This window comes from Vicugna pacos, chromosome 6, assembly GCF_048564905.1.
Source record: "Vicugna pacos chromosome 6, VicPac4, whole genome shotgun sequence".
In the NCBI taxonomy this organism is placed as follows: Eukaryota; Metazoa; Chordata; class Mammalia; order Artiodactyla; family Camelidae; genus Vicugna; species Vicugna pacos.
The window spans coordinates 20457002-21610434 of record NC_132992.1 but is presented as its reverse complement, the minus strand read 5'-3'; the positions used below and the strand labels follow the sequence as shown (position 1 = coordinate 21610434).

The 1153433-nt window shown below is 39.6% G+C and overlaps 28 protein-coding genes, 4 long non-coding RNA genes, 5 other non-coding genes and 4 pseudogenes across 113 annotated transcripts in view; 17 read left to right on the top strand and 24 right to left on the bottom strand.

Moving 5' to 3' along the window:
• The window catches only part of UBR1 (ubiquitin protein ligase E3 component n-recognin 1), a 113453-nt gene extending 74939 nt beyond the window's left edge, over positions 1–38514 (bottom strand). Inside the window, exons 1-12 of the mRNA XM_031672882.2 lie at positions 38313–38514; positions 22758–23014; positions 20781–20859; positions 16552–16662; positions 7644–7774; positions 5677–5815; positions 4664–4726; positions 4298–4421; positions 3888–3995; positions 3085–3173; positions 1420–1518; positions 336–493 (exon numbers count right to left, since the gene is read on the bottom strand). Coding sequence (XP_031528742.1) covers positions 336–493; positions 1420–1518; positions 3085–3173; positions 3888–3995; positions 4298–4421; positions 4664–4726; positions 5677–5815; positions 7644–7774; positions 16552–16662; positions 20781–20859; positions 22758–23014; positions 38313–38393 — 1439 coding nt within the window. The 5' untranslated portion in view covers positions 38394–38514. The remainder of the gene's footprint in view (positions 1–335; positions 494–1419; positions 1519–3084; positions 3174–3887; positions 3996–4297; positions 4422–4663; positions 4727–5676; positions 5816–7643; positions 7775–16551; positions 16663–20780; positions 20860–22757; positions 23015–38312) is intronic.
• On the bottom strand, positions 17866–18184 carry LOC140696725 (ubiquitin-fold modifier 1 pseudogene; annotated as a pseudogene).
• A 163-nt stretch (positions 38515–38677) lies between the features above and the next one.
• TMEM62 (transmembrane protein 62) lies at positions 38678–86271 on the top strand. Of its 6 annotated transcripts, none has more exons than XM_072962589.1 (14): positions 38678–38695; positions 60119–60230; positions 61387–61524; positions 63621–63666; positions 67085–67226; positions 69636–69760; positions 69904–70026; positions 73010–73165; positions 75028–75187; positions 77096–77209; positions 79099–79183; positions 81696–81800; positions 83624–83742; positions 85426–86271. In XM_072962589.1, the coding sequence occupies exons 3-14, from the start codon at positions 61485–61487 to the stop codon at positions 85750–85752; spliced, it is 1542 nt and encodes a 513-aa protein (XP_072818690.1). In that variant the 5' UTR covers positions 38678–38695; positions 60119–60230; positions 61387–61484; the 3' UTR covers positions 85753–86271. The 6 variants fall into 6 exon arrangements, with proteins under 6 accessions (XP_072818690.1, XP_015092666.2, XP_072818688.1 ...); XM_015237180.3 differs by lacking the exon at positions 38678–38695 and adding an exon at positions 59413–59572; XM_072962587.1 differs by lacking the exon at positions 38678–38695 and adding an exon at positions 59589–59869.
• Positions 64593–64665, bottom strand: TRNAG-ACC (transfer RNA glycine (anticodon ACC)). The gene has a single exon. It is a non-coding gene; the product is annotated as a tRNA-Gly (tRNA).
• On the bottom strand, positions 82414–85549 carry LOC140696812 (uncharacterized). The gene is made up of 2 exons (XR_012073352.1): positions 85459–85549; positions 82414–82738 (listed from the first exon to the last, which is right to left on the bottom strand). It is a non-coding gene; the product is annotated as an uncharacterized lncRNA (long non-coding RNA).
• A 33-nt stretch (positions 86272–86304) lies between the features above and the next one.
• On the top strand, positions 86305–94701 carry CCNDBP1 (cyclin D1 binding protein 1). The gene is made up of 11 exons (XM_006201708.4): positions 86305–86550; positions 86726–86785; positions 87085–87164; positions 89483–89564; positions 90341–90437; positions 90619–90686; positions 91261–91337; positions 91640–91920; positions 92986–93046; positions 93925–93971; positions 94225–94701. The coding sequence occupies exons 1-11, from the start codon at positions 86442–86444 to the stop codon at positions 94337–94339; spliced, it is 1077 nt and encodes a 358-aa protein (XP_006201770.1). The 5' UTR covers positions 86305–86441; the 3' UTR covers positions 94340–94701.
• A 428-nt stretch (positions 94702–95129) lies between these two features.
• Positions 95130–113258, bottom strand: EPB42 (erythrocyte membrane protein band 4.2). The gene is given in 14 exon segments (XM_031672881.2): positions 95130–97339; positions 99189–99322; positions 100451–100608; positions 101633–101929; positions 103015–103257; positions 103971–104074; positions 104353–104491; positions 105102–105279; positions 106185–106289; positions 107138–107256; positions 110184–110414; positions 110997–111174; positions 113155–113210; positions 113213–113258. Coding segments are annotated over 14 exon segments (2151 nt in total). The 3' UTR covers positions 95130–97176.
• On the top strand, positions 104220–150112 carry LOC140696813 (uncharacterized). The gene is made up of 4 exons (XR_012073353.1): positions 104220–104445; positions 111624–111746; positions 148183–148330; positions 149218–150112. It is a non-coding gene; the product is annotated as an uncharacterized lncRNA (long non-coding RNA).
• TGM5 (transglutaminase 5) lies at positions 117951–143942 on the bottom strand. The gene is made up of 13 exons (XM_006201709.4): positions 143757–143942; positions 137870–138049; positions 137481–137726; positions 134835–134953; positions 132125–132253; positions 131347–131524; positions 122632–122770; positions 121905–122008; positions 121562–121801; positions 120506–120868; positions 119896–120056; positions 118568–118701; positions 117951–118441 (listed from the first exon to the last, which is right to left on the bottom strand). The coding sequence occupies exons 1-13, from the start codon at positions 143764–143766 to the stop codon at positions 118288–118290; spliced, it is 2157 nt and encodes a 718-aa protein (XP_006201771.1). The 5' UTR covers positions 143767–143942; the 3' UTR covers positions 117951–118287.
• Positions 148746–174411, bottom strand: TGM7 (transglutaminase 7). Of its 3 annotated transcripts, none has more exons than XM_072962585.1 (13): positions 174288–174411; positions 161260–161442; positions 160632–160877; positions 159922–160040; positions 157706–157834; positions 157434–157611; positions 155330–155468; positions 153915–154018; positions 153236–153478; positions 152460–152786; positions 151805–151965; positions 149364–149497; positions 148746–149113 (listed from the first exon to the last, which is right to left on the bottom strand). In XM_072962585.1, coding segments are annotated over exons 1-13 (2124 nt in total). In that variant the 5' UTR covers positions 174289–174411; the 3' UTR covers positions 148746–148953. The 3 variants fall into 3 exon arrangements, with proteins under 3 accessions (XP_072818686.1, XP_072818685.1, XP_072818684.1); XM_072962584.1 differs by lacking the exon at positions 174288–174411 and adding an exon at positions 170270–170392; XM_072962583.1 differs by lacking the exon at positions 174288–174411 and adding an exon at positions 170009–170138.
• On the top strand, positions 157494–214906 carry MAPDA (N6-Methyl-AMP deaminase). 11 transcript variants are annotated; one of them, XM_031672875.2, is made up of 13 exons: positions 194794–194928; positions 195019–195275; positions 195595–195654; positions 197642–197870; positions 198111–198241; positions 198745–198805; positions 202119–202206; positions 204138–204219; positions 206060–206186; positions 207220–207300; positions 209208–209346; positions 210961–211061; positions 211594–214906. In XM_031672875.2, exons 4-13 carry the CDS (start codon positions 197808–197810, stop codon positions 211786–211788), a joined length of 1068 nt encoding a protein of 355 aa, XP_031528735.1. In that variant the 5' UTR covers positions 194794–194928; positions 195019–195275; positions 195595–195654; positions 197642–197807; the 3' UTR covers positions 211789–214906. The 11 variants fall into 11 exon arrangements, with proteins under 11 accessions (XP_072818699.1, XP_072818700.1, XP_072818695.1 ...); XM_072962595.1 differs by lacking the exon at positions 195595–195654 and having other exon boundaries at positions 197767–197870; XM_072962591.1 differs by lacking the exon at positions 195595–195654.
• Positions 192767–195008, bottom strand: LCMT2 (leucine carboxyl methyltransferase 2). Its single transcript, XM_006201781.4, has one exon. It carries the CDS (start codon positions 194890–194892, stop codon positions 192829–192831), a length of 2064 nt encoding a protein of 687 aa, XP_006201843.1. The 5' UTR covers positions 194893–195008; the 3' UTR covers positions 192767–192828.
• On the bottom strand, positions 213674–225457 carry ZSCAN29 (zinc finger and SCAN domain containing 29). Of its 6 annotated transcripts, none has more exons than XM_015237185.3 (6): positions 225385–225457; positions 224025–224460; positions 223336–223540; positions 220634–221326; positions 218920–219387; positions 213674–216893 (listed from the first exon to the last, which is right to left on the bottom strand). In XM_015237185.3, exons 2-6 carry the CDS (start codon positions 224340–224342, stop codon positions 216025–216027), a joined length of 2553 nt encoding a protein of 850 aa, XP_015092671.2. In that variant the 5' UTR covers positions 224343–224460; positions 225385–225457; the 3' UTR covers positions 213674–216024. The 6 variants fall into 6 exon arrangements, with proteins under 6 accessions (XP_015092671.2, XP_006201773.2, XP_072818683.1 ...); XM_006201711.4 differs by having other exon boundaries at positions 225356–225445; XM_072962582.1 differs by lacking the exon at positions 225385–225457 and adding an exon at positions 224616–225178.
• A 178-nt stretch (positions 225458–225635) lies between these two features.
• On the top strand, positions 225636–264607 carry TUBGCP4 (tubulin gamma complex component 4). 3 transcript variants are annotated; one of them, XR_012073348.1, is made up of 19 exons: positions 225636–225840; positions 230406–230534; positions 233151–233273; positions 233658–233711; positions 234125–234181; positions 237224–237303; positions 239832–240033; positions 242353–242518; positions 242756–242880; positions 251099–251149; positions 251565–251670; positions 253192–253299; positions 253750–253888; positions 256965–257142; positions 257689–257823; positions 259216–259332; positions 259960–260099; positions 260730–261082; positions 262088–264607. XR_012073348.1 is itself a non-coding variant. In XM_031672871.2 (18 exons), exons 1-18 carry the CDS (start codon positions 225763–225765, stop codon positions 260740–260742), a joined length of 2001 nt encoding a protein of 666 aa, XP_031528731.1. In that variant the 5' UTR covers positions 225636–225762; the 3' UTR covers positions 260743–262031. The 3 variants fall into 3 exon arrangements, 1 of the variants encoding a protein (XP_031528731.1); XR_012073347.1 differs by having other exon boundaries at positions 260730–261348; XM_031672871.2 differs by lacking the exon at positions 262088–264607 and having other exon boundaries at positions 260730–262031.
• Positions 262484–324935, bottom strand: TP53BP1 (tumor protein p53 binding protein 1). 5 transcript variants are annotated; one of them, XM_072962580.1, is made up of 28 exons: positions 324784–324935; positions 324015–324199; positions 323721–323814; positions 323412–323496; positions 316174–316298; positions 315445–315609; positions 314968–315097; positions 313453–313619; positions 311884–312013; positions 310992–311086; positions 308148–308353; positions 296662–297988; positions 292855–292974; positions 291888–292091; positions 288676–288733; positions 286426–286518; positions 282177–282657; positions 278576–278728; positions 274750–275021; positions 273935–274084; positions 273212–273642; positions 270519–270710; positions 269893–270108; positions 268068–268283; positions 264489–264583; positions 263891–264090; positions 263226–263371; positions 262484–262837 (listed from the first exon to the last, which is right to left on the bottom strand). In XM_072962580.1, the coding sequence occupies exons 1-28, from the start codon at positions 324788–324790 to the stop codon at positions 262650–262652; spliced, it is 5931 nt and encodes a 1976-aa protein (XP_072818681.1). In that variant the 5' UTR covers positions 324791–324935; the 3' UTR covers positions 262484–262649. The 5 variants fall into 5 exon arrangements, 4 of the variants coding, with proteins under 4 accessions (XP_072818681.1, XP_072818682.1, XP_031528712.2 ...); XM_072962581.1 differs by having other exon boundaries at positions 310992–311020; XM_031672852.2 differs by having other exon boundaries at positions 311884–312010.
• Positions 303707–304485, bottom strand: LOC102536798 (dnaJ homolog subfamily C member 9 pseudogene; annotated as a pseudogene).
• LOC102536566 (small ribosomal subunit protein bS16m pseudogene) lies at positions 305067–305457 on the bottom strand (annotated as a pseudogene).
• Positions 324936–338173: 13238 nt separating the features above from the next.
• Positions 338174–338263, bottom strand: LOC116278068 (small nucleolar RNA SNORD88). Its single transcript, XR_004187490.1, has one exon. It is a non-coding gene; the product is annotated as a small nucleolar RNA SNORD88 (small nucleolar RNA).
• A 4917-nt stretch (positions 338264–343180) lies between these two features.
• On the top strand, positions 343181–363300 carry MAP1A (microtubule associated protein 1A). Of its 2 annotated transcripts, XM_072962578.1 has the most exons (7): positions 343181–343418; positions 344359–344460; positions 352268–352350; positions 352632–352772; positions 352950–361191; positions 361346–361566; positions 361752–363300. In XM_072962578.1, exons 1-7 carry the CDS (start codon positions 343181–343183, stop codon positions 361905–361907), a joined length of 9183 nt encoding a protein of 3060 aa, XP_072818679.1. In that variant the 3' UTR covers positions 361908–363300. The 2 variants fall into 2 exon arrangements, with proteins under 2 accessions (XP_072818679.1, XP_072818680.1); XM_072962579.1 differs by lacking the exons at positions 343181–343418; positions 344359–344460 and adding an exon at positions 349211–349292.
• A 905-nt stretch (positions 363301–364205) lies between these two features.
• On the bottom strand, positions 364206–400046 carry PPIP5K1 (diphosphoinositol pentakisphosphate kinase 1). 12 transcript variants are annotated; one of them, XM_031672860.2, is made up of 33 exons: positions 400001–400045; positions 396568–396663; positions 396118–396292; positions 395482–395677; positions 394953–395043; positions 394634–394719; positions 394181–394335; positions 393947–394048; positions 393315–393476; positions 393053–393174; positions 391825–391926; positions 391514–391600; positions 391321–391396; positions 391079–391188; positions 390913–390995; positions 390614–390745; positions 390321–390442; positions 389861–390043; positions 387828–387969; positions 387412–387635; positions 386955–387082; positions 386630–386744; positions 386353–386460; positions 385625–385741; positions 385305–385469; positions 383624–383773; positions 382895–382985; positions 379861–379986; positions 379086–379148; positions 373772–373909; positions 368539–368652; positions 365887–366176; positions 364206–365823 (listed from the first exon to the last, which is right to left on the bottom strand). In XM_031672860.2, exons 3-33 carry the CDS (start codon positions 396262–396264, stop codon positions 365281–365283), a joined length of 4470 nt encoding a protein of 1489 aa, XP_031528720.1. In that variant the 5' UTR covers positions 396265–396292; positions 396568–396663; positions 400001–400045; the 3' UTR covers positions 364206–365280. The 12 variants fall into 12 exon arrangements, with proteins under 12 accessions (XP_031528720.1, XP_072818678.1, XP_006201844.1 ...); XM_072962577.1 differs by lacking the exon at positions 383624–383773 and adding an exon at positions 375392–375574 and having other exon boundaries at positions 364206–366176; positions 400001–400046; XM_006201782.4 differs by having other exon boundaries at positions 364206–366176.
• A 2798-nt stretch (positions 400047–402844) lies between these two features.
• LOC102537791 (creatine kinase U-type, mitochondrial) lies at positions 402845–408842 on the top strand. The gene is made up of 10 exons (XM_015237206.3): positions 402845–402989; positions 403827–404132; positions 404761–404959; positions 405163–405258; positions 405640–405861; positions 405991–406076; positions 406196–406319; positions 407955–408089; positions 408269–408394; positions 408597–408842. The coding sequence occupies exons 2-10, from the start codon at positions 403984–403986 to the stop codon at positions 408711–408713; spliced, it is 1254 nt and encodes a 417-aa protein (XP_015092692.1). The 5' UTR covers positions 402845–402989; positions 403827–403983; the 3' UTR covers positions 408714–408842.
• Positions 408843–409019: 177 nt separating this feature from the next.
• Positions 409020–427165, bottom strand: STRC (stereocilin). Of its 2 annotated transcripts, XM_031672850.2 has the most exons (32): positions 427049–427165; positions 425899–426021; positions 425404–425611; positions 424790–424985; positions 423699–424484; positions 423585–423609; positions 421589–422843; positions 420575–420637; positions 420360–420470; positions 420026–420192; positions 419659–419845; positions 419408–419523; positions 419013–419145; positions 418477–418659; positions 418168–418206; positions 417819–417986; positions 417581–417646; positions 417000–417128; positions 416629–416687; positions 415713–415836; positions 415487–415599; positions 413690–413825; positions 413018–413214; positions 412727–412817; positions 412358–412514; positions 411577–411746; positions 410832–410987; positions 410287–410429; positions 409944–410092; positions 409624–409721; positions 409380–409527; positions 409020–409191 (listed from the first exon to the last, which is right to left on the bottom strand). In XM_031672850.2, exons 4-32 carry the CDS (start codon positions 424839–424841, stop codon positions 409103–409105), a joined length of 5310 nt encoding a protein of 1769 aa, XP_031528710.2. In that variant the 5' UTR covers positions 424842–424985; positions 425404–425611; positions 425899–426021; positions 427049–427165; the 3' UTR covers positions 409020–409102. The 2 variants fall into 2 exon arrangements, with proteins under 2 accessions (XP_031528710.2, XP_072818674.1); XM_072962573.1 differs by lacking the exons at positions 424790–424985; positions 425404–425611; positions 425899–426021; positions 427049–427165 and having other exon boundaries at positions 421589–421722; positions 423699–423719.
• A 2779-nt stretch (positions 427166–429944) lies between these two features.
• CATSPER2 (cation channel sperm associated 2) lies at positions 429945–443984 on the bottom strand. 3 transcript variants are annotated; one of them, XM_006201719.4, is made up of 13 exons: positions 443744–443984; positions 443117–443263; positions 442446–442619; positions 442186–442254; positions 439083–439255; positions 438395–438550; positions 437991–438115; positions 436570–436748; positions 436258–436357; positions 435882–435938; positions 433591–433790; positions 432702–432869; positions 431421–431561 (listed from the first exon to the last, which is right to left on the bottom strand). In XM_006201719.4, the coding sequence occupies exons 2-13, from the start codon at positions 443259–443261 to the stop codon at positions 431530–431532; spliced, it is 1578 nt and encodes a 525-aa protein (XP_006201781.1). In that variant the 5' UTR covers positions 443262–443263; positions 443744–443984; the 3' UTR covers positions 431421–431529. The 3 variants fall into 3 exon arrangements, with proteins under 3 accessions (XP_072818673.1, XP_006201781.1, XP_072818672.1); XM_072962571.1 differs by lacking the exon at positions 443744–443984 and adding an exon at positions 443453–443552; XM_072962572.1 differs by lacking the exons at positions 431421–431561; positions 432702–432869 and adding an exon at positions 429945–430244.
• Positions 443985–444073: 89 nt separating this feature from the next.
• PDIA3 (protein disulfide isomerase family A member 3) lies at positions 444074–462325 on the top strand. The gene is made up of 13 exons (XM_015237086.3): positions 444074–444396; positions 449581–449659; positions 450943–451060; positions 453295–453402; positions 454657–454786; positions 457677–457793; positions 458119–458244; positions 458858–459040; positions 459854–459962; positions 460497–460625; positions 461178–461257; positions 461617–461674; positions 461881–462325. Exons 1-13 carry the CDS (start codon positions 444230–444232, stop codon positions 461995–461997), a joined length of 1521 nt encoding a protein of 506 aa, XP_015092572.3. The 5' UTR covers positions 444074–444229; the 3' UTR covers positions 461998–462325.
• A 1045-nt stretch (positions 462326–463370) lies between these two features.
• On the bottom strand, positions 463371–467241 carry ELL3 (elongation factor for RNA polymerase II 3). Its single transcript, XM_006201720.4, has 11 exons — positions 466531–467241; positions 466246–466281; positions 465801–465913; positions 465486–465687; positions 465317–465396; positions 465097–465172; positions 464753–464915; positions 464631–464673; positions 464334–464505; positions 464066–464110; positions 463371–463983 (listed from the first exon to the last, which is right to left on the bottom strand). The coding sequence occupies exons 1-11, from the start codon at positions 466660–466662 to the stop codon at positions 463873–463875; spliced, it is 1173 nt and encodes a 390-aa protein (XP_006201782.1). The 5' UTR covers positions 466663–467241; the 3' UTR covers positions 463371–463872.
• An 11827-nt stretch (positions 467242–479068) lies between these two features.
• On the top strand, positions 479069–480881 carry SERF2 (small EDRK-rich factor 2). Its single transcript, XM_072962570.1, has 3 exons — positions 479069–479216; positions 479829–479937; positions 480549–480881. Exons 1-3 carry the CDS (start codon positions 479210–479212, stop codon positions 480610–480612), a joined length of 180 nt encoding a protein of 59 aa, XP_072818671.1. The 5' UTR covers positions 479069–479209; the 3' UTR covers positions 480613–480881.
• Positions 480882–481854: 973 nt separating this feature from the next.
• Positions 481855–486815, bottom strand: SERINC4 (serine incorporator 4). Its single transcript, XM_015237211.3, is given in 13 exon segments — positions 481855–481884; positions 481886–482069; positions 482259–482412; positions 482555–482600; positions 483036–483108; positions 483502–483628; positions 483732–483827; positions 484005–484216; positions 484471–484564; positions 484691–484770; positions 485237–485415; positions 485589–485768; positions 486243–486815. Coding segments are annotated over 13 exon segments (1557 nt in total). The 5' UTR covers positions 486345–486815.
• A 67-nt stretch (positions 486816–486882) lies between these two features.
• Positions 486883–488233, top strand: HYPK (huntingtin interacting protein K). 2 transcript variants are annotated; one of them, XM_031672846.2, is made up of 4 exons: positions 486888–487119; positions 487457–487512; positions 487874–487925; positions 488071–488233. In XM_031672846.2, the coding sequence occupies exons 1-4, from the start codon at positions 486958–486960 to the stop codon at positions 488164–488166; spliced, it is 366 nt and encodes a 121-aa protein (XP_031528706.1). In that variant the 5' UTR covers positions 486888–486957; the 3' UTR covers positions 488167–488233. The 2 variants fall into 2 exon arrangements, with proteins under 2 accessions (XP_031528707.1, XP_031528706.1); XM_031672847.2 differs by lacking the exons at positions 487457–487512; positions 488071–488233 and having other exon boundaries at positions 486883–487119; positions 487874–487933.
• A 1283-nt stretch (positions 488234–489516) lies between these two features.
• Positions 489517–501969, bottom strand: MFAP1 (microfibril associated protein 1). The gene is made up of 9 exons (XM_006201722.4): positions 501718–501969; positions 497001–497220; positions 495735–495864; positions 495124–495311; positions 494486–494594; positions 494230–494390; positions 492751–492910; positions 490336–490425; positions 489517–490243 (listed from the first exon to the last, which is right to left on the bottom strand). The coding sequence occupies exons 1-9, from the start codon at positions 501794–501796 to the stop codon at positions 490061–490063; spliced, it is 1320 nt and encodes a 439-aa protein (XP_006201784.1). The 5' UTR covers positions 501797–501969; the 3' UTR covers positions 489517–490060.
• On the top strand, positions 501961–551206 carry WDR76 (WD repeat domain 76). 5 transcript variants are annotated; one of them, XM_072962569.1, is made up of 14 exons: positions 501961–502131; positions 503634–503734; positions 504880–505069; positions 512067–512159; positions 513363–513418; positions 523858–523984; positions 525924–526028; positions 526122–526165; positions 527045–527198; positions 537845–538003; positions 542749–542966; positions 543545–543697; positions 545321–545374; positions 550607–551206. In XM_072962569.1, the coding sequence occupies exons 3-14, from the start codon at positions 504899–504901 to the stop codon at positions 550857–550859; spliced, it is 1587 nt and encodes a 528-aa protein (XP_072818670.1). In that variant the 5' UTR covers positions 501961–502131; positions 503634–503734; positions 504880–504898; the 3' UTR covers positions 550860–551206. The 5 variants fall into 5 exon arrangements, with proteins under 5 accessions (XP_072818670.1, XP_031528702.1, XP_031528703.1 ...); XM_031672842.2 differs by having other exon boundaries at positions 504662–505069; XM_031672843.2 differs by having other exon boundaries at positions 502031–502122; positions 504662–505069.
• Positions 551207–554701: 3495 nt separating this feature from the next.
• Positions 554702–927296, bottom strand: FRMD5 (FERM domain containing 5). Of its 20 annotated transcripts, XM_072962546.1 has the most exons (19): positions 891734–891787; positions 879457–879563; positions 868850–869011; positions 838068–838221; positions 722100–722200; positions 712711–712852; positions 604483–604587; positions 599769–599811; positions 599458–599536; positions 591553–591650; positions 589306–589429; positions 586383–586470; positions 578076–578164; positions 575089–575152; positions 574447–574538; positions 571832–571906; positions 571195–571263; positions 570197–570303; positions 557479–558404 (listed from the first exon to the last, which is right to left on the bottom strand). In XM_072962546.1, exons 6-19 carry the CDS (start codon positions 712729–712731, stop codon positions 557827–557829), a joined length of 1632 nt encoding a protein of 543 aa, XP_072818647.1. In that variant the 5' UTR covers positions 712732–712852; positions 722100–722200; positions 838068–838221; positions 868850–869011; positions 879457–879563; positions 891734–891787; the 3' UTR covers positions 557479–557826. The 20 variants fall into 20 exon arrangements, with proteins under 20 accessions (XP_072818655.1, XP_072818666.1, XP_072818647.1 ...); XM_072962550.1 differs by lacking the exons at positions 879457–879563; positions 891734–891787 and adding an exon at positions 927246–927296; XM_072962548.1 differs by lacking the exon at positions 879457–879563 and having other exon boundaries at positions 891734–891817.
• LOC102540373 (large ribosomal subunit protein eL33 pseudogene) lies at positions 854116–854542 on the top strand (annotated as a pseudogene). The gene has a single exon (XR_012073905.1). The product of XR_012073905.1 is annotated as a large ribosomal subunit protein eL33 pseudogene (transcript).
• Positions 864544–864616, top strand: TRNAP-AGG (transfer RNA proline (anticodon AGG)). Its single transcript has one exon. It is a non-coding gene; the product is annotated as a tRNA-Pro (tRNA).
• LOC116278052 (U6 spliceosomal RNA) lies at positions 872221–872327 on the top strand. Its single transcript, XR_004187474.1, has one exon. It is a non-coding gene; the product is annotated as a U6 spliceosomal RNA (small nuclear RNA).
• GOLM2 (golgi membrane protein 2) lies at positions 891931–977744 on the top strand. 2 transcript variants are annotated; one of them, XM_072962566.1, is made up of 10 exons: positions 891931–892567; positions 922548–922602; positions 927259–927361; positions 929186–929276; positions 932739–932883; positions 933207–933287; positions 945406–945504; positions 946583–946753; positions 969204–969371; positions 975636–977744. In XM_072962566.1, the coding sequence occupies exons 1-10, from the start codon at positions 892241–892243 to the stop codon at positions 975704–975706; spliced, it is 1311 nt and encodes a 436-aa protein (XP_072818667.1). In that variant the 5' UTR covers positions 891931–892240; the 3' UTR covers positions 975707–977744. The 2 variants fall into 2 exon arrangements, with proteins under 2 accessions (XP_072818667.1, XP_072818668.1); XM_072962567.1 differs by lacking the exon at positions 969204–969371.
• A 6965-nt stretch (positions 977745–984709) lies between these two features.
• CTDSPL2 (CTD small phosphatase like 2) lies at positions 984710–1049979 on the top strand. Of its 6 annotated transcripts, XM_072962538.1 has the most exons (14): positions 985248–985339; positions 987222–987341; positions 1001797–1002008; positions 1018635–1018773; positions 1020154–1020303; positions 1025652–1025867; positions 1029710–1029788; positions 1030097–1030208; positions 1032497–1032583; positions 1042414–1042476; positions 1042581–1042660; positions 1045693–1045819; positions 1047160–1047255; positions 1047896–1049979. In XM_072962538.1, the coding sequence occupies exons 3-14, from the start codon at positions 1001823–1001825 to the stop codon at positions 1047959–1047961; spliced, it is 1401 nt and encodes a 466-aa protein (XP_072818639.1). In that variant the 5' UTR covers positions 985248–985339; positions 987222–987341; positions 1001797–1001822; the 3' UTR covers positions 1047962–1049979. The 6 variants fall into 6 exon arrangements, with proteins under 6 accessions (XP_031528700.1, XP_072818641.1, XP_015092701.1 ...); XM_031672840.2 differs by lacking the exons at positions 985248–985339; positions 987222–987341 and adding an exon at positions 984710–985213; XM_072962540.1 differs by lacking the exons at positions 985248–985339; positions 987222–987341 and adding an exon at positions 984712–985218 and having other exon boundaries at positions 1025676–1025867.
• On the bottom strand, positions 994108–1059873 carry LOC140696810 (uncharacterized). Its single transcript, XR_012073344.1, has 2 exons — positions 1059727–1059873; positions 994108–994248 (listed from the first exon to the last, which is right to left on the bottom strand). It is a non-coding gene; the product is annotated as an uncharacterized lncRNA (long non-coding RNA).
• On the bottom strand, positions 1051237–1054443 carry LOC140696809 (uncharacterized). The gene is made up of 2 exons (XR_012073343.1): positions 1054160–1054443; positions 1051237–1051752 (listed from the first exon to the last, which is right to left on the bottom strand). It is a non-coding gene; the product is annotated as an uncharacterized lncRNA (long non-coding RNA).
• TRNAV-AAC (transfer RNA valine (anticodon AAC)) lies at positions 1053177–1053250 on the bottom strand. The gene has a single exon. It is a non-coding gene; the product is annotated as a tRNA-Val (tRNA).
• On the top strand, positions 1055229–1081832 carry EIF3J (eukaryotic translation initiation factor 3 subunit J). 3 transcript variants are annotated; one of them, XM_072962543.1, is made up of 8 exons: positions 1055229–1055316; positions 1061000–1061103; positions 1070824–1070878; positions 1071381–1071472; positions 1075983–1076097; positions 1077975–1078136; positions 1079561–1079634; positions 1080001–1080242. In XM_072962543.1, exons 1-8 carry the CDS (start codon positions 1055301–1055303, stop codon positions 1080130–1080132), a joined length of 750 nt encoding a protein of 249 aa, XP_072818644.1. In that variant the 5' UTR covers positions 1055229–1055300; the 3' UTR covers positions 1080133–1080242. The 3 variants fall into 3 exon arrangements, with proteins under 3 accessions (XP_072818644.1, XP_072818642.1, XP_072818643.1); XM_072962541.1 differs by lacking the exon at positions 1055229–1055316 and adding an exon at positions 1056442–1056597; XM_072962542.1 differs by lacking the exon at positions 1055229–1055316 and adding an exon at positions 1060737–1060914 and having other exon boundaries at positions 1080001–1081832.
• Positions 1081731–1152955, bottom strand: SPG11 (SPG11 vesicle trafficking associated, spatacsin). Its single transcript, XM_072962536.1, has 40 exons — positions 1152711–1152955; positions 1150027–1150211; positions 1148954–1149178; positions 1147143–1147344; positions 1139570–1139707; positions 1138919–1139367; positions 1137695–1137840; positions 1129434–1129566; positions 1127439–1127594; positions 1126906–1127081; positions 1125508–1125684; positions 1124578–1124649; positions 1124163–1124290; positions 1123688–1123863; positions 1122738–1122951; positions 1119518–1119721; positions 1118195–1118301; positions 1116186–1116331; positions 1114850–1115011; positions 1112839–1112905; positions 1109867–1110032; positions 1108644–1108849; positions 1108095–1108203; positions 1107061–1107220; positions 1106409–1106681; positions 1105574–1105774; positions 1104718–1104825; positions 1096121–1096283; positions 1093757–1093971; positions 1092552–1093302; positions 1090466–1090605; positions 1089364–1089562; positions 1088815–1088952; positions 1087136–1087269; positions 1086275–1086382; positions 1084620–1084788; positions 1084043–1084131; positions 1083738–1083893; positions 1082880–1083031; positions 1081731–1082359 (listed from the first exon to the last, which is right to left on the bottom strand). Exons 1-40 carry the CDS (start codon positions 1152902–1152904, stop codon positions 1082179–1082181), a joined length of 7275 nt encoding a protein of 2424 aa, XP_072818637.1. The 5' UTR covers positions 1152905–1152955; the 3' UTR covers positions 1081731–1082178.
• Positions 1152956–1153433: the final 478 nt, after the last annotated feature.

The window sequence follows — 1153433 nt, the reverse complement described above, 5'->3', positions numbered from 1 at the left end:
ATTAAGCAAAAGAGTCTATACAAGAAGGGAAGAACCACAACGCATGAATGGGAGTGAGTGGAAGGCATGGTAATTACGATGGAGATTCATTTAGTGACCCCAAGAGACCCTAAATTCCTGTGAGAGGCCCTTCCTTAGTACCTTCTTTATTAACTTAGTTTTAACTCTATAAGAAGTCATCTCTTAAAACATTTATTGACATGACAATAACAGTTAGTTCTTTGCACTTGCCGTTATTATAAAGATTCCTAGAAAATCAAAAGATTTATTTATAAGACAGAGTAAGCACAACTGTATTTAACAGATACCTTCACTTTTTGACTCAAACAACTTACTTCAGATCACATATTACTGCATATACTCTTCCCAATTTGTCCTGGCTGTAACCCTGAAAGTTGAATTTATTGTTCCTGTCCAAGTACTCAGGCAAAACTTCCAGCAGAGTTTCAGTAATGACAGAGATAACATTCTGCTCCTCAATAAGATGTCGAGCCTGCAGAATATGTCAATAATATTGTCTTTAGTATTAACTCATTGTAGTATGGACTTAATTCATGTACTAATTTTGTTGGTAAGTCATTTATAGTAAATGTTTGTTGAGCATCAAACATAGCCCTCAGTCTCACAGAACTGCAATCTGAGAAATTATTTTCTAAAAGTAAAAGTTCATTACTTCTCCACAACTGGAAAACATCTGTCTGAATACTTAAAGCCCATTACACGGATTATCTACATGAATGTTTATCATTCAGTAACCACACAGTGACCAAAGTAGAACAAACAAATACTTCAAGACTTCTACGGTATATATTATCTACTCTGACATCTTCCCCTTACTCGCAATCTAACTTCTCTTTCCCATCCTTTTCTCTGGCCTTTGAAAAGAGAAAGTAGGACTAGGTGACAAAACTGCCTGGAAGAAACAGGAAAAGTAGCAGTATGAAAAGGAAGCAGAATCCTCCACACTCCTCCCAGGCCTATGCAGCACCATCTCATGCCAACGCCTGACAATTATATTCTCCTGCTTTATCGTACATACTTACTTACTTACCCCTAACTCCCATAACAACACAAAAAACCTAAAGAACAGTAAAAAAAATTTTTTTGATATTAAAAAGGCACTGCTCCTAAGTTACTCTAAAAACTGAGAAAACAGCTCTGGACTTCACCTGCAAGGATCAGGACTTTTGGACCAAGGTAATGCCATCACTCCCACTCCACAAGTTATCTAGTCCTTGGATATTGTTAAAGTATTATTCACATGCAGATATCACTGAAGTATTATTCCACTCTTCAAGTGGAATTAGACCAACACAGTGATTCTGAAATTATTTTAATTTCATTCAACACTAAATAAAATTCTTAAAATGACAAAACAAGTATTACTTAGAAAGTTTGCAAAGACCAATCAATACATACCAAAGTAGGAACAGTAAACATCTGAACTGAGAGTGCAGTTACAGAAATACTTCTGTCATGATCATCATTGATGTATTCTTTCTGCAGCTGCTTATAATACTGAAAGATACAATAATAAGTTGAGAAGCAATTATAAATAACTACTAAAAATTTTTAAAATCCCAATTTTAACAGCTATTGTGTTTGTTTCTATGTATAAGATGACAAGTATCACAATTCCTATTAATCAAGAGGAGGTATACTATGGTCAACAAAAATATACTAGGAAGAGAATAACAAAAGAGCAAATACGAATTCAACTGCCCCATCTGACATAGTTGGAAGTGAGAACTATTTTAAAAAACAAAACACACACATATACATACACACACAAAGGTAAAAATCATAGAGGACTACAAAGGTGTAGTATATCCTTTTTCCAAACAGAATCTGAGGCAATCTTTAGCAGATTTTACCCCAATGGAACATGACAGGATTATATTTAAAGTATTTAAAAAGTGATATGACCCAGAAAATGAACCATTAGATTCAATTTGGTCTTAAACAGAATGGATGTTGGCTGTACATAACTTGTTATCCCTACTGGTACATACCAGCTGAAAATCAACCCTGACATACTGGGAGAACAAAATTAATAATACATCTAGTCATGTATCCATGTATCAAGCAGCTATCTATTATGTGTAAGCACAGTGTTAGATCCTTGACCTGTATATTTAATTGTATCCATTAGAATTCATACAAAGTTTAAGAGGTAACCATGGTGTACCAAAAGAAAATCATCTAAGTAGGGAGAATTGCTGCTGTAAAGGGAAAAATTCATTTCAGATCACACATATGGTCCAATATTCTCTCTCTCTACAGGGTTTTAGAAGAATAGTTGGTAATTTGAGTTGCCGTCACCGTTCAAGAAACCAAATGTCTTAATTACTTTTAACAATCTAATTATAAAATCCAGGAAGTGCGGGTATCTTATCCCACAGTATCATTTGCCTATGACAATCATTATTTCATTCTCTGCTTCCAGTTTCATCTTGGGTCTTACTTCTGTTCTGTCTTAAGTTTTACAGCACTGCCTACAACTCAAAATCAGAGTAAACTAACAAGTATTTATTGGATACCTCTGTATAAGGCAAAGTAGAAGATCAAAGAAGTACATGTTCTAACTAATCTAACTTGAAAGAAAGATACAAAAAATATAACAATGTACAGGATATACCATAGATCAATAAAATAATATCAAAAAGCTGTAAGATTTATCTTTATATTCTAGCCCCAAATAGTTAAGTGTTATAACTCTTGCCCATCAACCTGCCTTGTTTTTAGCTTGTGTATCTGTTCCTTTTCCCTACTATACCTTTCAACTAGTCACTTCTCTTATAATTTTACTGACAATCAATTTTACTGATTAGGAAGGATAAATGCATACTTGAATGTGATAACTTCCCATCGATTTGTCTAGGCAAGTAATAGATCATTTTCCACCAATCTCCTCTCCCAGACTACTGTTTCCATACTACTAAATGTGAAAATAAATGAACTTATTAACAAAGAAATGAACTATAAAATTAAATTCTTGCTTTCTAATTTTCCCCACTATTATTTCACTTACAAAAGTGGTTTTCTATTTCTATATGTTGATATCTATTTATAAAGAACAATTACCTTCACAAATTCCATAGCAAAGAATTTTTTGTATTCCATCTCCATAAAAAAACTGCTGAAGATCAATTCATGAAGGATCTTACGGGCACCTATAGATCATTTTGGGAGGAAGTGGGGGAGTATCACCAAGGCAAAAAAAACATTCCAGCTATTAGTAGTGGCAGAATGTTATAAAAATATTTCACATGATAATAGACCTCAAGGACTCAAATAGTAATAGCATTTGTTACATTAATATTTAATAGCTAGAATTTAAAATACATACATGTAATGCTTTTTCCCTCTTTTTCTGTATCCCTCTCACCACTGCATCTTAATTCTACTTCTCCCAACCTTCCTCCATTCCTTCTCATTCTGTTTCACTAAAAACTGCTCTTAGTCTGTAGTTTCTCTTCTGCATTCCCTTTAGCCTTTCTCTCACCTTTTACTTTTGGTTCTTCACCTAGATTTTATTTATTAAAAATAAAAATAACATTTAAAAATACGTTAAAATATTTTAACATAGCTTTTATAATGGTAGTACTACATATATATATGTGCATATATATATAATGTATATATATGTACACACACACACACTCCTTTTTACTGGACTTGACTAAATGAAAAAGTACTATAATTAAAAGGCAATTATCCCTGGATTTTAACAGAGAAGAATACATATTGATTGGCTAACCTCACCTTGAAAGTATAATATCTTATCAAGTTAACTGATTTAATAAACAAAAGAGATTACAACTCCACTTTAAGGTCATAATCTTCCTTTGCTTCATGGCAAATAGCATAAGTAATGATCTATTTACCTTTATAAAGCTTTGCATCCCAAAGCATTAACCTGCTTATGAGACAGGGATTCTCAGAGCCAGGTTCTTCTCTGAGGCATGCTTGGCAAAAGATCTGTCTAAAGTCACCTACAAACAAAAGAAGTCACATAATTTTTATTCTTGTAGTATTTCTCCCAAAAATACATTGCCTATAATAATATATGAAAAAAATAACATCAATCCTCCCACATTTGATGTCAAGAGCAATTCTATCAACATCAAAGAATCAAGAGCCAATAAAATACTATTTACAGCTCTTGAAAAGCAACCCTGAAAATAAAATGTAAAAACAAAGAGATTTTATTTTATACTCAGTGACATTTTTAAATTTGTGGCTATTTTTTAAAATAATATTTTATGAAAAATAAGAAAAATAGGCATACACTTACTTGAATAGCTCATAATTTTATTCATCCAGGACCCGAGACGCAAAGCAAATTTCTGATGAGCCATAACCTCAGAGTGTAATACTTCTACATGAAGTGGATGCTGAGAGACATTTTCTGAATGACTCTACAAATTAAAGGAATATTAAAAACAAATTAGTTTTTAAATTTTTGTTTTAACTAAGTAATCTATTCGTCAAAAAAAGAAGTCATATAATTATTGCAGTTCCAAATCTCTGGTTCTAAATGCTCCAATCCTATCTTTACTTAGGATGTCAAACCGCTTCAACAATATAACCATTTTATTTCAGCTCTTGTAAAGTGTAATTCATCTTAAATCCTCTTTTTGACCCTAATTCAGAAAATTACCTTTATATCTTCCTTTGCTTCCTGGCAAACAGCAAAAGCACCTGCTTTAACAGCCCGACGGCCCTAATTAGAGACAGACATGAGAATTAGGCAGTACACTGTCAATTCCAAACAGTAAGTTACATGTAACCCAAAGACCCAATAAGCTCGTGATCATCAATCATTTGTTGACTGGCTAAAACTCTTAAGATTGACAATTACTGGAATGATAAATATAAATGTTTAGCAACTTTACACAACTTCAGAACTTTCAATACCACTAGTAGGGAATTTCTACACTTAAGGATCCCAGATTTCCTGCTTGGCAAGAATGTCAATTCTTTATTTACTGAAGTGTATTCTAATTCTATCAGATAATAGTAAGTTAGGTTTACTAAACTTCTGCTATATGTTTTAAATACTTTTCATGAATGAACTTAAAATTCCTCAACGTGTGCTCCAAAACATACTTGTGATCCACTAGTGGGTTAGAGATGTGGCCAGGATTTTGATTTCTCAAGCCCTATAATCACTATACTAATTACTAATACCAGGATGCTTCTTCCACTATATTATACATCTCTTGAGGATACGGATTAGGTTACTATTCCTTCCATATACCTGAGGAACGCATTTTGCTTTGGTTGGGTGTTAAAGAAAAGCTGAGCAATGCTCTAAATATTCCAAAAATAGTTTTAATAAATGTTAAAACCTCAGAAATGACCAATTTTCATAATTCATGAATTGATTCATTCATTCAATAAATAATTATAGAAACAGACTGAGGTTGAGTTACTTTTTTGCCAAATATATTCAGTAACTAATTATTTAGAATAAAAGAGGAAAATTACGAATCTAAAACTATGATATATACACAAAGAAAAATCAAGTTTAACCAATTTACTTAAGCTATAAGGAATAAACAAAGAGACTGGTTGTACCTAACACGAAGGCACTTGGCAAGGGAGAGTCAACACCCATCTTGCAGGAAGCTGATGGAAGACAGTATAATAATTCAAATAAAGCTCACAAACCTCTTTGTCTATGGCAGTGGTGTGTAACTGGGCCTCTGGGAGCTCACAGTCAAGAGCTCTTTGTAGACTGTATATGACATGGTCATATGAATGGTGTTCATCATTGAAAAGGACACAGTAGTATCTATCATTTTTCTCTCTGTTTTTTTAAAAAAAAGATACATATTCAGACACTGCAACAAATAAACAAAGGGAAACATGAAATAGCCTAAAATAATATATGCCATCTGTCAAAGCAGCACCATGTAATTTCCTACATATAGAAAAATGCCACTAAACACTAATATACAATATGATTTTAAGTGGTATGGTACCATGGAATTTAAAAACCCTGATTAAATGTTTTCCCCCCAACTTTTCTTATTACTTTCAGAGGTAAAATACTACTCTCAGTTAGTGGCAGTATGTCTTTAAAACCACTCTTAACTCCTGCCAATCTCTTATTTTGACAGGCTTCGGGCTCACAACCTTCAAGCAGGCAATAGATAGTTAGATTTTTTTAACATTTAGTTTTCATTGAATTTATTTTTGATTTTACCTTCTATTTAAGTGACACTGGTTTTATAGTACATTAAAGTTTTTTTTAAGTGTATATATTTAAAGTGATAGCACTACCATTTGACTGTGAGACATTAGACAAATCACTTAAGCTTTTAGTCTTGCTGAAATTAAAGCACCTTTTCCATCCCTAAGAAGAGTATAATATCTACATTTGAGAGTGGTGTGAAGATCTTATAAAATATGTGAAAAAGGCTGTCACGGGCTACACAAATGTCAGATGTTATTATCAATTTTTAACTGTTACAATAAGCTTTTACAAAATACTCAATTGATCCTTATAACTCTAAGAGCAGATTTTCTTGGGCCTCTTATAGCTTAGGAAATGGGTGCTCAAAAAGATTTCTCCATGGTCCCAATGCCAATCAATAAGCAGTGAGGAACAGAACTCAGATCTGTGAATCTGAAGTCCAGAGCTATCTACATACACAACTACACTCAAGCAACACACCCTTTTTAGACAAGCAGATTGCTAGTATTACGTTTACCAATACAAAGTTTATTAAAGTGCTTGACTTATGTTATCAAACTATTTGAAATTAAAACCATTGTGGACACTATCTCTAATGGCCTTCATTTCTCCAAGCAGTTTATGGCCCAGTAAGAGACAAAACAATACATTTAATGTCTTTAAGAATTAAAATTCTTAATTTTCTCTCCTAAAAGAATACAAACAAATCCAGGAAACTCAAAAAACTGTATTTAGATTTGTTTTGCAACTTGGTAAAATTCCTAATATTAAACAGGTAGAAAAATCCCCACAAGGCCCAAACTGTATTTCATATTGGGTCTGGAATTCTCTTTTGCATTTGTAAGTTAAGAGCAAATGTTACTGTCACTGAAAGACTTATGACTGTTAGAAGTTGCTGGGTTTTAGCTAAATAAACTGTTAAATCCCCTACAACTGAAATAATCCTAGATACCAGAGCACAGGACAAAGGGCTATCTCCTTATTCTTACCATCGGACTTTTTAATCAAGAAAAGAGCTAAAGACCTGGACTGAAGAAGGACACACTGTTCCGAAGTCTCTATCATCGCCCACAAACCTCTCAGGGAACCTGGAGGTTGGTTCAGGCCAGGATCAAACGGGGCAATTCACTTCTCTACTGGGATGAGTGGCTGCAAGGTCCTTATAAGCCATTTAAAACAAGAATCCCAAAATGTTCTTTCTTAAAAATCAGAAGTTCCTGATTAGGTTCTTCCTTTAGCTTAACTGCTGTATAGTGCCTTAGCAGAGCATCTCACATAAATGGACATTTTGGAAGTATTTCCAAGAGGCAATTTAATAAAAAATTTTCAAAATGACAGTTAAGCAGTAAATAACAACAACAAAGACATTTTTTCCAACACTTGCTTGCAATATAAATAACCATCACCAAAACTTCTCCCTTTTAAAAAATTTCCCCACCTTATCCGGAGTTCGGGAGGCAATTCTTTTTCCTCTTCCCATATAGTCATTTCTACAATGTATTTTATTACTGAAGAAAATATTTTCCTGGCTTGGGCAATTACGTCTTCATTCAATGGACAACGGAAGTTCTGACAGAAAATATAGAAAAACATACTATCAACATAGTATACAAGTAAGTGGATGAGTAAGATAATGTTAATTTATACTAATAATTTCAATGGGTTCATCACACCATCCTCCAGAAACGAATTTAAGTTCAGCTCAAGAGTTTGTTATTTACATCAGTTAGCTTAATACCTTGTGGCCAACTTGGTGCTACAGATGACAGAAAGGAAAGGAGGCAGAACCATGGAGCCTCCCCCCCCACTTAACGATGCTCTCTTATGAATGTTTTTATCTGCCTGAGTAACCTAATTATAATATCAAAGAACAATCAGTTATAGGGATTGGTTATCTCCCTACAGCTTACAAAAACTTTTCTCATTTATTTATTTCAACTAGTCCTCACAGCCACTCTATAAAGAAAGGCAGAGAATTAATGGCAATTAAAGGATAAAGATCCCATTCAAAGAGCCTATAAACATACAAAAAGCAAGACTATAATCTAAGTCTTTTGACTCTCACAAAAACCAATGTTCATTTCATTACAGAATACCATCTCCTTGATAGAAGGCCTGTTCAAACCAATCAGCTAAAAAAATGCATTCAAATGCTCTATATCATAAACCATTAGGGAAACATGAATCAAAATCACAGTGGGATATCTCTTCACACCTGCTAGACTGACTACAATCAAAAAGGCAGGTAACAGTAAGTATTGGCCAGGATGTGGAGAAATTTGAACTCGTATACATTGGTGGAAATGCAAAACAATGCAATTTGGAAAACAGTCTGACAGATGCTCAAAATGTTAAGTATAGTTATATATGACCCAGCAATTTCACTCCTAGGTATCTATCCAAGAAAAATGAAAACATATGTGCAAACAAAAATGTGTATAAAAATGTTCACAGCAGCATTATTCATAATAGCCAAAAAGTAGAAACAACCCAAATTTCCATAAACTGATGAATGGATAAATAAAATGGTGTATGTCTATATAATGAAATATTATTTAGCCATAAAAAAGAATGAAGTACATGCTAATAAAGTGTATACTTTAAATGGGTGAATTTTTAAATATGGCATATAATTTATATCTCAACAAGCTCTTTAAATAAAGGAGTAAGCAGGAAAAGAAATACAGTAGCTCTTTAAGACATACCCACTTGAAACCCAGTAGAAATTCAGTAGAAGGCATTTAATATTAATTTTAACCCACCTGTTGTAGACTATACTTATGAACTGTATTTTATTCTGTGGCGACCAAAACATTAACCTATGCATTTAATCTTTTACATCTAATCTTTCTCACTCCCCAGTGCTTTACAATTTTAATTTCTACCATTTCTTCAATATGTCACCTTTTCTCTGGAGATTTTGCTCAGAAGCTTTTGCTAGAGATTTTAAAAAGTGTCAAAGGTACTAAGAACAATATTAATACACTGCATTCCTATTTCTTATCTTTTTTAGCTCAATACTTCCTTTCAATTCTTCAAAAAAGTAGTCTGAAGCAAAGAGTTAAAAGAATCTACTCACTACTTCCGTATTGTATCGATTAGAGGCTAAGTTTTTCAGAAGAGGTCTGGTAAGTACATCAGAAACTTTCAAATAAATCATTTATAGCTTAGAAAATAAGAAGGTCCATGAAAGGGAACAAAAGGGCTATAATCAAAACAGATTTTTAAAAACCTTAGTAATTAACCCAGAAATGTACTGCAGGACTAGAGAGAAACTGCTTTTAAATATACTTCAAAAGATACTACCAAATGCTAGATGACTGGTTGATTAGTATCAGCCAGCTCTAATTACAGTTAGTAAATCCCTATCATGGCTGGCACAATGCCACACACTTCACCTGGCAGAGTATGGATTTCATGTTCACCAAAGCAAAGACGAAACAAAAGCAAAGTACACCGGACTGTTTGGGTAGCAGTTGATTAGTTATATGCTAGCATAAGTGTCCATTCAGATCATGAATCAGTTCCAGAACATCCAGATTTACCTTCAGGATAAGCCTGAATGACCAATTACCTTTTGAATCTAATCATAAACCCAAAGAAATCCAAGAAAATCAGGTTAGTTCAGGACTAAATTCAGGGTTCTGAGGCCATATGACTCAGGAAAACCCCAAAGAGACTGGAACCCCATTAGGTAGGAGGAGGGAGGTTAGTTTTGTACACTCAGTGGGCAACTTAACTCCTGAGGATTCTTCAGCTACTTAAACACAAAACAGTACAAAAACAGTTTTCTAGAATGATTAGTTATGGGATGAAGAGAATATAAAAATCAAGCCACAAAGCCTTCTGACTATATGCTAAAATATTTTAACACATTTTAAAAAACATTCAAGGTGGAAATGGCAATAGTCAGAAGTACAACATTTCTTTAAATAAAACAAAAACAAGAGAATGAATTGAAAGGGTTAAAACTGGATAGAATGTTCCAGGCACTGGACATTTGGTGATATTTGATCAAGCAAATTTTGTATTGTCAAATGAAGGAATAATCATTTTGGTTCAGGAGAAGTAAATGAGTAACAGAGAGGAGGCAATCTGAAAACAGAGTAGAGAGAGATGCCAAGATGGAAGAGTAGAAGGATGCACAGCTGTACCCTCTTCCACGAATGCACCAAAAACTACATCTACAAATGAAACAATTATCACAGAATACCTACTAAACTGTGGCAGACTATCTCCTACAGTTAGAAATACAAGGGAAATCCTCACAAAAACTGGATAAACAAGTTTGTACTGCATAGCACCAGAAACTATATTTACTATCTTGCAGTAATCTATAATGAAAAAGAATATGAAGAGGAATCTATGTATGCAGACATATGACTGAAACATTATGCTGTACACCAGAAATTGACACATTGTAAACTGACTACACTTCAATTAAAAAAAAAACTTAAAAAAATAGAGTGAATGACAAGTTTATGGGAAAAAACGTTAATGATAGGTAGATGGGTAAGAGTATATGAATATTCTTCATAATATTTTGCAACTTTTTATAAATTTGAAATTATTCTCAAATTCAAGGTTAAAAAAATGTGCTGGAGGAGTAGCGGATACAGCTCAGTGGCAGAGTGCGTGCTTAGCATGTAAGAGGTCCTGGGTTCAATCCCCAGTACCTCTATAAAATAATAATAATAATAATGATAAATAAATAAATAAACTTAATTACCTCCCACATGACAAAAAAATAAAGTGCTGGAGTTAGGTCTAAAGATCTGAATTTCAGTCCCAACTTCACACTGTCTAGGTTACTATGGCTCTTCAACACATTTGAAGTCGGCTGGACTTATTCACACTCATAACTCTTCTTTTCATCTTTTCCTGGCAATTCTCATAATTTTTTCCAGAAGAACTTCTGATTCCTTTGTCAAGTTCAAAAAGAGAACTTGGCTATTATTCTGATTGGCACATAAAAGACCACATACTGCATGATTATAGTTACATGGAATGTCTGGAATAGACACATCTACAGGGACAAAAAGTAGATTAGTTATTTTTCAGGTCTAGAAGAGTAGAGGCCTTGTTGGGGGATCATTAAAGGCTTTTTTTTTTTTGAGTTGATGAAAATGTTCTAAAACTGACTATGGTTGCATATATTTATGAATATATTAAAAACCACTGAATGGTACATTTTTAGTGAATTATATGGTATGTGAACTTATCTCAAGCTGCTAAAAGATTGAAGTACACAGCCTCGCTTATGAAATATTCTTGCTAAAAATGTCCAACACGAACTTAATAAAACCTTGAGATCTAACTTCTAGTTTATAGGAAATATAGGGGAGAGACGAACAAGATAAAGAATACCACAAGGGAGACAAATACAGTATGTAGGACATTTCAAGATAAATCTAGAATGCAATGGACTTTTTACAGGAAAATTGGCCTGACCTCTGTCACGAAGAAAAAAAGGTAGGGATGGGAGATTTATTTAGATGTAAATGACTTAAGAGACATAACCAAATGTGATAGACATTTTGGAAATAATTAGGGAAATTGAATACAGTCAAGATATTAGATAACATTTAAAAGTTATTGTTACTGCTATTTGATTATAAAAATGGTATTATGAGTAGACAGGAAAATGTCCTATTAATTATTAAATATATATTAAAGTATTTTGGAGTAAAATATCATGATGACTATTGTTTAACTTAATATACTTGAACAACAAAAAAAGAAACACATGGAAAAATAATGAGTTATTAAATTTAGGTAAAAGTTGTTTTATTCTACTGATATCTCTGTTTTTATTTTAAAAATTTTACTAATAAAAAATATGGAAAATTACTCAATTACTCAAACACTAAACAAATGACAAAAACACACAAATTATTCCTAAGCATGGGGGGGGGGGAATGGGAAATTTTCAAAATTTGTTGTATAAAGTCAACATTAAACTGACTTCATATCTGACAATGAATTTTGTGACTTTGTCCAGTTATAAAGATTTACACAGAAACCATATAACAAATAATTGGGCATATAAACTGTTTCACTTTAACAAGACATAATCTTTGGCAAACCTAAATATTTTCACAAGAATGTATTTTCTTCCTTGGATTAAAAAAGTTTAGTACTTACTTTGTATTTATGGTCACTGGATGAAGATCCAACCCTAAAATGTGTCTTTTAAAATTTATCCAAATTCAATTACAAGAATCCATTTGAATTTGTTGCTTTACATAATCAACATTGAATCTATTTCTTTTTACATATAATTTTTCTTCCAGTTTTATTGAGATATAATTGACATACAGCACTGTATATGTTTAAAGTGTAAGGCATAATGATCTGACTTAAATATATCACGAAATGATTACCACAATAAATCCAGTCAACATTCATCATCTCATACAGATACAAAATAAAAAAGAAAAAAACATTTTTTCCTTGTGATGAGAACTCAGAATTCACTCTTAACAACTTTCATATATAACACATAGCAGTGTTAATTTTAATCATTTTGTACATTACATCCCCAGTATTTATATATCTTAATAGAAATTTGTACTTTTTAACCACCTTCATCCAACTCCCCCTCCTCCCACTATCCACCTCTGATCTATTTTTCTAAGAATTTGTTTGTTTTTGAGGTATAATTGACCTACAATACTATGTTAATTCCTGGTACACAACTCAGTGATCCAACGTGTATTTGATAATAAATGTATATTCTATACAGTTCAAAATGGTCACTGTAAGTCTGGTTACCATCTGTCACCATACAAAGATACTATATAATTACTGACTTTATTCCCCACACTGCACATTTCATACCCATACTTACTTATTTTGTAACTAAAAGTTTACACCTCAATGTCTCTCACCTATTTCTTCTCCCAATCCCCCACCCAGCAACCACCTGTTTGTTTACTGTATCTATGACTCTGTTTCTGTTTAGTTATGTTTGTTCATTTGTTTTGTTTTTTAGAGTCCATATATAACTCAAATTATACAGTATTTGTCTTTCTCTGTCTGATTTATTTTACTTAGCATAATATCCTCTAGATCCATCCATGTTGTCTCAAATGGCAAGATTTCATTCTTTTCATGGCTGAGTAATACTCCATTCTGTGTCTATGTCTGTGTGTATGTATGTATATATGCACACCACAGCTTCTTTATCTATTCATCTACTGATGGGCACTTAGGCTGGTTCCATATCTTGGCTATTGTAAACAATGATGCAATGAACACAGGGGTGCACATCTTTTTGAATTAGATTTTGTACTTGATTTTTCCTAATTTCATCTTTGGATTGTTCATTACCAATGCATAGAATACAAGTAATTTTTGTATAATTATCTCTTATCCTGCAATCATGCTGAACTTGTTTATTAGGTCTAACAATTTTTTAGTGGGCTCCTTAGAATTTTTTTTTAATTGACATACAGTTGATTTCCAATGTTGTGTTAGTTTCTGGTGTACAGGACAGTGATTCAGTTATACACATATATATATATATTATTTTTCATATTCTTTTTCATTATAGGTTATTACAAGATACTGAATATAGTTTCCTGTGCTATACAGTAGGATCTTGTTTATCTATTTTATTTATAGTAGTTAGTAACTGCAAATCCCAAACTCCTAATTTATCCCTCCCTCACCTTTCCCCTTTGGTACCATAAGTTTGTTTTCTATGTCTATGAATCTGTTTCTGTTTTGTAAATAAGTTCATTTATGTCATTTTTAAAGATTTCACATATAAGTGACATACTTGTCTTTCTCTGACTTAGTTCACTTAGTATGGTAATATCTAGGTCCATCCATGTTGCTGTAAATTATGGCATTGTTTTATTCTTCTTTATGGCTGAGTAGTATTCCTGTGTGTGTGTGTGTGTGTGTGTGTACGCGTGTGTGTGTGTGTTTGTATCACATCTTCTTTATCCAATCAACTGTTAATGGACATTTAGGTTGTTTCCATGTCTTAGCTATTGTAAATAGTGCTGCTATGAGCACTGGGGTCCATGTGTCTTCTCAAATTAGAGTCTTCTCTGGATATATGCCCAGAAATGGAATTGCCTGGATCATATGATAAGTCTATTTTTAGTTTTTTAAGGAATCTCCATACTGTTTTCCATAGTAGCTGCACCAAACTACATTCCCACCAACAATGTAGGAGGGTTCCCTTGTCTCCATACACTCTTCAGCATTTATCATTTGTGGACTTTATAGTGATGGCCATTCTGACTGGTGTGAGGTGATAGCTCACTGTAGTTTTGATTTGCATTTCTCTGATAATTAGCAATATTGAGCATCTTTTCATGTGCCTACTGGTCATATATATGTCTTCATCAGAGAAATGTCTGTTCAGGTCTTCTGTCCATTTTTTAATTGGGTTGTTTATTTTTACAAAATCATATCATCTGCAAACAGAGCTAGTTTTACTTCTTTCTTTCCAATCTGGATGTCATTTTCTTCTTTTGCTTACCTAATTGCCCTGGCCAGAACCTCCAGTACAATATTGAATGGGTATCTCTGTGGCAAGAGTAGAATCTTTGCCTCATTCCTGATCTTAGAAACTATCCAATACAGTTGTGAGTTTTTCATATGTGCCTTCTATCAGGTTAAGGAAGTTCTCTTCTATTACAAGTTTGTTAAGTCTTTTTATCATGAAAGTGTTGGATTTAGTCAAATGTTCTTCCTGCATGTATTGAAGTGATTGTGTGGTTTTGTTTTTTATTCTATTTATATAGCATATTAAATTAACTAATTTTCAGATGTTAAACTATGTACTTTATTTTACATCATAAGAGGATGCTCATTATGTCATATCACCCTACTATTCATAATCACACTAATATTGATGAGTGGTTCCAGGTGATCACAGTATGATACCTCCCCACGTTTTGTAAAGTTTCATCTTTCCCTTGTGACTAACAAGTAATCTGTGAGATGGTAATTTAGAATCATGTGAATATTGTTCCTCATCAACTCAAGTTTTAAGAGTTTTAGTGTCTAGTAATGATCCTTGTCTAAAATATTTCCTTAGAGTTTGCAAAATTTTAATTTTTCTAATTCTATTATGCCTCTGTTAGATAGAATTCCTCTAGAAAGAAGTTTTACCTAATGAACTGAGATACTTGTTAACAATGAAATATAATTCCTATTGAAAAGGCACAATAGATGCTTAATTCATTCTCTTTAATCACCAATTTTTAAAATAAGGAATTGATGTAACAACCACTGCCATGACAACAAACAAGTTTTATTCTATCTAGCTCTCGTGTAAGTTTCACTAGTAGGGAACCCATAGATCTTTATCTCGAATATTATTCGATCAACTAGTGGTTATTTACTATTTTTTTTTTAATGCTCCAATTGTCCAATTAGGTCAATGGGAGCCTTTTAAAGCTGGGTCTTAAGTTTTTTTGACATAAACCCACCCTTACAAGCTTACCTTATACATTCCCTAACTCAGATCTGGAATCAGGTATTTTCACAAATCTTGATTTCTTTTAGTGGGGAATGGTACATAAGAGATCAAAATCTGGACCCTAGGTGTGTTCACGGCTATACAGTTATCAGGAACAGTTTAAAGAGTACAAAAACTATTTACTTCTTGAAGTTTCAAAAAAGATTACTCTGTGAAACTATTTGAACATGGCATTATTTAGTAAGTACTTTCCTGTGACTATTTTCTAAATTTCTTCAATAGTTATTGACAATTCAAGGTTTCTCTGTTTTTGAATAAATTATGGCACTTTATACTGTCTGATAAAAGAATCCATTTTTAAATGTATTAACACAGAGTCACAGAAAGAGCCTTTTATAATCCTTCTGTATCTGTGGTTCTACGGTTATTTCCCCATCTCATTTTTCAAACGTCTATATCTGGGCTTGCTCACAGTTTTTGTTTTTGTTTTTTTTCTTGGTAAGGATGTACAGGATGATCAGTTTGCTGGCTTTTTCTTTAAGATAAGCAATTATTGAATTTAAGTGTCAATTCTACTGTTTTTTAATTCATTATATTCTCCTATTAATAATTACTTCTATTTCCTCTCTCAGGCGTATATTGTTTACTCTTACTTATCAAACTGACTGCTTAACAAGAAAGTATTCTGAGTTCCATTTCACTGTAAATTCATTCCTTCTTTAGAGAAATATGGAATGTAATTATCAAACCCTTAAATTCTCTAGAGTCAAATAAAACTCCTATTTAAATATTAGAACATAAAAATCAGGATTCTCAAGAGAATTCGGCTTATCTGATACTTATTTCTATTTAATTTCATCAAGCTTAAAACAGTAAGCAATTTAAAAAATAATTATATTCTTACCTCTTTTGTAGTACCTATTTGTCCAGGTTCATGACTTATACAAAAAGGGCCAGTTTTCCATGCTTCTGTGTCTCCACAGTCACAAAATCCTCCTCCAGAAGAAGTATGCATCTGATAAATGAAAAATGAGTTTGTCTTGATTTCAAAACACATTACAAAGCAAAGAGGAATGATAAAGATGACTCAAATAATAAACGCTCCTCACTATTTCAACCTTAATTGCTTTCAATGTTATAGATAAATGTCAAAAAACATTTAGTTAGCCAAAAAAAAAAAAATCCTGAATACTTAATCACAACAAAAATGAACCTTCAAAAATGATACTTTTTTAAAACATACTCAACGTTTTTATTTTATTTTAATTTTGGGCAGAGGGGAGTCACTGGTTTTTATTGTGAATATTTTGCAAATGCAAAAAAAAAAAAGAAAAGGTTAACATAAACTGTAATCCATGTAAACAAGACTATTAAGAAGGAAAAGGAGGAGATATAAGTATCATGGGTATATATATAAATTTTTTTTTTGTCTTTTCTCATCCTTACGATTTTCTTTTTTTCCCCCAAATTTTTAAATAATACCTTGTAAAACTTTGTACTAATGGAGAAGAAAAGATTGTGAAATGTGCAAAAATAATCACATTACACATAGCAGAACAAACAGCTCAAATTTGTATCTTTGTTATTTTCCTGTTTTCAAAAGTTTTTTTTTTTGATGCTTCTACTTTATTTTCAATTCTTTCCATTACAACTATTGGATTCTGCAAGATCATAACTAAAACTTTTTGGTATGGGATATTTTACACATAAGGGCTAGATCAAAATTCACTTTTTGGCTCTTTGATAAAAATTAAAATATATGAACATGTGAAGTTTGACACTTAAAAACAACCTAAAGGAAAAAAATTTAAGATCACTAAGTATTCATTTATATGATCCTTTATCATAAATGACATATGAGGAATTCAACTATTTTTTGTCTGCAAGTCAGATGCTACTCAAGTAAACTGCCATGTACAATTCATAATCCTCTTAAAATTTTAACTCAAGGACAAATAAGAAGATTCCTACTTGTAAATATTAATTTTCCAGATGTTTTCAGATGTAAGCAGCATTCTCCAGTTATAAAACACAGCTGGATGATCCATTTACCCCAAATGAACTACCTGTGTGTTTTGTGAGGTAAAAACAAAGGCTATGATCTTCTGTGGTACTGACACCCTCAACGCAGAAACATTCCCTCTTCACAGGAAGAGTGAAAATAACAAGAAAAGTCACCTTTCGTTATTTCATCAACTTTTCATGTTTTCATGGTATTTTAAGTGCCTGATACAATTTTACAACAAAAAGACTGATATTTATTGTGAAAGGTAATTGTATGCTCCAAGTAGCAGATATGAATTCTAACACGATCTCTAGGAATCATTCACAGTTCTGAATCATGCTTTAGAAAAACATTTTCAGTGGTGCAGGATTTATTTCTATTCCATCACTGGTAATAACTGCACATGTCACTGCAAGAACTTAAAATTCTTCTGCTGAAAACTTTAAGACTGCTGTGAAAGATGTACTTTTGGGAACACTGAGTACACAGCTGGTCTTGACATCAGTGTAATCTCAAAGGAAACCTTCAACATGGTGGAGGCGGATCCTCATTTCCTCTGTGATGCAAAAGTTGTGTTGCATCATCCTATGACTAAAGGTTTTTCTTGGTTCTTTTTTCACATAGTATTTAATCTTGGGTCTGCTCCCCTATCATTGCCCTTTTCTTCCCCTTCTCGGCAGCAATGCATATCCCCTCTTCTTATCTCTTCCAATTCTTTTTTTTTTTAACAATGACTTCATTTTTTTCTTTCATTAAGTTCTTAATTATACAAAAGAATATACACAATGTATAGGTGAGTTACAAAGTATAACTGATCCAGCATCCAACACAAGAGCATATTAGTACTGTTAGAGCTCCCTGTGAGATCATCCAGAGTCCCATCCTTTTACCTGTCCTGGAGGTTACTATTACCTGATTTGTGTTTGTTATTCCTTTCCTCGCTTTTCTTTTAAAATTTCACCACACATAACAGGTATTCCATAAAGATTCTATCAACTTATTCTCCCATTAAAAGTGTTCTGTTCTCTTCACACTCACTTTTGATGGGTAATATTTTTTTAAGGCTTATAAACATAATTTTTTATTCGTTACACAACTGTCCATCCTTTTGATGACTCAAAGGTTCCTGAGTAAGCTATGGAAGCACCTTCTATAAGAAGAGCTCTGCAAAAACCTAAAGATGATAAATCTAAGGATGCTCCAGCAAAGTGCTTTGTGGCGGGATGCAGACTGATAAGCTTTAAATACTCCAAGAGAGCTTAGTGAAGAGGGTCCTGAAATTTAACAGACAAGTTTTACCAGTCCACAGAAAAATCTTCACAGAGCTATATATATGCAATTTAAAGAACTATTCTGAGATTATCCTACTTTCTTGAAATTAAAATTTGTCTTCATAAAATGATAGGAAATGGTAGGTATTTTGTGGTTGTTGTTCATGTGCCCTTTTTAAAATCAAAACAGAACTTACTTAGCCAAATAAAAACTTGAAAACCTTATGTCTTACGCAAAGTCTTCTGAAAAGGCACTGGCAAACAAAATCCCAAAGTTTGGCAAGCACAGACTACGGAACTAGAAAATTCTGGTCTTGAGCCCTCAACATCTCTCCTCCTTAATCCCCAGAGTTAAAATGAGAAGAAATTAAAAACTTCCTCCTTGTCTCTACTTCTGGCACTCTTTCCTGAGTTCTCTAAGAAAAACCTTAACAAATGGAGATGACTGGGAAATATGGACTACAGCCAATGATCAACTCTGTAAATGCCAGGAGGTATTAGCTTTGCAATCCTGGGAAAACATTTCAACCACACTATATGATAGGCTCCTCAATTTGCTTTTTCTTGTGCACAATAATAAAAATACCTAGAACATATATCTACAGTCCATCATTTCCTAAGAAGCAGAAATGTTGAAGACATTTTTAAAACATGAAATGCACTTTCAGCTCTATGGGAGACATAGTCTATATAACTTCAAGATGTTATTTACATTTACACAGGACCTTAAGCATATTATATATACAAAGAGATACATCCATTATTATGTATGTCTAAGCCGAGAGCACAGAACCAATATTATTATTTGAGAAGTACATTTCAGCTCAAAATTACAAGGCTGTCTAAAAATGTTTAACAGGAAAGGCAAAAGCCCTCAACTTCATTAGTAATTAAGAAAATTAAATTAAGACCACAATGTGATACTACTGTATACCTAACAGATTGGCTAAAATTTAAGACTAGCAACACCAAATCTTTCAAGAATGTGGAGCCATGGGGACCCTTGTATAATGCTAGAGAACCTATAAACTGGTATAGCCACTTTGAAAAACAGTCTGACATTCTCTACTATGACTCAGTAATTCTTCTCTCTCTCTCTCTCTATATATATATAGAGACACTATATACATATATTATATATATATATATATATATATATTATATATATATATACACACACACACACACACTCTGGAGAAACTCCTTACATGTGTACCAGAATAAACAAATAAGAATGTTCATAGCAGAACTGTTCATAAAAGCCCCAAACTGGAAACAATGTACATATTTATATGTAGTACAATGAATAAAGACAACATGGATTATTAAACACTATAAGGTAAACGGACAAAATACAACTATATACATAATGCTGAGTAAAAGCTAGTCAACAAGAAAAAGATGCAGAATGACTCCATCTATAGAGAGTTCAAAAACAGATAAAAGTACTCGATATGATTTGGGTGATAACATAAAAGGGAAATCGAGGAAACTATTATCACAAAACACAGGAGAGAGGTTACTGCAAGGAGGGAGAGAAGGATGGTGATCTCGAAGGGACAAATGCAGGGTCTCTGAGAACTGGCAATGTCTCACTTCTTGATCTAAGTAGTGGTTACACAGGTGTTCACTTTATAGTTATTCTTTAAACTGTTCATGTGCTTTATATAATCTTTTGTATAAAAATGATGTATCTCAACAAAAATTATAAGCGGCTGCCTCACATATGTTTAACCAGAGCTAAAGGTTCACATATCAGAGCTGTTAAAGCAGGTATTTAAGTGCTAGTCAGGAATTTGGACTAGGTGGACATCAGATTCCTGCTAATCTAGAGATTTTATGGATCTATTTTCATACCTTGTAACGATGATTTTTATGAACACTATTCTGGAAGCAGTCCATACAGAGTACACATGTTGGATCAATTGCACAGTCCCTGAAAAAGATTAAAAATTAGATTCCAAAAATGAGATGACTCCCACTGATGCTCAAGGTATGACTATACTATAATGTGAATGAGTTCCCTATATGATGCACAAACGGATGCTTTAAAAATTTAATTCCAAATAATGTTAGCCCCATTTTAGCCATATTTGAATATATAAGTCTGGATGTTTGGTTTTGTTTTTCCTAAATTATCTTCATTACTTTTGAAGCTTTCACCTGGTTTCAAATTAAGTTACAATTCAAAATTAGTTTTGTGAAAACTGATCAGCATTTTTTTTTATTCTCTGCATCACCTTTTCCTATTACACTTACAAATATATTTTACAGACATCAATTGTTCACTGGTAAATGAGGCTTGGTTAAAGACAAAATTCATTAGAATATTAGCAACATAAGGGCAGGAATTTTTATTTGTTTTGTGTAATATGTCCCAAGCACGTAGAGCAGTGCCTGGCACATGACAGGTATTAAATGAATATTCATGGAACAAATTAAATTCAATCTCTCATAATCTCTTTCCTAATAAAAACTGTTAAAATGTATAATTTTATTTAATATTTTTAGGGAAACATTAACAACAATATAAATTAGTTCAGAGTACAAAACTAATTTTTAAAATATTCTATTTAGAAAAGTTGAGTAGATGGTTAGGAAGTTTTAAAAATAAACTTTTAAAGGCTAATAAGAAACAAAGATTCCATAATAATATTCTCTCAAATATATATGACCTATTACCCTATTGAGGGCAGGATTTCTCAACTTCAGCAGTACTGACATTTTAAACTGGATAATTATTTGCTGGGGATACAAGAGACTGTTCTGTGTACTATAGGATGTTTAAGCAGCAACCCTGACCTCTTTCCACTAGATGCCAATACCATTCCCCAAGTTGTGACAATTTAAAAATGCCTTCATGACCCTTTTGGAGAAATGAGGTCTACAAATATCTACTATGCTTTAGTTGAAACTGACTGGGCTTCAGCTAAAAAGATAACAAGATAAATGAACTTTACTATGCTATATAGCAAAATACACAAAATACGAAAGCTGATTTTTCTCTGAGAAAAGAATAAAGAAAGGTAGTATGTTCTAAATGACTATTAACTCTACATAAACCAGTCAAACCTAGAATTATAGTGAAACAAAAACAATTCTCTGTATCTATAAAATCTAGATATTCATACTCCTAACCTAAACTGCCCCTAATAAAGGAGAAAAAAAACTAAAAGTGCTGCTAAGATCTAAAAGTTAAAAGTTTCAGGCAGGAGTAGAGAATAAAAACATTGTGTTATCTTGCTATTTAAGACAACTGCTCTCACAAAAGGCAAAAAAGGTAAAGCTGTTTTCAGGGTCCCCACCACTGTCTTCTTCTATCCAACTAAAATACAAATGCTCCTACAGGTCCATAGTCCTTTGCCACCAAATCTTATGTGGTGGCAAAAAATGACTTGAAATTACAAGAGACTATAGACTTTATTTATACCACTTGCTGTGAACAGTTATAGATTTCTTACAGAAATGCTGTATTTGATTGCTGGAACCTACCCTGATTCTGCTGCGGAAGTATTCAGGATTCTGAAATACATGTGGCTCCAAGAGTTTCAGAGAAGAGTATATGGACTAAATTATAAACAAGGCAAAAATCTATCCCTTTCATACTTTTGGAAAACAGGAAGAAAAAGTGAAAGAACTGTTTAAGTATAAGCCATATATTCAAAAACAAGCTGTACTAGCAAAAACAGATTTATAAGTGCATAATAAAAGGAAGTTAATTATGTAGAATTAAATACATCATAAATAGTAATAAACCAAGAAAGGTACATCATAAAATAGATGCAAAATACAAAGTTATAATTATAACCAATCCTGTACATTTCTAAATCTTACCTACAAGAATATGTTGTTTCTCCACTTTTAAAAACCTTCCCGCACAGCTGAAATGCTCCACTGTGCTTCAATTTCTCTAAGCAAATGTCTGGATCTTCTCCAAATAAGTACCATTCCAGCGGGGTGAATATTGACATTTGTATACTCTCCTCTTGCTTTTCCAAGTCCGGATCCATTTCAGCAAAATAAATTTCTGGCACCAATTGTGCCAAGTGGTTCAAGAAAGCAGTATAAAAATCAATCTGCTGATCCCACCACTGAAAAGCAAAACAAAAATTAAACACTGTTACAAGCTCCTTCTAAAGATCTAGGGGCACAAGTAATGGCATAATTCTCTGGTTTCAGAGAAAGTGCCTTACAATATATTCTTATTATATTCTTCACCAATACAAAAGGAAAACAAACGATTTTTTTTTTAAGGCCTTGGAAATAAGTGGTTTCCCACATACCAGAGATATCTGGAAAAAAGAAGAGCAGCTATAATAGATGAGAATTACTTTGCCCTCTGAAGTGGCCAACTCCTGGTGTGTGAAGGTGATTCTATTATCAGTCAGAGGCTGAACAGCAAAACATTCCCCACACTAGTAGTTTATTTTATTTTCTTCCAGTTTTATTGAGGTGTAATTGACAAACAGCACTGTATAAGTTTAAAGTGTACAGCATAATGATCTGACTTACATATATCATGAGATGATTACCACAACAGGTATAGTCAACATCCGTCATCTCACACAGATATAAAATTTAAAGAAATAAAAAATTTTTTTTTCTTTGTGATGAGAATTCTTAGGATTTACTCTCTAGTAGCTATTTTAAGGAACAACAGCATTTAAGGAAAGATCAAAATGAATGAGTGCCAAGTTTTTGGAACACAAAAAGCACTAACTATAAAAAAAGATAAATCAGGTATCATCAAAAGTAAAACCTTCTGCTCTTCAAAAGAAACTGTTGCACATGACTTCTTTGCCATGATTATTTGCATATGAAAACATGCTCAACATCATTAGTCATTAGGGAAATCCAAATTAAAGTGACAATGAGATACCCCTAATACAACCTAAAAGAGTATAGGTAAAAAATAAAATAAAAATTTGGCAATGCTAAGTATCACTGGATGCAGAAAACTGGAAAAAGCAAGCTCTGGTAGAAACTCAAAATGGTACAGCCACTTTACAAGTGAGTTTAGCAGTTTCTTACAAAGTTAAATATACACTTACCATATGACCCAACAACCAAACTCCTAGGTATCTACCCAAGAAATAAAAACCTATGTTCACAAAAAACTTGTACATGGTTTCACATTATATATAATACATAGCAATTTTATTCATAATCACTCAAAACTAGAAATGATCCAGTTGTCCTTCAATTGGTGAATTATACACAAATGTGGCACATTCAAACCATGGAGGACTGCTCAGCAATAAAAGGACTGAATTATCAACACATGCAACATAAAAAGAAGTCAAACTCAAAAGGCTACGGACTACTACTGCACCTTAGCAATTGGGACCAACTTCATGTTGACAGCAACTGTCTGAACTGAGCAATTTCCATCTCTATGCCAAATTCCTGATTCCTGTGATAAGTGGGTTTAACAGACACCATATGCAGATTTCAATAACGCCACCTTTACCTTCAATCAAACGAGAGCTTTCTAAGTATCGAGAAATGCTCTATTAAAAAAGATATTCATGGATTACTCATTGGCAATTTGGCCTTAAAATGTGAGGTCTGATTACCTCAAACCACTCAACCAGCCCAACATTTTTAATGCCACTCAGTGTCAGTAGGCTTCAATGAACAGAGGAAGGAGAAACAAAACTCTCCATTATCAATCCAACATCGGCAATTTGGTTGCAGTTAATTTCTTTCCGATTAAATTAATATTGTTCATTTGAAATGGGTGGGCTCTCTGGTTTTATTAATATTTCATGTTTGTTTTATTGATACATAAGAAACTGTAAGTATAAACATTTATACTAGTTTTCTATTTGTACACATTTAAGTTATATTCTAAATTTTTTTTTAGTTTTTGAAAGGGCTATGTACTTGCTATACACCAGAAACTAACACACAGTCACTGACTATACTTCAATTTAAAAAAAAAAGGCTATGTACTATATAATTCCATTTATATGACATTCCAAAAAAGGCAAAACTACTAGACATGGATGATAGCAGAGTGGCTGCCAGGGGCTGACTACAAAGTGGCTGTGACAGAATTTTTGAGGGCAATGGAATTGTTCTGTAGTATGTGTATTATGGTGAAGGTGACACATCTATTGACAACTGTCCAAATTCACAGAAAAGTACAATGAAAACTTATTTATGTAAATTTTCACAGTGAATAAAAAAGAATACAGTTTGAAAGATGAAAAGGAGACAGACAGATTGAGAGAAAATATTAACAATAATACACTAAATACTTTCCCCTAAAGATCAGGGATGAGAGAAGGATATCTGCTCTCTCCTATTCAATAGCCAGTGATCATAGCTAGTGAAACAAGACAAGACAAATATATGAAAGGCATGATGATTGGAAAGGAAGAAAGAAAGCAGTCTCTATTCACAAATGATATGATTATCTTCATAGAAAACCCTAAGCAATCAATTAAAAAACACACATATAAGAATTTTTAGCAAAATGAGCAAGCTTATTAGATATAAGATCAATATATAAAAATAAACTATATTTCTATATATTAGCAACAAACATTTTTTAAAATTTCATTTTCTAATTAACATTTACAATAGCATCAAAAAACATAAAATATTTGGGAATGAATTTAATGAAGAATGTGAAAGAGCTCTACAGTGAAAACTACAAAACATTATTGAGAGAAATTTCTTAAATATCTAAATAAAGGAAGAGCTACATCATGATCATTGATTATAAGAGTCAGTATTATTAAGATACCTATAATTCCTAAACTGATTTATAGATTCTACACAATCCCACCAAGCTTTCTTGTAGAAACTGATGAACTGACCCTAAAATGAATATGGAACTGTAAGGGACTTAGAAGATACCTAACACTACCTGCTTTCAGGACTTACTATAAAGATATACTAATTGAGACAATGTGGAATTAGCACTGAGATAGATATATTTATCAATGGAACATAAGAGAGAGTTTAAAAATGAATACACACATAGTCAACTGCTTTTTTAAAAAAGGAACCAACACAATTCAGAAAAGACTGTATTTTTAAAAACTGGTATAGGAGTAATTAGATAATCATTTGAAAAAAATGAACTTCAATCCATACTTCAATCCATATACAAAAAATAATTTGAAATGGATCATAGAACTAAATATAAAAGCTAAAACTGTGAAACTTCTTGACAAAGACGTTAAGAGAAAACTTTTGACATTTTTAGGGCAAAGATTTCTTGGACAGGGTAGAAAAAGTACTAACAATAAATAAATAAATAAATAAATAAATAAATAAATAAATAAATAAATAAATAAATTGAACTTAATCAAAATCAAAGCCTTATTTTCTTCAAAATAAACACGAGTAACTGATACCAAATTCTGCTACTCACTATGCATCTTTCAAATTTTTCATACAACCAAACAGTAAAGATGAATTTTAGAACAAATATATATTAAAATGAACATACCATAACTTACTGAATCTAGCTCCCCCTTCTATGAAATTACATAGAAATAGGAGGCAACTAAGAAGTATATTTATCATACACCAAGACAACTTAACAATAGGGCACAGGATATCCATTCACAAGCTATCTACATACTTAAGGCCTTGGCCCTTTTGACACAAGAACATCCTTGTCCCAAGATGTGAGACAACTATTCAGGCCACTGAGTAGTGGTATCTTGGCAAAAAAATTATCAAGAGAATGAAGGCATCCTAGAAAAAGTAATAGGGATGAAAAATTAGGTCTCTTCAGTCTGTAAAAACAAAGGCTAACTAATGTTTATAAAATCATAAAGAATTTTGACAAGGTGAACACATACTTGTTCATAATATCTTAGAGTAAATTAGTAGGTACCCCAAAGACAATCTTCAGGGCAAACAGAAGGAATGAGAATTCTATTCAGCTACGATAAACTTATAAAACTTGCCCAATTAAGTTTCGTAAGCTGAAATATAATTACAATTAAGAATTCACATAAATTCCCTAAGAGGTAACTAAGGGAAGTTACAGATTTTTAATTATATTTAAGGCTTTCTGAGTTTGCTCTCCTGAAGCTCGATATGCCTCCATAAAGAAGTTCAACTCAATAAAATTTTATGTAAAACATTATGTTACTATTGGGTATTACTGTAGGAATTAAATTAGCCCATTCTCTCAGAAGGGTAATTCTGAGATAGTTTTTAAATTTTTTAATTTATATAAATTTTGACCCAGAAATTTCCACTTCTAGGAATTTATTTCTCAGATAAACTCAAATGTAAAAAAGAAATATACACAAGTATTTTACTAGTAGCATTATCTACAACAATAACAGACTAGAAACAACCTAAATGTTCCACAACAAGAGTTGAATAAGTCATGGTACATAAATTCAATGTAGCCATTATAAAGAAGGGGAGGGCACAGATCTATACGAACTTACATGGAATATTCTTCAAGTTATATATTGTTAAATAAAAAACAAAAGGTACGTAACAGTGAGTACTGTATGCTACCATTTGAAGGAGAAAGAATGAAGAGAAAGAGATATATCTCTATATTCTTGCATTTGAATAGAAAATCTCTGAAAGGATTCAAAATAAACTATTAACAGTGGGAAGAGCCCTATATTTATTTTTCACTATATACCTCTTTCCACTTTTTCAATTTTTTACTACATACATTATCTATTAAAAATTATTTTAAAGCTTTTCAATCTACACATTTCATGTAGATTGTTATTCATAACAGAAAAAAAAAAACATTAAGAGCCTGCAAGTTCATCAACAGGGGAACAGATTAAGAAATAGTGGAATCTATCATTTAGCCATACTTGCCCAACTGTGCAAAGATATATATTCCAATGTGTTTACTGTGTCACCTGCAACCATGAAAAAATGAAGTCCACCTAAATGTCTATCAATAAAGGTACATTCGTACCATTCTATACAGTCAGAATGCCATAAAATACTGAAGACTGAAAAAGCAAGTTTTAAATAATATAATTCCATTTTCATAAAAAAAGTCTAAATTTTATTTGCTTTAAACATGTCTACACATTTGAGTTTTCTAATTCAATATACATACATGTAAATCTATACATATACTTTCTTAAATATAGAATAAGGGTCTAGAAACATCAAGCTGTTAATTAAGAAACATCAAACTGTTAACAGTGGTTACACAGAGAAGAGGAATTTTAACATTTTATTTTAAATAATGTTACATTGTTTGACTGTCAGATAACTCTCAATACTTTTGCAAACAAGAAAAAAAAAAAAGCTCTAAAAAAACTGTAAGATATACACCCATTTAAAATGATGCAAAATAGTCTCAAAGGATCTCCTGGAAGATACTTAGTAACGTCAAAGGAAAACACCAGCCACAGTAAAGAAGAGAAACCTTGCAGATACCAACTTAAGCAAGTGACTAAGAGAAGTATCACCAGTAATAAGAAAGAGCGATATCAAGAATCCCTTAATATGATGCACTGAGAAGGATATGGTATCATTTTTGTGTTATTCTTGCCAAAAATATATAATCTTATTCCAAACATAAGAAAACATCAAACCCAAACTGAGGAACACTGTATAAAATAACTGCTCAATATCCTTCAAAAGTGTCAAACAAGGAAAACCAAGACACTCAGAAATTGCAAGAGACAACGGAAAAACAGAGACACTGTTATATACTGAAAGAGACAACAGAGAAACAACTAAATGTAACCCGGAATCCTGGATGGGATCCTAGAACAGAATAAGGAGGTTAGTAGGAAAACTGGTAAAATTCGAACAAGGTCTGTAGTTTAGTTAGTATCAATATTGAGTTCCTGTCCCTAATAACTGTACTACGGTCATGTGAGATATTAACATTTGGGGATGCAGATGTGAGGGATATAAAAGAACTGTTTGTGCTATTTTTAAGTTTCCTGAAAGCCTAAAATAAGTTCAAAACAAAAGAAAAAAGAACTGATACTGAAGATGTCTATTTTCATTGATCAGAAAGGCATTAATGATATACAGTTCATTAAAGCAGGTTACAAAGCATTGTATAAAATCTCATTTTGGTTAAATGTTATATATATTCACACTGGAAAAAAATCAGGAGGAATGTATACCAAAATGTTAACACTACTGGATAGTGGGATTTTAGCATATTTTCTTTGAATCTGTATGTCTGCTTACCTAATATGAATAATATCCTTATCGTGATTCCGTATTTTGGGAGTAATTTTTTAACTGTCAAATTAAAAATAATGTACTAAGACCTTAAAGAAAAACTATACCTTTCAGCATTCTAACACCAACTTTTCTAGGGTACGTACAGACCAGCAACTTGTGTTCCACACATACGGGGCAACAACTATAACTAGCAGATAGATAATACTTCATGTTCTACAGTACACCCAAGATTCTTTTCTTCAAACCATACTAGAAAGAAAGAAAGGAAGAAAGGGAAAAAGGAAGAAAGGAAGAAAGAATGAACAGAGGAAGGAAGGAAGGGAGGGAAGGAGGGAGGAAGCAAGCAAGCAAGCAAGCAAGAGAAAAAAAGAGAAAAAGAAAGAAAAATCCTGAATATTCAGAGCTATACACCAAACAAAAAACTTTTCTGTCGTACTTAATTATGGAAGACAGAAAACTAGTTTCGTTCAAGTTTTTCAAGAACGTGAGAAACTTTAGAATCACCAAGAACCTAATGGATCTCTTCCAGTTCAAGTCCTTCATCTAAAACTGAATCACAAGGAAAAAGTACACTGGCTTGTCCAAGATTGAATATTATCAGAGTCAAGAACAGAACTCAGGTATCCTAACTCCCAGAGTTTAGTGCTCATTCTGCTTAACCAAATATAAATACACAATTCTTTAAAATTCATCCCTAAGACTTGCTTAACTTAACTTTAATAATAAAACAAACAAAAAACAAAGCTTTGCCTTCTTTTTAATTTTTCCCTCCAAATGAAATCTCTTTAGCTAACAACTGCCTGACATTCCTGGATACCACCAAATATTCTTAAATTATATCTCTGTCATTACATGTCTTAGTGTGAAGAACTAATATTTTTAAATGTTACCTTTGTACTGTTGGCTGATTTGGGCAGAATGTCTGAGTACTGATGTCTTAAATGCCCTCTCCACTGATCTAATCACTAGCTCTCTATCCTTCCACCACCATTCCACCTTAGCTATTCTTTGAGGTCCATTTAGGTCAAAGCCCATCTCCATGAATAATACAGTGACCAACCTAAGAAAATTTCTCTCCTCTGTGACTCCAATACAACATTTACTAAAGGTACTCATTCAGTAACTATACCTCTATCAGATAACATTAGTTACCTTTAAATGTGTACACATCTAGCCTCTTCAACCAGACTGTCAGCTCCCTGAGAGAAGGAACTTTGCCTTCCAAATCCTTGTATCCCTAAATGCCTACCACAAGTACTTAACAAATTCTCAGTCATTGCTGAATGTTATGGACTTCTTGCTAGAAAGAACAAAGTAAATGATGACATTAAGCCATCTAAACTTTATAGAATTCTTTTAGGAGATAAAATACAGTTAAAATTATACTGTTTCACAAAAATTTTTTCCTAGACAACTGCCATAACTATGAAAATTTTTTTGCAACTAAGATTTCTGTCTTTTTTTTTCCAGATAAGAAAAACTACATATACAGGATTTGTTTTATTGGGTGACATGTTTAGGAATTACTGGTAACTGGAGTGGGTTTGATTTTCTTTTTTGTTTGTTTGGTTAGGTTTTAGTATCTTCCCCAATTTGAGACAAGAATAAAATTAAGAATTTTTATTTAAATGTTCAGTAAAAAAAAAACAAATTTTTTTTCAACATTTGGAGTTAAGTGAAGGCTTTCTGAATTGAAAACAAGTTCTCTCAGCATTTAAATTCCCAAACATTCCAAACATTTTCCTCATCCCCATGGAGATTAAAAATATGTTCTCAACTGTGACCCAGGGACGCCTGTTTGGGAACATCAGTCTGAAAAAGGAACTAACTTTAAGTAGAGTAGATTCCTTTTGTTTAAATCACAACTTATCCTTCCTTAGACAACTGCTGGACATCTACAAAGCCTTCAGAGGTCCTGTAATTCCAATTCTTCTGTTTTAAAGGCAGAACAAAATTTGGAGCTCTAGAATTGTTTACAGCAAGTACAGGATTAGTAATTGGAGCATCTCTAGGCACAAAGAAATCTTTTGATTATACAAAGTTTTCTTGTAATGAAAAAGAAACAGATTCATGAAGTTTTTTTTTTAAAGCAAACAACAAAAACCTTAGTGCTTATCCTGTACTTGCTCATTCCATAGGGAAATTCCATCTACAATATATCTGATAATCAGCTCCCTAAGCCTGTCTGAACACTTTCTCTCAGCCAACTTCCATTCTTACAGCTCATAATTAAACCAAAATCTACCTTCCTGTAACTTTTATCTTATGTTGCCTGAAATAATCCAATACAATTTACTCTGCTCTTTCACCCAACAACCTTTAAAATAAATGAAGATAAATATGACTCTCATTTGTCTCTTTATTCCAGGGTAAAACTAGAATGTAAAATCTAAAGAAATCTGTTCATCCCCAGAAATTTAGCTATCCGTAATGACATGGTAACCAGACCATTCTCCATGTTGATTACTCTTTCATGGAACATGCACAATATGCTTCTGTACAGAGAAGGGGGACTGTTCATTATCTTTCTTATCTGGGACATTAAACTGCTTTAAAAGTTCACTTTCTTTTTCTTTTCTTTTTTTTTGGCAGGGGGCAACCACAGGATATCACGAGTTAGTGAGTTTGCAGACAATTAAAACCCTTTAAATCAGTCACTTAAAAGAGACCTAGCCTTATACACAAATACCCAGTCCTAGGCATAAGACTTTACTTTCAACACGATTAAATTTTACTTTGTCAGTTTTGATGCAATATTTACCCTAAGGAGATTTTGTGTGTATGTCCTATAATGCATCTATCCCGTAACATATTTGTTAAATCTTGTGTTATTTGTAAATACGGTAAGTCTGTTGTGTCTTCATGGCATTCATAAAATAGGCCAGAATCAAATACAGAGTCCTGTGACAAACAAGGCTCCCCTCTTTTCCTTCCTGTTGCGATAATATACAGATAAGCATGCCATCAGAAATTAGTTTTTGAAAGCATCTCATCCCTCCTAAGCTAGTCTCTTCCTTTTTTTCCTCTATCGTAGATTCATGCTCCAATTTTCTAAGCTCTCCTTGAAGTCTCTGGATGAATGATATCTGGTTTCCTATACTATGGGGTACATATCTCATATTCTCTTTCTACTGTTCTGAATATATATTTGCAAACCAACTAAAATTCTTCCTTAGATTGCAAGGCAGAGTATGTATATACAGAAAAATAAATGGATAAATTAACAGATTTTTCCTCCTGTGGCTAAAGTAATTTCTAGCTTACCTCTAAATACCGAAAGTTCAAGGAACTTCTAAAAAGTAGTCCATAAAGACACACTGAGTAGTTATAGCCCCACTCTTACAAACAAGTCAAATAGACTTTGTTCTGAAGAACCGCACTGAGTAAACCATTAGAAGGAGAACTATATTCAAGTAACAATAGACTCCATTCCGGATAAGGCCTATGTCACTCCTGGATAGCAAGGAGGCACTCAGGGAAGCACAATAACTCTTTCGGAGTCTTTCAGTAGCACTTATTTAGTACAGTGTACGTCCATAAGCACTTAGCTTATTACAGGGTATAACTTAGCATTTAAAAAAAATGTACCAAATGCTTTAAAAAAAAAAACAAACTCATCAAATAACTATTGTTTCTTCAATAGGAGGCATGTTAACTCAGAATATCTTACACAAAGGAGTTCCTAGTAAATCACCTGGGACTAAAGAGGTCTTAATACTTCTAAGCCATTTGAGTTAAAAGCTTAAAGAAAACTGTTTCACAGAACACAACGTTTGACTAACATCTTTAAAGAAATCTCAGGGAATCCTCAAAGCCAGCACACATGAAGAAAGGTTGGGCAGGATACTGCACTGATTCATTTTGCATCATTGATTTGTACATGTATCTACCCAGACAGACTCTCTGTGCACTACTGAAGACAGAAACCTCTCTATCTGCAGGACAATGTCTATTATCAAACATAACCAGTCCATCTCGAGCACCAGCTTATCTACACTAAGTCACTATTCTTCCCCCAGTATCTTAAGGTACTAGGGCTGAAGCTGTTACTCTAACTTGCAGTTTTAGAACTTCCTATCTGTCTCTACAGAGTTTGGTACTGACACCCAGAATTCTCTCTAGCTGCCCACAACAGAAATTAGGAGACGCTGATGAAAAAGCAACAGGCTCTGGGCTCTGCTGTGATCTGGCAAAAGAACACTTAAGTCAAGACTCAAGAGACCTTGGTTTTCATCCTCGTTTTCCCACTCGAAGGGTGTTCTTACTACAGAAAGCTGTGCTTTGGCCTAAAATGATAGATTCAAATTTCTAAGAAAAATCACCTCCGCTGAAAGCAGCATATACTTCTCACTTCTTCCTCCATGTCTCAATATTTTAAAGTTACCTATCAAAAGATTATGTTATCTTTTAAAGATCCCCTGCACACACAAAACTGCAGATAATTTTCTCCTTGATTTTTCTAATTATTGCACCGACATAACAATATTAAAATAAAAAAAACCTAAAATCCCCCCCATTTGGGCACAAGATAACTTTGGGAGTAATGAAAATGATATTTTATATCCTAGTTTGGTAGTAGTTACACAGGTATATAGATTTGTCAAAATTCATCAACCAAACACTTAAAATGGATGCATTTTATTCCACATAAATTATACCTTAATAATGCTGATCTTTAAAAAAAAATCCTCCTTATTCAATTTTAAACTTTTTAGCCTCATTATCTCTTAACTTTCTCAACTACTCTTACCTCCACCTCCATTCATATCTCCTCATTCATTTATTCATTGATTCATGCATTCAATAAAAATTCTGAATCAATGTGCTAGGGACTGGAGGTACACACATGAACAAGAAATATCTTATGCTCCCAAGGAGTTTACTATCTAGAAGGAAAGACAGACAATAAACAGGCAATGTTGAGTATAGACTGAGGCATGCTACCTACAGCAGGAGTATGGAAAGGGTGCTACACGAATGCACCACTGTGCATTCTAACCTGGCATTTAACCTGGCTCTACCATCACAGAAACATGTTGTGCCTCCAAGTTCTCAAACTCCAAAATTCCGCCTTCTAACCATAACCTTTAGTCCTTCCACTTATGTCAATATTATAACTTTGAATACCTCAAATCCCAGCAATTCCCCCAGAATTCCTGTTTTGGCTTTTCTTACCTCCCTGGTTATCCTAGACACCAAGGTTAGCCACCACCCTAATATGCCCCTTAATTTTCTCCTCCCAGCTTTCATCCACAACCTCCCCCAATCACTATCAATCTTGCCAAAATAAAGCACTGATGTTGATTCTCAGTTATTTACTAGGAGTATGTAAATGTCTGGTATCAAGCACATATCAGGACATATCAGTGAACAAGTAAGACGATCTTTGCCTTCATGGAGATTACATTCCAGTCGGAGAAATATACATTTAAATAAGTAAGTAAAAAGGGGGAGGGTATACCTCAAGAGGTAGAGTGCCTGGTTCAATCCCAGGTACCTCCTCTAAAAATAAATAGACCTAATTACCTCCCACCCCCTACAAGAAAGAAAGGAAGGAAGGAAGAAAAGAAAAGACAGACAGACAATACAGTCATTACAGACTGTAATAAGTGCAGTGGAGGAAATAAACAGGGTGCTTTGACAGAGCATAAGAGGAATTCATCTTTTAGACAAGGTAAGTAATAAGAATGAGCAGAGGAAAAACACTCTGGGAAAAAAGAATAGCAAGCAATGGCACAGGCCCTGAAGCAAGGTAGAGTTTGGGCTTATTTTAGAAACTAGGATGCCTTAAAGTAAATGAAGAGAAAGTAACAGGAAATGAGAGGAGACGTAGGGACTGGATCAGGCAGGATCCTGAAGAACTTGTAATGAGTTTAGATTTTATTCGAAGTAGATGGGAAGCCATCAAAGGATTTAGTCAGGAGATTGACATGATCTGATTTAGCCTCAGAAAGATTACTCTGCTTGCTCTGTGGAGAACGGATGGGAAGAGGGCAAAAAACAGAAGCTAAGAGACCAGTTAAGAGGCCACTGCAGTTGCCTCGGCAACAGATGGTGGTGGCTAGGACCACAGACATGGAGTGGAGACAAAGAAAATTGTTTATATTCAAGAGCTACTATGGAAGGGTCATTTCTGAGACAGGGAAAACAAAACTTGATCTGCCTTCCTTCTTTCCCCTCCCACGACCTGGTCTTTCCTCTCAGTATATGACACAACCATAGTCATGAATGCTTAAGCCAAAAACAGGGTCCAGATGTTATCTTTCTTCCCTTTTCCCTCATGCCTAATCCATAAGCAAAACTTTCTACTTCTACCATACATCCAAAATCTCTTTCAAATCCATCCACTTCTCTTCCCAGTGAATATCACTCTAGTACAAGCCACCATCAACTATGGCTTGGTTACTGTAGTAGCTTCCTAATTGCTCCCCCATTTGAAACACTTTTCAGACACTCAAGTGGATATGTCAGGTAGGCAGTTGGATCTGTGATTCTGGAGCTCAGAAGCAAGATGACCTAGAGATATAAATTTGGGAAATGAGCAAATACAGATGGTATTTAAAGCCACAGAGCTCTATGAAATCATGTGAGCAGACAGTGTAGACAGGGAAAAGCTTGGTACCATACCAGGAGACATCTTTTGAGATAGACTTAATAAAGAAAACCCAGTAAATGAAGAAGAGGCAGAAGTTCTTTCAGACCACTCCACATACTACGAATTTCCAGTTTTTCCCAGTCTTCACCTTCCTGGATCCAATAAAGCACCCTCTCCTAAAAACTACACCCTGTGACACTGCACTACTCTCACCTCTTACCTGCTTGGCTGCTCTCTTTCTAGGTCCCTCCCTGGTTCCTCCTCCATTGTCTACCCTTGAAATTCAATCATTCCTGTCTCCCCTCCCCCTTCCTCCCTCCCTCTCTGTGTCTGTCTGTCTGTCTGTCTCTCTCTCTGTACACACACATAGACTTTCCTTCTCAAAGGTCTTACCCATCCCTACAACTATTAACTCTATACTGAGAATTTTCAAATGTCTCTAGCTAAATCTTACACAAAGTGTGGCCCACTGTTCAGGACTTCATTCCAGGGCATGCATGTGAAAATGAAAAATCTCAGACCCCACTCCAGACCTACAGAATCAATTCCCCTAATGATTATTAAGCAATGATAATAAACATATTATAATAAATGTACAATAATTCATACCTATTTTTTCACTCTATTTGCATGTTATGTGGTATGAGGAATTTGAGGCTTCATGCTTGTTGATAGCAATATCACAGAAAAAATGATCTGGGGTCTAAGAAGGAAGTTTGATTTAAGGATAACAAACTATAACCAGGGACAAGACTCTAATGGAATTGGTGAGATTTCTTAAACCTCTATAACTGTCCCATGTTTACTATTTCTGTTTTCCCTGCTTCTCAATGGTGATATAAAATTTAAATCCTTCAAATGTTAAAGAATTGCCAAGCTTGTTTTGCTTAATCACAAATAAGAAGTAAACTGGAAAGCCAGTATCTTACTCCACTGTCAGGATAAAATTGAAGATAGTATTTTTTCAAAAGAATAGGAAAGTAGAAAGATGTCTGGGGTCCTACAGAAAAGAGAGATCCAAGACAAAAAAGTGATCCTGAGGTCATGGGTCTTCATTCACTTACATCACCTTATCTTGTATTAAAATTTGAGCACTTGTCTTATAGTGTCATTAGAGTGTGAGTTACCTGAGGCTATTACAATTCTTTTGTCATTTATCTACTATCTTGCAAAACCCAAAGCTTTGCCCAAAGAAATCTAATACTTCTTGAAGTAAAGAACTTTACAACATAATTCTAGCTCAATTCCTATACCATTATCTCTGATTCCAAATAAGTGGAGTCTAGACTGATGCGGTTTTACTGTACCACCTGGAAGGTATTAATATATCAAAGCTTTGAATAAATCACTACTCATTTTTAGCAACACAAAATTACAGTAACACTTCTGACCACAACACAGTTTCTCCATTCCTTCAAAGATGTAAAAACCTCAGCTACCATTAAGACCAGATGTTTCAGATGCTTTTAAAGTTTCCCTATCTTCTCAATTCTTATCATTTCAAACAGATGATTCCTCCTTTAATACACTGAAGTGAGGCTGAACTGCTATTCGGGGTTGAGGACGTTTGCAAGCACTGCCCTAGTTGGTGGCCAGACCCTTATTTCAACTCCCTACCCTGATTTCCATCTCCCAGTCAGTCTCTCCAGTCCCTAGAGTGGATTCTTATTTCTGGAGCTCACTCTATTCTCTCATAAAGTAATGCTCAAGTGTCTGCAGGGTTAAAATACTTCAAAAATGCTTTTATTGAAACTACAAACCAAAGAGACTTTAGAAAGAGGTGTATATTCCACACTTCTCAATATGCAGCAATAAAGACAAATTGATAAAACTCCCAACATCTCACAGGGATCAATAGTTTAATATTTCCTATATATCTCCCTACTAGATGCCTGGGGACATCCAGAGCATTCCCTAATGTTGCCCCCATCTCTTAGCCTCCTCTTTCAGCTTTTTCCCTATAGCCAGACTATTGACTCAAATTTTCTATCTCAGCCCTCCCATTTTTCTCCAAATACAAGGGCAAAGTATAGATTCCGATATTAATTAATGGTATCCCTCTGACTTGAAATGTCTGAAAGTCTCTCCTTCACCTTTAAAAAGCAATGACAGATGATAGGTTTCTCCACTGAGTATTAGGCTTGGTTCTCAAGATACTACAATGAAGGACCATAAATTCTACACCCCATATCTCGACATGAGTTAACAGTGGCAGCACTCCCTGCCACTATCAGGCCCCACAGAGCCAGCTATGCAATACTAGGTGCTGCGTCCTGAATTCCTATCACCAAGAGGGGTTAGCATTGCGTTTACCGGAAAATGGCTCTTCTTCCAAACCCCTACACCAGACTGCCTAATAACAAACATCACCAGTTCTTTCTACTTCAGGAGAGAGACATGCTTGAACCCGTCACGACTAATAAATGACAGTGTCATTATATCCTGTAGACTTGGCAGACAGGAATGGGGGTGATGACTAACTTTTTATTCTGTGGCTTCCTTCCAGATCAATCCCTACGACTCCCCCTCCCCATAGCCGCCATAAGGAATGAAGCCCCACATCCTCCCGAGCGCGGCAGGGAGGGACTGGGGGCCGGGGGGACAAAAGGAACCAGCCTACAAGGACTTACAGACGCCAGTCGTTGAGGGGTCTGGGGCATCTCCGTGCTGATTTCCATCCTCTCTGCGCCCCCAGCTTCCTCGTCCGCCATCTTGAGGGAAACTGACGCCCGCAGTAAAGACCCCCGGCCGGCGGCGAGCGGAAACCTGTGGCCGGTCCCGGAGATGAGGGGCGACACTTTTACGACAGCCCCTGAAGTCGAGCTTGACGCAGAATCGAAGAGCGGCTTCCGGCCCGGTTCCCGGAAACTGGAGTCACGGCTAGTAGGCTAGCTTTTTTTTTTTTTTTTTTTTCTCTCTCTCTCTCTCTCTCTACTAAATTCTTAGGCGCAGAGCTTGGTGGCTGAGTGGTTGTATATCTGGTTTCGGTTCGGGGAACTGTTGCATCTACGAGGTAAAAAACAAATTCAGCGTCCGTTATAAAAGGAAGAAAACTGTCGGGACAAAGTGAGAACCTGATGTGGGACTCTTTCTAGCGTGGCTGTTATTCTGGGTGTGTTTTGCTTCCCGACGTGTCTGCAGTGGTCCCCCAGAGCCTACAAATTGAAAAAATACTCAAAGATAATCTATTTTTAGGCGTGTAGCCTGTGGGCATTTACACATGCGCAGAAAAAACCTGGGCCCCAGCGGCTCTTCGAAGAGGTGGTGAAGAAATAACGAAAAATTAGAAACCTAGTAATTCGTTGGCAGACGGAAGACAAAATAAACAGGGTACATCTGCATTATGGAAGGTCATGCAGCTCTTAAAAAGAACAAAATAGATCTATGTGAAAACATAAAGATAAATTAAGTGGGAGGAAAAAGCAATCAAGTTGCCACAAACGATATTTTGGCACTTAAGTACATTTTAAATGGGAAAGAAACGGTTGAAAGGGAAGGGAACAGACCTATAATAGCTCTAGGAACAGAGAGGAAGGTGGTCAATAGCTATTTTAGCTTTGTCTGTATTGTTTTAAATTGTTTACGAAAAGAATAATTTCAAAATATATTTTTTAACAAAAGAGGAAAAATGATAAAGCTTCTAATGCTCTGGAAAGAATAGTACTTAACTACTTGGGGAAACAAGTCTGGTCTTTACCTCAAATAGTATAGAAAAAATAATTTCTAATGAATTGAGGCGTTAATTGCTTTTTTTTTAAAGTAAAGAACTAAGTAATATTTGTATAATATTGGGATGGAGAAGGCTTTTTAAAGCATGACAGAAAAGGCAGAAAATATGAAATATAGAAAATATCAAAAACAGACAATATAAAAAACTTGGATAATTTCATCGAAATTAAAGACATATAAAAAAATACACAAAGTTTAAAAAGTAAACAAAACTGGGAAGAAATTTCTGCAACATTCATGACAGACCAAAGGATAAGATCTCAAAGAAGACTATTCCGATAGTAACGTAGGCAAAATACAGACTCACCAATTTTTAGAAATATATTTTTAAAAACCTAACTAGTAAGCAAATAAATGCAAATTAAACAAAAGTAGATTCCATTTATAAGTTTTTTTTCTTAAAGATACCCAATATTGTTGGTAAACTGGAAAAATATATATTGTTATGTAAAATGCAAGTGAAAATTGTTAAACCTACAGGAAATCAGTGTAGCAATATTCAGGAACCTTTTTTTTTTTAACCCATACTCTTTGGCCTAGCAATCCCATTTTAAAAACTGTATCTTAGGGAAATAATTCAGGATGCAAGTGAAGTTTTTACATCATTACTGGTGATACAGAAAAATTAGATACAACTCAAATGCCCTCAGTAAAGGGCACTGGCTAAATAAACTGTGGTCACACATATAATGTAATACTCTGTAGCCATTAAAAATTTGTGGAACATTAGTTCTCAAAGTGTGGTCCACAGACCCATCTGAGAGTTCCCAAGACTCAGAAAGTTTGTGAGGTAAAAACTTTTTATAGTAATGGCAAAGAAGTTACATGCCTTTTTTTTTTAAGACCATGTTCGTATTTGCAATTACTGTTTTGCAACAGTAATTTTCCCAAAACAGCAACAGAAATGAAACTGCTGGCCTCAACACAAAATAAAATAAAGGCAGTGGCACCAAAATCAATTAGCCACCAAACTAACTAGTATTTTCTTCACCGCCATGCTGTTGCAGTTAAAAAAAAAAAAAGTGGAAGGAGCCTGTTTCTCTTAACAATGTTCTTGATGAAACAGTAAAATTATCAATTTTATTAAATCTCAACCTCTGAGTCTTTTGAGTATTCTGTATGATAAAGTGGGAAGGATACAGAAAGCTTTTCTGCTGTATACAAAAGTATGATAGTTGACTTGAAGAGAAGTACTTCTGGGATTGAGCCAGCTACTTTTTTTTTGAGCCAGCCACTTTTTTCATGGAACACCGTATATACTTAAAACAACTGACGGATACTCTAGGGCTATTCGGACTTAGGTTTTTGGCAAGCATTTTTCTCAAATATGAACAAGTAAGCCTTTCCCTTCAAGGAAAACACTTTTTGTCTACGATAAAATTCAAACTGTCAAGTTAGCGTTTTACAGAGCGCTTGTATCTGCCACTGTGAGTTTGACAAGAGTTCCAGTGAATTTGGTGGTGTATTTAAATATGTGCTTTGTCAAAGAGCACAAGATCTTTCCATTTCTTTGTATCATCTTCAGTTTCCTTCATCAATGTTTTAGTTTTCAGAGTATAGATAACTTCCTTGGTTAAGTTTATTTCTAGGTATTTAGTTGTTTTTAATGCAATGGAAATGTTTATGCCAGTTATAAAATTCTGGTTTTTGAAATTAAAAAAAAAAGTGAATGAAGGCCCACAAATGGGAAAATATCCTTTTTTATGAGTGAGTTGTATTTCATGTGTATATATGTTACATCTTCTTTACCCATTCATCTATTGATGTGCACTTAGGATGCATATCTTGGCAGCTATAAGTAACATTGCTGTTAATAGCAGGGTGTATGTATCTTTCTGAGTTAATGTTTTTGTTTTTCTCCAATATATGCCCAGGAGTGGAATTGCTGGGCCATACGGTGGTTCTACTTTGGGGTTTTTGAGAAACCTCCATATTGTTTTCCATAGTGGCTGCGCCAATTTACATTCCCACCAACAGTGTACAAGGGTTCCCTTTTCTCTACATCCTTGCCAACATTTGTTATTTGTGTTCTTTTTGATTATAGCCATTCTGACAGGTGTGAGATGATATCTCATTGCAATTTTGATTTGCATTTCCCCGATATTGGTGATGTTGAGCAGCTTTTCATGTGCCTGTTGGCCATCTGCATTTCCTCTTTCGGAAAAATGTTCAGTTCTTCTGCCCATATTTTAAATGGGTTGTTTGCTTGCTTTTTAATTGAAGTACAGTTGATTTAAAATTGTATTAGTTTCTGGTGTACAGCATGGATGGACTTGGAGGGCATTATGCTAAGTGAAACAACTCAGACAGAGCAAAACAAATACTGTAAAATATCACTTACATGTTGAATCTAAAAAAATACAACAAACTTGTGTATATAACAGGAAAGAAACAGACTCACAGTTTTAGAGAAGAAGCTAGTGGTTACCAGTAAGGAGAGGGAAGGGGGAGGGGGAAGATGGAGGTGGAGCATCAAAAGGTACAAACTATCAGGTATAAAATAAGTTACAAGGATGCATTGTACAACATGGGGAATATAAACAATATTTTATAATAATTGTAAATGGAGTATAACCTTTAAAAATTGTGAGTTACTATATTGTATACCTATAATGTATAATATTGTACATCAACTATACTTCAATTTTAAAAACATGACACTGTAAAATAAATGCATAAATAAAATTTTAAAAAGTATGCTTTGGATATTGTATAATGAAAAGCATTGACACTTGGAAGGTCTGTATAACTCTTGTGAACCAACATTTTCCAAATCACAAATGCAGGATGTTACAAAATCCAGAATGGGTAAAAGATCTGTTCATGTTGCTAAATAAATCATTAGAATTTAATATTGTGGAGTACAAAAGTTTCAGATTCCACATTGAACTGATCTTTAAGATTTTACTATTGGCCCAGTTCTGGTGTAGTTTCAAAGAAGAATATCCATAGTTATGTGAAAACAATATTAAAATACTCCTCCCTCTTCCAACTATGTATCTATGTGAGGCCAGATTTTCTTCATATACTTGAACCAAAACAACATACCACAATAGTTTAAATGCAGAAGCAGATATGAGAACCCAGCTGTCTTCTGTTAAAGAGATTTGCAAAAATGTAAAACATTGCCACACTTTTCAATAATTTTTTTTTGTTTTGGAGAACTTATTTTTCATTTATAAATGTTATTTATGTCAACATGTACTAGGTTGTAATTGTTATTTTATTTTTTTTAACATTTTTATTGATTTATAATCATTTTACAATGTTGTGTCAAATTCCAGTGTTCAGCACAATTTTTCAGTCATTCATGGACATATACACACTCATTGTCACATTTTTTTCTCTGTGAGTTATCATAACATTCTGTGTATATTTCCTTGTGCTATACAGTGTAATCTTGTTTATCTATTCTACAATTTTGAAATCCCAGTCTATCCCTTCCCACCCTCTACCCCCCTGGTAACCACAAGTCTGTATTCTCTGTCCATGAGTCTATTTCTGTCCTGTATTTATGCTTTGTTTTTGTTTGTTTGTTTGTTTTTGTTTTTGTTTTTTAGATTCCACATATGAGCGATCTCATATGGTATTTTTCTTTCTCTTTCTGGCTTACTTCACTTAGAATGACATTCTCCAGGGGCATCCATGTTGCTGCAAATGGCATTATGTTCTCAGTTTTTATGGCTGAGTAGTATTCCATTGTATAACTATACCACATCTTCTTTATCCAGTTACCTGTTGATGGACATTTAGGCTGTTTCCATGTTTTGGCTATTGTACATAGTGCTGCTGCGTAATTGTTATTTTATACAAACTGGTATTTTAAATTCTTCCTCAGTTTTAGTTTCTAATGCAGGAAATATCAATAGATACAGCTTACAGAAAAGATCATTCAGGCCCCCAATTTTTAAGAGTATAGAAGGATCTTGAGACTACAATTTGAGAGCTACTGTTGTTGAGGCATTCTTACTGACTTGGGAAGATACTGATTATACATATGTCATTGGGTAGAAAAAGCAAGTTACTAAAACAGTATGATTCTATTTTTGAAAGAAAGATGCACTTAAGTATTTAATGAAGAATACTAGTCACTAAAATATTACTCTTATCTCTGGGTTGCAGAATTGTGGAAATTTTATTTTCTCCTTTCAGTATTTTCTAGTTTTTCTTACAGTAACGATTTATTAATTGTTTAAATTGTTTTTTTAATATACCTCTTTTTAAAGATAAATAGGATACCAAATACCCAAATAGATAGATACATAGATAAATACCCAATCTGTCCAGCTCAAAAACCTATTTGATAATGTCTTTTCTCTGATCTAGCCAGTTGTGTACTATGTTAAAAGATTGTAGATGCATTTTAAAGTATAACTCTCAAAACAATCCTGTGATGTAATTTTTATTATCACTATTTGTACAGTCAAAGAAATTATAGTTTGAACAAGCGAGGTTGCTTGTTCAAACCTGCAATTAATAAGTAACTAAACCTGGATTCAAAACCTAGGTCTGACTGGCTTCAAAATTTTTTAACCACTTCACTTTCCTACCTCCTATTTAAAAAAAAAAAATTAAGTCTCTTTTACCATTTTCTATGTTATAATATAAATGTCTATTATTAAAGAAACAAAGATATTCATGGGTTATCTGGCACACATTTAACATCCTTGTACATTCATATTAGACATTTTACAGGGCAATGAACCAGATAAAATAGATAAAAAGTTATGAATTATCATTGTTCTTTTCTGACCTAAACCAAAGTGTGGCTTGGCCTAGTTTATAATGGAATTATGAATTTCTTTGATTCTTATGCAAAGACATACTTCTTTTCTTAATTAGCATCAGTTCACAGTAACTTTTATGAGTAAATAAGCTGCAGAGTCATTTTTTTCAGGTGCTGTTTTACCTTTTGAAATATTGTCAACAACTAACACTTTCTGGATGCCTCAGGATGACGCAGTCAGTTGGGACAGCCATGCTCAGAACTACGTTTTCCTTAGACTCTTCATTTATGGGTTGTGCTGAAGGTTTTCAACCCTGGTTTCACTTTAGAATCACCTGAGAACTTTTTAAAAATTCCAGTGCCAGACCTCAGACTAGTGATTCTGATTTAAATAGAAAGGGATGGGACCCGAGTGTTCATTTTTTTAAACCTCTCCCCAGTGATCCTAATGAGCCATCAGAGCCGGGAGCCCCTGGGTAATTACATCTTACCTCATTCTCGGATAATTTCTATATGGGATGACAGTAGTGCCTCCGTGATTCCTCCCACCTGGTACAAATCCTTGATATTCCTTATCAAGATTAGGGAAGAGTAACCTTCCTAGTTGGTCTCCTTATTTCCACTCTCTTGCTAATATCATCCTCTATTCTCCTGCCAGAAGTATTCTCACATATAAATCTGGTCATGTGACTCTCTTACCTAAATATATTAGATGATAGTGCTAGAGGATAAAATTTAACCTTAAGTATGACATTCAAAGCCCTTCTCAACCTGGCTAGTCTTACCTCCTTGCCACCCTCATCTTAAACTATCCATACTGTATTTCCCACACACTACACACTCTTACACTTCTGTGCTTTTGCATAGGTAGTCCCTTGGCCTAGAGTGCCCACCTCCTTCACCACAACTCCTTCTAAGAAGAGATTTCTGCTTATTCTTTAGGGATCAGCTTATATATGACTTCCTCTGAGAAGTTTTCTGTTTCTCTCATTCTCCAGCAGGTAGAAATGCTCCCCCTGTGCTTTCATCGCATGTTAAATAGCTCTGGCCCATCACTTATCATGTGACTAGGAGTTATTAGATAACCGCTGACCTTGCTAGACTGTGAACTTCTTGAGAGCAGGAGTTGCTTGGTAATCAGAGCACACAGTGGCTGCCTGCCGTATCATGGATGCTCAGTATTTCTGAAAAAACTGAGAAAAGACTAAAATACTACACTGATACAAATTATTGTAATTGAAATTTATAAGTGGTTCTTAAAATACAGTCTAAAAAATCAACACAAAATATGCATTGGTCCCACAATAATTTCCATACCTAGGTTAGAAGCATTTATATTTATTTCATCGTTAGAGGCTTCGTCATAGGTATCTTAGACTTCAGCCTGAGACCCTATTAAAATGCAAGTTATATTTGAAGAAGATAACTTCTTATCAGATTACCTGTTAGTAGAGTAAGCCTTTTAGTTTGTATCAGATGCCTGAAATCCAAGTTCTTTGGAATTGTACATATTGTTAGAGGTTGGGTTTCAAAAGGAACTGACTGTGAAGCAGAGATTAGCATACAGGTTTATTAGAGAGAATTCTTGGGATCAAAACCTGTAGGATGGGGAAAGAAAGAGAAAGAAATATGATTGGGCTGAGGGAGAAGCTGAGCTGCAGTGCAACCTCAGTGATGGCCTCAACCCACTCCCTGGGGATTTCTGAAGCTGGACTAACTCTTCCAGGGTGGGTAGGCCTTTGTACCCTCACAGTGATGGGTCATTAGATGTGGGCAGCCCTGACGAGAGGGGTCACCTTGAGCAAGGCACCTCTTCAGCAGAGGCAATTTCCCACTGAGGCAATATAGGCAGCAACACTCAGAGAAGCTAGGGAAGAAAGTCCTTTGTCCCTGAAGGGGGAGCTGGTTGGCACATCATGGTTGCCAACACAGATAGGAATGGTGAGGGGAAAAAGGGCTGAAAAAAGGCAGCTAAAAAAACCCGAAAGCAAATCTTACCTTCTTCAGTTTAGCCTGCATTCTTGGAAGACTGTGTGACATGGGAAAGACTGTAAAACCCAAAATATCTGGCATTTGAATCCTGATTTCACCACTTCCTACCTGCAAGGTAGTAGGCAAGTCTCAGAGTCTCTGAGCCTCAATTTTCTTAATCTCTTAACTGTGATGAAAAAATTTCCCTGATTTGGTAGTTGCAAGAAATAAACATGAAAATGTAAGTGAAACTACTTTGTCTTTTATCAAGTGCTGTACAAATATATTGTGTTGTTACAGATACTTGATTTATTGATTAAGTTCAAAAACCAAGTATCTGTTTAAGTTATCTGTTGGCAAAAACCAGCAGGTAACAGAGAGGTAGTAGTGGTGTAAATAGTAAAATTACTATCTGGTTGGCTGAAGCCCCAAGCTGGGCTTTCTTCTTCCTTATTTCACAGTGATGGTAAGGGAAGATGAAACACAGTTCTCCAGACTAATTCTGACTGCAAAGCATCATCAAATACAACTCTTTTTTTCTTTCATCATTTCCTCTTTAACCCTTGCTTGGTATGCTCCATTGATCCAAGAGGCTGCCAAGGTGCCTACCTTAACGTTTATTTTACTTTTTTTCCCACTTTTTTACTATATTTCAATACAGTAAACTCCTTGCCAAAAGATGCATGTGGATTTGGTAGTATTATCTTGGGCCAGAGGAACTATAGTTGAATTATACATGGGCTATTCCATATTAACATGTTCCAAGGACATAAATAATTTATTGTCTTTATACATGAAGCTTTAAAGGTGAGAACTGGTGATCTCAGAACAGAAGGACGTTTAGGAACTCAGGAAGAGAATGGCAAAGACAGATACAGAAGAGCTTAAGCTTTTGAGAGATATGGGGAATGACAAACCCAAGCTGATGATGACTGAAAGGGCTTTATGCAATGAGCCCATAAAAAATACATTAACCCCCAACATATTATCTCATTTACCCCTTAAAACAGTCTTGTGAAGCAGAGACTACTATAGTCCCCATTTTAGAGGTAACAGTGGGTCAAAAAAGTCACAAGATTTTCCTAGTCACACAACCAGTAAGTGGCACAGCTAGTTTCGACACAGATCTGTCTGAGGTTCTTAGCCACAACCTGAAGAGCATGGTTTCAGCCTGAAACCAAGGGTGCTCCTGGAGAAGAGATAGTGACAAAGGGAGGGTGGTAGTAGTGGGAAAATGACTCTATAAACAAAGTAATAAAATAACCTAAAAGAGCTGGCTAAATGAGGTTAATCGTGTGGATAAAAAACCAGGGAGACCTAGAAAAGGCTGCATGGGGCTTAAATAGGTGTGTTATCTTTACCTAAAATTTCCAACATTGGGGGGATGGGTATAGTTCAGTGGTAGAGCACATGCTTAGCATGCACAATTTCCTGGGTTCAGTCCCCAATTGAAAATAAAATTTCCAAAACTGCCCTACTATTTCATTAAGGCCACAACTGGAGCACAAGAATGAAAAAGATAAGAACACAATAAATGTTACTTCAGGGGGTAAAAAAAAGAAAGGAAGAACTGAGTGAAGGAAATGGAGATGAGGCATAAAGAAAGCAAGGACTTGTGACTTCTGTGGAAGGGCAGGTGGAGTTGGATGACAGAGAGTCTAATGACCTTCCAGGCATTAGACAAAATAAGGAGAAGGGGAAATGAGCAGACAAGAGTGAAAGAATGGGATAAAGGAAAGTTAATGGAAATAGAGAAGTAAGCTCTTAACATCATGAGGAAGAAAAAAGAGGAAATGAGTGTGAAATTAGTTTATTTTTTTCAGACTGTTATAAAAAAGATGTGACACAATTGGGTAAATTTACCCAAAAGTTCTGTTCTTGTCATAAAAACACACATATATACACTTTTTGTCACACTAATTAAAAGGCCACAGAAGTAAAATTCAGTGGCATAACAATCCTAGGAGCTACTTTACAGCAGAACCTATAGTAATCATAAAGGCAAGGATATTATAATAATTTATTTTATGCCATGTCACTTAACTTACACAACCTTTTCCTAGCCATCCAATTTCCCAAGAAGCCAACATATATGAAAATCTTTAAGGGTACAAAGATGCTTTAAAATTAATTAGTCTTGACTTACAATAACCTCATTCTCAATAACATATATCAGAGTTGTTTTGGGGGGCGTTATGTGTATTTATATTTGCATTAGTTGGCTATGTCAAAATTTTCAATCACTATTAAGAGTAAACTGTTAATTTTGTTTTGTTCTCATTGTAGGTTTTTCCTGAAAGAGTCTAATAGTGTTTGAATAATTAGGGGAAATGCTGCATTTCAGATGGGCTTTATGTTTTAAAGTTCAAAATAAGTTATCTTTGAATCTAATCACCCCCATGTAATGAAAGATATCTTTTTGTTCATAGAGGTTCACAGTGATTTGATGAGATAAAGGGATTTAAGGAAATAATCTGCTAATAGCTGTACTAGTAGTCAGCAAACTATCGTCCCAGTGCTTATGTTTATACCACTCTGACCTAAGAATGTTTTTTACATTTTTAAATGGTCATAAAAATCAAAGAGTAATAATATTTTCTGAAATCTGAAAGTTATTTGAAATTTATATTTCAGTGTCCATAAATAAAGTTTTGTGGGAACGTTGCCACTTGTCTCAGGCTGCTTTCATGCTGCCACAGCAGAGCTGAGTACTTGCTACAGAGACCAGACGGCCCACAAAGCCTGAAATAAATACTACCTGGTCCTTTACAGAAAGTCCTAGAAGATTATACAGCTCTGCTCTGAACAGAAATTATATAGTCACACTAAGGTCAACTCTGAGTATTGACCTAACCAAAATTGTGATATAGTTGTTTTGGGAGGATGGGTTCTAGGAGTATGAATGAAGGTAGACTTTGAGGGCATTTCTTGTAGTGGTTGTGAAAGAGGGCTTGTTCCTCAATGGGAGTCAGTAGGAGAACACTTAATCCTGAAAGCCCAAAAGCATCACCACTGGCATGTCAGGAGAGATACAGAGGTTGATAACAAAAGAGTGAGCTCCAGAAGTGAAAGTCTCCTCTGGAAAGTGGAGCACATGTGACCCAACATTTCCTTAGTAGTCAAACACCCCATTTTCTTAGTTGCAGATATATTGAAATATTGCTTCTTTAAAGTAATTGCATGTATAGTGTTCAGTAAAATAAAAATTATGTTAGAAATAGTGCCATGAAGGGAATCAGGGTATACTAACTTACAGTATGATTTTAGCATAAAGATTATTTTGAACTAAAGGCAATTAATAGTCAACAGATACAGGAAGAGTTCTCTGCCCTTATCTACCCAAAAGCAGGACATAAATTTCCCTTTATGAAGGTGGCATAAATTTCCTCCCTTCCTCTCCTGGACGAGGATGAAGAGACCCTTATCACCAGAGGCAGAACCAGACCAAGATGAGCCTGCATAGACAAATCTTACTAAAACAACAACAACAAACAACAACAAAAACCCTTATCTTCTGTTAGTTCCCCCATATATTTCCCTAGTTACTTCCCCGCAATTGATCTCCCTTGAAGCCCAAGCCCTTTCTTTAGTAAGAAAGATATATACACACTCCCAAGTCTAACTGCTTCTGTACTTCTTTTTTTGTGAATTCCTATGCATATAAAAAATTTAATACATTTGTATTTTTCTTCTGTCAGTCTTTTTTCTATTTTATTCACAGGCCCCCAAAACCTGAACCTAAGAGGGTAGATGAAGTTTTTCCTCCCAGTCCCCGCACATCAGATGCCTTAATCCCATTATTACAGTATTCCTGACAGGAAAGCTCAGGTCTCTCTTCACATAGCTCCAAAGCCTCGGTGGAGCAGGGAGGGCTATTATTTATTCAGAGTTCGTAAGGTATCTGAATAGAGAAGACAGAAAGTTTGGCTTCTACCGAGTCCCGCCCAGGCGTCTGATCTTCCCGTAGTCCTGGCTATGTCCTCTTTGCCCCAGTCACCTCCCAACTCCCTCCCTAAGCATCAGTGTTTAACCCCAACGGCACTTGGCGCCCGGGTGTTTGGCTTGAGGTCCTTTAATTTGGAACTTCACCTCTGTGTGCTGGCCGCCCAGAACCACTCCCATCCCGGGCACCAGTTTCGGAGCCCACTGCTCGAGTTCCAGTTACCAGCACTGGCTCCTCACACTCTGGCATCCATTTCTTTAGGGTTATCATCATACCATGGGTGTGACGGGAGTGACAGAGGAGAAAACTTGGCGCTATTTACCGTCCCCATGGAAACCGCAGCCTCCCATCACCGACGGGGTGGGGCTTTGAAAGGGCGTGGTCAGCGGCAGCCTGGCGGGTTCCACTCTCAACGCCCCTTGCTGCCTGCATACCGTCACTGAAACTCAGGAGCGTTTGCTAGTAAGCGCACCCCTAGGAGGCAGAACAAATTGGTTAACAATGCTTGGTGTCCCTTTTTTTGGCTCAAACTCCTGATCACGTGGGCGGGTCATGCTCTCCAGGTCCTGATTTTTCCGCTATTTAATGAAAGATTATCTCCTGACTCCAGTCAGGACTTGTCACTAAAAAAGAATCATAGCCAGTTCCCAAATTCTTGGATAGTACATGAATTTGTCCTAGATTATGGGAAAAATAACTATATTTTGTGTTTTTCTAAAAAATGACTACTTTAGAAAGTTTGGAAAACAAAAATACCATGTGCAGGCAGAATTTGTATAAATATGAAAGTAAAACTAAAATATATATATGTACAAATTAAGCATCTAGGTTGAATTGAAGGTTTCCATCTGTAAATCTTGTAGAATTGTTTTTACAGTTCTAGTAAGATTGTGTCCCAGCTTCCTGTTATTCCTTAATTTACATGAGTGGTTATTCTTAGCTATTTGTATTGTTCATTGTCTAGAGTTCCTGGATTGTCTCAGCTGGGACTGGCATGTTCCTTGTCAATAATATTTTATAGCTTTTTAACATTAGAGACTGTTTCTCATATTGCTTATTCTTTGGTCTGTTGGAAATGTAGATATTGGAAAATCCTTGGGCATGATTTTAAAATGCCAGCAAGTTGAATGTTGCAGAGTTGGAACACAGGTGTAAAAATGAAACATGTTTGGAAACAAATCCAGTGTCCCCTTTGCAAATTTGAAAAGGCATTTACAGTATGGGGAATGCTTGTTGGTTTTATTAATGATTGTTTGCTTTGGGGTATTTGGTGGAAAAATTAGCCCACCTTCAGAGAGGGGGCCACATCTTATCTCATGATTGGTTTAGAAAATAAAACAATACAAACCTAAGGTGAGTTTTGTGCTTACTAAAGGAAATACAAATTTTAAAGAAGCCAACAAGAAATAAAATTATAGAATGGTACCACTGTCCTCATTTTCTGATTCTAAGCAGCAGGAGTAGAAGCTGAGAAGATACTGAATCATGTCCAGAGAGATCTGGTTTCTGAGCTGAGGAAAAGGGCTGGGCTATCTGTCCTCTCAGGGAGTCTGTGGACCAAAGCACACTCATTTGGGGGCAAATTCTACTTGAAGAAAGAGATTCCAATATTAAGCTGAGAAACGGGTCATTGAGGTCAGTAGAGTCAAAACCAGGATGTGGAGACAGTGGTCCCCTTTGGTCTTATAAGGTCATTCCCACAGCTGTGGGAGGATAAGCCCTCTTTTAGAACCACAAAGTCCTGAGAATGTGTTGAAGTGATAAGGGTTGGAGGCTTCAACGCCAGTTTTGGAAGAATAAGTCTTCTGAGCAGAGATTTCATTTCTGGGTTTGGCTTGACTTGTGGAGGTTAGCTTCATTTTGAAGATGAAGTTTTCCCCACTTGGGGAGTCATTTCTGGCTGGAGTGAAACTCAGATTGCTGGCTCAGATTGAGTCAGATGTCATTTACGGGGCATAAATAGACCTGGATCTTGGGTTCACTTTCAGCCCTGGATCTAAGTTTTCATTTAAGGGTACTGCTTGTCAGAGGATCCTGTCTGTGCAGGTGATGAAACACAACAGCATTGCAGCCAAAGTGGAGAGGGAAAGGGTGTGGAAAAAGAGGATCAAACAGATAAAGAATATGTCAAAGCTAACACAACTAGGAAAAGGAAGTCAGGATGTGAATCAAGATCCTTAAGACTCCAGGGAGCGTGCTCTTCACAGAGGAGCCAAGCACAGAGATGCGGAAATGATTGGGACGAATGAGAGGAATGCTCAGTGGAAAGAACTTTGTGTAGACATGCAAGAAACAGCTCAACCTACCGGGAAAATAAAATATAGTTTGGAGAGAGACAAAATAGATGCTTCTACCAAGTCTGTGAAAGCCCTAGTTTGCAGTAGATTAATCCTGGGCTTCAAGTGGTCTGGTGAACAGATTAAATAGACATGAACAGATTTATTTGTCCAGGATATGAGTAAATTCTAGGAAGAGGACCCAAGCTGGACCCCATGATGAACCTATCATGGTTTGAGCACCCGTCAGTGCAGCTTGCCAGCCATCTATGTAGTCTCTTAAAAATTTTTTTTTTGTTAACATTGTTTGCTATGCACTGTGTTAGACACTTTGGAGAAAAAGTTCAACAAAACTTGAATAAAAGTGGTGGTGAGTTGAGTATGAGCAATCCATGGAATACTGTATTACTAAGAGAAATAAAAAGCAAAAGGAATTGCTAGGAACAGAGTGAAAGTAGGTACTCAGACTTTAACTGTGCACCAGACATGGTGAACAAACAGCCAGGTTAGAAGTCATGAAACTCTAGGAGAGGCTGCTTCTGAAAAATAAAAATGACACAATACTTGAAGGGTTTAAAAGTGCCAAGTAGAAGTACAGACAACTGGTGAAGGGTTATTAGTGATAAGAACTTGGAAAACCAAACATACAGAAAAATCAAGATAATTCATCATTGTGGGAAAATAAGAATAGTTGTCCTAGAGCAAGGGTTAACAAAATACGGCCCCCAATCACTGTTTTTGTACAACCTTCATTCAAGCTAAGAATAGTTTCTATGTTTTCAGATGGTTGAAAAATAAATCAAAAGAAGAATATTTCATAATACATGAAAAACATTTAAACTTCAAGTTTCAGTGTACAAATGTGAAGTTGTATTGGAACGCTGCTGCCTCGTTCATTTATGTACTGACTGGCTGCTTTTGTGCAAAGATAGAGTCGAATAGTTGCAACAGACACAGTCTGGCCCACTGAGCCTGCAACATTTACTATCAGGTCCTTTATAGAAAAAAATTGCTAATCCAAAACAAAAATTTTTTTTCTCTTTACAATGTCACTGTTAAAAACTCAGAAAAGATGGATGAGCAAAAAGAAGAAAATGTAAATAACCTATAATCTCATATGATCTCACTATCCCAAGATAAACATTGTTGGTAGTTTGGTGTATATGCTTCCAGTCTCTTTTCTCTCTCTCTCTCTCTGTGTGTGTGTGTGTGTGTGTGTGTGTGTGTGTGTGTGTGTGTGTGTGTGTGTGTGTGTGTGTGTGTTACATGACATTATGTTAGCATGCTTGAGATCCTGAGTTCAATCCCCAGTACCTCCATTAAGTAAATAAATAAACCTAATTACCTACCCCCTGCAAAAGAAATGATATTATATTGTAGAGCCTTATAAAATACTCTTTATCATGTTAACATATTTTTATAACATTAATTTTTTCTTCAAAATTATTTTAAGGTTACTATATGGAATTCCCTTGTATGGCTGTGTCATTTTATTTTTAAGACTCTTATTGTGGAACATTTACTTTATTTATTTTTTATTTTTTAAAACTTTTTTTATTGAGTTATAGTCATTTTACAATGTTGTGTCAAATTCCAGTATAGAGCACAATTTTTTAGTTATACATGAACATACATATATTCATTGTCACATTTTTTTCGCTGTGAGCTACCACAAGATCTTGTATATATTTCCCTGTGCTATACCGTATAATCTTGTTTATCTATTTTACACATGCCTGTCAATATCTACAAATTTTGAACTCCCAGTCTATCCCTTCCTACCCACCCTCCTTCGTAACCACAAGTTTGTATTCTATATCTATGAGTCCATTTCTGTTTTGTATTTATGTGGAACATTTACTTTAGTTTGTTACCAATTTTCTATTATAAATTTTGCTGTAATAAACATACTTGGTAAATTTCAGTAAACATCCATATTTTTCCTTAGGATAAGTTGTAAGTAGAAAATATCAGGTCAAGTGCGTATTTTAATATGTTTAAAATTTTGATGCATAAAGTATGCATTTGTTATATTTTTAATTAAATATATCTCATAAAAATTTTGTGGTAAATATTTTATAATACTAAAGATTACATGTAATATATGTACAAGTTAAAGAATAACAATAGAATGAATACCAGCATATCTACCACTGGCGTAAGGAATAAAGGCTAACTTTTATTTTTTAATTTAATTTAATTTTTATTGAAGTATAGTCAATTTACTATGTTCAGGTGTACAGCAAAGTGATTTAGTTTACATATATATTCTTTTTCAGATTATTTTCCATTATTACAAAATATTACAAAAAATTACAAACTATTGCATAGTTCCCTACGCAAGGTTAACTTTTAAATTTAAAAAAAAGTAGTAAATATTTTTCTGGTAGTTTTTAGTTTTATTGTTACCAGGAAACAGGAAATAAGAATCAAGAACACTAGCCAACTGGAAACACCAAAATTAATGTTACCTGGAAAAGGAAAATAAGAATCACCTCGGTTCTTTGTCACTCAAAAAAAAAGATTTTTGACAAGAGTCAGGAAAAAGCGTGATAAGCAAAATTTTTATTAGTGAAATAAAAAAACAGTTAAAGAGAGTACACTCCCTAGAATTGGGAGCAGGCCAATCCAAGAGAGGAAAAATGGCGCCACTCTCTCCTTCCTCCTGTTTCTTTATCATGGTTTTGTAACTGGTTAATTAATTGATTGATTGATTCCCTGCGCTCTGGTTAATTGACAGCTCAGGTTCCTTGTGTTCTGGATTGTTCCTTTCCCCTTCCTCTCCGCCTGCCCAGTGCTCATTTCTATCTAAACTACCTAACATTATGACTGAGTTTGGTGCTTTTTCTGATTTTTGCTGAGGGCACTAGTCCTTAGCTTTTTTTTTTTTTTTTTTTTTTAGTTTAAGATTTGTGGGCTCACGCTTCATTGCAGGAATGGCAAAGTGACATTTGTATCACAGGAATGTGAAAGCTGACAATCTTATGATTGTTTTTATACCTGTTTCATACATTTAAATAGATGTAAAGAATGGATTTGATGTTAACCAAACTTGCATTAGTTGATTCATTCCAAAGTGGCTCTCTGGTCATTGTCTCTTATTAGTCGTTACTAGCAGCTCAGGAGCAGGAAAGGAAAAATGGGGAATTCACATTGAATGGGTACAGCATTTCAGTTTGGAATTGGAGATGGATAGTGTTGATGGTTGCACAGCAGAGTGAGTGTACTTAATGCCACTGAATTGTACACTTAAAGGTGTGTAGAACAAAGAATTTTGCCCACCATTCCAGTTTTACAAGAATTAAGTTGCAGCCCACTGCAGTTGCCCACTGACAATGTTGCCCTGAGAGGAATTCAGGATGGAGAAAAACAGGAAGAATTCTGTGCCTGGGATATGAGGGCCCCTAAATAGTTAAGATGCATATCTAAGGAAATATTTCAGTAACCTCAGATTCTTGCATCTTCCTAGACATAGAAAAGCACTAAAATCATTAACTTGAGATGTCTATTCTTTGTCATTAGCAGTAATGTTTTTATGCTTGACTACCTGTTTTTTCCCAACAAAAAAATTCATATATATCCTGGCTCCTCCCCTGCCTCTTCACAGCAGTTCCTCAGAGCTCTCTGAGAGGCTGTCTCCTGAGCTATATTTCTCAGTAAGGGCCGAGAATAAAACTATACCTTACCACTCTTGCATTGTGCGGGGTTTTTTCAGTCATCAGGTGGTAAATTTTACATTGCATGTATTTTATCACAATTTTGAAAAATAATTTTAAAAAATCTTTATACACACAAAAAACTTTTTTGATTATATTACTTTAGCTATGGAAACTGAAACCATGCCCCATAGAGTTAACAGAAGCTGATGACTAACAAAAATTCTTGAGCTTGTCTTACAGAACAATAGATGTGGGAACAGCTTGTTAAAACCCCTTTGCTTGTAAACTTCCTTCATTAATTGAGCTTGCTTTAGTTATTGTATTTTTCTTTCTTTGTTTCTTTCTTTTTCCTACCACTTTAATTGCACACCTTTTCAACTTCATACAGCCCAGTTGTTTTACAGGTACTTGGAGTCAGCTCTTGGCCAGAGCGAACTGGATGGGGCTTGTTGGGGTTACTGACCTCTAAAACTGAGCCTGGGCAGATGTCTGAAGAAAAGCCTTTTGGTGTCAGAGGGCAGGAAAACTCCACCTTCAGATAGTGCTAAGCACTTCCATTTTGAATATGCAGAAACATGTAACCCAGCGCACCTGCGCAGAGCACCGATGACTTCACCTTTCCCCCTAACTCCAATCACCTTTCCCCACGCCTAAGACCACCCTGCTTATCCCATAAATATCCCAACTCCCTCACCTTCGGGGAGGCAAGATTTACTCTCTCATCTCCTCATCTAGCTGCCTTGTGAAAAAACTCTAAGCCATAAACCTGGGAGTCTCAACATTTGACTTGCTGCATGTTGAGCGAATGGACCTGGTTGGGTAACAAAATGACTTCACAGAACAATGACTTAATAATTCAATGTTGGATTTTTAATCAAGGTTAGTATAAGAAATAGTGATATGAAGATCATTTTTACATCTCATGTTTATGCAACATGCAGTTCAATTTATGACTATAGATGACAATGTACATTGTATTGTGAAATGTCCAAGTGATAAATTCTCCCTTGACTTTAGTTCTAGGAAAGTTTGCTTTCATGGTGAATTGCTGCTTGCTATCTTTATGAGATTATAAGAAATCTACCATTCTCCTCTGACTATGAGGAACTGAGAACCACCTTTTATGCTAATTTGTAGTGATTAGCTGGTCAAACCAGTATTTCCCTGGAGAATCATTAACCATCCTTAAATAAATAATTTCCTCTTTCTACTCACCTTGAGCACCTTGAGTGAAGCAGCTTGGTTATAATTCAGTGTCTGAAGTTCAGACTGCTGGCCTTTGTGACTAAAACTATGTTTCTCTGTCCAAGATGTCTTCACAGCATGTCTATCCCTGTCATCTGTCACACAGCCTCTTGTATTCCATTTCTGGAAAATAATTCTCATATCTTTAAGGCAGGTTCCCCCAAAGCCTTTCCAAATGCATTTTTGTATGCCACATTGCCTGTGTTTTAAACCAGATCATCTCAACCATATCTTCCAAATTTGGTTTAAAGAGATCCATCTAGATGTTTTCTAGTGGTGCAGTGTTAGACAAAACCAAAAACTTTATTCAGATGGACAGTGCTCTCTACATATACACTATAGCCCTAGTTTTTTCCTTACCTGGGCTCCAAACTTTAGGTCTAACTTTTAACTATCTCATTTTCTTCCCTCAAATATCCAATCAGCCATCAAATTCAGTAGTTTCTGTCTTTACAATCCTTTCTTTCTAATCTCAGTGTCACACTCTCCCATCTTCTTACTTCAGGCCTTTGTAATTACCCACTATCTGGGTATCTTAATCCATTCTGACTGCTGTAACAAGATAGCACAGACTGGGTGGTTTGTAAATGACAGACACTTATTTCACTGTTCTGTAGGCTGGAAGTTTAAGATCAGGGTGCCAGTGTGGACAGGTTCTGGTGAAGGCTCTTCCAGGTTGCAGACTGCTGACTTCTTGCTGTGTCCTCACATAGTGGAAGGGGCCAGGGATCTCTCTAGTGCCTCTTTTAGAAAGACAGTAGTCCCACTCATGAGGTTGGAGCCCAAAGCCCCCACCTCCAAATATGATCAACATATGAATTTTGTGGGGACACATTAAGACTGTAGCACAGGATTAGTGCAATATTCTTTTTAACTGGACTCTGTGCCACACCTCTGTTCAATTGGTTCCCTATGCTGGTGCCAGATCTAGCTTCATTCTTGGCATTTACAGAGGCCTTCTGCCATGTGGCTCAAAGGGCCTGCTCTAATTCCCCAAGGCATAACCCAGTCACAGGCAAACTGAAGTACAGTTTCCCATGGCAACCGCGTGGTATTATATCCAGGAGTCCATCTCCACCTCCTTCTCCTCCCTCCTCCACTACCGAAATCTGTGGATGCTCAGGTCCCAAAGTTGGCCCTCTGTATCTGCAGATTCCACATCCTCATGTTTGGTTGAATCCATAGATGCCAAACCCTGGAATAAGGAGGACTCTCACTGTCTCCTCAACATGACTTGAATTTTCTCACCTTAAAAAGTTTTGGTTCATGTTGTTAAATCCTGGTGGAAAGTGCTTTGCCTCACCCCACTCCCAGTCTCTGCCACTCAGAAATCCTATTTATCCTTTACATGCCACTTCCCTAATTAAACTTTTCCAGACTCTCTCCAAAGATGTGATCGCTTCCTCTAGCCTTTTATATCTGAAATTCGTCTCTTGTGGCAAATGGCATATTCTTCTTAAATTCATTTGTGTATTTCTCTCTGCTACATAAGCTTCTAAAATAATGAACCGTGGCTCTTTAGCTACTTACCATTATGGTAACATTCTGTGTTTTCTGCTGAGATCAATGTCTTTACTCCAAAGGTACTCAAAAAATATTTAACAAATTGAAATTGGCATAACTCCAATACTGGCAACATGCCCCACTAAAATAATTCAAAAAGGTTCAAAAAAGGGCCCTATTTGTATAAAAATGTTTATTCAGAGCAGAAATGTTTATTCAGAATGTTTATTCAAAACACGTTTATGCAAAAATGTTTGTTCAGAACATAATAATCCAAAAGTTCAACAATAAGGGAATGGATAGGAACCAAATTTAATTTTCTTGTACTTAGCCCATAGGAAGTATTTTAAAACTGATTAACTGAATGATACACCACTGTATTGGAATATTATGTAATCAAGCGCATGTGAAATCAGGTTTAGGAAAAAACAACTTTCACAAAACATACGGATTATATATACAGAAAACCTATGAAGGGACATTGTTAATAATCAGAAGGAGCCAGAAGAAGCTACTTGCCACATTTGTACAGCAATTTTAAAGGCGTCCTAATATATACTTTGATTCTCACGACGACTCTGTGACGTACGTACGGGAGGTATTAACTCCGGTTCACAGGTGAGGAAACTGACCCACCGAGGTCAGGATTGATTGTCTAAGGCGGAGCCAGGACTCTAGCCTCCGCCCTCAGTTCAGGGCTCCTTCCCTGCCACACCTCAGCAACCGCGAGTGGCGTTGGGGGTCTCGGTTTCCTTTTCTTCACTCGCGTCACATTAGCAAACCGAGCCCAGAGACGCGGGCGGCGGGCCAGGAGGAGCAGGTGCACCGCGAGACGCAGGTGCGGGCGGCGCCCTAGGCCCCGCGACCATAGAGTCCGGAAGTCCGGCCAGAGCAGCTCCAGGGGCGCCGCGCGGTCCGGGCCGCGGACGGCAAGGGCCGCGCCCCTGCGGGCCGAATGGCCGCAGCGCTGGCTGTCAGGGTGGTCGCCGGGCTGGCGGCGGCGGCCATGGCGGCCGTGCTCTTGGAGCACTACGGCCTGGCCGGCCCGCCCTCGCCCCTGCCCCAGCCCCGCGCCCCACGAAGCCCACACCCCGCGCCGGGCCCCGCGGCCACCAACATCTTCTGGGGTCTGCAGGTGACGCAGCGGGAGCTCAGGCGCGGGGTGGGTGCAGAGCTGGCCAGAGGCGGCTAGGCGCCGGCAGTTTTTGCCGGGGCGTGACCCGTGCCTGCTTGGGCCCAAGCTCTGGGCGGAGGGAGGGGGGCTCGGTCCCTACCTGGGGGTTCGTTGATGCGCTGCATCTTTGCCTTTTCTTTCCGTTGGAGAGAGCCACTGAGTCGCCTCTCTCCGTGCCGCCTCTTCCTGACTCAAATATCTGTTCCGCAGATATCCGACATTCACCTGAGCAGGTTTCGTGATCCAGGCAGAGCTGTAGACTTAGAGAAGTTCTGTTCTGAAACTATTGACATCATTCAACCAGCTCTCGTCCTAGCAACAGGTAGGGAGGTTGCGGTGCTGTCATGTTGTTCTGTGATCTGGATGGTAGAATGCTAGCCAAGGCTGCAGCTTTTTACTTTGGGGTCGTTAGCAAACCTGTAGCTAGAGCCTCAGGTGAGTCCTTCTTCTGGAGAGGAGATGGGACATTATAATTTCCTTTGTTTATGGATAACTGAGTCAAGAATCCGGGCTAAATGACTTGCCATGGCAAAGTTTTGCTCAAGCGGAAGAAGCAGGGCTCATGACTCTCTTATTAGTGTCCCGTCTTGTGTATCTGTATCTGTCTTTTTGGTTGCACTTGTGGATTTGAGAGAGAATTAAGGAAAGCTCTTTAACCACAACTCAAGAGTTTTCTTCCTCTTCCTCCTTTCTGTCTCTCTCTCTCTCTCTCTTTTTTTTTTTTTTTTTTTTGGTTCTGAGTTTTCCATTTTCTTTACGGTATTAATCAATCTTATATTGACAGTTGTTTGAGGCTTCAAGTAACTCAGGACACTTTTTTTCATCCTTTGGTACTTCTGTGACTTGGGTCCCTAGAGTTTTCAAACCCCTAATCATTTGCTCCCAGCTGGGTTGGAGAATAAGCTAAAGGAGTATCTATCCTCGCTATTGGGGAATTCATCTCCCATCCGCCTTACTGAAACACCTTTGCTGACAGGATAAAGTCCTCATTTTATGGAAACCTCAATTTTAAGTGTCTATCTAGTTTCCTAGAAATTTGGATATTTCGTTGTCCAAACTACACATACCCGACTGTTTCTTGCTGTAAAAATAATTCTTGGTCAGATCACATATCCTGATTGTGAGTTTGGAAAATAAGGTCACCCTGCAGAGTGCTGGAATTTCTTATTAAGGAGTTTTCATTTTATCACAGTCTCATGATGCATTTTGTACTGCTCTCTTTAAAGGTATATTATTCATAACCCATTTCTAATATCACAGGAGGTTTAATAGGCACTCGCTAACATCTAAGAAAGAAAGAAAGCCCTTGCTGAGAGTTTTATTTTAGATGGCTTGCTGTGGACCGAGATGGACTCATAAGTGGTTATGCTTTACATGTTGAGTACTTTAAATATCTTTGTTCTTTGATATGCATTAACAAAAAAATTGAACCCCAGGTTCATTTTACAGTGTGATTCAGTTCATCTGTAAATCTACAGGAGACCTGACAGATGCCAAAACAAAGGAACAGTTGGGATCCAGGCAGCAAGAGGTAGAATGGCAAACTTACCAGGGTATTCTGAAGAAGACAAGGGTCATGGAAAAAACCAAGTGGCTCGATGTCAAAGGAAATCATGGTGAGAGTCAAGTCCCAGTTATAATTAAGACTAGATTTTTTTCTCCTTCAGGAGCCTAGTTTCTGCAATTTAAAATGGGAGATTGTAACTTAGGTTTAGGTATACTGGAGGCCACAACTATGAAATCCAGCTATGTATAATATGTGATTTTAAAACTTCAGATGTAACTTTTAGGCCTTGAGGGGAAAGTCGGTACGGTCCTTTCTTCTTTACATGGAAGGAAAGCTTCTAGCAAACTCCTTGCAGATGGATGCTTAAAAATATATAATTTCGCTAAGTGAAAGAAGTCAAACCTGTAAGTTTACATACTGTGTGATTCCATTTATATGACATTCAAGAAGAGGCAAACTGTAGACAGAGGATCGATTACCGTTGTCCAGGGTTGAAGACAGGGTTGGGTAGGAGGAGAAGTTGACTACAAAGAGACATCATGAGATAATTTTGGGGGTGATGGATCTGTTTTGTGTCATGATTGTAGTGGTAGATATATGACTATGCATTTGTCAAAATCCATAGAACTATACTTCACAAAGATTGAGTTTTACTTTATATACATTGAAAAATTAAAATAGCAAATATATCCCCATATGCAAGGGGAAAGAAATGGATAATCCCTTCCCATTTTTTACATTATAATTGTTGTGTTAGTAAGGAAATGAATTATTTTCCCAGAGTCCTGATGGTAGATTTGTTTGTTTTATAAAAGTTGACTTTCTTATTGGTTACTTAAGTACTCCATTTGTCTGCTTCATTTGATTATTCATTGCTGTGAGTACGTTATTAATGTATTTTTTTAAAAGCTATATTTTAAACAAATAATTCTACCTGGTGAAATATAGTCATTGGTTTGATCAGAAAATGCCCTCTTTATAGATACAGTTGACCTTTCAAAAATGTGGGGGTTAGGGGCGCTGACCCCCAGGCAGTGGAAAATTCATGTGTAACTTTACAGTTGGCCCTCTGCATCTGTGGATCAGCCAACTGAGGCTTGTGTAGTACTGTAGTATGTATTTATTGAAAAAAAAATCTGTATAAGTGGACCCACACAGTTCAAACCTGTGTTGTTCAAGGATCAACTATAGTTCTTACAAAGCAGCTAGGAATTATAAATTAAAAGTAGGATATCTGGCTTACAACTTTCTCTGGTATGTTTACATTTCCCTTTTCTCCTGCTCTTAATTAGTGATACAGGTCAGATTCTTTTGCAATAAAAAGCAAATCTGTGTATATTTTTTTAAGTTTTCTAAGCCAAACTACTGTCATTTTAAGTAATAAATATAAAATGGACTCTTGTGATTAAATAATTTGGATAGTCCTTTGAAGTTCATAATATTTTAACTTGACTTGTAATGGCATAAATGCTCATGATATATATGTGTGTGTGTATACAAATATATATGTATATAAATCTTTATTAAGATTTAACTACAACAGAGTTGTTCTCCTAGCAAGAGGATTATGTACACAATAATATTTCTTTGTAATTGAACTTACAGCTTAGTCTCTAAGATTATTAGAAATGTAGTAGATTCTTGGAAGTCAAAGCTGATAAACAATTTTAGCTATTGCAACCAGGCAAGCAAGCTCTATGAAATCATTGTATTTCCAGATAAGAATTCTAAGATACCCTCAGCCTTACCCTTTATCATTATATAACTCCTTTATTACTGAATCTTTTTTAAGATTTAAGAAGAGAGGGCGTTGGCCCTGTTATCAAAGTCAACTGCTGCGTAGAAGCACTTGGCATGTGTCCGGACATCAGACATGAATCCAGTTCTTCCTGGCTTCCAGAATCACATGATTAAAACAGCAGCGACCATCCAGTCTTATAACTTCAAACTGATTTATTCTGAATAGTACATAATTCAAAGTATTTATTCTTTTTCAGTATACCAGGTGCCTTAAATAAGTTTCTAGATAATTTGAATTCAACTAAGTTATCAGATTCTAAAGATTAAAATTAAATGCCAATCTAATTAATTGGCATTCTGTCATCTAAGGTGTTATTGAAAGAATTGTCATTTTTGTTTAGTCATTAATATGTTTACATTTTTCTTTTTCATGTAGATGATGTTTGCTCTTTTTTTTTTAATTAGATGCATTCAACATTCCAAGTCTGGAGAGTGTTGAGAATTATTACAGGTACTGTAATGACAGAAAACAGACCACAATGTAGAGTCTGTTACAAGGAGGGTGCAATTAATGAACTAAATGAATGAAAATGTTTTATAACAGAGAAAATTTCTGTATAAAGAACCTCTGGTAATTTAGAAAAGGAGCCTTTAAATTTTATTTATTTATTTATTTAGGTGATTAACTTTTGTTTGTTTCCTCAAACCTCTTCTTTCCTTCAATTCTTTTTATTTCATCTACTTTAATGCTTTTTGTTGGCTAATGGTACTTTTAACATTCCACAAAGACTTTTTTTTTTTTTTTTGCCATTGATGGACAGCAAAAGTCATTTAGATCAGAGCTTGTGAGCCAGAGTATGTGGATTTTAGGAATGCTGAGATACACCGCCTCTGTGGTGGCTGAAGAACCCAACTGGTCACCCTTGGCTGCTTTGTCCTTTCAGTCCAGTTTGTCATACAAATATTAACAAGATTTTTATGTGCCATGAATATGAAAAAGGCCGTGAATATGGAAAGATCTTTGACTTAGAAAACCAATTCTCTAGAATTCTTTTGGCTATAATCTCACTTTCTGGTCCAGGGTATTCAGTGGCTTTGTTCTACATTGCCAGTCAGTCAAGTAGCAAGTATTTATTGAGAGCCATCATTAGTTGGCTAGTGTGAGAGGTACAAGAGCTAATATTGAAAAATATGACCTCTACCTTCAAGTAAGTCTATCTAAGGAAGATAAAAATTGTTTAAGAAACAATTAGAAAAGAGCATGAAGGAGTGACTGAAATGCCGGCTTATTTGTTACACATAATTATGACTATGAGAAATCCAAAAAGGCAGAGGTCAGCATAGACATAGAGGGACTTTTAATAAATTTTTATTTAAAAATTTTGATGGGTCTTTTTTTAGGAGGGGTTAGGTAATTAGGTTTACTTATTTATTTAGTGGAGATGCTGGGGATTGAACCCAGGACCTCATGCCTGGTAAGCATGCACTCTACCACTGAGCTATGCCCTCCCCATTGGAGACTTTATTTTTTATTTATTTATTTTTTTATTGATATATAATTAACATATAATATTGTGGGTGTTTAAGGTATACAACATATTCATATGGTATATTTATATATTGCAATATGATTATCACCATAGGGTTAACTAATATCTCTATCATGTGACATAATTATCATTTCTTTTTTTGTTGTGAGAACAATTAAGGTCTAGTCTCCTAGCAGCTTTGAAGTTTATAATATAGTATTGATGGCTATAATTACTGTGCTGTGCGTTAGCTTTCCAGAAGTTATTTCTCTGCTAGTTGTAGGTTAGAGAAACTTCACAAAAGAAGTAAAAATTGTGTCCAGTCTTAAAAGATAGGTAGCATTTGGAAAAGTGAGAAATTCTAAAGAGTGTATTTTAGGCAAAAGGATCAGCATAAACAGAGCTTTAAAAGCTAGAATGAGCTTTGGAGGGCAGTAAGAAAACTGCTATCACCAGAATAAAGGTTCATTCTGAGAACTGGTATGATACAGGGTAGATAGTGTAGAGCCAATTTATGGAGGTCTTAGGTGACAAGCATAGAAATTTAGATATGATAGGTAGTCGTTCATAATCCAATGAAGGTTCGTAAGGAGATGAGTAACATAATGAAAATAATATTTTATAAAGTGCAATCGCACAACAAAATAGGAAAAAGATAGGGATAAAAAGGAAAAGGGAGAGACTGGAGTTGTGTAGACCAAATGGAAGAATCCTGCTGTAGTCTAGCCATGATATGGAAAGAGCTCGAAATGAATAGAGATGTATCTGTCTGAACAAAGTTCATGGGTATGGGGATGGTGACATCAGTTTGAGAGTGAGAGGGCAAAAAGCACTGGTTAACATTTAATTAAGAGTCACTGCATAATTTGGAAGATGAGGTGGTTCTCTTTTGTTAATGTGAGAAAGGAAAAGGACACAGATGAAAAACTTTCACTTCTTATTAACTATATCTTTGATGGTGACTGTGGGAATGGACTTAAGAGACATTTTCTAAGAAGAATTACTAGGACTTAGGATCTTATTAGTTATTGGGAAAGTAAAATTATTAGTCACTTTAAAGTTTCTTACCTTTATATTTTTGTTTCTAACCACCTAAACTTTATCTGGATTTAATAGATGACATTTTGCTAGAATTATAGGCAAAAATATCACCCTGAAGGAAACGAAAAAAAAAAAAACCTTAAGGTTTAATCTTGATCTCTAGAATGGCCAAGAGAATGCCAACATTCAGAATTCAAAAATGTGAACTATTATGTTTTAACCTCTGCTTTCAGATAGTTGGATTTATTTTTGGATAGTTGAATTTTAATATATGTCAGAAATGTAGGAAAGGGAACAACATATGTGAGATTACAAGATCCTGAAGAATAACTCTTAAAACAACTAAGCAGGAAAAGTGTAAATAATATTTTGAAGGAGGAAAAAAACCCAAAATAGAAATTTTAAAAATACGAAGAAGAGAGGTAATAGAACTAATGACTATTAATTGCAATATCTATAATAATATATTTATTTATGATGTATTTGATGGCTCTTGTTGCTTAAGTACAGCTCCCTGGTAGCACATTACATTTCAGAAGTTTTTTGTTTTTTTAATATGTGCTCTTAGGTAAAACATCATATAAGACACTTAGATATTTTCATATAATATTCTAACATTTGAATAATAAAGGTGTGCTCCCAATATAATCTGTACTTTCTTTCACATTTATTCAACAAATACTTAATGAGTGCTGACTCTGTATGCTCTGTTATACATCCCTTCTCCCTGCTCTCACATTCCAACTTTCTGGAGACCTGAACACTGTTGATACTTAAGGTAGTGGTGAGGATTTTCACTACTGGATATGGTGACCCTGCATATGTTATCAGTATATTTTTAGGAACTGAAAAAAGATTTACTTGTCCAGACCTAACTAGCATTTTTCTCCTGGCTCAGTGACTGCATCTTTGCAAAGCTTTACTGTGAGTTAAGCCTCTGCAGTCCTGTTTCAAGAAGGAAAGACTCTTGTATCTCACTACACCAAGAATTCTGCTGGCTACTTAGTAGGCCCTCACTTAACTTTTTAAATGATTAATAAGCACCATTTCACTGGATTCTGAGTCATCTCTTTTTAAATGGTTAGAGGACTGCATAAATTAGCTTCTCTGCTTTGCTTGTTGACCTTGTGCTTGGTTACTGATGAATATATTTGCCTGAGTCTTTGGAGACAATGGGAGAAAATCTTTAAAATTTCTTTTAATCAGTTTATTCATTGTGGATCTTGTTTAGCATATTTCTCTGTCAGATTATGGAAATTTCCTTTTCAAAGGAAGTAAAATATAGTATAACATTAGGGAAGGAATTTGAACTCATTCTGTCTTTTTATGATTGCACTAAACTTTCCTGTCTTGTTTTAGGAAATACTCTGCCGTACGTAGGGATGGCTCCTTCCATTATGTGCACAGTACTCCCTTTGGCAACTATTCTTTCATCTCTTTGGATGCCACCCTGAATCCAGGGCCTAAGAGACCTTTTAATTTCTTTGGAATTTTGGATCAGGTACAGTAAAAATCTCACTTCCCTTTGTAGCTAACCTTTTTTACTTTTTCCTCAGATACCTGTGACTCACTTAAAATTATCCTGGATAAAAAAGTTCTTACCTAGAAATGCTTTAGAACAATTTTATTGTAGTTACAGTTATGGCTAGAAGAAATTATTGACCACTTCAACCCTGTTATTGCTATCCCCATTCTTGTCCCCAAATCTGGGCAAGAAGTGCCTTATATTTTACGTTTATTCCATAAACATTTATTAAATATGTACTAAGAGCAGCATGCACTTTGCAAGGTACAGAGCACACAGCTTTGTATACTGTATTGTGTATTTCTAAATCCCCACAGTTGCCACTTCTTTTTTTATATCACAAATTTTAAATATTTTTATTGTCATAAAAATATATAATCTGCCGTTTTAAAACGTACAGTTCAGTGGCATTGATTATATTTACACTGCTGTACAGCTTTCACCAGGTTTTTTGTTTTTTGGTTTTTTTGATTGAAGTATAGTCAGTTTACAGTATTGTGTTAATTTCTAGTGTACAGCACAATACTTCAGTTGTACATATACATACATATATTCATTTTCATATTCTTTTTCGTTATAGATTATTAGCCATTTCTGATCATCTGGTATTTTTTTGGTAAAAGAAGGCCAGCCATTGAAGTAAATAAGTTTCTTTTAAAGTATTTTTGGTAAGCTCGGTGGGGAAAACTTGCTGGATTATAACTGTCTGGAAAGTCACAACTGAGAGCCTCTCCTTATTTCGTGGTGCAGCAAATGTCAGCTCATTAATGGGCACGTGTCCATATGCAAGACATATGTGCACATATGTAAGAGTACAAGGTTGATAAGATGAAATCCCTCATTTCTTAGAATATTTAATCTGCTGGTGGGGTTTAAGACCAGTACAGAAACAACTATAACACAGGGCAGAATTTGCTGAGTGCTGAGAAATTCAAAGTGATGTGAGGTTTCAGAGGAGCTTGAATGGAATATTGTCAAATGCATTGTGTTATGTTAGGCATTTTATTTATGAAGGTATATTTTGTTTCCTATCTACCAAGTGACTTTAGACAGTGTTGATTAACTTATTTTAGAATAGTGCTTTAAAAATATATATATTTTTTATTTTTAATAGACTTTATTCGTTTAGAGCAGTTTCAGGTTCACAGAAGAATTGAACAGGAAATACAGAGAGTTCGCACATAGCCCTCCCCACCCACATATATATATTCCCCTACCCCCAACATCCCTCATCGGTATGACATATTTGGTACAATAGATGAACCAACATGGGCACATTATTATCAACCAAAGTCCATAGTTTACATTAGGGTTCACTGTTGACCTAGAATAGTGTTTTTTAAGATGTGATTCAAGGATCATCTGCATGAAAATCAGCTGGAGCCTTGTAAACTGCAGATTTCCAGGCTTTGCCTAAGACTTACCAAATTAGAAACCCTAATAGATGGGCCCAGAAATTTATTGCTATAAGCACCTTACAGATTATATTAATGTATATTTATGTATGTACAAGTTATTTTTGAACTCATCTTTATGAGGGATGATTTACATACAATAAAATGCACTCATTTTAAGTCTTTGAAGAGTTTTGACAAATGTATGTACTAGTGTAGCTGTCACTGCAGTCAAGATGGAGCATTTCCGTTATCCCAGAAAGTTCTCTTATGTAGTCTTCACCTCCACTCCCAGGGAACCACTGACTGGTTTTCTATCAGTATAAACTAGTGTGTTTGTTACAGAATTTTATATAAATGAAATCATACAGTATGTACTCTTGTGCCTGGCTTCTTTTACTTAGTATGTTTTTGAAATTCATCCATATTACTGTCTATATCAGTAGTTCTTCCCTTTTTATTGCTGGGTAGTGTTCCATTGTATGGATGTGGATATACTGCAATTTATTGATTGTTTCTAGTTTTTGTTTATTATGCGTAGAGCTGTTGTGAACATTCAGGTGTCAGGTGTTCTGTGGACATATGGATGGACATCTTGTTTTAGAAGTTTAGGTTCAATATTCTCTTTATTGCAATGTGATATACAGAGCTAAAAAGATTAGTCGTTCTTCATTTCCATAAGTAAATTTATAAATAAATAAAGACATTTATGTAATTTAAACATTATTCTTTATTTTTGTTTCCTTATCTATCAAGTGGGACTAATGCCTGTCCTACTTAGCTCAGGGTTATTTTTAGGATCAAATGAATTATAAAGTATATGAAAACATTTTGAAGCTTACAGAGGTCCATACCAGTCATTCATTAATAGGGTTTAAGCCCTAGACATAATATACTTATTATTATAAAACTTCAAAGGAATTTAATCTGTTGACATTAGATTTCAGCCTGAGACGTAACTAATGCTCCTTCTGTTTTTCTCTCTTTTCAGAAACAGATGGAGGAGCTTTTATTACTGGCCAAGGAAAGTAGTCGGAGCAACCACAGTATTTGGTTTGGACACTTTACAACGTCCACTATGCTTTCTCCATCACCAGGGATTCGGTCAATTATGAGGTGAGGCAGGCTTTCAAAATCAAAATCATTACTAACTCTTCTATGTTACTCTACCTATCGTGCTTTCCTGGAGAGATATTTTTATTAGTTTGGCCTCACAAGTTACCTTTGTTCATTTATTTCATTTATTTTTCATTGGGTAGGTCGGCCACAGCTTATTTGTGTGGGCACCTCCATACTCTCGGTGGACTGATGCCTGTTTTACACACTCGTCACTTCCAGGGCACTTTGGAACTTGAGGTGGGAGACTGGAAGGATAACAGAAGGTAAGGGAACTACCCCACAAAATAAAACTTAGACATGTAAGTTTTGATAAAGCAGCAATAATTTTCTCATTGCTCTCATGAGTGACCCCAGTTAAGCAAAAACGTATGCTAGATCTGTGTTTTTAAAGTAATATATGTACGTGGCAGTCTCTGTCATTACGCAGAAACCTTGTAGAGAGAGGATATAGCTCAAGCGCTAGAGCACATGCTTAGCATGGACAAGGTCCTGGGTTCAATCCCCAGTACCTCCTCTGAAAAACTAAGTAAATAAACCTAATTACCTACACCCCAAAAAAAATTAAGGAAAGAAAGGAAACCTTATTACAGCAGTTATGTCCAGTTGCTCAATGGAGCACTAGGGCTAGAAATATGTCATCTTTTCCCCTGAATTTTATATCTGTCTTTCTAGTTATTGCTAGATAAGGTGTTAGTGATACAAGTTCTTCAAATAGATGATAGTTGCTTTTATTAAGGTTAAAATTTTTTAAATAATTTTTAAAATTATTATTTAAAAAAATTTTATTGAAGTAGAGTTGATATACAGTATTATATAAGTTACAGGTGTACAGTATAGTGATTCACAATTTTTAAGGGTTATACACCATTTATAGTTACTGTAAAATATTGGCTATATTCCTTGTGTTATACATTGTGTCCTTGTAGCTTATTTTATACATCATAGTTTGTATCTCTAAACCCCTACCCTTATATTGTCCCTCCTCCCTTCCCTCTCCCCAGTGATAATCACTAGTTCTCTATACCTGTGAGTCTGTTTCTTTTTGTTATATTCCCTAGTTTTGTTGTATTTCTTAGAATCCACATATAAGAGACATTATATTGTATTTGTCTTTCTCTGTCTGACTTATTTCACTTGGTATAATACCCTCCAAGTCAATCCATCTTGTTACAAATGGCAAAATTTCATTCTTTTTTATGGCTGAGTAGAGTTCCATTGTGTGTGTATGTATACACCACATCTTCTTTATCCATTCATCTGCTGATGGAAACTTAGGTTGCTTCCATATCTTGGCAATTGTAAATAATGCTGCTATGAACATTGGGATGCATGTATATTTTGAATTGGTGTTTTTCTTTGTTTTGGATATATATCCGGGAATGGAATTGCTGGGTCATATAGTAGTTCTAGGGTTAAAGTCTTTTGAATAGAAAACCTAAATTATTTATCAAAGGCATATAGTATAGTTATATATATAGAGAGAGAGAGAAGAACAAAAAACATATTTTGAGAATAACTAAGTATAATAGTTAAATAAATAGATAAGTATCATCTCATTATTTATTATCGATTGCTGTTTAACTTATTTAAACCCAGTGCTGTGAAGATATTAGGTACTAAGTGAATATTTGTTGAGCTGAATATGTTATCTTTCTATTTTTAACTACAGTTGACCTTTGAACAACCTGGTTTGAACTGCATGGGTCCACATATACTCAGATTTTTTTCACAAAATATATACTACAGTACCACAGAATCTGTGGCTATTTAAATCTGTGGGTCCAGAACTGTGGATCCAGAGGGCTGACTGGGAAGTTATAATCAGATTTTAGGTCAGTGCCCCTAACCCCTGCATTGTTCAAAGTTCAACTGTACTTCCATTAATTAAAAAGTAACTTCATATCTTGGAAGGTACTTACTTATTTCACTAGGCTTTTCTAAAAACTGTGCAAGAGCTATGCTTGAAGCCTGCAATTAGTTGGCAACTGTAATTATTTTGAACTAAGACCTGTCTATTCATGACTGTGAGGCTATGGCTAGGCTGGGATTGCCTTTTACCAGATAACCTTCCTAACCTTTGATCAACTTCTGTATTTCTTAGAAATGCTACAGTTACAGGTTAAGTGGTGTTAATCATGGGGCCATTTCCTATCTTTCTCTTCCCACCTGCTCTCCTGTGTTCCAACCCTGGGGTTTTATCTGGAGTTTGTTTTACTGAAAGGACCTAACCTCTACCTGCTCTTATAAACATTTAAATTGTATTAGTACAATAGAAGAGTTTTTTAAACAGTTAACATATTAATAATATTAGGCTAGGCTTTGTTGTGGATGCAACAGATTTATTTAGCTAGAAATATCAGTGGCTTAACACAACAGTTGTTTATTTTTTTCATTTATGTAAATTAGTATGAGTTGGGGCATCTCTCTTCCATGGGATGACTCAGGGATTCAGACTTCCTCCACCTTATAATGCCACTATTTTAATACCTCAATTCAATGGAGAACTCACTCCCACTCTTAAGTATTTTGGACCAGAAGTGTGATACATGTCACTTCTGTTCACAGCCCATTGGCCAGAACTAGTCACATGGTCCCAACCTAATACCAGGGAGACTGGGAAATGCAGGGGAGCACGTGGAGTATTTGGTGAGCACTATTGTTTCTGACATAGTTCATTTCTCTCCTCAGTTCTGAAAGTTAGAAAATACAAACTTTTGATTGCCCTTTAATGAGTAGTTATACCTTTCATTTTGCATTTAGAAAATTAAAACCACTTAGCTTTTGTTATTTTCTTTGAAACTATAGAAATAAAGGTTTAAAAGCAGAATGGCAGGTTTCTAATTGTGTTTAATATTTTATGTAGCATTGTTGGTGGGATGAAGAATGTCAGATATTATGAGGCTTATAATGTATGTTATAGGTTCAAAATAGTCTTAAAGTATAGAAATCAAATGAATTAGTTCAACAAGCATTTATCTAAAAATTAAAGAGTACATCTATGTATCAGACATTGTTCTAGGACACAGTGAAAATTCATTGCTTCAGTTAGATCCCAGTTATGACAAATGTGAAGTATAAAGTGATGGGGGCAAGTGAAGAAAGAGAAACAATATTATGTATGCTGTATTCAAATTCATGGTCTCAGAAAGTATAGTTTTATACTTTTACATTTGTTCTGTCTATATCCTTCAGCCTGTCTTATAATATGAAGTGAACTAAATAACCTTATTGTCCTCTGGTCTCCAGGTACCGGATCTTTGCTTTTGATCATGACCTCTTTAGCTTTGCAGATTTGATCTTTGGAGAGTGGCCTGTGGTTCTTATCACCAATCCTAAGTCACTCCTCTATAGTTCTGCTAAACATGAACCAGTGGAAAGACTCCTTTACTCAACACACATCAGGTATGTAGCAGTTTTTCAGAGTTTGCTTTCAGTTTGATATTGATGGAGATTAAGCGATTGTGTTTGCATTCTCATGTGAAAGCTATCAGATGCCCCACTTTCATTTTCTCAGCAATCTAACCATTACATAAAGATAAATTGCCTACTGTATCATTCCCAGTTAAAAAATGTACAGTTTTTAAGCTGCTGAAATTTTACAAAAATCCAGAAACCCATAATCCTATCATTATTATCTTTGTGTCTTTTATTCCAGCCTTTCTATATGCATGTTTTTACATTGCTATAATCATAACATGTGAATTCTTTTGTATCCTACTTTAAGAAATTACATCATATATCAGAAATGTGTGTGTATATATATATATATATATATATATATATATATATATATATTTGTTTTGTTACATAGCCTTTCAAAAAAGCAAAAGCTATATTAGCCTTATGGAATTGAAAATTCATTTGGTATATGAATTTGACAGTGTAGATAAATAGAATGAAGCATGTATCAGAATTTCCTTTCTTTTTAAGGCTGAATATTATTTCGTTGCATGTATACACTGCATTTTGTTTATCCATTCATCTGTTAATAGACACTCTTGATTCCACCTTTTTGCTACTGTGAATGATACTGCCATGAACATGGGTGTACTAATAATCTGTTCAAATCCCTGCTTTCTGTTCTTTTGGGTATATATTCGGAAATGGAATTGCTGGGTCATGTGGTAATTCTATGTTTAATTTTTTGAGAAACTGCCATACTATTTCCCATAGTGGCTGCCCTATTTCACATTCCCACCAGCACTGCACAAGGTACCCAATTACTTTTTGAAACAGATACCAATTTATAATGTTACTAAGTGATATGAGTGCCAATTTCACAACAATCATTATTATTGAATATTGTACTTTAAGAAAAGATTTATTTATTAATTAATCTGGAAAAAAAAAGGGTACGAAGCTGTTTTATTTCTTTTGATCACTAGGTAAGTGGAACATAATCTCTCTGTCAGGTTTCTTGACAGGAGCTAGATATCAGATTTAGGTGTTATATTCTCTGAAATGGCCTGGTAGCCTTAGCTGTGTCTGTGACATTGCTTCTTCTGGGCACACACATCAGGAACCAAATGAGTAGATGGAAGGCTTGACATTAGATTAACGAAGTGAGATGTCTAACCTGTGTTTTTTCCTATGAGAAAAACCAGGACTTCAGGAGTTTCTTCAGAAGGAACTTTGGATGTACTCCAGCTTAATTTGTCAAAAGAAAATTGATTTTCCTTTCTGAAAAGTAAAAGAATAGTTTCTAATTTCTCCAATTAGTAATAAACCAATCAGGCTTGCTGAATTATACAACTCCAAAGCCACCATTTAAAAAGAAACCAGATCATATGAATAGTCATATGAAAAGGTATACAGTGTAATGATATGCCTTAATAGTTGTCCCTTGATACCTTGGGGGGATTGGTTCCAGGACCCCCTGCGAATAACAAAATGGAGCACAGATGCTCAAGTTCCATATATAAAATGGTGAATTATTTGCTTATGACCTATGCACATCCTCCTGTACACATTTAATCATTTCTAGATATCAGTGTAAATACTATGTAAATAGTTTTGGCGCAAGGCAAATTCAAGTTTTGTTTTTTGAAACTTTTGGGAATTTTTTTTCCCTGCATATTTCGACCCACATTTGGTTGAATCCACAGGTTCCACATGCTTGGAACCTGCAGATCAACCAACAGAGGGCCGATTGTACTTACATCCTTTCAGGTTACAGTATGGTCATTCTTCTTTACAAAACAATGACAAATCCCTAAAAACAATGACAAATACCTAAAACCATGCATTTATACTCTTCATTTTAGAGTCTTGGCCTTTTCCTTATCCTCCATTACTTCTGTCGCAGTTAAGATTGATGGAGTTCATTTAGGGCAAGCTAGTCATTTGTCTGGTCCTATTTTCATACTGAAGTGGAACCCAAGAAACTACAGTAATAAGACACATAACATAGAAGTAATTGTCCAGGTAAGTTAGTCATTTTCAACTTGCTGTATAAATGATTAGGCTGCAACCATATTGAACTCTGATTTGGTTTTTTTTTTTTTTTGAAGTCAGTTGATAAGATGAAACTAAGTTACTACAAAAATTGAAATATGCTGGATTTAGTATATTCTGAAAATGGGCAGTCAGGAGTTATTCTACTGTTAGACTAAAAACTGGGCAGAGATGAGTGGGCAACTGCTGGTCATAGTCCCCTCTTTTTTATCCCCAGGGAATCATTCTTTTGTTTCTTCCAACTTTGGCCAGACTCTTTTAATAATCGGAGCCCATTCTCCAATATATCTAAAGATAATAGAATAAGTAAGAAAATATGTATTTAGGTATCCATACCTTTGATTACTGTCTCCAAGTATTGGAAAATCAGGTCACTATTTTGAAAGCTCTAGGATAGAGGAGCTCAAGGCATCAAAGAACTTTTTGTTTGAAGAGTATGCATTGATAGCATTTCTAGAGTAATTGTCTGCCTGTCCCTTTTCTGATTCAGCTTGGGGAACATTTAATTCTCTAGACCTGCCAGAGTAGAAAGTGATCATCATTACCAAAATAGAGCAGTTTCATCAACATTCTGAAACTCTTTTGTGCTCAAAGATTAGTTTCTAGAAAAAAAAAAATCTGTCAGTTTCTACAACTTTATGATTTGATGACAGTTATTAACTACTTAATTTTTTAATGTTAAGTCTTAGTTTTAAGATTACCAAGTAATGCTTTAGAAAACACATGTAATTATTTTCATTATCTCTTTTGTATGTGTCTCAGAGAAGGATTTTGAGCAGGGAGGAGTTATATACTGAGCTCCTTCAAAGAAGATACCAGACATTTAGAATTTTTTACTAAATCCATGTAATAATCCTATGTGGTGGATAGTTTTACTCCCAATTCATAGATGAGAAAACAAGAGAAGGCACTTTGCAGTGCCACCCTGTGGGCCAGTCAAGCCAGCTCCAGCACACTGCCGGCTTATCCTCCATTCATTATGAATTACCCAATCAGCTTTTCACTGAAGAATTTCTAGCAGCTATTGATGATCTTGGCCTAGATCCATTATAAAAGGGTGATCTTCAAATTGCCACTCCTGATTATAGGAGTATTAATTAGAATAGTCCTATAAAGAAAAAATTGGCCTCATCTATTTGGTACCCAGTTAAGAGGTCACACAGGATAAAGTCTTCATTCTTCCCCCACCCTCCCTTTTCTGAACAGGTTTTCAGAATGAGTTGCTTCTCTAGCATCTGCCAAAGGTAACCGACTGAGTCTTTTCTTTCAGTATTATTCTGAATTCTGAGTTAAAAAAAAACATATTTGGTATGCTTCAGTCCATTGCATTTATTCTTTTTGAGGCTTAATTCTTCCATCTTTGGCCAGTGGGAGCCTCTTCCAGTTGGCCACTAAGTCCTTTGATACAATCACTGTAGTCTTTATTAGTTTTCTTGCTTTCTAGTATGGAGATCGTCCAAGCTCTTCTTGTGCATCTCTTACTCAAGAACTAGAATCAGCTGTTTCAGTAAAGAGCACTGGTACCTTGTAGTGAGAAGTTTCTTCTGAGAATACCATCTGGATGCTAGCCCAGCTAGCTCATTGTTACTGGATTTGTTACTATTTTTAGGCCTTTTCACTAACCAAAGGGAAACACAGATTTTTTTTTTTTAAAGAGGAAGTGCATTGTGAGTTTGTGTTGATATTTCCAGTTCAAATCTAGAATTACAGGGTTTAAAAGAAGTTTTATTTAAAGTGCTTATAGGAAGAATCAAAAGTGAAAGAGAAAAGTGTAGCTATTCTGAGATAACTGACAAAAGTTACTGGAAACTTAATCTTGGAACATTATACATCTTTAAATATGCAGTAGAGTTGCATCTCTGCTGTGCTTATAAGTAGGATTCTTCTGGAAGAAGTAAGAGTGTTCACCACATATTTTCTGCTCAAGAGGATATTCATCTCAGATTTGATCCCCTGGCCTCATTTATTCTCCTTACTGACCATTACATCGTGGTGAGTAAATTCAACTAAGTGTTGTGTGTGTTTTTACTAGATTTGGTAGGTCCAAAGTCATAAACAACATAATCATGTGATAAGAGAGCTGAACCTTATAAAATTAAAAGTTTAGCTATTTGTCTAGAAGAGTACAATGACTTTAAGTTGATTTGAATTAAAAGAAGCAACAGCATGAACAAGTAATATCTGTTTTGGGATCTGAGTCTAACCAATGCCGTAAAACCAGGATAACAAAGGGAATTATAGGAACGGTCCTAAATTGGATTAGGATCTTCTAAAAGTAATATTTCATCCTACATAAATAATACATGCTTAATATAGCAAGCTTGGAAATTTTAGAAATAAAGTACAGTCAGCCACATATCATTCTTTTATCACACTAGCCTTTATAACCATGGTATTTGTCATTATGATACTCTATATTTTTCTTATTTAAATTTTTATTTGACTTTTTAATATAAAACAATGTACTTTGCATTCTCTTTTGCCACGTAATTTTTTCCACTAAGGAATTTGACTGTTTTCTCACATCAATTTATATTATTTTAATTAATGATGCTTATTGTCTGCATTATATTGTCATAGATATACCTTAATTTATTTAACCACTTCCCTTTTCGACATTTGTTTCCATTTTTCCCTCAACTATAAAAATACCGCTTGTAACTAAGTTTTTGCGTACATTAGTTTTGTGGGAAATTTCTGGAAATGAATTATTGGATCAAAGAGCGGACATATTATTCTATATATTTTATTTATTATATAATTATACAATTTTAAAATTATTTATTAATTCATCATTTTTGATCTAGCACCCCTCATTAAAGTATAAGCGCCATGAGGACTGGAATTTTTGTCTTTTTGATATGCCTAACAGAGTAAGCCCTCAAATAAATATTTCTTGAATTATAAATGGGTATTTTGTGGGGTTTTTTAGATTTTAATATATACTGTCAAGTTGTCTTTCAGAGAAACTTTGGCAATTTATACTCTATTTTCCTCAGATATCACTTATCCTGGGTATTGATACACATTACAATGGTGGGAAGAAAATTTAAATCCCCTTTAATTTCACCTTCCAGAGAGAGATTTAGTATCTATCCCCACATACTTTAAATGTGAATTCATTATTATTTTAATTTTATTTTATTACTCGTGTGATTGTGCTTGTTAAAAATGACTAATGGGCATTTGCATCTCAGTTTTACGAATCTTTTTGTGTCATTTATTTATTTTTCTTTTTGGAATTTTTATTAGCCACCTCGATCAGGCTTTGGAAACTTTGATGTACTTGTGAATTACCTGGGAATGTTAGTAAGAGTCACATTCTAGTTCAGTAGGGCTGAGACGGGGCCTGAGATTCTGCATTCCTGACAGACTCAAGGTGATTCCAGTGATGATCTGGGGCCCATATTTTGAGAAACAAGAACCTAGGTTACATGTCTCTTTACTGTGAATTAATCGCCAAGAGAATGACTTCTTGATGGAGAAAGCAAAAGGAAAAGCAATCTCTGTTCACTCAGCCTGCAGTGTACTGTGTACTGTTTTTTTCGCTTTTAGATGACTTTGCATAAAACAAATTATACTTACCTTAGTACAATGAAAATGGACTGTTTTAATTTGATTACTTTATATAACTGTATAAAATTACTTAGTTTCAACAATGGTCCAAGTATCCAAATCCTAAAAGAATAAGGCTGAGATACGTTATAATGATCTTTTTTTTGGTGGATCAGATGTTTAAGTCTCTATGACCATCTCTGTATTTTTCTTATATAGTCATTTCTGCTAATGATGTCATTTCCGTTTTTGTTGATGAGGCCATTTAAAAAAAACTGAAACTGAACTGGTATATCTATTTCACATTAACATCTGCTTCCCTGCAGGCCCGGGTCCTTTTTGTGATGATTGTGCTGATCCAGCTCATCATTCTCATCACTTTTAGGTATCAAGCATATCCAGAGCATAAAGGTTAGTCACGACGATTCCTTTTGTTCTCTGAAGACTTGACTTTAGTGTATCCTATGATGTCCTCACTATGGCCAAGTGATAAATATTCGTATAAGTTGTCTTTGCCTGAGCTCTGTGAGGTGCATCCTTCAAGGTATCATGCTCACCTCCAACCCACTCTTCCATACCGTTTTCTCCACCAGTTCCAGGTCCTAATGAGCTCTTGCTTCTCTGAATCCCAGTAGTCCTTCCTGAGAATTCATTCTGTACTTAAATGGCCAGCAACCTTGTTTTACACAACCACTTCAAACAGAGATACATTTTCTTCTCAGCCAGACTGTAAGTTCCTCAGTATAGGAGCTCTCGTTTTCTGCTTCTTTTCTGTTTTCCACAGCACCCAGCACTAAGTTTGTGCATAAAAGACAATAAATATTTGTTGAAATAAATCTTCCTTATCCCTTGCTGGCTTGGATGAAATCCCTGGGGTCAGGAACTGATTGTGGGGGAGGGGAGCACTGCAATGATGATTAAATATTAAAATGGTTAACTGAATAGGTAGTATACATATCCTACTGAATGTTTTCCTGCTTGTATATATTTTTAAAATTCTAAGGAAAATGTTCAAGAAGCATTATTGCATATGTCTATTTTCCTGCACATAATGTAAATAAATACATATTTGAGGGAGGGCCCCAGCCTCCTTAGGTGGGAATACCGGTATGTTTCTATAGTTATTTAAAATTTACAACATATCTTTGCTTACATTATCTCACTTAATCCCTACAACAGTCCTATGAGGTAGGTATTATTATCCCCATTTTAAAAATTAGACAACTTAAGGATGGCAGAGGTTATGTAGGTTGTCCAGTGTCTCATAGCTAATAAAAGGCTGCCCTCAGGTCCATTCTTTTCTTTAAATAGCATTTCTTAACTTTGACTACACATTAGAATCTCCTGGGGAGCTTTTAAAATCTTAGTGTCTGCACAGCACACTCAGCGTCTACACAGAATCTCCAGGGTTAGGACCTAAGCATCAGTATTTTTTAAAGCTCCCCAGACAATTCCAATACACAGTTAAGGCTGAGAAGCCTTTTTCTGAAGCAGTGTTTCTCAATCCTGGCTGCTTAGAATCACCCGGGTTGCTGCCTCAGCTCCCCTCCTCCTCAGGCCAATTAAACCAGGCTCTCTGGAGGGTAAGACCTGGGCATGAATGTTTTTTTAAAGTGCCCCCCAGTTACTGTGCAGCTAAAGAAGAGAACCATTGCTTAAAGCTTAAAGCATAACTGCCTCTAAGGCTATGGAATGATTTGTTTATAATAAATAAGAATTATTCTAGGTGGATATATAGATGAATCCTTGTGAGAAGTACCAGACTAGAATGAGAAGGAAGCTGAGGGAGGAATGAGTAGCAAGGATGCACCACACAAAATGAGAACAGCCATGCGTTATCAGGCCTTGTCTGAAATTAACAGTCAATAGGCTAACAGTGTTAAGAGTGTAAAATGAATATGCTGGCCTGTTAGGAAGGACGTGCTGTTTAACGTTAATCAGGCTGTCTTTCACTGGGGCCTGTCCTTTAAATAGCATTACCACTAGAATGGCTCAGTGTGCACTGAGCTTCCCATCCTAGTCTTCTGCTGGCCCGTGTACGATCAGCCACAGACAGGAATGAAATGGCTAGCTGCAGTTGAGGATCTGTGGTGCTTTAGACTGTGGCTGCAAAAAGGAGCTTCTCTGTGTGGAGCCTGGGCTTTCTGGCACTGCATTTTAAGAGGTGTCAGTTTGGAGAGCTTTGGGGATCCCTTTCAGTTGGAGTTAAGAGGATAGCTGTGAGTTAAGAGCTATATCACAGATGGGAAAGGAATATTTGGACAGCTACTCATACTTTAGGTGAGAGGGTATAGCTCAGTGGTAGAGCGCATGCTTAGCATGCATGAGATCTTGGGTTCAATCCCCAGTACCTCCCGTTAAAAAATAAATAAGTAAACAAAAATAAATCAACCTAGTTATCTCTCTCTCCCCACCCCTCAATGTTAGATATCATACTTAAGATTAAATTTTGATATTTCTTTGATATGCCTTTGATATATTCTGATACAACTTTTGGAAGTTTGTATATTTGGGTACTAAATCCCATAGAAAACAGACTTGACCACTCTTTGAGCTCAGTATATTTCAAACTTACACTAAGATAAAATGGTACTATGGTCCTCTGGCATGTGTGTCTCTATTTTCATTCATTTAAAAAAATATATATATATACATATATGTGTGTGTGTGTGAGTGTGTGTATGTTGTGTGTGTCTCACAACTGCACCATGGCTTTGAACTTCCTGCCCTCTGCCATTCTAACTGAATTGCCTTACCAGGATTCCTGCAACTTCTGAATTTAAAGTGGTGTCATCTGTATAATTACCATGTAACAAACGATTTGCTGAAGATATAGTAGATAGCCCATGGAATTCTAGAAAATGTTATAAAGAACATGAACTTGGCCTGTGTTCACTGGATTTTTCCAATTTATTCCTTTTAGGATCTCCAGGATTTATAAATTTGACCTCATTTTCTCTCTGTGTCTTGAGCAAAATAAACATCTTCTACTATTCTGTGTTGTTGCTGACCCTATATACAATGCTGGGTAAGTCAACTAGGAAATGTGAGATTGTGGAGAATTCTGCCAGAGAACATATTGAGGATTTTGACAGTAGAGTCATTTAGGTTCTTGAGAGCATAACAACTGGCACATGGCTCCTTCATTTCCTGGGATGTGGTGTTAGGAAATAAAGTTTTTCCCTAACTTAAAGGACATTTAGTTGACACCAAGTTAACTTAAGGGTGCTAAGAAGACCATGACAGAATTAGTATTTGTATAGAAACTTAATAGAGGTTCAGTTTAAATCCCATCTCCTCACAGTAGCCTTCTTTGACCACCTTGAAACTTTATCCTTTTTATTTTCTTCATTACTTCATCAGAATTTATGATTATCTTCTATCATCTCTCCCCTCATTAGAATATCCATGGATGTCTTGTCTGTCTTGTTCACCTCTATGCCTAATGCTAAGCACAATGCCTAGTATGTAGTTGGGTGACTATTTACTAACATGTGATTTCGAAAATCTCAGCTCAAAAAAGAGAGAAACTGAGATGAGCAGTGAGTTCAGGCATATCTGAGCTCTCCTGTCATGTTAATGACCATACCCACTACTGACAAAGTCACTTAGTTACTTATGGAAGCAGAAAGCCCTGTGAGTCTCTTTTTAAAGCCTTTTATTAATGCTCCTTAGTGACTAAACGTGGCACAGGAGCAGATTGTCTTTTACAATCTCCTATTTGTTGCTTAGTCTATGTTTTCTACTTTTATTCCACCTTTGGACTTTTCTGTTTTTCATTAGTAACTCCCATCAGAGAACAGAAAGTAGTTCAAGAAAAAGTATGACCCTTTACAATTCTGTGTAACAAGCTTCTCCTTGGAGGAGATTCTCCTTGGAGATCAGATTCCTTGTTAGAAGACAGGTTGAAGCTCTTGTAGACGCTTGTCTTCTACCAGGAGGTAAAGCAAGTGATTTGGTTCCTGGCTGTAAAAGAAAACATTAGAAGGGGAGAAGTTGCTCCATTTTTAAAGGTTGAGACTTGAAGGGAAAACACTATTTTAAACTAATATGTATCTAATGGAGTACATGTTATGTAAATATGAGAAAATTACCTATGACTTTTTAAAGCTGAACTCTGCCCTTACCAGCAAATGATGGTATTGCATTTTGATAAAAGAAGTCTAACTGTTCGTTAATCACTCTTGACAATATACTAGTTGCAGAAGCCTGCACACTGAGAAGAGGGCAGTCAATAATAGTAAGGAGTAGAGAAAAGTCATTCTGGCGTTGCAGATGAAAAATGAAAGAAGCAAGTCAAACATCTGTACATGTCAACTCTGAGTGCGAGTATGTAGTTGATGTATGAAATGATGACCATGGGTCAGCAAGAAATGGTTAAAATTCATTAATAGTAATAAGAAAGAGAAGAAGTGCATTTTAGAATGATTAAAGTGGTTGAAATCTTATTGCTTAAAAGAGTAAACCTCAGTTATCTGGAAAAATTAACTGTCGTATCTATGAAATACCTCTTTGCTTCTTAAAGGAAATGTTAATGCATTATATTGAGGTTACTATTGCAACAGATTCTTCTAAATTTTGTGACTGTACTCCAGTCTGTTTCTGGAATCTTTTGTAGGTATAGCACGTATTCAGGCAGTTTTATAATCTAGAGAAATATGGAGTAAAGGAGCAAATAATTGATTAGCTAGGATATTGAGGGCAACAGAGATAAGAAGAAAAGCTATGCAAAAATACTTATAGATGACTAATCTCATATTTCCTCATTGTTCTTATATAAATGCATCTCATGATGTATGTAATCAGAGTCATAGTTATTTAATCTCCTTTCCTGTTCATTGCCTCTTTCAGGACCATGGTTTGTTGGTGAAATCACTAAAGGCAAATTGGGTTGCTGCTTTTCCTTTGGGATCTTTGTTGATGGACATTTCCTACAAGGCAGCTTAACATTTATAGTTGGAATTCTCCAGGTAAGAAGTCAGAAATGCAGTTTAAGAACACCTTGACCTTGTTGGACTAATTGCATAACAGTTATGAATTAAATCCAGAATCTCAAATTAAACACTATAGATCATGTTTCCTAATTTATTGGCAGGGCAATCTTTAATATCTGATGTTTTGTTTGCTTTTAGAATGCTTCCTAAGCTCCTTCTTCCACTACTGTCTTGTAAACATCTAAAATACATTTTTGGCAGGCAGATTTATAAAAGGTGAAAGAGAGTTTTGCTTTTGTTTGTTACCAAAAGGTGGGCTTATATTTGTATTTTAATAAATAGTACACTTACCATGGATTTTATGTATCATGTAGGCCCATGGCTCCTAAATCTGCTCTATCTCTGACCTAGACCTCTTCTCCGCACCTCAGGTGCCTATATATCCAACTGCCATTTCACATCTTCCTTAGATATCTAACAGGAATCTCAACTTGATGTTATATCTCTAACAGGACCTTTAATTTCTATCCCCAAACCTGTTCCTCCCCCAGTTCTTTCCAGTTTCAGTCAGTCATCGAGGATGTATCTTCTCCAGGCTGTATCTTTAATTCTTCACCTTCTCTCACACTTCAGTTCATCAGCAAGTACTGCCTTGTTTGATCTGTCTCCATTACATGTCTTGAGTCCACCACTTCCACTATTACTGTTACCACCACCCTTGTCTAGGTCATAATTACTTCTTGCCTGGGCTACTGCAGTAACCGCCTAACTGCTTTCCCACTGCTGCTCTTGCCTCCCTATTGTCAGTATGCTACTCTGGTCCTTTAAAAATCTTAATTAGCTCACTCACTTCTCAGCTTAAAACCCTTTAAGCAGATCAGTGACATGGTCTGGGTCCTGCTGACTGCCCCAGTTTCCACCTGACTTATCATGTTCTAGGCCCATTGGCCTTAAATAGGCCAAGTCCTCTCCTACCTCTGGGCTGTTCATTTGTTTCTGATGCACTTCCTTCCACTGGCTCATTTCTGTCCTCCAGGCCTCAGAGAGCCCACCTCCCAGTTACCCTCCTGTGACCCAGTTATTTTCTCCATTGAATGTATCACAATATGTGATTATCTTCCCCCTTTTTTTCCCCTTGTTTCTCTTCTCCCTGTTGGAATGTAAGCTCTATGATGCTTCTTTTCTGACTTGTTCACCTGTGTGTCCCTTGCCTAGAGCCTTGCACAGTGCCTGCCACATAATAGGTGCTCAATAATTATTTGGTGAATGAATGACTCATTTGGTAGCTAAACTTGGATTATAACTTAAATCTTCTAGTTTGTATTCCAGTATTCATCATGCTACTTTAAATAAAAGTGCAGAGAGAGGAAAAATTATTGACACCCAAGTCCTCCCTCACTCTGCCAAAAAAAAGTACTGTGTGTGTATATATACACATATATGTTCAATTCATTTCTACCTTAAACATTATTTGAGGGCTTCGACATAAATGAAATGGTACTTGCCTTTAAGATGAACAAAAGGATACAGGCAAACCAATAACTGACTACAAGTCAACAATTGTGTTACAAGCAAGGGTAATTGAAGCATAAAGAAACAGATTGTTAACCCCTGAGAGAGAAAGCAACATATTTTTAGGAGCCACCAGTAATGTGTTAGTGAGATCTGACTCCTCCAGGGCTTGCTGATAAGCTAATGGTTCTGTTCTGCTTTTTCTAGCTGGTGTTTTTTAACATCCCCTTGATGATTTACCTGTGTTGGAGCTTGCTGCAGAGGTGCTTCGGTCACAACTTCAGGTCTCATCTCAGTCACGGAAAATACTTGAAAATTATCCCTGTTCACCTACTTATGTTACTGCTATACATCTGGCAGATTTATTCCTGCTACTTTCTTCATATGACATACGGCACTCTCGCTTTATTATTCTCCCCTTTGCGGACCTGGTTGACACTGGTGACACCTGTTCTTGTTCGTTGTGTGTGGACACTGAACTCCACGGAGCTTGGAGCCTTCATAGTGCAGTTAAAAAGCCACCTGAGCTCCTGAAGGGCCACATCTCATCATGGACCTCTGTAGCCGAGGTTTCAGCCCCAACAGCAGGCGGAAGGCCAGTACGGGTGGACAAGCTGTAGAGAGCTGCTGTACCTTGGACGCCTGCGAGTTGGGGGGATTACCCACTACTGATCCTGCAGAATGGACTGCAGAAAAGTCTCTGAATTATGCATGATTCCTTCCTTCTACAAGAAGGAAAGGGTTGATTTACTTTTGTGAAGAGAAGGCCCTAATCTAGAGAATCCAGAAGGCAGGGGCAGGTGTGAATGGGAGTATCTGAAGCCCAGTGCGTTTTTTACGTTACCTCATGTAAAGTACCTAACACAGTGTCTCGAGCCCAGCAGCCATCAAGGGCTCCACTTCAAGGGCAGGGAACCAATGCAAACTTGGGCCGGACCCTGACTACCCTTGATTAGTTCCCGGTCCTCTTTTCCCACAGGTTTATGGGCTCTCTGCTTCCTCGGTCGGGGTTGTCTTCAACTGATCAAATAAAAGAACGGTGAATAAGAAGTAGTACCTCGCTCTGGGCGTTGCTTATGTGGCCAGGGAGGGGGCGGGGCCTCGGAGGCGGGGCCTGGTTCGTTGTTGCCGGAAGCGGGCCTGCGTCCATGACGGCCGGAAGTGGAGCTGCTCTGGCAGGTCCTGTGGCGATCTAGTCTGCGGGGCCCTGGCGATCTACTGAGATGGCGAGCCCAGCTGCCCCTGCAGCCGCAGTCCCCACCTCGGCTCCGCCTTTGGAGCAGCTCCGGCACCTAGCGGTGGAGCTGCGGTTGCTCATTCCGGGAGTGCGGGGTGAGCTGACGCGGTGCGGCGGCAGACGGCAGGGGTGGGCCTGGGTAGGAAGGGGCCTGGCCGTGGCGGCGGCGGGGGAGGTGGGGACCCGGGAGGAGGAGGTGGGGGGCCGGGGGTAGCTTCGCTGACTGCTCTTTCTTCTGCCGTCGCCCGGCCCACACGCCGCACCGACTAGTCGGCGAAGCCCGAGAAACCACCAAGGAGTTTAATCTGGAGACCTTTTGGAGACGATTCAGTGAGTGCCTCTCCTGTTGGAGACTGCCATCTCTCATCTCTTGCAGCGTCCCTTCCTCTTTCCTTCCTTGCTCTCCCCTCCCCCCGCCTCGTCCTCTCTGTGGGGGTACCTCACCTTACCCATTCTTGGCACCTTCGAGGTTGAAATGTAAAACACTGATTTTTGGAGGTGTTTTTGAGACGTCTCAGACGGCGAGGGTGGAGAGAGAAAGCATTATCTTCAAAGTCTGTGCAGCAGCTGCAGCCTTATCCTTTTGGCACTAACATATTGGCTCCGGCCTCCTACTCTGTCACCCCCAGATAAGGCAGCTGTAACGGTGTCAAGGGAAGCCACGTCTCTGACCGTCGTCTTCTCTCGACTTCCACTGCCGTCTCCACAGGTGGGCTTCACTTTCCTGGAATTCTTGTGCTGCCTCGCTGTTCCTTAGGAATCCTCTCATTTTCTCCCTACGTTTTACACTCAAAGCAGGGGATTTAGTTTCTTTATCTGTCAGGTGAAGTCGCAGTTCTCACATCACAGGATTGTTCTGAAGACCAAATTGCCAAATGCAGTACTTGGCATGGGGTAGGCAGCGCTTCTAAATATTGATTCATTCTGAAGTTCATCCTGGTTACTTACTTTCTGATAAAAAAATTTTTAAGCACTTGCTATTTGCTGGGTGTTTTCACGTACACGATCCCCATCTGGCAGATAAGCAAGCAGGCTCAGAGGCTCAGGTTAAGGTAGATAAGTAATGGAGCTAGGATTTAAACTAGGTTCCATGTGATGTCTAAGCTACACCTTTTTTGTTATAGTACATAATACCCTTTTTATGTTGAATTACTTTTTATATTTATTTAGTAATAATGTATACAGTATAAAACTCAAAAGACATCAACATTAAAAGGCTTATATCTCCCCTCCCTAGTTTCTTTGGTATTATTCCATATATATGCAATGCATATACACACTTACGTGTATACTCCTTCTTTTTACACAAATTATAGGACACCATAAACACCTTTCTGGACCTTCCTTTTTTTAAAAAATTTACAACATAGCTTGCAAATTGATTTTTAGGAGCACATATAAGGTTGCTCAGTTCTTTGTAATGGCTACATAATATTCAATAGAGTGGATATAATTGTAATTTATTTAACCAATACTGTGTGGACATTTAAGCTGTTTCCAACTTGTAACTGTTATAAACAGTGCTGTGGTAAATTGCCTAATGGAATCTTTGGGTATATGTGTATATTGGTAAAAATTCCCAGAAGTGGAATTTTTGGAACAAAGAATTTATGCTTTGTTATAAAACCTCTGAAAGTAAATATGTTGGCTGTAACAGGTATGCTCTGTGCCCAGTTTTTCTTGAGCTAGGTATACTTAATTTGGGGATAAGGTTATTTAAATGGCATATTCATTGCCTTATTTTCATAGGCAGTACTTTCATTCTCTTAATCTATATATCCAGATATTTTGAAATGAAAAAATATTCTTTTGCTGCATATTCAGTGATAAACTCTCTCCCCTTACATACCTCAGAGATCTGTGATGGAGAAATAAGAGAATTGTATGAGTGCTTCAAAAGCTTTGTGGAAGAAATTCAATCTATTTAAAAGGGAATAGTAATATTACCTTATTTTTCTTATCTGTTGACTTCTTTCTTTACATACACTTAGGACTTGCTACTGAAATTCACAGCTATTAAGGTACTATGAGGCAGCAGAATAGAATTATTTTCTGTACATGCTCAGGACAGTGGGATTTTCACTCACAGAAGAAAAAATTAGAATTTGATTTTGTTTGGATTATGTATATTGGAATCACAATTGCTTTCTTAGGCTCTTAGCACGTTATTCCTACTGAAGGATGGTTTTGTTTTGTTCTTTTAATTCCAGTCCATATGGACTGGCATTTTTATGAAGTTATGTGTTTAGATGTTGAAGCAATGTCAAATTGCCATAAAAGTTTCTAGGTACACTCAGTCATTGTACTTAATCATTCCAGACTCTTAACAAATCATTTATGGACTGGCACGAATCTGTGGACCAATCACTGGCTTAAAATTTAGCAGGAAAATAAGGACAAGGAGGACAAGAGAAAGCCAGTGACTGCTTAGAAGGAAAATAGTCAAATGTTGAGCATTGTAGAGTCCATGCTAATTACTTTTAAGTATATTGTGATTCTGTTAAGGAGACAGACACCTGGTTAATAGTCTAAGATAGGGTTGGCAAACTTTTTCTGTAAAGAGCCAGATAGTAAACATTTTAGGCTTTGCAGGCCAACTACTCAACTCTGCCCTTGTGGTGAGAACACTGCTGTAGATAATATGTAAATGAAAGAGTGTGGCTGTGTCCCAGTAACACTTTATTTGTAAAAACTGACAGAGGACCTGATTTAGGCCCATGGGCCATCATTTGCCAACTCCTGGTCTGAAATGGTGAACACCTCAAAAACAAAGCAGGTCACAAATATCTTGGAATATCGAGTATCAGGAGGAAGTTTTTCCTGCTGTTTCTTTATGTCTTATTGAGTTGTCAGCTCAGTGTCTGGTGTGCAGCTAACTCCTCTCTGGTATGTGATGAGAATAGCACAAGGCCTAACTTAAAGCAGGACTTCAGAAAATGTTTGGTGATGCCCTACAGTACATGGGTTGACCGCATTGATCTAGTCCATTTCTTTTTCTCATTCTGAAATTGGTTTATCCCCTCATAGGAAACCCAGAGATTCTGTGAACAAGTCCATGATTCCATCAAGGCAATGATTGCTGTGTACTATTCACTTCCCAAGGATCAGGGTAAGCCACTCTGTAGACATTAAGCATTTAGTTTATAGGATAGATGTTTGCTAATATGACAGCTTATGTCCTGAGAGTTGTATCTTTTCCTCAATTTGAGCATATAATGTAACTTTCTCCCAGAAAATGCAGTTAAAGATAGTTTTATAATCATAAGCGACCTCCATAAGTAAGCCTTTGTGCTAAGGTACGGGTGCTCTGTTCCCCTCTCCCTGCCCTTGCCTGACTCTAAGGTTTTAAGGTTTTTAATTCTCACTGGCTCCTCCCTCTTTAACCCATTATAACTGCAGTGATGCCTGCTGGATATTAGCCTCGTCCTCAGGCTCCTCCACCCTTACTACACCACACACTGTTCCTGAACTCCCTTATAGGTTAAGTGGCCTCCAGCCCTGCCTGTAGATTCCTGCCTTGATTATTATCACGCCATGGTTATAAATGAGCACATGTCTCATGGGTCTGTAGGGCTACTCAGATGTTTTAAACTTGAAGTGTTTTATCCACAGTTGTCAAGGGACTGCTGTTTTTAATGAAGGAATACATGCTGTCATGGAAGGATTTTGTTCCTTATCTCTTTTGGAGAAAACCACTAAGGAATGGTGGGAGGACTGAGAAAATGGTGTGGGGATATAAATAAGACCCGAGTTTTGTGTTGGCTCTCCAGTTGAAGCATGTGGGTGCACATTATGTTGAATTCTGTAGGGCGTAGATGCTCAGGAAAGCAGATGGTGACTTCTGGAAAGGAGACCAGGCTGCTTAGTCTTTGGGCTTGGCTACAGGAACCACCCTGAGAAAGCTGGTACGGGGTGCCACTCTGGACATCGTGGATGGCATGGCTCAGCTTGTGGAAGTGCTTTACGTCACTCCAGCTCAAAGGTAGTGACACCACATTTGGGGTTATCAGTTGATGGGGTCCTTGCCTCAGGGAGGGAAAAAAAAAAACCCTCATTTTTATAGCAAAGTTACTGATCACTAAGAATAATGACCAACAGGAAGGATATTTTTAGGAGACAGGAATCTGAATTATTGATACATCCTTACTGATTCCTTTCCCCAGCTCTGAGAACCTTATTTCCTACAACAGTGTCTGGGACTCATGCCAGCAGGTGCCTCGGATCCCAAGAGGTGGGTGAGAGTGGGAAGTGGGCATTGACTCTGCTGGCCAAAGCAGACAGACCTCTCATATCTAGCTTCCAGTTTTGTAGTTTATATCTGTCTTAACTTACATAAAGAGCTTAGTGGAATAGATAGAGATTATCACCAACATCAAAAGATAGGCATTAATACTTTTTACCAGTCGTTTTAGTTCTCATACTCCTAAATGCAAACACCCTCTGGCTGTGGCTCTGTGTCTTGTTGAACCAATGTGGTTTGCTCTTCTGGTCCTGCCCCAGGAGCAGCAGCATCTGGGGGACACTGAAGCAGTTATGAGGTAGAGCCAGCCAGGCCAAAAACAATGGTCATCCAAGAGGACCATGATGAAAAACATCATGTGACCACTGTATCTCTTCTTGTAGTGAATAACGGAAAGCTTTTTAGCCCCAGAGCATGTATGTGAGAAGAATTTTACTTTAAACCACTGCCCTTGTTGACGGTCCTTGGCACTCCCTTCAAATGGGAGCACTGTTGATTTTTGCAGGCTTAGAAGAATGGTTTGGTTTCTTCTCTAATTGTTGTGCTTCTGATTCTTCACTCATAGATAACAAAGCTGCAGCCCTTTCAGTGCTGACGAGGAGTGTGAATTTTGTAAAGGATGCACATGAGGAAATGGAGCAGGTGAGGGGGCCTCTGTCTTTGCTGGTCATTGGACTAGTAGATGAGAACTGATTATAAAGAGAAGAAATGTCCTGAGCATTGAGCAAATAGCTCCCATCCTCCATTTCTCATCTCCCACCCCATGCTGGTATGTGATTTGGTACCACTCCCCTCTGTTCTATTGCTGGACTAGGAGAATCAGAACAGGATTTATGAAGTGATTCATTAGTGAAGTAATGGCTGCGGTTTGGGGACAGTTCAGACCTGATTCTGAAACTACAACTTTTTTTTTTGTCATTCACATATATCATGGTGTGTCTTAGGCTGTGGAAGAATGTGACCCTTACTGTGGCCTCTTGAATGACATTGAGGAGGACAACTCTGACCACCATGATGGTGTGGAGGATATATTGGGATGTCCAAACAATCGGGACTTATATTGGTCAGAGGAGGATCAAGAGCTCATAATCCCTTGCCTTGCACTGGTGAGAGCATCGAAAGCCTGCCTGAAGAGAATCCGGGTCTCAGTGGCAGAGAATGGGAAGAAGGATCAGGTGGCCCAGCTGGATGACATTGTGGACATCTCTGATGAGATCAGCCCTAGGTGAGCGCACTCCCCACCTGAAACATCCAAGAAGCAGCATTCTCATCTCAACTTGGGTCATCACCCCAAGGTTTCTCCCACTTTTTTATTTGGAAAATTTTCAAATCTATAGGAAAGTTTTTCAGTGAATGACTATACATCCTTTTCTAGAATCATCTGTCATTCACATTTTTGTCTCTATTGGTTAATTTCTGTATAATTAGATGTGACATTTTTATCCCTGAACCATTTGAAAGTAAGTTGCAGACATCAATGACATTTCACCCCCAAATATTTCAGCACATATTTACTAAGAATAGACATTCTTACTCTTATTCTTGATATTACACTTGAGAATTTAACACTGAATGTAATAACATTACCTAATAGTCATATTTCCCCAGTTGTCTCTAAAATCTCTTTTAAAAAGTTTTTAAAAGTTCACGGGTCCATCAAGGTGTGACACTGCATTTGGTTGCCCTCTCTTTAGTCTCTTGCAGGGACTTCTGAGTCCCTGTCCTTTTTAGCCTATTTGACATTGATGTTTTTAAGGAATCCACATCTGCTGCCTTGTAGAATATCCAGCAAACTGGATTCATGAGATTGTTTACTTATGATTATAGATTCTATTCAGGTTAAACATTTTTTGGCAAGAATGTCACATAGTTGAGTGTTTTGTGCTTCTCATTGCATCATATTGGGGAGGCACATGGTATTATTTTGTCTCGTTATTGGTGGTATTAAATTGAACACTTGGTTAAAGTGGTGCCCATTTTATTAGCATTAGGGATGAACCCTGCCTGTCTCACATATTAAAATGATGGTTCCCAGTCCTCACTGCATTAGTCATGTCCCATCCTACCAGCCAAGGGAGGTTTTCCCCCAGCTTCCTAGAGAAACAGGTTATGTATATATTCAGTAAATATCAGTTGAATTGGCTAGTTATTGGTTTCCCAATTTGAGGAACCAGTAGGGTTTCTGGGAGTCATTTTCTCACTAGTTGCATCCTTAGTTGTATAGTGGAAACCACCTAGCTGAGCTTTGTTCCTTTTTCTGTTAAGGGTTATTTTTGCTTTCTGCCCTTAGTGTGGATGATTTGGCTCTGAGCATATACCCACCAGTGTGCCACCTGACTGTGCGAATCAATGTAAGTACCAGCTTTGAGGGACTAGCTACAGGCCTAATTGATGGAATTTCAGTAATCATTAGCATTTCCTTTAAGCTATAGGGAATATGTTTATTTGTTACACTCGGATGGAAGTACAGCAGTAATGTCACAATTCTTACATGTGTTTGCGCTTAATAATTATTTGCTGAATTTGAATTATAATAGCCACAAGCTCTGGTAGTACTCTCTTGCATAACCACTTGGGTAGTCATTTAGAAAAATCCAAAGACCTTAAAATCTGCTGCTTTGAAAAGAAAGTCTTAATTACCACAGTGCTTTAGGATTCTTTCAACCTGAATTCACAAGTTTCTAATTTCTAGTATAGGCCAAAATATGTGTTTCAGAAACATAGTCTGTTCTAATATCAACACTTTGTGTGATTTAACCACGAAAGGTCAAACTTTTTATAAAAATCTGATTTTAATGTGTTCTTTCAAGTCCTGGGTCCTGTGCTAGAGTTCTATTCTCTTACTTTTATAAACTTTAAGTTCCTTTCTCTGATTTTATTGGAAGAAGAAATAAAACTGCCAGTGGCTTATATTTTACCATCAACTGTATCAATCCTAATAGTATTTGATAAATTAGATAGGAAGTTAACCAAATGTATCTTCACAATGTGCAAATACCTTGGAGTAGAATAGTATCCTTTGGGGCTTATTTAATAAGATTTTGCTAAAAAAGAAAAGAATCCATGATCCCCCCCACCCTAATCTAATCATCATTTTTTGTTTTTGATTATTTCCTCCACGGCTTTTTTGTTTTGTTTTGACTTTTTGTTACTTGAGTATTAAAATATTTTAGCTCTCATTCTTTTTTATGATAGGTCTCAGGCTGAGTAACTTTTGCTTTTTTTCTAGTCTGCAAAACTTGTATCCGTTTTAAAGAAGGCACTTGAAATTACAAGGTGAGTATGAAGACTTCTTCCCAAATAGCTTATTTAGAATAAACCTATCCAGCCATTCTCAACTCCCAAACCCCTATTTCGAGGAGTAGAAGGTGGGTGTAGTATTTTCTTTCAATTTCACTTGTGGAGCAGCTGAGTTACTGCAAAGAAACTTGTCTTTTCTTACTATAGTTACCTGTGCTCCCTGTTGAGAATAGGTTTTCCCTTGACAGTATATTAAATGTAACTTCTCTTTTTCCCATTGCATTCTCAGAGCAAGTCATGTGACCCCACAGCCAGAAGATAGTTGGATCCCTTTACTTATTAATGCTGTTGATCATTGCATGAACAGAATCAAAGAGCTCACTCAGAATGAAGTTGAATCATGAGTTTTCAGGCTCATTTGTACTCTCCTCTCTCCCTTTCCTACTATTGCAGCCAAGCTCTGGTGTCTGCTTATAAAATGAAGCTAGGATGTTTTCTGGATTGAAAGGGAATTCTTGTCAATACCTATCAAAATTCACTATTGCGAAAGATTGTTGAGTAGCCAAACTGGCAGTTATTTATAAACCATATGAGTATGATACATTTTTCTGTGCTAGATACAAAAGATAACTGCATGAGTTTTTGCTCCTGAGTTGCCTCTCAGAAATTCCTGAGGAAGCTGCCTTTTTCCCTATTTGCAATTGTGTGTTGTTTCATTGTTAAAGATGTTAATAGTCTCAATAAAATGCTAACCTGCCAGTAGTTACATGAGTACCTTTCCAAAGTGTTTTTCTACCAGAAATACATGGGTTGAGACTAGAACATTGCTTTCACTTGGGTTTATCGGTCTAAAGATATGATTCCGATCAGAAATAAATTTAAAACAAAAACACTTGACTTTATTTAGAGCAGATGACTCGAAAGCCATTGTTAGTACTTCAGCATGTTATATTCTTACCAGCAGTTTCTTCTGAAAATTATTCCAGGTTATTCCATGCCTCGAATTATTTTTTAACATTATTTTATTGAGTTATAGTCATTTTACAATGTTGTATCAAATTCCAGTGTACAGCACAATTTTTCATTTATACATGAACATACATATATTCATTATCACATTTTTTTCCACTGTGAGCTACCACAAGATCTTGTATATATTTCCCTGTGCTAAACAGGTATAATCTTCTTTATCTATTCTACATTTTGAAATCCCAGTCTGTCCCTTCCCACCCCCTGCCCCCTTGGCAACCACAAGTTTGTATTCTATGTCTATGAGTGTTTCTGTTTTGTATTTTTTTTTTTAGATTCCACATATGTGTGATCTCATATGGGGTATTTTTCTTTCTCTTTCTGGCTTACTTCACTTAGAATGACATTCTCCAGGAACATCTAATTATTTTTTGGTATTAAGCTTATGAAAATTAATAAAAGGAAACCTAATTTTAAATGGAGTCAAGAGGCCAGAAGGGGGAGCTCCCACTCAGTCCCCCTCTAGGTTAGTATCAGGAAGGACTGTCAGTTAGAGACAGGAATGATGTACATTGCATCTCCTATGGGAAAGAGGCTAGCCCAGCTACTAACCCAATGAGAACCCCTCATTACCTTGAAATCTCACTTTCCTCCATGGCTTTTGTTCAAAACAACTGTTCCCAACTTCCTCCTTTGTTTATGGAACTTGCCTGTGGCTTTTTACTGTAGCCTGCTTGCCCTGAATTGCAAGTTTTTTTCCGCTGTTCCTGAATAAACCCATTTTGCTGGTAATGTAACTGGCTGTTTTATTTTTTAGGTTAACAAGCTCAGTTGTTAGGTTTGTCCACCTTATTGAATGGACTTGTTTTCCTTATACATACTTGTATTGTTGTTCTTTTGTATTACGTGCCCCGAATGTAAGTACAAAATTTTTTAATGTATAAGAGAGTTTATATAATTTTAAGGGCCTCTTCTCTTAATCCTTTTGCAAAACCATCACCAGCTAATTATATTTTTGCATCAGTCTGGAAGATCACATCTTGGGAAGCAAGATATACAGTGATGTATATTCAGGTGACCTGACTTGGGCCTTATGCCTGTACTACAGGGCTCTACATCTCTAACGCCAGTCTTTTGTCTTGTATTGATGTGCTTCCTCACATCTGCCCTTCTGACATCCCCATGGTCCTCTTTGGGTATAATCAGCAACAACAGATTTTTTTTTTTCCTCCCCCAACCCTTCTTCTTTTTTGTTGTGTTCACTAGTTTGTTACATTTTTTAGATTCCACATATAAGTGATACCATACAGTATTTATCTTTCTCTGACTTACTTCACTTGGCATAATGCCCTCCAAGCCCAGCAGCCATTCTTTTGAGAAACTAGTGTGTTCTTGGGGTTGAAATTCCTTAGGTCAGAAGTTTTAATTTACTTTTATAAAGTGCCATTCTGTATTTTTAACAAGTATTCCAAAGAAAAGGAACAAAAATCAAACCAAGAGTACCAAAACAACAAAATGTAAACAAAAAAATTTGTAACTTGGTGCAAAAGGAGTCCAGTTCTTTTCTCTTTTCTGTATAGGGCCTCTTTTCTATATACTTAATAATTGTGTATTTCTCAACTGGACCAAGTTTATGTTATTAACATCAGACTTAATTGTAGGATATTTAATATTTAATGATACTTAACTTCAATAAGGACCTATCTGTAGCTGAATCTAGATCATTCTGTGCTCATGTTTTATGTTGTGTATTTTATAACCTTGTTCAGCAATCCTTGGTTCTTTAAGGATAATGGTCAGGGATGGCACCAATCAGTGTAATTTTAGGATTACCTAAAAATCCCATTTTTAGCTAATATTGTCCCATTTCATCAGAAATAGAAGAATGACTTAAATGTTAGGTTCTTTTCCTTACCTATAAACTAATGAATATGTTAATGAGCCATGAAATGGTTATGAAACACCCTGAACTCGAAAAATCTAAATTTACTTATCTGATTATCTTTACAAAGGTTTCTTGTTGTTTCTCAAGCCCAGTAATTTCTATTCTGGAAAACTAAATGCAACTAGTTTTCATGGGTGCCTTGTGACAGAAGTGAGTGTCTTTTCTATTAATTTCTGGGAAACTAGTTTTGTCCTTGGTCACTCTTCTGCTCAACTTGAACAGAGATTCATTTGTCTGATAAAAGCAAAGTTTCTCTTCCCAACATGTTTGGTTTTAGGTTGTAGATTCAAAGGGTTGGTTGGGGAGAGTGATGCTAGAGTTGGCAGTTTAAGCTGGAGGTTCAGAGGGTACCACAGTGACCCTTCTGAAGTTGGTTAGGTTCTGGAACAAGTTGCAGTCCATTTCCACAGTGAGCCTCTGGAGTCCGACATGCATCGGTGTGAACTCAAATTGGGTGTGCAAGGTATCTCCAGGCTGCACCGAACTTAATCTGAAATAAAGGAGAAGGCAGGTGCTAGTTCTGTCCCAGGTTCACTGCTTTGCTGGTCCCAGTGACTCTGAACCTTCCCTACTTGAAGAGGTGGGATGAATAAATAAACATCCAAGTAACTTGCATTTAAAACAGAGGAGGTTTGAAGGGGATGGAAGACAGGCGCCTCCTATGGTAAGCAGTTGTATGGTTGAGAAGAGAAATATCCTATTCTAAGGGCTTCCGAGTTGCACCTGTTGTTTCTTTTATCATCTGTGACTTCAGTCTGGCCCCATTCCTGGTAATAGTACTGGGGTATGTTTGGGAAAGCTGTGGATTTGGAACCCTCACATTGCTAACTGCAGTGGGTGCAGTGGGCATATTGAGAAGCTAGCAGTGTGTTAACAGGTGGTATTTGCAGCCCTATTAGCAACCTCCTGGCCTGTCTGTGGACCGTCTTATGGTGACTGAGGGAATGGTGCAGATTTCTTCTGAGGAGCTGTGCTCCACAGTTGATCTGGGAGCCCACAGAAGTTGGTTAAATGTTAGCAGTCCTGCTCTCAACTTATTGGCAAGAGTGACTCATTGAGTTTCTTGAGGCTGAGGCAGTGGCTCAGCAATCACACAACCTGTCAGGGACCTCGGGGGTGGTAGGAGATGCATCATGAAACTAAACTGTGTGTATTCAACGGAGGAAGCAGTGGACGTAATGAGAGAAGGAACAGTAATGAATGAATATACTTGCAACGTCTGAAACCAACAGTGGACTAATAACCTGGACTTTACAGGGAACGCCTACAAATCGACAAGGAAAAAAGCCAGGAACACCAAGAGAAAAGTGGGCATAGTTAAGAACAAACTATACAGAGGAAGAAATGGAAAAGGCTAATAAAAATATGAAGAGCTGCTAGTTAAAAGAATAATGAGGTGTTACCTTATTCCTATTAGACTGGATAAAAAGAGAAAGCTGGGTATTGCCAAGAGAGGAGGAATGGTAGGAATAGAGAAACTGTCGAGTACTGCTGGAGGGAGTTGTAGTGATTCTGCAAAGAAATCTTACAGTACCTGTTCAAACTGGGTTATATCCTGTGACTCAGCAATTCCATCCCTGGGCATATATCTGCCCCCATAGACACAAAGTTTCAAGCAAGTGTATAAGGGGACAGGTGTGAGGATGTTCACTGCAACAGTATTTGTGGTGTGGGAGTTGGAGGCACTGTGGGGTGGCTGTGGAGTGGCATGGGGTGGGAGGAGATGAGGGATGGCACCATGGAGTAATATGTAGTGGAAGCAACGGACTTGACATGTGTGGATGAATCTGAAAAACAGTTATGTGCGAAAAGTAAGAAAAAGAATTAGGCATAACATCATTTATGTAAGTTAAAAATAGAGGCTTATGAAGCAAGAGTAAACATTTCACATGTACTAACAAAAAGAGATGAAGAGTGGTTTTGGGAATGGGACTAGGGAATAGGGACAAAAGGGAATATGTAAATAAAATTCTCTACCATGGCATCACTGGTAGAATGCAGCTCTCTGGCCGCACTGAGAGGCAGCCTACCCTCCCTGTGATGTTCCCTGGCGCCCAGCCCTAACCCCCTCACCTGCATTCACCAACAATACCCACGCTCTTCCTGCATGACCAGGGCAGCAGCCAGCGTCAGGTGCCCAGGGGCACACAGCCTCCCTCACTCCTGAACCCCTGTAGACATTGATGGCCCCAGGATGAGGGAGGCCCTAATCCTTTAGTTCAGCTTTGGCTGGTGTTTGCTCTGTCTTCATGGACACAGCAAAAAGATAGTCATTAATCATGGGTCCCTGCCTCTCTGACCAGTTGAGATGTTTCTGTAAGAAGCTTGCAGTCTCTTACCTGTAGTTCTTCTCTCTGTAAATGAGCCCCCTTCCGCGAATGGAGATCACACAGTCCTTCATGGGAGCTTTTAGAGAGTTATGGATGCTGACCGAGACCGTAAGAGGTTGATGTTGCTCTGCTGTCTCTGGCATCTGTGGGAGATACCGAGAACACTGAGCTGCAGTCACTCCTTCCCCTCCTGACCAGCCTCTCTGTAACCCCCTCCGTTACTCTCCTATCGCTGCCATCTCACCCAGACTCACAGCTGACCTCTTTACTCCTCTACCTTGTCTTGCATTTACTCTCACCCTTGATCCATCACTGACCATCACTGATGGTGCCTTTCCTTCACTTCAAAACCTTGGAGAGTTTCCCATTGTGTTTAGAATTCAGCTTTGGTTGGCATTCAGAGCCATTCACAGCCTGACTCCAGTCTACCTCCCTAGGCTTATCTGTTCTTCCCCTGACTAAAAGACATCCCAACCTCTTTGGGCATTTTCCAACCCCAGCACACCCCTCAGGCTCCCTTCCTTTGGGCCTCTTTTGTTCAGTCGTTTGTCTGCAGTGGCCTTCCCCCACCTCTGCACTGAAAGCTTACTCATTTTTCAAGGCCCAGCACAAATGCCACCTCCACGAAGTCTTCCCCAAGCCCACCAGCTGAAATTAATCCCCTTTACTTCACTTGTCCCAGAGCGATGTTGTACGTCTATTAAAGCGCTGACATAGAAGACCACACGTTGTAGTTCCCTTACCCAACACTAACCTCCTCCAGGGCAGTGACCAGGTCACATTCATTTTGGTCATAATAAACATTGGAAAGAGGACTGGACCAAGATCCCTAAGCCTCTAGAACATCCCATTTTTATGATTGTGGGCATGATGCTCTCTGGGACTGTTTCCTCGTCTGAATAATGGGGACAGTTCTACCTCCCAGGGCTTTTGCATTAAAAGACATGAGAGAGGTGAAAATACATTGGCACGCATATAAAGTGCTAAATAACCATAGGCTGTTACTATTCCTATAAGTATGGAGGCATCACCCAAGAAGGCCCTGATTTTAGAAACCCCTACTTAATCAACTAAAGTTGGAAGATTTAAACCTTAATAGCATATATAAGAAACTATCTATCTCTTTCAAGAGAAGATGCTCTCAACCCAGCATTTCCTGGTAGTTCTTTAGCACAGTCACCTGTCCTGAAGTTTGAGGGGCTCAGTTTCTTCTGAAATGGGGACCTCAGTAGCAGCAAACTCCTGCAATTTGGGGGAGGACTGGTGCCTACCTCGATGACAAGGTGTGGTCTGCAAAGGGCGATATCTTCCTGAGCAAAGCTGGTAAGCCCGGACTCGGAGTGCGTTGCCATGGCGGTGAGTCTCAGGAAGATGTTCTCTGGCAGGGTTTGTTCCAAATTGGAGGACAGGGTGGTGGAGATCGTCTCAACTGAAGCACATAACAGGTGGAGTCAGTGCCAAGGGGTGTACCCCAGAAACCAGTAGTAGTTTCCCACACAACGCAAAGAAGTCAGAACCTCACTGAAGCCAGAAAGATGCCTCACTCGCCATAGCAAGTTCAGGTTTGAACTCACTCAAGAACCCACCTGTCACCACCATCACCACCACCAGTTACTGTTGTGGTGAACCACCTCACTCCATAGCAGGATGTACATGCTTTCATGACCTGGCCCCTTCCGGCTCTCATGCCACTCCGCTACTCCTCCCACCCTTGGTAAGGGAAGAGGTAGGGGGACTGGTCAGGAGGCTGTTGCAGTCACGTAGGCAAACTCTGTTCTACTGATCCTCTTGCCTGCACATTGGAATCACCTAAGGATTTTAAAAAGTTTTTGAAGTTTGGGTCAAACCATGGAGTTTCTGACTTAATTGCTCTGGGGTGCAGGCTGAGCATCAGACTTCCCCCAGGTGGTTCTGATGTGCGGCAAAGTTTGAGAACTGCTCTTGTCCAGGGACTTTCAACCCTAGAATAATGTAAGGAACTTTGAAAAAATACCAGTGCCTGGATCCCATCCCAGACCAATTAAATAAGAATCTCAAGGAGGACGAAGAACGTGGGCACGTGTCCCTTCTGCTTGAAATACCCATGACTCACTTTTCTGTTCGACACTGTCCTAGTCACCCTTTAAGACCCAGGGCAGTCCGATTTCCCTGGGGGCAGGCTGCTCCAGCCCGGATGAGATGCTCCCCCTCCACTGTACTCTGATTACCTTATCAAACACTTCTTACACAGCTCCATGGTCTGTTTACTTGTATGACTGCAATCAGAATTGTGGGGTTTTTTCCTGTGTGCAGCTCAGTAACCATGTGTTAGATGAGTGAGAGAAGGGGAGAGGGCACACCAGTGGCTAGCAGCCATCTCTTCAGATCTGCCGGAGCTGCTGTGTGGCTGCTGCCTACCCAGGGTGGGAGCTGGTGTGTGGAGGGAGCCTGGGGAGGGAGCCACAGAGAGTTACCCGAGTTGGCCCTGAGTGTGAGGAGAAGCTTCTCCCTCCAGAACTTGGCAGCAAGGACGCCGTTGTAGTACACTGCCTGCAGCGCAATGGCCAGCTGCACTTCCTTCTCGTGGTCAGTGGGGTTGAACAATTTCACAGACAGCTTGACATCCCCTCCCAGGGGTAGGGAGCTAGGCACTTCCAAGAAGAGGTATAGCGGATCATCAGTCTCGAGACTGGGAGGCTGGATGCCACTGTCTTTCCTATCCTTCAGTCTCTCCTGGACTCTCTTCAGCACCTCTTTTTCTTGAGGAGATCCTGAAGAATGGAATAAACAAAGCAGGCCTCTTACTTAGTACGTATAGACCCTTCTAATAAAAGCCCAGGATGAAGGTTCATTTACCCACTGCTGCTCAAATGCCAAAGTCACAAGAGATTTGAAAACATCTAGGGCTATATTTAGCTAAGAAAAAGTCTGGGGAAAAAGTCTCAGGTAGATCTACCACAGACATAGCATGTCTCTTCCAAGTCACTCAATGACCAAGTTCTTCAAGTGCTCTGAATTTGCCCCTTGAGCAGTGGGAAAGCTAGCTTTTGTACAAGTCACACTGTCTCTGACGAAAGTTTTGCAGGGACTTGAATCTTCCTAAGTGAAGAAGTTTGGACTTACTCGGAAGACAATGGAGGCTTTGGAATATTCTGAGCAGGAATATTCGGTAAAATAATTACATTTGTGTCTTAGGAAGCTCATTCTGGAAACTGTAAGAGGGAAAAGGAATAATGGCGGAGAGACTGGAGGCGGGGGTCCAGTTAGGAGGCTGCTGCAATACTGTAGACCAGAGATGATGGGGCCCTGGATTAGGTGCAGGCAGTGGGGAAGGAGATTAGGAGACGGGTATGAGTAGTGTGGGGCAGTGAAGGGGAGGCTCAAGGACAGTGTAAGCCCTCTTGTTTGGACAAACGGGTGGACGGCGGTGGGTTCCATCAACTAATATGGAGGGAAGTACAAGGAACGGGGCGTGGGAGGAGAGCGTGAGAGAGACATCTCCTGGCAGCCGGGCATTGTATTAAGTGTGTTGTTTTATAGCAGTGGTTCTCACTCAATTTTGCCCCCAGGGGACATTTGGAAATGTCAGGAGGTGTTCCTGGTTGTCACAACTGGTGGTGGTGATTGAGGGGGAGTCGGCATCTCATGGATAGAACATCCTATAGATGCACAGCCTTCCCACGACAAAGTTATCTGGTCCCACATGTGAATAATGTCAAACAAGGTTGAGAAATCCTGTTGTATACGATGGGGAAGGGGCTGCATCTCTCCCTGGCCTGCGTGTGTCTGGCTCACCCATTTCCCTCTGTGGCTGTTGCGGGTACTGAGGAGCCTGGGGCCTTCCTCCGCCCAGTACCTTCAGGATACTTGTAGTTCTGAGTGATGTCCTCACAGCGGTCAGTGTACACACCCTTGGTGCTGATGTTGTTGCCAAGATACTTAGTGTTGGAGTTGGTCAGCTGCTGTGTCCCATCCTCATGGCGCTTCCAGACCACACACGAGGCATTTATTGAGGCAAAAAGGTCTGATACCGCTGGGGTCAGCCCCAGTGTGCCCTCCTTGACCGCTCTGACCGGGACCAGATCACAGGCCCCTAAGGCTGAGGGAGAGAGAGTTCGGTGAGTGAGAGGAACCATGCCCAGGCCTCAGCTTGGCTTAGAGCTGCATCACCCTAATCCCCATCCTGTGCCCTGTTGTCCCTCCCGTAAGATCAGGGTCAGAGGTGGGCACTAGGCAGGTTTCAGGGAGGGCACTACTGAGGGAAAACTCACTATTTAGTGGCAGTACTTTTGGTCATGACCTATGGCAGGAGCCCTCTCAGAAACTGGACAGGTAAGAACCTCAGAGGTCCAGAGGACACGGGAGTTCCTTAGCCTCAGCTTGAACACAGATACAATAGGAATAGGTCGCCTTTACTGAGCACTTAGGACGTGCCAGGCTCTGTGACAGTTCTGTTCCTGGGAAAGGAAGAGCCATCCTCTTGTGGCCCTGAAGTTCCCTTCTTTGCGTGTGAGCCTATCCTGCTACCCTCTTCATCCACATCCAGAACCTCAGAAGCCCCACTCCACAAGACCCTGACCTTAAAGCCTTAAGACCCTTCACTGAGTCTCTGCTCCCTTGCCTGTTGCTCTGAGTGGGGCTGGTCTCCCCATGAGCTGCGGGCATCAGGTCAGCATTCTGCTGGCCAGTATCATTCCTGCCGCTTCTCCTCTTTTAGGGGATGCTGACCCCCTTTGGACCACCTGCTGCTCCTGTTTCCTCTCTGAGCTCTGTGCAGCCCAGGGTGGTCCTAGACCCACCCCCAGGCATTACCTCTACCTCCCTGAGGAGCACTTGGGTACAGAATCTGCCATCCGTCATAACCCTGGGGCAAAGCAGGCCGGGCCATCCAGCACTCCGTGGAAGTCTGGAAGACCCTGAGGGTAGCAAAGGGAACAATTCAAGTGGGAGAAAAAGAATGCGAAGAGGCCCTAGAAATGACAGTTATGCTGTGGGGTGGGGGGTGGGGGCACTGCGTAGCAGTGGTGGCAACACTCCCAGGGAGGGGTGTATACGCCACAACTGACCCTGACCCCAAGAGTCTTGAAGGCCTACTCTCAGCGGGGCCACAGGGGTTGGGGGGGTTCCCATGGTGACACCATGCAGGTTTGGAGCCCTCCCAGGCCTGGGACCACATTCCCTTTGGGCTTCTCACCAGATTCTGCCTCTCTCGCCTTCATCAACCTGCAGCCCTTCCTCGTTGTAGTACTCGTCTACCAGCAGGCTCCCGCCAGTTCCCTGGGCTGAGGTGAACGTGGTAACGACGCGGGCAGGGATTCCCAGGCCTCGCAGCACTGCAGGGAAGAGGGCAGAGGGTCAGGGCACCAGAGAGGCCTGGGACATGGGGTGGGGGAGGATATGACTAGCGTTTTCCTTGTCTCCTCTGGACCCTGGACACTTTCACTATCTTAAATGCCAGGTGACACTGTGGAAAGAGAAAGGGCACAGGTACCAGGAAGTTAGAACTGACACCGGGCAGGTCCAGGCCATATAAAGGCCGAGAAATGAGGCACAAACAAGTTACAGAGCAGGCAGAGTACACAACAGGGGGAGGCCTATGGAATACACAACAGAGGCCTGGGGCTGGATTTCCTGGGGCAGAGGCAGGGAAACTTCAGGGAGAAGTGAGTTTGGGAGCAGAGCTCACCAGAAGGGCCCCACTTTGCTGAAGAGGGAGGAGGAGCAGAAGCTGGTTGGGAGAGACTGGCTTGGCCAGATGGGGCATCTGAAGCAGGTACGGGAGATGAAGGCAGGGAATTGCTGCGGAGAGGAGGCTGGGCCTGCTTTTGGAGATGTACCCCTCCTGCCACATGGGAGGCCAAGGGGCCACCCAAGAGGCAGGGCAGACACTCCGTGTAGTAGCCAAGGTGATGTGTGGGTGCGGCAGGCAAGCCTGCCCTGTACCTGTGCAAGCAACAGTGGCCAACACCCAGGCCTGACCATCATACACGGGCCTCCCCACGCCTCTGAGCCACTGGCGCAGGATCGGGGCGCTGCCCCGGCGCTTGTTCAGCAAGGCCTTTTCCTGGGTGTCCTGGATCTGTGGCGTGGGCCGGACATGCTTCTCCTTGAGAGCGTGGAGCTGTTTGGGGAAATGTGTGGACGTTATGCAAGTCCCGGGACAGGACAGCCTGCAGGCGCTGGGTAAGGAGGGCTGTCACCATCACCGTTCTCCCAGCGCGGTGAGCAGACCACCTGCCTGGGAATCAGCAGGAACTTGTTAACCCTGCATGTTTCTGGCCCACCAGGTTGTACTCTCCAGGGGTGGGGCCCCAGAATCCTCTTTTTTAACAAGACCTCCAGAAGCCGGGGTTCAGGGGCCACAATGGTAAACGAAGCTCAGACAAACGAGCAGCAGGAGGGCTGACGCTCACTGGGGTTATTTCTCCGCTCCTTCACCTGCCTGGTCCTGACTCCCGCGAGCACAAGCATGAGCTAGCGTTTGCACCTGGGGCCTCAGGCCGCGCATGCTCCGTGCAGGCAGGCCCTGTCCCTCCCCCACTCTTCAGAGGGGAATGTGGAAATGGGGAACGCGTTCCTCCTGTGAGCGGACTTCTAAAGGCCGCGAGAAGGCACCAAGATACCTTCATGAGAATAATTTAGAAGTGAAAACAAGTCCCTTTGACCACCTTAGCAGCAAACACTGGGTAAGATGGACCTGACCCCCTTCCTTTCGGGGACCTAAGTTCCCAGGTTGGGCTGGGGAGAGGGGGCAGGGAGCGAGGAGCCCTCTGAGGAAATCCAAGCCAGTTGTCGTCCTCACTGGCTTGTGTCCTGAGGGACGACACCTCCCTCTGCCTTTCTCTCCCCCGTGGATGCTATCGTCCTCCCCTCCTGACTCAGATCTTTCTCCAGGGACCATCCCCTTCACGCTGGGAGGAGGGCACCGTTTGTGATTTGAAGATTTCCAGGGCCACAGAGGTGGGGCAGCTTTGTCAGAGGGCCGCCCTCTCATCGCCTCCCCGTCTCCACCCCATCCTTACTCACCAAGGCACCCAAGACGCAGGCCACATGCACAGGGTCGCCCCACTTCTCCACCTGCTTGTCCCTGCACAGTAAGTCCAGGCTGAGGTCAAGGACATCCTTTTCAAACTGTAAGGACCACACGGGGCCATGATGTAGGGTCCCCAGGTCAGGCACTCCTCCCACCAGTCAGCCCCGTCCCCTCGTCCTTCTCCCAGAGGATGGCTCCACTCCTCCCTGCCTTGTCCTGCAGGAGTTTTGGCGTTTCCCTCCCTCCCCCAGGGCCTCCTGGGCTCCTGATGGTGTGAACTCTTGAGCACCAGGGCTGTGTCTCTTCCCTTCATTTCTGTCGTTTTCCATGTAATTTGCTCCCAGTGCTTCTGACAAGGCTGCCCTGCGTGGGGAGGAGACCACAGCAGCTCCTGCTCTTGAGAAGCTCATGGTTAGGAGTGAGGGGAACACGTAACCACAGAGACTACAGATCTCAGCAACATGGCCAGGGCTCTAGGAGAGATCCAACCCTGGAAGCACAGTGGAGACGGGCTTTCAGAGGGCTTTAAAAGATGGGTAGGAGTTTTCCAGGGGATAAAGGAGGGAAAGTTTTCCTGGCAAAGGGGTCATTCAGCCTGCATATTCAGGAGATGGCCAGGGGCTGGAGCATGGGGTGGCTCTTGGGGACAGGAAAGCAGTTGCCTGGCTGTGAAGGGTCTTGTGTGTCAAGCCAGGGGATTTAGTTTTTATCCTGTAGACAGTGGGGATTGAACAGAGGTTCAATTTGCGTGGTCTCTAGGAAGAAATCTCTGGAAGTTGTGAGGATGGTCTGAGATGGCCCTGAGGGAAGAGAGGCACCACATGGCTGGAGCTGCATGAAGAAATGGCCTCGTGTCAGGAGTCTTTGGACCTGCCCACTCTGGCCTGACCAGTGAAGGTTATGGGGCAATCACTGTCCCTCCGTCTGCCCCTGAGTTCCCCTATACCTGACCGAAGTCCCAGGACTCAGCCTGGATGCAGTCAGCCGTGCCCAGGTAGATGAGGCCATTCTGGTTCAGCACGTACTCCCTGCGTTGAGTCTCATTCTCTATGAACACAGCATCGTCTGGAGAGAAGCAGGCAGGGCTGAGGGGCTGTGGGGTCCTACGCCTGCCCCCCGTCCAGGCCTCTGCTCTCCCTGCTCAGGCCAGATTCGGCTGCAGGCCTTCCCCTCAGCTCCAGGCCTGATGGGGACTGAGGAGGAACGCCCTCTTTTCACCCCACACTGGGACCTGGCCTCCTCTCTGGTGAGAGTGAGGAGCGGGGTCAGGGTCCCTGGGTCAGCCGCAGCAGCCTTCATGGTCAGCCAGTAGACAGGAACAAGCCAGCCTTAAAAAGCCTACTGGTTCCCAAAACCACTTGGCAGCCAGTATGCTGTTGGCCCAAGAGAATTTGGCAACGCCCAGGGGGTGTCCCAGAGGGTCTGTTATGTCTCTCCTACAGATTCAACTGAAAAAAGTGTTTCAGAAAAACTGATCAAACATAGGTTGGCAGGGGTGAGTAGAAGGGAAGACAAGCTCTTGATGAGACAGGTCAGGGGGAGTGCGGGGCTGTGTGGAGCAGAAGCCAGGGTATTGTTTTTTACCCTGGGTGCCCAAGTGGGTCTTGGATGCCCACAGTCCCTCCCCAGTGCCTCTCCTGCTGCTTTTATCCAAGGGTTGGGCAGGAATGGTGAGGAGGGTGGGGCTAATTTAAGGAGGCCATCACCCACTCCAGGAAGCTGGGAGCAGCAGGGGGACCTGCCCTCCTTGCCAAGTGTCTCTCTCTGCCTGGTGCTAGGAGTAGAGTAGAGGGTGGTTAGATTAGTTCCTGGGGACTAGAAAGAGAAAAGATTTCCAAACCATCTGCCCAGGTATGCAACTGGGGTGAGGGTACTCAAAGGAACAGGAGGATGGGGTATTAGAAATCAGGAAGCCCGAAAAACCTGGGGCCTAAAATCGCAGAACCAAGTGCCCCAAGAGCCCTGGGCTCCTACCCCTCACCCTGAGTACTGTCTGTGAAGTCAGCTGGATGTCACTACTTTGCAGATTGCTTCAAATTGAGGTGTTTGTCCCCAGTCTCTGTGGGCTTTGGGAAGTATGTTATCAGAGCACAGGTAGCTCCCCCTTTGCTTCTCTGCTTGGGTGCAGCCCCCCCCCTTTTATAGAGTTCCCTCCTTGCAACTAGGACTGTTTCATTATAAGATGTAAATTTTCATTTTGAATCCAGGACAGCCCCATCTCTGGGTATGCTGAGACCAAGTCCCTGATAATCTCTGAAAATCTCTTACCTCCCAGATAAGGAGTGCCAACAACTCACCCTAGCCAGACAGACACCCCCCTGCCCCAACACACACACACACACACACACACACACACACACACACACACACACACTCACACTCACATAGAGAGGGCTTCCCTACGCAGGTCCCTCCAAGCCGAGCATGGAGGCGGGAATCCTGGCACAAAGTCAAGACTGTGACTTCCCACTGAACCAAGCACTGTCCCAGAACTGCCTTCGCTGTATCTTTGCTTGTCTGTCAGGGCCCAGCTTTGGATGTGGGCTCAGAGTCAGTGAGGCAGGTACATTACAGCCTCAGCTTTGGAAGGAAATGGCTTGAGGGTCTTCCTGTCAGTGCGTGGAGAGCCATGGGGCCTCCCCCGGCTAAAGGGGCCCCAAATCCACGCTCACCCACGTGGGGCAGGGCAATGGAATAGACACTGGTTCCCATCATTCCACCTGCCAAACCCCTTGGAGCAGGAATAAAGGGCCTGAACTGAGGAAAGCTGAGGCCATCTGGAGGAGGGGGCATTGGAGAACCCCAGCCTGGGAGAAAGAAGTGGAGATGGGGAGCCCACTGGGATTCAGAAGCCACACAGAAAGGGCGTCAGGAAGAGGGGTCCAGGGGTATGGTCTGCGGGAACCTGGGAAGATTTCTTCTCATTCCCCTGTTCCCAGCCCTGCCTTGTGGTGAGGCCGCCTTCGGGCTGGGAGTAAAGTCTTGAAAGGAAAAGACTTGTCTAAGGTAGCAAGGACAGGCAAGCTGGAAGAAATTGTCTTTTAACCCCCCAAACAACCCCTTAGGGAGCCCTTAGGATTAGGGTCAGGAGTGGCAGATTCAAAAAGGAAAGACTCGATCTTCAGGATGGGAAGGAAGAGATGTTCTCTTGGCTCCCATTTGGGGCACATCAACCACGTCTGCTGACCTTTTCTAGAGGAAGTCACCCTGACAGCCAGGGCTGAGCTTTGCCAGAGGTGGCCACTGGCTGGTCTGTGGGAGGTCACCTGACCCCAGGAAAGCCCACTCTGGGGCTGCTGAGCCAGGAGAGGCTGGCTGTTTAATTTGCCGCTCTAGGTAGATATATGGACTGGGCAGTGTGGAGAGGACCCAGCAGTCTGTAGTGAGGACAGAACTAACAAGTGGAGAAGCAGAGTTAGCGAAACAGCAGAGTGACCGTGAAGCTGCAGCTTTGGGCCCCTTACCAGCACAGACCCCATCAGGCCCAGGGATGGGCCTAAGCGATTCAAAATTCTGTGCCCTTTTTCTTAAAGAATGTCCCCCAAATTCTATAAAACTCAGGTCCCTCAAAACCTGGATTCACTCTGGAGACAGACAAGGAGGGAACGGTGAAGCCCGTCCCTCAGGTCGCCTCTATTCCTGGAGCAGGTACCAGCTCAGCCCCTATCCTGTTACAGTGGAGGGTCATTCTCTGAGGATTGTCTCGGTGAATCTCAGCTTCTGTGACCAAGTAGCCTGAGTGGAGTGGCACCAGACAAGCCTTTCACTGGGAAGCCCCAGGCTGCTCCAGCCAAGGTCACACCAAGACAGGACCCTGGATCTGAGAGGCCATTCGTTCATCCAGGGAGCAGGCACCACAGTAGCTGAGTGCTGGTGCTGCCCTGCAGGGAACTGTCCCCTGGGGCCTGGAAGAGTCACACTCTGCCAGAGCTGCGCCCAGCTCCTGGGCCTTGAATCCTGTGCAGCCCAGGCTGGCCCAGGTCCAAACTCACCTCGACCCCAGGGGTTAAAGAGCAGTGTGAACTGGCCCAGGTGTTGCTTCCTGCCCGAAACCTGCAGCAGGAGTGAATAGTGGCCAATGACAGCGTCTGCGGGCGTGGTCACAGAGATGATCCAGGACCAGGTGTTTCTGTCCTCCACCTTCGCACTCCACCACTTCTGGTCGCCCAGACTGGAAATTGAGAACGTGGTTTGGGTCCTGTTTGCCTCAGAAGGCTGCTCCCCTGCAGTCACACAGAACTGAATTGGTCATTTGGACTTCTTGACCACAACCCAGAGTAACAAAGTGAACTATCACAAAGTTGGAGCAGATGAAAATTGGTTTTAGAGAAGGAGAATAAAAGCAGCCCATCCAGTAACGGGAGGTAGGAAAGGGTGATGGGAGAGGTCTAGGTTGTCAGCACCCTAGAAAGGATTCATAGCGTATAAGAAGTGGGTAGTAATAATGTCTCCTTCACAGGGCCAATGTGAGGTCTTAATGAGACATTGCAGGTAAAGCCCGTGGACCAACAGCTGACGTGTAGTACAGATTCAACAAATAAATGTTCGCCTAGATTAAATCCCATTCACGCTGTTCTACAAAATCGATGCTATATTTGCAACCAAAAGGAGCCCCTCAGTGCTAATGCAGCTGAGCATTCTGATTCTTCTGAATCATAATAAATGCTATTTATTATGTGTATGATCTCATACTTCTTGAGGTCCAGGCACAGCCTGAGCCATTTGCCCCTTGGTTCCCTGAGGGGTTGCTGAAGAAAGAACCCCCCAGTCCTGCTGCCAAAGAGGTCAAGGCCCACCCTACTCACCAGTTTGCGCAACAAGGGTGACTTTCTTCAGGGTGGACAGAAATGTGTGGACTGGAGCCTGGAAGTGCAGGCTGATGGTGAAGGGCTGCCCTCTCCTCACAATGAGGTCCTGGGTGCTGATGTCATCGGTGTGGTGCTCTGCATTGTTTTTTGCTTCCTGAAAGTTGCAGCTCTTTATCTGCAGGCCTGTTGTAGAAAGAAAGAAATCATGGAGGTTAGGTGAATGTGACAATGTAATAAAAGTCACAGAGACCAGGGTTCAAACCCTTGGCTCAACTTACTTACTTACTGTGCCACCTCAGGCAAGTAAATTAACCGCTCTGAGCCTCAGTTTCCTCTTCCTTAGACAAATCATCCCTCCTTGCAGGATTGTGGAATTCAAATGAGATAATGCACATAATACACTCAGCACAGTGTCAGACACGCAGTAAGTCCCACTAAGTAGGGCTGCCACTCTTATTATTAATGAGAGGAATGTTTGTTCTCGTCGTTGACCTCCTTTTCTGGTCCCAATCCAAAAACAATGAATAAAATTGCCCACCACTACTCATTTTTTTCTTAGAACACAATCAGATAATTTTTAGAGCTGGTTTTGAAATTACTGAGTCTAATTCTTTTGTTTTATAGTTGAGAAGAATAAGGTCCGGAGAGCAGGACCAACTCACTCGAGATCATATGTGGCTCTTTTACCTAAAGGCTCATGAAAAAGTTACCTGGCAGCCCAGAAAAACCCTACAAGGAGGAAGCCCTGTGAGTATTATAACCTTCTATCCAGCAATTCTCATTTTACAATGAGAACTTGTAAATGTGCTAACAGAGGCCCCTGAGGTTTCTGCATCCTCTGGTTCTGCCTATTTTCTTGCCTAATGTCCGCCTCTGCCCCTTTTAGTTGGATTCCCTGATTCCTCCATCCCTTCTCTCCCATCTTGCCTTGAGGCTATTACACTCGTGCTTTCCTGGGGTCGTCTCCCAGATGTACCACAACCCAGGGAGGAGAGTCTTGAGGTATCACCTCACACTGGTCAGAATGACCACCATTAAAAAGTACACAAACAATAAATGCTGGAGAGACTGTGGAGAAAAGGAGGCCCTCCTATACTGTTGGTGGGAATGTAGTTTGGCGCAGCCATTATGGGAAACAGTATGGAGATTCCTCAAAAAACTAAAAATAGACTTACTATATGATCCAGCAATCCCACTCCTGGGCATATATCCAAGAGAACTCTAATTCAAAAAGATACATGCACCCCAGTGTTCACTATCTCCAATAGCCAAGACATGGAAACAACCTAAATGCTCATCAATAGATGATTAGATAAAGAAATTGTGATACACACACACACACACACACACACACACACACACACACAGGAATACTACTCAACCATAAAAAAGAATAAAACAATGCTATCTGCAGCAACATGGATGGACCTGGAGAATGTAATTCTAAGTGAAGTAAGCCAGAAAGAGAAAGAAAAATATCATATGATATCGCTTATATGTGAAATATAAAAAAAAGACAAATGAACTTATCTACAAAACAGAAACAGACTCACAGACATAGAAAACAAACTTATGGTTACCAGTGGGAGAAAGGGTGGGAAGGGATAAATTGGGAGTTTAAGATTTGCAGATAATAACTACTATATATAAAATAGATTAAAAAAACAAGTTTCTACTGTAAAGCACAGGGAACTATATTCGATATTTTATAGTAACCTATAATGAAAAAGAATATGAAAATGAATATATATGTATATGTATGACTGAACTATTACGCTGTATGCCAGAAATTGACACAACTTTGTAAACTGACTATACTTTAATCAAAAAAAAAATCCACTTAACCACCATCACCATCTTAACCACCATCATCACAACTATGACTAGTTTACCACCAACAGGCTACTCTGTTGCCACTCCATAGCCACACCACCAGTACCTCCACCACAGCACCACTCCCCAGCATAGCACCACTCCCCAGCAGAACCTCACCACCATCATCTCTACTACTACCAGCATCTGCTACTACCCTTCCCACCAGTCACACAACCATTACCTCCACGGCCACCAGCACCCACTACCACTCCCCCCACCTAAGCCTCTCCATCAGCAGCACTCATGAGCTGTCCGCCTGCCATAGCCCTACCACCGTCACCCCCACCACCATCCTGCTTCTTCTAATGAAAACATGTAATGATGGAGGAGCTACAACAGTCCAGTAAGCCCCGTGGAGAGCTGGCTTGGCTCACCCTGTTGCATGGCTGTGGGCTGCTCTTGTCCACTTGACCACAGGAAATGCCTGTCTTGAACTGTTGCTCTGAGCACCCTCTCAGAATCTGTCTTCCAGGCAGAAAATGATGAAGGCACTTTTGTTGACTTACGAATCTATAAACAGTGGCGTTTCCTTCTGTTCCTCCTGTGAGTTTCCCCACGTGTTTATCTCTCCTATTCCTTCCCCGCTGGTATCTCTTGGACCAGTTGCTGGGAGTTACTCTTTCTCATCTTATCTCTTGCGTCAGGAGGCCCAGACAGGGGTATGTCTGGCTGCCTGGAGTTGGGGGTGGAGTGGGGTACGACCTGCCAGTGGGAGAAACCCAGGTAAACTTTTAAGCCTCTTGCTTCAGTGGCCTCAAGAGACCCTCAGAGATGTTACCTGGATAACACTGGAAGACTCTGGAGGGAGGCCCCTATCCAACTCAAATTCAGGCCCTAAACATACCATGAGCTGCAAATAGTTAGATGTTTATGGGCTGTTTTGATAATATAAAGAGAGAACATGTGTGTCTGGGATTCATCTGTGAAAGAGATTAGGAGGTAGAATTTGTGGGTGAAAAATAAAGGCCCTAAAAACAGAAGCTAGAGCCCTGGCTCTCCAAACCTGCCGGGTCTGGGACGCTGCCAGAGAAGGGCTGGAACTATGCCAGGACTTAGGGCCTCTGTCTTTCCTATTTCTACTTGTGCAGTCAACGAGGAGACGGCACAGGGGAGGAGCTCCTATTTGGGCCTCTTTGGCCTTCTAAAGCCCAGGTTTTATCTGCGCTTCTGAGACTGTGTCACCAGAAAGTCTCTCAGGGGCAGCTGGACTGGCCTGCGTATATACAGCATGTCTAGAGAGGGATGTGAAAGAGACTACATAGAACATTGGTTGCCTGTGGGGAGGGGAGCTGGGGAGTTGGGTAGGCAGGTGATTTCCTGCTGTTTACTGGTTTATACTTTAAAACTTTGAACTATTACCCTTTTGAAGGATTTTATTATGCAAAAAAGTGAAGCTGCTACTTTTCACTCCCCCCAAAACGATCTTTATGAGAAATGAAGAGGTAAGTTTGTTCATTATTTGAAGATGATATGATATGATTTTTACCCAGGAAGTATGAATCTACTAAAAAATGATTATAAGAGATAAGATGATTTAGTAAGCTGCATCCCCAAGAAAAATGTTGACAATTTTTGTCTCTGAAACTGAAAAAGCTGATTGTAAGATTCAAAAGGGAATTTCTAAAAGGCCTAAAATATATCTAAAAAGATGTAAAAAAATATATAAATATGGGTGCATCTAGAGATCAGCATACTAAGTGAAGTAAATCAGACAGAGAAAGACAAATACCATGTATCACTTACATGTGGAATATAAAAAAGTGATACAAATGAACTTATTTACAAAACAGAAACAGACTCACAGACATAGAAAACAGATTTATGGTTACCAAAGGGGAAGAGGTAGGGGAGGGATAAATTAGGAGTTTGAGATTAACAGATACACACCACTATATATAAAACAGATAAACAACAAGGGCCTATATTCTCAGGGAACTATATTCAATATTTTGTAATAACCTATAATGGGAAAGAATCTGAAAAAGAATAGATTTGTGTGTATATAAATAACTACCCTGGGATATAATTTTCTTCACCTATCAGATTGGCAAAGATAAAATAATTTGACAACTTTCTGAGTTAGTATGGTTTGGAGAAATAGTTAGGTACGAGAGTAAATTGGTACAGCTTTATGGAGGGAAATTAAGTAATATCTACCAAAATTTTAAATGTTTATAGTTTTGAATCAGCCATTCCACTTCTAGACGTTTTATCATGCAAATAACCAAACATGCATAAAATGAAATTTACACAAGTGTTTCCATTCCACTGGTAGTTAACATAGCAAAATTTTGGAAACTACCTAAATGTCCATAAATAAGGCACGGATAGATAAATTATGGAACATGCATTTAATAGACTACTATACAGTTGTGAAAGAGAATGAAGTAGTTCTATATAAACTAATATGAAACAGTCTCCCAGCTCTATTGGTAAATGAAATAAACAAGGTAGAGGACTACGTGAACAGTGAGTATGCTGCCTCTGCGTAAAGGTGTGTGTAGGGGAGAATATATATGAATTTGCTTGTGTTTCATGAAAAATTTCTGAAAAGTTATTCCTGCTCCTGGCCTGAGAGTAAGGCTTTTTCCCCCCTTTATATCCTTTAGTATCTTTGTACCATAGGAATATATTCTGTGTTAATATTAAAAAAAAAATTTGCAAGGATAAGCAAAGGCTGACCAGAAGACTGATTTCACCACTGCCAGGCCCCTACCTGGGAGGGCAATGGGGGAGTCATGGGCTGGCTCCCCTTTTGAATTTTGTTTCACTTCCAGTGCTAGCAAAGAGAATCTTTTCTTTCTTGATACAATTTCCGTAGAGTTACACATATCCACTCTCTGGCTGTCCTTCAGCTGGGTCACTTTTGAAGGAGCCTAGGATGGGACAGATACTGCCGTGGTTTGGCTGAGCTGGGGAAAGGCGAATGGGAAACGTGAGAAATTGAAGGTTTGTGGCAACCCTGCATTGTCAAATGGCTAGCAATTTTTAGCAAAAAAGTATTAATTAAGGTGTGTATGTTGCTGCTTTAGACATAATGCTGTTGTACACTTAATAGACTACTATACAGTGTAAACATAACTACTATATGTACTGGGAAACCTAAATATTTGTGACTTGTTTTATTGCAATATTCGCTTTATGGCAGTGGTCTGGAACTGAACCCGCAGTATCTCTGAGGTCTGCCTGTGCTGAATTCCGTTAGGGTTGGGGGTTGGGAGTTGGAAACGGATTGGGGGAGGACCTTGTTTGCCTTGTTTACTGTTCTATCCCTGGGCCTAGAATATTCTACACAAAGGGACTCAATAAATGTTAAATGAATGGATAAAAGACAACCTTCACATCCAAGGAAGGCCCTAACTCTAAGGAGTGACCCTAATGGGAATTGCAAGGTCTTCTGACAGACCAAGGTGAAGAACTATTTGTCCTTTAAGTTCTTCTCAAATTATGCGAAGTCTGCTCAGCTCTGCAAAATAGAATCAGCTTTGAGCATTGACATCATGGGCAATGACTGTGATCCAAGGCTTAGAGGAAACAGATGCCTGAGGATGATCGTGGGCCAAATTCCTTAGACTGTCACTTGAAGCTCTTTCCCCCTCCCTCCAGGCTCTTGCCACATTTTTTTCCCCTGCAGCTTGCTCCCTCCTGCTCTGATCTCTAGCTGTCTGAATGGCTTGCAGTTCCTGACTGCTTTACTCCACCCCCGCCCCTTCAACCTGGAGTCTATTTGGCTAACTCCTGGCTTTTTAGCATTTAGCTTAAATGCCACTTTCTCCAGGAAGTCTTCCTTGATCCACAGTCCCAAGTCTGGACTAGTTGCTCCTCCTCATGCTCCACAACATCCTGTGTTCACCCAATAGTGGTTCTCACCCTCTGTATTATAACTTCCTGTTTCTCATTCTCTGCGTGCTTAGACTTGAGCTCCATGAGGGCAGGCCTTGATCCCTCTTATGTCCTCAGTGCCTATCAGAGTCTGGCACCTAGTAGAAATTCAGCGAATATTTATTGAGGGAAAAAGTAAAAGAACACGGTGTTAAAATCAGGATTCGTGAGAGAGTCTGAGAGTGCAGTACCTGAAATATTCCAAGTACTTCAGAGGTCATTGACTCTGTAAGATGTTCCACTCCACAGTGTTTTCCTTGAACAATCTTTCATGATTGTCAGGCAATAATTATAGAGTGAAATAATTATAGGCTATTTCCAGCTCCGTGCTGCCAGGATTTTCCTGGTTCTCAGCCATCTTTTAACAGGACTGTCAACCTCCCATGTAATTTCCACCACACCTTCTCTTCTCCCTCTGATTAACTACACTTACCCTTTTGTTTATGTATAATAGAAGTCTTTAACTTTTTAATTTAATGTGTGTATTTATTATATGCCCTAAACAACTCTCTCAGTCATGTAGCCATTGCCAAGAGGGCTGGTGCCTCATGCCTTCCTCCGCGTGGTGTTGTGAGAAGCGGGTATATTGCAGAGGGAACAGTGCTTGGAGTTGCTTTGTGTTCAGCAGGACCATAAGCACAAGGTACAACCAATAGAAAAGTCTGAGAGTACTTCATTCCCTACCAAAAATCTACCTCACCACGTCATTCGCTGACTTTCTCTACAGAGCCCCGGACATCCCAGGGCTATGCAGGACCACAACGCATGGGTGGACTGTCAGTCAAGGGGTTGGAACTCTTTGGACTGAGGGACCTCTTAGATGTGATTTAGGAGGGGACTCAAAGGAAGGCAAAGTGAGACATCTCCCAGGTTGTTTTTTTTTTCCTAAGACACAAAGACAGAGTATGTAGAAATATCTACAAGGTTTTTTGTTTTCCTAAGTCAATCACCGTCTGTCAGTACCTTCCTTATTTGTTGACATGCTTGTTTTCTGTCTCCCCCGCCCCACCCCCAGGATGTAAGCTCCACAGACGGGCAGGGGCTTTGCTTTGTTTACTGCTTGACACATACCAGGAACTCCTATTTCCTGAATGAGTTAATGGGGTCAGGCAGTGAAACAGTAGAACACTCCCAGCATTCAGGGCACAGGAGGGAACTGCTGAGGGGAAAGTGATGACTGTAGGGGCACAAAGATGAGAACAAGGATGGAAGTTTATTGGTTCTAGTGAGTTAGCCATTGCAGGACAAAGTGACAGTGAGCTGCTCAGCCAGTCTTCTTTCTTGACATCTGGGGGTCAGTAAGTCATGGCCACGTCCACAATTCTGGACTTCATGGCCAATGTCACAATTCTGGATGGGACACCATGGAATCCCTGGGCCCTGAACAGAGAGTCCTGGGGAGCCATGCAAACAGCCCACGGGACTATCCATCGCTGGCATCTCCTCTGGGTGGGGAATGGCACAGCTTGCATTTGAACTTGCTCCTTTCCCAAAGTGTAAAATCTATGTGTCCAGCTCATTGTCCCAGAATTTATAACCCAAAGTCTACATAGACATTCCTGTAACCCTTGATGTCTTTAAACTTGTTGCTCCTCAGATTCGCTTGGATCTGCCTTTGGCCACTCTTGAAGGGGACAGTCTCCAGAGTGAGGCTGGCTCTGTGTTGGGGTTTGAGGACTCCAATGCTGTGGTAGAGAAAGGGGACTGTCAGAAAACTAACCCCACCGCCCTTTTCCACTCGGCAGCCAGGCCTCCCCTTTCCCTGGGCTCACTACCCCAGGATCAGATAGGCGGGAAGGCTGAGCACTCACAGGACTCTCTGCTGCTTCCTGAAGAGCCCGCTTCCTTCCACAGTCAGCACACAGTCTGCCACCTGTTCTGAGAGCGGGTTTGAAAAGATCACCTGTATGGAGAGCGGCTGGTTCACAATGGCTGCTCCTAAAACCTGAACAGGGAAGCCCAGAGGAGAGGAAGGAGCAGAGCATTAGTCTCATTCCCCAGTTCCCCAAACATCCATGGAGGGCACTGTCCCCGAGATCTGTTTCTTGAAGAGCTGGACTTCCATGGCCTGTGTTTTTCCAGCTATGGACAACTTAATGGGTTGTCATGAACATTCTTAAAAAAAGGAAATAGAATATCATTGTACATCATACAAAATATTATTATGTGAAACCTTCACTTCACTTACACATGTATGGATATTTGTGTAAAATATTTTTACTCAACCCAGCTTATGGAAAGGTCTGATGAATCGGGAGTCTCCAGTAACGTTTCCTCTGCTCCAGGGATTTCATCTGAGGGTGAAATAATCAGGCACTCCCAAAGGATTCTCATGCATAATTTGAGTGGAGAATCTTCTTTGGCAGTTTTTGTTTGTTTCTTCTTTTCGAAATCTGACTCCATCCCTTCCCTTCCTCTTATCGTAACTGGTTCAATTTCTTTTCACCCCAGTGTGTGAGTCCAGAGCAATGGATCATTCAGGGCTTAGAAGGAAGGAGCCCAGGAAACCTGGAGGCACTTTGGAAACCCTCCCTAAGACCGACTCCAGGGGCTGGACTTGTTGGACACACCCCACCAGGGGGCACCCCAGGTCCAGGAGGCTGCTCCGCCTTGGGGAGACAGCACTGGAAGGGAGGGCCCTGTGAAGGCCCCCCCCCCCCAGTGTCAGAGCAGGAGAGGTCCTGGGAGGCCACCTAGTCTAATCTGCTCAGTGACAGCTCAAGACGCAGAGGCCCAGTGGCTGCTGGAAGGATGCTCAGCCAAGGAACGGCAAATCAAACCTGAGTTGACATTTGTTCGGGCAGTGCTCTTCCCTGCACTCAGGACCCTCCCATCTGAGCTCATGTTCCCTCACGCTGACCCTGGGGAAAGCCAACAGCAAGAGGAGGCACAACAGAGGGGTGTCTCCCTGACCTCCCTGTGACAGTTGCTCGCTGTCCACCCATAAGGCCTCCCATGGTGCAAGAGCATGGAAACCTCGCCCAGTGTTTTCAGATAAACCTCCTGCTCCTGCTGAGGGGGTATCTGGAGGCACCAGAAGAGGCGCCTCTCCTGGAGGAGGAGGGGCTGCTCTCAGGGGGCTCCACCCCTCCCAGGCCGTCCTGCGGAGCCCCAGGCCCCGTGCAGGGCTCTTGCCTACATTAATCATGATGCCAGGATAGGCTAATGTGATGATCTTGTTCACCAGGATCTTCTCAGGACTGCTCTTCTCTTCGCCCAGGGCACTGATGCGGATCAGCTTGTCTGTGGACAGGTACTGGCTGTACTGGGAATAGGGGATTTTGCAGGGGTGGCTCTTTGCTAGGGAGAGAACACAGGATGAGTTGAGACTCACTGGAGAAATCAGCAGGGCCTGGATGGATCTGGGGACCCTTCTATGGAGAGGTGGGGGCCAACAAGTGCCGTGAAGCAGGTGCTGGGTTTCCAGATGGAGAGACTGAGAGGGGAAGTGGCTTGCCCAAGGTCATTCTGCTTGGAAATGGTGCGCTGAGGCTCTAACCAAGGTCAGGATGACTTCAAAGACAAGCTTTCCCCACTAACCCAGGCTATATTACTTGAGGTGTTAAGGAAGTGCTGGAGGAGGAAAGGGAAGGAAGGACAGGAAGGACTCTGTTGGAAGGAATGCTGGGAAGACCAATGTCACAGGGGTCTGCCCCCAAACCCTTGTTGGCTGCCTCGACCCCAGTGGCATTTTCATAAGGCACTCTGTGTACACAGATTGTCCACATGCCCGTACCCAGATCCCGTACCTTCTTCAGGAGAGAGTGTGATGAAGGCTGTGTCCTGCCAGAATGGGGGCAGGGGGCTGCCATCATGCAGCAGAGACTGGGCACTCAGATTCACTTTGAGGTCCTTGAACTGAGCTGAAATGTTGAGGGCCAGCAGGACAAACCTTATGTCCTGGCCCATGTCGGGTGGGTCGAGCATCTGGAACTTCAGGGAGACCCGGACAACATCACTGGGCCGAAGGGAAGGAGTATCCAGGCTCCGAGGACTGGCCCTGGGTGGCATGGACCGGGAAGGTGGCAAGCCTGCTCCGAGGAAGCCTTGAGACCTTCCAGCTTTCAGCTTCTGAAGAGCCTTCAGAAACATCTCCCTCTCCTGGGGGGAACCTGGGAGGGCAGAACACAGCAACAGCTGTGGGCCAGGCTGCCCTGGGGGGTAAGACTTGGCTGAACACCCTCAGCAAGGGCTCCACTGGTACCGCAAACGTGTGAAAACCTTCATTTCCAATAACAAATGCTCCCTGCCACTCAACAAGTGCTGTCCCAGTGTCAGGCTCTGCTGAGTTCTTATACCTTTCATCCTCGTATCAACCATGAGAGAGAGAGATCATTATTATTATTCCTCATACAGATGAGGAAAATGGGGCTTAGAGAGGTCACCTCACTTGCCCCAGTCACACAGCTTGCATGGGGCCAAGTCCAGGTGGAAACCAAATTCGTCTGACTTGAAAATCTGTGCTCGTGACCACTAGACGCTGTTCTGCCTTCCCCAAGGGAAAGGTGAAGGTCCACAAATGCAGAGAAATAAGCCTCTTAAAGGCAACAGGTTGGGAGAGGGCAGAGCTCAGTGGTAGACTGCGTGCTTAGCATGCACGAGGTCCTATGTTCAATCCCCAGCACCTCCATATAAATGAATAAATAAAACCCTAATCTGCCCCCCAAAAGACCTGAAGGGCTAAGGAGACAGTGGGTCTGGGTCCTGCTCCCCTAGGGGGCTGCCCCAGCTGTCAGGGAGGTTCCCTGGGGTAGGGAGGAGGCACCCACAGGACTTGGACTCTGTGGGGCCTGGTCTGGCCGTACCTTCTGCGTACTTATAGTTCTCTGTGATGTCGTCCCGCTCATCGCTCTGGATGCTCTTGGTGCTGATAAAATTACCAACAGAATTGGTGTCCCGGTGAAGTTTCTCCTCCTTCCCTCCAAAGACCAGCCAGGACATGCAGTCAGCATTCACCATGGAAAAGGTGAAGGCTGTGTCATAGTTCAGATCCACCTCTCCCTCTTTGATGGCCCTGACGGAGGCAGGGCCGCAGCAGTAGAGGCCTGCAGGGGAACAGAGGGGCCTTGGTGGGCTGTGGCTGCAGGGCTGGCGGGGCGGGGGCTGTTGCTGTGATGAGGGCCCTGCCTGTCCTCTGGGGAGCCTCACCATTGCTGGTCTCCTGTGGCGTGGCGTCCAGCACCTGCCAGCCTCCGTATCCAGGAGGGAGGTCCTTCCGGGCCATCCAGCACTCATTCCAGACGTGGAAATTCCTGAGGGAGAAGCCAGAGGAGTTGGCATCAGATGAAGCCTGGGGAGAGTTTGTCGTACTTGTGTTCTTTCTAAAGCAGGGCAGGATAAGTGGATGGACGGCTAGATAGAAAGACAGACAGCACTCTGCAGGCCTTCACGCCCCCTGTGGGTGACAGAGGATGGCTCTCCAACTATGAGCCTCAACCTGCCCAGAAAAGAGCTCTCCTCTGAGAATAGAGAGAGAAGGTTTCCAGAGCCAATAAAAGTTAGAAATCTTTCACTCTCTCGCATGAAGTTCCTTGTGGCCCTTTTCTGTGTGTGCTGCGGACTCACAGAGGCCATCGCGGGCTTGTGTCCAGAGGAGCGACTTCAGGCCCTCCTTGGCCAGAGCCACAGGCTGAGTTTTAAATGAAGGAGGTGGCAAAGGAGCCAGGAAAGCGAGCTCTTGTGATGTGACGATTCTCAACTCAGAAAATCCTTGTTTTCGTGCTCCGCTGCCTCCCCGCCTTCGGGTTGGGGATACCAAGCCCCGGGTCTGGTGAAGATGGGGGTGAGGGGGTGGGAAGGCAGAAGACTGGAGGGCACCATCCTGCTCTGCTGCCTGCTCGTAGGGTTTGCCATAGAGAGAGAAGTTGTCTCTCACCAGACGGTGTCCTTCTTCTTATTCTCCAAAATCCTGCCTGTGCTGTCGTAATACTCATCTATGATCAGATTTCCGTCTGTGTCGTGGCCAGAGTCAAAGTTGGTGATCACGCGGGTAGGGATCCCCAGGCACCTCATCACTGTAGAAAGAGAAGAAAAATCTCCTGTGGGCTGTGGATTCCTGGACTTAGGGCCCTCAGCTCAGGGAAGTCATGCATTTGGCACCTGCAGGACCAGACAGGAGCTGTCTGGGGCACTGTCTTGGTGACACTTCCAACCTCCCTCCCCACCTTCCCCAGCTCCTCTCCCAGGGGCTTTGTGCCCAGGTTAGGCTCCTGGTTGCTCAGACAACAGTGGGTCTAGCCAGTTTTGGGTTCCCTGGCCCCAGCCAGCAGGATGGGAGAGGCATGCCTCACTTCTCTCCTGGCCTGTACATCTCCATCTTCAAACCAAATGACTAGAATTTTTTCTTCTTGGCTGAGAACATCAGATTTTTAGGCAAAGAGTTCTGAATCTTGGATTCCCTTTTCTCTGTGGGTATATTGTCTTGGAAGCTTATCAAGGAAAGCATCACAGATCCAGCTAGGAAGGGAAGGGACCTGTAACAAAAGCCTGGAAAAGTAAAAGTCTGTACCTAATGGAGAAGTTCTTGAAAGTAGAATGTTGTCTTTATTCCTGAAGGGGCATCCCTTCCTTTGCCATCTATCTTCTTTGTTCTCTGCCATATTTCTCCCAATTCTGCACTCTTTCAAGAATGGCAGTATCCCCCAGCCCATCCCACCACCAGTGCCCTGGGGAATCCCTGCCCCCTCAAGTCCACTGGTGACAGCCCACCTAATTCAATAATAATGATAAAAATAACAATAGTATCTGCCAGCCATGCCTGGTGCTGAGTGTTTCACGTACCTTATGCTCAGGACAACCCTGCATAGAAGTTGCTGTTATCATCCCCATTTTATAGGTGAAGAATCAGAGGCTGAGAAACGTTTGCTGCCTCGACTAAAGCCACACAGCTAGGCAGCAGCAGAGCCATCCCTCAAATCCTGGTTTCACTGCTAAGCTCTTACCCGTTTTTCAGCCCACCTCCCACAGGTGCACACTGCAGCATTCCAGTGTTTTCACTTTATTATACATCCCACACATTTTTCCACATTATCAAATATTTGCCCAAAACAAGATTTCTAGTGGAGGTTATGTTTTTGACATGTGGTTGGTTTCTCCTTTTTCCCGTTGTAAATAATGCCATGAGGGACATCTCTGTAGAGCAACTTTAATTTTTTCCCCCTTGGGACAGATTCCAAGAGGTAAAATGACTAAGTCAAAAAATAGATATTTCTAAGGGTTCTTTGCAAATACTACTGTCATTTGAAAAATGTTCATAATTTTTAGTTTAGATACTTATTTATACTAGACATTTAATTGCTTATAGATGATAGTTTAGGCTCCTTCTTATACTTTGGCACAAAGTCTCTCCAGGCTAGGGTGGGGACACACCCCTGGATGCAGCCCAGGAAGGGGAGGAGAGAAGCCCAAAGGGGAAGCGCATGCTTCCCTGGAGCGGCCAGGCTGCTCTGGGCCAAGGAATGAGGGCCGGGAGCCAGCAGAGCTGACAGTGAATTGTAGGTGGAAGTGACACAGGACCACCTGGGATAGGAGAGTGAAGGTGGGAAAAGCTGCCACTGAAGGAACACGAGACAAGAGTGAGGCAAGAGCATGCGAGTGACTCAGGAGCACTGCGTGGGCGCATTTATACTAAGAAGACAGTTGGGAGGGTGGATGACACTTATGATAATCAGAGCACATGCCAAGGAGGGGTGGGCAGGGAGAGCAGTGAGCAAGCCTTCATTCTTCACTGACTGACCAATTCATGAACAGCCACTTGAAGTGTTAGTGGTGGCGTCAACTCCTGGACATGGTGGGATGGGCGCTTTCCCCCCAGCACAGATCACTGGTCTCATGGCAGTCTGAGCTCTCTACTAGACATGGCGCGTGGCCTGTCATGATTTGTCAGCCTGTCCCCCTGGGGGCCGGGATCATGTGATACCTATTTTTATTGTTATATAGCCATTAATAATACAGGGCCGGGCCTATTTTGCAGATACGTGGTGCATATTTGCTGGATGGGTGAATGAATGTCTTGTGAATCTTTGGTCCATTCCGGTAATTTCCGACTTCCGCACAGCACTGTCATAATGGCTGTGCTGTGGGTACCAAGCTTGACTGTCAGGAAAGCATAAGCTCTGAGTGGTGATGGATTTACACTCATCCAGTCTCACTCTTTCCTCATCATGGCTTGTGAGAGGACTGGGATGAGGGACAACAGTTGTCACAGCGAGGCAACCAAGGGACAGGAGTGGTTCCTTACATGGTGGGGAGGTGAAGGTTTTAGCTTCAGCATCACACGAAGGGAGCTAACAGCATTCAGATCTGCAAAGTTGTGCACACATATGTTTCCTGGGGTCTTGCCCCATCTGCCCTGCTTGCTCTGTCCTCCAACAAAGAGCTAATCCTATCTGTGGCTTCATCTCTCACCTTGTGCCCACAACTCCTGAATTTGAATCTTGAGCCTACATGGAGACCTGGCTGTCACTCACCACATCCTCAGCCGAGCTTGTCTCTCAGTCTCCCCAAGCTCCCTTGCCAGTTGATGACATCTCATTATCGTGGGTGCCAGGCACAGTGCCAAACACTGCACAGGCATTACTCGCTTAATCCTCTCCACAACCCTGTGATTATCCCAACTCTAAAGAGGAAAAACCTGAAGTTTAGAGAGGTTGAGGTCACATGTCAGAAAGAGGAGAGCCAGGGCAGGAGTTAAACTCACCTTTCTCTGAACTCAAAGCCTCCCAGGCTTTAACTACAAGCCACACCACGGCAACTTCCTCAATCTCGGTGTGCCTTCCTCTGTGAAGTTCTCAGTGACAACTCCATGCCACACCAATCTCCCTTCTCATGCTCTCAACTCCCATCACCAATGCCACACGTTTTTATCACTGAATGAAGCTGTCTATGATCTCATAGATTTGTCTTTCTTGTCAGCCAGATTACAGATCCCCGTAGAGTAGGGCTTCTATCAAATATTTTTCTTGCACTTCTTCATTCCTAGCACAGTGCTGGCCAGAGTAGAGGCTCATTAAATTTGTGCTGAAGATAGTTTTCTTTAACCTCACTTCTGCAGACTATCATTCCTGGTGACCCAGTTTGATGTGAGGCTCAGGTGACTCACTGATAATTTGGTGGGAGCTGAGTCCCTCATTAAGGAGAAACCCCTGTGGGGTACACATGTGTGTGCACACACTCATGCGCATCACACAGTGATGCTTGGACAAAGCGGGACAAGATCTCAGAGTCAGGAAAGGACTGCAGAGTTCCTAAGGTCTATTACACCACACTCCTGGCTTTAATTACTGTGTCTCTTCACTCAGCCAGTCAGTACTCACTCCATGACAAGTGTCAAGCCCCTGTGGTGAACCAGGCAGTGGCTTGGATGCATACACAAACATGAAAGACAACCCTGATAAACAGCAGTTCATGCTGTATAGCACAGGGGGACTATATTCAGTATCTTGTAGTAACTAATGGTGAAAAAGAATGAAAACGAATATATGTATGTTCATGGATGACTGAAGCATTATGCTGTACACCAGAAACTGACACAACATTTTAAACTGACTGTATGTCAATAAAAACATATATAAAAGTTAAAAAAAAACAGACAATCCTGCCTTCGAGGAGCACAGCTTCACTTCTGATCAGTGGTGGACACTGTCCTGAAGGTGCATTAAAACATGGAGTCAGGACCGGTGGTGAAGGCTTCTCACCAGTTCTTCCCTCCTCTGTACCCCCATGTGGAAATATAGCTCCAATTTTATAAGAGAAATCAGTGCAAAGTTCAAGTTCAATTTATCAATATTCATTTGATCAGCATTGCTGCCACACTTCCATGGCTCACACTGAAGAATATAGTCATTGTCCCAGTTAATAGAGTCAAAGTAATTGTATTTAAATATGACTTTGAGCATCTTTTAATTTCTCCCTGGATGCATTAAGCTTCCAAATGGTAAAAGTATCACTTCCTCCTCCTCCTCCCATGCCTCTAATTGTCACTTATAGCCAAGATGGTTATATCACCTTGATTTTTCAGATATGCCATCACAAAGTCCTATTTGAATAGTTCTCTTTTGTGTCCAATAAAAATTAAACCTAAAAGTTCTTTAAAAAAATAAAGTCTATTTTTAAAAATTACCAGGCATATAAAAGAAGCAGGAAAATATGACACATAATGAAAAAAAAAATGCCTACAGAACCGGATCCACAAATGACAGATATGATGGAATTAGCTAACGAGGACCTTAAAACAGCTATTTTAAACATTACCAATATACTCAAGAGATGGTAGAGGAAAACATGAATATAATAAGAAAAATATAAGATAGAAAAAAGACCCAAATGGAACTTCTAGAGATTAAAAAATGTCATATACAATACAAAAAACATACTGGAAAAAAATACCGTGCAAAAATAAAACTATACTCTTTTTCTGAAAACACATTCAAACACCATGCTCCATATTAAGTGCATCAAAATGTCTGCCTATCGTTGAGGGGAGAATAGGAATGGGTTATGAGATAAAAGGAGGGAAAATCAATTAATTAAATAATTAACTGTTTTAAAAGAGGGACTAAACAGACTAATTATGATAAATGCCACGAAGTAAGGAATATAATTTAACCCCAAACACTCCAAGGAAAAAAGAAGGGAAATAGAGTAAAAAATGTTGTAGAGAGGACGAGGAGCTGAAGTTTGGGGGATGGTTAGAAACACTTTTTGAACAAGACCCAGCCCGACCTCTGGAGCCCAAGAGCCAGAAATTAAAACAGTATCAGACTGATTATAATAGCTAACACTCATGCAAATCTAAGCAGGTGCCAGGCATTTTTCCAAGTGCTTGCCACATATTAACCCACCACCCTGGGATATCGAATATCCCATACGATAATTGATGTCTCATAAATCAATGAAGAATAGCAGTAGATTTGTGTTTAAGCCAAAGACTGAGGCAAAATAATGCTCTGGGGCCTTGGCTGAGGCTCCGTCTTTAAGAAGGGAGGGCTCAGTGAAAACGGTAAGGATGAGAGCCACTGTGTTGAAGGTAATGAGACACACTTTATAGAAGCCACTACACGACTAAGTAAGAGGAAATCTTAGATGACGTCTAGCCCAGGGTGTTCAAAACAGTTTTATGCAGAGGACTCTACATGTGAGCCAATTCCTAAGTGGGGATCCACTCTATAAAAGCCGTGCATGTGGGGTAGTTTAGTGGAGAGAGGAGACCCCAGGCCTGAGCACACAGCTCATCTCCCAGGCTGTTTCACGCCACCCCTGCCCTGGGGCTCAGGGCCCAGGGCCCTGCTTTCCAGAGGAAGGGGTGAGGCCACGGGCCTGCTCAGAGTCTCCTGCCTCCCAGCCCAAGTCGCAGCTGCCCCAACCCTACCCCATGCAGTCGTGGGCAGGGACAGACCAGGCACATTCCTAGGATGCCCGGCTTTTCTTTTTCAAACGACTTTATTGAGTTGTAATTCACATACCACAGAATTCACCCTTTTGAAGTGTACTATTCAGGGGTGTGTAGTATATTCCCAGGTTGTGTAACAGTCCACACTGTCTGATCCCAGAACATCTCATCACCTCAGAAAGACACTCCCTGCCCACTGACAGTCATCTCCCATTCTCCCCTCCCCTAAGCCGCAGGCAACCACTAATCCACCTTCTGTCTCTATAAATTTGCCTATTCTGGGCATTTCACATATATGGAATCATACAATAGGCAGCTTTTAGACTCCTGGCTTTGGGGAAAATTTTCAGGTGGCAGGTCACCACTGTCCCTTCTGCTCCCTTGTTACAGAGCAAAGCATCCAGGCTACTCCACAGACCTCAGCCAAGGGCTGAGGGCCTGACCTTGTCTCAAGGAATGGGTAGCCAGAACGGGAAAAGCCTGATGACCAAGAGAGCTATGGGGCCACCAGCCCTGAGCACTGGAAACGTAGGTCAGGGATTTCTCTGAAATTCCCAAAGTACTAGCCAACTAACTTAATGTCAAGGAAAGAGCTGTCCAAAAAATTTTAATCGTATCTTTGATGCATGCAAAGTCTCCTTGTTGTGATTTTTCTTTAGGAAGTTGAACTCAATATGCTGACATTATTTTTAAAAAGCAATACTGGGAGGCAGAGCTGCAGAGGGGAGAATGAACGGCTGATTCAGACAGGAGTCACATGGTCACCTTAAGCCTCAGTTTTCTTATCTGTAAAATAACAGTAATGATACCTACTTCACAGGTGGTTAAGAGGACTGGGAAATGCACAGCACGTGCCTGAGGCACAGGGGAAACTGGATAAATGGTAGCTGCTAGCAACATTCATGCAGCAGTGTGGTCCAGTGGTCAGAGCATGCCACAGCTGGACGTGAGACTGGCTCTGCCACTCAATGTCCTCATCTGCAAAATGGAAATGATGATAGACCCTACCTCATAAGGCCATTTGAGGGCATCAAACAAGGTGACCCTAGTTAGAACTTACTGAGCGCTCACTGTAGCCAGGCATTATTCTAAGAGCTCTCTGTGTGCATTCAATAAACCTGAGACATAGTACTATTAATTTCCCCATCATACGTCTAAGGAAACTGAGGCACGAGTTAAATGACTCGCCTAAGGCTACTCAGCCAGTTAGCGCTGGTATTCGAACCCAATCAGTCTACCTCCAGAGTCCACATGCTTCACCATGATTCTAGGCTGTCACAGTTTTAGCACAGTGCCTGGCATCAAGGAAGTCCCCAGTAAACGTCAGCTATTGTGGTTGTTAAATGATAACAATTTTTTTTAAATGTGCTTTTGCAACTGTACTGGGTTAAAGAATTTGATTAAATCCTTGGCTTTTAGTGGAGGAGTGAGTCTGGGTCTTACCTATCTTTGTATCCAAGATTATTAGAAGCATTATACCTAGCATAGGATAAGGACTCAATAAGTATTGGATGAATGAATGAGTTTTTCAAACTGATAGACATATTTATTAACATACAGCATGGTGGCCCTGATGGGGAAGGCTTGTGTTGATTGAGCTACAGGTGGGCCAGGCCACGTTTGACCCACTTTGCCCAACCCTTTGCTTCCTAGGTCACTAAAGGCCATGATTCTCATAAAGATTTTAATTGATCTGCTCTCATAGCATAATCTCCATTCACTGGCTCCATCTCCTTCATCACCCAGTGCCAGACAACCACACCCGAACCCCTGGCCCTCTCCCTCTGTGCACACACACCTGGCCCATTAGACCCTAGGCTTTTCCATGCCCAGGAAGGCTCCCTCTCAGGCATATGCAAGATCGATCCACTCTCTGCCTTCAGTTTTGTGCCTGCTCCCTGGATGACATTCACCCAAATGTCTGCGACTCTGGGTATCAAAGCTGGCAAATTCCTGGTTTCTTACCCCGGGGCAATCGAAGCATCCAACTCCAGATGAGGCTTTGCAGCCTCAGAGGAGGAGCAGCTCAGGACTTCCCCTCGTCAGCCCACATGAAGTCATCCTCTGTGGGTGTTGACAGAAACCTCCTGGTGTCCTGGCACAGAGGGCTGGCACCTGCTGCTTGACAGCCTGGGGCTCTGGAGGCTTCCTCCAAGAGCCCGGAGACGGGTGCAGCACAGCATACACACAGACCGCACCAGCCTTTGTCATACAGGGAGTTTCTTCACCGAGGGCCTGAGCCTGCCATCAGCACCAAGCTGTGGGCAGGTCTGCCTTCCCTGGGTTGGACTACGGAGCCCTGTGAGCGAAAGCTACGCTTGGTCTCTCCCCAGCCAACAAGAGCAATACCTTCCTGATTGTGACCCAAGTCAGGTACACAGATATGTGTGCCAGGAGGCTGAGAGCTGGTCTAGGCCCAGGCAGGGGGTGAGGGCCAGGGGCAAGTTTGGCCCTGGGTGAGGCAGATAGCCTCCTCTTGCTGCCTCCAGTGTGTAACTCATTTCCGGGTGTTCCCTCCCTCAAGACTCACCTCCCTTCCTTCTGCTGGCTCCTCCTGCCACCTGCAAACCAACTTCCGTTTGCCTCCTTTCCCAATGCATGTTTCGAGGCTTTTCTTCTACTCATGCAGCATGCACTTCCTCTCTGAAAAGCTGATCTCTCATGTTCCCCCATACCCTGGCTCCCTGGGCTGGGTCAGGACTCCAGGCCCCGCTGGATGTGTGACAACTCCAGATTCAAGGTCACTGTACTTGGGTCACCATCTTGCTCTGGCCCCACGGCCTGTACCCGTGCTCCGACCCGCATCTCCTTCCCCCATATACGTCTTCATCAAGCCCATTCTCTGTGCTCAGAAAGGGCACTAGTCAGTTTGTTAAGTTTTCTAATTACTTGGCCTCTCACCTCATTCCTGTCTCGGACCTGGACAATTCCCAGCCAGGCTGTTAGCAGTTTTCAGTTAGGTTGTCCAAGGTCAAAAGGAGGGAAGGGCTCCGGGTTCTGAGAAGTGTGTGATTTCCACCTCAGAACCATCTGCTGAGGTAAGCCCAGATACGTGGAGTCTGAGGTCAGTGAAGAGACATTTTGCCTCCCTGCAAATGTCCCTTGGTGGAAACTGTGATACTGGGACAACAGTGGTTCAGAGGGCTGAGACATGAGCCGTGGCACTTTCTGTCTTTCCACGGGGCCCTTTCCGCTCCCTACCTGTGCACATGACCGCGGCAAAGACCCAGCACTGCCCGTAGCGCACTGGCTGGCAGCCTGTGGCGTGCCACTGCTTCAGGATGGCCACGCTGCCCGTCCACTCCGTGGGGTTGATGCCGTCCGAGTATTTCTCACCCCAGTTCCCGTTGAGCACGCCGTTGTCATCGTTGCTGTTGATCTGCACAGGAGCCATGTATATAGAAGCATTAAAGCAGCCTCATCCTCAACAAGATGTGATGTGGGGGCTGCCTTGCAAGGCCCATGGGCCTGGGACACAGGAAGCTTTGATCTCATTCTACCTGGGAGCTTCCAGGCCTGCTGGGGAAGGAGTGAGGGTGGGAAGCCAGCTATTCTGATCTGTGCACCACTGTTGATTAATTTATTACTCTGTTTCTACCCCCTCCCTTAACCCCTCCATCTCCCATCCCTGCAAAGTCAGAGCTTAGCTCCAAGAGCTTTTGAAAGTACTCCAGAGCAAAGGAAATTTAGAAACAAAACCATTTCCTGAACCAGAACTACACTCAGTTTTCCCCCAAACATCCAGTTTAGAATTAATAGAGGTGATGGCCCACACCCAACTATTTCAGAGCTCAGTTGAGAAAAACCTGTTACTCACACCTTTCATCAGTCTCATCCAAAACGGCTTTGCCAAGGGCCCCTGCCTCTCAACTCTTCATTCCCCTGGGGCAGGGGCAACTGTGAGTGGGTAGGGCTCCTGGGCACAGCTGCCTCCCTCCCCGGATGCCCCCTGGGTGGGCAGAGCCCGGCCCAACCTCACCATGGCACACACCACTCTGCTGACGTAGACCGGGCTGCCCCGCAGAGCACAGTCTGTGGCTGGGTCGATCTGGAAGTTCAAGCTCTTGTCCAGCAGCTCCAGGCAGATGTCTATGATGTTCTCCTCAAACTGCGAGGAGAGATACAGGGAGACAAGGCGCCCAGGCTTGGCATACGTGGATATGAACAGAGATACTTGACCCACCCCACCCAGCTCTCCAACGGAGTGTGTCTGGAGAATCAAGTCCATTTGGAAGGAGGCTGTGTCCAGCAGCACAGCTGTGGACTGCCCTGCCTCTGGGGCAGAGACAGGCTCGCAAAGCTCTGGGGTCACAACTCGCCTAGTTTGTGTGTCCTGCCCATCAAATTCCTGGAGTTTCTTCTAATGAGTCTGACTGGCTGAAAAAACTTTTTCTCCTTCTCCTCCCCTTTATCCCCCAATCCTGGAGCCCCTGGAATGTTCTTGCTAAAGCCACGTTGCCTCGTCTTCCACCCCTATCTGCTGACCCGGCTCGTTGTTGGTGACTAGCAGCGAGGTGATGGCATCAGCTTGTCCTCGCGCCTGTGATTCAGTGAGGCTCTGGGTTGACTAATAGCATGTGAGTTATGGAAAATTTTCACCCAGGGCAGGGTGGCTCCTTGTTCTTCAGGCTTGGCATGAATGCCACTTCTTCTGAGGCCTTCCCTGAGCCAGAGCCTGGTTAGCTCCATAGGCCTGGCTACATCTCTTACTTGTCAGACTCAGTTACAATGATGTAGCCGAGGTCCATCTTCCCAGCTTGAGTGTCCGATCTGTCTTTCTCCAGCTCTTCTAACTCTACACCCAGACCTGCCACGGAGTAGAAACTCTGCATCTTTGTTGAATTAGAGTAAATGAAGGCATTTATTCCCACAGAACACTGGGCAATAAACAGGATTAGGAGTCTTCTCTGATCCATCTTCCCCAGGGCACAGTTTGATCAGTTCACTTTTCTGCTTTAAAATATTCAATGGCTGCTGAGGCCTATAGAATCAAAGCTCTAACCTCCTCTACAAGGCACATAAGACGCTCCTTAATCTGGTCTTCTTCTACCTCTCTAGCCTCATGTCTCAGTATCCCCTGACTCACCATGTTTGCTCCAGCAACACCAGATTCCTTAACCCCTGCAGCAGGCCCAGTCATTTCTGACCTTTGTGTCTTTGTTCCTGCTTTCCTCTGCCCGGGATTGTTTCCCCACCTTCCCTCACCTGGCTAACTCAGTTCAAGTTCCTCTCCCAGGAGGCTTCCCCTACACCTCCATGTCCAACCAAGTGCTCTTCCTCCAGGCTCCCAGAACACCCTGTGCCTGGTTCTCAATCTTTACCTCTCCTGCTGCGTGATAAGTGACCTGCTTATGTGAGCGAGTTCTTGCTACGCTGTGGGCTCAGAGACAGTGTTTTATTCATTTTTATGCCTCTAGCACCCAGCACGCTGCCTAGCACTGAGCAGGCATTCGATACATGTTCACCAAAGGAGAAAGAGAGAGAGAGAGAGAGAGAGAGAGAGAACCCAGGGCTCAGAAAGCAGCAACCCCTCACTTCTGTTTCTCACAGATGACAGCCACTCCCTGTCCAGGGGCTCTCCAGGATCGCCATCTCCCCCTGCTGAGTGAGGAGTTGGGGTGTCAGTTGGGGCCAGTTGAGGCTGCCATGTCTCATCTTGACTATAGCCACCCTGGGGGCCTAGGGTGGGCCCGAGGTCACATGTGTGTTGGAGTTCTATCTGGGCAGGTCCAGGAGAGGGACCCGTATCAAACTGATAAAAGCTCCACAAGCACTCTGAGGGTTTTCCAGCCAGAACTCCTTACCCCTTCCCAGCAGGCAGCCAGAGCCGGCCCCTCCCCTGCACAGTGCTCTGGTGCTGGGGCTCAGCCTTGAGAACCCTGTTACCTGGCCCGGCCCTGGGCTCCCTGGAGCACCTGCTGTTGGCTGAGCTTAAGTGGGAGGCAGGCTGTCAGTAAGGCCGAAATTGCAGAGCATTGCAATTAATACAAGGCTGTTTTTACAAATAAAATCACAGGTTTTAGTATGTGTGTAGAAAACAAAATGTAGAGGAACAGAGACCCTGCTGGTGACAGTGTTTGGAACGACCTTCCTGTTCTAGACACTGATTTTTCTAATGTTTCTCTCTAATTTTTTAAAAGCAGTTATATATTACTGTAATAATGAGAAGGATACATAATCAAAACAAACAACTGGAGAGGCAGCAGTAATGAGGAGGGAGACACACTGCTGCTCATCAGCCCTGCTTCTGACTGAGATGTTCAGGGGACAAGTTTTCCTCAGTGGGACAGAACTGGTCCTAGGGTCTGTCACCTGGGGTTGTGAGGTTGAAGTGAGTGTGGCAACTGGGGGCCCACTGGAAACAAAGTTAACAAAGACCAGGTATCATGGCCATTGTCACTGTTGTCCCTTCAACGTCACCCTCATACTCAGTGGGATTCTGGGTGGGTGCTTTCAGCCGTCTTCCCCCTCAATCCTGTTGTCTGAGTCAGACATGATCCGCAAAGAGCACCTTCCAGCTTTCTACGGCTGCTCCCCCAGCTCCCTGGAGTCACGTCTCACATCTTCCTGGTGCCGTTTGCTCCACTTTGTCATGAACCTTGCATGAAGGGCACCCTCCCAGCCATTCCTGCTTCCCTCTCCCCACAAGCCCGGGGCCTGCATGGGCCAGGAGCAGGGCTGAGACTCACCTGTCCGTAGTTCCAGGGGCAGGGGCGGATCCAGTTCTTGTTCCCTTGGTAGATGAAGCCGTAATCATTCACGACATACTCCTGCCTCTGAGGCTCACTGTCCAAGTAGACAGCATCCCCTGGGAATCAAAGTGGGAGGACACAAAGCAGAAAAGTCATCTTGCCCGACCTGCTTTAGTCCCAACCCAAGAAGGTCCAATCTCATGGAAACTGAGCTCTGGGGAGAGAATTGGGTGATACCAAGGCCTACCCACCACCACCCATCAACACCAGCAACAGACTCAATATAAACAAGAGATGGAAAAGGAAAAATTTACCTTTGGTGGAATTTCTTGGTTTGCAAAGCACATTTACATCCTAGCCCCATTTCAAGGTTAAAGAAACAGGCTCAGAGTGATCAGTAACTTGCCCATACCACACATAAGTAGAGTGAAATTTGAACACAGCCCTCATGTGACTCCCTGTTCTGTGCTCTTTCTGCTACACTCAACCAGTCCTGGTTGGAAATGAGCAAATCGGAACCCAGGGGTTGGCATTGACCTCACCATTCCTTCTGTAGGAATTTATTCTGAGCAAAGTGTTTAGAAAGTGCACGAAGATTTAGATACTTAAGCTGCTCATCTGAGTGCTATTTATAACACTGAAAAGCTGGAAACAACCAAAATGCCCTGTTCTTAGGGACTAAATTGTCATCTCTACCACTGAATTCTGTACGCTGTTAATGTCAGGGTGCATAACTGTATGAATACACAGAAATCTATGTTTGCTCTCTTGAGTGTAAATAGGTTACATAATGTGGATAGCATGAATTGACTTTTGTTAAAAACGTATATGTATATGGACAGAGGATTTTGAACTCTATTCTAAAAGCTATTCATAGTATTTTTTTTCTTTTTGCCTATTGGTATTCTCTAGATTTTCTGGAATGAAAGTGCATCTCTTTTATGATATAATTTTTTTCTTTTTAAAGTTAAGAATGAACAAACGAAAGGACATGGGGACAGATGTCCTTTTTGTGGGGTTCTGGAACTGTCTGGAACCTGTCTGACCCTGAGGTGATGGTGGCTTCCCCCTTTCCTCAGAGGCAGCCTCAGACATAGCCTGAGGGCTCCCTGATGGAAGACGAGTCCTTGCTGAGATGCATTTTATCGAGGTTTTGGACCAGAGAACTGCAGGTTCATGGTTGAGCCCACGTACATCCCTCTTCATAGTGGGGACCAGCAATGGCCTAAGATAGGGTGGGGCTCCCCAGCCAGCGTCCTGGACGTGGTGATGGGGCAGCTGCTGATCCTGACCTCAGCCCCAGCTGACTCCTAGCCCCACGTTGGGTCTCCCGGGGAGCTGGGTAGGGCGCAAGCCTCAAAAGAGAAGGCCCCACAGATACCACTTTCCTCTCCACAGTTCAGGAGAGCCCTCAGTACGTTTGAAACTCCCAGCCTTGGAAGCCAGGAGAGGTGTGTGTGTGTGTGTAAGAGGGAGATAGGACAGGGAGAGGCAGACAGACAGATGAATGTCCACCTTGGTCCAGTGCCAGCACTTCTTCTCCTGGGCTGATAGGTAAGCGTTCTGAGCTGCTCTGTGGCAGGGCAGTGGGAGGTGACAAGAGATGCAAGGGTCTGGGTTCTGGCAGGACCCAGCAGACCCCCTGGGGACAAGGTTAGGGGAGAAGGGAGAAAGGAGAGGGAGGAAGGGAGGGGATGTCCTCTAAGTCAGAAGTGAGACTTTGTAAAGTCTGGCTTCTGCCTGAAAGCCCAGCAGAGGCATTCGCTACCCTCAATCCTCCCTGCCCGTCTTCGCGCTCTCCTATCCTGGCTTGTCTGTCCCTCCTTCTGCCCACATTGTGTCTGCATATCTATAGAACACCCCTGTCCCCAGGAAGATTTAGACGACTGGGACTGTGGGACAGGTGGTGCCAGGATACTCTCTTGTAGCTTTGTTTGTCTGAGACAAAAACTGGAAACAGCCAACATGCCTGTAAATAGGGAACTAGTGCATCTGGAGTAATTGTAGCTGTTAAGAAGAATGTATGGATAGGAAAATATGTCCAAAGTTGAATTGTTAGATGAGAAATTCAAGTTAGAGCATGCTATGTATTAAATAATTCCCTTTGTCTTATGTATTGTATAATCACACGTGCATGCACGTATGCATAAATTCATATTTGATTAAGCATAAAACATCTTTGCAAGGCCGCACAAGAACATGTTAACAGGATTTCCTCCGGAGGATGGAACTTGGAGATTGGAATAAGGTTTTACTTTTCACCTTATACTTTTCTTTCTTTTTTTTGGCTTTACCCTTCAGTCCACAAATATTCAATGCGATGCACTTATTACTCTTATAATGAAAAAACTCAAGTTAACTTAAAAAGGATGCTAACGGTGGATGTTCTAACAGTGACCACACTTAATTGTAATAGTTTTCTTTTTAAGTAAAGATGACTTGGTTCATCATTTTAAAATTCTAAATAAGTACATACATAGTGAGGTTTCTCTGCCCTGCTTGTTGGGAAGTGCTGAGTGCATGGAATTGGGAAGATTTGTGGGTGGCCAGGGAGCAGGGGTCTGGAGATCCTGGAGCCTGGCTCTTCACAGCACTGACAAAGGGGCAGAGCTGGGGTCCCCTGACACGGGCATCCCACCTCACCTGGGCACCAGGGGTTGAAGAGTAGGATGAACTCTCCGAGCTGATAGGCTGTGACAGGCCCCTGTAGGGATTTGATGTGAACCTTCAAGAGGTACCGACCCACGGCCGCTGTGGGAGGGGCGCACAGGCTCACTTCCAGGGAGGTGGCCCCGAGGGTCTCCAGTGAGGCGATCCAGGGGCTGGGGCCGCTGTGACCTGCCAGGCTGAACACGGCCCGAGTCCCCTTGGCCAGGTCTGGCAGTGGTCCTGAAATGAAAGCAGAGCTGAGGCCCTCTGTGGTAACCTCCCAGCCCCCGAGAATCCTCCCACCACACACACACACACACACAGACACACACACACACACACACACACACACACGGCCCCTGCGAGCCAGCCAGGCTCCTCACCAGTCTCAGCCACAAAGATGATGTCATCCAGGCCCGGCTGGAAGGCCCGGTTCCTGAAGTACAGGGTGATGTTGAAGCTCTGGCCCCGGCGGAGGAGCAGGCGGTTGGAGCTGATCTCCTCCGTGTGGTGCCGCACGTTGTTCCAGGAGCTCTGCAGGTCTATGAGGGCCACCTCCAGCCCTGGGAAGACAGAAGGGCAGGGTTGTGGGGTCTGGTCCAATCCTGTCTACTACTTACTAGTTGTACAAACGTGGGAATGAAACTTAGCCTCTCTGAGCCTCAGTCTCCAAGCCGGTGAAATAGAATCCGTGATCTCAGCCTTACAGGGCTGGTATGAGGACTGAATGAGGCTCCACGCATGCAAGGGCCTCTCTCTTATTTCCTTCCTCCCTTCCTTCTTGGCTTCTCTGACCCTTTATCCCCTTCTGGAGGTGCATGGTTTTCTGCCTCTGTTTGACTCCTTTTGTAGGCCTGGCCAAGTTCAATTACTCCTTTCAGCCTAGCATGTCTCCAGCTTCACCCCAGCATCCTCTTTCTTGGGCTTAACTGTTCCACTGGTCCCTGTACCAGCCTCCAGATCTAGGAGCAATTCCCCGGGTGAGCTACTATGCTTTAAGGAATTTGCTGGCTCTCTGACTGCCACTAATGCTATGTGTCCAGTCCTCTGGGAGCTGGGATGCCGAGGACAGTCACAGAAAGGCCCACTCCCAGCCCCCTGCAGCTTTCACTAAAACATAGACCGATCTCTTTGTTCTCCAAGTGTGCCTCCCCCAGAAGGGCTCCATTTCTGACTTCTCCGTGTTTGACCATGGTTCTACCCTGGTCCCCATGCACCTAGACTTACAACCTTTAAATCACAATTGGCACACCCATCTTTTTCTCAATCTATATCCATTCATGTGTCATAAGTCCCTGCACTCCTTCCCTTAAAATATCTGTGTTGTCCATCTGTCCGTGTCCACACTAGTACATTTCTGACCTCCTCACCTCCCTCCTAGTGACTGTAACAGCCTTCATCAGATCTCCTGCTTCCTGTCTCTCCACATTACCCACCCCTTAGCACATCACCAGATTATCTTCCCTCAAGACAGTGTGATCATACCATCCTTTTGCTTTCAAAGTCCTGAGATACCCCATAGCCCACCATACAAAAGGCACACTCCTTAACCTGACACTTATGACGCTCCACATCTGGCCGGAACTTACACTTACATTCTCACCTCTCACCACTCCCAGCATAGGCGTTCTCCTCCAGCCAATCTGTCCCCAAGCAAATGGTAGCCCTACCTGTCCAGGTATTTTGATCCCACTAGAGCCGCAACTCAGAACACTCCCTCACTATCTAACCAAAGTCCACCTGTCCTCCACGACCTAGTCACGACCTTCCTCCTTCTCACCTCCCACTGATCTCCAGCACTTAACCACACCACTCATGGGGAAACTTAACTGCTCAATTGACAAGTTAATATCAAGAACATTTGCTCATTTACATCAACAAACTAACTGAGAGCCTACTAGTTTCAGGGTCAGCATGAGATGTTCAGATCTTCTGGTAGTTATTTTTTTATTTGTCTGTCTTCCCCCACTAGCTGTAAGCCAATGAGGAAAGAGACCTAGCTATTTTGTTTCAGCTGTATCTAGATTTTAAGAAATGTGAACTAAAGCATTTGACAAAATCTAACACCCTTTCGTAATAAAAATACTCAACAAAGAAATTAGTTCTATGAATTAAAAGAAACTTCCTCAACCTGGTAAAAAGTTTCTATGAAAAACCCACAGCTAGGACCATATTTAATAGTGAAAGACTAGATGCTTTCCCCCTAAGATCAGGAACAATACACCCACTCTCTCCCCATATGCTCAACATTGTACTGGAGGTTCTAGCAGTAAACATTAGAAAGATGAAGTAAAATTGTCTCTATTTACATATGGCATGATCTTGAGTATAGCAAAACCTAATGAATTCACACACAAACTTAGAACTAATAAACAAATTTAGCAAGAGTGTAGAATTCAATATAAAGATTCAAAAATTAATTATATAATTAACTTGCAATGAATAATCTGAAAATAAAATTAAGAAAACAATTCCATTTACAATAACATCAAAAAGAATAAAATATTTGACAAAATATTTATATTTAACAAAAGAAGTACAAAACTTGCTCCACAAAAAACAAACAAGCCACACGCAAAGCATCACTGGAAGAAATTAAAGAAGATCTAAATAAATGGAAAGACTTTCCATGTTCATGAATTAGAAGACCTAATATCATTTCAAGGACAAACCGATCCACAGATTCGATACAATTCATATCAAAATTTCAGCTGCATTTTGCATAAATCAACAATTGGATCCTAATATCCATATGAAAATAGAATGGATCCAAAATAGCCAAATAATTTATAAAAAGAAAAACAAATTAGAGGCCCCACACTTTCCAATTTCAAAATTTACTACAAAGTGACAGTAATCAAGGCAATGTGGTACTGGCACAGGGACAGACATATAGGTGAATGGAATAGAACTGAGAGTCTAGAAATAAATGCTCACATTTATAGTCAGTTATCTGTGACAGGAATGCCAAGAAAATTCAATAGGGGAGAAATACTCTTCAACAAATGATACTGGGATAGCTGAATAGCCATATGCAAAATAATGAAGTTGGACTCTCTCCTTCACACTATGCACGATAACCAACTCAAAATCCATCAAAGATCAAAACATAAGAGCTAAAACTATAAAATTTTTAGAAGAAAACATAGAAGTAAATCTTCTTGATCTTGGACCAGGCAATGGTTTCTTAGATATGCCAACAGAAGCACAGCAATGGAAGAAAAAAAGAAACAGCTAAGTTGGACTTCAAAATTAACAACTTTTGCTTCAAAAATGCAATAAATAAAGTGAAAAGACAATCCACAGAAGGGGAGAAAATATTTGTAAATCATATACGTAAGGTACTTATATCAGGAATACACAAAGAATTTGCATAACTCAACAATAAAAAAACAAGTAAATCCAATGAAAAAATGGGGCAACTGATCTGAATAAGTATTGCTCCAAAGAAGATACACTGAAAGTCAATAAGCACATGAAAGATGCCCCACATACTTGATTATTAGGGAAATTCAAGTGTAATACCACTTCACATCCACTGGCATGGCTATTATAAGAAAGACAGACCATAACAAATGTTGATGGGGATGTGGAGAAATTGGACCACGTATCCGTTGCTTGTGGGATTATAAAATGGTGCTGCCTCTTTGGAAAACAGTCCTCAAGGTGTTGAACATAGTGTTACTATATGACCCAGTAATTCCTAGGCGTATACCCCCGAAATTAAAAATGTATGTTCACACAAAATCTGTATGTGAATGTTGATAATAGCCAAAAAGTGGAAACAATCCAAATATCCATCAACTGCTTAATGGATGAATAGAATATGGTATAGTCACAGAAAGCAACGTTATTCAGCCATAAAAAAAGGAATGCTGAAAATACCATAACATGGATGAAATTTGAGAATGTTATGCTGAGTGAAAGAAGCCAGACACAACAGGCCACATATTGTATGATTCAGTTTATGTGACATATGCGGAATAGACTATTCCACAGAAACAGAAGTAGATTAGCATTTGCTAGGGGCTGGGGGTAGGGGAGAATAGGGCATGACTGATAACGGGTATGGGGTTTCTTTTTGAAGTGATGAAAGTGTTTTGGAACTAGTTAGTGATAGTGCCTGCAAAATGTGAATTTACTATTGAAAAAAACCTCACTGAATTGTACACTTTAAAAAGGTGAGCTTTATAGTATATGAATTATACCTCAATAAAGCTATTATAAACAAATATGAACCAAATCAACTATACCAAAAATGCCTTAATAAATATTAAACTTTTTAAAAACTTCTTTAAGTTCTTTTGATTATTGTTAACACATACTTTTCTCATAAAGTAGTTATTGTTTTGTTACTGTTATTATAAAAGAAATATTAGCATAATGATCACCACATTGTAGGTCCTCCAAATGTTTGCTAAGTTGGCTAGAGTTCTCTGTTTTTTCTATAATCACCCTGTACTGATTTCAGATTTCAGACTCAACCAATACCTTATTGAGGGCCTGTCTACTGTGTGCTGGGCACTGTCCTGGGAACTGTAGAACGGTTACGTCAACGATTACTCACCACAACAATGGGGGGATGAAACATCATGTCATCCACACTTGGAGAGAAGAAAACCAAGGTGCAGGTGGATTAAATGTCTTGGTTGAGGTTGAACATAGGGTAACTGGCCCAAGCCCTGTGCTCTTTCCATCACCTGACTGCTGCCGCCCACTGCTGGCCTCCGCTCGTATTCAGGAAGGACATCTGACCCACTGCCAGCTGGGAAAGCACCTGACTTTTTCCTCCCAGGAAAAAGAAGCTCACTCCTGGAGAGTGACTAACTAGACAGAGATTGCTTACCAGCCCTGATTCAGGTTGGACACATGACCCAACCTACTCAACAGGTATGGCAGCATCTGCCTGATGGCAAAAGCACTGGGGCCAAATCTCTTCCTCTGGGTACATTGTGGGTCAAGTTAAACTCAGCCTATAATGCAGGGATTATTCTTCAGCCCCTAAAACATCAGATATTCAAATAGGAGGTACATTCAATATTGGGCATATTTGTTTTCCTTGATGTGAGAGAAGAATGGAGTGCAATGATCAGAGAGGTAGAAAGGAAATTGTAAGAAGAACTTTTAAAGTAATTGATCTCAGGCTCTATCCTGGAGAGACACTCCCACAGGAGCACGAAGAGGCAGAGATAAGAATGTGCACTGCAACATTGCCTGTGTAACTGAAAAATGGGAACAACTTTAATACCCATCAATAAATTCCCTACACCCATACTGCAGAGTACTATGCAAAGTGGGAAATATTGACGTAAGTCTATAGGTACTTGGGGGCATGGATAGAGCTACAAGACACACTGCTGAGTGGGTAAAAAAAATCAAGATGCAGAAAAATAAGTACAATGTGATGATACAATAGATATGCAAAAAAAGAGAGAAAAAGAAGCCACACAAGCTAATCATATACATTGCACTCAACATATATATGAATATAAATGTGTAGACAAAAGACTGGTAACAGTGGTTTCTCCGAGCTGAGGCTGGGGTTGGGGTGGCAGTCAGGGGACTATAAGTTTTTCTGTAATTATTGCTTTCTTTTACTCCAACCATATATTCATTGTATTTCTTGTGTAAAAAAATTCATAAAAATTTCAAAATAAAAATTTTAACATAAACAGTAAATGAAGATGAAGCTGTTACATTTGTAGAGCTTTTAGCTCATTCTTATAAATGGTTTTGACTAACCATGTAAACTTCACAGCAGGTCTCTCTAGAGAGAGGGAGTTGATAGAGAGAGAAGGGTAGTGGTGGGAAGGTGGGCTAAGATGAGGAACAGACCTTCTGAAGTTGGGGAAGAAAAAAGGAGAGTCAGAGAATTCCAGAACTGGAGGACAACTTCAAGATGTTCTGGTCCAAGCCTCCTCATTGGTCATGCATGGGGGCTGGGAACGAGACAAGTGACTTGTTCAGTGTCAAAGGGTCAGCTGTGGCAGAGAGGACAGGAACCCTGACCCCCCAGTTCCTGACCCTGCCTGGTCCCTCGGGCCTGTGGTTTGGCACTTGGCTCTTTAGCCAGGTTAACCTGCCAGCCTCCACCTCATCTCCTGGCTCTCAAGATACCAACGAATCCTTCTGTTTCTGGGATTTTGACTCTTTCTGCCTCTGTTCTTTATTTCCTCCTTCCTTCCTCTGAATTCACCCGCCCTTTGGTTTCCTACAGTCTCTCTGCCTTCCTTGGCCCCAAGCTCCAGCAGCCCTGTCGGCCTTGCCTACCTTGTGCCATGGTGGTGACCTCTGGTTCCCGGGCTGCTCCGCACAGAACAGCTGGACGGCCTGCAGCTTCAGGAAACTGGTGCTGGAGTGTCTGCTTCCCCTTCCATCCCCAGGACTTCAGGAGACACCGAAGGCAGGGTGGCGGCTGTGCTGCCGCCTGCCTACTGGGCAGATCACAACTGGTTTTCTCACTTGCCCTCCGGTTTTTCTTGGCAATGTTGCTGGGCTAAGAGGATGTGTGGAGGCCGAGGAACTGCCAGGGCCTTGTGCCATGTGGTCCTGTTGGGCAATGGAGCATTCCCTGGCTGGTGCTGTGCTGTGGTGGGGGAGACAGTGGGGAGAGGTGAGCTGAGGGGGCTTCTAGGGGCACAGAGGGGGCCTGTGTCCCTGCAGGAAGGAGTATCAGGATCCCAAAAAGAGAGCTCACAGTTGAGAGAGCTGTCACGCTGAGACCTCTGCTTGGCGCGCTCTCTTTTATCCTGAAGAGTCACATTCTGGACATCAAATGTAGGCAGAACCTGCTCTGGATCACCTTGGGGTGATTTGCTGGTATTTGTTTTTTTGGTGAAAATATTGTCTTAAGTAAGATTTGCCAGGTCCACAGTGAATCTCAGGTAAAAGCAATAGGGAAAGAATACTTGGGAAGATTCCTGGAGGAGTTTTGGAAATAGATGAGAGGGTGTTGCGGGGAGCCACTCGTGACGGAGGGCTGCCGCGCACAGAACTTGGGCATAAAACCCCAAAGTGCAGGGCGCCAGGCTCTGAGATTGAGGCTGCCGAGCACAAAGGTTGGGCCTAAACTCCCACAGTGCGGGGCGCCCGGCTCAAAGGTCAATTGAGTTAGAACAATCTCTGTCCCGCCACCCCTTTTACTAAAGAATACACCAGGTGCGCTAATGCCTGAGGCCATTAAGTCACAAAGGACCTTCAGAGGGAGAGATATGATCGGCACACAAATCAGTGATCTTTTTAGAGAACAATCACCTGAGTTAAATATATACGAGTCACGATGTTAGTTTATAGTTTAGAGAAACAATACCTAAGTTTATGACTTTGGTCTTATGATCCTGTTTTGGGGAATAGTTGATCCGGGTTTTTTGGGAACAGTAAACAATAATGATGTCTTTTAAGTTAATGATTTTAGTACATGTTGTTAATATACCCTAAAACAATACCGCTGCCTACGTGCAGGAATGTATGAGCTAATGGGTTAAAATCATATAAATGAACTGCTGAAAATAAACTCGAGGTCCACTCTTGACCTAGCGTCTTGCGGGCTAGAGTGAGACCCTCTCAACCCCAACTTGTCTTGTCTTGTCGTCTCTTTGTTACGTCTTTCCTTTTCTCAGTCCTGCAGCACAGGTTTCTGGACCTGATCGATTGTCGGCTGGCACCGACAGGGTGTGAATGCAGTGATGACCTTGATTCTAGCAAGACAAGTACAAGTCTTTGGAGAAAGGAAAACACAGATGAGAGAAGAATGATGGAATGAGGGGGAGAGGGCTCTTCATAGAGAGTGGGTGGGACACTCTCAGCCCCCTGTACCTGCACTGATCGTCCCTTTCCCTCCTTTGGACACTTCCCTCTACTTTCTGGGTCCCTAAACTTCTGTCCTCAGGAACCTCATTCATGAGCATCCATCCTCCCTCCTGTCTTTCCAGATCAGCTCTTGCAGTGTGTGTACAAGCACATACACAATTCACCATCTGACACTCCCGCACCACCTTCAATCCAGAATGTCGCTCTTCCCCTCTCCCCTTCCTCCTGCATCTCTGGTCTTGGTGAGTGAGGACAGTGCCTCCACATTTGTCTCTGTCTTTCTGCCCTCCCTTTGCCCATAGTCGCTGAGCTATGTCCAGTCAAACTCCTGATCATCTCCTAAAACTGGCCCCTCCTCTCCGTGCCCTTGGCCCTACCTTCACTGAAGCCCCCTTGCCTGGACAGCAACTCCTAGCCAGTCTCCCACCCATTCTTTTTCCAATTGAGTCACCAAAGGATGTTTTCTGAAGTGCCGATTCAAGGGCTGCTCCCTGCTTAAGATCCAACAGTGGATCAAGTCCAAACTTCTCAACATCACCCTCAAAGCCCTTCAGGATCTTTCCCTCCCTGCCTGGAGTCCAGGGAGGCCAAACCCCTTCATTTCGCAGATGGAGACCTGCATCCGCACTTCTATGCTCCCACGTGCATTGGTTGCTCTGAAATCTTCTCCCCTCACTTGTCTGCTTTCTGCATCCAGGAAAGCCTTCCTGACAGTCTCTCTGCCACATCAGGCTTGAGGGGCACCTTCTTTTGCATCCCCAATTAGTCTACTCACGCTCAACGTTATAAATACTTACCTATCTTTCTGCCCCCTTGAGGGCATGGCCTGTGTCTTATTAACATATTCCCAGGGCCTAACGATGATAGTGACCAATAGGAAAACTACTAGTAGAACTAGTAATGGCTTTTAAAGAACTGTTTTAGTTCTCTGATGTGCATTATCCCACTTAATCTTCACACCATTATTTAGTGTCTTTATTATTGTGCTTCACCGTTTACCAAGCTCCTTTGAATACCCCTTCTCCTCTGCTGCTCTCGGCAGCACTACGAGGGAAGGAGGGGCTGAATTGCTATTGTTGTTGTTGTCGTTTTGCATTCGAGCGAGCCTGGGTCACACATGAAGAGGCCAGGACTTCATCCCGGGGCTCTTTTGCTTTATATCAGCAGGGACCCCAAAACCGCCAGCCAAAAAGACAGGAGGATGACGGACTCTGTGAGCACCACGGGGATGGGAAGACCAGCCATCGGGAGACGTGGGTGCTGGCTTGTGCCTCCTTGTTCCACAGCCTGAACATTGCTTTTGCCAGCTTGTCTCTGGGTGCCACTGCCTGGCCTGACTGGCCCCACTGGCTCGTTAGGGTGAGGACCAAGAAGCAGGGTCGCTCAGGACCTAATTTCAGGGGGCTTTGCAGCAGTGGGCATGAATCCCAGCACCGTTGCCCTGGGGGGATGTTGGAACTGGAAGGAAGCTTTGAGATTTTCAAGCTCATCCAAATGTGGGAAAATGGAACCAGACAGGCTTGCCCACATGAACAAAGAAATAAAGAAAACACTACAGACTAAGTTTTTTAAAAGCCAATTTTTAGGTGGGGAGAGAGGAATTTATTTGAAAGGTCTACTGGGAAGGCAGAGACGGCTAATATCCCCACCCCCTCCAGTGACACAAATGGCACAGCCAGGGAGCTTTGTGCTGCCAGACTTTGTGCCAGTGACTAAACAAAGGAGGACTGGCACTCAGCTGATGGAGCAAGGTTGCAGATTTCTGCAGGAGCCAGCCCAGGTTCCAGGTCTCCTGCAGGAGGGCGGGCGTGGAGCCACCTGGAACACAGCAGTGGCAAGCAGTGACGAGCCCCACAGAAATGCCCAATGGCAGGCACTTAATGAGGATGGGAGCAGCTGGTACACAGGGTGGAGTGTGGTTGTGCAGGCTCCTGTCCTCCTTGCCCAAAACAGTCTACGAAAGCAAAATAAATAAAAAAAGCAGACAGGAGAGGGACAGGGATGGGAAGAGGGTGGGGAGTGGACTCCAGGGAACCACTGACAGGGAGGGGCAGCAGGACGAAGGGCCCGCCCTGAAAACCCATAGGACAATAATGTATTTTCTGCATTTCTGGTTTTTCTAAGTTTTGCATGATGGAAATGTGTCCATTTGTAACAAAAACTTTTAATTTTCTTATTGATATATAATTGACATAATACTGCATAAGTTTAAAGTACACGATGTGTTGATCTGATACATTTATATGACATCTCTATCATTCTACTCTCTGTTTCTATGAGTTCAGCTTTTTCAGATTCCACATGTAAGTGATATCATACAGTATTGATATTTCTTTATCTGATATATTTCTCACTTAGGAACTTCCTTCAAGTTCCATCCACGCTGTAGCATATGGTGGGATTTCCTTGTTTCTCACGGTTGAACAATACTCCACTGTATACACCACATCTTCTTTATCCACTCATCTGCTGACAGACCCTTAGGTTGTTTCCATACCTTGCTATTGTCAATAATGCTGCATTGCACATAGGGGTACAGATATCTCTTTGAGATAGTAATTTTATTTCCTTTAGATATATGCCCGAAAGTGAAATTGCTGGATCATATGGAAGTTCTATGTGTAATTTTTTAGGAAACTCCATACTGTTTTCCATAGTAGCTGCACCAATTTACATTCCCACCAGCAGTGCCTTTCCTCCACCTCACCAACACCTGCTATCTCTTTTTGATGACAGCCATGTAATGTTAACTGTAAAAAACACAATGAAAGGGGAGAGACTAGAAAGATGTGTGACAAATGTTAGCGAATTTTTCTTGGATGGGAAAACCACTAGTGATTTTTCCCTTTGTTTCTTTTCACTTTTCTGTTCTTTCCAAATTATTTAGAACGAGCACAGATGGTCTAGAGACTCGCAGGAAGAAAATACGAAAGAGTGGCTCCCTGTCCTTAAAGTAACAAAAACAAACAATAAGAAGGAAGAGAGGCTGAGGGAGTCAGCGTGACTCGGAAGAGGAAGAAAGATGAGGGAGAGTGGTGGGTAAGGGAGAGAGAAGGGGAGGCAGGGTCGGGGAAGGTAAGGGCCTGTTTTGGGGGGAGCGGCGCTCTGTGAAGTGCTTCCCAGTCATCCTGGGCACACTGAGTGGGCCCTGCGCAGCTGCCCCCAGGCTTAGAGGCTCTCAGCAGCCTCTGGACCGGTCTCTGTAGCATCACGGTCACTGCCCTCCCTGCACATCCAGCTAAGACCATTTAATTGAGAGCCCTGGCACCCGGAATTCCAGAGAGGCTGATCTGGAGAGGACTGTGCTGTGCTTACTTTGTGGCTGGGGCCTTATAGGAGGAGAGAGGAGACAGGAAGGGCGAGGAGGGCCCAGCCACACAGGTGGCAGCCAGGCCAAGAGGACAAGCCAGTAGCAATAGGTAGCTTGTTAGACAAGATGGAACACTGGCGCTAGATCAAGCATGTTTATTGCCTTCTCCCAAGACAAACAGTGGTTCTAACAGAGTCTCATTCACCCCTAGGCAGGCTGGGAAGAGGACGGAGAAGGAGCAAGGTGGGCCCGGGGGCGGTGGGGTGGGGGTAGGGGTCTGTAAGGGCATCAGGATAGGGGCAGGGGAGGAGCTGGGCGATTTGACGGCCTAAGGGGTGGGAGCGAGGCTCAAGAAGCCCCGGCTGCCACAACAAAGATGTCCTTGTAGCCCTTGATCTCCTTGAGCTCTTTGCTGCTGATGAGGACTTGCAACTGGCGGCGTCCAACTTTGAGGGGGTAGAGGTCCAGCTGAATTTGGACGGTGTGTCCGGCCACCAGAGTCCCAAGGCTGAAAGTCAAAAAGAGCCTGTTAGAGCCTTGAGGACCAACTGCTGGGTGGGGGGATCTGGTTTCCCGTCTTGGTCGGTAAGCACCTCCGCCACCCCCTTCCAGCATCACTGAGCTCAGTCTTCCCCGAGAAGCGTGAGAAGATGGGAGCCAGGAGGCACCATCCAGGAGACTGAGGACCGTCCTATGACCCCACAAAGCCCCCCTTATCAAAGACCAGTATGAGACAGGTGGATGGCCTTGGTTCTTACTCATTTGATATCTGCCCATCGATGAGACCACTGCCCTCCAGCACCATCGTGCAGTGACTCAGGGCCACCGAGAGGGTATTGGTGAGCGAGATGTGGACTCTCAGTGCCTTGCCCACCTCAGCCCTCTCAGACACCTGTGTGGAGAGAAGACGGGGATATCATGGGCCACTGGCCTCATTTCTGCACTCAATTCAGCAACCTCACTTCCTCATCTTTCTGCTGGCACCTGGCCTGGCTGCCACCAGGGACTGCTTACTTAGAGCTAAGATGCTGCAGGGAAAGAGAAGAACCTGACCTAAGAGTATTCAAGGTGAACACATATCCTGGCCTGTCTTAGAAGCTCAGCCCACAGGACTTCAGGAAGCCACCACCAACCAAATTGGCACCAAGCTGAAACCTATTTCCCTTCCCACCATCTAGCTCAGGATGGCACTTGGATTTCCACTTAAGTGCCAGCTCCCATCCGTGAATTGTAGCTGATAAAAATGCTGTGGTACAAAAGGGTCATGGGGACCATCCAGAGTCAGTGAGAGAGCTGTGATTGATTAGTAGTGTCTGACAAAGGCATGGGAGAAGGAAGAAGTGTCATGTGTGCCATCCATGTGCCACCAGTGATGTTCTTTTTTTTTTCTCAAATGCTATTTTATTTTTCTTAATTGAAGTATTGTTGATTTATAATGTGTTAGTTTCTGGTGTACAGCATAGTGATTCAGTCATACACACACATACTCTTTTTCAGAATAGATTATTATAAGATATTGAATATAGTTTCTTGTGCTATCCTGTAGAACCTTGTTGTTTCGGTGATGTCATTCTGAGGCCAAGGTCACAGGATATGTTAATGGCAGAGCCAGGACCTGAGCCAAGATGTGCCAGGTGTGCCAGGCCCCAGCAAGAAGCCAGGACCTTTCCCCCAGGCTGCTCTGTCTTTATATACACTAGCAAACCCACTCTGAGTTTTTCCAGGTGCATCCAGATGTCACATGTGAGGTCTGTGTCATATAGGGCAGCATGGCCTTGGCCTGGGAGTGGGAGGCAGGGATTCCATCCTACCCACTTCAAGAGCCCCAAGAGCCCCAGTGCCTAACACAGAGCCAGCCAAATGATGGAGATTCTGTAAATGAGTGTTGAACTGAAAGGACTCTGATAACCCAGATCGCACTGGGGACTCTGACTCAACCAGAGAATCAAGTAGAGGGAAGAACACATCCTGACTTCTCTGGAATTCAAAGAAAGGAAACAAGTCCCTTGGACTGTAGTGAGGGTGCCAAAGTGGAATAAGGTCAAAATAACTTTGGAATCTAGTCTAGTCACGCAGACCATCCCTGGGTCCCTTAGGGGACCAGTTAATAGCCTACCTGGCATCTGACGTGTTTGCATTGGATCCTGTTGTCATCAGGGCTCTGGGTAACAGGCAGGACCCTCACTTCAGCCCCAGGCTTGTGTCTACACTCCTGATTCTGCTCACTGTTTGCTCCCCCACCCCCTCCGTGGAGGCTGCCCTGTATGACTTGGCCTGAAAACCTGACAGCATGCCCAGCTGAAAACTGTCACGTGGCCAGATGGTTGATGACGAGGAGCTGCTCAACTCTCCTTCTGGTGGGGACGGAGGGTGCTGTTGACAATCAGTCAAAGCCAGGTGGAGGCTAGGCAGAGGGTAAGTCTTTCATGTGGGAGGGGAAAGTGGGCAAAGGGGACTTCACAGGAAGGAAAACCCTGGTAATAGGAGATGGGGATCCTCCCTGCCCTCCTCCATTTACCCTTCCTTCACCTGTATTCCTTCCTCATGCCATGGCCTTGCCAGGCACTCAAGCTCTTGAACTTGAAATGTGAGGCTCAGCCTTTTTTCCTTTTTAAGTATAGTTGGTTTACACTGCTGGGTTAATTTCTGGTGTACAGCACAGTGATTCAGTTATACTTATATATATAATATATATATTCCTTTTCATATTCTTTTTCACTAGAGGCTATTACAAGGTATTGAATATTATTCCCTGTGCTGTACAGAAGGACCGTGTTGTTTATCTGTATACAGTAGTTAGGCTCACCTTTTCTTTGTTTCCCTCTTCTTTGTCACTTCTGTCTTATCAACAGTCACCTTTGGGATTTGGCTTATGGTCTCCCTCAAACCTGTCCTCTCCGCTCCATCTTCCAGTTACTGCCTTTCTTGTCTCTTTCCCTCTGCAAGGCTATTTCCTTACTTAAAATGCCTTCATCTCCATCTTGTTTCTCCATAGTATCTTCCTGTGCATCCTCTGTAAAATTTCACCTCCTCTGGGAAGCATTCACTTTGCACAGAGCACAAGAGACCACACCATACTGCACTTCAATCATCCCTTTGGTGTCCAGGGCAGGGGCCGTCTCACTGGCTGCAGTCCCCCCAGCCCCGGGGCTGAGTGAGAAGAGGGTCCCTGGGCGCCATCTCTGTCCAGATGCCTTACCTCAATCGCTAAGTGGGGAGGCTCCAGAGATATATCCTTTAGGACCAGCATGGACCTCCCTGTCTCTGCTACCTTGGCGATGCCAGACACACGGATCAGCTTTTCATCCGTTAGCTTGTTTTTATAATTGTTGTAGGGCAGCGAGAGGGATCGCTGTATCTCTAAGCACAGACAAAAGACGTCTTTTGAGTTTGAGAACGGGTCTCAGAAAGAGAGAGAGAGAGAAATGTGTATGTGTGAGAGAGGAAAAATCAGTTTGTGTTAGATAATATGTGTGTGTGGGAGGGGAGGGTTTAGCTCAGTGGTAGAGCATGTGCTTAGCATGCACGAGGTCCTGGGTTCAATCCCCAGTGCCTCCATTAAAAAAAAGACAAAAACAAAAAAACAACTACATGTGTGTGAAAGTGTGTGTGTTGTGAAAGAGACAGATTGCGCTTACCCTGCACTCAAGTTCCTCAGGGTCACTGCTGTGTTCCACCTGGCGGGACAGCATTGGAGGCACAGCACCTGGCGTTCAACCTCCTGCCAACAGCAGCTTCACTGCCCAACGTGTGTGTGTGTGTGTGTGTGTGTGTGTGTGTGTTGGGGGTGTTTTGTTCATGGCCCCAAAGCTCCCCTCCTTATATATGTTTTTCTGGGCCTGCCTCCTACTCACCCTCCCCAAAGTCCAGGGTCAAGTGCACCTTTTGCCTCCAGAGGGGCCGCCGGGTGCCGCCGCTGTGCAGCAAGGTCTGTGCGCAGAAGCGCACCACCAGTCTGATGGGCCCCTGGGGGTGGGCTCTGTCTGCCACCCTCCGGGCATGCAGCTCTAGCAGCAGGTCCTGGCCCCACTCGGGCGTCTGGGCCAGGTGAAGCTGCAGCTGCACCGGCTGATCCTTAGAACCGCTGGACCGCAGCAGGTCCAGGAAGGGTGACGAGGCCCTTCTTGAGCCCAGCATCTTCCGGGAGGCCTTCATAAACACAGAGCGCTCCTCCGGGGATCCTGACAGAGAGGAGAGCCGGTAAAGACATCAGTGGGGAGGGGCCCAGAGGACCAATGACCTTGGGGAAACGAGGCACCCAACAGCTCCCAGATCTCTTCCCAAGGATAGCTGCCCAAGGAGCCAACACAGCATTGCGGCTGAGAACAAGGAGGTTGGTGTTGCTTGGGGCTGGGTTCAAATCCTTGCTCTGTCATAGTCCCTTAACCTCATAGTGCTCAGTTCTGTCATCTATAGCCCAGGGATATCTCCCTGCCTCATACAGTTGCCAAAAATTTGGGTTAGATGAGTTCCTGAATATAAATACTGAACGCTGTTCTGCGTCATCTTTTGAAGAGGAGATGATTAAGTGGTGATGGTTTTAATGTGAGAGCCATCCCCATCCCCACTGGGAGGCCACAAAAGGAGGTAACAGCCGCCCCAGTCCTTGAATCCCTGGGGCCCCAGGCACCTTCTGGGTACTTGTAGGAGCTGGTGATGTTCTGGCGCTGGTCTGACCCGACCATCTTGGTGCTGATTTCCTTCCCGATGGAACTGATGTTATGGGCCAGGATTTCCAGGGCCTGGCCACCCCCAAACAGCCAAATGACTTCATCGGCGTTCACCTCAGCATACACAAAAGGGGTGTCGTAGGGCAGGTGGACCTCCCCTTCCCTGATGGCCTTCACGGAGGCAGGGCCACAGCGGAACAGCCCTGTGCAGGGAACAGGAGTTGTGGACCGCTAACACGGCTGCTGACATGTGGGCCAGGGCCAGAGGGTCAAGGCTGTGGGAGGTAGTGAGGTGGGATGGGGAGGGGCAGGGGCATTGACGATCCTCATCCAAGGGGTGCTCTCCAGTTCCCATTAATTCATCTGATCCTCACAGCCACCCTGGGAAGCAACAGTCATCACCTTCCTCTTCCCTGCTTCACAGGTGAGCAAACAACTGCGAGGTCCAGAGACTCCACGGGTCACCCAGCTGTCAGTGGCAAAGCTGGACCCCTGACCCCAAGTTGTCTCTGCTCTGACTTTGGAAAGGGGACAAAGTGGAAAAGGCATCGCTGCTTTCTGGCCTCTTACTCACGGGGTCAATCACCCTGGTCAGCCTCCCTGCAGAGCCCAGGCCCTTCCACTGTGGTCCTTACTCACCACTGCTGGTTTCTTGGGGAGTGGGATCCAAAACCTGCCACCCATTGTATCCTGGAGGGAGATCTTTCCGGATCATCCAGCACTCGTTCCAGACATGAAAATTCCTGCAGAAAGCAGTAAGGAGAAAAGGACTCACATTTTCAGAGCCTTTGCGAGATATCAGACCCTATACTGAGTGCTTTATATCATTGTTTCTTCTGGGTTTTTTTACATTTTATTTGGAAGTAATTTCAAGCTTACAATAAAGTTGCAAGAATAGTACAAAGAACCCCCATCTACCCAGGTCATCTATTGTTAACAAATTGCCCCATTTGCTTTATCACTGGCTTTCTTTCAGCGCAGATAATGAGATTCCTAGAATAGCGATCTTCCCTTAAATATCCTTGTATAGTTATCAACCTCGTACATTGAATATCAATACGATTTTATTGACTTTATTGTCTGTATTTCAGTGTTGTCAGTTGACCTAATAGTGTCCTTTATGGGATTCTTTTCCACCCAGTCCAGAATCACACATTGCATTCAGTTGTCCAATATTCTTTGTGTCCCTCAATCTGGAAGAGTTCCTCAGCCTTCGTTTTAGCACATTGACCTCCTGAATACAGTCTTTATTGAATTATTTTTACCAGAGCGGCTCTCATTTGGGGCTCGCCTGAAGTTTCCTCACAATTAGATTCAGGTTACGCATTCACAGACAGAATTCTACATAAGTGATATGTTCTGCTCAGATACATTACTACTCACTGAACCAGAGAAGTTTCAGCCCTCAAAGAGCCAGAGAAGGAAGGGAGGTCCAAGGACAGCAGCTAGTTCTCATGCAACTTGAAAGTCTTACCTGGAAACTGGCTGGAAAAGCAAAAACCAGAAATCATATTTGGGGGAGAGCAGAGGAGAAAAGAACCAAGGGAAGTGACTAGAGATCCAAAAATAAGGGGACACACAGAGATAGACGATAGACAACACACAAACACACACACACAAAGATGTGCACACACATGCCTGCAGAGAGGGAGTGAGGCTGGGAGCGGAGAGGTCAAGAGAGGATGCAGGAAGTATGCAGAGGCAGCTACTCCTGGCTTTGCCCCAACCAAGAAACAGAGATACATGCAAACAGAAAAGCTCAAAGGAAGAGTAAGAAGAATGAAGATTTTTGAGGTCAGCACTCAGGGGATGCCTGATCTATTCATTTGGTTGCCAGCTTCAGAATATGTTATCCCATAGTCTTCCTGTCTCTGAAATGAGCTTGATGTGATGATCTAATTAGCCAGAACAGCTTCCTGGCTGGGGGACTTATTCTCTGAGCATCAGCAACAATGGACAGGGCAGTATTTCCTCAAGGCCAGAGAGAATCAGGTCAGAACTCTCCTACCCTAACTGAGCTAGAGCAGACATTTGTAGGAGACAGTCCCCCTTACCATATTTTGTCTCGTTTCTGAGTTGGCAGCATCACTGCATTTTGGTCATAGTAGGTATCAATGGTCAAGTTCGCATCTGCGTTGTGTGCAGAACGGAAATTGGAAACGACACGGGTTGGAACACCTAAGCATCTCATTACTAAAGAGAAGACAAGCATGGGGAATCACTGAGTTCATTTCAAGCAGAATCAATGGTTTCATGTGCATACTTTCTAATTTTCAAGCTGGAAGAGAGAAAAAGGCCAAGATTCTTGCAGAACCGTAACTGTAAATCCTTTATCCCCAGAGCACAGCACCCAGGCCCAGAACCCTGCTGCCTACCCACCCTATCCATGTTTCCATTCCACCAGGAGAAAGAAATTTGATGGTCACTTAAAGCAGCAATTCACAAGTCAGGTTTACCATTTAGGGCTTTTTACATTCAGCATCTTTCCAAGTTAAAAACAGAGAACCGAAACATTTGATAATTTGAAAGAAAATGAAAAAGTTTAGGCCTATGCTGTGGCCAGAAGAGAAGCTGTGTGACCTTGAGTAAGTGGCTTAACTTCTCTGGGCCTTAGTCTTCTTGTATGTAACAAAATGAAGCGTTGGACCAGATGATTTCCAGTTCTGAAAGTCTGGATCTGTAATTCTATTCAAATAAAAGGGTTTGGAGGAGGTAAGAAAGAAATCAGAGCAAGGATAGAAGATTAAGATAGACTTACACAGATACGTGGAAGACGTCAGTGACAGAGAATCTGCATGTACTAGGGAATGACCATCTTTGATGAGGCAACAGCACCCTCTTGTGGCTTCTCAGGAATCACACAAAGCAGACACTACACCCCTCTCCCCATCACAACACCTGCCGGGGGCCAGATATCAAGCCAAGAGCCAGGTGTGACTTTTGGTACACAGGTCCCAACCTCTACCAGCAAGGCAAGGATTTTAGAGAGAGGTTTATCCTACCCCTCTCCTGGTAGGAGGAGCAGATGGTGCCTACTGAGGCTGCTGGGAGGATTACAGTGATTCTAAAAGTAAAAAGACAATTGAGACTGAACAATCTTTTTCATTTCAATTCATTCAAGAGCCCCAGAGGGCGCTACCTGTCCACAAGCACCTGTCCACTCCCCGCATAGCTCCTGGACTTTTCATAAACCCTTGGCAGGGGTGAAAGTTAGACCAGGGCTGTGAGTGGCCAGAGGCAGCCAGGCAGGAGCTGCTCTCCCGACGCTCATTGGCCCCAGAACGCTAGGGCCTGGGAGAAAACAAGTGAGCAGTGAGGTCGCTTGAGTTGAACCCTCATACTTAAACCTCTCCACTGTGTGCTACCAAGCTGTGCTGCCCCTCTCAGAAATGTCTAGAACTTTGTCTTTGGGCCCTGTCTCTGTCCTCCAGCTCTGTGTTCTTTCATTCTCCAACTCAGAGTCAACCCATTTGTTAAGCAAACTGATTGAGCACCACAGTGTAACAGGCAGCTCTGCATAAAGTACTCCTGCCTGGAAGGGGGAACGCAGGCAGGCAGGCACCTCAGTCCTTTCCCTCAACTTCACAGATTATCTGATAAACGACTTGGCACTAAATTGTAAATAATTGATAATGCGTAAAACATTGATGCTCGTTAAGGGTAGTTAGCAAAGTAGTACATCTCTAATTGTAACTCCCCAGGAATCTCTCCAAGAAGCGTTTGAGAGCAGCCAGCGGTACCTGCAGGTGAGACATGCTGTCCCAGGCCATCTGCTGGCACCTCAAGCCTCCCCCAACCTGTCCCCGACTCCAGGCTCACCTGGAGTTGAGAAGCCCGGGTAGGTGGCAGAAAAAAAGCCAATTTTGCCTCTACTTTGGGACCACAAGCTCTCCTACGTAGGCAACCACTTTAACGGACTAACTGCTGCATCAAGGAGACCGCGGAGTGATTGCAGCGGGTCGTCCTGCCTCGCTGGTTATCGCGGGATTCCTGGAGAACACAGCGCGCGCGGGGCAAGCGCGGGAGCCCGCCACTCCTCAGCTGTGGGGCTGCCGACAAGCCACAGGTAACTCGGGCGAAGTGGGCATAATCCCCGCCCGACCTCGAAGCGTTATGCCGAAGACTCAGGGATTCTGCGTTCGCGTCCGCCTCACTCACCGGTGCACATGACAGCTGCGAAGACCCAGCACTGCCCGTACCTGACGGGCTGCCCGCCGCCGGCCGACCACTGCCGCAGGATGGCCACGCTGCCGCTCCACTCGAGCGGGCTCAGCCCCCTGGAGTAGTCCTCTCCCCAGTTCCCCTGCAGCACGCCGCTGTCGTCGTTGCTGTTGATCTGCGGAGGACAGGCAGGTGGGTGGCGCGGGCCCGGGGCGGGGCGCGGGGCTCGGACCGTCCTCAGGCAGGGCCGGGGCGGCGTCTGGCCTTACCATGGCGCTCACCACCCTGCAGACGTACACCACGTCGTTCCGCTGGGAGCAGGCTTTGGACGGGTTCTCTAAGAAGGACAGGCTCTTGTTCAGGATCTCAAAGCAGATATCTATGATGCCCTCTTCAAACTTCCAGGGGATTTCAGGGAAGAACAAAGAAGAGTAAAAAACGTCTAGAATTCTGGCGGGGAGGGTACAGCCCAGCGGCATAGTGCGGGCCGCTATAGCGTGCACAAGGTCCTGAGTTCAATCCCTAGCACCTCCATTAAAAATTAACCTAATTACCTCCCCTCAACAAAAATAAATACATAAAAAGATAAAATAAAAAATTTAAAAAGCCTAATGGTCACAGCCACACCCCTCAATAAATAGAATTCACTTCAAATCTGTAACACAGACTTTTAAGGATGATGTGTATCTGGTGAGGTAAGGGGTGGGGTTAAATATCAGACAAGGTCCTGACTTCAAAGAGCTTGTAGGTCAATTTGGGAATGTATGAGATTCAGAATTCTGAAGAACTAACCTGTGTGGCTCTGATGGAAAATGCAAACATTTGGAGAGATGAGCGTCAGCTAAAGAGGTCAGAGAAGTCTATTGGAGGTAGACAGGAAGAGAGCAGGGTGGGGGCGTTCACCTTAGCTCTTTGGGTTCTGTGGGGTTTTCCTTCTGGACGGCTTGTGGGAGTAGGACAAGATCAGATGGATAAATACAAGGCCAGGCATGTGAGAAGAGGGAGAAGAGGTGGAGGGAGCACCTGGAAATCAGGTAGAGGGTTCCGCGCTGATGTATGAGCACAGGAGAAGCCTATGTAGACTCATGACATAGGTTTACAAGATGTATTCGCTTTTTGTCTCGTAACCCTTCTGGCTGCCTAATGCACTGGTATTTTTCTGAGTTTCAAAAACTGACATAAGTTATGGCTGGAGAACAGGGAAGCTGATCTTCCTCAGGAAGTGTCCGTGCAATCCCCCGCCTCTTCCCTCTGGGCATGTGTGGACCAGGCTGAGAGGCAGTGGGAGGCAGAGAGAAACTACCCCAGCCGTGGTTGGAGGCTGAGAGCAGAAAAGTTGCCCAAACCCAAAGGTCCCCCTCTGTATACAGTGACTGGATGTTTGCTGTTATTAAAGAATTGCTGTTCATTATTTTTGGTTATAATATTGTATTATGGTTCAGTTTTTCAGAAAGAGTCATCATCTTTTAGAACTGTATTTGGAAGTATTGCTGTATTAAATGATATGATGTCTGTAATTTGCTTCTAAAAAACCAGTGATGAGGTGGGAGGAATGGGGGAGCATACACCAGGGATCACAAAGTTTTTCTGTAAAGGACTAGATAATAAATATTTCGGGTTTTGTAGGCCATAGGGCCTCTGCCTCAACTGCTCAAAGCTGCCATTGTAGCATGAAACCAGCCACAGATGATACCTAACCAATGAGCATGGCTCTATTCATGGCTTCATATAATTTGCACATCACAAAATACAGCTGGCCATCTATGTCCATGGGTTCCGTATCCATGGATTCAACCAATAGGATCGAAAATATTCAGAAAAAGAAATTCCAGATAGTCCCAAAAAGCAAAACTTGAATTTGCTGCATAGTGCCTGCAACTATTTACATTGTATTTACAACAATTGACATAATGTTTCTGTTGTGTTAGGTAGTATAGTATCTAGAGATGATGTAAAAGCAGATGGGAAGATGTGCATAGGTTAACATGCAAATACTATGCTATTTTATATAAGGGATTCGAGCATGCTCAGATCTTAGTATCTGTGGAGGAGTCCTGGAATCAATCCCCTGTGAATATGAGGGACGACTGTATTATCTTTTAAAAATTCTTTTTCAACAGTTTAAAAAGTATGAAAACTATTCTGAACTCATGGGCCATGCAAAAATGAGCAGTGGGCCACATCTGGCCCATAGACTATAGTTTGCAAACCCCTGGTACAGACAAAACAATGTTCACCATAAATTAACCACTATTAAAGGTAGGAAGTTCATAGAGTTTGATTATAGGAGTCTGTCTACTTGCATTATGTTTTAAGTTTTTCATGTAAAATATTAAAAAACTAAGAAGGAAGAGTGTCTCCCCTTCCTTCTCTGCACCTCTCACTGGGTGGGAAGTTGGTCCAGCACCACACACCCTGACTTTTGTCAGTGATGCTTCCTGAGCTAACAGAGTTGTCTAAGGTCCACTTCCGGTGACGTTGTTACCTGCCCGTAGTTCCAGGGCCAGGGGGTGATGAATCTTTCATGACCCTTGTAAACAAAGCCATAGTCCATCATGATATACTCCTGCAGCAGTATTTCACTTGGCAGGTAGACGTCATCCTCTGAGCAGTTGAGAGTAGAGGAGGAGGCAAAACCCCAAACCAAAAAACAAACAGTAAGAAAATTAAAAAACAGTAATGACAGTATCTTGCTGGATAATCAGAGAAACAATGGGTTGGTGGCAATAGAAATTCAAGACTGGACTCCTTAAAAGTCCGTGTGCTTTTCTAGAGACCAGCAATATAATCTATACTTTAAAAAAAAATTCTTCCCCTGGTTGTAAAAGCAGCAAGCTTGTTATAGAGATTTGGAAAATACAGATGATGGAAAGAAGACAGTGAAGATCACCCCTTTTCACTACTCAGAGACACCCACCTACGTTTTGGTGTATTCTGGCCCCTCTCTTTCTCTGCACGTACATGTGATAAAGTTAGGATCACGTGTGTTCCATTTCCTAATCGATTTCACTTAACATCACACCATGAACATTTTAGTCATCCCATTAAAAATTCTCTGTAAAGATGGTTTTTAGTGAGCACATGGTAACACCTTGCATAGATGTGCAGCATTCTCTTTTCTGGACTTTCTAAGTAGACCCTCACAGAGCGTTCCCAATAGATCAGTTAGCATCACAACCTATGAGCGAGTCATACCTGCACTCCAAGGGTTAAAAAGCAGGATAAAAGTCCCCAGCAGGTGGGTCAGGCTGTGACCCTGGCCCTGAGAGATCTTGATCTTCAAAGTGTAGGGACCAATGACTGCACTGGCCGGTGTGAAAAGGGAGACAGAGAGTGAGTTGGCATCGATGGTGAAGTCAGAAGCACTCCAGACATTTCCTTGTCGGGCCGAGGTGAGCAAGAAGGTGGCTCGGGTTCCCAGCAGCTCTGTGGGCTCTGGTCCTGTGTAGGAGAGCATGATCCCAAAATGAGGCTCAGAATCTATGTGACACAATTCCAGGGGGACTGAAAGTACCCTCACCGCCTCCCACCACTTGTTAATCCTTTTAGTGCCACTGGGTGTCCTTGGGCAAGCACTTAAGATCTGTGGGTCTTCGTTTTTCTAATCTGTAAAATGGGATCATAGTAGTACTACCTGATAGTCTTAACAGGGGTTAAATGAGATAATTTGTGTGAATTTAAAAGTTGGCTGTTATTATCACAACCTTGGTTGCTGAATTGGCCAAATCTTTTTTTAATGACACTAATAGGGTCCTCAGGGTCCCAGGAGAAGAGAGGGGAGGGCGACTCCAGGTGAATTTTGCCTTGGGAGGGGTGGACTCACCTGTCTCAGCGATGAAGGTGATGTGGTCGGTCCCAGAATGGAAGGGTCGGCTGAAATGCAGCTGGATTGTGAAGGACTGGCTGCGGCGCACGATGAGCCGCTGCAGGCCCATCTCCTGTGTATGATGCTCCTGGTTGTTTCTGGAGCTCTGCAGGTCAGCCGACCTGAGCTCCAACGCTGCCACTGGGGGAGGGGGGTGACAGGTCACTACCCAGATGTGGCTCCCTAGGCTCAGCATCCCGTGACACGTCTCAACATTTCTGTGGCACCTGGCCCTGACTTCAGTAAGATTGTTGTCCAGATCTTAGCCCCTCTGCCACCTGCCCCCTAGTTTCACTACTCAGCCTCAGAAAGCAGTTTGGCTCCATGATCCCCTGACCTCTGGACCTGGACCTGGAGCCACAGTGCTGAAGAACTGGGGTCCCAGAAAGCACAACCTTTCCAGATAACTGAAATGTAACCCTTAAAGTGCCACCAGGTACTCTTAAATCACTTTTATTGACAAGCTTTCTAAAGGTTACTCTATTATCCTGAGGTTAGAAGAAGGAGCATATTTGAATTTTGTATGAATTAAGTCAATGAGCTGACTGAAAGCTGGGACCTCAGCTACGGACAAGTCCCTGCTTTAGGACATGGGGGTGGGTGGACACCTCAGGGTTACTTGCTGCTTATTTCTTGCTTCTTGGACATGTTCCAGGTGAATGAGGGCCCTGGTTGCTTCCTGGGATGCTATTTGTGTACACTTAGTGTATAATTTTAAAACTCTCATAGCCCAATGGGTAAAGTGCGGGCTCTCACCACCTTGGCTGTGAGATCTTGAGCAAGTCACAATGTCCCTAGACATCAATGTCCTTTGCTGAAAAATGGACACAAGGGCATTCCTATCTCCTGGGTTCACGTGGGCATTAAGTGAGAATCACATGTAAAGTCCTTAGCCTACTGGCAGTGAGGTGGGACGCCCCATAAAAAGACCGGTAGGACCCCCAGGCAGGGCCACTACTCTCCTGCTAGCACCATCCTGTTCCCTGGCCCAGAGGCTCTATCTCACTTTTTGCCTCTGAAACAGCTTAGTTACCCCTAAAATTCTATTGGTTCCCTGAGCTCACTTCTGATTGGTTATTTCCTTCACTCCTGATTGGTTATTTCTCTCACTCCTGATTGGTCCATTTGTAGTACTTCATTAGCATGGAGCTCACTCCTGATTGGTTATTTCTCTTCCTCCTGATTGGTCCATTTCTACAAAGCTTGTTCCTAATTAGTCAACCTTTGTTATACCTTATTTGCATATGATGTTGCAAAGTGTAAACTGGCAGCCTATAAAAGTCTGTGTAAACATGCAGATGGGGTCCAGAGCTTGGAGTGCTAACTCCTCTGGGCCTGCTGGTGTAATTAACCTGAGTTCTTCAGCCCTCTGAGTGCTGCTTGGTCTCTCGCCTGGATCCAGGTTGCTGTCACAACTGAGCCATAACACTGAGCTATAACACTGAGCTGTAACACATTTTTTCTGTAACAGCAGGTGCAGAGTAAGTACTCATTCATCATTAGTTGCTCTTAGTACTGGTAATAATGCAGCCTCAGAATGCATTTGCTTTGCTATTTTGGTGGTGATCTTTATTGCATTTACTGTCAACAAAAATTCAGTAGGTAGTACATCAGTTTATTTCAGTGGTTTTCCACTGGGGAAATTTTGCCCCCTGGAGGACATTTGGCAGAGTCTGGAGACATTTTTGGTTGTCACAACTGGGGGAGAGGCACAGCATCCTAGAGGAAGAACCTACGTTTGGTCCAGCCAGTTTTTGTGCCATTTGCATTTTGAATTTCCGCATGGGTTCTTTATGTTTTTGTTAAAAATGCATTCACTTTGATAGTTTCAGTTCATCTTTGCTACTTGGCTAGATTTTTTTGTGTCCTAATTCTTTCACCCAAATGCTATCTTGCCATCTGGGAATTGGCTAAACTATCTTCCAGGTCTTTGGCTAGGTCATTGGTTATATGATGGTTTTAAGCATTAGGGCTTAAGTCAGAGGCCAATGGCGTTTTATTGTTGGAGCTTTCTTCCAGGTTAACACTGAGCCATTAGGAAATACTCTTTAAGTATAGTTGTTCAACTAGCTGTGACTACATCTAATTCTTTACATGAAGAAATTGGATTAGGTGTTTTTGAGTTTCCTTCACAGTCTAAAATCAAATGCAGCTTTCATTTTGCATCTTTCCCACAAATCTGTCAAACATCTGGCCAAAAACAGAATACACACAATGGTCCCTTGACTCTCCTTCCTAGTAACAGTCTTTCCTTGAGGCAGATACAAAGAGGAATTACAGGATCAAATAATACAAAGTTTGCCAACCTCTGAGTGTAACTTTATGCTTTGTAATTTAATTTAATGTATTTTAATGTATTTTAAATTGTTGTATTATTGGAACCAGAAAATTCAGGGCAAGATCCAAGACAGATGCCTGTGAGTTATTCAACAGCATTTTGTAAACAGGTAGTAGTTGGTGAAATCAATTTAGAGAAATGTGACCAATATTAAAAAAAAAATAGACTAGAGTAGAAAATCTCACAATGCATCCCACAGAGGAAGAACAAGCATAATTTTACATGTAACTGGATCATGATATAAACTGTGGGTCATAATAAAAAAGTTTGAAAACAACTAGCCTAGATCCTGGTGGAAAGTGCATCTCATTTGTTCCTGAGGGGCCTGCATTTTCATAGCAGGACCTGCTGATCCTTCACAGAAGCCTCTCCATCCCATACATAATGTCTAATGGACATTCGACCCTGAAAGGTTAGATACCCTAAAGGGCAAGGAGGAGCACCCAGGAGTGTGCATCACTTCCACATGAGGCACAGGACTGGGGCAGCATTTTCCTGGCCACTGTCCACACCTGAAAGCATGGTTCCTAAAGGCAGCCAACTCAGCTTCCCCTTTACCCAGGCTGACTATTGGTTTAGAAAGGAAAGGGGAGGAGGATGGAGATGTCTTTCCTTCCATGCCCAAGGTTACAGTGCACGGAGAAAACTCATTCCCTATGGGAGACTCGGGTTTTCTTTTTTATTTCACTTAATATAATCATGCATTTGACTCACTGAAGTGCTTTTCGTGTCAGGGAGACAATGACTTCAGAGAACAAAAGGGAGGGCCTTCAAGGGAGCAGGTAAAGAAAGCCAAGAGGTTCAGGAAGAGATTCAACAAAGCAGGAGATCAAGTAGAATCAATTAGTAAAAGAACACGTCGGCGCCCACAAGGCCTCCTGGCCTTGGCTACCGGCCCACGGGGGTTAATGACGAGTAAGAGGAGCGTTAAGCCCTGGCCACATGACTCCTGGCTTTTGACTAATATAAAGACAAAGATATTAAAGGATCAAAATATATCCCCATGTATTATCAGCCTTAAAAAAACAGAGACTTTAAAACAGCTGTTTGCCTGCAAAGAGTTCTGAGATGCAAAGCTCCTGCCCTCTGAGAGATCAAAACCTGAGGCAGCCCTGCTCTCAAGGATGCCCCGTCTCCCCCTGGGGTCTTGGCTCAGAAGTAACCACCTCACAGGGGCGTTCCGTGACCACTGAACATGATGCCCCTCCTCCCACCCTGTGATCATTCACCATCATGACACCCCCTTTATTTCTGCAGAGCACTTCATAGCATCCAGAACTAGCTCCACGGGAGCAGAGACCTTGTCCATCTTCTCACACCAGACCCCCCATGCCTAGAATGGAGCATGGCTCCTCACTGCTGACAATCGTAGCTGATATTCACTGAACACTTACCGCACGCCAGGCACGTCAGAAGCGTTCTATGTGCCCACAGACACTGACGTTCTCCCACCACTGTGTGACGGAGGTTATATGTTCCTGACGTGCAGGAAGGGCAGAGCTGGGATCCACTCAGGGAGGCTGACTTCAGGGCCTGCTCCCTGAACCTCCGCAGTCTCCTGCCCGCCGTGGTGGGTTCCCAGTGGTACATGTTTTTGTGTGGGAAGTGTGAGGAGAGTAACTTGATAGTGGGGCTGTGGGGTTGGGAGGTGGGAAAGGGAGGAAAGCCTGTGAGGGTAGCAGGACCAGGGTGAGAGGCGGCCTGACTCCAGGCTGAGATGCTGTTGTTTGCTCGGTAGTAACACCTGGGAGGATAAAATGTTATACCTTTCTGAGGGCGATTTATCAATATTTATTACAAAATAAAAGAAAGCCTTAAAACATAAATTCTTTTGACCCACAAATCCCTCCTCTGGGATTTTTTTCCTAAGAAAAATCATACTTTGGTATAAAAATGTAAATATAAGGATGTTCAGTGCAGCCCAAATATCCTACAGTAAGAGCTGGATAGTAAACTTTATTCCTCTCATCTTGATGTAACCAACGGAAGGACAAAGAATGTGGGGAAATAAAACATAAAAATTTTAAAAATATGTCACAGATTAACCATAGGTGGGGAAATTATGGGAAATTTTTCTTTGAGTTTTTTGGTGTTGGCCAAACTTTTGCTTTGAATGTGTATTCCTTTTGTATTTGAGGGAAACTGTTGCTTTGATTAAAGGCAGGTTTTTGAGCAGGAGTGGCACGATCAAAGCTGTACTTCAGGATTAATCCAGACCAGAGGGAAACAAGACTAGTGTAGGAAGGGCAGTGAGAACTCTGTTGCAATAATGTGGGTGAAAAGCTAATGAGGACCTGGGCAAAGGCGTTGGTAAGAAGAAAGGAAGGACCACCTCAGTGTGTGAGGGACTGGGGTCCTTGAGCACGTGGCAGGCTGGTAAACCCCTGGGGAAATACCTTGACTTCCAGGGCTTCCTAAGTCTTGGATGAAGACTAGGGCAGGCTGAAAGAATCCATTACCCACAACATCCCCAGTAAGCAGGCTACAGGTAAAGGACTAGAAAGCTCCAGGCAGGGTTGGTGAAGGGTAAAATATCTCTGGCACAGCCAGCAGACAGAGAGGGCTCCTGCCACCAATGTCAGGTGGGCTCAGCTCCTTCCCTTCTCCTGCCTTTGTCCCTGCATTTAGTTCAGTTCTCCATCATTTTCCACTTCTCATTATTGTTGTCAGTATGGGGCTCTGATAAATACTTCATTCTTTATCATTTCTTCCCTTTTCAGAAATATGAAAGGGGGCTCTTTGTGAGAGTGTATGAAGATTCCTATGTGATGAGATTACTGTAGAGCATTTCTGTGTAAGGATGAAAATGTCTTATTACCTAAAGGTTCAAGTCCAACTTCCTTAGCCAAGCATTCGCAGCCTTCCACAATGGGGTCCCAACATGGGTATCCAATCTTACCTCCCAATAGCCCATAAATAAACTCTGCTTCCCTTGTTTTGTGACCTCCAAATAGATGGTGCCCAGCTTTACCTCTGTATGGCCCCACCCCTTCCCCAATCTCAAAGTCTCATTGTACCTTTTCTTTAAGCAAAACTCAGCATCCGCCTCCTCCATGGAATCCTCCCCACGCATTTCAGAACATGGAGCTCTCTTAGCATCTCTAACAATAGTTTCATATTTAGCTAATATTTACTGAGTGTTATTAATCTCCAGGCTTTATATGCATTATCTCCTATCCCTACAACTACCCGACAGGATATTACTAATTCCGTATGACAGATGAGCAGACAGAGGGTTAGGGAGGTTACATAACTTGCCCAGGGTCACTTACCTAGTAAGTGGCAAAACTGTCATTTAAACCTAGAGAGTTTGACTCCAGAATCTAGCTCTTAACCTCTGGCCAGTGGTGCTGGTCTAGAGGTTTTCAGTTTGTTTTTTTAAGGGATGTAAGACTATTGTGCTTTTTTCAAATAAAAACATCATAAACAGACCTAAGAGGAGCCAGTCTGGTGGAAGAACTGGGAAGGGGGTTCCCTTGGCTACTCTGCAGGGTCCTGGGGGTCTGAAGAACACAATGAAAACCACAGTCCATCTCAACTTCTTCATCCTAAAATAATCCATCATGGGAGAACCAGCTCCAGGACCCATCTGGTCTCTTTCCCTTCTCTGCAGTTTCTTAGACTTTGAACCACTTATTTGTCAGTTAATCGTGTACTACTATGGTGTTTCTTTGAAACATCATTTAATGGTGTCTACATGATTAACTATATCATTTGATTGTTTATACCCAGTGCTCAGCAATTCAAATAGCTGTTGGCAGGATAAAAGTGTTAGTAGGCTGGCTCTACAAGTGAAGTTATTGGGTCTTTTGCAGCAAATATAACAAAGGATGAGTATCCATTGTATATAAAAGTTTCTGGAAGTCTTGCTATAATCACAGAAATGCAAACTAAAACAATAATGAGATTCCATCTTTGATCCATTCAAAAATATTGAGGAGAATAACAACCTATGTTTTGAGGGTACATGGAAGTAGACTGTCTCATATATTTCATATATGGTATGAGTGTAAATTCATACAGGCTTTTTAGAGAAAATTGGTTGATATTGAAGGATAGCAGAATATGCCATTCCCTACCTAATATGGCACTTTGGCGTAAAGATTATTTTGAGCCGCAGGCAGCTGAGAAGAAGCAGGTACAGGAAAAGCTCTCTGCCCTCCCCCATTTGTCCAAAAGCAGGACATAACTTGTAAAGATGTCCCCTCTTTCCTCTCTACTAGGAAGGACAGAAGTTAATCACCAGAGACAGCTTTAGACCCTCATCAGCCCCGAGATGCACCAGATGAATCTACATAACAAAGTCTATAGCTTAACTAGCTCTTATCTCCCATTAGCTCCCCACTATATTTACCTTCCTACAATTTGCTGCTCTAGAAACTTAAAGTCCTTTTCTTTTGTCTTGTCACTTCTCTAAAAATTTGTTGTTCTCTTGTTAAGATACTGTGTAAGCCTAAGTTCTACCCACCCTTTGAGCTATCACAGAGTACTCCCACTGTATATGTGCAATGCACATGTTAAGAAACTTCTATTTGTTTTTTCTTGTTAATCTGTCTTTAGTCTAATTTATAGGCCCCCAGCCAATAAACCTGATCCATGGAGGGGAAAATGTTAAGTTTTCCTTCCCCTACAGGATCCATCAAAACTTAAAGTAGATATTTCTTTGATCCTGTAGTTCTTCTTTTAGCAATCTTTCACGTAAAAAATATTTGCACATGTTGGCAAAGTTATATCAACAGCAACCTTCATTGCAGCATTGTTTTCAAGAGCAAAATATCAGAAGCAGTCTAAATGTTCATGAATAAGGCACAGTAACAAATTAAACAAATTAATCAATTTATTAAATAAATAAATTGTGCTTCTATGCCTAGAATGGAAAACTAGAGTTCTTTATAAATTTTTGACAAACCAATATGCGCTGGCATGCAAAGATTTTCAAGATTATGATTAAGCTTTTTAAAAAGCAAGTCATCAGATAATACATATTACATAATCTTGTTTTATAAAACAACTTTATATAATCTACCATTATTTAAAAGCAAGTAGTCAAATTTTTAACACTTCTTTCCTATGAGGAAGGAGCAGAATTGGGAATACATTGTACGTCAAAGGGGGCTTGGGCTCTTTTTTTAATCCCAGTACATGAAGTTTTTACTTTTTATAACAAGCATATATTTTTGTGTATTACTTGTTTAATTAAAGAATACTATTTTGAAAGATAATATAACATTTTAGGCTTACTCTGGTGGAGATAACCGAGGGGGAAAATACCCTAGAATTTAGCACAAAAACACTCAGAAATCTAGCATATGAACAAGCCTCTTGAGAATTCCCTATTAAACTCTGGCTTATGTAAAATACAATGTGCATCTCTAATTTCTAATGGTTTCTAAGATATATCATTGAGAACACAGTTTTAGGAAATGTGTAACTCCATCTTAGTGCCCTCTCCTGGCGGGCCATGTGTGTCTGTCTGCCAGGCTGGCCCAGCCTGCTGGGCTCTGTTCTTCTCACTCCCAGCAGAGGTGTGAGCTCAGAAGGCAGGAGCAGCAGCTCCCTAAGGAGAAGCCAGACCAGGAGGAGAGGTCTAGGATCCCACAGGTGGTCCTCCTGAAGCTCCAGGATCAGCCACAGAAACAGCTTCCCGAGTACCAAGGGCACTTGGGAGTTAAGGCCAAGGTCCCTGTGGGCATCCTCAGACTCCCCAAGGCCGTTCCAGTCCCAAGATGTTAAAGAAAAGATTGTCCACAGCTTCAGGGTGAAGCTGAACCCATTCATAAAGAAAGGAATGATTGTATTGTTAGAGCAGGCAGATAGCTAGAGATGAGCAGAGAAAGGGGGACACAGACCAAATGGCAGGAATTGGGCAGAAAGAAGGGGCACAGGCCAAATGCAGGAAGCCACACATGTAAGCAGCAGGGATCCTTGGGCAGAGAAAGAAAAGCAGGAACCTTGGGGCTGCTAAGGGATCATGCCTTTTGGGATGACAAGTGGCCTGGAGAGGAACAAAGAAAGATGAGAAAAGGCAGGAATTTCTAGTGTCCGAATGTAACCTTTTGCTTATTATGCCCTCATTTCAATAAAATTAGCCTTGCAAATCAGAAGTACCCATCATGCACCAACGCCATGACACTTCCGATCCAGACTAAATAAGGACAAAAATCCCTCCTCCCTTTCGGAAGGTGGAGTTGGGATGATAATCAGGGAATACGACCCCAAACCCTTCCCTCCCCAGTGAATATTCTGCCCATTCATTTTCACACCCTATGTAACTAACTTGACAAAGAAACTCAGGGCAGCTGCTCACCTGAACCTGCCTGCTCTCCCCTGAGAGTGTACTATCCATCTTTTAATAAATCCTCACTTTACCTTTTTTTTTAACCTGTAAGTCTTGTCTTTGAATTCTTTCTGGGACGGGACAAGAACCTGGAACACCGGTTGCATCTATCGGCAACTGTATGATTGTGCCAGGGTCTGAAAGCATGTGAGAAAGTGGGAGGAGGGAGCCCGATTACATGATGAAATACCAACATCAGTTTAGGCTCTCCTGTCTCTTCTGTTCACCTTCTACCCTCTCCAAACATCTCACCTCCCTTGACACCGCAGAAAAGTTATATTCCCAGTACTCACCCTCAGCCATCTCCCTCCTTCTTCTGTCAGCCAGGGCCCTTCAACTAATCAGCATTAAGATTCTAGACCAAACTGCCTCTCTGAGCATTTACAGTCATCCTACCAGAACCTTTCCTTCCATCCTGAGTCGGGTGGGGCTGCCATTTCCTCCTCCTCCTAGTGCTCCTCCTCTTCTTAAGTTTCCCGTTGTTCCGGGTGCATCTTAGCTCAAGGAAAAGAGCTTTTGTCTACAGCCTTTTTTTAAATTGCTGAGGGATTTGTTTCTGTGGCCTCCTTTTTAAGCCGGGGAGACTCAAGTGATATGGGAGGCAAAGGATGGTTTGGATCTGTCCCTTTGAGCCTCTGTCTCTACAAGGCTTGGGACCTGATTCACCAGAGTGAATCTAAGCTAAGAGGGCTTGGGGGATGGGGTGGCTGGAAGGGAGATGAGTAAGGAACGGAGCTGCCCTTGGAAGGTCATACACAAATAGTCATGAAATTGAGTCTGACCAGCTCATTAGGACCAGGAGAACTTTGTATCTTGAAGAAAAAGGAATACATAAAAATGGTGAATTATTATGCTGTTGATTAAAAATGAAGTTGATAAAATTTCCAATGACAAGGGAGAATGCCTATAATATAATGTTAACGGAGGGGGGGGAATGAGATACAAAAACAGTGCAGCTTACCTCAATGCTGTAAAAAATGCTATTTGTGCAGGTAGACCCCTTTTTAAAAGATGGAAACAAATATGACAAACTGTGATTGTTTGAAAGCAGTGAGATTGGAATGATTGTGATTTCTTGATTTACACTTTGCTTAATTAAAAAAAAATCCACAGTGGGAGGGTAAGTTGTTTTAATAAGGGAGGAAAAAAATACTTATAAGAAAAAGTGAGAAAAGGTTAGGAGGACCAGGGTTACAGATCTGAACATGAGTATTTTACCAGATTCACAGTTGAAAAAGAGAAGCAGAAGCATCCAGTCAGCACTCCTGGAGGAAGCATTTGGTTTTGTAAAAGAAGAGTGCTACAGAGAAAACAGAAAGATATTTACATGTGTACTGATCATTATCAAAGGTATGCATGAGGCGCCTAATTCCCTGGGTTAATCTGTGTGATTCATCGCAAATTCTCACACCTGTTGTAACCAAAGCTTTCTGTCTCAACCTCAGCCTTTTTACAATGTGATGTATTTAGGAAATGGTCCTCGGTTGGAGCCATTAAACTTGCTCATACCCACTGTTTACTGAGCATCCTGGGAACTTTGTTTTTATCAAAATTACTGCGTTTTGGCTCAGAAAAATGATACTTTGGTTACTGGTGCAAGAATCCCTTCTGGTAGAAATACATGCTCTTTTGAGGAAGGCAGAATTTTTAAAAAATGACTCTTTGTAATAAAAGTCCTAATTCATATTAAAGATACTTTAAATGTAGATTTGTTTAAATGGGGGAAGGAAGTATATATTTGGTAAATTTCCTTCCTGTAATTTTGTCTATGCTGAGGTGGGATTTTTCCCACCATAGTTGTGGTCATACTGTATCTTGAAGACAGAACTTGTTTAAAGTAAGAATTTCCGTATAAGACAATTTGCCATTCTATTTGAAAATAAAGCTTTAATAATGTAAACTTTACTTTTGCCTTGTAAAAATAAGCTTTTACACTTGATGTCTGTATGCATGTACATATGTTTTTATTTCAACCTTTCCATTTTTATTTTGGAGCCTAGATGATAAAAGAGGGTTCCCCCCAAATAACCACAATATTATTATCCAAATTGACCAAAGAAATTCCACTTTGTCAGTCCCACTGGCCCTATTAAGACTGTGTCCCAATTTCTACTGCTACTCTCATTCTTTCCTTCCTTCCTTCACTTTTATAAGCATTGATGACTATAATGTTGATGGCACCATATTAGAAGTTTTGAGGTACATAAAGGTAGTAAAAGCTGATCTTTAGCCTGTTGTTTAATCTGTTGGTGGGGATAAAACACACACAAATATTCTCTACAAAGGAAACCTCCCTGAATAGCAGGCTTAGAAGGATGGAGGTCCCTTAGGGAGAAGCTCAGGAAAGGCGCTGTGGTGTGTGATGTGTGGCCAGCCACTGGTCTTGAAGGGTGAAGAGGTTTTGAGAGAGAGAGAGAGAGAGATGATGCGAGAAAGGCCTTCCAGGCCAAAGGCACAGCTTGAGCAAAGGAGGAAAAGTAGGGAAAGCCAGGGCTTTTGAAATTGGCACAGAATCTGCCTGCAGCCACCAAAACTCACTTTATTAGGCAATTATTTTTAACAGAGAAAAAAAAGGTTAGATAGAGGCTTGTTAATTTCAAAATTCTAAAAAAAAAAGAAAACAAACAAAACCAAAGTTGTTTTTCCTACATTGCTTTAGAAATTAGAGTTTTATAGCTGCTAGTGGTCAGTTTTAAGACCTAAACATCACCCATCAAATTAAGGTTTTGATGACCCCTAGCTTTTTTCATAACACCACCTATGTCAACTTCTTCTACATGATTGTCACCCTCACCTGGAATCTAGCTAAGCAACGATATTGGACAACTAATTTTTAATTAAATTATAATCTGTTGATTAAATTATGATCAATATTCATCATAGTATTTCAAATCATGTTCTTTGACTGATCATATTATATTCTGTTTACTCTATAGATTTTTTTCAGACAAATGCCCAATTTTTAAATTTAGTTTCCAAGACAAAAAAAGCCCTTTAACCATAGGATCATTTCTATGTTGATAAAAGACCAACCTCTGTTATGGTTAACTCACTGGATTTGTCCCACAATGAGACAGCAAGCTCTGAGGCTCTTTAACTGTAAAATAAATACAGACACATTATAATCCTCTCCCGGCTCCACACCCTCACATGCGTCTGCTGAGTTCTCTCCTTGAAGATCCTGCTGTCACTTCAGATTCAGCATGTTCAAAATTGAACTCATTAGCCCCACCCATCCCCCAAATTCATATAATTTCTTACTCATCCTTGTACATATTACCAAACTTCATTAGTTGTTTGGAGCCTGCTATTTGAAGGTCATGTGACCAAATGGATGGAGCAGAGGTGTCTGAGTTAGAGAACCTGGTTGAAGGTGCTACTCCTGCCCTTCTGAGCTTTTTGACCTTATGTGACCTTGAGCAAGGAAGCCTCGAGGAAAGCCCTGCTCCTGTGTAAAATGGGGCTAATGGCAGTGCCCACCTCACAGAGTTGCTTTGAGAATCAAGTAGAGAGTGTTTGTGGAAGCCGGAAAGTGCTGTACAAACATTAGTCAGTCCCACTGGTAATTATGATAATAGTTATGATCCTTCAAAAGGTGAGATTCACACTAAGTGAAAGAATGTGTGTCAAGACCTGCTGATGAGATGCCCAGGGAAACATTCATGACCATCGAGAAGCTGTCATAGCCAAGTCCAGCCTCAGTCTCAGTCTTGTCAGGACTTGGTGATTCCCAGGGGGACCAAAGACATCACATGGTCAGACCCCTGCTTCAGACTTACCAGTGGCTTGCATTGCTCCAGTGGTTCACGTGTTCTGCCACTGTATTTGATCCTGACCACATTTCCATCTCTATTGCCCACTGTTCTACCTTTCACTTACTTTCTGATCTTTTGGTGGTTTGCCCAGTTGCCCAGTTCCCATATCAAAGTCTTTCCCTAAGCCAGGTCCTTTCCTGGTCAGACTTTCTACCCTCTGTCTAGACCTCAGCAGAAATGTCATTCCTCACAGAAGGTCTTTGTAACTGGCTGAGGCCCTATGTTTACTCTATTGCAACACTTGGATTCTCCTTCAAAGAACTGATCATACTCTAAATAGTCATTTGTATAGTTTATCCCCCCTCCAGATTTCCTGTCTTTCTATGTGTCATTTGGGTGATCCCAACTGAATAGGCTGAGCCACCTAAAAAATAAAGCCATTTTCTATGACACCTGAGTTACAATGCCCCTCCCTTTTGTATGAAATTAGCTGGAAGTCAAGAAATTCCTGGGATGTCCTCCCCATAGGTTCTAGAGAACCCCCAGGTTTGCTTACTTTTATCCAGAAATCCTCCTGCTCTCTTGATAGCTGGTACTTGCTTGAAGACTGGGAACTCAGCCTCACTCTTTCAAGGATGGGTTGGCTTGCTCTGCCAGACTAGAGGTTCTTTACCAACTGCACAAGCCTGGGAGGATTGCAGAGGCCTTCAGTTATAAAGCAGGGAGGGTGGGGCAGGAGGGCTTAATGAAATTAGTCACATCTGCCGAGATCAGCTCCTGAGCCCCTGCTCTTGAGTCTTGGGTTCTTCTCCAGACAGCCCCTTCCTGGACCGGTGGTGAGCTGCACTTGTCTTGTGTTCCCTTGCCTGTCTGATCTCAGTCTGGACCACCCCGGCCATCAAACCTGTTTTAATACCCAAACATCCAAGGGCGGTTAGTCATAGTTGGTCCCCCAAAACCTTTTTCCCAGGGTGTTCCTCTGCTTCTTGAAAATGATGGAGGAGGAGTAAAGGAGGAATTTTGCCTAAACATCTAAAACCTGGGTTAGAGGTATGCCTAATTCTGCTGCCAACAATCTCATGAGCTTGTCCAGCCAAAAATACTTGTATTCTTTTCTTTAAGATATCTTAATCCCATCAATTATGCTACAATCAAATTTTGTTACTTTTTCAGGCTGTACATAATCTAATTTCTTCCACATCTTTCCATTCCCACCCCACATCCCACCAGGCAGGGTCAATAGCTCCTCTCCTGGACCATTGCTCCTCCTAACTGGCCTCTCATTGTGTCATTTCGAACCCACACAGTCCTACACAACAGTCAGAGTGCTCTTTTAGAGAAGCAAAAATTGTCAGATCAGTCCCTTGCTTAAACTCTTCTGTATCTTTTTATTCCCCTTAGAGTAAGATCCAAAAGATATATTTGGTCCCCAAAGCCCTGCATGTTCCAACTTCCACTTTCCTTTTCCTCACTGTCTCTCTGCCACAGCTATTCATTCATGTGATAAGTTTTTGCTAAACATCTAAGTGCCAGGTGCCAGGGATACAATGGTGAATAAGACTGATGAGGTCCCTGCCCTCAGGGAACTTTACATTATAGTGGGCAAGACAGTCAATGAACAATGAAGTAGATGGATAAATAGACAAAATATGCTCAGGTGGAGATTACTGTTGTGAATTAAAAAATAAACAAGGGGATGAGATAATGCTTGGGGGCAAGATGCTACTTAGATTGGGTGGTCAGGACAGATCCCCATGGGGTGGGGGTATTGATCTGAAGCTAAGTGACAAAACAAACCCAGTCATTGAAAATAGGGACAAGGAAAGTTCAGAGGCCCTGAGGCAGGAAGCAGGGATATGGAAAGTGTGGGGATGGGGGAGGGGCATGATACGTTGGAGGAAAAGGGCAGCCAGTGTGAGTGAGGTGAGACTGGTGTGGGGAATGATTGGACGAAGGGTCAGACAAGAAGGGAGGGGCCAGACCTCACAGGCCATGTAAACTAAAGGTTGGAGGTTGGGATTTCTTCTGCGCTCTCCCTGCTCCTTGGGTACATTTGCCCAAAGCCTTCTCACATGCATCTTCCTGGCCTGTTCTCCTAGCTAACTACTCCTCTTTCTTCAGGACTCTAGGTTAAACACCCCTTTCTTCCGGTTGACTTCCTTGATAAGTGTTCCTGTAGTTTGCATGCATTTTATTTTTTCATTCCACAAATATTTATTGAGTGCCTGTCGTGTACCAGGCACTGTTCTAGGCTCTGCAGATGCAATTGAACAGATTTTCATGAAATTAGACAGGCATATTTAGGATGATATGACTGGAAATGTGGTTTCAGTCATACACCCAGAATTCTGTGTTGGAGAATTCCCTTGAAGAATACCTTAAAGAGATAGACCGCTGTCTTTCAGAGCAGTGCAGGTACAGTGAGTGGCTCTGGGGCTTTGGGCTGAAAGAGACGCATTTCATGAAGACGTGGTGGGCCTGAGAAAGCAGCAATTTCAAATGAATTGTGGGCTCTGATTTGGGATGTAGCTGCTTCTCAGATGGGCCGCACTGTGTATTCCAAAGTTTATTTAGCGACAGTGGTGATTTCCCTAAATGACCCCAGAGGGGACATACGGCTATTAGTGGAGAAATAAATGGTTATTAATCCCCAGAGAGGACATATGTTTACAGTGAAGAGTGGCTGTACCCAAGCTCAGTGGAGACTCAGGCAACAAGTCTCTAGAGGCTGCCGCTGTTTCCCAGAAGGTACTTCTGCAACCCCAGGGGGTGTCCGGAGTGACTGCTTTCAGAATGAGCCTTGAAGAGTTTAGACAAAGAAGGTCTTTTATGTATTCATTCAACAAACATTTTAGTTGAGTGCTCCCATGAGCACAGGACTGAACCAAATTCTGAAGGCACAGCAGTAAATAACAGACAGGATTCCCATATTCATGGAGTTTACATTCTACCCAGGGAGACAGACATCTCAGAATTAATGACTTAGCTTCAACTGAGCAAGTACAGATTGTCCTGAAAGCACGTTTCAAGAGGACCTGGTCAGTCTGGGGGAGGGGGAGGGTGGGGACAGGAAGGCTTCTGTGGGAAATGATCTTTGACTTTGTTTGGTAAGATGACTGGAAATTCTAAGTATGAGAAGAAGCTGCTGAAGGGTGAGGAGTGTTCCTTGCAAAGGGAGCCGTTGTACAAAAGCCCCAAGGTAGAAGAAGCAGGTGTGATTCCCCTAACATTTCTGAGAGAAAGTCAGTGTGACTGGCTCAGGGTGTTGAGCAAAGGGGAGCAGAGTATGACATGAAGGCGTGCCAGAGATTTTGTTTGGGGTTATGTTTCAAAGAGCAATGGGAAGCCAGTAAGTGTTTCAAGTTGGCTAATAAAATACTGGGTTTGTGTTTTCAAAAAAATCATTCTTTTAGTGTGGAGGATGGGTGGGGAGAGGGGCAAAGGTGGATGGGAGGAGACTCACTGGAAGTGTCCTGCAGGAAAACAGGGGAGAAATGATGGACACCTGGACCAGGGTAGTGGCATTGGAGATGTTCTCAGTGGAGAATTCCAGAGGCCTTAGAAGGTAAAATCGACAGCCTGTGGAGACTGATTGACTGTGTAGAGTGAGGGAGAAGGAGGGATCATGAGTCCTAAGGTTTCTGGCTTCATGCTTTTGGGTGGATAGTGATACTCTTTATGAAATAGGAAACACTGGATGAAGACCAAGTTTAGGCAGGGTGGTCAGAACATGGGTTGGGTTTCAGGATTTGTGGTTCAGTTTGAGATGCCCTTTAGGCATAGGCTGATTAGGCTGTTGAAAAGACAGGTTTTAGAGCCTAGAAGAAAGGTCTGGGTTAGAGATGTAAAAAGATAGTCATTGGAGCCAAAGGTTTTGATGAATGCGTAGGGGAAAAGGTGGTAGAGTAAGAAGAGACAGGTCTTTGAGGATCCCTAGCATTTAAAGGTTAGGGAGAGGAAGAGGATGGCCATAGAGGCTGAACAGGTAGCAGGAAAACCAAGAGGTGGTTGTCCCAAGAAGCCCAAGAAGGAGTGTTTCAAGGAGCAAGAAGTGCTTATTGGTAGGAAGTGCTGCCAAGCCATCAAGTTCGTAAAGCCATCCATCAGCTCTTGGTTTTAAGACTATTATACCTTAGTGAGAGACTGAGATTGACTTCCTTTCCTTTTGCCAGGCTTCCTTTCTGGGTTTTTGAAAATCATCAATGAAGGGGTAATTTCAGGACATCAGGAGGCAGAAGCCAGTTGAAGGAGTATTTCCACTGCCCTTTTATTTTCTACTCAAAACCGTATTTAACTGTATATAAATATGACCCACCTTTGTTTCAACCCTCTGTGAATGAGATTTCAGGGTTTTTTCCCCCTCTTTGCTTTCCCAAGTGTCCAAGTGGATCCCTCGCTTTATGGGAGAAGAAGTGCACGGGGTTTCTTATACTGGATGATTCCTTCAAAGAGACAGTGGAGAGAAGTTATTTGTAGCTTTAACATTGGATCTAATTCCATTCCCTCACTTGAGACCATGAGTGGGCAGGTCTTGCATTATTTGTGATTTTAACATGAAAGAGCAGGTTGGCATGATTTGGATAGAAATTTATTACCAAAATTCTGAAGCAAAGTTACATGTTCCATTTATGGCCACATGAGAAATTTATCGTCTGGGAAAGATGCAACAAATCTTAGTTTAACTTGCTTTTGTTTTTTGTTTTTTCCCAAAGAAATAGAGAAAATCTCTCACCTCTATAATGAGTATCTGGAGAATGTCAGACCTCTAACCGGCAGTTTGACCAAAGGTTTCCCCAAACAACAGTCAGGAAGTTTGGTTGTGAGGGAAGGGTAGCATCTGGAGAGGTCCAAGGAGGGATTTTCCCTAATACTGGAGAATTGAGCGTGGTTAGGTGTTGATGAGAAAGAGAGTGTAGCAAGGGATTAGCTCAAAGACAGAGGAAAGAGAAGGAATAATCCAGGGACCTCAAACTCATATGTCCAAGGGGCCAAGTAGGTAACCTAAATGAGTGAAGCAGTGGGATGTAAGAAATAGTGGCAGGAAATGCAAGAAACTAGAGAGCACAGGCTCATTGTAAATACTGGTCTGAGGCCTGGGGGAGTCCTGGGGGGGATCGAACTCTTCTTGATGGTGATGGCAGTGTACACACAAATGTATGCCTTGGTCAAAACTTATGGAATTATCTACTAAAAAGGAGGATTTTTACCTTCCATTTTTCCTTATTTTAACTAAAATAAAAGGAAGAAAACCTATGCGGATCAAACATAGTGTGTGGGTCACAAACATAGTCTTATGGACTATGGAATACTTGAGAGAATAAAGCTTCTGAAAACATGTGAGGAATGGGACCCAGACCCCAGGTGGAGAGATTTGCCTCAGATGGAAGAGGGATACAGTCTCTATGGAAACAGGAGGAAAGGTAGTAAGGGAGTGATAGCAAGCAGGCAAGTTTGTGGCAGCAATTTGTGGGATTTCTGATCTGATGACTTCTATTTTGCCAGTGAAGCATGCATAGTCACCTGCTGACTATAAGGTGGGAAGTGGAAAGTCAGATATTGGAGGAGAGTGGTGATGGTTTCATATAGACACAGAGGAGAATTCGACAATGAATGGACCAGAAAAAAATTATTAGGTTGTATTTCAAACCCTTCTGAGGTTTGTGGTTATATTAATTAGGATTGAGTTCAGCTGCATATAACAAAAGAATAATGGCTTAAAAATGAAGTTTATTTCTCTTTCACATAAAGGAATTATGGAGGTAAGATTAGGGCTGGTATATAATTTCATCAGGGGTCAAAACTTCTACTTTGCTTCCGCATCTTGGTCATGGCTTCTATCCCCAAGGTCACCTTATGGTTCAAGATGGCCTTAGAGGCTGCACCAGAAGGCAAAGAAGGGGGTCTTTTCCACTGAATCAACTCTCCGTAAGCTTCCCTGAAGCAACTACCCAACATTCTCCCTCATTTGCTGGAGCACACTTGGTCATACCTGCATGCAAGGGCAGCTGGGAAATGCAGTCTTTTATCCCTGGGAGCAGGGTGTCCAACTAGACATCAGGGTTCTATTATTAAAGAATATATAGTAGAGTTTGGAGTTGGTGATCTCTACCACAGTGATCTGCCATGTCTTGTGCTTTTTGTTCTCTGGTGGAGATCATCTCAGGAGGTGGCCATGAAGAAGTCTGGGAGTTTGTTTCACCAGGGGTTGAGTATTTATCAGATAAATGGTTAAAAAAAGTGCTGAAGAGCAAGAGTCTAGGACTGTCTTGAGAGAGCGACTACTTGAACCATGGATTCTAAACTAGATTTGGGAGGCAAGTGAGGGCAAGTGGAAGCTGATGGATGGAGAGAAAGTAGAAACCTCAATTACCTGAACATCCTGATGCAGTGGAAGAAACTGAGCAGGCAGGCTTGAATAACAGGATTGTGGTGGAGAGGCAGAAGTTAGGCTGTAGACAGACAGCTGCCAATCATCGTTTTAAAGAGAGGAGATGGGATTGTGGCACTCTGAATCTCAAGTGAAGATCAGGGAGTGACAAGAATCCACCAAACCTCTTTCCTGTTTCTCTTGCCTCCCACCTACTTCCTGCTTTTGTAAGTCTCCCTTCATACTTCATAGGATTTCAAACTAAGGGTGCATCTCATGCCCTGCCTCACATGCACTTGGCCCACTTTTAACTCCAGCTATTTCTGCAACAGCTAGGTGCGACCTGACAGCATACTTTCCCACAGGTGCAGCCTGACAGCATGGTGCCTCAGCTTCCCTCGGGAATCTCTCAAGCTCTGCCCCAGTGCTTGTCTGTCATGTGGGCACTCACACACATGCAAAGCTGAAAGTGGGGAGAGACTCAATACCTCATGGGGCAGTTTTTGACCACCGAGGACCAGGATCTGATAAGTTAATGCTCCCTCTCATCTCCTTCAGGGTGCGCAATTCTGGGGTACATTCTTCTTCTTTCCAGAGGGTCCTAGCAGGACGGAGCCCCAGGTGCCCATAATAGTGACCAGCTTGATAACCCTTTTTAAATTGTGCTAACACAGAACATAAAATTTGTCATTTTAACAATTTTACAGTGTATAATTAAGTGGTATCTAATATATTCAGTTATGTAACTGTCACCACTATCTAGTTCCAGATCATTTTTATCACCCCCCCCAAAAAAATCCCCATACCTATTAAGCCATCATACTCCATCCCTCCCCATTCCAATCTGTTTTCTGTCTCTATGAGTTTCCCTATTCTAGATATTTCATATAAATGGAATGATGAGGTATATCCTTTTGTGGCTGGATTCTTTCACTTAACATATGTTTTTGAGATTTATCCATGTTGTAGCATGTATCAGTATTTCACTATTTTTTATGGCTGAATAGTATGCCATTGTATGGATATCCCACATTTTTTTGATAGGGCTTTTCTATTTTTATTTATTTATTTATTTTTATTGAAGTGTAGTTGATTTACAATGTTAGTTTCAGGTGTACAGCAAAACGATTCAGTTATACGTAGACATACATTATACTTTTTTTCAGATAGGTTTCCATTGTATGTTATTACAAGAAATTAAATATCATTCCCTGTGCTGTACAGTAGGTCCTTTTGTTTATCTATTTTATATATAATAATGTGTATCTGTTAATCACAAACTTGTAATTTATCCCTCCCCTACCCTTTCCTCTTTGGTAACCAGTTTGTTTTCTATGCCCATGGTTTGTAAATAAAATTTGTGTCTTTTTTTTTTGGATTCTTCATATAAATGATATCATATGATATTTGTCTTTCTCTGTCTGACTTCACTTAATATGATAATCTCTAGGTCCATCCATGTTGCTGCAAATGGCATTATTTCATTCTTTTTTATGGTTGAGTAGTATTCCTTTGTGTATGTATGTATGTATGTGTGTGTGTTTGTGTATGTGTGTATATATATATATACACACACACCATATACCACATTATGTTTATCCATTCATCTATCGATGAACATTTAGGTTGCTTCTATGTCTTGGCTATTGTAAATAGTGCTGCTATGAACATTGGGGTGCATGTGTCTTTTCAAATTATAGCTTTCTCCAGATATATGCCCAAGACTGGGATTGCTGGATCATATGGTAAGTCTATGGATATCCCACATTTTATTTATTAATTCACCAGTTGATGAACACTTAGGTTGTTTCCACCTTTTGCTATTGTGAACAGTGCTGCTACAAATGATAACACATTTTATATTGTGTTTTCCTCCTTCTCTGACATGGGAGATAGAACAGTGTGGGGAGAATCTGGAAGTAGTGAGGCCACTGCAACAGTCTAGGTGGAAAGGGGACACTTGGAGATCTGGACAAAGGCATCAGGGATAGAAAGAAGGGGCTAGATTTGAGGAACATAAGAATTAGAACCAACTGGACTTGGTATCAGTGTGAGAGAAACAAGAACCTGATGGTTGGGGGAGGGGAATGAGGATGATACTGAAAATTTAACTTAAAAACCATGTTTTAAATTGTTGCCATTTTTAAAACCCAAACATTTGATAATTTTGACAGCTAGTATATTTATAATTACTATGCTAATAAATCCCACATATATCCAACCACCTGTAGGGACAAGTATTTCCATGTCATAGAAGTAGGGGCCACCTTTAGAGTTTGCAGGGCCCCTGAGCAAATATTTTTTTTTGTAGGGTCCCTGTCTAAATAAAAATTTGTCATCCAAACTCAGCATGTCAACACCATTCTGGCAGCTCAATCTTTTTTTTTTTTTAATGTATTTTTTTTTATTTTTAATTCTTTTTTTGGTGGGGGAAGGTAATTAGTTTTATTTATTTATTTTTAGAGGAGGTACTGGGGATTGAACCCACGACCTCATGCATGCTAAGCATGTGCTCTACTGCTTGAGATATACCCTCCCCACTCCCCACTTGGTAGCTCAGTCTTGTAAGATCCCTCAAAGAAATATCACATTGGTCAGGTCATAGGGAGTGACCTGCTCACCAGGCCACCCTCCTGGAAGCTGGTCCTGGCCACAGTGCCCAAGGACAACCACAGAGATGTGAGTCCTGGAGCTCTGCAGGGCATCTGGTCAACCCTATGTGTGTAGGGAGTAAGGAGGAGTTTTAGGGGGTGAGGAGAGGGTATGGAGAGTCAGAGGGCCACAAAGAGGTAAAACGGGGATTATTGGAGCCCATGTGGGACCAGGTCCAGGCCGGACAGCACTATCAGCCCCGACTAGAGGGATTTTGAAAACTTTGAGGAAGACACTCCAAAGTGTCGTCTGAGAACCTTCTGAGAGCCCTCGCCCAGGTCTAAGGGTGGTAGAACCCAGAATGATCTGGGATTACTGTGAACTTCAGGAAGCAGAAATATAAGATGGAAACCAGCATTTGTTTTGAGCATTTTGTTTGAGTGTGGCATTCTCCTTGCCACACACCATGCAAGACACTTGCTTCACTTGATCCTTGTAAGCACTTTGTGAGGTAGGTGCTATTATCAAGCCCATTTTACAGATGAGAAAACTGTGTCACAGAGAGATGATGTGACTTCCCTCAGGTCACCCAGTGGTGAATCCAGGTTCTAAAGTGTATGTCCTCTTTGTACACCCCGTGTTACTGCCCATGACAGGTTTTGCCTTTTCCACTTCTACTGAAAGGGTGTGTGCTGTTTCTTCTACAGAGGGCCCTCTGATCTTTTCTCTGGTTGCTGGACCTTCTCCAGCTGACTGAGTACACTCCACACCCAATTTCTGTGACCAGGTTTTGGCCAGGGCCCAAACCCCACTCTGATCTCTTGACAAACAAAGGGATACAAAGGGATGCCTGGTTTGCTTCCATGGTTTCGTGCCTTCTAAACTCCTGACCCAGGTCAGGACTCCACCTGTGCCTGATGGTCCCCTGCCTGTTGTTCTGATAAGGTTCAGCTCCCAGACAACTTTTAAACCAGAGGAAAAGCCACTGGGCTTGGTGATGCAAGGTTTATTTAGAATCTGACAGGAAATCGGGTTAAGGTCATTCTGTGTAAGTCTGTGGTGATGTTAATGGTTATTCTGGTTTGGATCTTCATTGGTTAGGACAGACTTTGAGCAAAAACCATTAGGGTGAGGCGTGGCTGTTCTCTAAGCTTGGCTGATGAAACCCTACACCTAGGCAAGGGGCCAGACCAGAATTTAAGGACAGCTATGTGGCTAAGCCATTGTTTCAACACTTTCACCAGAGGCCCTAAATGAGAGATGGCTTCATCTCCTGAGAGGTGTTGGCTTGGGGTTAGGTAAGAGCTTTGCTACTTTTACAGACATCTTGGTCTTAATCTCTTGATCCTCCATCTTTTCCCCTGACCACTATTTATGACCCCATAAATAACTACAAATGCATCAATAATCAATAAAATGGAGCTCTTGTGAAGGCAGAAACTCAGGATTTTCATTAGAGAGAGGGAGAATGGAAAGCCTCATTTCCTTGTAAATGTAGCATCCTGAAAGACAGGATCTGGATAGTGCTTAAGAATGAAATAAGGTGTCCTAGGGTGTCTTGTGATTTCAGGAACACCTCAGGGCTGAGGTAGGTGAGGTGCTGAGTGTAACCACGAATCGAAATTCCAGGATTCAAAACAGCAGCTGTGTCCACTCAGCCCAAGGCCAGAGACTTAGTCACAGAACAGACCCCTGAAAATGACTTACCTGTGATCTTGAGAAGGAGTAAGGAAGATGCCTCAAAGAGGGGTCCAATATCAGGACAGACATCATTTTTTCTATGTGGGCAGTTATCCCAAGATCTGGAAGTTAGTGCCCACTCTTAACTTTTGACCTTTGGTAAATCAGGTTATAGATATGAAACGAGGAACTAAAAGAAATATGGTTTCTAAGGCACTTGGTGGAATAGTAGCAACATTTCTGGATGAGAGAGAATGGCTTCCAGGTTAACTTACTCCCCAGCACTCGTCCCCCAACTTGGCCATCCCAGTTACTTTTCAAGTTATGATACATGAACTGGGCACTCGGGTGGCTGCCTGTGCTACATCAGCTTCAGGAAATACCACACATCTCCATCATAGTGTCATGTTTGGCTGGTTAGTCTAGACAGGACAGTGGTTCCCCTTGATGGCTTGTGTTCAGTTGCTGCAACAGAAACCAATGCCATGGTTGTTTGACTTCAGTGTGGCATGAAATCACGGGCCTGTAAAAGGAGTAGACAGCGAAGGGTTATGTAAGATTTAGTTCTCAAAGTCAACAGAAATGGGTTTCAGTTTCCTGGGCTGACAATGTGGAGAAGGGAGTTTTGGCATTTCAGGGGCAGGGTCGATGCTGCCTGTATGGCCAGTCTAACCAGCAGCACATTCTCAGAGGCACCTCGGTCAAGTGCAGGTTCGATGATTCCAGTTTGGCTCCATAAAGCATCAAAGGCATTTTGTCGTGGTGGTTTTCTTACCAGGCAGATGAGTACAGTGTGATGGGATTCAATCCAAACCTTCGAGCTACCAGGAGTCTGGATTACTACAGGATTCTCAAACTGGGTTTGAATCCTGTCTCTACGATTAGCCTGTGTCTTTGAACAAATTACATCCTTTCTCTAAGTCTCAGTTTCCTCATCTTCAAAAGGAGGTGAAATAATAGTACCTCATTACCGGGTTGTGAGGATTATAGGAGATAATGCTGGAAAGCATGTGCCCACATCCGGGCACAGAGTCAGCTCTCAATAAACAGAAGCAATTACAACTGTTTAAAAAGCAGCTCTCTGTTCAAGCAGCACCTTTTTCTTTTCTTAACCTTCCTTATTTTTGCTGAAGGAGTTACTAGCCAGGACTACAGAGGTCAACCAGTTGGTAATGTATTTCGTTACCCGTCATCCCATCCCATTTCTGGTAGTTCAGCCACTGTCCTAATTTGGTTACTTGTGCTGATTTCCTAAGCAAATGACTCAGGGTATTTTGATAATGTAGAAGGAAGGACTATGGTTTGTTGACACCTTTGATATAATAAGGGATGGCAAAGGTGTGTAAGTAACCACAAGGCTGGATCCAGCATCCAGAAACAGATGAGCCTCGCACAGGACTTGAGATACCACAAAAGTTTTCTCCTGAATGCAGAACGGTGATGATAACTTACACTCTGTAGATTTCCAAATTCATCTGTCACTTGACCAAGTAAATATTCCTGAGGACAGGAAGAGAAAACATGTACCTTAAAAAAATAATTCATCCTAGTGCAAATGCAACAGAGAAGATTCAAGTTAACAAAAATAATGTCTTCATATTGGAAGATTGGCTTCACTATCTCATCCCCACTAAGTAAAAGCTTAAATTTACAGATTGGGCCTAAAAAAAACCCATCTGTGTCCCATTAAATCCCATCCTGGTCCTGAGGAAGCTGCTCTGTGGATGCCATATTGACATACTCAACACATCCCAAACTAAATTCATTTCCCTTCTAAAACTGCTTCTCCTTCACAACTACCCTTTTCTGTCAATGATGTTAACATTTTCTAATCTCCAAATCCAGCGACCCTGGTGAGGTCTCTGATTCTTCTACCACCTTTCTCCTATTCAAGAGCTACCTGGTTATGTGACTGCATCATGGTCAAGCAGACTGGTTAAGATTCTGGACTCTTTTATTAGACACTCCTGGTTTGATGCCTGACTTTATCACTTACAGTTGTGTGGCATTAGGTCTGTAACTTAACCTCTCTGTGCCTCAATTTCCTCATCTTTCAAATAGGAAAAATAAAAGGTAATTCCTCATAGAGTGGCTGGAATAATTAAATGAGATAATGTTCAGCATAGTGCCAGCACATTGTAAGTACTTGATTCAGTTCTGCTACTAATTTTATTATTACAAAGAGTCTGAGATGTGTTCCTTCTTCCCTATTTTTATTGCTAATGCTCTGTTTGAAACTCTTAATGACTTTTTTGCTGAGGTTACAGATACTGCTGTCTAATTTTGCCCTGCTTCCAGATTTCCTTTTCTTTACCCAGTCTTGCAGGGCTTTGCCAGACTGGTCTCCCTTAAACACGGTGAAAATCTCCAGCTCAGGATCCACGATGGCTCCCTAATACCTATGGCTTCCAGTACACGCTTCTCTGAGCAGCTTCCCAGGCTCTCAAGAACTCACCCGGCTCAGTGTCTGTCAGGTGTAGTGTCGTGATTGAGGGCTCGGGGGCGCCACCATTTTCTAATTGTGTAAACTTGGGTAAATGTACGCCTTTAGTCATTTCAAAATGTAAACTCCCTTCGCTCTCAAGACATCTCTCCCTTCCTGCCTTCTCCCCAGGATGGCTTCTGAGTGTAGGGGGAGCCCTCCTATCCTAGGAGCAGGGGCGCAGACCTCTGGCTTCTCTCTGGTCTGGAATATCCTGGTCTGGCCCTGCTGTGTCCTCTGTTGGTCCACAGAGGTTCAGATGGTCCCACCCTGTTCTCTGAATCTCAGCTGGGCTGCTTCTTTCCTTTGCTAAAGCTTGTGGTCCCTCCCCTGCAGCTTCACTTAGTCTGACCCCAGGCCTCTGTTGGTCTCCTGGCTTAGGAGCTTTGCTTTGGCTATTCCCTCTGCCTGAAATACTCTTTCCCCAATAATCTATTTAGCTAACCCTACATTTCCTCAAGTCTTTGGTAAAATTTCACAGCTCAGTGAGAGTGACCTTACCCACCCTATTTAGTATTGTAACCTGCTCCCCCCCATCCTCATGCACTCCTGATCCCTCTTTACCCTGCTCTTTTTCTTTTTTACCACAGTCCTTATCACTTCTAATATATAATGTATTTATTATCTTTATTGTTTAATTTCTTGTCTCCCCTTGTTAGGCTGCAATATCCACACAGGACTATTTGGTTCACTGATAGAGCCTGCCTAGAACACTTAAATGTGGAATGGATGAATTAATGTATGAGTGGACATTGTTAATTGAAACTCCACTTTACATTATTCAAATTTCCCATTCTTAATCTATCCCAGAAGCTGGTACTGAGAAACACAGGAATAAGTCACATGCATCTTAATTCTAGGAACTAAATGAAAAAGAAAAACAAGTCTCCTTATGGCATGACCCTGGTGAGAAGAAAGCTATCATTAATCTTAACATTTGAATGTATTTTCTCATTGTCCTGGAGTTTTAAATGAATAATCAGATTTCCCCCTGATACTTATTTGTGTGTATATGTTCTCTAAGACCTTTCCTGGCACTAAGATTATAAACATATTGTTTTATACTTATTCTAATGCTCTTATAACTTAGTTTTGCTTTGTTTTTTAAGTGTAGGTCTGGTCTTTCTGGAATTTATGTTTGTGATTTGTGAGAAGTAGGAGCCAGGTGGTCCTGAATCATATACTAAATAGTCTAGCCTTTCCTCAGTGACTTGAAATGTTACCTTATCATACAGTCTATTTTTTAATTCTTTGTTCCTTCAATCTGTTTGTCTGTTCTGGCACCAATATCAAGCTATTTTTAATTACTATGATTTTACAGTATAGTTTGATTTTCTGGTGGTAATCTTTATCTTAACACTATAATTCACTATTTATCTACACTTTAGCCTAGATCAAACATAGATCCATTCATGTTACTTTTTTTGAGCACTTACTATGTGTCATGCACTGGAAATGAAAATATGCTGGCTGGACCCATTTGTCCAAATATAATTCAGTGGATTGAGGTCTAGACTCTGCTTTTTTAATTGAGGTTTTTTTGAAAGAAGGAAGGGAAATGGCAAAGGTTTTTTTTCCTCCTAAGAATTAGTTAAATTGCTGATGTATCCATGAATAAGAAAGATCAGCTTTACTAACTTTTCCTGAAATAGTAAGTCTAAATATGAACCAGGGATAGCCAATGAAAAGCCTAAAAATGTGGACAAAAGCTTGGGAATGAGAAAAGCAGAATGTGGTGTAATATCCTAAAAATCACTCTTACTACAATTTTTTTTCCTAGTCTTAGTCTGCCAATTAGGTGGCAAGACTTTTCACATAAATATTAGGGCAAGGTCTTTCCTCTTCCTCCATTTAACTTACTTTGAGAGTTACACAGCAAGTTATGCCCAGTGAAGCATCACCACATCCTAGGAAGATCCTGTGTTTATGTGCTTACAAGTAAATTTAATTGCGTGTTCCTACTCCCTCAGATTAGCCTTTCAGCAAAGTTAGCTCATTTCATTTCCAGTGGATACAGGGTAACCATGGTCCGTTGTTAAGCAAAAGGGGATGAAGATCAGCTGGAAATTGCAATCAAGGAGCAGGTTTAGGTGTATTTTGTAAAGCTAGGAGTACCATCAGGAAGCCTACCCTTTACTCAGATCAAGGCACTTGAACTTTAAAAACTTTTAATAGGGGATCTTTAAAAGTTTAATGCCCCCCCAATACACACACACAGTAATTAAAGGAATTTTGACATTTGTTTGTACATGGTAGGCACAATAATATTATTCAAATTTATTTGAATATTATTTTATTTGAGTGTCAGATTGGCTCTCCAGCCAACAAGTATTTATTGAGCATCTACTATGTTGGGGATAGAGAAGTGAAATAGACAGACATAATTCCTTCCCTTAGTCAAGGAACTCCCCCTTCCAAAGCAAGTGCTTTCGGTCATTGTCCAAGAAGGATAAGTGATCAGTCTTAAAACTAAACTGTGGAATGACAGAATTCTTTTGTTTACACAACTATTGACATCCAAGGAAATCTTGGCCTACTCTAAAGCTGATTATACATTTCATAATATCTACTCTGTATATTCTCCTTCTCTCTTTAAACATCAAGTCCAAATGTGATTAGTAAGGATTCATCTCGTACTTTGCCAGCCTAATGCTATTGTATACCTCCCTCTTCATTACTGCAGTCAAAAAGCTTAGTTTAGTTTTAATGTCACACAAGACATCATTAGATGGTCCCTGTGATTGAGAGTTCACCTTAGTAACTAGCTCTCTTATTCACCAGACCCTCCACAGAGCACAGGCTTCTCTTGCACAGGGAGACAGTGGTTGATTACTTTTGGGGCTGACATGTGTGAGTGTTTTCTAGATGTCATGTGGGATCGGTCCTAGAGTAGGTATGGGTTGTTTAAGATGGATTTGGGATCACAGAATGCATATGGAATAAACCAGGACTTCAAAATCTGAGGTCTCTAAAAGAGGAGACCAAGGCAATGCCTGAACACTGGAATGCATCTGTTACATGTTAACCTCCTAATATCACTAAGGAGGATTAAATCTACATAAAGATGAAAAATAGACATTCAGTGGCAAAATCTAGACAGCACAAGAGGAAGTGACAGAACTGGCCTTTGAGGAATATATCCTAGAAGAGTCATACTTAACCTTGTGTACATATCCTCACTGGCATGATCACTGTTTTTGAGACCCTGACAGAGTAGAGATGCAAAATAAGAAGTTCCCTTCCTTCCTTAACTAGTTTTTCTGGTCTAAAAGGAAGTACAATCATTGAATGACATAAAGGCCTTTCATTAACTCTCATAACTACCTCAGAGCTCCATACCAGAATTTTACAACAAAAATATTCAGAGGTGAAATGGAGAAGCAAAAAGTACATAGTCCAGCTTCAGTCCTCAGTCTGGCGCACATCTCTAACCACTGCAGATTGCTGTTAGGAAACTGGGGTCCAGCACCACTGAGTTCCGCCCCAAAGTCACAGAGTAAATGTTGCTGACAAAACTCTTAAGTGCTCTCATGAGTAGAGCTTGAGAAATGAGTAAGTCCTTAACTGAGTATGATGCATGTACAGGGTCAGAGGTGGAGGACATGCTTAATCTGGTAATCACATAGAAAATATGGGTAATTTCCCTGGGGAGAACAAGCCCAATTACTCATAATGCACCAGCCTGGGCAGCACTCGAGAGTAGGCACCATGGCACTACTAATTTAGGCCTGGCCCACATCCACATTCTCCTGGCATTCCCCCCCGCAAACCCCCACCCCACCACCACACCTCTGTATTGTCCAAAAGTAATGAAATAATAATGGTTGATGGTACTAGCTAAGAGATAGCATGATGGAAGGTGCACCCTGAGCTTTGGAGTCACTTCTGGATTAGAATTCTGGTACTAACTACTGCGTAGCTGAGAACACTCATTTCATCGATGTTCTACTTTGATCTGCCCCTGAAAGTTGGAGGCAGGCTTGTGGTGAAACTTCAAAACAGGAAATACAGAGCAACCTTTTCCCTTTCTGGTCCTGTGCCTGCCAGTTACCTAGCACCTGGCCCAGTGAAAGTCTTATCGGAGGCCTAGCTGTGGTAAGCCCTTTGTTTCCCAGGACTCATTCATAACCATAACTAATAACTTGCCCAGAAAGGGCCCTGCAGTCTCAGGGAAGCTGAAGTTAGATGACAGCACTTTATTCAGCTTGTCTTTCCCTGGGAGCCTTCATCTAATAGAGCCAACGTGGCCCTTTCCATTCACTAGGCTTGTGTTTGCTACTTAGGTTTCCTACTGATCATTTTTTACATTCATTCATATGCAAAGCTGTTAATAAAGGTATTTAGGGAAAAAGGATTCTCTGTATACTAAGTCGATCAAGATGTTAACATTAATAATACTTGTAGAATTTAGGTACTTGTAGAATCTCAAGTTGTTATTAAGGTTTCAAGGTTTGAAGACTAAAAAGAAATACTGAAGTGGTACACTTAAGTATCACCAAAACCACTACCTTACCTCAAAATTTCACAAGGCTTACACAATTTAGATGACAAAGTAAGGTTCAAGTTTTAAGGATGAATACCTAAGATGTTTCATGGATCTCACAAGGCTCACTAGGAAAGATGATCCATTTAAAGGGGATAATTGAGGGGAGTTTAATGAAGATATTAATTAAAAGGGGGTGAGTGGGGTTCAGGAAAAGCAAGTCAAGGTGAATTACCTCAGTGGAGTCCTGATCTTTCTGCAATGATGGAAATGTTATAAATCGATATTGTCTAACACTTTAGCCATGAGTCACATGTGGCTATTGAGCGTTTTAAGATGTGGTTAATGCAACTAAGACACTGAATTCTTAATTTTAACTCAATTAAATTTTAAATAGCTACATGAGACTAATGGCTACTATATTAGACAGTGCAGCTCAAGTCTAGCAAAAAGCCATTACAGCTTCTAGGCCTGAAGTGGTTAAGAAACCAACTACTGGAACTGGGAGTGATGCAGTTAGAGCTCTATCTTATGGAAGAAGACTACCTGATAGGAGCTGTGGCTTTTGACAGAAGAATGTGGTTGCTGCTAACTTGCCAACTGGCAGGGGAAATGCAGAGGATGCCCTGACTCACTCTTCCTGTCCAGCCAGCCCCCTCTGGTACTTCTGACTGAAGGAACTCACCAGAAACCAGAGAAGAAGAAAATTCATTAATGCAGTTCATGAAGGTCAGCCTCCTGGGGCACAGAACATAGTGAAGGGTAGAGAGTAGATCTGGAGCAAAATATTACCATACTATTACAAAGTGAGTTGAGACAGCAAACATTTGGTCTGTTAGCATTTATACATCTAAGTAAATGCGGAACTAGTGACAAAATAGAACAAAAGCACATTTCTTGATAAAGTCATACAAATGTGTCTTATGAAAGCTATTCCAGAGGGCTCTGCCACTAAGGGCCACAGTGCTTTAATCAAACTGCAACTGGGTTCATTTCAGGTTTCATACAGGAAGAATCAGGTCAATATCATGTCCCTTCAACTATTTCAACCTTGTATTCTTACCAAGGATCTGTGTGAAACTTTTCCCAAGGAACCATCTCAAATCACAAAACCTGGGAGTGGAAAATTTTTCACTTGACTTAGGCTAAAAGTCACTGTAACTCAATAAACAGATAAAATCTTTAGAAAATGGGAGGAAGACCAGTAAACTAGATACAGGGATCCAAAGGGCCCCCAACTGCTACTCTAGGACTATATGACCACTCTCTTCAGGTAGGCCTATTATTTGTTTTACTTTTGTACAATCTTTTTGAATTTTGGTATGTGTTTTAACAACTTCTTTCATTTCTGTACTGAATAGCAGTGCTAATGAAGAAGAAAAAGGGGCAGGGGGGCAGGGGAGTGGTAATATCTACAGCCAGAGTCAAATCCTATTTTTGGAGACCTTTATTGTTTACTTTAGTTGGTCCTGAATATACTAAAAGTCCAGTCCTTACTGTCTAGCACTTAAGGAAGAAAGGTCTAATGTCACTGTATGGGGGTTGAAGTAGGTGCCGAAGGAAAAGCAATTCCCACCACCTCCAAGGAGCAGGAGCTGGTGCTCTTCAGGAAGGAGGATGCTGGTATGGTTGTGCAACATTAATGGCCATGGCACACACGTTGTGTCAATCTGATACTCAAAGCTCAATCCTGCAGACAAATCGATAACAGTCACTCCAGGAACTGAGGAGGAATGAATCCAGACCCCTCCGACCAACAGAAGCTTCCCATTGACCACATGAGCTGTGTGGGAGTACCTTGGGGTAATGGGAGGCTGGATAACTATTGATTCCCAGAGGAATCCACAAGAGACTGGTTTCAGAAAGAGCACAGAGCTCAGCGGCTCCTCAGAAGCACCCAGACCTCCAGCAATGAGGGCCCCCCCTTGCCAGCTGCAGGCACTGTGGGAATGCCGACCTTCAGGTACTTCTCCCTCCACTGGGATCCTGACCCACGCCATTGTCCCCACATGGAGGAAATGCCAGTCACCCAGGACAGGTTCTGCCACACTGCGACCCCCATACACAAACAAATACTTCTGATTCTCATAAGACACTTCTGTTGTGGAATGGCGCCAACAAGACAAAGTGGAATCTTCTTCTGGACCCGCCTTTGTTATTGCTACATTTAGGTCCTCAGTGTTATTATTCTCGTTACTCTTAGAAAAACGAAGTTGGAGAATCCCCAAGGCTGGAGTTACTGGGGACAGTCTCCCTCCCAGAACCAGAACCTGAGTATCTGAAAGTCTTGTCATGGTGTGATGAAGGCGTCCATCCCACTGAGCTCCAGTCCCCCAGCTGCGTATCTGGCTACCTTTCCATTCAAAGTCACAGTATCTTGAGAACACGTGAAACTTGCTCACTCGGCAATGCCGTCCCTCCTGCTCTCCAAACCCTCCTGCACTGAGAATAATACCTGGGCTCAAAAGGACAGAAGCATGGCCATATCGTTTCAGGTCTGGCCCCTGTCTGTCACTGGTCACTACACTGGCTGGGAAGACTCCTAAAGGGGAAGCAGGATCTATCCGAGGAAAGGCCTCTGATGGTGGAAACACCAGAGTTTGGGAGACAGCGTCTCCTCGAGAAGCGGCCAGAATGAAATAGTGGGCGCACTTCAGGTGCCACTCCTCAAATTCGTCAAAAGGTTCAAGGTTTTCCATGCGCCGGCGTTCTTCTGCGGGGAGAAAGCAGCGATAGAATTCATTCATGTCCATGGCACTGCAGGCAGTCCAGCCGGCCTGAAGGAATCGCTGCTGCTGGGCCTCCACGTCAGGAAAGTGGTCCAGGCCATGCAGGGGAGAATTCAGCTGCCGAAAATGTTGCTGCATGAACTGGCCAAAGGCGTCATGCGGCCTCATCTGCTCATAGATGACGAAAATGGCACTGGAGAAACGCTGGGCAGCCCAGGCGATAAGGGCCGCGGCATTAGCCGGCTCCAGATAGGTCAGTACGGCCTCAGCCAGGAGCAGAGTCGGTGCGGCCGCGTCAAGGCCCGCGGCGGACAGGGCCTGGTCCAACCGCTGGAGCTGCCGCAGGTCCAGGCCTAGGATCCGGTAGTCCGAGCTCTCAAAGCACAGCGTGGACGTGGGGTCCCAGCTCTGGAAAGGCCCGGTTAACGCCAACAGTTCTGGCGTATCTCGAATCCTCTCCGCTTTGCGCCGCGCCACGTCCGGAAAATCTACCTCCCAGACGGCAGCAACGGCCAGGTGGCCAGCAGTTTTGAGGCGAAAATACAGTGAGTCGGAGCCGGCGCCCAGAGACAGGATCTGGGCACGAGGCGCTCCGGGGAACGCGCACGCCCCCTCCAGGAAGGCGCGCACGCAGTGCCGCACGGCGCGTGCGCGGACGTAGTAGCCGCGGTGGATGAGAGGCGTGCGGCGCGCGGCCCCCGGAACTAGCAAGGCGGCAAAGGCGTCTTGCACGTACCCGCGCGCGGCCAGGGAGCTCTTGCTGAGGGCGCTGCTGTCGTTGGTGCTCTGCACTGCCGCCGCCCGACGCTCGCGGCTCCGCGGGCCCATGGCCAGGAGAGTCAGGAGCGGCAGTCTGGCACCGTGGTGAGCCGCTCTTTCGTTCTTGAGTATCCACCTCGCAGACTTCAGTACTGAAAAATCACCCCCTCCTCGTGACTCTTCCCCCTCTGACAGATGTGCGTCACTTCCGGAAAGAGTGCACCTCCCCAATCAGAACTGAGGAGGGTGTGGCTTGTGCTGACATTCGGCTGTGATTGACATTTCTCTGAGACTGCGTTTTCTCAGGAAGACGGCCAGCTGCGGCTTATTGTGGACACGTGGGCTGTGTCAGGGAAGCGCGGGTTGTCGCTTTTCTACAAGCCTTCCTGTCTGAAGTGAAAATTTATCTAAGTTCTCATAGTTGACTCAACTGTTGATAAATTCCTTAAGAGGTGAGTCTGTGGGAACTGACAACCAGACCTTGGAAGGCAGAATCCGTATTGAGTGCCTGGGAGGGGCAAAGCAGGTTAGAACCACTGACTTTGGAGGGCAAGGAAAAGAGGTCGTTCTACGAGCATTTAATAAGAGATCCATTTAAGTGTGGAAACAAGTCAGTGAGGCCAGGTGCAAAATGAAGAAACCTTTACCAAAGTTGTGATTCACCCGATAAATTATACTTTTGATTATCGTATTCCCAGCTCTGTGCTAAGCTGACAGTAAGTAAACCACTCAGCCTCTTAGCTATAAAATGATATTCCTCTCCACTTTCAGAGTTCTGTCTTCTAGGATGGTGTTGAATATGTCTGCGGAAGAGGGGATCACGGAGAAGAGGTGATTTTTCCCTCCGATATGGTTTGAGTATTGCTGGGGGGTTAAAATAACCACTGAATTTCTAATTTGGGTGTTTGGGTGTCATCACCAGTAGGAAATCGCTTGAAAAGATATTTAGGAAATTTATAACTTATTAATTGGGATTTGGTGACTGACTGTGGGGGCTGAGATGGAGAAGAAAATCAGGATGACTGTAAGTATGGCTACACTGGGGTAGTAACTCATAATGGCTAAGAGCGATTTTTGGACTCCAGCCAGTTTGGATTTGGATGCTGGAACTGCGTCATTTAGGTCTGGTGTTCTGTGCAGCATTAAGGGCAGAATCCATGTTTCAGTGAATGGGAGATGAGTAAATGGAGGCCGTCCTCGGAATTTAGCCCAGAAGAGGCAGGGCAGTAAAGAGGAATATTGGATAAAAGAATGTTTGTCTTTTGTTTTGTTTTGTTTTGTTTTTTAAAGGTGGAAGCAAATATTGTACTTACATGTTGGTCCCCTGAGGGAAATTAGCTAGTGAAGAGAGAGGCCGAGGAACAGAAAAGTGAGAAGATTAGCTAGTGGAGTAATGACTTGGAATAGATAGGAAGGAATGGGATCCTGGGCACAAATAAGCCTTGGGGACAAGAAAGTGAATCCTGTTTTTCTGACTGATGAGAGGATAAGGGGTGTAGATAAAGATAAGTTTAAATGTGAAGGAGGGTAGAGAGAAATAGAGGAAATCCATGCCTGATGGCTTCCTTTATCTTGATAAAGCTGGTGGCTGTTGTCAGTTCAGTGTGAGGCAGATGGGTCTCATGGAACGCCTGATGAGTTGGGCATTGCCTCTGAAGGGACTGGGAGAAGGACTCCCCTGACCTTGCTGGGCTTTGAGATGCTCATGTCTAAAATGAGGAAGTTAAGTGCTGCTTTGTGAGGTGTCTCAGAACTGATTCAGGGTCAAATAAAAAAAAAAAGAGTCGTAGGACTTTGAAAAATATATATAGCCCTATAGAATGAATTTTTAAATGACAAGTTAGTAAAAATGTACATAACATGTTAGAAATACTGCATTTTTGGTAAAGAGCAGATCAAGAAACGATTCAAGAAGAAAAAGAATGAAGCAAAATTTGTGATTTGGGTACCTTATTGTTTTCTGGGTTTTTTTTTAAAAGTCTGTTTATTCTTATGTAAAATGGGACAACAGTACTTCATGGGTTGTTATGAGAATTAAGTAAAATTACCATCTAAGACATTTAGCAGAATGTCTGGCTCATACTAAGTGCTTAATAAATAGCAGTAAGTGTTTTTATTATTCTGAGTTCCCTTTTGTGGAGGAGAGGGGGAGGAAAAAACTCTGGGAGAACAGGAGACCTGGTTCTGGCCCTGCTCTAACTTGGTGAAATATTCGTACAATTGTAGAAAGATCTTATCTCAAGGAAACGTCTTGGGCAGTTTGTGTAGTCTGGTGAGGGAGAAAAACTAGTAAATCGGTGATACAGTGTGATAAAGTGCTGAGTTAAAGGTAGTCACTGGATTATATGGATGTATAGAAGAAGGGGATTTAAATTACTTTATTAATCTACACAGCTACTCTGCATTTTTATCGCAGCTTTATCCCATGTTTACAAATCAGGAAAGTGAAGCCAGAAGGCTAAGTGACTAAGGCCACACAGCTGCTCAAGGGCAGAACTGGTAGAAAGGATTAAGCTAGGTCCATCTGATTCCAGTGCCTCTGCCCTTCCTTTATATATTTTAAACAGTTCAAAATAGGCCTTATCAATTTCTAATTTTAGAAGTAGTTTTCTAGAAAGTGCTCATAGGTAAAGGAATATACCTTACTAAATGTCAGATTTTAATCCACCCCTTACCAGCCTTTCTTATTTCCAGTTCAGATTGTTAGCTCACTTAAGTTAGTTTTGGAGGAGCTTTTGTCTTTAAGGGAATAAATTAATAAAACCTGTTTCTTTGCTTTTGCGTCAATATCTGATAATGGTGACATTTGTTTAAGTAGGTGGAGCTGAGCCCAGAGTTACTCCACAATTTATTTTATCAAAACGGGTGGAAGCAAAGCAGTCTGAAGGAAATTCAAGATCACAGAGCTTACTGACTGAAGTGCGTTTTATTGTTCATACCAAGAATTAAGTGCTTGAAGAAAGACCTTGTTATTCTGCTAAATCATGATGGAGGCAGAAGAACAACCACCATGGAAGACAGCCTTTTACTCAGAATTACCTAAAGTGGTGAGAATTCAACCACAGAATTATGTAGTGGTTGCTAATTCTAATGACTTCTGTGTTGTTTCTTTTCACAAAAGAAAAGTCAACTTTGTAGATAGAATTTGTTAAACTTTGTAGATTTTTAAAGTTATATAGTTGCACCCGCCTTGCCTAGTGCAGATTACAAACATCAAGTACCTGTGTGATGTGAGGAGTCGAGTGGATACTTGAGAAGTTGTTACTGATTGTCTTCTCTTGTTTTAGGAACTTCATGCCCACTTGAATGGATCTATTAGTTCTAACACTATAAAGAAATTAATAGCCAAGAAGCCAGGTCTTAAAATCCACCATCAGATGACTATGATTGACAAGGGAAAGAAAAGAACTTTAGAAGAGTGAGTTTGGGAGGTTGTGGACGTACTTCTTTCTTTCTCTATCACTATTTTGAGATGGTGAATAGTATGTAAGGATTCAGATTTTCGTAGTTACAGGGACAGGGTAGCCACCTGGTACAGAGAGTATAACTTGACATACAGCATTTTTTCCAATTGTCAAACTGTTGACGGTATTTTTAGTGATTTATATTATTTGTGAAGTTCTATGCTATTGGAATATTTTTTAGACTTGAAAATACAGCCTTGTTTATTTTTTTCCCTGTTTGTTGTTAATGGCTTGGGATACAGGTGAGGGGGTAGAAAAGGGGAACCATTATTTCCCACTTTTAAAGGTAAAACCTTTGATTTTCAGTCATTGGTTTAGCCTACCAATGTAAAGACAATGTAATTTTTTGAAAACCTCTGCTGTAGTTCTTTATAAATATGTAATTACTATTAGCCTAAAGTCTCTTATTTAGTGAAATTTTTGATGACTGAATATGTTAAAACTTTTCGTGTTGCAGGTGTTTCCAGATGTTTGAAATTATTCATCAGCTTACTACTAGCCCTGAAGATATTCTAATGGTGAGAAATGAAGCAATTTTTAGAGTGGTTTAAAACTTATTAAGTAATTAATGCCCTTCTATTGATGCACATGACCTTTTGCTGTTAGCAAGAGTCTGATGAAAAATGTTCTCTGCTTTTTTTTATGGCAACTCTTTTAAAAAGCAATGTAGAGCTAATATCAGAAGACTAGTTCATTGTAAGAGACATGAGGAAAGAACCAAGATCAAAATCTTCTATTAGATAGTGGACAATGTGGAGGAGAAAATCTCATCCTATTTTCCATATATAACATGTCATATGAAATATCTGACCACAGGCTTTACCTGCATTGCTTGGGATACTTTGAAATTCCCCAGGTGGACATTATAGAGAATGAAAAAGTTCCAGAGGTACTTGGAGAGTAAATGATTAATCCCTGGGGAAACTGTGCCTTCCCTCTGTGGATGAAGGACCAGAGGACGCCACTGTGTTCCTTACCTGAAGCTCTATAATACTAGAGTCTGACATGAAAGACTGGTTTCTGTGTCACTGATCTGACCAGGATAACATTTTTAAATCTTTGTAATTGGAGAAAAGCAGAGTCCTATCAGTGTTCTTAAACTATTAGAAAAAATGCAAAGTGAAAAGTATGATCTGTGTTTCTAGAGAGCTAATTTTTGACTGGTCAAGAATGTTCCTCCTTGGCTGAGACTGATCCTCATGATAAGTATTAGGTAAATGAATCACCTTTGCAGGGAAGGTTAACTCTAAAAGTTAAGTGCGACGAAGTTGGCTAAGTGCCCACAGTGTTCCGGTCACTGTGCTAAAGACTGGGAGATATAAAGACAGATCGACATGGTCCCTGCCCCTGAGGAATCTATAGTCAGGTTGGAGAGACAGACACATAACAGATAAATCCAGCATCATGAGGTCAGCTCTGTGTTAGACACATGCACAGGGATTTATAGGAACCCAAGGGAGTGTTGTCTGATCAGCCCCTCAACAGATACCTTTGAACCCTGCTAGGAACGACCACCACAGGGGCTCTGCCTCACTTTCTGTTGTTGAGTGTAACAGAGCAGAACTGATAAAATTTTAGATTCTGAGAGCTCCATGGATATAATGATGCCATGCTCATTATTTGATTCCATTCAAAGTTGGTAAAAAGCTTTATTAAATGAGGTGAAGAATTAAGATTCTGTAGCATTTGACTTAGTGCTGTTGAGATGAGCACCTGCAGGTGGTTCAGAGGATGACTGGGAGATGCCCCAGAGAATGAAATTAATAATATTTACATATAATAAGTGAACCCTGTGTGGGAGTAAGCCAAGAGATTGTTTGTAGATGTGGAACTGAGTGCATGGGGATCACTTAACAGTCTAGTCAAGGTGACTGGGTGTCATCTCAGAGAGACAGGGTTGAATTGTGACTATACTCAAAACTACTTTCTGAGGTGGGAATTTTTAGCTTTCCCTTTTTGCAGGTGGAAAAAAAAACTGAGGCTTAAAGAGGTTAAGTTTAACTTTTTCAAGATCACACACCTAGAGTAAGTGGCAGAATTGACTATTTTGTCTGATTCCAGAGCCCATGTTCTTTCTCATTCAAGATGTGCAGTCTTACAATCCTTGGATAAGCGTGAGCGTAACTGCTTGTGATGTACTCTCTTTGAAGAAGGAACTTGAGTAGACGTTCTCAGTCCAGAGCACAGGAGAGAAAAGCCCATAGAGCCAAGAGTTGCCCTCAGTTCCTGTTGCTGCATAGAGTAGAAAGGGCTGAATCTGGCAGACATGGATGTGGATGTGGACCATAGGGAAGTGTTCTTGGCCGTGGGGTAGAGATGATTCCACGGACCTTGCTGTGGCCTAGATAAACCTTCCTCCCATTGCTCTTAGCCTGTGCTTGCCAGCAGCCTCCTGTTGTTCTGTTTGGTTTCACAGGTCCCTCCCCTCCAGAAAAGGGGGTGCCCTGGATAGTAGGTAAGACCACTTCAGTCACCAAGAAAGACTGTCACTTCTCACCCTCACTTCCACCCTCATTGTTGATGCACATACATTACAAACAGGCTTCTACATTAGTCTCCTGTGAGCTGGGGTAGGGTGAGTTGGCCTCTCAGGTCTGCTCAGTTCTGGAGCAATGATAAGATGCCAGTTCTTCACCCTGCAAAGACAAGGTCCCCACTCTGGTGGTGGCAGTGGCAGCAATGGAAAGTTCCTGGAACAGCAGTCCCCTGGGGTGTAGTGCCTGTGGTGATGGTGCAGAGGCCACAGGGCTGTGCTCAGTAGTAGAAGAGGCAGTGGTGTCTCACTTGGTCCAGGGGTACCAGATGATTTCAAATGCTTTTGTATTGTCCTGAGCTGTGTCACCTCTGAGGCTGATTCTGCAGACCTCCTGATGAATCTGAGCCACCTGTTACATTCATGTTATAATAAATTCCTTTTTTGGGTTTAGTGTAAAGAAAAAAGATGAGGCCCAGACCTTGGACTGCAATGAATCCACCAAGGCGGTATCACCCAGTTAGGCACTGTCTGCACAACCAGCCAACCTTTGTTCCTTTGCCAGGATGCCCACGTGCATGTGGTCAAAGCAGGTTAAGGTTAGGATACCAAGGTCTGGAAGGACTAGCTAGGTCTGGTTGTCACAGCACCTCCATCCTGGTTCTTTTTTCTTCTAGATTTGATATATTTTAGGATTGATGGCAGTGAGGGGAAATGTGCCTTCAACCTTTAGATATTATTCATCTTGGTCATTTAGTAATTTCTGGATTGTTGAGTTTTGTAGTAAATTGAATACTGCTTTACTTAAATTTGTCACCCATTTTCTTTGCCCAAGAGGAATTTTCCTAAACACTTCTGGGGGAAATTGAGCCCTGCCTTAAGAAATTCTTGAAAAATTCAACTTATACCTAAATAACCTGAGTAAGAACCTTACGCCATGACTATAAATGGTGCATCGGTAGCACTGAATCGTTTTAGCTGCTTATTTCCTTATGTAACTACACACTCATAGATGGTTTTACTGGTTTTAGTTTTGCCTCATTTCTCTGTTTTATCAATCTGCTGTTCACTGGGAAATAGAGAAATGGTTAAAGGAGAGAAGAGAAATCAAAGGTGAGGTTGATGTGCATAGTTGGATTTAACGTGAGAATGAGGGGGGTGAGGGAAGCTGTTGGAAATGTGGTTTTGTCACAGCCTGCACTGAGTTTGTGACAAAGCAGTTCATCTTAACCCTTGGGACACTTCCAGCGCTCCTTGCAAATCAAATTTAGTGTGTGAAATAAAGCTTTAGCACTTGGCATTTTCACTGGGACCCGTATGCTAACATTCAATATTGCATACATTGTCTTCATTATCAGGTCACAAAAGATGTCATTAAAGAATTTGCAGATGATGGTGTCAAGTACCTGGAAATAAGGAGCACCCCCAGAGGAGAAAATGCTACAGGTGGAATCTAATTGCTTCTTGGGAGATTTCTATCTTTTTTCTCTTATGCTTTGATCATCCATGTGTTTGCAAGTTGAGACTATGAAGTATGTACTTTTACATTGTTGTGTAAGTAGGCTCAAGGGTCCAGATCTTCTGACATACATTAATGATGTATGTTATTGAGTGAGTTATTTTTAACTTAAAAAATCAGGTCAGGTATTGTCTGTTGAAGGAAAATAAAAAGACCTGCAAAATTTTTATTTATTCTTACTTGTTTTTCTCACTCTGGGAAAAGAACACCTGTTCCTTATAGTTACATTGTCGTAAATAGACACTTGATTCTCGTTCCCATGTCAAGGTACTTGTGAGACAGTGCTACTGAGTGGATGCAGGATCACGTTTCATGACAGTCACTGAAATGAAGGTTATTCAGTCTCTTCTCAGGGACCCATGGTATCTATCATAGGCTAGGAGGAACTTGTGCTGTGATGAAACCTCTCTGGTTGGAGATGGGCAGACCTAGATGTGGTCTGCAGAAATTTCCTGGGACCCCCTTTCCTTAAGAGCAGCATCAGGAGATGTTGTATGGTGTCATTGGGTCCCTCTTAGCACTTTGTGTTCAGATCATTTTGCATCCTGACACGTGTAGCCCAGCATCATTCAGTGGGTAAAATTTTTGAAACTACATATAGTAAAGTAAGTGTTGACATGGGACAAACAGAAGATTCTTTTTTCACATTTTTAAACCGCAGGGTCAGTTCCAGGTTACGCTGGTGAGGGTAGTAAAAGGGAAGGAGAGAAGGAAACTGCCAATCCTTAGAGCCAGTTCAAATGGAGATTCAAAGGAAGATGTTAACCTAAGTCAGCAGCAATAGGGGAATAGTCAAATAAAGATTAATGGAACATTTGGCAACCATTAAAAATATTTGCAAAAGCAGGGAGGGTATTTAGCTCAGTGGTAGAGTGCATGCCTGGCACGTATGAGGTCCTGATTGAGTCACCAATAACTCCATTATAAATCAATCACGCAATCAAATTACTCCCCCGAAAGAATTTTTTAAAAAACTTTAAAAAATGTTGCAAAGACACTTTAATGACATAAAAGACATGCTCAGAACACAATGTTAAATGAGTAAACAGGATATGTATATACCTAGTAGCATCTCATCTATTCAAAACTATATATACATATACATACGTATGTAAACACACATACACACAACACACACACACACACAACACACACACTCACTCACTCTTAGAAAAACAGACATTGGTTATTATGGTGAGATTACAGATTATTTTTATTTTCTATAATTTTCCATTTTTTTTCCTAGAGATTTTTCACTTAAAAGTAAGCATTTTATAATTGGGATATGAGAGTATTTTAGAGGAGATTGTTCTGGGGAGCTTTCTCAGGGCCCCACAGAAGGGGAGGACTTGAACACCTGAACTTGAAAGAACAACTCTATTGCCCTGGGCAAGAAATACTGAGCCTGAGCAGGGCTGAAGGAAAAGGAACCCAAGAAGATTTTTTTCCTAGGCCAACAGGAAAACATTCTGCTAATAGAGAAAAAAAAAATTTGGTATCTTTTTAAGGACAGGCCTTAGAAAAGGAATTTTGTAATTCTTGTTTTGTTAGAACAAGCATTTAAAATTTTCATACCAAGTTGTGAGAGTAGTTTTATGTCTGTTGAATTTGAGAATAATTTTAAACAGGCTCGTATTTTTAGTTTATGTCTTTTTTTATTTCATTTTCCTAGTATTTCATTTTTTTCAATTTTATTAAAGTACAGTTAGCATTTACAAAAATGTATCCATAACTCATCTTTAACCACACCCTTGTCACACATGAAGTGAAAATGTAATTGTTCACATAGGGATGTTACTGCTGAAGGATGAAATAGTTGATGATCTCTTTACAAATATTTTCTTTGTTTCCTTTCCAGGAATGACTAAAAAGACTTATGTGGAATCTATACTTGAAGGTATAAAACAGTCCAAAGAAGAAAACATAGACATTGATGTTAGGTGAGAAGTCTTGTACCTTAGTGGTCACCATTTAAAAAACTAGAATGTGAAAAATGTACTCTTTCGATCATGGGTATATTGGACTTTTATAAATCAACCAGTAACTGATTTTTATCTTATAACAGAAAAAAACAGTCAAGAACTCTGTCATTTAAAGTTAAGAATGCAATTCTGAATTTATTCGTGTGGCAGTAAAGCTCTGAGTCCTGTTGCCCTGGTGAAGGATGGCTTCCCATGACTCTTGAGCTAAAATCCAGACTTCTTATTGTGGCCTCCAGGGTCCCATGTGGCTGCCTTTCTTACTTCAACAGCTTCATCTGGACCACTTGTCACTTACCACGCACTGACCTGGCCTCTGTTCCTCAACTAGGCCAAGACTATCCCACCTCAGCACCTTTGTACTTTCTGTTACTTTTGCTGAGAACACACTTCCACCATATCCTTGCATGGCTGGCTTCTCATTATCCAGGTCTCAGTGTGGCTGTTGCTTCCTCAGAGGGGCCTTCCTTACCCCCTTATCTAAAATGCCTCCCCAAATCCTCTATTCACCCCCTTGATTTCCTTTCCAGCACTCTTCTTAACAGGACCAGAAATTTTCTTGTTTTGTTTGTGTGTGCATACTCACCCACAAGACTGTAAATTCAGTGAGGTCAGGGACCTTGTCTTTTGATTCACCCCTGCACCTCTAGTACTTAGCACAGAGCTGGCAGATAATCAGGGCTTAGTAAGTCCTTGAAGAAAGAAAGCTAACCGTATAGTTTCTGCCTATAATATCTCTCAAAATTAAGCTTAACCAGGCTAATACCCCAATAAAAAAAAACAAACAAAAGACAAGAAGAGAACTCAGAAAAGAAGACATACAAATGGCCAGTAAATGTATAGAAAACTGTTTAACTTCACAAATCAGATAATTTAAAAAAGAAATATTACAACGCTATATCAATAGCCCCCCTCCCCCCATAAAAGGGTTATAACCAGTGTTTTTGAGCTGATGGTGAGCATGTGTAATTAATAAAAACATCTCTAAAGAGCACTGTGTATTAAGATCTATAAAATAATTTTCCTCTGTGACCCAGTAATTCTTTCCTAGAAATGTATCCTAAAGAAATAGATTGATTAATGTTAAGATTCTCCATTATGTTATTTATAACAAAAAGTAGAAAACATCCTAAAATGTCCAGCAGTCAGAGGATAATTACATTATGTTATGTGCATACGATTTATATTGTTTTCTAACATTATTTAATGGCAGGGGAAATTGTTAACTGAAAAAGAAAAGACACTACATTTTATATATAGTTGATCTAAATTTTGAAAATAAATAAATGCTGGAGGGATTTCTTTATTTTGTAAATAAATAGATAAACTAATAAATGTTGGAGGAAAATTAACAAGGGTTCTCCAGGTATTAGATTCCTTGTAGAATTCCAGCGAATGTGTGAAGAATGAATTTGTATCAGCTACTGGATACATTTAGAATTAGAATAGTACCAATCTTGTAACCTTTAATGAAATATGTATCTAAGCCCCCTAATGAAAGAGCCACCACCACCTATGAAATCCTTTTGCCCCAAAATTCAATCTGATCTGATTGATTAAGCCTCTAGATTAGATCCAGTTTCCAATTTATTTTGAACACCAACTAGGTATTTGGTGCTGTTTAGGAATTTATGTCTCACTCACTCTGGTGGAAAAAGATGTCACGTCAGTCAGGCCGGACTTTTCCCAGTAAGATGAATTCCGTGTAGCCTGCGTCTCTCTCCGCTCTCCTGCCATACTCAGGGTTGTCGTTTTCATCCGCGCAGTACTCGTTTTCAGCTATGTTTTTCTTATATTAAAGGTATTTGATGTCAATAGACAGAAGAGGTGGCCCTTCAGTAGCCAAGGAGACTGTTAAACTTGCTGAAGAGTTCTTCCTTTCTTCTGAGGATACAGTTCTTGGCCTCGACCTCAGTGGTGACCCTAACGTAAGTTATTTTTCCAAAATACATTTTCCTTCTAAAAGGTGGAATCAAAGTGTGGGGTAAAGATTGGCTTGGAGCATCCTTCCTTCTCCAGAGGTCCAGCAGACTCTCTGTGTGGGTGAAGCGCTCTTCTGCCCTGGATGACCAGAATGTCTGCACAGCTGCTCTCAATCAGGGTTCTTGTGAAAGAATTAAGCCTAAAAAAGAAAAAAAAATTGCATGACTTTGATTATTTTCTTCATTTTTCTGAAGGTGGTACACATTCTACATACATAAGAGAAAAGTTAACTCATTATATACAATCCATGTCTAATGCTTAATTATGGCAAAGGCTTAATTATCTCACAGAACCCCCAGTTGAAAAAGGCTGGCCTAGAGCTTCTTGAAGGTCAGATTCAAACAGAGTGTCACACTGTTGTCACAGTGTCAACTGTGGCACTACTGACATTTTGGGCCAAATAATTCTGTATATTATAAGGTTTAGCAGTAGCCCTGGCCTCTGTCCAATAGATACCAGCACCCTCCTAGTTGTGACAACTGAAAATGTTTGTAGACATTACCAGATGTCCCTTGGGGGAGCAGAATTGCCCCTGGTTGAAAACCATTGAATTAGAGAGTCCCAGGAAACTGGTTCTTAGGGCTTTGTCTAAACCTGGGCTGTTCTGGCCTTGTTTCATCTGCCCATTTGATAGAAGCTTTCTTTACTAATCATGCTGATTCCTGAATCAGATGAGTTCTGCTCCTTAGCAGTACTTGAATACATATCCTTCCAGAACTAAAGTTTGGTGACTGTTATGTCTAGCTTAGCTGATTGATCTCGAGTTCACTGAAACTTGATTTAAGATTCTTGAGTGCAAAAGACTGTTCTTTGCCAGCTTTGAATTCCCTAATGTAGCACATTAGACAAAATGTGCAAATGAGTCAATCTGCCATTTTTTCCCTGCTATTATTTTATTCTTTTGTTTATTGAGACAGAATACCCAGCTCTTCAGTTTGCCCAGACTCAAACAGCCTCATTTCAACTTTTATCTTCAAGGCAGGACAAGCAAAAGACTTCTTGGAACCTCTTTTAGAAGCTAAGAAATCAGGGTTGAAGTTGGCATTGCATCTTTCAGAGGTAAATAAATATTGTCAAATGAGGCTGGAGAGGGTAGATTACAATGGAAAATAATTAATGGAAGATAGTATTCATTAGTCATTTATAAAATGACTAAAAGTAAACCTGGAAAAACATTTTTAGATGGAGAAAGTAGAAATATTTCTGTGTACATTATAATGATAAAGGCATGACTTGCTTTAGTCCCTCGTGTCACTGTTTTTTATAGTTCCTGGGGTGGCTGTTGACTTGCACTACAGTTGTGTCCTTAAAATAGCTTAACGACATCTGTCTAGAGAAGATGCATTGACTTTCCATCAGCAGCCTTCTTATTGGCAAGCTGACACTGAGAAAAGCATGAGTTTGTCTCATTTGTCCTCACAGGGGAAGGGACCTAAATGTATCACATACGCTGCTGGCAAGAAAGGAAGGAGCTCATCATCGTTTTATAAGGCTCAGCAGATCAGGTGCCCTCTACTGATCTCTGCAGCATGAGCCCAGAGACAGATAGTGCACAGGTCGTGGCTAGAGAACAGGCTGAATAAGCGCATCCCTGTGAGGCAGACAAGGAACTCTCCTGCACGTTTCCCCATTTTACAGATAGATTTACTTTCTACCTCAGGACTTCTACCTATTTAATTACTTCTTTTCTTTTTTTTGACATGCAAAAAATGCTGTACAAAATTAATGTCTACAACTTGATGAACTTGGATTTGTTTCTTGAAAGCAGGAAAGGATACTTAGTCATACTTAGTCTGCTTACCTCGCATGGTTATTTTGAGTATTAGATGGGATCATGATTTAAAGACTGGGGAAAAATTGGAGCTTCTTGTCAATACTGGGTGTTTTTCACATCTACAAGCAGAGAGTCAGTAATCTAGTGGCAGAACTTAAAAATCTAGGATCCATGTTTCCACGCTCTGATCAAAAAGATCTTTCACGCAGAGGACACCCTCTAGTTGACCTGATGCCAGATTGAAGCCATTGGTTAGTATACTGGAACAGCCAGCATGCGGCCAGTTCCTTCTGGTCTTTGTGTACAGCATCAGAACCTGCTCTTTACCTTGGCCTCTCTTGCTGTTCTTGTTTGATCCACTGGTTATAAAACATTTCATTTCAACATCTTATGGTCATTTGCCACTTAGGGTCTCTAGGAGGTGAAGGGCACAGCTAGACGTTTTCATGGTGGTTGTGGTTGGTACGTAGCGAGCCTTGTCAGGATAGAGCACAGGCGCACTATAGGTGGATGGAGTCTGAGCCTGGAGTCAGGCGGAGCCAGGCGGAGCCCTCATGTCTCTCATTCACCAGCTCTATGAGCTTAGACAACTTTTCTTTTTAATGCTTCATATTTTTAACTATAAAAGTTATATCTATCCAAAGAAAATCCAAGTGTAGAGAAGTAGTGTGAAGTAGTGTAAAGTAGAAGTAAAAAAATAAAAAATGGAAGGTCCCCTTCCCACTTTAGTTCTGGTTACCAGTTGCTCCTGTTAGTAGTTTTGTGTTTATATATTTTTTTCCAGGCCTTTTTCTAATACATATGAATACATACACACAACACAGAACACAAGCGTACAAAGTTGTAAGGTTTTGGTTTTGAAAATTACTTACTTTTTTTGAGTTTTGATTTCTTCATATTAATACTTTAATTCTTGTGAGGTTTAAAGGAGAATGTACGTGAAAGGGCACAAAATAGGTCCTTAGATATCATTATTGACTCTATCGTTATTATCACTGAAATGGATCTAGAGGAACATTAGGAAATGAGTGGAAAGATAAAAGGCAAAGGAGAGAACTGTAAGGTGTGAGTTGCTTAGCTTCCCAGAATGTCCACATTACCTTCCAGAGGAACAGTCTCTGGGTATAGAAAAAAGTACTTTTAAGAACCATCAAAAGAGGATTTTTGATTCCCTCTTTCTCTTTTCTTTGAGATTCCAAACCAAAAAAAAGAAACCCAAGTACTCTTGGATCTGCTTCCGGATCGGATCGGGCATGGGACGTTTCTCAGCTCCTCTGAGGGAGGGTCCCTGGATCTGGTGGACTTCGTGAGGCAGCACCAGATACCACTCGGTAAGGCTCAAGGCTTCAAGTCCTCCAGACAACCCTCTGCCTCTTCCTCCCCCAGTTCCCAGGTTGCAGGCCGTATGGAGAAAAGCACTGTTCTAAATATACAAATGTCACTTAGAAATTAACTGATGCTTTCTCAGCCTCACTTAAGTAACAGGAAGTCTTAGCTCCCGTTAGAATATAAGCTCCATGAGAGCAGGGCCCTTGTCGGTCTGGTTCACTGCCACCTTCCTCAGTTCCTGGAACTCTGTATTGTATTGAAGGAATAAGGGTCATCTGGTGTTTTGAAATGCCTTTAACCAAACTAACATATGTTATGAAAGTGTGCGACATTTATTTAAAAATTAATACTTCTGCAAAATTCCCGTCATATTATTATGTGTCTGTTGACCATCACACCCTTGTTTGTCTACATGTGTATACCTGGAGCTATTTGTACTTCACAGCAAATACTCATGGAGTGCCTCCTCTGCTCCAGTCACTGTTCAGATTGCTGGGAATAGAGCAGTAAACAAAACAGACAAGGTTTCTTTCTCAAGGAACTTAAGTTCTAGCACAGATAAGACAGCAAGCAAATACACGAGAAAACGGTCAGTATTAAATTCTTTGAGGAAAATTAAACAGGCCGATAGAATGATAAGAGAACCACTTTCAGTTGGATGGTTGGAGAAGGGAACAGGGAAAGATGCAGTTGGCTGCTTTTTACTAAATGATGAATTGGCTGAACTTACGTATTTAACAGTTTGCAGTTAACACTTGTGTAGGTGTGTTGTCTAACCACTTATAGAGTTTTTCAGCAGTTCATAATGGGTGAGGTTTTTTTTCTTTTTCTTAGGGAAATTTTTAAACATCCACAAAACTAGAGAATCTTAGAAACCACTTGGTGTGGTGGGGTTGGGTTAGCCATTGCTCAGGCTGAGTGGCCCGGTGTTGTGCCCTTCTTCATGTGAGCAGACACCGTCCATCAAGTCAGTGAAGTGTTTTAGTCTTGCTGGGGGAGCCCAGTATGGGGAGCGTTTCAAGGCAGGAGTTTGATCATCGTAGAAGTCATCCTTAAGAAGCACATACTTGCAGCAGGCAATGAATGGATGGTTATCTGAGTAAAGGAGTTTAGAGGTTTTCTTTGAAGCCACGGAAGAAGTCTGTTTCTGCCCTTGGCTTTTTGTGTTACTGTAAACCCTCAGGCAGTGCTACTGTTTTCTTACCTTTATTTTAGCCTCCACTGTCAGACCAGGAAGAAGTGCAGCAGCCCTGCAAAGATTCCTTCTGCTCCCCTGACACGCTGCTTCCCTACCTTCTTCATGGAGACTGGCTTATCACACTCCTCTTTCCTCTCCATTGTGGGAAAAGAAAGGAGGAAGCACGTGGCTGTGAAGGGGATGTTAATTCCCTGCCTGGTACGGTTGCTACACATAAACTACGCATGTATTTCCCACACAACTACACTAATTGGACTGCAAATTTTCACACGTAAGGAAAGGTCAATTTTGTAAAGTAATGAACTACTGAAAATTAGCATAGTTTGGAAAGATTTCTCGTGTCTACTTGGTGAACATCGAGTGAGTCTCCTAACCTGCTTTTTATAAGAGGCTTCTTCCTTTTCCCTCCTTCATCTAGAACTCTGTTTGACCTCAAACGTCAAAAGTCAGACAGTTCCGAGCTATGGCCGGCATCATTTTGGATTCTGGTACAGCGTTGCCCATCCTGCCGTGATCTGTGTAAGGTGTTCTCTGTGGGATATTTTGCTCCTTTGTAGTCCCTCAGTTGCCTTGGGTAGACATTCACTACCTAGCTGACCTCCTTGCATGCCTGGGGGTGATGCCCTAGTAGAGGAGTGAGAGGGGATTAGGGCATGAGAAGCTGCAAAAGGCCAGCATGTCTCTGGTTTGGCTCTGTGGGGGCAGGTCCTGGACGGTACCTGGGGGAACAACAGCAACAAAAACACTGGTGCCCAGCACCCATCCCTTGAGATCTGCTTTATTTGATCTGGGGTGAGTCCTGGGCACAGATGTTCCCTAGGTGATTTTAATATGCAGCCATGGTTGAGAGCCACTGCTCTGTTGTTTGCTTTTGTTTTTAAAAAGAATAACAAACCTGTTTTGTTATAGATATGCATGGATACATTTATAGGCCCCCGTTTAGACTCTTAAAAGAAGCATGGTAAATAGGAAAATAAGACTCTATACAGAAGCTGTTTTTTAAAAAATCATTTCCTCATTCATTTTGAAATTTTCTTGCTTATGTTGACAGACTGATGATAAGGGTGTTTTTGCAACACACCTTTCTCAGGAGTACCAGCTGGCAGCTGAAACATTTAATTTGACCCAGTCTCAAGTGTGGGATCTGTCTTCTGAATCCATCAGCTACATCTTTGCTTCTGACAGCACCAAGTCTGAACTGAGGAAGAAGTGGAATCATCTGAAGCCCAGAGTGTTACATTTTTAAGCTGTAATAAGGTGAAGTACTTTCCAGTATGTACTGCAACCAGGATCTCTCCCTGCTGTTACCCACTTAGTAAACCACCCACCGCTCCCTCCCTTGGAAGCACAGCAGCCAAGGGCCGTGGGCCCCACCGCTCCCTCCCTTGGAAGCACAGCAGCCAAGGGCCGTGGGCCCCGACACCAGCACCTTACTCATGGTGGGCGCCCGGTCAGTCAGTCTTAAGCTGACTAGCAGGCTCTGAGGTCTACCACGGCTCACCTCCGTGCTGCCCGCTGGAAGGGACTTGAGTGTTGCTGCTCACTGAAGTCCTCATTCCAGCAGTGATTTTGACTTAACAATCCCTCTCCATTAGCGGTCATAAAACTTCAAGAAAAACAAAGTAGTTTCTGATCAGAAAAGTTTTGAAATTTCTAAATAACGTGAGGAGAGAGGGGAGAACACAACCTTTAAGCTGATGACTGCTCCGTATTTGGTTATGCTTAATCAGCTCCCTTCACTTAAGTATTCCCCACAACTGCTGACTCGAGGCCACACTGCATACCATGGATTTTTGTGAATCCCAGTAGCCAGGGTTAATCTCCTTTGGGTGACCTAGTGACAGAAAGCTGAGATCTGGCTTTGCCCTTCTCATGTTTAATCCCCTCGGAGTCGAGATTTTTTTTTAAATGTCCCTATCTTACCTTTTCTTATTTTCACCATAATGAAACTATGCTGGCCAGACATTTCTTGGGCTCTAGGGTACTTTAGAATTCTATTTCCAGCCTTTAATTTGACTTCTAATTGTTCCAGATTTTTATTTCTGAAGGAGCCCATAGTGGATGTAGAAGGAATTTAAGCTCCTAAGTAAAGTATCTCCATATAACATCTGTTACTTTAAGTAATGTGGCAGAGGATACTCAGTAACATTTCATATGTCAAAACTTTTGAGACATGCATCTCACTGGATAATTATGAGTGTATAGAAGTAAAGTTTCATTTTAGATTTTGAATCGAATAATGGAGAGAAAATTGACCCATCATCAGGCTCATAGCTCATCTTCCCTCCACCATAAAAACAGTTCTCTATAGAGTTGATGTGACAGCCTCTATACTCAGATTACAGGGAAAGAGAAATGGCAGGTCTGTATGTACATGCATGTATGTGTATATATATATATGTGTGTATAATACTAAGTTCTATGGCATTGGCCATAGAGAATAAGTAATAAAGGGAAGAATGATAATATGGGGGAAATAAAGAAAAAGAAATAACAGTACTAGGGAAACAACTGATGAGAACAGATATGACTGTCCAGCTCCTGCTAATATATTCTTGCTGCTCCTGCTGCACTTGCCACCCAGTCTGTCCCCACAAAGATCTTTTGGGTATTAAAGGGAGAGGCACATAGATCCTCTTGCTCCCCCAACGTTGGGCCTGGTTTCTCTTTCTTGGAATGTTGGAAGACCATGTAGTATTTCTTGCTTCTTCCATCCTCAGGAGTCGCAGATAATGGTTCATGAACTAGTTTGAGATGAATCGGGTTCTCCCTGGCAAGAGTTTTGCCTTTGCCCTATTCAGTCCACACATTCTCTTCGTCTGGACATTGGCAGACTGGTCCTGGGTCTTTTAAAGTAAGACTCCTTCTCCATACCCAGTTATGATAGGTGATAAAGGTTTGTCCTAATGGATGTGGATATAGATACTATGGGAGGAATTTCATTCTAATTTCTCTTTTACCACATTCTAATTTGCTTCTCAGCCTAGGACATAAAGATTCAGACAGGCATACCTGGAGCAACCCCACAGAGAGCCAAAAAAGGCAGGTAAAGATTTATCTTTTCCTACCAGCAACACCTTAATCATCATTTTGCATATATATACATTTTAAAAACCTGAGGAAACACTGGGCAGTTTACAGATACAATTTTTATTAACATGGTATCCCTGAGAGGCAGATGAAGGTGTAAACATTATTCTGCTTTATAGAAAGGGAAATGGAGGCAGGCTGACTTACACACAAGACATCTGGAACCAGAATTCACATCTGCTGATACCACAACCAGTGCTTTTTCGACAAGACTGTACATAGATACACAGAAGACAGGAATCTCTTATTTTTAAAAAAACATAGCACATTTCCTAAACTGCCTCAGATCCTGAGGTGTTGCTTCACACTGGTGTTTCCTGCATCTTCCTGTCTGCTTAGGCAACATAATTGAGATACCATCTCCCTTAATTCCTAAGAATTAGGAATTAGGAGATTCCCTCAACGCCAGAGTGCTACGTAGTCTCTCATCTATCACAGTAAGCTGTGAATTTGAGAATCTGTCTCCCCACCTCTCAGTCCAGGCACAGGACTCCAACTACGTGTGAATATGAAACAGCTGCTTAGCCCAGCCCTTGGCCATCTGCTCACAGTCCTCTTTCCTCTGACCTGCCCATCAAAGTATCTTTGCAAGATACTAGTTTCTGACTTTGGTCTCCCATAGCAGTCCCCTAAAGCTGCTCATTCTTCTTCCTGGGTGCCACCCAGTTGTCTCCTGGCATAGCACGGGCCCCAGTTTACTCTGGAGGATGGGAGCACCTCCTCGTGTGTCTCTGGCACTCGGTGCTTCAGCTGACCAGATCTCTCTGCCTCCTACGAAGCCCGTATTGTACCACCCCTTACATTCTGCACTGCTCCAACTTTTGTCTCACCTTCCTTACAGTCTGTCCTTTGCCTTCTGCTCCATTGCGCCCCAGTTTCCCCATTTCTCACCCACTCAGCACTCAGTTTTGCAGTTAGTTTTGGAAAGTTCTTCCTGCTCTCATTTACCCAGTAACCTTCCCTCTGAACACTTCTATTTCATGAAGCCTTCCTGATGAAAGAAAATACCTCTCAAATTTTCACAAACTCTAATGCACTAGACCTTCACATTTATGCATAGTGTTACTACCTAGCTTTCTAGATTTCCCTAAAACTGTGGCAGCTATATATGTGCACTTAGTGTTTGTCCGTGTCAGTGTCATGGACACTATCTTAGACTGTACGGATAAGGATGGAGTGTGTTTAACTTGTGCTGTACAGACAGGCTCATCATAGTACTATGAACATACAGGCAGTTATTTCAATACGTTTTGATTATAAAGGTCAGAATTACATTTGTGTTTGAAGAGCTGCTTTTAAAAATAGATGTACACAGTTGAATATGTGTGCGCATGTGTGCAAGTATTGTCAACTCCACTGACCAGACAAAGACAATCTGTCCTTGTTACCATTAGGGTATAAAGAGTTGTTGGCACAAAGCGGTCTGTTTTCCCAATCCATGGGAATGTGGCAGGTGGATTCTGCTTATTGCAGGTTAGTACTAAGTGTCCACAGGGTGTGTAACACAAGGCCAGGTGTTTAGGGTGTGTGGAATATGGACAGTTCCCTCTTGGCAGCTTTAGCTGCTTTTCCTGTCACCACATTCAGCTGGCTTGCTCTTTGGGCTTCTGGACCACAAGAGACAGATGAAATTCAGATGAGATGGAGCAGGAAAAAAATTTAAAAATCAAACTAGGTGCTATAAGTGCAGTATTATTCTATTCCAAAGCTTCTAGGGCTTGGAAGAAACTTAAGAAATCCAGGGTTCACACCTCAATACTTAGACAAGGTTTACATGGTTTCCCCATATAGCACACCTAGGTTCTTGACAAGATGATTCACAGGTCAGAACCAAGCTGGACATTAAACTCTCCTCCTTTAAGGTAAATGAAGAGTGTGCGTGACAGATCTGTCATTCTGAGTACAGGCTTAAGTGAGCAGGAAAAGTCATTCTTTTTTGCATTTCCATTACTGCACAAAGAGCTAGACCCATTCAATGAGAAGTCTCACAACTTCTCCCTGAAGTGCTGCTGTGATGGATTTTTCCAGTGGAGATGCAGCTGAATAACAGGATGAATAAAGAAGGCTGACATCAAACTCATAGGACCTACTACTGGGTCCTCTCTATTAGGGGAACAACACGGGCACTGAGAGGGAAAGGTGTTACCTGTCAATTCAAGCAAGGAGAGGGACTGAAATCTTTCATTCTTAAGATGCTTTGGGAATTTGACTCCAGATCCAGGAGAAATAGGAACAAACAGTGGGGTAAATTTCAGGGTATTTCCTAAACTAGTAGGGCACAGTTGAGGAGATGGATCTCACAGTTGAGGAGATGGATCTCACTGTTGGAAGACTTTTCCAAATGATTTTAGTACATGTATTGAGGCTGTTTCCTTCATAGACCCTCAGGGGCTTATTTAAGTGCTGACTGTGACAGAGGTTTTTCTCGTGTATGGATTTCTCGGTGCTTATTAAGAGCAGAGCTTTTACTGAAGCACTTGCCACAGTCATGACAGCCATAGGGTTTCTCTCCTGTGTGGGTTCTGTGATGTGCACGTAAGTCAGAACTCTTACTGAAGCTCTTTCCACAGTCAGGACACACGTGGGGTCTCTCTCCTGTGTGTATCCTCCGGTGTGCACTGAAATGAGAACTGTTATTGAAGCTTTTTCCACACTCTTCACACTGATAGGGCTTTTCTCCTGTGTGGGTTCTCTGGTGAATGATAAGGCTTGAGCTCTGATTGAAGCGCTTTCCGCACTCACCACATTGATACGGCTTCTCTCCCGTATGGATTCTCCTATGGGTGATGAAATTGGAACTGTCACGGAAACTTTTCCCACAGTCAAGACACTTATAAGGTTTCTCTCCAGTATGGATTCTCCGGTGTCTAATGAGGCGTGCACTCCGACTGAAGCTTTTCCCGCAATCAGCACATTTATACGGATTTTCCGCTTGTTGGGATAGCGGATGCATGAGGTGGGTGTTTGGACCAAAGCTTTTGCCATATCTGAGATATTTATAGGGTCTCTCTCCCAAGTACGGTCTCTGATGACTTAAAACTTTACCTAAACTCTTCTCTGGGGATGTCGCTTTTCCTTTTCTTTCCCCTGGGGTCTTTTCCCACTGTCTTCCTGATCTACATTCACTCTCACTGCCTTTACCCTGATTAAGATGCCGGGAGATTTTCCTTTCCGACCTTGCAAGTAATGTCCTATGTAGTTGTACTTCCTCAGAAATATCCCGTTTTAGATTCTCTTCATTTTCAAATCCAGCCTCAAAACCTGACATAAGAATAGAATTTTAAAAGTTATCCATGTCCTCAAATACTATGTGCCAGGGTTAAGCGAGTATCACATTAAATAATCAAAGATAAAAATTAGGGCGCTCTAGATCCTAAATAATTACCATCTATTAAAATTCCAATGTTTACTTCTCTACTTGTAACCTGTTACATGCTTCTCATTTATGTAGGGGCTGGTTAATATGTTAACTCTCCCAGGATACCTGGGATCTTCAGAAAATCCTCTCAGTAAAATAAGAAAAACCTACCAGATCTGAGATGATTATCACCATGTTTATGCAAGAAAAACACCTTCTGATGCTGTACTTTTGCTTCATCTCAGGCCTATCATGGTATCTCGTTCATGTTCATGGTATCTAGTTCATGGTATCAGTAACTAAATGGAATAGAAGGGAATGCCCAGGAAAACTCTAGGAAACTTCTATATCAAAAAAGAGCTACATGAGTCCCGTTCCCCTCATATTCCAAAGTATATTGAGAGTGAAAACAGAATAAAAAAATACTTGGTGTCTTTCAAAGAACAAAAGGCCCTCTCAGAGAGAAACTCTGCTAGGAAGTGTCTCTCTAAAACATTCTCTTTATCTGTGAAAAAATAATCACTAGATATTCCAAAAGTACTACTTTAATGCCCTGGCTAAGCTTTTAATATTCTTCTAGGCTTCTGGGCCTAGGCTATGAGAATTTGCAGTTACTTGCATATTTTCAGTTTGCAAATTTAGTTTGATTTTGCAGAATTTTCAGATGAACTCTGGATCCCAAATTCCCTGGACTAAATCTGAGAACAAAAGAATGCTGTGACAACCTGTACATGTACTCCTTAAAGCAACAGGGTTCTACCCAGAAGCCCAGTCTTAGGAGATGCCCCATGAAACAGAGGTTCATTAGATTAAATGAGACTTCAGAACCTTAAATATGCAAATATAAATTATGTGCCTCCAAGAGGGATATTTAGCATTTCCTAAACCTAGAAGCCATTTTTTAGTGGAACATATTAGTAGCTCCGTGGAATCGATGCTCCATGGAGCACACTTGAAGAATGTTGATCTAAAGAACTGTTGGAAAAGAAAACTTATTTAGTTACTGCCCAAGCACTGTGCTGAGTGCTTCACCACGATACCTCATTTATATCAATATTATGAGATCAGTCTTAATATATAAACAAACTTATGGGGTTAAGTAACTTGCTCTAAGGTACTCAGCCAGTAAACAACCTAGTCCAGATTCACATACATATATATATATGACTCCAAAATCAGAATAATTCTTCCCACGAGGTGGGAAGCCATAATGAAGTCTTTTTTTTTTCCCTTACACAGTAAGATTTTAAGGGTCAGTTCCCTCAGAAATCTCAGAATTTTGCATAAGTATGTCTGAAAACAGAGGTTATCAGGTTTTCATATATGTGAATAAAGCAGGCATAAAGCTAGTATATAAGCTGAAACTAGAAGGAAAAACATAAATGAGGAGAAACTTTAAAAATCAGCCTCATGGAGGGGAGGGTATAGCTCAGTGGTAGAGCGCACACATAGCATGTACATCCTGGGTTCAACCTCCAGTACCTCCATTAAAAATAAGTAAACAATAAGTTAACCTAATTACCTCACCCCCTGCCAAGGAAAAAAAAAAAAAACAACCAAACAAAAAATCAACTTCATTCTACTCTGCCTCCATGACATGCTACTTGGGAGATGTCAGCTTTCAGATTCCCTGCTGGGTAAACTGCCGAATAACCTAGCAGCTCACATGCAGGTGACAGCAAATTTACAAAGTCTGCAACCATCTCAGACTGATGCTGTCGTGTGAGGAGGCAAGTCAGTGAGCAGGTGGTATAAACCAGTTGCTTTAACAGACAGGAAACATGGAGAAGAGAGAAGGTGGTCACAAGAAGAATCCATGATTGCTGTGTGCATAGGCCAGTCCTCCTGGTCTTCAATCTGATGATTTTTCTCCTAAATCCCACTGCCTTCCCTTTGCTATTCATGCCTTAAGAAGTAAAAGGATCTTACCACTGGGGCTCTGAAATAAGACTGGAGCACGGGTCATAGCCTCTGGGGGTACCTCAGTATCCTCTTCATCATCTTCAGAATCTTCTTCTGTGGCCTCCTCATCTGCCTCCTCAGTTTGCTTCTCAGCTTCGGCCTCACTGGTCTCCTGGATGGGGTGTGAGGCCATCTCTTCCTGGCCATCACTGGACGGGGCAGCAGCCCGGGCACTCACCAAAGCATCCATCTCTTCAAAGAAGGGGCAGGTCTCTGGTGCTTGGCCATTCTTGACTTTTCGATAGCTGGTCTGGAGGCTTTTAAACTTGGTCCGACACTGCTCTGGTGTCCTCAGGAAGCCATATTCCCATAACCGCTCAGCCACTGCTCCATACAGCTGGCTGTTGCGGTGACAGTTTCGGAGGGCTTCGTAAAACTGAGTCTCACTAAGAATTGCAAGGTAAGTCTTTGTCTCTTCGTAGCCCCAGTGTACACCTGCCACCAGAAGAGAAATATCAGCACCACCTCAGCCAGGGCTTTACAGACTCAACTCCTTAGTCCTAACATCTGCATCTTGAAAGATCACCTAAGCCTGGGCTCCCAGATGGAAAAGTAAAAATACCTCATGTTTCCAAAATCTACACAAACTCTTAGAATGCTTTGCTCTCTTACAATGAGAGCCAGCTGGAGGTTACATTGCTCCCACTACCCCCCACTCGCTGCAAGTAAAGAAGTGGAAAGAATCAAGACAGAAAAAGCAGTGGAAAAAGACAAAAAGAACGAAGATCATGAAAATAACAGCAGCTAGCATATGTGCCACGTTTGTGATTTACCTAAACTTATTCCAGTTGACAAAAAGAGAAAAAGAATAGAGAAAAGTGAAAGTAAAAAGTGCAAGACAGGAAGACCAGATGACCAGGACAGAACAAAAGTAACAGCACACATGTAATAAAAAAAAAAAAATGGAAGAAACAGATCACTGTTTGCAGAGGACCTGCAACTTTGAGTAGTTTTGCTGCCCTGCCCCATTTTATAGTGGATACAAACTGAAATGGTCAGACAGCTGATTAGTGGTCAGGACTAGGAACAAAGCCTCCTGATTCATACTTCTTCCCATCAAAACAAATAACAAATAACATCAACAATAATATTTAAAAGTTATTCCATAGGCAAATCATATTTCAGCGTAGAGTGTTATACAGGATTTCTTGCTGTAAGACTTCTTAGTACCGTTAAAATGCCAGTGTGTGTTGTGAGTCTCAGAGGAAACTTACAGAATGCTTACTCAACTTTGGGTGGTCCCTCACTATGCTATTCTAAGTAAAAATGAATTCATAATAAACTTACTTTGAGTTCGGAGGAGAAAAGATAAAACACCAGTTCACATAAGGTGCTCCATAAATATTCTCCTTAAAGATAATACAGTGCCAAGTTTTTCTTAGCCTTCAGTGAGTTTATAATCACTAAAAAATATTATAGAGAAATAAATAGAAGGAGTGATAATCGTTTTCAGGACTCTCTTGAATTTCCTGAGTGTATTTCTCTAAAATATCTAAAATTATTCCCCACTTACTAGCTCACTGATTTTCACACACGAGAGTGAAATACACATAGAACTGAGAAGTGCTTCTCTTCTCTATTTAAGCGACAAAGCTGGCGGGTGACATGCTTCCTGACTCCACATCCAGTCTCATTAATTCCTCAGTCTAATCCTAAAATCCCAAGAAGAAAAGCTTCTTACCACTTGGGCTTCGGAAGAGGACAGGTGTGGTGGAGTTATTGGGGTCCTGAGGGGTGGCCTCCTGGCCCACTTCGTCACTGTCAGACTCTTCAGCCAGGGCCTCTTCCCCTTCCTCATGCTGCCAGCCCTCCTGCTCCAGCTCCTCAGGCTCAGCTTCGCTGCCCACCAGGCCAGAGTGAGGGGCTGTCTCCTCCACGTCGTTACTGGGCAGGGAAATGACTTGGGCACTCATCAGAGCTTCCATCTCTTCAAAGAAGGGGCAGGTCTCAGGTGGGTGGCCACTCTTGACTTTCCGATAGCTCTTCTGGAGACCTTTGAACTTGGTCCGACACTGCTCCAGGGTCCGGAGGAAGCCATACTCCCGGAGCCGCTCAGCTACAGCCCCGTACACTTGGCTGTTTCGATGACAGTTTCGGAGAGCCTCATAAAACTCAGTCTGACTGAGAATTGCGAGGAGAGTCCTGGTCTCTTCATAGCCCCAGTGCACACCTGCCACCTTCTCGTCCTCAAGGCCCCAGTGATCCTGTTCCACCCAGCTTCTCTGTCTCCTGGATGGTAACAGATCAGCGTGCATTCGTCTGCCTCCTGTGTGACTGCCTCCTGGGAGTTCCTTCTCCTTTGAGCCCAGATCTGGGATCCGTGCCTCCCCTTGCTCCAATTTGGAGACCACACGGGCTTTAGGAAGCGGAAATCCTGCTTGCAGGGAAGCAAACAAAAAATATCATACTTTTGACTCATCATAAAAAACACCTCTGAGTTCAGACCTGCCTTTTTTAGCCAAGAGGCATAAAGAAAATGTCTAAGAATATGTTTTCAGAAAATTCAATGGGTAGAAGAAAGTGGGAAAATACATGAAACCTCAAAAAATGAGAACTATTTTATTTTCCAGAGCAGGCTGACAAGAGAGGAAAGTTCTGTCATGTGTTCGGAGCAGATAATTCTGTTGCAAGTTGCTCCCTAGCCCTCCTGACCACTTGTAGGCAGGTCCTAGCACGGCTGGAAACAGTCACCTCCTGTCTCCTACAGCGCTGACCCTTGAATAACATGGGGGTTAATCTGAGTATAACTTACGATAGGTCCTCCACCTACCACAGCCACAGTTCCTCCATATCTGCAGATTTAACCAGCCACAGTACTGTCGTAATTTCTAATGAAGGGTATCTGTGTATATCGGACCCAGGACATTCAAACTCACGTTGTTCAAGAGTCAACTGTAGTTCTCCACGTGGGGCTAGAGAATTAAATTCAGAGTGATTTCAAGGGGGAGACTATCTGCAGCTCATCCATTTCCTTCACACTCAGTCACCAAATTCTAAAGGTTTTCCCTTCGTGTATCTATCCCTTCTGCCACCATCCGAGTCTAGCCCTCTTCTCAGACCTGGAGAACTGCAGCAGTCACGGTCCTCCCAACCTCCAGGCTCCTGCTTCCTGAGCTCACATGCTGTATGTACTGCTGAACCTTAACCTGAGCGCCCACCACACACGGCCCACTCATAGAGACCCATCTCCAGAACACAGCACACGTTTATTCACCCCTCTGTGCCTTGCCTTTAACTCCCTCCCTTCTATCCAAATTTAACCATCCTTCAAGAAGCTGCATTTGCTCATGTCCCTGTAAAGCCTTCCCTACAGCCCTCCGTCGTCTCCCACTCTGCCAAACCCCTGCTGTACTCAAACTCAGTGACAAGTCATTATCTGTCATTGTTTCGATACACTTTAGTTCAGCATATATTTATGTTCTCAATCATACTGTAGGCTCTTCTGAGAACCTTTTATTATTACTGAGCACTCCTGCAGAGTGTCAAGCACATGGTAGGTGTTCAAAAACTGATTAATTGTGCAAGTCTGTCTGTGGGGTTGAGGGATGGCATCAGGATGACTAAACGGAGACCACTACCAGACTGCTGGAGAAGGCTGGCATGTTGGAAGATAAGATCAGAATTCAAAACAACCTCAATGAGTTAAAGAAGTGATCAAAGGAAAAAAAAAAAAACCACACAAAATGGAGTTCAGCAGAGTACAAAGAAGAAAAACAAGTTCTACAGAATCAAGTAGAATAGGAAGCACTAGGCACAAAGACAATGGGGAAAGCACTAAGAGTCCTGGGAGTAATGAGTGAACAACAATCATCAAATAATTAGTTGAGCTATACTGAAAGAAAGTGTAGTGAAATTCTGAAGTAAAATTCTTACTCTGCCTCTTCCTACCAGACCTTCACTGGAATGATATATGTAATTTAATTCCCCACAATTAACATGCTATTCAGAAAACTTCTAAGGTTCCAAGGGACAGTAACAAAACCTAGTATGTCTGAAGAATGGAGCTTCTGGGGAAAAGCCTAAAGAAACAAATACAGTTTAATATGGAGAAGGAAAATGACTAAAAGGAAGATGTGTCTTCAAGTATAGAGAAGTTTTCATCTAGAAAATTCTGACCCAGTGTCATCATTACGAGGAGGAAAGAAAATAATTCCAAGTTCTGGTAGAAACTAGGGGGCCATCCTCTGGCCGACTTATCAAGAGAGGAAATGTAAGAATTCTTATTGCAGCAAAGAGCTAAACTCCATGCCTTCAAGAGGTCCCCCAAAACTGCATACTCTACAATTCCACTCATTCCTGAAATCCCTTTCCCACTCACTACTCCCAACCCTACTTCCCAACTTAGAATGGCATCCTGTCTTCCCATATGAATCTACTCCTCACCGCTCCTTTGATAAGGTCTGAGCTTCTCCTTTGGGTTCATCTGCTCCTGCGGTCCCAGGTCTGGGCTTCTTGCCCTCTCTTTCTTGGGTACACCCCTGGGCTGGGGTTCCACTGACTCCTGCCGAACACTTAATAACTCTCGTGATGATTTCAGGGGTGTCATCTTCTCCAAGCGCACTTCCTGCCCCTTCACAGAGACTGTGACCTAGAAACAACCCCCACGAATTGTCACTGCAAGGTCATAATTAGGGGTATTCCCAGAGGAGATTATTTAATACCCCAAAGGAGATCATCCTTTTGGGACATGGCTAGGGCTGGGGTGGAGGGTGGGGGTAGTTAATACCAAACAATGGTCTTTCTTATTCCATTAGCTTAGAGCAGCTGGAACGCCAGAAGAAAAAGATTAAAACAGTAAACCCGACTACAGGCTATAAAATAGTTTCCCTTTCTTCCCTATTAAGTGAAAAACTATGAAACTAGGAATAACTCAATTATGACATGGTGGCAAAGGTACACCCAGGCAGCGTCTCCCAATAAGGTCTATCTGAAAAAGTTAGCTGTTAAAGGACTAGAAGTATAAGCATCACCAAGGGAGACTGCCCCTCTTTAAACCTGACTGTCCCTTAATTTGGCCTTTTATCTTGCCCCTTCCCAGTCACAACGCTTCTGAATTCCCCCTCCCTGCTCACCGAACGTCCAGGTCTTCCAGGCTTTCTTTCTAAATCTTCCACCAGAGCCACTGCCTCCTCTCCACTTTCTGGACATTGTTTTTGCACCCAATTCTGGATCTCCCCAGGTAAGACGATCAGGAACTGCTCTAACACCAACAATTCTACAATCTGCTCCTTGGTGCGCACCTCCGGCCTTAGCCACCGACAGCAAAGTTCCCAGAGTTGGCTGAAAGCCTCCCGAGGCCCAGCTACCTCCTGGTAATGAAATCTCCTGAAGCGCTGTCGGAAGGTCTCAGAGTTAGTGCCATTCCCTCTCAGGGTGGGTTTGGCCATCATTCCCAGCAGAAAGCAGCTTCCCTCCACTTATGGGTCTAGGTTCCAGGGCTTACACCTATCTTCCCATGTCCTTGGAGAATCACCTGCAGATGAGTCTCTCTCTGTAAGAAGTGTCCTCCTAGGGCAGAGAGAGATGGCACTATCAGAAGGAATACACTCATATGTCTAAAGTCTTGCTAGAGCTGGCCTCGCTTCCCATATGCTCCGCGAGGCCATCTGAGGTGGCACCAACTTCAGGACAGCAAGTCAAAACGGAGCATAAAGGTGACAGACCTGCATTTCTGGGCGACTTCCAGGGCAGCCCGGTGAAGTAGCTGAGGATAGTAAAGTACTGTCTGCAACTTGCCGCCTCCCCCAAATCTGACCCATTTAGGTCCCCTGACCAGTGTTGCACAGTGAGTTCGAACCATATGGGAGACCTGGAGCTCGACAGTTCTAAAGGAATGTCACCATCCTGCTGAAGGCAATAAAAAGCCTCTGTCCAGGGGTCGCAGCTGATCTCCGTCAGTACCTCCGCGTCCGCCCCGCCCCCTCAGACTCCACCACTACCATTCCCACCCCAAACAAATATCAAGTACTGAATATTGGGTCTTTGTTTTCCCTCACAGCAGAAGTAACCGCTCAGCAAATATCCGGGAACTACTGATGGGAAACCTGGCGCACTGAAGAAGTTGGTTTTGGCTCCTGAATCGAGGGCCAGGTGGGCTCGGGGAGAGTTACACTAGGTTGGTGGCGAGGGGGAGTCCGAGGGGGTAGCAGTCATGGGTCTCCTGAAGAGGAACTCGGGTGCTGGCCAGGCGCTCCCAGCGCTGCAGGGTTCGCGGGCCCGGTGCTCAGCTCAAGGAACGGCGGGTGCGGGGTTCCGGCCTCTTTGTCTTCGCTCCCTCCGGCCAGGTCACTCTCGGAGCCGTTGTGAGTCCCTCCAAAGGCCTCCCACCGGGCTAAGGCGCCCTGATAGCACCCTTCAGCCCACCCCTGGGAGCTTCTCCCTCTCGGGCTGTCCCTCAACCCACTCGCATCTCTGTCTCCGGGCCAGCCTCACCCACTCGGGGTCTGGCTCCAGCCGGGTCTCTTCAGCCTCCTAGTCCAGCTCCCAAACCGGAAATCCGAGCGGGCGACTCGGGCGCTGAAGGCGCATGCGCAGGGGAAGCCACTAAGACTCCTTCCCCCGCGGCCACTGGCGGGAGCTAGCGGGTGGGCCCAGCCGAGCGCGGCGCACTTCCGGGACACGGCTCGCCGACCCCTTCCCGGCTTCCAGTCTGCTCTCCGCGGCAACTGTCTGTGCGGATAAAGTCAAGAAGAACTGCCAGTCTCAGGAGCCTGTGTGCGTGTGGAGAAGGGAGCGTTCGCCTCCGTGGTCACCTGGTGAGGCTCTGGAGGAGGGTGCGACAGATACAGGGACTTGACGTCCGCCGTGGGAATGATCCACGAACTGCTCTTGGCCCTGAGCGGGTACCCAGGGTCCATTTTCACCTGGAACAAGCGGAGTGGCCTCCAGGTACTGTCCGGCTCGGAGCGCGGGAACTAGCAAAGGCAGAATGGGTGGACCTGAGCCAGTGCCTGGGGGAGGAGTCTGAGGGACCGAAGGGGCGGGGTTTGCAGGGGCTGAGGTGTTGGGGCAGCATGTTCCTGGGCGGGTAACTGGGGCACTGTGCAGCCTAAGGGTGGTGTAGACACCTTGGGAGGGCCTAGGCCGGGAAACAGGGCAGACCCCTTATGTCCCCGCCTTCGAGGAGGAGAGGATCCAGGACCCGGCCTAAGGTTGAAATTGCTGGGAGACTGGATGTAAAATGAGGGAGGCACCTTATCCCATCTTAACCGTGCACTCTGTTTTAAACTGAGTTTTGAAAGCTAGTCCAAATACATACTGCCTAACATACTATAAAGGTTCAGTCAATTTTGTTGATTGAAAAAATGAGTCAGAGTATTTCCCTCATTACTCCTTGCCCAGAAAATATCTGCACTAGAATTTGGGGCGGGGGGGCTTCGTGTAACAGGAATGTATGAGGAGAAAGGGCTACATACTGTATGCATTTAATCTTCACAACCACCGATCTCCATATAAGAGATTAACTCCGGTGTCAGGTATCACATAGCCATTAGTGAACTTGGTCTTGAACCCAGATCTGTCTGGCTCCTGTATCTGAACCACTCTTTTCTACTTCTAGTAATATTATCTAATCATCTCAGTAACTTAATAACTTGAGTATTGTTAGCCCCAGTTTACAAATGAGCAAACTGAAGCCCAGAGAACTTCAGGTGGCCAGTCTTGGCAAGGCAAGATTTGAAACTAGCTCTGTCTGACCACAAAGTCATGCCTGTTCCTATGAGAATTGGTAGTATAGGCTGTTAAGGAGCAGAAAAATTGGTAGTACAGGCTGTTGAGGAGCAGAAAAATTGCATTCTTGATTTACAAAACCTATGAGCCAGATTCCTTTTGTTATTGTTTATTTTCCCTTGTAAAACTAGCACAATGCCAGGCATATAGGAGAAAAATGTTCAGGAAGTATTTGTGCATGCTTGGCTGTCTGAAGTAGAAAGATAACAGAATATGGGAAAGATAGCCGCCTTCCTATTTTTCTTATTAAAAAAGTTTCAATTAAATATTTTCCTCCTGACGTTCTCAGCTGTATTGTTACTTTCTCAGAAAAACTTTCTCTGACCACCTTTTTAAGTATATTCCTTTTGCCATTATTTTCTATCACAACAGCTGGTTTATTTCCCTTATTGGACATCACAGTTCATACTATTTATCGTTATTACCTGTGAATAGGTTTTCTCTCACATAGATTGCCCATGGGGGCAAAGACCACAATGGTCTTCTTCATAGATGTACCAGGAGCACCTAGCACAGTTTCTGCCACACAGTAGGTATTAAGATAGTTGTGGGAAAAAAAGACCATCAAAACCAGCAAACATTGAGTGCTTTCTGCAGAACAGTGTTCTTCACATTTGAATAAAAGGAAAAATTGTCATGAATGCCCAATGTTGATAAAAATCATTTCATTGAAATATTGAATGTGTATATACTTTAAGCCAACTATAAACTCAAGCATATTACTCTTCAACAACTATAAACCAATTATTTTTACAAAATAAATAAAACTACCAAATAGATACATTCAGATTGACATTAATCTAATACAGTTTCTCAGCCTTGGCACTGCTGACATTTTGGCTGGATAATTCTTTGTGGAGGGGGCTGCCCTGGGCACTGTAGGATGTTTAGCAGTATCCATGGCCTCTCCTCGCTAGATGCCAGTAGTACCCCTGAGTTGAGGCAGGCAAAAATACCTCCAGACATTACCAGGTGTCCCTGGGAGGCAGAACTTCCACTGATCTAACAACATAAACTGTTGTTTTGCTAAAACTAAATTGTCGATATTGAGTTTAACAGTAGAAGGACTTTGTGACAGATCTGGCTCTGTATTTTCTGTTTTGACTTCAGTAATTCTAATGTAGAGAATGCCTATTCATATAAGTAGGTTGTACCAAATGGTACCAGTAGCTTTAAGGTATTGATTGCTGTTTCAGAATAACCGGACCTTGAACTTTTCTAGAACTCTGCCAACAAGCACTGCTCAAAATGCCGATTTTAATGGGAGCATCACTTAATTACTGTGTAGAGCTGTCCTAATAATACAAAAATTACTGTCATGTATTGAGCATTTGCTATGTGCTTGGCACATGTGATTTACATGTATTTATTTAATCCTCACACTTTGTCTCCACTTTATAGATATGAAAACTGAGGCACAGAAGGGTATTGCTTGCCTAAAATATCAAGCAAGTAAGAGGCAACTCAGTGATTCAAACCCAGGCATTATGGCTCCAAAGACCAGGTTCTCAAGCACTATGTCATGCTACCACTTAAGTTATTAATTTGAAGATATGGTTAACATCCTGTCATTAAAATCTACATTAAGTGGATTCCTAATCAAATTATTGTGCAATCACTAACTGAAAATTTGTTCTTTGCCTGTTTGTTACCACATTTACTGTCATATAAAGATGGCATCCACCAAATACAATACAACATGAATATGAAATATGGTAAGTTCCTTGGGAGTAGTAAATATATCTGATTTTGTTCATTATTTAATCTTAGAATGTTAGCACAGTGCCTGGGATAAGTAAGTGTTCATTAAAAGTTGGTTGTTTCTCCAAAGAAGATACATAGTGGCCAATAAACAAATGAAAAGATGATCAATGTTACTAATCATTAGGGAAATGCAAATCGAAAGCACAATGTGATATCATTTCATACCCTTTAGGATGGTTATTACCAAAAAAGAAAACAACAAGTGTTGGTGAGGTTATGGAGAAATTAGAACCCTTGTGCATAGCCAGTGGGAATGTAAAATGGTGCGGTGATGCTCCCAAAAATTAAACATAGAATTTTAATTTAATCATCTGGTAAGATGATCCAGCAATTTCAGTCCTGGGTATATCCCAAAAGAAGTGAAAGCAGGAACTCAAATAGATATTTGCACACCCATGTTCACAGCAGCATTATTCACAATAACCGAAAGGTAGAAGCAACTCATGTGTTCACGGACAAATTAGTTAAATAAACAAAATGTGACATATTCATACAGTGGAATATTATTCATCTTTCAAAGGAAAGAAATTCTAACATGATGCTAAAACATAGATGAATCTTGAAGACACTATGCCAGGTGAAATAAGCCAGTTGCAAAAGGATAAATATTGTATGCTTCCACTTACATGAGGTATTTAGAGTAGTCAAATCCACAGAGACAGAAGGTAGAAGGATGGTTGCCAAGGGCTAGGGGAAGGGTCAATGGAGAGTCACTGTATAATGGGTACAGAGTTTTAGTTTGGGAAGATGAAAAAGTTCTGGAGATGGATGGTGGTGATGGTTGCACAACGATATGAATGCACTCAATGTCACTAACATGTACACTAATAATGGCTAAAATGCTAATTTTGATGTATATTTTGCAGTGATTTTTTTAAGTTGATGGAATGAATACATTTGCCCACTACTGTTTTTCTACTTGAACTGCTGTGAAATTTTTATACACCATACTAGGCTATCATTTGGCCATGATTTAAATTAAAAATACAAATGGAAATATGGATGCTAACTTTATATGTCCAGTTATAAGGTGCTTTTACAGATTATAGTATGCTATATTAATTTTACATTTTTATTGAAATGAAAACAAAATTTAAAGTTTCATAGAGAATTTGTAAATCCTAAGAATATGTCTGAGAACTCCCTGGAGTCTGCAGACCCAAGTTTGAGCAGTATTGCTAAAGAGACTTTATTGTAACCAGGTTAAAAAAAAATCCATATATCCTTATAGACTATCCCTGGAGGGTTCCACTAGAAATAGGTAATATACTTACCTATATCAAAGAATGAAGTCTTGCCATTTATGAAAACATGGATGGACCTGGAGGATGTTATGCTTAGTGAAATAAGTCAGACAGAGAAAGACAAATACTATATGATTTCAATTATATGTGAAATCTAGAAAACGAAACAAACATATCAAGACAGAAACAGATTCATAGATACAACAAATGGTGGTCCCCAGAAGGGAGAAGGGTAGGGGAAGGGATGAAATAGGTGAAGGGGATTAAGAGGTACAAACTAACCAGTGAAAAAATAAGTTAAGTCACAGGCATGTAATGTACACTACAGGACTATAACCAATGTTTTATAATAACTTTGTATGGTGTGTAATCTATAAAAATACTGAATCATTATGTTACACTTTAAACTGACAATATAAGTCAACTGTACTTTAATTAAAAAAAAGACATAGGTAATAGTAGCTGCCTCTGCAGAGACCGACTTATTTTTAATGAACACCGTGTATTGTTTGAATTCTTTACTGTCCACCACTGCCTATTTCAATAAATAACTAATTAGGTTGGGGATGGGGAACAATGTCTTTGCACTGGTTTGGAAATACTTTCGTTTTCTAGAACCTACCAATCTTAGATGGGCATCTTGCGGAGGGAAACGATAGTGCTAGCAAGCAGTGAATAGCAGGCATCAGTGTTTTTAGCGTTTTTCCTCTCCTGCAGGTGTCACAGGACTTCCCATTTCTCCATCCCAGTGAAACCAGCGTCCTGAATCGACTCTGCCGGCTGGGCACAGACTACATTCGCTTCACCGAGTTCATTGAACAATACACGGGCCATGTGCAGCAGCAGGTAGGTTCCTGTTCTCAGGGAACGTACACCTCCCAAGGGCAGGAGCTACATCAAGCTTTCACTGAATCCATTGGTAATTCATGTGACCTAAGTGCCAAGGACTTGTGAATTTCTCATCACTGGAATTACTCAAGTGAACACCAGGTGACTGGACCTCAAACAAGGGGAAAACATACACAGGGACCAATTTAGGCAGATTGGCTTTGCCTGAGTTTTAGGAGAACTGAATTAAATCAGTTCGAGCTGGACCAGAGTTCCAATTCCAGAGGTGAAAACACAAAGCATTATTTCAAATTCTTTTGCCACTCTGCTTCTGACTACCTTGTCACATTGAGGCAGGTAACTAAAATCTTCAGGCTTCATTTTTCTTATTTGTAAATAAGAGTAAAGCCAGAGAAGGTGCTTGACATGTGATAAGCACTTCATAAATATTATCCATTAATATGAATTAATTGGAAGTCAGTGCTTTATATTGTAGAGGTCAAGGATTTGTGTCCCTTCCATCATTTACTGGCCATAGACTGCTCTGCAGTAACCTGATGCTCATTCAATAACTGAGGCTCAGTTTCGTTACATATGAAATGGGAATAATAGATAGTACCTGTGTGAGGTATTAAACAAGGTAATTCATGTGAAGTGCCCGGTATGCAGTAAAGGTTCAAATTTTTTTAAGAGAAATTTTGAAGTTTGCTTTTAACAGTCTGCAATTCTGTCAGTGGTAAGTAAAAAGATTGTTGAATTGTGTGACTCTGATTCAGTGACGACTGTTTTCGAGTGGAAAGAATGATTCTGGTTGAAGAGAAAGGTAGAGACTTCTAGAAAAGAAAGGAAGGATGCTTTTCTGAAACAATGCAGTCAGTACCACCTGTTGCACGAGTTTGTTGTCAGACCCTTGATGGTAATCTGTGGGGCAAAGGAGCTGAAGAATAATGCCTTATATTTTCCTCTTGGACAGGGACTCTGGCTCTCTCCAGCTGATTTTGTTGCAGAGAAAATACTCAGGCTAAACATGAATTTAAATTTAATCAATGCCAGTTGGCTATGCAATCATATTAATGACACAGTTTTCAAAGCTTGCTATGAAATCATATTAATGACATAATTTTCAAAGTTGGAGCCTGTATATACACATATTAATTTTGATGAAAAGGCCTCTAATTTTAAGGTGTTTTTTTTTTTTATATAACACTTGGGAAAAAACCTGTTCTATATTCGTGTGACCATGTGGATCTTATATAATATGTGAATTCCTACTTTCTCAAATTCTAAAGATATCTATAGTATCTCTTTTTTTAGAAAAGTAAAAAGCATACTCATTTTCTCTTTCATTTTGTGATAAATGAAGACATCAGTTGTCTGGAATGACACAAAGTGAAAACAAAATTGCCTGATTGTAAGCCAGTCTGGTCTGTTTCACCCTGTGCCCATGCTGTTCTTTTTATAGCTGTGAACATGTGTCTCCAGGGACTACTTGTACCCTTTGCAGCATCCTCTGGCTACAATGTGCCTTATAACCCCTGAGCCCAAGCTTCCTACCACATTTGTTGCTGAATTCTACTATGGTATCTACCACCACCACTGATCACTCAAATCAGTACATGGCCAGAAAGGCTAGTCATCATGGCCTCTAGTCAACTGTTAACTGCAACTCCCCCACGTAGAAGAAGGATGCACTTACAAAAATTGCAGTGTTCTTGAAAGACAAGCCATATTGGTAAATAGCCTCTTGGTGAGTGTCTTGTAACTCCCCGTGTTAGCTATCAGATTCATGTTTCTGATGAATTGCCATGCCAGGCAGGAGAAGCATTGTTGGAAGGAGGATTGAGTCCATTTTGTTTATTCGGTAAATATTTACCCTCTCTTTAAAGAACTGTGCTAGGAACTGAAATGCAAAGATGAATAAAGTGTGGGCCCTCGCTTCCTGAAGCTTCTGGTCTAGTGAGAGGACAGATAAACAAAAGTGCAATTCCAACACAAAATAGAGATGCTATGCAAGCAACAAAGTTGGGAGATTTTAATTCCCTAGGGGGAGTTAGGCAGGGCTTTGCAGAAAAGAGATGCTTGAGTTGGGTCCTGCAGGAAGAGCAGGTATGTGTCACAAAGATGAGTGCAGTTATAAGCAGAACACACGCAGATTCACGGGGGTGAGAAATGGAGCAAGGCATATTCAGTGAACTCTGAGTAGTTTGGAAATGAGTATGTGAAATTGGAAGCAGTGAAAGATAATTTTGGAAAAAGGGAAAGGGACAGAATGCAGAAGTCATCGTATGCCTTGTAAGAGAGTTTAGATATTATTCTGGGGCAAGGGGAAGCCACCAAAGTGACTTAAGTTGGAAGTTACAAGATTAGAATTGAGTCATAGAAAAATCTCCACTGACAGTATGGAGTAATGTCTGATTGTTTGGAACATCTGAGCCACTTGGAAAATTAAAATATTATCACATTTTAAAAGGTCAGGACTCAAAATCTGTGTCTTCAGTCAGGTTTTCCTCTTGGGGAAGCACTGGTTTGATAGGGAATTATTTAAGAAAAAACAGTGCCACTAATAAAGGATAACGTCTTCCTTGGGTTTCAGGGTCTGAGCTGAGAAGCTGACTTCTCTTTGTTTGATTTCAGGATCACCATCCATCTCAGCAGGGCCAAGGTGGGTTACATGGAATCTACCTAAGGGCCTTCTGCACGGGACTAGATTCAGTTTTGCAGCCTTATCGCCAAGCATTGCTCGATTTGGAACAAGAGGTGAGAGGGGATGTGGGAAACAACACCTCTAGGACAGCAGATCAGGGCCTGTTCTTGAATTTGAAATGCGCTTTGATACTGTCAGGTAAAGAATGAGCTATATTCTGCGTGGCTGGAGGGTACAGTGCGCTCTCTGTGACCGCCCAAGCCATGATCAAAGTGGCGTGCAGATCATGGCAAAGGGTCCTGAGTGACTATAGATGAGCCCTAGCTTTGGTTTTGTCATCACTTGAAAATTAAAATTAATAATCTACTGTAAATTATGAATTCTCAATAGCCTAAAACGAACCCTAAGCCTACTCTCAGATTCCCTTCCAGTTTTCATAGATCAAATAGATTAAAGATAATTTGCGTGGAGCCCTAATCACAGTGTTTTTGTTGCAGTTCCTGGCTGACCCCCATCTCTCCATCTCACATGTCAATTACTCCTTAGATCAGGTATGCTGCCCGGGTAACAAAGTGCTTTGGAATCTGTTGATACCATTAGAATAATCAAATTTATGATATTGTTTTTGAGAACTTTTTTCCTTCTGGATTCAGAGCCTAGCATTTTATATTTTGTATGCTTTCCTAGATCAGAACTTTGAAAACCTCCAAATTTAGTGAAAGTCTACTGTCTGCTGTTAGGGCTCTAGATTGGCCTCAGGCATAGAAACTGCTTCTGTCTGCCCTTTCTGTCTGCAGCCAGCCCCCTTATCAAATTGCCTTAGGATACTGGGTCTTGGCTGTTCTGTGATATTGCCATGTTTATGTTAAGTGCGGCTATTTAGAAATGAAGGCATTTCCTGAGTGACTTTTTCCCCTTGTATTTGAACCAATTTTGTACCAACCTAATATTCTCTGCTTTGCAGTTCCAGCTCCTTTTCCCCTCTGTAATGGTTGTAGTAGAACAAATTAAAAGTCAAAAGGTGAGAATTTTTCTTTTTCCTTTCACTCTGGTAAACACAAAGGAAATACTTGTAATTAATTTTCCTTTACATCCTTTTCTGAAGACCCTAGTTTTCAGTAGTACATACATATATATGTGTTTACTTATGTTTAACACCTTTATTGTGGTATGATTCCGTACAGTAAAGTACACATATTTCAGATGAACAATTTGATGAATTTTGATAGATGTATACACCAATGAAACCACCACCACACTCAAGATAGCTAACATTTCCATCACTCCCCAAGAGGTGCAAATTTCGAATTCCCAATTTATCCCTTTCCACCCCCTAAGTTTTTATTTATGTATTTATTCATTCAGCAACATCTGCTTGGGTATCACGCTAAGTATCAGGAATGCAAAAATAAGTTATGACCCTGCCCTTAAGCACCTCCTGGTCCGGAAGATGTGGGAAATGATGATAGATGTACCTCAAGAAGCTGCTGGGTGAGAGAGTAATGTATGGATGGTGAGAGCTTTTGGCACTAAGGATCTAGAACTGTTGAACATGGATCTTGCAGAGATGCAGAAAGTTAATCCTTAGAAAGAAAGGCGGTAATAGGTTTATACTTAGGGTTTTGGTAGTTTTCTAAGAGTTGGGTGAAACCTAGATGTTTGTTAGTTAAATGTGCCTTTTTTTTTTTTAAATACGGGTGCTAGGGATTAAACCCAGGACCTCATGCATGTTAAGCACTCACTCTACCACTGAGCTATACCCTCCCCCTCAATATGCCTATTCTTATCACAAGTTTTTATCATATGCATTGAAAAGTTAGGGCCTCCAATGTCCAGAGCATGTCTTTTCTGGACAGAATGAGTAACTGTGGTGCTTTGAGATTTTACATTGGACGAATCTGCTGATTCATAATTGAATCAAAAGGACAAATGGGGAAATTGTTTAGTTTATTCATGTTATTAAGCTGTTAAATTTTTGCCTTAGCCTATTAGGAGTGTTCACTTGAATATAACTAGTTAACCAGTTAATTTGCCAGGTTGCTACTTGATTTTGTTGTTGTTGCTGTTGTTGTATAAGTCTAGAAACTTATACTCTGCTGCGTTCATCCTGTTCCAGAAATGCCAGTAGGGGAGGTGCTCTTTGGCTCTGCAGAGCTGATTGCCCTCATCAGATAACATCGAGCTTTTACTGTGCACTTGCTGTATACCTGCTAAATACTGCTACGTGCTTCACATACATTATCACAGTTAGTCCTCTAAGGAGTCAAACAGGTTAAGGAATGAGCTTAGAGTCACACAGATGGTAGTAAATGGTAGGCTGGGATATAAACCCAGGTATGTCTGACTCCAAAGACTGTGCTCTTAACCGCTCTACTAACCATGTCCCAAGATTGGAGGGGACCTTCTAGATTAGTGGAGTTAGTATAGGGGTCCACGCGTAGCTGCATCTCTCAGTTGACTCTGAGCTTTATTGGCCACAGGAAGGAGAATGGAAAATGAGTAGAAGGATTGCAGATGGGCAAACCTTCCCTCTTGCCAGGGTGGTGGTAGGAAGCTGTGTGCTAAGGCTCAAAAAAATGAGGTTGTCAAGAACATAGGCTGTGGGTGAGAACAGGGATGATGCAGACAGGCACAAGGGATTCTTTGAGGGTGATGGAAATGTTTTAAAACTGAATTGTGGTGGTGAATTTTATGGTATGTGACTTATACCTCAAAAAGAAGTTTTGTTTTTTTTTAAAGGAGAGCCAAAAGGACATAGAAAAAGGAAGCAGATTTTTAGAAAAGTGTATACCTCATAAGTGGTCTGAATTAGGCCTTAATCTGAAGAAAGAGCTCTCTACCTCTTTGCTTAGAATTTCAACTCTAGAAAATTCTGGTTTCCCTAGTGCAGCAGTTCCCAAACCTCACTGTGCATTAGAATCACCTGGAGCAGACTGTTTAAACCAGATCACTGGGTCTTACCCCAGAGATTCTGATTCACTAGTTCTGGATTTGCATTTGTTACTGGCTTCCAGGTGATGCTGATGCTGCTGGGCGGTGGGGTGGGGTGGGGCGGGGAGATGGTGGAGGGTCCGAACCCTGAGAACAACTATTGTGATATTGTGATTTATAGTAAGAAATATATATATTTGGTCTTCATCCCATTTCTGTCACAGAGTTCCTAAAACTTGTAATCTCCTAAGTAATTAGAGCAAAAAAAGTGGACGAATTCATAACAAACCCCCATCGAGCACACCTGAGTTTATGTTAATGCAGTGACTTTTGGAGGATGGGGGCAGGTTGCCAGGGGAAGCAACTGTGTGATTGGAGGGTTGGAACTTTCAGTCCCACCTCTCCTCCTGATCTCTGGGGAAGGGATTGGGGCTGGGGTCTGGAAGCTGAGTTCGATCACCGATGGTCAGTGATTTAGGTGATTTAATCAGCTGTGCCTGTAACAAAGGCTCCATAAAGACTCAAAAGGAGGATTCAGAGAGCTTCCAGGTTGGTGAACCAGGCCACCCCTACATCCCACTGTGCTGGGCCCAAGCCCCTCGGGGACAGAAGCTCCTTTTTTCAGGACCTCGCCCTACGTAAGCTTTCATCTATTGATTTGTATCCTTTTGTGTCCTTTGTGATAAATTGGTAATCTAGTGAATAAAAGGATTTCCTGAGTTCTGTGAGCTGCTCTAGCAAACTGGTGAAGGAGGGGGTTGTAGGAACCTCTGATAGCCAGCCTGTGAGGAGCACAGGTAACAACCTGGGCTTGTTATTGGCGTCAGAAGTGGAGGGCAGGCTTGTGGGACCGAGCCCTTTACCTGTGGAATCTGGCGCTATCTCTGTGTAGTGTTAGAATTAAGTTGGATGGTAGGACACCCCAGCTGGTGTCAGAGAATTGCTTGGGGGTGTGGGAAAACCCCATACACGTTGAAATTGGAATCAGAATCGGAACTATGCAGAGCTCTTATGAGAAAGCTTACTTCCATTCTCTGTGGATTGTGCCCTCTGCATTGAATGTGGAATGTGAGATTGTGCTGCATGAACTATTAGAACAGAATCCAGTTTGACAAGGCTGTATTTTCCCCAGATTCATGGCTGTCAGATCCTGGAAACAGTATACAAACACAGCTGTGGAGGGTTGCCTCCTGTTCGCAGTGCACTAGAAAAGTAAGTCGTGGCTTCATTGGGGTAGGGGGGTGGGTGGTTGGTCAAAGTGACTTGACTTTGCACTTGTTTTATGTTCCGGTCATCTCGGGTTTCCCTCCGGGAAAAGTTATGACCAGGAGAGAAAAGCCCTATGAGCAGAGGAGCCCATGCAATCCTTCCAATGGCTCAGAAAGTGCAGAAAGAGGGTTGTAAAGTGTGTCAAAGCTAGGATCTAGGTGCCTAGATGGCCTTGAGGAAATCCTTTTTCATTTTGGATCTCATTTTCCTTGGAGAATTTCCATTACATGTGCCGGATTATGCTTGGCTGTGTCTAAATATGTGTATTTTGAGCGGCTTTATAATCTCCTAATGCCATTCTTAAGAATTTTATCCTAACAAAATTAGTCAAAAGAAAATAACCATATGCACAGTCATCATTTATTGCAATGTTGTCTACTATATCAAGAAATTCAAAAAATTACCAGCTGCAGAAGAAAGCTAAATATATATTATTCACTTGATAGACTATAAGCAATTAAAATTATAAATATTATAACAACAAATAAGAATATTTTTACAATACTGGAAAAAGGATACAAAACTATATGTCTTATGATTACAACTGCATTAAACACATGTGGAGTATGATCAAAGACTGCTTGTTCGACCTTCCTATTTCCCTCATCCTCCCTATTTTTTAAAAAGAGGGTATGGCATTAATTGCAAAATTGGAATTGATGATCTTACAACTCTTAAACAATCTCTACTTTAACTGCCGCACAAATAAATTCTCAGAAGAGCAGGAAACTTTCCAAAACATGTTTTAGGGACTTAATTCTCTATTGTTGTGTGGGTTTTGTTTTCTGATAAAACTGCATTTTGACCGTAGAAAATATAGACATGCAAAGAGAAGGAAAAAATCACCGCTAATCTCAGTCCCTTGAGATAACCTAATTTAACTTTTGGTGTATATCCTCTACAGTTTCTCTCTGTGTGGATATATGTAGTTTTATGCATAGGATATAAAATCTCATATAATAACATGTTATATACATGTTGTACATTTGCAGGGACCAAATTTTACAGACCACATACTCAGATGTGCAAAATGTAAATGGCTTCCCATTTGATTGTGTTTTTTAAAGAGAGATTCCATTCATTTAGCATACTACAAATAGCAGTTTCTTTTTCTCCCTAATTTGTTTTGAAAATTTTTTCAAATCTACAAAAAGTTTAAAGAACAGTACAGTGAACACCTGTATATCCTTTGGTTTTCACAAGTTGTTTTGCCACATTTGATTTTTCTTTTCTTTCTTCCTCTCTGTGAACTGTGAAATGTATAAGTAAACACACTGGTGCATGCACAACACTATTTTTTTGCTGAATTATTTGAAAGTAGTCACAAATATCATAAAACTTAACCCCTAAATACTTTGAGCTTATATCTGTTTTTAGAAAAGGGCATTCTCTTATGTAACCTCAACCCCATATTACACCCAAGAACGTTAACATTAATTCAATAATATCCAAAATATATCTGAATTTCCCCAGTTGTCCCTCAAAAGTCCTAGCTTTTCTTTTTTACAGTCAAGGTCCAATCAGTGCTACACCAGAAATTAACACAACATTGTAAATTGACTACCTCAGTAGAAAAAATAAAATCCTATCAGTCTTCATATTTGTATTTGGTTGCCAGGTCTTTTCAGTCTTTAATTTGGAAAGTCCACTTCCTTGCATTTTTTATTTTTTTTAATCTTTGATAACACTGACATTTTAAGAGTCCTGACCAGTTGTCTTGTAGAATGTTCCGCAATCTGGATTTTTCTGATTATTTCATCATGATTAGGCTCAGGTTGAACGTTTTTGGCAAGGATGCTGCGTATATCATATTCTTTCCTGTTGGATCATATCAGAAAGCACAAAAAGTATGTTTGTCCCATTACTGGTGTAAAGTTTGATCACTTGATTTAGATGTTTTCCACCAGATCTCTGTTTTAGAGGGACATTTTCCCCTTTGTCATTAAGATGGTATCTGAGGGGTGATCCCTTGAGACCATGTGAATATCCCAACCTCCAAAGACATTTCTGCGTTTTGTTTTAGTCTCTGCATTTTGTCGGGTAATACTTTTCCAGGTAATACCTGCCTCTCACATACTGAATCTACTCTCATTATGTGATTCCAACAAAAATAAAACTAATTTAATACTGTGTTAGCTGAAAAGAGACTCCTAAATAAACCCATTTAATTTTAACAGGGATCATCCCTTTTGAAACTCACTTCACTCAAAACGAGGAAAGAAGACGTGAAGTCTAAACATTTCCGACTTCGGTTTGTAGGCTACAAGTTTGGAAATTTAATCACTTAGTTCACAGACATTTAAGTTAAAATCACACAATTATTTTTAGCTTAATTGGTCATTTCCCTTCCGACTGACGAAACTCCCAGGCCTCTGTTCATCCTGTGGCAGTTCACAGCCTGCCCTCTGTGCCCGCGTGGGGCTTAGTGTTCTCTAAGTGGACTCCTAAGGCTCTTGCTTTCCTCCGCTCAGAATCCTGGCCGTGTGTCACGGGGTCATGTATAAGCAGCTCTCAGCCTGGATGCTACATGGACTCCTCTTGGACCAGCACGAAGAGTTCTTTATCAAACAGGGTCCGTCTTCTGGTAATGTCAGTGCCCAGCCAGAAGAGGATGAGGAGGATCTGGGCATTGGGGGACTGACCGGAAAACAACTGAGAGAACTGCAGGACTTGGTGAGAGCACAGCAAGAAGCCTGGCACCCTCATGCTGGAGGGTGGGGGGCTAATTCACAGTGAAATGACCTCTGGCCATCCACCCCCTCGCCCCAGCTCTGCATAGCGTGGGCACCTTCCATAAAGTCGTTAGATGTAAACACTTGGCTTATCTTAGCTTAACACTTACTACCTCACAGTGTGAGATTACAGAATAGAAAATACATTTGTGAGATTCATAGTCACTCTTGTCTCTTAAGGTAGAGTTGTAGCTACCCAGAGATTTCACATGCAGTCTGGAGTTTTGATTAGACTCCCCAAAGTCCTGTATTGTTATTCATCCATGCATTTTTCCTGTTACAACATTTTATTGAATGCCTGTTGCGTGCCAGGCACTGTTCCAGGTGCCACAGCTGCACAGACAAGTAAAATGTAGTAGTCCCTGCCCTTAAAAGAGCCTATGGTTAGTGGAAGATACGGAAAAGTAAATAGTAATAGTTCAGCGTACTCAGTGCTCCGGAAAGAGTAAGTGTGAGTATTCTTGGAACAAGTTCTTCGAGTAACTAGAGGAGGCTTTCCAGTGGAACGTATGACTAAATTGCAGAGTCTGGGTGGAGAGGTCAAGACATGTTCCAGGCAGAGGGAAGAACTGTGTAAAGTGCAGAGGCTATGCCAGACGCGGCTCATTTGGGGAACCATTAGTAATTCAGTTGAAATGGTCAAGTAAATAAAGGCTGAAATACGAAGTGTAAGGGACAGTGGAGGGGATGTGGGACATGGCCGTCAATGAAGCTGTTGAGTTAGAGGTAAGATTGTGAAAGGCCTTGTAAACAGTCGGTAGAAGTTTGGACTTGAACCTTAAAAGAGCTGGGAGCCATAAAGAGTTTTAGATAAGAGGTTAACACACCTCTATACGTTAGATCAGACTTTATGACAGGTCACTCTAGAAACTGGGAAATTTTTTTTTTTTTTTTAAAGTAAGACTAGCAGCAGGTAGGTCAGTTAGGAGATTGTTGGGGACATTAGCTGAAAAATAATGGTGGCCAAAACTAAGGGTGGGAACAGTAAACATGGCGAAGAATAAAGAAGCATGGGAGATAGTTAGGAGGTGGGATAGGTAGGTCATGGGGATTGACTGGATATGGGTCCAGAGGGAAGAGTAAGGATGATACCAAGTTTCTGCCTTCAGTAGAAGGTGTGATGATAAGGAATGTGGGTTGCTGGTGTTGGGGGAAGGAAGATGGATCTAACTTTGGACATGTTGAGTTTGAGGTACTTGTAGGAAATACCCAGTGGGGTGAGCCTGGAGCTCATAAGAGTAATCTAGCTTAAAGACAGAGACTTTTAGGAGTCATCAGTGTATAGAAGGGTTTAATCTGGGGTCCATGGGTGGCTTCAGAGATTCTGTGAAATGTATGTCTATGTATTTGTCTGAAAGGCCCATAGCATTTATAATTGCACAGAGTTCTGTGATGCAAAAGGATTAAAAATGTCTATTATGATGATCAGTTCAGCCACAGAAGATGTGAGTGTTTAGGAAGAGTGTGGAGAGCGAGAGGAAAAGAGGGTCTGGGGTAGTGCCCTGAGGAACACCAGCACCGGAGACCAAAACTAAAAGGGCCAAGAAATCAGTCAGGACTATGGAGCCCAGGGGTTGGGGTTGGGGCTGGATAAGGGTCAGATCAAAAGCAAGTCAGGGAATTGGAGGGGCCTGAGTGACTGGGTGGTGAGTATCCTGGGCTTCATGGGCTAGGTCGTGGTTCTCAAACTGTCGTGTGCCTCGGGATCACCGGGAAAGCTTGTTAAAACACGGGCTGCTAGGCCTCACCTCCCAGATTTTCTGTAGATCTGGGGAGGGGCTTGAAAATGTGCATTTCTAACAAGCTCCTAAGTGAGGTCAGTGGTGCTGTCCAGGAGCCATGCTTTGAGAACCACTTGGCTAAGGGACTTAGGTTAGCATAAAGAGCTGAGCAGAGCAGACATGCACAAGATAATAAAGTCATAGACAGGTAGACCTGGAAGAAAACAAAGACTTACTCCATGGCACAAGGAAGGAGACTGGATTCCAGATCTACTGCACAAGTTTTTACACAGTAGTCAGGGCAGAGTGAGGACTTAAATCCTAATGTTAATCAAACCACTGCTGTTTCCACCGTGCTGTCATGCTGCCTGGAAATGGAATACATCTTAGAGACTGGTAACTTAACAATTACGCAACTTCAGATTTAAAGTCCCTACTTCTAGAAAATGTAAATCATGTGTTGGGAGAGCTGGATGTCTTCTTGTTTCTCCTTTCTCACTGCATACATCGTGTCTGATATGGATGATTTCCTTGAGCAGCGCCTGATAGAGGAGGAGAACATGCTGGCACCATCTCTGAAGCAGTTTTCCCTGCGGGTGGAGATTCTGCCATCCTACATTCCAGTGCGGGTTGCTGAAAAAATCCTGTTTGTTGGAGAATCTGTCCAGATGTTCGAGAATCAAAATGTGAACCTGACTAGGAAAGGTAGGAATCTCCTTGCCTGCTGTACCCCATCCTCAGAGGCCCTCCTTACTTGATAATGTGTGGCCTCAGAGTTTGCCTGGGTGGAGCGAGTGGCCAGTGACCTTTCTGTTCTGAGATTTCAGCACAGCCGCGGCATGCTTGCCCGAGAAGCAGGTGGAGGAGCCGCTCCAGCAGGAAGGGCACACCTCGCCTGTGCAGGTCCCTGTCTTGCTTTGACAGTGCCTTCCCATTCTGCAGGATCCATCTTGAAGAACCAGGAGGACACTTTTGCTGCAGAGCTGCATCGTCTCAAGCAACAACCACTCTTCAGCCTGGTGGACTTCGAGCAGGTGGTGGACCGTATACGTAGCACTGTGGCTGAGGTTTGTCTTTCTTAGGATATTTTCTTAAGAGAATATACACTAGTTCCCCAGAAATTGAGTACTTGACTTTTGTTTCTTCTTGATGTGATTAGAACTTAGCTTGGAGGGGACTGTCTCAGAGGGTTGAAGGGCAAGAAGTAGAAAATAAAGCATTCTCTGTTTTTTAAGAGGCAGAACTGCCTTAGCGTTTTCACACGTGACAGGAGTTTGCTAGTTAGCTATTTGTTAACTAGTTAGTTGAATAAAGGTTTCATTTCAGACAGTCAACATTTTGAGTCTGTCCCTATAGTTGGCAGTGACTCCAGGAAATCAACTGATTCTGACTAAATTTAGTGCTTTACATATATTTTAGAATGGATTTATTACATATTCTTTGATTTATGGATATGATAATCTTATGGGGAAAGCAGAACAAGTAATATTTTTCCATTCTTATAAATGAAAAAAATACTCAGAAAGCTAACTTGTCTGGCGGTGCTTAGTAAGTAAGTTGTGACTAATAATTTTTTAAATGGGCATATGTTCTGTGGCTTATCATAAAACTTGATTCACAGGTGTGTGATGATGTGAAATGAAATCTTGCGTTAGTTGTGTTGCGTTGTTAACTGTGTTGGTGGTTTTCAACTCATACTGTGCATAAAGTGACGTTGGGAAGTCTTAAAACACGCACTTGTCCCGAGTCCTTACCTCCAGAGCTTCTGACTCTGGTCAGGAGGAAGTCGGTACCAGCAGGTTCTTGTGTTTATACCATCCAACCAGCCACCCACCAAACACACTCTGCAGGTGATTCTGAAGCGTAGCAGGTACACTAGGGGCAGTCTCTAGAATGGCTGAGAATGGCTGAATGCGATTTCCTTTTCCGTTTACTGTCTCAAAAATTCCGAGGCAGTGGAGACAGAGCTGTGATGTAGACATAGAATATTAGAGCTTAAGGTGACCTTGAATATCACTTGATTTGATTCCTTCCGGGCAAGTAAATACCTAAACTATGCAAAATATATATTTCTGTCCATTCAAAATTTCAAGACTGACTCTCCACCTAGAGCCCAGACCGCTGTTGTCTGAGGGGCTGATGCCTTCACTTCTTTCATCTAACTTTATTGACTCTATTTCCGTTATTTTATCATTTTTCTGATTACTCTTTGGGAAATATAATTAATGGAGGAGAGTAAAATTTTATTGAATGAATAACATAATATTTCCAAATCATTCTCTTGTGAAATTTTAAAATACATGTATTGCTCAAAATTATATTTCCAGTGTAAAAATGGTGGACAAAGAACTGACGCTCAGACTCTTTGAAGCTAATAGACTTTTGGAAAGGTATAGTTGTAACAATAATTAAAGCTTAAAGTAATTAAAGAAATACCATATACCCAGAAGGAAAAGCGGGGAGTGTCTTGCAAATACATACCATACTCACCCACCCTTTTGGATCGCTTTCCTTTTTTTTTTTTTTTAAAAGGGCATGTATACTGTGTGAATCAATATAAAGTTCAAGAACAGGCAGAACTAGTTTGGTGTGAGATGTCAGGACAGTCGGTGGAAGGGACGTGAGGAGGCCTTTCAGGGCGCTGGTTACACAGGTGTGTTCAATCTGTGGAAATTCTTCGAGCTGTAAACTTAGGCTTGGTGCACGATCCTTTGTGTATGTTAGTCCTTCAACAAAAAGATTTTAAAAATGAATTCCGAGATACGTAGTAGTTTTTTGTTAATTTTATCTTTAGTTGGTTACTACTTATATAGAGAAATGGTGGTATTAATTTTTGTAGGTTTATCTTTTACCTGGCAACTTACTGAAGTCTTTTAGTTCTAATACTTTGTTCATTCTATTGAGTTTTCTCAGTAATGATGGGGTGTCATTTGCAATTAAAGTTTTACAACTTTCCTTCCAGTTTTTCACTGTTTGCTTTTTTTTCCTTAAATTCTTGGCTAGCATCCCTAGAATGGCATTCAACAGCTGGGGCAATAGTTTATATGTAAACTGCGTTGAACAGTGTAGGTGATAATGGGCATCTTTGATTTGGCTCTTAAAGATAATGCATCTAAAGTTTCTCTGTTACTTTAGTGTTTGCTATAGATAGGCTTTGGCACCTGAGTTTATCAAATTTAAAAATACTACTTTCTCTTCCTCATTTGCCGAGTTTTTATCATAAATGGATGTTGAAATTTATCACTACTTATTCTCTATCAATTAAGGTGCAATTTCTTGTTCTGAGTTCTTTTTCTCCTTTAGTTCACTCATATGGTATATTCCTTGTTAGATTTTTGGATTTTGAATCTTCCTGAGATAAACTGCACTTGAATGTGATGTTTTATTTATTTTTTTAATATACTGTTGGATTTGGTTAGCCACTATGGTATTTGGAATTTTTGCATCTACATTTACTAGTGAGATAGACTACACTTTTCTCTTCATGTATTATTCTTAATGTGGTTGTGGAATAAAGATTATAAAAGCCTCATAAAATGAGCTAGGTGTCTACCACTCTTTTTCTATTTTTTGTTGCTTTTTTAAGAAGACTATTTTTAAAAATTTTCTTGTGTTTTTAATTGAGGTACTGGGGATTGAACCAGGGCCTTGCACGTGCTAAGCATGCACTCCACCACTGAGCTCTACCCATCACCCCTTTTTCTAATTTTTAGAACAATTAATTTAAGGTAAGAATTTTTACTAAAAGTTTGAACTTACCTGAAAAATTATCTAAGCTAGGTTTCTTAGGAGGAGAAATCTTTACTGATTCAGTATATTTAAAACGTATTATTGCCTATTTAAGACATTTATTTCTTCTTGTACGACTTTTGGTATTTTCTGCTTTTCAAGGAACTTACCCATTTCATCTAGATTTAATTTTTAAAAAAATACTTGCTTGCCTATAGCTATTTATATTTTATTTATTTCAATCTTTTTATTGTTTAATCTTAATTTTTTCAAAGAACAAAGCTTTTGTTTTTAATTGTTTTTTTCTCTATTTGATTGGTATCTGTCTTTATTATTTTTCTTTCTCCTTGTTTGAGTTTTCTGTTACCCTTTTTCCATTTTCATAGGTTGAAAGCTTGACTTTTTTTTTTTTTTGTAATGGAGGTACTAGGGATTGAATCTAGGACCTCGTGCATGCCAAGCACGCGCTCTACCACTGAGCTGTCCCCTCCTACCTTGACTTTTCAGTTTTAACCTTTGTTTTGTAAGAAATATATATAAAACTTTACACATTGCTTTGACTGTATCCAACAAGTTTTTGGCATGTAGTATTTTTATTATTCTGTTCTAAATAAATCTTAATTTCCTTATGATTCCTTTTAACACAAAGAATTTATTAATTTTTAATTTTATTACAATATAGTTGGAGAACATAGTCTGTATATTGGTCCTTTGGATTTTATCGAGGCTTCCTTTATGGACTAATATAGGGTCCATTTTTTTGTTTTTAATTGATTTGCATGTACCCAGATAATGTAAATTCTGTGAGTCTAGAGTCCTATACATGTTCTCATTCTTGATTTTCAGGTTATATGGTAAACATGTGCATATTTGTAATAAATATACATACTTAATTGTTCTTCTTTGTATGTATACATCATTATCACTATCACATATGATATATATTTATATATGTATATATATTTTTTGACTTAAATTCTATTTTATTAAGTTATTATGGTCACTATCCAGCTTTCTTTAAGGTCATATTTATCTGATGTATCTTCTTCCATCCTTTATTTCCAACCTTTCATGTGCTTTTATCCCACCCTTCTTAACTTCCTTGTCTCCAAGTGCTTTCTGTCACTATAGATTAATTTGCATTTTCTAGATTTAATAAATGGAATCGAACAGTATGTACTCTTTCTTTTGAGGGGTGGGAACCAGGCTTCTTTGACCTAGCATAATTATTTTGAGATCAGTCAATGTTGCATGTATCAATAGTTTATTACTTTTTCTAGCTTGCACAGAACACTCATAACCATCATTAATGCATGTTATTTTAAACATTTCTGTAAATGCATTACAGAATGGCAAACACATCCCTTCACTTAAAAAAAAAAACCCTTATCTTTTTAGCAAGCAGGTAGCACTTCTATAAACATCATTATTATAATTGTTTATAAACATTTCTCTAAATATATTACAGAAGAGCTATCACATCCATTCCCTGAAATCACACTCTTTGAAACTACCCTGGACATATAATTCTTTTAAAAGTCTTTATTACATGTGTTTTTGTTTTATTTTCATTATTAATACATGAAAACATTTATCAAAATATATTTGACATATAACATTATGTAAATATAAGATGTACATGTTGATTTGATACATTTACATATTGCAATATGATTGCCAATTGTAGCAATAGTTAGCATCCATCTCTAGCATGTTACATAATTTCTTTTTTGTGATGAGAATAATTAAGATCTAGTTTCTGCTATGCTGTACACCAGAAATTGATATAACATTGTAAACTGTACTTCAATTAAAAATTTTTAAATATATATATGTAAAAGTAACTTGTGAGAATAATTTTTTTAAAAATCTAGTTTCTTAGCAAGTTTGATGATTATAATAATCACTATACTGTGCATTAGATCTCCAGGACTTATTTCTACTAGTTGCAAGTTTGTACCCTTAAACATTTCCCCTGTTCTCCCACCCCTAGCCCTTTGTAACCACTAGTTCACTGTTACGAGTCTGGCTTTTTTAGATTCCGCCTACAAGTGATACCATACAGCATTTATTTCTCTGTCTGACTTGCCTCACTTAGCATAATGTCCTCAAGGTCCATGTATGTTGTCATAAAAGGCAGAATTTCCTTTTTCTCATGGCTGAATTGTATATACATATCATATCTTCTTTATGCATTCATCCATTGATAGGCACTTAGGTTGTTTCCATATCTTGACTATTGTGAATAATGCTGCAGTAAACATGGGAGTGCATATATCTGTTTGATATCCTGCTTTCATTTCTTTTGGGTATATATTCAGGAGTGGAATTGCTGGATCATATTCTAGTTCTATTTTTAATTTTTTGAGGAACCTCCATGCCGTTTTTCCATAGTGGCTGATCCAACTTACATTCCCACCAACAGTGCACACAGGTTCGCTCTTCTCCACATCCTTATCAACACTTACGTCTTGTCCTCTTTAAGACAGTCATTCTAACAGGTGTGAGGCAATATCTCATTGTGGTTTTGATCTGCATTTCTGAGATAGTTGATGATGTTGGGCACCTTCTGTTGTCCGTGTTGACCATTTGGATATCTTTGGAAAACTGTTTAGTTCCTCTGCCTGTTTTTCAATTGCATTGTTTGGATTTTTGGTTGTTGTTATTGAGATATATGAGTTCTTTATATATTTTGGATATAGCCCCTTATCTAATAGATAATCTGCATATATTTTCTTCTGTTCTATAGGGGGGTTTGTGGGGTTTTTTGTTTTTGTTGTTTGTGCTTTTGTTGTCACATCCAAAAAATCATTACCAAGACCAATGTCAAAAGAGTTTCTTCCCTACATTTTCCTCTAGGAGTTTTTATGGTATCAGGTCTTATGTTCAAGTCTTGATTTATTTCAAGTTAATTTTTGTGTATGATGTAAGATAGGAATCCAGTTTCACTTTTCTGCACACGTTTATTCAGTTTTCCGAGCATCACTTGTTGAAGAGACTGTCCTTTCTCTATTGGGTGTTCCATGACTGCCCGTATATGAGGGAAGTTGATTCTGAGTTTTGTGTTCTGTTCTATTGGTCTCTGTGTCTATGCCAGTACCATACTGTTTAACAGATTACTTTAGCTCTGTCGTATAGCTGAAATCAGTTCTAATCAAATCACTGAAAGTATGATACTACCAGCTTTGTTCTTCTTTCTCAGAATTGCTTTGGCTATTTGGGGTCTTTTGTGGTTCCATATGAATTTTAGGATTGTTTTTTCTATTTCTGTGAAGAACGCCTTTGGAATTTCGATAAGAATTTTTGTAGGGATTGCACTGAATCTGTAGATAGCTTTGGATGGACTTTTTAACAATACAGTTCTTCTGATCCAGGAGCAGAGAATGTCTTTCCATTTGTGTCATCTTTGGTTTCTTTCAACAAAATTGTCTAGTTTTTGTTGTATAGATCTTTTCATTGCTTAAATTTATTCCTAGGTGTTCTTCAACTCAGCATAATTGAGATTAATCCATGTTGCATATATCAATAGTTTAGTCTTTTATTGCAAAGTAGTATCTCATTGTTCATACCAGGGTGTTTTCCTGTCATCTGCTGATAGACATTTGGGTTGGTCCCTTATTGTAGTTTTAATTTGCATTCCCGTAATGACTAGTGATGTTGAGATTTTTTTCATAAGCTTATTTTGTCATCCATATATCTTCTTTGTTGAAATGTCCAAATCTTTTGTCCATTTTTATTGCTTTTGTTTTGTTTAATTTTCTTACTGTTGAGTTTTGAGAGTTGTTTATGTGTTCTGGGTGGTAAGTCCTTTATCAGATACGTGACAACTATTTTCTCCCAGTCTATGTCTTGTCTTTCCAGTCTCCTAACAATGTCTTTCAAAGAGCAGAAGATGTTCATTTTGATTAAGTCGAGTTTATCAATTTCTGTTTTTTTATGAATCACGCTTTTGGTATTGTGTCTAAGAAGCTTTTGCTTAAGCCAAGGTCAAAGATTTTCTCTTCTGTTTTCTTTTAGAAAACTTACTGTTTTTAGTTTTACATTTAGGTTTATGATCATTTTGAGTTACTTTTTGTATGTAGTGCAAGGTATAGATCAAGTTTTAATTTTTTGCATGTAGATTATTCAATTGCTCCAGCATCTTGGTTCTTTTTTATGATTTATTTTTGTGTATTTGTATTGTTGTTATCCTTACCTCTTTAAGCATATTTATAAAGAATATTTAAAATTTTTGGTCTATGTCATAGGTCACATTTCCCCAGGAAACAGATTCTGTGACTGAGATCTGGCAAGAAGTGAGGGAAGCAGGACTGAGTAGAGAGAGGAAATAAACTGCGATGCGGTTGCCGCAGAAGCCTTGACCACTCTCTGCAGAGTTCTGAAGCTAGAATGGCTCTTCAGAGATCCCTCACATTGAGATTAGAGAGCAAGGCCATTGTACCTCTGCGTCTGTCAGAAATTAGTTCCATGGGTAAGGGCGCTGCCTTTAGCCGAAAACACCAGTAACAGGCAGCACCCCCAGCAGCCGCAGGGGCGATCCGGGCAGCTCACTGTGCTGTCCGCTCAGTTCTGAAACTTCTGCTTCAGCTGGTATGTGTTACCTAGTCTGTTGTGTTCCTTTTGCTTTCCCCGTGTCTGATTATTTTGACCTGTGTGTTTACATTCCCCTGGGGATGTCAGCTGTTTCATCTAGTAATGTGTACTGCAGAAGGGCCAAAGGCCAGTTCCTAATCTGTCTCAGTTCCAGTAGGAGAGGTAGGGGGGTGAGCACCAGGATGGAGATTCTGGGCACCCTGATTTGATGTTATCGCTTCACTGGGCAAATCCTAGTCAGAGATTTTGATGCTGGTAATGGTATGTAGTTGATTTTTTTGTATATCAATCATCAGGCTCGCTGAATTCTCTTACTAGTTCTAATAATCTGTATGTCACTTCTCTTGCACTTCCTATGCAGATAGTGATATTAACTATCAATAATGACAGTTTTGCTTCTTTTCAGTTTTTTTTTTTCCTGCACTGGCAAATCTTCAGTACAATGTTGGATGACTTCAAAGGACTTTCTTCTAATGTTTCGCCGTTAAATAGGTTGTCTGTGGTGGGGTTTGGTATATATACGCTTTATCAGCCTTCTATTCCTTGTTTGCTTTCTTTCTGAAATCACAAATGGATTGAGTTTTTAGCAAATGCTTTTTCTGCATCTATTGAGGTGATCATGTTTTTTTTTTAATCTTTAATGTAGTAAATTACATTCATATTAAAATTTTTTATTGAGATGAAATTCATATAACAAAATTAAACATTTGAGCCATTTAAAAATAGGTACAATTCAGTGGATTTTGGTATGTTCACAATGTTGTGCAACCATCACCACTAGCTAATTCCAGAATGCTTCCATCTCATACATTGACTGTTAAACCTTTATTCTTGGGATTAACTCAATACAGTCATGGTATATATTCTGTTTTCAACGTGTTGCTGGATTTGTACAACACCATTCTTTGTAAGAATTTTCATTGTAATGAAACTTTGATCCTGTTTTGCTGGTTCTTTTCGCAGCATCTCTGGAAGCTCATGGTGGAAGAGTCCGATTTGCTGGGTCAGCTGAAGGTAATAGCTTAGCTGTTTGTTCTTTTAACTCTTAAAATGATGCTGGAAGACAATGACTTGTCTCTGCAGCCTCTCTTGAGAGCACTGGTTGCCTGTCCCTAGACATCTAGAGTGGCTTTGTATGTCCTCATCCAAGTAGGCAAACTACCTATTGCTATGGATTTACTGTAGTACAAAGCTTTGGGTGTTTACTTCCTTCTGGCATAAGTGTGTTTTCATTGAATAAATGATGTTAAAGACACACCAGTCATCTTGCCATTACTAAGTATGCCCCTTTGAAATGCCAAAAGCCTATGTCCTTTTGCAGGTTGGGCACAAAGTGATGAAACTGGAAATTATGTGCATAATTCTTTCAGGATAGTGAGCTCCTGGCCCTGCTAGATTTCTGAATCGTAAACTGAAATTCTTTCTGCAGATCATTAAAGACTTTTACCTTCTGGGACGTGGAGAATTGTTTCAGGCCTTCATTGATACAGCTCAACACATGTTAAAAACACCACCCACTGCAGTAACTGAACATGGTAATTGCTCTGGGCCCCAGCTTATTGAAGTTGTAGTGTGTTTCTTGGCTGATGCTGAACCATTTAGGCCTGTTCCACGTAAGAGCAGCCTGGTGAGTTACAGAGAGTGTTTCCAAAGATGGAAGACTTCTCAGGTAGACTCACACTGCAGTCACTGGGAGCAGCCTTAGCTAGTGACCCTTCCTGGAAGAGATGGTACAAGCCTTCAAACTAGTATTTTATCCTCATCAATTTATAGCCATATGTTTCTCAAGGGACATATTGGGACTTACTGTCACTTGTTGTATTAGAACTCTTTAGATCATAAAGGATGGAAAACTAACCTAGGTAGAAAGGTGAATTTATTTGCTCTTGTATCTGTAGCTCCAGTGCAACAGGGACATTGCTGGGCCAGAGAACTGAAACCAGGGACTGCTGGGATTCTCTCTCTTACCGTATCTTGCTGGTGGCACTTGTGTGCTCTTTGATGGCCCTCCAGTCCCATCTGGCAACATGGCCACCAGCAGCTCCAAGAAACATACCTCACAGTGTCTACTGGTTGAGTCAGACCTGGTCTCTCTGGTAGCAAGTTAAAGGATTCCAGGAGAGGGGTTTTGACTAGCCTAGCCGGATTTTATTTTTATATATATATATATATGCATATATATGTGTGTGTGTGTGTGTGTGTATATATATCATATCTGTATCAAAGAGGTCAGACATTAAGCTATGCCTACTTCAGTCAAGTCACCCTTGACCATTGGGGATGAACACTGTTCCCATTCGAGCTACATAAGGAGAGTTAGGTAAAGATCAGAGTCAAAAAGAGAGGCAGAGGGGAAGACAGGGTTACCATTTTTCTAGCTCTATGAAACAAGAGATGTCCACTGTACTTAACAGAGGACTTTTTCGGCTGCAGATGTCAGAAAACCCAATTCAATCTCACTTAAGCAGAGGGGGAAACAAAAGCATTTATTGATTGTCCTAACTGAAGAGGTCAGGGGTATGGTGGCTCCAGGCAGTTTGCTCCAGTGGCTCACATGACGCCTTCAGGACTTGGTGTCATCATCTTCACCTCTGCCTTTTTTCTCAGACAGGCCTGCTCCATGAGTAGCGAGATGGCCTCCAACCAAGTCCATATCCTGCTAAGTCTGTGTTTATCTCTAGGGGGGAAAAAAACTATACTCTTTCCAAATCTTAATAGAGTCTCTGGATTGGCCTGGCTTGGGTCCTGTTCACATCCCTGAACAAAATAGTTTACCAAGGTAGATCGTTCCTGGGTCACCTGCCTACCCTGAGGTTCAGGTGTTGTCCACCCCACTGGAACTGCATGGATTGTTCTGGGGAGGGGTGATTCTCCAAGGAAAATCAAGTGCTGTTACCAGCAAGAGGAGGAGGAACACACGCTAGTCAAGCAAAAACAACCGATGTTTACCATGCCCTGCTGTTAGCGTTAGGCTGGCTGGAGGAGGAGTGGACAGAGAGGTCTGGGTTTGTTGCACAGCCATGCCGCCTCGCCAGCCCACGTGTCCTTTCTTGCAGATGTGAATGTGGCCTTCCAACAGTCAGCACACAAGGTGCTGCTGGACGATGACAACCTTCTCCCTCTGCTGCACTTGACAATCGAGTATCATGGGAAGGAGCATAAAGGTTGGCCCCTCTTTCTTACATCTTTCCGCTCCTCTCAGTCCCCATCTGTTCTCCTGTCTGCTTCCATCCACCTCCACAGAAACTGCATCATTTTGGACCTTAGAAACCACCTAGTCTTTTGTGTAACATTGTGCCCTAATTTTACATGAAAGAAAAGGGAAGTCCAGAGAAGCTAAGTGACATGGCCAGGCTATAGTTTTGGTTTTGGTTGTCATGCTGCTGGAATGGTCTGTTTATTTATAGCCACCAGACTTTAAGGCTGAGAAAACAATGTCTTAAGAGACCTCCTAAGAGAACCCCTCCTTGGAGTTTCCTTGCCCTCTACAGTCCCTTGTGTCCCCTTCATGCTCTGAACATTGCAGGCTTGAGTGAGCACTCATCTCATGAATGCTACTCACCTTGTTGCAGCTCTGGTTCTAGATGAGCAAAGTCATCTTCTCTCCTTAACAGATGCTACTCAGGTGAGAGAAGGGCCTTCTCGGGAGACTTCTCCCCGGGAAGCCCCTGCATCCGGCTGGGCAGCCCTAGGTCTTTCCTACAAAGTGCAGTGGCCACTGCACATTCTCTTCACCCCTGCTGTCCTGGAGAAGTGAGTATTTTGAGTTTCTCACAGGTAATTATTACCCACGTTACTTCCAAGGGAAGAAATTATCAGGAATAGAATTGGTGGGAGCAAGATAGCCACCCAACTGGTTTTTAACAGCCTGTAAATCAGAGGTTGCCAACTCAGATGCCTTCGGGGGCTGGATAGATAACAATAAATGAAACTGAAGATGTGAGACAGTAGGGAGCAGTGGATGCTGGAATGATCGGGAGGGTCAAAGCCTTAAAACCGTCAATCTTTTAAGAAGCAATTTACAAGCTGCCAGTTTGTGGCCGCTCTTCATCCTCCCTGTTTGTGCTCACAACCCTCTACTCTGGGGAGCTAGAGAAGCTAAGATGTGGGAGATGACACATAAGCTGGTTCAAGGAGAAGATTCAGGGCCCACAGCCCACCTAAGTAAGCTGCATGGACTTTGTCAGTGCTTTAATTGGGCATTCTGATTACTACATGTGAGCTTGTTGTTATTTTTGGAATCAAATAGCCCAGATCATATCCTCTGTTGAATCAAGAAGGTTGTTAGGTGAAAAGTTAGTTTGTGTGATTCCAGAGGTGGTATGTGTGGTCATGGCCCAGCACTGATGCAATTTACCAGTTGCATTGTATTGCCTTCCTGTTTTATTAAATTATTTTAAAATAGAGGGGCTAAAATATACAAACAGCTCACACAACTTAATAAGAAAAGAATAAACAACCCAATCCAAAAATGGGCAAAAGACCTAAACAAGCAATTCTCCAAGAAAGAAATACAAATGGCCAATAGGCACATGAAAAAATGCTCAATATCACTAATTATCAGAGAAATGCAAATCAAAACTACAATGAGGTTATCACCTCACATTAGTCAGAATGGCCATCATTAAAAAGTACACAAAAAATTAATGCTGGAGAGGGTGTAGAGAAAAGGGAATCCTCCTACACTGTTGGTAGAAATGTAGTTTGGTGAAAACAGTATGGAGGTTCCTTAAAAAAATAAAAATAGACTTACCATCTGATCCATCAATCCCACTCCTGGACATATATCCAGAGGAAATTAATTCGAGAAGATACATGCACCCCAGTGTTCATAGCAGCAGTATTTACAGTAGCTAAGACATGGAAGCAACCTAAATGCCTGTGGACAGATGACTGGATAGAGAAGTAGTGGTATATTTATATGATGGAATACTACTCAGCCATAAGAAAGAATAAAATAATGCCATTTACAGCAACATGAATGGACTTGGAGATTGTCATACTAAGTGAAGTAAGCCAAAAAGAAAAAAAAATACCGTATGTTATCACTTATATGTGGAGTTTTTTTAAATGACACAAATTAATTTATTTACAAAACAGAAACAGACTCACAGACATAGAGAACAGACTTAGGGTTACCAGAGGGGAAAGGGGGTGAGGAGAACAAATTGGGAGTTCAGAATTTGCAGATACTAACTACTATATATAAAATAGGTAAGCAATAAGGTCCCACTGTACAGCACAGGGAACTATATTCAGTAGCTTGTTCCTAATAGCCTATAATGAAAAAGAATATGAAAAGGAATATACATATACACATATATATGTGTTGTACATCAGAAACTAACACAACAGTTAAAAATAGGCATTTTTTAGAATTGAAGTACAGTCACTTACAATGTATCAGTCTCTGGTGTACAGCACAACGTCCCAGCCATGCATATACATACATATATTCGTTTTCATATTTTTTTCATTAAAGGTTATTACAAGATATTGAACATAGTTCCCTGTGCTATACAGAAGATACATTTTTTTTTTTTGCTTGCATTGTTTCCTTTATGAGAGGGAGGTAATTAGGTTTCTTCATTGATTTCTGCTTGCAGGAGGTACTGTGGATCGAACCCCTGACCTTTTGGGTGTTGAGCATGCGCTGTCACTTGAGCTATACCCTTCCCCCAGAAACTACTTTTTTAGTCTGTTTTTATATATAGTGGCTAACATTTACAAATCTCAAACTCCCACATTTATCTCTTCCCACACCCTTTCCCTGGTATCCATAAGATTGTTTATTATGTCTGTTTCTGTTTTGTAGATGAGTTCATAGTGTCCTTTTAAAAAAAAAAAAAGGCATGTTTTTAACATAACTACAATGCCATCATCACACCCAGTAAAATGAATAATCCTTCTTATCTGATATCCAGTCCACACTGAAATTTCCCCATTTATCTAAAAAATGTCTTTTTATGGTGGTTTGTTCAAATCAGAATCCAAACAAGTGTACTATTTTCAGTATACTGTTCCATTAGAAATAGATAATTTTTAAGACCAGATGGAGTCAGGTTGTCTTCCACAAGCCTGCCTTAATAGGGTAAATAAGCCCAGTTCCATCAGGAATCAGCCGCTCTTCCTACAGGTCTTCTCAGTACAAGGCTCGACATCAGGGAGTTAGCTAAGCTCAGTGAGAGGAATCCTTGATTTTATCTCCTCTGGGCCTTAGAGACAGAGAATCACATTAACCAAAATCCTTGGTTTCCAGCACATTCTTACTGGTCCATGCAAGACCCTCGTTCCTTCCTTGTCACACCCCCCCACCAAACACATACATACATTCCATAAAACCCCTTCCCAGAACAAAATCTAGAATGCTGACGATAATGTCCATCTACCTATGTGGGCCTTCCCAGCCCTGCCCCCACCTCCCCCAGGCCAAAGTGACCACTATCCTAAATTCCATGTTTTCTATCCTTTTTATATAGTTTTATAGCATCTATATATGTTCCCAAAGTGTACTTTTTTCTGTTTAGTTGTTTTAAGCATTATAAAAAATGGTATCAGGCTATATGTCATCTTTTCAGATTTCCATTTTTTATTCAAAATCATATTGCTTAGAGTCACATTATGTTGTACAGCTGAGGTTCATTCATCTTGATGGCTGTGTAATATTCCATCATATAAATAAACCAGTTTATCTGTTCATATCTCTAGCCATTCTTATCTTTCCTGCCTTTGTGGGGAAGAGGTCAGTGACGCAGAGCCCTAAGGTCTGTCACATGGATGGTGGTGGGGTGAAGTTTTTATCTTGAGTAGCCTGATGTTTCTATCCCAGATACAACGTTGTTTTCAAGTACTTACTGAGTGTGCGCCGGGTACAAGCTGAGCTGCAGCACTGCTGGGCCCTACAAATGCAGCGCAAGCACCTCAAGTCCAACCAGACCGACGCGATCAAGTGGCGCCTGAGGAATCACATGGCGTTCCTGGTGGATAATCTTCAGTACTACCTCCAGGTCTCTGTCTATGGATCAGTAGAAGGAAGGGGTATGAAAAGGAGTCCAAGAGGTTAGCAGGAGTTACCAGAGAGGAATCCTGCATTTGGTGAAACATGGGGGTTTGAGAAAATCCATGGGTTATGCTACCAGGCATGTTTCTTGGGGGTATTTTAGAGGAAAGTGGAAATAAACGGATGATGGAGAATGAGGACGTAGGGTCCTTATCAACAATGCAGTAGTATTTAATTATTGTTGACTTGACCCTGATTTTTATAGTTTGCTCTAACTTCTGGAATCCCATGGTACTTAACCAAGTCAGGCAGTGGAGAGGATAATGCACAAGGGGGGATCTGCCAAGACATTGGAGGTTGTTAGGAAATAGGCACGTAACTTTCTGTAAGATTTGGCAATGTAAGGTTGTCTTTGCTCAGCCTTAAAGTGGCTCAGATAGGAGGAAGACGACTGGTGGCAAAGAACTTCTATTTCATCCTCTTGGGCATCTTAATGTTCTTGAGTGCTTAGACTATGCAAGGTACTAACATTACTTGTGTAACTGTCTCCCAGGTAGACGTGCTGGAGTCTCAGTTCTCACAGCTGCTTCATCAGATCAATTCTACCCGAGACTTTGAAAGCATCCGACTGGCTCACGACCACTTCCTGAGTAATTTGCTGGCTCAGTCCTTTATCTTGTTGAAACCTGTAAGTAGGGCTGGTTGATTTCCTCAGATTGCTTCTAGCCTGACTGTTCCCTTAAGCACTGAGTTGCCAGGATATGGAACTATATCATTAAGCAGCTGTTCAGTCTCCATTTTTAACATCTTATAGAGCAAACTAAAAGGGAATCTTAAAAAGGAGAACTTCAATGTCTTTGTGGTGAGCACCTACAGAAGAAAGAGTATGTGCTTAACCCTCAGAAGGAAGGATTTAAAGAAATTTTAAAAGACCTTTCTGACACGATAGAAAGACTAATGAAAAGCATATAGAATTTACTTCCTTAGACGTCTTTTGGCTCAAGATCAATCAGCTGTTTGGAAGCTGTCTTCACAGACAACTGGAGTAGTGTCTCTGGCTGTGTGTGTGTAGGGATGTGTGTATGTACATGTTATCTCCTTCAGAGAAGTTATTCTCAAACTTGGCTCCACAAAGGAATCATCTGGGAGCTTTTAAAAAAAATCTAGGACCCAGAGCACTTAAATTAGAATCCCTGGAGTAGAATCCAGGCACCAGTCTTTTAAAGCTCACAAGCTGGTTCCAATTCTAGGAAAAGCAGGAAGATTAAAATGACCCCTTCTAGTTTCTAATAGAACAGTTATGCTTTAGCTCTGACGTGAGCTGTTATTCCTCAGTTGTGCCACACGCTTTTGTTCTGGTATTTGGGCTGTTATTTTTAAGGGAGAGTGAGGTCCTTAGATGCCACTCCAAAGGGTTCTGTGACCTGAAAACAACCAAGAACCACTGTGACAGGTAGCCTGTCCTTGTACTGTATGAGTGCATCCTTGGGGGAAAGCAGAGTATCAGAGCAGGTGATCATCATTAAATATTTATTGAGTGCTTACTGTATGCAAGGCACTGGGGATACAAAGAGGTATAAGTCATGGCTCTGCCCTTAAGGAGCTCACAATCTAGTTGGAGAAACAGGACATACACATACATCACAGATCAGTAACAACACAGGCGGCCTGAACAATCGCCACGTGAACAGTACAGATGATCTAGAGGACAGGGAAGCAAGGGGTCGCTAACAGCTACGGTGGGGAGGGAGTGCGCCAGGGAGAAGGGGGACTCGCTGGAGCAGGTAAGAGGAGAGTATGCCAGGCACGGGGAACAACACCGCAAGCAAAGCTCCAGGCAGGAGCTCGCGCTGTGGGCCCAAGAGACAATGACCGATGTCGCTTTAGTGGAGGTTTCGTGCAGCGTGACTAAGAGAACGAGTGTCTTTGCCTGGAAGGGAAGAGTCTGCTTTACACGTGTTGCATTTGGGAGGCTGGCAGGACTTGCACGTGGCATTGTCTCTCCTGAGGTCACATGTGGAGAATGGGAACGGATTAGCTCTTAGGACATTTGCTAATGTCAACTCTCTTTCCCGGGTAGGTGTTTCACTGCCTGAATGAAATCTTAGATCTCTGCCACAGCTTTTGCTCGCTGGTCAGTCAGAACCTGGGCCCACTGGACGAACGTGGGGCCGCCCAGCTGAGCATCCTGGTGAAGGTGAGTCAGCCTGGCCACTGCAAGTACGCGGTGCTGTCTGAGGGACAGAGGTTGGTCTGCGGGTGGGGAATCTTTACCTTTTGCTTTGAGTCAGTTAAAGCATCTCCCCAATACAAACACAGAAATAACAAGATACAAAGATAAAAAATGTTGTAGCAGACTGATTTTGAAGCCATAATTATGTGCTGCCTCAACACTGAAAAGTAGTTCAGACCTGAATAGTTTATTCAACCCACCAAATAATGCACTGACTTTGTTCTTACTTTCCAACATCCAGCCTCCTTACTCCCTTGAACTAACCCCCTGTTTTGCTGAGATACAATTACCTGTCTGTACCAAAAACACAGGCTCTCTCCAACCCCAGAACACAGCAGAATATATTAATTTGTAACTGGATGCTAAATTCCTACTGACAATTAGAGTACTTTCATAGGAAATCATGCATTCTACGGACTCAGTACAAAGAAGTCATTTTTGGAGCCAGTAGAAGTGAGACTGTGGGAAGGCCAGTTAATGCTACAGAATTTTCAGCAAGACTTTTCCAAGCAGTACCCCCCTGCCCCCGCACTCCACATGGATAGCTGGTGAGTCTAACAGGAATGACAGCTTGAGTCCTTCTCTCTGCAGGGTTTTAGCCGCCAGTCTTCACTGCTATTCAAGATTCTCTCCAGTGTTCGGAATCATCAGATCAACTCTGATTTGGCTCAACTACTATTACGACTAGATTATAACAAATATTACACCCAGGCTGGTGGCACTCTGGGCAGGTAGGAGCAAGCACCATTGGGGTACTCATTGGACACTGGGGGGTGGGGTGGGGGGGTGCTTTTTAATAAGTTGTATAATTCCAGAGCTGGAAGGAGACTTTAGCCATTTATCTAGTCCAAATTCCCTCCTTTTATAAACATAGAAAGTAAGGCTGAGAGAGAGAAAAGACTGATCATCAACGACGATTATTTTCCATTAAAAGTCATCATCACAGTAAAATACTAAGACTCCTGACGCTGAGATGGGTTTCCAGTCCTCAGTCAGCGTGTGTATTGCTGTGCGGGGGTCCCGGTTCTGACACGAGCAGCTGCGCAGCCTTAGCCCCACTCCCATCCCTGCCCGCCCCCAGCTTTTGCGTCTGAAAGGAGGGGGCTGCCCCTTCTAACTCTGAAGTTTTTTTAATCTAACAGTGAGATTCAGTGGAAGGTGGCCTCGCTCAGAGGTCTGCCTCATTCAAAAAAGCACTTTATTCTCCTTTCTCTGAAATGTCAGATTCCTCCTAAGTAATTTTAGCTAAAAAGAGTTTTAAGATGACATTATCTAGACCCACAGGTTGCCCTGATACATATTTCTTTGAAGAAAATCTTGGAAAAGCATGGTATTTTGATGCAGCTCTTTTTCTTTTGCAGTTTTGGGATGTGAGAATTTCTGGTCCACAGACTTAAATAAGTCAGTCCCACTGCGTTGTAACAGAAGATAGAAAACAAAGCACCCCATTCTCTAGCCAGCCACCAGATGTCTGCAGCCTACCGGAAAAGCTCTACTTTTTCTCCTAGAAGCAGTTTTTCAACATGAATGAGTATAAATCCTGCCCCTCCTTCCCCTGTGAAAAGGACACCCGTCCCACCTTAGGGGAATTCTTAACTCATCCACCAAGGAGGACTTGTGGCACTGGCTCTCCCTCTGCTGACCACGCAGGAGCTGCTACACTGAGAACAGTTGTGGGATATGCTCATTTACTGAGCACCTGCTGTGTGCCCAGGTACTGTCCAAGCTGCAAGAGACAAAGCAGTTAAGTTATACCGCTCAGAAAGTTAAATAGTAATGTGCAAAAGGAATGATATTTATAAATAGGTCAACTGCTGGATGTTACCACTAGGCGGAACAGCACCAGGTCGGATAGGCTTCCCTTTACTCCACAGGCCTTCTGTCCTCCTCCAGAAGTTGAAACTGACAGCCCATCCTTAAGGATCTTCAAAAATGTGCATCTGAAGGATTTTACCAGTAACTTCCAATTATTTCAGACTGGTAAGAGGGTTAATTCTAACTACTGACAATGTGTTTAAAGTTTTTTGTTTTTTTAACAAAAAAAAAGGTCCTTAAGAAAAAAAATTAAGTCAAATTGTTAGATTTTGAATACTGGAAGATTCAGGTCTAACTATCCCACCTCAGAAAAACCAAAGGAGTTGAGGGTCTCCTAATCTGGCCCAACCATCACTGAAAATTAACAATCTTCATATCAATGTGAACCAAAATAAATACTCACTGAACACCTCTCTCCAAACTGAAGCAAAATGCAGCATATTCTGGCCTCAGTTGTAGCCCATCTATCTGGTGGTCATCTCTACATCTGCCACATACTGTCACCCTTATTCCTGTAACTCAGAGGAAGATGACCCCTTCCACTGCTGTGTGGAGCAGAGGATGGCACACTATGGCCAGCCGCCTGTTTTGTAAGTAGAGTTTTATTGGGACCCAGCTACACTCAGTTGCTGACCTATTGTCTGTGGCTGCTTTCATGCTGTCATGGCAAAGGTGAGGAGTTGTCGCACACCAAATGGCTCACAAAGCCTAAGATACTATTTGGCAGAAAAAGATTTGTAAACCTTGCTTTAGAGAGTGAGAGGACAGCAACAGGATAAGGCTGGGGCACAAAAGGAATGGCTTCCAGCAGCTGTTACAATCACAGGAATAAAAATTTGGACCTCTGACTAGAGCTTCTGACATTTCCAAGTGTTTTCACTGTTTCTCGTGTTTATCCTTGCAGAAAGTCATCCCATCAAGTCTACAGGCACCACCCGCAAACAGCGACTGGTCCGTTTCCCTTTCAGCTCTGAGCGTACAGTACCCACAGGTCAGCTGTTGGTGAGCTCAACTCTAAAAATTGATTTTTTAAAAATTGCCAGGAAACTAATAGCTGTGCCCAATTCCATTCAACTTTTGTCACAACTATTTACCTGAACCTGTTTTAAAATCTGGAAGCAGCACTGAATTTGACAGCCCAGGTTAATCTGCTAACAAAAACTTTAAATTCAACTCCGTTATTTTCCTTCACTAGCTATCCTTCCAAAGAACAAGCCCACTGAACCTACAGAGACGGTATTATGTTTTATCTTGCTATTTGTTCTGATTAAGCTTAAAGAAATGGATGAAGAAATCCCAGTTACTACAACCAAAGAGATTCAACATTTATTTTATCATAAAAGTCCAGCAAATAAAACTATATACAAGATCCATGCAAGGAATCCAGTTACACACGACATATTAAAACCTGGTTAAAACACAATCTTCACAACAGCAGGGGATAAAACCAGGAAGACCGAGTATCCTCAGTGAGAAACGTAATCATGTTTATATTTTGGATGCTGCTTGAATCCAATTCTCTCCCCAACAATGAGGCACTGGATCACCCACTCTTGCGACACCACAGGCAGCTGCAATGCTTCAGCACACTTCAGCACCGAAGCTGGGCACGAGGGGTCCGTCACCACCACGTCAAACACCCCTAAAGCAATATCTGCAGGAAGCAGAGGAAGGCGAACGAGGAAAGGAGACTCAATTTAGCCTTCCATGAAAGACAGACGAGCCTTCTAACCAGTATACCCCACTCTGCCCAAACTGAAGCCCTTCCTATCATACCCAGGGCCTCTGATCACAACCAGGAGTGAGAAGTAAGAATCACTATGGGCTGACCCTGCGTTTAGCAGACAGACCACTGGACACCAGGAGAAGCATAAACAGCCCAGTGCTTCACTCATGTTGGCGCACCTTTTGAAGGTGGTACTTTTCTTCTCTTAGAAATATGGATACGGTTAGCCTATCAGGACTGAGACTTGGACCACAAGGCCTAACACCTAAGGGTTACAGACATCCTTGGAGCAACAACACACACACTTTCCTGGTACCTTTGTTATGGGCACTTGAATGGTGCTGCTTCACAGAGGCTGCCCCTCCTGTCATGAGGATCTCAGACCAGAGCTCCAGGAAGTTCTGCTGTTGGTCTGATACCAAGAGTACCTTCAGGTTCTGGAAAGGGTTTTCACGGGGTTGCCTATGAAGGAGTCAGAGACACAGCATGACAGATACTATCCAACCACAGCCTTTCTGCAAAGGGACTCAGGTACATGTGAATGCTCTCAAAGGCTCTGCACTGGGGGGCATCACCCCCTCTTCCCTCTTTCTCTGATGTGTACTCTCTGGGATCCTGACCCTCTAATCCACTCCTTCTGATTTCCAGGTTTGGCCTGAGGACAAGAAGCCAAATCATGCTCCTGAGCCTGCATTTTTAAATGTCTTGGTTAAAACTTAGTCTCCTAACCTGACAGGTTGAGAATACTGAACCCATGTGAAAAATCTCACACATTTTCAAAAGGTCCCTAAGCAGTACACTCCAGGAAAAGAAAAGAAACCAGATGAACTCCTCACATAATCTCAAACCCACTCAAATTGTGTAATTTATCCTCTGATCATTGCAGTTTCTAGGAATATTTACTCTCTCACCTAGATCCTCCCCCTCGGGAAGCTTGCTGTCCTCCGCTCTTCCCTTCTAGATGGGCTCCCAAATACTCACCAATCCAGAATTCTTTGCTCCTCAAGGCTGTACCCAGCTGGCAGCAGATAATTGCGGTAATTCTGGAGCTGGTTGGCATGGCAACTGTCATGGACCCAGACATGAGACACACAAGGAATCCCACTGGCAAGGCACAGGAAGTACTTCCGGGTTCGACAATGCTGATCCGCAATGAGGAGACACTGGTAGGCTGTGTTACACTGGAAGAAAAGGAACAGAACCAGTGGGTCTGGTGACTTCTAAGCTCCTGAACGGCAGCCTGAGTGAGTCACAGAGAACAAATCTGAACACTTCCGAATACTATCCAAAATGTGACTGAGCCTGTCCTGGCCCACGCCTCTTCCCTCACTGACAGGCCCAAGCAGCTTCCCTAGGTAACTGCCCTGCTTCACCTGCAGCTTTCTGGGGGCCTGAACCCTCAAGGGACAACCAAGCCCCGTGTTATTTATCAGCCTTTCAGGCTAAGGATCAGCACACTATAATAAGGCTTTCTATTAAACACAAGTTTTAACCTGCTTTTGTCCCAGCAACAGAACCATAGCAAGTGGGCTCTTCTCTTCACTAGCCCTCTGGGAAGCTACCCAAAGGAACTCCTCACCTGGGCTTCATTGAAGTCTTCAAGAATATAGCCAGCTCCTGCACGAAGCTGGGATTCTGTGTACTGCTTGTTGAAAGGAGGAATTTCTAAAAATTCTATTAAAAAAAGATGATTATCATTAGTTGGTTTCCTATTTGCTACTTTAAGCCTGCTTCTTACTGCCCCCTTTCCTACCCCCAGCTATCTCTACAGTACTGTATTCCAAAGACAGGTAAGGGCCTCCCCATGGGTCAGAGAGCTGTTTTGAGGCCTATAAAATGCTGCCAAAAAAAGGGACAAGAGCAGGAGGAGTGGGGAAGATGAGAAATGGAGACAGGTCCTAGTTCTGAAAACATCAAAGCTTTCTGCACTAAGAATGAGTCATGGGACTGTGCATAGGGATGGACACGCACCCTCTTCCCACAATAATGTACTCTGATTTGAGTAACCCTTACCATCAGGAAGTTCTTCCTTATGTCTACCCTAAATCTGTCCTGCAATCTAAGCCTATTTTCTCTAATTCTGCCTTCTGTGGAGATGAAGAATGGCTGATTAGTACTTTTTATAATAAAGTTTCAGATTCACCTTTTATCAGCATTTTTATCCCCTATACACTAAAACCCTGGTAAACCAAAATGCTTAAAGAAAATGAGGTTTCTAACATTTAACTGATTAAATGAAGGTTAGCCAGAAAATCCTGACTCAACCTTTTTATTGAAAACTATCTACCTTTGATGATCTTGAAGTACCTCAGGACACTGAACATCAATGACTGCTCTAGTCTTGAGGGTGAAGCAGAAGTTATGAGATGAGGCTGAAGCTGTAATGACCCTAGGCAATTAGAAACTGCTTCTTTTGACCAATATCTAATTTGAGCTTGTTTTCTCGTCATCTGCTCCTCTCATATATAAATAACACATTAAAAAAAAAGAAAAAAAGACATTAGAGATTTTAGTTAATTAGGAGTTCTGAGAAGTTCTAATGAACTTATCACAAATAAAAACCCAACCGAACGCATAGAAGTTTAGTGCCAGGAACACTCCCTTCGTCCCTCATACCCAGTGGTAAAACCTGGCAGAGCAGGCCCCCACCACGGCCCCTCCTTCCCCTCAGCCCTTTGGTGCCCCCCCTGCTGCTGGGGCTGCTCAGGCAGTGTTGATACCCCAAACTCAGGCTCTGTTTAGGTCTGACTGGCTAGCCTATTCACTTTCACTGCTCTTTTCTTGATTCAGCATTCACATTCTTCTCAAACTGGAAACTAAATGGTTATAAGAAACTCAGAATACAGCAGGACTGATCCTCAGTTGTTGTGCCATCCTTTTGACCCACCTCAATACAATGCGTCACAGTTTTCAGTACCAACACTACAGCTTAGTCACTGCCAAGTCCCCTCATGGTCCTTTATTTTTCTCAAGACTTCTATTTTATGTCTACTTCGTCGAGGACCATTTCTAGCCTCAACCTATCTAGATTTTAATTCTCGTCTACATTACCTTGCATTTGTGTCATCAAATGTTCCTCTGTCTGGGCAGTCCATTTCTCTAATTTTTCTAAGTTACCTTACATTTAATTTTCTTCACTTTTGACTTCATAAGTGGCCCTACCCAACCAGAGGCTAAAATGAACAGGTTTTTAATTCCATCATCTAAATCAAGGATGAAGGTAATACACCCTACTCTGGAGTCAGTCCCTGTGGCTGATGGGTCCCTGATGATGTGCCACTGCCTACCAAGACCGGGTACCATATTCTCAACTCATTACTAAATATGTCTCACAAGATGGACTCAAATATTTTACTGAGCTCCTGGTATAAATGAAAGAGATCCCCATTTATCTACAAGACATATCACAGTTTCTTGAAAACCTAATTCTATAGAGGATTGTTTCAATACAAATGTCTCAGGCTTCTTGAGATTGAGGGAACTCTCAACATCCTCACATAACAAAAGTATCGAGGATCTTGGTACTGTTGGGGCAATGTTCAAGGATGAAGGAGCAACATAAAGCAGACATGCTCACCATAACCACACTTTCCATAAGAAACCTGGAGATCCTGCTAAATACCTGTCCAAACTCCTCATTTAGACAAAGCCTGCCTCTCCTCACTCATGGTACAAGAATGGGATTAAAAACATCTGGTATGTCCGCAAGGGGGGATACAGGAAATGGAGGGAACTTTCAGGTTTATTAGCTCTCTCACAGGCTCACAGATTTTTAAGGACTTCAACAGTCTGCATCTCATACCGAAGTCAACTTTCTTAGCCATGCTGTACCAGTCAACAACTAAAACAGCTACAGGGCTGCTGTGGGAAGTCCTGGTCTAGGAAAGGGCTAGGAGTGGGCTGGAGAGTAAAGACAAGTCCAGCAATACTGTGAAAGCAAAAGAAAACAAGACCACAAACCTTTTGATACCATGACACATGTCTTGGCAGAATCCTCAAAGGACTCCCAACCACTTATGATCAGAGTAAAACCACATTCCTGATTGGGAAACTCCTCACACATCTTATATCCCACTGCACCTATCTGAATGCTGACAGCCTGGGTGTGGCCTACACTTAACATTGAACCCCTATGTGCTACACCTGCTCCCACACCAGAGCCCCTCTACTGAGGACTGTTTATGCACCTTCCAGATAGCATCCACCTTACCTCCAACTCCCTGACTACCCTTCCCATGTCCCCGTACAGATCACTATGTGGCTGGATTTGGTGAGAGATAAATTAGGAAAATCATCCACACCTGAAATGCCAACCATCACAGATCTGCAGTTGTGCTATTTTCTGATAACCATGTTCCCTAATTTGATTCCCTCTTGCAAGCCTAAACAGTCAGAACTGTAACTTGTAGAACATCAATCCACCTGAATGTTAGCCTTCGCAGACACATCTGGATACTGCAGTGCTGGGTGAGGCCCTTACTTTACAGTGTGTATCTGTATCTGACAGTTTTCTCTCCTAGATCACAGACTCTTTAAACACTTGAAATAATTTTTAACTCTCCCCACTGCAGCCTTCACTCAAACCCTAAGTAACAGACAACACAGAAATGCAATGTGTAGATTTAGTTTAAGGTTGAAGAAAGTACAAGAGCTGGAAAGGCCTAGAGGCTGTTTCTCTGAAATCACCCTGGGGACCTTGGGCACACCACATTCCCAGTCTTATACACAGACCTCAACAGAGTGGACTTTACCACCGATGTGTGTTTTCTCTAGCAGTTGCCCCCAGAACACAGTGGGAAGGATGGCAGGGCATTCAGAAACCTGACTGATGTGGGTGATTAATTGTGGCAGGTGAAATGAACACCAATTCCAAGCCTACCATTATCGTGGATAAAAAGCAATTATTTAACCTCTCCAAGCCTGGGTCCTTGTCTGTAAAATGGATGATAAGACCTTTCTCCCATCTGTCTCACAGGATTGTTTTGCAGAACTACTCACTTAAGAGCAATTTTGTGACAATAGTCTATAAACCACAAAGCAGGGTTAAATTAATTTTTCAGGCCGATTCCAATTGCCACTTGCCCTGCCTCCTCTACAGATGGTTCATAAGGCAAATGGAAAGGAAGTACACATGTACCAGAGCCCCAGGGCTTCTTACCCTCCTCTTCCTCGCTGCTTCCCGTAGGACCGTCCGGCAGTTTGGAGCGGCTGGCCAACTTGTCACTTGTGGTGGCCATGGTGAGGAGAAAGGCATAGCCCAGAAACAAGGTCTTGTTGAGAGGCAGAGGCCCTCTCTGCTCTTCCAGGACAGAGGGTTCACCCATGTTGTCTCCACTCTCACAGGGACTCACGAACTCTCCTGCCCCCACGGCACCTGGGAAGGACAGAGGCACAGGGTACAGACCATTGCCTGGACCCAACAGGATGGACAGGCGATATCCTGACGACCATTTTTGAGATATGAACCAAAGGCCACCCCTATGGCCAACCACCTAGGATGAAACTTACAGTGCAGAAAAACTCAGTGTATTTTAATTTTATAGTCATGACAATGTATGTACTATTTTCATAAGTGAAAATCAACTAGTATTGTTTTTATACAGCCAAACCAAATACTTCTTAGGTCATCTGAAGAAAAGGCGATTCTAATACAAAGAAAGACAGAGTGGAAAATGTCTAGAAATCTTCAGCCCACTTTCTCTGCCCAGTGCTCTGATTTCCCGGGGATATGTGATATTTTGAAGCAGCCTTTAAAGTAGTAAGTTCAATTTTTATTATCAAGAAATGTCCCCAGCAGATACTCCCACCCTATCCCTGACTCTCACCAGAACGGTGCATAGAAAACTTAGTTAAGAGAGTGTTTTTACATGTTGATGGAGCCATATCAACTGTCCCGGTTTCCAACACCTGGGGGTAGGTAAGTGAACCAGCCAGTCCAGGATCCCCAGAACACCATGCTAGGCGTGCCCCAATAAATCCTCGAGAAGAAAACAAAATACCTGACTTGGAGAAGCTGAATCGTAGGTTCATTAGGAGGCTAAGATGACAGACAGGTCATGCCTCCCTAAAATAAAACCAGCAGCAAGAGAACAGTCTGATGTAGCACATGTAAGCCTGGACTTCAAAGTCAGACTGCCTGAGTCTGAATTCTGGACTCCAGTGTCACCTTGGGAAAGTGAGCCAACTTTTCTATGGCTCAGATTCTTCAACTAGAAGATGAATTCTAGACCTACAGCTCCTAGGGACGGTACAAGGCAGCACGTATGCAGCACTTAGTTTCACGCGTCACTTACGCGGAAAGACAGCAGAGGCGTTAGACAGACGTGGAGATGGCACAACTCACACAGGGAACAAAAGGAGCTCTGGAGCCAGGGTGACCTAACAACCAACGACCTCCTCAGTCTGCCACACAAAGAACGTGCCCTCGGGCAGACACTGCAGACTACCTCTGTCTCCAGAATTCACAGTGGCTGGGGCTGGGTCACGGTACAGACTCAGTGAACAACAGATGGACTGTTTATAGGAAGCTTGAGGGACTGGAACGGGGTTGTCTGGCGGTTAGCAGGAAGAGGGGACATGCAGACTGAGGCACCAGCTTTCAGTGGGACTTTTAAGAAAGCCAGAGGGCCCTGAGCACAAGGGAGAGGGGAAAAGAGCTTCAGAGGAAGGTGGCAGTGTCAGGCAAAGGAAGAGGTCTAAGAAAATTTTTACCTATTTTGAATATGCCTAAAATTCATTCCTTTTCCTCTCCCTCCTAGAAGCTACACAGGAGTCAATGAGTATTTCCAATCAGGACCTGGCTTCCTACCTACCCCACTGGCCTCTGCTGGCACAGAGGAAAGGGCATCCCTACGCTGTCTGCGTACCCTGTGGGCTTGTGCGGGACCCCAACTTTGTAGCCTGGACAGAAGGGCCATCTCTCCAGCAGCTGGCCTGCATTCTGCCGTGGCATGAGGGAGAACGAGGCCAAAGGGAGCACTCACCAGGTTTCACAGTGGCAGATTTCCGGCCTCGCTTGGCAGGGGACCGTTCCTCCTCAGAAGTGATAAGTTTTCTTTTGCCTGAAGGCACTCCCGTGGAGGCACGAGGGCTTTCTGTGACCTTTCGGGTGGGGGTTGTACTGCTGCTGCTGGAGGCAGTTGGGGTGGCTGGGGAGCTGATGTTACTTCGCCGTTTCCGTTTCCCTTCCACCAAATTGTCTACAATAGGGTAAGCCAAAGGCAGGTCAAATCCTAGGTTCTGAGGCCCTGAACTCCAAAATGCTGGGCACAGCCCTGTCAGAATCCATGAACCCTTTCCTCCACCTCCCATGGGGGAAGGAAGCCTCTTTTAAGGCCACCATATTTTCTGTCTCAGCCTCTGCTGTGACTAAAATGTGTCTGGTCCCTTATAGAACTGGGGGAGCCAGAAAAATCTGAGGACTTATACTATTTGTTCCTGGGAAGAAAACAGAGATACTCAGTGGCTCCAAAAAATGAGAGCTCATTACCATCTCATAAACCACACAGGAACGGTAAGATTTAAGGAAGCATCACTGATTGCTCTAGAAACCACTCCTCCCCTGACAAGCAGGCCAAGGCCCCCGAGGCAACTGGTCAGGAGGTCTTACCTAAGCTGATATCCGCTGCCTTGGTGAGGGGCGTCACTGCCTCATATGGGCCAAGGCCATACTGCTCTCTCAGTCTGTTTCCTTGCTCCAAGGACAAGATGACAGCCATTCGTTTATACCACTTCCTTTGGCCTTCCTTTTCAATGCTGTAGTACAGCTCTCCAGACTCCTTCCGGTGCCCTTTCACCACTCCTGGTGGAAAAAAACAGAAAAGCAGCTTGCTGCTGTCTGGCTGCTCAGCACCCACTCACAAAGGCTCTGCAGAGCAAGGCCAAGTCAAGGCACCCGAGGAGGTCCGGAATCCTAGCCTCAATCCCAGACTCCACCGGCACTCAGGGTGTATGCCGGCACTGCTCGGACTGGAACATGCGGTTTCTCGGCAGAAGGAACCTTTAGTCATAAAATAAAAGCTTCCTAAAGCAGCCTTTACGGGTTGTTAGCAGTTCAAATTGTTTTCGAAGTGAAGTGACATGTGGTTTCTTAATGGTCCCGTTATAACTTAACTACACCTTTGCTTCTTGGTTTTGTTGGTGGCTGGGAGGTAATTCCTGAGTTAAGCTGTGGATGAAAGATGACATCATTCTAAGAGAGACAGCATGTGTCAGTTTAGCAAAACCAAAATAGACACAAAGCAAAGAAAGGAAAAAAATAAATCCTGCCTCTCCTGCCTAATCTTCCCTCCCTATTACCTACTTTCCTGCTCTTGTCCTGATTCAGAATCCTGAGACAAGGCCTTTAGGTTAGAAGGAACACAATGTGGGGCATAAAAGGAAACTGGGCTAGAACTGAGGAGACCTGAGCCTCAGCCTAATTCTGCTACCACCAAGCTGATTTTGGGCAAAACCCATTTCCAATCCTGTGAAAAGCAGATATGTATGTATGTATGTATATATGTATATATATTTATATTTATATATATAAATATAACACATATATAATACAAAAACTGGGCATCAATATGAATACGTTTTCATTCCCATGAACAGAAGGGTCCTTTTGTTCTCTCCCATTGGCCTGTGCTTGAGTGAAGGAACCCAGAGCACACACCAAGGAAATAAAAGAGGAGAAAGCAGGCCTTGGTTCTCTCCTTATCTATGCCACAGAATCACTCTCTTTGCCCTTGCTTATTCATCTCCTGGCTTAAACCTCCATCACCACACTAAAGCAAAAAGACCCCCTCAAGAGCACAAAGAAGCCCAAGCCAACAGTACACTCCACAGCAGTGAGGAACTACCAGAATAGCAGCATTCTGGGGCTGACATTAGCAGAAGCCTCGCTACATGGGATGCAGAATCCCCTTCCCTTACTTATGCTGTACTTCCCTCCTCATAGAGAACTGTCTCTCTGTCTTAAGAGAGCCTAATAATGGACCTCCAAGAGAGGCTTCACACTGGGAAAGGAAGAATACATTTGATACAAACCACGTAAGTCACAGGTCATAAAAGATCTCAATCTACATGGAGTCTGGTGCCGCACAGGCTAAGTGTTGTTCCAAAAAATCCCGCAGATAAAGGATGTTTTTAAATGACAAACTCAATGCAGACATGTATCTCCAAATTAATTCACAGAAAAGAGGCAATATATTCAAAGAACTGGCACAAGAAACCGTCATAATAAACCCAAATCCCTCACCGTCACCAATGCAGGGAGCTGGCTAATTTAAAAAAAAAGGCACCATTTTCCAAACCAGAGAGTAAATGCTGGGTATGCAGACATACAAACACAGCACTAACAATTTCTTTCTAAGCAAAAATATCTCAGTATATCTGCCATACTCATCTAGTTAAGGTTCCCATCAAGAGAGGGAGGTAGTTTACAAGTTAGTGGTGAGAGAACAGAGAATAGAAAAGGGAAAAACACTAACTTCAAAATGGAGAGACTTGGCAATCACCACCTTCACCAAGTGATAAAGGTTAACATAAGTGATGCCTTCCGGGTGTCGCACATTCCCCTCCCCCATATAATGTGATGAGAAGGGCATGTCACTTCTGCAGCATTCTTTTCAAAAACCCCTAATGCCAACCTGATCAGGAGAAAACATGAGACAAACCCAAACTGAGGAACATTCTACAAAACACCTGACCAGTACTCCTCAAAACTGTCAAGATCATGAAAAGAAAGAAAAGATTCAGAAACTGTCACAGATCAGAGATCAAAGGACAAATGAGGATTAAATGCAATAATGTAATCCTGGCTTGGACCCTAGGACAGAAAAAGGAAATGGGAAAAGCTGGTGAAATCCAAAAAAGTCAGGAATTAAGTTAACAGTAATGAGCCAAGGCAGTTTTTTTTAGTTTTGACAAATGTACCATGCTAAAATGTTAACAACAGGGAAAGCTGGAAAGCTGGGTGATGGGCATAAAGGAACTCTCTGTGCTATTAGTACTTTGCAAATTTTCTGTATGTGTACAATTATTCCAAAATAAGAATTTTATCCAAAAATAAATTAGCAACAAAGAACAACAACAAAAAAAGCTAGGGGTGAGGGGAACCAGTGTTTAGGGATGAAATTTCAGACTTTAGAGACCCCAGGAAGGTAACCAGGCTGGAGTGAAGGCTGCTGGTATTTTTGACTGGCAAGTGTTTAAGATGGCTGCCCCGGGGCACAGCAAGTCTCAGGTGTACAACACAGTGATTCGGTATTTTTACAGAGTCCATACAGAGTAACAAAACAGACGTGCTTCTTTTATTACCTGCACTGAAATACTCGTCCTCCGAGAGGGCAGTCACTTCCGTATCCAGCGGGATGGGGTCACACAGCAGAATGTCTTTGCCCAGCACATCACATTCATACCCATCATCAAAGAGCAATTTATACTTCCCAGCTCCGACATCTCGTGTGATTTTTCCAGAGTAAAAATAGCCGTTGGATGACCACTTGGCTACAACACGGAGCCCGACAAAGCTGTTTCCTGGCGAGGAAGCATCTAAGCCATCAGAAGGGCCGGTAGCAGCCTGGAAAGGAATCTCTGGAGAGTCGCTTCGACGCAAAGCACCAGCACCCACGTCTGCTCGTCTGGTAGAGTCTGGCACTCGGGGCACAATACGGGTGAAGGCTTTATCGTCTGGCGACATGCTGGGTGAAATGTCCTCTATGCCCAAAGGGCCAGGCACAGCTGTTTCCCTAATGAGAGAGAAGAGACAGGAGAAGGCAGCGAGAATAAGCAGAGAGGGCTGATCTACCGGCTTCCCCACTCCTCATCCGTGGGTCTCCAGCCCATTCTTCGCTAACCCCATCACAGGCATAAGCCTCGTGTCTTAGCAGCCTCACTCTGATCCCTGCCCACTCCCCAGTCAGTGAGGGCCCCTCTTCTCCCTCCTGACACCCCACACACTCTCTACTCCCCTCTCTTCTCTCTACTCCCTTTTTTTTCTGAAAAGTCACAGACTAAGTGTATCTCACACTACCCGGGTACCTGGTTCCAGTGGTCCGAGAAGGCGGGCGGCCCCTTCGCCCGCGCCCACGAGGTGTGACTGGAGCCTTCCCTCCCTGTCTGATGCCAAGGCCTGCATCACCATCCTCCTCACACACTGGCGTCCCTGTCTGACTGACCCCTTTTCTAGGACTAGAGAATGAAGACAGGTTAGTCTGACAGCACCTGCTACTGGACCCTCTCTTCACAGTCTCCCCTTGGTCCTCAGACTACATGCCAGGCCAACACGTGCTGAGCCTCCAGGGCAGCAGGAAGCTGGTCCACACACCCACCACCAAAGTACTAGCTGAGGAGCGGGAGTGCAGGATAACAAGTAAAGGACATCCTCCTATATGCAAGTCTATCCCCTCCTGACAAGCCTCCTACTGCTGCCCTCAAAAATAGCACATCCATTTCTGCCCTGCCTTCTCTTGTACTTCAGGCTCTGGATACCTGTAGAGGAAAACAAAAAGCTAGGGAATGTGTCAAGTTGGGGCCACTACCCCAAACCATCTGTACTCCCAACCAAAACACTCGTAGGCTGCAGCAAATGGTGGGTAGGGGAGGCAGGAGCGTGTGCCAGCATTCCCGAAGTCCCCTCACCTGTTTTCTACATTTTCTCAGAGTCTGCCTCCCACAGGGCTCCACCCTCCCTCCCATGCAAACCCAGAATAGGAGAGGAACAAACGGGGAGGAAGAGGAGCTGATTTCCTAGATGGAGGACAGGGAACTTCCCGTTACTCCCCTTTTCCTGTGATATTAAAATGTCAGCAACCCTGCCCCTGCTGTGGCTCTCTCTCCGGAGACCCTGTCTGCACCTCAGTTTTCCTGGGCCTCCTCGGGAGCTGGGCAAGGCAAAATCTGCGGGTTCTGTCCCACTGGTTTTCCCTTTGAGTGGTCCGGCTCCTCTCCCCGAGCTGCCACTGCTGTGCATGGCTGAGAGGCTCGTCCCACTCGACGTGCGGTGTAAGCTGGATGCCTTGGAGGAGAAGGAGCTGATATCCCCCAGGTCACCTGAAGAGCCCCCAGTCTGTGAAGGGGAAACCTCAGTTTCACACTCCTGACACTCGACAATCGGCTCTTCAGTCTCCTGCAAGGAAGAAATGGATGTGAGAGCTTTAAACAGCCACAGTAACGTAACGTGACGCTGGAAAGTCCTAGAGATGGCAAAAAATTTCACTTCCAAAAGGTGGGAATTAGAAGGGAACTTTCTGGAATAAGGGAAATGTTCAATATTTTGTTTTGAGTAGTAGTTACATTAACCGTCAAAAGCCACTGAACCCTTAAGACCTGTGCATTCTACTGGGAATACATATCTCAACAAAAAATGAAATAAAGGTAGTACCAGACTGGGAGTTAAATTATCTTTTTACTGGACAAGTTCATAACCTTTGGCTGCAGAAAACCCAGCAAAGATGCCAACCCAGAGAACAGAGGTCATTCCCTATCTAAGAGAAGACTGGTAAGGAAGTAGGTAGCTTAGAGGAGGAAAATGAGTGGTTAGAAGCCCTTCTGGGTACAGGATTATGCAGTGGGTAGCCTTACATGCTTTCTGAAATTACATACTTTATATTACTTTTCAATATGTGCTCAAGGAAATAGAAAATTATCAGCAAAAAGAGCTATATAATGCTCTTACTGTTTAGAAAAATGAAGACCAAAAAGGTAATAATCAAAATACACAAATTTCCTGCATCTACAGAGGACAGGAATGTCCAACTGCCTTTATCTCACTCACATGCCTACTCTGATGGATTGGTAATGGTTGCCTGGAGCCAGTTTTAAGCAGCCTCTGAGGCTATTTCCTAGGTTTAGTGAGGAAAGGTTCCAGGACCAATCAGCAGTGTCCTCTATGGGCACAGGATTGAGAAACTACAGTGCTGCACATCTGCCCTCCTCCCCTAGACTGTTCACAATTATCGTGCTAATTGTCAGAGAAAATACGGTGAAGCATACGATAGACTCTTCCTTCGGAGAGTTTACAGTCTCTCTGTGAGACAGCATGCAATGCACACAGACATTTAAATAATGCTGTAAGATGATTAAATGATTATTTCTGACCACGTCCTTCTTGAAAATTTCTCCTCCTCTAGAATTTATAAAGTTACTTTCTTTTCCTTTCATTCTACCTCTTTAGCTACTTCTATTTGCACTTTTTTCTGGTTCCTGCCTATTCCTTTTAAGTTACTATTTCCCGGGCTCTGTTCTCATTCCTTTCCTCTCTTCCATGCTTTTCCTGGCCAGACCTACCGGACTTATCCCTGCCAGTCTACACAATACAATGCTGACTCAGCTCCCAACTTCCGGACACAAATGCCTACTAAACTCTTCCCCCTGGATGTACCAGGGACACCTGTAATTTAACCCATCCAAAACTCAATCTGTCATCTCTCCATTTCCTTGCCTTCGCTGAATGAATCCTGGACATCCCCAGTGCTTCTCACATCCCTGCAGCTCTCTGTAGCAGTGTCTGGTTTTTCTCAAGCAAACCTCAATTCATGAGTTTGGAGATGAGACGCTTCCTTGCTCCCCACAGCCACTAACAGACCATTTCTATCTCCCCACCTCTTGCTCCTACCAAACCACTACTTCCATTCTGTTAAACTCCCTCCTCCCCTCACTGTCACTCACCAACACCCTCCCAATCACTCATGCTCACGCATGAACACATTATACTCCTGGTTCACAGCCTCCTTCCCCTCCCCGATCCCTACTTCTATCACCATTTTCTGAGGCTAACATCCATTAGATGACCCATCCAGCAATCCTCTTTCCTGATCTAATTACCACCATTAACCTTTTCCTCTACCTCAGCCATCTACTATCAGGGTCATTACCAGAAACTGTACCACCTCCAAAAATCTCGATCACAAACACACCATTCTCCAGTCACCATCTCCTATCACCCAACGTGCCTGTGCTAGCTGGATCCGAGTCAGCATAATCTGCCAAGGTCACTTGACTAGAGCAGGTTTTGTGAGCCCAGAACTTAAGTCAGTCCCTTCTGGACATGGCAAACATACAGAGGCAAGACCTGCCTAGAGGGCTGGGATTCCAGGCTGTCTCAGTCGGAGAGAAGGCCCAAAGAGCAGTACCCACGTACACCTGCCTTTGCCACTGTTCAGAAGTAGAGGCCTTGTTCTTATAATGACCTAGACCCAGGCTCCAAGTGGGCCTGCTATAATCTTTCTAATGTGTTTGCTTATTTTTCCCCTGTGTGTCCCTCCTACTAGACAAAAAGAGGCCACATTAAGACAGAGATAGTAACCATCTTCTTTCCTGGCTATATTCCCGTAATAGCACAGTGCCTGCCACAAAAGAGGCCCTCAGTAAATATTTACTGAATGAAGGATCTTCTCTCTCAAACCAGTGTCCTATTTGTATTCTCTGTCTCAGTAACCAGTGCCACCATCTATCCAGCTGCCGAGGCAAAAAGCCCAGGCATCACATTAGCTACCTCCCTCTCCCACAATCCCTACTCTAAGGCATTCACCACAGCCTATCAATTTCACCTTCTATGTATTTCTTACATCTACTTCTCTCCTCTCAGTCCTTACTGCCACGGTCCTAACTTGACACTCATTACCTCTTGTCTGAGCCATGCCTTCAATCTCTCCCACTCCAATCAGTTGCTACACTGCTGCTAACCGGACCTTTCCAACATGCAAATCTGAGTGTGTCATCCCTTTCCCCAAAATTCTTTAAAGGCTCTCTCTCTATCACACAAAAGATAAAAATCTAAACTCTCTTCTGTGATATACCAAGCCCTTATGTTCTGGGCCCTTACTAACCTAAACAGCATCCTCTCACTATTTGATACCCCACTGTTCTCACCATATGCTAAATATTCAGTAAGCAAGCCATGCTGCCTACGTATTTACATACCTTTTCATTCGACCTGCAGTGTCTTTCTCCCCACCCCCCTCAACGTTACCTGCCACATCCTTGAGTACTAGATCCTCCAAGTAGGCTAGCAGGCTCTGTTCCCTCTTTCTAACACACCTTTCCACACACCACTATAGCAGCCACAAGTTCCGGGTTTGCTGCACATCAAGTGAACCATAAAATGGCTCCCAGATACTAACATATGTACAGAGCAAGAACTGCCAGATCTTTAATTCTAGAAAATCTCTCTAACTTCAGCCAGTATTAGATCTAAACAAAGTCAGCATATAACATCATCCACTGTAACAGTCAATGAGCACCAGTAACATGCTGACACTGGGAATGAGTTCACAATGAAGCCTACTAAGAAATAAATGTACATCTCCTACCAACAGGTCCATAACCACACACAGGAGGAGACCAAGAAAGAATACAGTGAGTAAAAAATGGTAGCATGTGAGGAAACAGTGGGAAACAGTAAGAAAATGCAGCTCTTATACATGAGAGAGATTTCTCTGTTCTTTATAGAAACAGAAAGCATGATGGGACTGGCTAAATCAGCAATTAAAGGTCTCTGCCCTGGTTGGCAGAGACAAAGAATTCAGGGCCCTAACCCAGTTCTTATATCTTTCTAATAAAAGAATGAAGGAAAACAAAGTGTTAGTAGCTAGTTGCATAGGGAAGGGGGGTGGAAGTACAGAGCCAGGGTCATTTTTCTATTCAAAGAAATCTGCCACAGAGACCGAAAGTATATATTACCTCAGTTACTTTTCTTTCTACTTCTGTTCCATCCACATAATACACGTCTGTGATGACACGAGTGACAAGTGTGCGCACCTCACGAATTGTTCTCATGTGGCGATGCAAGACGTGGCCATGTGGGGGCTGAGGAATATCAAATTCTTCCTCTCCCTATGATGGAAAATACAGAACACAAGTATGGGTCTCACTGCAAACTGGCAGAATCACAAATCAACCTCTTCATGATGAGCACTGTTCAGAGGTTCCATGAAGCTAATGTGATGGAATTTTCCAGCCGCTTTGTTTGTAGGCACCTAGAAGTAACACTAGGGATGCACCAGCTGTATAGCCAGAGGCTAGAAAGAGTTTGTATCAGCATCACCTAAAACAATCTATTTCTGTCTAAATCAAAATCATAACATACAGCACTTGTATCAAGTACATTTAAGAGAAACTTTGCCCCCTTAAAAGCACATTTTTAGATTGCAGTCCTTCTGATTCGTTCCTGACTTTTCAATCAGCATACAAGGAAGGCATTCTTTAGAACTTTATATAAACCACAATGACATCTGTTAATCTCACTGCAGTCTGTTTTTTCCTGTATCAGTAAGTGAAAACTACAGTTTATTTATACCTGGAACAAGATATACTGATTTCTCCTAGAATTAAATATGAAGTATTTAATCTACTCCAAATAAAGATGATAACTAAAGAGTTGAGATAATGTCCAGAAAGAGAAAACATCAGCAAATTGGGATTTTGTATCTAGTTGTACAATAAAGAATAATCAGTCATGGAGTTTAAAGAAGACCCAAACATTTTTATGACAAGTCTTATATACATGTTTTCTCATAACACCTGTATCACATTTATCGACACCCACGCCTCCACCTTCTACCCCACTGGCTCTGTAATTCTGACAGAAAATGCATATTTTTTTCTCCCACTTTATTTCCCCTATAGTAGACCTGGTTTTACTTTAAGTCAGTGTCAATATATCCAAGTGTTTCAAAAGAGTTCTATGTACTACTGCAATAATGATGAGGCAGGTTTTTTCCTTAACAATGTGGTAGTAATTTGCCTAAAGTTTTTAATAATTTATCTGAGTAATTCCCACTTCAAGTTAAGGGTGAAACATCTACCAAAATGAAGATATGTAAATTATGTGCATAACTATAAATAAAATCAAATGCATGGAAACTTATTCAACTAATTCCTTGAAATACTTCTAACAGAGTGCATTAGGCCCTAGATCATAGGGGTCAAAAAGATTTCAGTGCTTTATACGTCCCTGAAATGCAGCCAAAAGCCTCCCTCCATTCTTCCATTACAACAGCCAGGCAAATGATCCCTTCAGGAGGAATACTTAAATACACATGTCTGATAGAACGAGAAAGGAGAGAAGGGAAAGGGGACAAACCAAAAGAAAGTTTACGTTCACTCTCTCCAGTCTTCTGAAAAGAGATTTCTGTAAAGATAAGTAACTTGAGGATCTTGTCATAATTAAGGGAAAATAGAAAGAAAATAAAACCACACTTTCACTTCATAGAAAACCTGGCTCCAGGCCCACTGGACACATAAATGAAAATGTAAGGAATGGCAAAAGGTAGGCTGCCTGAGCTGTTCTCTGCGCTGTGGCCTTGAGTCCTACCCAGGCTGCAGGGGTTAAAAGAGCACTGACACACGGAAAACCTCCATACAGCCTTCCTCATTTTCCAACCACCCTTCAAAAGATGGCACACAAATCCCAATCTGTTACTGTACCTGCCGTCTGTATTTTTTTTATTGTGGTAAAATACACTTAACATAAAATTTACTATTTTAACCATTTTTAAGTATCTTGTTTGTGGCATTATGTACATTCACACTGTTGTACAAACATCACTGTATCCACCTCCTGGACTTTTTCATCCTTCCCAACGGAAACTCTGTACCTATTCACCATCTTTATTTTTCTAGCACTTCCCATTTCTTAACAGGAGCACCTCGCTCTTAAATGTGTTGCTTCACTCTGCCGGCCCCAGCAGGAGCACAGCACAGCAGTGGCTGTGCTGGTGGCAGCAGCAGCATTTAAAACAATAACAATCGATAGGTGACAGCAGCAGCCACCGCATACAGAGCAATTTACCAGTGCCAGGCCCAGGGCTGAGGGCTCCGCATGCCTTCTCTCATTTAATTGTCACGATATCCAGATGAGGTCTGACTCCAAGGCCTGGGCCTTAACCACTTTGGCTCACTGGCTCCTATCATCATGATGAGACAGGAGCAGGGGTCATTTCCCTATTTTACAGAGGGGGAATACGTGAAAGTAAAGGAAAATATAATCTAGTGGCACTCATATGACTGCTATCTTTACAATCAAGTTTAACTCTTTTTATAAAGGCAGAAAATCCAAATTATTATGTGGCTGAATGCAAACACTTAAAAGATCGCAGAGACTGTGTAACTATAATGGGCTGACATAAACAGAATTTTTGGAGTTCCTAGAGAGGCATGGAAACAGAACAAGACTACATAAGCTATTTAAAAAATAGAAAAGCAACGTAGCATAATGAAAAGAATACCGATTCTGAAGTCAGATATGCTGAGTTCAAATTTCAGTTCTGCCACCTACTGATGGCAAAATCTTGGGTAAGTTACTTAACCTCTCTTCAGCTTGCTTTCTTTACCTGTGAAATGGGAATAACAACACCAACCTCATGGGTTGTCTTGAGCACAATGCTGATATACTGTAGGTGGTCAATAAATAGAAACTATATTATTTTATTTTTATAAAACAAACAACTTAGACCATTCAAATGAGAGGCACATCACTAGTGAAGCTTTCCTAGGCAGATCCCAAGTGAAGATGACCCACCAGAGCAACTGAGAAGGCAATTTACCACCATAATTATTAATTTCCAAATTTTCCCTGCCATGGAACCCACTGCCATCTGATAAAATTTTATGAACCTCCTCTTACTAACATGTACATTACTACCACCACTTCTCACCTAAGCAATTTCTCCTAGTGTCTACGCTGCCTTACTCTATTCCCAAGAACCTGTTTTCTTCTAGTCTCACTCCATCGGCCCCAATCTTTTTCCTTTCCCTCCCACATAACATCTAGTCTTAGCCTCCTTCTGCAGCCCCTGGGCACCGGGGGACTCTCCCTGTTACTGTTCCCTGTTTCAGTTCTGTGATGCACTAGCCTTCGTGCTTCTTTACTCCTTCCTCCTTCATTTTCTACTCTCTTCATTCCTGGGAACCAGGGTGAAATAGACTTGGGGGAGAAGCAGTTAGCTCTGATGGTTATAAAGGAGGATGAAAAATGACGGCAGAAGGAAAAGATTAAATGTAGAAAAGTATTATAGGACCCAGACTGTATTTCTGGCTTTCTCTTCCATAAAAGACCTACCTGACAAATTCTGGCACTACTCCAACTTCCCTCAAAGACTATAGCTACTCATAATTTTCACTACCCTATCTCTATCATGGATCACTTGTCTTTCTCTTTCAACCACTACTCTGTATAAAACTGTTAGGACTTATCATTAAGTAGAAGTACCACAACTGAAATTCTCTGAGACTCCAGAGAGTTGAAAACAGGACCCCCGAGGTACCCTATATGTCCTCTCACCTGGCTCTGGAGCGACTCTGTATCATCCCCAGGAGCACTGCCTGGTTTCTCACCACTGCCCCTCTCAGTCTGAACTGTGGCATCTTGTCTTCCAGAGTTCTGGTCCACTGTATTGGTCCCCTGTTCACACACATTCTTTACGGTCTGAGTTGCTGCTGAGACAGTTTCTGGAACCCACAGGGAATGATCCATGGTCTGGATTCCTATGTTATTTTGGCTGGGCCTTTCAATCAAGGCCTTTCTGGGCTTTTCCTGATTGGTATTCTGTCCTTTCTGGCCTTCTGGCGTATCTGTCTCCATTGCTTCCCCTTGAGGACTGGCTGGCTCCTGTGTGGCCATCTGCTGGGAGGCAGGAGAAGCAGGGACTTTGACAGGACTACTGGGCTTCATAGGCTGTTGACTCTGCCTGGTCCTTTGGTCATCTTCCAATTTTCCCTTCTCTTCTTCATCTTGAGTACTTGGAAAATGGAGCACGTTCCCCCTGAAAATCAACCACATAAAGAAACCACATCAAGTAAGCAAGTGTGTGTGTGTGAGTGTGTGAGTGTGTGTGTGTGTGTGCGTGCCTGTGTGTGTGCTGGCAAGGAGGAACCATAATTTGACAAGTTGAGAAACGTGGGGAAGGGAGAAAATAAGGTGACCAAGCATATTACCTTATAAGGTTTCTCATCATAATTTCACTCCCATGAAAAAATGCTACATAGGACTATTCTATCATGATGATAAACAGGCATAAAATTTTTTCTCATCATTAGCTAAGAACTCTGAAACTTGACACAGGAAAATAAAGTAAACAAAAGATATAAAACCATTACTGAAGTCATAGACAATGAAGGCAACTTAGGGACCTACTTCAAAATCAATTAGATCAAGATGTCTCATTTGACTTTATGAATGGTTCTAACATTCCTTAAATGACTCCAGCATTCCAGATAATGTTCATGTATACCCCTTGACTAGTAAGTTTAGGAAAAGAAACCTGATCTATAAAGAAAAGAGTGGTGAGATTCTAGCTTTGCTAGCTATCCTGGCATTATCTACAACTAACTTTCAAAATGACCTGGTTCCTCAAATACAGTTCAAAATATTTCTTTTTATTAGTCTTCCCTTTGGTTATCAGTGAGTTACTCATATATCCCACAAGCATTTGATGAATGTCTCCTACAAACCAGATATCATGAAGCCCTGAAGTGCCTAGGAGCTTTCTGACATGTCCTTAACACTACACCAGAATAAACATGCCCAGATTAACTCCAAGTGGGCAAGTTACACAGAAACTTAACATTCATGTCTTATTTCTCTCTATACTTTAAAACACCTGACACAGGGCTTAATATAAAATAAGTGCTTAATAAATTTACTCTGAACAAAAGAATACTCCTCAATCAATTAACTGCAAAAATCTACTCTCAGATTAAATAAACTAATTGTTTAATTGTGTTCATGTAGAAAATGCCCGTAACTTCTAACTTTTTAGCAAATTGTAACTTCAGTGAGTCACTGTACTGTAAACAACAAACTAATGCATTTTTAGGTTGCATTAAACATATAATAGCCAGAATAAAGATAAAAAGAATCCATTCTGAACTGACGATGGAAGACATCTGGAATGTTTCAGATTGACATTTTCTTACAAGGCATAAACTGAGATACATTCAGAAGATAAGATTCAGGTTGATAAAGGGTCTGTAAATGTCTGGCCAGAGAAAAGACGGAGCTAGTCATCTAGACAGAGAAACCAGTCTCCAACTTGGAAGGAGCTCTTACCCTTAGAAGTTGGACTAATCTGGAAAGATAGAAAAAAGGAAGAATGAAGAGCTCTTTAGGGCTTGCTCTGCTCTGGATCTTGGGGAAGAAAGAGAAAAGGAGAAGTTTCTGAAGTTACTACCTTATGCAGCTCAGCTTACCAAAACAGGAGAGCAAAGCAGGATTTAGAAGAGAGTTCTAATATGAAAATTAACATATGTATATTCATGTATGACTGAAGAATTGTGCTGTACACCTGAAACTGACACATTGTAAACTGACTATACTTCAATAAAAAAAAAATAGAAGAGAGTTCTAGCCAAAAAGAGCCTAGTACACATTTGGTTATTATAGCTTGCATCCTGTCTGTCAGGAACCTCAACTGAATGAGGAAGAATAGGTGAGAATAAGACAGGTAAGTAACACCTACCCCTGATGGAGTTTCCAAGTGATCATAAGTATAAATTACTTAGCACAGTTGCTAGGTACACAACAGACACTCCATCAGTATCAGTTGCATAAGGCAAAGTAATTAAGGAAATTCAACTCATTTTCTCTATGAACTGAATACTCATGTTTGAACCTTTAAGACATCTAACATATCAACATCTGGGCAACAATGAAAGTGCACCAAATGCTAGAAGGAACAGGACTTGATTAATCATTTCAAGAATTCATTGACCATTATTCCACACCCTTAAACAAGCCTACACATTTTACCTCAGAAGCTTTGTTTAGGAAAGAACTTCTGAATAGAATTTCACTTCCAAAACAAAGCTTTGTTTTATTTTTGACTTTTAATTCTTAGCCAACAAATACTAGGTTGCTTTTCCCCCACAACTGCTAATCAGAACAACTTCTCTCTCTCTCTCCCTCTCTAAGGATGAAAGGTATCTCACTGCAACATTAGCAATATTCAGCAGTTTCCTATCAAATATCAGAATTTTGGTATTTATCTTTCTCATGTTAGCATCAGTCAAATGAATGATGTTCAAATCACAGTCACTTCCTTATAAGAAATATCTTATAAGAAGTAAAGATGTGGTATATTAATGTCCCAAAAAACCATAAAGGAATCTTTAGTACCCGAAAAGGACTTTAGAAGACAAAAGAAATCCACTAACTATAAGAAGGACCACATTCCTCTTTCTTCATTAGTTCTAGCTACCCAATTCTACTCTGGATGCTATAGTTCAGATTTAGAAACTGATGCAAAGAAAACAAATTTTAGCACAGAAAGCCTGGGTAAAATTAATTCAAAGTGAAATATGAAAGAAGAAACCTACATATTTAACAAACTTCCAATCATTCTGTTCTGAGTGTAGGTCTGTCTACAGAGGAACTAGAATCAAATCCAGCTGGATTCTCAGGCCCTTGTTCTACCAAGGTTAAACAAAATTCCCCAGCATCTTGGCTCCTCTGTTTTAAAATAGTTGAATGAAACAGGAGGGCAATACAATGCAACTGATAAATCTCATCATTGCTGGGCCATGACCATACATACCACCTCTGGCATCACACAAAGCGGCATTTCACCTAATAACCCTCTTGATTCAACAGAGGATATGATGTGGGCTATATGATTCCCAAGAATTACAATAAGCTCACATTTAATAATTTGAATGCCCAGTAAAAGCACTGACATGTTCCTTGTAAATATTTCTATCAATAAGGAACATAGAAATTATGTTGCAAATAACAGCAGGAATATACCTGCTGACAAAACATTATTAACATTCTCTAATTACAAAATCCCCAAATTCTAGATATAAAAGATTCTACTTCATAGTGAAAATATAAGCTTATTCCACTGCCATTACTTATTTCTCTATACTAAATATAAGAATCATATATTCCAGGTGGGAGGATTATAGCTCAGTGGTAGAGTGCACGCTCAGCATGCAGCAGGTCTGGGTTCAATTCCCACTATCTCTATTTTAAAAAGAAAAAAAAAAAGTAAAAAAACAAGAAGAAAGAATCATATATTCAAACAAGATACTCTTTAAATAGAGAAGAAATACTTTGTAACTCAAAAATGTTTTTACTGCTTCAGAGATGTTCTAAGAGATGATGGAGTAAAGAGATTATGGGAAAATTTTAATTCCATCAAGTCTGACAAACTTCAGATTTGGGATGTTGAGCATCTCAGTTTTGCCATATGGGAAACTAAAGGGAAATAAAAAGTCTGTTAAAAGTAAACATTTCCAAAACTAAAAAATGGAATAATCTCAGAAACACAGAATGATATATTTTCATAAATTTATGAAGACTCAATCATTTCAAATTGGTCAAACTGGCAAATAAAGATAAAAATTTGTATCTATACAATATTTAATAAAATTTCTCATGATATCTCATTTATAAATTCATCTAGAATATGTCACAGTTCCTGAGACAAAAAAGTAAGCTAAGTTCACCAAACAGGAGCAGTATATTCTAGATTTTGCTACCAACCATTCTGTGATCAATATAGCCCAAAAAGTGCCATGAAAATAATGCTCGCCTAATGGGTGCAGGAGCAGGGTCTGGACTTCGAGCCTCATCCTCTTGGTGGGCATCACCGACACAGCTGAACACAGACATGGTCTTCTGGGAACTAAGAAATAAATTAAAGCAATATACTGTGTTAGTTTTGAAAGGAAAAGTATCTCTGGAAACTATTCTTTTAGGCAGAGAGAAAATAAAATCCTTTCTCTCAAATCCAAACTCTAAGCCTCCTTAACCACAATGCAAATTCTTCATACTTATTTCAAATAGCATAATAAAAAAACTCTCAAGGAAGATTCATGGGAAATAAAGTGGATAGAGGACTATATTAAATACCATAAAGATGCAATCAGCAAAGTCCAGAATATAGGAAACTCTGTAGGACAAACCACTTGGTTTCTTCAAGAAATAAATTGTTAGAAGAATAAAAGAGGGAAGAAGCCCCTACAGATTTAAGCAGATTTAACCTAAGAGACATATCAATCAAATGCAATGTGTAGACCTTGTTTGGATCTTGATTCAAACTGTAAACACAAAAAATTTATGCAACAATCAGAAAAATCAGAATACTGAGTATCTGATGACATTAAGGAATCAATGCCAATTTTAAAAGCAAGATAATAGTACTGTGGTTGAGTCCAAAATATAGATTTCTTATCTTTTAGAGAAGCACTGAAATACTTAAAATGATATAATGCTAGAAATTAGCTTAAAAATAATCTAGTGGGGAGGAGAGTGCTGGAAGTATTTATAAATGAATCAAGAGTGGCCATTAGTTGGAAATTTCTGACACTGGTAGTGAATACATGGTGGTTTATTATACTACTCTTTTTACTTTTGTATATGCTTGAAACCTTCAATAATGAAATGCGTGAGAGAAATAAGATGGCAGCAAGTAATCGGAACAGCACCAAGTTACAGACGACACTTAAAAACAGAGTACTGCTGCTTCATTTAAATGCAGAGGGAACAATGACTATTTAAACTATTCTGACAGCTTACTTTGATTTCTTAAAAATCTGGATTCTCATATATAAAACTTGCTCCATAACAATAGCAATGAATCTCATTCTGTGATCCACCAATCCAACCCTCTGCCTTAAGTTTTTTCTCTATTTTTAATTTTTTTAATATTCCACCCAAAGGTCTGAGAAGCTTCAGCAGTATATTGTTTCCTCTTAACAGTCACGTGTACAGACTAATACACTGTGTCTGGTATACAATTCTGTTAAAACCAGAGATCGAGCATAAACTCCATTTTCTTAACTTGTAAGACTACATATCACTAAAGAGTCTTCACTGAATAAGGATTCCAAGATGTTTATCTTTCAGATTAAATATAATCTCTAGACGCAGCTTCACACAAATCAAAGGATTTAGAAAGGTCAGAAATTTCTAACTGGGGATCAGATTTAGTCCATAGACAGATTTGACCCACAAAGCAAAAATTTTATTTTTAAAAATCTAGATTTCACTTTAAAATTTAAAGATTTGGCAATGCTAAGTTTGCATTCTTGCATGGTAACGATCACCTGAGTTGAACAGGGGCTACCCCCTCTCAAATGGGGCACACGTTCGGTTGGGTTAGCCATCATCGTCAACACTTCATGCTCTGTCACCTAGCCTTTACTTACGTTTGTAATATCTGTCTAGCCTGATTTAAGAATCCTCACCTGTACTTCAACAATCGCTGCTAGTATCTTGATGTTGGGTGACTTATGCCAGAAACGAATGAAACAATTCTATTCTCATGGCCACCAGATGGCAAAGCTTACCACCAGAGCCTCAGAATGGGGTCATATTCATCCTCAAAGCATTACAGCATTCATGACAAAGCAAAAATAACAGATCAACACTGCAGTTAATTTGGCAGGCAGAAGAGAAAAATGGCCTGAGGCTGTGGCTGGGGTGGGGGTGGGGGCAGACCTCAGAAGGAAAAAGGTCTTTGGCTATCCCTTAGTAACCCTCTGTTTCCTCACCAACAGCAACAACAATCTAGTCTCACCCACAGAAAAAGGAAAAAAGAGCACTCCCACATGAACAAAAGGAAGACAGGGTAACACCACTAAATATCTTAGCTCTAAGTATAGCAAAAACTTCATTTAAGTATTAATAAGAAGTCTACAGTTAGATTCAACATTTTGCTAAATCTTTTATGCTGAAGTTATATTTTAAGTTTTTTCCCCTCTCTTGATAAATCATCTTCCCCTCATTCTCAGTGGCTTTGTATATTAAACTCCTCTAAATAGCAACTAGCTATGGTTACCTGGCAACAGCCTCAGCAACAGCAGTAGATTCATTTTTTCTTTCACCAGTTGCAGGCTCTGAATAATAACAAAAGAAAGGAAAAAGAAACAGAACTCAGTTAGGATCACACCTAAAATTCTTCTCTAAAAACTTGCGCAACCCCAGTGATGCTCTAAAATAACGCTTGGATTTCAGAAGTTAATGAAGGCCTCCTTTCACTATGACATTAAAAAAAAATAATTAAATTAAAAAATCAAAACCAGCTTTATTAGTATTTGTAACAATAAAGAGGAAATGGGTATGAATAATAATTGAACATAAAAAAGATTTATCATTTGGGGGGAGGATATAGTTCAAGTGGTAGAGTGCACACTCAGCATGCACAAGGTCCTGGGTTCAATTCCCAGTACCTCCTCAGAAAATAAATAAATAAATCTAATCACCTCCCTCTACAAAAAAATTAAAAAGAAAAAAGATTTATCATTTAATGATGTTTTTCTCATTTCTATTAATTTTCTTTCAAATTTCCTACAGAAGACTAATCAGTTCAGAAATACAATATGCTGAATTACTAAGCAGTAACATTTAAAAATGAAAATGAAACTTGTGAATATCAATTCATCTCCTCTCATACAACTAAAATACTCATGTAGTAAAAAGTTTTAAAAATTTTTTTAAATTTTAATATTTCAAAACAAATTAAAGGTTAAAAAATAAACAACTTCAATAAAATTAATTATGTAGGAAAATGTCTTAGGTTGATGCACAAATTTAAATAGTATACAGTTTTAGGAGAACCCATACATAGAAGGTACTCAAGTTCTTCCCAAAGTGTTTTTGGGATAGATATTTGAAAAATAAAATACATTTTCAAAAAAGAATCTGTAGCAAAAAATTAAAGGTCATACTGAAAAGAATCCCATATTCTCAAAGTAATGTCAATAATGTCAGGGGATTAAAATTTGTTCATTTACAATTAATTCCAGCCTTAGAGAAAATAACAAATTTTTAACACATTTCTAAAATATTCATAACTCATCATAATCTAAATAGTCCATCAAGGAGGCAGCAGAAGTTTGGTGGTTAGAGCCCTGGCTCTGAAACAGAAACCTGGCTCAGGCCCCAGCTCCAGCACTTAGTAGTCCAACCTGGGAGTAAACTTCTTTTGAGTCAGGTTCCTCATCCACAAAATAGAGATTAAAAAGGACCAACCTCATAGGTTTGTTGAGAGGATGAAATGAGGAAAACTGTGAGTATGGTGCCCAACCACTACGCTCCTAGTATCAGGAAAGGCAGTAGAATTTACTAATATGGTCATCTTTAACATTTAGTTCCATTTGAGGTCTTCCCAATTGTAATTTCAAATCTGAAGACTCAAGGCTACCGTATACTCTCTTGATAAGCCCTACTTGATTTCAGAGAAGATGATAATAAGGATGGAAACATGTTACATTTTAATTTCTACTGAGGTTCTAAGATTCAAATCAATAAGCACTGAAAAGCAGAACAGCACTGTAGTTTGGAGCCAGACCTCTGCTTCTTGGCACTACTTTGAATTCAGGTTATGCCACTGACTAGCTGTGTGATGCTAGAGAGCATGCCCAATCTTCCTGTGCCTCAGTTTCCTTACCTGTAAAATGTGGATAACAACAGGATCCTCTTTACAGGTTATGAGATTTTATGAGCTGTACATGTATGACATACATACTGGCATAGAGTAAGAACTCAAAATATATTAGCTGGAATGTCTTTTCTTTGGTCTCAGAGAACGAGAAGTCCTACTTATTCAAGTCCACCCACTCTTGTGATCTTTAAAAGCTCCCCCCCTCCCCATTTCTCTCAGGGGCCTTATTTTTAACCCATCTCTTTTTTGGGAGACTTCCTTTCAATCAATAACCTTCTTAGGTCTCCCTCAGTCTAAAAATGGAAGAAAAAAAAATCTCCCTCAATCCTGTATTTCCCTCTACCTTGCTGTATTTTTTCTTCCTTTATCACATAAACTTCTCAAAAGTAGAATCTGCTGCCTCTTCTCCCCCCTTCACTTCTCAATTACCTTCAGCATAGCTCCCACCCAAACCACTACACTGAAATAGTTCTTATTAGAGTCACCAAATGAATCCTAACTGCCAACTCCAATGTACATCTTCAGACATATCTTACTAGACCTCACTTCTGCATATGACACTGTCATCTTCTTACAACTCTCCTCCCACAGGCTTCCATGGCTTTATACTCTCCTAGTCCTCTTCTTGGAATATTCCTTTACAATCTCCTTTACAAGACGTCTTCCTCTTCTAACTCCATTAAACAGCATTTAGAAACTACCTAGTGGAAAAATTATAAGCTCTGAAGTCAGATGAATCTGATTCAAACTCCAGCTCCACCTCTTACCAATTATTGCAATCTTAGGTATATAACTTTAAAACCTCTCTCAGTCTCTGTTTTCTCATCAGTAAAATGGAAATAAGGATATTTACTTTGGAGCACTATCATGACAACAAAATTCAGATGTAAGTCATTCAGTGTTTTTTTCCTCCCTTTTACTTCATATTCAACTGGTCCCAAGGTTCTCTCTATTCTACTACTTATCTCTCAAATTCATCCCCTCGTCTCCATCCCCACTACTCATGACCCCACTTCCTGGTGAAGACTGTGTTTGCCAGGCAGCAGAATAGGAAATGGGCAAGGAAATGAAAAGAATATGCACAAAGGCACCAATTTTTCAAATATTCAGCTGATGTTTTTAAAAAAAAGCAAATCTGATCATATTATTTATTCCCTTGCCATAAAATTCTTCCGCTTGTCAGCATGCTGTAAAAGGCCTTTCAGAACTTGGTCTCGACTTTGCAGCCATTTTCTCACACCTTCTCTGTACTCCAGCCATACCAACAACTTGCAATTAATGTGGGAAATAGCCAACATAAACCTACAATGTGAACCCACAATCCTAAATTTTCTATCCTCTTCTGAACTCGAATTATAGAAACCAATTACTTTGTGTAGACACAAGTCTAATACAGAGATACAAGCAGCACCACAGAGATTATAAAATGGGGCACCTTCAGCAACATGATAGCGACTAGCTGAAAATGAAGAATTCAGTTTGTAAGAGTAAGACTTTACACACTTATAATTATGAAAGTATCAACCATTAAAACTAGAAGATCTTCTGGACCTCCCAGAAGATCCAGACCTACTTGTTACCCAAGACTAACATAAAATAAAACTTACTTTCCAGACTAAACTGCAAAGACTCGTCACTCGGCTCAGTCTCAGGACTGACCAGTTTCATTCTCAGACACAATTTATCATCCATTTCTGGGGCGGCCCCAGAATCTCCTTTTTCATTCTCAAGTATGGGATCGTTGGTCTCCACCATGCTTTCAGACATGACATCACTGGTTGCTATGTTGCTTGCTGGATAATTGCTAATCCCTGAAAGAAGGGAGGCAAGGGGAAGAAAGAACAACACTAAAATACAAACATGAAAAGTAACAATTCAGTTATCAATTTGCCTGTTTGGCTCCACAGCTCTGCAGGATTGAAGGGGGTTCCTAGGATAGATCCTGTCACAAGTATTAACAACTACGCACTAGTGTTGACACCTGGTCTTAAGAAGAGCAACAGGATTCAGTTCCACTTCTGCATCTGGACAAAGGATGTTGCATGAGCCCTCAGCCAACCCACATCTGCCAGCATCAGGCATAGGTAGCAGGAGACTCCAGACGGCATGACTGTTACCTCCCAGCACTGACTAGAGAAAACAAATAGGTTAATGTAGACTACTGGCTGCCTCAGGGAAGGAGGATATAAATTTTCTGGCCCTGTCAAGCAGCAGACTGACTGGCCAGGGTCCTGAATAAATAGTACCTCAACCATACCTGCTGTCCCTTTTTTACAAAATAGCTCTGTATCACTGCTTAGTACTCAGATTCTATTGTTTTGCAAATAATAGAATTAAACTTTTATAAACATTCTCTTTCTTCCTTCTTTCCATCCTGTCTTTCCTCCCTCTCATCACTGTTCAACATCTCCTGGGAGTAAACTCATGGACACAGACACCACAGCCTTATTCTTCCTAAGACAAAATTCAACCTTATCAGGCACGCCCAACGCCTCGGCTACAAAAGAATTACTTGCATAAAGAATGGCATCTCAGAAATTGTGCTTTAAATATCATTACATTTTAGTCACTCACCAATAGGAGTACTGTGTCTCTTGGGCTCCAATTTTAGGTGCCCAATAAGAGGTGGAGTTGCACCAGTCAATGGTGGAATAATATCACCTTCTTTAGGCAAAGTAAAATGAAATGGAGTTTCTGGAGAAAACAAAACAAAACAAAAACAGAACAAAACCAATGATAAACAAAAAGGAAACCAAAATAGTAGTATAAAAAAAGCAAAAGGGAGGAGAACCACAAGAATTATTTCAATTATTCTTTTCCTTTGCTCCCAAATTCGGCCTCGTTGCTAACCCCTCATCACCAGGTCTCTGAACCAACTTCCTACTATTCTCTCTGCTCTCCGTTACAATCATCAACAGGACCGACACAAAGTAGACAACCAGAGGACAGGCAAATCGAGGAAGCCCAAAGTTTGGAGGCCCTGAGGAACAAGAGACCAAAAGGAACATAGAAATATCTGAGCGCCAAGACAGTTAAGTACAACTGGGGATACTCGATGAGTGATACAAATTTGGACAGTTTCAAGTCTGGACATTTTAATTTTGTGCAATGCTAACCCAAGTTCATTTATAAGCTTTAGGAATCTGTAGGATTCTCTATGTTAAAGTGTGATGTTAATACTTATAATTTACAATCTATTCAAAGAGATGACAAAGATTTCAGGGGCTAAAGGACCTCAAAATACTCACTGGTTCAAAGAGAAATCTGCAGGTTTCATATTTCAGCAGTACTGACCAGCATTTGCTCTAGGCCACAGAAGTAATGTTCATATCTAAATCTCTGTGCAGTGGTAAATCTCACATATATGAGCATCCCCAGGTTACACATTTTGGTTAGTAGTTACTAAATTAAGCATCTGTCAAGAGACAAAACTGTTTTTTAACTAGGCCTCAGTTCCAAATTTTTGCTAATCAGGATTAGTAAACTGCCAAAAATCACATTTTCCGATTTCCTAATTATTTATCTCATTTAATAAAATGATTAAGTTTGGGAGAAAAAAAGAACTGTGCCAGATTGCTGCTCTTAAACCCGACATGATAACTTGTACTTACTTTTCTGGAATGGTTCAAAACAACTATAACCTAGCACAACCCACCACTATTCCTTGTGAAAACAGTTATTCTAACGTGCCTTCCAACATCACCAAACAATCCTCCAATTCCCAGCAGATACTTTGTGGATGCTCTACAAAGTTAAACTCAGTTCTGACACTGTCTACCCAGAGATACCATCAGACCCCAAGTTAAAGGGTCAGTCTGTCAAGCCTGTCTCTGCTTCAGACACCAATCGGAAGTCTGGGCTGTTTACCTGTGCTTCTAACCAACTGGCTCTACCTTGCAGGTTCCCACGACACCCTCCTCACATAGGATTAATTTGTTGGAGTTGCTCATAGTACTCAGAAAAACATTTACTTACATTTAACAGTTTATATAAAGGGCACAGATGAACAACTAGATGAAGAGGTAGACACTGGGTGAGGTCCAGATCTGATAGCAGGAACTTCTGTCCCCTGTGGAATTGGGACTAGCCACCCTCCATTTATCAACCAGGGAACCAAATCTTGTTGTTCAAGAGTTTTTATAGAGCTTTAATCTCCAGCTCCTCCCGATCCAGGAGGTAGGAGGGTGGGGCTGGAAGTCCCAACCCTCTAATCACTTTGTCTTTCTCGAGAACAGCCCCATCCCTGAGGCCATGTAGGGAGGATCCCACCCTAAATCACCTCAAGAGCATAATTCAGGTGTGATAGAAAGGGCTTGTTATGAATAACAAAAGCTATTTCTATCACTCAGAATTTTAGCTCAGTGCCAGGAACCAGATGGAAGTCAAATACATTTCTTACTATACCACATTTTCCTTCTTTCATCTTTTCCCATTCCACTTCTACCCTTTATTATCTTTAATATTAAGCACCTTGATTTTTTTTCCTTCAAAACCACAAAACAAAAAACATCTTTTATATCTACATATAAGAGAAAATGAATTAGCAAACTGAAGGGATGAAAAGAGAAATGAATGGACTTTAGAAATAAAAGATGAAAAGAATACAAGCACCACGAAAGGAACTGTGAAGAGAAGTGGAGAAACTCAACATCACACCTAAATGGCAAATTCCACCAGCGGTACAGCAAAAAGAAATGGCTTGACAGGTAAGCATTCATTCTTAGGCAGCTCCTTAAAAAGCAAGTCCTTTAGGTTAATAAAGAATTTAAGAGAGATACAGAAACTAAAAAATGAAACAAACAAACAAAAAACACCTCATAAAGCATCATACATTCCAAAGATGTGTTTTAAAGAATTTTCATTACTGGAACAATCACCTGTTCTACAATCCCTACAGGAACCCTCCTTCACATTACGATTGACCATTCAGACTTTCAAAAATCTGTATGAAATCTTTAAGCATATCCTTCTATGTGACAAACCATAATATGCAAGTATAATATGTAAGCATTAATTACTGAAAATTATTTATGGAAAGTTACTTTAGCACCATTGACCCAATTGCATCACTACAACCTAATGGAAAATTGGCTCTTGTACAGGCAGCACTGCCACCACCCTTATCTGGTCTTCAGTGCCTCATCCCTGGATTATTACTACAGCCAATCAATTACTTTGTCTGAAGTCTCCTCCTTTCCCCAACCCCCAGTTTTTTCTGTACAGCAACCAAAGCAACCTTCCTATAAAACATGACTTAGGTCAATAATTATATTTAGATGTGATGAAATTACAAAAAGATTCCATTATACAGACTATTAGGTCATTCAGATAGTTCTTGACCATAATCATCGGAATCAGAGAAACTGTATCACACAGTTTTATAAGGAGGAAAAACCAGAGAATCAGGAGACGGAGGTTCTAGTCCCACTTCAGTTATTACCTACCCACATCACTTTAGGAAAAAGAGACTGAACCCAATACCTGCTAACCTCCTTTTCAGCTCTAACATTTCTTGTTCTGCAGTGGTAAAAAAGTTCAGGAATATAAAATCTAATGAACAGGGGCAATTTTGAGATTTAAAAAAGTACTACTACTAATCCCTCCTAGACAGCAGGTGTAAACTGGGACTGCGCCAGGAGTACCAAAAGGTATGGTCAGCGGTATTATTTAACAGCTATGATGTTACCTAAATACTGTTTCTCATTTCCATATCCTTAGAAGCTTGTTTGCTTAAGTTTGTATTTTGGTTTTTTGTTTTGTTTTGTCTTTCAATTATACTAACTTAGGGAATTTGGAAAGTCTGAATTGTTTTCAGCTAATGTCACACATAATATCCCACAAATATTTCAGAAGATAATCTATGTTCTCATTCTGGACTTTAGAAAACAGATAAAGAACACAAACTAGTATCTTTTTCAGTTTAAGGTTTAAAATAGACAAATGCTGACCCCAATTTAGAAACTTTACTTAATGCCCACAAAGAAGAAACAACTCATAGAGTTTTGAATATGATTTAACTGCATAAGTTAATCAAGAAAGCTCCCTGTACTTTAAGGCAACTGTCAAAATATGAAAATATGGAGCAAGATTGGGAACAAGTAGAAAATATCAGATTGGTACAATTTCTAAATATTTATAAAATTCATGTTGATTACTCCTGAGTTATAAAACTCAATTAAAAACCTCGAATGATCTGATTCTACAATTACAGGTAAAAAAGAAAAATACAACTCAAATTTTTACATATCCCAACTATCATTGGCCACTCATAAACATAAATTCAAGTTAATTTTCGCCCTAACACAAGCATGCGGTTCTCTCCTACCTTCTATGCCAAACTATAATTTAGTTGGAGACAGGACAATTCTTAATCACACTTACCACTAGAGCTCTCACAGAAGCTTTGCGAGGCATGGGCAGAGGCTTTCTCCAGCTGCTGGGCCTCTACACCGGAGCTCAGCTGCTTTGCATTAGCCATTTTTGAGTCTTCCGCTAACGAGCTATCTGTTTTCTCTTGCGGTTGGGTCTGCTGCATCTCCTGGTCAGGTCTTTGAGCATCATCTGCTCTCACCAAAGTCAATGGAGGCTGTAACGAGTCTGCCTCTACAGGTTCTTTTTCTGCAGTCACTGATTTCAGATCTCCTGCATTTTCTGCACTCTTTTCTTCTTGAGTATCTGCTCTATTCTCAGCACATGGTTCTATTTCTGGAGCATCATCCTCCCACGACTGGGAATCTGAGCATTTCTCCACTCCCTCTAAAGGTTCAGAAGAAACATCAACTCTGGGAGATGGTTCCTTCACATCTACAATGACAACACTCGAGTCCTCTGAAGTAGCTTCTTCCCATGCTTCCTGATCCTTATGTTCCAATTCTTGGTCAAGTACTGGAAGCTTCTGGGGGGAATCAATACTAATCACACTGGTTTCAACTTCCATAGCTTCCTGGCATTCTTGTTTGGGGACTTCCTTTGAAAGACACAAGCCTTGGGACTGAGTTTCAGTCAGAGAAAGGTGCAATGGGACACCTTCCATATTTTCTTCTTTGGGCTCCTCTCCTTGACTTTCACAAGGAGTCTCAGGGATTTCTTCCACCTCAGACCCTGAAGACCCCTCCTCTGGATGATGTTCTTTAATTTCTATAGCTTCCTCCTGATCTAACACACTAGAGAGTGCCTCAGATCGAGTAGCTGGAGAGGGAACTGCCTGACTACCTGAATCACAAGTGAGATCAATACAAACATCTTCTGCTACAGTTTCTTCTCTACCTTTGCAACTGGCAGCTAAAATACTAATGTCATCTCTGGTTTCTGTGTTATCTTCCTTTGTTTTCTCATCATTCTGATTCAATTCTACTTGACCATCTTGTGCTGGATTAATCAAGATATTATCATTCTCAGCAGGAACAAGTTTAGAATTGAGAACTGGAGACATGGGTTCAGTATCTTCAATCTGCGTGTTTTCTCCATCTTCATCTATCCTGTGAGAACTCAAGCTCTCTATCTTTGGGGACTGACTATACTCACTTGCAGAAAGCATCAACTTACAAGAATCCCCTGTCAAAGAAAGCCCAAGATCCTCAGTGGAATTCTTTGGTTCAGTTTCTGAAGTTTTAGAACACTCAACAGTCAAAGATGAACTTTGCAAATCTCTATCCTTCTTCTCATCATTTGATCGTTCTTCCAAACTTGGAGATGGAATGAAAATATCCTAAGGAAGAACAAAAAGAGACAAATAATCATTTCTTCATAGTCATATTTTTTTCATTTCTAATCTTTCAATTTATATAAAATTTCTAAATCAATTAATCAAGAATTTTAAAACTCCAGGGTCATAATTTCAAATATATAAAGTTCATAATCACCACTCTTTTCATCAACATGTCACTCTGCTTAAATGCTTTTCTTGTGAATTACTGATCTAGAATAAGCACAATCCAAACAAAAACTTAAAAGTATTAAATTTAAGTGTATTCCTACTTAAGTTAGCTGTATATCATTGCTAAAATCATGTTATATACTGTATGATAGGCCCTCAATTACACAGTAATCATTTGAACATATGCTTACACCGTCCACTTCAGTTCTCACAAAGTGGGAATACACAGGCATAAAACTTGGAGATACTGCAGGTTCAGGTCCACACTATCGCAATAAAGCAAATCACAGAAATTTTTTGGTTTCCCAGTGTATATAAAAGTTATGTTTTTATACTATGTAGTCTATTGAGTGTGTAATAGCATTACATGTTTTCATTTATAATCATAATTTAAAATTTATTGTTAAAAAGTGCTAACCATCATCTGACAATGCTGGGTTGCCACGAACCTTCTATTTGCAAGAAACACATTTTCTGAGAAGCACAATAAAGTGAACCACAAGAAAATGAGGTACACCTGTACTTATTTTATGTCCTACTATTTCAAAATATGCTAGCACTCATAAAGCAGATGTTAAAACCCAAAGTTTTACAATAGCATTAGTCAACAGACACCGCTTCAGCCAAGAAGGATGGCTGAAGTTAATAAGACTACATCCTGTTGGTGAGGATGTGGAACAACCGCAACTGTCACATGTTGCTGGTGGGAATGCAGAAGCACAGTCACTTTGGAAAACAGTTTGGCACTATCTTGTAAAGCTAAATATCCATTAATACTACCATATGACCCAGAAATTGTACTTGAAGGTATTAACCCAAGAGAAATAAAATCGTATGTCCACACAAAGATGTGTATGCAGATGTTCAAAACAGTTATTCATTAATAGCCAAAAACTGGAAATACCTCAAATGTTTATCAACTGGTGAACAGAAAAACAAACTGCAGATATCCATATTATGCCATACTGCTCAACAATAAAAAGGACTGAAGTATTAACACATGCCAGAATAGGAACGAATCTCAAAAATACGCTAGGCTAAAGAACTCAACCACAAGAGATCATACACAGTTACGATTCCAATTTTTTGAAATTCTTGAAAAAATAAAACTATGGTGACAGAAGGTAGATGAATGGTTGCCTAGGGTAGAGAGGGGATGGGGGTGGGGGGAGGAGAAATCAGCTGCAAAGGATTATGAAGAAACTTTAGGGTAAGGAAACCGTCCTGTACTTTAATGGTGGTGGTGGTTATACAATCGTATACAACTACCAAAATTCTTCAAATTATACACTTAAAATAGCATTTTTATTTTATGTAAATAATAAAATAACTCAAAGCTTAAATATGTTTTTATATAAGAATTTACATTTAGTGTGTTATTTTGCCTATAATAAATGCTATAAAACTCTAGACATAGCTGGTAAGGCATTCATTTCCTATGATTTTTAAGGAAATGAGGAATCAAAATAGGTTGCCAAACATTCTGTATATTACATAACTTCTGGTATTTCAAAGTCTGGTGTTACCGTTCACCCTTTCAGATTATAAAAAGTTATAAATTTCAACCTCATCATATACTCTCTCAGGCATGACCGAATATAGACTGGTTCAACATTTTAATGGCAATCTGGCAATATATAACAGCCTTGAAACTTTGTATACCCCTTAGTCCAATAATTCCATTTTCAGGAAATTACTTGGTAGAAGTACATTGAAATTTAGCTACAATACTGTTCAGTGCTAAAATTATTATTTAGAAAAGGAAACAAAAAGAGTATCTATTGATAGATTAAATATCTACTGACAGATTCATTTAAAAATTATGACACACCTACATGATGGAATATTTTAAAACTACATAAAATTGTAGATGAATATTAAACAATACAGAAAAATAGGCTATGTATTAAACAGAAAAAGGTTTTTAGTTTAAAAAGTATGTGAATATATATGTTGTGGTCTTTTTATATATTTCTATATAATTTTCATTTTTTTTAAGTTAATAAGTACATATATACCATAAAAAAGTTACAGGTAGTTATTTCTGCGACAGGATAACAAATAATCTCATTTTCATTTACCTGTATATTATACATACTCTACAAGAAATATATATTTTTCTTGTAAAAAAATAAGTCATTTTACAAAGGCTTATATATAAAACTTTGCTAATAAAACTATAACTTTTTTTTAAGTCAAACTCATATAACAAAGTAGCCACTTTTAAGCGAACATTTACAATGTGCAACCACCACCTCTATCTAGTTTGAAAACATTTTCGTCATTCTAAAAGGAAACTTCATATCCGTTAAGCAGTTGCCTCTATTCTGAACACATTATTGAGTAAATAATTATGTGATTTTATTACGGAATTTTTTTCAATATCTGTATAATTTCAGTCAGCAAAGTAAAATTTCAGAGGCTAACTTCTTATCAATAGGCTATATTTCTTAAGAGTGCCTGGATCTAGCCAATGTCTGGCCCCTAATGATCCACAGCACTGAGAGTCCCTGGACGCCTAATCAGAAAAACAAAGCTCAGTGAACAAAACTGAGGAACTGTCAAGACTTCACTCAATATGAGTCAACCACCCAAAAACTTGTGCACAATGTACACAGCAGCATTATTTATAATAACCAAAAAGGAGAAACAACCCAAATGTCCAACAACTGATAAATGGATGAATAAAATATGGTATGTCCATACACAGTATTATTCAGAATAAAAAAGAATGAGAAAAATAATAAAGATTTACTGTATAACAGAGACAACTATACTCAATATATTGTAATAACCTATAATGGAAAAGAATCTGAAAAATATATATATTTATAACTGAATCACTCAGCTGTACACTTGAAACTAACACAATATTGTAAATTAACTATTGTTTCGTTAAAAAAAAAAGGGAACGAAGTTCTGATACATGCCACAACATGGATGAATCATGGAAACACTACACTAAATTAAAGAAACCAATCACAAAGGACTACATATTGTATAATTCCACTTACATGAAATGTCAAGAACAAGCGAACCCACAGAGACATAAAGTAGATTAGTGACTGACTAGGGCTGGGGGTGGGGGAAATGGGAGTGACTATTAATAAGCACGGGGTCTTTTGTTAGGGGAGAGGGATGAAAATGTTCTAAAATTAGATTTTGGTGAATAACTGCCCAACTTTGTGAATATACTAAAAGCCACTGGACTAGAGACTTTAAAATGGGTGAACAATATGGTGCATGAATTATATCTCAATAAAGTGCAGTTTTTTAAGTTTAAAAAAAGATTAGGAAATTACACATAAAGTTAAACAAAAAGAGAGAGAAAGTCATAGATAAAATTAGAAAATTACAAGACTATTACTGAGTTTGAGCACCCAAACAATAGGTATTCCATTAAAAAAGACAAAAAAAAAGAACAGAGAGGAAGAAATTAATTAAACGTCCCTGAACCGAAGGACCTGAGTTTCTGGACTGAGAGGATTGGCCAATACAATGAATAAAAACAGACCAATGCCAAGAGTCTGGAAATTTCAGAACACTGGGCATAAAGAGAAAATCCTATAAGATTCCAATAAAGGAAAAAAAAACAGCTCACACATTAAAGATAAGAATCAAACTGGCCACACACTTCTCAACAGCAACACTGAAGTTTGAGGACAGTAGAGCAATGCCTTCAAAAAGCTTAAAGGAAAATTATTTCCAATCTAAAATTCTATACTCCTACAAACTACAAATCAAGTATGAGAGTACAAAATATGTTCAAGGATATCCTCCACCAAAATGAGGGAGTAAACCAAGGAAGAAGACATGGAGCCCAAGAGGAATCTAACACAAAGACAGTAAAGACAATCTCCAAGAACTATAATGAAAGGGAAGTGACAGTTGTGCACCAGGCACAGAAGATAAGAGCACAGATTAAAAATCAGGAGGTTCCAAAAGAGGTCTCTTCAAAAAGAAGTTTGAAGCCACTGAACATCTTTTTATTGCCCTTAATATATACATTTTGCCTTTTTAATTTTTTAATATTCTTTTTAAAGGATACTTTCCATTTACAGTTATCACAAAATACTGGCTATATTCCCAATGTTGTACAATACATCTTTGGGCCCATCTTACATCCAAATATTTTGTGCCTCCCACTCCCCGACTCCTATGTTGCCCTGTCCCCACCCAGGAGTAGCCACTAGTTTGTTCTCTGTGAGTCTGCTTCTTGTTCTTTTCTCACTAGTTGGTAATATTTTATAGATTCTACATGTAAGTAATATACAGTACTTATCTTTCTCTGTCTCACTTATTCCACTTAGAATAATACCCTCCAAGCCCATCCATGTTGCTGCAAATGGCAAAATTTCACTCTTGCCATTTATGGCTGAGTAGTATTCCACTGAATATATATACCACATCTTCTTTATCCATTCATCTGCTGACAGACACTTAAGGTTGCTGCCATATCTTGGCAACTGTAAATAATGTATGAACAATGGGGTGCACCTATCTTTTTGAATTAGTGCTTTTGTTTTGTTTTTTTTCTTTGAATATACACCCAGAAGTGGAATTACTAGGTCATATGTTAGATCTATTTTGGTTTGTTTTGTTTTCAAAATGGCTTCCCTTTCAAGGTAAGCATTAATAGAAGGAGCCTCTAACAAGTCATTTAACCCACCTCCCTTACCTTTTTACAGATAAGGAAACAAGTTCAGACAAACTCAGTGACCTGACAAGGGACATTCAGCAGTTACGGGCAGGACTACAACATCTCTTTATGCTACTTAAACCAGGGCATCTACTACAATGCTCACTAGGACTACTTTTCTTCTACTTTCTCTATCCTAAGCACCATTCATATTTTCTCTAGATCATCTTAAGTGAACACACTGGAATCATTTAAAAAGCCCCCAGAACTTAACAGTCATATTTTACTTATTTAATCATGTATAAGTCTTATAAAGATGCACACAAGTAATCTGAACCCGTTTGTCCAACATACATCAAGCAAAGAGTACAAAACCCAGTTGAGTAAAACAAAAAGGAGAGTCTATGCAAGAATATTAAGACTGAAAGCAAACTGGCAAGTATTTGGAAGACAGATGTCCAGCAACTGTGCTGAAGGCCTTCTAGCTAGGTAGAGTACCTGTTTTAATAAATACACACATCACTGGATACTCTGCAACTCACTCCTGTGTGGCAAAATGACAACTGCTAAAGGAGGTGTGGACAGACCTGCATTCTAGATAGAGCTCCTTGTACAAAAGACCCACAGAAGCAATTCCGTCAAGAAGCGTACCACCCTCCCCCGTTCCCTCAATGATCACCACCAAATTCCATCGTACGAGGAAGAATGTCAGGGTACTTCTAGAATATTTCTAAGATATATTAAGATCAGGTTGAGAGATTCTGCTTGGTTTACATAGTTGATCTGAATAATTTAGGCTTGAAAGACAACTTTTCTCAAGGGCTGGGGTGACTTCTGTCTTCAAATCTTGACTATACCTTGCCTACAACGGCACCAATTAACACCTGAGGACTTTTGAAGAGAAAATTCCATTATTTCTTCTCTTTCTTGAGAGTCGTTTTTTTCCCTCCTCGTTTGGAAAATTTGCAGTACTTTGCTTCCACCTGAGCCAGAAAACTGTCCGTTTCCTTTTGCCGATCCTTTTGTCTGCTCTGAATGACTTCTTTTAAGTCATCCACTCCTTCATCAAGTCCCAACTCCTTCCTGCTCAATTCTGCTTCTTTAGCCTCCTCCTGAGCCCTCCTTTTCCTTGTATTCATCTTTTGCTTCAATTCTTTGACAAAGGCGTTATAGGATGGGACTTCTCTGGCATCAATGGCTTGTTGAGTAATATTCCTTATCCTGGGTTCCTCTGTGTACTGCACACACAGCACAGACTCCATGATCTGATCCATGTCACCCTTGAAGTCCAAATAGGGCTGTTTAATATAGCCAGCTCTTCTTCAAAATCTTTGTATGTCTCTTTTAAAGCTTGAATGTCTTCTAGAGATAACTTGTTAAAGAGTAATCTCCAGTAGGTCTCCCAGTCCAGGTCCTGGCTGAGCACATCAGAATCCTAGTCCACTGTTCCCTGCTCATCGTACACTGCTCTCTGATCTTTGTCACTCAGAACGGAATAGACCTTCCCGAGGATCTTTAAGTGGCGGGTGGCGTCCTTGTCGCCCTCGCCCACTTGGTCTGGGTGCACCTGCAAGGACACTTCGTGGTAGCCGCGCCAGACTTCGCCGTCTGAGACCTCGCGCCGCACGCCCAACACTCGGTAAAGGTCGGCAGTGCCGAACACTTCCTCGCACAGCTCCAGAAGCCCCATGGCCCAGAGCGGCACGGAGCGGGCAGCTGCCTCAGCGAAAACAGCAGATCCCAAAAAACGCCGAGGAGAACTCCGGACTGCTTCCTTTTCCCGCGCAAAAAGCCCAAGGCGCCTGCGTCGCAAGAGGCGCAGGAAGAGGCGCGGGGGGGGGGGGGGGGGGCGTGACCAAACTGGCAGCAGCCCGGATTGAAGCCAAGAGTGGAGCCGGAGTCCCGGTTTCTTAGCGCAGGAACCTCCTTCCACCACGGTGTCTGATCCACCACCCTCCTCCCCTTACTGTGGAAACCTCGCATCTGTTTTCTCCCCAGTGTCCCAGCTCAGAAGCGTATGCAGCAATACAATGAATGTTGATATCAAGTTGAACCTATGCACTGTTTTGTTTTTGCTTTTTTCCATTAAAAAACAGCAAAACATCAGCATTTGGCCATTTCACATGGTTTAACATAGATTAAATGGATTTGTTCTTTTCCAAAGATGATCTGACAAGAGTACATAGAGCTCAAGGCCCAAATAATTTTGCAACCTACAAGATGGAACTGCTGGCTAGGAACTTTTCCCTTGAGCCCTTGTTCCCACTTCTATGCTCATTGAAGTCAGCTTGCATTTGTTTCTGTAGCCTCTGAATCTGTTTTCTGGGCGGCTAAAAGGACTTCATGTGCCCGTTTCCGTCGCAGCCTCTCCGCATTCGTGATCACCATGGGATGCAGAGGGAAAAAGCCAGAAAGACCTATAAGCTTTTCCACAGGCTTAGAGAGGTGGGCCCCACAGCCAATCCAATGCTGGATCCGATCCAGGTTGAGAACAAGTTTCTCCCCATGACCGCTGGGCAGTGCATCATAGGAGCCCAGCTGCTCCACGAAATGGAGCAGCCGCGATGCGGTAGAAAGGCCGGTTGGTACAGCCACCCAGGGCAAGGCGAATGGTTAAGCGGCCTCCACGGTAGGCCTCGCAGAGAATAATGAGCCGGGCCATGGCGCAGCCAGCGGGAGCCAAGGCCTGTGCGCCAGTTGCAAAGCCTCGGAGCTTCCCACCGCCCACGTGGATCTGCTCAATCACCTGGGGCGGTGCCAACAAACCATGGGAAAGTCCACCTAGCAGAGCCGCTGAGATCACCCCTCAACAACCCCGACCCCAGATTTGTTTTGCTTTTTGAGAAACCTCCATACTGTTTTCTACAGTGGCTGTGCCAATTTACATTCCTACCAACAGTGTACAAGGGTTCCTTCTCTCCACATCCTCACCAACATTTGTTGTGTTCTTTTTGATGACAGCCATTCTGGCCTGTGTGAGGTGATTACCTCATTGTAGCTTTGATTAGCATTTCCCAGATGATTAGCAATACTGAGCATCTTTTCATGTGCCTGTTGGCCATCTGTTTGTCTTTTTTGGAGAAATGTCTCTTTAGATCTTCTCTTTTTTTTTCACTAGGTTGTTTACTTTTTATTATATTAAGCTGTATGAGCTGTTCTTATATGTTGGAAAATCTCTTGTTAGTAAAACTGTTTGCAAATGTTTTCTCCTATTCTGTAGATTGTCTTTTCATTTTGTTTATGGTTTCCTTTACTGTGCAAAAGCTTTTAAGTTTAATTAGGTCCCATTTGTTTATTTTTGTTTCCATTACACTGAAAGATTAAAAAAAAAAAAACTACTGAAATTTACGTCAAAGAGTGTTCTGTTTTCCTCTAGGAGTTTTAGAGTATCCAGTCTTACATTCAGGTCCTTAATACATTTTGAGTTTATTTTTGTACACGGTGTTAGACACCCTTAATTTCACTTTTCTACATGTAGCTGTCCAGTTTTCCCTGCACCACTTATTGAGGAGACTGTCTTTTCTTCATTGTATATTCTTGCCTCCTTTACTGTAGATTAAGTAACCATAAGTGCATCAGTTTATTTCTGGGCTCTCTATCCTGTTCCATTGATCTATGTGTTGGTTTTTGTGCCAGTATCATACTGTTTGGATTTCTGTAACTTTGTAGTATAGTCTGAAGTAAGGGAACATGACTTCCAGCTCCGTTCTTCTTTCTTAAGATTGTTTTCACTTTTCGGGGTCTTTTGCTGTGGCTAGGTATTCCAATATGATGTTGAATAAAACTGGCAAGAGCAGACATAAATGAAAATAAAAACACAGCAATCAAAAAGCTATGGGATGCAGCAAAGTAGTTGTAAGAGGGAAGCTTACAGTGATACAAGTTTACTTCAGGAAACAAGAAAAATATCAAATAAACAACCTAACCTTCATCTAAAGCAACAAGAGAAAAACAAAACCCAAAGTCAGCAGAAGGAAAGAAATCATCAAGATCAGAGCAGAAATAAATGAAACAGAGATTTAAAAAAAAAAAATCAATGAAACTAAAGCTGTTTCTTTGAAAAGATAAACAAAATTGATAAACCTCTAGCTGGACTCATCAAGGAAAAAAGGGAAAGGGACCAAATCAAAAAAATCAGAAATTAAAAAGAAGTTTCAATCACCACCACAGACATACAAAGGATCATAAGAAACTACTATAAACTTAAACTATATGCCAATAAATGGACAACCTAGGAGAAATGGACAATTCTTGGAAAGGTAGAATCTCCCAAGACTGACAGGAAGAAATACAAAATATGAAAAGACCAATTACCAGAACTGAAATTGAATCAGTAATTTAAAAACTCCCAGTAAACAAAAGTCCAGGACCAGATGACTTCACAGGTGACTTTTACCGAACATTTGGAGAAGACTTAACACCTATCCTTCCAACTATTCCACAAAATTGCAGAGGAAGAAACACTTCTGAACTCATTCTATGAGGCCAGCATCACCCTGATACTAAAATCAGAGAAACACTATCACAAGAAAAGAAAATCACAGGCCAATATTACTGATGAACATAGATGCAAAAATCCTCAACAAAATACTAACAAACAGAATCCAACAATACATTAAAAAGATCACACACCATGATTAAGTTGGATTTACTGCGGGGATGCAAGGATTTTTCAATATCCACCATCAATCTATGTGATACACAACATTAATAAATTGAATAAAAACCATATGATCATTTCAATTGATGCAGAAAAAGCCTTTGATAAAATTCAACACCCATTTATGTTTAAAAAAAAAAAACTCCCCACCAAAAAAATTTTTAATTAAAAAACAAAAACCTCTCCAGAAAGCAGGTATAGAAGGAACATACCTCAACATAACAAAGGCCATATATAACAACCCATAGCTAACATCATATCAAGAATGAAAAGCTGAAAGCAGGGCCTCTAAGATCAGGAACAAGACAAGGAGGCCCCTGAGTATCTTGAAATAACAATTAGTGGAGAACCTGCGGTTGCTTTAGTAAGAAGTTCGTGACGTTAAGATAGAATAATGATTAATGTCCCCTTTTCAATTTTTCAGTAACATTTTCAAAAAATTTAAAGGCATAGTACAAAATTTAAACATAAAAAGTGCAAAAAAAAACATAAAAAGTGCATCAAGATTCAGGTGACTCTGGATATGTTCTGAAACTAGATTATGATGACAGTCGCACAATTCTGTAAGTTTACTAAAATATCACTTAACTATACACTGAAAATGAGTGAGTTTTATAGTTTGTAAATTATACCTCAATAAAGTTATTTTTTTAAAAAAAGATGTTAGGTGGAAAAAACTCTACAATACTCACATGAGAAAACTCAGGCTGGGATGGGATAGGAAGTGAGCCAGGAGTGAAGACTGGTGTGCTCTGAGATACTGGTGTTGAGGCTTGTGGTGATATAGTGGGCTCAGGTGGGAGAGGGGCATTTTCTATCTCTATTGGTTCCTCATCTTGGACTTTCTTCTGAAAAGACTCTTTTCGTTCAGAAACTGCTGACATATCCATTGGCTCATCTAGTTTAAAACAGGAAAACCAAATTAAGAAATAAGCACTCATCAATACCACTCATGTTCCAATACCACTAATACAATTATATTCAGAAATTTCCATTCCTTAAAAAACCAGTGACCTAATTTTCAGAAAAACTGATAGATTAATAGAAGACTGAGTCCTAGAAATCTAGCAATACTGTATTCCCCCGAGGGGAGGAAAGTCCACACTCCCAAAATACTCAGGTAAAGATTAAAATAGGGTTCACCTAGGGATACCCACCCATCCATATGAAATATTAAGTTAACTTGGTTCCTCTGAGCCCCTTTCCTGATTATAGCTTAGTTTTTCACATTTTGCACAGGAACGTCCAGATTAACAGCACTTAATTTAACCACAGGCCTTGAAATGCAATGAACTTGTTCACAACTCTAAGTAAGTATCTACATATTTATGAACTCATTTTATTTGCATTAACAACTGCTAAATGCAGAGAGGTGGACGCCAGGACAAACAGAGAAGAAGGAAAAAAAACTTTTCAATGACAATCAACAATGATTTATCAAAGAACTAAGTACAAGACACTAATCCTGAGACAAATATTTCAGGGGGGAAACACACACAACAAAACACAAAACACTGTTTTCCTATAGTATGCTACGCACCTGCAGGCTAGCAGGATCTTCCTCAGAGCCAGCCCAGCTTGCTAGGTATTTGATTCATCACCCTTTCCCCCTATCTTACAACTTGACCCCAAACAGGCCTCCTTTAGATCACTCTCATAAACTACCCATGCCATTTAATTTTTCCCTATAATCCACTCATGCTACCAGCTACCCTCCACCTCAATACCTCGCTGCCCAGCTTGGCCTCAAACGCACATTCCAGTCTAATGTCAGGATCGGGATCTGGTGCTACAGGCCTTTAATACTAAACTACCACAGCTGTGTATTTTCATTAAGTATTTTCATTACACCTTTTGATCTTTGGCACCATGACAAACCACTTACTAAGGACTGTTCTAAACACTACATATGAAAAGGCTTTAGGTTAATAATCTTAGCAAAAAAACAAAAAAAAATACAAAAAGCATACATAGTACCAAAAACAGTTATGCACATATTAAGCAAATGCATTAAACCTAAAATATAATTGACAAGGGAAAATATAATGTTACATGAAAAAAAAAGAACACGAAATCATATACATAACATGATCCTGGTTGTGTAAACATACATCTTTGTATTCATGCATAGTAAACACTCTGAAAGGAAAAACATATATCCAAATACTAACTGCACATGGATTGTGGTATTTTTATTTTCTTCTCATAAGTTTCTCATATGCTTTCCAAATGTTCTACAATAAGTACTAATTATTTTTACAATCAGGGTGAAAGCATTTTTAATATAATTATTTTATATATCTTCAGGTTTCACACTACAGACAGAAAAAACGGTTCTAACGTAAGTCAAAGTTAAATTGCATTAACAGCATTTTTTGTAGAACGGATTCACTTTTAGTTTCTACTCAAGATATCACTAATCACGTTATGCTTAGAATGGTATTAGTCCATTTGGATACCCACAAAGATTTCAAGAGAAAACGAACACAAACTTTGTGACACAAGAAAGTCTAAAATTAAATTGTCATGGGCAAATTATACTTGAAAAACAGTTCAATATATTCCTATGTTTACATCACTCAAAAGCAGAGAAGCAGAATATCATAGGAGGCATATACACAACAGGTAAGAGCACAGGCTCTCAAGGCAGCTGCCCAAGTTCAAATACTGCCTCTACGACTTAAGTTGTGAAATCTCTGTGCCTCCATTTCCTCATCTGCAAAATGGGGATAAAAATTACACCTACTTCTTAGGATTATTATGAGAATTCAATGAAAAAAATCAAAGAGAAGCACTTAGAATCAAAGAGCCTGGCACACACTAAGTGCTCAATAAATATTAGCTGTCGTACTATTACTGGTCATGTGAAAGAAGGAAAAGGGAAAAATCATGGAACTTATTGGAAAAAACTGTGCAGAAGTAGTAGGAATTTAGAAATATCTTGAATGGCTGGATAGGAGACTGGGACAGAGCACAAGAGGATTAGATAATGAGATAAATTAAGCAAAAAGGAAAACTTTTTTGTGTATAAAGTAATATAAAATCACTAGGTCCTCAAAGGAGGAAAGGAATGAAGTCAAAATTTCTATCACCTGCTCCTAGCCACTCTTAGGCTAAAATTGCTTTGATAATAGCAAAAATAACCTATAAAAAGCAAAAGAAACATTTTTTGGTTTCTTCTGACCAGTAACGTGTTACCATGCTGCTGGAAACTATTGGGCCATCAGTAATAAGCCCTGTTCTTCACTATACTAACTCATTTGAATTTAACCTTAAAATATAAAAATTTTCTCTTAAGAGTCTTTTTAAAAATTAAGTCATCAATACAGAATTCTCAGAAGAATCTGTGCCAGAGGAGCAAAGAACTGAGGAAAGCACATTACACTAGGCCACATCCCTGAAGGTTAGACATGAGTCCTACTGAACAGTTTAGGTCACAGTGTTCTAATATGTAAAGAAACAGTACACTCTGCAAGGCAAAAAAAGTGCTGCTCCTCTTCTAATCTGAGATCAACAGACAGATCAAGAGAGCTCACCTTTTCTCCCTTCTTGCTCTGTGGGACTGCTAGGAACAATAAAGGGGGTAGATCGGAAAGCATCAGGGGAAGGAGCAACAAGATCTGAGGAATTCCTTTATATAAAGAGAGAATCACAGGTTATTTTACCACAGCCATAGTTCTGCATTTGTTTTCTACTTTTTAATAGCAAAAATATCTAAGACATTCAGACAAATATTTATTACCATTTCTCTCAAACAGCTACCCGAGGTTGGCGGAAGAACCATGAATAATACTTCAATAACTATTTCTCACACCAGACATATCCAAAATCAGAATTAAAAAAAAAAAAGAGAATGGGAAAAGTCATATGATTACAAGAGGAAGTGAATGATCAGGCACATGGAAATCATGATTGAAAAGCAGGATCAGAAAGTGATCAAAAAATTAATTCACCTGCAAATTTGCAATATAAAAACATTCCATTTTTGGCCTGTTATTAGAAAGAGCATGCATATTCTTATTTAAAAAAAAAAAAAAAGAAACCTCTTTGCCCTAACACAGATAAAAAAATCCAACTACTGTCAACTCTAGCATAACCTCTTCTCCACCCCTCTGCTGTTCAGTGGGAAGAACTGCTAGTCAAAGGGAGCAGCAGCCAGCTTACTTTGGATGTGTAACAGTCTCTACATAACTGGGCAGTTTCTTTCCTAGTGAAAGCTTGGGGCTACTATTTTAAAATCTCCCAGTGGGAAAGCAGATCTACCTGCCTTCAATAGTTCCATTAAGTTCTTATTCCCTCAAATTCTAAAGCCTAGAGTTTACCTTTTTATTTCAAAAAGACTTCTGAACTAGCAATTTCAGCTCTTTCAACTTTAGCCTAAGACCATCAGGCACGTCCCCCTGACAGGGCTATTTCAGGTTTACTTACGTGGAAAGACTCTCCCGAACAAGGGACCTCTGGCCAGAGAACTGAAGGACGTGCAACGTGGTGGCAGGTGTGGAAGCCAGAGAACACCCACCTTCTTCCCTTGAAGGAGTAGGGCAACCATCAGAAGCTACTGGGGAAAAAAAAATTCTAGTTGCATTTACTTTTCAGATTGATATTACTGAGTCATCAAAAAAAAAAAACCACTCAGTACTACAAAGAGTAGAATCCATATATCCAACCATGTTTCAAAAGGGCAGAAACTGTTTTCTAACTGGAGTACAATTAATAGAATACCACGCTAACACAAATTTTTTTTTTAAAGCAGGGGAGGCAATTAGGTTTATTTTCAGCATAGGTACTAGGGATTGAACCCAGGACCCTGTGCATATTAAACATGTGCTCTACCACTTGAGCTATACCCTCCCCACAACGCTAACACAAATCTTGAATGACCATTAAACACACCATTCCTAATAAATTATTGGTTTCCTTAATAAAGAATTGACAAAAAGAATTTCTTAGTCCTTTCTGTCATGACTGAAGCTTGGAGAGAAAAAGTCAGAATCCCTATACCTCTGCTCAGCTGCTCTTCTTTCCTGTGAAGTCTCTATTATAAGATAGCAAGCGAGTATTTTATTCCAAGGTCTACCTAAGGTGAAGTAAAGCTCATGCCATGACACAGGTGGGAGAACTCAAAACAATATGCATGATACCTGATGATATGAATGCAGCAATTTCCATGATTAGAACCTGGGCCTCCTCAAAGGAGACAAAAAATCCTAATGCATAAGTAAAAGGATATACGAGCAGTCATTACTGATTTGTACTATGAAGAGTCTCCTATTGGTCCCTTCTTAGCAACAAATGGAGTATCAGCTATATTAACTGCAAGAATAAAGAAATTTCTTAAATACAAACTTCAAGCTTTAGTGAGAGACCAAAAAATGCTTCTTGGTGACCCTCTGAATATCTTGCACACATTCACAGCATAGTAAAGGAATATAACCTTCTCTTCTTCCCTACTTACAACAAATACATCATATTTTGCTGGTTATTACTAAAGCTTTCCAGCTCTGTGAGGTTGCAGAATGGGACATTGGTGAGAGTTAACAAAATGTGAAAACAAGTATCACTCTTCTAAAAATTTTATGTTCTTTCTGCTAGATCGTAACTTCCTATTTGTGACAGATGAACTAATAAACAGTTGAGTAAGCAGACTTGTTAACCAGGTGAGTATGAAAAACTTCACTTAATAATCATGACATTTAAGATTTGAAGATTTATGATAACAGAAATAGCTATCCATCCACAATACTGAATTTGCTATGTTAGTTGCTATTCCTCAGTATCTCCACTTCCAAAAAAGAGAGAAAGTTATACTAAAATGTTACATAGCAATAATTTCCAAAAAGCCCCTCATTAATTGGCTAGAAATATAATTTCCTTCTGTATCACCAGTAAGTCTACATACCGATACAGTGCCTTCTAACTTAGAAACAATAGCCTCAGAACAGAAATAAGTTTAGATCTTTGGAAAGAGGTACAACAGTACTAATTATTCTTTGTCACCTGTTTTATTGGTCTGATCAAATAAGTCGTCCTGAGTTGACAAAACCTCAGGCTCTGGTGACCTCTGAATCTGCATTCCACCTTCCAGAAGTTCTCGAGCAGGTATTTGTTCTTTTGTTTCCATAGCAGCAAGAGATACTTTGGGACTAGAAGACATGTCCTCTGACCTAGGAAATTCATATCACCAAGAGAAAAAGTTACTATGTTCAAACACCTTCATCTTTGAACTATGAAGCTTTTCCTATTTTCTGTTTTCCTTTAATACTTCCAAAACCTATTTATTAAAAATGAAAGAAGCTACTCTTTATAATGATACAAAGCCCTCAGCCCACTTCAAAACCTGCCTCGGTCTCTCATACAGCAATACCTCTTTTCAACTCTGTTCACTGCTGTGCTGCATGCTGTCCAAGATTTCTGATAAATTACTTAGGGATTTTTGCTACATATGCTGTTATCTAGATGTGCATCAAAGAGTCTGATCCAGACCACACAATGCCAGTCCTAACAATGGCCTTCCACGGAAAGGGCTTGGAGGTAAATTACCCTCTGCGCTAATCACACACATTATCTTCTGCTGACCTTTTTGATTTGATCTACTCAACCTAAGCCCCCAACCAAGACTCTTCCACACAAATACTACTCACACATGTAAGACACTCATTATTGGCCCCTTTCCAGAGGCTTATGAGGTTTACTTACTCTACCAATCCCCAGAATAAATACGATAGCAAAATGAGCTAGAGGGCAATTTCCTAAAGAAAAGTAGAAAAAGTCAGCCCCTGTTAAGTCAAGTGCTTTGCATTAGAAAGACAAGTTCTCCTGATACTCAACTTTGTTCAGGATCCCATTCCCCACTGCTTCTATTGAAAGAAGAAACAAAAGAACACTAAATATTCATTTCCTCCTCCAAACTGGAAGCCTCTCACTTTTCCCCTGCCATATTCAAACCTGAGCTGTTGACCAGAAGCAATACAGCTTTGGATACGACAGTCACCACAGGCAGAGGTATACTGCCCAATTCCTACCAAGTTAAGAGCCTAAAGGACATGGGAATAGAACACTTTCCCATCTATTTATATCATAACTACCAGATGAATGATACCTGAGGACCCAAAGCAATCTGGGTGCTCAAGTATAAAAACAGCAGACTTTCAAATATAACTCTTGTGACTCCCGTAACACTAGAGAGGCTAGGAAGACGTTACACAGAGAGATGGTGTCTCTGTAGACAGAGAACAGACAGGAGGAGCAGCAACCAAAGATTAAGGAATCATCATTACAATTACATGAGCTATAAGATGAGAAATAAAAAAAAAACTTTTTAAAAAAGATTAAGATGAGGACACAATGAGAATTCATAAATAATGTTTCTATTGGACCATAAATATGCCCAGTGCATGAGGGAAAAAAAAACCCACTAGAATTTGTAAAAAAAAGTTTCCACCTGGCCAAGTGAAATGAGCATAACCCAACAACAAAAACCCAAAAATACTTTCTGGAAAGAACTTGGTCTACCTTGAAGGAGGTGAATTTTGCTCCTCTACTGCATGTTCCTCCTTACTGGGCTGTGCTGCCACAGGGTCACCCTTGCTGGGCTGTTCTGCCACCAGGATATCTTCATTAGACTGTTCTTCACGCTTAATTGCTTAAAGTTGCAGAAGAAGATACAAAGGAGATATTTAATTTTTCAAAGTTCTAGAAGCAGTACCAAATGTTTTAAAGCAAAGATTTTAATAGAAAGAAATCCAAATTGAAAATATATACAGGCATCATTCCAAAAGAGAAAATAATCAATTACCCGCTTACAAAAACTCTTGGCCTGCAAGCCATCAACTGACAAGTATTTGCCAGACAACTCTGCAACCTTACTATATTAGCTTAGATTATATTAACTTAGACAGCTATAAAACATATCAAGGAAAAACCAGTTAGCTCTAGCATGGGGGAAAATACTTATAAACAACACAAAATGCCAGAAAACACGTTACATACCAATATTAGCATTAGCATCCACATCAGATAGCCCAGTATAACCAGAGTTGGTGGTTACTGACTGTAGAGGCTCTCTGTCTACTTCACATGGCACAGTATGTTCTTCAACATCCTGGCTCTGGGAGAGTTCCAGAAGCCCAAAGCCAAACTGTGATGAGGCAGGATCTAGGAACAAAACCCCAAGAAATTAGGTATCATCTCACAATATTATGCACTATGCAAGGTGCCACCCTTTAGCAAAAGAGAGTCATATTAGTCCTTCACATCAAAGCCCTACCCCTCAAATTTTTTCAAATTAAAATTAAGAATAAAAGCAAATGGGTAAAATGTGTAATGAAGCAAAAAATTGTATACTATAAAACTTCACATGCACCTAATGTAGGTAGATTATGTCTACTTTCTGAATATCCAAACCACCCCCACACACACACACAGACTAATGTACTGCAGGTCATACTTCCACCCCACAAAGCATACATCCCCCAAATATTTGAAAAACAAATGAAGACAAAAGGAACAGGAGTCAACATGCAGAAAGGGTTAGTTACAAATTCCTGAACACCAAATTAGGTGGAGTATCTCAGACTACTGGCAAATTTCCTAATCACTATTCTCAATTTAATAATGAGAAATCTATAACCTGATAAAAAAGGAGAAATTTAGATATCCATGTGCTCATATGGAAGGGACTTCCACCAATCTACTATCCAGAAAAAGGCATAAAACTACCTTCAGCACCAAGGGAGTGTGTGGTATCATCTGGAGTATCTTCCTTTTCCTCTTTCTCCTCTTCCACCTCTTCCTCTTTTTCTTCATCCACAGGAGGAGCAGATTCCACTGACATTCCCAAAACACTACATAGCAAAAAGACACAATCATGTGTTCCCAGATGAGCTGGGACATTTTGCTCAAAGAATTCTCTGAATTTTATCATGACTGCTCCCATACCAACCACCTTTTAAGAAAATTTGATAAAGTAAAAAGTCTCACCCCATTATTGCTTCTTTCTACAGAAAGCACCTAGAAAGTCAGCAACTCAAAACACTGTACAGAATTAAGTGATACAAATATGAAACAGAAGGAAGAAACAAACTTGATTTTATCTTTCTGTGGAAAAATATGAGCAGGGATAGAAAAATCTTGCACTCAAGAGAATTACTGACAAGTGACAAAAGAAGATGTGCATTAGATGTGCAGAAAAGGGGTTCAAAAATACATCTATGAAACCAAACACACTTCACAAAAGTACTTTAGTAAAAATTCTTAGAATACATATACAGAACAGAGTGTTTGAATAAAATTCAGGTAAGAGGCCTGTGTATTAAAAAGAACTTAACATCATAGGTCAAGAAACATGATAAACCAAAGTAAAAGATACGTAACAATTAGGGGGAAAAAATCTGCAACTATATAACAAAATAGGCTCCATAAAAATATAAGGAATTTGTAAGAAGTTGTCGAAGATATAAATGGACAAACAACTAACAGACAACTCATAAAAAAAAAGAAATACAAGTAGTTTCAAACATGTAAGAAATCAGAGAAATCATCTGTTGCTAATCAAATAGAAAAAAACAAACTGTAAATACATATACTATTCAGTGCTGCCCAAACCTGAAGTGAGATAAGCATTATCACATACTCTTTACAACAGTATAAATTATTTGTAAGAGTATAAATTATTAATAAATTTTATATAAATTTATGATCATACAATAGAACTTTTCTGAAGAACAACTTGGAATATGTATCAATAGCTCTAAAAATGTTCATACCCAATAACTGCCACTGTAAGAAACAATTTGAAATGTGAAAAGATCATTGTACAAACTTATTTCTCAAAGTTTACTGTGACTAAGAAACAATCAGCATTAGATAAATAATTAACTAGTATTTCATAAAATGGAATATTATGCAGCCATTAAAAACATTTGAAACAACCAAATACAATGTCTAAACATTGACTGGCTCCTGGATAAAATAAATATACATATTTTTTATATCTTTTATACTATATATACAAAGAAAGCCATTTTTGAGACAATTGGGATAATGTGAACTATATTATGAGGTACTACAAAATCAGTATTTTCTTAGCTGTGAAAACAGTATTATGATCAATAGGATAATGTATTTTTCTTAGCAGATGAATGCTGAAGTATCTTAGGGGAACTATGATGTCTACAACTTAATTTCAAATGATCAAGCCCTCTAAACAGTATACTTATACACACATAGAAAAAAATGCATAGTATCTTTTCGTCTCTTCTGTGGCTTAAAACTTTTAAAATAAAAAACATGGTGAAAATATTAAGAGTTTTAATTGTCAGGGGAAAATGCTCATGTTGTTAAGCAAAAAGATCAATAGACACATGAACTTTTACTTTCCACATGTCAACTATGTAAATCAAGTATGTGCACACGCACACGAGAAAGAGGAAAAATACGTCAATGTTTACAGCAATTAGCCTCTGGGTGGCAGAATTATACCTTTTTTTGCTTCCATGTAACATTTACACATTTAGTATTTCATACAAAGACCATTAAGCATAATAAGCATAAAAGGGATAAAAGCACAAATTTGCAAAGTTAGGGACCATGATCTAAGGAAGAGAAAAAGGACTGAGTAAAGATTTTTCACAACAATAAAACAGAGCATTACCTATGCAACTGGGAGGACCCAGACGCACAACCTTGGGAAACACAGGAAAAGAAAGTCAAGAGCATATATGACAAAAACTAGAAAAGCAATGAAAGACAGTACAAACCACACACCTTGGATGTTCCTCAGTCTCTTTTGGTTATTTTCTTCATGTCCCTGAGCTCTAAATGCTGGTAGGCAGGGTGAGTCCTTGGACCTCTTCTTTACTTACACTCACCTCCTTAGTGATCTTACCCAGACTCCTGGCTTTGAACAGCATCCATATACTTATGACTCTGCAATTTAAATCTCCAGTTGAGATCTTCCACACTTGCGCATCGTCAACTGCCTCCAACAGGCTACTGAAAAGGCAGCTCAGCTTTAACATTGTCTAAAACTGACCACCTCCTACAGTATTCTCCATCTCAATTAACAGCAACTCCATTCTAATTCCCAAACCAAAAACGTGGAATCACTGTTACCTCCTTCCTTTCTCTCATACTTCACCTCCAATCTGTCTTTGAGAATCCTATTTTCAAAACCCAGAATCTCACCACTCCTTAACCACTTCTACTCTGATCCTGCCACTGTCACATCTTGCCTGAATTATTTCCACAGTCACCTAGTTGGTCTTTTCGCCTCTGCCTCTGCTCTCCCTTTAGAGTATTCCCTTTTCAATTTAATTTGAATAGCTTCTTTTTTCATTTTAATTTGTATTTTCTCCTAGCGTTATTGAGGTATAATGGACAAATAAAAACTGTACAACCTTCAGTCTATTCTTGATCCAGCAGCCAGAATGATCCTGTTAAAATCTAAGTCAGATCATGCCATTCCTCTGCTCAAAACCCTTAGATATCTTTCTATCTAACTAAGAGTAACAGTCAAATTCCTCTCAATGGTCCACAGGCCTTACATATTCTGGTCCCCTCTTTAACTTTTCTGACCTCTTCTCCCACTCCTCTCAAGTACTCCACACCAGCCACACTAACCTCTTTGTCATTTCTCAAATATTGCAGGCACACTCTGGCCTCAGGGCCTTTGCATTCACTCTTCTCTATGCATGGATTACATTTATCCCAAACAACAGCAGAGATCACTTATTCACTTAAGATTTTTAGTCAAATGCCACATCAGTGAGGCATCCCCTAAGTCACCCTCTCTAAACTTGCAACTCCTCTGATGTTTCTCATCCCTTTCTCGGCTTTATTCTTCTCTTCAGCTCTTATCACAGTCTAACATACTATACATATATACATATACATATATATTTATATATATATGTATATATGTGTGTGTGTGTATATATATATATATATATATATATAAAATCTTTATCTATCATGTATTGCTATGTCCCATACAAGAATGTAAACCAAATTAAGGTTTAGAATTTTTTATCTCTTCTGATCACTTTGTATCCCCCAAACTCAACAGTCCTTAGCATATATGAAATAATAAATACCTGTAGAACGATTAGGTGAATGAAAAGAAGCTTGAAATAAATCAGATTTTAAACAAAAAATAGTACTGATATTAAACTTTTCTCCACTAAAACTGACAGAATAAGAAAACAAAGGTTTAAATATATTATTTAAAGTACAAAATTAGCCAGCAAAAGAACTAAATTATCATCAAAAGTTCGGAGAATGTTACTGTATACTAAATAGAGAAACAAGGACCTCCTGAAGAACTATATTCAATATCTTGTAATAATTAAAGGAAAAGAACCTGATAAAGAATATATATACAAAAAACCAAATCACTTTGCTGTACACTTGAAACTAACACAACATTATAAATCAACTATACTTCAGTAAAAAATTAGGAGAGTGTTGTTTTGAGTTAAATCCTCATCTTTCAGTATGGAACTCAATTGTCAATCTGATAAAACAAGGAGCAGCAGTACAATAGTGTTACTTAGTTTTACAATAGTATTAAAAGCTAGGAAGATAACCTCCCAAAAAAGTAAAAACACAGACACTTAAAGAGGGTTATCTCTGTGAAAGGGGACCATTGGTGGGAATAGACTCCTGGCTTTTCATTATAAGCTCTTTTTAAAATAAATTATGTATTTATATTACCCTGCTAAAAATATTTGACAGATCTCATCAAGATTAAAACTCTGCTCTATGAAAAATCCTTTTAAGAGGACGAAAGACAAGCCACAGAGTGGGAGAAAATATCTGCAAGCCACATATCCTACAAAGGACTAGTATCTAGAATATATAAAGAATTCTCAAACCACTATTTAAAAAATCCAATTACAAAACAGGCAAAAAACATGAACAGAGATTTCCTTGAAGAGAATGTACAGATGGCAAGAAAAGACATGAAAAGATGTCCAACATCATTAGCCATTAGGGAAGTGCAAATTAAAACCACAATGAGATATCACCACATACTTATCAGAAAGGCTAAAATAAAAATTAGTGACAACAACAAATGCTGATGAGAATGGAGAGAAATTGGATCTCTCAAGCGTTGCTAGTGGGACTGTAAAATGATACAGCCACTCTAGAAAACAGTTTGGTATTTTCTTAAAAACTAAACCTGCACCTACCATATGACCCAGCAACTGCCCACCTGGCTGTTTATCCTAGAGATAGGAAGACATATGTTCACACAAAAATCTGTACGCAGACGTTCACAGCAGCTCTAATTGTATTAGTCAAAAACTAGAATCAACCCAGATTTCCTTCTATAGGTAAATGGTTGAACAAATTGTGGTACATCCATACCATGGAACACTACTCAGCAATAAAAAGGAACAGGCTACTGAAAAACGCAACAACTTGGATGGATCTCCTGGGAGTTATGCTAATAGAAAAAAGCCAATCCCAAAAGATAATATACTGTATGATCCTATTTATACAACATCATAAATTATAAAACTTTACCAATGGAAGATGGTGCTAATTAGTGGCTGCCAGGGTTTCAGGTGCAAGAGTAGGGGGTGAGGATGATTATAAAACAGCAACACTAGAGATCCTTGTGGTGGTAGAATTATTTAGCATCTTGACCACAGTGGTGAATACACCTATACAAGTGATGAAACTGCATAAAAATTCACACTCATTCTCACACGCATACACACACGAGTACAAGTAAAGCTAGGGAAGTCTGAATAAATTCATTAGATTTTATCACTGTTGATATTCTGGTTGTGAAATTATACCAGAATTCTGCAAAACGATACCACTGGGGGAAACTAGGCAAAGCATACAAAGGATCTCTCTGTATTATTATAACTTCATTTGAATCTACATTTTTTTAAATGTTTAAAAGGGAAATAAAAATGTCTATATTTCTTCAGCATCATAATTTAGGACACTCCATGTTTAGGACCATAGGCTTACATCAACAGGACATTAGATAAGAGGGGAAGATCTTTTGGAATTTCATACCTTTTTCAAGATATCTGCACTAATGAATGAAGACAACATAAAGAGGTCAGTACACATGTGTTTTGAAGAGCTTTCATTCGTTTGGAATCAGCTCCACATTTTTTCCAGTTTCATGGCCTTTGTACATGGAGCTCCCTCTGTCTGGAAAGCTCCTCCTCTCACACGCCACACTTCTCCCCAGGCTTCAACTATGCCTAACAAATTCATATTTATAGCTTAGATCACCTTTCTCAAAGAGGCTTTCCCTTATCCCCCAGATTAGATTATATATTCTATTTTCTCCCCTCTTTACAATGATCACAATTCTGAGTACCTATTCATGTGATTATTTAACATCTGTCTCCCCTATTAAATTATAAGCTCCATGATGGCAAAGACCCTTTAAAACACCTGCCAGAGTGCCTGCACATTTACTGAATGTAAGCATTCAAGTATTTTTTAGACAAAAAGCAACACATTGATGCAAAGAGAGAAAAAAAGTAGTGTGGGACTTCTCAAACACTACCACTTCATTTATAACAAAGGGTATGCACACTTCCTGTCACCCAGTGGTTCAAACCCAAGTGCTGAGCCACAAAAACACAGATAAGCCTGGCACATGTTTCTAAAGCAGTATCATAACAACTTAAATGCCTACAAAAAAGCAAAGAAAGCTAACACAAATGAAGTAGCTGGGTGTAAGAACAAACGTACAAGCTCTGTGAGATACCACAAAAGAGTACCTGGCCTCAGTGTCCAAGCAGGACAGTGAGGTACAAGCATGAAGACAGACCACAGTACTCAGCCCTATCTACAGAGGTTGGCTACTGCTCACAGCTCCAGCCAACCACTGCCAATAATTAGACAGTTGCATTACTTCTGGACTAGTAATCCCAGAAGCCAGAAATCTAAGTTTTATATAAATTGTCCCTATTTTTTAAATTCTATCAATTAGTTCAAATATATTTTACAAACGGGTGTGAGCCAAATAGAAACCACTTGCATGCAGGCCAAAATAATTCTACCAATTTGAGGACTGTTCTAAAGAATCCAATTGATAATCTGCTAGAAAAAAAATCTACGTGCAAACACAAAGTATTAAATAGAACACAAACACACACACACACACACACACACACATACGCTTTTATTTCTGAGAAAAAACCATAGTCTTTCACCTCAAACTTACATTCTCCTCTCTACTTCCCTTTTCTACTCTGCCACCCTGACCACTGAAGTTTTCTGCATTCTCCTTTGATCTTAGGAGAATTTGGTCATTGGATGGTAAAAGAGAGAGGTGCTTGAGTCAGAAGGACTCAAAGCCCAGCGCTGTCATTTACAAGCAATGTATTCTAGAGCAAGTTTTTTTAACTTCTTTGCCCATCAGTTTTCCCCTCTACGTAATGGAGGTAATATGATGTGTTCACTGTACAGCTGCTTTAAGGACGAAATTAAATGACAGTATACATCAAACATCCAACCTAATTTTTAACATAAAATAAATAAATGGACAACAAATATATACAGAAGACAAAATGAAAACTCAATATTGTTCAGGGTACAAATTAAAAATTCTGGGTTTAAAACTGGCGAGGTTTGCTAGGTAGAAACCATGCCTAACTTTCCATATCTAAATTTTTTTGATTATTTTTTCTATTAATATGTCAAGTCTATGCTAAGAATGAGGAATGCTTATTTTGTTTCAGATGCATAACATAGATCACAATTTGAATAATACAGGTGTAAAGGAATGTTACTACCTTCACAAAACAGGTTCCAGCTATCAGTACCAACAGAATGCTACCTAATACAATCCTCAAATTCTACTCCATAATTCACAAAAATAGGATTAATCCCTTTATCCTTGGGATGAGACAACAAGTACAGATAACAGAACTGACCCACTAATAAATTTAAATAAGTTTCTTCAAACACTAGTATACCTGCTTGTCCTATTTGGCTGAGGTAACTGCTCAATGACCTGACTGAGGGAACCACATGTGTCCAAATGAGAAGAATCCACAGAATCTGAAAAAAATAACTGGATATTAGCACAAAAGGCATTTACCACCAAACTTTAATAAAAATTCAGGAATGCAGACAATGTCAATCTAACCAGCTACATTAGAAAACCAACCTTTTGAGTGCCTACTATGCACCACATACTGTGCTACACTTTCTTACATTCACCACAACCACATGTTTAAATCCACTCAGCTCTAACAAGAGCACCCTTGCAAAAGTGACCTCACCTGCAGCTTTATTTTCTTTCAGATGTTCATTGAAGCCACTATTACTGTCTCCTTGTTCTTCTCCAGCTGTTTGTTCAGGATTGGACACAACATCCTAAAAAAATATATATATACATAATATACCCACTGTATAGGAAATAATCCAAAATGAGACATATTTTTGTGCACGTTAATTTCATTTTTTCCAACCAACTTTCCAAAAGATAGTCATCTCCTAAGCACTTATGTTTGCAAATCGGTCTAAATTAGGGGGAAAAAAATTACTCAATCATTTTCAAGCAACATATCACTCACCAACACGGGGTTCTCTTTGTGTGTCTGTAGATTAGGAAGGTGTCGAGATAGCATACTGAAGTGAGAACCTGACTCATCTTCTAGAACCTGGCTTTCAGGCTGAGAATCTTCAATTATCAGGCAAGGAGTGTCTTGCTGAGAGAAATCTGAATCCAACTGACTTCCAGTAGGGTCCATCTGCTCCCCTGGAATGGAATAACAAAAGATCAGCTCTGTGTAACCTACTAGCTTTCCTCACGCAGTTTGAGCTTAAATAATGAGGCGGAAGTACAAGAGCTGGAAAAGGGGACCAGTCTAGGACTCTTCCAATTAGAACATTATATTTATAATCGCTGAAAGCACTCTCTTACCATACCTCCTAAGGCCCAATTTCCTCGTTATTTACATTCAGCGTGTCTATCCTTCTCTCCCTCTTCTTTTCCATCACCTTCCCGTAGACACCCTTTCCCCTCCTTCCTAACCTCTCCTCTCCCCGCCCCTTTTTCCATCCCCCACAACTCTCCCTACGTCCTTCTGGCGCCTCTACCGCCTCCCCAAAAGGTTGCTTTGTAACCTCTGCTCGTCCGAACCCCCACAGCCCTCCAGGCTTCCTCACGACCACCCAGCCTTCCTAGCTAGTGCTTCCCCACCCCCTCCTCAGGGCCCTCCAACCCTTTCCCCGTCACCGCCGCCATGCTTGCCACCCCGCCCCCTCCGGCCTGCCATCCCTTCAGACCCGAAACCCAAGCCTTCAGAGCCGACTGCGCCCCCACTTTTCTCCAAACAGTACCGGGCATTCCGGCGGGAGGTCCCTCGCGTTCGTGCTAGAGATCTCCGCACGCTCCCCAGGTCCCTCCAGCTCGATCCCCAGGTCGCCGCTGTCGCCACCGCCGCCACCGGCCGCGAACTCCCCCTTTCCCGTCACGTCACGCAGTACCGTCTCGCCCATTCGTTGCTGTTGCCCGCCACTCAAGAAAGCCTGTGAATGATTGGTGGCTGAGGTGGAGTGCCCCGCCCCACGTAAGAAAAAGGAACCCGGCGGCTTGTTTCCATGGCAGCCTGGACTTTGCAGGCCCTCCCTCTAGTACAGCCGGAGAATGACAGTATCCTTGAACCGAAGGGACCTTGAGAGGCCGTGAAATACATTCCCCTGCCCCCAAGACAATTGTTTGTACCGCTACTCAGACATAAGAGAAAAGACCTATTTTCTATCGTTCATGCACCATAAGGCCCCTTCTCTCAACCTCTTTCGTGGAAAAGGAGAGGGTTCCCCGGCTTTCTAATAAAGGGCAAAGAAGGTTCAGGATGGCTAGAATTTCAGAGCTGGTAAAAAAATTGGAGAGAGAGAGAGGACTCTTTAGGGTTTACCTGTGTCAATCAGGATCCCTTTTGTAGGCCTCTACCTGGATTCAAGGGCCTCACATTACGTCTCTGCCAGTTCTTTTTCTTTTTTTTTTTTTTTCCTTTACATTGTTTGAGGGCCTCGGTAAACCATATTTTTTCCCATTTCCCTTTCCCGTCCGGAACGTCGTTCACGCCTCACATTTGCTTATCGTTGACCTACCTTTTATGAAATTGCCGTCTACAGAGACTGTAGCCCCAGACCTTTTTTGCACCTCCGGTTGAGACAATTGAGCACAGTGACTGTGGTGAAGACAACAGCTGCTGCCCCTTTAACTAAGATGACCTGAAGCATCCCTCCAAGCCCTGAGAGTCTATTATCCTAATTATGGTGCCTGGGTCTTATAGAGGGTGTGGCAGCTGTGACTTGCATTAACGAAGGAGGCCCCATGAGGAATATATGTGTGTTTTTTAAATTTAAGTCGTGGTTGAATCTGGGATGGAATTCTAGCCAGAGCATCTGTCAACAGGGAAAGCACCCAGCACAATGCCAAGCGTGTGCATAGTAGGCATTTAATAGGAGATAGTTTTTTCTCTCTACCCCAAGCTCAGAATGACTTAGGTACAGCCCAACCATGATTCTCCAGTTCCGTAAATACCCAATTCAACACCTGATACAGGCTAAGCTGAAGGGGAGCTTCCTACCAACCAATCTTTTCCCTGCTGTTATAAATGATATTAATCATACTTTCCAAACCAAAAACCAAAGCATGTCATCTGAGCATATGTTTCTTAAGAGAACAAAAGGACAGACTCTTTAAAATGAAACTGTCTTGAAAAATCTAGAATCTATTGTTGCTATAGCTAGTATATAATTAGGGTCCCCAGAATGTTCTATTAGTGGAGCAAGAAATGGAACGGAGCACACAGAGACACATCCCACTTCTTAATCTTGAAATAATTTATAACTGACTCCCCACTTGCTCTGCTCCTAATGCTGCTGAAGACCAGTGTCCAAATAAATTGAATCCTAAAAGGACTAGGTCAGGTCATATTAACTACGCTAGGTAGACAAAGTGAATTCATCTGCTTAATCTGAGAGGGCACAAACAACCAAGCCCTGTTGTGAGCAAATCTTGAACTTGATTCCCATAAAAATTCCCCCAAAGTCACTATATTTTTGTCCTTCCCTGTCCTGCTATTGCATTTCCATCACCAAGCAAGACATAAATAAGTAGACTTTGGTCAAAACTTATAAAACTCTATGCTAAAAAGGGTAAATTAAACCTCAATAAGCATGACTAAAAATAAATAAATAAATGAGCCTGAGCCATTCCCATTACTAAATAAAACAAGAGCCTTAAAAAAAAAAACAAAACTCTGAATTCCTTGTTAGACAGTATAATTACATTAATCATTAAATTACCCTCAAAGATCAGAAAATGCAGGCAGGATGGTTACCCACTGAGGCTGCAAATAATGACTGTTAGGTGAGCCAAAGGCCTTTATTGACTCTTAGACTGCAAAGGACCATCAGCATTTCTAATTATCTACAGGTGCATCTTTCCCTAAACCACCTCAGAGAAATCTAATCTACCTCTAAAGTCCTCCAAGACAAGAAAATTCTAACAGACCCTATGCTAACTCACAAACCTCATTGTCAGAAACTTTTCGTCTAATCATCTAACCTAAATTCTTCATTCTAGAACTGAAAGCCATCCACTCATATTATCTTTAATTGGTAATTTTAAACCTGGACAAATTCTCATAATACTGGGATCATCTCATCTGGTCCAATAATTCCACAGTATATTTCAACCAAACAATGAACTTAAATGCTACATACTTAGTTTTATAGTCTTTTTTCTTTTGAGGTCTCCTCACAGACTTCTTTAAGCAAAAGAACTCTGGAGAGTTTAATTCTACCTCACAGACACTATTCACTAACCTTTATATTTGCTTCATGGTTTTCCTCTGGAAACTCATAGTTTTGAAGCTTAGGGACAGGGAACTTTACTGAGAATAAGTACCAAATTTAATGATAAACCATTACATATCTCTTTTAAGCTGCAATATTAAAGTGTTACAAACTGACTCATATTTAACATAGAATTTATTCTGACCCCTAGGCTGCCTTCTGTCACACTTGAACCTAGACAATCATGCCTAGTCATATATCAATGACATACTTAATTAATAACATGAATTACATTTTTGCTATGTGGCAGATATTGGGCTCTGTTTTACATTCATTATCTCACCTAAAAGCCTCAAACACAAAATGGTTGGTACAAAACTTTATTTGTTTTAAAAGCTATTTTTATTTGAATACTAAATATAGGTGTCCCTAATGTTCTAATAATTAATATGAAGAAACCAGAGGAGAAAAATAGTCATCAGCTCTATATCCTTACGAAGAAGTCAAATAGGTGATGATTAAGATGTGAAAGCAATTGCTTAAGTAGTCAGTGGTTGCCTGTGATATTAACTTCCTAACACCAGGCTGATATGCTTAACAGGTACCTGCCACCCTGCAGTGGAAGCAATCCCAACTGCTCTGTATCTTATCTCTATAGAACATCCTCCTGTTCATTCTAAGTAAACTTTTAATTTTGAAAACAATTTCAGAGCAACAGAAAAGTTACAAAAATAGTATAATAAAAAAAAGAACAGTATAATCTCTCATAAACACTTTCAGCTAGATTCACACATTGTTAACATTTTGCCACATTGCTCTATTCATTTTTTTATTGTGGTAAAATATATAGAACATGAAATTTACCACATTAACCATTTGTAAATGGACAGTTCAATGGCATTAAGTGCATTGATGTGCAACCATCACCACCATCCATCTCCAGAACCTTTCTGTCTCCCCAAATTAAAACTCTGTTCCCACTCAACACTTACTCCCCATTCCCCTCTCCCTCAGGCCTTGGCAACTGCCATTCTCCTTTGTGTCTCTATAAATTTGACCTCATACAAATGGAATCATACTATATTTGCCTTTCTGTATCTGACATATTTCACTTAGCATAATGCCCTCAAGGTTTATCCATGTTTTAATTTTAATAGCATGTGTTAGAATTTCCTTTCTTTTTAAGGCTGAATGATATTCCATTGTATGTATATATCACATTTTGTTTATCATCCTTATTAATTTTAACCCACTTTTCAAACCTTTCCAGAGCCCCAGCCAGCTCTACATAGTGCACCCACATAGTGAGGCCCTGGAGGCACATGAGCAGAACCCCACCAAGGCAGCACACTGCTGTGCTTTCAGGTAGCTTAATTTTTCAGCCAACTGGTTAGCTGCAGGCCCTCTTGTCAACCTAAGTTTCTCACAAACATACAACACCAAGCACAACTGTGACTACAGTGTTAGCTACTGTTTTCTCCCACCCACATTTTCAAATGTTTAATCCAAAGAGCTCAACTCCACCAGAAGCTGCTTACCTAGAAACAGAGGGGTAGAAACAGGGAGTTGTGGTAGGAGAGGGAGAAAAATGGAATCCTCGCCTATCTGAATACTGATGGAGCCTGCCAGCCTTCTTCTCTGGCTTATTCCCTTTTCTTATAGAAGCACTCAAAACTCCACATCCCAGTAACATCTCCCCTCCACTCTACTTCTCAATCAAGCTCCAGGCCTTTCTTTTGTCCTTACGCTCCAAATTCTGCTTCCATACCAGTGACTACAATCCTTTGCAACCTGGCTTTAACCTCCATAAATCTAGTGCCTAGCACAAAGCAGTTAGTCTAAAAATGTTGGTTAATAACTGATTCTGAAAATTTCTTGTCAGATCACCTCATTAGATTTGACTTCTATCAAACTTCAAGTTTGATAGAAGTTTGCCGATTCCCTCCTCTTTAAAATGTGCATCCTGTAAACAACCTAAATGCCAAACACTGATGAATGAATAAAGAAGATGTGGTATATATATGCACACACACACACAATGGAATACTACTCAGCCATAAAAAATGAAATCTTGCCATTTGTGATAACATGGATGGACCTTGAGGGTATTATATAAGTGAAGTAAGTCAGATGGAGAAAGACAAATACTATATGATTTCACTCATATGTGGGGCAAACAAAAACAAAATAAATGCACAAACCAAACAAAAATAAACATGCAGACACAGAGAACAGAGTAGTGTTTACTAGAGGGAAAGGGGTTGGGGGAAGAAAAAATGGCTAAGGGGGTCAACTGTATGGTGATGGATAGAAACTAAACTTTTGGTGGCGAGCACTCGGTAGGGTATAAAGAAGTAGAAACATAATGTTGTACACATGAAACTTATGTTATAAACCAATGTTACCTCAATAAAAAAATTTAAAAACAATAAATTTTTTAAATAAAATTAAGATTCTCATCCTGTGACTCCAGAGTTCCTGGCTCTTGTCCTCCCTCTCAGCTTTTCTTTCTTTTTTAATTGAAGTATAGTTGCTTTACAATGTTGTGTTATTTTCAGGTGTACAGCATAGTGATTCAGCTATATATATATATACATATGTATATATATACACATATATATATACACATAATCTTTTTCATATTCTTTTCCATTATAGGTTACTACAAGATATTGAGTATGGTTCTCTGTGCTATACAGTAGGACCTTATTGTTTATTTTATATATGGTAGTTTGTCTCTGCTAATCTCACACTCCTAATATATTCCTTCCCACCCCTTTCCCCTTTGGTAACTATAAGTTTGTTTTCTATGTCTGTGAGTCTATTTCTGGTTTGTAAATAAGTTCATTTGTATCATATTTTAGATTCCACATATAAGTGGTGTCATATGATATTTTCCTTTCTCTAACTTCCTTCACAAGTATGATAATCTCTAGGTCCATTCATGTTGCTGCAAATGGCATTATTTCATTCTTTTTTATGGCTGAGTAATATTCCATTGTGTATATATACCACAACTTCTTTGTCCAGTCATCTGTTGATGGACATTTAGGTTGCTTCCGTGTCTTGGCTGTTGTAAATAGTGCTGCTATGAACACTGAGGTGCATGTATCTTTTTAAATTAGAGTTTTCTCTGGATATATGCTCAGGAGTGGGATTGCTGGATCATATAGTAACCCTATTTTTATTTTTTAAGGAATATCCGTACTGTTTTCCATAATAGCTGCACCAAACTACATTCGCACCAAACCACATTTGCACTCTCTCCCAGCTTTTCTTTCCAATCCCTAATTTCCTGGAAGACAGTACTACAGGATAAGAATCAAGAGCTACCAACATGCTACAACATGAATGAACCCTGAAAACATGCTAAGTGAAATAAACTAAATACAAATGACACATATGGTATGATTCCACTTACATGAGATACCTAGAATGGACAAATATATAGAGACAGAAAGTAAAACAGTGGTTTCCAAAGGCTAGGGGGAAATTAGTTTAATTAGTATAGAGTTTTAGTTTGGGAAGATGAAAAAGTTTTGGAGATGGATGGTTGTGGTAGTTGCATAACAATGTGAATGCACTCAATGCCACTGAACTGTACAGTTTAAAATGCTTAAAGTGATAAAGTTTATGTTGTGTGTTTACTACAATAAAAAGGTTTTTCAAAGAGACAGACCTAAATTTTAATAAAGATACATACATAGATCATAAAAATATAATAAAGAAATCATATGATTCACAAAAAGTCAGGTCTAGTGGTTAATTTTAGAGAGGATAGAGAGGTTGTAATTCTTTAGGAGCCAACTGAGGTGCTTGGAAATGTTTGAGTTTTTTTAAACACCAAAGGCATTACATAGATGTTCTGTTTATAATACAAACATTTGTACATTGCCTTTCATTTGCTTTTTTATGTGTTACATTAAAGATGATTTAAAATAAATATCTTTGATGCTAAAACTTGTGCTGGAAAAAGTATTTACATTGTCTCAAACTATCCCCTAAAATGTACTGAATTATTACAAACAGAAAGCAGTAAATTTGCAGTGAAAAAATTTGATAACTTAACGAAGTGATCCCAGTTAATATCTCTAGTAATGGGACAAAATGCTATCACGTGCCGCTTAATACAATACACTGAGAAGGAAACATCAGTTTAATTGTATTCCTGCCCAAAATTCATAATCTGAGTCTGATCATGAGGAACCATTAGATAAGCCAAAATTGATAGGAGCTCTACAAATAAGTAGCCCATAGTCTTCAAAGAGAGAGAGAGTAAGAGCAAGAGCGAGAGAAACGCCAAGATCAAGAATGACAAAGAAAGCTCGAGGAACTCTTGCAGATTTGAGAAGACCAAGGAGACAAGACCATCACATGCAACATGTAATCCAGAACTGAATCCTGGACAAGAACTTGGTTTTCATTCTGCTATTAAGAACTCTAATGGGTGACAATGAGTGTGTATATGTCCATGAATGACTGAAAAATTGTGCTGAACACTGGAATTTGACACAACACTGTAAAATGATTATGAATCAATAAAAAATGTAAAAAAAAAAAAGAACTCTAATGGGAGCACTGGTGATATTTGAATAAGGTCTAGAGACTGTTTAGTACTATTGAATTGATGGGTTTTTTTCCCTGATCTTGATAACTATAGTGTGGTTACATTAAAAAAAGAAAAAAAGAAATGGTGCCAAATTATCTAAGATTGTTGCTGAACAGGATTTGTACTAGGAAAAACTGTAAGAAAAGTTTACCTGCACTTGACATAGGAATAGAATGAGAGAAAGAAAAGGAATATTCTTAGAGCCTTTGGAAACTACCAGAAATCAGAGCCAGGGTGGTAGAAGATGTCCTCCCCTTGTTCACCTTGCATATTGAAACAAAAACAGAAAAACAGCTACTCCTAAACTCTGAAGTCCCAATGGGCAGAAATGAGTTTTTCTTTTCTGGGGCGGAGAAATCTAAGAAAATAGAACACATCAGAGGACGAAGACACCAAGCTGATTCCTACTCATGCATGAGCAGCTGAGCTGTGAAGTGTCTGTTCATCTTCAAGGTAAGTGTGGGTACATGTCAGGTGCACTCGCTGCCTAGTTTTGTATCCTATTCCCCATGTCATTATTTCACATCCTCCTTCACTCTACTCTGAGTCACCTCACCCATCTCCCCTCTGTAATATTTTAGGGAGGGCTTGATCTAGGCTGTACAGGACTAGTGTGCTAATTGGTCGGCAAGAACACTACACACAAGAACACATTCTGGCCCTGCTCACTTACGAGCCCATCAACATAGGGAGTCTCGTGGAACTAAAGCCAGAAAATCCCAAGCCTTGATCAAAATTTCTTCACAACCTTAAGTTCATTTATTAATTTCAATTCACTTATGTGCAAAGCACCCTTTTGGCTCCATGGTGATGAAGAGGGAATGATGTATAAAGATGATTAAGATCTACTTCCTACCTTCAGGAAAATTAAAATTTATAGAGATAAGACATGTATACAAACAATTATAATACAAGATACAATAAAAGTGCTAAGGAGTTTATAGGAGAAAGGAGTCAAAAGAATTTTAGTCATGTGATTGTAATGAACGTGTATTGAGCATGTTCTAAGCTCTGTTTATACTTGTCCCTTTCTTGATCTCATCCAGTCTCATTGCCATAACTACCATTTTTATACCAGTGACTCCCAACTTTATATTCCAAGCCAGACCTCTCTCCCAAATCCTGAATTTATATACTTAATAGCCTATTCCATACCTCCACTTGGGTGTCCAATTGACATCTTAAACTCAATGTGCTTAAAATTGAACTCATCTTTTCTCTCAAACCTGCTCTACTTCTCCATCTCAGTTGATGGCAACTTCTTCCTTACTGCTGTTTATAACAAAAAGCTTGGAGACTTTTTTTTAATAAAAAGGAAAAAATAACCCATGTACTTACCCTCCAACTTCAACACTTACCAACAAGTACTCAATCTTGTTTCATCTATTACCCACCCACCTCCCATCTATATAACTACACACTTCCCCACAACTGATTATTTCTAAGAAAATCCAAGACACGGTATCATTTCATCCATAAATATTTGTATGTGTTAAATACATAGAATCTTTTAAGTATAACATCAGTATCACAAAGAAAATTAACAGTAATTTTTAAAGTTATCAAATACGTAGTGTCTAAATTTCTCCAAATGTCTCACAATTTTGTTTTTACAGTTCCAAACAAGGTTTACACACTGCATTTGGATGATACTTATCTTAGGTATCTTTAATCTGTAAGTTCTTCCTCTTTTTCACTTCCTGCAATTTATTTGTTGATGAAACCAAGTCATCTGTTCTGTAAAATCTCAAACTTTGTGAATTTTTCTGATTGCATCCCTTGGTATCATTTAATGTATTTCCCTTTTATTTCTTATAAATAGGCAGATAGGTATGCTTGTTCAGATTTATGTACTTTTTTGGCAAGAATACTTCATAGCTGGTATCATATACTTCCTATTCCATCTCATCAGGAGGCATATAACATCTGGTTAAATGTATTTTTGTTACAATTGATTAAGAGGTTCAAATATTAACCACCTTTTTACTTGATAGTTTAGCAGTCATTGATTATTAGTAGCTGCATTAATTCACTAGGAGCTGCAAATAAGTGATATTCTAATTTTAACACACTATCTCCATTAATTAGCTAGACTTCTATAAATAAATCAATTCATCAAAGATTTAATTACCTAAGGAAAGGCAGAATAAATGTTTGATTCTTTCCTTTGATTTACTAGTCCTCAAAATAATGAGTTGAGGTTTTCTATGTAATAGAGAATAGCTCTGTAAATAATGAGGTTTTCCAGCATATTCCAAAGATGACTTATGAGATTTTTGTTTTTACTGTCACTATGAACTACAGGTTTTAACACATTTGGTGTGCTTCAACCCACTGCAATTATTAATTTTGAAATGCATATTGTCCCATCTTTGTACTGTGGACATCCTTTCACATTAGCTCCAGAGTCCTTTTGACAGGATTCCAGCAGTCTTGGATGGCTTCCTTGCTTTCTGGTGTAACAAGATGTTCCAGGTTCATCTTGTTTATTTCCTGCCCCAGACCTAGAATCAGATGTTTCCCTAAGAAATGTTGGTTCATGTAGTGGTAAATGCATTTAAAGACCATAGTTTAGATGGTTGGAATGCTTCCTGCTACTGAATTGATCATTGTTTAACTTTTTCCAACTAAATTTTAAGATTTCAGGGATTTTATCCAACTTTCTTGAGTTTATATGTTATCCCTTTCTAGTATAATCAACATCTTAATTTCTGATAGCATTAACATAATTTATTTATTTACTTTATTCTATTATATAGATACAATAATTTCAGGGAAAAAACAATATTACTACCAAAAAGATAACTAAGGAAAACTTATAAACTTTTTTTAGTTAATTTTTTTCTTAGGGTATATCCCATAAAAATGTGTAAGACACGTGCTACAACATGGGTGAATCTTGAAGATTTTATGCTGAGTGAAAAGACAAATACTGTATTATTCCATTTATATAAGGTATTTAGAGTGGTCAAAATCATAGAAACAGAAAAAAAAATTAAAAGTCATAGAGACAAAGTAGAACGGTGCTTACCAGGAACTGGGGAGTAGTGTGGAATTGGGAGTTATTGTTTAAGAAGTATAGAGTTTCAGTTTTATAAGATAAAAAGAGTTATGGAGATGTATTGTGGTGATGGTTCCACCACATTATGAATGTATTTAGTAATCACTGAACTGTCCATTTAAAAATAGTTAAAATTGTCAATTTTATGTGTATTTTACCACAATAAAAATTTTTTTAATGTACAGTTAGGTTGGCAGGGTATAGCTCAGTGATAGAGCGCATGCTTAACATGCACAAAGTCCTGGGTTCAATTCCCAGTGCCTCCATTAAAAATAAATAAATAAAATAAAATGCACAGTTAAACTATTGTATTTTTAAGGCATTTGAAATAATTCTTATTTATTTATACAATTTAATACACAGGTTAATTTATTTCATTTTTATTTTTAGTAACTGCTTTTCTTATTTTGATTTTTTATTAAGGTAAAATTTAAATACAGCAAAATGCATAATTCTTAGTTGTATAATTTGATGAGTCTTGATAAATGTATACATCTATTAAACTTAAATACCAATCAAGATATAAAACATCTTTATCACTTCAGAGAGTTTTTTATGGCAACCATATTCTGATTTCCATCACCATATATTAGTTTTGTCTGCTCAACAGTTTTATAGAAATGGAATTATACAGTCTGTAGACTTTTTTATCCACCTTTGCTCAACACAACACTTTTGAGAATCATCCATGTTGTTGCATGTGTCAGGAGTTCGTTTTTTAATCGCTCAGTAAGCTTCTATTGAATATATGTTCCACAATTTGTTTATCAATTCAACTATTGATGGATATTTGGGTTGTTTTGGACCATTATAAATAAATTTGCTATGAACATTCATAAATAAGTCTTTTTGTGAATGTATGTCTTCATATCTCTTGGGTTGATATCCAGGAGTGGAACTCGTGGGTCACAGGATAGGCATTTGTTTAACTTTATAAGAAACTGCCAAAGAGTTTTGCAAAATGGTTGTACAATTGTATACTCTCATTAACATATGAGAGTTTCAGGTCCTGCACATCCTCACTAACATTTGGTATTGTTAATGTGACGTGGCATCTCCTGTTTTTCAGTAAACTTATGTATGATTTATGTACAATAAAATGTGCACACTTTAAGCATGGAGTTTGATGAGTTCAGCAATTGTATATATGTGTGCAGCCACTGCCAGAATCAAGTATGGAGCATTTTCATCACCCTGAAATTTCCCTTGTGCCTTTTGCAATCAATTCCTATCCCCTCCCCAGCCCCTACCAACCACTTATTTGCCTTCTATCACTGTAATTAAGCTTTACCCACTCTAGAATTTCACGTAAATTTATTCACGCAGTATGTACTTGTGACCATGAATATGCACCACTGAAATCTGCTTGCAGAGAGCATATTTGGTTGATGACCCCACCTGCCACCACTTTGGATCTACCCCAACATTTGCACCAAAGCCACACTTTCCAAAGGCTGATCCCAGCCAATATCAGAGAACAGCAGGGCTACAAAGGCAGGCCCAATCCTATGATATAAAGGTTCTTCCAACAGGTGCCTTTGACTTGAAGACTCTTCACCTGCCTGGCCAAACTTTTTGAGAAACTATGCTGTAGGACAAGACTCTTCCTTTCCAATCCTCACTCCTTTCCTCTCTTTTTCCACAGATTTCAGAGCTGTATCTTGGGCTGAGGCTCTCTCTACATTTCCCTGATCTCTCCCTGTGGTGGTTTAAAATACATCCACAAATTCTGTGATATACCCTTCAAAAGGTAGAGTCAATTTCCTTTCTCTTGAGAGTGGCCTAGACTTAGTGACTTACTTCTAATAAATAGGATAAGGCTTCCAATATTATGTCATTAAAAAGGCATTATATCTCCCTCCTTCCTTTCTTGGTTCACTTGCTCTGGGAGAAGCCAGCTGCCATGTCATCAGGATACTCAAGTAGACCTATGGGGAGACCTACATGGTGACGAGTTGAGGCTTCTTGCCAACAGCCATGTGAATGAGCCATCTTGCAAGCAGATTACCCAGCTTTGGTCAAACCTTCAGATTACTGTAACCCAAGTGCCATCTTGACTGCAACTTCAGGGGAAACCCTAAGCCAGAACTACTCACTAACTTGCTCCTGGATTTCAGATCCTTAGAAACAATGTGAGATAATAAATGTTTGTTATTTTAAGCTGCTAAATTTTGGAGTAGTTTGTTTCAAGGCAGTAGATAACCAATATACTCCCCTAATAAATCTCTTGCACATCTAATCACATCTTGGCATCTACTTCTCAGGAGACTAACTAACAGTATTCTTTTGTGTTTTCTTTTGTTTCACCATAATGTTTTTTATTTTTCATCTATGTTGTGTGTATGTGTAGTTTCTTTTTATAGTTGAGTAGTATTCTATTGCATGAAGGTAACACAATTTATTCAGTCTTCTATTGATGGACATTTGGGTTATTTCCAGGTTTTGGCTATGAACAGCCATCACAGATCTCTCTGTGGACATATATGTGCTCATTTTTCTTGGGTAAATGCCCAGGTTTGGAATTTTGGGGTCGCAGATGTTTAGTTTTACAATACACTTCCAAATACTTATATAAAGCAATTATAACATTTTACATTACTATTAGCAGTTTATGAGAGTCCTATTTGCTCCATCTCTTTGCTAACATTTGATGTTATTTTTGCCATTTTGTGGATAAGTGATATTACACTCACTTTAATTTGCATTTCCTTAGGACAAATGATGTTAAACACTTTTCATGATACTTGTTGGCCATTCGTATATCATCTCTGTGAAAGTCCATTCAAATTGTCCACTTTATAATTGGGTTGTCTTTTTTTATTGATTTGTAGGAGAGTTTTAAAAATATATTCTAGAAATATTTGTCAGGTTGGCCATTTTGATTTAATTTTGTTTTATACTTATGTAAAACATGATTCCAACATCAAATTTACAAAATAAGATAAATTCCAAAAAGTCTACCTTCCATCCCTGGCTGCCTTACAATCTGTTTCCTCTCTCCTCCTATAGGTAACTTTCTAAAAGTTTTTGGTTTATATTTGGAGTCACTATTTACTCTCTTTTTGTCTCGCTCGCCATTTGAAGAGACAGGAAATCAAATTGGCTCTACCTTTAAAATATTGTGCGTCTAGCATCCCACCAATTCTCACCATCTCCACTGACATCACTCTGATCTGAGCTACAACATTGCTCACCCAGATTACTGCAAGTTCCCTGACTGGTTTCCCACTTTATTATTATTTTTTAAACCAGGGCCCCTCAGACCCCCAGGTATCAAAGGTCCTGGGGGGTACTTATCCTCAGGGGTGATCACAGCCCAGTACTGGACATTATGAGAGTAATTTCCCACTTTAATCCTTACAACTTCTACAGTTTGTTCTCAATAGAGCAGCCAAAGTGATCCTGTAAAAATCTAAGTCAAACCATAACATGCCTCTGTTCAATAGCCTGCATTTGTTCCCTGTTTCACTCAGAGTGAAAACCAAAGTCCTTACAATGCCTATAAGGCCCTATGTGATCTAGCCTCTCTTATCTCTGATCTCATCTCCTATTCCTCCTTCTCTCATTCTGCTTTCTCTGCTCCAGCCACAGTGGGCTCCAGCTAGTCCTTGAATGTACCAGGCCTACTGCTACCTGAGGGACTTTGTACTGGCTGTCCTCTCTGCCTATAAGATTCTCTACTAGATCCAAATAGCAACTCCTTTAATTCCTTCAGGTCTGCTCAAGTCTCATCTTAATAAGGCCTACCCTAACCAGCCCCTTTAACATTGCACTTTCCTGCCCCTTCACCATTCCTCCCTATCACACGCCCTCACCAGCATTCTCAGTCACCCTTACTATATATATATATATTTTTTTTTACCACAGCACTAATCACTTGCTGACATGCTATATAATTCACCTACTTATTATTTATTATCTATTTTTCCCACTAGAATGTAAGCTTCACAAGAAAAGGGATCTTTGTGTGTTTCATTTGCCAGCACACAGTAAGTACTCAATAAATATTACTGAGTGAATAGCTAAAATAGAATGAATTCTAAGCATTGTTTTAAGCATACTTAAAAGATTGTCCCACTTAATTCTCAAAACAACCCTTAAGGTGAGATGCTATTATAATTTTACAGATGAGGAAACTAAAGCACAATGAGGATAAACAACTTGCCTAAATTCACACAGTTGGCAAGTGAGGAATTCAGAGAAGCAGCTGTGTTTGAGTTAGGGCATACTCCTTAAATCCTTTGTGGAGTGAGATGGAACCTTATTTCACAAATAAAGTTAATCATAAAGGTAAATCCCTAGATGAGAATTAAGGGTAACAATGCGTTCAAGGAAGAAGAGACAGTCTGAACAAAAAGTACAAGAATGACTGAGGGAAAGGCAAGTGCCTCAGATTTACTGGATGAAAAGGCTAAAGCCAGTTATTTGCAGGAGGTACTGTTAGAAAGGGAAGTTAGGGCATCCGATGAAGGATCTTCAAGAAAGAACTGATTGAGAAGACAGAGCAAAAGTATTTGTGAGTTTGTAATATTGTAAAGGGGACCATATTTCTGCAAGCCTAGTATTCCTTGAAGGAAAGTAACTCCATTCTATGAATATCTTGAAAAAATGATGCAAAATTTAATTCATACACAGGTATGGCCTCAAAACTAAGTTATACATTTAGATTCTCTTTACCCCATGTCTTAACCACCACAAGAAAATCATTAAAGACCTCTATAGTAATAGGTAGCTTTGTTCAAACTAAAGGAAAAGGTGGTATCAGTGGCCACAGCCAAACACTAACTTCCATCGAGGAGGCTAATGGAATGGACAAGAGAAAACAGTATTCATAAATGTTTCTTTGAGGAATCACTTTCTTTAAAAAAAAAAAAAAAAGAGGTATAGAGAGTCAGGAAGGGAAAAGGGGAAATTTCTTCATTGTCCTTTATAATGTTCTACACAGGGAAGGTAAACCCAGTGCTCTTGCTCTTCCCAATACTTAGTGAACAAATAATAATTAGGAAAACTATCCAACAAATGTTTACTGTGGGCCTCCTCTATGTGCCAGACATAGGAATAATGCAGACTTCTCCCCCATCTCAAACTTTTGAGAGATTATTCTACTCAGTGCCTTGTACAGGTTATTTCACTCAGTGCCTCTGCAGATAAACCAGCTGTTCATGCTAAGAGGTGACCCCCTGGCTGCTGGTATGCATTATGATCATAGCATCTTCCCCAAAAGCCAAGGATAAGCTTCTGACACAGCAATCCTGTAATTCAACACGCCTCTCTCTGTGTAAAGAATGCTTTATAGGCAGAACTGAGTACAAGGTGGGAATGTGAGCTGCATACAGCTCCTTTTGGATATTTTGGTTGATAAGACCATGCAATCCAGCAGAGCAGGCTGGAATTCTGCCAAGTGAGCTCAGATCCCAAGAAAAACCATTGACATTCATTGGGCCAGCAGGGAGGAGCCAGCGTTTTTTTTTTTTTTTTCCCTTATGAATTATCAGAGCTAGCTTAAGTTTTAATGGAGACCCTAAGAATTGAAAGGCTTATGGTGCCTTCCTCTCCCACACATATGTAACTCATGATGAGCATAACTCATTCCAATAAAGTTCTGATTCTCTCATGAAGACAACTTCAATAATTTAAATACCAAAAATGAAATTATTTTCACAAAAATTTTAGAGATGCCCCTCTTACTCTGCTAAACATCTGAATAATTTACCTGTTGGATATTTATCACTCTATACTATGAACTGACGAAGATCTGGGGGCAGAGAATCCTTTAACTGGCTTAAACTTAGCCAAGGCTACAATTACCTTTCAAACCATTTGAGATCTATACTATCTTTTGCCTTTTGTCCACGCCAGTGCACACCCAAGGTAAGATCTTATAATAGGGTCTTCCTTTTACACCTCCTCTAACCTTTTTCAGTGATGGATCCTTGAGACCCCTTCCACAATTCAAGGGTCTTTCATCACAAATAGTTTGGAAAGCATTGGTTGTAACCACCATTTCAGCCAATGCTGAATGATGAGAGTGTACAGAATAGAAGAGTTCTCAAAAGATGATACTTCATCAGTTCAGGGGGCCAGCAGTTAAATGAAATGCTACAGTGGGCTCTGTAATCCCCACCAACTGCTGTAAATGCCTCACAATCATGTATATCATAGGTTCCTAACTGGACCGGCCTTGGAATGGCATCCTTTTACTGCTAGGCTCCTGCCACAGCACACCACTCCTAAACACAAAATAGATCATTATATACTTCGCAATTCACATATAAATGTATTTCTTTAAAGTTTTTATTCAGGGTTCTATGCCTTCTATGTATGTGTGTCAGTGTTTTCTGTCTTCAGTTGTAAAATTCTGGAGCGTAGATGTTTACACTCCATACTTTCCAGTTAGTACTACCATAGTCTGTATTTGCAGTTCTGATTAATAAAAGCCAATCCTAGCAAACCTGAAGTTCTGCCCCTACCATCTGATCAGTGTGTGGTCCTTCCCTATACCATTCAGATCTATTGTCTTACCTCTGTGTCAGACTCGATGAAAGCAGGGCCCATGGTTAACTGCTGCTGACCCTTATACTGAGGCCCTGTGCCAGTTAAAGGCTTCATCTCTACAGTTGCTATGGAAACTGTCCCCTTCCTCTCCCTACAACCTATTCTTGCTCTGTCTCCACGTGGCACTCTTCTGATTGCAGAAAAGGAGGCCTGCCTATCTCTCTATGTTCTTTGCCAGATTCGGATCTGCAAACGGTGACGCGGAGGTGTAGCAGAGCATTTTCCCGTGTGTCATATAGGGTGATGCACCCCCACCATCTTATGTTCTGCCAGCACTCTTATTTCTCCCTCTCTGCTACAGAAAGGATTTTCAGGGCCATGTTCAATTTTTTAAAAATTGAGATATAATTGACAGAGAACATTTTGTTAGTTGCAGGTAGGGCCATACCCAAATTGCAGAATGGATTGGATGTTTTGCTAAATACATGCTCCGTGATAGGAACCAGGACTGTCGTAAGGTACTTAAAATGCAGACACTGTCCAATCTTCCTCAGGGCCTCCAGAGAGGAGGTGGAGCAGAATGTGGCTTAGAGGCAGCTTTGCTGAATCAGGTACTGTGCTCCTTTCTTCCCTGTACCATCCAGAAAGTGTAAGGCAAAGGGGACCCGAAAAAGTGCTGCAGGAGCCCTAGGGTGAAAGACAGGCTTTCCATCTGATACATAATATATAGAATGATTCAGTATCCTGGGTAAAGGAAGCTGGAGTGGGGATTAGGTGGTGGGGACACACTGAGGAATGGGGGAGGGGAAACTTACAGCAGGTACCATTTTTACAAGGATGTTCCAGACAGTCATAAGACAGTGCCAGCCTCCTCAGTCCTCTTTCACATTCTCTTTTTTTTTTCTTTTGTAAGGGCCAAGCCCTTCGTTCATTCAAATATTGCCCCTTCTGTTTTGAGAATTCCCTGGAGGAAGTAATACCATTGCCTCCCAAGGTTATCCAACTCACTGTGTCACATTACTTGTAGTTGAGAAGGTCTTTCCTGGGTTTTACTCAAACCCCCCTTGCTGCAGTCTGAGCTCATTGCACGCAGCAGAGATGGAGACTAGCCAACCACTCACTATCTTCGGAATAACAACTCCCCAGGGACTCAGGGCCGGAAGGTCAATCCGTCCCTCCGATACTGCACAGTGTTTCAGAGCACACCCCACACCCAGGGCCTGAGGCAATGAGGATAGGAAAACCGAGGATGGATGGAATCTAGGACCCTAGCAGGCGATGACCAAAAAAAAAAAAAAAAAAAAGCTCCAGACAATGATAACACAGACACACCAACACAGAAGGATACAGCCCTACAAACTCGGAGCCAGAGAGGGACAAGATGGCTCCCCTCAGTTTGGGCGAGACTGCGGAATTGTCAGAAAGTACTTTTCCGGGAAACACCTTAACTAGAAGCTTCTTCTGGCGCTGAGGCAATAGGCTCACTCCTCCAACCGGTCCCTCAGATCCCCCACCCCTACTCAAGTCGGAGTGGGAGCTCCCTCTGGAAAAGGATGGGGGGGTGCTGGGAATCAGCCACCAACCCGGGGCCCTGGAAGCCGCAGACCCGGAGCGTCGCCACCCCAGCCCCGCCCCTGCGGCGCCAGTGCTCCGCCCCCCTGACAGGCAGCAGCCAATGAGCGGCTCCTGCTACCGGCCTTTAAGAACCGCGCGCACTCTCCCCGCAGCGGACGCTGCCGGCCTAGCACTCCAACGGAGTTTCCATGGAGACCGAGGCTGGGCCGGGGCGGCCTCGCGGCGTTGCCATGGAGACAAGTCCCCGGCAAGGGCTCCCAAGCCCCGGCTCTCAGCTAGATCAGAACCCCGTGGAGTCGCTGTGCAAGGCCGGAGCCGCGGTGGCGGCGGCAAGCTGGGACCCGAGGAAACACTCTTTGCTCATCGTGATCGGCGATATCGGTACAGAAAGTCAACTGAGGGCCGTGCGGGCCCACCTTGAACAAGGTGAGCTGCTGTCCTGGCTGCGCTCGGGACATCCTCCATCCCGTGCTTCTCTGCCATCTGCATCCTCCATCCCCAGTGTGCATTTCCTGAGATCTGAGCGCCCTGTTAATCTGAATCATCAGCCCCTGTCACCTGCATCTTCTATGTCACGCATCCCTATCCTTCCGAACTGCCAACATCTCGCTTCCGCAACCTTCCTGCACACCCCATGGCGTTCCGCAGTCTCCCTGAGGCGGTGGGAGCTCTGTGCAGTGCTTTGGGGCCCCCTCTGGTTACACGCCTTTCTCCGTAATATCTTGGGCCAGACATCCTGAAAGTCCTCACCATCCCCTGGAGAGTCCAGGTCCCTACCTTAGTTTCTTCTTGAGAGTTCCTGAAGAGACACAGGGTGCTTTCTGAACGCCTCAGACAAATCTCAAATATCCCAGTGCCAGTGGCCAACCTGAGAGAATGACCTTAGTGGCCGCAAGCTCCTCAGTTCTCCACTGTCTGTGGCGCAGTGCTGCGGAGCCACCTGCGGGTGGAAGCAAGCTGCGGAGGAGCAGAGGCAAGGAGGGGGCCACAGAAGAGGAGTCTAGACTCCTACTTAGCAGTAAGGACCAAGAAGGCAGCCCCTAGTATCTGCGAATGGGCCCTCGGATGTCACTTCTATAATAATTGGGCAACTCTGCAAGAAAATTCCAATATACAAACTCATTAATGACCAAATTTAGCCTAAACTGCCCTTCTCCCTCTTACTCAGGCAAAGCCCAAGAAAGGCACAGGATGGGAGACAGACATAGGCACTAGCCACCTTTCTTAAAGACATCAGTGAGGTTGATCATGGCAGCTGTCCATATCCCCTCCCTCTCTTTAACTCTTCTGTGAGCTTGGAAGTGCTCCCAGAAGTCCAGTCCTTCTGACCTTATCTAGAGCCCTTTGTTTTTGTTTTCTCTCACAGGGATTCTCTCCTGGAACATTGACTTGTCATCCATTGACTTGAACCAACAATTGAGACTCTTCATTACCCGGCACCTAGCTCACTTCTCCTCAGAGGTCAAAGGTTAGGACTAGTGTCATTTATCTCAGTCCTTTGGGTGAGGGCTCATCACAGAAGAGCGGAGGTCCAGTCTCCTGGCAGAACGGGCTTTGTGGGAGGTTTGGGTTGGGGAGCAGGGAGGGATTCCTAAGGGAAAGGTTGTAAAGCTTCATAGCTTTCCCCGCATACCGAGTACACTTGGCAGACAAACAGTATGATGGTGGAGGCAGCCTAGAGAATGTAATTTATGCCTGCGAAGAGTGTGGTTTGTGGATAGTTGTTGACGGGCGCACTAAGGGATTGAGGTACTTCTCCTAAGTGATTAATCATCTCCCATGTAAAAATTCACTCTTTTTTGTGATCCCCTTTTTGTATCCCCTGGCCTCCTTGCTTCCCTTTAGCGACCCTTGAACCCTCCACTCACCTTCCAAGATCCTTGCTTAGCTTTTTCCCTCAGGCTACCCTCCAGCTTTCAGGGTTTCTGGTTCTTCATTTGACTCAGTCAACAGATGTCCAGAGCAAAGCAGAATACTTGTACCAAAGGCTGATAAGCACCATCAAATCCAGAGGGGCAGCAAGGTTTCCTGGATTTACTGCTGCAAGAGCTAATCATACTTTGAGGTTTGGCTCTGATATCAAAGTTTACAGGATGCAGTTGCCCATTCTGCTAAGTGGGAGAAATGGTTAGGAATTAGAAAATATTTTAGGAGCTATTATTCTATGACAGTATCTGTGGGGAGAGACTGCAGAAAACCCTACATCCCATTAGAAAAGTGCTGGGCATCTGGTCATGTTATTGGTAAATGTTGACAAACCAACTTATACACCAGTGTCTTTGTGGAATATAACATCCACCCAACTCAACAGTCACTGCCACCAAATGGCTGAATTCATATCTTATACAGATAACTCTCAATTATCCAGTATAATAGATAGTCACCCCCCTGCCTTTTCTTTCTGCTCCTTCTGCTAACTGCCACATCTTTGATCATTTCGCTGATCACTGACTCCTCTAGAGATGCTCCTGGAGAGAAAAGACAAGGTTAATATGACTAATGCTCCGTTATCCTAGGAATATGTGCAGCATTTAAAAAATGTGAGGTTGGCCTCTGCTTGATGTGACTGGCTTCCTGTGAAGCCAACCAGTCACTGTTTTGAGACTGCCTTCTGTTTAGAATTACTCATGTCATGGCTTCCTCCCTTAGTGCTAATGATCAACAATTGACAGTTTAACCACTTTATTGACCCTAGGAGCTTTGGTGCTAGCCTGGATAAGGGGATGACAGCAGATGAAATTGATGACTGAATTGAATTTGGGGAGTATCTGCTGATGTTATTAATTCACACTGAATTCTCCAACCTTATCCTTTTGGCCAAAGAGACTTAAGAGTAAGCCACTTTTTGGAATGATAGAAGAGTGAACAGAACTTAAACCAAAATACTTAACCATTCTTCAGATCAAGATGTGGAGATGCTTGGGAAAACACTTACAGAGAGATGCATAGTTAGTCTCAGAGACCTCTCAGAAATAAGCACTGATATACAAACCACTACTAGAGCTTTTCAATCCAAGTGTTTTACCATGGTATCCTCAAGGGGCTTAGGAACATTATACCCAAGATCAGGGCTTACTTTTGAATACTGAATTTTTTTAGGTTTGGACAATTTCATGGTGGCCTATCTATGTCCCTGGGGAATAGTGGAGAATTTCCTGGAGAAACCCACATGGCTCAAGACAGCCACAGCCCCACCCCTGCTGGCTCCTCTTTCAGCTGTCCCCACAAACAACAGTCAGTCCAGAGCAGCTGCAGACACTGCCCCTCCCTTCAGCCTCCATTAGAGGAGAGGCAAAGGGAACCAGGCTGCTGGGATGGGCTCAAGAGGATATGCTAGGACCTTATGATTTAATCCTTTCTGTCTACCCCACAGGCTGGGCCACCATCCCTGTCACCTTTCCTCAAGCCATGGGCCAAAATGCTGAAAAGGGGCACAAAAATGTATCCTATAATGACAGGGAGAGTGCAATCATTCCTAGCCACTACCCCCTACACACACACAGAAAAGAAGGGGACCTTTTGATGGACAGTCAGTGGCCCAGCTCCTTCTAGTGGTCAAAGGCAGTAAAGGCTTTCCAAGGTAAATCTTGCACCAGGTAGTCTCCAATGGTGACTAGGAGCCTTCCTTTCTAACCCTTTGCAAAAAAAAAAAAAAAAAAAAAAAAAAATTCTGGAGCTTCCAAGCATTTTAAAACAAACCCAGAAACAACCAGAACAGTGGGAAACTGAGCTTAAATAACACTCTAATACTACTTCTATTCGAGGGCACATATAGCAAGGGAGAGGGCTTCATAATTTATAATTCATGACTGGTATTCTAGGACTCTAAAAAATCACAGGCTGAAGGACCAGTTTGGAAGCCTTCCATCTGACTCTGCATTACCACTGATGCACTCAGGAAGGACTAGTTCCATTACTTCTGCAAACGTGAAAGCTATTCTGAATGAATACAGCAGCTCGTTGGCCCCTACAACTGGGGTTTGCATTGCTTTCGGAAATAGGAAAGGAGGGACATGAAGAGTATTTTCAGTCTCTTCCCGTAGCACCTCCAGGATTGGGTTTACCTGGGAGCTAAGTTACTCTAGAGTTGGTCTGGTCTGACATTCTGATTTAGAATTTCCCTGATCACCTAGATGACCTCTCACAAGTCTTCCACAAAAGGGGGACAGACTTCCAGTGGCATTTGTGCATTGGAGGTTTAGGATTCTAGAAATGAAGCACTTTTAACATCTTTTATGATATTCACTCCTCATGGCATTATTGGAGGATGGTACTAACACTATACTCATTTGATAGTTTAGGAATTGAGCTTTCAGCAAGCTTAAGTGGCATGTTTAAAAGCATGATTGGTAAAATGGTAGTCAGGTCTCAGATCTAGAATTTCTGATCTCACTTTGTGTCTGAACTCAGGCCTCTCTCTCTTCTTTGGCATCTCACCATTTCATTGCAGCAGAGCCAGGGAACACAGTGGGTGAGGTTTGGTTGTGGTGGGTGGCTGTTTCAGAGGGTGAGGACTGAAGGAAAACTCCACTGTGAGTTGGAACCTTGCCCAGGGTGTGGTCCTTGGGGGTAATAGCTGAGAATAGGGGTGGGCTCTGCACTGGGCTGGGAAATGTTATTTCATTCTCAAGCCACATGACTACTCAAGTTTCCCTCTTAGCATACTCCAGAGAGCCTTAGAAAGCAGAGAGGAGATAGAAGGCTTGAGGCTGGAGGAAATAAGAACTATGAAGTTGCAGAATGGAGGTGTTTCCCTTTTGTGATGCTCGGAACTTAGCCTGGTTTGTGTTGTGTATCTCTGCAGATGGCCTCCTCTGTCCAAATGGGGCTGTTGCCATGTTGCCGCTGCTTTGCATCCCCGGATCTGAGCAAGGATTCCTCCCCCTCTGTAGTCCTCCCTCTCCCCCTCTCCTCACTGGTGACTCAGCTCCTCCTCTCCTCTGGCAGCAGTTTAGGGGGGATGGAGATGCTGAGAGCAGAGACTATTTTGGCTTCTCTGACCTTCAAAAGCAGCTCTTGGCAGCCTGGGGCAAGGGTGGGGCTGGTACTGGGGTAAGAGTGGGTGGATGTCAATGTGAGGAAGGCTTTAGGAGTTGGCCAGGATTGGGGAGGGTTGACAGAAGGGACAAGGGCAGGGAGGGACTATGTGGGAACATGAGCATTGCCGGGTTGAAACTGAGTGCTAGAGCTCTCCAGGTCCTCTCTTGAGTCCTAGAGCGTGTGTCACCAAATCTGAGACAGTGGTAAAGACTAAGGGAAAAAGGGCCAACATTAGAAGGATTAAGATCGTATAAAACAGAGACATCAAAGAGACAGGGCAAAGTTCCAGAGATAGGAAAAGGGATGTCAACACCCTGCAAAGTCTTTATAAGATTTCTTTAATCCAAAGAGTACTTTATGTGACATTTAATAATTGACTTATAGTAAGAAAATCTTGTAGGCCTGCAGCCCTGGTGATCTTCCTTCATCCTTTTAACTATTTCACTGAAAGGCAGAAAGTACCCTGAATCTTCATAGACTGCCTCTTCATACCCAATGACCCAAGAATTCCAGGTGTCAGCGTCTGTGTGGTTGCTGCACTGTGCTGCATTGGCACAGAATTGTATGCAGTCCCAGGGTCCCTGTGCCCCACCCTAGATGGGCTAGACACCATGTGCCTACTTCAAACTACTCTCCAACCTAAAATGAGACTTATTTCTGTGCCTTCTGGTTTCCAAAGCTGTGGCTCAGAAGCCGGCAGAGGTCAGCACAACTCCCTCCTATCCCCAGCCTTGTCCCAAGTAGTCCTCTAACTCCTACCCCATGCTTTCAGGCCCCCAGCCTCTTTGTCTCCTGCTCCTCCGAGGATTGAAAGTCATTCCCTGGGTCTGAGGGGAGAGGCAGCAGATGGTTTCTGAGAGAAGGGGGAGGGCCCAGGAAGCCCATACCTCATGTATCCCCCAGTGTGGAGCACAGGGCTTTGGTCTTTTGACTGATGCTAAAAGAGTATTTCTTAACTAAGCAGGGTTGGGGGAGAAGGGTTCTATGGGCCATTGGAGACCACCCTGGCTCTTGGAGCTGCTAGACAACTCCTTGGCCAGGCAGAAGTACCAGAGCACTGACATTGCAAAGGCAAAGAAACGGTTAAGTCTCCAGTGCCTCGTCATGGACCAGCCCCTCTTCCCCGCCCTGGCGCCGCCCTCACCATCAAGCGCCCCCCCCACCCCTACTCCCACCCCTAGTGCGGCAGACTCTTTCCCTGAAGCTGCCGGCTGAGGCCGGAGCCGCAGCCTCCATGAGGGCTCCCTCCCACACCCCAGGGTAAGAACCGAACCGAACCCAAGGGCTTAGCATGGGGGGTGGGGGATGCTGTGACAGGGAGACGGGATGGGGGTAACGGGAAGGGAGGTGATACCAGATTTGAGGTATCTGGAACTAGCCCTGCGGGGGTGGGAAGGGTTGGGAAACAGAGAGCGAAGATGACCATTTCTGGCTGTGGGGCCAGCCTGGACCCAGACCCAGGCCGAGGCCAATGGGGCTGGGACGGTGAGAGTCCACCTCTCAGGCTGGGCTGAACTGGGAGACAGCAGCCTAGAGGCAGCAGCAGAGGGTGGTGTCACTGGCTATGTCTAGAAGCCTTGGGGCTCTGGTGGAGTTTGGGGGCTGTCTTTGGCAAGGGCAGAAGAATCCGAGGGAAAGGCGGATGTTATGGGAATGTACCTAATGGGAGGGTCTCTGGGTGTCAGCTGCTAGATTGCTCAGCTGCTCCTATGCTGGGGACGAACGGGACTGCGAGTTTTCGCCAAGTAAGGGAAGGTGGGGGACACTATGGAAAAGAAGGGAGGAAAGGGTCGTTAAGACGTGGCACGCGCCTCTTCATGGGCCAACCTATTCGCTGTGGGCTCCCCACACCCCATTCCATGCGATTAGCTTGAACTTGGACTCTAAGCGCCCCCCTTTCTGGCTCCCTCCAGAGATTGAGATTACTCCCTCCCTAGCAGCTGCCCGAATTTCCAGTCCTGCCCACCCCACAGGACCCCATCGTGACCCACCCCCATCTCATCTCTTCTTCTCTTCCCAAGATGGGGGCTCCGAACAGAGGGGCCAGTTTCTTCTCCCTCTGCGTCCCCCCACTCTTCCCCACCCCCCTGCAGAGGCAGCCAAGAAAATGACTTGTCATGCTGGGGTGGGGGGTGGGGGCGGAGCCGGGGCTGGAGCCGAGCACAGTGCGCACACGCACACGCGCACACACACACACTGCGGCAGACTGCAGCTGCCCGGCGGCCCCCCTCCCCTCCGCCTCACTGCGGAGGCACCTGCCTTCCCTACCGCTCAGCCTCAGCACTCGCCGTCCACCCCCAAACCCATCCCTGGACAAGGGACGTGCCCCTGCCTCCCAAGAAGTCTTCTCTGAAGAAAAAGGAAAAATAAGTCAATTGCTTTCAGTGAAATTGCTGGGGGAGCAGAAGAGAGAAACAGGGCTTTCTCCCAGGCCTGAAAAGGAGGGGCACACGACATAAATCGCTAAACCGCGTAGTTGCCGGCCACAACTGGGGAGCCCATGAGTGAGGGATGGGATCTTGCACCAAGACCAGAACTGAGATCAGAGCAGTCTGAATAGGGGACTGGGAGGAATGGCATACTGGGGGAGGGGGAGTAGAAGATAGAAAGCCATCAGTCTGTACCACAGAGCTTTCTCTTTCTGAAACTCCTAGCTCCACGGGTGACCTTGTGAGTATGTGGTGGGGCGGGAGGTGGGGTGGGGGGAGAGGAATTGCCCTTCTAAGTCTAAATTCCATAGAGGTAGCCTGGGGCTGGAAATCCTTTATCCCTCACCTGCCCAAGCCCTGCCCCAGGGGGTTCTCATCCTCTGAACCCACCTTGAAACATCCCTCAATTCCCATGTTAAGAGACGAGAAGTCGGGAACCCCTCCTGGGCCCCACCTGCCCTGTGTGGGGTTTGGTCTTCTGACACCATCCATAGTTCATTCCCCTGCAGCTGCAACTGCAGCCCAGTGCTGCCATATCTGCCTGATCCTGGCACCATGGCTCTTCTGCTTAACAAAGGCCCTGGCCCCAGGGTCCTCTTGTCTGAGCCCCAGAAAGAGGAGAGAGCGCTGGGTCACAGAAGAGGGTCTGGGGGACAGGTTATGAGTCCTCCCACCAATATCCTCCAGACAGCCCACTCCCCAGACCGTCCGTTCAACTGTGTGTTTGTAAGGTAACTCCACTATGGGCTGCAGCTGGTAAGGGCAGGAGCGGGGGATGGCAGCCTCCTTTAGGGTCTTCCGTCTAACCTGCCACTTTCTTTCTTTGCTGCACTGCTTGGTGTTTCATGTGAGTCTGGATAATGGAAGTAGAAAGGGGATTTGAGGGTGTATTATGTTTCTCTATAGACTGGGGAACACTCAGAACCTCTCCTTCCTTCCTTGTTTCTTGTTTGTGTACCCCTAACCTCTCCGTGACAGAAGGCCCCTAGGAGAGGTACAAGGATGAGAGGAGAAACTGTTCCCAAGGGATGGGTTGTGGGGTAGTGAACCAGGCCTCCCTGGAGCCTAAGGATGTGAAGGTGAGGTGGGAGAGGGAGCTGTGAAACTTCCGTGGTGGTGGGAACAGGATGATTGTGTGCATGTTTGTGAGTGCAGCCCCGGCCTCCGAGGAACTGGAGAACAGAACAAGAGGTCCTATCTCTCCTCTTGGCATTGTAGCTCCCAAGTGTTTAGACAGCACAGACTTCTCTATTCCAGAAGTCCTATTCCAAAAGACTCCTGATGGGGGTTTGGAAGGAAGACGAGGAGTCTGTCGACACTGCACAGAAGCATCCATCTCCTTATTTCCAGGCACTCTGACTAGAAAGCCCAAGGCAGAGGCAAGCTAGTGAGGAGAGAGCTGAGTGAGGATTGTCATTCCAGGAGCCCTCCCTCGAGCTGAGGCCCCCATCCCCAGGCAGCACCAGGAGCTCAGTGCTCGAGAGGGACAAAAGGTTCTTGTCAACAGGGCGGTCTGAGGCGGGAGTTCCAGGCAGCGGGGTGAAGGGAGCAGATGAAGGGAGGGAGAAGACAGCCAGTGTAGGAGAGGGGAGGAGGAAACCCTGGAAGGGAAGGAGTGCAGGAGCCAGCCTCTAGACCTTACTCAGTGGTAACCAAAGTGACAGGACCTAAGCCTAGCCAGGCTTCTCTTTCCCCTAAGCCCCATGTTCTGATAGTGAATTCTTTCCTTTCCTGCCCTACACAATGCCTCTCCATTTTGGTCTCTGCCTACTTTCTTCAATACAAATTCCTGCATCTCTCCCTCAGGCCAGAGGACCCTCTGCCACCAGAGTGAAATCCTAGAGACCATCATCCTGGTAAACCCCAGTGCCGACAGCATCAGCTCTGAGGTAAGGCCAGGGCCTGAGCCTTGCCACAAGGGCCTGCGGAAAGTGCCATAACCCACCCTTGCCAGTGTGACTGCTGTAAGGCCAAGAATTCCTGGACTTGGCTTTCAACCATCCTCTCTCTGCCATCTAAGCTGCCTCACAGTCCCAGCCGCACTCCGGAGGTGGCATGGGGCTCCCAGTGGGGAGCGTGTCCTGGCAATACCAAGGGGGACCAGGAACATTCAGTGCCCTTCCCTGCAGGGGCTTCCTCCATCTGTGACACTCCTCTCCTTCCACTCTAGGTTCACCACCTCCTTAGCAGCCCATCAGTTCACAAACTCCTGATCTTGAGTGGGCAAAGTTTAGAGCCTGGGGGCGACCTCATCCTCCAGAGTGGCACCTACTCCTATCAAAACTTTGCCCAGGTCCTTCACAACCCAGAGGTAAGGACTAGAGCTCTGGGGAGGGATCCAAGGAAGAGAAAATCTCCTGTTGCATGACCACTGGGGGGACTGGCAGAGTGGTAGGAGATCACCTCGGAGAGAGATGGAGATTAGCTGGTTGAATCTGAGTCAGGTGGAGACAACCCCAATGACCTGGTCTATCTCCCATTCCTTTAGATTGCCCAGTTACTCAGCAATAGAGACCCTGGGACCAAGGCCTTCCTCACCGTGTCCTGCTTAGGGGAAGGTGATTGGAGCCACCTGGGACTAACCAGTTCCCAAGAGACCCTGCACCTCCGGCTAAACCCCGAGCCCACGCTGCCCACCATGGATGGCGTGGCTGAGTTCTCCGAGTACGTCTCTGAGACCGTAGATGTGCCATCCCCCTTTGACCTGCTGGAGCCCCCCACCTCGGGAGGCTTCCTCAAGCTCTCCAAGCCTTGCTGCTACATCTTCCCTGGTGGCCGCGGGGATTCTGCCCTCTTCGCCGTTAACGGTTTCAACATCTTGGTGGATGGTGGCTCTGATCGCAAATCCTGCTTCTGGAAGCTGGTGCGGCACCTGGACCGCATCGACTCAGTGCTGCTCACACACATCGGGGCAGACAACCTGCCAGGCATCAACGGACTCCTGCAGCGCAAAGTGGCAGAGCTGGAGGAGGAGCAGTCCCAGGGCTCTAGCAGCTACAGCGACTGGGTGAAGAACCTCATCTCCCCCGAGCTGGGAGTCGTCTTCTTCAACGTGCCTGATAAGCTGCGGCTGCCTGATGCCTCGCGGAAGGCCAAGCGCAGCATTGAGGAGGCCTGCCTCACTCTGCAGCACCTAAACCGCCTGGGCATCCAGGCCGAGCCTCTGTACCGTGTGGTCAGCAACACCATCGAGCCACTGACTCTCTTCCACAAGATGGGTGTGGGCCGGCTGGACATGTATGTCCTCAACCCTGTCAAGGACAGCAAGGAGATGCAGTTCCTCATGCAGAAGTGGGCAGGCAACAGCAAAGCTAAGACAGGCATCGTGCTGGCTAACGGGAAGGAGGCTGAGATCTCGGTGCCCTACCTGACCTCTATCACTGCTCTGGTGGTCTGGCTACCAGCCAACCCCACCGAGAAGATCGTGCGTGTGCTTTTTCCAGGGAACGCTCCCCAGAACAAGATCTTGGAGGGCCTGGAAAAGCTCCGACACCTGGACTTCCTGCGCTACCCTGTGGCCACGCAGAAGGACCTGGCCACTGGGGCTGTGCCTGCCAACCTCAAACCCAGCAAAATCAAACAGCGGGCGGATAGCAAGGAGAGCCTCAAGGCCACAGCCAAGACAGCCGTGAGCAAGCTGGCCAAACGGGAGGAGGTGGCCGAGGAGGGAGCCAAAGAGGCCCGCTCAGAATTGGCCAAGGAGTTAGCCAAGACAGAGAAAAAGGTGAAAGAGTCATCTGAGAAGCCCCCGGAGAAGCCTGCCAAGCCTGAGAGGGTGAGGACAGAGTCGAGTGAGGCACTGAAGGCAGAGAAACGAAAGCTGATCAAAGACAAGGTGGGGAAGAAGCACCTGAAAGAGAAGGTATCAAAGCTGGAAGAGAAGAAAGACAAAGAGAAAAAAGAGATCAAAAAGGAGAGGAAGGAGATCAAGAAGGATGAAGGAAGGAAGGAGGAGAAGAAGGATGCCAAGAAGGAGGAGAAGAGGAAAGATACCAAACCTGAGATCAAAAAGATTTCCAAGCCAGACCTGAAGCCCTTTACCCCTGAGGTGCGGAAGACCCTCTACAAAGCCAAGGCCCCCGGCAGAGTCAAGGTGGACAAGAGCCGGGCTGCCCGTGGGGAGAAGGAGCCATCCTCTGAGCCCCGGACCCCCCCAGCCCAGAAGGGGGCTGCACCACTCCCGACAGTCAGTGGACACAGGGAGCTGGCCCTGTCGTCACCAGAGGACCTCACACAGGACTTTGAGGAGTTGAAGCGTGAGGAGAAGGGGCTGCTGGCTGAACAAAGGGACGTGGGACTCGGCGAGAAACCACTCCCCCCAGACACTGCAGAGGAGGGACTCCCAAGCACAGCTGCCCAAGGGATACCATCCTCCATCCCAGCGCTGGAACCAGAAGAGCCTGTGATGAAGGAGAAAGAGGTTGTCCCAGACATCCCTGAGGAACAAGGCAGCAAGGACAGAGGTCCAGACTCGGGGGCTGAAACAGAGGAAGAGAAAGATACCTGGGAGGAAAAGAAGCCAAAGGAAGCAGAGGGGCTCCCTGAGAGAACAGAAGCCAGAGAGGAAAGTGAACCTGAGGTAAAGGAGGATGTGATAGAGAAGGCTGAGTTAGAAGAAATGGAGGAGGTGCACCCTTCAGATGAGGAGGAAGAGGAAGAGACAAAGGCTGAGGGTTTTTACGAAAAACATATGCAAGAAGCCTTGAAGGTAACTCCAAGGGGCAGGGAGGCTCTCGGGGGCCGGGAACTGGGACCCCAAGGCAAAGCCCCTGAGAAGGAGACCTCATCATTTCTAAGCAGCCTGGCCACCCCTGCAGGAGCCGCTGAGCACGTCTCTTACATCCAGGACGAGACAATCCCTGGCTACTCAGAGACTGAGCAGACCATCTCAGATGAGGAAATCCATGATGAGCCGGAGGAGCGCCCAGCTCCGCCTAGATTCCCTACAGGTACATATGACCTCCCTGGGCCTGAAGGTCCTGGCCCCTTTGAGGCTAGCCAGCCTGCAGACAGTGCTGTTCCTGTCACCTCCAGCAAAGGCTATGGAGCGCCAGAGACTGAACTCACCTACCCCCCTAACATGGTGGCCGCCCCTTTGGCTGAAGAGGAGCACGTGTCCTCAGCCACCTCAATCACCGAGTGTGACAAGCTTTCTTCCTTTGCCACATCCGTGGCTGAGGACCAGTCCGTGGCTTCACTCACAGCTCCCCAGACAGAGGAGACAGGCAAGAGCTCCCTACTGCTTGACACGGTCACGAGCATCCCCTCATCCCGCACTGAAGCCACTCAGGGCTTGGACTACGTGCCATCAGCTGGTACCATCTCACCCACTTCCTCACTGGAAGAAGACAAGGGTTTCAAATCACCACCCTATGAGGATTTCTCTGTGACTGGAGAGACAGAGAAGAGAGGAGAGCTTGTAGGAAGAGGCTTGCCTGGAGAGAGAGCCGTGGAAGCGGAAGAGGAGATCACAAAGGTACAGACGTCTGAGAAACTTCACAGTCAATATGGAGCCCCGATGTTCGCTGCCCCTGGGCACACCCTACATCCAGGGGAAGCAGCCCTTGGAGAAGCGGAGGAGCGCTGCCTCAGCCCAGACGACAGCACAGTGAAGATGGCCTCTCCTCCACCATCTGGCCCACCCAGTGCCACCCACACACCTTTTCATCAGTCCCCAGTGGAAGAAAAATCTGAGCCCCAGGACTTTCAGGAAGCAGACTCCTGGGGAGATACTAAGCGTACACCAGGAGTGGGTAAGGAAGATACTGCAGAGGAGACAGTCAAGCCAGGACCTGAAGAGGGCAGACTAGAGGAGGAAGGAAAGATGCCTCCTCCCAGGAGCCCCCAGGCCCAGGAATCACCCATCGGCATTGCTGGGGGACCTGCAGGCTACACCATCCAACTGCTGCCAGAACAGGACAAAGCAATAGTCTTTGAGACTGTGGAGGCAGGAGGGCCCATAGGCCCAGTTCTGGAAACAGAAGCCCTTCCTGGAGACTTAAGAACACCACTCAAAGAACCTGGTGAGCCTCAGAAAGATGAGGTGCTCCAGTTTCCTGACCAAGGCCTCTCCCCTGAAGAGGCAGAGTCCTTCTCTGTCCTCAGCGTGGTCTCCACAGACACTGCCAACCAAGAAGCCACCCCCAGGTCTCCCCATGGCCTGACGGAGCAGCACCTACACAAAGACATTTGGCCGCAGTTATCTCCAGAAGACACCCGGTCACTTTCTCTCTCAGAAGAGAGTCCCAGCAAGGAGACCTCTCTGGATATCTCTTCTAAGCAGCTGTCTCCAGAAAGCCTTGGCACCCTCCAGTTCGGGGAACCATGCCTTGGAAGGGAAGAAAAAGGGCCTCTGATGCAGGCTGAGGACGCCTCTCACCACCTAGCCCCTGTGTCTATTCCAGAACCCTGTGCAGCCACAGTATTGCCTCCCACAGATGGGACCACTGGGTACTCTGCACAGGCAGACATCACAGATGAGAGCCCTGATAGAAAATTACCTGCCAGGTCCTTCTCTCCCTCTCCCCTGTTAGGAGATGGGGAGCACTCACCCGGAGCGAGCACAAGCCCTGCAGAACACATTCTGACACCCGAGAGCTCCCTAACCAAGAGTCCTGAGTCTTTGCCAAGCCCTGCCATGGAGGATATCGCCATGGAGTGTGAAGGTAAAGTTCCAGAATTGAAAGACAGAACCCCAGAGCAGAAGGAGAAGGGACCTGAGCTAATGGATAAAGTCCTAGAGCAGAAGGACAAAACTCTGGAGCAGAAAGATACTGTCATAGAGCAAAAGGATACAGCCATTGATCGGAAAGATGAGGCTCTGGAAGAAAAAAACAAGGCTGTGGAACAGCAGGACAAGGCTTTAGAACAAAAAGGCAGAGACTTAGAACAAAGGGACACAGCCCTAGAACAGAAGGACAAAGCCCTGGAACCAAAAGATAGAGACTTAGAACCAAAAGACAGAGACTTAGAACCAAAAGATAAGGCTCTGGAACAGGAGAACAAGGTCCCAGAAGAGAAAGATGAAACTTTAGAACAAAAAGTCAGAGGCTTTGAACATAAAGACAAGGCTCCAGAGGACAAAGTCCATGAACTGAAGGGCAAGGCCTTAGAACAGACAGATGAAGCCCCTGAGCAGCACAAGGCCCCAGAACAGAAGGATGAGGCCTTGGAAAAGAAGGATGAGGTCTTGGAAAAGAAGGGTGAGGCCTTGGAAAAGAAGGGTGAGGCCTTGGAAGAGAAGGGTGAGGCCTTGGAAGAGAAGGGTGAGGCCTTGGAAGAGAAGGATCAGGCCTTAGAACAAAAATACTGGGCCCTAGGACAGAAGGATGAAGCCCCGGAGCAAAACATTAAGGCTGCTGAACAGAAAGATAAGGCTCTGGAAGAGAAGGACAAAACTCAGGAGCAGGAGAGTCCCGTGCAGGAGGATAAGCCTGTGACACTGAAAGAGAAGATTCTAGAGGAAAAATCTCCAGAAAAAGTCAGGGCTGTCGAACAGAAGGAAGAAGCTCTGCTGGAGAAGACCAAAGCTCTGGGGCTGGAAGAGAGCCCAGTGCGGCAGGACGAGGCCAGCGAGCAAGAAGAGAAGTACTGGAAGGAGCAGAGTGTGGTCCAGGAGTGGCGAGAAACATCTCCATCCAGAGGGGAGCCCACTGGAGAACAGAAAGAGCCTGCCCGGACATGGGAGGACACATCTCCCGAGCAGGAGGACAGGTACTGGAGGGGCAGAGAGGATGCGGTCCTAGAGCAGGACACATACTGGAGGGAGCTGAGCTGTGAGCGGAAGGTCTGGTTCCCCCATGAGCTGGGTGGCCAGGGAGCCCGGTCACGGTACACAGAAGAGCGGGAGAGCACTTTCCTCGATGAGGGGCCAGATGATGAGCAAGAAGTGCCCCCCTTGGAGCATACGCCCCAGAGCCCCTGGGCCTCAGACTTCAAGGGCTTCCAGGAGACTTCACCACAGAAGGGGCTGGAGGTGGAGCGCTGGCTTGCTGAGTCACCAGTTGGGCTGCCCCCAGAGGAAGAGGACAAGCTGACTCGCTCCCCTTTTGAGATCATCTCTCCTCCAGCCTCCCCACCTGAGATGGTTGGACAGAGGGTCCCACCAGCCCCAGGACAAGAGAGCCCTATCCCAGAGCCTAAGCCCATGCCACCCATGAGGAATGAGCCCACCACCCCCTCATGGCTGGCTGACATCCCACCCTGGGTGCCCAAGGACAGACCCCTGCCCCCTGCACCCACCTCCCCAGCCCCAGCTCCTCCAACGCCTGCCCCAGAGCCTCACACTCCTGCGCCCTTCTCTTGGGGCACAGCTGAGTATGACAGTGTGGTGGCTGCAGTGCAGGAGGGGGCAGCTGAGTTGGAAGGCGGGCCATACTCCCCGCTAGGGAAAGACTACCGCAAGGCTGAAGGGGAAAGGGAAGAAGAAGGTGGGGTTGGGGCTCCCGACAGCAGCCCCCGCGACACCAGCCCCCGCAGCTCAAAGGTTCCAGAGGCCAGCGAAAGTCATGCCACCAAGCAGCCAGAACAGACTGAGCCAGAGCAGAGAGAGCCCACGCCCTATCCTGACGAGAGAAGCTTTCAATACGCAGACATCTATGAGCAGATGATGCTCACTGGGCTGGGCCCTGCGTGCCCCACTAGGGAGCCTCCGCTTGGAGCAGCTGGGGATTGGCCCCCACGCGTCTCAGCCAAGGAGGAGGCTGCCGGCCGAAACACATCTGCAGAGAAGGAGCTTTCATCTCCTGTCTCACCCCATCGCCTCCAGTTTGACACTCCAACCTTCAGCTATGCAGCTCTGGCGGGACCCGCCATACCCCCAAGGCAAGAACCTGAACCAGGTCCAAGTGTGGAGCCCAGCCTCACCCCACCTGCAGTGCCCCCTCGTGCTCCTATCTCCTGGACCAAAGGCCCAAGCCCCCCTCCTAATGGTAACAACCTGAGCTGTAGCCCGGATAGGAGAACCCCATCCCCCAAGGAATCAGGCCGGGGTCACTGGGATGACAGCACTAGTGACTCGGAGCTGGAGAAGGGGGCTCGGGAGCAGCCAGAGAAAGAGGCCCAGTCCCCAAGCCCCCCTCACCCTACCCCTGCAGGGCCCTCCACATTGTGGCCTGAAAGTGAGGGACATACTAGCCCTTCCTCAGATGCACACCTGGGCCCTGCCCGACCCAGCCTGGACTTCCCTGCTTCAGCCTTTGGCTTCTCCTCATTGCAGCCCGCCCCTCCACAGCTGCCCTCTCCAGCTGAACCCCGCTCGGCACCTTGTGGGTCCCTTGCCTTCTCTGGGGACCGAGCTTTGGCTCTGGCCCCAGGGCCCCCCACCAGAGCCCGGCACGATGAGTACCTAGAAGTAACCAAGGCCCCCAGCCTGGACTCCTCGCTGCCTCAGCTGCCATCGCCCAGCTCTCCTGGGGCCCCTCTCCTCTCCAGTCTGCCACGACCTGCCTCGCCAGCCCTGTCTGAAGGCTCCTCCTCTGAGGCCACTACACCTGTGATTTCCAGTGTGGCTGAGCGCTTCCCTCCCGGCCTGGAGGCTGCAGAACAAGGGTCTGCAGCACTGGTCCCAGGAATGGAGCCAGCTGCCCACAGCCTCTGGGACCTCACTCCTCTGAGCCCAGCACCTCCAGCTTCACTGGACTTGGCCCCAGCTCCGGCTCCCAGCCTGCCTGGAGACATGGATGATGGCACTCTGCCCTGCCGCCTAGAGTGCTCAGGGGCTGCCACCAAGAAGCCAAGCCCCTTGCAGGGTCCCTCCGGGGACTGTGCCACCAATGGCCCAACTGAAACCAGCTCCAGGCCCCCAGGCCCTGCCCCAACCAAGGCTGAGAAAGAAGAGGCTGAGGCCTGCCCCACCTGGGAACGGGGGGCCTGGCCTGAGGGAGCTGAGAGGAGCTCCAGGCCTGATACCCTGCTGTCCCCTGAGCAGCCACTGTGCCCTGGAGGGGCCGCTGGAGGCCAACCTAGAAGTGTCTCCCCTGAGATTGAGGCTGGGCCCCAGGGATGTGCTACCGAGCCCCGGCCGCATCATGGGGAGCTTTCCCCTTCCTTCCTGAACCCACCTCTGCCTCAAGCCACAGATGACAGTGACCTCTCAACCGAGGGAGCTCGGCTGGTAGGGAGAGGGGGGCGGCGCCGGGCTGGGCCCCCAGGGGCCACAGGGGGCCCATGCCCCGTGGCAGATGAGACACCGCCAACGTCAGCCAGCGACTCCGGCTCCTCACAGTCAGATTCTGACGTTCCACCAGAGACTGAGGAGTGTCCATCCATCACAGCTGAGGCAGCCCTAGACTCAGATGAAGACGGAGACTTCCTCCCCGTGGACAAAGCTGGTGGGGTCAGTGGAACTCACCATCCTAGGCCTGGCCATGACCCACCCCCTATCCCCCAGCCAGATCCCCGCCCATCCCCTCCCCGCCCTGATGTGTGCATGGTTGACCCCGAGGTGCTCAGCTCAGAGTCTGGAAGGGTAGAGAGGCTACGGGAGAAAGAGAAGGCACAGGGGAGACTAGGCCGCAGGGCCCCCGGCAGGGCCAAGCCAGCATCTCCTGCCCGGCGTCTGGATCTTCGGGGAAAACGCTCACCCACCCCTGGTAAAGGGCCTGCAGATCGAGCATCCCGGGTGCCACCCCGACCACGCAGCACTCCAAGCCAGGTCACCCCAGCAGAGGAAAAGGATGGACACAGCCCCATGTCCAAAGGCCTAGTCAACGGACTCAAGGCAGGACCGAGTAAGTATAACATGGAAAGCGGGAGAGACTGTGGTTTGGGGTTAGTGTGGCAGGTCAAGGACTCCAGGAGTGGGAGTGAGGAAGGGAGGGAAGAAGAAGTTTGTCCAAAGAGTTCTACTTTCCCTCTACAATGAGTCCTGTCTTGTCTATACAGCGGCCTTGGGTTCCAAGGGTGGCTCTGGCCTCCCTATATACGTGGATCTCGCCTACATCCCAAATCACTGCAGTGGCAAGACTGCTGATCTTGACTTCTTCCGAAGAGTGCGTGCCTCCTACTATGTGGTCAGTGGGAATGACCCTACCAACGGCGAGCCAAGCCGGGCTGTGCTGGATGCCCTGCTGGAGGGCAAGGCCCAGTGGGGGGAGAATCTTCAGGTGAGCGGCGAGGAACACCAAGGAGGTAGTCTGGTCAAAGTTTACTCAGAGGCACTAGTGGAATGCAGTCTCTGTTCATAAGAGGACCGAGTCCTTTCTGTGGGCAGCGGGGCTACTCCCTGGACCATCCCACGACTTACCTTCCCTTCAGTTCTCACATCAGGCATGTCTTGTCTCCCTCATAGGTGACCCTGATCCCTACTCATGACACGGAGGTGACTCGTGAGTGGTACCAGCAAACACATGAGCAGCAGCAACAATTGAACGTTCTGGTCCTGGCTAGCAGCAGCACCGTGGTCATGCAGGATGAATCCTTCCCAGCCTGCAAGATTGAGTTCTGAAAGAATCACTCTTCCCCAAGGATCTGCTCCCCCAGCTCCCTTAGAGAATGGCTACTGCTGAGTCCTTTGGGGTTGAGGGACATGGGAGCTGGGGTAGGGGTGCTGGGGACAGGATGTCTAGTGGAAACTTAGGCTAAATGGGAGGGGTTGTCCCTCCCCCCCTCACCCATGCCTGAAAGGAGGCTCAAAACCAAAGGTAACAGGGATAGGATAGGGGGAGGGTGCAAAATTAGGATACGAGGTTATCCGATGCCTGAGAACCCTGGAGTGACTTTAGCACTGTCTAATGCTGATATAGGGCGGGGAGTGAGGCTGGGTCTAAGAGAGCAACCTCCTCCCTCATGGAGGGAGAGCATATCCCAACCCCAGGGGCCTCTTAATCTTAATCTATTTATTTAGCATCCCAAGGAAGGATTTACAATAGTAATTTATGTGACCTGGGGGCAGGATGCTGTCAGTGAGGTGCCCAGAGCTGCATCCTTTCCTCCATCTCCCCTCCCCTTACCCACCAGAGTCTGGGTTCCAGCAGGATGCATCGCTGCTACACTGTCCCACTGCTTCCCTCTGTATCTGAATGTCTCAATCCAAAACTTGAAGCTCTTTTGACCAACAGATTGGTGAGAGAAGAAAGGAGCTTATCCTCCCAGCCCCTGCTTCATACCATTCACCTCCCAGAGCTGTGCCCAAACCAGGCCTACTGGGCAGCGCAAAGGGGCAAGGAGAGCCCAGCCTCAACCCCAGAATTTTTCCAAGCTCTCTAACCTTAGGAAGTTTTCACCCACCCATTCCAACTACCCTGATCCCTTCTCATACTTGCTTGGCTTACCTGCATGTGGTCATCTGCTCTGGCCTGGTGTGTTATGGGTTACAAAGCCACTGCCTGACATCCCAACATTTGACACCCCAGCAATGTGTGACTCCCCCAACATTCCACTATGCCACCCTGCAGCTGAGATGGGAACGCTGGCTGCCTTTCCAGCCCCAAACTCTTGGACAGAGGATCTGGGAGGTGGAGGCCATGCCAGAGGACTTGGGGAAAATGAGAGGGAGGAAGGAGAGAAGGAAACAAAACTGAGCCTAAGGCCTAACTCCTACCGAGTGATAAGAAAACAGGCGGAAACCACCACCCCAGAAGAGGACCTCACCCCAAGCACGCCAATCAGCAGCCCTGCCAGACTACTGCCGGACTGAGAGACCCAGACGCTCAGCAGGGCTCGGCTTCTCTGCCAAACAACTGTGTGGAAACCAGAACGAGCCCACCCGTGTTCTCCCGAGCTCCCGCCCTCCCTCCCTCCCGTGCTGCTGTGCTCTGCTCCTCCCACTTCCCTGCTCTAGTTCCCAGCTGCTGTTACGGAGCCGCCTCCAACTCTAACAATAAATCGAGTTCATTACAGAGGCTGTTGTGCTGCTTGGGCTTTTTCTGACCCCACACATTGCTTGGTTGCTGGGCCCTGGCTTCTACCTCTCTGCTTCTACCAGCATTGTCATTTATCTCAATGCCTTTCTTTGATGACCGGAAGCAGTTCCAGGACCCTGGGATGCTAGAGGATATAGGGTGGGTGAAGGGAGAAAAAGTTATGGGGAGCCAGCACAATTTCTGAAACTAGGTGAGAATGCCCAAGCATAGGGAATAGGAACTGAGAGTGGGGACACACATTGGTTTGGGAGAGGGAAGAGAGGCAAGGGGTCTCCTGGGAAGGAGATGCCTACCATGGGGTCAGGAGCTGAGGACTCAACCAGCACCAGATACCTTGCACAGGAGAACACCAAAGAGGTGAGGGGTTGGGGGCCCTCAGAGACCCAGAGCCTGTTGAGGATGTAAACGCCTTTCACCTGTGCAGTCAGGCTTTCCATGAAGTAAAATGTTGGCTTTTCCCCCTGTCGTGAAAGCCTTTATAGTCCTGGGTATGTCTGGAGAGGCGAAGGGGTGAATGTAAATATATGGGGATACGGGGTGGGGGGAATATTCCAGCCCTCTTAGTGTTCTAGGCACCCCCAATGTAAAGATAAGGGGGTAAAGAGAGCATAAGCCTTTTATACTAACAGTGAAAAATTAAGAGGGTGATTCCAACCATCTGGTGAGAAGGCATTGTACCCTAATTCAGTGCTTCACAGGGACAGAGCCTCTCTTCTTGGTAACACCACTCATTTAAGACAGTTTGGGATGCAGGGCTGATCTCCATATTTTTATAGCCCACTCCTGTTCAATTATAATGGCTTTAGGCTGTCACGAACAGACATGATTGACCTACACTTGTATTCACTCTTGAATTCATAGGGACACCATCACCACTATGATTCTCATTATTTCATATTTATTGAGCACTCATAATGTTCCGGCCCCCGACTCCAAGACCACATTACCCATCACATCCACCCCAATTCCCGCCCCAGATCTTTGGGAAAAGCTTCATAATCACACCTAGCCTAAAGACACTATGATATAAGGACAAACCTCTTGGGGATGCTGGAATATTTGGTCTTTGGCCAGTCTGTCCCTGGCACTACTACAGAAATATATATATATATACACACACACATATATATATATATATATTTTTTTGCTCATGTCTGTACAATATTGATCTCTGCTGATTGCTTAAAATAGAACATGATTTTCTCTACTACAACATCTTCTGAGCCATATAACCCACAACAAAAGGAGGCCCAGCTTCACAGACTGGCCAAGAACCCCCAGAACATTTTAAGTAGTCACTCTGAAATTGTCAGCACTCTAATACCTATTTTTCCCTAGAGCTATTGCCCAAAGGAGCAGGACTAGGGCAGAGGGGGGCACTTGGGGATGACATGGAAATACCCACAAGCCCAATATAAAGATTAGTGACCATGATGGATGTTTGTTTGGGAAAAGAACTTTCTTTTTTTCTCAGACAGCCATCCTGGGCCCACCTGAGGATACTAGCAAAGACAAGAGTCCCTCTGAATGTACATATGGTCTAAGGGCATCTTAAAAAATTGTGACTATTACCCCAGAAGAGTGGAGACCTTGGAGTCCCCTTTCGTACTTACTACCCTCGGATGGTGTCTTCAGCAATTAAGTGGCATTTCCTTTATCAACCTGGGTTTTCCTGGGATGGTCAAAGGAGGTTAGGTAATGATAGACCCATCTACTCCTTGAAGGAAACCATATTCAAGTCTAGTGGCTGGGTGAGGAGTCAATGGCTGCTTTAAACATTAAACTGGCTCCTCCCCAAGCCCAGTTCTGGCACAGGTATGCTTCGTGCCAAGAGGACTGCTTCCTCAGACACCTCTGGTGAGATCCAAGGCTTTAATGCTGGCAGGTGAGTTAGCCAACAGAAAAAGCTGCTAGCTCAAATGGCTGGTATAGTGTGATACCACTAATGAAAAATGATTAATCACATGTTGCTGGTGGAAGGGATGAGTTCTGGTCATGGGCTAAAGACTGGCTCTGAGGATTCGAACTGCCGGATGGATAACAGACTTGGGAAACATCCTCTCCAGGCAGCTGGTCAGTCAACTCAGGGACCACACAGAACTGCTGATTCACCTCCTCTGGGACCTCTGGAACCTGTAGATCACCCTCCCCAGGGAACTCTTGAGATAGTTTATCATCCTCAGAGATGTCCTGAGACAACAGATTGATTGCAGAAGCCTCTTGGGCCAGCCTGCCAACCTCCACAGAAAATTCCTGGCACGGATGGCTGAGCTCCTCAGGGATATCTTGAGCTGGCTTTCCAACTTCCACAAGGATTTCCTGGGCCAGGCCACCAACCCCTACAGGGAATTCATGGACCAGCCTGCCAACCTCTACAGGGATCCCCTGGCTAGGCTGGTTGACCTTCTCAGGGCTCTCCTGGCAAAGCTCAAAAGCTTCCTCAGAAACTTTCTGGCACAGCTGGCTGGCTTTCTGGCATAGTTGACTGATGTCAGGGACCTCCTGGCATGGTCGGATGACCTCTTCAGGGATGTCCTGGCATAGTTGACTGATGTCAGGGACCTGCTGGCATGGCTGGCTGACCTCAGCAACCTCCTGGCATGGCTGGCTGGTTTCCACAGGTGGTTCCTGTGGGGACTGGTTTCGTTCAAAAAGCTCTTGCTCTCCTTCTATGGGGAGCTCTTGTGGTCCATTCCCAGGGGCCTCCTGGAGCAGCCCAAAGCCTTGATGTTCTTCAGTCACATGTGAATTTAGGGAGGGGTGATCACTGAAGCCAAAACGACAATTACCATCCACTGCAGTAGGGGAAGAAGGACCAGCACTGGACACAGTGCTGGAAGGGCCACTGCTGTCTGTAAAGCAAAGTCAGGAGACCAAGTCAGATAAGCTGGAAGAGTAGACTCTACTTTATGTATGTAGTTCAAATGCCAGAACAGATGGCTCATATTATCCATGTCTTGGGGAAAGAGGGTCTGAATTCTTTCTAAGTTATGCACAGATTCCTAAGTTAGCCTGAGCTCAGGAACTGTTGCTCTGGCCTAATGGACACTACAGGAGTAGCACTAAGGGACACCTAAGACTTCAGGAGAGAGTACTGAGGGCCACTTCATCCAGTTCTTTCATAAATATACCCCCATGCCAATTCCAAATTCCCATGGCCCCTCATTCCTACTTTAGAAGCATATGAACACTTTGTACCAGTGGTTCATAATTAGGGTTACATATCAAAATTATGGGAAATTAAAAAAAAAAAAGTATTTCCAGGTTCGCTCTCTAGAGATTCTAATTCTGTAGATTTAGGGTAAAAGTGCGGGATGTTGAAACACTCCCAGTTAAACTGATACACATCTTTTGCTAAGAATTATTTCTTTAAAGCGTATTTCTCGGACAGACGTAATCATTGTTTACTGCCCAACAGACAAGTAAGCAGGAGAATGTAGAAAAGCTTTGTGAATCAGAATGATAGTAATGAAAATTTACCCAAAGATGGAAGGCTGCCAAGGAATATCTAAATGGCAGTTCTTAATTAACCTTTCTAGAGGTCACTGACCCCTTTGCAACTCTAGTGAAAGTCATAGACTATCTTCCCAGAAAAATATACACATGGGTATTTCCACTAATCTTTATATATAATTCCTGGTGTTCATAGACTTTACCCTGAAATCCATCCACAGATCCAAAGTTAAGACACTAAGTCTTGGGACAAACAATGGCTTACGGGTATTATATACATATAAAATTTTCAAAAAAATTTCCTAGATCCTGACAGTAGTAAAATGAAAGTCTTAGAGCTTCAACTGCACTGTGGAATAATTCCTACCCCAACTTCTACTTCCTCCTTGACTTCTTATAGGAGGCTAATCTACTTTTCCCTTTGTAAATACCATATTTATTGGTGGTATTATAGCTTTATATTTAAAGCACTCTGATATCAATAATGACAGATTCTGGAACTAGGGGACACCTGAATATCTTGTCATCAATGAGAACTGGGAAAGGTGGTAAGCCTCAGTCTGCAAAGGCTCCATCAGTCACTGAGTTTAAGGAATGCCAGCTCTTTTCTGCAAAGGGTCATAAAAGGCATGCTTTAAGCAAGGAAAAAAAAAAAAAAAGAGGAACTTGGTTTTAGGCCAGCAAGGACTATTTAGGGCAGACAGACAGACCCTAAAGAAAATATTTACCTTTGAGGCTATACATCTGATACTGAGATTTTTAAAAAAGAAGAAAAAAGATTTAGGCTGAGTTCACCCAAGGATAGAAGTAGCCTTAATATTCAGACAAATCAAAGAGTTGAGACAGAAATGAAGCCAAAGAAAGATAAGATTTCCAGGGCACAGAACTCATAAAAACCACTGGGCAGAGGTAAAAGGACCAATGGTAAGGTGAGTGTAGGATCATCTGAAACTCAGGGGAAGAATTCTTGGTGTCAGCAAGGAAAGTTTCTTCTGCATACAGGGTGCTAGAAGAAGGGCAAAATTCTACAGTTGTTGACCCCAGTGCTGAAATATGGGTCTCTGCTTCAGTTCTACTCAAGGAGAATAATGAACTCCATGTCTGGTTTTAGGTATTTCCTGGAGGTAGGATGAATAAGGAAAGAATTTTTCCATTCCAGAGTCTCTGGCCCTTATCCCCCGTCTGATTACCACTAGTAACTCTCCCTCCCTACAGTCACCCTAAGAACTCCCTGTGGCTCCACTGTTCACACTGTTACCAAGGATAACTAGTGACAGGCTAGAGATTATAAGGAAGAGATGGGAAAAAGCAGTACCTGAACTTGAACTAACAAATGAGAAGAAACAATAGAAGGGACATGTAGGAAGTAGTAGCAGATTCTAGTATCTTTCTCCCACATTTTCCTTATATTCAGGTCTCCTCCCAAATCATTTTTTTCTTGAGAAAGCTGCAGAGACCAAAGAGGGATCTGAGGACAATGAGACCTTCATCTTTTCTTCCCCAAAGTGCCCACTGGGCCACTATCACTTAGGAGTCCCTCCAGTGAGACAGAGGGGCGTGGAGGACAGAGATGACAGATGAGAGAGAATAAGCAGACCCTCCCTTCATCCTGGAAACAGCAAATGAGACTGCTTCCCTGACTGGTTACTCTGGGTCTTTCAATGCCCCCATCTTTGTTTCCCTCCTATGACAAGTCTCTCATTCACCAGTCCCTCCATCCCTCCTGGCCTTTGTCTAGGCAGTTCCAAAAGAATTACTTACACCAAGGGGGCTTTTCAGAGCGCTGCTGGAGTTGTAGGGTAGGTGAATGAAGACTGCGAGGTGGAGAAAATGGGCTATCTGAGGCCTGGTGGCTGTGCATAGAGTCAAAGAGGGCTGGATGGGCAAGGGAGACAGAGGGAAGGAAAAAAAGCCTATGAGGAAGAATCCAAGAGCTGCAGTTTCTCCATATAAGTCAAAACCAACTTATACTTCCTCAGGCTGGGAAGTAACATCTCCTAGGGACCCTTCACATAAACCATTTTTAATATTTTAAACTTTATATTAAGAATATTTTTGAACATATATTTAAAAAGTAGCTGAAAGACTAGTACCATCAATACCTATGTATACTCATCGCCTATATTTAACATGTTAACATTTTGCCATATTTAATATTTAATCCAGAGATCACTTTGGGGAGTATTGCCATTGTAACATTATTATGTCTTCTACATGAACATGAGATGTCCTACGAGCATTTATTAAGGTCTTCTTTATTTCAGCAATGTTTTGTAGCTTTCAGTGTACAAGTATTTAAACTTCTTGGTTAAATTTGCTCCTAAGTATTTTATTCTTTTGGGAGCTATTATAAATGGTATTGTTTTCTTAATTTCCTTTTTGGGTTATTCACTCCTGGTGTATAGAAACACAACTGACCTTGTACCCTGCAACATTTGCTGAATTTGTTCTTTAGTTCTGGTAGTTCTTTTGTGGGTTCTTCTCCATTTTCTCTACATATGATTATGTCCTCTGGGAATAGAGATAATTTTATTTCTTTCTTTCTGATATAGATTCTTTTTCTTGCTGGGCTGCTCTCCCGAACATTTCCAGTACAAGGCTGAATAGCAGTGGTGAAAGTGGGCATCCTTGTCTCGTTCTTGATCTTAAGGGGAAAACTTCCAGTCTTTCACTACTGAGTATAATGTGTGCTGTGGTTTGTTTATAAATGCCCTTTATCGTGCTGAGGAAATTCCTTTCTGTTTCTAATTTTCTGACCGTTTTTATCATGAAAGGGTGTTGGGTTTTGCCAAATGGTTTTCTGTATCAATTGAGATATTGTTTTTTCTTCTTCTATTAACATAGTGTATTACATTGACTGATTTTCTTATTTTGAATCACCCTTGCAAGTGATAAGTATCACTTGATCACGGTGTATAATTCTTTTAATGTGCTGCTTGATTTGGTTTGCTAATATTTTGTTGAAGAATTTTGCCTCTATATTCACAAGGGATATTAGTCTATAGTTTTCTTTTCTTATGGTGTCTTTGTCTGGCTTTGGTATCAGGGTAATGCTGGTTTCACTGACAGTATTTCCTCCTCTTCAATTTTTCAGAAGAGTGTGAGAAAGACTGGGGCTAATTATTCTTAAATATTTGGTAGAATTTACCAGTGAAACCATCTGGTCCTGGACTCTTCTCTGTTGAGAGATTTTTTGCTATTGATTAGGTCTTTTCCCTTGTTATAGGTATGTTCAGATTTCCTGTCTTTTCTTGGGTCTGTTTTTGTAGTTTGTGTGTTTCTGGAAATTGTCCTTTTCATTTAGGTTATCTAATTTGTTGGCATACAATTGTTCATGGTACTCTCTTACAATCCTTTTTACTTCTGTAAGGTCAGTAGCAATGTTTGAATTAATGGCAATTTAGCTTCAATAACATAAAAAAACTGTGCTCCTATAAAGCTCAGTCCCCACCTTATTTTGTTATTGTCACAAATTAGATGCTTATACACTGTGTGCCCATTAAAATGGACTTACAATGATCGTTTTATTCATTTGTGTGTTGTCACATATGAGACAAAAAGGGGAGCTACAAGCCAAAAGTACAGTAATGCTGGCTTTTATATTTACCAGTGTAGTTACTTTAACCAGAGTTCTTTATTTTTTGGTATGGCTTCAAGTTACTGTCTAGTGTCATTTTATTTCAGCCTAAAAGCCTCCTTTTGGCATTTTGTGTAGGCAAGACCTACTAGTGAAAAAACCCTCAGTTTTTGTTTATCTGGGAATGTCTTAATTTTGCCTTCATTTCTGAACAGTTTTGACAGTTACAGAATTCCTCATTGACGGTTTTTTCTTTTCACACTTTAAATATGTCATCCCACTGCTTTCTGGCCTCTACGGTTTCTGATGAGAAATTGGTTGTTAATCTACTTATATGTGACAAATTGCTTTTCTCTTGCTACTTTCAAGATCTTCTCTTTGCCTTTTGACAATTTGATTATAATGTCTCAGGATGGATCTCTTTGCATTTATCCTTCTTAGAGTTTGAACCATCTGGATGCATAGATTTGTGTCTTTATCAAATTTGCAAAGTTTTCAGCTATTTTTTCTTCAAATATTTTTTTCTGCCTCTTTCTCTCTTCTCCTTCTGGCATTTCCATTATACATATGGTGGTATGTTTTACGGTGTCCCACAAATACCTTTGGCTCTATTCATTTTTCTTCATTCTTTTTTGTTTCTCCTCTTCATACTGGATACCTTCAAGTGACCTATCTTTAAGTTTGCTGATTTTTAATGCTACCTGCTCAAACCTTCTAAGAAACCCTCTAGTGATTTTTTTCATTTCTGTTACACTTTTCAGCCCTACAATTTCTGTCTGGTTCCATTTTATATTTTCTATCTCTTTAATGATATTCTCTGCTTGTTGAGATATCATTCTCCAGATTTCCTTTAGTTCTTTGCCCATGGTTTCCTTTAGCTCTTTATGCATATTTAAGGTAGCTGATTTAAAATCTTTGTCTCGTAAGTCTAACGTTTGCACTTCCTCAAGGACCGTTTCTATTCATTTCTTCTATGAATGGACCATACTGTCTTGTTTCTTTGCATATTTTATAAATTTTTTGTTGAAGACTGGACATTTTGAATATTATAATGTGTTAACTCTGAAAATCAGATTACTCCCCCCTCCTCAAGGTTTGTTTGCTGTGGGCTGTAACTGTTTGTGTAGTGATTTGTCTAAACTATTTTTGTGAAGTCTGTCTTTGTCACGTGTAATCTCTGAAGCCTCTGTCCTTTTAGCTTGTGTTCAGCTAGTGTTTTGACAAGGATTTGCTTGATTGCCAGAAACAAAAAGTACCGGAGGAGGAGGAAAAGGGAGTGAAGGGGAGGAAAGCTCTCTCCGTTTTTGCAGATTGGCTGTATGTTGAGGTACTCCTACAACAATTAGCCAGACTGTTCACAACTTCCCCTTAACTTTCACTTCCTGCTTGTGCTAGCCTAGAGTTTAGCCAAAGTTGAAAGCTTAGGGTCTTCTTGTGTCTGCTCTGTGCATGTGTCCTTCCCTAGGCATTTGCTTGGCTTCCCAAATTCCCCAGTTTATGTGGGTACTTTTGAATACTGTAGTTTTCCAAAGAAATTCTTCCCCCAGGTTTTTCCTCCCAGGCTTTCCATATGCCTATTGTTTGTCTCAAGTGTATATATTTTTTCCTTTGCCCCACACAGGAGCATGTTGTTCATTTGCCTTACAATGTCTTCAAGGAACATTCTCTGCAAAGCCACTTTTCTGCCCTGAGTAAGTTCCAAGTTAGGTGAAACAAAGCTAAGCATCCTGTGTCAGTCCTTCAGGTAGCCCACAGACAAGTTACAACAGACAAACATAAATCTCTGAGAATAAGGTCTGCTCTGCTTCTGCTGAAACCAGGGACCAAGGCCCCATACTGAGAGCATAGGCTGCCATCTGCAAGACTGCTACCAAGATGAGAAGAGGGATGGAAAAGGGGCAAGTTAAAATGCTGAAAAGCTTCCTGCCATTTTTAGGTATTTTTCTGATTGTGACTTTTGAGTATTTTCCAGAGTTCTGAAAAAGTTAATTCAGACAATTTTTGCTTGATTTTTTGGTGCTTCTACAAAAGGACAAGCCTTTGGAGCTACCTATTGCATGGTTTAATTTTCACTTTTAGATCTCTGAAGTTATATATATATATATATATATTCTTTTTCAGATTTATTTCCGTTATACGTTATTACAAACTATTGAATATAGTTCCCTGTGCTATACAGCAGGTCCTTGTTGTTTATCTATTTTATATATAGTAATGTGTATATGTTAATCCCAAACTCCTAATATATCCCTCCCCCGCTTTCCCCTTTGGTAACCATAAGTTTATTTTCCGTCAGTGAGTCTGTTTCTGGTTTGTAAACAAATTCATTTGTATCATTTTTTTTGGATTCCACCTATAAGTAATATCATATAATATTTGTCTTTCTCTGTCTGAATTAATATGATAATCTCTAGGTCCATTCATGTTGCTGAAAATGGCATTATTTCATTCTTTTCTATGATTGAGTAATATTCCATTGTGTGTGTGTGTGTGTGTGTGTGTGTATATATATATATATACACACACATACATACACATATATGTGGTATATATATATACACACACACATATATACCACATCTTCTTCATCCATTCATCTGCTGATGGACATTTAGGTTGCTTCCATATCTTGGCTATTGTAAATAGTGCTGCTATGAATATTGGAGTACATATATCTTTTTGAATTAGACTTCCTTCCAGATATATGCCCAGGAGTGAGATTGCTGGATCATATAGTAAGCCTATTTTTTTAGTTTTTTAAGGAAGCTCTATGCTGTTATCCATAGTGGCTGCACCAATTTACATTCCCATCAACAGTGTAGGAGGGTTCCTTTTTCTCCACACCCTCTCCAGCATTTATTATTTGTAGACTTTTTAATGATGGCCATTCTGACTGGTGTGAGGTGATACCTCATTGTAGTTTTGATCCAACTCCATTTTTTTAAAAAGTCTCTCTTCCCTCTGGTATTTTGAAATGCTAACTTCAACTATTTCTAGATTTTCGATTTTGTTTGATTGGTCTCTGTCTATTCATGTATCAGTACTATACTGTTTTTATTATGGAAGTTTTATAGCCTATTTTAAAATCTGGTAGAGCCAGGATGCCTTCATTGCTCTTCAAGGTTTCCTTGGCTATTTTTGCTTGTTTATTTTTTAATGAGAACTTCAGAATCAATTTGACTAACTTTAGAAAAACAGCAGTATGTTTATTGAGCTCATATTAAATTTGTAAGTTAACTTTGGAAGGAGTGATATTTTTATGCTTTTGAGTTGACCTATGCAATTAAACATTTTTTCAAGTCTACTTTTGTGTCTTCTTCAGAGTGCCTACCTATATTTTTAATCTATTACTTATGTTCTAGGAAGCATGGGAGTGGGGGCAGAGATAAGGGTACAAGATAAGGGTATTCTCCATACCTGCAGTTGCCTGTGCTTGGGCATCAGTATGGCGCTGGCAGACTCTACTCAAAAATTCACTTACTTGACGCAGGGAAAGGGCATTATGCAGTGTTTCCAGGGGATAAATGGTAGGCACCATGGAGCACCCTTCAAATCCTGTTAGAAAATAGATGGGCAAAGTCAATGTTATTTCTGCTGGATATACCCCAAGTGGCCAAGGAAGCATGGAGAATCCCTGAGAACCATCATGAGCATCTGTGGATTTTGGATTGTGGGGTATCCAAGATTCTCAGGAGAGGGAACTCTTTAGAGCCCCTATAGGAGTCTATTTCTGTCACCTCCAGATTTCCTAAAAAGTCTACCTGCTAAGGCCTCCAGGTGAGTCAAATTACCTCTTATCCTACCTATGGAGAGCCTGCAACGTCCCATGGAAAGATCAACAGTACCAGAATAGGGTAAGCACGTACACCGCTCTTATACTTTGTAGGGGGAATAAAACAGAGGTCCAGATGTAAGGGGTGAAACAGTAGGTCTAAATGAGAGGTAGGGAAGTCATGGAGCTGGGAAGAAACAGCAGATTTCAGGGATCACGTACAAGAGAACCAGATTTATGAGGAGGGCTTACGATCTTAGGAGGGGCTCATGCAGATTTAGGATATGGGTTGAAAGGCTAGAATATTTGGAAGCTGGATGGCATGCAATACACATGAAGCTCAGCTCAGGAAAACCACATGCATGAACAGGCTGGGGAATGGAATTTCTTTCTTGGTCATTTCCGTCACATCAAAGCTTCTTTTCTCTGCTCTCACTGAAGACCCCAGACTTGCTAGAATTTCTCTATTCCTTCAGGAAAATGAAGCAAACCCCCTAGAAAAAAGAATAAATACTGATTCTCTGCTCTGAACCCAACAATCCCAATGTACATCCACCAGAATGGGTAGGGTGAAGGGTAAATATGTAATCTTAATCCTGGGGCCTGTGGATGAAAAAAAAAAATACCCCCATTGGAGGATCAAGAAGCATACATCTCAGCCACTTATTTTCAGTCCCCAATCTTTCCTATGCTTCCTCTGCATCTCCTTAAAGGGATGAAAGGTAAGCAGGACAGCAGTATCTATGCAAGACATAGCCTCCTGTTCAACAGTGATTAAAACCTATATAATGTTAAAGGATTATACCTGGCCAGCTTCTAACCTTTGGCTCTTGCTTGCTTCAAGGATTCGATTGAGCCCTCTGTGCCTCAGTTTCCCCCTGTACTCTAGTGGCAGGAAGTTAGGAGAGGTACTCTAGCTCCTCAGAGTGACTAGAAACATGTTTGGATCTGAAGATGGTGTAGTAGAGGGTGAGAGAGATAAGAACAGAGTCCAGGGCAAGAGACTACTCCTGTATCGAATAGAATTCGGAGTAGGTAACATTAGGAGGCAGTGAGGAAGGAGAAAAGGAAGGGGATGAGCAGCCAACGCTACAGCTACCAGGCAGTCTGGCTCCAATCCCATCCAAGCAACTAAATGCAAGTCACAAAACCTTAGGGTAAACAGGAGAAAGAAATAGGTGGGCGCTCCTGCCAGAAGTGCAATAAGCAAAGCAGTCAGTCCCAGCCAGGGTAGTGGCAGCAGCCCGCTTGGTGGCAGGGGGTACCGTAGAGGCACTCGGGGTCATCCCGGCCTGAGCGCAGCCAGTTCCGGAAGAGGCGCAGGTGGTAGGAGCACTGGTGCAGGTGATGCGCCAGCGTGGCATCCAAGGAGACTGGCCGGCCCCCTGTGCAGTCAGAGGAAAAACTGCGCAGCAACCGGACCACAGGGTGCTGGTCATCCAGCAGCTCTGGAGGGGTTGAGGGGCCACGGCAGGAAGCACAGAGATAAAGAAAGAGAAGAGGGAGAGACAATGAGGGGAGCACTGGCTGACATAAGCATTACTGGGAGGTGGGGCCACTCAGCTCCAAGGTGAGCTAAGGGAGAAGCAGAGATGGTCAGAGCCACTGGGCATCTCTTGCAGGGAGGAAGAGTGTTGGCATCATGCTAAAAGAAGCCTGAAAGAAGTGAGTCTAGAAGAAGGGGCGAGTGAGACCTCATCACACAGCAAGGCCCTCCCCTTTCTCGTTGAACATAACTCGGTGCTTGCAGAGAGTAGGAACGTCACTCCAGACTGGGCTGAGCAGGCAGTTTGGTAGCTGGGAACGCCAACATCCCTGATCGTTCTTAGACAAGCCCTAGTTGGGGCTTGCTTCTCAGACAAATGTGTTTATGAGGTTGGGATAGAGATGAAAAGACTCAAAGTCACTCAGAGAAGAGGGTCAGGAGTGGTATAGGTTATCAAGATAAAGCTGGAAGCTAAAAAGGCTCCTAAAGGCTCAGGCCACGCCCTCTGGACCAAGACTAAGATAGCCACAGACAGGGTGGTATTAGGCAGCACAGATTAGCAGGAAACCAGGCATAGGTGTCCTTTAAAACAGAGCAGGTAAAAAACGGAATCAACACGTAAAAGTGCCAATATTGATGAATCATCCATCACTTTTGTTCAAATACACAGATTTTTAAAAAAATGTTTGCTGGAATCTTAGGGAACCATCTGAATCCATTATAGAAGCCAAAAAAAGATAATTTTATATTTTCTTCCCACTGCTGGTCTAACTGCACTTTGTTCAGCTGGTTGAGTAGAAAATCTTCAATCCTGAACCACTTACTATCTTAGCTGCCCAGCAACCTTTGTGGATGTATGCAATTCAGCTGCACAAGGCTGAAGGCAGTGAAAGGCATGCGGAAGGGTGTTTAAAAGGAACAGTAGGGGAAAAAAACTTGAGGAAAAGGTATGAGGTCTTAAGAACTGATGACAGGATGTTGGTATAGAAAGGGAGGATCAAGGTAGCTGAGGCTGACTGCCCAGAACTCTCAGACCAGAATGATCCCATGAAACTATCATTTCCAGAGACCTTAGTTTGGCTGTTGAGAAATTTTAGTTCTATCCAGGCACACAGTTGTGTGGGTTCCTAGAAGAGAACAGGCTTGGCAACCCCAGTGGGCACGCCCTGACATTCTGTATGAGGGAGAGCCACAGTCTCTTTCCTACTATGTTAGTTTACTTTGGTAAGTTCAGCGTGCAGTTTAACAATGGGTCATACTTATATATTTGATGTAGTCACAGGATGTGACAGAAGCTTATCAAGAATAGAGACAGGGATGGGCTGAGGAATGTTCTCCCATCAAAGCAAGGAAGCAGCATGGCCTCGCCTCCTTTCCAAAGCCAGGATCAGTTTTTTCCAGCTGCTGTTTCAAAGCCAGACATCATGGCAAAGAGCTGGTGATGATGGACAGTAGATCAGCACACTGTTGTGACTAATTTGCTACAAGCAACTGCAGACAGAGCATCCCCTCTATACTTGCTGGGTGAGTCCAGCAACATTTGGCCATGGGCTAGAGCCCTCATATTGTCTGGAAGGCCAAATTAAATCTAGATAATCTTCAGCAACAGATAATAGCTCCAAATTTCTCCTTTTGCCAACAGGTAGATCCTAGATTCTGGCTTCTCAAACACATTAGCCTCCAAGCTCAAGTACAAGAAGAATAAAGGCCAGAAGAGCCCTGCAGAAGTGTGCAGGATGTTGGAGGAGATCTTGAATTTGCTCTTCTGCACTATACCTGAATTGTCCAGGTCTTTCTTCCTCTCCTTTTAGTAGAATTAATTCTTTTCTTCAGCTGGTGAGGCTGCTAACCAAGGGCTTCAGGGAACTAGAGATACATAGGTCTGAGGGTCCATTTTACAAATTTGGACCTTTTCTCATAGATCCTAAGAATTAGGAGATCTGTGATTTAGCTCTGGTGCCAGGGGCCCAAGTTCCTAGTGCTATCTTCTGTACCCTAAGTAACAAGTCTCCTAAGTCCAAATCCCAGGCTATAGAGTTGGGATTGATGCATGAGGTCCTCAGTCTGGAGATGACTGTGGCACATGAAATCCAGAAAAGGTTGAAGCTAACTGCGTAGGCACAGCTATGTCACTCTGAATGGGAAGCTCCATCACAGGCACAAACGGGGATTGGCCTGGGGAGAGGGGTATGAACTCAGCAAGTATAGGCTAGTCAACATAGGGAGAGTTCAGCAGTGCCTCATGGAGATGTATGGCCTGACTGGGCTAAAATCTAGCAGCTGCCATTGGTTCAGGAGCAGGTGACCAGCACCTGGAGTTTTTTCTAGCCAGGAAGCTAGGCTAATTTTACTTTCTTCAGAGAGTCTTGGCTCCTGAGCAGAAGAAAACCACATCTAACAAAACTGGATTTACCTTGAAGACAAGACACAATGCAGAAACTAAGGATATAAAAGATAAAACAAGGAGTAAGTTCTGGGTTCCCCTGCCACACCCTACAAAGAGAGCACAGCCCTTGAGTTTTTGGTTTATGCAGATCTCTAAATTCCCACACCTTAGTGTGGGCAGATCCAGTTCTTCAGTATTCTTGGAATATTATTCATTCCTAAGTTCCCCCAGAATCCCCAGTACACATCTCAACTTTCCACTTCCAGCTTCTCGGAGACAGCAGTGCCACAGGTAGTTTGGGGAGCATGGAAACCACGTGTAAACACTTAAGGCATGATCCTTGTTCCTTTACCTACCACCTCCTATTCCTTTCTTTCTCCCTTTTATCCCAAATCAACTGGGGCTCCCGTTTCCTAGGCCCAGGCCCTAGGTTAGTAGTAACGTAAAGCAGATGTCAGGAGCACAAGAGCCACACAAAATACACACAATGGCAGGAGATAGGGATATGAAGATGGAAAATGATATACTTAAGACTAATGCCTTTATGGGTAGGCTTGGGAGCTGGGAACTGCAGCACTGCTCCAGAAGGGAAGCAAACTTGTTACCCACTCTAACGAAAGAGTTGGTGAAAAAACAGGAAGATCAAAATTATATAATCTGAGGACTTCGGGGTGGGGTGAAGAGAGAAGTAATGGGGATGATATAGGAAATGCTATTTTCTTCCTAAGAAGGGGAACCATTATCATGTTTGTACAAAGCCTGGCACAGTCATGTGATGGGAAAGGGAGAGGTTTAATTAATGTTTTGGTGATGATGCTGATAAAAGCGACACAGTGGTGATGATGGTGACCATGGAAGTAAGACCTTGAGTTGCCACAGAGATCAGACAGCCAGGCTGCAGCCAAGGCTGTGGTTTGTCACAACAAGGGATATATCCCAAGAGGGACAATTAGGGAGTGGTTCATTCAGAGACAGCAGGGTGTCAACACAGTGGAGGGAATAGGAAAGTCAGTGTCAGAACTCAGAGGTTAAGTGTCTGGAGGTGACATGGTGAGAAGGAATGATGTTGAGTCAGAAGCAAACGTACCGTTAGTCGGATGCTTTGCAAACGACACAGAAAATCGTTTTACGGCCGGGACAAACAAGAGCTCTGGGGAGAAAAGACATCACGGGGATTATACCCGCCGCTGTCCCCACCCTTTGCTCTGGAATTTGCTCACAAAACACTCTGTTCTTTACAGTTCGTATATGATCTGCTCCCACCCCCGCCCCGTGGATTCCTGACTACCACATTTCAATCTTTTCCTTTGGCATAATCTCCTCCAAGGAATCCATGTGTCATCTCTACCACAATACGGCCCCACGAACAATCCTAATCTCACCACCACATCCTCTTTCTGGTCATTTGGAAATAGAATCTTTGTAGAAAGCTTCATCCCTTCCCCCAGTCCCTTTCCATAGCATTTTTCCTGCCTTGGCTGAACAACTTCCCCATCCTTGATGTCCGAGATTTTAATCAAGGCTCCACTGCACCTTTCCTGACTGTGCATCATCCTCCTTGGTCCTTACCCCTACAGGCCAGAATCCAGGAAAGAATACAGAGGTGGAGTACATTGATGCAGCAGGGCTGTATGTGGGAGATTATGAAGGGATAAGCATAAATAAGTAGTATTCATATGGCGAGAGGAGATGCAAATGGAGGGGTGGATGGGATCTTTGTTCCTTCTCCCTCTAGAACTGATGCGGAAAACTGGCCATAAGGCCAGTGTCAGTGTCGCCTTAAGCATGAATTGTTCTTGAGCTGTGTCCTTGCTGGTGGACAAATGAAGAAAAGCGTTGCCCCCCAAAGTCCACCCACATACCATCTCGGTGCTTCAGACTGGCAGGTGGCAGCTTTTTGCCTTGGCTGCGGGCGTAGTCCTGAAGATTCGGGGCGCTGGAGGAGCCGCCCAGCACCGTGGTGCTGAACAGCCCCGTGCACTGTGAGCCTGCAAGGCCGGGAGCGCATTAGTAGCCACGCAAAGCTGCAGATACCACACAAAAGTACACACGAGTTCACAGGACAACATCAAGACACACACATGTAACCATTCAGAGCCACCACCGTGTGGCCACTTCACATAACCACAAACAGCTTTCACTACTGTCTATACCCATACTGGGCAAGCAAAGTGTTTTCTCCTGAAAATCTACATGGCAGATACAAGAGACCACTGCAAATACAAGGTTAGTCATATTAGGGGACTCAAAGCTACTGGAAGGGATAAACTATGCTCTCCAGGTGGCTCTCAGGAACGCTAAAGGAATAGGTAGATCCCTCTAGATCTCCCTAAATTTAATTCAGTGCTCCTGCCACTGGATATAGGATTTGAAGAACCCAGAAATCTAGTCCCTTTTAAGTTTAAAAGGAAAGAACTTTGATTGAAACTAGAGATTTAAGATTTGAGTACTCAACTCAAATTCCAAGTAAGTTCCAATTCCTCCTAAGTTCTTCCATTTCCTCCAACATGTTTTTCATCCAACATCCCATTCCTTCTACCTTCCTTTAGACCTTTCTACCTTTCCCAAGAAGGAAAGCATGAGGCTCACTGAACTTTTAAAGCTGGAAGGGATTCATAGACCATCCATTTCAACCTCCTTATTTTAGTGATGAAGAAACTGAGATTCAAAAGGAATCTCGTTTGTCCAAGGTCACACAGTTTGTTAGGAGCTAAGCTGGACCAGAATCCAGGTCTCCTGACTCTCAGGATCAACTGTGTTCAGTTAGAAAAGAAATATCTATTTTTTCATGAAGAAGAAATAGAGCGTTTTTTCTGAAGTGAAAATGGACACGAATTGAAAGGCATGTGAAGAGTCAGGTGATTATTTGTAGAACATGCCTACCATCTTCTGGGTCCCCTAGTAAGGAGGACCTGGTGAGCAGAAAACAACTAAAAAGACATGTTTTTTCTGCTGTCAAAAGTTGACTGTCTTTGAAGTCCTATGCTCAAAGCCAGATGCTCACACACATCACTTCAAAGAAAGCAAAGAGAACTTTTGCCAATAAGAGGAGTAAATAAAACCTGAAAAATCCCTGAAGCAAAATAAATCAAGCCAGTCACTGTCCCAAATGCCTGATCGAGAGTAGGACTGGGGCTCCATGGCCCCCTCTCCTACTACAGCCCACGAGGACAGGACGGGCAGGAAGAAACAAGATTAACACCCAGCTTTGTGGGATTTCCCCCTCTCCTTCCAAAGCCATCTTGGCCAAGACCCTGGGTCTGGCCTGGGAAGTTAACATTCATAGGGGAGATGGACAGAATGGAGATGAGGTCAGTTTCTTAGAGCCCACAAAGACGGGACACGATTTCAGGGGTCCTAGCATTTCAGGGTCACCACAGAAATCGAGAGGCTCGGATGGCTGATAATTTCCACCCTGGAATTAAGGGCCACTCCTCTTTGTAGCAATTTCTCCTACCTTTCATGCTCAAACAGGCTCTAGGAGAGGGTTCCAAAGAGAGATAAGCATTGCTAAATATGTTTGCTTTTCTTCAGAGAAGCGGAAACTAGCTGGCTCTATCCCAGACCACCCCCAAGCTTTGTTCTACATTTACTTCCTCCACTAAATAATTTTCTAATGTAGTCCTGCCAATCCTGCCCTGCCCAGTCCTTGGATCATCTCAGAGGGTAGTCTCTACCTTACCACCACCATCTGTCTGCCGGACCCATGTCCATACCTCTGCCTCATTCTTGACAGCATTCCCACTTAACCGGGCCAGACCCACCTACCCTCCTTCCCAGCCTACCCGAAACCTATTCTTTACTGGGACTTGCGGGAAAAGAAGGCCATATCACTGATCTATACAATTGTCATTTATTTGTCACACATCAAATCATTTACCTCATTTCAGGGATCTAGAAGGCAATCTACTCCCATAAAATTAGCCTGGAAAGTTACCAAAACCTTTCTCCCCCTTGCTGGTCCAAATGCTGACCATTTTGGGACTGAGAAATTAGGTGCCAAGGAGAAAGGTAACAGAAAAATGAAAGGAGCTAAATGAAGAGAATAATAGGATGAGATAGAAAGAGCCAGGGAACCAAGTTTAGACCCCACACTACTGTCTCTAACTGCCAGCTCTGGTTACTGGCTCACAGCCACTGTGTTCAAAGATAGTCCCTCCCAAGGACCACTCCCCACTCCCAAAGAATACAATACCCTCTGAGGCTTGGTCCTTCCTGCAGTCTGTGTTCTTAGGAAAGGTTGAATGATGTTCTCACCCCTCTCCAGGAATCAAAAAAATCAAGAGACATTCCCTCAAAGTCCTGAGAGAAGCCTCTGCCACTACACCAGTCTCAGATTTGTCCCTCAATTTTCAGGAAGGAAGGAAAAAAAATTACAGGATTAGGAGAGGATGAAGGAGAGGGCATGGAGGTAGGAGGGGCCACGGCAGGGATGTAATAAGCATAGGTCTCAAAGGAAGACATGGCACAAGTTCTCTAAATGAGGAACGTGACATTTATGGGGGCTGGGCAGTGGGTCACAAGTGCCTCTATTTACAGCTTTGTCTCTGATGACTCTGAAGAGCCAGAGTCCCCATGGCCCCTTGGGTCTGGGCTAGATTGGAGGGACAGATAAGGAACAAGAGGGGAAGCCAGAAAAAGTGCCTTTCAGCCGGAGAAATGGGGTTTGTGTAGAAAACCAAAAGACAAACACCTTCCTGGAATGGAAACAATCATCTGGGATCAAAGTTCATACCTAAATATGGCTTTTCCCAATTTATCCTCCCTAGCCCCACCCAACAGTTCCACTGACTGGATGACCCCAACTCCCATGACTACTGTTCCCCACAATAAAGCTCTAAAGAACAGACAAACAGCCCTTCCCAACAACAGGTGAGAGACGCTGGAAAGCCATACCTAGGCCGCTCTGCTTCATCTCGGTCGGTGGCCGTGAAGATGAAAAGAGTCGGTAGCCGCCAGGCCTCGAGGACGAAGTCTCAGAAAGCACCTGGAGGAAGAGGGCCCTAGATGACCATTTCGTCACCTCAGCCAAGCAGTCTAAAACCCAAGTCCTGAATTCCTGCCCCTACAAAGTCAAGCAATGTCAGCAAGTTTAAGAAACAAAGAGTTCTTATGGGAAAAAAGGAAGCAAAATCTAAGAGTGTACTTTACAGAAGGGACTGTCCAGGGAATCCTTCTAAACTAGAAGGCACTTCTGTTTCCAAGATGCCTGTCCCCACGGCCCTCTAATCCCAAGTCTGAAAAGACATTATGCAACCATTCTCAGTTCTCATTAGAGCAGGGTTCCTTAATCTTATCTATCCTTCTGCAGGACTCAGAAAGTCAATCACAATAGCTCAGCCTCAATAAGAAGTGAAGTCGGGACACCCTCTCCTCTTTCCATGGGCAGCTGTGGCTACAGCAACCATACTCAGTTTCTTATCTGAATGAAGAAGCACCCCCCTCCACTGCTAGAGACATGAACCTGATTTCCAAAAAGCCTACAAAGGCTTAATCACACAACCCCCAACACACACACATACACGCACGCCCACATACACACACACCCTCAACCATGTTCTGAGTCCCTACGTCCCAAAAGGCAAAGATAGAGGCAGGAAAGGAGGATGAGGTAGGGAGGGACACCTGTGTGCAGGATGCCAGGTGAGTGGTGGACACAGCCCGGGGCTGTAGGCTGATGGCTGGGGAAGGCCGGGGGAGGTCCCCTGACCTCCGGCGGCGCCGTCCCCGCAAGGGGATCAGGTCCAGGTTCCCCGTGCACTGCATGTTCATAACCTGCAATCAGACCGGGTGGAAAGCCGGTCACGGCTCCTTGAACACCCAGGCTCCCAAAAGCCCCAGTGCCCATTGGGCAGAGCTAGTTATAGGGCTGGAGAGGAAGATCACCTAGGGCAGGGCTGTTAGGAACATCACAGACTTTGTTTTCTAAAACAGTCCAAAAATCTGAGAGGACAAGAGGAGAAAAAGGGATGAAGGGAAGGGTCATAGCTGATAAAGATAAGACTGCAAGTGCCTATAGTTTTAGAACAAGGAGAGGAAATATTAAAAGACTGAGTGACCAAGGAGCAGAGAGAAGATTTTCCTGCAAAGCAGAGGAGCATATCTTGGGCAACTATCACCCTGGAGAGCCATGGTGTAAGCAGCACTGGTATCTGAAAGGAAGGGATGTGATTACAACAGGAAACTTCCTGTAGGCCTGAAAAAAAGAAGTCAGTCTCTTCAAGTCTGAGAGATGATACACTGAGAGCTGTGCTTTGCCTGGATGAGTCTAGAACAGATACTGCAGTGTTTCTTCTCAGCTTTCTCCTAAATCTGAACCGTGAACTTTGGCTGAACCTATGGAAGCTAGTTATAGAATCTTCTGAGATATTCTAAAGTGGAAAGACCAGTTCCTTTAAAACAGAGAGCTAGTTCAAGTCAGGTGAACAGATTCATCTGTCAAAGCAGGACCCAAATCAGACAGTCAAGGTCCCCGAGACAGAGATCAATCATGGGGTCAAAAAGAATGTCACTGGGCCCAAGAGGGAAAGGATCTTTCCAGGAAAAAAGTCCAAAACAAACAACACAAAGTGAGATTTAACAACAGTTCCTTCCTGTGACTAGAGAACCAGAACCAGGACTAGAGACAAAGTCCCAGGACAACAGAACACAGACCCAGGCTGATAAACCTTATCAGAACAAAGGAAAGACAGACAGACCTACAGACTTGATTCCCTTTCTGGGATGAGAGTATAGATAACCCAAAATGGACTAGATTAAAGTGCCACATACTACTGTCCGAACTATAATGTTTACCCAAGACAACAAAGAGATGGAGAGGGTCTGCCCTTTAATATTAATTGTATTGTTATCATAGCTACTGTTTACTGAGCATCCATATGGTGGGTATGACTTGCATTTTATGGAAAAAAAAATTTAGGCTAAGAGAAAGTACCTATCCAAGGTCACACAGTGTCTAACTATCAGACTGATTTTAGCCCAGAGTTCACACTATTTTTTTTTTAACTCTATTTCCTTTTAAAGAACTGTTTTTTCAAATCCATCCAGAGGCCTCCTCCCCAGTCTCATTTCTTAAAGTCCTTATAGCTCAGGCACCCCTCACTGGCATGTCTTTAGCCTCAGAAGCAACAGCCAGGCTTAAAGGAGCTTTATTGGGAGACCAGCTGTGAAAGAGAGACTAAGTAAAACATATTCATCACAGGCAGGAGGATAATCTGTTTAAGGTCCCAAGAATTCCCCTAAGGGATTCAGAGGATTCGTGGGTGAGAACTTTCACCACTTCTTTCTCCCAAGCCCCTCTCATTACCTCCATGGAGCCGGCTTTGCGGTTACGAATGAGGGGTGATCTCTTGGGGAGGCCGGGGCCCTCTGAGGGCTGGGGCGAAGTCTGCAATGCTCGGTCTGGCTCATCTGATGCCTTCCCTGGGCACAGGTCCTCCATGCTGCCTTGGTCTGTTTTCATCTCTTCGTTCTACCCAACAACAGGCACAGACAGGAGAGGTGTTAACGGCCTCCAGTCTCCTAATCCCAGACTCCCCAGCCGTTTTACCTCCCTGTGCTGTTTCCAAGTTTCCCACCGCTTGTTTCCTAAATCCTCCAGTCCCAAATCCCAGCACTCTGACCCACCTCAGAAGAAGCTGGACGGAATCCACAGCCCGTTGGGGCACTGCCTTCTTCCTCAACACCTTTCACTCCAGGGCTGAAGTGCAGCTCCACGTGGAACCGCTCCTCTGATAAGGGATCCTACAGGGCATCACCAGATGAAGGGGCAGTTGAGAAGCTGGATATGGTGGTGGAAGACCAGGCAGGAACAACAGAGAGGAACTCAAGAGGATACCTTCTCCTTGGGCTGAGGTTTCAGAGTCTTCCCGCACTCTGGGGCTGATCTACTATACCTCCCTTTAACTACCGTCTCCTGTTACAGGGCCCTCATGCCCTCATCTCCACGTGCCTTTCCAGCTTCTAGTTCTAAAATCCTCCCCAACCATCTCCCACAAGAATTCAGCCATGCTGCAGAGCACACAGCAGCACATTTAAATATATTTTTGTGAAGCTGGTTGAAGAGGGCTTCATGTGTAACAATGCTTGACAGAAGAAGACTAATTATAACATTGTTCCGAATTTCATATCCTCCCTAATGCCAGAGCTATAGTGGTCTCTCTCTGGCTCAACACCATCCCCAAACACTTCTTCTGTTCTAGGAGGGAGCTCCCGGGTGCTCTACATCATGCTGTGCCTAGTCTACCACACCTAACTGGATTCTACAAATTCTAAGGATAAGAAAGTTTTTCCCAAAAAGGTGATGGAAGAGAAAGAAAAGGCCCTCTCCTCATCCCACCCGGTTAGCTGCTCACCCGTGTGTTGTCCTCATAAAGCATGATGACAATCTGGGTCATGTAGTTGAGCTCTGAGATGGCACTAAGATAAGCCAAAGCTCGCTGCCATTGTGCATCCTTGGTCTCCTGCCGAATACAAGGAGAGGTAAACCAGTGCCCAAGAACAAGGGAGTCAGGGAATGGGCAAGGAGACAAGGAGAACAGGGGAAGCTTGCAGCAAAAAAAAAGCTTGAGGATGAGAGTAAGAGAATGCTGGGAAAAGACGTTCATAGGCTGAAGGAAGGAGGATCCTTACATCAAGAAGTCCCCCATAACGGAAGACACTGAGGAGGGAGTGGACGTGGCTTTCACTGGTGAAATAGAGCCGTGTTCGAACATGGCGGCCTGGGGAGAGCACTCCTCGGGAGTACCTGAGGTAACAGCTAAGTTCACTCACACTGTCATGTAAGCCTTTTCCTACTCCTCCACACACGCCCTCCTCCCATCTCAAAGACCTCCTCTCCTTTCCATCCCAGGACCCCTCCTATTCTTGGTTCCCCAAGCTGTCCCAGCCTGGGTTCCCCCAAGAGCTCCCTGGCACGCCCTCCCTCCATCCAGCACCCCACCCAGCCCTCCCTCACAGGGGATGCAGCTTGTTGACAGACTCATCCTCGTGGGTTCTCTGCAGGTCAAGTAGTATCTTCCGCAACAGTGGAAGACAGAAGCCCACAGCAATTTCCAGTTTCTCCTCCCGACTGATCCCGTACTCCTAGGGGCCACAGACCAGGAATAAATACCTCAGTGAATCTTGTTTTCCTCTTGCCTCATACACCCAGGCCCAAGATCACGCTGGTCTTCACCTCAGGTCTAGGGCTTCTTTCATAACCACCACATTCCCCCTCTCCAGGTTTCTCCTCAGTTAGCCTCCTGGGCTTATTCAGAGCCAGGGTGGACTTGTAGAAGAACTGTAGCAACTCAACTAATTCCTTCTCTAAGTTTCCTTCCCTTGGTTCCCACACCACCCCTCCTTTCTACCTTTTCTCTCCTTTCTTCCCCAGTGCCCCTATCCCCAGGCTTGATCCCTTCTGTGAGACACACCTGGGGAATGACCACATCAGCCAATGCCTTAGAGAGACGTAGCAACTCTGCTGTGCCTTGAAGTCCCAGACTCCCATTGTGCTGCACATCATACTTGACACAGTCATAGATATCAGGGATCTTACTGATATCATAGCGCCCACTCTTCTGTCGAAAGTCACGCTCCAGCTTGCTCCAGCGCTGCAGCATTAGCTCTAGTGTCTCACTGTGGTAGAGCTGCAGGTCTGGAAGGAAGACGGATGACAGTCAGAGAGAGCCAAAGACTTGACCCCTCACCAAAGATCCTAGCCAGTCTGAAGCAGAACCAGAGAGAAGAGGATGCCTGGTCTCAGACATGTAGGAGAGGACACAGGATTGCCTGAGAAACCCATCCATACATAAAACCTTGGAAGAAAGATAGTAATATTCAAACCCACCTGCAGACCTGGGATCCTGCAGCCGTTCCCGGATCTGGTGAGTCAGGTTTTCAATCAGGGCAAATACCTGATCACAGACTTTCACGGGATTCTGGATAACAGCCATGGAGTTGAGTAAGGAAGTGCTTCCCGTGGGAGCCAGCTATGGAGAACAGGGAGAGGAACAGCAAGATGGGCTCAGGGCCAATTGCTCAAAGTTCTGTGCGCCGGAAAATAAGCTCTGTCTGCCGGCACACTCCAATGAGCATTCTTAGACCCCTCGGAATACTAGCAGTTCAGATGAGGGGACTCCTCTAGCACACAGTCATTTAAAAAGGCTTGATCTTAAAAACCTTGGAGTCCAGAGGAAATAAAACAGATCTAGGTTCTTCTCTTGGGGATTCTAAAATACGCATGGAAAATACTGGGAATAAAGATTAAACTAAAAATCCCTTGAAATCTCCCCACAGAATGTTTTCATGAGTGGGTAGTAATGATAACATTATCTTATTCCTCTAAACAAGATGCTAGCTTGAACCTAGAGCAGAGGTGCTGCCTCAGAACTAGGTTCCAAGGCAAGCTTTTAGGACAGTTGCAGTCACTGAAGAATGGGGAGCGGGGAGGAGACTGCAGGTTGAATGCACTCATTCTACCTCAGTCCTCACAAGATCCTTTCTTGTTGGCAAAAGGAAGCAAGGAAAAGGAAAGGTGCCTTAGCTTTTTTGGATTTGACATTGAGCAATGGATTGAGAAATAAGGGAGCAAGGTCCTGCCTGCCCCTACCAAGCCCTGCTTAGGGACGAACACAGAAAATGTCACTCTCCGGGCAACGTGCTCTGCTACTTAGCTTAGAGCATCCGTCAGAAATAATTACACAACGGTAATGAGATGAGGAGCTATGAGTGGGAGGGTGGTAGAAAATCACTGTCTGGCATGTGATCCCCAGTCAATCATGGCCTGGATACACAGGAAAAAGGATGGCATTGGGTAGTGGCATCCACCGTGATTAGTACTGTGAGGCAGTATATCACAGGGCCCAACAGTCTGGGCTCTTGAGTGAGATTCCTTGGGTGACCTTGGAAAGGCTGCTTAAAACCTAGGCTTCCTCATCTGTAAAACAGGGAGAAAATAGTACAGGTCCACAGCTCTTTCGGTGGATTAAAGATGGCCTTTAACTCTTTGTCACACTCCGCTTTCCTTGAATCTGGGCTGGCCCTGTGACTGCTTAACCCACAAAAAAATAACAGTTTTGCTGTGCTAATTCTCGGCCTTTGTTTTAAGAAAGCATGAAAGCTCCTCTGCTTTGGAGGAGTCCTATGCTACCATTTACGAAACCCATCCAACTACCATGCTAGAGAAACCACATGGAAAAAACACATGGAGAGGAGAGGTTCTGAGACTACAGGGAGATCATGAAGAGGGAGACAACCCAGCTGAGCCTCCAGACGTGCCAGACGGTTCCTGCCAACGTCTGGACATCTGGGCAATTTTAGGAAAGACCTTGAGCAAGACCAGTTGAGCTTAGAACTGTGAGTAAGATGATAAAATGGTTGCTGTTTTAAGTTACTGAGTTTGGGGGTAGTTTTTTATATAGCAATAGATAACTGAAATACTCTTTCATTCAAAATCCTAGGGACCAGCTGTATTTTGGAACTGAGAATTTTTCAGACTTTAAGAAGTTAATACGGTACATATGTCATGTGTTATATAATACCTCCAGAAGGGTTGAGGGCATAACCAAACACATTTATACTTCTGCAACAAAATGTATGACTATTTACACTTAAGAGTCTTATCATGTCCGGTTTTGCTGCTAAGTGAATCTTGGTGGCAAAGTTATTTAAAAATCTTTTTGATTTGATTTTTGAAATTGTGGATAACAGACTGCGGACCCATAGTTACCTCAAAGGGTAAGGACTAAATGATTAAATGAATGGAAGGCATGTAAAACAGTGCCTGCCACGTAGTAAGTTCCATTACTGACCACTACTACTTAGAATACTAAGAATGTGGGCTTGGGGGTGTGCTGGGCACAGAGATAGGAAGAGCTTGACCTGATCATAATCCTCAGGGCCAAAGGGTGCGTCCTGCTGCAAAATGTGGTGCAGCCGAGCCTTCACCCGGTGCTGGCAGCTGCTCAAGGAATCGCCGTCACTGTCCAAGAGCCCATTCATGTTGGCACTCTTCACCATTTGTACCAAAATGGGTGTCAACTCCCCTTCCAGAGCTAGAAGGCCCTGGAGGGGAAGCAAAAAGTCTATTAGTTTTCCTTCCAGTCTAGTTCCGCTAGGCCTAGATGGTTCTAAACCTCAAACGAGAGCTGGCTTGGTGGCTGGGATACAGGTCAAGGGGCCTACCCCACTAATTATTCTCAGTAGTACAGAATGGGGTCAGACACAAGCAGAAACTTCTCTGAGCTGGCACACAAACACCCTGAAATTTCCCAACTAGTTCTCCAAATGCTGCTTCTCTACCTAATGGAAGCTGGGACTGTGGGAGAGCTGTGGCGCGCACCTTAGCAAAGGCAGCAGCAGTCATCTGGACACGGCCCTCATCAGAGGCATAAATCTTGAGATCATGGCGGAAAGTGCTATGGAGACGAAGCAGCCCACAACCGGGGAAGCCAGCATAGTCACCTGGGGGCAAAGGGGAGGACCAGGAATGGATGGCTACAAATATGCAAATGCAAGGAAGAATGATCACTTCTCCTTTAACTTCCCCATTGTTTCTGTCCCTTCCTTTCCCCAGCTTATTCTCTAATCATCTTATCTCAGCCCTGCTAGGTATTTACCTTCCAAAACACTCACCCTGTCCTCCAGGGTACATGCAGCGAAAAGCTCTCCCCAGCTCCTCAGCCTGAACACGGCCAGCAGGGGTCAGTTCTCCACCCCACTTCAGTACCAGCAACAGAGATGGGGCCAGAACTGACCCCTGTGGATCTGCAGGAATAAGGGGCAGTGAATAGGTCTAGATCCAAAGAAAACAATGGGGATATCTAAATGCTAGGTCTTCTGAGGAGCCCAGAAAGATAATTGGGGGTAGAGGTCGCCTAAGGGCTCAAGAATAAAAGATGTGAGTGGTAATGGGAAGGGGCATTACATCTCACCTTGCCCCTCATTAGAAGCTTTTACTCCATGAGGGTAGTAAGTCAACTGCACCTTCCGGTTGATACCTGAGAAGTGACCGTACCTGCAGAATAAACTCACAGTTTACTTTCTAGCCCAGCATCGCTTCTCACTGTTACTGGCTCCCTGTCCTCTCCCCTGTCTCACATCTCCAGCACAGACTTCAGCTGCTCCAGTTTCCCAGTCTTCTCCTCAATCTCACCACCTGGCTCTTTCTCCAGCTCAGCCAATAGCAGCCTTGTGATGTCCAGCACCTCCTAGGGGAGATAATAGGGTATCCATGCAGGAGGCCAAGTCTCCGCTGGTTACCCCTTCAGCCTGGTCTCTCAACGAGGCCCCCAGTCCCATACCCTCTATCTTTCCCAAAGCATGGCTCCTCCCAGCCTTACCTGTAGCTGCTCTGGCCGCTTGAGTTTTAATTTCCCTGTCTTGTAGCCACCGTGTTTTTCAAATAGACTGAAAAATCTGAAGAGATAAGAAGAAGCTTCAGTATGGGGTGAGACAGACAAAAGCCTCTGGGAGGTGCCCCTCCTCATTTCCTTCACAAAACCCTATCTGTCTAGATCAGGATACTCTGCCTACCTTGGGTGTGTCACCTCCATCTTCATCTTCTGCTTTGGGGTACGATCCCCATGACGGATAATTGCAATGACACAACGAAGTTCCATCCTGAGATGACAGGGAATGTTGTTAGCACCTCTCCCCTATCCCACCCCACACCACCTCCCACTCCATCCTACTCAACATGTCAAGGAACAGAGGGAAAACTATCTGAGATCAGGGACACAAGTAGGATCCACTAGTCAGACGGCACAGGGTCAGGAAGTATCACTGGTCTGACTAAGATGCCTGAAGTAGGTTGCTCCAGGTTTTTAACTTCTACTTTTGCTCACATAGTGCCAGATGTGGTAGGGACAATGGGAATGTCCTCAGCCTCTGTGGGGATGGACCATGGGATCTGGAACTGCGGGGCAAGCTCCCGCATTATGGTGTTCCTAGAAGGAGAAATGTGAAGAAGCAGTGTGAAAATGAACAAACCAGAGCTACACGTGTGAATGAAGCTCATAAAAAGTCACAAGTTGGAGAATAACACATTAATATAAAGTCAAAAACATGCCAAAAAAACCCTCAACCCCATATACATAATAAAAATATGAATAAATACATGACAATGACCAAATTAAGGACTGTGGTTACTTCTGGGTGGGAGGGAAGGGGATGTTATTAGTAAGGGGTATGTAGGGGCTTCAAATATATTCTTAATATTTTATTTCTTAAGCTCAATGGTAAATACATGGATACTCACCATATACATCATTCCTTATACGTTTTTAAATGTTTTAAATACTACATGATGAATTTTTTAAAAGTCAAGTTATAAAACAGTATTGCAGTATGATCACACTTAGTACAATAAATATAGTTTGTTTACACATGGCAGAAAAAAGACGTATTGTTATGTCTAAAACAGTTAACCGTAGTTACCTCTGTGGGGTGCAGTGTTGGGAAGGTAAAAAGGGCTAAGGACCCTTTCTCTACTTTCCTTTTTCATTGTTTAATCATTTTTGCAATACTTAAAATGTAGGCATACCTTGGAGATATTGTGAGTTCAATTCCATACCACCACAGAAAAGTAAGTATCGCAATAAAGTGAGTCATATGAACTTTTTGGCTTCCCAGTGCGTATAAATGTTTACAGTATACTGCAGTCTACTAAGTGTACAATAGCATTATGTCTAAAAAAAACAATGTACATACCTTAATTAAAAAATACTTTATTGCTAAAAAATGCTAACCATCATCTGAGCCTTCAGCGAGTTGTAATCTTTGCAATAGTAACATCAAAGATCACTGATCAAGATCACTATAACAATAATAAAAATGGAAAAGTTTGAAATTTTGTGAGAATTACCAAAATGTGACACAGAGACACAAAGTAAGCAAATGCTGTTGGGAAAATGGCGCCAATAGACTTGTTCAATGCAGTATGTAAACCTTCAGTATGTAAAATACACAATTATCTACAAAGCACAATAGAATGAGGTATGCCTGTAAAATAAAAACTTCCTAATTCCCTTCTCTAAGCCCATTCTCCCCAGCCCAGACCACTGTGTCCCTTACCCTAGAATCTTGGCACAGTCATCGTAGTATTTCATCGAATTCTTGACAAAACTAAAGCCATTGACATCACACACAAAGGAGTGACCATTGGCACGAAGAAGGTCAAAACCACAAACTGTTTGCTGCAGGGGAAAGAGGCAAGCTGAGAACAAGAGAGCCACTCTTCCCTCCCAGGGCCCCCTTGCTCCCGTCTCTCTGTCATTCCACAGCGCCCCCCGCTGCACCTCCCTGACAGCCCCCTCGCCAACGGGCCTTCCTCCACCTTAAAAGCTACGCAGACTTTCCTGGCCACCAGCTTTTCCATGGCCGTCAGCATGACTGGATATCGAATCTCTTTCCCTTCACTGTCTCGTTCAACCTTCCCATCCAAAGCTGGAGACTTTCTGGCTTCAGCATGGGCATAGTCTGGCCCCACTGTATACACCTGCAGGTACATAGCATCACTGAGTATGCCCACAGCTCACCCTGCATATGAGAAAGCAATATGAGCACTAGGTCTGTAGACTAGTTTCAGAGTAAAAAAGAAAAACAAAACAAAACAAACAAACAAAAAACACTTAGTATCAAGAACAAAGAGACTGACATTTTTCTTACTGAGCTCTACTGAAGCATCATTATGAAGGTTTCTCCTTGAAAGTCCAGCACTGTCATCTACTCCTTATTAAGAAACAACTTACCAACATTATCCCATTCCCCACACGACCCTTGCCTTCACTCTGATAATGACGATATAAATATCTAATTTCCCGACTCCTTATCTTCGCCTGAATGTGAAAGCCAATCAAATTCACACTTTATTGTCTCTGACCCCTTCCATACATTTCCACTTGCTTCCCAAGCACTCCATCCCGCCCAGACATTTATAACCTCTTAAATCCCTGTATCCACCATAACCTTGACATCTGTGCCATCTGTTGGCATAAACTCCTCGTAGATGTAGGACCCTGTCTTCCGGACACTGCTCTCAGGTGAGTAAACGCTGCTTCGACTGCCAATCTTCAGGAGAAAAGGGGAAAAAAAAAAGTGTTGCCTCTAACTTGTCCCCAAATCCTCTGGCTTCTCTCCCTACAACCTCATTCTCATCTTTCTATTTCTCTGACTCCCCAAATGCTCAAATGTCTCCCACACCTTACGGAAGAGGCGCTGGCTTCCTCCTCCAGCTGAGCTGGGGTAGTAGATGTAAACATTGTGGTCCTCTGCACTCACTGGCTTCTCCACGAAGGGCTTGGGAAAGACAGCTCCATTTACCTCTACCTGGTCTTCACCTTCTATCAGGTTGCACTCTGAAAGGTAGGTGTGTAGTCATTCCTAGGGCCTATTAATATCGACTCCCATTTCTTTTAATTTTACTCTCCATAACCCTCAAATTTCCGTGACCATATCCTAGTAGTAGATACGGTCATTAATATCTACATGAGAAGTCCAAGGTTCTGTCTAAAGACCTATGGCTCTAGCTCTACCCATAATCCAGTAACCAAAGCCTCACTGAGATGGGTGGTACATAGATGTCTAGAGGATGGAAAACTGGGCTAAGTCACAGAAAGCAGGGCAGGGCAGGACTGGACAAGGCCAGGTACTCACCCTCAGGCCGGGCAGGATCACGGTTGAGCACAGCATATCGAGGCAGATCAATACCCTCCTCCTGCAGGATCCGGTACACCTCCCTCCTGTCACCCCCGAATAAATTAGCTGGGAGAGGTGGGGGATGGTGACCAGGGGAGAGGCTGGGGATTTCACTCACTCAGGAATTGGGAGATATCCATGTACAGAACTCAACAGGGTATGGTACAAAAATTAAGCAATTAAGCATGTTTGTTTGACTCTGCCCCTCCCAGAATAGGTTCTCTAAACAGGCATGATCTCAGGGCCACCCATCCCACCGGTCAACAGAAAGCTATACCTATCTTGGATGTAATACTGCATAGCCAGGTCATTGATAAGAAAAGGGTTTCGAAGCTTTGAGTAAGCAACAGCCTTGTCCAGAGGAAAGCCTGGGAGGGAGAAAGGAAACAGACCAAAGAAAGAAAGTGAACAGAGTGAGAAAACAGCAAGAGAAATAGAGAGACGTATTAAAGCTACTCGTTGCCCCTGGGTCCTTTACCCAACCAACCCATCTTCTCCCTCCCTCCCAATTTCTCAAGTCTAAAATATCCAACAGGAAAAAGTAAAAAACTATTTTTAGGGTCCTTCCAGGGACCAATTCTGTCAGAGACTCCAAGAATCTTAGAGCTGTCCTGAGATCTGAATATGGGCTTTAAAGTGTCCCCCAGCAACTCCTCCAGGATGTAGGGAAAGAAATTCCCTGCGCACTGTTCTCTAGTGTGCTGGGAAGAGCTGATGACATCTTTACCACTTGACAGTCAGAACCTCACTTCCCAGTCCAGCATTCCCAACACAATTCCTTCCCGTTCTCCTTCACAGACACCAACCTTTGGAGTGGAAAGAGATGAGGCAGTGGCAGGATGGCCAGTTTTCCACAGGTTCATTGAGGATCACATCTTCTCCCAGGATGATAACAGTAAGGTAGTCAAACCTGCAGAGTCGCTCTAGGATTTGGGTCATTGGCTTGGACTTGGATTTCTTGGTCATGGCACAGATGCCAACAATGATCTGAGGTTCAGGAGGCTACACAGAGGGAGAGCTATCAGGAACTCAGGAACTTCCCACTGAAACCATCCCTATCAGGGAACACTGTCTCATCTCCTTAGAGCACAGAATTTCTTGCCAGGACTTCAGATCTATGCAGTAAAGGTGTCTCCCAACACAGGCCTCTTTGATTGGGGTACCTGTAGGGAGTCCCATGGCTATGATAGGAAATGTGTACTCAGGCAGCAGAGTCAGAGAACCAATAATCATGAGACAACAGGAGGAAGGCATGAGGGCAGGGGCTTCAAAGAGAGGCAGTTTAACCAATTTCCACTGCCCTTCCCCTTAATTAGGATAGGGCCTGTTTATAAAAGGGAGTCTACACAGCTGGAAAGAACAGAGGAGTGTCTCCATCCAGTGGAATCTCAATGCTCTCTGACAGGGGTGCCAATTCCAAGTTACATTTTCTCTGGTCTTACCACTTCATCCTCCTCATCCTCAAGGAGCTCGCTGTCACTCTCTTCAGTCCTCATGCCTATTCCACGGGTGCCCAGCCCCTCATCTCCAGCTCCAAGGAAGAAGTGGGCTGTGGCGTTCTCGCCCTCACTGGCCGGCAATGACCACATCCCCGCCGGAGCACCCACTCATCCCGCTCTGCAGTGAAGGGTATCCCATTAGCTCAGAATCCAAGCCCCATGGCAGTGGGTGGGGATGGGGGATGGGGAACGAGAAAATTAGAGGGAATTACAAGGGGACTAGGGGAAACAGGAAACAAAGCAAGAAGGATCAACAGAAGAGGAAACATGTGGGCTATGACTTGAAATGACTAAAGATCTCTAAGAGAAAAGCAAGGTCTCCCTTTTCCTCTCTGTTCACCCCACCCCCCCCAACCATGAGACTAGTAAGAGGATCAGTAGATTAACCCTTACAGTCCTGGCATGTCCCTGATTCTGCCAGCAGGAAACACCACCAACTCCAGCAGCAAACGGGAAAGGCAGTTCCTCATGGAAGGCTACTGTTGGTTGCTACCAGAAGAGAAGATTAGAGTGACATTTCAAACTTTGCATTCATACCAAAATGTTTCTGGCCCTTCTCTGCTTCCCCACAGTAGTGCTGAACTCAGGAATTTAATTCAAGGACAGAGGAAGAGAGCTCATTTGCCTTTTCCTTTAACCTCTATCTTCATTCCTACTAAGGATTAACTGAAAAAAAAAATTTATTGAAGATACCCTATATTTAAGCATTACATCAGAACATTTAAATCCCTTATGCCCCCTGTCTCTCCTTTACCTGCTTTACCTTAAAAGACAGATGCCCAAGTCCAGAAAATCTGTTCAAAGAAAGAGGTCTAGTGCTAGCTGGGAAGTTGAGGACACAGGCATCCATACTACAGCCTCCAACCCATCCTCAAACTGAAATTTCAGTGTTCTCTCTACCATCTCAGGGTACTACAGACCCAAGGCTGGTCTAGGCCTAGGTCCTCCACACCAGAAGCTACAATGGAAAAAAAAAAGTCCTACCTACAGCCATAATCAGTGAGAATATCTTAACACATAAGTTGAGTCAGAACAACCTGGCAGCTCCAGGTCTTCATACATACACCTAGAGTAGTGGTTCTTAACCAACTGTGATTAGACTGTGCAGGGGACATTTGTTGAGAGATACTTTTGGGTGTCACAACTGGCATCTAGTGAGTAGAGGCCAGAGATGCTGCTAAACATTCTCACAGGCACAGGACATTCCCCCACAACAAAGAAGTGCCCAGTCCAAAATGTTAGTGGTGCCAAGGTTGAGAAGCCCTGCTGTAGAGAAACTCTCCCACATAAGAAGATGTGTGCAAGGATATTCATAACCTTACTGCTGGTAATGGGAAAAATTGGAAACAACTCAGATGTCACAAGTAGAAGGATGGATAAATACAATGTAGTGTATGCAAATGATTGACTAATAGCAGTTATTAACAATGAATCAAAGTTATATGTAAAAACATGGACAGCTTCCAAATGCAAACTGCAGAGATATACATGCAGTAAAATTCCATTTGTACAAATAAAAAATACTAATATGTCTATGACTGTATACCTAATTAGAAGTATGAAAACAGGCTGGCAAGGAAGACATCAAATTCCTGATAGTGGTTACCTCTGAAGAGAGGGGAGAATAGAATTGAGAAGGATTCAAATGGAATTTTACCACCTTACCTATAATGTTTATTTCAATTTTTAAAATCTGAAGCAAATACACAAATGGTTAACAACTGTTAATACTAAATTGTGGGGATATGAGTTATCTGCTGTTTTTTTCCAAAAATGGTATTGAGTCACGTCAGCAATTTTCTACCTTCTCCAAAAGTTCTCAGAAATACTGATCAATGAGTCTAATGAAAGCCACAAGCTCTGTAAATTAACAGAGTAATTTAGTCTTACAGACTTTAAAAAGTCTTCAATAACTACTTTCTGTATTTATATTTTAAACCACTACAAGTGAGATTTATAGCTTTGATTAGAAAGTTATAGCTAATCTTTATATAGACCTTGACCTTTCCAGTCTTCACCATCTGCTTTTCTCTGTTACTCAGCCACCATGGGGGCACAACATTCTTCTTAGACTTAACATTTCCACTTGTGCTCTCCAGGTCTTATACATAGAGCCCCCTCCTGACTATAGGCTGGTTCTCTGAATTCCTTTTTGGTGACCTGACCCAATTTTCATAACTTGCGGCGTTCTAAACGTCCCTGTATGGTTTAAGTAAGCACAATTTTGTTGCACGATTTATCCTTTCTCTGAATCAGGAGATTTCTCTATGTCTAAAATTCCTAGACCCTCACACTTTCTTCCACTGGGTCCTTCCTGGTTTTCTACTGAATGTACATTGTCACATTCTTGAAAGTCTGTCATAACTCTGTAACAGGAGATGGTAATAGAATGGTGAAGGAGAGTTTGTTCATAAATATGGGGCTGAAGAGAGATGAAAGGTCTAAATTCATAGTTAACAAAGCAGAAATAGAAGCCTGACAGAAATAGCTATGAAATAAGCCAGGATTTATTTAGATGTACCTCTGGGAGAAGCTGGGGTTTAAGGTGGTGTTCCAAGAATCATTGCCCTGTATTCTGTGTTCTTCTCACCTTCCCCCTTTCCCCTAATACTTTGTTGCAAAAGAAAAGAAAACTTCAGACTCTACAGCAGGCTAAAGGGCAGTCTTACTGAGGCCTGAATCAATGTGGAAGAGAGGGCCGGAGAGAAGGGAGGAGATAGGTAGTGGGGGGGGGGCGCAATCTTCTCAGAGGCCTCTAAGTTAAATTAGATCCGGAGAAGGGATAGAAGGGAGGGTAAACTGTGTAACTTCTTTAATCCTTAGAATCTAAGGCTGCTTGTAGTAGTCCTCTAAGTTCTTTAACCACCGTGCACTTGACAGAGGGTTCCATCAGTGGTGAAAGAGAAACGTCAGTTACAGAGTCCAGACGGGAATCCAGAGTCCAACACAGTGAAACTCCTCAGGTCACCAACACTGCCTCCTCAACAGTGGACCCCTTAGTTCTTCCTTGATGTAATTTTTAATCCCTCAAACATACCCTTATTCTGACACTGATGATCTGTGCTGGTGCCCTTGCTCTCCGTATCAATTCACTCATATTGCTTTCTTTCCCTAACTTGCTAAAAGGACCCTTCACTGACTCCCCTAACCATTCCCAACACAGGCTGCTGCCCTCCGCCTCCATCACGGATCAACTGATCCAATTAACAATGCAACTAATTCTCTGGCTCACTGACTCCCCAGCCTTAAACATTCCGTCAAACCCCCAGATGAGTCACCACACTTGGTAACATATTTATGTGGAAGCCTCAACGATCCTCCACAAAGAGTGTCTGAGATCCACTCTTTCCCCCACCTACCCTCTCTCCAGACTCCCCTCTCTCCTCTCCGCCGCGACCCCTTCCTCAAGCGGATCCTCCAGTGTGACTCCACTCCCACGCCTCCTCACACAGACCTCCCCACCCAGAGCCTCCCCCTTGCTGACGCCCCTGCTCAGCAGGACCCCCTCTTCCTCACGCAGACCCTCGCGCACCCACCTCTCCCTCTTCCTGACCCCCTCCTCTGTCCTCTCCTGACACTGCTCCGGGTCACGGTTACCACCTCCCAGCCCGACTCCTCTAGTCTTTGCCCGCCCCCGCCTTCCCCGCCTCACTCTCCCTTCGCTGACATTGAGGCGTCTCCGCTGGGTCTCTGTCCAAAGCTACCCCCGGCCGCTTCTAACCAGGGCCCTCAGCGCTACAACCGGAGCCCACTCTACCCAGCCCACCCCCTCAGATACCGCCCCCAGCCCCCAGCCACTCCCCCACCGCCCCCGGCCCTCACTCACCCGCCTCTCTGCGCTCGCGCAGCCGAACCTGCCGGCAGCGACACCTGACAGCGGCCCAATCAAAGCGCGACTTCTCTCCGGTGCCACCAATCAGCGGAGGGCGCGCACCGGCAGCAAAGTCAGGCTGCGTTGGCCGGCGCTTCTGCGCGGAGGAGGGTGGCCTCTAGTGGCGCTGGGAGTGAAGTGCAACCTGATGTTCTTGGATTTCTAACTGCGTCGCCACAGTCCAGATGCTTGGTCTAGACAGAGACTTTCCAGTGAGACGAAGGGGGGTAGGAGGGGGACGAAATGCAGAGGAAGAGGCAGAGTCTGTGCCGTTGCACCTCCTTGAGGACAAAGGCAGGTCTTTTGTTTGATTTGTAAAATAAAACGGGGTATGATATACATAGAGATACAATAAATGTACTTTGCAAATGTTAACAGACTAGAGAAGTGGAAGAGAGACTGGAGACAAAAACAGAGACAAAATAAGTCATAAAGTTAAGGGAAGGGACAGAGAGAGTTATTTATGGAGGAGACAAGAAAATGGTTGGATTTGAAAGGCCAAACAAGTTGATTCCCACCTCTACAGCCCGCTTGCTCTCTACCCTCTAAACTTACTTGAATCTTGGTGTCACCTTTAATAGTGATGAAGCCTTGGACAAGTCACTGAACTTCCCTCAGCCTGTTTTCTCACCTGTGAGAGAGTGGGATTAGAAATCCTAACTCATAGGGTACTGATTATATGAAAGCATTTTGTATGTGTTTGTATTGTTATTATCTTTGCACCCTCACTTAGATTTCTCTGGTCAGTTCCAAGCTCCCTGTTTCTTCTCTGCAACTTTGGCATTCTTACGACATTTTTAGTCAAGTGACGTTATACTGACCCCAAGGCCTCCTGAATGAGAAAGAGATGATTCTAAGGACTGACCCTGTTACCAAACACATGTTCCTGTGCAGGAAACACAGTGAGGTGAAACAAAATGAAACGTCGAGTTCATGCTCAGGCTCATATTCCCTCCACCACTCTAACCCTTCAAAGAAGTAATTAAAATATATTCTAGGTAACTAACATGTCTTCTCATCCCCCTAAAAATATAGACTCCAACCCTTTTCATCCATTGCAATTGAATCCAATTCAATTCAATGAAATAATATGTACTAGAATTCCTTGCAATTATAAGATGTTTTATAAATACTAAATATTTTTGATAACTATTATTAAATAAATCAAATACTGTATATATTGATTACTTCCCGTATGCTGTAGGATAATTTTGTAAATGAATATTACTACATTATCTGACTTTCACAGGGAATAAGAAAAGTACAAAAATACATGTCTCTTCTCAGTGGAGCTATTATTCATATTTGAACAGCTAGTCTCTAAACTTGAGTGATTTTTCGACTGCTCTGGGCAAGTCTTAGTTTTCCTTCTGTAATTCTCTCTTTCTGCTCCATACCTCTTTAATTTTAGTAACCACCCTCTCAACGAAATAACAACCCTACTGCTCTGGAAGATAATCTCCCTCCTTTACCTGGCTAAATATATAGCATTCCAAGTAATTATGTTTGCTTACTCATACAGCTACTCCTTAACCCAAATAATGAGCCCCCACAACACAGGTAATATTTTCCATCTCTCCAAGAGTGACCACACTCCAACAGCAGAACTCCATCTATTCTCTGATGATTCCTCTCTTACCAGGAGGAGAAGGAACTGATGGATCCAGAAGGGAGATTTTTGGCTTCTAAGTATACCCCTAAATGAGGAAGACAGGAAAAAGAACACAAGGGAAGGCTGAGAGAAATGGATAGAATGAGAATATAGGGGTGGAGGGAGGTTCATCAGTGGGGCCAGAGGCCAACGTGAAGAGAATTTCTTCTTCTCAAATGCTCTCCCTTAAGATTTCCAAGTATCTTACTGTCTTGTGGATGTACCCCACAAGATAGCTGAAAGAAGGGACTGATGCCACTGTTAGCAGATAGAGGGACCCCAAATTGGAAAGCCCAGCAAATGTATAGGCAAGCCCTCCAAGTGTGGGTGTCCTTGTCTACCGACTGAGAAAGAATTCTCAATAGAGGCAGAGGGACAAAATGAAAAAAGAGCTTTTATTGCTCAGAGATAGAGGAAAAGAAAACACTCAATTAGGAACCATCAGCTAAGGTAGCTGGTGAATACAGCTCCAGCCCCTGATTGGACCACGAGGTCTTTTATTGGAAGACTCTGCCATCATTATCTTCATCCCGGTGGCGCCAATCATCTTCTGTTACAGGCTCTTTCCTCCTGTGGAGCTCAGCCCTAAAACAGAAGCTTCCATGGGAGCAAAGAAAGAGATATCCTGGGGCATGTCCTTGGAGTTAATGAAGCAGCTGTGGGACATAAATTGTCCTGTTGTAGGACTATGTTCTTGGAATTAAGATCCAGTTATCAGTAAGAGAAATGTCCTGCCTTTCATCAGCCTGACACTTTCTGCCCCTTGTTGGAAGCCAATCAGGGTCAGGAAGCCTGTCTAATCACCACTCACCACCATGTCTACTCCACCTTAACTGACCTCCATACTGAAGCAACATCTCTATTGCAGCTCCAGCATTTATTCTCCTTCCTGCCAGGACAAAGGTCAAGTCACACTTGGAGGTATGGGAACAAAGCCCTTTCAAATCTGAATATGCACCTTGTGAGGACAGAGAGGAGGAGACGGGATGGGGAGGAAGACAGAGATTCTTTGGTGACCTTATGCCCTTGGACACAACTCTTCCTTACACTCTGGCTTAAGCAGCATTAGGGAGCCAAGAGAGGAAACACATGTGGTGATTGGAGACCTGTGCCTGCCTGTTCCATTCCTGCACCTCGTCATCTTACCACACCCTTCACCTCACCTTACTTACACTCCCCTTCAGTCCAGGAACTGGGAGCTACGGAGAGCAGAGCGAGGAGAAAGGAGAGGAGGAGGAGGAAATACTGTAATTCTCTGCCCAACTCCAGCCCCACGTCCAGCACAACCAACAGGTAGGCAAGCTTGCAGAGAATACTCAGAGGGAGTCCTGTGAGCAGCAAACAGATCCTGGAAAAGAAGCTGAGAAGTAAAATATCAAAGGTGAAGTAGGAGATGGGGAGGAAGGTAGAGGAGGGGAAAGATGGGGATCACGGGAAGCAGAGGCAGGACATAGCAGGGCTTCAGACTTGGCGGCAGGGTGGGGGGTGGGGAAGACAGCATAGATCGGGAAGGGTTCGTGTTTCCCTGATTTCTCTCGGGGAAACTTTCCACAACCTTGTAAGGAGAACACAGGTGTGACAGGGAGGAGCCTTGGTCCTCTTCCTGGTTCTAAGGAAAAGGTGACCTTGAGCAAGCGGGGGCGGGGGTTGGTTTCCCAGTGAATGCCTCTGTGTACTTTCTCTGGCTTCTTCTGATATCTCTGTTTATTCCACGGTCTCCCCGAGGCCGCCTCCCCTGGGAAGATGGAGAGGTTGCTGGGTCAGGCCGAAAACCGAGAAGAGGGCAGTGTCACCCTTTCACATCCACAGAGTAACGAATAGGGTTTCCGTTTAAACTGAGAGGCTTTGGGGAAGGGTGTTCGGGTTTCGTCTGCCCCCTTGGGTGCTGTCCTCTACTTGGTGCTGAAATCTGGACGGCCTCATCTCCGATGAGCCCATTCCCCGGCCTAGGAGTGCAAATCTCCGGTCCCCCTAATCTACCTGGTGGGTGGTGCCTACCTCGGCCCCCGCACACCTAGCGCTGAGGCAGGCGGGAAGGCGGGGCCTCCATGAGCCCCACCCCTGGAGATTGCAGCTCTGGCCTCGCTCTCCTCCGCCCGCCGCCGCTAGCTCACTGCGCCTCTCTTGCAGTCTGGTCGGCACCGGCTCCCACTCCCGCTCCAGCCCCCATTTCGGCTCCAGGGTCACATCCAGTTCCGGCCCTCAGTCCGCCTGTTTGCATCCTCCCTCCGGGTTCCTGTCCTGAGCCATCTCCTGCTCCGGGATTCTGTAGCCGGACCCTCAAGCCATGGCTGGTCCCTTTTCTCGTCTGCTGTCTGCCCGCCCAGGGCTCAGGCTCCTGGCTTTGGCTGGAGCAGGGTCTCTAGCCGCTGGGTTTCTGCTCCGTCCAGAACCTGTTCGAGCCGCCAGTGAACGACGGAGGCTATATCCCCCGAGGTAACTGTGTCTCCGCGCGGGGGATCGGGAGAGGACGGGTAGTTGGTGATGGGGATGGAGGTGAGGATCCGGGCAACAGAAGGGCTATAATTACTAAGGCTCTGGAGCGCGGCTCTGTACAGCCTGGAAACCTCAGTGGGGCGGGGGTGGAGTCCAGAATCATAAGGCGAAAGCATTCCCAGGGACTTGGAACCCTCAGTCCTCGCCCCAGGGCCAGCTCTGGCCCTGCGTGTTCTGGCTGCACCTACTCTGCCCAAATCCCTAATTGAGAGACCAGGAACTATCCTTTCTGCTCTCTTCCATCTCCTTTTCCTGCTGTTCTCTCCTGTTTCCTGAATTCCCCTCCTTAGTCTTTCCCCTCCCCCATCTCTAATATTGTGCCCATGGGAGGAAAGAACTGAGCAGATCTGGGGGAATTGAGCCAGCCAGCCAGAGGAAGCTAGAACTGTTGGGAAAGAATAGACCCTGAAAGTCCCTAATGAGATTTCCAAGGTTTAGCCTCCCTCTAATCTCCCCTCCTCCCAAGGAGCAAAGCCAGATATGGCTAACTGGACAGCTCCCAGCTGACTGCACCGGGTCTAGTTCCCCTGTGCCCTCCCTCCATGGTTACTGGGTACCCCCTCCCTAGCGCTGAGTACCCAGACCTCCGAAAGCACAACAACTGCATGGCCAGTCACCTGACCCCAGCAGTCTATGCCCGGCTCTGCGACAAGACCACACCCACTGGTTGGACGCTAGATCAGTGTATCCAGACTGGCGTGGACAACCCCGGCCACCCCTTCATCAAGACTGTGGGAATGGTAGCTGGAGATGAGGAGACCTATGAGGTAGGGGGCCCCCAGAGTTTCCCTGGTGACCCAACTCTTCTTCCCAGTAATCCCAGCTCCTTACCCCTAAAGACCCCTCACTTTCCCTTAAGACTGGACCATCCATTCTCATGTTTTCTGACCCTGTAAAATCAAGCCACAACTAATGCCTGGGAAGGGATTCCCTCTCCTTAACCACCCTCTCCCTCTTAACTCTCCCTCAGGTTTTTGCTGAGCTGTTTGACCCTGTGATCCAAGAGCGACACAATGGATATGACCCCCGGACGATGAAACATACCACTGACCTGGATGCCAGCAAGGTAGGTCAAATATTCCACTTCTGATTTGTATAGCCTTATGTACAACATTCTGTTTCTCCGATCCCATCACCTTAATTATTCCCTGACTCCTAGTCATTATACTGCTGAGCTTTTAGTCTAAGCATGGGGGAAAGAATTGTATGTTAAGGAGCAGCAGATGTGGAGAGGAAAGGAGAGGGTGGATGAGAATGGCCATACCCCAAGGTGGGCAGTTTGAGGAAGGGTTCATAATGCCCCTTCAATTGGAGCCCTTGCCCAATAAGCTTCTCCTTCCAATGCAGGCAATGAGGACCCTCTAGACCTCACGGTCTCTCCTTCCCCAAGGCCCTGAGCTCTCATCCACTGTGTTTCTGTGACATATTAATTTCTCTTATTCCCCAGATCCGTTCTGGCTACTTTGATGAGAGGTATGTATTGTCCTCGAGAGTCAGAACTGGCCGAAGTATCCGGGGACTCAGCCTACCTCCAGCCTGCACTCGGGCAGAGCGGCGAGAGGTGGAACGTGTCGTGGTGGATGCGCTGAGTGGCCTGAAGGGTGACCTGGCTGGACGCTACTATCGGCTCAGTGAGATGACAGAGGCTGAGCAGCAGCAGCTTATTGATGTGAGGGCCCTTGAGGGTGAGCTGGGTGGCAGGAGCAGGTGGAAAGAAGTGTTAGAGGGGAGGCCGGGCCAGATGAGGCAGACGGGCTACTGTGAGGATGATTAACCTGAGTCCTTTTACTCTCCCCAGGATCACTTCCTGTTTGATAAGCCTGTGTCCCCATTGTTGACTGCAGCAGGAATGGCTCGAGATTGGCCAGATGCTCGTGGAATCTGGTATGAGGCATGCCTTACCTGTTTTGTCCCCGTGCCCCTGTAAGTGCCCTTTTTTCTCTGTCTCCCCCAATTCTTGCTCTGCCTCTTGATCCCTGTCCGTCCCTCTCTCCTGCCTTCAGGCACAACAATGAGAAGAGCTTCTTGATCTGGGTGAACGAGGAGGATCATACACGGGTCATCTCCATGGAGAAGGGTGGCAACATGAAAAAAGTGTTTGAAAGATTCTGCCGAGGCCTCAAAGAGGTTGGGGAAGAATATATAAGGGAACTAGGTGGGAGGACTTAAGGAGAAAACAAAGACTAGAATAGGTAGACTGACCATATAATTTATCAACCAACCCAGGGCGCTTTGGATAGTGAAACGGATCACCATCAATTACTCCAGGACAATAGGTATAAGTCAGGACTGTTCAGGGAAAACCAGGATATATGGTCACCCTAAGAACAAGAAGAGAGAAAGACTGTCAGAAATCTAAGGAAGTAAATAAAGCAGTTGCCAGATAATGCAAAGAGAGAATATGTGAGATGGCCAGTGCCTTGGGGGTGTGGTGTGGGATGGCTGGGTGTGCAGATAAGGAAAAGGTTTGAGCCCCAATAGATGTAGGGAGTGAAAGATTGGTGTGTTCATGATTCTAATGTAACCACCCAGTTCTGAGCCCAGGTAGGCCTTGACTCTGGATTCTGTCATTCTTACTTAAGAATCACATCTCGATTTTAAGCAGAGAGTGCGAAGGAAACCAAGGAAGGTAGAGGATGGAACAACTTAAGTTCCAGAATGTGTGGCTCTACATGAAGGGTTGAAGTGAATCCTCAATCCCATATGGATTAGGTCTCCATATTCAGTCCTAGATTAGAAATCCCCATAAACTGAATCCTTACTGTATGTCCTCATTTACACAGTTCTATTTTGGACTTGTGAAGAGAGAGTTCGTCTTCCTTTTAGATCTAGCTGAGACGTTTCTATTATTTTTGGCAAGTAATGGATGACATATTCTGACTGTAAGTGGGTAGGAAAGTACTTTTTAAATTTTAAGTCTTAGTTTTCTCATCTGTAAAACTGGGATAAGACTTCCTACATTTTAGGTTGTGGGGACTAAGTGAGATAAAGCCTGTAAAACCCGTAGTGAGTGTTCACTAAGTGTTAGCTGCTATTATGATTATTCTAGATGGAAGGTTTTTCCCTTGTTCAGCATGTACAAGATCCCCTGAGGCCATGATTCTTCCGAACTATGAATAGGGTTCCCCTTACTCATGTTAGGTTGTGGTCTTCATGTTAGGCACTTTGGCAGATCCCCGGTCTCCTCAACTCTAATTGTCGTCTTCATGATTAGGACGCTTAAGTGAAATAAAAACATGCTCCCCACACTCCTCCCCCACCCACCACAACTGTTAGTCCAGTTCTTCTGAATTGTTTTCACCTTTCTCTCTGCTCTCTCACATGCGCTCTTTCCACAGCTAACTTAGAAGCTCTCTTGCCTCTTCCTGTTGCAAAGCCTCCACCCTCATTTTCTGGCTGAAAGAACCCTCCCAAGTTCTAGGCTTATTAGCAAAGCAAAGATGTCAATGCATGTGGAACTCATTGAATAATCAGTCCTTTCTCAATTTAGTTTACCACCCCCGCTCATTTCCCTAGATCATCCTTAATGCAGCATTCCTTCAAGTTTCTCTTCCACAATCTCATCCTTATGGGCTTGCAACATCAAAATTACCTTGTATGCATGATAATAACGAACCATTTCCACCAAGAATAAAAAGCAGTGTCATTCTGCCTCATCCCAAGTTTCTGGTTCTCGACATATTTATAGGTTTCCTGTGGGTCTGGCTAAGGAAGGGTTCACATATCCCTGAACCTTCGCTAACAAAGCCTTTGTGGATTCAGGTGGAGCGGCTGATCCAGGAGCGTGGCTGGGAGTTCATGTGGAATGAGCGTTTGGGATACATCTTGACCTGTCCGTCTAACCTGGGCACTGGACTTCGGGCAGGAGTTCACATCAAACTGCCCCTGCTAAGCAAAGTAAAGGAGTTGTGGGATTTGTGAGGGATGTGAGGGAGGAAGATGGCTGTGTGTGGGTGGGAGGGAGTAGACACTTTGAAAAGGAGCATATTGTGGCGAGAGTCAGGTTTGGGGCCCTTTCAGGTAGGACCAGTCTCTGCCCCTATTGACCCTGCTCCCAACCCTCATCCCCACTGTAGGATAGCCGCTTCCCAAAGATCCTGGAGAACCTAAGACTCCAAAAGCGTGGGACTGGAGGAGTGGACACAGCTGCCACAGGCAGCGTCTTTGACGTCTCTAATTTGGACCGACTGGGCAAGTCAGAGGTGAGATCCTTAGGGATTAGGGATAGGTCTTTGGGGGTTAAAATGTGGCAGTGAGTGAGCCTCAAGAATGTAATAGAATCTGAAAAAATATTTAGGTTGAATGGGGAGGAAATTGGGAATGAGTTCTTGGAGCAGGCAAATCAGTGCTAAAGAGAGAAACTTGGGTTGTGGGAAGTGGAGATCAAGAGTTAGTGTCCTTCAGGTGGAGCTGGTGCAGCTGGTCATCGATGGAGTAAACTATTTGATTGACTGTGAACGGCGACTGGAGCGAGGCCAGGATATCCGCATCCCTCCACCTCTCGTCCCCAGCAAGCATTAACTCCCGTCCCCAGCAGATGACTCAAGATTCCAACCACCTCTGCCATTGTAATGGTGGTCCCTTCTCCTTGCTCTGGATGCCCCCTTTCCCCTCATGCCCTTTGTCCTAGTAAAGACTCCTTGCTATGCTTCAGCTGTCTGCGTTATTTCTAACGGTGGGGTGAGGAGGAATTAGCCTCCAGGAAAGGAAAAGAGGCAGTAGGGTTATTTATGATGGAGAGACTCCGGATATGGCATGACAAGAATGCTGATTCTCAGGTGGAAAGCATTAGCATTTTCCCCATAGTCCTCATCAGCTTCCCGAGGATAATTGTAAAGCACTTCCACTTGCACTTTATTCATTATTACTTAAAATGTCTTTCCCAACAATCTCTAACTGTAGAGACAGGCTCATAGCAGGTTGCCAAGGAAGCAGATGGTCAATGCCAGGGTCCAGGAGGGTTGTGACGAGTCCTGGAGACCCCAGGCTCTGCTTCGACCTATGATGAGACAGAGAATGGAAGGAATATCACAACCCTGCTCCCTGGGTTGTTACTTGGAGACTATCTGCCTGTAGATCCCTTCACTCCAGAGATCTCTGAAGGCTTCTATGAGCCAGCCAGTACCATGTTAGGGTTCAGATTCTGAGTCACAGTTGGAGCGTCAAGTTGTGCAGTTGAGAACTCACCCTGCTGTCCTGGGCTCTCCTTCCCCTCATACTGGGCCCATGCAACTGCTCGTCGCTGCTCAGAACTCAGAAAGGCCATTTGCTCAGGAGTGACAGCCACAGCCTGAACACTGGTGAGACTAGATAGCTGAGTGGGGCCGAACACCACCTGGGGATAGAAGCAGGAATCACTACCTCAACTGTAGCCCTCTTTGGGCCCTGGCTACCTTGTGGTCACCCCAGACCCCAGTCCATCAATACTTACAGCAAATTTAGGAGCAGGAATGACAGAAATGGCCAGAGGGGTAAGGCCCTGGATCTGTTCCCGCAGCAGTGCTGAAAGAGCCAGGTCCGGGATTCCAGCTGTTGAAGCAAGTGGGATGGGCATCCAAATGTATCTTATACTGGCCTTCTCCTCCAGCTACTCCCAAAGTGCCCTCCTGTAGACCTTCCCCATCACATCTCCAACTTCTTACCTCAACACCTGCTCAGACTCCCACCTGAAGTGGGTCCTCCACCCAGTCCACCCAAGGTAAGGAAACCAACCCCTGACAATGAGCACCTGCAATGGCCCAGTCTCCCTACCTGCTATAGTGCCAATTTCAGTGAAGATCTCAGGCCCCCAGTTACTGACTGGGCCAAAACCACCAGGCAGCACAAGGAGCTGGGCCAGAACCTCCAGTTGCTCCTCGGAACACTGGAGATGCAGGTGGCCCAGGAAGAGCGCTGCTTGGCTGTGGAAGGGTGGAAGGGTGGAAGGAAGGAAGGATTCAGTCACAATGATAGGGTCGGTAGTCATGAGATGGTGGTCAAGATGGCTTCAAGTAAGGTCCCTTCCTCCATGGAACCACTGTTTCATGATCCTTCCCTCCCCAGTGAGCCCACCTTGACCTCAGCACCACCGCCCAGGCCCCCCTCCACAGGTGACCTAAACTCCCAACTGCTGATATGCTGCAGCTCCTCTGGCCGAAGTCCACAGAGTGTGTAACCCAGCGCAGTCAGGTGGAGGAAGTCCAGGTGGCTCACGTGCCGGCCACTCTGCCGCAGGAAACTGGAGACCACAACCCGGAGCTGGGGTAGGGGTGAAGGCCACAGGATAAGGAGAGAAGTCATGGGGAATTCATGGATGGGAAACTGATTAGGGAAGGGACAAGTGCTCCTGGATTAAATTCTTTTGTTATTAAGACCTGAAGATGCAATAGACATGGGGAAGGTTGAGGATCCAAAAAAGACGACAGAAAAAGAAGAGGCCAAAAGGAAAGAGGCAGGAGGAAGTATTAAGTGGCCAGGGCCTCAGAGTGAATAAATCACAGACTTCCTAAGGCTACAAGTATGGGGCATTAAGAAAAGATAGATGGAAAGGCCAGGCAGGATCATAGGGAAAAAAATAATTCCTTGGGCTTTAGATGACCTAGAGGCGTGAATCTGTGGGATGGATGTTTGGAAGGTGGTAGAGAGGAGGAAAGACGTCACCTGGACGGAGCTCCAGCCATCTATTTGGCCAAGGGTGCTCAGCACTCCCCAGTCCACCAGGGTCAGCTCCTGTAGTTCCCGCTCTCCTAGACCTATTAAGAGCCGACCCAGCTGCAGGATCTGCTCAGGACGGAATCCCCGGGGGGGACCCCACAACTAGAGAAAGAGAGGAACAATGTGAATGGAAAAAGCACTGGACTAGGAGTCAGAATGCAGGCTCTTTGTCTTGCCTCTGACCTTAACTATGTAATTACAAGCAAAACACTTGCCTTCTCTGGGTCTTAATTTCTTCAACTATAAAATGATAGGGTTCGATTAAGTTTCCTTTGACTAAGGTGTTATTGAAAGACTCTAGAGTCTCAGGAAGAGTAGCAGGCTCTAGCCAGACTCACTGGGGGTGACTGTTAAGATACAGATGCCCAGACCCATCCTCAGATATTTTTCTTCAGTGAGTGTAGCATGGGATTCTCATATCAGCATTTTAAAAACCTGCTCCCCAGATGATTTCGATATACACTAAAGCTTGGTAGCCACTTCTCTAGTCCCTTTACCCATTGCACCTGCTTCCTTTCCTCAATATTCATCCTCTCTGACTTCTACTCATGATCCAGACCCTCTAATTCTCCTGTATCCCATTTCCCCCACCTCTTACCCTGCTATCCACTCCCTTGTGTCCCAATCCACACTCAACTAGCTTCCTCATATTTTTCTGCTTCCAACTCCAGCTGGTCTCTCCCTCACTAACCTGTTTTGCCTTGCGCATCGCTGCCCGTAATTCCTCAGGCCCAAGTCCTGGGTCTCCTGCAAACAGTGCTAGGCAGTCCTCAAAGTCCGAGAGCTCCATCTCTGCAATCTGGGTAGCAGCCCAGGCTGCTGGGAATGTTCCCCGTACATCTGCACAATTTGGCACAGGTTCTGAAGGGGGAAGGCAGGGCCAGGGGTCAATGCAGTGCTAAAGTATGCCCAGAGAGATATCTATAGATGGAATGACCCCTGCAAACTTTGGAGTACTGGGCAACGGGGGCAGTATGGGTCAAGGGATTACCATAGTGTGATATTTATAGAACTCAACAAATATTAGAACAAGTGACTGGAGAGAACAAGCCCCTCGCTGTATGGATGGAAGACAGAGGGGGTTCCTCAGGTATTGAATGGCAAATCTAGATTAGAACCCAGGTCCCTAGCCCCACAGTATCTCCTTCCTGTATCCTATCCAAAGCATCTTCCCAGCAGAGAGCTCCACACATAGCCAAGCCAGAGCTGAGTCAGCTGTTAGCAGGGATAAGAGAGCAGGGAAATGGAAGTCCTGAGCTAAAATGTAATCAGTTATAAATTCCCAGGACTATAGAGCCCTAGAAGAAGAGACCTTGAATATCATACATCTCACCTCTGTGCTTTATAGATTAGAAAACCCAAGCCCAGAGAGAAATTGTACAGGTCTGCTCAAAGGGCACAAATCTGACTGCATTGCTGGATACCCCTTCCTGTTCACCCTGCGAGGCATACAAGCAGGCAGGTAGTTTCACCTGGGAGATCCTCCACAGCGGGCCGCACAACCCCAGCTACCAGGGCTGCTTTCTTGGGAGTGAGTGGTGGCCCTCTACACAGCTGTCCAGCTCTGCTCTGCTCCCAGCTCTGCTGCTTCTCCAGAAGCCGCTCCAGGGTCTCTGGGCCCAAGGCCTCCTGGGTGAGAAGGTAGAGGAAGGGTTGGGAGACCCAGGCAGGTCAGGGCCAACTGCTAAAGCTGTCATTCCAAAGTCCCGTCTCTTTTTCGCAGTCTCCCCCAGACTCAGGCTTCACACTCTTTGCCCTCAACCTCCTCGGCCTTTGCTCCCCAAAGCCAGCTCACCAGTCCCCTCTCTGCTCTTACTCCCTCCCTTGTTCCTTCACCTCACCCTGGGGATCAAGGAAATAGCCTCAGTAGACAGAGTGAATACTAAGCGTCCCGCTTGCTCTACTTCATCCTGGCTCCACAGCTCTGGTTTCCTGAGGGACAGAAAGAAGGTCAGGTGCTGGGATGCTGAGGCAACTGTGAGGAAAAGGATGGGGGGAAGAGAGGACACATGGGGACTGGGGACTCGGGGCTCCAAGGACCTCAAGCATATTGAATGGGCTGCCACTGATGAGAGTGGTTGAGGGGGTGGGTGTAAGCTGAGTTGGAATCTGAAGTTCCCCGAGGTCCATACCCAAGAATGGGCTCCTGCAGCAGCAGCCGTCCCAGCTCTGTGGCAAACAGCTCTCCTAGGCAGAAGCCCTGCAGCTGCCTGAGATGGGCCAGCAGGATCTGCAGGGGGATCCGTCGTGTACTCTCCATCCCCAGGAATCCAACCAAGGGGCCCAAAGTCTCCAGCACTTCCCTCGAGACTGTTGTCTCCTCTGGAGCCTAGAGAAAGGCATCAGGCCTTGGAACAGTGCCAGTGCATCTTGACTCAGACAGCCAGACTTTGATCAAGACACCAAGATCTTTGACCTCGCCTTCATCTGGCTCCCAACTCAAGACCCTATGAAGTTCATTGCCATTGTTCAGTTTTCTATGTTTGTTTTTTCTTTTTATTGTTTCTTTTTATATTTTTTCTTCTTTTTCCTTCTACCATTGTTCACTTTTCCAAACAGGAGCAGGCAGAAAGATTGGGAGGCAGAATCCAAGGAATTTCTTACGCTCCAAGGGATATGGATAAGAAACATGAAGCAGACAATGAAGGAATAGAACCAGAGGTAGATCTAGGGGATAGGGCCTTGAAGATAAAAACCTATTTGGCAACAAGAGTGTAGGTTTGGGCCTAGAAGATAGAGAGCGTTGTCTGAGGGGTAAGGGTTGGCCAGGCCACAGTCCTGAGTCTAGTAGGGTGGACCCTTACCAAGCTCTGTAGTGCCCTCTCTGCCAGAGCGGCCCGGTGGAGTGGGGTCAGTGCCAGCAGCTGCTCTGGTGCTCCTCGTACCAGCTCCACCACCAACATGATGGATTCATTGGACAGTCTGTCCATCAACCGGACCCTATAGCAATTGGACAACAGGGGTACCTGGAACTGAGCCAAGTTGAGAAGGGACCACAGAATGCCACATTCCCCAGACAGGAGATTACACCAGACCAAACCCTGTGGCCCTGGACAGGAACTGATATTAAATAGCCCCAGGTCCCATTCCCATCACAGTGCTTGAAGGGAGAGAACATGGGGAGTGACATATTTCCAGTCTCCTGAGAAGAGATGATAAACAATCCTACATCATCTAATGGAGTCAAAACCCCCAAATATATATACTTTTAATGGAGGTACTGGGGATAGAACCCAAGCCTCGTGTATGCTAACCATGTGCTCTACCACTGAGCTACACCCAAACCCCAAAAGCCCCAAATATTAAGTATCATTAAATTTTTCCTCATTTGATAGATTAAAAGACTGAAGCTCACAGAGATCAAATGTTGGGGTCTTACTCCCAATTCCTGTTGTCCACAGAACCACCCTTCCTCTACTCATTGTGAGAAGGAGCCCCCTCACTTGTACAGCACTGTACAATTTACAAAGCTCTTCTAGATGTTATCTCATTTGACCCTCATGACAAAACCTGGGGGTAAGAGAGGTATTTTTCTCATCCCTCTTTCACAAATGAGGATCTTGGGTCTTCCAATTATTGTTCCAGGATCTTTCACCTCATCCAGGCCTTCGGGATTCTAAATTATCTCCAAGAATCAATATATTTGAGAATTGAGAAAGAACCAACAGATTTGAATGGCATTTAAAAAAAAAAAAGGCTCTTTTGCCAAAAAAATCAGCAGTGACGTCCTGTACTCTGTCGAGTGTTGCCAGTTCTGGAAATGGGCCAAGTAGTACAAGAGCCAAAATCTGTGGAAAGGCCTATAAAAATGTAAGGATGGAGTCACCTCATTCCCAGGAAGACTGACACCAGCCTTCTCCTACTCTGATTTACAGTTCGGTTGGCAATGGGGTGGGGACGGGGGTAAAATGGAAAAAGAAGCCTATGAGTGAGATACAAACTCCTAGAATCTCTAGTTTAGGAGGAGCTTTAGGTTCATGTAGTGTTCCCACCCCTCACCCATCCCTGAATCTGCTCTACAACGTTCCTGCCACGGGGCCATCCAGATTGGGCTTGAACAGCTCCAATGGCCTGAACTTACTACCACAATTTCCCTTATACTGTGTAAAAATCTGATTTTCATTCACTAGTAGTACTTGTAATGCTCAATAGGGCCATTCAGAAACTAATGATCTATTTCTCTATTTGATAGCCCCTGAGGTTTTCAAAGACATTTATCACATGTTTTGTACATTTTCTCTTTATCTGTTCCTCTGAACATACTGAGAGCACAGACTACAATCCTCTGGGGCAGACCCAAACATTACCTCCCTCATTTCAGCTCTTCTATCTCTATTAATGTGGCCTAGGTTCTGTTAAGATTGCTTGTCAGGCCATGTCACAGTGTTGCCACCCTCAGCTGTCCCATGCTGGGGACATGTTTGGGGAGCTAGTCCATACATAAAACAACTTTGAATAGAATCCTCTGCTTTGGGCTGTAACTGATGTCAGGGAACCTCCAGACAGATAAACACCACCACCTCTAAGGCATTTCCTAAGGGCAGATCTTCTGCCGCAGGTTGAGACTTCTGAGAGTCCAGTATCTCCAGCCATAGCCTTACGGTAAGTCCAGGAGGAGCTGGGTGTCCAGCCCACTTAGTTCTGGCCCCAGGGTCACCAGCTCTGGCTCTGGCATCGTCATCCTCCACTGAAGCTCAGCCCAGATACAGGTCCTCTGTAGGATAGGATCGGGAAGCAGGTTCAAAACAGAGCCGAGCATGGAGGCTGGGTTCCATACCCAGGGTCCCTGCCTCCCTGCTCTGACTAACGCCCAAGCACCCCTCTCACCAGGCTTCCTCGAACCCCAGTGGGCAGTTGATAGATCAGGTGCACTACTTCAAGGAAGTCTGCCATCGAGTTGATCTGCTGTAGAAACTCACAGGACATGCCCCCCGCCAGAGTGCCCAGAGCCCTGTAGGTATGTGAGTGGGTAGATGTTCAGTCAACACATGCCACAGCCTGTCTCCTTCTTCATATCAACACTCTCAACACAAGTACAGATGTTCACTGATGGTAATTTATGGCTTGAGAAATGTTTTTCTGTAGATATTCTCATTGGCTTCCCACAATAACATCACTGTTTATTAGAGAAGAAAAACAAAGATTTATAGAGGGCAAGTGACATTCCCAACATCATTCTACCAGAAATGTGGGAAACAGACTAAAGCCAAGTCTTCAGAGTCTGACGCCCATGGCTGTATTACTATGGGTGGAGGTAAGGCGATGCTTGCTTACTCCTGTATATTTCTGCCTCGTCAGTGGCTCTGATGTTACTTTGAATTAAACTAATAACAGCAAATGTCTATTAGAAACTTACACTGGGCCAGGTACTGTGTTAAGTATCTTATTACACTTTAAAGCATTTACTCTTCACAACTACCTATGAGGTAGGTACCATTTTAATTCTTATTCTACAGATGAAAAAAACTGAAGCTTAGAGAGGTTTAAATGACTTGCCCAAGATCACAAATAGGTGACAGGGCTAGGACCTGAACCCAGGTCTTCTGAATCCCATAGATCCAGTCAGGCTAGATGCTATGGAAGGGCAGGAGGGTCGGGGAGGAGAAGCCAGGAGACCCACAGGCTGGGGCTCTGCGTCATTCATCCTCATAACCTCCTGCATACTACATGGTGCCCAGCACATGGTAAAGGCTCAAAAAAATGTTAGTTAAATTAAACTCACAGCTCAAGATAGGTTACTCACTGCAGATTCCTGAGGGTCAGGTTAGTGGGCACCTGCATCTTCTTCCAGAGAAACTGTGCCTACAAGAGAAAGAAAGAGGAGCCGCTTCCCAGGAGAGATACTGCCCAAGGACCCAAAATGCCTTGGACCCAATCCTGCCTCTCCATCCTGTGAGTCCCACCAGCCTCCTACTCTCCCAAGTGCCCACTCCTCTCTCAGAGAGATGGAGAGAGAGAAAAAGAGAGAGAGGAATAGGGAGGTGAGAGAAAGAGCAGAGGAAGTCACATCATAGGGGATGCTAGGGATAAAGTGCCCAATACAGGGCTGAGGGATGGGTAAAGGGGGTGGAAAATATCAAGAGAAGGACATTCTGGGGTAGTGGGGAGAATTACCTGCTGCTCAGACCAGGGCAGCTCCCGGTAGCGCCTTCGATCAGCCAGGAGAGCAGCTGAGTCCAGCTGTAGCAACTTCAGTGGAAGCAGAGGAAGCAGGCAGTCTGGCCAGGTGGTGGGGATGGGCTGCTGGTGGGGATCACGGTGTAGTGATAGGTGAAGGGGTCTGGACACAAGCCTCAGAGAAGAAGGGGAACCAGAGGGGCAAGAAGGGACCAAAACTAGGAGAAAGGCATGTGCCACTATAGCAGGGCACACCTGCGAGCCTCACATTAAAGGCAACTGTGGTCACGTATCACTGCTATTTAGGCACCTGATGAATTAAATTTTCTTAGTCTCTCTGAGCTTTGGTTTCTTTATCTAAAGGAGGGTGATTGGCTTGGAAGATTTCTCAGACCCCTGTGGCTTTGATGTTCAAGGAGGTCATGCTGCCCTGCATCTGGACCTGGGGAGAGCTTTGTGGCCACAGAGCTAAACTGGACTCTCAGGACAACTGCAAGGGGAGTGTGTGAAGCAGCATCAGCCATATGAGACCATCCTGGGACATAGAGAGGAGCTTAGTCGGGATAAACCACACATACCTGACCAGCGATACACACAGCTGCACCGGCACCTGTTGTACCCATGTTTTTAACTCCATCTTTCACCTGCACGAGAATTGGCTGTGTGTGTGCACGTGTGTGTGTGCGCGCGCATTATTGGGTGTATATTTAAAAAAATGGGGAGGTTTGGGAGGCCTTCCCTGGCCACAAGGAAGATGCCCTCTTCCCAACCAGAGCTCACATCCCTGATTGTCCATCCTCCCTGCTGCTCTCATACCCGAAAGGTCTGCAGCAGCGCTGCGGTCTGGCAGGCTGAGAGGCGTGACAGTTCAGGGGCCAGGCAGGAACAGGCCCCAACCAGAACTCGCCTTGGGATGGCCTGGAGTGTCTGGGAGTTGAGGCCTGGGAGCAGGAGGTGCAAGGAGCAGAGTTCCTCCAGGGACAGCTAGGGAGCAAGAGAGACAAGAGGCCTGAGACGACGGGCCAGGTGGTAGGGAAGAGGACAATCACAGTGCAGCAAGGTAGCAGGTAGGAGAGGAGCCAGGAGGGGAGAAGGGGCAGATGCAGAAACCAGGAAAATGGGGGACAGAGGCCTCTGTGGGTGTTGAGAAGTTGCTGCTACTCACATCGTGCCTTGGGAGGAGCCGTCCAAGCAGTAGGACAGCCTAAGGTGGGATGGGACAGGAAACAACAGCTCTCAGGTCCTGGCAGCCAGTTCCCAAGCAGGTCCCTGGGGCCTGCCCTCCAAAACTTCCAGGACCCTCTCTACCACCCCAGTGACCAGCCTGGCTCTGGGCTCTTCTTCATCTGAGGAAAGGGATAAGGGAGTCCTCCTGGGGACAGAGGAAAAGGAGCCTTCATGGGGGGCAGATGGTATCCCTGAATGTAATTCTCTTGTAATTTTCTCAAGATTCCAGGGAGTGAGATAGGCCCACCTGGGCAGGTGTGACACTGGTTCCTTGCAGGGCAGGGAGCATGGCTCTAAGCTGAGGCTCTGACAGCTCCTGCAGGAAGCGGAGGCCCAGCTGAGGGAAGAGAGGGGCCCAAACTCGAAGCTCCCGGGGGCTCAGCACAGCTCCTCCAGATGAGCGCAACACCCCTAAAAGTTCATACGCTACCTGTAACCAAAGGTTTGGGAAGGGAGAGAAAAGAGAGGTGAATCTTAAGCTTTCTCTCTAATCCCACATCTGGGTTTCCCGGGGCCTGGGTTATGGCTTGGAACCAAGGATAGGACAGGAGCAGACTGGGCTCAAGACATCAGAGGATAGATATGTTGGAGATGTCATAGACCAGATGGAGTGGGGTCAGGAAGAGGTGGTAGTAAGAACGGCCGTGGAGTAAGGCAGAGTTGGGCTGAGGGCCAGCACCACTGTGCTCAAGCTTGGTTGAGACGACTGGGCAAGTCCTCCACACAGACTCCCCCCACCCAGAGAAAGCCTGGAGTCTTGTAGATCTGTGCCAAGGGGCTCACCCGTCCTTGTGGGCTGAGAGTCCCGTTGGCCGCACATTCCAGCAGCCCCCGTTCCACTGGCCCCATTGGATCATTCAAGGGTACCAGGCTCTGCAGTTCCTCAGGGCTCAGGAAACAGGCAAGGGGCCCAAGCCTGAGGAGGGCACAAAGCTGGCCTTCATGTGGTCACTGAGGCTGGTACTAAGGCAGGGACCATGTGGGTACACAGAGCAAGCAATCTGACCACTAAACTAGGAAACACGGGCGCCACAGATAGGCCTCTCTCCTGAAGCCCCTCCCTGCTGGGGGCCACTGCCTACCTCTTACCCCTTCCTTCCTAGGACCCTACCCATGATGGCAGCTGTACCTGCCTCTCTCCCTCTCTGGCCATGATCACTAATCCCACCACCACTCACCTGCGCACCTGCTCCTCTCCATCTTGGACACTCTGGTTCACCAGGCTGCGTAGCACATGTCGTGCATGCCCTGGTCCAAGACCTGCTGCTGGCCAGCTATCCTCCAGGGCCTGGATCTGAGATGGGGAGGGTCAGCTCATGTTGGAGTCACTGTGGGACACTTGTGGGGAGGGGTTCCCAAGGAGACATGTCACGGATGCCCAGCCCACCCAGCGGAAAACAGGCTAGTCAATAAATGATCATTCTCATACCTGGTGAGGGCTGAGCTGCAGAAAGTTCTCCAGAGGGAGATGGGGGAGCAGGGGCAGCACTGCCCAAAGCAGCTCCTGGGGCCAGGCAGGCACTTCCCCAAATAGCTCAGGGGCCAGCAGTCGCCTTGCCAGAGCCTCCTTCTGTTCAGGCCTCATTCCAGGGCTATAATCCCGGATAGCAGCCAGGCTGGGGAGAGTAAGGGGTCTTACCCCTTGGCCCTGTTCCAAAGTGCTGTCTCCCAGCTCTGTGCAGCCCTGCTGTCATGGACAGGAAGGAGACTCTCCCTAGTTTTAACAGAAGGGGCTGCTCTAGGCGAGTGGGGTTGGCCTGACCCTGAAAGGATCAGGAGTGGTACGGGGTCCTTACACACTGTCATTGGCCAACAGGGATGGTGGGAAGCGCATTAGGTCGGAGACAGCCAAGAAGGGGATGAGTGGTGACAGGTCAATGAAGAGCTGGGAGGTGAGGCGTGGGTACCGCTGGAGCAGCAAGGCTGTCAGGCGACCCAGGGCTTGCTCCTCAGAAGGTGGCACCTATGGAGACACAGGAATGGAGGCCAGCTTTATAGATGCTCACTATCCTTGTCGTCTCCCCTCTTGGGTTCCTCCTTCTTCTGGGTGAGCCTCTGCACACCAGGCTCCTGGTGTGCTGGATTCCTAGACTTCCCGTTCCACCTCTGTTCCCCTCCATCTATGCCTACCTGCAGCTGGGCCCAGGAACGACGCATGAGCGTCAGGAAGCCCTGAGCAGCCTCCCTCTCTGCTGAAAGCACCAGCTGCTGGAGATTTTCTGGTGGCATGTGCAGGTACGCCTGGGAGTGGGAGGTCATGGTAGTTATATGGCCTCACTGGGCAGGGGCCTCAGGCCACGTCTGTCACCCAATTCACCCACATAACCCTCCCCCCAATTTGTTACCTGCACTAGAATCTGCAGGGCCCAAACACTCTTCTCCTTCTGGAGCAGCTCCCACAGCACAGGCTGGTGGGGAGACACAGGATGCAAGAGAGCTGTCTCCTCTGTGCCTCCTCAGCTACCCCAGGCACTCAGACTCCATTTGCTAGGATGCTTGTCCTTCATCCGAAGCTAGTATGTGTGTCCCCTCCAATAGTAAATTCCTTTAGGTCAGAGACCACCTATAGCCTTTCCTGTGCCAGGTCCATAGTTGGCTCAATAAGTCCTTGTAGATATGAACCAAATTGCTACATTTCTTTGGCCCCAGGAATTGAGAAAGATGGGCCTTAACATGAAGGAAGGAATCTTTACATACACTACAGAACCTAGCAAAGTACCTTACACATAACAGGTACTCAGTGAATGAATGACGGTATTCACATATTCCAGCCCTTTCACTCTACAGAGAAGAAAGTGAAGCCCAGGAAAGCCCAATTAAATTACTTGCCCAAGACCACATTAATCTGTGGCATAGTTAAACCCAGAACCCAACTCTTCTGATTTGCAGTCATTCTGAACTTTTCTCATTTCTGCTTATCTTCATAGATTTTGCCAGCTTCCAATTCTCTCTCTCTAGGGACAGGATTAGAGTCCTCTAACTTGATCCCTTTCCTTTCTGGAGCAGAAAGGGGGAGAATCAAAGAGTGTGGAAGAACAACGAGGTAACATTTATTGTGTGTTTATAGATCACGTACTAGTGCTAAGCCTACAGCATGTATTATCTGATGTAATCCTCAGCCACTCCTAAAGTTGGGGCATTATTATTCTTCCACATTTAGAGACTACAAAAATATTGCTCAGAGAGGTTAAAAACGTGTCCAGGGTTGATCACAGAACTAAGATGTGAACCCAAGCCTGTATGACTCCAGAGTTGTGGGCTTAAATCACTGTGCTCTACTGATGCCTCAGTAGTACATTAGAGAATCCCCTGGAGGCCCTTCCCCAGTCCAGGAGCTTTCACCTTGGCAGATTACTCACACTGAAGCAGGCCAGCAGCTCCCTCTTGCTCAAACCAGAGCTGGAGCTGGCAGTGGGGTCAAAGCCCGGTGGGGTCGGCTGCTCCTCCTGCTCCAGGTACTCCCCGACCGTCCGCAGCACGCTGCGCCGGCCCTCTGGGCGGAAGGCATCCCAGAAGGAGCAGTTGTCTGGGAGACTGGAGAGCATCAAGGCCTGACCCAGCATCCCCTGGGCCTCATCCCCTCCAGCCCCTGGACCCAGGAGGAAGGTGAGCAGGCGCAGAAGATAGTGTAGGCGTGTGGGGTGGGCAAGGGCGGGCACAGTGGACTGACAGCGTGGCAGTTGGGATAACATGCCAAGCAGGAAGGGGCCCGGGGCTAGGCAGAGTGGGGATGGTCCCAGTGGTGGCAGAGAGGGCAGAAGAGGGCCCAGTAACCCCTCCAGGAAGCAAGTATCATTGCCCCCACGACTTATCCTGCACTGGCTTGCTAGCCAAGGCCAGAAGGGCACCAGGGCCTCATACATGGTGTCATTGGCACAGACCATCATCAGGAAGCTGCCCCCATCTGGGCAGCGTTCCCCGCAAGGTCCAATGTGGCAGGGTGGGGAGGCAGTGACATCTGGGGTGGGGCCCTGGCACACATGCTGAACCCAAGCCTGATTGCTGGGGGGCACAGCCTGCAGACTTGCCTCCCCACACAGCCGCTCAGCCCACAGAGTCTCGTTCTCCAAGAAACAGCCCCAGAAGACCTCTGGGGTGAGGGGAACAGGGGGCAGGGCTTCGGGGCAGCTGGTGGGGGGTGGAAGCAGGCCAGCACAGAGCCGCTTTATCAGGCGGCGGTTGGGACCTGACAGGGTGGAAAAGGAGAGGTTGCTACAGATAGCCTCTAGGAACTGATCAGGAAACTGGTCGTGGCATGCCTGTAGCCAGCTTTGGGCACCTGGTGCCCACGCGACTGTGTACCACACGGCTGTCTGGCAGACGGCAGCGGTGCTGGGAGGGGGTTGCGGGGTGGCAGGCTTGGCGTGCTGGCAGAGCAAATGGATGGAGAAGTTGGAAATGCTGTAGGGTGGTGCTAGGCCCAACTGGTTCTCGCAGAGGGCCTCCACCGAGATGGCTCGCCGTTGGCGAGGGCTGATGTGGCCTGAGGGCTGGGAAGTCCTGGGCAGAGGCACACCAGTGCTCAGGCAGTGGAGGAGGGCAGGGGGTGGGGGTGGAGATCCAGACAGAAAGCCCAGCGCCCGGACATCCCAGGAGAGGTTGTGCCGGATGCCCCTGGGTGCAGAGGGAGGAGCAGGCAGCATCTGGTCAGTTTACATTTCCTCAAGTTGAAGATTCTGGCCCTGGCCCAGAGCCCTGCAGTGGGAGTCGGGGGGTGGGGTGGCAAGCATAGGCTTTTTCAAAAGTGAGGTCCCTGGGAATATTGCTATTACTGGTTTAAATGCTGGGATTGGGGAAAAGGGAGAGATTTGTCCCAAAAAGGCACAAAATCACCTAGGAGCAGCCCAGTTGGAATCCCTTCTGTCCACCCGGCCCCACTCTGTCTCCTTTCTGTATATGCTTTTAGGTACTATAAACACAACCCTTGGTTGGTCTCATATCAGGAAATCTGCCCAGTTATTGAATATGTCTACCTGGGCTCTGGCACTGTTGAACTGAAATAGTAAGGGGTGGAGGAATCCAATCTTGTTCTTTCTTTCCATATCCCTTCTTTATTAGTTAACACTATGTGCCAGGCACAATTCTAAGTGGTTGACACATACAGTATCAACTCATTTAATCCCTTGCAAAAACTCTGCGATAGTCAACATTACCCATATTTTACAAGTGAGGCGTAGAATGAGACTGTAACCTGCCCAAGGTCACATGGCTAGGAAGAGGCAGAGCTGGGACACCCACCCAGATAGTCACACCCCAAAACTGTTGAGCCACACCCCTCCGATCAGTTTCCTCTTTTACTCCAGAGGTGATGACTTCCCAGGCCCAATCCCTCAGGACTCCCTTCCTGTTACTTACCATAAAAGCAGCTGCTGAAGGTTGCCTAGGAGGGAAAGAGTAAGGAGGGGGACTACCCCAATCTCACTCCTTCTTGCCCTGCCACAGCCCAGCCCCGGACCCGGTGGCACTCACCTCCCTGGCATTGTCCATTGACGTCAGGCTCTGGTTGCCCCAGAATGGAAAAGACCTCATCCTGCAGAGAGTCAGTGACACGGAGCAGCCCCTCCTGGAAGGTAGCATAGAGGGGGGCCCCCACTGTGCGTAGCAGACCTCCCCAAAGAGCTTCCTCAGAGCCCAGCTCCCTGACTGGGATGAGCAAACTCAATAGACCCTGCAAAAGGTGGGGGACTCCCTCCCTCCCTTCGAGGCCTGTGGCATTGGTGAGGTCCACACTGGGCTGCACCTGCACCAGGGCCTTCCAGCGTGTACCCTCTAACAACAGCAGCAGAGAAGGCAACCAGTCAGCTGCCAGGACGCAGTCAGAGGGCCCATCACGGGTGCATGGGGGCCGGGTAGGGGTAGGGGGTCCCCCAGGAACTAAGGCTCCCAGCAGCACCTCTGCGAGTCCACCCAGCACACCTGCCTGGTGCCCCAGGAAGTCCCGGGGGGTCTGCTCCTGTCCCAGCAGTGCCAGCACATCCCCCAGCAGCCCTAGCATTGGCTCCCAGTCTGGGCTGCCTCTCAGTGTCACTAAGAAATCATGGAGCCGGAGGGCAGGGGGCTGGAGAGGCGGGGGCTCTCCCACCAGTCCCTCCCCCGTTCTCCCAGGCTCAAAAGAAGAAGAAATGTTGGCCAGGAATGAAGAGAATCGTGAGTGGCTGAGGGACCCCTGGGGAGCCTGGTCCAGAGTGGAGAGCAATGACTTCAGGAGGGAGAGACCAGAGTCCAGAGACTGAGGCCCAACAGGGACCAGGGTCACTGTAAGGAGAGAAAACAGGGATCACTGAGGGGAAAAGCCTAGAACCCAGATTCAGTCCTGCCTGGAGTCCAGTCAGTGCCTAGCTGTAAAGATGAGGTGACGGGGATGGAGAGCTGCGTCTCTTTCATTAACCTACAGTAAGTCTTGGCCTCCTTTCTTAACCCTCATTTTCTCCCTTAGCTCTGGTCTTGGCCCCTCTTTATTGCCCCTTTACCTTTTCTCTAACCAATGAATTTCTGCATTCTTCAGCTTCTTTCCAGCAATCAACCCCTTCATCCCCAGCCCTGCTCACCGTTCCTCTCACCTGCACAGGACAGCAGCAGCAGCAGCAGCAGGGGCCAGAGGCTCAGAGCCATGTTTCCAGATGAGTGCTGGTACTAGAGGTGAGTTCTGCTTATTCTCACCTTGTGTGGGATAGCCAGGTGAGGGCAGGGCACCGCAGGCAGCCCAAGTCTCCACTGACACTGTAGTGTGGTCTTTCAGGAAACAATATCTGTAACCTGACAGCAGGTTTGTCACCTGAGCCACTGAATACTTGATCCTTTGGCTCTGGAGAAGGGTGTGCCTCTGTCAGACGGACCAATGATAGGGGATCCCAGGGGGCCCTCGGAGGAACCCAAGGATATAGCTTCAGTTAGGAGCCAGGATGCAGGTAGTGAGAAGGAAAAGACGGGGTCAGCTAACAAGCTAACTCGTAAATCTAAGTGTAACAAGTGTCAGTTTGCTGATTCCCTGCTCATGGTTTTTGTTTTTGTTTTTGTTTTTGTTTTTGTTTTTTGCTAGCCAGCTGGATTTTCAGAGAGACATATCTGGCCTTGAAATGTTGGTTTGCTGCCTCCCTGCCTCTACTTTTGTGATAACGATGCTGCTAAAGCTGTTCCATGCCTATTGGCCGAATACCCCAGGCTTGTACTTTACCCTATAAAACCTCATGTGCACGTCTTGGAGGTGCTCAGAGCTTTGGAGCAGAAGCCACTCTGAGCCCGTCGGCGTAATACATCTGAGTACTCCAACCCTCCGAGTGGTGCTTGTTTCTTGGCTGGCCTGTCGTTTTCGTAACAATAGGAGTAGACAGACATAGAGATGGAACAGTTCTGGAGATCAGGAGTGTAATCTTTGGAGGGATCTTCAGAAATATGAGACACATATAAATAATAGTAAATAAATTATAAATAATATAAGAAATATAAGAAAACAAAGAGGGTAAAAAAACAAGGAGAATTTGAGGGAATTGAGGCAGAAGAGGGGCCAGGAGTAAGGAACTGGGCAGCCAGGTGTAAATAGAGAAGAGGAATGAAGACAAAGGTCTGATCCAGGGTGGAGCACTCAGGAAGAGAGCTGCTTTTGGTTCAGCGCCCAGAGCTACAAAATGTTAAGAGTTGGGCAGGACTTCAGAGATCACATAGACCAAACCTCTCATCTTATGGATAAGAACATAGCTCCAGAAAGTTGTGACTTGCTCATTAGGCCACTCAAATGCTTGGTCTGCCCTCTGGCTCTCTTCCTGTGGCCTGGATGAAAGCCTTGTAGAAAATTCTGAGGTGAGAAAAGAAAGAAATAAACCTGCTCTGTATAAAACCTACTCCATCCGCTGGAGTAATAACTACATTCACACACAAAAGGAAAACTCTCCATCTTTGCTCTTCGGGGAGACATTATGAAAGCCAGTAAAATGCCATAGTAGAATGTGATTAAGCTGGTTTTTTTTTCTTTTTACTAGAGTAAACAAAGAGGAAACATTTTACTGTGTATAATAAATGCAACTTTGGTGCACACAGACTTGCCTGAATAGCAGATAACTACCCCGAAGCACTCACAGACACCTTAGTTGTATACAATGCGGCTGTATTTAATGGCACTTTAATTTTCCTGATTAAGTTTTGTTAGGATTACTTTTTATCTCCTCCTACATTCCAGTCCATGATGAAGCAAGCCACACAGAAGTAGGATTAGTACTAAGGAGACACGTCCCTTGAAGATTAAACACACTTTTGTAAATAATTTCAAAAAATACAGAACCGTTAATAAACTAACAGCAATAATTGAAAATGTAAAAAAAAAAAACTGATGAAATCACCATGCAAGGGGACTACTACTCTCCACATGCACACATGCATGCATGCATACACATGTGCACACACACACACGCACATAGAACTGCTTGTAGATCAGAGAGATCCCATCTCTTTGATATGGTCAGGGTAAGAAGTCTTTTCTGTCCTCCACTTACATATCCCCAAAGGCCTTTACCTGCTCTAAACAGTAATTCAACACTGAGGCTCCACTCAAACCATATTCTATCCCTCTTTCCTTAGAACCCTTCTATATTCTATCACCCAAATCCACACGTTCAAATCCATTATTAATGTGCTTCTGTCCTGGAAGGTCCACGTAGGATAGTAGAATTTTAGAGCTGGAAGGGACTTGAGGAATCCTCTGGTAAAAACCTTCTCATTTCATAGATGAGGAAATTGAGGCCCAATTGAGTAATGAAATGACTTGGCTCAGTCCACCAAAAGAGGTGAAGTCAGGGCTGGGATTTTCCAAGGGATTTTTGACTCACCTGGTTGGTTTCACTGGTTGGAACCAGTGGAATGACCTATAGCATCACTTTGCCAATATGTTCTCTTTACTCATCAAAAGTGCCACATCTAGTATGAAAAGCAGAGATGAGAATCAGGGGAAGAATATGGCTTGGGTTCCCAATAGCTTTCTAGCTCCTGGTTCCAGCCCATTCTGCAATCCACCTGAATTTCTGCCTTTGGTTCTATAACAACCTTCTTATAATAAATTCTTCTTGTTGCTAATAGAGTAGCAAAAAATGTGATGGCTGGGTTCAAAACCTGGCTCCAACATACACCAGCAATATATTCTGGGCAGTTTCTAAAGCTCTCTGTGTCACATTGTTCTTTTCTGTAACAAGGAGAAATACTAGTATAGACTTGCCATGAGGATTAAATTTGATAATGCATTTAAAGTACTTAGCACAGTGCCTGACACTCACTTAAAAAGAGTAAGCACCCATCATGTGATAGGCACTGGTACAGAATAAACATTCACTGAGTATGCCTCCTAATATTATTAGACTAGCTCAATATGAATTCTTTTATTTGAAACTAAAGAGTCCTAATTAATAACAAAATTGTTACCAAGAGGTAGTGTCTTGAGTGAAAGACCTTTAGAACAAGCATGGAACTGGCTGAGTCAAGCAGAGAGGGGAACAATGAGGACTCCCTCCACCCAGGATGGGAAATTCTTGGCAGTCCACATGATGATGTAGCAAGCAGGTGAAGCAATTCTGTTGCTGCCAAGGATTCAGACTATGTGCCAACTGAGGGTGAAATTCTTAGGGTTTATAGCAAATGTATCAGCCTAATTCAATATAAGCCGGTTACCGCTTATAGTCTGATAAGGTTCAACAAAAGTAAAACAAGTTCCAATCCACAAATGAGCAAATGGAAGGAGAGAAAAACAAAACCAACAAACTGAAATGACAGGGGTCCAGAGCAGGAAATTAATCGTGTGTTTTGCTAAAGTGAAATGGATTAGATTGGTAAGGTGATAGGAATGCTCTGTGATCTGGCAACTGGAATGGAGACACCTGGGAGGAGTCAAAGGAGCTGAGAAATCTAAATAATTCTCACTCCCCGAACCAACCAGAGTGCACTTTCTGACTAAAACAGATGCCTCCCTTTGTAAAGAGCAATTGTTTTTCTCTCTTTTTGGTTTGCCTTTTGTAACTGAAATACATACATATATTTATTATGTAATAAACAAACAAACAAACATATACACCTCACTAGAGATCCAAGCAGTCCCCACATTTCCCAGATCTCTTGCAGATTGGTGGAGTCAGGTGATTAGTTTTGGCCTACGGATAGTGAATGAATTAAAGACTTTAAGAGCTAGTGAATGATGCTCCAGCAATCTCTGTCCTCTTGAGGTAACCTAGAAACCGTGCACTGAGATGGCTGTGTCACAAGGCCAAATAGTCCGAAGCTCCAAATTATCACATAGCATTTAGAGTGGTTTCTCATTTGTGAGTTCTGTTTTTGTGAATTCCACTGCTCACTAAAATTTGTGACCCCCAAATCAATACCTGTGGCATTTTCACAGTCATTCACAGACATGTGCGGAGTGAAAATTTGAGTTGCCCGATGTAAACATCCCCAGCTGAGGTCAAACAAGGCAACACTCCACCTTCCTCTCATACTGTAGGTAAATGTCCTTTCACAATCTATTTAGTGCCACATTTTTAGCATGTTTGTGCTTTTTGCTGGTGATTTCACTGTTTAAAATGGCCCCCAAGGTTAGTGCTGAAGCGCTTTCTAGTGTTCCTGAACACAGGAAGGCTGTGGTGTACCTTACAGAGAAAATGTGCGTTCGATAAACTTTATTCAGGCATGAGCAATGGTGCTGTTGACAGAGGTAAATGCTAATGAATCAACAACATACATTAAATAAGGTGTATTTAAACAGAAACACCTTACACAAAACACAATACATAAAACAAATGTATGTATCCCTCCACTGATATTTGAAGATGAGTGATAATTGGAGACCAAAGGGGAAAACTCTGTTCCAAAATAAAAGCTTAATGAAACCATATGAGAAAAAATTTAAATTTAGTTATATCACAACAATATCTAAACCGTAACATCACTTCCAAAATGCTCCTGAGGAGCCCTCATAGTTACCTGGCATAGAGCTTGAATTTCTTCCTTGACTTAAGAATAGTGGTGAAAATGACAGCAGGTATACTCGATCAGGGCAAGGGTATAAAGGAAGCTAGAGGAGTCATGGAGTCATTGCCAGTGGGACTTGAGCCTTAGACCCTAAAACATTTGTGTTTAGTCAGGAAAAAAAAATTATTTGTTTTTGGTTTTGAGCAGATATTATTGCATGGCTCTGGGCTACTGGAAAGATAATTTGGGGGAAAAAGTAGAAGGAGGTAAAACCACTGTCTTCATGGAAGTTATCATTTATTATTTGGTTATCTTATGGTGAACTAGTTAGGACCAGCAGGGATTTCTGTCTTGTTCATTCATTGATGTACCCGCATGCCTATAACAGTGTCTGGAACATAGGAAAAATTCAAAGGTGTTAAATAAATTCCATTCCAGTAGAATTGAAACCAGATCATTTTGTTTGAGGAAGGAGTCAAAAAATGAGGAAGCGTGCATAGACCATTCATTTGAGGTTAGCGGTAGAAAGCCAGGAGGGGATAGGTCACCACATAGCTATAAAGTAGTGCTTTTGAAACTTCAGTGTCCATCTGTAACATCTGATTCAATAGGCCCAGGGGCTGGGACCTAAGATTCTGCAGGTCTAACGGGTCACCAGATGAGGCCAATCCTGCTGGTCCTCAGGCCATACTTTGAGCAAAGCTATTCAAAGATGCTGGTCAAGGGGTATCACTTTGTGGATAGCATGTGTAAGAATTATTAAACAATACTTACTCTGTTCTATTATGTTTATTGTATTCTGATTGCTGTGTTCAATTCATTGATGCTCCAGTTGAGATCCTATTGAACCATTCCTTTCTTGAAATTCTATCTTGGCTCTAGGAACATTACTCTAGAATGACTATCCTGTCTCTTCTGCTCTTCTCTCTCAGGCTTCTTTTCTGGCTTCTCTTCCTCCTCCGATCCCTTAAATGTTCCTGTTTCTCAGGTATCTGTCTCCAGTCCTCTTTTCTTCTATTTGTACTTAATGGAAATCCTTTGTTATCGCTGATTCTAGTTACTCCCTTGGGGTTTCTATGTATACAATTGTGTCGAAAAATAGTATTTTCAGTCCTTCCAAATACTTATGCCACATTTCTCATTACTGGATTTTAAATACAATATTATATATTGACATTCATTTTTTAAAATTTATTTATCAAAAAAATTTCAAACTATCCTTTTATTTTCTTCATGTTTTCTTTTTAATTTTTTTGTTTGTCTTTTGGGGGGATTAATTAGGTTTATTTATTTATGTATTTATTTAATGGAGGTACAGGGAATTTGTGCATGCTAAGCATGCACTCTACCACTGAGCTATATCTTTTTCTTATTTTTAAACACTTTTGTTTTGTTCTACATTTTATGGAGAAGGACTAAAATGCTTTTCCTTGAAACATAATGTTGGTTCTTGGTTTTAGATACTCTTTACTTACTTCATTTTAAAAATTGAGATTTAATTCATATAACAAAATTTACCATTTTAAAGTATACAATTCAGTATTTCATGTGTTCTTCATACATGTACATGTTCATATATGTTAAGCACTCAATAAGTGGTAGAATTTTTAATAATAGGTATTTCTAAAGACTTGAGCCATCTAACACTATTATCTAGTGATCCTCTCTAGATAATGTCACCAGTAACTAGAAACATTAAGCATTAGCTGGATAATCCCCCTTTCAGTGATGTCCTAAAAGGCATTCCTACTTTGATAGATTAACTCTGAGGTCTCCTTCAACACTAAAAATCTATGGGACATACTGATTTGCTCCACCCGCTATGGAATGACATCACTGCTCTCAGAAATGGCAAGGAAAGAAGAAAGGGACTCTCTTTTGGCCCAGAAGCAGATGAAAATGATGTTTGATTAAAGTTAACGATGCAAAGGAGAAGCAATGTTCTTAGAGCAGCAATGGAAATAAGAGTTCTCAATTAGTTACACTTAAAGCTCCTAGGGTCTCCCTGCCCCCACCCCCTAGAGGCCCATATCCACCAGTGAGAGAGAAGGTGCAATTAGGACTCTATGAGGAAACGGAGGTTGCAGGAAGGGTGGGGGCCATAGAGACAAAGCCAAGGAAAGTGTGAGACTCAGGAGCAGCAGAAAGGGTAGAAAGCCAAGGACCACGGGCCCCACTGGCATCTGAACTAACTTTCACTTGACATTATACCTTTCAGTATCCCCTATGTCTCAGAGACAGACCACTGCACAAATTATCAGCAGTATTTATTAGACATTTATACTTTGAATTCTCCATTTCCAACTAATCCCTTCATTAATTTTTGCCAAAGATATCGAAGCCATCCATTGTGGGCTTTTTACTTGTCTTCAAAGTTCATCAGTGCCTGCACTGTAAAGAAACAGACCGTGAGGCTGGAGAGCTGAGACTATTCCGAATATACAAATGTCTGGTGAAGACCCTGCTTTTCTGGGTTCTAGGTTCCCATTCAAATCTTTACTCATCTCAACTTTAAATTAAGCCACATAAGTCTGCCCTCTTTGCCAAAGATGAATTAATCACAGTTAAAGAGGCCATCGTGCTCTCCACCCTTTCACCCTGTTCTCCCAGAACAAATGAGAAGGCAGGGCTGAGGAAAATTGGAAAGAGCAGGATAACGATGCAACATTTTGAAGTAGGCAAAGCCCCTCTGACATCCTGCTCTAACTTCCATGTTCCAATGTTATAAATTCCTCTTATTGCTCTCCTGTGCCCACGACACACACATATTCTTCTTCCTCCATTGTTACTTTCACTTTGGGTTGATTTCAACTAGGTATGAGAATAACACTAATCTTTATTATATTGAAAAAAAGTCCCTTTTGTATTTTTTAGGGGGGAAATTCATTCATCCAAATTAATCTCCAAGTGGTGCAATTTTAAGTGAGAAATTTAGGGAAAATAATTTTGAGCAGGTAGTTCTCAGGTTAAATCAAATTCTACTATTTAAATCACACATATGTCTCTCCATAGGCTACTAGAAGGGACTGAAAGGAAGTGTAGTCTGTAAATCTCTTTTAGGGGTTGAGAGCAGCAGGCTCTAGTGGACTTTCTGCTCACTGTCCAATCCCCATACCTACCTAACTTGAACCTGAGGTCCTTACTGCTCAGGTCAGAAATGTGACCTTCAAAGGGAAGAAACATGTACAAAAGGGGGGCAGGCTGCCCAAACAGAGTGACAGCCTGCCTTGTCCTAATCCCCAACAGCTGGATTTGGATACTCTCCTCTTGGGAAACAAGCTCTCAGACTTCATAGGATTTAGCTGTCCCCTTCTAGAGAAGCAGAGTTGCCAGGTCCTCACAAGGTCGGAAGAAATCATGACACAGGCCCAGAATGTGACATATCAAATCATGAATTTGCCTTTTTTAGGTGTGAGGTGGAAATTCAGAGGCTGAGATGCCAAAATAGTGAACACCCTCCTTCTCCTCAGTTACGTAGGCTACTCCAAAAGGATTTAACTCCAGGTCTCCATGACTGTCCTAAATCCATACCTGCAAATTCCTGCAACCGCTTACGCTCCTCTAGGTTATACTGAAGCTTTTCCAGCAACTCAAAATATCGGAAGAGTGAATCTCTAGGCCAAACAACACGTTCATCCTGATCCATATCCATTAACCCAGGCAGATTCTGGTGCACATGAGTCTCCCAGTCCAACTGACCTGGAGGGAGGAATGATTCTTCAAAACAAAACTAGGGGTTGGGTATAGCTCAGTGGTAGAGCACATGTTTAGTATGCACAAGGTCCTGGGTTCAATCCCCAGTTCCTCCACTAAAAAAAAAAAAAGATTAAAAATAAAGAAAATAAAACATACATAGATTTGTGGAAGTTGGATAAGAGCTGATAAATCCTATGGAGTGTGGGGAAAAGTAGGGATGAAAGAGGATACAGGAAGCAGGGAGAAGAATGAAGAAATGTGAAGAAAGTAATCAAGACCAGAAAATCAGACTGGTGGAGAAAACTGGGAAATAGATGTAGTGGGAAAGGTCCTATTAAGACTGGGATGTCTCTAGAAAACAAACTTGTGGTTACCAAAGGGGAAATGATGAGGGAGGGATAAATTAGGAGTTGAGGATTAGCAGACACAAACCACTATCTACAGAATAGATAAATAAGGTCTTACTATATAGCACACAGAACTATATTCAATAACCACAACAGAATGCTGTGGTATATACACTGTATGGTGTATATACATTGTATACCACACACACACACACACACACACACACACACATATATGACTGAATCATTTTGCTGTAGATCAGGAACTAACACAACACTGTAAATCAACTATACTTGAATTAGGGGGAGATAAAAAGGTTGGGCTGTTGCATAGAGAAGAGAAGTCTGAATTCAAATGGGAGAAACCATCTGCTTACCAATAGGGTCCAAATATATGGACTCATAAGGAGAGGAATAGTTGGAGGATGAACAGGAGGGGGAAGAGGCAGACTTTTTCACTTCTGACTTCTTTGTTTTTGACTTAGATTCTCTTGAACCCTCTTTAGTGGCACTGTGTTTAGACTCTTCTTCAGAAGCTTCTGTTAAGTTCAAGGATTTCCCTTCTTGACTGGCATCTCTACAAGTGAAAGGGGAAATTTTTATTGCTTCAAATACATGTACCTGATATGACTAGTTCTTTCATAATTCTGGTCCTGGCCCTGGCCTAAAGTTAGGACTTAAGGCAATGAGGGTCAAACTGCTCCCAAAATCTAAGTTTATCTAACCTCTATTAGCCCATGTGATGTACCCCTATCAGTGCCCCTCACCACATAGCTTCTGTGCTCAATCTTACTCATTCTTCCACATTCCACACTCCACGGTATTTTGCCAAGTTTTAGCTCCCCACCCCTTGGTCCTATGCCTATTACATCACAACTATGGCCTGTGCCCTCTCGAGTCCATCTCTTTAAAGTAGAGTGACCTGGGGCTCAGCTGCTTTTATCTTCTCCATCTGTTCTCCATCTACAGCCGCTCCTTTAGTAAACTCTCCTGAGTTTAAATGCCTGCTAGATGGAAGTGTAAGCCTCTTAAGTGTCCAGACTTCACTCCTTAATCCAGAGTTGCATATACAACTTTTACTCACATATTCACGACTTGAAAGTCTAATGGACATCGCAATCAAAACTGAACTCTTTGCCCACCAAACCTCTCCCACCCACAGCCTTCTCCATCTCGGGAAGTCTACCCTTCCAATTGCTCAGGCCAGAACTTCCATCCTTAATTCTCTTGTACCCTACATTCAATCCACCAAGAAATCCTGTTGACTCTACTTACAAAATATACCTTTTCTCACCAGTACCATTGCTACCACTCTGGTCTGAGCCATCAACACCTCTTGCCTGGAGAGCAGTAAAGCCTCCTAACTCAGCTCTCTGCTTCTTCCCTTGTTCTATGGTCTCCCCATCTACACAGCAACCAGACTAATCCTTCTTAAAAGTAAGTCATTTCACGTCACTGCTCTGCTAAGTGCCCCGTTTCAGAGTCAAAGCCTAAGTCTTTGTAACGGCTCCCACAGCCCTACAGGATCAGGTTCCCATTCTCTCTCTGCCCTCATCTCCTATCCCTCTCCCCACCTGCTCACTCTGCTTCAGTCACAATAGCTTCCTTGCTGTTTCTCAAACACGCCAAGCATGCTTCTGGTTTAGGACCTTCACACTAGCTACTACCTCTTCCCATAGATACCCATGTAGTAATCACCTCGTCTCCTCCAAGTCTGTGCTCAGATGTTACCTTTTCAATGAGGCCACTCTGACTACCTTGTTTAAAAATATAACCCATATGCAACCCCTACCCTATGCTCCAATTCCCCTTAACATGTTCTTCCTATTTTTGCATGATGCTTACCACATTTTAATGTATTAATTTACTTATTATTATGTTCATTGTTTATTGTCTCTTTCCTTCAACTGGCATATAGCCTCATGATTACCACCATTATTGTCTATTTTGTTCACTGATATACTCCAAGCATGTAATAAATATTCAATAGTTATATGTTGAATGGATTTCTTATTGCTCCTTCTGCTTTCCTGAGCACTCAACACTCAGAGTCTTGAATAGCATCTGTATCACAGAAGGTGCTTTTATTAATTTCCTGGGGATGCTGTAACTAATTGCCGACACTTGGTAGCTTAAAACAAGACAAATCCATTTTCTCACAATTCTGGAAGTCAGAAGTCTGAAATCAACGTGCCAACAGGGCCATGCTTCTTTTGCAAGCTCTAGGGGAGAAGGTTCCTTGCTTCTTTTAGATTCTGGCAGTTAGTTGCCTGGCATCCACTGGCTCCCCCTGGCTTGTGGTTCTATCAATCCAATCTCTAGCTCTATCTTGATATCCCTTTCTCCTGTTCTCTATGTCTATGTCTTCTGTCTCTTATAAGGACCCTTGTCACTGGATTTGTGGCCCACCTGGATAATCTAGGATGATCACATCTCAAGATCCTTAATTTAATTGCATCTGCAAAGATCCTTCTTCTCAAATGAGGTCATGTTCACAGGTTCCGGGGGTTAGGACATGGGCATATCTATTTGGAGGCCACCATTCAACCCACTACAATAAACAGTTACTGAATGAAGGAATTCTCTCTCAAAGCCAGTCTTCACCTTTGGTTTTCTATCCTCTCCTTCCTCATGTGTGTCCATCCCACTTCACATACACACTCCTAACCTGGCATCCGTTTTGACAATGCTTGACTTCTGTGCCTCAGGGGCTAGGTTTTGTCTCCTACAAAACAAAACACACAAACGAGGGAAGAGAGTTATACTGAAGCAGGAGTGCAGCAAGGAAAAAAAGAAAAGAATACCGATCATAAAGAGATGAAAACTGAGTGAGGAGAACAAACTGTAGTAGAGGAATGAAAAAGAGTGGGGAAGCCCTGACAGCGGATAAAGAGTCAGACAGTGTTTCAGAGCTGGGGAATTCTAACTCTGAGGCAAATCTGTCACAAAGGGAAAAACGAGGTCAAGGCCAAGGAGTAGGAACAGGGAATGAGAGGAGGAAACCCTTGAGAACTAAAGTCGGGTTTGAAAACCAGGAAGCAGACCTCTGGATAATCTGCCACTTGAATATGTCAGCTTTGTGCTGAACCTCCAGGTGTGTCTTCTCTTCGTTCAGCTCATTCCTGATATTCTGGAAGTTAGTAACTGCCCCAAAGGGCCATGAGAAGTCAGGAGATGGTGGTGACTAGATCGGGGGAGAGGGCTCAGTGGGGAGAAACCAAGTGAAATATCCATTCCAGGCCCCACACCTTCCTGCTACATTGGGTTCTCTCTCTCCACAGTCCACCAGTCCTAACTTTCATTCTGATTTCCTCTCGGACACCCCTCCCACCAAGTTTGGCCTCTTCTATGCTTACCCATCATGGATACTATGATATTTCGAAAGACGATGGAACCAAGTAACAACAAGAGGATGACATAGATACTGCTGAAAACGCGGCTCACTTCAGGCACCTTCCAGGTATCCTGAAGCAGTGCATACCAGTGATCCATGGTGAAGAGGATGAACACCGTTACTAGGGAATTCAGCAGGTCCCTAAAGAAAAAGGAGGCGTGTTTACAGAGGGAGCGAAACCTCTCAGAAGTACTATCATTCTCACTCTTAAAGCAACATAAGAACATTTCTTTGTAGTTTTCTCTGACTTTGGCTCCTTTTCTACCATACTCAATTTTTTTAGCTAATCTTTCTTCAGTTAGAAATTGTTTTATTATGTTTTCCTTTATCATGAATAATCTATGAATATCCCTCATTATTTCATCAGTGCCTGGGGCATAGTAGGTTCTCGGTAAATAGGCACTGACTGAAGTTTTATAAACTGAATGAATCACCAACTGCATATCATTTTTCTGTAAGTTCATTTTCCACTGTTCTATGCGCTTCACCTGATGAGATCACTCACAAATATAGCAAATATCATTCCTATGTAGTTTAGTGGAATGAACTGATATAACAGAAACATGTGATCCCAAATAATGAATGATGATAAATGTATCACCAACGGTCTCAGGAAGATATCCAAATTTTCCTTCTTTCCTTCTTATGCCTCCATATATAAATTATTGAAAACATCAGGGCCAGAACAGGATGAATTCTAGAACTTTCTTAAGTCAGTAGTACTCCTACAAAACTAACTGCTAGTCTAAGATAGAGACCCGAGAGGTGCTGACAAGATTGGATTCCAATTCATAAATAAGCTCATCTCCTTTAAATCCAAATCGACTTTCTACCAAGTAATCAGTGTTTGCTAGACAAAGATCTTATCAGGATTTTACATTTGAAAGAGTATAAGTGCGTACATGTGTAATCTCCACACTTAGAGACTGGGTTAAACTAGTGACCATGTTTGAGAATCCTATTAACATTCACTGATCACCTACAATGTGTGAAATGCTGTGCTAAGTGCTGACATGTGTTACCTCGTTTATCCCCACATCCTTATGAAGCAGTACTACTTTTAATCCCAGTTTTCAAGAGATAACTGAGGCACAGAAAGCAGGGCTTAACCACTGCAGTAAAATGCTATTTAAAGATCGCTGATGAAGGTAAATTTGAATTTGCAAAACCCAGAGCAAACCTGGAACTAGGTTATTCTTACAATCAGAGCGAACACCACTCTATTTCTTTGCTTTCTCCTTCCTTCTCCTTACTGTGTTCTACTCCACTTTTTTACAATAGACTATACTTTTTGACTTATCATACTTTGGACTAGCTTCCCAGTCTCTTGTCCAAATTCTCCCCGCCCCCACCCACACCCGGGCTTCCCCCAGTCCTGCCTACGAGAAGAACATGTGGTACTCCAGGTCCTGGCGAGTTGAACGGGTGTAATTCTCGAAGAAGTAGACACCAGCCACAGCAAAAATGTAGAAGAATATGAGCAGCAACATCAAGAGGAAGGTCATGCTCTAGAGGCCACGACATTGAGTCAGAGCTGGGCCAGACTAGGCTGATCTCCATCTACAGCCCAGTCAGGGCCCCTCCCTGGAAACCCCCCTACTAAACCCTCACTTCTAGCACGAGCACAGTTATCTCTAAACCACAGCAGCTTGTCCCCAGCCCTTTCTCATCAACAACCTTTCACAGGGTCTTTCACTGCCTTCTTTCACCCACCTAGACTTCTTTCATGTTAAACCCCCACACTTATCCACCTTGCCCACTTGATTTAGCTACAGTAGTCAAATCACCTTGAGGGCCCTGACCAGGGCCAAGATAATGACTCGAACTTGACGGAATCGTGCAAAGAGTTTAAGAGACCTCAGCACCCGGCAGATCCTCAGCAACCGGAGCCATATGGATTGGCTTGTTACCCCTACCAGCAACACAACCTCAGGAAGCAGGGACTGTGGGAAACACACAGATTATGGATAAAATATACCCCAAAGCACCCATGCACAGCTGCCCCTTCTTTCTCTCTTCTTTTTCATAGTTTCTTGGGCATAATTCCTTGAACAGCAGTCTCTTGGGACTGTTTCCTATTCAGCCTTTCTATATGAAATTACTTAAACTCTGCACTTCAACTTGGTTAGATGTAAAAAGGGGATAACGCAGTGCTTATCTTGTTGGGTTGTTGTGGAGCTCAAATGAAGAAAATGCATGTGAAACAGGACAGTGCCTGGCATTTATTAAGTGCTTAGTAACTGGTAAATGTTATTGCTGGGGTTAGTGTTGTGGTTTAGATTCTGCCTTGCTCCTAATACCAACAATTCCTGCAATGACTGGCTTTTAGTTTTAGGGAGAAAAAAGGTCAAAATAAGGAAGTTAGGTACCTTTCTATTTGTTGCTTCCTGTGCTCTAATTAACTTTTCTTGCCTTTGATTCATCTAGACACAGTCCTCAGCCCAGTAAACTAATCCTCAGGATACCTATCCTTACCAGTATGGTGACAACAAAGTCAAAGACATTCCAGGCATTCTTCCAGAAGAGGGAAAAGCTGGATAGCCACATAAGAAGGATCTCAAAGATGAAAGTAAACAAGATGAACCAAGTTGCCACTTCCAGAGTCAGCTTCAGTGGCCACAACTGAGTATTTGAGGATTCTAGCACTTCTGTCAGGGTAGAGCAGAGGAGTGAAGGTTAAGGAAGCAGGAAGCTGAAGGATAGAGAATGATCAGCAACTGTTATAAACCACAGTTGTGCCCACTGCTGTGCCATTTTTCGTTGAGTTTCTCTTAACACCATTGTTGCTTCAACCTGTGAAATACAGGGGAGGACAGAATCCAACATGAAAAATAGCCACGACTCATCTCCAGCTGGTATCAGTATGGATAACAGCTGCAAGTTACTGCCTTCCCATTCTGGGGTCCCAGAGCCACCAAGGGATTGCTCTCTTAACTACTGCCAGACCCGTCTGCTGTCCTGCACCTCAGGACCAAACTTCACAAAGATGCAATGGGCTTTGACGTTGGAATGCAAATGGAGGGCCACGATGTGTAAAGTGTTTTACAAAGGATGCAGAAACAAGTCAGATTCATGGGGCATACTGAATTATAATAAGAAACTACTTGGTTCTTTGTCAGTTTTAAAACTTCTCCTTTCTTCTCTGCCTAAAATTTATTTTATTCTGTAAATCAAACAGAATCCTATTCTTGCTCTCCAGAACCCTATTATTGGCTACCTTCGATTACATAACTCATTGCCTTCATCGTTCAGCCCTCTTCACCTCTATACGTTTAGTAGATGTATATCATGCTGTAGGAAAAAAAGACATTGAGATCAAAATAGGCTTAAAAGCTAAATAATAATCTGTTTCTCTTTGAAACACAACAATCTGAGAGCCTCCAAATGCACTATGACTGATGTGCTGGGCAGCTAATGGAGATCAGAAGCACATATTCAATCACCCTGAACAACATAAATGGCTGTGGAGATTCTGACACTCAGTTTAAGTCGTTATTGTTTTTAGCAATGTTTTGGTTAATTATGTCTATAATGAAGAAACACTGATGCTGAAATACAACTTCATGAAGAACAAAAGAATAATTCTGCCAGTTTAGCTCAAGACAGTCTTCATTAGATTCAATGAATTACATTCATCTGATAAAAAATTTTATATAGCACATCGAGCTATCTCTAGATCCTCAAAAATCAATGTTAAAATCATAATAATATTAAAATTAGTTTTTTGTTGAAAAAAAAGACTATTCACATTCACAATGTGTTATTTTCAGAGAAATGCTAGCCAAATCTTTTCTTCTCTTGCTGTCACCATTTAGAAGCAAAATATGAACATTATAAAAACAAGCCAATTGTTTAAAGTTCAAAGCAGAATTACCAATATCATTGTGAAAGTAGATTTTTTTTCTATTTTTTAATGCCCTAACACATAATCAAATATCTATCTACATTTTAACATATTATATATAACAAGTATTTAACATATAATAATGTTGTAAAACTATATATCTAAATTTTTTAAAAGAAACAAAAACATTTTTAAATATAACATGTAAATTACACCTGATCCCAAAACAAACATAGTACATCACTTAAAAATTCATTTGTAGCTAAATCATAGTCTTTAAAAACAGAATGATCATTTATAAAATGGCAAAAATAAAACTTTGCTGACATTTTAAGATTATTAATTAAACACTAAAATACAACATGCAGTGATGTTGGTCTACAATATTATTTTTCCTTCAATTTTCTCCTCCATATCACATGAAAATAAAAAAATGATTAAAATTCCAAAGGAGGTTTTCAAGGTTATATATGTTTTTCTGGGAAACAAAATCACAAGACAAAAATGATTGGGAGGCTTTGATCTAGAGAACTGTTTATTAATTACTATTTTTTCCCCATCTATAATAGCATTCTTTCTGATCTGAAAAATTGCTTTTTTAATGCCTAAACAAAGTCTTAACGTTTATTACATGAACTACTCTGTTCAAAGAAATCTGTTAGTCACAAATTATTTCCCTTTGCAACATCTCTCCTGCCTTTCTACCAAGAGACTGTACTTAATAAGATACAATTTTCATGAGCTTGCCAGGTGATTCTCACTCACGGAACCCACCTGTCCTCTGGCAGTGATCATGTTGCATATTCAGCTATTTTACCAAATAGAATCGTTAGTGCTATTCTGATTTGTCCACTAGATCCAGGAAATCCTGTACATTTACTGCTATTTACTCTATTCCAAGGCTTACGTCTATATTCTTAACCCCACAAGGCAAATACTTGCCAGTTATCATGCAAGAAATAGGAAATGTGGGTGACAGTTCAAAATCTTCACCACTATGGGAAGGAAGTAAAATAGTTCAAAGTATATAATATACTGCAGTGGGTCGATGACAACAATTATTGTTGTGTATTTAAATATCTTTGACCTGATTGCATTAAAAGACTATTTTAAAAGTGAGAAAGTTCCCCAAAATGGTGAGGATGAAACAAGGAAGTGATTACTACTGTCCTTTCTGAGCAGTTTGTTTGAGATGATAATCAAATGAGCTCAATGATTCTCCAGTCTTTTTTTTAAAAAATATATTTCATATAATTTATTACTGGTTTTAGAATCATTTACTCTTTAGGTCATTTCTTGCCTCATCTAATATCTTAGTTGTACCTAATTTTACATATGTTGTGAGCTTTCTTATTTGTACTTAGATAATCTTTCTAAACATACTTGTAAAAATGTAAATGTTGGATCACTTGCTGTTAGAGGCACCAATATCTCTAACAGAAAAGATTAATTCAAACAAATATTAGACAAAACTGACATAAGAAATACAACTGGTCTTCCCATCTCCAATTCCTCGTGAGTCTATTACACCCTGCCTCTAAGTATCTAGACTACCTTATAACTACTACGCTGTATCTATTACAATGTTTCTAGGCATTAGCACTTGTGCAAATCCTACTCCAAGAGACTTAATGTAATTGTCCTTATTACAATTCAAATAACATTCAAAAAATGTAGAACAATCAATTTAAAGGCCAAATGACTCCCACCCTTTCATTCAATGTCAGTCCTCACCTATTTCAACCATCAGTACAATCGTATTCAAAAAGATGAGGAAGATGATGAAGTTTGTGAAGAAAGGACCTGTTTTCTCTTAAGGAAACATACGGAGTGGAGTTCTTTCTGATTTATGCAGGCAACATAATTAGGGCAAGAACAGAACCAGTGAGAACAAGAAAACGGAGTTTGGAAAGGGAAAAATAAGCCATTAGGGAGATAATGAGGCAAGAGAGACAGTAAAGCCCGGGATAAAAATGAATGACATGAAAGGATACACTTAAGGACCCATCCAGCCCACAAGGAAAGAGGTGGCCTCTGGCTGCAGCGCACTCGAAGGGTGCTCATCAGCCTCTGGGAGTCTGTAATCTGTTCTACACGACGAGGCTTTATGGAGAAGCGCACAAGCTGGTGTTGGTCTCCTAGCATAAGATTCTTCTGATGGGTAGGATCTATGCCAAAAATAAAAAAAGGACAGTGGATAAATATAAAGAGAAGTCTTTGGGGGATATGAAGAGCAGGTAGGACTGGGGGCAGGAATACTGGTTACATAAAGGTCCCCCTACAGCAGGGGTTGCCTTGCGTCTCCTTCACACAGCAAGTAACACTAATTTGGAGTAAGAGCTAACTATTGCTTATGACCAACAGTGTTCATGCCCAAGAATAAAGGCAGTAGGTTCAACCCTCAACTGAAGTGTCTTCGTTAGAAAATTTCAAGTCAGCCAGGGCTAGCAGTTATCCTAAGCCTAAAAGTGAAGGACATGGGTTCTACCTCCTGGATTCGGAGTTTTATTTATTTGATTTATCAAGTTTGATGTCGCTTCCAAACTAGTCACCAAAACAATCTCCTCTGAATTTTCCACCCATAAATTGTCTCTCTGCTTCCTACTCTTTTAAAGGTCTGCATGAGAGTCTTAAATTCATCCTAGTGAGGAAACAGGCTGCTGACCAAGTATCTCTCGGATAGTGTGCCGTGGCACAGCTTGGCTCAAGCCTTGCAGATGCTCGATGAGAGAGAAAGTATCAATGAGACGGGAACGAATGGCATCGGCTCGAGGCAGTTGCATGTGTCCTGCTGGGCGATAAGTGGCCATGTCTGTTGAGAAAATGAATCAAGTGTCATTTCACTTTTGGAGTTACACCAGGGATTAGAGGTTCTCTTCCCCTCCTCCGAGCCTTTTTGCCCTTAAGAAGACAAATAAACACAGACTCAAGGCTTTTTTAAAACAAAAGGAGACAGGAGTCATAACAGAGAATCTGCGCCCTTGACTCAGTGGCCAGGCACCTTCACTTGTGTGACAGTTAAAAGCTAGTTAAAAGCAGCAGCTGCGAGGGCAAGAGTCCCGGGGTTGAACAAAGAGGGATTCGGACACCACCTGGATCTGAGGCAAACCTGAGGCAAAACCTGAGATGGGAGAATGTGAGGGTTTAGAACCGCCTCCGAAAGAAAAACCAAGTGAGGAGGAATTGGACAAAATGCAACAGCCAGACATTTTGAAAATATGTCCTGTCCCAGTGTGTCCACTCCAACTCGCTCCCTCGGGTACCAGCTCTTTCTCCCGCTTCCGGGCCTCACCTCCGCCCAGGCTCTCTTCCGCCCACTCAGCCCTCACTTCACTCCTCCGCCTCTGGCTCTGGAGCCCCCTGAGCTCGGCTCTTCCCACGCGGGACGAGCTCAGGGTCGGCTCCCAGCCGCGCAACGCCGCGGTCCCGCCCGCTCCCTGGGTTCCGGCTCTCCCCGGCCGCACCCACACCACCAGCCCGGGTCCCGGGCCCCGACTCAGCCCAGGTCGCCCCGGAGGTCCCCGCCGGGGCCCCGCCCGGCGCTCCAGCCACTAGGCGGTTACCCGCTGGTCCCGCCCGCCCGACGCAGGCGCCGCGCAGCCAATCGGCGGCTGCCACACTGCGGCGCGAGCCGGGCTGGGGGGTTGGGACCTCCGGCTGCAGGTCCGCCTGGGCCAGACGCGCGAGCGCAGGCAGAGGGTGCGTGGTTGCCGGCCCGGCCTCCGCAGTCCCCGCCGAGCCCCGACCCTCCTGGCCGCCCCCACTTCACCTCGTCGCCATGCGCCTCCGCCGCCTAGCGCTGTTTCCGGGCGTGGCGCTGCTTCTGGCCGCGGCCCGTCTTGCCGCTGCCTCCGATGTGCTGGAACTCACGGACGACAACTTCGAGAGTCGCGTCTCCGACACGGGCTCTGCGGGCCTCATGCTCGTCGAGTTCTTCGCCCCCTGGTGAGGCCACTCAGCCGGGGCGGGAGAGGGAGGGCCGGGCTGGGCCGGGGGCGAAGGCGCGGGAACGGTTGGGCCTGCGTAGCGCCGGCTCCCTCCATCATTCTCGCGGGCCCGGCTGCGGCCGGCAGATTTCCACCCCCGGGGAACCGAGCAGAGAACGGAGAAGTCGGTGCTGATCGTCTGGGAGCGACACCCCTGAAGGAGAACACGGAGGCCCCTCTCACACAGGGCCACATCCTTACCTTGGTACTCTTGCGGCACTTCCTATTTGCAGAGGGTTTAACCCTCCCCTCCCCCGCTTTGATTGGTATCTTTACAGTTTCTGAGTCAGTGTTACTGTGTTTCATTCTATACACGAGGCATCCCAAGGCCTTATATTGAAAGCCAGCATTTCACGAAGTGCAGAGGCCCTGGGCTCCCGGGGTACTTCCTTCTTGCCCCACGCAGCCATTGGTTTCTAGCCAAGGTCACTCAGTGGCTGCAGAATGGTCATAAGTGCTTTCTTGAGGCAGGCCATTATTTTATCCATCGCATGGTGCACACATTTTCCGTTAAGCTGGTAACTTCTCAGCTCTAGGAGAATTCCTGTTAAAAAGAGTAGATGAACAAAGTAATTCCGTCAGAATCTGTCTAGATTGTCAGTTTTAATTAGGATTCCTGAAAAATGCCAAAGAAGACATCAATGAGAAAGTGTAAGTGTTGGAGTAATACTCCACTGAAGGGTGACTTAACTGAACAAGGGTATAAATTCCTTAGGGTAGGACTAACTGGAAATAAAAAGCTGGGGGTGGGGGCGGGGAGAGAGCGAATAGGATATCTGGCCCAGTAAACCTGGGTGTTTTTTTTTTTTTTTCACCTCCAAATCCTTACCGCAGCAAACAATGACTGTCTTAAGTCGGGACAGCTCAGTATGACCATGCTAATTAGAGTACTTAATTTTTCTTATGCCACAGTGACCCTTAATTGAAAATTATGTTCAAAAGTATCAGTAAAAGAAAATTAGTGTATAACTTTCACTTCTATAGTGAACTTCTCACTCTGGTCTTCACTCTGCAGAGACTCAGCTGACTTGAGGGTTACATGAGAAGTCCTATAATGAAGACCACCTGAACCAGAAGGGTGTGCTTAGAGGCAGCAAATTTTGTTTTCATTTGGTGGCTTGCGTCCAGGGCATTTGTGTGGCTGACCGACAGTCACATAATTGCAAATCATAGGTGGTCCTTATACATTTCTAAAACTCACATTCTCTTAGAAACAACTCTACCCAACTATATAACCATGCTGTTAACTTTGAGGGTGTGTTACTGTAAGTAGAATGGCTGTATGGAGTTGTATCAAAACTGTGTGGTGCCTCTGTGACTACAGGGTTCAACGTGAAGTGAATTGCAGTAGAATTGTGAGCTATTAGACTAGTTTAAAACAGATTTTTTTTTTTCCCAGTTGAAGGTGTTCTATTTTAAATTGTTTCATGTGCTTCCCTAAAAACTACATATCCCATCATGCACTAAACTATCCCCAAAACTGGGTGGATCTCTGCTGTGGTGTCTCCTTTTAATTGGCATGAAAGGTAAGGTCAGTTGCCACAGTGCTTGCAAGAAGGATCAGTTTTCTGAATGAGTAATTTGAAATCAAAGAAGTCTCCTGTTGATAATATCCTTATTTCTTCACATTCAACTTTTTATTTTTTAATATTTCAGCTGGAAATGTCTGACTGCTGTATTCTTTTGTACAGATCAGGAGTACTAGCTTACAAGTTAGGAACAGTAAGAGTTTAACAGCCTATTTTGAGCAAGTTATTTTCTCATTTGTTTTAGGGTATTTTTTCCTCTTTCATTTTACAAGTGAAAGTGAAAGATTTCTTTGCAACTGACTCTCTAGCCTAATTATTTCCATTGTGGAGTCTGTCATCTATGTAGTTCGTAAGAGTGAGACTATCTGAATTTCTCTGGGGAACAGAAGTATTTAAATATTTGTGATAATTTCTGAAAATTTATTGATCAGTGTTAAGTTTTAAAGTCTTCAGCATCTTCTTATGTTGTAGATTTGTGCCCTACCTTCTAGGACAGTAGTATTAAATAATAATATTTGATATACAGTGTTTACAGAGTATAGAAAAAGACCATGTGGATAGTATAAAATACAGTATTTAATATTTCTTATACATACTGATTCCTTTACTTGGAATTCCCATCTTCCTCCACCCCTGCAATCTTTACAGCAAGGTTTACCTCAAAAGTTACTTCTTCCTTCCCTAGACAACTGCCTGATTCCTCCCTCCTCTCTTCTGGGACCTAAGAATACTGTCTGTCACCCCTGCCAGACTGGTGTTCCTACAGGGAAAGGACTGTATCAATTTTTCTTCTATCAGAGCTTAAAGTAGCATGTGGCACATGGCAGGCATGTAGTAGTAATTGTTGGGTGAATGTATGTTGAGATTCATTATTAACTGCTAGGTGCCATCCCTGAAGATGAATGGGATTGTTTGTGTTTTAATACTATCTAGGAGTGGGTGAAAGAAGTAGTGATTAATCCTGATGATCACTTTCAAAATCCATCTAAATTCCGTTCCTTGTGAATTTAAAGAGGGCAGTCTCCTCCAGCCTCATTGGAACTCGTTAAACAGGTCCTCCCTTTGGACATTAGATGTTGTTACTGATATTAGCAGTGCTTAAGGCAGGGGTTTTCAGTCCCAGCCTTGCCATTTACACACACTCCCCCCATACCTCTGGTTATCTCCTGGATTCCTGAAGAAATCATTCAGTAAGTCCCAGGGTGGGGCCTAGGCATGCAATTTTTTTTTTAATGCTTAACATTTTTTATATGCATCTGTGTAGAGACCTACTGGTTTAGCCTAATTATTTTATACTATTTTTTTTTCTCTTCAGGTGTTTTAAGGTAGTTAAGGTGAAACTTCTTGTATCTGTTGCCTTGGCTTTCTTGACAATTGCTACATACCCGTTCAACAGAAATCTCTTAATACCCATAACGCAGTTGTCTCTTAACCAGAAAAAAGACCCTTCATAGTTCTCTAAATGCATCATTCTCAACAGTAACTTTACCTTTGCTCTACTATACCCCTTATCTAAAACACCTTACTGTGTCCTGTCTAAAGCCGTAAATCTTTTAGGCCCCAGTTCCAATTCTTACTCTCTGTAACACACATTCTTTTTAACCTCTGAACCCTTATTATGTTCCCAAAAGCCTGAATTCCTCAGCTAAATTGGTTATTTTATTAAATCATTTGGAATTTGTGCATTTTTGTTACAATCCAAGTATGTGAAATTTTAATTTACTATGGAATACAGAGGGTATAATACCATATATCAATAATGCCACATTAAAAATACATCTAAGATGCCACTAATTGTGAGAGGACTCATTTTACGTCTCACAAAGAAATTTTACCATTGAAATTATGACATGATTGTAAGACACATCCCAATTTCAGCTATGTTAAAATGTGCATCTGTGAAATACAGTATAATACTGTTCAGTCACCAACCAGTCTAAAAAGTAAAGCCAGTACAGTTGAAGTCACCTGTGTACCCCTGCTCCATCTTATGTACTCCCCCATCCTGAGTTTGGTTTTTATCATTTAGTTCTTTTATACTATTAGTAAATATGTATGTTACCCTAAGTATCATCTAATATCATAGTCTTTTTTTATATCACTGTTTCTTCAGTTAAGCTTTTCCTTTTTTTTTTTTCAGTTAAGCTTTCTAATGATTATTTTTAAACAGGACTTACAAAGACCTTGAAGAAGATAAACTCTTATAGTCCTTCATTTTATTTTATTTATTTATTTTTACCTTCAGTATTTTTTTTAACATTTTTTATTGATTTATAATCATTTTACAATTTGTGTCAAATTCCAGTGTTCAGCACAATTTTTCAGTCATTCATGGACATATACACACTCATTGTCACATTTTTTTCTCTGAGTTATAACATTTTGTGTGTATTTCCCTGTGATATACAGTGTAATCTTGTTTATCTATTCTACAATTTTGAAATCCCAGTCTATCCCTTCCCACCCTCCACCCCCATTATAGTCCTTCATTTTAAACAAGTTTTAGGGGCAAAATGTTTCCAAGTTACTTATTATCCATCCATTACTTAGTAAAATAAATTTTGCAACTTTTGGCCATGAAATATATCAGCTCAAGTTTCTGTGTTTCCTTCCTTCTGTTTTCTAATTCTTTCTATCTTTGCTGTCTATGGAGGAGGCCACAGAACTACTCACCTTCTCAAAGTGATCCCTCTGCAACCCACTGACTTTTGAAGAGATGATCTGTAGCTGGTGCTAGCTGTACACTGACAGGCTTCTCCCCCTGTGGCACATGCAGTGTGCCTATGGGACTGTTAGGGCTGTCTGGGCAAAGGAACAGGTGTTCCTGATGGTCCTCTGGGAAAATTCTAATTGACATAATGCCTTCTTATCAGTTCTTATAGCCAGGTGAACTGTGTAGCCTTAAAAATCAAGCTTGCTGTCTTAACTATGTCTTCCTAATGCTGTGTTGAAACTCAGATGAGAAGAAAAAAGCCTCTGTTGAGCTTCTAGAGTTATTTATATCAAATGAGCACCTTCTGGGCCTTATTCCACTCCCCCCTCAAACTGGGTTTCTGGTCAAAGAGAGTCATATTGAAGGGAAGGCGAAAATGTGCGTGACAGTGATTCTTAAAATGTTATAATCATACTTGGGACTTTATAAGGTTTCAATCACGATATTTTTAAGAACCTGTGACAATGCTAATTTCCCAAGAGAAAATATGCATCTTCCTTTAGGAAATGCTACCAGGAATGGGATAATTGCTGTCTTGCCCTTTATTTTTACTCATTAATTGGTCAAAAAGCCTTGAGCTCTTTCCCTCTTTAATGTGGAATATACTTCTGACTACAGTTTTCAGGACTCAGTTGCACTTCTAATTGAGAAAATAGATGCTGCTCTAGATAGAGCCAGTCCTGTAGAGTTGACCTCAGGCTGGAGATAGTACCTTTACCTCTGAGAGCTCTGGTTTACCTTATCATTAATGGATGTTGTTTAGGTGATGTTTTTGCTTTTGGAAGCAGCTACTAATTCAAAAGTAGTATTACAGTTTCCGATCCTTCCTAGAGAAACGAAGTTAACAAACAAGTAGGATTAAACTGAGAATTTGGCTTTTTTTTTTATTCAATCTATATAGGTGTGGACACTGCAAGAGACTTGCCCCTGAATATGAAGCTGCAGCTACCAGATTAAAAGGAATAGTCCCATTAGCAAAGGTGAGTATAGGTAGTGTCTTCATTAAAGGAAATAGGTATTTTAAATGGTAGTTGGTAAAAACTAAAATTGATTTCCCTTACTCTTACGGTGTTAAGAAAAGAACATAGTTTCTGGGCAAATACACTGACTATTATATTAATTATGGTTTCAAAAGATTAAAAGGAGTAAAACTAAGGGAAATACTGGTATGAGAAAGAAGCAAACTATATGGTAAGTAAGAATTAAGGGGCAAATATGAAAAGTAAAATTAGTTGTTAGAGGAAAATTACTGAGTAAATGAGTTTCCTAAGCTACTATTATGTTATTCACAATTACGGGAATAAGAAGATAACATGAGGATGTTGATAAGTATGTAACTAACTGGTCATCTGTAAACTTGGTGCTTGCTTTTCCAATCAAAGTAATACTTTCAGAATTTTGCCATTATTGTGTAGTAAACCCATAGTTGCTCCACAAGCTCACATCTCGGCCAGCCTCAAATAGTTCATACATATATAGGACTGTTGTTGGAACTGTTTTTAATCCTGATGTTCTGTGGCAGCTTGCCATAGGAAAAAAAAGTTCAATTATGATTAATGAGGCTATAGCCTCTGTCACTATAGACGCATTTCTGTTCTGAACTTCAGCTTATGTTAAAGCATTGGGATCGTACCTCAGAATCTTGTGGGGATTAAATGAGGTAATATGTGCCAAGTGCCAATAGCATTGCCTAGTTTGGAATAAGTGGCTAAATAGATGGAAATTGTTTTTCTTCTTCCTGATAGATCTCACCAGTTCTGTCATGTTATAGTTTAGCCTAGATTCAAACTAGCTCAGGGAGCATGTTTAAGGATCAGTATCTTTCTTTGCTAATATCCCTGTGGTGACTTGCCAGATCACATTATACCCCACCTCACTTAAAAGGAAGGGTCACCCATTCGTACATCCCATTGATGATAATCATTATGAAAGTAAGCCACTGTTTCTAATTTAAGTGATTTATCCCTCACATATTCTGAGAGGGAAGAAGAAGTAGAGACCACTGCTTTAGACAATAGAGACTCTAAGGGCAGAAGTGAAATAGTCATTTGTGCATTTTGTATGAGGTCCAGGAATCTACCTTAGGTGGTTCTGACATAGCTAGCACAGCACTAGTCTGCTTTTAAAATCGAACGTTCTGTGGGATGTGTGCCAAGAATTGCTTAATCTTGTATAATTTGACCAATCTTAATATTTTGGGAATATAGGAAGAACCTGCAACAGGCATTTGGATGACAAATGGTTCCTGTATTTTAATCTTTAGGTTGATTGTACTGCCAACACAAACACCTGTAATAAGTATGGAGTCAATGGATATCCAACCCTGAAGATATTTAGAGATGGTGAAGAAGCAGGTGCTTACGATGGGCCCAGGACTGCCGGTAAGGATCCTGAATTACATTCTGGAAACTGCATCTGTTGTTTCAGTAACCTGTTCTTTGTAGTGAGAACATGACATTTTCTATACAATATACTTTAGGTCTTAACAATTCCTCATCTAATAGGTCAGTTTGGTAGCTAACAAAAGACTTCTCTAAATGAACAGATTATGTAAGTAATGTAGAAAATACTTGAAGTTATAAGGTCTACTGGGTGTTTTGTTAATTTGACAACCATTTATTGAGTACCTGCTCTGTGCTAGATATTCTAGATATAGTAAGTGCCCAGTATTTACTGATAAACAAAACACAAGGTTCATATTCTTGTTGTTTTGTTTTGGTTTGACTTTTGGTTTTTTGTGGGGTTTTTTTGGTTTTTGTTTGGGGGGGTAATTAGATTTATTTATTGTTGTTTTTTTAATGGAGGTAGTGGGGATTGAACCCTGGACCTCATGCATGCTAAGCATGCGCTCTGCTACTGAGCTATACCCTTCTGCCCAAGGTTCATATTCTTGTGATGCTTACATTCTGGGAGATGAAGAGAAAGCAGCAAACAAGTTTAAAAATATATATAGATATAGATAACCACTTCACATTTGTTAGGATGGCTACTATCAAAGAAAAGAAAAGAACAACTGTTGGCAAGGATGTGGAGAAACTGGAACCATTCTACACTGTTGGTGTGAACTTAAAATGGTGCATGCAGCCTCAGTGGAAAACAGTATGGTGGCTCCTGAAAAAATAAAAATAAGATTAGTATATGATCCACCAATTACACTTCTGGGTATATACCCGAAAGAACTAAAAGAGTCTGGAAGTACTTTCTCCGTCAATTAGTAAATCGTTAGAACTCTCAGAAGAGGAACAGGATGAGAGGTGTGATATTACGGAGGAGCAGCACTGCCTCTGTTGACCTGGGACCATTGTGAGTCTGTGAATGGTTTCACTGGAGCCCAGGAGAAAGTATAATAATGGCCTGTCAGCTAGGCTTAAATTAAAACAAGTTTTGTGTGTGTGTGTGTGTGTGTGTGTGTGTGTGTGTGGTTATTATTTCCAAATCATTTTACTTACTTAGCCCATTTCATCATCAGTAGGAAAGTGTGATTTGGGTGGATCCCATACATGGCATAGTTGGACCTGTATATAATTAAACCCCAGTACAAGCTAGCCGATTCACTGCATTTTCTGCTTCTAAACATAAGGCTACATATGACTCTTTGTGCCACTTGATAAAGGATTTGCTTACTCATTTAACTTATTTGCAAAATGGATATTTTTTGAACTTGTTATGTGCTAGGTATTTTTCTTAGAGCTAGATATATATCAGTGAGCAAGGCAGACAAAAATCCCTACCCATTTGGAATTTACTCTGTAATGGAGAGAGAAAGACAAATAATGATACCGTGTCTTAATTAGATGGATGAAATGTGCTGTAAGAAAAGCAAGGAAAGGAGATAAGGGAGTGTTGGAGGTTGAATAGGTTTTAGTTAACAAGGAATGGTCAGGGGAGGCTTCCTTGACAAGATGACATTTTGAATAAAGACCTCAAAAAGAGGAAGCTGAGGAAGGGAGCCAGGTAGATATCTGGGGAAAGATTGTTATAGGCAGAGAACATGCTCAGAGGTATTATTTATATTTATAAACACTTGAAAACGTGACTGGTAGGGCTATAAATAAGTACAATCTCTTCAGGAGGCAGTTAAATAATTATAAATGCAGGTACTCCTTGACCCAGTGAATCCACCTCTAGGAATTTACCTTACAGGTAAACTCAATCACATGTAAAGGGACGTTAGTATAATGGTTGTTTATTGCAGAATAATTTATAACAGCAAGAAATGGGAAACATGTTCAACTGTGACTATTTAAATAAATTATGGTACATCCATAATACAATGAAACACCATGGCTATAAAAAAGATTGAGGTAGCTCTTTATGTATATATCTCTAAACTATGTTAAATGACAAAAATAAGATACAGAGCAGCATATATGTATGCTGCCATTTGAGGAGAAAAAATGTGTAAAGCTTGTTTATGAATAATATGTTTAGGATGAGATACAAAAAACTGAAATATTAATCCTGTAGTGGGGAAACTGAGTAACTAGGGACAAGGATTTGAAGAAACCTTCATTGTATACCCTTTTGAACCTTTTAAACTTTGAGTCATGTGAATGATTACCTTTTCAAAAATTATTAATGTGTGTTGCTATAATCTTTCATCTTGCCTTTTAAGATGGAATTGTCAGCCACCTGAAGAAGCAGGCTGGACCAGCTTCAGTTCCTCTCAGGACTGAGGAAGAATTTGAAAAGTTCATTAGTGATAAAGATGCTTCTGTGGTGGGTAAGTAGCAAATATTTGATTCTGCCACAAAATTATCAACATAGTTTCAAAAGCCCTCAGTGTGAATAAACAACAAAGTTAAAACTGTTTAGGAAACTTAGGGGCAGTTGAAAAGAAAACTCACAGAATTATTATACTCACAGTATTACTATAATGTGGAAATAACTGGTGTTATTTATTTGAGTGACTTTGTATTCTTACAGATGTGAAGACTTAATTTCAATTAAGGGACTGAAATAGGAATATCTTCAGTTTTTCTTATCACTTCTTAATCTCAGATTTAACTCAGTAGGGTAGTGAATATTGAAAATCGGGTTTAAGATGGGAGGATACAAGTAAATAATAAACCTGTGTCTGTTTGCACAGTCATAGGGGAATTTACAGTCAAATTGCTAGGATTGTGTATATATTTATAGCAATCTTTGCTTTCTTAAGTGTTGTAATATCTCATTTATTTTTAAAATAACTTGAGCCACAACATTGTAAAATGGCTATAACTCAATTAAAAAAACGTTTAAAAAAAAAAAACCCAAAAAACAAACTTGAGCCAGTTAAACACATTCTACATCTTGGGTGTTTTTTGTTTTGTTTTAAATGTAATGTATAATATATTTCACTAAAATTAAATTTAAACATACAAGCTTGTGCTTCTCTTAATCTCCTAATTACTGTAATAAAATTGACTCTCTGGCAGTAGAATATGGTTTATTATTAAAATTTGACTAAAATCCACTTCTTATCATCTGGATTTTACTGATTCTGTATCTTTTACATGGAATTAACCATAAGCAGACATTTAATAAACATTTAGGTTTTGATAACTTTTCTAGACTTAAGGTTCTAAAGACAAGTAAGACATAGAAAAAAATATAATGAATTAATTTACAGTTTATTTTGATGTATTGTCTTATTTAATCCTCTGACACCTGAAATAGTCTCTGAAACTCTAAGAAGTTAAACAATTTGCTCAAAAGTTTTCGGTTGTGATAAACTGGAATTAACACTTGAACCCTGACAAATCTTCCTCTTGGCTCCCTCAGAAATGTTTTTTTAAAGGCCTTGAGGAAGAATTCTTATCTTAAAAGTTTTGTAAAGTGTCCTCGGTTGTCATGGCAAAGCAGACCCAGTCCTCCTACCTATCTCATTTTGCTTATCCATAATAGAAAAAGGCTTTGAAAAACAGAAGAATTTTAAAGTTTTGGGTATGTCTTAGCACTTACTGTTTCTTCCTTGTGTTTGACGTTTTCTATATAGGTTTTTTCAAGGATTTATTTAGTGAAGCTCACTCAGAGTTTCTAAAAGCAGCCAGCAACTTGAGGGATAACTACCGATTTGCACACACCAATGTTGAGTCTCTGGTGAACAAATATGATGATGATGGAGAGTAAGTAACTGAGTTGAATGTCCTTGTTGCATCTTGATCAAGTGCTATTGTGTGAACTGGTGATTTTTATGCATAGTTTTCCAAAAGGTTTATCGAGCACTTAGTTGGCATTAAGCTAAGTACTGGAAACTGTTGCTGCCCTTGGGCGGTATCCAGTAGCGGGAGACAGTGAATATATTTAAAAATATAAGTGTAAGTGAGCATTATCGATATTGTAGATAGATACACAGAATGTACTGGAAATACAGAGAAGGGAGTGATTTTTTTCTTTTGAGGTGGGGAGTAGCACTGGAAAAAACTTCCATCAAGGAGGTGACTCTTGAGGTGTATCTTGAAAGATAAGTTTTTCCAGGCAGGGTATGACAGTGGGATAAAAATTATTCCAGATAGAGCAGCAGGAGTGAAGGCCCCAAGATGTGAAGCGACCTAGGCATATTGGGACTGTAGTTCTGCTGGAGTATTGTTCATAAATGAGGTCATAGTGAAAGGTAAGATTGGAGAGGTAAGCAGAGGCCAAATTATAGAAGAGCTTAAGTGCCACACAGAGCAATTCAGATTTTACCTTTTAGGCATTTGGCAGCCACTGAAAGACTTTGAGCTAGAGAGTAATGTGATTAATTTTGTTTCAGAAGACAAGTCACTGTTCTGCCAGAAAAGGCACCCATATAGTGGTGATTTGAAAGGGGAGGGGAGACAAGGCAGTTAGGAGAGTCTAAACTAAGGGTAAGAGTCTAAATTAAAGCAGTGTTAGGGGCAATGGCGAAAAAGGAGTATTAAAAATGTAAATAATAGGATTTTTGAAATCCTGCACATCCTAGCCTTGTGTGAAAAAGGGAAGCTCTATAGTGAATCTAGGTTTCTAAAGACTTGGATGAGTGGGCCAGTGACAGTCATCATCCAACTAGGAAAAAGAAAAGGAGAAACAAATTAGAAAGGAATGATGATGAATTCTGTTTTGGCACAGTGAGTTTGAGAAGTTTGTCAGACATCCAGGTAGTGAGGACCCAGTGGACAACTGGACTAATGAGAGTAAAATTCAGGAAAAGTTCTGAACTAGAGATAAAGGATTATAGGCCAACCACATAGTGGTTATTGAAACCATGGGACTAGATGAGATCACTCAGGGTGAACATATAAAGCAGGAAGAAAAGTGTGCCAAGGGTTAGTGTTATTTATTTATATCTAACAAAATATGCGGTTTTTACTATGTGCCATTTACTGTTAACTCATTTAACCCTCTTAACAACCTGGTGAGACAGATCTGTCATTACAAATCCCCATTTTACAGAGGAGAAAGCACACACAGAAGTGAAGCTTCACACTGACAGTAAGTGGCAGAACTAGGATTTGAACCTTTGCAGCTGGAAGGGCTGGCTGCAGAGCTGTTAGGCTTGACCACGAGGCTCTACTGCCCTTTTTTTTTTAGGGGGTGGTAATTAGGTTTAATTTTAGGTTTATTTATTTTTTTAATGGAGGAATTGGAAATGGAACCCAGGACCTCATGCATGCTAAGCAGGCACTCTTCCACTGAGCTATAGCCTCCCCACTGCTGCCTTTTAAATTAAGAGACACCAGGTCTATAAATGCGGAGCCACTTGTGGCTCATTAAGCACAGCAACTATCAGCCTGTTAATCTTAGGTTTGTTCACTGTATCTGCCTCTCACGCTTGCCATTTAAAGCCTCTGATCAGGTGACTTATTGAGACCTTATATGAAGGGTGTCTTAAGGTCTTCTTGTGTTCCCCAACACCATATCATCATTAAACATATTTGGAATGATCTGATTTCTTTTTTTTTTTTTTGACAATAAACTGCTCTGAAATTGGTAACTATACTTAAATCTTAGACCTGTTCACATTCTTGGTTGCCCAGTACGTTTGTCTTAGGTTTCCTTTTGCCATCTAATTTCCCTGTGTCGTATGAAAATGCCTATGTTTTAAGTGACATAAAGTTAATGGTTAATATTGGAAGAGTGGGGGCGGGGTATAAGAACTTAAAGGTGCAGACACCTGGCCCAAAACAAGTGATAAAATTGTATATGAGTGTGTAGTATGGGGAGGAGGAATGAATGAAAGAGACACTAGAGGCTAGATGCTGGTAGTTACAACAGTGGTATTTTCTGGGAAAGCTTGTGCTAGATATAAACCTGTGACTCAGAACCAAATTGGGGTTCAGTTTTAGCTGAACAAAAGGCTAGAAAGTAAAGAAGGAATTTTCCTTCAGTATTCTAATGGAATGAGGAAAGCTTGGCTTAGGTAGAGAGGCAAAGTAGTACCAGTGAGAGAAAAATTTGTAAACTTGGTTTATTGGGATGGAGAAATGTAGAACAAAGACATTTCTAATGAACTCAAGCTAAACATTATCTGTAATCATATACCTACCTACAGAATTTTATATAGCTGGAAGGACTTTTGAAGATACTTTCTCTAATGAAGTAGTTTTCTTCCTGTGTGGGAGGGTTGAATTTTCAAAGAGGCAGGGCAAGGTACCTTCCAATAAAGTTTGGAAATTAATTTTCTACTCAAACTCCTTTTTGCACTGATGAAAAAGCTGAAGCCCAGGAGGATTAAATTAATACCTGGCCCAAGGTCTTTGAAATTAGTGGTGGAACGAGAATTAGAACCACAGTCTCCTAAGTTTCCAACCCAGAGTTTTATTAAACTCTCATCATACCCAATTATTGCACTTGAGAGTAAGGTGGTTAGCTCTTTAGTGTTGATGAGAAGGTTAAGGTGCCAATGCTATGGTCCCAGAAAAGAGTCCTTATGTGCTTAAATGGTGACAGGAGTAGTGGCAGCAAGAGTAGATCATCTGAGTTTTAAATAAAAGATGGGAGACAGGTCTTCTGTTGTCTACCTACCTACTAAGACTTTTTTTTTTTTTTTTAAAGGGGTATCACCTTGTTTCGCCCTTCACATCTGATAAACAAGTTTGAGGACAAGACTGTGGCATATACAGAAGAGAAAATGACCAGTGGCAAGATTAAAAAATTTATCCAGGAAAACATGTGAGTACCTCTTTATAATTTTTTGGAATTAATTGGCTTCATTTTAGTTTGTTTACCTGTGTTACTAAGCAGAGCCATGTTTTGGAGTAAATAGTCTGATCACTTGATTGTAATGATAATAGTTGAAGTTTATATTAAAGCAGTAACGTTTGGGCCCTAGAACTCCTATTGTGGTTCTGTAACGTACATTGCTCAGTACTTATCCTATACTTATCCTATACGTTGAAAATTTCTTTCTTTTTAAGTACTATCAGTTACTTTGTGATAATTCCATAATTTAGCTATAAGCCTGTCAAATTTGATAATAGATTTTTTTTCACTGCAGTTTTGGTATCTGCCCTCACATGACAGAAGACAATAAAGATTTGATACAAGGCAAGGACTTACTTTTGGCTTACTATGATGTGGACTATGAAAAGAATGCTAAAGGTTCCAACTACTGGAGAAACAGGTAATAAAAATCATTTTTTCCCCTGTGTAAACAAGGTTACTCAGTGCATAAACAGTTCCTTCTAACTATCCTGTTACCACATGTGATATGAGGACAGATAAGAATGGGAACAATTGGCTCTCCAAAACTACATTTGAAGCCATAAGGGCAAATAACAAACTGCTTCCAGCGTCTGCTGGGCACAACTTCCATAGGTGCTCCTTTGCCTTGTGACACAGCCAATTCCTAACCTCCCAGTAAAAGATGCAAATGTGACCTAAAGTATACTTTGAAACATTGTGCCTTCTTGCCCATTGAGACTCTCAGTGCATTTTATCCTTATAAATTTTCTCTGCAAGTCAGTTATTATGCCTGCAATATTTTACAGTTAAATAATACAGCAAGATTCAGTGGGAACGGACTATTTGTTTGGGTACCACAAGTTTGGCAATGAAGTTCAGTAAGACATTGAAGTATACCATAATCCTATGCCAGTGCCCAAGAACACAAGTTCACACTGATTCCAGAGGGCTGCATGGACTGTTAAACTTTGCTTTCTAGCCTTTTGCTTGGTTTCAGAAGTGCTTTACCACCCTAGTATAATCTTGCCATTAATATCTCCTGTTTCCCATAGAGTGATGATGGTGGCAAAGAAATTCCTGGATGCTGGGAAGAAACTCAACTTTGCTGTAGCTAGCCGCAAAACCTTTAGTCATGAACTTTCTGATTTTGGCTTGGAAAGCACTGCTGGAGAGGTTCCTGTTGTTGCTATCAGGACTGCAAAAGGAGAGAAGTTTGTTATGCAAGAGGAGTTCTCGTGAGTTAAAAGTTAGCGTGGGTTAGGGATTTGATTCTGCAAAGAAATATTAAAGCCTTTTATACTACTGAGGGTTTATAAAGAAGAACAGAGGAATGTGAAGCTAGGTCTCCTAGTCAAGATTGTCACTTTTCTCAATTAATCATACATACTTTAAGGGTCATGATTCTTAAATTCTGAAAAGTAACAAAAAGATGGCAGCTTGGAATTTTTACATGATTGTTTCCACTCTGCCATTAGAAACAGTAGATAGAGAACATTAGGTGGTCTCTTTGAGACTGATATAATTTCAAACCACCCCAGTCCCCTCCCATCCCTACAGAATGCCTTTTCTTCTTGGAATACCACATTGGCCTAAAGTAAACTCAGGGAATTGGAAAGATCTTAAGACCCCAGACAATTTTGACCATCACCTTCTGAGACTTTGGGAGATCAGTACAAGAGAAAAATCTTCCTGTGAGTGAATCAGTAAAACAAAATACCATAAATAGACACCATTCTCCAGAGCAACAAAACAAGACCTAGTTCTTTTGCAGAATTGAATTTCCAGAAGGACCAGTGTTTTCTTCCTTCTCTGACCTTTCGTCCACAAAGAACACGTTAGAAATACAAGGAGGTGGTTGGTTTCTTGTTTAGTCTATAGTTCTGTATTTTGAGAGATAAGACGACCCCCCCCCCTTTTTTTTGCCTTCTACTTGCTTTCTAGCCTGGAAATTTAAGCTAAAATATGTAGAAACTATTATAAGAAACTGCTTTTAGTTCTTTCAATGGTGGGAGTTAGTTAAATCTGATCCTTGTTTTTTCCAATTGCAGGCGTGATGGCAAGGCTCTTGAGAGATTCCTGCAGGATTACTTTGATGGCAACCTGAAGAGATACCTGAAGTCTGAGCCTATTCCAGAGAGCAATGATGGACCTGTAAAGGTGAGGCGCCCACAGTCTCCCCAAGCCTCTACACAGCCGCCCCTCCTCACTTTATTTTAGAAATGCTGGGTCTGAGTGAAGACCTTGTTGGCTATTGAGTTTTGTTTTTGTTTGTCTTCACCTCCCTTAGTCATAAAATAAGCACTGGCAGAGCTCATAATGTCAGTAGGGACAGGAGTATAAACCTTCATAGAAATTTCTGATGATATTTATATTAGGGCTAGGTTTTTTGGGGGACAGAGCAAGTTAACCCCTAAGAACAGTTTTAAGATTTTTGCTCTGAGATTATTTTAAGGAAGGGTTGGGTAGCACTCTGACTTCCTGAACTTAGTTTGACAGGTGACAGACATGGGAATGAGTTGGTTTCTGGGGAAAAGTAACATCTTAATGTAGTCTATTAAATGTGAGTTGGGTTTCAGTAACATATTTTCAGTGGCAACACAACAAATTTGAGAGGGATTGGGTCCAGAAAGAAATACAGCTCGTGAATTTATTTAACTGGCTTTATCAACTAGAGAATCTTCCGTTTTCCAGGTGGTGGTAGCAGAGAATTTTGATGAAATAGTGAATGATGAAAATAAAGATGTGCTGATTGAATTTTATGCTCCTTGGTGTGGTCACTGTAAGAATCTGGAGCCGAAGTATAAAGAACTGGGAGAGAAAGTAAGTCTAAACCATATTCTAAGAAAAGGTTTGAGTTGGGAAGTTCACATTCAGCATTGGGTAATTAGTTATAATTATTTCAGAACCAAAGTACTGGTAGATTTTTTCCATCTGTTTATTCACTTTCTCCTGACTGCCCTCTAGTGTCTCTAGTCTGTTCAGTGCCTCAGATACCTGCTTTAACATTCCACTCCTTAGATTCAATCTAGATTGTGGTTAAAATTATCCTGGCTACTGAATTTTGGTAATGACTTAGATGAATTCATTATGTTCCTTCATTTTAAAACACTTTTGTTTAGCCCTTGTAAAATCTTACTTGGGCTAGGTAATTTTGAAGGTGGCTGTATAGGGAGTCTTAATATGTAGGAGCCAAGAGAGAAAAGGGAAGCTTATGGAAGGTTAGATACTGTGTGCAAGTATCACTACTCTTCCCATCTCAGCAGCAAACCTTATCCAGGTGTTTAAAGAATAAGGTCGTTTTAAGCCCTAAATTGACGAAGTGTCCCTCAGTCACTGAAAACTTGAAATTTAAAGATCTAACCTTTTTAACAGCTCAGAAAAGACCCAAATATTGTCATAGCCAAGATGGATGCCACAGCCAATGATGTGCCTTCTCCATATGAAGTCAGAGGGTAAGTAGATTAAAAACTAGTAAAAGTCTCTAGGCAATTGATAGGGGAAGATAAGCTTGTAAACCATTTCTTCATTGGGCATGGTTTGGGGAGTCCTCATATTCCTGTTGAGTACGGAACCACCCAGTGCCTTCCTGGCTTAAAGGTTCTGCAGCATGGCCCCACATGACTGCTACAGATTTTGTGAGTTGTCTTATTCCTGAGTTTTGATAGGGTGTAACCTAGCCACTGATGGAGAATAGTATCTGGTAAGATTGGAAACCATGAAGAGAGGTGATTCCCAGAAACAGTTACTGAGGAAGTAGATGTCAGAGTTAGTCTAGAACTTGAAATTAGTCCACTCTTCTTTCTTTTCCCAGTTTTCCTACCATCTACTTCTCTCCAGCCAACAAGAAGCTAAATCCAAAGAAATATGAAGTAAGTGCATTGTCTCATCTCTCTACAAATACACACACACACACACGTCCAGTTCTTTAAGTTTATGTAACTGGAAATTCCAGTCTTGTGGTCAATATATGTGGTTGCTAATGTGCTTTTACAAACTCAAAAGTCTTCCTGTTGGCCAAAAACAAGCCAGGGTTCTTTAAAAGTTTAAATTTTCAGAGTAATCTTTCTGTTTTCAGGGTGGCCGTGAATTAAGTGATTTTATTAGCTATTTAAAGCGAGAGGCAACAAATCCCCCTGTAATTCAAGAAGAAAAATCCAAGAAGAAGAAGAAGAAGGCAGAGGAAGATCTCTAAAGCAGCAGCCAAACATACCACTTTGTAAAAGGACTCTTCCACCAGAGATGGGGAAAACCATTAGGGAAGACCGGGAGCCATGCGGGATTATTACCTCTCAGGGCTGAGAGGATAGAATGGATATAATCTGAACCCTGTTAAATTTTCTCTAAACTGTTTCTTAGCTGCACTGTTTATGAAAATACCAGAACCAGTTTATGTTTGCAGTTTTGGGAAAAATTATTTGTGTTGGGGAGATTGTTGTGCGGGTGGGGGGAATTGAGTTGGGGGGTTATTTTCTAATTTTTTTTGTACATTTGGAACAGTGACAATAAATGAGCCCCCTTTATACTGTCTTTTCTCTATGATGTGGGGAACCAAAGGTTCTCTAGACCAGCACTGTCCAATAGAACTTTCTGCAGTGATGGAAATGTTCTATAATCTTCACTAATACCTGTAGCTATTGAACATTTGAAATGTAGCTAGAAACCGTATTTTAAATTTTCATTAAATAGTCACATGTAGTGACTACCATAATGGCCAGAAAACTGTACGGTACAGGGTCCATAGTTATCACCTGTAAATCCTTTCCAAATTTCATCTCTTCCTAGCCTTACGTGTTTATTGCCCAGGCCCATAGCCTGATGAGAACAGGTGAAGGGCCTTTCTTGTTGGGCTGTTTCTGGCCTGCCCATGCCCTAAGGATGGGTTGCTGTTTATCCTTGCCATGCAGCTGAGCATGTTTATACCTCCCAAGGGCTATTCTCTGCCCAGAGGTGTTCTATGTGGGTGTGGCATGAGGTTGGGGTTCCATCCAAGTTGTTTCAGGAATTGCTGACGTTGCTGGGTGCAGCTCTCTCCCCCAAACCCCAGGGTGTGGCCATTAACTTCCCTCTCCAGTGGAACTGGGAAAGGCAGTATCGTTCCTGGTTTAAGTAAAACATCCATTTTATTATGTAACAGTGAGTAATGAATAGGACTGGTGTGATCTTTGGTTCAAATTAATTAAATCATTTCCCTCTTCCTTTTTGTGGGTAAATCCAAATCCTATCTATAGTTATGGTTTTCAGTTACTGGATAATTCCAGATGGGAGCCCCTCATGGTCCTCAACTTGCATGTCTAGAAAAGAACTTTATTCCTACTGTAACCTCCAGATGTCAGTTGTAAGATAGATTAGGTAGAGCCTCATAGCAAAAATATGTATCAGGGTCATCTATAGTGCTATGAGAGAAGTAAAGACACCTAACTGTAATCATGGAGATTCTAATTAATGCGACCTGGCCTGGGATCTGAGGATCTAATTTTTTAGCCCCAGAAGAGGTTCAGATACACAACTAGGAGTAAGAACTACTGCCTTTGGGGATTTAAGGAAATCATATAAACTTGTACAAAGGACACACAAACAATTAGTTTTAATTTTTTAGCTGTGTTTGTAAAAGAATTCATTTTCAGTACATGGGTAACACCCAAGCCCTTTCCCATTATATCCGGTTGTATCACAAGTTCCTTTAGCTCTGTTACTAAAAGTTCTCATTGTCTTAGGAAGGCTACCAGGCTAAATCCTAATATCCTGACGGTATCTTGTCCTGGAAATGATGTCATTTCTCAGGATTTGAAAAATTACTTGGCTGAACTAAAGGTGAAAAAGCCAGGCCTCTACTACTTTTTCCTAGTCTCCTGGGCACAGCTGTGGAGTCTGGGCACTGTACCCACACCCTTACATTTTAAATATGGCAATAATGAAAAGCAAACTTTAAGAACCTAGAGCAGCTCTCCTACTTGCCACCATGGACTCAGCAATGAGATGAACAGACAGTTGCACTCTATTTACTTAGTAGCTGCTTTGTTCCTTCATATCACACTGGGCCAGAGAGGTAAAGAGCCCTTTGACAGCTTCAGCTGCCTCTGTTCTTTTCCTCAAACTCCAGGATGAGACCTTTAATGTGGGACAATTTCTGATGCAGGTACTCACAGCGACGCTTTTCTTCCCTGTAACCTGGGTACCGCTGCAGAGAAAAAGCATCCATTTCAACAACAACAACAAAATTAATTCTGCCTTCTTGCTACCATTCCCAGGCCTTGTCTTACCTTCCTGAACTTTTTATATTCCTGGACTATCTTTTCTTCCAGCACCTGAAACAAAACATTAGCATCAAGTTCAACCTTGAGAAAAAACTCCAGTTCTCTTACAGAGGGAAGTAACTTCCTTTATTCTACCAAATTATACAGACTAATTTCCTCTTAAAACAAGCTTGCTTGTCACTTTCTTTGGTCACTGAACAAACAGGCTTATGGGCAGTTAGCAGGGAGTTTATGGCTAGGAGAGCTGGAAAACCAGCCTGGGTCCAATCCTTACCTTGTGTTCTGGAGTTCCTCGCTGAACTCTCTTGATCTCTGCTCCCAGCTCTATGAACCTTTGGCTGGCAGCCCCAATACGAGCATGCAGGATGCGGTATTCAGCATAATCTGTCTCAAAGTCCTGCTCATAAGCATGTTGCTGCTCTGCACTGTGGATGGCTCTGTATTGCCTGCCAGGAGCAGAGAGCTGTCACTTTCAATATCATTGCCCGAAAAGCTTCCAGCTCCCAGGAAGTTTATCTTAATATCTCATATGCATAAGACTTAATAAAATTGGAAATGCCAGGGGACTTACAGGAGGTAATCTGGTACTTCTTCAGGGCTTGGGGATTCAGAGTCTAGGAAGGAAGCAAGACACAAGGAGATAGTAGGCCTTTTCCCTATGGTGGCAGTTTCACCCTCCCCTCATTAACTCACCTGCTTGAACTGAGGGACTATGTGCCAGCCTGGGGCCCATGTCTTCATCTTTATCTTCTTGCTCCCAATCTTCTCCCTCCTGAAGGTTTTGACTTGGTGTTGGAGACAGAGTTCTGAGCCTCTTTTCTTTTAGTTCCACAGTGGCTACAGGTGCTGGACGTTTCTGTTGGAAAAATCTCTCTGTTACATAAACAGTAAGCCAGAAGCCTCATATTCTGCCCTTTTCTTGAAAATTACTTCCATATAATGAGCTCTGGAAACATGAAGATGAAGGCTGTCAATTTTTAAATTTTAGCTTCATTGGACACAACTCTCTTTGAAAAACCCTTGCTGTTACCACCTACCTTGTCCAGATGTTTCCGGCTAACAGAGGAAGGCAGTGCCAGATTAGGCTCTCTGTTTGGAAGATGGGTCTGGTTCCTAGGATATTTGAAAAGGGATTAGGGGAGATGAAGCCCAGGGTAGGAGGTAGGGCCAGATCTCTTACTACCGTATTCAGGGTGGAGATTAGAGAGGAAGACAATACCAGGGCTTCCCAGGTTAGTCCTACCCTGCCCCAAGTACCTTCCTTCCCACTGTGCCATGTGTTCCCTTGAGGAGCCTGGGAGTGACTGTCCTTGGCTGCTTGCCAGTGGATCTGGCACCTGGCAGGGAAAGTGGCAGGGGCACTTGGCTCTTTGAGCTTCAGGTTTTGCCCCACCTTATCCCAACTCCCTGCAATTTCTGGCCTCACCTCTCCTAGTGCCATGTGTGGCTGTAAAACTGTGTCTCTTTCAGAGTCGTCTCCCATGTTCTGCCAGTTCTCATGATCTCTGGCATCTTCAGTTAAGTTGGGTCCCTGAACTGAGGATGGGGCTGGGATAGAATCCAGGGCTGCCCAAATGGTGAGGCGTTCCCTGAGTGGGCCCAGGCAGTGAAGGCGGTTAGGCCCAGATCTGGAAAGAAGTGGTGAAAAAAAACCCAGGAGGATAGAGAACTTTGAAGTACCTCTGGACATTCCCTTCCCGGACTTTCCACAGTCTCTTACCTGCTACCTGTTCTCCCTTACCTGCCTAAGCGCTGGCACACAAGGTCCAAGCCACCACCAGGGCCCTCCTGCCCACACTGAGACACTATGAAGGAGAAGAGGCAGGACCAGCCAGGGCCTGGGAGCCTCAGATACTGTGGGCAAAAGGAGATGGTGAGCCCCATGAAGTCAGTTCCTCCCCCTCCTGTCAATGCCATTTCTCCCTGAGCCAGCTTAAGACTGAAGATGGGTCCCAAGGGGCTCGTTAGCACACCAGGTGCAGCTGGGCCCAAGTTCCCCAGGAGGTTGAGACAGCACCATCTCTGCAACCGCAGCCACTTGGGACCACAACGCCAGCAGCCCCCTCTCCCCATTTAGGGTTCAGTTCTCGGAACTTCCTCAGACTGTGACTACTTTCAGCCCTGATGCGACTTTCCTGTCTGTTCTCCCCGCATGCCACCTCCACACACCCCAGACCCGCACTTACCCCTCGGTTGCCTTGGAAAGCAATCACTGGGCGAACCTGCCGGGAGAGCACAGAGGCGAGCTAAGCGTTGGTGAAGCGTTGTCTTCAGAATCCAGCGTTGGGTGCCGGCGGGGAGTAGAGGGTGTTCGGGGAAGACCTGCCTCACGCTTCACTTGTAGAGGTGGGGAGGCTGGAGTCTAAGGGTGCTGCTCCCCATCCCCAGGTCCCTTCGCCAGGGTCGTCGGCTGAGGCCCGAGATCCCGAGGGGCAGGGGCTAGAGAGGATGGGGCCCGGAGCCGGTCACACCTGTTGCCGCTGACACTCCTGCAGCGCCCGCAGCGCCGCGTCGTTGAGTCTGAGAAGCAGGAGGCTTGTCCGGGCAGCGGGGGTGAAGCAGAGCCGGAGCTTCCCACTCAGAAGCTCCTGGGGTCCCTCCATGGCTGCGAGGTCCAGAGCAAGTAAGACGGGAGCCACAGACGAGGGCCACCACCACCTCCTCCGTTGTGCAGGACTAGGCTGTCACACCCCGTAGCCCAGGTCGGCCCCACCCCCGGCCCCACCCACAGCCAGCGCCACTCCAGCGATTTCCCAGCCGCGTGGGCGGTGCTTCGCTCTCCCGCACATCTTAGCGCGGACCTCACGGGTTTCTTCTTAGATTGGTGTGCATCTCATTGGGCTTTTGGAAGGGGATCTCCCAGTTACTGGGAGAAAGTCTGCGGCCAGCTTCAGACCCCTCACTGGAGTCCCCAGCCCTGCCTCATGTTATCCAGCTAACCTGCATTTGGAGTTGCCGTATCTAACTGAAGCTGAACCTGCTTTAGACGCAGAGCGGGCGGGACGCAGGGCCTGGTTGCTGGGCGGGCTCAGCGGATAGCGCCAAGAGCCCCCTGAGAGCGGAGGACGGCTGACTCGAAGGGGCATTCCTGATGCCAGCGCCAGGCGCAGCGCTTCAGCTCTTTCCCGCCCTCAGTACTGCTGCGGACCTGAAGCTGGTTTCTAACTAGGGATGTAGAGAAAACCGGGCCCCGTGGGTGTCGTGGCAATGGTGAAGTTTGGCTGTCGGAAGCTGGAGCGCCCCCCATCGGTGGGCAGAGATGGGGGCGTGGTTGATGGCAGGAGAGTTGCTGAGCAGAGAGAACTCAGTTCCAGGTTTCCCCTCCTGGCCTATACACGTTGAGATTGGTGTGAAAGGGAGCTGGCTCTCTCACTCCCTCAGGAGGACCAAGAGATGCCACGAAGTTGCCAGATATTCTGGAGGTCCAGATCCTGGTGTAGTGAGACCCCGGGACTAATCTCCTGTCGACCCTTCCTGTCTCCACTTGTCCCTATTTGGGTATGTTTCCCAAGAACCCTGGTGTTCTCTTTCCTAGCCTGGATACCTCTGCTGACTTCATAGATCGGCATAATAAGGGTGACCTTAATTCCCTTCACCCCAAATCAAGTTATTTATACGTTTGTCAAAACTCATCAAACACTTAAAATGTATATATTTTAATGTATTTAATTATGTAAAATATATTTAATTATGCCTCAATAAAGTTGATTTTTTTTAGTTGTTTTTAGGGTTTTTTTTCTTCAGTAAAGTTGACTTTTAAGTCAGTGCAACTAACCTCCAACTCCAACAACAAATACATGTACCTATCCATCTCCTCAGGCTGTCTGTTTCTCTGGGTGATCATTTCCTAATTTGGTAAACAGTTGTGGCAATGGGTAAAGCTGGTCTCCTAGGGTCCTTTTTCTTCTCAGATGACATCTATGGCCTTTTGTTGGATTTTCCTGGATTTAAACTCAAAGGAGAGACTAGAATGGTGAAAATTTCTGGAGGGGCAGGAAGGAATAGTGCTGTAAGAGGCAACTAGGGAGGATATTTGGAGAAGAGAGAAGGGAGGTAGGGTTCTAACATTTGTTGGGTATCCACTGTGTGTCAGGATCTCTGTATGTTACGTGACTCCTACAATACCTTTTTAGAATAGATATTATTGTCTGCATTTTTCATTCATTTAGCAAATATTTATTGAGCACTTACTCTGTGTCTGAAAATACTAGATCCTTGGAATATACCAATGAACAGATTCTTGTTTTGAGAGAGCTTCCATTCTAGAGGGAAAGGAGACACTAGAAAAGCACCTATGAAATAAACATAAGATAGATAAATAAATAAATAAAATAGAAAACTAAAAAAAAAACCATAAGAGATACACTATATGTTCAAAAGTGATAAATGCTATAGAAAAAAGAGAAAAAAAGCAAAGTAAGGGGGTTTGGGTGTGAAGGAGGAGGAAGCAGAGGAGAGTGGAGAGGACTGACTAAGTTGAGTAAGTTAAGTAAGTTAGTTAGAGGAGGCCTTTAGGAGAAGATGAAATTTGAGCTATGCCCTAAAGGAAGTGAGGAATTGTCTTCCAGGCAGAGGGAATAACTAGTCAGTGCAAACTCTCCAAGTCAGAAGTGTGCCTGGAGTGTTTGAGAAAAAGGTGAGGCCAGTGTAACTGGAGCAAAGTAAGTGAGGGGGAGAGTAGTGAGAGATGAAGTCAGGAAGGTAAGAGGCAGGGGTGGAGCAGGTCATGGAAGCCCTTGTGGGCCATTTTAAGGACTTTGGCTTTTACTTAGAGTGAAATGGGGAGTCACTGCAGAGTTTTGAGCAGAGAGGTAACATGAAGTCATTTCTATTTTAAAAGGATCACCCTGGTTGCTGTTAAGAATAGATCGCAGGAGACAAGGATAAAAGCAGTATGACCTGTTAGGAGGCTATTGCAGTAATTCAAGCTAGAGATGGTGGTGACTTGCACGAGGGGGTAGCAGAGGAGGTGGGAGAAGGGGTTTGGTTCTGGACATATTGAGAGTAGAGCCGACAGGATTCCCTGATAGATTGAATACAGTGTCTGAGAGAGAAATGGCATCAAGAATGACTCTGGGATTTTTGGCCAGAACAACTAGAAGGATGAAATTGTCATCAGCTGAGGTAGGGAACACTGCTGGTGGAATAGGGTCAGTTCTGAACATTTTCAGTTGTCTGTTAGAATCCACATGTAGAGCATGCAGTTATATATACAAGTTTGGAGATGGTGAAGGATGTCTGAGCTAAAGATGTGAACTTGGCTGTACTTAACATATAGGTGGTATTTAAAGCCACGAGACTGGACAAGCTCACCCAGGAAGGTGGACAAAAGCCAAAAGGATTGCACCCAGGGGCACTCCAATCTCTAGAAATAAGTCAGTGGAAAGAAAAGCAAAGCCAACTGAAAGGCCATGTCCAGTGAGGAAGGAGGAAGAGAATGTGATGTCCTGAAAGCCAAGTGAAAAAAATGTTTCAAGGCGAAGAGACTGATCAACAGTGTCAAATACCATCAACAGACAAGTGAAATGAAGATTAAGAATTGACTGTTGGATCTAGAGATTATCATACTAAGTGAAATAAGTCAAAGACAAATATCACATGATATCACATACATGTGGAACCTTAAAAAAATGACACAAATGAACTTATTGACAAAACAGAAAAGAGACTCACAGACATAGAAAACAAATTTATGGTTACCAAAGCAAAAGGGGGGAGGGGGAAGAATAAACGAGGTGTTTGTGATTAGCAGACACAAATTACTATGTACAAATAGATATATTTATCTATATATATTATATATTTCTATATATATTTCTATATATTTATACCAGGTCCTACTGTATAGCACAGGAAACTATATTCAACAGCTTGTAATAACCTACAATGAAAAAGAATATGTAAAAGTATAACTGAATCACTATGCTATACACCAGAAACTAACACAACATGCTAAATCAATTATACTTCAATTAAAAAAAAAAGAATTGACCATTGGGATGAAAATGTCCTAAAATTGACAGTGGTGATGGTTGTGCATATCTGTGGATTATATCAAAAGCTATTAAATTGTACATTACACTTCAAATGGGTGAGTTATATGATATATGAATTATATTTCAATAAAACTGTTGTAAAAGAAAAAGGAAAAAATTGACCACTGGGTTTGTCAATGTGGATTAATTGGTAATCTTAACAAGAGCAGTTCTGGTGAAATGGTGAGGGGAAAGCCTGCCTGGAGGAGCTTTAAAGAGAATGGTATAAAAGGCATTTACAGGGGTATAAGAAACATGAGTTTTGCCAGATACAGGGCAAAGAAACAGGGAGTTAATTGCTGGGGGAAATCAGATCAAGAGAAGCTTTTACGGTAAAGGAAAGAGCATATTTGTATGCTGTTGGGAATTATTTGGGGACTATCTCCCAAATTCGAACAATGTAAGAAGGAAAGAGCAGAGGATTGCTAGAGTGATGTTCTCGAGTAGGTTAGAGGAAGTGGGATCTACTCAGGAGTGGCTTTCCACAGAAGCACAGGCAGTTAATCTATGGGAAAAGGCAACACAGGTGCAAAAGGTAGATGTCTATGAAAGTTCTCTTCTGATTCTTCAATTTTCTCAGTAAAGTAGGAAGCAACTGAGAAAGAGGATGAGGGAGGAATAATAGAGGTAGAGGGGTAAAAATGATGTGAAATAACTGCCTGGAAGCGTAAGGGAGTTAGTAATGTGTCCAACACTAAGGACTGGTGAGAAAACAAAAGTTTAGAGGAGCTTATCCAAGGTCACAAAGCGGAGGTTCTAAAATTGTCTTTGAAGAAATCAGGGATTCTGCGAACTTGGAAGGTAAAAAATTATACCTTTATTTTCACTAACCTCTAACAGAAATTTAACATCTTCAAATTATGAAGGTAGGCAGCAAACCCACTGGTACTAGCAGCACCTGTGATGTTCTCGCCAATAGAAATAAGGAGTATTTTCATTTCACATTACAATTGTTGGAGAGACAGCTAAACATCATTTGAATTCATTACTCCTTTATAATTACGATTTTTATTAGACTTGCCTCTTGGTGTTTTTATTTAATGCATGGATAAAAATGCACTGTTACTATACCACATTTTTATATTTTGATACCGATATATGAACATATTTATATCCTTACGATTCCATGTAATCTTAATTTTTTTATTTTAACTGTGGTAAAATACACAGAACAAAATTTGCCATCTTCACCATTTAAAAATGTACAGGTCAGTAGTGTTAAGTACATTTACATTGTTTTGCAGCCAATCTCCAGAACTTTTTCCATCTTGCAAAACAAACTCTACCTATTAAACAACTCCCTGTTTTCCCTCCTCCCAGTCTCTGCCAACCACTTCTGTTGTTTCCTTACTGTTTCTATGAATTTGACTATTCTAGATACCTCACAAGTGCTATCATAATATTTGTCTTTTTGTGACTGACTTATTTCACTCAGAGTAATATTTTCAAGGTTTATCCATGTTGTAGAATGTGTCAGGATTTCCTTCCATTTCAAGGTTGAATAAGATTCCATTATATGTATATCCCACATTTTCCTTGTTCTTTAATCTGGCAATAGACACTTGGGGTTGCTTCTACCTTTTGGCTATTGTGAATAATGCTGCTATGAACATGGGTATACAAATACCATGGGTGTATTTTTAAAATGTATTTTATTTTTATTTGCTTATTTTGGGCATCCAAAATCTTAATTTTTTAATTGAAGTATAGTTGATTTACAATATTGTGGTGTACAGCAAAGTGATTCAGTTATATAGCTATATGTATATATCTATATTATTTTGGGGGGATTTCCATTATAGTTTATTATAAGATATTGAATATAGTTCCCTGTGCTATACAGTAAAATCTTGTTGTTTATCTATCTTATATATGGTAGTGTGTACCTGTTAATCCCATACTCCCAATTTAGCCCTCCCATCCTTCCCCTTTGGTAACTATAAGAAATAAAAGATATCCAAATCAGAAGGGAAGAGGCAAAACTGTCATTACATGCAGATGACATGATACTCTATATAGAAAATCCTAAAGACTTTACACAAAAACTATTAGAACTAATAAATGAATTCAGTAAGGTAGCAGGGTACAAGATTAACATACAGAAATCTGTTGTATTTCTTTACACTAATAATGAAATATCAGAAAGAGAAATTAAAACAAAACAAAACAAAACCAGTCCCCCTGGGGGTGGGAGCAGGGGTGGAGTTGGGGGAGAGGTGGGAGTGGGAGGAGGGCAGTGCAGAGGTGAGGGTGGGGGTGGGGCAGGGGTGAAGGGGTACATTTCTGACAGCTCCTAAGAGATCCGTACCTAGACTCCTCCTCAGCCTCCTCTACCCTCCTAGACTATTGTATTCATTACCATGGTTGGGTTTTTAACCTAGTATTTATTTGTTTTCATGGAAGTTATGTACCTATAAATTCCTTACAAGGCATAATGAAAAATATTTATCCCTATCCCATTCTGCTTTCTACGGCTTAAAGGAGATTACAGCTCTTTCAGCTGTTTCTTCTGGCATTTACTTCTTTTTCTAAGTATCATGCCATTTCTGGCTTTTTAAGTTTCAGATATTAGCCATTGGCTTCTATTTTTAAAATGAGAACTTAATTCTCTCATCTTCTCCACATATAAGCATGTACTTTCTCTCTTCACTCTCCAAATGTAATATTATTTTTGTTATGAATACCATATTTAATGTTTACATTTTATGAGTTTGTAAATGTTATTTATAAGCTATGATACTTTGTGCGCTGTTTACATTTTCTTTTTTGTATGTTTCCCCTTGATGATAATTACCTCTTTTTTGGTTTGTGTATTTAGTTTGCATATGTACTTATTATCAGTTAATTCTAGATGCTCTCTTCTAGAAGTGGAAATTTCTTCTTCATATATTCAGTCAGATAATTTATCATTTTCAAAAGTCTTCATTTTTTTCTTAGAGCTTTTCATTCTCCTGTTCCAGTCTGAAATAGTTTCTCTCTAAACCTGCTACAAAGTTATCATCCTGGGATCTCCCTTCACCAGTTGCTTGGAAATTTTCTTCACATTTCTACTATGTTGGATACCATTTTTCCTGTATTCTATGAGTTCTTCTTTTGATTTACCCCCTTATTTTGGTGGACTACCTCCCTAATAGCTTCCTGACAAGGGTGCATGGTAGATAAGTCTTTTGAGACTTTGTCTAACTTTATTATATTCTCATACTTAATTGATGGTTTGGCTGGGTGAAAAAAACTAGGTGTTAAATTGTTTTTCTTCAGATACTGATGACATCACTCCATTGTTTTTTGGATTCCAGTGTTGCTGCTGACAAGTCTGAAGTTCCTGATTCTTTGTTCTTTGTATGTGACCTGTTATGTGTCTCAGAAGCTTTTAGAATCTTCTCTTTGACTCCAGTGTTCTGACACGTGGTGGTGTAGATACTTTCTTATTCTCTGTACTGGGCACTGAGTGGGGCCCCTCCATTTTCGTTTTCTTTCCTCTGATTTCTTTCCTCTCATTCTGAAACTCATATAATACAGATGTTGACTCTCCCGAACTGATTGTCTAGTTTTCTTATTTTTTTCCTTTCTATCACTATCTGTCCAATTTTCTGAAATATTTCTTCAATTTTTATCTTCCAACAGTTCTATTGATTTTTTCTTTCATCTATCATATTTTTAATTTCCAAGGGCTCTTTATCATTTTCTGAATGTTTGTTTTTAATAGCTCCCTAGTTTTTGTTCAATATCCTCTTCATTTCTGAGGATACTAATTATAGTCTCCCTTCCATTTTTTTTTTGTTGTTGTTGTTGTTGTTCCTGGAATTGTTTTTGATCCTCTGAGACCTTATTTTCTGTTTCTGTTTTGTTTTGGTTTATTTTTATGTTAAGTGTGTTTCCCCCAATGCTTGCTGATCCTTGGTTATCCACTCATCTCTACAAGCAAGGCACTAAAATCTAACTAGAAGCTTGGAGAGGGCGGGTTGCACTTTTAGCTAATCTACTAGATCATTTTATTATGTAATCCCCTTCAATTTATCTAATTATTCAAGCTTTTCCCCACCTCAGGGTCTTAGAATATGCTATTTCTGTAGTTTGTTTATTATTAAAATGTGTTTGGCTGAAGTAACAGAAATCTGACTCAAAGTAGCTTACACAAAAACAAATATGGTTGTTCTCATAGCAGAAAGCTCAGAGAGAGAATGAATGTTACAGTTGATGTATCCAGTAGCCCAAGAGCATTATCAAAGACCAAGTTTCCTTATTCTGCTTTGCTTCAACCTAAGGTTTGTACTTCAAAGTCATAGAAGCCAAAAGCAGCAGGGGCTATGTGCGTCTTTTTTTGTTTTGTTTTGTTTTTTTGTTTTTTTGTTTTATGTGCGTCTTTATTCAAGTCAGTGGGAGAGAGCTCTGTCCCTCTCCTCACAATGGAACAAAAGTCCTTCCCTTTGTTCTGATCAGGCCAATTTGTCACATGTTAATTCCTGAAGCTGTAACTGCCACCAGGTGAATACAATTCAATAATTGGTTTAGGTGCTGGTTCTTGAGTCAATCAACACTAAGAGTGATGAGTTTTCTTTGATTGAGCACCCTTGGAATTCAGGGAGGAGGTAAAGATTTTCCTAAAACTGTATTGCTCTTCCTTGATAAAGGAGGGATTTTAGAAATGTTTGGAATTCGCCCGCACTGCTGGAACTCTCTTCTACTTCCCCTACAGCTGGCTCCAAGCCTCAGTTCAAATGTCGCCATAGAAGTGGGTCTCTTCCATTACTCTTCATCCTTGCACTTTTAACACGTAATACAGTTTTTTTTTTTAATATTGTTTAGTTTGGCTACTTGTGAATTGTAAGTCTCCTCCACTAAAGTGTTAACTTCATGACGTCGGAGACCATGTCTATTTTGCTCACCACTGTATACCAGTGCCTAGAAGGGTCTGGCACTTACTAGATGTAGACTAAATATTTGATGAAGAATATGAATGAATAGTATCTTCCTCTCTAACTGAATCTCCAAAATATATTTTGAAGCCACACACTTTTGCCAGTTCTGCTACTACTATTTCAGTCCAAGTGGCCATCTTCTGTTCCTTGATGTAATAGACATCTTTTGTTTTATCTGTCTAGCATTTTCCTTTTCTGGGAAACAAACTCCCTTTCTTTGATAAAACTGTTTCTTCCCAATGCTAACCATGTGGTTCTGGTAGGGGCTGTTGTCATTATATCCTGCCCCACAACCACCTCCCCACCACAGGGGTAAGCTCCTAAACCATCAGAGTACTGTCCTGGGATTTTAAAAACTGAAACTAAAGGAAGCAACTCAGACTCTCTCTCTTGGACATGCTGTGAGATTCTAGGCAGGAACCACTGGTGGCCATTTCCTATCATGTTAAGGGATCTGGGTCTGAGAAAATAAAGCAAAGAGACATAGAGGCATCACCCTGACATTGGTTTTAGTTTCCCTTACAGTTAGTCACACCCCAGCCCATCCCCTAGTTTGGTTATGTAAACCAACAAATTCCCCTTTTTGCCCAAATTGGTCTGAACTGCATTTCAATTTTCTGTTACTAAATTAGGCCTGGCATCCTGGATGTCTGTGATAGCCTCTGGACTGGTCTCCCAATTTCCATTTATCTGCTCTAATCCACTTTCCTCCCACAGAGTGATCTCTTCAAAATTTACCTCCTGCTGATGAAGAGCACAGGCTGGATTAGACTCTGAGCCCCACCCATTATTATCTGAGCTTCCTTGGGCAAGCTCAGACTGTGCCAAAGTTTCTAAATCGGTAGAAAGGGGATAATGACACCGGAAAAGGTCATTGTAAGTGTCAAATAAGAAGAGTACACTTAATATATGTAAAAGCACTCATTTAATGTTAGCTAGCAATGGTATTAGCTGTAGTGACTCAGATCATATCACTACCCTACCTACTTACTGACCTAGTTTCATACCATGCTCACTAGGCACAAGTGACTTGCCTATTATCTATCCACTAATCTTGCGGCTGTTGATGGGATGACCTGAGGGAGCAGGGCCTTAGGGCCTTCACACATGCTGTTTCCTCTTTTTCTTTTTTTCTTTCAGCTGTTTCTTCTCTTGAAAAGTTCCCCTCACCCCCGTCCTTGGCCTGGCTAACTCTTCATCATTTTGCCTCAGCTCAAATGTGACTTGTTTCACTTCCTTAATCAAATTTAGGGTCTATCCATATAATCCCTTCACAGAACCAGCTGTACTACGATTTCTTACCAGACAGGTAGATGAATCATTCACAGATAAGTCTTTATTTAGATTACACTATCTGTTTTGATGGGTAGGTGCTTATGCTGTGTGTCCTGTTAAATATTTTGAATACCATCCTTGTGTAAAATCTGTTCATTTCTTTCAAAGCTATTTGCATAATATATATACACACACATACACACAGAAATACTTATATATGTATTATTTATAGAGAGAGAATTGTTTCTTCTCTACACTATATGCTGCATGAGCATGGTGATATGTATCTTTTGTTCGTCACTGTATACCTAATGACTAATACAATAGTTGGTACACAGTGCATAACACAATGAATATCTGTTGAAAGAATAAGTGAACTTTAGGGGATGGGGAGTAAATTTCAGTGGTAGAATGCAAGCTTGATGTACACAAGGTCCTGGGTTTGATCCCCAGTGCCTCTGTTAAGGGGGAAAAAAATGAGTGAACTTTTTGGCAACTCCTGGAAAAATAAGACTGGAGGTATGGCAACCAGTCTAGGTTCTGTTAGGATTGGAAATAGACTCTCGAGCATGGTGGGTAGAGTTGGGTGAATTAAGAGGAGACTATTTACAGGATTGGTCACTCTCTCACCCACCTGAGCTGCTGAAGTTAATTAAGAAGTAGCAGGTGTGAAAGAGAACTTGCTTCCTCGTCCTGCACTATTTCACTCATCTCTAGCTAGCTCAGATTTCCCCATGGGGCTGGTTCTGTGGTTTCTCTACATACAAGGGGACCCATGGGAACCTGGGGCTAGGAAACCAGATTCTTTTTATGAACTGTGGTCAGTCTGTTGCTGTAGGTCTGCAGATGATGTCCCCGCCCTTCAAGTCAAGTTTCCTCATCTTCTCACTTCATATGTGGGTTCCTAAACCCTGCCTCACCTCCTCTCTGCTTCAGAGCCTTGGGTCCCTGATTTAGTGTGGGAGAGGGATACACAAGGATGTGAATACCAGGAGGGAGGGACCACTGGGGGTCATTTCAGAGACTGGCTGCTACACAGGGGTTAGAGGAATCTGGAGAAGGAAGAAGTCTCAGGATTTGAAAAAGGAAGATGGAGGAGACATTAACTAAATATCTCTTATGGGCCAAGACCTTTACACCAAATTATCTATATTAATCTCTTCCACAATACTAGAGGGTAGATATTATTCCCATTTTTCATATAAAGAAATTGAAGCATGGAGAAAATAAATGTCCAGAATCAAATCCAGTAAGTAGCAGAGGCAGAATTTGTACACTGTTATGTGGGCCACTAATGTTGATATATTACATTCAGTATGTACCAACTGGTAGGAGACATGCTATCAGTGGTATGAGAAGTAATTTTAATTAGTATATAGACATAGCATTAAATCATACTGAAAATATAAAAATTAAATGCTTTCCAATCTTTTGATTATATAAAGAGAAAGCTTCAGTTTGAAAGACATGCCTTTTTTCATCTCTAACACTTGTTAATTTCTCCTAAGAAAGAGAGGGCAGGCCCCAGGTGCAGCACGTTGACAGTGATACTATTTTGGTAGTTTAATAATATTTCCATTTTCATTGTATTTATTTTTATAGTTATAGTTATAAATATAGTTATTTATTTTTAGTTTATAGTTTTGTTTGTGAACAGATGATACTGATTTTAAATTTACTAAAGGAATGTGAAGTTTGAGTTATATCCCTCATTTAAGACTGATACAAAATTTTAAAGTAATAAATAGTAGTTCAATTGATACTTGGGTATGGTAAAAATCATGAGGATGGTACTTAATGAGGTTTATTGCCTGCCCATCAGCTCTGGGTTGAGGAGGAAGCTAGTTTGAAGTTCCATCCTCAACTCGGTTCTGCTATGGGCACTAGCTGGAGAGAATCACAAATTAAAATTTACAACCAATCGTTTCCTGTGAGATTCCCTAAGTATTTCTCCTTTATCAAGTGAATTCCCCAGGACGAGTGGGGAGTCTTCTACAGATTAGTGAAGCTGGGAATGAGAATGAGTTTAGTGGGAAATCTAAGCTTCCTGTCCTATCCAATTGCCAATTACAAGCCAGGTGTGGCTGGTGGAGATAGTACAGTGGGAAAATGCCAGAAGGAGAAATGGATACTATGTGCATTTATCACCCTTTTAGTCCCTGATCCAACTTCATAGCCTGAGTTTGGGGTCCTCCAGTATTTCCAAGCTACATATTTAAAGCTTATGTGGGATATGAACAGGACCAAAATTTTAGGATATAAACGACGTGGCTGCGAATTTCTATATTGGAGGGGTTTGGGACAGGGGAACAGTGCGGTCAGAAGGGAGTTTCTGGATTGTGTTTGTACATGATTTTACACTGTATGTGAACTCAAGTGTCCAAATAGGTGGTTGGGTGGGGGGATCCTAAGTAACAAAGCCAAGTTTTAGTCTTGATAACACTGGCTGGACCACTTTGGCCCCCGCAACCCCCGCAACCCCCGCAACCCCCGCCCTCTGTTCCCCCAGCGTTCCCTCTGAACAAGTTTGTTAGTGTCCCAAACCGTCCTCGCATGAGGTCATTCTTCTAGGTCACGTGCCCGAGGCCGCGGGAGCGCCACATCGCCAGCCGCACCCGTCCGCCCCAACCCTACCCACGTGACCCGGCCTACTTTCTCCCCGCCCGACCTAAACGACTTGCTCAGGAAGCCCCGCCCCACGCAGGCGCTCGGCCTGCCAACCTCCGCCTCTCAGCCACCCAGCCTCCAGCGTGGCCGGCCGTCCCACGTGTTTCTTCCTGTCCAATGGAAGCGGGCGCCCGGGCGCGAAGGGGCGGGGAGGAAACGACGACTACGTTACGCTGGGAGAAAGGGGCGGGGCCTGCAACGTCGGACTGAACGAGGGGACGCAACGGAGGCAGGCCGGAGCCGCTGCCGTCGCCATGACCCGTGAGCACTGAAGCCCCCTCCTTTTGCCCTTTCCTCCCTTTCCATCCTAGATACGAGTGCCGAATTTCGGCATTGACCTCCTTTAGGCTTCCCCACTGAGGCCTTTCTCTGGGAGCGCTCTTTAGCGACCCTCACACTCGGAGCCCGGAAATCGATCCATTGCCCACTGCCACTTCTTGAGAATTTCCCCCCACCCTCCCCCGCCCCGTCAGGCAAGGGTCCTCCTCGACCTTCGGCGGTGTGGGAAGAAGCCCTGCGCCCCTGTGATAGACCCAGAGACCCCCTACTCCAGGTCCCTGCCCATCCCCCACAGGCCAGCTCGTGCACACACCCCGCCACTTCACTGGGCCCCCATGCCGCCCCGAAATTCGAAACGCGCTTCTAGCAGACTCCTTGGGACCGTCCTCCCACCCCCACCCCCCGGTTTGACCTGCCCCGTGGCAGCTCTCCCCCGCGCCCCGCCCGATCTGCAGCCTAGGCCCGGAAACGGGCCGGTGTCCGCGCCCGGGGAATGAAGTGTCGGAGCCTATTGGTGTTCGGCTGAGGGAAAAGGGTCGCCGGTGTGTGGCCAGAAAGGCCCCCGCGTCTCAGCCTTTTACCTTCTTTCTTTAGGCGGTAACCAGCGCGAGCTCGCCCGCCAGAAGAACATGAAAAAGCAGAGCGACTCGGTTAAGGGAAAGCGCCGAGATGACGGGCTTTCTGCTGCCGCCCGCAAGCAGAGGTAGCCCCAGGGAGGGGAGGGGAGGGGAGGGTGAGGCCTGGGTTAGACCAAGGGTTGTGCCAGGAAAGAGCTACCTCAGGGCTTACATATGGACTAGTCGTGAGGGACAAAGTGCATTGTTTCCTCTAGGGTTTTATTTCTCTAACCCTCTAAATTGTTGGCTCACTGTTACAGGAAGGGACTGGGGCGGGTGCCTGCCCTCGGTCTGATTTCTGAGTGCCCCTTGGGTCTGACCTTAAGGGCAAGGGCAGGGAGCTTCACATTTCAAATGCAGTAGTGGTTATGACATCCCGGTACTTTTGGCCCTCCTTGCGGTTCATTTGCCCTCCCTTTTCCCAACCTTCTCATTGGTGTTGCTGGGTGTGGTACTCAGCACAGCCTTGGGCCTGTGTGGCCAGACTTCTGACCCCTTGGGCAACAGCCAGATAGAGACTGATTGCCTTTTGAGCCCCAGCTCTCTTCCTCTTGTACTCCTAGGGTGGGAATGCAGCAGCCACATGCTGAATTTTGTCCCATCCACTTCCATCTTGTCCTTTGTGCCCTTCATCCCCCTGCATCTTGTCCTTTTTGCCCTCTGGTACCTCCCAGTGCCCCATCATCTCTACCCCCAGGGACTCGGAGATCATGCAGCAGAAGCAGAAAAAGGCAAACGAGAAGAAGGAGGAACCCAAGTAGCTTTGTGGCTTCGTGTCCAACCCTCTTGCCCTTCGCCTGTGTGCCTGGAGCCAGTCCCACCACGCTCGCGTTTCTCCTGTAGTGCTCACAGGTCCCAGCACCGATGGCATTCCCTTTGCCCTGAGTCTGCAGCGGGTCCCTTTTGTGCTTCCTTCCCCTCAGGTAGCCTCTCTTCCCCTGGGCCACTCCTGGGGGTGAGGGGGTTACCCTTTCCCAGTGTTTTTTATTCCTGTGGGGCTCACCCCAAAGTATTAAAAGTAGCTTTGTAATTCCTTGAGCGCCTGGTTTGACTGGGGATTTGGGGGGATGGGGATGGAGGAATGGCTGCCCTTTCCCACCAAAAGGGGAGAGAACTTTAGACGCTAAAGGTTGTGGATATGTAGATTAAGTGAAACATCACAGAAAAAACCTTTTATTGTACTACAACAAACAGACATATTCTAGGTATGTGGTAGAGAAATCCTCTAGGAACTTTAGGGACTTCTTTTCTGTGATTTCTGTCCCCGACTCAGACCTTGAACACCATCCTAAGGATGGAGTTGGGGTCCTAAGAAGGAGGGCTCCAAGACCTAAGTTTATGCCCCTCTTCCTCATTCTTCCTCAGTTTGTTTGCCTGCTTAAAAGTTGGCCCAGATCCTGCTGCTCACTGACTTCCCATGGTCAGCCAGTCTCAAGTGTTCACATTTCTCTTCTGTCATTCCTCATGGAATGAAGGTGGTTTTTGTCTTCCCATTTCCTTTTACCTCAAATAGGATTAAAACCTAGGGTAGTCTCTGCTCCTTTCTTCCTGTGTCCTGGTTTGTTCTAGGGTGTTCTAGGGTGCTGGGCTTCTTACATTCCTAGGGCTAAACTGCTTATTTTCCTTTTTATCTGCAAGGGCAGAGCCAAGTAAGTCTTAAGTCCCTGTTGGTCTTTCCCTGCCCCCATCTCCACCGTGAAAGCCAGGAAAGAGCTGGTGCCAGACTGTCTGCTGGGATCAGTAGTGGTTCCTAAGCTGCTGACTTGAGAGTCAGGCTGTTGAGCTGGGGTGAAGATGTAACGGTAGCTCCAGTGAGTCAGTTGCTCTGCCCAGGGCATTAGGGTGTGTATGGGCATGCTTTAAAATTCAGACATAGGACTGACTGCAGCCTCGAGGGAGGTAACTATCCATTGTGTCCTTGAGGTATTTGTTGGGCTGAAGAGCTCCCGAGAGGCAGGATTAGGGAGTACAGTTTCAAGGAAACCCCAGTTTGTTATAAGTACTTAAACTGGATATTTGTTATCTGGCGATACTGATGCGATGACAGTGTTGTATGAAGATAGGAGGCGGCTGGGGGTCCTGGGTAGGGGACCAACAGAGTGGTGCCAGGAGCAGCCCCAGATAGAGGAGTACACAGGCCCAGCATGAGGCAACCTTGACCCAGAAGGTAGCCCAGCTACCCATGGTGAAGGTCTTTTCCAGTTCTGCTTCCTCATAGCTGTGGAACCAAAGTCTCTGGTTAGAGAATCTGTAGGGCTGTAACTTTCAGACCTGTCCTACCTCCCCACCGAAGATTATGGTAGACCCATGTGTGTCTCCTGAGAACTCTTAGGACTGGCCTTGAACTGCTTTTTTCTTACAACAGCTAGGTTTTCAGAAGAGTATCTTAAGCCTACCTCCATCTTACCTGAACCAGTCGGTAAGGGTAACCATGACATAGAGTGATGCAAGGAAGAAGACGAAGTGGAAAGCAGAATAGCTGTAGGAAAGCTGCTGGGCTTGCACTGGAGGAGCTGGAGAGGTCTCTTGGTCAGCTAGCCTGGCAGTCCCACCTTTTTGCCCTGGAGAGAGGAAAGGACTGCTGGCAGTGCGGCTGAAACACCTCTTCCCTCCTCCCCCAGCTCCTTTTGTGAAGGCAATGGAGGGCTTTTTGCCACTCTGCAAAAATCTATACTTTCTCATGGATCCTTACTTGATACTCACCTTCTGGTTGTACGGTTTCAGGACAGCAGAAACAGAGTGAGGGCTTCTGTAAAATAAAAAGCAGCATGTTTTGGAATGACTTTAGAAAGAATGTCAGGGTAATAGTATAGGAAAGTCCCCTTCTTTGAAAAGATTGGACCAGTGTAAAAAGTGGAGGCACACCGGGGTTCAAATTCTAGCTCCAGCATAAACTGGCGATGGGAACTTTGGTAAGATGTTTAACCTTCTGTGCCTCAATTTCTCCATTTGTAAAATGGAGCAAATACCTACCTCACAGGGTTGTTGTGAGGATTAAATTAAATGAGATTATGTATGTAAAGTATCTAGCACAGTGCCTAGCACATTGTGGGTACTCAATAAAAGGTAATAGCAGCTAGAATCTGAGCATTCTGGGTGGAGGTTGATAGGATGCGTGTGTGTCTGTCTTTGGCTCTGTGTCAGGGGGGAGGGGTACTGGGGATATTGAGCTCTCCATCCTCACCTGGAACTCATACCTGTAAACCTTGATAATCCACAAGGGCCCAAATACCTCGGCCAGGTAGGAAGCCTCATTGCTGGAAAAGAAGAGACAGTTCTCAAGCTAGTCCAGTCGAAGAGCAGGAGGGGTTATCTTGAGGGCATTTACTGCCAGCTGGTCATATTGGTAACTCTTAGAAGGGTATTGTGCTCCAGGAGCCCCTTTCCCCCAAAGATTTAGAAGCCTTTTCATCTGAGGGCCCTAAAATCTTCGAACATTTTAAAATTCTCATTTCCCCTGCCCCCTTCATCTCATATAGATCATCTGACAAGTGCTATTCTTAGAAACTTTTTGTTCATGGAGAGCTTTCCTCACTCTTATCTTGCTCTAAAGTTTAAATAACCATGGTCCCAGACAATCTCCTGACCATCCCTCCCTGTCCTGTGCATCCTCCCTTCTCTCACACCTCCCCCCTGACGCCTTTACGCACCAAGCAAAAAGCACACAAGCATACATGATGCCAGCACTCAACATTGCCAGAGAAGTATCTGGTGTTTCGGGTTCCGTTTTACTAAGGCCAGGCAGGCACAGAGTGTGATTCTGTCCTTGAAGGATTACTGAGAAGGGGCAACAGAAGAGAAAGGTTGTAAGAACAAAGAGCTAGGTATTTGGCAGGAGCAAAAAAGGTTTTAGCATGGGGAATCCAGGTCCTTTCCTTACCACTCTCTGGAGGACGGCTGGACAGTGCAGAGAATGTCAGGTACATGATATAGCAGCTGATGATAGAGGCCTGTAGAAGGCCAGAGCGGGATTGCTCTGGGGAGAATGGGAATCATTAGTTTACAGGGTAGCAACTTCCTTCACTCATCCCACCTGCATTTCTGTCTCCCCATCTTTTGGGGAAGCAGAGAATTGACTGATACTAGGGAAGCTAATGAAATTTGCTATACTAAAGGCCCCCCAAATCTGGAATGTTGCAAGGCATGTACCCACTGAGGCGGATGCAGGGAGCGATGGAGATGACGGAGAGAAGGCCACAGAGACAAAGGTGCAGACTAAGCAGCATCTTGTTGAGCAGGCAGCCAGCTGGGTGTGTGTAGTGGTGGAACAGGAGCACAGCTCCTACACCTGCCATGCCATAGAATCCGAGGGTGGTCAGCAGCACAGCTAGGAACCAGCGGCAGTCTTGGGCTGCACCTGTTTGCCTAAGGGTGGGAGGTGGGCAGTGGCTTGGGGCTCCAACTTTTCTTTTTACCCATTACCAACTATTCCCCCTCTTCCAGAAGACTGGTGTGACATACCCATCCCACCTGGCCCACAGTTGTCACATTCCTGAACTGCTCGATACTGCTTAATGGGAAGCTCTGGGATCACTGACCTGTCATGCTTTTTCCACAACCCCACTGGATCTAGTAGTGTTAGCCTTCCCAGGAAGCCTTTTGGGTTATGTGCGCCTTACCAGTTCTTGTTCCAGGAATGGGCAAAGGCTGTAATAAGCACCAACTGCAGCAGGATGAATGTGAAGCCTCCACAGATGCCAATATAATGCCAGGCTGCAAGTGAGGCACCAGTGGGAAAATGTAGCTGATCATTGAATCCTGGTCCTCTTCCTACCCCTCTTTTTTTTCTTAGAAAGTCTTTTAGCTTATTCCTGCTGATCAGGATGAGATGGAAGGTACCTGGGAAGAGATGCTCATCAGGGATGCAGAAGGCAACAGCACAGAGACCTAGCAGGAACAGCAACTTGAGGAGCCAGAAGCTGGTTAGGAGGGAAAGAGAAAACCAGACTCAGAAGCAAAGACAAAGGAGAATGAACAGTGCTGACAGAGGAAGGCAAGGGAGAAAGCAGAACTATAAGAAAGGGGAGAGAAGAGACAACCAAGTATTGGCAGGGAGGAAACAGTCCTATGTGAGGGGCTGGAAACCGGCCCATTACAGCCTATTCCAAAGTCTCACTCTCAGATACCCATATAATAACAATGTTTTAGAGTTGATAAAGGGTTTGCATATAGTGACCCTACTGTTAAACCTTCATTTTAGTAACTAGAAGCTCCAAGAGGATAAGTGTGTGGCTCATGGTCACATAGTTAAGTATGGTAGAAGCAGGGACTTAAACCTGTTTTCTGTCTTTTTACAGTGCTATTACTTCATCTTGGAATTTCCTTTACTCAACTTATGTCTACTTCCCTCCCCACCCTTTCTCCACCCAAAGAGTACACACAAACCTATTATGCAGCTGTGCTCGCAGGCTTGTGGGGGAGTGGAGGTGGACCAGCAGCACAGCCTGCAGCAGGTGGAAGGTGGCAGTTCCTGCACATACTCGGTACACAGCCCCAGAGCCGCTGAGCACCGGGCAGTGAGACTGGCCAAACAGATGCGCACACAGCTCTGAGGGCATCTGGATCTGGAGGGAAGGTGCATGTGAGAAATGGCTGGGCAAGTCGTCATACAGAGAGGTACCTACTTCTCATGAATATGTCCACTCATTTGTCCTCTGCCTCCAATCTTAATCTCTTGTCTATCTCAAGGTTTCTCCTTTTATCCCTTTCCGCTGCAACCCAACCTTCTCCCACTTACCCCATGTGCCTTGCCCCAGACTCTTTCCACAACTGTCCTTGACAGCAGGAGACAGCAGACTGCTGAGGCCCCTACATGGAGAAGGATGTAGAACAGGCGGCTACAGGGAGACTCTGTGAGTGGGGGCCACCTAGAATGAAGGCAGCAGCAGGTACAGGGGACAGGCCCACAGCAGGACACCTGTGGATAAAGCAGACAGAGGGCAGCAAGGTGGAGATTTGCTGAGGAAAGGCTTACATTAATGTATGTGTGAGGTTAACCCATGAGGCTGAATTCCAAAATCTCCCCTTCCCTACTCTTCTCTGCTTTTATTCAGGAATTCTCAGACTGGTTCCAAGCTACTTAGGATTGCCTCCCACTGACATCAAGTAGAACTTTCATCATAAGAGCTTACCTACAGGCTTTAGCAGAACTTCCTAAAAGACTAAGTCACACCTGGCCTCTAACCTTTCCCTGGACCTGAACATCTGGTACTGGGAACGTGGGAGGAGAGGTTTAATGATCCGTGATCTTAGAGGCAAAGAAGCAGAAAGGCGTCAGGTGAAAGGAAGGCCTGTCATCTTTACCAGCTCCCCTGGGTTACCCTCCCAGCTTCAGCCACCATTTTCACATAGCTCTAGCTCTAGGGAGCTCTCTGCCCAAGCACCTTCTCACCTGATAGAAGGGAGGACTCACTATGACACTGCTGACTCCACTGCGTTGCTGTGCCAGGCGAAGAGGGGTGCCAGGGCCCGTGACCGCCTTTGCACCCACCATCCTTATTCCAGAGATTAGGCCCAGGTCCAACAGGTGGAAGGTAGATGAGAAAGTAGCTTTCTTTTGTCCTCAGCCCATTGGCCTGCTGGTGTGCTGGGGCTGGTCACCCAGTTTAAGGCAGAATGGGGCGGGACATCAGGAGAACACCGACCTCCCCGGATGTGGTAAATGCAAATGCCCCTGTGAAACAAGTTTCTCCCCAGGACCCCTGGCTCACTCAGGCTGTTCTCCCCAGATTAGGGAGCAGTTTGCATATCTGGCCTCCTTAGATTAGCATTCATAATTGGTTTAGGATTAGACATCGTCCATCTTGAACAGAGCTCCTTGAGCTGTGTGGGCGGGGCCTAGTTGAAGAGGGGGCAAGGTTGGGAATATCTGGAGTGGTGACGGGTTAGTTCTGGGACAGGGCCTGGCAGAAAACAACGCTGTACAAGCCCGGAAGGAAGTCTGAGAGGCAAACCGGTTTCCTTGCTGAAGCTTCTAGAGCCAGAGCAGTAAAGAAGGTGTGGCCCGGGGCCAGCCCCGCCTCCTCCTCTCGGCGGAAGTTGCGGGGCACTTACCGGAAGTCTTCCTGAGGCGGGGCCGGGTCGTGGGGAGGCTCAGCGAGATCGAGATGGCGACCGAGGGGGACGTGGAGCTGGAGTTGGAGACCGAGACCAGCGGCCCGGAGCGCCCTCCCGAGAAGCCGAGGAAGCATGACAGTGGTGCGGCGGACCTGGAGCGAGTCACCGACTACGCGGAGGAGAAGGAGATCCAGAGTTCCAATCTGGAGACGGTGAGGTTGGCCGAGAGCGTGCTAGGCGGGATGAGAGCAGAAAGGGCTGTGAGGCTGTAACTGGAAGCCCCGCTCTGCCAGGACGGGGTCCCGATCCCGACGGCGGGAGGAGGCAAGACGGAAACAACCGGCACTGGAGCCCGACTCTTGCGAAAAGGAGTTTGATAGAAATTGGGTTTAAAGTGGATCCCAGGTGCACGGAATTGAATTAAACGTAGGCCCTGATTACTGGTACACGCATCATCCTGAATACACACTTCATCCACTTGCTAATGGTATTTTAGATTATTGGGAATTGTGGGTAGCCGAGCAGTAACTAGAGCCGTGTTTCCCATAGGCAATGTCCGTGATAGGAGATAGACGGTCCCGTGAGCAGAAAGCCAAACAGGAGCGGTAAGTCTGCATGCAGCCAACACTACCAGCCCCTCTTTCCCCCAGAAAGAAAAGCCGCCTTTAGGCTTTTGTACCTTGTACTGTTCTTCAACGCTGTCACCAGTTCCTGCAGATCTAAGATTTGAAACTTTACTTTTTTGTTGGTGGAAGGAAAGCCTCTTGGGCAATACCTGCTGGCTGCTGTAAATATTCTGGGGAATGGAATGGGATGCTAGGTGAGGGAGTGGGAGTAGTTTTGCATTTTCAGTCAACAGTGTTTATGAAGAGTCATTTATTTATAAGGCACTGGTGGGAATGATCCTTTCTGGGAGTTCTGTGGTGGAGGTAGAGAAGGAGGACTGAAGTACTTGAATATTTGCAGGGAGAAGGAACTGGCAAAAGTCACCATCAAGAAAGAAGATCTGGAGCTGATAGTGAGTAGTAATGCCTAACTAGTGTATGGGTAGTGTGACATTACTTTGCTTAATTTGGGTTGTTTCCTGAAACAGTCAGCATGTTTTGCTGGCACATTAATCCCTGGGAGGAGGCTTAGGTAACATCATTGATCCTTTCCTGCAGATGACAGAGATGGAGATCTCCCGAGCAGCAGCAGAACGGAGCCTGAGGGAACACATGGGCAACGTGGTAGAGGCTCTTATTGCCCTAACTAACTGAAATGTGCTTTCTCAGGCCTACCCTCTGAATTAACTTATTTCAATAAAGATTTGTCTTTTTTTTTTTCCCTTGCAGTTTTGTCATTTTGGATCAAGTGCATTGTATGTTATATTGTATTTTATTATGGGAAACTTACATGTTGGAGTATAACCCTTAATGAACCTATGTGAATGATCATTATAGAAGAGTACATGATGTGCAGATGCTAAGTGGCAGGGCAGGCTCATTCATTTGACTAGTTCTCACAGTATTCAAGGTACATTTAGAGTCTCAGCAAAGTTTACTATGCCCTATGGCCTGTGTCTCTAGGGTAGCTTATGAATAGCAGAAAGGCCAGTATCTGCTTAGGAGCCACTGTGTATAGATGTAAATCACCAGTCATAAGCCACTTTAAGTTAGAATTTAGGTACTGAGGTGGGAATATGTTAAGTACAGAAGTTATCAAAAGTTAGCCCTTACACAGAATTTATGAAAGACTTTTACTTTAATTGATTCAATATTTTAATTCTGAACCACAACACTTAAGCCTTAGATTTCATTTCCTATCCTAGAGAGAATACCATTTTACCTTAAAAGTTGATCAACTTTGGCCAAGTCACCCTTTCTGAGCTTGTTTCCTCAACTGTAAAATGATACTTATCTGATAGGTTGTTTTAAGAATTGATGAGCAAGTGAATGTAAAACGCTTGGCCTAGTACTTGCCTCAGAGCAGACACTCAAATGGCACTACACTTTCCAAAAAGAATTTCAAGGTCTTATTCTCATTTTGGCAAGCTCTAGGATAATTTTTAAATTGTATCCCCCTCTGGCACATACAACAGTGACTTATATTCATCTTTGTGTTTATTACCTCATAATAATTATTTGCACTTGTATTTTTATTCTAGGACATTTAAGGATTTATGAGTGATTCTCCCAGTGGGGCGTTTAAAGGATGTGAAAGGACCTTGTCCTCTTTTATGCAATTGAGAAGCAGCCTTCCCACTGACTAAATGTCGTTCCTTGTAACCCCTAGGACTCCTAGGCTCTGCCACTTGCATGGTAGTTATGTAGTAAATGTTAAGTGGAAAAACTGTAACTCTACTAGTGACATCTAGCATGAAATCATTACATTAAAACTCTTGAGAGCACTGTGCCCTTTATATATGAACTGGGCAAGGAGAAGATACTGTAGGTACTTGAACTCATCTCATGGGTCCAGTTTTGTTTTATATACAGCTATAGTTTAGAGAGCAAGGACATGTATTTGCTCATGGAATAAATCTGGGTGCCATTTATATTAAGAGTCTGTGTAGCTGTGTTTGAGATCAAAGGGGATGATCAAAATGTGAAACATCTTTTGCCAGACAATTCTCTGCTATCTTTTATTTTGGTTAATGGGTACTTGTCAGGCTGTACATTTTATTTCCAGTATGCTAAAAAAAGCTCTTGGTGTATGAGTCTTATTTCTTGACACACATAAATGAATCAAAAAGTATGTTCACCTAGAAAAATTTACCCCCAAAATGCAAAACAGGTCTCAAAGAGCTTAGATTTCCTGTAAGGTAGAAGTAACACATTGTCCACTTACATGCCCATGTTTCTAACCCAAGCTAAGAGCTGGAAAAAGAAACTTGGAACAGTCCCAAGTGAATATGGGAAGCCAGAGCAGTGATGAAGTTGAAGATTTCTCAGAAATAGTTCTAAGTGGGGATCCTTTAATCCTACCCTGACTGCTTTTCTGTGGGTTTCTCAGCGTGAGTCCAAACCTCACAAAGCACCTTCAAAGACTGGGTTTGCCCAGTCTCACAAGTAGGTCCAGCAGAGGCCATGTAAATAATAGTAAAAGCAAATGAAGGACCAGATGCTGAGATTCCCTTGTGTCCCACAGTTGGAAGAATAAATAGTTGAACTCTTAAGTAGTTTTCCGCTTCTTGGCAGATGGCCGTTCAAATACATCTCGTACCCCAGCTGCCTTCTGTTTAAAGAACTTTGTGTTCTGGGCACTCTCTTGGCCCCATGCTGAGTCGAAGGAGGTGGTGTCTTGATCCACAAGGTGGGTGTATTTGGTACGACCAGAGCGTCCAAAGTTCTTGACCTGTGGGAAGGACAAATGATGAGTTATACCACCAAACATGTCTCCCTGCCCTCAATACATTACTTTTCTCATGACATTAAGGTACCCTATACCTGCATGACTTTGGGAAGAATGGTTTTGTTGAAATGATCCTCCAGGGTAGGTGCGCTGAAATCTCTCTTGTATACTTCTTCATCCTCATCCTGTAGAAAAGAGTCTTATTAATCTTGTGGTTTTATTCTCATATATTCAAACTACAAATTTATTAAACTCTACAACAAGGGATACAAAGAAAGCAGAGGGTATGGAACCAAGAGCTTACATCTAACTGAGGAAATGATACTCCTTTTTTCCTTTGTCTTTTTCCTGCCTAAGTGTAGACATTTCCTGGAGGTTGGCTATGTTTCCCTCTGCACTCAATATGTTCATTCACTCCCATGACTTCAACATCGTACAAGCCTCCCAAACCTCCAAACCTGATTCTTCTACTGCCTGATAGATGTATTAGCTTGGATATTCTGTTGGGATTTCAAACTCACATCTAAAGTGAAAATTATTTCCCTAACCTTTCCAAATCAGCCTCTTCCTGACTCTTCTATTAATGGGACCAACATTCTGTCAATTACTTAGATTCTCATTACCTCAGTTATCATAGTTTTTCCCTGTAATCAATCTTACACATTCCACTGGATTTATGTTTCTAAAACAACTCTCCTTACATGTCTATCCTGCTCAAAAACTTTCAATGGTTCTCATTAAATAAGCACAATTCCTTTGTGTAGTAGTCAAGGCCAAATACTATACAGACCTAAGCTACCTCTCCTTGCCTTCACAGTTGATAATTTCTGCCTCCATTCCTTCTGGTTCCTTTACCTGGAATGTCTTCCTACCACTGAATGTCAGAAAGTCTATATATCTTAAATGTCACCTCCTTGACCCATCATCCTTTTCAATCTTCTACCAAACATAACACCTCTCTCTTCAGAAGTCCCCTAGTACTTTCACTATTCCTCATGTTATAGTATATATTTGCCTTAGCTCCACTGTTCAATTGTAAACCTTCTGAGGGCAAGGATTATGTATCCTCTAGCCATGTTAAACAGTAGTACCCTTTACACAGTAAATGCTCAAAAGGTTTACTTGATGAACTATATAAAATAACTATAGAGAATAGTTTCAAATAAACATATCATTAAGACTATGTTACGATATAGATGATAAATGTATGTGCTGAAGGAATTAAAATAGTTCCATCTCGGTTAAGGAAAGCTTCATGGAAGAGATGAGTCCTTTAACCAAAAACACGTTTGGAGTACTCTTTTCCCTTCAGCTACAGAAAGGCCCAGTTGAAAGGTAGGACAATTACATAGTTTTCCTGACATCAACTTTTCTCCTTGTTAGAGCCTGAGACTACCTTATTTAATCTCAGAAGTCATTTCAATGTCACTCTTCTTGTCCAGAGGAGAAGAGTTGATACGAGTACGTACACCAAAAGACTTGCACATAAACCATTCCTATGTATCTTAGTCAGCAATGAACTGAAATGCTTAAGCGATATTTTATGACTCTGAGGTAGTACAAGAAATTTATAATCTCCAGTGACTCCATCTAGAAAACTACATGAGCTGGAAAACCATATAATAAGCAAACGTTTTCCACTGAGCAAACAGACACTGATTTTGGAAGGAGGGGAGTAGGGAATCCTCCACTGAAGTTTTAAATTTTTACTGGTATCTACAGTGAAAGGCAGGAATTTAGCTGCAGTTCAGGATATTTAAGTTTTGCTACAAAGCATCTGAAAAGGCTAGTCTGGTTTTTGATACAAAATCCTTTAACATCAGGAAATAATTTAACAAACGACATGCTATTAGAGTAATAAATGCAGTCAATTCTCTCATTCTCTTTCCTGCTATCTCTCTATTAAGGAATTATCCAAATACTTTGGAAGAAGTCCTTTTCACTTTACATAGGGTTAATAGACTGCTATTTTGATGCTGGTCTTTATATGAGGAACAAACATGATGGCATTACACATAATGGTTAGGTAATTAACCATTTTTTTGGTCAGTTAGACCTGGTCAATTTCTGTCCGCTCAGAATGAAGTCAATTAAACTTCTGTCACCCAAATATGAGTTAATGTAAACCTCTATGCAGTGCTTGGTTTTCTCATAACCAAAATTTCTCATTTAGCCATGAATAATGATATCCCAGTGATGTGAGGGAACTCAGTAGTCTAGTATCAGGATGGGTCACTCTATTTCAGCTCCTCGATTCTTCTGTTACATCATTTCCTCCTTCCAAGAGCTGGAGCCAAAAGAGAACACTTGCTGCTACTTCTAAAATCCTGCTGCAAATGCTTTTCTCTATTGGGTTTATATTCTTCAGAGACAAAAAGCAAATGAGAAAGTTGACCACTGCAAGTGGAAGTAATATTTCAGGACCAGTTTATACTTGAGGGAGAAAAAGTATTCAAAGCTTCTGAGTTATTCTTATTGCCCCATTTTCCCCTTCTCTTTTCAATTCTTACCATGAAGAAGGCACCCCGGTGATAATACTTCTGTAAGAACTTATATTTGCCCTTAACAGCTTTGTTGGTAATGACTTTGCCATTTGCCCGAAGCTCTGCTCGCCTTTCTTCCTCAGTCAGGTTTCGCATGCGTTCAATTTCTGCTTTCTCCTTCTCAAGCCTGTCCAGAGAACAAAACTTTATTAGGATCATTTCAGCTTCAGAAAGACCCAATTATCTGATTTGACAAAGTCCCACCTCCTTTCAAGCATTATTCATCTTCATCAAGTCTAGTCATTACCTGTTAGGAAAGGTCAGGAGCTCAATAAATAAAAAAGTGAAGAGGTCATGATGCTCACAAGACCGTGTTGCAAACTTCTAAAAGTTGATTCTAGCCTTTTTGAGGTTCAGACATACTGCTTGATTTTATAACATTACCTAATTCCCATTTTCTAAAAAGCCTTCTTAGTTTTAAAAAAACAAAACAAAACAAAAAACAGAATTTAAAATAACTCTGTGTAAGACTTTACTGGTATTCCTTTAGTAATGTGCTTACATGTCACAAACCAAGGATCACCATTATCAATTAGACTGAAGTGACTGTAACCTTTTTTTGGGTGGAGAGTCACAGATTCCTTTTCTTCAAAAAATGCAAAGATACACAAAATTTTTCATACAACGCTAAAGGGTGCATGGACTCCTCGAAGCCCAGGGTAAAAACTGAAGGTTAAAAACTGCAGACTAAGGACACGGTCTTCTATTGAGGGTTTCCCTTTGTAATCTGGGAATATCACCTCATTCCTAGTAATTTTTAGGAATGGGTGATGCAGCTCAGCAATGATTCTGCTCTAACATAGTGACTGTGGTAGATTATTTAAATGCCACAAATTCTCCCCCTCACAGTATGCATGCCCCTCTGCAGAAATGACATGTGAGCCTCAAAAGATCTTGCCAGCTTCCACCTTTGTCTTCTTGGAATGCTGCCCTGAGACCATTATGTAAGGAAACCAGTCTAGCCTACTGAAGCTGGAGAATGAGGCACCCTCGCTGACAGTCAGCATCAACTACCAGACTTATAAGTGAAGCCCAGTCAATCTTCCAGCTGGACACAACTGCGTAAGAGAACCTAGCTGAAAACAGCAGAGGAACTACACAGCCAACCTCCAAAACTGTGAGCAATAATCGTCTCAAGTCACTTAATCTGGGGTTGGGTTGTTACACAACAATAAATAACTGATTACAGCGAGTAACTTATATGTGTCTACCAGGAAACCAAAGAGTCAGCTGGCACTCTGTCATGGAGAAACACAGACAACATGTGTTTCTTTCCCCTCATTTTACTGTCACAAACCACATTCCAACTATGGGGAACTCACCCAGTTGCAAGGACCTGAAAGAAAGCTAGAACAGAACTCACAGTAGGTATGGAGCCTCAGAGCTCCCCTACTAGGAACCTGTCCCCCTGGCACTATTAGACTCCAGGCCCATCCTATTACTCACGCTTCACGATCTTCTCTGTCCCTCTTGATTCTCTTGAGCTCCCGAACTTTCCATGCCTCATATTCCTCCTCATCATTTTCATCATCAGTATTGAGCGCATCCAGTGCAGCCAGGGACCGCTTGTTCTCCTCCAGCTCTTTCTTGGTCTCCTCTTCCACAATCTGGACAGGGAGAACAATTCAACTGTTGGATTTCTCCTCAGACAGACCTCAACACTCGACTCCTTGTGCTCAGTCCTCACAGCCACCCCTAGTACCTTGAGCGTGTACTTGCGCCTTTCCTCAGCCATGCGTTTGGCCTCCTGCTCCAGCTCCTTCTGTTTCAATGCTTCTGCCTCCCGTTCTTGAACTGTTACTCGGTCCTTCCTGCAGTACAGAGGTCCTGTTAACTACCCGAAGCCCTTGGAGTGCAGCTCTTGGCTCCCCTAAGTCAAGTCCCAACCAAATCAGACAAAGCCAAACAATCTTTGGCTTTATTATTTCCAAAGAGCCAAAAATGGGAGTCAGCCCTGGTCTTCAGAGCATCAAAATTTCATTCATCTTTGAGAACGGCCTGAATAGCAAGAAACCTGCTGGACTGTGACTAGTAGGATTTCTAGCCATTAGGAAAGGAACAGGAATTTGCTTTACAAACTTAATTTTGTGTTTATAATATTAAGACCTCAGCAGGTATGTTTTCTTTAACTGGAAAGGGAGACGGGAAAATAAACTCAGGCTCCCTGCTAACACCAAGATATGCCTGAGCAAATAAATATTCTACCAAGTTGGGGCACTGAGCAGAAGACTTTTACTTAATGCTGACGTTTCAGAAGAGCAAAAGATAGAAAAGTGGCTTCTATCTCCAGCTTGGAAGGTAATAATGACGGGACTCAGGCCTGGCTTGTGAGATACTTACTTCCGAATGAAGACAGGCTTAAGGCGAGGCTCCATCTCATCTTCACTGTCTGTGTACTCTTCATACTCAGACTCTGATTCTGACTCCTCCCCAGAACGTCCCTCGTCTTCCACCTCCATGACTTCCATCTCTTCATTTTTTCTCTCCTGTGCTCGCTGACGCATCATGCCACGGCGCCGTTCTATTTCCTTCAAGTTATACGTCCAAGTCAGTCAGCCAAATGGTCTGTGCCTTAAGATGGCTTTTTATTTTTATCTCATCAAGCTTAACAAATTCTGATATGAGCAAATGAAACTTAGTACCATTCTACTTTCAATCTTATCCCCAACAAATAGGTAACATTAGATCAGATTTCTGCCAAAAGCAGGTATCTTGTGCCTTTAAGGCCTCCACAAATGAGCACCAGGCCCTAAGTTTTTCTCCTACCCAGAAAGGACTTCCCTTTCTTCTTTTCGTTTTTAAATTTTTTTGGGGGGAGGAGGAGGGAGTTAGGTTTACTTATTTACTTATTTTCAGAGGAAAGATTGGGGATTGAACCCAGGACCTTCTATATGCTAAGCATGTGCTCTACCACTTGAGCTATACCCTCCCCCTCCTTTTCTTTCCTATACCTCATCATCAATCTCTTCCTCTTCTTCTTCACTGCTATCTTCTCGTTCCATGCGCCAAGCATCCCCTTCTACTTCGGAGTCACTTTCTCCTACCACTTCAGGTTCCACTATTTTCCGATGTCGAGCCAGTCTGAAAAACAGAGTCTCCAAGTATAACACCAATGTCACAAAAAAGAAGGGCATCAACCACATTTCCTTAGTCACAGAGCACCTGGACACTATGTTTGCTCTTATTAATTCTGAAGTCTTGAGATGAGGAAACTGAGGGGCAGATTAAAAAAATTAACTCAAAGTATCAGAGAAGATAGTCAAGTTGGAACTAAAGCATTAAAAGTATGCTAAGGCATCCTGGGCACTGCAACAAACTCATATGGGTGCACTGGGATATATTTTACAGTGTGAGGTAGTTTCAACATTAGATCACACTACGTTTCCTTTCAATGGTATCATATCTTGGGCTGCTGTGATAAAAAGTAAGTACTGCATAACAGTCAATATGGAACAGGAAATGAGAGTGACAGTGCCAATCTGTCCCTAAGGTTTGAGAAGTTGTCAGAACCCATGAGGCACATAAACCCCACTAGTAAGTAACTGTGGTTATGTAAGAATGAAATAAAAATGTTTTTTCTTTTATGTGCATTATATATTTCAAATGGCTATGTTGTTACGACATAACTATTTATTAAATCATTTGGATCTAACTACTTAATAAAAGAAACACAACTGTTTGGGCCTAGAGGATCTGTGAAAAAATTCCTGAGACAATATGAACTGTGAAAGTTCAGGACCTATGACTTTCTCTGCAGGGTAATGTCTCCATCAATACGCAACATACAAAGTCCCTTACTGGGAGGCTCCCTTTCCAACATGAGACCATTCATCAGTCCTTTTTTCCTACTTCATCAGTGTCATTTCTCCTCGTTTAGCCTTCAGGATAAGTAAATGGATAAAATCAATTTCTCAAATTTTATGAGACATCTTTGTGCTAAAAAGACTCCTCAATAAACCAACCAATGGCCTGTGTTTTCTATTCCCTTACTGAGTTATCTTCGTAACCCTGCTGTGCCTCAGTTTCTTCACTTGTAAAATGGGGTAACAGTACCTACCTCATAAGTTTATTATGTGGATTACAAGATTTAGTAAATGTAATATGCCTGGAATAATACCTGGCACATAGTAAATATTATTCAAATATTAGCTTTATTGTTGTTCCTATTAATTAACCTTAGGGGTTCAGGTCCAGGGAAACATAACTCTAGTCACTACCTCTCTTCCACATCTTCACTGATACGGTTCTGCAAACGCCGCAGCCGAGGGTCGCTAGATGAATCCTCCTCCTGTTCCTCAGGCTCTGCTTCTTGTTCCTTGGCTTTCTTAATGAACTGAAACTCTTCATCCTCCTCATCTGAGGACTCCATTGGGGCATAGTCTGGCCTCTTTCCCGATACATAACGTTTTACCTTCACTTTTTCCATCGAAATCTCGCCTGGGTGAGAAAGATAACTTATTATGTTTCAGTAGTCTCTTTCCCAATGTCCTTCAACCCTTGGCCTTTGCAGACAGAGCCCTGTATTTCTGGTAAACAAGAGTCCAAGCAGGAGAAGATGAGCTGCTACCCAATCATCTATTCATATAATGGTGTTTTCCTACAAAGGCCAAGTCACGAGAAGGCATCTTGTGAATACCAACACTAATGAGGCCTAACTAGGGTACAATGAAGTGGAGGAAGGTGGACAGTTAAACAAGAGAAAAGGTTCCCCCGAAGAGGGAAACTACCTCCATCACAACGTCATGCTATTTCACCTCAACTAAAGGCTAAAGCAAATTATTTGTAACAGTGCCCAGCACACAGTAAGGGCGACTTCAGTGGGAATATAAAATTAAAATACTGATCAGCTATTCTTTCAGTTCCTTTGGACTTTTCCATGGCAGTCTTTATAATATATGACCAAATAACTCAATCTTCTAATTTTTATTTCTTCCTTCTTCTCTTTTAGCTTATGTGCTTATCAAACCTACAAGCATAGATTATCTGTCTCTTACAAATACCCACAATTTCAATGAGTAGAAAAATAGTGAAAAGTAACCAACATATTGTATATGATGAATATAAGCCTGATAACCAAACTAGACAGGTCAAGGGAAAGCTTTAGGTGGACTTCACTTATGAACATAGATACAAAAATATTACATAACATAACAGTAAATGTATTCAGGCAATGTAAAAACCAATAAAGAACCCCCTAAGCTATAGTGACATAATAGGATGTAGCCCAGGACTACAAGGATGGCTTAACCTTAGAAAATTAACAGGGAAAAAGTAATGTACTATTTAAAGTTTATATACTTAAAGTCACATCACTTAAAAATAGATAAGCAAACATTATACTTAATGATAAAATATTAGAAGCATTACTTTAAAGAACAGTGGGCATTGTTATGCTGTCCCTATCATACCCTCTAATCAACATTATATTATGGTTTTAATTAGTACAATAAGAAAAAGAGATAAAAGGTAAGGACTGAAAAGGAAAGAACTGCCATAATTTCCAGACTATATGATTATCTGTGTAGAAAATATAAGATAATCAACAGACAAGCTAAAAAAAATTCAGGAATAATGCTGGATAAAAACAACTGTAACTGTACACTGGACTACATATAATTAGAAAATACAGTTTAAAAATACCATTTACGGGGAGAGGGTATAGCTCAGTGGAAGAGTGCCTGCTTGGCATGCAAGAGGTCCTGGGTTCAATCTCCAGTACCTCCATTAAAAAATGAAATAAACCTAATTACCTCCCCCAACCAAATACTATTTACAATCACAACTAATCTATAGGACACCAAGGAATAAATTCAACACAAGATGTACAAGACCTTTAGGAAGAAAAATATATAATTGTATTGAAAGATATAAAAGATCAAAATAAATGTTGAGATACATCATGTTCAAGGATGAGACGATGGCAACCATGCCCAAGTTAATAAATGCAGGATCTATAATTTCAATACAATTCCATTAAAAGCTATCCACAGGCTGATTCTAAAATCATATGGAAGAACAGGGGGCCAAAAAGAGCCAAGAAAATTCTGAAGAACAAGGTGAGGCCAAAGACCTTAACAGACACCTCACCAAAGACATACAGATGGTAAATAAGCATGTGAAAAGATGCTCCACATTATATGCCATCAGGCAAGTGCAAATTAAAACAATGAGACACCACTACACACATATTAGAATGGCCAAAGTCTAGAGGTCTGATAATTCCAAATGCTGGTGAGGATGCGGAGCAACAGGAACTAACTCACTGCTAGTGGGAATGTAAAATGGCACGGCCACTTTGGAAGATAGTTTGGTGCTTTCTTACAAAACTAACCATACTCTTACCATATAATCTAGCAATCCCTCTCATTGGTATTTCCCCACAGGAGGCAAAAACTTTTGTCCACACGTTAACCTGCACAGTGATATTTACTGCAGCTTTATTCATAACTGCTAAAACTTGGAAGCAACCAAGATGTCCTTCACGAGGTGAATGGATAAACTGCAGTGCACCCAGACAACAGAATATTACTCAGTGCTAAAAAGAAATGAACTATCAAGCCATGAAAAGACATGGAGGAAGCTTAAAAGCATATTACTTAGTGAAAATACTGTGTATGATACTGTAATGATGGATATATGCTACTATATATTTGTCCAAATCCAGAGTATACAACACCAAGAGTGAACCTTAATGTAAACTTTGGGTGATAAAGAAGTGTCAATGTAGGTTCACCAATCATAACAAATATATCACTTTGGTGGGAGATGTTGATAATGGGGAGGCTATGCATGTGTAAAGGTAGGAGGTATATGGGGAATCTCTGTACCTTCCCCTCAATTTTGCTGTAAACCTAAAACTGCTCTAAAGTCTTAATGAAAAAAAAAAAGACAATTAAGATGAGGTGGGAGAGGTTTTCTGTATGAGATCAAAAGGTTTATTTAAATTTATAGTAACTAAAAAATATCTCTTTGATTCAGGGATACACAGAGATCAAGTAAACACAGAGTGCAGAGAAACAAACCTATTTGAACTTGGTATATTACAGAAGTGACATTAAAAAGCACTGGACAGTGGATGAGCTAGTCAAACAACGGAGTAGTAGGGATAATTGGCTAACCATAAGATAAATGGTAAAATTAGATCGCTGACACCACACACACACACACACACACACACACACACACACACACACAGAATTCAGATGGGTTAAAGACTCAAGTATGAAAAACATTTTCAACATCTACATCCGTATTGGTTTGTAGCTCCTTAACTTAAGAGTCTGTCTTGCACAATTGTGCATTCAATCCTATTCAGCATATGCAAACACCTAGATGATAGAAAATCTTTGTAATTTGAATAACTATGGTTTCAGTGTGGGGAAGGATTTCTTAAACAGTATACAAAACACCACAACTCATAAAAGATAAAAATGATTAATGTGTCAACACTAAAACTAAAAATGCCTGTGTAACAGAAGACTCCATAATTAAGACAAGCCAAAAAACCCTGGGAAATAAATATTAGATTTGGGATGTATAAAAACAAATCAAATAGAAAATGGGTAAATGACAGAAACAGGTAACTTACAGAAGAGAAAACCTACAATTTCGATTAACATACGAACAAGATGCCAGTGTCACTAGTAATCAGGGAAATAAAAATTAAAATAATGAGATATCACATCTAATGGATGTAAAATTACATTGGGCAAAATTTAAAAAATCTCCTAAAATCAAGTGTGTGAAGATATGGGGAAATAAAAATGCTCTTAGAATCCACTGTTAAGAGCAAATGGTAATAGGTAGTTAAGTTGATGATGAATTTCTAGGGAAATTATTACACAAATGCACTAAAGAGACACCTTTAAGAATGACAATTACAGCACTGTTTGTAACAGGAGAGAAAAGAAAACAACTAACTGTTCCTCAGCAGGGAATAAACTGTGATTTAATTATACAATGGAACTCATAAGCAGTTAAAATGAATGAATCAGATCTTCATGTATCCAAAGGATACTTCTCAAAAGCCTTGAGTTAAAAAAAAAAGGCAAGTTGTACAAGGATAGGTATTTTAAAAACAAAAAATTAAAAAATGGATATTGTTTTCCAAATTCTTTACTGAAAAAATTGACTTTAGTCTGACCTCTCCTCACCCCCAAACATGTACAATGTTCCTTCATCCATCTGCACTCATCGGAATCCTAATTATCCTTTAAAGACCAGCTTAAATGCAACTTATTCAGGAAGCTTTCCCTCATTAACCCAATCTGAAGATATTATTCCTTCTCTGCCCTCCAAAGCACTTGTTTTATATCACCTATGTGACAGGTACTACAGGTGTGAAAGACTATACACTTTCTTAGAATACGCTTTTTTTTTTTGGTTTGTCTCACATCTACTAGATTATGAGTTCCTTAAAACTAGTAGCACTGTCTTACACCACTTTGTATTCAATTTAACAAACACAGTTACTGCGTTGGTTGAAAGGCATAAAGATTTAGTAAGACAAGGTTCCTGCCTCAAGGAAGTTATGAGCTTATGATGAAGTAGAGGGAGCCAGATACGTAAATAATTATAGTAAGAGTTATCATAAACAGACTGCCATGGATAACCAAAGAGGGATCGTATCTCGCACAACGCCCTGCCAACAGCAGGCATTCACTATGTATCTATCAGTCTAACGAAGGTGGAGGCCAAGGCAAGAGGGTGCTTGTTGTAGCAGACAGCAGACATGCTCCAGGAATAAGATGGAAGTGGGGTTTTTCTCCCCCTAGGCAACGCGACTGGGTGCGAGTTTGATGGGGAACGTCGAATAAACAGAGGGCTGGGTCTTAAGGGTCGGTGGGGTTAGGGTGGTCGGCGTGGGGGGAGGTTTAGGGTATACCGGGGAAGGAAGAGGATAAGATCCGTCTGGAAGAGGGCTCAGCACTGTACCTTTCTCATTGCGAACCGGGACGGCCCCAGCCGTAGACTGAATGGGCGGTTGTTTCATGAGGGCGCTTGGGACCGACATGTTGATGGCAGTGGTGGTGACTCCCGAAACTTGACTAATTCCAAACAGTGAACAGCAACAATGTCAACGAACAGAAAAAACTCTTCACCGAGGGCCGCTGGTCACCACTGCGCGACTAATAGAAACACCACTTACGGCCGAGCTAGAAAAACCGGAAATAAACGCCCAGAGGATTGTGGGATTGTGGAGGACGTCTGGGCGTCTACCGCGAGAACGTCGAGTCTGCGCATGCTCTTAGGCTACCCTATGTCCTCAATCTCGCAGTATTTGGACGCGCCTTCTGGCGGGAAATTGCTCCCACCCGGCTTTGCTGTTGAGACCCTGCGGTGAGGAAGGTCTGGTTTAAAGGTTTCGCTCGTTAAATTGGTTTGAAGCCTAGGAAAATGGGATAGTGACAAATAAGAAGTCGAGGAGAGAGTAAAGGGCAGTTTGTCCAGACTGTTGAAAACTCAGAATTAGAATTTAGTCAGTAGAAATCCTGCGAGTAGCACCTGATTAGCTTAGCTGATGAGACTAAGTGGGTTGTAATGCAGGATTTTTTTTGTCAGGTGAAGTTAAGTGGTGGTAATTTAGGCCAGTGGCAAGAAAAAAAAAATCCCCTAATTGATTTAGAACAGCACGTGAAATCCTAACCCTCTTTTAGGCTTTCTAGTTCTTTCCGTTTCTGGAGACTGCCTATTAAAACATTCCCAGCAGGAATGTTTGTATATAAAAGTCAGTAAATAATTATTAAGCACTTAATGTGTTTACTGTGCTTAGCTCTAAGGAGAATGGAATATTGTTGAAAGGCTCGTGTTCTCCAGAAACTAGAATTTTATTTAGCAAGTCTACAAAGTTTTATAGAATCATAACAGAGTCAATCCCAATTTACGAGGTGGCTTGTGTAAGAAACTTAGGCTAATTGGAAGTCAGTTCAACTTTTTCTAAATTCATAGAAGAAAGGATTTGATAACCGCTGTGGTGGGGAGAGAAGGGCCAGCATGAGCAAAGTCTTGAAGTCCAGAAATATGGTATATATCAGACACAATGAAAAGTTTGATTTTATTAGTAATTTTTGAATCGAAGAGTCTGAAAGTTCCTGAAGGGCCTTGAAGGTGCTTTTAATAGAATAAGTTCTCAAATTATTTCACCTGTGTTCTCCAATTGGTCATAGGCTGGGAGGAGAAATAAAAATGGGCAAGTCTCAATCAAGAAACAGTGGAGGATCCAAGTAACCAACCAGGGGAGCAGCTTTGAGCTAGGAAGAAAGGACTGTAAAATTAGAGCAAATAGAAATTCATATTATAAAGTTACCAGCTCCACAACTGCTATCCAGAGGGAGTAAATCTGATGGGAAGGAAATTGTTTCTGCTCACAGACTCCCAGAGGATACGGGAAAAAAAGGTTTAATATGGCTATGACTATATTATCTCTTACAGATAAAATCTTAATATGAGATAAAATTATGAGAGAGAAATCTATTTATGGTGCTTTGTCATACAAAAATTATTCAGAACTTTCCCCCAGCCTTTGGGCTTCGTAAGGTCATCACTAGAATCTCAGTTAACTGGTGGGCGAAATTTAAATCCGTTTAGTTAGTTAACAGGTGGGTGAAATTTGAGTATACGTGCTGCCGCAGCGAGCACAACAGATGGGTGAAATTTGAACCAGCTTGTTACCAGCTCTTGAGGAAAAAAAAATAAAAATTCTTAGGAAGAAGATAATACGATAGTCATAGGGCGTAATTTTCTGGCGGGGGGTTACAAGGAACTAGGGGCGCAGGTAAAAGCTGTATATTGGTTTCGATTTCATTTCTTCTCTCTTACATGGCATCTAAGTTCGTCCCAATCTTTTCCAGGCTCACATTGCTAGGCAAGGTGGTTTTTCCTTAGCAGCAGCGCAAGTGTTTTTCAAAGTGAGATACTGGCAGGAGCAGCATCAAAATCATCGGGATCCAAGGTAAAAATGTCGATTCGGTCCCTTCGCTTCCCTAAAGAATTTGATTTTGGGGTTGAGGCTGGCAAGCTTGCCTTCTTAAGATGCGAACGTAACGCCCCGTCCGCCCCCACCCCCTACTGAGATCAGAGCCCGCCTGCGCCGCCCCGGGCCCCTCCCATCCCCGCGCATCCCCGCCTTTCCCCGCCTATCTCCACCTCCCCGCCGTAATCTTGGCGGGAAGACGCCAGCTGCTAAGCCGCGGGAAGATGTCTGGGTCGCGCGTGGCGGCTGAGAAAGTGGGCTCCAGACAGCGACTCCAGGTGAAGGTGAGAAAAGGCTTGTCGCTTTCGGTTGTGCTCCTGCCACAGTCTCCGTGGGGAATCTGTCGGGCACAGACTAAGGAGGACAGGAATACTTGGCACCCGCTACCTCCTTACTCCAAAACTTATTTCTCGCTCCTTGGGGCATCTCTCAATTTAACGGGTTTTTCCTGGAGTTGCTCCAAAGGTAAGCGGGGATACTTGTCCTGGTTTTCCTGTATGGAAACTAGGCCTTCAGTGTTGAGGAAGAACCTTATCAGTAACCCCAGAAATAGTGTCAGAATGGGATCAGGAAATCAGCATTTGGTTTTGCAGCAGTTTTGGTCAATTTCCCGCTCATGAAACAACTTCAGTTATTCATTATCCTCAGTTGTAAATTGTAGTCATTATTATTATTGGTCTGGCAGACTCAAATGGGCAAGAAATGTGCCCAGTATAATAAATAATCCTATTCAGTTTAATGAATTAGGTATCTAGATTTTGGAGGGAAAAAAGTTTCCTTACAGGCTATCATTTGGATTTATGTAGTCATTATGAAATAGGAATTCGATTTATTTACACAGATATGCAAGAAATGGCTTAGGACCTGGGATTTTAATGCTCTCTTATTCTTTATTGATCTGAATAGGTGAATGAATATAAAGAAAACCAAAACGTCGCCTATGCATCTTTGAGACCAGTACAGACATTCTTAGGAAAAACAGCTCAGGTGTATCTTGTCCCCTTTTCACTCAGTAACTACAAGCCAGACCAGCTTAAGTGCCCTGAATCCCTATTAGATAAGAATTCTAACAATGAAGTGGCATGTAAGAAATGTAAAAAGGCTGAAGTAAAGGAAACTTGCAGAGGGATTTTGACTCCAAAGATGGAAGCCACATCTTCCAAGGCAGAATCCACGCTGCAAAAATCATCCTCAGACGTTCATACTGAAAGTAACAAGCGGCAAAACAAGAGCACTTCGGATACAGTGATTCTCAGTGCTGACACGGAAAGCAGTCAGGATGGAGACAGTGATGAAGACACCACATCAGGCCTGGTAAGAATTTAATTACTAGCTTATTCAAAATTGTCATATTTTGAAATTTGAAGTTCTTGAGGAGGGTGTATATAGCTCAAGCGGTAGAGTGCGTGCCTAGTATGCACAGGGTCCTGGGTTCAATCTCAGGTACCTCCACCAAAAAAAAATAAATACATTGCCTACCCCATCAAAATAAAAAAAGCTGGGATAGGGTATAGCTTAAGTGATAGAGTGCATGATTAGCATGCACTAGATCCTGGGTTTAATCCCCAATATCTCCATCCAAAAAAAACCAAAAACCAAAAAAAACCGAATAATAAGTAAATAGACCTAATGATTTCCCACATAAAATAAATAAAATAAATTAAAAAATAAAATTTGAAGTTCTGATAAGCTAAGGCTATCAATGGTCTCTTTAGGGCAAATTGTTTTATCTAATTTATGTTTAACTGAAATTTTCTTTTTTAAATGCTTAACAGGTAACTTCCTTGGGTTACTTTTGCTCTTGGTTTTGGTTTGTCAAGGAGAAGATTGACTTAATCTTTCCTTTGTTTCCCTTTTTCTTCTCAGTTTATTGCATTTATTTATTTATTTATTTCTATGGGGGGGGAGTAATTAGTAGTTAGTATTTATTTAATTTTAGAGGAGATACCGGGGATTGAACCCAGGACCTCATGCATGCTAAGCATATACTCTACCACTTGAGCTATACCCTCCGCCTATTGCATTTATTTTTGAGTTTACTCATACTTTATGGTGTCTTGCTCATCTTTACTTACTTATGCACAAAGTACCAGAATAAGTTGGCTTGTGGAACATACAGCATTTGAGTGACCCTTGATAGCAGGGTAGGAAAATCATTAATTGATTGCATTGATGTGCTGAATAATGTTTCTTTTAAATACAAAAAGGAGACAATTGATGGAGGAGAGAAGATACAGGAGTAAAAGTTCTATTTAAGAGTTCAAACCATTTTAAGGAATTAAACATGTAATTCTTTTGGCTTTTATTGCCTACCAGGAGTGTTTGTACTTCATTTAAAATGACAAATTTTATGCAGGACAAGATAAAACCATACCACATGAGGAAAAGTTGATGGAACTAGAGCAGAAAATAATAGTAGGGAAAGGGAGATAGGATAATCAAGGCAATGTTGTTATGAGCTAGGATCTATGGTGGGACAGCGTTGGGTATGTCATAAGTGCCTTGGACTGGGAGTTGGAAGCCTAGGTTTTAGGTGTCGCCACTTCTAAGAAACCTTACACCTTTAAGCAAATCACCTCTACAGTGAGGGGATTGGATAAGATAAGTGGTTCTCAAACTTTTGCTTGTTGAAACTCCATTGCAGGCTCTACCACCAGAGTTTCTGATTCACAAGTTTTGGAGATGGGTGTAGAATTTGCATGTCTAATATGGATTCCTAGAGACACTGATGCTATATGCTCCAGGACTGCACTTTGAGAACCATTGGATTAGATTATCTCTTTGGCCTTTTAGACTAAAATTCTGAGTATGTGAGGCTAATATAAAGCAGATTTTAGTCTGATGTAGGGAAAATAGGGTCAGAAATTAGAACATGAGATAGTGAAACAGAGTCAGAAATGCTCAGCATTTTTCATAGAACATTTCATTCTTTTGTTTTCTTCCTTTTCGTTAATTATCTTTTTGAGATAAAGTGGCTAAGGCTTTGTGGAACCATGCTTTAGGAACAGTATTAGTTTATAAGCTTGTTTCTTCCCAAATGAAGGATGGTTTTTGTCACATCGAAGACAAGTGTCTTGGCCTGTAAGTCTAGAATCTTATTTTCTTTTCCAGGAAATTTGCTAAATTTTCTCTCTCAGTGCGTCTATTAAATATTTTAGCTTCATGAAGCATTTCGTAAGTTAATTTTTTTAAAACTTAAGTACAGTCAGTTACAATATGTCAATTTCTAGTGTATAGTACAATGTCCCAGTCATGCACATACATACATATATTCATTTTCATTTTCTTTTTCGTTAAAGGTAATTACACACTGGAATTTGACACAACAATGTAAAATGATTATAAATCAATAAAAATGTTAAAAAAAAGGTTATTACAAGATATTGAATATAGTTCCCTGTGCTTAAGTTAATTTTTTTTTAATTTTGAGAAAATTTTAGGCTTACAGAAAAATTGCAAAAATAGTACAATTTCCCTATGTCTTTTACTCAGCTTCCTCTTGTGTTAATATCATACATAACCATAGAACGTTTATCAAACTAAGAAATTAATTTTGGTACAATGCTGTTAACTTAAGTGCAGAATTTATTAGGATTTTGCCAGTTTTTCCACTAATGTCCTTCTTCTGTTCCAACATCCAGTCCAGGATCACACAGTGCATTTAGTTGCGATATCTCTGTAGATCTGGAGACAGCTTCTCAGCCTTTCACGACCTTGACACTTTTGAAGAGTACTGGACGGTTATTTTGTATAATGTCCCTCTATTTGCATTTGTCTGCTATTTCCTCATGATTAGATTAAGGTTTTGCATTTTGGGGAAGGATACCACAGACATGAATGTGCCCTCAGTGCATTGTATCAGGGTGTACATGATGTTGATTTATTTTGCTGGTGATGTTGCCTTTGATCAGTTGACTAAGGTGGTGCCTGCCAGGATTCTCCAATGTAAACTTACTTTTTTTCTCTTTGTAATTGCTATATACTTTTGAGACTATGTAAATATCTGATTTCTGTCATCAAGCATATATTCATTTTTTATTAAGCTATCATTCATATAACATAAAATTTACTATTTAAAAGTATATGATTGTTTTTTAGTATATGCACGTAAAGTTGTGCACCCATTGCCACTATCCAATTCCAGAAATTTTCATCACTCCAAAAAGAAACCCCATACCCATTAGTAGTTACCACCAACCCCAACTCCTCCCTCCCCTAGCCCTGGACACTACTCATCTACTTTCTGTCTCAATAGATTTGCCTATTCTGGGTATTTCATATAAATAGAATTCTACATTATGTGGCTTTATTTGTCTGGCTTCTTTCACTTAGCATGCTTTCACGGTTTATTTATGTTGTAGCATGTATTGGTACTTCATTCCTTTTAATGGCTGAATAATATTCCATTCTGTGAATATTTTTGTTTATCTGTTAGTTGATGGACATTTGCATTGTTTTCATTCTTTTGCTATTAGGAATAGTGCGATGAACATTTACTTGTGAGATTTTGCATGAACATTTTCCATTCTCTTGGGTATATTCCTAGGAGTGAAATTGCTGGGTCATATGGTAACTCTGTTTAACTTTTTGAGGAACTGTCAAACTGTTTCCCAAAGTGGCTGCAGCATTTTCACATACCCACTAGCAATGTATTAAAAATCCAGTTTCTCTACTCCCTTGCCAATACTCGTTAATGTTTATCTTTAAAGATTGAACAAAATTTAGTTGTGGTAAAATATACATGTAAAGTTTACTATCTTTACTGTTTTTAAGTGACAGTTCAGTTAAGTTAAGTATATTCACATTGTTGAAATCAACTTCCAGAATTCTTTTCATCTTGCAAATCTGAAATTCTGCACTCATTTAATAACTCCCCTTTCCCTCACCTCCTCCCAGCCCCTGACCACTACCTTTCTACTTTCTGTCTCTGTGGATTTGACTGTTTGAGGTACGTCATATAAGTGGAATCATATAGTATTTGTCTTTTTCTTCTTAACATAATGTCCTTAATTGTTTGTCTTTTTGATTATAACCATTCTAGGGGATTTGAAATGGTGTCTCATTGTGGTTTTGATTTGCATTTTCCTAGAGACTAATGATGTTGAGCGTCTTTACATGTGCTTATTTGCAGTTTGTACTTTGGAAAAATGTCTTCTCAAATCCTTTACCCATTTGAAAAAGTAGGTTGTCTCTTTTTTGTTCAATTGTAGGAATTTTTTAATATATTCTTATTCTGGACACTATGTCTTTATTAGCTACATCATTTGCAAATATTTCTCTCATTCTTTGCACTTTCTTCTCACTTTCTTGATAATGTCCTTGGACATACAAACATTTTAAATTCTAATTTAATTTTTAGTTAAAAATTTTAACTCTAAGTCCAATTTATCAATTTTTCTTTCATTGCTGGTGCTTTGTTGTTCATATCTGAGAAACCACTGCCTAATCCAGGGTTATGAAGATTTACACCTCTATTTCCTTCTGAGAATTTTATAGTTTTAACTCTTACATTTAGATCTTTGATCTGTTTTGATTTTTATGTATGTTGTGAGATAGTGATCCAAATTAATACTTTTGCATGTGGATTTCCATTTGTCTCAGAACAATTTGTTAGCAAGACTCTTCTTTCTCATTGAATAGTCTTGACTCCCTTATCAAAAATAAATTCATCATAGATAGGTAGTATTGGTTTATTTCTAGACTCTCAGTTTTATTCAGTTGATCTGTCTGTCCTTACGCTGGTACCACACTGTGTTTTGGGTTTTGTTTTTTGTTTTTTGTTTTTGAAGGTGCGAGGTAATTAGGTTTACTTATTTATTTTAATAAAGGTACTGGGGATTGAACCCAGGACCTTGTGCATGCTAAGCACACACTCTACCACGGAGCTATGTCCTCACCCTAGTACCACACCATTTTAATTACTGTAGCTGTGTAGTAAGTTTTGAAATAAGCAAGTGTGAGTTCTGTAACTTGGTTCTTCTTTTTCAAGATTGTTCTGGCTGTTCTGAGTCCCTTGTATTTCTGTATGAATTTTATTATCAACTTGTCCATTTCTGCAAAAATGGCATTTAGACTTTTGATAGAAATTGCATTGAATCTGTAGATCACTTTGGGAAGTATTGCCATTTTAACAATATTGTCTTTTTTTTTTTTTAATTTGAAAATCAGATTGGCTTTAGTCAGTTCATGAATGGGGCAGCATCCCATCAGGCAACTAGAAGGGACCTCCAACAACGTTAAGTCTTTCAATATATGAATATGGGACCTCTTTCCATTTACTTAAATCTTTAATTTCCTTCAATATTTTGTAATTTTCTGTGTACAAGCCTTGCATTTTGTTATATTATTCTTTTTGATGCTGTTATGGATGATATTTTCATTGTCAAAACAAGTATATTTTTAACTCAAAGTCATTTTTCTTCTTTCATTTTTTTTTTAAAAATAGCACTTCTTTTCTTGTTTAATGGATGTAGTAAACTTCTCAAGTATCTCTGAAGATAGTGGAGTTCTGTTTTTTTTTTTTTTTAATTTCTATTTCCTGTATTGTGTTTACTTTGAGAGCCCACTTTGATGTTATTTTCTTGATTTTTTATGTTGCAAGTTTTTGAGGCATGGATAGTGGGTGACAATAGTCTGAATTACACACACTTCTCAAAGAAAACTGTCTGATGCTTTTTCAAAATAAATTTTTAAAATTTTTCCTGTGATTTTAAGTTTGATCCTTTGATCTATGTATCATTTTGAAATAGATTCTTAGGAAGTCCTTGATGATGATGGTGATGATGTTTTTCTCCAAAAAGCAGTTTTAAAGGTGATAACCTTTCACCTTTGCTGCCGCTATTTTATGTGTGTGAGAACAATCCTTGTTTTGGTCAAATTAATACATTTACATACATGTTTAAATCATATAATTTCATGTGTATATCTATATATACACACATACAGAAGTAAATCCATATGTACACACACATATACACAGAAACAAATCAAAACACCCAGAAAATTTCTGCCACTTACCTCTCTGTTTGTGATTGCTACTCAATAGACAAATTGTACTTTTAGCCGTTTTAGCTTTTCCCTCCCACATTCTCTGTTGACTTCTATGGAAGATGAAGATTTGTTTCTTTCATCCCACATCTTTTACATGTGTGCCACCCCTTCTCTTTCCATGTTTTCCCTTCCCACATCCTTATTACATACAGTCCACGTTTCACCAAAGTTGTAAAATTTTTCTCCATATAAATCAAAGAATTCTAATTGCTTCATGTATGTACATATTTTCCTCATGAAATTTTTTCTAGGGCCCTCCATCTTCTGAACTCTGGACTGTTTTTACTTTTTCTCGGCCTTTCTACTATTTTCCTTTGAATTTCTTTTATCCTGTGCTGGAACTTCTGTATCCTGGATCCTGCCTTTTTCTTTCTTGTTTTATTCTCTCATTTTATTAGAATGAAGCTTATAGTAGTTTCCTGTAAAAACGTGTATGAGAGATAGTTTGCATGTCTGGAAAAGTCTTTATGCTTTACATTGATTGTTAGCTTAATTGATTTTAGAATCGTAAGTTGAAAAAAATTTTGATTTTTCCTTAGAATTTTTAATGCATTTTTCATTGTCTTCTAGCTTCCCTCGATATTGAAAAGTTAGTATTGTTCTGATTCTGGGCTCTTTGTGGTTTATTTTTCCCTTTGCACGCTTTTAAAAGGATCTTCTATCTCAGCTCATCTCAGGTATTAAGAAATTTTGTGATGATGTGCCCAGGCTTGAGTCTTTTTCATTTGTTGTGTTGCATACTCTTTTGATCTGGAAACTCGTATCTTTGGTTTTGAGAAACTTTCTGGCATTATTTCTCTAATTGTCTCCTCCATTTTCTCTGCTCCTTTCCCCCCCACAACTATTAGCTGTATATTGGACTTCAAGATTCTCTAGTTTTAAAATTGCCTTCTCAGCCTGTATGTTTATCTCTTTATTTTTGCACTCTTTTCTAAATTTCCTGAACCATTTCAATAAGTTTAAAATTTTCTGTTACTAAGTTCTTTCTTGTTTTGTCTCATAAAAATATAACTTTGAGAAATAGTACAAGTTCACTTGTTATTTAATTGGGAAGCCATACAGGTACTCTGTAATTATCCCACATTCCAGCTTTTTCATTCAGTATCCAATGCAGCAAAGATTATGTGCTGTTTGATAAGAGAGTGTAAAATAGAGCAGGTGCAATTTGAAAGAAATAACATGCAGAGAATGCAACTAGTTTTGTGAGGTGATTTTGCTATGGATTATGTAAAGTAACAATGTTTTTGATCTAATTTCATAGGATGATTTTTCAGGATTGTCACCGTATGAAAGGAAGAGACTGAAAAACATATCAGAAAATGCAAACTTTTTTGCTTCTCTGCACTTGTCTGAGGTTTGTGTGGAATTTTTAATTAAAACCAAAATGCCATTCCTTTTACTAGTAGTAGGTCAATAAAACACGTAGAGTATCAGGTTTCATAGTGTCAAATGAGGGAGGGTAAAATTAGGGGCAAGAGGTTACTGTATTTTATTAATTCCAAGGAATTTTTTCCCTGAAAATGAAATATTAAAACTAATTTTAGTTTTAATTTTTTTTAATTAAATTTTAATTTTTGAAATTGGCATATTAAAAGTGTAACTGGCATCTTTTGCCTTCCTTTTGGTGGTACATAAAATAATGGTGTCCTTACGAATGGCTATCTTGAATTCGAAGAAACAGGGTATGTTCCAAGTGGTTACCTTAACTAAAGGCTAAAGGTGAAGTGGGGAGGGATGAGTTAAAGGATGTGTGATAGAGGAGTGAGAGGACAGCTTTTTTTTTTAATCTTAAACTTTAAAAATAGGTGGAAATATGCTTTGTATAAGAAGCTTTAAGATAAATGGCCAGACGTATGCTGATGTTTTATAATCATTATAACTGAATGTATAATTTGCATTGGAGATCTTTACACTGGTGATAAAGCTTCTATGTGTGAGAGGATAGCTATTTAGAAGGGTATGTGATGCTTTCCCCCAAAAGACATTAAGCCCTTGGCTTTTATTAAATAATTGATTTTTCTGAATACCAGATTCCTAAATATTCAGGGTGTGTTTGCATCTTATGGGGATGGAGGGTGAATTAACATAAGGGACTAAATTGTTGAGTCACTGACAGTTGAAAATTCATCAGAGATTTAGACAAAGTAGCTCTAATTTTGATTTTAGTTAACAAATTACAATGTGATTTATCGAAGTATAACCTATAACTTTTCTAAAACTATCAAAGTAGGCTTGCCTGTAGTAGAAGTTAAACCTTTTAATTGGCAATAGTATATTTGATAAATGTTTAGTGTTTAATCATGTAAACTCATTAGTGACCTGGTCCAAGGTATCGGAATGTCAGTACTTTAGGCAGTTTTATATACTTGTTTTTATTATTAATAGTGTATTTGTCTCATGTCTACTACCCAAAACAGGTATTATCTTAAGGATTTTTATTTCCTATATAGATTTTAGTTTAGTGTGTATATAGTAGCAGATAGTTAAGCTTTTAGAAGGTAAGCTATATAGTTATAAGATAGTATTTTTATGTGTATATGTTTTGTTTATTTTGCAGTCAGCTGCAAGGCTCCGTGAAATAGTAAAGAAGAGACAACCTACTGAATCCAAAAGGTAAAAGATTCGATTTACAATGCCTGTACCATGATACCTTGCTGAATTGTTTTATAATTTGAAGAAATGGTTTGACATAGTAAAATAAGTAGTAGATCAGAAAACCTGTAATTTACTGTTTTATAAAATCTCTGAGAGAATGCTGCCTTTTGATAACTCTAAAGTTCTCATCTTATCAAAGGACTATAGAGGAAGTAGAATCTTGAGAGCTGAATTTTGTTTATATTTACTGTTGCTGCTATTGGAGGGAAATCTTTATTTCCACTAAATTATTCTTATTTTTGCCTAGGAAGCTGTTATTCTTAAAGATTCTTCTACTTTATTTCTCTGGCTCTCTTTTTTCTTTCTTTCCCATTCCTAGAATAAAGAAAGGAGATGAGCATTTATTGTACGTCTATGAAATGTACTGCAGTGACCTAAAATTTTTGTTCTATACTGTCTCATTTAATTTTTTTTTAATTTTTATTTTTTTACTGGAGGTACTATGAATTGAACCCGGGACCTTGTGCATGCTAAGCACACACTCTACACTGAGCTGTACCCTCCTCATCTCATTTAATTCTGGCAAAAATTTGTGAGATAGAGAACAGACTCAAAGAGATAAAGTAATTTTCTCAAGGTTGAAATAGCTCATAAGTGGAAGCATCAGGGTTTGAATTTCAGAATTCCTTAGTTTAAGTTCTCTTCTCTGCATTTTAGCAGTGCTTATGGATAAATTAAGAAACTAAAAATTTTGACATCATTAGATCATTTATTTAGTGCTAGATGCAAATGAAATGTAGCATCCTTTAATTGACTGAATTTGATTTAATTAATTTTAATTTGATTTCAGTGTAGATCAACCAGCTTGAGAAAAGCTAAAGTGTTAATCATGGCCAGGTATTTGTGAGTGTGAAAAGTTGTTATAAGACAAACATTTTTAACACTGGAAAATAATAGCATCAGTTATTTTGTCAGTTGATCAATAGCTTTATATTTGAATATTTTTTATTAGCAAAGATTTGTGATTTTTCCTAAATCACCTAAGTCACAAACTTCTAGCATTTAGTAGTTGTGTAAGTATTAGTATTAAGTAGGTAGAGCAGAAGTTATATAATGTAGAGGAGAGAGCATAGCTTTTGAAATTTGGCAAACTTGATTTCAAGTTTCAATTCAGCAACTTATAGCTATGATATTAACTTTGGGCAATTTATGTAATTTTTTTTCCTTATCTGCAAAGTTGGCATTATGCCAGTCTAGAGGGGTTTAAGTTATTTAAATTTAGTAAATACATTATACATACAAAGAAGCACATGTGAAATATTTGTATAGCTGCAAAAGTACTAGTAATTCAAGCGCCCATTCATGTACCTGCCATCCAGGTCAACAGAAATTTACAGTACCTTTGAAGGCCAATATATATCCTTCCGTCCAGATACAACCATTATGCTGAACTTTGTGATAGTTACTCTGCATTTATTTACAGTTTTGCTGTCTATGAATGTATCTTTAAGGAATATTTTGTTTATTCTTACCTGTTTTTGATATTCACATAATATGCTATTTTTATATTCTGGGATTTTATTTTGGTCATCTCTATATTTTTATGTTTTAGAATTTACTCATGTTGATGTGTACAGCTTCATTTCATCTTGTTTTTCTCCTGTATGATTGTACTATGCTTTACTATCCTGTTGTTGGACAGTTGAGTTGTTTCCAGATTTTCATTATTATGAAGACTGCTGTTCTGAATATTTTTAAGTCTTTCGGTGTTCATGTCTGAGTTTCTCTCTGGAAATGGGCTTCTCTGGGAGAAGTATATGTAAAAACCCATGTTATTCCATATGCTGAGACTTTTCTTTGAAGATTAAGTGAGGTATTAAATGCTTAGGACAGTTTCTAACACATAGTATACTTTAAATAAATAATAGTTAACTACTCATATTTCTGAACTAATGTGGACTATAGTTGAGTTTTTGTATGTGAATTTTTGGAAGTAATTTCAGAAGCTTCTCTTTCCTCAACATTTAAAGAAATTTAAAACATTTTTATAAAAATTTTAAAAGTTACTTTCCGTTTACAGTTACAACAAAACATTGGGTATATTCCCTGTGTTGTACAGTACATCCTTGAGCCTATCTTTCCCCAACATTTTTTAGTGAACCTTTTTTAAGAGCAGATTTAGGTTCACAGCAAGATAGGACAATACAGAGATTCCCTATATATTCCCTACTCCTGTACATGCATAGCCTCCCCCGTTATCAACATCACTCATTAGAATGGTACATTTATTACCACAGATGCACCTACATTGACACATCATAATCACTCAGAGCCCATAGTTTACCTTAGGGTTCCCTCTTCGTATTGTACTTTCTGTGGGTTTGTACAAATATACAAGGACATGTACCCACCATTACAGTATTATACACAGTATTTTCACTGCCCTAAAAATCCTCTGTGCTCTGCCTTTTCATCCCTCTCCACACACAACCTCTGGCAACCACTGATCTTTTTACAGTTTCCATAGTTTTGCCTTTTCTAATATGTTGTATAGTTGGAATCATACAGTATGTAGGCTTTTCAGGTTGGCTTTATTGCATTTAAGTTTCTTCATGTCTTTTCATGGCCTGATAGCTTGCTTCTTTTTAGCACTGAATAATAGTCCATTGTCTGGATGTACTGCAGTTTACTTATCAATTTGCCTAGTGAAGGATATCTTGGTTGCTTCCAAGTTTTGGCGGTTATGAACAAAGCTGCTGTAAACATTCAAGTGCAGGTTTCTGTGTAGACATAAGTTTTCAACTCCTTTGGATATACCAAGGAGTACAATTGTTGGATTGCGTGGCAAGAGTTTTGCTTAGTTTTATGAGAAACCAAACTATCTTTCAAGGTGGATATGTCATTTTGTATTCACACCAGCAGTTAGTGAGAGTTCTTGTTGTTCCATGTCTTCACCAGTATTTGGTGTCACCAGAGCTCTGGATTTTGGCCATTCTAATAGGGGTATAATGTTTTAATTTGCATTTCCCTGATGACATATGACTTGGAGCATCTTCTCATATGCTTATTTCCCATCTTCTTTGGTGAGGTGTCTTTGACCCATTTTAAAATCAAGTTTTTTTTTTATTGTTTAGTTTTAGTTCTTTGTATATTTTTGTTTTATTTATTTATTTTTTTAAAAAGATAAAGTACTGATTTATTTTTAAATTTTTTTGAGTTATAGTCATTTTACAATGTTGTGTCAAATTCCAGTGTAGAGTACAATTTTTCAGTTATACATGAACATACGTATATTCATTGTCACATTTTTTTCACTGTGAGCTACCACAAGATCTTGTATATATTTCCCTGTGCTATACAGTATAATCTTGTTTATCTATTCTGCATATGCCTGTCAGTATCTACAAATTTTGAACTTAGCCAAGACATGAAAACAGCCTAAATGTCCATCAACAGATGACTGGATAAAGATGGGTATATTTATACAATGGAATATTATTCAGCCATAAAAACGACAACATAATGCCATTTGCAGCAACATGGATGCCCCTGGAGAATGTCATTCTAAGTAAAGTAAGCCAGAAAGAGAAAGAAAAATACCATATGATATCGCTCATATGTGGAATCTAAAAAAAAAAGAAAAGAACATACATACAAAACAGAAACGAGTATAGACATAGAATACAAACTTGTGGTTGCCAAGGAGGAGAGGGGTGGGAAGGGACAGACTGGGAGTTCTTTGTATATTTTGGATAACAGTTCTTTATCAAATGTATTTGCAAATATTTTCTCCCATACTGTAGCTTGTCTTCTCATTCTCTTGATATAGTTTTTTGCAGAGCAGAAGTTCACTGTATCAGTTTTTTCTTTGGGTTGTGTCTTTTGTTACTTCTAAAAAATGTATTGCCATAATCAAGGTCATTTGATTTTCTCCTGTTATCTTCCAGGAGTTTTATAATTTTGCATTTTGCATTTAGGTATATGATACGTTTTGAGTTAATTTTGTGAAGAGTGTAAATTTTGTGTCTAGATTCATTTTTTTTTGCATTGTGCATAGTCCAGCTATTTCAGCACCATTTGTTGAAAAGATTATTTTTGCTCCATTGTCTTGCCTTTGCTTCTTTATCAAAGATCAGTTGACTATTTTTATGTGGGTTTATTTTTGGGTTCTCTATTCTCTTGTACTGATCAATTTGTCTCTTTCATCAGTACCATACTGTCTTGCTTATTATAGCTTTCAAATAAGTCTTTTTTTTTAACCCTTTAATGGCAGTAGTCTCCAAACTTTTTTCTTTTAATGGAGGTACTGGAGATTGAACCCAGGACCTTGTGCATACTAAGCATGCTTTCTATCACTGAGCTATACCCACCCTCATAAAGTAAGTCTTAATATTGTGTAGTCAATCCTCCAACTTTGTTCTTCTCCTTCACTATTGTGTTAGCTATTCAGTGTCTTTTGTCTCTCCACTTAAACTGTTAGTATTCACAAAATATCTTGCTGGTATTTTGATTGGGATTACCTTGAATCTATAGATCAAGCTGAGAAGAAGTGGCATCTTGACAATATTGGCTCTTATCAACAAACATGGAATATCTGTCTCCATTCATTTAGTTTTTTTATTTTGATCATCTGAGTTTGTAGTTTTCCTCATAAATCTTATAAATATTTTCTTAGATTTATACCTAAGTATTTGTTTTTTGGGGTGGTAATACAAATGGATTATATTTTTAAATTCAAATTTCACTTGTTTATTGCTAGTATATAGGAAGGCAGTTGACTTTTGTATATTAACCTTGTATTCTATTTTACCTTCTAACTTTAGTACAATAATTTATTAGTTCCAGGAATTTTTTTTGTCCATTCTTTAGAATTTTCTGCGTAGACTAAACATGTCATCTGTGAATAAATACAGTTTTATTTCTTCCTTCTCAATCTGTGTATTATTTATTTCCTTTTCTTGTCTTATTGCATTAGGTAGAACTTTCAGCGTAGTTTTAAAAAGGAGTGATGAGAAAGGATATCTTTGTCTTTTACCTGATCTCAGTAGGAAAGCTTGTCATTTCTCACCAGTAAATATATTAGCTATAGATTTTCTTGTAGGTATTATTGAGGAAGTTCTCTATTCCCAGTTTACTGAGAGTTTTTAGTATGAATGGGTATTGGACTTTGTTAAATGCTTTTTCTGCATTTGTTGATAAGATCATGTGATTTTTCTTTTTTAGCCTGTTGATGGGATGGGTTACACTAATTGCCTTTCATGTGTTGAACTAGTCTTGCATACCTGGGATATACTCCACTTGGTGTGGTTTTTATAATGCTTTTTATACATTATTAGATTCAGTTTACTATATTTTGTTGAGGGTTTTTGCGTCTATGCTCATGAGAGATATTGATATGTAGTTTTCTGTTCTTGTAATGCCTGGTTTTGATATTAGAGTAATGTTAGCCTCATAGAATGAGCTAGGTAGTATTCCCTCTGCTTCCATCCTCTGAAAGTGATTGTAGAGAATTAGTATAATTTTTTCCTTACATGTTTGGTAGAATTCATCAGTACAGCCTCATGCTTTCTGTTTTGGAAGGTTATTAATTATTGAATCAATTTCTTTAATAGGTATAGTCCTCTTCAGATTGTTCCTTGTGTGAGTTTCGGCAAATTGTGTCTTTTAAGGAATTGGTCCATTTCATCTAAGTTATCAAATATGTAGGTATAGAGTTATTCATATTATCCTTTATTATCTTTTTGAATAGCCATAGGATCTGTAGTGAGTCCTCTCTTTCATTTCTGATATTAGTAATTTGTGTCCTCTTTTTCTTAGCCTGAGGCTTATTGATTTTTTTTGTGTGGGGGGTGCTTTTCAAAGAATCAGGTTTTGGTTTTGTTGGCTTTTCTCTGTTGATTTTCTGTTTTCAATTTCATTGATCTGCTCTAATTTTTATAATTTTTTTTCTGCTTACTTTAGATTTAATTTGCTCTTCTTTTGATAGATAATTTTCCTGGTACAGAATTTTAGGTTGGATTATTTTTTTCTCTCAACACTTTAATTTTTCCACTCTCTCCTTGCCTGCATGGTATCTGAGAAGGTGGGTTTAATTCTTATCTTTGTTCTTCTATAAGTAAGGTGCTTTTTACCTCTTGGCTACTTCCAGGATTTTTTCCTTTATCTTTGATTTTCTGTAGTTTGGAAATGAATTGTCTAGTTGTAGATTTTTTTTTTGTTGTTCTTGTTTTATTTTTGTTGTTTTGGTTTTTTTTTTTTTTTTTTTTTTTGCATTTATCTTGCTTGACATTCTCTGAGCTTCCTGGATCCATGGTTTGATGTCTGACATTACTTTGGGGAAATTCTCAGTTGTTATTGTTTCAAATATTTCTTCTGTTTTTATGTCTCTTTCTTCTCTTTCTGGTATCCCCATTATGTGTATGTTACACTTTTTTAGTTACCTACATTCTTGGATATTCTTTTCTGTTTTTTCAGTCTTTTTTTCTCCTTGTTTTTCAGTTTTGGAGGTTCTTGTTGAGATATCCCCAAGCTCAGAGATTCTATCCTCAGCCATGTCCAGTCCATTAATAAGCCCATCAAAGACATTCTTCACTTCTGTTATAGTTTTTGATTTGTGGCATTTCTTTTTGATCCTTTCTTAGGATTCACATCATTCTGTTTACATTGCCTATCTGTTCTTGCATGGTGTCTGTTTTATCCATTAGAACCCTTAGCATATTAGTCACAGTTGTTTTAAATTCCTAGTCAGATAATTCCAACATTTCTGCTGTGCCTCATTCTGAAGCTTGCTGTCTTTTCTTTTTTTTTTAAATTGAAGTATAATTGATATACAATATTATATACATTTCACATGTACAAAATAGTGATTCACAATTTTTTTAAATTATGTTCCATTTATAATTATTATAAAATATTAGCTATATTCCCTGTGTTGTACTGTATATCCTTGTAGCTTAATTATTTTATGCATAGTCATTTGTATCTCTTAATCCCCTACCCCTATCTTACCCTTCCTCCCTTTCCTCTCCACACTGGTTACCACTAGTTTGTTCTCTATGTCTGTGCTCTATCTTTTCAAATTATATTTTTGGCCATTCAATGTGCCTTGTGATTTTTTTTTCTTGATAACTGGACATGATATACTAGGAAAAGGAAACTGTTGTAAATAGGCCTTCAGTAATATGGTGGTGCAATGTGAGGGGACAGGAAGCATGCTATAGTCTTGTGATTAGTTCTCAGTCTTTTAATGAGCCAGTGTCTCTGGATTGTAAACTTCACAAGTGTTTCAGTTTTTTTCCTCCTGCTTAGGTAGGAGAGGATGGAAGAGTGGGCTGCTGTTGGCATTTCCCTTCTCCAGGTCAGTTAGCCTCTGATAATACCCTAGCAGGTTAGGCTGTGGCTAATTTTTCCTTAGGCAGGCCTTGTTAAGAAGAACAGAGTGCTCTGGCCTATTTTAAAATGGTTCCTTTTCCCTCACAAAATTGTGAGGGTGAGTTCTCACCATCTTTTTAAAGACTTTATTTTTTTAGAGCACTTTTAGTTTCACAACAAAACTGAGATCAAGGTACAGAGATTTCCCATATATCCCCTGCCCCGACACAGGCACAGCCTCCTCCATAATCAGCATCATTCACCAGAGTAGTACGTTTGTTACCGAGGATGAACCTACATCGGCACATCGTAATCACCCGAAGTCTGTAGTTTACCTCCGGGTTCGCTCTTGGTGTTGTACTTTCTGTAGATTTGTACAAATGTATGACATATATCCATCATTGTAATATGCGGAGTATTCACTGCCCTAAAAGCATTTGTACTCTGCCTGTTCGTCTCCTTATCACCCTTACCTCTTGCAATCACTGATATTTCTTACTGTGTCCATAGTTTTGCCTTTTCCCGAATGTCAGTCAAGAATTGGGATCACACAGCCTTTTCAGATTGCCTTCTGAGTAATACGTATTGAACATTCCCCCATGTCCTTTCATGGCTTGGTAACTCATTTCTTTTGAACATACCCCAGTTTGTTTATCCATTCACCTGGTGAAGAACATCTTGGTTGCTTCCTGGATTTGGTAGTTAGAAACAGATTTGTTATAAATATCCATGTGCAGGTTTTTGTATGGACCACTGTGGAGTTATTTTTTCTATTGCATTACTTTTTAAAATTTTATTTTTTAACTTTAAAAAAATTGTGGTATAGTTATATACATATATATTAGTTTCATGTGTACAATGTAGTGATTCAAAATTTTTATAGCTTATACTTTATATACAGTTTTTATAAAATGTTGGCTATATTTCTTGTGCTATACAATATATCCTTGTAGCTTACTTATTTTTTACATAGAAGTTTGTACCTCTTAATTCCCTACTTTTATCTTGCCCTTCCCTTCCCCACTGGTAGCCACTAATTTGTTCTCTGTTAGTCTATTTCTGTTTTATTATATTCACTCATTTGTTTTCTTTAGATTCCACATATAAGTGATAACATAAGCATTTGTTTTTGATTTATTTCACTAACCATAATACCCTCCAAGTTCATCCACGTTGTTGCAAATGGCAAAATTTCATTCTTTTTTTATGGCTGAGTGATATTCCATACATATTTGTAGTATATATATCATATCTTCTTCACCTGTTCTTCTGTTAATGGATACTTAGATTGCTTCAGTATCTTGGCTATTGTAAATAATGCTGCTCTAGACATTGAGGTGCATTTTTTTTCAAATTAATGTTTCATTTTTTTCAGATATATACACAACGGTGGAATTGCTGGATTGTATGGTAGTTCTATTATTAATTTTTTGTGGAACCTCAATACTGTTTTCCACAGTGGCTGCACCAATTTACAGCCCCACCAACAGTGTATAAGGATTCCCTTTTCTCCACATCCTCAACAACACTTGTTATTTTTGGTATTTTTGACGATAGCCATTCCGACAGATGTGAGGTGGTATCTCAGTGTGGTTTTGATTTGTCTTTCCTTGATAATTATTGATCTAATCTTTTCATCTGTGCCTATTGACCATCTATATATCTTCTTTGGAAAAATGCCTATTCAGATCCTCTGCCCTTTTTAATTGGATTGTTTTTTTTTTTTTGATATTGAGTTGTGTGAGCTGTTTATATATTTTAGATATTAACCCCTGACATACCATTTGCAAATATCTTCTCCCCTTCAGTAGGTTGCCTTTTTGTATTGTTGATGGTTTTCTTTGCTGTGCAAAAGCTTTTAAGTTTCATTAGTCCCGTATGTTTATTTTTTGCTTTGGTTGCCCTTCCCTGAGGAGACACATCCAAAAAATATTGCTAAGACCAGTATCAAGGAGTGTACTACCTATGTTTTCTTCTAGGACGTTAGTGGTTTCAGGTCTTATATTAAAGTCTTTAATCCATTTTGAGTTTATTTTTGTATATGATGTGAGGAAATATTTCATTCTTTTACATGTAGCTGTGTGGTTTCCCCTGGAGTTTTTAACTGTCAGATTTGTTTACACTGGATCTCCAGCAATTGGTCAATCACAGTTCAGGTTTTCCTACTCTGGCACTGGTTGCCTGGTGGTTTCCATTTTTGAGTCTCTGCCCCAGTAAGTCGAGACTCCTTGTATTTGCCTCTCTGTCTCTCTAGTATTGAGGTCAGTGGTTTCCACTATGCCCTGATTTCTCTTCAGGATTTTAGAAAGATTCTAGATTTTTCAGTCTGTTCAGCTTTTTACTTCATAAGACAGAACTGTGTCTTTCAAGCTCCTTACATGCTGGAAGTTCTGAACTACTTTTCTTAATGGAAAAGCAGTGCATTAAAAAGTAAGATATGTATATGATTTTAAAAATAAACCATGTGGAAGTGAATGCAATGAAACATTTAAGTCTCTTTCCTATCCTGGACCTTAGTTCTCCAGGCTTCCCTAGAGGAAACCACTGTTAATAGTTTCATGGATTTTCTTCCATTGGAATCTGAGCAATTACAAATGTATGTGTCTGTGTAACCCTCTTGTGAAAGTAGAAAGGAATCATATTCAGCGTGTACTGGACCTTATTTTTGCTTCTTATATCTTAGAATTCATATCATATCAGCACACAAAGTTCTATTTCATTCTCTTTTATGGCTGCATAGTATTCTTCACATATGTATGTCATAAGTTATTTAACACCTCTCACCTTCCTGTGATGAACATTTTTGATGTTTCCAGACTTTTTTGGGGGGAGAGGTAGATGGGGGAAGGTAGTTAGATTTACTTAGTTACTTTTTAGAAGAGGTACTGGGGTTTGAACCCAGGACCTTGTGCATGCTAAGCATGTACTCTACCACTTGAGCTATACCCTCCCCCTAAGACTTTTAATTAAAATCAGTATAGCCATCTTTGTAATGTGAGATACATTCCTAGAAGTTATCTCCTTAACATTAATAAATGCATATAACCCTTTATGAGTGTAACACAAGTTCTCTCCTACTCCTTTAGAAAGAAGCCTAAGAAGAAAGAAAATGAGACCGGATGTAGAAGGTCAATGCGATTACTAAAAGTAGACCCTTCAGGAGTTCCATTACCAGCAGCCCCAAGCCAGCCAATAGTAGTAGCAGATGAAAGTGTAAGAAAGAGTACAAATATAATAACTTGGTAAAATACCAAAAATATTTGAAGTGTTTGAAAGTAAAATGTTGTTAAGTTATGTTTAATTTGTACTTCATTAATTTAATAACTTGCACTAATATTTAATAATAATAGTTGTATGGTTTAATGAATACGATTTCAACGTCATAAAGCTTATCTTCTGTGGAATTGTGAGTAAATTCCTTAGCCTTTCTGAAACCCAGTTTCTCCACTTCTAAAATGGCAGCAATGATAGAAACTTCAAAGGGGTGTTTGAGGATTAAATGAAATAGTATCTATAAAGTTCCTTACATTATATTACGGGCTTAGCAATAAATAATAGTTATTAATATTGTTAATAATAAATAATCTGTGATGGGTGTCTCCTGTTGTAGTTTAATTTTATACTATCAATGAGTGGCAAGAGTTTTATTTACCAGATTTATTGTCTAAATAAGATTATGAGTATATTTTTTATTCAGGAGCACCTACTGTTTTTAATACTTTACATTTAAGTGCTTAAATTATAAATTACAACATAGCACTCATTAGCCTGGTGCTTTAGGAGCTAATTGCAAATCAAGTTGCTATGGGAAGAGTACCTTTCAAGGTAGTCTTTTTTGAAGCCTCTGTCCATGATAATTTATATTTACAATGAACACATTCCACACACACAAAACTGAAACGAAACTTTTGTGAAATGATACTTATCCTTACTACACGTGATGCACTTTTGTATTTTCTACTCTATATTTTCTTGTTCACTAAAGCACACTGTTGGTTGTGATGTATTAAGATAATTTCATGACCCATGGGTTACAACCTATGATTTAAAAAAACACTGATACAGAGTAATAACTTGGAGTAATGAAATTGAACTGATCTGAATCAATTCCCAGCAGCTCCAGTTATTGGCAGTGTTAACTTGGGACAAATTAACTTCTTTAAATTTCATTCCAGTGTCTTTAAAATGTGTTATTTCATTCATTGGATTATTGATGGGATTAAATGAGATAATACATGTTATGCCTTTATATAATACCTGACATTCATTCATTGAACAACTATTTTTGAATATTTAACTACGTCTCACCCCTGTTGTTGGTGTTGAAAGTAAAGCAGTGAGCTGGTGGGAATGCAGTTTGGTGCAGCCACTATGGAAAACAGTGTGGAGATTCCTCAAAAGACTAGGAATAGACTTACCATATGACCCAGGAATCCCACTCCTGGGCTTGTACCCAGAAGGAAATCTACTTCAGGATGACACCTGCACCCCAATGTTCATAGCAGCACTATTTACAATAGCCAAAACATGGAAACAACCTAAATGTCCATCAACAGGTGACTGGATAAAGAAGATGTGGTATATTTATACAATGGAATACTACTCAGCCATAAAAACCGACAACATAATGCCATTTGCGGCAACATGGATGCTCCTAGAGAATGTCATTCTAAGTGAAGTAAGCCAGAAAGAGAAAGAAAAATACCATATGAGATCGCTCATATGTGGAATCTATAAAACAAAAACAAACAAACAAACAAAAACAAAGTATAAATACAGGACAGAAATAGACTCATGGACAGAGAATACAGACTTGTGGTTACCGGGGGGGGGGGGTAGAGGGTGGGAAGGGATAGACTGGGATTTCAAAATTGTAGAATAGATAAACAAGATTACACTGTATAGCACAGGGAAATATACACAAAATGTTATAAATCACAGAGAAAAAAATGTGACAATGAGTGTGTATATGTCCATGAATGACTGAAAAATTGTGCTGAACACTGGAATTTGACACAACACTGTAAAATGATTATGAATCAATAAAAAAATGTAAAAAAAAAAAAGCAAGTAAAGCAGTGAGAAACCTGATGCTTACGTTGTTGAGTAGGGTGACAAAACAATCAACTTTCTTTTTCTTACTTTTTTGTAGCAGCCTTTGTTACCTCCTGGGCCTTTAGAAATGACTCCTGAAAATCAAGATGATAACAGTGAACCATTTAAAGGATTTCTACAGACTTGGGCAGAACTGAGCAAGGTACCATTTAGGACTTACAGCTTTTAGAATCATCTGTTAAGGAAATTTTAGTGAATATATTAACTTAGTACTTTGGTCTCTTCATTGTTTCAGACAAGTAGTAAAAACAGAGGGAAGGAGTTATCTAGCATCAAAAGGTGAGTTAAAATTTCTTGCCTTTGTTTTACATTTTCTGAGATCTTTAAGTTATAGAGACTATATCATTACAAGGAAATTTTGAAAATGAGGTGAAAAAATTACCCATAATATTTCCACCCTAACAACTGTTATTTTTGTATATTTCTTTTGAAGTATCACCATGTGCAATACCAGTAAGATATAAGCTTCATGAATGCAGGGATTTTGTTTCAGTAAGCAGAAAAGTACCTGGCATGTAATATATATTCATTCAGTGTTAATAAAAATGGAATTACATACATTTTTACTTTATTTTCTAATGTATGTGCAATTTTGCATTATACTTTTCCATTAGCTTTGTGATTGCGTGTTACTAGAGTCTTTAAATTTATTAAATAGTTGCATAATACTCCATTGAGTACATGGAATTTACTTAACCTCCTCTCCTTCCCTTAGTATTTAGAGTTGTATTCTATTTAGTTTTGAGTGTTTGTACGTGTTTAAGTGTTTGTTGAAGTGTATATTGTGATAGTGGATTATTTCCTTAGGATAGATTCCAGAAGTGAGGTTAATGTGTCAGTTATTATGGACATTTTTATGGCTTTTAGGACGTACTGAAATGTTTTCCAAAAAAATTTTTTTTAATTTAAGAAAATCTTATATAAGTATACTCTCCTGTTAGCAATGTATATGAATGTGTGTTTAACTGCAGCCTACTAGCTTTTAAAAGTGAAAAATAGTACCCCATTTTTTAATTTGATTTCCTTGGTTACCAGGAAGTTCAAATTTTCCCATATATATTTACTAATAATTGATTTTTCTTGTTTGAATCATTTTTTACTTGTTTTGACTACTGAGTTTGCTTTGACTTCTAAAATTTAACTTTTTAATATTCTCAGCTACAAAGCCAATTTAAATGGCATGTTCATTAGTGAAGATACTGTTTGTAAAGTTACCAGAGGCTCGATATTCTCAGTAGCTCTCCACCCATCAGAAGTTAGAACTTTGGTGGCAGCTGGGGCCAAATCTGGGCAAGTTGGACTTTGGGATTTGGTAAGTTATTATTAATTTTTTTAAAGATATTGAAGTTTGAGCAAAGCAAATAGTCTGCAGAAGAATAGCCTAGAGCCATGTATTTCTATGTGTTATTTGAGATTTATAGTTTTGTGCTTTGTGATTCCAAATTTTAGAAATCTAGAGGAATTTAAATTTGCCCCTATAGAACTTTAACATTTTTAGCTTGAGTATCATTAGTCATCTGGGCATAAATGCCTGCCAGGAAACTTTATTACAACTTTAAATGTATATATGAAAAGGTCACACAAAGTTCTTAGTTTTCTTATTATGTTTAAAATACAGTTCCCAAACAGGATCAAAATATCTTCCCAGGGATCTGCTTAGGATGATCCCAGTCATTTTTCAATGAGTCAGATATTGAATTTCATGCAATATAAAAATAGTTCGGCATTGATTGCTTTCAGTGGTTACAGAATTGAGAAAAGCCAAAGTAATGTTCCCTGAATTTATTTATTTAAATTTTTTTTATTGACGGATTTATTTTTTAATTGGGGAAGTAAAACAAAGACCTGAAAAATGCCATGAGGACAGTTGATGATGTTGGAGAAACCATGGTGACTTGAAGCTGTTTAGGATTAATAAATGAAATCGATTTTGTAAGTGAGAAAAAGAGTGAAATAAAAACCAAATCCTCTCTTGGGAGCATATTTTCTTCCTTATTTTAATATGATGTGAGTGGGGGTAGGACTTGACAGGATTTGGTAAAGAAACAAGCAGAGAAGTGGAAAGAAATAGTATAAGGTTGTATAAGCTAAGAGATGAATTTCAAGGCTTATCTTTGTTACAGCATGTATCAGTACTTCTTTCTTTTTTATTGCCGAATAGTATTTCATTGTTTGATTATATCACATTTTGTTTATCCATTCATCACTTGATAGACTTTTGGGTTGTTTCCACTTACTGGCTATTCTGAATACTACTATAAACATTTATATACACATTTTTGTGTAGATATGTGTTTTAATTTCTCTTGCATAGATACCTAGGAGTAGAGTTGCTGGGTCTTATGATAACTGGTTATCATTTTGAGGAAAACTGCCAAACTGCTTTCCAAAGTGGTTGTGTCATTTTCTGTTTCCACCAGTGATGTGTGAGGGTTCCAATTTTTCCACATGCTCACCAAGTTATTATTGTCTTTTTTATTATAGCCTTTCTAGTGGGTGGTATCTTTCTAGTGAAGTAGTATCTCATTGTGGTTTTGATTTGCATTTCCCTGTTGACTAATGATGTTCAGAATCTTTTCATGCCATTTGGATATGTTTGGTAAAATGGCTATTCAAATCTTTTGTCAGTTTTTTTTTATTGGGTTGTTTGTCTTCTTGTTGAGTTCTTTGTATATTTTAGGTACAAATCCTTATCAGATATGTGATTTGCAAATATTTCTCCTAGTCTTTGACTTGTCTTTTCATTTTCTTTTTTTTTTTTTAGAGAAGAAGCACAACATGTTTTTAATGGAAAAAATGATAATTAATTTCATTTAAAATTTGTATTCTGTAGACATTTTATGAACAACTATTATGCACCAGGCATTACCTTCCTCACTGGAGATTTATATGTGGACAAAATGAAGTGCTTTACACTTATTTGAGGGGATACAGATGGCAAACAAACATGAAAGAATTATGTTCAATAGTGGTTAAGTGCTGCTGAGGGAAATAGAGCAGGATAAAGTCTGGGGTATGACAAGAGCAGGCTTACATGTTCAAGAAACTATAAAAAGGCCAATGTACCTGCAGAGTAAGCGTTAGGGAGATTATTAAATATAGTGGGAAACATGAACATATAGGACCTTAAGACCATTGTAAGGATTTATGCTTTGGCTTCAAGATGGGAAGATGTTTGAGAGTTTGAACCAAGGAATGACATTATCTGACTTAGCTTTTTCTACAAGGACAAGTACATTTTTTCATATGGGGTAGTTTTTTTCATTTTCTTAATGCTGTCTTTTAAAGTGCAAAAGTTTTGAATTTTGATGAGGTCTAATTTATCAATTTTTTTTATGAATTGTGTTTTTGTTGTTTTATCTAAGAAGTCTCTTGTATAGACCAAAGTCTTAAAGGTTTTCTCCTATGTTTTTTCCTTAAAATTTTATAGTTTTAGCTTTCACATTTAGTTCATTGATCCTTCTTGAGTTATTTTTTGTATATGCTCTCAGATAAGGGCCCATTTCATCTTTCATTATGTAGGTATCCATTGTTCTGACACTGTTGGTTGAAAAGACTGTCCTTTCCCCCATTGAATTACCTTGGCACTCCCTCAGTTTTTCCTCTTAACTTTTTGTCAGATTCCTAGTCTCACCTAGGATCAAAAGTTGAGTTATCATTTATTCATTAATCCATGCACTGTTCATTCACTTCACATGAATATTTTGTGCTAAGTACTATTCTAATGACTCCCCAGGCATATTTGTGAGGAAAGACTCTCTGTCCTCATAGGAGGAAAGGCTGTCTCTGTCCTCATAGGGTTTAGAATTTTGTGGCAAAAGCAGCATGAATGAAATAATTACATGTTTGATAAATGGAGTGAATTCTATACTGTGATTAATGAAATGAAGGAAAGTAGTGTTGTAAAAACATAACAGGGGGACTGGCCTAATTTGAAGGATCAGGGAAGGCTTTCCTGAGAAAATGAGGATTGAATTGAGATTTGAAAGCTAGGTAGGAGTAAACCAAACAAAGGAAGGGGAGAGAGCATTTCAGGCAAGGGGAACAGCGTGTCAAGGACCTTAGGAAGGAGAGTGCCTACTTGATACACTTGAGGACCTGAAAGAATGCCTGTGTGGTTGGGCCATGGACAGCAAAAGAATGGAGGGGATGAGTGAAATAAGAGAAAGCTAGAGAGGTGGGCAGAGGTCAGATGTGTATCTTTAGTCTGTGGCCATACCACTCTGAATGCACCCAATCTTATCATATGTGTATCTTACTAAGTTTTGTTAAGAACTTTGGTTTTTATCCTAAAAGCAACAGGAAGCTATTAAAGAGTTTTAAGCTGGGTCTTCCCTTCATTCTTCATGTCTAGTAGAGTCCTTTATGGTTTTGCCCCCCTTTCCCCCATCCTTCCTGCCACCATGTTGGGTAAGGGTCCATCTTCTTTTCTTGGGATTACCATAATAGTCTTAACCAGTGCCTGTACTTCCAATTTTCATATTCCAATCCACTGTGCACAGATAGTCATTTCTAGGCTCTCAAAACAAACTGGTCTCATTTAGGTTTAAAGTAGTTAGATGCATTCTTAACCTGGTATATTAGGAGTGAAATGGGATTGGAATTTTACCATAAGATGAGCAAAAGATAGTCTAATCAGAAAAAGAATGTCGCAGCAATAAGGAAGAAGTATAATTTAATGCAATTAAAAAACTAACCACCAAGGACAGAAACAAGATCTATAGCTGAGCTTGTGGCATAGCCTGGTTTAGCTTCTATGCTGCCCTACCCCTAGAATCCATACTGGTGAACTGACTAAACCCTGAGAATTTTTACCTGTATTCTCAAAAAATGGAAAGAAGTACATTGAGTAGGTGTAGTTTTTTCCTCTTTTTAGTGAGGAATAGGGAAATGGATGCTGGGGGAAAATGGGGAAAAACAGGGTAAGTGGGAAAAGTGAAGAGTAGGACTAATTTTCTATGAAGGAAGTTTTCTTGGCTTATAGGAGTGAGATGAGCCACCTCCTCCCTCAATCCCACCAAATAGGTGGTATAAATCCTCATATAAAATAATGAACAAAATCTCAGAGTCTAAGAATTCCAACAAATAACTACATACTGTTTCAGCTGGAACCCACTGTCTATCTCCCTCCTGCTGCATCTTTCCTCCTGTGTACAGAAAAGCCCATCCTTTCCTGAGGACAGAATGAACTGGTATCAGATACTGGGAGAAAGTGTCAATGTGTTACATCAGAGCACCTACTGTGGGCAGAGCAGTTTAAGCATAATGAAGACGAAAGTAAATGACATGGCAACCAGACAAACTACTGCAAATGCAAAAAAAGAACCTAGCATGCAAAGACAGAAAGAAAAAAAAGATTACTCAAGGAAAGTAAGGAACTTCTTCTCAGTTGCTCTAGAACTGTACTGTTCAGTACAGTAGCTACTGGTCATGTGAGACTACAGGTTTTTCTCCCTATCTGAAAGAAGAGAATTCCTATGAAATATTTTGTAAGCCAGAATGGTGTAAAGCAGAGAAGCAGTTATCTTAAGGCATCTTGCTAACAGATGCACAAAAAAATCAAGATAAAGCACAGATCGACACAGACACAGTTCAGAGCCCTGGCAGCTTCATGCTGAGATGCTGAGAGTAGGTCCGGAGAAGGAACTTGGCGGTGCCACTCCTGCTGTTTAGGGTGCGCTGCCTCCAACATAACTTGTAACAAAACAAATGCTGAGTGCATGATTTTCATTTTTCACCTTTTTTCATAAAAGTGAAAATCCTCTTTGGATTTCCTTCCGCTAGTGAAAGCAGGCACTAATGTAAGTGTTTTGGAACTGTGAAATTGTGTAAAGCGAACTTCTGAGAAGTGGGGGATACCTACCTGTATTTACATTTAAATTAATTAAAATAGAAAATTCAGTTCTTCAGTTTCACTAGACACATTTCAGGTGCTTAATAGCCGCACATAACTAGTGGATACCATATTGGACAGTGCATACATACAACATTTCTGTCATCTCGAAAGTTCTTTTGGACAGTGCTGCTGTGGAGCCAGTGGATAACATAATTTGGTAAAATGAGACTCAAAGATAAGATGATAAAACAATGGAATGAAATGAAAAAAGAGATTGCTAATGAAATGAAGATCAATGAAACTAATAAATTAGACAAAAGCAAGGAACAGAATAGACACTGATGAAAATGAAATTACAGACATTAAAGGAAAGATTTGAAATAATCTCAGACACAGATGAAAAAAGCTTTAAGAGAAACGCCAATAGAGAAGGAAAGACAGTCAAAGATGCCCCAACAAATGGAACAGAAAACTTATTTGAAGAGAACTTTTCTGAAAAGACAATATTTCTGAAAAAACAGTTGAATTGGCAGACTGAATGGGTATACTATGTTCTAGGAAAATTCAGAATTTAAAGAATTCTTCAGGCAGGAAAAAACAAATTACATTCAAGGGGAAAAGCTAGGCTTGCCTCAGTTTTCTGCAGCAACATTTCATGTATTGACTACAAAGTTCAGAGAGGAGGAAGTGTGGCCCTGGAATACTTCCCCAGCTCAAGATATTATTCTGATGTAAAGGCAGCAGGTAGATATTCTCACCTGTGAAACAAATTCAAGAACTTCAAGACCTGTGAATTAATCTGGAAAAAACTGCTTGACAGCAAATCTCAGCCAATTAAGAGTAAGTCAGGTTTAAGAATTCAGGAATGGAGAAACAGAGGAATTGGTGATGAGTATTGAATCAATTTAAACCAGAACTAATATTAAACAGCCATATGAATTATGGTTACAGAACTGGATATGAATATTATCAACCTGGACAAAAAATAATACTACAAAATATAGATATGGAGAAAAGGATATTGGCAGGGTGAGAAAATGTTCTAAGTCAATAGAAATGATCTTAAATTCAGACATACATAGTTAAAAAGTATAATGACTACAACTGCTTTATGTTGTATACTTTTTCCTTTTTAAGAAATAGTTCTTGTAAAGAAATACTCGAAGTTCAAAAGTTCCTTCAGCTTGATTATATTATTTTGAAGTATAGGTAAATTTAATGCTATTAAAAGTCATCTTTTTTCTCTCCAGATGTCTTCTGTCATTCTTTCTATATAGATACATACATGTAAAGATGTCTGTAATGGTCACTTAGTACTTTAATGACAATTTTGGTCAATTTTGGATTTGGAGTGGTTTTTTGTCTTTGTACATTTTTTTCCCTTTATTTAAAAAAAAACTTTTTTGAGGGGAGTTCATTAGGTTTATTTATTTACTTATTACTGGTTTTTTTTTTTAATGGCGGTTTTGGGGCTTGAAACCAGGACCTCATGCATGATTAGCATGCACTCTACCACTTCAGTTATACCCTCCCCCATGTCTTTGTACATTTCTGTATTGTTTGAGTTCTTTATAAAAATGGAGAGTTTTGTTTTTCTAAAAAAAAAAAAATGCTGTAGACAAATATGCCAAGATGTTAACAGTGGTTAACTCTGGGTAGGAAGAGGAGTTTGTGTGATTGTCATTTTTTTCCCCTTCCTTTTCTTTGCATTTTTGTTTCTTTCCTTTTGAAAAATTCTGTTTATTTAAAAATTTAAAATAAAAATAGAACAAAACAAAAATGTTTATTTCAGAGCAGACTAAGCCACATCTGGGAATGATAATTGTTGTGGTTCATAATATGACATATGGCATGGGAATATAACTTATCCAAATCTGAAAAGTGATGATTTAGGAGTTGGTAATCCAGTTGTGGAAAGGATAATCTTTAGAAGTAGTAATATTAGTGCAGAAATTCAAACACATGCATTTTCATTGTGCAGTTAGGGGATAAAATTTTAATATATTTTTTGGTTTTTAAAATTTTATTTTATTGGATATAGTCAGTTTACAATGTTGTATCAATTTCCAGTGTAGAGCACAATTTTTCAGTTATACGTAAACATACATATATTCGTTGTCGCATTCTTTTTCACCGTGAGCTACCACAAGATCTTGTATATATTTCCCTGTGCTATACAGTATAATCTTCTTTATCTATTCTATATATACCTGTCAGTATCTACAAATTTCAAACTCCCAGTCGGTCCCTTCCCACCCCTCTCCCCCCCCCGGCAACCGCAAGTTAGTATTCTATGTCTATGACTCTGTTTCTATTTTGTAAATATGTTCACTTTTTTTTTTTTTAGATTCCACATATGAGTGATCTCGTATGGTATTTTTCTTTCTCTTTCTGGCTTACTTCACTTAGAATGACATTCTCCAGGGACACCTATGTTGCTGCAAATGGCGTTATGTTGTCGGTTTTTATGGCTGAATACTATTCCAGTATATAAATATACCACCTCTTTATCCAGTCATCTGTTGATGGACATTTAGGCTGTTTCCATGTCTTGGCTATTGTAGATAGGGCTGCTATGAACATTGGGGTGCAGATGTCATTTTGAAGTAGGGTTCCTTCTGGATATATGCCCAGGAGCGGGATTCCTGAGTCATATGGTAAGTCTATTCTAGTTCTAGTAGTTTTTGTGTGGACCTTTTAGGGTTTTCTATATATAGTATCATGCCATCTGCATATAGTGACAATTTTACCTCTTCTTTCAATTTGGATCCCTTTTATTTCTCTCTCTTGCCTGATTGCTGTGGCTAGGACTTCCAAGACTGTTGAATAGGAGTGAGAGTGGACAGCCTTGTCCTAGCTTTTAGTGGGATGGTTTTGAGTTTTTCACCATTGAGTACTATGCTGGCTGTGGGTTTGTCATATATAGCTTTTATAATGTTGAGATATATTCCCTCTATACCTACTTTGGTGAGAGTTTTTATCATACATGGGTGTTGAATTTTATCAAATGCTTTTTCTACATCTATTGAGATGATCATGTGGTTTTTTTCCTTCCTCTTGTTGATGTAATATATTACATTGATTGATTTGTGTATGTTGAACCATCCTTGTGTCCCTGGGATAAATCCTACTTGATCATGGTGTATAATCTTTTTTATGTGCTGTTGGATTCTATTTGCTAATATTTTGGTAAGGATTTTTGTATCTATGTTCATTAGTGATATTGGTTTGTAGTTCTATTTTTCGGTAGTGTCTTTGCCTGGTTTTGGTATCAGGGTGATGGTGGCTTCAAAGAATGGAGTATTCCCTCCTTTTCAATCTTCTGGAAGCGTTTGAGAGGGACTGGTATGAGTTCTTCTTTGTATGTTTGGTAGAATTCCCCGGTGAAGCCATCAAGTGTTGGACTTTTATTTGTAGGGAGGTTTTTTATTGTTAATTCGATTTCATTTCTAGAGATCGGTTTGTTCAAGTGATCAGTTTCTTCTTAATTCTGTTTTGGTGGACTGTATGTTTCCAGAAACTTGTCCATCTCCTCTAGGTTATCCATTTTGTTTCCATGTAATTGTTCATAATATTCTCATATGATATTCTATATTTCTGTTATTTGTTGTAATTTCTCCATTTTCCTTTCTTATTTTGCTTATTTGTGCTCTCTTTTTTCTCTTCTTTGTGAACTTGGCCAGAGGTTTGTCGAATTTATATTCTTTCAAAAAACCAGCTCTTGGTTTGATTTTTTTCTATTGTTTTTTTTAAATCTCTATTTTATTTATTTCCTCCCTGATCTTTATTATTTCCTTCCTTCTGCTGACTTTTGTTATTTTTGCTCTTCTTTTTCTAATTCTTTTAGCTGATGGGTTAGATTGTTTATTTGAGATTGTTCTTCTTTTTTGAGGGATGCCTGTTTCGCTATAAATTTCCCTCTCAGCACTGCCTTTGCTGCATCCCATAAATTTTATGTGGTTGTGTTTTCATTGTCATTTGTCTCAAGGTAGTTTTTAATTTCAACTTTGATTTCATCATTGATCCATTGGTTTTTTAGTAGCATGTTTAATCTCCATGCTGTCATTTTTTTCTCTGTTTTTCTGTAGTTGATTTCTAGTTTCATGGCATTGTGGTCAGAAAAGATGCTTGAGATAATTTCTATCTTAAAATTGTTGAGGCTTCTTTTGTGGCCAAGTACATGATCAATCCTAGAAAATGTTCCATGTGCACTTGAAAATAATGTATATTATTTTGGGGGGTGTAATGTTCTGAAAATATCCACCAAGTCTAATTTTTCTGTTGTATCGTTTAATTTCTCTGTTGCCTTATTTGTTTTCTGTCTGGAAGATCTGTCCAGTGATGTTAATGTGGTGTTAGTCTCTGACAGTGATTGTATTCCCATCAATTTCCCCCTTTATCTCTGTTAGTAATTGCTTTATCTACTTAGGTGTTCCTATATTGGGTGCATATATATTTATGAGTGTAATATCCTCCTTTAATCATTATAAAATGTCCTTCTTTATCTTTATGGCCTTTGTTTTAAAGTCTATTTTGTCTGAAATCAGTATTGCTACTCCTGCTTTCTTGTCATTTCCATTTGCATGGAATATCCTTTTCCATTCTCTCACTCTCAATTTATATGTGTCCCTCTCCCTAAAGTGGGTCTCTTATATGCAGCATATTGAAGGTTCTTGCTTTATTATCCAATCTGCCACTCTGTGTCTTTCGATTGGAGCATTTAGTCCATTGACATTTACAGTAATTAATGATAGATGTGTGTTTATCGCCATTTTGAACTTAGTTTTTCAGTTGATTTGGTATGTCCTCTTTGTTCCTTTCTTCTTTCTTTTGTGGTTTAATAATTTTCCTTTGTATTATCTTGGGTTTTATTTAGTTTTTGTGACTCAATTGTAAGTTTTTGGCTTGTGGTTACCTTTTTTTGTAAGTAGATTAGCCCATTACTATAACTGTATCAAACAGATAGTAATATAAGCTCAAACCTATCCTACCAATAATAAAAAATTTAAAAAGGAAAAAAACCCTATATTTTCTTGCTTACCTCTCCCACTCTTAATGATTTAGGTGTCTTTTTTTTTTTTTACAATTTCATGTTTATTCTATTTGTAATTCATGGTAGTTATCACCTCTCCAGTTATGGTTTTCTCATTTCTGTAACATCCTGCTTCTTTTCTATTTAGAGTAGACCTGTCAATATTTCTTTTAGCATGGGTTTAGTGTTGCTAAACTTTTATACTTTTGCTTGTCTGTGAAGTTATTTATCTCTCCTTCTATTCTAAAGGATAACCTTACTGGATAAAGTATCCTAGGCTGCATCTTTTTTTCATTCAGGACTTTGAATATATCTTGCCACAACCTTCTGGCCTGTAGTGTTTGTGTAGAGAAATCAGCTGAAAGCCGTATGGGGGTTCCCTTGTAATTCACTTTGTTTTTGTCTTGCTGCCTTTAGGATCATTTCTTTATCTTTAACCCTGGCCATCTTGATTATAATATGTCTTGGTGTGGGTCTGTTTGGGTTCTTCTTGTTTTGGATCTTCTGAACTTTCTGTACTTGGATATCTGATTCCTTCTTTAGGTTTGGGAAGTTTTCAGTCATGATTTCTTCAAATACCTTTTCAATCTAGGGGATAAAATATTTTTAAATGATCATTTTCTGTTAGGACCAAACACCTATGAAAATTGTGCTGGGAATTATATACTTATGTAGAAACATACTTAGAAAGCAAAGTGGTAGTGGTATTAATGTAAGTTTTGATTGTAAGGAATTATCCTACATATGAAATAAAAAGTAAATTTCACATTTCTTGAGGATTTCATGAACTGAAGTCATAATAAGTAGTAATTTTTCTCTGTTATGAAGAAACTAATTTGCTAGTTGCAAAAAAGCTTGAAACTATTAAAATGTGACATAATTTTGTTGGATTGAAAATTTAGAAAAATAATTTAGTGAGAGCATAATGTTTCTAGTTCTCACTTTCTGGATGGGAGGTTTTGTACAATTATAGACTAAGAAAAGACTGAATGTAATGTAGACATCAATAGTTTAATGACATAATGACATAGAAAATATTACTACTTTTCACCAGTTTTTGTCTCTCTCCCCACCCCCAACTCTCTTCCAGACTCACCAACCTAAAGAAGATGGAATCTATATTTTTCAGCCCCACAGTCAGCCAGTTAGCTGTCTTTACTTCTCACCTGCTAATCCGGCTCACATACTATCACTGAGCTATGATGGCACAGTACGCTGCGGGGATTTTTCCAGGGCTGTTTTTGAAGAGGTAAATGTTAATGTGTTTACATGTTGACCTCAGATGATATTCTGGATTCTTTATGAAATGCCACATGACTGATTAATATACCAGTCAGACTGGGTGAGATGGTGTACAATAGGGACTTTAGAACTATACTGTCAAAGTTCAGATTCCATCTGTTACTGTTTTGTGACCTTGGCAAGTTACTTAACTTCTTTTTGCCTCAGTTTACTCAGTTTTGAAATAGAACAGTAATATTATCTACCTTACAGATTTGTCACGAGGATTAAATGAGTTAATGCAGACAAAGTCATTAGAACAGAGCCTGGCACATAATAAGTTTTTGCTCTTATTTTTTATTTTTGCAAAAAGCTTTTAAATAAAATAACATACTTTTCTATTTTAAGGCTTAAAACCCCCTCTTTTATTCAGGAGAAAATATTGGAATATTATTATAATTTTGTTCATTTTTTTGTGGGGATGAGTCTTAGATGTGACTAAAAAGACTATAGAGAAGTTCATCACATAACAGTACTAAAATACATTATATCTAAAACTTTTGGCCAGTAATATAACACAGAAACTATAAAATTTGTGGGGTTTTTTGCCTTCTAGCTAAGATTTATCATGTCTTATATGCTATATATATCTGATGGTAGAGATACTAGCTCAGCTGTTTTTTCTGATGAAGTTAGAATGAAAAACTGCCATTGGATTGACATCAGATAATTGTACTCTGGCAAGAAATGGGCACTCAGGAAGTTTTATTCAGAATGTCTTAGGCCAGGTTTATTCGTAACTGCCTGTTGAGGATAAGGTCTTTTTCTGGACTAGTCTAACTCCTGCAAGGTCAACTTAGGTTGAAGTCTGTTTAAAGAATAGTTGAAACATGTTGGACTCATACTCATGACCACCAGTCCTCCCAGAGATGATCTGTCCAGATCACCAGACTGCTTACTCCTTGGAGGTTTTATAATCAGTTTGTTCCTTGGTCATATAGGCCATAAGCTTCCAAATGCCTGAGGAAGCCTCACAATATTGGATCCCAGTGATTACATTTTGGTCTACTACTTAAATAGCTACCACTTAATGCTTACAAAAAAATGTATCATTTGAAGTGAGCTTTCAGATTTACTGTTAGCCATATCAGATTTCTTCATTAAGAGAATTCTTACAAATCAAACTAACTTTTTTATATGGATTTAATCTTTGTGAAATTTAGGATGGTTTAGATGTAGGTTTTCATCCTTTATCTTCTTTTGAATGGAATATTTAAATTTTTTAGAGGTCCTCAGTATAATGGCGATTTAAATGTGATGGACAATGAAGAAGGTGAAGTATCATCATTGATTATAATTTATCATCATAAATACTAATTGATGATCTAATTTTATGCCTTAATTTTTTTTATGTACGCCAGTGCTCAGAATTAACACATTTTGATATCTTTGTAATTATTCTAATATTCTATGGACAGATGATTCATAATTACTTATAAAAGAGTTTTTAAATAATTATTTTAATTGTTATAGTATGGTTCCTAACTGCTTTTGTTTTGTTATTCACTGAACTCCCAAAATGATCTTTCTTGAAACTGAGGAGGCTTTTTCTCTCTCCTTGAGTGCTAATAGTTTTGGTGTTTTCTTTTAAAATGAGGATGTTTAAGTCCCTTTAGGTCTGTTTTTAGCCATACGGAAAAAGACTTTTCAAGATTGTTAATGTGTTCCTGGACAGACGTGATTTCTTAATTACTGAGAATTAGAAAAAATTTCTTTTTTTTTTTAAATTGACATCTTTGCTTCTTTTTTTCCCTCTTAATTTCTATTTTTACCCTTTTAGAAATAGGTTTTTAAGAGCAATATTAATATCCAAAATCCTTATTGGAAATAGGTTACTAATCATGGATTAAATGATAATTTTTGTGAAAAAGCCTCTTTAAACTGTTTAATGGTAGCACTTTAGTTATTAATGCACAGCATGTAGTTATATTCTGTTTTGTATTTGTTTATATTCTTAATCGGAAGGTTGGAGTTTGAAATTTAAAGGTATATCTATGTATTATCAGCCACTTAATAATAACTGGTTGTACTTATTTTTAAAACAACTTTGCTGAGATATAATTCACATACCATACAATTAACCCATTCAAAGTATAAAATCCAGTGGCTTTTAGTATATTTACAGGATTGTGAAACTGTTACCACAAACTAATTTTAGAATATTTTTATCACCTCCAAAAGAAACTCCTTGATTATTAGCAGGTACTCTCAACTACCTCCTCCCCTCAGCCCACAGAAAACACTAATCTACTTTCTGTCTCTAGATTTGCCTGTTCTGGACATTTCATATAAATGAAATCATATAATTTATAGACTTCTGTGACTGGCTTCTTTACTAACCAAAGTATCTTCAGGGTTCATCCATGTTGTAGAATGTGTCAGTACTTTGTTCTTTTTTATGGTTGAATAATATTCCTTTGTGTGGCTATACCACATTTTATTCATCTATTCATTATTTAATGAACATTTGGGTTATTTCCATTTTTTACTGTTACAAATAATGTAGTTATGAACATTCATGCACAAGTTTTGTGTGCTCTTATTTCTCTTGGGTATATACCCAGGAGTGTAATTGCTAGGTCATATGGTAACTGTTTAACATTTTGATGAACTGCCAAACTGTTTTCCAAAATGACTTCATTTTACATACTCATCAGCTGTGTATGAGGGTCCCCATTTCTCCACATCCTTGCCAACACTTGTACTGTTGGTGAGTATAGTAGCCATCCTAGTAGGTATGAAGTGGTACCTCATTGTGTTTTTGATTTTCACTTCCCTAATGATTAATGATGCCTAGCACCTTTCATCTGCTTGTTGATCATTTCTGTTTATTTAAAGTAATGTCTATTTAGATTTTTTGTCCTGTTTTTTTAATTGGGTTATCTCTGTTTTTAGAATTGAGTTATAAGAGTTTTCCACTTATTTTTTTAGAAGTCAGGTTTGTTGAAGTATGCATTATATACAGTGAAATTTACCTGTTTTAGATATACAGTTTTATGAGTTTTGGCAAATTATATACACCTGTGTAACCACCACTGCAATCAAGATATAAAACATTCCCATCACCTCAAAAAATTACCTCATAGACCCTTTATATTTACTCCTCTCTCCCTTCCCCTAGCCCCTGGCAACCACTGATGTGATTACTGTCCCTATAATTTTGCCTGTTGTGGAATGTCAAGTAAATGGAATCATATGTTGTGTAGCTTTTTGTGCCTGGCTTTATTTACCTAGCGTAATGTTTTTAAGATTCATCCAGGATGTTGCATGTATCAGTAATTTGCTCCTGATACTACTGATTGAACAATTACCTTGTGTTAGGTACTAACCTGAGTGCACTTTACATATAGTATTAAGCCTATTAACACCTTATGAAATAGGTAATGTTCTCCCCACCTAACAGTTGAAAAAACAGAGGTAAAGAGATTTATTAGCTTGCTTAAGGACGTAAATGGCAAAACTGGAATTTGCACTTGGGTCTGTGTGACTCCAAAGCACCTGCACTTAACTGTTTTAATATACTAACTGAACACTTCAAGTTTCATTTGTGTATCTTGGGCTTTTTCTGGTCTGTGGGGATTGGGATGCCTTTGGTGTATTAATTTGTTAATCTCAGTTTATAGTAATACTTGTTATTAACACTAAAAGTCAGCAGCAATTCATGATTCAATGGTAAGAACTGTTGGTCATTCTCTCTTGCTTAAGCCCTGGAATGTTCTACAGCATTTATTTTTTATTCCTTTATATGTGTGAGCCCTGAGCCCAAAGTGATAGTACCGTGAATTGTAGGCGATTAAAAAGTTGTAACAATAATACATGCTCATGATAAAATAGTTACAGAAAATAGGGTGTGTGAAGTAAATCTTTCCTTCCCCATTCTCACTCTCCAGAGGTAACCCTTGTATTTCTTGGGTATGCTTCCAGAAAGTACACATATACTTACAAGTGTATAGATACAGGTTTTTTTTCTTTTCATCAGTGGGTTCCCGCTATATACATACATTTTTTTCAACTTGCTTTTTTCACTTACTAATGTTTCTTGGACAGTTAGTAGTACAAATCTACCTCATTCTTTTTAGCATTGCATGATACTTCAAAGTAGAGATGTACTATCATGATTTAACCAGATCTTTTTTGGTGGACATGTAGGTTGCTTTTTATTGCTGTTATAAGCAGTCTTGCAGCAAGCATCCTTATATACATCTTAGTGAAATTACTGGGGTCAGAGGGTATATATAAGCATTAAATATTTTGATAGATGTATCCTGATTGCTGTAAAAATTTTGTATCTGTTTATACTTTCACCTAGAGTAGTTGCGCATTCAATCCATATACATGTTAGACTTGGTTGGCAAAGTTACTTGGTATATTAAGGTATTTCAGTTAGGTAGAATTCATATTTAGTCCACATCCCAGTAAGTTTCACAGGTAGATCTGCAACTGAGGTTTACTGGATTTAAGAGATTTGGGATATAGCCCTGACGTGGGTGGATGGGCGGTTTGATTGCAGGCGCGCCTATAGCTGCTCAGTGCCTTAGTTTCCATCTCTATAAAAGGGCATGATCATTTTGCCCTTTCCTTCCTGTGAGGATGATGGGACATAAATGAGGTTATTTGGATAAAGTCTTTTGTTATTCTTTAACAAAGAATTTATGCATTGACTTTCTTTAAAAGAAGAGTGTTATGTAAGTTGATTGTTACTTATATCCTTAGGTATATAGAAATGAAGAAAGTAGCTTTTCCTCCTTTGACTTCTTGGCAGAAGATGCCTCTACTTTAATAGTAGGTCACTGGGATGGAAGTATGTCACTGGTGGATAGGCGGACGCCGGGAACTTCTTATGAGAAACTTATCAATTCTTCTTTGAGCAAAATAAGAACTGTTCATGTCCACCCAGTGCATAGACAGTATTTCATCACTGCGGGATTAAGGTATGTTCTTCATAAAATTTTGTGGTTTAGGCCTCTTAATGTTAGGAATAATGTTTTAGTTTGGTTGTCAAAGATATCTGACTTTTGTGATACCCACAGCCCAAATAATTTTCCTTCCTATGCTGATTGAGGGTTTTTTTGAGTGTAATTTTTTTTTATAATGAGAGATTCTTTTGGATTTAATAAATAGTGAAAGTATTGGAACAAATACACATTCTTGTTTTCTGTGGCCTCATGCTTTAGTTCTAGTCTTTTGAGAAGAAAATTTGTAAAAAAATAAATAAGTAAAAGTTATATGTGACCTATAACTTCCTGGTCTGTTAACTTTTTTCTTGGAGAGATTAGAAAATCAACTAGAATCTTCTCTCTCTATACCCATTTGGTTACATATATATGCTATAGTTTTGTAATTAAAAAAAATCTACACCAGTGTTTTCAAAATTAATACAGAAGGTTAGAGGATTCTGTCTCAACTGTTCTTCAGTACAGTATTTGAGGGTCCAGTTTATATTCAGCACTGTTGTAGAGGCTTACTGTGTGTACTGGGGCAAAACTGAGAATTATTCCTCCCATTGCAGGGATGTTCACATTTATGATGCAAGATGCCTGAATCCCAGTAGAAGCCAGCCTTTGATTTCTTTGACTGAACACACGAAGAGCCTTGCTTCTGCCTATTTTTCACCTCTTACTGGTAACAGACTGGTAACCACATGTGCTGATTGTAAGCTGAGGTAAATTGGGAAGACAGAAATATGTTGTTAAGAAATCTAGAGTCTAGTTACTATGTCAGTTAATGAGTAGCTTTCTTTAGTATTGCTCTTTATTAAATCACTAGTATTATTGTTTCATAGCCATATCTAGGTTCCCAAAGATCAATGACCGGTACTTAATGGCTTTTCAGCCGTTTTGGGGTCTATAAATTTCCTTGAGACTGGCAAGGAAGGTCTGTAGCTACCCTAGGGAGTTGATGTCAGGCTTTCATTTTAGCACTGATATTCCAACAAAACCAGGCTTGTGATATCTTGGAAGGGAGATAATTTTAGCACAGGGAGCTCTTACTTTGGAGGTAGCGAGGTCTCTCCAACAAGTGAAGTGCTGAATTGAAGTTGCAGAGCCCCAGGCCATGGGCAGGCAGAAAATGTAGCAAAAATTGAGCTTCTGTACAAACTACTGGATAAAATTTTATGATTTTAGCTTTGATACCTTTCTATAGCTACTTCCTAAAAACAGATTTGAAAATATAATATAAACCAATTGAACAGAAATAGAAAAATAATGCCAATAAAAAAAGATGTGGAGAATGTTAGTGCAACTACAAAGGAAATGATTTTCATCTCTTTTAAAATCCCTGATTTTGCTTAATTCTAAGCATTTCTCAATTTATGAGAATTGTGCCTTAAGAGATTTTAGAATTCATTCATAAATTCAACAATTATCCGTTGAATGTATACTGTGGACCAGGCTCTAGAAAGGCACCTAATTTCTGTTTAGACCCATCTATTGGTAAGAATGTGGTCTGCAGTGTGTGACAGGTGTGCCCAGTTAGTTTCTAGTAAAGTCTATGAACATTAACAGGTGCTACCAGATTTAGTGGCCAGGCAATGGCAGCCCAGTGTCCCTTTTCCACCCATGCAGTTTCCTTTGTCTTAAGAGCTACCTTTTCGTCCCATTCCTGTTCATTTGCACTGCAGAGTTTATTCTTGTTACAATAGCTGTCAGTGATTTGGCTTTCTAGTAATGTAGTTAGTTAATAAGCTCTAATGCCAAGAAACTGCACTGGAATAGCTAGGCATAAGGAGAGGAGGTGGTGGTGATGTGATTGGCTTCTTTCTGCCAGGGTACCTTGTGGAGGCTTCTGGATTCCTCCAGTTGCCCCACAAGAACTCCTCCCTTTAGTTGCTGTCTAGTCTTAGTCTCACCAGCCCTGGGAGTGACACTATCATGCCCTCAACTGATGAGTCTCATGGGGAAATTGCTCCTCATACGTGCATGAACTTTTAGGTTATTTGTGCGTTTTCAGATTATATCCATTATGTATGATTTTTATTACCATGAATCTGAGTTTTAGAGTCCAGATTATCACTTTAGAATGCATATTTAAGTTTGGAGTAATAATGTTTAAATAAATAATTTCCACACTAAACTATAAGCACTGAATCTTATAATACTCCTTGTAAATTTTGTTAAATATGTTAGCTGAAGTTTGTTAGAGCCTGATCCTATATATTTTAAAATTACAATCATATATCATGAACCAATAAAAAGCTTGTTAAATACACTGATAACATTTCAAAAAATTTTCAAGAAATAATAAAAAAGAGTGTGCTCCTTTATTCTTGCTCTTTATTTTGCAGAATCTTTGACAGCAGCTGTATATCCTCACAGTTTCCTCTCCTCACCACCATCAGGTAGGTTTCCATGTGCCAAATAATATACTCCTTGGATTCTCTGAGCTCTTTGTTGGAGTGCGTACATTAGACTTCTGATTGTCGAAGAGATGGAATAGGTCTAGTTTTGTATTACATTGTTTAAGTGTTCCAGGTTGCCAGTTCCTATCCTATCCAGAAAGGTTCTTGCTTCTAGGTTCCTTGAGTCTATAAAGAGGTTCATTCTCTTTTAGTCAGTAGCTGTTCTCTGCAGCTGGGTGAGTTATTTTTGGTTAAGGTGGCTGACTTTGTTCCAACCTGAATTACTCAATTTACCATATTAATGGAGACTGTAACTTGCAAGTGAGGCTGGCTGAAGGTCTGTTTGTTCTGGGCTTCCAGGGGCTTCCCCACCTTCACACTTTATTTCTTTGGTTACCTTCTTTTTACATCTGCTACTTTTAGTGTATAAATTTTATATCGCACTTAACTCAGTTCCTTTTTCCTAGGTGTTCCTCTTTATCAGTGTTTATGAAGTTAGGAACAGGGTGTGCAGTGTATGTGGATTGTTGCTTGATGAGCTTTATAGTCTACAGGGGCTGTAGTTAAGTATGTTTTCTTTTTCACAAAATTTTTCCTCTTCATTTCCTTTTTCAAACTTTATTGATTTAGTTTATTGGTTTCTAATGTGTATTTATATACTTTTTTTTGGTGGGGGGGAGATAACTAGGTTTGTTTGTTTGTTTGTTTATTTTTAGAGGAGGTACTAGGAATTGAACCCAGGACATTGTGTATGCTAAGCATGTGCTCTACCGCTTGAGCTATCCCCTTCCCTCTTCTAATGTGTATTTTAGAAAAATTATCTAGGGTGACGATTCTGGGGTCAGTAAAGATAGGGTCTTTGAGTGGCAGTGGGAAATGTGGTTCTCCGTAGTTCATACTTCTTTAATAAGAAAGGGTTGTTAATGATGTTAAGGTATAGAGAATAAAAAGGCAGTGCTTTTCTTTTTGCTTTGCAGGGTAGTAAAGAGCCCCAAATGTATTAAAAAATTTTTTTTACTTTATTTTTAGTTGTGGTTATAAACATAACATTAAATTAACCACTTAACTATTTACATGTATACAGTTCAATAGTGTTAGGTACATTTACATTGTTGTGCAACAGATTTCTAGAACTTTTTCATCTTGCAAAACTGAAATTTGTGCCCTTTAATATTAATTCCTTCTCCCCCCGCTCCCCCAGATTTTGACAACCATCTTTCTCCTTTCCATTTCCATGATTTTACTACTTTAGATACTTCATATGAATGATATCATACAGTATTTGTAATTTTATGCCTGGTTTATTTCACTTAGCATAATGTCCTCGATGTTCATCCATATTCTAGCATGTGACAAGGTCTCCTTTTTAAAGGCTATATAATATTTCATTGTTATGTGTATATACCACATATTCTTTATCTATTCATCTGTTAATTGACATTTGAGTTGTTTCTGCCTCTTGGCTATTGTGAATAATATTGCAGTGAACAAATGGATGTGCAAATATTTCCTCAAGATCCTGCTTTGAACTCTTTTGGATATATACCCAGAAGGGGGATTTTGATGGATCATCTGATAATCCTGTTTTAAATTTTGTGAGGAACCTCTATGTTTTTCCATAGAAAAACCATTTTACATTCCCATCAATAGTGCACCAGAGTTCTAATTTCTCTTTATATGCATCAACACTCAATTGTCTGTTCTTTCGTTAGTGATTATCCTAATGGGTGTGAGATAATATCTCATTGTGGTTTTGATTTGCATTTCTCTAATGATTAGTGATATGAAACATCCTTTCATATACTTGTTGGCCATTTGTATATCTTCTTTGGAGAATTGTTTATTCAAGTCATTTGCCCAGGAGTTCCTTACATAGTCTGCATGTTAGCCCTTTATCATATACGTGATTTGCAATTTTATTTTTATCATTTTGTGAGTTGTCTTTTCACTTTGTTGGTTGTTTCCTTTAATGCACAGAGTTAAAAATTTTTTTTCCTTTTTCTTTGGGGGATTAAGTAATTAGGTTTTATTTAACTAAATTAATTAATTTATTTTAAAGGAGGTACTAGAGATTGAACCTGGGACCTCGTGCATGCTAAGTATGCATTCTACCACTGAGCTATACCTCACTTCCCTAGAGTTTTTAAGTTTATTGTAGATTTATCTATTTTTGCTTTGTGGCCTGTGCTTTTGGTGTCAATCCAAGAAATCATTGCTAAGTCCAGTGTTGTAAAGCTTTTCCACTATGTTTTTGTCTATGTTTTCTTTATAGTTTTGAGTCTAATGTTGTAGGTCTTCAAGCTACCCTGAGTTAATTTTTGTATATAGTGTAAGGTTACTGTCCAACTTTATTCTTTTGCATGTGGATATCCAGTTTTCTCAGACCATTTGTCAAAGAGACTATCTTTTCCCCATTTTGTGGTCTTGGCACCCTTGTCAAAGATCATTTGACCATATACATGAGAGTTTATTTCTGGGGTTTCTGTTCTGTTCCACTGGTCTGTAGTGTCTGTCTTTATGGCAATACCACACTCTCGTGATTACTGTTACTTTGTAGTATGTTTTGAAATCAGGAAGTGTGTAAATTTGTTCTTCTTTTTAGAGATTATTTTGGCTATTTGTAGTCCGTTGAGCTTCCATATCAATTTTAGGATTTTTCTTTCTATTTCTGTAAAACATGTCATTGGAATTTTGATAAGGATTGCATTGAATTCTTTAGATCATTTTGGGTAGCATGGACATTTTAACAATATTAAGTCTTCCAGTCTATGCCTTTGTATGTATTTGGACCTTCTCTGATTTTTTTTTTCAGTAATGTTTTGTAGTTTTCAGTATACAAATATTTGATCTCTTTGGTTAAGTTTATTCCTAAGTATTATTTTTCTTTTTGATTATATTGTAAATGGGATTTTTTTCTTAACTTCCTTTCCAGATTGATCATTGTTAGTGTGTAGAAATGCAGCTGATTTTTGTATCCTGAAAATATGCTGAAATCGTTTTAGTTTTAACAGTTTTTTGTGTGTGTGTGTAGAATCTTTAGGATTTTCTACTTATAAGATCATGTCATACAAGCTGATAATTTTACTTCTTTCTTTACAATTTGTATGCCTTTTATTTCGTTTTCTTGTCTGATTGACTGAATGTCCCCTTTATCAAATGCTTGTCAGTTTAATGATGATGACTCACATGTAGGATCTGGTTTCCTGTGCAGTTGTGAACACCTGAAAGTTAGGCAGGTCAGTGTCTCTAGCCCTACCCAGCTTTGTAGTCCTACTAAATTTCCACACTATGTTGAACAGACATGGCAAGAGTAGGTATCTTGCCTTTTATCTGATCTTGGAAAGGTTTCAGTCTTTCACCATTGAGTATGATGTTAGCTGTGTTTTCATATATGGCCTTTATTAAGTTGAGATAGTCTTCTGTATATTTTTAGTTTGTCTAGTGTTTTTATCAGGAAAGGATATTGAATTTTGTCAAATGATTTTTCTGAACCAGTTGAGAGGATCTGACGATTTTTTTGTCCTTCATTCTGTTAATGAGGTGTATTACATCAGTTGAGCTGCATATGTTGAATCATCCTTGCATTCTAGGTGTAAATACAACTTGGTTGGGGTGTATAATCCTTTTTAATGTGTGCTGTTGAATTTGGTTTGCTGCTATTTTGTTCAGAATTTTTCCATTAATATTCATCAGGAATAATAGTCTTTTTTTTTTTTTTTCCCTTGTAGAGTCTTTGGTTTTGATAACAAGGTAGTGCTGGCCTCATAGAATGAGTTGGGAAGTGTTTCCTCCTCTTCAGTTCTTTAGAAGAGTTTGAGGAGTATTGGTGTTAATTCTTCTTTGAATGTCAGGTAGAAATCTCCAGTGAAGTCATCTGGTCCTGGGCTTTTCTTTGTTGGGAGGTCTTTCATTATTGTTTTAACCCCTTATTAGTTATAGTTCTATTTAGAGTTTCCATTTCTTCATAATTCATTCTTAGTGAATTGTATGTTTCTGGGAATTTAATTCATTTCTTCTAGGTTGTCCAATTTATTGGTGTGTAATTGTTCATAATATTCTCTTATAATCCTCTTTATATCTGTGATGACAGTTCTAATATCCCCACTTTCTGATTTTAGTTTTTTGCATCTTCTCTTTTTTTCCCTTAATCTAGCTAAGGGCTTGTCAATTTTGTTGATCTTTTCAGAAAAAACCAACTCTTAGTTTCCTGTTTTCTATTGTTTCTCTGTTCTCTATTTCATTTATCTCTGCTCTAATCTTATTTCTTTTCTTCTGCTAACTTTTGGTTTTTGTTTGTTCTTTTTCTAGTTCCTTGAGGTGTAGTTAGATTGTTGATTTTGAGATCTTTTTTTGTTTGTTTTTATATTCTTTTTCATTATAGGTTCCTACAAGTTACTGAGTATAGTTCCCTGTGCTATACAGAAGAAATTTATTTTTTATCTATTTTATATATGTACTAGTTAATATTTGCAAATCTCAAACTCCCAGTTTATCCCTTCCCACCCCCTTTCCCGCTGGTAACCGTAAGTTTGTTTACTATGTCTGTGAGTCTATTTCTGTTTTGTAGGTGAGTTCGTTAGTGTCTTCTTTTTTATTTTTTTAGATTCCACATCTTTCTTTTTTAATGTGTTTACTGCCATAAATTTCCCTGTTAGTGTTACTTCCACATCATCCCTTAAATTTTGGTATGCTGTGTTTTCAGTTTCATTTGTCTGCAGATATCTTCTAATTTCCTTTGTTGAGTTCTTCTTTGAGCCCCAGATGTATTTTTTACTTTAAAATTGTATGAAATATAAAATGATTTCAGGGTTTGGTTACTAGAGGAATACAAATATGGGAAATAGCAGATCCTGTTAAAACAGCAATAACCTAGATTGTATGTTTCTTATTTCTAGGGCTTCTATTTGTGTGTGCTAAAAAAAGGAGGGGAGACCATTGGGTTAGGAAATAGTGAACAAAAAGGGTGCCATTTCAGTAGACTTTTAGTGACTATCCCTTGAGCATAAACCCCTGCACTCAGCACTAGAGATTCAAAAATACAGAAAACCTCATCTCTGTTCTGACTTTCAGTCTTGTTGGAAGGATGAGATTAGGTTGTTGGTTACTCAGTAACTTAAAGAAACTTGGCAGAGAAAACCAGCATTTAGGAACAATGCTATCTTTACCCTCTGCCTGTGCTACCTCGAGTTACTTAACACTTACTGTCCTTTAAAAATTTTTTTTTTCCACTAGGCACAACACCATCACTGGGCGATGGCTGACCAGGTTCCAAGCTGTTTGGGACCCTAAACAAGAAGACTGTTTCATAGTTGGCAGCATGGCCTATCCACGGCGAGTGGAAATCTTCCATGAGACAGGAAAGCAGGTGCACTCTTTTCTTGGAGAATGCCTAGCCTCTGTGTGTTCCATTAATGCTATGCACCCAACTCGGTATATTTTGGCTGGAGGTAATTCCAGTGGGAGGATGCATGTTTTTATGAATTAAGAAAGTTGCAGAGTTTTTGGCTTGGCGACACCAGTTTGTTCAAGTTAATCACCGTCTAAAGAGCCTAGTAATTCATGTGGCCTAGTCTGTTTACTTCGCTGTTTACTTCATAATGTGTTCTATTTAGCAAGTGTAGAATTGCTTTGTTACTAAGAACTATGAACAGAATGTACTTTTAGTAAGGAAGAAGCCTTAGAGGTTGTTTCTCTAGGATAGGAGGGGAATTTGAGGGGAGACTGTGATGCCTTTAGCACTTTTAATCAGGCAGTATGTTGAGAAATTCTAACATTATAAATTATAAAGCTTTGAATGATCAACATTAAAAGTTTTTTGTGGTTTTGATTCTATAGTGGTATATAAATTTGTGGTTTGATTGTTTGGAATGAATATTTATTTCTAGACTCATACACTGGAAGGGGTGCTGAAAGGTCATTTAACTCCGTGGTTTTGAAACTTAGTTTTTTAAGCTGACAACCTTTTTCCCCCTTCCTTAAATTAAATCTTTTTAAAAACATTTGTTTTTCAATTTGAAGTATAGTTGGTTTACAATGTTGTGTTAATTTCTGGTGTATAGCACAGTGTAGATTAAATCTTATGTGAAATCCCAAGATAATTGCTGAGAAGCTTTGCTTTACTTGGGCAGGGCCTGGGTCTGTGTGTTGACCCTTTCCCTTCCCTCCCCTCTGAGACACAGCCAGGAAATTCCAGGGTTTCTAGGCACAGGGTTTGGATATACCTGATCCCCATAGTCCAGTGTCTCCCAGACTGTGGGTTGTAGCTATATGCGTGAAATCAATTAAGTGACCATGACCAGTGTTTAAAAAAAGTGAAAAGGAGAGAAATAGTAAAGAATAGCAAACATAATTGAGAATAAATATCCTTTTGTGAAGCTTAGTTCCACATGTATACATATTTGTAGGTATATATGCATACGTATATTCTCACATAAAATGTATTTCTTTATTACTATGGTACTGCAGGTCATGGTTAAAGAAGTGAAAGCTCCTGCCTTAGAAGGTCCCAGACAGTCTTATCCATCCCTGTCTTTAATCTCTCCAGAGATTCAGCAGCTTGGGGAAGTGCTGTGAAATACCACCTTTGGCACTGCTTCGTAGATTTTTTTTCAGCAGCTATGGCACTTTGAATGTGTTTGTTGTTGGAAGGGAAGCTACTAAATCAGTGACTAATATTGCTCTGTGACATTACCTGTCCAACTTCTTTCGTTGTTCTTCATTGCCAAACTACTACTGAAAGACTACTGTAAATAGCTTCAGCAATATATTTGATTTCTAAGAGGAAATATTATCTTCTCATAATTATGTATCACAGAAATAAAGTGACACATCGTTTCCTTGAACTTTTTTTCCTAAATAATTTCCTTTTTTGTAATTAAAGTCTAAGTTTTGAGGCTTAATTTATTAATATGTTGTAGGTGTTTATAAGGAATAGGATTTCTCTATTTTCTTGGTAATAGATATGAATGCAGGCATTGATAAGCAAGAGGGAGATATTAATTTATGAAATGCTAAGTAAGGCTAAGTTAGGTTGAGGTATATTTAAACTATCCTGGAAATAGTAAGTGAAGGCTTTAAGCTCCCTTTTCCTTTTCTACACTACTTAATTTTACAGATTCTAGGGTGACTAGTTCTGTGAGAATTGTTCTTTTTTTCAAGATGTTGAAAACTATTCAATCAAATTAGTACCTTGGTTTAAGCTTTGAATACTTTGTGGTAATTGCTTGGCTTCTGTGATGAATGTTAGCAAATTCTTGATGTTTCTCACTTTCGTGGTTTGCTTTGCCATCGTAGTTTCATAAGCTGTGCTATTTATATCCTATTCCACTTAATAGAGATCTGTCTTCTGGAGGCAACGCAGGAAGGAGAGAAGGAGGGTGAGTGGGGGACTTGTTTCTTGGTGGTAAGCTCTATAATAGAGCAATTGTTCAAAACTAGAAAGCACATAAAGGAAAATTGTCTCCCTTAGGACATCCTTAAACTGTATGCTATTGTGAAAGACCCTTCTCCCAGAGACTTGCTTGAAGCCGTGTGGCCTCTGTAACCATGCATGTATTATGATTGCTCTCTCCCTTCCGCATAAACCTTTTGTTAGTTGACGTTTATGATCTCTCATCATGGAGTTATTTTCTTTGAGATGCCTGACCCTTTTTTTAATGTGATGTTAAGGAGGAAGGAGGTGATTCTCATTTTGGGTGGACAGAGACTTGGTCAGACTAAGACAGACCACAGATGATTAGGATTTGATAGAATCTGAGTTGCTAAAGTCCTATTTTAGTTTTCTGGCCTTTGCGTTACCTGTGCACAGAGATGACTTTGCAAAGGCAGTTCTCCAGGAAAACCAGGAACTTCAGGGCCGCAGACAGAAAGATTTAAATACTTTCAGCCAGTGTACAGTACATGGGAAGAAGGGGAGGGCAAAGACATGCACCTTCTGTATCAAACTCGAGATGGAAAAATATTATGCCTTCTGTCTTCAAATTCCAAAAACTTAGGCATCCTGTTTTGTAAGCTGTCCCTCTGACTTAATATAGTTTTGTTTCTCCTTTTTAGTACAGAGTTGATGACCAATAATGAGTTTTAGTTCTATGATAGCATCTACTCATAATTCTGGTTCATTTGGCTGCAAATACTTGAATTTTCAGATGAAAAGGTGGAATTTGTGAGGAAGATAACATTAGCACAGTTACATAGGGTGAGGAATAAAACATTTTAAAATATGTTTTCCTAAAATGGGAGCTATGTGAGCGGAAATGTTTGGGAAGTGTCTTTTGTGTGTCTGACTCCACTCCATCAGCACGTTGTAGGAGTTTGTAGGGGAAGCCTGTTCATGAGCTAAAACCACCAGTGTGTTGGGGTGCACGGGGTTGGGTTGTGGTTGAGGAAGCCTAAGTAGCAGGGGTGGGGTCGGGGCCCTGAAAGGGTGTGTGTGTAGGTCAGTCTTCATTAGTTATCCAGAGAACGGCGGTGGCTGTAAATCTGTAGGATCACGGAAAACCTCTCATGTCCGGTGGTTCTCACGCTTTTTACTCTTCAGATCAGTTTAAGCAAAGACATTTGTCATTAACAACAACACTTCACTGGGAACAGGGCACTGGATATCATTTTAAAGGTAATAGGAACCTCTTAGAATTTGGAGGTGAGTGGCATAAAGTGATTGGTGCTTTAGAAGATGATCTGGTGGCAGAATGGAGGGCTGGAGGGCATGTAGAATTGAAAGCAGGAAGATTAGATAATAAGCTAGGACAGTGGACCCTTGTTTCACGTTTTGTCTTCAGGCAGTTTAGAGGACTATTACCAGTCTGTGGCCACAGAGTGATGGTTACAGAATCAGATGAGACAGTTAAAGGGATGTATTTCGTAAGTTGTAAATATGAGGTTTCTTACTGCAGTGGTGGTATCATTCTGTTCCCTTCTTGGGAAGGGTCTTCTGTTCTCTTACTCCAGCCTTCAGAATGCTGGTCTAGAAGCTGGAACATCTAGGTTCTACTTTGGGCTCTAAGACGGTGTAATTATTTTCCTTGGGAAAATAATTTCTTGGTTTTCCTCATCAGAAAAATGAGGTTCAGTTCATCTCTAAAATTATTCCACACTTACAGCTTCTAAGTTCTTAATAGTATTTATTTTTGGAGGGAGAGACAAAGATAATAGATGACTATAAGCAAAGTGAGTATTTTAAATGATTCCAGTTGCAAACAGCAGTCAGCAGTGTAAATCCCACTGGTACTCTTTTATCTGTGTGTTGTTAACTTTTAGGAGAAAGTGAGACAGGGTGTAAGTTAAAAAAAAAAGAGTCCACTCTTCTATGATATTTAAATATTTATTTAAGTTTAAAAATAATTTTCATGGCACCAATGATTTTATGCTAACTACATACTGCATATGTAGAAAAAAGTACATTGCTTTGAAGGAAAATGTAACTTAGACTTTTTGGCACACAAAAGGTTAACAACTATATATTTCTTAATGAAACTAAGAAATTCACATTTGCAGGTAGTTTACCTTCTACTGCTTAAAGATGCAGTACACTATTCTTTAGTAAGAGTTTTATTTCCTCTGATAGATGAAGCTATGGAAACCATTGCTTTTTCTACAGTGAGATCAAACTAATTTTGAGAGAAAATAGGAGACATAGTGGAACACAGTAAAACCAGGATAAAAACTTGAACAATTTTTAATGACGGGGAGATACCAAAAAAGACTAGTCACCAACAAAGGTTTGTTATTCAAGCACTATTTGAAGAGCAAATTGAAGGAAACTTCTCTATCTGTATTTTGTGGGATAAGCCCTGGGGAAAAATACCCCCCGAAAGTTTCAGTTCAGAGAGCAAAGTCCAGCTGTTGGAAGTGGTATGGACTAGTTTACTATTAGAACTCTAGACACAAGTAACGTACCAGGAGATGGAACACTGCGTCTTTCTTTAATGTGAGTATGAAAGGTCAGAGTCGAGGCTATCACTCACTGCATAGAAACACCATGTTCTACAGACTGAGGTAGGAACACTACACTAAAAGGTAATCTGCTATGTTGCATAAGACAGTAAATACCCAGGTTAAAACCAGCCCCCTATCTCCTGACAGCCTTTTCATCTGAGTCTCCTTGTCACTCCAGTCCTGTGCTAATACAACCTTTCCTGTGTAGATGACAAGTGGCAGTGGCTCGTTGGTTCTAAGTGATCCCTAATCTTTACTAAGATCTCCTTCAGTTTTTGTCTTGTCACTTGCAAAATGTTTGTAATTCTTCCCAAATTGTTGCTGGTATGGAAATGATCAGACAGGCCCTCTCCTGTTCTTAGATCCTGGCTGCGTTTTAGCATTCCAGTCCTCGTTCCTGCTCATCTTGACATCAGACTTTTCTGCTGGTTGGTTGTTCGAGCACCCTTTAATTAAGCCACCCCAGTGCTTCTACTGGGAAATGGTCCTGGGGCTTTACCACGTGTCAGGAATTGAAGCAGACCTGACCCTCTTTCTGCTTACACACTCATAAGGAGCAGTTTTGTCTAGATTGGGGTTGGCAAATTATGGCCTGTGGGCCAAATTCAGCTCACCGTCTGTTTTTATAAATAAAAGTTGTACTGGAACACAGCCTTGCTCCTTTGTTTATGTATTACCTATGGCTGTTTTTGTGCTAAGACGGCAGAGTTGAGTAGTTGCCACAGAGTAGGGCCCACAAAACCAAAACCAAAAAAAAATTTACTATCTGGCACTTTATAGAAGTTTGCCGACCCCTGGTCTAGATGAAAGGGTGTTTAAAATTATGCAGCAATCCTCCCACCTTAAAAAAAAGAAAAACCCCATTTCATGGCTGTTGTAATCTATTCATAGACATGGTTCTGCCATTTCAGGGGACAAATAAGGGGACAGCAAATCTACAAGTGCCTCATTCTGTTCTGCATTTGGGGCTGCCCAGCGTCACAGGGTGTCAGCAGCTGCTCCACTGTTATGTGGATCCGAGGAATATGTCCACTGACTGTCCTTAAATAAGTCCTCAGGCCCCAGATGACATAGAAATCTCTCCCTGAGATGAAAACAAGTCTTGCGTGTGAGTGGTTGTGAGAGCTGCAGAGCTCGGCTCGGACCCCACGCTCACCCTTCCCGTGCTGTGCTGCTTTCTGCCCATGACTGCCGCTCCCCCAGCAAGGACGGCAAGGGCTTTCCTACAGCGTTTACCTTCCTGGTGCAGAGGATGACCCTAGGGGGCAGGATTCCTACATCTAAGTGTTGGTCTGCCATATTCACCTTCTTTCTTTTGTAGGCATCTCTTAGGACTCCTATTTAAAGAGATTCTTTTCCTGGTCCCTTCCAAGGCTGTTTGTTGATTTTGAAATTCTATTTTCTGAAGCTTTTCATTCTCAGGATCAGTTTCTTTCTTGCATCGTTTAAGTTCATCAGGCTCTATTTTCTTAATCCATAAAGTAAAAAGAGAATATGAATTGGTAAGAAAATAACATTTTGTTGCTAAAATATAAATTGAAATAGTCTTTTTTGGCAGGGAAGAGGGTGTACAAAATAAGTACTGCTCTCTGAATCTCAACAGTCTCTCAGGTACCTTAGCTGTGGTTTCTGTAAACTACGCTTAGTTCAGTGTTTCTGACAGCCCTCTCCTGGGCACCACTGAATTCACCTAATGCTTCTGGAGCACGGTAAAAGTCTTGAGGTTCTTCAGAAAAAAAAATCACAGAAGTCTAAGTTCATTACACAAAACTCATGGTGATGCCACTAGGATCTAGTCTAAGGGGACGGACTTACCCCACCCCTGCTGCTGCTGCTGCTTCTGTAGCGGTGGTCCCTTCAGATGCCCACTGTGCTCAGATTTGAAAAAACAAAAAAACAAAACAAAAGGAAAAGAAAATCCAACTCAGACCATCATAAGAAGCAACTTTCCATTTAATCATTCTACATGGATGTTTACTTTTTAAAAAGCTCTGCCTGGCAAGAAAACCTAGACAGTCCCCATTGTCCAGACCCCTGGCCTGCCCCGCTGAGGCTGCAGTGATGTGTCCACTGGAACCCAGTGGGGAAGCTCCTGCAGAATTCAGAGGACAGCAGCTCTCTAGTCTTCAACTAGTGTCCCATCTACTAGGTGACACTAATGCCAGAATCAGTAATAGTAAAATAAATTATTTTTGATATTCTCAAAATAATACACATCTATGAAAAATCAAAATTCAAAACCAAAAATTATCCTGCAAATTGGGAGGATGAGAAACAGAGTCGCGAGCCTTTCTTGAAGGAACCTCTGAAGGAAATGAGTTTTCCCAGTTTGTTTAGACAGGGCATGAGCCTATCCCTTTTTTCTTCTGGGAAATGACCCTCCCAGGCTGTGGACTTTGAGTCATGAGAGGAGGACTTGGTACATGTGCCGATGGTTCCGCGATGGGTCCCAATTGCTGGGAATGGGTAGCTGGGCTCCTTGGTCCACCTGGCTAGTTATTGGGAGGAGTCATGCCTTCTCAGGTGTCAATAAGCAGGCTCACCACTGAGCGGATTTTGCAGGCAAACCATCGCCTGAGGGGACAAAAGTATTGATAGTGGAATTGTTCAAACTCGGGGGTCTGGCGGATATCTCGGAAAAAGGCAATGTCAAGGTCAGACTCAGTAAGAATGATCAGGAGGAGGAGCAAAACAAAGAGGAGTCCCATGGTCACAAGGAGCAAACGGAGGACACTTAAAACAAACTTATTCACCTGTTCCTCCTCTGGCCTGCCGTGCCCCTGACACAGGGCCCTCAGCTCTCCCCCAAGGGCCTCCACCTCTGCAGCAGTTGGGGTGCTAGCCTCAGACTCCTTCTCCTCCTCAATGCTGCAGGTGGCCCCGTTGATCTGCCGGGAGAGCAGCATCAGCTCCAGGCTGTGCTCGGCCACAGGGGTGGGTAGCACACTGTCCGCAGGGCTGTAGGCCTCGTCTGCAATCACGGCGACTCGCTCATTGCTGTCTGCCCGGCTGCTTCTCACGTGAGGCAGGAAGGTGTCCCCGTGGGAGGAGGAACGCACCGGGGTGGAGTGGGCACTGTCCCGTAGGGACTCCAGACCTGGAAAGGCAGGAGGAAAATGAGGAGGCTTTCTGTGTCTCAGCGTGCACTTTGCTGCTCACTGGAGGCAGCACCCTTTCTGTTTTATTTGGTCATTAAGATCTTAAGAGCAAGCCCCTCTGTACCCCCACGTGACCAGCAGCAGTGGCCGCTGCACTCCCATTTTGATGTTTCAAGAATAGGACAAGAGAAGCAGCAGAAATTAGAGTGGCCGTGGTTGAGGTTTTTTTCTTTTTGCTTATGGTTTTGGCCAGATTTGTTAAAGATTCTGCCTTTCCTGCCTTTGGTGTTCTTGGGCCTGGTTTTAACCCTTTTTAAGAAAATTAAAGTATAGTTGAATTACAATGTTGTGTTAGTTTCAGGTGTACAGCATAGTGATTCAGTTATTTATAGGTGTGTGTATATATTTTTATATATGTTTTTAAAATTCTTTTCCATTATAGGTTATTATAGGATACTGAATATAGTTCTCTATGCTGTACATTAGGTCCTTGTTGTTTATTTTATATGGGTATATGCTAATCCCAAACTCCTAATTTATCCCTCCCCACCTTTCCCTTTTGGTAACCATAGTTTGTTTTCTATGTCTTTGAGTCTATTTCTGGTTTGTAAGTAAGTTCATTTGTATTTTTTTTTTAGGATTCCACATATAAGTAATGTCATATGAAATTTGCCTTTTCTCTGATTTACTTCACTTAATATGATAATCTCTAGGTCCATCCATGTTGCTGCAAATGGCATTATTTTATTCTTTTTCATGGCGGAGTAGTATTCCATTGTATAAATATACTACAACTTCCTTATCCAGTCATCTGTCAATGGACATTCAGGTTGCTTCCATGTCCATTGTATATAGTGCTGCTATGAACATTGGGATGTGTGTCTCTTTTCAAATTATATTTTCCTCCAGATATATCCCCAGAAGCGGGATTGCTGGATTGTATAGTAAGTCTATTTTTGGTTTTTTAAGGAACCTCCATACTGTACTCCATAGTGGCTGCAACAAATTACATTCCCACGAACAGTGTAGGAGGGTTTTGTCTTCTCCACACCCTCTCCAGCATTTATTATGTGTAGACTTTTTGATGATGCTCATTCTGACTGGTGTGAGGTGATACTGCATTGTGTTTTTGATTTGCATTTCTCTGGTAATTAGTGATATAGAGCATTTTTTCATGTGCCTATTGGCCATCTGTGTGTCTTCTTTGGAGAAATTTGTTTAGGTCTTCTGCCTATTTTTTGATTGGGTTGTTTGACATTAAGCTGTATGAGCTGTTTGTATATTTTGGAAATTAATCTTGTATTAGTCTAATTGGTTGCAAATATTTTCTCCCATTCCATAGGTTGTCTTTTTGTTTTGTTTCCTTTGCTGTGCAAAGGCTTTTGGGCTTAATTAGATCTCATTTGTTTATTTTTGCTTTTATTTCTATTACTTTGGGAGATGGATCCAAAAAATACTGCTACAATTTATGTCAAAAAGTGTTCTGCTTATATTTTCTTTTAGGAGTTTTATTGTATCTGGTTTTACATTTGGGCCTTTAATCCATTTTGAGTTTATTTCTGTATATGGTGTTAGAGAATGCTGTAATTTCATTCTTTTACATGTACCTGTCCCGTTTTTCCAGCACCAATTATTGAAGAGACTGTCTTTTCTCCACCCTATGTTCTTGCTTCTTTTGTCATAGATTAATTAACTATAAGTGCGTGGGTTTATTTCTGGGCTTTCTATCCTGTTCCATTGATCTATGTGTCAGTTTCTGTGCCAGTACCATACTGTTTTGATTATTGTATGTAGCTTTGTAGTATAGCCTGAAGTCAGGAAGCATGATTCCTCAAGCTCTGTTCTTCTTTCTCAAGATTGTTCTGGCTATTTGGAGTCTTTTGTGTTTCCATGCAAATTAAAAAATTTTTTTGTTCCAGTTCTGTGAAAAATGCCATTGGTAATTGGAGAGGCATTGCATCAAATCTGTATATTGCGTTGGGTAGTATGGCCATTTTAACAATATTGATTCTTCCAATCCAAGATGGTATATCTTTCCATCTGTTTGTGCTGTCTTCAGTTTCTTTCATCAGTGTCTTAGAGTGTTTGGAATAGAGTTCTTTTGCCTCCTTACGTAGGTTTATTCCTAGGCATTTTATTCTTTTTGGTGTGATGTTAAATTGGATTGTTTCCTTAATTTCTGTTTCTGATATTTTGTTGTTAGCATATAGAAATGCAACACATTTCTGTATATTAATTTTGTATCCTGGAACTTTATAGAATTCATTGACGAGCTCTAATAGTTTTCTGGTAGCATCTTTAGGGTTTTCTAAGTATAGTATCATGTCATCTGCTAACAGTGACAGTTTTACTGTAACTTTTCCAATTTGGATTCCTTTTATTTGTTTTTCTTCTCTGATTGTTGTGGACTTCCAAAATTATGCTGAATAAAAGTGGCAAAACTGGGCATCCTTGTCTTGTTCCTGGTCTTAGAGGAAATGCTTTCAGTTTTTCACCATTATGATGTTAGCTGTGAATTAGTCAATGGTCTTTATTATGTTGAGGTATGTTTCCTCTATGCCCACTTTATGGAGTGTTTTTATCATAAATGGGTGTTGGATTTTACCAAAAGCTTTTTCTGAATCTCTTGAGGTGATCATATGGTTTTTATTCTTCACTTTGTTAATGTGGTGTATCACACTGATTTGTGGATACTGAAAAATCCTTGCATCCCTGGGATAAATCCCACTTGATAATGATGAATGTTGGAGTCGGTTTGCTGGTATTTTGTTGAGGACTTTTGCATCTATGTTCATCAGTGATGTTGGCCTGTAATTTTCTTTTTTTGTGTGATATCTTTGTCTGGTTTTGGTATCAGGGTGATGGTGGCCTCGTAGAGTAAGTTTGGAAGTGTTCCTTCCTCTGCAATTTTTGGGAATGGTTTCAGAAGGATAGGTGTTAACTCTTAAATATTTGGTAGAATTCACCTGTGAAGCCATCTGGTCCCGGACTTTTATTTGTTGGGAGTTTTTAAGTTACTGATTCAAATTTTTTTTTTTTTACTGGTAATTGGTCTGTTCATATTTTCTATTTTTTCCTGGTTCAGTGTTAGGAGACTGTACCTTTCTAAGAATTGGTCCATTACTTCTAGGTTGTCCATTTCATTGGCATATAGTAGCCGCTTATGATCCTTTGTGTTTCTGTGGTGTTGGTTGTAACTTCTCCTTTTTCACTTCTGATTTTATTGAATTGGGTCCTCTCCCTTTTTTTCTTGGTGAGTCTGGCTAAAGGTTTATCAATTTTGTTTATCTTTTCAAAGAACCAGATTTTAGTTTCATTGATGTTTTGTTTTGTTTTGTTTTTTAGTCTATTTCATTTTTTTTGCTCTGATCTTTATGGTTTCTTTCCTTTGACTAACTTTGGGTTTTGTTTGTTCTTTTCTCTAGTTGCTTGAGATGTAAGGTTAGGTTGTTTGAGATCTTTCCTGTTTCCTGAGGTAAGTTTGTATTACTATAAACTTCCCTTTTGCAGTGCCCCATAGGTTTTGGATCATTGGATTGGTTTTTGTTTTGATTTGTCTCTAGGTATTTTTGATTTCTTCAATGATGAAAGAAGAAATATTGGTTAGCCTCCATGTGTTTGTGGGATTGTTGTTGTTGCGGTTTTTTCCTTGTAGTTGGTTTCTATCTCAGCATTGTGGTTAGAAAGATGCTTGATAATGATTTCAATTTTCATAAATTTACTGAGGCTTGCTTTGTGCCCCAGTGTATGATCTATCCTGGAGAATGTTCCATGTGCACTTGAAAAGAATGTGTATTCTGCTGCTTTTAGATGTAATGTTCTATAAAAATATCAGTTAAGTCCATCTGGTCCAATGTGTCATCTAAGGCCTGTGTTTGTTTATTGATTTTCCTGTCTGGATGATCTGTCTATTGATGTAAGTGGGAGTGTTAAAGTCCCTTACTATTATGTTACTGTCAGTTTCTCCCTTTATGTCTGTTAACATTTGCCTTATACGTTGAGGTGCTTCTATGTTGGGTGCGTGTATGTTTACAGTTGTTATATCTTCTTCTTGGATTGATCCCTTGATCATTATGTAGTGTCCTTCTTTCTCTTATAATAATAGTCTTATAAAGTCTGTTTTGTCTGATACAAGTATTGCTACTTCACCTTTCTTTTGATTTCCATTTGCATGGAATACCTTTTTCCATCCCCTCATTTTCATTCTGTGTCTCTAGATCTGAATGAGTCTCTTGTAGGCAGCAAATACATGGGTCTTTTTTTATCCATTCAGCGAGTCTATATCTTTTGGTTGGAGTATTTAGTCTATTTACATTTAAGGTAATTATTATTATGTATGTTCTTATTGCTATTTTGTTAATTTTTTTGGATTCGTTTTCTTTTGTTCTCTAGTGATTTGGTGACTATAGTGTTACATTTGGGTTCCTATTTCTTTTTTGTGTATATATCTTATAGATTTTTGGTTTATGGTTACCATAAGGTTTTTGTAGAGCAGTCATATATATATGATTGTTTTAATTTGCTGATCTCTTATTTCAAATGCATTTTAAATGCCCTGCATTTGTACTCTCCTCCTCTCATGATTACTGTTTTTGATATCATATTTTACATCTAATTGTTCATATTTTACATCTAATCCCTTAACTGCTTATTGTGGATACTGATGATTTTACTACCTTTGTCTTTTAACTTCCTACTACTTTGTGTGTGGATGATTCCCTACCTTTACTGTATGTTTGCCTTTATCAGTGAGAGTGAGCTTTTCCATTTTTTAACTTTCTTGTTTCTAGTTGTGGCCTTTTCTTTTCCTCTTAGAGAAGTTCCTTTAGCATTTATTATAAAGCTGGCTTGGTGGTGTGGAATTCTCTTAGCATTTGCTTGTCTGTAAAGCTTTTGATTTCTCCATCAAAGTTGAATGAGAGCCTTGCTGGGTAGTGTATTCTTGGTTATAGGCTTTCTCCTTTCATCATTAAATATCTTGTGCCACTCCCTTCTGGCCTGTAGCTTCTGCTGAAAAATCAGCTGATAGTCTCACTGGAGTTCCTTTGTATGTTATTTGTTGCTTTTCCCCTTGTTGCTTTTAATATTTTCTGTTTATCTTTAGTCATTTTAATTACAGCTTGTCTAGGTGCATTCCTCTTAGGGTTAACCCTGTATGGGACTCTCTGCACTTCCTGGACTAGGGTGACTGTTTCCTTTACCAGGTTAGGTAAGTTTTCAGCTATTATCTCTTCAAATATTTTCTCAGGCCCCATCTTTCTCTTCTCCTTCTGGGACCCCTGTAATGCAAATATCAGTGTTCTTGATGTTATCTCAGAGGTCTTTTAAACTATCCTCATTTCTTTTCAACATTCTTTTTTCCTTTTTCTGTTCTGCAGTAGTGATTTCCACTACTGTCTTCCAGCTCACTGATCTGTTCTGCCTCATTTGTCTACTCTTGATTCCTTCTAGGGTATTTTTCATTTCAGTTATTGGATTCTTTAAATATGGTTGTTCTTTATATTTTCTAACTCTTTGCTAAAAACTTCTAACTTCTTTCTCTGTGCATCTATTCTCCTCCTGAGTTCTTTGATCATCTTTACAATCATTACTGAATCATTACTAATCATTTTCTCTTTCTTGGGTAGATTGCCTATCTCCACGTCACTTAGTTCTTCTTCTGGGATTTCATCTTCTTCCTTTGTCTGGAACATTTCTTTGCTGCCTCATTTTGTCTAAATTTCTATTTGTATTGTTACGTTTGTGGTAAGTTAGTCATGTTTCTCGACCTTGGGGAAGTGGCTCTCTGTAGGAGGTGTCAAATGCATCTCAAGCAGGGCACTCCCCTCTTGTCACCCAAGGGCCAGGGGCCAGCAGGTGCCAGGACAGCATCTGGCCTGTGTTTGCAGACTCAGTCACCAGGCTGTGGGATCATAGTTTTCTCGCTTCTGGTGGATGAGGCTGGTCTAGAGGGTTGGGCCAGCTTCTTGGCAGGAGGGGCTGGTATGCCCACTGATGGCTGGAGCTGGTCCTACCGGAGGGCCATGTCTAAAGGTGGCTGTGGGCTCAGGAGGTCTTTAGGCAGCCTGTCTACTGATGAGTGGGGATGTTTCTCCTCTTAGTTTGGCCCAACACGTCCCAACACTGGATCCTACAAGCTGTTGGGTGGGGCCAGGTCTTGGTACCAAGCAAGATGTCAGCCTCCAGGAGAGTTCATGCAGATGAATATTCCCCGATATGTCCACCACTGTGTCCCTAGGGTGAGCCACAGCCACCCTTGCCTCTCCAGGAGACCCTTTAAGACCAGCAGGTAGGTCTGGCCCAGTAGCCTATGAAATTTTGTCTGCGGTCCTGGTGAGCCTGAGATTTTTGTGTGCATCCTTACAAGTGAAGTTTCTATTTCCTCCAGTTCTGTGGAGCTCCTGCAGTTAAACCCTGGTGGCCTTCAAAGCTAAATACTCTGGGGGCTTCTCATTCTGGTGCTGGACCCCTGGGCTAGGGAGCCTGACGTGGGGCTCAGAACTCTCCTGTGGGAAATCTTCTACAATATAGATATTCACCAGTTCGTCAGTCGTCCACTGGAGGGGTGTGGGGTTTGATTGTATCCCAGGTCCACCTCTCCTACCCATCTTGTGGCTGCTTCTTTATGTTTTTAGTTATGGAAGATCTTTGCTGGTAGGCTCCAGTCGTTTTTATTGATGGTGGTTGTGCAGTTAGTTGTGACTTTGATGTGTTCATGAGAGGAGGTGAGTGCTGGCTCCTTCTGCTCTACCATCTTGGCCACCAGCCTTTTAGCCCAGTTTGAAGAGAACTGCAGATTATCCCTGACCCAGAGTTGAGGTCACGGTTCATGGAGCTCATGTCTGCCTCTTGGGCCAAGGGCCTTGAGAGGCAAGAATGGGGAGGACTGTGTTTTGTCCAGCTGGGCCTCAGCAAATACTGATTCTGGAGCTGAATGTCCTCCTAACAACCCAGCACACAGCTCTTTGAGCTCATGAGCTCACCTTCTGGGTTTCTGCAGTTACTGTCAGTAGCCACTTCACCCAGGCAGCCTCCCCGCCTAGTCTACTGAAGCCCGTCTCAGTATCCACGCGGTTAGGGATTCTCCAGAGGAACGAACCCCTGGTTCTAAGTGAGTGGCTGGGGAGTGGGGGGTGGAGATGGCAGCCCCTGTATCCGCCTCTCCTTCCCTTCACCCTCATCATTAGTGTATCTGCCACAGCTCTCAGCTTCTGCTTTCAGAAGCTCCATGGTCCCAGCTGTGTTTCCTTTGTCCCTATGCTATAAAATCTTACATTTGTTTAATGTTTTAAACTTTTAAAACACTTTCATTTATCTTTCAGCAGCTCCATGAGTGGTGAGGGCAAGAGGTTACAGAACTTGCCTAAAGTCATGAGGTTGATTGTTAATGCAAAGGCAAGGGTAGAATCCAAGCCTCTTTCTGTTCCATGTTACTAACAATCATGCAGTTGGATTTTGGGGAGCAAAACAGTGGGCCAGAGTGAATTAAGTCAACGGCCTGCATCTGCCTTAGATTTAGGTCCCAATTACCAGAGAAACTATTTTGAAATAAGGTGAAATTAAGAGCCTCTTCCTTGTTCCAGAGACCTTGATGTTCCGTTTTCCCCAGCATTCCTCCCTCACTCCCGTTTGCACATGTAGCATGAGGAACATGTCCCTGGGAGTATGTAACAGGTTCCTGATAAAACAGAAAGCTTTTCGGGCTCTGATCACACATGTTGCTGGCTCAGTCCCTTTCCCAGCTACTGCCCTGGCTACCCTTACCTGGCTCCCTTGCACAGGGCACCTCATACCCTTTCCAAGGGCACCTCACAAGGACATCTCTGACTGCCAGATCTTCCAAAGTATGACCTGCTTAGCTGCCAGAAGCCACTTCAGTGCAATCTTAGCTTGGCCTACAAGTCAGCCCTAGGCTTGCTGGGGAAGGTTAGAGGCAAAGGCTGTGACACCAGAAAGACACCAGAAGCTGTATTATGGTGAGTTGTTGGTGCCCTCAGTAAACAAGATAATGGCTATGTATGCATTTCCAGTGGGGCTCCTGATAAACAAAATTACGTAGTAAATGTTAGTCTTCTGTTCCCCGAACAGACCCTACCTGTAAGGTTATCATTCCTGTGCCAGGTTAGTCCTGTACAGAACTTTAGGTCGCACTAGAAACCACCACCCACCTCAAACCTGTTATTCTGCTGCAGGGGGTAATCTGGGCAAATAGCACAGCAAAACGGAGGAGTATTTTTTTTTTTTTTTACCTTGGAGGTGCTCCAGCTGATTGCCTTGCCCAGAGGTGGCTCCCAGTGGGCTGTGGGGCACAGCGGTTAGGAGCCGACCCCGGAGCCGGGGCCCCATCCTCAGGATGCGCACACTCAGGGGCCGAAGGCAGTGATTAGTCAACCGGAGCTGAACGTGGACTCTGGTGTGAATCTTAATCAGACTCTTCCCCATGGTGGCCCAGGAAGGCAGATACTTCTTCAGTGGAAACCAGCTGATCTCTTCATGGAAACCAGCCAGGTAGGAGAAGGCGAAAACCAGCTAGCGACAAAGGATTTTCACTGATCTCATGCCGTGGCAGCCCCTTTGCAGCGCCTCCCGTGCTGGAGAGAGAAGGTCGGTGCCGCGAGTCTCCGACCTTCAGCGAGCAGGCTGAGCTGCAGGGAAGGGGCGGCTCCCAGAGGCCAACGTTATCAGGGCACTGACCAGTCAGAAGCACTTAGAGCCATAAAAAGTAATGCTTTCCAGCCTGTAGCTGTTTCCCTGAGGCCCAAATAAGGGCCCCAGACCTCTAAGAGGGTGAGGGTCTGAGAGAGGACAGGGGACAGTCTCAGAGGGTAGGGGGAATCAAGACTGTCCAGAAAATCCAAGATGTGAAGCTACAAAGACAATGGGCTTTGCGTTGGGTAGCTCTGGGGCTGGAAAGGGGCTGTGTCCCATCCTCCATGGGGCTCCACACTGTTCGGCCGGCTGCCGAGGGGTGCCCCCCAGGGCGTGTGGGTGAGAGGAACTGACACACCTGAGTGTCCTCTCTAAGTCAGGCCTGAAAAAATAACCTATGTTATCCTGGCATCCCTGAGAGCAGAGGGCAGGGCCAATCAATGTAGTCATCTTTTAAAGGGTCTCAGTTCATTGATTACTTGGTTTCATTCGAACTGGAATGTCATGTTAATGGTTTCTGCAATTTTCCCCATTGTTTTTGGAGATAGCAAACAAAGCTTTCCCCAAGAAAAGGCAAATGGGGTCTGTGATACTATGTGCCTTGTGGACTATAGGAAAGGCAGTTCATGATGGAGCACGAACCAGTTTCAAATGTTCACAACTTCCTGGGGTTTTGAGGGTTTGTGCCATTTTTCTGAGTTCTGCATCACATCCCTCTCACCCTTCCCTGCCTGGCTGGGGTGGACGAGCTGTGTTAGGTAGGTGCTTAAAGGCAAAACCCCCTCTTGAGAGATGGTGCAGCTGAACTCTAGCCTCCTGAAATAATCCAGTCTTTATTTCCCCAGGCTTGATGATCCCTGTACTGACAGAGCCACTTAGCTAGTGAAATCTTGTATTTTTTCCACATCCAAACCAGATGTCCATCTGCCTCACCTCACCCTGAGTTTCATTCTGCCTGTGAGTTTCATTCCCGCCAGGGCATTTCTTAGCTTTTACCTCCACCCTCCTGAGTCTAATGGGCCCAGAGGGCCCTGACTGGGGATGAAGTCGGGGCTTGTCAGCAGGCGGCCTCGGGAACAGGCTGGTTTGGGGAGTAACGCGTGGAGCCTGCTGGGCTATAATCTGCCAGGTGTGAATTTCTGTGAGGCAGTGCCTGGCCCTAGGGGTCTCTGCTCTAATACCTTCCACAGTGGCTTCTCCCCACTGCACCCTGTCTGGCCTTTTGCAAGCACGGTGACTGTTTTGGATGTCAAGGAGCCCACTGCTGCTACCGTGGGGAAGACAGGTTCTGGGAGGAGGCTGAAGGCACAGCTAGAGCTGGCAGGGGCCTGGGGCAGCCTCACAGCTCGAGGATGGTTCTCTGCACCTCTGAGTTGTCCTGCTAACCCTGCTTGGCAGCTGCTCCCAGTGAGGTGTGTCACCATGTGGACGGCCTCAGTCTTCCCTCTTCTGAGGATGCTGGTTTACTGGACATTCTTCCATATGCTAGGGAGCAGAAGAGCATAAGGCTCCTCTACTATGTGAGAACTGCAGTAAGTGCCAGCTTCCCCTAGGGGGCGCCTGTTCTCTGGGAGGACAGCTGTCCTGACTTTCTGCAGGAGCCCTGGGATGAACCTGGCCGCTGCAGCCTCAGGATGGATGGGAACGAGGGCCACAGACGGGGAGAAAGTTATGTTGCTCAGAAGAGAAGAAATTTCATTCTACTTTCCTGTGATGCACACCCCATAAAAAGAGGGACAGCAAGAACCAGGCTAATTTTTCCAATCGGCCTAAGATAGGGGAAAACCAGGAGGCTGTGTCTGAGGACACGGTGATTCTATACCTTGCATGGCAACTACGCCCGGTAGTGTACAAGGCACCCTCCTACATATAGCCTGCTCTCTGGTGGGGGCAACAGGCTCGGAGAAGTTAAGCAATCTGCCCCCAGGCAATGCGTGGCCAAGCTCCGATTTCGACCTCATCTTTTAACTTCCTGACCAGGGCTCTCTCATTGTGTTTGCTGCCTGCCCAGTAAATGCACTCATCTCTTTAAAGGACTTGCACATACATTAGCTTCCTCGAAACCCTTGGGGTTTTACAAATGGACCCGTTAAGATATTTGATGGTGGTTGTGCAGCCAGGGTTCCCAACCCCCTGACTGTGTGTAGTTACAGATCACACTCGGGTGATACAGAATGAGTCAGTGACGCTTCACATCAAACCAGAGAGCCTCCCGGACAAGCGGCAGAGCCATCTCCTTCCTAACCTAAGCGGGTCTTCACTTTCATCAACAAGCAGCATTCCCACAGGGAGGGCGAAGGGCCTTCCCTTCCCGGCCTCCAGGACAGAGACAGGGTTGAAGCAATCCTCCCGCTGTGTCCTGCTGCTTGAGATTTTCTGAGGTCCTACAAAATGGCATGTTCTGGAATGAAAGCTTCCACTGTACACCTGTATCCAGCCTGTCGGGCAAGCCGGCTCAGTGACAACAGCTGGAGAGCAATATTGCGAGTCTACTCACAGAACTGACGGCCCAGAGGTGGGGGCGGCGTCAGCCTCAGCTGGGGTATCTCGTTCGGTGAAGACACACAGACTTTGTCTCTCCTCCTGCCTCCATCCACCTCCTCCAGATGGAGGGAACAGCAGTGAGAGATGGGGCATGTTGGGCTTCCTGAGACAGTGTTAAAGAATTCAGGTAGCAAGAGGACAGATTTCTACAACTGAAGTAGAAGGCGGCTGCAGCTACTGGAATGCTTCAGAGCAAGAGTTTTAATTTCTTGTGTAACTGCCTCAGCCAGCCTGATCATTTAAGCTGTGGAGACTGGTCACCAGATCTGGAACACAAGTGAAAGCTTCTTGACAGAAGGCAAGTTCAGAACTGCATGGAAGGTGGTAGATTCCGTTCACAAAGGTCTCTCCCAAAGGTCTAGCCCCATACTCTCAGACGTCCAAACCCTCCTGGACCACAGCTCAGCAGGGCTTGATGGAATTCCCTTTCACCTGACACCCAGCTGGTGTGCCCACCCACTGGAGGAAGCCTTCTCCCTACCCCTGGAGAAACCTGCCGCTGTCTGTAAGGCATATTCACTTCTTTCAAAGGTCTGTGAGGAACTGGTCCAAGTGATAATTTAGAGGAACCCGTGTCACCTCCAGAGCTCATGCTCACCTTCCATGATGGAGATGTGAACAGCTCTTCTCCGGGTCCTAGGGACGCTGCTCAGCCTTGGGCCATGGGTTATGGAGGGACAGCTGCGGCTGGGAACCATCCCTGCTCTGAGGTTAAAGAAAAAGGGAACTGTTAACTCAGCGCACAGATTAGGTCAGGACTCAGAGTTGAGGAGTGGTCGCTAGAACCTACCTAGCTGTGTTGTTTTATTTTGTGTTTTTTTTTTTTTTAAATCTTTAATGCCTGCCTTTTGCCTTTAGTCCCTGGAGCCCAGTCAGAGACACTGCTTGTCAACTTCCTTATAGCCCAGACCCACCTGAATCTTCCTTTAGTGTGGCAACGGCACCACTGATCTCTGGGCAGGATGTCAGGGAGGAGAGCCCGGGATATGCCCTACTCCTAAAAATGGGCCTGAGACCGATATGGCGGCCTCCCCTGACCTCCAACAGAGGCGACAGATGTGAAGGCAGGTAGTACTTGTTCCCCTTCCCCGAGGTCAGGCTGGTGGGCAAACCCTGGCCCTCTTGGCCAGTCACGTTTTTCCGGGGTCGATCAGGTTCGAGAAGATGGGCTTCTGGACATGCATGATTTACGGTTTTACATAAAGCATGGGTCCCAAAACTATTTCAGACCTAGTATGACTGGCTTCCTGTAATGGACTGATTCTAGAACCCATGGAATCTTGCTGCATGGACATGTCCTCCATGGTCTACGACCAATTTCAGGACTTGGGAGGACAGTACAGAATTACCCAGGAAGGTGGCTCCCGGGTCTGATGTACTATCTGCATTAGTCTGCCCTCCCTCATTCTCCATCAAGGCTCAGGGAACCCGGGCCAGACTGTTCCCCATGCCTCAGCTGAAATGGGTCTCTTCACCCTCCTGCTCTGTTCAGGAGCCATCACAGCCAGAATCCCCACAGTATGCACACTGCTGGCTCTTTTAAGATTCTGAGAGCTCAGCTGGACTTGGTTTTGGGGGAAGCCCCTGGCAGCCTACCTGTGTATTTCCGGTGGCTCCCGTTTGATCTTGGCACTTGATTCCATTACCTCCTTCGCAACTCGGCCACTAGAATTGGTGTAATAAAACAAGCAGCAAGGAATGAGACAGTGTTCCAGGACTGGGCTCCTCTCCAAGACCTCAGATACTCTGGCTGAATTGGGAAGTGGCCTCTTTGGCCTCCCCCTTCCCAATGTTTAGGTCACTGAGAAAGGCTGGCTGGGGTAAAGGGCTCTAAGGTGTCCTGATGGCTTTCTTAGAGAGCTCCCTCTCTCTCTGAAGTCTTTGGGGTCTTCCATTCTCATTTAGGAATGATTCCTCACTGTCCAGCATGTTCCAAAAATATTGCAAAAACTCTTTAGACAGACATGAATAGAATCACTGTTACAGCTCTTATTTTGCTGCTGTTTTAAGGGCAGGAGGAGACAATACACATTTTAAGCCCCACAGACAAACAGCCTCAGGGATAGAAAGAAAGAGTCAAAGGGTTAGGAGACAGGAGAATTGGATGGAAACCTCATGCTTTTCTGGAGGCTCCCAGTGTCTTTGTTCTCAAGGGTAAGGACCACTGAGCCACTGTTCTCCAGAGAAGGGTCTAAAAATAGGTCCATAACGGTTACTTACTGTCACTATTTACCTGTATCGGAACCGGCTCCCTTTAAAGAATAAATTGCTGCTGGACACTGTGCGGACTTGGCTTGACTTCTCCAGCCTGCAGCAAGGCAAAGTCCAGTGTGACAGATGGCCTGCAACTGCCTCACAGCCTAGGGCAGCACTTTTCCAGCTCCTTAAAGGCTACTTGGGGAAACTTCAGAAAAAGGCCCTTCACAGTCCCTTTTGTCTCTGACTCTCCTGTGCTCAGGGCGTCAGTGCTGGGGACAGTCATGTTGAAACCCCCTTCTACATCAGGAGGGTGAGGGCTCCCCACGAGTGCTTCCTGGGATTCACCAGGGGGCCTGAGAGAATAAACGTTAGGGGTGGTGGGCTGGGGCAGTAACAGAACGTCATCCGCCCACGGGTTAGCGGTATGACCTTGGGCACATTTCTTTTCCCCTCGGCCTCAGTCTTCTTATCTATAAAATGATGGAGCGGGGACTACTTGATCTCAGGAGGCCCTTACAGTCCTAGTATTTGATGATTCGTATCCATGTCTGGGTAACTGGGTGAAGAGGGTAGGGGCTGCCCTTCCTATCCCCATCTCCTTGGAGGGTTTAACATACGTCACCCTATTAAAGACCGAGAAAGCCTGTCATGAAACTAGCTTCAACAGAAGTTCCAGCATGTATTTGAACTTGGGACCATTTGCCCTCCGCCAGAAAGCCCATTAGTATCACTTTCAAGGCGGCAGACAGCCTATGTGGAGACTGGAAGGCCGTATTAAGCCCTTGGGTGACTTCTGATCCTGTTCGTCCTCACACACTTAGAAAAGGAAGCTTGGGCAGAGCTGCCCAGTGACCCTCCTAAGCCCTGACCTCTGCCCACAACACGGCCTGGGTGCCTGCAGTGCTAGCCCAGCCAGGGACCCGTCTGGTCTGACGCTTTGTGGGCGGGCCGTGAATATTTAGGGAGTTGTCCCTACAATCCGTGAACAGCTGGGGACACCATCCCCACCTGTCCCAGGGCTCCGTGAGGCTCTGAGCCTACTTGCCCTCCTGCCTGAGCATATTCTTGAGTCTGAGCCAGCTCCCTTCAAAGCACTAGGCCAAAAGCAGGGCAGGGATCTTCACAAGAGAGGTACTCAGAGTGAGGCCACAGCGGCTGCTGCCAGAAACTTGGCATAAATGGGGACCTGACCCAGGCTAGCAGCCCTTAACACTGAATTAGTAGTCAGTGGAAAACAGAAAAGTAACCTTGGTTTCCAGTGTGGGTGTTGGCAGGGCTCGTTAGGTGTGGAGATCTATTAAGGAAAGACCCAGAAACTGAGTTCAGTCACAGTGCAGAAGCACAGTTCTGCTCCCATGACACAGATGGAAAAACAAAGGAAGACCTCCGGAAAGGATGCTGAAATGTTTCCTTGGCTTTCCTTGGACAGCCAGGGACTGAACAGGAGGGAAATGTGACCACGTGAAAGTCTGCTGAGCATCCTCTCCATGAGAAGAAAGAAGCCCACTCAGGTTAGAATTCAGGCTATCCATTCAGTTCACCCCTGATTCTGGTCTCAAATACATAGAAATTACAAAGCAATGCAGAAAGCCTGCCAAAGAAACAGCCCCAGGGCTCTGGCTGGAGCACCAGGGAGGAGACAGTTCTGCCCATAGCAGTGAGCAGGTCGCAGTCTACCGAGTGGGGAGGAGGACGGTGCCCGCAGCCTGGAGCAGCTCTCTCCAGGATCCCTCAGGTTACTGGGGGGAGAACTATGGCCTGTCAGGGGAGGAATATGCCACACACTCTGTCTTACATTGTCCTGATTAAGACGCAGCTTATTAAAGCATCAGTCATTGTACACTATTTTTAAAACAAGACCAAGGGTTTTAGTGAAACATACTATATCTGGGATCACCCCAGTTTCTTGATGGGCTATATCTTTGCTCCCTAATGCTTTTATAACCACTTTCGTAAAGAAAACTGAGCACAAAAGCCTCAATTTACTTTACAAAATCATTTGGTAATCAAAGTTCTTGCCTTTGGCCCAAAGCTGGTATCTCAGTAACAGATATGTCCTTGCCTCCCCCGCCCCTCACTACCCCCCCCCCCCCCGCAGGCACCTGGACTCGGCCTGGCACTGGCAAACTTCTGTCAGTGACCCACCAGGAAGGGCTGGTGTCAACCCCAGCTCAGCACCAGGCCACCCACTGGCGAGCAGGCCCCAGAGTCTCTCCAAGGCTTAGGGAGTTGCTCCGGGCTATGCCTGCTCCTTCCTGGAGCTGCTGTGTTCTGGGCCTGAATACAGGGCTCTGAGTGGCTCCACAGGGCCAGCTTTATTGATGCCAGGCACCCATGGGCTTTCTCTGGCCCTAGCCTTCCCCTGAAAGGACCCTGAACTGCTTTGCCACTGGGGGTTGTCCAAGGACATAGCGAGGTAAACCCCTTGGGCACGTCTGCTGAAACACATTCCCAGACCTCAGCTCTGGCCCTCCATGTGGTACGGACAGACACCTGCGAAGGGGGCTGAGCTTTATAAGAAAGCCTAGCCTTGTCACGTCATGTCTCCTTTGTCAACGTCTCTCAGTTTCCTGCACACCATTCCTCTAAAAGTAGCTTCTATGACTTTGGCCCTGATAAAGACAGCCCCCGGTGCACGTGTCCACTCACTTGTAGAAGGCCTGGTTCTCGATCCCACATTTCCAGAGGTGCTTGCAGGCTTCTGGAGTTGGAGCAAAATATGTGAGAATAATTTTCTTTTCCTACAAGAAATCCCACATAGAAACACCTGAGTGTGGATGGAGAAGCAAAGGGTGAAGTGGGCCAGGACACTGACCCCTGAGCTGTTGGGGGCTCCCCACCACTCAGGAAGAGGCTTCAGATGAGGAAAGGGCAGCATGGCGGCTGGCTGGTTGGAAGAGGAGGCCTGCAGCATCCACGGGGCAGAGGTCAGGACAGTGCAGAAGGTCCCACCTGGCAGGGCCGATCAGGGTAAGTCTCAGCTGGTACAGCCTGAACCAGGTGAGCCTTCACCAGAGAAAGTGGCTTTCTCATCTGGAATTTTCTTTTTTTGTTTTTATTATCTTCCTGGAATTTTCACATGGAAGCCAAAGACTTACTTTGTACTTCCAGGAGGTATGGAACCTCTGGGGGTCACCAGCATCCATCCCTCTCCATCCCTCACCTCCAGGTCTTGCTTTTGGTCGTGGCTTAGCTCTACCTGGGTGGATGGACCACTGTGGTTCAGCCCTGGCCATCAGGAACCACCCCAGTGCCCCAGCCCTCCCTGAAGAGAAGGAAGCCAGCACTCACCTCTTTCTGACTTACGTATAAATAAAAAGTCTTTCCTTCAAATTTCAGCTTGGTCACCTCATTCCTAGAAGCACAAAGACAGCACCAGTCACCTCACTGGGGGCTGCCCGTTCATAGCCGAGTCCTGTAGATGCACAGCCCACCCCGACTGGAAGGGGCTCCAGGCACAGACACAGTTTTAGCCAAAATTAGAACCGAAACAAGACAGCAGCGCAGTGGCCTTAGAGAACAGTTGTTGAAACAGTTCAATCCACAGTTTTCTGGTCAATCACACTATAATAATAGGGTGATAGGAGGGTTTCGGGCTCATCAACAGTGGCTGTAAAAAGGAGACTTGCATGGGAAGTGAGTGGTCCTGGGCCATTTCAGGCTTTGGTTCATAACACAGGTGCATTATCTGGATGGGGCTGTCAAACGTAAGATGCCACAGGTAGCTGATGAGGCCAAAGTTCAAGTACAGCAAATAATGAAAAACAATGCAACCAGGTTCTGAGGGAGTTGAGTCTTTCAGGTGACTGTGCCACTAGATGGAAAATGCAGTTTAATGCAGACAAATGTCAAACGATCTCAGGGAGGGGGCAGGGCAACATACCAAAGAGAGAGAACAGATTACATGGAACAGTCATGCAGCGTACTGACCAGGAAAGGGGCTTAGGGGTTTTTGTAGAAAAATCCTTGAAGCCACCAGCCCAGTGAATGGCTGCAGTAAAAGAGGCAAACAGGATACTGGGGTACATCACCCGCAGGACAGACACAAATCAGAAGTGACATGGTTACTGTACATGGCACGGCTTAGACCTCACCTCCACATTCTGCTCTCAGCCTTGGTTACATTTACAAAATGCAAAAATGACCAGGGTCTTAAGTGGATGTCCCCGAGAGCCAGAGAGCTAGGCCTCACGTCGGGCACCCCTCACTTCCCTTCCCTTTGCCTGACACAGTCACCCTCTGGAGCCTGAAGGCCCTCCCACCTCGCTGGGGGCAGAGGCCTTATTTTTCTCCGCAACTGGGACTCCCAAGGAGGTCTGACCACGCACATTTGCCTCCTCTTGGCTTCTTCCTCTTTGAAATTTCTACGGATACCTTAGCTCAACATCCTAGGAAGCAGCAGAAGGTGGTGAGAACCATGTATCCAGTTTACTGCTGGACAAAAGCCAGGGAACAGAGGAAGGTCACTTGTTCTCTGGAAGTCACGGCAGGGTCAGGATGAGAGTTCACAGCTTGACTACCAGTCCTGAGCTAATGCAAGTCGCATGGTACTCCTTCCCTCTTTGATTCCCTCCCAGTCACTCTCTCAGACACATACAGAATACTTAACATACCAACAAGCAAGATAGGAAAGTAAGATGTTTCCTATTGGAAGTGAGATTGAGTTTACATCTGTTATTTTAAAGTTGAGGCAGATGAAGAGGAGACCTCGTGAAGAAGTGGGCCGTGAGAGAAGTCACAGAATGAAAGGCCCTGGGACAAGCCGGTGCGCAGCAGGGCTCCTGGAGGGCAGGGATACTTTAGAGACTCCGGGCCCCGGTAACATGTGCGTCCTATTTGCTTCTAGCAAAATGCCCCCTACCAGGCACCTCACAAGACAGCTACCCCGGTCAGAGTGTGGCCCAGGATCCGGGTCCTCTAAGGAGCATCACACAACCCAGTGGTCTCCAGGCAGCAAGTGTTCCTCACGAGGAAAGCAGTGGCCTGACGCTGCTCATTGTCTTTTTCTGAAAGTATCTTGTTGGACAGGAGACCCCCACACCCTCACCATCTTTACCCAAAGTGCACAGTGAGAGGGCCCACCTGAGAAGGCCCAGCAGATGGGCATGTGGGGTGCACAGTGGTGAGGCCAGTGCAGCAGGCGCCTTGTGAAGGGGGTTCTTGGGGGATGGGGCCTGGCTGGGCACGTGCAAGGAGCAGTTTCACCAGCACCCTGGGGGACACCACACTGCCAATCGTCATGAGAGCCATGAGGGTTGGAAAGGTGCTGTCTGCCCACAGGCTCAGCGGGGGATGGAGGAGGACAGCTGCCCTGCAGTATCTGCGGCAGAAAGCTTGCCAGGGAGGCGCTCTGTCCTCAGGTTCTCCGTTAGATCTGGAGAAGGCAGAGGGAACACAACAGGGCCAGGCTTCCGCGGCTGAGCTCTGCTGGGCCAAGGAAAGCCCCCTGTCCAAGCCCATGGGAGGAGCTGGCCAGCTAACACTTGGCAGTCTAAGGCCCAGGAAGGTTCAGAAATCACAGGGGCTTAGGAGAACATGTGACATGTTCTGATGAAGCTGAAGGAGGTTTGCACAGGCCAGGAAAAGGGTCTCTAGGTGAGCCAGGTGTCCATCAACAAACCCGTCTGCCGCTGACACAGCAGAATAGACCCCAGACAGACAGGGCGGAGGGGAAGCAGTTCCGAGTAGCTGCAGCTGAGGCAGTGGGAGTGGAAGGGAAGGACGAGTGGGGATGTGACTCCTGGGGGCTCAGGACACCCAAGCCCTGAGAAGGGTCAGGAGACAGTAGCATCTCTGCTCTTACAGGCAGTACCCACAGAGGGAGGTGGCTCGAGGAGGGTATTTGGCCAGAGCAACAGTCACGTCTGTCTGCCCCAGGGGTCACTGTGGGCCTTCCTTCGTTCGGAGAGTAGGTAATGAGTAAACATGCATGCAGATGCTATGGCCCGCTGCGGGGGACAGTCCCAAGGACGGTTCTCATGAGAACTTGGCTTCCCTAACACTGGCCCCAGCCCTAGACCTCTCATCCTACACGGAAATCAACTTTCCATACCCTTTCTCTCTCTGGAGAGGCTGCTGGCTCTCAGGAACACCCCTTTCTTTGGAAGAACAGGATCCCTAGAAGAGACCACTACCTTCATCGGTTACCATTATGGATGCAAGGCTTTGGAGAGGGCTCAGAACCAGCACTCGCCCAACCACAGACAAAGGACATGGAACCACAGCCCTCCCCAGGTGGTGAAGTAGAAAAAGCCTGTTTTGGAAATGAAGATACTCACCACTTAATGAAGTGGACCCTCTTGTTCCCTTGCAGAACAACAAACCCAAAAGGAGTGAAGGCCAGAAATGCAGCATTTCCTGACACGTCCTGCAACACAGAAAGACTTCTTATCAGGGTGATGCAGGCATAGAGGTAAAAGGGTGAGAAACACAGTTGCTCACTGGTGATGCAGGGTTAACACTTGGCAGTGGGTCACAGAGGGAAGAGCTTGGCATTTGGAAGTAACGGGCAGGTTACTTACCCTTCTTGAGTCTTAGTGCCCTTAACTCTTAGTTGTAGATTAAAATGATACCCCAATCTTAGAAGGCTGTCATGAACATCCAAAGAGAATGGCAAGCCCTCACACATTGCTGGTGGGACTGTAAAATGGTGCAGTTGCTTTGGAAAGCAGTTGGGAAGTTCTTCAAATGGTTAAACATAGCGTTACCATATGACCCAGCAATTCCACGCCTAGGTAGTACCCAAGGGAACTGAAGATGTGTATTCACACAGAAACTTGTGCATGAATGTTCACAGCAGGATTATTCACACCAGCCAAAAAGTAGAAACAATACAAACGTCCATCAGCTAATAAATGAATAAACTAAATGTGGCACATCCGTACAATGGAATATTATTCAGCAGGAGTGGAGTGCTGATACGGATGAACCTGGGAAACACGCCAAGTGAAAGCCAGACACAAAAGATCACATGTTGTAGGCTTCCATTCACACAAGATGGCCAGAACAGGAAAATTCATAGAGACAAAAAGGATATCACGATATGCTGTACACTGAAATTGACACTTTGTAACTGACTGTACTTCAGTTAAAAATGTCTTTTTAAGTATATTACGGGTTGCTGTGGGGAAGGAGAGATGGGGTGATAGCTGACAGGTACAGGGCTTCTTTTGGGGGGTGATGAAAATGTTCTAAAATTAGATGGTGATGGTTTCACAACTCTGTTAATGCACTAAAAATCATCAAATTGCACACTTTAAAAAGGACAGATTTTTTGATGTGTGAATTATATCTCAAGAAAGCTGTGAGAGAGACAGAGAGAGAGAGAGAATGGCAGTTGTCATTATCGTGATGGCCTCACACACTGGGCTCCCTCAGGAAGGTTTAGCTGAAGAAAATATAAGGAGCAACAGGCCAAGTAGCACAGCTGTCAGCAGCCCAGGGGTGCCTGAACCTGCAAAAAGGCCTCCTGGTCACCTGTCACCATCAGTTTGCAAACACCAGGTTCAGGTTCTGCTGAGCAAAGAGGGGAGAAGGTGCCGGAGACGCTGCAGTCACGGGTCCCTTACGGGGAAATGAGCTCCACGGGGCCCGGCCCTTTCTAGGCTGGGAGGGGCCCCGAAGTCGGCTGCGGGGCCACGTGCGCTCAGAGAGGCTTCCTAAGTGGTAGCGGCCAGAGGCGGGAGTCCGCCCTGCCGGGGTGTGGGTGTGTTCAGGGTGCTGGTCAGGTGTGCGGGCAGGACGGCCGTCTGGGCCGCAGCTCGACAGTGCCGGGGCTCGCGTCAGGCCCTTGGTGTGCAGTGGGCGCTGAGGCTGTCGGGTTTGCCTCCCTGGCACAGGGCTTCAGCCTAAGAACAGAGGGGTCTCTACAGGGCCTCGGGAGCCTCGCCTCAGGGGAAATGCAGTTCTGCCTGAAAACTGTCTCTTAGAGTTAGAACTACAGGGGTGAGCATCTGGGCCCAGGAAATAAACGAAATATATGTTTTGCAAACATTCGAATTAATGCATAGTTATCATTATTGTCCTTTCCTCAGGGTCTGTCGTGACCCCAACACTTGGCTGCACAGTGTCATTCAACCCATAGGCACAGCCAAAAGCTATTTAAAAAGAACCCCAACGGAGATACTGTGAAGCCACGGACAGGGCTGGGTTTTCTCCTGCCTGTCATCAGTGCTGGGTGGTGGGTGTTAACAGCTGAGGGCCTGCACTGTGCACAAACACGGTCCCTGCGGGGGTGGGGAGGGCGCTGCAGCACGAACCGGGCAGGCTGGCAGAGATCCGGGTCAGGGCGGCTGGCCTCTGGGGGCAGCGGTGGGGAGGGACGGTTCTGCTCGCAGGGGTGAAGGGCGGGCACCTGAAGGCCCTCTCCTCACAGTGCAGGCAGGACCCAAGTAAGTCCCAGAACTGGAGGTTTGGACAGAGACTCGAGGGCAGAGACCTTACCTTACTTGTGCTCACAGAGCAGGCCCACGGGAACTGTTTATCAGGGGAACGTGAAAGGTGATGAGGGGCCAGTGTGGCTATGGTGGGGGAAGCACACACGTGAGCAAAACGGGAGGGGAGAGCGCGGTGCGGCAGAGACGGGGAGGCGTCCGCCGGCGCCCTCTGAGAGAGAGGAAGGGCCCAGGAGGAAGAATAGTGGATGGTGGAAGCAAAGGGTCAGGCCTGAAATGACAGGTGGGGCAGGGACGGGAAGTGGCGGGGAGGGTGGGGCGGGCAGAGGCAGAAGAGCACTTGCACCGTGACCACGGGCTCCAGGTCAGCCCACTCGGGCCCAGATCCCGGCTCAGCACTCACTGCCCGTGTGACCTCGGCCGGGTGCCTCTACTGCCTTGTGCTTCAGACTCCTTGCTGTGAAATCAGGGTTGATAATATTATCTGCCTCTTAGGTTGTGTGCAGTAGGCACCCAATACACACTAGCGTTTGTGTTGTTGTTAATATTACATCTGCTATGAATTAGCTGAGTGTATTGAACTCAATACAAAATCTTTTCTTTGTTTTAAAAGCCTAACATATTACTATTTTTCCTGATGTTGATGGATTTCAAGTTTGCTACTTTGGAAATGGGGGTGTGGGAAGTTGGGTAGGAAGGGAGAAATCACTCACTGATAGGGACCATGGAGAAGGGGGGACCATGGAGAAGGGGGACCATGGAGAAGGGGGATTTGAGTGATATATCTGGGACTCAAGGGGGGAAGAAGGAAGCGGGCAGAAGGGGAAGGAGCCAGACATCTGTGAGAGTCCTGGCAGTGACAGGCCTCCCTGGCCAGAGCAGAGGGAAGGGACGGTCCTCCCACGAGCTGGCGGTGCTGGCCAGGTTCCGGGGCTGGCACTGGCCATCTGCACCATGCAGACACCTCAGGGCTGGTCTCTGAGTGGAGGCAGGTGTCAGAGTTAGAGGGGAACAGCCCCTCCTGACAAGACTGGCTGATTTGGAAAAGGGAGCAAACTGCAAAAATCCCCGATCGGATGCCACATCATTCGAACAAGTGATAATAGCACCTTGTGGAATCCCAGTCCATCCTCTCATTTGAAGAGAGCAATTCTGCAAACTGCTTCCAATGCAACATTGTAGATGGTGTCCACAGGCGCGGAGGGTAGCTGGGACGTCTGCTCCTTATCTCGGGCACATGAGGAGTGCGACTGGGATTACAGCAAGAAACCTCACATCTGGACCAGCATGAAAACACAAACAGGCCGCCACATCGACATCGTCTCTGAAAGTTTCTCAGTTCCTCTCATCTAACAAGACATTCTCATTGTGATCCTGCCCTGGGGACTTGCATGTGACAGGACAAATTATGTGATGGAAAGCGAAGGAAATGAGGACGAGGAGAGGAGGGACACAGACAGCAGCAACCAGCTCCTCAGATCTTCCGCCTTCTCCAGCTCGAGTCTGTCTTGCCTCCCTTCCCTTCCCTTCCCAACCCAGTGTAAGCTGCACCCGCAGGACTGAGCAGTTAATGGATCTGGGAGGTGGAATAAACTCAGGTCTCGACAGTCACACAGCGGATATCGCCAGCCCCACTCACATCAGATAACAGTCAAAGGGATTAGTTCACTTCTACAGTTGTGATCGGAAAAATCTGTTTTCGGTTTTTTCATCCTTGTGGAAAGAGCCTTGGTTTAAGACCCAGCTCTGCTTCTCATTTATGTCGGTAACTTACTTACTTCTCTGAACCTAAGTTTCCTCATCTGTGAGGTGAGAACAATAATACATACTTCAAGAAATACTACCTCCATCAGATTTTAGGGAGATAGCCTAAGTGACTGACTGGCAGGACCAGGCCAATGGTGTTTCTCTTGGGGAGGGGATGGGTTTGCACTGAGTCACTCACCTGTTCATATAGGACTTACTGTCAAATTTGACCTGCATCAGTACATCATCATCACATGTCCACCCTACAATGATTACTCTGCCCAGAAAAGGATTTTTGGAAATCACAATACTGATGGGTTCTTGGCAGTGGGAGGGCATCTGGCCACCTTTGTCCAGATCCACCTCCAGACACAGTGAAGCAGGCTTCTGTTTGCTGCCCCTGCAGGACCTCCTGGGCGTGACTGAGTCAGGACCACGGCACTCTCGGTTGCTGTGCCTTTCAGGGTCATCCAGTCCCCTCTCTGGGGCACGAAATTAAACTAATTCCATCTGGATGGATGAAGCCTCTATTATTCTTAAATAGCCGCAGGGAAGAGGATGCCACATGCTCTTCCGGACATGTATTCCCATCCCTGAAAGAGCTGGTAGCTGGGAACCTATACATTAAGTCAATCATGAAAACCACCCTATTTCAATATACTTAAATGTGGCCACGAGAAACTGGAGTAGAAAGGAGGAGGCAGGCATCCTGTCAATGGCTTGCGTCAACCCACAGCAGCTCACAGATGGAACTCTTGGCAGAAACTTGCCAGTTGAGTGGCTTCAGTCAAGTTCTTCATTTCGGCAGTAAACCTAACACTCTCCTCACAGTGCAGCCAAGAGGGGCCCACCTGAGGATAAGGATGAGTCAGGGGCAACTTGTCAAGATGGGGAGGGGGCTTATTTAGAGAGAAACCTAGGTAGCTGGATGACGAAATTAATGATCCTATTTTAAAGGCAGGGGAATGAGATTGGCATGGTTGATCTAACCCAGATCCTGCTGAAATCAGTTTTTTCCTGGTCTGTACATAACAGACATAATTGGTGAATTTACATGACATTTTAATATAACAATTTCAGGAGTCTTGTAGGTCTTCTGTCCTCTGTCAGAACTGGCGGTGTCCCGCTTGGTTCCTAAATAGATGCCAGCTCTGGGGGAGGGTATAGCTCACTGGTAGGGTGCGTGCTTAGCATGCACAAGGTCTGGGTTCAATCCCCAGTACCTCCACTTAAAAAAACAAACAAACAAACAAACAAACAAATAATTGCATGCCATCTCTGCAGAAGGAAGACCCTGACTGAAAACTGAAAGGGCACAGCACTGGGACGCAGACAACTCCAGGCTCGAGTCCCAGTACTGTCCTTACCAGTAACTCTGCACATGCTAGTTAATCCCTCAGAGGCCCAGTGTTTCAATCTTAAGAAGACAAGACTACCTTCTTGGTAGTGTTGTTGTGAAGATTAAATGAGATAGTGCGTGCAAGTGCTTGGCGGGTGAGGGCCCTCAGTAAGGGGCACCTGCATGACTCATGACAGGGCTGGGTTCACGTGATGGCTCTGACCGCTGCAGAAACCTCGACAGGGCAGGGGGCCATAGTCTGGGTCTGCAGGAGACTCGGGGCAAACCACCAGTCCCAGGTCCCCTGGGAGGAACAAAATGGTGGCTCCTGAGGTTGGAGAGGCGTCAGGGCTGGGGAGCAGGTGCAACACTGAGCTGCCAGTGGTTTGCTCCATCCTCCTCCAGCAGCCGTAGGCTTCGTCTTCTGGGGGCTCCTGCCGGGAGCTGGGAGCGAAGGGAGAGGCAGACAGCTCAGGACAGCTTGTGCAAGTTTAGAGTCTGGGTATCAGTGTAAGACAGCTGGCCATTGGCGCTCTCAGGCTGTCCCACCCCGAGGTGGCAGGATCTCCTCTTCCTAGTCCTGGGGCCAGACAAGGACACTCTGGGCAGAAAGAGACCATCAGTGTGGACGGAAAGAACAGCAGCTTCTTAATCAGTCCAGGAGCACAGAGCCCAGGCGAGGCACTGTCCTGCTCTCATTTAATTATCGAAACGATTCCTCTTCTTCTGTCCTCCCTAGGGCTGCATGCCCCAGATTCCCAGGGCCCAGTAATTGCCTCTCTGTTAATAGAAATCATCGGTATTTATTACACCGAGCTTGCCGGCTTATTTCAGCTCTCCTTGTGGCAGCATTAAGACGTGTGCTTGGTAGCCTGTCACCAAAGCGACTCTACTTAATGACAAGAGTGAAGGCTCCCACACTGTTCTCCTGCTCAGGAGGGGAGCGAATCCTGAGCCGGAGCCCAGAGAGATGAGCCGTGGGGTCACGCGTGGGGTCTGCAGCAAGAGGTCCGGGCCGGGAACAGGGAAGTGAGACGACTGCTCCACCTTCTCCCCAGAGGCTGTCCCCTGAGGGCTTCTGCTCCTTACAGATACACAATAGGTGTGACCTTAGTTCACATTCTTGCTCTACCACTCAGGGCCTTGTAGGCTGTGCCTCCTGGAACTTTCATCTTCTTGTCTACAAATCAGGAAGCATAATATCCGCCTCCCGGTGCTGGCATGAGGATTAAATGAGAAAATAATGTGAAGGGCTTCCAGCGGGCCTGCCAGGGAAGGTGTGCCACAAACTCTCTTCCCTCCTTCCTCCTAGGAGCAGATGCCGTGGGGATGAAGTTACGACACACGGGGCTGGGCCGCGGGCAGTGCCTGGTAGGAGTGCTGCTTCCTTCCCGCAGCCTCTTCAGCCTCTGTGTCCGGTGACAGACAGACTCATCAAAGACAGGGCTGAGCCAGGAGCCCCACAGTCCTAGGGGGCACGCAGACTTGGACTGGACAGCAGGCTGGCTGCCATGGTAGCTTCCGGACCCCAAAGACAACTGTAGAGAATCCCCAGCCCCCTCCACTCAGGTGTCGCACTCAGGTTCACTGTCAGCCCACCTCCGTGTGCCGCCAGGTGACAGCCCTGCCCAGGGACGCATCTCTGAAGTGGGCGTTCCGTGTGGCCTCAGGAGGACCGGACGGATGTGGAGTCAAACGCAGAGGTGACCTGGCCTCTTCTGATGCCCATGTCCATCTGTAGGCAGCTGTGTCTCTGAAGGTCCTGAGGTGACTCAGCAGCTCAGGGGGCACACGTACTGAGTCCCGACCGAGGACTCTCACACGGATGAGGAAAGTGAGGCTCAGAGAAGCCTCCGAAGGCCCCAGTGAGGTGGAGACCAGCCCTGGAGCCAAGGCCAGCTGACTCCCAAGCTCTCCTCGGTCCTGTGCAGCCCCCCTGCTGAGAGCACCTGAGCAATTTATGGAAGTTAAACTACATCAGTTGTGCAGAAGGCATTATTCAGGAAGCTTTGTTAATGCCTTTGTAAATATCCATGTGTCAATTTTGGGGGGTATAAACTGGCATGAATGTGTTTTCTGGCACTTCTGGCCCCCAAGAACACAGGGTCATCTGTCCGTAGGCTGTGCTGCTGAATGGGGAACTGTGCAGTGGGGAAAGGGACCAGGTTTCCGAGTGCCAGAACATTCTTAAAGTTCGTATTTGGAGTTTTAGCATGAAATCCTATGCAAGAGCAAATCACCATCTCCTCGCCAAGGGGCCAAGGGAAACGCAACTCTGCCCCGACACCACTGGGTTCCTTGGTTTCTACTCTGTTCTCATTTGTGTTGGAAACTTACGGTTCCCCCTCATCTATCAGGAAGAAGAGGTCAAGGTTTGAGAATCAGTTTTACCAGTGGCCCTGGGGCCCCCCAGTAGTGGACAGAGAGAGGCAAAGATTTGGAGAAACTGAGGCAGAGACCAGAAATGTCAAAGCAACAAGGATGAGGGGATGCAGTCCAGGGGTCTGGCCGCAGAGAGACAGGGAGAGGCACTCTCCACAGGGCCTGTGGCTGCCCGAGCTCATCTCCGAAATGCCAGACACATGTGAGTAATTACAGAGGTTTTCCTCCGGGCAGAGCGTTCCCGACTGGTTCCCGTCTCGCCCTCACGTCTCGCCCTCACCGGCGCATAATGGAATTAAATACGACTCCACTGCAGTCCCACGCAGTGACTTATGCTGCTGCAGTCAATAAAACTCACTCTTGGAAAGAAACTAGATTACAGGTCAGGGAAGAGTGGGCAGTCCGCTGAGCTGCCTCTGATCAGTCCCTGCGGGCGGCCTTCCACATTCCTCCTCTCTGCATTTCCACCGAATTACCCACTGCTGCCAATGTGCGGCCTCAGTTCCAGATTTGTTATTTAGATTGACTCTGCCTCGGACCCTCCGACACTGATGTGACACCACACGATTAAGCAGCGTGAGTTTTCACAATGAGACATCTCTGGCATCTGTCACTAAAGAAGCCAATCATCCAGGTACTGAAGGGGCAGACAGCACAGGCCCTTCCCTGCCTGTCACCCTCTAGAGGAGGCAAAGTCAGCCCAGTCTCCGGCGGGGGGATCTCACCTTACATGGGTGAGGGTCTACTCCATATGTCTCCAACGTCTGTGCTTTTCTTAAAAAATTCAGCTCTGATGTTGCTGGTGTTTGACCACTGGAATAAAGAACATGAGATGGTTTCAGGGTTTCCTGTTTCCATATGTTCCCCTGTGGAAAGTCTATTAAATGCACAGAGTGTCTCACACTCCTATTTCTCCATAGAGTGTGCTCCCTGCTCTGTTCTAGGACCAACTTCAGAGGCTCTTGTCTAGGGTTAAAAACTCAGATGTCTTCAGAGTAAGGCAGCCTACAGAATGAATGACACGGGCTGAGTGTAGGACAATAGGCAGTGGTGGGGACTATGGCAAACTGGGAGTGCCACCCCATCTACTGAGGGCAGCTGTGTCTCAGCTCCAAGACTGTGGAGTCTTGGAATGCAGGGCCCAGCATTGCTAGGTGTGTTTTTAAAGAGAATTCAGAGGTACCAATTTTTATGTGGCATTTCACAGTTTTAAATACTATGGGGGCAGAAAAAAGACTTCTGTAGGCTGGCTGTGGGCCATCTGATCTAGACCGAAATATGAAGAAGGGGCCTGAATATCTTGTTGGTACCACTTAACCTGCTTCCTTTACGAAAAGGGAACACAGGACACAGTAGTGCTGAGCTCCTCCAGACTCCACAATAGCTCTGTCCACAGGATGATGACTATGAAAAGAAAATGAGCAGAAAATGGAAGAAACTGGCACTGGCACCAAGCCATGTGAAGAAGGGGCCTTTGGCATCATCCCCCTCCTGGCTGCCTCTTTAGCAGGCACATGGATGAGCTCGGCCCAGAACCAGTGCAGGAGCACCATGGGCCCTCCCAGGGTCCTGGGAAGCTGACATCCTTCCCCAGATGTGGGGCTGGGGCGGTGTGAGTTTCAGTGTGAGGAGGGGCGGGCAGTTTGAGGTCAACAACTCTGATGGCTTGTGTGCAGGACTGAACTTTTCTAAGTTCATCACTTGTCTCAAGTAATATGGCAGGGCAAGAAGACAAGCCAGCCCGAGGGAGGAGCAGGCCAGATACCCTCTAGTGTCTTTCTGGAGAGGCAGCAATCAATCAGCACCTCAAGTAGCCTCTGTGCTGCTTGCTGTGAAATAAACCAAAATATATAGTCCCTCAAGGAACTCATGTGGGAGTTGGAGGAAGGAAACACAGAAACATTTTTACATGATGGAGACAAGGCAGAGCCTGTGTAAGTAGTACCTGTGGAAGGAGGCATTTTGTTGGCTGCAGACTTCTATATCCACCACTGCACCTGAGACATGGGAGATACTGGTGCAGGTAAAGGACTGGGTGCCAGAGGCAGCTAAGCTCTGCTACCTCTTCCAGGGAGCTTCCTTATTCCATGTCTGGAGGCTGGAGGGCTCTGTGGGCTCCATTTACCCCCGGGGTCGGCCCAAACATCTGGGGCTCTCAAATTGGGCATCATTTCCTGGGGGATCCCCTGACTTCTATCAGGTTTCTGGAAGACTGTCCCCACTGCTCTGACATCTCCTAACCCTCCCTGGCAGCGCCCCCAGGTAGCTCCAGCTCATCTCCCCCAGATCCCTCCTGTGAACGTGAACCCTCACACAGTCTGTGTGTGTTCCGACCTTTACCACAAGGGGCCGCTCTTCCCTAACCCTGACGGGAGGAGCCTGGGCAGCACCACAAGGGCGCACCTGCACCGGGAGAGGGCCGGGAGGCCGCTAGGATTCCACCTCTGACAGGTGTCTCCATTCCTCTGGGTGGAGTCCAGCCACACACAGTGGGCAGGAAGTCTGTTTACAAAGGCTAAGGAGGCTTTGGGGAAATATTTGTGGGTAAAATCTTTGAGTGAAGGTGAAGATTTTTTGCTTTTTGGGGGCATCAGGAAAGGAACTAGTTTAAGATAAATATTATTAGAGATATCTTTTCCCCTCCCCTTGGACATTGTCCTTCCCCAGAAAGGTAGTTACCCATTTTTAAAGATCTTTTTAAAAATTGTAATGTAATATGATGGCAGGTTTTATTTTACAACACTGTATTGTATATACAATTTTTCTCTATAGTTTATCAGTTTGGGGTATCTGTGCTCCAGCATATCCCACAAAGTGGAGCCCAAACACCCAGCTGTTGTTTTCAAAATAAATCTTTGGGGGAGGAAGGTATAGTTCAGTGGCAGAGTGTGTGCTTAGTGTACATGAGGTCCTGGGTTCAATCCCCAGTACCTCCACTAAAAAAAAAAAAGAAAGAAAATCTAATTACCCTCCCCCAAATAAATAAAATCAATCTTTGTAGAAAACTGAATTAATAAGGGTGAAAGGATGCATTAATGCTATTTTATGGAATTTGGAATATTCTGGGCAAACTAGTTGAATCTGAGGAGGACACCCGCCTGCTTCCAGCTTCCCCCTCCTACCCCCCGTGCAGGGGTGTGGGCTTGAGGGGGTAGTGCTGAAGACACAACCTCTGAGCCAGGTGCTCTCGGGGCACCCACAGCATCCAGGGATCAGGCCAGCCCTGCACTGTCCCCTGCCCGCCCCAGAAGCTACTTGTCACTGTCGCAGACCAAGGACAGAGTCTTGCCCCTTTTCCATATCCCACTTGACCCCTCCTTTCCTCTCTTTTCCTTTTTCTGTTTTTTTTTTAATGTTTCCTTTTCTTTTCCCCAGTTCATGCTTCTCCCCTCTGTTTCTTCATTTATCTTAGTGAAGCAAATATCTTTCAAAGGCCAATCCCTCTCTGTTTTCCTTATAATAAATATAACATTTCTTTTGCCTTTAGGCCTCAGCCTACATCACCCTTCTTGGAGAGGGAGCCCTCAAGGCTCGGGGCTGTGTGGTCTGTAGGTCACTGAAAGTACAACATCCCAGCCTCAGGAAGGCTGGGTCTGCAGGAGCAGAGGCTGTGTGCTCAGGCCTGGGCCTGGACGGGGCATCACGTACCTGAGTTCTGTCTTATGAATCTCAGCAATCTTCCTTTCCAGCTTCTCTGAATGTTTAGGGAAAAACTGGAACTTGGAGCTGTAGCCTTCAGGGTGTTTTCCTGGGTCATAATCCCCAATCTCCGCTTGCAAAAGAAAGGAGAGAAAAACAGTTGTGGAGTTAAGTAATCACCACGAGCAAAACAACCAGAGATGACCACACAGAGCAGGAGCCGAAGCTGGCACGAAGAACAGTGGCCCTTGAGCGTGGCTGTGGGTCTGCAGAGGGCATGTCCCTCAGGAACACGTCCACATTTGTGTTCCCAGGTGTGCACCCCAACTGGGCTGACATCAAGTCTAAGCAGAGACCGTAGAGCTGACCCTGCATTCTGAGGTCACCACACATAAATCTGCAATGAAAGAGCAGAAGCCAGCAACACGGTCCTCATACATTCAGCCACGAGCAGAGGGCCTGGGAGCCACATTCTCTGCGGCCAGCACAGGAAACCGTGAGCTCGATCGGGAAGACAGACCCTCTTGGGCCTGAGCCAGGTCAGAAGTCTAACTCTCATTTTGAGGATTTTAGCAGGGACACAGCAAAATGATGAATGAGCCACCACCCAAACTCAGAACTCGACTCTCAGTCCGAATCAAATCAAATCAAATCAAATCAAGTGACTACATTTGAATAACTTTTCACTGAGAGCTGACTGGGTCCCAGGCTCCTTGGAGAGGACTGCAGCATGGGAAGACTGGCTCTAACCAGAGCGTGCCCCTGAGATCGGAACCCCAGGTCCCAGCACTGACTTCTCAGTTCCCTGCGGAGGTGGGGCTCTCTCTTCCTGCAAATTCACAGAGTCCATTCCCAGAGCAGCTGAGCTCCCATGGTCCGAGGTGTTCCCCGGCCGGGACCCAGCCTTCTCCAGAGGCAGCATTCCACAGGGAACATCACAGCCATGCTGGGAGGAAGTACGTTAAGAAGCTCAGCTGCTCTGTGGTTGTCTTTTCTCCTTCCCTAGTGAGAACCACAACCAGGGCAGAGAAGTCTTGATGGGGGGAGTGAAAAACACAACTGAATATTGTTCTGTGGCCTCAGTCTCCTCACTGTGCCTTCCAAATCACTCGGGAATTTCTGTTACTCAAGCAAGAGACTAAGGGCTTCCCTGGGCTTAAAGTCTGGAGTGACTTTGACCATGAGGTCATTTATTATAATTTTATTAATAAGCTCCAAGTGGGAAACATGAATGTTGGGCATCAATGACTTCTTTAAATTAAAAAAAAAAATTTCAATATGGATGTCAAGCTAAAACTGAAGGAAAGACTAGAGTTTAAAATTTCACTGAGGTGGAACCAGGTTTTCTTTAAAAATGAAAGGGGTAAATTTGAGTACCTTAGAGTTGGCAAGCACCTTCTAGACTTCCTGCTTAGGTGATTTGTTAAAACAGGAGTCTCAGAAGTCAAAGTTGTGGTGGGTTGACTTCTACATTCTTAATGCAGCTGTAATAATTCTCTTGCCAGAAGAACTTTCTTAGTAACTTATTGGCAAGCATTTTTCAGGTTATGTTCACAAAGTAGCTTCCTGGAGCTCACAGATTTCTGATTAAGAGTTCAGATCCTTTGATAGAAACTTCATGATTTTCGTGCTATGGTCCAAAATAATCCAGTGACAGTTTCAGGCCAAGGACTAAGAGAAGTCTAGGAAGTGGCATCTAGAGGTCCCCTGCATTTCATGAGAGGAGGAGGGATCCTGTAAGAAAAGTGCATACCTTTCCCACTGTTTCACACAAAAAAAGCCAGTTTGGCTATCAGCTGGGTACAGACCCAACTCTAGTTCATTTGCATGTTAGAAAATGGGTTTGTCACTTGCAAACATTTTCAACCTTGAGCACTCTTAACGGAAAGGTCTCTGAAGTAAGTACCAGAATTCCAAGATGTTTCAGGTCTTTGAGATTTGTATGAAAGGAGAGGAAAAAACTGATTTGGATCACTCTCCAGAGTCTCGGTAACTTTATCAACCAAGGGTGCAGGGAAAACCCCCAAATACGGTCTGAATGATGTGCAGGGGCTGCCAGAAAGATGGTCGGTACAATTTAAGGTTCAGTGGTCAGAGCTTCCTGGGTCCAGGCAGCCCAGGCAAAGAAAGTCCTTTAACTCAGACTCTACTTCGTTAGATACTGTTTCTATCCAAGAAGTAGTCATCTGTGGTAACCGAAATAATGTAATCAGGGTTTAGCATGAAAAGCAAATTTACCCTGTCAAAAGTCATTACCTTGAAGGATATAGGCTGCTAACAAGGCAGCATCTGATGTTTTACAGAGGAGGCGGCCGTGGTAGAGATCCCTTTTGATCTGTAGGAAGACTAAGTACCTGCAGAAAAAACAGAGAATGAACTATAAAAGGATTTCTTTGATTGCTTTAAAGACATAAATATGTAATATAAGCCTATCAAAATCTTTGTCAGGACATTTTTACTCCATTAAAACAAGAATCTCAAAACATACTATATGGAACAAATACATTTTCCATATCCCTGACGACTCTTTCAAGCACTTTGGCCCTGAACTGACGCGAGGTTCAATTCAAAACAACCTGTTGGTTTCCACCTGCAGCTCAAAGCAGAAAGAGCGCTTCCTGGTTAAAAGCATTTGTCCCCACCCTTGCCCAGTGTGGGGCTTTGGAAGGAGCCAGCCCGGGTCAAAAAGGAAACCTTAAGAGAAGGGCTGATGGGGCCTCTCTCTGCCTCGGGCTCTGGCTGGCGCTGCCTGGTAAGAGCGGGAGGCAGGGGAAGGAACTGGCGCCGGGAAGAGTGCTGCCTCGTCTTGCCAAGGGAATGTGTGGAACGGCCCTCATTATTGGCTGAGGTCAACCAGGCTGCTCAGAATTTGAATAAGCTGTTGGAAGAGGCATCGGCGAAAAAGCAGGGAAACTTGTGTCGAGTCTTTCTTCGATTACGGGCAGCTCCCCCCTCAGGTGGAAGGCGGCTGTCAGGAACCACAGCTACTAGGACAGGACGAGTGACTACCTGCTAGGCTGGGTGTTACATGATTTTCAAGCTCATCTCCTCTAATTCTCACATACTGCTTGGAGATAGGTACTGTTATTATCCCCCACTTTTTTAAGATAAAGAAACTGCGGCTGACGTGGTTTTCTCACAGGTTTATGACAACTGGTAGGCGCCACAGCCAGGATTCCACCTCAGGACGGTTAGGCTCCCGGGGCTGGCTCGTCATTGCCGTGTTACACCAGCCTCTCTGCTCTGTAACTGCTTCATAGTTTCAAAAGGAGGTGGGGGGACCCTGTCACCGTGGAATGGAATTACCAACTTTCCATTTGAAATGTCTTTACAAGGAGTGGGGTCTTGGATGCTCATAACTTCACAGGTGCCCCAAGAGGAGCAAAGGCCAGAGGGCAGAAACCCCTAAGTGAGTCACAGAGGCTCCTTGGACAGGAGGCATCTGGTGGTTTAAAAATATGGCCACAAATTCCTCGATATGCCTCATTTCCAGAAGTAGAGCTTAATTCTGTCCGTTTGAGTGTGACGAGGTCATAATGTCGCTGCAGCTTCCTCCTTATTCTCTCTTCCTCTTGGGTCACTCACTCTGCTGGAGGACACTTAAGCAGCTCTGCAGAAAGGTCGATGTGGCGAGGAACCAAGGCCTTTTGCCAGCAGCTAGCAAGGAACTGAAGCTTTCTGCCAACAGCCATGTGAGTACACCATCTTGGAAGCAAATCCTCAGGTCCAGCCTTTGGCTGCAACCCCAGGAGAGACCCTGAGCCAGAGCCACCCAGCTAAGCCACTCCTGAATTCCTGACCCACAGACACTGACAGACGATACATACTTGTCATCGTAAGTTAAGTTTTGTGGCATTTTGTTGAACAGCCATGGATAGCTACAGCATCCCCACAGGAGTAATGGGAATATAGTAAAATTCCCTTAAATTCCATCAGCCTGAACCAAAAAGAAATTGGGTTCTCTCTGGACAACTAAGAGGTTTCCATTGCTTCTGTCTTCAGGCTGAAGAATGAAACAGAGGATTCCATGCCCACGGGATCATGTGAAAATGCTCAAAAGAGAGAGGACCACTGACAAGGCGACTTCTGGGGTGATGGGGGTACCAGCTGGTGACTCTGAGAGCCTTAAGCCTGGTGATTCAAGTTGTTAAAGAGAAATGAGAGAGCAGCCAAACCTTCTCTCCTGAGGCCTTGCTACTCAGAGCGTGGCCCATATAAAAGGGTATCAGCGTCATGTGGGAGCTTGCTGGAAATGGAGAATTAGGCCCATCTGAGAGCTACTGAATCATTTTAACAAGATCCCCAGGTGATCTGTATATAGATTAAAGTGTATGAAGCACCGTCGAAAGAAAATTCGGAAGTATCCTTCTAACCACGTCAGGATGGACTGCCCTCCTCAAGCTGAAGGGAAGGTGAGCGCTGGAGTCTGGAAGTTAATAGGAACTCCCCTCCTTACCCCAAGCACCCTCCCCCAACCCCAACTCAGCCCCAGCGTTTGCCACGGAAAACTGAAGGAAAAACACATCATGCAGAGTGAATAGTAATTAAGATGTATCTATTGAATCAAGAATCAAGTTTGTCTTCACTCTGATCCCCACAGTGAAATGGAAGAGAGGCTGGGGGAGCGCTTCTCTGCCCCTCACTGCTCCAGCCCCCACCTCCAAAGCTCTTGCCCCTGACTCACCAATCACTCCCTGGGCCTGTGTTCACACATCACGCCTCCCGCACCTGCTTGTCTGTGTCCAGAACTCAGGGACAGCACACACTGGAGTAAAGGAGATATTTCAAAGGGACAACAAGGCTCCGGGCAGTGATTATCAATGTGGTGAGGAGAGCACCTCCCCGGGAGCACGTCAGAGTCTGTATGGGTGGTCCCGGCTTTGAAAAGCCTCCTCTAGAGTTTCTGATTTGTTGCCCAAGGGGGACATGTTCCTCCTCACACAGAACCATGACGGGTGCATGACAGGTGCCTCAGGGGAGCTGGAAAGGAAACAAGGCTTTCCACTGCTGTGCGGGGCGTCTTCAGACTTCTGAAGGTAGGATAGCCACAGGGAGGTCAAGGCTAAGACGTGAGAACATGATCAGGCCACGGAGCAGCAACTGCGGGGGAGGGGTGGGGGGGCGTCAACATCCTCAAGAAACAAAGCCCAGTCTTTAGAGGACAAGACGACATGAGCTCAGGAAAGAATCAACTGACAGCCTCAAGGTAGAGTGCTGCACTAGGGGTCCCCCCTCCCTTTCCTGCCACAGCAGCTTCCATCAAGTTTTGTGTTTTGTTCATCTAAGGAGGTAACCAGTGACTCAGTGTTGCTGGCCATGGAAATGTCTCCCACGTGATGCACAGCATCCTTAGACCTGTCCCCATGAGACCCTGGTGCCTTCTCCTTGCCACACAAGGGCCTCAGGAGGACGATCTTGTCACCTGAGGCACTGCCACCAGGGCCCCTGTGTTGTAAGGCAAGGGGTCAGCCTGCTGGGGCTGCCCAGCATGGCTAGCTCGTCGTGAGCAGGCTGGGTGGGGTGCCCAACCTCAGACCCTCATAGCAGGAGTCACAGAGCCTAATTCTCACATCTGACAGCTGAGGAAGAAGAGGTCCAGAGAGGCAGAGGGTCTCGTCTGAGGTGACACAGTGATCTGCATCAAGGAAGTCATGACTCAGGGCCTGGTGCTGTTTTCACCCCCCTGGTGGTTCAGTGAGCTGAGAGGGAAAGAGGGGTCCTACACAGAGTCAGGAGAACTCCGTCCTCAGGGAGAAGTCCTCACTGGAACAAAAAGAGAAATCAGCTTAAGACCACATTTAAGGCAACAAGCTGGCTCCTTAGGATACTTTTTTTCGGTGAAACTCTGCCGACCTCTTGGCCTCAAACAGGCTTTACCTCGCCTCCATTTTTGTTTAAATGCCAGGTTGTCCTAAACTGATGGAGGTGTGAATTGGGACCACCCAAAGGCAGAGTGTGTGACCGCCTAACATTCAGCCAAGGAGAACTTGAGTTTTTCCAGAACATATGCATCTCTCCAAGGTTCTGGCTTGGGTGCTGTGCTTTCTGATATCGGAGGCTGGGGATGAATCTAGAGATAGTTCCACGGTAAAGGCTCTGAACACCGGAAAGCACTGGCGGCTCCTGAAGAGCTTCTTCCAGAAGATCCTTTGGCCCTGCCTTCCCTTTATTATATTCTTTGCCCCTGGCTTCCTCTATTTTCTCCCATCCTTCTTTCTAACTATGATCATGTTTAGAATGTCTTCCTCCCTCATGCCAGACTGCAGGCTCACTGGAGTCAGAAATTATGTTTTATTTACTTTTAATATTCTTCTAGAGAGCCTATACATCTTGTGTCTAGCTCACCCAGACACCCTCTCTCCTACCCACCCATCCCCCTACCCATCCATCCATTCATCCATCCACCCGTCTATCCACTCACCCACCCACTCATCCAACCAGTTCTGAGCACACACGTACCAAGCACTGCCACAGGTGCTGGGGATACACAGAGGAAAAAACAGAGTTCCTACTCTCATGGAGCTTATACTCCAGTAGGGAGAGACAGAAGACAAAATAATGACCAAACAATTAGAGCAGTGATTTACTGGGGGCATGTTGTGTGCTACCCACTGTGTTGTTTGAAGCACACTCTTTCATTTCATCCTCACGGCAACTCTATGAGGTGACTACTGTTTTTGATCCCTGCCTCGTAGATGAGGAAGCGGAATGACTAGAGAGATTGTGGCCTGCCTTGTCCCACAGGTAGTTACAGAAGGACCTAGGATTTGAACCCAGGTCTTTTTGATTCCTTTGCCCAGGACTGGCAAACTATGGTCTGCCACCAGAATTTCCAATGAGAGAAAATAAAATTTTGTTGGAATACAGCCATGCTCCTTCATTTATGTATTGTCTGTCTGTTTTCACGTTACAATGGTGGAACAGAGTAGCTGTGACAGAGACCATATGGCCACGAAGCCTAAAATACTTCCTATCTGGCCTTTTACAGAAAAAGTCTGCCAACCTATCTTAGCCTAAGCTAGGCTCAAGTGATGTTCACTGAAGGAATAAATTACCTGAAAACTCTATTAACATTTCTTTAAAATAAATGACCTAAAAAGTCTATTAACATTTTTTTGAGCACCTGCTCGAACATGTGTCAGGCAGTTTGCTTCCTTGGAAGGTGGGGCCCCATTTGCAGTCAGTTTCCGTCTATTACTTGATCTTTCAACGAGTTCGAACACCTGCAGCCCTTGTTAAAAGCTAAATCGGGTGCCTAGTCCCCATTTTCTCTGCCTTGTCTCTAGCTCAGACAAGAAAATCTATTTATTACTTTTAAAAAAATGACAAAAGAGATTAATCAGGATTTGGCAACTAAATTTATCATCTGGGAAGAGTCCAAGAGATAAATTGAAGCCCAGTTCTTTACTCTCTACTTCCTACCCTCCTCTCAGCCTGCCTTTGTGGGAATAGCTGAGACAGCGGGGAAATTTAGGACCAATACTGCTAGGAAAAAACATACTGACAGCTAAATTAGTTTGGCAGGAAGGTGGGGTGGAGGGCTCTAAGCCAGGAATGAATTACGGGTGTGGAGTGAGGCTGGGGCAGGTACCCAGTCTTTTCAGATCAGCAGAGATGTGAATGAGGAGGGAGATGCAGCTAAGTTCAAGGCCTCCAAAGAACGCCGCAGGGAGGGTGAGGCACAGAGATGCCACATTAGACTGTGGCGCCCTGAGGTTCACACACCTGACAACACTTGAGAAATGCACTCGAGGGAAGGAAGGCTGGTAAGGTGCAGAGCAAGGGGAAAACTGTCAAGGATGGTGGGTGCAGATGGGTGTGGAAGGAGCAGGAGATCAGTGCTTGGCAGTCACTTAGAGGCCTGACCATGACTTTCTCAGTCCTCAGAAGTTAGCTGCTGGCGTTGGGACTTGAGCTAGGACAGAAGAGGAGTGGGGACTAGCACATAAACAAAGGAGAAAAGCCAGCGCTAACTGTACTCGTGCCCCATGCAGAGCCCTGGGGGTCCACGGACCATGTGAGCAACATGGCAGCAAACAGACAGCAAGTCTGCTCAGCGCTAGGCTTGCTGGGGGGTGTACTGAGAAGCAAGAGACTGTGTAGCGGTTCATCCTCCCAGCAATGCTATGAGTACTATTCCTAGCCGCATTCTATAAATAAGGGATCTGAAGTTCAGAGAAATTAAGTATTTTATGTCCGGGGCCACATAGCCGAGAAGTAACAGAAACACCACCTGAGCCCCCAGGTCTGTGCTCCTTCTGGGTAGGAGGGTCTGTGCATTAGTGTGATGCAGTGACATTTGCTTTAGAAAACTGTATTGTTAAGAGCTCCTCCTAAGGGCCAGGATAACTGAATATTTTTGCCCTTTAGTCAAATCAGAAAGCCACATGTCTGTCGCGCTCTCACTGGCAGCTCGCTGAGTTGTTAGACCGATCCCTCTCATCCTCAGGGTTGGTCCAGCGAGGTGGACACCAGGTGATCCTGATGGGAGGTGTCAGGAGGTGAGGTGCTAGGCTCTCAACAAAGATGTGTTAAATCTGCCCTGCTGTGTGGACAGAGCGTGGGCTTCTGGGTCTGCCCTGGCATTGTCACCTCTTTTGGGGGGTAGGGTCGGGGGGAAGGCAATGGGGTGGGGAGAGAGGAGGGAGGGGCGGGCTCGGAGCTGTGGCAAACACTCTGGAAGTCATGAGCAGGGCAGGCTCGGGCTTTGCCAAACACTCCTCTCTGTTTAAGTTGTTACACACAGTGGTTCCACCCTCACTCTCCTGCCTAAAGCTACGGGACTGCTCTTTGATATGGATGAACTTGGTTTTCGGGAGCAAAGTGGGAGCCACAGCCGCTCCCACGCCCAGTAAAGAGCATGAGGTCTTTACTGTCCTCAGTGCTTTCAGGTGGGGGGTGGATGCGCATCACCCTGAGCACCGGGGTGGGGAGGTGGCCTTCCAGATCCTTCCTGATCCTTCACGAGACTCTCCTCAACCTCCACGAGGCCATGTGGAGAAGCCCTTTTCCTCCCTTCCCGCTCTGCTTCCTGCACACGCCTCATTCCTGCTTCGTGCCCTCTTCTCTCCCCGTTTCCTCAATTTCCTCCTCCAGGAAATGTTTACCCCTCTTCTCTGACAGAAAGCTAATGGCATGCTCTTCAAAACAGAAGTGAGTATAATTCCGCATTCTTTGGGATTTTCCGAAGCCATTCAGGATCTAGAAGCAGCTCTCAGAGGACAAGCAGTCTCCATGACAGTGATGCCCTCGTCCCAGCCTAAACCTGTCTCGAAGTTTTTAGGGAGAGGGTGGAGCTGGCCCAGCTGGCTCCTCCTAGGCTCTAGGATTCCCGAGCATCACCTCTTCCCCGAGGGCACCATCCTTTACAAGGTAGCATCAGTGTTCTGCTAATGTCAGATGAGAGCCTTCTAACATAAAAATTAAGGATCCCTGTTTCAAAGAGCCCCTGAATCTCTGAGGCAAGACTTTTAGAGTGAATTTGGCTCAGATATACAAAATCCTGGGGAAGCTTTGAGGCTTCCATTCATTGACACTCTTGCAGGACAATGTGTGCAGAGAGGTTCCTTCTCATCCTCAAGTGGTGTGGGATGAGACAGGATTCACTCCACGCAGCTGTCTGCCCGCCACGGAACACGATCCCCACAATGAAGAGTTTATCCTGGGCCTGATCCATCCACACACTGGAGGTCACCCACTTGGACTGAAAACCTTCAGTGCGTCCCAGCTTGTTTTTCACGGACCTGCTTTGGCATTTCCCAAGCACAGTACCTTAGGCTACTGGAGTGTGCATTCCAACTTTCAGCTCCCAAAATAAGCAGCAATACAGCCCTCTCCAAAAATATCCCTGGCAACCACATCATCAGTAAAAGTAAAAATGCTCTTGATTAATTCATCACCCCAGATCCCTTTGCACAGGACTGGTTTGAGATGAAGTATTCACATTTTCTGAAGGAAAGAAACTCACTCTGCTGCAATAAAAGCAAAGAGTGAGGAAAGAGAGCACATGGAAGTGAAACACAGAGGTAAGATTATATTTAAGGAGAATCCCTTGCCTATCAGAGTAAGGAGCTTCCAAAATAGAGGATCCAGGAGGTACAGTCCCTCCTTCCTACCTCTCCAGCAGGTATGAGTTGCTAAGGGAAGCATGCTCAGCCTTACCTGGTTATTTCTTCTTTCAAGGCAGCAGGGTCTGCAGGGTAAAACTTCACACGGAAACACATGGTGAACGGAGGCTGGGCTGCGAAGAAAAAGAGATGCCATTAGGAAAGACCCCCTCCCCGGGAAGATGGCTGGGCTCCCCTCCCCACCGGGATGTACAGGCCCCTGAACCATCAGAAGAAAATCCTCCCACGTTTAGGGACAACTTACACTCAGAAGGGTGGAAAATGACCAAAACTCACTACATGTGGGAGGTTCCATCCCACCCTCCCCAGGGGCGAGGCTTCTGTCTTTTCACGGAGAATACTTACATCTCAGTTGCTTCACCACCGACTTTGTAAACTCCAACCAGTGCTGAAACAGAGAACACAGAACAAGAAAACCCTAATGAGAAGCAGTGTCAGATATAACTTGTTTTATCCAATTTAAATAACTAGACAGATTGTAGCCCAGGGAGTACGCAGTCCAAAACCTTGTGCTGTGGAGGCTTGGAGAGTAAAGAGGGATGCGATTTTCTGAAATAAGCTCCCCAGGAACCAGCTGTGAAGGGGGAAGAGTTCCAGCTTCAGATGCCATTTCTGGGCTCCCCTGGCAACGCTGCCTTCCAAAGGAGATTGCCAAAGTTCCAAGCCAGGTTTCTGGCCTCCCAGTAGGTAGAGTGAATGCAAGTATGTGTGATGGGGACAGAGCCCACCTGGCTGAGTAGAGAAGTGCTCCTTCTAAGGGGGTGTGTGTGTCTGTGTTAGGCGGCGGGGCCTGGGGGACACAAGGACACGCAGAGGCTCAGGGTAGCAGCTCTAGAAAGCACTGACAAGTGGAATTTCATAAATGGTGACAAGACAGGGACGGCTGGTGTATATTTCATCTTTCTTTGAGTAACATACTGCCAACCCTTGTGTTAGGGAATCTGTACTCAGGATTCCTTGGCATCCAGGGATGTTTAAAGTCTAAGTCTCTTAAGACAACTAACCACAACCAACGTGTGGAACAGTATCCTGTTTTCCCTGGATTTTCACAGAGGCAGGACATAGTAGCAACACATTTTTCCCCATGGTACTCTCGTTTGGGAAAGGAAGCAATGAGACCATCCTATGTCAGTTTCCCGGTCGTACATGGATGCTTTATAAAGTGTATTACTGATGTGTGCTGCTTTTATGCTAATCAAGAACCTCGACAATTTGCAGAGAGCTAGAATTGCTCTTATTTGGGGTTTGATTATCTGGAATTAGCTTAAAACCATTAGCGATAAGCTCTGGGAGGGCAGAAAACTGTCTAGTTTACCACTGTATCACCAGTACCCAGCTCAGTGTTCAACATGCAGCTGCAGAATGGATGAAGGAACCAGGACCACACCTCCCTCTTTTCTGGCTACTTCCATTCATCTTGGCAGAGTCCTCCCTCTGGCAGGAAAGCAGCCAGGGCCACGCAGACGGCATCCTGGCCTCCCTTGATGCCCAGCTCTCACCTTCTGGGCTGGGCCATGGGTCACGCAGTTAATGGACCCATGAAGAGCCAGCTCTTCCGTCAGCTCCACATGGATAATCTGGGCTGACATTCTGCTCTCTTGCTTCCTCTGATCTGAGTTCCCAGGAGGCTGGCAACTCATTATAGCCACTCAATGTGGTTAAGAGGTCCTTCTCACATTACACGGCCCACCGCGGCTTGGCTTCACAGGGACGCAAAGGCAAGAGATGAAATTGCACGGAAACAACTGGGGTTCTGGGCTGAACCTGTGAGGGCGAAGGAGGCCTGTCTGTTCAGAACACACCGGAACTGGGAACAGTGGAGAGAATGTGCAAGTGTCTGGGACTCAGTAAACAGAATGCCCCGAGGCACTGGGTTGATAGATTAAAATAAATAGACAAAGGAAGACAGAAACTAAGAGGAATGACAGATCCATTATCCAAAGAAGGCAGAGGGAGCTGAATGACAAAAGGCTATTCCCCTTGGGCAGCTGGAGAGAAGAGGAGTTTGTCCTGGACTGAGCGGATAAGAAAGAAGGGAGGCTGGAGGAGAGGGTGGAAGGGCAGTGGGAAGCTTGTGCAAGAGACTCGAAGGGTCTGGGAGAAAAATCTTGACAGGATCCCCAAAATACAGTGATGGCCAGTTACATTTTACAGCCATCTGGCTAAATCTGGGTCCCAGAATCACTAGCAAACTGATAACACTGGACTGGGGAGGAGTGGTTGGGAGAAGAGGAAAAAGAAGGTTCAGAGAAGGGGAGTTCCCTCCTGTATTGGGGTGAACAAGCCAATCTTTAGACTCTGGGGGCTTGAAAGGCTGGGAAGGAGAGGCCAAGGGCGGTCTGAGCCCCGGGCCTGAAGCAGGAACAGGGGAGGGGGTGAGGGCAGCTCCTCCAGGAGAGACCAGAGGACTCCCAGGCCCCATGGAGACCCCTACAGAGTAAGCAGTGATGGGAAGGATGTGCGCGCTGGTTTCTGCCGCCCTGATGCTCAGGGGAGGAGGTTTACTTTAGGGCCTCACATCAGGGGGGGCAGGGTGCTCCCTGGCTCCTCTCCTCCACCTGCACCATGATCAGTAGATCCAGGGTGCCAATTCTTCACGGGTCCACTTCCCCACGTAACTCCCAAGCACCCTCTTGAGCCTCCCTGCTCTCCTTCAGCCCTCAATAAAGGCACAGAGTCACACACCTTTAGAGGCTACGGGGTACGAGTTCCGCATGGAATCCCAGACGCCACACGGGCTCTGGCGCCAGCAGGTCTGAGCAGGAGGCAGGCTTTGCCACTTGCCTTGGGCCACTCATGTCACCTGTCTGTTTACTCCCCTGGACAGTGGAGAGTATGACAGTGACACGCATCTTGTTCGTGGAAAGGACTGAATAACGTACAGGAAGCTCTTAGTTTCGTGCCTGACACACCTCGGTGCTCACTGTGTACGTGGCTGGGAGGTCTAGGCTGGTGCCCAGTGCGGAGCCGGCACACGGGAGCCGCTCCCTGAAAGTTGGTTTCTTCTTTTCCCCACTTCCTTATTTCTCTGTCTCCTTCTACTTCCAATCTTTATCACCTCCACATACTCTCTTACCCTCCTCAGGCATATTCCGATCTAGCTAAAAAACAATGAACAGGACACATTTACCCTTTTTTCTTCACACGCCAGTGTCTCCAGGAGATGAAGAGACCTTGGGGTAACTGGCCTTCCATCTTAAGAAGAAAACAGCTCAGATCAAAAACAAACAAAAAACCTCTTTGTAAAACAGTCCATCATTACAGAGCGAATGGACCCCCAGAGCGTGTGAGGGCACACAGCCTCCCGGTGTGATGGCACTTTTGAGGCCTTACCCTTTGGTTCAGAGTCAAGGACAGTATTTATGTCAAGACAGTGGGGCCTTTATAAGGTGAAGGGATGACCTGGACACCACTTTTCAGACACTCATGATCCTCAAAATTCTGCTCAGCCAGGAGGAATGAAACATGTCAGCCACATGGGGCAAGACCTGTCACAGAAAACAGATACAGGTTTCGAGTCTTTTCCTGCAGCTATGTGTTCAGCATAAACTCCTAAATGTGACCTGGAGACAGTGGCTCAGAGCATCAGAGAAGAAAACACCACCTGTCTGACCCAGTGCTCACATCCTCCCCATCACTGCTCTGGCGTGGTGGGGGTGTCACCTGTGGCCTGGGCACTACTGGGAGGCTGTGCCCTCTGGGGCTCCAAGGTCCCAAGCGGTGACAGAGATGAAGCCCATGTTTGGAGCCGTGAGAGAGAATGCAGGCCCATGAAAGGGGTGCCCTCTGGGACTGGTGGTGAGAATGTTTTTGGAGGGTGGTACTGGCTGGGGTGGTGGTGGGCGGTGGCTGGGGTGTAGGGAAGGGAGACATTGAGGCCTGAATGCTTCTGCATACTTTCCTACTTCAGTAGTGATGCCATCGAGAACATCTCCACACCAAGCAAAGGCTGATGAACTGCTGTTATAGAAACTGGAGGTGTCGGCCAGCAGGGTAGCTGGGCAAGTGGAGGGGAGGAACATGGCACTACGAGTATACCACTCACTCACCCCCTCACCATTCCTTCAGCAAATAGTTATTGAACATCCACTGCATTCCAGGCCCCATGCTAGTTCCATGGGATACAGTGATGAATGAAATAAGGTCCATGCCCTCACGGAATTTTGTTTTTGCCGGGAAGCCATGTAATCAAACAGGTAATCACAGCATGGGGTAGTAAGTGCTCCAGGAGGGGTAGTACAGGGCACATCACTCAGAGTGGGGGGTCAGGAGAGGCTTCCTGGAAGAAGAAAAAGTCTGAGCTGAGGCCTTACATGTGGGAAGGAGTTAGCCAGTAGAGAAGTGAGCCCAGGGGAAGCCATGTTCCAGAGAACTATACAGGCGAAAGCTCTGAAGAGGGAGAAGACTTGGGGGGTGGAGAGCCACAGCATCGTCTGGCTGGGTCAGGGCAGGAGGAGACGGTCAGAGGAGATGAAGCTGGAGGGATAGGCAGGGGCCTGGGAATAACAGATTGTTCCCTTATCTGTCCGGAGTATCACAGTCCTTGTCAGTGCCTTGCATCCGGAGAGCTGCCCATGCTGTGTAGCACAGAACAAAAATTGCAGGATTTGCAAGGAATGAAGGCCCACGTCAGTTCACCTCCATCTCTGTCCTGCTCGGACTGGGCTGTCGTGGTGCTTAGGTGAGGCCCTCCCTCACCAGAACAGTGAGAGTCCACCCATGTACCAGAGGAGGGCAGGAGAGCCCCAGCCTGTGACCTGGGCCCAGAGACCACCACACAAGCCCAGCTGCCCTGCCTCTGACTGGGCAGCTCTGGGCAAATCACTTCTGGTCTCTAGGCTGCCATCTCAACATCTAAAAATTGACAGGCCACACCAGGTGAGCTCGGCTGCGGTGTCTTCCAGGTCCCCTCGTGTGACGTGAAGAGATGACACCCAACTGCAGGGTCTGGTTGGTCCCTGACTCTCAAGGCTGGACTCTGAACATGAGCGACAGTTCAGGGCTTCAGGCTTATTGGCCAACCCCCTCCCCTGCATTTGCGCTTTGAATATTGACTTACCCGCTGTTTATCAGGGTCCACAAAGCGGATTCCAAAATAGTCTTTCTCAAGTAGGTTCAGGTGGTGGCAAAGAAGGTCAAACAGGTACTGGCCTTTGGCATCTCTCTGCAAAGAAGGAAAGCTGCACTGAGAAAGAGGCAGGCTTCTCTGTGTAACTTTGTTTTGATCGTCACTAAAAATTATTGTAACAATTGCATGAGGATACGCAAGGGGCATGTGCCCAAAACTATGTCCTCCTATTGTGATGGATTCAATATTCCCAGGAATTCTGAGGCTTTTTGCGCCTACAAGGGGCCCAAGGGCCCTTCCTTCCACAACCACGTCAGAGAAGGCAGACAGAGTCCGGTAAGCCCAGCTCCCGTCTCTATGGCACACAGCTCTCCTCGGGACTGTCGTGCGGAGCACACTGCGTCCAGCCGGCTCCAGCTCTGAAGTAGATCCTGAATCCTCCACTGGTCTCCATCCCCATCACCAACCCCACAGGTGAAGCACCGCCACCTCTCAACTAGACCATGGCCAGAGCCTTCTAATTGGTCTCCTGCCTCTGCATGCGCCCTCTCTCCACATGGCGACCAGGGTGACCACAACTCAGACAAACTGTTCTTTTTTAATGAATAAGTAATACCGGCACACAGTAAGATACCCAGACATACAAAAGGATATACTATAAAGAGGAAATCTTTAACTCTACTCACCCTGTGCTTCAGTTCCCCTCCCCAGAAGCAACCCCTGACCAGCTTCTGGTGTATCCTTTTTTTTTTTTTTTAAATGGAGGTACTGGGGATTGAACCCAGGACCTCACGCATGCTAAGCACACACTCTACCACTGAGCTGTAGCCTCCACTCCCAGTATATCCTTAAGGTAGTTAATTTATACGTGGGCAAGCCTATATGCACATACATGTCTTCTGAAAATACACTGTCAGCATATTTTACACCGTGTTGTGTCTGGGGACGTCCCCCCACTTAGGGTGTCATGTGACTCTAGCAGCACATACACATAAGCCTCACAGTCTACTGCGCAGTGAGCACACAGGGATCTTTAACCACGTTACCGTGCCCATTTAACACTGTCAGCAAGGGGTTTCTCTTGCTCTCAGAATAAAATCCAAACTCTGATCATGGCCTCCCAGGCCCCACATGATGTGGCTTCTGCCTCCTCTCTGCACTCATCCCAAATCATTCTTCTCATTACTCTCCGGCCACGGCCTCCCTGTTCCCGAGCCTTCCCAGGTTCTCCTGCCCCTGAGTCTTGCAGTCCCTCTGCCCGGGATGCGCTTCCTCCAGCTCTTCCTTCCCCGAGGTTCAGCTCCAGTGTCCTTTCTGTGGAGAGGTCTTTCCCCTACAGGACAGCCCCTCCCTGTCACTTTCTATCTTATTTATCCCGTTTGTTTCCTTCATAGCACTGACCACAATCTGTAATGATCTTGTTGATTTGTTTATTACTTATTTACCATCTGCTCCCTTCTAGACTACACTTTTCATGAGGACAGGAGTGCCCCCCCCAGAATTTAGCACAGGGCCTGGCATATGGCAGGTACGGCCTCAATAATTATTTGTTGAATAAATGAATAGAAGGTGGAGGGGAGGCTAAAAGGCTTTACAAAATGTCAGGAAATTAGGCCACTTCTAAACCCATAACCATCTCCTTCAGGGACTTGCCTGCATATCTGGGATGAGCTAGGGGGGGAGAATGACTTGCAGGAAACTGTCAGAAAGCTAGAGCTCTGCAAGGCAGCATCTCGGGGTCTGTCCCCAGTGGTCTCTGCAGCTCAGCTGAGATGCTTATCTCTGGTGGGTCTGTGTCTAATTCTGCATCCAAATCAAGGTGGTCTTATGAAATCCAAGTTATCTCGCCTGTGACAAGGCCCAGGGCCTTGGGTAATTATAGAAGGACCTGGCCCTGCTCCAAGAATGGGCAGATTTTTAAGGCCTCCTCGAAAGGCTTACACCTCCCCTCATTCCCTTCTGCAGGCTCACCCTATACTTTCCAAGGAGGACTAGGGCAGATATCAGATCTCTCAGCAAGTATCTTGAGACGCTTATCCTTGCAGGATTGGAAGGATGAGCAAATGGACAGCGCAACTAAGGCAGGTGATGCCCCATAGGCACCCCCATTCTGCTGGCCCCGCACTCCCCTTCACAACATAATCCTGAGGCAGCGGGCCCCATTCCTCTACCCTTTGGTCTCCCACCAGAAAGAGCTACTCTCCAGACGGACAGACACTTGTTATGAAGCACACTGGGAATCAGGGTGGTGGGCCACAAACCAAGTCTTTCAAAGGACTCCATCAACAACTGTCCTGCTGGGCAGGGGCTGTTAACGCTTTCCTCACTGATGCCCCAGAGTGTGGGAAGAGCTTAAATTCATTCTCAAGGCTCTTCTGGGAACACAGGAAATATGCTTAGCCCTATCCCAAGCAGCATGTCCTGTTCTATTATCTCTCTCATCGCAAATGAAATGGAATATTAAGAGATAGTTGCAAGACACATGCACCCCAATGTTCACAGTAGCACTCTTTACATAGCCAAGACATGAAAGCAATGTAAATGTCCATTAACAGATAACTGGATAAAGAAGATGTGGTGTATGTGTGTGTGTATATATACACATATACATATACACACAATGGAATACTACTCAGCCATAAAAAAGAATGAAATAATGCCATTTGCAGCAACATGGATGGACCTAAAGATTGTCATACTAAGTGAAGTAAGTCAGACAAAGAAAGAAAAATACCATATGCTATCACTTATATGTGGAATCTAAAAAAAAATGACACAAATGAACTTATTTACAAAACAGAAACAGATTCACAGGCATAGAAAACAAACTTAAGGTTACTGAAGGAGGAAGAGAGGGAGGGATAAATCAGGAGTTTGGGATCAGCAGATACAAACTACTATATATAAAATGGATAAACAACAAGGACCTACTGTAGAGCATAGGGAACTATATTCAGTGTCTTGTAATAACCTATAATGAAAAAGAATATGAAAAAGCATGTATATAAAAATGTATAACTGCATCACTATGCTGTACATCAGAAACTGACACAACATTGTAAACCAACTACATGTCAATGAAAAAAGAGACAGTTGTATATTATGAATATTTTTCTCTACAAATTTTACTTTGCACCAAGCTGGCTACTACACTGTGATCAGCTAGAGTGAGCTGGGTTTACTTCAAATTGAAGTACTGTTGATTTACAATATTATGTTGGTTTCAGGTGAACAGCATAGTGATTCAGCACTTTTGCAGATTATACTTCATTATAGGTTATTACAAGATAATGGGTATAATTCCTTGTGCTATACAGTAGGTCCTTGTTGCTTGCCTATTTTATACATAGTAGTTTGTGTCTGTTAATCGCATACCCCTAATTTGTCCCTCCTGGGGTGAGTGTTAATGGCTGAAGACATTTGCTTCTATACATACAAGAATCATACTAGCAGGAGCCCAGGGGAGCCATGGGGAAATCAGGCTTCTGTACAGAAATCACATGGGACTTTTACTAAGAACAATGTTTTCCATTAAAACAACTGATTCTCACGGGCCGGCAGCTCAGATACACTCGTAGGGCTCTTCACTAGCAAGAACATTAAAAAGAGTAGATCCAGCCTCAGAGTTCTCCCATTTCACGGGGAGAAAAATGAAGCATGGCTTTTCTCTTCAGGTAGTTACTGTACATGATCTATATCAGTAAAAATGGACCTTTTTCTCATTATTTCTCAGCATCTGGTGAAACCCTTGCTCCCCACCATGAAGTCATAGTTCCCTTGGGCTCCCATTTACCAGCAGTAGATGCACAGTTTTGAGCTACAAGGCTCCTGTGGAGGCTAATGAAGAGAAGCATCTTCCTTCGCTGTGTCTCCAAGGCTGGAGGGAGGGAGGGAAGAGAGGTGGGAATGGGGTTCCTCCTTACAGCAGAATCCAAGGAAGTGTGAATTCCCAGCAGAAACACGAAGGCAGAATCAGCTGAGAGAGCTGCAGGGGCACCTCTCACACAGAGTTGCCACTGCCCCTCGACTGGAGCCCTCATGCCTGTGGCCGGTGGAGTGTTCAGAGGCCACCTTGGTGGAGGGGTCACCTTCAGCTGGACCCTCCTGGTGGGTTCCTGACAACAAGCCTCTGGCAGGGCCAAGAGTTTAGGAATTTACAACTTCCTGGCCCTGCATTTCCAGATGCCAGCGGTGTCCTAGGATTCCCTCTCCATAGTCTCCCTGCCTTAAGTCTGGGGCAGCCAGAATACTCTCTGCAGCCAGTCTTCTCTTGGCAAAGTCCAGCGAATTCCAGCTCCTTTTCCCTTTGTTGGCAGTTGCCTAGGTGCTGTGGTTAACCTGTGTGCTGTGTGCTGAATGCTCTGCCGTTGATTGCACTGGGGAGACAGGCACCCACGCTGACAGGGGATGCCTAGTCGCAGAGTCAGGGCTCCAAGCCTGGGACGTTTATCTTCAGGACAAGTGAGCTGAGGCAGGTCACCCACATCCAGCTAAAGGTCAGAGGTTATCCCTTTCACAAAGACACTAGTGGGTCAAAATAACTTATTAAGCACCCATCTAAAAAATACATTTCATTTCATGAACCACAATTGTATCTACACGGATTTCAAAATAATAGTGCATCTAGGTACAACCTTTTAATTCTCTCTATATGGTGCCCAGAATGACTCACAAGTCCCTTAAAATCAAGCAAGAAAAGTAGGCTCCTGGGCCAGACGCTCAGCAGGAGTTCCATCCGTTCAAGGAAAATGTAAATCAGCATGGAAGGTTGCTGAGGAGGAGGAGAGGAGGAGAGCATTCATATTCCCACTCCTTCCTGGAGTGCCTCGTTTTGGTTCTCTACAGTTTGTCTTTTCTGCAGGGAAGGCACCGAGGCAGCAAGCGGTAAGCAGGCTTGGGCCGCAGACCTCGACTATTCGAGGTTAACTGCATTTTCTGCCTCATAATATTGGGCAGGAGAACAGCATTATTTTAACCCATCACGGGATCAATCCCAGGGACGTTGGCACGTGACCCCCTGATCAGAGAGGTTAACATGGGGAAAGCCCCCCACTCACTGGGCTTCACCTTATTCAATCTGGCTTACCTGTGAGGCAGGCAGTTTGGAAGTGCAGACTCTGTGAGTCTTGAAGAGGGCAAGAGCCCTCACAACTTTCTTAGTTCCTGGGACACATGCAGTTAAAGGGGAGCTGGCCCTTGGAGAAGGCAGAGGTGAGGTGGAGGGCAGCAGGAGGTGGGCACCCGCAGTCCAAAAGCACAAGAGGCCAGGGGCGGGGCAAGGCCAGGCCAGGATAGGGTACCTAGAGGAGAGGGCGAGGGTTGGACAGGTTGTCCTGCCGGGGGTGGGATGGAATCCCAGCCCCTATTCTAGCTTAACTTTACAGTTCTATTTCTTGAAGGCCTCTGTGTCCTCTAAGGGCATATGTGTGCCAACGTCTACCAGGTTCAGGAGCAGATGCTGTGTAAAAGCACTTTAATGTCACAGAGGAATAGCCACATTAGCTCATCTTCTCAGGGCCGGGGCGTGAGTATGTGGAGCCAAGAAGTGTGAATCAATTACTGGGGTGCAGTCCTGCCCCTGTGTTCACATACTATAGGCAGCCCAGCTCTCTGAGGCCCAGGGGGGACAGGGGCATGGATGCTAACAGTGGGGTCCTGGATTTCTTAACCTCAGCACCTTCCTTGCTGATTTACAGTTTCCTTGAATGGATGGAACTCCTGCCGAGCGTCTGGCCCAAGAGCCCACTTTTCTTGCTTAGTCGTAAACCAACAGAAGCTGTCCAGGAACTGCTGAGGCAGCAGCTAGAAAAGCACCCGGCTCACTCTGGGAGAAGATGGGGGAAGTTCATTCCAGGGAGGAATGCAGCCACACTGTCTGTCTAGCAGGTTGCCCCACATGCAGCAGGGCCAGAGCTGAGCCCCGTCCAGGTCCCCGCTCCCTTGTCTCAGAGGAGAGGGACTCCAGAACCGGGCAGTCAGGCTGGGGAGGACGGGGTCTGTGCAGGCACTTGGTATCTAGTCTGTGGGACCAGGAGGCTGTCATGGAGCCAGGTGGCCATGTGGCTCCTGGGCTAGAGGCCTGGCCCTGAGGAGGGAAGTCAAGAGTTCAGAAGGAGAGAGGAACGCGGCTGGCCCCGACCCCTGCAGCCACCGGCCCCAGCTAGTCCTTAACAAATCAGCAACTTCTTGCATCCATACCCACCTATTCCACATGCAAGTGGAGGGAGTCTGGGTGATTTTCATGATGCAAATAGATATCTGTGGGTTCAGATGCCAGGCGTGGTGCCTCAGGGAGCCCTGTTGACAAGTCCTTGCTCGGGTCAGAGAGCTGGCTTAGCTCAGTGCCATGTGGTGTGCGTGCAGGGGACGTGCACATGGGGCGGGGAAAACACATTTGGTCCAGAACATGGAGGTCATTGTGTGCAAGTAAATGTCACAGGAGGGAGGGCCACATGTTCTGTCAGCACAGATGGCCCAAACCAGACTCAACAATTAAGACCCTCTGAGCAGAACCTTCAAACGTGCTGTCACACAGCTCATGAGAGCAGGGCGAATGAGGGGCTGGACTTATTGAGATACCAGTGACGATGCTTCAGGAGCCAAGGCGTCCTCATTCTGTGTGGATTCCTGGGACCCAGTGAAGTTACTGGAGAGCAAAAAACATCCTGACCTCAGCCTGAAGAAAAGCAAACTTGTCTATCTTTCCCATGGTGAGGCCGCTTTTACAGTAAGGTGACTCTTAGAAGCATTGCTGTTTCTTGCTATTGATTGAATAAACTTCGGTTGTCTTTCTCCAGCCAGTGCTGAATATCTCAGTGGACTAGTCATGTCACAACCATGGAACTACTGAAAACTCAGCCAGGCTTGTTAGGAAAAAACTCAGAACCTTGTATTTTTGTGAAGCTCATATTCTCTCTCTCTCTCTTTCACACACACACACACACACATACACACACACACCCTCTCATACAACTATGCCTTTCACACAATGTTGCTTCAGATACTTTGTAAAGAAAAGTCCAGCATTTTGGGGCAAATAGAAATCCCCTTGCACCCAACCCTGCAGGAAATCTGACAACACATTTTATTGCCTTTTTTTTTTGCAAAGGGCAAATGCACATGTTATTTGGCAAATCTGGGAATTTCTGGGGTTGTGGGGAGTGGCCTGGGTGGCTAGGGTCAGGAGAAACAAGGCAAGCTCTGCATCCTTCCTCGTTTTCATAGCCCTGCAGCCTTTCCTCAGCCTCCCTCCTGCTCAGCAGAAACTGCTCATTGGCAGCACCAACGAACATGGTAGGTTCTGAGCTGGACACATCCCTAAAGAGGCCAGGATTTCTTTTTTTCTTTCTTTCTTTTTTTAATGGAAGTACTGGGGATTGAACTTAGGACCTTGTGCCTGCTAAGCATGCGCTCTACCACTGAGCTATACCCTCCCCACAAGAGGCCAGGATTTCTGAGTCCTTGGGCGGTCTCCTTTTCAATTATCCTATCAGGTCACTCATGTTTCCTTGGAGATGAGGTAGCGGAAAAGCAAGCAGAGGGGGAAAGGGCTCTGGGAAGGTGCACTGAGGACGAGCCCTGGGCTTGGAGTCAAGGCCCTGCTCTGCCACTTCTCAGCTTGTGACTGGATCTGTCAGTTAATCTGTCTGAGCTTCCGTTCCCTTAGCTATAAAACAAGGTTAACACGACATCTCTCAAAGGATTTTGTGAGGCTCCCAACAAGAGACATAACATACACAAAAAGCCTGTGTATTTTATGTCCCAACTTTCCCTCCCTCCTGTGACCTCTTCTTCCTTTTGGCTGAACGGACTTGAACATGACAAGGCCTTAGCAAAGAGGCTGTGCACTCACTGAACAGAAGCCAGTCCTCCCTGGACGAGATCACTCGGGTGGGTCCTGGCTGCATGTCCACCTGTGCCATGTCCCTGAGCTCACAGGAATGGCCACCATTTTGGAAATCTGCCCCCTGGGGCTCTCAAAGCACATACCTGCATCTTCTCCATACCCCAAGGCTATTTTCCCCAGACCAGCTCAGAAGAAGAGTAGAAAATATCAAATATATGCTGTCAACCCAAACTCTTTGGAGGCCCGGCACCTCTATTCAGTGCCAAGGAGAGCTTCTCCTGACAGACTCTTGACATGCTCCTCATACTCGGGAAGGAGTGAGTGAGGTGGAGGCTGAGACGTGACACAATCCCAGCATACACCATACCTTTTAAGGCCTTGGCATTCTTTAGAATAAAAAGAAAAAAGCATTTGGCAGAATGTATCTCATTAAATTAACCCAGAGTCTCAGTCTCTCTCAAAACCATGATTGGTTCTCTCTGGCATTAAAGCCCCAGAGCTAACTGTAATCTCAGACTCTTCATCCTGGAGTCCCCAGGTGACTTGCCCATCCTGCTGGCAGGTAAAGAGGGAGGACAGACAAGCAGAGCCCACAACTTGGATCAGAAACTCAAGGTCCTGGAGCTCACCCAGTCACTCAGAGGCACTGGCGTCCCCAACTGGGACCCGACAGGCTGTTCTCATTGCTTCTCCTGAGAATGACAACCAGGGCCTCCCTCGCGAAGTCTCTCATTAGAGCAGACAGGACTGTGAGGCAGAGCTCCAGGCCTGGCTCTTGGTCTAAGGCCCCACTAATGGTTCATGCCACACTGATGAACGTCCCCCTTCCCAGGACTAAGTGGAAACAACCTCACTGTAACAACAAAACTTAAAGTCCCAGGAGGGGAGTGAGACAGCTGGGGCCAGAAGCCTAGCTAATGGTGGAAAGATGGTTTATTGTACAAATGCTGAGGCCTGGGGGAGCAACAGGGCAAAGCCCAAATCTCCCAATAGTGGCCGTCCCAGTGATGGAGAGGATGGAGCAGGGAGGCAACGTAGGAGGCAATGGCTAGCTCACTTGAAAACAGAGTTTCCTTAATAAACAAATTCAGAACCATACCATGCTCTGGACCAGTGGTTCTAACTGGAGCCTGCGTTGGAATCACCTGGAAAGTTGTTAAAACACAGAATGCTGGGCCCCTCTCTAGAGTGTCTGGTTCAGTGTCTGGGGCGGGCCTAACAAGTTCCAGGTGATGCTGTCGCTGATGGTCTGGGGATCGGGGGACTGGATCCATCCTTCTCCAGCCCCTGTTGGTCACTAGTGACTCTTGGGGCAAAGACTATAGGGATGAGGGGGAGGAAAAGTGGGTATCGGAACGCTGCCACAATCCAGCTCTGTCAGCACAATTCTCACTTTTATTCAGCTTTCATGGTCTCACGTACCAAGAGTACCAACCGCAGAGCATTAGGCTGGCGAATTAAATACTACAGAGGAGCTCTGCTCCTCCCTGCCAAGTTTTCAAATTCTGCCTTTCATGACAGTAGGCAGCTGCCCAATTCTGACTGGAAAGTTCAAGTCCCCAATTACCATTTACTTTCCATGGCTAAGTAGCACAAAATTCACTGCACTTTTGCCATGAACTAGATCCTCAGAAAATAAAGCTGGCAAGAATCATCAAATCCAATTCAGAGAAAGAGCTCCCTTCTCACCTCAGTTCTGCTGTCAGTGGCAGGGGGTCTGTTTCAGAACATTTCTCTTCTGGCCTCTAAGGTCTCTTGTCTAGGAGGTGGGCTGGGGCTGCCCCAGACCTCTGCCTGCTGCTGTCTCCTCCCTGTGTCTGTGCTCTTTAAGCTTCTCAGTCAGACTTGCTTCTTGGCTATGGAGAGCAGATTTCTCCTTTCTTTTTCCTGGCGAGGACCCGGCTGTGCCTCCGTCAGAGGGTGGAGATGGGATGTGTGCCCTAAGGACACGCCACACCAGGGAGGCAAGCCTTCAGTGTTCAGCTTTGAGCAGGGAGTTTGGGGCAGAGGGAAGGGAGGGAGTAAGGAAAGGCACATCCTGCGTGCGGCCTTTTGGGCAAGTTATTTCTCTCTGAGCCTCAGTTTCCTTCTGTGTAAATGATCTCACACCCACTTACAAGTCCAAAGTCTCTGATTCTGTTTTTAGATGACCAGAGTAGTCACCCTCCAGGTCCATCTTATCTTAAACGAGGATAAAAAGAAGTTTTTAAAAAGGGGTAATAAGGTAGCTTTTACAAGGTAGATGTTTATTAAGACATTTATCGCTAGTTTAAGTAATTTAAAAAAAATCAGGGCCATTGCTCAAAGTAAATGGAAAGAGTAAACAGAATTCATTCAGTTCTGGAAACTGCCTCTAGCAGGCCTGAGACAGAGAAAGCCATATGTGAAGCTGTTATCCTGCTATGAGTGTGGTCATTTCACACTCCGTTGGGAGTGAAGCAAAAATCCTCTCCGATCCTCCAGTGCACACCTCCAGCCTCACACAGTGAAGACTGTGTGGGATCTCCCCAGACTGGATCCTGAGGCTATGCCTCCCTCTGTCCTACCCTGGCTTACTGTTTCCTAGACCGCATCCTGAATTTCTATATGGGAGGGCCTTATGGGTGACAGCCTGGCTGGGGTTGCGGAGGGGAATGAACTTTGATTTGTATGGCCTTGTATATAAGATTGAGAACTTGCCAACTGTCCAGTAAAGACGGGACAGAGAATGACAGATACGGGAAGGGACTGATACAGTGTCCCCCTTCCAACCTCATCCTGTGCCATCCTAAACTGCCCAGAGACAGAGCCTCTGAATGCTGAGGTAAAAGCCAAGGGGGTGCTTTGAGGTGAGTGCCCTCGCTTCCCTGAACTTGGCTTCCTGGGGGTCCTCCCCGATATAATACATCAATGGCTGAGCAGCAACAGGCGCCTCTTGGTCTGTGACTAATTTTTGGGCTTGGAAACGTCTCTCCTGATAAGCACTAGGGATGGGGTGGAGCGACCGGCCACCCAGGGAATCAGCTAAAACTATGGTCCAGACCTCATGGTGTGGCTGAGAGTGCAAACAGAGGCAGCAAGACTTCTGGATGTGTGTCCCCGCACCTCCAGCAGTTCCTGGGCCTGAAGAGGAGAGGTGAAGGGAGGTGAGGCGGGAGCCTTGAGCCCAGCAGTGCCCCTGAGGCCTCACGCACATCCCTGTTATCTCTGCGCCTCTGCACAGCAAGGACACCAATACTGAGACCAAGAGTCCCCTGAGGGCTGCACAGCAAACTGGCTGAGATGTCACCACTGAAAAAAATTGTGCACGACGGCCACAAACTGGATATTGTGTTATTGGAAGGCCAAAAAGTGGATGACAAACCTCTGGGAAAAACACGGGACTCAAATATACATCTGCTGAGGGTCTCCCTTGAGCAAGGCACTGCCTGAGAGTTCTTATGGTGGCAGAGACATGGGATTGAGAGACATCTGAAAAAGTGACTTGGGAAAAGCCATCCCCTCTCCTCCAATCTCATGGCATCACTGCCTGCCGTACCTAACTGTCCTACTGCTGCCTCTCCCGTGCTCATGCTCACTTCCCGCTCTGTTACCAGGAGAGATGGACGTGTGCTCCCAGTGTATGCACTTGTGCGTAGACCACTGCCTTGTACCTGATCCTCAGGAAGTGTTTGCTGATTGACTACTAAATGATACGACGAGGCTACCACCTGATGATTAGCACCAGCTCATCCTCCCTGATGAGGGCCTCCCTCCTGGGTCTTTCACCCCTAACATCCAGTGAGATCACTGTAGGAAAGGAGAGAGAAGGGTCATGTTGTGGTGAGACTGTTCCTGGCAATGGAGTCCCAGTCTAAAGCAGAATGGAACTTAACCCTAGATAGTCATTCCAGGATTGCTGTCCCAGGGATTACCTTTTGCCTGGTTTGCTGATTCTTACTCGCTAGGCTGCACCTGAGTGGGACACAGGGCTTCCAGCCTAAACGCTACTGGGCAGCAGAAAGTAGCCTGCAGTCCAAACAGGCTCCGAAATAAGTGCTTAGCCACCCACACGGTCACGGGAAAGGGAAACACAGCTCTGCTTCCAGGAAGGTCTCTAGCTGGCGACCTGCCATGGGAAAGGGAATTAAAAGTTCGATACTAGAAAAGACTAATCATTGTATCTGTGTAATTATATTGATGCGACTCCCATAGCCAAGTTCCTTTCAGGGAGTTGATGTTGGAAAGCACTTCCAAGCCCTTGGGCTCATGGGTAATAGGATTTAGGATGTTTTTAATTTCTGGAAATTATCAGACACCTTCCTATGAGTAAATTCCACATGTCTCGAGGGATTTCCCCTTCCCCTTACAGTTTTTCTGATGCATTGCCTGTCTTTCTAAAGTATTTCCCGACGCCTGGCCACAGTGTCACAGAATCTTCTTTGGGCTTCAGATCAAGGGTGATTAATGACATAGGATACCTGCCTTATCACGTCACAGGTCAGGTTACACAGGAAGTGACTCTGGGATGGAGTTTAGCATGCAGGATATTTTTAAGGAGCGCTCTTGGGATTGATACCCATGGAAAGGAATGGAAGAAAGCTGGAGAGGCCCAAGGGAGAAGGTGAGCTGTGATGCAGGCCTAGCGTTGACTTGGCTGAATCACAGGGAGCTGTGGAGCTAGGATGGTCCTTCAGAGTTATTTCAAGTTGAGTCAAAATAGCTACCCATGCCTGGAGCAGTCACTGGATGTGGCCCACAGCCAACAGCACTCCCGGGGGATCGGGTGGGCCATCAGAGCCCCTTACATCACTCTCAGCACAAACCTAAAGTCATAAATATCACTTCTTGACAGAAATGTGCAAAGAATTCTACAAGCATCCTCTCTAATGCTAACAATTCCTTAAGAGAGGTTTCTATTAACCCCATTTTGCAAAAAGAGGAAAAAGGCTTAGTGGAGTTGAGTGACAGGCCTAAAAACAAATGACTATTATGTGGGACTCAAATCCAGGCCCACCTTTTGCCCAAAGTTCCCACTCCTTCCTTTGTGCTGAGCTCCTATCCTCTGAGTTTCTCACAATGCCCCTGCAGAAGCAACCTACAGCTCCCTCCTTCTAGGCACTCTGGGTTGGACTTCTAATCCTCTGCCTACATGTCTAAAGGCATAGCTAAGCCCACTGCTGGAATTCTTTTCTGAATCTTTAGCTCTCTTAGACTTGGGCACCACTGGCCTGCTTCAAGCAGAAAACCACCCCTGCTGGAAAAAGCACAGATGCTGGGGTTTTCCATGAGGATGGATACACAAAGCGGCCAATCCTTAAAACCTAAAAGGAAACCAGTAACTTAGTCAACAAATATTGAAGATGATGAATAAGAAACAGGCAGCATTTAAAGCCAGATTTCTTCTTACTTTTTTTCCTTTTAGGTTTCTTTTGGATCAGAACATTTCCAAATCTCTATATCCTGGAGATTATAGAGATTAGCTGGTAACCAATCCCAAATCCCCTAGACTGGGGAGCTGGGGCAGGGTCTGGGTGTAACACGAGAGGTCATATGCACTCTTTCTATACCCCCAAAGGCTGTTATCAGTCTTGGTCTTCCTTGGCATACTCGATACCCTTAATGGTTTTTTTTTAATTAAAACTAACTTTTTAAGAATTTATATATTTTTTTTTGAGGGGAAAGTCATTAGGTTTATCTATTTATTTTTAGAGGAAGTATTGGGGATTGAACCCAGGACCTTGTGTATGCTAAGAATGTAGTCTACCACTAGAGCTATACCCTCCCCCTCGATACCCTTAATCTTTAACGTGACATGTAGGCGCTAGAGGTAGTCATCAGCTCATGACAAGAAAAGCTGCTGCCTCAGCAAAACAACACATCCTTGGCAAGTTTACTTGGCCCTGTGGGTCTTTCTCCCCATGTAGAGTGTCTTATATGTTGTTCTCTGGGATACTTTTTTTAATTCATCAAAGGTGTTAACTTAGAAAAGCAGGTGACATCAGACCATGTAAGACACCCAGTCAACAGAATGGGCTCTGGAGCAGCCCCCTCAGTGTGTTCAAGTCCTCCCTGCACTTCAAGTAAGAATTCTTTTGAGGCCATATTACTTATACCTATTTTCTCTGCTCAGGAAGACTCCAGAGATGAAGGGTGATGGGGTGATTCCCTCAATTTTCCATTAAGTAGAGGTCAGCCTTTTTTGAGTGGTGGGCAAGAACTTCTTACAAATTACAGTGTGGTGATGTATGTCATAACAGAGGTATGTACGAGGTACAGGGATAGCATGATGGAATGAGACTACCAGAAAAAGCTCGCCAAGGAAGGGATTTACAAACTGAATCAAAGGATACGAAGAGCCTGGAGTGGGAGAATCACAGAGGGAACAGCATCTGCAGAGCAGGGCGTGTTGGAGGAATTTCACCCAACTGCCGTGGTACAAGGAGGTCTACTCAGGAGATCCAGATCAGCAAGGAGAGGAGACAAGGGCTAGGTGGGGAATGGCCACATGGGCCATGCTATGGGCTTTATTCTGTCGGTGATGGCAAGTGGTAGAAAGATTTTAAGTGGGAGTAAGACATGAGTAGAAGATGGTAAGACTAGAAGCAGGAAGACCAGTTGGAAAAAATCACTAACAATCCAAATCAGCTTTGATGGACATGCAAACTAAGGTAATGGCGATGAGGATTAAAATGGGATCAACTAAATAAATATTTAGGTGACAGAATAAACAGTGTTTCAGTGGCCAATTTGAAGAGAGGCATGAATGAGAAGTAGAAATGGAGGACAATTTCCACAATTTCAGTGCAGCAAGGAGGCTGGGAGAATAGGTTGAAAAGCTATCTTTAAATTGAGCATTATCATGATGACTTTGGTGAATGAGTCATTAATTCTTTCAAGGCTCCAACTATTGAATTAATTAAGGAAATAATTAAGATTCCCTAGATCGGTCATTACATGATTTATTTTTAGAGCACACTGTTTTTGGCAAATCCTATCTTTTAAAAAAATGTTTGCTAGAATACATTTCCTTCTTATAGGTACTATGGCTGAATTCAATTATCAAGGCATAGAAATCATGTTTGTATAAATAGAGACTTGTACATTTCTTGAAAGTTAGTTTTAGATACTCTTCTCTCACCTGCTAGAGCATCCTGGACATACCTTCTCTCTCAGTATGCTGTGATGATCTACTCATTTGTCATGGAGGTAGGGTGGGTGGGACAGGAACCCTGTCTTAATCCTTTTGGTAAGCCTAATCCTTAACACATAGCAGGCACTCAAGAAATAAATCTTGACTGAATAAAAACTGTCAACGTAAAAGTAGTAAAGTATATCTAACAAATCCTATTCCAAGTGTCCTTTCCCCAGACTGGCCAGCAGAACTGAAACTAATTCTGCACAAAAAACAATGGGGAAGCTCCTGTTGACCCAGCAGCTGAGTCCCAGCACTAACTTCGAGTAGTATATTGGTGACTACTTTCACACCAACAAGAGCCAATTCCAGGCTCAGGAAATACAATATATCTGAAGATTTAGCTCATCCACAGAAGCTCTGGAAGTAACATTTTTTCACCTTTCAGATTCTTATTCAAGCAATATATTAAGAGAATTACTGGTGCTCATATTTACTTTCAAATTAGCCATGACAGCTGCAAAATGTTTTCACTTTACATTGAATCTCAAAAGCTTCACTGGCATTTTTTCTAACTCAGGGATACTGTTAGGAAAAAGCCAGGGTGGCTGGCAGAGGGGTGGAGGGCAAGGGAGGCAGAGGATGTTTCATCTTTGGTTCTTCTAAGTTGAATCAACCGATTTGTCATTAGGGGATTTGTCCGTACGCTTTTTACAAATTATAGCTGCTAGGAATTCACAATTTAAGAACTTATGAAGGTCAAGAATATGGTATTTCAACTAATATCTGAAATGATAGCCTCAAAGACAAGAGTCCCTTATACCTGCCCCCTCCCTCTTCTAGAGCAATGTACTATGAGAGCCACTCCTGAGATGGAGACATTTCCAAATGCAGCAACACAGAAACTCATTGTAAGTTTTAACAACTTGCTCTTCAGAGTCTATGGGGCTTTAACAATCTAAATTTAGCTCTCCTTAATGGAACGGCTTTGCTTTAGAAAACAGATTTTTGTCAAGGGCTTTATAGGCCTGTTGTCCCCCAGATTCATTTAACCTACTCATTTGGAACAATGGAAGGGGGAAAGGGCCAGGAGACGGCCAGGATAACTTAGCAGTGTCTTAATTTTAAATGTTTACAGTGAAATTAAATTGTTGTTACTTTCAATGACAATATAGATAAAAGTTAAAATGTAAATGAGTCGTGAGTAATTAGGTACTCATAATCATTACACACAATACACTTTCCTGAATAATCGTGTTCCATAAGACAGACGGTACTTTAATATTTAAGGATTAAATGTGAAGTTCTTGGTATTTCACAATACTTTTTATTCACCTCTGTCCTGGGCAGAATGGTGTTCCCTGCAAAATTCATGTCTACCTTGGAAACTCAGAATGCAGCCTGATTTGGAAGTAAGATCTTCACAGAAGATTAGTTAAGATGAGGTCATCCTGGATCAGGGTGGGCCCTAAAGCCAACAGTTAGTGCACTTGTAAGAAGGCCATGTGGAGACATACACACAGAAGAGCCCCATGAGGATGGAAGCGGAGTCGGCAGTAACCACTAGAACCAAGGAAGAGGCAAGCTTCTTCGCCAGAGCCTTGAAAGGGAGCATGCCCCGCTGATAAAATAACTTCTGTGAGAAAATAAACTTCTGTTGTTTCAAGCCACTCAGTTTGTGATTATTTGTTATAGCAGTCCTAGGAGACTAATACGACTCTTTCAGGGTCCAGTCCTTTTGGCACTGAATGAGGCCCTGTCTTATTTAATGTTTTCATGTATACATTTATTTATAGTTTCATGTACGTATGGAATTTCAACTAGTATCTGGAATGAGAGTCTCAAAGTCAAATTTGAACAATATTTAAATTCCCCCAGCACATGGTTGTGCACCAAACTAAACGCTCAATAAACAAGAATTTATTTGTACCGTTTTAAAAAGGAGATGCTACCTGGAAAAGATATAAACGTTATTCAGAAGTTTTGATGTTTTGAGTCTGTCCCAGACATGCATAGTCAAGGGTCATTCAGAAATTTGGGCAGAATTTATGCGCAGAATTTGCCTCTCTCCTTTTTGGGATTTTCCTCCTTACTTTGCAGCTGCTGTGGTTGTCCCAAACTCTGACCTCTGTGGGTTTGATAGAAACATGGGTTTCTGTGAGTTTTCACTGCTGTACATGACACCATACAGGACATGCCCTCAAGCTAAAAGCCATGACCGAACAGGAAGCCCGCCCACTGCTATCTCCTCCTCCCAAGAGTAGACCCTCCTGCGGTTCCTGCTGCTTTCCAATCGTGCTCCAGTGGTGTGGGAGGGCTGAGTTTATATTTTGTCCAGCATTGATAGCTGTTGTCTGTGGAGAGTTGGTTCAATAGGAAGTCCTTGGCCATTAAAGGAAGCAGAAACTTCCTTCACTAAAAATTTTGATGCCATTTTTTTCTAATAAAAATTTTTCCTGAACACAAAGAACTAGAAAGAGTACCTCACAAAAGCCAAAGCCATAGTCACTTGTAAGCAGAGGGGAAGTGATTTAAATGGCTACTCAGGAAGTCTCAATTTAGTTGTTTTAAAATATACATAAAGTATCAGTAGGAAGGAAGAGGGTACTGGAAACCGAGCCTTTTGCTGCCTGCCACGCTCCCATGCTGTGCCCACCGTGAGGACGCTGGTCCAGAAAAACACATTCAGCCTCTTGACCACATGCAGCCAACTCCACAGCCTTTGGGAATACTTGTTAGGGAATGGAGGAAGGGGTACACAACACGACAGAGAGCAAAATTTCCCCCCAAATGACTTTCTAAACATCTTCCTCCAAGTCTCACTTCCTCAGACAGCTACCCAAATCTCTCCCCGTCTCAGCCTCCCTCTTCCAGTCCCATCCAGCCCCCTTGCTCTCCTCCCTTCTCTCTCTCTTCTAAGGCAAAGCTCTCGACTGCTTCAAATCTGCAGCTCCACTCAGTTCTCTGCTCACCTCAATGAAGGCAGCACAGTTGAGCCATTCAGCCGCAGGACTCTTTTCCTTGCTGTGGGGTGGGGTGTGGATAGGTGTGTGGGTGTGTAGTATGACCAGAAATAGTTATCATTTAATAGCTTTCTCCTGTCATAGTTCCATATTCATACACATGCAGAAGTAACAGGAAGGAAAGGGGTGCAGTCCAGGATGGCAGAGTCTGAGCTAACCATGTGCCAGGCACTTCATTTACATGCATTATTTCTACTCCTCTCCATTTTTCAGATGAGGAACTTCAGGCTTGGAGCCACTGTTCATTCTTTTCCACCCCAGCACACAGCCTCTGGAATGTCACTAACATTAATGTAAAATACAGCAGAAAACATGAAAGATACGTCTGGGAGTCATTGGGATGAGGAAAAGTAGAAGCTGGGTTGTCTGGTGTGGGGGAGGGAAGGCCTGGGGGCTGCGGCGGTGGAGGGAAAATGTCCTAAAAGAAGAATTTCGCTGGTGGTGGTCACACAGCCCCCTCTCTGTTCCTCAAACTCTAAAGATAGAGACACTGTGAATGGTGACTTGGTTAATTTATTTACTAAAGCTAATTAAAGCAGATACTTAGGAAGTCTCACAGGCAATTTCAGTCTTTATAACACTGAATGACACCAATTCAAACAGTAAACTACTTATCTAGGTTCACCCATAAGCTAGAGTACAAGCTTTAAATTCATAAATACCTTGCCAGTTTGGGGTAAACTGGTCACCAAAAACATATCTGTAGAAGTGACTGATTTTAAAGTTTTCACTTGAGTAGAATTTCACAAATACTGGTACTTAAGTGACTTTTGTTTTATTGTATGGTATCCTTTAAAATCTAAATTTCCTGGCATAAATGTCTTGAATGATTCATTTTTAGCAAGTATTACACAGGGACAGCTGCTGGATATTTACCTTGGATCTAAGAGTATGTGCGAAGAATATCAGCTAGGAAACATACCATTGGTGGATTACAAAAAGCCACGCGTGGCTACAAACATTTCCATTTATACTGTGTTCTAAACACCATATATTTAGAAGCTGTCACCTCAATTTCACGCTGATGATTTTGAGTTAGGCAAGAATTGACAGTTAAAACTGCCTTCCTATTGGGTTCAGGTGTTGTTTCATAAGAAGCAACTTACCAAAGACAACCTATTTGAGATTTAAAGTTTTGATTTTAAAACGATGGCTTTTATGATCTCTGGTTTTCAGGTTTTCAAGGAATAAGGAAGGCAGGAAAAACAAAAAGAAGAATGAACCAATGATGAAAGAAGATGGAGAAGGAGGCAAGGGAATGGGGAAGCTGAACCACTGATGGAAGGATTCAGAAAGCAAAGGCAGGAAGGAGAAACTTCACAGCCAGGGGAAAGCACAGCCGCACAGTATGTCAGGTAGAGGGCGTGGTCCCGGGGAAGTTTAAGTTCTCATAAATTAAATTTTCCTTGTGGATGAGGCAGAGGCAGCTGCGATACCTAAAAACTGAGACAGAACTCAAACTCTACCACATTGCAAGCACTTAAAACCTTTCACCCAAGCTGTTAGCAAAGGCAGAAAAGTAGCCAGGCCGATGCTTTCTAAACAGCTATTCTTGCGTTTATTCTCCTGCAGGTGGAGATGCCAAATAAGAGGCGGGGAGGGAAGGGGGAAGAAAGCTCACGCTGACTGAATGCTGACAATGTGCCAGGTCCTGTGTTAAGCATTTAGGTGTATTCCTTCATCTTCACTGCAACCTTATGAGGCAGGCACTATTAGCAAGCCTGCTTACCAGACAGGGAAGCTCAAGCTCAGGGAAGGGTGGTAACGTGATTATTATCACACAGTCAGCAACTGAGCTGGGAGTTGAAACCAGGCAGTTTAACTATAGAACCCAAATACATAATCCCTGTGCCATATGGCGTTTTCCAAAATAACCAAAAACTGGCTGACAGGATAAAAGGGACTGAAAGTGTGTGGTACCTGGCTGCTACCTGGGACATCCGTTAGAACATCATGGTAGAAGTCCTGAGTCCTCTTGGGTGTTGGCCACTGCCATCCACTATTATTTTAAAGCCGGGGAAAAAAGAAACCTACTGGAAGCTATCTTTTCTACTAAATTCAGATATGAGTAAGTTCAAGAATGAAAATGCTCAAATTTTTGACACATTCACTTCATTATATTAAAATTTCTACAAAATGTCAAATACTCCTTGAGGGGAACATTTCAGTAATTTGGCGGTTGACTCATGTAGCAATTAGGAGCCTAACTTCTAAAGCAGTTTCCATAAAGAGGGTGTAATTTTTTTCATAGTATGTATAAATACACACACATACCAATACTCTCATAAGATGTCTTCAAGCCAAGTTTCCATTTCTTTCAGGCTCTATTTATATGCAAGCAGTTCTAAGAAGTCTCAGGAAAGGACAGGCCTGACACTGTCCCCTCACTAACATCCCTCAGAGCAAGAGTCCTCATCCATTTTTCAGGCATGACCCACTTTAAGGGTTCAGACACTGTGATGTCCTTCTAAGGACCTAGACGGGCTGCAAATGAGGTGAAATGAAAATGACTAAAATGTCCAGAGTCAGCCACCTTAGTCTCTTTCCTATTTGCCATCTGTCCACAGATCATTAGGTTCAAATCACATTTTTGTGAATAAATATCTACAATTCAGGGACCTCTTTTTTGGGAGATTTCTCCTGCTTCACAGCCATACAGGCCAAACACAGTAGCAAGGAGGGTACAGGGCTCCACTGGTCCAGAGGCAAAGCCCTAAGGAAAGAACTCAGTACGGCTCACAGATGGGGACACCACAGGCACTGAGCTTGCCTCTGCGTGCCTGTGGGCACGACTCAGACAGGCCTTGCAAAGCCCCCACCAGGCTCCTGACACCCCCCACCACTGCCAGCTCCTTACTCCCTGCCTTCCCCTCATTCCCAACCCCTAACATCTACACACATGGTCCCCATGGGCCCCTTCCAACATGGCCCTTCCATCCCTCTTCTCAACCAGTGTCAAGGCCCCCCTAACTTTCCACCCAGTGATATAACTGTTCATATATATATTCTGTTTCCTACTAGACTATAAGCTGCCTTTAGCAGGGCCCATGTCCAATTCCCGTTTCTGAAACTCATGGAGCCTTGCCCGCTAGATGTTCAACAAATACTGAATTAAACACATGGTTCTAAAATCCAGTCTTTGAAAACTGAGAAGCCATATGCAGCTCAGTGGAACCCACAGCACCGGACGGGCACCACTGGAGCCTAAGAACGCTCACTCCTTGGAAAACTCTGCAGCTGCTGGGTTATCACATGCTAGTGGTGTTTTCTGTAAGTCTGCTCTGTGTACTCACCAGAGTCCCAAAGGTGAAGCAGGCCGATTAGGCAATGACTGTTTAAACACACATTAATCATGCATTAGCAGTCCTACGTTGAATAGCATGATACAGAGGAAAATACCTTGGACACAAGGCATCCATTACAGACAGAAGTGATTGCTCACATCCTACCGTGTACATATTTGGAGGGTAAGTGCACTTCAGGGAGCTCTGCTTACTTAAAAAAAAAAAAAGGATTAAAGAAGAAACGAATACATTTGCATGCTACATGGAGACCACAGCCCGGCAGGGAGCACTTGTCAGGGAGCCAGGGCTTTGGAACTCATACTGGCCATCGTGATGGATGAGCTGCTTAATGCGAGGATGCCTCAGTGTCTCTGCTTCCTTCTTCCTCCTGGCATGCAGGAGGGTTTGGAGGCTGTCTTACACTGCAGGTCTGATCACCAACACCACAGGCCCACAGCTCAGGGTCTCAGCCCTCCCAGCTGAGGAAATAGCAGTTGGTGCAGCTTCTGAAGAAACCCACTCAGATGTCATTTTTAGAGGCCCCGTGTGCTCGAAGTGCCTCTGCAGGACAGGGAGGCTGGAGGGGTGAGAGCGGGAGGAGCGTGTGACCGAGAAGAAACCCATCCTTGAATGAGATCCCACACCTACTCCCATTCTCCGCAAGAAAAGGGGGAGCAGGTCACAGTCTCAGAGGGAAAATTGGCTTCACCTTTTAAAACATGCATCCACACAGGGGAGCCCCCACACCTGAACTACTCTAGGGTGGAAGCAGACGACGGGCCCCTGGGGATGATGGATCTGCACCCTCTCTCTGGCATGCTTGCGCACACACACACACTCCTCCCGGCAGGGTCACATCAAGAGGGGCATCAACTGAGCTCCTTAACCTGTTTCACACGCAGCTCCTAAATGACACAGGCAGAGGCCAAGTACTCCCATTCGATGAATCCGAGTCCCCCGAGTGAGGTCAGCTTGGGACCTGGCAACCTGAGATGATAAAGAGATTGCAAACAAAGCACATCTGGGACATCCTTACCAGCCACAGCAATCTTCAGAGTCTCAAATGGTTTCCTCCAGCTGCCTTGCTCAGCTGTTTTAATAACCAGAGAGGGAAGCTGGGTGCCCAACAGAATGAATGCTCCCCTAACCATCTTTCTGGTACTTTGATTGCGGCAAAGTGACGCTGACTGTGAACAAGAGAGATGTGTACACTACAATATAATGCTATTCATATACACTGGGGTTGATTACTCTTGGCTTCTTTCCTTTAAACGTTGTAGGAGACGAAATAAAATTCAGGTGGGGCAGTCTGGAGATCTACAGAGGAAAAGCGCTTAACAGTGTATATCATTACAGTTACATGTAGAAGAGTGAATAAGAAAAGAGACTAGAAGGAAATGAGAAAATTCTAGTATTAGTGTATTAAGATGCTTTTCTCACAATTTCTAATTAAGATGTTGAGGTTGAGGGCTTTTCTCACAATTTCTAAATGTTCCATGATGTGATTATTTTTTTGTGATGAAAAATATTTAAAGTAAAATAATTCATGGTGCTCTTGGACTTCTGGTTAAGAAATTTGTGCTCTGGATAATTAAAATAGATGACTGAATTCTCTACAAACCAGATGACATAATGCGTGTGAAAGCACCTCAGACACAGGAAGGGGTATAAATTTATTAGCTATCATTGCCCCTCAGTGCTTTTGGGTATTAGACTGCCATATCAGAGAACTATTTAGAATAGCTCTTGTTTGTTATGATGAACGATATTCAGGAGGGATCATTCAAATGCCATCAACCAAAAACATCCTCCCACTTAAAAAGGGCTTCCCCATTATCTCTTTGAAAAAAAAATCTAACCCATGACAAATTCTATTATGGCCAGGCCTCTCTCCCATCTTGGGGGAAAGCTACCCTGTGAAGGGGGCACATTCTTCCAGGCCCAAGGCTGCATGTAGATCTGTCTGTGTGAATGGTTTGGAGTTGCCATGTGGTCAGACTGCCACAGAGTGTCCCATCCAAGAGGACCAAGTGGCTCTTGCAGGAGGAGTTGGCTCAAACAACGATCTGCTCAGCACAGTGAGCCACCTCCTCCCTAGGTGGGAAAATTGGAGCTACCCCATCCTTACTCTCTACCACACTCCACATCAGCAAATGCTGCACGAAATACACATTCCAAACACATTTGATCTGGAAGTCAGAGCAACACCAGTATCTGCGCTCAGGCTAATGCTCTATTATATGGATTATAGTCAACTGGAATAAAATGAATATTCACCACCACAACTCAATTGTTCTTTATCCAGTTTTTAATGAGATTCCGCCCAGTGTCACAGCAGTACTTATGTAATTACTCTATATAACTCTGCCAGCAAGGAGGGAATGAAATCTCCTTATCAGGGTATTGCAAACCAGTAACACCTCAGCAGATTGTCTCTCTCAGGGCACTGCTGCATTCTGGATAGTCACGCAGAGGGAACGCCTGGGTGACCCAGGCTCCAGCACTGCAGAAGAGCTTTCAGGGATGAGGACTGTGAAATTTCTCAAGAAAACATTATATGAAAAGAAAAGCAGCCTGCAACTTCTAAGCTGTGTCCTCTTTCATCAGGATGGCCAAAGGGACACGTGTGGCGGGGTGCCTCCGCTGGAGGCAGCTTTGCTGGAACCTGGGACAACCCATCAGGGAAGGGTAACAGCAGGGAAAGATGAGGATGGAGTTGAAAAATAGCGTATTTGCTTCCTTGGGGAAAACTGTAGGTCAGCAGAAGGCAGAATAAAGGAAAAAAGTGCTGCTGAGAAGCAGGTTCAATCTGACCTTGGGAAGTTATTTCAATCAGGAAGGTGGGCCTCTGCTGCTGTAACCCCAGAAGCCAGGGCATAGACCTGGAAAAGTTCCACTGAGGCCTTGTCCTGAGATCTCAGAGGGCACTTTCTTCTCTACCTGCAGTTCTGCTCCAGGCTGTGAGAGGAGGAACCTCAGAGCTGGCCCCAGGGGCAGCATGAACTCCAAGATCACAGCCCAGGACTTGCCCACCAGGCCTGTGCATGAAGGAACTCAGTCGAGAGGACCAACAGTACAGTCTTAGTATCTGCTAAGGAGTTCTCAGTGTGTTCCCGGGGAAGGAAACTCCACTGAGCCTGCCAAGGTAGAGTTTTGGGGAGGGGACAGGACCATGCTTTACAAAGCCCTCGCTCCTGCTCTCTGGGCTTCTCTCTGGTAGCACCGCCCCTGCCCTCTGCCCGCCCTGCCCAAGCAAGGCCCAATCCTTGGTGACAGAGGCTGACAGACGTAGCAAGCAAGTGCCGCTCCCGCTCCAAAACCAAAAGATCAACGATGAGAAGGCTTGGTCGGATAGCAACAGGAAAATACAAACGGAGAATCCCGACTCCCATAGTCTATACTGCACGTTACTTTGTTCTATGAGGTCGACTTCACTGAGCAACACCACAGCGCACGTTGCTCACTAAGTCTTGGAGCTCCTTATTTGCTCTTTACACACCTGCCCTTCACACCCACTTCCCTCACGTTTTGTCTCCAGCCTCCCCTGGCAACAACAACAATAACCTCACAGCTAAGCCACAAATTTACACTCCTTGTGTAAACGGGAAGACTGCTTAGCAGGTTTCCAGTGTACCTCTCATCTGTTACCTGCATGGGTGGTACAATTTGCACTTAGGTGTGTTAACAGTAAGGCTCTAGTAATAATAATACTCAGCACATTTTTAACCCTTCAAAGGGCTTTCTCAGATACTATGTGATCTTACAGTCTCAGATAAAAGAATTCACAGAGGCTGGGAGGATGGGTATTCTCCTTAATTTATAAATGAAGAAAATGTAGCTCACGAATGTTCAGTGACTTGCCTGAAGTTTCTGGCGCAGATGAAACCAGCTCCCAGGTTGCTTGATCCTCACCCAGGGACTCATTCTATGAAAAAGTTCTGTGCTTCCTGGGTGGAAGGATCATTACAGAGGAGATCTGGCAGAGCTGGGCTGCACGTGATGGGAAGAAAGCTACTCAGCCAAGCCTTGTCAGTGCCCAGATTCAACTCAGTATCATCAGGGAGACGGCTGTTCGGTTTGTGCACTTCCCATCCCTTCCTGCTCTCATGCTGTCGTGGGGACCGGCCCAGAACTGCACCAACTGTGACTCCGAGCCTGCTTCTGGGCAGGAGACAACCCTGACTGTACATTTACTCAGGAGATGGTAAACGTCAGCCTGTGGAAGGCTGAAGCCCAAAGCAGGTGGGCAAGCTCATCTGTGCACTTGGCATCGCATCGTCCCTGGCTCAGTGAAGCACCATGAGAGACAGTGATCAAAGGTTATATTTACAGACCCCTAATTATTCAGTTGGCCCTATGTGCTTCCCGACCCCAGACACAGGGCCTGAGTGAGAGGACCAAGTGAGGCTCGGGGGGCCACAGTCACATGAGTAATATTAATGGGTAGGCCAAAGAATGAGTCAAAAGGTAAGTAAGGTTGCTTTTTACTCACCCCGACGCCATCCCCAAATATGCAGTAGGTGACAATGTGTGTGGGGAAGGGGAGCTGACTCATCCTCGCTTGCCGTATCTGAACAACAGCTCTGACATTTTACTTTGTATTTTGGTAGCATCTCTTTCTCCCGAGCTTGGCACTCACCACATCCACCTTCTCTCGACTTGATGAAATAGCCTTGACTCACAGGGGATGAGAGGGACATGTCCCTTTACGGATCATTCCCACCTCCTGCAAGGCCTAACGTGAAATTTACCTTTCTTCATGAAGTCTCTTTCGATCCCTTCTGATTATCAACGATATTTTCTTCCTTCGAAGGCTCAAAACATTTGGCTCTAAACTCACGTCTTTTTTTGCAGACATCTGTGTGGTAGGCTCATTCCCCGACAAGGAATAATCATTAGATTATGTTCCTTGGAGGCAGGGACTGTGTCCCACCTGTTGTTAACCCACCCCCAGGCCTGGCAGTCGTGCCCTGTCCATGGTGAGTGCCCGTGAACACTGTTCGGGGGGTAGTGTTTCCCCCTTATCTAAGATGATGCCGTAACCTCTCGCAGGCCCTCCCTGTGTTCTCCCAGGCAGTCCTGACCACACTGAGCGCTCACCCCAAAGGCAGTAACCACGCAGAGGCAGAGCCTTCTTCTCTCAGGGGTGTGGTGTAAGCAAAACCGGACAAACTGATTGGGAGTCTGGATTAGGTGTCTGCTGAGGTTCCTTCTAGCTCTGAATGTGGAGGGGGATAATAAATATTGAAATAATGAGTAAATGAAGAAAGAGTTGGGTATGTTGTGGGCCCAAGGAAAATATGAAAGTCTTCAGGGAAGATTTTCCAGGATGATGTAATTTAATGTAAATTTTCCCATGAATAATGCGAAGAACATTTCTCAGAAAATTGGGGGTGTTTCTAATACAACAGGGTCTGGAATGTCTCAAATGAGATCAAATGAACATAGTGTTGAGTAAATTGGTCAGGAAAGGCAATAAGGTAGTTTGAAACAAATGACAATCTGAAAAGACACTATGCGTGCGTGCGTGTGTGTGTGTAGATGTGGTATATTAAGTATAGGTTTTGGAACCAGATGAGTACGTAATCCTGGCTGTCATGCTCACTAGCTATGTGACAGTGGTAAGTTATTTAACTGAAGTTTCAGTTTCTCTATATTTATCATAAAGATACACATGCATCTTCATGTGAAATTAAATGAGATAAACAATATAAAACGCTTAGCACAGCACCTAGCCCTCATTCATTTAACAAATATTTATTGACTATCTTGCACGTGCTAGATAGTTGGCTAAGCATTTTACGTGGCAAATCATCAGAAAGTGGAAACTGTAACTGTTATTAGCTAAAGGCACTGTGCTTTCCCTTCCTGCATCCCCTGCTGCAAATTATGGCCCCTTGGATTCCGGAGCTTAGAAGAAAAAAATGTCATTTTATTGTATATGTGCCTTTTTTGCCTTTGTCATATTTAGCTTAAAAAAATAAAATAAACCAAAAATGTGTCCTCAGCTTTAGGTGTATTGTAAATGCAAATTAAGTAACAAGAATTTTCTCAACTTTTAAACACAGTCTCTCTCTTTGTGCACAGAGGCATAATCAAAAAGCCAAACAGATCTTTCTCTCCTCTTGGAAAGTAATTTCTTGACATGGTACCCAAAGAGACATTTTGAAAGAGACATGCATGGTTATGTGTCCCCTCTCTGGGGACAGCCTTCTCCCGTTGATGTAAAACAGGCTTTGGCAGCTGCTCAGTATCATTAGACCAAGGGCAAGTCAACTGCTCTCTCAGGCTTAAAATAAAGTTATCATCTCAAACCAAAAATGCTAAGCATTTCACCAAGAAAAAAAAGCCAGTGGAGATTCAGTTACCATGAGGGATTTCTTGTTGATCTGATGAGTTTTCTACAGTGAATGCCTGAAAGCCTAATTTGTATTTTTGTATGTGTGTACACACACATATGTATGTGTGTAGGGGACCACAGGAAAAATTGCTGAAAGGCACCGGCTTTGCAAAAAGGGCTGTTTTTGTGTGTAGATCAGCAAATCATAATACTTTAGTGAGGTTTGTTTTGCTAAGCGTACTACTTCTTAATACAGTTCGTCAGCAATCAGTCTCTGGGGGGAAATATATTAGTTCCCAATAAAGGAACATATTATTCTTCTATTCAATATGTTGCTTATTTTCCAATGGGCTGTACCTACTCTGGTTATGACCAAGAATAAGGTGGCAACTTCAGAGACTGTTTTCTTGAGGTCTTGGCTATATGAGAGAACCAAAGTTTTTCCAGAATTTCAGACGGAAAACTTGGGATTCATTTGGAGGTCATGTATTTTGGTGGGAAGTTCCTGACAAATAAGGCAAAGACATAAGGATAAGTAACTAGTACATGCACACAAGGAGTCTAGAAACTCACTCACAGCTACACGTACTCAAGTCTTGGGTAAGAAGAAAGGAGGGCACACATTCTCTGTTTCACTCAATAATCTGAATATGATCCCAGCACACTTAGAGTAGATCCATTTCCAAACTAATGCTTGGTTTTCTCTAATCCTATTTATTCTTAACTGACACAATAATCTCTAGCTAGGATAAGGTATTTTCTCTCATAAATTTATAAACCTTTACAAAGGAAATTACTTTGGGGAAATTACTTCAAATGTCAAGTAACTCAAGGGACTTAATCTTGGAATTTATGTTTCTATTTTTAATGTTTTAATCCAGACACAATTTTTTTCCTTAAGTCCCTTCAAGTATTGAAGACACTAAATCAGCTCTTATACAAAGAGCTCATCAGAAGGGAAATCAGAATTTTCCTCCTCATTTAGTTCTTTTAAATTCAGCTGTTTTGTGAGATGATGTAAAAAAAAAATTCAAACCAATTAAAATGCACATGATGTGAGATGACATATTTTCTGCTCCAAAGTTTTCAGCATCTCAGTTACTTAGAAACATCTGCTCAACTAAGAAAAATAAACTGAATGAAGGAATCTCAAAAAGTCATTCAGCCTATGATCTTGCTCCTGGGTCATAGGTCAACTAAACTATCCCCAAATGCAATTGCCTATATTAGTGTTTTTGAATCTTAACTTTGCAACACTCCAAAGCATCAAACGAAATGAATTTTAAACCATTTTTGTTTGTTGAAGATACTGTATATAGCACTTTCTCCCTCCCTCTCTGTCTCTGTCTCTCTCTCTCTCTCTCTCTGTGCGCGTGTGTGTGTACTTCCAAAAAGGCTGGAAATTATGTCTATGAATTTCAAAAGAGGTACAGGCAAGGAGGGGATAAATAATATTCATTAATAGTTGCCACTGTTTATATAACTTTATATTTAGCCTTTTTCTCTTTTCTCTGCAATACAGATTGCACTATTATCAACTCATTCCTTTCAACTCTACCTTCTATGAAAACAAGAATTATCATCATCTATCCCTTATTTATGTAACATCAGGAGGCAGTTAAGTCAGCCTATTTGAGGGCAGTAAATATCTTCTCCCATCATCACCTTAAAAGGTGATTTCATATCATGTTTTGCAATTTGTAAAGTACACATTCACAGAAGTTATCAGAAATTTAAAAATCATTCTTAATCTTTTTTACAGATGTGAAAACTGTGGCTTATATGTCACCTATAAGTATTTGTGATAATTTCTAGTTAGGTGTCTAGAAAATGCTCAGTAGGGGCTCAAATCCAGTTTCTCTACCCCAAATCCTTGATCTTCCAGATCTTCTAGAAGGCATTCGGTCACTTGTATTGCTTGATTTCGTTCTTCTCTCAGTGCTTTTATGTCATGCAGCCCCCAACTGAAGCACCACTCAAGTGATGTACAATGAAAGCAGGACCACTTGATATTGAATACTGTGCTCTTGCCAAATACCCTTTTAAAATAGCCTCTTCTCATTGATTATTAATTCAACTAGCAGTCTGCCTTGATTCCTAATCATTTTCCCCATGTTTCCTTGTGCTAGCAAGCAAGTAAACATCACTGCAAACTTACTTAGTGTACTTTCCTTTCTAAACACAGAGATCATTGAATCCTTGCTGTTGGCAAGACATTTTGCTGATTTCATTTTACTTAATTCTTGCGTAACTCCATGAGGTATGTGTTATTATCCTATTTTATAGATGAAAAAACTGAGGTTAAGAGAGGGTAAGCACGTCTCATTTATTAAGCTACTTCTGATCATTCCTAGAATACATCTAAGAGAATTTGAATTTTGTCTTTCAGGTTTTCTCCATCCCATTTATGACACAATGTATGTTCCCTTTTTCTTACATAAATTGAAGAAGCACTAAATATCATTCCAAAGAATAGTCATTTCTGCACTCACTAGACCCAGACTGTCAAACTAACTACTCACGTGACCAGACTCGTGCTAATGTAGTGGCTGGCACATAGGTGCTGAATAATGTTGTACTGAGGGTTGCTCATGCCTTTAAGTACCATTGATGGACCTAAGTAAAAAGGTAGGGAAAAGTAATCTTGGAGGGAAAAGTAATCTTGGAAGGAAAAGTAATCTTGGAAAGAAAAGAAAAAGGGAAAAGGTGAAAGAAATAGGAGAAAAGGGCTGTGTTTTTGCATGTTTCTGTTGCATCTGAGGTGATGCTTTTTTTAAAAGCAGGATTTGTTGCTTCACATTCTATTACTGAGTTTTTATTGGTACTGTTATTGCTTGAGTGCCTGTTCTTTCCTGTGTGGTGTCTCTGTGACTAAGAATTTCCAGGATGACAGACCCCACAGAAACAGAACACACTAGTCCTGGACTTTGTGCCTCTCTGCTGGTCATTCATGTCAATCCAAATCACACCTGGCACACTAGCAACACTGATGCCAACTCTTCTATCCACTCTCTGAACAGAGCAGAAGAGAAGAGGCCTTCTTTACCTCAATACAAAGCCTAACCCCCACCATCTCAGACTACTGTGCTTTCTTACAAATTCAAACAACCTCTAGTGACTAATTATGTAAGAAGTCTCTCTCCTTGGACCTCAGAGCTCACTGCCTCAATTCCTCTCAACAAAGCCATCTGTTAGCCAAGGACTCAACATCAAAACATTCTTTGATGAGTCACAATTAATGACAAGTACAATGTGAGTACTGCCAGAATGATAAATTTAACACTACTCAAATATTCATCATGGACTAAATAAGGAGCTTTTTAGGTTTTGAAAATGAAGTATTTTAAGGTCTCAAAAAACTGCTTGGCTTTAAAAATAAACCAAATACAGTCCTGGCAGTTCCAAAGAAATCGATTGATATTGAGGCAGTGTTAGCAAAGCTGCCATTATGAGTCTGAAAATAATCGCAACTGACTTATTTTAATTGCTGATACAGAAAACTCTGCAAAGATAACAGTGAGATGAGCATGCAGTGACCTAGGAGATGAGACATAAGAGTTCTGACTCTGGCTGGGACACTACTTTATGTCTGTAGATCAGATGATTGCCAAAGTCCCTGTCAGGGCCGATATGCCATCATTCTATGAGTGTATGATTTATATCCATAGACATATGGCTACCTTTTGGATTCCAAGAGGACCTCACTGACAATAATATTGTCTGTGTTGAGATTCCTGGCAATTCCTCTGAAATTTTTTCTGGAACTTCTTGCTTGTTAAAAGACTAGCAAATACAGTGAATGGACTTAGTCAATATTTCTTTTTCCTTTTAATGGGTTCTACTTGGCAAGACCCATTACTTGGTACTAACTAATGAAAGAGCAAGTTACTTACACTCACACTCCCTAAACTTCTTCAATGAGATCATTATTTTTTTTTAAAAATGAGATCCATATAACAGAAACCAACAGTTCTCCTTTGATCTGTTTTGCAATCAATAAAGGATAAGTAAAAAACAGATCAGTGATAATGAACAGTAGAAAAACAAATATAATTAATTTTTTTCTTTTTCTTTTTTTTTTTTTTTATTAATGGAAGTACTGGGGATTGAACTCAGAACCTCGTGCATGCTAAGCACACGCTCTACCACTGATCTATACCCCACCCCCCAACAAATATAATTTAGAATGTGAGTCCCTTTTACTCAAGTCTGAGTAGCAAAAGTAGACAAAATGAAGTCTAATGTTGTGTTTTGAAAAATGCAGCCCATATAAAATTGTCCTTTTCAACTTATATGTGGAGAACTACAAAACATTGACTAGTAAAATTAAAGATAACCTAAAGAAATGGAAAGATATCCCATGTTCTTGGATTGGAAGAATTAATATTAAAATGGCCATACCACCCAAAGCAATCTACAGAGTTAATGCGATCCCTATCAAATTACCCTGGACATTTTTCATAGAATTAGAACAAATAATCCTAAAATTTATATGGAATCACAAAAGACCCAGAATTGCCAAAGCATTACTGAAGAAAAAGAATGAAGCTGGAGGAATAACCCTCCAAGACTTCAGACAATATTACAGAGCCATAGTAATCAAAACAGTATGGTATTGGTAAAAAAAATAGACATATGGATCCATGGAACAAAATAAAGAGCCCAGAAATAAATCCACAAACTTTTGGTCAGTTAATCTTTGACAAAGGAGGTAAGAACATATAATGGAGTAAAGACAGTCTCTTCAGCAAATGGTATTGGGAAAACTGGACAGCTGCATATAAATCAATGAATTTAGAATACTCCACAACACCATACATAAAAATAAACTCAAAATGACCTAAAGACTTAAACATAAGACAAGATACTATAAACCTCTTAGGAGAAAAAAGGCAAAATATTATCCAACATAAATCTCAGCAATGTTCTCCTAGGGCAATCTACCCAAGCAATAGAAATAAAAGCAAGAATAAACAAATGGGACCTAATTAAACTTCTAAGCTTTTGCACAGCAAATGAAACCGTAAGTAAAACAAAAAGACAACCTATGAAATGGTAGAAAATATTTGCAAAAGATGAGACTGACAACAGCTTAATTTCCAGAATATATAACAGCTCATACAACTTAATAAGAAAAAGACAAACAACCTAATAAAAAAATGGGCAGAAGACCTAAACAAGCAATTCTACAATGAAGACATACAAATGGCCAATAGACACATGAAAAAATGCTCAATATTGCTAATTATGAGAAATGCAAATCAAAACTACATTGAGGTATCACCTCACACCAGTCAGAATGGTCATCATTAAAAAGTCCACAAATGATAAATGCTGGAGAGGCTGTGGAGAAAAGGGAACCCTCCTACACTGTTGGTGGGAATGTAGTTTGGCGCAGCCATTATGGAAAATAGCATGGAGATTCCTCAAAAGACAAAAAAAAAGACTTACTATATGATCCAGCAATCCCACTCCTGGGCATATATCCAGAGGGAACCTTAATTCAAAAAGACACCTGCACCCCAATGTTCATAGCAGCACCATTTATAATAGCCAAGACATGGAAACAACCTAAATGTTCATTGACAGATGACTGGATAAAGAAGCTGTGGTATATTTATACAATGGAATACTACTCTACCTAAAAATACAACACTACATAAAAAAGAATAAAATGCCATTTGCAGCAACACGGATGGACCTGGAAAACGTCATTCTAAGTGAAATAAGCCAGAAAGAGAAAGAAGAATACCATATGATATCACTTATATGTGGAATCTAAAAAAAAAAGGCAAATAAACTTATTTACAAAACAGAAACAGACTCACAGACATAGAAAAGAAACTCACGGTTACCAGCAGGAGAAGAGGGTGGGAAAGGATAAATTGGCAGTTCAAGATTTGCAGGTACTAACTATTGTATATAAAACAGATAAACAAGTTTATACTGTATATAGCACAGGGAACTATATTCAATATCTTGTAGTAACTTACGGTTAAAAAGAATATGAAAACAAATATATGTATGTTTCCAAATGACTGAAACATTGTGCTGTACATGAGAAATTGACACAACATTGTAAACTGACTATACTTCAATAAAAATATATTAAAAATAACAAAGTCTTATACATACATGAAATAAAATAAAATAGTCCTTTTAAAAGCATTTGTGAATGTAATTTCTGTTATAACCATAGATTAAGTAAGATGACCATTCACTGGTTACAGATCAACTTTAAACACATTAGCCACAAGAGATCTATCTTAAAATGTCACTCGACAGAGTGGGTCAGACAAAAGTCCTTATATGTAATAACATGATAACCTTGTGATCTGATTTTCCCTGTTCATTTCTTTGATAACTAATGGTTTTACGGCCATTTTTCCTGAGATTTTTTTTTCTTTTTCAATCATAAAAATAATATCGCATTAAATATTGGGAAAAGCTGCCCATAATGACAGAATCCTGATCTAACAAGGTTTTTCAATTATGGTATATTCGATTTTGGCCTTTTTCACATGCTGATGCTCTTTCTTATGTGTAAGCAAGCACATGCCCAGAAGCCTGCTCTCAATGGAGAGAAGATATTACCTAAAGACCAACTCCAGATGATGGTAATTCTCTTTTCACATTGTACTCTGCTAGTTTTATGTCCTCTAGTATTGATGACATTGTACCTTATGACTGAAGTCTGTCTATATCATTGCTTTGGATCTTGTCTAGAAGAGGCAACCTTGGATCCATAAATAAATGAAAACATGGTGATTTATAGCCCATGGTTCAGACTCAGAGCTGGCAAACCCAACATAACTGCAGGTAGAAGACTGCAAGAGAACTAAGTATCATTAGGGTTGCTATGAAATAAAAGAGCAAGCAAAGAAAGAGGGCATGACTGAGCTATGCTTTGGGCTGAGGGAGACCCTCCAAAGAAGTACTAGGAGAACTCACCTAGTATAGAAGGGGATGAAGAATGACCTTGGGGCCTAGGACGTTTTAAATTGACCATCAGGGATTCCAGCTATGTTTAGCCCATAATCCTTATGGATAAGGATGAGCAAGAACAAAGAGCATGAAGGCAGGACTTGGAGAAGGGAAAAGAGAGAGGCTTTTCCTGACTCTTCTGTATTTGCTGCATCCTAACCCCCAAGAAAGAGAGAGAAAGAACCATGATCCTTCACTTTGACAACCTATCAAAACCATATGATGTGCACCAAGATAATACCTTCCTTTTATTGATCATGTGCCAGGCATTAGATATATAATGTGCCAAAATGTGCAAAGGCAGTATTATTACTGCATTTCCATTTTATGATTGAGGAAGCTAAGGAATAAAAGAGTCAAGTAAACTGTCAGAATTTCACATAGCTAATGTATCTAGGTTGGGATTTGAATTTAGATCTGTGTTAACACTTAAGACTGAACTTTCTCCCCACTATGCCACTCTATAAGGTACTATGCAAAAACAACAAAAAAATCAGGTCATCTTAAGATCCAAAGAAATACAAATGAGGGTAGCATGAATATTCTAACTATGGCCATCAGGGACTTTAAAATTCTACCTCAGTTCAGGTAATATTTTCCCACAAATGTGAGTGACAGTACCTGCTATATACAAAGCACTGGGCCTTGAGGCAGAAAGACACCAAAGTCACAATTCTTGCCTTCTAAGAGTGTGTAATCTGATAGGTTAGGAAGAAAGTTAAGTAACAATAAGAATAATCAGCTATTTAATATAAAAATAAAAGTGATATCATGAAGTAATATACAATCAATTGCCAAATCAAACATATTTAAAACTGAGAAAACGGAGATGTTATATGGTCTAAAAAGGTTTAGGAAGACTTCCTGGAGGAGGAAGGATTTAGGCTGATTCTTAGGAATTGAAAAAATCTGGGCAGATAGGGGAAAAAAGGGTACTGCATTCCAGGAGGAGAAAAGAGGAACAAAAACACCACAGAGTAAGCGTGTTGCTTGGAGCTGATGGTTAGAGCACATGAGTAACGTGAGGTAGCTGGAAAGGGACGTTACAGTCCAAATACTGGAGACTTTGAAAGTCTGGTTAAGTAAACTAGATTTAATCCCACGGGCAGTGGGAATATTTCTGAGCAAAGAAGTCACATGATCCAAGTGATGTCCCAGGAACATTTCTCTGGCAGTAGATTTTAAGAATATTGCAGAGGGGCGGAAGGAAGGCAGGCAGATCAGTTAGGAGTTGACTAGAGGAGCAGCTCAGATGTGTGATGGAAGCAGATGGAAAGAACAGGCTATTTCAGTTTTGTTCTGCTGCTATAGATTTAGAAAGAGTCGAGTTTGGTTCTGGCTGGAACTGGTTTAATTAAGTATAAACTTGGGGAAGATAAAGCACAAACAGCTTTGGATAGGTTTATAGTTCAGTTAATTATTCAACTTTACAGTTTTGTATAAGGTTACAAGTCACAGTATTTTCAGAAATATTCATTCATTTATCCTCACAATATCCTATGAGCTAGGTAAGTTTGGCATTGTTTCCATTTTTTCAGATGTTGAAACCGAGGGGTTATGGGGGGCAGAGGTAATTAGGCTTGTTTGCTTATTTGTTTATTTATTTACTTAATGGAGGTACTGGGGATTGAACCCAGGACCTTGTGCATGCTAGGTAGGCACTCTACCACTAAGCTATACCCTCCCCTACAAACTGAGGTTTGAAGACCCGCAGTAAATAACACAAGGCCACTGTTAGTATGTTTTGGGACTGAGATCTGCATACAATGGGCTTCTGATTCCATATTCCACGTATCTGCTATTTACCAAGCTAATCTTAAAAAAATTTTTGTTTTCCTGTTTTGGAGGATCCACATGTTCAGTTTTTTTTAAATGGAAAATCTCAAACATACGCAAAAGTAGAGAGGATAGTATAATGAACTCCTGTGTGCCTGTCACTCAGCTTTATCAATGATAAACTCACAACCAATCTCATCTCATCTGTACTCTCTCCATTCCTGATTATTTGAAGCAAATTCTCCAGATCATAACATGATTCTTTAAAATTTAAGACCCAGCTGACATTTTAAAGAAGAACTCAAAATGAGTTGTATTCTTTACACATGGAATATTTTCTCTCTTCAGCTTTAATTGTAAAACTGAGGAGGATGTATGTTGCCCTGTAGAGCACTTCTTTTCTTACCAACATGTGAGAAAGTGAAGAGCAAAACAATTGACCCCTTTCTCAGAAGAATTTCCTGGGAATTTCATCTTTTCAATCTGACTCTGGTACATGAAAAATGAAATATATTTCTTTTGTTCTCCTGACTCCCATTCTGTACACTTCTTTTTTCCAAGCCAGAGTGATGACAGTCCATTTATTATATATGAGGTGCTTGCAGCTTTCCTAAAGATGGTTTTAATAGTCTGCCTTGTATCTACCTACATTATTCTACTGTGTCTGAATGTCTATGGAATATGCAGGGTAATTTTATTGGCTAAAGGAAATTGTTTTTCTTTCTGTACTCTGAGGGAAAAATATATTCCTGTGTTTAACAAGCTTTTCCTAAAACTGCAAAAAGATTTCTTTGGCTAAGGACATAATCATCTCACAATCATTTATTCTTACATTGCTTAGAAAGAAAATTCTATTTAGAATTTTAAAGTTAGTAACTGAAAGACACCGAAAAATCTCTGCTTTCACCTAAAATCCTGTAAGTTGTCTTTTCCTTCTGAATTTGTACCCGAAGTAACACCTTTTGTTTCTTAGGGTGAGGCAGGACAGTGGGTGAATAAGGACTGACTATATCTAGAGGCCTTAATTCAGATTTAGAGGGAAAAATATAGTTTGCTAAAGATACCACAAAAGGAGGTTCAAATTGCCTTGATTCCTTAATTATTCAGAATTTGATAGTCATGCAGATTCATTCACTCATTCGATCAGTCATTCAACAAATATTTACTCAACACCTACTATGCCCAGGTTCTGTGTGAGGTTCCAAGAATGCAAACGATGAATAAGACAGAAATGGTCCTTCCCCTAGTAGTATTTCTCCACATAAATTAGTAGGATTTTGACAAATAAATATTGCAATCTTTTGATTCCTGAAAATTGTCACATATGCTCAAAAACACTGAAAGGTCTTAAAAAGGACTCATTTTAAATGTCTTAAGCCAATAAATAATTGTAAATGGCCCCTGAGAGGACTGTATGTTGCCTGTAGCCAAATCCATAAGATTTTCCAGACAGAACATATGCCACTAACGAGCCTGTGACTATGGAAGCAGGAAGAGCCTACACTAGTTAACTGGATAGTTTCCTGGTTAAGAAAAGGTGAATGACACTATCCCTCTGTCTTAAGGTTTTCTGGAGGTAAGAACTATGACAGTTATAAATATGCTTTTGTTGGAGCGATGTCATTTTATTTCTTCTGCTTTCTAATATAAGCACCTCCTTCCTCAGCCTGCCTTTCATTATGAAACCTGCCAACTCGCTTTCATTATTACCAGTTTTTCTGTCCCTTCCCCATAGTGAGGGCTCCTTTTCAGTGGAGTCTGCAGGAACTTGTGGCCCATTTCTGTCCTGGCAGTGTCTTAGCAACTGGAACATGCCCTTTAGCTGGCGAGGTACCTGGATCAGACACAGGAGTAAAGTCCAAGCAGACTGCTGCACACACACAAAGTCACCATAATATCCTGGCTGAGGCACAAACTGCACTTGACAAAATGCAAATCACAAAAGGGAGGGTAGCAGGAAAAGGGGAAATGGGATTCTGTGCTGAATTTTCTGCAATTACTATATTGTAACGTGATTGATGAACCAGATAAAGCAAGTTCTAAAATTAAAATGAAAGCCAGGTGGAGATTTAAGATAAATCTCTATTCCCAGAAACATCAGAGACTACCCAGGTTGCTGGCCCGATGTTTATGTGGCCTGGCTGCTGCCAGCACTTCCAGTAATTTACTTTTGCTACTGGCTTCATGCTTCCATTCTTTGTCTTTGAAATGTTCCTCTTCCAGCATTGGACTGGAGACAGAACACAGCTTAGGAGTTGAAAATACTGTATCAAATGTTTGTTTTCAGCTTACGCCTTCTCCTGCTTCAACATGTATGGTATCTGGAGAAACTCAGTCTTCTCAGATGGAGCATTTTACCCCGTCTGTTTCTGAAGCTCATTTCCAGGAGTATTTCTTCAGTCAAGGAGGTGTCTTTTTCTCCCTCAAAGATTTTAATTGCACTTTGTTTTGGTAGCGTGTGGTCATAACATAATCGAAGAAATGAGATCGCAGAAGGCGTGACTCCCATTGGTGACAAATCTGCTGCCAGGGTGGGAGGATGAACTTCGGGCTCTTTAGAGATTCAAATTCTGTTGTGCTACTAGGATCCTATTGTACCTCAGCGGTCACCCTAGATACACCAGGGGTAACTTACTGAACTAACCCAACCCAGTGGTTTGGTACAACAGACAAGTTTGGGTCACGTAAAGTTAGAAAAGAAGAGAACATTTTTCTTCCTATATCGTATGTGAAGACATAAGGTGAAATAAAATGTTTTAAATGCATATTTTTCAAGGAAAAGACTGCTTACAAGTATTTGTTTTCTGTATATCAAATACATAAAAATCACCCATTATCCCATCCCTCTGAGAGTAGACCTCTGCTACTATTTGGTTGTCTTTGGTTCAAGAAAATTTCTATTGCAACAAAGCTGAAATGATATTATATGTACATTTATATCCTGCTTTGAAAAATTTATACTTAAAGATGGGGATTTTCAATGGAGAATATTTTAACGGTGCTTCATCTCCAAAGGAAGGTAAGACATGTACCTCAGACACAGCAGAGCTCACACTTTGTCATTAGGAGAGCTTACCTAGCATGGAAGACCATCCAACTCCACCCATCTCATTCCCTCTGCAGCAGCACAGCAAAGGATGTCACATGGAGGGAGTCAAGGAGGCCTTCAAATGCATCAATACTTTGAAAAGCCTAATTAAATTCTGCTCCTTTGGGTTAAATGGAATCCGTTTGCTTGTATTTTCTTTTTCACCTTATTTTCTTGATTGTAACTGTGACCATAGACAGTTCTCTGTTCTCTTACCTGCCGAGGAAATCTCTAGATATGCTAGACATGGAGTACCTTTTGGTGAACTATAAAAAGGTGCCTATTCTTCTGGGTGACCAATGCTAGGATGTATGATGTAGCTATTGCAGCACTGGCTGGATTTCAGCCTCAGTCGTCCCCTTGGCCAGGTGTCCTCTGCACTAACCAACTTACGCAACTGTTGAGTCCTGATTTCAGGGTGATGGCTATCCAGTCTCCACTTGAGTAACAAGAGCTTATCACCCCACATAGAGTCCACTCTACCTTTGAACAGTAACAACTGTGGCAAGTTCCTGTTGACAATGAGAAGAAATGTCTTCTTTTAAGTTCTACCCACTGATCCTAGTTCTGCTTTGGAAGGAACTGAAATATCCTCTCCTCAGGCTTCTATAAGATTGCCCTTCAGACACTTGATACTATACTATACCATTGTCTTCCAAGTCATTCCTTCTCCAGGCTGAATACTTAATTCTTACAACTTCACATCACTTTTTTTCTAGATCTTGGTCAATATTGTGTGTTATTCTCTGGTTTGCTAATGTTCTTTAACCCAGAAGATCGTACTGAACATGAAACTCCAGTAATATTACAGCTTTATAATAAAGCTATTAAATCTTGATCTAAACATTGAATTTCCCTTAAAAAAATCCAAACCTATAATTTGGTTTTAGAGAAACTTACATTGTTTAATTTGTGGATACCTAGAACCTCATTTCAGGCATTCCTTTACTAAGCCAAACCTTCCCAATCATTTACTTGTGCAATTAATTGCTAGAACTAAATGTGGGACTTACACCTAGTACATTTCTTTCTGTTGCTGTTAGCCCTGTCTCAGTATGTTAAGGTCCTATTGAAACATATTAAATTTAACTCTTTTTGGAAGTACACTCCACAGCTAAGCCAAGGAAAGGTCATAGCTATGGTGAACTTGGCTTTGAACAAGGCACTTCACCAAGACAGAGAATCACCTCTTGGGTAACATTGATTTACAATCATTTGAACAAACATTTCTGAAAGGTGTTGCTTAACAGATCAAGTAAATCTAGAAAGGAGCTCTATGTTTTAATCTTGTCTTTTTCAGTAGCCCTTTCACTTAGATAACAACAGAAGACACCAGACTGCTCTGGAAGTGCTCTATGGGCAGAGACCATAATTCCTAGGACACCTAGAATACAACTAGGCACATAATTAGTTTAATTTTTTAAATTTGTAGTTGATTTACAATATTGTATTAGTAGTGCATATAGTCAATTTTTGATGATTCTTGTCAAGCCTTTAACTTGAACTGTGGAGGAGACTAGGGCCAACAACAATCAGTAGCACAATGAACATGAGACACTCCTCCAACTACTGTGTTGCTCTCTAGCAGTATTTATCCCCCCCAGCTTCAGAGCCCTCAAATCTTATTCTTACATTTCGGCCTTTTCTTTCTCTGAGCTAAATAATCCTCTCTCCTTTACTTCACTTGTTCATTTACTTATCAGATAGTTCACTGTTTATTCATTTATCCATCAGATATTTAACGAGTGCCCACCATGTGCCTCGTACGGTGCTAGACACAACACTGTACAATACCATGGTGAGCAAGATATGGCTGTGGCCTACTGGGTGGAGACAGACAAATAAAGAGGCACTTTCAATGCTGTGTGATAAGGGAAGCAGTAAGGGTATATGGTACAGTGTAATGAAAGCATATAAGAGGGTCCCCTAGCCAAAGTGAGAGGTAAAGGGGAAAGCTTTTCCATAGGAAATAAAATCTAAGATGAGTCGTTAAGGATGAGAGGGAGTTGGTCAAATGAAAGGGGTCATGGAAAGCATTCCAGGAAGAGAACAGCATGAGCAAGGGTCTGGGAGCACAGAAATCTCTGATCGCTAACTTCTTTTAATATCTCTTTTTAGTCTCCTGTCCAGTTGTCCAAAAATCACATGTTGCAGCTATTCATTGAATTTTCTAGCTCTGCTCTTCCTGACCAAGCTTCTATAAGTAAAGACTACCTGCTTTTTTGTGCCTTAAAATGGTCCTACTCCTGCCTTTACCTGTCCTTCTGTTTCTCTGAGAAAGCACTGGAGCTGGTTAACTCCTATTTACATTCTGGCATCTGTGAGCCTTTCAGGAGAAGAGCCACGCCATCTTCATTCTGATAGTGAAGGTCTCTGACACATTACTCCGCATACAGAGGGTACTCAACAAATGTTTTAAGTATTGAAAAGCAAAACTTAGCTATTTACAAACTCAAATATGCATAAAGAATATTCTATAAGATACAACCAGATCCCTGTAGGACTCTGACGTAGAAGTCATGGAAAGCCTCTTTTATAGCCAACAGAAATCAAACTTTTTATTCAAAATCAGTCAACAAATTTTTCTTGAGAAATTATGTGCAGATCCCTTTCATTGCTCAAAGCAATGAAGCAATGACTGAGAACATTGACTGAACAATGTCTAGAACAATGACTGAGGCTCTAGTGCCTTCTGACAACCGTCCCCCAAAGTTGCTGAGCAATTTGCCAAGGTGCCTGCTGCCTCAAAGGTGAGAACCCCAGGCTACCCAAGTTCTGCCCAGTGACGCGTAATTGTCTCTCTCTTTTAATGTGCTCAGTTGGAACAGAGTCGCAGAATGTCCAGAGCAGTGAACCATGAGGAATGAGCAGATTAGCTGAGCAAAGAGATAAACCCAGCATCGCCCAAGGGACGCTGACAAGTGCAGTGACCTCCTGCTTTGCTTTCAAATCAGAGTTCTCAAAAGTTATCTTAGCTAGAACCTGCCAGGGCACGTGAGAAAGATCGGAACTTTGTACAGGCAGAAAGTACAAGAAGATATAGTTTAAAAGGAATGAAAAGATGTAAAGAGGTATTTGCCCCAAAGTCTAAATTACTATTTCAGAATTCAAGAGCTCAACAACAACAGTAACAACAAATTCCACTATCAATAAAAACAAAAAAGAGATAAAAAACAGGAGACGCTAAGAACACCCAAATGGAGATACTCTTGATAAATAAAATGCAGGGCCAATGTGAAAGCAATCCAGAGAAGAGGAAACCTGAGGGGTCAGTAATCACTCAAAAGATGCTTGATCTCATTGATGATCAGGATCTCCACTAAGACCTTAACGAGTTAACATTCCACATGCAAATGATCAGCAATATTAAAAACTCTAACAAGTGCACTGAAAGCCACAAAACATTGCTGAGAGAAATTAAAGAAGATCTAAACAAATAGAGGGATATATTGTGTTCATGGGTTTCAAGACCCAGTACTGTTTAGATATCAATTCTCCCCAAAAAGATCCTTTTATAATTGCTGTCAAAATCTCAGGAGACTCTTCTGAAGAAGTTAACAAACTGGTTCTAAAATTCACGAAGCAATACAAACAAAGGACCTAAAATTGGCAAAACAATTCTGAAAAAGAACAAATTTGGAGGGCTAATACCGCCTATTTTCAAGATCTGTGATAAATCGGGACAGCGTGGTACTGACAAAAAAAAAAAGACAGATTAACAGGACAGCACAAAGAGTCCAGAAACAAACCCACACATTTTTCCTAGGTTGCTCTAGGCTAGCATCTTTCTGATTCATATATTGTTATTTCACCACATTCTTTCTAAACCATCGTTGGAGGGAAAAAGCTAATCATGACTTTGGCCCTGTGTGTGTGAGAAACTAGTGCTCCTGTCATTGGATATATGATTAGTTTTATTACATGAAATTTGTGATTGGTTTGTACAGCGCTGCAGGCCTTGTAATGATAAGGTTGATGGACAGATACTATTATTTTTGTCAGTGCCCGCAATCTTGCTGGTCAGCAGGGAGAGCCTTTTCCTCAGCAGGAACCAACTGGGAGAGTCCCGGGAGTGTAGGAGGAATGAATGGTATTGGTCTTTTTTGGCCATGCCAGTGAGGACCCCTGGCCTCTTCTCATCTCTATGCATGGACACCACAGACAAATACCTTCTTCTTAAACGTTCTTCCATGTTGGCTCCCAGGATACTCTTTTGTCTGGCATCTCTCCTGTTTACTACTTCAGGCTCTTAATTTCCATCCCTTAAATGTTGGTCTTCCCCTTGGTTTCTTTTCTTTTTTTTTTTTTTAATTGAAGTATAGACAGTTTACAAGGTTGTGTCAATTTCTGGTGTACAGCACAATGCTTCAGTCATACCCCTTGGTTTCTTCTTTTAATTCCTTCCCTTATTCTGTGAAGTCTGAGATTTCCCAACCACGTCTATAGCTCCAGTTGCCCCTGTGAAGAGACGCCCTATCTCCTTCCTGAACTCCAATTTAGTTCATACCACCTCGGGTAATTTTCCTCATTCTACACATTAAAAAGAAAATTTAAAAAAATTTTCAGTGTAAAAGTAAAGCACATTCACTGTTAAAAGGATGAATAAAGAAAATAAAAATAGTCCACAATTCCCACACATATTCTTTTGTATTCGTATCTCCTAATACAGTTTTTTTCCAACTCAAAACATTTTCATCATCTTTTCCTTTCTCCTCCTCTCACTCTTCATTCAAATTGTAAACACAAAAATAACTGAAATTGTAGTTAATGAGAATAAGATCTAGTCACACACTGGTTTCAGTGAACATGAAAGCAACATGACTTGAAGCAAGGATAGATAAATAAAAAGTCAGTGAGTCATGTATAAAGCCTCTGGAGGTATTATCCTACTGCCTACTTCAAAATCACTGTAAAACTTCCCATCAGCTTCCATATTAGCCTCTGATAATGTGATTTTCATTAAGCACCACATTCAAAATTTTAAAAAACTGTTATTATTCAATATTGGGTTTCATTTTTATAACCTGTAACTAATCGTATTTCTGCTGTTTTTCATCAGTCATACCATATCATGAGTTAAATGATATTCTGTACAATAACCCCCAAAAAAAATCTCACCACCATCTACAATATTATTTCTCTGGAAAAATATATTATAGGTTTCTATGAACCAATTTAGAATAAAGTTTTGGAATACAACCTATGTATAAATTGAGGAAGTTCCTGCTCTTTCAAAGGGCTGCAGAAAATGATGGTGTTTATTATTATATCTAATTTCATTTTAAAACTTTTATATGATCCCAACTGAAGCTTTAGGGACCATTCTTTATACCATTAGTCCTATCCAAACTACTCATTTGGCGATATTTTTTCTTTTGTATAATTTATATTGATAATCTCCCTTTGACATGGGGGTATGGAAATGTTTGCAATGACCGTATCCTGACTCCTAATCCTATTTTTCACTCATCATTTACTCTTTCTATACGCTTTCTAGAATTCAGAATCTAAGCAAACTGAGAACTTACAGGATGGGACACTATCTCCTTTCCCTTCTCTCCTTTAACTTCACGTTGCCACACTAACTAATACACAGATGAAGATGTATTTCCTTGTCCCTTAAGATTTTCTTCTTCAGGGCTGTCCCTTTCCTTTCCTTTTTGGAGATAGTCCCTTGTAGCTACCAGGGATGCCCTTTACATGTCCACACGAATAAGGCAAGCAAATTGCTTAAGCTATTCTCCATGAAGTTCAAGAATAAGGTTAACACGTGTCCCAATCCACAGATGTCTTTACTACAATGGGAAAGATAAGCAGACTTAAGGTATACCTTCTTTCATACAACAGACAATGGATTTTCCCCAAAGAATTATAAGTTAATTAGAAATTAATTGAATAATTTCAAATGCACTAAGAAAGATGAGCAAGACTAAACTATAATGTCTAGGGACACACATTTGGGTGATAAAATGGTAAAAATGCAAGAAAAAGTGATTTCTATACAAGTCAGAACAGTAGTTATAATCAGGAAAGGAAAAGGCTATGACTGAGCTGAGGCAGGGCTAAAACACCAGAGTCAAGGGGCTGGGACTTAAACTCAGCCTTCCAGGGCTTCAAAGAGGCAACCTCTTTTGAGATTCAAAATAGTTTACCTCCCACAGATTGGAGCAGGGGTCAGGGAGGAGATGGCAAATCTGGAAACATCCACCACCAATACTGACCAGAAAGAAACCTAGGTAATGATTCACAAATTAGTGAGTAATTTCTTTCTGTCCAGTCCCAAAAGTCCAAATGGATTGTCATGAGGCATTAGCGGAGATGCTCTGAATATTTTTGTATATTTTTTTCTGTTTCATTAAGAATTTCTGGAGTGGTCTCTGCTTACTTTTACCCATTGTTCTTCATAAATGTTAGGTAAGCCTGGAAAGTGTCCCAGAATGATAAAATAGTGAGATAAGGTGGAATATTTCCTATTCAACAACAACAACAACAACAACAACAACAACAACAACAACAACAACAAGTGTTGGGTAATGATGTGAAAATCAAGACTTGAAAAACAAAACTAATCTTCAATGAGATAACAGAGGATTTAGGGTGAGGGAACTAGGAGATATTAGATTATGGTTGGACTCCAAGCCCAATATACTGCTCAGAATCTCATTTGTCCCACTTGAATTCCTCCAGTTGCCACTATGAAATACTAGTCTATAAATTTAATTGGTTATAAGCATGATTTCCCAGGATATTTGTTTATTACTTTTATGTAGTACTGTATTGCTTTTAATAAGGTATTCAGGCCCTACAAAGTATGCCCCCCCCAAATCAAAGCTAATTCACTACATTTAACACTGACGTGCTTCTCCAAGTCAATGAAACCCGCCTCTGTTGAAGAGGATCTTGACTATCTCAGCTCCTAGAACAGAGAGCTGTCCCTTCCACTTGTGTAGAAATCCTCCAGAAAATGGACAATGCTGGCTGAATGTAAGAGATCCAGTCTTTAGATTATTGCTATTAGAAAAACAAATGGGCCCCTTTTTAGGAAGAGTTGGTATTAGTGAAGGTAACTCATTATCTCTAACACAATATCCCCCATTAAGTCTTTACCATTTCCCTAATCACCTCCTGATGTCTTTTTAGTTACCATTGAGGTTGTTTTGGTTTCTTAAAATCAGAGCCAAGAAAGCATTCAATTAGAACCTGGCCCTGGCTCTCAGTACTCCTTGGCTTGTGCTGTTCCACTTTAACACCCCCTCATCTCTTGAACATGTGAAACAAAGTAATCACTGAAAATGCAAACACCCAAACCATATATCAGATATCAGAGTCTTCTTGATCTTAAGACTGGTTCCCAGTTGGAAGCACCCAAAGAGACTGAAAATATATGGTATTTTAAATGGCGGTCAGAGTTTCAGTAAAGTTAAGGCTGGAGCTGATCCTGGCCAGACACAGTGGGTTGTGGATGGTGCTCATTTCACATATTCATTATACACTATATGTAAGAGGCACTCATTTATTTATTCATTCAAAGACATTTATTCAGCACCTACCCTGCCAGGTCCTATGCTTGTGGCTGCAGATAGAATAATTAGCACAATGGTATAACCTCTGCTGTCTCTGAATTTACAATCATAATCCACAAGTCTACAAATCCTCAAATCTACTGTGTCAGTTTCATAATGGAAAATGACAGGAACAACAGGAGAGAAACAAGGAGGGAGATTGGACTTAGTCTGGGGTTGAGGGAAGAGAAGGCTTCTGAGGAAATGCTCTAATGTGAAGGAAGTATAGAAGATGCCCAAGTGATAGGGGAGTGGAGAGCAGAGCCCTCCAGGAATAAAGAACAGATCTGTGAAGGCCTTGAATCAAAAAGGAATGAGGTGCATTTTCCAAGGAAATGGAAGACCAGGATAGTTAAGCTCAGAGTGGGGCGGATGTGGGATAGGAGACACAGGCCAGCTGGTGCAGAGCCTTGCAGACAATGTTAAGGATCTGAGATATTATCCTAAGAACAAAAGAAGTCCACTGAAGAGTGTTTAAGCAAAGGAGTGACAGGATCAGACTGTGGGTGTTCAGAAAAGAATATGATTATGGGAAGGAGTCTAAGTTAGAAGGCTCTTTCAATGGCCCTGGCAAAAGATGAAAAGTGGAGGGATTTGACAGTTCCTTAGGAAGTAAAATGCATAGAACTTGGTGATGGAAGGATCATGAGGGGTGACGAAGAAGGAGGCTATCCACTGGGTAGATGGAAGTTCCATTTATTGAGATAGGGCTTGCCTAAGAATACCTCTATAGAGAAGACAAAAAACACATTTTCTTTCTAAAGCTTATACAACAAATCTTAATGAATTTCAACCTTCCACATTAATGATTAGATTGGGTGAACTTTAGAATCATCTTGTATTCTGGAGAAGAAAGAGAAAAATATCTCACAATAGTAGAGAAACTATCTGATAAGGATATCAGAGAAATTAATAAAATACCATATAATCTATCTCATTAAAGAAAAGCACAGATGTCAGGAACTTTATAGCAGTGAAGAAAAAGGTTTTACTTATAGCAAAATGAAAAGCTTTCATGTAGAATGAAGCCAGGACACTACAGCTTTTAACTTTTTTCTTTTCCCATTCATTACTGCTTTTCTTTGGAAAAATAAAAAAGAAGTACAGAAAGACCTTTAAAGGTAATAAACTTTGAAGTTTCACTGGAAAGGCATCACTTCCAGGAAAACCCAGTAATATTATCCCCTGGTCCACTAAATGTTACAAAGAAAATCTTTGACAGATACCACTTTGTAATTCTTGAACGAGTGACCAGCTAAAAATACCGAACTGAGACTGGATTGGTCTCTGCTTAGGCAAAGTCAGGGACTACAAAGTGATGGAAAACTGCTGGTGTCTAAATATAGCATGTGGATTGCAGGACGGATAAGGACTGGACTGGACTCACGGAACGGGGTGAAGACACCTGGTTCTATATGCAGGAAACCTGCCAGCAGACCTTGCCTTCTCTTTGGTGGACTCAGTTTTCACAGTTCACTGGGGGCAGAAATGGGACTTCAAGAACCTGACTAAGAAGTTCTTAGAGGACATTCTGACTTTTCACAAATTATATTGAAAAGCTTTACAAGAAAAGAAAAAAGAAAAAGAAAACTATTACTAAAATAGACTGCTGGTATGGTTCCCAAAGAACAGAAGGTAATGTTTCTTTGCTTACCAGGGTGTATGTCTTGATGTTAAAAATATTTATTAACTGATGCTAACCTTCACTTGGAAAGAGAAAACTGAGCATTCCCTTGCAAACTAAATTTTACCGGATTGCTTTTTCAACTCTTCTAGCTTTTTAAGATGATCATTCCCTTCTCATTATCCTGGGATAGGATGCATCTCCACATAATCAAAACAGGTGTTTTCTGTACATTTTGGTCTCAGTCTTCACTTACCTTAACTTGAATCAGTAATGGAAACTTCTCTGCATCTTCTCTGTATCTAGGGCCTGTGACTATTTTTAAAAGAGTATGCTATGAAAGGCACTTCATGGTTCCTGTCTATAGTCCATACAGGATTGTCTCAATTTCTTAAAAGAACTTTCTGGAAACCTGAGTCATGTACAAGAATGTGGAGGGCAGGGCCTGCCACTTGAATAGCTTCAGCTTGTTGTACTGACTAAGCTGGTAGTGTCAGGATAAATCAGGGATAGAGCACCAGGGGCGTGGAGGGGATGATGCTGCAGAACCAGCTCCTCCAAGAACCAAGCAATGGCAACGCCAGTCTACACAGGGAACTTGCTCTCAGGGGAGCTGGGCGTGCTTTCAGAAGTTGAACAGTGTTTATTCATCAGTTCTGGTGAAGCCAGGAAAAGGCAAAAACTATTTAAAAGGGGGAAAATCACCACCACTCAATGGGTTCAAATCTGTGATTTGCCTGTAAAATCACTCCCAGAAACACTACGTGTGAGGTAAACACTCCTGCGGAGTATCAGCTGGACAACGAAGAACATCCTTCCCAATGTCCTGTTCGTATAAGACTCTTCCTTTACCTCTTGAACACTTTAAGACTTATTTTAAAGTTTCTTTCAGACGGCTCTATTATCTGTAGGTTCTTGGTTCTATCTGCAAATGGGTTTGGTTTTTCTCTGGGAGTTTATCTCCAGTGAGAGTTGCCGTGTGTGTGTGAGATTTGTTTTATTTTTAAATTTTTTAAATTGAAGTATAGTCGGTTTACAATGTTGCGTCAATTTCTGGTGCACAGGAGCTGCCTTTTGTAAGACTCCTCCTGGCGCCCTGAGTTGAAAAGTTATCTCAGTGGGGAGGCTGTGAGCATGGTTATTGTTGTTGCTGTTGTTTTTCAGTCCTTGGACCAGTTTTTACATCAGTTTCTTTGGCTTGGGGCTTCCGCACTTTACAAGTAGCCTAACTTTGGGCCCCCATCCCAAGTGAGCAGACCCTTGCCACAGACTGGACTGCCTCTTTCTGGCCCCTGGTTTCAGTTAAGGGGCTCAGGTCCATTTTCCAGCCACTCACAGGGACTACTGTCTCAATTCCAGCCATACAGAACACTTTCCAAATTTACCTTCTTTTCAGCAGAAAAGTATTGATCTGGATCCTCCAGCCCTAAGAACACAGTCCTTTCTCCTCTGAAAGTCTGTCACAGCCACCAAAATTCAAAACTGCCAAGTCACTAGGACTTTATATGTAAGTCTGAGAATGTTTTTATGCACAATATGATGCAGTCAAAACCACACTGGCCTGGGAGTCAGCAGAGCTGAGCTCTAGTCGAGTCTAGCTCCAAACAAGCTGAGTGACTGCAGCCAAGTGTGTGGACCATCTAAGGTCTCAGAGAATAAACATAAGATCTGGAGTTGAAACAGAGTGCTGATCCCTCGTCCAGCTCTAAAATGCCACAATTCAGTGAAATACTATCTTTCATCCTCTGGGGCCCAGCAGGAGGGCAGCAGGGTGGGGACAGCATGTGCCAGAGAGAAGGTGGGCTAATTTACAAGCAAGTCCCTGGATTTCAGCTTCCCAGGATTATGCAGCTCCTCCTTCTGTAAAATGGCTACTAGACATATTAGCATTTCAAGCACTGTTGCCTGTGATGGGTGAACTCAGGGAGATTAGGAGGTAGATAAATTCTGTTTTTGTTTCTTTCATGCCAGGCTCAGTATGTAAACATTAACTGTTCATACACTCTATTCAGCATTGCCCATTCATTTTTCATGAACTCATAAAACATATCAAAGGGATGTGTGCCTCGCTCCTTAGTTCTTCTCAGAATTACAGACAGACTCATTTTCCTCTGTCAGCAAACCTGAAGGCTAGAGTCTTAACAGTTTACTTGTAAGAATGTCTCTTGGAAATAGAAAAGCTTCACAGAATAGGACATCTCCACTCTGCCTTCCTCCTCTCCTGTCAGGCACTGTGTGTAGTTACACAAACAGCCTCTGGAAACAAACACTGCGTACAATTCAAACAGATATTTAAGCACAGCAGAGGCAGCAGCTTGGGCACCAGCGGGCAGACATAGAGCAGGCAGAGTGAGCACCAGAGCAGGACTGAACTGAGGCTCCCAGAGCTTCTCTAGGGCCCTATTACGTCCAAAACTCTTGCCCCCAAACCACTGTTTGCTATAGAGAAACTTAGTTGAACATTTCTCCTCAGAAGTTAATCCACAGAAATATTCATCCCCAGAGTGGGGAAAATCAAGGCAGGAGAGCTTGAAGATGATCGTCAATGATTTTGGTTGTGTCTCATATGATGGACGTCAGGTAGAAAGACTATGAGATTCAGAGTTTGGAAACATGGTTCTAGTCCCCACTCTGCCTGTAACTATGAGACCATGACCAAGTCCTCTGGCATCTCTAGGTCTTACTTTTCTCATTTAAAAAATGAGTATGTTTGACAAAATGATCTCTAATATATCTGTCAGTTCTAAAGTTCTACTAGTATATGATAAGGTTACTAAGAACTAGGAAAACATGATTTATAATATAGACCAAACCTAGCTGATTATATGGGAGTATTCAAATAAAAGAGATTCCTAGGCCCCTCCCCAGATCCCTACAGGACTTGAGAAGTGGCTTGTAAAGCTCCTTGGAAGATTCTCATGATGAACCAGAACTGGGAATCATTGGCCTTAGGTGAACAGGACTGACTGAACTACGTAACCACAAGGGTAACACTGAAATGTCTGGGCCAACCTGGGAGGTAATCAGGAACTGACACCCCGTGAAGATCATTATTATTCACATCAATGAATGGGGAAATATCTATTTAATTTGCAAATGATAGTAAAGTTGGGAGGGGAATCAGTATTTCAAAAAACCTTTGAGACTGAAGGAGTGCTCTCTAGTGGAAACCAAAAGTGTAAAGGTCAAAGAGGAAAACACCCCTGGTGAAGAAAGAAAAATCTTGCGAAGATGAACTTGGCAAGGCTGTAAGTCAGAAAAAGATCTAAGTGTTAGAGCGGATAACAAACTGACCAAGAATCAGAACATTAGCACAGACCTGGTGGTAGATGTAGGAATTGAATAAGGCCATCCTCGCTTTGCATAGTTCTAAAATGTAAGAATTTCAGTTATAACAGCTTGGTTAAATAACACCAGTCCTCCAAGAACAGGGTTCAAATCTCAGCTGCCATGGGATAGTAGCTGTAATTGCATAAGGTACAAATTTCACTGCTAGCTCTTCAGTTCACAAATCTCCACCTAAATAACAGATGTACATCATGATCGGTGACAAATCACATCTCTTCTTTCAAAGTCTGTTGGTCATTGGTCATTGTATATCTGTTATTTGGTTCACACATAAACAACAAAGTGTCCGGTGGGGTTGTCTCCTTGTCTCCCAGTGATAAACACGATAACGGAAAAAGGGAATTGACCAACAAAGATGAATTTGCAGCAAAGAATCAAAAAGTGATTAACAATAAAATGTAAACAGTTATAGGAGAAATAGCTAAGGGTGGGACTGTTGACACTGCTGCCATTCGAGAGACCAGATATGCACCAGAGGAACTGAGGGAAGGCAAACTAATCAACATAAACGAGGAAAATGGTTGTGACGAAAGAGTAGGAAGATGTCCCAGAGGAAGTGATGTTGGCAAAAACTTCACATTAAAGGAACTCTTGGAGCTATTTCGTGACACTGATAGCACAAAGAATAAAATGTTGGAAGCTGATCCAAACTTAGGATGACAAATTGCCAAGGCACAGAAAGGATATGTGCCCAGCAGGGTAAGTTATCATGACAAGAAGGCAGCACTGTTCAAACTACCCTGGGTAAGTTTTTTTTTTATAAAGAAATGAAACACTTCAATTCTTTTTTGGGGGGGAGAAGGGGGGAGGCGGTAATTAGGTTTGTTTGTTTATTTATTTTAAATTTTTTTTAATGGAGGTACTGGGGATTGCACCAGGACCTCGTGAATGCTAAGCACACACTCTACCACTGAGCTATATATACCCTCCCCCCAACTCTAATTCTTAATGTTTTAAGTTACAGTATACTAATATTAGTTTGACCATGTTTTAAAAGTTTTTCTATACATTTACAACTAACAAGAATCGTGTTTTAAAAGTTTTGACACACATTCATGTATCATAAATTTTCCCACTGATGATTAAGACGACACTATTCAGGCTCAGCCGGCATGGTCACTTTCACAGTCTCACACTGTGGTGCAAAGCAAAAACCACTGGTATTTAGGAATCATGAAAATCATGAAGTGAGTTTCTCATTATACTAAGTACTTGTCAGATATTTCTACAGTTCATGATCCAGTTCAGACATCACAACCAAAGACTGACATGGAGAACTTGAAGGAGAAGATGAAAGCAATAACAAGAGGCTAAAAATCCAGGCCACAGAAAAATGTTTAAGGAAACAGATTTTTGTCACTGAAAAGAGGCCAAAGTGGTAATTTAACCATGGCTGATCTTCAGTGACTTTTACATAAGAAACACTGACTAGTCATTAAACATCTCTACTAAAGAATGGACAAATAACCAATTCTAACTGCAATATATGGGTTCACTGAAGAATGAATTTACAAACAGTGAAAAAGATACTGTATGTCAGAACATGATTCAAAGGGAGCTGTGGAATTTTCTTTCTGGAGGTCTTAAAATGTAGAATCAGTTCTTACCCATCTGAAATGGTTTAAGTTTTAAAGGCAGGCAATGGAAAAATGGTCTATATGACTTTTCAAGGTCTCAGCCAGAGCTAAGATGCTATGATTTTTACCACTGTGGGACTTGGTCTTACCCTAAGTTGCCAAATTATTCCTGAGCACTATACTTAAGTTGTTCTTTGCCTTGTATTTTCAGCTCTCTTTGTCCCAGATCCTCTCTAGTTAAAGGGCATTAGATTAAGGAGTGGAACTCTGATGGGAAAGCAAAGCTACAGAACAATCCTGTTTTCCACGAGGCTCTATGATGGGGACTGCAGTAGCTCTGATGTATGCAGCTCCCACAGCATCAGTGCATCCATACAAATGAGCCTTGAGTGCCTGGGACAGGTCCTTGCTGCTGCCACTGCTGCATTCTGTGCACTCAGACCAGTACTGCTCCAAAGCCCTGGCTTGGCTTTGAAGCATGGATATTCACAAAAATTCATCATCGCATCAGGCTTATGAACACCCTACCAGGACAAAGCATCCACATTGAGGACAAAAATAGACCTTTTGAGCTCTTTTCAGTACCGACAATGCTTGAACTATAATCCAGACAATTGTTGCCACAAGAAACACACCTCTAAGAATTATCAGGGCTACCCGGTGAGGGAATACTCGATATTTTTAAACAGGACACTGACCTTTTCTCCATTCTCCTATTCTCTGACCTCCATTTATGTATTAGGTCTGCTAAACTTGAGACATACTCCAATATTCTTCAGAAGATGCCCAATAATGAAATCTCTAATACAGTACAACGTCTCAACCCTGCATCCTTCTTCTAATAACTAGATTTCCAGGGAGAAAATATGTGACAGACAAAACCCAAACCTTATGAGAGATGAAATATGAGAGAACAGAAGCTCATTAAACTATAAGTTACTTGAGGAGAAAGTGTCTTCGATTAAAAAAAATACTGGGAGTAGAATATTTGCTTTCTATTATAAATTTGGATTTAGAAATAAAGACTACAAATATTCTCCACTAATGAGTCTCACACCAGAAATGAAATTGTTCTTTCAGCAGACTTCTAATGGGAGATTTTTCTGAGTTTTGTTTGCTTTTGTTTTAATTCAGCTTGTAGTTTCAGACTTGAGAATTGTCCCTACAGCAGAATTATCCACTGTTTGATTGGGCGTTCCTGAGTATGACCAATTATTTATTTCCAGATAAAGTTGTGAATTCTTAAAAGAAAAAAATTAAAATAACAAGATTAAGTTTTCATTTAAATTTAATGTTGACATGAATATATACATGTCACCAAACACTTTTAGAGTTTAACAAATCGGTGTTTTAGCCTACTCCGTATCACATGTATACACTCTTGCTTCAAATTCTGATACAGGCATCTCTACTTACAAAGATGGGACAACACTGATCAACTGATTTGTTCTTTCACAAGTGCACAGAAGAGTCTCTCTAAGAGGATAGGAGAACAGAATTGTCTGAAAATAACTATTATAAACTCACATAAAACAGTAACTACTATTATCCGGCCTCTTATTAGATGAAATTTGGTTGTTTAAGTAAGAGAACAGAATGCAACCGTTTTAGAAATAAGAGAACTCCTTTCAGAATGTTTGTTGTATAGAGCTGCTCTAGATTTTTCAGTGCTGGCCAAAAGAACTTCCGGTATTAATGGAAATGTTCTACGCCTGCATTAATACAGAAGTCACTAAATACTTATGGCTTGACACAACTTGAAATGAGGCTAATGCAACTGAGAAATTGAATTTTTTTCTTTAATTTTAATTTAAATACCCACAAGTGGTTAGTGGTTAGTACAATGCAGATCTAGAACCATGGTTCCCAAATCTGGCTAAACAACAGAATCACCAGGGGAGCCTAAAAAATACCCATGCCCCCTAGACCCTATCTGCTATTGATTCTGATTTAATAGGTCTGTGTAGGGACCACTCACTATTGGTTTCTTTTTCTTTTTAATTCACCAGGTGATTTTTTTTCATGACTTTTTTTTTTAACAGCAGTTTTAGATTCACAGCAAAATTAAGAGGAAAATACAGAGACCTTCCATATACCTCCTGCTCCCCAACAAGCATAGCCTCCCACATCCCCAACCAGACAAGTACACTTGTTACAATGGATGAACTTACATTGACGCGTCACAATCAACCAAAGTCCATAGTTTACATTAAAGTTTGCTATTAGTGTTGTACATTCTATGGACAAATGTAAAATGACATGTAATCATTCTTATAGTATTATACTGAGTATTTTCACTGCCCTAAAAATCCTCTGTGCTCTGGCTTTTCATCCTTCCACCTACCCAAACCCTGGCAACCACTGATCATTTCACTGTCCCCACAGTTTTGCCTTTTATAGAATGTTATATAGTTAGAATCATACAGTACGTAGGCTTTTCAAGTTAGCTTCTTTCATTTAGTAATATGCATTTAAGTTTCTTCCATGTCTTCATGCATTGCTAGTTCATTTCTTCTCAGCACTTAAGAATATTCCATTGTCTGGTTTTACCACAGCTTATTTTTCCATTCACCTCATGAAGGACATCTTGCTTGCTTTTAAGTTTTGGTAATTACGAACAAAGCTGTTATATATATATCCAGGTGCAGGTTTCTATGTGGATATAAGTTTTCAACTCCTTTGGGTAAATATTAGGGGGCACAATTGCTGGATCACATGGTATGAGAATGTTTCGTTTTGTAAGAAACCGTCAAACTATCTTCCAAGGTGGCCTTACCATTTTGCATTCCCACCAGCGATGAATGAGAGTTTCTGTTGCTCCACCTCCTCACCAGCATTTGGTGTTGTCAATGTTCTGGGTTTTGGGCACTCTAATAGGTATGTAGTGGTATTTCATTGTTTTAATTTGCATTTCCCTGATGATATATACTGTGAAGCATCTTTTCATATCTTAGTTGCCATTCATATACATTCTTTGATAAGGCGTCTGTTAAGGTTTTTGGCTCCTTTTTGTAAGAGTTGTCTGCTTTCTTATTGTTAAGTTTTAAGAGCTCTTTGTATATTTTGGATAACAGTTCTTTATCAGATGTGTTTGATAAGTGTTCTGCAAATATTTTCTCCCAGCCCATGTCCTATTTTTTCATTCTCTTGACATTGTCTTTCCCAGAGCAGAAATATTTCTTATAATAAAGTCCAGCTTATTAATTTTTTCTTTCATGGGTCAGTCTTTGGTGTTGTACCTAAACATCACCACCATTCCCAAGGTTCTCTAGGTTTTCTTCTATGCTATGTTCTAGGAGTTTCAGAGTTTTGATTTTTACGTTTAGGTCTATGATTCATTTGGAGTTAATTTTTGTATAAGGTCTGTGTTTAGATAGAGTTTTATTTTATTTTATTTTTTTGCACGTGACTGTCTAGTGTTCTAGCATCATCTGCCAAAAAGACTATCTTTGTTTCGTTGTCTTGCCTTTGCATCTCTGTCAAAGACCAGTTGACTACATTTATGAGGGTTTATCTCTAGATTCTCTATTCTATCCCATTGATCAATTTGTCTCTTCTTTCACCAATACCACACTGCCTTGATTAGTGTAGCTTTATAATAAGTCTTGCTGTTGGGTAGTGCCAGTCTTCCAAATTTGTTCTTCACCTTCAATAGTGAGTTGGCTCTTCCAGGCCTTTTGCCTCTCTATATAAACTATAGAATCAGTTTGTCAATATCAACAAAATAACCTTCTGGGATTTTGATTGGTAGAACTCATCTGAGCCTGGTGCAATGAGTCTGTAGATCAAGTTGCAAAGAACTGACATTTTGACAATTTTGAGTCTTCTTATCAATGAACATGAGATATCTCCCCGCTTATTTAGTTCTTTGATTTTGTTCATCAGAGTTTTGTAGTTTACCTCTTATAGATCCTATATAAACACATATTTTGTTAGATTCATACCTAAGTATTTCATTTTTTGAGATGCAAATGTAAATGATATTGTGCTTTGATTTCAAATTCCACTTGTTCATTGCTGATATACAGTAAAACGACTGACTTTTGTATATTAACCTTGTACCCTACAACCTTGCTATAGTCGCTTATTAGTTCCAGAAGTTTTTTGATCAATTCTTTCAAATTTTGTACACAAAGACAGTTTTATTTCATCCTCTCCAATCTGTATACCCTTTATTTCCTTTTCTTGTCTTACTACAGAAGCCACCACTTCTAGTACAACATTGAAAGGAATGACATGTACAAATTTCAAATTACAAATAAGATGAGTAAGTTCTGGGGATGTAGTGTACAGCAATGTGACTGAAGTTAACAAGACTATCTTATATATTTAAAAATTGCTAAGAGAACAGATTTTTAAAGTTCTCACCACACATAAAAAAAAGTGTCACTAATGAGGTGATGGACATGTTAACTAACATGATTATGGCAATCATTTTGCAATACATACATATATCAAATCATTACATTGTATATCTTAAAGTTATACAATATTGTATATCAATTATATCTCAATAAAGCTGGAAAAAATTGGTTTTCCGTATGTTCACTGCTCCCACCAAATAAATTATAAAATTTTTTTAAAAAGGAAAAAGAAAAGAAGTTGTGAGCAGGGATATCCTTCCTTTGACACTGATCTTAGTGGGAAAACTTTAGTTTCTCACCATTAAGTATGACAATAACTGAAGGCTTTCAGCAGATATTCTTAATAAGTTAAGAAAGTTCCCTTCTATTCTAGCTTACTGAGTTTTTTTTTTGTTATAACATTGTATTTTGATAACAAAATCAACAGCATACATAAATTTATCCTTTTATTTCTCTCTCCTTATATTTTAGATGGATATTTTTACATATTTTATACACTGTCTATTTAATAACAAAATACTATAATTATGGTTGCTTAATACATTAAAAATCTTTTAACTAGTGTTCTAAGTGAAATATGCACCACTATCACAATATGACAGAATCTGATTTTGGCAATATGGACCATTTATCAGTGCATTATACAAACACCTTATATTTCATGATGTTAATTATTATTCATTTATTTGTGCTTAATGATACTGAGAGTTTTTATCATAAATGAGGGCTGGATTTTGTCAAATGCTTTTTTGGATCTTATTTATAAGGACCATGTGATTTTTTTTTTTTTAGCCTGTTGATGTGAAGAATTAATTGATTTTTGAGTGTTGAACCAGCCTTTCTACTTGGAATAAATCTCACTTGATCATAATAAAGAATTTTTCTTGTACATTGTTGGGTTCAACTTGCTAATATTTTGCTGAAGGTTTCTGTATCTATGTTCAAGACAGATAGTCTGTAGTTTTCTTCTAATGTCTTTGTCTCATCAAGATAACGCTTGCCTCATAAAATGAGTTAGATAGCATTTCCTCTGCCTTTATCCTCTGAAAGAGATTGTAGGAAACTGTTATAATTTCTTCCTTAAACATCTGGTAGCACTCATCTGAGCCTGGTGCTTTCTGTTTTGGAAGGTTATGAATTATTTATTCAAATTCTTTAATGGATAAAGATTGTTTCTTCTTGTCATAGTTTAGGCCAATTGTGTCTTTCAAGGAATTGGTCCGTTTTATCTAGGATATCAAATTTGTGGGCAAAGAATTCTTCATAGTACTCCTTAATTATCTTTTTAATATCCATAGGATCTGTACTGAAGCCCTTTTATTTCTAATATTAATGTGTGTCTATTTTTTTTTCTTAGTTAACCTGGTAGAACCTTATCAATTTTATTGATTTTTTTCAAAGAACCAAGTTTTGGTGCTGCTGATTTTCTCTACTGATTTCTTGTTTTCAATTTCATGATTTCCATTTTAATTTTCATTATTTCTTTTCTTCTGATTACTTTGAACATAAATTGCTTTTCTTATTCTAGTTTTCCGAAGGTGGAAATTCAGGTGACTGATTCTAGATCTTTGTTCTTATCTAATAACTTCATTCAACATTAAAAATTTCCCTCTAAACAATGCTTTCACTATATGTAACAAATTTTGGTAAGTTGTGTTTCATTTTTATTAGTTCAAAATGTTTTAAAATTTCTCTTGAGATTTCTTCTTTGACCCATGTGTTATTTAGAAGTGTGTTTAATCTCCACATATCATAGGATATTTATCTTTCTGTTACTGACTTCTAGTTTAATTCCATTGTGTTCTGAGAGCAGACATTGCACGATTTCTATTCTTTTAAGGTGCGTTTTATGGCCCAGAATGTGATCTATCTTGTTGGTATTACCATTATGTATATATTACACCTTTTGTAGTTGTCCCATTGTTCTTGGAGATACTGTTCTTTTTTCCCCCCAGTTTTTTTTTTTTTCTCTTTGCTTTTCAGTTTTGGAAGTGTCTATTGAGAAATCCTCAAGCTCAGAAAATCTTTCTTTAGTAGTAACAAACAAACCCAGACATTCTTCATTTCTGTTATCTCTAACATTTCTTTTGGTTTTTTTCTTAGGATTGCTATCTCCCTGTTTACACTGCCCATCTATTCTTGCATGATGCTATTTTATTCACTAGAGCCTTTGGCATAATAATCACAGTTGTTCCCAGATGATTTACTTGCATATCAAAACTTGAGAACCACTGCTCTTGAACAGTATTTTCTACCTTGGCTACACGTTAGAATCATGTGGAGAGGCTTTTAAAAAAATGATACATACATCGGTATTTCTTTAAAGTTCCCAATGAATCCAATGTGAGGTTAATGTGAGAACCACTGAACTAGAATGCACAAACACAAATAAGAACTGCTTGGGTTTACTCTGGTCATGATGGGTACAAGGGAAAGAGAGAAAAGCTGAGCTCCCACTTTCCAGGGAAGAAATGTAGGGACCTACCTTATGAGAGGAATGCTGCTGGCACCAGAAGGATAATGACCCTTACAATAATAAAGGCTTGAAGGATACCTCTCAAGTTTTATCTGGTTCTCACCCAAAGTGGAATACTCTAATGACTGTGTTTTACAGTATCTTTGCTCAACATCTCTAAAACCAGCCTTCATTGTTAGAGTTCAACATTAGAGAGACTTACCCCAAGAAATCAAGCCCAGGGAAATAGTCGCTCACTTTGGCAACAGGGCTACATCAAGAAAACTCGGGGAAAAGGGAGATACTAGGCAAAGAGGTAATTTCTTGTACGGAGAAAGACTAGGTTCTTTCCTAGGTTCAATCCTAGGTTGTTGCCAGTAGGCACCATGTAGGGGACGGGATGAACCACAAGAGAATGTGTTGGTAGGAGTATATCCTTTATAGCCTACAGTAGAATGGTGAATTTCTATTAAGTGTGATCCATTCTGCTTTCCTGGAACCAGAAATATGTTTGTTTGTTTGCTTGTTTGTTTGTTTGTTTTAAAGAAAGTGGCCTCTGGCTGGGTATTGGTTGGGGAGAGGAGTGGGTAGAGAACAACCATTAAACCCCACCACCATTCACACTGGCAGACACTTAAGGCTTGCACACTAAAGAGGAAACAAGGGGTGCCCTCTCATCTAATTATGGCTAGCCAGGGGTTTGTATCTCTGACAGCACAGTTGTTTTCTACCAGGAAACTGACAAGACAAGCTTGTGAGATGAGGGCTAGTTTTGGCATCAGGAGGTTTGCCTGTGATTTGAATGAAAGACTTTGCCCTGCCATGAGATAGGCAGGTCTATTTCTCTCCAGCTGCCATCCACCATGCAAGATGACTGCACTTTCTAGAACACAGATAATCTCTGTGGACAACATGCTGGCAACCCAGGCACCAAAACGTCTGGGAATAAAAAATGAGCTGGGCTCATCAAATACCGGAGAAACACAGGAAACAGACAGTAATTCCATTCCTCAGCTGTTAATAGTGTTTCTTCTGTCTTCGCAACTGACTTTTGAACAAATCCCAAGTCTTCCACCTTGGACAACTGACTAAACGAGAAGTAAAGAGTATTATTGAGGGAAATATAAATTAAGTATTTAATTGTTCCAGGACTCAGTTTTTGGTTCTTTCTACCTTAATTTACACCCTTGGTAATCTCATCAATTCTCACAGCCTTAAATTCCATTTATAACATAGATCTCCAATTTTCTGTCTTCAGCCCAAACTTTTATCTCAAACTCCAGAATATAACACTGACTGCATGACAGCTCCATTTAGATGTCTACTAGATATCTCAAACTCCACATGTCCAACAGTGAACTCCTTCTTTTGTAATTTTTTGTTTTGAAATAATTTCAGATTTATAGAAAATTTCCAACAGTACTAAGAACTCCTGTGTTCCCTTCACCCAAATTCCCCTAATTGTTAACATTTTCCCATATTTACTTAAGCATTCTTTCCCTGTCCATATATGTATGTATATATACTATTGTTATTTTCTGAGTCATTTGAGATTAAGTTGCAGACCATGATGGCCCATTATTCCCCCAATACTTGTGATGTTACCTACGAACAAGAACATTCTTTAACATAACCGCAGTGCAATTATCCAAATCAGGAAGGTAACGCTGATGAAATGTTGTTATCTAATCTACAAGCCTTATTCATATTTAAGCCCAATATTTTACTATTATATATGTATATATATGTATGTGCATATATATGTATATGTGTGTGTATATATATATATGTGTATATATATGTATTTTTTCCTACTTATCCAGGGTTCATTCTGGAATTACAAATTATATTTAGTTGTCATGTCTCTTTAGTCTTTTTAAATCTGGGACACTCTGTCTTTTATGAGTTATTAAAGATATTTTGCAGAATGTTCCTTAATTTTTTAAAGATTTTAAAAAATTGTGGTAAAATACACATAACACCAAATTTATCTTAATCCTAACCTTTTTTTTTTATTAAAAAAACTGAAGTATTATCAGTTTATAGTGTGTCAATTTCTGGTATACAGCATGCTAGTTTACTCATACATCTACATACATATATTTATTTTCATTATAGATTACTGCAAGATATTGAATATAGTTCCCTGTGCTATACAGAAGAAACCTGTTGTTTACCTATTTTAAAACAGTAGTTAGTATCTGCAAATCTTGAACAGTCTTAACCAGTTTAAAGTACACACTTCAGTAGTGTTATGTATATTCACAGTGATGTGCAACCAATCTCTACAGAACTCTTTTCATCTTATAAAACAAACTATATCCATTAAACCCCTCTTAATTTGGGCTTGTCTGAGGTTTCTCAATAAGCAGATTGAGGCTGTGCGTTTTTTAGCAGGAATTCTAAAAAAGTGATGCTATGTTCTCAATGTACCATATGAGGAAGTCAGTTTGCCCCATTACTGGTGATGTGAACTTTGATCACTTGGTTAAAATGATAGCTGCCAGATTTCTCTACTGTAAAGTTACTATTTCCCTTTGTAATAAGTACTTGCAGACTATGTACATATCCTCTTCCACATCAAATTTAGGACCCGTTGATAATCCTTGCATGAATCAATTATTACCTTAATACTAGTCAAATGATGATTTTTCTAACTTTATCTTTCCTTACTCATTTATCACCTGGCGTTATACTATAAAGAAGAGCTTTCTTTCTCTCCCATTAATTTATTATATCAGTATGGACTTCTGGATCTCATTTTAGTCTATGAGTGGTAATCTATTACTATCATTATTTATTTTGATGCTAAAATAGTCCCAGATTTGGCCAATGGAATCCTTTTAATTTGGCTCCTGTGTCTTTTTGACAGGCTCTTATCATTCATTATTTGAGTACTTTCTTACTTTGTGGCACAATAAGTTGTCCCAGGCTCATCTTATCTTTTCTCTGCCCCACCCTGGAATCAGCTATTTCTCCAGGGCACCTAATTTCTTTAACAGAGAATGATATTCAAATCTCGGTGCTGTGTGCTCATTGTTAGTGAAGTGTCATTCCTTTCAGGCCTTTTCAGTGACAAAGAAAATATTTTTGAGTGTGCATATTTATACTTATATGTCTACATATTAAAAACCATGAGTTCACACCATTAAATTATCTCTAATTCTAATCCTAATCCAACATCATAAGGTTCATTCCAGTCTTCCCCCTTATACTTGTAACTCCTTTTTCTGACAGCGAGAGACTGTTATTTACTTTTTATTTTACTTTTATCCTTTTACTTATGTGCTTAATCTCAGAATGCACCAAAAGCAGCTTGAGAATTCCCAAGCCACACAACACCTGGAGAGTAAATTCTTGATCTTTTATTTCAAATGGGCTCCACCCACAGCCTCTTCCATCTCAGTTGATGTCAACTCCATCCTTCTAGTTGTTCAGGACAAAACCCTGGACTCATCCTTGACTCTTCCTCTCTCTCTCTCTGTCTCTCATACCCTAACTCTAATCTGCCAGAAAACCCTGTCATGTCTGCCTTCCAAACACTTTCAGAATCCAACCACTTCCCATCACTCCACTACTGCCAACCGTGCCAATTCAAGCCACACCACCATCTTGAGCTTGGATTTCTCTCAGCTGATCTCCTCGTCTCTTAATCAGTCTTTTGTCAATGCAGGAGCCAGAGTCATCCTTTTAAAATGTAAGCCATTCTTCTGCTAAAATCCTGCAATGGTCTCTTTTACTCAGAGGAAAAGCCAAAGTCAATGGCTTAAAAAGGCCCTACGTGATCTGGCCCCCTTATACCTTTCTGACTTCATCTCTTACTTTTGTCTCCATCATCCTACTCCAGCCATGCCAGACTCCTTGCCGTCTGTCAAACCTTCCAGCCACATTCCCACTGAAGCCCTTTGCTCCAATTTCTCTGCCAGAAGCAATTTCTTCATTTTCTTCAAGTGCTCAATCTCACTTTCTCAATGAAGCCCACACTGACTCCTGTACTTGAGACTCCCCCCACCACCCCGCCTCCACCAGCAGTCGATCCTCCTTTAGCTGCTGTGAGTTTCCTTCTTCTATAATGCTAACCACCTTTTCATATACCATAGCATTTACTCTTTTATTATGTTAACTATTTATTGCTTTTCCTCCATTCCTGGCTCTCTGCCAAAATTTAATCTCCACGAGGGTATGAATTTTTGTCTGTTTTGTTCACTGATGTATTCCAAGTGTCCAGAATGGTGCCGGGCATACAGCAGACACTCAACAAATATTTGGTGATGTTGAATGAATAAATTATTGAGGCCCCAGCCTCAAAAATTACTTCATCTCCTACTTTGGCAGTATAGTTTGATTAAAGATTTTCTGTAAACCATAATCTGATCTTTAACCTATCACAGCAATTTGGGCTAGTGGCTCTCATATTCGTACATCAGACTAACATTCTCCCAAGGAGGAAGGTGTCCTTAGCAGAGATTTAGTAACACACCCATACCAGTGACCCAAGGCCCTTCAAGTGAATGTCAAATAAAAGTTCTAGAGAAAATTGCACAGCTTTTTATATAACCTGTGTGTCTCTATATATGAGGCTTCTGCTTTTAATTTCTATAATAGCGTGAGGGCCTGGAATTTCATGTGGAGTTAATGTACACATCTGATAAATTTGCACACTTTGAGAGCACTATTTAAAAACCTTCTAGTTCTCTCTTTGCTGATCAAAATGGAGATTATCATCATAACATACATATTTCCTAGTACCTACAAGGCCAGATATTTTTAGCACAAAGTACACTAATGCATGCAAAATTTTTTGTGTTCTATTTTCAGTGGTGGAAGAAGTTAACACTTTCATCAAATTCTCAAAGGGCCTCTGACCTAAAAAAAACAATTAAGAATCACTGCATTTGACTATTTAGTGGAACTCCCCCATTAACAATAAGTTTCCTGAGGACAGGAACCACGTTTTTCCCTTCATCAAATCTCAGTGCCTAGCAGGTAGTAAATAGTAAGTGTTTGTTGAACAAATAAAAGTCAGTGAATGAGTAGCGAATGAATGAATGAATCACTGCGGTCTCAGCTCACACTCTGCCCCCTTTCTCCAGCTTTCTGAGGAGACGGGCCACAGTAGCACAGAAGGGACAGCTGAATGATGACGTTTCAGGGAAGGAATCACTCTACAAAGTTACTACTAGACTTGAGTGAGGGAACCTTCGTTAAGTGTGGAAAAGAAATCTTAAAGGTGGGAGAGACTTCTTTCTTTCTCTAGTTTTTTTTTTTAACGTTGTGGAGCATTTTGAGGCAATGGGCTCCTGGGGACTTTGGCACTGCTGTGTTCTTCTGGGGACTAAGGAGAGGCCCAGAGCACAGGCTGTAAGAACTTGCTCTAGGTCCCAGATTTAAGAGGAAAAGATAATAATGCCTTTATGTTCCTTTATAAGTAGTTTATCAGGGTAGGAAAGAAGGCAGAAATTCAAATAAGAACCCTGTTCAGGATAAACCTTGTGGATTTAATGTATCTTTTTGGAACCTGAATATATTAGTCAGGGCACAGAGGCTACTCCTCTAATAGCACACCCTGAACTTCAAAAGGGTTTTGAAATATTTATTACACAATTTATGCACCATGTTGGCCACAAGGATTCATTTCTATTTATAAGAGAACTATCCACTAAGATGGATCAGGCTATGGCTGAGGACAGGTTCAATCTCTGGAATTGGCTGCATCTATTCTGCTGAGGGAACTTACTGCCACAGATGGCTTGGCTAAGAATTACCCCAAATACTCCAGAGGGTAGCAAGTTGCCCTCTGTCTCCACTTTACACTAAGCAGATGACCAAAGCAGCTACAGAGCATAGTGAGTTGTCCAGAAATAATCATGACCAGAGGCTCTACTGGGCCACCGTGACAGCTCACTTCAGAGATGCAGCCATGCGAGAACCTCTCCCCTAAATCAGACCCCACGAACCATGTTCCCGACAGAGACAAAGAAAGAGGCAAAAGAGAGGTAAACCAACACACATACAATGGAGAAATCTCCCATTACCCTTTCTGCTGAGCAAAAGAGCAGTAACTGGGGGCAGCTGTAGTCAAGGTCACACTTCATTACTCAGTACTTCTGTGAGTACCTACTAGGTGTTAAAGTGCAGTGCTGAGTACAGTGGGGGTACTAAGTGAACAAGATGAGAGCCCATGGTCTCTAGTAGCAGAGAGAAACATAAATGCTAATAACTGTAATGCAGGTGAGAAAGAGAGATACAGATACACATGTGTTTAGAAGAGGTAGTGAGAGTATTGGGCCAGTGGCAGTGGGGTCTGTTGGCTGTGCTTGGTGGCTCAAGGAAGGAGTGAAGGCTGGGGACTTGGGTGTCCAGCTAATGAGGCCTCTTTTATTCTCTTTTATTTTTTCTTTTCTTCCTTCCTTCCTTCCCTCCCTTTGTTTCTTCTTCTTAACACTTTACATCCTTGAAAGTTTTGAATAGAGAATCAAAGATGATCAGAATTGTTCTCTGGAGAGATTAATTGAGTCATAACAAAGTTTGTGGGAACGGAAACTGACAGACAGAGGCAAGAGATCTTCACGACAAAAAATCAACAGGTCCAGGCCACTGACTACTGTGGGGATCAGCCAAAGAGATGAGTCGAAGGTGGCTTGGTGAAATGCTGATGTCATCCAAGAAGAGGGTCCCCAGGAGAGAGATGAATGATGTGCAGTTCCGGACACATGAGCAAAGTGCTCATGAAGCTACCTGACAGGCTGTTGGAAATGTGGAACTAAAGCCCTGGGGAGAGGGTGGGATTGCTGGAGCTATAGATGAGAGAGCATTCTGCATACAAATGGGAGCTGACACCATGAAAATGGATGAGACTGACAAGGGAGAGAGTTTAGAAGGAGAGAAGAGGGTCAAGGGCAGAACCTTCGGGAATGCCTGCATACAGGATGAGAAAGGGGCCAGACAAAGAAGCCAAAAGAGTTGTCAGAGCAATAATAAGAGAATCAACAGACTGTCACAGAAAATAAAGGAGGAAAGAGGCTCAAGGAGGAGTGGAAGTCACCACGGGAAGTGCCACACAGAGGTCAGAGGATGGGACTTAAGGAAATGCTGGTGGGGCTTTGCAGAGCAGTTTCACTCATCTAGTGAGGTCACAAATCAGGTTTCAAGCGCAAGGGTTAAAGAGGGAACGAACAGGTTGTTCAATTCTTATTTGTGAGCATCCATCCGTCTTTACTGCTTGCCTCTTCTTTTTCCTCCCTGAACTCACCATCTGTCCACTTTCACTGCTACGTGCAAGTTTCTAAAGCCTCTTCATATTAAGGATTCAACAGATACTGACAAATATTGACAAAACAAGTGAGTAATTCCCTCTCAGAATCCCCATGCTCTTCAAACGGTTATTGCTTATCTAGATTTTGTTCCCCAGGCAAAGATACACTGAAGACAAGTGAAATGTAGTTGTTTATTTTCATGGGCTGGGAGTCAGGCCTGAGTTTAAATCCTTGCACCCCTACCACTTCCTAGCCGTGTAATGTCAATGAGTGTCAACTGAAAAAAGGACGAAATAACAGCTCTCATTTCACAGGTTAATGTGAGGACCAAATGGGATAATGTACATGGTGCCTAATACATAGGAAGGGCTCAATAAATTGTATCATTCTTTATTGTGTCACCAGCTATCATCACGGGTTACTTATTGAAATAAATATTTATTATTGTTAGAGACAATAAGGAACAGAAAAGAAGCATTTGAAATCGTTTCTGGCCTCACAGGAGTTTATAATCTTATTAGAAGAGTCAAGGCTGATGCAGATGAGAAAATAAAGGAATGACACCTAACTAGTGCTAGGTGGTGTGGTAATGTCTGTAAGGGAAACAGAAAACAAGGAAGAGGGAGAGATCACTGGAGATTCAAAACAGAGGTGGGATGAAGATGCTCTTGCTAGGCCATGGAGACAGAGACAGACAGAAAGAGAGAGAGAGAAAGTAGTCTAGAGAATGCATGAGCATGTTAACACAGAAAGGCCTGTGTGGGTATTGGGGTCACTTATAACCAGCTTTCTGAATGTGGAAGGTAAGTGATGGGAAGTAACTGGACACAAAAACTGTTAAGACATACTATGGCAGCAGTTCTTGGTGTTTGGTGGAGCCTGGGCAATTGCTGGGAAGTCCATGCAGGTCTGTCTGGAGGTGGGCAGAAAGAGCCAGTAGGTCAACTGGCCTCACATGGTGGAGTCAGGCAGGCAGACTAAAGTCATGCTTTTGCAGGGGTCCAGAGGACTAAATGCTTTATTGAACACCAGCCAGGATTGGAAGTGAAAGACTCATTCCAGACTGGACTTGCTCTTAATGAACCAACAGGTCTGGATCTTGAGCCATTAGATAACAGGGAGCATCAGGAGAGCTGGGGCAGAAGAGGGGCAGGCGGGTATCAGTGCCCCAAGTGCGTATATGTGCACCTGGGAATAAATGATCATGTGCACGCATACCTCCAAAGTCTTCCTGAGCATTTCAGAGGCTCTAAATCTCCCTAAAGACTGCAGATAGCATCATTCTTTTGACACCTCTAGGGTCTGCTAAGCTACACACTCTAATTACATTTAGTGAGAAACCATCTTAGAACTTAAGTATATTGAGACATTTCTAGTCTGTAATAGAAAATGGCGCTAAATGATGAAATTTCTCTAAATATGCCTAACCATTCTATTTATAGATGAAAGAAAAACATAACACAGACATGGCTCTTTCAAATTCAGTGACCAACTTCCGAAACATCTGCACCAAAAAGATATGATATTGAGAAGTGTTTGGGGAAAGAATCACGGTATCATTCACTAATCTCAATTTATAAGATGTCCACTTGCAGGGTATATAAATTAATCCACGTTTAACATGATAATCTTTGGGGTTTACCTAAAACACTATTAGTTACCAGAAAGTCATCATATTTTTGAAAAGTTCATTCTCAAGTGAAAGCACACATTAACTTTTGAAAGTCATTATTTTGCAGTTTGCATTTCCAACTTTAAAATTTTTCTCAAATAACTGAAGTTAAGACTACCATACTGGCAATACCTAAATTCTAAAAAAGGTATATCCTCAGAGTTAATCACTAGCTTATTTTCTCATAGATTCAATGCTATAAATAACAGGTTCTACGGAGCAGCCATGGACTTAATCCAATGTGGCAATTTGTGTCTCCAGCACCTCATATAATACCTGGCTCATGGTGCTCTTTAAAAACTTGCTGAACAAATGATCTAATGAATCAATGAATAAATGAAGTATAGGCCTCTGCTGTTTGAAAGTAAATAACTCATAAAAACCAACTACCGTATATAAAAATATTTCTTTTGGAAAACATGTTCTGAGTCCCAGCTTAGCTGCCAAGCACAACCTCTCCTATGGTCATCCTCTAACCTTGGTGGCCTAATAGGAATCTCCCCCTCAGCTCTGAAAGAAAACTCAAATTAAGTATCAGCTACCCTCCATGTTTTCTCATGTTCACTGGGGAAGTCTTATAAAGAAAGAGGGGTGAAAGGAAGGGGACCATGAGAGGGAAGAGTGATGCGAGAGCCTGGGACACATTCAACAGAGACTATCATCAGGGCTGGTCCAGCCCATCCTGTCACCACATATTCAACATTAGCCTGACTGGAGCAGGTGAGGACAGAAGCCGGAATGGGGCGGGGTCTGGGCAGCAAAGTGCCTGCACTTGTGATGGAGGAAAAATCCTATGCACGGCCTACACTGAGGAAAGGAGTCTCCCTGTGCTGTCCTTTCTAAGGTGAAAGCACTGCAGTCTAGTGGTCAAGTGCAAGCCCCTGGAGCCAGACTTCCTGGGTTCAAGCCTTAGCTGCCAGCTTACCCCGTGTGATATCACATAGCTCTGTACCCCAGTAAAATGGGGATAAGAGTCCCTACCTCAAGGGCTGGTAGGAGGATTAAATAAATTAACAGTGCCTGCAATGTACAAGGGCTATGTAAGCATCTTATTTTTTTTTTAATTGAGGTATAGGCAGTTTACAATGTTATGTCAATTTCTGGTGTAGCGCATAATAGTTCAGTCACACATATACATGCATATATTCGTTTTCATACATAAGAGTTAACTAAACAAACACATCAGGCACCTAATAAGTTGCTGATTACATGTTATACATGTAATGATTAAAAACATGTTCGCCTTGAAAACTATAGGCCTTCCTAAAGATTAAGGAGCAAGAGAAAAAGAATGTTGGTATTGTTTACCAAATATCATTAAAAAGCATAGTACTATCTTCAATTGTGCTGTGACTACTGTTTTCGCTTCAAAAGTAAAAAAAATTTGTGCCAAATAACCACCTAAGAATAGGAATTTTAAAATGGTACTATGAGGTTCTCAGTGAGAACCAAGCAAGTCTTACTGAGACTATTTTAGGAGTGTATTTTCTTCTGATAATAAGGAAGAATATAAAATATATCTTTTTGACAGCATTGCTCTATGAACAACTATTCAAAATGGGTTCCATTAAAGAGTTCATCTCATTTCACTAAGTGAAGTAAGGTCATCCTTTTTAATTTCAGAAACGTCTTTGCCCAGACAAATGATAAATGTCATTTGGACCTTTGGTGCCTAAATTGCAATAATTTTTTAGGCACAAACTTCAGGGTTGGACTGCCAAGTCTACATGCTTCCTTTCATGGTTTGCCAGCACAAAGAGGGGAAAATGTTTGCTAAATGAAAAAGGTTACGTCATACTGAAGGACTGTGTGCTTCAGAATGGCTTTCCTTTGCCCAGTATTCCAAGATCAGAGTAGCAGTCATTTCCTCCTTTACTGCAGAATTATTCTTTTAAATGAAAGGTTGATTTACACGTGCATTACACTTATTATCTTGCTAGAGCACAGAATAAGGTTTAGAATATGATATTTGGGTGTGGGGAGTGACTAGATGTGGAGAAATCCCCCATTCACAGAGTCTCTAACAGAAAAGACCAGTTCACAGGACCCAAAGAAGCATTGCTCTCTTTTGTCTCAAAACCAAGCTGCTTATCAGCTCGCAGTCCTCCAAGTTCTCTAACCCTCTACAGAGCAATCTCATTAAACAGCAACTTCAGCAAACTCAGAGTCGTGACAAAATGTGGCAGATCTGGTCAGACACGGGAAAGCAATAAAAATCCCTAAAACTGCTTAGAACACTCAGACCAACAAGTACTTATGTAACAGGAATCTGTTATGCCACTGAAGTGTTTTACCAAGAAACCATCACAGTGCTTAAGATGCAGTTAATATTTCTACAGGCTGATGACGTGTTTCTTCATTATACCCTGAAGTAGGTGGTGGGGACTGTGGAAATTGCATGGGCCCTGGAGTATGAAGACGTGGGTTCAGCTGTAGCTCTGTTATTTAGAAACAGGGTAGCCTTGGATAAAACGGGATGATAGTAATTCCCGCTGTATCTATTTCACAGAATTTTTGAGAGGATCCAATGAGATCATGTATCTGCAAGTACTGTGTAAACTGTTAAGGCCTTCCAGATTTGACTCTTTATTATCCTGATTGTATCTGACTGCTTACTGTGTATATTCATTAGTATGGATCACAAACAGGGTATACTACAAACCAGTCGGCACGTGTATCAGGTGCTGTTTTTGACAAGTCACTGACCTAAGAGCATGGAGCCCTCGGGAAGTTAAATAAGGCTCTTAAACCCTGCTGCAGCCTACGGAGCAAGTCCTACCATCTAGGAAAGGCTAAATGTTCACCCATTTTTGTGTATAAGATAAAAGCCGTAAGAAAGTGGAACCATGCACATCTATATTAGCATTTAAATCAATATTTTATCTGAGAATATATGAGGCAGCAGGATTATTTAGGTTAATGTTATCTACTTGAAATATTTGTTCAAAGCCCAGGCTGCCATCAGAGTATTTAATGTGGTTTAGATCAAGGGATTAGACTTTGAGGCTTAATGGAAATAAACTTCAAAAGGCACTTTTCACAAAAGTTAATATAAATGGAATATATAAATATAAAATATCATTCCTGTCTCAAAGGAACGGTTAAGCAGTAAACACAGAGCTGTTTGTTCCACGGCTCAGTGGGATTTCTGTTTCAAAAAGAGGGAGGGCCAACTCCTTTAGTAAAGTGTGGAGCTACTCTCAAAGGCTGTCTGTATAAAGTGATGAGGAACAATTTGATTAAGGTTAGGCATGTGGGGTAATTAACCCTCAGCAGGAAAATCTGATAGCAGTCCTGGCATATGGAACCTTGAAAAGAAAGAATGCCACTTTGGGGCACAATCATTAAAAATTTCTCGTCACTAAGTTCTCAAACTGTGCCCTTGTTTAATACTAAGTCCACAGGCACCAGTCAGTGACTGCACCCCTAAGAATTCTAGTCTGACTCCAAAGGGGGAGACAAAGTATATGGGGTAGGGGAAGGCAGCCCTGGCTTCCAGAGCTCTAACTCTTTCCTTTTCCATTCTTTTTTCTCATACAGTTCTAACAAGTCTTTTGTTCTATTAATCCCAAGCCAGCACTGTCCCTTTGTCCCCCATGTTTTGGTCCTCCTAACACAGACAATTTATCCCAGGGAAATACTTTTTGGTAGAAGGAGACAGACCGTTAAAAGGCAGAGAGATGGCTAATAGTTGGTGTGCATATATAGTTCTAATGCCTCTATGCTTGTCTGTTTTTCCTCTCCAACAGGCTGTACTTCACCCAACTTTGTAAATGGTAATGTTGACATTTTTATTAGCACAGTGAGTGCACACAGTGATCAACTATTAAATGCTTATTGATGATGATCAAACACTCACATCCAAGATGCTCTGGACAAGAAAATCTATGCTACTTTAAAGGTATTAGAAGAAGTGTTTTTATAATCAGAAAGGCCACTCATAATATCTTTGGCATCTTATTAAGAAAAAAAAACATTAAAATCCTCGGCAGAGTGCCTAATACCAAACATTCACTACTTAATTTTTATTGTTCTCTAAAATTTTAATGTAAGTTATCATTGTAAGCAGATTTTACACCTTTCAGTGCAAAGAATATATTTCTCAGTATTTTCTAGAGTACCTAGAATTGAACCAGGCAGAATAAAAGACTGTCAATTAATTAAAAAAGTGAATAAATGTTTTCTTTAGGTGAAATAAATAATCTATATAAAACCCCTTATTTCATTACAGAGTTCTTTAACCAACATTTGAAGAAAATATAACATAGTCAGTATATATTATATCTTAATAAGACTGCTTCACAATTATTTAGTGCTGCTTGTCTGAAAGCATTTTCATGTTTGCTATCACCTTTGCTCTTACCTCATCCCACTGTGAGAGCAACTTAGGTACACTGTCCTTAGTTTACAGGTGAGAAATTGAGACACTGAAAAGTTAAGTGTCTTTACTTGTTCAACAAGCCAGGTACTTTTCTGGGTGCCACATTTACAGTGATGAACAGGACAAAGTTCCTGCTCTTTTGGAGCTTACCCAGTGTTTGTAAATATTTAACAACAGGCTCTCGAGTGTAGGTTCACCATGAACGTATGAATTACTATTTTCCTTTTTTTTTTTTGAGATAATAATTTATTTTTATTTATTTTTTAAACATTTTTTAATTGAGTTATAGTCAGTTTACAGTGTTGTGTCAATTTCCAATGTACAGCACAATTTTTCAGTTATACATGAACATACATATATTCATTGTCACATTCTTTTTCTCTGTGAGCTACCACAAGATCTCGTATATATTTCCCTGTGCTATACAGTATAATCTTGTTTATCTGTTCTACATATGCCTGTCAGTATCTACAAATTTCAAACCCCCAGTAATATTTTCCTTTACTTTAATGAATAAGACAAAAATTGAAATAACAAAGTCTATGTTGGAACTTCACTCAGTTCTCAAGAACCTGAGTGACTTCTTTGCTAAATTAATAGCAATTTTCAAATATGAGAAGAATATTTTCTCAATTTTGTGTGCTATTCACAATGTAACAGTCTTAGATAATGATTGTTAACATTTTATCCATCACTTTAAGTTTAGATCATCAACGAAACAATAAGTCAAACCCTGATTTATAGTGTCTGAAGATTTCAGTGCTGTAAATACTCCTACCACGATCAATTTTATGCTACCAGTATGAAGTCACTGAACTCAGAGATAGGAAAAAAGGCACAGTAGAATACCACTGCATAGTATTTCCCCCAATCAATACAATGGATATAAATAAACTCAAGAGCCCAGATAATCATAAAAGAAGTTTTGAGTATTTATATTTTAAAATAAAACAATTTTAAGTTTCTATAAATTAATTTTAATAACTTATGTGTTTTTTTTTACCAGCTCACAAAGGCAACTCATAGGATAGGAGAAAGTATTTACAAACCATGCATCTGATAAAGGATTAATATTTAGAATATGTAAGGAACTCCCACAACTCAACAACAAAAAACCAAACAATCCTATCAAATAATGGGCAAAGATATTTCTCCAAGAAAGATACACAAATGGCCATATAAGCACATGAAAGGAAGCTGAACATCACTAATCACCAGGAAATGCAGACCAAAACCATAATGAGATATCATTTCACACCTACCAGGATGGCTATTATTAAGCAAAAAATAAAAAAACAAAACAACCCCCCCCCCCAGAAAATAACAAGTGTTGGCAAGGATGCAGAGAAACTGGAACTCTCAAACAAGAATATAAAATGGTTTTGCTGCATTGGAGAACAGTATGGTGGTCCCTCAAAAATTAAACACAAAATTACTGTGTGATCCAGCAATTCCACTTCTACGTATGTGCCCAAAAGAACTGAAGGCAGACTTGAACAATATTTGAACACCAGTGTTCACAGGAGCATTATCTGCAATACTCAAAAGGTAGAAACAACCAAAATGTCCACTGACAAATGAAAAATAAAATGTTGTATATAATATAATGGAATTATTCAGCCTTAAAAAGAAATGAAATTCTGATACATGTTACAGTAGAGATGAACTCTGAAAACATTATGCTAAGTGAAACATGCCAGACACAGAAGGACAAATACTGTTTGATTCCACTTATATGAGGTACCTAGAGTAGTCAAACCCATAGAGACAGAAAGTAGGATAATGGTTACCAGGGGCTCAGGGAAGGGGAGAAGAAGAGTTATTGTTTAATGGATACAGTTTCAGTTCATGATAACAAAAAGGTTCTGGAGATGGATGGTGGTGATGGTTGCACAACTACCCGAATGTACTCAATGGAATTCAGACTTGAAATAATTAAAATGAAAAATATCATGCTATTTCATGTATATTTTAAACACAATTAAAAAGAGAGAGAGAGCAGGAAACAAAATAAGGAATATTCTGATGCCTGAATAATTAAAAAAAAAAAACAGCTCACAATATTATTGAAAATTTAACAATCAGATATTGTGAGCCAGGTCAGGCTGGCTCCAGCATACCAATGAGCCTGCTTTTTTTTCTAATAGGCAGGAGTAAGAGAGACTTGCTCAGGGTCATCCATGAAATGGAAGAGCCTGCCCTGACTCTAGATCCTCTGAGCGGTCTGGCACTATTTCTAGCAGCATACTGTTTTCCAGACAAGCAAGTAACTATCAGGTTAGTGTCAAAAAGTCCTGAGGCATATCCGTTTGTTATAGAATGGCTGCAGGGGGATTAGAAAAATGCCCTGAAGGTTAAACTCTATAAAGGTGGTGAATTTAGAAAAAAGGGATGGGGCAAATTCTGGAGAGAAGAAAAATGGGACAGTAAGGTGGGAGGAGTCAGTGGGTCCAATAGCTGCTAGATCTGTAGATATGTAGGAATAAGAACCCTTCTAAATGGGTTCTGATTAAACTTAAAGGCAAAATTTTGCAGCACAGGGAAGGAAACCATCCACAAAACAAAAAGAAAGCCTACTGAAAATATTTGCAAATGATGGGACTGACAAGGGGTTGGTATTCAAAATATACAAACAACTCACACAACTCAATAATAATAATAATAAAAACCAAACACCTCAATAAAAAAAAAATGGGCAGAAGACTTGAATAGACCTTTTTCCAAAAAAGACACACATTTACTAGGTGGTCTTACAAAACCTGCATCGCAGGGTTGTTGTGGGAAAAAGAAGAGAAGAATGTGAAGTAATATACACAGCATCTAGGAAGAAGTACTCAGTACACTCTGACTGCGGTTAACATTGTGCACACAAATGTTTAATTCAATAAGCAACTATTAAGTGTTACAATATACAAAACATGGCCTCAAATCTAGGTTTTGTTTCATCTTTTAAATTACTAAGTATTTCAGTCATAGAAAATATTATAGAAAAAAAGCCCCAGATGTCTGACAGATTGTTTTAACTCCCTATGATTTTCAACTTTATGAAAATACTAGAGTTTATCCATTCCCCAAATAATACTGGCACTGAATATGCCTCCTGGGAAGATTTCTCTACGGTAAATACCTAGAAGTGGAATTGCTGGTCACAGGGATTGGTAACTTTTGCATCACAAATGGCTCTCCAGAGGGGTGCATCATTTTCTTTTGTACCCAGCATTGCAGGAGCATTCTCATTTACCAACACTAGATGTCAGGCATTTTAATTTTTGCCAATGCTATGGGTATGAAATGGTATTTCATTGTTTTAACTTAACTTTTCCTAATTATTAAAGAGGTTGACTATCACTTCATGAACTTTTGCCTATTAAAAGATTTCCCCTTCAGGAAACTTCCTGTTCATGCCTTTTGCTCATTTTTAAAACCAGGAAACTGGTCTTTTCCTTATTGATTATACTCTGGCTCTCAATCCTTCCCCAGTTACATGCATTACAAATACCTTCTCAAAGTCTCTTCCTTGTCTTTTTAGCTTTGTTATAGTGACACTACGTCCTATGATAAATAAATAATACACCTGAAAGCTCCTAGTCAAAGACCAGTTACAGAATAGAAATTCAGTAAATGTGAGTTTCCTCTACTCTTCCTCAACTCCCATCCTTAAAAAGTTCATAACTCAGTAACAGAGGAGTGACTAAAAGCATTGGTTCTGGAGTTGAATAGATTTGGTTCTGAATCCCAACTTTATTATATTCAGCTCTATTACCTTGGCCCACCTTGCTTAAGCTCTTTTAGCCTCATTTTCCTCATCTGTGGAAGTGGGGTAATAATGCTTAACTCTCAGAGTTACTGGGAGGTATAAAGGGTTTAGTCCTGGGGCTGCTATCCTGTCAACACTATCAGGAAAGATACATGATGTATACAGATAACTATACTATAGAGCCAAATATCATAAAAACTCTATATGAGAAAAACAGTCATTCAGTGCTATCAGAGTGCAGAGCTGACGGTGATAACATCCAGCTGGGGTTCCGAGGGAATGAGGGAGGCTTCACAGAGGAAATGGGCCTTGGAGAAAGGCAGAAATGAAGGAGGACATTCCAGCAAATAAAGCGGAGGCGTGGAGATAATCTATGTACCTGTCTCCAGTCCGCCAAAGTATAGGGACAACTGAATAAGTCAGACTCAGGAAGTAAGCATTCATTTTCCTGGTTATCAGAGTATTCTATGCACTAAAAGATATCTCATGACTTAATTAGTATTCTGAGTATAAATATGGAATACTGTTGGGCTTTGGAATAAAATTTGGTACACAAGACTCAGTGGAAGAATCATCCAGAGAGGGATGAATAGGAGAAGAGGATACAGCACATCTGACTGGTATAAAGAAAGCAAAAAAAATGTAGATGCCAAACGAGTGACAGGCGAGGGCCTGCTGCTCTGGAGAGCCAAGTTTGGTGGCTACAATCTTACTGCCTTTCTGGGGATCAGCAAGGTATGATTTTCTTTCTTAAACAAGAAGAGTTCTGAAATCTGACCCAGAAAAAAATGCAGCCGTTTCTCATTGCCTTGCTTATAGAGGACCAGATAACCATTGTTAAAGTATCTTTTTTAAAAAAAAATTTGAAAACAAATTTCATTCAGTGTGTTTTATCCTGAACAAAATGTGCTCCACTTTAGCATCTACTGCTGTCTACTTCTCACTTAAAACAGCATTTGACTGAACCAGAATATACTGGAATATCTATTACTATATTTCTCATGTTCTATCTCACTTTTTCCTTCCAAATTTATAACACATGGTCAATTACTTTAAAAACTGATTAGGCCTTAACAACAAGGACCTACTGTAGAGCACAGGGAACTATATTCAGTTTCTTGTAATGACCTATAATGGGAAAGAATCTGAAAAAGAATATATATATATATATTTGAATGTATCACCTTGAATCACTTCGCTGCACACCTGAAACTAAAATACAACATTGTAAATTAACTATACTTCAATAAAAGAAAAAAATTTTAATTTAAAAAAATGGTTAGGCCTTACATGATTGTTTTCTTAACAGTTTATAATTTATATACTCATGAGAGAACTGACTTAGGAATCTGTTATCAGATCCAGCTGTGAACTTTTGTTCATCACAATGAAGTGCCTCAAGTTGGTGTGTCTGATGCACAGTGAGGCCAAACAAACAGAAATGTTGCAGTTTGGTGCAGAGAAAGGATTACTGCAAAGGCTCGGCAGGGAGAACAGGCAGCCTGTATTCAAAAGCCGCAAATTCTCCAATGGTTTTCAGGGAAGAGTTCTGAGAGACAAAATTTGGGGTGAGGGCTGCAGGGTGTGTGACTGTCTTCTGATTGGTTGGCAGTGAAGTAACAGTAACGTCTGTATAATCTCAACCTTCCGGTTCCCACCAGTCTGGGGTCTACGTGCTTGTGGTCAGCATGCACTCACCTGGGTGGGGGTCTTAGTTTCTGCAGAATAACTTAAAGACATGCATCAGATTGTTGTCTATATCCTTTCAGAAGGAACTAGGAATCCTGTGGCTCTATAATCCTATTAATTGCTTGAGCCTGCTCTTTGGAACTCAGGGAAGGCCTAGAAGACCTTTTTTCCCCCTACCAACAGGAAACAGGGGACACAGAGAGGCTTCTGTATCCAGGAGGGCCCCACAGGGTCCTGCTCAGCTTCACTTTTTCCTCTTAGAAAATCCCAGATTTGAGCACGGTGAAATGCTTTTTTTCAAACAGAAAATGGTGGGCAGTTCTAGATATGAAACCAGAAATGAACCATAGCAGCAGGGAAATTCTCATCACTCAAATCCAGCAGAACCCTAAGCATTTCTAAAGGGAAAAGCTACTACATTTCTCTACCTTTTCCAAAATTTATCTGCTCGTGCTGATTACTGTGTGTGCACAGATGTAGCTAAAATAATCACTGTGGGACCAACAGTTCTTTCCTCATTGTCTTCCAATTCTTTTGTTTGCCTCTGGCATAAGTAAATAAACAGCAGGTGTATTATTCACCACTAAGTCAGTCTTACCTGCTTGTAAATTCCTAAAATACAACAGAATGAAAAACCGCAAGAAGAATCCGTGCTGTTCATTGAAATTTGAGCTCAGTCACTTGCATAAGGACAGAAGGGATCCTGTGGTTGATCACAAAGTATAGACTCTGACCCTGAGATCACAACCCAGAATTTACCTGCTACTATGAGGTTAGTGCTGTTTTCTCTCTATTACATCTCTGTAACAATACCATAAACTCAAAATGTGTCTTTCTATCCTTTAATAACCACTTTCTAATTTTCACCTGGATGTGCCCTATGCACAGCATATACCATTTATTTACACAATGGTGATTTCTTCTTTCTTTCAGAGCAAACAACTCAAAAGCAAAACACACACAAGTCAAAAACAAACAAAACCAGAAAAATCACAGTTTATTTTCCATACGAAGTTCCTTTCTTTATGTACCCTGGCAATATTTTGAAAAGAATTAAGATGTTTTATTCTTTTGCCTTTCTGAATGCATAAACTTCACCCTATCTAGCTCAAGGCACCTATCTGCTTGGGGAGAGATGATGGTGTTTTAGAGAAGAAGTGTAAATAGAAACCAGGAACTGACATTGGCTTTTGATTTGCAAAACACTATGCAGCACACTTATCAGCTTTGCTACAGTAACAAATAATCTCCATTCTTAGTGGTATACAGCAACAGTTTCATTTCATCCTCAGATTTGAGCTTGGCCACAGGCCATTGTCAGCTCATTTGTGACCCTGGCTGAAGAAGCGGTCCCTGTTTTGGTCATGCCACCCTCATGGCAGAAGGAATAGAACAAGAGGGCTGGCGGAAGCCTGCACTGAGTCTCAAAGCTTCTGCTCAGATGAGGCCTCTATCACATCCGCTCACAGGCCATTGACCAAAGAAAAACACTTGCCTCAGGCCCACATCAGTGGGGCAAGGATGTGTACTCCCCTCTTATACGAGGTGCTGCAAGTCACAGGGCAACAGGAACAGAGAATGAACAATTGCGCGCAACATCGGAATCTACAACATGCCTGAAGATGGCAGCCTTGCAAGCCCAGTTTTCTTGGGAGAGGATTTCCCAAAATCCATTTCTTCTCCCTTTGCTGTATCAACCTATACAAAAGAGAATGTGGAGAAGATATTCTATCCAGCTTTTCAGCCACACTAGGTCTACAGGAAGGAGGAGGATATAATGTCAGAGAAAGGCCAGTCCTTCCACACCCTCAGCCTGCAGAGACCAACAGCTGAGTCCTGCTCTCTCTTCATGTTTGTTTGAGACTCTAGGACAAGATCAACTCTCAGGTGGCCTCCACCACATGGGGCAGAGACACGGTGACTCTGTGCAGCAAGGGCTGGCAGAGAAGAGCCCGAGGTTCAGCTGCTCTGCGCCCCCATTACCCCCTTAAGGCACAGACCCTGAGAGATGACAAGAGGGAGTAGTGGACGGCAGATGCAGCAGATTCAGCAGTGTGCAGTCAGTGGAAGCCAAAGTGAGGCCCAGCGCGGCAGAGCGCTACTGGGTTCTGATCAGGCAGCCTGCAGCCAAATTTCAGCTGTAATGCCAGCAGAGCAAGCAGCACTCAGGTGGATGAGGGACATTGCCCCCGAGACCCAGAGACAGACCAGCCTGTCGTTTGCGACACAACCTCATACAAAAGACTGAATTACTGCGTCAGTTTAAGCTTTAAGCCAGATTAGATATTTAGATAATTCATCTCCCCTGCTAATCAGTGGGTAGGAGCCCAGGAGGAAGGCCACTGACAAAATAAAGAACCTACATTTTCTCTTAGGAAGGCTCAAACAAATAATCTAAATCACTTCTATTTTGTTCACCACTGTATCCGCAGCCCTAACACAGTGCCTGATATGAGTATTCAATAAATATTTACTGAATGAAGGCGTGAAAGACAGGCAATTGATTAACTGGGAAGGCTATGACTGAGGTTCCAGGCAGAATAAATTAAGACAACGCCAGTTTCTCCTTGCCATGAAGTCAACAGTCCCCACTGCACTCCTAAAACAAGCTTGTAATCTTTATGACATGGCTCCTACCGCCATTTTTAACTTACATCTGATTCCCCACTTCAGAGCCCTTAAGTAACTGCTCTGTCCTTTTACTTCAAGAAAAAATCATGAATAGCCACGAAGGATTTCAGCCTTGCAGTCACAATAGGAGAGCAGTGAGTGCTATGGAACCAGAATGGGTGATGTCTGAACAAATAAACTAACGTTGGCATTCAGGGGCAACTTGATTTTACCTGCCCCAAGACAACCTCAGTGTTGGAGCTGTCGAGCCTGTAGGCGTTATAGTGGCTGGGATACATAAACAGAACATCACAAGGAATGACACAGAAAACATGGTGAATAAAATACGAGGCTATACAGGACTGAGGTGGAGATGTGTGCTGACTGAAACAATGAACCTCAGCAATGAACTGTGCTTCTCAGCGCCCTAGCTGTACAACAGAATCACCAGTGACACTTTAAAACAGAACAGATGCCTGGCGATTCTGACTCAGTAGGTGTGGGTGAGGCCTGAGCAATACTTATTTTTAAAGACTCTGCAGGTCATTCTTATGCGTGGCCAGAACGTTCTGCAAATAAGAACACTTGAAAAACACGGTCAGCGAGTCCTGAATGAACTAATGAATGGAAAGGCTCCTTGGGATTATAAATTCTTCAAGAGCATAGACTATGTCTTATTCATTTTTGTACTCTAGCCGCCAAAGTTTCTTGTAGTGAATGAATAAATGGATGAACGAGTCATGAATGCTCCACCTTGGTAGCCTGATCTCTCAGGGAGTGTTGAACATGGGAAACAAATTAAAAAGTGGATAGCTGATGTTTGTTGTGTGTACTTCCTTAACAGAATTCCTGGCATAATTTTAGACAGACTAAATAAGAATGTGTGGTCATTACAACAATAATCTTTAAAAAAAAAGGAAATGAAATTAATTTTTTTGTTGACCTGGGGCGCTAAGGGAGGGAGACAGAGGAAGTTGGCCCTATGATAAGATTTATAGAACAAAATCCTACATTCAGGGTATGAAGAAGAGCAAAATCACAAAGCCACCTCATTCTGCCCTAATTGTTTACTTTTATATTTACTTCTCCTTGGGCAGCAGCATAAGGTACAGCTGAAAATACCTAGCATTACTGATACCACTTACGATGTAAGGCAGCACTGCTTTGTATGTTTAAGGTATTAATGACTCCAAAGTCCTGGATGAGTGAAGAAAACACGGATGGACTTAGTGAAGTTTCTAGCCCCCTGTAAACTTCATGTTCAAGCTTTGTGGTAACAAACCTGATGCCAATGAAATTTAGCAAGCATGTTTTACTTTCTAAGCCTCCCCAGTTTATGGCTAAATCACAGGCAATTCCGCCTGTTAGCAAAGCTCAGCCACATGCTGGATCCCACTCCGTACCCCCAAAAGGAGGTGAAGGAGGCTGACGAAAGGATGGCAGGGTTTGACTCCGAGGAAGGCTGTCACCCTGACAACTGAGGTTACCCAGAAGGCAGGTGGATGAAGTGCTGGACAAGGGATAGTGAACAAAAGAATGTGCAGTCTGAGGCAGGCAAGGAAGAGAAGAATGTCCTGGAACTCAAGAGGGAGAAGAAACCCATTCTCTGTTAAAATGAGATGAGAGCTTTCTGACTACAAGTTTTCCAAAAGGGGTCAGTATGGAAAATGACAGAAGAGAAGCCCTGAGCCTGCAGGAGGGTGGTTGGTTTGACTGACTGTCCTAATCAGAAGGCCTGGCGGAGTGATTGGACACCTGTGTGCTCCACAGCGTCGTGATAGTGCTGGGCCCTGCCTGCCTGGTGGGCGGGTGCACACTCTGCTACCTGCCCTGGCTGACAAAAGCCATCACCCGAGGAAGTGCACATGCACCCTGAATTCCCTGAAATAAGCAAGAATATAAAGTCTGTCCAGGGCCTCTTGTCAGCAGGAAGAAAAAAAAAAAACTACTGTGGCTATTACAGCTATTCTATCATTTCTATATGAGAATATAAAAAACAAAATTAATTATGTTAATGCTCTTTTACTCTATTCTGTGTACTCCAGGATTTGGTGGATATTTCTATGATATTCCTCAATCACTTACACCTTCCTCTGTCTTAACATTAAGATTATCTGAATGTTACAAAGACATCTGAGAAACCAAAGACATGGACATCTTCTTTTGTTTTTCTCAAATGATTACTGTGTCCCTATCCTACAGATTATTTGGCCAGAAGCATGCCATGTACAGACCAGGTCCCTTGGAAGCTTTTCAATATTCCAGCAGCCCAGAAGATACACTATTAAAGCTTTTCAACTGATGAGGAAGGACAAATTCTCTTTTAAGAAGAGTCTCAACAAATATCACAAATGACAGTTTTTACACAAGCCTCTTTCTTGATATGACATCAGTGAGCTCTATGCTTAATATTTTCATGTGTTACAGCTTGCATTGTGTTTACTCAGTAGAGGCTTTTGTTTAGCCCATTAGTTCCTTTTGCTTTTTTCCTCAGGAAACTACGTAGGTAAACACTTCTAATATCTAAAAAACGGTTTTAGTTCTGAGTTAATTTCAAAAGTGGAAAGAGGAAAGGCAAAGGAATATAATGATTAACATCACAGGCATTGCAGTTAAACTCCTTGAGTTCAAATTCTGGCTCTGTCACAAACTGGATAACTTTAGGCAAATTATTAAATCTAAGTCCAGCTGCCTCTATAAAATAGAGAAAACAGTTTGTTGCTAAAGATTTACAAAAATTAAATAAGATCACGTTTGGGGCTTAGCACAGTGTCTTATATCTAATAAGTGTTCAGTAAATGGTGGTTATGATTCATTCTTACCTACTTGATCTGAAGTCTAAATTTTCCTATGCAGCATTCACAACATCCAGGAAGACACAACAGGCCACAGACACAGCATAACTGATACTGGTGGTCAGATCGATTCTAGGAGTTTGCCTCGTCACGCAGGGTTCTGGAATTTGGCCAGGCTGCAGAGCTGAAATTGTTGCTCTTGCTCCCTTGGCAATAGTCTGGGCATGAAAAAAAAATCCTAATTTTGATAATCAAAAGTCAACGAAAATACACTTTTCAGGCAGGTGTCTAATTGAATCTGGTTTCCCTGAAAAGAACAGTGATATAATTTACCACAATAGGATCTTAAAGGTCGCCAATCATGCAGGGTTGACTACTGTTCATTCAACCCTCCTTTCTCAGCAGAGTAATTTAGCTTTTCAGCCCTTCTTGTTAGAATTATCTGACTAGTTATTTAAATGTTTTGTTACCCTGACCAAATAAGGCCTGTGTTTTCCTTGAGGGCCCATTTGGCCTAGGCTCAAGTTCACAGACTTCTATAGACTGGCAAACTGAGTTACATTGTCCTCATTTGCCACCTGTTTCAGTGTCAATTTCCTAGTAAGGGATTACAGAGAGAAAGTTGTGTTCCTGTTCATACTCCTTTGTGGGTTAATGGGCCTATCTGTCCATCCCAGGAAGATATTTCCCCCTTACTTAGCCCTGTTTGGGGCATGGAGATGTAGGGCTTGCCTACTTCCCTGTTCTTCCACCCTGGCCCCAACATTCACACTAAATCCTCAGCAACTTCAGCTACTTTCAGATTTCTTTCTTTCTCCAGGCTCTGGGATAGTATGAAACTTGGGAGCTGAGGAGAAACTGATTTAAGAAGCCCTTGTCCAAAACTGGTAAGTTCTGTCATCAGACTCCATCTAACTCTAACCTAACAACTGGTTGCTTGTAATTAGGAGTCTATCTTCCCTGTACCCAGGCTACAGAACTGTTTCTCCACCTTGTCCTCTTGTGTATCTGCCCCCTCTTTTGGTGATCCCAGGCCCTGAAGCTGACTCCCTAAAAACACTGAATGCTGCTTACTCCAAGAGTCCTCATTTCCACTGGCTTATATCCCAATATTATTTCTTATTAGAATCTCCCCTGTGTCAACTTCCATATTTGCCAAAGGCCTTGTCCTATGGCTCGAATTGCTGAATTCCTCCCGGCACACGCAACAGGTCCCAGACCTCAGTCCAAGAGCCAGAGAGCCTACAACCATGCTGTTGCAGTTGGCTCTTCCAGGTCTGGCTGAGTTGCAAGACAGGGTACCCATACCCAGAGGACATACTACATAAACGAGTAGTTTTAAATTTTTGTTGTCTTGTCATGTCTTGTCAAAAACCCATAGAGACTCTTAAGGAATCTATAATCACTAAGCAATGAAATCAACCATGAAATAGCTTGTATACCACTTAGGCTTGGTCTGAGTTTGAATTTTGCACACATACACCGGGAGCATTATCCTAAGTGCTACTCTGATGGTGTAAAGAAGTACCCCTTAGACTCTGCACGTGCCTGACTGGCTGTGAGTCAAACACTCAGCATCCTGGCTGACTATGACTCTGGCATTTGCAAGAATGTCTTCTGCCAAATTCTTCTGGCATTTATTTGAAGGTGTCAAAATGTGTTTTACCTCCTAAAGCATATTTTACTTTCTTATCCAAAGAATGTTGATTATTACCTGCCTCCCAGTGTTGTCAGTATACCGCAGAAGTAATAGAATTTGGAGACACCTTTGGATCCATACAGTAAAGTGATGTGCAATTATGTGGATGCTTCCCTTGTTAGAGGTTGGTGTCTGACTATATTTTCCTTTGAACCAACTGCCAACTGAACAATGTTGATGACCCTATATTCAAAAATCTATTTTCTATTTACACATCATAAAACTTCAGCAGCCCAGTGCTATTCTGAGGCATCTGTGGAAGGTGATGTCAGTCAGGTACTTTTTATTCATCAGCTGAGAGGCTCTTATTTTTTCCTAAAGCCAACTAAACAGAGTGACTCGAAATGTCACATGCATGTTCCTGACAGACCTTCCCCATAGTAAATTTTCTCTAAAGGCACCGCTTGGATGAACTAAGTGAGAAATGTGTGCTGACCTAAGAGAAGCCGCTGGCGAGAGAAACTGCGTCACATGTCACAAAAATGAAGGAACAGCTCCTAACACAGCATTGCCTATCGCATCCAGTCAGAGAGCACTTGTCAGTGGGACAGGACAACACCAGAAATGCCTTACTCCAAACTCTGCAGTCAGTTTCAGACATAACCACCCTTGAATGAGTGTCAGAGGAGGAGGAGTCCTTTCTCCTGACCAAGGTTAAACGTGTCCTGAGTCTTTTTAATCTCATTTGCTTCTGTCTCCTTCAGAACTAAGTTCCATTAATCAGTCCCTCTCTTCTCCATCACTCATTATACTTGCTCGACATTCACCTATTTTTAAACTAAAAAACTCTCCCTGTATCCTGAGCCTCTTCTAATTACTCTGTCCCTGTGATAGTGGAGAGCAGTGGTTAAGACCTTGGGTCCTTGCAGCTGGACTGCCTGGGCCCAAACGCTCTTACCCACATAGCTGTGTGACTGTGCTGGTCACTTAACCTCTCTGTACAATTTCTTTACCAACAGAATGGGTATGATCACTGTACTTCATTGTAGTTACTAAGAGGAATAAACTAGATAATACAACGTCAAGCACAGAAGAAAAATCAAACTCTGATTGTTATATATTCTTGTACTTAGCGGATTGTAGATTCTCTTGAATTCTTCTAGTAGAAAATAAAAAAATCTTACCATCTGTAAGTAACGACATTACTTTTGCTTCTTTCTAAACTTTATCCTTTTTTGTTTGTTTGGCTTTATTCATGGGCTTCCAGTACAATGGTGAGTGGAAGCAGTGCTAGCCAGCATTCTTATGTCTTTCTGACTCTTCTATTCACTCTTCTATTTTAATGAGGCCCCTTGCTCCGGGACTTCACTAAAAGATTCCGACAAAGGCCGTTAATGACCTCCTTGTTGTTGAATCCAATGGGCATATCTCAGTTGTCATGTTCCCTGTTAAGCATCATTTAACATTAATGACTGCAGCTTTTTTTTTTTAATTCTTGCTTCTTTTACTTACCTATAACACACACTCTTTGTTCATCTCCTACCTCTGAACCTTCTGTCTCAGACTCCTTTGATGACTACACTGCGTCTGACTGCCTCTTAAATATAACTACGACATGTAACTTAACTCATACTACAACTCAGAACTGGGAAGAAAAATAAAACTCCTCTATTTTGTTGAGAACTAACCTGACTTTCCTTACAAGCCCATACTCACTAGTCAGTGGGGAAAATTGGCTAACTCTCCAATCCAGTTTAAAGTGTCATCTTACCCAATAATTAATAAAATCCTGTTAGGAAGAACTCAGTCTCTCTTGGATCAGACGGCCAGACGTGTCCAGGAAGTCAATCGTTCTCCTCCAAGATGATTACAAGTGGCATTATTGAATAATTAGAAAATTCCCTTATTTTTCCCTAGATTTTTCAGACATGGCATTTATGGCAAGGACTCATTCTCCTGTCATGCTGTCTTTTCTAACATAAGAGATGGCTAACACGTTCTGACAGATTCACTTCCTCCTCTGGTGTATATCCTGTATTCTGACTACACTTAAATGATTCATACCAAAAGACTGCTCAACCCACATCAACCATCGTCAAAACAATTTAAAATGGCAAAAAGAGAATGGGAAAATGGAATAAAAAGCTGACTATGCCTTGGTACATATTTGTACATATGTGTACATATGTCCTTCAAGCTCAACATGGAAGGCCAGATGATTTGTTAAGAAATATCAGTGACAATAAAACTAGTAATAAAGACTCTTCTTCAACAGACAGTAATATGGAAGGAGGAGAAATAAAATGGAGATAGGAATGGACAGAAAGAACATTTGGAGTGTAAGGAAAGGGCAGAAGGAGCAGAGTGGAAAGGAGAAGTGTAGCATTTGTCACCCGCTCTCTGATATGTGACTGCAATGCTGTTATATCCTGAATAGGAGAACAGCTGGCTTTAACATCAGGTCAAAGCGCTATCTCACCCCTGGGAAATACAGTCATTCTTCAGCTCATGATTAGGGCTTGGACAAGGTCTGTTGCCATTTGTCACTCTGTCACAGAGAGTTCAATGGAATTATCTATTTCTCCTTACCTGCAACAGGATAGTCTCTTTGTCGCTATCATCATTCACTGCACTGTGATGTCACATTAAACTGTACTTCAGAGCTCAGCTTTGATTATTTTAGAAACACCCACAACCTAATGCCCTGCACAGAGTAGACACTCAATGAATAATTGCTGAATGAATGAATGAGGCTCTCCTTTCATAGAAATGGGGAGGGAGGTGTCTTATTCTTCCCTTCTTAAATGTCCCACAAACGGAAAAGATTTGGCATGTTTAATTTAGCTCTGAATAGAGACCAAAGTAGGAGAGAAATCAAAGAAAATAAAAAGGGGAAAAAATAATAAATAGCTACAAATGTGCTATTACGTTACATTAGGAATGGAAGTAGACAAATGACACATACAGCAAAAATAATGTTTGATGACAAATGATAGAAAATGCATTATGAGCTTTATTGCTACGAGGACATTTCCATACAGTATACATTTCCCTCTATTTCCTTAATCAACATCTAATTACCAAAGCCAATTCGAGGCAAACAGAAAAGTACAACGGACCACACACAAAAGTACTGACTCAAGAGGCTAATATTAATTTCCCAATTTTCCTTCATAGCAGCTTTCCTGGTGTTTGCAAGGTTACTCTGACATAGTTTCTATTGGCTCCAGAGTTGAAATACAACGTTGGTGTAATTACTTTCCCAAGAACAGCAATGGTCACTACAATTTTTCTAAGCAGTTCCTAACCTCTTCACATGTTTAGTGTTTGAAAGCTCTTGGAAACAACACAGTGTAGAAATTTAATACATTTGGAAGCTGTACTAAGGTTAGCCAAATTCAGTTTCCCTTAATTCTCAAATTCAAGAATTGGAGTATCCATGTCGTCTGAGAAAAGATTGCCCTATAACTTTTCTACACCAATACCAGAATGCAACCGTTCTTAAAAAGTTATTTATTCAGATTTAGCTGTAAATGTTGAGCATGCTAGTATCATCTCTGCTGTGAGGACACAGCTTTATTGATTTACATGTACTTCACATACTGTACAGTTCACCATTTAAAGAATACAATTCAGTGGTGTTTAGTATATCCACAGGGTTGTGCAATCATCACCATAATCTAATTTTAGAACATTTCTGTCTCCCCTAAATGAAACCCCGTACCCACTAACAGCTAATTCTCATTCCTCCCAACTGCTACCCCCACGCCTACCAGTCCCTGGCAAACACTAACCTACTTTCAAACTCTATGGATTTGCCTATTCTGGGCATTTCATATAAATGGAATCACACAACATGGCTCTTTGGGTCTGGCTTCTTTCACTTAGCATGTTTTCAAGGTTCATCATTGTTGTAGTACCTATCAGTGCTTTCTTTTTATTGACAAATAACCTTCTATTATAGGAATATAATACATTTTGTTTATCCATTTCTCAGTTGACAGACATTTGGGTTGTTTTTACCTTTAGGCTATTATGAATAATGTTGCCATGAACATCTGTGTTCAAGTTTTTGCATGGACATGTGTTTTCATTTCTCTTGGGTATATACCTAGGAGTAGTATTGCTGGATCATATGGTAACTCTCAATATATTTAACTTTTTGAGGAACTGCCAGACTATTTTTCCAAAGTGACTATACCATTTTATACCCTCACCAGTTTCTCTACGTCCTTACAGAGCTTGTATTGTCTTTTTTTATGACAGCCACCCTAGGGAGTCTGAAGTGGTATCTCACTGTGCTTTTGCTTTTGCTTTTAATTTCCCTTTTCACATGCTTATTGGCCATTTGTACATCTTACTTGGAGAAATGTCCAGGTTTCTTTATCCATTTTATTAGGTTGTCTTTTTATAATTGAGTTGTAAAAGTTTTTATATATTCTAGATACAAGTCCCTTATCAGTTATATGATTTGCAAATATTTCATTATGTGGATTGTCTTTTTACTTTCTTGATGGTATCAATGCAGCACAAAAGTTTCTTATTTTAATGAAATCTAATGTGTCTGTTTTTATTTTATCACTTACTGTTTTGGTGTCATATCTATTCTAGTTTGTACTATAGCTGTGTCCCTAGAAAGCCAATGCTAAGACACGTGGTATTTCTTGAGGGAAAGTCAGCATGCATTACTGCTACTGCCTATAGATGAAAAACATGGGTCTCTTAAAAAAACAAATTACAATAGTGCAACTGGCAGGGAATCCCTCCTAAAAACGGCTAAGGTATGTTATCAGCTACCTTTTAATAAGCCATAGAAATGAGGGAAAGAACCCATACAACTGAAATTCACAGATGATATGCAAAATTTATTTTAAATATAGTTTTAACCTCCCTCACCAGAAACCTGACCAGAGTTGCAAAGAAGTAGATGACCCGTTTGATTTTTATTTCTTCTCCCTGAATCTGTACCACCACCTGGTAGAGAATTCCACAAGCCTTAGAGCAGTCCAAAGAAGAAAGGCAAACACAAGTACAAGCAGCCTGAGTAAATTTCAGGCTGGACAGTGGGATCCTAAACAATAGAGCTCTCTTAAGGAACAGAGGACTGGCTCTGTTCCTCTATTCCATATACTAGCCATTGGAAAGTCACTATAAAAGCCTTTGTAAATAATGCATTCATAAAGAATATATTTGTTGAGATGCAGAAATGGAAAGTGACAGAATCAAATTAACTAATTTATCAAGTAAAGAATTAACCAGGCTAAAAAAAAAAAGAGCTAGACAAAGACATTTGTTTTACACCATGTTGTCAGAAGCAACAAATAGGACTAGAATGTCTTTCCTTCCTCCTATCTCTGCATTTACAAATTCTTCAGTCATTCAACAAATGTTATTTAATATCTACTATGAGCTAGAGGTACATTAATTAATAATATATAATCCCTGATTTAGAGGAGTCTGCAATATTTCAAGATCAAGTCAACCTACTATTTCATTCATGAGTTCTCCAATTTGGAGTAATCTCTTCCACTAGCCATCTTGGACAGCACTTTATCAACACCTTTATTGGAAAGTTACATTTCTCTACTTTATGGTATAGTTGTTAATAAACACGACTTGTCTCCAGCACTAAACTATAAACTCCTTGCAGGCAGGATCTGTGTGCAAGTCACCTTCCTGACCACCATATCACCCTGTACATGAACACACAATAAATTTTAGTTGAGTGAGTGGAGTTTTTAAAGTATCAAATTTAGAAACATCAGTAGAAGATTAATATAAACCATATCTTTCACAAAAAAATTACATCCATGAATTGTTAATGCTGAAGCTTATTACCTTAGTCTGGAATGCCAGCTATTCTAGTTTCCATATAAATGGTTTCTTCTCAACTTCAGCAGTGTGCCAAAAGGGGGTGGTTACATTTTTAGAATTTTTCAGCTTAAGTGAAAGAAACTCAAAACGTTAGAAACAAAAAATTGGAGGTAAGTTATACTTGAGGGGTATCTGACAGCTAAAGAGTATTTTCCTTTAAGAAAATCTTTCCCCAAATCTACCCCAAATGGGCAATAGATAAACCCACAAAGCTAACAATTAGATCCTAAACTATTTCTTACTGACCCTGAAATTCAGTCTTCTTTAATTCTTTTCCATCTTTCATCTCCTAATTAGTTTATAGATTCAACCACGTTTAAAAAAGAACATTTAAATAATTTAAAACATTTTTAGAACTAAAGCTTTAGAGACATAGAAATTTGCAAAGATAGTACATATATCCTACATCCAGTTTCTTCACCCAGTATAACATTTTACATTAGTATGGCACATTTGTTACAATTAATGAACTAATATTCATACATTATTTTTAACCAAAACTCATACTTTATTCAGATTTCCTTAGTTTTAACCTAATGTCTTTTTTCGGATCCAGAATCCCATCCCAGGTACCATTTTACATTTTGTAGTCATGTCTTCTTAAGCTTCTCTTGGCTGTGACTGTTTTTTGGATTTTCTTTGTTGTTGTTGTTTTTAATGATCTTGATAGTTCTGAGGAATACTGGTCAGGCATTTTATGGAATGTCTCTCACCTGGGATTTGTCTTAAGTCTTCCTCACAATTATACTGGGGTTATGGGTTTGGGGGAGAAAGACCACAGAGGTAAAGTGCCCTTTTCATCATATCATATCAAGGGTGCATACTATGAACATTACTTGTCACTGCTGACATTACTCTTTATCACGTGGCAATGGCAGTGTATGTCAGGCTTCTACGCTGGGAAGTTACTCTTTCCCTCTGCCGATTTCCATGCTGTACCTTTTGGAAGGAAGTCACTATGTACAGTGACACTTAAGGAGTGGAGATTAGTGCTCTACCTTCTTGAGGGCAAAGTAGCTACTTAAATTACTTGGAAGTGCCCTGCATGGGAGATTCATCTTTTCATAACCATTGATTTGCTAAGAGATTTTTCTGTTTTATTCATTTATTTGTATCAGTATAGACTCATGTACATTTATCTCATACTTTGGGTATTAATACAATATTACTTTATTTTGTTCTAGCTTTGACCAGAGCACAGTCGGCTACTGTGTTCCTTTAACATCTCCTACCATTGAGCTGCTTGGCATTCCGCACTCTCTGGCACTACAAGGTGTTCCAGGCTCATTCTGTGTATTTCCTGCCCCAGTCCTAGAATCAGACGTTTCTCCAAGGATCTTTGCTTCCTTATACTGGAGAATGGTATTAGGATCCAAAAGCTGTGTCCTAGGTATACTTGTTGCTACTCGAGTGCCATTGCTTCTACAGCCACTTCGTTTTACACTACATTTCTCTCCATTTCTAGAATCAAAACATTGTTCAGGCCACCTGTGACAGAGCCTTGGAAGGATATGAGAGACAAATAAGCCTTCTACTCTGATCTCTAGAAAGTCCCTCTCTCATGGATCAGTTTCTATCTCAGCAAAAGACAGTGTTACCATTTCTTATACAGAGTGAACAGATACATTTCAGTTAATGCTTATCTAGTGGTATACTTCTCTGCCCCATAGAGAATCACAGAATGTTAGAACCAGAAAAAGCTTTAAAGGATATCAAATTCAATTGTTCACTCATTTACAAACACACATCAAGGGTCTGCTATGTGCTGGGCACAATCCTAGATGATAAGGATGTAACAGTACACAAAACTAGACATAGTCTCTGACATCATGAAGCTTATGGTCTGGTGAGAATGATGACTATTAATTATAAAAATGACACAAGTAATTACAGCAATGTAACTGTGCTAAGTGCATAAGAAGAGATAAAAGATGGTATGAGAGAGTACTGCAGGGAGTCTAGATCTGTGGTGGATTAGGATTCAGGGAGCTAAAATCAGCTAGAGTAGGAGGTAACTAGGTGAGAGGCAACAAGAAGACAATTCTGAACAAAGCAAAAGCAGAAGGGACTGTGGTAAATTAAAAAGTTCAGAGGAGAGAGGAGCTTAGAAACCTGGCAGAAGATGAGGGTGGAAGGGAAGCCAGGGCTAGACCACAGGTCCCTGCCAAATAAAGATCTGGTCTCTGTCTTAAGAGGAATGAGAAGTTCCTGAAGTAGAACTCATTAGCGTTTTAAGCAGGGTGGAGGTGGGTAGTAACATCTTGAGATTTGCATTGTGCAAAGATCATTCTGGTGGTTGTGTGGAGAATGAATGATGGGTGGGCAGGAAGCTCCAGTCCGAGGTGACCAGTTAGGAAGCTACTGGAGCAGAATAAGGAGATGATGCTGGAGTGCTTGGACTGGAGTGGCGGGGGTGGTGGGGGAGACAGAGAGAGGAGGGCAGGTTTGAGAACTATGTAGGAAGCAAAATTGACAGGATTCTGTGACATTCTGAGTACAAGGCAAGAGAAAGGACAGTTCAAGGGCAAGAATTGAGTTTTGAGTTTCGCAATTAGATGGATGGTGGGTGACGATGTTATTCACTAATAAGGAAAACACTGGAAGATGACCAGGTTTGACAGGGAGGCCATGAGCTCAGTTTTGGATTTACTGAATGTGAGGTATTCATGACAGATCCAAATTGAGAGGCAAAAAAAAAAAAAAAAAATCACTGGATTTAAAAATCTGGAGCTCAGGCTTAGTAATACAAATTTGATATGGTTAGTTTCACAGGCGATAACTGAAGCCATGAGCACAGATAAAAGATCATTAGGAAAGAATACAGAATGGGAAGAGAAGGGGCACTGGGCAAGTCAAGTCATGCACAAAATGAGATTAATAATAATTCCTACTCCACAAAATTGTAGTCAAAATTAAATGTCATCACGTATGTAATAGCAAATGGTAAACTATAAGCACCAACTATGCCACCTATTACTATTAAAATTGTGCGTTTTATGAAAAATACTCCAATAGGATACATGTATGGTTGTTTACCTTCTTGTTTCAAGCACTCAGCAGGGCATAATGTGCATACCATTACTCACTACTTGCAAAATACAAATCTCTGGTCGTTATAGTAAAGGACTAACAGCTATTAATATGAAAAACAATACTGGTTTAATATTCTCTCATTTTCCTAATTATTGGCCCATAGGTGGAAAATGAGGCACTGAGAGAAGAAATAATTGAGGTGCAGGAGCAGCCCACATTCTGGTCTCCATCCTACTACCCTCCCTGTAGCTGTCTGCTCTTCAAAGCCATTTGGAACCATAAAAATTCAAAACACTGTAAATTGGAAACATCTGCCAAATTTTACCAAGACTCTCTTCAAATACACGTTAATTAAATGTAAATAATAATGTAACATCTTCATTATAGAAACTGACTCAAATGAATGAGAAAACATCTAATGTGAAGAATCATTTGTTTAATAGGTTGTGACCATCAACTAAATGCTATTTTCACAGGGGTGTCCTCCAGAAAGTAGAATTAGCTTCTTTGGAGGGAATTGGACATATTTTTAAAAATTAGATTCTATCCACTTTAATCAGATGCAAGTTCTTTAGGATAAAATTGTAATAGGTCAGTTTTCATAAAGGTAATTCCAAAATCACAAAGGTGAAAGGTACCCAAGGATCTGTCTCCAAAAATGTTGAGCTGTAATCCGAAGACTTCAGTTTTTGAACTGCCCAAGGCACCTGGCCATAGGGTCTGAAATTCAGCTCATGTTCCTCCCATAAAGTCTTGTGACCAGGAACAGGGCTAGGATAGCCTGGATAAGGACAGGGAGTGGGAGGCATTTTGTTTTGTTTTGTTTGGCCCAGAATTGGTGCCTTTGGAACCCCATATGTTACAGTAGCACTGCAGAAGGATCATTCCAAGAGCAATTGTTTGAACTCCAGACAAACACTGGAGTCTTTTAAGACCTGATCTGGGTACAGATGTAGTCTTGAAAAGAAGCTTATGACAAAAGCAACCATTAAAATGCTTTTATTAAACTGCTAATGCTATCCTCAGCTACAAAGATAGTTTGATTTTCTTGTTGAAGCCTTTTAACGGATACTGCACTATCAGGGTAAAGTCACTACACACACTCTAAGCTTTAATACCCAGTGTATTTGGAAACATTAAAAATAAATAAAACCTCAAGGACTTTTAATTTTACCAAATACTGCAATAAAAAAAAAACACTGAATAGCAAAAACAACTCTGTAGAAGCTTTTTAGGAAAAGAAGTATGAAGCATTCTTAAAGCAGATGTGGTACTCTGTGATACAAAGTAGGTGTGGAACAACCGTCTGCCTGAAGATCTTCAAATCTTGGATCTGATCCTGTTGTTTGGCCTTAAATCGCTCAACCTTTTTCATCCTGTTTCTTCACTTGTGTGAAATGGATTGAACTATATTGTTAAAGCCTTCTCCAGCTCTGACATTCTTTAATTCCACAAATGTTGTTGTTACAAATGTCCCTTTCTTTGTGTGACCTCCTTCATTTTCTATACCATAGCTAACATTTAATCACTGCTTTTGGCCTCCTTGTATTCTTACCATTTGTTCCCACATTGAAATAACCTCCTCTCTTAATCATTAATGTATGATCCCCTCTTATCTTCAGACCTTTCCAAACTCACTTTAAAATTTTCATTAACAATTATTCACTGAAAAGATGAAAGATTTACTCATCTCTTTGTTCACTGTCTAGATTCTGCCAGGCAACTTACCCTAGGCCAAATACTCCAACCCATGTTTATACAGTCAACAAGCATTCAAAATCCTAGGCAATGGGAAGATTTACAAAATTAAAAGACATTTAGGAGGAAACTTAGCATATAATCAAACTAAGAGAGAATAATTCTGAAGTAATTTATAAATGAGAGGGAGTAGGGTAAATATAGTGAAAGTAAACTCTGAGAGGTCAAACCAGGAGAAATCTCAATATAGGCCAGAGTTTGCTCATCTTGAGAAGAATAAGAATTGAATCGGCAGAGGAAATCTCTCCATGTGGGGGAAGCTATACAGAAACCCAGGTACTGAGCAATTATAATTCTCAAAAGCCTTTCCAGATGTTTTCTTTATTGTAGAGAAGGGAGATGGTCAAGAGAACAAGTTTCTTAACCAAAGGTTTTGATTACAGGTTTCTAAATATTCAGTACATTGAAGAGTCTCAACCACAGCAATGTGAAAAAATATCTTGCTAGAAGAAAGAATGTTACCATCAGTCCAAGTAAATCCTTCAAATATACTAGCTCATAAATGACTTCAGAAACCTAGGCTAGGGAGAATATTATCTTGTCAAGGTATCAAACTATCTTCTGCACCTGTCAGTTCCCCTCTACACCATTATCTCATTGTCCCTGAGGCCAACCAGCAACACAGTGGGTGAGGGGGAGATCCTCCCCACTGACTGCTGATTAACCACATACCCTGAGTTTCTACTTTCTTCCACCACTTCCAAACTTGGATAAAATCCTGCATCAGGGCATGGAGTCTGGCTTTCCAAGTGACTATTGGTAGAGCAGGATGACACAACTCAGAACTATGAGTTAACTCTCCACAGGGTGATCTTTGATAACTGGAAACAGCAGGCAGAAAGGGTCCAGGCTGATAAATTTCCTCTTCCACTCTGCTTCCTGGAAATGTCCATCTATCCTATCTGGAGACACCACATGAGGTCAAATATATGCACTTGCAGAACAACCAGCTGAATCTCTTTGAGGTTCATCATGACACAGTCACGGCAATCCAATCAGTTTACTTTGTGTCTCATAGCTTCTTGCTTCTCATCTGTTTTCCCTCTCTCTCACTGCTGATCTGGATTGTTCCTCCAAATAAATCTTCACTTAATTCCTGCTTCAAGCTTTGGCATCTAGAGAGCCCAGGGTAAAACAGCAACAAGGCCAAAAAAGAAATAAAGGAAAGAACCTTGGAATGGTACTTGAGATAAACTGGTTCTAATCTTCCCATAACTGGTTCTATTAATTAGCCATTTGACCTTAAACAAATCTCATTCTGAGATCTATGAAACAGGGTAGGAGTTAGAGAAAGAGAGATTAGGCTAAATGACTGCTGGGTCGCTTCCAGCTGCAATGTTTTATGATTCTTAGGAATTATACAATCTAAAGCCTCAAATAACCCATTAGAAGATGGGTCAGTGTCAAACCATGGAGTCCTATTATATTACAATTCATTTGATCACAGCAATACTTTGGAGCAGCCTGATGAAATATAACCTTAAGTGAATCTTGAGCAAAATTCTCTTGGCTCTGAAACAGGGCCACTGTCATTACCATCAGCAGCCAATGTTATTTGATGTGTGACATTATATTTTGCAACTTAACCAAATATCACAAATCCAATAAAACCAGGACACAGAAGGTCTTATGAGAGTTATAAGACCACATCTGTTCTGTGGAAAGTTATAAATAAAAGAGTATTTTTAAAAATCAGTAGTATCAAGTGAAAAAAAGCCAGTCATAAAAGACCACATATGGTATGATTCTATTTATATGAAATGTCCAGCATAGGCAAATCTATAAAGACAGAAAGCAGATTCATGATTGCCTGGAACTGGAAGCTGGGGAAATGAGAGTGACTAATATTGTTCATGGCGTTTCTTTTGGGGATGATGAAAATATCCTAAAGTTAGTTTATGGTGATGGTTGCACAACTCTGTGAATATACTAAAAAACACTGAATTATACATTTTAAATGGGTGAATTGTAAAATATTTGACTTGTACTTCCATAAAGCTATTAAAAAAGTAATGGGGCTGTTTTATTGTGGGGAGTAAACTGGCTCACAGACGAAAATATGTGAAGAACAAATAATCATTCTTGCATTGGAAGAATTAATATTGTCAAAATGGACACACTACCCAAAGCAATTTACCAATTCAAGTGATCATTATCAAATTACCCATGATATTTTTCACAGAAACAGAACAAATAATCCTAAAATTTATATGGAACAATAAAAGACCCAGAAATGCCAAACAATCCTGAAGAAAAAGAACAAAGCTAGAGGCATAACCCTCCCAGACTTCAGACAGTACTACAGAGCTACAGTAATCAAAACAGCATGGTATTGGCACAAAAACAGACATATGGATCAACAGAACAGAACAGAGAGTCCAGAAACAAACCCACACACCTATGGTCAATTAATCTTCAATAAAGGGGGCAAGAATTTATAGTGAAGAAAAGACAATGTGTTCAGCAAGTGGTGTCGGGAAAATTGGAGAGCCACATGTAAATCAATGATGTTGGAACACTCCCTCACACCATACACAAAAATAAACTCAAAATAGCTCAAAGACTTAACTATAAGACGTGAAATCATAAACCTAGAAGAGAACATAGGCAAAACATTCTCTGACATAAATTGTACCAATGGTTTCTTAGGTCAGTCTCCCAAGGCAATAGAAATAAAAGCAAAAATAAACAAATAGGGCCGAATCAAATTTATAAGGTTTTACACAGCAAAGAAAACCATAAACAAAATGAAAAGACAACCTACAGAATGGGAGAAAATATTTATAAATGATGAGACCAACAATGGATTAATTTCCAAAATATACAAACAGCTCATACAACTCAATAACAAAAAACAAACAACCCAATCAAAAAATGGGCAGAAGACGTAAATATGCATTTCTCCAAAGAAGACATACAGATAGCCAATAGGCGCATAAAAAGATGCTCAACATTGCTAATTATTATAGAAATGCAAATCAAAACTATAATGAGATACCACATCACACCAGTCAGAATGGCCATCATCAAAAAAGTCCACAAATAATAAATGCTGGAGAGGGTGTGGAGAAAAGGGAACCCTCCTACATTGTCGGTGGGAATGTAATTTGGTGCAGTCATTATGGAAAACAGTATCGAGATTCCTTTAAAAACTAAAAATAAAGTTGCTGTTTGATCCAGCAATCCCACTCCTGGGCATATATCTGGAGGAAACTCTAATTTGAAAAGATACATGCACCCCAATGTTCATAGCAGCATTATTTACAATATCCAAGACATGGAAAAAACCTAAATGCCCATTGACAGATGACTGGATAAAGAAGATGTGGTGTATATATACAATGAAATACTACTCAGTCATAAAAAAGAATGAAATAATGCCATTTGCAGCAGCATGGATGGACCAAGAGATTATAATAAGTGAAGTAAGTCAGACAGAGAAAGACAAATATCATATCCCTTATATGTGAAATCTAAAAAAAAATGACACAAATGAACTTATTTACTAAACAGAAACAGATTCACAGGCATAGAAAACAAATTTATGGTTACCAAAGGGGAAAAGTGGGGTGAGGGAAAATCAGGAGTTTGAGATTAGCGGATACAAACTACTATATATGAAATAGATAAAGAACAAGGTCCTACTATATAGCACAAGAAACTATTCAATATCCTGTAACAAACCATAATGGAAAAGAATATGAAAAATATATATAAATGTATGTATAACTGAGTCACTATACTGTACATCAGAAAGTAACACAACATTATAAATCAACTATACTTCAACTGAAAAAAAAAAAGAACAAATGACCATTTATCTCTAAGGACAGAAAATTATGCAGAACTTATTTGTATCCTTAAAAAGGCCCTGGAAGAGGACACACATACTCACTTTATCTGGTTTCTTTTTGATACTAAACTCACCCAAGCAGCAGAGAGTCAGACTCTTTGGGGACAGATTACAGGGAGAATTTACGAATTTGTGCAGAGGAGATCCAATGAGAGCAAGTGTGAGGTGACACAGAAGGGAGAGGCCCTCAACTTGCATCAGTCACAAACTACAAAAGGGACCTGGGAGAAAGAGTGGGTTATTCAATTCAAAAGAACATTTTTGGGACAACTATGATACACAAGGTACTGTTTTAAGAGCAGCAGTAAAGAAGGAAATTCAAAAATGACACGAACAGATGCCACTTTCTCCTCTACTTCAGAGAGCCCCTAATATGGTAAGACAGAACATGCATACCATGAGGCCAGGTCAATAAAGGCTGTGACAGAGTCTGAACCACATGCTAGGAAGGTTAAGAAAGAGTTCATAGAAGATTTGGTCTTTTCTCTGGGCCTCCAACATTTGAGAATATCAATCCAATATGCTGCCATACCCTGGAAAACTAAAACAATGGGATCCACTTGAAGCGGGTAAGAAATACAAACACTAGTTTACCTTATTCAAAGTAAGAGATACACTCTAGGATCACTACACTTCACAAGAGGTAGAGTAAAACTTCCTTTGTATAAAGACAAGTCTCCTGACAAGTCCTTGGCTTCAAATTTTTCTTAAAGTATTTAAAGTTCAGAGTCAGCCCCTGAACACTTGGCTGCAAAAACAGCCGAAGCGCTAAAGCGCTGCAGACTGATCAGATGGCTGTTCATAGGAAAAGCCTGCATCCGATTTGCTGACAACGTCCATGAGCACAAAGGAGAAGAGAAAGGAGAGAAGATAAGAAGGGAAGGGGAGAGAGCTGTCAGACAGCAACAGCGACCAGAAGCAGAAGCAGAGACTGGAAACAATGACATGGTAGGCGGCAAGGCTGCAAGTGGCAGACACTGGCACAGAAGAAAGTCAGTTACAAAAGAGGCACAAAAGAACCTCATTCGACAGTCTAAGCCAACGAGGAGTTACCAGCTTACAAATAGCCCTTCAAGGCTGGGGAGAAACAGAAAGCAAAAAGTACATAAGGGCACTCACATCCACCCAGAAGCCTGCCAACCAAAGTAGTTCAAGGGCCCCTGGGGAGAAGGGGCTGGCCACAGTGCAGAGCTATGTAGTGGCAAACTACATCCTTTCACTCCATGCCCCAGACCATATATATCCATAGCACCAAACACTAACGTTCCTAAACATGACCCTGAGTCAAGAAGAGATCAAATCAAGATAAACATTCTGTTTAAAATGGCACATCTCAGAAATATTTTTATTCAAAATTAGAGTAAAAAAATTGGGAACATAAATCATCAAATCCTCAGCTATATGGCAAACTTATTTTTTTAGTTCCCAATAATGGTTTATTCCCTAATGACCTAGCACAAAAGAAATTTCAGTCCATAATGGAATAAAAAGTCAGCTAAAAGATAGAAATGATAATTCTATGAGGGCAGTGTTAAAAAAAAAAAAAAGACAGGGTCAGAAGCCATGTAATTATATAAAATAAGAAAAGGGATCCCTGGCTTACTAATTCATTCTCCGAATCTGAATCTGAGAATACTTGGCTTAAGGGCCTGGGCTCTAGAGAGTAACTAAGACAGGCCCCTCTATGTGTAAACATTTTACATCCCTTTAAAAATATACGCTCAGTGAAGGAAGGCACTGGTTGATGTTTCTCTCTGTAGCCTCCACAATACTTGGACATGATGTCTCATGTGCAATGTTCTTCCACATTGCCACTTGCTTCCCTGCCATTTAATAACTAAAGTTTTCACTATGTACTAGCTGTTGCTTTGATTAGCTCAGAAGAATACAAGAGTAACTTCCTACGTTTTTCAGCTCTTGACACAAAGCTAAATCAATGAGGAAATCTGATGTCTTTCACCTCTATACTCCATGTGATTTACAAATGTGGTTTCATCATAATGTTCTCTTTTCTCCCAATTCCCACAACCCAGACATGCCAGCTCCTCTTAATATCATAGTTACTTAATTCTGACTCCCTCTCAGTCAAAATCTAAGGGCAGATTTTTCAGACAGGTTTCAAGCCATTTGGAAGAGATTATTTATCAGTCTAGGGTTAAAGTAGGCAAACTATAATGCCCAGGGATGCTCCCAAAGGCTCAGTCCTAAATATAAGTTGTGGGGTAATCCCAAGCCTCATCAAGATAAAAAGCAGTAAAGGCTGCCCATGGTCTGCCACTATTAGTCTGACTTTTTGGCTAGAGTAATATCATTATCCATTGTACTTTGAAGTGTTTAAGACCTCCGGTAGGTCATAAATGTGTGATCATTCACCTACCACCAAGGAATTCCACATAGTTTGACATTTGAATCAGAGTATCTACCTTTCAAAAAATATTAATTTTCACTGCAATGAAATAAGCTGGAATGGGTTTGGATGGGTTTAGTAGGCTCTTGGCCTTGAATTTCCAGCCTCTCCCATGATCTTGTCTAGTGGTGAGGTACATTTCCCGTACGTTGTTAAATCTTCAAGATGACCATCAATCATTTTCAGCCACCATTTCCTGAAATAAATAATGAACATGGCCCTTTCAAAGATATTGTGCAAGGTGCCTGCTGATAAAATGAACTGTGCAGGAACACTAGCGGCTAGGAACAATTCACTCTTTCCTGTCTTGAGTTGTCACAGGAGAAATATTTGATGATGCTGCTCCCGGCATGTACCTGGTGTACCAGCCAATCATGCTGTAACCCATGCCATCCACGTCTTGGGAGATGCACAAAGCTGCCAGGCTTACGGCATCAGTGGAAAATATGGTAAGTCATAGGTTAGATATACGTGAAGAAAATACAGTCTGAGTAGTCCTGTAGTAGAACATTTAGACAGTAGAGCATTTAGAATGCTCTTTCTATAGTGCTTTTGTCATTTATTTTATTGACATAAACAAAGACTTCATTTTATTGTTTGGTGATGCTTTTTTATTTTGCAATAAACCCTTTCAGGAGCAATGAGCTTTAAAACTGTGCATGTTTAATGAAAAATTAAGTCCAACGTTCCTTTGTCAAGTAAGCAGATTATGAGCAAGTACCCTACACAAAATACTTGTTGACATCTTTCATCTACCATAGAGAGGATAGAGATGTCACTATCCATATTAAAACTAGAAGATAAAATCCTTTTGAAGAAGTATTGCCATCTACTCCAAGTTAGCAGCTGCACATACAGAGGAGTCAAACAAGTAAGTAAATGGATGGTGAGAGCCACGTTTCTCACTGTTAGAGAGGAAGCAAGGGAGGAAGGTCAGAATAAACCATGTAGTACTGGGATAGAGTCCAAGATATTATTAGAGTCAAAGACATGAGTATAAACTCACGTTCAGCTTAATATATATGAAAATAGTTACAGAAATAATCATAGATATGTGCATATACATGGGTTTGCATATATACATTTCCTGGCTCTGTCTGCTGAGATAGTCTGGAAGCAGTCACACTCCAGCAGTAGTGAGCACACCCAATGCCCAGATCTTGGTTTCTAAATATCATTCTACACTAAAAGAATCCAAAGTTCCTTGGATAACTGAATGATTCTAAGGCTGGGGCAATAATGCTACATAAGCCTAGAGCAACTAGTAATGCTATAAGGTAAGGAAGTACTAAAAAAAACAAAAGGGTGAGGGCATGTCAAAGGAATTTAAAGCCAACCTGAAAGAACTCTCAATGGCAAAAGCTGAAATAATTTGAACAATACAATAAATAACATAGTGCTGGTTTATAACACAAAGTAGAAAACAAATAGGCATAAGTCTATGCTGATATAAACAGATGACTGAACAAATAAATGAACGGGGGAGAAAAGATAAATCTTTCTTATAAAAGAACTCCAAATTATTTATGTAGATACCGTGACTCCCACAGCAAGAGGTAGGACTTAATTCTTCCCTCCTCTGTCTTGAGTGTGAGCTGGACTTAGCGACTTGCTTTCAAAGAAGTATGGGGGAGAAAAGATAAATCTTTCTTATAAAAGAACTCCAAATTATTTATGTAGATTCCGTGACTCCCACAGCAAGAGGTAGGACTTAATTCTTCCCTCCTCTGTCTTGAGTGTGAGCTGGACTTAGCGACTTGCTTTCAAAGAAGTATGGCAAATAGTACAGTGGGGTCATGGGGGTGAGTAAATTTATAGTGTAGAAATATAGCAAACACTGCTTTGGCCAAACTGGTGATGTTAACTTTGACAAAGTGATAAGTCATACTGATAACATGTGTCCATTATGTGATATAGTGAGGACACTTCATTTTTGGTATTCTTCCCCCTCCCCTGGCTTTACTGAGATATTACTGACATATAACATATGTAAGTTTAGGGTGTACAATGTGATGATTTGATACACACACATATATATAAAGTGAAATGATTACCATAATTAGGTTAGTTAACATATCCACCCCCCCTCACATAGCTACCTGTATGTGTGTGGTGATAACATTTAAGAGCTACTCTCTTTAACAGCTTTCAAGTACATAATACAGTATTGTCAGTCACCATACTGTTCATTAAATCCCCAGAACTTATTCATCTTACAGCTGGAAGCATGTATATTTTGACTAACATCTTCCTATTTCCACCACGCCCAAGCCCCTGGCAACCACCATTCTACTCTCTGAGTTCAGCTTTTTTAGATTCCACATGTAGGTAAGAACATATGGTATCTGTCTTTATCTGATTTATTTCACATAGTGAAATATCCTCAAGGTCCATCCATGTTGTTGCAGAAAGCTGGATATACTTTTTAGTGACTGAATACATGTCTGGTATTCTTTCCTAAACCCATAACTCCTGTTAAATCATGAAAAAATGTCAAACCCAAACTGAGGGATATTCTACAAAATACCTGATCAATACTCCTCAAAACTGTCAAGGCTGTGAAAATTAAGGAAAGGCTGAAGACTGCCACAGACCAAAAGACACTGAGGAGAGAGGATGTAGTGTGGTATCCTGGACTGTATCCTTGGACAGAAAGAACATTAGTGGAAAAACAGGTGAAATCCGAGTAAAGTTTGGTTAAGATAATAGTAACGTAACAATGATAGTTTCTTAATTTTGACAAATGTACCATGGAAATATAAGATGTTAATGATTAGAAAAACTGGGTGAGGGATATATGAGAACTCTCTGTATTATCTTTACAAGTTTTCTGTAAACCTAAAATTATTCCAAAATAAAGTTTATTTTTAATACAATGTTATATGTTAATTATGCCTCAATAAAAAGTTAGTAGCTATTGTAAAAATCAAAAACAAGCAAACAAAAACCTGTGCCTCAAAAAAAAAAATGCAGCTTCAGAAGATATGGTTAGATATCACCCTGTGAAGCATGACTTTTCAGTTAGATCAAATGGCTATTCTAAATTAATATCACTCATTTTCAACAGGGATATTATTTTCATTTCAGATCCAAATAGAAAATTAGTTAATTCCAATCATGGAAGTCTGTTCTCAAGTGTGCTTTAGAATATTTCAACTTGTGGGTAGGATCTTTCATTGGAAACAATTTTAATTAGATGAATTTATATTCTATACCAGAATAGAGTAAAATTGAAAAAGTCTATAATTTCATAGCATTTATAATTGAACATTAAAAAGAATGATAACCAGAGATAGATTATTTATTTTGTAAAAATATTTGTTTAAAAAAAGGTATTCTGAATGGAGGCAAAAAAGACAATATTCATGGAAATATTTGCACTGAAATATTTATACTTTTAAATTTTTGTAGGTATAATTTATTTACAGTAATATTTACCATTCATTAATATTGAAGTGTACAGTTCAATGAGTTTTGACTCACTGTATACAGTCAAATAACAATCATCACAGTTAATATGTAGAATATGTCCATTACTTTAAAAAGTTCCCTTGTAACCTCTGCAGTCAATCCACTTTCCTCTTTTCAGTCCCTGGCAAACATTGACATGTTCTCTGTCTCTACGGTTTTGCCTTTTCTAGAATTTTACATAAACTGAATAGTATAGGATATGATCATTTGTTTCTGGTTTCGTTCACTTAGCATAATGCTCTTGTCAATTGCATCCATACTGTAGCATGTCTCAGAAGTTTCTGCCTTTGTACTGCTGAGTAGTATTCTATTCTATGAATATATCACAGTTTACCTGCTGAAAAACATTTGGGCTAACTCCACTCTGGGGCTATCATGAATAAAGCTGCTATGCACATTTACTTATGTCTTCATGTGGAGGTCAAAAAAAAAAAAAAAACCAAACCTAAAAAGATAAGCAATAGATTGGAAGAAACCATTTTCAACATATATAACAAAGGATTAATATCCAGATTTTGTGATTTAACTACCACAAACTGGCAACGAAAATAAAGTAAGTTACTCATTGAAGATGAAACTTATATGGCCAGTAAACATGAAAAGACGATCAGCTTCATTAGTAATTAGGGAACTGCAAATCAAACCCACCAGACTGACAAACGTTAAAAAAGCTTGACAATTTTAAGTGTAGGTGAGGAAGAAGAAATAAAGGGAATCCATGTACATGCTCTGTGGGGGTGTAAACTAGTACAATCATTTTTGAAGAGTAGTTTAGCAAAATAGTTGATCCTTGAACAACACGGGTGTTAGGGGAACCCACCCTCTGCACAGTAGAAAATCTGAGTATAATGTAGGGTCAGCCCTCCTATACACAGTTCCTCTGTATCTGTCGTTCCACATCTGCAGTTTCAACCAATCCGCAGATGGTGTAGTACTTTAGTACTTACTACTGAAAAACATCCATGTCTAAGTAGACCCAAGGATCAAACCCATGCTGCTTAAGGGTCAACTGCACTTAGTTAAACTGAAAATGAGTACGTCTTACAACTCAGCAATTTCAAATCTCCGTACAGAATTATAGAGCAGCATTTTTCAACAGAAAGATAAAGCAAAGTGCATATGTAATTAAATGTTTCAGTACTCAAATTTTTTTAAAGGTTAAAAAAAAGCTGGGAAATTAATTTTAATAATATATTTTATTTAACCTAATACATTTCACAAAGTATCATTTCCATATGTAATTAATAATCAGTGTATAGTAATATAAAAGTGTAAATGAGATATATTACTTTTTCATACTAAATCTAGGGTGTATTTTACACTTACAACACGTCTCGATTCAGACTAACCTCATTTCAAGTGCTCATGTGTGGCTGGTGGTTATCATACTGGATAGCACAGCAGTAGAGCTGTGCTACTCAAAGCATTAGCGCTACCAGGAAATTAGTTAGAAATACAGAATCCCAGGCCCAATCCCAGACCTACAGAATCAAAATCTCCATTTTAACAAGATCACATTAAAAAGTTTGAGAGACAAGACCCAAGAGCAGAATTTCTCAACAAGTGTGATGTGGCAAGATGGTCCTGTACTTCAGTAGACTCCTTCAGCCCTCAGGATGGCGGCTGGGCTTAGCCAGAGAGCCTGGCATTTACCTCTTACCTGTTTACCACAGTGTGCCATGCAAAAATCCTTTCTTGTCTTTGACTTGACAGATAAAAAGTTCAGGAAGCCCTGCCCTAGAAAAGCTCTCACACAGGTACACAAAAAGAGATATGTACAGGGATGTCCACTGAAGAACCATCTATAAAAGAAAAAAAATACGGAAACAACCCAAATATCCATCAGTGGAAGGTGACATAAATTGTGATATATTCATATTATTGGATACAGTATATATTCCTCTCTCAGTATCTGTGGGGGATTGGTTCCAGGACCCCCTGGATACCAAAACCCATGGATGCTCACGTCCCCTATATAAAATGATGTAGTATTTGCATATAACCTATTCATATCCTTTTGTATACTTTAAATCATCTCTAGATTACTTGCAAGACCTAATACAATGTAAATGATATACAAATAGTTGTAAATACAGTATAAATGCTATGAAAAGTTGCTGGCATGAGGCAAATTCAAGTTTTACTTTTTGAAACTTTCTGGTATTTTCTTTTCCAAAATATTTTTGATCTGCAGTTGGTTAAATGAACAGATGTGAAATTCACAGATTTAAAGAAAATCTGAAAGTTGCCTCTACTTCTCCCTTTAGATGGGCGTGAGTAGATAAATAAGAATAGAATAAACGTGAAAAAAAACTACCGAAAATCAGAAAGCACACTGTACCATTACTTCCATTTCAAATCCAACTTTTAGAAAAAGAAAAAAACTATTTTGGGTCTCCAAATAATAAATATCTTTAAAGCCCCGGAATTTAAAGATCACTGAATAATGAAAATTATGTAATGCCTTGTACCCAGGATGCTCGAGAAATTATTTTTGAATTCCCACACCACTATCATTAATGGACACCAGCTGTGGGCTCATAGTATCCTGAGTACATTACACAATAAAAACACAGACAGGATGTCACTGCACATATGCCATGTGCACAGCTTGGTTCTAATCAGCATCATTGTGAATACGTATTTATTGAGGAAAATGGTGCAGTGGTTGGAAGCACAGACCCTGGTGTCAAGACTGCCTGGGCTCCAATCTTGGCTCAGCCACCTATGTAATGTGTGTCCTTGAGAAAATTATTGAAGCCTCACTTTCTCCTTTGAAAAAAAAAGGAAAATATCTCACAAACTTGCAATGAGAATTAAAAGAAATTATGAATATACTGTGTTTAGGAAGGTGTCTGCTCCTTAGTAAGCACTCAAAAGATATAAGCGGTCATCATGATTATTATTATTTGAATAATGGCAATATTAACGGAGTTTTATAATTAGAGGTTACAAAAAAGTATGGAACTGTTTCCCAGCTTTCAATAGCTTACAGTTTAGAAATCAATTCAAATTTCCCCAGATAAAACAGTGGAGTATCACATTCTTATTCAGACCTGAAAATGTAAATAAAATCACTTCTTGGTCACCCTACCCAAACAGATAAATATTTAGTTAATTTACCTTATTTGAATACCTAATAGAGTTAATAACACTATGCATAGAATGGAGGTGTGAATACAATCTAGTATGTGGATTGACATAAAGTTTTTTAATATAAAAATTTGAGATTGAGTTTATCTTTGAGTATACATTGATTTTGATCATGATACTGATTTTATAATTCACCAATCCATGAAGAGTTGCTTCAAGAGGCAGCTGAGAGACCACCAGTATCCACCAACTAGTAGCTTATAAACTGAACCACCCTTTGTAGGAAATATTTTTAAACTTGTGAAAGTCAACTTCTATGCACTACTTTATAATTTACAAAGTTCCTGCAATTTGCTACTTACTTTTTCCATAACTGGGAGGTGAATGTGACATCCTCCATAACAATTCTAGGGCCATCATTCTGAACAGATGATTCAATTTGTCACATAAGGTGACTCTATATCATTTTACTCAACCAGTTCCACTTCATATATATATATGGTGTTTTGAAAATTAAGAATACAACTGCTATGGAATGATTAGTTTTAAAAGGCAAAAATGACATTCAGAGAAATGAGGTTTTGAGTTTGTATTCTGATCCACTGTGAAGCTAAAGCATAAATTACTTACTCAGTGTTACCAATCCCTATCTACCTCATGTTTTCTGCCTTATCTTTTCTAAATTTTTCTCCAAGGCTGTGGGTGCCTTGGTTACTATTTTCAATTCAAATCAAATCAGTTTAAGAGATACTTACTTAGTACCCACTAGATCTAAAGCCTTGTCTAGCTATTAGAGAAGGTCCAGAGATGGACAAGTTACTAGTCTCTGCCTTGAGAGACATTACAATCTATTCTACTTTTTAAAGTTAAAATACAAGGCAGAAATAGTAAGGGCCACATAGAAGTTGGCAACATGGTAGGGATTTAAAGATTAGAGAGTGCCCTCTGGTGGGAGGGGGGTGAGATGATGAAAAAAGACTTCAAGGCATTTGAGTAAGACAGATTTTCACAGGAAAAGATGAAAGAAGACACTCTGGGGAGCAGACATTAGGAAGGAAACTGTGTTCAGGACACAGTGACTTGTCCAGATGTGTCAGAGTTGAGAGAATGTTACAATAGACATTGAATTAAATTAGGCTGGGGAGTCCTATAGATAACTCGGTATTAAATGAGTCATCAAAAGTTTCTGGGCAGGAGCCTTAGGGGATGAGAAATTCATTTAGGGAATATTTATTGGAAAGTTTGTAAGATGAGTCAAAGTGGAAGACTGGGGACTTGGAGACCACTGAGAAAGTTACTGCAATATTTTAGATGAGATGAAACAGCTCCTTTAAGATTAAAAGTAAAGGGAAAAAATCAAAGAGGTTGTTAGCTTTAAGGAAATATAAAACTGGGGAAAGTCTCTTCCTCCCTTATTTTTCTTTAAAGAGGAAACAAAGACCTGAGATTACATGAAGGCAGAAAAGAAAGAACAGTAGAAAAGGAAAGATTATGGATGCTAGGAGGGGGAGAGAGGCCAGTCACTGAATCAAAGTCCTGGAGGAGGGGATGAAATAGCCCAGGTGAAGGTGTTCATCTTAACAAGGAAAAGTAATACTGTTGTATTTCAAGGGAGAATGCGACACGAGAATGTGAAGGAGAATGAAAATACACAGAAACTTATAAAGTTGAGACAAAGGAAGTTGGGGAATTTATGGCAAATAACCTTGGCCCTCTCAGAAAGTAGGAGGCAAGTTCATCTGCACAGAGTAAAGGAACTAGGGAGTCTGGGTACTTGTTGAGAATAGGAGGGCACTTGAAAAAGATCAAAGGGGATGTAATAAAGAGTAAAAGAACATTGATCAAAAATTGCTAAGATATCTAAAGCAAAAGCAACCAAAGGAGAAATAGTTAAAACATTCTTATTCAGAATTAACAGCCTCTGTGCTTCAAAGGACACCCTTAAGAAAGGAAAAATACAATCTATAGAATGGGAGAAAATATTTGCAAAGGTCTAGCATCTAGAATATATAAAAACCTCTTACAACTCAACAATTTAAAAATGGGCAAAGGATTTGAATAGACATTTTTCCAAAGAAACACAAATAACCAATAAACATAGATAAAAATACTCAACATCATTAGTCACTAAGGAAATGTAGATTACAATGCGATATCATTTCACACCCGCTAGAATTATCATAATCCAAAAAAATGGCTGTAATAAAAAATAGTAAGTGTCGGTGAGGGTATAGAGAAACTGGAACTCTCATATATTGCTGGTGGAAATGTCAAATAGTGCAGTCACTTTGAAAAACAGTTTGGCATTTCCTCAAACAGTTAAATACAGTTACCACATGACCCAGCAATTTCATTCCTAGGTATACCTCAAGAGAAATGAAAATGTACATTCACACAAAATCTTATACAGAAATGTTCATGGCACCATTCTTCGTAATAGCCAAAGAGTGGAAATAAATATCTATTAACTGATGAATGGATAAACAAAACATGGGATATATCCCTACAATAGAATATTATTCAGCCATAAAAAGGAATGAAGTACTGCTACATGCTACAATATGGATGAACCTCAAAAACATTATGCTAATTGAAAGAGGCCAGACACAAAGGCCATATATTGTTTGATTCAATTTATATAAAATGTCGAGAATAGGCAAATGCTCAGAGACAGATGGTAGATTAGTGGTTTCCAGGGCCGGGGAGAATGGAAGAATAGAGGAATTCAGAGGGACTGTTAATAAGAACAAGGTTTCTTTTTTGCAGTGATGAAAATGTTCTGGCATTACATAGTGTACAACTCTGTGACTATGCTAAAAACCACTGATTTGTATACTTTAAACAGATGAATTTTATGATATGTGAATTTTATCTTAAAAAGAAAAGATTGCTAGGCAGCAGTAAGTTCAGACAACCTATATTTTGTTCTAGATCTATTCAGAATGGAATCTTGGCTTTCTCAGGCTATAAGAAGTCACACAAGTCAGATTGTGTGCTTAGGGAGCTGCCCTAAGCAGGGCACTGGCAAGGCAGGACTGACAGTCAAAGGAATGAACAGCATATTGCTGAAATGGCTATCTATAAGGCCTAGGCTCTTTCAAACCTAAGAGTAAAAAAAAACCAAACAATCCAATCAGAAAATGGGGGGGGGTGGAATAAATAGACACTTCACTGAAGAAGATACACATGTGGCAAATAAGCACATGAAAGGATATTCAACATCATTAGCCACTAGGGAAATGTAAATTAAAGCCATAATGATATATCACTACACAGCTCTCAGAATGACTAAAATAAAAAATAATGACATCAAATGCTGGCAAGGATGCAAAGAAACTGGTTATTTATACATTTTTGGTGGGAATGTAAAATGGTACAGCCACTCTGGAAAACAGTTTAGCAGTTTCTTATAAAACTGAACACCAACCTACCATATAACCTAGCAATTGTATTCCTGGGCATTGATCCCAGAGAAATGAAAACCTATGTCCACACAAAAGCCTTTACACAAATGTTCATAACAGCTTTATTCTTAGTAACCAAAAACTGGAAACAACCCAGATGTAGCTTTAACAGGTAATGGTTAAACAAACTGTGTCGTACCATGGATACTACTCAGCTATGAAAAGAAAACTATCATTATATACAACAACTGGGATGAGTCTCCAAGGAATCATGTTGACTGAAGAGAAACAATCCCAAAAGGTTGTAGTTGGTAAGATTCCATTTATATGAGTCTTTTAATGGCAAAAATCATAGAAGTGAAGAATAGATTAGCAGTTGCCAGGGTGAGGGGTAGGAGGGTGAAAGAGAGGAAGGTTGTTATAACAGGGCAATAAGAGGGATCCCTGGGGTGATGGAAGTGTTCTTTATCTTGACTGTACCCATGTCAATATCTTCATTGTCTTATTAAGCTACAGTTTTGCAAGATGTTATTACTGGGGGAAACAGGGTAAAGGGTACACTGGATATCTCTGTATTATTGCTTACAATTGCATGGGAACTTACAATTCTCTCAAAATAAAAAGTTCAATTAAAAAATAGTTCATTTGGGCTGGAAGCAAGCCAGATCAATATCTGACACACCATTTTCACATCTACAATACGGGGATTATAACACCTGCTAAGAGAATTTTAAAAAATATGTGTAAAGTGAGTAGATTCTGGAACACAAGGCCTCTTAATGATAAATGGTAATTTAACATAACTTTTACCATTACTGAAATGGCTCAGGAACAGCAAACAGCTGGCTGTTTCCAGAGGATTTATTATCAAGGACCATGAATGCATACAGGGTTGCAGGGTACATTCATGATACCTAAACCCCATAGAAAACCAGACCCCCTAATGCAAGCTGAGCTCTCTCACTGAGAGACTCCTTCTGTTCAAAAATGCGGTAGGTCATGAAGGAATGGATCTAAATGGATCTAATAACATATTTATGTGAGTCAGAGAACCACAGTTAAGGGCCAGCTGCAGCACAGAAGTTAGTGAAACTGGCTCTGGAGCCAGACTGCCTGGATTTGGATCCCACCTCATCAATTACTAATCATGTGACCACAGGCGAAACAAGGGGTTCTCTGGGCCTCCGCCTCCTCGTGTATTATAAGAATCAAAGAGATAATATTTATATGCTACTTCAGCATAGCACCCCTTAGGTACTCAACAAATGTTGGCTCTTATTAGCAATTAAAAGGGGCTATAATAATTGACTAGTGTAGTCCAACCTTTCCTGCACAGAAGGAATCACCTCAACAACATTCCCAACATCCTACCCATCCCTTCCCTGAACATATCTAGTGATGGGCAGCGCACTGCTTTTCAGGGCACTCTATTCCAAGTTGAGGCAGCTGCAATCGCTAGAAAGTTGTTGTTGCTTCTATTTTTATTCTGAATCCTTCCTTCAACCTCCAAACTTTAGTCTTGGTTCTGCTTCTTCAAGCAGTGAAAGACGTCTGGGGCCTCTTCCACGCAGCATGCCACGGATTTGGCACCTGCTCACTCATCGTGGAGCACTTTTGGAAACTGGTCTGCTCCTGTCTTGTCCTGTGACCCAGGATGCATCTCTCTGAGCCTGTTTCCTCAGGTCAAAAGAGTCCCAGATTAAATCAACTCTAAGGTTTTTCCCCCAGAGGCAAGAACTATGGTTTTACTTATGCTTTTGCCCAGTTATTCTGACTTGGTCTCTCTGGCACTTTTCAGTCCCCTCATTAACTTGCCACCTTCCTTACAGTATGCCTCAGTTGGCTAACATCTTTTTAAAATGTAATCCCCAGAATGGAACACAAAACTGAAGTTCTGGCAACCATAGTCAAATGTACTGTAAAATTCTCTCCTCCCTATTTAATGCAACTTAATATAAGCATTTGGGGCTAATGTTTCACTACTTTGCTTTATGGTGAGCTTATAACTAACTAAAACCTCTGGGTTTTTTGCCATAAAATGCTACCATCTCCATCTTGTATACCCAGAGTTGATTTTTGGAATCTAAGTTCAGAATTTTATATTTATTTGTTTAATGTCATCTTTTGAAGTTTTGTACCATCATTTTAGCCCATGAAGCTTTATTTGACTCTTAATTGTGTCATTCATTGTAGTAATGAAGGTACACTGATCATATTCTTAATAATCAGGAAAACATTTTTCAAAAAATCTTTTAATATTCCACTACATATACAATGGCTTATATACAAATCTGACTCCTTGCTATTAATGCTGGATTTTCTTTTTAACTTTAAGATATTTAAGAGTTCTCAAACTTGTGGATGCCAGGGGGGAGTGTGGAGGGGGGGAGACAGACTGAGAGTTCAAAATTTGTAGATACTAACAGACATACGTAGAATAGATAAACAAGATTATACTGTATAGAACAGGGAAGTATATACAAGACCTTGTGGCAGCTAACAGTGAAAAAGAATGTGACAATGAATATATGTATGTTCATGTATAACTGAAAAATTGTGCTCTACACTGGAAATTGACACAACATTGTAAACTGACTATAACTCAATTTTAAAAAAAGATATTTAAGAGTTCTGACTGTACAAACAGGCAGAAATCATGTTTTGGATCTATTAACCTTTTCAGTTCTCATTTAATGATTCTAAAACCTAGTAGTTCTAAATATGTCATAAAACAGTCAAAACAAAAGTAGGGTGTGCCTATGCCTCTCAGTGTGTTGGGACTGCCTGCTGGAAGAGGAGCCCAACCCACACCAGCCTGCCAATGTTTGCACCTTCTTGCTACTTGTCATAACAGTGACTGCACGACTCTCCTTTATTATTTAAACAAGGGATTTTGAAACATAGCTAGACTATCTTGTCCTCCAGAAGTGAAAAAAGTAAAGATTATTATGGAAATTTGCTGTCATAGACAATTTAACCAGCTTTAAAAAGCTTCAGAATTGGTTACTGCTTACCTCCAATATAAAAACTTTCAGTGGGAAACTGAGTATTTTTGCTTTTGTAGGACTCTAGAATTTGCCATGTTATATTCCTTTGTATTATACTAATGTCCAAATGACTGTGTTCAGGTTGGAAGGAGTTCATTCCACTAACTGGACTGTGATTCTGGATGACAGATACTATCCCTTTCAAAGATAAAATTGTCCTGAATTTTTGCTAGCCAAAAAAATAATAATAATCTGCACTTCTTATTATCTATAAATTAGACCTCAATAAAATTTTAAAATATGGAAATAGTAAAAAGTTTATCTTTCAGGTAAATCTTGATATTTCTTTCTCATTGCATGACTTCTTCCATATTCTCTAAATAAACAGGGACTTGTGATTAATACTTTTTTGACAGTCAGACTTTACTGACCACATATTACCATGCTGATATGGTAACAATAGCAAAAATGCAAGACATCATAGATATTAGAATCTTGGCCCATTTCAAATCTTTGAACTTGCTTCACACTGAAAGTCCTGGCTTTCTCCATAGGCTTTACAAAGGCTGATCTCACTGTTCTCAAGAGTCATTCTGTGGTGGTGCCACTGGCCTAATCGCAAGCTGATGACATGCACTCTCAAGCAATTCCTTCTCCTGGGGCCAGAAGGAGGGTGTTCCTACATCCTTCTCAGGCGGAATTTGTCCTTTAGGATACTTCTTCATTTGAATTTTTTAAATCTGGTAGAATTTTCTGATCCATAACAATGAAACATTAGTACAAACTGTGAGCTAGATCATGAGGATATGCAATTATCTTATATGTAACTAGGTGTGAGACAATAAATTATGTGTTAAAATGGGATTCTACATATTCTAGTCAGCAATAATCCAAACAACATTCATAAAAAAGAGCCTGGAACAACCTAAGGCCTCATTCTAGAATATCCTCTCTAAGTCCTAGCCTATATTCCCATTTTAACTAGACTCTTTAATCTGGGAAATGGGAATCAATTAGCCTAACTCTGCAGGTAAATTACTTCACCCTAACTCCTTAGGCATTAACAAGTTTACCTGTAAAATGAATGGGTTAGACTAAATCATTAATTTTCATTTTGCATGCTCAAACTCACAGGAGACCCCTAAAAAGTAATATTGGGCTGGAAGTTGCTTTTATTTTTATTTATTTATTATCTGGAGGGGGTAATTAGGTTTATTTATTTTATTGGAGGTACTGGGAATTGAAAAAATTGCTTTTGTTTTTAAAAAGCTTATTTTCTATATTATCTAAATAAAAATGTCAGATTTTTTTCCCTGAATTGGAATTATGGTCCTAACCAATCATGATTTTCTCACATTGACCAGAAACCCTAGGCTGCTTTGGTCAATAAAATTAGGAAACAAATGAATTCTCATTTAATCAACACAGAATAGTAAATTTTTCAAAATGTGGAGACCATGGGAAATAAAGTTAATTAAAAAGATCCCTGGCAAAGAAAAAAAAGTGGAAATCACAGAACCATGTCACTGAACTATTCTTTCAGCTAATATTTACTGTGTATTTACCTGGGCCAAGGTTTCTTCTAGGCCTTAGTGTTACAAGGATAAGATTGAGAAGTCCATGATCACAGTCCAAGAAAGGGGATGATCTCTTAGTTGGCTTGCAACTGTAATATAGAAAGTCTATTTGTTAATGAGGAAGTTGGTTGTTGGTGGTGTGGTGTTTTAAGTTATGATTTCCCTCTTAATTGTAGTTAGGATATAAGAAAATTTTAAAACTTTCTCAGAAAGGGCACAATACCTCCTGCCCACTTTTCATAATAATGTCAACTTTCATGACATCACCAGGCATTCCTAGGTGCGCATTCAGATATCTAGAACCCATACCATACGCACTAGGGACCTGGAGGACTGGGGTCCCTCTTGAGGCTACAGGCTGCAGCAAGGGCTGGGCAGCTCAGGATAATGAACAGCCAGCTTTTCTCTGTCCAGGCTTCTCAGCACAAGTGAATCTTGAGGGAACAGAACATGCTTGCTTCTTCCCTGTACATAATAAATCTCTAAAAAAGCCACACAGGCCTTGGAAGGTGACAAGATGCTGCTAGTTTGGTACAGAGCCATCATATGTAGGCCTGAAAACATCATCTTCCTGGCTTGGAGAGTAACAGTTTTAAAGCATCAGATGGGAATGAGGTCTTAGCTAAGCAGACCTCCAATTACAAATTCTTAAGTGGTGTGAATTTCAATGGAAAATAAATTGCTTCCAACGAGATGCTGCTCAACCCTTGAATGGTCACAGTTTATTACAGATATTAAAGGATATAAGTTTCTTAATCTTCTATTTCCAAATACAGTTTAAGCATCATAAAAAAACCAGTGTTCCCCCTCTTAAGTGAGATCTGACCCAATCTGCTCTTTGAAACTTGTAATAAAAAAATTCAATGGCAAATACTCAGATGATGATATGAATATAGAACACTACCCACTTATTTTAGTCAATACTTTCCTTTTATATATCAAAGAAAACAAATAAGTGTGTATCCATGTAAGCATTCAGAGTTGCTTCCCCTGTAAGTCCTCTATGCGATCCATTTCTTCCACAGAATTCCATAAGGAAAGTAGTGGTCCAACTCAAAAACCAATCATCTAAATTCAATTATTCCCTCCCCTGGTGTGAGAGCAGGAATTTGTGAGAACACAAGTCCTGACAGGCAGAGGGAAACACTCTGAAAAATGAAAAGCTCTATGAATAAGTATAGAAGTTTCCTGGTTTCTGTGTATAAAATGATCCCTGTTCCAGTCATCTCTTAGCCTGAGATGTCCAGAAATGGGTATGTGATAGTGGCCCATAGTTGTCACCAGGAATTCCAGCCATCACATGTATTCTTAGAAATGCCAGATTCATCTACTTGGCTGGCATAGATTTGCTCTTGGATACAGACTGCTAGAGGGAAAAGTTGTGATGTCTGAAATCACAATGCTCTTGCCCTGATTCTTCCCCCAGAAAACATTTCTTTTGCTCACTGTCCTGGAACGTTTTCCCTGGGGAGATCTATAAGCCAAGGATGACAGGTTATAGCATATCCATGTCAGTGGGTAACTGAACACAGTTTAGGAGTAAACTGTCATTACCTATCATGGCTTAATGCTCACATAAATCAAAGAAGTTACTCTCCACTTAAAACACGCAAAAACGATTATTTTTCCTTTTCTTCTCAGGAACAATGGTGTACTTCTCTGGGGCAGAAGATATTACTAGCATTGTTGAGATTTTGTTTGAGAAAAATCATTACAAAGAAATGGGAATTTCTTTAAAATATTCTTAAATATAGGAGGAAAATATTCAATGGTAATAATGTAAAAATTCAAAATATGAATCAAAATTATAAGAGATTATGAAAAGAAGAAAACTATAAGAGACTGTTAAAAAAAAAAAGACCATTCTGGCATATTGAATTGGCAAAGTTTAGAAAGGAAACACTGTTCTTGGGACCACTCTTAAATTGGAAATTTTAGCTGTATGTGCCAGAAACTCATAACCTCTGACTCAGTAATTCTACTTAGGGGCATTTACTTTAAAAAAAATAACCAAAAACATATATAAAGATTTATAAATACAAATGTTCACCTCGATTTTTAATAGAAAAATCTTTCTATTTTTTAATAGAAATAATAGTTTAACAATAAGGATTTGGTTAAATAAATTATGGTACATCCATGAGAGAATATTACGTAGCTATTTTTTTAAAGGACACATTCTACCATATCCAGTAGTAGTCAACAAATTATTACTAAACAGTCACTACCTGCCAGACCTACATTTGTGTGTAAACACACACACACACACACACACACAAATACATATATACATAGGGAAAAGACTACAACACAATACATTAATAATGTTACCAATGACTATCACTGTCATAGAATGAAATGGGTAATTTAAAGTTTCTTCTATATAGTATTTCCAAAATTTCCAAGAGAACACATGTTATTTTTTATGTAGAAGAAACAACGAGTTACAAAAGTACAAATGCCATATTGAACTGAGTACCCACTTTGTGCTGGAATGAACAAATAAGTACTTTATAGTAATTCTCTCATTTAATTCTCACCATCTTCTAAGACTGGGTACTATGATTACCCTCATTTTGAAACTACATTAGTGGCAGAGCTGGGACTTGAACACAGGTCTAACTCCAAAACCTGTGCCCTTAACCATCATTAACCACTAAGAGACATCACATTTCTCTGAGTTAATTTTCCTGGAACCAAGTTTTCCATGAAGCACTATCATATTCAGTCTCATCTGGAGAGAGAAAAGTAGCAAATAAAGAGTCTGGAATTACTCTGTGCTAAAAGGACAAGGAATCCTTTATGACCCTAACTACAGCCTGAATTTTGGTCACCTACTATTTCTGTAAGTCCATGATAAAACTGACACTAGCTGTCTAAATTCATCAAGCAACTCAGAGGGGTGGTCCAGGAATCTCTTGAGTACACAGTCCCTGCAGTCCCTGTGCCCTTATTTCTCTTGTACTGTCATGTATTATTGATGCTAAATAAATGGTTAAATAGTGGCAATAATGATAAAACAAACTACAGTGACACAAACCGCAGCTTCCTAGAGTTTTGCTAAAACTGGATAATGTCCATAATCCAGAGGACTGGACCAAGCCTCAAGCAGTGACTGCCCAGTTAATGTGCACTCAGCACATCTTTCAGGCCCCTGATTTTGGGGAAAGAACATATTTTCATGTGGATGAATCATTCTTGGACATTTAAAATATATATATGTATTAGGGATCATCACATGTATTTTGAAGGAAGCCTTCACATCTTTCAAAAAGTCTACACATTGATCTTTCATTGAATGTTTAGGAAAAACCTTAAATATATTCATGTAACATATTTAAACGTGTCCTCTCATTTAAAAAATAAAGTATTTTATGTTTCTTGTACTCAGATCACAGATTTATAGCATGGTAAAATGAATAATTTCCCATTAAATTTTGCTTTTTTCCACTGCTGTTGTAGCCAAACTAAGATCAATCATGCTGTGAGACCGACAACTATTTTGCAATAACTTACTGTAACTGAAAAAATTCAAATGACCAAACTGGACTTTATAGATAACAGTCTGTCTCAAATATATGAATTGGACAGTATTTATTAAATATCTACACAATTTTGAACCTACTGGAAGCTAATCAGGTAAAACTGATGTGGTTGCTGCCTTTCATGAGCAAACGAAATTCTGTAATATACTGATGACTAACAGATGAGCTGGAGAGGATCACCTCAAAAGGAAATTTGTATAAAAGTATCAAGACTTCCTACAAAATATTTCAAAGACCATAAGAAAAAGCATGTCACTGTCCTAAAATTCATATGGAATCTCATGGGACCCAGAATAGCCAAAACAATCTTGAAAAAGAAGAACAAAGTTGAAGGCTTTGCATTTCCAGATTTAAAAACTTACTACAAAGCTGCGGTAATCACAACAGTGTGGTACTGCCATAAGGACATATATATAGACCAATGAAATAGAGAGCCCAGAAATAAACCCTCTCATATACGGTAAAACAATTTACAACAAAGGACCCAAGACCATTCAATGGGAAAAAGACAGTTTTTTAACAAATGATGTTGAGATATTTCTGTACAAAAGAATGACATTCAACTCTTACCTTATACTATCTACAAAAAATAATTCAAAATTGATCAAACACCTAAGCTGTAAGAGCTAAAACCATAAAACTCTTAGAAGGAAACAGGAGGAAAGCTTCATGATAACGGACTTGGTAATGATTTCTTGGATATGACACCAAAAGCCCAGGCAATAAAAGCAAAAACAAATTTTGACTTCATCAAAATTAAAAACGTTTGTGCATCAAAAGAAACTATCAACAGATTGAAAAGGTAACCCACAAAATGGGAGAAAATATTTGCAAATCATGTCTGATAAAGGATTAATATCCAGAATATATTAAAAAAAACTCCTAAAACTCAACAACAAAAAATAACCCAATTAAAAAATGGGAAAAAGACCTGAACAGACATTTCTCCAAAGAAAGTAAACAGATGGCCAATGAGCACATGTAAAGATGCCCAGCAATACAAATCATTAGGGAAATGCAAATCAAAACCTCCATGAGATACTACTTCACACTCATCAGAATGGCTGTAATTCAAAAATCAGAAAATAAAAAGCAGTGGCAAGAATATGGAGAAACTGGAACCCCTCACATTGACCATGGGAACATAAAATAGGTAGCCATTGTGAAAAACAGTATAGCAGTTCCTAAAAAAGTTAAACATAGAATTGCCATGTGATCCAGCAATTCTACTTCTGGATATACATCCAAAACAATTAAAACCAGAGACTTGAGCAGACACTTGTTTACCTATATTCATAGCAGCATTTATTCAAAATAGTCAAAAGGTGGAAACAACTCAAATGTTCATCGACAGATGAATGGACATACAAAATGTGGTGTATCCATACAGGGGACTATCATTCTGACACATGCTACAACATGGATGAACCCTTAAGACATTATGCTAAGTGAAACAAGCCAATCACAAAGGACAAATATTATATGATTCCACTTATACAAGGTACTTAAAAGTAGTCAAATTCATAGAGACAGAAAGTAGAATGGAGAATTATTATTTAATGTGTACAAAGTGTCAATCTGAGAAAGTAAAGAAGTTCTGAAGATGGATGGTGGTAATGTTAGCACAACAATGTAAATGCACTTAATGCCACTGAGCTGTACACCTAAAAATGATTAAAATCTTACATTTTATTGTATGTTTTACCATAATTTTAAAAATTTAAAGCATGTGTCTTAGTCTGTTCAGACTGCTATAACAAAATATCATTAACTGAGTAGTTTATAAACAATAAAATTTTATTTCTCACAGTTCTTGGAGGCTAGGAAGTCCAAGAGCAAGGCACCAGCAGATTTAGTGTCTGGTGGGGGCCTGACTCCTGGGTCACAGACTATTGTCTTCTCTCTCTGTCCTCATATGACAGAAGGGGCAAGGGAATTCCCTGGGGTTTGTTTCATTTAAGAGCATTAATCTCATTAATGAAGATTCCACCTTCATGACCTAATCACTTCCCAAAGGCCCCACCTTTAAATACCATCACACTGGGGAATACCTTTGAACATAAGAATTTGGGGAGGACACAAGCATTCAGTCCACAACAGCATGTCACCAAGGTCACAAATAAATAACAAAATAAAATTTTTATTTATTTATAAAATTTACTTATTCATACAAGTTTCCAAACCTAATCTTCAAATTAATAATTCATATATGCATTCTTTATTTCCCCAAATTTGATAGTACTGTGTTTTAGACAATTTGCCATCTTCATAAAGGGTTTATATGCATGTGGGATCGTATATACATTTAATAAATATCATTTCCCACAGATTCTAAATTCTACATTTGCTCCCCCCAAAAATGAGAGCATTGAGGAAACAATCTGTTTGTGTTTATGTGTGCATAAGTTTCTAACTCTACCTTTGAAGTAATCAGAAAATGAAAGCTCACATTTCTTTCTCGGTTCAAAAGTTGATAGGGTCGACAGATGAATGGATATGTAAAATGTGTTTATACACACAATGAATATTATTCACTCTTAGCAGGGAAGGAAACTGACACATTCTACAACATGGATGAACACGAGGACACTCTGCTAAGTGAAATAAGCCAGTCACAAAAAGACTAATACTGTCTGATTCCACTTATTTGAGGTACTGAGAGCAGTCAAATTCACAGAGACACAAAGCAGAATGGTAGTTGTCAGGGCTGGGGGGTAGGAAAGAATAGAAAGTTACTGTTTAGTGGGTACAGGGTTTCAGTTTTGCAAGATGAGAGGAGGTATGGAGACGGATGGTGGTGATGGTTGTACAATATTATGAATGTATTTAATACCACTAAACTGTAGTACACTTAAAAATGGTTGAGATGATAAATTTTATGTTGTGTATATTTTACTACAATTTTAAAAACTGGGGGGAAAAGTTGATGGGAGAGGTCAACAGACAGTGGACTATTCAGATCTGGGGCTCACGAAAGAAGACAGGACTAGAGATAAACACGTAGAAGTCTTCCGACACAGGAGTATCATTGTGCCTGCCTGGTACTCTGTGTACTATCTCATCCTCCGTAACAGACAGTAAGCTCTTAAAGGGCAACAGAATGAATCCCTTACTCAGCATTTATCCCATGCGGCATTAGTACATCATTTCTGATCAGAAAAAGTGTTCAATAAACATTTTTAAAAACTTAACTGAATCTGAGCAGTAGACAGAACCTTCAGTCTTTCTCCATCTGGTCTACCTAGACCTGAAGTAAACAGATCTCTCCTAAACCCTGGCTGATCATTCTGGCTCAGTTGTAAATGGAAGGTTAGAGGTTTACAGCTGGACCATAATGTCTGTATTTCAAAATTTTACTATATGTACATCATTCAATAAAAAGTACAAGCCATGTGCTCGCTTCAGCAGCACATATACTAATAAAAAGTACAAGCCAGAACTCCCCATCTCTCTCTCCTTTCTTTATCGGTTCACTCAGGTCCAGACTCTCCTTGTACTTCCATATACCTTCCTTAGAATCCTGGCACAGAGTTTCACAGCCAAAAATAAGACACAAGGTCAAGCAGTGCTCCTCATGCAGAGAGGATATTCCCTCCCTTCCTTTTGGAAACACTTCAACTAACCCTGTTTCAGTTTGGCTGCTTTGCCTCATTTCAAAAATATTTCATTATACTCCAACAGCCCTTCCCTTGATGCCCTAGTTAATTAAGTTTACATAATTTCCTACTGATTAGTTTTGAACAGCTTGCTCTGGATTTTCTCTCCTTTAATTTTCTGCCTTTACTGACTGCTTAAAATCCTCAGCTACGAACTTGGGAAAGTATGTGTTATTGCAAAGTTCACTATTCTACACAACAAAAAGCAAATCAGTACTGTGATTCTTTAAGGGACCTGAGATCATCTGTTCCAGGAAACAGAGACTGTTAGGTGGAATCCAGCAATGATCCAGTAATAATAAACACAAAGAAGTAACTAGTTACATTCTTTCACATACAAAAATGAACTACGGTCCATTCCTTTACTTACAATATATTTCACATTTACTAAAATTCTTTGAGATTCTTTGTGCTTAGGAACTCAGAGGATTAATAAAAAATTATTAGCATGTGTTTAAAAATTATTGCTCAAACTGATTTATATCTCCCCTCAAATAAAATTCTGAACTGACATTTTGTCTTTGTTTTTGTGCCATAATTGAATGGCTTGTAAGGCATTGAAAAATCCATTAATTTTGGCCATCTTAGTGGCTGATATGAATTGCTACACAACCAATGAAAGTTTCCAATAACGAATATGGTCAAAATTAATGGGTCAGCTGTGCCACAATCTGGTCCATCTGCTGCACATACACAGCCTCAGAGGACAACGAGGGAGGGAAGTGAACCCAAAACAACACCACCAATACCCTAAGGCTTTTCACTATCCGCAAAATGGTGATAGGCATTGAAATTACTCTGAAATCTGCTTTTCCCATGAGCTCTCTAATTTTCTTGGTACTTTAGGGACAACAAAGCAATTTATTTTCATAAATGGTCATTCTTAAGACTGATCAAAGTTTCATGCAATTTTTTTCTTGCTCATATTAACTCTATAAAACAAGGTCAAGGGCCCCCTTTCCACTTGCCCACATCAGAACATGGACAAGAAAAGTGAGTTTCAAGACTGCAGCCAATCTCCTTCAAATACACTCTATCCACCAATCAAGACTAAGTCTAAAATGGCAAAACCAAACAAATGCACTTTTAAAAAGCACTCACAGGTGATTTTTCTGGTAGTGAGATCCCCTCACCCCATACACCGAACTCTGCTGGGTCAACCAGGATTCTTGCTGTGTGGCAACCAGTCCTCCGCCCTGAAGGGATCAGTGCTTTGTCTCTGGCAATTTTGTCCATGATTGACAGCCAAATGTGCTGACTTTTCAGAATCAGGCTTCATATAAATCCCATTCCAGTGATCTTTTATTTCTGCTGAAGATTAAGTTGTTTCATATGCAAAAAAACACTATTAAGAAGGGAGGTATCTTTAAAATTTCTTTTAAAAAATCAGTTTCCACACACAGCCTGCAGATTCCTTTTTTTTTTAACCCAGGCATAAATAATCACTTCCTAAAAGCATAGCTGAAGGTCATATTATGCAGTGATGAGATGTCAAGCGAAGGAATACATACATTTCAATTTACAAGCTCACAAGTAAGTGTCGGTACTTGGAGCAAAAAAATTCATAGGCATGGGAATGAAAGATAAGATATGGAACACTGGCTAATTGGTTAATTCACAAGGATAGCTTCTCCTTGAAACAAGCATAATTCCCATTATGATAAGCACTTTGCAGGTGTGCTGAAAGAAGGAACGATAAAGTTTGGCAATTAAGTTAGTGTTTTCCCTAGTGAATTCTGACTCCAACAATGGTTCCAAAGGAGTGTGATGCAATTATGAAACTAAATTTCACAGGATTTTGTGGCTGAGGATACTTCATCAGTGACTCACTGAATATGCTCATAATTCATGACAGGCTTCACACTTTCTGACTATATACTTCAAAAGACAGATTTAAATACCCTTTTTTTTGCCTTTGGGCCTCAGTGGACGTCTACAAGTATCACAGGATATTGATAACAAAACAGTGAAAAAAGAACTGGAAATATGCAAACTATCCTAATATTCTCTTTACGATGTTATGGGGAAGATTAAGACATGTGATCCTACAGAGAAGAGCAGAAGGGAAGCAAGATGCCCCCAGTACCCTAAATAGCTTCCATTTTAAGGAAGAACATTTATTTGATAAACTCTTCTTAGAATATTCAAAACAATGATCAAGATTAGATTTCATTTCTCATGCCAGTCTTACATGGTTACTAATGGTGCTAATACTTTCATGCTACAAGCCTCCATTGTGGAGACGGAACCGCTGGCTATTCAGTCGGGCACATCAATGCAACCTGACCACCTCAGTCACCCTGCACAGGCCTCAGACTGGCTGACATGCTCCTAGCGGAGCTTCACCTGAGCCCAGGATTTCTTTTTCTCATTGTTTGTATTTCACTGTTCTTGAATGCTTTATTGTTTATACTGTTATCAATATTAGAAGTCTTGAATACTTTGCTGTTTAACGCATTTGTTGTGTGTGTTAAACATTCAAGACACTGAGATAAAGGTGAACCTGAAATAAAACAAAATCAGTAGGATCAACCTATGAAAATAATAGAACACTCAAAAACAATGATAAAGGCAAAGACAGAAAAACATAAAGACATAGAACACAGTTTAAAGGACCATACTGTGTCAAATCAATCGTTCATTCAATTCAATATCTTCTCTCTGATAGCAGCACCAGGGTGAGTTTTGTGGTAAAACTTGTCATTCACATTCTTTGATCTTGTCCTCAAAAGGTTAGAAAGACATCCTGAACATACTGAGCTTTCATTAATAAAACATGAAGGATCTGGTCATAACCTAGTGTTGGATCTGTCAGCATTTTTATTAACTAAGTTATTTGTGTTTGTCTTAATTGTTAAAATGACTAAGTATTTTATTTGTTTTAAAACAACAAAGATTCTAGTCTAGACTCTGCCAGTAACTGGGTATTCAACCTTGAACAAGGTGAATAATCTCTGTATCTATTTCCCCATCCATATAATGAGGGGGCATAGACAAAGTGATCAATGAGGTCCCTCAATGCTCTAAAATTTTATGATTTGGCTACCAAATTTCAAGAGGACGATAATATATTCATCTTTACCTTATACATGCCCACCATTTTCCAGGCTGCAGTTAACTTCTACCTTTGTTTTCCCTAGATTTCTAAGAACCAGTTTCTCGTGGTTGAAAGGAACCTCAAAAACCATCTAATACAACCCACAGGATGCTGAGTCACCATTACAGAATTTCCTACTGGCAGTCATCTTGCTCCGGTTTGGATACTATTGTTGATAGAGAATTACGTGAACTCCCAAGGCCGCCCAATTCATTTTCAACTAACTCCAACTGTCAGAAATTATTCTGATATGAATTCAGACATAAATGTTGGAATAAACCTATCTCCTTGCAACTTCCTGCTTCTTCCCTCTGGGGTAAGACAGCACAGCTCTAAACCTTTTCTTCCTACATGATCCACATGATAGATCTTCTAATCTGGAAGAAGCTATCATATTCTTGTAAGTCTTCTCTCTTCTGCAGGCTAATCACTGGAGAATACAGCCTTTATTCCTGTATCATAGTGTTTAATCCTTTCATTGGCTCCTCTTCTCTGAACAAACTTCAGCTTGACAGTGCCTATCTTAAAGTACATCACCCCAGATGGAAACTAACATTTTAGCCACGGGATAGGTAAGTGCTAAGAACAGAAGGATGATATCCTCCCTAGTTTCAGATATCTATTTGGATGTTTCTACTGACACAACTAAGATCACATTAACTTATGAGATTTATATTTTTTAATATTTTTAATGCACTGCTCTCCAGATCTATTTCCCCTACCCTATATTTGCAAGTAGATACAGATGGCAGCTGAGAAGCTCCAAGGTAAAGATGGCCACTACAGGTGTTAGAAGTCATGTCTGTTATTAGTGGTGTGACCTTCAACAAACAAGTTCAATTTCCTGTGCCCTGATTTTCTCATTTCTAGAATGGAGAGGAGGACAATTCTTCTAAAAATCTAAGACATTATAAAGATACAAACAGTAGATGTAAATATTATTTTTCTAAAGAACTATGAAAAAACAGACTGGCAGTTCTTCAAATGGTTAAACATAGAGGTATCATATGGCCCAGCAACTCCACTCCTATGTATATACACAAGAGAAATGAAAGTATACATCTACACAAAAACCTGTACACAAATGTGCATAGCAGCATTATTTATAATGGCTAAAAAGTAAAAACAACTTAAATAGCCATCGACTAATAAAAAGATAAACAATCCATCAATGGAATACTATTCAGCCTCAGAAATGAAGTACTGATACATGCTACAATATGAACAAGTCTTTCAAATATGCTAAGTAAAAGAAGGCAGACACAGAAGGCCACGTTGTGCATGAATTCATTTACATGAAATGTCCAGAATAGGCAAATTCATAGAGACAGGAAGTAGATTAGCGGTTGCCAGGCTGAGGGAAGAGGAAACTGGGAAGTAACTAAAAATAGGTACAAGGATTCATTTGTAGGATATAAAAATATTCTAAAATTAATTGTGGTGATGGCTGCACAACTCAGCAACTATACTAAAAGCCACTGAATGGTACACTTTAAACGGGTGAATTGTATCTGTGTTAAATCTCAATAAAGTTTTTTAAAAGAACAATAGAAATGTAATACATTATTTTAATTGTTGTTATGTCTCTAGTGAATAACTGACAGCAACTCTAAGAATATTTCCCTGAGTAACAAAACTCAGAGGCCATTACTCACATGGGAATTATATTTATAATTCTGCTAAAAGATTGTGACTACAGGACACATTCTGAGGAAGCAGCATGTGTAAACCACATCCAGGGATCAGGATACATAAATGCCTGTGATCTGAGTACAAAGACATTTACCTTTGGAAATCTAATACAGCCAATGGGAAATGTTCCCATATGCACAAACTTCACTTAGCAGCTGGCATTTATATAGATTATTATTTAACAACTTCAGCCATTGATTTGTTATGAATTTTTTAAAGTAAACAAGTCTTCCAAATAAACACTGTAGCCTGTAGAATGCTCACTGAGCCGACCTCAGTTTTAGCACTAGAGTCGTCTTGTATGAAGGCAAAGGGGAAAGACAGAAGATGAGATTAGAACTATAAGAAGGATTTTTTATTTATGACAATAGGGTGGACCAGGTAACCTGAAAACTTCCTCCAATAAATCTTAACGAAACTCAGAATAAAATGTAGCAAAGATTCTTTTAAACACATAGACAAGTTTTCAAGAAAATAAGGAAACTCCTCAGAGGCCAAGATACAACATCAAGTAAAAAAAAATTGAAGACTAAACAAATGACCTGATGCTATGGCAACCCTGTGGATGGTGGGTGTGCAGACACTGGTCTTGATAATATAAAGGTCCACATAGGGCAGGAGGAGCCAAATAAGAGGGTTTTGAATCAAACTAAGGAGCCTGGACTTTATCTTGTAGACATAGAGAGTTATAAAGGACATAAAGTAACACTCATCAACTACACCTCAGTAAAGCTGAAAAAGAGTAGGGAGGCAAGACGATCAAATTTCCATTTTAGGAAAATTATTCTAGCAGCAATGTGGCTAATGGATCTGAAGAAACCAAACTTGAGGAAGAAAGAGAAGTTAGAAGACTATTAACAACAGCTACCATTCATTGAGTTGTTATGTGACAGTATAAAGCTAAGAGCTTTATACGTTTTACCTCAATTATTATAATAAGTCTATGTAGAGATTATTCCCCATTTTATCAATAATGAAACTGAGACAAGGAGGATACATAACTTTTCAAGTCGCATAATCAGCAAGTGGTTTGGTAAGATATATTAAGAATTTGATGAGACATAGAATACAAACTTGTGGTTGCCAAGGGTGCGGGGGGTGGGAAGGGACAGACTGGGATTTCAAAATTTGTAGATACTGACAGGCATATGCAGAATAGATAAACAAGATTATACTGTATAGCACAGGGAAATATATACAAGATCTTGTGGTAGCTCACAGCAAAGAAAAATGTGACAATGAATATGTGTATGTTCAAGTATAACTGAAAAATTGTGCTCTACACTGGAATTTGACAAAAGATTGTAAAATGACTATAACTCAATAAAAAATAGTTTAAAAAAAAAAGAATTTGATGGCTTAAGTGAAGCTGAGAAAAGGGGTTTCAGAGATAGAATTGAGAGGGCCTGTTGACCAGTTAGCTCTAGGGGAGAGACAGGGAGAGACAGACAGAGACAAAGACACAAGGAGGTGTTTAATTGCAATACAAGTATTAATACCTTTACATGCTACACACAATCTGTAACATTACAAAAGAGATACTGAAGGTTCCTCAATAAGCTAAATATAAAAGTACCACATAACACAGCAATTCCACTCCTCGTGTATATGCAAATTAACAAAAAGAGGTGTTCAAACAAATACTTGTCCATGAATGCTCCTAGCAGCTCTAGCCACAAGAGTCAAAAAGTGGAAATGATCCAAATGTTTATCAACAGATGAATGGATAAACAAAAATGTGGTATATTCAAACAATGGAATATTACTTGGCTACAGAAAGGAACAAAGTACTAATACATACAACGTGGATGAACCTTGAAAACTTTATGCAAAGTGAAAGATGCCAGACACTAAAGGTTATATATTGTATGATTCTATTATATTAAATATCCAGAATAGATCCAGAAAGCAGATTAGTGGTTGCCTGGTAGGAGAGAGCAGGAGTGACTGCTTAATGAATGTGGGGTATCCTTTTGGGGTGATGAAATGTTCTAGATAGTGGTGGTTGTTGCACAACACTGTAAATGTACTTAGTGTCACTCAGTTGTACATTTAAAAATGATTACAATGGTAAATTCTATGTGTACTTTACCACAATTTTTACAGGGGGAGCCTATTGATAGAACACTTCTATGAAGATATTTAAGAGGCAGAACTGATGGGAGTGAGGAAGGATGTCATTTAAAAAGCAGTAATTATATCTTTTAAGGAACATTTGTATTGTGAAAGGGCTATTGGTCTTCATAGAGTGCTACTATGGAGAGGAATTCCATTCACTGCACAAAATCATCATTCATAGTATTGATAATATAAGAGGCCACACAGGGTCAGGGTTAGGAAGAGATGAAGAGCTAGTCCCCACCCTCACAGGTTTTAAAATCAAATCAGGTAAGTAGGATTCACAGAAAACAATAATACACTAATGAAAAACAATGTAAGATAAAAAAAAATTAAGAGCGTGCAGCCAACCTACACTATTAATTCAGAGGGGAAAGCAGTCAGAACAGGCTCTTTTGAATATATGAAACCTTAAGGAACAACCTAGTGCATTAGTTTAAAGTCTGAGTTTTTAGGTGGAGCACAGAGGATCTTCAGGGCAGTGATATGACTATGTATGGTAATACAAAGGTGGACACGTCCTTATACATTTGTCCAAATGCACAGAATATGCAATACCGAGAGTGAACCCTAATATAAACTATAGACTTTGAGTGATAATCATGTGTCATTGCAGGTTCATTAATTTTAACAAATGTACCCACTCTGATGGGTAGGCTGCACATGCGTAGGGGAGGCAGTACAGGGGAACTCTGCATCTTTTGTTCAACTTTGCTGTAAACCTAAAACATTTCTATACACACACACACACACACACACACACACTTTTTTAAGTGCAGGTTTTGGAGTGACATTGAACTCTGGCTCACTATGTACTACCTGTATGACCTGTGCAAGTTGCTTTCTCTCAAATTCCTCATCTGAAGTTACATTCTACCTAACAATACAGACAAGAATTCAACAATTTCCTAAACAACTTTATTGAGATATAATTTGCATACCATACAATTCACTTTTTTAAAGAATACAATTCAACGGTTTTTAGTGTAGTTAAAGAGTTGTGCAGTCATCACCATAATCAATTTTAGAACATTTTCATCACCCTAAAAAGAAACCCTGTGCCCATTAGCTTCCATTCCCCACTTCCCTCTAAGTCTACCCACTAGCTCTAAACAACTCCTCAACTACTTTCTGTCTCTATAGGTTTGCCTATTCTGGACATTTCATATAAATGGAATCGTGAATATGTGGTAAGAATTTAATAATTTTAAGGCCACTTCAGGGTAAGTATAATACTCCCTCACTTAAGTATTTTTTGGTTCAATATTAAGGCTTGAAAGAGAGAAGTGATGCCCTGATACTTCTTCCACAAATTTTGATTCTACTTGTGCACCTCTGAGTGATATCAACTGTTCCAGGTCATCCCCCCTAGCCTGTTATCTTCTTCTTTTCCTCAAAACTTATGTGATACATACTGAGGACCAGAGTTAGGTGGGAAAATGACTCTAACAGAGACCATTTATTCATTCCACATCACATGCCAGGCACTATGATAGGCACTTTACATGTATGATCTCCTTTCATTGTCATAGAAATTCCAGGAGACAAGAGAAACCTGAGGTTTAGAAAGGTTCACTAGCTTTCCCAAAGTCATACACCAGTTATGTCAGAGGTGGGATTTGAATCCTGTTCAATCTGACTTCAAGGTCCTATCCCCTTGACCATTAAGCCTCCCACTCAGTAGGGGTTTTCTCCTGAACCAGTCAAATTGGCTTATTCAAGAAATTTCTTAGGGTATAAAACAAATGGATACTTGGTATTGCAGATAAACTTTCATATTAATCCTATTTTTATAGATTTACCCTAAAAACTCAGAGACAGGATTCTAGAGAAAATAAAAGCTGGCTGTCTGATTATAATAGAAAGAACATATCAACAAGGGACAGAAAGGCAGTGACTCTGGGTCTCCAGACCTATCCATATTTCCCACATTTATTTTTGCCCTCAGCACTAACCTACTTCACAATCTCAGACATGCTTTGAAATTTTTCTCTCTGGGTCCATTCTTATATGTAAAAGAAGAAAGCCTATAAAAAGTTATTAAAATGGTTTAAAGTGTATGTATAATATGGAACTGACTACTCTTTGTCAATTCCAGAGATCCCAGGAGATAAACAGGCATGCTTTTTGGTCCTTTAAAAAAGTTGATCACTTCCTAACAGGTGGTATTTTATTGAGATGGTTTTCAGCAGTCAGAGCAATTGGGAAGTAAGGAATAGCCAACAATTTCATTGGAGGATGTCCACAGTGCATGCAGCCAAGTAAGTTGAAACTGCAGCAGTGCATGTTATAGGGCCAGAGAGATGAAAAAGTAGCTGTTAGGCCTAAGAGCCTAATAAAATTTTGTCTTCCACCTTCCCTCCCTTTATCTTAGAGAGAGAGCACAGACAGCAAAGACCTCCAACACTGCCTCTCAGCAGTGTATGCACAAGTGTGTGTTTCCATGTACACACAATCACATGCACACTCACCTCCATCACTCACTTCACCTGAACTAAATTTGTGATTTAGGGAACTCCTGTTCCAGTTTCCATGTTAAGCTTGGCTATTTTGGAGTTAAAGCCAGAGGCAGACTATGACAGTACCAGGAACCTGAAAATCTGTGGTATCGGTGACTATCAAACACATCAGAGTATAATTTTAGATCCCACTTATGAGCTGCAAGGCCAGAAACAAGTTAACTCATCTCAGAACTTCAGAAGGTTTACCTGTAAAATTACTGAGATGATATAAATAAAATACCTAGTGAGTACTGCTCTTTAGATGCCCCACATGTTACCAACTTTAATTACATGTACAATAGCCAGATTTTGCATTTTGACATGTAACTGTTTATCAGCAAATATAATATTTAGCCACAACAGCCAGCTCAATATTTAGCTCAGCCAGCTCAAGATACTTTTCTACCAAAGACAAAATGCAGCGGAAGATTTCTCTGAATTACCAGAGAGATGAATTAACTGCAATTTCCCCCTGAAGATATGTGTCTTTAAATTAAGTCTTATTGTATTCATTTTCAAAGAAAGTGCCATATTTTAATCACTCTACCTTCCTTGTTTTGAATTTTTAAAAAGAGCATTATGAATCCTTACCACAACTACTAAATTCTTTCCATTGCTAACGACTGCAAATATGCAATCCGAGAAAATGGGCAATTTGAGACTAACACAACCAGCTCGGGAACCTTGCACAAAGAGCACTGTAACTATGGAAACACTTGGCAGTGGAGTTACACATAAATCAAAGAACCTGTTTCATTACTCAAGTACCAAGCATTTGAGATCAATATATAGCAACTGTAAGCTATTAATAATTGTGTTCTATTTAATTTGTCAGACATGATTCTCTCTCTCGATGAGATCTTTAGGAAATCCTTAAGTGCTTTCCGTAAGGAGAAAAAAAGGATAAATTAAATCCACTTAAGTGGTGCAGTGTACCTGACTGGTGGTTTTGATTCATTTATGAAATCAGGCTTGTTTGGCACTGAGTATGTGCTTTATAATATTATTTATTTCATTTTTTTCCTGCATCCTAAACCAGGATTATAAATTCCTCAAGTGGAAGAAACCTGAACAACTTACAAGGCTCCTCATCACCAGTACCTGGTGTAGGCCCACAATACAGTCCATAATGAATGCTTTTCTGACTAATTTAGCTCCTCTTTTCTAAACACAAGCAGCTTTGGAAGAAGATAAATCACAGCACATGAATGTGAACAAGGTTTTAGGACAAGGAAAATGGGGATCAGTGACTGAAAGAGCCCTAACGTGCTAAGTTCCAGAAGGTTATCTTTAGGAGGTTTCCAATATCACCCTTATAAACATGGAGTTTGTTTCATTAAATATACTCATTTTCCCCAAAATATACTCATTTTCCCCATAAACCTTGTTGCTGCTCTTGGAGAAGGGAAACCCTAGGCCAGTTCCAACTTTTATCTTAATTTCCTTCTGCCCACAGGAAGTTTTCTCTTTTAGCTGATAGTTTTTGTTCTGTTTTTCTTGAGAACAGTGTGCTGCCTGAGCCCCTCCTCTCCTCTCTCTTCCCCCTCAGTCAAAAGAAGGAGAGGCAAATACAAAAGAGGACCCACACATCAAAGAATTTTAGGGTACAGTTTGGGCCTGACATCCTATATGGAACATCTGCAGAGAGCCTCATTGTATTATGACATCAGGATGGGAGAGAAGCAGACCTTGAAGTACATATTTTAAAAAATCACTTTTGATTGATGTAGGTTTAATGTTCTCAACTTTCAATTTAAAAAGTCAAGGGGGGTGAAATATTTCATATTTTTCTCTCATAAAGCAGTAATTTGTAGGTTTTGTGTGGTCCTCAATCTCTTTTTGGAATCCAGTCCCTTGACTGAAAGGGTCTCTTCCCTCTGGCATGTTTGGCCCTTCAGATTCTACTTCCGCAGTATCTTACAGGCAGCCTCCATCCCTCCTGTTCTAGCTGAAAGGACTTCATTAATTCTTATCCAAACTACTGTATCCACCTCCAAATTGGTCTTGCAGTTCCCAGTCTTCCCCTATAACTCATTCTATTTGGTACTGCTAGATGAATGTTGCTAAAATATGGTTCTGATCATCCATGGAGTCACACATACTCGTTAAGCACACACTCTGTATCATGCGATGCTAGACTCAAAAGCTTCAGAGAAAAAGACACACAGGTTTTTTGACCTTACAGAGCTTACATTCTAATGATGCAATTCCTCTGCCCAAAATCTGTCAATGACTCCCCATTGCCAATGGAATTAAGTGTGATTTCTTTACTCTGCTCAAGGGAGGATACCCTTTATAAGTGACCCTTTCTAGATTAATTTTCCTAATGCACCTTTATGCTCTGTTCCAGTGAAATGAGCACTGCACACCTTGAATTTTGCTACTTCCATGCTCCTATTTAGTCTGACCTTTGTTACCTAGAATCCCCTCTCTTCTGCCATTTCAACGCCCAGAAAGTCAACCAGTATTTCAAGCCCTGTCTCAAGTGAAATCTCCTTCAGAAAGTCTTTCATCGCCCCCATACCCTAATGTTATCTCCTCCTACACTGTTCCTCTGGGACTTCTAGTTTGCTCTGTATTATAGTAATGGTGTATTTTTTCTAGCCCCTGTCTTGCTCTTTTGTTAGCACAGAAGCTTGTATAAATTAGGTAGGAAGTACAGGGCCTGGGGCTCATTTTCAAGGATACGCACATTTTCTAAACTCTCTTTCCTTTCCCTCTTCGGGCCCCCAAAACTTGATTTCATCAGGAATCGGGGAAAGGAGGGACATATAGAAGCAAGGAAAACTGACTAATGAGTTCTCTTCCTGAAAAGGGTCATTTAATCTGAATCTTGAACATGAATAGGGGGTCAGTCAGTGCAAAGGGAGAGGAATGACTAAATCTGTTAGCGCATGCGAAAGCACAGAGGAGAAGCAATACCGAGGTGCTAAAACACTGCAGCCATGCTGATGTCTTAATGCAGCAGTATAATCCAGCCCCACCAAGGGGAAAGAAAATCACAGAAATATTCAACAACACACATGGCAGTAGTTGTATTTTGGAGTGAGCAGATCATCTCACAAGGATTCCCCTTTTTTAAGGATCACATTTTCACACTTCATATTTCCCAAGACATATGGACTCTGCCTACCTTGTATTAACCATGAGCACAGGGATGCACACTGACTCAAGCCAAGCCAGATTTCCTCTCCTGAGAATTAGGAAGAAGAACCATGAGAATATCAAGGCAGGTCTCTGTGAGGCTGGAACTGAAACATGGGTAACACAGTAACTTGGGTACTATCAGGCAGTCATTTTTCTACCAAGTGGACAGCGGTGCAGGGAAATCAGGTCTGTACACTGTACATAGATAAGAAGGAAGAAGATGTGCAAACATAAGCAGAGGAAGAGGGAGCACCAAAACCTCTTAAGTCAGTGCTGGCTTCCTATTTTCCTCCCTAGTTCCAGCATCTGTTGGAGGCCCAGCTGCTCTCTGATTCTTGGGTCTCTGAATCCCTATATCCTTACAATAAACCCCTCTTTCTGCTAAGGCTAGCTCAAGTTTTTTTCAGACACCTATAGCCAGCTAATACTAAGAAACAAACATTGACTGAGCCACAAAATTCCCACTTATCAGTGTGTTGGCAATTATCCAGTGTTGATCAAGTTCCTACAGCTCACAGGTTATCCACCATCAGTGCACAGAACTCCAAGAGGCTTATTTTCCATTCTACTGAACATTTTCTTTTGACCACAGCACAAATTAGTTTTAGGCTACACATATTCAGAAGTTTTATGTCTATAATGTAAATCCAAAGCCTATGATTCCTGTTTCATTTTACAGCTAATATTCACTCTGAGTTGCTGATATATGGACATGAATATTATGAAAGACGTTTTGGAAGATGAAGGGCCAATGTGTTCAGAGAAGCCATTTTCCTGTCTTTAATCAGATTAAGTTCATCAAACAAATTTCAAGCGGGCTGATAAACAGTCTCAGGAAAATTCATTGAGGGACACATTGAAATGGACTCTTTAGAAAGCATCAATGGAATTATGACATCCATAGACTTAGTATTACCATGATGCACTGCTTGTCACTTGCTGGGTCCCTGAGAAGCCAGCCAACAGAGTCCCATCTAACAAAATAAAAGTTGTCTAGTTGTCTAGTGCAGGGTTTCCCCAAATTACCCAATCATAAGACTCACCTGGAGCACTGATAAACCCAGATTCCAGAAGCCAACCTCAGATCTACTGAATCAATCTCTGAGAGACAGGCCTAGTAATCTGTATGTATAACAAGCATCCCCAGAGGATTCAGTTTCCCCCAACTGTTTACAGTGACTTTAAGAATGACCCCTGAGCTTCACAGTCAAGAGGAAGCCCCTGTCAGATGTTGCTGAACCAGGCTCTGATTCACCTGTAACTCATCTTCTCTCTGGCTCACATTTTCTGACCTTCACTGAATTCTCTGGCTCCTCTCCAAATACACCCACCTGCAGCAAGGCAATGGAGCCTTCCCAGAGTTCAGTTACCCTGTTCATCCTGGCAGAGCTAACTGGAAACCCAGTAATAAAGGAACTGCCCCTTCATATTCTGCTCCTTCTTGCTCTAGCCCCTCCAACTGTATGTTGCACTCAAAGGCAGCCCTGACTGGGTACAGCCTGGCCTTGATAGTGTACCTTGATTCAAAACACTCCAGAAAGGCTGTCCTATATGCCCTCCACAAATATGGGGGTAAATCACATCCAGCATTCCAACTCAAGCTGACCTATTTGACCACATATGCAGCACTTCTCCCATATAAACACTTTTAAAATACTGAAGCAAATTCCCCAGTGAACTGATCAAGTAATATGTCTCATTGAAATAAATTTTATTGGTGAGAGTTTTCAAAAGGTTGGCCAGTCCTTGGCCAACCTGTTTCATAAACCACAAACATATGCTTAAGACAGTCACCACTGTGTATTCCAGCTGTACACAGGTCTGCTACTCACTGGAAATGCCAGAAACAAGAAAAGAGGCAGCAAGGAGGGATGACAGTGAGTGACTTTGTTGCTTCATATCACAAAGTGTGGCATCTGCTTTGGAAAGTGCAAAAAACATGGTAGTGAATCAACTGCCAAGAAGTCAAGGACGGGTGTCAAGAAGAGTTTATTCGTAGACTTGATAATAGTTAATCAAATCATATAAAAGTATGCAAAATCCAGTTTATTCATAGACTTGATAATAGTTAATCAAATCATGTAAAAGTATGCAAAATCCTAATATTATCATTTGAGTTTACAGAACACAGGGGGGTTTTTTCCCCCTTACTACAAAAGCTAGTGAGAGAACAAGAAGTCTAACAAAACCACTTTGTTCTCTAAAGTAAACAAACTGATACTTCTGATGGTAAAATCCACTTTGCCAGAGTGGATGAGTGAGAATATAGTAAACTTACGGAGAGAAAAGGAGTAGCTGCCCTCACCTGGTGGGAACTACAGGCTTAGTGACAAATTGCAAGTGTCTGTTTCCTCCACAACCATGCTCTCCGGAGGAGACTGGGCCTTAAGACTTCCTCAAGGTCACATTCGAACTACTAGAATGACATGGCTATGAAAGTGTCCAGGTCAAGCAGACAAGAAGCAGAGCACCCATTAGCCTTACACCTGTGCTAACCTCGGAAGAAGCAGAAGGTGCTGCCAGTGCCAATTACAGGGAGGCTCTCTGAAGAAAGCATGGTAGCCTGGGGGAGGCTCTGCCTTCAACACTATATATAGAGATAACATACAAGAGAGTATACAAACAAATACACATGGAAATATGGAAAAGGTCTATCTATATCCTGGAGCTTCAGACTAGTAACTTGTCTGATGTGTGCAAAGTCCTTCTGTGGACAGAAGGACTGCTACTGAGTGCCCAGATAGGTACATGAACAAATTATGTTTACCCAACTTCAGAGAAACCTTGTCAAATATTCCTCCCAAACAACTGATTTCAGCTTGTACTTGTTTTCCCCCCAAAACCTAACAGACTGTTTCATATAGGCATTTGACTTTTCAAATAATTGCATGCAATCATGGCAAACTCAGTGAGTCCTTGTGCTCCAGGAGCTGCGGAATGGCCTTGAATGACATGTGTATTGCCTTCTGATGCAAAATGTCATCTTCTCAAAGCACAGGAGAAAGGATTTGCAGCAGCACAGACCTGGACTGACCCTGGTCTCAGGGAGGAGCCAGATGCTTGAAACAGCCAAAACAGAAATGTCACACTCCCAAAAGTTCAGAGTAACAAACAAACAAAATAAAAAGTCTAAGTTTAAATGCCAATGTGTGTCTCTCTCTGGTCACTTGACTCTTCACTGAACAGAATGTGTATTCTCTATAAAAGGAGACAGTAGCAGAAAAACAATACAGGAGTTGGCTTCTGCCAGAGCCTTGGTTCCCCCTTTACTCAAAGAGCTGGACAACTGTGAACCCCAACTGCAAATGCACCATTTCCTCACCTATGGTCATTTGACACTTGTGATGCCCCCTAAAGAGACCCTGTCACAATTGTGTCTTAAAGGAAGATGCCACTCCACACTTCACTGCCTACATTTTTTACAAAACAAAGCTTTATATAAAAATTATCTTTGAGTTTCTAAAATCAACTGTTTACTACTTATAGTGAAAGTGTTTGCTTTGCAGACGAGGAGCTGTGAACTGCTTTCCATCTTCTCGATGTATTTATCAAAGCAGAGCAGGGCAGGAGTCAGATACCAAAAACATGACATTATCCTTCGGGTTCCCTGATTAAGGGCAATATCAACAGAAAATGTTTATGCTGGGTGTTGTATGGCTTCTGTATGGAAGTCAATCACCCCCACATATAAACACTTCCCTCACATCAATATGTCATAGTTCTAGTAAGTTCTGGCAAGATCACAGACATTTTAATGATCAAAAGAGGTTAGGAAATAGTGTGCTCATGACTAGGAAAATAAATACTAGCTATAATTTCCTATGCCAGTGCTTCTCAAACTTTAACATGCATACAAATCACCTGGGGTTCTCTTTAAAATACAGATTCTGATTCAGTGGGTCGGAGAAGGGGCTTGAGATTATGGAACATAACTAGCTCTCTGGTGACACTGGTGCTGCGGATCTGTTGACCACATTCTGAGTACCAGACCAAGGCCCTCTACCGTAACCCTTCTTGGGAGGCCAGTGTAATTTCTCTGACCCACATGAATTCCCATCACGTGATTGTGAGGAAAAAAAAAGACACTGTTAAAGGCAAGTGCAATCGTGAGCTCTAGAGGTGGGCTGAAGAAGCAAAGCTGGGATTCTTAGCCCCTATTTTGACTCATACTATCATTCTTTTCTACTTTCCACAAAATTGGCTTAGTAGCCTGACTTCCTTAGGAGAGACAGAGATTGTTTGTTGCCAAGGCTTACCTGTATCCAAGATACAAAAGCATTATCTTTTGTTGTCTACTTGCAACTACCACAGAGAGGCCAGCTCTGAGATGGTTTCAGGCTTGCCATGGAAGCAGCCATAAAACTACCTCCGGAATTAGAAACACATCTAAACAACCCTGAGTTCTCTACAAAGAATCACAGAGTTCCCCAACATTTAAAAAGATAACCTTGTGTGAGTTTAACCAAACCATTTTGATAAGGCAGTTGTTGCTGGTTTTGCGTCTTGGTGATTTAGAGTATTTAACACTCTGAAAAAAACCCTAAACTCTGAGTCTAGCCACACTAGGAATACAACATTAGAGTATATACAAAGGCTTTCATTGTAAAAGATGGAGGACTGAGGGGAAAAGTTTAAATTTTATTCACTAGAGCTGAAATCCAGTCACCCTGACTATATCTTTTTTTTTACATTTTTAAATTAAGTTATAGTCATTTTACAGTGTTGTGTCAAATTCCAGTGTAGAGCACAATTTTTCAGTTATACATGAACATACATACATTGTCACATTCTTTTTCACCGTGAGCTACCACAAGATCTTGTATATATTTCCCTGTGCTATACATTATAATCTTGTTTATCTATTCTGCATATGCCTGTCAATATCTACAAATTTTGAACTCCCAGTCTGTCCCTTCACATCATCCTCCCCCTTGGCAACCACAAGTTTGTATTCTATGTCTGTGAGTCTGTTTCTGTTTTGTATTTGTTTTGTTTTTTGTTTGTTTGTTTTTTTAGAGTCCACATATGAGCGATCTTATATGGTATTTTTCTTTCTCTGTCTGGCTTCCTTCACTTAGAATGACATTCTCCAGAGACATCCATGTTGCTGCAAATGGCGTTACGTTGTCGTTTTTATGACTGAATAGTATTCCATTGTATAAATATACAACCTCTTCTTTATCCAGTCACCCTGACTATATCTCATGTCTCTGTAATTACTATTTTGCATCCCAAACATCCACATCATCACCTAGCAGCAAATGGAATCCAAAGTACTAGAAATAATTAGGGTACATCAAAGCACACACAGATGCATTAAAGTCACTAATAATGAAGCACATACTCTATGAATACAATATACTTTCTCCTAGTATCACCTTTAAAAATATAAGCTGTTGTTGACAAGATGTTCCTCTGAACTAAAAACCACTCCTACGTTATTAATCTTAGTGACCTCACACCACTCCCAAGGTCTCCTGTAACAAAAGAAAGCAACAACTATGTCAGTGAGACACCATGTGAGGAGCTGGTATCTCCTAAGGCAGATGTGAGCCACAGGAAGCTTGACTTCTGAGGTTAAGATTCTACCTCCCAAAGAAGTTGCGGTAGGGAAAAAAATCCTGATTTTTCTGGATTCTTCCTATGTGTTAGGTTAGAGGACCATGACAAGACAGCTAGCTCCTGCAGCTATAAATAAACTAGTCATTCAGGCTTTGCAATGCCAAGCTGGAGAAGCCAGCATTGTGACTGGGCAGTAATTCATATGACTCTGTGGGGCTTTCCCCCAGGAAAGGGAGCACAGAGAAAGTATGGAACTGAACCAAATCAAGTCAGAATGTTGTAGAATAAACGTGTTTCCCCTCAAATGAAGACACAGTGGAGTATCTTGAACAATGTGAAACAACACTAACACCATAACCTCATTAACTAGCCTACTTACTATATATTTCTTGTTGCTAAATCCCTTGGGTGCTTCTGGATTCCAGGCCTCTTACAGATGATTCTGAAACTCCTGTGAAGATGGAAATAGACTGATAGAACTGTTATGCCTGCATCCTTTATATCTTCACTATAAAAAATGGCAATGAATATATTTGTTCCCAGGGTGAGGATGAACAAACATAAGGTGGTCAGTACTGTTGTCACTTCAGAAATAGACATATTCCAGGTTCTAGGCAACTTATACCATATATTTTGCAGATTATCATTAGTTTCTCTTATCCTCTAGGGATGTAGCCTATAACTAAAGGAAAGGGGACTGTGGCATTGTTTCTCCTGAGAATGATGACTGGAACAACTGCATCAAAATCATTTGGATGCTTTTTTTTAAAATGCAGATTCCTGGGCCCTACTTCAAGAGAGCATGAATCGCAGGTTTGGAGGAGGGCCAGAAATCTATTTCATTTCAAACCATCATCCTTAGTGATTCTTACCTCTCTGAAGTCTAGACAACTATGGCTTAAGGTACTGAAGGGCTAAAATGTTCCACAGTATTGACTTGTTGAAAAGCCTTGTTAATTGATTTTTATAGTGATTGCCACATTTCACATAAGGGCAGGTAGCAGTCTACTGGACATTCTTTGCAGGTACCTTTCACCACCTGAACACATCCACTAACTTGGACCACAAGGTCCAAATATAAATCAGATGCAGTTGGTCAAATACCTACATGTAGAGCCTTGAGGAAACATTCTTTTAGGGGATGAGAGAAATATGTAGTTCACTGCAAGAAAGAAAGATGGATCAGCTGAAAGGTATGAAGTAAGCCTGGATGTTTCAGTATGAGCAAATGTTACTGAATCCAATAAGCACCAGTTGAGTTCTAGTCAAAGGAAAAGAGAGTTCTGAGCAGAAGGGAGTGGTCAGTAGTAGTATCATTAAAGTCAAGTAGAATGAGGACTAAGGGTTTTGGCATGAAGAAAAAGTCTTCCATTTACAAGGATGTTATTTCTGGTAAACAGATCTGGCAAATCAACAGAAATGAAAGCTAAACTGAAAGAGCGATGGAGAAATCAGGGTAAGAAAATGAAGATCTCATAAACAGACTACTCTTTGATAGGACAAGGAAAGAAAGAAATTGACCTAGCTTGGAATGAAATGTAGTTTTTATTTATTTGCTTGCTTGTTTGAAGATGAGAGTCTTTTCAGAAACTCCCAAGCAAATTTTCATTCCGTAAAAGAGTAAGAATTCAAAGATAACTTTGTAAGAGCTCAAAAGGTTTTCCAGTCCACAGCCTTCCCACCCCACTAATCAAATGGATGGTAAGAGTTGACATAAGGGTTCACTTGGGGATCACTTAGATGAGCAATAGGACAAAAAACTGGCTGTGCTCCCAGCTGTCCACTGTGTGTGCCTGAAAAAGTGAACAAATCAGAAAAGGTCACTAGTCACAACCTTTTGGTCCAAAACTTGGAGAACTAAAAGAAATGAAGAATGGAAATGGACAAAAACAGATGATGGCTTGGGGACAAAAGCTGTGTCAATCCTCATACCCTGGGATACTGGGAGAGGGATAGAAAAGAATCCCAGCCCTTATGGTTGGGAGATTTTCCTTCTGTTGTCCAAGAGAGACCCAGAGAGGACAAGAAAACATATGAGGTCAGTAAGGAAGAAAAACCTCTTTGTGGCTGATACATTGGATGCATTGTCCTTATGCCATTTGCCCTGATGTAAGTATAACCTTGGGAAAACGGCCACCTTGGGTGTCCACTTGGCTCATTAGCTGCAACAATGCTAGTCTCCAAGACCTTGTCAGATCAATATAGACCTGTCAGAATCCAAAGTTTCTCCAGAAAAAGAAAATAGGAATTAAATATTAATAAAATGACCATAAGAGACAGAGAATTTTCAACTTCCAAGGGGAAAAAAAGTCCTTCTATTCAAATTGTGAAGCAGTTTTATGGAATAATTTTGATTAGATATATTCTCTACTACATAGTGTTTGGCTTTCTTCCTCCCTTCACAACATGCATTTTCCAACTTTTCAGTATTCACGTTATCCTAATTGCTAAGATACAGATAAATAGATAGATAGATCAAACAGCTTTTAGATGCAACTCACACTAATTCTCTCATTTAAAGTATATATAATTTGGTGGATTCTAGCATGTACACAGGGTTGTGCAACCTTTGCCACAATTTTACAACATTTTCATCATCCCCCAAAGAAGCCCCACACTCATCAGCAGTCACTACCCATTTTCCAACCCCACTCTCCTTCAGCCCTAGACAACCATTAATCTACTTTCTGTCTCCATGGATTTGCCTATACTGGACATTACATACAAATGGAATCATACATTGTGTAGTCTTTTGTGACTAGTTTCTCTCATTTAGCATGATGTTCTCAAGGTTTATCCATGTTGCAATGTATATTTCTTTTTATAGCCAAATAATATTCCATTGTATGGATATACCACATTTTACATACCCAGTTTCTCCACTGATGGATGTGTGGGTTGTTTCCATTTTTTGGCTATTATGAAGAACGTTGCTAAAACATTCATATTAGTACCGTACACAGTAGTCAGAAGCCTATCAGATTATTTCAAAGGTCTGGAAAGCAAAACGTCTTAAAAAACAAATGAGCTAGTTATAAGAAACTGTCAGAGTTAAATTTAAATGGCTGCAAAAAAAATGATGCAGATTTGCTGACAAGTTTTGTCGTTTATTACTGAGTTGAGATTTTGGCAATTGGTTCATTCTTCCACTATTTATTTGTTGCCTGTCATTCTTTCCTGGATGTCCTGCTTTGCTCTAGCAATTCTCAATTTAGCCTTTTAAAAAAATGAAAAAACTTTTTACATTCATTAGCTTTAACAAGAAAACACATCATCATTATTGCCCATTAGAACTAAATGGATGGTGGATGGTGAATATTTACCACAGCATTCTTTCCTATTAAAGAAGCCTATTACTGTTTTTAAAGTTATGGTTAAATTTGTTTCACAGACAAATAAAGTTAAATGTTTTCCTAAGAAAGACCATAAACTTGCAAAAATGTTTTTCAATTAGGAGTAAAACAACCATGTGCTAAAGCTTATTTATGCACCTTTTTTCCCCAAGGTATTTACAGAGTCTATGAGAAACCAGTAGTTACAAGCAAACATTAAAAGACATTAAGTACTTGATTTTAAAGCAAAAACATAAATTCATAATCAGGCAACACAAAGCAGAGCATGCACTGGAAGCTCAGTGGCAGGAAAGTAAAGACAAAGTCAAGTCACAATATGGAACAAGCTTATTTTATACACATTCACTGCAGAAATCTTTGAATTTCCACATATACCCAACTAGGGACTGTGACCCAATTTACACATAATGCCTCATACCTGCATCTGAAGCTCCCAACGGGTTATTCTCACAAAGCCTACTGAGATCCCATTTCCTAAACATCTATCAACAAATGTTAATCGAAGGGCTTTATTGTTAGAATATAAACCAGAGATTTACTGTTACTGAGTTGTATCTATAAAACTTGTATGCTTCTTAACATAAGGATCTGCCTTTATTGAGATATAACCCACACATCCAGAAATTTCACCCCTTCAAATTGCACATTGTAGTAGTTTTTAGCACATTCACAGAGATACTTCTTAGTTTTGAGAACAGTTTTGTAACTAGCTGTTCACCTCTCAGATCTTTAACCTTTTTCCTTTTCTTCTGTGCAAGAGGTGCTATAACATACCAGTGAAGAGTGCTGATTCTGGAGCAAGGTTGCTTGGACTTAAATATCACTTCACCTTCTAGATAGCTATGTAGCCTTAACCTCTCTGAGCTTTCATTTTCTCATAAATCAAATGAGAATGTTTGTAAAGTGCTGATATACATGAAACATTTAGAAGTTAATCTGACACTTCATAATTATCTAATATTATCTTTTATTTTTATTTCTTACTTTAATTTTTTTTTAATTTTTAATTAAGTATAGTTGATATAGAGTATTATATAAGTTACAGGTGTACAATATAGTGATTCACAATTAAAGGTTAAGTTCTACTTAAAGTTATTATAAAATATTGGCTATATTCCCTGTGTTGTATAATATATCCTTGTAGCTTATTTTATACATAAGTTTGCACTTTTTTTCTCCTACCCTTATCTTGTCCTGCCTTATGTTTCCCCACTGGTAACCACTAATTTGTTCCCTATATTTGTGAGTCTGTTTCTTTTTTGTTATATGCACTAGTTTGTTGCATTTTTTAGATTCAAGATACAGTGATATCATACAGTATTTGTCTTTCTTGTCTGATTTATTTCACTTAGCATAATACCCTCTCCAAGTCCATCCATGTTGCTGCAAATGGCAAAATTTCATTCTTTTTTATGGTTGAATAGTATTTCATTGGGTGTGTGTGTATATAAGCATATATAGCACATCTTCTTTAGCCATTCACCTGTCGATGGACACTTAGGTTTACTTCCATATCTTGGCAATTGTAAATAATGGTGCTATGAACATTGAGACTTATGTATCTTTTTTGTATCTTTGTATCTTTTCAAATTAGTGTTTTTGCTTCTTTTGGATATATATCCAGGTGTGGAACTGCTGGGTCATATGGCAGTTCTATTTTTAGTTTTTTGAGAGACTTCCATACTGTTTTCCATACTGGCTGCATCAATTTACATTTGCACATGTGTCCCCTTTTCCCTACATCAGCTAAAATTATTTTAATAAACCAAATTCTTCACATATAAAAAGAAGCATTAAAACAGAATATGCGCTATCTTAAAAAGGGGGGAAAAGGTCCTTTCCTTCTAAAGATGGAGTCCAGACTCCTAACAGGCCAAAAAGGGCTCTCAGTAAGAGCTCTCTGGCCTCCAGCCTCGGCTCCACTCCTCCCCGAGACCCACCCATCCACAATAACACAGACTGGCTGTGTTTGCCTGCACACACTGCACTATTTGTTTCCATTCCTTGGCTCCTGCTGCTTCCTTGTGAAAGCCTATCACAGTCCTTCACCAAGCTAACTCATTCTGATTTTTAAAATCAATAGTTCATGGGTCAACTCCTCTAGGAAGGCTTAACAGGTATGGTTCTAACTTCTAACTGATCCCTTCTACCAGAATCACAATCAGTTAAGTATCCTTCTCTCTGAATCTCCATGATATGTGATATCGCTGCACTTACTGCTTCCAACTATATTTATTCTTTTAGGAGTCTGCCTTCTCTACTAAATTGTGAGTTTTTGAAAAAAATTTTCAGCTTTACTGAGGTATAACTGATATGTAAAATTCTAAGATATTTAAACAGTACATAGGGTTGATTTGATACACATAAACATAACTAAATGGGAGGAATTTTTTCATTAACACATTCATCACCTCATTTTGTGTGTGTGTGTGAGAGAGAGATCATTTCTACTTTCTTAGCAAATTTCAATTACACAATAGTGTTATCAACTACAGTCACCATGTTTTACATTAGATCCTCAGACCTTATTTATCTTACAGATGAAAGTTTCTACCCTTTAACTAACCTCTCCCTATTTAAATAGTGAGATCTTTGAGGGAAAGTTCTGTCACTTATTCAAAGGGACCAGAACTCTGACTGAAAACACACAGGTGCTTAATCAATGTTTGCTGATATGACAGGATATACCACCCATCCTCTAACTTTTTGGTCTGAGGATCCCTTAACACTGCTACAAATGATTAAGGATTTAAAGAGCTTTTGTTTACATGGAATATCTATTAATATCTACCATATTAGAAATTAAAACAGATAAACTTGTAAAATATGTATTAATTCAACAGAGTTAGAAAGGTAAATAATTCTTAGCATTATTATGAAGATAGTTGTGACTCCAAAGACTATCTAAAAGGGTCTGGGGACTCCCAAGGGTCCCAGACCACAATATAATGGAGGAGTTTTTGTTTCTTTTTAAAAAATGTATTTTCATGCATAGAATAGTTAAAGTACTTGGGCAGGGCAGTGGGCAAACAAAAAGATCTAAGAAAGGAAGAGAGTTACAACCTTGCCACAGCTAGAGAAAATTGCTGCGGACAGGGAGGCAAAGAAAAGCAAGAGTAGCAATAAAGTAAAAACAGCACCAGTCTTCGGAGAAATAATAAAGAAGCTGCAAGTAACTCTTACAAATAAAACCAAAAACAAGGGTGACGCTGAAGGCCAGAAGTTTGAACAAAATCTGAAACAAACTGATCTTTTAGGTATGAAATGCACTGTTTTGACAATTCTATCCTACCCCATTCCCACCTTTTTGTCATTCTCAATCCTCAGGTGCTCTTTTTTACATGCCTCTCCTCTTAGGAACTCTATTCCCTCTCTTGCCTTGTAGTCATTAGCTGCAAAAAGCTAAATGTTATGTGATTAGAGAAAGGAAAAAAAGGTGACAGCTCTGATGAAGCTGCATGATTGGAATCCAACTGATACATTTTTTAACATTCTATTAGATTATAAAAAATGGTAAGATTTTAAAAATAGGAATGTCAAAGTTATTTTTACATGCTGAAAATACATTTAAAAATTAGTATCCTTAAAATATGCTTCATGAAGGCCAGGACTGGAATGTACTGTGGACTTGGCTATAGTGCTAGAGTGGTGAATGATTTAAATTATTTCATTAATGTTATATTATCCTTTCTATAGCAACAAAAGTCATGGAAATATGACAATTAATTCTCAATTTACATTTGCCTTTGGTCTTTTCTATAAACTTTTCAGGGATATATATTGATTTGAATTTTATTAAGTAGTCATATGTGCTGAGGTCAAAAACTCAAAGTCAAAACCAGGCATAGGCAAATTATAGAGACAGGTCAAATCCAGCCTGCAGACTGCTTTTGTATAGTCCTCAAGCTAAGAATAGTTTTTACATTTTTAGAAGTATGTAAAAACAAAAAAATCAGCAACAAACAAAAAATAAAAGAGTAATATGCAAAAGAATTTTTACATGGCCTGCAAAGTCAAAACTGTTTACTATTCATTCCAAAAATTTGTCAATGCCGCATATAATGCATTCATCATAGTGTCTGGTCTATAACATATACTAAATAAATGTTAGCTACTATTGTTATTAATTTTGTTGTTGTAATTCCTATATTTTATTATCTTTAATTATTATACTCCCTGAATAAATTTAACTTCTAAACTCTGATGATACAGCTTGAACTTTGTCTAATTACATTAACTATGATTTTTTTAATATTCTTTTTCATATTCTTTATCATTATAAGTTATTACAAGATACTGAACACAGTTCCCTGTGCTAAACAGTAGGACCCTGTTGTTGATCTATCTTATTTTATTTTATTGAAGTATAGTCAGTTTACAATCTTGTGTCAATTTCTGGTGTACAGCATAATAGTTCAGTCATGCATACACATACCTTTATTACTTTTCATATTCTTTTTCATTATAGGTTACTACAAGATATTGAATACAGTTCCCTGTGCTATACAGTATAAATTTGTTGTTTATCTATTTTATATATAGTAGTTAGTATCTGCAAATTCCAGACTCCTAATTTATCCCTCACCCCACCATTCCCCTTTGGTAACCATACGTTTGTTTTCTATGCCTGTGAGTCTGTTTCTATTTTGCAAGTAAGTTCATTTGTGCCATTTTTTTAAGATTCCACATATAGGTGATATCATATGATATTTGTCTTTGAGTTATTTCAGTACGTATGATATATCTTAGTATGACAATCTCTAGGTCCATCCATGTTGCTGCAAATGGCATTATTTCATTTTTTTGTGGCTGAACAGTACTCTATCATATATATACATACACACATACACACACACACACACATACATACACACACTCTCCACATCTTCTTTACCCATTAATCTGTTGATGGACATTTAGGTTGCCTCTGTTTCTAGACTATTGTAAATACTGCTGCTATGAACACCGAGGTAGATGTATCTTTTAGAAATAGAGTTTCCTCCGGATATATGCCCAGGAGTGGGATTGCTGGATCATAGGGTAAGTCTATTTTCAAATTTTTTTTTAAGGAATTTCCATACTGTTTTCCGTAGTGGCTGCACCAAATTACCTTCCCACTAACAGTGTAGGAGGGTTCCCTTTTCTCTTTACCCTCTTCAGCATTTATTACTTGTGGACTTAATGATGGGGTGTTTTTTTTTTCATTCTTTCCATCCTGCCTATTCTTGAACAAGCTTGATTTCTCCTTTTTTCTTTTACTGTGGTAAAATACACATAACAAAATGTTACCATTTTTTTCCTTTTTTAAATTTTATTTTATTGTGTTAAGAACATGGAACATGAGATATAGCCTCAACAAATTTTTAAGTGTACACTGCAGTATTGTTGACTAGAGGTGCTATGTTGTACAGCAGATCCCGACAACTTATTCATCTTGCTTAATGCAACTATATGCCTACTGATTAGCAATTCCCCAAATCCCCTTTCCTCCCACCCACTGGTAACCATCATTCCGCACTTTGTTTCTATGAATTTTACTATTTTAGATATCTCATATGAGTGGAATCATGCAGTGTTTATCTTTCTGTGACCAGGTTATTTCACTTAGATAATGTCTTCAAGATTCATCCATATTGTTGCATATCACAGAATTTCCTCCTTTTTAAAGTCTGAGTAATAACCCCCTGTATGTATAAAATGTATTGTCTCTATCATCTATTGATGAATATTTAGATTGTTTCCATATTATGGTTATTGGAAACAGTGCTGTAATTAACACAGGAATACTAATATCTCTTTGAGATCCTGATTTCAATTCTTCTGAATAAATACCCAGAACTGGGGCTGTTGAATCATTCAGTAGTTCTATTTCTAACTTTTCAAAGAAACTATGTACAGTTTTCTGTAGTGATTGCACCATTTTGCATCCCCATCAACAGTGCACAGTGATTCCAACTTCGCCACATTCTCACCAACACTTGTTAGTTTTTTTTCCTTTTTATAATAGCCATCTTGACAGGTGTAAAGTGATCTCTCATAGTGGTTTTGATTTGCATTTCCCTGATGATTAGTGACGTTGAACATCTGTTCATATACCTGTTAACCATCTGTACGTCTTCTTTGGAGAAATGTCTGTTTAAGTCCCTAAATAATTTTTAATTGGGTTTAGTTTTTTCACTATTAAGTTGTAGGAGTTTTTTTTTTTACATATTTTAGAGATTAACTTCTCATATATACAGTTTGCAAATATTTTCTGCCATTCCATAAATTGTCTTTTCACAATGTTGTTCCCTTTGCTGTGTAGAAGCTTTTTTTTAGTTTGATACAGTCTCACTTGTCTATTTTGTTTTTGCTGCTTGTGCTTTAGGTGTCATATCCATGAAGTCACTGCGTCATATCCATGACGTCATTGTCAAGACAATGTTATGAAACTTTTTCCCTATGTCTTCTCCTAGGAGTTTTGCAGTTTTAGGTCTTACATTTAAGTCTTTAATCCACTTTGTGTTGTATTTGTGTATAGTTTAAGATAAGGATGTTGAATTTTGTCAAATGCTTTTCCTACATCTATTGAAATGATCATATGATTTTTATCCTGTACTTTGTTAATGTGTTGCATTACATTAACTGATTTTTGTATGTTGAAACATCCTTGTATTTCAGGGATAAATTGCACTTGTTCATGCTGTATGATCCTTTTAATGTTCTGTTGGAGTTAGTTTACTGGTATTTTGATGAAGATTTTTGCATCTGTATTCATCAGGGATATTGGCTTGTTGTTTTCTTTTCTTGTGGTGTCTTTGTCTTTGGTGTCAGGGAAATGCTGACTTCATAAAATGAGCTTGGAGATATTCCCTCCTTTTCAATTGTTTGGAAGAGTTTGAGAAAGATTGGCATTAATTCTCCTTTAAATATTTGGTAGAATTCACCAGTGAATCCATCTGATCCTGGGCTTTTCTTTGTTGGGAGGTTTTTGATTACTGATTCAATCTCCATACTAGTTACAGATTTGCCCAGACTTTTTTAGTCTTGGTAAGTTGTATGTTTCTTGGAATTTATCCAATCATTTTAGGTTATCCAGTTTTTTGGCATATAATTTTTTATAGTAATCTCTTATGGTCCTCTTTATTTCTGTGGCACCAGTTGTAATGTCTGATTTTTACTAATTGAGTCTTTTCCCTTTTTTTCTCAGTCTAGCTAAGGATTTGTCAATTCTGTTTATCTTTTCAAAAAAAACAAATCTTGGTCTCATTTATTTTTCTGCTTTCTATTTCATTTATTTGTGTTCTAGTCTGTGTAACTTTCTTCCTTCTGCTAACTTTGACTTTGGTCTGTTGAACTTTTTCTAGCTCCTTCAGGTGTAAAGTTAGGTTGTTTGAGATCTTTCTTCTTTTTTAATGCAGGCATTTATTACAGTTCACTTCCCTCTTAGTACTGCTTTTGCTGCATCCTATCAGCTTTAGTATTTTGTGTTTTGTTTTCATTTGTATTGAGGTATTTTCTAATTTCCTTTTTTATTTTCTCTACCCAAGAGTGTGTTGTTTAATTTACACGTAACTGAATTTTCCAGTTTCTTTCTGCTATTGATTTCTAGTTTCATTCCACTGTGATCCAAACAAATATCTGGTATGATTTCCAATCTTATATTTTTAAAGACTTCATTTATTGTCTAACACGTGATATATTCTGGAGATAGTTCTGTGTGCCCTTGAAAAAAATGTGCATTCTGCTGTTGTTGGACTAAATGCTTTGTAGATGCCTGTTAGTTCCATTTTGTTTAAAATATAATCCAAGTCCAACATTTCTTTATCAATTTTCCATCTGAATGTTCTATCATTGTTGAAAGTACAGTATTGAAGTCTTCTACTATTATTGTATTGCTGTCTATTTCTCCTTCAGTTCTGTCAGTGTTTGATTTATGTATTTAGGTGCTCTGATGTTAGGGGCATAAACAATTGTTCTATCTTCCTAGTGAACTGACCCTTTATCATTATATGATAGCCTTTTTTATTTTTTGTGACAGTTTTTCACTTGAAGTCTATTCTGACTGACAGTTTTTTTTTTTCTTTCAGCACATTACAGATGTCATTCATTGTCTTCTGGCTTGCCCAGTTTCTGACAAGAAGTTTGCTATACTTAATATCTTTGTTATTCTGTATGTAATGTGCCTTTTTGCATTGACTGCCTTCAAGATTTTCACTTTATTTTTGGTTTTAAAAGAACTGAACATAATATGCCCAGGTAGGATGTGTGTACTGTGTGTGTCACTTATCCTACTTGGGATTCTCTGAGTCTTTTGGATCTGTGGTTTAAGGTCCTTCATTTCATTATTTTTTGAAAACTTTCAGTCATATGTCTTCTGTGATCTCTTCTGCTCATTCTTTCTGTCTGTTTCTTCTGGGATTCCAATTACATATACGTTAGAATGTCAGACCATCTGATATTGTCACTGAGCTCTAGGATGTTCTGTTCTATTTTGGGGTGTTTTTTTCCCATTCTTTTTTCTCTTTGTGCTTTTGGTTTGGGTAATTTCTATTGATCATCTTCAAGCTCACTGATTTTTTTTCTCAGCTCTGGCAAGTCTACTGATGAATTCATGAAAGGCATTCTTTATTACTATCACAGTGTTTTATATGTCTACCATTGCCATTTGATTCTTTCTTACAGTTTCCATCTCTTTGCTGAAACTCTACCTGTTTAGGAATACTGTCCATCTTTTCCACTGGATCCTTTAACATACTAATCATAATTTATTATAAATTCCCTGTATAATATTCCAACATTTGGGTCATCTCTAAGTCTTGTTCTGTTGACTACCTTGTCTCTTGTTAGCAGGCTGGTTTTTTCCTGCTTTTTTGTGTGTCTCATAATCTTTTTTATGGAATAAACCATGTAGGAGACCTTCAATGGTCTGGACCCCAGGTGGTTTCCCTTTATTCCTCCATGGGTGGAGAGTATTTTATTTTACTTTTTCCTCAGCCACAGTTAGTTTCTACCAGTACCCTAGGGTGCAACAGGGATTGCTGTTTTTCTCAAAATAGATGAAGGCTTTTTTCTTAGAGAAGGGTATGGATAGTGCTTTGTATCTTTTCTACAGCAGCAGCTGCTTCCCTCCCCAGTCCTGCAGAACTGAAAGAGGATTTCTTTTGTATTCCATCATGTCCCCAATATTTCCAAGGAATACCCAGCAGAACACCTTGGATATGAAACTATAAGTAGCTAAAAACACTCTTTGTGTCTGCAGCTCCTATGTGTCTGTACTCTCATCCGAGCCCACACTCCACCTTTAATAATTTGTTAAAATTTATAGCAGAATTCTTATTCACTTGTATGGTGGTGTCTCAGCTTCCTCCCATGCTTTGCCACTGGTAAGCCAGTGCTTAAATTGTCTCTCCTTGGAGGTGCCTTCATATACCTTAATTTCAGGCTAGTTGATTGACTTGCAACCTCAGCTCTCTAACAGATTAAAGAAAAGTTATGGCTTTGTATATTATCAGAATTTTTCCAGTTGATGGTGTGAGAGCAACACTCTTTCCAGGTTTCTACATACTAGGCATAAATCTATCCCATCGTGACTATACTTGAATACTCCAGTTATGAACAGCCCTTAGATATTTCATAATTTCCTTAGCTCTTCTAATCTATTTTAGAGATATGCCAATGTAATTATGTACTGAGAACAAGTCTGCACCATACAGCACAATCCTATTGCAATAACAGGCAAGTCTTTACCCACTATGATGCCCCAAGCTAATTTTAAGTTGCTACCATTGTTACCCAGGCAAAGCAAATTCTTTCATGTTACCTACCTTTTGTAGGACTTCATGTATTTCACAATCTCAGTACAGAGAGTCCTCAGTTTACTGCCATATAACAAAATAAATCACTCATACAATACTCTGGCAAAGACATCCTATTATTTTTTTCAACCTAGTAAAATTACAGACCACCTCTTCTTTTCCATTATAATCCATCTAACCTCAGTATTTTTCATTGCTCCTTATTTTCCTATCCCTGAAACTCTCAAGGAGTAAGCATTTTCTAATCCCTTTAATGAACCCATGCTGTAGTACTTCCTGGCACTATGACCTTCCTCCGATTATTGAACTTCTCCAAACTTCAGTTTCCTTATTTGCAAAATGAAGATAATAGTGTGAGAAACTAAATGAGAAAAACGTATTATCTTTGAAAAGTGCTTGGCTATTACTGTACTTTTCTATCATTAATAGCTGATTAAATATTAGAATTACAGCCAGTTATATAAAGACTCAAGTATCTCTCCTCTAGTCAAGCCTATAACTTCCATTATGTTATTTTAAAAGGAAAACCAAATTAAACTTAAAAATCACTTCCATTTAAAGCACTTTTTCCAGGAATGCAACTCACTATATATATATATATATATATGGTTTCTCTATGTACTATAAAATATCTTTTCTTTCTTATTTTAACTCTCATGTACACATTTATATGTAGTATATATGTGTGTGTGTGTGTGTGTGTGTGTGTGTATATATATATGTATATATACATGTGTATGTGTGTATGTGTTTCCACATATATGAGCCTGATGACTGGCCACTGCCCCTGCTCATCTGGCCTTCTATCTGTAACAGGGACAGAGCCAGGCACAGTGCTTGGCTCATTTTTTCCTGGACAGACTCCATTACCCACTCATATATTTCACTGACTCTAAAAGAACCAAGCAAATGATCTGATGGTTTGGGTAATTAAAAAACTTTCTGCCAGCATGCGTTTTCAGCAATTGCCAAAGGTACTGCAGAGTGATAAATTGGTCCTGCAAGGGCTTGATCAATCTGTCTCTCTTGATTTTCATGTTTCATCCTGTATGTAAACAAAGTCCCTAAGAATATTTTTGTGCAGCTGCTAGCAGTATCCTTGAGATACTGACTGAGTATGCATCCCTTCATGATAGTAATCCTAAGGCTAAAAAAGACTAATAAAAAGAAGATTTCTAGATCTAAAAATATAGAGAATTTTTAATGTCCATAGGATAACTCTTATTTATGAAGACATGTCTGTTTGTCTTAGTAGCTTTTGGAAATGCATTTGTTAGCATTTTCAAATCACATGGAGGTTTTTTCCCTTAGAATAACCTGCATATGGTAAAGTTCCATAGGGTGGAAGGTAGTCTCAAATTTTTACCAAAACCAAACAAGAGTTGCAGAGTAGTGGTATATCTATTAGCACTAGCTAAAGCATATATTAATCTAGTAATCATTTCAGACTTCATGTAAAACAATTTTCCATGCCTACAAAGGTTTCAACCACCAAGATTAGAATGATTATTTTGCTGCAATAAAGATTAGTGGAGTTATAAGTACGATTTATGTATGTTCTGAACATACACTAATTCAGCTAAAATGTACCAATACATTTGAAAGACTTTGAATCCGTACCACTCAATAAAGACATATGATTTCTTTCAGCTTTTTTGTAAATCTAAAGGTCACTAGGCCTACAGGAGTTGGTTCCAATTTTCTTTAGAGTTGCTCTTAATCACTCATTCTGAAGCCTTTGAAGAAGCAGGACAATAGGCTTCTTGTTTCTAATCTCTACAAAAGAAATGGATGGTACTTCAGAGCTCCCTCCATTCTTAGTCATTTGGGTTACAATAATAAGGTAGGAAATATATTCACCAACTGATATTTCAAGAGTCAACAGGAGGAAATCCATATGCCAGAAAAATGACTTGTTGAACACTTCTTCCTTTTTATATGAAAATGCCAGAAGTTCTTGCAGACAGAAATATATTTCATTTTTATATTTAAAAGTTTTGCTGTAATGCTGAAGTGTATAGGAATTACAGTGAACTTGTAATAAAATTAGTTTTATACAAAAATCTTCCTACTGTATGGTTTTAAGACATCATTTTAAGAGAATAAAAGCCTAAAGGGAATATAAAAACTCCTTATATTTCCCTATATAAGGCATATTGTTCATAATTTTAAAATTCATAAAGTCCACAGACCTATGGTCAATTAATCTTCAACAAAGAAGGCAAAAATGTACAGTGGAGAAAAGGCAGTCTCTTCACAAGTGGTGTCAGGGAAACTGGATAGCAGCATGTAAGTTAATGAAGTTAGAACACTCTCTCATTCCATACACAAAAATAAACTCAAAATGGCTTAAAGACTTAAATATAAGACAAAACACAATAAATTTACTAGAAGAAAACATAGGCAACCATTCTCTGACATAAATCTTAGCAACGTTCTCCTAGAGCAGTCTACCCAGGCAATGGAAATAAGAGCAAAAATAAACAAATGGGACCTAATTGAACTCATACGCTTTTGCACAGCAAAGGAAACCATAAGCAAAACAAAATGACAACCTACGGAATGGGAGAAAATATTTGCAAATGATGCGACTGACAAAGGTTTACTTTCCAGAAACAGCTCATACAACTTAATAACAAAAAAATAAACCCAATCCAAAAATGGGCAGAAGACCTAAACAAGCATTTCTCCAATGATGACATATGAATGGCCAATAGACACATGAAAACATGCTTAATATCAAAACAATGCTCAAAACTACAATGAGCTATCACCTCACACCAGTCAGAATGGCCATCATTCAAAAATCCATGAACGTTAAATGCTGGAGAGGGTGTGGAGAAAAGGGAACCCTCCTGCACTGCTGGTAGGAATGTAGTTTGGTGCAGCCACTATGGAAAACAGTATGGAGATTCCTCAAAAAACTAACAACAGACTTACCACATGACCCAGCAATCCTACTTCTGGGTATATACCCAGAGGGAACTCTAATGCAAAAAGGTATGTGCACCTCAGTGTTCATAGCAGCACTATTTACAACAGCCAAGACATGGAAGCAACCTAAAATGTCCATCGACAGATGACTAAATAAAGAAGTTGTGGTATATTTATACAATGGAATACTGCTCTGCCATAAAAAAGAATAAAATAATGCTATTTGCAGCAACATGGATGGACCTAGAGATCATCATTCTAAGTGAAGTAACCCAGAAACAGAAAGAAAAATATCATATGATATCATTCATATGTGGAATCTAAAAAAAAAAAAAGGGACACTTATAAACTTACCTACAAAACAGAAACAGGCTCACAGACTTAGTAAACAATCTTATTGTTAAGATTGTTATAGGGAAAGGGGTGGGAGGGGATAAATTTGGGAGTTTGAGATTTACAAATGTTAGCCACTATATACAAAAATAGATTTTTTTTAAAAAGTTTCTTTTGTATAGCACAGGGAACTATGTTCAATATCTTGTAATAACCTTTAATGGAAAAAAACATGAAAATGAATATAAGTATGTATATGCAGGACTGGGACATTGTGCTGTACAACAGAGACTGACACATTGTAATTGACTGTACTTCAATAAAAACATTCATAACAATCTTTTCAGTGTTTTTTAAAAATAATAAAAACACATTTAATGAGCAAGGAATCCCCTATCTACCATCTAACCCTCTCTGATTTTTCCCTGCTGTCTTATCTCTAAATCCTCTATTAAAATGAAAATGCTTCAAGGACAAGTTAAGCTTCACTAGTATCTTTGTGTCTAGTTAGATGAGAAGAGAGTCTTCACAGGAATGATTCTTAAAAAAAATCTCAACTTTTGCCCTGTAGCTGCCCCAAAAGGACCAGGGGGTACCTAATTTGCAGGACTCTCACAAACAGGCTGCAACCACCTCCCTCAGAACCCCTCATGTAGAGTTCTGCACCACTTATTCCCAGAGGACCCTTCTGTCACAGCAGGAGCACAACTGACCCTCGAATGAACAACCTACACTTTAGGATCATGTCTTCTTCTAGTTTCTGAACACTGAGGCCATTACCTGCTTCTACTTGATCTCTTGGATTTTAGACTACCGCTTATTTTGGAAATAGGGACTTGAAGCCAGAAAAATCTCAGTTTAATTCCCAACCCCATTATATACTAGATTTTTAACCTTAAGCAAGTCACATGCATGTTCTGATCATCAGCTTCTCCTCCATTTTTAAAAATGGGGATCATGACACCCTCTCTCAGAGGACTGACACAGAGATTGAAGGGGATAAAATAATATATGGGAAATTTATTTGGGGAACTATGATGTATTAAACAAATGCTGGTTTAATCAGCACCTATGAACAAAGATTACCCAGAGTTTGGAATATAAAGCTGAACGTAAATCTAGAAAGGGTAAACATATAATGGATGGCATTAGTTCTCTGTAAATATTGTCCATCATAAAAAGGTCATTTGGGTTCCACTATGCCAACACCAATAAGGTGATTAGATATCTCAGTGAAAATCATTTATATAAAATAAAGCTTTAATCTCATGTTACTGTTCCTTTGTATGCAAAAAGAATATTATAAAAGACAATGGCAGTATAAGTGGGTTTTTTTAGAAACGGGGAAGGTGTTGTAAAGAAGAAGAATTTGGTAGTATTTACCATGCAGTGTCCAAGGGAAACAGCTACTGACTCAGCAGGCATTATGATTTTGAGAAACAGATGTGTGGTATTATAAAGCAAGTTTAACACCCCAGTCCTCACTGAGGTATAATGAAATCTACTTTCAGGACTACTTGGAGTCCTTATTCTGATTCTGTGTTCATCAAGCCATCTTTTGATTACTAATTGGATCAACCAAAGTAAAAACCAGACCTAAATGGCTGTGATCCCCACAAGGACATGATAAGACCCTGTAGGTAGGAAGTCAGCCTTTCTTCCGATTTCTCTACTGTCTCTTCTTTCTAACTCCAATATTAGCTACTTTTTATTGAGGAGGAACTTTGCATGTTTGTTAAGAGCCATATAAGTGTTCTCATTTTTCTGCCATTTGTCTAGGGTATAATGCCAATGTGAAAAAAATATGTTTACAAAGTTAAAAATCAGAATTATATACACTTATTAAAAAAAGGAAATTGATAATTATAGTACACCTACTCTATGGATATTTCATAATAATTTAAAATAATGGTTATAAAGACTACAAATAGCAGGGGTTACAAACTCAAATTCTCACAAGACCAGGAAAGAAATAATAAAGATGGAAGCAGACTAGTTTAAGACACAAGAGATGATGAAGACTGTGGTGAACTACTAGCTAAGAAGGGCGGCCACTGCTCAGCTCCAGTCATTCACTGCCATGTGGTAAGGGGGACCTGACGTTGCCAAATCTTCTGATTTTTTAGAACATAAGTCAAATTACACAAATATAATGAACTCTTTTCATAAACAGAGATCTATTAAAACTGTCCACATGTCATGTGTAATATAAACCAGTAATAAAGTTTGTTTTCAATGCCAAATCTTATCTCCTTGAAAACAGCAGTCATCTGCAACACTCAGACATTTATGTCACACTGCATTTTACTCTCTTAAATCTGGGATTGACTTACAAAATCAACTTAATATTCTATACTTTTTAATATGCTTGAACTAGAAATTTGTTGCTTCTTAGCAAAGAACACTATGAATAATGTTCAGATTTTTAATAATGTTTTGAGTCAATCATACACAGAAGGGTGATACTAAACAAAACTACAGATATTTATGTAAAATAATAAAAACTAACACTGGATTGAGATGATAGACTTTATATAAGTCTAAACCCCTTCCTATCCTAAATCCAATGAGATGAAAGAAAATACTTTAAAATAATAAATTCAGAATTTCAGTGAAAGCAAGAGAGCTAAGCAGATCACAAATTTTGAAGATTTCTCAAAGGATAGGAAGCAGGTGGATTCAGATCAGAGAAACAAGATCAGAGGAAAGCTGAGTTCTAAACAGTTGTAGGAAAAAAACTGCTGTGAAGGTAGGTGCAGTTTCAGGAGACTTCAAACTTAGAGTCAATTGAATAAGGAGCAGATGGAGGTTCTAAGGCAATCATCAGGATGAAAAGGTACACCAGTACAGCAAGACAGGGTCTTCCCTTCTCTGAATTATGCCAATAAGTAGATGACTGATCAAAGCAGCTAATATAAGAACTGGAGTCTAAGTTATTGCTTGCTGACAATTCAGGCCCTCTCCCATCACCCCGATCTGACTGCTAGCCTTCTTCAGTATGACAGTGGCTCATGTGCTAACCAGGGGGAGTAGTGGGGATAGGGAAGAGAAGGAAAGATGATTTATTGGGGGATATGGAAGGATGTTTCAGGATATATTTCTTTTGCTTAACAACTGGCAGAGCCGACACTCTGATGATGAGGCCACAACAGGCAGAAGATCTGAATATGCCAGTTAGACATGATGTTGCCACTGCAATAGATTTTCATTAACCAGCTAAAGGGTTAAAGAAGAAACTTTCTGCTTGCAACTGGCTAGGGCTGGGAGAGAGGGAGAACAGGTCAGCACTATCTCCTTTACACTTCCCCTACTGCTGGGTTACTGCTCTCTCCTTTTCTATCTGCATTCTTCCTCCCTTGGGCTTAGAAAATAAATTCCTGGATCCTCAAAGCAAACTTATGCAACCATAAGATTTATTAAAGTCTAAATGCACACATCCTGGGAGAAGGAGGAGGTAACTAAAATGAATTTTGTTTCACCCCCTCAACTTGCCTCCAAAACCTTCACAGCCCGCTAAGGAAAGTTCTGTTTTGTACTGCCCAGTTTCCCAGGACTTACGGTGATTCAGAATCAAGAGAATGAACAGAGAAGGCTAAGATTAGAGAGGAAAGAAGGAAGAATCCCTGCTTGCTTTGTCAGCTTCTGGACTCACCTTTGTTGTAGAGAATGTGAAGTAGTAAGCAAGGAATAGAGAAAATAATTAAAGAAGCCAGAAAGAGTAAGTCTGCCCATCTAATAAAGAGTCAGGAAAGTAGATGAGAACAAGAAAAAAAATCATGTTGAGGTACTAGAAAGGGCTCAGTCTTTCAGCGAGGGCGGGATGTCTGAGCAGCCTTAAGGTGAAAGAAGTCGAGAAAAGAATAAAGAGGATTGCAAGAAGCATAACTAGACTTTATTTAACATTCTTTGAGAGAAGCAAGTCAAGACTGAGATCGCTTTTAAATTCCTATGGTTGCTGGACTGTACTTCTCTGTACACAACTCTGCAGAGATGGTCCAGCAGGGCCTTAGTATTTTATAAAGGTTAGGGACTTGGTAGGGCCAGGAAAGGTGGAAGAGAAGATGGTGTAGGTATAGTCAGGGGTTCCAGCAGGCACGTGGACTTCTTCCCTTGTCCAAGATACTTATGTCCCAAACATTAAAATTAAAAAGCATTTCTAAATATAACAGCAGCTTTCAATCACTAATATACCTTTCTCCCTCTTTCTCAAATATAGCTTTAGAGGTTTGCTTTGAGGAATTAAAGAAAGGAATAAAAATGGGATAATCTGGATTCCATTTCATTTTTTGTCACTGTTCTTTACAGAAACAAATACCTCAAAACATTTTTAATGAAGTTCTCTAGGGGCAGTGATTGAGGAGGATGTGTATATTCTAGTAATTCTCCATCTGTGATTTAGAATGAAACTATGAGGAAGAAATTAAAGAAGCAACTATGAAAATTCTGGTTCCTAAACTTCTTAAATAGGCCCCAAGTAACTTCATATTAGTACAACACTCAAGGGCAGGGTCTATCTACTCTAAGCCAAATTTCAAAGCAGACCAAGTTAGTTTACAGGGAGTATAAGGTGTTTCTCTTTCTACACATACTTGTATTGCACAAGGCCAAAGACATTTTTTAAAGAATGTTCAGCTTTCACTAGTAAATGGAAAATATACTTTAAGGCAGAGGGAGGTATCTTTCTGGTGCTCCTAAAACTCCAGAACATGTTGATGGTCTCCTCTGACCACTACAAGGCTAACCTTGCTTAATACTCTTTATTATTTTATCATAGGCACCTCATTTACTATTTCTATAATATTTTGTCCCTATACTCAATTACTTTCTTGCCCTCCTCACGCTCATTTTTCTATGAACCTATCTTTTCTTCAGTCCCTACCCTGATATTTTTCACTGCACTGAATTCTTACCTCAATTAATCAGATTATTTACTTCTCTCATTCAAAATCCAATTCAAACTGAAACTCCATGCAGAAAATCTTCATAAACCAGGCAGTCACAAACTCAGATTCAACCAGATCCCCACTGGGATTCACAAAGGTGTTAACAGAGACAAAGTGTTAACAGAGACATTGTATAGAGTCCGTCCTCTAAGAATAGTTTTTAATTATTATTGTTGATTTATGATCATTTATTAGATTTATACAGCACTTTTCCTCCAAAATGGCTCACCAATCTTCCTAAGATTCAAGAAATGGAAATAAACAGCATTCTTCTCCCTAGTGACAACTAGGGATAAATAAGTAGTATGAATGGGCTCAAGGTTCCACATGAAAGCAGTCACTATGTTAAAAACTGAAGGCTGCTGACTTCAGACTCAGTGACTACCCACCATAACCTAACTGGTTCTATTTCAGAATGCCTTTTTCTTTCTTTCTTTCTTTCTCTCTTTCTCTCTTTCTTTCTTTCTTTCTTTTCTTTCTTTCTGTTTTTAAGAGTATCAGAAAATGCAGATTGCTCCAAAATTTAAACTTGATTTTAGGCAATTTGATACAAGAGTAAGGTTTCTCTGGCCTTTTGGAATATCCCTGGGAGGGATAATACTTCCAACTCTCATTTTTACCTTCTGTCAAAGGAATAAGTTTCAGTTCCTTTCAAGAGAACAGTTTTTGATAATGGATGAGAGAGAGTGCAATTGATGCATTAGCCATGATGCCATCTCCTGGGAAGGATATGAGAAGAAAGGCCCTTGGTAGGAAAGCTAATACCACAGAGACTAACCTTGCCTACTTCATGTTGAATTAAAAAAAAAAAAAAAGAGTAAGATATGAGAGGACAAAGGTGCCTAACCCAGTCCTGAGTTCTACCAGAATGTAAAGCTCTGTCGGGGCAGAGATTCTTGTCTGCTTTATTTATTACTATCTCTGGCATCTAAAACAGTTTCTAGCACATAGAAATGAGTAAAAAAAAAATATTTACTAAATGAATGAGCGAGCTTCTCAGAGGAAATGATTAAGTAAAGAAAAGGGAGCATTTCTCAAGGGAAGAGAATGTGCAAACATCAAGTAGCAATGGTCCAGAGATGTACACATAGTTCAGTATGGCTGGAGCATTGAACACCTGTCAGGGAAGGTCAGGACATAATATGGACAGGTGCAGAGGGCCCAGATCATAAAGAGACCTATAGATCATGCTAAGGATTTGCGGCTTTATTCTGACAATAATGAAACCATTAAAGGATTCCAAGAAAAATGACATAAGCATACTGAGTTTTGGAAAAATCTCTCTGGAATCATTGTGCAGGTTAATTAGGAAAGAGCTGTCTAGAGGCAAAAAGACTAGGTAAGAGGCCACTGTAGCTCAGGCAAAAATAAAGAAGACCTGAAATAAGACAGGGGCAGAGGAGATGGGGAGGAAGGGTCAGATTTAAGAGAGATTTCAAACTAACAGAATGTGGTAACAGATTGTTGGAGAGGTGGAAAAGAAGAAGGATTATATGATAAACAATAGGTTTCTCTTAGGTAACTGAATGGACAATTTAGACAGTCCCTCAAAATAGGGATTATGTCAGAGCAGCAGGTTTTGGAGGTGTGGTGATTAGTTCAATTTGGATGTGTTGAGTTTGAGTATACACGTCTTGTGCTTAGGGGCACACCCTGAACTCAATCAACTTATAGATTTGGTAGTCATCAGCATCTTAAGTGGTAGTGGAAGTTGACACCTAAGGTAAGATTATACAGAAAGTATAGAGTGAGAAACAGACTAAGCACTGCGAAAATAATAAAACTCCTAAATTAAAAATAAGTTTAACTTAATACCAGTTAAAATCTTTTGCATTTTCAGTGATTACTAGCCTGATGAAATATGGAAAATAAGACGGTAAAAATTATTTATGGATACAATAATGTGGACATTAATCAAAATGACATGACATAAATTTAGAAAAAGAAAAGAAAAAAAGGAAAAAATGACATGACATAGACTTGAGAATAAGTGACCTACAGAATGGGATAGATATGTTTATTTGGTATTATTTATTTAATATATAACAAGTGAGAAATAAATAGCAACTTGTGTTGGAGGAAAAAAAAATCACCACTTTTAAGAAGTGTTGGAATAACCAAATATTAGTACAAAAATTTTATTTGGAGACTTAACTTACCTAGAATATCTGTGTATTTGTATTATTGAGTATTTTTTGAATAATAAAGAAAATAAACCAGAAAATTAATCTTTTGTGGTTATTAAGAAAATATCCCAGAGCAAAAACAATAAAAATATCAGTTTACTAAACTGTAATAAAGAAATACAAAGAGGAATACAACAAATTGGAAAAAAGTGATAAAAGTTTGTTGTCCAAAAACGTTAAAGGAGTATACAATAATATAAGGACAATACCTAAAACAATCATTCATTAACGGTCAAAGGAGAGAGAAAATTTTTGAAAAAGAAAATACAAATGCGAAAGTTAATTACATGAGAAAATATACCATTAGAAATAAAATGCTAATTAAAACAGGTTTAAAGTACTACTGCTTAACTAACAAAACACAAATTATAAAATTGGATGTTGAGTGTGCTATACTTTGACTTAGTGACATTATTAGTAGATTCAATCTGTCTGAGAAATAATCAGTAAAATGTAACAGGAACTATAAAATTGTTCATATTTTTTGAAACAATAATTCCACATGGCAAAATAGGGTATACAAAGAAATACTCAGTACTATTAAAAAAGAAAGAAGGAAGGAAAGAGGGAAGGAAGGAAAAAGGGAAGAAGGAAGAAAAATACAGTTGGTCCTCAGTATCCCCAGATACGAAACCCGAAGATACAGAGGGTTAACTGTACCACACCATTTTTTTTTCCTTTTTTCCTTATTGAAGTATAATCAGATTACAATGTTGTATCAATTTCTGGTGTGCAGCACAATGCATCAATCATACATAAATATACATATATTCGTTTTCAGATTCTTTTTCACTGTAAGCTACAAGATACTGAATACAGTTCCCTGTGCACGCCATTTTATACAAGGTAGTTGCGCATCTGCAGGGGTCCTGGAACCAATCCCCTGTGGATACCGAGGAACAACTGTAATCTATGCAGAGATGTTTTTAGGGGTGCTATTTAGAATAATGAAAAACTAGAAATCACCCAAGTTCCCCTCAGGAGGAGAATGGTTATAAAAATTATGATATATCAATAAGACAGAATTTGACACAGCAATTAAAAATACACCCAGTGACAAAGGAGAGCAATTAATTCGGAAAAATCTAAGCAAACTTTTGTTTTTACTGTAGTCTTTTTTTCTATGAAGTTGCTTACACTCATGAAAGGGTACTTTCTAGTCTGTCAATGAAAATGTCTCATGAGTCAGAATCAAAAGCTTACTGAAATTAAGGAAGAATAACTATTTCATCCTTGTCTATGGGTCTTCAGTTCTGTTCTAGAACAGGAAATAGATCTGACATGACTTATTTTGATTATTGCCCTAGTACCTTGTGCTCTTATAAGTGATACCAAGCTAGATGATAGATGATTTGTTTGTTTCTTTCAAAATGCTGAGGTTAAGCTGATTTTTAAATTCCTTTACTTTACCTAGGGGCCTTTGAAATTGAGGGTAAAGCTTCAGCTATAACTTCTGAGATTCTGAAATTCTTAGACATTAGAAGGCAGAAGGGTGGTCTGATGAATACTACCTACTTTTGACTTGACATTCGGATGAAATAAAATCTTTCATAAAGAAAAAAAAGGAAGAACATGAAGATGATAAAATCTCACTTTCTCATCAGTCTTCAAAATTCCACCATTATTTTTATGACCTCTTTCGTGTGTCGAAGATCACGGAATAAAGCACCTGGCACCAATCTCACCACGGCAGTCCTCCTCCTTTTGCTGTCATTTAGAATTGACTCACTGCTACACTGCTGCCACTGACTACAGGGTAAGCGCAACATTAACAGTGAAGCCTAGGACATCTTGGCCTTTCCTGAGAGTATCTGAAAGCAATAGAAAGCTTTTTTAAATGTAAGTGGACTTATCAGTAAGTTCCATAAATTACCTTTCACTTAAAGAAATTCCGACAGAGTTGTAATCAGATGCTATCAGAAAACCAATATAAGTCAGGTCAGCAACTTCAATGATTTTGTGGGACAAATGTATCATAAGTACACCAAAGTCTCATTAAAAGTTCACCTCTCTGAACCTTCTCCCGAGTGATTATCAGCACCAGGATCATTTTGTCCTTTTATCTGATATATATGTTACCATATTAAAATGACACAATCCAGCTGGGTCAGTTTAAAAAAAATTCAAGGAGTAGGGCTCCAACCAACATTGAAATCTAGGCTGAGTGTTGGAGATAATGGTATTCCCCTATGGCAGGGTTTTACTTTACAGATTTTGATTTAACCTTCTTCTTTACCACAGCAGTTATGTTAAACTTCATGATAAAAAACTAAAATGCATAAATAAATGCAATGAATCTTTAAAATCATCTAAGTTGGTATGTGATCTGTATTAGAGCATGCTGAGACCAAATGCCACAGTTCTAGAGATTATGACATATTTAAGTAAGTATCATACAGCTCCTAATAAAATGTGGGAGTCTCAAAAACAATACAGCTTCTTTCCCCTCTACACTGGCATGATCCATCTTTTCATTAACTTTTGCAGGAACACCACATTATCCTATTGACCAGGAACCAACTCCTTAATCTGAATTTCATATTCCTGTCACTGCACTTCAAGGACCCTCATCTCTTCTTACTCTCCTACAGACCCTTTCCTCATTAGAATATATCTAATCTCCATTCTCTTCACCACCCCATCATAATTCTCTCCTCATCTCTTGGCTGTCTCATACACTATGTCCCTCCTACTCTCAATTGACCAGTCCTTCAACCTGCCATCACTTAAATCACTTTGGAAATCAGTCTTCTTCAGAAAAATGTTTCCAAGTAACTGGAAGTGAAGGGAACATCCAGCCACTGGACTGTTAAACTAAACTAACAAGCTTCTCTCATACCAATCACTGTGGACTACTGCATTCATGCATTATACGCACTTTCAGTATCTGTTTGATCCTAATGAGTGTTCATTTTATGATTGTTCACTTTAAATTACAAACACCCAGAGAGAAGCACTCTTTCCATATAGTACACAACAGAATATATGTTTCACATACAGTCATTTAATAAATGCTTTTTTATTATGAAAGTCATAAGAGAGAAATACCCAAATCTTAATCTGAAGTGTTCAGTGTTCATTCCAGAAACTGGAAAGCACTGGCTAACCATCACCAACCCTCATTTTCATGACTACTGAACAACCTCAATTTCATTGCTGTTGGCTCTCTTTTCCCTCGATGATATCCATTAATAAAAGTAAGTCAGGTGTTACTGTTACTGTAAGGGAAAAACTTTTAGTACTATGAAGGACACAGCTGGAGGAATCTGGCTTTTCCACTCTGCCTCCACTTTTACTTACATTTCCATTTTTAATCAATGTCTTCAGCAGCTGTGCCAAGAAAAAGGTAAAAATGTTAACCACAACATACTTATGGAATCATGGCAGTTATATTTTAAAGATTCTCCTGAGAAAAAAAAAGCTAATCATCAAAAAATATCCAAGAAAGGTAACTATTTTTATGTCCATATTATTTAGTACTAAAGAGTTAAGAAATTAAGTTTCACAAAGAAGTACCATTGAAAAAGGAACAGGATTATGAAGCTGATTAAGACATATAGTAGGCAGAAATCACTAGGCTTTCAACATTGGCATTCATCATTGAGTAGGTTAGGGGATTCCTAGATATGTGCTTACTTAAGTAAACTGGTATCATTATTCAACAAGAATTTAAAAGAAAATAGTTGTACAACAAATAATATAACTATCCCTCAGACCTCTCCTACCCCTCAAAACCATTCTTACGTTTCACTGAGGGTAACAGCAATCAAATGGAATTAACTTAAGACTGAATTTTTTTATATCTGCACCAGAGGGAGACTGGGGTAGCTGGGGAAAAAAAGGAAAAGGGTAACATAGAATAATGTGGTAAGAAGTCTCTGGGTATCAATGGGGATAGAAGACATACATAATGAGTTACTTTTGGAGAAGGGAAATAGTGTTAACCAAACAGCAGCTAGAAGCAAACTGTTAATTGAGGTCTAACATTTTAACAGAGATAAAAGTCAACAGTATTGGGAAAAAAATTTCCGCATTATAAAATCTCAAACAAATTTTACCTTGAAAAAGATAAGCACAACAACTGAGACTATACGCCAACCTTAATCCAAACAGCCCTTAAGGATCAATGGCAATTGGAAAAACATGCAAGATGTTCTTATTTTTCCCCAATCTAAAATGAATAACAAGATCTCTACTTATATGCCATTTTTAAAAATCAGTTCAAGAAACTCCACCTAGTAAAAAGGAATTTTGTCTCTGAAGTCAAAACCCAATTTTTGTGCACTTTAATCAACATTTCATAAACCTGGAACCTGACCATTTTGATTTACCATAAGTCAGACTCTACAAGTACGAGAAGCATTGTCCCAAAAATGTAATAAGCAAAGGAATCACAGACATTATCCCCAGGGCTATGGAACTATAGCAACAACTTTATGTTGTGACTGAAGAATCCAGTGAGGAGTGACAGCAATTCCTGTAATTGTGTCTTTACCTTGCCATCCATACCTCAAAGGCATTTTTTTTAATTTAAAATAAACAAAAAGTGAAAGTAATCCTTAGAGATTCTCTGTAGTCCCCAGATGATAATATAACTCAATTTCCGCTTCAATATCACATTAACTCCAAACAAGGAAAGACAGCTTAAAGTCATTTCCAAGGACATCAAGAGATTCTGCAGGATAAGCTTTTAGAATAAAGCTCCTCACAAAAGTCCACACCACAAAAATAGACCTAACTAGAGCCCAGAACGGAAGGAAGAACATTTTCCTCCCAAATTTTCACAGGACTATGCTTCCTCTAGCAGAAAAGTCAGTCTAGAAGCTTTAACTTGCAGCATTTCCCCAGGTTAGTGTCTAGGACCCTTCCCGTGGTTGACTTCTGGCAAAGAACAAATAAGCCATGGGCAAAGCAAACGACTCAGCAAACTTTAATAATAGGTGTTTTCTAAGGAACTCGAGCTTAGGGAGCTCAACCAAAGATCCTCAATAAATGTTAATATCTATAATGTCAGCTAAGATATCCCTTACTCATTGCTCTCTCCCACACAAACCCTGCTGTTCCCCTTGAAAGATGCTGGGATGGCTAAAGCCTTGCTTGATGATTGATAAGATCACCCTTCTTATAGCCAATGACACTTTTGGAGAAGGGAGATGGTGTTTTTTGTTGTTTATTTTTTTGAGAATGGAGGTGGTGTTAGTAGTCCAATGGGCTACTACTACCAGAACCATCCTCTAGCTTGTAAAACCATCATGGCTTAGCCCGTTGCTACTGCCTGTCACTATTACCACATCTGGGCCCCTCTGTAGCCTGAGGTCCATGAGAGACTGACACCTCTGTCGAACCCTGGAGGCAAAAGGACTTGTCCACTGGACCACAACAGCTCTGCTTCATCTTAATAGCATTCTTTTCCATGCGGACAATGTAGATTAGATCCTTCCCCCAGGACCCTGACTCTATTTCTTTCTACCTGTTCTTCCACAGATTATACTTCAGTTTCACTACTGCAAGGTAGTTCCAAGTGAGGTCTATCTACGATCCACAAAGGGAATGTTGTTCTCGGGTTACTGTGGGAAATTCAAGAAAGAAAGGATAAATCTGATGCAGTCCAGGCAAAGTGAATCTTATTCAAAGTTCTAGAAAATGACTCTAGAAGAAATTTTTCCATAATATATACGATCTGTTAGAATTACGAAGCCTGTTTGGAAATTTGTAAGCTTAGCGCTATAGAAGGTACACATTTCTCCCTAACTTTGAATAGTTAGCAAAGTTATAGGAGAGTACCTGCTTTACAGTTGTATGGATCCACTCAGGATAAACTAAAAGGGAGAGAACGTAGCACCTCTAGTGTCGCTTTTCATTATTAGAACTTCAAAGCATAGGGTACAAAGATTTATAGATTTACTTACAATTCTGATCCAGGCAAGCAGAAACCAGCCTGGCATAAACCAGTTGGTGTTAACATTGAAAACAAATTCTTACTTCCATTCTACAGACTTCTCAGTAATATCACTACCAGTAAGTAAGTAAGTAAGTAGGGCTTTGTTTCTTTGGCACAGATGACCTCTACTGACCAAAGGATGAATCCAAGCCAGGTTTTATCTTTATGGTTATCCAAACTTTGTGTCTATCCAAAAAGCTATCTGGTCTAATGTTCTTAACTCCTCAATTGTTAGTCATAAAATCTCTAAACTTTATTGGGTTGCCAAGACAGTGCTATCCACTTTTCAAAGGAGCATCAAAAAGTTATTCTTAACTATCTCCATGAGGAATCTAAACCCACTTAACTTTAAAATATGCTTTTAGAGAAAATAACAATGAAAAAATAAAGAAAAAAGAGAATTTCTAAACAGGGGTTAATTCTGACAAATAAGAAATAGGCTGGTGATGTGAAAATGACCAAAATCTTCAAAGAAGCCACTTATGCAAAATTTAAGTATCTACTCACACACACACAAGGATAACTCTAGTCATACCAAACATATTAAAGTTTAAGAAACTAGATTACAAAAAGTTCAGAGAAAAATCAGATAAAAGACAATGCTCAGAGATTATGAAAAAGACTGAAATCCTAGAAGTCTAAAACAAAATCAAAATTTTAACTACATAATCACTAAAAGAAGAAAACAGAGAGATCGCTAGTCAATCCAATGTGTATAGTCAAGAAACCCTGTGAAGCCTCAAACTTTAAAAGGATGTGTTCAAAAGACAGAAGAAAAAAATCACATGACCAAGTGAAATATACAAAAGACTGGCAAATATTTATAAAAAGTATCTGAAAGGTGAAGGCAGGCCCAAAATGAGATAATAATGCTCATGAAAAATATGGAGGCAATAAGAGTTCTTAGATGCACAGAAAGTAGGGGGGAATAAGTTGAGTTGCCAGTTGAGTTGTTTTTATCTAGGGGAACCATCAGTATAATTTTTCATTATTGTTTTACTATGTTAAGACTTTTCCAAGTGTTTGGATTTTTTTTCTAACATTTCCTACTTAAAAAAGAATTGTTTGATTTTTCAGTAGACGATTCAATTTACTTGGAAAATTTCAATACAGAATCACACAAATTTACCTTTTGAAGAATTCTTTTTGTATTTATCCCAAAGTACAAAGACACAGATTATATAGGTCTTCAAATGTTCTAACTTGTATTAGGTCATTATTTCACCTATCCAGAGAATATTCTTAAAAATGAATAAAGTGAGGTAAAAATTAAGATCTAACCGTAAAGCATACATTCCCCCAAGACTGGCTTTATGTATCTTTATAATTGTAGATGTCATAAAATGAATTTATTATTCCTTTAACTTTTGTTATGGTATTTAAGGCGGAATAAGGGAAGGAAAGGACCACTGTATGAGGCAGAGAAAAAAGGAAGCACTCAGTTCCTGTTTTGTCTCTTTATCAAGATTGAAATTCTACTTGGCAAGGATTAAAAAAGAAACAAAAAAACTTGACTAGAAAGAAATGAAACAAACATAAGAGGCAAACTCATTACACATATAAGAGACCACTGTAATTAATTCATTTAATGAGCACCTACTATGTCCCAGGTTCTGTTTCAGGCACTGAGCATGTAATGGTGAACAAAGCAGACAAAATCTTCACTTTCATGGTTCTTAACATTCTAGTGGAGGAGATAGACAACAAACAAATATAGAATGCAATATTCAGTATATTGTATATTATACTTTAAAGAAAAATAAAGCAGGGTAAGAGGATAGAAAGATACTATGTAGACAATTACTGAAGGCCTTTCTGAGATGGCATTTGATCAAAGATGGGACTGAGATGAGGGTGTGGGCCACCAGGGAAAGAGCCTGCAGGCTGAAGGGACTGAGATGAGGGTGTGGGCCACCAGGGAAAGAGCCTGCAGGCTGAAGCAACAACAAATGCCAAGGCCCTGAGTTAGCAGGATGCCTACGTGAGAAACAGCAAGAAGGCTACTGTGGCTAGAATGGAGGGAGTATGGGAAAGAGCAACAAGAAATGAGGTCTGAAGATGACCGGAACATGGAAGGCTCTGCAGGAGATGGAAAACCACTGGGATGGTAGAGCAGAGCAGACAACTCATACTTTGAAACTATCACTCTGGCAACTGTGGAAAAGAGACTTGTATTGAGGAATAAGCATGAAAAGTAAGCAGACCAGCTAAGAGGCTATTTCAACTCCAGAACAGGGGTGATGGTGGCTAAATGAGCCAGAGTCCCCAAGTCTAAATAAACGACATCTCAGTGAAAAAAAATGTACAGATGTGATGTTCACACAATCACTCTCAATAATTTTTTACAACTTAGAAAAAACAAGAGTGGTGCCAGAAGCCTAGAGAGAAATGTTTTCTTAGTTTTCACAAATGAAGGAGTGGATAGACAGATTCCAGAATCTAGGAATCAAAACAAGCCTACTATGAACAAAACAAGTCCAACTGGTTCTATTTCCTCTAAGAAAGCATCAGCTCTTTCCAATTTTTTCATGTCTTTCCAGTCTTTATTTCTATGTATAAATAATTTTTCAAAGTTATAATTATAATGTAGACACATGTTTAAGAACTAATTGTTTTATATTTCACTGTATTATAAACATTTCTCTGTGTTGTGACTCTGGTATAATTTTTTAAATAATTGCAAATGAAAGGGAACAATGAGACAAGTTTGCAGATGAAGCATAACATATTCAAGAGTTTTCAGCTTATTTCCTGACTGGAGTCACAGTATTATTTAAAATGCAAACCTGATACAGGTAAGTTGTGGGTGACCATAAAGTCACGCCAGGAAAATTATGAAGTAGAACATTTCCTATCAAATGCAAATAACATTTTAATAAAAACAGAATGTCAGAAATCCCAGAACCCTTTCACAAAGACGGCTAGAGTGAATATTTATTTTTATTCTATAAATCCTAGAGAAGAGTTTTATTTCCCTAGGTACATTACTAGCAAACTGGCTATGATAAAATATAAAAAGTAGAAAGAAAAAGAGGGAGACTGAGATTTATTTATAGCTGTTTGGTGTTTTCTACTTTTTGGTCATATTAACTCATCACAGTCTTCAAAGAGCATAACTTTTCATTACCTTGCAGTGGTAGAAAAATGTGTTACATCTTCTAAATTTCTTTAGGCCAAATAGTCTGCATTGGAATCTTAAATACATACTGTCTTCTTTCTTCTTAAGGGTAATGTATACTATTTTATTTCAGTTTTAAAATGTTACAGCTCAGACAAGTTTACAAATCAACAGATTTTTACATGTTGAAGACCTAAAAGAAATTACTTGAAATTGAAAAAGAATATAAGTGACAGAGAGTTTGGATAAGATGGCTGTGTAAGTACACACTTTGAGGCCACATCGTTCCCCCCTCTTCCTTCACTACACACATAGCAGTGATACACAAAAAAATAAAAAGTAAAATGTGTAAAATCCTAACTGCTACATTAGTCAGGGTTCAGTTATAGGTATGAAAATCTTTTAGTATTTTAAGCAGAATCAGATTTAATACTTAGGTACTAACATTTAGATGCTATCAAAATAATCTGGGAGGGTTGGAAGAGCAGATTCTATACTAAACCTTAAGGAACAAGCCTCAGAATCCACACAGAACTGACCTGCCAGGAGAACTGCCACCTTTGCCACTAGCAGAAAGTTAAGAAAGCAGGGCATCACTGTGCCAAGTGCTGGACCAGATCATACCTCCTTAGCTACAGTCCAGGAATCAGGCAACCACAAATGTGACTGTTGGCTCTAAGAACACAATGTCTTAACTTCAAGCTAGAGACCAGGAAGTTGCTGTCAGAAACACTGACTCTAGGGAACACAGCCCAGGGATGCAAGTTGGGGGCCAGAAATAGCTACAAACTTTAAGCCACTGGATCTGCTCCAGCAAAATTGATGCTATATCTATTACACCCTATGAACTGAACTCAGTTCTGAATTCAAGTCTCATAGAAGTGAACAGTACTAGTGCAATTTTAATCACATCAGGAACCCTAGATATAAAGAAGCCCATGTTATACTTTTACTTTGCAGTCCGTGTAGCAAAGGAAGGCATTCTAAAAGGAGGTTGCAACAAATGCTGGGTTATCCCATCTATCATATATGCCATAACCATATGTAAGATGATGACAATAAATTATATGAATTCTATTGTAATACATTAGTTACAATAAATATTTCCAAGGACTATAAATAGAACAGAAATACAAAGTAGTGAGTAAGGCCTAATGGGCTCCAGGTCTGGAAACAAGCAAAGAGGGCCAGGAATTCAGCTTCTGTAGGTTAATGAGAATTAAAAGTGCCTCACTTAAGGTATGGAACTGGAGCCAAGATCATTGCTTAAAACTAGGGAGTGGGCAGAACTCCAGAGATGAGACTGAAAAAAGCAGTTTATGTAAAACTGTACACCAAGAGGCAGGATCCAAGCCAGCCACTGGCTGGATGTGTATTATCACCATTATGAAGATCAGGAATCTCACATTACTTAGAGGAACGAGATGGAGGCAACCACAAAACTGCTAGGCAGGATTGGGTTAAGGTGAGATGGGTAATAACTCTCACTCAAGTTAAGCTCTCAAACCAAAATTCCAAGAAACATGAAGAAAACTGATACCACAATTACCAACCCAATCAACTACTGATTCACCCAAGACAAAATGAAAATATTATAACAACCTGAAATGACCTTAAAATAAATATGCTTAGGATCCTCAAAGAGATAAAGAAAGGAAAAACAGCCATAAAACAGACACTCAAAGTACAGTCTCAGTACCAAGCAGGATAAATACAAATAAATCCACACAAACCTATCACTGTAAAACTGCAGAATATCAAGGTGCCATAAAAAATATTACCTACCCAAAAACAACAATTAGACTGACAGCAGACAATTCATCAGAAATACTAGATGCCTTGAAGATAACGGAGTTTTATTTCAAAATGTTAAGAGAAAAGAACTGTCAAGCCAGGATTCAATGCCCAGTTAAGATATCATAAAGAATGAGGGCAAAATAAAGACATTTTAATATCTACAATGACTCTTGAGTTCTTCACTAACAGATTTTCACATTTTAGGATGTACTTCAGAAAGATGAGCCCAAAGAAGGAAATAAAATATGCTGATGTTTTCACAAACTGATAAAATATATTATCAAATGTACCTAATTATAGACTATAAATAAAATAACTAATTTTTCATGATTAAAAGTGGTAACATAAATGCACCTTTGAAAAATATTATACTAAGCAAAAGAAGCCAGTAATAAACAAAACCAACTGTATAATTCCATTTATATAAGAAATGTTCAGAACAGGCAAATCTAAAAAGACCGACAGTGAATTAGTGGTTGCCTAGAACTGGCGGGAAGGGGAGGGGATGGGAAGTGTCCAGACACTGTCTATGGTTACATGATTTCTTTTCAGGGAGACAGAAGTATTATAAAATTATATTGTGGAGATGGCTGCACACCCCTGTGAATATAGTAAAAGCCATTGAAGTGTACACTTTAAATGTGTGAACTGTAAAGTATGAAAATCATATCTCAATAAAGCAGTTTTTAAAAGTGGAACCAGAAAGAAAGATGGGGATGTTCAATTATACTAAGATCCTTTTAATCTCTGATACAAAATTCTGTAGATATGTGTTAAAGTTAAAAACTTAGGAATAACCATTACAAGAACAGAATCACCACCTATGGCTTCTAAAATCAGCGGAGGAACAATAACAACAAAAAGATACTGATGATTTTATCAAGCTAAATGACAAAAGCAATACAAAAGAATGAAGAAAGTCAAGAGAAAATAATAAAATGGCAAAAAATGAGTTCAATTCCCTCTCTCTCTACACATACACATACACTCATCTATCAGACTAGTTAACAAATCCAACTAGAGACACATCTAAAGCAAAATGATCCATAAATTTTGAAAATAAATGGTCAAAAAAATACATCAAGTAAATATTAAACAAAGGAAAGCTAGCAAAGCAATATTAACAGACTAAATAGAACTTCAAAATATAAAACAAAACAAAACAAAAGAATAAAAAAGACAACCTAATGATAAAAAAAACACTGTACAAAGAAGACAACGAATTTGTACAACTAATAATATAGGCTCTCAATTCTATAGGAAGCTAAAACAGATGCAGTGAACAAGGAGAAACTGACAAAACTACAATTATGGAGGGAGATTTTAACACTCTGTTATCAGAAACTGACAGATCAAGCAGACAAAAATTCCCAAAGGATACAGCAAATTTAACACTATACTAGGTTTGATTATACACACACACACACACACAAACACATAAACACATAGATATAAAACCCTGCACCAAACAGAAAAAGAATATACACTGGTTTTAAGCACACATAAGACATTTATAATATTGATTACATATTAGGTCTCAAAGGTAGCATCAACTAATGTCTAGAAATAAATCTCATACTAATCATATTCTTTAAGCACAATACAGATCATCAGAAATCAACAGCAAAAAAATAAAAAAAACAAGCAATCATATGTTTAGAAAATTTAAAACATACTCAAAAATAACTCATAGGGCTGAAATCAAAATAGAAATTATTAAACATTAGAACTATCAAGCACTGTAAAAATGCAACTAAAAGGGTAAAAAGGGATATTCAAGAATGAAATATACCAGGGGGGTAGAGGGAGGGAAGGGATAGAATAGACTGGGATTTCAAAATTGTAGAATAGATAAACAAGATTACACTGTATAGCACAGGGAAATATACACAAAATGTTATGATAAATCACAGAGAAAAAAATGTGACAATGAGTGTGTATATGTCCATGAATGACTGAAAAATTGTGCTGAACACTGGAAATTGACACAATATTGTAAAATGATTATAAATCAATAAAAAATGTTTAAAAAAAAAAAGGATGAAATAATGATGTGTACTATCATCACCTCTAGTAAACATTGTTTTGGAGGTCCCAGAAAATACAATGAAGTAAGAAAAAAAAACACACGATAAAAAATTAAAAAGGAAGTATCAAAACTGTCATTATTTGCATGTTATCATTACTTTTATAAGAAAAATCCAAGGGAATCTACAATTAGAATTAATAAAGAAAACTCAGCAAGAATGCTGGATATAAGATCAACTTACAAAAATTGATAGTGTTCTTATAGACCAGCACTAACCAATTAAAAAATGGAATTAAAAATCAAGTACAATAGCAATAAACACTATAAGGTAATTGGAAATAAATTCAACAAATTATTGTGTAAGAGTCTGCCAGTATAAAAAGTGTAAGTATAAAACTGTATTAAAAACTCAAAAAGGAACTAGAGAAATACATTATGCTCATAAACAGGGATACTTGATGGAATAATTTTATCAATTCTCCTCAAACAACTCCATAAAAACACACACACACACATAATTCCAGTAAAAAGCCTATAGGGAATTTTTTGGAAATTAACAAGTTCATTCTAAGATTCACATAGAAGAATAAAAAGCCAAGAACAGCCAAGATAATTTTGAAGAAAATGGTAAAATAAAACAATTAAAATCATGAGATGTTAGTGCAGAGACAGACAGACAAATCAATGGAAAGAACAGAGAACTCAGAGTCAAGTGCATATACAGAAACTTGACACTGAACAGTGATGGCATTCCAAGTTGAAGGGGGAAATAGACTATTCAATAAAAGGTGCTGGGATAATTGGCTATGTACATGGCAAATTAGATCCAGACTATACAGCCAAGTAACACTAATGGAAAGGGGAAAAAAAAACACTTAAATGTGGAAAGCAAAACTATAGAACTTTCGAAAGGAATGATAACATGTGGTTCCTTTGACTTTCTGTCTTGATTCAGTTTCTAGGTTCTAAACAATCCTAGTTGTTCTCCTCAAAACTCTCCTCCTGTACTCACATTGAATTCTTCTTGTAATGTGGAAGCTGCAGAGCAGAATGGGAGCATCATTTACCCTGAACTATTGTTAGACTTCTGGTAACACAGTCTTCCAAAGACTACACCAGCTTTACGTGGTCACCACAATATAGGACTGATGAATGCTGAACATGACCTCTATTAAACCTCTAGGTCATTTCATGCCTTCTACACTTAAGTAAGACTATTACATTCTAGGCTCATTTGTATAGGGTTTTCTGTTTCCTCCATGTGCAAGGCCCTATTCCTTTTTAAGTTTTTAAATTTTATTTATTTTATTTTCTATTTGGGGGGGATAGGTAATTAGGTTATTTATTATATATTTATTTAGTTAGTTATTTTAATGGAGGAGGTACTGGAGACTAAACCCAGAACCTTATGCATGCTAAGCATGTACTCTACCATTGAGCTATACTCTTCCCCCAAGGCCCTATTCTCAATCTATTTAATGCTATCATTAAATTAGGCCAGCTATCTTTGTCTGTGGTGACCTTTTCCATATCTTCCTATGTCATCAAATGTACTCATTATCTTTTCTCATACTATGTCATTCACAAAATCAATAAGCATGCCTTCTATACAAGGCTTCATCTGAAGAACCAATAAAAATGTTGGTCAAGAAGTTCTAAACAGAGAATCCTAGAGCTATGACAACAGAAAATTTCCTCCACCTATTCATTAATACTAATCCACTTAATCATATTAGCAATTAGTCCATATTTTTCCATCTGGCCTTCAAAAATATTATGACTTGTGGTCAAATGTCCTACTGAGTTTAGGCTAAATTTTGCTTATTGTAGATCTGTCAATCTACTAAAAATTTCAAAGAAGTGGGATTAAGCTGGCATACCTTGGTTTCAGTGAACCCATGGTTCATATAACCGTGCTTCTCTTAGATGTTCACAATTAAGAATTTTACACATATATTCATTAGAAATCAGCATAAACTACAAAAGACCAAATTATGAAGACTCCACATAGTTATATCATAATTACTATAATCTCTATAGGGGACAAAAAATGTTTATCTCCACAATGTGGAGGTCAGAAAAATTCTTTAAAATCTATCATTCACATAATGATAACTGTAAACTGGTAACTTTAAGAAATGGAGCCCCTGGAGTAAGTTTGGGGAGGATGATAAATATAAAAGGATAACTGGGGTAATAAGAATTATTTTTGTCTATTTAAATTAGGAGAAGGTGTACTGGGATACAATTGGGCAAATTCTTCTAAATTTGGTAAATAATGTGTTCCTAAAAAGGTAAATAATGTGTTCCAAATCCAGAAAGAGAAAACTCAGCTCCAAGATAATAGGCAAGTAGGTTCTTCCTAAAAAGGTAAATAATGTGTTCCAAATCCAGAAAGAGAAAACTCAGCTCCAAGATAATAGGCAAGTAGGTTCCTTGCCTGAACACAAAGAATGTGCCACACACAGTGCACTCCAAAGAGTGGAGATTAGAAAAATATTCTGCCATCTTCACATAGTCTGAAACATTTCCTTATTTGACCTCCCTGTTGAATTCATAGATGAGCACTTAGGAGATTTACTTATATCTAGCTTTCTTAAAGTATCACAAGTACAGACTGTTCACACTGGGACTAAGAAATCAGCTGTCTACAAACATACTGTGACAATAGCATGAAACTAGAAATCAACCACAGTGGGCGAAAAGAAATAAGAAAAAAATGCACAGAGACTAAACAACATGCTACTAAAAAACCAATGCATCAACGATGAAATCAAAATCAAAGAAGAAATTTTAAAATACCTTGAGACAAACAACAATAAAAACACAAAATCTATAGGATGCAGCAAAAGCAGTCCTAAGATAGAAGTCCACAGAGATAAAGGCCTTTCTCAAAAAACAAGAACAACCTCAAACAAACAACCTAACCTACCAATTAAAAGAATCAGAAAAAGAAGACCAAACAAAACCTAAAGTCAGCAGAAGGAAAGAAATAATAAAGATCAGGGAGGAAATAAATAGAGATTAAAAAAAAACAGAAAAAAATCAGTCAAACCAAGGTTTTTTTTTATTTGAAAGAGTAAACAAAATTGACAAACCTCTGGCCAGACTTACCAAGAAGAAAAGAGAGAGGACACAAGTAAACAAAATAAGAAATGAAAATGGAGAAATTCAACCAACACCACAGAAATATATATATAGAGAGAGAGAGAGAGAAAACTATGACCAACTATATGGTAACAAATTGGACAACCTAGAAGAAATAGACAAGTTTTTAGAAACCTACATCTACTAAAACTGAATCAAAAAGAAATAGATAATTTGAACAGATCAATCACTAGAAGTAAAATAGATTCAGCAATAAAAAAAACCTCCCTGCAAACAAAAGTCCAGGACCAGGCAGCTTCACTGGGGAAGTCTACCAAATATACAAAGAAGAACCCATACTGATCCTTCTCAAACTCCTCCAAAAGACTGAAGAGGAAGGAACACTCCCAAATTCATTCTGTAAAGCCACCATCACCCTGATACCAAAACCTGATGAAGAAACTACCAAAAAAATATTACATGCCAATATTGCTGATGAACCTAGATGCAAAACTTCTCAACAAAATATTAGCAAATAATCCAACAAGACATAAAAAAGTCATACATTATGATCAAGTTGGATTCATCCCAGGGACACAAAGATGGTTCAACATATGCAAATCAATCAATGTGATACACCACATCAACAAAAGAAAGGAGAAAAATCACATGACCATCTCAATAAATGCAGAAAAAGCATTTGATAAAATTCAACACCCACATATGATAAAAAAAAAAAAACTCTTACCAAAATGGGTATAGAGGGCCTATACCTCAACATAAAACAGCTATTTATGACAAACTCACAGCCAGCATAATACTCAATGGTGAAAAGCCTTCCCACTAAAATCTGGAACAAGACAAGAATGCCCACTCTCACCACTTCTATTCAACACAGTATTGGAAGTCCTAGCCATAGAAATCAAACAAGAAAAAGGGATCCAAATTGGAAGAGAAGACGTAAAATTGTCACTACATACAGATGACATGATACTATCTATACAAAACCCTAAAGGCTCCACACAAAAGCTACTAGAGCTGATAAAAGAATTCAACCAAGTAGCAGGATACAAGATTAACATACAGAAATCAGTTGCATTTCTTTACACTAACAATGAAATATTAGAAAAGGAAAGTAAAGAAACAATCTCCTTCAAAATTGCATCAAAATAAAATAAAATAAAATATGTAGGAATAAATCTGATCAAGGAGGTGAAAGACTTATACACAGAGAACTACAAAACACTTAGTAATGAAACTGAAGATGACTTAAAGAAATGGAAAGATGTCCTTGGAGTGAAAGAATTAAAATTGTTTCAATGGCCATACTACCCATAGCAATCTAAAGATTTAATGTGATCCCAATCAAATTACACAGAACATTTTTACAGAATTAGAACAAATAATCCTAAAATGTATATGGAATCATGAAAGATCCAGAATTGCCAAAGCATTACTGAATAAAAAGAACGAAGCTGAGGAATAACTCTCCAAGACTTTAGACAATACTGCAGAGCTACAGTAATCAAAATAGTGTCGTATTGGCACAAAAACAGACATACGGATCACTGGAACAGAATAGAGAGCACTTATGGTCAATTAATCCTCAACAAAGGAGACAAAAATATACAGTGGAGAAAAGACAGTCTTTTCAGCAAGCAGTGTTGAGAAAACTGGACAGCTGCGTGGAAATCAACGAAGTTAGAACACTCTCACACCATACACAAAAATAAACTCAAAATGGCTTAAAGACTTAAATATAAGACAAGATACCATAAAACTCTTAGAAGAAAACATAAGCAAAACATTTTCTGACATAAATCCTAGCAATGTTCTCCTAGAGCAGTCTACCTGGGCAATAGAAATAAAAGCAAAAATAAACAAAAGGGACCTAATTAAACTTACAAGCTTTTGCACAGCAAATGAAACCATAACAAAAAGACAATCTACCGACTGGGAGAAAATATTTGCAAATGATGTGACTGATAAGGGCTTAATTTCCAGAATATATAACAGCTCATATAACTTAATAACAAAAAAACAAACAAACAATCCAAAAATGGACAAAAGACCTAAACAATCAATTCTTCAATGAAGACATACAAATGGCCAATAGGCACATAAATAAATGCTCAATATTACTAATTATCAGAGAAATGCAAATCAAAACTACAATGAGGTATCACCTCACACCATTCAGAATGGCCATCATTCAAAAGTCCATGAACGATAAATGTTGGAGAGGGTGTGGAGAAAAAGGGAACCCTCCTACACTGTTGGTGGGAATGTAGCTTGGCGCAGCCATTACAGAAGACAGTATGGAGATTCCTCAAAAAACTAAAAGTAGAAATTCCATATGATCAAGCAATCCCACTCCTGGGCATATATCCAGAAGGAACCTTAATTCAAAAAGACACCTGCACCCCAATGTTCATAGCAGCACCATTTATAATAGCCAAGACATGGAAACAACCTAAATGTCCATCAACAGATGACTGGATAAAGAAGTTGTGGTATATTTACACAATGGAATACTACTCAGCCATAAAAAATAATAAAATAATGCCATTTGCAGCAACATGGATGGACCTGGAGAATGTCATTCTAAGTAAAGTAAGCCAGAAAGAGAAAGAAAAATACCACATGATACCATTTATAGGTGGAATCTAAAAAAAAAAGACACAAATGATCTTATTTACAAAACAGAAACAGACTCACAGACAGAAAACAAACTTACAATTACCAGTGGGGAAAGGGGCTGGGAAGGGATAAATTGGGAGTTCAAGATTTGCAGATGCCAACTACTTTATGTAGGATAGATAAATAACAATAAAAGTTTATACTGTATAGCACAACTATCTCCAATATCTTGAGTAATGTATAGTGAAAAAGAATATGAAGAGGAACATATGTATGTATACGTATTACTGAAACATTACGCTGTACACCAGATATTGATACAACATTATAAACTGATTATACTTCAGTTTTACAAATGGACAAAAAAATTTCATGTATCTTTCATTAACCATAAAAGAAATAAAGAACCATGAGCTAAAATAAATATTTTGTTACTTAAAGCACCTTTCCAAGGGTTCCATTAATAAGCAAGATATTAGATAATTATTAGCAAATAAGCAAGATATTATTACTAGTTATTATTAGAAAATTATTAACTGAAAAAACCAATTCTAGAGACAAAGAAACATATTTCCCAACAAAGTACTCTAGAGGAATCCAACTGCAGTACTGGATAGTAGACAGTATTACTCTGGCCTGAAGCTCTTTTTCTTGATTATAAATGAGAAATGGAAATACAGAACTCTTAAAGCTAAAAACCAGAGCCAGCTACTATACATGACTATGAAAGTCCCCCAGCGCATATTAGTGTCTAACACAGTGGGCATTTATAATTTTGTATTTTGTCTGCTTCTGTGCAGCAATTTTCTTTCCACTAGGAGTTAAGCAAAGAAGACTGAATAATTTAGATATTATGGTTATCACTCAATACCTATTTTCTTAAAGACATCAGTAGAACCTGAGAGCTGAAGGATAATCTAGAAGCCACCTAATGCAACCATATACACTTTATAGAGGGGAAAAACAGACCCAAAGAGTTCAAGAGCCCAAAGTCTTATGATCAGTTAGTAGTAAAGCTGGAACCAGACCTAGGTCATGAGACTCCATCATCACAAATATAATCTTGGTTTGCCAGGGTCTCACTCTTCTGAGTAAGACTCCTTCTTTTTCATCCTCCTCAGGCTTCACTGGCCACCATCAGGTTCTGCAATGACATTTCACTAAAGCCTTACAATTCTAGGAAAGTATAGAATATGTTGGGCTCCTACAATCATAGTATTTTGGACCTGGAAGAGTCTTTAGATTTTCCCTCCATGTCTCTGCCTCTTCCACATGAGCAAACAAAGGTTAAGGGGTTGGCACAAGCTCCCAATGTGAAGAGCAAAGCCAGAATTAAGAACTAGCTGTACTGATACCCAGGCCAGTGATCTTCACACTTCATTACAGGGCTTCTCTTCTCTTTTCTTCTCCTTAAAAAAAAAAAAGCAAAACCAAACCAAACCAAAATACATAGCTTCTATTTAAGAACAAGAGCTTTGGAAGTTGAGGATATCTATATTGTTTTTTACAGATATTTCTCTTTTAAGTAAAAGCCCTCTGGGGTGAAAAATGTGTAAATAAATAAGGCCTACTCAGCCTCTGATCCTATCAGCTATTGGGCCAGCTGCTCACTGCCTATCTCTTACCCAACTAGACATGGACAGTGGGCAGGGACAAGACACAGAAGAGAGAAAACCCTGGCAATGAATCAGTGAGCAGAAGAAGGAATGAGCTTAGTCTCCACCTGCTTCACTCATGGGACTTCGTGTGATGCAAGGCTTTAAGCCATCAAGTGTATTGGGCCCAGAAGACCTGATGGTTCAGGCGCCCTAAAGGATCTTACATGATAACAACTTCTCTTCACAGGGACATCCTGAGCTAAATGGTTTCTGTGGACTAGCTTGAAAACCCAGCCACTGTTTAGCACATATCTATTTCAAACACATCTTCCCACAAGCAACTGACATTTGAATGTTTGCACAAGTCATAAATATTCCATTGTTAATTTAAGACATTACATTCATTTTCTCCAAACAAAATGCTTTCAGAAGGGAGAATGTGCAACAGAGTGAGTCAAGTTCATATGACATCCAAGCCTTCCAAACTGTGAGAAGACTGAGGAAGCCTATGCTTGTTCTCTTAGTGCAGCAGGCTGCAAAGAAAGCTGGTCTTTGGTATAGGACTGGTATGGAAGGCAATAGGAAAAACAGTTCTGGTTGAAACCTGAACTGAGTCACACCATCACAGACGTATTATTGAATCTTTCCTGATAAGTTGTTCTGGAGGCAGCAAGCTCTTACTCTTTTCAGTTTACTAAGATTTACAATAAAAATGGAATAGTATCCCACGAGGATATAAAGTGAAGCAGTCTACTTCTCTGTTTTTGCTGCTTCACTACTGATTCTGGTTGACAGACCTACCAATAAAGGCCTCCTACAAACATTTGTCCTGCAGTCCTAAAGCTCCAGGCCATCAGACAGCTGGAAGATAGCAAAGCTGTACAGAACTGAATGCACCAGCTACTCACCGTAGGCTGCAGTGGGGCTGAGAAATGATCATCAGTTATGGCACCATCACCTTGTGTGCCCATTAACACTTAATGCTCTAAAACCCAGCCTCTCTTTAAAATCGTTGTTTCAATTAGTGTATTACTTTTCACTACTGTATTTGCTTGAACAAGAGTTTCATAAATGTGGTGTTCTTATATATCAGTAAAACTACCAGGGCTTAACTGCTGGTGTCAGTAAGAGTTTAGAACAAGGGTTGGCAGGAAAAAGTAAATGGAAATGTGGATGAAACATACACTACAAACCAGGAAATTGGGGAGCAAAATCCATTTGAGTGTACAAGTTATCTGAACAGGACTCCAGCTCTAAGAAACCCAACCCTAAGAGTCACTACTGAAGAGCCTGGAATTCGTTAGCATATTTTTTACAGTTACAGCTCGGGTTATGCACTAGCAGCCCAATTATGTTTAATAAGCAGCAGGGACACATGGTTACCAAGGATAAATCTGCCAAACTGAATGAGAAAGTTCAAGATTTAACACATGTAATTTAGTGAACACATTTGGCCACTAATAAAATATAATTGGCCCCTTGTCTTTCATTTTAATCATCTTTATTAGAAAAAATACATCCTACTAAAGGAGTTTACCATATGTAAACAGCAACTTCAAATTTAATGCTCTATTAGCATGTAGAAAATGCATACATTATGGTTTTGCACAATGAGAATGGAATTGAACTTCCAGTATGATGTGAACTTAATCTGAAATAACTTTGTCTTTTAATATGACTTAGAACACGTGTTAAGAACAGACCAACCAATACAGTACACAAGTTTTTAGTTTTCCCTAATTACCATGTTACTTCTTTATCTGCTTACATGTTTGGTTACTTGGGGAACCAAAGCTTTTTCTTTGAGTTTAATTTGGGTTTTAATCCTACTCAATAGTGTACAACAGTTTTTATGGTTTATAATCAGAGCACATTTATAAGATGCTTCTTAGTGAAAACTGCTTGGTATATACTGCTAATTAAGTTTTAGTGAACTGTTTTCATTGCAAAACAGGCAACACTTTATGGATAAAGCCTTTATTGCAACCACTATCTAATGTTTTTCTATTTGGTCTCATAACTCATACTCTAATACATTGCAGAAAGGCTCTGTATGAGAGAAATTCTATAAAGTTATGACAACTTTGAAAGACAGAGAGTCCTGAATACCTCACAGAAAAATGCTGTAAATCACATAGCTCTTTCTTCATTGTTTCAAAAGGCTGTTTCTTAGATCTTCTGGACTCTTATAAAATCCTCACCTGCCCTCTATACGCTTCCAAGAAGAGATAATAACACATAGTATTGACTATGGTTCCTTCAACAATGAAATCCAAACTAAAATATCTTCTGTGAAATGAGAATCCAATATTTAGTTCTTAGTACTCACTGATTCCTGGCTCACACCTTTCTTGTCCTCACATCCCATCATTACCAAAGACCATGACCACTTACAAATCTTTCTCAAATTGTTTCTTGGAACAATGGTATTCCACAAAAATGTCTGCTCAACATAAAAGATGTTAGAAATATTTATTTTAAGTTTATTTTAAATACATGTCTAAGTGGAACATTAAACACCTTTACAGAGTTATTACTGTATGCAAATCTTTAAGAAATAATGCACAACCTTAAGAGAAATAAAAATATATGTTGGCACACAAAAACTTAAGTACGAATGTTCATAGCAGAATTATTCATAATAGCCAAAAGGTGGAAACAATCAAAATGGCCATCACCTGATGAATGTGTAAATAAAATGTGGCATATACATACAGTGGAACATTATTCAACAATAAAAAGAAATGAAGTACTGACACATGCTAAAATACGGGTAAGCCTTGAAATCATTATGTTAAGTGAAAGAAGCCAGTCACAAAGGATTTCATATTGTATGATTCTATTTATAGGAAATGTCCAGAACAGGCAAATCTATAGAGACAGAAAGTAGATTAGTGGTTGCCATGGGCCGGGTGTGGGCAGGGAGGAATGTGCTGGGAAGGAGGAGTTGGGTAGTGATAGCTAAGGAGTACAAGATCTCTTCTTGGCATAATGAAAACATCCTAAAGTTGATGTGGTGATGGATATACAACTCTGTGAATATACTAAAAGCCACTGAATTGTACTCTTTTAAATATGTGAATAGTGTAGTATGTGTATTATGCCTCAATAAAGCTATTTTTAAAAATAAAAATAGGTACTTGAACAGATGCTTCACTAAAAGGATATCAAAAAACCCATCGATAAACATATGAAAAGATGCTCAATTTTATTAGGTATCAAAGAAATATAAATTAACACCAAAATGCGATACCACCACCCACCTACCAGAACGACTAAAATAAAAGACAGATAGTAATATGTATTGGTGAGGATGTAGTGTAACATATATATACCACTGAAAAGAAGTTAAGCTGTAAAGCCACATAGGAAAGTTATTTGGTAGTATCTATTAAAGTTGATTATCTATTAATATCTGGCAATTCCACTCCAAGATAGATATATATATAGATATATAGATAGATACATACATACATATATATATATCATGTATACACACCCAAAAAAAAAGTATAAGTATATCCATAGCAGCATTATTTGTAATAGCTCTAAACTGAGAACACCCCAAAAATTCATAAAAAAACAAAATGGATTTAGAATTATGGTATATTTACACAATGGAATACTATACAGTAATTAAGATGAACTACTGATAAACACAACAACATAGATAAGCTGACTATTGTTGAGAAAAAAAGATATGAAAGAATAAATAATAAAATAATAATAAAATGGGCAAAAGTATTATTAGTGTTATTAGTAATTAGGATGGTGATTACTTTTGGTAGGCAAAAAAAAGCTAGTAATGGGGGAGAAGGGTGAGTCATGAGGAAAGCTTCTGGGGTGCTGGTGGTACTTTATTTCTTGATCTGGGTGCTACTTTCTGGATATGTTTATTTTGTAATAACTCATCTAGCTGTATACTTATTTGTATTTTTCTATATATGTGTATACTAAAATTACTGTAATTTAGTTTAAAACTTTAAGAAGTGAAAAAAAAAAGAAATGGTGTACAATAGCACAATACCTGACAATGCCAAGAAAGTTTGACTTGTCATTTACCCAGAGTATTTTCCAATAAATAGTTACACAGAACATGTATTGTCAATTCAATAAATATTGGTTTCTGTTGTGAATCCTGTCATTTTATTTCAGCACCTATTTGTGATATTTATTATATTGAATATTTATACCATTATTAGTTGTTCTCCATAGACCTAAGGTTAGTTCATAATCCATACATGATAACACAAGCAAGCAAAAATGCGGAACCCCTCAATGTGAAAATAATAATCATAGCATTTGGTTTCTAAAATACTGGAAAGTCAGCTTTCCAATATGGAACAATTTATAATTTTCAGAACTGCCTACTTCAAGATCAGCAGATGATTGCAAACCTGCATTTCATGTTCTTCCCTTTGTTATAAAAAGCCTTCCTGAAATGGGCTTCTATTGTACAAAAACACTCCCAACAAAATAAATGAATAGATTTGATGCTCTATCTGCCATGAGAATCAGACTGAATAACATGGTTCCTCATAGTAAACAGTGGATATGTATAAAATACAAAAATGTTATTTTCACTTTAATATGGTTTGGGGGTTGTATTTTAAAGCCAAAAACACTATAAAACATTTTCTCTTGCAATTTTTTATTATTTTGTTCTTCATTAAAAATTTTACTTGTGGATTAATACCCTGTATATTTATAATAAAGAAAAAAGCAAAAGATTCCAGTTCTGATCATTTCTTACAGTAGCTAACTCCTCTGTAAAACAGTTTTGCTACATTTCAATCCATGCATTAATTATACATCTCCTATATTTCATTTTTACATTTTAAAATGTTCCATGGTCAGTAAGTATGGGAAACTCTGACCTAGAATTATCTTCTCAATTTCAAAGTATCCTTAAATTTGTACCCATAATAACCACCTTCTATGGTCTGAAAAGGTTAAAATTTTCTCATTCACTAATTTAATCCCTCTCCTCACCCCCTTATTTTAGTGACCACTGGCTACATTCAATAAGAAGTATAATGAAATACATAGAAAGTTCTCCAAAGAAAAGCAGAAAAAAAAAAGAGTTGAGAATAATGATAAACAGCATAGTATTGTAAAGGCAGAACCACTGAAGAAAAGATCAAAGCCTTAGTCTTTTTCAGTACATGCTTAGTCTTAATGGACATAAGCCAGTCAATTACATGCCCAACTGCAAAAAAAAAAAAAAGTACATGTATAGATAATTTTTTAAACTGTAAAAAGGGGTTGTCAAAGATTGTACCTTAAAAAGTAAGCATAAAGTTCAGGATTTTGCAGTAGTTTCAGCACTCCTAAACTTCCCTTAAACATATGAGTCTAATGCTGGAAGTTCAGACATTTGATTTTTATATGTGTTTCCAGCAACATACTAGTTGAGGAAGATGTATACACCCCAGGTTGGCTGCTGCTTCTGAAGCTGTCTCATGTTCCCCTGCCATTTGGAAGTACAAAACTTGGCTTCTATTTGGCACTGTGATAAACATTGGGACTACAACTTTTAAATTGACACTTCTAAACTGAATAGACATTTTTCCAAAGAGGAAATGCAGATGGCTGATAGGCACATGAAAAGATGCTCAACATCACTGATCATTAGGGAAATGCAAATCAAAACCACAATGAGATATCACCCCACATCTGTCCAAATGGCTATCATCAAAAAGAGTAACAGATAACAAATGTTGGCGAGGATGTGGAGAAAAGGTAGCCCTTGTACACTGTTAGTGGGAATGTAAATTGGTGCAGCCACTATGGGAAATAGTATGGAGATTTCTCAAAAACTGAAAAAAAAAACCTACCATATGACCCAGCCATTCTACTCTTGGGTAGATATCCAAAGGAAACATATACACTAATTCAAAAAGATACATACACCCCAATGTTCATAGCAGCATTATTTACAATTGCCAAGATATGGAAGTAACCTAAGCATCCACCAACAGATAAATGGATAAAGAAGATTGTAGTATATATATTCAATGGAATACTAGGTAGCCATAAAAAAGAACTAAATTTTGCCCTTTGCAGCAACATGAAGGGTATTATGTTAAGCAAAATAAGTCAGACAGAGAAAAACAAATACTGTATGATATCACTTATACATGGAATCTAAAAAGTATAACAAACTAGTGAATACACAAAAAAGAAGTGGACTCACAGATAAAGAGGACAAACTAATGGCTACCAGTGGGGAGAGAGGGGAGGGGGTAACATAGGGGTGGGAGAGTGGAGAGCACAAACTATTGGGTATAAAACATAGGCTCAAGGATGTACTGTACAACACAAGGAATATAGCCAATATTTTGTAATAACTGTAAATGGAAAGTAGTCTTTAAATTTTTATTAAAAATTTTAAAATAAACACAAATCAACTGACACTTCTAGATATACAAGAAACTAGTATCAGTAGTTGCCTCTGAGAGGGCAAGCTGGGAGACTTGAAGTCAGGGATGGGACAGGGATCAACTTTTTATTCTATATTCATTTGGCTTATTGCCAAAAAAAAAAGTCAACCTTCTCAAATTAAAAGTGTCATTATGATTACATCTACATCAAGTTAAACGCACAATAATTTTTGCATGTATTAACCATTTTTATGTTGAGCTGAAAGTCAAATCCCTTCAGACAGGTTTCATTCCTAAGTCTCTGCATGAAGCCTTCTTTCTTCAGAATTCCCCATCCTCAACCTCTCATAGTGCACAGTTCATGTCAACAAACACTTACTTAAAGGATCCAAAGTACTCCCCACTGGCCAACTGTTCAAGAATAATCCATTAGCATCAGTGCAAGACATATTCTGTATTTGTGATCTATGAGGTTCCCTCGCATTAAGGGCTAAATCTCCAGAATTACTCTTCTTTAAATAACTGTGGATCATTTGATCATATGAAAGTCCTAATAGATGTTTAAATTATTAGTTCCACCATAGTACTCTGCAGACAAGTGCCTACATGCCTTCTTTCTTTCTGCATTTCCTCTATATTATACATACTTTTAGATAGATAGATAGATAGATAGATAGATAGATAGATAGATAGATAAAACTACAGCATCGGCTTTGCTCAAAAAGTACAAAACATCATTAAACTAAATGCTTTTGCTAAGCATGCTAGAAAAAAGAATGCATGTTGAACATCCTTTGATTGAGTTGCTATTTACTTTTTAAATGACATGTTTGGGGAGCAAAACAACATTCAGTTACATCAATGAACAACATGCCCCTAAATTACTAGTGGATGAATTAGGCTAAATCCTTAAAGGCGGGTATTTTTAAAATGACAATCAGGTTGTTTTATCAGTATTTAAGTTAGACAGCTAAAAAGGAAAAAAAAAAAAAAGGAATCTAAGTAACAGTAATGACTTAAAAAGTCCTAAACAGGTAAATCACACTACCAAGCCACGACTTTTTCAATGTATTGAAACAGAAATTTCTAAATGTGTGAGAAACTACTGCTAACTCATTTATATCATAAAGTGTAAATCCAAAATACCACTAACTCTACAATATGCAAATATACCATCTAATTTCACTTTAAATTATTCTCACTTCCTTTTTACACTAGATTCCCAACAGGAAAGAAAATGAAGTAGTACAATTGAAGAGTTGAAAGAAAGAAAAATTAGGAACCTCAGTCAGATCTGTATGATTCATATTGTGTCAACTGCAAATTTCTGATTTCAAGCCTTTAAAAAAAGAAATTTCAATGACCCTTCAAATTATGTTCAAGTCATATGCCTGATTAGACAACTGAATCACTTTACTGGACTACATTTTTTTCTTGATTCAGATTTCTTCTCTTGCTGCTACAAATATGTTTGTTCAGTGTAAATGGAGTGATGAAGATTGACCTTTCTAGTTTAGCAGCTGGCTGAACAGGATTTTAAATGGTATGCTTAGGATTTTACTTCACTTAATTTAAGGCAAAAAGAAGTGAAACAAAAGTTCTTGGATGGTAGATCCACATATCTAACTTTTATTCCAGGAATTTTAGAGCCTCTGTTCCACCCCTTTAGACAAATTCAGTATCTGACATCAGGGTGAGGTATAAGCAGAAGTGAAACTTTGAACTACTACTCTGAGAAGTTAGGAGCTCCAAAATAGACTTAGTAGCAGTTCTGTCTTTTAAGAATTATTCCCATCTAATTTCCTGTTCTTGGGGAAAAACCTGAACAGAAGGAAAAAGAAATTGCCGTGCCCTTAATCCCTAACTAGTACTTTGATTCATTCTAATGTCTTTTCTCCGATTTTCCATCCAATAGCACCAAAATAAGACAACCATTTCCTTCTTTCTTTTTGTACCTCATAACCTGGCAAATAAAGCAGTCCTGGAAACTCATTATTCTGGATACTGAAGACCACACATACTTTCAGCGTTTTGTAAATTTTTTTCTCCCCCTAATTCTTGTCCCCCCGCCAACCCAGTTACTGTATCTCCTAACTCAACCCATCACTCACTAAAATCATAAATATAGGAGACTGTGTGCAACTTCCTGAAAAATTACCTACTCAAAGCAGCCCTCAAAACCAAATTTCCATGAATAGCTAATGGAAAAGAGAAAGAACCTATATTTATGAAATTTCTTTTAGACCTGCTACCTGATTTTCATTCAATGCTAGCATGTGAGCAAGTGCTAATTTGCATAGCTGATAGGAAGCTGAGTCCAATCATTTATTCACAGCAGGCACAGTGCTAAAAGCTAAGGATGCAGAGATAAAAGACTCTTCATTCAAAGACTTCAAGGTCTAGCGAAAAAGAGCCTCATAAGCCAACAATCACAATATCACAGATGTCTCATGATAGGTGTATGTCCAGAGTGGCATGGGAGGACAAAAAAGCAAGCGCCAAACTCAAGTCTGAAAGAATTGGGGAACGTTTCTCAGACAAGGTGGCGTGAGACTCAAGTCTGGAGCGATTCTGAGGATGAAAAGGGGTCAGAGTCAGGAAACAGGGCATTCTATTTAAAGGAAGCAGCATGTAAAAAGACACAGAAGTTTTGTTTTGAGATGATGAAAAAGTTCTGGAAATACAAAGTAGTGATGGTTACACAACATTGTACGTGGACTTAATGCCACTGAATTGTACACTTAAAAATGGTAAATTTTATGTTATATATATTTTACCACAATTTTTAAAAAATGACACAGATGTCTGAGAGAGTGGAAACACTAAATAAGGTTCTATAGGGAAGACTGAGCGGCAGGAGAAAGGATGGAGTTGTACCAGGGCTAGACCATAAGGGGCTATGTATTCCGTACTAAAGGGGTGTGGACGCTAACCTGGAGGAGAAGAAAGACTAGAAGCTTCATGAATGATCAGGAGGCTATTAACATAATCCAGATGAGAAATAAAGGGCCAAACTCCAAGAGGCAGTGGAGACAAAAAGAATTAACCAATTTCCAAGATTGAAAGACAGAAGAATAAAGAAAATTTGGAGGCTGAGTGTGAAGGAACGGGAGGAGCCTGGAATGCTTCTCAGGTTTCTGGCTGGAGCAAGGAGGCAGAGGATGATGCCATTCCTGTTCACCCAGAGAGTGAAAACAGGGGAAGCCTCAGGTTGGACTGGGGAGCACGTTAACTTCCACTTTCATCTCCCAAGTTTGAACCTTGTAAATAAAGAATGAAGACCAGCAGTTAGAGGAACTGTAAAATTTCTTAACGGGGTCTGTGGAGTTTTGTAACAAAGCCCAGATCTATGGAAGAAGCATTTTTCCCCACCTGGTTCAGAACCCAGCACCTCTCGGTCACGCCAAAATTAAGAGCATTAATAGACGCACTCTGATAGAGGCAGCTTCTCTGTCAGGGCCCTGAGGTTCTCTGCAGTACACTGAATGAGGCTCATTGAGGGCAGCATCTATCAACAAGGGTGAGCCAAAGACGAGTAACACAGCTGGCACTTTGTAGTGGCCAATGCCACATTCGGGACTCTCAGAAATAACTGGGGAAGTTTTACAGGATGCACCAGAATCTGACAGTTTGGGAAGGGAAGGGTAGGATGAGTTATTATCATCTGGAGAACATAAAAAGGACCTATTTTGTTCCCAGGGTACTAAGGCCTGGAGCTTACCCGTTAATATACATTTCAGCAAAAGTGATACCATGTTATTCACTAATCCTTCTGTAGACCGGTCTTTGACATTTAACAACATGTTGAGCATCATAACACTCTTCCTTAACTTCATATTTAAAGCTGAATAGTATCTGATTATATACCATGATTTATTCAACCAATCCCCTATTGTTGGACATTTAGGTTTGAGTGGAGCTTTTCAAACTAATTTTAAGCATTAAGCCCATCATAACCAGTTAAACACATTTTTCACATTTTTATGACAACTAGGAATATTTAAGCGTTTTATGTGAAGATTTCTTGTCTATAAAATTGCCCTTGGATTTTTGTTTTTAAAAAAATCTTTTTAAAAAACCTATATAACCAACTAAAAAAATACACAGCAACTTACTAGCCCTGATTTTATAAGACAAAAGTAAATTGTTCACTTGTTGGGAGTGCATTAATTTTATTAAGCCACTAGCGTACCATATTGTACAATGGAAGAGGCAGGTAATTCGCTAAATAACACCCTGGTGGCACAAAAGAATAAATGCATCTTCAGTAAGTGAATCATATGCACTTTGTCAGCAGGATCAAGTGTATTTTTTTTTTATCTCCTTTCCCATTCCATGGATGCTTTCTGGTCCCTTCCTGAGTTAGCAATACATGCAGGCAGAGAAGCCTCTATCTGTGCTCATGCTGTTCCTTCTACCTGTAATATCCCTCAGCTCCCCCAATTTCTGTGCCCAATCAGCTCCTACTTATTATTCAAGACAGTTCAACTGTCACTTCCCTCAGAAAATCTCCACCCACCACTCTCATCCTGAGCCAAGTGTCCCCAAAGTGTCCTGCTTACACCTCTGAATACTTAGCACAGTTTATTATGGTGATTTGATATTCCCCCACTTAATCATAAGCCTCTTTAGGTTGGGACCTTGGCCTTCACTGTAATACCCTCAGGGCCTAGTACATTGCTTCACTGAGTGACTGCCGAAAAAAATGTGATGTAAAGTTCACCACAAAGTCTCATCTGCCTATCAATACTATAACCCACTAGCAACATTTTCTATTAAAAGTAATCGCACAACATGCCTAAATATGAAAGTTATGTACAGTTTTCTAATAAAACACAATAATTTGACAATGCATAATCATAGTTGTGGTGATGGTAATTAAACAAACAATAAGTGATTGTATAAATTACTACCATTGGTTATTTCCAAGAAGGAAGTGGTGTGACATATAGTGACCAACTTCTTTCTCCATCAGAGATGGGACTGACCTTATCTAGCTCTGCTTCTATTTAAATGACCCAAATTTCAAAACTGCCCCCTCCTCCACAGTCCTTCTACACACTCTCCATTAAAATGATTGTTTTCTCTGGATATGGGGTTCAGCCAAGAGACTTCTTTCTCTACTTCTGTATTGAAACATCTAGCACCTTTATGAGCCTTATGTTCCTCCATTCCTTCCTGGGATTTTTAGGTAGAGACACTTTCTTAAAGGGTTATAAGAACCGAAGATGCCTCTCTTTTCCTTCCCTACTTGAAGTGTCTTTTTACATAAATAGGTTGAATGATGTGAATTAAGAAAAATTGCTCTGACTCAAAATCTCTCCCTTAGATTACCAAGTATTTCCATCATTTACAGCTTCATTTGGGTTAACAAATAAACACATGCACATACCCCTCCTGCTACCAAAAAAGCAAACAAACTAAGCAACATAGGTTTATTGGTCATTGAGGTGGGGTGAAACAATCTGATTTTAATCATATTAAGGAGATAGTCTCGAGGGAAAATGAGGAAGAGAGGAAGTGGAACTGCTGTGATTGGGGGCTGGGGGTGGGGGCAAGAAAGCTCTGGCCATGAGAGAACAGGGATGACAACAGAAAGAGGAGGGAAACTGGATGAAGCCTGAAGATGAACTTCAAATTCCAATCTACAGATGCTCAAGCATCCCTCCTGTTTACCCTTCCCCTCTAAAAGCCAATTTCTATCCCTAACACCTGCTATGTGATGAGATCATTTAACTTTCGCTGGCTTAACTGTTACTATTTACATACTTTTCAAAACAATACTTTGAGCTCTACATAGTCTTCTCGTCTGGAAAATGGGGCTAATACCACCTGCTCACAGACTGAGAGAAGTAGGTGATTGCCCAGGAACACATTAGCATTACCTTATTAGTCTAACAGATGCACCTAAAATACAATTCCAAAGTTCATTTTTCCTCACCATGATTGAAATATGTCAGGTGAAAAGTAAATTCTGGTACACAAATGTTCATAGCAGAATTACTGAGAATAACCAAGAAGTAGAAACAATCCAATGTCCACCAAGTGATGAGTGAATAAACAAAATGTGTTATACCCATACAATGGAATATTATTCAGCAATAAAAAGGAATGAAGCACCAAGTACAACAATGTGAATGTACTTAATGCCACAGAACTATACACTTAAAAATTGTTAAGATGGTAAACTTTATGTTATGTATGTTTTGCTACAGTTTTTTTCTTTTAAAAAGGAGTGAAGTACTGATACATGCTACAAGTGGGTGAACTTTGGAAACATTATGCTAATAAAAGAAGTCATTCACGAAGGCCATATATAAATTCATTTATATGAAATTTCCAAAACAGGTAAATTCATAGAAACAGAAAGTAAATTAGTGTTGCCAGGAGCTCATGATAGGAGGGAATGGGGAGTGACTGCTAATAGGTAAAGGGTTTCTTTGAGTGGTGAAAATTAAAATATAAGTGCAAATAGACATACAACTTTGTGAATATTCTAAAAATCAAGTGAACTGTACTCTTTAAAAGGGTGTTGTATGGGTAAGTTATATCTCAATAAAGCTGTTACTTTTAAAAGGCAAATGCTGGTGAATAGTCTGTTGATATACACTTGGAACACTTAAATTGGGATTAAGGTAAAGCCTCAGAAACTGCATAGATGACATATTTGTACATGGAAAAACATCAATAAGGTAAAAAGCACAAACTTGACCACTATCATGAAACCAACAACAAATACATCATTTAAAAAAGAAATAAGACTGCCAAGAATATTTTTAAGTGATACTGTGCAGGATTATACTTCTCTTTGATTTAAGAGGCAGTAATGTGTAATGGTTGAGAGCTTAGGCTCTGAAAATAGACAACTGACCTTGGATCTAAACCTCAGCTCCATCACAACTGGCTCTGTGATTCTGAGAAAGTGCCTTAACCTTATTGAGAATTTCTTCATCTAACACAGCATTTTGTCCTATCACTCATGGAGTTTAACCAATAATTTTACTTTCAACTTTTCCCTCAGCATTTATGATTAGAAATTTCTTCACAAATGTCAAATAAATAATTTTTGTACCTTAGTGTCTATACTTTTCTAGTATTTTAACTTCCTTTTTTTTTTACATTCAACTCTTTATTTCTTTGTGTCTTTATATTTGCATTACATTGCCTAACACTGAATTTCTTATCTCTGCCAGCTTTTTTACAGTTTGCCAATTTTGGATTTCTCTTATTTTCTCTAAAGCCATGGTCTTTTTCCTGTCTCCAGGCTAAAAATCTGATGTTCTCTTTGTCTTCACACTCCTGTTTCCCACAACTCCCCATCTTCAGAGCTTTTATTGCGCTTCACCCTCAGGACATGACGTTAGGAAAGGATTAGACACGTGCACAGAATTTCTTGATGGTACTCAATGTGTCTACTTCCCAGTGGGCAGTGAATTCCACAAGGGCAGGGAACAGGCCTGTCTGCCTTCTCCACTGTACCCTCTGTACAGGACTAGTGCCTAGAACAGAGTAGGTGGGCATTCAGTAAAGACTTTTAGAATGATTGAGTGAATAAATAATTATTGTGGTCATGATGCACTTCTTCAGCTTTGTTTTTAACAGTCATTGTTTCTTTTGATCACTTCATATCAAATTTTCCTACCTCTTCTATCCATTTGGTAACTGCTCTGGAATCCTATTAACTCATTCATCCTCCTCAGATGACTATCCAAGACCGAGCTGCTGAGAACTTGGCTTCAGTGCATATGGATATTCTGTTATTTGATAATCAGATTGCTAACTAAACCTGCATGAAGCAAAATACCCAAGTGTTCATTCTTTACCAGATCTGAAAGAGAAGGAAGTGAACATCCGGTGAATAACAGCTTTTGCAGGGTCTCAAGTAAGGGTGAAAAGCTGCTGTCTGTCTCCCTCTCCTCTCTGCTGTGCTAAGATTTTTAACAAGGCCACTTCTCTTGCTGCATGGGGGGAGTGTGCAGCTGATTAGAAATCCTGAATGTCACCTAGTCAAGTGCCTCCACTTCATTTCATATGAGCCAAATTAAATGTTGATAGACATCATTATCCATTTTTAACCCCATATTCTCTCTTCTTTGCCTTCTAGCAAGAAGCCTTCCAAATCTGCACTGCGTTTTATGCTGCTCCTTAACCTCTGCACCACCTCTTAGGAAAGCAAGACAAGAGGCTTCTCGAGTTCCTGTTTCTCACTGTCCTCCCCACCTTTCATTTCTGCAGCCTCATTCTTCCAAACAATGTCTATTCCCTGACCCCCATCATGTTTTCTTTGGCTTCCCTGATATACTTACTTACTAGTGTATGTGGTCATTTAGAAGATTCTGAGAAGAAAAGTCCAAGATTTTTCTCATTTGACCTTCTGATATGATAGTCTACTAATGCACTCCCAAATGATGATCTAGCCTGAGATTCCTCCACTTGATCATGGTATATTCTTTTAGTGTACTGCTTATTTTTGTATTTTAAGCATGTTTTTTGGTTATAAGAAAATATACTTTTTCTAACTTTCATGGATTTGTTCAGCAACATCTATTGACGATTTACCAAATTCAAAGTACGTATTATTGGTCATTCTTTGCAAATTGAGAAACTAGTCTTTAAATTAAAGTGAGCCTATACCATCAAAAAGGCAAGAAGTAACAAGTACTGGTGAGGATGTGGGGAACAGGGGAAAATTCATGCAATTGTTGGTAGAATGAAAATTGGTGCAGACACGATGGAAAACAACATAAAGAGTCCTCAAAAAATTAAGACTAGAACTACCATATGATCTAGCTATTCTACTTCTGAGTATTTATCTGAAGAATATGAAAAAAAATATTCACAAGTATATATGCACCCCATGTTCATAGCAACATTATTTACAATAGTCAAGATACGGAAACAACATAAGTGCCCATCAACAGATGAATAGATAAATAAGATGTGATACAATGAAATACTATTCAGCCATAAAAAAGATGAAATTTTGACATTTGTGACAATATGAATGGAACTTGAGGGTATTATGCTAAGTGAAAGAAGTCAGATGGAGAAAGACAAATATCCCGTGATTTCACTCATATATAGAATTTTAAAAAAACAAATAATAAAAATAAATGAATAAACAAAACAAACACAAAGACATAGGAGAACAGAGTAGTGGTTACCAGAGAGGAAGGGAGGTAGGGGAGAAAGACAAGTGGGTAAAGAGGGTTAACAGTAGGGTAACAGATGGGAACTAAACTTTTGGTGGTGAACATGTTGTAGTGTATAAAAATGTGAAATATAATGTTATAAACATGAAACTTATATAATGCTATAAGATAACATTACCCCAATAAATAAAATTTAAAAAGAAAAAAAAATCAGCCTAAATAAAACAGACAGCTATTCATGCATATGGGAAAACTTTCTACCTTCCTCTCAATTCTGCTGTAAAAATAAAACTGCTCGAAGAAAATAGTAATAATAACGTCTCTCAAAAATCAGCCTAAAGATCAGAGATCATATATGAAATTGACTGTGACATACTCATAAACAGCATCATACAACAATAAAAATTAATAGAATGCTAGCCTATTCACTAGTAGGATAAGGATTACAGAAAGTAAAGTTTAAAACTTAGTTTGTATTTTGATGGATGCATAGATATAATGAACTTTTCCCCCCAGCATGTGAACTGCCTTCTAACTTAACGAGTCTTGGTGGAAAATACTACAGAAACTGAAAATACCAGGCACTCACTTTCCCAGCCTTCCTTGCAGCTAGAATAGAGCCTATGACTTGGGCTTGGTCAACTAGGTACTTCTACCCCGCACCTTGACTCTGAAGCTGTGACAGTAAAGAAGCAGGGACCAATGAGAATATATTCTGGGCGCAGATACAGGCAGCTAAGACAGCATCATTATCAAGTGTACAGGGGCAGAAGTGGCAGCAATATGACATTGATACCTAGTTTCCAGTAACCTTGATGACAGTGGGGCAAGTTGTGGCATCCAGAGTTCAGAGACAGAGGCAGCAGTGTCCTCTCCAGACAGGCTCTATCGTGTTATTCTTGGTTTGGCGTGCTCCCTAGCCTCTCTTGCTGTTGCCCATTTTCCAAGCCTGCGTTGCACCCTTCCTATAAATTTTCTGCGCTATCCAATGTCCTTTCAATAAATTCTGTTAAGTTCAGCCAAAGTCAGTTACTGTTGCTGGTCGCTAAGAACTTTGATACAATGGGCTAGTGGCTAGAAGGTAGCAGATACTAATCTAATTCCAGTAAATTAATATTTGTTGAGGATCCACTCAGTATCCCATAACTCTTTCTTGGTCAGATTTAGTGGAGCACAATTTATAAAAAGTAAAATTCACTCTTTTTAAATAATGTGTTTTGACAAATGTTATGGTCATATAACTACTACCACAATCAAGATATATATTTCCATCATCTGAAAAAGTTGCCTTCTGTCTTTGTAGTCAGTTCCTTCTCCTTATCCCCAGTCCCTGGTAATCACTGATGTGATTTCTGTCCCTGTATTTTTTTTCTTTTTCTGGAATGTCATATCATGGAATTAAACTATATATAATCTTTTTGCATCTGGCTTCTTTCACTTAGCATAATGTGTTTGAAATTCATCATGTTGATGCATAAATCAATGGTTTGTTCCTTTCTATTGCTGAGTGCTATTCCATTTTACGGATATTCCACAATTGGTTTCTACATTCACCAGTTGATGGATATTTCAGCTGTCTCCTATAGCAACCTTTCTTTTGGCACATTTGTAAAAATAAAGACAGCATCCCTCCCAATTTCGCAAGAAAATTATAAGAAAAATTCCTCAGGGGAAAAAAAATCAAGAAATATATATATGCATATTTTTGTTTCTCCTTTGCCTAGCAATATCGTTATAGTAGGATGCAGTAAAAAGCAGAATACTACTTCAGTGGCTTCTTCTCTCTTAAATTAACTAGGTTCCTGACTCAACAGCAATTCCAAGGCTGTGACCAGTTTTTCATCTTGCCGTAATTTACCCTACAAGAGAAAAATCATTCTCCAAACCTATTTTAATGATTCTCAAGTTTATAAACCAAACGGCCAAAGGCTGTTACAATCCATTTGACCCCTAGGTGTTAAAAGAGGTATAATTAACATACATGTTTCCAGATGTAGAAGAAATACTGGCTCAGAAAAAAAAAACCCTAACACGTCTATGTGAACAAATTCTAATCCTAACTCTGATGATACAGTTTGGACATAAAGGCTGACCTCTGCACTTCTATTTCCTTCTGGTCATACTGAAAATAAGCATCCTTGTCAAATCTTGTCAAGATTCTAATATCTCTTGTAAGGCTTTTTGAGATTTTCAAAATTATGGATTTACTCAAAAGTCTATTGTTTTGTGGTCATTTTGCAAGCGTATTTCCCAAGTACATGGATTCCAGTCAAAGGCAGTGATCATAATTAACTGTAATCAAACATTAAAAATAATAAAATTAAAATTCCCAGGCAATCAGGGTACATATTTATAACCAAACTAAGGAAAGTCAATTTAGTTCATTTAAAATAGCTAGTATTGATGAAATAACACTATCCTGGATAAACTATGGAGATATTATCCAATATGTATAAAATCAGGGGAAGCTAGATACTGTAGCATACAAGAGACCTCAAAAATAAAATCATGAACTTGGTTATACCACACTCATTGTTTGAGGCAGGAAGTTTTCCTGCCAGTTTTAATTCTACTGTAAAATATAACATGTATTTGTTATATGTTATTTATCAAAGGCTACCTTGACCTTTAACAAAACAAAATAACCTAAAGAATTGAAATCCACTCTCTACCCCACAAGCTAACCATTTTTTATACAGTCTCAAACCTAACAGTCAAGCTCCCCCTCATTTCCTTTACTTCTTAAAGAAAGGACTTGGGGAATTCAAAGGAGTAGAGAATAACAGGGTTCCATAGTAGTAGCAACTATCGCAATATTACTGATAGAAATCTTCAGCTGGATGGGAAAAATTTCAACTTTCCAGCAACCTGGGGTACCCAACTCCAGCATGATCCTGGAAGTGAATGAAGATACCTTCAAGAACTAGTAAATCTGAGTAGAAATGAATGGGTGAGATTCTATTTGCATCTATGGTTATAAATACAGCTGAGCTCTCCTGTCTTTACATCTTAAAATTTCACCATATTGCTATCTGTCCATCAAGATGAAATGAAACACTTGCTTCTTTCTAATGTTAAAAGCCAGTTTAACTATATATAGATTTTTTTTAAGTTCATACTGTATTGAACAGGGAACTATATTCATTATCTTATAGTAATCTATAATGAAAATGAAAAAGAACATGAAAAGGAATATATGTATATATATGCACGACTGAAACATTATGCTATATACAGAAATTGATATAACATTGTAAACTGACCATACTTCAACTAAAAAAACAAATAACCAAAGAAGCCAGTTAAAGCAAAATAGTCAGCTGAAGATGAAAGGTAAATTGGGGTAGCTAATAATATAGAAACAGAAATATCGAATGATGTCCAAAAGTTAAAGGACGGTAATAAAAGCAGACATGATTTTATCAAAGATGAAGAAACTTACAAGTTTAATTTCTGATTCAATGATTAATTTTGTAGGTAACAGTCATATTATACTTCTCTGAGAAAGAGAAGAATAAATTAAAATATCTATTAAAAATATTATAAGAAATAAATTCTAAGGGTGTTCTCAACCTACAGTTCTCATAACATTTAGGAATAAAAATGTCCATTAAAGCCACTACCTGCAAAGAGAGTAATAGTGAAAATCTATGAGGTATTTTCAATATTTCAAAGAGCCCAATGGAAATTCTATATTGATTCAAGATTTCTCTGTATTTTGGTTATTTTATAATTGTCAGAAATTCTCATTGAAATATATATATGTCCTTCATTAACTAAAATTGGAAAATTAATTATTAATAAATATAGTTTAGTGGTTAAAAGTATTTTAAAAGCAATCCATGGAAGGACAAAAAATAATGGAATTGTGTTTAAGTGTCCTGGTAAGATACTTCTAAATCAAATAACCATTATAAAACTGAAGGGGAAAAAGTCAGATTTTTAATGTTTTTAAATCCCTTCTGAACCTCCAAGTAGAGTGACCTGATAGTCAAACAATTCAAAAGGGTTTAAATCATACCTGGTACAGTTTAAGAGAAGCTCATGGAGTTAATATTATTTCCCTGGGCCTTTTTGGAAGACAGAAGGATGTAAGAAATAAAACTAAAATCCTCCATAATCACAACACCCTGAGATAATAACCATTAAAATTTTGATATATTACCTTCTGTAATAGGCTGAATAATTGCCCCCAGAGTTATCAGATCCTCCTGGAACCTGAAAATGCTACTTTATTTGGAAAAGGTCTTTATAGATGTGATTAAGTTAAATTAAGCTAAATTTAGGAGATTATCCTGAATTACCCAAATAAGCCTTAAATGCAATCACAAGTGTTCTTATGCAGGAGAGGCAGAGGGAGGTTACACACAGAAGAGGAGATGGCAGTGTAACTGAGACTGGAGTGATGCAGCCACAAGCCAAGGAATGCCTGCAGCCTGGAGAAGCTGGCAAAGACAAGGAGCAGATTTTCCCCCAGAGGGAGTACAGCCTTTGCCAACACCTTGATTTCAGCTCAGTGATACTAATTTCAGACTTCTGGCCTCCAGAACTGTGAGAGAATAAATGTTTGTTGTTTTAAACCACCAAGTTTGTGGTAACAACAGCAGCCACAGGAAATTAATGTATCTTCAAATATTCTTCTATGAGTTATTTTATATATTTCAGATTATAATATACATTTCAATTTTTATAAAATTGTCTTTTGAATTATCAAGTCTTTATACATGATTAACTATATTATTCTGTCATCTGACATACTGTAATGTATTTAACCATTCTATTTTATATAAAAATCTAATTTTCAATATTATAAATAATGTTGTAATGACCATCTTGGTATCAAAATTATTTTCTTATATTTTTAATCGTCTCCTTAGGAAACAGTCCTAGGAGTGAACTTGCCAGTCTTTTCAAAAAAGACTGTACCAATTTAAATTTGAACTCAAGTGTATTCTTAACCATAATTGAGAACTATTTTTTAGTTTTTGCTAACTTAAATCATAAAACCTGAATGAGGGTTTTATGAATGAGGATAAACATTTTCCACATGTTTATTAGCCAACTGTAATTCCCAACTGTAGTGTCCACTTTGTAGTATTTTCCCCATTAAGCTATCGGGTTATTTTCTAATGTTTACATATGGAGATTTTATTATTATTACTAAGGATATTAATATTTTGCTATATTAGCTGTAAATTTTTCTCCTGAATTTCTGCTTGCCTTTTAATTTTTGATATTTTTGACATGGAAGAAATTTGTAAATTTAATGTAATACATCTTTTGATCTCTTTTTGATTTCTTCCATTATCTTTATGCTTAGAAAGTTTTCCCCATGCAAAGATTAAACAAATACTTCTAAATTTCTCCTAGTGACTCCTATTACTGTCTATTTAGAAATTAAGGTTTACCCAAAGTGAGAAATTGTCTAAGTTTGCTTTTATCTAAATTCAGTTGCTATTTCTGAAAGTCAACAAATCATTCCAACTGAAGCAAATGACAAAAGGCTTAATATCTTTCAGCATCTTTCAATCCAACTAACTCCTTAACCTGTAATTTTTTTCTAGTAAATCTGTCTTTACCAATTGGACTTTTCAATGTAATGATTAGTGGACAAAAAAAATAATTAGTAGACAAAAGGGCCAACGGGTTTCACTGTCAAGCAACTGGTATTGGCCGCCTAGATCACTGGGTTAAGAGAAATGCTCAACAGGGAGGAATATCTGCCTTACTGACAATGGTCTAGGAGGGAGAGCAGACCAACAATGCTCTCTTCCCCAGACACTTGCATCCTGGCAGCCTTGGCTTTCTTCATTCATCACTGTACTTGGCCTAGTGTCTGACATATAAGAGATACTCCATAAATATCTTATGGGTGGTTGAATGATGTCCATTCAAAGGCCCCTCTCCCTGAGGTATTCTAAGCACTTTAATGAGGCACAGTACCAATAAATTTTAACTTCAAATTTGTAGTAGTCACTGAAAGTCCAAGTTCAACAAAGCAGAACATTGATCCTATTTATCCTCTGTTCTAAGAAATCTGATGCTAGTATCAATTAAGCGTTCAATCTTCTAATCAAGTAAAGTGATCAGAAACTCTATCGGTAATCAATAATAGATAAGCAACCCTTCACTGAAAAGTGGGAATAATTTATTTAACTATTAGGACAACTGTTAGAATAAATCAGTGTTTGCACTGAGAAAGGACAACACTTGCAGCAAGAGAATAAATATACTAAGTAGAATGGACCATGATACAGTTTATAATGCTGTTTAAACATAAGTCTCATGCCCTCTGAATGATTTCCCAATTAAGAGGAAATTAATGTTATAATGCAATTAGTATCAATTTTTTAATCTCTAAAAATTTCTAAGTCAGACCACACTGTGTATGAGGATCCTTCTGAGTTTAAAGTTCTTTCACATATAGATCACCCACTCAATTAAGTTCTCACAAGGATTACTGGGAGAATCATATGCATACAGGCTTGCTCACTGCTAAATTAAATGAATCTCAGGATTCTTTTGTTTTATATTTGTGTGTTAGAGCCAGTTTTATTTGAAACTATAATAGTGACAAGACAAGAACAGTTATTTGGTGTAAAAAATTTTTTTAAACAGCTCCACTATCTGAAAGTGAACATAGACTGTATCTTCACTGGCTAATCAGAATCTAGGAATCAATTTAAATGTTTACAGCAGTTAAAGAGTTAAAATTGTAAGTGCAATTATATTTGGAGGCTGGGACGATTCAAAGGATGAATTAGAATTCACTAATTTTCCCTGGATACTTCATTTTTGATAGTCCAGATTTACGTTTACTCCACCTCTACCCACCCCTTCTCTGATTCCCTCCTAGGTGCTGATCTTAATGCCCTAGTTCCTCTTCCTCCAAGCAGACTAAGTACGTGCTATTCCATCATACACTAACCTGCTGCTCCAGGCCTCCTTTAATTCAAAGGTTTCTTCTCTCCCCGTTGTTCCTTGATCGATACATTTCAGGATCTCCTAGGCTACTCCTCCCCATCGCTTGCTACTTCAAATTGCTCCATTTGATTGCTTCTGTGCTCACGTGCAATCATTGGCCACAGAGAACTCACACAGAAAATGCACGAGCCCTGGATGAGGCAGCTTTAATTTTATTCAATAGAAATTGTTAAGAATAAAACATATGCACCTGATAAAACACTTATTTGTGACTCCTGTGTTACACCTGGATTTACTCTCTTCCTCTCTAATTACTCCAGGATTCCTGGAAGACTTAAATCACCTTTTATTCTCACCTTGCATATAATCTTTCAGAAAAATATAAAATGGTCCCCTACAGTCTCCTCCATTTCTCCAGACCTTACATGAAGATTACCTTTAACTAAGTGATTCCTTTGGAATTAGGATCCCAAAAGAATATTTTGAGGACAAAAGACCCCCTTTTCTAATCTATCAGACCTAAGAGCACCATGCAGAAGTGCAAGTAGAGAGTCGTTAAGTTTCTAAGAAAATAGAGTTGAAAAGAGGGAGAAGGGCTGGCAGAGAGCTGCTGAGAACAATAACCCTGAAAATATTCAAGCACACATCGCTTCCCAGGAAATGTAGGTGTAATGTGAAGTCACTCCAGGACCTGATGAGTCATGTTTTATAGGGGTTTACTTGACAGGAACAGCTTTCTGGAGACCTTTGCTTCATCATTACTGATCAAAATATGTGAGTGCCAGGGTAACACAACGACAAAATGGGGAAATTTTTTAGCCACAAATGTGGTGGCTATCTGTATATAATTTCCAATAATACCAAATTTAGTCTATCGGAATATACTTATTTTAAAATATAACTATAGCTATTTCTCTACTGATATGCAGTACTATTAAAACCCCTTTCCATGTTATAGTGAAATAATACTGTCATTACTGAAACATACAGAGGTAGGATACAATAGTCAGTCTTTTGCATATTGCCTTGTATATAGCAGCTACATGCCCTTTTATGCCTGGAGAGAAGAGGGTATTAGTATATAAATTGTTCCTTCTCATTTTAAATATTAATTTTGGAGGTTTTCTTTTCAACTATAGATTTCCTAAAACTTACTTTTCCCACCATTTTTAAAAACAAAAGAAAACAATTCATCTTTTCCTTAAGAAGAAACTAACACCGTCATCTCTTCTAATAGAAATCAATGAGGAAGGGTCATCTATCTGAAATAAGAGAGGGACTAAGGACAGAGCAAAACTTCCCCTCAAAACTAGAGGCATGGAACAAAGGCAAAAGAATACAAGTAAACTGTGGTCAAACATGAGAACGGAAAGCCATTTAAAAAAACTCTTATATCATAATTCCAAAAGTTATTTATAATACTATAGCTGAAAATACTAAAATTTATAAAGTACTTTCATATTATTTTCTCATTTTCTTCTCTCCTCATAAAACTCTAGGAACTAAGCTGGGCAGATACCACTAACATCTCTTCTTCCAATTGAACCTAAAAAAATAAAGTCCAGAAGTTAAGTGGCTCATTCAAGGTCACATAGGTAGTATGAAGCAGAGTCAAGATTTGACTTCCAGTTTTCTGAGTCCAAATATGATGTGCCTTTCACAACAACATTATTAAATAAAACTTCTACTCAAATCCACCAAAGGCATTCTAATAAAATTCTGCTCCATCTAACCATGCACTGCTTACTCTTCAGTCCTGCAACCAATCTCAGAACTATCAATACAGAATTGCTTTCACACTCTAGTAATTTCTAGAAAAACTTCAATAAAGGAAGGATTTCAGGACTGAATCCTTCTTATAAAATATAACTTATTCTAACCATTATGATTGTGCCTAATGAATTCAATTTTACCCTCTCAGCATTGATGAGCCATTGCTGGTGTTTGTCAAAAATGATAACAAAATATAATGTCTGTTTCCCCAAGGCAAATCCCTGCTTGTTCCCTCACCTACTTCCATAATGTATTGTCATTTATAACCTCTGACAGTTGTGCCACATTTTCTACACTAGTTAGAAACCAAGCACAGTAATTTTAAAAGGTTTCGTACTAGAAATTCATTTCCTAAAGAAAAGATAACCCCTACTTTCTTAGTGCAGCTAACTCCTAAAAGATGATGTAATTTCCATGTACTATTTTTTAGTATAAAAGAAACTTTTTTTAATATTTGTGATTTTAACAAATCCTGATCAGGCTTTTTATCATAATTCTTCCTTGATTCCATAATACTAGAACTTTACAGTTTTGACAAGATAGTACAATGAAGAATAAAGATTACTGGAGTATGAGCCTACTGAAGACTAACTATATGAACTTAGGTCATTTTACCTCTCTGGGTCTCAGTTCTGTCCTTTAAAAAAAAAAAGTGAATTCATTAGCTTTCACATATTTTTTTTCCACAGAGGTATCTTTTTTTTCTAATAGCATGTCACATGAAAATTCAATATTAAAAAATGGTAAAAGTAGAGCCCTTCTGGGAAAGGAGTTCAGATCCCCACCAACTTAGAAAGCTCCTCAGTCTCCCAACTCCTCCAGCCTCAGACAACCCATGAAATATGTTTGAGGAACACAAAATATAAACTAGGAATAAATTCTTTCATGTCTATTCTAACTCCAAAAGTTCAAGATTTCATGAATTTTATGCCCCATGGCATACGTCATTAGAAAAATGCAAATTAAAATTTCAGTGAAATACCACTATATACCTATCAAAATAGTTTTTTAACAAAAGAACTAATAACACCAAGTGTTGATGAGGATGTGGAGCAACTGGAACTCCAATACATTGCCTGTGGGAATGTAAAATAGTATAGCCACTTCAGAAAACAGTTTGTTAGTTTCTTATAAAGGTAAACATACACTTATGTACAACCAGTAACTCCATTTCTAGATACCTACCCAATTGAAATGAAAACCTCTGTTTATATAAAAACCTGTATGCAAATATCTTTTGCAGCTTTATTCATAATTGTCAAAAAATAGAAATAGCTCAAATGTCTATCAACTAGTTAATGGATAAACAAACTGTGATATATCCATAAAATGGAATATTACTCAGCAATGAAAAGGAACAAACTATTGATATATGCACCAATATGAAGAAATCTCAAAAGCATTATGCTTACATTGAAAACCACAAAATATTATTTTAAAAAATGAAAGATCTAAGTAAATTGAAAACATCCCATGTCCATGTATCAGAAGACTTAATTTGGTTAAGGGGATGGCAACACTCCCCAAATTGATCTACAGATTCATTACAATTCCTATCAAAATTACACCTGGTTTTTTTGCAGGAATTGACAAGCAAATCCTAAAATTCATATAGAAACGCAATAGACTAACAAAGCCAAAATGATCTTAAAAAGAACAAAGTTGTTGGATTCTTATTTCCTGATTTCAAACCTTACCACAAAGCTAAAGTAATCCAGTGAGAATGTGGTACTGGCATAAAGATAGATCAATGGAATAGAATAGATAAATGGAATAGAATTAAGAGTCCAGAAATAAACTCATACATCTATGGTCAACTGATCCTCAACCAAAGGGACCAAGACAATTTGAAGGCAAAAGAATAGTCTTTCCAATCGAAAGTGCTGGACAACTGGATGTCAACATGCAGAAGTAAAAATTTAGACACCTACCTTAGATCACACATAAAAATTAACTCAGAGTGGACCACGGACCCAAATGTAAGAGCTAACACTACAAAAAAAAAAAAAAACTCTTAGAAGAAAATATAGGAGTAAATCTTTCTGACCTGGAGTTATGCAGTGATTTCTTATATATGACACCCAAAGCACAAACAATAAAAAAAGATTGATAAGTTGGACTTAATCAAAATTAAAAATTTTTGTGCTTCAAAAGATGTCATCAAGAAAATGAAAAGACAACCTACAGAATAGGAGAAAATATCTGCAAATCATGTGTCTGATAAAGGACTTGTATTCAGAATATATAATGAACACTTATAACTCAATAACAATAACAATCTATTTTAAAAATGGGCAAAAGTTGTGAATAGACATTTCTCAAAAAAAGATATACAAATGGCTAATAAGCACATGAAAAGATATTCAGCATCTTTAGTCAACAGGGAAATGCAAATTAAAACCACAATGTGATTCTACTTTACACTCACAGAATGGCTATAATCAAAAACACAATAGTGAGGATTGGTGAGGATTTGGAGAAATTGGAGCCCTCATGCAATCACTTGAGAAAACTGGCAACTTACCAAAGGACCTAGCAATTCCACTCCTAGGTATACATCCAAGAGAAATAAAAGCATATTTCCACACAAGAACTTGCATACAAATGTTCACAGCATATCCAAGAGAAATAAAAACATACATCCACACAAAAACTTGTACATAAATAATCACAGCATTATTTATAACAGCCAAAAAATAGAACAATGCCGATTTCCTTCACCTGATGAATGGAAAAAACAAAATGTGGTATCTCTGTAGGTGCAAAATTATTTGGCAATATAAAAGAAGTACTAATACAAGCTACTACTTGGATGAGCCTCAAAAACATTATGCCAAGTGAAAGATGTGAGTTAGAAAAGACCACATATAGCATGATACCATTTATTTGAAATGTCCAGAAGAGGCAAATCTATAGACAGAAAATAAATTAGTGTTTTCCTAGGGCAGAGAGTTGGAGGGATGGAGATAGGAAATAGAAATGACTGCTAATGGGTACAAGGTTTCTTTCAGAAGTGATATACATGTTCTGAAATTAGTTTATGCTGATGATTGCAGAACTCTGTAAATTTACTAAAAACTGTTGAACAGTACACCTTAAACAGGTTAACTTTATGATATATAATTAGTATCTCAAAAAAGCATTATGTTAAGTGAAAGAAGCCAGATTCAAAAGATTCCATATTCTATGATTCTATTTATATGACATTGTAGAAGAGGCAAAAAAAAAAAAAAAGTATAAGGACACAAATCAGATTAATGGCTGCCAGAGATCCAGAGAAGTGGGAGGGGACTGACCATAAGAGGGCACAAGAGAATTTTATGGGGTGGTGGAAATATTCTACATATGCTAGTTACACAACTTGTCAAAATTCAAAGAACTGTATGTACATCTATAAAAGAGTGAATTTTTACTCTATGCAAATTGTACTCCAATAAATAAAACTTTTTAAAAAGGCAAGTTTACATTGTAGGAGACACAGAAAATAGTTTTTGGAAACTTGACAGCAAAAAAAACAATGGAAACCTTTAAAATACATCAAAATGCACTCTTACCTTCCATAACATATGGAGTTTGCCTTCTATGGATGTCATCAAGATTACATAATGCTGCCTATGATAGAGTGATGTATGAGGACCATGACACAACGCCCCTTAAAATTTGAGATCAAAGTTAAAATGCCTCACTCTGAAAGACAAACATAAAATTAAAGAAAGTTCTCTGGCCAAGCTACTAACTTAGGGAGAGAAATGGCATTTAAAGTAGAGTCTTGAGAAACACAAGTCTAATTAAGGTTAAATAGAGCATCCTCTACAGTGGATATACCTTTAAAAGAATGAAAAACTAAAGTTGTATTATTAGCATATGGGCAATAATCTGCATGAAGTGGGGAAAGAGCTAAAGAGAAGACTTAGTAAGTACTACTCAAGGGAGACAGAAAAACTGATTCTGGTTAAACACATAATTACTAGAATACTACTATGGAGCAGAGATAGTTTATAAGACTTATACACAACCTAGATCAATATCCCTCAAAACCATTTGATTTTATTTGCCTTCCAAAACAACTTTCTAATTAGAGGGGGAAATTTTTTTCTAATTTGGTTTTCCAAAGTCTCTGATTCTATAGCAAGTGCCTACAATGGGAGAAACTAGTATTCAGTACCCTACTATATAATTAACAGATTCTAGATTACAAAAAAAAACAGCTCTTATGACTTTGATTAGCATGACTCAATCCCCCAGAATCTAACCTGTGTTGAACAGGTAGATAAAACCCTATTTTGTATTCTGCAAAACAAAGGGCCAGATCACAGACTGAAGCAGTCACCAAGCTCTTTTTTGACATCTCTTTCTTTAAAAGGAATATTTGCATTTACAAAGAATATCCTTCACAGAGGGAATACAAAGAAAAACACTGCTGAGCTATGGACAAATTTCTTGTCAACTGCAGAATGTGCTAAAAGAGACTTCAAAGTTCTATCTGAGCCTCCTTATTTTGCAGATAACAGTCTAAGTTGCATTTTAAGGCTTAAGTTACCTGCTCAAGGCCTCAGCCAGAGCCAGGCATTTAACACAGGTCTCCTGACTCCCCAACATCAGTGTTTTTCCCATCGGTCTACACTGCCTGCTTCATCACAGAGCAGTGAGTAAGGACAGCTGAGATCACAAGAGACGCATGTTCAAATCCCAGCTCCTGAACTGATTAGCTGTGTGACATTAGGGGAGTTATTTAACATTTCTAAGCCTTACTATACTCATCTGTAACAAGGGGCAGTAGTATTTTCTATTAATATAGGTAGTATTAAATGAAAAGAATGCACATAAAGACTTATCACAGAGCCCGGAACACAATAAGTACTCAATAAATTTTTAAATGGATCAATTAACACTTATTACAATTAAGATACATAATATGGATATTACATCAACTAACTCTCTAGAACATAATAATGGCACCATGTTATGTGTGCATAATTTGTAAGTACATTCATTTTAATTGTAATTAGTTGTGTCAGAGAAACATAAGGAGAGGAACAGAGAAACAGAAAAAATAAGTTTAAAAAAGACCACCAAGATATCATTTGTAACCTTTATCTTTTTATCAGAATATAATTGAATCTATTTTATTTTCAAGTGTCATATGTCAAAATTTTTCTACTTATAAATAAATCCTACATAATTTTAAAAGGTAACTGGATCCTAATCAAGTGAGAAAACCTTCTATAGTCAGTCTGAACCAAAAATTCTAATTAAATAATAATAATTTGCTCAGGAAAACCAACTCAGTCACTCTTTAAAAACTTTTTATTATATTATAATAATAGATTCACAAGAAATTGTAAAAATAGTATAAAGATTTTCCATGTGTCCTTCACCCAGCTCCCTCCAATGGCAACATCTTATCACAACTATAGCCCATTGTCAAAACCAAGAAATTGACACGTGAATTGAGATGAAACTCACATTATAAGGTTACCATTTTAAAGTGTACAATTCAATGGTTTCTACTATATTCCTGGAGTTGTACAACTGTCACCACTAACCACCTTTTAAAGTCACCATAACTCTAAAGATCAGAAAATTTGATGTGTTCATTTTTAAAAATCTATTTAGTTCAAGTCAGAGTTAACCTTACATTTGCATTATTAATAATCCTCTATCAGCATTCACATTTTCAATGTATATCTACAATCAACATGTATTATCCAAAAAAAAACATTTATTGAGCCCCAAGGTGAGAACTTAGATACTAACTATAGAAAGATATAATCTCTGCCCTTCAAACAGTTCACAGTCTAGTGAGAGAGACATGTGAGTGAATATTTACATTTTAGTACAGTAAGTGCTACAATAATGTCCCCCAAAGATACTGCCCAGCAACACTGGGGAGTGAGTCTACCCTGGAATAAGGAGGCAATAAGAGGCTGATGATTCACACAGCAGGAGAAAATGCACATGGAGGATGATAGGAGACAAGGCTGGAAGGGAGGCAGCAGAGATCATGGGAGGCCTTCCATGCCATTCTATAAGGCTGTTATCCAGGAGGCAATGGGAAAAGCTTGAAGGATTTTAAAAAGAAAATGATCAGAGTTGCAATTTGGAAGCATGTGAAAGGTAGGAAAGGGTCCAACACATCACAGAAGGGTAAAACCTAGACTATTAGGACCCCATATCTGCCAAGCACAAATGGAGAGCCAAGGAAGGCAATGTAGGAGCTCTGATGCCTGCCATCACTGAGGCTACAGTCGAAAAAGAAGACTGAATTCATCCTGGCCCCTATCATACCTCAAAAACACCTGAGCTCTTGTGGCTTATTAGAAGTTCCCCTCTCATCTAACAGAAGCAGCATGACAGAGTGAGGAGTGAATTCAGCATGGCATGCTCCAATAGGACTGTGCTGGCCATTAAAATATTAAAGTCTCTCTCTACCAGTCAGCAAATAGCCGCTGCCCTGAGAGGCTCAACCCCAACCTCAACCCTACCTCCCATGATTGAGCACTAAATATTTAGTGTCTGGCCCAGCAGAGAGCTCTAGAAACAACTTTGAGAGCTCTCCGGCAGTATCTTGGTTAGCGAGGTAGGTATTCACCATGACTCACTGATTGTTGAATATTTTAAATATCACCCCCACATTGGGGCCAAGCCCAGTGATCTCCTTTAAAGGTTTAAACCATTAACACTTCTGTCACACACACCTGCAACAACAAAAGTTAATCACCAGTATTCTTTCATTATCTCCAATCTGCTTCAGATTCTCACTCCAAGTTCTGACCAGGTATTTCTACTTAAGGTTTATTTTGCTCCACCCAGACTGTTCCTCCAGTTTTTATCTTTTTGTTTCTCCCTTTAGTCAATGATTTTAACTCTCCCTCCAGTTTTACTGACTTTAGCTGTCCAAAGTAAAGACTTTCCTGGCCACAGACAGTGCCCCCTGCCATGTCCATCCAGTCCCTAAGACCAGACCTGAAGTCACAGTAGACATAGAGTCTCATTGGGTCTATTAATCCATTAAGTATAAATAAACACAAAAAAGTTAATTAAAAAACTCTAAACATAAAATATTCAATCCAGCCTCAAGATGTCACTTTATACAATACAGATTTTCATTTGTTTATATTTTCTCAAATTCCAATTAACTAAAATATAGAACACTTTTGTGTTAAATAATGAAATTAAAGGATATGGGTCACATTATGCTTCAGGTTATATTTATATTATATTACAATCACTTTTTTTTTAATACCTCCCACCACCAACAGAAGGTGTGGCCACCACACAAAGAATTTGACCATAAGCAAAGGTGTAACTTGAAAGTCATGGCATTTAGAAGTAATGATAAGAGACTGGACTAAATGAGTGGCCCAAAGTATAAATCAGCATAAAACAAAGGGCATAATAAGAGATGGACAGAAGACATATCACGTCATAAAAGATGGTAGGAAATAAAACTGTGGAAATCAAGAAGTGAAGCAAAAGTAAAGTTCTTCTACTGCTTCTGTCATTTTCTTCCAACAAGAAGCTAAAAGTACCTTATGTGAGATACATTATTAATAGGAATAGTCCATAATATTTTATAATGGCACACTAAAAGAATTTGCAGCAAGACATTATATTTCTCTTTAAAATAATCACTGTCTTATGTACCCAATATTAAAAACTGGAATACAGGTAATATGTGTTCTCCTTTACCATAAAAATTATTAGAAAACAATTCTTAGATGTGCTTTCTGTACTGTGGCTATTCATTTAAACAAGCTTATCTAAATTATCCAAGCAGTATGTTACAATAAGCGAAGAAAATGTTACTCAGCTATGTTGCTTATAGAACCTGACACTCCAACAAACAGCTCAGTAATACATCCTGCAGCTACACCAAGAAAACTCCCATTCACTTTTTTCTTTTTAACCTACTTCACACGTACTAGAATCTGAAAGTGGGCATAGACTGAAGAAGCTGCACTGTAGTACTGGAACTACCATATGTTTTGATCAGATTTTTCTCTTTCAACAGCCAAATTTCTTCCAAGTGGCCTCCCAAAGAGCTGATGGGATATCCTGTCTTACAGATGAATGTGTACTATAAAATTGCAGGTTCAATATGCCTTATAACACCCCAGGCATCACTGCCAGTCCATGGGTCTTCCTGACTTAACAAACCTTCAATTCCATAATAATTTTGGGAGCTTTTGGATTCTTCTCAAAGCAAAAATCAGGAAGAAGGCAGGCTGGATGCCTTCTCGAGCCTCAATTATCCCCTAGAAGTACTTGAGATCCTCAGGTGAATTGATTAATTCTGCTTCCTTGGGCTGTGATCAATATTCTTATCTGCTTCGCTCGTGTTTGACAAAACAAGAATTTTAGTAGTACCTCCTGCCTTGAGTTATCTGGAATCCTCTGGGACTCCTAGGGCCAACTCTTCCACTTAGGTGCTCTCAAAATTAGGCTAGGGCCCAGACTAGAGGCCCTTGAGTTAAATCAGGCTATAGAGAAATAAGGCTCTGCACCTGCGTCGAGGCGAAAGCTGATCTGCCTGACTATGGAGTGCCTGGATGGAGTACCAGACTAGGAGAGTTCCTAATGATGTGGCTTTTTCCTACCGTGAATTCAGCAAAAGTGGCCAGACGTTTGAGTGTGCCCTGGGGCATGCTGTTTTGATGCACCACTATTTCTTTCAGATCTTGGGCCTGTGGGCCTTTGCTAATTTATCTGGCTCCCATAATACCACTTCACAGCAAGCCTTCTTAATCTCTCCAACAAAATGGAGTGCCCATATTGTCAGTCATTCCCCTATTCATCAGTCCTTAGACTATCCCTTCTTTTTTCTTCTTTTCCAGAGCAAAATAACCTATTAGCATTGGCATTCGGCCGAACATTGATTGCCCAAATGCCAAACAGTGCTTTCTTGGAGGTTCCCATCCCCAAAGCTCTAGCCTGGCATTGTGTTGAATGCTAAACGTGCACCCTGTGTAGGGCTGGGAACTTCGGAGCTGGCAGACAGGGGTTCACGGGGGAATCCAGGGATGCACTCCTCCATCCTCTAGAAAAGCTGTTTTTGGTGGCCACTTAGATTTGGGAATAGAGATGCTGAAATATGTCTTTTAGGTTTCCAGGGGTCATAATTCCTAGCTGTAAATGCACAGTTTAGGTTGCACTGTATCATTCAAAGGATTTTTCAAACGTCGGCTGAATGTTGGAATTTGATATCCTCTTTTTTGTCAGATAACTAAACTGAGGCCAGAAATGACCACCCTTGAAAATAAAATTCATATGCAGTTGCTACAGCCACAGAATTAAGACTGATGTCCAAATCCACCTTTTCTTTATACAATGCCATTGCTTCATGCAGAATCTTAATTTGTGTTACACAGTTTTGGAAATAGATTTAATTCAATGCCAGCTTTACGCATTTATTTTTAGTTTAGACTGACTCCTCTGAGCACATCAAGAATGACTGAAATTTGCTGACAGTAATTTTTCCTGGGCAAGTAGATTCTGTTGTTTGACTCAAATGTACCAGAGTAAGTCAGATCAACATAGTAGAGGAAAGGCTAAGTATATTTGGCTTTTCATTTTTAGCTTTTCTACCTAGAAGTAGCCTGCTGTTACCTCAGCCTGGAATGCCCTTTACCCATCCCCACAGCCCATTTTCTGCTTTTGGCAATCTTTCATGACCTAGTTCAAATCTCACCTCCTTTGAGAAATATTTATTAATTTCAGAGTCCCCCACATTTGCACTGCCAAAGCATATCATCTTGTCTTAGCCCTGAATTCTCTGATTTTTACAGTTTGCTACTGACATGTCTGCAGTCCCACTCTTGATTGTAATCCCTTGTATGAAAGGGACATTTATTCTTCCGATTCCCTCAGTGCTTTAAATTGTGAAGATTTCTTTGAAAAACAGTATACAAATATGAAATAATCATATTTTTTTAGGTTAAAGACAAAAATTAAGCTAACCAATAAATATAAAAGCATCAAATGGGAATTATGACCCATCTTTAGAATCCTGCCCACTTGGAGACAGGTGTGGATACCTGCAAATAACCTATTTTTACCTCATAAGGGTAGAAAATCAGTTAAGGCCATTCACAAATAAATCAAAAGTCAGAAATTTGAGATTCACTCTTGGCTTCTTCTCCCTCACTTTTTACAACCAGTCAATCAAGCATACTCATCAATGCTACCTACTAAATATCAGTGTAACCCAGTAGTAGCGATTCAAGCATGAGACTCAGCTGGAAGACCTGTTAAAACAAACTGCTGAATTCCATATCCCTACTTTTGCTCTGTCTGCAGTAGGGCCAAAGATTTGCATTTCTAACAAGTACCCAGGTGCTGCTCATCCAGGAACACACTGAGAACCACTGCTTTAACCCACCCTCTACTCTGTCCTCCTTGATTTTAACAAGGTTCACAATTTCTACAAAAAGTCCCTGAACTGTGACACACTAAGATGGCTCGAATAAGGCATAAGAATAGCTAGGTTTGGTCCTGATCTTGAATGGCTTCCCTTGGTGGGCAGTGGTTGTCTAACCTGCAATGATCTTTAACACGTAGCAACAAGTCCTAAAGCATTTCTGGAGTGGTCCAGAGTATCTCTAAATATGAATCAACAGATGAGGTCATCGTAATGCAGAGAGTCAGAAGGAGAGGAGGGGGAATGAAAGCTATAATCACTGTCAAAGGGCTGTTTTCTGTAGACAAGTGAATGGAGCTATTGTACACAAACTCAGTGGTTGCCAAGCATGTGGCCCCATTATTTTGCCTGTATGAGCATGGCACGGAAGGATCTCCTTAGAGAACTCGATTCACAGAAGTTGGTGTTTAGTCTGACAGTAGTAAGCAAGAGGCTGAAGAATTTGAACCTAAGAAGCTTCACAAGTTCCTGCCTTCCAAATCTAGGATATGATACAATTAAGCTGGAAAGTCCACAAAAGTAAAATACTATCCTCAGAAGCAGAACAGCAATTACAACTGGTGAAAGACCAATGCAGGGGCCTATCTTGGTCAAGAAATTGACAACAATAATGAGGATCACATGGCCTTGGGAGGCAAGAGGTCCATAACCTAAACCCGGGGATTATTCTCCCAGAGAAACTGCTCTCCCCAGTCAATCTTTGGCTCTACCTATACGTTAAATGTTTGTAAAAGTGAAAAAAGTTGAATTGGCCACCAGGGCCTAAGATCTTTAAGAAATGGAAGGCAGGCTTCAATGGCTAGGATAGACAAAGGACAAGGTGTTTTGCTTTCAGAGGGGAAATACCATTCACTCTATAACATAGGATAGAGAGCAAATTTCTCACCTGCATGAGAAAACCATTCAGGTGGTTGACCTGAGTCCCAAGGATCAAGGCCATAAAACAGCAGGGCAACAACTGCCACCTGGCCTCCATGGGAGCCACACCGTCCTCCCTGAGCATCAAGTAAGTGAGATACAGAAGCTAACAATCCTCCATGATACTCACATCTCTTGGACAAGCTCTGGCTAGGCACAGCTGATGAAGAGTGACCCACAGGAGGCTGCTCCATGAAACAGGGTCTGCAGAGTCAGACAGACTGTTACAGGCAAAACTATCAGAGAAATGAATTCAACTTAAAATAGACATAATTAGAAACAGAGTGGGAAGCATGGTTCACTTCCTGTCAGGGCAAAAGGTTAGAAAATAAGGATATGAAGAGGTTGTTTTATGTGGTCCTCACTTAGGGGAAAGGAGTAAAGGAGGTTTCTGTGGCTGTTGTGATTCCTATGTTCAATATCCTAATTCTGCCAGACTTCTAATGCTCCTTGAAGCACTGTACTACACAGTATTCATTTGATCTAAGCCTTCTAAACCTGCAGAGAAGGGGGAAGTGAGGGCACCTGAAAGGCTTAAAATTCTAAGAGACAAACGAAAAAAATCACAGGAGCTATTATGGACTGGAGCTCCACTAATTCAACAAAGGATAATCACAGAAAGTTATCAGAGATCTTAAAGACTCCATAAAATACAACATGTACATACTGTCCTCAACATACAGAGAGGATGCAGAGCAACATGGTTTGAAATGGAATGAGTTGAAACTATAAAAAGGGTTATACAATTGTTAGAAAATGTTTATTGTTTTCAAGCATAAGAAATTTTAAAGTGTGGTAGTTAACATAGCAATCATGTGACACAAATCAGAAGAAATATTTATTGAGCTGTAACTATGTAAGGCACTGAACAGGTGCTGTAATTCTTAGGGTTTAAGATTTATAGCTTCCTCTTATCCTCTCCTTTATAAATTCTAATGTATAATCTATCAGAAAATAAAGTTCTGAAAATAAGCCAAAAATATTTAATGTAGCAATAATTATGTAATTGGTAAGTCGCCTCTAAAACTAATGCCCTGTTTCTTATTTGGGGTTGCACATTTTAAGACCTATACATAAACCACCACAAACATATCTTAAAATGACTTGTTTTTTGCTTCAGGTTGTCCGATTTTATTTTGGCAAACATTTTCTTTGTTTAAAGTACTGTATTAATGCTAGCACGGATATCATAAATGAGTCTGTGGACAATGTAAAAAACAGAGGACTCCAAAACCACATGCTCTTTTATTATACACTACGTTGAATTGCCTCATCTAGCATATTCATTCCAAGCAATTAATAGAATGCAAATTCATACAAATACCCTTGAGTAAAATCTGCTGTAGTGATTGCTTCTAGATTTCTCTTGGATGACACTGCCACTTCCTTAAACAGGAGTTCTTCAAAAGGAAAATCAAAGCACAAATATATACCTAGAATTACCTTCTGTACTAAAAAGATTGGTTTGCATTAGTTTTATACAATAAATGTTTTAATACAGAAATTAAGAAACAGAATACAAATGCTTTTAGGATCCTAGAAGGCTAATTTTGGAACTATCTTAGTTTCAAAAATTAGAGTTTTTTGTAACAGAGATCCTGAGACAGCATAATTACTTTTTAAAATAAAGTTTAAAAAAACAATATTCATGAAAAAACAACAGCTTTTGTGTTTTTCTGTGTGAATAAAATTACCCTAATTCTCTAAGAACATATCTTTTGCATTAATGCAACCAGGGATTCCACTTACCAAGAAGCAGAAGTTCATAGAAAAGACAAATCATGTTCCAAGCAATAATGCCCTCTAAAGCCAAAGACTTGGTAGCAAAGAAGGAAAGCAAACCTGAACTCCTGATTTTAAAAAAGAATTCTAATAAAGATGTCAGTTATGCTGGCCTTGGATTTTACAATTTTATTGAGATAAACCAGAAATCATTTTAAGGGGACTTACAACTTAAATTCATTTATTTTCCTAAAAAAGTAAAACATTTCACAATTCTATTTCTGAATTGAACAGAATAAGGCACAATGTTAAGTACAGTATATTTGTTTAAATGTTACTTATTATTTGTAGTGATACTTCCAAATAACTCTCTCCTGCAAAACAAGTATTAAATTCCCATTTTATAATGAGGAACTATGAACTAGAGCTCCACTAATTCAACAAAAGATAACTGCAGAAAGTTATCAGAGAACTCAAAGGCTCTATACAATACCGCACACAGTTTACATACTGTACTTCTCACCAGAAAGGGGGGCTGCAGAGCAAAATGGTACAGACAGGTGAAGTGACTTAGGGAGTCAGAATGGCGAGAAGGAACAAAGATGAGATTTAGAGACAAAAGGACTGGGTTTTAAATACAGTACAGCCACCTACTAGCTTTGAGCAAGTTCCTTCATCTGGGTCTGTCTTTCATCTGTGAAATGAGGATAATACCACATACCTCTCAATGGTTGATGTAAGGTATAAGTAAAGGACCTAGCAGAAAGCCTAGCACACAATTAGCCATTCAACAAACATAGACTCTCCCACAAATCCGCAATCCCATTTCTTCAGCTAGTACAATGGCTATAGAATCAATTCATAATGCTGATGTGAGGTAAATCAGGTAATCATACAGGTAGAGGGCCTGCAGGTGCAGAGATCAATACATTTGTTCTCTCCCTCAACATTCCCTCCCTTACCCCAGGCCCCACAGTTACCAACTAGCTGAGCCACAATCAAACCCATATTTTGGTTACACTATAGAACTGTCTCTGCACACACATTTCATTTATGGTCGTACCTTATTTAACTGCAAAAACTAATTTAACCTAGCTGCTTAATCAGTTGTAATTTTAATGTGTTCCCAGTAAAATCATTCATTTTAAAATTCATTAAACATTATTTTCTAGGGTAGCTTTACTTTTCAGCAGTAACAAAAAATGATTAATATTTCTGAGTTGACAATATATATTTTTCAATACATATTTCTATTGGAATTTCTGCAATATATATTCTTAATATTTTATAAACTGTTATAACCTGAAAGATAGTTAAAAATCTATTCCTTAGGATATTACATGCCTAAGCACCTAAATGACTCCATTTGGTATACTGAGCTCAAAGATACTAGGTAGCCTTTTTATTTTTCCTATTTTCTCCCAAATAAAATAACAAAATAAGGTAGTAAATGTAGTAAGTAAATATAGATGTGCATAAATGAAACAGATGTGTGAAAAATATGGGCCAGATCTACCTTTATGAGGCAATGACCTTCAAAACTGTCAGGGAGCTGTTAACAGTGTTCTTCACAGGGAAGCAATTATACTTCAGCCCTCCTATGTATGCTTTTATTTCTCATGGTCTACAAATATATTTGCATATCAGAAAGAATAAAAGAATAGTCTGATAACTGCAACCTTCACTGAGAAGAAATAAGTCATTTTCATTACCTTAATAATCACATCCTAAAGGCCAGATCAGTATAACTGCTGCAATATGAAAGACTGGACCAACACTGACAGAATTTCCTACAACTGAAATTTACCAAATGTGGCAATTATGACTCTAACTCAATGATAGATACATTTCTGATCCTCTAATACCCTAAGTGGTCTCTGATGATCTCAAGAATCATTGAAATCTTTCTAAAATAGATACCTTATTTAAAGAAAAACACAGCATACAATACTTTTAGGAAAAGGAGCTCAAATTATTACCAAAAAACATTTTTAAATATACAGTACTGCAATTCCTAAAATGTTGGAAGTATTGCTTTAACCTAATAAGTAGTTCACAGCTCCTTTTCATACTGATTCATACTGTGCCTAGTGTCTGAAAAATAAGCACGTGTGTGCACACATACACACACACACAACAGAAATGTACAAGGGGGGAAAGTTGCTAAGAAAAGCTCAATCTCTAAATACTCAAAAGACGTATATGCACAAAATATTGATTTCACATTAAGATATTGTCTTTTTTTACATTTCCTAATAAGGGTCAAAATGAAAGCAATTCACAATAGTAGTGCCAGATAATGACAATATTACATACACTCTAGGATTCCTGTGCTTTTTTAATTTCATGCAAGAATCACAATGCACAATCGTTAACACATCTAGATAGTTACACTTACACCAGATGGTCATGTTACACCAAGCTTAATTTTTTAAAGTGATCTAAAATTTTTTAACATTTTAAATTGTCATAATGTAAACTAATACCAGCTGGAAAATAAACACAACCATAATAGCATATAGCAAGCATAAATCCAATAAGTCCTGCTCAATTTAAAAATAATATTTTTCTCAACAGTAATAAAAACTATCCACAACCATAGTGACCATCAGCCAACTGGCTTTTCCATCAACTAGGAAAGATAACTAGTTGCCTTACTGTAATACTTTAAAACCCCAAGGTTATCACTAGTGGAGAAGTGACATGAATTGTGTTTCATTTGTACTGTATATTTTGGCAAGTGAATGACCTGCCTCAGAAATTTTGTTTCACCATATACCCCAAAAGTATTTTTGGGATTCATGTAGTCTAAATTTCACACTGCCCTTGATATGCTACCATGTAAATGCTTTAAATTTTAAAACAAAAGGATTTAAAAGCTCTACAAAATGTATTCAAATGGTCAAGATGTCCACTCAATCAATGTTTTCTCGAGCCTTCCAACAAACAAACAAACAAAAAAAACTGTACATGATACATAAAGATACAATAGAAACAAAAAGTATCATGTCTCTCATTCAGCAAGGAAATAATACACAACATCTCTCTATCATATCCAACTACAAAAATCCTTTCACTGGATGGCTAGCATCTTTATGATTGCTTAATCTGTATCTAAGTGGCCTGAAAAAGAGATTTTGTTCTCTTTCTCTACCCTCATGGATCTTTGGCAGAAGTCAGCACTTACGCTTAGAGCTGGTTTTGGGGGGTGGGAGAAAAAGCAAAGTGGAGGGGAGGCTGAACTGAGCACGGAGTCAGCAGAGAGCAGCTGCTCTCATATAGTAGCCAAGGTCTTTCTCACACACCGCTATTTTCCACTATTGAGCATTGTCAGCAAAAAAAATTAATGGGGGGGGGGCCGGGGAGGGAGACAAAGAGGGTAGGACCCGGGCCGACAGTTCTGTCTGCCACATCTGAGGCGAGAAGCCCTCTGGGGTTTCTCGCTGCTAACGTAAGGGATCAGGTGAGACCCCTTCGGATCCAACTCAATTTGCTTCTCCAAAAAGAGCAGTTTCCGGCAGTGAGCGCAGGATCCTCCTGGCTGCTGAACTAACACCGGAGCATTGTCAATGTGTTCTCTCTCTGACTTTATGAAGGAGGAGAGAGGGCTGTGACTGCATTCCTGGGGAAGACTACTACTCCTGACGTGCCACACGGCAGTAGTGAAAGAACATAAGCAAGAGGTTGTGAAAAAAAGAAAAATCCCTTGAAAAATACCAGGTTCTGAAGAAATGCTGTGCAGCATTAACGAATTGTTGGCGTTTTTTTGTAAGTCACCGATTCTTCCTCGCCAATGCCAAATGTCAAATGTCAAACAGCTAGGACTTGTTGCTAAATCTTTACCTCACGCCCCCAGAAATACCCAATTGAATAAGGTTTGAGGAGCGAAATGCCGGAGGGGGCCCTAAATCTTTAAAGCCCAGAGGGTTGGGCTCCCTTCAATAGGCCACTCTGCATGGGCTGCGCGTTCAGTTCTACCTTCTGAGAGCTCTGACTCACAAATGCTGAGGGGGAAATTATGACATTCACCATTATCCTTCCAACCAGAGAGAGATAAGAAAAGCAGCCAGCCGTCCTTGCCGGGCCGGAGAGTCAAAGCCTGAGCCCCCCGACGGGGCGGCCGGGGAAAGAGCCTCCCGCCTTGAACGCCTCCCTCCAGACGCCCGCAGAAGGTGCTCCACACACTGGCGGGTTCGAGGAGCCAGGATGGAGCGCTCTCAGCCCCGAAGAGGGCAGGGACGAGTTGGGGGTCCAGGACTCGCGGACTCGCCCCGAAGAGGCGCCGAGTGCCGTGTGCCCAGCCCCAGAATGGGGCTCAGGCGGAGGCGCCCTGCACCTGGGCCGTCCGCCGCAGCCAGGAACGGACAAAGCGCTGGGGTCTGGGGCGACCCCCGGTTGGCGGCCGCGGGCCAAGTTGGCCAGACTCGGGGGACGAAGGGGTCCCGTGGGCGGGGCAGGGTGGGGCGGCGGGGCACTGACCTGGATGGTGCAGGTGTACTCGCTGTCGTCCAGCAGCCGCACGGTGCAGCTGTACTCGCGCTCCAGGCTCCTGCTGCTACCGCTCATCAACCTGCTCAGCATCTTCCCGCCCGCCCGCCCGCCGCCGGGAGAGACGCGGCGGCGCTGCGGACCCCGGACAAGGCGCCCCTCAACCGGGCAGCTCCGCGCCGACCCCAAGCACCTGCACCATCACCCCAGTGCAGTCGCTGCCGCTGCCTCCTGCTGGCGCCGCTCCTCCTCCTTCTCCTTCTCCTCCTGCTTCTCCGCCACCGCCTCCCCCCAGTCAAGAGCGAGCGCCAGGATCTCTCTCCTCGGCGCCCCACAGCCCGTGCCCAGCTCGTAGGGCGGGGCCTCGGCCGGAGGGGCCCAATAGGGGTCAGCGCGGCGGAACCGAGTGGCAGACGGTAGAACCAATAGAAATAGGGAACTGGGATGATGGACAAGCTGGGGAAGCAATCATGAGAAAGCAGTCCGACCGAGCCAAGCCGGACCAGCCCTCTGGCGTCCCAAACGAGGGGCTTCTTTTCTCCCTGCAGTTCCTATAGATGCTGTTTACCCTCACCCGGGCCAGGTATGGACACCCGTCTGGATCGATGTCTAGTGCTTGGTCTATGTCTGGACTCTGTTTCAGGGGCCAAGTCCCACACTCTGCAACGCCGCTGTTCCCGCCCTCTCGGGAGCCAGAGCCCGTGCGAGCTCAAATCATTGCACCTGCAGAATGCAGGCACCTTCGACTCTGGACCAGGCGGCTGCCCCCACCTGCGCTGTACCCCACGGCGGCCCGACGGTCGTCTCTGCTCCACCCCCTCCTATTTTGGAGAACTCTGTGTTTTACAGGAGCTACTTAAGTGAAAGCTGCAGGGTTCTCAGAGGTTCTTAAGCACCGGGGTTTAACCCCTAGAAAACCCTCCACTCAAACACCCTTTGCCTCCTTCCTTTTATTTTTCAGAAGACAAAAGGAAGAGACAGGCGTGCTCCTTCAGCCAGTATAATGCAGAGGAAACGATGGATCATTTCCTTACCCCTTTAGAACTAGAATTATCATGTCTTCAGACTTCCTCAACAAAACACCAGAGTATGTCAGGAGGTATACATCACAAAGAAAAAAATTGGCTCCTGCTTTCTGTGACCCCGTATTTAAAGACCTCATGTTGTTTACCAAAATTTCAGCAAGTTAAGAAACATAATATCCTCCCTCAAAATTTTTTGATGGAAAGTAATGTTATAAAAGAATCAATCAACAAAGAACATTTATGCTGTAATAAATGTATTAATTGAAAAATAATGGAATATACACGATTTCCTGTTACCATTTATTCTGTTGTTTGTAGGAATAACAACAAAAATGTAACCCTACATTAATGGAGAAAAACATCCAACCATTAAAGTATGCTTCTTCCCTAGTGTCTCTGGAGTCCAGGATTTACCCCATTTTTTTGCATATGACCACCGTTCTCTGTACCTTGGATTGCTTATCACCTAGTAACTTGGATTGCTCTCCTTATTAGTTGCGTTCTCCCTTGTAGCATTTAATAGCCAGAAGAGGGGGTGCTTCTTTTCAATACAATCTTGGAGAAGTTAAGAAACTAGAACAAGTGAGCCAAGTATTCTAGCCATAAAACCAGCTGTTTATAGCCCCAGCAGGTAGCCTGGTGCTTGCAACATAATAGATACTCAATAAATGTTTGTTAAATAAAGTAAATGGAATTGACAGATATTTTACTGCATCTAAACCCCAAGGGAAGGTCTGTGAAGAAACTAAGAATATCAGGAAGGTCTTGGAGACAAGTGCAAGTATTACTATATCAAAGTGATTTTCTACAAAGCTCAGCTTTGTTGTGTACTTGGGAGAAGATAATGAAAGATTTTAGACAGGCAGAACTTTTTTTTGTCATTATTTTTTTATTTGCCTTTTTTTTAACATTTTTTATTGATTTATAATCATTTTACAATGTTGTGTCAAATTCCAGTGTTCAGCACAATTTTTCAGTCATTCATGGACATATACACACTCATTGTCACATTTTTTTCTCTGTGATTTATCATAACATTTTGTGTATATTTCGACAGGCAGAACTTTTGTTGAAGGAAAAGTTGCTATTTGATATAAATCTACAGGAATAAGAAAAAAAATCCAAAAAGCTAGAGAAAGATTGGTAGCCTGGTGGTAGAGAAGCATCTTTAACAGGTTATGCAAATAAGCAGCTTTTAGAATAAAAAGGCAAAGCACCATGAGTCCAGAAAAGCTCTGTGGAACTGAATGAAGTCTTTTTTCAAAGTATGACCATAGATGCAATCAACAAGGATAAGATTGTGGCTTCTAAGCCAATGCATTAAGTAACATTCCTGCTCAGCCTAAGAAAATCATGTCAACTTAGATGCTCATCCCAATGAAAGACCAGTCAGATATTCATCATGCTTACCCATATTATCCAGAAAGAGCATCAAACCTTTCCTTACTCTCTGACACAGAACACTTTGTGAAGAAAACAGAGAATGGACAAATAATGGAAGAAAAATGAGGATCTATCAGTTTCTGATTACATGTATGTCTCTACAACAAGGCTTGAGAACAGAGGTCTAAGGGGAACTAAAAAGAAAGGGCTCATATAAATTCAAACTGAGGACTATTTTGTTTACCTTTGTTTTTCTCAAGTCTATGGAGCAGGATGCTGAGGATGGAAAAGTTTTGTTCAATAAAAGGCCTCCTATGCCATTGAGAATCAGAGTGTCATAGCTTTCATGAGTTTTTGAGTATAAAGTTCATACTTAAAATAAAATCCTCAACTACAACTACCTTCTAAATTACCAGGATATCAGTCCCCTTTAGAGTTTTCCCCCCTTCTCTACAATGGTCAAGTCCCCAGGAGAGGTCCTGTCACCCACATATTCCTAAAATAACTGAACTACTCCTGCCTCTGCTTCAGATGTCCCCATACCCTGAAGTTCTGGGACGCTGAGCTCTCTCCAGCCCATGTAATCATTAGCATTGCCTTGCGATTTGGCAGGAAGGGGCACTGCCCTCCCTTCACCAGGACATCAGAAACACAGGCCCTTCTCACAAAAGTCTCCTCACCACATGGCTAAGGCCAGGATTATATAACAATATTAGAAAGAATAATCTAGAACAATCTGCAGGTATGATATGGCTACTCTACAAGCCCTTAGGGACTAGAACAGGCTTGCCTTACTGTTGAACTTCCAGCCTGGGTCCATATGGCTGGGTCTGTGCAACTCACCTCTCAATCAAGAGTTCCCTTGCCCATGTCTTGAGCATCCAGGCCCAACCACTGTAAAACTCAGAGAAGAAAACAACTCTCCTCACTCAGTTTAAGGTCTACTTTCAAAGTCCCATTTTCTGTCCCAGGTGCAGCTTCTCCCTAAGGACGACTGACCACGGGAATATATACTCCTTCAGAGGAAATCCCACCTTCCAGCCCCAGGGGTAAGACCTTGACCTCTGATCACTTTAGAGCATAACTGTCCAATATCAGCCCATTTCTCACAAAGATTGAGTTATTCAGTCTTTATATGTGGTCCTCAGTCTTTATAAGGAAGAGCCTCACCAAAGCCAGTTCAGTATATTTGCATGACTATTTCTCCAGGAAGCAGTAAGGATCATGCCTGTCTTTGCTTTCCTGTATCCTTTAGATCTCGGCTTCTGTTCTCCTAAGAAGCAAGAGTTCAAAGAAGGACATCCACATCTCTACAGAAACAACAATATATTGACACATGTATGGTCTAAATCAACAGAGAGAAAAGAAACAGTTCTGTCCTCTTCTGCATCAATGTTGGAGGGGAACAGTGCTCCTCCTCCAAACACAAAGAATTGCATATCCAAATGGAGCCCTGCTTCTCAGTCTAAAGCATCTACGATTCAGGTTAATGGTTACAATACAGTTTTCCAAGAGTAATACATGTATGCTTGCTTTAATTTGAGGAGTTAAACAATTCATGGAGTTTTCCCAGAACAGTCTACCTCTGAAGAAATGTTCAATTCTTCTCTTTTATCAGCACAGAATACTACCTACAGTTTAAGAAACAGTTTTTCTTTTCTTGTTTTTTTATTGAAGTATAGTTGATTTACAATGTTGTGTTAGTTTCAGGTGTACAGCAAAGTGATTCAGATGTATGTGTGTGTGTGTGTATTCTTTTCCAGTATAGGTTATTACAAGATACTGAATGTATTTTCCTGTGCTATCCAGTAAGTGTATACCCTTTTTGTTTATCTATTTTATATATAGTAGTGTGTATCTGTTAATCCCAAACTTCTAATTTTTCCCTCCCCCCAGCTTTCGGGTTTGGTAACCATAAATTTGTTTTCTATGGAAAGAACAGCTTTTCTACCCTCTACCAACCCTTAGGATTTTCAGTTTAGCCCTTATTTAAATACTTAAAAGAAGTATTTTTATGTGAAAATATAAGAAATACATGTGCTTTTTAAGTAGCAAACTGCATTTATTGAGCATTTATTTTGTGTCAAGCACATACTCTGTGACAGCTTTCTAGACTACATAAGACACAGCCCAAAGAATATGGGAAAGGAAATATACAAACCGAGAAGTTCACAATCTAAAAGAGAATATTAGATGTACGTACAATTAGCTATAATATAATACATGGGGCATGAGCAAAGTACTGGAGGAGAACAACAACTAGTACAATTATTTAAGCATGAGAGAGTGAAGTCTAACAGAAAAGGCATTTGAGTTGTGTCTTAAGGAATGCAGTGGTATCATGATGGTTGCAGACAGCAGGAGAAGAGAAGGATATGGGATGAGAAGTGCCACTTTAAGTAGAGGAAACAGCATAAGCAAAGACATAGAAGCACAAATGTATAGTATATTCTAAAAATTGCAAGTATCCCTAAATGGATAACATGTGAGGTGCATTGGCTGGGAAGAGATGGACTGAAGCCATATTATATAGGACTTTCAATGCTATGCTTGAAAATTTAGAGTCTGTTTTAGACAATAGGAGGGCAGGGGAGGTTTTTAAGCAGAGAAGTGACAGGATCAGATCTGTATTTGGAAATACTCATTTTGATAGCAATATGAATGATTAAATTAGAGCAAGCGGAGATTACTTACTGGAGGAAAATGCATTCTGAAAACAATAGAATGTCTTTAATGAGGCATCAGAAGCATCTATAATACACCTCTCAGATGTGGGTGACAGGCTTTATCATATTTTCCAATTATGGTTCATTTTCCTTATATTTCCAGCCAGTCTTCAGCCATTGTTCTAGCAACAAAATGTATATGAAACAAAGCAAATTAACTCATTTATTCCAAAAATAATCAACTGATGATCACTATATGCAAGTCCCTATGCCAGGTGCTAAGAGAATTCAAAGATGAATGAAACATATTCCCAATCCTCATAGAATTTACAGTCTTGTGCAATCTGCAAAATTACTTCAACAGCATTTATTAAGTATTCAGTTTATGTTGATTAATATTCAATGCAATGCACACTGGTTTAAAAAAAGATATAAAGGGGAAAAGCAGCAAAGATATGAGAAATAGCCTTTAAAATATGCGCAAAGAAAATATATAAACAAGAAGACATCAAAACAGCCCATATATTTTTTAATGGAGGTACTGGGAATTGAACTCAGGACCTCATGCATGCTAAGCATGTGCTCTACCACTGAGCTATCCCCACCATATTTCTTGATTAATAGTGTCAATTAACTACTTGCTCTGCAAAATAAGATAATTAACATTATTATACTTCCTCCACCCTCTGTACTCCAACTCCCAGTTTTTGTGACATATTATCTCTACTTGTCAGAGTTTATAACATTTACAGCTTTTGACAACCATATTGACTCTAACTGTGAAGTCTCATTTCTGTATTCAAATGGATCCAGTGCTTACCACCAATCCTTTTGTCCTAGCATCATCTTTCCTGGGTTTTTTATTTTTATTCACATCCTGGTAGGTGGGATTTCTTTGCTAAGTAGTTTGTTCAAGAATGGTTAATGGCCACATTCCCTGAGTTCTTTTTCTTTTTTTTTTTTTTTTTTTGTCTTCCTGTTGCCTTTATACTTGAATAAATACCTGAACAGAAATACTACTTGTGGCTCACACTTTCTTCACTTTCCTTCTCTCAGAATTTTGTTGCCATGGCTCCTATGTCTTTATTTCTTGTCATTTGCTATGGAGCAGTCTGAGATGAGTCCAAATTTCCCCTACAGGTGATTTTTTTTTTTCTTTCAAGGTGCCTGAAGGATCTATATAGTTAGCCTGAAATTTAAGAATATAATCAGAATATCTCTGTTAATTGCTGTAAATCTTTTCCCCGGTGTAAGATGGGTGGCTTATTATTTTTTAATTTGTTGGGTTCTCTTCCTCCAGGACACCAATTAGCCCAATATTGGATCATATTTGACGTATCTTTCATTTCTTTTAAATTCTTAAACCTCTATGCCTTTTCCTCCTTTATTCATTGTGATTGTCCCAAGTCTTTCCTCCATGCTATTAACCTGATTTTCAGCCAAGTCTATTTTGTCCCTTGCTGTTGAAATTTATTTATATGATCTGTAATGACATTACTTTGGTTCTCAGTCATTCTATTGCTTAATGTCTCATCTTGGGTGTCTCACTGTACTGAGCATTATTTCTTATTGGGTCTATACCACAAAACATTCTTAAGGAACATACTTCTGTGGGTTGTGACAGAAAGTTATCCTTAACCAATCTTTAGTCTGGCTCCTCTGAATCCCCTTCCCAACTAGGCCTTGACTTTTTGATCTTTTTCCATCTTTTGCACTTTTGTCTATCTTTGTATCGCCCAAGTTTAGCAAGAATCTTGTTAAGTCAGTTTAGCTAGAACCCCCCAAACTCAACATCTGCTCATCCTCAATGTCTTACCAAATTTCTCACTCCCTACCATCCCCCAGGTCTGATCACCTTGGTCTGCCTTCAGCAAGAATCTTGTTAGGTTGGTTTAGCCAGAATCCCCGCTAATCTCTGATGTTTCTTCTTAGTAATTTTTATCCACTGACTCCCACGCCACCCCTCCAATCGCCATCCTGCTCCTTGGCTATAAATTTTCACCTTTCCTTGCTGTATTCAGAACTGAGCCCAGTTCTATACTGAGGTCTCTTTTCCTTTATTGCAATCATTTTTCTGAAAAAGTCTGTTTTTAACCACTTTAACCTACTGTTCAGCTCTGCTTTTTCTTTAACAGTTGTTTTCATCTAAAGTATATTCTTCACCTGTCTTTCAAAAATCAGGTTTCTTCCTATCATGCTTGAATTGTAGTCATGTCATTATATTTCATCCAGTTCATGCTTAGCATGTACAGACTCTTCAGACTTTCAGTTTGCTCTGATGTATGCCAGTTTTTCTTACCCTCATTTGGACTTGTTTTCTAACCAATTTTCTCTAACATGAGGATGTAGGATAAAAGGAGGAAAAGAGGAAAGGTGGGACTGAGTATTGCCCTTATTAGTTAGGCTGCCTTGTGAGATTCAGTTAAATGGCTAATCCCAGCCCAATATAAGCAGCCACAGGTATGTTACACTCTTGTGTAATTTGTATCAGCTCTTCTGCTCAGCCTGGTTACCCCAGAAGTGGAAAGCTCTGGAGGTCCTTACTGTCTCTGCTGAGGTCCCATGGTGGTACATGGAGGATTCCATTCTAAAACAATTTTCTCAGATTTCCCCCATTTCTTCACCCTCTCCAGGGTTGCTTAGCTACACCCTCAGAATTCTTCACAAATTAGTGAAGGCTTGGGGGAGAACTCAGAATGTTGTCAAACCCCCTACCTTTTTTCCCTCTCAATCTAATGTCTGAAGATTAAGATCTGGGTGAGAATCCACACCTGACCACACCAGAATATTGTTTCTCTTATTGGTCACCTTTAAAAAAAAAAGTCATTTGTTTGTAAGGTTTCATTCTTTACCATGTTGTAGCTGCTGGTGAATTTTGGGCTTTGAAAATGCATTTTTGCTATTATTGTTCATTTCATGAGGTATTGGTGTTACAGAAAAATATGTGAACCTGCCTAATTCTTCTATTGTTACTCAGAAATTTGTCATCTAAGCTCAACTAGGTTTGGTGTAGTTGTTAATCAAAGATATTTTCATAAAGAGATTCAAACAGAAGAGAAAGGAAGAATAAACATTCCACCATGCACATGCTAATTATTCAGTAAATGCCTGCAGAATTAATTTAAAAGTTTCCCTGGACATAGTTCAGTTAATTAAAACTGCAAATCATTATTATATCTTATCATTTCAATTTTTCCATTATAGTAATAAGGGAGCACTCACTATATGCCAGAAGCTCTGCTGGGTACTTTACATATATTATCTAATTGAATCCTCACCACACGATGGTGAGGTTGTGCTATTGATATCATCCCCCCTTTGGAAATGAGGAACTTTCACTGTAGTGAGGCTAAACAATTTGTTGAAAGAATACAGCTATCAAGAGGCAAAACCTGGACTCATACCCCAATCTCTGGTGCCAAAGACTGTGCTTTTAACAACTACATTATACAGCCTTTTTTTTTTTTTTAGGAATTTAGTGAAAAAAGCATTGAACTTGGAGTCAAAAGACCAGAATGAATACAAGTCCTAGATCCAGCATTATATGCTGTGTAATCTTGGCAAGTCACTTGAATTCCATTTCTTATTTGTAAATTGGGGATGATAATTTCTTCCCTTGTTGTTCTCAGAGTCGTAAGACTTCCACTTAAAAATGGCAGGTTGAGCATATGCATTTACCTCTACTTTTGCTCCAAATTTATGAAAACAACAGTAAGTGATTTTTAAAAAACATAAACCTACAAGACCAACATGAATGGAGACGAACCACAGTAATAATATTTTGGGAACCGGAAAGCATATGGATGAGTTATAATTGAGCAGACCCAGGAAAGCTGAATCCAAATCCAGCAGAGGGGAAAGCTGAGAAGCAATCTGATTTGTGTGTAGAATCCACAAAATATTTAGAAATTGATACAACAGGTTCTTCAGGAAGGAGAGACAGAACTGAAAACAGGAAGATTCTTAGAAAGTCCGTTTAAGAAGCAGTTCCCTTCCCTGACTCTGTGCAGCCAGCAGATTTCTCTTCTCCATTTGTCGGAGGGTAATTCTCTGGAGAGAGCAAATAGAGTTTCTGAACTGGGGGTGGGGTCACCAGAAATTTAAGGAATTTAATTCCTCTAACATAGAATGTAGAGACCAAAACAAAAAGGAAACAGACAACTTGAAGGATGAAAAGACTGATCAGGAAAAATAAAAATTTCAGATTATTAGCAAATATCCTAACAGAGATAAGAGAAGATATGGCTTTCCTTAAATAAGTACAGAATGCCATTTAGGAAAGGAAAACACACACACACACATTCAGAGAATTAAGAAGAACCTTTATAAATGTAAAATAAAATAGGAGACATGAAAAATAAAAGTGAATAGGAATAGGAGGGAAAAAGGTGGAGAGCAGGAAATTATCAAAGGAGTAATTCAAGAAAACTTTCTAAACTGAAGGACATAAATTTTCAAATTTAGAGAATCTACCAAGTGTCCAGCACAATGTATAGAAACAAATCCACACCATGACACACCACTGTGAAATTTCAGAACACTAGGTACAAATTAACCTTCCAGAAAGGAAGAAAACTTACAAACAAGCATTAGGATTACAGCAGACTTCTCAATAGCAACACTGGAATCAAGAAGATAGCAGAGCAATACCTGCAAAATCTGAGGGAAAAATGATTTCAATCTAGAATTCTATATCCAAGTTAACTATCAATTGGGTAAAAAGATATTGTAGACATACAAGATCTCAACAAATTTAACTCTTACGCACCCTTCCTCAGGAAGCTAGTGGAGGATAGAAAAACTGAGAAACAGGGACACATAGTAATTTGTGTTATGTGTTCAAAATATTCCCTGCTCCTCTCTATCAGAACTATAATTTTACTCCCCATCCCACTGACATCAAACTTGGCCATTGATTTGATTTGAACAATGAAATGTAAGAGGAAATGGTGGATATCATGGCTCTTTTCACTCCCAAGACATTGGTATGGGCTAGATCAGGACTGTTTCTGGGTCCTGGGAAGAAGCTAGCATAGACCAGAGCTGCGGCCAACCCACAGGGGTTATCTCATCAAAGTGAGAAATAAAATATTTTTGTTGTTAGCCACTGAAATTTTGGAATCATTACTCAAAAAAACAAAAAGAAAAAAGAAGAAAGCATCAAAAGCTGACTAATATATATAGGATCCTGGAAATGAGATCTAACACAAGAAAAAGGCATGTAAACTCTCAGAGTAATGGTGAAATTTGGTCCTAGATTGACAGCTGTGAAGCAAGTCTAGAGAAAAATCAAAGTCAAAATGGATAAAATCAAAAGGCTCTCAGGTGTTTCAAAGTAGGTGAAAGTGATAGACTGCCTAACACTGATAGACTATATTGAAAAGAAATACACCTTTGGGAGGGAATTTGGTTATGAGGTAGTGATAATTACATTAAAACAAGGTAAGTAAAAAATAAAACAAAGCATCTATAACTCCAGGAAAAACAAAAAGGGAAGATAATCTTGGTATATAAGCATTTACATAGCCATAGTAATATAAACATTGATTTGATTTAACCAACATGAAGATACAACTATATTGGAAGAATGATTGCAGTAGACTGGGGTTGAGGTAGTTGAAAGTTAATGTATCTTTCAAAGAAAACCTGTTTTTAATTAAATCAAAAAGTAGCAATATAAATATATTATTTAGAAATACTGAGATAACTACCAAAAGAAATAGCTGAAATAGCTGAAAAGTTATTGCCTCTAGGGAGGGGATGAGAAAATCAGGGCCTAGCAAGTTGCTGTTTTCTATAATAGGCCTTATAGAACTGTTTGAATCCTAAACTACATGTACAATGAATTTCAATAAAAATAAAAACTAAACTTAAACATTGCAGCCCAGGGGCATCTTGAGGCTTAAGAACCTCAAAGATACATGAAGAAAATTAATAAAATAAATGAACGTGGTGCACATCTACACTCAAGAGAAGAGAGAAGGAAAGAAGGAAAGAAAGAAAGAGAGAGAGAGAGAGAAAGAAAGAAAAGAAAGAAAGAAAGAAAGAAAGAAAGAAAGAAAGAAAGAAAGAAAGAAAGAAAGAAAGAAAGAAAGAAAGAAAGAAAGAAAGAAGGAAAGAAAGAAGGAAAGAAAGAAAGAAAGAAAGAAAGAAGGAAAGAAAGAAAGAAAGAGGGAAAAAAGAGAGAGTCTGAGAACATTTGTAAACTATAAAGCACTGGGAAAATTTATAGTGATTGGAAACAGCTGGAAGTCTGAATAGCAGAGAAGCAGGCAAACATAAGGTAAGAGCATAGGCTCTAGCTGGGAGAACCTATGGTTCAAATTCAAGCTCTACTCCACACTAGCTCTGTGACTTTGGGACTATGCAAAGCCTTAGTTTTCTTATTTGTAAGATAGGAATGATAGTTCCTCTCTTACAGAGTTGCTATGAGAATGAAATGAAAAAAACACTGAGAAAGTTTTAGGTAACATTAATCTTATTTGTTCCCTCATCTTCTCTGTGGATTAATAGACAGTAAATGGATGACCAAAGGGCAATCAGTGGAAGGAAACAACTGAAGCAAAAACCTGAGATGATACACAAACTGGAGAACCAGCCTCTGAATAACTGAAAACAATGTACTGTGATCACTTCAGCAGCAGTGATTAGTAAGCCAATTGCCTTAGAGCTACAGCTGTTTCTTGCCCTTCTCTGTCCCTTTCCTTTTCCTTTTCTTCCTTCATTGCTAACCATTGTCATCATCATCATCTTGTAATGCACACTGAGCACATCAATCATTCAGCAAGTGCTAATGGGATATCCAATGCACTTCTCTTAGTCTCTGATTCCCACGTGCTCAGTTTATCTACCTACATAATTCAGACAACAGGGTAAGATGGTAGATATGATGAGGAATTTTTTTCTGCAACAAGAAGTAGTTATGATCAGTGATTGTTAGCGGGGTTTATTAATCCAAGATCAACCACAAGGATATTTGACCAGCATCTAACTCTCACAAATCATTTTCCTCTGCAACTAGTGCAATTCTGATTCCAAAAGCCATTCTGCTCCCCTAATCTGTTAATCATAAAATGTGATTTTTCAAAGTAGATTTTTATCCCATGCTAAATAAGTCTAGTTCTTCCTTGCATGCTCTGAAGCAGGTTCTTCAAGGACATGAGAGAGAGAGAGAAAAGGAGAAAGGGAGAAAGAGAATGTCTAATCTCTTAAAGTTTATACCCAGGAGAAACGTAGGAGTTACACAGGGAATATAGTTCAGGTGTTGCCCAAGCTGATGTAAGACATTCTTGAAGACCACCATTCTTCCACTGAGAAAATGTCCAGAATTTCAATGGTGCTTTCTGTGACTCAAAGTTTAGAAGACAAAAGAAACTGTCTAAAGAACTGCTTCACTCCCTCATAAACATCCTGGTGTTCTTTTCTCCCTCCCCCTTCCAGCCTTTTTTATCCTTATCCATATAGGTGGGCCCACTGGACATGAATGTTCTATCCAACCCACCCCTAGGACCATCCTGACCAATCTTTATCCCAACAACCAGTGTAATTTACCATTACTGCTATGGCTTTGGTCACATGCTCCATTTCTGACACAGAGTCTGTCTGATTGGTGAGATCTTGCCCCTACTTCTGGAATCTGAATTCCTTTAGGTTCCTTTAATTTGCTCCCTTGTCTTGATACACCAAAAAAAATCACAGTCCCTCCCTCTGAGAAAGGGCCTAATATGCTGCTGTTGGTATATATCCCCCATGCAAACAGCAGATCTTTGAACACTCCCTCTCCTGGAACACCCAGCACTGTGATATCCACCTCAGAAAAACTTTCTAAAACTGAGTCATTTCTCATCAACTGCTTCCCCAAGATACCCTCACTTCCCTATTTCTTGCCCTTCTGATGTGTACCAGTGAGGCAAGGATTTCCTCCCAGAACCTGCAGCTGGCTCCACCTTGTACCCATCTTGACCCAGTGTACCTTGTCCACTTATAGTTAACTGGAACATGCTGGCCCCATCCTAAGATAGGACAGCCAACGAACCAACCTACTGAGAAGAATGTGGTTCTCATAAGGAAATAGGAGCCTGATCTTTGAGATCAAGGCAGCTTGTATATACATGACTCTACACCATTCCTTATCCACACTGATCTGCCTGAAAAGAGGCAGACATATGTCTATTTCTCTACTTTTGAGTCATTAACTGGGTTTGAAACAATATTGCATTAATTGAAGAGGGGTAGGTATGCTCAGTGGTAGAGTGCATACTTAGCATGCATGAGGTCCTAGGTTCAATCCCTAGCACCTTCACTTTAAAAAAAAATAAATTGTATTAATTGGAATAATTTAATTCCACTGGCTAAAATTTTAGGAAAATATGTTTTTGTATTTTGGGGTATAATAATGACTAATGATGCTTACTGTATGCTAAGCAATGTGTTAAGTGCTTCATAGAAACTAATCATTTAATTCTCACAAGTACCCAATGAAGTAGGCACTTTTTTATCCCCAGTTTTACAAATGAGAAAATTAAAACACAGAGAGGTTGAGTAATTTACCAAAGGTCACACAGTTAATAGAACTGGGTATTGAACCTAAGCAATTCTGAAGGACCACTAAACATACTGCCCCTAAGAAACTAAGACAGGTTAGGTAAGTGCTCTTTAGATCCTCCTTCAAAATGGACTCTGTAGTCCTTAAAATAAAGTCCAAATTGATTTCTCTCAGTGAATCAAGCAAATCTTAGTGCATTTGGCTCCATCTTCATAACACATTTGCTAATGTAAACAGGAAAGAAGCCAATTACTAGTAAAGTGTGTTTTGCATTTATTAAACAATACTATAAAATTCTGATGAAAACCCCTATTGTAATTCAGACTTGAGGTTTTTTGTTGATGTTCAGAAACTGGTCCAGCTGTTTCTCCAGCTGCCTGGTAATTCGACAGGAACAAAATCAGTGAATCCCTTCAAATTCTAAATTTTGAAAAGGACAATGCACTTCCTTTTGTCTTCATAAGACACCTACATTTAAATTACAATGCAAAAGCAACCAGGCTCTGTGTGAGCAAATTTGCATAATTGGTGTCAGGGGTCTAAAGCAGAAGCAAAAGGAGGGCTAGAAATTAATAGAACTGATAGAGCTGATTATTCTATCCATTTTAGCATCTTTTCAACCCTTTATAATGGAGACATTAAATTGCTATGCAGACCTCCTTTAAATCTAGCTATACTATTAAGGGCTTAATTAGGTTAGAGAAGGAAAAATGCAACCATAAGGTTTTGCATGTTTGGATCTTTGCCTTTTTGTTTAGAACATATATGGTAAAACATGTGCCCATTGCTGCAAAGATTTCATGCCATTCAGCATTTGTTTGTGACCCATTTGCTCACAAAGCCTGCCACATCTGTTGTATTAAATAGCCAGTTCATCCACTGGAAGGCTAATCTGGATAATTCAAGCAAAATTTTAAGAAGCTGAACATCTGCAGTAAATGTGGCCTATGTCCTTCATGGATTTTAGCTGTTCTTTGTGGAGAAGAATGCTGTCTTAATCAGGGATAATTGCTCACAAGGAACAGAAACCCACTCAAACTAGCTTAAGCACAGGGGATGATGATTATCCAAAGGATACAGCAGTGTCTTGCAGAACCAAAGCCAGCAGGACAGCCAGGTCTTAACATGGGACTTCGCCAGCCAAGGAACTTGACATGGAACTTGAAAGTCAAGAACTAAAGGTATTCTTTTCATCTCTTCTAGGCTCAATATCTTTTTTTCTCTGAAGACTGGCTTTCTCTGCTTCGGCATCCCCTTGGTACAAAATGGCAGTCTAGCCCCAGCTCTTTATTACCTACTAGCTCCAGTGCCCAAGAAAAACGAACTAGAAACTGCATCCCAATTCCAAATATCTGGGAGAGAAAATAATTAGCCCAAACTTAGGTCACATGTCTACCTCCTATCCAATCAGCCGTGGCTAGGGGAGCAGCATCACATAACACTGAGTTGCTCTCCCCGTCTTTAGTTAAGTGAGGCCAGTAGGCATTTTGAAAAGGATTCATTACAACACACTGTTGCCCTTCTTTAGAATTAAGTGATGATGAACCACTGATGAATTAGCGTTTAAACCTTCTTGGATCCACATTTTATCCAACTCTGCATCTCAAATCCACCTTTGGCTCTACAAATAACCTTAAACGCTTGATTTTCTCATTTCTGCATGTGCCAAAATCATCAACAAAGTGTTGACAAACTAGTTGTGAGCATTTGTCAACTTGGACAACTGATGCTGACTCTCTCCTTCCCATGAAGAATTTCCTAGAAATTTTATTTTCACGTTTCAAGGAATTTCACAAGTAATGCCTGCAAATACCTCCACCTTTGCCCTTAAACTAAGTGCTCAGTGACCAAAAATAACATCAGGAAAACAATCTACACCTTTTAGTTAGAACCTCCAAATAAATGAGATCAATGTAAATATCACCTCCTGTGAAGATGTATAAAAGGAAAATGTAAAATGATATCCTTGTTAATCAACACATTATAATTTTCACTTTCTGGCTAGAAATACAGCCATATCATTGTCAATTCCAAGTGACATTTCAGGAAAGAACAAGTGATCGTATGTCTAATGACCAAATTCAGCCATGACAATCCTTAAGCACTGTGATTTCACCATAACCCCTTTCTAAGAAGAAACAAGTGCTTTATTAATTTTTTAACATTTTTATTTAACTTTTAATTTTCACAATCAATATGAAAGTATCCCCCTGGCATCTAGAGTTTCCCTATGTATAGAGGACAAAAAAGATCCCACATTGAATAGCTTTTTGACTTACTAAGAACTCAAAATTTTAGGAGCTGAAGATAGAGATGATTTCCACATTTCATCTCTGCAGAAAATGCTGACTATGGGTACTAGTCCAGGAATAACTACAGCCATATTTTTTCCTTTCTTATGCTTTCCAAATGAGTCATAAAGGACCCTCTGCATTCAAATAGTGTGTCATGAAATGGAAGAGATAAAATACAGAAATTGGACATTGCTGACTCTTCTTGATAAATCCAGCATTTTGCTACCTGGTGTGAGGCCAGAATAGCCCTTCTAAAATAGGAGTGAGTTGTACTCCATGCGAGCCATTTCCAGTGCGCTGTGCTATTTCTCTCCCCGAGGGAAGCAGTGCTGCTTTGTCTTTGAGAATGTCTGGTCCAGTGGGTCTTAACCTTGTGTGCAAATTAGAATTACCTGGAGTTTTAAGAAAAATACCAATGTGTGGATTCCATCAATTAAATTAGAATCTTTGAAAACCACACTTGGATACCAGTGTTTTTAAAAAGCTCTCCAGTAGGTTTAAATGTTTAAACCACAGCTGAGAGCCTTTGGATTAGACTTTATAAAGATAATCTGACCAATACCTTTTGCCTTATAAACCAATGTTTCTCAACTTTTATTTCATTATTGCCTCCTAATGAGCCTATTAAAGACTTTTCTCCTTCAGTCGCTCCCGTACTCCATGAGAATTTAACAGCACAGATATATTATGTACTTGCTGTGTACTGTATGTATATCTGTGCTTTATACATAAAAAGAGTAAGGCTCTTTTGCCCTCTAAGGACTAATTTCTGCCCCCTTGGGCACAATATTATTCACATTGAGAATGTATGTAGTAGACTGCACAAATCAATCAAACTGGATAGGCCAGGTTGTGCTACAGTGACAAACAACCCAAAATCTCAGTGGCTTAAAACAACAAAAGTTTACATCTTGCTTGCACATGTGCATTAGAGGCCAGGAAAGGAGCCCAGTTCTGCATCATGATCTTTACTCTGGCAGTCAGGCTGCTGGAACAACTTCTACCTGGAATATTACTAGTCATCAAGGCAGAGGGAAAGGGGAACATGGGGAAAAAAAGCATCCTTTGGCTCTTAAAACCTATGCCCAAAAGCCCCAAAGCCTCCACTCACATTTCAATGGCCAGAGAAAGTCACATGGTGACACCTGAGCTCATCAGGATGGGTAAGTGTGGTCCTCCCACAAGAAGGGGAATCAGATATTGATGAGCAATCTACCAAGCAGACAGTCTTCTCAGACAATAAGAGACATACACCTTTTCATTGATCACTAAGAGCATCTTTCCTAGTTACTGTGCACCTGGCTCCAGGGCAGGGATGGGCATGACATGGTACTGGCAATGCTATTTCCTTCTTCATTTTTACACCTACCTTTTACTTAATTAAGGTGAAATTAAGAGAACTTAGTGGTCATTTTTTGACATTTCTCCGTGATTCTATTAACCCTGTAGCAAAGATCATGGCATTCTGCTTGCATTATTGACAAAAATCCTCGAGGTGGACTCTCCTAATAGTCTCTGATAGCAATCAGGTTTTCCTCATTGACTTTTGATCAGGTTTCATATTTCCAGCTTGAGGTTTGGAAGTACTCATCAACTACATTATACACCCTGTGCAAAACTTATTGTCGCTTCAAACCCAGAAAAAGAAAGCCATCATCTTGTTTCTTTTGTTTATCAGTCAAAGTTCTGCCAGGACTATATAAGATTTCCAAGCTTCATGAAGAAATGGTCAGGATTTCCCATTATAAACCATGATGATAGAATACATTGCCAAGTGCCCTAATCTAAAATGAAGTCTGGATACAGTGTACCCCACCCCCACAAAAAAGTATAACTTCATAGTTGAAATTAGGAACATCATTGAGAAATAGCTAGGAGCCCCTAAAAGGAATAATGCTTGTGGAAAGTAAGGATGTTAACTTAAATTGACATTATGACTTACAATATTTAATATGATGTCTCTCTTGTTTCTTGTTGCCATTAGGCTCAGTGCCTATCGTTGGTTACCAAAGACCTTTTGAACTACACGTTGGTCTAAGAGTTTGGAAGGTTTTAAAGAGTCCTTTGATTAGGAAAAATAAAAATTGTGTTCTTGGTCTTTGCTCTACGTTCTACGTTGGAAAATAAACCCATAACTCCAAAGGATCCCAAACAGATCACTATACATCCATAGTCATTAGAGCTTTATCTTGCAAACCCCATAAATGCCTCCCACATGTCTTTTTCTCTTTGGTTTGCCTAGATTCATCTTGGGGCAGATCTTCCCTCCCATAATCCTTTTCTCTCCCATAGTCCATTCTTTGCTTCAGCCCCCATTTCTGCCATAATAATCTCAAGGTTTGCAGAAATTAAAAGGAGTTTTTCTTCCTATGATTTGATCATTTTACAACTTTCTTCAGTTCTGTTCTCTCCTAGGTCCTGGAGAAGCCAATTCCTGAATGTCACAAAGAAGGGTCATTCTCTTAGGATCCTAAAGGTATCACCAGTAGCAAACCTTTTATTCTAGTAGATACATTATATCACACAGAAAGTCTAAAAATCGTTCTCCTTACATCTTTGGTCTCTAGCACTTAGTGACAAAAACTGGAGCATCTGTGCTCTTTACCACTTGTTCCTGGCTGGGAATCTACAAGGTTTGGGAAAACCAAACATGATCCTCTTAACACTTTTTGCAGAAGGGCACTATCAAAAAATCCAGGCCTTTTTCTAGCAGCCCAGAGACTTCTGGAGCCATAGGAATACCACAGAAGCCCTTGACTGGTCCTATAGCCTCAGATCAGTTTGTCATAAAGGGAAAATTTTGTGCATGACAGAGTTGGATGCACATTTTCACAAAACTGGACCCCAGCCCTGTTAGTGCCTCCCCAGAGAGAAGCAATTGGTAGGTTTCCAGATAGCACCTTGCCCCGTGCTTCCACTGGTTACCTCAGTCCTGGATCTATTCCTACTGTTTCTCCACATAGTTACAACTGTCTGGTACAGTTATTTGCTCACTTCTGGTTTTCATCAGGAGTCAAGAATCCAGCTTTGACATGGCATTTCAGTACCAGGACCTGATTCTGTCTCTGGGAGGACTTGAGTCTTCATAGTCAACCCTGGACAATTTAGGGAAGCATCAGGCCTTGGGGACCATATTGAAGAATAAGCAATACTGCCGCCTTGTGGAAGATAAGTTATACTCTTTGTGTAGAAATCATTTTTAAAAAAGTACCTTTGAAAGTATGATTTGAAACAGAATCGGAGATTTGCTTTTCATTTTGGATCTTTGTGCATTGTTTGAATGTTTGTCATTTGCATAAATGAATCTTGCTCTAAAATAAGTTTAGTCCATTAATAAATAAATTACATTAAATTTTAGAAAAAAATATTTGGGATTTTAAAAATATCCTATTGTTTAAGTCATTTAAAGTTTAACCTGGCTCTATCTCTAACTAGCTGGGTAACCTTAATCATTTGAGCCTGTTTCCTCATTAGTAAAATGTGGGAGTTGGATTTGATGACACAAATTATAATTATTCTGTTACCTTTCAATTAAATATTTTCCCAGCCTTCTTTCCCCAGATGTAGCAATTAATATGTATGTAACTTACATAACAGAAAATTGAAAATTTTTTAATATTGAAAGCTAAATCAAGACAGTCATTCCAACCTGGTGGTTCTCAAACCTAGCTGCATGTTAGAATCCATCTGGGATGTTTAAAAATTCCAGTACCTGGGACCCACTGCAGACCAATTATGTTAGAATCTCTAAGAGTGGGGTCCTGGTACCTTTTCAAATGATTCCAATGTGCAGCTAAGATTAAGAACTACTGCTAGTTAAATAGTTACCTGACCTAAAAGACATTTCCTTTACAGAGTTTAAAATTCCACTACAAAATCACAACTTGGATTAATGACTGTCTTCTTTTTAAAATTAAATATACCCATAAAGACTAAATTAACCAAATGCTTTGATTCAAATTAGTTTATTAAGAGTACTTTCTTCCTAACACCTAGCTAAGGTCAGCCCCATAAAGAGGTTCAGAGTTTAAATAAGGTTAGGGGAAAAGTTAACTCATTTTGGAATCTATTGTGAAATACCTTGGGAGATGTTAAGTCTGAATGGGCTGCAGAAAGGGAAGCAACTATCAACTAGAAATTATCATGAGGACACCAGGAATATGGAGGAGGATGAACCAGGGATTCACAGAGGAATGAAAAGGAGCAAATGAGTGAACCAAAGACTAATTGCAACTACTTAAAAATTTGTCTACATCCAAGGGTATATACACTTCAAGGTTTAAGATGAATAAGTTCTGGAGATTTAATGTACAGCATGGTGATTATAGTTAGTAATACTATATTATGCCCAAAAGTTGCTAAGAGAGTGGATCTTAAACGTTCTTACCAGAAAAAAAAGAAATAGTTATTACGTGACCCGATAGTACTTCTGGCTAGAGCTAAGGTGATAATTATTTAGCAATACATACATGTATCAAATCAACACATGAACACCTTAAACTTGCACAATGCTATATGTCAATTATATTTCAATAAAGTGAGAAAATTTTTGTCTAAAATGTCCCTTGATTCAATCTATAATGTAATTATTTCTAATAATATCAAACCTTTCAGGTTGAGTAGAGAAGACTAGATATGCAGAGCATCTTAGTATGATTTCTATATATTATTTCATTAGTCAAATAGTTTATGTATTTTTTATAGAATATTAAAAAATTTAATCCTTACAACTTCATGAAGTACATATTATTATCCTCATTTTACAGATTGAGAACACTGGGTTTGAAGAAAATGGGATCAAGTTTTTTTGTTTTGTCACAATGAAAAAAACTTAATCAAAAGGTAATTGTATTTGAGTATTCCATTTGGTAACTGAAAGCATACAGATATAGATATATCTCCCAGCTGTCTGGAATAATCTTGCCTTAGATAATTGGCTGCTGTCCTCGGATATCTGCTTATCTGTTCTTTTCTCTTTAAAAAATATTTTAGATAGTTTCTAATATGTTGTAATTATGTTCATTTCAAGGTGAAAATGTGACAAAGAAGAAATTATCCTTTACCTGTCTTCTTGAATCCCACCTGTGCATACCAACATATGCTTCCCTTTTTAGTGATAAATGGTTATATTGAAATTTTTTAAAAAATTAGTAAGCATAAAAAATGCTCCAACAGAAGATAATCCAATATCACACCTGGACTGATTTTCAGACTTCACAAAAGAGTAAAAGCGCTCTTTCAGCCATCTTGGAGACTGTGGAGGCCTGCTGGGAACAGGACTTCCAAAACAATAAATATGTCTGGAAGGCTGTGGTCCAAGGCCAGTTTTGCTGGCTATAAGAGGGGTCTCTGGAACCAGAGGGAACACACAGCTCTTCTTAAAATTGAAGGTGTTTATGCTCGAGATGAAACTGAATTCTATCTGGGCAAGAGATGTGCTTATGTGTACAAAGCAAAGAACAACACAGTAACTCCTGGTGGAAAACCCAACAAAACCAGAGTAATCTGGGGAAAGGGAACTCGTGCTCATGGAAACAGTGGCATGGTTCGTGCCAAATTCCAAAGCAATCGTCCTGCTAAGGCCATTGGACACAGAATCCGTGTGATGCTGTACCCCTCAAGGATTTAAACTTATTGAAAAGAAAATAAAAGTGTGGATTTGTTCTCTTATAAAAAAAAAAAGAGTAAACGCATAAGCTGTTGTTTTTATGCAGCAAGCTAAGGGAGAGATTTTATTTGCATATTTCGAAATATTAGCAACCAAAGCAGGAGCCAGCTAATGAGAAAGTATGAGCTTCCCTCCTCAAAGCTGAAAGAAATGTCATTTCCACCAATACTTAACAAGTGACCTTTACAGGGAAGTTTCCCATCAAATGAGGTAGGCAGTTGCTTTGGCTACAGCATTTTCTTCCCGATACAGAACCTTCACAGTTACCTAAGAAGGAATGGCTTACTCTGGGCTAAGCAGATCTTGGGCTCACAGAGCTGAGGAGGTCACCTGGAGAAGAATGCCCAATTGTTTGAAATGTCTTCCTGACACTGTCTTGTAATGTCTTGTGGTTTACATGTGATGTGTCAATTAATTTACTTCTGTTCAAGAAACATTTATTAGCTATACTGGAAACAAACAGTTGTACTCAGTATTATAGGGCATACAAATATCTAATGACCTAAGTCACCACTGTCCATGCCTGGATTTTTATGAAAGACAAACAAATAAAATCAGTCCCCAGCCTTCCCCACCCCGCAAAAAAACTGGCTTCCCACATCTACTCTTGTGCCTCCAATCTATCCTTCATACTGCAGCCAATGTGCACTTTTAACAACATAATTCTGATCTCCTCATTCCCCTTATTAAAAACTCCAATGATTTCCTACTGCCCCCAGGATAAAATAATAAATTCCTAGGACTCCAGCCCCTGCCTGCTTCTATAAGCTTCACATCATGCCACACTCCCTCTCATTTGTTAACTTCCCATAACTCTGACTTTTTTCAGTACTTAGAACACATTGTTATTTCTGAAGTCTGAGATTTCTTAGATACAGTTCCCAACCACTTTTTCAATTCCCTTTCCACTTTCACCTAGCTACTTCCTAGAATTAGAATTCACTTTAAACAGTACTTCTTCCAGGAAGCATTCCCTCTTCCCCTAGACTAAATTATGTCCCCTTATTATATGCTTCTGTTAAAACCTGCATTTCTCCATCATTATAGTCAACACACTTATAATTATTTGTTAATACCTGACTTTCCTGATTGATCAGGAGCTTCACGAGAGCATTTAAGACAGTGACTAGCTTCATTCATTATTGAATGAATAAAATTAATTAAAAATTTGTTCATGGCTCCCAGAAAGTCCACAGTCTAGTTGAGTAAACACACATACACACACACACATCAACACATATCACTCTTAATTTTAATATAAGGTAAATTAAGTGTTGTAGAGACACAACACGCAATGAAAGTAATAGGAAAGTAAGGAAGGGAAACATTAGCTCTTAGTAAGGAGATGTAAAATAACACTACTTGAGCTGAGCTGTGAAGGACTGATAGAATCCCAGCAAGGAGAATAATGGGAAAGGATTCCACAAGGAAAGAGTAGCAGAAGCCATGTTATGGAGAGAAGAAACTACAGGTCAATTTCAGCAAAGGCAAGTACTCCACTGTGACGGAGGTATGGAATGATTGGAAGGCTGTGGTGCAAGATAAAGCTGGAAGGCAGACTGGCATTGTCAAACTGAATGTCAGACTCAAGAGTTTGTACATTATTCTGCAGGCAGTAGGATTAGATCTGGCTTTAAAAGGGATACTCTGCATCATATAGAATTAAATAAAAGAGATAGAAAAAGAGAGATCACTTAGGGAATGTTTAGAGAAAGTCTAGTTATGGATAGAAGTCCCTCCACATCCTAAATTTGTCTGTAAACATTTAAAACACATAAACAATAAAGAAATCTCTGTCCTACTGCATATAAGTGTTTCCAGGGGAATGCAGGTTACCCTATGGATGCTAAAGATAATGATTCCAGGAGAAGAAAGGACATATTTAGCTAAATTTATGATGAGAGGTGCAAGTTCCAAAGTTAGAGTAGTTTTCTTTTTAAAACAGATTTTTTTCAGCTTTATGGAGGTATAATTGACAAATAAAATTATAAGATTTTATACTATATATTGTGATGCTTTGATAAATGTATACCCTGTGAAAGAATTCCCCCTCTATCTAGTTAATTAACACATCAATCACGTCTTTTGGTGTGTGTTTGAGAACATCTAAGTTCTACTCTCTTAGCAAATTTCAATTATACAATACAGTATTATCAACGATAGTCATTATGTTATATGTTAGCTCCTCAGGCCTTATTCATCTCAAAACTGAAAGTTTGTACCCATTTCTCTCTATTTCTCCCACCCTGCAGGTCCTGTTTCTATGAGTTTGACTTTTTTTTTTTTAAAGATTCCACATATAAGTGATACCATGCAGTATTTAAAATAGATTTTTATATCAAGGTTAAATAACACTATCTGGGGTCAAGATGGCGGAGTGATAGGACCACGAGCTCGCTTCAACTCGTGACTACAACGAAACCACAACTGACTGCTAAATAACCAATGAAAAAAAAGACCAGAACCTAGCAAAAAAGATCTTCTTCAACTGGAAACATAAAGAGGGAGCCACAGCAGGATGGTAGGAGGGGCATGCTCACGATATAATCAGGTCTTATACCCCCTGGGTGGGTGACCCACAAGCTGAAGGATAATTAAGTTGCAGAGGCCCTCCCACAGGAGTGAGAACTCTAAGCCCACGTCAGGCTCCCCAGCCCGGGGTTTCGGCATTGGGAAGAGGAGACCACAGGACATTTGGTTTTGAAGGCCAGCGGGGCTTAGCTCCAGGAACCCCATGGGATTTGGGGAAACAGAGACTTCATTCTCTTGGCAACAGTGCACAGAATCTCATGTGCACCAGGTTTAAGGGCAGAGCAGTGATTTCATAGGAACCTGGGCCAGGCATGCCTGCTGGTTTTGGAAGATCTCTTGGGGAGGCAGGGGATGGCTACAGCTCACCCTGGGGACATAAAAGCTGGTGGTGGACATTCCAGGAGTGTTCACCTACATGAGCTTTCCTGGAGGCTGACATCTTGATTGGATTATTAGCACCAAGACCTAGCCCCACTGAACAGTTTATAGGGAAGCCTCAGGCCAAACAACATACTTATCAGCAGACTGCCTAAGCCACAAACACCTCCAGACATGGCCCTACCCACCAGAGGTACAGGACGAAGCATCGCCCAGCAGTGGGCAGGCACCGGCTCCTCCTGCCAGGAAACCTGCATGTGCCTCTAGTCCAGCCTCATCCACCAGGGGCAGATACTAGAAATAAGAAAACAACAATCCCAAAGCCTGTGGAAGGAATCCACAAATAAAGGCTGAACTCTACCCTGGGACCGGCGGGACCCTGGCCCTTGGGTGACAAGAGTGTACTGCTGGGATGCGTAGGACATCTCACACATAGGGGGCCACCTCTCTAAGGTCAAGAAACATAACCTACCTAAAAATACAAATACAAAGATAGACAATATGAGGTGGCAGAGGAATATCTCCCAGGCCAAGGCACAAGATAAAATCCCAGAAGAAGAAATAAGTGATGAGGAGATAGGCAATTTACCTGAGAGTTTAAAGTAATATTGGTGAAGATGTTCAGAGAACTCAAGAGGAGTATAGATGCACAGCAATTGTTGGAAAATATAAATACCCAGAGTTGAAGAATAAAATCACTGAAATGAATAACACATTAGAAGGAACAAAAAATCAACTAAATGAGGCAGAAGAAAGGAACAATGAGCTAGAAGGCAGATTAATGGAAATCACCACTGCAGAATAGAAAAAAGAATGAAAAGAAATGAGGATAGTTTAAAAGAACTCTGAACAGCATAAAGTTCACTAATATTTACATTATAGGGGTCGCAGAAAGAGAAAGAGAAAGAACCTGAGAAAATTTTTGGAGAGATAATAACCAAAAACTTCCCCAACTTGGGAAAGGAAACAGTCACCAAAGTCCAGGAAGTGCAGAGAGTCCCACACAGGATCAACACAAAGAGTAACACACCAAGGTACATAGTAATCAAATTGACAAAAATTAAAGATAAGGATAAAATATTAAAATTAGCAAGAGAAAAGCAACAAACAACATACAAGGGAACTCCCATAAGGTTATCAGCTGATTTTTCAGCAGAAGCTCTACAGGCCTGAAGGGAGTGGCACGATATATTTAAAGCGATGAAAGGGAAAAAGCAATGAAGAATATGCTATCCAGCAAGGCTCTTCATCAGATGTGAGGGAGAAATCAAAAGCTTCACAGATAAACAAAAGCTAAACGAATTCAGCACCACCAAACTAGGTTTACAACAAAATGTTAAAGGAACTTCTCTAGTCATCAAACCATAAGAAAACAACAAGAAGAAAGAGAAAAAAAAATCTACAATAGATTGCTTTGGCAGATCAGGGTCTTTTAAGGTCCCATATAAATTTTGGAATTGTTTGGTCTAGTTCTGCGAAGAATGTCGTGAGTATTTTGACAAGGGTTGCATTGGATTTGTAGATTGCTTTGTGTAGTATGGCCATTTTGATAATGTTGATTCTTCCAGTCCAAGAGAACAAGATATCTGTCCATTTCTTTATATCATCTTCAATTTCCTTCATCAGTGTTTTACAGTTTTCAGAGTATAGGTAACCTCCTTGGTTAAGTCTATTTCTAGGTATTTTGTTGTTTTTGATGCAATGGAGATGTTTATGCCAGCTATAAAATTCTGGTTTCTGAAGTGGAAAAAAAAAGTGAATGAAGGGCCACAAATGGCAAAATATCCTTCTCTCTTATGGGTGAGTTGTATTCCATTACATATATATGCTGCATCTTCTTTATCCATTCATCTCTTGATGTGCACTTAGGATGCTTCCAGATCTTGGCAATTATAAATAATGTTGCTGTTAATAGTAGGGTGTATGTATCTTTTTGAATTAATTCTTATTTTGTGGTTGGCTCTATTCCTTTGATAACTATGTAAGTTTAAAAAGCTAAAGCTCTAAACGTTCTTAGAAACAATGAATAGTACATTTATGTAAGTTTAAAAAAATGTGCTGTATATTGTGTATATATACTTATATACAATATATTGTATATGTGCAAATTGTAACAATTCTACCTAATAAAAATGAAAAATGAAAAAAATAATAATAACACTATCTCCAGTACCAGTGCTGCTCTTTCATTTAAAGGGCAAAATACCTCAATTATGTAAAGAAAAGAAGCTGATCTGGTTTTTGAGGACAAAAATAACAGTATAGAGTCAAATTATTAAAAACTCTTCCTCTATTTCAGGAAAATAAATTCTCATACACAGCTGGTATAACCACAATCTACCTAAAAAACCAATTTGACAATTAGTTTCCTACAAGCAAAAGACAATTTTCTATTTTCTATGGAAAATGCCTTATACATGGATCTGTAATACAAGCTTCTCATGACTTGGAAATATCTTGCATCTTTTCTAAAGGATTTGGCATTTTTTTCTTACTTTCAGGTGCCTTGTTTGGTGTATGATGGGCATTCCGTTTGCATGCATCTCAGTAACAGAATGTAACACAGTTTCATATAGTTGTGGGTGTCTTCCTTTCCTAGGTCCTGTATAAAGTATTTGCAAGAAACTTTGGAATTTGTGTAATTCCTCCAAGGGATGAATATTGCTTCATTTATATAAGATGTATGTTTCAGTGCTGTTTCTGTCCTTTTCTGCAGACAGAATAAGCTTTAATTTCAGTTATGAATGATGATGTAATCATTACTCATTTTAAATGGTGATTGATACGTACATTTCCGATAGTACCTACAATGAAAGCATCAGTAATATGAATGGTATGACGAAGGTCATGCACACAGGCACAGGCACTGACAACTCTGAAAAGGCTGCCATTTGGCTGAGAAAAAATTTACAACACTATACCCTCATTTTAGAGATATATCCTGATTGCGGAGATGCTAAAATGTAGGGGAAAGGAAATGCATCACAGAGTCAGTGAAATATGGTGAATCCGGCTTCCCTAACTAGATTATAAGTCTGAAATTTGGAACCTGCATCCAAGTAGGATGTTCTCTGTAAATAACCCCAATCTGATTCAAACTGACCTAATAAGAAAACATACTGGCTCACAAAACTGGAAAGGCAGAGTGATGTGAGAGAAGCTTTCAGGGTTGGTTGACCCAGTGGAAGAATTACATGATCAACAACTCAAGTGTTTTTCATTTTCCAAAAACAAAAAGCAGGGATCTTCCTTAATAGCAGCTTCATTTGAGGCCACCCTCCCCTCATCCTCAATGGTCTTAAGATGGTTGTCAGTAGCTACTGAGGTGATATTCTACCTCTTAACATCTAGCCAGATCAATTAACTTCCTTTTCCAGAAGCTTCCCACAGACATCTATTACTTGTTAGAATTGGTTCATGCACCTGTTTTTAAGCCAATTACATGAAAAGGGGAGGGATTATTCTGATCAGTTTAGATGAATCAAGTCTCCAGAACTACAGGAAAGGATAGGGATAATCATTTCCCTAGAGAAAATTAATACCTTCAAGGTACAGATTTGGAAAAACCTCAAATCTTGATTTTCAATAGAGTAGCAATGTGTAACTTAGTTTTACATATGGTTTATAAGAGGAGCTTAGAATCAAATTAGCGAAATGTCTTGTACAGAGAAGGCATTTCAGTGACTGTTTAACTTAATTATATTTTCTTATAAATCAAGTGGCAACAGTTCAAGAGACAAGGAGATGATTTGCGAAAAGACACGCATGCTGAACTGGATAGGTTTCCTATTCAAATGACTTTGGTTACTTAATTTGAACTCATACACAGATAATGCCCCCAAATCCCTAGAAGGATTATCATGTGAGTGCCTCTTAGCATTTTGATGACCAATAGCAAATAGAGGGAAAAGGTGTTGGAAGAGGACGCCTGTCCCTTTCACTAAATTTCAGGTAATTATTTAATAAAATTGAATTATAATTTTAGGAGAAAGACTTGATAAAACGTCCCAAAGTGATTTCTGGACTCTGGAAATGGCAAAGTCTATCAGATGCTCTGTAGGCATAATCTCATATACCCTCCTACACTCACAAGAGGAAAACTTATACTTCTGTGCTGCTTATTATGTAGGCTTGAAAGAAGCTTTTGAAATCGGATGACCAACTCAGTCATCCGATTTCAAGTTTGCCAGGATTTTCCCTATTATAAAAGTCGATGTCCCAGGAAATCTGCTAGTCTCAGGAAAACCAGGGCAGATGATCATTCTACTCTGAAAATTCTTTTTAAAAAATAATAGAATACTTACCTGGATACACTGAGATTTCTTAATGCACTTCTTTTCTCCTCCCTATTTTTTCTCGACTGCTGTATTAAAATTCTAAAATGTTTCTCCCTTGTACCTCTGCTGACTTCTTTCCCTTCAGCTTGTTGTGGACTTATAAGCCAGGGTTTTGGTTTCTACCTTAATATTTATCATATTTGTTAACTTCTAAATAGGTAGATGACCTCCATGAATTTTATCTGAGTTTTCAGATAAGGTGATGTAAGTACATTGAAAAGTCTTTTATTAGCCTTAAGCCTCTGTAATAAAGAATCCTAGAATAAAAATGAAAACTAACAAAATTGTGCTTCATGGACTTGAAAATATGAATGTATGACAATCTTTAATGACATAAGGTTACCTTCTTTGGGGGATTTTTCCTCGGGTTTTTTTTTTTTTTAATGATTCAATTAAATTTTCTTCTAGTCTGGTGTATCCCAAGGTAGGTCTTGCTGGAAATAATTTCAGGTGATATGCAGTGATGACATTTTAACTAACTTGGGAAATGAGAATGAGAAAATTATTTTCCTTTTACTTCTCCTTTAATAACACTGATTTTGACAAGAAGGAAAATATCATTTTAATGTCAATGTCTTACTACCTCTCTAACATCTAAAAATCTTCCTTTCTAACAAATAATGAGTCAAGTCTTGGGCTCAGAGATGAAAAGTACTGATGAAAAGATTTTGTTTTTGTTACATTTATTTTCATGGTTACATTCTACTTACGATAACATAAATTGGTTTTTATTTTCAGGAGTGATATAGTACATTTTTCTTTTTAGGTAAACGTATATAAATAAAAATAATCAATTTAAAGGAAAAATATTTGGCAAAAACCATGAAGATGAGACAAGGACTACTTAAGCATAGGAATCCTTGACTAGGTAACCTTCCACATACTCAAGGAGACAGAGGATAGCCTAGAAGAGGATGCCATCTAAAGCTCTCTCTGCCCCTACACACATACATGCACCTATTTCCTTACAGCAGAACTCTGTAAAACAATGTAGGACACTTTGTCAAGACATAGAATCTCAGAGGAGGATATAGCTCAACTTGCAGAGAACACGTTTAGTATACATCAGGTGCCAAGTTCAATCCCCAGTACCTCCTCTAAAAATAAATAATAAGTAAATTTAATTACCTCTACCCCCAAAAAACGACAAATTAAAAAAAAATTGATGAAGATACAGAACCTCAGATTTCTAACAGGATTTAAAAGGAAAACAGAGCCTTTGTTCTTTTCTCATAGCACAATGTCCTTCTCAGCATCCAAAAAAACTATCAACTAGCCCCGCAGTTGGACATGACAGATTCCTCTAAATGCTAAGGTCTTGGCATGTCTAGAACCTGGACTCATTATGTGGTAGAGCAGCCATGAGCTGTCCATGGTCTTAACGTTGGAAGAATTGAAATGAACATCCCTGAATTTACTTTTCAAGCTGCAAGTTAGACACAGAAACTTTCAATGGTGTTTGATTTCCGTAACTTTTCATTCCTTTTTATGAAACATTTTTTAGGTATCACATTCATATTAAAAAAGGTAAGTCTGAGAGAGAACTTTCATCAACTGCAAACTTCGTTTTGTTAAAATAAATGATATGGTGACATTTTGCTTCCAGTCATTATGAGACAGACAATATAATTTGGCATTTGATTAAATTATTTGGAACCATCATAGATCTTATCTTGGATCAAGATTTGAGAAAGCTGTGTTTCCCAAAACACCAGCTTCATCAAATGAGCTTCTACAATATTAATCAACCAAGTGTTTTTGAGATTCTGCTATGTACTCAGCTCACTTAGACACAGAAGAACGTACAAAGACTTAAAACTCATGTACTGTTCTACTAATAGATTTATGATACAAATAGGCAGACTATATTAACTAACCCACATAAAATAAGTATATAGTAATAAATTGGAGTAAACACTTACAGGGTAAGTAGAACAATAAATATTTTATATGCAAGTTATGTAAGTTTACAAGGGAACTAGATGATGAAGAAAGAAATAACTAAAGGTTACAACATTCCAATAAAGTTTCATGATGGGATTCTGTTTTCTTTTTAAAATATGAATAAATTTTGAAGTTAAAAAGGAAGATAAAGGTGTTTCATGATTGAGACTTCGACTAAAGCAGGGTTTGGCTTAATATCAGGAATGGGTATGAAGGAAAATATGTAGAACTAGTGGTATCAACTTAAGGAGGAGCATGGAGTTTGTGAGGAATAATGGTAAGAGAAAATACTGACATAAATAGACTGAGACTGAACTGTGGAAGACCTTGAAAACTAGCCTCAGAGGACTAGCTGATTCCATAAGCGGTAGAGAAACCATCCTCTTAGACTTGTTGTGAGGATTAAATGAGGTAATATTTGTGAATAGAAATGGCAGTTTAGGAATATTTGTATAGCAATAATAGATAAGCTATATTAAAATCAAAAAAGAAAATTAGGGAGCCAGATGAAAAGAAATTTCAATATTCTGGACATAGTTAATGAGGGTCTGGACTAGGGTGGTGTCATTAAAGATAAAGAAAAGATGCAAATCTAAAACATTTAAAATTAAAATCTAGTAATTATATTTTGATTCAGTCATCATTCAACATTTAATGAGCAAGTGCTATGTGCCAGGCACTGAGCCAGCCACACGCAGAACTGATGGAATTCAGTAGTGAGATTTTGTACACAAGAGATTTATGAGAAATATCAAAGATTTGTGAACTAGGAGATTAGAAATAAAGGTGGTTCTGGGGATGGGGAAGAGGGTATAGCTCAAGTGGTAGAGCACATGCTTAGGATGCATGAGGTCCTGGGTTCAACTCCCAGTACCTCCTCTAAAAATAAATAAACCTAATTACCTCTCTCCTGGAAAAAATAAAATAATACAATAAATACAATTTTTAAAAAAGAAATAAAAGTGGTTCTTAAAAGAGAGTCAGGGGAATTAAGAAGGGGAGTGGATTTTGTGGAGAAAGATAATAAACTCTGATTTGGATATTTGAAATTTGGGAAGAATATGGATTTTCCATCATCATTTATTTACCAACACTGGGCTAGACGCTAAAGCTACAGGAGGTGTAAGACAAGGTCCCCATCTTCAAAGAGCTTACACTTAAACCAGGAAGAGAAGACATATTAACAAAAGGGTAAATGACAATGCACAGTGACTTATGCTAACTGTCAAATAAGTGGTACAGCTAAAAAATTCTACAAAAGTTCAGAAGAGGAAGGTAGCACTGTGGTTGGAGCAACCTGAGGTGGCTTTGTGGAAAATGTAGTATTTGTGCTAAGTGCAGAAGAGCTGATGGTAACAACAACGGAATAAACTTCTCTTTGTTGATGGTTTACTTTGTTTATAGCATCCCATTCACATATATTGCCTCATTTAATCCTCACAACAATCCTATGATACAGATACAGATGAGAAGTTAGAGGCTTAGGGGGACAAAGTATGTTATAGAAAGGCATATTTTTGGTAAGAAGTAGAACTGGAATACTAACCCATGTTTGACTGACATGACCATATTCTTAACCATTTCTGTACAAGAAGAAAGAAGCTGTAGGAAATGACCAATAGACACATTAAAAAATGCTCAATATCACTAATTATCAGAGAAATACAAATGAAAACTACAATGAGGTATTGCCTGACACCAGTCAGAATGGCCATCATTAAAAAGTCCACAAATGATAAATGCTGGAGAGGGTGTAGAGAAAAGGGAACTCTCTTACATTGTTGGTGGGAAAATTGTTTGGTGCAGCCATTATGGAAAACAGTACAGAGATTCCTCAAAGGACTAAAAATAGACTTACCATATGATCCAGCAATCCCACTCCTGGGCATATATCCAGAAGGAAGCTTAATTCAAAAAGATACCTGCACCCCAATGTTCATAGCAGCACTAATCGCAATAGCCAAGACATAGAACCAACCTAAATGTTCATCAACAGATGACTGGATAAAGACGATGTGGTATATTTATACAATGGAATACTACTCAGCCATAAAGAATAATAAAATAATGCCATTTGCAGGAACATGTATAGACCTGGAAATTGTCATTCCAAATGAAGTAAGCCAGAAAGAGAAAGAAAAATACCATACGATATCACTTATATGGGAATCCAAAAAAAAAAAAAAGACAAATGTTTTTATTTACAAAACAAAAACAGACTCACAGACATAGAAAACAAGTTTATGGTTACCAGCGGGGAAGGGGTAGATTGGGAGCTTGAGATTTCCAGATACTAACTGCTGTATATGAAATAAACAATGAGTTCATACTGCACAGCACAGGGAACTATATTCAATATCTTTCAGTAACCTACAGTCAAAAAGAATATGAAAACGAATATATGTATGTTCATGTATGACTGAAACATTATGCTGTACACCAGAAATTGACACATTGTAAACTGACTATACTTCAATTAAAAAAATATATACATATGCCAAAAAAATCTAAATAAAGCTTTGATTACTTGGAAAAACAAAAGAAGCTGAAAGAACTGAAAGCAAGAAATAGATTCAAGGGACATGCAGGTGGAGATGTACTAACAGCAGATTAAAAAATTGATCTAGAATATAATAATAATGATAGTTAATATTTATATAGTAATTACTATGTAATAGGCACTATTCTATGGATATTACATGAGCCTACTTAATCCTCTAATAATTCAAAGAAGTTCTATTATTATTCCCGTTTTACAGACAGGGAAATTAGGTGACACTGCCAGGAAGTGGCAGAGCCAGGATTTGAATTCAGACTTTCTGACACCAGAATCCATGATTTTAATCTGCATACTATCATGCGTTTTGAATTAAGCACAGGTTAAAGGTTGAGTCTTAGAATTTGGGAGGAGAAGCTACAGAGGACTAGGAGGGCATAAAAATGAGCAAAGAGAATGAGTATAAAGCCAGGCCAAAGACCCAGCTTTAAGGGTACACACCAGTGGGGAGAAAAAGGGGAAGGCAAAGGAAACAGAGTGGTGAACCATCAAAAGACACTAAAGAGAGATTTATCCATCAGAGAGAGTGGTCAGCAGAATAAATGTTGTTAAAAAGAAAGCACATACAAAATAAAACTGACAGAAAAAAAGAATACTGATCATCTTATAGAAAGCACTCTCAGGGCTGGAAGTCAAAGTTGAAGAAGCTACTAAGAGAATGGGTGAGGACGAGGTAGGGCAGTGATTAGGGGCCGCACATTTTAAGAGACTGACAATGAAAGGAGAAAAGACATGAGCTGACAGTGTCAGCAAGGTCCCTTCTCTCTGCTGCCCTTAGGGACTTGGCCATATAAAGTTACCCGACTCCTTCCAACCGTAATTTGGAAGAGAAGGTACAGAGAAGTTCCTCCTTTAATAAATCAAATGGAAATGATGCATTAGTAAATGGACAAACAGAACCTCATTCTGAGTTCTTGTGATCCCTTTCAGGGCAAGTCTGTTCTGTACTATTCAATCTAGCCCTTCTTTGCATACTCTTTTGAGTCATAGCTTATTATTAGATATTGCTACCAGCAGGCTGTTTCATGCCTCTGAGCTTTCCTAGTTGGTTATCTGTTTATGTTCTCCAAGGTTCAATTCAAATGCCACAGCCTTTTCAAGGCCTTCTCTGACCCCATTTGAGTGAGATTATGTCCCCACAGAACCTGGTTCCCACCCTGTCATAGCACCTGCTGTATTCTCCTATAACTGTTAGCATTTTGATTGGTCTCCTTGCATAGATGACAAGCTCTTTTGGGAAGAGAGAGAGGTTTTCATTGCTGGCTTCCAAATGCCAAACAGAGTGCCTGACATAAAGTAGGCATCTGTAAATGTTCATTGAATAAAGAAGTAAATAAAGGAAAGTAGAGTTAGAAAGTATCAAATAGTACTTTATCTATTCAGTCCAACAGTCATCCTGTAAGGACAAGCTCAGTACTGGACTTCCAATAGGCACTTGATTTTTTAAATTTAATTTTATTTTTTATTGAAGTATAGTTGATTTAAAATATTATATTTGTTTCAGGTGTACAACATAGTGATTCAATATTTTTATAGATTAGACTCCATTCATTATTACAAAACTTAGGCTATATTCCCTGTGCTGTACAATATACCCTTGTAGTTTATTTATCTTACTTACTACTACTTCATACTTAGTAGTTTGTACCTCTTCATCCCTTACCTCTGTCTTGCTCCCTCCCCACCTCTCTCTCCCCACTGGTAACCACTAGTTTGTTCTCCATATCTATGAGTTTGTTTCTTTTTTTTATATTAATTTATTTACTTTATTTTTCAGACTCCACATACATTTGACTTTAAAGTGGCATATCATACCAAGTTCCTCATCCATAGGATAAAAATCTACTTAGTCTCCAGAAACAGAAAATTGGGATTTTGAAACCTTGTAACCCTCTTTCATCATGTCTCTAAACCTGAAGTGGAAGTGGAAATAAGCATTCTTATTCCTTTTCACAGACAAAGAAACTAAGGCAGAAAGAAGTAGAATGATTGTAAGAAGCTCATCTCTGTTACATTTAGGATCTCAGGATCTCTCAAGAATTAGATGGTTTATGTGGACTGCACTGAGTTTCTAGATGAGATTGGTCAGTGACTTTCTATTACTCCTCCATCAGTCACCTACAGATACTCATACACCCCATGACTGGCTCCTACTCCTACAACCCAATACTCTGCCCTGGGCAAATCTGTCCCTATATCAAATACTTAATTACTTGCAAAAGCATCACCCAAACACTATCACAAATCTTCCTATTAGCAAGGTCTCTTCCTCAAGTGGGCCCATTCTAGTCTTGAAGGTCAGAATTTGAACCACCAAAGGTAAGGTCCCTGTCTTGTAGAGGCTTACAACAAAGGGTAGAGTGAAAGGAAATCATGATGTACAATTTGGTTAGTTTGTGTTTACTTAATCTGTTTTCCTTAATCCATGTGAGATGAATTAAATGAATTGTTCACCTGGTGTCTGTCCCCTGAGACTTGAGAATTAAAAGGTAAAGCACCTTGGAAAAAAAAAAAAGGAGGCTCGAGCATTCAAATAAACTAAATGGATGACTCACCAGAGAACTCCAGTTCTGTCCATTTGTAAACCCCACAGCAAAGGCAGGTTTCCAGGTTAAGTGGGCTGTGCTCTTTGTTGATTTGTAAGCTTTAAGGCAGTTAGGTGTCTGGCTCCACTTAGTGCTGAAATGTCATAGTGCAGCCTGATTATGACTCCACAGCTGTAAAAATCAAGGAAAGGGTGAACTATCAGCCCCTTTTCAGTTTAAGGCAGATATATAACAATCATATTCAGTTTGAGACGCTGAAGTTCAAACCCTTCAGTTTGTGCTGAAAATTAAAAAAACAAATAACAAAAAACCGCAGGCAAGAAATATGAGGCCAGAGTTGGCGTCAAGAGGAGAGACTACGGTAAATCAATTTGGGTTCCTAGTGTGTGCTCTTTCCTTTCTAGATAATACTGCATATCCTTTTTAAAGCAACTGTTCTAATGACTTTGCTAAGACTTTGTGGAGGAGAGAAAAGGGCCCAGAGTGAGGCTAGAATCACAAGCTCAAGGTTTTCAGTGGTATCATTGTATTAGCCCAAATTTTTAGTTCACTATATACAAAAAATTAGATGATACATTACGGGTTATTTTAGATTTGCTAAACCATAAAAGGGAACTAGTGCTTCTAACAAACATTTTAAAGGATTAATGATGTACTATGTTGAATTTCTTTCAAACATTGCACCATAAAACACTTATTTGATCTCCAGTGTTATTCTCTATCAAGAATTGGGTCAAGTCAAACATTGAAGTTTGAGGTAGGCAATGACACATTGGACAATAAAAGAGAAGGAAATAAGAAAATGGGCCATAAAAAAAGAGAAAATAAAGCACTTCTCTATTGATCTTGGTTTTTAATTCACTCTGTCCTTTCCTGGCTCTGACGTAAGTTTCTCTATAGTCACATTGTATGTATTCACTTAAGCTTTAGATTCCAGCTTGATTTGAGAAAGTCATGTCAAAACTATTTCTTTCTTTAGCTTCAGGTTCCAGAAATGATGGGGTAGGTTTCATTTGGTGCAAAGGCAGGTGCTAAGGCTGCTGCTTCCTGGGTGGTGCCTGCAGCAGGTATTCTTTGTATGTAACGGGTGCTCCATTAATCGCACCGACTGATGAACAAGGTGGGTCATCGCTCTGAGCAAACAACCAGACACCACAACTTGAATTGTTTCCATATGATGGTTTATATTGGTTGAGGAAACATATCTCATGGCTTTGGAGAAAAAAATAATTTGATCCTGACGTGGTTTTATTTTAATAAGGACAAAGCCTTCATTTTATGTCTGACAGACAGAAGGGTCATGCATATTACTAGTATAATCCTTAGGCTTTCCAAATGAATAGAGTTATAGAAATGAGATCGCATCTGAGTAAATACATTAATCCAGTTCCAGGCTCATTTCTTTGGCTAGTATAACTTCATTGTGTATTATTCTTCCTTGAATGGGCCTCTCTGTGTAATCATAAAAATGTTTTCTTAACAACCATTACCAAATAATTAAACAGATAGGATACAATGCCCTTGTGCTATGATACAGAGATAACTCTATAACCTTTATATAAAACTTTATAAATAACAAGGTACTTTTTCAGCTTTTGATATTTAATTCATCTAATCTTTATCACTCCACAAGATAAATGTTGTTACTATTATCACCATTTTATAGATGAGTAAACTGAGAGTTAGAGAGGTTGGGCAACTTGCCCATGACCATAAATAAAGGAAGAAGTAAGAAAGTCCTGTCCACCTCTGTCTCACTCTCTTTCCCTTCTCAGTGAATTTTCCACACCTTGATCTTTCAACGTAATTTCGGATATTCATAATGTTTCGATGATGAGAGTCAGGACAGAAAAAAAGTTAAAATGTCAACTGAGGAAGAAATAATAAGCATTTAACAAAAAGATAGACCCCTAGATACAATGTCTATTAGGTTTACATAAAAATTACATGTAGCATGCCAGAAAGTAAGGAAGGGCTCCCCACAAAAAAGGAAAAGAAGATAGGAGCATGTCAAAAGGACACAAAGGTGGCGGGGAGGGTATAACTCAGTGGTAGAACACATGCTTAGCATGCATTAGGTCCTGGGTTCAATCCCCAGTATCTCCATTAAAAATAATTATAAATACATAAACCTAATTACCTCCCTCCCCCCAAAAAAGGACACAGAAGTAACCCAAAAGACCTCCCCATTGCCAGAGCTGGAATAATTTGATCAACAAAATAAATAATGATAATATTATATTATAACCCAAGGAATAGAATAAATATCCATGAGTCTACCCTGATAAACACAGGTGATTAAATAAATAAATGGGGAGAGAAGGGCATCTCTTCCTTATAAAAGAATTCCAATTAATGATACAGAAAAAATGAGGGAAATAGAAAATCACCACAGTAACAATTGCTAGAGGCAAGATCAATCAAATGTTAAAATCGTGGAGTGAAATAGTAAAATCCAAATAAAGTATGAAGTTTAGTCAATAGCAGTGTATCAATGTTGGCACAATAGTTGTGACAAATATACAAATACAAAGTATAATGTTAACAACAAGGGAAATGGATGAGGAATATATGGGAAGCATACGTACTATCTTTGCAAACTTTCTGTAAATCTGTAACTATTCTAAAATACAGTTTATTTTAAAAATTAAAAAAAATTAGTGGGTGAAGGTTTAAGGAGAAACAGGATATTTAAATACCTCCAAAATATTTGTGGAATATTACAAAGAGAAAATTCCAACTCTCAGTTACAAAGAGAGAAAAAAGTAACCTTGCAGTAGAGAAATCTGGCAGATAGCACCTTAACTGAATGATCAAGGTTAATATCACCACGAATTAGACATGTCAATATCACATACCCTTGATAAAGGATGTGATGAGAAGGGTACACTGCCTCTGTGAGATTTTTCTAAAAAATTTATTAACTCAGTCTTATAATGAGCAAACAGCAGACAAAACTAAATGGAGGGGCACTTTACAAAGTTCCTAATCAGTACTACTCAAAAGTGTCAAGGTCATAAAAGATAAAGAAAGGCTGAGGAACTGTCAGAGACTGGAGGAGACTAAAAGAGACATGACAACTAAATGTAATGTAGAACTTTCGATCAGGTCCTGGAACAGAAAAAGGATATTAGTGGACAACTGCTGAAATCCAGATACAGTCTGTGTTTAGTTAATAGTAAGTACCACTGTTAATTTCCTAGTTTTTGATAAGCGTACCATGGCTACATGCTAACATTAAGGGAACCTAGGTGAAGGCTATATAGGAACTCGTATCTAGATATACAGTAAAGGTATAAAGAACATAGATTTGTGCTATCTTTTCAACTCTTCTGTAAGTCTAAAATTATTTTTACATTAAATTTAAAAAGTAAAAACTGGTGCTCACTTCAGCAAGACATATACTAAAATTGGAACAATACATAGAAGATTAGCATGGCCTTTGCACAAGGATGACACACAAGTTCGTGAAGCATTCCATATTTTTCAGGTGCTAACTACTATATATAAAATAAACAACAAGATCCTACTGTATAGCACAAGGAATTATATTCCATATCTTGTAGTAACCTATAATGGAAAAGAATATGAAAAAGAAAACAAAGTAAAAACTGTACATAAGTGATATACAAATTAGCTTTTTTTCTGCTTCCTATGGCTAACCTGTGCCTTCTGGAAAGTCCTATCAAGCTTTAATACCCTATGTGTTATAACAGACACCATCCCTATATATAAAATCTCTTCAAAAGGACAAATACCATTAGACCATAAGCTCCTTGAGAGCAAGGACCGTATCTTATTCATCTCTGTGTCCTTGATGCCTGGCACATAGTGAGCACTTAATAAATGCCTGTGAATTGAACTATGCTAATATAGATGCATATATAGCTGTATATTACATATATACATATTTACACACACAAATACATATTCATATATAGAGGTAAGGGGGAAGCAAAAGATTACAACCATCAAGATACATGTTCCTAAAACTAAAGAGCCAACTACAAAAATAAAACATCCCATTATTTAAATGGGCATGTTGTATGAGCTCAGATGTTATAAACTCATCAGTCTATTCCTCTCTGATAAGCTTCTGGGCTATCTGACAGAACTCATTTGCCTTTGCCACCTGGTAACAGGATGGCAGTAATAGCAGTGGCTGACAGACTCCACTTTTCTCCTGTGAGACACCTCCCACAAAATGTTCAGAGTTACCCACATAACCATAAAAGAGCATCTCTTGATGGCTCCTGTCAGCTGACAGCAGCATAGAGTGACTGAAAAGGGAAATCATGCAGTGGGAAACAACGGGCTGCCTTTTTGCACACTCACTGTGTCTCCAGCCCAGCATGAATAAGAGAATAGGGACTAAAAGAGGGAAATGAATACAAGGCTGAACATTTTACCCAATTCTGCAGTGACAGATAGAAAGGACAGATGGTAGATGGATCAGATGGGAGTTGTTTTTAATCTTTTCTTTTTCTAGATCCTTTTCTTTATGTGTGTCTGAATATGTATTGTGTGAGAAAGAGGGAGATACAGAGAAATGGGTGAGACTGGAACTCTGAATGTGTGTATGAGGCCATATGTAGCCACAGTTACACACAGACACTTAGAGGAGTAGATAGAATTGGAGACAAAACTGCCTGCTTGCCAATTTTTCTAAATAAATATGTTCACAGATTTCATAGCATTAATGAGCTGAAAAATAACCACATATTGAAGCTGGATGCAGCTGTCTATACTAAGTTTGAGAATATTTTAAGTGCATGTTAAACTAATAATATGAATTAGAGGGCCCAAGCTCTCAAAGATGTCTGAGTAAGAAGCCACTTAACGTAACAGAGGAGGAGTACAGGGTTTGGATGTCAGATGTCAGAATGAGTATTCATTATAACTATAATTTCTATATACGATTTATGTGTTTTATGAGTTAAAATGTATGATGATCTGGGAGTATGGTAAAAAGATAATATAAAAAAATTTAATTTGTTTATAAGAAACTACAAATGTTTAAAGTCAGTGAGATACAAGCTACAGTTATGACACACAGGTAATGATGTTCAGAGCTGACTAATATGATGTCTGCAGTACTGTTGTGATAGCTTTGACACATTCCTGAGATGGGGTATGAAATATTTATCATGATGCCAACATACCTGTGCAGTTCAGAGTTTTAATGGCAATTTTAGTGATAAAGATGTTTTTGTTACTGTGGACTAAAAGCAAGACATGGTTGATCAATATAGACCTAAAACTAACCCCAGCCCTTCTAATGGCCCACCTAATAGAGAGCAGCAGGGATAAACTCCAATTCAAGTCTGACTCCACAGCCCATATTTTTCCATTCCAGAGAAACTTTAGCTAAAAGTCAGCCTTAGGAGAGAAAATGACAGTGCCACTTATCCAACAAGCTGATTCTAAAAGTTACATAGAAATGCAAAGTAGCAAAAATAGCCAAGACAATTATGAAGAGTTGGAAAAGATAACTTGTTCTCCTGCATGTAAAGACACAGTATAAAGCTACAGGAATTCAGACAGTGTGGTGTTGGTGCAAGGATAGACAAATAGAATGGAATCTAGAGCTCATGCACTGATCAACATTTGATCTGAAGAAAAGTGGTGCTGCACAGTGGTGGAGAAAGAACAGTCTTTTCAATAAATGATACTAGGATATTTGAACAAGAATCTTGGGGAGAAAAAAACTTAACCCTTTACTCATACCATTCACAAAAATCAATTCAAGGTGGATTGTAGATCTAAATTCAAAAGGGAAAAAAATGTTTCTAGAGAATAATACATAACATTTTCACGATTTTGGGGTAATGAAATACCAAACATAAAAACAAGATACATAAATTCAAACAATGATAAATTTGACTCAAATTAAAATTAAGAACTTCTGTTCATCAAAAGATGTCATTAAGAGAATGAAAAGACAAGCTACAAAAAGGAAAAGAAATTTATAGCATATATAACTGACAAAGGGCTTGTATACAGAGATAGAAAAAGCTACTAGTAATCAATAAGAAAATGATCAACAATCCAGTTGAAAAATAGGCAAGAGACTTGAACAGGCATTTCACAAAAGAGTATATGAAACAGCCAATAAACAAATGAGATTTGAATGAGATTTGCCCAACCTCATTAGTAATCAGGGAAATGCAAATTAAAACTACAATTGGATAACACTATACATTACCTAGAATAGTTAAACTTAAGTAGACTGACCATAACAACTGTTGGCAAGGATGTGAAGCACCAGGGACTGTCATATTCTGCTGAAGGAAGTGATACAACCACAGCTTAGTTTGACTTTCTCTAGTAAAGTTAAGGAAATATCCCATGACCCAGCAATTCAACAGTCAGATACCCAATAGAAATGTGTACACCTATATACCAAAGAGACATGTACATAAATGTTCTTGGAAGTATTATTTGTAATCTTTCCAAACTGGAAACAACCTTCATATGGCATCAACAGTGCACTGGATAAATATGTAATGTGGTATACTCATACAATGGAATGATACACAGCAAATAAAAGTGAACAGACTATATCTACATACAACATTATGAATAGATCTCACAAATATAATAATGAGTAAAAGAAACTAGATATCAAAGAATACATAATGTGTTACTCCATTTGTAGAAAGTTTGAAAAAACAAGCAAGGCGAAACAACAGTGTTTTAGAGCACAAGAGAAACCAAGAAAATGGTTACCTTCCGGGAGAACAAAGGAGACAGTGATTGAGAGACGGTTGTTGGTAATGTTCTTCTCTTGAGCTGCGTAGTGGTTACATGGCTGTTTGCTTTGGAATAATTCACTGAACTATTCATTTTTGTATTGTGCACTTTGCTAATTGAGATTTCTATTTCACAACAGAAAAGTTTTTTTTATTTTAAGAAAAGAGCAGAATTTTTATCCCCGTTCTATTTCACAGTGGGGAAAAATATTGAGTGCTTATATGTTAAGCTTGGAGCTCCTTTTCTGAAGCCAAAGGGAGAAAGGGATAAATGTCATGATTCCTGGCCTCAAGAAGCTTACAATCTTATTAGGATAAGAGATACATAAAGTATAACCAGGTAGGATTAAATGAGCAACAAATAAAGATAGTGTTCTGCTTGCACTAGTTGAGTTCCTACTAAATGTTACATTATCTAAAAATTGCATTATAAAAGTGATTGTCTCCAATCCTGGGTATACATATCTGAAAAAATGAAAACTCTTCTAATATGAAAAGATACATGCACCCCAATGTTCATAGCAGCAATATTTACAATTGCCAAGATATGGAAGCAACCTAAGTGTCTGTCAACAGATGAATGATGAAAAAAAGATGAGGTATATATATATATATATAGTGTGTGTGTGTGGTATATATATACCACCTACATAAATAAACACACACACACACATATACATACATACAATACCATACTACTCAGCCATTTAAAAAGAAATAAATTTTGCCATTTGCAGCAACATGGATGGACTTGGAGGGTATTATGCTAAGTGAAATAAGTCAGACAGAGAAAAACAAGTACTGTATACTCTGATTTACATGTGGGGTCTAAAAAAATACAACAAACTAGTGAATATAATAAAAAAAAAAAGCAGACTGACAGATATAGAGAACAAACCAGTATTTACCAGTGGGGAGAGGGAAGGAAGAGGGGCCAAACAGGGGTAGGGGCTTAAGAGGTACACACTATTATGTATAAAACAAGTTACAAGGATATATTGTACAATGAGGGGAATATACCCAATATTTCATAATAACTATAAATGGAGTATAATCCTTTCCATTGTGAATCACTATTTTGTACACCTATAACTTACATAATGTTGTACATCAACCGTACTTCAATAAAATTTTATTAAAGTGATTGTTTCAATGGGAAGAATTGAGATATAACAAAAAGAATAGTAAACTTATTTTTCTTCAGTAATTTCAGCAATGAAGATGTTTTTGTTACTGTGGCCTAAAAATAACAGACTGGTTGATCAAAACAGACAAAAACAAGTCTGAACCTTTCTCATGGACTTTCAGCTTCACACATGGAGCTTTTCCATTTCTGTTATCATCTTTGGCCCTGAAGTCTTCCAGGCACTTACGTTCCAGAAAGATAATTTTTAAAATCTTTTTAACATTTACTCTAATGATATGAAATCCAGTGGCTCTAATGACATTGCATATCTTTTCAAAGAATTCATTACCCTTGACTTTTGCATAAGTCATGGCCTTTATTTTCCTAGCTCGACACAATATTATCATTAACCCAGCACTTCTTATACACACTGTTATCACTTTTATTACCCTTTGTAACCATCGATATGACAGAAAAGTGAAATATGATGCAAAACAAATTCCAGCCAGCCATTCATTCGGCCTTCCGTTTGTTTCCAGTGCAACAAGCAGCAGTTCCCTAATGTGGTCGTGTAATAGAACCTGCAGCCAGTCTAGGCACTGCAACTTACGTTCTCTATGTATTTAATTACATCCAGTTTGTAATACGAAAACCAACTGTAGGTGAAATGCCTACATTTGTAAGTTGCTATGGAGACATAGAGAGAAAGGAATGTTTTAACTCCTTCTTGGAGGGAAACTGAAATTCAGAGAAGGCTTCACATTCGATCTCAGTTTTAAGTAAAGAGAAGGTGTCAGCAGGTGTTGAAGAGGGGAGGCACCTTCAGGTCAGGATGCATTGTGAACAAAGGCAGGAAACATTGCCATGAAAGCCCAGAGAACAGAAATTGAACTGTCATGGTTGAACAGATTTTTTGAAAGCATGTTTTCAGAACCGTTTAAAACAATGCAAATGTATATCTATCTCACTGTGTAGAACTAGTATGTATTATTGCCTCCGAATAGATGTTCTTGCTCCTCAGTCTCTTCTCAATGACATATTTATTTTGACTATTTCACTCCTGTTAATCTCCATTCATTTTCCTCCCATTAGACAATTTCCCCCTTTATGAGAATGACTATAATTCACAAAAGGCACCAGCAGTCTCTGATAAAAATGTATCTCCACAGACAGGCTTTAGGGTGATTTGGCAACATGAATACTGAACTGTAAGCAGGATATCTGGGTCCTGGTCCTAGTGTGTCCTTCAAGGAGCTCTGTGTTCCTCCTCAAGTCACTCAACCTGTTTTGACCTCAACTTTATCTACCTGCGAAACAAGATGATCTCCAAGATCCCTTCTATTATAATGGTCCTTTCAGATGGTGAACCATGAGTTAATCAGAAGCCCAATGTCCTGTCTGGCTAGGAGATTTGCCTCAGGTACTTGGCACAAAACAGAAATTAAAATGTTTGCTTCCTAAGAAAGAGATTCTCAGATAGAGATCCTTAGACAATGCTAAGGCAAAGGGAAGAACCTCAATCTTGGTACATAATAAACTATACTAGTAATGCTCAACTATCATTAAAGTCTAGTTAAATGAGATCCAGAAGTCTGTATACTTGATCAATGTTATGCTTTTTAAAAAAATTTGTAGTAAAAATTTACATAACATGAAGTTTATCTTTTTAACTATTTTTAAGTGAACAATTCAGTGATATTATGTACATTATCAATGTTGAATAACCAACATGGCTATTTATTAGTGCTATGCTTTTGTATTTTGCTTCACCCCACCTCAGTTTCCTTAGAAAATATTATTTTAAATATATTTCGTTGATCTCTCAGCTGAATTATAAAGAAAAGGACGTTTCATGCTTCTATAGCAGTGGTTCTCAATTGGGGGGAGCATTTTACCCCTCAGGGGACATTTGGCAATGTCTGCAGACACTTTTGGTTGTCACAACTGAGGTGAAGGGATGCTACTGACATCTAGTATATACAGGCTAGGACTACTGCTAAATATCCCACAATGCACAGGACAGCTCCTCCCACCCTACCCCAACAAAGACTTAACCGTCCCCAAATGTCACTAGGGTCACTTTTAAGAATCCTTGCTCTTTCAGAGTCAATATTCAGCAACGGAGAGGCATGATAGCAGCAAGATTGATAAAGTTCTGAAACCTAACACTTGGGCAGACAAAGAGTAGAAACCAAATAAGGATGAGCTATGAACATTACTTTTCCTCCTGGAAATGCCCTCAATGTCCTGCTCTCTGATTCTGTGGCAGTGTCATTTAATAACCCTTCCTAGAGTACAAGGTTTGTCCATGGTACAAGTAAAGTTTAAAAGGTCAGTCCCAAAGGCAAGGGGCCTAAACTGAGAAAGACAGTATTTAATTACTTCTTCCTTTGGGGGTTCTTTCTAAGAGGCAATGTCTCCTTGAAATTCGGCTTCTGTTGTACCTTGATTACTCCCATCTCACACCTAATTTACTGGTAGTATGTTTGGCTCTGATTGTGACTTGTTTGAGATCTTTTTCCAAGAGGACTACTAGCTTGGTTAAGCCCAGCTGAGCTCCCTATCAGAAAAAGTAAGTAGTAGTTCCTTTTATAACCTCATTCTCAGCTGCATTCTAATATGTTTTCATGAATGAGAAGTAAAGGGGTAGAACTGCAAGTATTAGTTAAAATGGTTTTTAAACATAGTTCTCTTATCTTTTTTATTTAAGATTGTATTAAGCAATAACTGGATATTACCTGCACTGGTTTATTAGCCACTGGCTCCTGGTGATCTTGCTCCCAGAATTTTGTCAATGTTTCAAACAGAACTAGCGATTGACCTCGTCTTTTCTTTAAGACATGACCTGGTGATGGTTGCAAAACTCAGTAAATACACAAAAAATCATTGAATTATACACTTTAAATGGATGAATGTTATGGTAAGTAAATTGTATCTCAATAAAACTGTTTAAAAAGTGAATAGGTTTGTTTATTATAGAACTTCTCAAGACTTTAATATCATGATGTAACTTGTGAATCTTCAAGAGGAAAGTAGAGAATGAAGTGTTTACCAAAATGATTTGCTCCATGGGATCTCCCCCCATCTATGAGCATTCCATGGAAATGGTGTTTCTACATGTTCACTTAAAAAAAAAAAAAGCTCTAATCTAGGTTATATAAACAATCTTTAAAGAGGTTCTAAGCAAGAGGCAAATCCTTTTTAATCTTTGGATTAACAAGTGTTTTGGAGGAGTAGTTCAATGGATTTAGGTGAGTTGGGTCAGGTACTGCTACTTTAGTCAAAGTTATAGACAAATAATACTGTAGCTAAGATATATACTCTACACTTAATCTTAGCCCAAGGACAGAGAAGCAATAAGACATTTATTCTAAGAAGTAATGTTCAAGTTAGGAAATTCTTAGACTTAATTTGCTCCCATTCAGAAATTGCCCCCCAGTGGAAGAGGAAAAGGAAGAAAGACAGCGGAGAGAAGTCTCCTTCTCCAAGTACGCTCAGGAAAATTGTCCATCAGTCTTGCTCGGATAGATCCTGCTTGGGGAATACAAGTTAGGTCCAGATGCAAGGAACACCAAGCACAAGGAAACTTTCCAGGCCCTACTTACCATTCTGCTCCTATTCCAAGGGAATTGTTTGTGTCTTACAAAGCTAGCTGACTAAACCAGGAATCTTGTTTCCTTTCCTGTGGAATCAATCTTCTGAAGCATCAGGCAGCCATCCTAACATTTTCTAGAAGTGAAGAAGAGTCTGGACACATGTTTCCTCCAAAACAACTTCCCATGTCCCAGAACAAAGAAAGAAAGAAAGAAAGAAAGAGAGAGAGAGAGAGAAAGAAAGAAAGAAAGAAAGAAAGAAAGAAAGAAAGAAAGAAAGAAAGAAAGAAAGAAAGAAGGAAAGAAAGAAAAAGGAAAGAAAGAAGGAAAGAAAGAAAGAAAGAAAGAAAGAAAGAAAGAAAGAAAGAAAGAAAGAAAGAAAGGGAAAAAGGGACACAGGGATAATCATACTTAATGAGTTGATTATCAGAAGAAAATTTTTGTATTTTTTCCCTATGTTTCTCTTACACATTGGCAGGAGGTAAAAAGCGTGACATGGTATTCAGTGAAAAAAAATTGATTTCATTATAATAGAGGATAAAGCTGAGGTTGTAAGAATTAGATTCACTGAGTTTAAGACTCAAGACAAAAAAAAAAAAAGACTCAAGACAACTACATCCCCACACAACTCTTGCAAAGATTTGAAAAAATAGATCTGAGGTGGTCAGAAGATCTTCAAGGATGTAGTGAAGTGATGCGCAATTTTTCCCTAAGACTGAAAAACTTTTGCAGCTATAGAAATGGTTTTAAGTTCCTTTACAAATAAACTTCTGATCAGTTAGTTCTCCAGGGTTCCCTTGTCAGTGAATGGCCTCAGTGCTGATCTAGTTGTCCAAATTAAAAACTGTTTCCCTGATTTCTCACCTGAATTATTGCCAACAGTCTCCTAACTGGCCTCTATATACCATCTATATACTTGAGGCATAATCAACTTGACTAGAAAAGTCTTTCTAAATCATACATCTGATTGTGTCACTTTCTTAAAACTTTTTCATGGCTTCTTATGACTCTAATGTAAAAAATTCAGACCCTTTGGTATGAGCCTATTCATAATCTGGCCCTCACTTATTTCTTCATCTTCATCTCTTGCCACTTCTTTTTTGAGTGGAGTGTACAAGATCATCCTTTGCATGTGGGATGAAAATATTTGAACTTCTACAGATTAAGAAGCAGGAACAGAAACTGACTGAATGGCATATATTAAGAGTCTAGGGTAAGCCAAGCCAAAGCTATGTGCAAGTGAAAGTTTAGAGGAGGCAATCACTCTGAGGAAGAAGGGACTATTAGGGAAGCGTGGAGAAAGGAGAGACAGAGGCGCCAGAAAGAGTAGTTGGTTCTTAGAGGTTGATTCCTGATAGATGCACTTCTGGTTCCAGTTCCCATCTATATACATCCTTATAAATACACCCTCCTTTCCTTGAGACATTCTAAATGGGTCTTATTTGTACTTTTTAAGTGTCTTGTTGGGGGTGGGGTATTTGTTCCATGCAACCGTAAGAATCTACCTAAAACACTTAGTGTCTATTTATAGGGATTGGTTAAATAAAATAAAGTACATCTTTCTATGCATTTACCAAAAGTGAATATGTAGTGCCAACATTTTTTGACATGGAAAGTTGCTTCCAAGATATTGTTAAGTAAAAAAGCAGGTCACAAAATTTTTGTTTTATATTCTGTATGTGTATGTATGTAGATAGAAAAAAGTCAGGGAAGATCTATATCAAAATGTCAGTAGTGGTTATACTTGGATGGGTGGAATTGTGGGCAATGTTCACTTTTTGGTTTTCCTATCTGGTTACCTATTTCTGTTGTTGTCATTCTGAGCATACATTACTCACAGAAGTATTAAATTATTAAATTATTTTCATTTCTATAAAGAGTAAAATACTAAACTATTACCATTTCTAAAAAAAAAAACAGGAAAAATTCAAATGTTTAGGATTTTCCTTATATGTGGTAGAGAGACTAAGGATGAGTTAACAACATCCAGAGGGAACAAATTTTTTCATTCACTCATTAAACATAATATATGTGAGCCCCAGCACTAGATGATGTAAAGATAAATGGGAAAAAGTTCTCATCTTTAAGGATCTTACAGTCTAACAGGATGATAAATATATAAACTAATAGCTGTAACACAGGTATAAGTATAATACCAGACATATAAGTTAGGTGTTGTAGGGCACAAAGAGCAAATCATTCAGGAAAAGACATTCAAACAGGATCACAGAGGATAAGAGAATGAGAAGGGAGTGCTTTTGAATCATGAAGGCATGAAATAGCACAGTGTGTACAGGGAGTCTAGTCACACACCATATGAAATAAGTTACTTGGCTATGAAAATGAATAGATTGTCTTTAAAACACCAATAATTTCAATACATATTTTAAATAATCCTAATAATGCCCAGATGCCAAAAGGAAAAGCATTGTGTACACCAATATAATGTTAATAAGAAAGTGTTCACAGACATATTTCATAACATATTAGTATTTCAAAGTTACTATACTACTCTGCTGAAAAATGAGGTCTTTTGCAAACACTAGCTTCTGTTCTGTCTTGGGATGCAATGTGCTGCCTCTCCAAGATACTGACAGGTCAAAATACAGCACCTGAATAGGAACAGCAAAGTGAGTTCAATCCATCATCATATTTACTTGATATACATCAGGGGATTGCACTGCTGAAAACAACACAAACAACATGCTGAAACTAACAAGTTTAGTGAAACATTATGTAAGTTAAAAAGAAACCTTTTAGCTTCTATTTTTAAGCTCAGACAATGGATAAACAAGGATCTGCTTAAAGGGCACTATATGACCCATGACTAGCTCTGCTCACAGCTGTATCTTCTGACTGAACATCAGTGCAGGAGGATTTATTGTGATGCCATACTATCATCACCAGCAAGTACACTGTATCAAGGAATGAAAACAAAGGCTTGGAAAATTACAGGATGATCACTTGAAATTAGCCACACATAAGGTTCCACCCTATTAAATGGGGCCACATTTAATTGGGTCACTCTACAGAACAATGTCTAGCAGAGAAAGACACCAAGAGCTAGAAGATTAGATGAACTGCAGTACAGAAAACGAAAAATAGGGCAGAAACTTTGGGTTTCCTGCCAAGTCCAGAAGAAAATACAATGCAGCAAACTGTGCAGGAGCATGACTGTCCTTTCATTGATTGCCAAGAATCTAAGTCTGGTTTTTAAAAATTACAAAAGAAATCAAAGCAAAATGTTAAGGAATGAGACCTACTATGTTTTGCAAAGCTATGTGAGAAGTAGTGATTAATTAGTCAAATATAATTATTGAATTTCTACTATGTGTCTACTAATACTGTGCTACCTGCCAAGAAGAGAGAAAATAAATGTGACAAAATCTATGCTTTATGGAGTTTACAACTAACTGGCCAGTAAAGTTACACCAATGTGAGAGCTGAGTAACAATGTGAGGCCAAATGATTTTGCCAAAGTGATGCAGTTTGTAGACAATAAGTGCATAATTCAGAAGAGAAAAACATGAGCTGAGCCAGAACTTGGAGGAAGGTCTCAGAGATGGAGGATTTATGCTGGATCTTAAAGAAAGCTTGGATTCTGTTGCTAGATCTGTCCTTAACCAGTAGAATATAATAATTCTGAGCAAGTCATATTACTTATCTGGATTTTCGTCTTCATTCATAAAATGGAAGCTTTAGATTCATCTTCATTTATAAAATGGAAGTTTTAGATAAGGCAATCTCTAAATTCCCTTCCTGTTCTAAGATTCCATAATTTGAGAATATTTTTTTAAAAAGGGAAGAAATGGTTAAGAGGGTATTCAGAAAATATTTCAGACAAACCCAAGGAAACTGGTAAGAAAGAAGTGAGCAGTCACTGGAGAAGGGGAGGAAAGCTTAATGATGTAAGGTCAAAAGAAAATCACAGCCTACTCCGGACTATCAGTTATTATGGTCCTGCAGCAAAACAACTACTGAAAATCTCATAGGAGGCAGATTTGTCACAGCAAAATACATAGCTATGATAGAAATCTAGAGGACATTGGGGAGGCATAGTAAGATAGTGGTGATTTCTACTTGGGAGCAGCAAGGTGTGGGAGGTATCAAAAATGTTTTAAAGGAGGTAGACTGAATAGTTCCCTGGTTGGGTATTGGTAAAGGAGGAAAAGACTGAAAGCTTCAGAGGAACTTTCTGTCTCTGCTGCATGCTCTGCAACCCCTCCTACTTACAACACTAACTGGTACACAGCAGGCATTAAATTAATATTTGATTATTAAATTAATAGTTAATTAATGAATACTCCATGATAAAAAGTCTTGAACAAAGTAGGATTCCAATAGCATAATGCTACAATAATGAATTTTTTTAAACTTAATTTAATCTCATGTTCTTGGATTGGAAGAATTAATACTGTTAAAACGTCCATACTACTCAAAGCAATCTTCAGATATAATGCAATCCCCATCAAAATACCCATAGCATTTTCCACAAGAACTAGAACAAATAATCCAAAAATTTGTATGGAATTACAAAAGACCCAGAATTGCTAAAGCAACCCTGGAAAAAAACCAAAGCCAGAGGCATAACCCTTCCAGACTTCACACTATATTACAAAGCTACAGTAATCAAAACAGCATGGTATTGGCACCAAAACAGACATATACATCAATGGGCCCAAACAGAGGGACCAGAAAAAAACCCACAACCTATGGTCAATTCATCTATGACAAAGAAGACAAGAATATACAATGGAGAAAATAAAGTCTCTTCAATTAGTGGTGTTGGTAAAGCTGGACAGCCACGTGTAAATCAATGAAATAGAACACTTCTTTGCACCATACACAAAAATAAACTCAGAATGGTTTAAAGACTTAAATATGTAAGATATGACACCATAAAACTCCTGAAAGAGAACATAGGCAAAACATTTTCTGACATAAATCTTAGCAATATTTTCGTAGGTCAGTCTCCCAAGACAAAAGAAATAAAAGCCGAAATAAACAAGGGGGACCTAATCAAACTTAAAAGTGTTTGCATAGCAAAGGAGACCATCAACAAAATGAATGGACAACCTACAAAATGGGAGAAAATATTTGCAAATAATGTGACTGACAAAGGATTAATATTCAAAACATACAAACAGCTCACAAAACTCAAAAAACAAAGAGCCTAATCAAAAAATGGGCAGAAGACTTAAACAGACATTTTTTCCAAAAATGATATACAGATGGCCAACAGGCACATGAAAAGATGCTCAGCATTGCTAAATATTAGAGAAATGCAAATCAAAACCAAAATGAGATGAAAATGAATATATGTATATTCATGAATGACTGAAGCATTGTGCTGTACACCAGAAATTGACAAAACATTGTAAACTGACCATACTTCAATACAAAAAAGTAAAAAAAAGACAAAAAAAAAAAAAACCACAGTGAGGAATCACCTCATACCAGTCAGAATGGCTATCATCAAAAAGTCTACAAATAACAAACATCAGAGAGGATGTGGGGAAAAGGAAACCCTTGTACACTGTTGGTGGGAATGTAAATTGGTGCAGCCACTATAAAAAACACTATGGAGGTTCTTCAAAAAACTTAAAATAAAGCTACCATATAACATAAGACAAGATACAATAAACCTCCTAGAGGAAAACATAGGCAAAACATTATCTGACATACATTTCAAAAATTTTCTCCTAGTGGAAATAAAAGCAAGAATAAACAAATGGGACCTAATGAAACTTACAAGCTTCTGCACAGCAAAGGAAACCAGAAGTAAAACAAGACAACCTATGGAATGGGAGAAAATTTTTGCAAATGAAACCGACAAAGGCTTGATCTCCAGAATATATAAGCAGCTCATACGACTCAATAAAAAAAAAATAAACCCAATCCAAAAATGGGCAGAAGACCTAAACAAGCAGTTCTCCAAGAAAGACATACAAATGATCAAAAGGCACATGAAAAAATGCTCATTATCACTAATTATCAGAGAAATGCAAATCAAAACTACAATGAGGTATCACCTCACACCAGTCAGAATGGCCGTCATTCAAAAATCCAAAAATGACAAATGCTGGAGAGGCTGTGGAGAAAAGGCAACCCTCCTACACTGCTGGTGGGAATGCAGTTTGGTTCAGCCACTATGGAAAACAGTGTGGAGATTCCTCAAAAGACTAGGAATAGACTTACCATATGACCCAGGAATCCCACTCCTGGGCTTGTATCCAGAAGGAAATCTACTTCAGGATGACACCTGCACCCCAATGTTCATAGCAGCACTATTTACAATAGCCAAAACATGGAAACAGCCTAAATGTCCATCAACAGGTGACTGGATAAAGAAATGGTGGTATATTTATACAATGGAATACTACTCAGCCATAAACACCGACAACATAACGCCATTTGCAGCAACATGGATGCTCCTGGAGAATGTCACTCTAAGCAAAGTAAGCCAGAAAGAGAAAGAAAAATACCATATGAGATCGCTCATATGTGGAATCTAAAAAACAAACAAACAAACAAAAACAAAGTGTAAATACAGGACAGAAATAGACTCATAGACAGAGAATACAGACTTGTGGTTGCCAGGGGGGCGGAGGGTGGGAAGGGATAGACTGGGATTTCAAAACTGTAGAATAGATAAACAAGATTATACTGTATAGCACAGGGAAATTTACACAAAACGTTATGGTAACTAACAGAGAAAAAAATGTGACAATGAGGGTGTATATGTCCATGTATGACTGAAAAAATCGTGCTGAACACTGGAATTTGACACAACATTGTAAAATGATTATAAATCAATAAAAAATGTTAAAAAAAAAAGCTACCATATGATCCATCAATCCCACTCCTGGGTATGTATCTGGAAAAACTTAAAACTCTAATTTGAAAAGATACAGCACCCCAATGTTCATAGCAACACTATTCACAATAGCCAAAGCAGGGAAGCAACCCAAGTGCCCATCAACAGATGATTGGCTTAAGAATATGTGGTACACACACACACACACACACACACACACACACACAGTGGAATATTACTCAGCCATAAAGAGGAATTAAATATTGCCATTTACAGCAACATGGATGGACTTAGTGTATATCATACTTAGTGAAGTCAGATAGATAAAGATAAATATCATATGACATCAATTCTATGTGGAAATTAAAAAATAATGTAAATGAATTTATATACAAAACAGAAACAGACTCACAGACATAGGAAACAAATTTAAAGTTACCAAAGGGTAGAAGGAAGGAAAGAGGGACAAATCAGTAGCACAGGATTAATAGTTACAAACTACTATACATAAAAATAGAAAAGGAATAAGGATTTACTGTATAGCACAGAGAATTAAACTCAATACCTTGTAATAACCTATAATAGGATATAATCTAATATATATGTATATATAACTAAAACACTTTTCTGTATACTAACACAGTATTGTAAATTAACTATACTTCAATTTAAAAAAGGAAAAAATTTATTTAAAAGAATTACTCACTTTATAACAAACTTTTCAGTTAAGTATTAATCAACTATTATATTAACAAATAATTGTGATCGTTTGGTTACCTTGTTTATTTTTTTCCCTTATATGGGTCCAGGTTTTATCCTAACTGATATGCCATTTTGGAAATGAGAAAACCGAGGTTCTGAGTTTAAGTAACTTGCTTGATGTCACAAAATTAATAAGAAGCAAAGAAGGCATTTAATTCACATATTCTTATTCCAGAACCCACATTACCCCTTACGGTATATTGCCTCTTGCTATATAACTGCAGGAAATGGGTTTGACATAGGGAAGTAACTTAACAAATGTGTGTTCTCTTGACTAGTACTGGCTGTCATGGGAAAGGGGCAGTCTCTTCACAAGGCAACTCTTTTCAGCTGAGGTAATTCTGAAGACGGCTGATAGCCGAGGACTGTCTGTTGGCAGCACTCCCAGCAGCTGGGGAAATAAGTCCTTCGTTCCTGAAAGGAGATCTGGGTGGCCCATCATAGCACCCACCTTCCATGCATAAATCATACCCCCTCCTGTGCCTGTGGCCAAATTACAAATTGATCATAGCTTTCTTTCTCACTTCTCCCAGATACATTTTCTTTCTATTTCTTTTTAAGTACAGCAATCCAGGCATTTTTACTAGTTGACTGGAGTTAGCACACAGCCTGCTAGCTCTTTCCCCCTAGCTATCCAAAACCTGGTTGATGGTGTAAAGGTCTGGACCCTTCCAACCCAGGACAACTCTGAAAGTCCATCCTAGCTTCAGAGCTCTTCAGAGAGTTGGCTGAGGCTTCCACTGAGACTTCCGAGAAACCCAGCTTCTCCCTCTGCCCATCTTGTTTTCCTCGCTTCCCTTCTGTGGGTTGGTGATCCTAGGAACACCCCCACCTCAAAAAAAAGAAACTTCCTATTACTAATCTCCACCTCAGAGTTTGTTTCCTGGGGAACTTAATGTGCAACATTATGCCTTTATTCAGTCATGAACTGAATTAATTGGAAGGGAGGTAACACATGTCCAGAAAAAGAAAACTCAGTTGTAGCTAACGTTATTTGCTTTGATCGACCCAATACTCTTTTTGTTTCTTGGTATCAGACTTCCACTGGCCACAGAGTATTGTCCTATGCTGGGCCAATCATAATATCTCACCTCCCTGGCCACAGTGATGGGTACAAGTGGTGTGCACATGATCAGGCTTGGACAACCAGAATCCTTCCCTGGTCAGCTTTGTACTGAAAGCTAGAAAACAGAACTCCCTTGCTTCTCAGATCATGGAACTGGCAGTATGTGACCCTAGGGATGCTGGAGCCACATTTCCTGTCTACAAGGAAATTAGCCATCAGAAGTTGGAGAGAATAAAGCCAAGCAGAAGACAGAAACAAAAAGACCCCAGTTACTGCTGCTTTTCCAATAGTACTGTAAATTATCCTAGTATCCTTAAACACACACATACACACACATACACACACAATTTTATTTATTGCTTAAACCAGTTTAGGTTAGGTTGGTTAGGTTGATTTTTTTTTTGCAATGGAAAGAATTTGACTACACATCTATGAATTTTCTATTTCTATGAGCTGCCACCTTCTCTAACATAGTCCTACTCAATGTCCTGAATATTGAAAAATAAGGTATAAAATAATCCACTCCTCTGCTCAAGTCCAGTAAGTCAAAAATTTTTACGAGTCAATATATATTGGAGACAACACATGCCAAACAGTGTTTTGAGCTCAAGAAAAGGTTGGGATTACAAAGAGAGATAAATGACATGATTTTTGCCTTTAAAGAAAACTCCATGTAAAAACAAAATTCCTATGATATCAACTCACTTGCCATTCCATAATAGATTCTTAACCTTCAATTAAATCTTAAACCATTATTTCCCTGTAATTATACTACCTTTCCATTTATATGAATATATTTGTCTATACTTAATAACCTAAAAGATATCCCTCAAATAAGAACCTTTTTAAATGAATTTTTAAAATTTTAGAACAGTTTTAGAAATACAGAAAAAGTGTAAAATTACTACAGAGTTCCCATATACCCTGTATGTAGTCTGCCCTCACCCCCATTGTTAACATCCCATTTTAGCATGGTACACTTGTGACAATCAACCAATAATAATACATTATTATTAATTAAAACCCACAGCTTATTCATATTTCCTTAGTTTTTATCTAATGTCCTTTTTCTGTTATAGGATCCAATCTAGGACACCACCACATTTTGGCTGTGCAAGTTTTTCAGACTTTCCTTGTTTTTGATGACCTTGATAGTTGGTACAGTTACTGGTCAGGTATTTTGTAGAGTGGCCCTCACCTGGGATTTGTTTGGTATTTTCCTCATGATTAGACTAGGGTTATGAGTTTTGGGAAGAAGTCCACAGAGAAGCCATCACATCATGTCAAGGGCACATACTAACAACATAACTTATCAATGTTGTTATTGATTTAAGGAACTGACTTTTACCTCAATTTGTTTAATGCCTAATCCAGAACCATCTATAGGAGAGCACTTACACACTGTTTTGATGATATCTGCATTGGGCTCTTCAATAGGGGGAAGAGCTTGAAGAAATAACCAACAAAACAGAAAAATTTTCCCCCTGGGTGAAGAGTGGAAAGAGAATTGATTTTCAAGCTTCAGCCCTGTTACTTATTAGATGTATGACTTCGCGCAAGTCACTTTGACATCTGTAAAATGGTATAATGGTACCAAATAGTTCTCTTAAGCATCTGATTAAACAATGTATGTGAATGTGTTTTGCACAATAGTATTATAATTTTACATGCCAGAATTCCATATAAAATGAAGATACTTCTCAAAAGCTGTTACCCTTCAGTTAACATCACTTAACTGATTAATTTTCAACTGCTGGCTAAGCAAAGCAAGGCCAATATGAAGTTGAGGAAAGATTAGGTAGACCCATGACAGTGAATCCCATTTTTGCCTTCATCCCTTTTGCCAAAGTCTGCTTGTCCTTTGAGATTGGAGGGGATTTCTTAGATCTTATGAAGCCAGACCAAAGGGCTCAAATTTAATGTGAACTAAATGTCAATAATTTTGGTTTTACTTGTTTTTTTCGGTATCTATGAGAGAAGTCATTACTCTTTGAAGGTGCAATAATTCTCCCAGGCCATTCTAGGCCTTTTAGGCAAGTAACTTTAATTCTGAAGTGGACAGGAAGCATAGAATAATTATTCAAAGACGACAAGTCTCCCTGATTCAAAATCATACCACTCTGATTTGAATGAAAATAGGAGAAGTATTTGCGTTCAGGGGTTTTGCTCATGGAAGTTCTTGAACCTGAGGTCTGAAAAATGAAGCAACTCCATTTTCTCCTTGAACAAGATACAGCCAGTAACTTTTTAAACTTTCACGCAAGGACAAAGGAAATAGGCTAAATAAATAAATAAATAAAAGAGGTGGGGGCTTTTTCTGCATCACTGAACGTACGTATTCATTGAGGGCAGCTTTTTGACTTTCGCCCAGCTCAAGGCAAAGCAGCATAAGAACAGGGGCACACATTTTTTAAGTTCTCTCCGTTCGTGAAAGCAGTAACCTTGGAAACCAGGCTGGCATCACCCCCTTTCAGTCATAAAGTTTAGTTTCTCTGGCTTTTCTCCGTAATGTTTGGAGCACCGCTATTTTACCGTCTTTGGGGGGTGGGTGGGATAGGTTGTTGTTTTCTCTCCACATCTTTAGCACAAGCGTGAAAATCGTCTACTGAAGCAAGTACAAAATCTTTCTAGTCGCCCTTTCTGCCCGCAGCTCACCTACATAGATAGTAGTCGCGGTCTCGGCTGTCCTCAAAAACAAAAACTCGGGAAATAGGCACGCCCTGCACCTTGGGTCAAGGGAATTGTGCAGGTAAAAGCAGAATGGTACAGAAGCTTACCCTGGCCGCCAAAATCAACAAAACCCTTTTCCTGCCAGAGATAACCCTCGCGAGATAAGGCTGCAAAGAGCGAGAGAAGCCCACTTTCTCGCGAGAAGAGGGGGCGTCGGCGGAAACTAGGAAATGGCCCCCTTGGCGACCCGGACCCAGCCAATGGGCGGGGCCAGAGTTAAATCCACCCTCTTCCGGCTCATCTCTCCGCCCCCTAACCCTGAAGTGTTGGGCCCGGGGTGCGGGCATCTGGGTTTTCCTGGTTCCGCCCAGCTGGTGCAGGGTAGTGTTCAAAGCCTCGGAACGGACTTTGGCCAGATTTGAGGAGGGGGGGCGGGGAGGGGCCTGCGGCTTGCGGCCCCGCCCCCTTCTCCGGCTCGCCGGCTGGCGAATCGGCCCTGCTCCTCCTTCAGCCGGCCCTGGGGCCGCGTACCCCAGGCAACCCAGCAGCCGCGGCCTGAGTGTCTGCTCGCAGGTGTCGGCGTCGAAGCCCCGGGCACAGCCTGGTTCGGCCCCATGGTGGGTTTCGGGGCCAACCGGCGGGCCGGCCGCCTGCCCTCCCTCGTGTTGGTGGTTCTGCTGGTGGTGATCGCGGTCCTTGCCTTCAACTACTGGAGCATCTCCTCTCGCCACGTCCTGCTTCAGGAGGAGGTGGCCGAGCTGCAGAGCCAGGTCCAGCGCACCGAGGTGGCCCGCGGGCGCCTGGAGAAGCGCAATTCGGACCTCCTGCTGTTGGTGGACTCGCACAAGAAACAGATTGACCAGAGAGAGGCTGACTACGGCCGTCTTAGCAGCCGGCTGCAGGCCAGGGAGGGCCTGGGGAAAAGATGCGAGGATGACAAGGTAAGGACGAGCCTTCTCCCCTCAACTCCCACAGTTTTTCTCAGCTCCTTGGTGTGGGGTATTAGCCCTGTCGTGGCTGCCTTATGCCTTCCAGAATTGTAGCCTTGGAGGCTTCCCTTACCGCTAACAACTCTATTTCTATCAGACTTTTCCCGGCTTATCACCGCCACCTTCTCCGGTCCCTGCCAGACGAAACTGGCTGTAAGTTCTCGTTCTCAAGAGTGGCCTGTGTGTGGATGCCGCCTTTTCTCGAAGCTCAGCTGCTGAGCTGGCAGTAGTAATCATCTGGCCTATGTGGCCGGCCGCCTTACGCTTACAGAGATACACAAATCTGGAGACTGCCAGGTTTTGTATGAGTATTGTTGCCTTATCCTTTATTCCTTGCTCACTGATCATTATTCATTTCTTTATTTACAGAATGGGGCCTTCTCTAACTCCTCCACCTTATGGTGGTCACTATCTATTTTTTAAACAGTCTAACTTTTCTTAAATCTTTATAGGCTATGATTAAGCAGTTAAATAATCAGATATTGCTGCCTTTTTTGTGATCAAAATGTTATGAAAGAGGGGTTCTAGAGCCATATATGAGCCACACTTGTGACTTGAACATAGTTAATCCAAAATTATGTACTCAATTTCAGTTGTTAATGAAATTAGCCAAAAAGGTAGAATCTAAAAATGCGTTCTAAGCAACAAAATCACATGTCATTGTCCTCAGAGATCTTGAAAGGAAATAAAAATGAAATTTTGTATGCTTAAGTAGCTATTAGGGTTGGTGTTTTATGAGGGGGAAGGCCTTACAAAGTTTAAATTTAAAAAGTTTAAAGCTAGACTGTAAGTAGCCCTGCCACTGAATAGTCTTTGTTCTCACTAGCGTACTGGGAACCATAATATTAATTTATGACCTATGCAACTTCTGTTAATATACCAGAGTTGTGAAAATTTCTGGATGGGATAAGTAGAGGCCTTTCTTTCTGGACCCTTCTTTGGTAATCTTCACATTGTTTTTTGTGTTCCAATTATACATTTGTATTTTGTATATCAAACTTATTTATAGTAAATCATTGTAAATTAAAATCTCCTGAGCTCTCAACTTCCTTATTGTCATCATTCTCTACCTTATTTCTTATTTCATGAAGATTGAGGCCCTCAGGTAAGTGTTTTTCTATAACCTACACCTTTACCATAACATAGACAGCTTCTGAAAGGAGCAACAGATCAGCAAATTTATAAACATACTATATACTGAACTCTGTAGACTGAAAAATTCTCCAGGGTGGAATAGGCAGAAATCCATGAAATTCTGAAGAATTAAAATGAGGTCTTCAGACTTGGAATGATTAGGCATTACTATTCAGATTCTCTGAAATCTGAAAAGAAAGGTGTCTTCTATTAATTTATACTCTGGATTTCATTTCTTCCATCTACTGGACTGTAATTATCAGTTTCTTTCAGTAGGTTTTCACTTTTACCTTCAACCAAGTGTAGGTGTTTCCTGTTCTAAAATTTTTTTTATTCTTTTATTACTCCCTTCTCCCAGTCAACCGATGTCTTTTTTTACTTTCACTGCTAAACTCCAGTTATTGGTGGTCTATAAATGCTTCATCTATTTCCTTTTTCATTTCCATTCTAATCTTTTTCTTTTCTGTATACCATCCTTCTTTCCTCCTCTTTTCTGATGTTATTCTCTTGAAGATCACAAGTGACAGTCTTCCTGGTCAAATCCAAAAAAATTTTTAATTCTCATTCTATTTAATCTCTGAGTAATTGATTGTCTCTAGCTTTCTGGAAACGATCTCCTTTTTTACTTCTGTATCATTGAACTCTCCAGTTTTGCTCTTATCTTCTTCATTATATTCTTTGCTGGATTTTTTTTTCCTCCTTCCAACTGCCTAATAACAATAGACTTCACTCTTGGGCCTTTGCTTACCCATTAGAGCAATATTTCTCAGAGTGGTGTTAAACAGAACACTGTCCTAGGAATTGTTCATAAATGGTCAGGGGAAAAAAGGAAAACCTCTTTTATTGGAGGGAAATGTTAAGTAATATAAGTAGTATATCCTCCTCTTGGAGTTAATAATGCCTGCTAGCATGCAAAGGCTCTGAGAAATGTATTAGTAAAGAAGTCTATTTAATTTTGTTTAACCTAGTATCTATCAGCCTACTTGTTACCATGGTACAGAAGAATGTAGCAAAGCACACTAGTTTGGGAAATGTTGCCCAAGTATCTTAACTATTGTTTGGCTGATGTTCTATGCATCTGGCTTACAAATCTATTATCTCTCATTTGTATGTCAGTTTCATATTTTGAACTAGTACACCATCTTTGTTCGAGTGCTTGTGAGTGTTTGTTCTTCGGGTTAATGAGGATGCTTTGAGCTTCTAATAGAAAGGGTTGTCTTGGTCTAGATGAGCTGTAGATGAAATTTGTCTTTCAGAGGTGTTTCCTTTATTCCTGCTACTCCTTCAATAGCTGAGAGGAGGGATTTATTTTTTATAAATGACCTAAAATCCCTCTGGGTGGTGGTAATGTTGGAGAAAGGAGAAGTAAATTTGACAATTAGAAGGGTCTTCCATTTTAAAAAAGACTCAGTTTAATGTTTATGTTAATGTAGTCTCTTTAGAATAAAGGCTCTGCCTTTCAGGGTTTTTACCTGTAGCAGACACTGGTGGTAGCCCCCTCAATAGTCATTAATACCCCCTGTTTTATTTGGTATATATCCTTCCTTGTGACTCCGGGCTAAGTCCTTATTGGTCTAAACTGATTATGGTAATTTCATTATTCCCAGGGATTAGTTTAGGAAGGGGCTGGCTAGAGTGAGTTGAGGGAAAGTTTCCTTGCTCCTTAAAAGAGTCATTACTTGCACTTCTGTGATATTCTTACCCCAAATCAAAAATCTCCACTCTAATCATAAGAAAGCATTAAACAAACTCATAGTCAGTAAAATTCTACAAAATACCTGACCAGTACTCTTCAAAAGAGTCACACTTAAAAGAGATGGTCTTTCCTGCCAAATGTTGCTTCTTCATATGATACCTGAAATCGAGGCAACCAGAGTGCCAGGAGAGTTTAGCTAAGAAATGTCTGAGGCACTGAAGATGACAGAGTAGGATGTTACAATAGAATATTGGCACTTGTTACGTAAGATTAAAAAAAAAATGTCCTTGTTGTTTAAGCCATTAAAGTTGAGATTTCCCTAGATGCAGCCTAAGATGTCCGATTAACAGTGCCATTGTCATGGTAGTGTCTGAAGTGTAGGTTAAATCTTATTTGTCCACAGGGCAATGTGGGCAGTAACCTCAAATCTGCATATGGTTTTCAGGCTTTTCAAGGATCTTTGTCTTAAGTGTCAACAGTGGTGTTTGGATGCTTGGCTAGGTACTTCCTTCACAGTCTTTTGGAGACCAGGATTTTATGGCGGCATCACCCTTCCGTACTCCATAGATGTTCCCGCACCAAAAAAATCCCTTTGCCCTGATGAGCTAGCTGCCTTAGGTAGGTGTGCGCAGGGGGGTTTGGCAAGGCAGTCCTTTCTCAGGCTACCTTTTTAAAAAAATAAAGTGTTATATTAGAACATTTTAGATCTATGGAATTATTGCAAAGATAGTACAGAGAGTTTCCTCATACCCTACACCTAGTTTCTCCTATTATTCACATCTTACATTAATATGGTACATTTGTCATAATTAATGTCTTGTAAGGACACCAGTCATTATTGGATTAGGGTCCCACTCTAATGTCCTTGATACATTATTATTAATTGAAGTCCATATGTTATTCAAATTTTCTCAGTTTTTCACTAATGCCTTTTTTCTGTTCCAGAATCCCAACCAGGGTACCACGTTATATTTAGTTGTCATATCTCTTTAGGCATCTTTTAGTTGTGACCATTTTTCAGACTTTCTTTGTTTTTGATGATCTTGACAGTTTTGAGGATTATTGGTTAAGTATTTAATAGAATGTTCCTTAATTGAGGTTTGTTTTTTTGCTTTACTCATGATTAGATTCAGGTTATGGTTTTGGAGGAAGAACACAGAGGTTAAGTCCCATTCTCATCACATCATATCAAGGGTATATCTCTCAAAATGACTTCTCATTAGATGTTAACCTTGATCACCTGACTTGCAGTAGTGTTTGTCAGGTTTCTTCCCTGTAAAGTTACTCCTTTTTTCTCCTTTTCCATCCTGTACTCTCTGGAAGGAAGATACTGTGTGCAGCCAACATTGAATGAGTTGGGAGTTACTATCTCCTTAAGGGCAGAGGATCTACATAAATTATTTGTAATTTTTCTGTAAGGACCTTTGTCTCTTCTTTCTAATTTATTAATAAATTAATCATTTATTAATATTTATTATCATTTATTTATATCACTATGGACTCATGGATATTTATTTTATACTTTAGGTTATTATCCAGTGCTACTGTATTTATTTTGTTGCTCAAATTGTTCTAACTTTGGCCATTGTGAGCTCTTTCAGTTGCCTCCTATATTCTTTAGACATAATACCCCATCATTGTGACACACCCTTTCCTTTCTGACACTACCGGATGCTCCTGGATTATTTTGTATACTTCCTGCCCTTCCTGGTTCCCTTCATTGGGATATGATGTTAGAGATCAAGATCTAGGTGCTAGGTGCACTCATTGCTACTGTCAGACTGTCTTTGGAAATCTAGGAATCCCTGCTCAATAGGAATTAGAAAGGTGATATTGGACATATTCCAATTTATTATTCTATCTTGCCATTTTCAGTCTGTTACCTGGCCTTTTAGAACACAGAAATTCTTTAAGGGAGCTTGAAATTGTCCAGGGAATTGAGAAACAAGCTCCGCTTCTTTGGGATTCCCCCCACATTTGCCTTATTTTTTTGTCTTCCTCCCTAAAGGTTTTTAGCCTTGAGGGGTGTATTAGTTTGCTAGGGCTGCCATATAAAATACCACAGACTGGTTGGCTAGAAATGACAGAAATATATGTTCTGATGGTTCTGGAGTCTAGAAATCCAAGGTTGAAGTCCCAGCAGTTCTTCTGGATCCTCTCTCCTTGGCTCACAGATGGCCGCCACCTTGCTGCTTTGTCATCACATGGTTGTCCCTCTGTGCCCCCACATCCCTGGTGTCTATTCTAATAAGGATATCAGTCATATTAGATTAGAGTCCCACCCTAATGGCCTCATTTTAACTTAATCATCTCTTTAAAGACATTATTTCCAAATAGGTTACATTCTGAGGTACTGGGGATTGAGACTTCAGTATATGGGTTTTGGGGGAACACAGTTCAGCCCATAACAAGGGGGATCTGTGACACACACATTGCTTTTTCTTTCCTCTTTCTGTCAGAAAGTCTCTTCTATTTCCTGAATGTAGGTTATTTCTCTTATCCTAGCTTGAATTCTTACCTACCTGTATCTTATACTAAAGTTATATAGTCCAGGTGGGCCAAGTCAAGCTTTCAATAAATAAAAAGAGCTGTTAAAATATGAAAACAGTCCTCCCCAAAATTGTTGTTTCATTATAAATGCAAAAAAAAAAGTCAGTTTTGAGGTCTGAAGCTGAACAACAAATGACCTCTTTTTCCCTTTAACAACCATAATCCTCCCTGAGGCAGTATGTATCTTTGTTTGAATAGGGAAAAGATCATGTGCCAAGAAAGGAGAATGGGGAACATATTACTTTTTTTTCCCCCCAAAAAAATCCATGTGTGTGTGTGTGTGTGTGTATGTGTGTGTGTGTGTCTACAACACTCATACACATACCAAATTAGCATATGTAAGATCCCTGGCACATATTAGATGTTCTTTACCATGGGCTCAAATCCTGACTCTGCCATTTAATATGTGTAGAACCTTTGGCGAAATCATTTAACGTCTCTGTATCTTGGTTCCTCATCTGTAAAATGAGGACAATAATAGTTACCCTCTCATTCTTGTGAAGTTTAAATGAATAAGTTCATTTAAATGTTTGGAACAATGCCTACCACATATTAAAAAAAAAAGAGAATGTTTAATAAGTGTTGCAAGAGCTTTTATTATTCCACAACTACTTCCTTATTTCTGTCCTCCCTTCTCTCTACCTGTGTTCCTGCTTAAGATCTGTCCTAGCTCTAGCCAACCTGCCTCACCTTTCCTCCTGGTTGTCTGACTCCAACCCCTGTCCCCTTTCCTGGCCCACTTCTAATTAGGCTTAGTTGACTCCTCCCTTATTTGCCTCAGCTAACTCCCTGGAGCCTGGCTGTCCCTCTGTAATTTGAGGATCAGCCTCCTATAATTCTAGTATGCTGCACGTGAAAATTCCTGCTTTTCCCTCTGCTTCCCCATACGGGTTATGGGGTCAGGTCCCCACAACCTGACCAAGCTCTAGCTGTCATTTAATTGCTAATTTAAATTATTCGTATACTATATAAAACTTATATCTCCTCCCTAAACTATATCCCTTTCCTACCTTCTTGGTCCCTCTAATGCTTGTGCAACTATTATTAAGACTGAGTTAGAAGTTTTGGTGTCATCTTTGATTCCTTCAGCATCTCATATTCACTGATTCAACACACAGAGGAGCTACTTGATCAAATCGAGTTAAAAATTGGTTATGACATACGAATGACCAATAGGCACATGAAAAATGCTCAATATCACTAATTATCAGAGAAATGCAAATCAAAAATGCAATGAGGTATCACCTCACGCTAGTCAGAATGGCCATCATTCAAAAATCCACAGATGAAAAATGCTGGAGAGGGTGGGGAGAAAAGAGAACCCTCTTGCACTGTTGGTGGGAATGCAGTTTGGTGCAGCCATTGTGGAGAACAATATGGAGACTCCTCAAAAGACTAGGAATAGACATACCATATGACCTAGCAATCCCATACCTGGGCATATATCCAGAAGGAACCCTAATTCAAAAAGACACCTGTACCCTATTGTTCATAGGAGCACTATTTACAATAGCTAAAACATGGAAACAACCTAAATTTCCATCGACAGGTGACTGGATAAAGAAGATGTGGTATATTTATAGAATGGAATACTATTCAGCCATAAAATGACAACATAATGCCATTTTCAGCAACATGGATGTCCCTGGAGAATATCATTCTAAGTAAAGTAAGCCAGAAAGAGAAAGAAAAAATATCATGATATCACTCATATGTGGAATCTAAAAAAAAAAAAAAAAAAAAAAGAAAAAAGAAGAGGACAAATGAATTTAATATGAAACAGCAACAGACTCACAGACATAGAATACAAACTTGTGGTTGCCAGCGGGGAGGTGGGTGGGAAGGGACAGTGTGGGAGTTCGAGATTGGTAGATACTGACAGGTACATATAGAATAGATAAACAAGTTTATGCTGTATAGCATAGGGAAATATATATAAGACCTTGTGGTAGCTCACAGCAAAAAAAAATGTGACAGTGAATATATGTATATTCATGTATGACTGAAAATTTGTGCTGTACGCCAGAAATTGACACAGTATTGTAAACTGATTATAACTCAATAATAATAAAAAAAAAAACTGGCTGCAGTATAGAGAATTGATTGGAAAGGAAGCAGGAGCTTCCTCACTAGTCTCCTTACACAGGACTCTATTTCTCTCAGTTAGTTCTCCCCCTTAAGCAAACCTGATCTTCCTCAAACCTTACTTTCAGAGTAGTTCTATCACTCAACGTGTCCAATCAGAATTCTGCTGCCTAATCTTTAGGATCTTCCATGGAGTGGCTCCAACTACTTTGTCTCAAACTATCTCCTGAACCAAACTGTATTCCTGCCTTTCTGGGTCATGTTAATTCCTATTTCTGAACCTTTGTTCCTATTATTTGACCCTTAGCCTCTTGCCTCTTTTCTGTTTCTCTGTTACACCAGTCTTTCGGTCTGTCTACCATGAAACCCTCTGGGACTTCTGACTTGAAGCATGCTTTTTCTTCTTTGTACACAGTTAACATTTATTGTTTGAGTAACACTAATTTATTTGGTTTTTCATTTTTCACTAATAGCTTCTTATTAACTTTGTTAATGCTTGTTAACTTTGTCTTATCAACAAAATTTTAAGTTCCTTGAGGAAGGACTGTATTTTAAAAATTTTCCAATAAACTCTTGATAGTCCTTAGTGCTGATACAAAGTGCTGTGGGTTACTGGATTAGGGTGGACCCTAATCCAGTTTTTTGTGTCCTTATAAGAAAAGGAAATTTGGATACACAGAGACACAGGGAAGAAAGCCATGTGGAGATGGAGGCCTTGACTAGAGTGATGCACTTATAAGCCAAGAAATGCCAAGATTGTCAGCAACCACTAAAAGCTAAGAAGCAAGGAAAGATCCTTCTCTCAGGCCTTCAAATAGAAAGTATGGCCCTACAGACAATCTAATTTTGGACTTTTGGCCCCCAGAATTGTAAGAGGATAAATTTTGGTTGTTTTAGTCAGTGAGTTTGTGGTACTTTGTTATAACAGGTCTAGGAAACTAAATATAAGAGTCAGTAAAAACTCCAGCAGAGTTTTGTTTTGTTTTTTGGTGGAAACTGACAAGCTGATTTTAAAATATATGTGAAAATGCAAATAACCTAGAGTAGCCGAAACAATTTTACAAAAGAACAAAGTTGGAGAACTTACACTCCCTGATTTCTATATTTATTGTAAAGATACAGTAATCAAGACAGTGTGGAATTATTTTAAAAATAGGCATATAAATCACTGGAACCAAATAGAGTGCAGAAATAGACCCACAGATATATGGTCAACTAATTTTGGCAGAAATGCCAAGGCAATTTAATGGGGAAAGGAAAGTCTTTTCAACAAAAGAGGTTAAGGTGACTAGATATCTTTACAGCAGTGTGGTGGGTAGTGGTGTTTTATATGTTGTGCTGCCTCACAACATATATAAAATTAACTTGAAATGAATCATGGATCTAAATGTAAAAGGTGAAACTATAAATCTTCTAGAAGACAACACAGGAGAAAATATTTGTAACTTTGGATAGGCATGGATTTTTGAGGGCATGAAAAGCATGAACCATAAAGAAAAAGACTGATTAATTGGATTATAAAATTAAAACCTTTGTTCCTCAAAAGGCACTATTTTAAAAAAGAAAGAAAAAGCAAGGCATGGATACATTTATCTGACAGAAGAACTATATCAGGACCCAGCCCATCCACCATCAAGCCAACACCAGCCCCCAAACACCCATAGCCCCAGCCCTGCCTACCAGCAGGCCAGCACCAGCTCCAAGACCCCCAGAATCATAACCTGAGAGCCCTGCTCTGCCCACCAGTGAGCTGGCACTAGCCCCAGGACACCTTAGGCCCCAAATCCACCCACCAGCAGACTGATTCCAGCTCCAAGACACCTTGGACCCCTCAGCCAGCTGCCCCAAGATACAGCCCCACTCACGAGTGAGCCAGCACCAGCTTTGGGACACCCCAGATCCTGCAGTGAGCCACATTGGGAACTGACCTCACCCATCAGTGTGCCAACACTAGCCCCAGGACCTCAGGACCCTCAGCCAGTAGTCTTGCAACCCAGCCTTACCAACCAGTGGCCAGCAGCCTCTGTACAAGGCAAGGGCTGGTAAGCAACAGGACTAGGGGCCAGCCACACCTACCATACTGCCCACAGTAGTCTGACCAACACAGCAAAAGGACCCACATAAACCACATAGGGGGCACCTTTCAAGCATATAGCTCTAGTGACCAGAGTGGACTGTGCTGCTGGGGTGCATAGGATGTCTTCAAAAGACCACTTTTCCAAGATTGGGAAAGAAAACCAACCTACCAGACACTTAGAAATAAAAATAGCAAATTAGGCAAAATGAGGCAACAGGGATATCTTCCAAATGAAGGAACAAGATAATATCCCACAAGAGCTAAGTGAAGTGGAGATAGGCAATCTACCCAATAGAGAGTTTAAGGTAATGATAGTAAAGAGGTTCAAAGAACTCACTGGAAGATTGGATAAGCCAAGTGAGAAGTTAGAAATTTTTAACAAAGAATTAGAAAATATAGGGGGGAGGGTATAGCTCAAGTGGTAGAGCACATACTTAGCATGCAGGAGGTCCTGGGTTCAATCCTCAGTACCTCCTCCAAAAAAGGTAAATAAACATAGTTACCTCCCCCTACCAAAATAAAATAATTAAATAATACAGTAATAAATGGAACATAAAGCTATTAGAAAATATAAAGAACCAAACAGAGATGAAGAATACAATAACTTAAATGAAAAGTACACTAGAAGGAATCAGCAGTAGATTAGATGATACAGAGGACTGGATCAGTGAAGTGGAATACAGAGTAGTGGAAATCACTGAAGCTAAGAGAAAAAAGAAAAAGAAATAAGAAGAGTTTAAGAGACCTCTGAGACAACATCAAGCATACAGTGGGTACCAGAAGGAGAAGAGAGAGAGAAAGGTGCAGAGAATGTAATTGAAGACATAGCTGAAAAACTTCCCTAATCTGGGAAAAGAAACAGACATCCAGGTCCAGGAAGCACAGAGAGTCCCAAAGAGGACCACACCAAGACACATAATTAAAATGACAAAAATTAAAGATAAAGTATATTAAAAGCAGCAAGGGAAAAGCAACAAGTTATGCACAAGGGAACTCCCGTAAGGCTATTAGCTGACTTTTCAGCAGAAACTCTGCAGACCAGAAGGGAGTGGTATATTTAAAGTAATAAAAGGGAAAAACCTACAGCCAAGAATACTCTACCAGGCAAGGCAGATTTGATTCAGATTTGATGGAGAAATCAAAAGCTTTACAGCTAAGCCGAAGCTTTAAAGAGTTCAGCACTACCTAACTAGCTTTACAAAAAATGTTAAAGGGATTTCTCTTAAGTGAAAAAGAAAAGGCCACAACTAGAAACATGAAAATTAGAAAAGGAAAAAAATCTCATTATAAAGGCAGATATACTACAAAGGTAGTAAATCAGCCATGTATAAAGCTAGTAGAAAGGTTAAAAGATAAAAGTTGTAAAATAGTATATATCTATAATAAGTAGGTAAGGGATACGCAAAACAAAAATATGTAAAATATGTCAGAAACAGTAAATGTTGGGGGTGGGGAGTAAAAATGCAGGATTGTTAAAATATGTTTGAACTTACAAGATCAGCAACTTAAAATAATGTCTGTGTTGATATAGATTGCTCCGTACAGTGTGGAGAATATAGTAACTATGTATTATCTTTGTATGGTGACGTATCATAACTAGACTTTTTGTGGTGATCATTTTGAAATGCATAGAAATGCCAAGTCACTATGTTGTGTAACAGGAACTAATATATTGTTGTAGGTCAGTTATACTTCAAAAACAAGCCAAAAAACTCATAGTAAAAGGAATCAGATTTGTGGTTACCAGAGGCAGGGGGTTGGGGGAGAAGAAATTGGAATAAGGTGGTCAAAAGGTCAAAACAAAATTCTACTTATAATATAAATAAGTACTAGGGATGTGATGTACAACATGATAAATATAATTAACCCTGCTGTATGTTATATATGAAAGTTATTAGGAGAGTAAATCCTAAGAATTCTCATCAGAGGAAGAAAAATTTTTTTCTACTTCTTTCATTTTGTATCTGTATGAAATGATGGATGCTCACTAAACTTATTGTGATAATCATTTCATGATGTATGTAAGTCAAATCATGCTATACACCTTAAACTTATGCAGTATTGTATGTCAGTTGTATCTCAATAAAAGTGGAAGAAAAAATTAGAATATATAAAAACACTTAAGACAATTCAATAAAGGACAACTCAGTTTTTGAAATGAGCAAAATATTTGAACAGACATTTCATCAAAGATTTATGAATAGCAAATAAGCACGTGAAAAGATGCTCAATAAAATTAGTCATCAAGAAAATGCAAATTAAAGCCACAGTGAGACACCATTACACATCCATTAAAATGACTAATATAAAAAGACTGACAACACCAAGTGTTAGTGTGGATGTAGATCAGCTACAACTGTCATACACTGCTGGTGGGAGTATAAAATGGTGAATCCACTTTGGAAAACCGCTTAGCAACTCCTTATAAAGTTAAATATTTATATTATAAATATGACCCAGCCATTTCACTACTAGATATTTGCCTAAGATAAATGAAAACATATGGCCACACAAAGACTTATACACAAATATCTGTAGTAGCTATATTCACAAAACCCCAAAACTGGAAAAACCCAAATGTTCATCAGCAGGTGAATGGATATACAAAATGTGATAAATCCATGCAGCAGAATATTATTCAGCAATAAAAAGGAATGCGTTACTGATACACTCAACAGCATAGATGAATCTCAAAACCATTATTCTGAGTGAAAGAAGCCCAATGTAAGAGTACATACTTACGATTCCACTTATATAGTTGTCTACACAAAGCAAACTAATGTTTAATAATAGAAAACAGAATAATTGTTGCTTGATACCAGAAGAGGAGGGAGGGAAGACAAAAGGACAAGAGGAAACTTTGAAGGAGTGGTAAAAATGTTATATCTGGATTGTCATGGTGATTACACAGATGTATAAAGTTATCAAAAGTCATCAAATTGCAAAGTTTAAATAGATGCAGTATATTTTATGTAAATTATACAACTAGGTTGTTAAAAAGTAAAAATAAAACATGCAGTAGAAATGAGGGAAAGCCAATCAATGGCTTCCTATTGCCCTTAACATAGCTCGCAAATATTTTGGCAGTCTGACTTCAGCCTTGCAGTCCAGCATCAAATATTATCATTCTCCCTTTAGCTTCCTCTACTCCACATACTGAAATTTTAGATCCTCAAACTTTCCATGCTTTTCCCTATTCTGTGCTTTGAAACTACAGTGCTCTACATTGGGAACCCTCTTCTCATCTCTCCCAAGCTTCTTATTCCTACAAAACTCTCACTCATTCCTCACTCATTCCTTACCTCACTAGAACCTAATCTTTTTTAGGACTCAACTAGAACTCTCTTTCTCGGAAATGTCTTCCCTAAGCCCTTAAATGAGGTTAAGACCTCCTCTAATATTCCCTGCTCAATTGTAAACCCTGTACATACACTGTATCTGTCTCTTGGTCACTGCTGTATCCATATCATGTAGCATAGGCACTGACCCAAAATAGAAACTCAAAGATATCTGATGAATAAAGAAATGAAATTGAGGTTAAAAATGGAAGCACGGGGTATATAAACGTTGAGTGGGAGAGGGATCAGATGAGAGAAAATGGGTGTTACTGAAGCTAAGGGAGTTTTAAGGAGGGACAGGAGAGATCAACAGTACAAAGTGCTAAAAATAGTCAAATTTAAGGGTGAAAAATGTTAGTGGGTTAGGCCTTTGTTAATCATTAAATGAGAAAATGTTTCACCCCAAGTTGAATTTAAATTAGATGTATAGGTTTGAAGTTGTAAAACAAAAGTAAATCATTTTATATTAAACAGAAAAGGCTTCCTGGAGATAAGTTTTGAAGTCGTCCTTAGGGGAAGTACATAATTTGGCAGAGAAGAAGAATCTGACATAGAAGGCAACAAATCAAAAACTCTGAGGCAACATTGTTCAAAAGGAGATACGTGGCCAGGAGAAAAAAAAAAAAAAGGCAAGAAAGTTAGATAAAGTTAGTTAGGAATCAGAAAGAGAAACTTGAAGCACTTCATGCCTCGCCTGTGTCTGGAGGGACACCTATACTTTCAGTCAAAGGCAGTGTTAATTCTCTTCCAAGGAAGAAACTGAAATACGGAAATAGGTCCTCATTCATAAAAAATAGTTCTTGATTAATGAAACCACAGTTCAACAAGTACTCCCTATTGCTTCAGAGGACATACACCACTTTGCCGCATTACAAGAATTGTTTCTTTTCCTCTATGGAGTTGGGTGGAAGGAAGTTCCTTGAATGTTCTTTTGGCTTTTCTCTGCATAACTAAATCTTAACAAATATTTTTCAAGAATCAATTAGTTTTATAAGTTCCATGAAACCTGAGATTCTCTGACCCTTATCCTTATCATGGGAGCAGGAAAAAGTGGAGAAACAGGAAAATAAGAAAGGAAGACCAAAAAAAAAAAAGTAGGGACATGTTTCTGATATCTTTTTAGTACAGAGTATATAATGTGATCAATATATTTTTGTCAATTTAATTAATATGTTAGAGTTTTTTTTATACAAGACCAAATTTCTTTGAGATTAGCTATGCCAATGTACCCAGGAAAGAAAAGAACTAACATTATTAAATATCAAACTCCGTACTGGACAGGATTTTATATATTTTCATTAATCCTCCTCATTCTATGGTTGAAGAAACAGGCTTAGGTGAGAGAATGGCAAAATTCTAAACTCAGGTCTGTTTGATTCCAGAAGCCCTTGCTTTTTCCAGTAAACTATATTACCTCACAGTATGTATCTATATCTATATCTGTACAGCTTTAAAATACAAAAAAATAAAATTATGTATTATTGTATAAGAGCAGTTATCTTACCAACAAATCAAATAAATTTTGAGTATTCACTATGTGTGTTAGTTTCCTGGGGCTGCTGTAACAAAGCACTATAAACTGGATAGCTTAAAACAAGAGAAATTTATTATCTCACAGTTTTGGAGAGTAGAAGTCAACAATTAAGGTGTTGGCAGGACTGTGCTCCTACTGGACCCTCTAGGGGAAGATTCATATAGCTTCTAATAACCTGAAGAATCTTTGCCTTATGGCAGCATAAATTCAGTCTCTGTCTCCATCTTCCATGGTTGTCTTCCCAATATGTCTGTGTGTTTTTGTCTCTATGCATGGCATTCTCCTCCCTAATTTTGTTTTCTCTTATAAGGATACCAGTCATATTGGACTAAGGTCTAGACTAATCCAGTATGACTTCATTTTAATTTGATTATATCTGCAGTGACACTATTTTCCAAGTAAGGTCACATTCACAGTAATACTAGAGGGTTAAAACTTAAAACATATCTTTCAGGAGATACCCATAATGAGTCTATAAATCAATTTGGAGTGAACAGAATCTTAACAATAATTGAATATTCCAATTCATGAACATGGTGTATATATCTTTTAGGTCTTCTTTAAATTCTTGCAGCAACATTTTATTATTTTCAGTGTTCAAGACTCACACATATTTTATTACACTTATCCCCAAGTATTTTCATGTATTTGATGCTATCAAAAATGGAATCGTATATTTTATTCCATTTTCCACTTGTTCTTTGCAGGTGTATAGAAATGCTATTAATTTTTATATATTGATCATTTTCCTGCCCTAGAACTTATTTCTAGCACTATTGGAATCTAAGGAATTTTAAGAAATCTACAAAAAAAGCCATTAGAGCTCACTAGTAGTAGCTTTTTTTGTAGATTCTTTAAAATTACTTTTGGACAAGATCATGTCATCTGCAAATAAAGTTTTTCCCCCTTTCCAATTGGATGCTTTTATTTTATTTTTCCTTGCCTTATTGCACTGGCTAGGAACTCCAGTACAATGTTAATTAGAAGTGGTGAGGTTGGATATCCTTGCAGAGAGAATATTTAATAAAACTTGACACCCATTCATGATAAAAACTCTCAGCAAAATAATAATAGAAGGAAACTTCATATTCAAAGATATCTCTCAAAACTCCATAACTAACATTTTATTTAATGGCAGAAAAGGAAATGCTTTCTCCTAAGATCAGCAACATTAAAGGGTTTTAAGTAGAGGAGTCACTTATCAAGTTGAGCTTAAAACACTGCCGTGGCTACAGAATAGAGAATTTTTTTTTTTAGAATAGACTTTATTTTTTTAGAGCAGTTTCAGGTTTACAGCAGAATTGAACAGAAAATACAGAATTCCCACATAGCCCTCCCCACTCACACAAGTATACTCCCCTACCCTCAACATCTCTCATCAGTGTGGCATATTTGGTACAATCAACAAACCAACATGGACACATTATTATTAACCAAATTCTATAGTTTACATTAGGGTTCACTCTTAATGTTGTACATTATATGGGCTTTGACAAATGCATAATGACATGTAGCCACCACTATAGTATCATACAGAATAATTTCATTGCTCTAAAAATCCCTTGTGTTTCATCTGTTCATCCCTCCCTCCCTCCCTCTCCCCAAACCCCTGGAAACCATGATCTTTTTATTGTTTCTAAAGCTGTGCCTTTTCCAGAATGTCATTTGGTTGGAATCGTATAGTTTGTAGCCTTTTCAGACTGGCTTCTTTAATTTAGTAGTATGTCTTGTAAGTTTCTTTTCATGTCTTTCATGGCTCATTTGTTTTTACTGTGCACATATTTTTAAATTTACATACATGTACTGTTCATTGTTTCCAAGAACGTTTACAGTGTTAGCTTTTTAAACTTAACATAGTTATCAAAAGAATAATGCCAACCACAAAATAAAAATTAATTCAAAAATATACATACACCTTGCTATTAACAGCAACATTATTTATAATTGCCAAGATATGGAAGCATCCTAAGTGCACATCAATAGATGAGCAGATAATGAAGAAGCAGCATACATATATGTAATGGAATACAACTCACTGATAAAAAAGAATACTTTACCATTTGCAGCCCTTCATTCACTTTTTTTTTTCACTTCAAAAACCAGAATTTTATAACTGACAGAGACTACAGAATAGAGAATTGATTGGAGGAGAGAAAAAGTAGTTGTAGGGAAGATGATTAAAAGGTTTTTATTTAAAAATACCTTTTAGTAGTACAGGTGAGAGATAATGGAGTCTTCAGCTAAGCACCATATAATTCTTAACCTAGGCAATACCAGCCTCAGGAGACGCTTTTGTTAGTCCTGATGACTGGGGAGTGTTAATGCATGGAGCCAGGAATGCTAGATGTTCTGTATTGCAGAAGAGGGTCCCAACAATGAAGAACTGTCCTGCTTCAAATGCCAGTTGCACCTTAATGGAGAAACACTGGGTCATTAAGTCACAGAAATGGAAAGAAATAGAATTATCAGGATTTTGTGATACGTTTAATGTGAGATGGGGAGGCAAAGCTGAATCCCTTGATACTGGTTTGTGTAACCCAGTTGATAGTGGTGCTAGAAGTTGGTGTGAGAATAGTGCAATTTTAGGTAAGTCAGGTTTGAGGAATCTATGAAATATCTAGTAGGCAGTTGGGAATACACTTCTGGAACTCAGTAGAAAGGGCAAGCTAGGAACAGATTTAAGTCTCTTATGGTTGTTGAAGTCTAGGAATGACCTAGGTTATAAAGTGAAATGATAAATGTGTAAGACAGAGCCTTGCAGCATATAAGGGTATAGTAGAGGAGGAGCAGGTTTAAATGACTGAAAGGAGTGGCTAGAGAGAGAGGAAGAAAAGCTGGATACTGTGGTGGCATGTAGACCAAGGGAAAAGAGTTTTGAAGAGTCATTAGTGTTAATTGCTAGAATTATTTGCTTATAATTATCTCTCCATAACTAGATTGTGAGCCAGATAGGGCTGTATGTTTTGTTCATCTTTGTATTCCCACAGTTCCTGGCATAACATTACTTAGTAAATGTTAAGATTCTTGAGGCAGAGTCCATATTTCTTAATCTGCGTATGTTTTAAGTACCTGGCTCATACGCAGTTAATAAATAACTGTTGAGTGAATAACCATGTCTGTACATTTATATTGTATCTATTTTTTCATGTCTTCCAACTTTATATTGGGAATTTCTTGACTATAAAAATCTGGTCTAAATTTTGTAAACACAGATTTTTGGTACTATGCCCTATGTGTGGACTCAGTAAATATTTGACGATTGATTCAGCAATTTGCACTGGTTCTTGATTAAAGCATGCATAAATATGTGCTGGGGCTTCCACAGATACTATCCATGTATCTGATTGCACTACTTTTCTGGAAGACGTGATCAAAATATTCTAATGTAAAGCCACTCGTTGTCAACTCATTATCGTTCTGACATACATAAAATGTATCTTTTCTTTGATAGTACATCTAGATTAGTATTTTGTTCATTTAGAAACTTAAAAATATTTTTTCTGGTTCAATTTAGCATTTATATGAAAAGAAAATCTTAGGATTAGTTAATGGGAGCATAATGAAAAAAACTGAGTTTTCTTATATACTGCATATCATCAGGGACTTGTTTCATAAACTGAAACTAACTTAAAATAAATTCTCAGGTGGTAAAATAAAGTAAATGTTTTTCCTGATATAGTGCTTTATGATTTTTCAAAGCACATTATATACTAAGTCATTTATTTGGGAAAGTTGAGTATCTATCATGTGCTAGGCACTAGGGATAGAAAGATAAGATTCAATACTTGTCTTCATGGAACTTGATCTTATGGGGGAGACACCCATAAGGAAATAATGCATGGCGCATGATTAAATGCCACAGTAGAACTGTTCACAAAGGGGTTTGAATGTATAAAGGAACAATTGATTAACTGCTTCAGGAGATCATCTTCAATGAATCTTAATGGATAAAGAATAATTTACCAAACTTAGAGGTAAGAACAGAATGAACTCAAATGAAGCCAAGAAAGCTTGAAGGTATGTTGTACCTTCACAAGTCAAGCAGTTCAATAGGAGAGTGGAATGCAAGGTACATGTTGGTGAGAACAAAGGGAATTTATGGCTGCAGATAAAGCTATTTAGGGCCAGACTCTTTATTATTTTTTTATTGTGGTAAAATATATATAATATAACATTTACTATTTTAACCATTTTTAAGTTTGCAATTTAGGGGCACTGAGTACATTCACAATGTTGTGCAGCCACCACACTATTTCTAGAACTTTGACACCATCCCAAACAAAAACTCTGTACCCATTAAGCAATAATTGTCCCCCTCTCCCAGGCCCTGGTAACCTATATTCTACTTTTTGTCTCTGAATTTGTCTATACTGGATACTTCATATAAGTGGAATCATACCACATTTGTTCTTTGTCTATGGCTTATTTCACTTGGCATAATGTTTTCAAGGTTTATCCATGTTGTAGCATGTGTCAGAACTTCATTCCTCTTTATGACTGAGTAATATTCTCTTATATGTATATACTACATTCTGTTTGTCCATTCTTCTGTTGATGAAGACTTGAGTTGTTTCCACCTTTTAGTTATTGTGAATAATAGTCCTTTGACCATTGGTATGAAAGTCTCTGAATTTCTGTTTTCTGTTCTTTGGAGTATATACCTAGAAGTGGAAATGCTGGTCACTTGGTAATTCTATGTTTAAGTTTTTGAGAAACTACCAAAGTGTTTTCCATAGTGCCTGCACCATTTCCCATCAGCAATGCACAGTGTAGATTCTAGTTTCTCCATATCCTTGTCAACACATGTTATATTCCTTTTTTAAAAAATTTTAATAATAGCTTTCTTCATGGTATCCCATTGTGGTTTTGATTTGCATTTCTCTGATGACTAATGATGTTAAATATTTTTCCTGTGCTTCTTGGCCATTTTTATCTTTGGAGAAATGTCTATTCAAGTCCTTTGCTCATTTTTGAAGTAGATTGTTTTTGGTTGAGTTATAGTTCTATATGTAGTCTAGATATTAAATCCTTATCAGATCTATGATTCACAAGTATTTTCTCTCCATCGGTTGTCTTTTCACTCTGTTAATAGTGTCCTTTGATGCATAAAAGTTTTGAATTTTGATAAAATCCAATTTTTTAATTTTTCCTTTTGTTGCCAGTACTTTTTATGTCATATTTAAGAAACCATTACCAAATAGAAGGTTACAAAGAGTTCCCCTTACGTTTTCTTCTAAGAGTTTTACAGTTTTAGCTATTGAATATAGGTTTTTGATCCATTTGAGTTAATTTTTTTTTGTAGTGCTAGGTAAGGGTCCAGCTTCAGTCTTTTGCATGTGGTTATCCAGTTATTTCAACAGCATTTGTTCAAGAGACTTTTCTTCCCCCATTGAATGGTCTTAACATCCTTGTAGAAAAATCTATTGATCACATATATGAGGATTTATTTCTGGGCTTTCTAGGGCCAGACTCTTAGAAGCCTTATATGCCATACTAAGGAGTTGGATTTCACCCTCATGGCCATGGAGAACAATATAATCAAATTTGTATTTTGAAGAGATAATTATGGGTGTAGTATGGAGAATAGTTGTAGAGAAAAGAAATTGAAGTCAAGATTAGTTAGGAAATATGTTACTGCAGAAGTTTAGGCAAGAACTATGGGCCTGTTGTTGTGCAGCAAATCCCTAGAACTTTTTTGTCTTGCAAAATTGAAATGCTGTACCCACTGAACAAAACTCTCCTTTTCCCCTCTTCCAGCCCCTGGCTGAAAATGAATTTTTTTTTTGATTTGAGAAAAAAATTTAGTATAAAAACTCTTACAGTGGCATAAAATTAAATCATGTTTAATTGCACATATATCAAATCCTTAACAGAGCAAAATCATATTAAATTAGAGCCTTTAGAAAATTGAGGGCATGTACTCACTCTAGGTGCTGAGAGCTGAAGTGAGCTCTTGTAGAATTATTTCTGGAAAAATGAGTGTCAGAAGACCAAGGACTGATACTGCCATCAAATTTTTTATTTGAAAGTAATGAGTATGATCAGTTGAGGTAACTTTCACGGAAAGTGAGCTGAAACCCAATTTTGGCCTTCTGCTAAGTAGAAGGATTATTGTTGAAAGTAAATTCCTCTGGTAGCCTAGCTGGGAACAGCTTAAATGCATTCCTCTTAAATCCACTCTAATCAGGCTTTTGCCGCTGCCACACCACCAGTATCGTTTGCAACATACCAGTAATTTCAGGGTTACTAAATCTGCTTGTTAATTCTCAGTCATCCTCTTACTTCACCTGTGAGCAGCATTTGATAAGTTGATTACTGCCTCCCTCTCCTCCTCGAAACATGTTCTTCGTTCAGGAAATCTAGCTTTCCTTCTGCCTCACTAGCCATTCCTTCTCGTTCTCCTTTTCTGGTTCCTACTCAAACAGAATGCTCCAAGGCTTAGTCCTCCGACCTCTTCTTCATCTACACTCAGTCCTTTGGAGAGCTCCTTCTGACACCTCTTTAAATATCACCTATGAACTGTTGATTTCCAAATTTATATCTCTTGTCCAGACTGTCCCCTTGAGTTCTAGGCTTGATACTCAACTCCTTACACATCATTTCCTCTTGGATGGCAAGTATGGTTTTGGACTTAAGCCAAACCCCTCCTCCTACCCCTACCCCAGAACTTCTACTCAGTCTTCCCCAATTCTCAGTTAATGGCAACTCCTTCCTTTCATTTTCTCAAGCCAGACACTTTGGAGTCGTTTTTGACTCCTTCTTTCTCACCCCTACGTCCAGCTTAGCAGATCCTGTTAGCTCAGCTTCTCTTGAACAGAAAATTGTCTTTGTTCACATCTGCATTTTCTCTTCCTGTTCCTAGTATCTCAGCATCTTTCTACCTAGCACTGTGCTCTTGGCTTCCTTGAGACTAGACTCTCCTGTTTTTTTTCTCTCAATTCTTAATGTTCTTTACTCGCTTTACTTCTGTTCATCATTAAGTGTTATGGTTCATAGTTTTCTGTCTGAGATCCTCTTCTCATCCTACTCTCTTCCTAAGCAATCATACTCACTCAGAAAACTTCATTTAGGCTGATGACTCCAAAATGTGTATCTTTTATCCAGACCTCTCTCCTGTTTCTTGTATATTGTTGTATTTCTAGGCCTTCTACAACAGTGTCTTTCACTTCATAGGTGTTCGATAAATGTTTTCCTTATGACTGGCTGAGAGAATGAATGACAAAAACAAACTTTAGTGATTCTTTGTGATTCTTCTTAACAGACCAAAACCAAATACTTTGTATCCCAAGGCCTGCACATAGTGGATATTCAATAAATGCTTTATTAAATGACTTATCCAATAAAAATGAAAGAGTGAATAAAAAAAACTTTGTAGTGATTCATTATAGCCAACCGATACCAAAGGCCTTGCTAATTCTCTTTAAAAATGTAGCTGAGTATAGATTAAACCGAAACTTTCTTCAAGAGAGACTGATTCTTTAACAGATCAAGTGAAAGTTGCAGATGTGTTTGGAATGTTAACTGTATGCAATATATGAGTAGTAAGAATAAAAGGTTAGTCACCTACTGACTACTGATCGAGTGTATGTACAGTGGTCCTGACCACAGACTCTGGTCTGGGACTACTTGGGTGAATATCCAGAATTTATTATAGGCATATGATGTAGAGCACAGTTTCTCATCTGTGAAACGGAGAGCCCACCTCACAGGGAGGTTGTGAGGACTGAATGCAGTAGTTCTGGTACAGCACTCAGCACAAGACCTGGCACAAAATAAACATTTAATACTTAGTTATTATTATTGATATTCCATTTTGATCCAACTGGTATAGGTGCCAGCCAAAGATGTACTATAGATGAGTAATTGCCAAACACGGCTGCTTATCAGAATCCCTTTAGCTTTAAAAAAAAGTATTGGGCCCATCCCCAGACAAGTGGTGTCGGGGAAGCAAGAATACATATTTCTTAAAGCTCTCCAGGTGATTTTGTGCATCAGCCATGTTTGGCAGTTATGTTACAGAATATAGAACTGTCTCTAGAAATCATCTGAGTATGAGATGTAGTCAGGAAATGTTTCTGGTGTGCCAGAAATGACATCTGTAAAAAGCCAATTGTATATAACCTTTGGGATCAATGGTCATACTTGTGCTGACAGCCCTAGAACAGGTCATAATGAAAGTGAAGCATGCTCAGCTGAGCCATTTTCAAGGTCCCAGAATGAAAAGAAAAGCAGAGCAACTGAGCTGGTAATAGCTGCCAAAATTAATTCAGAGTAGCCATGTAGGATGGCTTAAAGAGCTTCAGAAAGAGGTGGTGGAAATATAAAGATTAAGTTTTAGGTACTAGAGGGAGAAAGATTAGAGGAAAATAGATGAATTAGCTGGGGATGAGCAAGAGGTGCTACAGAAAAATATCAGGAGAAGATGATTCTTACTGAAAAAAAAAAAGAGATAAGAACATATGCCTCAGAAGAAGGAAAAAAAAAAAAAGAAGAGGTCTCAGGAAGGATAGTAAATACATTTTAAGCAATTAACATGGAAAGAGCCAAAGAGAGCACAGATAATCAGCCCATTATAGATAGACTCCAAATCCCAGAGAAACGGTATTAAGGAAGGGAAGAGGTCAAGTAAAGCCTAACTAGGGCAATGAAGTTGATAACAAAGGGAAATAAATGAAGAAATTCAGAAGTATTGAAGGATGATTCAAATTATAAATAGGGATGAAGTACAACTTAAGGTAGGAGAGTACGTAGTACAAAGAATATGGAGCATAAACTTCTAAGGAGTCATCCAGCAAACACTTACTGAGTGTTTATTGAGCCAGGCAGTATACCAAATGCTAGACACACAGGAATGAATGAGAGAAGTTTCGGTTCTCATGGAATTCTCGTTTCCGATGAACCTTGAGGGTAGAAGAGAAAAAGTGACATTCTTTTTGGAAATAGAACTGCATATGATGAAAGAATGGTTTGTTTTTGAAAGGATTTAACATGAGGCTTTCCACAGTAGACTCTGGAGCTGGGCAAGGCATTTTGAGCACTGTAGATTTTTGAAGGATATATTGGAATCTGGGTTGGAGTCTATCTGACCACAGATATAAAATAGGCAAAGGAACAGGGCTGTGTTTCTGAATGTATGTGTGTCTGTCTGTCTGTCTACACACATCTATCTCTCATCCCCAAATAAATATGAAAGAGAAAATTATTATTTGTTGTCTTTCTTGAATACTGCAAATAAGGATATTATGGGAAAAGTCTGAAAGTAAGCAAAAAGGGACCTAAGAAGCCAGACAGTGAGAATCCTTTTATAAAACAAGGATTAAATAATACTTCTTAGAATTTATATACTGTTATGCCTGTCTGGAATATATTTAGGGTAAAAAAGAAGGTATAGTCATCCCTCAGTATCTGAAGAGATTGGTTCCAGGAGCCGCTGTGCAGAGATGGATGCTCAGGCCCCTTGTATAAAATGGTGGATACAGAGGGCCATTTGTATTCCTGTAGCCAGTATTGCCTGTAGCATTTTATTTGTATAGCATTGCCAACTGTATGGCTATACCACTACCAGTTCAACAGAGAGTTTGTGTAGCAAAGTGAAATAATCTTTTTTCCAATCATACAATAGTAAGAACTCAAATTAATTTCTCAACAACTGGGAAGTTTTGGTAGAATCATTTAGAAAATAAGCAAGTTCCTGTTAGAACACAAGGAAATTAAATCTATGAGGAGGAAGAATCAGCTCCCTTTTGAAGGTGAGGGGGTGGTAGAAGTATTAAAAGAAGTGAAGGCTCTCAGAGGAAGGGTCAAAGCCAAGGAGGTTAAAGAATTAAAGAGATCTATGTGCAGAAATGATTAATGAAAAACATAAAAGTAAAGAAAAACAAATTGAAGAAATTGAAACAAACATTGAAAATCAGAAACCAAATTGGAGAAGCCTTTATACACAGATCCAAGATGGTGGAAACATAAGATTAAAGCCAAAATGAAGTCATTGCTTTACATTCTTAGATTTTACGAGAATACAAAAGAGTATTGGTAGGTAAAAACATTCAGATTTCCTTAGAAGAATAAGATTGAAAGCTAGAAGAATTCTTTGTCAAATCATTTTAGGAGCTAGATAAGAAATTTGGAGGTTGGGTTGTGTATGTGGAAAGAAGAGGTATCAGATGCCTGTAATTTTACAGTGTCAAAAAGATGAACAGATAATTTTGTAGCAGACATCTAGATTCTAAAAGTGAGCAACATAATAAAATTACTGTAGAAGGAAAAGAACTTCTTGGTTTAATGGTCTACCAGCTTGGCTCTGTAAGATCTTTGAGCGAATCCATGGCACCTCTGTTCAAAGGCATATGGAAGGTAAGATAACTAGCACAGTCAAACTAGTGTTAATAGGAAGTAAGAGAAATAGGGAACTGGTACCTGCTGATAGTACTCACCACTGAATGTAAGATTTTTGTGAGAATCCTGCTGGAAATGTTGACAGAGATTAATAGTGGACATGAGATACCAAGGGAACAATATGCCATACAGGGGGCCTGAGAAGCTAACTGAAAAATCCTTACATGGCAAAGGAATGAGGTGGGAAATAAATTCATTCTACTTAGATTAAGAAGGGCTTTTATTTAGACAAACTATGATTTTCTCTTTAATACCAATTAAAATACATTGTTCCAGAGCAGCTTTTGAAATGTGAGGACTTTATATATAAGTCACGGGGATCACCGTCTTCATTCTCAATAAAGATTGAAGAGAAAAATAGTGATAAGAATAAAGCAGTACCACCCATAATATCCTTTACTACTATTGTAGTCTATAGATTGAATTTCCCCTCCTCCATTAAAAAAAATTTTTTTTTAGAGTGTAAGGATATAAAAGAGACAGTCCAGGGAAGCTGAGGCCACTCATTGCCTGGAATTCAAGAATAGCATCTCTCTAGCAGTTTCAAAAGCAAGTTTAAAATAAAAGAGTACAGAGAAGCTAGAATAGCATCATAAAAATGGATAAAAAAAACAAAGTAATGCAAACTTGTTGAAAGTAGGAATAAAGGCTGGCTATGTTCTTTGGAGGGGCAAAAAAATGCAAAAAGAAATTGGATTGTGAAAATACAGTAATCTCCACTATCCACAGGTGATCCATTCCAAGACCCCCAGTGTACACATGATCCACGGATAGCACTAAACCCTATATACTATGTCTTTTACATACATGCATACCTATGGTAAAGTTTAATTTATAAATTAGGCACAGTGACAGATGAACAACAGTAACTAATAATAAAATAGAACAATTACAATATACTATAATAAAGGTTATATGAATACAGTCTCTCTTTCTCAGAATATCTTTTCTATACTTATCCTTCTGATGATGTGAGATGATAAAATGCTTGTGTAGTGAGGTGAATGACGTTGACATTGTGACGTAGCATTAGGCTACTGTTGACATTCTGGTGATAGGTTAGAAGGAGGATCACCTGCTTAGGGTGCTCTTGGATCATTGAGCCACGGTGCTATCAGTGGTTGGATGTTAGGAGCAGATGATGTTGATGGTTAGGGACCCCAGGGAGGATGGAATGAGTTGCCCCAGATTTCATCACATTACTTATTACAGTACACAATTTAAAACTTGTGAATTATTTCTGGAATTTTCAGACCACGGTTGACTGCTGGTACTGGAAACCACAGAAAGTGAAACCACAGATTGGAGGAACTACTGTAAAGGGAGTGGGAAAGAAAATAGACATAGGCTAATTAGAAGTTAGAGAGCAGTTCTCAGTGGTCAGTAGATCACATAGCTGTTGGTGTTTCCCTATTATGCAGTCTTACTCATCTCGTCCTCCTACTTTAGAAATGTAAAATCATCCTTAATGTTTCTTCTTTTACTCCTGTATCTAATCAATTAGTAAGTATTCATTTTTCCCCTTTAATATCTATTACATATACTTATCTCTCTGTTCTCATTCTGTTATCTCTCATTCTCATTCTGTTCTGTTCTCTGTGTTTAGACCAGAGGTTGGCAAACTTTCTAGAAAGGGCCAGATAGTAAATACTTCAGGCTCTGCAGGCCATATCATGATCACTGTAGTCCCAAAGCAACCATAGACAATATGGAAATGAATGGGTACAGCTGTTTCCTATAGAACTTTATTTGTAGACACTGAAATTTGAATTTCATACAATTAATGAAATATTCTTTTGGCTTTTCTTTCCAACCATTTAAAAATGTAAAAACCATCCTTAGTTTGCCATCCATACAAAAACAGGCAACAGGCCAGATTTGGCTCACAGTCCATAGATTGCCCGCCTCTGGCTTAAACCAATATTTTCTCTCACCTGAAAAACAACAGTAGTCCCCCACTCTCCTACCTGGTCTCTCTCTCTAGTCACTTCCCTCTGGCCCACTCCACTCATCACAGTAAAGCCAGGTTGCCTTTTTAAAATACAAATTGGATTTCACTACGTTGTTGCAGTCCTTTAAAGGTTGACCATAGCCAGTGGAATATATCTGCACTCCTGGCAAGACTCTTCGTAATGTGGACTTTGCTTAACTTTTTTTTTTTTTTTAGGAATTCTTTTTTGTTGGTTAGTTGGTTTGGGGGGTGGGGCACAATTAGGTTTATTTATTTGTTTATTAATGGAGGTACTGGAGATTGAACCTAGGACCTTGTGCATGCTGAGCACACACTCTACCACTGAGCTATACCCTCCCCATCTTGCTTACCTTTCTAGACCCATTTCTTACCATTTACCCCTGACTCTGTTCCATCTGCTTAGAACTGCTTGCAGTTTCTGGGATGTGCAGTGTTTTTCACTTCTAAGTTTTGACACGTTTCCTTACCCACTCCCTACTTCTACCTGGTAACCTCTGCTCTTCCTACTGGACTTACTTCAGCTATCATCATCTCCAGAAACCTCCTCTCATTCCCTCAAAGATGGATTTAAATGCTTCTACTAAGTTCTCCCATCATGTCTGTAGAACCCAATAACAGCATTTATTTTACTATATTATAATTGCCTATTAACATGACTGCTTCTCCTAAATAATATACTTGAGTGCCTAGTGTCTGTCCATTATTTTATCTCCATTTTTCTGTATGGTGCCCCCTGGTACCCTCAGCATTTTTATTTTTCTTTTTGCATTAAAAATGGATATAATTGCTAAACCATAAAATTTGCCCTTTTAAAGTATGAGATTCAGTGGTTTTTAGTATATTCATGATGTTGTGAAACCATCTCCCTGTTTAATTCCAGAACATTTTTATCACCCCCCAAAAGAAACCCTGTGCCTATTAATAATTAGTCAATCTTCATTCTTCCTACCTTCAGCCCCTGGCAACCACTAATTACTTTCTGTCTCTATGGATTTGCCTAAACTGGACACTTCATATTAGTGGAATCATAATATTTGTCTTTTTGTGACTGGCTTCTTTCACTAATCATATATAATATTTTCAAGGCTCATCCATATACCACTGTCTAATTCCTTTTTACACCTGAATATCAACATTATATTTTAAGCTTCATTATTTGAAGCCTCCAGGACTCTAGGGGAAAAGGAGGAGGGACCCCCTACACTCCCACTTCTGCTTCAGCTAGAGAAGATCTGCTTTCATTAGTTATTTGTTTATGGATAAACTTTCATTTGATATTTGAAGGTCTCTGGCTCTCAGATTGAAGAATAGACTCCACCTGGGGCTCAAGTGCCCTCCATAGCCTTTTTTACCCCATCCTTTTCTTTGCTATTATTTCCCCTGTATCATATGCATTAGCTGAATAGTACTTTGGTGAGGTCATCATATTTCTCATGCTTTCTTGCCTCTGTGCCTTTTCTTATGCCACCTCCTCTATCTGAAATGCCCTTTTCTACCTATTTGAAGTTTTGCTTAGCCTTCAATGCCTAATTCAGATAAAATCCCTTCCATGAAACTTTCCCTGATCATACCATAAGAATTATCTCTGAATTCCTAGTTATTATACTACGTTTGATACTACCTTGCCTACTGATTCTTTGAGACTGCTCTCATGTTTTCTAATTATTTTATACTCTACTATTCAGTACTTTGACACAGTAAGTTCTTAAAACATAATTGAAAATGTCATGCACACTCTGGAAAATAGCCAGGTAGTTACTTAAAAAACTAAACATAGGCTTACCATACAACCCAGCAGTCTCACTCCTAGGCATTTATCCCACAGAAATAAAAACTAATATTTATGTAAAAATCTGTATACAGTTTTTCATAGTAGCTGTATTTGTGATAGCCAAACACTAAATGTTCCACAGTAGTTGAATGCTTAAATAAAGTACAGTACATTCTTATCACAGAATACTACTCAACAATTTAAAAAGTGAAATATTGATACATGCAACTATACATTATGCTGATTAAAAAATCTCAAAAGGTCATATACGATATAATTTTATTTATATAATATTCTTGAAATGACAAAATTGCAGAATGGAGGACAAATTAGTGATTACCAGGATCGGGAATAGTGGGGAAGGAGGATAGATTTGACTATAAAGGACAGCCTGAGGGAGATATTTGTAATGATAGAATAGTTCTATATCTTGATTTCGATGGTGGTTACATGAACCTATACATATGATAAAATAACATAGAACTGCAATACACATTATACCAATGTCAGTTTCTTGGCTTTGATGGTGTTGTGTAGTTACATAAGATGTACCTACTGGGGGAAATTGTCTGAAGGGTACCTGGGACTTCTCTGTGCTATCTTTGCAATTTCCTATGAATCTATAATTATTTCAAAATATAAAGTTTAATTTTTTTTCTTTAGAGCTTGAGGTGGTATTTAGCATAACCATTTCACCACTCATGGTGCTGTTTCTGATAAATATGAATCAATCTAAGCCTTTCAAAGTAAAGTTACTCTTGAGGTTGACAAAAGAACCTGTTTGTAGTGATATTTTAGCTGTATTTTACAATTAGGTGAAAATTGTTTAAGCAAGAAATGAGACACAGTAGTTCTTTGTGTATGACTTCCTGGCTATCCAAGGCTTTGTTTTAATTATTAAATTAAGTGGTAAGCCTTAATTTGAGTCATATTTTGGTACACTTTTAAAGTCCTGGGGTTCTTGTATACTGCTCCTAGAGGACAGTGACTACAGCAGTGAATCCTGTACAGTATTTGTCATCTTGTGGGAGCTTGGTAAACAGTTACTTTTGATTTGACGTTAATTGATTCAAACCATTTTTTTCTTAATATAGAGTTAAAAATCCTCTGGTAAGATTTTGATAAAACATACCATTAAGCAATATTCAACTCAAACTTCAAAACCTTTGAAAATTGTTATACTATATATAATACAAAATGAATATTCTTTTGCAGATTTAAAATGAGTATTAAAACATCAGAATGTAGCTCTAACTCTTTTTGGAAAGTGGTGTGGTATACATAACTTAAGGATTTTTCTTTTCTATTTATGATCGAGCTCAAAGTGAATAGGAGTAAAATTACATGTTCTTTAGTAAAATGAAAACTTTTTTTTTTCAGGTTAAGCTACAGAGCAACATATCATATCAGATGGCAGACATACATCATTTAAAGGGTAAGGAATTTAATTTAATTTAAAGAAATTTAATTACAGATTAAAGGTAAAGGTCACTAAAATCCTCAAGAATTAAGGAATCCTCAAGTTAGACAGCTAAATGGAATAGAACTTTTGAACACAGCTCCTCTGATGGCAAAACGTTTATCCTTTTATCTTAAGATATAATCAAAAATTTTTATGTTGCTTCATATGTAATAAATGCAAGTTAAAATTTGAGATCCACATTTTAATCTTGTGCTGTAGACAGAGTTCATGCAATGAAATGTTAAAAGATTCCTCAAAGAAAACTGAGGTGTAGCTTTGGAGACCATCAAATTTCTAGGGAAAAGGTAAGGGATGACCCCTCTGTACTATGTCCAGTCTGCTAAAATATTCCATTCCGGTCTAGGGATGCTTTGGACAGGTCATCCAAGCTTAACATTTCAGATACCCTGGGAACAAAGAAACCTAGAACAAAAAGAAACCAGGAAGAAACCTGGAGATAGATGATTAGATAGATAGACAGGTAATTTTTTTTCACTTAGATGAAGAGACAGGAGATGACTAAAGATTTTATGAAAAATAGGTCAGGAGAACAAGCTTTGTGCTCTGCTTACATTACTTCACACCTTTGGAGTTTGGGGTCTGAGGACCACTCTTCTCCCTCACACTCTTTGGTTATGATATTATATATTTTAAAACTTTGCATGTAGTGGCTCAAAGTTTATATATGTGGGTAACACATGCTCTCTTATTTCAAAAATGTATCTTTATAACCATTTTGAACCTCTCTAGATAGAATTAGGTAATGTATTTTTAATATCCTCTTGAAGAAGCCAACCTAAGCTGACTTTGTAATTTAAGTTTTGTTCCTTACCTAGTAAAACCATTAGGAAGTATTATTTGTGTGTTATAATCCCAAAATAGCAATTACTAATTTTTTACTATCATTGATTTAATACAGCTTTGATTTGCTGTTAGAAATTTTGTTCCTGGGTGGCCACATTTGTTTTTGTTGCATTTGTGTCCATAGTCTACTCTTTTTGACTCACAGGCGAGTGCTGGATGATACAGAAGATGGCTCACTATCAGTGCCGCTTTCAACTTGCAATTTTTACAGATGTTTCTGCTTGTCATCAAAGTATATTTCTTATTAAATAGTAATAGATCAGTTGAATAAGAAATCCTATGGCTTTTGCTAGTATGTCTCATAGAAAATGACAACCTGTATACTGAGTAAAAATCTTCATTGTACTATATGTATTGAAGTAGATCTTGAGATGTTTTGAAATTTTATATGATACTCTTCTGCAGAGAGAAAGGCTTTGATTTGAACTCATAACTGCAACTTTTGGGTTTAGTGCAGCTACTGAAGCTTGGACTCTTGAGATTGAATTTCATTAATATGACTTTGGCATCTTGGGAACTATTTCTGCTGAAACAAACTTCTTGACAAATTGTAAAATCCATATTTAGCTCTTTTCATTGAAATTAATATCTGATACAAAGGAATTACTACACATCAAGTTTCTAAAAAAAAATCCTTATGGTAGTTAATATTTTCTTGAAAATAAAAGGATTGGGAGTTGGTTTTTAATGCCTGAGAAAGTAAATTAACATTCTAGTATACATTGATTTATTTTGAGAGCTCACCTTATTTTTACGTACTACTGAAAGAAAATTTGAAATCAAAATTTTCCAGAAGTAAGGTTTTTGGGGTTTTTTTAAATTTTTGTTTTCCTTTAAAAGCTCATCCTAGGCAATCCCTTTCTTAACCATATCTCTAATCTTTTGATTAGAGGTATCTTTTGATTTAAATTGAGGGAGTATGGCCATGCCTTTCTATAGCATACCCTGGTTTTATTGTCAGAATTGGAATACCCTGCACAATCAAACTTTGGACCTGATCTTACATTAAGTTAATCTGAGAATCCCGCTGTGGTGACCAGGAGCAGCCACACTAAACAAAGAGTACCTTTGGGTTCAAAACAAAGAAAACACATGACAATCAGTTGAAAGTGAAATTATGATACAGGAAAATTTTTTCTTTAGTTTTCCTTTCTGATCTGTTTACTTTTTCCATTTCAAGTCTTTGTTTTGACCCACTCAAAGAACCAGTGAGCTTCTTGCTTTGTAATCCTTTCCTTGTATTCAAATAGGTTGGAATCTGGTATTTTATGTGGACTAGAGCTCACTTATACTGATGTTTGTTTGTTTGTTTTGCCAGTTGAATGTTAGCCTTTTATCTCCACTTAGAAATGAAAACTTCATTTCTTGATAAAGTTATTTCAAATACTGTTAGTGAGAAGCTTTGTGGGGAGGTGGAGGAAGCCATCCTAAGTCTTGAAATCACACTAAGCCTCAGGTTCATGCTGAAGATAAATTTATCTGCTTCAGTTAATTTACTGTGTTGGAAAAAAGAAGCCCGAGTGAGTCCTAAAGATCGTCAGTTGAGGTCCCTTCCCTAGCAGCTGCTAGGTAGTGCTGATTTAATTTAATTTTTTTTAGTTGTAGTAACTTTTCAGTTCTAGAATCTTTCCTGCCTGAGCACAGGTTCAAGGTACTGGCTAACTATCTGTAAGCTCCAAGGCTTTTTGTCACTGCCTCCTGCCAGGATCTGTCTCTATACAATCAACATCCATAACTGAGGCCAGATTTCTGCTACCTTCTAGCTGTCTATTTCTTAGTAGATGGGTCCAGGGAGGATGTGTTGTTCAGGGATACTTGGCTTCAGATTTGTTACTTTTATCTAAGGTAGGAGTGATAAGTAAAAAAACTACAGAAATCAACTATTTTTATATATTGAAGAATTAATAGAGTAAGAAGAGAAATTTAAAATGTGGCTTGACTAAATTCATAGAAACAAGAGAACAGAATGGTGGGCTGGGGGTGTGTGGGGAAAATGAAATATTGGTCAAAGGGTACAGACCTGTTAGTTATAAGATGAATGGTTTGGTGATCTAATAGACAGCATGATGATTATAGTTAACAATACTGTATTATATACTTGAAAATTGCTACAGAGTAGATGTAAAATGTTCTCACCACAAAAAAGTGGTAATTATGTGAGATGATGGAGGTGTTAGCTAATGTTATGGTGGTAATCATTTTACAGTATATAAGTGAATTGAATCAATACCTTAAACTTACACAATGTTATATCTCAAAATAAAAAGTAATAATAAACAAAAAATGTAGCTTGAATATGCAAGCATAGTTAATAACTATAAACATTTTATGTAAATCATTTACTTTTCATATTCAATTATTAATACTGTATAATAGCTGTTATTACACATATTGTTAAACTTTATATACTTTAGCCAATGTTCATGTGACTTTAAAATTTTTATTTGTTGTCATTACCATAGTTACGATTCCACAATAAAATTTAGAAAGTAGGGGAAAAATATGCTCAGAATCCTACCATTGAAGATAATCACTGATAGCACTGTAATATATTTTTATTCTACTCTGTTTTATTTTACATATTATATTTATATTATAAATGTATTTATATCTGCTTTTTAAAAACTTACAAGCATTTTTAGAGTGCCTTTAAAGTAATAAAACTAATTCTGTAAGCCTTCCATGAAAAATAGATGTTATATTATAGCTATAATATTAGTACATTATGGTTAGGTATTATATTTTAGTCTTATTTTTGTTTTTGTTTTGAGGGGGAGGTAATTAGGTTTATTTATTTTTTTAGTGGAGGTACATGGGGATTGAACCCAGGACCTTGTGCATGCTAAGCAGGTGCTTTACCACTGAGCTATTTCCCTACCCCCTAGGTATTATTACACTTTAGTCTTAATAAACAGATGTTGTTTATATAGAATAGACATCAGTTCCCATTTATAAAAATTAAGATTTCCTTAGCTACTACTTTTGCTTAACTGCTAAGGCTGTTGGCTAATTTTTTAATATTCTATTTAAGAAAATGACATTTCTCTTCTCCAGATGAATTTCTTTTATTTATAGGGTTAGATGAAGAGGGATAAACTCTAGAAAATGTGTCGGGGGGGGCAGTGATTATGGATTAAATATTCACAAAAAAGTATCTGGATTTTAAAATTTTCTCCTCATCTTGGAATTTCATGTTATTCATTACAACTGAAACTTTTAGCTCTAGTTCAGAAATTTATAAGCTTCTAAAATGGAATTTTGTTATTTGTAGACCTAGCCTCAGTAGCAGAACTAGAAATGAAATCTAAAGTGATTGGTACCTAAGCTGGGAATCAAATGTGATTTAAACTGAATTGAATTCTGTACCCATAGCCAACACATCTAAAAAATATGATTTTTCACCAACTTTTATAAAGCAGATAGGTTTAAAGAAATAGGTAGTTCTTTTTGTACCATTTCCCCAACTTAGTATACTGTCTACGTAATGTGGAAAGACGCGTAATTTTTTCATATTTCTGATAGATATGAAAGCCACTTAGGCTATCTTGTTCTAGAAATGAATTGTATTGCCCAAGCATGTGTTATAAAAGGCAATTAAAATTAAATGTGGTACTAATTATTTTATTTTAAAAAATAATTTAACCCCCGAGGATATGAGTAAAGAAATTGAGAACTGCCTGTAATTTTTAAAAACCCCTACTTTCTCAATAGGAAGCATTAAAGTGACTAAACTTTATTCCTTTGATTCTTACCTTCTGTGGGTAGAGCAACTTGCTGAGCTTCGTCAGGAGTTTCTTCGACAAGAAGACCAGCTTCAAGACTATAGGAAGAACAACACGTACCTTGTGAAGAGGTTAGAATATGAGAGGTAAGACGCTACATGCAATAAATATTTATGAATCTTGAATATTTGTCCAACTTTCAGACAATTTATTTCTTCCTTTCTGGCTTCTGTTTTTCTTCTCTTCTTTCACTTTATTAGGTTTTTAAAATTCCTTTTCTATTGTCTTTCTATGCCTCTTTGAAGTTCATTCTCTTTTATTTTGATATGTTGAATGCCATGAAAATATCTCTTAGAAGTCATATTGAATCTACCCATGTAGCAGAGTTCATTGTGAGACAGAATATCTTGCAAGACTTGAGTTTTATTGAATTAGATATGGCAAAGACTGAAGAAGATTCTGTGGTTCTTTTCAAGGGTCATCCAGAAGATGAAGCCAGCACTGGGGTACATCCCCGGAATAGTTGAGGGACTAAGTGCCAGTTGCTTCTCCTGCTCTGCATTTCAGTCTCCTGGCTTATACCTCTACATTCTGTTGGTGATAAGGTCAAGGAACCTCTTAGGGGCCTTTCTAGCAATCACTCTTTAAAAGGCTGTATTATATCTCGTATCAGTTTTACAGTAAAAGGTATTTTCCAGGTCTGCACACCAAAAATTAGAAAGATTCACCATATTACCATTTCTGACTTCTTACTCTTGTAGGTTATCAATATGCATCTATCTTACATATATGTATTTTAACCTAACAGTGTTCAATAATTTTCCATATATTTTAGGATTAAAGACTGGCATACTTAGTGGTAATATATTATTCCAGCAATGTTAAGGTACCAAAGCTTGTTTAATCTCTCCCAATTGCTGGACCATTGTAGGAGTTTTCCTTTTCTCACTGTTAGGACTATCAGTTATTAAAATATTTGTGAGAGATGGATTTTCTCCTGTTATTTCATTGGTGTATATTCTCAAATATAGAGTTTTGAGACAATGTTTTATTGATTTTGTTGTTCTTATCACATGTACAAAAGATTGCTTTCTAAAATGATCATACTAATTAACCCCACCAACATTGGCTTTTATGATTCTAACTTAATTTTGCTAGTATAGGAATAAGATAGTACTATATATACATACAGGAAGTTTAATTTGCATTTTTAATGGTGAAAGTTAACATTTTTCTTTATATTTATTATTTGTTTATTTTTGCATGAACGATCTACTAGTGTCCTTTGACTGCTTGTCCAGTGAAAATTCAGTCTTTTAATATTTTGTACCTTTACATTTTTTCTTGCTATCTCCATTCTGTCTTTTTGTTCTTTTTTCCCCTTCTATTTTTTGTTTGTTTTTTGTTAGTGGAGGTACTGGGGATTAAACCCAGGACCTCTCACATGCTAAGCATGCACTCTACCACTGAGCTATACCCCTTCCCCCCATTCTGTCTTATTTACTAGTTTCTTCCATTCTTGCTTTTATGGTTTAGGATTTTATTACTGTGTTTAAAGTACTAACTATTTGATGAATCATCTGCTGCCAATCCTTAACTCTCATAATTCTAGCTTTTCTTATCTATTACTGTATGTTGGTTTCAGTTTTCTCTTCTGAAGTGTTTTTCTCTTCTGTGATTGAAGTTGGCTTTGAAAATTGTTTCTTTATAAATACAATATATAAAAATAAATTTTCATCTTTCTGATTTGTTTTAATTAGCTTTATCAATGTTTTTATCCTCTATTAAAGATTCAAATATCTTAAGAATTTTGACTGTGAGCTATTTTTATGTCTGCTCTTTGTCCTTCCCTACCCAGTCACCTGCTAACTGAATGCTTTATTTTTATAAATGTACATTTTCAACTTCTAGACAACTTTAAGAATCAATCCAAGATGATGCAGTCTTAAAAGAATGACTTTGTAATTTAGTTTTCAGTGTGGACAACAGATCAAGGAATTAAGAGTACAGCATGAAGAAAATATTAAAAAGTTAGCAGACCAGTTTTTGCAGGAACAAAAGGTAAATTTTAAAAATACTTTAATCAAAATATGTTCTTGTTATAAATCTTATAATTTAGGAGTTACAATTTATATTTTTATCATAAAACATTGTATTTTTAAGTATATTACCCTATCTGGTTCTAATAAATGCCATGCGGTGGCTTTACTGATGAATAAATTAGACATTTGCAAAAATGTAACCTCAACTCTTAAAACTAATTTTGAGCTAAATGTCTTTTATCTGACTTTTAAAAATAATTTTTGCTGCTTATTTCTCAATTTGTAAATGTATAACATTTTACTGAAAAATCAATTACTTCCTATTTTATGCTTTTGAGAAATGGAAAAAATTGAGAAACTTTTCCCTTAATTATCAGTCTTTGTTATTCTGAATTCCTTTCTTAAAACACAGAAATGAAACACTAGCCACTATTTTGATTCATTTTTGAGAAGTGGCAAATTCTTTTGTTAATTCACTTGTTTCCAGTTTATATACATTATGAAGGCCATGCTAGAAACGGAGGGAATTTGTCTGAAGTTTACGAGTCATTAGCATGTTCATTTTTTACACCCTGTAATCTAATCTGACTAGCTATGGTTTGTATAGTAAGGTCTCGCCATTTAAAGTAAAGAGGGATTGAATAGTAAAAAGTATTTATCTTGCTCTTTGGTAGCATCTCTCCTACAAGACTAGAAGTTAGTGAAACCAGGCTTTTGTTCTTAGCTATTTCACTAGTTTACAGCATAATATTGAGGGCATCGTTTTTTGAATCTACAAGGTAGAATAGCTGCTGCCTGTCTGTAGTCTACCTTGAGGAGATATGAGGATAGATTGCTGGAAGATGGCAGGCCTGAATGAGCCACCATAGTGGCATAGAGGCATTGAAGGCACCCAGAAGGTATATTGAGACAGTGAATGGTAGAGGAGCATAGGAGAACACAAAAGGAAGGGGAGGAATGGCTTGCTGTTGCAACTGTGTTATTACAGTGTATAAATAATAGGATGAACTTGCTCTCTTCTCTTCTCCCAAGAATCACATATATGAGCTTTTCCCTTTTTCCAGGAAAGTGTAGTTCTCTCTTTCTGCTCTTTTATACCAGGCTATTTTTATATTATTAATTAACTAATATCCTCTCCAATTCTTTGCCCTTATCATGCCCTAAATTGATCAAGATGGGGAGGGATGGAGATGCTTAAGAGAACCTTCTCCTTTCTAGGGTGATGCACTAGCCCTTACTCTTCAGATTAGCTGCCTAATCCTACTCCTCATCCTCATTCTCTGTTCTTCAACTACTATAACTGTGAAATTTGAGTTGTTTTTCACAGGAACAAATCCATTGTATCCTTTATGAAACAAGCATAAGTTGTGTTGAGGGATTTTTTTTTTTTAAACCAAGCATATGCCTATCTTGGAAATCACTCTGGGGAAGGGGTCAGCAAGCTAAATCCAACCACCTGTCTGTTTCCATACTGCTCATGAGCAAAGAACGGTTATTACCTTTTAAAATGGTTGAAAATCAAAAGAATATTTTATGACATGGGAATATTATAAGAAATTCACATTTTAGTATCTAAAAATACAATTTTATTAGAATACAGCCACATTCATTTGTTTACTGCTTTCACGCTACAAAGGAAGAGAAGTACTTATAGATCAGAGGAGACTAAGAAGACCTTAGGACTTAAGTGCAGTGTAGTATCCTGGATTGGATCCTGGAACAGAAAAAGGACTTAATGGGAAAAGTGGTGAAATCTAAAGTCTGGAGCTGAGTTAATAATGTACTAATATTGGTTACCTAGTTTTGCGAACATACTATGCTAACGTAAGATGTTAACATTAAGGGAAATCGGATGAGGGGTGATTACTTTTTTGTAAATCTAAATTATTTCAGAATAAAATGTTTACTTAAAAACAATTAGGTGATCCCCTTAGCAAATCACCAACATTGCATTTAGAGAGCCATCTTATTTTATTAATAATATTTAATACTAGCAATTCACATAAAGGTATTGCCATTAATAATGCATCAGAGGGACATCTTTATTAACTATATAAATGAAAAAGTATTCTTGACCAGTAGTTTGACTTTTAAGTTTTATTTAATATTGTTTGTTTTATCCACATCACAAAGCAATCGAGTGCTATGGAAATATCCTTATGATGTAGCATTATAGCAAGTGCAGAGATGCAGGATGGCTGCTCAGGTTGTGCCTCATGGATTGTCTCACCTTTGGCCTTCATAGCTGACATGTTCAGAAATTTCAGTTTATCCTTTCATTTATCAACAACTAAGCTCTCAGAATTGGCTATAGCTTACTGAGTTCCTAAAAAATGTGGGAGTGAAAAAGTCTGAAGTTTGAATCCCTTCTCCACAGTTCTCTAGCTCTGTAATCTTGGACAAGCTCCTTAACTTCTTTAAGCCTCAGTTTTATTTTGTTTTTCCCAAAACTGTTCAGTCATCTCTACTAGAGGGTAGATTTGAAAACAATTTGTAAACTATGAAACGTGTTGCAAATGTTTTGTTGTTGATTTTATCTCCCAAGTACACTGGAATACCTATACCCTTTCTTCTCTGTTGTGACAAATTCTTACAATTTGGCTCTTATTCTTCTAGATTTCCTGTACTACTGTTTTTTACAGTGTTACTAATGATTACATTGCATAGTGCTTTAGAGTTGACAAAACATTCATGTATGCATTAAATGTTAATATGGCAACCCTAGCTTGTGTACTTGACTCCTTGCCTCACCCAATTTTCCACTGAGGCAACTCAACCAATATAAAAGAGAAAACTGTCCCCCACATAATTGAGTCAGGCCTAACCATAAACCTGAGGATTCTGGTTTCCAAGGAGGTGATGTGGTTAGTTGAAGCAGGTTGCAGGGAGCATTGACTTGTGTATTGTTCTGCCATTGCTTCCTATGCTTGAGTGGCCGGTGCACCTGGGAAGAAGTTTGCCTGTTTTCCACCCTAGCTGTTTATGCTTGGGGTGAACCTGACAATGTCAGTAGCCATCTGTCACACTTGAGGGGGGCACCTGTGTGCTAACCAACTGCTGTCTGCTGTGCTGCTCAGTTATAACATACACCTATACAGAACCCACGTTGCCCATAACACCCAGGACAATGCCCAACTTTAGGCCTCCACAGCAACCTGCAGTGCTCAGCAAGACTGTCTTCTCACAGAATCACTCCCTCAGCCTAGCCAAAGAGAATTACCTCTTCCTAACGTTTTAGGCCATATATTATATTTAGAGACCTTTAAAAATGTAACTTATTCTTTATCTTCATATCAGGTATAAAAACTGAACAGAAAATAACATTATATCCCACACATCCAAGTGTTGGAATTTGGACCCTTGGTGTATGTTTCAAAAAAGAAAAAATGAACTGTTTCAGTATATTTAATTAATAGTTGTGTCAGTAGTTTAACATTTTGAACTGAATAATATTTACTGTTACCAAATCTTTATCTAACAGCAAGAGGCCCACAAGTTTGAATCAAAAGATGGAAATGAATTGGGTATAAACAATCATGCAGGACCTAAAAACATTCCAAACGTAGCTGAGAATGCTGCCGGCAAGAATGAAGAACCTTCAAGCAATCATATTCCACATGGGAAAGGTATTACTATTATTTTGTATTAATACAATACTGACTTTTTCTTCTCATTTTGAAGTGAACATTTTCAGTCATAAAGAGTAGTGTTTGATTTTAGTTCAGTTATGATTAGGTGTCGATTATTTCAAATTTGGAAACTTTAATAGAGAAGAAAAAATAGTAAGTTATTTTAGAGTAAGTTATTTTTATAGTTTGCTTTGGGCAAACTATAAAAATATTCAGTCAGTGTAGCTTATTGCTTTACAAACTTATTGTTAAATTCCTTCAAAACATTTTCAATCTATGCTAAGGAAAATATAGAATTATATATTTTGTTACTTGGGCAGAACAAATCAAACGAGATGGTGATGCAGGAATGCCTGGAATAGAAGAGAATGACCTTGCAAAAGTTGAAGATTTTCCGACAGGTAAGTAAAAGTTATTAGCGTATTTAAAGCAATCATGTTATTTTTCATGTGACTCTGTTCTTTTTTTGAGTAACACCTGAGAAAAGTCACAGTATCTGGGTGATTGATACTTCCAGTTAACCAATTACCCATTAATTGCCAGCACTTGTTTTAGGTAAAATTTTCACGAGAAATTTTGCTGAAATGTATAAAGTACTTACCTTTGCCTTAAGATTCAACCATATTTGAACTTTTTCTTGATGACTCAGAGTTATTGCTCACAACGTTATGCTATGTTAAGGGCCATTTATGTTTATTCAAAATATATATGACTTATTTCTTTCAGACTAAATGTTCCCAGACTGCTGTGTTGTTGGTGTGCTTTAATATGGCATAGTAATACCCTTATATAGGTTTTTAGGACTTGACTTATCCTTTCAGTTAATCACCCTACACTTCAGTTTATTCACTGTTTTTTCTTTCTCTTCTTTTACTGTTTGTTCAGTGTTTAGCTCTTTCCTCGTTAATGTATCTACTGATGGAGTAGTAGTCCATTGTGTGTGTGTATGTGTGTGTTGATGAACACTTAGGTTGCTTCCATATATTGGCTATTGTAAATAATGCTGCTATGAACATTGGGATGCATGTACCTTTTCAAATTAGTGCTTTCATTGTTTTGGATATTACCCAGGAGTGGAATTCCTGGGTCATATGGTAGTTCTATTTTTAGTTTTTTAAGTACCCTCCATAGTATTTTTCACAGTGGCTGCACCAATTTACATTCCCACCAACTGTGTAAAAGTGGATTAATTTTTCTTTATTTTTTGATTTTCTATACTTTGAAACTGATATGCTATGAAGTAGTGTTTTATTTGTTTTGGGGGTTTTTTGGGTTTTTTTGTGGTTGTTGTTGTTGTTAGTTTTTGGCATTTTTGCTGCTTTGTGTTCTCTGAACTTCCTGGATCTGTGGTTTGATGTTTGACATTAATTTGGAGAAATTCTCAGTCATTATTTCAAATATTTCTTTTGTTCTTCTCTCTACTCTCCTGGTATTCTCATTACTCATATGTTACACCTTTTTTAGTTGTCTTAGATATTCTGTTCTGTTTTTTCCCAGTGTTTGTTTGTCCTCTTGTTTTTTTGAGGATTCTGTTGTTTATCCTCTAGCTCAGAGCTACTTTCCTCGGCCTATCTAGTCTATTAATAAACCCATCAAATGTATGCTTCATTTTTGTTAGTGTTTTTGATCTCTAGCATTTCTTTTTGGTTCTTTCTAGGATTTCCATCTCTGTACTTACATTGCCTGTCTGTTGCCTGCTACCTACTTTATCCATTAGAGTTCTTAGCGTATTAATCACAGTTAAATTTCTGGCCTGATAATTCCATCATTTTTGCCATGTCTGGTTCTGAAGCTTGCTCTGTCTTTTCAAATTATATTTTTTGCCTTTCAGTGTACCTTGTAATTTTTTCTTGATACCTGGACATGATGTACCAGGAAAAAGGAACTGCTGTTAATAGGCCTTTAGTAATATGGTGGTGAGGTATGGGGGGAGGGGAGCATGCTGTAGTCCTGTGATTGAGTCTCTTGTCTTTTTGTGAGCCTGTGCCTCTGGACTGTGAACTTCACAAGGGTTTCAGGGTTTCTTAGTTTTTCCCTCCCCCTTAGGAACAGGATGGCTAGAGTGAGCTAGAGTTGGGTATTTCTCTTCCCCAGGTCAGGTAGATTCTGATAATACCCTAGCAGGTTAGGCTCTGTTTAACTAGTTTCTCCAAAGGGCAGACCTTGTCAAGAAGAACAGAGTGCTTTTGTGTGTTTCAGAATGGTTCCTTTACCCTCCCCCTGCCCAAGGGGATTTTTCTACAGTACTTACTGTGGGAACCTACTTGAGCTGCTGGAGGTACATCTCACAATATTGTGGGAACCCCCCGACGACTGGGTCCCCCTAGAGTTTTTAGCTCTGAGTTGTCCATAATGAGCCTCTAGTAATTAACTGATTACAGTTCAGGTTTTCCTATCCCAGCACTGGTTCCTGTGGCAGTTTCTGTTCATTAGTCTCTCCTGTAAAGCAAGACCCCCTGTGTTTGCCTGTCTCTCTCTCCAGTCATGGTGGTAACAGTTTGCCCTTGTCATCCTCTCTTCTGGACCCAAGAAGAATTGTTGATTTTTTAGCCTGTTTAGCTTTTTTCTTGTTGTTAGGACAGAGTGGCATCTTCTAAGCTCCTCATGTACAGGACCAGAAACCAGAAATCCTCTGGGTTAAGTTTTGAACATCTTTGAATTGCTGGTGCTTTGCTTTGAAACTCATTGTTCATAATTATTTAGAGAAATATTTTGAGTATAGAGATTATTTTCATGTAATTACTGGTGAAGAGAAACTTTGAGCTGTGTAGTCAGTCCGATGCAAACATAAAGGAAAGCCATGTTGTATCCTTGTATCTTGAGCTCCCATTATGGTCATGCCTTGCACCAGTGAAAGTGTGTAGTTGAATTATCAGAATATCCTTAGCAGTGGGGCAGTGGTCTCTGGAGTCAAATTGCTTGGATTCAAACCCTTGGCTCTATCTTTTAACAAGCATGTGACCATTTATTTGCCCTAATCCTTATCTATGAAATAGATAGTAACAGTTTCAGTCTCACAGGGTGGATGTGAGATTTAAATGTAAAGCACCTAAAACAGTGCCTGGCACATAACCACTGCTATATAATAAGCCTTAGTTGCTGTTGTTATTATTGTGATTATTTTTATCAACAGAAACATATTATCTCCTTGTCGCTCCTTTTACTGAGTGTTGTCTTTTCTCCCCCAAGTAATCTATGTCAAAATTTTTAATACCAGTACAAGTTCCGACGTATATGTGGAGGTAGAGAAAAGAACACATCCATGTAATTCTAAAACAACCTCTTAAGTGTTAATGGCAATTTTGTTTACAAAGCTAGGACTATATTAGAAACCACAGCATTGTAGAGCTGAACTAACTTAAAATATAGCTCTGAAACAATCAAGGGGTATATAGCATGTGCCTATGGTTGGCATGATGCTTAAGCTTCTCAGATTCCTAAGTCACAGAACTAAACCTCAGTGGGTTTTGTTTATTTTTGATGTTGATTTGGAGTTAGTCACTAAGATTTTACAGGAGTCCTACAGTTTAACCCATTACCTTCTTGACTTGAATATTTACCTATATGCTATTATAGGCACCTATAATTTTAGGCAGCTACATATTTATATTACTAGTTTTAAACTTTTTTAGATTTGAAATTAAGAGAGGAAATTACAGTGATATTTGAGAGGAGAAATAAGATAGAAGATGTTTTAAAGAAACAATGTAATCTTTCTTTCTTTCTTTCTTTCTTTGGTAAAGATCTTTTTCTTAAGGTTAGAGATTATGGTGGGAGGGAATATCTCAAGTGGTAGAGCACACGCTTAGCATGCACAGGGTCCTGGATTCAATCCCCAGTACTCTATCAAAGAAAATAATTAAATAAAAATGGAACCTAATTACCTCTCTCCCCACGAAAACACTTTAAAAGGTAATAAATAAATAAATTAAATAATAAAAGTTAGAGCTTTCAGAGGAAAAATTATCTAAAATTTATGAAAATACATTAAAAGTTTTTAACTAATTAAATCACTATAAATAGATGTTAACTTTACTCTTAGGCATCTTGTAAAACAGAAATTGGCAGACTACAGCTTGGTTGCCTGTTGTAATAAATAGTTTTACTGAAACATTACTATGCTCGTTTGTTTATGTATTGTCAATAACTGCTTTTGTGCTAGAATAGCAGAGTATGGCCTACAAGCCTAAAATATTCACTATCTAGCCCTTTAAAAAAAGTTTTCAAAGATTCTTGTTATGGAAGAAACAAATTATGTAAAATTGGGCAATTTTTGTTGTTGTTGAAGGGGGAGAATACACTAGCATAATATCAAAATGTACATATTCCTGAAAACTACTACTAAATTTACATAGACTTCTAATGATACATTTGGTTTATAATTGAAAGATATTTCTTTCACTGTCATATTTCATGGATCTACAGTTTATACCAGCCACAATTAAGGAAAAAGGAATCAAAATAGCATCTCAAACCAGCAAGTATCATCCAGAGAGAATAGGATAGTTAGGACTAAGCGGCTTTGAGGGTTTAATTTATACCTATTTCTCTCACTTTCTAAAAACTGTACTTCTGAAATATTGTGTTTTAGTGGTTATTCTAGGGATTACTATATGCATCCTTTATATATCATGGTGTGTTTAGAAATAATACTGTATTACTTCATGTAAAATATTAGAATCTTACAAAGATATAATTCCATTTGCTTTGCCCCATTCTTTATGCTGTTGTTGTTATATATATTATTTCTATGTGTTAAAAATCCCAATATTTTCAGGATTATTATTTTTGCTTTAAAAAACCTTTTAAGAGAATGGGAGAAGAAAATATTATGGTCTCTTATATTTGCCACGTATTTACCGTTTCCAATGCTCTTCATTCCTTCCTGTGGATTCTAATTTCTATCTTGATTATCATTTTCCCTTCAGCTTGAAGAACTTCCTTTAGCATTTCTTGAAATGCAGGTCTTCTAGCAACAAATGTTTTCAACTATGGTTTATCTGAAAACATCTTTATTTCATACTCATTTTGAAGGATATTTTTACTGGATATTGAAATTTGGGTTGATTTTTTTTTATTTGTTTCAGCACTTTAAAGATGTATTCCACTGTCTTCTAGCCTCCATTGATTCTAGGTCAACCATTATTCTTTTTGTTGTGCTTTTGTATTGTGTGTTTTTTCTCTAACTGCTTAAAATTTTTTCCCTTTAGCTGTAATTTTTATTAATTTGACTAAGATGTACTTTGATACGGTTTTCGTTGTATTTATCCTGCTTGTGATTTACTGAGGTTCTTCTGTCTGTGGGGTGATGTTTTTCACCAAATTTGGGGGATTTTCAGCCTTTATTCAGATTCAAACATTATTCAAAAAAGCGTTCAGCCCTCTTCTTTTTTCTCTTGGCACTCAAATTACATGCATTTCAGACTGCTTGATATGTCCCGCAGGTTACTGAAATTCTGTTCAGTTTTTTTTACAATAATATTTCTCCTTTAATTTGTTTAATGTCTTTGATATGTCTTCAAGTTCATTGATGCCTTTTTCTGCAGTGTTTAGACTGCTGTTCAAAGCCCATCTAGTGTATTTTTCATTTCAGATGTATTTTCAGTTCTAGAATTTCTATCTGGTTCTTGTGTTAGCTTCCACTTCTCTGTTGGGTGTCCCTATCTTTTCTTTTATGTGTGTGTTTGTGTGTGTGTGTGTGTATGTATTAATAACAGTTGTTTACAAGTCCCTGTCTGCTAATTTTAACAAGTGGATCATCTTTGAGTCTGTTTCTGTAAATTGCTTTTTTTCTTGATTATGGGTCATAGTCCCTATCTCTTTGTATGTCTAGTAATTTTATTGTGTGCTATATGAATGCCACACTAAGGAAATATAGATTTTTTTGTCTTCTTTTAAAAGGTGTTGAGTTTTGTTCTTGCTGACAGTTAAACTACTGGTGGATCCTCTTGATTCTGTTATGCTTGGTTTTATGTTTGTTAGGACAGGTCAGTACTGATTTTGTTCCTAGTCTGAGGGCATGGCCTTAACTCTAGGGTGTGACCCCTGCTTTTAAAGTGAACTTTTAACATCTCATCTGAATGCTCAAGATACTCCGTGAAGATTCTGTCCTGTAGCTGGGCCAGAGATCCATCGCCTCCAAGTGGTGCATGACCTTTGTTATTTTTGTTCAGCTCTCAACCCTGCGGTAGGTGCTCTGTGTTAGGCCCCATAGAGTCTCACCCTATATATACACAGCCCAGGACTTGGCCAAAGAGCACATGGAATATCCATGCAGATTTCTGCTCCTCTCATCTCATGTATATCACTTCTTCCAAGGATTGGTCTTGTTCTGCTGGTTGTCTAGTGCCTGAAAACAGTTGCCTTATCTCTTTTGCCGATATTAAAAATTATTTGGGGTGTGAGAGGGTAAGTCCAATACTGGTTATTATGTCATGGCTACAGGGGGGAAGTCCATGTTATTATTTTTAAATTATATAAATGGATCTTTAAGTTTGAAGGAACTTCAGTTCACAGACCAGGTCTTAGGAGCCATATGAGATCATCATTTGAATAGTCTCTGTAGATATGTACCTGTATTTCTTAGAAGGCTGAGATGGCCCCGCTGGTCAGTATTTGAGCAGTTATAAGCATGTTATATCTGTTCATGTACACAGAGCGAAGTAATGTAAGAATATATCATTGTTTCATATTTAATGTTCATGCTTCAGAATGATACTATTTTAATGGGCAATTACTGATCAGAGTTTCACAAACTTCACAGAACACTGCTGTAAGTAAACATTTATCAGGACTTTGAGAGCAAACTGTGTAATCAGGAAGCTCAGTAAATTGGTTAGGGCTGATAGTTTTATTTTTAAATGAATTTGGTTCCTCAGCCTGAATCTTGGATTCTTTTTTCATTCTAAGGATAAATACTTAACTTTAATGACTCTAAATACTTAGTAAATTTTGAACACCTGCTATTTGCTAGAATTCTATCATACTTCATTAGCAAATATTCTCACTTATCCCCAGATTGATCATGCAGGGCCCAATGGCATTATCCCTGTTTTTCAAATGTAAACTGAGTCTTCAAGAAATTAGGCACTAAAGTTATACAGTTAATAAGTTATAGGGCCATGATTTGAGCCCTGGTCTAACTCCAAAGTCCATCCTTTTTATTGTCTTTTATTCACTTGGCTCTGCAACAGAACCGCCTTTGGAGCTTTTAATATATACAGATACCTAGGTACCGTCCCCATATTCATATGTCTGGGGTGGTATCTGTAACACTGAAGTGCTTCCAGATTTGAGCACCACGGCTCACTAGTGTTGTGTTCTGTCTCATTAGTCACAGACACTGGATTGTGAAGCCCTGTAAGGCAGAAACTGGGAGTGTGAACATTTTTTAAGATTGCAGCCCTGCCATTGAAATAAGAAAAGGAGAGTGAAAGGCAAGGATAGTTCTATTTTGGCTCTCAAAGTGCTGATAGAGAAGTCGAGGAGGATTAACCCTAAACTTCCTATCACTTTTTGTAAACGTGTCAGCCAGGTTCCTGAGAAATGACTACTTTGAATTTTTAAGTCAAGAGAGAGGTATGTCTCATCTCTCTGTCATGAGTTTCAGTTTCCTCATCTGTGAAAGGGGATATCTATCTCAGATAGATTTGAGAGTGACATGAAATTAGTGCCTGGTTCATACTAAATACTCAGAAAATGGGAGCTACTATTATTATAATTAGTACTGTTATTGCCTTCTTTGGAATTACCAGTTTAGTCCCAGCCCTCAGCGCCCCAGCCCCGTAACTACCTGTTCCTAATGATTTTTTACTCTTCGTTGTCTCTGATATGGCCCCTTCTCTCCTCTTTGACTTCGTTTCTACCACTTTCCCCTCACTCCTTTCTTTGCATTTCCTCAGATATGCTGTGCATGCTCCTGTCTCAAGGTAACTTTGTTTGTGCTTGCTGGTCTCTGCCTGCATGTTCTTCCTCCACGTTTTATTCACACCTCTGCTCAAATATCTCTTCTTCAAAAATGACTCCCATGACCGAACTACCTGAAATAGAATCTCCGGCTACTATCACGCCTCCCTGTTTTACTTTATGCGTAGCATTTTTCACTCTGACATTTATATTATATCTATACAGACTTTTTTATTTACTTTCTGTTACCTGTCCAACAATAACTTGGTCTGTTTTGTCTACTGCTGAATCTCCAGCTTTTTAAAACAGTGCTTACTTAACAAAGAGTAGACACAATAAATATTGTCAAATGATAAATTTTCCATGTTGATAGCTCTCTTTTAGAAAAAATACAAAACCCAGTATGATAGTGGTAAGATAAAATCTGTGTGCTCTAGTGGCTTTGTATCCTGTATTTTGTCTTTATGGTAAGTAGGTTTTATCACTTATCTTTGGTACTTTTCCTTATTAGTAGCTGTATCAATGATATATATGTTAGCAGCCTAGTTATTAATGATATTATCTGATAGCAGCATGCTATTTTTTGTTGACCTTTGTATTTTCCCCTGGACCTCAGTGGTCCTCAATGGATAGGACCTGGGTAAAATATATCATAAAATATGTCATAACTTTAATATCATACATAATTCTTTTCAGTCTTTTCAGTGTCTATTTCTCCCCTACTTTTATTGTCTTCGTGCTCACATTTATTTAGTTTCTCTTAATTTGTTTAAGAAGTACACATAGTCATTGACCCAGTGCTTAGTACTTCCCGGAGGATTTAATATCATGTAGTTACAAGAGTGCTCATCATAAAATTACTTATAATGATAAGTTGAAAGCCATATGCGTGTTATAGGTAGGTTTATTAGTTCATCACATTTGTTCTGTCTGTAAAATGTGATATGTAGTCATTAAAAATGAAAATGTTGAGACATATTTATTGACGTAAATATATCTATGATTTTTTAATGAAAAAAGCAGGTTACAAGGAAGCAAGTACAATGTAATCTCATTTTTGTGGAGGAAAAATTATTAGAGACTTGTGTGTGTAGTTTTTTTTAAAGTCTGAAGAACCCTATACAAAATTAGAGAGCAAGATTAGCACTCCTAGTTGTCTCCATGTCCACTAGTGTTTTCTAGATCTTCATTTGTTTTGGTACCACTAACTATAACTGTTAATTCTGGTCCTGGAAAGCCTCAATCTTGTGCTAGATATAAATAAATCACCTTTCCTCTTAGTTCAACAAAAAGAAGGCTAGAGGTAAACAAAAATAAAGTAAAGTAAAGTAAACGAAAAAGTCAAAGTATAGAAACCAAAGTGTTTACAGAACACACATTACTTTTTTCTAAGTAGTAAAAGTCTATCCACCAACCAGCTTAGCTGATGCAGGTTATGGGGCTCTAAAGTCCTTATGACAATTCTTTACCCAGATCTTTCTAGCCAAACCTATTAAATTGGAAGTTTTGATTCAGTAGTAGCATTTAGGAATGTTGTAGAAGAAAATGGAATGGCATAGAAAAATAATGTATAAAATATTAAATAAAAAATCAATTTATAAGATAGTATGTATGATGAGATCCTAATTTTGTTTAAGGTATATGGTATAATGTACAGAAGAAAAACAAAACAGAGATAATTGAATTAGTAGCAGTGGTTATCTTTAACTGGTGGAATTACAATCACAACTCATTTAAAATTTCTCTGTGCTCTTCTATTTTTCTCAATTTTTATAGAAATGTATTAACTCATGTTAAGCTTGTAAGGTCCCATATTACCACAGTTTTATCCTCTTGTTCCTCATCCCCAGATTCAGCCAACTGCAGATTGTGTGCTATGTGTACACCCTGTAGTTGTTTGAATCCTCAAATGCAGAGCCCTGGATAAGGAGGGCTGACTAAGGGACTCGAGCATGGGGCTGGGGTTGGGGATGTTCTGGAACCAGTCCCCAGGAATGCTGAGGGGTGACTGTACAGTTTCTTTGACAGACATACCATGTCTTATTGCATTTAGCTTTATTACACTTCACAGATCATGCATTGTTTACAAATTGAAGGTTTGTGGCAACCCTGTGTCAAGCAAATCTACCAGTGCCATTTTCCCAACAGCATTTGCTCATTGCTAGTCCCTGTGTCACATTTTGGTAATTCTTGAGATATTTCAAACCCTCTGTCAGCAAAAAGATTATGACTTGCTAAAGGCTCAGATGATGGTTAACATTTTTTAGCAATGAAGTATTCTTAAATTAAGGTATGTACATTGGTTTTTTTAGACATAATACTACTGTACACTTAACAGACTACTGTATAGTGTAAACAACTTTTATATGCACTGGGTAACCAAAAAAATTCATGTGACTCGCTTTCTTGTGATATTCACTTTATTACAATGGTCTGGTACCAAACCTACAATATCGAGAGGTATACCTGTATATCAGTTCTAAACTCTTCTGACAGACTCACAGACATAGAAAACAAACTTATGGTTACCAGAGGGTGGAGGGTGGAGGGATAAATTGGGAGTTCAGAATTTGCAGATACTAACTAGTATATATAAAATAGATAAACAATGAGGTTCTACTATATAGCACAGGGAACTATATTCAATATCTTGCAATAACCTATAATGAAAAAGAATACAAGAAGGAATATGTATATATATATATATACGTATATATATATATGAAACACTGTTGTACACCAGAAATTAACACAACATTGTAAACTGACTATACTTCAATAAAAAAATTAATTAAACTCTTCTGGATGTTTTATAAAGGCTCTGTTTAATCCAACTTTCTTCTACCTATCCAAATTTACATAGTTCTGCCTCTAAATAGTCACCTTGTTCTTGAGCAGGAGGGATTATTATATAAAACTAATAACATGTATGCTCACTTCTTGTTTAGTAGTGAAGGTGCCCTCTCTTGTCTTCTGGTTTATACAGTGCTGGAGCCAGCTAGGGTTCAACAGTGATCAACAAATTTGTAACTATGACTTACTTCTCTTTCCAGTATATCTACCAGAGATGCTTAATGTCCTCAGAGTCTGTTAGTAAATTAAAATTGTATTGTAAAACCTGGCAAACAAAGTTCTGCTCTTTCTAAGATGTTAGCTGATTGTTGTTACTTAGCTGTCTTATGTGCAGAGGTGGTTGTTGGGCATTGTAATGGCAATAGGAACAAGGAAATGGGAACACAAACCTCAATTTTCTGTAATTTTTTAAAAATTGAAGTATAGTCAGTTTACAGTGTGTCAGTTTCTGGTGTACAGCATAATGTTTCAAACTTTCTGTAAATTTGAGTAGGTTTCTTTCTTAGAGTGAATTTTAAACTTCTTGGGTCCTTAAGTTTAGAAATTTATGTAATAATAAATGAAATAATGACTGAGATAAATTTTGAAGATTATAAAAATAGCCCAGGTATACTAGTTATGATTGACAAGGCTATAATGTATTAACAGCCCCCAAGTTGTAGTTGCTTATAACAGTAAAGGCTCATTTATTGTTCATGTTACACTCTTATGCAGGTTGGATGACTGTCTTCACAGCTCTCCTCCGAACAATATCCCCTTCTACTATTTGATGTCGCCATCTTCATATGTAGCCTTCTAAGTTGTGGCAGAAGGGAAGAGAAGTTGTAGGTGATTTGCACAGAAGATTTATTGGCCTACTTGGAGGTGGCATGTGGCATGTTCAGTTTCATTTACATCCTCATGGTCAGAACCCAGTTTTATGACCCCTAACTGTAAGGAAAGCTGATCTTCTTATGTACCCAGGAAAAATATGATGAATTAAGGTCACATAGCATTGTGTCTGCCACACCAACATTTTAGAAGAATAAAATGTGCCAACTAACTGTGTCTTGTAGATGGCTCTTTATTTTTTTCTCTTTGTTCCCCCTCTCTCTAGTTTCCATCTTTGTTCTCTGCCTTTCTGTCAAATTAAGCTGCCCAAGGTTGTAGTGGAGTTAGTGGAGTGAGTGAAAAATGATCTCTTTCCCTGTTGCCTTCATTTCTTAAAGGAGAAGAAAATCCCAACTCTAAGTATGTACGTCTTTGCTAGTAAAGCCCTTTGTACAAAACTTAAAATTTCCCTCAAAAATAAAATCTCAGCTTGTTGCGTCAGTCATGTTTAGTTTATATTTAAAATCTGATCAACTTAGAGTAGCATATTCTCATTACTTTACCTTGTCTATAAATGTCAATTTTTATTTATCCTATCTGTATGAAAGGTCTCGTTGTATCTGAAGAGATTCATTTATTTATTCATTCATCAAATTTTAGTTGAGCTCCTGTTATATGCCAGGCACTATTCTAGGTGTTGGGGACATAGTGGTGAATAAGACAGCGTTCCTGTCTTGTGTTCCGGTCGAATTTATTGATCACCAAAATCTATGATGGATGGTACAGTGTATCAATTAGTAATGATAAATAATTAGTTAATATATCAACTATAAGAATTACAAAATTAGAATAAGCATCATAGGATTAATGCAGTGTATATAAATTCATGGTGGTTGGTTTTTAGAAATCATAGTATCACTGGGAATAATATGGATCTCTTTTTTCTTTTAGCTTTAAAGAAACCCCTTGTTTCCTTTTCTCAATATGAAAGCCATCAAGCAATCTCCCATCTTCCAACTGGACAACCTCTCTCCCCAAATATGGTTCCAGGTATGAAGTCTCATTCTTAAAATTCCATTTGGAAATCAGCTTACTAGGAGAGGAGGTTATAGCTCAGTGGTAGAGTGCCTGCTTAGCATGCATAAGGCCCTGGGTTCAGTCCCCAGTACCTCCATTAATAAATAAACAAACCTAATTACCTTCCTCTCAAAATAAAAAAAAAATTTTAATTAAAAAAAACTTTAAAAGATATATAGTGAATAAAATATGTCATTTAGCAGCACAGTGAAGTAGCATTCATTCTTCTAGTTAATGTTATATATTATCAAGTGACAGATAAAAGCTCAGGGAGAAATAATCATTTAAAAATGCGTTTTGTCTAATGGATTATTAAGAGCAGAAGAATTATTTTTTCTTCCACTCCGAACTACATTCTCTTTCATCACTGTCAGTGTATATATATTTATCTTCTCCAAACTGTGTTCAAATTTATCTCACAGAGGCCTTCTATAACTTAAGAGATCAACCTGTATTAAACTCCCTACTCTACTTACTGTTCGTTTTCTACTGAATACCTACTCAATTTTACAGAAATGTTCTCCTAAAATGAGAATTGATATGATTAAAATTAATTATAATAAGGATCTAAATCAAGACTTTGATGAAGGAAAAAGAGATGAGGGGAAGAAAAGTTATATCCAGGAGATACTAATAAGAAAGAATTAAGAGTTAACACTTGTGAGTCACTATGTAGATGAAAATGACTTTGAGATTAAAAATTCTAAAAGCCTTAATGGATTTTGGAGATTTCTGACAACAATATAGAATTTGGAGGGAGGTAAAGATACAGGTATCATTACCATTTTAGTCTTTGAGTTTCTACTATATATCCGATTGGTGAGTAGGTTTATAATCGATACCAAATATATTCACCTGGGAATGATAGTAAACATCACACAAATAAAATCATATTGGGTATGAAATTTGATTAAAGAAATAAAATTAAGCTTTAAACAAAAGCTGCCTGACTATCCAGTATCAGATAACAGTGTGTCTTACCTTTTCTAAAGTAGGTCTTATGAAATTCTTCTGTAAAATATAACCCTAATTTGATGTTTTTATGCCATAGATTCTCATGTAAACCACAACGGAAACCCCAGAACTTCAAAACAGAACCCTTCCAATCCTCTTCAGCGTTTAATTCCAGGCCCTAACTTGGAGAATGAACCCAGAATTCAAGCAGAGATTCTAAAGCAGGCTGCCAAGGATAGAGCTGGTGATTTCCATAAATTAAAGCAAAGTAAGAATCAGTTGATGAATATTATGCTGAAAAGATTTCTTTAAATATAATGTTTGTTTACAAGGCTTAATTAAGGTGTTCATTATTATAATCGCTAAGGAATTTATAGTAAAGTTATATGCATAAAAAAGAGAAAGTATGATGGGGATAAAATTGAAAAGAAAAGCAGGTTTTAAATAGAGATATTTTAAAGAAGACTTTAAAAAGCTTCTCTTATTCGCCAATGTTAAATAATAAATTTCAGGTGAGTTGATTTTTTAAAATGCTGTTAGTTCTTATGAATGTAAAAATTTTTTGAGAAGGGAGAAATGATATATTTTGTTAGACTAATAAATGAAAACTTTGATTAGTAGAGAAGGAAGATACAGAGTTTTTGAAAAATGGATTCTGGAAGAACTATAGATCTAGGGACACTACCATAGTGGAAGGCTCAGTGCTGTTTCCTTTCACACTGTTTCCTCCAATTACAGTTTGCTTCATTTGGGTGTTAGGAGGGAAAAGAAAGAAATTGGACGAATTCATAGTACTATGTAATAAAGTATGACTGCTTCGTTGTTTCAGAGGTATTGATTTTGATAAATGGACAGTATCTGTTAATGTGCGTAATCTCCATTTAGCAGATTTTCAGGAAGTAGAAGAAAAAATTCTGATAGTAGAGAGAATTGGGGGCAGGACAGTGTCTCTTAGGTCAGCTCTTTTAAACTGTACTTTTCACTGCTTCTGCTTTTTAAGGCTTCTTCCTTTCAGCTTCTGTACAGACAGAATATCTAAAAGCTCCAGTTTGCTTTTGTTTGCTTTTTATGCCTTCTATGGCAACAACCGTTGAGAGCAATGTTTAGGCAGTTATATGTACACAGGTGGTTGTACAGTGAGAATTGCACAGTGTTAACATTTTAAAATGTATTCAAAATATTTTTATTGGTGTATGACAGTTATTCATATTTCTGCATCCATTTGAATTTATAGTTTGTGTACATTTAATTGACTTTCCTTCCTTGATATTTTTAGGCATATTTGTGTATCTTGACTGAAGTATTATAGGAAAAATGTTTTTATTTACAAGAATATGTCTAACATTTTAATTACAGGGAAAAAATATTCCTTCATATCTTATTGGGGGTTGCCCTCAAAATTTTTATCTCAACAAAAAGAGGTTGATTATCTTAATTTGATCACTTAAAGAGTTTCTTCTACTTATGGTTTATTCTATAAAAATTTTTTATTGTTGCCTTAGTTCTCTTTTTTTTTTAAATGATCTTTGGGTAAAGAATGTGATTGGAAAATGATTGCCAGGAAATTATTACTATATATTTATTTTCAAAGGAGCCTAATGAGTTTTAGAATCTTATTCCAAATTCTTTTCAATGTGTATGTATATATATATAGTTGAAACCAATGTAAGCAATATTTTGTGATTTACTTTGACATTATTTCTCACGTACATTTTAACCTATTAAATAATTACATGTTTGTCATTTTTAAAAATACATATACACATACACACATAAAGTCATGCATATATTCCATTGTGTTTAGGCAATAACAATAGTTCATTTAGCTCTACTCTTTAACTGATTATTTATATTGTTTTGTATTTTCTCATGTTAGCCGTCATGACTATGAATAACTTATTTTCAAATTATTTCCTGCTTCTAATTTGGGTGTTCCTTTAAAAGTAATACTCTAACTAAATTTCTAGGTCTAAGTAATTGACTAACTTTATATCTCCCAGTACATATTGTCAGATTGTTCCCTAGAACAGTTTCACAGTGTAACTAGAGATGTTTAAATTTATTTATTTCCCTATGGCCCTGGCCACATTTGCTTTTAAACTCTTTTATAAGGCATTTAGAATATAATGATTCCTTAAGAATATTTTAATAAGCTTTTACTTTCTGATGGCCTGTTTTTATGAAGAGGAATTTTACTATAATTATATCTTGGTATATAATGTAATGTATGCATCAATTTTGACCACTGAGCCTGATAACTTTGGAGATTGATCCTATGTCTTTGTGTCAAATCTGTATAAATAATTCAGATGCCAACATTTTATAAATTACCTTTACCACAGTTTTCGTCTTCTATTGCCTTTTGTGATATGAGACTTTATTATGCAAAAGTTTTTTTAATTAAAAATAATTTTTAAATTATGGTATAGTACATATAAAATTCACCAAAGTGCACAGTTCAGTGGTATTTAATACATTCATAATGTTGTGCAATCATTACAACTATCCCAGAACATTTTCATCACCCCAAAAGGAAACCCTGTACCCATTAAACAATCACTCCCCATTTTATCCTACCTACAGTCCCTGGCAATCACTAATCTGCTCTCTGACTCTATGGATTCAACTATTCTGGATATTTCATATATATGGAATCATACAATATGTCACCTTTTGTGTTTGACTTCTTTTACTTTGCAACAAGATTCAGCCTTGTTTATTCCTTTTATGGCTGGATAAATACATTTTGTTTATCTGTTCATCTGTAGACAGACAGTTGGATTGTTTCCACTTTGGGCTATTGTGAATAGTGCCGCTATGAACATTCATTCACAAGCTTTTGTTGAACACCTATTTCCAATTCTTCAAGTACATTCCGAGATGTAGAATTGCTGGGTCATATGGTAGTTGCATGTTTAGCTTTATAAGGACTTGCCAAACTGTTTTCCACAGCAGCCGCGCCATTTTACAATTCCATCAGCAGTGCATGAAAGTTCCAGTTTCTCCACATCCTTGTCAATACAGTTTTTTCCATTGTTGTTGTTTTTACTGTTGCCATCCTAGGGGCTATAAAAGTGTGTCTCTTTGTGATTTTCATTTTCATTTCCCTAGTGACTAATGATATTGAGCATCTTTTTATGTACTTGTTGGTCATTTCTATATCCTTCTTGGAGAAATGTCTGTTCAAGTCCTCTGCTCATTTTAAAATTGAGTTATTCATCTTTGTTGTTAAGTTTTAAGTGTTATTTATACATTCTGGATACTGGACCCTCATCAGATATATGAATTAAAAATATTTTTGCCCATTCTGTGGGTTATCTTTTCACTCCCTTATAATGTCCTATGATGAACGAAGTTTTAATTTTGAAAGTCCAATATATCTATTTTTCTTTTGTTGTTCATGTTTTTGGTGTAATATTTAAGAAACCTTTCTCAAATTGAAGGTCATGAAGATTTCTCTCTCTGCTTTTTTCTAAGAGCTTTATAGTTATAGTGCAACATAATGATTTGAGTGTATACACTGTGAAATGTTCAGCACAATAATAATTTTCTATATGTAGGGTTTTTAAAATCTGTTTTAAGTTAATATTTGTAAGTGGTGCGAGGTAAGGATCCAACTGTATTCTATATAGAGGTATTCAGTTGCCACACACTTTTTATTGAGGAAACCTTTTTTCCCCATTGAACAGTCTTGGCATTCTTGTCAAAAATCAATTGACCTCAGATGTATAGATTTATTCTGGACTCTCAGTTCTATTTCATTGAGACCAGATGCCAGAATCATGTTGTCTTGATTACTATAATTTTGTAGTAAACTTTGAAATTGGGAAGTATGAATTTTTTTTTAAGGTAATGTTGGCTATTTGGGATCTCTTACAATTCCATGTGAATTTTAAAATCTCCCTGTCTATTTCTACTAAAAAGACAGTTGGGATCTTGATAGGAATAGCATTGAATATATAGATTGCTTTGGGGGAGTATTGTTGTCTGAACAATATTAGGTCTTTCAATCCATGAAAACAGGATGTCTTTCCATTTATTTAGGGTATCTTTAATTTTTCTCAACAGTTTCTTATTGTTTTCAGTGTACAAGTCTTATGCCTGCTTGGTTAAATTTATTCCTAAGCATTTTATTCTTTTTGATATTACTGTAAATCAAATTGTTCTCTTAATTTTCTTTTCAGATTGTTTATTGCTAGTACATAGAATATGACTGATTTTTTTCCCCTTGGCTTTGGGGGTTTTTTTAAATGCAAATTTCTAAGCATATGCTAATATTTGATTTCATCTTAAAGATTTAAATGGCATTTTATCTTCACTCTTTTAGAAATAATAGATATGCATCAGTGTTTTGTATATATTATAAAAATATACCTATGTATATTATATGTGTTATATATAAAAAGTCAATATTTTGAACATGGTTCAAAAATTTTATGTGTTGTTTTACATCAACTACATTTTTTTTTTCTTTTTACCCTTTGACCCCTCTTCACCCATTTCTCCCATGCCCCCACACCCCACCTCTGGCAAGCACCAATCAATTCTCTATACCTATAACCTTGGTTTTTGTTTGTTTTACTTTTTTTTTTGATTCCACATATGGTTCTGATTTTCACTTGGCAAAATGCCATCAAGGTTCAGCTATGCTGTTTCAAATGGCAAAATTTAATTCTCTTTATGAGTAAATAATATTCCATTGTGTATATGTATATATATATTTATATCTATCTATACACACACACATATGTATATATATCTTTATATCTATCTGTATACACATTTGCATATACATATCACACTTCCTTTATCCATTCATCTACCATGGGCACTTAGGTTATTTCCAAATCTTGTTTATTGTAAATAAGGCTGCAATGAGCATGGGGGTGCATGTATCTTTTCAAGTTAGTGTTTTCATTTTCTTCAGATAAATACCTAAAATGGAATTGCTAGATCATATGGTAATTTTATTTTTAATTTTTTTGAGGAAACTCCATATAGTTTTCCATAGTTGTTGCACCAATTTACATTCCTACCAAGAGTGTACAAGGGTTCCTTTTTCTCTGCATTTCTCCAAATATGACTGATTTTTGTCTGATAATCTTGTGTCTTGTAACTTAGCTGAATTTAACACAAGTTCTTGACTCCTATTACAACCTTCATTTCTTTTGCAAAAAATCATCTGTTCTTTATCTGGGCATAAATATAATACTCAGTTTTCATTTGTTTTTACCACCAATGGATTATTTGACCTCTTTGGAATTTACAATGATACAAATTTACTTTTCTCTACCTTGACATTTGTCCCAAGATTATTATTTATTTTTCCTTTGTGACATTTACTTCTGATTTACTACATACACATATACACACACATTAAATTATTTCACTATTTTTAATCTATCTCTAGAATATCCATTTTTTCAAATTCTCATCTTTACGCCTAGCATAAGGTAATGATTCTAATACCAATACCAATGTGTATGGGTTTTTCCCATGCCATCAAGCAATTCTCTAACACCAGCTGGGTATTCTGTAGTTTAACTCAATTCTGACATGGTTTACCTGGAGATAGTCTCAGATCTCACAGTTTAAGGGCTTAGTCCTATATGACTGTCCCCCTCCTCCACTTAAGATGCCAATTACAAGTCCAAGTTGTTGCCTGTGCTTCTGACTAACTGGCTGAAGATCTGAGGTTCCAAGAATTCTCCCTCCTTGGATGTGATTAATTTGCTAGAGCAGCTCACAGAACTCAGAGAAACATTTGACTTACTAGATTACCAGCTTATTATAAAAAATATAACTCAGGAGCAGGCAGATGGAAGAGAAGCATGACACAAAGTATGGGGAGACAGCATGGATCTTCCATGCTTGCTCCAAGCATGCCAGTCTCCCCAAATCTCCATAGGTTTTTATGGAGGCTTCATTACATTGGCATGATTGATTAAATTCTTGGTCATTGGTGACTGATTTAACCTCCGGCTCATCTCCCCTCCTTGGAGGTCAGGGAGGTGGGAGTCAAAGTTCCAAGCCTCTAATTATATGGTTGATTGTCCTAGAAACCAGCCCCTAACCTTGAGTGCATTCTAAAAGTAACCTCATTAATAGAACCAAAGACACCTTTATGGCTCTCATTACTTAGGAAATTCCAAGAGTTTTGGATTTCTCTGCCAGAAAGAGGAAGACCAAATATATTTTTCTTATTATAAATCACTATATTGTTGTTGAACCCAAGTTTGTTTGCCCAATACACACATCAGAGTTTAGAGCAGACAAAGGTTTATTGCAAGGGCCAAGCAAGGAGAATGGGCAGCTTGTGCTCAAAAAGCCTGAACTCTCCACTCATTTTCAAGAGAATGTTTATAGGCAAAACTGGGGGGAAGGGCTGCAGGGTGTGTGACCTTCCTCTGATTGGTTGGAGGTGAGATAACAGGGTGGTGTTCCAGGAATTTCACTCATCAGCCTTCTGGTTCCAACCAGTCTGGGCTCCACACTAGTATTCAGCCTGAAGTTACCATCCCCCACCTGGGTGGAGACCTTAGTTCCTGTAGAAGAACTCAGCGATTTGTATCAGATTGTTATGTATATCCCTTGAAGAGGAACCAGGACCCTGCTCCATCACCGCACCATTGTTTCCTGACTGCCTTTCCTTTTTTCCTGCATTCCCTCACTCTCCTAATTAGTATCTGTTTGAATTTGCCCTTTGGAACTCAAAGAAGGTCTAGGAGGCTGAAAGCCTTTTTCTTACAAATAAGAAATGGAGAAAATGATTATAAATCAATTAAAAATGTTAAAAAAAAAAATGAAGGATACAGAAAGGCTTTTCTACCCAGGAGGGCCCCACAGGGTCCTGCTTAGTATCACATATGGGTTTGAAAACTATGCTTTATAATAATCTGAACCTACCTTAAAAGTTTTTTAAAAACTAATTTTTTTCTCTGTTCTTCCAGAAGAATTTCACTATTAGTTTATCAAGTTCTATACCTAGTTCTCAAGTATAGTTTTGACTTTCAATTTTTTTTAACCTTGTAGTTTTCTTCTTTGATTTTATCCTTTTCAAAATTAAATTTGCCTTTAAGATTTCTATATAATAGAAGAATTATTTGAAATAAACTTTTAAGGAATCATTAGAAATCATCTAATACCCTGTTACTCACTACTCTGGACTAGCAACATTCGTGTCACCTGTGACTATTACAAAGCTTTCAGGCCTTATTTATATTTACATTAAAATTTCTGACTCTACTCTTACGTGATTCCTTCATGCTACAGACATGAAAAGTTAGATCCAAAGAGTATAATTTACTTTAGGTAAATATTATCTTCAGGTTCACAGCTTTTACACTGTATCACACTATCTCCTCTATTCTTCTGAAGTTATAGAAATTTCTCTAATATTTCCTTTTCCTGTTCTATTTCTGGCAAATTCCTAATCATACTTTAAAGCTGTGCTCTGCTGGCACCTATTTGAGAAAGTCCTTCTTATATCCCTACAGCCTTGACCAAGTCAGTCACTCCCTTCTGACACTACAGTTGACCCTTGAACAACATGGGTTAAAACTGCACGGGTCCACTTATATGTGGATTTTTTTCAGTAGTAAATACTGCAATACTACACAATCTGCAGTTGGTTGAATCCAAGAATGCAGAATTGGATATATGGTGGTCCGACTCTAAATTAAATGCAGATTTTTGACTGTGTGGAGGGTTGGTGCCCCTAATCCCCATGTTGTTCAAGGGTCAACTGAAATTCAGTCCACTGAACATACTTTCATTAGTGTATATGCCACATCATTCTGTAATTAACTGTTGAAGGGGAGGAAACAGTTTTCCTTGACCTTTTTAGGATCTCTTACTAAGTTGAAAATTGAGTTGAAAAAGATTGACAGGAGAAAAGCATACAAATTCATCTAATATAAATTTTACATGACACAGGGCTCTTCATAAGGAAATGAAGACCCAAATAAATGGTTAAACCTGAGTGTTTTTATAATGGGTCTGATGAAAAGTAGAAAGATGTAGAAAGCTATGGTAGGACAAAGGGTATGCAGTAAGTGTAGGAAACTGGGGGATACTTATCAAGAATTATTTGTTTGGATCCTTCTTGATGTTCTGTGTTGGGTATGAGGAGGTTCCTTTACTGCAGTTATAGGGAGGGAACCTCTCACATGGCGGTTTTATGACGTATTTCAGGGGAAGGTCAGAGAGTCCTTCATGCACATGCCATTTCTAAAATTCCTTCAGCTTGAAATATTTAACATGCCAAGGTTTTTTTGAGTTGTGTGTCCTGAAACCTGTCATTCCCCTGTCTGAAACTTCCCCAGGAAGTTTCACAGTCCAGAAACTGAGTTATTAGATTGTTGCATAACCCACTGAACTAGTCTCAGTCCTGAGTGTTTCAGGAGAAACATAAGACAAAGGTAAATGGTTGGTGCAAACTATAGACTCAGTTTTTTTGTCCAGAAGGCAGTCAATCAAGATTTTCTAGGTGTTGGACTTGAAGCATCTTCAGATAGAATGAGGACAGGCATTGGCAGTATGACAGATTTTCCTTGAAAATCTAGAAATGTCATCAGGTGATCAGGTGAACTTTTTCCCAGTGGCCTACACAGCAGCAGGCACAAAGTTTATCCATACATGAACTGTTGTGGTGATTTCTCTGACATTTATATCAAACTGTCCATCTTCAGCTTGCAAGGCCTTGGGAAAGGATAATTTTAAGTGTTGGTGATTAAAATTAATAGGGTGGGAGAAAAATTGAAAATTTTTATTGTTGAGTTGCCGCCAGATATCAGAGGAAACTAAAAGGATTCAGGATCCGGTCTGGTTTACGGGTAGATAACACAATCTTAAAGATAATAAATAGGACTAGTATTTAATAGCCACAAGGGTGTGCTTTCATATTCTATTGCACATCATTTTTCTCTCTATAATCACCCCCGTTTCTATCAAAGATAATCAAAATAAGACTGATTAGTTTTCAAAATAAGTCCAGTCTCATTAAACTTGGCCTATTTATTGATATAAGTGCAGCAACAATAGTGATTGACCATATTTCCAGTTTTCTTTGCTGGAACTTTTCATAAGGAATCTAAATTGGACCTTTAATAGCCTATTTAGACTAGGAAGCCAAACCGAGGACTCGCCTGCAGTGCCGATAGACAATGTGAATTCCTATCTTCTTGAGATTCCCAAGATATTCTGAAGTTCCTGGGCCTGCCAGGAAGTGACCTTCCTTATTTACCTCTAAGGCTGGGAACTCTGTATGCCAGGTATAAGCACATTTTTTCCAGTGGGGAAGGGGGTGCTTTCTAAGTATTGGCTCCTCAAAGTAAACCTTAGTTTTGTAAAGCTGTCTGGTCATATCTGATTTTATGCATCATTCTCAAATAAAACATTCTAATCAGAACTTTGGTAATATAACCAAAGTTTCCAAAAGTGTTCTATTACAAGGACAGCAGATTCTTACTGAACTTCTCCAAATAACTATATTGCCATGAAAATAAGATTATTCACTAACAGTTTCTGAATGTCAGAGGGATCTGGTAGGGATAAAAAGTAGTTGTTTCATCTTTATTTACGAACATATACTTTACCAGTTTGCTGTGTTATACATAGCTTATGAGAAAAGAGGATAAAGTTTCCTGAAATCCGGAAAACAAAAAATTAAAGAACCAGCAATGTTGGGTAGTGTGTCCTGTCCTATAGCTTGTTTATACATATGTCACTGTTACAGTGGTAACTCCATGAAGGCAGGAACTGTATCTTATTCTTTTTTATATTTCAAGCCTCACATGTACATAGTAAGCATTTGTTAAATTTGTGGGGTTCATGTTTTGATAGCTAGTCACATGATCAAAATGAGTACTTCATCATAAATTATATTAATATATGAGAATTTCCCTACTTTTAATTTCTTTATTCTAAAATTCTTAATCCTGAAACTGGTATAGTATCTCTCTCTTATAAATTGTAGTTTACGTATTGTTTCTTTCATTTTTTGAAAACCAACCACTAATTTTGCCACTTTTCCGTTTTCAGTCTGCCTTAACCTTATTCTTTGCTACTTGTGACTTGTCACTTTATTCCCTTTTTTAAGTTTTTTGGTAGATGCTTAATTCTTCACACCTCTCTTTCTTACTAATATATTCACTAAAACAAACTTGGATTGAATTCCTGCTAGGCAAAACAGTATGCATTTATAACCACAAGTTTTCCTCTCTTGTTTGGTTGTGTGGATTAAGTTTTTATATACTAAATTTTCATTTCTGTTACGTTTTAAAAATAGTTTTCCATTTTATTGTGACTTTATTCTTCATGAAGAAACATTAAGGACATTTTTTTTTCTCTGTGGTTTTAATTATTAACTACATTTTCCCATCTGTAGTCAAAATAAGTGAAAGAGAACATTTGGAATAGCAGATGAGGGATAAGTCTGTTTGTTCATTAGGGAGATTAAGACCTATGGCAATGACTGGGCTTTAGTTGAATTTGAAGAATGATCTTGCGTTAGGCTAGATGTTTACGTTTTGTTTCCAAAACTTTGTTAAATAGCAAAAATAATTCGTTGCAGAGACTGAAAACTGACAGCCCTTGACCATATCCACACAGCATATGAGTTTTGTTTGGTCCACGCAGTGATTTAGTATAAAGAAAATTGAAGAAGGATAGTAATAATAGCTACCCCCTCCCTCCAAAAAAGGAACTCAAATAGATCAAATCTATTGGTAAATTTAATTAGTTAGTTATTGACTTATAAAACCGTTTTTGTTTTAAGATAGCAAAAACAATAGCAAATAATAATAAAAGATTGAGACAGTTTTCAAGGATAAAGTAAAAAGGTCCATGTCCTGTTCAGAAAGAGGACAGAAATACTGAATACTTTGAAATTTGTGTAAAGTATGAGGGTTTAAAACTTAAGAGTAATCACTAAAAGACTAGAAATACAGTGTACCAATTCCTTCCAACAGTGGGTAGAGGAAGCATAGGAGATATTGAAAGAAAGGAAGAAGAAAATCCAAAAAGAGGAATTTTAACAGTAAAATCAAAGAAATAAGGTCAAATACTTCAAAAACCAGGATAAATATAAACAGATGATAAAAGGACACACAGATAGAATCTAGCTATGTAGTATTTACAACTAAATCTTAAACACATATACATAGAAAATGTGAAAATAAAAGGACTATAAAAGGTATTTCCCACTTTTGGGTATATACCCAAAAGAGTTGGAAACAGAGATTCAAACAGATATTTGTACATCTGTATTCATAGCAGCATTATTCACAATAGCCAAAAGATGGAAGCAACCCAAGAATTCAGCAAATGAATGGATAAACAAAATATGGTGTATCTGTACAGTGGAATATTAGTCAGCTTTAAAAAGGAAGGAAATTATGACATGCACTACAATATAAATGAACCTTAAAGACATAATGACAAGTGAAATAAGCCAGTCACAAAAGGACAAATACTGTTGTAATTCCACTTACATGAGGTACCTGGGGAAGTAAAATTCATAGAAACAGAAAGTAAAATGGTGGTTGCCAGAGGCTGGATTGGGGAAGGGGTTATTGTTTAATGAATACAGAGTTTCAGTTTGGGAAGATGAAAAAAGTTCTGGACATGAGATGGTGGTGTTGTTTGCACAATGCTGTTAATATATTTAATGCCAATGAACTGTACACTTAAATATAGTTAAGATGATAAATTGTATGTAATGTATATTTTACCACACTGAAAGAAAAAAAGATATTCCTTGGTGAAATATAATCAAGAGAAAACTGATGTGAAGTAATAAATGACAAAATAGACTTTAAGGGAAAAAGAAAAATAAAAGGGTACTCCATAATAACAAGAGGAACAACTGCTAAAAAGAGGGACCCATCATCTAAATACATAGCCAGGAAACAGAAAGACAAGAAACTGATGCAGTTTCAAGGAGTGATTGACAACTACATAATTAATGTGACAGATTTTAATATACTTCTATCAAAACTTATAAATCACCAAGGCTTTAGAAAGTTTGAAACAAAAACTATCAAGATTATTTAAATATATATAAATGTATTCAGATCCCACCACTTAATGAGGAGAAAAACATTTTTCAAGTACTTATAGAAACAGTTACAGAAATTGGCTAGATACTCAATCATAGGGAGTCATAATAAATTTCAAGCAAATTATGTCATGAATAGTATTTTGGGGAGGTAGTTAGGACCCTCCCCCAACCATGAATAGTATTTTAAAGCCCCTGTATTATAACCTTTAAAGAGTTAATCCTCAATAACTCTTTTTTGGGGGGAAATTTATAATGGGCATTTCAAAATTTACAGACCTAAACAATATAAGTACCACACGTATTAAAATGTGAGGGTTACATCTGAAGTACATGTAAATTTATGGCAGCAAAAGCATTAAGGAGAAAAAAAAACCTAAAAATTAAATGAGTTGAATTCAACGCAAAAACAGAAGTAGTTATAGCAGTAGTGGTGATAACAGGCGTATGTCTACTATAATAATGATCATGGTACTAATAATAACTAACACTGGAGTGGTTAGTGTTGCTGTTCTAAAGTGTTTGTATATACAAACTCATAATAAACACATCTGTAGATATTATCATTACCATTTTATAAACTGGAAACAGACACAAAATTTCATAACACTTTCAAGATTACTTAGCTAGTGAATAGCTGAGTTCGGGTTAGAACTCAAAAAAATCTGGCTCAGAGAAAGAGGGAGAAAAAGAATAACAGGAAACGTGAAGAATGTAGAAGGGGGAGGGTACAGCTCAAGTGGTAGATTGCATGCTTAGAATGTACAGGGTCCTGGGTTCATTCCCCAGTACTACCTCTAAAAACAAACAAACAAATAAACATAATTACCTCCCACACACACCCCTAAAAAACAAAAAATAAATAAATAAAAATAAAGACAAGAGCAGATAAATGAAATAGAAAATTAAAAAATAATCAGCAAAAAAAAACATACCTAAGATAAACATGCCTCTAGTAATATTAATGAAGAAAAATAGAACAGATAAATAATATCCTAAACATGGACAGTAAATTTTAAAACATATCAAATGTATAGTTTTCTGGAAAATTAATTATAAAAATTGACTCAAGAAGATTTGAAAACCTGAATAAACCAATAACCATTAAATAAGTTGACTAGGTAAACAAAAGTCTCACCACACACCAAAAGAGATGCTGCTATAAGTAAAAAGAGAGTTTAACTAGATTACTACATTCAGGATCACTATATGAAATTGATAATGAAATCAACAAAACCAAAAATTGGTTATTTGAAAAGGGTACTGAAAATAAGACCTGTAGAACAGATCAAGACAGAAAAAGATGGTACAAATTAATACTATCAAGAATGAAAAAGAGAGCATCAGTATATATCCTATAAATAACAATATTAGAGGATAGTTAATGAGGTATTATGAACTAATGTGAAAACATTTGAAAATTTAGAGGAAATGGACAAGATCCTTGAAAAACAGCTCTTTACAAAATTGACACATGAAGATATGGATAATTTGAATAGTTGCATGTCTATTTAAGATATTGAATCTGCAATTTAAAACCTTCCCTTAATGAAATTTTCATGCCCAGATTGTTTCACTGGTGAATTCTTCCAAAGGAAGAAATCCAACCAATCTAACATGAACTCTTTTCAGAGAATTTAAAAGGTGGACACTCTGCCCAAGATATTTTATGACTTTATCCATAAATTGGATAGCAAAACTAAGGATATTAAAAGAAAATTATAGGACAGGCCCTCTTGTTTAAATAGATATAAAAAAAATCTTGAATAAAATGTTAGTAAATCAAATCCAAAGCTAGAAAAAATTATATGCATAATGACCATGTTGGATTTATACTCAAAGTGCAAAGTTATTTTAATATTTAAAAAGCAGTTTGTATAATTCACCACATTTACCAAATATGTAAGAAAAATCCAATAGTCATCTCAATAGATGCAAAGAAAGCATTTGAAGAAATTCAACATGTATTCATTAAGTACAACAAATTCTAAGCAAATTAGGATTAGAAGGTAATTTCCTTGTCATTTTAAGTGAAGTTAGCTAGAAAGAGAAAGAAAAATACCATATGGTATCACTCATATGTGGAATCTAAAAAAGAAGAAGAAGACAAATGAACTTAAATATAAAACAGAAACAGACTCACAGACATAGAATACAAAGTTGTGGTTGCCAGGAGGGCGGGGGGTGAGTAGGGGGTGAGTAGGGACAGACTGGGAGTTCGAGATTTATAGATACTGACAGGTATATATAGAATAGATAAACTAGTTTATACTTATAGCACAGGGAAATATATTCAAGATCTTGCTGAAGTTCACAGTGAAAAAGAATATGAAAACGAATATATGTATATTCATGTATGACTGAAAAACTCTGCTGTACACCAGAAATTAACACAACATTGTAAACTGACTATAACTCAATTAAAAAAAAAAGGAAGGTAATTTCCTTAATCTGATAAAGAGCATCTGCAAAGATCCTATCACAAACATTATACTTAATGGTGAAATCTCAAAAACTTTCCCCCTGAAATCTAGAAGACTGGAACAACCACTATCATCACTTCTATTCAGCTTTTTACTGTAGGTCCTAGTCAATGAAATAAAATGCAAGAAAAGAAAACTGTATAGAAATTGTAAAATGAAGAAATAAAACTGATAAATGATATTAAGACATGATTCTGTATGTAGAAAAATTTAAAAAATCTACAAACTATTAAATGTATTTAGCAAAGTTATTAGATATAAGATTAATATAAAAATTAATTGTATTTCTATATGTCAGCAATAAACATATAAAATGAAATTCTTAAAAAGAAATTTTTAAGTAGCATAAAATACATCAGATTCTTGAAAAAAATCTAACGAAGTATTCACAGGAACCTCTATATATTATTGACAGAAATTACATGATATATATATAAATCCATGCTGATACATTGGAAGGCTCAATGTTTTAAAGGTATCAATTCTTAGATTTATCTAGAATTTCAGTGCTATCCCATTCATAATCCCAGGGGCATTTTTTTTTTCTTTTTAGTGGAAATTGATAAGCTGACTCTAAAATGTATATGGAAATGCAAAGGACTAAGAATAGGCAAGACAATCTATAAGAACTATCTATAAAACTTAGTGGTGTCCACTACCAGATATCAAGACTTACTATAAAAAACTATTATTAGTAAAGCAGTTAAGGTAGTGTGGTATTGGCACAAAAATAGACAAATGGACCAGTGAAACAATAGAGAATCCAGGAACTGACCACATTTATATGGTCACTTGATTTATGACAGAGTTGATATTGTAGTGTAATGTGGGGGAAGGATGGTCTTTTCAATAAATAGTACTGGGTCGGTCGAATAGCCAAAATGGAAAAATTTAACCTTGGCTCCCCTTCCTCACATAATACACAGAATTAAATTCAAGATAGATTATAGATTTAAAATTTAAAGCTAATAAAAATTCTAGAAGAGAACAGGAGAATATCTTCATGATGTGGAGTAGGCAAAGATTTCTTAAACCAGACAACCTCCCCCCAAAAAGCTAACCATAAATGAAAAAGATGATAAATTGGGCTTTATTAAAATTAAAAACTTCTGTTAATCAACATATCAATAATAAGAGAAGAGTTGCATGTACATACCATGCAACTTAGCACCTTATATGTTACCTATAAATGTCTTTTTTATGTATGAGATGTATACAAATACATTCATTGTTTACTATATTGAAAATTGAAAACAAATATTCATCATGATAATAATACCAAAGTATATGTACCATACATACAATGGAATCATATCTAGAAGTTAAAATGAATGAATAAAGCCATATATATCAACATGGATAAATCTCAAAAGCATAATGTGGTGAAAATAAAGCAAGTTGCAAAATAGATCTATTAAGATGCTGTGTTGGGAGTCCTCCAAGACCACCCTGAAGCTTGATGATTCAGTAGAAGGGCTCACGGAACCCAGAAGAGTTGTTATACTCACAGTTACAGTTCAGTACAGCAAAGGACACAGATTAAAATCAGTAAATGGAAAAAGTTCGTGGAGCAAGATGAGGAGACAGCAGATACAAGCATCCATGTGTCTCCTTCCAGGGGAGTTGCATGGAGATGTGCTTAATTCTCCCAGCAAGGAAATGTAACAAACGGGTGAACTGTTGCCAACCAAGGAGGCTCACTTGATCCTTAGCGTCCAGGATTTTTATTGGGGGTCAGTTATGTAGCGTCCACATGTAGTCATGCAGTGGTCAGCAACTCAGACTCTAGGACTGCCCACCTCCACCTAGCAAAACCAAGTAAATCCCTTCACTAGGGCAAATTTATTCAATCAAACTGGTATAGCATGGCCTGAGGGCTCAGAAGTTATTTCTCAGGATAAAGCCAAGGACCAGTCCTGAAAACTAGCCTTTCTTTGGAATGTTCAGGGTTTCAGCAACCCAGAATGTGGAGTTAACTCTTTCCTGCCCAGATGCCATGTATATAAAGTTTAAAGGACTGTGTGTGATTCAATACTATTTATTAATGAATACATAAATCTTCAAGGGGTTGCTTAACACACAATTTAAGATAGAGGTTACTTTAGGATAGGAGGAGAATGCTAGGGAGAGGTACCAAGAAAACTTTAATTGTATCTGTAATGTTTTATTTATTTAGAAGTTCTGAAACAAACATGGTAAAAAATGTTAAAATTTGACAGAGCTCTGGATGATGGGAATATGGATGTTATAGTCTCTATACTTCTCTGTATATATGAAAATATTTAATAATATAAAATTCTGTTAAATTTTTAGAAAATGTAAATCATAGTGCTGCATTTAAAAAAATTTGTGCAAAACTGTCAAGTTAGAACTTCCCACCTCAGGCCCCTTTATCCTATGCTGGTGCTAAGGTTAGTCCCACAGGTTTGGTGGAGGATAAAAGGAAGAGGCATGGAGAGCAGTATTTGACCTTGAAGCAAATCAAATTGTGTGTTTCCGTTCCCTTCTCCCTTCCCCACGTAGAATTAGTCTTAAGCAGAAAAATAGCAAAATAGCAAAAAGGCAGCCTGTGCTATGTGAAGAAGGGGAAAGAGCAGTTGAACCCCTTTGTGTTGAGGATGAGGGTAAATCAGATTGTTCAGATGCTTTTAGCCATAATTTCTAGCTACCATGCTTCTTTCATTTCCTCAGTTTCTCTTTTCCTTCCATAAAGTCAACCAACTTACAGATTTGTTCCTGTGCCTATTACATGCAGGTCTGATATCTTAAGATGCAAAATAAGTGTGGTCTTTTCGCCCCAATATGTTCCTGATAATTAAATCAAAGTAAATAGTTCAAAAACTTTTCCCTGTGTATTGTTTTTGTGGGGAAAGTCTGCCATAAGATTTTTGTCACAATTTGCATACCCCATCCTCCCATCCTCCTGACCCTAGCTCATGTCTCAACAGCTTATAAGTTATCATGTCATGGACCCTCAGTGGATACTTGAGATAATCAAAACTGTAGGTGTTAAATTGAATAATGCAAGAGTCAGTGAATGTGTTAATTGCCAGGTGAATGGTACACAGTAGATACTACCAGCAGATGAAGGCTAGAATAAGAGGTCGCCTCCTGTAGAATAAAATTTCCTTTTCTTTCTTCTCTAGAGTTATTATAGCCAACTGAGATTGATTCATTTTTGTTTATAATAGTAGTAATGACATTAAAAGAATGACATGAAAAATAGAAGCCTCTCTTTAATATAATAGTTGAGAAATTGAAACCCATAAACGAACTTTGAGCTAAGGAAGCAAAAAAGTGACTTATCTTGGTTTGATTTATAGTATAGAATTAAAATAACCACTCTAGTTCTCTTGACTGAAATACCCTTTTAGTTATTGAGAAATGTTATAGTTATGTGTCATTATCCTTTTATTTTCTACTGGTTTTTGAAGTTTGTAGTCTGATGTTTAAGGTGTTTTACGGAATATCTGTCATTCTATATTAAGTTCTATTGTATTATTTAAAGTGAACTGAAAAATGTATCAATAATCTTTTATGATTTGTTTTCCCAACTTGATACTGCCCAGCGACTTTCTAAAGCTAGTGTGTATGGTGCTTCTTTCTTTGTGTGCTCATGTTTAAACTGTTAGGATGAAGCTGTCCTGTTACTAATAGACTCTAAGTTAACAGTTTTCAACCAGCCACCAGGGTGAAAATGAAACATTCAGTTGAATTTTGCTATAGTATAAGGAAATTTGAGGATCCAAACTAAATATAATTACCATATTATTCCCCTTCCTGGAACGGCACAGTTTTAACATTGGGGTTACTGAGACAGAACTGAATTAAAAATCTTTAAATAGGTAAAATGCTTCAGAGATGAAGTCTAATATTTAATTCCTTCTGAAACACATCATGGTTTATACCATGTGGTAACTTTACCCTTATTTCTTTTTTCCCTTATTAAATGCAGTTATTTCCCAAGATCATTCCTTTGACTGATAGCTGTTTTCTGTAAAAAATTTATTTCTGAAAAGACATTATCTTCTCATAGTTTAACCTATCATCTTTACATTTATAAGTCTTAAATCTGTACAGATAGGCCTCACTTTGCACCTAGAGTCCAGTTCTGTGTTTCCATGTGTCTATAAAATCTTTTCATTTGGATATCTTACTGTAATCCTAAACTCGGTATACCTGAAGCAACATTTCATTTCCCATGCCTTCCCAAATGTTCCATTTTGGGTATAGGTACCATTGTTTTTAGTTTCCAGGCTAGCATTATAGAATCATCCTTTGACTCTTTTCACTCCATTGTGACATATATTCAGTTTGTCATTTTTAAATGTATTTGATTCACCTGTTCCTAATATTTCCTCTGATAGCTTCCTAGACTGAATTGTCATAGCTCCTTGCTTAAATATTCACTGAAGTGCTGTGGTAGATAATTTGTTTTTTGTTCTCAGAGAAAAGAAATCTTAACAACCGCCTATGGCCTCGTCCATAAAGTTCAGATTTCCTCTGTCAAATAGAACCAACAATAGCAACCATCTCCATGTTCAGATGTCACTTTCTAGAGTATTGTGTTACAGTACATGTTATTTGTTTACATGTTTGTCTCCTTTACTACACTGAGTTACTGGAGATGGAGATTGTAAGTTTATTTTTGTATCACAGTGCCTAGCATAATACATATCACATACATCAGTGCATCTTTGTTGGATAGATGGATGAAACAGTATTGTAGATACTTTCATATACGTGTCAATTATTCTAACAGTGATCTTATGAAGTGCACATAGGAGGCCTTTTAAAATCTCTAACTTTATAGGTCTTCCGTAATTATTCCCAATTTGTGTGCCCAAACTTCCTCTTTCCACTTTCTAATATAAATCTAGCAGAATTAATCTCTTTACTGTCTCCTGAATACTGTCTTCATTCTTACTTATTTGAATGCTTCTTTCCTTCCTTCTCTCAGTCATGGTCCAACGTATTTGCCTCTTTTTTGAAACCTTCCCTTCTAACTCTAACCTACACTGATTTCTCCCTTGTATAACTTTTTGCAAATATATTGCCTGATAATTATATAATTTAGCAATCTGTTATATTAAAAAGCATTTTGCATTTTTATTTATATAGTCATGTTCATTCACTGCCTGCTGTGAAGTTTGTCTGATGTCTCCAACTTGACTGTCAACTTTATGAAGTTGGCTCTGTCTTTTTCTCTCTTGTTGTCTATGGTAGTGTATAGCATGAGTTACTGTTGTGGTCATCCATTCTTGTTATTGATTTTCTGATTATCTCTGAGTGTCACTAATTATAATATTAAAATTTTATGACTAAATTCAGGCTAATCAGATCATCAAAGACCTCAAAAAAAGAGAGAAGAAACTCTGTAAATTGTTCTCTTGGGATACTAGAATAGTTACAGGTAGATGATTTATTTGGTTAATATACCATGTCTGATAATACTAGTTATCTATATTTTGCAATAACTTTTTTAGACTAATTTTTTAGTCTTCTATATTTTGTAACTCTGATAAAAAATGAAAATGTTTTCTTGGAAGAAATAGCATACCTTGAGAAACTCACTGGTAACTACCATATTAAAATGTTTCTGTATTTAAAACAGCAATTTCACATTACATAAAGATGATTTAACTGTTCCAGGTATTTGCCATAGTAAATACTGTATATTAAGAAGAAGAAAATATAAATTTCTGTAAATCTCCTTTTTCCTTCTTACATTGGCATCATTTATTTTTAATCATTAGAGAAATAGGTAATAATAAAAGCCACCAAAATATTTTATTTTGTATTAACTATCATTCAGGGAATAGAGTATCTTTGTCACAAATAGTGTATCTATTCTTCTCTTGTTACTGTTTTTCCATTTTAACTCTTGTATATCCATTTCTTTTCTCTTTTTGTCAACTTTTCCACTTATTTACTTATTGTACACACAAAACTCTAGAGTAGATTTTAGATGATTTTATGTTCTTTTTATTGGCCCCATTTACTTCAGTCTCCTGTTGTAAACTCTCCCCAACTTAAAAGACTATGTATGATTTTGTTCTTTATTTTCTTGATTGACTTCTTTATAGAGATAGAGTTGATTTACAATATTACATTATTTTCAGGTGTACAACATACTGATTCAAAATTTTTATAGATTGTACTCCATTTAAAGTTATAAAATATTGGCTACATTACCTGTGTTGTAATCCTTGTAGCTTATTTATTTTATACATAGTAGTTTATACCTCTTAATCCCCTGCCGCTAGGGTTGCCTCTCCTCCTTTTCTCTCCCTACTGGTAACCACTAGTTTGTTCTCCACATCTGTGAGTCTTTCTGTCTTGTTATATTCATTTGTTGGTTTTATTTTTTTAGATTCCACATGTAAGTGCTAACATACAGTATTTGTCTTTGTCTTGACTTACTTCACTATGCGTAATACCCGCCAGGTCCATCCATGTTGTTGCAAATGGCAAAATTTCATTCTTTTTTGTGGTTGAGTAGTATTCCATTGTATGTATATGTGTGTGTGTGTGTGTGTGTGTGTGTGTGTATATATATATATACCACATCCTTTACGTCCATTCATCTGTTGATGGACACTTAGGTTGCTTCTATGTCTTGGCAATTGTAAATAATGCTGCTATGAACATTGGGGTGCTTATATCTTTTTTTAATTAGTGTTTTCATTTTTTACTAATATATACTAGGAAACTGCTGAATCATATGGTAGTTCTGTTTTTAGTTTTTTGAGAAACCTCTATACTGTTTTCCTTAGTGGCTGTACCAATTTACATTCCCACCAACAGTGTTCAAGGGTCCCCTTTTCTCACATCCTCTCCAACATCTGTTATTTGTGTTCTTTTTAATGATAGCCATTCTGACAGGTGTGAGGTGATAGATAACATTGTGGTTTTAATTTACATTTCTTTGATGATTAGTGATGTTGAGCATCTTTTCATGTGCCTATTGGCCATTCATATGTCTACTTTGGAAAAATGTTTATTCAGTCCATTTTTTTAATCGGGTTGTTTAGTTTTTTGGTAGTAGTTGTATGAGTTGTCCATATATTTTGGGTATTTTCTGATTGACTCTTTACATAACAATTAGAAATATATTGGCCTGATGATGTGACGAAACCATCTATAGAACTGATCAGTACCCCCATTAATTCCCTCTGTTTGTACTTAACCTTTCTTTGCAAGCAAAGGAAGTTGCTAATTTTTTTCCTGGTTGTCTTATTGCAATGTGAATTTTAAAAATATAATTCCAGAGACTTTAGACCTACCACAGAAAGTTTTTTATAATTTCTAAAAGTTTTAAACTTTAACACCATCAGTAAGTTACTCTTATTCATATTTTAGGAATTGGAATAAAATTTACTTTTATGCTACTTAAATTTAATGTCCAGGTAGATTTTCACTTGCGTTTGTGAGACAGAACGTGTACAAAATAACAGCCTCGTGTAGGTCAACTTTCTGAAACTTTCTCTGTGATTGACTTTTAAAAATCTGGTTCAGGAAATGAGAAAGAATAAATCAGAATTATTTGGGATGTTTTTTCAAAACACATAACCACTAAGGATTCTGATAGTTTACTCTCTCTGCCCTCCCTCCTTGGAAATCCATGGCTATAGTGAATCGTTATTACTGAAGAAACTTGAGATAGCCCTCAAGTATGTTAGTTTTTCTTGGTATCCAAAAAGAAACTAGCCTACAAAGTACTCATTTATTTTGATAAGAAAAGTTATCAAAATTATTCATAGAAACTGGCATTTCACAAAGCAATAAATGACTACAAATTTCAAGTATTTATTGTCTCTAGTAATAAAATTATTCTTCTCCTAAAGTGTTAAATTAGACAAATACTTATATCAGAGAAGTTGTTGGTTATTAGGAAACCAATTCTGTAAATGATGCTCTTTTCTTTAAGAAAACATTCAAACCTTAAGTAGCAAGTACTAAAATTAAAACAGAAGAGAAAGTCTTAAATAAAAGCTATTTTCAATCTTCATTCTTTTTTCCTTTTGTCTTGGATAATGTTCACAAAGTGTATCTTTTTTATAATGAGTACGCTGAATGTTGCCAGGTTTCACTTGTCTACTTTCTGGTCTACTTTCAGTATAGGTCCCTTCTTTTCTTCTCTTTACTCTTGAATTAATCCTCTACCTACTTCACAGGCCGATTCTTTGATGAAAATGAATCCCCTGTTGATCCGCAGCATGGCTCTAAACTGGCGGATTATAATGGGGATGATGGTAACGTAGGTGAGTATGAGGCAGACAAGCAGGCTGAACTGGCTTACAATGAGGAAGAAGATGGTGATGGTGGAGAGGAAGACGTCCAAGGTGAGCGTGGGCCTGGCCTCCATGCTGTGACCGTGAAACCCACCTCCTACTTTTTTGGTTGAATTTGTGTAGAATTTTCCCCACTTATCATTAGCAGTACAATCTTAATACAGAGAGGTTCTGTGCAGTTTTTCAGTTTTATTTGAAAAAAACATTTTATGATAGTGGTATTTGCAGATCTGTAAATTAATCATTTTAGTTATTTCCATTTTTCGTTATTTTATATGTATTAATGAATATAGTTACAATTTGAAACTCAGAATCTTCAGAAATTTTAGAAATAAATTGTTTAAGATGGCTTTAGACTTCACCTGAGGCAAATACTCCCAGAAAATAGTTCTTTTCCAATTTCTCATCTGAAAGCATTTCAGTATTCCAGGTACAGATACTGACCAGACAGCCACAAAGGGATTGGTCTCCTCCACCCTGGGGATAAGATTACTTCACTACTGATACATCACACAAAGGCTATTTTTGACGCTATTTTTCTGAGACCCGTAAAATTTAGATTTAACAATCAGTTTGTGAAGATTTGCCTGCTTCATGTTTAATACACAGATTCAACATATTTTCCTTGCTAACTGTGTTACTTCTGAGCTTTTTGAGCTTTTAACTCAGTGAAAGTTCAGAATCTATTTGTGTGCACGCAGCCCTACCCATGCATGCATATCAGAGTATGTTGCTTTATTACAAGTTTTTAGGCCTGTTTTCTGCCTGCTTATATTGTCTAGTAGTATTTGTGGAACTTTTTCTCTTTTCTATAAAAATTGATTATGAACTTAATGTATGATGTATTAGATTTTATAATATGTTGCATGAGATATTTTTCAGTATAACCTGTCTTGATTTCTTAACGCCTTTTAAAGTAATTAAATTTTATTTAAGTTCATGACAAGAATTGTTTTTATAAAACTCAGAAGAAAACATAGTTGTCCTAGAATACTACATTGTTAAAAGAAAAAGGGAAACTAGAGACTCTGACTTCCACCTAGGAATTGTTTTGATAGTACATTATAGTTTTGGAAGAATGGTTATTGGGAATAGAAAGAGATTAATAAATGCTAGGAGTTATATAAGGATATGTTAATGAGAACTTCTCACTTTTTGGTACCATTAAAAAAATTATACTCATCTGTTTTCTACAGTGTCATCCATTTTTCATAAATTTGACCATTTCTTTCTCATTGCTTTTGTAATTTGTTTGGATCATGTTTATTTGCGATTACTTACAACGTTTTAAGGCTTTTTCATGCATGCATATCATATCACCAATTAGACTGTAAGCTCTTGGAGGGCAGGAATTTTCATTTGCTTTCTATTTTGTTTGTATCATTTTCTGCCTTCATAGTCACCTCTCTCCCCACAATTGTACTTAGCATACATAGGGCCCTTGGTAAATACTGTTAACTGACCATTTTACGCCTTTCTCATTGAGTTTATTTTTTTTTCCTCTCTCTCATTGAGCTTTTATTCTTATAACTGTGACTAGGGTAATAACCTTTAACTTCTGATCTTATAATCTTGCTTGGTTTACACCTTAATCATTCTCTAGTTTTCTTTCCTAGGGCCTTATATCATCTCATTGGGTAATGTTGAGATTAGAGCAGTTAATTTCAGTGATCATTGAAAATCATTTCTTCTGTTTGGCTTATCTTAATATTGGTGACTTTCATCACAACTTCAGTTTAATATTTTTATGATTTTAATCCATAGTAGGTGCATTTGTCTTCAGTGCCTTCTCTCTCTCTTTCCTGTACTCTTCTCCCTCTCCCACCCTAGTTCTCATTGCCACTTTCCGCTTTAGGTCCCCAGTACCCTCATGCTGCCCTGCTTTTCTTTTCACAAGAAAATAAATCCATGGATTCTAAGGATTAGAAGATAATGACCTAAGATGATAACCTCAATGAAGTAGGGAAGGGATGGTTAAATTTGGGGGTTTCCTCATCTGCAAGTGAATCTTACTTGAGCTGGTGGTTGCCATTTAACATTTTTTATCCCATTTTGAGGTTCACTAGATGATAGCAGCAGCAGGATAGGGCATCTACCAAGAGACTCCCTTGTTGCAGGATACAGAAAGATGCAAGAACATCAGCTCCAGCAAATAAAGAGGGAGAAGTTAGAGTGAGCTGACTAAAAAGTAGTACTGGAGACTCAAATAATTTTAAACATGTTTTTAGAGATTCTTTAGGTATAGTATAACTGTCCAAAAAGTGGGAAAGGAGGATTATGGCTCTTGCCTAGTTTATCAACAATATATATTTCAAATGTTTATTATTAAGTTAGAATATTTGGAATTTAAAAGCATTTCTTCATAGCTTCAGTGTAGAAATAATGGCTGAGTTCCCAGGCCAGTTTGCACTTGCAGTCAGAGCAGGTGGTAGAGTACAGTGGAAAAAAACATTAGCCTGAGAGTTAGGAGGCCAGCTGTGTATTTCCTTTCACGTCATTTGTACCCTCTGGGCCACTATTTCTTCATCTGTAATGTGAGAGTGTTAAAATAGAATAGATGGTCCTTCTCAGTTCTAAAATTCTGTTGTCACATTCACAGTGGAATCACTATAACACAAGTATTAGGGACAAATGTGTTTCATATTTCAGCATGCCTGAAACACCGTCTTCCCGCAAACCCTGGAAAGAAAGTGGAAACTTAACTGCCACCATTGAAACTCTGCAGCCAGAGATCTCAAAAACTGAGGCATGCACTTCAGAAGCACTATTAAGGTTCCAGCAGTAGAGGCTCTGCTCTGCTCTCCCCAGTATTAGGGATTATTAGGAGCAGCTTTGTTTTTTGTTTTTTTCCTCAAGCTATTGGGTTCCTAGGATTAGAGATTCCAGCTTCAGGACTGAGGTCTAGCTTCAGCTAAGGACACTGACGTTGGTCTCCAAAATTCTGGATTATCAGATGGAGACTTTGGCATCATCTCTGCCAATAGGGAACTGAAGAATTCCAGCTTTATCTCTGTTGCCTGTTCATGTATATTGATCATTTGGGTCAGTACTGCCTGCAGAGTGTTTTCTTGTAGAATTAAATGAAGCCTGTTTTCTTGTGTTTACAATCCTGTTTTATTTTGATTTTTAATTCCTGATTTCCTGAGGCATCCTAAAAGAAATATTATTTTATTTACATTGGTGTAAACATTTTTTTCTTGACTTCTTTTCGTGAACCAACAAAAAAGTTAACTAAAAGATGAACTCTGAAAATGCTACACATCTGATGGATATGTCTTTTAATTCATCCTTTATTATAATAAGGATATAGATGTTTACAAATCCCCTTTACTCTTACCTTTAATCCTATAGAAGTTGCAACTTTATTTAATAGAAAGTGAAATGCACATTATTAAGTATATCTCTGGAAGGAAGTTTAGCATAGTGCTTAAGTGCCTGGGTTCTGGAGCCAACCTTCCTAAATTTGAATCTCAGCTTTCCCACTTACTAGCTCTGTGACCTTGTGAATTACCTAACCTCTATGCCTCAATATCCTCATCTGTACAATAGGGAAAGATATAGTTACCTAACTCAACAACTCTTATGTGGATTATGCGACTTAAATATTTGTTCAGCACTTACAGCAGAGTCTTTCAAACTGTAGACACTATATAAATGTTTGTTGAATAAAATAATTTTTTTAAAGTAAAAGCAAGTATAGATTTCTTCCCCTGTGTTGCCTGCTTAAGAGAATAATTGCACTTTGACCTGTGGATTAATTTGTACATTTTAGTGGAGCCTCACTGCTTTATTTCCCCCAGGGCGTTTGCTTGGTAGAGCTTGCTTTATGCATGGGATCCTTTCTTGACTTAAGAGGAAATATAGGAATTAATTGATAAATTATAAACATCTTTATATTCCCTTTAATAATCATTTTATGTGTATGAGCTATTTACAGACTTTCTACTTTGTAAAATGAAATAAAATATCAGTGCAAATAATTATATTTAGTGGTTATCTGTTATTCTGTATCAGATTTGATTAGGTAATTTTGTCATACTTTACAGATAAATGCAAAGAGGTTGTTGGTAAAAACCTGAATTCTGGTTAGAATAGCTACACTGAAAGTGGAATCTAGTTAATGTAAATGATAGCTCAATGTAAGAAAAAGACAATCAGAAGTCCTATGAAAGTCAGAATAGCAATGTGAAAGCACCGTATTACAACTTTGCTAAAGAGCATAAATAAGTAAAACCAACAAATTCCTTCTTGTATTTACAGAGGACTTTGGAAGTAAATACTGCCTTCCTATGTATTAATTTACTTTGAGGTAGGAGAAACAGTTGTTACTCCTGTTCTACCGAGAAGGTAGTTAGAGATCTAAAGAAGTTTAGGAACTGGATTGTGTTTGTTAAGTGCCTGAGCCAGGACTAGAATTCAGTTTTTCTGTTCCTAGACCTTTGCTCCTATCTTGTTTTCTCTTTACAATCATTTATTTAAAAATCCCAAAAAGTAACAGCAATTTTTTCCTTTTCATAAATTGCCTGTTAAATTTCTAGAAATTCTCTTTTACATAGTAGCTTTTCCCACTGCTCCATGGTGATTATATTCATTTAATCACTAAGTCCTGAAAGATAGGTTTATAGTCAATAAGGTGAGGTCTCATAATGTGAATCCTGAGGAGAGCTTTCTGGAGAGGTGTCAGTGATTATTTTCCTTTTTAAAACCAAAGGTAATTTTTTAATGGACAAAGAGTTCTTTGATAAGAAAATGATTAGTATATTTTCAAAATACAGGTGTGATTATGGATTTAATTTCAGCCTTTACACGTAACAGATTTGGGGTTATCATACCTACTGAATTACAATATTAAAAATATGAGATCAGTTTGCTAGGATATGCAGAATGATTGTCTGCAATTCTAAAGAAGAATTTCTGTAAGTTTAATAGGAAAGTTATTCAAGGGTAAAGGATAAGGGAAAGTTGGTTTGTTCGACATTTTTAATGACCAAATGTAAAAAAGAAATAAGAACACATCTTTATTGAGCGTTAATACATAGTACATATACCACATGGCATCTTTCTTGAACAAAATTTTACCATAGGATACGTTATAGAAGCTGAGAGTGGAAAACCTACTGAACCCAAAACAATAGATTTCAGAAAGCTATAATATACATGTGAATTTGAATTCCAACATATAATTTTCTTTAAATTATATAAAATTTTATTTTCAGACAGTTATGGTAGGAACACTTCAATCTATCAAAAAATATTGGGTAATTGTAACTGTGAACCAAAGAGTAATAAAAGTCATTTTTAAGGCTGTGGAGGAGCCAAAAGATGTCATCAAAAACCATGTACTAAAAAAGAAGCCTCCTAGGCTCTGATTAAAATGCTAATTTCAATACTCTAAGCAGTCTTATTTCAAAAACCTCTAGTTAGAAATACAAAATTAGGAAAGAATGTTTTTTAGCAGTTAAGCTGAGAGTAGTGAAGTGACAGGTGATAGCCAAGAAGGACCCAGAAAAACCTGTCAATAACCAGATAAAATTCCAAAGCACTATATGGAGTCATTTAATATAGCTAAGTGACCTTGAGGATCTTACTGTCTAGCAATATTAATCCTTTTCTTTTTGGTAAAGAAAAGGTTACATTTCGGTTAGTATACTCCATTTAGGAAGTTGCTGGTAAGCTCTTTGCAGAAAAGCAAAGAAATTCACTGAAGTGTTAAATTTGGGGATTATAAGTAACTTATTTTCTAATTTTTACATGATGACTATGGATCATTTTTATAATTAGAAAAAAATTGGTTTTTAAAGACATGAAAATGTATAAAGAACAATTTCTACCGAAGCTTTAAGGGACTTTCATCTATATAGAAACAATATATTTATATAAAAGGAACAACTCCTCAATGCTTGTGAGTTCCTAAAGCTTTGCTAACCATATTCTAGCTCTACTTGTTTCTTTCATCCTCTTTCTTCTTTTCCCTTCTTTTCTTCCTTCCTTCCTTCCTCCTCCCCTGCCTCCCATCCTTCCTTCCTCTCTCTTTCTTCTTTCTCTCTCCCACCCTCCCTCCCTTTTTCTCTTCCTTCTCTATCATCAAAAGATTTATTAAAAATAAGTTATCTTCCAAAATAGTTATGGACTTTTCACTCATTAGCCAAGCAACTAAGAAACAGAACACTATTTGAACACTAGCTGCAGGAGGTGTAAAAGAACAAGTTGAAAACTACATTAAGGCTGAGGAGGGAAAAAAAGACATTCTTTGACTGAATTTCTGCAAGTGATTTTAAAAATAATATTCTTGATACCTAATTATTTTCCTTACAGATGATGAAGAACGAGAACTTCAAATGGATCCTGCAGACTATGGAAAACAACGTTTCAATGATGTCCTTTAAGCCGTAAAGGAAAAACTTCAGAATACCTAAAGTGCTGTAAAATGGCATCATTTCTACTTTGTCGACTTTGACTCTTGTTGTAAAGATCAGTTGTATCAGTTGTAAAGATACATTGAGATAGATTTAAGGAAAAATTTTAATGAAGGAATGTACCCATGTACATACGTGAACTTTTCATATTGTATTATTAAAGCAGAGACTTTTGGGGTTGTGTTACAGTTGAGCCAAAAACAAAGTAAGCAAAACTGTAATCTTTGCATTTAAAGCAAACTAATGTATATTTTACATTTTATGGAGCCTAATTCTTTCCACAAATGGACAAACAGGAGAAAATGGTTGTACAGTTTATATGTTGCACATAGCATAACCATAGTGAGAACAGTTATTCAGCTGAAAAACTTTTTATAACTAATATATTCTTGTTAGCCCAACAGGTATTCTGTTTTATCTACCCTTCATCTCATACTCTTCAGGAGTTATACCTAAAATAACTACATAAAAGAGAGGGGAACCCAGAAAACAAACACTGGGCAGCTGTGTGTAAAATCACTTCCCTACTCCTTTTCATTTTACATGAGTACTGACGTGTTTTGGCAGATAAGCTTTCAGCTGAGGCCTGATGGAAGTTGAGATAGCCTGCGAAGATATAACAATATTTATGATTTATACCTTGCTTAGTTCATGAAATTGTGAAATGTATGATTGACAATATATTTTCAATTTTTATTTTTTCACATAATACCAGTGCTGTTTAACTATAACCAGTACTGGCTAAAATTTTTATATTTTCAGAGTTCAAGTTGGTGAAGATACTAATTATTTAAATGCTGGATTCTGAAAGAGGCTAAATCAACTTTGAAATGAATTTGCAACCAGTATTTCAAAGCTTCTCTGGTAGTTTTAGTGATCTTATTTGACTAGACTTTTGGAAGTACTAAATAAGGAATTTTAACAGATTTTTATTAGTGCACAGATAAATAGAAGTACAATGAGGTCTACAGCCATTTTATTAAAATAGCTTAAAAGTTTGTAATAAAGAGGAAAAATCTTTGTGTTTAATTTGTAGTCAAGAACCCATAAACCTCATATTTGCTAGACTTAAAAAATTATTTTAAATATATTTGTCTTTTTTGACACTCTTCAGTAGAATACATAAGCTAGCTAATCCCTGTTTTCTGATTGAAAACACTTTTAAATCTTACCCCCCTTCCCCTGAATAAAAGATTTGCTCATGAGAAATTTAAGCTTGCTAATAACTCTGTTTTTCAGAAGGGCTACAGTTAATTGCACATAAACATGAGATTTTTTTTTCCTGTACTCAGGTTCTAGTCAAAATCCAAACTTATAGAGGTTTAAAAAAAAAAAGGTTGTTCACTTATTAGAGGTGCAAAGTTCTTAGATTTCCGTTTGAAATCATTTAGCAACCAAGAAAAGATGTAGTGATTTACTAAAATTATTTTTTTCTACCATATCAAAGTAAGTAATTCATGCCTTTGCTATAAGTAGAGTCAGGCCTATAATGAATAGGTGTGACAGTTCACAGAATTTTTGTAAATGGAGTTAAAGGGAACTGATGTACACTTTTTGGAAGTTAGGATAGGAAGATGAATCTAAAACATATCCCTAGTAATACTTGATATTTAATACTGTAAAATCTTTACAAATGAAAACCATGAAATTTCCTGCCTTTGTTCCTTTATCATGAAAACAATCATTTGCTTATATGGTAGCTATTACTTACACAGCAAAATTTCTTCAATTAGCAGTCTAAACATTTTATAAACTGAGAAATCTTGGACCAATTGATAATATTTCTGACTGTATTAACATTTTAGTGCTATAAAATACTATGAATCTCTTAAAATTCTGACATTCTACAATCTATATTAGACATGCTGGTTTTATAATGTTTTACTTCTGCCTTAAGATTTAGGTTTTTTAAATGTATTTTTGCCCTGAATTAAGTGTTAATTTGATGGACACTCTGCTTTTAAAATCATCACTTACTGGGTTCTAATAAATTAAAAACTAAACTTGTTTTACTATTTTGCTGATTCTGATACACATACACACATAGCACACGTGATGCAAATAGTTACATTTTAACACTAAAATTTGAGTAAATTTGGAATTCCTTTTAAACTAAGCTAAACTAGAATGGCAGAAATTTTTACACTAGGGCTATTTACTGTAATGCTAATTTATTCAACAAATTTTAAATGCTTCGTATGGACCCAGCATTGTTCTAGGTAGTAAGAATACTTAAGTGGATAAGATAGACCATATTTTGTTCTCATGGAGCTTACATTCAAGTAGGAGCAGTCAGACAATGTACATGTAAACACGTGAATCAGATAATTTAAAATAGTGATAAGGGCTATTATAAATAAACAAAGTTCCAAGGTTCCAAGGTCTCTAAGGTGCCAAATAACCAGGTTTTCATGTAACTGAAACACTGTAGTTATGAGGCTAGAGTATCATACATAAAGAGGAGAGAAATTAGGCTAAAGAAGTATGAAAGGGTAAGTTAGGAAGAATCTCTAAAGTTCAGGTTATTTGCTGACCCATAAAGAGAGAATGCAGAATATACAATATACATGGAAGGATGATTCCAGGGAAAATGTGAATATGACTTCAAAGTCATTCCTAAAACATGTCCCTTTATTTTAGAAAATCTTAAGATTGTATTCCTTTTTGACTTCTCATTTGTATAATACATAATACTGTAACAACAAAATTTGCTAGAATATGAGGGCAGAGAATCTATAAAAAATAAAAATAAAACAACATACTTATGAGGGAGATAGTCACTTCCCATAATGGCTGACCTTGGAAACATCTCTTCTCTTACATGTCTGGCCGAATGGCTCCAATAAGACAAACAATGTGACATTTACATTTCCAAAGTCTAGGTTATTGAGTCTTGACATCACATGTGGCATCAACTTTCATTTCTAATTGAATTACATCCAGTTGCTTTTAAAAGACTCTCCTCAGTTTAGGGTTCCAAATGAAAGTTAAACCATGTATCCCAGAAAAAAGGGGGAATTTAATGGTCCATCTAAGCAAACTGCAAATAGGGCAGGTGTCTTCTGGACTTGAGGACAATTGAAACAAGGCCTTGAATGCTGCCAACTTTGTTTCACCAGCTCCCATTTCTGCTTCTCTATATTTGTTATTATTACCTTCATTCTCTCAGACCAGGTCCCCATTCGAGGCTCTAACCAAGACTTCTAGCAGGTCATATTTTCTTAGTTTTGCCACCTGAGAGGGGCTGCTCCTCTTTCCTTAGTTCCAGTTCAAAAAACCTGAGGGAAGGGAGACTTCTGCTCTGACTATGACTAAGTGACTGATCTAGTCCTCCTGCATTTGTAGCAACCATAAAACTGGTTAAGATATATTAAGCACCTGTTTTCAGGCAGCGCAAAACTAAAATTCCTTAGAGAAGGGAAACTCAAACAGTTGAGCCCCACATCGGCCTTCTAGTGGTGTAAAGAGGCTGGAGCGCTAAGCGAAGAAGACAGAGATCATAGTAGGGGCAGCTGAAGCAGTTGGAATCTATGGGATGGGGGATCAGAGAAAAGGAAGATATTCAGAGAGGTGGCCCCAGAAACCCACATATGGAGTCCCCACAAGTCCATGGCTAAGGACAGGCTGTATATAATAACCATAACAAAACCATCTGATGCTTACTGGATAGCAATTGCTACAAAGTCAAGAATGGAACTGAAATATCAGAGGTCAAGCAGTGTTGGCACAGACAGTGCTAAGGGACATTGGGTTTCTGGACCTGCCAAGATGGAGATCTCCTCAACAACTATGGCATCCAGCTGAAAATCTAGAAAGGTTGCAGTTTAGGAGTAAAGACCATTCCCTAGAGTAAGACCTACTGTAGACCTGCCCTAACAAGTTCTGCCAAGATTGGCAAGGGAGACAGAGTATGGATTTGCGTTCTGCCAAATGAGAACTTATGAAACTCCCTGGGCTTTCCAAAGATATGAACTAACAAAGCATGAAACCAAGTCTATACTAGTTTAAGGTAGTCATTCAGTAACTTAAGGACCTGCTAAAACAAGAATCATCACTTTTCAGAAGATGATAACAGAATTCAGAATCTATGCAACATATACACAGTATCTAGTATTCAATAAAAAAAGTTACTAGACAAACAAGGACACAAAAAATTTTGATGCATAGCTAGAAAAACTGAGATGGTCCTTGTTATTGTTATATTGTTATTCGCTAGTGCAGGTATTAGAAATAAGTTCAAAGGTGAAGTGAAAATATTTTAAATGGGTGAACAGTTAGAGAATCTCAGCACAGAGATGAAAATTATTTAAAGAAAAAAACTAATAGAAATTCTAGAACTGCAAAGTTCAATAACTGAAATGAAAAATTCATTGGATGGGTTTAAAAGCAGATTGGAGATGGCAGCAGAATGAACTTGAAGACACAGAAATATAGTTATATAAATATTTGGGAATGGAGGGTTAAAATGCTGAGAGACACAGAAATATGGATTTGAGATTAATCTTTCAAATATTTATTAAGTCCTCAAGATGCTGTCCACCCACCTCCCTAAGGCATAAGCCTAAAGATTCCATCATGAAAGAACAATGACCATTCTTTCAGTTACTTATTGAGTACCTAATATGTGTAGGGAACTGTTCTGAGTAGTGGAGACACAACAGTGACAAATTTGCTGCCTTCAGGGAACTTATATGCCATAGATAGACAATTATTTTCTATACTCATAGTGGTAAGTGCTATGAGAAAGATAAATATAAGTCAATAAATACTGATGGAAGAGTGCTATTTTAGATAGGATGATCAGAGAGGGCGTTTCTGAAGAGGTGGTGTGAGAACAAGCCAAGTGAATATTTGTGCAACACTATTTAATAAAAATATAATGCAAGCCACCTATGTAATTTAAAATTTTCTAGTAGTCATATTTAAGAAACAGGTGAAATTCTGATGTTTAACCAATATTTCCAAAATATTACCATTTTAACATGTAATCAATATGGAATACTACTGAGGTATTTTATATTCTTTTCTTTTGTATTAAATCTGAAATCTAGTGTATATTTACATTTACAGCCCATCTCATTTTGGACACTAAATTATCATTGAAAATATTTCATCAATATTTAAAGTTCATAAAATTTATAGTTGAATAAGTATATTCACGTACTCATGTTCCAAGCATTCTTACAACAGACTTTACTTTTTAGGGCATTTTTAAGTTCAGAGCAAAACTAAGTAGAAAGTACAGAGTCCCCATGTATCCAATTCCTACACACACACACACACACACACACACACACACACAAAGCTTTCCCTACCATCAACAACCTGCACCAGTGTAGAGTTGTTATAATTAATAAACCAACACTGACACATAATTATTAACCAAAATCCTTAGTTTACAATTAGGATTCACACTTTGTATTGTACATTCTATGGGTCTGGACAAATGTATAATGACATATATCCACCATTATAACATCATATAGAATAGTTTCACTGCCCTAAAATTTCACTGTGTTCCACTTATTCCTCCTCCCTTACCCCTAAATGCCTGGCAACCACTTATCTTTTTACTGTCTCCAAAGTTTTGACTATTCCTTAATGTCACATAATTGGAATCATACAGTATATAGCCTTTTCAGATTGGCTTCTTTCACTTAGTAATATGCATTTAAGATTTCCCCATGTCCTTTCATGGCCTGATAGCACATTTCTTTGTAGCTGAATAATATTCCATTGTATGGATGTACCAGTTTATTTATACATTCACCTACTGAAGAACGTCTTGGTTGCTATAAGTTTTGTCTATTATGAATAAAGCTGCTATAAACATTTGTGTGCAGGTGTTTGTGTGGACATAAGTTTTCAACTCTTTGTAGCAAAACACACAAACATAAAATTTACTGTTGTATATTTACATTTTAAATTACAATTCAGCAGCATTAAGTTTATTCACAGTATTTGGCAACCATCGCCACTATCTAGTACCAGAACTTTTTCATCACCCTACATCACCTGTTAAGCAGTCACTTCAGTGTTAATTTTAAAATTTAAGTTAATTAAAATTAAATTAAAAATTAAGGTTCTCAGCCACACCAGCCACACTTCAAGTGTTCAGTGGCCACACTGTAGTTAGTGGTTAGTGAATAGCACAGGTCTGGGGGAAGAGAATTAGAGGTAGAGGAAACAACAAATACAAAGCCCTTTATGCAGGAATATACTTTTACAAAGAATAGTTCGTTGGCCAATGTGACTAGAGCAACAAGAGCAAGGGGTAGGGAATGTAGTCAGTGAGGCAGCCAAGAGTCAGCTAATGGTGTTGCATGTCATAGAAAAACTTTAGATTTTATTTTAAGGGTGATGGAAAATTTATAAAGAGGTTTAAAATGATCATTCTGACTGCTGCGTTGGAAAAACTTGAAGGAGGTTAAAGAATGAAGCAGGAAGACTTCAAAGACTGTTCTAGTATTCCAGGTGAGAGATGTTGGTTCTTGAACTAGGGAGGTAGCTGAGGTGATAAGAAGTGTTTAGATCCAGATATATTTCAAAGGTTTAGTTTATTGCACTTACAGTGGAGTAGATACGAGAAAGAAAAACTGTATTCTATAAGGTGGAGAATACAGAAACAGGTTTGAGAGAAAAAAGTAAATTTAGCATTGACAATATTAAGTTTCAGATGGTCATTACCATCAAGTGATTGCAATATTGGAGCAAAAGACAGCTCTGATATTTTGATACTTATTATCAATATTGCTTCTTTAGTGAGCTGCAGTAAGAGTGATAAACATAACTCACAGAGATAGAATTAATATAAGAATGGTTTCTAAAGTACATATGCTCTATATATCCAGTATATATTCCATATATGCTGGAATAAGGGATCTATTGAAAGACTGCTGAAAATCCAGGATACTTCTACTACATAGTGAACATCCTATTTCATTAATGTTTTCATATAGCATAGTTTTGAATAGTTCAAAAGGCACATAATGCCAATAGTTTTTTTACATTACATTTTTTTTCTTGTGGCTAATGATTTGCATCTAAATATACTTCACACTCTTTAAGTTCGTATTTTTAAAACGATTTTATTTTAAATCTTGCACAGGGTTGTTACTGAAACTTAATGTCATTAACAAGTACGATTTAAGGAGTATGGAAAACACCTTGCTAAGTGTTTTCCATAAATAATCTCATGTGATCTTTAGATACTGCAGAAAAGAAGCTAGTAGAAAGAGACCACTGGACGTAAATGGTGTTAAAATGTTAAATAAATTGCAAAAGCATTTAGGCTTACTACCAGCAATCTTTCTAATCTTAACATCTAACAGTAGTAAAATTGCCATAGGACACAGGAGGATGTGGTGCATTGAGCAGAGGGACTTGAATCTTGATTGTATTTCTTACTAGGTGTCTTTGGATAAGGTATCTGTTTTTCACTTTTTCTCTGTCCCCCTTTAAAAAAATTTCAGTGTCTTCAACTAAAGAATGGGGGTACTAATATCACCTACCTATCTCACAGGGTTTGGGGGGATTCAAAACACATATAAATGTGCTTTGTAAATGGTAATATTTTACTTAAGTTCTAGGAGGGACGTTTTGAAATAACCACTTCTTGAAACATCTTTTTTCAAAAATATTTCCAATGTTACTTGATTCAAAAATTATTTTACTAATCAGTTGAGGTAATTATTCAGTAATTTATATTCTATTGCTTTCCATGATACACAGTAATTTCCATGATAATCAGTAATTATTTGTTGATTTTCAATTAGTTTTTCAGGAATCTATTATTTTGTGAACTATTACCAGTTCTGCACACTGTATACCACGGGCTCTCCATAAATGTCACATTCAGACTATTTCTATACCAGGAAGATTTAGGATCCAAACGAATTTTGAGCTCTGACAGAATCTGTAGTATAGAAGTCTCTCAGAAGACAAAGCACCTATTCCACACTTTGAAACAGCAACAACCATATTCACAAGGGTTCCGTGCTTACATCTCAGCCTCATCTCTCTCCACTATATGCCCGGCAACTCATCTATCCCCCGTGCACAGAAAAACTTCCCCAGTGCTCAACGAGATCTGATCTTTGGACTTTTCCATCTCTAGTTTCCTTTACCTAAACACTGTAACATCAACTCATCCTGTCTCATTTAGATGTCATCTCATGAAAGCCTTTCCAGACCTCCTTATCGGTAGCCCTCCTGTGCTCTTACAACGCCTGCCAAGAACTTGTAGCCACTTTATCACACGATATTTAAATCCTGTTTGTCTGCCTTCTTCAATGAATTGTGAACTCTGGGAAGACAGTGTCCGTATCTGCCTTGTTCACTGTTACACTCCTAGCATCTAGTACAGACCTAACACATTATGGTTTTTCGATAAATATTTATTGACTTAATAATCAGAGTGGCCCGGAGTTTTGGTAAATAGATGATGCTCTTCCAACCACTACGCTTAGGGATTTTTTTTGCCATTCCACTAGGTCTGGACGCTCCGGATTGACAGTCTCACCCCGTGAGGTCGGCAGTCCTTTGACCCACGCCTGCAGGTAGGAACCCATTTGTCCTAATGGTCTCGCTTCGTTGCGAACCGCCCCGGACACTTGTGAGGTAGGTTTGTATAATCCACGGGCAACTGCTATGCCCTCTAGGTGATGTGCAAAGAGGACCTTCAGGGGACACCGGGATCCCAGGAGAGACGAAGCATTCGTCTTATCCCGGCCTCAGGCAGGCGCTCTCCGCACACTACCTCCTCCACCACGCCAAGCGGTTGGTACCACCCGGTCCCACTCGGCTCCACCCACCTGGCGCGCCCGGGTTACTAAACCCTAGCCGCCAGGTTGAGCGACGCGTTCCTAAGCCCCGCCCCCGGGGCGAGGGCGCGCTCCCCCTCCCAGCTGTGCCTAAGCAGTTCCGTTAGCAGCGGGAGGAAAAACCGTCCGTCGGGTCCCCGCCTCTCCACTCCCAACGCTTTACTCCCTACTCCCCCTGCGACCACTACACAACCAGCTACGGAGGCCCCTGAAGTACAAATATCCCCCAGGCACTGGCGTAGCCTCATAGGTTTTGTCCTTGTTACTCCATCCGGTTTTTGGCTCTGCGTTCAGTTTTTGTCAGGAGTTCGGACTCGCGAGTTTCTTCCGGCGGCAGGAACTCTAACGCTCTTCACGGAAGTAGAGTTGTTTTTTTGGCTTTTTTTTTTTCTTTGCCGTTGTGGCCGCCCGCATTCCTTCCCTCCCACCTCGCGGAATTGTGGAGGGAGGGGGAGGAGGAAGTCAAAGCGCCTGCGCGGAGAGGCCGCTTTCCATCCGGGTCCCTGTCCGTGCGGTGCAGCAGGTCGGTAGGCGGGAAATGGCGACTGGCTGAAGGAGCTGGTTCTGTTGCTGCTGCTGGCTAAGCGGGAAAGACACCACACATTGCGCAGTCGGGACCATCGCCGGAGTCTGAGGACACTTCTCTGTCGTCACAGTTAGGTAATCCCCCCCCTCCAGACGCTGCCGCTGCTCCCAACCTTAGTCCTCCTCCTCTTCCAGGGCCGTCTGCCGGGATCTCCTCCCCTTCTAAACCAGGTTCTCCAGCGGCTCTGGCGCCTTGGTAGGCATGCACTGCTGGCGCCTCGTATGTCCGCTGTGTGGAGCCGCTCTTCTCTGGACTTTCCCCTGGGAACAGAAAGGGAGCTCACTTCCCGCCAGCTTCAGCTCTCCGGCTGCGGCCTGTGTTGTGATTTCTGGGGTTAGATTTCACTTTGCTACCCACCCCCACCCCGATCTCGTTCCTAGTCCCAAACCGTGTGGTCCCTCCGAGTAATTGGGTAGATCAGCTTTTCTAATCTTGACCCACCCGGTGTTTTCGATGTTTCATTCTTTCTAGTAGGGTGCTTTTGGGGGGGGGCGTTGCTCTATCTCAGTTTTTATAAACACCTTTTGAGTGTTTGGAAGGAGATTTCACTAAGTTCTGTTTGTCTTCTGTACTGTTAGAATGCTGAGTTGACACTGTTACTTTTTCAGATCAAGAGTAGTGGTAGTGAACAACCCATGTGGAAGGCCTCTGGTTTCTATAGTGGTCATTTAAGAGTAAATCTTACCGTCTGTAGTATTATACGCTTTCTTTGGGTATTAAATATCTGTATAGATGTGTACCTGTGCATTCTTGACTAGAATTACCTGGTAAATAATTGCATAAGTAAATCGTGTTTATTTACTTTTCACCCTAGTGGTGGCTGAATGTGTGAATGATGGTAAGCACTTTAGAGTACCCTAGGGAAACCTACAGAGATACTGCTCGTAAATTGTTCTAAGATCCTAAAATGAAATGTACTTCGTAGATGTTCCCCCAAGGCAGGGATTTATCTTTCTAATGCTAATAAAGCAATGCCAAGATTACTGCCCAACAAAGGTATACAAATTAGTGACTTAAAAGGTAGATTTATCTTCGTTAATTTTCAGATTGTAGATTTCTCTGTATACCATCTCCCTATTCTTTGCCAAATTTAAAATTTTCATTTGTTGCCTAGCTGTTAGCCTTATAAAAGCAAGGAAATAGCTAGTCAAGGCTACTTTTATTTCTTCTTCCTCTCCTTTTTTCACATTGCAGACCAGTTGTCCATAAAGAGGCTGTTGGTGTTTTTTAGAATTTGTTTTTCAATCTTGTTAAATTTGGGGCCTTTGTAGTTTGTTTTTTTAAACTAGTCAAATTAAGTTTTTTAAATGTGGTTTATATTACACATCATTTGATGTTTGTAATTCAAAGGCTCTCAGCTCTGTAGGTTCAGTTTAAAAGACTTAACTATTGTTAGCATATTAGGATTAAATTTCATTAATAAATGGAAACACACAAACATCATAGCCGTCATTTGGTAGATTTCCCCCCAAGGTCATAAAGAAAGTCAAGGCAAAATGTAGCTCTTAGGTGAAGCAGTCTTTTAGGATTGAGCTGGACTTCATACTTATCTTCTAAAGCAAAAGAATAGGGGGTGGGAAGTGAAGGTGAAGGCATGTCAGATACTTGCTGAGTTAATTTGTTTAAGAAATAGGGCCAAATATGTGACTTTAAAGGATGTAAAATAGATTATTGGTCTATGTAGGCTTTATCTGCACATTAGTGACCTTTTTGTGTAGTTTATAAAACATTGTTTTTAATAAAATGTGTTTTATAGGTAGCTGAGTGAATATTGTATATAGACTTTGTCTTCAAGAATTCTCCTAAACTGTTTTAATTCTTCATTCATTCAGCTCTTCGAATACTCTTTTCAGTGTAGGTTGAAAGGCTGTGAAAGCTGTAAGTGGTATAGTCCTTAACCTTTGTGGACTTGTAGCTGTATAGAAATTCCAGATAGGATTGCATAGAAAAACCGAAATAGGATTGGTATGTTTTACAATACTGTAGTCTACGTAGTCTCTCCTATTTCATTTGAGCTAGTAATGTTATTCTTTTCCCACTGTTAAGAAATTCCGAATAAAGTGTTTTATCTTTCCAGATTCATCTAGCTGATCTCATGTTTGAAATTTCTGGTCAAGAGATCTCTTTACAAGATTACTATATAGCAGAATCCATCCAGTTCTGGTCAAAAACCTCGGACCTGTTGTTCAGAAAGGAGGTACTAGACACTAGACTTGTAACTATAGGATTAATTGCAGGTTGAATAAAAATGATATTAAATTATCTCAGTCATAGATTTTGGAACAAAGTGGTTTGTCAGAATTGAGAATAAACAATATCTAACTATATTTATAATTTACCAAGTTGTGAAAGCATAAAGTGGAAAATACACTTTAAGTCATAAATATCAAATGTGCAGCGAGGACCTCATACATGTTATGCTTTAAGTAATTCTTCCGGGTAGGTTAAAAAGTTACCTGACCATTTTAACTGGATTGGCTACAGGGGTCATTTACTCTACTTTGAAGATGAGATTTAACAGAGATGGGATTTAAGATAAAACCATATATTTAAGTACTTTTAGTTTCCACTTACTTGACATTTGCCATGATGCGTATATCTGAGACAGGCATGTATTCTTTACTGGTTGTATGACTGCATTAACTTTTTTTTATTGAAGTGTAATTGATTTACAATGTTGTGTATTAATTTTTAATTTAAAGTGTGTTAAATTGTAATTGGATCTGCATTACAAATAGGTAGACTAGGTGGTTGGCTATGCAGAATAATTTGAGAATTGCCATTGCCAAACTTTGTGTCTCTCCTTTGTTAGGAATTCTTCCTAAAGTGTTTTATTTAAAATCACAAGTTCTCTGGAAGAGGAAGTTTAAACTATTGCCTTTTATTGACAATATTAGCACAGATTAGTTTATCAGATAAATTCGTTGATACCAGAAACAGGTGAGGGTTCAGAGGCAGTGGAATATAGAAGTAAGCTTTTAAGCACTAGCTGTGATCAAGAGAGGTGTGTCACAGGAACGTTGTCTGAGGAAGAAAGGCGTGGTGGGGGCAGAATTATAGTGAGAAGCTTGGGCTTCTTGGAATCCTTTGGGAATCTTGGGAATCTGACAATAATGAGGAGTTAGACTAAGTGTGGTCCCAAGAAGAATTGTAAGACCTTAAGGACAAACATGGTTTAAGTTGGCCAGGCCTTTTGTTTGTTGACCTCATCTGCAGGTCCCCCAGTTAGTATGGTATTTTTAGAAAAGGGTGAAGAGAAACACTAAAATGCCATTGAAAATAAGTGTTGTAAAATATTTACAAAAAAAGTCTTTTACCTTTAGTATACGTTCATAGTAGGCCAGTTGATTATATTAGGGACCCCATATTTTATTGGTAATCATAGGCTCTCCTGTATTAATTTAAAGAGGCTATAGAAAAGGAAGTATATTTAGATTAAACATGAATCATCAACAGCACTTTGACGTGAGGTTCTAGCAGTAAGGTTTTCATAATAGTTATAATTTAGGACAAGGAAATTTGTTTATTACTTTGATTAAAGAAACAAAACTATTAGAAGACACTTGAATTCTTCAGAAATAATTGGGATTACATTTAGTAATAGTGGCTTATATATAGTTTAGGAAGAATATTTTCTTTCTTTGGACTAAATGCTTCTAGATAGAGAAATTGGGAACTGAAAAAGCAGAGCCTAAAAATAAGAAAGGGAGATAAAGACTGTTAGCATCATAAAATGATATTTTAGTTTTCTTGTGTTGATCAGTTAAAGTAATGCTTAAGTAGTATATTTTATTAAAAGAAGACAATATTATTGTTTAAAGAAAAATATACAGAATAAGTATCTTTGAGAAAAATTATGATTATTTGTTTTAGTAATAATTGCTTTCTTCCTGGTGTTTCCCAAATATATGTGAATATCCTGGTGAGTTGAAAATGGTTAACCTCTCACTGACCTTACAAGTACCTCTTTAGTGTATTTTGTTAAATAAGATAATTGTACAGTACGATCCTTTAATTTTCTGATGTACTGGTAAAAGTTATTTGAAAAATATTCACAGCCACATTTCAGATAGTCATGCATTTTTCCCTCGTTGGTAATATACCTTTTTATTTTATTTATTTATTTATGTTGGTAGTAACAAACAAGAGAGCATTTCTGTTACAGAGTTATGGTTATACCTCATTTTGACTAGTAATTTAAATAAAAATTCCCTCTTAAAACTTAAGTTTATCTCAATCATAATGACTAGTTTTTCCTAGGTAGATAGTAATAAGGATAGTAGGAAGTTACTTCAGATACTCAAAGACTTCATAACTCTTTTCCCTTTTTGTCAACATCTTATTGATTCTTTTCTTACTATCAAATTAGTGTTTTTCTGAGGGTTTTACATTTCTACTGACCTGAGAGTAAGTTGAATATAATTTTTTTTCTTTAAATAGATGTTTTTGTCGAACGAGTATAAATAAGTAGTTATCTCTCCCCTTCCCCAGTTTTGGTGAGACCTGCTTAAATAAAAAGCACTCTTAGGAAAATTCTGCCAAAATTAGCTTCACTTTTTTTAATCTTCAAATTTTCTTTGTTAATTTATCTGTTAAGTACATTGTAACTTGCATGTATTCAGGTGACCCCAGTAAATTTAAAAAATTACATAGTTGGAATATATATATTCCATAGAAAGGGTAATAATATGATGAAAAGTGATAGACTGAAATGACAAGTTTCCCATGTGCTTTTGGCAAGTTTTCATGAGTATTATAAGTACTTAGTTCTTATGAACTCGTAAGTTATATTTTTGCTAAAATTAACATAATGCAATAAACATTGTATTATAAAGTTTTTTGATGCGAATTTCTTTCATGCCATATAATAGAATGCCCTTTTTATAAGATGTATAAATTATATTTTCTGTGGATAATTAAAATTAAAAGTCTCCAAATTACTGTTCCCTTAGAGCTTAGGTGAAAGAAATACAAGGATGTCCTCAGCAGGGTATATAGTCTCATCCTGTATATAACAAATACTGATTTTGCTTTAATGGTATTTCTGCTGAGTATGTACAGAGTTTTTGGTTGAGGTGCTGATGATAGTGTTTTAAAACATATGAGAGTAGTTGTGCCTCAATAGGTATTTTCAGTGATCAACAAATGGAATAATGCCACCTTTAAAAAAGCTGTTCATAAAAGTAAAAATACAAACAAAATTCGGTTCATATTTTCATTGAGCAATTTAATCATCAGTAATCTAACAACCTACATGTTTCGTTTCTGTAGAGAAAATTAATTGATCGTGGTTTTGGAAAAGGCTTTATTTATTTATTTATTTTTCTGGTTCACTGAAGAAAACTAAAAGGAAAAAGATGCTTAATTTTATCAACCTAATTCAGCAGCTGTTTTATTTTTTGTATATTCTCTGCATTTTTCATATGTTTTTAATTATAAGTATTTTATTTTTAGTAGTTTTTGAAGAATTCTGTAATATTAGCTGGTAAAAAAGAAAAATCATACATCAGGTAATAAGCACCCAAAAGACCACTTCATCACGCACTTTGGTGGGAGGGGTTCAGTGAAAACAATCTCCCTGTCTTGGAGTTGATGCTTTATAGAATACTCTATAATACTCGTCTACTTAATCCTTCAGAGGTAGTTGGCTTTTGACTTTTATTAGGTAGTAGGTGGGAAGGACCTACTTTTTCTCTCATAAATATAAACTGAGTGATACCATTTATAATAAATTAACAAACCTTTAGAAATTTAGAGCTAGAGGAGACCAAAAGTATCCTCTAGTCTTTGTTTCCTTAATAATGAACGATTTGAAGACTTTTTACCATGTAGTAAATGTTTGTCTTAATTAGGGTGCTTCGAGATGAGTTGTATGTGATAGAAGGATGAAAAAAGCTCAGATTAATTAATGACTCATCATCCATTTTGATAGCTCTTTTTTTTTTTAAGGTAAAATTTACATGTAGTAAAATGCAATGATCTGATGTCCAGTAGCTACTTCTACTGTTGAGGAAAGTGCTAGAATGATTGCATGACTTAATCAGTGTTCCAGCTAACTAATGATAGATTCAGGACTGATAACTTCCTCGTCCAGAGGTTATTCCTCTGGTAACTCCCTCGGTAGCCTACTCCAGAACTTGGATGCATATTTTCTTTATATAGCCAATTTATTATTTTTTTATTTATTTTTTATTGAAGTATAGTCAGTTTATAATGTGTCAGTTTCTGGTGTACAGTGTAATGTTCCAGTCATACATAGTACCTACATATATTTGTTTTCATATTCTTTTTCATTATAGGTTGCTACATATATATAGCCAATTTATGATTTATATATACCTAAATTTTGGGGAAATGCAGACTTTGTTGCCTTTAGTTTGATTTGTGATTTTACAATTTTCTTTATTTATATTTTTTACCCACTTTGGTTCCCTTCTTCTCTCTTTCATTTAGCAAAAATTTGTTTGGAAAAATATACATTATGTTAGTCCTACATAATTTGTTAAGAATCCTTCATATACATGTGCTATTTTGTTGTTCTAATAGAAATTTGTGTATTCAAGACCTCAATAGCAAATTATCAACTGAGTTTATGCTTCTATCATTATTTTAATCTTGTTAACACAAGACAGTTTGCAGCCGTTATTGTTGGCGTCAAATATTGCTTAGGGTCAGGGATTTTGTGAAGAGGAAGGAAATCTTAAGAGGAAGGAATATATTTAGTTTTATTTGTAGGTCTCTTTTTGTGGGCAAGAATTGATTACCGCAGTGAGGATTGTTTGTGTTTCAGTGACATAGTTTTTCCCCCATTCTCTGGTGTCTGAGGGAAATGAGAAAAATTATGGTTCAGTTTAACAAAGACTGAGTTATCTTGTATGCCAGGTTGTTGGAATTACAGATAAGATCTCTGCCTTCAAGACTCTTACAGTTTAGTGCAATTAAAGGTACATAAACAGATTGTTTCAGTATGATTTGTTAAGAGCTAGGGAGAGATAATTATAGGTTTACACAGGCATGGGTATGTGGAAGTTGTTACTTTTGGGGGTGCATGATACTTGGGCTGAGCTTTAAATGATGAGGTTAAGAATTAGTTGAAAGGAAGGAATGTTTGAGGTAAAGAGAAAAGCAGAAGCATGGTACAGCATTGTTGGTGGGAAACTTACTACTGGAGTGCAAAGAGTGAGGCAGCAAATAGCAATGAAAAAAGAGGTAGATCTTGTAGGGTTTTATATATAATGTCAGAGTTTAATCTTTATTTTGAAGGAACAGGCAGATTTGTGGAGTGCAGAGGATGGATTTAAAGGGGACAAAGCTGAGAAATATTTTAGATGTCAAATCATCAGGATATAGTGACTGACTGTAGAGAACAACGGAGAAGGAAGAATGACTAGGATGTTTAGGATGGTTTCTAGCTTGATGATAAGGTGGATTACTTATAATCAAGAATATAGTAGGAAAAATACAAAAGGAAAAGCAGGTTTTGAGACTAGGGATGAGATGGGGAAAGTGAATTCACTTTTGGGATGAGAGTCTGAAATTTAGAGATACAGAAAAGCTAAAAGAATTAATGTTGCAATTTGGAAGAATCCCCACTCCCTACTCCCAATCATGTTAGCTGGGCTGCAAGTACATGGAAAGTAAACTTCATGCCCAGTTTTAGATTGCTGAACAATCAGCTTTTTCTATTCCTGAAATAAGACCTGGTTCAAATGTTGAAAAAATGAAAGTGTTTCACATTATATATTCCCCCCACCAATGTCATGAGTGCTTAGGTTTAAAATGTTATTTCCCTATTGCTATGTTTGTTTTGTGATGTAATCTTAAATTGTATCCTTTTCGTTCATTAGTAGTAGAATTATTTCCCTAGTGTACTCATCTCCCTGTCTTTACTTGTTTTATGCTATTATTACTGGTAATAGAAAAGAACTCATCTGGTAATGGCACTCTAAAAAAACTCAAAGATGGTTAAATTCTAACATACATAGTAGAATTACCAAGATGGGGCTGTATATGTGTTTAAAACTCTTCCTTTTATCTTTTAAGTTTAGGTAATTTGATTATTGTAAGTATTATGTAGGCAATTTCTGACCTATACTTGGCTCAGTTAATAGTACTGGCCTTGTTAAATGAGTTGGGAAGTGTTCCCTTCTCTTCTGTTTTCTGAAAGAGTTTGTGTAGGGTTTTATTTTATTTTATTTTTAAAGACATTTGGTAAGATTCTCCAGTGAAGCCATCTGGGTCTGGAATTTTCTGTTGGAGACTTTTTCCTACAATTTCAATTTTTAAAAATAGATATAGGGCTGATCAGGTTATCTATTGTGTAAGCTTTGGTGGTACAAATTTTTTGAGGAGTTTGACCGTTTTATCTAAATTGTTGAATGTATGGGCATAAAATTGTTAGTAATATTCCATTACTTTTATTTTAATGTCTGTAGGATGTATAGTGATGTTCACGCTAGTATTCCTAATACTGGTAATTTGTGTCTTCCTTTTCTTTCCTCTTTCTTACTGGAGGTTTATCATTTTACTGATCTTTTTAAAAAATCAACTTTTGGTTAAAGTATAGTCAGTTTACAACATTGTGTCAATTTCTGGTGTACGGAATAATGCTTCAGTCATATATGAACATACATATATTCGTTTTCATATTCTTTTTCACCATAAGTTACTACAAGATATTGAATGTAGTTCCCTGTGCTGTACAGTATGAACTTGTTGTTTATCTGTTTTATGTATATTAGTATCTGCAAATCTCAAACTCCCAATTTATCCCTTCCCATCTCCCTTCCTGCCCTGGTAACCATAAATTTGTTTTCTATGTCTGTGAGTCTGTTTCTGTTTTGTAAATAAGTTTGTTTGTTGTTGTTTTTTTTTTTAGATTCTACATTTAAGTGATATCTATGGTATATTTCTTTCTCTTTCTGGCTTACTTCACTTAGAATGACAATCTCCAGGTCCATCCATGTTGCTGCAAATGGCATTGTTTTATTATTCTTCATGGCCGAGTAGTATTCCATTGTATAAATATACCACAGCTTCTTTATCCAGTCATTTGTCGATGGACATTTAGGATCTTTATTTGGCAGTCCTGAGTCCTCAGATCTCTGGTGGGTTCAAAAAAAAGTTTAATTCTGTAGTTTATTTAGCTTTTTTTTTTTTTCTGGTTGTTATGCTGGTAATGGCATTCCGCCCCCAGCTTTTCTTACAGGCAGAACCCAATTAATGTATAAAAATGAACCTTTAGGCAAAACTCCAGTTACTAATCAGAGAAGCTCTCCTCTCTTTTCTGGGGCTGTAGTTTGTAATTCCGTGTCTTCTTTGGCTTCAGGTTGCTTGGGATAAACTCCCTTGCCTTCTCCTTGGTTTAAACCAAAGGAGAGGGTTTGAATTGGCTAAATTGATAGTAAAGAAAGAATAATTCCCCAGTTGGCCCTTGATTGCTTTTTCCTCTTCCCTAAACACTGTGGTTACCCCAAAACTATCTTGTGGTCAGCACCTCCTCTACAATTTTTGTTATCTTTTCCCAGAACTTATCTTTCTCTTAATCCTGCTTAACCCTTTGCATGCAGGAAAATCACCCATTGTAAATGACTGTTTAGAAAAGAGGTAGAAGTAAAAAAAACTTTGAGTGTAATGAGAAATAGAAATTTTTGATAAGTTTTTAATTAATTAAAATTTTTTGTTGATGATAAGTTACACTATTTTTACATTGCTGGTTATTTTATTGAAATTATACGGAAGTTAGAACACTTCTTCCATTGCCTCATTTCATTTTTCTCAGTCATAAAATGGAAATCATGAGAAAAATAAAGTGAAATGGAAATAATGGACACTATGTTGTGAAATAATGTTTTAGAAACAGCCTAGGAAGTGCCTTGCACACAGTGGTTAATAAAGGACAAGTATTGATTATATATCACTTTAACCTTTTCCATGTTCAGATAAATGTAGCTAAAATAGGTACTTTGTTTTGGGAAAGAATAGGTTGAGGGTTTTTCTGAAGTCGACAGGCAGGAACCCTTATAGAAAATCAGCACGATACCATTTTACACATTGCTTCGGTAAAATACTTGGCTGGATTATGTTTCTGTGTTCAGGTAAGCATTGACATTTAAAGATTTTAGTAATTTGCAGGAAATGCCAAGAGATAGCAAATATTTATCGAGATCCTTGGAAATAGATTATTTTTAAAGTGTGAAATGTAGTTCTGTCATTTTGAAGAGGTGGGGAGGAAATAATGCAGATATCTAAATTCCTCTAAATTAAGCCATATCTGTAAACTAAAAAAGTTATGACTAGTACCTGTTTTTACGTATTAAAACGAAAGTTTTTTTAAACTTTGTGTTTAAAACAAGAAAAATTATAATTAACCAAGTTGCTAGAGTTAAGTTCTTCTTAGAAATTCTTAGAAATGTGTTAAATAAGGGAATTGACAGTACATATTTGCAGGTTTCATTCAGTTCAGTTTAAAAAATTTTTTGCTTAGAATTCATTTAACATTTCTTAATATTTGCATTATGAAGTAGTGAGCTGTATGTCTCCTTAAGCATTCAGGCAGATTCTAGGTTACCTTTAGACACAGGAATGCTACCTGAGAAATTTCTGCTTTGATTGGGGAGTTTGAACTTTTAAGTCTTTTTCAATTTTAGTGTTTTAGATTCTTAGGGAAAAAATGAAAAAGGGCATACACAGGCATTTAACAAAATGGGACATACAGGTACCCTAGAATTAAAATAGTTTTACTAGTTACAATTATAATTTAAAATAACATTTAATTAGCAAACATTTTTAAAATTAAAAGCAAATTCTGATGTGCATTCAGTCATATAGGCACTCTTCTTATCTTGTTAGTTGAAATCATCTTTCCAAAAAGCAGTTTGTTAGTATTTCTAGAGGTACTACCTAATGTTAAGAATTTTTGAGCTCATAAATTCCCTTCTAAGAGGTTGTCTTAAGGGTAGAATCACAAATGTAGATTGATATTTGTGTACAAAGTTATTACATTTGAGGTGATATTAGTAATTATGACGAATTTAATTTTCCAACAGGTTAGTGATCATATAAATTACGGAACACTTTTCTGTATGTTGTTCTTTTAGTCTTCATTTCTGGAATAATTTTTTTTCTTTGCTTTTAAATTTTTTCTGAGTTCTGCTTTTTGATCCATCCCCCTGTTTCCCCAATTCTGGTTAAATTTGTTCTTGTATTAGTGTTTTTAAGTTTGCTTGGAAGATGTTTATAGTTGTAATATGTTTAGGGGGCTTTGGGAGTTATCTTTCTATAATTTTATTATCTGTAGGAAGTTAGTGATTTTATTCTGCTTCTCTCTCTCTTTTTTTTTTTATGATAACTTTGTGGGCTCTGATCTAATTTGTTACTTCTTAATGTGATGTTTGTTTTCCTGAACTTTTAGAAGGAGGTTTGTTTCAAGATAGGTTTTGACTTAAGTGGAGCTTTCTCTTATTTTTCTAATCATCTTTGAAAATATGGAGGATTGCTGTCTGAGATTGCTTAGTTTATGTTCCTTTTTCCCACTTTTTCTAGGCATTCTCTTTGCTTTTCTCATTTGATCCTGTCCTACTCTATTTTGACTTTATTCAACAGTTTCTTGGTGTTGAACCCTTTAAGTAAATCTGGTACTCGGGATTATTGTTATTTTTTAATGGAAAATGTCAGATATATACACAAAGTAAATAAAGGTATTATGACTCCCCATATACCCATCTCTCAATTTCTTTAGTTACTAACATTTTATCTTTCTTGTTGAATCTACCCAACCTGTTCCCAGTTTCTTCCTACCTGATTGGTTGTTACTCTATGTGTGTTTATTTAGGTAAAATTCCTATACTTTGAAATACATTGGTTGTTATTCATAAGAACTTTATATGTGTGTTTATTTAGGTAAAATACCTATACTTTGAAATACATAGGTCTTAGATGTAAGTTTTGACGAATAGACCCATATCCCTATCACAGTATTGGACATCTCCTTTCCTCAAGGCAATTTTTTTCTCCTTAGATTATTTTTGCCTTTGATAGAATTTCTTTTTAATGGTGTCACCAAATATGTACTCTTTTGTGTCTGCCATTGCTCAGTGTGAGATTATTTCATGTTGTTGACTATATTAGTAATTGTTGCTTTCTGTTTATGATTATTATTCCACTGTAAAAAAAAAACAAGCAGACAAACACAAAGCCCGCAATATTCATCTTTCTGTTGCTAGGCTTTTTGTTGTTCCCAGTTTGGGGCAATTGTAAATAAAGCCGCCAGGAACATTTTTGTAAAAGTACATTTGTGGACATGTTTACATTTCCCTTGGATAAAAAACCTAGACATGAAATTATTGGATCGAAGGGCTATGTGTTATTTATTAGAAATTGCTCAACTGTTATTGAAACCTTAGATTCCCACCAGAAGAATATGAGAGCCCTCATTGTTCCATATCCTCAATCTTCTTACTTTTTGCAATTTGAGTAGAGGTGGATTAGTATGCTATTATAACTATAACTTGCACTTCTGATGATGAGTAATACTGAGTGTCATTTCATATGCTTGTGGCCAATCATACTTTTATGAAGTATCTTCTAGAGGGAGGGTATAGTTCAGTGATAGAGTGTGTGCTTAGCATGCACAAGGTCCTGGGTTCAATCCCCAGTACCTCCACCAAAAAAAAAAAAGAAAGAAATGTCTTCTCAAATCTCTTGCCAGTTTTTTCTATTGGCTTGTTTGTCTTTATTATTGTGCTTTAGGATTGCTTTATATTCTGCATATAAGTGCTTTCAAGATGTGTGTTTTGTGAATATTTTCTCAGTTTATTGCTTGCCTTCTGATTTTCTTACTGATGATTTTTGGTGAACACAATATTTTTAATTTTTATCAAGTCTAGTTTATTATTTTCTTTTTATGGTAACTGCTTTTATGGTTATTCTTTATACAAGAACATGTCATCTACAAAGAGATAGTTTTACCTTTTCCTTTATAACTTGGGTTTCTTTTACTTCTTTATTCCTGCTTCATTGCCTAGAACTTCTAGTAAAATGTTGAATAAAAGTAGTGAGAGTAAATATCCTTGTCTTACTCTTGATCTTAGAAGGAAGGCATTTAGCTTTTCACTATGAAGTATGATGTTGTGGGGTTTTTTGTAGATACCTTTTATTGGATTGAAAAAATTCCCTTCTGTTCTGGTTTGTTGAGTTTTTTTTTATTGTTAAAGGGTGTCAGATTTGGTCAGATACTTTTCGTGCATCAATTGAGATGATCACGTGGAGTTTTTCCTTTATTCTTTTAATATGGTGTATTTGATTGGTTTTCATGTTAAACCATACTTCCATTCCTGGGATAAATCCCACTTGGTCATGGTATATAGTCCTTTTATTAAGCTGTTGGATTCAGCTTTCTGGTGTTTTGTTGAGGATAATTGTGTCTATGTTTCCAAGGAGTACTGACCTGTAGATTTCTTTTTCTCTTTTTTTTTTTTTTTTTCTGAGGTTCTTTGTTTGACTTTGATATCAGGGTAATAATGCTGGCCTCATAGACTGAGTTGGGAGGTGTTCCTCGATTTTTTGTAAGAGTTTGAGAAAGATTGGTGTTAGTTCTTCTTTAAACATTTGGTAAAATTTACCAGTGAAGCCATCTGGTCCTGGACTTTTTTTGTGGTATTTTTTCTTACTAATTCATTCTCTTTACTTGTTGTGAGTCTTTCAGATTTATTCGTGAGTCTGTCTTAGTTGTGTCTTCATAGAAATGTGTCCATTGAGTCTATTTACCTAATTTGTTGGTGTAAAATTTTTTATAGTATTCCCTTACAATCCATTTTATTTCTGTAAGGTTAGTATTAATGCCCCTTCTTCTATTCCTGGTTTTGGGAAGTTGAATTTTCTCTTTTTTCTCTGCTAGTCTAAAGGTTTGTCAATTTTGTTGACCTTTTCAAAGAACCAACTTTTGGCTTCATTGTTCAGTTGTTGGTTAGAATGTTCTATATACATATGACTGAGATGTTGAGAATTGTTCAGGTCTTCTGTTACCTTGTTGATCTTTTGTAGTTGTTCTTTTACTGTAAGTGGAATATTAATGTCTCCATCTATTATTGTGAATTGCCTATTTTTCACTTTAGATTGATAGTTTCAGCTTTATATATTTTGGGGACTCTGTTGTTAGATGCATGTATGTTTACGGTTTTCCTCTTAAATGCTGCTTATTACATCCCAGAAATTTTGATATGCTCTCTTTTTGTTGTTCTTCATTTCATAGTATTTTGTATTTCCCTTGTGAGTTCTTTTTGACCCATGATTTATTTATAAATATATTTTAAAATTTCCAAGTATATGTGGTACTGTCAAGTTTTTTGTTTATTTGTTTTTGGTGTATAATTGTGGTTGAAGAACATTACTTTGTAAGATTTTAGTCTTGACATTTATTAAGACTTGTTTTATGGCTCAGCATATGGTCTATCTTGGTGAGCATCCATGTGGGATTGAAAAGTATGTGTTTTCTTCATCTGGTTTGTGAGTGATTAATGTTGAAAGTTTATGAGGGCTGGATTGCTCCAGCCCTTTTAGACTTATTAAGTATACCTTTTACAGCTCACTGTTGGAATGGACCAAACCCCTCTACATTTTAGCTTCCTTCTTTAAATGTTCTTGTCTTTCTTTCCAGTGTGTATCCACTGGTTATTTTTAAGTTCAAAGGACCTTTCTCTTAAGCTTTCCCAGAACCTTCTTCACTCTCTCATGTGCGTTGACCTAGCATTTTATACACTATATGATATACGTATCATATAGATATGCTAGATTTTGATTCTCATGGGAACAGATTATCACTTTTATCCTTTATCACCATTTTGGTAGCAGTTGACTAATAAATATTTAAATTTTAGCGAACTGAACCTCGTCAGACTGGACTAGCTATATGTCTTCAGTCTTTTAAGACCTACTTTATATCAGTGTATTATTTCATAAATTTTTAAATTTCCATTTAATGATTCTGGATTTAAGATAGGTTCACCCTTAGATATTTTGGGGAATTTTTTTTTAATTTTACAGATATTGAATTAAAAATAATGTTCTTTTTGAAAAATTACCCCATGCATTTGCTATATGGGAATTCTCCACTTCTAAGGAATTCTGTGCTGAAGAACAAAAGAATTAAGAAAAAACTTATGCACTGTTAATAGAGTTGTTAAGTAAATAATACATGCGTTGGGTAAATCCCTCTAAAAGTTAACTTTGACTTTTTAGGAAAAAAGGCAATATTATATTTGAGGATGACAACTTAAAACTGAGCACCATTTAGTAATGAAAAACTAAATTGTTCTTTGGAAAAATATTTTAGGACTCTGGTAAAGCCTTTGAGTTGGGTTTTTTGTTGGAGTAGATTGTGTGCTTGTGTGTGTGCACACAAGGCAGTTTCTGTATTTTAAAAAGAGGAGAGGGTTCTAACTTTTTTCTGTGACTATATTATTCAATTACTGAAGACATGCGTTTTTGTTTTTTTTTTTAATTGAAATATAGCTGATTTACAATCAGCTTGTAAATCAGTTTGTGTTAGTTTCTGGTGTACAGAGCATATTGATTCAGTTATACGTATATTCTTTTCATATTCTTTTTTTTTTTCTTTTCATGTTCTTTTTCATTGTAGGAAGGCATGACTTCTTAAACTTCCTAATTTGTCTGTGAACACCCTACCCTCTGCCAAGAATTTCTGCACATTCAGGAGTTTAGAGTGCTTAAGTGGAGTTAGACTTTCTGTGAATTAATTCACTGTTATGAGTAGCTGTATGGTCCTCTGCACCTCATAGCTTTTTCTAATTCCTTTTTCATTTTGAGCCTCAAGATGGTATGATGAATGTATTCATTATACAGCTGGAAAAAATAGTTAAGTGGCTATAGCTTAGCTGTGATTGAAGTAGGATTAGAGGTAATATCTCTCAATTCTTAGTGTAGTAATTTTTGTATTTTATTTCACAGATTCTAATTTAGGGTATGTTCTCAACTACTTCTAAGTCTTGGGACAATTTTGCCAGCCATTAATTTCTCATCCAAAAATGAGGAAGTTCAAGTAGATGGTCTCATATTTTCTTTCTGATATATGAATTCAGTTTTTAAAGTACCATTATGTATGGTAAAATCAGATCCCACAAAATGATCCAGCCATTCTTGTTCTTCTTGTATGCTTATTGATTATTAGAATTGTGCTCATGGAATTAATTCATTGACTAAGGACTTTTTCCAGTACAATGTGAGCTCCAGAGAGTAAAAACCTTCTCTATCTCGTTTTACTAGGTGCTTATATAACCCAGTGCCTGAAATGTGGTGAATGCCCAATAAATACTTGTTGAATGAATGAGTGATAATGCGGCATGGCTGGAGGCAGCATAGCGCTCTGGGAAGGAACATGCACACTCTTTGGTGTTACTCCTACTTCATTAGATCATGAGAGATAATTCAGAAGTTGTGGGATGGTTATTTGGGAGAATGTATATAAAGTTCAAAGCACTAAGCCTTTCAATTAAAATGTTAGCTTCTTATTTCAGTCTTCTGGAGACTCAGACTTCTTTTTAATCAAGAGATTTTTTTTTGGTATATAAGCTGAGCACATGTGGGCACACTAGGTTTAATTTTAATTTTAATAATCCTTATTATTTTCCTCTTAGAGTTTTACATGTGGCACCCGTAAAAGATGAGGCTGAGAGCACGGAAAGCTTCTCAGCAATCAAATCAAATCCAAACACAACGCACTGCCAGAGCAAAGAGGAAATATTCAGAGGTTGATGATAGCCTGCCTTCAGGAGGAGAAAAACCACCGAAGAATGAAACCGGCTTGTTGTCTTCAATTAAAAAATTCATTAAAGGAAGCACACCCAAGGTAATGGTTTTATCTTTACCTTTTACTTATATCATTAAAAGTGAAGTTTAGGTTGTTTTCTTTAAGTGTGTAAAGATGAGAAATCTAATATTGCTAGAGTTTACTTTAAAGGAATATGTCTACATTTTGGTGTTAAAAGAGTATTTACATATGAAATGTTTAATGGCCATTCAAGAAAACATTATTTCTTCTACTTAACTGATTCTCTTAGCCTTGCATTTTTTTCAACATAGTATTATGGGAAGTAAAAGAAATTTTTTCTTATTCCTTTACTTACATTATTTTCTTTTACTTCCATTTTTTTCATCTCAAGGATAAGTTAAAGTTTCTTGTTAATATTGGTACATTATCTAATTGGGAAGATGATTTCCCGTATCTACCTGAATTCTAACATTTGTAGAATGAAAATGTATTATTCATTAAAGAGAAAACAAAGTTATTAAAGAATAGACACTGACCAGGAGTCATGATTCAGATTCATACTCTGGACTAACTTGAATGATCTGAAGAAAGTCGTTTGCCCCTTTGAGCCTCAGGAAGACGGTAAAATGGGACTAACACTAACAGCTTTAGAGCTGCCTCAGAGTTTCTTTCAGATAAATGGCAAACAGGTAGAAAAGCAGCTTGAGAAATGTTAATGAACTCTATAAATGGATAGTGTTATTATCATTCATTTATATATATTTTGTTATCACTGTTGACTACTCTTGTGTTCTTTCCTGGGATTATTTTAATTTATTTTTTATATTTATAATTTTGTTTTATAATTTATAATATATTTATTATTTATATATGTATGCATATATGTTATAAATCTTATTATAATGTAAGTTTATCACTTTGATAACTAGAAAATAAATCAACATGGTGATTTATTCATAGTGATAGTCATAGAATTAACAAAATCTGGTTACTGTGAACCATTGGCCAAGATTTAGAAATATTCTGTGGTTGTAGAATTTTTCTCTTTGCTTTGGTAGTTTTATTTTGTTTCATTTTACTAATAATATAAGTAAAAATTATTTTTGTTAATTTTAGATAGAATTTTTTAAAGTTTCTTTGAGTTAATTTATGTAATACTAGAAGTATTTTAGTATTATTGTATAAAAGATCAAATTCCTTCCAGAAACATGGATTTCTGAATCTATAAATTCCTAATGGGTTGTCATTAGCCTCTGATGAGAACGTTACTCGATGTTAGTTCATTCTCTGAACAACTCTATAAATGTAGAGTTTTTTCCATCTTGAAGAAAATAGATCTCCCCTTTACTTTTTCATTTGTTCTTTTTCTCCATGTGCAAGTGCAAACCCTCAATCACTGTCCTGGCTAAATATTTCTAATTTTCATTATATGACATTATATATTGTATAGTATATATCACCCTCTTGGTCACCCTCTTCTGTTATTCATGAAAGGTAACAACCAGAAGTGAAGGTGGGTTTTTCTTACGTTTTCTGATTTCTGTTCATTTTTGTTTCCTTTGAGCTGGACATTCTTCTATTAATGCAGCATCATATCATATCATGCCTTCTTTTTTCTCCTTTAGTAGTCTTAAATCTGTCTTTGTTGGTTAGCAAATTTTTGCCTGTGCCAGTTAGAACACTCAGGGATTTCTATAGAAATTGCTGTCAGTTTCCTTTTTCTTTTCTTTTCTTTTTTTTTTAACATTTTTTATTCTTTTTCTTTTCTTTTAAACTTAAACCTAGGATTTTTCATTACTACCTACTTAAATAGGATAGGGCCACTAAAAACTTGTTTACAGACTAACGTCTTATCAATTAATATTTTTAAGCAAGATTTTCATACAGCTGCAAACTTATTTAGTTATACTGTTATTCACCCATTTTCATTATTATATTCTATAAGGTTATTTTGAAAATTAGTATTTGCTTTACTGAAATCAAGGTACACTGTTTGTTTTCCCAGTCTACTAACCCTATGTTAGAAGTATATTAAAAGATTAGTTTGTCATGTATTATTCCTAATGAGCTTATACTGGCTTCTAATTGTTGTTTCTTATCTGCGTTGTCCTTAAACCATCTTCTTGATAATACATTCTAAAATTTTACTGAGTTTCCAGTGCTTGCTTTTATGTTTAGTGTCTTAAATACAACATTATTGTCTTTTTCAAAATTTGGATAGGAGTTAGAAGCTAATATTTATTGAATATCTGTTAGGTGCTTTATATCCAGTATCTCCTTAATGCTTATAACTGGTATTTTATAGAATAGAAAAAACTGAGGCTTAGTTAATTGTACAGTTGCAACTTATACAGTATTAATTATAATTATTATAATGTTAATTATAATTATTCTAACAGCAGTAATAATTATAATAAATACTTGCCCAGGGTAAATAAAAATAATAATGAAGAACAAATATGATGATAGTTAATAAATTATTGAGCATTTACTATGTGCCCTGTGTAAGTTCTTTAAGTTCTACAAACCATATGAAGTAGGTTCTATCATCTCCATATTACAGATGAGGAAACTGAAGCACAGGGATAACTTTGCAGGGTTACTTAACTTTAAGTAGCAACACTGGAATTGAAACCCAGATACTCTGGTTTCAGAGCCTACATTCTTAACCTCTTTCCACTACTGCCTTTCCAGTAAGTGACAATGCTGGGATTTAAACCCAGGTACAATTTGACTGTGATACCTGTGCTCTTTTTTCTGTATCATTCTATCTCAAAGTAGCTAGATACTGTCTTTATAGCATCACCTATCTTGTGTAAGAATTGAAAATTTTCTTAATGAAAATAAATAAGAATTGAGTCTTCCTGTGCTCCTAACTTTATCATTTTCTTGTATCATCAGCTCATAGCTTGAAACTTATTCTCTTTCTAGGAAACTTTTTCCCCTAATATTGTTTGCACATATCATCCTTCTCTCTCTTCAGTTTCCCGATTGGATGATAGGCTACTTATTTCCACAAGTGTCCTTTTCAAAACCAGGTTAGTTAGGTAACTCCCTATACTGCTTCTGGTTTCTTGTATACCTTTTCTTTCTTCTTTTGGACTTTTAAATTTATGTGGTTAGAATTTAACTTTTTAGATAAACTTCCTTGATTTCTTTTTTGAGCTGTTTTCCTTCTAAGGTTTTTGACATTGTCTGTCTTACGTCTTATGAGTCTGACTTTTTGAAACTTGGTCTCTGCATTACAGCCAACTTTTTTGCTCTTCTTTACTATTATGATTTCTAGTTTGAATGGCTACTGACCCATTTTTATGTTGCTAATAAGTTTTAATCTGTATTCTAGTCATAACTTGGCATAAATTAGCCATGAGAGTATTTACGTAATTTAAACATATGTTGCTCATATAAGAGGTGTGTACTAGTTTAGTAGGTATATAATAGTCTACCATAATGAAATATCACAGAGTGGGTAGTTTAAACAACAGAAATTTGTTTTCTTACAGTTCTGGCAGCTAGAAGTCTAAAGTCAAGGTGTTGCCTGGTTGATTTTTTCCTGAAGCTTTTTTCCTTGTCTTGCAGATGGCCACCTTCTTGCTGTGTCCTTATATCATCGCCCTGTGTTGTCTGTGTCATAATCTCCGCATCTTACAAGTACACCAGTCATATTTGGATTAGGGCCCACCCTAATGTCCCCACTTTTTAATTTTAATTACCTCTTTGAAGGCCGTATCTCCAAATATGATTACATTCTTGGTTTCTGATGGAGGTTAGGCTTCAACATAGGAGTTTTGGGGTACACAGCTCATACCATAACAGTGAATGAAATCTCTGGTCTCTTTCAAATTCAGATTTTATAATTCAAGGATTTACCACTTCTCTCATTGCAGAATTATGTAATTGTCAGTAAGAGTGCTCAGCAATTGTTCATATGCAGTCTTTCTGCTTTTAGCATAGTGAGATTTCTGATATATACTTGAAGTATATAGAAGAACTCACAGTTAAAATATATTTCCTTTATACCAACAGTCTCTCTGTACCTTTCTAAATAGATGGTTGAATTTTCCCATAACAAAATGGTCTTTTTCTCTGTTTATAACTAAATACTGTTATGCTGTCATAGTTAAGGGTTGTCAGTTTCCATATGGTTATAATTCTAATAAAGTAGTACCTGTTATATTAAATCAGTGTTTTTAGGTCTTTTAACTATGATCCACAAAAAGGAATAGCATCTTGTATACCACATTCATATATATGAAGTAAAACTCACCCTTAATACACTTGATATGCTCTGATTTTTCTTTTCTATTCTGTTGTTTTCTTATTCCCCTTTTAAAGGTGATTTTTCATACTATAAATTGACTTTGTGATCCACTAGTGGATTGTGCTTAGTTTGAAAAACATGATTAGATGAAAACTTTATTCTAACCCTTTAACCTTTGTATTACCCAATTTCATAGCTTTATTTGGAAATTTTCCTCCTTCCAGACTTAAATCCCACTTGTTCATGTATCTTTCTAGATAAGTTATTTAACAACCAGATTAAGTAATCTACATTTATTATGGAATGAAAAAATAAGTTTGGGCTAACCAGTTGAATTTAATGAAGGAAAACCTAATTGGTTTTCAGATTCAGTCATAACCCCTCCCTCCTTTTACACACACACACACACACACACACACACCAACTAGCATGCATACACACATACACACATACACACACACACACACACCAACTAGCATACATGCATACATTCATATATTTCCTTGCTTGGTCTGCAGAACTGTGAGCACTTAGCATCCAGATCTTAGTTTCTAAATACCATCTTTCACTAAAAGAAATAAAGGCTCCTTGAAGAAATGTCTCATTCTAAACCTTTGGTATTAACAGATTATAACCTCTACATTTCTAGAATGAAATAACCCATGAGACCTCAATAAATACATAGATGAATGAATAAAGGAAAAGTTCTTCCTCTTTCCCCTTCCCCCCTGTGGATATCTAGTTGGTTAACATTTGTTAGAAACTTTCCTTTCCACATTAGATTAATTGCTTGAAAGTCAAAGGCTATATTTCAGTCTGTTTCTGAAATTATTCTTTTCCATCGATTTATAGATCTATCGTTACAGCTCTACTATACTGTCTATTACTACAGTTTTTGTTGTGTCTTTTTTTCCCCCAGTTTTATTGAGATATAATTGACATATAGCACTATATACTTTTTTGTATACATGAGCAATTAGGTTTTGTTTATTTTTTTAATGGAGGTATTGGGGACTGAACCCAGGACCTCGTGCTCACTAGTAGGCACATGCTCTACCACTGAGCTATTACCTCACCCACCTTGTAGTGAGTCTTGAAACAAGATAGGTAAGTATTTCAACTTTTTTTTTCAAGTTTGCTTTATTATTTTATATCCTTTATACTTACATATAAATTATAGAATTAGCTTGTCTGTTTCTCAAAAAAAGCCTACTAGAATGATCATAGAAATTGTTATCAAATATGTAGGTCATTTAATGAGAATGGACATCTTAATAGTATTGAGTCTGCAATTTAAAGTTTTTACTTTCTGGTTGTTTGTTGCTAATATATGTAAATATTATTTTTTAGTATTGACCTAACACTACAAGATTTCATGGGGTTTTATACATACATATCATATACCAGATAGCTAGAGTTTTACTTTTTCTTTTCTGATTGCTAGGCCTTTTATTTCTTTTTCTTCACTCATTGCATTGATTAGTAAAAGTGGTGAGAGCAAACACCTTGTCTTGTTGCTGATCTTAGGACCTAAGTGTTTGTTTACACTAGGTGTGATATTAGCTAAATATTTTCCATAATCTTTTATCAGTTTAGGAAGTTCCCTTCTGTTCCTAGTTTACTGTTTTTATCATGTTGTTGAGTTTTGTCAAAGACTTTTCTGCATCTATGGAGATGTTCTTCAGTCTTTTAGTCTTTTAATATGGAATAGAACTTAAATTTTTTTTTAATGGAAAACCAAACGTGTATGGCTGTATATGATTTGCTGCTGTTTTTTTGTTTTTAAGGATTTTTTGTATCTGTGTTCATAAGGGTTTTGGTCTGTAATTTTGATCTGAAAACTTTAAAATTTGGAGATTAGAATTATACTGGTATCATAAAACAAGTCAAGAACTGTTCCTCTGCTTCTTGTTTCTCAAAGAGCTTGTGTTGGCTTAGTATTACCTCATCCTTAAATTATTAGTAGAAATCACTGGTGAATTCTGGAGAGGGATTTCTGGAATATAATTGGAATTGCTTGTGGGATAGTTTTTAATATAAATTTGATTTCTTTAATATATTTGGGGTTGTTTAGTTTTTCTATTTCTGTTTTGGTTTTGGTCATGTGTGTTTTTCAAGGACTTTGTTCATCTAAGTTATCAAATTATTTGGTGAAAAGTTTTATTTCTGTGTTGACCTAGTAATGTATGTAGGATCTATAATGATTTTCCTCTTTTCATTCCTGATGTGAATAATTTATGATTTATTTTTGTTTTGTTCTGTCTTGCTAGAGCTTTATCAGTTTCATTACTCTTTGGAGGAACCAACATCTGTCTTTGTTCATTTTCTTTTTTGTTTCCATTATCTATTTAATTGATTTCTGCTTATTATTTTTAGTTTTTTTCTTCTACTTTCTGTTTGATTTACTTCTACCTTTCTAACTTATAGAAATGGGAGCTTAGAACAGGAATCAGTCAACTTTTTCTATAAATGTTTCAGATAAGTAATATTTTAGGCTTTGTGGACTATATTGTTTCCATTGTAGCTGCTGCTCAACTCTTCCCTCGTACATAGTACATAAATGAAAGAGTGTGACTTTGGACTGGTATTTGAATTTCATGTAATTTTCATGAGTCATGAAATATCATTCTTTTGATTTCCCCCTTCAACCATTTAAAAATATAAAGACTATTCTTGGCTTGCTGACCATATAAAAACAGTGTGCTAAACCTAGCATCTGGACTGTAGTATGCTCGCCCTTGCCAACATCATCAATACTACACTTTTTTTTTCCTAATGTAGGTATTTAGAGCTATGAATTTGAAGTACTGCTTTCCCACACATTCTGATTATATTTTTATTACCTTATTTGTGATTTAATTTGACCCACGGATTATTTAGAAATGTGTTATTTAATTTCCATATATTTGGGCATTTCTTAGATATCTTTTGATTGTGATCCAAGAATATACTCTATGATTTCATTTCTTTGGTATTTTTTGTTATTTTGTAACATATAGTCTATTTTGGTGAATGGCCCATGTGTACTTGAAAAAATATGCATATTCTGCAATCGTTTTAGTGTAGTTCTGTAAATATGTTAGATCAAGTTGGTTGATAATATTCTAGTCTTCTATATCTTATTTTAAATACTCAACTCTTAATTGTGAATTTGTCTGCTTTGTCTTTCAGTTCTGTCAGTTTTTCTGCATGTATTTTGAAGCTCCATTGTTAGGTGTATACACATGTATGATTGTTGGGTGTAAATTATTCTTGTTACTGCTGTGAAATGTCTCTCATTATCTCTAGTAATTTTATTTGCCTTGAGGTTTACTTGGCCTAATACTGATACAGCCACACAGCTTTCTTGCTTACCGTTTACATGCTATACCTTTTTCCACCCTGTGTATTTATATTTAAATTGGCATAGTTAGTCTTTTTACATTTAGTGTAATAATATGGTTGAGTTTAAAATCTCCCATCTTATTTATTCTGTATTTATCCCATTTGTTATTTGTTATTCTGTTCTTCTCCTGCCTTCTTTTTGGTAAAATAGTTATCTTTTAGAATTCCACTTTATCTCCTATGTTGACTTTTTTAAAATTAAACACAATAAGACACACTGATTTAAATACATGTTTTCATGAATTTTAACATAATTACACATTCACGACAAAGAGTACCGTTAGAGTTTTTGCAGACAGTGTCACAGCATTACCTTAGACAACCACGGATCTACTTTCTATCATTATAGAGCATATAAATCTTCCCTGGTGTTACATGTGAATACAACTTGTAATGCTTCCTCCACTCAGAATAAAATTTTGGATTCATTTGTGTTCCTGCATGTATCTGTAATTTATCCCCCACCTTCCCTGCACCTCAGGTAGTATTCTGTTGTATAATTTGTTAATCCATTTGTAGTATTTCCATTTTTTGGCTGTGGTGACTGAAGTTGCTGTGAACATTTCTGTTTTGAATCCGTGAATTGGCATATATTTGAGTTTGGATAAATAACTAAGATTGGCATTGTTGTATTATGATAGATGTATGTTTATTTTTTTGTGTTCTCTTTATTGAGATATAATTCACATACCGTAAAATACATCCATTTAAGGTATAAATTTAGCAAGTAGCTTTTAGTACTATGCACAGAGTTGTGCAGCCATTACTGCAGTCAATTTTAGACCATCGATATCATCCCCCAAAGAAATGTTGTACTCCTTGGTTATCACCTGTCAATACCCCCTTTCAGTTAAAATTTTTTCCCATTTGTTGGGAGGGACTTTAACTTTTCTCTTGTGAATTCATTGGTAGTCCCTCTTGAGCAAGTGGTCCTTAAACTTTTTGAACTCAGAATCCTTTACCTTCTTACAAATTACTGGAAATCCTAAAGAACACTTATTTATGTGGGTTATATCTGTCAGTATATCTCATTAGATATTAAAATGAGGAATTTAAAAAATACCTATTCATTTATAATTACAATTTTAAACGCATTACATGTTAATACAAGTAACATTTTTCTAAAAACAAAAAGGAAATTAATGGGAAGTATGACATTTACAGTTTTACGGATCTCTTTAATGGCTTCATAGAAGGTAGTTGTTATCATTGAAGACTGTAAAGAAAATCATACTCACATGTATTTAGAAAAGGAGTATTGAAATATACTTTTTAGATAATTGCAGGTACTATACCAAAACTTGATAAATGGTGTAGTATCTTAGGTTCTTGTTCTGCGATTGAATTTGAAAGCACTGCTGTGATCTTTTCATTGGTCTGTCTTGCATTTGGAATGGATCTTTTATCTGTATATGATTTTGTAACATCATACACTGGTTATTTGGGACCTACTGGTTCACTAAATAATGTAGATCTTCCACATGTGTGCATATGGACATATTTAATTAGTCAGCATTTAAAAATCACATTTGTGAACAACTCCACTGATCTCAATGAAGCTGTCAAGCTCATGGTGCTTTGTCCAAGTTTTCTAAAATCCCAAGTTTTGCTTGAAAGCTCAGATTTTTTGTTGGCAACAAAAGGCATCAGTTTTTCCTGAAGTGCTTTGTTCACTTTTCAGAAAATAATCTACTTCAAGTAAAAATAGTTTTCCATCTGAAAAAGTGTTCTCATTCAGATTACAACTCCAACAATCATTCAAATGCTTTTACTCAAGACAATTATGAAAGCAGTTTGCAAAAGAAGTGCTTTATGAGTACTTCCCATCTTATATAGAATGTTAACACATATTTAAGGGTTAAGATTTACTTAATTTTAAGCTTTGTCAAGGACATTCTTAAGTAGAATTGGCTCCCCCCACCCCCTGCAAGTACATGGCAGTGAAAAATACAATGACTTTTGGCTGTCAGCGCCTTGATTTGTGCTAAGGTAGCAGTAATTATAAACCATTGCTTTTTTGCACAGACATCGCAAATGTCAGCACAAGTTGTTCCAGGATAAACTGAGATTTTTTTTTTAAAAATTGTGTTGGTTACCATGCATTCACAGTAAAGAAAATTTTTGATGATTTGTTGATACTGATGTCAGATAAGTATAGTCAAAACAGAAAGTCCCAGCCACATTAGTAAGGCTAAAGTCCAATGCTGCAGACCAGATATTAACTCATTTTCTGTTTTTGCAGCTAGGTCTTTAATTCAGTAATTTATCATTGGAAAGTGGAAGTGCCTGTTTTTTTAATTGACTTTTTATCCAACAGACTTTCAGCACAATTTACTGTATAAGAGTTTGTAAGTTGACCATGTACTATGTCATATATACTTTTTCAAACAATGCATTATAATTTTTTAAGATATTTCATTGGGTTTTGTCATTTTAATTTGAAAGCTTGTAACTGTTTTTGGCTTTTAAAGATCTGAAATACTGAGTTTTTTAATTGAAGTATAGTTAATTTACAGTGTTGTGTTAGTTTCAGGTGTACAGCAGAGTGATTCAGTTTGTGCATGTACATATATATATATTTTTAGATTATTTTCTATTATAGATTATTATAAGATACTGAGTAGAGTTCCCTGTGCTATACAGTAGGACCTTGTTATTTATCTATTTTATATATAGTAGTGTGTATGTGTTAATTCCAGGCTCCTAATTTATCCCCCCCCCAACCCTTTTCTCTCTGGTAACCATAAGTTTGTTTTCTATGTTCACGAGTCTGTTTTCTGTTTGTAAATAAGTTCATTTGTATTCCTTTTTTTAGATTCCACATATAAATGCTGTCATATGACATTTGTCTTTCTCTGTCTGACTTACTTCACGTAGTATAATTTCCAGGTCCATCCATATTGCTGCAAATGACATTATTGCATTCTTTATTGCATTCTTTTTTATGGCTGAGTAACATTCACATCTTTATCCATTCATCTGTCAGTGGACACTTAGGTTGCTTCCATGTCTTGGCTATTGTAAATAGTGCTGCTGTGAACACTGGGGTGCATGCATGTATGAATCTTTTCGAATAAAGAGTTTTCGTATTTTCCAGATATATGCCCAGGAGTGCATATATCTGAAAAACTCCGTTTTTAGTTTTTTAAAGAACCATTATACTGTTGTCCATAGTGGCCGCACCAGTTTACATTCACCACCAACAATAACTGAATGATTGTTCTCAAATGACAGTGCAACTGAATTGGCACCATAATTCTATTTGAATGTGTTCTATTGCATAAGACACAGTAAGCCAATTTAATACTTTTGAAGCCAGAGGGGAAATAGCTTTATCATAGTTTCATTTGTAATATACAGTTTCATTTAGTTTCTTTGAAATAGATTTCCCCCTTTTGTGAGTCAGAGAATTCTATGTCAGTTTCTTTTTATCACTTGCAGCAATGGATTGAAATCACAAATCACCAAATCTCCTCTTTTTCAATCCAACAATCTGTTCTTAATTATAAGTTTTCTTTTATTTATAAAATTACTAAATTCTAAAGTAACCTTTAGATAAAACTTTCAAAACCAAATTTAACTTTATTGCAAATCAAAACAAGAGTACTCTTACTCTGTTTCCATATATATGAGACTACAGAATAATTTACTAAATCATAATGAGGATACAGAGATTGTAGCAGGTGTAAGATAGCTAGTAAGTGCACAGTAGAAATATTGAACACAGCAGGGAGGGTATAGCTTATGCTTAGCATTCATGAGGTCCTGGATTCAATCCCCAGTACCTCCTCTAAAAATAAATAAACCTAATCACCTCCCCCTGCCAAAAACAAACAAACAAGCAAGCAAACAAAAAAAAAAGTATTGAACACAAAGATCTTTTGTATTTACTCATATATTTGTCTTACTGGTGTTCATTCCTTACTGTAGATTTAGGATCCTATCTGGTATTATTTAATTTATGCCTAGAGAACTTCATTTGATATTTCTTATGTTGATCAACTGGAAATGAATTTTGTCAACTTTCTGTCTCAGAATGTCTTTAAAGTGAACATTATCTCTTACCAATTTCTCTTACAGTGTATGTATATATTCTGAGCCTGTAGTCATTACATACTATCTTTTAATCCTTATTTATCTTATACAGATTCTATATATGTTTGGTATGTTTAATGCTTATCCTGAGTCCTCAGGTTATTGTCTGCAGTTGATTTTTTTTTGTCTGAAGCTCATTTTCTGGTAGATGCCACCTGAAGCATTCATGGGAACAGCATTCTAAGTTTTATACTTGAAAATCAGTTTTGCTGCATGTAAAATCCTTGGCTTCCAGTTTCTCTTCTTGGTTAAATGTTATCCCATTTTCTTCTGGCGTAAAAAGCATTGCTGTCAAAGTTTGATGATGCTCTTATTTTTCCCTTTAAAAATAAATTGATTTTTGCCTTGTTTTTCAAAGGATTTTTTTCTTTAAATTCTGTTAAGTTTAGACTCTATCTTGGTATTTGTTTTTCTGGGTTGATAGGTTTAGTTAAACAATGTATTCATTATGTAATTTCAGATCTTTTATTTGAGGAAAATTTTCTGATACTCGTTCTTTTGCCACGTTCTTGTTTTAGTTTCCATCTCCATCTACTTTGTCTACATTCAATGTTTGTTACATTTTAGTGTCTTAAAATTCTTTCCCCCATTTTACCTTCTGCTTATCTTAAAGGCGTGATCTAATCTAGTTACTCACTTTTATGTCCCAGTTTAGTCTTTATTTCCAGAATTTTCTTTTATTTCTAATGATTTTGTTAGTTATGTCTCTTCATTTCTGAGTTTTTCTAACTCTGATGTATGTGCAATATCACTGTCTTAATGTCTTTTGTTTGTTTTTTGGTTTTTTATTTTCTAATGGTGGTACTGGGGATTGAACCCTGGACCTCGTGCTTGCAAAGCACACAGCTCTGCCACTGAGCTATAACCCCACCTCCCTTAAATTTTTCTCTTTTTTCCCCTTAGTGTCTTTTGTCTTTTTTGAAATAAAAGTTACAATTTTTATATAGTCTCTTATGCTTGTTAGAATTTTCTGATATGCTTTCTTTACCTGTAGAGATGTTATTTTACTCATTGTATGTTTTAGTATAATAATTTTGTGTGGGGTTTGAGATCTGTACTTTATTTTTGCTCATTCTTTGAGATGAGTTTTTCTGAATTTTTAGAAGGTTGTATACTTCAGGGTATCTTTTCTAACTAACTTTGTTGGTTTTGTGTAGTGTTTAAAAATATAGTGATTGCTTTTTGACTTTTCCTGTCTCTTTATCCCTACCCAAATGTTAACTGGAACTTCAGTCTCCTCCTGTTGTGCCTTTCCTACAATGGAATTTTGATTCCATTCCCAACAGTTTCCCCTCATGTGGAGCTCTGTTCTACCAGGGAGCCAAAGTTGGTCTATTTCAAGGGTTCATAGGAGCTAAATTGTTCCTGTTTCAGTCTCACAATAGGCCCCTTTGCTATTGGATTGGGCAGCAGCTTCCTCTCCCCTGTTTCATCTACTGTCATCAAATTGGCCTGCCATGCTTTCCATTGAATACCTACCTATTAGCTATTTTGGGCTCTTCCTGTTCTCAGATGTGTCACACACCTCTTTTTGCATCCCTTTGCTTTCTTCTACACTGGTACGTATGGTTACTGCAAGTGTTAACGGCTATTAGTTTGTCCTCATCTTTGAGTTTGGGTGAGGAGTTTTGTTTCATGGTTTTTGTTGTAAATTTGCTCTTGGATTTTTATTCTGTGTTTTCTTTTGGATTCAGAAACTTAAGAACACCAAATTCCCAAGATTTTCCCCTTAAAACTCTTATCTTAGAGAAAATGAAAAATACAAATTCCAGAGAAGACTTTGTAGGGTTATTAGATTTATTAAAATAACCTGTTTTTGTTTTTCCTAGTTTCTCTCCTAAAAATTATATTATATCCAAAAATGTCCCCAAATTATATACTTGAAGGTTTAAGAATAGGATTTGGTGATGAATTATCTTTCAGAATTGGAGCATTATCAGACATTTGAATGCATTATTCTGAAGGATTTTATTGTCAATGACTGCAGACCTTTAACCCTGATCTTAATAGCTTCCTCTTCCTTTTTATAGATACAAGCTAAAGTATTTGCTTTCTCAGTTGAGCAGAGTATAGCCTTTTTTGCCATATGTGGTACCTTGACATTATCATTTAGCTTATATACTATTGGTAAAGAGATAGTTTCAGTATAACATGGATGGATTTTGGTTTATACCAAATGATTTTCCCTAAACTGGACATGGGGATACTGAATAATGGGGGTTGAATTTTATACTACCCCCCCACATACACACACACAGTTTTTAATTAAAAGTTGTAACCAGAGGGGTTTTATCCTGGTTTAGCAGGGACTCTTCTTGTGTGGCAATTTGCATTTCCTTTTGTGTCCATTTTAGCAGTCCTCCTGGTTTAAAGCTCCAACTTTCCAGAACCCATAAGACCTTACTTCTGCTTCCCTGTTTTTAATACCTTTTATTAAGCTCTGAGGTAGTATTTCAGCTGCTCTTAACTGCCTAACTGGAGTGAATGTTGAAGTTATATCTGGCAGTCTCAGTCATTGATTTTCTTAGTTCTGTGTTTGCAGAGCTGCAGGGGTATTGGCTGCCCCAGTGTACCCCACTTTTACCCTCCTGGACCCATTTCTTCCCCTTGTTATTTTTAGCATTGCAGAATACAAGGTTTCCAGGAATGTATATATGTATTTATGTTATAACAGATGCTAACAATTTTCTTGACTTCTTCAAGAAAATCCTAGAGCTTAGTATAATAAGGCTTTGCAGCATTATTTCTTTTCTTAAAGGACTTTATAAAAATAGCTCCTGTATTTTCCTGTAATAGAGATCCAGTGTTTGAGATATGAGCCTTCCTGTTCATCATTTTTAAATGCAGGGGAATGATAAACAATAAAAATTGAGGAATTATGTTGTGGGTCACTAAGGCATTATTTTGTGCTATAATGATACATTGTTTTGATGAATCTACCTAAAATCAAAGAAACTGCTGAGTAAATTCTGTATTAAATGATAGTTGCAATATTATCTTTTTTCTGTTTTGATCCAAATAGGAAATTGTGACTTTGGCCATTTACAATACCAAGATTTGTTTTAGAAATAATGAAGTCATATTCAACCTTTAGGAAATGCACAGTAGTATATTATATTATTATTTGCTGTGGTGTAACAGTTTGGAGTACAAAAAAAGAGAAGTTATTCCTGTTGAATAAGAATGTTGATTTTATGTATAAATTATGTACAATATAGATTTAAAAATTAATACTTATCAAAAGATTTCAGGTACTTTCATTAAAACAGCAAGGAATTATAGGCCAATATTATAATAATGTAAGAAAGTTGCTCACGTGGTAGATGACCCTAGAAAAATTTTACAAATGAGGAAAATAGATGTATAAATGGAGAAAAATCAGGGTATTGCATGGAGTATACTATTTTGGTCAGTTATATAGATTTTCCTCAACTTATGATAGGCTTATGTCCTAACAAACCCATTGTAAGTTGAAAATGCATTTAATGCACCTAACCTAGCAGACATCATGGCTTAAGGTAGCCTACCTTAAACAATGCTCAGCACTTACATTAGCCTACAGTTGGGCAAAAACATTTAACGTAAAATCCATTTTATAATAAAGTGTTGAATATCTCATATAATTTATTGACTACTGTAGTGAAAGTAAAAAACAGTGGTTATAAGCGTATCAGTTGTTTATCCTCATGATCAAGTGGCTGACTGGGACCTGTAAGTCACTGCCACCACCCAGCACCACAAGAAAGTATTGTACCCACATATTGTTAGCCTGGAAAAGATTAAAATTAAAAATTCAAAGTATACTTTCTACAGAGTATGTATTGCTTTCACACCATTGTAAAGTCAAAAAATCATGAGTTCAAGCCATCATAAGTCTGGACCCATCTGTATTGCAAAAATAGAGTAAACTGATCATACAGATTTGCCCCATGTAAGGAAATGAGTAGAGAGCTTTGTTAGGTGTAGATTTGGACGTTTAAAGAACTGAGGTTGACATTAGGTGTGTGGCAGTGGCAGGCCGTATTATTTTTGTATCATTTTTGGTAATGTGTGATATGCCAGCAAATTCCAGTAGGGTTCTCAAGGAAATAATTCCTTTTCTTCCAGGTAATTGTAAAAATAAGGAAAATTGCTGAAAAGTTAGAGCACATTGTAAAATTCAGTATTCCTGTAGCACGAAAATTTAATGGATCCTGGGGAAAGGATCTGAATTGTGAGGATGCTATAATTACATTTGTATATTATGATTGCATTAATAAATACTCTTATGACACTGATTTACTGTGGTTTCTACTTCTGTTAGATATTCTGTTGTTTCTCTTGGATATGAAAAATAGTATAAAGCGTATTACAACATATTTTATCTTTTAAAAAGACTGAGTGTAATTGACATACAACTTTATATTAGTTTCAGGTTTACAGCATGATTAAATATTTTTATATATTGCAAAATGATCACCACAGTAAATCTATTTCACATCTGTCACCATACATAGTTACGGAATTTTTTCTTGTGATGAGAACTTTTAAGATTTACTGTCACATAAGCAGTATTATTACCTGTAGTTACCATGCTGTACATTACATTCTGTGACTTACAACTGGAAGTTTGTACCTTTTGATTCCCATTACCCATTTCACCTATCCCCACCTCTCTGCCCTTGACAATCACCAGTCTGTCCTCTGACTTTTTCACTTAGTGTAATGCCCTCAAGGTCCATCTATTTGTTGCAAATAGCAAAATTTCATTCTTCTTTAATGGCTGAATAATATTCCATTGTGTGTGTATATTACCTTTTTTGTCCATTCATCAATTTGATGGACATTTAGGTTGTTGCCATGTCTTGGCTATTGTAAATAATGCAGTGAACAGGGGGGTGCATATCATATTTTATCATTTTAAAACTGCAACCTGTAAAGCGAAATGACTGTTAAATGCGTGTTTTTTCCTCTCATATCTTAAGGAAGAGAGAGAAAATCCTTCGAAACGGAGTAGAATTGAACGTGATATAGATAACAATTTGATCACATCAACACCAAGAGCAGGAGAAAAACCTAACAAACAGATATCTCGAGTAAGACGGAAAAGTCAAGTAAATGGAGGTTTGTTAATGTTTAGATACTGCTTTATTAGGTATAAGCAGAGCTGTCTCTGGACATGTTATCTTTTCTGTTTTTGAAAGTCTGTTTTGAGCAATATCTGCCCTTTTTTGTAATCTCCTTTGTATTAAATGTTAGTAGCATGGAGTGAATAAAAATTTACCTTTCTAATATGTCTATTTTGATGAATTAAAATGACAAGGCAAAGCAACTAGCTTTATACTAGTTAGCATGAAAATGTATATGAAGCAACTTTTTTTACTTCTTATAAACTCATATACAAAGAATTTGTTTCTTGGTCATGGAATTTCAGCATTTAGAGGGGACTTGGAGCTCTCAGGTCAGTGGTTCTTAACTGGGTGTGTGTATGTCCCTCAGTGGACATTTTTCAGTGTATGGAGACCTTTTTGGTTTGTCACAACCTGTGAAGGGCTTGCTACTTGGATCTAGCAGGTAGAGATCAGAGATCCTGCACAGGACATCCTCCCATAACAAAGAATTATCCAAACCAAAAACCAGTAGTTTTGCTGTCTGTAAACCCTGTTCTTGGTCAGTACCTTATTGTATTGTTGTGAAGCTCCTCAAAGTTAGAAAGCAGAAAAACAAGATGTACACGCAGAGAAAGCTATAAAGAACAGCACTTTAGAGCATGGAATGCTGCTGCCTTTTAACCAATGCTATTTTAAACACAACAGCAATAATAATTCCTTACTTCTTTCCTCTTTGCAGTGATGTATCTCTTGTTAGAACTGACCATCAGGGAGAAAAGGATTAAATTAAACAAGTTTAAAGAGCTATAGCAAAGAAAGAAGTGTGGCAAAGTTTTGGAGGATCAAGGACGATTTATCACATATGCACATCCATATGTAATTTTTGACACTGTTGTGTACATAGTCTTCTGCTTCAATAGAGCTATGTTGCCTTTATTTATTTAGCTGTTATTTGTTAGGAATAGATTAGAGGGTAAGTTTTGTGAAGTAGGCAGCATCCCAAAATGTACATAAACAAATACAAAATCTGCATTTATGTTTTTCACATTGTAACTTGCTTGCTTTACTTACAAAGAGTTTATTTCATTTTCTGTTATACTATGTTGATTTGAAGCCTTTCAGTCTATATAATTCCAGATATAAACCTACTTTGTAAAAAAACTCAGTAAATTTTAGCATTTATAAAGCATTATAAATAAATTTGTTGTAAGGATCATTTGATTTACAAGTGATTTACCTCAGGATTTCTTTAAGTAAAAACCTTTTTTAACATGTTAATCAGGTTTCATTATGTATTTTGAGGGAAAAGAGTTATTTTTGTAATAAATGGTTTAGAACACATTTATGAAAGTCATGTTTTCTAGATTGCAACTTTTTTTTGTTTCTTTCTTAGAAGCTGGTAGTTATGAAATGACAAATCAACATGTAAAACAAAATGGAAAATTAGAAGATAATCCTTCCTCTGGCAGTCCTCCAAGGACTACATTGTTGGGGACCATATTTTCTCCTGTCTTCAACTTTTTTTCACCAGCAAATAAAAATGGTAAATATAAATCATTAACTACAATTTGGGTTTGAAAAATTAATCATTTTCCTGGTTTTTTGAAAGATCTATTTGATTTTACTGGCATATTTTTGTTAGTGTCTAATGTTTGTTTTCAGCCTCATTAAAAACACAGCTTCTAAAAGGCATTTTAAGTGACTGAAAGAAATGTGTGTTATTTCAAGTGAATGAACTCTGTTTTAACTATTTGAAAAGCTAGAAAATATACTTCAGGCTGGAGGGAAAGTATTTTTCTATGTTGGGATGGTTTCTGTAATCTTTAGAGTGTGTATAGGAAAGAATTAAGAAGCATTTTCAATATTTTAGATCAATAAAGTAGAATTTATTGAATATTTTAAGTGAGCTGAAACTTAAATAAGGTATTTTTTGTAATACAATGTATTTTTATTATCATTTGTTTGGTTTTCCTCCCTTAGAGATCTTCAGTTTTGGACAAGTAGTAAAACTACCCTAATTTATACAAATTGAAGTTTTCCATTATATAATGCCTTTGCAAAAACATTAAAATTGGCCTCTTTCTCAACATATTTTTTTAAAAAAATAGCTGGTGTCCTGTCTTTTCTGATAATACCTAATTTTGTGCTTGATAATTTAGTCTCTTGATTACCTGAGGGCAAGAGGTCATGGCTATTTTTGTATCGACCATGTTGCTTGACAGGATTGGGCAAATGGGAAATAACCATTAGATACTTGTTGCCTGATTTTTTAAATTCTAATTTGAATTATGTTTCTGGATAGTAAAGCAGTTTTTAAAAGGCAGAATGGTGCACTATAAATTCAAGATGCTCTGGGGGTGAAAATAATATATATTAGCACATTAAAGGACTGTAAAGTAGAATAGAAACAAAACAAAAAACTACCTTTAACTTTTTTTAACCTAGTATTTCCTGGACATAATAGACCAAGAACCCTTTTCTATGGAACATCTATTAACGTCTTGTAGAACTAATGGCCTCCTAAAACATCTTTGGAAGTGCTGGTGTAGTGGAAGAAGAACAGGTTTTGGAGATAGACTTGTTTAAAATATTTTTCTAGCTCTGCCACTCTTTAGTTATGTTACCTTGGACCAGTTCTTTAAATTCTTGAGCCTCTTAATCCATGAGAAAGGATACTTATACTTAAAATGTAAGAGGCAAAGATTTCAGTTTAATTCAATGAATATTGACCATCTACTGTGTTCCAGCCATTGTGTTCGTCACTGGAGATTCAAAATTGATTAACACGGTCCCTGTCCTCAGGGAGCTTATTAGTCTTTACATGAGGGAGAAATATATGTAAATAAATATTATAAATTTTTACGGGTGCATTGATAGAGTTATGGAACAGTGGGGTAGTCAAAGAATGGAATGGTCCTGTATTCTGGATGGTGGTTCACAAAAGGCTTCATAGAAAAGCTGAATCTTGAAAGATAGTAAGGGGCCTCCAGGTAGAAGGAGCAGCATGAGCAAAAGTATAATGTATTTCAGACATGGAAATCAGTTTGTCACAGATAGAGCATTGCGTTTGAAGAGTGTACAGGAAGGGATAGGACAGGAGAATTATAAAGGAGTCAGATTATAGAACTAACCTGGAAAGGTATTTGAACTTTATCCTTAGTCGTGGGAAATGATTGAAAGGTTTTAAATTGTGAATAATATGAACAGACTTGTGTTTTCTAAGTCTCTTTGGCAGTAGTGTGTAGGCTAAATTTCAAGGAGGTTGGATGCAGGGAGAACAATTAGAATTGTAGTCCATGTGAGACTTCATACAACCTTAATTGGAGTATTAGAGGAGGAAAGACAGATAAGAGATACAGAATGGACAAATTTGGGATATAGATTGGTAGTGAAAGAAGAGAGACAGTAAGATGTACACAGAATTAGATTTTCAAGAGAGAGAAGTTCCTGGGAGATAGATAATTGGATTTAATTCAGGCCATGCTGAGTTTGAGATGTGATGAAACAATCAAGTAAATGTGTCACGTAACAATTTGTCATTCAGGTATGGAGCTTAGAAATCTTGATTTAGCATAGTGTTATCACCTTATAAATATTAATCTAAACCAGTGGAGTAAATGGTCCATTTGGTTCATCACACAAAGACCAGAATCTTAAGGGAAAACATTTAAGGACTGGACAAAGTAAAAGAAGCCAACAAAGGAGAAATTGAGGAAGCCAGGAGAGACTTTGTGTCATAGAATCCAAAAGAAGAGAGACTGTCAAAATCCAGGGTCAAACAATTGTAACGATAGAAGAAAAGGAACTGATCATTGAAAAGACATTACTGAACTTGGTAATTAACTGGTCATTGGTTTCTTTTGCCAAAATAGTTTCAGAGCAGTGGTTAGAGTTGAAAACTGCTAACATCCACAAGTTAAAAGAGTAAAATGGAGAATAAGAGAAGAATCAGCATATATAAATTATTTTTGTGAGGAACTCAAATCTGAAAAAAACTAGAGAAATCATAAAGTGTCAAGGGATGGTTTGTATTTGTGAGAAACAAGCATGTTTTTAAGCCTCAGGGAAGAGTCTAGAAGAAAGATTAACTAATGAAAAGTTTCTCGAACTACTCACAGGGATGTGATCAAGAAAACAACTAGAAGGGTCAGAATCAAAACAAAGAGAATAGACATTTTTCTTTGATGCTTGAAGAAAGGTGTGTGTAAAAATAGATGTTTGGGCAGAAGTAGATGTTTGATAGTTACAATTTTTTCTTTGAAGGAGGAGATGGTGTCATTTGTTGAGATGGTCCTGGTGGCAAGATTTGAAGAGAATGCTGAAAGTTTAGAATGTTTGCTATTTGGGTGTAAGTAAAAGAAGCTGAAGGACTCTCACACACAAAAATACTGAGAGGGCTGCTATAGGCCTAGCTAAGATTAGAGGGTTTTATTTGGAGTACAACCAGTCTTTATAATTGTATTGTTTTCTTTAGTAGCCTGGGACTAGTGTCTGAGAATCCTGTTAGTTAGATTGATTCAATGGGGATTTCTATGATGAATGACAGTGGAAAGACGAGGAAGCAAGGACACTGAGGGTGTTGGATTGAGAGTGGTTTCAATGATACACCACGAAGTCTAACTAGATGAAGAGGGTGCGGAAGAAGCTGTTGAGGGATATATTTTGATAAGAGACTGGCTTTTATCAAACATGAAGATCACATGTAGTAGAAATATGAGATAGATAGACAGGTAGATAGATAATTAAAATATTAGGAGCTTGTGATAGGGGGGTAGTATATTTGAGTTTTAGGTTTCAGAGGTAAACAGTTTTTCAGTGTTAGTGTCCAGGTTATGGCCATGGTACTGCTAAAGAGCAGTACAACTATAGATGGATCTAAAGAGGGCAAGACCTTTGAGGGTTGGTTATTGGATGGGTCATTGACATCACCTATAAAAACAACTATATAGGCATTTAATAGAGTAGTAAACTGGTAACTAAGTGTTACATTCCTCTGTGATTGAGAGAAGTTGTTGGCAATAGGTGGTAAATGATAGCAGAAGGGATAAGCAAAGAATTATGTAGCCAGATGACAATCTCAAAGGAACAGACATTTTTTGCACACTAGTAGAAAGCTAATGATCTGGTAGCAGTGAAGGTAAATGAATTCTGATTGAGTATGTACACTGAGTATGGGAGAACAAAGAGCTTTGAGGGAAGATATCAGGAAAAGAGATGTTTTTTGGAGTGGTTAAATTTATTTTTTTTTTAATTTTTTAACTTTTTTAATTGAGTTATAGTCATTTTACAATGTTGTGTCAAATTCCAGTGTAGAGCACAATTTTTCAGTTATACATGAACATATATATATTCATTGTCATATTTTTTTTCGCTGTGAGCTACCATAAGATCTTGTGTATATTTTCCAGTACTATACAGTATAATCTTGTTTATCTATTCTACATTTTGAAATCCCAGTCTGTCCTTCCCACCCTCCGCCCCCTTGGCAACCACAAGTTTGTATTCTATGTCTATGAGTCTATTTCTGTTTTGTAGGATTGGTTAAATTTAAAGCAATAAGGGAAAAGCAGTATTCTGTGAGGAAGTTGAGAGTTTTTGGAGGTTGACTTTGTTGTTGAAAATGACATTTGGAGGATTCCATTAAGAAATGGAGAGTTGGGGTCCATAGTGGAAGAAAAATTGGGCAGCAGGTTCATCTAGGTGTTAGCTGAATATAATGAGGAAACTAACTTCTTTTTTTGTTATTGAGATGGAATCTTGTTGATAAACTGTTCTTGTGTCTCTGAATTAGGAGGTTCTTGTGGTTAGAAGGACAATTAGCTTATTTTTAGATAACTACCTCTGGTTTAAAAATTACAACTGCCCAAAATGTCTAGGTTGCTTAGTACTGGAAAGATCAGGAGCTGTTTGAGGATAATGGAAGAAAACAGGTTTGTGTATGTGTGTGTTACCCAGCACATAGTAGATACTTAATAAGTGATATTTGCTTTAATGAAAAGAAGTTCTTTGGTCATCAGTACTGTATTACAGTTGACCCTTGAACAACATGGATTTGGACTGCACGGGTCCACTTATACAAGGATTTTTTTCAATAAACACTGTATAGTAGTACCGGATCCATGGTTGGTTGAATCCACGGATGTGGAATTGTGAATACAGAGGGCTGACTGTAAAGTTATCCTTGGGTTTCTGACTGCATGGGAGTCAGCATCCCAACCCTCATTCCATTCTAGGGTCAACTGTATATACTTCAGAGTTGCTGAGAGACTAGATCTTAAATGTTCTCACCACAGAAAAAAGAAATAGTTGTGTGGCAGTAATACATAGCTAATGCTCAGTTGATAATTATATTTCAGTATATAAAGGTATTAAATCAACATGTACAAAGACTAAATAATGGTATTTATTTGTTGTTTTGTTTCTGTTACCTTTAGTTTTTCTACATATTACATAGTTCTTAGACACATAACCTTATGTAAATTTAAAGTGTACAACATGTTGATTTGATCATTTATATATTGTAATATGATCATCATTGTTACATAATTCTTTATTTTTAGCAGTTGGAATACTTAAGTTCTAGTCTCTTAGTAAATTTGATAATTATAATACAATGTTGTCTGTATTCACTATACTGTGCATTAGATCTCTAAGGCTTATTTTCTACTCATTTTAAGTTTGTTCCCATCTGTCCCCACCCATTATAAACTTTTAAATGATCATTACATTAGAGGAACAGGAATGTTTCTGAATTCTTATAACCTGAGTTTTGATTGAGGATCATACAGTGGATTGTGGAAGGCTTTATTTAGACTATATGTGAACTTAATATATGTTTATTAATAAAAGTGAATATTTTAAATATGTCTTTTAAAAAACCCTGAATTTCAGGAACATCTGGATCTGATTCCCCAGGGCAGGCTGTGGAAGCTGAAGAGATAGTAAAACAGCTTGATATGGAACAAGTGGATGAGATCACTACTAGCACTACTACATCAACTAATGGAGCAGCTTACTCAAATCAAGCAGTTCAAGTGAGGCCATCAATAAATAATGGTTTAGAAGAAGCAGAAGAAACAGTTAATCGTGATATCCCACCCCTTACAGGTAAAGAAGATTCCTTTTTTCTTCTTCTTCTACATCTTCATGAATAGTTTATAAAACTATAGTATTGGATATTTTTCCTTAAATAGGCAGATTAAATACATAAGTTTTTCTTCCTCAAAATTAAGAAAATTAAAATTGGAAATAAAATTGGTTTGGGCAGAAGAGAAGGAATGCAATGGACAAGAAAGATTCTGAAGATGACATTCTGCTACCCCCCCCCCTTGGGGGTGCTTAGCAAGACCTGTCATCCCTCAGGGCTTGAGTATATCCTCTGTAAAATGCCAGGATTGAAGCAGATAATCTCTAGATTTTATAGGGGAAATAGCAAGTAGAAAGAATTTATGAGAAAGCTAATAAAGAATGAGTTTGGCTATTTGAAAGAAAAAGTAATAAGTCAGTGCTGGTTTGCTAAGAAGTTAGTGAAAACAATTTATATTTAAAAAATAACATAGTGTATACTTTTTTCTCACTTTAATAAAATTTCATGTTGGTGTGGGAAAAAACAACTTTCTCCACAAAATCCAGTCATTTAATTTAAATTTTAAATTTAAATTTAAATTTTAAAATTTTTAGAAGGTTTGCATATTTTGACTGCATATTAGTCATTTTATAGTTTAATTATTTGTACTAATCTTAGTACTTGGGAATTTAACACAGCTAACAAAATAAAATGCTTTCATTTATGAACATTTATTATAATTACACCAGTCGTAAATCCTTAAGGTCTGGAGTCCCTTCTTAGAAGTAGTTTCATTCCTTCATATTTGTTTCATACATAGATGAAATTCCTAAAGAAGAAGCATCTGTTCCTGGATCTCTCCTTATACTCAAACTTTGCAGCCTATTCCTGGACCCTTTTACTTTTTTATTTTGGGGGTGGGGTAGGGTACTTAGGTATTTATTTTTTATGTGTAGTTATCGGGGATTGAACTGAGGACTTTGTTGCATGCTAATAAGCATGTGCTCTACCACTGAGCTGTACCCTTCCCACCCCTCCTGGACCCTTTTAAAGGCCTAACGTAATTGTTGGATCCTTGAGCCAGTTGTCTTGGAAATGTAGAAACATTGTAAGATCAGAATTTACTACCTCTAGGGATTGTGGTAGATAGACATATAAGGGTAAAAGATGATATTGTGTTCCATTATGCTTAAAAGCAGAAATAAAACTGAGGATGGGCATCTTTTCCCAGAAGGATAAGATCTTAGACCTTTATTTTAGATTTATTTATTCATTCCTCGTGATGCCAGATATCTGAGAGAGCCTAGTATATATGTATTGGTTAAGAAATACAGTTTGGCATAAGGAAGTATGATGGCATCAGGAAAAATGATGATGTTCTTGCCAATATAAAGGGGAGACTTTAGAAAAATAATTGAAACAGCAGAAAACAGTTTTTAAATGCATACAATTATGAAACTTTTATATAGTGCAACCCTATACCAGTATGAAGAGAAGAACAGCATAATAGCGTTGATTTATTTTAAATTCATCAAATAAAATGTTAATATCTGTAATGTTAAATTATAATGTTATAATTTAAGAGTAATACTGAATCTAACAAGCAAATCAACATAAATTATATACATAGTAACTTCTTGGGTGGAAAAGACTTGGAAATGAACCTACTGTTGACCTGTCATTTAATGCTGATTACTTTGCCCTATGTTACAGACTAGTGAATGGTAAATTATAGACTAAAGCCAGAGCTCTTGGCTTCCTGTTTGATGATTTTTCTGTTTTTGTGCTTTTCTGTAAACCTTTGTACTTTTTTTTCTGGTAACTGTAAAGATGGAAGAGGGATTTCTATAACTTTAGTTTTTAGAGAGGAAAAGTAAGACTTAATCTGTTTGTCTCATTCATTCATTTATTCCCCTAACTTTTAATTGAACACCTGTTTTTTGTGAGCACTGTTTATAAAGGTGAATAAGATACACTTCTTGATCCTGAAGAGTATATGATCTAACTGATGAGCCAAGCATACACAAAAATTGCTGTACAGTGTGGTTAGTGCTGTTACACATAAATGACCAACATGATGAGGTGGTACATTGTAGTTACTCTGATTGGGAGAATCATGAAAGAAAAGAAGTAAGAGTTTTGCTGATTTTAAAAGATGAATATGTGACATAAGTGTTACTTTTCCTTGACTTCAAGAATACAGCCAAAGAGAAAAAGAAAGGAGGAGGCTTGCTCTACCATTTACCTAGTTGTGTGATTTTAGGTGGCTTATTTAAGCTCTCTGAGACAGTTTTCTTACCTTTAAAATGGTACTAATTTAGAATTTTAAAGACTAAATGATACTAATAATTTAGAATTTTTAAGACTAAATGAGATTAAAATACGGATAGTGCTTAGCATGGAGGTGCTCAAATACTAATTAATTTCTTTCCCCCATTTTCTGAAGTTAATAGGAATTTAAAACAGTAAACTGGTAGGAAGATTTATTTTAACATTTGTCCCCGTGTGCTGATGAACTGTCAATTGGCATGAAGTTGTTAGAGGTGAACAAAAGTTCAGCTTTACATCTTTGTCATTTATTGAACATACACATTGTATTAGCTCTATCTCAGAATGTATTAATACATGATAATAGCAAAAAGAAGGGTTTTTTTTGTCCTGAAAGACTGTTACCCACCAATTTTCCATTCCTATACACAGATTACAGCAATTTTTATTGAAGTCCTTTCAGGCTACTATAAGAAGTTACCATAGACTAGGTGGCATATAAACAACAGAAACTTTATTTCTCATACTTTGGGAGACTAGGAAATCTAAGATCAAAGCCCAGCAGGTTCAGTGTCTGCTGAGGACCTGCTTTCTGGTTCATAGACAGTTGTCTTTTCTCTGTGTCTTCATATGGCAGAAGCTATGTGACCTCTTTGGGGTCTTTTTTTATAAGGTCATTAATCTCATTCATGAAGGCTCCACCCTCATGACCGCATGACCTCCCAAACGCTTCATCTCCAGATACCATCACATTGGGGATTGGGTTTCAACACATGAATTTTGGGGGAACACAAACATTCAGTCTCTAGCATCCACCTTAAACTTTCATCTCTGAGACATTACCTGTTTAGTTTGTAAGTTATCTTTGTCCTCTCTTTGAATTTAAGTTGTAAATACTGTTTTAGAAAATTCCCAACATAATTTCTAAAGCTCTATCAATTGATAGAGTTTTAGCTGGAACGTAGAATGGACTATGTGTCATGGAATATAGAATTGCTTCTTGATTATTTTTAAGCTGGTCGTAAATGAAAAGTAAAACAGTGTGTCTACTAAAGCAGTGATTTCTATATAGAGGAGCATTTCTTAACTTTTAAGATCATAGACAACTTTGAGATTCCTGGGAAAATGTACATAAAACATTATTTTCATAAGTTTTCAGGGGTTCATGGACCTTAGGTTAAAAACTACCTTTGAATCCATTGTTAGCACATACAAATTGACTGTATGTACAATGTACTTTGTGACATATTACTGCTATAAGAGAACCGTGCAATTTTTATGGTTAACACATACAAACGTCTTCTAGTTAGGAATTTTTGTGGAGTGTGTTTTTCTAGTAATAGGTAGTAAATTTTCTCTGAGCTGTTAGGGATTTAAATTTTGATATAGCTTGCCATTTTGTCTGTAATGGTTAATTTTTCACTTTTGGATCCAGAGTTAGATCTATGTGTTCATAAATTTGCTTTTAAATATTATTTATGAATTATTTCTATCTTATCTTTAACCTGAAATACACAGGGCTTCAGGAAGACTTAATAAAGGCAATAAAATTGTATACTTCTTGGAAGCATTAAGTGAGTAAAAGCAACATTTTGTTTTTCACTTTATTAAATAGCACCAGTAACTCCAGATAGTGGTTATTCATCAGCCCACGCAGAGGCCACCTATGAAGAAGACTGGGAAGTATTTGACCCGTGAGTTTTTGGTTTTTTTTTTTTTCCTTCCCCTTTCCCATTTGGAACAGAATGAAAGTACATGTGTGTAGGGTGGCTGCATGCTAGATTGCAGAGAGCATTTGACCTGTAGGTATTAATACTTTTACTGAGTTACTGAAATACTGATTTGTGTATTTTCACTTTTACTTACATGTTTTATAAGTTTGGTTTACTAGATTAAATGTGCATTATTTAATTACAGACTTAAAGATGGACTGAATTTAGTAATAAATTTTACATTTATGAAAAGTAGAAATGTTGAAATTTTCTTAAAATTTGATTTATAGCTATTATTTCATCAAACATGTTCCACCACTGACAGAAGAACAACTAAATAGGAAACCTGCTCTTCCATTGAAAACGAGAAGCACACCAGAATTCTCCCTAGTTTTAGACTTGGTAAGTATATTTTCTATAGTGTTAGGGAAAATAAAGAAGTTAAATTCTTTCTAAAAAATGCTAGCCCAGATACCTGAAAGAATACAAGAGAATGAATAGCTTCACACATACATTTACTGTAAACATGACTTAGGTGTTTAGAAATGTTTTTAATTAAAGCACAGTTTGATGCCAGGATCCTCCCATTTTATTGGTATCCAATACCCTTTGACAATAAATTGGGTTTTATTTTTCTATTTAAAATAAGTTAATTGTTTCCCCCTTATTCCTATACCCTTGTGATTTTTTGTTTAATCTCCCGATAAATTTTAATTTCGTTTCATACCTAGATGTCACTTTTGTGTGTATGTCAAGATCATGTTTCCCTGAAGGACCAAATATAACTTAGGTCTCAATGAGTTAACCTTATGCAAGACCATACTCCTTTTTCTGTTCTTATTTTTAATATTATTTAATATCAATAACTTTATTAATAGACTCAAAATCATGACTTTTTTTAAATTGAAGTATAGTCAGTTACAATGTATCGATTTCTGGTATACAGCATAATTTCCCAGTCATACATATACATACATATATTTGTTTTTATATTCTGTTTCATTAAAGGTTATTATAAGATAGAATCATGACTTCTTAATGCTGACTGATAAAACCTTTAATATGCTCTCTTGGTGTGATTTAAAAATTTATATTTTAGTGTACCAGGAGAGCTTTGAAAACTGAACATTTCATATCTTTTGCTAACCAAATTTAATATATGGTCACCATTATTTATCATATGCCTATAATTTCTTGATATTAACAAAAGTATGTACCATTTATAACCTCATGAAATAAATTATCTTGAGGAAATGCATACCCTTTTAAATCTTGACTAGCAGGTGTAGTTCTCTTTTGAAAGTTCAGCACCTAGCCTTTTCCTAGCCAAAGAGATGTAAGATAGTGTCCAGAATTCTTAAGTATTTCAGATGTTTATTAGAGGATGAGCAGAAAAAGAGAAAAATTTTGAAACTGATTATGAGTAGTTTAAATTTGATGTACAAGTTAGTGGAGAAACTGAAAAAGAGATTTGGCTAGATTTTTATGTTAGCAGTTGATGTCATGGTAACAAGTTTGACCATAAAATTTTTAATCCAGTGTGAAGGTAAATTGAGAAGGAAATAAATTGAGAGCATAAATGAGTAAGTTTACAGAATTGGATAAAGAAGAACAATCAAAATTTAGATAGGCTGTAAATGAAGAAGTAGTAGAATTAGTTATGATTCAATTATAGGAAAGAGAATGCCTTTTTTTTAACTGCTAAGAGAATACCTTGAATTGTGTAGTCTGATTGCTATTAAAAGAAAATGAGGCATATCTAGAGTATTTTTTGCTCTTTGCCTCCCCAGAGTTTAACTTTAGGTTAAAAGAAACACTCCAGCTAATAAGATGTGGAATCACAAGGTATGAACATTTGTGTTTCATTTTAATTCATCTTAAACTCATTGAAAATTTGGGGGGGTAGTTAATTAGCAGCCTTTATTTTTTTGTGTGTGTTGTCACTTTCTACAAATAGAAGTCTTGTTTGTTAATCATTCAAGATTTGAGACAGAAATATTTGCATATATCTTAGATTGAATTATCCTTACTTTCTTATCATCTTAATGAGAAAATAATGTTGGTAATCAAAGATGACAAGTCTTGATTGACTGCTAATTTAGTTAAACAATGTTTATGTCTGTGAAACATTCTCAGCAGATACTAAAATAATTCATTTTAAGTGAAAATCTTTTAAAAGGTTTAAAGATGAGTTATAAATGAATAGAAGATGTAATTTTTAGATAATTAGATTCAAAACTTCCATTGGCAAATTGTAAAAAAAACAAATAAGAGAGTATATGTTTACTTAACAGAAAGTTGGCAATTGCAGGACTCAGTACAGTGGTTATTAAACTTGGGCATGCATCGAATCACCTGAAGAGCTTATTAAAACATAGATTGCTGGGCTCCTCTCTACTCCTTGCTGAGTTTGAATTATCAGAAGTGGAGCTGGAGATTCTGCATTTCTAACTAGTAGTTCGCAGATGATGCTAATGCTCTTGCTATTAGGGACCACACCTGAGAACCAGTGACTTAGAAAATTCTATCCCAAATTGCTGTGCCACACACAGTAATGTATTATAAATACAAAATTCCACGTGTGAATGAGTGCTTTAATAAATGGTTTTAGGTGATCATGATACAAAAATTTATCATTTGAAATGCCTTTTAATAGCTTGGTTCATTCAATATGTGCTTTTTATTTTAAGGATGAAACACTAGTACACTGTAGTTTAAATGAGCTAGAAGATGCAGCACTTACTTTTCCAGTCCTTTTCCAAGATGTCATTTATCAGGTAATTAAAACTTTTTAACTTCAGTTTTGTCCTATTAGATATTCTGAACCAAGAAATATTTTGTAAAATTTTTTTTGCTGAAGTTTAATGTGTTTATTATTGATGGATTTCATCGATATTTTAATGATTTATTAACACAAAGTATTAACTACATAAAACAACACTAATTTGTTACTCAAAAAATGAACTTTTTTCACCCAGTGATCTGTGTTAGTTTCGAAATCTGTTTGCCAGCAGGTGGAGGCAGGAGCACTGACATCTTAGATCCCCAAGAAGAACTTGTTAGGTTAACACCTGGTGGTGCTGGTGGGGGGGGGGGTTGTTGTTGTTTTTGTTTTTTCAAAATCCAATTAATATCAAGAAAACTAATTCCTTGTTGGTCATTTTTATTGCCTTTTTGTAGTAACATGGTCTGTAGGTTGCAGTGTACTTGATCTACTTTATATTAATCACAGAATTCCAGGGTACTCTTCTAGTTGCTGCTTTACTTAAAAAAATTGGGAGTATAAGCATTTCTCCCTTATCTGTGTTGATGGACTGCTGACAGTGCAAAATATCATTTACATTTCGTTGTGGATTCTGTGTGTTGGCCATAGTCTTTACCTTTGAGATTTTCCTGTCGTAAAGTTTTAATTAATGTATGTGAATATACTTTGAAAATTGCAGTGTCTTTCTGTCTTGGCTGTTATTTAATTAGCATTATCTTCATATATACCAGTTGTTGGATTGGGAAAGGGTCAAAAACTTTGTTGTTTGTCAAGAGGAAGCCAACCCAAGGATTAACTAAATAAAGCCACAGAACACTTAACCGTGTGAATGATGAAAGGGTTTTTATGGTTGTGTAGGTACTCTTAATAGGCAGTTAGAATGTGGGTATAGGTTTCTTGACAAGTAATAGTTATTATCTGTTGGGAGTCATAAAATTTTAGAGTTAAATAGAAGTTTGTGGTTCATGGTCTACTTTACCTACCTCATCTCGTAATAAGTCATAGGAGGATTTATTTAAGCAGTTATTGTCAGTTCTTGTTTAACCTAGAAAAGGTATTGTAGGCATGGTAGTATCTGAATACTATATTTATTTCCCTTTGATGTAAACAGTATTTTAGTTCTAATATGTGATTAGAGGATGAGCAAAATATACATAACAATAAGGGATTATAAGATTTTTTATTACTTTTTAACTGGATATTATTTGTTTAAGATAAATCTTTTTCTTAAAGGCGACGTTTTCTGCCAAATAGGTTGTTTTTGTTTGGCACACTTCAAGGACTTGTGGCAATATGTTCTCTCTTTTTAGCTTCATAATCTTGTTTTTATGTTCAAAATTGTACTTAGTTTGGAAAGGAAAGCCATTATTGGAAACTATAGGTAATTATTTTAAGTTGACTTATTAAACTTCCAGATTTGAAATTTATTTCTTGCAGATGGTTTTGGTCTGTTTATTTAATTTTTAGTAGTAAAATAGGAAACTTGGAAAGTAGACGAGTTGATTCTTCTTCATGAGTATTTCTTTTCAGTATGACCATAAATTAAATTTTTTCTTACTGCTTCCACCATTTCTTCTTTAATTCTTTTCTTTTTAAAATTCTTATTATTTCATATGGATCAGGACAGTTGTCTTGTTTTGAATGAAAGGCTTCTAGCAGCTCATTTGACTGATACTTTTTTTAAAAACTTCATATGTACTGCATCTATCTCTGTGAAATTCAAATAACACTTTTGCTTGTATATCTGAGTTATACTTTCCAGAAAAATTAAATGAGCTGGCCTAAATCAAGTGCAGTGAGTAGGAAGTTTGAATCTTAAAAGTTATAAAGATGATTGCATTTTGATACTACTATTTAGTTACACATCGTGTGCAGTTTAGTTCCCTTTCAGTAAGTTTCTGATGGTGTCCATAGTTAATATTGGGTACATTCCCTTGGATTTCTGGTTTTGGCATAGCCATTCTATCTGCTTTTTTAAAAATAACTGAAGAAATCTTGGGTTAGGGTTCCCCCAGTTTTCAGACCAGCAAGCTCCCTTTAAACAGGGAATGATGTCTTTTAAACTTTCAGTGGTGTTGTCTCCATCTACTGGCAAAGAAGAAATAAACACAAGGGTCTGGGATGATCTAAGAGATTTTGGAGAAACCACATTATTAGGTAAGATGTAACTTACATATTTAACCACTGCAATATAATGTGGCCCACTTAAAGGTAGAAACCTGTAAAATACTGTATGTACTCTTAAAAAATAACTTACTGAGATGAAATTCACATTGTAAAATTAAACATTTTTAAGGCAACAGTTTCATGGCATTTATCTATATATTCTTGAATATGTTAATTCCATAATATTCATGTATATACTCTTAAAAATAATTGGTAATGTTAAGATAGGATCAAATCCTTCATCTGAATCAAAGCCAGATAAAGTGTCCTCTTGGGATTTAGTTTACTTTTGCTTTCTTTTTGTGGTAAGTTTGTTATGGTAGATCTATATCTAATTTTAATTCTGTTTCTTGTTCTTCTTTCTTTTAAAACAGTTTAAAATGTAAATTATCTTATGTATGTTTTAATAATTGTCTATATCAGGGGTTGGCAGACTTTTTCCTATACACAGCCAGTTGTTAATATTTTAGATTTTACAGTGTATGTTGCAGCTACTTTTTCTGCCATTGTAGCATGAAAGTAGTTACAGATAGTACATAATCAAATAAGCATGTCCCAATAAAACTTTATCTACAAAAATAAATGATGGTCTGGATTTGGCCACAGGTCGTATAGTTTGCTGGCCCTTGGTCTAATTATGAGAGTATATGCAGTAAATTTACATATTCAGATTCTAAATGGAAGTAAGTAACCAAATATTCATGAAAATTCTTGTTAATATATAGGGCAGTTTAAAATTAGGTCCACTGCAATCTGGTTATGGGCTTTCTTGTTTTTTTTGTTTTTTTTTTTTTTTCTTTCAGATGAAAGTTTGAGGGAAATTTAAGGTGGTCACTACTCACATTTAAAGATTGCCTTACTTCATGATATATCCTCTTCTTTTGATAAGTAGGACTCGACTTAGTTAATGCAAGTTTTGGAATATACCAGGAGGTAGATTATTCAAGGCTCAATTTAGTACCTTGAGTGTACTGGAATTTCCATTTCTCTAGGAGATAGAAAAACGTGAAAGATCCAACTCAAAATTTGATACGTTACTACTGACACTATATGGATAGACAGATTATGTAGTTTGTGTATATGGAGAAAAGTCATTTGAAAGAAGAATTGAGTTTTTAAAGCAAGAGTATGGCGTTCACAAAGGCAAACTTACAGATTTTTGTTTGAATGGGTCTTTTCTCCCCCCTTAATTGGTAGTTCTTCCATGAATTGTTTTACAATTAGATATTGGGAAACGTATTTATTCATAGAATGGTACAAATGCATTTGATATCTGGAAAAACAAGTGCATGATCAGTTCCAATGCACATGTTTTAAACTCTATATTTAGCTTATATTGACACATTGTCAGGAAATCCATCTCGTGGTGTTACTCAGTTAAGAGGTCTCCACTGTATTTAGTTTCTGTTCCTGCAGATCCACCAGTTCAAGACTCTAGGTCATCTCACTCCCTCTTCCATCCAGAAGATGACTTCTATCCACAAGCAGGACTGAATCAAAAGACAGATTTTTCACTTAGCTCTTGAGCTGAACCACCTCCTCAATGACCTTCCTCTGTCTCCATCAAGAACTGGAGCTCAGTTTTTTGAAGATGTAATAGAGCTACTCAGCCCAAACGTGGCTAATTGAAGACAAAAAGAAGATGCCTCATATGTTTCACCACAGTGCAACCAAACGTAACTGTGTTGTCCAACTCCTCATTCTGTAAAGTATGGCAGGGGCATCTGATTTTTGACTCTGTTCACCAATAAGACTTTAGCCAGTCAGTGGCTTTCTGAAGATCAGTAAAATCAACAAACTTTGGGTCAGCTGTCCAGAAATCAGATTGTGGTAAGCACTCAAGGAGAGATAGGATCCTGTAGGGAGCTACTTGCTAAAGGATGCTTTGTTTTATTAGTAGAGATTGCTTTTATGGGAAAAGCTGGGGGGAGAGGTGGGTGGGAAACCCCATGTTTAGCAAAGCCCAACCTCATCCCCATTATTATAGCGTGTCTGTTTTCTTGGGAAACTTACAGTCTAGGGTGATTTTCATAAGGATCTCAAGTATTTTGTACCACAGAACAACAGAGGTAGAGGGTCGGTGGCATCTGTTTCTTTTCCACAGTCTTTCCTAGAAAACTTGGTATTGTTTTTGCTTCATGAAGAAAAAAGCAATCATTTAAATGAGGAGTTTTGTTAGTAAATACCTAATCAAGTTTTTCCTCCATTCCAACTCTGACTTAAATTGATACTAACCGAAGCATTTTATTTTGACATTTATAAAGCATAATTTTGTTGTAGACAAGCAGTATATATATTTGTGCCTTAAATAAAATATCTGGGGTCATAGACATTTAGCATTACTTAGTACTGAGGATAAAAGTAATATTTTATAACTGGTAGGGAACAATATTTTGATAATTGTAAGTCAATATTAAAAATAAATTTTAAGTAACTTTCCCATCCTTATTAGTATACTTAGTCATTGGTAATAATTTTTTCATCATGGCTGTTTTTTAGGTTAATTTTTAGGTTAAAAAAAGAAAGATATAGCTGAAACTTATAGTTACCTACTTCTCAAAAATAAGAAAATGTATTTCATGGGGAATTCTTTGTATCCTTTGTAAATGTGTCTAAATTAGAAGTAGTCCATTTAAAAAATACATGAAAAATTCTTGTTCAATAGCTGAGAATATTCTGCAAATGTAGGAGAGGTGACAGTTGATTACTAAGGATATTAAATTGGAGGCATCAAAATTTAGAATTTGTTTTTAAAGACAACTTTGTGTTTCACTAAATGGCTTTTTTTTTTTGCTTTTAAAATGAGTAGACTTGATAATATAAACACAACAGTAGTTAATATATATATTAATATGTATACATACATATTTAAATTTAAAAATATATATATATAAAATGGTGATGACTTAAAAACTAATGCTTCATTGCTGTTTTTAATATACCTTCTATATGAATTCATTAAGCTTCACGTTATCCTATTTGGACTATATAAGAAAATACCTTTTCAAATTTATTTCTGTTCAATGCAGTGTAAAGTTTTGCAGAAGCTTTAGTTTGAGGGTTTTGTTTTTTATTTTTACTGGTTCTGATATTTTAGTATTTACCTATTTATCCTCAGATTGACCCACCTACAGATACTATCCCCAGCAGCCATCTACCTCTTATTGGAATTGTATGAAGCAAAAGATGACTTGCAAAATCACCCAATGGGTTATGAAGTTGAGGCCTCCACAGGGCCTACCTGAGCAACCCTCTTTCTATGGAGAAGGTTTGGGCTTTGTCTCCATGCTCTGGTATTGATGCTAAGAAAATATTAACTAAATTAAATAGTTAGGTAATCAACTGACTTTACCTCTTCTAAAAATACAGATATGGCTTTCTCTTTGGGTTGAGATTACCCATTTCTGCCCCCATGAAATCCTACTCATTCCAGCTATTCCTCTTATGGCTAATTACTTTTAAATAATAGTATTGGTAATCTCAGTGTGCCAGGCACTATTCTAGGTGCTTAACACGTGTTAACTTATTAATACAATTCTATGTAGGTACTGTTATACCCATTTTATAAAGAAACTGAGGTATACAGGAGTGTTGAAAAAATTGGGAGAGCCCCTATACCTGTGATATCTACTTAATACCTGTAGCATATCATTCTTCACATTCTTTAGCATTAGTTTTCTACTGCTTAAATTCTTACTGCTGATTAAATAAATGGCATTCACCGATCATCTTTTAATTTAGAGGTACCATACTCTTTAAGTAGGAGAATACCACTGATTTTATCTTATTTTTCCTTCTTTCTGTAACAGTGTAAGTTCAAAGGATTTCATGGATTTCATGGAAAAACTGCTAAAGATGTTTCTTTTTTAATATGTTAGTCATATTTGTGCCTAAAATTATTTAGAAATACTTTTCCTTAAAAGATTCACCTGTATGAAATCCTTTTGTTAATCACTTGCTCACAAATTGAAACTGCCTCTTTTTTTTTTTTGTCATGTATAACTTTATGATATTAGGTAATGGTTTGGTAAAATAATAGATATTAGTGTATATAACTTAACATTGCATACTTATACATGAACTTGAATTTAGACAGATTGTCACAAAATATTTATAATCACTTCATAACTGGATTGCTATTTTAATGGCTATTTTTATTAAATCTAGTTCTCTTAACCATTTATGGCCTATTAGGATCATCTAATATTCACAATTATAGGACATTCTTTTGTCTTAGTACTAAAGAAAATACAGGCTGACTGTCAGATATTGTTCATATCAAGAAGTGTCAATGTATTAAGTTCTGGTAAAATCATCCCACAACATTATACAAGATTAGTTCCATTATCACTATTTTGCAGATACTATTCTAGTAGATTTTGGTTTTGGACTTTTACATCATGGACATATAAAGAAATAAGTAAGGGAGATTAAGAGATACAAACTTCCAGTTACAAAATAAATTGAGTCATGGATATGAAATGTACCAAAAAAAGTTTTACATAATGGACATATTCATAAATCCCAGTCTTTGGGTAGTAGTCAGTCTTACTTAAGACATGTCTTTGGGTATGGTATTTTAATATAATAATTTTTCCTTATTATACCATTATGCATGATTTTAAACTTTTGATTTTATTCAAAATATATTTCATTTAGTGAAATACATTTCATTTAGTGATAGATTAAAACTATTTGTTGTGTAGATAGAATAATTGCTATATATTTGGAGGAACATAGGTATACCAGTCTGAAGTGAAACTTTTGACCTAGTACTTACATTTGGGAGACTACATGGTTTTTAAGAGTTGCAAGTTTGAAGAAGGACAGTTGCTGAAGTACTAAGTAGTGGAGAAATGAAGAAAATAGGAAATAGGCAGCTTGGGACAAGAATCTTTGTTATGAGAAGGTTAGGAGAAGAAAAATGGAGTTAAGAGCACTTGTGGAATAGATTTTGAAGCATTTGGCAGCATGTATATGTGTGTATCTGTATGTTTGTGTATCTCTGACCTAACACAATAAGTGATTGTAGTCTCATTGTATTATACATACCATACAATTGTTCTTTATTTGTTTCCTACTGGACAGTGCTTAGTGCTTTTTGACTTCTATATATTTCTGCTTTAATATACATATCTAAATGACTTAGACCCTGCTGGCCTTATGTCCCTATTTCTGTTTTTCTTTCTGACATTTTGCCTTTATAGGCATGTGGCAGAACCCCATGTGGTCCCACCCCCACCCCTGCTCACTGTACCTTTCTACATTCTTTTTTCTTTTTTTTTCAACTAACCACCTCAGTTTCTGTCTGTGTCTTTTAATCCTGAAACACCTTCCTGTTCAAATGGTGAAATCTGATCTGAGTATAGGAACTTTTACCATCAATAGTTACTCTTTTCTCATGGTGAGGAAACACTCTAGCATTATATTCCTCTGTCTCAGTGCCACTTTTCACCAGTGAACAAGCATATTAAGAAAGTCATTAAATTTTGAGATTTATATTTAAGTATAGTCAAAGTAGTAGAATGCATAATTATAATTTTGACCTAATCTGGAAGTCACTGTGTAAGAAATTGGAAAATGTCATCTTTGTATAGTGTTCCACTTATTCTGCTTAGATAATATTATTTAAATAGAAGTATTCCTCTACAATGGTGAAGTGTGTTAGTGTTGAGAGGAAACAAATCCCAAATTATAGAGGCCCTGCTGATCTTAGCTTACAGTATGGAGCAAGTGATAGCAGGGAGATTGAAAGCAAATGAAAAAAGATTTAAACGTATAAAAAGATTAAATATTTGTAATTATTAAATGCCTTTTACTGAAGCCTTTTAAGCAACAAACAGAAGGCTCTGATGGTGCACAGTTTATCATCTTCCATGAGATAAGTTAATTGAAAAAAAATACTGGCAGAATTTGTTTTTCTCCTTAACCATCACAAGTCTTTTGAAAAGTTCCATAATTAAAAAAAATTGATTTTGCCAGTTAAGGTAGTACTATCTCTAAATCTATCAATTACTTGGATTACCAAACAAATAAGATGTGTTGAAAAGTATACCAAAGTATACCAGTATTTCAGGAAGAAAATGTTAAAATTAATTAGAAGAGTAACCCCTAGTTAAAAAATTTGTACCTCATCCTAAATAATAGTGACTGGATACTGAGGATTTTGTTATTTTTATTTGCTAGAAATGAGGGTATGTGGCTTATTTTGATTTTGATTAGTCAAGAATTTGAGATATAACGACTGACTGAAAGGATTTAAAGTGAGTAAACCTTTATTATTAAAGCCTGTAGGCAGGGATAGAGTGATATTATTAGCATGTTAATAATTGTTTTAAATTTTTCTCCTACAAGTCATCAGTTCTTAAGGAAATTCAGTTGGTCCTCGGGTAGTAAGTAGGGTTGCCCCTCTTTCTCTCTGTTGTTTATATTGCTTAACTTGAGGCAATACTATTTAATTTAGTCAACAGATTTTTATTAAGTACTTGCTATGTGTTTGGCATTGTCTTATGCCCTTTGGGCTTTGGAAATTACAAAGATTGGTAGAATGTAGTCCCTACCTCCTAGAATCCTTTGCCTGATTCCCCTGGTCGGCCCTAACATATTCCCAAATCTAGGTTTTTATCATGAGGGCATTTTTGTTTAGATGTGTATTGATGACAAAGTTAAATTCCATGTAGCCTAGATTTTTTTAATTTATTGCCGTCAGTATTTTTCAGTTCTTTATCTGAATTGAGTGAATCTGGTGCATAGGTGTTCTGTCAGTATGTGTTGTTCATGGTATTTGACGATAATTGTCACCTTTGAGTAGAGTACAGAATAAATGTAATTTAAAGGAGTCAAAATCTTTTGTAAATCAGTTTTAGTGGTTCATGGCTTACATTTCTGTGGTTTTTAAATATTGAGTATATTACAAGAGCTACATTAAATGTAGGCAAGAAGACAGACACAGAAACAAGAAAATAATGTATATAAGGCAGTTCTTTGGGTACTGTAGTCTTTCCTGGTATTGCTAGTTGGTTTTGATAACTGGTGTGTTTGACTATTACATTTTTAATCTCAGGTAACCCAGTAGTACTAACTTAGATACCACATCTGAATCAGTAAATGTAGAACAACAAGATTGATTTCTGGAAAAGTCCAGTTATTTAAACCCACCAATCCAGACATTTCTTTCTTGACTATTAATTACCTTAATAGGAATTTAAAATAAAGGTATTCTTAGCAGGTGATTGTTGAAAAGAAATTCTGAGTAATTATTGAGGAAGGTCATTGAGACAGGTCAGCCAGAAGTGGATACACAGCCTGCCTAATAATTGGATGGATGCTACCTGGCTGGAAGATGGAGCTGATTGGTGGATCAAAATCTCAGAGGAAACCTGCCATTTTTAGTTTAAATGTTTCTTAAAATTATATTTCATGAAGGACTATATTGTATGCTGCTATTTAACTATTAAAAAGTCAAATGATCACCAGTGATTATTACTGCCCTACCAGAAGATTGTTCTAAGTGACTTTTGGTGTGTGAAATATATTTGGTTGAGTGGTGCTTAGTAAACTTTTGTATTATTTTAACATACAAACTTTTAAATTATATCCAAAGTTAGAACCTATCTTATAAATAAGTTGTTTCTGTTTCTGTTTATTTGCTGAAGCCTGTCTTTGTTATTTCTTCAGGTTTATGTGAGATTAAGGCCATTCTTCAGGGAATTCCTGGAACGAATGTCTCAGATGTATGAGGTAAACATACTTAAGCTAATTACCTAAGTATTTTTATTTTATTCAATGTAGTACCCATATTTAGATCATGTATAATGATTACTTCTTTTCCCCTGAATTTATAGATCATTCTTTTTACTGCTTCTAAGAAGGTGTATGCAGACAAGTTACTGAACATACTAGACCCTAAAAAGCAACTGGTCAGGTAAATTTAATTAAGAAATAGTGGAAATGTCTGTCACACTTATCTCTGAAATTACTATGATTCTATTTAATTTTGATAGCCATTTTCAGTTGGCTGCATATATAGAGATTTGTTGTGTTAAATGGTAAAAAAAAAGTGAATTTTTTTAAAGCCCCCAAACTCTTTAAGAGTTCCTAATTATTTAACTCCAGACAGACGTTCTTTAAAGGATACAAAGATCAAATATATTTATTCACTTGTACATCTGTATCCTTACTTCTTTTGGGTTTGGGGGTAGATTGGTGATATGTGGAATTTTTCACTGTGTGCATGATGTTTTCACTTCGTTATGTCTCTGAGATAATGCATGTTATGTCACCTTTTTAAGCATAGAGAAATTAGTTAATTTTAACAAAAAGGATCAAACTCTTTTGCTTTTTTAAAGAGCAAATTTATCTTCCGTAGAAAGAAAATGTTACATGAATCTAATTGGAAATTGCAGTTGGTTTAGTCACTCGGGTTATCCTGATCTGGACTCAGTTCCTTGTGTGTGTCCTGAGCCAGCAGATGCAGTGTGTTCCTGGTTAGGTGGGAGTGCCGTGGGTAACTTATTTAAAACAATTTGAAAATTAGTTTCATTATTTCTGTCAAGTGAGGTAAGATAATAAGACTCAGCAGTCTTGCTGCATCCTCTTAGATGTAGGAGTTAATCTTTGAGTTTTGATCAAGAGTTGAGAGAGATGTCACAGAAGGCTTATAAAGGCTTTAATAGCTGGGTATTCATTTCTTAAATACTTTCTCTCATATTGTCTTAGTGGAAAACCTTAAATTTAATTTCTACTGTTAATAGTATTACTGAGTAATTTCAACTATGGTGAAAGGGTTTTCCTAGTGTCCACATTCAGAAGATTTTTTTCCTTATAAATAGAACTGACTTTTTTTAATCTAGAGGATCAAAATTTGTCCTGTAGTCAGTTTCCATTTTATCTTCCATATATATAAGCAAGCTTCAGACCCACAAATGAAAATGTTACTTTCTTTTCATAAAAGTGTAACTTATGCTCATTTTACCAAACCTTAATAAAAGTATACAAGTGATTTTGCTCTGATGGCTTCATTCATTCTGAAGATTTCTGTTCAGCCCCTCAAATGTTCCAGGGAACGGTGGTGAGCAACACCAACCGTTCCCTCTTGGAGCTTTCATTTTACTAGGGGACAGATCATAGTCATGCAACTATAATGTTACTAATTAACACTCCTCTTTTAAACTAGTTTTATAAAATCCACACCTTTAGGAATTTAACTTTGTTTTATCTAGTTGTATTTTGAAAAACTTAAAACAGAAAAAACTTATTGAACAGTATATAGAATTCATTAGAGCACTATAGGGAGTTATCTGTGCTGGTGATAAGGTAGACACAGAAATTTCTATGATCTCTGAATCTCATGAGTCCAAATGCAGATTTGATGACTAGCAAAAGTAGTTTCTCAAACTGCAAATATATGCTAGTGATCCTCAGATTCCTGAATAAACTGAAAGGAGGTTAGTATAATTTAATTAAACTAATTGTATCTACATACATATTCAGTTGTTTCCTATCTCTAGCAAGTTTGCTGCATTGGAGAAAAGTTACCAATAGTGACTTGCATGTATATGCAGTAGTACCTGCCTCTCCAATTTCCTCATATCTAAATGTTTATACAAATAAAATATGTAATCTTACTTAGATCTAACCAGGACTTAAATTCTTTTGTCTAGTCTTACTTTTTCACAATAGGACTGCCTTTAAACCTTTCAGAGGTAGATGATCATTTAACTAATTAAAAGTATTCTTTGAAAGAACCTTTTCTGCTACCTTTTGTCTGGTTGTAAAATTCTTCCTTTTTGCCATCACTACTGGCACTGATATTTTTAAGGTTGATTTTTGTTGTTAGAGCTATGACAGGTTTTGTTGGTAGAAAATGCCCTTCTTGAAATTGCATAATTAAAAATTAGATATTTGTAAGCTGTAGCTCCTGAAAAATTGTTTCTTGGGATTAAGACACAAGGAAGCCAAACTACCAAGTTATTAATATATACAGATGGAGTATTATTTCACAGTGATCTGTATCAGTTATTAGGAATATTCAGAGACTAATATTTTGAGTGGTAAATGGAGATTATATAATTACTACAAGGCTATAAGTATTATTATAAAACTTTTAGTAGCTTTTTTAAATGATACATAATTTTGTCAGTTTCACCAGTGAAAGATCAGTTTACATTTGTAATACCTAAATCTGAATTCATCATTTCATTCAATCCTTGTTTTTTCAAGTGACCATAAACACACACACAAAATTAAAAGAAAGGTGGGTGTTTGGGAAAAGCTGAAATGATGGAATGTTTTGCCCTCTGCACCTTTTCTCAAAAACTATAAGAGAAACTAAAAACATTTTTTTAAATGCCAACACGGACATTCCTTCTTATATTTTCTATTCTGGCATGTACAGGGATAGGGAGGCTGTGTGGTCTTCTGGTTAGAGCAAAGGACTGGGAGCCAGGAGGATCCTGGGTTCCAATGCGGGGCTAACCACTGACTTACTGTGTGACCTTGGGCAAGTCACTTGACCTCCTTGTGCCTCAGTCAACCATCTGGAAAATTGGTTAAAAAGCAGGACCTCGCTGACAACCAGATGCTGCATCTGAACTGAGCTTTCTTGGGTAAATAAATTACAAAAACAATTTACAGAGTTTTTAATCCCTCTTTATCATTTAATATAACATTTTAGAATAAACAGAAGTTCTTTAAGGCATGGTAATATTTGGTTGTAAGGTTTCAAGAATTGTTAAGAATTTTTGTAATAGAACTGTAGCTCAGAGCTTATTAGGCCCACACTCTTATTTGAATTTTCTTTGTGAGAGAAAATGATAAGGCTTAACTTGTAAAGCCTATGGTATGTGTATGTCTATATATGTTTCAGTATATGATGTGCTTTTTAGAGGGTTGCTGTTTTTGGTGGTGGGTTTTTGGTTTTTTTTTTAGTTAATTCATTTTTTTTTTTATATTTAGGCACCGGCTTTTCCGTGAACATTGTGTTTGTGTACAAGGAAACTATATAAAGGACTTAAATATCCTTGGAAGAGATCTTTCAAAAACTATAATAATTGACAACTCACCACAAGCCTTTGCATATCAGGTAGGAAGAGGATTACTAAACAGACTGAGACAAATGCTGCCAAACAATATGATGGGACAACAGAATTTTAATTTTCACTGGTGGAATTTCCCTGTTGAGTGTCATCTTTTAGAATTAGAAATGCCAAATTGGTATATTCCTTGTGGAAATTTTTCTTCTAAATGAAGTGCAACATAAATAAAAATCTAAGTAATAAATCTGAATAAGAAGGGACTGTAAGATATGTATCATTTAATAGCGTTCTTATCAGTTGTTAAGGCAATGATTTAATTGTAAACATGTTTTAAGAATTACAGATAGCTTAACCATATTCTTCTGGTCTGTTTGAAAATTCTGAAGTATTTTCTTAGACTATTTTGTCAGTATATTTGTACCTTTGTCAGTGATTCTTTGAAATATAATTTCAACTAGAGATGAGCTATCCTTGCAAGATGTAGTTACGTTATGAATATGTTCATGTGTTATGTCTGAGATTTCCTTCACAGTGAATCAGTACAGAATGGGGATGGTGGAAAGTGGGTTGGATGTAGATGAAACAAGATTTGCCCTTAACGTCTGTGTTTCAAAATGTCCATAATAAAATGTAAAAAAAAAGAATAAAAGGGGAAAATTTGCATACAGTATTGAAATATGTTCAGTTTAGGTCACTACTTTTATTTGCTTGCATTTTAAAATATGTTCTTAAGAATTTCATCCTAGTTCCTAGGTAAAATAATTTGTCATTCTCCATCTCAAACATAATGTTCTGTGTAAATGTTAAAAGAAAGATATTTTATCCTCAAGATTATTTACTATAAAATAAATATGATTTGTATTTTTGTGTTTAGACTTTCTCATCAACCATATACCATTGAGTCAATTTGTTATATTCCTACTGTATTTCAGGTTATCTTGCTAATTGTTGGGAATAAAACAATGAATGGGACACAGTCCCTGCATAAGAGTGTATGTTTTCTGATAGTGTTCTCTGTTTAGATTGTCAATAGTCCTTCATTCAGAATGCTTAGCATTGACTAATAGTAACTATTTCTTGAATGAATAAAGTTATGTTTTTAGTGATGTTAATGCAAAACTTGTTTTAATGACTCCTTTTGTTAAGTTTTATATACACTAAGAAATTACGCTGAAAAACCAATTAGGCTTCAATTTATTCCTTAGCATCTGTCTCTTGCACTATTAAATTGTCAAATAACATGACAAGCATAAACTCTGATGGCATTCCTTTTTAAAGGAACTTGTGGATTAATGTTTGCTTAAATCTGTTATTTCTTTTTTAAGCTTCTCCAAAGTAGACCAAATGTACATAAAAATAGGATTTAATTACTTATTTATCATTTTAGCTATCTAATGGAATCCCTATAGAAAGCTGGTTTATGGATAAAAATGACAATGAACTTCTAAAATTGATTCCATTTCTGGAGAAGCTTGTAGAACTGGTAAGTGTATCTTACATTTATCCTTTTGTTAGTGTTTTTATTGCCTCAGCTCTATTGAAATTAATCTTTTTAACTCCTTTATGTGTACTGACTTTTTAAGTCAACATGGAAGATTAGGGCAGAAGTTGGAAAAAGATTACAAGCATTTTGAATCTTATAAATTATATTAAAATTATATTTAGCAGTATTTTTAAATATATACTTTGAATGTTTCATTTCTCTGGACTTCCTCTTGCAAGTCACTAACTAGTTGTATTAAATTGATTTCATCGTTCAGATCTAGAATTAATGTTTATGCTACTTAAACTTTATTCTGGGATTTTTCCCCCTGGACCCATGGATTAACTTTAAAACTACTGTATAAAGTAGAATTTAGTGGCTTAATGACTTTACTTATCTTTTGGTTTGGCCTCTTATTGTGTAATTTTTTTACAAAATTAAAACATTAATGACCAGCTTTTTTTTTTTAATCTGAATTTAATTTCTTCTACATAGTATCTTTTTATTTGGCAAACAAAATAATGTAAGTTGTAAAATAAATGGTGATATATTTTCTCTGCAGAGTAAGAATGTTCATAAGGTTATGAGGATTGTGTTTTTGAAATTACGTGACTTTTAAAATGTTTGTTTCTCCACACAGAATGAAGATGTTCGACCTCACATCAGAGACAGATTTCGCTTGCATGATTTGCTGCCCCCAGATTAAGTACAAAGACTTGTCAAATCACTGAAGGGGGAGAGAATGCAGGACCCTTTTGGACTAAGACAAAAACATTGCCATTACTGTTGAAATTTTGCATTTTTGTACCCCGTCTTGCTTTTCTTATCTTTGGTGCCCAATAATAATCAAGGGTTACAGAAAGAGACTTTATCTCAGATTGAATACATACAGTAGGTAGGCTAAAACAGAAGAGTCTTTAGAACTAGTGCAACTCCAGTGAATTTTTTTATGTACAGGACATCTGCAGTTTATAAAGAATTCTGTTTCTGCCACCAGCAGTTTGACCTGTAGTCACACAGGATTTTATGATAATAACAGAGATGAAAATGGACTTTTATTTTCTCTCTGTTTGGTGCTCTAAGTGGGTTTGTAGCCACTTTTCTGTTACTTTAAAATTCTCATTTCAACAGGAATGGCCAGTAAAAGTTGTTTTATTTTTCCTGTTAAGGTTTATAACCTTTTTACATTTTTGACCTGTATTAGATTAGAATTTCATTATGCATTCCTTTTAGTTGAGGCGCTTCATAGTTTTCTGGAAATAGTCAATTTTTAGTTTTTTTATTATACATTTGAATGGCCGTTTTCCTGCTTTGTCTGCCTGCATATTGTATATTTGTTTAAAAATATTCTCTACTTTTAGTCCATGTAAGTTTCATTTAGAAAGACATGCATTTATATTTTGTTTCTGTAATATCCTACTGTAGGTGAAATCTTTTCAAAAATCAAGAGACTGGGTAGATAAGAATATATGAATGACTAATATTCAAAAGATTTAAACCATTGTGATGGCATGTGTTCCCAAGTGGTAATATCTTGCAGTGGCACACAGATGTAATGGATAAAGGTATACCTCAGACTTCACTGTGCTCACCAATCTTTGAGGAGAATGGGTTTGGTCACCTGTTGTTGGGCTTGATTTGGTTACTGTTGCCTTTGGTTTTCTCCAGGAATGAAGTATTCAGCACAGTGATTCAGTATTTTTAGTTATTTTGCATGGGCTGGTAGTACCTCTGTTATGCTCTCGGTTACAATCAATTTAAAACTGTGTAACAGTCTTGGTACATTACAGTAGCTATGCATTATCCTGTGGCACAGTAAAACTCCCAAGCCACCAATGCAGTTAATATGCTCTCATAGTGGTTTTCTATGCTATATAAAAATAGTCTTCAAGCCTTGGTTCTCTAATGCAGCTACCACAAGAGGTTGATATTTTTATAGTGGTGTGTAATCTCCTTTTCGGGAGGCTTTTTATGGAAGGTAGAATTTGTAAAAGTTAGTATGCTTTGCCTCTCAACTGCATTAACATGCCACAGGCTCAGACTGTTTTCGTGTAAAGGATGTCAAAGAACGGCACTTTTTCTAAAGAGAAGTTTGATATTTTGTATGCTTGTTAAGAAAGTACAGTATTGGAAATTAAAGGTGGACAACTGATAATTGAGGAGTATGTCACTTAATTTTTTATGTATATTACCTGTTTACTTGTACAACTTATTGTACAAATTACATGCAGCTTCATTTTCAAATGAATCCTTAAAATAAGGAAATCTTTTTAGGAAAACATTTAATTTTTGTATTTTTGATTTTAAAGGCATGAGTTATGTCAGTTTTCAGTGTATTAATGAAGATTTTAACTTTTCATCAGGTTGAGTGTTTTCTTACTATATTATCTGTTGTGTATGTAGTTAGCATATTGTGTCACTGAACTGTTTAAAAATCTAGCATGTAGAGCAAGCCTGTTTTGTGGAAAATCTTTATTCATTAAAAAAATAATCATGGCAGATTTTCTGCAAAAAAAAGCAGAAGCATTTGCAATTCAGAATACTGGGGGTTTTTTGTTTGTTTTTGTTTTAATTTAAAGAAAGGTATTTTGCTTGCAGGAAAAAATACTACAGATTCATTTTAATGAGAATCTTTGAAATGTATTTATCTTTAGGGCATCTGGGCATCTTTATGCTGTTTGTCTTCTGTCTTTCTTGAAATAAAATGTACATACGTTACCTTTACATATGCTCTTGCTCAAAATTGTGAACCTAGTTACATTTCTCTTTGCTCCCTTTTTATGTTCAAACAGCAGAACCCAAAACCTATACCAGATCCAAACTTTCAGCATGCATTATAATTGCTGAAAGCTTTTGTGATTAAATACTGTCTCAAAGGGCTTTCCCATAACTAAAAGGAAAATGTAAGCACCTATATATACCACTGCGCCTGTGGGCATTTAAATAACACCGACTTTTATCATCTTTTATTATTGATAAAGTTGTTTTTGATCCCCTGATAGAAGAGTTCCTTTAAGTCAACTGACAGGTGAATTAAACCAAACAGGATTCTGTAAAGAAATAAACTAAGGAAAATTTTATATAGCCTGAGAAAATTTCTTGAGATCAATTTAATATATTTTTCATTACTTTATTTGAGTCACTTAAAATTTGTTGTTAATACAAAATTTAAAATAACTTATAAAGACTTATCCAGCTTCCTTCCATCCTAATGTTTTATTACCCCTTCTTTTCCTTTATTTGTTGGTAGATGTTATCTTAAACACTTCCATTAGTTAAATGGAGATGTTTATGAATTGAGGTGTGCCCAGCCCCTTCAGTTCACATAGGAAACTTGAACTTTTAAAAACTGACTATAGTAAATGCAGGAGAGATGGTTACCTGATAAGACACAGAAAAAGTGACCTATATACACATTACAACTCTGAAGTACAGACTATAATTGTGATATTTCCAGTAATAAATGTCTGACTTTTAAGACATTCTTTTAAATATTTGTATTATTGTTAGGATGTTTTAATCAGTTGTGTTTTTTAATTCCATGTAACATATGTAGCCCTAATCGGATTTATATCACCATATTTCTCCTTGGGTCTTAAAAGAGAGTTGGTAACAATTTGAAAGCATAAATTGTTTTATATTAGTTAGTATGTGTATTTATTTACCCGATGGCTTTATCTTGTTTCCCAAAATTTTGGAGGAATTTGTTGAAAGCATTGTAACTCCTATAAATGGCTATTTTCTTGTAACTGTCAGTGGAAATGGATGTGTACATTGTTTTTTTATATTTCTCTGGTTTTCTGGTTTGTTTATTTTGGGGGGTTCTTTCGGGGGGAGCCGGTTAAACAGAATCGTTTAAAAAAAGTTATCTTTGGCCAATGACTTTCTCAGCTAGATATTACTTTCATTCAGCCATCTAAAGAAGTTTGTTTTTCATTGTTTTGTTCAGTCAACTTGCCTGAAAAACTGAGAGACTTCATCTCATCAATGAAGAAAGCATTTCATTATTCCTACAAATCTTTACAGCGAGCACAGACTTCTTCATGAGGACCAGATCTCTTCCACATCTTGTGTCAGTCACATAAAGCTGAAATGTAAAGGACACTGAAGCCTTCATTTAATTGTACTAACATGATGGTGTTATATACTGCATCATTAGCTAGTTAAGGTTTTCTGACCTGACTTCTCTTTGTCTTCCTAGGTATTTATTTGTTACCTCTTTTAATCTTGTGTATCTAAATTAACTTAGTGTTAATAGTTACCCACCGAATAACTATGCCAAGCAACTAGGAAAGAATGTTTATTTTATTTCCCCTTATAGGGGAAGAGTGGACTGGGAACAAAAATGTATGGGCCAAAAGGCCTTAGGTTGTCATTCATTCACTTTCTTATTCCTCTCATGAGCTACATTTGAGAATAGTATTTTTTCAGTGCTGATGTGCTTGATTATGTCATTACTTTTCATGTCTTCCCCTGAGTTAAAAGCTTGCTAGGAACCTGTATAAAATACATTTTTAAATTTCAGAATAAGAATCACAGAACTCAATATCTTATATTTAAATGCTACTTTTAAATTATTATTGGAATCCAAGTCTCACTCACTAGGATACATTTTTATAAAATGTTTCTCTGTATCTTGAATTGAAATTACTTGCCCAGAGGCAAGAGTTCCAGGATTATAATGCATTTTGAGACAATTTTTAAAGGGGGATGAGAGCAACAAGTTTATACTTAGTTACTTTATGGTTTTGATATTAGTTATTAGCATTTTGAAATACACCAGTGGGTCCCAAGCTTGACTCTTCATTAGAATGACTCTGTGGAGCTTTTGAAATACAGATTCCTGAGGCCTGGCCTCTGCAAGATTATCTCACGGGGTATAGAGTGGGGCCTGAGAGTTCTGTTTTTAAAAAGCTCTCCAAGTGATTCTAGCGGCCAGGTTTGGGAAATCACTGCTTTAAATAATGTGACAGTGGTTTGAAAGTTGAGAGTAGGCAACAAAATACAGTTTATCAGACATCTCTTTGTGGTACAGTTTTCTTTTTTTTTAACTGGGACCAGATTTCACAGAACTTATTCAAGATACATGGAGGAATAATAAAGAAGATTGAGGCTACTGCTCATTATCATTCTTGTCTTTCATACTTTTTAAGAGTTTGCATTTCTAGCACTTGGAATAGTTGATCATATACACAGCTGAAGGACATATCCCTGAATGAGACCATTATATATATAACTGTAAAATACTTCACTATTTTTTTATTTTATAAATCTTTGTAGAAATAAGCAACTAAATACTTTCATCTTTTGAAATGGGATTTTTCAAGGCAGTGTCCTTTTGGCATTAAGGTAGAGGGGAGATAATATTCTCTCTCCCTTTTTCCACATGAATCAATATAAAGTCATAGACATTTAAAATTTTCAATTTAATTTCTACATATTTACTATGCAGTATAGCCGTGAACAAGTAATGTAGATTTAGTTTTCTCATTTTCAAATGCCCTGATCACCCTACCTCACAGGGTTGTTGTGGGGATAAATAAAACTTTTATGGAAGCACTCTTCTTTGGTGATATTTTGTCAGCCATTAGAAACTATAGTATCTAATCTGTATTTGTAAAGAGCTTTTTTTTGTTTACAAGTACACAAATTTTTTTACATTGCTTTCCTTTTTGATCTTCAGAACAGACATGTTATAAGGAACATAGAGGAGGTTACGAATAAGGAAAAACAGATAAGGAAACTGAAGGTCAGGGAGGGCTGTGACCCAGGACCTCACTACAACATGCTATTTCCAAGGCCTTGGCATTCTTACATAATCATGTTAGTACATAAATACAAAGCTTTCTCAAGTTTATAAAATCAATTTAGCCAACAAAATATTCTTACATTTTGGGCTTTTTGTTTTGTTTCTTTCTTAATGGAGGTACTGGGGATTGAACCCAGGACCTTGTGCTTGTTAGGCACATGCTGTACCACTGAGCTATACACCTCCCTGGTCTTGAGCCAAGCAATTTTTAAACTAGAAGGAAATTCTGTCTTCTGAGTGTACCTTTTTATTTTACAGATAAGGAAATGTGTCTAGAAAAGTGTCTGCCCAAGATGACAAAGCTGAGATTAGAACCTAGGTTTCTTAATTACCATTATTCAAAGTGATGACGTTAGGATGAACGGCATTCTTAATTTCTGTAACTACCGGAAGTGCAAAAATGGAATAAAACATTTGAATAAAGGAGTTAGTTTTGAAAGTTAGAAAATGGCAAGAAAGAGCCAGATTATGGTGAGCTAAATTGAGGAAATTATATTTGATGTAATAGGCTAAATAACTTAAACCAATATAACTACAAAATAGCATGCTGGTCTCACCTTAGTCTCTGTGGTAAGACTTTTCCTGTAGTTTTATTGAGTAAAACCGGCATATAACATTGTGTAAATTTAAGGTGTACAATGTGATGATTTGATACACATATATTGTGAAATACTTGTTTACCACCATGAGGCTGGTTAACACATCCTTCACCTTCACATAATTAGCCTTTTTTGCTATGGTGAGGACATTAAATTACTCCCACAGCAACTAAAGTGTGCAATATAGAATTAACTATAGTCATGCTTACATTAGGTCCCTGGAACATAAGGTCTCGCAGCCAGAAGTCTGTACCCTTTGACTAACGTCTCCATTCTCCCCACCTCCCCAGTTCCTGGCTATGATGAGGCTTTTGATAACTATTTCCCCTAAGCTTCAAAGGAGTCTAATGTATACAGATGGGTTTGAGAGTCACTGCAGGAGACCTTTAGAAATAAATGACTTGAGGTGACGTCTTAGGAGTATGGTTAATACAAGGAGCATAAAGTTCAGAGTCAAAAGACCTGAATTCAAGAACTTAAGAACTCATCCACTTACTAGACAAAGCAGTTCTCTGAGCCTCAGTTTGTTCACCTGTGAAAGGGGTGATGAAACATGTCAAAGCACATTATAAACTATAAAGTAATATACAGGTAAGAGGATAGAAATAATTAAGGCAGGAAATTCTCTTAAGGGTATGTGAGGTATATACAGGGTTCGAGAGATGTCTGAACCTGGGGGGCGGGGGCAGTAATGGGCAGTAGAATTGGTATTGTGACACCACGGTTGTCAGGGAGAGTTTTTAAGAAAGACATGAGAAGCAAGCAGTGGTCTGGAAGGAAAGGCTGGAGAAGTGAAAATAGATCATCTATGCCTGTTAAGAACATGTTTGATGAAAATAATGCTGAGTGTTAAGGAAGAAATGGATGATGAAATTAAAGAGTGATTACTGAATGGCTTGAGAAGTCTGGCAAGTAGTCTGGATAGCAGGTTCATGTAAATAACAGCAAGTTAGAAGTCTCTCAGTAATGGGTGAACCAAATAAACGAGCTTTTAGTAGTTCCCATATAATAAGCTTCAATAGTTACATTTGATAATAGTTGCCGAAGGGAGGAGTAAGTAGCTTCCTAGTGACTGTAAAAGTTATTTAAAAACACTGCCTTAGTACGCCAGGCTCTAAATGGCAGAGAAAGCAAACCTGACACTGCCCTCAAGCTAACAGTCTGGCAGCAGTGGAGACTGACATTATTTGTTGGGAAAAGGATCATGAAGAAAGATAGGCTTTGAGAGTGCTAATAACAATCTAATCTGAAGTCAGATCTGGGTTGCCTGAAGAAGTATTGTTTAAGTTGAGATCTGTAGGACACATTTATTGAAAGAATGTTACGCCAGGCTTGGGGGTGAGGTAAAGGGAGGGAGGCCTAAAGTTAAGCAAAGGGGTAAATAATCAGATTTGTCTTTAAAAGATCACTTTGGCTACTGAATAGGGAATAGATTGGGTGGGTGGGAGACCAGTTTGAAGAATTATATAGTTGACCTAATTCACCATGCAACAAATTCCCTTTCTCCACGACAACAAATGGCTAATGCATTGGGTGCTAGCATCACAATGGACAATCTGAGGTTGCAGACTGGTAAAATTCTAGGGAGAGTATGGCTTGTCCAGTTAACTGAGAGGAATAGGAAGGAATAGGATTTTATGGCACCATATAAATGTAAGTATGCAGAAATGTATAGGAGTTGAATGGACACAGATGCTGTCATTTCATGTCTTAGGTAGGCTCTTTGGGGGGGAGGGTAAAAAGAAAAGTTGTTTCTACATCAAATTAAATAAATCAAATCAGTGATTTTGGTATTTTATAAATGAGTTTTAACCTGGTGCTATTTTCAGTTCAAATCGCCTCCTCAGCCTTGCCTTATTCCATCTTTAAGAGATTTTGGGTCAGGTGCTTAAGGCACTTCACTTAAAAATAAGCCCTGCTTCTCTTCTGCTGTTATTTACTCTCCTATGGCTTTAATGACGAAGCTTCTTGAAGGTAGAGGTTTTAATGTTAATTTGTTCAACAAATATTGATCAATTACTCTGCCCATCTGTAAAATACGAATATCCTTATGTGTGATTATAGGGTTTCCCTAGAGACTATCATGTCAGTTACAGGTTAATTTTAAGGAGTAAATGAAGTCCCCAGCACATAGTTCTAGACAGTTGTTTCCCAGCTTCCTTATTTTAGAAAGCAGTATGTACAATACTGCAAATTTTTACTCAAACGTTTATCAATGCAGCATACACATACCCTATGTATTTTTCCATAGCACCTCCAACCCATGCCTCATTTTCAGTTGCATATGGTTCATTTTATTTATTTATTTTAAAGTGAAATTCAGTTTATTAGGGAGATACACACTCCATAGAGTGCGAGCTGTCTCACTCAGAAGGGAGAGCAGCTTAGGAGATACACAGTCCATCTCAAAAGTTTCGAGAGGAAGAGAGACTGAGAGGTGTAGGGCTGTTCAGTTTAAAGTAAAAGTAGATACACTCTCCATACAGTGTGGGCCATCTTAGAAGGCAAAGGGGAGAGAGAGAGCTATCGCATGTGATTTAATACTTTGTAGTTAATATCCCCAGAATTTAGAATTTGGTACAGGGTAGGCACTCAATTATTTATTGAATAAATGAAAGAATGAATGAGTTCACATCTCAAAGTTTGGACTTACAAGTCCACAAATTGATTTTGAATGTGCAACTCAGAATTTATGAGATTCAGTGGTTCACACTAATTAAACTCAAAAAACATTAATTTCTAGGCCAAATTTCAATTTCATTCATTCGCTGTCAGCAGGTTTCCTCCCTGTGAAACTAAATCACAATCAGATGCCTGCTTGGTAATGGCAAAACTAGCGAGAACATCTGCTGAAAGAGAATCATAATGGTTAAAATCAAGTCAGCAGGATGCCCTCACCTTCATCTCTACTAGATGGTTGCCAGAAGTCTGCAGGTCAGCTTAGCCTTTTCTCTGGGGACTATCAAAATCTTGTTCTTTGGTTTCACCTTTCCTATATTTTCACCTTCTTTCTGTTAACATTTTTTGTTTGTTTATTTGAAGATACATTGTCTTAGAACTTCTTCGGGCAAGTTAATACAGATGACTCCGTTACCTAGCCGTGGGTGTCACTTCTGTCCTATTCTACTGGTCAAAAATGAATCATAGGGCTAGCTTATAATAAAAAAGAGAAAAATTACATAAAGGCTTGGATACTATTCATTGAAGGGCCATCTTTGGAGACTAGCAGAGACTTTGATGGTTCCTCTGGGTTACTTATACCCCCACCTAGGGGCAGACCCAGATTTTATACATATATAATTTGGAGGGCTTTCTTGAAGAACAGAAGAGGCCTATGCAATGAGGGGCCCTGAAACTACAGCTTCATTGGCTTCATAGTTAATCTGTTTCTGAACCCCCTTCCCAAATCAGCTCTAGGGAGTCAACGTGGCTTGGGGAGCCCACCTATTCTTGTGTACAAGGTCAAATTCCAGAAAAGGAGGAATCACTGTCAGCTTTCCCCACCCCTCACCAGAAGTGCACAGTGTTCAATTCAGTATAATCTGATCATTTGAATGACTAGAACCCAGATCCCCTGACTTCCAACAGTGAACTTTCAAATAAACCATATTTCATAGTATTTTAAATTTTATATTAAAAAAACCCCTGAAATGTGGTATAATTGGAAGGATACAAAACGATTTTTTTTTAAACTTACTATCCCTTCTGTACCTTTTCCCTTTGGCTAAATGTTGACGTCCTGCAAGGTTTCTTCTCATTCTATCCTATCTTCAGATGGCCTCTACTTTTACAGGACTCCATCTACTACTATCATCAAATAACTCCTAATCCTCTATCTGTAGCTAAGACCTCTCTAATTCCAAATGTGTACTAGACATTTCTATTTGGATGTCCCACAAGAATGAGGGACAAGATCTGTGTGGCCAAAATTTTATTTATCCTCATTCCTTATTATGATGAGAGGCACTATTCTGTCATTTTTGGAAACATTTATTGAACATTTACTCCACGTCAGACACTAGGAATACAGAGGCAAAAACACAGACAAGGTCCCTGTGCTGCAAACAGATACTGAATAAGTAAACAAGGTCACTAGAGATTGTGATAAATGCTATGACAAAAACAGAATGATGAGAAAGAGTAACTGGGGGAGGTTCCTTGCTGGAGAGAGACCCCAGAAGAGCTTTCTGCAAAGGTAACATTTGAATTTTAAGTTGAAGGAGGAAAAAAAGCCAACCATGTAAAGAGGTGTGGAAAGAGCACTGTAAGCAGAAAGAACAGCAAGTACAAAGTCCAAAAATAGGAAAAGACTTAGTAGCCTCAGAGAGCCCGTAGCAATGATGTTAATGAGAGAGAAGGACATAGAAGAGGGTTGGTGGGAGGTAGGAGTCAGACTATGCAGAGCATTGTAGGCCATAGTAAGGAGTTGAATTTTAATCCAAAAAAAAAAACAACAAAAAAACCCAAAACAGAAAACACCAAGAAGCTACTAAAGGGATTTCATCCTGGAGGAAGGGGTGTCATGATCTGATTTACATTTTTAAATAAGCAAATGGCCTGGTGCATAGAAAAGGAAAGCCAACTGGAAGGTTATTATAGTAAAACAATCTAGAGAAACTTGGATGAAGGTGGTAGCAAGAGACATGGGGGTAATTAAATGGTTTAATATTGGAAGAAATCACAGACGTTGGTGATGGATTGAATTTAAGGGGTAAGTAAGAGGAAGAAAGCAGGGATACCTCCCAGGTTTTTGACTTGGACACCTATAGATGGATGTTACCTACACTCAGTCTCCAAAGGCATCATTCTCTACTGCTCCCTTCCCCTCCTCCACTATATCCAGTCAGTCACTGTATTAGTCAGGGTTATTCAGAGAAAAAGAATGAATAGGATATGTGTAGAGAGAGAGAGAAAGAGACTTACTTAAATAAATTGGCTCACATAATTGTGGGAGCTGACTAGTCTGAAATCTGCAAGGCAGGTCAGCAGGCTGGAGACCCAGGGAAGAGCTGATGCTACAGAGTCCAAAGACAGCAGAATTCCTTTTTCCTCTGTGTTTTCTTTTCTTTTTTAATTTGGAGGGTGGGAGGTAATTAGGTTTATTTATTTTTCAAGGAAGGTACTGAGGATTGAATCCAGGTGTGTTTTCTTAATGCCTTCAATTGACTGGATGAGAACCATCCACATTATGGAGGGTAATCTGCCTTACTCAAAGCATGATGATTTAAAGGTTAATCACAAACAAAAAATGCATTCACAGCAACAACTAGACTAGCGTTTGACCAAAAACTGGGTATCATGGCCTAGCCAAGTTGACCCATAAAATTAACCATCACAGTCACTAAATTCTGTTGATTTTGACCCTTACATATTTCTCAGATTTGTCCTTCCTCTCTGTTGCCGTTGCCTTACTCTAAGGTTGTGTTCTCAATTAATTCATATAATATTTACTTATGTATTACATACTGTGCCAAATACTACACAGGCAACTGTGAATAAAAGGTAGATTGTGCCCTAAGGACCTTACATTCTAGCCTTTCCTTGCCTTCTGTTTTGCCTCCTTCCAATTCCTCTTTATGAAAATTGATGCCTGTATAGCACTGCCTCTCACACTTAAATGTCATCTGAGGATCTTGTTAAAAGGCAGATTCTGATTCAATAGGTCTGGGATAGGGCCTGAGATTCTGCAGTTCTATTAAGCTCTCAAGTGTTGCTGCTGATCAAATAGAAACTTTGAATAAGTGGTCTGCAGAGTAGCTTTTGAGGACCATGCTTACAAAATGTGTACTATGTGTAGACTCTCTGAAGATACACACGAAATGGGTAACAATGGTTGCCACTACAAAGAACAGAATGGCTGATCATTGCATGTACCCTTTTATAACATGAATGTTGTACAAAGCACGTGTGCTACATATTCGAAAATAAATTAAGAAAACAATAAAAAACAAACAAGAATATCCGAAATTGCTCGCTTCTTAAAATCCTGTAGTGGAGCCTAGCGGTCCAAAGGGCAGAGTGCAGCTTAGCCCATCTTAAGCCCTTTACTAATGATCAGTTTACCTGTTCTGTTCATCTCTGATCGCGCCATTCAGTCAGATGAGGGACCACACGATTCATTCTACGGAAAAAACACTGGAGCAAATTTCACTTGGTCTGTAAAACTAATCTCCTCAGCGTTTACCCTCAGGAAGCCTTTCACGCATCCTACTGCTCTCCCCTTTGCCCGCCGTTAATGTTACCATTTTACATTTAACCTCACAATGCTTCTTTTTGTTGCAGTCATCGCACTGCGCCGAGATTTGTTTACATGTGTATTTTTGATACTTGATTGTGCGCTCCTTGAGGACAAAGCTAGAGTTTAAGCTAAGCGCAGACCAACTTCCGAAATAATTCTGCGAAAGAATGTATCATGTATTGGCTTCAAGAGGCTCACAGGAAGGGAAAAGCCTTGAACACTGGGGCTTTCTCCGATCCCTTCGTGACTAACTCGAAGCAAACGTGCCAGGAGTTGACTCTGAGCACCCTGGCTGGGAAGGCTGCCAGGAACTCGGCCCTCTCTACTCGCTCCTTCCCGGGCGCCCTGCGCACCCAGGCTCCAGAGGATCCTGCCTGGCCAAGCGTGCGACTGCGCCCTCCCGGGGTCGGGGAGGCCAGTCCACCGCCCCCACAGGCAGGCGTGGCGTGCAGAGCCCACTTCTGTGTGCCGCGTGGAAAGGCTGGGGGTCTCCTTGGTATCAGCCAGCAGCCACGGGTGGCGATCCATGCTGACCAGAGGGAGGGCGCACCCCACCGACCAGGGCCGGGCTGAGGTTGGCAGAACAAGAGTGTCGAGGACAGGCGTTAGCCGAGCGCCAGGCAAGGGACCGCCCTGCTAACTTTCCTGCACTTACACGTCCTCTCCAGGCCCAGGGTAGGGTGGCCGTCTCCTAGCCGCTACCTCTACCTCCACCCACTAGCCCCTAGGACCTCCCCGCGTGGTGGGGCACTGGAGGCTCCGCCTCTCCCACCTTATTCCACGCCCCCTTTCGGCCCGTGCGCGCGTCGCCGCCGCCGCTGCCAGAGGGGCGGGGCCTGGATCCGGGCGTTCAGTCAGCCACGGTCCCAGCCTGCCCTGCGCGGGCTAACGAGAGCAGATCGAGTGACTCACCTCCGCCGCGGTAACTCCTCGCTCTCTCTCCCCTCACACACGCTCACACCGGCGCGAGATGGCGGCGGCGGCGGCAGCGGCGGGGGACTCCGACTCCTGGGGTGAGGAGAAGTTCCGGGGGCAGAGCCTGGGCTGGCGCTGGCCCCCGCCCAGGCAGGCATTAACGCGGCTCGCTCTCTTCCGTAGACGCGGACACGTTCTCCGTGGAAGACCCGGTGCGGAAGGTCGGGGGCGGTGGCACCGCCGGCGGGGACCGCTGGGAAGGCGAGGACGAGGACGAGGACGTCAAGGTGGGTGCGGGCCGGGGCTCCGGGCAGCGCGGGAGCCGGCTGGCGCCGTCGCGGGCCGGGTTGCCCGCCAATGGGCCGGCGGACGGAGTCTGGGCCCAGGGGCTCCGCCCGGGCCTGCGGGCCGTGGGTCCAGGCGCGAGCGTAGGGCCCGTCGGTGCCCTGTTCCCTCCGCTCGCCGTCCATATGGGCTGGACGCGGGCAGCGTGGTCTCTCGGACTTCCTTGGCAAGGGTGATGGCCCTGGCCCTAGCCCTTCTTTGAAGGTCCGCGCCCCGGCCTGGATCCCATCCGCCAACTGGCGACGGGAGGTGACAGCAGCAGCCGGCCCGGCCCACGTGCACACTTCGCGGTCCCGAGCTGCTTGCAGGGATGAGGCTGGGAAGTTGAAGATGGAGCCCCATGGAAAGCCCCATATGGAAAGCCTTGCAACCCACCTGTCTTTTCGAGCTCACGTCTCCTCAGGGCCATTATCTCTAAAGGCCCATTTGTAGGGTTCGTTCGAGCTGTTAGATGAGTGAAATATTGTGGTTTAATTTCAGCCACCTTTTTTCCTCCACGCAAGACAAATAGAAACAGTAAAGTGAAACAACTTTTAGCCTCCCTTCTCCCACCCTGTGGTAAAAGCATGAACTGAGTACTGAGATAGCCAGCAGTTAGTGGTCAGAACCTGGGTAGTCCACACGGCGACCTGAAAAATGGAGAGTTGACAGAGCGGGTTATTATCCATCTACACAGAAACGCGTAAGGAAATATTGAAGATTTGGTGGTTGGAGAAGACTAAGGATCCAGTGTGATTTTTGTTTTTGTTTTTGTTTTTCTTATGCCTTTTAAATAGATTTGAACCTGATTGATTTACCGTCGTTTGTTTTTGAAAACTTCTGGGGCTAATCATATGGCTTCAGATGACATTATGACTGCTTCGTTTGTTTGTTTAAGTAGCTACAAAAGTCGCAAGCGCAAAATGTTGACTCTTATTAGCAAAGTTTTCAAAATCTTTTTATATTTGTGCAGATAAAGTTTTGTATGAGTTGGAAAATTTTTTTTATGGCTTTGATTCATTTAGTGAACTTCTGCCCTTCAGCTTATGCTGACAACCCTACAAATTCTTCTCCTTGGCTTGAAAAAAAATTTAAGCTAGATAATCACCATGAACTTAATAATAATAAGTGCTTTTGTTTGGATTTTACCCTTTTCTCCTGAGTCTGATGAGGTGGATATCCAATTCATTGAACAGCCTGAGGTTCTAGAATGATGTGAACTTTGTGCACGTTGGGGTTAATAAATGAGTAATAATATTGTGAAGATACTTAGATACTTCATTTACAGGTAGTATAGACATGGGAATGGATTGTGTTACCAGCCTCATTGCAAGATATTAGTTACTTCCCTACAATGTAGCAGATTTTCTGTTTTGAGCCTTTAGTTCAGATTTGTTCTTTCCTTTTTTCTGTGCATAGTGGATGTAGGAGTTAAGACATCTGTTATGAAAATTGAGAATAAGTTAGCAAATAAGAAGAAACAATTAGAGAGATCAGGAAAGAATTAACCAGAAAATGAAGTTTGAATGGAGTGTCTGGAATGATATTATGAAGTAGTAGCCTGCCTGAGATAAGTGGATCTAAATGGTGTCAATACTGATAAATATAATTCTGACCACTTGGAACTAAGTTTGGAGATTTACATGTTGAAAGGGACCATAGTGGTCATTTTGTCCAGTCACACTTTCAGTGCAGAATTTCTTTCTTTTATACAGATGGCTTATTTCTTACATATAAACTTTGAAGTTGATCTTGGATTAGAAAGCTAAACTTGTCCATTTTATTTTTGAGTTGAAATGATGGTTTATTTCTGTTGAGTTTCTCCAAATTCTCAAAAGTTATCTATGGAGTAGTTTGATTCCTGGGCTTTGGACTCAGACAGATGTAGGTCTATTTTGTTGCCTTGACATTGTCTATATTTGTGGTCATGTGCCAGTTTAAACATTTTTGTTTGTTTCCCAATTTTGTCCTTACAGAAGCTACCTCAGGGGATCATTTTGCATTTTGAGATAATATATCAATATTATCAATGAGATAGTGAGATAGTATATCAAGCATAAAACAGATTTACCTGGTACTTGGTAGGCACTTAGTAAATGTTAATTCTCTCTATCACATCAATATTTCTGGCTAATGGAACATATGCTTAGGCTCTTTAGATCTTGTAGCTGGGGGTTATTTTTGTGCCACATTTTGTGGTTTCCTAAGTTTAGTAGGAGTAAGTTCTCTCCACAGTGGCTGTTTACCATGAATTTTTTTGTTTTGAATGGAATGACCGTCGTTTTCAAGAAAATGTTTGCTTTCTCAGAGGTTACCAATCTAGAGTTGAAATTTGTCCCCTTAAATGATAGTACAGGTTTTCCCCGCTATCTGAAAGTAGAGCATTCCTATGAAACTTTTCCAGAGCTGAAACGGCATAAAGAGAAGCAGCAGTTCCTTTAGGACACATCTTGCTAAGGAATGCACAAAGTAAATCAAGATAAAGCACAGATGCTCACAGACGTAGCTTCAAAGTTATGGCAGCTTGATGCTGAGTGTAGGTCCTGGGGAAGGAGCTTGGCCTTGCCACTGTTATTGTTTGGAATGGGCACTGCCTCTGTAATGGCTTGCTACAAAACAAATGCTGAATACTATTTTCATTTGTCATAAAAGCTAAAATCCTCTTTGGGTTTCTTTCAGTTAACAAAAATGTACTAATGTAGGTCTTTTTGTAAAAGCGAATGGCATAAAGTGAATTTTCAAAAAGCGAGGTGTACCTGTAATATCAAATTTCTGAATTCTAATGTTTTAGCACTTAATCCTTTGGCAAGGAGATGCAAACAAGGCTTAATTTAAATGAGGTTGAATAATCATTGTTCTTACATAATACAGTATGTGAATTTTAAAAAAATCTTCAAAAGTAAGGTATGTAGAAACAGTAAGTTCTTCAGTTTATGTCAGCATCTAATAATGTTTAACCTTCAGGAATATTGGTTTAATGTCATTTGTAATGTCCTGAGAAAGGAAAGCAAAACTGAGGTCTTTGTAACAGTAACCTGCTCCAGTAATTTATTGTCTTTCAGTAGACATTATAGCATTTTGCTGCCCTTGACTTTTCAAATAGCCATCTGAAAGTGCAGAGGTGGATTTAAGTGAAACTGTAGAATTGTCAATATTCATGGGGGTAGAAGTCTATATACTTCTTCCCAGTTAAAAAGAACTAGGGAGAACTAGGGAGCATATTTCCCTGCTACATTGGCTTTATTTTCCTTTTCTTACTATCTTGATGTTATGCAGAGGCAGTGGGAATTGTTTGCTTGGCATATATCTCTGGACTCCTTCCCTGTGGCTAGAATGATGTGTGGGCTGTGTTGATTAAGACGGCAGTGAGTACCTACCCACCACAGGTGGGAAAATAATACTTTTACTCAGTTTTACTAGTCTCCCATCATTTCAGTAAAAAGAGTAGAAGCTAGGTTTATTCAGAAGGTGTAGAGTTTTCTTTGAGAAAACTATTGGCTGTGATCAAGCATCTCCGGCATTTGCTTCTTATAAAGTAATTACAGAATTTCTTTAAAAGAACCTAGAGAACTGACTTAGTTGAAAACTGCCTGCTTTATCCTACTCATTCAACTGTTAGGATCCTGTCCTGGTTAATAATTTAAATCTATCAGAGTGAGGAGATTTTCAAGCATGGAAATGACACTCTGAAATAGGGATCTATATTTCAGAGACATGGGAGATTATTGGGAAATTTTCAGAAGGTGGGCATTTTGCCAGGAAATGGGTATCTTGAGGTGTGTGTAACTTCTTATGAAAAATTCCTACCATATACAGAGGTAGAAAGAAAAGTTTAATAAACCCACAACCAATCTTATTCTTTCTATATCCCCACATACTACTCTCCTCCCCCAACCAGATTATCTTGAAAATACCAATTATATCATTTCAGTACACTGACAATTTTTATAAACTAAGTTTTTAGTTAGGAAGCATGTATGTTATTGAATAATATTTACCTAATGTACTTGTCATGCTGGACCAATGAAAATAAAGAAGCCACTTGTTCAGTGTTCATTGTTTTGTTCTTGATCTAGCTTAGCCAGGAATTTAAAGTAGAACTGACTGATAACAGTTCTAAATATGATACAGGTAGGCATTGAGATGGAATTCAGCTGAGTGCTGAGCCACAGTAGAATGTTAAAAACTGAGTGAATTGTTCACAGATACAAACTACTATATACAAAATAGATAAACAAGTTTCTTCTGTATAGCACAGGGAACTATATTCAATATCTTGTAGTAACCTATAGTGAAGAAGAATATGCAAACAAATAAATGTGTATGTATGACTGAACCATTATTCTGTACACCACAAATTGACAATATTGTAAACTGATTATACTTCAATTTAAAAAAGCTTAATGAATTGAATTAAACGAAGTAGAATTTTTTGAGGCTGCTACCTTGGCTTCCAGAGACCAGCATAGTTCTGAGAAGAACATTTGGGCTTCTTTTAAAAACTAAACTTTCTGGGAGGTATAGCCATGGCAGGAGCTCATTTACAGAGTTCTGAGGCCTCTCAGAGCAGGTCAGTACAGCTTACAGAACACCAATAAAAGGCTCTTTTCTTGCAAGACACTATGCTTTATCTGAACCAAACTACTTTAGAAGGGGGAAAAATATATGTTAGTTAACATATTGCTATGGGGCAGAATTTTACTGCTCATTTGAAGCTACTTCTGTTTGACAATCTATAAATATATCTTGCGTAAGTTGGAAAGCATTTTCAGGCCTAAATGTGTTCTCTCATTGCATGCGACATTCTGGAGTTGTATTTTATAAAAATGACAGATGAGCCAACTATTGGCTGCATTATTAGAAATAAAAAGAAAGCAAGGTTTAAGCTTTTCTGTTTTGTTTTCAATTCTTAGTGGTATTCATTTGGGAAGCTGGTTTTTTATATATATATATTTTATTGAAGTATAGTCAGTTTACAATGTTGTGTCAGTTTCTGGTGTACAGCACTTCACTCATATAGGAACATACATGTATTCGTTTTCATATTCTCTTTCACCATAAGTTACTACAAGATATTGAATATAGTTCCCTGTGCTATACAGGGAAGCTGGTTTTAAACTTGAAAAGCAGCCATCTCTTTCAGAGAAGTGGCTCAAATGGTGCTGGGTGTATATCTGTAGAACAAGAATAGATAAGCGAGTAGTTTATAAACAGCCTCTCTTCTAAGGAAGCTAGCCATTTTAGGAGAGCAGTCTGGTTGGTACTTTTGAAGATAATTTGGTTATTATAGCTGGAAGATTTATTGGCTACCAAAAATAATTGGGTAAATATTCAGTTGGATATTGATAGGTAGTCTCTTGAATCAGATAACTGTTCAGGGCTTACTAAATTATAGACATACTCCCTATTTTAACTGTTAATTTGAGGTGTTTCTGTAGGAAACTTTCTTGCATTTTCTCAACTTATTGTCAACATTTACAAAGTCCTGATGGTTATGGAAAATTGGGCAGATTTAGACATTCTACTTTACATTTACTTTTGGGGCACCTGCAAATTTTACAAGTAAGGAAGCAGAAACTCTTTAAGTTCCTGGGGAAAGCTACCTGGCCTTCTGTTTTGGGGATTACATCTATTTGGAAGACTGACCAGTCTCTTTTTGCTGACATCACTATGCTGCCTTCTTCAGGGACTTTCCCCAGTATGGGACTAACTTCAGGGCAGACTTGTTTGAAGCACTCTGGGATGAGGGCGACAAACAAGGCTTGCCTTTTGTGATGCTTTTATGAACTGAGGAGCAGATGCCATGGTTATTTCCAGGACTTGTTGATAGGAATGACTGTTCCAACTATCCTGTGGTGGAATTCTAGGTAGCCTTATGGCTGCACTGATGGGACACTTTAATTAACGACTATCTGGGATAAGGTTTATGCTTTGATAGGGAAACCAGGGATGGGGTAGAGTTGGTGTGAATGAGATACTGAAGGAGCAGTGATATGTGTGGGGTGATGTTTTCCTGATAAAGGGAACTGAGGAACGTCAGCAATGAACAAAAATACCACTCTATTGTGTCTGTTTATGTTGGAGTTATTGAGATAGAGCACATTTTCAGCCATACTTCTCCCCTCTTGACCTCCTCGTACCAGACTCCTTTCCTAAAATTAGTAAAAATCCATCATAGGCAATTTGAGATGAGTAACTGACATAGTTGTAGCTGGGCAGATCTTAGTATGTGCTATAACCCTCCTCTTTGATGAGATTCCCTGCAATTCTAAGGAAGCTCATTCCAGAACTAATTAAAAGAATGACTGTTGGTTTGGAGGTATCTAGTTTCCAGACATTTAGTTTATACTTCAGGACTAAGGTAAGAAGTCATGTTTAATATGATGCTTTAAAGGAACTTTGGCTTGTTCAAAACAGGTTCCTTCATTATTTTTCACTGAGATTTGTGGGATGGCTATCTTTGGGCCTTAGTGTCCTTATAGGTAAAATGGGGATAACACCACCTTACAGGACTTAAGTGAGGGTTAACTGTGTTACTACATGTAAAGTTCTTTGCACAGCGCTTGGTGCAAAGTAAGTACTTAGTAAATGCTATCTATTGTTATTATTATCATCACTGCTATTGGTAGAGAGTTACAGATAAACATCTGCTGTAAGTAAGCACATGGTCCTTCTATCTGAAGCACTGCCTAAGCAGCATATCACCCACAGACCCGGCTTTCCTATATTCTGTGAAGATTACAACAAGAACTCCCAAACTCCTGGTAGTTAACTTTTATTTTTAGTTCTCTGGTTCTTTTGTACTGTGGTGTAATGATACAAGCACTTAAGCAAACCAGTGGGGTAATGCAAACATCTGCTCTCTAATTTCTAACTCTAGTATCTTAGGTGTCCAGTCACTAGCTGCTTTGCTTTCAATCTGTTAACTGAACTGTGGGTTAAATTGCAAAGGTAAGGTAATTATAAAAATATTTTTACTTTTATACAAAGTTCTCTCCACTCTGCTTGCAGACCCTGTAGTGTCCTTAATCAGGTTTTTTTTTTTCCTTTGGATTTGCAGATTTTTATTAGGAATCACGCCTTGGTTAATTTATAAACCTAGACTGATTGAGACTTTATGATCTGTCTTGTTATAAAGCCAGAAGCTTGGTGTCATAGTTATGGCATATTAGTCAGCCTCTGTCTCTTCCAGTAGCGTCAGGGCCTCCTGCTTTGCATTTGCCATCCTGTGGCTCAGCTTCAAACAGCGTGTCATAGTTGTGCCTGGGGGTTGCTGAGACAGTGCTCGGGCTACCTATAGATTAAAGCCCTGGTTAATTAAACACGGGGCTGTTTCTTTCTCTGTTAAACTTAAACCTTCTCAATTCTGTGGAGACTTTAAAAATTGTTTGATAGTGGTTTATTATTTAGCTCAGTGACTGTGTCAGGCATAGAAGAGACAAAGTATAGATCTACCTTAAAGTGCCCTGCATAATTTAATTCCTTAACCAGGGTTGTGTTGTATGGAATATTGCTTGAAATTATCAAACTATTGGCTAAAATGTTGGTTGCTTTTACATTTGGGAAAGTAAGAAGTATAAAGCCCTCTCAAATTTTCATTTAATATAACAGTGAATTATTTAAGAGAGGTTTAGTTTTGGCTTGGTTGTCCTGTGTTTTGTTAATGGAGAAGCTTTTTTGTGGAGTTAGACAAGTTGATATAAAAGTTCATGTGGAAAAACAAACATGCAAGAATGGCCAGGAAAACACTAGAAAACCTGAAAGCCTACAGGGGGGGGACTAGCTTACATAAAAGCATACTATAAAGCCTGTAATTAAAACAGTATGGCCCTGGTATGTGAAGAGACAGTAGATCAGTGGGATAGAATAGAAAGCAGAAATATACCAAGTATCGTGCAGCCACTGTGGAAAACAGTATGGAGAGTCCTCAAAAGACTAGGAATTGACTTACCATATGACCCAGTAATCCTGCTCCTGGGCATATATGCAGAAGGAACCCTACTTCAGAAAGACACCTGCACCCCAGTGTTCATAGCAGCACTATTTACAATAGCCAAGACATGGAAACAGCCTAAATGTCCATAGACAGATGACTGGATAAAGAAAGGTGGTGTATTTATACAATGGAATACTATTCAGCCATAAAAACGACAGCATAATGCCATTTGCAGCAACATAGATGTTCCTGGAAAAGGTCATTCTAAGTGAAGTAAGCCAGAAAGAGAAAGAAAAATACCATATGAGATCACTCATATGTGGAATCTTAAAAAAAAACATAAATACAAAACAGAAACAGACTCATAGACATAGAATACAAACTTGTGGTTCCCAAGGGGGAGGGGGGTGGGAAGGGACAGACTGGGAGTTCGAAATTTGTAGATACTGACAGGCATATGTGGAATACATAAACAAGATTATACAGTATAGCACAGGGAAATATATACAGGATCTTGTGGTAGCTCACAGCGGAAAAGAATGTGACAATAATATATGTATGTTCATGCATAACTGAAAAATTGTGCTCTACACTGGAAATTGACACAACATTGTAAACTGACTATTACTCAATTAAAAAAAAAGAAATATACTAAGTACCTGTGAACATTTAGTGTATGGTAAATCAAGGGACAAAGACAGACTTTTTTAAAAATTGGGGTGTAATCGATTTACAGTATTATATACGTTTCAGGTGTACAACATAGTGATTCACAATTTTTAAAGATTATACTCCACTTATAATTATTGTAAAATATTGAGAGGGTGAGCTTTTTAATAGACGGTGCTGTGACAACTGAGTAACCATTTGGAAAAAACATTAAAATTAGATCCATACTTTACAAGAGAAAAAATTCCAGTGGATCAGAGATCTAAATGAAAAAAACGCTGAAAGAATACACGTTCTAGAAGAAAATTCCTTGCTTTAAGAAAAGATTTTCTAACTGACTTGGAATCCAGAGGCAATAAAAGACTGATAAATTTTACTGCATAAATGTGGTGGGATGCATAGCATAGCACTTCATGGAGAAATACTAGAGGCAATTCCATTAAGAGAAGAACAAGGCAAGGATGCCTTTATCTCTGCCACTGTTTGTTCACACTGTACTAGAGGTTTCACCAGGGCATTTAGATAAGAGAAGTCAATTGTGGAGGTGCATGAATTGGTAAAGAAGAAATAAAGCTATCTCTTGTTTGCAGATGATATGGCAATATACCTGGAAAACCCTAGAGAATCAATGATAAAACTAATTTAAGTAATAAGTGAATTCAGTAAGGTAGCAGGATATAAAATTAATATACAAAAGCCAGTAGCTTTTCTATGCACAAATAACCAGTTAGAGGACCTAAAAGAAAAAAAAAACTAAAATAGCAACAGAGAAAATGAATTTCTCTTAGGAATAAACCTAGAGAGAAGTGTGCAAAACCTCTAAGAGAGAAACTTTAAAACATTCCTTGAAATATACAGAAGTAGGCTTGAACAGATGGGAAGACAGCCCTTTTTCTTGCCTAAGGCAGTTCAACATTATAAGATGTCATTTCTCCCAAAATTAATTTATAAGGTTAATGCAACACCAAAAAAAAATACCAACAAGCTTATTTCTATGGAGTTAGACAAGCTGATAATAAAGATCACATGGAAAAGTAACCATGTAAGAATGTAATGTAATGGCAGTCTTTTTCTTTAGGATAACTGGGATGATGATGATGATGAAAAAAAAGAGGAAGCAGAAGTAAAACCAGGTGAGCCACTGGAGTTCCTCCACTTTTGGTTTTATATCTTAGTGAACATCTGCTTGCTTATGTTAAGACAAATAACAAAATGCTTACAAAATTGAAAATTTCAGTATTTTCAGTAACCAAATATCCTTCCATTCCCACTTCATTCTCTTCTCCCTTCATCTCTTCTCTCTCCTCAAAACATAATCAGATTACATAGCTCGCACTTTTCTGTTTGAGTGCTTTTGTTAGAGGAGGGAGTAGAGGATGTGGCATCACTGTTAAAATGATCTAAGTCCTGCCTAAAGGACTGTGGGGGAAATATGAAGGGAGTTGTTTGAGTCTTAGGAGTCAGATTAGAGAAGAGAAAGGAAGAATCCTAGAACTTTCCTCTTATTTGCCAGGAAATCATCATATGAAATTGGAGCTGGGAGAGATTTGGTCTCTTGAAGTATAAGTATCAGGTCTGTCTGATCCATAAATTGGAGAATAGTCAAGATAACTGTGATTAAAACATTTCTTTCAGAAGTAAAAATTTCAGAAAAGAAAAAAATAGCAGAGAAGATAAAAGAGAAAGAACGGCAACAGAAGAAAAGGCAAGAAGAAATTAAAAAAAGGGTAAGTACTATTCATTTTCTAAAATTCGGGCTCCTCACGTTAGCAGTGGTACAGTATCTTAGCAGGCAGCAGATAATACCTAACCATTTGAAGGGCTTTGTAAAGACTGTAAATGGACACCATCAGATAAGGTGATCCCAAAACAAACAATTTGTGGTTTTTGCAGAAACCAGACTTAAAAGCTTTATGTATTAGAATGTCTTCTAAGTTTCCACAAACACTTGGGAACAATCATGATTGTGTTGTGACCCTAGTCAGTGATTTTTGGCAGTGCCTGCAGCTCTCTCTAGTTGTGATTTGTAGTGTACCTACTGAGTGACATACAAGATGTGTCCATTTCTCTGCCATGTATTATATAAATGTTTTTGTTATTGATTTAGAGCAAGATCAGAAATATTGTGTTAATTTACTTGTTTTTGAATAGAAAACACATTTACATGATTTGAAAATCAAAACAATATTAAGAAGTACTCCCAACTCTACTAATTTGTCTTGTTTCTCTCCCTCTATCCCATTAGTAAATACTGGCTTCTTATGTCTCTGAGGTGACTTTATATATTTAGATACAACTGTATAGTCATATTCCTCCCTTTTTTAAAAATAATTTTTACCTTGCTTTATTTATCATAGAGATCTTTCCATAGATCATAGAGAGCTTTTTAATTTTTCTTGACTTTTCATTAAGAAAAATTTCAAGCCTAAAGGAGAAAATAGCATAATAGATACAATCATGCACATCACCTAAATTTAACAGTTGTTAATATTTTGCCATACTTGATTCATATGTTCTTTTTTGGCTAAAATATAATTAAGTAAATAACAAATGTTATGCATTTTACCTTTAAACTTTAGTATGCATCTCTGAAAAAGCAAGGATATTTCTCACATGATTACATACCTAATGTAATGAACAATAATTTTTTAAGATCCTCTAATACTCAGTTTGTATGCACTTCTTTAATTGTCCCAAAGTGTGTGTTACATATGGTTTGTTCAGACAAGGACCTCACACTGCACTTGGTTATTAATGTATCCTAGAGTGTTTCTCTCTATAAAATGACGTTGATTTATTGAAGAGAGTAGGGCAGTTGTCTTGTAAGAACATCCCACCTTCTGGATTTGTCTTATTGCTTCCTTATAGTTGGAATTTCCTGTACCTTGGCAGCAAAGTCTAAAATTTTGATTGAATTCAAATTAAATATTTTTGGTTGGAATACTTTAGAGGTAATGCTACATGCTTCGTATTGCATCATGTCACATCAGGAGTCATGTAATGTCTGTCCTATTGTTAGTGATGCTAAAATTGATCACAGGGTTAAGTTGGTGACAGCCTGGTACTTCTGTTGTAAAATAACATGTTTCTCCATACAGGTTACGCAGTTTCATGTCAACTTCTCACCCAGTAGTTTTAGTATCACTGATGATCATTGCCTAATTCTTTCTTTAGGGATTGCAGAATGGTGATTTTTCTCATTCTATCACTTACTTTTAAAAAATTTTTTATTGGCTGGTGCTGCTGCTGCTGCTGCTGCTGCTGCTGCTGCTGCTGCTGCTGCTGCTGCTGCTGCTGCTGCTGCTGTTGCTTTTGCTGTTTGGTTACTTTGGATATGGTCAGTACTAGAAAGGCAGAGTAAAAGCTTCATTCTTTTAGTTACCAATTTTCAGAGTAAGGAGGGGGTGTAATAACTTCAAGTGGTGAAAAATGAGGGGTTTTGCTAGGGTTTTTTTTTTTCATTTTGAGTAAATTTATGGACTTCCAAGATTTTTTTTAAAGAGTTTTATAAACTCTTTCAGATACAAGTTTTTTTTGTGTTTTTGATGCTTAAATTGTCCCAACTTTGGACAGTAGGAGTCCCTCTGAGTTGTTTTCCATCTTCATCCTTTTGACAGAATGCTTTTAATCTTTGAAAGGTCCCTTGTGTTATGGCACAGTAAGTGCTAGCTCACCTGGTAAAATCTCTTAGCCTGGAATCAGGGTTCCTTTTAGTGTGAAATGACATTTAGAGGCCAAATCTAGGTGCCAGTCATATTCAGTATTATAGGAGTGGCCTTGCCATCGAGATCCCTTTTCATTGATGAGTCGTACATGATCATTAGTTCATTCTGATATTTTCTCTTCTGAAAGTCCTGGTTTCTAATAATGTTAACATAATTGTTTATTGGCTTTTCTACAGTACCAGTACTATGAACAATGTACAGCTGCTGAGTGAGGTTTAGCATTTCCTTGCTGTTCTTGGGGCACTTAGAGTATATCCTACTGAGGATGTATAATTTTGTCCTGGGTTCTAAAGTCGTTTTTCCTGTGTCATTTTATCTATTTTGATATATATTTTAGAGTCATTTGTTTCCAATTTTAAGGTTTCTTCTTTTTCACTTAACTTTTAAATATGGAATATATTCAGAAAACACAACTACAAGAATGGAATTAAATGGTATACTCAGAAAAGTTTCAAACATCCATCCCTCTTTTCTCTACCATGTTTGCTATCACCTCCATAAGAAAGCATTTTCATTAGTTTCTTGTTTATTCGTCCTCATATTTTAAAAAATAGCTGTATGATATTCCATCCTTGATGTACCGTAATTTATCTCACCAGTCTCTGTTGACGGATGGAGTTTTTCCTTCAGTCCTTTTATTGATAAACAATGCTTCCATGAATAACCATATGTGTGTATCATTTCTAATGGATGTGGCCATATTTTTAGGGATAAATTTCCAAATGTGAGATTGCTGGGTCAAAGGACAAATCACATTTGTAGTCTTGATAAATATTCCCAAATTGCCCTCCTGATTGGGTTGTATCAGTTTGCATTGGCCAGCCATGGGTAAGAGTGTATATTTCCCCCTAGTCAGGAACATTTTAGATGCTTTTTAATAATTTGTATTTGTATATCTAAAAATATCTGCATATGTGTTTACATGATCACAACAAGCAATGGATCCTTCAGCTCAGTCTAAGAAGTTGTATTGATTGGATCTTTCTTGGTCATTGAGGTTAGAATTACCACTTACTTTGTTGTATCTTGATATTAGTCTCCAACATAAAGAAACTTTAGAGTGAACTAATTTTATCTTAGGCCAACTGTTGAGTTAAGACATTTCCAGTTAAAAAAAAAAAAGACATACTCAGTTTTGTTTGCAGGAAATACGTAATGATGTTCAGGTCTAAGACAGTTGAGACAGTTTCCTTTTTTCTTTGTAAAAAGTGTTCTGAGACTTCATAACTGCATGATCTTTCTCATTTCATCTTCTCCGTGAGAAATGTGATCTATTTCAGAAGTAGACTTCTGAATCAAAATCTTCAAATTGCACAGGCATGGATAACCATGAATGGCACAAATTCCCTTCACCATTTTCCCACTTTGATAAATATTATCAAATATATTCCCTTGTAGTAAAAGTAATACATATTTGTTGTAGAAAGTTATATCAGGATATAAAAATGATATACATTAAACTGTTAACTGTCATCTCAGATAAGTGGGATTGGGAAATACGTGACAATTTTTCCTTTGTATGTGAACAGTATAATGTGTTTTTTTTTTGTTATTTTTATAATACTAAAATATAATACGAATAAGATAAATAAGGGGGAAATGTTTTTCCAATTCTTTGGGAGAAAACATGTTTTTAAAAAAGTTTTTTATTTTATTTATTTTAGTGGAGGTGCTGAGGATTGAACCCAGGACCTTGTACATGCTAGGCAGGCACTCTGCCACTAGGCTACACCCTCCCTCCCCACAAAAAAACATTTTTTTTTTATGTCTGCACTGTCATATGGCTCGTGCCATACTGTATTTAACCATTCTGTTACAGAGCAATTAGGTTGTCTCTAAATTTATTTGATATTATGAGTAATATTCCATTTGACATCCTTTTGGTTAAATATTTGTACAGATCTTTGGTTTCTTAAGATGAATATGTAGAAGTGGAATTATTTGATTAAAGCATATAGGACTATTTCAAGACTTGATGCGTACTACCAAGTTACCCTAGAAAGGTGGTTTTAATACACAGTCTTAGCCAAAGTATATGAAAGTGCCATTTTACATTATCTACAATCTCATTTCCTTAATTTAAAAAAATTACCATAAATTAAACCCAGCTTTCAGATCTCAACTCTGTCACATTATCGTCTATGTTAACCTGATACCATGGGCAGGTTGCTTCACACCTCAGGTTTTTTTCCTGTAAAATTGGGATATGAGTATCTAAAGTGTTTAGAAGAATGCTTGAAATACAGTAAATACTTTCTAAGTGTTTGTTTATTATTTATAATTACATGTATTTAGGAAAAAAGTTCATACCACACAGAAATATACTGGGCCCATTACAGTCCCAGTCCTTTTTGTGACAATGAATATATGTATGTTCATGTATAACTGAAAAATTGTGCTCTGTATTGGAATTTGACACAACATTGTAAAATGATTATAAATCAATAAAAAATGTTAAAAAAATAATAATAAAATAAAAATTAAAAAAATAAAACTTTCTGTCTGATTTTAGTTAGAAGAACCTGAAGAACCTAAAGTGCTAACACCGGAAGAACAGTTAGCAGATAAACTGCGGCTAAAAAAGTTACAGGAGGAGTCAGACCTTGAATTAGCAAAGGAAACTTTTGGTAAGTGGGGTTGTGATTACAGTGTGGTATTGAAGTTCCAAGTAAATATTGTGAAAAAGTCTTAATGGTTATGAAAATTCAAAAAACATCTTCTTTGAAGAAATCTGATACTGGCTAATCTAGATATTAGAAAGCAGTTTTTAATATCTTTATATTTGAGATTTCATTACTTAAGGTAGAGTGAGATGTTCAGCTTTTTGATAATTACATTTTGAGTATCATATAAAAGATTATTAACATAAAAAGTCATTGGACCCAAATAAATGTATTTATCAGCTGGTGAAATTTGGGTGAAATGTGAAGTCTATAGCTTTGAGATTTCAATATTGAACTGAGTGTACTGTGTCTTGTGGTCTGAAGTCTGGGCAGGACTTAAGACAGTAGCATGCTGGTCCCATGGGGCATTCAGCTTTGGTTGTGCCTTCATGTGCTCAGTGTCATTTCTTTTGGTACCTCTTCTTGGCCTTCACTATGTCCTGTCTTTAGAGGGCTTCCATTTCTGTGTGCCATGCCTACAGCTGTGCTCAGTACATGAGATAAAAGATATGTTCAGGATTCTGTAAGTGGTTAAGTTCATAGTGTTCCAGGGGGAGAGTTAACATGGCACAGGGAGTAAAGTGAGAAACATGGTCAGAGAAATAGTTTAAAAACTCTCACTTCATTTAACCAAGTTTGTTGTTGTCATTACTTCCTGAGTATTTTTCAGAATAGAGTGTCTTGTTGAAACAGTTAAATTTTGAAATGAAACCTAGAGCCAAGAAAGACCTAGTTATCTTGATTCTCCCCACTTCCTCTTCTTTAAAATGGATCAGGCAGGCTGGCTGTAGTGACCGTCCATTCTCTTTTCCATTGGAAATGTGACCTTATCTTTCGTGGGTGGGTCTCTGGAGTCTGAAGAGTCACTGGTGAACTGGCATGGGCTTGGCATGTCCTAACTGCACTTACCTCATTAAAGAGGGCACTTGGCCATTATCCTGTCTTCATAGGATGGTAGAAGCCACCCATGTGTTTATTAAAGAGAAAGACTTATGTGGATGTGGTATCCATAAATTCTAAGACAGGACACCACAATTAAAAGGCAAAAACATATTCGTACAGTCATCATTTGGTTAATAGGATTTTGGGGGTGTAATTAGGTTTATTTACTTCTTATTATTTTTATGGAGGTACTAGGGATTGAACCTAGAACCTCATGAGTGCTAAGCATGCACTCTGCTACTGAGCTATACCTCACACCACCTCCCCTGCTTCCTGGTTAGTAGGATTTTAATGTTGTGTTTCTCATACTAAAACACTGAATTAATAATACTGTTAACAACTGATTTACTTGACTATTTAGGAGTATATGGAAGCACAGTGTCGCAGCCTAGAATCCTTTTAGGTCAGATAAAGTTTTCTATTGGGGTTTAATACATGGTTTACCCCGGGGGAATTTAACACATGGTTTATCTGTGCTTAGCTTCTGGAGTTAGTTAGCTGGAAACTTTCACAGGAACCATCTTTATTTACTTTGATTCTTCTGTCTCAATTTTACTGTGGACTGTTCTTGGACAAATGCTTTAAGAGCATCCCTTTTGCACCAGGGACTCCTTTGGCAGTCTGGGAAGTCTTTGGGCCCCTTCTTAAATACATAAAATACACAGGATTTTGCTTACAGAGGAAACTTGTTATATTGAAATAAGTATCAAAATACTGAAATAAGCTATGATACAGCAGTTATGTACAGATCACTTGAATTTTTGTCCAAGTATTTCAGTGGGTCCAGATCAAGAACCTCTGCTTTAAAATGAAATAACAGGGTTATTCAGATAGCTAATTGGTTTATAAATTAAAAAAAAAATCTTTCTGATGTTTTCAGTGTTCCCTTTCTCCTACAGGTGTTAATAATACAGTTTATGGAATAGATGCTATGAACCCATCTTCAAGAGATGACTTCACAGAGTTTGGAAAGTTACTAAAAGATAAAATTACACAATATGAAAAGTCACTATACTATGCCAGTTTTTTGGAAGCCTTAGTTCGAGATGTGTGTATTTCATGTAAGTAATTCTAATCTTTTGCCCCTGTGGATGGCTTTTAGTAAGGGCATGTCATACACATGAGGATGGAGATTGACCTGGGGCGGGGCAGGGGGTGCTAGAATATATTTAGGATTTGCTTTTTAGCAGTTATCTTGGGAGTGTTGTTGTGCAAATATACAGTGAGTTTGAGTGGTTTTGTTTTTGTTTTTTTTTTCTTTAAATATATAAATTTTATTATGATTTGTTCTAGTTCTGTGAAATATGTCCTGGGTTTGTTTTTGGTTTTTGAGGCTGCCTTCTAAATGTTTTTTTACAACGGCTTCCCAAAGAGACATCTGTGTTTGTTGGCACAACAGCTAATAAAACACCAACTTCTTCCTTTATCTAATTATGTATTAAAAGAGAGTAGGGAAGTATTTTAGGGGGAAAATGATTTCTGGGCATACAGAATTTTAGAGCTGAGTGAGACCACAGCAAGTGTCTGTTCATTTTATAAACAAGGAAGCCTGTGACGAGGTGCAAGTTGCTCGGCACCCATTCTGAGTCCGTGGGTTTAGTTTCATGCCCTGAGAAGAGTCATACATTTCAGGAGCAGGGTATGTGAGAGTGACAACCAGGGGTGGCATAGCATTAAGGTGGAAGGGGTTGGTTTTGCTAGTATTTACTGTTTTTAAGATTGAGGGAAAAAAAATTCTACACAATGAATTTTAAATTGGGTTTTTCTTTGAGAAATTATTGCTAAACTAGGAGTTCTGATTTGATCAGTGATATACATAGTTGGTATTTTATTTTCCATATGCTATTTTTCCTTTTCTTGAAGGTGCTCTTAACCAAAACTGAGTGCTTTTTTTGGTAGCTAAAATCTCATTCATGTCTGTTTCCAGCTTTGTATTTTTACGTGTTGTCCACTAAACAGGCTTCGTTTCCTGGTAGGGCACTTAGATTTCTGAGATACCTACGATTTTTATTCTCGTTCCTGTGCTAGAAAATGGAGACCCGAAGGGATGGGGAGGTTTAAGAATTGTCATTCCATGTTCATTCACACAGTCGTCACTGAGCATCAAGGATGTGTTATTTCCATAACTCAGGATGGGTAGTCTCTGCGTGTTTAGACTGGATAAGGAAAAAGGGAGCATTGTGAGCTATAAAGACACTTCCAGTTTCTCTGTGGTTGAGCAGTGGTGTCTAGGTGATTACAGGTCATTATAAAGTTAAATTTTTGTTGCTGAGTTTGCCATTTTACTATAAACAGTTCTCATTAGCGAGCCTAGCCATAGAAATGAGTGAGTCTCTACCATATTATGTTAAACAAGAGAAAGCCTTCTCAAAGTTATTGAAATTAATGTTGGACAAACTAGATTTCTCATAACACTGGAAAAATGTATATTTTGCTTTTATATATTCCCCAGAATGCTTAAAAATTAGTTTTTTTTCCTTCTTAGTGGAAATAGATGACTTGAAAAAGATTACCAATTCATTGACTGTGCTTTGCAGTGAAAAACAGAAGCAAGAAAAGGTAAGAGCAAGCTGTGTGGGAAATGTGTATTACACGAGGATTAAGGTGTAGGCATAATATTCTCAACAAGCGTAGTAGGAGTCTGACCTAAGAAACTGGACAGAAGTCAAGTAATTCACCAGTACCATTTATACTGGACTAGAACAGCCGTGTGAGTGCCATTACCGTCCTTTTGTTTATGAACATGTTCATGTTCTTCCCTGAATTAATAGAAGAAGTTGCCCTGAGTTAGCTTTGGGATTCCCCTCTAGAGAACTAAGGTTTTTCTGGGACCAGAAGCTTTGGTGTCTTGGTGAGGGTTGCTATACCAAATAAGATGCCCATGGTAGATCAAGTCTCATGAATTAACTCTTGTTTTATCTTCAGCAAAGCAAAGCCAAAAAGAAGAAGAAAGGTGTAGTTCCTGGAGGGGGATTAAAGGCCACCATGAAAGACGATCTGGCAGATTATGGTGGTTATGATGGAGGATATGTACAAGACTATGAAGACTTCATGTGACATTTTATCTTCTCCCGGTGTCTTCTTTCTGTTGCCCACAATCCCTTCAACATGTAGCACAACTTCCTTTTCTTTCAGTTCTGCCAAATGCTACAATCAGAAGTGCAGTATCTTTTGTGCTGGTTATTTAACCCCTTGACACTTAGGTGCTACTGTGCGAATGAGGGAACTTGGATCTTGCTGCCAAGGGGTTAAAATTGGGAACCTCTGTTGCTACTAAATCATAGTTTAAAAAAAAAACAAAAACAAAAAACAAGCCTAATAATGTTGTCATTGTTGCTATCTGATTCCATAGCAGCAGTCACTAAATTGGAAACAAAGGTTGCAACATGACAAAAAAAATTGTGTAGTATTTACCAGCACCATTTCAGTAATACAGCCTTAACCATACCTCCTTGAACTACTTCATAACTTGTCAAGAAAAGCAGTCTGCAGCAAGGGCGTGTGGTGTGCACCTAGTATTAAAATTGCTTTGTCTTAAAATTGAGCGTGAGGATATTAAAAATACATTGTGAAGAAGACTGCTTATCTCAGAGTGAAGACACGGCGGCTGAAAAGCACTAGTTTGATACTTAAAAATTAAATGACCAAAACCCTCCAACTTCGAAGCTGAAGAAGGTAAACCTTTCCATTATTGCATTGCAAGTTGTGGAATCTCTTGAATGCACAGACTGTCTAGTTTCTATTTATCAGACTATTCTGCTGATGGAATGCTTCAGATGGGGGAGGGAAGCTCTTTACCTGTTTTACTTGCCTGATTTAAGTGTCTGAGAAACAAATCTCCTTTGTTCTCCTGGGCTGTAATGGAACAACTTTAACAGGGTTTTGGCATTTCCTTTCCTTTATAAAACATGCTCAGCAAACTGCACCAGTTAACTACAGTTTGGTAAATTGTTATGTTAACAATTATGACATCTGCAATGTTTTATAAAGCAACTAATTTAATAAAGTCACTATTGTGAGGACTTAAATTTTGTGTTACCTCCCAAGAGATATTTTTGGAGAGTATAGAACAAAAGCTCTTGGGACTAGAGTTCTCTCTGTACTTACAAAGCTTAATAAGTACTTGATGAGTACTTGATGAGTGGATGTAGCTTTAAAACAGAAATGATCTGCCAGGTTCTTAATAGTGTCACCCTAGAGCAACAAAGGCATAGAGCTGCCTTTCTCTTATTTATTTGGGGAAATTTGGTTGTTTAGATACTAAGGCCTAATTAAGTACCTAGAAGAACTATTATTTATTTGGAGTAATTGAGCTTATAACTCAGGTTATGGCTGTAAGCATGGACTGGGTGATTCTTCTCTATTATACATTTTCTTTTAAGCAGTTTAACCATATCTGTGGTTGGAGTCTTTTTGAAACCATCACAGACTCAAAAGTGGGGACAGAGCAAAAATATTTCAAATTTCTCTTATATAGGAACTAGGAGCATCAATCAAAGCTCTGTAGACCGCCAAGTGGAAGATAGGACCATCTAAATGATTTGAGGAATTAACAGAAAGCAGTGACTACACAGCAATAATTACAGCCAATACAGGTTGTTTTAAGGCAGAAAAGGGCTAAGATTTCCTTAGCAGTAATAATGACATACACTGAATTAAAAAATCTATTTTACTATAGAGATCAGTTTCTAACAAATGGAAATGTATCATCTGTTCCTTAACTGTGTAAATAATATTAAATTCCTTTGAAACTGGAATCTGCAGGCACAGGTATTCTTTACTAAATACTGTTATCATTTCCTAAAGTAGGCTCTATCCTGAGGAAGCTGGAGCTTTTGAGCTTAATACCAATATCTATATAAAATGGTATAGATGAATATCATTTTTAAATGGGAATTTCTTTATGGAAATTTTCTCATTCTTTACCCACTATTCACAAAGGACTGCTACGGTCATTCCTGGGGTTTTACAATCACACATCAAAGATCCCCAATGCGTTATTCTTCTCTGGTCACAAATCACCTGTCAGTACCTGATTACAGTGCAAGATAACAGGCAGTTTGTGTATCCTTGGGAGCAACCACTCTTGTCAGCTGAATCCATCTAACCTGCTAGCATATCCTTTAGACAGCAACCTGTCTGAGGGTCCTTCAGAAGCACATTTACAACGTCACAAAATTTGTGTTCATATGCCAGCTTGTAATATAAGTAGACATCTTCACAATACGTGAATAACTTCTTCAGATTTTTCACAACCAAGTCGGTAGGCTGATGATGTTTACATCTAGACAAAGAAATACAAGAATGTACAGGTTAAGATACTGTATCTTGAGCAAGGACTGTCATCTGACACATACCACAACCTGTAAGGAGAGGGAGCTTGAGTCTGGGAAATTATCTCAGACTATTATTAATTAGAGGTATTTGATAAACATTGAAATTATTTCATTAAAAATGAGTATTTGAATGCTCACCTTAATTAGAATAAATTCAGTACTCCAGTACCCTGATGCTCAGAGTTTTTGGCATCTCAGGCAAGCTGAGTAGCTGGCTTCCCATTTTAAGTACAGAGCACTATAAGCCAACTACTCTCATTCATCTGCATAAATTTTTTAAAAGATCCCTTCTTTCTGGGGATTTTTGGCATAAATCTGGTAAAAAGATCCCCTCCTTCTGGGGATTCTTGACATCTCTGTGACATCTCTTTGCCATCTCAAGCAGAAGGGTACCTATAGGCATGTTATACTTAGCCATAAAATTCTTGCCCGTGCCTCAGCTCAAAGCAGAGGCATTTTAATACTTACTTTATTGAAATCTCTTCAAATATACTGGATCTCAATAACCTTTGTTGCTTAAATTCTTCCAGGTAGTTAAAGTCTCCTTTAAGAATCACTTGTTGGTATAGAATTTCAGCCCAATCAGGAACAAAGTCATAGGCCTCAGCCACAATAGCAGCCTTAAAAGGATGAAGGGGAAGGACACCATTAGAGTTTATCTGATGAAAAACTGAAGGCAAACTGTTCTGGAAAACTGAATACTGTATACTCATGCGAGTGAACGTGATCATTACCGATCATGTTAAAAGCCTCTGTGTATCAGGATTGGTGTTAGTCTGACATCTCCCCTCTTAAACACCAAACACCTTCCTTCAGTGTTTTTAGTTTTCCTCACAAAGGGTTAAAAGAACTACTGAGGAAGAGTATTTTTCCCACTAACTCAGCTCTGAGGAACAGTGGAAGGGCTGATTCCCTGGTAACCATCCCTCCTCTTGAAAGGGCTAGAACGAGCCGCCCAGGAGTCCTGACTCAGTGTGCTGACCCCTCCAGGAATGTTGGATCTGAAAGATGCTCGCAGGGCCTCCGGCAGGGATGTTCCCCTGAACCTCAGCTATCTAAGTGCAAAGGTGTCTGTTTCTCTGCTGGCTTAACAATGTGGGGAAAGGAGACAGTACTGTCTCTGTTCTCTAGCCACCGCCTGAACAGTACACTGGTAAATACTACCCTGAAAAGGCAGTTTGGTGTATCAGCCAAGTTAGGGGAGCTGGACTGGACTGTTCTGTCATTAGCCCTGAGACCTCAGGCAAGTTATTCAGCCTCTCAGTCCCATGAGAGGGACAGCAGGAGAGAGGATGCTGGCAGCACTGGCTAGCTTTTCTTCCTCACCTGGTAGAACCGAGGAAGGGCCAAGATACAGTCCATCAGCCTGTGGCGGCCCAGGTTGATGAGCATCGTGTTCTGGCCAGTGTTCAGAAAGTGAATCTGCAGTGTTATCAACTTGGTGAGCCGGTGACAGTGCAGGGCCTGTCGCACACAGGAGTCCTGAGGGATGAGGGTGGAGGTAGGCACAGGTAAAGATTTTGTTGCCATCATCTCCTCTGTAAACCCTCCAGCATCAGAACAAAATTAAGTTATTCCTACTACAGACACCAAGCCCCAAGGCCAGCCTGGAATAGGACTCTCATGGTTACCTTGGCATAACTCTCTGCTGCATCCAGCATCAGCGTCAGGGCCTTCAGCAGCAGCTGCTTCAGCTGGTGCCCGTCCTTGAGGCTGTCCTCTGCAGGAGAGTAAAGGAAACTTGCTTAGTGTGTCTGACTCACCCATGACTCACCCAAAGCTGGCTACTCAATCTCATCCCACTGAGTGATGGGCTAGACTGTAGAAACCTCCCAGCTCATCCAGCTCATGTACCCAGGGAGGCAGGCATGTCTCACTGAGGTAAAGGCTACTGGGCCAAAAGTACACACAACTCTGGAGTAGGATTCACTACCCCGTCTAGCTCGTTTCTCTCTGAAACATCAAGGCAGGCTTTCATGGCATCAACATACATGTTGGTTCCTAACAGATGACACCCCTGGATGCGCAAGAGGGGTAGATGCCTTCCAAGGCCCCTTTGACCTCCTGTCTGCCCCACTGGGGCCCCACTGAATGTCAGAAGCTGAGGTGGGTATTAGTCAATCTCATGGGCTGCTGCCCTCCTTAGCCCTAAGAACCTTCTCTGGCCAGCAGCACTGCCCCAGGGGTCCTGGTGTGACCTCTGCTCACCCCAGGGCTGAGACTCAATCAACTTCAGTTGGATGCAGGCGGCTGCCTCGTGGTTCTCCCCGATCTCCCGGCACATGCTGAAGCACAGGGCAATCATGTTGTGCTTCTCACTGTCCCCGGGGCGGCAGCGTTTGATGTAGTCCAGTAGGGCCGTCTTGAGGGTACCGCTCTGTCCAGAAAAAAAGGGATATACCAAGGTCTCAACCAGAGAGTTAGCCAGGATTGCTGGAGTCCTCTGATTCTGTTCCTCAAAAACTCCCAAGGAAAAGGAAAAAATAAGCAAAAATGAATACAAAAGTTTATGCTATCCTGAGTATAAGGAAACGGGCACATCCTTCTGCTGGTAGGAGTGTGAATGGTAACACCTGTCAGAAGGGAAAAGCCTTAAAAATGTGCACAGACGCATTATTCTAACAATTCCACTTCTAAGATTCGATCCCTAAAGCAGAGAAAGGTGCTAAGATGGATGTAACAAGGATATTTAATAGCAAACAATTAAAAATAATCCAGATGTCCAGAATATGACCTAAGAGAACACCGTGTAGCCATTAAGACCAATGTTGATTTGAGAAATATTCATGCTTATTATTAGTGAGAAGCAGGCTATTTCCTATCTGCACAGCATGGTAGAAGTTTGTTAAAAACATGTAAGTGTGTATGCATATACATTTGTGGGTATGTGTGCAAAGAAAGGGCCTATGCTGAACTGTTAGCAGTGGCTGTCTCCAGATGGTGGCCAGACACACAGGACTTTTTTTCCGTGTTGTTCTGTTTTCCAAGTGTCTTAACATTGAATATGCATTACTTTTGTAATTAGAAACAAAGTTATTAAAAGAATGTTTAAATGAAGAAACAAAAATGCCTCAAAAAACAATTTTAAAAATCCTAAAGGTCCTATGTCCAGGACTTGCTTCTCTCCTTATAATTGGACTGGTCTGTCCTAAAACCAGCCTGGGGTTGGGGAGTTTTTCTGCTTTGTCTCTTAATCCTGCTTGGCTAGGCGCAAGTTCCCAGAAGCTAAAAGTGCACTTCAGTTTTTAAATCTTTACAGTGAAATGGGCTGAAGCAATGAATCAGCCAGTGATAACTTGGAAACAGAGGCTCTGGTGTCACACAGTATGCTAAGGACAGACGAGCACCCAGGGACCAAAGGCTCGGCAAGTCAGGCCTTTGCTTCCCAGCCTCCTTCCTGGTTGTCATCGTAAACAGCTCCACAGCTTTCCAGGCCTACGCCTTGGCATTCCCTTCTGAACAGGGGTTGGCAATACACTTCTTCATGGTCCCCTGAAACCTCTCCATTCCAGAAGCCCTCAGATACAGCCTTACAAGCTGGTCAGTCCATTTCCACATGGCTCTCAGGAAGGGTTTCTGCCACTGCCAAAGCAGCCCTGAGACAGTAAGGCAGGCAACAGAGACTGAGGTGGAGGTGCAGGAGCTCACTTTCTTCATTTAGCATATGTCAGCATAAATTGTGACCTTGTCTGAGCTCTGTAACCTTAAGCAACTGGTTACAAAATGTGTCCTAGGGAGGTCCCTAATTCTCTCCTCCATATCCCAGGGGTCCACCCTCACTGGGACCACTCCTGAGAAAACCTGAGACTTCTGAGTGTCAGTACTGTGTGTCATACTGGAGCTCAACGCTACTGTACACCTACCGGATCCAACTTCTTCCTCATCAGCACTTCAAAGTAGTGCTTTTTATGCAGCAAATCAAATATGTATGTCATCTCATTGTACCTTCCAATGCCAGTGAGGAGACGCACCTGCAAAGGGAGAGGGCAGTTTGCATCAGCATCACTCACAGTTCCCTGAGCCAGACCATTACCCTCAACAGTTTGGTTGCTTTCAAGTGCTAAGCTCCAGGGGGGTGAAGGGCTAATGGCCACGCTGCCATGCTTCACTCCTTTCCTCCTTGCCTGTCTCCCTCCCATCCCAGGTACCCAACAGAGGGCCTTCTCTGGAGGATTCAGGAATGCTAATCCCTGGGCCACTGATGGCTGTTTCCTCCTCTGTTGTCTCTAAACGTGACTACCAAGTGCTGAAGTGCCACCCGCCTGGGCAGGCACGCTTCCTCCCCCTACCACTCCTTATTACAGCGCCCAATGGCTTGCTCAGCCATGTGGGGTTAGTTTCAAGCCGAGAGAATTTGGGGAGGTACAGGAGGCTTAAGTTGTCAGTTTATTTCAATTCAGATATAAGAAGCAGGTCTGAACCTTGTTTTTGGAGGAAAGACTGCTGTCTTAGCCCTTTAGAAAAGCTAACTGCCCCAGCAAGGGGGTATGACAGTCCTGGAACGGCAGGGATCCTCCTGACTTCTGCTCCTTTGGAGCAATCTCTGACTCTGACAAATCATAACCTAGAGCAGAGGGTTGAGCTGCCCAGCCAGCTACCAAATAGGTAGTGGTATCCAGATGGGCAAACTCTCTAAGACTACATCAGCTCTGAACTGGTCTCCAGCCCATCTGCTCTATCAAAGGTTTCCTCAGAATAAGGGGTTGAGGTGAGGGGTGACTTACCACCAGCCCGTACTCCTCATTGGGAGCCAAGTGGTTGTCTGTGAGCAGCCGGGCAGCCTGCAGGACTCGGATGATGCCCTCCATGTGGCACGTCAGTGTGAAGCAGTGATGAGCCAGGATCAGCAGCTCTGTGGCTGGGTAGGTTGGGCACTGGTGAGACAGGACTGTCAACCCCGGCCACCTACTAGCTTTGTACCCAGCAGGAGGGTGAAGGGGCCTGGTACAGTCAGGGCCTGTCTGGAGAGGGCTCTCCCACCAGGGCTCTCGGATCCCTGACCTCACCAGCTCTAGCTCTGGGACAGCCCCCTGATGAAGTCAATTACTCTCTCAGTGACAGCACAGGGATTAACTCCCTTCTCAAAGACAGTCCACATATAGTGACCACATTTGCAAAAGGCCCCCAAAAGAAAAAGTAACCCTTGTTTTCTAACGATGGAGAAACTTTCTGCGGACGAACTGATGAAGTACCTGCCAACATGGGTCCGAGGGCATTCTCTATCAGTGGAGAGTCTTAGGGCCTGATCAAGTGCTATTTGATGCTCTGTACTTCTCCTGGCTTTCTAGATTAAGATCTGACTACACAGAAATTTAAAACTACTACACACAATCACTGTGAGCACAACTAAAAGGCAAAATGGAAAAATATTTGCAGTGTTGGCAGATAGAAAAACGGTTCTCAGCCTTAATACATGCGGTGCCCTCTGGGCCTCTGTACCTGTGGGGCCCTCTCCAAACCTACTGACCACTACTCCTTCAGGCCTTGGTTTGCACCTTTCCTCCCCAAACACTCCTCGACCCTATCAGTCTGGTTCTCACTGTGTATTACAGCCGGGCTACTGCTTGGCATGCTCACCGTGTCCCTGGTTTTAGAGTACCCGGCACACAGCTGGCGCTCAGTAGACACTGCTGAACCAGACTAAGAGGCAGAAGGCTGTTTTAAAAACAAAACTGTTCAACCCCTTAAAAATCCTCATTTTTGTTCACTAAATATTAGTAAAATGCTTTTTGCATCTATTGAATTTGCAGAGTATAACGGGTTCCAGGAAATGATATTTTCACACACTGCTTAAAAGGGAGTGAGAAGTGAATTTTTTTTTCCTGAGGTAAAATTTGGTAATATATATATAGTTTAAAAATGGGCATACTACTGAATCAGGAATTTATCTTAGGGAAATAATCATGGATGGGCACATATATTTGCCTATAAGCATGTCTGTCACAGTGTTTAAAACAGCAGAAAATTAGAAGCAATCTAAAGGTCCTACAATAGTGTATACTTTTAAAAATTACATATAAGAGAAATGCTGTGTAACCATTAAAAGTGATATAGAAGAATATTCAATGTCATGAAAAGATACTGGCAGCATATTCATAATTATAAACAGTATCTGCAGTACAAGGCCGTTTTTGAAAAATAAAAACCTACAGACTTGCATGGAAAAAGATGAGAGGAACACATGCTACCGTGTACACTGAACTAGACACTAAAGAGTGAGCAGGCTCTAATCTGCTTCAGCGAACTACGGCTTTCTACTGAGAACCTAGAAACAATCTAGGAGGAGCAGGGATCCAGAGAAGGAACAAGGATCCAAACCGAGTTGTGAAAAGACTTAATCCCAGAAGACTCCTTGGAGACCTGCTTGAGCCCAAAACATGTCAGAAGATGGCCAAGAACTTACTGCAAGACAGTTCTCCGTGGGGAACAGAGGAAATCTTATCCAGCAACTTCATGCCTACCAAGGTGCGGTCTTGACACAAAGCAGTCAGCTGAAGAAATGTCTGGCTTTCCTCTGCTGGAGTGAACATCAGCTTATGTCCTGTACAGAAAGATGTGGAGAAAGGTGCTATCTCACCTTGAGAGAGGTGGGAGAAACAGAAGCACCCCAGGCCAGGGGCCCCCTCTGCCCAGGCCCGGCACCAGGAGGCTACGCCGAAGGAGCTCCCGGGCAGCTCTCCTCTTGCTGCGCTCACATACCTGGGCTGAGCTGCCGTTTAACAGGCAGCAGGAGTTCATCAGCTCAGAGAAAGGCACAGCTACTCTAAGTATAATCATAAAACAATACACAAAAAGTAACAAGAACAATGTGTTTTCCTCTTCCAAGTACAATCTGGCAACTTGAAAGGACCAACATACAAGATGTATGTGTATGAGCATAACGTCAAATCCTTGAATTTGGGAACTTGAGAATGTGGTCTGAAAGGCTGGGGAGATCTGGAGGGTAGGGCACCTGTTCCCTCTGATGGGGTCAGCAGCTCCCGGGTCACCTCTTCAGCCACTAGTTCAGCCACTGTGTCTGGCTTGAGGCCCTGGGTGCTGATGAAGGCTTGGGCTCGCCTGCATCGGTCGGGCTGCTGAGAAGCCAAGATTGCCCGGAGCATGGCCTCGCCATCCTGAGCGGCGACATCTGTGTAGGAACAGCCCAGCTCCTGAGAGGAAGGCAAAGCCAATCCAAGCCATCATAAAGAGCCAGGAAAAAGCCAGCAGAAGACAGCCCTTCCTGAAATCTGATGTGGACAGGCACCATTGTTTTCTGAGCTTAAAGATCCCTCACCCTGAGCAGGAACCTAAGAAGCAAATATTGTTTTCTAGCCCTTTTTACTGCTTCGTCAATGAGCCGAATCCTAGCAAGAGAAAGGCTTGTCTTCAGAAAGCATCAGGTTAATCTCTCATTGAACACTGAGCATTTCAAATGTTATGAAACCTGAGAAAATTGAGTAAAAGGCAGAGCCCCTTCTTCACTGTTCCCATGGCAGCGGGAAACCCTTAATTTCCAAAGAAGCCTCCGAGGCTCGTGCAAGGCGGGGCTGTTGGTGCTCGGCTTGCCCTCCCTCGTGCTCGCCCACCACCCTGGGAGTCGACTCCTGCTCTCCCTCGGTCAGCACAAAGCCACAAACGATTCCCAACTGCTCTGGCGCGTGTCTTTATAGTCATTACATTCCAGTCAATTTCATTTTAAAACTTATTTTGGGCTCTTTTCCACATCGAAAGTGCCATATGGGAAACCTAAGATATTTTAGGGCTGGAAGGGACCCTCATCAAGTCATTTACAGATCAAGACTAGGGGCCGAGAGAAGTGAGAAGAAGCTAGTCCTGCCCTAGCTTCTGGCTGGGTGAGCCGCAGCCAGAGCTCAAACTGCCCTGGCCCTTGGCCTGACGGACTCCCGGCTATTCCTCAGGGATGGATTTACCGGGACCAACAACTGAGAAGAGCTCTACTCCCAGGTCATGACTATAATCTGAAGGGCAACGTCCAAAATCTATCTCCAAAGTCCCACTTCCCTCCCTCTCAGAGGGAGCTTCCTGTAGAGACCCCACCCTTTGGCACGTACCTTGGCAAGTTCATACAGACAGAGGACCTGCCGGCAATAATTCTTCCCATGGAGGCATCTGCTTGTCAGAGTTTCCAGATTAGACACCACTTCATCAATGGGGGGCAGCATCACAAATGACTGACTATCCAAACTTGATGCTGGAAGCAAATTGAGGTTGGAGGGAGGCTCGAAGCTAGCAAGTTAAGACCTCTCCCCAGCCCCCCATGACTCTACCTCTTGGCTCACAGCTTCCCTCACTGCACCCCAGTGACTCCCCCTGGGTCTGGTACCACTTCTGACAGGGCTCATACCCACTTAAACGTCTTTCATTGCCTTCTTCCAGGATTTCCCAGCCTGAGATACTTCCAAAGGCCTCATGGGCTACAAAGGCCTCAAAGCCACCTAACTGAACACTCTAGAGATCGTCACCCATGATGCCTGCTAGGCTCTCCCCAACACTCCGTCCCTCCCAACTTCCCCTTACGTCCAATAAGTCACCAGGCCTACCTGACTCTACCTCCAGAACACCTCTCGATCACTGCCTTAGTTCCAACCTTTATGCCTGCATCTAACTGGCTGTTACTGTCTCCTGCTGCCAGCCTCCCCCTCCCCCAACTCAATCTTCCAGTCTTTGCAGGATCATCTGGATCGATATCTTAAAGGCATAGTAAACTTCAAATCCATTCTGATTTTTAAAAAAACTCAGCCTAAAATAAAACTTTCTTAATTAGATAAAGGGTTTCTTTTAGGGAATAAAAGTAGAAAAGAATTATTTATATAGCATTGTTTCCAATAGCAAGAACAAAATTGAAAAAAATTTAAATGTGTAGTATCAGTAAACCATTGTTTCAAAAAAATCATAGTACATTCCTACCGTGGAATACTTTGCGTCCATTAAAACAATTAGATCAATCTACGTGTACTGACAGGAAAAAATGTAGAAAAAAATAATTGCATTTTCATAGAAAATAAATAAATATTGTGTGTGTGTGCATGTGCAAAGCCACACATAGAAAATAATGAACACCAAGCAAGTAAAAGGTGTTATTCTGGGGAATCTGGTGGGGGTGGTGTTGAATGGGTAAATAACTTTCATTTATTACTTTATGCACTTCTATAGTGTGTGGTTTGTTACATTAAGCATGTAATACTTTTGCATTTAAGATATAACTCCTTAAAAATATGCTTTAAAGAAAAAAAATAAAAAGCAACTCAGATCATGTTATTCCCCTCCTTAAAATCTTTCACTGGGGTTTCCAGTTCTAGGTCTCACCCACTGAACTCAATATAAAACCTGGACACAGTGCACGCAGCGCTATGCGACGATTCTGAAAAGTAAACAAGAAGCAGGGGGACTGATGACCTACGTCACCATTTCTTCTCATCTAGTAAAGTCCAGACTGAATGCAATGCCACCTGAAACCCAGAACCAAGCACTAAGGCTCACAGAGAGAGAGCAGGCTCCAGGACATGTCCCCTGGCACAGGCTCAAGGAGCAGAAAAGAAAGTCCTACTGCCCATTCTCTCTGGTCCCGGCTCCTGAGCAACCCCTTGGCTGTGGTGGGAGAGTCTGCAGCCAGCAAGAGCCAAAACTCAGAGAGGGACCTTCTTTTCAGATCAGGTGCTCTGATCCCAAGAGGGCAGTAAGCTGGCCCTAGAGGCAAGCAGTCAGGAAAGTGCATGATGTTAGTTTTGCCCTTTTGGTACACAAGTTACACTAAGTTAAGGGCAATCCATGAACTAGGTAATTAGCTAGTCGCTCAAGTAGAAGCACCTATGTCTTTAAACTAGCTATGCAGCAAAATTAGAGGGGATCTATCTGACTTGTCGCTAGTTCACTGAAATTTATTTTATACAAATAATCATGTTTCCAATTGTACATTGATCACATATAATATGACTGATTTTTTTTAATGTTAACCTGATGAATCCTGTGACCTCACTAAACTCGCTTATCCTAGGAATTTTCTTATAGATTCCTTGGGATTTTCTATGGAGGCAGTCATATCTGTGGACAGAGGCAGTTCTATTTCCCCCTTTCTTCCTGGAGAGAACGCCAACAGCACCTCACAGGACTCAGGGCAGTTTGATCTCCTTCACTTACTGCTTTGGACTTTCCTGAGAGGAAAGCCAGGTTCTTCCTCCTCAGGCAGCTCAGCACCTCGCAGGAGGGCATGGATCTCTGGGTGCAGGTCATCCACACTAGCCTCCCCTGAAGCCAGCGCTCTGCAGTGCAGTACCACGGCGACATCCTGGTTGTAGAAATGAAAATAGCGGCACACTCTACTTGCTTCATGCACACAGCCATCATCCAGCAGGCGCCCAATCAAAAAGTTTAGGGACTCTTGCTCCTTCCAATCCAGTCTGTTCTCACAATTGTCTTTGGAAGGAAGGCCATTAAGTTCTAAGTATTTTGATGTGTTCAGAGCAGCCAACTTAGAAAATGAAAACTCTCTGGCTAAGCTATCAAAGGTAAGTTCACCACTAGCTGACATCTGTTGAGAACACCTGGGCTCTATTTCCTGCTGGTTTCCCCTGAGGGTGTGCTGGGTGATGCGGCAGAGCCAGATCTGCTTCTCCAGCTCCTCCAGCTCCTCCAGCGGCACCAGGTCCTCCTGGGCAAGCCAGTGTCCCGTCAAGGTGAGCAGCAGATGGCGCTCCTCAGCGCAGCTCCATCCCTCCTCAGTGGGGCACTCACGTGCCTTCAGAGCCTGGGCTGAGAAAAAGGAAGATGCTGCTTTGCTTGAAATGCAATTTTTCTTAAAATTCTCATGACATTTTTTCCAGAAGTCAATTCTTGCTTGTTTCAGGGACCACTGGTCAACGTGTTTTAAGGTCTGCATTTCCTGTGTTATCTGTGAAATTTAACAAAGCAAATTTTAGCCTTTCTTGGATAAAGAAGTACCATAGATGCTAATGCTCCCTAAGTGTATCATGCTTGTTAAAACCCAAATCAAGTCAGAGAACATGGGACTTGGTTACAGATGATCCTGGACATGTTATCTGGAAAAGTTAAGGTATGAAAAACAATTCTAAATTCATCTAATTGAACGAGGTTCAAGACGAAGCCCCCTTATATTTGATTCTATTTCAAGTAAAATAGTTGTAGCATGTCCTACAAGTTAACCTTATATTTAAAGCAAACACTTTACAAAAACGGGCATTCTAGGCTCATCCATTTCTGAAAGTAATGTGTGTCAGAAGTGAAAAAGCCTCATCTCTCCATTAAATCACATATCTCATTTGATTCTCAGTTTAATACTGAGTCAAAAAGCTAAGATTTTAAATAACTTAAAAGACTGATGATACCTCTTCAATAACCAAGTTGTCCACAGGTAGCTCAGCGAGTTCTGCTACCCTCCTGGCCAAAGCAAACTGTCCTTCTGTCTCCAGTTTTTCCAAAATTGATCTACATTCATGCTGAAAATTCTCAAGGCTGTAGCTGGTAATAATTACACGATTAATGTCTATGGCTGTATCCTTCAAAATCTGGCTAAGGACACACAGCTTCTTTACATCTGGACCTGCGCCAAAGAGCAGCAGATATAAACATATAATCAGTAAAATACCGTTACAGGGTAACTAAATTATATCATGGGAGAATATGTAGGTTTAACATAATAATGTGACTAAAGGGAAACAAAAACCTATTTTTCTACTCTAGTTGGCTAGCAGAGGAAGCAAAAGGCTCTTATAGAGTAAAAATTGACAGATCAGAGATGAGCATAAGGACTCCGCCTACGTGTCTGGCTTTATATACAGGGCGGACGTTGATGGCCTACCACGGAGGAGCAACTCAATTAACCTTTGGAAGACTTAGCCATTCATTCAGGTTAGTTCTATCTTTTCCCAGATTATTCTCTTACCTTGAACAAATCTGTACAATCGTTCACTCAATGCAGGCATCATGTGGATCAAGACACAGAACTTGTAGGACAGTTGAAACTTGCAGCTGGTCAAGAGCCAAAGCTCTAACACGGCACCTGGTATTCAGAATGGAGGAGCTCTTGCTCCTCCAGACACCTGTCTAACTAAACCCAGGGAGACCTATCTGAGCGTTTCCTGATGTCCCCGGGAAATTCTTTTTTTAAATTTGAAGTATAATTGACTTAGGGTATTATATTAGTTTCAGGTGTATAACATAGTGATTTAATATTCTTATACATTTCAAAATGATCACCATATGTCTAGTTACCATCTGTCACCATACAAAGTCATTACAATTTTACTGACTATACTCTCTCTGCTGTACATTACATCCCCATGACTGACTTACTGTATAACTGGAGTCAGTACCTCTTAATCCCCTTCACTTATTTTGCCTGCCCCTGCCTCGCCCTGTGGCCACCAGCCAGTTCGCTCTCGGGATCTAAGTCTGTTTCTGTTTTGTTATGTATGTTCATGTAAGTGGAATTACACAGTATTTGTCTCTTCAAGGAATTCTTATCCTCAGTAACATTAGGAATTCTCTGCCAACAATTTATGTGGCTGGGTTTGCTCCTACTCTCAAATAGTACGTGTGGGGCCTACGTGTGCCCGACCACAAAGTGGGGGCGTGGAAAACATTCTCTAGAAGTCTGCTCTTAATGCCACCTGCTGGGCTGTGATCTGATTCCGGTATTTCCAAGGAAGTGAGACACTCAGCACAGTAACACCAGTATGGGCATGCTAGATTTCTTTGCTGGCACCATATAAAACATAGGTTTAAAAAAAAAACATTTATTTTCTCTAAGCACGTATACAGTATATACATACAAATATTCCATAAAAATAGAAATAATTTAATTATATGAATAAAAGCATTATAGTAATGGTTAGTATAGTAACAATGTAGACAATCTGTAATTTTTTAAGGATAGAGTAATTCTAGCAAGAAAACATGAAATTTATTTCTGAAAAAAATTAAAGTTACCACAGATCAGTGAAAACATTTTACATTAAGAGGATCTACTGTTTGCTCTACATGGTAACTGACCAGTACCAGCTTATATACACTACATTTTGGAAACAGCCCCCTTTCCTTCTAGTCATCAGCCCACAGCCTACAAAACTGGCACAGAGCCCAGCACTCTGTCACTGCTTTGTGCAAATTTGAGCTCTCCAGCTGAACATCTGTGAGTTTTAATGTGATAAAATAACCCTGGTAGTGAAAATGCCAGAATCTACAATAAAAGAATAACATTATCACTCAACAAAAATTTGAAATTATCGAACGAGTAGAAAAGAGGGTAAGGCAATCCTGCTCAATCAGCAGCAAGCTTACAGACTGCCCACGTCTGTAGGAATCTGCAAAAACAGGCACAATTTGTCTTTGAAACTTTAAAAAGGAATTAGGCAGTTCTGAAAACAGGTTTGTGATCTTGAGCAATGATGATATGTTAGGGTAACCTGTCAGAGAAAAGAATGAGAGTGACAGGGTAACGCCAGGGGTAAATGTGGCTATTTGCTTAGAATGAGCAGACAGTTGCATTACTTGTGTTTCGTCCTGTTGTGTGATGTCTTAAATGCTTTAACCATGATTGAAGTTTCCTGTAACCTTCTCACACCCCATTCTGGGCTGTAAATGTAATGTTACATATCATATGCATTTTAATTTCCTGAATGATCTTCTAAACTATTTTCAAGATTAATAAGCTAACTTCTTAACAGTCACTTAACTAAGAATTGTCTTACCATCAGAGAAGAGATGCTCTATTCCCACAAACAGCTGTAAAAGCTTCCCCAGCTCATACTGGGTCCTGCACTGCTGCAGCATAAGCTTCAAAAGAAAACACACCTGCTCCTTCAGCCATGGGGCAGGGATGACCGCGTGGACCCTTGTGGCCGCCGTATCAAGCTACAAGAAAAAGACAGGGTCAGGGAAAGCGGCTTTACAGCAACAGCAAATCAAAACCTCCAAACTTGGGAATGTCTAAGAAAGCCACAGTATCATCCAAGGCATCTCCTGTCACAAAGGAGGATGCTTATTCAGGTCCTTTCCAAGCAGCAGGAATTGGCACTGCAGCTCATAGGAGCAGCAAAAAGAAGTCCTCCTTGGCAGCTCTGTAGCTTGTCTCTCAGAGACATGTCCTGGTGTAGAGAGCCATGTGTGTGAAAGTCAAAAATGGAAAAGAGACCTAAAGACTGAATGCTAACTATGCAGTAAACCAATGCAAATACTCTCAAGTTAGTAACTGCCAAACTAACAGTCCTGTGAGTTGCTGTGAAATTAGCCAGACATGTTTCAATTAGCAGCTTCTTTAAAGAGGGGCCTAGGCCCACCCCTGAGTCCAGAAGATTTGAAATCTCTTAAAAAGACTTGCTTAAAATTGCTGAGCTGGTTCTATTAGTTTGCTTGTAGTTTATACCATCATTAAAGAAAGATCCCATTAGTAAGCCAGAATTTATGTCATTTCAAGCAAATGCTAAAAATACTAATAGGAAGATGACCCCAAGACTAAATCCCCAAGACTAAATCAAAAAAGGTTACAAAAGACAAAGGACATTATCTATTAATAAAAGTTTCAGGACAGCAAGAAAACAACAATTATAAACATTTACACACCTAATGACAGACCATCAAAATATATGAAGCAAAAACTGATGGCACTGAAGAGAGAAATGCAATATACAATAGCTGGAGACTTCAACACAGGCATACTTCATTTACTGCACTTTGCTTTACTGTGCTTTGCAAATACTGTTTTTTTTTAAACAAATTTTTTGTCTTTGTCATTGTGGTAATTCTATTCAAATACTATGTCAAAACTTTTCCTTATTTTTATATTTGTTATGGTGCTCTGGGACCAGTGATCTTTGATGTTACTATTGCAAAAAGATTATTACTCACTGAAGGCTGAGTATTTTTTAAGCAATAAAGAGTTTTAAATTAAGGTATGTATATTTGTTTTAGCCACAATGCTATTGCACACTTAACAGACTATAGTATAGTGTAACTATACCTTTTATATGCACTGGGAAACCAAAAAATGCACGTGACTCACATTATTGCAATATTCACTTTACTGTGGTGGTCTGGAACTGAACTTGGAGTATCTCTGAGGTATGCCTGTACTCCACTCACAATAACAGATAGAATAAGCTGACAGGAGATAAGTAAAGAAATAGAAGACTTCACACAATAAACCAATTAGATCTAATAGGCATATATAGAACACTACCCAATAACAATAGAAAACATATTCTTTTCAAGTTCATATGGGATATCTTCCAGGAGAGATCATATGTTAAGCTGCAAACAAATCTGAATAGACTTTACATAGAGCTGGTCAAGATGGAGTAGCAGGAACATGAGCTTACCTCTCCTCATGACTACAAGAAAACCACAACTGACTGCTAACCTCCTCGGCAAAAAAAGACCTAGCCAAAAAAAAAGATCTTCAACTGGAAACATAAAGAGGAACCATAATGGGACGGTAGGAGGGGCATGCTCATGATATAATTGGGCCCCATACCCCCAGGTTGGGTGACCCACAAGCTGAAGAATAATTAAGTCACAGGGACCCTCCCACAGGAGTAAGAGTTCTGAGTCCTACATCAGGCTCCCCAGCCTGGGGCTCAGGCATTGGGAGGAGGAGGCCCTAGGACATTTGGTTTTGAAGGCCAGTGGGACTTAACTCCAGGAGCCTCATGGGACCGGGGTTAACAGAGACTTCATTTTCTTGGGAAGTGTACACAGAGCCTCACATGCACCAGCTCCAAGGGCAGAGGCAGTGATTTCATAGGAACCTGGGCCAGATCTGCTTGTTGGTTTTAAAAGGTCTCCTGGGGAGGTAGGGGATGGCTGCGGCTCACTCTGGGGATATAAAAGCCCGTGATGGACACTCCAGGAGTGTTCACCTACATGAGCTTTCCTGGAGGATGACATCTTGATTGGATTATTAGCACCAAGACCTAGCCAAACCCAACACCTGAGGCTTAAGTGTTGGGAAGCTTCAGGCCAAACAACATACTGGTGAGAATGAAGCCCCACCCATCAGCAGACTTCCTGAGCCATAAATGCCTCTAGACACATCCCTAGACATGGCTCTACCCACCAGAGGACCAAGACCAAGCTTCACCCAGCAGTGGGCAGGCACCAACTCTTCCTGCCAGGAAACCTGCAAAAACCTCTACTCCAGCCTCATCCACCAGGAGGCAGATACCAGAAATAAGAAAACAACAATGCCAAAGTTTATGGAAGGAATTCACAAACACAGGCAAGACTCTACTCTGGGACTGGCTGGACCCTGACCCTTCAGTGACAAGAGAGGAGTGTGCTGCTGGGACACACAGGACATCTCCTACATAGGGCTACCTCTCCAAGGTCAAGAAACATAACCTACCTAAAAATACAAATAGAAAGATGGACAATATGAGGCAGCAGAGGAATATCTCCCATGCCAAGGCACAAGATAAAATCCCAGAAAAAAAAGTGACGAGGATACAGGCAATCTATCCGAGAAAGAGTTTAGAGTAATGATGGCGAAGATGTTCAGAGAACTCAAGAGCGGTATAGATGCACAGCAAAGAGTTGGAAAATATAAAGAATACCCAAACAGTTGAAGAATAAAATCACTGAAATGAATAACACATTAGAAGGAACAAAAAATTAACTAAATGAGGCAGAAGAATGGATCGGTGAGCTAGAGGACAGATTAATGGAAATCACTACTGCAGAACAGAAAAAAGAAAAAAGAAGGAAAAGAAATGAGGATAGTTTAAGAAAACTCTGGGAAAACAAGAAATGCACTAATATTCACGTTATAGGGGTCTCAGAAAGAGAAGAGATAAAGGACCTGAGAAAAGTTTTGAAGAGGTAGTAACTAAAAACTTTCCTAACTTGGGAAAGGAAACAGTCACCCAAGTCCAGGAAGTGCAGAGTTCCACACAGTTCCACACAGGATCAACTTGAAGAGGAACACACCAAGGCACATAGTAATCAAATTGACAAAAATTAAGGATAAGGAGAAAATATTAAAATTAGTAAGAGAAAAGCAACAAATAACAGACAAGGGAACACCCATAAAGTTATCAGCTGATTTTTCAGCAGAAACTCTATGGGCCAGAAGGGAGTGGCACAATATATCTCAAGTGATGAAAGGAAAATCTTACAACCAAGAGTATTCTATCCAGCAAGACTCCCTTTCAAATTTGATGGACAAATCAAAAGTTTCACAGATAAACAAAAGGTAAAAGAATTCAGCACCACCAAACCAGCTTTACAAAAAATGTTAAAGGAACTTCTCTAGTCATCAAACCATAAGAAAAGAGAACAAAAAGAAGAAAGAAGAAAAAAAATCTACAAAAGATTGCTTTGGCAGTTCGGGGTCTTTTATGGTTCCATATAAATTTTGGAATTATTTGTTCTAGTTCTGTGAAGAATGTCGTCAGTATTTTGACACAGGTTGCACTGGATCTGTAGATTGCTTTGGGTGGTACAGCCATTTTGATGGTGTTGATTCTTTCAATACAAGAGCACAAGATATATTTCCATTTCTTTGTATCATCCTCTACTTCCTTCATCAACTTACAGTTTTCAGAGTATAGGTAACCTCCTTGGGTAAGTTTATTTCTAGGTATTTTGTTGTTTTTGATGCAATGGAAATGTTTATGCCAGTTATAAAATTCTGGTTTTTAAGTGAAAAAAAAAGTGAATGAAGAGCCACAAATGGCAAAATATCCTTTCTTGTGGGTGAGTTGTATTCTATTATATATATATGTTGCATCCTCTTTATCCATTCATCTACTCATGTGCACTTAGGGTGCTTCCAGATCTTGGCAATTATAAATAATGTTGCTATTAATAGTGGAGTGTGTATCTTTCTGAATTAATTCTAATTTTTGGCTTTATTCCTTTGAAAACTATGTAAGTTTAAAAGGTAAAGCTCTAAACGTTCTTAGAAACAATGAACTGTACATATATGTAAATTTTAAAAATATGTGCCGTACATTGTGTATACGTATTTACATGCAATGTATTGTATATGTGCATTCATATTGTAATAGTTCTACCTAATAAAACTGAAAAATGAAAAAACAAAACAAAAAAAGCCCCCTAAAACTAAAAATAAACTCAAAATGGATTGAAGACCTAAATGTAAGACCAGATACTATAGAACTTCTAGAGGAAAACATAGAACACTCTTGGACATAAATTACAGCAATATATTTTTTGAACCAGCTCCTAGAGTAATGGACATAAAAGTAAAAATAAACAAAAGGGATCTAATTAAACTTAAAAGCTTTTGTACAGCTAAAGATACCATCAACAAAATGAAACGACAACCCACAGAATGGGAGAAAATATTTGCAAATAATATGATTAACAAGGGACTAATTTCCAGAATATACAAATAGCTCATACAGCTTAATGTCAAAAAACAAGCAACCCAATCAAAAAATAGGCAGAACACCTAAATAGACATCTCTCCAAAGAAGACATCCAGATGGCCAACAGGCACATGAAAAGATGCTCAACATCACTAACTGTTAAAAAAAGGCAAATCAAAACTACAATGAGATATCACCTCACGTCAGTCAGAATGGCCATCATTAAAAAGTCTACAAACGATAAATGCTGGAGAGGATGTGAAGAAAAAGGAACCCTCCTACACTGTTGGTAGAAATGTAAATTGGTGCAGCCACTATGGAGGATAGTATGGAGGTTCCTTAAAAAACTAAAAACAGACTTACCTTATGATCCAGCAATCCCATTCCTCTGCATATATCCAGAGGAAAATATAATTCAAAAAGACACATGCACCCCAGTGTTCACAGCAGCATTATATACAATAGCCAAGACATGGAAACAACCCAAATGTCCATTGACAGATGACTGGATAAAGAAGATGTGATACACACACACACACACACACACACACACACACACACTGGAATACTATTTAGCCATAAAAAAGAATAAAATAATGCCATTTGCAGCAACGTGGATGGACCTGGAGATTGTCATTCTAAGTTAATTATGCCAGAAAGCGAAAGAAAAATGCCATACGATATCACTTATACATGGGAATCTAAAAAAAGAGACACAACAGAACTTATCTACAAAACAGTAACAGACTCATAGACATGGAGAACAAACTTATGGTTACCAGCGGTTAAAGGGAGTGGGAAGGGATAAATTGGGAATTCGAAAATTGCACCTTTTGGTGAGTGATGGAAATCTCAGCTATCTTGATTGTGGTAGTAGTTTCATTGGTGTATACATCTATCAAAATTCATCAAAGTGTGCATCTGAAATATGTGCAGTTTACTGCACAGGAACCATACTACAATAAAGATGTTTTATAAAAAGGAAAACACTCAGCAGACTAGGAATAGAAGGAAACTACCACCACATAACAAAAGCCATATGTGAAAAATCCACAACAAACATCATACTCAATGGCGAATGACAGAGCATTCCTCTAAGCAGGAACAAGAGTGGGAACAAAGCAGGGATGCCTGCTTTCACCAATTCAATTTAATACAGTTCTGAAAGTTCTAGCCAGAGGGTTTAGGCAAGAAAAAAATATACAAGGATCAGAAAAGAAGAAATAAAATTACCTCTGTTTATAGATGATATGATCTTATATGTAGAAAACCCTAAAGATTTCACAAAAAAACTTAGAATAAATTAATTCAACAAAGTAGCAGGATACAAAGTCAACACACAAAAATCAGTTGCATTTCTACACAAACAATGAGCAATCTAAAAAGGAAATTATAAAACATTTCCCACAGCATCAAAAAGAATACTTAGGAATTAACTTAACCAACGAGTTAAGACTTGTACAATGAAATTACAAAACACTGCTGAAAGAAATTAAAGAAGACATAAATAAATGGAAACATCCCATGTTTATGGATTTGAAGTCTTACTATAGTTAAAATTTCAATACTATCCCAAAGATCTACAAAGTCAATTTTTTTAAAGAAATAGAAAAACTCATTCCAAAATCATACGGAATCTCAAGGGATCCTGAATAACCAAAACAATCTTGAAAAAGAACCAAAAAACTAGAGGACTCACTCTTCCTGACTTCACAACTTACTAGAAAGCTACTACAGTAATAAAAACAGCGTAGTATTGGCATAAAGACAGATATCTAAACCAACGGAATAGAAATAAAAAGCCCAGAAATAAAGCCTCACGTATATGGTCAAATGAATTTTGACAAGGGTGACAAGACTATTTAATGAGGAAAAAACAGGCTTTTCCACAAATTGTGCTGGGAAAACAACATCTCCATGCAAAAAAATTAAGCTGGACCCTCACCTTAAACATATACAAAAACTAACTCAAAATGTCGAAGATCTAAAACAATATAACTCTTAGAAGAAAACACAGGACAAGAGCTTCACAACACCGGATTTGGCAATAATTTCTTGGATAGGACACCACAGGCATGGGTAACAAAGAAAAAATGTACAAACTGGACTTCATGAAAAATTTTAAATTTTGTGCATCAAAAGACACTATCAATGGAGTAGTAGAAAGGCAACCCACAGAATGAGACAAAATATTTGCAAATCATATGTCTCATATGGGATTAATATCCAGAATATGTAGAGAATTCCTAAAATTCAACAACCAACAACGGGCAAAAGACTTGAACAGACATTTCTCCAAAGAAGATATACAAATGGCCAATAAGCACATGAAAGGATGTTCAACATCACTAATCATTAGGGAAATGCAAATCAGAACTATATACAATGAGATACCACCTCACACCCATTAGGATGACTACTATCAAAAAAACCCCAGAAAACTTGTTGGCAAGGATGTGGGAATTTGGAAGCCTTTGCATTCTTGGTAGGAATAGTATAGCGCTATGGAAAACAGTATGGTGTTTCCCCAAAATATTAAAAATAAAGTTAACATATCATCCAGCAATTTCACTTCTGGGTAGACGCCCAAATGAACTGAAAGCAGGGTCTCAAGATATTTGTATACCATATTCACAGCAGTATTATTCACAACAGCTAAAACGTAGAAGCGACCCAAATGTACAACAATGGATGAATGGATAAGCAAAATGTGGTATATAAATGCAATGGAATATTATTCAGCATTAAACAGGAAGGAAATTCTGACACATGCTACAACATGGATGGATCTTGAGGACATTATATCCCCAAGCCAGTTAAGCAAAATAAGCCAGTCACAAGAAGACAACTGTACAATTCTACTCACATGAAGTACTTAGAGTAGTCGAAATCATAAAGACAGAAAGTGGACTTGTGACTGACAGGGGCTAGGGGTAGGAGAGAAAGTGGAGTTACTGTTTAATGGCTACAGAGTTTCAGTTTTACAACATGAAAAGAGCTACTGGGATGCATAGTGGTGACGGTTCCACGACACTGTGAATGTATTTAATGCCACTGAACTACATAATTGAAAATGGTGAAGATGGTAAATGTTACATGTATTGTGTCATAATTAAAAAAAAAAAAAAAGATACCTAGTAGGGCCCCAGCCATGGAGAGTGACAGACCAAGGAAATGAATGCCCTTGTTTTCTGTGATTTAGGAACCTCAGGCATATTTGAATAACTGATTCAGTATTTTCAAATAATGTAATTTTAAAATCTTCATTACAGTTAAAACCAGTATCATTGAGAGCAAAAGCCTATCCTGAGGTTTCACTGTAATGTATCTGTTGGGTAAAATCAGTATATGGTTTTGTCTCATTTTTCATGGAGCTCTTTTAGGGTAGAGAAGGCAAAAGTGCTGAAACTCCAACCAGAACTAAGGCATATTTCTTTTTCTTTCTTACAGCTGCCTCTTTTTTCCACAGGGTTAATTAGCTCCACATAACAAACAGGCCTGAACCAAGCATCTGAACAGGTAAAGCCTGAAACTGACCAAAAAGCTCAGCATCATTTGGACACGAGGAACACTGAGAAAATGAAGAGCAGCATTAAACACCCTCCACACTGAATGCTGCTGGAGTTATTCTGGATTGGCAAAATGTGACCTATATACCTCTGCAGTACCCATAGCAAATACCATTACTCCCTTCCCACTGAATTTGGCTGCAGCATCAGGATCCTGATCAGAGTTAACAAGCACATTGGATGAAACCTTTCTACCATCCCTGGCAACTGATGTGATGTAATCAAGGCCAATGCGACTCCCGCTCTACCTCTCATCAGCACAAATGATTCAGCTTTAATTACACCACATAATAGCTACGCAACTGATGCCATATCCTGACAAGGAGCAGACAATAGGCCACTTTAATCAATTTCAGATCAGCGAGAAAGAGTACTATAAATCCAACTTACAGTTTCAAGGCTCTTCTGGAACTCCAGAAGTTTAGCTTCGGCTTCCTTATAATTCTTGAAGAACATACACAGTTCATACATCTCCATCATCAATAGTAGTGGGGAGTCCTTTGAGGAAGAGTTTGAATGAAGTTACAAAGTCCCAAAACTTAATTAATATATTTTCTTAATGAATAATGCCAATACAAGAGAAGTTAAAGCAAAACAAAACCGAAAAGGCTTCATAGTAAAATTAAATCATATATGTTAAAAGCAAGGAAGTTAAGTTTACCTTTCTATTTCCTTTTGGAAAAAAAGATACTCAGGCCAGGTACACCTACTCAACAGTTTTTTGTTTTTGTTTTTTTTTTGTCTATTCTATACTTGGTCCACTACACATGAGCAGGAGATGTTCCACTGGATGGTGCAGACACTTCTACCTACACCCCTGGATAATGGGCTCTGCTGATCCGTCAACCTACTACTTGTCTGCGGCATCAGTCCATACATTTCCATCACTTCAGTGGGTACTTTTTGGTCAGAGGATAGGAGTTTTGGAATTAGAGTATGGATCTGAACTATAAGTACACCACTTAGTAAAGCACTCTGAGACCGTGGGCATGTTACTTAAGTTCTGTGAGCCTTGGTATATCACTCTGTAAAATGAGGATAATTATCCTATAATATTATTTGGTATAGGATTCTCGTGAGAATTGCCTAAAATACTGTATATAAAGCACTTTGCTAAATAAATGGTAGTTTTATTATCACTATCTGTTGTTGGCTAAAAAGGAAACCCCAAAGACCACAGATAGGAGTAACTGAAAAAGTCAATAGGGATATATTCCAAAATAACTGAGGAAAAGAAATGAACTACCTTAAAGAAAAGGTGGAAACCTCTGAAGAGAGTTTTGCTCTTCTGCCTTGTTAATAATGTTCTCCATATGACTGAGAGGTCCCCAAGGTCCCAGATGTGGTCCTCCACTGAGCCCTTAATGTGTCCCATTGCTTCAGCTGCAACACTGTCCTCCACAGAAGTGATGATCCAAACACAGAGACAGGGAATAGCACTGGCATCCTGCGATTGGACAAGAACTTTTCAAAATACGGTAACAACTGCGCCTTTGATTACCTGACAGAGGAAGTTTCCAGCAAAGCTACAACTACAGATGGGTATTTCCTGTTTAGGACAAGTCACCTCACTAGATTGGTTAAAATGACTTGAAAACCCTTCAAACACGTAACAGACTCTAATGGACAACCACATGGGACTATTACAAACCATCCTGCAGAGTATCGTAGGTCAAAAGACCAAGAGACTGAGGGGATATATGTGGAGGTCAGGGAAGTACTAAGTGGAAGAAAACAAGACTGTCCTCCACAGAACTGCTGATCAAGGGACTGTCCTGAGCATCCATCTTCCTGCTCAAGAGGCAGAGGGGGTCAGTCCACCAAAGCATCCTTCTCTATGTCTGCCAACCGGAAACCAAGGCTCTGACCACTTAAGTACTGAATGTCAAGGCACAAAGAAGTGCAGTAGATGGCTAGAGCCTAAGCCTGAGCAGCACAAAAAGTTGCAGTGACCTTGGAAACACATGCTGGAGACTCACTGTCGTCGCCCTACTTCCTCCCTGATTATCAGCCTTCCCTGTCCCTTCCCACTTCTTCTACTGCTCTCTGAGTCCTTAACTTAGGCTCCTCATGATTCTCACCTGGAGACATGAGGCCAGGACACTAAGGATTGGGGCTTGTTGTTTCACTGCTTCGGCCAGGAGCCAGCACCAGGAGTTTGGCACCTCTGAGCACTGGAGCAGAATTTCAAAGAAATCAGTCATCTCTTCTTTGTTTCTTTGGAGTTCCTGTGGGAAGTTGTTGCAGACTTGATCATTGTCCATTGTGGAGCTGGACACTGAGGGTAAGTTCTCAAAAGCCAGTCTTAAGTGGTCTTGAAGGACAGGGCTGAAATACTGGAGAAGAGATTTCACCTAGAAAACACATTAGATGGTTAATGATTAAAAAAAACCAACTTCCAATTTCAGCTGGACCTGAAAATATTGGAGAAAAGCATACACAGAATTGTTCTTTCTCACCCTGAGCTGTGTCAGAGTGACCACATAATTTTACAAAGTTGTTTGTTGCTTTTGGGTGAGTTTCCATATTCAATCTGGAGTCACAAAATCTCCTCCTTCACCTTTTAGTAGTAATGACTAGCTCTTTGTCAGAAGCCGACCTACTGAAATCTTAGTAAAAATAATAGTATCATATCAAACAAAAGTCTAAGTATATACAACAGAAAGAACATTGTCATCTGAGAAGGGTTCCTGTTTCCTCTTCTTGAATAGCTGGCAGCAATCAGCGGCTTACCTCCTCTGGGTGGTAATTGTGGAGCTGACTGTGAATAATAAACTGTAACCAGTCGTTTGCTTTGGCACATTCTCTAAGGTAAGATGTACTCAGTTTCATCTTGTGGAGCCTGCAGAACTGTACCACTAATGCCCACTGGCTGCTGGATTCACTGGATAACCTGTAATTGGGAGTGGGGGCAACAGAGGAAAAAAGTGGTTAAAATACAGCTTCAAACTGGAAAATTAGTAAAAATAAATACATTTAACTACAGTATAGTCTCTAAAATGACTTTCAACGAATACCAATTATTTATTGGGCTGCTTTCACCTGTAATGCACAATTGCTTTCTTAGCATGTTGGCACAATTCACTCCTTTAACAACTAAGCATCCGTCAGACTAGCTATGTACCATCTTCAGGAGAATTGAGAAATTAGTCACCCAAGAATTTGTCTGAGTGCTTAATTCTCCTGCAGACTCACTTTAGAGTATCAGAACCCTGACAGGTGCCTGGGCTTCCTTGCTAAGAGAAGGAAACTGTTGAGAGAGTCAGTGACAGGAGACACAAGAGAATGATGAATTCCCTGGGTCCGCCCCAGTGGATAGCACAGAGGAAAGATGACATGAATGTGTAAAAAGAAGGGCTTTTGTAGACAGACAGTCCCCTCAACTTCCACTATCAACTGACATTAGCAAGAAAAAATTAAGGCCATCACTTAGAGTCAAATTTTATGAGATCCAACCCTGCACCTTCTGAAGTGATTTCAACATGTAACACTTAAGAGACTTCTCTGACCAGCAGGGTAGTGGAGAAGACAAAGCTCCTCCCCATCTTCTCGGAAAATTCCATCTCTAAAAAGGGAATCATTATCTTCACACTCCTTTATGGATGGCAAGATGCAATTAAAACACATTATCCATTTACTGAGTATTTGCTATGTGCTGGATGAGTAAGAAGATAATGTCTAGGAGGATTAGTGTTGAAGAAAGACTAGGCAAACAGACTGGAACAATAAAGCTGCTAGAAAAGAGGCTGGGATTGTAACTCACAAACCTCTTTATTTCCTGCTGCTCAATGCTGTTCCATATACCTTCTTCTAAGAGAACAAGCAATTCTTCTATGGTTGCCTTTTCACCCACAGCCAGTTTAGATATTTTTTCAGCTATAAGAAATATAGACAACAAAATACAGTAAAGAGAAAAGGTCATGACCTGTGCATTTCTATTTGAAGAGTGTGGCCCAGAGTCATTTCACAAACCAATTAAGGGGGAGGGTATAGCTCACACTGGTAGAGTACATGCTTTGCATGCACAAGGTCCTGGGTTCAATCCCTAGTGCTTCCTCTAAAAAAAAAGAGTAAATAAATAAATAAACCTAATTACCTCCTCCCTCTCCCCCCCCAAAAAGTAAACAAAACAAAACAAAAAAAACCCCACCCATTAAAGGGCCCATGAAAGTGAGACAGAGTACAATCATTCTGCAGAGAAAGAGTGAGACAAGAAGATAACTGTTTCCTCCTCAACCACTCACAATTCAATGCCTTAGACCTACTTGTCCTTTGTCCTCTAAACAAACCGCAGGAAAAAAAAAAAGGTGCTGTACCTAGAGACTCTCTGATAAGGCTGTACTGAGCATCTTCATTTCTACACTTGTAGCTCAAAATTATATTGGCCACTTTCATATCAACTCTGAGCTTGAGGGTGTCGAGGCCAAGCAATTCTAAGAAACAAATACAGGCCGCTCCTATTGAAGGTATGTGGAAGGAGGAGAGCCCTAAAACATAGGCTTCATTGCCTACTTGCTGGATCCTGAAAAAGAAAGGAATCAAAATCAAATCAGCACATGAAAATTGTTTCTCATCAGGAAAAGCAGATGGAAGTACATTACTGATACACGGAGCGTCAGACACATGATTTATGACTTCCTCCCTCTTCCCTTTTCTCGTGCCTTGTACACATCCATTTAGGTTCTTAGTAGCTTTTAGTCCTCTTCTGGCTCCACAGCCCCCATTCCCTTATATTTTATCTTCTCCTAAATTACCTACTCACAGTCCAAATTATTTTTGCTTCCAACTCCATCCGGAAAACATGGAATAGAACTTAGCAAAGACTGCCAACTTGTGATCTTATTAATTATCAGTAGGTACACAAAGTAGCAAGAAAATTAATGCCACCTAAAGTTTGACATCATAAGTACATACATTTTAAAGGACTCATATATATACTTTTACATGAATGGAAAAATTTCAAGGAAAGATATATAAGAAATTAACCATGTTTATTTTCTGTGTAGAATGAAGATGAGACTGAGGGGTTTTTACCTTTCATTTCACCCTTGTGAACTACTTGGATATTTTACCATAAAGATGCATTACTTTGTTAACTATAAAGTAAACCAATAAGTAAATCTATATTTAGAAGCTGATTATATCAAACACTCCTTCCAGTTCTATGCTTTAAAAAAGTGAATTATAAAAGACCAAAATCTTAAATAGAGTTTATATCTCATTGTAGAATTCACTCTTTATAATAACTGCTAACATTTAGTAAGCTCCTAAATCATTTTTTTAAATATGATTTTAAAATATATTATCATTTAAAAATATTTTTATCCTTTTTCCTATTAACAAAGGTAAGACATGCTAAATTCCAAAAAGCTTAAGATACACAGAAAAACACAAACGAAAAAAATTTATCTAATTTATCAGCCAAATATAATTACTTAACCGTGGTATGTTTGTAGCAGGGTTTTTTTTTTTTTAAATGCACGTTAAAAATACAGATATGCCTTTTATTAAGAGTACAAATTATGTTTTAAAGACTCACAGCTGCTTGGGATTCTTGCTCTTGGTTAATTCCTGAACCAGAAAAGTACCAAACGCAAATGATGGCCGTCCGTGATGTAAATAATAAGCAAAATTCAGACGTTCTGCTATAGCATATTTATTCACCAGGTCGGGGCTAGAGAAATGTGGAAGCTGACTTGCTACATCTAGGGGGAAAGTGAAGCAATATTAATCTTCTGTATCTCACCACAATTAATTTCAGATCTGCATATGGAAAACTTAACTTTACAGTGGTAAAAGAAAACTGGTTATTATCATCATGTTGTACCACTGTGTATCACACTGAACCACCAAAATGTAATAGTTCTATTTTAGTGTGTAGAGGTAGCCCTCATTTTATACAAAAATGTGTACCTGAGAAGTGACATAAAACATAAATTATGCTTTTCGCCAACTGAACTTACTTTTATTTTAGATGCTTTAATTCTGTATTTGATGATCCTTTAAGCTCACACTGGCAATAACCCTTTAACTACAAAATCTCTGCTAATGATCTGCAAATGGAGATTTTAATCCATTCATGCAGCTCATCACATGATGAAATATGTTCGTGTCGTATTTGTAACAGTCCTCTCTTCACTGAAGCCAACTCACTGTACCTTTCTCCAGTGAATACTTTGAGAAGGACATCCTTTTCTCCACATTAATATTCTCCTATGATCTTTTCATTATCACTACCCTTACTTTTTTGATGTGGTACCCAGAGCACTGTATTATCTATATGGTAATACCACCTTTCTAAGACCAGCAGAGTAGCTCATTTTACGTTCCTCTGTGCCCATGAAAATAGCAGAAAAAACCTTTCTCTCCTTTTAGAGAAATTTGAATTCAAAAGATATTTGGGTGTGAAAAGTTGGTATGAAATAACTATTCCTATCAAGCCCTAATCTTTACTTGCTTCCTAACCACTTATTACCTATTAAAAAATGAGATAAAATAACATTTTGAACTGTTAAGGAACCAGTTCTGGAAAATAGTGCATCTGCTCTCATTTTAAAAGTTCATAGCTTATTTCTGAAATAAAGTTGTATTCTCCCATAGAATTCCAAGGACTTTTTAACATTGTGACTTGGCCCTTAAAAAAAAAAAAAAAAAAAGGACTTGAAGACTTTCGAGATGTCTGTCATCCTACAAAGCTGTTACTTAAAAGTACACCCCCTTTAGATTAAAAACTTGCCATATGTCTTATCTGTATTCTTTATAAAATCAGAGTGACTCTGGTTAACTTATAATTGCATATAAAACCATTCATTCATTCAATATTTGCTGACTTAATATAAAGCTAAATGAACAAACTTGAGTTTTTTATTCAAATAAGACCTTGATTTTCCAGTGGTCTGGGGGCTAGTTTGGAGATTCTGTATAAGAGAAAATTCGAGAAGGATGGGTATAGCTCAGTGGTAGAGCACATACTTAGGATGCACAAGGTCCTGGGTTCAATCGCCAGTAACTCCCATTACGATTAAGAAAAAAATTCTACCTAAAGGAAATTTTTCTATGGCCTGCTGTAGAAGCCAAATCACCACGCAGTTGCCTTATGGCCACTCTCAGTGGTAAAACCATATGGAAAAAGAAGTAAACATTCTAATTAAATATAACTCTCCAATTTTACAAATTGTTATTATGCCTTCATGGTAACTGTTTCATTTACTTTGCATTTTATCTCCCTAAATATATTCTAAACTTCTAAAATCCAGGCAGGGAACATGCCTTCAGCTTCCTCCCTGTTCCCCTAGTATACCCAGTAGAGTACCTGATCTCCATGAGGGGGTCAGGACTTTGGCTAAGTCATGAAATTGGAACCATTAGAACAGGACAGGAGACCATCTACTCTGTAGTAACTTCGCTGAGATTAGAAAGGGTATTTTCACTTGCACATGCAACAAGTATTACTTTATTCTGCATTCAACAACACTGACTGAATATCTATCACAGGCCTGGCACTACGCTGAGCTCTGGGCACTAGGTAAATTCAATATACTGAAATTTGAGCTTAGTAATTACAGGGCACATATTGTGTGCAAAATACTAATTTGAAGCCTATTTTAGAGTAATAGAGGCAGAGGCACAGCAGGTAATATGATATTAAAGGCTAACTTTAAATGCCAAAGTAAAAAAGAAACAGAAAAAGCAGAGTTTAAGAACAGCACACACCAGGGACAGGGGATGGGAAGGGACAGACTGGGATTTCAAAATGTAGAACAGATAAACAAGATTATACTGTATAGCACAGGGAAATATATACAAGATCTTATGGTAGCTCACAGAGAAAAAAATGTGACAATGAATATATACATGTTCATATATAACTGAAAAATTATGCTGGAATTTGACACAACATTGTAAAATGATTATAACTCAATAAAAAAAAATTAAAAAAAAAAAAAAAAGAACAGCACACACCAAAAAAAAAAAATCAGAGAAATTCTTTTGGTCTAGAGAGGATGGCAATGTAGCAGCATCTGGCCTACCAGGTGACAGGAGCTGCACAAGCTTTTTAAATGCTCTGTCTCCTTTCATTCTCATGTAACATGTGAGGTAGACACTGTTACTAATATTTTATAGGGAATTGAAGAGAGGTTAAGTCACTTGCCCAAGGTATACAGCTATTATATGGCAGATCCAGAATTCATCTAATGCCAACACCTATGCTCTTAACCTTTATAATACTATACTGCAAATGAATAAGGATTTTTGGATAGGAAGCAATTTAAGCAGAAGGTCCATATTACATTTCCCAGCAAGTACAGCACTTACTAGTGACCTCACATAATGACTTTTAACTCACAATATGTTTTCAATTCAGTCTCCTAGAAAATGTTTCCATTGGAATGTGCCTTTATCTTTAAAACAGAAAGTAGGGGGAAAAACTAGGTTGGTTTACAAAAATGAATTTCTACTATCAACACTGCTGAAATGCTTCTAAAGCAAGAAGAATCCGTAATGACTTACCTCCTATAGCCAGTGTGTTGGCAGACTGCCAGCCAAACAGTCTCCTAGGATCAAAGGGCAATAATGACTGAAAAAGGAGAAAAGTCAAATCAGAGTTAAAAGTCAATTAATTCTAAAGTAAGTAAATAAAACTATATGAAAGGGCTTCACAGGTAGCCTGCTTCCCTTCTCCAGGACAGCTAAAAACTTATCTTTCTAGACATAAATTCTTTGAACACAGCTAAAAACAAAAAAGAGCATATGAGACATTTTTCTATTTTAATAAAAACAGAACTGACTATGTTCCTTTTAAAGACTCTCCTCACTTCAAACTATGTCTGCAAAGTGTACTCTCTTTTGGTAGAACCAGCATCAATCATAATGTAAAAACGGGCTTTAGAAATGCTTTGGAATCAAAAGGCAAGAGGACTAAGAGGCTAGAAAATGTTACCATTTCTAACACGGCATGGTGTACTGAGGCAGGTCAGGAAAGGAAAGTGTGAGCCAACCAGATCAAGCGTTCAAGGAATGTGACAACCAAACCATCAATGACAACAACAAAGAAAAAACAGGAGACTAAGGTCAAGTCAGCAGAAAAGGTTGAGAGCAGGGAGCAGTGGCTGCTTGAAATCTGCAGGCCAAAGGTTTAGCAAAGATCGTAAACAGATGGTGGGAGGGATATAAGAGAGCAGAATTATTAAGTCAAGATTTGGATGGCTAAGAAAAGAGCAGCTTTAATTTTAAACTAAGAAAATCTGTGGTCTATTAAGGAAGGAATACTTTTCCTAAAACAAAAGACTGAAAAACTGCATCGGTCAACTTGAAAACAGAACAAAGAACAACCTGGAATCATTTTGTATTTTAGGCTGATTGAGTCCACTTTAGGTATGTTTTTATATAATCCATTTATATATAGTTTATATAAAAGTGCTACTCAAAGCATTGATTTGTAATGAGATAAGAAGTTTGTGACAAATACAAATCCAGCTTATTGCTTCCTTCTTCCAGAAAGTCTGGCTAAACACACACACACACACACACACACACACACACACACACACACAGTAGCACCTGCTGACACATACCAGTAACAAGCAGTTCATGGACTGGCACTTGCCTGGGGACCACACTCATGAATAGCCTCAGTCTATACCTAAAAATTCTTCACATTGGAGTAAGAGAGATTTTGTACCTACAGGGATTATGAAGTTTATACTGAACTGAAGACACTATGGGAATATGTGTACCTGGGGTTTTGAAAAAGCAAAAGCCTTTTGACATGAGAAATGAAAAGAAAGTGCTCATGGAATCCGTGAATTCCTTTGAAATATAAGCAAAACTACATGCCATTTTTCTGGGTAGAGGGTTCATAGCTCCCTCACATTCTTAAAGAAGTCTTTCTCCTGAAAAGGTTAAGCAGCAGTGACTTAAATAACCAAACAGCCCTATTCCCTGACAAGAAAGAGTTAGAAGTTATCGGTGGTAGAATGAAGTGGCTTTTGATGAAAGTAGCTGACAAGTATGCTGACCAATTACCTGTTTGCTCTCAGATCCATTTCCACCTTTTCCATGCTTGGCCCTGAACTGCAGAGAACTGCATATCCCAAGCTCACTTGCCCTCTGGCTACCAGGTAGGTTTAGCCATGAGAGACAACGTGGGAGATTAAAGGTGGGAAGAGGGGAGAAACCAAAGTGTTTTCCCCCTTCTCTGTTTTCTGGGGCATCTCCTGCAAGGTTCCAGCCCCACCCTCTATGTTCTCTGCTCCCATTAGGCAGCCTTGGTTGTGAGTTTAGCTCTCAGAGAGGCTGCAGCTGCTGGGTTCAGATAACACCACACTCCTGCAGCCTTAGGGGTGCCGATGGCTTCCTTCTTTGCCTATTTTGGGTTGTCTTACCATCACATGTTTGGTTTCTCCATCTTGCTATCATTCTGTGTAACTAACTTCTTACGTTAAATGGCCTCCATTTGAAAGATCCAGAGTGGCCTCTGTTTTCCTGGCTGAATCCTGCCTGATACTCCTCAATACTGTACCTGAATAAGGTGGTAGAGTGTAATATCGGGCGGCAGGACACCAGGAGCAGTGTACTGTGGGAAGAGAGCAGTTCTAAGCTTGGGATAAGGAGTTAATGCCATCTTCAGTAGCTGGGGATCTACTTTCTTCAAACAATTCTCATTTTCTTCATTCTGAACAACCTAAATAGAAAGACAGATAATATGGTGTAATGTTTTTCTCTTCTCCAAATTCAAGTCCTTCTTCCACAAGAACCCTGTGAAATCGGATTAGCTTGAGACAGTACTTGGTAGTGAAACAGCACTAAACAAGGAGTCAGAAGCCAATAGTTCTAGTTCTGGTTCCTAAGACAAACTAGCTGTGTGACCTTGGGCTAGATATTCAATATCAGGCAGGCCTCAGTGTCCTCATCCATGAAATTACAAAGTTCAGCTAGATAAGTGGTTTTCAAACTGCATAAGGAAAAGTTGTTTGAAAAAAGGCTCTGCTACTACAATCTTTATTATTTAAATATGAACTATTTAATTAGATATCAAATAGTAAATATTTTAAAAGAAAAAACCTACTATACTAGATGACTCTTAGGTCCTTTCCTCTCAGCTCTCAAATTATTCTATGAATAATTTCTGACCAGTGATTAAAAAGAAAGGAATAAATAACCATGAAGTTAAGATACAACAATCTAAAAGAGATAGTATTAAATTAAGCTAGCATTTTTAAGAAACTTTTGAAGACCAGATGTTTAACAGCACTCTTAAGTTCCCCCAAACCAGCCACATTATACTTTCAAAAAAGCAGAGATGGGAAAACTTTCACTGGGTCCCTCAGAAGTTTTTAAGGGTAGCTAAAAATTATGATTTCCTTTTTACCTCTTGAAGAGAACAGTAATAAAGAATAATTCCCAAGTCACAGATTTAAAGTACACTTACTCCAAGAAGCAATTAGATCTTGACTCTATCCTAAGAACAAACCTGAAGTATCAGAAAACAAATAAAGGGAAAAAATCTCTACACAGCATTCGGTCATCCCTTGGTATCCACAGAAGACTGGCCCTAGGACCTCCACATATACCAAAGTCCGCGAATGCTCAAGTCCCTTACATAAACTGTGTCGTGCAGTCGGCCCTCTGTATCTGTGGATGTGGGACCTGCGGACATGGAGCGCTGACTCTATCAGTTCCCTTTCAACTTAAGAGGATATGATATAAAGCTTAAAAATTCACCCTTGCTTTATGCTCTTCAATAAATTACTTATAAGTGGTTATATTTTACTATCAACTGAGATCAAGAAAACCCATAGATACCTCTGTTACATTTAAAACTATTTTGCCACAACAGGTAACAGTGTTGTCCATACCTGGCTGACGCCCCCAGGGGCATACATTGTGGTAGCAAGGGCCAGGAGGGTATGTCCTTCCAACAGCATACTGCTTACACTGGCCTGGTTGCTGGGAATCAGTATCTGAGCATTTGCAAGGCTAGCCTGAAAGATCAGTTTGGGATCTGGAAAATAAAAGAGTACATTTTTCTCCTTGAGAGAGAGAAATACTAAATTAAGAATTATATAATTCTAAAAAAAAAAGAATTACATACTTCTAAGAAAGAAAAATTTTAACTCTATCTATATAGTAAGAAGCACTAAGTTTAAAAGCAATGAGAAAACATCACAAAGGGGAAAAAATAAAGACCTGCCCACATAAAAATAAAATAAAACAACTTATAATCAAACAATGAAAACTGAAAAGGTAGTAATGAACAAGGGGAAGAATCAACAACAGATGACAACCTAAAGAGTAACGTCTTCAACAAAGAGTTCATAAAAAGCCCAAAACACTGACTCTAACACAAATGGACAAAAGAAGTAACCATTTTACAAAGAAGAAATATAAATGTCTAACACATAAAAATATGTAATTCATTAGCAATAAAGAGATGCAAATTAAAATGATAATTAGATGCCACATATCACTTATCAAATCAGCAATGATTTTTAAAAATATTCATCCTCAAGCACAGAGCTGGTCAGTGTGTGAGGAAGCTGGGACTTATGGAAAAGATGGCATAACCCTCCTGAAAAGCAATCTAGCCTTACAGCAAGAACCTTCAAAATGTGTATAATCTTTGACCCAGGAATTTTATATCCAGGAACCTACCCATACTAAGGAAATAATCTGAAAGAGAGACAAAAATTTTATGTTTGAATATATTCAAGACTATTATTTATAATAGAAAAAGACTGAAAACAGCTTTAATGTCAAAAATGAGAGGACAATAAACTAAGTAAGAGTATATTTATACAATGAAATATTATGTAGTCATAAAATGGTCACTATCTCTAGGACACAGGAAAATTCTTACAGTATAATTATTATATGAAAAAAGCAGTATACAAATACATGGATGTTTCTGGTTATATCCCTAACACTAACAGACTATCACAAGGTAGGGGATCAATAAATACTTGTTGGATGAATGAAATACAATATAGACAAGGTTTTAAAAGAGTATAGAGAAAATAACTAAAACAAAACATTAAGAGTTAAAATATACTAAGAGTTACCTCAGATATTTATCTTCCTGTCCACTTAGGCTATCTGCCTGTGGAGGTGCTATCTTCCTGATAGTTGTCTGTGGCTTCCTTTTTTTTTTTTAATACAATAAACATATATTACTTTATAATTAGCCCCCAAATAAATAAATAAATACAACTAAAAAAAATGTCAACTCATATTATGAAAAATATTACTTATTTGGAAGGAAACCAAGCATTACATAAAAGCGAAGACTGGCTGTTTGACATTCCTTGCCTATGTTGTGGCTCGGCCTGTCCTCGTTCCTGATCCTCTGGAATAACACCCATTCAGCCCTCTGGGGTCACAGGGCTTTTCTACCTGATTGTAACTGGGCAAAGCTCTCAGTCAATGGCTCCACTACAGAAGACATGACAATTCCACATATACTGTGCACTTCTTTTCACTCCAACTGGAGTTTCTTACTAGAAGTTTCAGGTCAGACACCTGGAAGATAGATCACTTCCTCATGGAAACAGGGTATCAATCTACCAAAGTGCAGGAATTCAGCCTGTGATGAACTGGTAAGATGAGAGATATCCAAAGAGTAAAGCACGAGGTTGAGGGAACGTAAACACATACACTATCTGCTCCAAGTCTGCTTTTCTTGGCTGTCAAGAGGCTAACATTTTCAGTCTTCGGCTTCTTAAATAAAGCTTGAGTCTAGATTATGGTCTATGTAATCTATTTGTCTACAGCCAGATGATTTATTTAAAGAGCTCACAACTTCAACTCCATTCAACAGACCAGTTATTTATCCAAAGCAATTTTTGTATTTAATACGGTACACTCATACCTGTTAAATTACTGGAAACGTGCCGACACTGAACTAAAAATTCAAACCAAGGGTGAGCTTCATGTAATTCTTTTTTTTCCAAAAAGGGACAATTTATAGGACTAAGTCTGTATATAAAACAAACAAACAAAACACTAATTAACATACAGCATAAGACCGATAGTTTCAACTATGTTTGCTCAGGTGATGACAAGCATTAAAAAAAAAACTCTTATAATTAAAAAGTAAATATAACACAATATACTCCCACTCGTGTGTTGTATTTTGCATATGTCTTATGATCTGGAAATAGAGAAAATTTTAGAGACAGATATTTAAAGTGCTTCCTATCATGATGAAATTTTACCAACTCTGTGTAAGATTGACAGACATCTTGTACTTTAAGATACTTTGTATTTTTTTTTTACAACAAAAACTCCTTAGTTATTTCAAACTTAAGAGGTTTTTAAAAACCTTTACAGAAATACAGAGAAGCTAGAACTAAGGGGTTAAGGCTCAGAATAGGTGCTTTGAAAATACAGCTTTTAAATCTTCACTTGCCAGAAGCTTTGGGGAAAACATTTCTATGTCTAAGTAAGCCTCAATAATATAAAGAAGAAACACTCTCTGCTTGAATTCCTAGTCTTCACTACATGAAATAAAACACAAATGTTCTCATTAGTGCATGAATATGGGCTCTGGAATCAAACATAAGTAGAATTAAATCTGGCTTTACCATTTACTAGCTGTGTGCCTTAAGTAAGACACTTAGTCTCTCTCAAAGCTTCAGTTTCCTCATCTGTGAAATGGAGGTGGAAGTAGCAACCTCACAGGATTTTTGTGAAGATTAAATAAGATAATGCATGAAAAACACTTAGCCTAGTGCCAAGAACACTGTAAGCACTTATATATTAGAGACTACTACTATTATTATTACTGACCCAACAGCAATTAATACTGGCCACAGATATGATTCTGTAGGTGGGTCTTAGGTAGGTATATATACTGACGTCCATCTATCTAAATATAAATTTTAGAGCATATCTAAGATACCTTGCAGTGGCTACCAATTCAAAGTTTTTAGCATTTGCTTGGTAATAAAAGTGTCAAAGAAATCGAAGTTAACCTTTAGAATCTTCCTCTTTTAAACACATGATAAGCATTTAGTTGAATGTTTCACTGAACTAAAAGATGTATCAAATGTTAGAGTGGGGGAACTACTTCAAAAAGAGCAGTATTCCTCATGTGAATGCTTAGTATTTTCCTAAAAGTCACATTTACAACTGGTATGGAAAGAGGGAGCGTGAAATCATGCTCGAGGACAAGTTAATTCTTAGTACTCACTTGTAATAGTCGAGATAGACATAAAGAAGATGCTGCAGACTGTGTTCCAAACAATAGAGGATGAAACGAGAATGGAAATCCCAACCTTCTTTGGACCTATAGTTTTGAACAGGAAGGGTATCTTGCATCACACCCCCAATACGGTTCAGTCTTAGAAGAAAGAGTTCAAAGTCTTCTAGTTCAGATGTAAGAAAAATCCCATTCCTATTGGGCAAGTTTAAATAAAAGATGGCAAGTTAAAAAGACGTTAGATTCAGAGCAGACCAAGTATTTCCCATTGTTAAGTAGTCTCAACTAGTTAAAAGTAAGTATTTACAAATTAAGACTGCCAACTCTCTTACTCCACAATTATGTTGAGACACATATTTTGCTAGTTTCCAATAAAGGTTTCTGCACCATTGTAGTATTTTAAAGTAGTAATGACAGTCTCAAGCTACCTTAAATAATTCAAAAACCTAAACTAAGCTATCCCCATTTTTGTTTGTTTGTTTTGGACTGGAACTGTACAACACAGTGTGGCAACAGTGGTTAGCTTTTGAAGCTGATGTTTTAAACACTTAAGAAGTTACCAAAATATCCAAACAAAGTCAATGAGAAATTAAAGCAGAATAATTTAAATGGACCAACCATGAAAGAATAGAAATTTGCATTTAAATATTACTTTTTATAAATTTACTGTTAAATACATCATATATACCATCAAAGGAGTATAGAAAGCATATTACATGGAGTTTAGAGAAGCACCATGTAGCCACACCCAGATAACAGAACCTGGAAGTCCTAGATGTATTCCTCCCTCTTTGTGTCCTTTGCTCTCAGAGGTAACCACTATCCTGACTTACATGAAAGCAATTCCCTTACTTTTATTCACCCATATAATTTTACAACCCATATGTGTAACCCCAAATAATACATGGTTCGGTTTTGCCTGTTTCAAACTTTATATATATATATATATATATGGAACATTCTGGATATACTGTTATCTTATTTCTTCTACTCGACACTGTGTGATTTATCCATGTTGATATGTATGGCTATAGTTTATTAGTTTTCAATGAAAGTGTTCTACTGTGTGATTATTTTATTTATCTGTTCTACCTTTGATGGTCATTGTTCCTAGATTTTTGGTAAAATAAATTTACATTTCCATGACTATAAATAAGGAAGAGCATCTTTTCATACGTTTATTGGCCATCTGAACTCCCTCTCTTGTGAAATGTCTATGTGCACTGGTTATCTCTCCCTTCCAGAGCCAAGTTCTACTCTCCTCCTGCTCTGTGTCCCTGAAGGCTCATCTATATGAGTTATTCTAGAAGATTCCTGTGCCCTCAGGCTCCTGTTCTGGTTCGCCCTATGGGAGACCTCCATCGGGAGATAAGAATCAGGAAAAAAAAAAGGATGGGGATATCTTGGTGCTCTCTGTGCTGGATGACAGAAGATTGGCTGACACTCTCCACTGAGAGACACAACTCCTGCCAGACAGCTCCCTTGGTCTCAGTAACTGTTGTCTTCCTTTGCCCCATCAGGTCTTTTAGAAAGCATAACTTACTCCCAAGGTCATAAAGATATTCTTCTATATCTTCTAAAGGCTTTATAATTTTACATTTGCCATCTAGGTTTTAAAATCTACCCAGAATTGATTTCATGCATGATATACGGCAGAGGGTCCAATTTAATTTCCTCCCATATAGCTACCCAGTTATCCCAGCCCCATTTGTTTAAAAGACCGTTCTTCCATCCAGAAAGACTATTCTGCAGTGCCACCTTTGTCATATATAAAGTGAGCATACGTATACGTCTGCTTCTATGCTCGCTATTCTGTTCTACAGGTCTATTTGTCTACCCTTGCACCGACATTCCCACTGTTTTAATTGCTGTATCTTTAGAGTAAGTTTTAGTATCTGGTAGAGCAAGTTCTTCTTTTTCAGCAGAGCTATTATTGACCCTCTGAATTTCCATGTAAATATTTATATCAGCTTGTCAAGTCCATTGCTGAGATTTTTACTGAGATTGCACTATATCTAAAAATCAACTTGGGAAGAATTGATAGCAGGTTTGTCTTGCTCCAAAACTAAAGAGGATGCTTGTGATGCTCCACCATCAAGTACAATGTTAGTTTAAAGACTTTTTTAGACATTCTTTCAAGTTAAGGAAGTTTGTATCTATTCTTTCTTTGTTAGTAGTTTTTATTATAAATAGACATTGAATTTTATCAAATTCTTTTTTATATCTATCAGGGTGATGCCATTTTTCCCTTTTATCTGTTAGTACAGTAGATCTCATTAATTCATTAGTGTCATAATTCATGTTAAATCATATATATATTAGCTTTTTAAACAATCAAGTATTAAACAAAATATCTGACAAGAATGTAATACAGAATTTAACTGTCAGTAAACAGGAAGAAAAGGGTTTACTGCAATGAAAAGAACAATGAGTAGAAGAAAGCCAGGGTTAAAATGGCTGAAGCCTGTAAGTAACTGGCTTGGTGAAGCTCTTAACTTCTTTGCATCTTATCCTTCACATCTTTAAGTTGGGTAGGACAGTACAGCTATACTTCCCCAATAAGTATAAATACAAAACAATATATGGAAACTAATTTTAGGGAACTTAAAAATTAACATAAGTTATTAAAGTCTCCTTATATTATTTTGACAGCTTAGGGAGAAAGATTAGATTAAACCATATGAAAATTGCTGATATTCAACATTTCTGACCCACACAAATGGCAAGTTCATATAGTTCAAGTTAATAATTATTTTTAGAAATGAATTAAAAGTTTAAAGTCTTCAGTTATCACTTCAAGAGATACTTCTCCTCACTAATTTCTTAACTGAGCAGTCCTCTTTAGTCTAAGGCCATGCGTGGCGTACAGGTGCAGTGACAGTACTGAGAAGAGTGGGAGACATTACAGGATACTAAGGTAAATTCATCTCAGCTCTTGTCACTTGGTCCTTGTAGCCCCATGGCTAGCTTACTGTATCTACACCAAAGCACATACAATGTTTTGGAAAGGACCTTCATCTAGAATTTGAGAGCTATTTACTATCTGATGTTAAATGCATGTGATTTTAAAACCTCACAATACGATAATGCCCTTTCAATTTTAAAATACTATCAAACAATGTTGCATTAGATTTATGGCATTTCAAAGGAAAAAAATTACACCATTATATTTTATTGTTCTTCTTTTCACTCATCCCCACAGTTACTATACCTGGCCAGCTTATCTAAAATTTCATTCCTCATGTAGTTGCTGCAACAAGTATTCTGATCAACAACATCAACAGTCAGAGGGGGCCATTTGTTCTGCTGAAGTGAAGCGAAACTACTCTGGGTCTGAAATTCTCCAATCCATGAGATAATGCTGAGCCAATCATGGCGAGCCGTGAGGTATCTCCAGAGGGCTTCAGGAGAATACGATTTGTATTCTATATTAAGAACAAAATACATTCTAAAATAGCAATGAATTATGATTATTGACACAAAACTCAACACTAAGCAACTGAGTAAACATGACAATCTGGACAAATATTTAAATAACAGAAGACTTATTCAGGCCCTCTGCTTCTTTTGTTATTTTCCTCTTTTGTGATGGTGTTCATTTTATAATTAATACATCTGCTGAAGGAAGAACTAAATGTTGCTTCTCATTACTACAGTGGTTAAATGAAATTTGTGAATTATCTGTGTGTTTCATTTATCTTTGCAGCCCTCTTTTTTCCTTTTCTTTTCCTTAATATAAATAAAAACTTCGGCTGTAATAACAAACACAAATTTAACACCCTATGAATTACCACTGTCAACCACCGTTATTCCCCAGAGCCCTGGTGTGATACAGATCTTCAGTTTGTACAAGAGAAGAAACTCAAAGACTATCTGAAAAAACAAAGAACATCACTTTGAGCCTGGAAAGAGAACTCTTAGCCCTGAAATCTCTATTCACTGAACCACATGACTTTTCTCTTTCACTATTACATTATAAATTCCTTACAAAAACCTCGAGATAAGAAACAGGTCTTAATGGAATGACTTGCATTTTAAAACAATAGAGTATTTTTCCTCCAAAATGAATTCTAAAATGGAGACACACCAAAATATTCAAATACCAATGCCTAATTTAATCCTCATTTAATATGTTCAGATTTTAGGCTCTTTCACACTTGCCTTCTGGACTAATCCTGGGGAGAAGGATGGATTCTTGCATGTGTTGATTCCACCACTGAGCCCAATTTAACACAATTCTATGATCTTGTTTGTTAAGTTTATCTTTATGATCATATTTCAGGAACGAGTCCAAAACAGACTTGTGCTTGGAAAAATCTTGTTCCTTTATCCAATACCTAAAAAACCAGTAATATAAGTTTTCTTTTTTAGTTTTGGAGGAAAAAGTATCATTCATTTTTATCTCCTCAAGAAGTTCTACTCTTTTGGGGAACACATAATTCAATAATCTTAATTTTGTATTTATTATCTTAAATATATATATATCTGATTATGCATAGTCCCCTCTGGATGATACAGCTTTTTATCTTCCCAGGGAATGTAAGCTCAGTTCCACATAAGAAGGCCGTGCTAACAATTATAAACACTGTCCACAATATTCTTCCCATGTTATAAAAAGGGGGGCTAATGAGACTACCTGGGAAAGGACTGGATCTGCATATTTTCTTGGAAATGTCCTGAATAAAACTTCTCAACTTGATGCACGAAGTCTATCGTTCTTTTTTCTTTTTCAGAAAAATATTTTTTCTCTTTTAAAATTTCAACCTTGAATAAAAAGTAATTAAAGCAGTGACCTCACAAAAATCAAGAACATTTGCAAAACAAATGTCATGAGACTAAATGCCATTTAAGAATTGTATTTTGAATATCTGTGGTAATGTGGTAATTTACCAAATCTGCCTTTACCACAAGTGCAAAACAGTCATTTAAAGAGACAAAGAAGCTGTCATACTTTTACGTACTAGATATTAGTTGAATATGAAAATAATTCATTTTTGAAGTTTCACCAACATTTATGAGAAAATGTAAACTACAGTCTCACCTTTACCTACCAAAAAGTCCCGTATATTTTTATTAGTGGTATAAAAGCATATCTTGAGCAACTGGTCTTTTACATTAAAGCCCTGTAAATACAGAAAATCAAGAAAAGTTAAATTTTGTAATGGAACTATTTTGAACATAAATTTATGTTGAATACAGAAGTAGTCTAATATAGACATGTGCCTTGTTAGAATTTCACAGCTTTTCTGCTCTTATGAACATTCACTTTTACATTTATCATACACATTTACTGCCTATCCCTAAAGTCCTAAAGTGCTTATTTTTTCCAGAAAAAAAGCAGCACATTGAAAAATTTAAGGTAATGCCAGGCTACTATAGGACCAAAACCACAGGTATCTGCTATAATTCCGCTGAAGACAAAAGTCAATGCAAATAACAACCCTTACATAGTTTCACTCCTTTGAACTTCCAGAAAGTGACCACGGGTAAGACCTGAACCATGCAGATAAGGGCCAGATCTCAGCTTGATCCAGGAAGTCTACCTCTACAGCTTTCCCTTCTCAAATGAAGTAAAATGGAGCAACAAAGCAAAGGTATAAGCCATTAGAAAGTTCAAATGGAGATGTAAGAGGTCGCATGAACAATGTACAATGTCCCCCAACAAATAATGAGGTCCTGGGCATGCTCTGACATGTGCGAAATCTTCTATGAGAAACACTGTCTCCTTCGAACCAAAGTGCCAAGTCTAACAGACAGCAAGTGACAGAAATTGCAATAAAAAATCTTTTCAAGAAAGTTCTTAGTACTGAAGGTTTGTCAGTATTATTGTCATTTCCTAGTAAATGCTACACACATTTCTTAGTATGTGACACAACTATGGACACAAATCAATTTTCATTATCAACCAGAAATTGTATTAAATACATGGAGAACTTCTCTTACATTAGAGACTTTATGATTAAACAGATTATGCCACTTACCATATTCTTCAAAAGCTCAGAGGCTTCCTTTATATTGTTCTTTTTCAAACTGTCAAAGACCAAATCTAAGCCTATTTTAATCAACTCCTCGAGTCTTTGAGCAGAATGATTGTTAATCCTGAAGAAAGTCTGTGCCTCTGGTATTTTGTTGTTTAAAATGGCATTGGCAATAATTTCCTAGGAAAAGGAAGAAAAACATTTGCCTTCTGAGTTCTTTTTTATTAGTGTGATTATCAACATGGGACTTACACATCTATTGAGAACCTAACTAAGGGACTTTAACTGAAAACCTACTAATAGATTTGGCTCTTTGCACAGGAGATATGAAGTTGACCAAAATACAGATTCTGTTCTCCAGGATTTTTTAGACTAGTGAAAGAAATACAAAAAAAAAAAAAAGCACTGATTATAGTACTATATAAGGGTGATGATACAGGTATTCTAGGGTTACACAGAGGAGGGTCCAGAAGAGGAACATCTAAATGAGAGGGATGAATACAAAAAGAGATAAACAAGGTCCTACCCAGCACAGGGAACTATACCCAGTAGCTTGTAATAATCTATAATGAAAAATAATATATATATTTATAACTGAGTCATTATGCTGTAAACCAGAAACTAAGACAATACTGTAAATCAACTATACTTTGATAGATAGATAGACAGACAGATAAGAGAGATGAGGAAAAAAAGCTTCCTAGTAGAGATTACTGGTGAAGTTTTAAAGACAAGTAAGTGTTACATACGTTTATTGAGATAAGAACACACGTTCTGAAAGGAATATTATGTGCAGAGGCATAAAGGTAAGAAACAGTATCAGGCCTTCAGAGAACTCCAAATTACTTAATACAACTGGAGAAAAAGATGGAGACAGTAGCAGATAGACTCGAAAGAAAAGCAGAGGTCTATCAAAAAGGGAATTGTGTGCGCGAGATGGATTTTATCCTGAAACTTATGCAGAGCCACTGAAGGATCCTAAAAGCAAGAGCGATAGAATCATATGTATGTTTTAGGAAGATATACATATTTTAGGAAGAATGTGCACACATCACATGCATTTTTTTGTTTTGTACATTCACAGCTTTCAAAGTGGACTGTAACCTCCCTCAAATTAAAAATCAATGATTATTGATTCATGTTGCTGCAAATGGCATTATCTCATTCATTTTTATGGCTGAGTAGTATTCCATTATATGTACACAAGTGTACAGATTCTAAATGCATTTCTTTTTTAATGGAGGCACTGGGGATTGAACCCAAGACCTTGTGCAAGGTAAGTATGCACTCTACCACTGAACCCTACCCCAAGTGTATAGATTCTAAATTCTGTTTCTTCTATCACTTTCTCAGAGCTTCTGAATCAGGCAAATAAAAGACGTGATAACTACTCATATTTACCTCAACACTGAGTTTCTCCCACATATTGCTCTCCTTTACTTTGGGGACATTTTCCTTTACATCATATTCATCTACAGCATCTGTCAGCTTCCAAGGAAACTTTATCATGAAGGTTCGAAGTTCGTTAATGTAGCTGGTCAAAATGTTCACTCCTTTCTGTAGATGTACATCTAGCTCTGTAGAAAATATCAATGTGCCAATTTCATATATATAAACATATATATATACACCATGAGCTGTTATAAAAAATTCTATAAAACAGCCAAGTTCAAAGTCAGTGTTTTCAAATCAAACAAAAATCTCTGCGCTTTCTCCTATTTACAAGTATTTCTGTGTTTTAATATAACACTTTTCATTCTCTTTACAATGATTACTCCTTTCTGCCAACTTTCCCGGTATTAGAATCCATTTCACTCTGACTTTAGCCAATCTTAGCAAACAGCACTCCCCTGGCTTATGCTCTCTCATGCACTTATGTTTCTGTCCTGACATAAGAATGGGATAATTATCCCTTTCTTTGCTGCTGTTTTTACCTTCATTGTGAATAAAAAGCTCCTTTATTTGTTTGTTAAGGAAAGACAGTGTCAGATTAAGCAACTGTTCTGAAAAGTGTTTGCTCTGGGTTTCTGAATCATTTTCTCTAATTGCCGAGCAAAGTAAATCCAATGCTGGTGTCAGCTCTTCCACATCTGAGGAAAAACCAAAGAAAGTAACATTAAGAACACCAGGATACTCCCAATAAATCAACCGATCCCAAAATACCATGCTGCAATATCTAAAAATATAAGATAAGAACCAACGTCTTATTCTCAAAAAGCTCACAACACTTACTACCTGCAAACTTCAGTGAATCTACTCATTACTAGTGATTATTTACTGGCACTACTAGTAACTATGACTTTGCTGACTACCTACCATGTTTTATGTTTTGTTCTCGGTGTTTTATAAATGCTCTCTCATTTATTCCCTTCAACAATCTGAGAGGTAGGTGTTATACAGCCCCTTTTCCACAGATGAGGAAACTGAGGTTCAGAGAGGACAAATAACTTGCCCAAGCTAATCTGAAAGACAGTGGCACAGCAAAAATCTGAACTTAAGCCTGTCTGATTCCAAAACCATTCTCTTAAACATGCAGGTGAAAGCAAGAATGTAGGCCCTTGAATCCTCTATTTGCCAGCTTCAAATACATAAAGTGATTACTGTCTATCGTAGCATTGGCTCCACCTCTAGAATTGCGTCTGTGTAAGGAGTGATGGGAAACATAGGTGTTACCCTGAGAAAGCAGGTAAAGCTAGTCTCAAGCTTCTTGTTTCCAGAACCGTCCCCACCCTTCAGGGCAGAGCAGTGCAGGTGAGAATGGAGTGAGAAGAAATCACTGACCACCAAACAGAGAAGAGTAATGGCCATATGACTCCTGATGAGTTCCCCCTCAACACCACAAACCAGGCCTTTCTCTTCAATTCAAACACACTTTTAAAAACAGTGGAGCATAAAAAAAGTTAGCAATTCAAGAGGGAGACCAACTGTGTACTCATTTAGGCAGGTACAAAAGAGAACTTTTTTAAAAAAGAAAATTTCTAATCCACATCGTCAGTGAGAACTAGCGTTACATTGAAGGAAAAAGTAAGTTGTCATTTTCTCCACTTTAAAGTACAAATTGTTAAAAATTTTCTGGAGGATAATTTGTCAAAGCATTTAAAAATGTAAATTGTGTTTTTCCTTGACCTGTGAATTCCACATTGAAAAATTAATCCCAACAATTGTTCATATGTGAAATTATACACACACACATATACAGCATTTCTAACACACTGCCAATAATAGTAAAAAGTGAATCAACCTAAATGTGTAATAGGAGTTTGGGTAAATTATGGTACAGACCATACAACAAAATTCTATGCCACCATAAATAATAAATATATCCATTTTTATCAAGAAAGATATCTACAGTATATTATCAAGTGAAAAAAAGCAGATTATAGAACTTTATGTACAAAGGAAAACATACTTTATTACCCTATCTCTAAAGAGAAGGTTTGCATGACTACCTGGTCCAAGAATAAAAGTAGAGCTCCCGTTTATTAAAAATGAGAGCCAAAATCTTGAAAAGAAGTGTTGGTAATGTAGCAAAAAAGCAGAAGAGTCAGGCTGAAAATTCTTATAACAAATCCCAATCCCCAACTCAGCCAGCTGCACTGTCACTATGCCTCTCATACAGTTGCAAGAGTGGGCAACCTTGCAAATCAATTTTATTCTCTTTTGAATAAAATTCTCTCGAATTTGACAGATCATCTCTTCTTTGCATGCACTAAAAATACAAAACACAGTTCAGGATATGAACAATAAACATCCAGTGTAGAATGAGAACATTAATAGATTCTCACTACTCTCTCAAGAGTCCAGATAGTATATAAAATGTCATGACAAAGTCTTGGCAAGTAAATAAATTGTTAGAAAACACAATAATTTGAAAGTGATTAAAAAGGAAAAATGATAAATACAAATGTAGAAGTCTTTATTCCACTTACTTTTTAAATATAAATGGGATGGAGAGTTATCAAACTGATCAGGTACAGAAGATTTTGAGGATGGATTCAAAAGATTTTCCTTGCTCTTCAAAAAGAAATCTACTGTGTCCAGCTGACGATTTTCTATACCTGCCTAAAATGGGAGAAAATCAGAAAAAAATTACTGTAGGAAAAAAAAAATCAGGATACAATTAAAAAAAAAGAAACTATAGTACTTCATGTGCTGTAACAGAAACAAACACAAGGCTATCTTTATCTTGCAGGAGAACCTGAGTTCTAGGGAAGATTCTTACAGTGATCACGTGATCTGGGGCAAGTCTTTATGTAACTTTTCTGAACATCAGTTTTTGCTTCAGTAGAAACAGGAGGTTAGACCAGAAAACACTTCTAGCTCTACCATTCTGTAATTCTAAAACCATTCAAAGGTAGGTACTTGGGGATCACCGTTACAGTTGTTATAGTCTCTCTGAATTAAAACATTAAAGCAGTATTATACAAAGTTAAACTAAAAAAGCAGGCTAAAAACAGGCTCCCATTCCTAGCTATACATCTGAGGAAACTTTCTGTTCAGAACACTTAAAAATCACAGATTAAAAAATATATACATATAGTTAACCCTTGAACAACTCAGGAGTTAGGGACATCAACCCTCCTGTGCAGTTGAAAACTAGAGTATAACTTTACAATCATTCCTCTGAACCAGAGGTTCCACCCACATCCACGTATTCAACTAACCTCAGATTGTATAGTACTGTAGTATTTACTATTGGAAAAAAATCTTCATACAAGTGGACCTGCACAGCTCTAACCCATGTTGTTCAAGGCCAATTGTGTATATATATATGAACTATAAACACAGACACATGTCTATAAATGCTCAGTTGAACTAGAAAGAAAGTGAGAAAAATTCTCAGAGAATAAAAACAAGAAGGCAAATTTAGAAAAGTAAAGCTCTAAAGCCAACTGCTGTCAGAAAGAATCTGCAAATCTCTGATGGCCTAAAGCAGGGGTTGAAAAACAAGGCTCACCAACCAAATTCAGTCCTGTCTGTCTTTGTAAAAGAAGTTTTATGGGAACACAGCCACACCCATTGTTTACATATTGTCAATGGCTACAATAGCATATCTGAGTAGTTACAATAGCAACCTGTCTGGAAAGCCTAAAGTATTTACTCTCTGGCCCTTGACAGAAAAAGTTTACCACTCCTAGCCTTTAGGCATTGTGCCTAAAAATCACCTGGAGAGCTTGTTAATATGTGAATTGCTGAGCCCTGACCCTAGAGATTCTGACCCCATAAGTCTGGGGTGATGCTGCTGGTCTGGAGACCACATTTTGAGAACCAATGGGCTGATGTCCTGAGTGTTAGGCCAGGCAGGCTGGTGTGAGAGATACTGGTGGAAATTATGTATGGAGGAAGAAAAAAGAGGATAAACCTAGGGACTATGCATGGTGACACTCTCCAAAAGAGGATGAACTAGAAATATTACTGCCACCAGAGGGAGACCATAAACAAACTATGCCTTTGCTCTTGGTGATGAAAGGGAAAACTGAATTATGTATGATTAAATAAGAATATTATTGCTCTTAGGAGATATATGATAAAATACGTAGAAAAAATTTACGAAGTTTGTAACTTTCATATAGTTCAGCAAAAATAAGAAGTACACATATATTAAAAACAAATGTAGCAAAATGTTAATAGCTGGTGAATGCGAAAGAGGTAAATGGGTGCTCATTTTACTGTTTTAAACAATTTTTCTATAAATTTGAAAATTTTCAAAACTACATTTTTAAAAATAATGACCAAATAGTAATTCTAGAAGTAAAAAAAAACAAAACTGAAATTAGATACTCAATGAATGTATTTAATACCATGTCAGACATAGCTGAAAAGGGAATTAATGAGCTGAAAAAGCAACATGAAGAAATTATCCAAAAACTCATACAGGTCAAGAGAAATTGAAGAAAGTATGAAAATACTAACTACTACTGACTTTAGTACCTTGTGACAACTAGAAAATACACATTCAATTTTCAAGCATGTGGAACATTTATGGAAACTAAGTACCTACTAGCTACAACTGAGTCTCAACAAATATTAAAGAATTAGCATCGTGTAAATCAGTATTTTTCCAATTGAGAATCATGACTCAAGAGTAAGATATAAAATCACAGTTAAACTGTAGAACACGAAAAACAAAAAGATTGTAAAAACTGCCTGAAAGGGAAAAAAATAAACCACCTTCAAAGGGAACACAGCTGACTTCTCAAAGACAACTGGATCCAGAAAGAGCTGAAAATGATCATCAGCGTGCTGAAAGAAGTAACTGCCGACCCAGAATTCCACAACCAACAAAATTATCTTTCAAAAATGACAGCAAAATCAACAGCATTCATCACAGAAAACCTAGGAGTTCCACACCAGTCAGGTCCTCACTAAAGGAGACCCTTAATGACACAGTCCAGGTAGAAAAAAGACCTTAAATGTAAGAAGAAATGAAGAACAAAGAAAATATATCAATTCCATTAAAAAACGAATGAACCTAATACATAAAAATGATGTCTAATATGGTTAAAAAATAAAAAACAATAACATAAATAGGGAAAGAGTAAATAATGAAACTGAAACACTTGATGGACTTGTATTATTCAAAGGGTAAAGTTATTAATTGTGAATTGGACAATTTAAATACATACACTATATTTCCTAGGATATCCTCTAAAAGAACATAAACTGAATATTTACTACTTAAACAAGTAGAAGACACAAGAACTTCTAAAGTTCTAGTAATGTTTTATTTCTTGACCTGGGTGGTGGTTATAAGAGTTTTGCTTCATAATTACTTGTTAAACTATATGTATTCTGTACATACATACTTTTTAATACATTATATTTCATAATAAAGAAAATTATATAAAAATCTTTAAAAATAAATACTATTGTAATGTGGTTTATTACAGTTTACAGATTAAAGGAGATGATCCATATAATTATTACAAAAGATTCAGAATAAATATTTAAAAAAATTTCAATATCCATTCATGTTAAAAAATCATAACTGCAAAAAAGAAAATGTAGTTAATCTTAACACACACATATCTTATTAGTGAGATATTACAGGTATTCTTTTTTAAAATCAGGAATAAAATAAGCATGTTCACTGTTACTTCTGAGTGGTATTATATTAGAGATCCCAGAAGCAAAACTTTTTTTAGAATTAAAAAAAATGAAGAAAACAAGGATTTGAAGAGAAGAAACAAATTGTATTATTTTGAAGTTATGTGTAAATCAACTATATAGAACTTCAATAAAATCTAACAGATATATTAGGATTAATAAGAGAATTTAGCAAATGTGCAATACATTTAACTTTCATATGTTGACTTTTGTATTTCTTTATACTGATAACTAAATTTTAAAATATACCATTTACAATAGCCATATATAATATTTAAATGTATAGAAATATGGATACTACATATATTTAAATATATGATAGTTAAATATAAATATATAACTCACATATATGTAAATATATATGGTATTTGAGTACAAATGCACACACACCTCCAAAACTAAAGCTAACAATGTCAGGCTCTTAATGAAAAAAACTGTAAAAATTGTAATGTTTTACTGAAAGACGTTATGAAGACCTTAAAAAAAACAGGGAACAAAGACTACGTTTAGAAACAGGAAGATTAACAATTCTAAAGATGTCAGTTCTTCCCAACTTGATATATAGGTTTAATGTAATTCTAATAAAAATAGTAAGTTTTTTGTTCAACTTGATCCTAAAATATGGAAGGGATTAAGGGAGTGAAAATAACAAGGACACTCCTAAAGAATAATAAAGTGACGGATTTATAATTAAAACAGGATGGAACAGGCCCAGGGATGGACAAAAGACCAATGGAAGAGAATACAGCCCAGAAACAAACTCATGCATATATGGAAACTTGACACAGAAGACGTTTCAGTTCAATGGTAAAAGGAAGGATTTTCATAAAAAATGGTGCTGAGACAAATAGTCATCAACATGGGGGAACGGGCAGCAGATTTGTTCCTACCTCACACCATGCATAAACATAAGTTGCAACAATAGAGGACTTAAATGTTAAAGTCAAAATTTTAAACTTAGGAAAAAATATAAAAATATCTTTATGACCTGAATATAGAAATCACAAATTACATGCCTAAAGGACTGATTAATGAAACATTAAAATTTAGAACTATATTAAAATTAGAGACCCCCATGAAGAAAGTAAAAAGTCAAGCCACAGATTAGAATATATTTATCACACCTATAAAAAAGGATTGGTACCTGGAATATATTAAACACTAGAAACCACTAAGAAAAGGCAAATAACCCAAGAGTAAAATATGCAAAAGACTTAAAGAGTCACTTAACCAAAAAATTCTAAATGTCATATATGTATCAGAGATACACACACACACACACGTATATTTATATATATAAAATAATGCACAAACTTCATCAGGGAAATGCAAATTAACACTCATCATACCAGCAGACTGGCAAAATTTTTAAAAATCTAGATGTGCCAAATATGGCAAATACATACCACAATGGAAATCCACATACACTGTAGGTGAGACCATAATGGATAAAAGAACTCTGGAAAACTAGAGTATTCTCTAGAAAAGTTAATAATGCACATCCCGTGCACTTAGGATGCTTCTGTATCTTGGCAATTATAAATACTGTTGCTGTTAACAGCAGGGTGTATGTTATCTTTTTGAGTTAATTCTTATTTTGTGCTTGGCTTTATTCCTTTGATAACCACATAAGTTTAAAAAGCTAAAGCTCTAAACGCTCTTAGAAACCATGAACAGTACATATATGCAAATTCTTAAATATATACATAGAAAAAAAAAGATCTATCAAGCTATGAAAGACAGAAAAAACTTATAAGACATACTACTAAATGAAAGAAGCCAGTCTGAAAAGGCTACAAACTGTACGAATCCAATTAAATGACATTCTGGATAAGGCACAGCTACAGAAACAATAAAAAGACTGTGGTTTCCAGGGGCTTGAGGGGAGGGAGGGAGGGAGGAATGAATAGACGGAGCACAAGGGATTTTTAGGGCAATGAAATTATTCTGTATGATACTATAGTCGTGGCTACATGTCATTATGCATTTGTCAAAACCCATAGAATGTACAACACCAAGAGTGAACCCTAATGTAAACTATGGACTTTGGTTGATAATAATGTGCCCATGTTGGTTCACTGATTGTATAACAAATATGCCACACTGATGAGAGATGTTGAGGGTAGGGGAGTATATATGTATGGGTGGGGAGGGCTATGTACGAACTCTGTATTTTCTGCTAAACTCTGTTGTGAACCTGAAACTGATCTAAAACAATAAAGTCTATTAAAAATAATTTTAAAAAGAAAAAAAATGCACGTCCCTACGGCCCAGCAATTCTGATACCACCAAAGAGAAACTCTTGCACACACGCTGCAGTATATGTGTAAGAAACTGTTTACTGCAACGCTATTTATAACAGCAAACTACTGGAAACAACCTTAGGTTGGATAAATAAGATACTCAGACAATGGAATGCTACACAAGGGTCAAACTGAATGAATTATAGTTATACAAATTAACATGGGTAATTCACACACACACAAAATGTTTAGAGGAAAAAAACCCCAGGAGGTCCCAAAAGAATATATACAGAAATTCTATTTTATACAAAATTCAACAGTAAGCAAAACTAAATAGCCTTATTTGAGGGAATATTTGTATGGAGTAAGACAAAGAAAAAGCAAGGGAATAGTAGAAATTTTCAGAATGGCAGTTAACTTCGAGACTGGGGAAGGTAAGGGAACAGGATGGGAATGGACACACATGCAACAGGAGGGGTGCACACTCAAAGACAATCGAGTTCTTGCCTGGATGGTGGGAACAAGGGTATGTGTTTTGTTATTGTTGTTACCACTTAAGTCATACATATTCATCATTTGTGTGTGGGGGAGACTAAGGCCAGAAAATACTGTATATTCCACACACGCCTAATTAAACTCACTACATACATACACACTGTATAAGGCACAGGCTCTGTAGTCACACTGCCTGGGTTCAAACATCTAGTGCTACCACTCACAGCCCAAGTGTAACTGAATCAGAATATGTAACCTCTCTGTATTCCCTCGTTGAGAAAATGGAAATAATAACACTATTTACCTATACAGTTGATAAGATTAATGAGATAAGACCTGATTATTAAAATAAATATTTAGGAAAAATAACTATAGGATATGATCTAATAGCAAAAATGATTACTTCTGGATAAATTTTCTTTCCCTATTACTACATTTCCTACAATGATATTCTGTAGCGATATAAAGGTAAATTTTCCAACAAATGGTGCAAGAACAACTGAATATCCACATGCAAAAGAATGAGGTTGGGTCACTTCTCCTTATCATACACAACATTAATCAGAATGCATCAAAGACCTAAATGTAAGAGCTAAAACTATAAAACTCTTGTAAAAGTAAATCTTTGTGACCTCAGGATAGGCACTGGTTTCTTAGATAGGACACCAAAAGCACAAGTGACCAGCAACAAAAAGAAGGCATGGGGAAATCGACTTCATCAAAATGAAAAACTTTTGCATTTCAAAGGTCACCACGGAGAAGGTGAAGACAACCCATAGGACAGGAGAAAATACTTGCAGATTATGTTCCTCATAAGGGTCTAGTATCCAAAATAGAAAAAGAACTCATAGGCCTCAACAATAAAGTCAAATAACCCAATTACAAAATGGACAAAGGATTTAAGCAGACATTTCTCCAAAGAGATGTACAAATGACCAATAAGCACATGAAAACATGCTCAACACATAGGTCATTAAGAAAACGTAAGTCAAAATGACAATGAGATACCATTTCATTTTTGACTTCAGAGCCACCAGGATGTCTCTGATAAAACAATTGAACAATCAGTGTTGGTGAGGATATGGAGTTATAGGAACTCCCATATACTGCTAGTGGGAAAGTAACGTAGTGCAGCCACTGTGGAAAGCAGTTTGGTCATTCTTCAAAAAGTTAAATGACCTCGTAGTTCCACTGCCAAGTGTGTATCCAAAAGAAATGAAAGTATGATGACAAAAACTAGTACACAACTGTTCAAAGCAGGATAATTCACAATAGTCAAAAAGAAACCACCTAAATTTCCATCAATTGGTGAGTGGATTAAAAATAACTGTTATATCCATACAATGGAATGTTCATTCAGCCAAAGAAAGAAATGAACTACTGATACATTCTATATGGATGAACCCTGAAAACACATTAAGTGAAAGAAGCCAGTCACAAAGGCCAGTCACAATAATTCTATTTACATGAAATGTATACAACAGGCAAATCCAGAGACAGAAAGCAGATAAGTGTTTGAAAACTAAGGTTTGTGAAAACTTGGGAGTGATTGTTTATGGGTATAGTGTTTCCCTTTGGGGTGAAGAAAATGTTCTGAAATAAGACAATGAAAATGTTTGTATAACTGAATATACTAAAAACCACTGAATTGTACACTAGATGGGTGAATATTGTGCTGTGTGAATTATATCTCAATAAAGCTGTCACTAAAACGAGACTACCACATAACAGTAATAACTTCAAGTTTTCAATCTTTCAGGGCTGTGTGGTTCAGCAGAAAGTCCCCTGCCATTAACTCTGGCTCCTGCCTTATTAATATGGCTATAAGGCACTCAACCATTGTAAGCCGTAGATTTTTCATCTGTAAAATGAAATGAATAAAAACTACCCAACCCATCTCACGTGGTTATTTTAGCACAATTTAGATAATGCATATCTGTAAACTATAAAATGCTATATAAATTCCATTCTGACACTACTACAGCTGGATTAGAAGCGTGGGGACTGCAAAGTGGGAATAAGGGATCATTCCTGTTTCAGGTTCCCACAGCTTGTTTCCACATCATTTCTTCTCCCAGTTTACTGTTGCCTCCATTGCTTGTGAGTTTTTCTTTCTTAAATAGTGGTTATCATAACCTTGTATCTTTTAATGTCAAAAATGGTAAACTGCTAAGCAGGATTCGGGTAATGAAATAGCCAACAGTAAGCAAATGGATGGTCTTTTGGTGCAAGGTTAAATGAACTCTCCCAATCTGTATTGTACTGACTAAAATAATCTATAGTCAAACAGAGTATAGGACAGAGGGATTATCAAGCAGAATTCTCCAGACATTTAACTCTGTTACCTCTAGGGCGTGTATGGGGATGGAGCACCGCCCCCAACCATTCAGATGGCAAAGAGAGTCCACAGTGCTGGCGCTTCCATGGATCATCAGTCGATTTAAAAACTCCTCTTGGGTCAGACCAAACAAAATCAGACACAGTCCATTTTCTATAAGAAAAACAAAAGTTGACTTTAATAAGTTATTAGGACGTAGGTTTTAGGATTATGACAGAAATTAAACTCTAATTGTGCAATACTTCAGCACTGTAAGTATAAACAGATTTATTGGGTACCAGTAACTATTATGACATTAATTGGTAAATTCATCATGACTTTTCAGAGAAGAGCTTTATCTTTTAAACACTAACCACAAGGCAAATTCTCATAGGAACAATGTATCCTATGACTAGCAGGAAACCTCTCTTTGCTACTTTGTACTATCTTGCACTATCAATACCTGGAACTTGTAACTATTTATTGAGATGTCACATTTCTTGTTTACTAAAATGAAACATTAATAGCATGCTCTTGACACATAGAAATACATGATTACCAAAATCAGGACACTGAAGAAGAAACACATGGTTAGTTCAATCAGAACTCAGTAGCTTTGTAGGAGGTTATGGCATGGTTATGCTGAATCAATGCACATCTGACACATCAAACCCAAACGCATACAGGCAAAACAGGTGGCGAGAGAAGTGCAAGAAAACCAAACCTGAAAGAAAGCAGCCCATCTAGGAGCACTGAAATTCAGCTCCAAGCCATCAATTACTATGCAGGAATGAGGGCCAGTGTTGCCAGATATTCTAATTTTTCAGTAGTAACTGGAAATACAGATTTTGTCTGAAATCCTCTAATTTTACAGGCTTGTGAGACACAAATCTTTTTTTTAAAAGCCTACATAGCGCAAGCCAAGCAAATCCAAACTCATATGGCCTATGAGCTGCCAGCTTACGAACTCTGTACAAACCAAAGTCCTGTGAAGACTCCCTGGGTTAAAACCAACTTTTCTTAGACTTAAACTTTTTCTGACTCAGTACCTTAGTACTTAGCTGAGCAGAAATAACCTTAATTAAAAATCAAACATATGAGGCAACATTACCAAGGTTAACACCAAATTTCCTCCATAAAACACTACACTTAGAGGAGTGAGTAGGCACTACATCACCCGGGCAGCAGTAGTAAAACAGGTAAGAGAGGTGCTCTCGGCGATGGATTCCAACCTGACACAAGACGTTCTCACCTGTCAAAACGAGGCACAGCTGCTGGTCTCCACCACTGTCTACAGGGATGCATTTTTTGCCCAGGGAAAAACACTGCATAGCCTGGGTCTCCAAATCCCAGAGGGCAATGGTACAGCCCGTCCTTTCTACTGCCCAAGTAAACAGTGCAGTGAATCCTGTCACAGACACACATGCGAGCTCAAGGGGCTCCTCCTGCTCACTGATGTGCATTCTTTTCCATAATCTTCCTGGGTCCCTGGTCTTAGCGGGACTTCCCCGTGGAAAACTGTACTGCCTGTGCGGCAGGCCCTGCGGAATGAAGGCCCAGCTTGGCACACTGGTACTCTGGTCACCAGATTCAGGGGACTCCAAGTGCAGAATATCCTGGAACCATGGAGCACAACAGGAAGCCTCCAGTTTGGAGCTCTTTATGCTTTCATTCAGTGATGACAGCTGGGCTTTCCAAGACCTGGAAGATAGGGCAGAACTCACGTCTGTTACAGTGAAGGGCACTAAGTAAAGCACTAAACCAGGGCAAAGACGCACTTGAGAAAATAAACATGTCTACCTCTGAAAAGACCTCTAGTGAAAAGGTACTGTGTCAGAATGACAAAATAATTAATAATCATAATCATAATAATAAAGTAAATCCAAAAAGGAGGGTTCTGTACCTATCAACTTGGAAGGAAAACTTGGTCAGTTTCATGTTGTAGTCAGAATTAACAGGATCATCTTCATCTATGCCTTCAGGGCCTTCAACAGGAACGTCTTCTAGAGATCTTTCACACAGTAGGTGTCCTGGGTATTGCCTATGTTTTAAAATAATAGCAATGGTCAAAAAACGATGATCAACCCCAAACCTGTGTTCCTATTAAAAACAGGAGTGGGGGTGTGTAAGAGGTGGAGGTATCACAGAGTAGGAAGAGTACAGACAATAAGTTTCCCTGACCTGGACTTCTTATCTCCATTGCTTAGGGCAGAGTGATAAAGCCAACCTTGAGAATATGACCGATTTGCACCTATGTGTGGAGATGGATGCTAACTAGATTTACTGTGGTGATCATTGTGCAATATGCACATATATTGAATCATTACCTACTCACCTGAAACTAATATCATATGTCAATAGCTCAATTAAAAATAATCTGAACCTTAGGGCAGTTAGCTTTAAAAAGAGATAAGACCATTTATTGTATTACTATAATGCAGATGTTATGCTGAGAACTTTATATAAACTAACTTATCTGAGCCTTTCAACAACCTCCTGAGGTAAACGTAAGCCGCTTTTGCAGATATGGAAACTAAGACTCACAGAAACAGACCAGCTGTTTCTGTCTACCTGACCATAAACCCCAGGTTCTTAATTACCCACCATACCACCAACACAAAGTTTAAGACTTAGCTTGAGACATGAGAATGAGTAAGGACTAGAAAAGCAAAGCATGAGTGCAGGCATAGATGGAGAGTGCATGTGCAAAGAGGGCTGTCACTTTTCAGAAGCACAAAGAAGGCTGGGATGGCCAAAACACAGGGAATGAGAAACGCGGCAGTGTGAGATGAGGCTGGAGAAGTTAGCAGCGACAGCTGGGGGTGGGCTTTATGGAGTTTTAGCTTTTATATGGTGGTGGTGGTCAGGGGAGTGTGCCAGTGGGAAGGAAGATAAATAGCGGTTTAAGCACAGATGCCATCTGATTAGAAGCAGAAGAGTAGATGGCGGGAGAAAGGGAGCACATAACCCCCCTGAGCACTTAGTTAAATTATGAACTATTAATCCTTTTGACAATTTGAAGGTAACAGGATGATATTCATTTGTCAAGGAGATGATGAAAAGAAGTTAGAGAAGGGAAGGTGACAATAAAGATGACCCATGGAGAAGGAAGTTCCTCCACCAACAAAGATACAGATCCTGTCCCCAGACTTCATACTTGGCTATAGTCTGATAAGATGTGCATTCTAGTATCACCCTTCTGGCTACCCCACAGAAGATGGTGTGAGGAGAGAAGAACAGATATGTGAGACCAAGGTCGGGGCTGTTAAGCTAGTTCAGGTAAGTGATGAAAGCGGCATGGATCACAGTGATGGCAGCAGAGTTAAGTGGACAATACAAGAAACACTGAGGAGGTAGAATGGCTTGGACCTGGTGATTAACTGGATGTGGATCTAATACTTAAAAGAGGTTGGAGATGTAGACGAGAGAGGAAAGGGAGACCAGTCCCTGAGAAGGAGGGAAGGAATGGGATCCAGAGCACACACAAGGGAATCCCTCCATTGTAACAGCAGGGAAGTTGGAGATGAGTCAGGAAAGTGGGTTTGCAAATTTAAGGTGAGAAACTGAACGAGCTCCCATTTGATGGTTCTACTTCCTTTATAAAGTAGGAGGTAAAGTCATCCAAGAACAGCTGGGGAGAAAGAGATAAATAGAGATTTGACGAAAATGGAGGTTTAAAAACACTGTTGTAAAGAACGGACTCATGAAAAATCGTTGCAAAATTTCCAGGCAACATGAGAGACCACTGAAAGCAGTGAGTGTGAACTTATAGTGCTATTCATTTTCCTTTGCAGTTTTCTCACAAGTGCTCAGTTACTTGGGTGCAGGGACTAAAAAGGCAGGTAAAAAAACAAAAAAATAAAAAATGACTTGTCAGACCAAGTGGCACCATAGGGCAGGAGTAGGAGTTAGAGTGCATTCAAGAAAGTGACTAAATGATGAGTCACAGCATCTATACTGCAGAGGGAGGGAAGTGAAGACAGGAGGGGCTCTTGAGTAAGGAAGCTGTAAATTTAGGAAGCTGTGGTCAGGGCAGGATGTGCAGAATAGTGATTTGGGGACGAGCAGTTTCATGTAATGACAAAGCCCAGGGTATGACTATGGGAATGGATAGCTAAGATAAATTGGAAGTAAAAGTCACTGACAGTGTGATACAATAGAAAAATTAGATTTGGTGGATATTTTCAGAGCATTACACCTCAAAAAAATAGGACATACATTCTTTTCAAGTGCACATGGAACATTTCCTAGGATTGATCATGTACTTGGGCACAAAAGAAGCCTCAACAATTTTAAGAAGATAGAAATTATCTCAAACATCTTTACAGACACAATGCCATGAAACTAGAAATCAACTACTGAGAAACAAAGGAGAAAAAAAAGGAATGTTGGAGATTAAACAACATGGTTTTAAAAAAACAATGGGTCAACGATGAAATCAAAGTTGAAATTAAAAAATACCTTGAGACAAATGAAAATGAAAACACAACCACACAAAATTAATGGGATGCAGCAAAGGCAGTGCTAAGAGGGAAGTTTACAGTGATACAGGCCTTCCTCAAAAAGAACAATCTGAAATAAACAATCTAAACCACCAGCTAAAAGAATTAGAAAAAGAAGAGAAAAAAACCCAAAAGGCAGCAGAAAGAAGGAAATAATAAAGATCAGGGAGGAAATAAAATAGAGATTAATAAAACAATAGAAAAAAATCAATCAAACCAAAAGCTGGTTTTTTGAAAAAGTAAACAAAATCGACAAACCTCTGGCCAAATTCACAAAGAAGAAAAAAGAGAGCACAAATAAGCAAAATAAGAAAGAAAAATAGAGAAATTACAACAAATAACAGAAATACAGAATATCATACAAGAATGTTGTGAAAGACTATATGGAACCAAAATGGGTAACCTAGATGGACAAGTTTCTGGAAACATACAGTCCACCAAGACTGAACCAAGAAGAAACTGACCACTTGAACAAACTGATCACTAGAAATGAAATCGAATTAGCAATAAAAAACCTCCCTACAAATAAAAGTCCAGGAACTGACAGCTTCACTGGGGAATTCTACCAAACATACAAAGAAGAACTCATACCAGTACTTCTCAAGCTCTTTCAGAAGACTGAAAAGGAGGGAATACTCCCAAACTCATTCTATGAAGCCACCATCACCCTGATACCAAAACCAGGCAAAGACACCACCAAAAGAGAGAATTACAGGCCAATATCACTGATGAACATAGATGCAAAAATCCTCACCAAAATTTTAGCAAATAGAATCCAACAACACATAAAAAAGATTATACATCATGACCAAGTGGGGTTCATCCCAGGGACACAAGGCTGGTTCAACATATGCAAATCAATCAACATACGCAAATCACATCAACAAGAGAAAGGACAAAAAACACATGATCATCTCAACAGATGCAGAAAAAGCATTTGATAAAATTCAACACCCATTTATGATAAAAACTCTCACCAAAGTGGGTATAGAGGGAACATATCTCAACATAATAAAAGCTATATATGACAAACCTACAGCCAGCATAGTACTCAACGGTGAAAAACTCAAAAGCTTCCCACTAAAATCTGGGACAAGACAAGGCTGCCTACTATCACCACTCCTATTCAACATAGTCTTGGAAGTCCTAGCCACAGCAATCAGGCAATACAAAGAAGTAAAAGGGATCCAAATTGGAAAAGAAGAGGTAAAATTGTCACTATAAGCAGACATGATACTATATATAGAAAACCCTAAAAGGTCCACATAAAAACCACTAGAAATAATTGAAGAAGTCAGCAAGGTAGCAAGTTACAAGATTAATGTTCAAAAATCAGTTGCATTTCTTTACACTAATGATGAATCAACAGAAAAAGAAAGTAAAGAAACAATCCCCTTTAAAATAGCACCCAAAGTAATAAAATACCTAGGAATAAATCTAACCAAGGAGGTGAAAGAATTATACATGGAAAACTATAAAACACTGATTAAGGAAATTAAAGAAGACTTAAAAAAATGGAAAGATATCCCATGCTCCTAGATTGGAAGAATTAATATTTTAAAATGGTCACACTGCCCAAGGCAATCTACAGATTTAATGCAATCCCTATCAAATTACCCAGGACATATTTCACAGAACTAGAACAAATCATAATAAAACTTTTATGGAACCACAAAAGACCTAGAATTGCCAAAGCATTATTGAAGAAAAAGAAAGAGGCTGGAGGAATCACTCTCCCAGACTTCAGACAATACTAAAGAGCTACAATAATTAAGATAGCATGGTATTGGTACAAAAAAAAGACATATAGACCAATAGAACACAATAGAGAGCCGAGAAATGAACCCACAAACTTTTGATCAACTAATCTTCGACAAAGGAGGCAAGAATATACAATGGAATAAAGAGTCTCTTCAGCAAATGGTGTTGGGAAAACTGGACAGCAGCATGTAAATCAATGAAGCTACAACACTCCCTTACACCATACACAAAAATAAACTCAAAATGTATCAAAGACTTAAACATATGACAAGATACAATAAACCTCCTAGAAGAAAATATAAGCAAAACATTATCTCACACACATGTCAAAAATGTTCTCCTAGGACAGTCTACTCAAGCAATAGATAAATAAAAGCAACAATAAACAAATGGGACCTAATGAAACTTACAAGCTTCTGCACAGCAAAGGAAACCAGAAGTAAAACAAAACGACAACCTATGGAATGGGAGAAAATTTTTGCAAATGAAACCAACAAATGCTTGATCTCCAAAATATATAAGCAGCTCATACAACTTAATAAGAATAAAACAAACAACCCAATCCAAAAATGGGCAAAAGACCTAAACAAGCAATTCTCCAAGGAAGAAATACAAATGATCAATAGGCACATGAAAAAATGCTCAATATCACTAATTATCAGAGAAATGCAAATCAGAACTACAATGAGGTATCACCTCACACCAGGCAGAATGGCCATCATTCAAAAGTCCACAAATGACAAATGCTGGAGAGGCTGTGGAGAAAAGGGAACCCTCCTACACTGCTGGTGGGAATGCAGTTTGGTGCAGCCACTGCGGAAAACAGTATGGAGATTCCTCAAAAGACTAGGAATAGACTTACCATATGACCCAGGAATCCCACTCCTGGGCATATATCCAGAAGGATGCCTAATTCAAAAAGACACCTGCACCCCAATGTTCATAGTGGCACTATTTACAATACCAAGGCATGGAAACAGCCTAAATGTCCATCAATGGATGACTGGATAAAGAAGATGTGGTACATTTATACAATGGAATATTATTCAGCCATAAAAACCGACAACATAACGCCATTTGCAGCAATATGGATGTTCCTAGAGAATGTCATTCTAAGTGAAGTAAGTCAGAAAGAGAAAGAAAAATACCATATGAGATCACTCATATGTGGAATCAAAAAAAAAACAAAACAAAACCATAAATACAAAACAGAAATAGACTCATAGACATACAATACAAACTTGTGGTTGCCAAGGGTGCGGGGGGGTGGGAAGGGACAGACTGGGATTTCAAAATGTAAAATAGATAAACAAGATTATACTGTATAGCACAGAGAAATATATACAAGATCTTGTGGTAGCGCACAGTGGGAAAAAAATGACAATGAACATATGTATGTTCATGTATAACTGAAAAATTGTACTCTACACTGGAATTTGATACAACATTGTAAAATGAGTATTACTCAATAAAAAAATGTTAAAAAAAAAAGTCATTGACAGTGTACTGAACAAATCATGAGGTGCTTACATGGTGCTTACAGACTCTACAAAAAAAGAACCAGAGAAATAATACAAGACTATAAAATCAAGTGCTAACTTGTAGTTGAAAGCAGAAGTGCTATAGAAATTCAAAGAGGAGAAAAGGTATGAAATGAGTCTAAATTTACAAGTGAAAGGGGTTTTAGTAAGAAAAGGTTTCATGAAAGAGGTAGAGCTCAAAGGATAAACAGGACTTGATAAAATGAAAAGTAGTGAGGAGGCTGACATTCTGTATTGTGGAAAAGAACCAGCGTCAGGAGACAGGAAAGGTAAAACACATCCAACAGCACGCTTAGAAAATAAACATGCTAGTCAATTCCCTCAAGAAGTTATACTAATAAAAAAGCATCCATGTAAATAATAATCAACAGAGATCACTCATTTAGTTGGACAGGACAGATCCCTAAATTCACTGCCCGGAACAGAACAGAACCTCTTCATTGGCTGATGTTACGGGGGCTCAGTTCAATGAAATTTGTTCAAAGGAATGTGCCTGCTGCTCTCCTCAGAGTTCTCCTGAGGGGTTGCCAAAACAACCAGAGGAACAGAATCCTACACTCAAGGATCAGAGTAGCTGAGAAGTCTTTCCTCCCTTCTGATCTGTCAAATTGTTTTCCAAGGAAGATGACTAGGAGGTAACTCTACAAGAACAGAGTATGTTTTAGTCAGTAAACATGGCCCACTGACACATAAGCGCATAATCTGAAAATGTTCTTATCATCTCTGCTCAAAGATTTTTTTTAAAAAATATATTAAAAAACCATTGAAAACAAATGAAAAGATCACAGTTACAAGTCCTGGCTGATATGTGAAGATGAAATTAACCCTTTTTTGTGATCCAAACAATAAGCAATAATCCCATCAAAGTGCATCCTAATTACTCAAGGATTTGTTTATTTCACTCATATTAAGTTAGGACCAAAATTCCTAATTGTTTGGGACGGCTCTTAACACTGAAAGTCATAAAAGTGGACTAGTCTACTTTGAGATAAACAAGCTGCAATAAACAGGCTGCTGTGCGTGTGCACACTCACATATACACATAGTCCTTTCAAACATCAAAAAATCAGAAGCAACTATAATCTCTAAATCAAAAAGCAACACAAAGAAGCAGTCAATTTTTATTAATATATTTAGAAAGCTACAATTGTGGACCCTCCAAGGGAAACATCTGAGGAAATCCTGAACTGGAGAAAGCTAGGTCAATGTATGTTGTTAAAGTTCTTTAAGTGAAAAGTGATCCCCTAGGCAGCCAGGATCCGAAGCCTCATTCTAACACAGGGTAAATCCTATTTCTCCTCACTCTAATGTGGGGAAGAGGTGAGCAGATGCATCATGTATGTATAATACAATGTATAACAGCCAAGGGCTTCTAAAATTGTGCTTGATACTTTTTACTTACATGATGATATAAGCCATGTATATCATAACACACAAAAAACAAAACCAAAACTTGGAGATGTATCCAGTAATAAAAAGGTAGCCAGTAGTTATTTCTACACATTATTATACAGTAACAAGCTCACTATGTAGCAGGTAGAACCTGATTTAACTGAATAGAGAAAGAAAACTGTTTAAAGGTTGGGGGGGGGGGGGACCTAACAAGCACACCTGTAACCTCTTATGGCTCTAATTATTTACCTCAAATCAGAGAATGCAGTAATCTACATACCTGAAATACAAATTTAAGTTAAGAGCAATTGCAGTGTTGGAGGAGCTGATAATCACTACAGCATCTAGGTCTTGAGATACTTTCAGTGAAGTAAAGGAAGAAATCTTGGCTGGCTCCTGTTGTAGCTCATTACACACATCTTCTTGGTGAAGTGCTGAATCCACATGAGCTATGCATCTACCGTCCACAATGTCAAAAATGTCTTTGAGTTAGAGTTAAAGAAAATGCCAGTCTGAAGTATGCTGAACCATTTAAAACATAGGACGAGACAGTTAAAGATCTCACTGCTCCAACCTTGAAGGTATAACAGCAGAAGGAAGATGGCACTAAAACAACCCCATCACATTAACCAGGTAACTATGAGTTTGGTGACCCAATAAACAACCTGATAGAGAATTCGCTCAACAATACTTGCTAAATATCCACTCTGTGCCAGGCCCTGAGACATAATATTATTATTATATTGTTAACATTATGATGTTAATAATATTGAGACATAGTATTTCCCACTGATGTTCCACAACAGTGCTATCCAAAAGAAACATATGAGCCACATTTGTCATTGTAAATTTTCTAGTAGCCTTACTACAGTAAAAAGAAACCAATGAACCTAATCTTTTTTTTTTTTTTTTTAATAGCAGTACCGGGGATTGAATCCAGGACCTCGTGCATGCTAAGCATGCACTCTACCACTGAGCTATGCCCACCTTCCTGAACCTAACCTTAAGAATATATTTTATTTAACCAAATATATCCAAAACACTATCATCTCTACAGGTAATCAATATAAAAATTGAGATTTTTATATCATTTTTTCATGTAAGTGTTCAAATTTGGTTATTTTACAGTCACAGCACATCTCAATTTGAACACTAAATTTTCATTGGAAATACCTGGTCTGTATTTAGACTCCAAAAATTTATATTCAAGAACCTGGAGCAGCCAAAGTTGTTCCAAACATACTCAAAAGTTCTCCAATAACTGAATCAAGAATCAGATTTTAAATCAAAAATCATTAAATATAATTAAGAATTCAGTTCCTCAGTCACACTAGACAATTTCAAGTGCTCAACAGCCACATATACCTACTGCCTACAGTGTTGGACAGCACAGGTCTGTCCATATTCCACATAACATCTTTTACAAAAGAAAATTTTTTTTTACAAAAGAAATTTTAATATAGGCTATGATATATGTAAAATAGGAAAACTATTCCTTTAATGCTGAAATAAAAGTTCCAAAAACAAATAAGAGGTCATTCTTCAAATAATCATCAAATAATTTTCAGAATAATTTTGCTGATGACCTATGGATCTGCTAAAGACAAAAAATCTGTGATAGTTTCCAAAAACAAATTAAAAATTGTTATGCAAACAATGATTCACTAATACAATTGAAGTATCATTAGAGATGGTAAGAGGTAGATTATATTCATACATGAAAATATGTGTATATCGTATCATTAGCAGTCATTTAAATCCTTCCTGGAACAAGCACAAAGTAGATATTTAATAAGTATATTCTGAATAAATTGGTAATGCAGAACATACACAATTTAAAAACATTAAAAAGTTGGATAAGACTATTATGGCTATGAAAAAATATGTATTTATAAACTGAAAAATATTTGAATGAAATAGAAAACAATGTAGTTGAGTACTTTAAACTCATGAAGATCTTTTTCCCTGAAAGTTTTACTGAAAAACTGACCATTCTGCCTATACTCCACTCCCTATAACTAAAAGCCTAAAAAAACTCATCTTTTTGGTATTTTCCTTTCCCGCACTCAACATCTTTACCAACAAGGATACAGATCCAGCCTAAACTACTCAGCACAAAAAGAATTCCTCTGCAGAGCTGTGTGTCAATAATCCTGTCCACTGCCTGTGCAGGCAAGGGTAACGTGAAACAGCTGAGTAACCTAATCTCAGCATCTCTTTCAGGAAATATAACATGTAGGAGGATATACTTGTTGATGAACAATAACGATGTGTTACTATGATATGACAGAATTCTCAGAGATAATAAGGAAATACCTATAAAACAAAAGGATATTATATCAAACTCAATGGTCACAGGTTTACAGTTGGTAAATTTGATTCTGTTAACATCACACAAGCAGGTAAAAGAAAAGGGAAACAGCACTTAATCCAACTCTAGACAGTTGTTGTTCAAAATCACCTAACCACATGGTCACTGGAAGGTGGGTAAGGTGATAAATGAAGATGGTGTATGGTGTCCCTGTGCCTTCTGTTTATGGCCAGAGTGTGAGAGCACACTGGAAGATCAAAAAAGCCTGCTTATCCATGGGGCCTCACAAGAATGATCACAGACTCTTTAGAAAGAAAAAGAGGGAACCTTATAATCAAGGGTTGTGAGTATGCTACTGCCTTAAAAACAGAAGCCTGAGTGCTTTCATTTCTGCTCCCTGCAACCCTCAGGATGGAACATAGTAGACAGCTTTGTAACCAGTCTAGATCAGCACTGTCCAATTGAAATATACTGTCAGCCACAAATGTGAAACACACACATGTAATTTCAAATTTTCTACTGGCTGCAATGAAAAAAGACACAGGTAAAACTAAGTTTAATATAACTTACCTCATATTCAAAATATATCAACATGTAATTAATACAAAAACTACTGAGATATTTTACTTTTTTAGTACTAAGTATTCAAATCTGTAGTATATTTGACATTTAAGACATATTAATTCTTATTAATTATATTAAGTGCTCAATAGCCCCATGTAGCTAGTGTCTAGTGTACTGGATGTATCTCCCTCCCTGATTTCACCTCTGTAAGAATTCTTCCTGAAATATATAAATTTATATAGTAATGTTACAGATTTAAACATGCTAAAGACCACCTGTAAATACTTACTGATATTTTGATCTTCAATGAGCTTTTGCAATGTCTCCTCATTATAGCTATGCAAAACGGTTGCATCACAACTTCCATCCTTCAAATTAAATTCATAGATAAGCAGTTCACAATTTTCACTAAGAGCAAGCAGTCTGGGCTTATCTGTTGGTGTCCCACTGTTGGGAGAATCCTCCCATATAAACCTAAAAAAAAAGATTAGACTATTTATTATATTCTGTACCCACAACACTACTTACCCACAATGGTGAGGGTAAAGGACAAAGTAAGTAGCGAACAACTTGTTAGTTCACCTAATAGCATTAATTCTTTATGCAACCCAAGGAAATGCAAACTGCTCCAGGACTTCCCATCTTTTTCCCCTTCCCTTACTTTCTTCTTCCTCTTCAACCCCTTTCACAGCAACACAAGAATATAGGCGTTGGGGTGGCAGAGTTATAGTTCAGTGGTAGAGTGCATACTTAGTATGCCTGAGGTCCTGGGTTCAACCCCCAGCACTTCCATTTAAAAATATTAGTATATAGGAGTGCTAGTGAAAATGGGGCCAGGAGCAATAAATGGTGGTTGCTTTCATTCCTTCATCCTAAATCTTGACTGATGATATATTTAATGGAACTGTCATGATCAAAGGATAAGTTTCAACAACCAAATATATCTAATATTTATAAGAGGTGGTGCTCACAACTAACAAAATGACTGTTCACTTCAATGCTATCAATGATTTTTTAAAGTGATTATTTGTATTCGATGACTCAAATGGCATGTTATAGAAGCTCTGTTCAGCAAAACTCTGTAATGATGAAGTGTTCAACATATCTGCGTGGTCCAATATAGCAGCCAACAGCCACATGTGGCTACTGGGCACTTTAAATGAGGGCAGTGCAACTGAAGAACTAAATTTTTAATTTTAACCACATGTGGCTAATAGCTACTTTGATGGACTGTACTGTTGCAGCATTTTTTTTAACAGTATGAAGTCAACAAACAAACATGGCTGATGAGGATGGAAAAAGACTAATAATGCTACAGCTTCAAATTAAATAATAAAATTAAGTCACATATAAAAAATAAAATTAAAGGGCCTCAAATCTGAAAACAAATCAATAGAGAGAAGGCTACCATGTTAATAAAGTTTCATCTTTTTACAAAAGCTCTTTTCTACAGAAGCAGTAATTTTGTATCTAAAAACAGTGGACTTGGTGCTATTATGTTATTATTAGAGAAAAATACTGACACTTTATGGCTTTATACCTAGAATTTTTCATAAACACCAAAGTCCTGACTATTTACCATGAAAATCTGAAAATCTAGATGTCAACAATAGAAAAGGTTAAACAAACTAAGCTACACGTAAATGGCAGAATAGTATGAAACAAGTAACATCATAACACAAGGACTATATTGTCACATGGAAAGGCAAATCTTTCAGTGAATAGAATACATTATTTCAACAATATACAAAGAACCATTTGAGAAAAGTAGGAAGCAAATTCTGCACACTATAAACCTGTCCTTATTTTAACCCTACTAAGTATTTTAATTGAATTAAAATTTAATTCAGCTTAAAAAGCTAAAAAGCACTTCTTGATCCTCTCCTGCTACTAATTTCATACAATAGTTTATGAAAGCCCCATTATTTCATGTATATTCGACTTCCATGTGGGTTCTCAAACAACTAAGAATTCTGCTTTTCTCCCTACCTCATTCTTTTCTTTACAGCACTGTGTTCATATGTACTTAATACTGCTGAATATCTAACTCCTAGTAGAGAGAGATTTCTCTTCCTAGCACAACTAGAGATCAGGAATAAAGAAACACAAAGCAGATTAAAGCATTCACTGATTTAACAAACGAGTATTTACTGTCAAGCACTGTTACAGGATCTGAAGATTCCAAGGTAAGACTCCTCTCTGGCTACTCAGAGTCGTAAAGAGAACATTTCTAATGTGTTTTCTGTTATTAAAGAGTCCAGTCAAAGACTCAGAGGGCACTCTTTAACTTAATGATATAAATTTTAAGAATTACATATGTGGAAAATAATACACGATTGAAAGTACGTTTCTTTTCTGTTTTCGCAACCATACAACCCTCACATGTTAAGAACTGTCTTATTAAACTTTTCAGGCGCTACTCTAGGAAACCAACATAAAGTGCATAATAGGTATTTGCTGAATGAATAAACGAATAAGCGGGTGGAAAAACTAGGCTCAGTCCTTGAGAAAGCGGCGGAAAGCCCAAATGTGAAGGAAACAGCCATTTGTTTCGGAGACAAGAAAAAGGAAACAGATGATTCAAATTAGAGATGATCTCCCCCCTTTCCCCACCAGCGGGCATCCTCGATGGAATTAACTTTAGAAAATGGACACTGTGCACGTAACAGTGACGATTAATCAACCTGTGTTGAATGAATAAAAGACAGCGACCAAGCGGGGGGCCATTCCAGGTTCCCCGCAGCAGCATAGGATCAGGATACAGTCTCCACCCACGAAGAACCGGAAAGGGTGGTTGTAGGGACGCGCCAAAGCGAGGAAAACGTTCTGAGAAGGAACCAGGCCCGCCTCTGGGGCGCTGCCAGCCGCTGGCATTCCTCTCCTGCTACCTCCATGCCAGGAGGGGAATAGAGGGACCGACCAAGGCTGCGGACTCCCCCCACAATACCAGCCAGGCCCGCCCGCAGCACTTACTGCCGAAACGGGCCGTCTAGACGGCAGCCGCCCCCGCCCCGGCCGCCCGGCGCCAAGGAAAGCACGTGAAGGCTGCCTGCAGCCGTCAGGCTTCCCAGAACCTCCTGCTCTCTGTGCAACTGCGCCCGACATCCGAGGCACCCCGTTGCCTCAGCGGGAAGAGGCACCAACAAAATGGGGAGAACCCGCTCCATAGCTCCAGCGATTCCAGCCCCCTTCTCCGCAGCTATCCTGGTTCTCGCGTTATTTCCGGTCACCTGAGCCGGCACGCTGCGTCCTGCGCCCTCCCCCCACCCGCTTCCGCTGCGTCAGGCGCATGCGCAGTGTTCACCACGTTCAGGCTCCTGATTCCCGAAGGGACAGCTGCATTGTCGCTGCCGAGTTACATTCCCGTCCTGTGGAGGCCGACACCACCCACTCCAGCAGAGCCACTTCTGCCTTTGCTTTAAGCCCACTCTTTTGCTTAACAACCTTGAGATAGTTGAGGGCCTCAATTAGCGGCCAAAGCGAGCCTTAGCAGCTGTTCTCACTCTGTGGCGTTATCTTTTGCTTTCTACTCCGGCTGCCTACCTATTGGGGCCGGTTCCTGCTTCTCTTCTTCCCATTTCTTATTGGGCGATTCTTTTGGTTTATAGGCCCTGGGTAGTGCAATTTCCTTGGAAGCCATCATCAGAGAATTGATGTGAATGCTGAAGTCGTATGATGTCCACAACAACAGGCAGG

Bases quoted from the DNA above. Each gene is read 5' to 3' on its own strand.
- ELL3 (XM_006201720.4), bottom strand. From the start codon at position 466,662: ATGGAGGGACCCCAGGAGCTTCTGAGTGGGAAGCTCCGGCTCTGCTTC. The intron at 465,688-465,800 runs GTAAGGGAGAAC...ACTTCTTTCCAG, and splicing joins GTGTGCCAGCGCTTAGGCAG to ATCTGGGCCTAACCGCCTTC. The intron at 463,984-464,065 runs GTAAGACAAGGC...TTTTCTCTGCAG, and splicing joins AATATAAAAAGTTCAGGAAG to CGGTACCCAGGTTACAGGGA.
- TGM7 (XM_072962583.1), bottom strand. From the start codon at position 170,123: ATGCTTTCAGACCCTGGCACAATCATACAGTTGCCGATAGATGCAACC. The intron at 155,469-157,433 runs GTGAGTGAGGCG...TCTTCTCTTTAG, and splicing joins CGCAGCTGTCATGTGCACCG to TAATGAGATGCTTAGGTGTT. The intron at 153,479-153,914 runs GTGAGTAAGGAC...TTCCCTGCACAG, and splicing joins TCCCCAAGAAACCAGCAGTG to GGCTGTTCCGCTGTGGCCCT.
- MFAP1 (XM_006201722.4), bottom strand. From the start codon at position 501,796: ATGTCGGTCCCAAGCGCCCTCATGAAACAACCGCCCATTCAGTCTACG. The intron at 497,221-501,717 runs GTACAGTGCTGA...TTTCTCACCCAG, and splicing joins CCCGGTTCGCAATGAGAAAG to GCGAGATTTCGATGGAAAAA. The intron at 490,426-492,750 runs GTAAGAATTGAA...TCTTTTCTACAG, and splicing joins ACCGGGGTGCCTTCTTCATG to GATGAGGATGAAGAAGTATA.
- ZSCAN29 (XM_015237185.3), bottom strand. From the start codon at position 224,342: ATGATGGCCAAACCCACCCTGAGAGGGAATGGCACTAACTCTGAGACC. The intron at 221,327-223,335 runs GTGAGGAGTAGA...CCCTGCAAGCAG, and splicing joins CAGACCTTATCAAAGGAGCG to GATTTCCGCTTCCTAAAGCC. The intron at 219,388-220,633 runs GTAAGAAGCTTT...TTCTGGTGGCAG, and splicing joins CCTCTTCCGAAGCCCAAGTG to GTGTACACTGGGGCTACGAA.
- STRC (XM_031672850.2), bottom strand. From the start codon at position 424,841: ATGGCTCTGAGCCTCTGGCCCCTGCTGCTGCTGCTGCTGCTGTCCTGT. The intron at 422,844-423,584 runs GTAAGTAACAGG...CTCTGCACCCAG, and splicing joins CTTCAGCAGCTGCTTTTATG to GGGCATCCGGCACAACCTCT. The intron at 417,647-417,818 runs GTATGAGAGCAG...ATTCTCGTGCAG, and splicing joins CGCTGCTGCAGACCTTTCGG to GTGAAAGATGGAGTTAAAAA.
- SERF2 (XM_072962570.1), top strand. The intron at 479,938-480,548 runs GTAGCCCCAGGG...CTCTACCCCCAG, and splicing joins GCTGCCGCCCGCAAGCAGAG to GGACTCGGAGATCATGCAGC.
- CTDSPL2 (XM_031672840.2), top strand. From the start codon at position 1,001,823: ATGAGGCTGAGAGCACGGAAAGCTTCTCAGCAATCAAATCAAATCCAA. The intron at 1,018,774-1,020,153 runs GTTTGTTAATGT...TTTCTTTCTTAG, and splicing joins GAAAAGTCAAGTAAATGGAG to AAGCTGGTAGTTATGAAATG. The intron at 1,042,477-1,042,580 runs GTAAACATACTT...CTGAATTTATAG, and splicing joins GAATGTCTCAGATGTATGAG to ATCATTCTTTTTACTGCTTC.
- FRMD5 (XM_072962545.1), bottom strand. From the start codon at position 833,058: ATGCTGAGCAGGTTGATGAGCGGTAGCAGCAGGAGCCTGGAGCGCGAG. The intron at 591,651-599,457 runs GTAAGGCTGAGC...TTTTTTCTGCAG, and splicing joins TTGAAAGAAGAAATAACCAG to GTACTTAGTCTTCCTACAGA. The intron at 589,430-591,552 runs GTAATGACTTTT...TTCTTTTGCAAG, and splicing joins AGCAGCCTATATCCTTCAAG to CGGAGATTGGGGATTATGAC.
- TP53BP1 (XM_072962580.1), bottom strand. The intron at 323,815-324,014 runs GTGAGTGATATG...ATATTTTTTTAG, and splicing joins ACAAAGAGAACCCCGTGTTG to GATGTTGTGTCCAATCCTGA. The intron at 315,098-315,444 runs GTATGTAACGTG...TGCAACTTTAAG, and splicing joins GGATGCTAATGCTAATATTG to CAATTAAGCGTGAAGAACAG.
- MAPDA (XM_072962594.1), top strand. From the start codon at position 197,808: ATGATGGAGGCAGAAGAACAACCACCATGGAAGACAGCCTTTTACTCA. The intron at 197,871-198,110 runs GTGAGAATTCAA...CTCTTGTTTTAG, and splicing joins ACTCAGAATTACCTAAAGTG to GAACTTCATGCCCACTTGAA. The intron at 198,806-202,118 runs GTGAGAAATGAA...CTTCATTATCAG, and splicing joins GCCCTGAAGATATTCTAATG to GTCACAAAAGATGTCATTAA.
- TGM5 (XM_006201709.4), bottom strand. The intron at 120,869-121,561 runs GTACGGCCAGAC...CTGCCCTCCCAG, and splicing joins GAACTATAAGTACGCAGAAG to GTTCCCCCCAGGAGAGGGAG. The intron at 118,442-118,567 runs GTGAGTGCTCAG...TCTCTACCACAG, and splicing joins AGGAAGCAGCAGAGAGTCCT to CATTGGAGTCCTCAAACCCC.
- EIF3J (XM_072962541.1), top strand. From the start codon at position 1,056,552: ATGCCCTCACCTTCATCTCTACTAGATGGTTGCCAGAAGTCTGCAG. The intron at 1,061,104-1,070,823 runs GTGGGTGCGGGC...CTTTTTCTTTAG, and splicing joins ACGAGGACGAGGACGTCAAG to GATAACTGGGATGATGATGA. The intron at 1,071,473-1,075,982 runs GTAAGTACTATT...GTCTGATTTTAG, and splicing joins AAGAAGAAATTAAAAAAAGG to TTAGAAGAACCTGAAGAACC.
- CCNDBP1 (XM_006201708.4), top strand. From the start codon at position 86,442: ATGGCGAGCCCAGCTGCCCCTGCAGCCGCAGTCCCCACCTCGGCTCCG. The intron at 86,786-87,084 runs GTGAGTGCCTCT...TGTCACCCCCAG, and splicing joins GACCTTTTGGAGACGATTCA to ATAAGGCAGCTGTAACGGTG. The intron at 90,687-91,260 runs GTGGGTGAGAGT...CTTCACTCATAG, and splicing joins GGTGCCTCGGATCCCAAGAG to ATAACAAAGCTGCAGCCCTT.
- TMEM62 (XM_072962586.1), top strand. From the start codon at position 59,690: ATGGCCGCAGCGCTGGCTGTCAGGGTGGTCGCCGGGCTGGCGGCGGCG. The intron at 61,525-63,620 runs GTGAGAGTCAAG...TTTTTTAATTAG, and splicing joins CGATGTCAAAGGAAATCATG to ATGCATTCAACATTCCAAGT. The intron at 70,027-73,009 runs GTAAGGGAACTA...TCTGGTCTCCAG, and splicing joins GACTGGAAGGATAACAGAAG to GTACCGGATCTTTGCTTTTG.
- GOLM2 (XM_072962566.1), top strand. From the start codon at position 892,241: ATGGTGGGTTTCGGGGCCAACCGGCGGGCCGGCCGCCTGCCCTCCCTC. The intron at 933,288-945,405 runs GTAAGTAAAAGT...TTTTTCTTTTAG, and splicing joins AGTTGAAGATTTTCCGACAG to CTTTAAAGAAACCCCTTGTT. The intron at 969,372-975,635 runs GTGAGCGTGGGC...TTTTCCTTACAG, and splicing joins TGGAGAGGAAGACGTCCAAG to ATGATGAAGAACGAGAACTT.
- SPG11 (XM_072962536.1), bottom strand. From the start codon at position 1,152,904: ATGGAGCGGGTTCTCCCCATTTTGTTGGTGCCTCTTCCCGCTGAGGCA. The intron at 1,149,179-1,150,026 runs GTAAGTATTTAC...TTTGTTTTATAG, and splicing joins CATTGAAGATCAAAATATCA to GTATTTCCTTATTATCTCTG. The intron at 1,127,082-1,127,438 runs GTAAAAACAGCA...TATTTTCTACAG, and splicing joins GCTTTTTATTCACAATGAAG to AGCTAGATGTACATCTACAG.
- PDIA3 (XM_015237086.3), top strand. From the start codon at position 444,230: ATGCGCCTCCGCCGCCTAGCGCTGTTTCCGGGCGTGGCGCTGCTTCTG. The intron at 458,245-458,857 runs GTAATAAAAATC...TGTTTCCCATAG, and splicing joins TCCAACTACTGGAGAAACAG to AGTGATGATGGTGGCAAAGA. The intron at 460,626-461,177 runs GTAAGTCTAAAC...CCTTTTTAACAG, and splicing joins ATAAAGAACTGGGAGAGAAA to CTCAGAAAAGACCCAAATAT.
- PPIP5K1 (XM_072962577.1), bottom strand. From the start codon at position 396,264: ATGTGGTCATTGCCGGCCAGTGAGGGCGAGAACGCCACAGCCCACTTC. The intron at 375,575-379,085 runs GTACGTTTGCTT...CAACCCCTCCAG, and splicing joins TGCAAAGCATCCGACTAACG to AGCTGCTGGATGACCAGCAC. The intron at 366,177-368,538 runs GTAAGTAATTCT...TTTGCTTTACAG, and splicing joins CTCTGAAAAGCCCCCTTGGT to ACAGCAGTGGCCCTTCCAGC.
- WDR76 (XM_031672841.2), top strand. From the start codon at position 503,980: ATGTCTGGGTCGCGCGTGGCGGCTGAGAAAGTGGGCTCCAGACAGCGA. The intron at 504,040-504,661 runs GTGAGAAAAGGC...TGATCTGAATAG, and splicing joins GACAGCGACTCCAGGTGAAG to GTGAATGAATATAAAGAAAA. The intron at 538,004-542,748 runs GTAAATGTTAAT...TTATATCCTTAG, and splicing joins CCAGGGCTGTTTTTGAAGAG to GTATATAGAAATGAAGAAAG.
- TUBGCP4 (XM_031672871.2), top strand. From the start codon at position 225,763: ATGATCCACGAACTGCTCTTGGCCCTGAGCGGGTACCCAGGGTCCATT. The intron at 230,535-233,150 runs GTAGGTTCCTGT...GTTTGATTTCAG, and splicing joins CGGGCCATGTGCAGCAGCAG to GATCACCATCCATCTCAGCA. The intron at 240,034-242,352 runs GTGAGAGCACAG...TTCCTTGAGCAG, and splicing joins TGAGAGAACTGCAGGACTTG to CGCCTGATAGAGGAGGAGAA.
- LOC102537791 (XM_015237206.3), top strand. From the start codon at position 403,984: ATGGCTGGTCCCTTTTCTCGTCTGCTGTCTGCCCGCCCAGGGCTCAGG. The intron at 404,960-405,162 runs GTAGGGGGCCCC...ACTCTCCCTCAG, and splicing joins GAGATGAGGAGACCTATGAG to GTTTTTGCTGAGCTGTTTGA. The intron at 406,320-407,954 runs GTTGGGGAAGAA...TTGTGGATTCAG, and splicing joins TCTGCCGAGGCCTCAAAGAG to GTGGAGCGGCTGATCCAGGA.
- HYPK (XM_031672846.2), top strand. From the start codon at position 486,958: ATGGCGACCGAGGGGGACGTGGAGCTGGAGTTGGAGACCGAGACCAGC. The intron at 487,120-487,456 runs GTGAGGTTGGCC...TGTTTCCCATAG, and splicing joins AGAGTTCCAATCTGGAGACG to GCAATGTCCGTGATAGGAGA. The intron at 487,926-488,070 runs GTGAGTAGTAAT...CCTTTCCTGCAG, and splicing joins AAGAAGATCTGGAGCTGATA to ATGACAGAGATGGAGATCTC.
- CATSPER2 (XM_006201719.4), bottom strand. From the start codon at position 443,261: ATGGCCACTTATCGCCCAGCAGGACACATGCAACTGCCTCGAGCCGAT. The intron at 442,620-443,116 runs GTCAGCAGCCTG...TTTTTGGCATAG, and splicing joins CACTATCCGAGAGATACTTG to ATCCTACCCATCAGAAGAAT. The intron at 431,562-432,701 runs GTATGGATTTAG...GTTTCTTTACAG, and splicing joins GCGGTTGCAGGAATTTGCAG to TGCAGGCACTGATGAACTTT.
- MAP1A (XM_072962578.1), top strand. From the start codon at position 343,181: ATGGAGACCGAGGCTGGGCCGGGGCGGCCTCGCGGCGTTGCCATGGAG. The intron at 352,773-352,949 runs GTAAGGACTAGA...CCATTCCTTTAG, and splicing joins AGGTCCTTCACAACCCAGAG to ATTGCCCAGTTACTCAGCAA. The intron at 361,192-361,345 runs GTAAGTATAACA...TTGTCTATACAG, and splicing joins CGGACTCAAGGCAGGACCGA to CGGCCTTGGGTTCCAAGGGT.
- LCMT2 (XM_006201781.4), bottom strand. From the start codon at position 194,892: ATGGGCCCGCGGAGCCGCGAGCGTCGGGCGGCGGCAGTGCAGAGCACC.